Source organism: Suillus fuscotomentosus (genome assembly GCF_016647785.1).
Source record: "Suillus fuscotomentosus strain FC203 chromosome Unknown F5891scaffold_1, whole genome shotgun sequence".
NCBI classification, from domain to species: domain Eukaryota; kingdom Fungi; phylum Basidiomycota; class Agaricomycetes; order Boletales; family Suillaceae; genus Suillus; species Suillus fuscotomentosus.
The window spans coordinates 872,233-1,914,111 of record NW_024539513.1 but is presented as its reverse complement, the minus strand read 5'-3'; the positions used below and the strand labels follow the sequence as shown (position 1 = coordinate 1,914,111).

Sequence of the window (1,041,879 nt, the reverse complement as noted above, 5' to 3'; positions counted from 1 at the left end):
GGTTTTGAACCCACACACATGGGTTTGAAACAGATTTGAATTCTGTTGCAGCAACTGTTTGACTAACACCAGTTAGATGCATCTTTAAAGAGACCATTAAGAAGTGAATCTGCAAGGCAAGTCTACCATTACCTGTTACTTGTAATGTTTTCCCTCAGCTAAATAGATGAATTGAACACAAAATGTGATACAGCACTTTCAGAAAGTGAGAGGAGAGCAATAAGATGATGAAAGGTCTCAAATACAGCTTGAATATTTGCCTTGATAGATGTGTATTCTTTCTCATTCTGCAGGTCATTAGAATCAAACTTGACATGTAATCTGGTCTATTTCTTCAACCAAGTCGAGACCTTTGGAGAGAATTAAATTGTTTTTGTATTTATCATTGCGAGTTTGCATCAAGGATACTTGCATTTGCCTCTAGTAATTCTTTAGCAAAAAATATTCCTAATTTGTGCATGAAACCAACAGCAATATCAATCAAGCTTGAGATCATCACCGGTAGATGAGATAAAAAGAAGTAGAGATGTATATTTTACATAAATAAATATTTGGGCCTGATTGGATGAGATAGAATTTGATGTCTGAGCCTGAGGAGGTCCAACCCTTGCATTTATACATCATTGCCTTCATCCCAGCCATGATATTTCACCTCATCACACTGGATGCAGACATCAATTTCTAACATCCCTCTTGGGCCCAATCATATGTGATCCTTTCACTGTTACTTGTCACTTGTGGCTCAGACATTAATACTAAAACATCACAAACATTATGGGCCCACCGTGGTGGTCTGCCATCTGCACTTTTTCAGAGCAATTGCTAGATAAACAGGTCTTGAGGTCAAGAGTCCCAGAAGAAGTCTGATGTCTTTTGCAATAAAAGCAGGATAAAAGAATCAACAGTGACCATGTGATTTAAGAACTGACAAAATGCAGATAAATGTGCCTTGAGGGTTCACTTCTGAATGAGTTCAGTGGAAGTGAATCACACTGGTCTTAGTCAAGCAGTCGATAGAACAGAATCTAAATCTGTCTGCGTGGGTTCAAAACCTGCTAAAGATGAAATTTTCAAGTGATCACCAGAGTCAAAATCTGTTTCTCTTGGACAGCGCAGGTTTGAAACCTGCTGATGATAACATTTTATTTGATGAAAATGCACCTTGACATATACATTGAGGATTCACTTCTGACTGGATTCATTAGGAGTGCATCTGACTGGTCTTAGCCAAGCAGTTGATACGACAGAATCCAAATCTGTCTGCGTGGGTTCAAAACCTGCTAAAGATGAAATTGTCAAGTGATCATCAGAGTCAAAATCTGTTTCTCTTGGACTGCGCAGGTTTGAAACCTGCCAGTGATGGCATTTTTATTTTATGAAATCACACCTTGACATTTTGTCATGAATGATATGTGCCTTGTAGGAGCACGTTTAGTGAGGCATATGGGCCTGTGTTTCTGGTTTTTGTAACTTAGCTTTCTACAGTGCACTACCACTGTATGGTTTGTCATTATGAGCCATAGATAGTAGCTATTGGAATATAATAATCAAGAAGTTGACAGAAGAACCAAGAAGAAAAGTCAGACTGGACATCTGTATAGTTTTGGAAACTACAACCACTTGGCTGAACACAACTCTGACGAGCTTGTAAGCAAGCCGACCATGAGCATATGTAAAGGTGTGGTTTCATAAAAAATGAAATTTATCATTGGCAGGTTTCAAACCCGCATGGTCCAAGAGAAACAGATTTTGACTCTGATGATCACTTGACAATTTTATCTTTAGCAGGTTTTGAACCCACGCAGACAGATTTGGATTCTGTCACATCAACTGCTTGGCTAAGAACAGTTAGAAGCATCTTTAAAGAAGACATTCAGAAGTTAATTCGCAAGGCAAGTCCACTGTTCTCTGTCACTCACAATGTTTTCCCTCAGCTGAACAGATGAATTAAATATAGACTGCAATACAGCACTTTCAAAAGCAAGAGGAGAGCAACATGATGATGAAAGGGTCTCAAACACAGTGCATCTCAACCTTATACATGAGCAAATAGTGGTCAGATGGCTCTTTTGAATCTTTGCCTTTACAGATGTGTATTTCTTCCTCATTACCCAGGTCATTGGGATCAAACTTGAAAGTTTAATGTGTAATCTGCTCTTCTTCTTCAACCAAGTCAAGACTTTTGGAGAGAATTAAATTGCTCTTGTGCTTATCATTCCGAGTTTGCATCAAGACTTTGGTCATATATTGAACTTTGCATCAAGGATAACAGAATGAACAGCGACCATGCTATTGAAAGAACTGACAAAATGCAGATGAATGTGCCTTGAGGATTCACTTCTGAATGAGTTCATTAGAAGTGCATCTCACTGGTCTTAGTCAAGCAGTTGATGCGACGGAATCTAAATCTGTCTGTGTGGGTTCAAAACCTACCAAGAATTAAATTGCCAAGTGATTACCAGAGTCAAAATCTGTTTCTCTTGGGATGTGCGAGTTTAAAACCTGCCAATGATAACATTGATATATATATATATATTTTTCCTGTTAGAACACACCTTGACATCGACTCATGTGTACTTTCCTGAGAGCTTCACATCACTGGTCTTAGCCAAGTAGATGTTGCAACAGAGTCAAAATCTGTTTCTTTCAAACCATGCAGGTTCAAAACCTGCTTGCAAAATATTTTGCAGTGTATAGATTCTCAGAGACCCAAGTGCAAGAAAATAGGGACAGTTAGACATTTTGAAGTATTCATCAAAGTGATATCATTCGTGTCTGTTTTATCTTTTTCAATGCAGCCCAGGTGTTACTGCTTTGCACTAGTTTTGCAGCAGAATGTAGCGAGAATGCTTCTCTTGCATCTATACATTGTGGTCTGTAGCTGGGTGTACCCTTCAGCATGACATAAAAATAAAATGATGAAAATATACTAGCAGTATTGGATTGGACAATAGATGGACATGTAATGTAGGGCGCGCACAAAAATGCAGTGCTTGATATGGGACAGGGTGTGATTTCATAAAATAAAAATGTCATCATTGGCAGGTTTCAAACCTACCAAGTCAAGAGAAACAGATTTTGACTCTGATGATCACTTGCAATTTCATCTTTGACAGGTTTTGAACCTGCACAGACAGATTTGGATTCTGTCGTATTAACTGCTTGGCTAAGACTAGTTAGATGCGCTCACAATAAATCCATTCAGAAGTGAATCCCCAAGGTACATTTATCCTGCATTTTGTCAGTTTTAACATTAATTTCTAACATCCCCCTTGAGTCCAACCATGTGCAATCCTTCCATTGTCAGTTGTCACTCAACCCACCGATGATGATATTTTTATTCTATGAAATTAAACCCTGATATTTCCTCATGGATAGTTTTCTTCAAAACCCATCATAAATGCTCTTTTCCGAATCGTTACCACAATAGATTCAAAATATGTTTCAATCAAAGCCTACAGGTTTGCAATCAGTCCTAGTTCAGGAGTTATAAAAGTCAAAATCTGATTTTCCTGGACTGAGCAGGTCAAAAACATGTATCACTCAGCATATTTCAAGCATGCATGGTCTAAGAGAAACAGATTTTGACTCTGGCGATCACTTGGCTATTTAAGATTTGGTAGGTTTTGAATTCACACAGACAGATTTAGATTCTGTTGTAATGACTGCTTGGCTAAGACCAGTGAGATGCACTTCCAATGGACTCAATCAGAAGTGAACCCTCAAGGCACATTTATCTGCATTTGACCACCATACAAAATGGTGGGATGCAATGACTCATGAGCTTGCATTCAAGGCAAGTTTTAATGGCAAAAGAAAAACCATGTTATTATACAGGTTTTAAGCCTGCTTGGTTTAACAGAAATAGATATAGAAAATGTCCATGGGCAAATGATCACTCAGAGGGATTTAGGATTGACAAAGACAGACCTTCAGAGTGTGTAGAGTTCAAAAAGCATGCAGACCAGAGTCATGGCAATGACATGGCTAAGATCATTTAAGATGAGTTTCTCAGAAAACCAGGTGTGTTTTTATAGAAAATAAAATTTATCATTGACAGATTTTGACTCTGATGATCACTTGACAAATTCATCTTTAGCAGGTTTTGAACCCACGCAGACAGATTTATATTCTGTCATATCAACTGCTTGGCTAATACCAGTTGAATGCACTTGCAATGAACCCAATCAAAAGTAAAAGCAAAGCAGTTCTTTCAATAGTATGGTTGCCATGATTGACTTTTTATTTATTTCACTCTTATTGCAAAAGACATCAGACTTCTTCTGGGGCTCTTGACTTCAAGACCTGTTTATCTAGCAATTGCTCTGAAAAAGTGCTGATGACAGACCACCATAGTGGGCCGATGATGTTTGTGATGTCTTGGGATATTAACAGCTGGGTCATGAGTGAAAACCGACAATGGAAGGATCACATATGATTGGACTCAAGGAGGATATTGGAAACTAATACTAGAACTGACAAAATGCAGTCAAACATACCTTGAGGATTCACTTCTGAATGGGCTCATTGGTAGTGCATCTAACTGGTCTTAGCCAAGCAGTTGATACGACAGAATTCAAATCTGTCTGCGTGGGTTCAAAACCTGCTAAAGATGAAATTGCAAGTGATTATCAGAGTCAAAATCTGTTTCTCTTGGACTGTGCAGGTTTGAAACCCCCCAATGATAACATTTTTATTTTATAAAATCACACAACCAGTGAGATGGTGCTCTCAGGAAAGTACACATTTGTCCATTTTGAGGTGTGTTCTAACAGGAAAAACAACATATAGATCAGTGTCTGAGATGCTGTCTATGAGGAAATAAATATTCAAGACACGTTCTAATAGAAAAAAATGCAACATTCAACAGGTTTCAAACCTGTTGCATTCCAATGGAAGCAGATTTTGATTCTGTGATGACAACCACTTGGCTAAACATAACTCTGATGAGCTTTTGAGTAAACCAACCATGAGCATATATCAAGGTGCATTTTTATAGAAAATGAGAATTATCCTTGGCAGGTTTCAAACCTGTACGGTCCAAGAGAAACAGATTTTGACTCTGGCGATCACTTGGCTATTCAACATTTGGTAGGTTTTGAACACACACAGACAGATTTAGATTCTGTTGTATCGACTGCTTGGCTAAGACCAGTGAGATGCACTTCCAACGAACTCATTCAAAAGTGAAACCTCAAGGCACAAAAGTTCAATGTATGACCAAAGTCTTGATGCAAACTCGGAATGATGAGTACAAGAACAATTTAATTCTCTTTAAAGGTCTCGACTTGGTTGAAGAAAAAGAGCAGATTACACATCAAATTTTCCAGTTTTGATTTTAATGACCTGAAGAAGTTCTGAGATAAAGCAGAAGTATTTAGACAATAGTGCAACATTCTGCGCTTAGATGCTTTCAAGCGCTCAGTATCAAATAGCAGTTATAGCGTATTTTAGACTTTGAGTCCCACAATATGCAAGATGGTGGTGAAAAGTTGTTCAGAGTCAAAAGATACATGGTGCTATATAAGTAACTCTAAGTGTGTTCTAAGTGTGCAGAAGCAAGTCAGAAGCGCAGAAAATAGGCAAAAGTATGTAAGTCGCTTCTGAATGAGTTCATTGGAAGCACATTCAACTGGTATTAGCCAAGCAGTTGATACGACAGAATATAAATCTGTCTGCGTGGGTTCAAAACCTGCTAAAGATGAATTTGCCAAGTGATCATCAGAGTCAAAATCTGTTTCTCTGGGACTGCTCAGGTTTGAAACCTGCCAGTGATAAATTTTATTTTCTATGAAAACGCACCTTGAAAAATTTGCTCGTGGTCGGTTTGCTTGCAAGCTGATCACAGTTGTGTTTAGCTAAGTGACTGTCATAACAGAATCAAAATCTGTTTCCATCAGAGTGCAACAAGTTTGAAACTTGAACTTGTCGAATGTCGCATTTTTTCTCTAAGAACGTGTCTTGAATATTTGCTCATAGACAGCATCTCAGAAATTGATCTTCATTGGTCTTGGTCAAGTTGTCACCAGATTTAAAATCTGTTTCTCTTCGACTGTGCAGGTTTAAAAACAACAACATTTCTATTCTATGAAATCCAAAATGGTGGAATGTGATGAATCACAAGTTAATGCAAAAGACACATCATTATATATATTACAAACCTGCTTAGTTCAAGAGAAATATATTTTGATTCTGGCAATCACTTGAATGAGCACAATAAAGAATCTCAGCCTTAATAGATTTGTGTTTTTCCTAATTCCCCAGGTTATTAGGATCAAATTTGAAAGTTTGATGTGTAATCTGCTCTTTTTCTTCTTCGACCAAGTCAAGACCTTTAGAAAGAATTATATTGTTATTGTACTTATATCCTTCTGAGTTTGCATCAAGACTTTGGTCATATATTGAACTCTGTGTCAAAAATACACTGTGTGATCCTTTCATTGTCAATTTTCACTCATGAACACACCATGGTGGTCTTCCATCAGCACTTTTTTAGGGAAATTGTTAGACAAACAGGTCTTGAAGTCAAGACCCCCAGCAGGAAGTCTGTGTCTTTTGCAATAAGAGTAGGATAAAAAATCAACACTGACCATGCTATTGAAAAAGCTGATAAAATGCAGATAAATGTATCTTGAGTACTCACTTTTGAATGAATTCATCGGAAGTGAATCTAACTGGTCTTAGCCAATCAGTTGATACGACAGAATCTAAATCTGTCTGCGTGGGTTCAAAACCCGCTAAAGATGAAACTGTCAAGTGATCATCAGAGTCAAAATCTGTTTCTCTTGGACAGCGCAGGTTTGAAACCTGCTGATGATAACATTTTTATTTGATGAAAATGCACCTTGACAGTCTGAAACCCATTGAATGCTGCATTTTTTTTTATTAGAACATGCCTTGAATATTAAATCATAGACAGTCTCTGATATCATTGATAGAGAGTGACTCGGACAATGTTCAACAGTTGGCATGGATCATAAAACAAGTTGCTGCAAGGCTAGCAGTGGAACATGGTTTCATACACCAGCTTTGAGTTTTTTTGGTTTCTCTTCCAAGAAAGTCATAATGCCACCAGAAATTTGAGGCCTTCCAATTCATTTTAAGATTCATGTGTAAAATGCGAAGGTGTGATTTCAGAGAATAAAAATAAAAATGTTATCATTGATAGGTTTTAAACCCGCACAGTTCAAGAGAAACAGATTTTGACTCTGGTGACAATTTGACTAAGACCAATGAAGATCAACATTTGAAATGCTGTACATGAGCAGATATACAAGACATGTTCTAATACAAAAAATGTGTCACTCGACAGGCTTCAAACCTGTAGACTTCAATGGAAACAGATTTTGAATCTATTGCAGCAATGACATGGCTAACATCAGTCGAGATGAGTTGTTGAGAAAATCATTCATGAGACAATGTCAAGATGTGTTTTCATAGAAAATAAATTTCATCATTCGCAGGTTTTGAACCTGCACATTCCAAGAGAAACAGATTTTGACTCTGGTGATCACTTGATAATTTCATCTTTAGCAGGTTTTGAACCCACACAGACAGATTTAGATTCTGTCGTATCAACTGCTTGGCTAAGACCAGTGAGAGGCACTTCCAATGGACCCATTCACAAGTGAATCCTAAAGGCAGTTCTTTCAATAGCATGAAGGATCACATATGATTGGACTCAAGGGGGATGTTAGAAATTAATGTTAGAGCTGACAAAATGCAGATAAATATACACTTAGGATCCACTTCTGAATGGATTCATTAGGAGTGCATCTAACTGGCCTTAGCCAAGCAGTTGATGCAACAGAATCCAAATCTGTCTGCGTGGGTTCAAAACCTGCTAAAGATGAAATTGTCAAATAATCGTCAGAGTCAAAATCTGTTTCTCTTGGACTGCTCAGGTTCAAAACCTGCGAGCGATAACATTTTTATTTTATGAAATCACACCTTGACATTGACTCATGTGTACTTTCACATTGTAGCTTGCACTCCCAAACACCTGCTTCATATGAAGAAGAAGAGCAGATTGCACATCAAACTTTCAAGTTTGATCCTAATAACCTGGGGAATGGGGATGTTTTTGATGACACCAAGTGTAGCATCACAAGAAGTACTGACCAACTCCATATTGAGCTTATGGTCTGAGCAGAGGTTAATACCTAACGACTACCAAATTGTGTGCAACATGACCACAACTTTGGTGCCTTGGTCAAGGATGCAGGTAAGTACCTGGGCCTCATATGTTATTGCATGAATGCAATGTAGTGGCATGAAGTGATCAATGACTACTTTGCTATCATTGTTTTGCATACAAACACTGTTGTATGCACCCAGCCATTCTTCCGTTGCTGGGTGTTCAGATAGCTCATTGACTGAAACAGCACCAACAGTTACCCATTTGGTAGCTGTCATCTTGTGGAACTGCTTCCTGATCTCAGGTGATATGGCACATAACTCTCATACAGGAATGTTGAGACTGGTGTCGAGTAAGCGCTTAATGATGCACTTATCCACCTCCTTGTCTTCTAATGCATGCAAATACCTATATTGACCAGTAGGTGTGGTGGTGGCAGTGGGCAGATTGGTGGTGGATTTGGATGTTTCTGATGATACGGTGGGTAGTGGTCGTCTCAGTGGTTCCTTGCAGTGTAGAGACCAATATCTCTGTGGGCTTGCAGGGATCTAAATTCCCAGTGTCTCAATCACCTCCTAATATAGCACGTCTCATATCTCACCCAGCACACTCAAGTGCTTCATCAGCCGCTTGTGTGCACAAGCACTTTGGTCGCGCATTCTTGGTTCTGTTGCTCATCCTCTGTCCATCCATTCCATGTCTATTCGGTTCGTCGGTGTTTATTCCTATGATATTTCCATTTATTCTGACATATCTCTGACGCTTATGGACATATTCCATATATTTTGTCATGGACCCTTATATTACATATTATCTCATATCCACCTCACTTCTCAGTTCACTTTAGCATTTGACAGCACTTAACACTACTTAGTATATATACATATGTACTTGCGCTTAAAACTGTATACTGAGTACCTTTCTGCCCGCACATCATTGGACTCTAAGTCTAAGTTCTCCCTCATATCTATCAACCAAAACTTAAGTATCTAAGTACAATACGAGCACCCACCACCATATATTACCAGAGACTCTGTCAATTAGTTTGAAAACTAATTAACAGTCACTCCGCTCCACCACCCGCACATGCACATCGCTTCTGCTCAGCATGCGCTTCCATTATAAGTCGCTCATTGCTCACTATCACTCATTAGTGCTTCGCTCATCGTCATGTGCCTTACCAGGCTTGACCAAGTGTCTGGTCCAGTGTTTCCCTCCACATATAAACTTAGAGGAACCTTCTCAGTAGCAATCCCCTTTGGTCAACATACATCTCGCTCATTGAGGACTACTTGACTACATCTCATACTACCCATATAATCCCACTACCAATTCCTCTTCTACAGTGGGGAACCAGACCAAAAGTCCAGTTCAAACTGTAGCATTAAGTGTGTTTGGGCAGACGTTAGACGGAGCTAGAAGAGAATGTATTATCTCAGTCTCGGTAAAAGGACTCTGTGTACATTGGTAGCTACCTAGAAGAGAATGTATTCTAATAGTAATGTTAGCTTGTGTACAAAAGAATGAAAATATAAGGCTCATATCTCAGTCTCGGTAAAAGGACTGAGATGTTTCTCCGGCGCAAACACTCTTTTAACATACAGTAAAACTCGGAGAGAAAACATATCATTCTGAAACATACGTGGATGCAAGGCTCAGCTGATGTCATTGTGTGCTCATACCTGTTCCTTCATGTCCCAATGCATTCAGACGTTCAGCTTCCAACACAAACCATGGTTCAGGACTGGACCACAGCAGCACTAGCACCACTGTGCTAACAAAATTGCACTGAACAGCTGTCCAAGGTGAATGATTAATCATAACACTCATGAGAGAACGTGGGGTCTACAATCCCAGAGGACTCAATCTGATTCTGAATGCTGCATGTTCTTGCTCTGCCTTAACTCTGTCTCCCCATCTCCTTGCCTGCCCCAGAGCATCAGGGAAAAGCTCCCCAAAGAAATTTCACTAAATTATGATAATTTTTGATTATTTCCTCAAATTATGGGCTTTAGGAAAATTAGAAGAATTATGCAGGCTAGACAGACTTTTTTACCTCCTTCTCCGTCAATTATAATTATCAAAAATTTGATGATATTTCATGCGAAAATGTTGTGAATTGCAGAAAGTATTTGTTGAATTCTGGTTCACAAATCACACACATCGGACAATTTTACAAGAAAAAACAACTGATATTTGATTACATAGAAGATACACATAAAAGTAATTACTGTATAGCTACAATTGACCGCAAATACCTAAGTGGATGAGCATAAGCTAATAAAGCTACATTAGTGAAATGTGCAAGTGGATTTATAGAAAGAATGTATGGTGATCCCTGGAAGGAGGATCGACACACTGTGAATGGTGAACGACAATGTCAATCAGCATGGCTCGAGCTCGAAGGAGGATCAACACACTCACCCGCTGCAAATGGCAGACAATGACCTGGATCAGCATGGCTCGAGCTCAGAGGAGGTTCAACACACTCACTTCCTGTGAATGGTGGACAACAACTTGTATCAGTGTGGCAGTTGCTCGACCGACGATCAACACACTCACTTCCTGCGAACAGCAGACAATGACTTGGATCAGCATGGCAGTTGCTTGAACGACGATCAATGCACTCACTTCCTGTGAGTGGCGGATAATGACTTGTGGCAGTTGCTCAAACAACGATTGATGCACTCACTTCCTATGAATGGCAGACAACAACTTGGATCAGCGTGGCGGTTGCTCAAATGACGATTGACGCACTGGCCTGCTGCGAACGGTGAACAATGACTTGGATCAGCGTGGCTCTTGCTGGAACGAGGATCGACACACTCACTTCCTGCAAACAGTGGGCAACGACTTGGATCAGTGTGGCTCTTGCTCAAACAAGGACTGACACACTCACAATCCAATGATGAGCGCAGAAGGACAACTATGAACTACCTAGTTTGTAGTTACAAATGTTAAATAGAACTTTCAAAAAAATCTAAGACATACCTATCGGCTTGATGGTTGAGGCTGACAATGTTGAACATTGAGGAATGAGGGATCGACATCGGAAGTTCAGAAAGTTTTCAAACCAAAGTCATGCGAGCCAAACAAATACACACAAATGGTTCAATATCAACCAAGCAGTCACATGAGCAAAACAAATATGTGCAAATGATGAACTTCAACAAAATTTTACTCAGTTGTTCATTGCTTGTCCGCTTGTTCTAGGTGCGCATGTTTTTTTTTCTCATTTACTACTATCTTTAACCTTGCAGCATGCTACTACTACGACCACCACTCATGCCCTACACTACATCTGCAAACCAGAATGATCTGTACAGAGCTGTACAGCGCACAAGCTCTACAGCTTGGTCCCTACTAGCCAGTTTGTCACAGTAGCTCCTTACTTTGTGGATATCTGTACAGATACTCACAGACCACCCAGTAAATAACAACTACCTGTGAAATTGCACATTTTTCACTGTCTATGTATGTACAGACACTCACAGAGCACTCGGAGAGCAATCATTGTGCACACATTCATTTATGTACAGTCCACCCAAGGTGTTTAGGAATGATGGCAATATATTCAATCATGTGGTATGGAAACATCAGTATACTAGTAGTAGCAAAATACGAAACAAAAAATGGCTCCCAAACTATGGTAGTACTGTAACTCGGACACAGGAATGCAAAGACTTAGTCGAGGATGATTTGTAGATGGGTGTGTTTGGTCTCCTCAGCGCCATTGAGTTTTAGACATGCGGCCTGGGTGAAAATAATCAGCATCCTAAATTTCAATAAAAAAAGGTTGTTCTTGCCATCCTGTTTCAGCCCATTCCTGAAGTTGTGCTACTAACCTGGGACCGTGATATGGATGTTGAAGAATTTGATCGATCATTCTGGCCATCTGGCGGTATATCGGGCCGTATTCCTTGGCAGAGAACTTGGGATAAGATTTGCCGTGACCATTTTTGATGAGACCGTCGAGGACACAGTTGTACTATAAAAATGTCAATACATGATGTCAAGGCATAAAGTAAGAAAGTACCACAGCGGAAACCAAAGCCAAACATGAGATGGGCAATTGCTTGCAAAAGATATCTGGCCTCTTCCAGGCAATTTGGTATGGCCCTGTGTAAAAGAATCCAATAACTGCGTCACGAAGGCCAGGATGAGCGAAATTCCTTGTTTTGCCCTAGTGATTTTAATGTATGTCGTCAGAGTCAGTGCACAATCACTCACCAATGCATCCAATCCAAACCGTTGTAGAGACTCATGCCTCTCATGGTGTGATATGGCAGTTTCCACTAAGGGAGTATACAGCACCAACTCGCAGCACCACTCTGTGTACTGTCCACAGCAATTCCTATATGAGGCGCAGCTTTCCCGCACTTGCGCGCCCTATAGCGCCAGCCATCCATCCACTGTCCACCAAGCTCCCTAGTGCGTATATTTCCATTTCCTTTATTAGCATAGTGTTCCACCTTTATTTTTATCATGGACTCTCACCCATATATATCCTTACATACCTACTCGGTAGCGCTTCGGCTCCGCATGACCGCGCTTAGGCGCGCTATATAGTGTACGGTCAATTTGGAACTGTCCGAAATTCACAGGGTAAATTTACAGTGCGTCCAGAGGCCTTCAAATTCACCACTGTGAATTACCGTAAATTAACATGTCTGTAAATTAACGCTATTTTACAGGTGAATCAGGTCAAATGTACTGTGAATTACAGTGAATTAGGTGAGTTATTCAACTTTCCACTCGTCCCAAGCAGAAGGGTCAGGGACGGACGGAGACAAGGTTTTTGCGGCCTTCTTTGTTGGTGCAGAACCCGACTGGTGCACACAAATCAATACCGCTGGATGCCGCAAGCACGAACAAATCTTTCTCCACTGTCCTAAACTCTGAAAGAGCAGCTGGACCATCCAACCAATCTGTGCCATTGTCAAACTCTGCTGAGTCCGAGTCCGAGTCTGAGTCCACTGTCCCTGCTTCAGGTGGAGGAGGCATTCGACCAGCAGGAGGCAAATCTTCAGCGGACCGCTTGCCAAGGATAGTGGATTCCATATCATGCCACTTGACGAGAGGTTTGTATGGTGTTTTTAGTTTCTGTGTAGTCAGTATGAGACTGAGAACTTAACACGCGAAAAAATGTTACTCACATTAGAATCAAAGGAATGGTTTCGGGGAGATTTTGAAGATAAAGAGATAGTAACTGTAGCTTATTTCTCATTTCACAATTCATGGTTGTGAATGTTATGCCCTAGCCCTAGTGCAGATACTTTGCAAGATTCACAGATTCACCACCACGGAGACGCCCATCGGATTGGCAAACTCCAAATTCACCCAAATTTACACCCCCAAAATGCCCTTCGAGATTCACATGCTGATTAATGCTAATTTACAGGTGTAAATTTACGCCTGTAAATTTACACCCCTCTATTTGACCGTACACTAGCGCTATATAAGCGCCAGCAGTACATACTATTACTGACTTACTTTTTCACCCATCTTTACTTACCTACTTAATATCTAGAAAGTCGCAGTAGAAACCTATTGATTAGCACATCACATCTCACATCTCTTATCTTGTTTTATATCATCACTTAAGCATAGTCTCTCATTTCTGCATACGCGCACGCGCTTTCCCACGCTTCGCGCTAATATGCGCGCGCGTTCCCGTGCCTTGCGCGCACCTGCGCTTTCTCGCGCCTCACTTCAGCGTGTACCTCTAGATCTTCTTCGCTGCACTCGCTTCCCTTGAGGGTCGAACGCACTTGTCTCCTCAAGTAACGCAGACTAGGCAACACTCGACCTACAACATTTTTATAGATACAGCTAGGAGCCTCTTTTGTTCCTCTCTGTATCGTTGTTTCTACACCGTAAAAACTCGGATTCCAAAAGTAATTGTGAAGCAGCATTCTGGACCCACATTGCACGTTCTTGAGCGGGGACTGACATGGGGGGAACAAGTGAGTATGCAAGAGGTGCTAAGCCTATGGCAGTTTTCTGGAGTTCTGATTGCCAGGTCGAAAGATCATCATATAACTTCAATAAAGACCTATTGTATCAGCGAGACTGTAAATTAAGAGAGCGAAACACATACCAATCGAGCCATGTTACACTTTTGCTCTGGCCAAACCCCTGGATTGCAACATGAAACAAATTAGCGCAAGAAGAAGCAAACACGCACCAGCTTCAAATTGTTTTCCTTCCTTGTCCCAAATGACTAAAGTTGCGATGAGAACTTCAGTTACTGACCCTGGAAGATCATCAACAAAACTCAGGAACAGATCGTCAAGTGCGTGTTCCACACGACATTCTCCCTTGGTGTGCTCAAGGAAGCTTTTCCAGTGCGGCCCATACCAAGCTAATAGAGTAGGTTTGGGCCCATCTTCTGACTGTTTTGTCTTTCTGTTTCTCCGGGGAGCCTGTTGGTCATCAGTGTGCTCGGCTACTTGATGAGGCAGCTCGAGAGTTTCAGGGTTGGGAAGGTGGGGCTGGCCATTTTTCTTGTGGTGGGACTCCAACACATCGCTAGGCTTCGAGGTATGCAAACGATCACTGTGAGCCTTGTTCAGAATAAAAACCATTTGCTCACCTCAGAATGTTGTGTCTGTTGTTGCTGTTGCACTCCTACCTGAAGGATCCAGAGAGCCCTTAAGAGCAAAAAGAATAAGTGCAATGCCAGTAAATCCATGTCAGCATACCTGGGAGTCACTGTTCTGGTGGACGGTCGAGGATTGAGATCTTGCTACAGTGTTTTTATTGAGGCTCGTCTGAGCAGCCATGTCATCCTCATCGTGGGAGTACTGAAAATCGAATTCAGGTGAGAGATGACGAACGACTCGAGGCTGCGAAGGTAGCGATTCGTTTGAAAAGCCTGTAAGATTGAAAGAGGGAACAACATCAGGTGGATCTCAGTACGATAAAGGAAATTACCTGGATGGCCATTGTGACATTGGTACCCATTCTCATTGGTGTGCTCATCCTCGTCTGACTCATCCTCATCCTCTTCCCTCTCCCCATCCTCGTCCTCATCCCCATCCTCGTCCTTGTCCTTGTCTTCATCATCGCTGTCGTTGGTGCTGCTGACTTTGGGTCCGCTGTTCAATAGCTGGGATTCTCGCAGTATAGATTGACGCCTGACATTGTTGTCCTCCTCGAAAAGGGCCGGATCCAAGTTTTGTTCCATGAAGGTGGTGAGTGGCAGTATGATATTGCGTGGGTTTGGATCACGAGCTACTTTCGTAGCATGCTTCTTGACAGCCTTCGAGCCAACAGCGACATGTGGATTGTTAGCCTCGTGAAGACTATGGCCAGCACTGGGAGGAGCAACAAAACCAAACCTTCTGCCAGGTTGATGCATTGAAAGACCAGGACCTGTGTTATCAATGCTCGCAGGACCATTGGTAACCGTGAGTGAACTATAAGGTGGAGGAACCACCTGAATGCAAACATCAGCATTAGTAAAAATGAATACTTACATGCCTGACCTTTGAACGACCCTTCCGTCCTTTACGAGCTGGTTCTGGAGCCTGAGGGTTCACTGGGATATTAGGACTGAGGGACGTGGAGCCCTTGGGAGGACGACTTCGAGACTGAGACTCAAGGACTGCACCAATCTTTTCTAGCTGGCTGTTCCTACCTCCGGTCCCTGCATTGGGGCGGCCAGAATGTCGTGGAGCACCATCTTCAGCTTCAGCAAGGCCAAGGGAAACAAGTGGTACACTGAGTGTTTCGGTGAGGTCCATAGCCTGACGAGATTTTTTGGATACACCTGCCCTGCCAGTTGAAGCATCTGAGCCTTTGTGCTTCGGCCTCTTCTTCTCGGGGCTGTTAATAGCACGAGGAGGCATGATTGCAACTACACGGAGGATAGAGAAAGAGGTGAAGCCTGAGTCTAGTGATTCATCAAGTCGCAAACTCACCAGTCTTTTATATAATAATATCATGTCTCGGCGCCAGGTGGACCAACAGAACGGCCTTGATGTGAGTAATGGACAGTATTACATTTCAAAAATGCGTGCAACATCACACTGAAGCACGTACCATGTAATAATCAATGCTGCATGTTTCGAGTGACTCATCTTGATGAGAATAAATGTGTGAAGTCAAGTTGCCAAGAAACATAATTTATAAGTCATACAAGTCACAACAACCAAAAATGCAGTACATTGGGTCAACGTGAGAATGAGAGTACAGCAAAGTAGCAATGAAAAACGATGTTTACGTTGAATAATCAGCCTGTATGTATGCTAATCATCTGACTTGTTGTCAGTCTCCGAAATACCATCAGCCTTCCAACGCTTGGGTAATTCCATGGGGAAAGATTACGAAGCAGCATGCTTCTCGACACGGTCTGTGAGAATAGCAGCAGATTTTCTGAGCGTCTTGACAGTGGAAATGAGCTCCTCGTCATCCGGAAGGCGGTCAAGATGAGTGTTCAATAATGTAAGGATGGTGTTGAAGGAAACAGGGTTCTCCATGTTGTCCTTCAAAGCCGTACACCACTCCTTGGTGAGAGGGATTAAGTCTTTGAAGTAAGGATGGATCTCATCTACAAGACAGCATTCCTCCTTCTTGGTTGCGAAAAAATTGCCCTTGAAGGCCACGCAGGATTCGAGGTCCATGTTGTTCCAGCGATCAGGTATTGAGTTTCCTATCATATCCTGGTGTACCTGGCCATGGGAGCCACAGAATTTGATGCAAATCCAGATGAAGATGAAGAAAAGTGATTCGAGGTCGTCTGAAAAGCATTGAATGACATGCGATACAGGCAACGCCAAAGTGTTTGAAGACATTTTCAGGATATATTTCGGTTTCTTTCCACCCAGCACTGCCTGTTGTGCATCTGAGAGTTGGGCGAGAAGCCCGCAAGACATGAACGGGATTGTTCCCTGTAGATTGGATGAACAGATCAGTACTAGACGTACTGTAATTAACTGAACGCACTTACTGTACCACCGATGGCATACTTCAGATCTGGGTTGATGCGCACTGCAAACTCCCAGTCGATTAGAAACCCTTTACTACCACCTCCTAACAGATCTACAATCATTGCGTTATTTAAGCTGCAGTCGCGGTATAGAACCTTGCGTTCCTCCACCGCCGTGCATTGAACTGAAATTAGATTTGTCAGTTCAAAGATTGCCAATCAAAAAAAAACACTTTACTGATGACGATGTCCCTCAGCGCTTTCACGAACTCTTTAAGAGTTCGGAACATATGCAGGGGGCGAGCGCAGGGCATCAAGACAAGTCAAATGTGTGAGCGACTGGTCCCTGCAATACTTAGGTGCTGCAGTTGTTTTCGATATTTGCTGGTCACATCGGGTTCTCCATTCGACCTTTCAACCACCCACCAATCCACCAACTCAGGAATGCCAGGGACGCCAGACATGCGCTTCAACATTTCGATCTCATTCAAGATCACCTGATCCTCCTTACCCTGAACCCAATGGTCTTTGATGATGAATTCCTTATCATCCAAAGAGACCAAGTAGCAGACAGTTCCGCGACTAACAAGGCCACGACTCGCAAACAGGATCCTTGTGATCATGTAGATTGTGTCCCTGACACGAATTTTGCCACACAGTTCAGGTGACTGAGCTGAATACAGGAATTGTGAAGGATGGGGTGTAGCAGAATAGATACTGTCAGGCTCCTCAGGCGCTTGGGATGCGAGGTTGAGAAGGGGGGCGCTGGAGATAGCAGTGGCTTGTACCAGGTGAGGATCCTCCAGATTCTTCATAGAAATGTGCGTACCATCATCAGCATGCGACTCTGACTCTGACTCAGACTCGGACTCTGGCTCTGGCTCTGGCTCTGGCTCTGGCTCTGGCTCTGGCTCTGGCTCTGGCTCTGGCTCTGGCTCTGGCTCTGGCTCTGACTCGGGCTCTGGCTCTGGCTCTGGCTCTGGCTCTGACTCGGGCTCTGAGTCAGGATATATTGTCTCGATGACAGCACTTGGTGCACCCTCAACATCATTGGGTGGTGGATAAGGGAGCTCAGACATGGCTGCAGCCATGACGTGATCTGCAGGTTGCCGTTTGGCAGGAAGGTTCTTGATCGGACGATAGTTATTGGCGTGGCGTTGGGGAGGAGAAATGTGTCTTGTAAAGGAGACTGTCAAGTCATAGCCTATGCACTCGAGGCTGCTGAAACGAAGGGCAGCAATAATGTGAGCAACAATGCTTGGTTTTCGGTAGATATTGAAGGCAGGGGACACGACACCACTGGCATGATCGTAGAAAAGGACTCTGAGCTCCCGGTACTTGTTGGTGAGTGATAGTACAAGCGCAAAGCACCTCCAGGGCTGCTCGCTCAGCATGAGATATGCATGACTATCAGCAGCTTTCACGAGTTGCAATGCAGGTTGATATGAACTGTGCATCAGCTCAGCCGATACCCTGATATTCCCCCAATTTGCTGTGATCTCATCTGATAAGAGGAGATCGGGTTTCCACTTCACCTCACTACCAGGTAATGCTTTATGTGTGTGGGCCGCAGTCCACGTGCGCGTCGCAGTGGGGTTGGCTAGTAGTTTGGGCTCTGCCTTCACTAAGCAGATAGCCAAAGTGTTGAAGAATGATGAGAAAATTTCTTCATGAGTTGCTTTTGCGGTTTCGCCAGTCCCTGCATTGCCCTCCGAATCTAAGCTTTCAGGTGGTTGAGAGTGAGTTGTTGATTCAGATTCGTTTGTGGGAGAAAGAGTTGGAAGGTCCCAGTTCCATAGCTGTGCATCAGTATCGTACAATGGCACCAGGTCGTCTGGTGAATTTTTGCTGAATTTTGCTTTGGTACGTTCGTTGTGATAAAGGATGTTTTTGAGTGGGGTCTGGAGCGTAGATAGATCCAGTAGAGGTATGCTGAAAGGCTGAAAGATATGAGAGAGCATGTGTCCCAGCGATTGCGAATCAGAGGGTTCATCTTCCTGCGTAACTAGACGATTTAGTTCCTCGGCCATGTACCATTGTAAGGGCATCACCTGAAACAGTGGCAGGGAGCGAGACCAATGACGACAACTTTATTCCGTAGCCGCCCGTCCTGAAAAATAACTGAGATGGCATTTGTTCGGTATATTCTAAGCTATAATATGACAACAGTGGGAGCAACAAGATGCCCTTATCACATGGCGTCACTACATCCATCAATGCTCGTTGAACTAAGAATATATCAGAAAGAAGCTCGTTGACAACCAATAGCACGAAAGTTAAAAATACAGGCAGGAAGCTACATAGAGAGCGGAAAGAATGTGTTCTTGTCCCAAAATTTATTTACCCAAAACTCTGACGCGTGCTCCATGCTGTTCTGTGAGGTAAAACGGCTGTCTGCACTGGCTCCAAAGTGAGGAATGAGATTAACAGGAGCCTTGATCTGTGTCAGTGGTATAATATCGCCCACTAATGTACCGTTGGAATGTTTCGCCCTTCTGATCGAGTGCAACTGTGTGGCAGGATCACGAGCGCTCATTGTACCATCAAACCGGTACATATGGACAAGGAAACGGTCCTCCCATGACCAATCCGTGTTGATTCTTCCAACTGGACGCATGATAAGTCTAATTTGACCAATTGTGTGACCTGAAAGATAATAGTGAGAATGTATTCAGCATGATAGAAGGTTGTAACATACCACAAAGACCATGAGCAGGCCAAAGGCACCCTAACTCATTGTTCACAATAGCTGAGTCGTACCTACCAGAGTTCCAGACATCAGAAGGCGGCACACAATTCAGGGTCTGCGCGGGCCGTATGATGCTACTGTCGTGAAACTCTGTGTCCTGTAGGCGAAGTTTGAACCAGATTTGAATTTTATCAAATGGCAGGGAAGCAGTAGGTCCAGCCCTCCTGGCTCCCCCAATTGTGTGGACATAATTCTGTCCGTGGGTAGCTTCGCGACGAAGAAAATCAGCAATGGCCAGCCGTAAGTCAGGAAGGCCGAATTTGATAGCAGCATCATTGATGGAGATGGATCTGATGGATGGGGAATACGTGAGATGATAGGCCGTGTGTCCGATGACGAATGTACACAATGGCAGAAGGACAGTCCCAACCTCCTTATGCTGGAGGATCTTCGCAATTGCAAAGTAATTGGTGATTGGGCACAAATGTCCAGGACATTTTATAGTGGCCGTAAATTCCATGGGGAGGTCATCATCATCATCCGCATCAAAGTCAACATCATCACCAATATTGTCATCCTGTAGCCTCGAGCTTGCCATACCATCCACAAGACTCATTGCAAGGTCAAAGCGATGGCACTTATCAACCCGGTTGAGATGTCAACAAATTTGAGGATCATAGTTGTTGTTGTTGCTTGATCACGCAGGGTCTTTAATCTCTGTAATGTGCGCATGCTCTGTTGTGTCTGCAGTCCATTGCATGGCGACACCAGTGTTGCGGATGCTGGGAACTATACTCTGCATGAGCTCCAATTTGGGAATGTACCAGTTATCGATAACTTTGTTCTTGTTGCCTCGACGGAATCCTCCAGCTGTGATAGCATGTTTATTGGCGTGAAATTCATCGAGGGCTCCAGAAATGTGCTTGATGTCGTCTTCATCAATACGTGGTGACTGGATGAGATACCGAAATTCCATCAATGCTCAGACAGCAGTGATCACAGCACTAGGTGCTGCGTCCGCTGTAGAGACTCATGCCTCTCATGGTGTGATATGGCAGTTTCCACTAAGGGAGTATACAGCACCAACTCGCAGCACCACTCTGTGTACTGTCCACAGCAATTCCTATATGAGGCGCAGCTTTCCCGTGCAACGCGCGCACCATTCCCGCGCTTCGCGATGTATATGCGCGCGCGCGTTCCCGCGCTTGCGCGCCCTATAGCGCCAGCCATCCAGATGCATCCATCCACTGTCCACCAAGCTCCCTAGTGCGTATATTTCCATTTCCTTTATTAGCATAGTGTTCCACCTTTATTTTTATCATGGACTCTCACCCATATATATCCTTACATACCTACTCGGTAGCGCTTCGGCTCCGCATGACCGCGCTTAGGCGCACTATATAAGCGCCAGCAGTACATACTATTACTCACTTACTTTTCACCTTACCTTACTTTACCTCCCATTTACCTATTACTACTTACTACTTAGCAGAACATAGTAGATCTCTATTCCTTTACATCTCGCACTCACATCTCTTATCTTGCATTATATCATCACTTAAGCTTAGTCTCTATCATTTCCGCATACGCGCGCGTGTTCCCGCGCCTTGCGCGCACCTGCGCTTCAGCGCATACCTCTAGATCTTTGCTGCACTCACTTCCCCTTTAGGGTCGAACGCACTTGTCTCCTCAAGTAACGCAGACTAGGCAACACTCAACCTACGACATTTTTAGATACAGTTAGGAGCATCTTTTGTTCCTCTCTGTATTGTTGTTTCTACACCGCACTGACTGCAACAATCGAACACTGAATGTCACGTTGAGTTCAACCTGTAACCTGTTTTAGCTTGGAGATACCACCGTAAAAATGACGAAAGCCAGTGACGGGCTGCAACACAGAAAACCGGAAATCAATTTCCATATCCCCAACTGCACAAATCATCCACTTGACATCATGATCGTAGAATTCTCGGTGAATGAGATGCAGAAATTCTGGAGTGAGGAAATGAGACGGTTCACCAAGGGTCCAGTCCTGCCAGAAAGGTTTAGAGACACCATTCAGGCGAAATTTCTGCGCTTCGCGAAAGAAGGCTTCAATGTCATTGGGATCTGCCCTTGTTTGAACGACAGCCAGCTGTGCAAGTGTGGTTGATTTTGTGTGAGGTTCGTGACAGAAAGGGTCTCCGAACTGCTTGAACATGGCCATGGTGACCGGAGATGTTTTCCCACCGACAGTAGCTAGCATCATAGCCTCTGGAGTGTTGACAATATAGCTCGCCAGGGGGGTAAAACAATAGCGGCTATGTCCAACAGGGTCTGATAACATGACTCCTTCACATGCAGCCTATTTGAGCGGATGCAGGACGATATCTAAACATTCATGAATTAAGCGATCCTTGAGTACACCTCGCATGCGTTTATTCTTATGTATAAATTTAGGTACAGGGAGCAAGGCGGTGAGTACAAAGGAGTTGGACAATGTCTTGAGTCGTGTGGACATGTTGATATTCGCAAAGCTGACGAGAAGTGGGTGCGCAACTCTGTCACCCGTCATCGTGGATATATTTGTTTTGTCGGATGATAGAATGGTTCCAAGGAGTGTTGCGCCTTCGGGTAGGGCAGACTGTTGAGAAACCAATAAGTTCAGCGACTGGTGCAAAACATGAATATATACCTGCATATTCCATGCGTCATCGCCTGTCATCCATTCTGAATATACACGACACAAATGTTGTGCAGTAGTATAGACCCTGCGAGGTGTGAAGTCTAACCGATCGTGAAAAAAGGGATGATTCAGAATGGCTGAAATACAGTCCAAGGGATCACGCCAGTACAAAACAATGGGTGATTTGGTGGGATGACTCGTAGAGAGCACTTGGGACATCCAGCGTGGACCACTGGGCAACATTTCTGCTCTGCCTCACAGTTCCTTGGCCGAGGAAAAAGATATTGGAAGACCCTTGATCTTGACAAAAGACTTATCATCGGAATTGTAATGAAAATGAAACAATTTGCTTACTATGTCGAGTGATAAAAAACTGTCTATCTTCCCCATGCTCAATCCTGAGCGCAGTAACCACGATGCAATCTCCCAATCCTTCTGGCCACTGAATGGGTAATAGGGATTCTTGGCACGGTACACGCTATTCTCATCAGAATTGAATAAGTCGAGGAAGGTGTACCCCATGCCATACGTCCGAGAAGATTTGGGATACCGGTCAATGAAATCTGAGGCACCATTTGGAAGTAATCCCTCCTCAGAGGCCTGGCCACCACTCTCACTGCTACCTTCAAATGACTCATCTCTATCTCTGAATATGAACTCAACCTCAGCCTGAGGCCCACCACCGGGAATATTCGGTTCGTCCAAGTCATCTGTATTCATAGAATCGTCAGATAGGTCCTGCAGATGTATTAAATCCTGTAGCCAGGTGCTACATCCTGAGCGAGGCTGGCTCATGTGACGAGCAACAGCAACCTGATCTCTGAAACCGGCTTTACCGCATGAAGGACACTGGAAATTGGACATGATGTCCTCGCAAAGTCCGACACTCATGAGTCGTGAGAAGCCCAATTCATAATCAATAACTTACTCTTTGTTTCTCTAAAATGTCAGCCCCACCAATCAGTCTTAATCTCAGCAATGATATCCCATCATCATCTTCGCGCCTGATGCCTTGTACGCGCACACACCCTGTTCAGCAATGTCCAAGTTGTCACTCGTGTCGTCACGATTCCAGCGGTATTTCTGACCTGTACGATATAGCCAATGGTATCGGGTCAATGGTAAGTCAATCATATTGTATCGCTTTCGCTCTAAGTAACATGGTACTTACAGTCAATCAATGACACCAATGAACTTGAAGCCAACCTCGTCATGGACCTAGCAAGGGTGAGGCGGGACATATTTAGGGCGGAGAAGGTGCTAGCGGATTGTGTAGTGCGAGAACGCGAAATCATGGCGAATCTTTCTAAGCACCAGTCCGATGTTTCGAAGAAAAAGCTCGACAAAGCAGATATAGGATTAGGGTATATGCGAATTACTTTTCAAAAATATGGTCTTTCTCACCGTTCACTTGCGCCATGCAGTTTGCAAGGTAAGTCATATCTGTTCACATTCGCCATTGCAAACTTCATGTCTTATCACAGAACAATCCAACCGTCACGTATCAGTAATTTTAGACTGATGACTCGAGCTATTCTTATTCTTTTGTGTTCAAGTTCGGCGCACGCATTAGTAGTACTAGTATGTACAGTACTACTACTATATATTGGTATTTCATTGAATATAATGTTTGTATCGTAATTGGGGACAATGTGCAAATTCAAGCTAGCAATTCAAAGGAAGTTCCGAGCCTGCTACTACTAAGTACTAAGTACTAGTACTACTAGTAGACTTCAACACTTTAAAAAGATTGAGGCCGTTGAGCTGGAAACCATTGAATTTATTTTGAACAGTCTGACCTGGTTGTGAGCTCTGTGACCACTTTGGTGTCTGGGGCTGTAAAGGCCATATAGCTAGAATGATACATCCAAACTGGACTATAGCCCTAAAACTGTGATACATCATTCAGTCTAATTATCCATGATCCAAATAGATGTATCCCTTGGTGGATCCCAAATGCTAGCATACACAGCCGCATTTTTCGCACTTTTGAAACTCAGCTCCAGGATATATTCCATGTGTGGTAATTCATAAAACATACCCATTTTGGTGGCCTGCAGCCTCCTACATTATTCTCGCACTCCGCATTTTTTGTATTTTTAGCTATACTGTGCCTACATCAGTTAAAAATAGATTGCTTCTCATATTAGGGCCTCCCCACATTATCCCCACACCGCATTTTTAGCCACCTACTGTGGGAATTTCCCACTACTCCAAAAACATCACTCATTTTGGGAATCTCCACAATATCAATTATTCCCACACCCTCCCCACCTCACTGCAGCTTCACCACCACACCACAATAGGTCCCTGTGCATATATAAGTAGTAGTTTAGTATATATATGTATAATATAATATAATAGACTGCTTTTTTGTTTGTTTATGTGACTGCTCCTCCTCTAGGGGCAATTCAACATAGGGTAGGGTATAGAACACTTTCGCATTTTTGCCCCTTTGGTGGGGAAGTGTTCTATGACATTCAGAACATGTTTATGAGCATATATGAGTAGATTCCCATCTTTATTTCACCCCCTGAAGTGTCCTACATCAATAGATATAGCACATATGCAAGAAAACACAGAATATGTTCCCATTCAATTATTTCTAGGTGAACAGACTTGTAAAAATGATTCCCAGCATCTTTTCAACAATAGGAACAATGTATCAGGAGCACAGGACCATAGGACAATATCCTGCTGCATGGTGTAGCCTCCCTCTCCTGGTGGTTTACCCCCTGTGAAACTTTTTCCTGTAGGACCGGACCTCAATTGAGGTAGGGGGTCTATTCCTATGTATATTTGGAGTAGATTTATCATATAGCTGGCCCAGGACACACATAGGATCTTGCTATAGAAACAAAAACATGAAAAATCACACTTTTGACATTTTTGACATTTTTCAGTATCTTACTCTTGCATAGATGATCTAGCCTGTTCATGTATCATTAGAATAGCATATATACTTGCTTTTTATGACAAGGATCAGCCCTACATAGGGCACAAATTTGAGATCTAATGTAAAGAGGGTATTTTTACTGATAAGGAGCCCATATTGTCAAAACATCGAAATTTAATAATCAGATACCTGGAGTAGATTCAGAATACATTCACTATCATATACCTAAATTTACAAAACAATCCAACAATAATGGAGTGTTGAGGAAGTGAAATAGATAAGAAATTGAGTGTGGGAAAGTTCAAAGACCCAAAACATCGAAAATGGTCAGTTGGGCAGTGGTAGGACTTTAATGCTGGGTCAACTCAGATATACACCACATCCCTTCCACCACCCTCCAACCCCAGGGCAGTATGTAGTATAGGTTCCTTTATTAGTCTACCATGTATTCCACATATTTTCAATGAAATATTTGACCTGTATCATATATAAATGGGCCTTGTGTACAAAGATATCAATTGTCACTTTTTACACATATGTCATTTTACTTGTCATTCAGTCAGTCCTTCATGGATCTTTCTAAAACTTCAGATTCATCATTAGGGACATATATGAGAGGTATTCCAGATATCTGATTACTTATCACAGGCTTGATTGCTATGTAGGTTTCTTATCAGTAGAAATACCCTCTTTACATTAGATCTCAAATTTGTGCCCTATGTAGGGCTGATCCTTGCCTCTTTACATTAGATCTCAAATTTGTGCCCTATGTAGGGCTGATCCTTGTCATAAAAAGCAAGTATATATGCTATTCTAATGATACATGAACAGGCTAGATCATCTATGCAAGAGTAAGATACTGAAAAATGTCAAAAATGTCAAAAGTGTGATTTTTCATGTTTTTGTTTCTATAGCAAGATCCTATGTGTGTCCTGGGCCAGCTATATGATAAATCTACTCCAAATATACATAGGAATAGACCCCCTACCTCAATTGAGGTCCGGTCCTACAGGAAAAAGTTTCACAGGGGGTAAACCACCAGGAGAGGGAGGCTACACCATGCAGCAGGATATTGTCCTATGGTCCTGTGCTCCTGATACATTGTTCCTATTGTTGAAAAGATGCTGGGAATCATTTTTACAAGTCTGTTCACCTAGAAATAATTGAATGGGAACATATTCTGTGTTTTCTTGCATATGTGCTATATCTATTGATGTAGGACACTTCAGGGGGTGAAATAAAGATGGGAATCTACTCATATATGCTCATAAACATGTTCTGAATGTCATAGAACACTTCCCCACCAAAGGGGCAAAAATGCGAAAGTGTTCTATACCCTACCCTATGTTGAATTGCCCCTAGAGGAGGAGCAGTCACATAAACAAACAAAAAAGCAGTCTATTATATTATATTATACATATATATACTAAACTACTACTTATATATGCACAGGGACCTATTGTGGTGTGGTGGTGAAGCTGCAGTGAGGTGGGGAGGGTGTGGGAATAATTGATATTGTGGAGATTCCCAAAATGAGTGATGTTTTTGGAGTAGTGGGAAATTCCCACAGTAGGTGGCTAAAAATGCGGTGTGGGGATAATGTGGGGAGGCCCTAATATGAGAAGCAATCTATTTTTAACTGATGTAGGCACAGTATAGCTAAAAATACAAAAAATGCGGAGTGCGAGAATAATGTAGGAGGCTGCAGGCCACCAAAATGGGTATGTTTTATGAATTACCACACATGGAATATATCCTGGAGCTGAGTTTCAAAAGTGCGAAAAATGCGGCTGTGTATGCTAGCATTTGGGATCCACCAAGGGATACATCTATTTGGATCATGGATAATTAGACTGAATGATGTATCACAGTTTTAGGGCTATAGTCCAAAGTGATATATCCATCCACCAAGATGAGGTGGGCTGTATGTTCTGTGAGCTCTGTCGCCACTTTGGGTGGCTGTGGGAAACTGTCGAAAATTACCATATCTGTGAAGAAATTTCTAGTTTGCAGATGTACATCCTACCCTCCATCTCGTGCTTCCTGTCTTGGCCCTCCTTCCACTCTTCTGGTGCTCTCCAGTGTCCTCTGCACATGTTCAAGCCACGTCAGCATTCACTGATGTGCACCAGGCGTGTGCACTAAACACTGGTGGCTGCTGGGATCAGGTGGGGCGTCCCACAGTTCTGGATGATTGTAACGATTTTTGGTTGAATTTGTATTTAGATAGATACACTTTTTGTATATTCAAGTAATTCTTGACATTTTGTGATATTTGCATCCCACATTATCGTCTTCTAGCAAATTTATTCCTAATTCTTGTAATTAGATAGAATTATCTGAATTAGAACTTTTAGCGAAAATTATAACATTTTTTCCCCAGGAGGGTTTTCCTGATGAGAGAAAGTGTTAGTGGGTTACTGAGGAGGGCAGTATATTGGTGGCAGCTATGATGCCGACAGTGTGTGGTGGAGAGACATGGTAGAGAGCTCACTGGCCACATGTTACTGCTGGTAACAAAAATGCTCCAACATAAATGGAAATAAGTCCTTGGCACTGTTGCAAACAGTGAGCAAGTGCGAGAAACAGTGATGCCATACAACAACCTTCATACTACTTCACTTGAAGGTCTCGATGGGCCTGTCATGCCCCAGACTTTGGCTTAGACTTTGTCCTACTAGGTCAGCCATTTCAGAGATGAGTCTAGTGACCTTTTCGTATTTCCAATACGCTCCGCCAGTGTTGGGATCAAATGTTTTGCTAGATTGTGCCTCTATACAAACCGGTATCCGAATCTCTTATCTTTCTAGCAGTTCTAGAGTGACATCAGATGACGGCGGTCAGCCTTGAGGGCGGTTGTCGGAAGTGTTAGCCAACTCAAATCAGTGATTGCGGCCACCCACGCCATGAGTCTCCTGCACTCGAAAGAATGCTCAGCGGGTTGAACCACATCGTCATGTTCACGCTATTGTTACATGCATACGAGTACAAGGACAATTTATGCAATACAGACCTAGAAATTTATCGCAATGCCTCCGACAGCCGCGCACTGGAAACCTCCTATACGGCGATTGAACAGAAGATGTTAGTCAATGATGCTTCATCCATGCGAGGCTTGAAGATCAGGCCGAAAGGCTTCTGGTGTGATACTATGCCAGGGGTAAAGGCGGTGTCGTCGATGGGATCGCTAGGGTCCTCTGCTAGTGTGAAGGACCAGAGGATAAGAGCGACAGCAATGTACACTGATCTGAAAGTGGCGGGTGTATTGAGACAAAGTACTTATCAAGCCTCATTGTCGACTCACCGGTTAGCAACATGCAACCCTGGGCATGCACTAAAATAGGTTCAGCGGAAACTCAGTGAAATAAAGAACTGATCTTACCGTCTCCCAAAACCAAAAGTGAACAGCTTCATATTCTCTTTGATTTCTCCGTCTGCACCGATCCATCGTTGTGGATCGAATACCTCGGGATCGTGGTAGACAGAGGGGTCACGTGCGATGCTCCTGAACCGAAATAAGACTTTGTAAGATGAATCAGACGTGCACCAACCAATGATTTCCGAAGACAGTAGCACCAGCAGGAATGCACATGCCGTTCTGTAGTGATGATGAACTCATATCTAATCTGTGATTGTGTGGAGCATACCCAGATGATATCTTTCGTTGCGCGGTGGGGTAAGCCTGGAATGCCGATCAACCAAATGGCCTTGGATGTACATGGTTGGCTCACCTATCGGATTGACGGGCCTCCATCGAAGAGCTTCCAGAATGAAGGCTTGAACCTGAACAAGCTGCGACCAGTCTTCGAACGTAGGAACTACGGCACAAGGTCAGTCGGTTTTAAACTAGGGTGGTTTAACTTTCATACTAGTCTCTCGGTCAATGATGGCTTCTAGCTCCTCATGTACACGAGCTTGTGCGTGTGGGAAACGCGCAGCAGCCATTAAAACCGTTGAAATCGCGACAGCAGTCTAAGATTCCGCAAGTTAGTTTCACCTGATCTGAGTCTATCGGTTTCTTGGCTTACCGTATCCGAACCCGCTCCGATGAGGGACCCAGAGAGGTATGCTATCTCCGTCTCAGACAGCTGGTTCTCCTCCACGTGTAGAAGGAGATCCTTTGCAACTGAATGAGGGGCGATGTAGCTGCCCTGTTGTTCATGATGAGGTCGATGCAACAACTACACCATGGAAGAAGAGTCTGTACCATTTGACTTTTAACCTCGTTTAGCTGGCTGAATAACATATTGTATTCTTGCCGGCTCCACTCTTTCAGATTTCGCCCATAACCAGGGACATATTTGAGGATGGGGTACTTGTCAACAAGGTATGCGCCTGGAACCATCGCGCTCTGGATTCTTGGGATCATCTTTTGCAGCTGTAGCAAATACGGGTCATTCAACAAAGTAGGGGTTGTTTTCCCATATACGACACGCAAAATTACAGATGCTGCAAAACTATGCGCGAACGTCACTAGCTGAAGTGAGTATGATACTATGGGGACGGACGTACCGCTTGATGTGCTGCTGGTGCAATTTCGGTTCGTGCAGTATGTCCAGAATAATCTCGCGCGCATGCGCGACCTGTACCGGCTCGTAAGACTGAGCGGACCTCACTTGGAGGTGCACATGCGAAGATCTGCGTGGTCGGGCCGGTGAACCGTGAGACAGTCTTTTTCAGAATTAGTTTTAATGTGTTGCTTACTTGCGAAATTTGCGGAGCCTCTCGCCAGAGCCAATTTGGACGAATCGCATTCCTCTTCCAAGGATGTCAGCGCCAGCGACCGAACGAGGCCGGTCTGCGAGGAATGCGCCTTGCTTCTCCATGAGGTCAACTGCTTCCTGTCATTTGTGAATACCCAAATGGTGATATCCCACAGAACGTGGTCATACCTGGTGACGTCCGATGATGACTAGTACATTTTTTCCATCGTTGAGAGATATGATGGGTCCATATTCTTCTATCCACTGAGCAATCTTCCTGGGAGAACTATTGTCGTGAGTTAATATACATCGTTCATCGCATGACCACGACATACTAGTGCCCAGGAGACTCTGACGGACCAGGGGGTAAGGGTAACGCACGGGAGCGAAATGTGCGGGAGTAGACAATGACACCTGATAGACCGAGGATGACTACCCCAATCTGCCAGTTCGACACGGAGAGCATATCAAGCATGGAGGAGATGGGCAAAAATGCTGAGACCTAAAGTGTTATTTTCTCCACCTGGCTTTTGTAGGGTAAGATTGCATTCAACCTAGCCAAGAAAGTTTAGGATTAGTATGAGTTTATCAGGTATATTACGTACTAGATGTACATGAACCCAGTTTCAACAACGCATCGGGGAATTTCATCACCCTATCTCTCACCCGGCCGTGCCCACATGGCCGTCGTGAACCAAGTCATGCACTCCACATTCGGTAACTTGATGGTCAGCACTCGCGGAACGTGGCAGTACGATCAGTTCTAGTAAGTAGTGTCACTGTGTTACAGTACGAGTTTTGCAAATTAGGGCCCGTCCGTTTCGTTTTTTTCGGCAACATGTTCGTGGACCTGTCACGCTGCTGCATAATGCGGCGTAAATCACCGGTTACCGAACGGGCCCTAAGGTTTGTGTGCTGTTCCGAGTAAGACACGAGCAGCTGATCAACTTGCCGAGGGACTGCCACGCAGGAACACCCAGTATGGCGCATTTAAAAATAAGTAAGTGCTGATGGCCATCGCCTGTCAATCAGCGTCAGTCATACGCCATTATTAGATCAGGTACCTCTGGGGTCACGGTCTGTCTGAGTGCCTCTGCTGTCCATCTTCGTTCTAGTAGCCCCTCTGCTCGATATCGGTATGTTTCGCCTGCAATGATTGTACTTCGGCTGCTCTGCCCCATCTGCGCTGTCTGCTCCTGTGTTCATCCCTCAAGCCAGCAGACCACAGAACGCGATATTGTCAGGGATATCATGCGGCTTCTTAGGATGAGCGTCGTGTTGGCTGATACGGCGAGATAAATCGACACTTCAGGATCTCCATAAGCTCTGGTAGGCGTCGTCAAGGGCTCAGACCTTCGTGGTGCCCCTTGAGCACTAAGCTGATTAAAGGAAAGTGTCTTACTTTATATGGCCCGGGCCACGCTTTGCATCTCTGCAATCCAAGAAATCCCCGTAGTGGCAAGCCCACAAACGCTTACTCGAGTAACTCGGGCCGCTCAAGAGGCACCGAACTATAATGCATGTTTGAACTAGAGTATCACCGGTCAGTAGAGTCTTTCCGGACTAGAGGCATATCGGCGACCCCTAGCCATCTGTGATTATGATGAGGGAATACGACTGGCGGACTTGATAGTAGTCAGCAGCCAAATACAAATGCTTAGTGGTTCCGTATTGCAGTATCTTTGACGCACCCCTGGTTGCATCGACCCCATCATTTGATACATTAAGTGCCGCCGTGTTAGGGAGACCTGTGGAATATTTGATCCGCTCTTCGAGACTTCGAGGACAAGCACCCACAAGCACAAAAAGACAAGGCGTGCTTCCTGATGTTGTTCGTATCATAGACACGTGGTTTTTCCTTGACAATCAGTGCTAGTGAATCACCACAAGACACCTCTTTTCAAAATGATGTGCTGAGCGCTGAGCATCGCCTGCCAATCAGCGTGAATCCAGATGCAGTCATGCGCCGTTGATAGATCAGGAACTCCTGGAGCCACGGTGTGTCTGGTCCGAATGACATGGTGCAAGTACAAAGCACATCATGATTGTTTAACATATGTAATCAATTTTTCGCAGTAACCATAAATGGAATAGATATGATAAGTCACACATCGGGGTGAACGATATTTAAAAGAGGTTTATATGTTGTACAAAATGTGAAGACAATATTTAATATTTAAACTGACATAAAGATGGGTGCACGACTTCAAATTTTGGTGGTGTTTTGTGTGTCATCCAAAATATCAAATATTCACAACCATATTCCCACAGACAATATGTCAACAAATATAATAAATATAATCAGATTTTCCATGTCTGCTTCAATTTAAAGTTTGATTCTTACATAAAACTTTGGAGAAAACTTGAAGTTTTGCCAAAGCTTGACATTTAAATCGAGTTTTAATGTCATGTCATCTGTAAAACTTCAAGTTTTCTCCAAAGTTTTACATGGAAATTGAACTTTAAGTTGAAGCAGACATGAAAAATCTGACTATATTTCTTATGTTTGTTGACATATTGTCTGTGGGAATATGGTTGTGAATATTTGATATTTTGGATTACACACAAAACACCACCAAAATTTGAAGTCATGCACCCATCTTTATGTTAGTTTAAATATTAAATATTGTCTTCACATTTTGTACAACATATAAACCTCTTTTAAATATTGTTCACCCCGATGTGTCATGGTCATGACTCATAGGCCTTCAGGCATTCAAGCAACACCCAAGTAGACTCGTGACCAGTCCAAGATTCTATGAGGCAAGCCATCGATAGATGGACTGGTAAATCTGGGTTTGAATTTGGATGTCGAGCAGATTCTCACAGTAACGTGATGTCTGGCCAATGAGAAAACGAGTGCTTTTCGATGAATGTAAACCAAATGATATAATTATCTTGTTATTAACGCGACGCGACGCGAACTATAGTACCTGCAAATTCAATGGACCAATCTTCCATCATCCAAGCCATTCACAATGCTTCTCTTGATGCACTGGATCGTTTTGCACGTGATTTAATCAAAGAACAACTCCCCATCGATTATATTCAGACCCTCAATAATGACGACAAAACGGATGCGCTACGAGCATGCCTCATTGTCTATGTTCTGACGTCAACGGCCATAGTACCACAGTCAATTCCAGCTCGAAGCTGAGTTACATGGGCGATGAAACGTCCATCGAACGATGCCACCCAGCAGCTAATGTTCCATTGTCGAAGTCGACCGCAGACAAGGACTTAACGACTCTTTGTAAGGGCTTAGCAAAAAGCTCACGTGGTTTTGTTATGCCCGAAAAGGCTTATACGTCACGTTACTGTGAGAATTCGCTCGATATCCAAATTCAAACCCAGATTTACCAGTCCGTCTATCGACGGCTGCTCATAGACGGGCTGGTCACCAGTCTAACACCCAAGCACCACCGCTAAGTACTAGACGATGTGGAGTAGCCTACTCCATGCGTTATGCTTCGTTCGTGTTAGATTTGGTGTATTTACATAGTTCAGGCCGCTTCAGGTAGTACTAGCGTAACCACGGCGAACAGACGATCCGAATGATGCGATCTATGCATAATGTTGGTGATCACTAGCAAAATGCAATCCACTTAATGCCACGATGAAACGTAAGACCAACAGCCTGAGGCAAGCTCACTCGACCGCTATCTGCTTGTATGCCTTTTCAATTGAATCGGTTACTTTTGCTCACACAACAGTACTTACTAACCTGCTGTGATATCGGTGTGCCACAGTGTTCTTACGATATCTGTAAATTATAGATATAGCTTGAACAGCGATCACATCCTCACACTCAAACTCCACGATTTTCAAAATTCAGCTTGTCTGCAACAACGCAATCTGGTCGAGGAATCCATCAGGCAGCTAATTTAAGCCGCGATGGAGCCAGATTATCCCCACTCGATCAACTCTCATGATACCCCTTGTTATGAGGCAGACCGAATTCCAAACGTGTACGAAGGCAGTACTACTAAGTAGTCGTTAGGATCAACGCTCGGCGCTCAGCGCTCGGCCTCCGCAATTTAAAAAAATTGGAGTGTTACTTGCGCCCGCGGTCTCAGTTGGCAAGTTCCAAACATCGACCTTCCCAGGGCTCGAGTCGTGTTCCGTAACCTTCGGAACGTCATAAAACACTCTGAAATTTGCGTTATTTGTTCTGAAGAATGAGATTCATATGTACCGAAATTCAGAGGAGAGGTAGATGTGCATCACGTTTCTTATCAATGGTGTATTACTCTAAGACAATTACGACCGATAGTGTGGGCTAAACTTTAGTGAGGAAAGTAAACCTGAAGTTATTGAGAAAAATATACACACTTAAAAGCCCAGATCGCGGTGACCAAGAAGGTGCACAGGACTACACATATAAGTTGACCATCGTGATTCGCACTGTGAAATCAAGATCAATAGACAAGCTGGCCATGCTTTTAGCAAGGTCATTGTAGCATACGTTGTTGCACCAGCTGCCTTCCTCATTGCACGCCACCGCAGTATCACCCTACGCATAGATATGTTGGTGTGGGGGTGAGTCATGCACATAATGGCATGTGGATGATAGGTAGGCAAAGACATTGAGGTATAGAAACTGACGAACCCGAGTCTGAGCAAATGGTGCCCAGTACGTTGGCCAACCTTGGCTATCAGTGGAGTCGAACGCCTTTAAGGGTCCATTGACAGCTAGGAACACGTCGATCATATTGAAGATGGCTTTTCGGTTGTGAGGCAGTATTTCAAACCACTTCTGAAACGTCTGAAGCTGCTATTACATCTGAAAGAGACATAAGAGCGTTTTGCAAGCCTGAACTATCAGGATCTGATTCGAAAATGAAACTGGGCGTGAGTGGTAAAGGATCCTGCGAAGCTAGTATCATTATCGCATACAGAGCATGCGAGAGTTGCACAGACCTGACTTGTCTCAGTGTATGGGAGATTATGCACACTGAAACTTGCAGCTGCAGATTCTCAGGCTTTGTAGAGACGCCGTACTTGAGCTTGGCGTAAGGAGGAGAGAGCACGATATGCTGTGAGGAAAGAGTTGTTGTGATACAGGTGTACGCAGGTGGACACTGTTAAGGTCGGCATATCGTGAACGAACGAACAGGACTATCAACCAAGCTTTACGATATTTCGTTGACCGCCGCCAGTCTGGACGGGTAAATGCATTACCGCGCGTCAGATACAACCTCATGCCGATCATCGGTGCATCTATCGGATACTCACTTTCATTTGCATCTCGAACGAACACCACGATTTGCGGCATTTGCCACACCAGCGCCAGCGGCTGTGCAAGCCACGCGAGAAGACAGATACTGCCAATATCCTCGAAGTTCATCATTTCTCTAAAAATGGACATCGCTAACGCAGTGCATCGCAACCAAGCGCACGAGGAACCAACTCTGTATCGGTACCTGAGCACAAAGAAGATGGACTCAAGATGCCAGTTTTGTCACTCACAAAAGTCGACGCTTCGCCGCCGCAAATGTTCGTTCAAGCAGTGACATTAATATGTCTACTGCGGTTCTAATATTGTGCCCGGTTCAACGTGGGCCGTTATCCAGATATGATGACCATATGACCGACCACCGCCAGGGCATCCAGGACCGAGTTCTCATCGCCGAGGAGGCTATTGCCACAGTGATGTTGTTGTATCACTCAAGTTGAGTTGACTCATCCATCGACGCAGGCATTACAGGACTCTCCCGGCGGTTACGACGTTGAACGCGAGTCATTTACGGGTCCGTTTTCAAAAGTTCCGTTCATGGTTGAATCAATGAGTGTTCTCAATCTCTTTTTTCTTTTTCTTTCTATTTCATTTATTTAATTTAATTTGGACCCCAGTGACACCTATAATTAAATTGCCCAGTCACAGTAACCCCATAAGGTTACGTGCCAAAGCGCTAATCCTCTTTCGAGTCAGCCCTAATAGCAGGATACTATCGGGCAGAAAAACCCGAAGGACGATGCCACTAATATTTATTGTATCAGTGGCTCAGCGCTCAGATTTGTAATTTTGCATTGGCACTAGCTCTGATGAGCTCGTCCGACTCGGAATTTACACGAGGTCAGGCCACCGCGGAAATTGAGTGGAAAACAACGCCCTGCGGTTTCCTATTTAAGGGTCATACTATAGCTACGTATTTAAATAAGTATCTAGAAGATATGAGATATAAGATAGGCTAAGTACGTCTTCCGAATCATTCGACAGCACAGCTTTCGCAAGTATTGTACAGTAGATACAACAGCATCCTGAGATATATCACCAAGACCCGGATATGCATATATATGAGATACAAGGATGTAGTTGGGAACCTGAGGGCCGGGATCCCATTGGGGCGTTCATGGTGTGCGGACTTGGTGGAGAAATTAATGGTGGAGACGTACTTTTGAGAGATCCACGAAGTCAAGGAGACAACAATCGGAACGTCCCTTAAAATCATCATCTGACAAGCATGCTGGTGCGAGCACTGTAGAACAGGGTGTCCGTTGTCGTGGTGCTATCCTCGCTCGGGGACTCCTTGTGGCTTCTTCGGGTGAAATCGTGATCAACATCACCCCCCCAGGAAACATCAGTGTCGCAGCTCTGGCGCATCCACGAAGCTTCCGAGTGAAGCGAAGAGACAGGTCTTGTGGTTTCAGTTTGGGGTTCGTACATGCTGCTGAGTCCAAACCACCCGCAAACATCCCAACCAGAACCTCGCTTCCCACACCCTCCATCAAGATCAAGGCCACCACCGTGAGGACCGAGGCTCGCAGGAGAATCTGACCGAGCAAAAGGCGTAAAGAGTGAAGGTAGAGATGCTGCTGGAAGGTTATCCCCAGGCTCAGGTGTAGTACTCGGCGTAGGAAGCTGTGCAGTAGCAGCACATGGTTTTTCTGTGCCGTCCTTAGCCTCCAAACACTGGTTCACCACACATTCCAAAACCTTTGTGACTTTCTGGCGATCTGCACCGAGGGATAGGGTCCAGTCATCCCATTGTGCTACTTGTAGAGCTTTATCGGCTTCATGAAGGGCAGCGTCCTCTGAAGGAGGCGTTGGCACACATATGCCACTCCCTGGTACATCGATGCAGAAAGGCAGCGATAATGTCCAGTCTGCACATGCAGGAGGGATAAGTGTAGCCTTCGGTATGGCTCCACTTCGCAGTAAGGGAGCAGATCTTCTCCGCTCCCGCGGAACTGTTAAAAACGGTATTGTAGAGACAGCACTCGACTTCCTCCTTGGTTTCTTTGATGGGCTTGCAGGTTCGGAGTTTGCCTCAGCATGAATCTGCACGCGTTTTTGAGGTGAATTGGAACAACTGAGTGTCCCTTTTGAACGCCGAGTGCTTGGTACCAGTATGCTCTTCATGAGTCGTACTTGAGCTTCCATGTCATCGGCAGCCTCTATTATTCCAACACTCGCACGCTTGTCCAGGATAGGGGAAGTGGCATTGGACATGCTATTATTGGTGGGGGAACACGGAGAAAGTTCTCTCTTTCCCCCTACTTTCGAAGGGGAGGAAGGCGGACTTGGTAGACTCGAGGGAAGAGGAATCACGATGCGTCCTGTAGCACCCCAGCTTAAACGAGAAGGAAGTCGCAGGCTTCCAGGAGAAGGAGGAATCACAACTGTGCCCGAAGGCGAGTCAGTACGCACAGGAGTACGTGCACGTTTTGAGGAAGTCGGGTTGGTCGTTGGAAGAGGAACTGGGGCGTTGGGGGGCGTGATAATATCCGAATTTCGTGCCGTTAAAGCGGGTAGTGGAGGAAGGGGGCTACTGGGTGGAGGTCCCGGCAATGGCGGTGTCAGCATGGAACGGGAGCCAGCCCGTGCACGAGACCAAGGAAAAGACGAAGTCGTTGAGGTAGACGATCTGGATGCGCTAGATGAGGCCGAAGGAACGTAGGATGCAGGCTGGCATGATATAGGTATGGATGAAGTAGGAGATGGGAGGGAGCACGTAGAGATGGAACCTTCAGTATCAGAGGGTACATGAGGTGATACTCCGACCGCTGGTTGAAGGCAGAGGGATGCAATCTCTTGAGGAGGAAGAACCAGTGTCAATGCTGAGGGCCGTCGTCTTGTTTTAGCCTGGACAGTACTATCACTACTTCTATGCGATAAAATGGTGAATCCAGTCGCTCGAGGTGTGACATTATCATCAATAGATTCGACGACATTGCATTCGGTTACTGGGGTACCCGACCCCATTTCCGTGGCATCCGAACTTGTCGTTGCTCCTTTGCATGTATTACTCGATGATGATTTATTACCAAATAGGAGCTGCAGGGGTGAACGCGGTGTGGGTGGAAAGTGAGTCGTTTGTATCGGAGAAAGCCGAGAATGTGTTGGTGAGGGGGATCTCCTTGTACTGAGGGCTACATTTCCCGTCTCCATGCATTCTGCGAGGCGCTTGGAGAAACGCTCAGACGTAGGTATCACTGAACCAAGACTAGATGTCGAAGACATGCTAGTCAGTGCTCTCGAAGGTGATAAAACGGCAGAAGTGACACTGCATCCAGATGACGAGCGAGAACGATTTAATGGGACACTTGAGATGTCTTCCACCTGCGTAACATGAATATGAGTGTTAGAGTACAGAGTCATATACGCACTGTATGTTCCTCAGCTCTGTGAGACCTATGGGGCGATAAACGCGATAAACGCCAGGTAAATGCCATCTTGCGGGGGCTCGGTGTGACAGGCTCGTCTACGTGTTTTAGTATGGGCGAACGTGGAACGAGAGGTAGATGTGACGATGAGCGGGAGAACAAGCGGTGAAACGTTGAGGTTTTTTGTTTTTCCGGGGCCGAAGGGAGTGGATCGTGAAGGATAGTGTCGGAAACGTTGACGTTTTCAAGTCTTTCGATGTCAAGAGACTCGCTGAGAATATGATTTAACTCATTTATGGATAGAGTTGGCGGCCTGCGGGTACAGAACATTCTAATCGAAGGAGTGACTGAGTGAGTGTTTGAAAGAGTTGGACAGACAATTAAAATAATAAAGATCGGCGAGGCGGACAGAGTCAAGGCATTCCTCGCAGAACGTGAAGTCAGGGTTGTAGGAGCCTTACCCGTTCTAGAACTAATGTAATATACAATACGTACTGCTACTAGTAGTAACTTCGTAATTCGAGATGAACCTTCTCGTCGGAAATATCGCTTAACTTGATGGGCGTCTACTATGATACTTAGGCGGGGAACTACAGCAGTAGCTGCACTGGAGTACTTTGAATAGATGGTCGAATACAGGGTGAGCGACGCGTAATACAAAGAAGCAAGCCATGAAAATAGTCGACGGGCTGGTTGAGTTGATCGGGGCGAATAGTCGTCAACCTAAAACACGAGGCAGATTACCTTCCAATGTACTAATCGGCTTAAGGTACGTGCATTACCTCAGAGGTCGAGACCTCCAGCACCGCTCGGTAAGGTCATTAAGCACAACCTTAGTATCACCTATGTACAACCTCCAACCTGCGCCCTACGCGCTAGGCCCAACCTCAGCGCTGTCTTCACGCCGCACCACACCTCCCGCCCCGTCGGGCCATCAGGAAAACACGGGAGTGTTTATTTAGCTTTATTCTACTTATCTGACCCGTAAGCCGGCTCAAATTTGGTCACTCTCCAACTAAGAAGATGTTTTTTTTACGAAAGCTCGTACAACTTTAATGACGTGGACAAGAGGTCCAAGTTTGCTGTTCGAGATGGTGTTTGATGGTAATGGTACCGGCACAGGCTCATATTTTGGAATATATGGCGGCGTTGTCGGTGGGGTAATGTAGAACGAGTTTGTCGGAGGGAAGCGGGCATTGGTGGAGAACGACGGTGGACATCGGCACTAGAAGCGCGCCTTCACTCACCGGATAAGGATGTGATGGAACGAGTGGAGTTGCGGTGCGAGGGCGCATATGCATGGACTGATAAGACAGTATGTTATGTTCTGAAGAATAGAAAGATATGTAATGAACAACCGGATTCGTAAGTTAAAGTTTAGGTGGCGACTATCATGTAGACGACATGTCATTACCGTTCACGATGTTGGCGTTAACGAGCGCCACGGTCAACCTGCCCTGTTGGTGGTCAGGAGGTTAGTCGCGTTGTCGCCGCTGTTCCTACTACTCGGGCGAAAACTTCAGCTGACGAGGTTTTCGAGGTCTTGTCATAAAGTTCACATTGAGTTCTTACTTACTTTGTTTTTGTCACGGTCAACATTAATATTTAGGAGCCGAAGCACTCCAGAAGAACACTTATTTACCATTTGATTGGTCCCAGCACCTCAGCCTATTGGCCAGCCTCACACTCGGAGCCACCTTCTGGACCCCCGGGCGGTACCGGGTATCTATGATCATTATAGACGACTCCCAGTTTTCCAGTCTCTGAATCTGATATCTCAGCATAATTTCACTTTACCAGTCTTAGCACAGCTGCCAGAAACTGATTACATGGATTCTCGCACTAAGCGCTAAGCAAGGAAGGCACTCTGGAAATTTTCACGGTACAACGTGCGTACCAAACTTTTCTCGTCATCGACGCTCATGACTCGGAGCTTACGTCGAACTTGTGTTATAGTCGCGGAAATTGAATGACTGAATGATCTTCAAACTTAAGGAATTTTCTTTCAGAGATCATTTGCGATCTAGTAGGACCCGAATTGCCATTTCAAAAGACTTTAACGTTAACTCGAGTTATAGACACATCTTCCAATTTTCCGTTCTGACGAGTTAATTTCACTTGTATTTTGACAGATCGTATTAGGGCATTTGTTTGTCGACTCTCTTGGCCTTGATTCCATTCGAGGACAATGCAGTGTCTTGAGTGTTACGATTGTTTGAAAGTCGTACAATGCGGCTTATTTGGGTCACAGCTTTTTCAAGGCTGATGGTGTCTTGCTAGCCTCTCAATTTAATGCCGCGTGTCAGGAGCGTTTGGACACTTCTAGACTACCATACGCCCGGGCTTGAACATAGCTAGTCTTCACTGAGTGTACAGATGGTCAAAGCCTTGATCACACTACTGATAGATCTTTTCTTCCTATAGACGCCCGTGACGCACCCTCGCGGCAGGTGTGTTATTTTAACGGTAATTTTTACACCGAGCTTCGTGATGCAGAACTATTATTAGCCTTGGAGCCTTCGTAACACTGTGTCCGAACTTCGGGGGCCCTAGCCATAACGAACAAAGCTACAAGCATTTTTGGAAGACCGTCCCGATCACATACTTGTCGAACCAGTTTTACATCATTGTTATTGCCAAGTGGCAAGCACCTTAATCCTTGTACATGTCTCGAATACTTATATTTGTCTTCCAACGATCCAAGATTCAACTTTAACCCGACTCTGCACTAAATATGCAGTCGATGGTGAATCGAATGAATGATTGTTTCTCCCTGTGCCAACTGAGCGCGCCACCTGTGGTACCTTATGACTGGGACCAAAATATCAGGTTACTCGAAGTCGTCGGTGCAGTCTGCTCAAGCGAGTTGCCCAGCCCAACACGAATAATAATTAATGTGGACGCAATACCCTGATGGCGCGTGTATATTTAGCTGAACCACGAACCAGGATGTACGAGGACTCACATATACCTGTGTCGCAGCATAACTTAATATCGCCTCGGCAGGATTTTGAATGGCCACGAGAACGACATAAATGAGTTGCGTGACCATATACAGAGCACCGCTTTCGATGATGAGCATCATCGGGCGTCCGCCAGTCGTGATCTTTATAATCACCGGCTTTCCATGCTCGTCGATGGTGGGAATGCGAGATATGTTCCAGAGGCGACCGGCGATGAGCCCAGTGACCATGATATTTGTGCAAAGAGGCAAAACATATCCGGCAATAGTCAAGGGTACGATATCAGTCGGAGGAACTGGTGATGTCGGGTCAATTGACAATACAAGGGATGGGATGGGCAAAATGCACCCTGGCACGTGGAAGGTGCAGGTAAGCGGTTTCGTCCAAAGAGAAGACTGATGAAGATTTACCAAATCCCCCAAGAGCAGTGAGCAGAGGGAGAATAATTACATAGAAATTCTTTCCCCAGACAAACCAGCATCGATAGAGTAGGAGTAAATCTCCAACTAAATTAGCAACAGAACTCAGGAAATTGGCTGCCATTAATGCAGGAGTTTCGTTTCCAAAATCTGAGAACGGAGCATGGTCCTATGCCAATGTAAGCTTCATTATATCATGAACTATTATTCCTCACGAGTGCAATGTAGAAATGGGTGAACACCAATGCAAAATGAGCCGTCGATGTCATAAAGAGGAGGCAGTTCGCAACCCATATTACTCGATTGGATACTCGATATCGTGTGATGAGAATTACGATAGAGATCATAAATAACGCGCAGTAGACTCCTGCATGGTGATGTAAGTGATCATTGATCCGAGAATTGACAGCAGGGAATCGCGCACCGTACAAAAACGCCTCGCATACGGTACCTACAGCTGCAGAGACATTTACTGAGACGCCCATAACAAGTTCGGGGGGAGAAGAGGGTTGGGGCACAAGACATCCTGCTGCAATTGAAATAGAACCACATCTAGCAAAAACCTTTGAAGCACTGACGTGATTTAGCTAATGGGCATAATAGGGCTCCGTGAGTCGGTCAAATGGTAACTTTTGAAGTCATTATTGACGCAGGTTATTAGCCTTCGGTCGGGTCTTGGTCCTGGATAGTGTTGTTGGCAGAACTCGGGAGTGTTGCCAACCGGTCTGGCAAAACTGGTTGTGCCTCAGTGCCTGGTCCATGGGAGAACTCATGCGAAGGGAGGGTGGCAGAACCTGGCAGAACTCCAGGGTAGCTGATCATGAGACTCACGGAGATGTAATTTAGGTCTGATGACACACTTTGAATTCGACAAAATATAAAAACCGACGTCCCTAAAGTAAAAAGGAGGACGCCTCTCCGCATCACCGTTCCAATCAATTTCAAAGTTTTATCCACTCGTCTTTGCCCTGACGATCGTAGGGCATGCAGGAGCACGATCTCGGCATAACACAAACCGTGCGACAATGTAATACACATTTGAAACATAGCGAGATTCGTGCGAACCTCAGGCCTTCGACAACACCGTAAAAGCCGCAGAGGCTGGAAAGTCCGCCGTCGACATGCGCACATGCGCATTCATGAAGAAGTTGGTATTGCCAATTTGCTGTCGAGAATCAAGATGCATTACACAGCATCTTTCGCATGGACATCTCCGCTCTTGACCGAACCTCGTGATGCATATGACCTTCTTGCTGGTTCAAACAGTATCTCGCCTGACCTGATGCTGCTGCTAAAGTCGCAGCTCTCAAAAAGTTGAAGGGGACCAAAGAACGAACGAAGTTGAAGGGCTCGAGGGAAATGCTTTTGATTTTGGTGAGTTGGATTGGTTGAAAGAAGGAGTACTTCCACAGGCTATTCTAAACGAGGTCGAGGTGGTTGATTACAATGGTGAGGATGTCGATGACAGATGGGATGATGTTATTTCATAGCCTAGAGGTTCTGCCATTGTGCTAACCGGCCTACGCGACACTAGTCTTGAGGGTGCGTATTAGTGCTATGCCTAAGCGACTTGATTACGTACATAGCCAAGGCTTCGAAGCTTCCATCGCTTTCAAGTTTATACATGTTCTAGCTAGATAGGCCAGATTCCATTTTACCCGCTCACCAACGGTGTTTAGCTTTAGAGCGAAACAAACAAATGGCTTCCTGTCTTCCCTTCTTGTTATTTCACATCGATAGACTAGAATCTCAAAAAATCACTTAGCCGCGTTTTTATTGTTGCAGTAACACCAAACAGTTAGAGGTGCTCATGCTACTAGCAACTTTTGTTAGTCACCATCGTAACTTGGCGAGTACTGGTACAACTATGACGGCCCAGAGGAGACAATAATAAATTGAATCATTTTTGTATAAAATATCTACATGGTAACCCGAAAGTCGTGTGATGTTCGAAAATCTCTGGATGATAACCAAAAGTCATCCACGTGGTCCTCAAAACTCTAATTCATTCTCAAAAGTCTTCCACGTGGTTTCTCAGAACTCTCTTCTTGACACAAAAGTCGTCCACATGGTACCTTCAGTAGAGTCCTACTGTTGTCCTCATTGTCGTTGACGATGAGCCACGCAGCGCCGCGCGTCGGGTCACGCGTCACATAGGCGGGTGCGTACTTTCCTTGAATAGTAATTATTTATTTACAATTATGGTTTGACTGCTTTTAAGTTTTGACTGATGACCTTGCTGCTGCACCCTATGCGATGACACGAGCACACTGTCTACCACCCGTACCTGCATTCTGCTCACTTGCGTCATTTGTAACATTATCTTACTCCCTCGACATCAACCACAATGCTACGGGCAGCCTCAAAGACACGACCGCGAACCTGAAGAACGGCCAAGGATTCACCGTGAACATCATCAGCGAGGCATTCGTCGAGAATGCAAATGCAACTGCCGTAGACGCTCCTCCCAACTTCGACGAGTGGGCTCTCAGCGGTCTGACAAAGGAGAAATGCGTATGTGTGTCACTATTTCTGATGAGTCGTCACGTCAGTTTTACGTTTCTAGCCAGATCGCACCTTTTGCCAGCCAGCTTGTAGCACAGGTGCTCAGCTGCCCAGCCTCAGAGGAGCCAACTCATATCCGGTTCCTTCTGAATGACAGTGTGGTGCCAGTAACAAGGTCAGCGTCCTCGAATCTTGAATTTATACATCTATAGACCTGACCATATAGGAACCGCGGTACGACTCCAACAAGCTTGAAGCCGTGAGTACCACATTGCTTATACCGCTTGTGTCTTAATTCTTTTCACGGTTAGCTTTGGAATTTTCCGCCTCACCGACCCCCCAGGCTTGCAAACAATTTTGGAGATGTCTCTTTACATAATGGTTCAATAACCTCTTGCGATAGGTCATGAACTACCCGCCTGTCATCTCATTCGCGATCAACCACAATCCTGCGGCGGGCTGCCTTGAAGACACGGTCACGAACGTGAAGAACGGCCAAGGATTCACCGTGAACATCAACGCTGACGATACGGCGCACCCATCATTGCACCTGATTCGTAGTAGCATGGGAAATGCTGTGGGAGGAGGTGCTTCTCAACGCGCAAAAGGTACGATGACATCTATGATTTCGTGGCCCATGTTGACTTTGGCAATGCATAACATAGGCTACTGAACTCAATCCTTCGTCGCAACGTTACGACAAAGCCATCGAGACCTTCAAAATCATGTTGTGTTAGACAAATGTAGTTACTCTGTCGAAGACATTAACTGAATGCACATCGCCAAAGCTTGCTCCCAAAAATGCCTCCTGCTGTGAATGGTCCCGTCATCCGTAAACTGTGCCAAGTGAGCATGTAGGTGAGTGATTTGTTCAGGAGACAATGGACAGTTGGGCTCGTCCACTTCAATAAGATTGAGGGTCTCTGGAACGTAGGCCACAAAGGGGTTGTTGCCAAGAGGGTCTGGTTGGTTGACCATGTCATGATGTGAGCGAATACCATGGTTGTCTACACCATCCCAATCGATCCCATACTCAGCAACAGCTTCGTCACTTTGAAGGGTGTCCTCTGGAGGATGAAATGTAGGTGCCACCTCAAATCCACGCGCACCATGCTGCAGCATACTGAGGAAACACATTTTGTGGGGGCTTGACATGCCATGGTCATAGGTACTCATCCTATGATGGTTCCATGCCTCAGCCCAGCCATGAATCTCGCGTCCCAGGACATCAAGGAATAAATGATGAAGCAGCCATATATGGTGCGCATTGTCGACATTGAGCCCACTGCTGACTTCCAGATCTTGAAGAAAAAGTTTCCACTTGGAGCTGATTCCGTTGGTCAAATCCACCCATAGGCGCTCGATACGTATATTATGGACACTTCTAAGGGGTGCATTAGGAGCGCTCAGACAAGTGTTCTAAAAAGAGCAAGCATACCGCCCCCATATATATGATCCTCGTCCAGGCCCTCGTGAAGCCTCCATAAATCTAGCAACTTCTACATTTTCGACTCCATGGTCTCCACGAACACGACTAGGAAGGCCGTGGGTCTGAACAATCTCTTGAAAAAGTTCCAAGACAGTTTGCGCACGATTATTGTTGTGTGCACGAAGTCCAGTGATGTATCGTGAGTAGCCGTCAATGAATCCATGGATTACAATCTTCCACCGAATAAGGCCTGTCAATTGTGTAAAATGTATCAAGAACAAGAGGTGAATAAAGTAGTACTTGCCATGCTGGCCATCATGATGAGTCAGGGAATTATAACCCTTGACATTGTATACTTGCCGAGTGATACGGCGCACACCAAATGCAGCCACAGGAGGGCCATGGACCCGGGAATATGATGCTTGAATACGAGAGCGAGGTACACTGACTCCCATGTAACGAAGTTGGCCATCAATCATGCGGCGGCCTAGACGTGGGTAATGGGTGAGAATTTGCAACATGGCGCTATCCAGCTCATCATCAGAGAGTACTGATTGAGCTCTGGTGGAGGATGTATAGTATCTACACATGACACCACCTTCGTCAGTGAATTCAATATATACTGGGTGTCCTGGTTCTACAAGCTCATTCTCTAGCGCCCGGCATCGAACAGTGCGTGAGGATACACCAAAAACACCTGCAAGACGTGTGGGTCCAGCAAATTGCAAGGCTGTCTCTAGAACGTCAGGGTTGATTTCAATGCGAGGGCGTCCACGAGATCGGTTTTGGATGGTAGTAACAGCTTCTATAGGTGGGGCATCAGGGTAATCCGCTGATCGGCCCTTTGCTTCGTCAAGATCAGCTACCATTAAATCCAGACTGGACTCCATAGTAGCCAATGTGACTTCTGGTACAATCGCACAATGCTGACATCATTATAAGATAGGCAGGAAGCTGATATTGGGGTGACTTACCTGTGTTATATCAGCTCTCAACTGTTGGCACGCTTGAACATGTAGCTGAAGGCGAGCAGCATCACCCAGCTGAGTAAGAAGGGCAACACGGACATCATCTTTCAATTGGTTGAAAGAACAGATAATGTTCTGTAATGGAAGAGGGAGGTGAGTGAGGTCAACACTGTCGTCACTCATGAGAATAGCACAGTCAGAGATAGAGACCACCTTTCAGACGTTAGGGTTGGAACGTGGTGGGTGCTAAGATAGGCTGCACGACCAGTATAGCAATTGTCCAACTTGATATTCAATAGCGTGAAGCTCGCGGGACTTCTCTATATGGGAGACATAGTTATAAAATTTATGCTGCAAAATTTACAATTGTCTGCGCCAGTCTGACGGTCTCTGAGGATAACAAATACAAGCAAGATCTGCATAACCGAATCAATGTCCAAGCTCCACCATGCCGTTCCCAAGACCACGAACACCAATGCGCAAACGCCCAGCACACGCCAGCAACTGCTGACGTGCCTCAGACGAATACGGACGATGGACGATATCAGGAGAAGGGAAGACAAGGAGAAGAACGAGAATGAGAGTTAGTTGTATTGTATGACGTACCACGATGACCTTCCACGCGAGATCGAATGCGCTACACGTTTAGTCGAGAGCCGCAGTGAAATGGTCGGCGGCTTCTTCATGACATGCACCACCCAAGGCTTTGATTCCGAGTTGAACGTGTAGATATCCCTGATGTGTGAGTTGTAAAGATGAGTGTTGACGACCAAGCATAGATGATACTTACTTGCACGACACGACGTGGGCAGTTCTTCGTCAGTAGATAAGTCTCCATCTATGTATGCATCGCGGGCCATTGTAATAGCGATAGTCTGCAAGAAGCATGCTCAATTTGTGGTATATGAGTCAGGGATGGAAACATGCCTTTGGATGAGTACCCTGAGGTACTGCCCACTCTGAGATCATCATATCGCCACCTCCGCTGAGGATGTGGTCTGAAACTTGAGGGCGAACCTGGGTCCAGGGTGACGATTTGAGTATGCATTCATGGGGACACTGACTGGAGCGTACTCTCTAGTGATTTCTGCGTTGTCTGAATCCACGACATCCTAGAAGTCGATATGTCAAAACACATAAAAAACAAATTTCAAGAGATGGGAAAGGACTTTAATTATGATCACTAACGTTGATTGAAATAGACTCGGGTTAGATGCTGGGTCGAGGATGATCGAGCTTGATTGGAACAACTGGCATAAGCTTGCGATGTCTCGGCTCAGGGCAAAGTTGCTCCGGAATAGCACCTATGTAAATGACATCAGGCAACCATGAGAAACATACAGCAGGCAGCAAACCAAGTTAGAGATCGCAGTATTGAATAGCGCGAGCAATATATCTTCTTGAGCAGAACGCTCAATACTATGAACACCTATCAAAGAAAGATATCAATGTGAAACGTCCAATGATGGTTTAATTCGACATACCTTCAAAATCCAAAGCAACAATAAGAGCATCTTTAGTCGGAGTTACTGACATCCAAACCTCTTCTGTCGTACGCATCGCCGATCCCGCGAATGACGTATCCACAAGGTGGTTCAAGGAAAAGCTCTTCCCCACCAATTGTTCGCCCATAGATGACACAACTTTGACCGGCTTGAAGAAGATGGCACCGGATAAAGTCAGTATCGCTCGACCCGAGGCGTTCATGTATCATACTTTTTTCGCCATGTATGACTGGAACAAAGACTCATACCAACCAAAAGACAGGTGATTGACAATGCGGTTAACATCTGCACCGAGGAGGGACTTCTCAAGTTCGGTTGAATATACACCATCCTTGAGTGGAATGAAACGATTCTCTCTCGTCACTGCGATGTGAATTGGAATGAGGCAGAGGATGTCCACCAACCATTCCCCGGCTCTGAACTTCGACATGCTCCAGTCAGCAGCTCTAAGGAGGCTATTGGAAAAATCGGAAAATGTAGTGGCAGAGATGGTCATTGATTTTAGGATGGTTCCCGTTGGCTTCTTTGACGTCCTTTCAAAGTTGTAAATAAGGTCGTGGAAGTGCGGTGAGAACATATGATGATCCCGATTTGTAATGAACACCAATGTTCGCGGACATCTGTTACTGGACGACGTGATCGTCTCCCGCTGAACGGCAGGGATAACAGGGAAACGAGTCCACACGTCGGCGTGACAATCAATGAGACAGTTATGTGCAGTGGCGTTCTCGGACTGAAAAACTCCTCCTCATCCGCCCTTCTCTTTAGAGGTAAACTCCGTAGCCCTGCGAGTGGTGTCGAGAGCGAATGATCGACAAGAATTTGAGTCGATGTCAAGCGTAACCAGATGAACAATGCTCCTTGGCCAGAGATTAATATATGGGCTGTTATCAATAATTTCGTCAGAGTTCGTAAATACGAGAGTGACTGGACTTACATGAGTAATATTTTCGTGTCTCCTCGAGACGGATTTGATGACGAAGGTGTACCTATGGACTTGAGATGAAGGCGAAGTAAAATAAGTGCGGAACCACTAATGCATGAGACCCTGTTTGCGAAAGATCATTGATTTCGGTCAGGCAAGACAATTGAACTGCCAGTGACTTTACTCCAAAAAGTGTATACCATTCCTCTGGGCTTTCATGCGAAATTTTTCCTTTGCTGATCGATTTCAAGGTTTCCTTAACGTGTGTCATGTCCTCGTGGATATTGATATTGATGAGAGGAACACGCCTTGAAGGGCGATGAACTGTGGGCACACCAGATCTCACACAGATCTGGCAGCCAAGCACGGAGATCTCACACAGATCCCGATTCGCACCACAGCTCAAGCGCTCGTCCTCAAGGACTTGAAGCGATGAAAACGGGTTGTAGGTTGCAGACCGTTGTAGTAATGCCGAGGTCACAAGTGTGACGGGCATCGTGAAAATGCTGCACCACTGCTTTCCAAATAAGTGGGATTCGTCCACCATATGATTCCGATCTCTCACCTTCTGTAATTAGCTTCTTTTCTTGGTTCCAGACTTTGAGTATGTCAGACAGTGCTTGTAGCTCTACCCTCCTCACTTAGTAACTGCCTTTGGTGTAGCCGGGTGGCGAACGGTGTAAATAGGTGGAGCTCACACGCCTCCATCACTGAATGATGTCTTCTTGCTTGTGAATTTGTCGTTCTGAACATCTGCACACATGTCATTTTCTACCTATCTGCTTTCATTCAATCTGGTATGTGTCTTTCACTTTGGCTGTCCTTTCCACTTTGACCATTCTTCAGAGCTTCGCTCCTTTGATTCTGCCCTGGGATACAAGGGCATTGCATATGTTTCGGTAAGTGTCCTCCAGTCCTTGTATTCCTTGCATTCTGACCTTTTTTTGGAGACTGTCTCTGTGGCTGTCACAACCGGCCGTTGAAATGTAACCTCATGACTTAGTACCAGCTACATATGTCCATGTATGAATGTACAACTTGTTCAGCTCCAAACTGGAGGCGATACATACAGTGCGGCTTGGAAGCTAGCACGGACGCCAATGGTTCGGGTGTAGCAAGTTGTATACTAGTACTGTGAGATGTACAAGCTCCTGGGAGCCGCGCGCGTCATGATACGTCGCCTCATCTTTACCAGCAAGTACAATTCAGTTACCCTTCTCGCCAAAGTCAAAGGCCCTGGATAGTAACCTTCCCAATATTTTTATGGAAGTGCTGCGCAGTCAACACGCGCCTTACTCTGCCTCGGTGCTTCGAGCTGTTTGAACCATGTCAAGGACGAAGACGTTACAAATGTCGCTACCTTTGGAGTGCGCGGAATTCATCGTCCATTACTCGGAGATGAAGAGTTTCGGTGAGTTCATACCACTGCGTCATTGCCTGGCACTTAGTGTGATCTCATTTCTCTTTGTTCAGGGAAATGACTTGGCAAGCACATCTTCAGGGACACGGATGCCGAGATTCGCAGTCACAGTGATGTTCTTGACAACCTCATGCAGCAATTCCGAGACCAAGTGATTGGCGATGCCGTGATCATCCTGGCAGGTTTAGGTAAGGATCAGCCTCACACTCACCGTCAAACCTCTGACATTCCATGATCCGTGACCTAGCCGAGGATCGGGACCTCAGGGACATGGAGTATGCAGCTGGTGCTGGACTGAATACCTTCAAGTGTTGTCTGCCAGATACTCGGAACGAGCTTTTGACGGAGATCAAGTCTTGGATCAGCAGTACTGAGAAGGACGTGCCACATGTCTTATGGTTGTCTGGCACAGCAGGGGGAGGAAAATCAGCCATTGCCCATACAATAGCCAACTAGTCTAACGAGTTTGGGGGTCTGGGAGCATGCTTCTGCTTCGACCGTACACGGGGAGCAGATCGACTCCACCAGAAGATATTCACCACAATTGCACGTGACTTGGCTGCGCAGTCATGACTTCTTCGTCGATGTGTCTTCGGCACAGAGCAACCTTGCCTTTACCTCGCTTCTGGTCATGAAGCGCGGACTTCGCTTCATCATCTGCTCCTTGAAGAATTCGTACTTGCCTAACTCTTCTGTCCCTGATTTGGAGAAACGAGTCAAAGAATCCATTCTGGCTGAGCTATCATACTCATGTTGATTCTGGGGAACTCATGTCAGCACTACGTCCTTCGAATCGTCGCTCGCTAAGGAAGTTGAAGCTTTCTTCGATGGAGAGCACCTCCTTTGGTGGTTGGAAGCACTGGCCCTGACGAAAACCCTCGGCGGCTCTGTAGTGACCCTCTCATCCATCGAAAAATGGTTTTCAGTGCGTAACTCAAGCTTATTATTTTCCCAATGAAATCTTACGAGTAGCGGGGTGGTCGTAGGGTCACGCTGAGTTCATGCATGTTAGTCACGCTACCAGGGATACCATGTGTTTCGTCCGACAGACTTTGATGGTTCTCGAACTAATCTTTGCAACTCGTGCATCAGGCATATCTACGTGTTCAACTTGGAATCAAGGCCTTGGATGGTGCACATCACGAAGAAGCTGCTGACCATTTTGCCACCGCCCTCAACTCCTGCGCCCTCTCATTGAGTTCACCCATTCATTTTATGTACGGGGACTTCGTGGTGGTGCGTGAATAACCGTGAATAACTTGCAGACTGCAGATACAGTTATCATGTGCGTTGTCTCTCGCGGTCGCGTCGTTCTCTATGCTGACTTGATAGGTGTACAGAAACTCTAACCCTGGTATGGGCGTCCGTGTATATTTCATGGTCTACCAACTCTGTTGCGAGGAGCACAAGTATCTTGCTGGACTGAGGCACGAGAAGAAATCTTTCGAGAAGTTGATCAAGGAACATGGAGTACGTCGCTTTGTTTCACTATCTTATGCATGGTGCGAGTTGTTCATTACTATGTCTAGTCTATGCTCCTGCCGATCTTCGAGGACAAACACACTAGGAAAAGCGATGCAGTCATCAAAACAATCAGCACCCGTCTCGCAGGCGGAAGGAAGGGAATGACGAGGTTAACTCGGTTGCATTGTCGCCAGACGGAAAACAGATTGCATGTGGTTTAGATGATGGAACGATCCAGGTGTGGGATATCGAGACTGGCGAGGCATTGTGACCCCCTCTTCTTGTATGGAATCTGAATGGTAAGCCTCTTGTCTAGAGTAGCTTTCGTTGCTGATGTCATTTAGATCCTGCCATCACTCCTGAGCATTTTGCGCAGACGGCGACTGGAAACCTCCATTTTCACCGAGGGAGATGGCAATGATGGACGGCTATAAGGAAGAAAGACGTCAGGCATCTAGAGACGCTGTTAGACAAACACGATGTTGTATGATCAGCGACAAAGAAGTGCGTCGTTTTATATTGCTGTCATTTATCTACTGACTACTGCTATCCTTGCTCTGACTTCCTGCACTCACTTGACGGGTTCCTAGATCCATACTTTGTGTGCCAAAGTCATCATACCCATTGCCCACCATTCGCATTTCGTGAGTGTCAGAATGGGATCAGCAGCACTGAGGAGGGCGCTCCACACGTTCTATGGTTGTCTGGCACAGCAGGCAAGGGTAAATCGGCTGTTGCCCATACAATAGCCAACTGGTATATCGAAAATGGTGGTCTTCGCTCGTGCTTCTGCTTCGATCGTAGGCAAGCACTTGTATGGTAATATATATCACATTATTATGCCTCGCTTTAATCTGTATCATACCCAGCGCCATCAAAAACTGGTTTTTGTATGTTAGCAAAGTCTTTCAGAACAACTAGGTGCGCAAGATGCCTGTGAGACCTTGCGAAGTTAGTGAGCCAAACGGGCAGATGTTTCATCATGGCATCTATGACGAAGACCAGGATCCTCATGATGGGTTATGGTTGATGAGTAGACTCGTATTTGGAATTTGGTTCGCCTCCAAGAGGCATTGCCATCTCGTACACTTTTGTACCATATGGTTCACTTGCTTCTCATCTTCTCTGCTTGCTTCCACCACATGTTAATCCTCCGGCATGTCTCCCGATCAGGTACCAACCCTTCTGATCACTCACTGGCACTAGAAACTGGCAGGCACCAGCTTTCTTTCATTCAATAATCTTCTGCTAATTTCTCCCAATTCTCTGTCTTCTGGTGCGTGTTTATCTGTAATTTTCACTGTTACACATCTAATCCACTGTCTCTCATCAGAACTGAAACCATAATCAAGATTGTAATTCCAGTCTACTAATTGCTGCTTTCCGGTGCGCATAGATTTATAATTTTCACCGCAGCATTGTATTCAATCTTCCCTCTTGTTTGTCAGTAAAACCATGTCAGCCCATCACCAGTGTAATCAGTGTCTTTCCCCTGGCTGTTTGTCATTCTTCCCCCAGCCTGCAGATCCATCTAGAGTATGTTTTTTTTCGGTATAACATTCCAAGTCAAGCCTCACTACAATCAGTGCTATTGCGGTCATTCTTCAACATCTCATGACCAAAGTCCACCCCCAGCAGAACCTATGCGCCGTCCTTCATTCCCACCCAGAGGAGGGATAGGTCCATGCTCTGAATTTCGAAGTGTTGGTAACATCCAGGTATGCATCACAGTGCAAGCTTTTCATCATCTACTTATGTGTTTAATCTTTAGATTGAAGACTATTTTCAACTATGTACATGTGGTCAGCATTACAGCGAGCATGCGCAAATAGGATCTGTGGCACCCCCCCAATCCAGCACACTGGTTCGGCCACCACCCAGTTCACTTGCTATCCAAAATCAGCCATATCGTGTTCCTTCCACCATTTTGCCACCCAACAGTTCCACTCTACCGTCTACAAACCATAATTTCTTTTCTGATCTCCCAGCACACTCGATTCCACTGTACCAGTCTCCTGCGATTTCTGGACCTTCGTTGGTCACTGGATACACACCTGCCCATCAAGCTTCCCAGCTGCAGGTCACCCATGGTCATACCACCTTTGGAGTGCCCATGTCAGGTGTTTCTATGACTACTAATGGTTTACGAGGACGCACTCGTGGCCGTGGCCGTGGAATTGTCATTAGTGCTCCCATGCGTACCCTATGTATCCAGTTAATTCTCATACCTCAAGACGTAAGTGATATGTGCAACTGATTTTATACTCACTCTAATCTTATGTGCAGCGCATGCTGGATTACACATCTCAATATGATGAACACAGTCAGGTTCGACGTTTGCGGAGTGGGGAAGAACTGGCCTCTGATCTGCAGTTTCTCACCGAGCGAGGACTCACACGGGCTGTCACTCTTACTGGACAACGTGACGCTGATTCTGTCATGAATCAGATTCTCCATGCGGTGACGCAGATGGCTCATGATGGCGGGCTAAAATTTCCAACATGGGAGCCTGAACCTCTTTTATTAGCCACTGATGCCCCCAATCGCGAAGTGCGACTGCAGTTCCATGGACTGCCCTTCAGATTCTTGCAGCCAGGCAATTCCAATGCGACTCAGGGACGGAGACATCTCAAGGTAGATTCCAGTTTCTGTTGGCAAACATTAGAAGCTGGCAAGTTCTTCAAGAGGTGTGAGCGCATTAAGAGCCCCGAAGATTCCAGTCTATCGCTTGTATACCTTTGTACGTTGGCATGACTTGGCTCAGCATCATTTACTAACCCAATTGCTTACAGGCCCGAAAGGTGGGGATGTCATCGGTCCATTGATCAAAGGGTCTCCATACCAGCACCACTGCTTTGCCAACCGCATTATTGCCCATCTTATTCAAGGTTATGAAGACCCTCCTGACATCCCTAATCGCTTCACAACTGTGCCGTGCAATTCTGCCTGTCCACCAGAAGATTCAGTTGACCCACTTGAACTAGAGGCTCGCACTCCAGCACCATCACCTGCCATCTGTACTCGGTCCATCCCATCGACACCTGCCACAAGTGCATCGGCTATCAGTACACCATCTTCTGCCTCATCCGCCAGCAACAACGTGTCAGCGTCGAACCCAGTGCCACGCTATCACAATCGTGATCGGTCAGCATCCCCTGGACATGCATCTGCTGGTAACACCAGTATTCTGTTTCATCGTGAATCACAATCTCGCCCAGCAGTTCAGGAAAGACTTATTGACCTGTGTCCTTTGGTCCAAATTCCTCGTCCACGCAACGGACGTCCACGGTCACCTTTACGTGCCTACCCTCAGCCTTCATCATCACATGGTTCTATCACCCTACCACCTAATCAGTCGCAACCTGCTGCAGCTTCTCTGGTGGACACTGTTCCGGATGGCCTACCATCTTCTGATAATACTGGCAGCACGGTCAGTATTGTTCGCCGCAGCCTTAGACAGGAAACCCGTAGGCATGCACAGGCACATCACGACCCTGGTTCACCAACTGTCCCATCAGGCACTATCTCGTTCACATCAATTGATGATCTTTGTAACAGCATCAATGCATCAGCCAATATGGACCATTCCAACATCGTACTGCAGATTGAAGCAGAGTCCCTTATCCATGCTGCCACTGGACTGGTGGGGTGGCTTAAGCACCAACGCCTGCACGCTGATGACCCGCATCCATATAAGGCACCCAGTAATGCATCAACATTTCTCATCCATCCTGATGCGCCTGAAGATCGGCTCAACACATTTTCAATGATCTGGCAAGTGCGGGCGTACGTTAACTCTGACACTTCATAAATACACTGGCTGACCAACACTTGTTCCTCCACTAGCGGACATGGGGATGCTACAGATAGCATTGGCGATGGGGTCTTGCGCCAGGTCCTTGAGATTGCCCTTGCGCATTGTATATCATGGAAGCCTGCCGGTGACCATAGTGGTGATTGGATCCTGGCAGATGCTGATGGTGATACTTGCGAGACGCTGGATGATGGATATGTGTCCCTCAAGATTTCACACTTTCCCTCTGAGGACAAGCTCGATGTAGTGTTCGCCCTTGGACAGCTGGCTGCCATCTATATGCTGAAAGTTGGCAATGGACCTGATCCAATCTCACCTGCACTGCTCGAGTGCGTTATAAATGGTGTTGATTCCATTGTGGACCTTCCCTGGATTCGGCATTTCTATCAATCCCTTAGCCCAACTCTCTCTCTACTGCATCACCAAAAGTCCCAAACCTAGATAAGGTATGCTCAGGTCTTATCATCCGGTATCAGCTTCACCATAGCCACCATGGCCCATCAGCCCAGCCCAGCCCCAGGTCATCCGAGATGGTAAGATCATGAAACTGAATTTTTGCTCATTTAACCATCAGCTGATGGGTCATGCATCATGACTGACATATGATGGCTGCTGAGCAGGCCTGAACAATTTCCAGCACCTTATAGTGGCTTATTGCAGTGGTATGGTAGTACATACTATATGACATCGGCTACGTCGCTCAGCAATTCTTTAGCTGTATCAACATCCATTTGAAATCTCCGTTTCGCGAACCACGAGAGCAAAGCGATGGCAAGATAGAGCTATGTGACACTTCGGTCTGGATGATCAGTGGGGTGCAAGTTGAGGGCCCCTTGAAAAAGAGAGATGGGGATGTCGAGGTCGAAGTATCTTCCGTCCGCTTGGCAACTAACAGACTTTGCCACGGCTAGATTGAACAGCGCTGCAGGGCGGTAGGGATGATCCATGGGACAGAGATCCGAGGCCCGTTCAAAGTGCTTTATGGATTGTTCGAGATCCCCGCTGTTCTGCATCCTGCGGTATCGTGCGAGAAGACGATGTCCGGCGTCCGTCATCAGTGCTAACACTTTCATATCGCTGCATGTAACCTGCACGTTGCAGCTGTCACGTGAACCTCGCAATAAACCCTGACGTGAATCGCCCTAAGCAATTGGATCCATTTAATATCACTAACTAGAGACTCTGTCAGCAGACGCCGCAGATGACTCGTGTATTGCTGGAACTCACAGAGTAAAACGAAAAATGAACACTGATACCGTGCTGGATAGAGTCTAGTTGAAAGAAGAATAACGGGTAGTAGAACCCGATCTGGAAAAGAAAGCCTCTGCAGAATGGTTATTTGGAGAAAGTCAGGAATGTACGTTGCAGGTCTCACCCTATTATTAGGAGCACAAACGGTACATCGTGAATACATCTTCTAGCCGCCACGATATAGTTCACCGGTATTGCCGGCAGATCAAGGTGAGTTCACATGCACAAACACGCAGTTAAGAGAAATAAGCTGATCAACCCTGCGCTTATACGGATGCCGTTGGAAAAACCAAGAGGACTGTTGAGGAGGTTATTGAGCATGATCGGATGGATGATAGCACCTAGCGATGAGCCTGTAACGACGAACGTCATGACCAGTATGGCTTGGGGTGAATCATCGATATCAGCCGAGCGGAGATAGATATCACATACCAGTGATGACGACTTGTTGCACTCCACCGAGTTGCATCTCTCCCGGGTGCTGGGTGGGTTTTCAATAGCCTGGCTCCTCACTAAACAATACGCACATTATCAGGCATGTGGATGATTGGTGTTTCATATACTGGGTAGCAGTATCACGAGGTAGACAATTGATAGCAAGTGGTGCACCAGCGAAGACTTGATAATGAATTAGAGATCATATAATACAAGACCAAATGATTTCTCACCATGCTGTGTCACATAAGCCGTGTCGGGTGACATCACTGAGGCTGCAGTGAGGCGTTGGAATAGAGGCAATGCGCATATACTCACCTTTAGGTATTAAATGCAGATACACTGTGTGGAGAGATAGTAAGTACACTGTACGAGAAGGGGTGGACAGTGTTACCTTGAACAGAAATTCAGGTCATAAACTATGACCAATAGCCGCAAGAGTGGTGGTGGTGGTGGTGGTGGGAAGAGCAGTGGGTACTAGTACCGGTTGAAGAGCGAGCCCAACCCCAACAGCGCAAAAGTGGCCAAGTGGCAAAGGGTACCAAATAAAGGACTTAAGAAAATCGAGCGTGCACAGAAGAGCAGTGATACGGATTCACACATTTGGCACCGATATGGTTTCAACTGACCTGTTTTGTTGTATTGCGCATACAACACTTATTGTGAGACCCAATCGACGGGGAGGCGTGCTTGGAAGTTGGCTGAGTCCACATCGTGAGGTAGTCTGGAGTTTGCTTGGGTACGTCTGGCATGGACATCGAAGCCGTAGCGGTAAAAGAACAGGAGTCCATGATGGACTCGACCGTGACAACTTGAAGCCTCTTCTGTTAACCGGGCATTCAAAGTGGAGTCTGGACTGTATGCATCGCTGATTCGCAGAGAATATCAGGGAGGATCAAACTTACAGAAGTATATCAGGATGTTATCATAATGACAAAAGCATATCATTTGTGTAGCATACACGGGAACAACGGTAAGCTACGAACTACTCGACGTCATAATGATCAAGCGCTGGCGTCATCGTCTCAGCAGCCATCACCCATGATCCAGTAAACCTCGTGACCGTCAGCCTAATAAGGCAATACCGGTTTTCTGGACTTTTGGTGATGTGCCCGTGGAGTATGGATCAATGTCTCACCAACCCGAGGATCGTGTCAAACTGATGCGTATCTTTCATGCACGTATGGATTCATCAGTAAGTAGTCCTAATATCATAGCTGCCATTTTCACACTGAACACCTTCAGTACAACGAGATTATGCAAGCCTCTGAAGACCAATGGCCCCAGATCAGGCGTGATTTCTTCTGTGGTGCACTGCTCGGACATCCAGCTGAAAAGTTAACCAACTCTCGTGAATTCCATGCATTCAAGAACGGCTTTGATAAGTTTCTGACGTTGTCATTGCCATCTCTATGTCATGTGAGAATCACTATTATCCCCGGCACAGGCGCTTGACATTGATCCGACCTTTAGGCATTGGCTCCAATGTCTAAGACATTGTTTCAAGCCATATTCAACCGACGTGTCACAGCTGAATCACTGATCCCACTCTTGCGATTTGAACTTGATGGCGATGGAAACTTTCGGGCACAAATGTCTCCGCTGTTGCGTTCATTCGAGGATGCCTTCCATCGCTATCTCCGGGGTAGTGGTCGTCCAACGGACCCATCATTGGCTGCATTCATCATTCACGATGATGCAGCTGCTGATCCCAACTATCGTGCTCGACGTTTTGTCAAGGTCTTGAGTGGAATCAATCTTCTGCCACCAACCACACTTCGTATTTTCAAGGTGATACACACGGCACCCATCCCTGCAGACTGTACTTAATGATTGATGTCTAGATTAATCTAGTGCAATCCATCCCTGATAGTGCCACCTTTGGCGGTCAATATAATGTAACGTATTTCTTTCGACAGCTGCTGATCTAACCTGTGGCTCCGGTCCTACAGATCCACCAGGACATCATTCCACCACTCCCGCACACTTGTCTTTACAAGTTGGATGTCTTCATCAACCAGCCACTCATTCAGTATCTGCAACACCCATCTGATGATCCCAATGCATCAACTGTGTTGGATCGCTGCCTCCATTATGTTTTTTTGGAGGCTGGCACAGATGACTTTAACGCTCGAATGCCCATTTCAGTATAATGATTTTCAAACGCTAACTAGTCTCAACCTGCATACATTTTCACTCCAAGTATCCGAGTACCACATCACTGACTCTCACCTGCATATGTTTCAAGTTTTCATGTACTTCTCGCAGCACTCCTTTCGTTTTCCTTTCATTTTGCTAGTCGTGTTAGTGTGACCCGATGTCACCCATATATGTTGCTGCCCCCAAGTTTCTTGTACCATCAGTCCTTCTCAATATGGACTGCACGCATTTTCTCTACTAACCTGTTCATTCAAGTTGCACGACTGCTGCTTTCATTTTCTCGTACTGCAACATTTCCACTGCTGCTCTTCTACTACTCTTCCCTCCGTGTCTTTCTCCACGCATCAGCGGCGCCCATATTTTACCTTCATCGCAGCGCTGATTAATTTTGCTCCTCCTGCACTGTTCTCATACTGCACTTCCCTGTCTTTGTCCACGTCATCAGCCCATCATGATATGGTACCTTCATCATAGCGCTGATTAATTTTGTTCATATGTCCTGCACGCACTGTACTTGCCGTTTCTCGATACAATTCCTTACTTTAGCTGTTGTTCTCAGATAACACCCCTCGTATATTGCTGCATCCTGCTACATGACTGCATATAATTCAAGTTGTTTGTATCATACTTTGAATTTCTGGACCCTTTGTGCTGAACTACCTCTCGCTCTCGAAGTTCCACTCATAGTTCAAGCACACCCAGTTTCCCAAGCCATCGCAGTAGTCTCTCATCTGCGAGTCGTGGTCCAAGATCGAGAATAGAAATCTGTGTACAGTCAGAAAGGTTGCTGGCCGTTTCATGTGTGATGGCAGTCACTGGTGTCCGAGTGTGCAAGCTGAGAGAGGCATATTTCCCAGTGTGTGCTTGAGAGCATGCTGGTACAACTTCGTGACGAGTTTCAGCGGCCAGACATTGTGGCCTGGTTTGCAGCCTGAAATACATCAGTTGCACGAAAGACACCATGATCAGCATGAGACCGACTGACAGAAATCTCTTGCTTCGAGTATCATGATCCTGAGCGGGTGTTTGAGGGAAAGTGAGGTGTTATTCAAGAGTTCGATAAGGTGGTACGCGTCTTTGCATCTATGTGGGCAGACCAGATCAGCGCGTCCGAAGATCCCAAAGCTCCAGTTGGATATGATGTCGACGATGATGCCCCTGTTGTAGATGTACCCGAATCTGAAACCCGGAGCACAGCAGTCGAAGAGCATGCAGCCGTCGATTCTCCACAGGTCGTCCCAGCATCCCTGCAAGCCAAACCAAGCGCACAGATATCATTCCCCATCTCCGAGGACCTACCCCAAACGTTCCCGACGACGGTATCCATGTCCGACTCACCTTCTACTCACAGCCACCCAGAACGTTCAGCCATACCTGCGCATGTGCATGCGAATGTTACATTTGACGCGAAAGCGACCACGCCTCCGCGGGCGAGTTCGCCTGAACCTAAGAGAGCCCTCTCGACACACAATATCCAGAGACTTGCGAGGAAGATAAGTCTTAGCGGTAAAGCTCCAAAACTGCCTGGGGTTTTACGCAGATGGGAGTTGAGCAGGAGGAGTTGGATGTTCCAATGGCGGCGTCTCCACTGGCTTCGTATGTGGGACTTGAGGACAGGTGCATTGTTGAAGATGATGGCAGGGCATAAGAGTGAGGTGTGTGCATTAGCGGTGTCACGAGACGGGCAATTGATAGCAAGTGGTGATGAGAAGGGAGAGGTCATTGCCTGGCACGGAGCAACTGGTGTATTTATCACCCAAGCCATCAAAGCCAAGTCCGGGATCATATCACTGGACTTTTCGGAAAGTTCTGCTTCTATCAGTGTGAAGTACATGCAACAAGCTGTCAGACTCGTCGCTGTCGGTGCAGAGCATGTGCACTGACCATCCGGTGTTGTCTAGGTGGCATTGCTGATGGGCACGACGTGACATATCTGGTCAATTAATTACTATACAAAGCAAGTGCTGGTACGAGCGTCACGCACCCGCCATACTGTGACCAGTGACCAGTGACCCGATGCGCAAAGGGCGGGGCTCGCCTTGAGCTCGCCATTGATAATGGTGAGCATGGGATGACTTGAGCCAGCAGGTGGACGACATTTGTGCCATGAATAGAGTTTTGAGAAGCCACATGGATGAATTTCGTGCATAACATCCTGATTTGGTAGCCACGTGGACGACTTTCGTGAAATGATTTAGAGTTTTGAGAAGCCACGTGGATGACTTTTGTGAAATCAATTCGAGTTTTAGTTATAACGTCGATTTATTTACTTTATCGTTTTGATTTTATTTTGTCCAATACGGTCCCTCATATACAACGATCGCCGAGACCGACCGTTATCAACATGCACGGAAACCATCGACATATACCAGATGCTGCGAAACAGCAGTGGGTTGTCGTGTCCGCACGCAACCATGACGTCGAAGGCCACACAAGCACGACTTACTTTTTGTCTTGCACGAGAGCTTCGTTGCTTGGCAATGATTCTGAAGGCCACCTACAGTTGGTAATAGTAGTGTAGTATAGTACTACCATCAACATGTGCAGCTGGTCGCAGATCAGTTCCCGCGCAGTGGGATTCTAAGGTCTCGTCACTACATTAGTACCGCCCGAGTCCGCCCCGCACAAGCCCCACAAGTCAGGTTGACGTACAAGTTAAGAAAGCAACTAACACTATGGAGCGGGTGTCGCTCCGATAGTAAACAAAAGCGGCTAAGTGAATTTTTTGAGATTCTGGTCTATCGATATGAAAATAGTGATCAAGGATTCAAAGGCGGACCCGATGACCACTGTTCCACGCCCAATTGTGTAGCTAATGGAGAACTAAAGGAGTGATCATTTCTCCACGTGTCAACTGAGCGCAACCCCGTATCTTGTCGTTGGGAACGAAACTCTACTTGAGTTATCGTCGACATAGTAGTCTGCTCAGACGAAATGCCAAGCCCAACACGAATTATAATCAAGGTGGACGCGATACCCTCATACGCATGTGTCGATTGAGCTTGACCACAAACTAGAAAGCACAATGACTTACATATATCTGTGTCCCAGCCAGACTTAATATCGCCTCGGCAGGATTTCGAGTGGCCACGAGAACGACAAAGATGAATTGTGTGACCATATACAGAGCACCGCTTTCGATGATTAGCATCATCGAGCGCCCGCCAGCTGCGATTTTCAGGGTCACTGGCTTTCCATGCTCATCGACGATGGGAATGCGAGATATGTACCAAAGGCGACCAGCGATGAGCCCAGTGACCATGACATTTGTGCAAAGAGGTAAAGTATACCCAGCAATAGCGAAGGGTACGATCTTAGTTGGAGGAACTGGTGATGTCGGGTCGGTTGACAATAGAAGAGATGGTATGGGTAAGATACACCCTGGCACAATGAGGGTGAAGGTGAGCGTTTTCGACCGATGAGAAGACTGATGATGATTTACCAAATCCGCCAAGAGCGGTGAGCAGAGGGAGAACGATCATATAGAAATTCTTCCCCCAGACAAGCCAGCATCGATAGAGTAGAAGCAAGTCTCCAATGACATCGACCACAGAAATCATCAAATTTGCTCCCATTAATGCATAAGTTTCGTTTCCGAAATCTGAGAACGGAGCAGTTTCCTGTAGCAATATGAGTCTCCATTTCATCATGAATCTCTTGCGTATTCCTCACGAGTGCGATATACAAGTGGTTGAACATCAACGCAAAATGAGCCGTCGATGTTGTAAATAGGAGGCAGTTTGCAATCCAAATCACTCGGTTAGACACTCGACGGTGTCTGATGAGGATCACGACAGAGATGATGAATAGCACGCAGTAGACTCCTGCGCAATGATGTCAGCGATGGACCTGAATCACTCGGAAAAAACATCACGCACCATACAAAAGAGCCTCGCATACGAGACCTACAACTTGAGCTACGTTTATTGAAACAGTCATCAGACAGCTGCAGCAAATGGGGAAGATACAAGAAATTTTCTTCTTTCATTTGAAGACTTACAAAAGCACGCGATTCAATTGTCGAATCTGGTGGAAGCGGCCCGTGCTTTGATGGATCATGAATCATGATCCCATCAACTCGGTAGTCACCGTGACAATTTGAAGGAGCTACCGATGGTCCATGCGTGGCCTGGATAATTGGTTCCTCCCGATTCTTGCCACAGGACTTTGGTCCTTTCTAGAGCTTTTCCGTGGAGTAGTCTAAAAGGGTTCGCGGAGTAACACGAGCACATCGCAGCAAGCTTAAGTATGTATGATAGTGCTTACCGACAACTTAGTTTGAATAACCAACACCTGCCACGTCGTTTCAGACTTATGATTGTTTATGGATAACTTTGGGGCTCATAAAATATCAGCAAGCGATGAAAGACCTGTGGGTGTTGGTGCCACTATCGTATTATGCGAGTATGTACCAGCTGCGATGTGCACACCGGTACCTTCACCTTTAAATTTAAAGGCCGAGTTGAAGGTGAAAACTGCTGGAAGGTGGATAGAACTTAGGTGAGGGTACTACCTGTAAGTTTGAGCCATTGTCGACACCATACGTTGGTAATTTCAAGAATCCTGACATCGTAATAGTTGGTTGATATTTGATGGATTCAATGTGGCTGAAACCTTGGGACCCAGATTCTCAGCCAACTTTAAGCCATCGGAATTCTTGGAAAACGCGCAGTGCAGCAGTGTCAGATCCTGTGTTTGCCAGCTCGAATTGGGTCTTCCAATATATCGATGATGCCACAGAAGAGTATGTTGTTGAATGCAGTATATCGGATCGGTTACGATTAAGGATACAAATAAACAAATAGACCTAAACATCAAGAACGTAGATGTGTGAAGACGAGATTACTGGGCTCGTGAAGTTGACATGGGTATCACTGGGGTATCAAGCGAAGATTCAATAAGAAATTATAATCGATGTACGGTTTGAAGGTTGAGAAACAGTTGCATGCCCTGTCCCGTAGGAGCGTAGCTCAATCCCATCCATCTACGAACATCTCCTAAACAGTCTATACGCCGCGGTCCTTGTCGATACTCCCAGCCATGTAACGTCGGACTCGCAGAAGCTCTCTCTTGTAAAGCCCGCGAAATTGCTTCGCCACCGTCTGGGTTTACACATTCGATGTGCTCCATCTCAGCTCGAGTAAGAGGTATCTGCAACCAGTTGTAAATGGCATCGAGAACATCTTGGACCTTGATAGCACTCGTCCTTTGCACCCTGATGACATCCCACATGTACGCCGTGGGACAAGCTGGGACGGCAATGTCGATAATGCCAACCGGGATATCCGTGACTTGAGAGCTCAGAGTGTGTGCCAGATCCATGGAAATATGTGCGCCTGTTGTCAGCCTAGCTGTAATTGGGTTCTGGCGGATATCCCACTGAAGTAGAGGCATATCTGGTTGGAAAGGATTTGTAGCGAGGCAGGGTACAATCTCCGGGCGTTCATCGACTATCTGGGGCCATGGTACAGCAAACAGTGTGGCAGGAGTCCACGGAACTGTCCCGGGTAAATAGCTCAGTCCACTCATGTGTGGAGACCAGGTTAGATTGCCAGCTGGGTAAGACCACACATTGTGATCAGGTTGTCTGGCTGGCAGCGCAGGCATGATAGCTCTGCTTGCGTCGGCCCAGGCAGGCACCCGCCACGGATACCGTGGTAGAAAGCCATTTCGCCATGGAGGGACTGATGCTAGATCATACAAATGCATCCCGTTACAATGATGTACAGAAATCAGAGAACAACTTACCAGGGGTGGTGCGAATGTCATAACTCACACTTCGACTTCTTTGCCTTGTACGGCAGAAAGAAGAATTGCGTAACCAACCACACAAGCCGCTACTGCGACTGGAGCAATCAAGGTTGTAGAACGCATTATCACAATGCATGATGGAAGAATTCAAGTTGTCGAAGACTGAAATGTCTACAGGAGAAGCTTTTGTACTGTTGAGCACATTAAGGGCGGGCACAGGTGTCAGCCCCATACTGCACCAAGGGAGGTCCCATATGACTCAAGAATCGATGCGATGCCTCAGTGGGTGCCTATCTCGACACAAAAGCATCGCATACGAATTCCTGCAGAAATACAAGGCTACTTCAGCAGACACAAATACGTCGCTAAGCGAAAGATCACTAGCAGAACAAGACGAGGTTCACAAATCCGGGCAATCGCGAACCCGTAACCTGCTGGCAGCCTGGCACAATAGCTTGATTGCACACAAATGTACACATGCGCCTACAAGGGCAGTGCGCGAAGCAAGGCTGTGGTACGACATCTCACCACATATGCACGCAAAAGCGCATTTCAGGAGCAATCAAGGAAACGGAGACCGCCAAAATTACCATAAATCTATTTCAATATTCCAAATCGGAATACGCCGACAGCTTGAGAGGTCATATACCGAAACGAACACGTCTGAGCAGGTGCCAGTGAGTGTACACAAACAGGTATCGAAACTCACCGTCGCAGAGTCAGCACTGAGCAGGTGCTACATGTCATCCTTTCACTGACACGCTGAGCGAGGCTCGACATCAGAGAACGACTCGAAGCGTTCAACCTTACTAGTTTCAGAACTTCAAGATAAACGTTAATAAATATCAGAGCAGTATATGCAGGAGAGCGTGCCTAAAAATGCCACATTGCTACCAGTACTTCACATGTGAGCGCTTGAGCGTCCGCGTCATGATCGGAACTCGACAGTACTGAGCTAGCAGATCGTTGGCGAGTGGAACCCACGCCCGGCGCCTATAAACATCACATGAGCTCTAGAACTCCAAGTCAAGCAAGAATAGAAAACAACTGCCAGTCGTCAAGCTTTCAAGTCACCGATTGAGATCATCTTCTCTCATAGTTCACTGGTGTTGACAGATCTAGGCGCTTGGTCGGTTCCGAGTACGCTGAGATCTGAAACCTGGTGACCTTCACAACATCCAATCAAAGCGCAACAACCACCCTCCACGCGCGCGTCGTGACGTTTGATGTGGCGTAAAAAAGCTCAATAATGGTTTGAAGAGATACGTGAACTAGAACATATCGAAACGTAAAACGAATTACTCCTCAGGCTTGAGCAAAAGCATGGATAATGGAAAGGGGGCGTATGATAGTGTCTATGACCATCCAAGCCGAACTACATACACAGACCGAAACGAGAGCCAAGGATAGCGAGGGGGCGTGTCCGAAATCACTCTGAATTGCCGCGGTCACGGACACCCTCAGCCGTCACCGTATCGGTGTGCGCTACAGCACGCGAGCCGGCCAAGTTTGACACGACAGGTTTCAACACGACGCCGTAAATCGTTTGTGCGCCCTAAAAGAAGACCATCAATCGCCTGCATCTTGAAACGCATTCTATCTCGCAACTTACACGGAAGGTTGGGAGCTGCAGCCAGAGGATGAACACTGTCTTGAACGCAAAGTACCACGGGAAGTAGTAGAGAACCATTCTGAGTGCAATGCTCTCGAGGAAGTTGAAGAAACCAAAGACAACCCAATACGTGAGCCACTGAACGTCATCCTGATGCCCGGGGCTCTCCAGCGCCTTGAAGGAGAGGTAGGACGGAAGGCCCCATCCAACGAGGTTAGAGACAGGCGCGGCGAGAGGGTTGACAAAGTGGAAAAGGGTGAGGAGAAGGACAGTGCAGCTGACAAAATATGTCTTTGGAATCTGAGTTCGCTGCTCAAATGTGTTCAACACTGGATACTTCGTGAGCTGTTGAGGGGCTTATGTTAGTTGAACGAATTTAGCCAAGAATCTGTTACTAACTTCCTTGTCGAGCTGTTGGATGTAAAAATTTGCCTTATTCTGCGCCTGGATGAAAGCAGGGTGCTGCTGAACCTTTTGTGTCGCGGACATCTGCAGAGTAAGGACAATAAACAGTTTTCTTGTCAAAAGCCAGAAATAAGGATATCTAAATTAACACGACTGACCTCAAGGGGGCGTGGAATATGTACTGAGGAAACTGATTAGGTAGCAGTCAAGACGGTGGTAAGAAAGAAAGAAAGTTGGGGCGGATACGTCGTTGATATGGGTTTGATGACATGTGTTTGGCGGCCACAATACGTCAGCTTGCCTCAAGTTTCCGTGGCCCAGAATCATATTTGGTGCACCACCAGCAATCTCCGCAGCAGCGCTTGCTCTCCGTTTCAGATTCTTTCACAACTCGTGCTTACCGTCTGCTGCAGTCATGGACAATTACGAGGCAATTCAGGTATGTCCTTGATATCCACCGTATAGTCTGAATCAGATTCGGACACGTCTCAACCACGCTGAGCAGGCCCTACATAATTCACTGCCTCCATTCTCACCTTATGTGCCCGCGTCACTTCTGCCGTCTATAGCTCTAATCCTCTTGGCATCAACGTTCGTTCTTGCATTCTACTTTTCAACGTAAGTCGCCGCTCTAAACTTCTGTAATACGTGTTCCTATACCCATGTCCACAGCCTTCCAAAAGACACGTTCCCACTACGCGAGACCGCGGTGGCATCATTAGCAAGTGTCCTCGGTGGTTTCGGAGTTGTTGCCCTGTTCTGTAGTGCTGGAGTGAACGTGTAGGCATGTTCGTGTCCTAGTAGTTCCAATCGACCGTTGGATACCCCCGCCTAAAACATTTACACTAATTGTTGACACGCCAGCCGTGTTTGCAAGAGACACACTGAACAACAATGAATGAGACGGGGACAATGAATGAGGGGGGTGACGCACTGTGTATAAAATTGTTGAACCTTCATCGGCACTGCGCATCTGCAATCGTGGTCAGCTCAGTTTTAAGCACAGACGATATTAACAGTCTTCCTTGCCTGTTTCTCTTCGTAAAAAGCTTCCAGATGTCCGCAAGCCGGGCATTTTTCTGACACCTGTTGGTGGTGTGAGGAAACCTTGATATCTCCAATACATTGATGCTGGTCACCTTTGGTAAAACTTTACCCTGATGAACCTTCGTTTGAGTTTTGCGCTTCTGTCTCAGCGCTGAAGGGAATGCTTCAGGATGTGACCGAGTGGTGATCTCAATATTCTCATAAGCTGCGGTGGATCAAGATGATGATCTGTGTGGCTCAGAGAGTACACACATGATGCTGGCTCCTCATAGCTGCATTGTTCGCAAATGACTGTTTTCTCGTCATCTCTCGGAGGACTGAGGAGAGTGCCACAATGAGGGCAAAAGATGAGGGAGCCTAGAAGTTGGTCACTTTTTCTGTCTCGGATCTGAGTTCAGTCCATCATCTCACCGATTTTATGTGCGAGAGTCGGCATAAGATCGCGATTTATAGTTTGAACTTTTACTAAAAAGCTGCAAATGATATGGAAGCTAACTTAGTATCGGTTTGGGCACATCGCGTCGCGTCGGGTGCAATAACGACCTTCACCAGTTTTAGAACAAGACCTTTTTGTTAGCGCCCACACCGACGACGGTCCCAACATTCATCCATTTCTACGCCCACACTGTATCGATGCAAGTTGCCGGACCTTAACGATTGCTTTGTTTTCACTGTCGACGTTCGACGTAACTATCACTGAAGAAAGGCCGGTTAGTTAATGATCATCGATGATCTGACGGCACGTTCCAATGGCTTGCTTTGACCCGTCTCGATATCACCGAAGATGACAATAAAGGGACATCAAACGAGTGGCACTTCTTTGTTCTTCCCCGCCGAGTCCAAGCTAATCTGACGTATGAGCCCCTGGACTCAGACACCGCATATATATGAACGCCTTTTTTCATCCATGAAATCTCGGACCCTCTTCGTAATCCTTACTTTCCCTGTTTCTCATCCTGCACGCAGGCGTGCTACTGGACTGCTTTACAATTTTTGTACCTTCTTTTCACGTTCACCGATACGTCAAACGCCCATCATTTTCACTTCTACCATCACGCGCCATTCATTGTGTTCTGATCTTCTATTGAAATAACGCCATCTTATATGATGTCTTCCCATACCGCTCTCTCTGACGCAGCTCTCTCCGACCTCGCTTGCAGGCTCCGGTACGCCAACGCGCGTTACGGCCAGATCGCTTGTCAACTGCGTTGTCGCATAACAATCACGCGTACGCATCACGCACAGCGACGTGCCTTCTGGTCTGGCTTGCGCATTGATATAGCAAAGGCTAAAGGTTGTCCTTCGACTGCGATTTCAGTCAGGCCCTTGCCTGTCCTTGATACGACTCCCAGTCCGTCGCCACTTATGCTTTCACCATTTGCACTTCTTGCCAATGTCCGCAACGAACTTGGCTTGGAGATTCCAGACATCGTCGTATCTCCCCCTGATGCCTATGACCAACCCCGCAAGCGTCTTGTTATTCGGATTCCACCACTTGCTGGCCTTCATGACAATATGTACCGCTATGAACACTGTGAAATATCTGCTCCGGGCGCGCCACTCATCAGGACCAAGGAATTACCAGAGTGCGAGATGGATGAAATGTTCTCTTCACGTTCATGTAGGCTCTCAAAAGATACTTGCATTTTATATGACTAAATGACCATCTTCAGCTTCTTCCGCTTCTTCCACCCCTCTCTTAACACCCGTGAGTCCTCTAAACTATATGTTCCTTTAGCACACTAACTTCCTGCACTAGATTGACATTGTCCACTCTGGTCTTCGTATCAAAATTCCAGCCAGGAAGCGCAAACTCGGAGAGACTGACGATGAAGATTCCTGTCCAGATAGTTCATACATTCAGTCTCCCAAGGTTTGCTCCTCCATGATTTGATGATGCAAACGCTGAGGCCTTGTTTCTAGAAGCACATGAGGAAACGCTGGGCCTGTTCACAGACAACTAACGACCGACTATATTGGTCTCCTCCTCGGTCACAAATTACCTCGCTTTGAGCTTGCAAGGACGATATTCACCTCACGGTTTTATGCAGTTTCTGCGAATACATACAATACCCAGCTTGTCAGGTCCATTTGATGTTTTTCTTTGTTGTGGACGTTGTCACAGGAGACTTCCATGTAATTTTTAGTCGCCTTGTGAAGGACTCTATAGTAAATGTTTGCCTAATGGTGTATCCCAACTGTTTGTGTCATCTTATCACAACAAACCTTCTTTAGCTTCGCGTATCCCAAACCTGTGACTGCGACATGTGAAGGAAAGTTAGTCGCAATAGTACTAGCACATCGGCGCCACGGACTTCGATCGAAACAGAAAACTTGAACACTTATCGAAGTTGACGGTAAAGTGGTACTACGATGCGCTGTTTGCCTGCCTAATGCAGCCCGGACTGCCTTCTAGCCTTTGTTCTCGTCTTACGTTAATCCATTCGGTTAACGCTACGTGAGCTTCGAGGCAACGGTCATTAAAGAAATTCTCGCAAGGGTGCTTGGATAGGAAGCTGTCTCCACCTCTCTCGCTTACTACTACCACAACGCGGCTGCGGCAACAATTCTGATGAGTTCCGAAACTACTGATCCAACCTCTCAATCGAACTATCGCCAGATCAGCACAAAACACTTTTCTCTCGACTGGTCGATTGATTTCCATGAGAAAGTGATCAAAGGCTCTATCACACACGAGCTTACCGTGCACACAAGCGATTTAAAGGAGGTCATGTGTGTTCCAAATTACCTATCCATGTTGTGCGGGGAGTACTTATGTATATAGTTTCGATACATCGGATGTGGTGATCAAGCGCGTGTATGTCGAGGGCGAGGCTGGCCATGCTCAGGTGCGCAGATATACTTCTTCGATGTGCGGGTTCAAAGTGCTATGGCGAGCTTGCAGTATTCCCTGGGAGAGAAACATGAAGTCATGGGCTCTGCGCTGTATATTCCACTTCCTGCAGGTCTGCAGCCAGGATCTTCGGTGAAAGTGACGATCGAGTACAATACAACGGAGCCAGGATGCAAGGCATTGCAGTGGCTTGACAAAGCGTCAGTAGCCATTGAACTTCTTGTTCCGTATTCCCGCTAAAACTGCTGGGATATTTGAAAAGACAAACTCATGGCAAGACCCATCCTTACTTGTTCAGTCAGTGCCAACCGATTTATGCAAGAGGTCTTTTTCCATGTCAAGGCAAGTTTCAGATTTTGATGCATAATATGCCATAGCAGCTTAACAGTGTACGACACACTCAGATACTCCATCGGTGAAAGCCGTCAGTCATTGTTGGCCTGGTGCAGTTGTGATTTGCAACTGAGATCTTCAATAGACATATGAAGCGAGGATCACGTCTGTCCTTCCTGCACTCATGTCTGCTATTCGAGTGTCTCCGCCTGCGGAAGGGCCGGTGCACGATGGGAAGATTGTTGGGCAGGATGAAGTCACCTACGTTTACAACCAGGTGTGTGGCGCTCAACAGGATCATTCAGCTGTACCTTGACTTCCTTGATACCCAGCCGGTGCCCATACCATCTTACTTGATTGCGATTGCGTCAGGAAATCTCTGCTACCGCGCATTCGAGAAGCTCGAAGGAAAGGATTGGACGAGCGGAGTATGGGCCGAGCCGGACATCATCAATGACGCTTGGTGGGAATTCAAGGAAAGATACGACAAGGTTCTTTCTAGAGCATCAGAATTGATGAGATATTTGACAACTCTTTGCATAGGTTTTTGGCTGCAGAGGAGGAACTCGTTGGTATGTCGTATAAATTTGGCGTGTATGACCTCCTGGTGTTGCCTCCGGCATTCCCTTATGGTGGCATGGTGCGTTCTTTTATATCCCTTGGGTCAGATTCTGATAGACATCCAGGAAAATGCATGTTTGACGTTTGTCACGCCAAGTTAGTGCATACGACTTATCATGTTGCGTTTTTGACCAGAGGTTAGCTTTGTTGACCGGCGACAGGACATTAGTGGACGTCGTCGTACACGAGATCACGCACTCCTACTTCGGGAATGGTATAACGTCAGAACATCTTCCTTCCTCTCCTACTTCTTTTTGACTGGCATTCTCGCGCAGACACGCAGACGCTTCACACTTTTGGCTCAACGAAGGTTGGACGACGTACATCGAGCGCCTCCTCCAGCAGATACTGCACTCCCCTGCTCACCGCGGATTCTCTTTCCTAACCGGTTCGAAGCAGCTTTATGATGACCTCAAACTCTATGAGCAGCGCAATAAGAAATATCAGAAATTGCAAATTGAATTCGAGAAAGGCGAGAACCCTGACGACGCCTATAGCTCGGTGCCATACGACAAAGGCGCTAATTTCCTCCTCCACATTGGTCGGTGCCCATCTAGTCCAAATGACCTGCAGGATGTTGACAGTGTTTCGGGGCTTTCAGAACGGACGTTGGGTGGTTTGGATGTGTTCCTGCCATACGCGAAAGATTATGTCAAGACGTTCATGGGTAAAAGCATTACCACAGAGATGTGGAAGGAGCATCTTTTTGACTATTACACGCGGTTTGGTGGAGATGACGAGCTCGAAGCGCTCAAAAGCATTGATTGGGATGCAAGTATTTGAGTTACTCTCCTTCGGATCACTTGACTGACGATTGTCAACGTAGGCTTGGCTTTTTGGAACGGGCGTGACCCTTCCTGTGCCCATGGAATATGACATGACACTCGCGCAACAATCCTACAAGCTCGCTGAGAGGTGGAGCAAAACCAAAGATACATCTGAGTTCAGCGTCACCGATATCAGCGGGATGGACGCCAACCAGATCGGTGAGAACGGGTATTGCTCACGGTTATGGCTGCTGACTGTATCTTATAAGGCGCTTTCCTTGAACGACTACAATCCTTCGACCCCTTGCCAGTAGCGCATATTGATGACCTTGGTGACCTCTACGGGCTGGTTAGTTCACCCAATGCAGAACTTCGTTTGAGGTTCTATCAAGTAGCTTTGCTTGATCCCCAATCTACCAAGTCGGAGCAATATGCTACAGCAGCTTTGGGCTGGATTGTTGGCGAAGAAGATGGGATGGTGAAGGGTCGGATGAAGTTCTGTCGGCCAATATTTAGGGCGGCGTTTTCTGTTAACAAGGCGATGGCACAACACAAGTACGAAGAACACAAGAGTTCATTCCACCCCATCGCACGTGATCTTATTGAGCTGGTGAGAGACAGATAGGTTCTTCACCGACGAAACTAATGCCGCCGCAGGATATCGAGTTAACCAAAGGATCACGGGACTAATGTATAACAAACATTTATTTATCAAACTGTATCAATGGAAAATCAATGTTACTTGAAGTCACCCCATAGATCCCCGAATACATCGTCCTTCTTGGGCGCCGGGTGCGCCTGAGAAGTGCCGAGAAGGTTGTTGGAATTGCTGGGTGCGGAGACAGACGATCCCCAAATATCATTTGTATTGAATGAGTTCACTTGAGACTGGGGCTGTTGTGCCGTAGGAGTTACAGAACTCCCCCATAGTGTGTTTTGGGAGGGCGCAACGGGAGTAGCGTTCCAGCCAGAAGAAGCGCCCCACAAACCAGTGCCACTGGTCCCCATCATGCTTGTAGGCTGAGGTTGTGTCTGAGGAGCGCTTCCATCCCATGCTGATTGTGACTGAGAGGGTGGCGCAAAAGTGCCAAAAGTACTGGAAGCAGCACCTGTCGACAGGTTGGAATGACTGGGGACGGCAGCAGGAGCAGAGGAAAAGAGGGACATGATGTCTGATTTCATGTCTTTAGACGACGGCGGTGGGGCTGCCTTTTGAGTGGGTACATGGAAGTCTAGTGAGAATAGGTCATCTTGAGATGGAGGGGTGGACTGCGCGAACGTAGGCTGAGGTGCAACAGATGTCGGAGAAGTGATAATAGTGACTTCAGAGTTGATTGCTCTGCCAGCGATTGCGGAGGAGAGTAATTGACGGGATTGAGGCTGACGTGTTGTGATGTGGGTTTGGAGTGTTGGAGATGCTGATCTTGCACCAGAGATACTGGTATTTGGTATATGAGTTGGGCGTGAGGATTGCGTAGCCGTGGGAGGTGGCTGCTCAGCAGCTTGTGAGGTATGTACATTCGAGGTTTCAGTCTCAAGAACCGACGGATCGGATGGCGGGGGTCCATCAAGTGCCCATCTTCGAGATTCGTATTTTGAACGAATGAATGACTCCATTTTACTATGGTAAATCGTGAGCTTATGTTTTGACTGAAGGGCCAAAATCACGTACTGCTCTGGGGGGACATGACCAGACTTTAGATGGGATTCCCAGTACAGGTTGGCACGACGATTCCCCCATTTCTGAATCGACTGCAAAGTAAACGACGTTGAGCAAGTCGTAAGACTGATATATGAGTGATATAGCATTACCTCCATCTGTTCCGGCGTCCAGATATCGAGATCGACGGACTTGACGCGGCTAATATGCGTTCCCATGCCACGATGGATGCCTGAACAGCGAATACACAGAAAGACACCTCTGGAAAGCATGGTCAGGTTAGAGCAGGAGCGGTAATGCGAAACGCACAAATTCCATGATGCCCAACGAGGATCTGGTTCGAGAGTAATTTAAGAAGCTTGGAGATGGACTATGGGGACAAGACTAACCGTTCCGCTTGCAGTCCTGCACAGACCTTATTGTCTGACTGCTTGACTAAATCTTTGAGGATTTTAGCATTTCGCTCAGTCGTAGCTTTATCTTGCCTGGACATGATGGTCGACGAGAAGTGGTTAGAAACAAGATGAATAGACTTTCGGAGGAGAATCAGCCTCATTCCTAAAACGTGTCAGGGCCCGCTTCCTATTATTACACACTACCAACGTTTTTGCCTACCACATCCATCGTCAAAAGGCAGACAGCATATTGTCTGCATTCAATAAGGCTAAACTAACGACCGTCACGATGTCAGCTACAGCTCGCGCAGAGGCTCGTCGCAAAGCTATTCTCGGCAGAGGAACTGACCGTCTGTCGAAATTGACGACGACTGCTCGCGGAGAAGATGCTCCCGCATATTTGAATGCTGGTGGGTGTTTTGATTTGGCGTACCACGGGCAATATCAATATTTTGTATCGTAGGTATTCCTCCCAGAGCTACAGCTGCTAGTTTTGTGGGTGAAGCGCCGAGCATGCCATCTCCGCCATATATGCCACCCCCGCGCTCTTTTGGAGATGCAGGCGTTAGTGGAGCAGGACCTGACCCATCCGTTTGGTCAGAAGAGCATCAAAGGCAATTTCTTCAAGCTCTCATGAGTGGCGCAGCCAATTCTCCGCAATTTCCTCAGCCTCAGATCTCAGCTGCGGCTTCCAATGGAACAACTACACCTCCTTCAGGTGACCCTTTCGTTAACATCATGAATTCGTTGCAACAAATGGACCCCTCTCGTGGTGGTGCTACCGGAAAAATACCTGCTCCTCCCGCACCTGCAAAGCCTCTCTCGACCATGCAGAAGTTCACGCCATTGCTGCACATCCTGTGCACATGGCTTATTCTTGCCTTTTTTGTTCTTGTCAAAGAACCTCAAATATTAGTCGAGCGCAGCGGTGGTTTTTCGGAAAGTGTATGGAAACGTTGGGCGGAGCTTGCCTGGAGAAGCTCTAGCATCGAGGGCTGGGGAGTGCAGTTTGTGGTCAGTGTTTCGCGCTTGACTTGACATCTCGTCGCTGATCGACGTATAGCCGTTCATGTGGGCTTTTATGACTGTGCAAGTTGTGCTTCACTCAATACGTATATCCACGGGCAATGTAAGTGTCTTCAGGTCGCGAATAAATGTTGTGCTGATTATATTTGTATAGAATCAAGTGCAGCCCCCGGTTTTGTTGGCGCTAGCTCTGCCTCACTTGCCCCCTCCATTCCCATCTATCATCACAAATGGCTTGCGCTATATCCGGATGGGAGGCGCCATCCTTGATGATCTGTCGGCGGATTGTATTTGGAATCGGGATGGTTGTGTTGATCGCTGGATGGTTCGCTGGATGATTGATTCATGTAAATTCCGTCAGTACGATGAGTTTAGGATTATTTTGGGGTAATACATGCATGCATCTAATAACTGAATTGAGAAAGTACCATGAAGCTAGGGTAATATGGCAGCAGCTCCGGTCTTTGGACGCTCAGGTGATGACAACATATTTTCCACCATGGCTTCCAGATTCTCTGGGTTACGCGTGCTCAATTTCGGTGTCCGTTTCTTGGCAGCAGCTAAGCGTTCCTTCTCCTCGCCTGGAAGAATAGGCAGACCAGCAGCTTGAGCAGCAGCCTTGTGCTCTTTCCATACATTACCACCAGCAAGATCCATTAGTTCCTTGGTAATGGATGTGGACCATTTATTTGAAATGTCGATGGTGGTCTTGGCTCCGTCCTCTGTACATTTGATAGAGACAGTGGTAAAGAGGGAACAAAGAAGTGTGTCAGAACGTGAAACAAGTTCAACAGAAGAAATCGAGTTACCGAACTCGACGACCATCTCAGGTGTCCAATTGTCTTGTAGAGATTTTGGAACTTTGTTGACCTCCACGTTGAGTTGTGGATTGGCATAGCGTATGCGTCCGAGCTCTTCCTTCACAAAATGCCTAGGTCTGTCTTAGATACGCGTGTATCAGAGTTGTCTATGAAGTATCTTACCGTGCTCCGAAATGATCGTTTTTTGCAGCCAACTTCAAGCTTATCCCCCGCAGACCAGGTCAAGGATAACCTTGGTTCCTCATTCAACTCCTTCAGTATGACAGACAGGCGAGAAGGCCCTGGAATAAACTTGGGTTTCCGAGGCATTCTGAATGAAGTTGAGAGTGAATTTTAGTAATTTGTAGCCGGCTATAGGTTGTTTGCTCCTGTTGAATTCTAATGCTTCAGCTTTCCTTTCTTGGTGGACCCATTTCCCTTGGTCGTTCATTACTCTAATCGCGGTGCTACATCATCCAATATGGCTGGAGAGGAGACTTTGGTATCGCGTCGGTCGAAGAGAAGTACTGCGGGGAACAGGTTTGTACGATAACTTTGTTGTTGCCCTGACTGAACATGATTAGGATGGAGGCAGCCCTCGCTGAGCTTGTTATCGAGGAAGTCAACGAAGCTGAAGAAGACATTGACTTCGTCAATGACAAAGGTGAAGACGATGCGCTTAATACTGATGAAATGTGTCTTATACTGCATTTAGATGAGGAGGATGTATTTGAATCGGATTTCGCAAGCACGGATGACGAGGCAGCTGCTGAAGATATTGATACCGGAGAAAAAACTGTCGAGGATGAGGAAAGGAGAGCGAGGAGGGTGTGTATTTATTACAGTTTGTCTACAAATATTCTCATTTATTTAGAGTGTGCGCGCAAGGGTGGAGAAAGCTACCGCCGCTGCTCATGCTCGCCACAGGGTCACCTTCAATCCCCAAGCGGAGATTTCAGAGAAGAGACCTAACAAGGAGGCTCAGAAGCTCAAAAGACGTGTATCTCTTGGTGTCGCGGTTAACGCAGAGACAGGAGAAGTTATTGAGGGTGGTACGAGGCAACGGCAGAGTCAAAGATCGCATACAATCATGAATACGTCGGCAACCGTCAACAGAATGAAGGATGCAGAAGAGAAGCGGGTAAGTCCTTATATAACTTCATACTCAATACGCTTCACTGTCCCTCCTGCAGGCCACTATTCCGAAGAAAGCAAGAGTAGTCACGAAAGCACCAACACAGGATGAACTTATCGCGCGGGCCCTCGACACGGAGGAGGGGAATATTATTGAGCACCGGGATTATCTAAAACTGGAGGAAGAGAAACGCGCTCGTGCTCGTGTAGTTCGAACCGCCCTTGAAGGTCCGGTGTTGCGATGGATCAGCCGGAAAGAACAAGTGAAAGTTGAAGTCACACCTTCGGTACCTGCCCCATATCCATCGCCGTACGGTTTTGTCTACAATCCACATCAAGGGACCTCCTTCTCCGGGACACAAAATCACCAGTCTCCCTTCCGTGCATACGTTCCAACGCCGCCAAGCCAGGCGCCGGAAGGTTCGCCTACTGCATCACAAAGCTTAGCTGCCACATCGCAACCGCAGTCATCAACACCATCTGTGAACACACCATCTCAACCTTCATATTATTATTACCCCGTGCAACCCCCACTAGCACAAGAAAGAGTTGTCGACGTTTGCAAGAACTACATCGTGCATGAGCTATCGCAAGATCCATCTGTAGCCAAACCACCATGGAAAGATACCATGTCAGCTATGTTTGGCGACGAGGTCAAATGGGACGAAGTCCGTGTGTTTACAGGGAAACAACGCCCATTAAGTGAGTTTTTTCTCGTTTGGTGTCCCGCATTACCCAATTCCCATCGTAGGTCGACCTGTTCGAGCTTGTCCGATCACTGGGACACCTGCGAAGTATTTAGACCCACGAACAAATGTGCCCTTTGCGAACGTTGCTGCATTCAAGACTCTGACTAGAATTTTGTCTCACGACTATGTCTGGAGCGAGGCATTAGGGTGCTATGTTACCCGCCATGAACAGCCTAACTATGATGTTGATGAGGGCACCACGACAAAACGCAGAAGAGTGGACGATCAAAATGGGCAAACTAATGAGGGTTAACTGTCCATATCGCTGCACTCGACACGACTCAAGCCCTTCGATGAGAACTCATCGTTGGCGACTCGTCTACGATCTCAACGGTCGCGTACCAGGGATTTATCTGCGGCACGCTCAGTTAGCTGCAGCAATATGGGATTCCGTACTTCCTTGATGAGGATTCGCAGGAATTGCTGGGAAAGTCGCTTGCTTTTAAGTATGGTTCCTGCCGTTCCGAGGCAGTGTTCTGGCACAAGTGGGTACTGCACATACATACATGTCACTGTAACCCTGTTATCCCTCATAAGAAATACATCGCCAGGACCATTTTGAAGCCTTAGTGGCTGTGGACGTGCGCATGATAAAGCTACCGTCTGACCTGCACAAAAATGAGTCTGAGTGTACCTCCCAAGCTCGCCTACGCACAAATAACAGGACCCTCGAGGTCTAGCATGTACGTATATTATGTTGTGCTTTTTTCAGGCAGATGAAAATAAGGTAGGTCATACATATGCTGTCGCTATTTTATTTCCAATACTTGTTTCTGTTTATACTTAGAGTATCTCTCGACCGAAACACAGATCAACATTCGCCCAATGAGGGGAGGATGGCGCATGCCGACAGTTTACACATTTCCAGGTGGCTGAAATACATCCCCGAGTACTCTTGCCAGCTCTGTGAGCTGTGCCGCTGGCACAAGCATCAACCGTCCAGCCGTGTCTAATCCAAATGACTCTGCATTACGTGGCTGGGCGTTTGAATACGGAAAAATCAGATGATGAGAGGCAATCTAGGACACCAGGTGAGACCAATCTCAAAGCACGTCAATAAAGGGGGTTCACCTTTCGAATTTCCTCATCCTCTGGATGGAATGGGTATACTCCATCCGGGCTTCTGTCGTTCGTTTCCTCATTCGAGTTTTGAGATTTCTGTCTTTTTGACGCTTTCCCTGGTTGTTGTCGGGCGATAGTCATTGCTTCCTCCTCTTCCGGAGTAAGTTTGTATACACGTGATACGAAAATCAGGTGTGTGAAATTGAAGGGTTCGTTCTGAGAGGAATGACGACAAGGCCTATAGTTCATATAAAAACTTCATAAGAATCAACGACTCACCTCTTCGACTGCATCCCTGAGCTCATCTACGAGCATACGGTACATGGGAGGTATCACCGGAACAGGCATATTGATCAACCTTTCGCATAGAACGAGACCTACTTGACACTGTGGATCACGCAGTACCGTCGATAGTGATTCGTGGAAGGCATTATCTCCCTTCGATTTTGCCAGAATGTACTCTACGAGCGACTTTATAGACACGTTGTCCTGACAGCAATCCTTGCTTGAAAAAATACCAGACAAAAAACAAACGATACTCACGTTGTGCACACCGATATTTAAAATGCTCAAGAATGCATATGGGCTGCTTTCCTCTCCATCAGTCTTGATCGTGGTCCCTATGTCAGGCTGTGAAAGCACCAGGTCCGCAAGAGCGTGCGTGCTGAGACCCTCAGCGTCTACACCAAAGAGCTGATCGAGAAGACGCTTGATGGCATGGTAGTCGATCGTTACATTGAAGCCAAAAAAATCGAAATCTACATCGATGAACGTCGGAGTCTACTGAGAGCTGGTCACTATAAATTATTACAGGAAGCCTCATGGAATCATACGTCTTCCGAGTCGCTGTCGGAATCTTCGTGGTTAACTTGATTTTTGCGTTTTGACATTTGAATATGGTGTGGACCAATAATTCACGAAACAAAGTTTATTGTGTTACGTAAGTTCCTTTGAGTTATCGTTCAAATCATATATGAGCAATTGAGTGTCCCACCATAGTGGAAAAATATATATATATACAAAACCACGGTGTCAACAGTACCAGAAGCCGTCGTCATAAGTACACACTAACTAAAAACGACAACAACAGCAAGTTAAGAACACTGTAAGCATACTCGCGAGTCGCGAATGATCCAACCAAAGTCAACGTTCAGCCTGGCATTAAGATAAGTGAGTGCCGCGTCTGTCGATATGTACAAACGAACCACAATCAGTGATTAGTGAACACACAGCCGCTACCGCGTGATGCCCATCTTTAAGAACGCCCCCACTACCTCGACCTCATCCCATTGTCCTGGGTTCTCCGCCGTTTTCTTTGCGTGGATGTATGTAAGGGTATTGCGGAAGTGTCGAGTAATCACGTCGGGCGTCGCAACGCCTTCTATTCTTTGCGAGGGGTGGAGATATGAGGAGGATGACGATGGAGATGTGATCGTATCGATGGAGGAGGCGATGAGTTCAACAAGTGAGACTATAAATTTAGGTGCGATCTAATTCAAGCGTGAATATGTTATTGTTGCTGTTGAAACGGCGAGCACTCACTGCAGGCGCACCCCGGTCGAAATAATATAAATATTGATCGAGCGTATCGCAGTAAAGCTGGACGGTGACTATCTCCTCCGTGGCAGAATTCGCTATGCGTAGTGATTTCTGAAGGCATTCCAGTACACGCTTACTGTCCTTATGCGGGTACTAGACACTGTCTATCAGCCATCGCATCTCAGTAAGGATCGAAGGCTACGAACCGCTTTAACACCTTCACCATCCTCTCTAGGGGGAAAAGCAACCTTCTCAGACTCCTTCACAACAGGCCCATCAGCCTCGCTCTCTTCTAATACAGGCTCTTGCCACCACAGATGGCTAGCGGCATGTACCGCCGTCGCCTGATGCTGTTTTTTCAACAACCTTGCACCGTGCAAAGCAGCCTTCGTTATCAATGTGTCGTACCCATCGATATTAAACACTCTCGCGCCTTGAAGAGTGCCAATGATAAGGGTGATAGCAGCAAGCTGCGCTCTGCTTTCCGAAATGCTGTCTTCGTATACCGAGAAAGCTTGCACGTAGAAATCGTAGGCAAGGTCTTCGAATCCAGAGCCGCATTCCGATGCGATCTGTGCTGCGAGGAGGAATAATCTGAGTGCGAATGCTGGGGCATCGACCTGGGTGGCAAGAATGGAGGTACATTGTCGAACGAATTTGAGTATCGTGTTGACCTTGTCTTGCCAACCCTCCTCCTGCGAATGGTAAGGAGCAGAACACAATAACAACAAGACGACATACCAGATGTTCACAGTTCTTATACCGCCTACATAACTTGATGCTGGAAGTGATGAGTGCGGGAAAGGTATAGCGCATCCGTTCGCCACCAGCTTCAAGATGTTTTCGAGCCATTTGTAACAGCTGCACAGCACGTCAGTTCAGGAGATACCCCCGCAAAGAATATTCGCACATCGAATTGGATATCCAACGAATCTGCGCGGAACAAATGCACCATCCGTGCAACCCAACCCTGTTCCTCTGCTAGATCCTCCCTCTCCGTGTGATAAGGTCCCTGTCTTCTGACCTCCTTGGCACCAGCGATGTTCTGCGGTGTAGCAGAGTCGGTCTGGTCCTTGATAAGAACATGACAAAGTTCCAAGACCCCATCAACATCTTCCGGCGCCTCGATGATCGTTTCGTTCTTGAGCACGCTCGAAATTACAGAGTGAGCGATTGACCGTCTTGTCGAGAAAAGTTGCTGGGAGAGTAGGGGGACGTATTGGGGAATTGCGAGGAGTGTGAGGACAGATTGATAGGAATTTATAGGTGCTACAAGGAGGGCAGCGAGGTTTGCAGCTGTTTGCGGTGCGTGGAGGTCAGGGCTGGAGAGCTTGATTAGTGTGAGTTGTCATAGAGACGCGCGTAACATGCCTTTCTGAGAACTCCTTGATTTTGTCACGCGCAAAGCCAAGGATCTGGTCCACGTATTCTAGCCTGTCCGGATAACAGCTTAGCGATAGGTTTGTGAGGGACACAAGTAGCGCGGTGATATCCTGTATCGACAAGTCTGGCCGTGCCTTACGGACCGAGTGAGAATCGCGTGTAGTTGTATAGATTGAAACTCACTTTGATAAGCTCTACTACTTGCTTCCAAAACACCTCGAACAACCGGACGTTCTCGGGAACACCCCTGAATTTCCGGACGGGCGATCCATCATGCCCCTGCTTCTCCTCCACCGAAACGCCATTCGTAGCCGTAGCCGCCCCTGCACCAACCTCCAACTCAGCCATGCTTTTCTCCGTATCAGCAACAGCACTGTCCCAAGCATCCTCCGCCGAGGGCGGTGCACCAGCCGCAGCACCATTCTCCCTTACCCGAGCCTTCTGAACTTTCACCTTATCCGCAAGTCTCCGGGCAGCAGCTTCTTCCTGGCGTTTCGTCTCCTCGGGGTCTTCGCTCTCAGCCTCGCGAGCAGCATACGCAGCCAGCCGGTCGATAAGCGCAATAACAATCAGCTTGATGTTCACCTTTGGATGAAGTTGGGCTGTTGCTGATAGGAATGGGCCAAGGGTATGTAAATGGAATTCGTCCGTGAATACCTATTGATGGGAAGTCAGTAAGGTCTTCCTCAATGCCCCGCAATCAACCCCATCACTCGTACCTGAATCACAACCTCCATCAGATACTCCTGCGCAATCACATCTTTACAATTAACGACTTGTTCCAAGATAGCGGGGAGGATGCTGTGCTGGTACATTTCGAGGTCTACGCCGTCGAGTTGTGAGAGTCGGACGAGGTTGGTACCGACCAGGATACGGAGGTCGCGGCGCTCCATCTCACGTTTTTCGCGGTCGCGGGAGTGGCCTTGGTGTTGGAGACGTACCCAGAGTTTGTTCATCTCGATGAAGTTGGTTAGGACGAAGGAGATGGAGTCTTGGAGGTTTCCTGTAGGTCTGAGGGACGTTAGTGTTTGTTTTGGTGTTGGGGCGGTATGAGGACGTACCCTGGATCGACGCCGATAGGGAGGTGGTCCCGAGTCTGTCCGCTTAGGTAGTGCCTTAAGAAGAGGCCTCGTATGGGGTGTAACACGCCACGAGACATTTCCATCATGTCCTTCATGATCTCCTTTACAGGTGCGTCCGAGATAGACATATACACAGCGCCGACTGTGATCATGAGATATAACCTCGGTACGATGTTCCCAGCATATTGAACAAGTTCGTAGAGGTCTGCGAGGTGGTGTCGTGATTGAGTGTGTGCATCGTAGAGATAGTTGGAGAGGTGTCTTAGGGCGTCAAATACTGCCATGTCTGCGCGAAAATTCATGATTAGGGAAGGGAGAAGAGGAGGAAAGGCGTACAGAGTTCGTAATATTGCTTTGGGGATAAGGATGACGTCCGGAGTTCTGCTAGCATCAAGCTAGCGCTTTTCAGCGCGTCCATTATATCGTCGTTATCCTGAACCAATGTAATGTTAGTGAATTATGACGTGCAAGCATTGAAGTGAAATTATGTATATGCTGCGCAGAAACTCACCAAATGTCGCTTCATCTGACCGACTTGTATTTTGACGGTGCTGAGGGACTCGCTGAGGAGCTTGCCTTCCTCTATTACTGGGATTACTGTGGTCGTCGTCGTCGCCATTGCTCCGTTTGACGAGATATGTTAGACTGACTGCCAGCGACAACGGTTCCGACCTGTGTACCCGACGAGTGGATGTCCACTTCTGAAGATGACATAAGCCATGACGAGTCCTTGATCGCGCGAGCAATATTAATATACTTATATTCCTCCTCGTGGCTCATTCATACAGAACGTGGTGAATCAATCTTATATAAAACAGCCTCGATCAACGCATCCAGATCCGTATCACCTGCCCCATTCTCCTCCTTCCAAATTCTCTCTGCAATCGCAGCTTCACCCATCCACGCCGGCATCTCCTCCCCTTTATACTTTTTCCAATACGCCATGAAAAGCTTCATTTCAGGCCTCCACTTTCTCCCCTTCCTGTGCGCGCTCAAACTGACCAACATCGCGGCGTACGAAAGACGATACAACACTTTAAGCTCCTCATCACTCGCACCAAGACGCGCGAGTTGGTTATTCAGTGCGTGGTCCTGATGTTCCATGTGTAAGCTAAGCCAGTCTTCGATGAGACTATGGCTTGAATCGGCCAGCAGGAGCGCAAGTTCTGTCGCTGCATCTACAAATACAGACCCTAGGCCTCCATAGGCTGCGTTCATCTCCTCTCGGTAGTACGTGCGCAGGACTTTGCTCGGACGTGGCCATTGGACGCATTTTTCTTCAAATTTGCCAGGGTTGAGATCGAGGATGAAGCTGTACGGCTCGAGGCCTTTGTTGCGCCCTAGGATACCGTGCGCGAGGCAGACGGGTTGGCCGTCATGCCCTGAGGATGTGAGGGGGGAAGATCGGAGGAGGCGTTGGGGGACTGCAAGGATGCCGCGGCTGACACGGGGAGAGAACCCAATGTGGGTGCCCCAAAGGAGGGAAGCAGATTTATTGGAGTGGATGGGGGCATAGAGACCTGTCTTGTCGTCTGGAACAAGGGGTATCCCTGATTTGTCGTCTGGCTGCTTTTCGGATTGTCCTGTTACGGTATCCATGAGACGCTTCCTGGCCTTGAGGATGTCTGTGGGGTCATCGGCGATGAGATTTGATCGGAAAATTGGAAGACGGATGTCGACGGGGTGTCATTTCATTACTGGGACCTCTTTACTAAGGATTGGCCATGGATCGTTGCCTTTAATGAAGGGGACTAGAGTCACGTCAATTCCTGTGCGGCTCGGGCCAGTCCATGCTGCCCATCGATTAGAGCAATAGTGTCGATTACGCCATGCAGGCCATGCATAGCGGAATACGGCGAGAGATGATGCGCTGGCTAGCAATATGATTCCGAGTGAATCGTTGTTATTGCCTACAGGAACATTGAATATATGAGATGACAGTTATGACAGGCGCTTACCGGCAAGGAAAGATAAGACCATACAGCCAAAGGAAGCGACGAGAGCGATGGCTATGGCTGACCACCAGAGATGTTCCCTTCTGCCCAAACTGAATCTGATTGTCCATAAACCTTCTGTCTCGCAAATTTCGACGAGAGTTGTAATAGCGCCTTGAAGTAGAGATACAGCTACAGCAATGACCGTTGCAGCCCAGAAGATCTGCGTGCGTTGTGCATCCGTGAGTTTGCTCATAAGGAACGCACCACTGGTGTTAGTGGAAGAGGAGGTAGTGGGGGTGGGGATGAAAGAGGAGGTTGGTGATTCGGAAGCCAGGATTTGACCATGTGGATATGGTACAGCAGCTGCGTACGTAATTAATATTGCAACATTGATAAGAGCAAGGCTGGTTATCATTGTGGGGGCCGGGTGAGTTGAAGGATGACTTGTATGTCTGCAGCAAGAGTTTTATAGTTGTCTGGTGTAGTCTGAGTCAGGGATACAAAAGCTCTGTGCAGGCCAGAATGTTGAATTGAATATGAAGGCTTGGGATGGTGTAAATAACGAGAGCGCCGCCTCCTTTGCCATACATGCCCAGGTCATCACGTTGCCGCCGTTATCGTTGTATAATCTCAAGTATTAGACAGACAGACGAAACGTTGAACACTACCAGTTTGGATGATTAGAGGACTTGCTGGGCATCAACGTGATGGCGTGAGGGAAAGATGCCTGATAATAATGCAATAAGGGATGAATCACTACGGACAGTAGATTTTAGCTCCACCGTAATAGACGTAAGACGTATTCTGGACTCACTTGGCCCAGAATGCATCAGCGCCGCCTCCTTTGCCACACGCGCACAGGTCATCCCGTTACGTTGTCACTGTTGTCTTTGGATGAATCACTACGGAAGCCAGATTTTGGGTCCAGCATAATCTGGTGCAGACGTAAGATGTATTCCTTCGTGGACAAAATTCGAGCGTCAGGGAGCGGATGCCAAAGGTTAAAAAGTAAATTGTTCCACCGAATGCAACTGATTTACGTCTTCATTAACGGTATCACCAGGTCGCGCATGTCTCAGTGGCCTTGATGGGCTCTTTTGACCTTGCTGACTAACGTAGCTGTGTGGGTCAAGGGAAAGGTGCTGTGAAACTTGCGGCTGCGTAGTAGTACGTACCTACTCTTTTTATCGAAACTGCGGCTGCGAGTTGAAATGATGGCAGGTGTCAAGTATACTTTGCATAATATACGTCGACAAGGTTACATGGGCAGAACTGATCACTCACGCTGGCAGATACGAGCAAGCGCTGCCAGTGGGTGGGAGCGGGGTAGCAACAGAGAACCAATTTTGAATTTCTGTACGAAATTGACCTATTAGTGTCGGTCAACGTGTGAGGAGCATAAACATATAGGCAGGGTCTATAAGGAGATGACGAAGGCGGCGATGGGTAGCACGTGGGTAAACTGAAATTACACCGGTAGACCTACTCCCTCAGTGAATTGTTTTGTTTTATTTGGTTTTTGTCCAGTTGTTGGTCGTCGCGGTATTCGTTGTCCGTCGTGTCGAACTCATCCTTAAGGAAGGGGGGGGAGTACTGTTTTTTTTTCTTCCTTAATCTTTGTGAGTTTGGTTTTTTATCTTAATCTTTTACAACTTAACCATCATCATCAAAAGAAATCTGTCCTTGCAGTTTGCCCATGGCCGTTCTCGCACCACAAGATTGGCACCCACCTCGCGATCATACAACAATGGATTCACGTCCTCAACCAAACGAGCAACAGTCTAACATACCCATCCAACCTTATCCATACCCAGTTCAACAGCCTCATGGCAATTGGACTCCAAGTCCAAATGCTCAACCCTTTTACCCTTCTTACTACCAACAACAACAACAGCAACAACAACAACAACAGCAACAGCAACAGCAACAACAACCTCATCAAAATCCTTATTTCGATCCTCAGGCAAATGCTCAACTTGCTCAGTGGGCATATCAGCAGATGATGTATTCTCAACAACAACAACATCCTCGTCCTGATTACTTTAACCCAACCCAATTATTCTCCCCTTTTCCAAGTGGAACCCCCCCTCCTCATGCTCATCATCCAAGTTACCCCCCTCCTCAAGTACAACGTTCAGTATCATCAGATGCTGCTCAATATAATGGCTTTCATCCATATCGCCGTCCAAATAATACCCGTCCTCAAGAACATCAGGAATGGCGTGCCCAACCTCCTTATGCACGCGGTGAAGCTTCCGCTTCTACAACTTCTGTTAATTCCTCTTCCTCTCATGGCGGAGCATCACGCCAACGGACAACAAGCCAGGGTCAAGTTCCATCTCGTCCAAGGATCCCAACAACAACAGCAACAGAAAATCCACGTCAACGCACAGGAAGCAATTCCTCATCCACTAATAACCGTCCACACAACCGCACCCCATCTACCTCCTCTACAAACTCATCATCAACTCCACGCCCTTCCCTATCTAATCCTCCATCTAGGTCTTCCACCTCAACAGCTACAACTCCCCAATCCGCTTCTTCTTCCCATGCTCGTCCAGTCCGGCCCTCCCCGCTAAGTCAAGGCACATACACTGCTGCGGAAAAGCGTATGTCACGTGATGACTCCGATCTCGCAGCTATCCTCGAAGGTACTTCCATCGGTGCAAAAACAGGTGGCATCAAAGGCAGACTCCGTCGTGCACTCAGTCTCAATGCCGCTCAAGCCTTGCAAGAAGAGGAGGAACAACCCTCTGCCGGTGCAAGCACAACAAAAACCACTCCAACAACTCTCCCTGACCCTGACGCCGCCAGCACCGCCACAGTTCAGACCAAGAAAAAAGGTCGTGCAGCATCCTTGTTCAACTCCCGCCTCAACGCGAGCACAGACAACATCTCTCTTTCATCTACGATGTCCTCTGCTTCCGTCGTTATCCGCAAGATCGGCTCAATCGGAAAGCTCGCGAGGCGGAACAGCCTCGCAGGAATAACTTCCCTCTTCAAAGACAAGAACAAGTCCTCAGAAGGCACTGACGATAACGGCAAGAAGAAAAAGAAAAAAGAAAAGGACGCAAAAGGCGATCTCGTAGCTCCTGCTCTTTCCCACGCTGTTGCTGAGCTCGATCGTGGCGATTGGAGCAGTCCAGAGATGAGTGGATTGAGTCCTGCTGCTAAACTTGCCCGCCAGCACACACTCAAGAGTAATGCCGAAGCTGCTGCAGCAGCAAAGGTACGCGTCGAGCCCGTTCAGCCTCAGCCGAATGGGATCCATGTTCCTGCTGCGTGGGAGAAGAATACTGCTACAAGGACCGGCGAATCGAGTGCCAGGGTCAATGAGGATGGGACGAGGGTCTTGGTCGAGGAGGATGATGAGAGTGATGATGGACATGCCTATCCTGCTGCACGGAACTTTATATCGGAAGGCTGGGATGACGATGAAGTCTGGGACGAGGATGGAGAGGAGGACCTTACCATTCGTGTAGCGGGTGAAGACGAGGAGGTCGTTGCTTGGGCGACCAATATTAGGCGTAGCATCGAGCGTCAAAGAACGCCTGCAAAGGGCATCCTCAAAGGTGCGTATCGGGCAGATTGGACATTATTTACCCTGATCTTGTTCTAGGTGCTGATAATTACTCGCAAGAGGTGTATAATGGCGAGACCGTGGTGAACCCTGCTATTCGCGTACGCTCGAATTCATATAATTCGCATCCGGCGCAATCATCCGAGCTGGGTCCACTCGCTCGCATACCCTCTCCCGATCCAGACCATATCGATGGCCTGCATCGACACGCCTCGCATTCAAGCAACGCACCCGCAGGAGGTACGCCTCTCCCCACTAAATCATACCTATTTAACAATCCAGTAGAGAAAGAAAGGAGCATGTTCACCCTCTCCAACTCATCCGCCCCAGCCCTATCAACGATCCCTACGACCCCACCAACGCTGACCCACCGCTCAGCGACGACGCCTGCCAAAAGGCTCGTGTTTGCAAATAATCTGTCAGTTTATGATACGTTTTCGTCGGCCGTTTATGATCGTCGCAGCGAGCCTGCGACGTGGAGTCGATTGACGCCTGCGTTGGCGCAGCGCATTAAAGAGGAGCTCAATTCGTACAAGATGGAGGAGATGGAAGTGCATGCTTGTAGTCGGATGCAGTACGTTCTTCATCGTTTTGAGTGATTGTGTACTAATCAATCACTGCAGTACCCAATTTTTTATCTGAGCGGTTTGTTGCTGGTACCGGTGCTTGCTCGGTTCGATTTTTGGCTCGCTTTTATCTTTTATCTTCTCTTTTTCTTACTTTCCGATGCCTCGCCTACGTTTCTTTTCCTTGCACAACCACTTCTATCCCCCTGATCTAAAAACTCGGCATGAAGAGCATTCGCATTTTTACAAGCGGCTGCGCTGCACAGTACAGTACCTCATTAAAGCTGTCGGATCACACCGTGACATCCCTCATCACCCCCACGTGTTACAACCCATTTCTCCACGTCCCCATTTCACTTCAATTCACTTGTCTCTCTCTCATATACCCTCACGTGTAATACTATACGCGCGCGCGGGCGTTGCCAACCATCACACCACCACAACCAAACCCACTCTTTTGCAAATAGCTCTAGCTCTGCTACGTACGTACATTTGATATTTCTCTTTTTTGGACGCTTTTCTGCGTTGAGTTGGGAGTTGATTTGAGAGCGATGTGACTTTCTTTCATTTCTTTTTTTTTCATATATATACATGTCGCCATGCCATCGCTCCAATTGCAAGATAAGTAAAGAAGGTTTAAGTACATATGCTGACTTTCATGTTTAACATACATAGATACATACATACCGCATTGCAGGATCATTCGATTTCCAATGAATATGTTTATCATGCTTCACTTTTGAGAGGGACGCGATAATAGGCATATCTAGCTTTGTATAGTAAAATGTGCTTAATCTACATGGAGTGCTTGACAGAAAAGAAACGTGCTAGATAATAACGCCATCGCATGGGACGGACACCAGACATGGAACAATGGTCTTACTCCCAGGACGGTGACGTGCTGTACGAGTGACTGCGGCCGTTCTGTGCCGGACTTGAAGGTGACCATTGGGGTGACGTCGGGCTATAGGCGGGAGAAGCAGGGGCTAAAGAGAGGTTAGCGACGGTTAGGTTAGCAGCCAGATGAAGAATCTTACAATATGCAGGTGCTGCGTGATAGAATTTGGGATTAGAAGATGCAGAAATACGGTAGGGTGAGAGTACTCACAAGCTGGCGAGTATGTAGGGGATGTGGGAGCTAGAAAGTGTGGGTTAGCTGTCTTCCGCATGAATTGGGCGACTTACAGTATTTTGGAGACGAGGGGGATACTGGTGAAGTGGGAGAATACTTTGGTGAGGAAGGGGACATTTGGGCAGGTGCTGGAGTAGGATTTAGTATGTAGTCAGTCAATGAAAAAATGAACACCTACAAGCTGTGAGTGTGAATAGAGCGGTACAATTGATCATGAGTACATTTCATACATGAATAACATCCGTACTTACTTGGTGAGTCTGAGAAAACAAGACATCAGTCAAAAGTTGAGATACAAGGAAAATCAACTTACAACGCGGAGAAGCAGGGCTGAAGGAGGGGCTGGTGGGAGAGTAACGCGGTGACGTGGGGGAGAATGATGGAGATTGTGGACTATAACGCGGCGATGTGGGAGAGAATGACGGAGAAGTAGGAGAATAGCGTGGGCTCGTCGGTGAATATCCTGGAGACGTGAGATTGAGTGCGGGAGATGTCGGTGAATACGTCGGTGATGTTGGTCCTCTGCCGCGGTCGTAGAAGGGAGAAGTAGCATACGGAGATGTGCCAAAAGGTGATGTAGCGCCGCCAAACGGTGATTGTGGGACATACGGTGATGTCGGCGAGTATGTATTGGGGGAACTGGGGCTGTACCCAGGCCCTGCAGGTGACATGCCTCCGGCGCCAAGAGGACTTTGCCCATATCCCAGGAAAGAGAAGTTTGCGGGATCCTCGCCGCCGTTGACAGCAAGAGGAGAGAATGCGGCTGATTCTCCTTTGAAATTGCCTTCTGACCATGCAGGGGAGTTTGTATCATATGGCGTCATTGCCACTTGTCCTGGTGTCATACCACCATCTGCCTGTGCCGCTAGCATATTTTGGACTGGCAGACGATGATCAACGATAGCGTCCTTCAGCATGTCAATGTCGAGAGCTACATCAAAGGCACCAGTACCCATTGGCGCTAGCTGGCCGAACATGACATTCTCGGCGATGCCATGACAGTCGTCCTTCTCGCCGACCGCAGCTGCTTCCATGAGAATCTCCACCGTCTCCTCGAATGAACATCGCATGAGTGCTCCGGTGTCAGCACGATTGATACCGTGACGGGTGATTGCCATCAAAGAACCTCGGTGCGTCATGAGATCGCAAAGGAGAGCAAGATGGCGGTAGTTTACGTAGGAGCCGTCAAATTCGATGACCCCACGCAACTCCTTCATAATAGCAGCGCGGGCTGCTTCGATGCCCAGCACGTTGAAAACCTCAACGCAGCTGTTCGAATACGTACGTGTAAAGTCGACGCTATCGATGCACATGACTGTCTTGAGATTGATACCGTCCGTCTCCAGCACCCACTCCTTCTTTGTCTTGATGGCGCCTGTCTTGTCGGTAAATACTTTGTCATGCTGCTGCAAAAAGACTTTTTGGATGCCAGGAACCCCGCGCAAGCTCACAGAATTCAACATAGTGTTTTCAAGCTGGCGCAAGAAGATGTCTTCTTCTACAGTTCCTAGACCGTCGTCATCTTTGTCACCACCGCCGAGCACACGGCAACGGATAATGAGCTTCTCCGAGTTATCTTCGCTCCAGATGACGAAGAGATCAGTTTTGAAACTCTCCGCGATCCGACCGGCAACATAAGCCATGGTGAGCTTGCGATCAATCATTTTGGCACGATCGAGCTCGAGACGAAGGAGCCACGGCGACTGCAGATGCAGCTTGGACTCAATCTCATCGTCGGGGATGGCAAAGAATGACTCTACGAAGACGGAGTCCTCCTCGATGATAGTGGAGCTTGGGTCTGGATCATACCAGATCTCCACGGCTGCCGTCACGGTACGCAATGAGGTATATGCGAGCTCTTGCTCGACGTTCTTGGCAAGCAGACTCTCTTCAGCAACGTCAGGTTCGAGGTAGACAGTGAGGGAAGGTGTTTTGATTTTGGTAGCAACGTTGATAATCTCCTTCAGACGCGGAACACCGAGTGTCACATTCTTACTGGAGACACCGGCATAATGGAACGTATTGAGCGTCATCTGCGTAGCCGGTTCACCGATCGACTGAGCAGCAAGTGTGCCGCACATCTCTCCCGGGTTCACTAACGACTGGTTGAACTTGGCTTCCACTTCACCAATGACCCAGTCAAATGCCTCCCTGGTAAGATGGAACTGTTCGAGTACGCGGCGAGTAGCCATGGTGGCACGGACGTGCATGCGGAATGTGAGCGATGAGTTGGCTTGGACTTCTCTCGTCAGCGGATCGTCACCAACCACGACAGCCAAGCGATTGTTCAACTGCTGAACAGCCTCAACGATGTAGGCAGGCTCCAGATCACTCGGCTTCCGCTTGTCGATGTGGAAGATTTGAGTGGCGTTCTGAATAATGCGATGAAGGTTGACAGGCAGATAATGAGGATTAAGGCCGTCAGCCTGAGGAAATATGAATTCTCGTAGAAGACGGCGGTCGTTTAGAAGCTCGTTGTATTCTTCATCCAACTTCATCTGTAGTTCCAGAGAGCTGTCATCCACACCGATCTGCAAGGTATTTGGCAGGAATCCACTCTTGCCATCCGTGACATCAACACGATAGTTGTGCTCAAATGCTTCATTGTCAAGACCAAAAGTCTCGATCTTTTGACGTTCGATGAATGCGCCGTCCATACCATCTTCGCCATATACGAACTGAATGAGATCTCCAAGCGAGTTGCGAACTGTGCCATCATAGTGAACCATGACGTCCTCCAATGCCTTGACGAGACGACGCTGGATGTACCCGGTCTCTGCCGTCTTGACAGCCGTATCAATAAGACCTTCTCTTCCAGCCATGGCATGGAAGAAAAACTCCTGCGGCGTCAACCCGCGCAGATAAGAATTCTCGACGAAGCCACGTGCCTCCGGGCTGAAGTCGTCCTTGGTGAAATGAGGAAGAGTACGATGACGGAACCCGAATGGAATACGACGACCTTCAACACTCTGCTGCCCGACACAAACAGACATTTGCGAGATGTTGATGTATGAACCCTTGGAACCAGCTGTGACCATCTGCTTCACGTTGTTGTCGTCCTTCAGGTTCTTCTGCGCGTACTGACCGGAGTCATCACGAGCGCGATTGAGTTCGCGCTCTACCTTGCTCTCGAACGACTCTCGGATAGTCATGCCGGGTAGCGCCTTCAGCCGGTCGTGATATGCGTCATCGATGATCTCCGCAACCAACTGCTTCTTCTCGCTAATACGCTGCGTGATGAAACCCATGACCTTGGGACCAGCAACAGTGTCACCGATGCCGATACTGAATCCATTGTGGAATAGCCAGAAATTCACGACCATCTGAATGCCCGTGAAGAGATCACGAGTAGCCTCCGGGCCCTTTTCGCGGAAGACGACGTGCACCAGACCACCTTGAGAAGCGCCCACTGTCTTCTTCTCGACAACACCAAAAATGATTTCACCATTCTCAATTAACATACCGTCGTCGAAGATGGGGTTCGAAGACTTGGGATCTGGAGCCCGATGAATATTGATACCACGGGGGATCACCATGCTAAGAATCTGCTTCCCGGACCACATGGGTTTAGGCTTGATGATAGCGGGTATTGGCACATTGCCATCCCAGCCAGGGACCCACAACAAGATGTTCTGAACCTGGTTCCAGTCCAGGAACGTATCTCGCAACGTAAACTTGCGGATCCCACAAAGGGTGTCTTGCACAATGCCCATGACTGGTTTATTGGCTTGTGGCGAGATGATCTATGTACCAGTTAAATATAACAGCCATGAACGAGGGAAGATGTCATTACCTGACGGGGAACCCACGCTATTTGTGACAGTTCGGCACGTGTTTCTTCGCTCTGTGGAATGCTGGGAAACGTGAACATTGTATCGTATAGGAGACAAAAATGACTCACTGCATGTTCATTTCATCACCGTCGAAATCGGCGTTATATGGAGGCGTCACGGATAGATTCAGTCGGAAGGCTGTACCCATTAATTTCTTGCAAAAGCACCAAAAGAATGCTGTACTCACTAGAGTATGGCATCAGCCTCACTCGATGGCTCATCATACTCATCTTGTGCAAACTTGGTTGCCGGTTGAACAACACGAAGCTGAAACGTGTATCAGTATAGAAATCAGCGCAAATCCTTTGCTCCTTAAACTCACTCTCCATCTTTTAGATGCCGCTCGACGATCCACCCATATTGCAGAAATGCGTCTGCGCGTTTGTTATAGCGCAGATCGATACGTTCGCCAGTATCTCTCACGACATAGCGTGCACCGGGGTATGTAGTCGGGCCGTTGCGCACCAGTTCTTGAAGGTATGCGATATTATATGGTGTCACTATAAGGACATTGTAAGTCGAAACATCCTAAGCTGTGACGAACGCACCTCGCTCGGGATAGGTCAAATTCATGGCGATGCTCCGAGGAACACCCACCTCGTCCAGCTCCAGGTTAGGGTCGCCTGTAATGACCGTACGCGCAGAGAAGTCTACACGCTTGCCCATCAGGTTACCACGCAAACGTCCCTCTTTGCCCTTTAGCCGTGCACGGATAGCCTTCACCGGACGTCCAGATTTCTGCAAGGCTTGAGGAATACCGGCAATATCGTTGTCCATATAGGTGGCAACGTGGAACTACAATCAGACAGTCAATACCCGCACTTAGATTTGTCTCCGCAAAACTTGCCTGGAGTAGATGTTCATGCTCGCTAATGACGTGCGCGGGCGCGCCTTCCTGCTCACACCGCCGTACATGTGCGGACGCCTTGATGATCTCACCAAGCTTGTAGGTCAAGTCATCTTCGCTCCGCATAGCCCCGCCGTCAACTGCTATACTTGGACGGACAGGAGGAGGCGGGACAGGCATAACCGTGAGAATCATCCACTCAGGACGAGCGTACTCATCCGAAAGACCTATGAGATGAAGGTCGGAGTCTGACATCTTCTTGAATGTCGTGTAAACCTCAGATGGAGTGATCAGCCGCTTGTCAGGCTGCATCGATTTCACATCCTGAAAACCAGTCAGTAACAGCATTCAGTGATGCTGCCATATACCGACCTCATCCTCATCTTTGGGTCGTTTGTATTGGACGAAAAGCTTCAAGCCTTCTTTCCTAATGGCCGGTTGTATATGACCACATCCACCATGACCTTTCTTGGGCTCATCCACATCTCCCTCAGCACCATCTTCCTTTGGCTCGTCAGTCTCACAGGTCATCTTGGTCTTGCAGTGCGCCCATACAACAGCCATGCGTGCCTTGGGATCGCGAATGTGGCGGATCTTGTCGGCGAAATTGGGATCGGACTAAAGCACGACAATGGCATTGAACGAACAAATTAGGAAGCACATGAAATGTAAACGTCAGCATCAACTTCGACGGAAATAGAAACATTATCTAAGGGATTGCAATGCATCACAAGGAGGCAGCCGACATGATTTGGCATATATGTCGGCCATTGGTTAACCCTCTTCCCGCGTCACAGGGAGGGTCACCAAAGCCGAGTCCAGTAAGGTGCCTTGAGCACTGGCTGGACTACGATTTTCGCACTCCTCGTTCAGCGCCCCATTTCACCGCGCACCTCGTGTCCAACCATCACTGGGCGTTTGCAATGGTCCACGCGGCGATCAAGCGATCGAAAACGCGCGCAGACCACGCCGCAGTGGGTCAAACGCCTCGTTTGTTCGAGGTACTGCCGCGGTGCGGGTTTGGGGTTCTCCAATGGATTATGGAGAGAGCCCCCAGAAAATTGGGTGGTGGGGTGCGAAACGAGTAGAGGAACGAAATTCAACTCACGATGTCGGCTTTTAGCTTTCCACAGTTTACGCAGATACATTCCAGGATCTTCTTTACTTTAATGATGAAACCTGAAAACCGGATGAATGCCGCCCGCTAAGACAAAGAGAGTTTCGTCAACACACCTGGGTGAAAGACCGGCCTCGCCAACTCGATATGGCCGAAATGACCAGGACATTCTGACATTCCCTCTCCACATGTCTGGCACTTGAAATTGCGGTCGATGGTTCCCATGCGAGGATCCATTAGACCGCCCATCTTAGGTTTGTGCGTTGTCTCGTCCATAACCTCCGGATGCTCCACTTTCGCCACCGAGTATGCTTTCTGCATGATGAACATGGACTAATTAGCACAGTGAAGTAGGGAATGGGTTAAGACGCACAATTTCCTCTGGTGACAAGATACCAAACTGGACCTCCTTCACTTTGCGAATGGGAGCGGCCGAATACGCGAACTGATGGCCCAACATGGTTGCGACAAAAGGAGTGAGGATAAAAACGCGTGAAAATCAGCAGTGCAAAAACGAGGTCGGAAAATGGTGCCGAAAGGAGTCCGAGACGTGAATTAACGCGAATGCGATGTCGTAAATGCGATTGTGGGGATAGTGGTGTAGTTTTGACCACTTTTTGCGGGTTCAAAGGAACCACGAGTGCCTGGTGAAAAGGAACAAAAAAAAAGATGGAAATCGTTCACAAAAACGGGTCAAGCGAAACTCAGCAAACCGCGCAACTGGCGGAAGCGTTAATGAATTCGCCTGAATCTGCAAGATAGCAGAAAAGAGTCGACAACAGGTCCTTCGAAGACGGCAAGATGGCTGTTGAGAACAACCTGTGGATGGGTCTCACGTTACAACTCCGCTCCAATTCACCTGCGTCCGGCCCCGAGTCACGCAGTCACTCTTTTAGTCACGCACCATATAAACTACACCAGTGTGCTACCCAAAATATTTTGTAGAGGTCATGAAAAATTGAGCAGAACTTTATTGATTCTCTCTAGTAATACTTCTGTAATTTTTCTGCGGCACATTACCTTTCACAGCGTCACTGAGAAATAATATGACCTGAATATTTGCTGATCGGAGTGCGAAAATCACGGTTGATTTGTCATCGTGTCACTCAAGGCTTGCGCAGTTGACGCGGGCTCACTACACCACTTAATAATCATATTCACTTACGCGGTGCTCATTCTACATGGCATCGATCAGCAGCTGGTTATGGGGAACTTCACAGCTTGACGACGCTGTCGGTGAGCATGCTCCGCAATATCAATGTACTTTCACTCATTATTATCTTTTAGACAAGGCTACCTCGGAGCTCATCCCGAATGGCTCAGAGGATGTTGCTCTCAATCTCGAGATATGTGACCAGATACGCTCCAAGTCAGCGCCCGCAAAAGACGCCATGCGTGCGCTCAAGCGCCGCCTCAATCACAAGAATCCCAATGTCCAACTCCTCGCACTCGGTGTAAGCCATATCATTCCAGTCTCCGCGATATCCTTTGAAGCCGGTCCGACAGTTGACAGACATCTGTGTTAAGAATGGTGGTGATCATTTCTTGACCGAGGTGGCCTCAAGGGAGTTCATGGATAATCTGGTCTCCATCCTCAAAATGCCTGGTCTAAATCATCTTGTCAGAGACGACATCTTGAAGTATATACAGAACTGGTCCTTGGCTTTTGAAGGCAAGCCCAGTCTTAGTTATGTCAATCAGGTCTATAAGACCCTCAAGAGTGAAGGTATTCGCTCAGCCGATCTGTCATCACCATGTTTCACACTTGCTGTACAGGACATCATTTCCCTCCAAAGGACTTTGCTCTGGCGAATTCTGCCATGGTTGATACGTCAACCGCTCCAGAATGGATAGATTCGGAGTTGTGTCTGCGATGTCGCACTCCGTTTACATTTACCAATCGGAAGCATCACTGCCGGAATTGTGGACAAGTTTTCGACCAGCAATGTTCATCTAAATCCATACCTTTACCTCACTTCGGCATCACTCAAGCTGTTAGGGTCTGTGATGCGTGTTACAATAAACTGCAGAAAAAGGCTGAGAAAAGGTATATATGTCCTTGTATGCATAAACCCTTCTGATATGCTGTCTCCTGACAGTGACAAAGGACACCGCCATTCTGCAAGTATGTATAGCCCGCGTCACAGCAGTGCGCGCGACCTCGCAGACGCCGAGCTTCAACGCGCCATTGAGCTCTCCCTTGAGGAGGTCGGTGCTGTTCATGGACGCAGACCGGGTTATGTCCCCGCTCAACCCTCCGCGCACAATTGGCACATTTCCGAACCTCCTCTCGTGGACAGAATGACGCACCCTGATCGTAAAGTTGCTAATGCGGATGAGGACGATCCTGATCTCCGTGCAGCCATCGAAGCAAGTCTTCGCGAGGCTAACGCCCCAAAGCCAAGTGCCCCTGTGGAGCTGACAAGCACAGATCCGTACAGTAACGTGTACGTCACGTCTCAATCGTATCCGCCCACCGTCACGCCCTGCCCCACAAGTGCCGAAGCTTGCGGGTTATGATCTTGAGCCCTTGGAAACCGACGCCATTCTTACATTCAGCCAGACAGTGGAGCAACTGCAAGCCCAAGGAGGACGCGACATGTCGCGGTATCCTGCTGTCAACGAACTATACGACAAGGCAAACGGACTCCGGCCCAAGCTAGCAATGAACCTGGATGATACCGACCGCAAAGAACGTGCGTCAGTTTACTTGGAAATATTTCACTCTACTGATACTTGCACGCAGAACTGCTATCGGAGATGCACGAAAAGCTTTCGCAAGCTGTCAAACTCTACGATAAGCTACTAACGGATCAGGTCTCACATCCCACGTGGCGGCGTTCTCCCCAACAGGCGACTGTACCAGTGCGGCAATCCACACAAACTCACAGTCAATGGGCGCCAGCGCACCTTCATGCACCCTCCGTATCTTCCCCGGTTTTTGCGCCACCACGGACCGACTCTGCCCAATATGCCCCACAGCTTCTTATTTCCCGACCCCCATTATCTACTGTCCCCGAGTCAGAGCCTCAGTATGCTCATTATGCGGCAGGACCATCACAGCCATATACTTCAGAAGTTCCCGGGTCATCGCAGCACCTCACGGCCCCACTCGCCTCGCCACCTGCACCTCCTCAACAGCACCTGCCTCAATTCACTAGTCCGCCGTTATCTGTATCCTACCTCCCCCAGCAATCCCCCGCTTCTCCCACCATTCCAGTCAACCCACCCGTGTCAATACCCCAGTTCGCCAACACTCTCGCACCGTCTCAACCACCACCAGCACCCGCACTTCAACCCATGACTCCACCCTTCGCTCCACAAACGCCAGCCCTCGCACGGCACCACAGCGTCTCAGCACGCACCACAATGTCCCCACCGCCTGCCCCTCTCGCTCGCTCCAGTACTGTATCGCGGGCGTCTCGTCTTCAGTACCAGCAGCCCTTACAACCACAGCTCCCGCAGTTCCCCTCCGCACCAACGGCAGCGCCGCAGTCGTTTGACTTGTACGCACCGTCTGCGCCTACGACTATTCCGGAGCGACGAGAAGAGCTCTTGATTGATCTGTAGTGATTTTTATTGTTGCGGTGTACGAGTGGGTTACAGTAGGATCGCGCACTAACGGACTGATAGATTAATGTGAATGCACGTAGTAGATGGGTGATCCTTGAATATGTTTGCATGTAATAATCATGTTGCGGTGATCATCTTCACACTGAAACTTCGAATAACTTAATATTTGTCCTCTGATCAGAGGTTCCACTCGCACGGCGTGCGTACGTCGGGATCCTAACCGAACGTAATTTCTGACGAAAGCACCATTGAGTATAGAGTATACCCCCGGGTACCACCTGGGCGTGGTGATACATTCATGTAATAAATGGGGAAAATATGTACATCAAGATCTATTGGTCTCAGAACCAAACTTTTGGGTACCTGTGCGATTTCTTGAAAACCTATCTCGTCTACCGGGTAAGTGTGCCCCAGTACGCCCAGAAGGAACAATGTACAATAAAAATGATCAGTTTGCATTCAAGTAAACTACACAATACTGTGATACTTAGATACAGCCAAGAAAACTACGCAACATACATGCACATGATTATAGTACCCACTATAGAGGAGACTCTTAACATATGTAGGTATTAAGGACTGAAAACACGCTTCTTGCCACTCAGTACAACATCAGGCTTGAAAGTCCGCTTGGCCATCTTGACTCTGTCTTCCGTGACACTGAACAACTCGGGGAGCCAAGTCTTGACCTCAGTGAGATCCTCCCCTAGAAGCATCAGCGCAACAGCCTTGGAACTTAGCCACGCATGCACCATGCCCTCACCGGAGTAGCCAGCCGCAATCCACTCACCAGGAGCAGCAGTGAGAACTGACTTCAGCTTCCTCGTGCTTGCATTCAGAGCAGAGGGTGCAGACGAAGCAGGAGGTGCCTTCCTGCCAGCCACATTAACGGGCACATTTCCAACCCACGGCATCCCATCGGCCGACTCGCTCAAGAGACCGCTCCAGATTGCCTTTACTCTTCCCTGTGCCCACAAACCTACACCTACATCCTCTTCATCTGTGGGAGTGGTTGGTAAGGCCTCAGCACCCCAACTCTCCGCTCCGAAATAGATTGGCATTGCACCACCTACATGCGCTGCGCTATGCACGCCATACATTGCATTGGCTCCGCCGTCCATTCTTGACTCGAAGCCTGCGCCGAACATGAGTTCGTGCTCGCCTTCTGGGAGTTGCGTCAAGTAGTCGAAGCCCTTACGTGGACTATCAAAGAACACGAAGCTCCGCCCGCCATGCAGCGTGCTTGCATGGAGGTTACGGCCAGGCCGCTGTGCGGTCATGGTTTCTCGAATGGGACGGATAACTCCCTTGAGAGCAGGTAGGAGCGCAGGTGCGTACGCATTTGTGAGATGTACGACGTGTGGGGTCGTAATCACCCCGCGCGCTGTAGTGAGTCTATAGAATGGGCAACTTGATGTGGGCTCATCGATCGATGTACAAGGTGCGTGAGTGTGGATCTCAAATCTAAGTCGAATTTGAGACCGTCATGAATGATTGCGGGCCACAATAATGTTAAAGACCTACTCTTTGGGGTAGTCTGTAAGAAGGCGGCTTAAAATCGACGTCACAAAGCGATATGGATGTATAGCACCAGCTCGCGTGGCAATACATCCTACCGCAAGCGGCGAAAGGTGAAATCTCTAATATGCTATCAGTCAGAGGTCACAATGCTATTCCCCAACGCACCTCTTGAGCGTCTAAACCCTCATAGCAGGTATACGAACCTGCATATTCGCCCATATCACATTGATACACTTGCAGCTTCCGCTGCGCCTCTTTAAACGTAGGCTTATCGAAGTACACATCGACACCCTCGACGGCACGACATTGTGTATACTCTGTGATACTCTCCTCTGCGGTAATGGCCAAAATCTCATCCAAGTGCGCTTTCCGGAAGCGCACCATCTTCTTTGCCATATCCTCGCCCACTCTTGTCTTCAGGTCTTCGTAGTCATGGTATGTAGCGGGAAAGATATGCCCACCATTTCTAAGCAAGACAATAATATCGCATCAACGATCTAAGCGAAATGGGCGCTCATTGCTCACCTGCCGGTGGCCCCTGAGCACACATCTTGGGCTTCAAGCATGACGACGTGAAGACAGTCTCCGCACTCAAGCAGAGCTCGCGCAAAAGAGGCGCCAGATATACCAGATCCAATAATAACTATGTCAATTATTCACCTGACGACCTCCAGATAGGTACATAGGGTGCTCACCCACGTCTGCATGGGATGGCAAATTCTTCTGTGACGAAGGTTTGCTTATTGGGGCTGCAGGAATTGTCCAAAAAGAAGTTGTTGGCTCCGCTATAGGTAGACCATCTGAAATGTGATTCCCCATATTCTTCTCAGCAGACGAACTGCTAGAGAAGACTGGAAAAGGCTGTTTAGAACGAGAGACACAGTTACCCATGAAATACTGTTGTGCCACTAGGTAATGGAGAGAATTGAAAGCGAGAAACTACGGAAGAGCGAAGAAAGGCGCACATGCTCACGATAACGCGGGGCTAACTAAATGAGAAAGTGCCACAGCCCATGTACACGACCGTTGGTCCGGACACGTTACGAACGTGAGGAAATCAGGGCCCTTATCTTATCAGCCATGCGCACAAGCACCTCAACCAGAGGCAGTTTTGTCACATCGTGTGCGGCACAACTGCCATCGCAAGTTTGCAAGCCTGTCTTGAGAATATCCAAGGGGAAAAGCCAGATACGCCCTGTTTCAAGATATGGGAATAGCACAAGTGAGGGAGTTCTCAGCTCTGTTTCGTTCAACCCATTACTCCCACACTTCCTAGTCAGTAAAGATCGTAGCCTGAGAAAGCAACCGAGTAAAAGGACATTATGGCTGTGGCGTCCCCCGAACCCATAGGGCCAAGGTTCGGGAGAGTTCAAAGAGTTTATCTTTGTCATGGAGGCACGCAGCCCTTTTCCCCTGCAGGACAGCGTGATCCATGAAAAACAGTGTCCTGGTAAACTCATGGGTACGGTACCGGTTTAAGTTGCGACGACACGCATTTTTCGCTTGCCCAACCCATTGCTCGGCTGTCTATTCTAGTCCAGTTGAACATTGTTTACGTACATCGGGATAAAACTACTTTGGGCTGAATTTTGACCGAATGCCGGCATAATTAGCACTGCTAGCGAATATTGTCGAAACTTGGCTAAACTCCCAGGCACGCTATGGGTACCTGGAGTACACAAATACAAACAAGCAATGGTATAAATTCCTCGAACAATTTGTTGGTCAACCTTCATCGCAGCTTTTTAGACAGTGCCCGTTCTGCCATTATTCAGGAGGAACGACGGCGATTCCGTAATGCGAAGAGTACTTCGGATAGGATCATGAACGCACGCATCTTATCTGTATGGTGTAGTGGGTGTCAGACCTCTCCAACATGTCATCGTTTAGTATTTGCATGTATGCGAATTCCGCACACATACCATGCGTGCCATCTTAGATTTAGAGAAGAGACTCATGTGCATGAGTCATAGATCTGTCGATCAGAACTTCGTCTCCTTCTCTTACTTGCCTGCTGGTGGGTGAATTCGCGTCCTCCTCAATGTGACAATGTTTCATAATGGTACTACTGATTTACATCGACGAGATGTGAAATTTTGAAAGTTGGTATTCACCATGAAGTCGACAATTTCAGATTTATGATCATTTGATCAATCGATCGCACATTACACGCGAGTGTTAACTTCAAATCTATTATTTTAGAAGCTCGTAAGAACATGACTGGTCTAACACAGCGAGAGCATCTGCAGGAAAGTGGACCTTTGAATAGTGTCTGGGGGCGTTCTCGTCGAGTGTCTTCGTTTCGTCTCTTCAAGCTTCAACAGGTAAGGGCTTGTTGGTGTTTCATTTGTATTGTCAAGTCAATGATCTCGATTGTTAAAGAGTGTCTTTTAGAGTCTTCATGAAATCCCTCTGCAGTCGTGCCAGATATGCGACCAGTTCCTCCTCAGGAAGCGAAGAGTGATCTAACGCCTGGTTCAACTGCGTATGAAGCTGAGGAAATATGAAACATTCAGGACCAGCAATGTTCAGGAAGCTGATTGGTGATACCTTCAAAAGTGCACGCCTGCGAATGGTCAAGACGTTTATGTGACTTTCCTCTTCGCACCGTTGGTTTTTTTCAGTAATGATTTCAGACACTCGTTTCGCTTCAGTGAGCACGTCGTCGGGGAGGTCAGCTAATTTGGCTAGTTCTAGTCCTGATCGGGGCTGGTCCAGATGCCTTCTCTATCTGGCTGTTGTCTGCGACTCACCATAGTGACCTGTGTTTTCCGGAACTCCATCAAGGATCCTATAATTGTGTCATCAGCTGGGCACCGTGCATTATAATAATATGGAGTTGACTTGTATTGAAATATCAGGCCGATATGAGAGGCCGATGGACGTGAACGCTGGACGGCAATCTGTAAAGAAGGTATAATCGAGAGGAATTTGAAAGCACCTGAACAGATAGATGCAAACTGTACAAGGTCGTCATGCGTCACCGGTCAAAACAGGAACACCACTCACTTCACCACAGCAGGCTGACGAGAAAGAGTGGTTGATAGCTCGTGAAAATGGCTGGCTATCGTGTTAACGCGCAAGTCAACCTAGTAGTCGCGTGCTCACGTAGCGAAGAGAACAAAACACTGAGGTTCTCGTAAGAGTAAAAATAAAACACGAGCGATGTGCTTACTTTTAATCTGATGAGTTCCTCTGCAATAGCATGTGCTATACCAAGACCCTCGATAGGAGATGTCCCTCGACCCAATTCGTCAACGAGTACCAGTGTTCTTGGGGTCGCAATGCCTAGAAGGAGTTCAGTATGAATGACAGACTCATCTACACACCAAAACCTAGGATCATAGCAGAAGATGTCATTTCATTTGCAAACGTGCTGAGGCTCTTCTCTATATCGTCGTCATTGGAGAGCCGAGTAAGTAAGGCGTCATGCAGGCTAGAGAGAATGAGTGCATCACGATTAAATTCAACACGCATGACTCACCGAAAGCTTGCATACTCAGCAGGTACAAAACAACCGACCATTGCCATCACAGTAAGAAGGCCTGTTTGACGCAGATATGTGCTTTTGCCTTGAGAGGACGCTGAGAATGATCAGTGGGGCGGGTGCAGACGCACATCGTACCTGACATGCTGTTGAAGAGTATGGACGTCTGTACATTCAGATAATGAATCATTTATGAAACTCACTTTGGCCCATGAACAATGTGAAAGTGGGCAGCGTCGCTGCAATATATATCGTTTGAAACAACCATTCCAGCAGATTGAACGGTCTCAAGGACGGGATGACGACCATTCTTGATCGCCAGTGTATCAGTAAACTCGGGACGTACTAAGAAAAAAGTCTGTTGGCATTCTTTGAGAGGAGCTTGCACCCTGTACCATAGCTTCGCACTAATAAAGGTTTCGTTAGAGTGAGGTAAACGCAATGATTGAGATGACTGACTGATGGAGACATGAGCAAAAGACCACAGCAAATCGATGGTTGCAACCTGAACTGGCATTGAGAAACGTAAGCTTCAAATGGAAATGTCATTACCGCTTCTGAAGCAGAATAGAGGACTCCTGAAAACGCTATAATCTGCCCTACGACATCCCGGACAATCCTTTGCATATTATTAATCTCAAATGACGATAGAGTCACAATGAAAACGTACTTGTCGCTTAAGACCAGCGTCTCCTCTAATGAATCTTTCATCCGAGCGTTCATCTTTTTCTATCATCTGATGTTAGACTATATGTTGCACTTTCTGTTGAACCTCACCAGATCAATGCTTGAGAACAGCCAACGACCCCGTTGCGCAGACACATTAATGAATCCCTTTGGCAGCTCATCCTCAAGTTCATCCTTTTTGAGAGCAAACACAAAACCACTTTCTTGGTAAATGAGAGTAAGGGGTAGGGAGTGCCGTTCGCTTAGGGCGTGGTTGAGCTGGTATATGTCTGCAACATTTTCTTTGAAAGTTTCGCGAGCAACATCCAAGAGACGGTTGCGGTTCGCCTGCGACAATGAACCAACTGGTAGAAAGCGAGTATTTGTTAATGTACCTTAACTGCGTATACTCTTGCGTTAATTGCGCCGATCCCTCCCTAGCAAAAGGTTATTTAGACAGCATTGGCAACAGCATACTTCAATTACCTTGACTGCCCCTGCGTCATCATTGAGGTTTTCGGCGATGAGCTCCTCGATCTTGGTCAACCGTTCGTCAGAAAGGATCTATATTCATGTTGCAGTATGAGAAGTTGCAGATTCGAAACCGCAGTGCGGGGCTCACGTCATATATTATCAGTAGTAGCTGGGACTTGCATCCATTCAAAGCCCTCTGCAAAAATGGAAGGCTTCGAATAGCAATGCGCAAGCTGAGTATTTGTGACACGCGAGAAAAAGCTCCTTTTGCTGTTGTTGTTGGCCGTACTTCCGAAAACCCAAGCTATAGGCTTGGAGTTATGTTCAAGTCCAAACCATTATGTAAGGCTCACCGATGAGATGAGCTTGTCGAAGTCCATCTTGTTCAAGACTTTCAAGGCATCTTTGATCTCATTAAATTTATCCTCGCTGTGAATCAGCTCTATTGTAATGTAGAGGTTAGTACTTGCAGCAAAGATTTGCCAATATCGGACCTTCCACAGCGTCTAGGCGGGCATCCAAGGCACTTTGGGCTACAGACGGGGTATGTGGAATCAACTCACTGGGGTTCTATAGCGCAAGCACTTACCTGTTAGAGGTGCCAATATATTCGCTCGCAAGAGTCGTGTGGCCATTGCAGTGCAGGTATGGTTAAGCACCCTGAAGCATGTCAAATCACGACCGATCGGAGAAATGATGCCAGATACCCAAAGAGAGAATGCGTGGATTTCTTGCGGGTCTGGTTGTTGATCAGCTCCAAATTTCTAACGGTTTCGGGGTCTATCATCATCGTTCCCTCGACAGGGATATAACGTATACGAAGAGAACATGCAGAAAAGCGGGTGTTGAGGCGAGTTTCTACAAATTTGAAAAGAGCACATGCAGCTGAGAGTGTATAGTACCTGCACGCTAGCAATTAGAAGAGTAAACGCGGAAATACGTGCATATTCTGACTTGTCTGTCACGGAGACCAGTGTGGCCGCACGCTCATCGTCTTCAACACAGAATTGAGTGATAAACCGATAGCCTAGATGATAGCTAAGCGCATATATGCGGGTGAAAATGTGTTGTCGGCTGACCAGCGCTATCATTCCAGTATTTTCTTGCTACCGGTTCGATGGGGACTTGAGGAAACTCCTCCCTGATGAACTGTACCGACAATGATGAAGCTCCCCGCGTGGCAGACGCAGAAGGAGTGAGGTTCATGTTTGCAGAGGATAGGAACGTATCGGGAACTAGGATCATGCATGGCATGTGCACATGCATCTGGTGTAGAGTCTTAACATACGTAGAGCAGTCCGAGAGCTAATTGGCATGTATTAGTTGCCGCGAAATAGTAGGAAATGAGCCCTTACTTGAATGAGCATAACTCTACCTGTATCTTTGTCGAGAGCGGCCATACCTACTTCGTGCGCAATGCCTCGACTTTCGATGAGGGCGATAACAAAGCTGGCATCGTGCATAGTGGAAGCGGCGGTCTGGGGGCGCGCCGTCCCAGGGCGTGACTGGGCAGTCCAGGGTCGCCGGGATGCGCTTGTCTGTCGTGTATGAGGACGCGACTGCCCATATTGAGGGCGCGTTGATGGTAGTTTATTGACTGACCAAGGACTTACATTGCTCATGAGTGTAGATATGGTCGCTTGCCTGCTTGTAGAAGTATATACTATTCGTGCACCACGCTGTACTAAGTCTGGTCTAGAACAAGGTTTGTGCTGACAAAGACTCGGAAGTCGGCGCTTCCCGAGTACTTATGAATGTGAGCTACTAGGCTACGAAAAGTGTCCATATGTAAACATGACACAAATCCATGTTCAATGACTCTATCAGTGAACGTTCCGGGGCGCGCGATAATTTTGCTCCGGATGTCTGGCATACCGTGACCCCGTTCATATGATTAGCGTTCCTCGGGTTCCTGCAATGTCCGTACGTGTGTGTATGTTAATCGGACGGAGCTAGCCTCAGCTTTATTTCCGGATCAACCTCAAGCACGTCTCTTATTCGTCTACAACCATGAACTTGATCACTCGTAGTGGTGCATTGCGTCTCTTTGTTCGCGCTCGAACTTTCTCCACTGCTCCACCTCCACGTCTCAGACGACTGGGACGCGTGCTAGTGCTTTCCAGCGCATTGACTACCTCCGTGCTGGGCTACGTATTCTACAACGATGTTTCAAATATCGAACCGGCGCCTTTTGACACACGCACACTGTCGGATCTGTTGCGTGCATATATCGTGTACGGGACATGCAGCATCGCTCCCCTCGTTGATGCGGCACCGACAATATTGGACACCTTGTTCAGTATTCCTGGAGTGAGTAAGATAGTCGAGAGTTTCGTGCGAGCTACTTTCTTCCATCAGGTACATATAATCTATTTCTTGTTATCTAATTCGAAGCCATAACCAAGTCGGCAGTTTGTCGGTGCAGACACAGCCAATGGTGCACTACCACTCCTTACGTCCCTCCGTGCAGAGAACAAAGGTGCTCTCTTTGCTTATGCCGTTGAAGTCGACCAGAAGGAGGTGACGGGTCAGACGAATATGGAAGGGCAGCCCGTACACAAGCGTATCATAGAGGAGATTATAAGGAGTATCAACGCCTCTGCCGATTTCGAGGATGGAAGGGACGCATTTCAGGATGGACACATAGGGAGGCGGACTTGGGTTTCTGTGAAGCTTGTGAGTTGTCAGTATTGTACATTAGGAGGAGCGCGATACTCACGGTTGCCCAGACTGCCATGCTTCCAAATGCCCAATCCTTAATCAACCTGTCAACACACCTCACAAATACTCGAGCACAGCTTGAACCGCCGGTACTTTTTCCAGGGACTCCTTCACCATCTGATCTTTCTATCTTGCATTCCTCTGCATTAACAGGAACACTAACGGAATCTGACATCCATGACCTGAAAGAGCTATACAGCGACCTTGTGCAGATTTGTACACGTGCTGAAGAACGTGGAGTAAGAGTGTTCATTGATGCAGAGTATAGGTGTGTCTGAAGTTTATCGGCTGCTTGTTAGATCTTACACATTTACTCATCTCTTCATATTATAGTTGGTATCAACCTGCCATCGATGCATTTGGACACGCATTGATGGAACGATTCAACAAGCTCCCCTCCAATGGCTTCCTGCGGACATGGTGGGACATCTCCTCTTGGACATCTTCATCCGCGAGAAAATCTGTGGATGACAGAGTGCGGCCTCTCGTGTATGTGACATATCAAACATATTTACGACGGTCAGCACTCAGATCTACGCAAATGCTTAAGTGTGCTCATGCTTAAATTACAGCATGCCTGCGCACCTCACGCACTCCCTAGCGCTGGCCCATGCCAGAGGATATGCACTTGGGGTGAAACTTGTCCGGGGAGCTTATCACCCATATGAGGTTGTTGCCCATCATCTGGCTCGTTCAGCTGATTCTGCAGTCGGATCCCCACGCTCGCTCTCCATTTCCCCCGACCCTGAGCCCCCTGTTCAACCCTCGAAAAATGCGACGGACCAGTGCTATCATGACTGCGCAACCGTGTTGATCAATGTAATTTCCCAGGACGTCCACCGGTCTGGCCGATTCGGTGCACCAAGCATTGGTGTATTTTTTGCTACGCATAACTGGACCTCTTGCGAGTCCATCCTCGAGGAAATTGTCAAGAAGGGCCTGGGAGTGGTCGAGCGTGTTGGCGTCAATGAAGTGCAAGAGGACGTAGTGAGGATACCGCTTGAAGTTGGGGAGAGGATTGCATTTGGGCAGCTGTATGGCACGTTTAGCTTTCTTTGCGTCTAATGTAGCAAGAACTCATTGTACGATATGCAGGGATGTCAGATGCGCTGACGAATTACCTCATCGGGCGGACGCGGTGTGAAAGGCCGTGTGTGATCAAGTATGTCCCGTTCGGCGCACTGGTGCAGGTGAGTCTCACTTTATTCCCTCCGAGATTGGCCTTTCTGCATCGATACATGAAGTCTTTTGAACCTTGGTTGTAGTTTTAAGGATTATTCTGACCACGTTGTCATGTCTAGGTCATGCCCTACCTTTCACGTCGGGCGATTGAAAACAAGAGCGTTCTCGGAGCAGGGGGTGCCACAAGAGAGAGAAAGGGGGCTGCGGCTCTCATTTGGAAGAAGATGAAAGGATTGGTTGTGTCATAGATATCTGTGCCCGTCGCATTTTTATTGGGTGATTTTGATGCAACAAAGGCCGCTCTAGACGCAGGATTGTAAGTACTGGTATGTAGAAGTAACTAACCACATCACGGACTTGGAGACGTAACAGATATCCTAATCACAAGAACGGTTTGCGCTTTGCCTACGAGAGCATTGGAAAACAGATATAGCCTACACTGCCTGCATAGTGAAATCCTTCAGTGTCCAAGTAACTCCCTGAATTCCAGGCCCCATTGCTCATTCTTTCGTGATTCCTCCACAAAGGCATCGAACTTGGGCGCGCTACCCGCACTATCGATTTTGCTGAGGGCAGCGACAGCGCGCATCGTGCTTCTCCGTAGCTCCGCCGCGCGTTCGATGTCCTGTTTCACCGTGTCTTTAGTGACAGCTGTGCCGCGCATCGTCGATTCAAGACAGGGCGTAAGTTCGTCGAGGCGCTGCGCAAGTGCAATGGACGTTGTCGGAGATGCTGACAGCCGCGCGAGGAGCATGTGCCCAATCACTTTGATCTCGTCCGACGGATCGCTGATGGCTGCAAGCAAGTGCGAGAGGAAGATCGATAGGTCAAGTTTGGCGAGGCAGGTATCGAGCTAGGAGTGTATGAGTGAGGGGAGGGCACGTGTATGGCAAAAGCTTACAAGGGTGTACAGTGTCTCCCATGCGGTCTTGCGCGCGTCGAGTCCGTCATCGACTTTGTGTGTCCAGGGCCCCATTTGGACCGTACGAATGAGATCGGGATTCACTTTCATCTCCGCATAGAGGCTCGGCAGTAGAGTTGGAAGGTGATCACGTATGAGGTGGGGCTTCGTTCTTGCCGCAGAGTTGAGAGCGGACAACGCAAGACGACGGACATTCTGAGGAATTTGTATCAGGAAATTCAAATTTATTAAAACAACCAGCACACCAAATCTTTATCGTGTATTAAATCCAAGAAGTCCATGATGAGCGATGCCAAAAGCTCGTCATATGATGGCGACGACTCCGCAAGCGTATGACGGATAGCAGATACGACAGTGGCGCGCGCTGCAGGGTTCTCGTCATGGATGCGAGAGTGAAGTTGTGGGAGATATCGTGTGGGATGTGTTGTAGTAAGTTTGCCCAGACAGGCAGCGGCAACATTGCGTGTACTGTCCTCCGCATCCTCCGAGTATTGAAAAAGGGGTGCCCAGAGCTGCTCTGCAACACCTTCGAGCTGTCCATGCGAGCAATGCGTGACGACCTAGACTGACTCTCAGAAAACAAATTGTCACAAAGACTAAATTTCAGACCTCCTTCAATGCATGCAGCGACAACAGCTTCTTATGCGGATCACTCTCTGCAATCCTGAGGATTGCAGGCAAGAATTGATGAAGATTTCCGATAGCAATATTTCCTAGGTACGTCAATTCATATACTCAGTCAATGTGTATAATTCACTTACCAGCAGCGAATGCGGCAGCAGCACGAATCTCCTCTTCTTCTGCTGCGAAATGTTCGATGGTACTACTAAACGTATCTTGTTGCTTCGACATATCACTGCGACGGGGTTATCGATAGAACGCACATAGTGAGAATATGACACACATGAAACGGCCAAGCTCTCCAACAATTAGCAGACTTAACACCACAACCGAAGTGGCGGATTTTGACTTTGAAGATTTCTAGAAGCAGCGCAATGTTAGAAATGCGCTAATATACTGTATATGGGCTGACCTTCATATACTTGGAATAGACCGCGATTGTTCCTGCTGCCACTCCCTGAGCGCTCTGGACAACTTGGCCAATGCATTTAGCGACATTGGCTAAATTGGCGTCTGACTTGTTGGCCTTTTCCGCTGATGTCGCCAAGCTAGGAACAACGTGGGTTGCAATTTGGCTATCAGCCTGCACCAACAAAGAGAAGAACATCAGAAGTGAATCGAGAGCAGCTCCTGAGACAAGAGGCGAATGTGCAATCTGATAGATATCACCAAGGAGCTCACGCTCAACTTCAGGGAAAGTCGCAATCGGAGATAACTCGAGTAACACTGTAATGATAGTCAATGCATGAGACAGTAAGGAAATGTCTGTTGTCGATATGTATGGTTTGATCTGGGGGACCAAAGTAGGTGGCAGATCGGTGGGAACGCCAGATGAATATCTGGACAAAATGAGGTTGCTTCCAGATCTCCAGGAGATGAACTGACCTTTTTAAAAGAGTATCGAGGGCGATAAATATCTCTGGTTTTCCTCCCCTCTCACTTTTCTTTAGTAGACCCATGATCCATTCAACGCAACAGTTCACCCAGTCATCACTCATTTCCACGTCCCTCGCAACTTTCGTGACCACTCTAACAGCTCCTCCTGTATTACCCGTGGTCCGACATATGGCTTGCCATTCCTTGCCGCCTTTCGGTTTGATGACATCAGGAGCGCAAATCCATAGGTCTGCAATACAGTCCTCAGCGCATCCGCGAACCTCGGCGTCCGTGTCGTGAATGCTGAGACGCTGAAAAGCTTGGTCATACAAACGCTCTGCCCATTCGCCATTCTTTACGGGCCTCGTGGCATTGAGTAAAGCAGAAAAGACACGGAAGGCTTCTGAAGCAACTCGAGGGTGTTTCTCTCCAGCTGACTTCAAAAGAACAGGTGTCAGAGTAGGAAGTGACATAGAAAATGTCCCGGGAGCATGCGTCGCGAAATACAATGCGATGAAGGAGAGACATGTAAGGTGGAGGGCCGAAGTTGAGGTCGCTGGCGACTGAATCAATACAGATTGAGAGATCGCGGCAATGGGTATAATTTGGTTGGAAAGACAACCAGGAAGAACGCCAAGCAAAGCGTACAGAAGCTGGAAGCCTGCTTGAAGCGTCGGTGGTGGAGTCTTCGGGGACTTGAGTTGCTGGAGCAAGGCCTTGGATAATGAAGAAACCTGTGAGCGCAGAAGGGTATGTGGCGTTTCCTCGACATCCATTCTCTCTTCGCTGTCTCTTTTCCTCTTCCTAATGGCGGAATCATTCTCTTGAGATTGTGGCAGGCCGCCGTACATGCTAGTCTGGTTCAGTAGAACACCATAAGTTGCCCACACTTCGAGCCGAACAGTTTTCTCCCTGTCACCAAACCTCGATATTAGCACAGGCGACACCTCTTTGTACAGTGAGGTCAGAAGCTCGGGGCGAGTAGTGATCACACCAGCTAGAAGTTTGGTAGAAGCACGCCGGATCTTGTACGATGTGTCTTCATCGTCAGAGTACCTATATGTGCATTGTGAGCAAAATAAGAAAATAAAACAAATCATGTCTCACTCATCAATATCGGCATCGTCGTCGTCATCATCTGCATCTGCCATCTCTTCGTCCTCACCGTCATCCGGTCCAGCATAGTTCTGTGGACAGATGGGATCTAACCATACAAAGTTATGAATTCATAACTCACTGGGTCATATTTGATGAACTGGCTTCCTATCTGTACTATCGAGCTTAGGAACGGTGCCGCTTCTGTCGGAGACCTCAAGAGTAACGTCTCAAGAGCCTGATCGAACATGAGTGATTGGCATGACAGTGTTGATGTGGAAGAAATATTGGCGAACCTGAAGACAACCTTCACGAAGTTCATCATCGTCCCTCTGGACGGCTTTGATGACTCCAGGTATGATGTCATTGTACACTGATGTCAGCTGCTGCGGTGCCTGCCGTATGATAGCAGCAACCAGATGCACAGTCGTGCGCTGTTTTTCGAGGTTAGCGTCAGGTGCAAGGAATGGGAGAATGTGGTTCTGCAATAGATCGTTGACGAGTGCAGTAGGAGCTACAGGGACATATTGTGAGAGCGTCAGAATAGCACGTTTGCGTACAGCAGGACGAGAGTGTGAAAGAAGCGGAGCTATGGCAGGCAGAGGGTGCGGCGTCAGGGCTGGATCAGATACGTGAGCAGGGAAACGAGTGATGAGTATAGATAGCGTTGATAATGTCTCGATCAAAGTCTCCGGTGGGGTTTCCGTCTACAAGTGGCCATGTCAAGAGCAGGACCGATATTGAAAGAAACAACTCACATTCGAAACTTGCTGTAGAAGCTTTGGTGCGAGCTTTGCGCATGCTCTGGGAGTAATTTTGCCTTCCAGTGGCAACTCGGAAGTAATCGTTTTCAATGCTGTATATTTGTTATTAGGATATGAGATGTGTTAACGATCTCGATGACCTACCCAAGCCAGAGATATCACGCAGTTCATCGTCCTTTCCTACTGAGAAGTTGATTAAGCTATCAACCACGAGTTCCATCTGCGTTTCGCGGATGATCTTGATCAATTGACCTAGACTAAATGCACAGGAAAACATAGAAGTTATAAGTCCCAAGAATGAGACAGGTTAGATGTGGGCCGTACCACTTGACAGCCTGATTCTTGACTTCCGAAATCCTGTCTTCTACTAAGGAAAGAACCTGTTTGAGGACCTTTGTCTCGGTAGGCTCGTCTCCGATGAAGCTGGCTGGATCTTGTTTGATCTCGCTCATCAGATCGTTCAGACCCATAAATCTATCGAGTACTTCAAAAAACACGAAGATGTATGTTTGGGAAAGCTCACGCACCGAAAGTCCTGGTCCGGAGATTGCATCTATAGTACACGAGATTGCAAAGAACTCAGTTGATTCCAGTGAGTAAACTTTAAGGTACTAACTTTCTCAATCAGGCTGTTCATAAGATACGTCTTCGTCATGGTGGCCGTGTGTTGAAGTCGTGGATCAAGATCTTAATGTGGTGGAAGCTGGCAGACAGGAGCCACACAACGCGCTTTGAGTAGAATACTTACAGATTTCAGTCACGCACGTCACAACTCCAACTGGTTACTGAATACAGAGCCGAGAACGACTCTTTGAAGGAAGAACAACAAAATACTACAGTGTCGATAAATAGATTACAATGCAATGCCGGTCATCATATATGTACATAGAACATAAATACTACTGATACGGTGTAGAATCATCGAGTCCTTGAGTAGGTGCTAGCCCCTTACTACAAAATGCCCGCCTCCTCCAACATCTTCCTTATAGGCGGAGTATCAGGCTTCAATTCGCCATTGAGAGGTGCTGCATATCTGCGCTTATTACGATTATAGGTGACAGGCCAAAAAAGTCCATCACCCTGCCAGTCACAAAACAAATCAATGGGGCAGTCCGACAATTGTATCAAGAGATTCACCATCTTCGTCTGGGCAGCCTTAGGCAGGCCAGAAATTTTCCCTTGATACCAGTCATAACCTGTGGAGTGAATCCACACGCTGTCGCCACTCTGGTAATCAGGTCATTAAAGGAACAAAGGAGTTGTTTCAGAAATACAATGGTACCTGGAATCTATATGGCCATGGCTCCTCGAGGGTATCCGGTTGGGATTCTTGGAATGATATATCACCGTATGCACCATCGTCCCACTCCTTGAGATTTACATAGCGTAGTGGGTTTGGCCTCCGGTCGGTCCCCATGATACTGCGAGGATCCTTCTTGGGGGTTGTGTACATATCTGAGGTGAGTCAGGGAAATTAGAAATTGGAGGACTGCCTTGAAGTTATCGTGAATGCCTGTATACCAAGTTGTCTCTGCAAAACCAACTCAGACTCTTCATATATACCCAGCCGGTGTGGATTGTGTGGTAACTTCGCATTTCCATGCCAGAGAAATGGTCCACTGCTAAGTCCTTTTAGCTTTGACGAAATACAATGGGTTGGCGATGGCGTAGCTTACAATTGAACCATTGTTCTAAAAGGACTGATCACTACCGAGCACCACCAATGGCGAGTCACTTTCTCCATTGGTCGCGATAGCACCTATTGTCACCCCTTTGGTGGCTGCCTGAAAGAAGTCCACAGTTAGTCATTGACCTGCATGCATGATACTGTTAACCGTTGTCAAAGTAAACGCTGGTCGAGCACATTTCCCGAATTTCTTTTCTTGCAACTTGCCGCCGGGTAATTCCCGAAAAGGAGCGGAGAGTTCTTGCTGTCTACGTTCCACTTATTGGATCTAACACTGTCATGTACAAAAAGCCCAAAGAATTACATGCATATTACAACAACAATAATGCACAGGCGAGTGTTAAGACATCCATTTTATGACAAAGTCCTGCGATTGGATAAGGGAGCTGATCAAAGGACAAAATTGAGCGGAACATCGATATCAATAAAATGCGGCGTGATTGTGAGGCTGGAAAAAGAATCATAAAAAAGACTGAAGACCCGAGGACGGTACCAAACGAAGGGTGGATAACTCATGGTGCACTATTCCCACTGTCTGGGCAAAGAACGGAGTCTCTGGTGTCACTGGGCCTTCCGAGTCGTTGGTTGTGGCCGAGAGTGTGTCTGTAGCCGCAGAAGGTGGCAGGGACTCCAGACCAAGTGTCCAGGTTTGCCCATAGAGCCCACGCATTACTACAGTCGCGTCATGGGCACTACTTGAGTCTGTCGGCGAGGATGTCTTGCGTTTAGATAAAGTCTTTCTAGAGATTTTGCGACGTATGACTGGCGCCAGCTTTTGACATGCGCGGATAGCGGATCGATAAACCGATTTCGAGCGAGAAGAAAGGGGTTCCATAGGGGGACTGAAACCGATGCCGTAGCCAATCTGTTTGACGCCAAGGGGAAGTTTCTTGAGCAAAGGATCAAGGTGAGGAGACCCAAGTGTAGGGGTGCTTGCAGAACGCATCCTCTTGCGAAGCTTATTTTGGGCATGCAATTTGGTGGAAGGGACAGTGCTTGCGATAGATAGGGTGGACCGAGCACGATCTTGAAAGGTTACCGACCGACTTTTTCGCAGTGTACCAAAGTTCTCTGGTGGCTCCTCACGACTGGTTGTGCTCCGGTTAGAGTAGTGCGAGGAAACGGAGTTGATCTCCAAATCAAGAGCATCCCACAATGATAATGGACCTGCTGGAGTGTGTCCTAGGTCCATGACTGCAGAGCGCTGCCTGAAACGTCGTACATAATCTTGCGCGCTCGACTCCACTTGACCTACGTCCAGGGATTCCTCTTCGTCAGAAGCTTCAGGTACAATTTCTAGGCGAGTGCTTTGTGAAGAGATACGTCTTTGTGTTTTGAGAATAACATCTTTTTGCGCGTTGAGAGATCCAGTTTTGGGTTTTGCTATTCGTTGTGGCACGGGGGTGAATGAATCCACGATTCTTTCTTCGGCCAAGGTCAGAGGTTCATCTTCTGTAAGGACCGCCACTTTCTTTGCATCTGAAACAGTCATATTATCTTCAGAATGTCGTATGTTGACATCAGGATTCTCATCATCGTATCCGAGGGGTGCTACAGTGAATGTCAGTTTAGCAGGCAAGCACTCGCAAATTTGTATCCAAACCCTTGCCAACCCTGTTGGTCACGTTGTTCCAATGCCTACGTCAAGTTTCGACAATGCGGTAGCGCCCAGAGTTGTAAAACTCACACAGTGCAGAAGTATGTATGCGCCCTAATCTGTTTGATGTCCAAGCGAAGGGCTGCATTGCGCTCCAAACACTAACACAGATACTGTGCATCAGCCAGCGCGCGCGTTAACATAATCGGAAAACTCACTTTGACCAAAAGATCTTGCGCTGCCCATGATACTGACACTGTCTGGGGAATTATCAGCGGGCAGTGAAGGACCTTGGTTTGCAGAATGGCAGCATTGTCATTGTCGTTGTCGGCAACGTATGGGTGCTAAAACGCGTAAATAAATGGAGAAATTGATGCGGTAAACTCACAGATCCGAAAAGCATCATGTATATCAGCAGGCCAAAGCTCCAACAGTCAACACTAAAATCATGCGCCCACCCTAGGATGAGTTCAGGAGCACAATACAAACCAGTATCAGGCAACGGGAAAGAGGCTGCTGAATCAGGTCTGCATGCTTGACCAAACCCCGTAATAACCACATGTTCTGACGTGTCGAACATGATATTACATGGTGCCAGATCGCGATGAATTATGCCAGCAGTATGAAGCGTGTCCAGCGCCTCTACCTATTGCAGGTAAGCATATTTAATTGCGTCACTTGGATTGGCTTACTATTTCGCAAGCTATGCGCAGGGCGTGGCTTTCGCTGAGGCTCGTGTCGCGGTCGAGCAAATCCTGGAGACTACCATTAGGGTAAAACTCCTGGTTCAAACTGTTGGCACCTGGAGCGCAAGAGTAAAAGTAAAGTATACCGCGATGGAATGAATTTCAAGGCCATCCTCGTGGATCCAGATGAATGGCGAGAGGAAAGAAGACCGCAGTTCGCGAATTTCCTGGCAAATTTCCATTTGAAGTTGGATGTGATCATGAGGACTACGAATTTGAAGGCGCTCCTTGTTCAAAATTCGTATAGCATAGAATTTGAGGTCGTCACGTTTTCGGCATAGATGCGTCGATGAGATGGAATCTTTGAACAGTGTGTAGAGTAGTCGGAACTGCATGGCTATGTCTGAGCGTAGACTTAAATCAATGTTCACAAAACCCACATCACCGGCCTTCACGCCTTGCCTGGAGGAATGGATGAGTCTTGGTTTCGGTGAAATGACCATCACCTCCTACAAAGAACATCGATCATCAGTACCTCGGACGCTCATCGGCATAAGAGACACTGCACCTCAATTTCTCCATCCCTAAAACGAGGAGCGAGATCAACAATATCCTTAAACTAGAGTTTAGGTGTCAGAGCGATTCTGATACCCAAAGGAGATGATGAACCTCGACGTCATAACTCAGGTCCGAGACCATGCCCGCTTGTTTCTGAGTTTCCGGAGGGTCCGGAAACAACAGGGATGTTGCAATATCGTCGTCAAGAAGACCAGTGAATGACTCCTACGTCAAAGGTAGTTAGCGTGCAACTCAGACTGCGGAAAGCAATCATTTTAGTACTGAAAAGGGTGAGAGGTCGAAAGATTCGACAGCGAGCCTTGGGGCTAGTTGAGAGTATTGAGAAGTGATGGACTTCGATGTACTGCGAGCGGGAGAAGAAATTGGAGCTGGCTGTGTGTCGATAGCAGGCATGGTGATGTGCAAGTGCCAAGTACCGAACTTCCAATGAGCATTAAGTGTGTGAATTGGAATTGGAAATGCCGGTTTCTTATGAATACATGTCAACATGCAGGACGCCTCGTAGCTAGTTTCCCGAAGGTATACAAAATGAAAGCAAGATTCTTGGTCGTTTCCTCAAGATGGATGTCTCGAGGAAATTAGTGGTTACATAGACAACTGACTGCCTTGCTCCTTAAGCCTAAGCCTGAAGCTTTGAAGTCTCAAAATTTCATGACCTATCGTATGTAACAGATATGCCTAGACTCCAAAGACAAGTAAGCTCTAGCGGGTGAGCGTAGTGAAGCAATATCAAGTTGTCGAGAAACAATGAGAGAATACAGAAAGATCAATTGGACAATCGCACCCTTTCCATGAAGTTGTGATAAGCTCCTGAATAAAATCGGGTATCTCGTACGAAATCCTAAGATGATGCATACTGTTAAATCGGGGTGTAAGCTGGTGGAGGTTCATCATTCGCGACTTCCGTCTGCACGGTCAACGTACGCATCTCCACATTCTCAGGAGGTGATGAGTGCCTGACGGGAGGAGTGTGTGCTGAAGTGACCCTAATGGACGGTGCTTGGACAGTAGATGTATCAGCAGAGACTCGTGAATGTGTCGAAGGGGGAGAAGGAGAGAGGGGAAACCCAGGGGGTGGTAAACGGGCTGAATTTGGGGAAGAGGGAGGTGAAATGTGTGCGGTCTGGTTTGAATAATTTGAGTAGTGGGTTGGAGAAGGCATGGTTGGAGATCGCATGCGTGCAGAATGTGCCGTTGGAGATGGCTTGGATAGTTGTGGAAATGAGGGTGCTACGGGCATTCCATTTCGGTTCAACGAATTCATTTGACCGGGGATAGGTCTTGATGACTGTAGCCCAGGAGGACATTGTGATTGAGTGGGGTATGGATGATATACATTTGATTGTGGCCTGCCATAGCTGTTACTGGGTGTTCCATATAGGAAGGTTGCCTGTGCAACACGTTGGAGTCTTCGCCGGCGAAGAATCCTGCCAAAAATAACAATGGCCAAGAGAATAACTGCTGCAGTTGAGTTAATACCAAATATTCTAAAAAATCATACTTACTTCCGCCAATAGCAAGACCGACGATAGTCGACGTGGGGAATGGAGTACAGTCATTCGAATCCGCCCTAGATTTTATCTGAGACAAGAAATAAAAAGAATTTTTGGGGGAGTAACTCACGAGTACGTGCAGGATGCATAGACGTGAGAAGCACAGAGGAGAGTGACAAAGAGTGACATGATATTTACGATACTAGCTCCGTCATGTTGAACTTGAGGCGTCATTTCTATTCAGTTGTATCAGGTCGCTGTGTAGCAGCTAGGTGTGCTCCAAAAACGACTCTGCGTTGGTCAACCGAATAACAACAATTTCTTGATAGAGCGTCGTGGAGGCGAGAAAGATGAGGTTTGTGTGTAAAGAAGAAAGGATTATCAGGCCCATCCAAGTTGACAGTGGATACCCGCACAGATGTACTCGTGACTTTGTGCCTATAGAAGCTGTAGTGACATGAGACAGCTGATACCCGTACGGCGAATGCCAGTGCAAGCGTACGTGGGTCTGGAATCTTCCGATCGAAATTTGGAGCGTGCCGTGCGATAACTTTGAAATGAGTACTGGTAGAAATCAGCTAGGGTCTCCTGAGTGTGTGCTGACTCGGAGCAACTAACTAATGGGCATATAGACAAGTCGCTTAGCAGCTCCTAATGGCAAGATGTACGTATAATAGCTGGTTGAAATTGGTCGCAAACTTGCAAGGTTGGTGAAATGAATCACGACATAATAGGTTGACTCGCAGAGCCGGAGCGCCTGTAGCTGCTAGCATATGCTACTTTACTACTTCAACCTTGCACACCCTCGCCCAATTTGATGACAGAATCAACTAGCACATCCGCACGATCGCAGAACACAAGCTATATTGTTAACAAGAATGGTGCAGATCGTGCGTTCTACATCTTTCTGTCAACAACTTTGACTACTGAGGCAAACAACGTGTTTCAGAACTTGTGGACATCCTTCAACGTCGCCCGGACGGACAGGTGTATGTCCACTATGATGGGTTTGACAAACGCCTAGACGAATGGATTCCAGGTGCTAGCCTCAAACCTGCTAACGAATCCGCGCGCAAAAGGAGGAGGGACACCCCTTCACCTACGCCTACAGAGCCAGAAACGCGGCCCGATCCCCTCATGACCGAGGAAGAGTTCGACATCAAACACCATAAACAGATCACTGCGCAAAGAAATTTTGACAAGGTCAATTTTGGACAGTGGCGGATCAAGACCTGGTGCGTAGCACGTATCATAATAAACTTCTTCTCACTCACATCATGTTGTAGGTATTTCTCACCTTATCCACTCACAGACTCAGAGCTCGAGGATAGCACTGGACTACCTGGAGGTTCAGCTTCGACGTCCAAGATCCCTGGTGTCAACAGAGCGACTGTTCGATCACACGGGCGCACCTCTGACCTCTTGGCCGGCGGGCTTACTCGCTCACACCTATCTGCTGAAAAGAGCATATTATGGGTCTGTGATCGCTGTTTCAAGTACATGGCTGAGGGTGCAGCATGGGAAATGCATGTAGTACGTCCTGATCTTGTTGTGTTTATGGCTAACTTATAGGTATATCTTGCTTAAGAAACAATGCGACAGAAGGCATCCACCAGGACGAAAGGTTTATCAGCGAGGTGCGCACATAATTTGGGAGGTCGACGGCGCCAAGGACAAGGTCTCTACATATTGCTGCCCTCGCTCGAATACTTACCAAGACCTTCAGCTCTACTGCCAAAATCTCTCGCTCTTTGGAAAATTGTTCATCGACGTCAAAACTTTGTTCTTTGATTGTGACAACTGTGCGTTTAAGCCGAGAACAACTTAATGGCTCCCACTAACACATGAACCAGTCTTGTTCTATATCCTTACAGACGCAGATTCACAACGAGATCATGTTCTTGGATTCTTTTCGAAGGTATCTCGTTTGCCACGAGTATACATCGAGTCCCGAATGCTTATTCCGCCTGCAGGAAAAAATATCTTACGATGACTATAATCTTGCGTGTATCATCGTTCTCCCTCCATATCAGCGCAAGGGCTATGGAATGCTCATGATCGAATTCAGTACGTGCGAGCAAGCCTCATAAACCGTCAAAATTCTGCGGCTCACATTATGCAGGTTATGAAGTATCCCGCCGCGCTGGTAAAATCGGTACACCTGAACGACCCCTTTCAGATTTGGGCTTGAGAAGCTACCTCACATACTGGGTGGCTACGCTCATTCGCTTCTTCAGGTACTTGTCAACTCTTCGCTTATGCACTATCCTCATCATTTTTGTGTAGACGACTTTTGTCAGTTCTCCCACCAGATCGACCCACGATTACGTCTTCAGGGCGACTACCCGACCTAACTGGTGTGCTGCCTCCTCCCTCTGAGGATGCTAATTCACGAAAAAAGCGGGCGAAAGGATGGGATGGAGAAACACCTGATTCAAATTCTACATTCTCATCGCCAAACGGGCTGGATGGTGGGTGTCTACTTGTGTCTATATGTGATTCCGTCCAGTACTCAACATATCTGTATGTGAATCTAGACACAATTGCAGCAATGCGCACGGTGCTGACAATCTCTAATCCTGATGGCAGCGCAACCTCGCACGTCGTTGTGCGGTCCACCCTTGCAGAGATCGCATCAGCCACGAATCTACGCATCGAGGATGCTGCATTTGCATTGAATGAATGTGGGCTTTTAGGGAGCACATTGGACGGTGTGGTGGGGATCACAAGGGAGATGGTGGAGGCCGTGGCCAACGAGAGGAATGTAAAGAGGATGTGTTTGGATCCTGCCCATGTCATGTTGACATGATTCACTTCTGTCCACCATAAAGGCGGGTTGTGCGCTCAAACATTTTATTTTCAATGCCAACTTGTCAATCAGGTGCAATATCTGACCTCAGGGAACATTGCACGTATTCATCATGTTTATGATGGGGAAAATGAGGAGAAATAGAATGCATGGTGAAGTATGTGAGCGATCGTAGAGGCATGTGAACATAGCATAAGTGCTATAGGGTGCAGCGTCAAGCAAGTCGGAATGAAATCGTAAATATACATGAACCATTTTACTCCTGAACAGCTGCCTCGTGCTCCACCGCAAGAATTGCTTGCCGCTTCTCCGCCAGTCTTTTGGCACGACGGTCGCGAGTGGCCTAAAAATGTTGGTGCCAAATGCAATTTTGAGGACGTGGAAACTAACCTTGTTCTTCCCACGGCGAGCCTCCATCTGGTCGCTGAGGACCTTGGTACGGTTCTTCTCAGCTTTAGCTTTGTGAATGTACTCCATGAGAACGCGCTTGTTCTTGAAGACGTTACCCTTCGATTTTTGGTACAAGGAGTGATATCTTGTAACGCCGTCCACGTGAGAACACGAGATCAGGATATGGAGGGAACACAACACACTCACAGGTGCTTGTCGATCTTGCCTGCTTCTCTGTACTTCCTCAACAACCGTCTCAAAACCCGCTGTCTCCGCATCCACTGCACCTTGGTGGGAAGACGAGCCTCAGCAGTACCCTTTCTTTTACCCGGACCAGTGTGACGACCCTTGCGCTTGGCGGCAAGAAGGTCACGGGTGCGGGCACGGGAGTGAATAACAGTGGGCTTTATGATGACACGGCCATCTTTGATGAGTTTCTTAACGTGCGAGCGGGAGTTGGCATTCCCGATCTCAGCTTGCTCAGCGGGGTCGAGCCAGATTTTGCGCTTGCCAACACCGGCGACGGCTGCGGCGAGTCGCTTTTGAGAACGAAGGTTGACCATAGCGGCGTCTGGGTGCAAAGAGAAATAAATTTGAGCAGAACTTGGACCGGCAGCGTTTCTCACCTTGATCTTGAGGATTGTCGATGAGGACAGCTGTAACTTAGATTCACAAGCCCAGCCGTGATGTTACGTAATAAAGCCACTGAACCTTATTAAGTTCAACTATACATATCTATCGGACGTTCCCGTGGCTACTATCAGTCCTGGCCTGTCCACGTGGCTGCTTCCAACCCGGGGACTTGGCCAGGCTCCTTCCCCGGTGGGAAGGAGCCTGGGACTTGGCTAGGAGACCTTTCCCAGTTCACCGTCCTCCGACATACAACAAGTACTTTCTTCATGTCAGAATCGTTATCGGCCAAGTGTAATCTAGTACTATAGCTTATAGAAACAATTATTACAGATCCGTCAAAATAGCATCAGAATTAGCCCAGGTGGCAGAATATCTTTCAACTTTGCATCAAAAGACAAAAATTGTTGACGAGTATGACTCGCATTGCCATTATAACCAACTTCCATGCCACAGATCAAGCTGCAAGCTTGCAAGCTTCTCGAGCGCGCAATGACATCACCCTGCAATCAGCGGTAGCTTCATGGATTTGTCATGAAAAAACCCGAAGTTCCAAGTTAAGGACTCCAACCTCGAGGCTTGTTCCTGAACTGCCCTCCCGGAAGATATTGGACGCAATCAAGGCCCGTCCACGACAACTAGTAGAGAAATAGACATGATGAAAGGTAATTAACTGCTAGCAGTATGCATCATTAGCGAGGCTGGGGCAATATTATAAAAGGGGCAGGTTTCCCCATCGTCCAACTATGTCTACAGGTGAGTCCCGCCCTAAAACTGTCCACTCCTAAAATTAGATCTGGGCAGACCCTTAGGGCATTAGGCATTAGGGATCATCAGGGTCCTCACAAAGCCCGCCATAACTGTTCCTTGAGTAGCTGCTAAGTAGTGTAACAAATGAATAACATGGTCTTGATCGATGTAAAGTCACAATATGATGAATGGATTTTATGTAGTAGTGGAAGCCGGTTGGAACCCGGAATCTGGTAGATGCATACTGCATTAATATAACGTTTAATAACATATGGAAGCTACGTTCACGCACGGTGATAAGTATAGAATCCAGTGCACCTCAAGTCAAAATGATACGTACACCACGTTCCAACAGGTTCGGTTCTGACCAGCTCTGATGGTACTTGCTAGTGATTAGCTTCGAATCGGATCTCAACCATACACTCCAAGACAGACCAGGATCCGGAATATGATAGTTGTAGCTGGCCGGGTTCAGATCACTCCCGGTCCAGATATCATGAACCAAGAGTAACAATGTTGGCAAAACCCGTGCAAACCAAAATATATTGACGAATAGCATTAACAGCTAGACTAGCGCCAGGTTCGTGGAAATGCATGGGAATAAGAATGACAAGCTGACTTTTACGTTGACAATTGAGTTGAAGCGCTGACGTTCTGACCTCAATTGGCTTGTTGAGCGTGGGTGGTCGTCGCTGTTGCTTACTCAGCCATCGTCAAACGCGTTCAAGACGGATCTTCCAAGCGTATCACCCTTTTTCATCACATTTTTACCCCTCCAATATCTGGTCATCGCTAATATTGTCAACGTTGACGGAACTATAACTTGATTTGATCTTTGGCAGCTAAAAGCCCTGGTCCAGGGCTTACAAACATCTTTTACGAGAGGGTTTAATTGCCATTTCTCGCCTTGCCATAGGCAGGTCACCGTCAACGGCTGGGTTCTTCCCGTTCATCCCACGACAGATTTCGATTATAATTGATCATCACCATCACCATCACCATCAAACTTTTTTCAACTGTTTCAAGTTAGCATGCTGTCTCTGTAGGGCACGACCTTACCACACCTCTCCTTCCTTTCATCTGCGATTGGTCCTCTAACGAATACGATTCGCTATTAGGTCAGCAACGGAGACTAGTAGCCTCTGGTAACCCCCACGTTTATCTCGCCGTTTCTACCCCACTTGTCTTCTTTCACATCAATGCTGGTTCTTGACTCAGCAGATACCGCTCAGAGCGAGGGCGAAGGCCCTGATGGCTCAGACAAGCCCCCGCTTGATGGCACTACTCTACACACTTACCCCCATCCCAATTCTTTCGTCAACGGTACCACGTACCACTCGACTTCGCATATGCAACCGCCCAAGGTAGTCAAGGGTGGAACCCCACGCTCGGCAACGCCCTCCGTAACAGATTCGCCCTCACCATCGGAGAGCGAGAATTGGAGTGCTCCTTCAACCCGTCCTCCAAGTCAGGCTGTAAGCCGGGCTCCTAGTATGTCGGGCGGTGTCTCAGGCAACAGACTAACCGTACCGAATACGTCAAAGACTCCTCAGAAGGGCAAACCTCTGCCGTCAGAGAAACCACCTACCAGCCGCTCGAGGGCACCATCCAACGCTCACTCGGACAGTGGACAGAAATTCACTCTCAAAGATCTCATCACTGCGTCTGCACCTAAACTCTCACGCAAGTCTTCTGCCCGCTCAACTAGCAGCAAGAAGTCAGATTCCGACGTGGATCGAAAATCGGTTGGTGGTGAGAGTACAGCCAGTTTAACGCAGAAGTACGGTGTTTGCCAAAAGGTTGCTATTGGCAAGGGGGCCACTTCTGTCGTCCGCCTAGCCCACAAATGGGATAGAAGTGAAGAGAAGCTGTACGCTGTCAAGGTAAGCAGACATGCCGTCTTTACCCATCGCAGCCTTTGGTGGCTGGTGCTCATCACGTCTTTTATATCAAGGAGTTCCGCAAAAGACGAAAGAATGAATCAGAAAAGGAGTACGTCAAGAAACTCACTGCAGAGTTTTGTATTTCCTCCACGCTGCACCATATCAACATAGTTGAGACAGTGGATCTCGTTCAGGACGAGAACCAACATTGGTGCGAGGTTATGGAATTTTGCCCTGGTGGAGATCTCTACGCTGCAATCAAGAAGGGTGGTATGTCGCCCAGTGAAGTCGAATGCTGCTTCAAGCAGATGCTTTCGGGTGTTTCGTATCTCCACAGTCAAGGCGTCGCACATCGTGATATCAAACCGGAGAATCTCTTTTTCGACACCAAGGGCCATCTGAAGGTGGGTGAACCATGCATCGTGTGTTATTGTCTTCTTATGCTTTTATAGATCGGCGACTATGGCGCATCGACTGTATACCGCCTGCCATGGGAAGCGACAATTCACATGTCGACGGGGCTTTGCGGTAGCGAGCCGTACATTGCCCCAGAGCAATTTTTAGGCAAACGTAAGCCACATACAACCCTCTTTAATCCAGTTGCCTAACTGCGTAGACAATAATTTCTTTAATTTGACTTAAAATAGCATACGACGCCCGTTTAGTTGACATATGGGCGTGCGGTATTGTGTATTATTGCCTTCACTTCCAAGAGATGCCCTGGCGTGCTGCTCAAATGTCCGACACGCTCTATGCGGCGTATGTCGCAGCCTGTGCAGTTCCCCACAAAGACAAGGATAAAGACAAGGATGTCGTTTTCCCACCGACTATCAACAACCTGAGCCCACGGGCGTGCCGCAGTTTAATCCGGAGGATGCTTGAGCCAGACCCGAAACTACGTTCTCCGATAGAGGACATCGTGGCGCATTCATGGGTGCAGGGTATAGAAGTTTGTCATGCTGTAGCAAAACCCACGCACGTGCATGTGCATGCGATGCAGCAAGCGCAGATCATATCATCATGAGGCGTTCTTGCGGGGGCATGTCGCGTGTGCCAACACCTTGTATGTTGTAACCTAATATCAGCCCTCTTGGAACACAGCGCCGCCTGTATTCTTGAAGCATAATACACAGAACAATACGCCTTCTGTCGTAGTATCCAATTCTCTTTTTTCTGCTATTACATCTGTCACTGTCTGCGCACCTGCTTACCATAGCTTCTTGTAGTACTTACTTGGCCATGGAATCGATGTCTTATGTCACCTACTATTGTCGAACGGCACAAGGACTCCTTTGCAATATAGAATATGTCATAGAACAGTACGGTATTGTGGTATGCAGTAATGAGGTAGGGTAAGATCAAGAATTATGCCCCGTCGTTGCCTAGAAAGCCAAAAGTCAATAAAGAATTGGATTGGATCTAATTTGTCGTCAACATACCGCTCTCCTTCGTCCAATCATCATGTCGTTTGATATCCACCTCGGTGACCGTTGGTCGTACGTTGTCTAAGCTCTTAATGAAATCTGCTAGTCTCAGTGGTGGTTCTACAAGCTCATCGGAATCAATATCCGACCAAGTCTTTTCGACGGCGTTTGAATCCCCGGGCGAGCATGGTGTCCACTTAGCCTTCCCTGACGACGAAGAAGGTGGTATAGGTTTGAAATGTGTCGCCGATATGACTTTGCGAACTGGTTGCATAAGAGCATCGCGAACTACGATGGATATATCCGAGCCAGAATACCTAGGTAGTAGTTGGGTGGATTACTTCACTAAGATTAGGCTAGAAGATCATACCCTTCTGTTCGATCGGCCAAAAGACGATAGTCCTTTGGCTCTAGCTCGCATGGCGTACTGCCAACGTGGATTTCAAACATTCTTTTCCGTGCGTCCGGGCCAGGAAGTGGAATATATATTCGTTTCTCGAAACGACGTTTGATTGCAGGATCAAGTTGCCAAGGGATGTTAGTTGCTCCGAGAACGAGAACGCCAGTGTCATCATGGCCAACGCCATTCATTTGCACCAAGAACTCAGTCTTGATCCGCCGCGAGCCTTCAGACTCAGATTCGTTTCGTGTTCCGGCTAGAGAGTCGACTTCGTCGATGAAGATAATTGCAGGTTTTTGTTCGCGAGCCATTTCAAACAAGTTCTTTACCAGCCTAAAGGGAATTTGTGAGGCGAGCTGAACATAACCTAGCGCCAAGCACCAACCGTTCTGAATCGCCCTGCCATTTGCTGACCAAGTCACTTGAGCTGACGCTGAAGAATGTACTTTTGGCTTCTGTAGCAACAGCTTTCGCAAGGTAGGACTTGCCCGTTCCCGGCGGGCCATATAGTAGGATGCCTCGCCATGGTGTCCGTTTTCCAGTGAAGAGATGGGGAAATTTGATAGGAAGAATAACAGCTTCTTTGAGGGATGCTTTCGCTCCTTCCAAACCAGCAACATCATCCCACTTCACATTCGGTTTCTCTGCTAGAATGGCGTTTGAAAGACCTGCGCGTAGCTTCTTGAGCTCAGGGTCTTTGTCGTCATCGGGACTGTCAGTGGAGCCCTTGCCCCCAGTGCCATTAGCAGAACCATCAACGCTGACGGCTTTACGCGACTTCTTCTCATCTCTCTGTAAATGCTTCTTCAAGGTCTCTGCACGTGCAAGATACTCCTCGATCTTTGCCCTGACGAGTAGCTTGGCTTTTTCATTCTTCTCGTCTACATTTGGATGTATACTGAGTGCAGACTGCAGATTTTGCGGAAGTGGACATACACTTCTGAGCCAGCATGAAGTAGTCGAGTGAATTCATGTACTGCTTGTACGCTTCAAGATAGTTCTGCTTTTCATCATCCTCGATAGCACCCTTGACAAGCTCTATGGCTTTCTTGAAATCTGTTAGAAATATGCAGATCCAGAAGATCTGGGACGCCACTCACATCTAGATTGCTTTGCGATGACATGGAGTGACGAAATGACTGAAAGGCAAGCTTTGCCGCAGTACCATTGATGGATGACATAAGCAATTTGGGTTAATTAATAGGCGTCGTTCAGACTCTGTCCTTCGAATGTTGGAACATGGCAAGTACACCGGAATGGACTTCATTACCAACTATACTTTTCGACGGATTGTTACCCAAGCTCGCTATGGTGCTTGAGCTCACCCAAAAAGCAGAAGGGACTGCAACTCCTGTAGCCAAACAAGCACTGCTGCATGCGGTATGTCCTTTCCTACGGCCATATCATGGAGTAGTTTGATCAGCGTCCTAGTAGACGAATGATTTCAGACATGCACTTACTCAGGCGAAAGATTATGCAAGCACACTTGCAGGAGGTGACCTCTTAGTGGAGGAGCAGGACAGTGTAGTTGCAATGCTCGAGATGCTGAAGCAGCACAAGCAGTGAGTTCCAAATCCTGTCTTGACTACGGAGAGCTAATTCACCGCCAGGCAGCAATTAATACAATTTGCATTGGAGGTTGGATCTTTGTCTACTATCGCAATCTCCAATACCAGTTCAAAGATGGAGATTGATTCTACTGCTTCAACCCCATTTGCTTCTGGTGGTCAATTATAATACGGGACTCGGGATGCGCCGACTTTGTCGGTACAAACTTTGCTTGTCTTTGGCGGGTGCGATTTTAGAGTCTGTTCGGACAGCGAATTTTCGCAAAATTCAAAATTCAAAATTGCTTTATCATATTACAAGCATCTGTCACATCATGCTGATAACAGGTATCGATAAAGTCGTTGTACACCATCCAGCAGAATGCACTGCAACCCTGATCAAGACCCAATGGACATGGATGATGCAGAATCTGATTCAGGTGACACATTGAAGTTAATAGATGTCAATATGGAGGAAGATGATGATGAGTTGGATGTGCTGGAGGGGTTGTTCTATCCTGCAGCTTGAGCAGTCTCCATGATCGTTGTTGACGCAGCTAATCAGGCCTTTGAAACATATTCAAAGGCCCACCTTGAGAAGATACTGTATCACACCTCAGCTCTGTTGGGAATTGTATGGGTCAATGAACTTCTTGCTGGGCACCAGACTGCATTCAATGTGAACTTGGTGTATGCCGGCATATTTTCTATGTTCTGTTAAATCTACTTCATACTGTGGGATGTCGAAACTCAAAGCATGTCACCCTTGAGGAGCAATTGGCCATCTTTCTCTATGGATGCGTCACAGGTCTTTCTGTTCGCCACCTTGGTGAGCACTTTCAGCGCTCTAATGACACAATATCAAAGTATGTCATTCATTCCTATCATACTACATGTGCTTGTTGCTGAAAGTCTGCAAAGGTACTTCAAACACATTCTCACTGCGTTCTCATGCCCCCCTATCTATACCACATACGTTCAGTTACCTGATGCCACAAACCCGATACCCCCTGAAGTCTCTCAAAACCCCAAGTTCTATCTGTACTTCACTGACACCATCGGCACTATTGACGGCACACATATAACGTGTCACCCATCGGCTGAGCAGTGTCATGGAGCTCGCAATTGTAAAGGCACTTTGATGCAGAATTGTCTTGCCGCGTGCTCGTTCAATATGTTTTTTTTCTACATGCTAAGTGGTTGGGAGGGATCAGCAGCAGATGCGCGTGTTTATCATGCTGCTCGCATGACAGATCTCAGGATCCCTCCGGGAAAATACTACCTTGCCGATGCTGGATTTGCATCCTGCAATGAGCTTCTGGTCCCATATCATGGAATATGCTACTATTTGGCTGAATGGGGCCGGGCGAATTTAGTGTATGTCATGCTAAAGGTTATCTACTGTGTACTTACTTTGTTTTAAAGGCCCTGTAACCACAAAGAGCTCTTCAACTTACGACACGCTATGCTTCGCAACGTCATCAAGTGCATATTCGGCGTCCTCAAAAGCCACTTCAAGATCCTCCTCCTTCCACCCAACTATGCGATGGAAGTGCAGGCACATATCCCTCCAGCATTGTGCTTTGTGCACAATGTCATCCGTGTTCATGATCCAAATGACTTACAAGACTATTGCAATGTAGAGAATCATGCCTCTCATGGTGTGATATGGTAGTTTTCACTAAGAAGTACATAGCACGAACTCATAGCATCACTCTGTGTACTATCCACAGTGATTCCTATATGATGCGCAGCTTTCCCACGCAACGCGCGCCATGCGCGCACCATTCCCGCGCTTCGCGATGTATACGCGCGCGCGCTTTCCCGTGCTTGCGCGCCCTTTAGCGCCAGCCATCCAGATGCATCCATCCACTGTCCACCATGTTCTCTAGTGCGTATATTTCTATTTCTCTCATTGCATATTATTCCATCTTTATTTTTATCATGGACTCTCACATATATATATTTTTACATACCTACTCGGTAGCGCTTCAGCTCCGCATGACTGCGCTTAGGCGCGCTATATAAGCGCCAGCAGTACATACTATTACTCACTTACTTTTTACTACACTTTTTCACCCATCTTTACTTACCTACTTAATACCTAGAAAGTCATAGTAGATCTCTATTCATTTGCATCACTCTTCTCTTATCTTGTATCATATCATCACTTAAGTTTAGTCTTTCTTATTTCGCGCCTCGCGCGCGTGCCTTTCCCGCGCTTCGCGCTAATACGCGCGCGCATTCTCACGCCTTCGTACCTTGTGCGCACCTGCGCTTTCTCGTGCTTCGCATTTCTGCGCGTACCTCTAGATCTTTGCTGTACTCACTTCCCCTTTAGGGTCGAACGCACTTGTCTCCTCAAGTAACGCAGACTAGGCAACGCGTGACCTTTCAACATTTATAGATACTGTCAGGAGCATCATTTGTTCCTAGCAGTATTGTTGTTTCTACAGCGACCTCGATCTCGATTCAGGAGCACATGACACTGGTTTGCTTGCTGAAGGTCCTCCTGACAAAGAAGCACGTTGTAGAGAATCATGCCTCTCATGGCGTGATATGGCAGTTTCCACCAAGGAGTACATAGCATGAACTTGTAGTGTCACTCTGTGCGCTACCCGCAGCTATCCCTATACAAGGCACAACTTTCCCGCGCCATGCGCGCACCATTCCTGCGCTTCACGATGTATACGCGCACACGCGTTCCCATGCTTGAGCGCCCTATAGCGCCAGCCATCCAGATGCATCCATCCACTGTCCACCATGTTCTCTAGTGCGTATATTTCTATTTCTCTCATCTGCATATTGTTCCATCTTTATTTTTATCATGGACTCTCACCCATATATATCTTACATACCTACTCGGTAGCGCTTCGGCTCCGCATGACCGCGCTTAGGCGCGCTATATAAGCGCCAGCAGTACATACTATTACTTACTTTTCAACTAACTTTACATTTTTACAACTTACTTTTCCTACCAGTCACTTACTAGTTAGCAGAACATAGTAGAGATCTATTTGTCTACACTTTGCACCTCTCTTCACTTAGCTTGTATTATATTATCACTTAAGCTTAGTCTCTCTACCATTTCTGCACGCGCGCATGCGCTTTCCCGCGCTTCGCGCTAATACGCGCGCGTGTTCCCGTGCCTTGCGCACACCTGCGCTTTCTCACGCTTCGCTTCAGCGCATACCACTAGATCTTCGCTCCACTTGCTTCCCCTTTAGGGTCGAACGCACTTGTCTTGTCAAGTAACGCAGACTAGGCAAAGCGCGACCTTACAAACATTTATAGATACAGTCTGGAGCCTCATTTGTTCCTCTCTGTATTGTAGTTTCTACAACGTGTTCAAGTGCAGACATGGCATGATACAATTGCGTATCAGATATGGGATGATTATAACAGAGAATGACAGTGCAGAGGTTTTCCAATTATCCAAGAAGTTTTGTAGTCCGGTACTAGTACTTATTCAGTTTTTGTTCCGGTAGCTACACAGTATAGAAGCACATGCAGTCCCATTCAGTGACTCAAAGCTACATCATTTTCATGCAAAGTCTATTCTGCAAACAAGCGGTCTTCACACTGATACATTGACAAGTAATAAAGTTTGAAAGAGACGTGTAAACATAAACTAATTGAAGTACTGTGATAAGAACAACTTCCAGAGCTCATCCTTCTGAATGGAAAGGTACGTATCAGCGATCACAACATCACTTTGAATGTGTGTCATAGCCACTACCATCTCCGAATCAGTCAGACCCTCCTCCTGCTGCACACACATGATTGCCCTTTGCTTGCATACCGGGATAGGATCCACTGAGTGAGCAACAACATGCGTCATGTGTTCTTGCATGTGCGGGGTGCATTCTTGCATTGCACTTGTCGCACTGTTGAAGGCTGACCTAAGACCGTGAATTTTAGTGCTCATGTGGTCAAACACCTCTGGAAAAGAGATGCCACTGTGGCGCTGCAATTTCATCAATTTTGATGAAACTGATGTGCTGCTCACACCAGTTTTCATGCAGTCAGGAGGGCGGCCGATGATCCTTGGGCTATCATCACCGTTAGCAGCTCTATGTTTGCCCAGTGCCCTTGAGGTGGTGGGCGTAGAGGACATGCTAGTGGTGGAGGACTCCAGAATATTTGTACCAGCGAACAAGGGTGGTTGGCGTGCAGGATCAAATATGATTGGAGAGATTGGTGTGTCTGGCACCAGTGGGATGTTTGGGTTGGCATGCTCGGTAGTGTTGAGTGCTCTCTCCGAGTTCTGCCAGACTCCAAGTCAGCGATTCCAAATTCACTAGAACTGGTACTTATGTAGTTTGGCAGGGTAGCTATACTAGTCATGGGGGTGGTACTGCCGCCTTGGTGACTGACTGCCGCTGCAGGCCACATGGTAGCATGGTGCACAATATCCCCTCTTTCCTTTGATGGCAAAATGTCCTTTAAGGTATCATAATGTGGCCAGCCTTTGTTCTTGTACTGCTTTGCTTGAGGGATACTCTAAACTCAAAAATATATCAGTGCATAAGTTGCCATAACAATGATGAAATACCTTCACTAGGTCTGTCCAGACAGACTCAGATGCCTCCGTGATGTTAGCACTATGCTCCAGACTGAAATCGATCCTGGAATAATTTGCTAGCCTGTCGACAACATTGAAAGTCCTGTGAATCTGAAGGCTCATCAGTAAGTACAATTGCACATGATCTAAGATCTTACTTGAGACCATTTTGATTGGCATGCCTCTGAGGTCTTGACACAGCCTTGCATTGACTGATCGGCAGCCATCGCAGCAGAAGTGGCAGCCCAGAATGTCTTGTCGAAGTTGAGGCCTTCTCCACCTTTGGTGCGGTGTGTGGAGATGTGCTGGATGAGCCATGACTCATCATTTAAAGACCAAATAGTGTGCTCCTTGGTCTCAGGTATGATTTCCCTGGCTCTCTTTCCACGAGTTCTACAGCAGAGAGGTGTGGTACAGGAGGAGGTGCGTGTCCCTCGAGTAACTGGCATTATAGGTTATCGATAGAGTCCGTCATGCAGGTCACATTGGATAGCTTGGGAACATGACAAAGCAAATTTGAATTTTGAATTTTGCGAAAATTCGCTGTCCGAACAGATTCTTATGCTCTTGAAGGTCTCTTTGATGTTGACAACATATTCCTGGGCCTTACAGGGCCAGGTTTAGTTGATTTGTTCCTCTGTCACACCACTGCTGCTGGCTTGTCTTACTATTTTTGCACACCACATTATATATACAGTACACTAATGGTATTCAAAGTAAGATTATGAAAGCTCTGAAAAGCTCTGAGTTCTTCTGAAACCATTCTGAATTGCTCTGAAAGATGTTTTTAAAATCGCTTGAAAAGCTTATTTTAAACTCCGCTCAAAACACTTAGCGCTTCAAATCTTACAAAGTCCTGATATAGAGTTAAGGTTAGACGTGCACACATACAAAAAGGTATGTATTTCATAGCTAGCAAACAACGATAAAAAGTAATCTACTGGTAGGGTGATTGAGCTGAAGCAGGAGATCCTGTGTCTTCTCTGAAGTGTCACCAGAAAGGATAGTGGCTAGAATGGCAGCACTGTAAGCAATAGCCTTGTCAGGGTTGATGCTCTTGTTGGGCTCCTTGCCATTGAAGAAGTCAGACATGAGCTTAACAATACGGGGAATACATGTGGAACCGCCGACAAGGACAATTTCATGGATGTTCACCTTGTCGATCTTAGAGTCCCGGAGGACCTTCTTGACGGGCTCGAGCATGCTGCGGAACAGGTCTGCGCACAGCTCCTTGAAATGGGCATGAGTAAGGGAAGTATAGAAATCTATACCCTCAAAGAGGGAGTCAATTTCGATGGAAGTCTGGGTGGCCGATGACAGAGTCCACTTGGCAGGAATCGATACCCTCAAAGATGGAGTCAATTTTGATGGAAGTCTGGATGGCCGATGACAGAGTCCACTTGGCATGCTCGCAAGCCGTACATAGACGATGGAGTGCACGAGGGTTGAAAGGGGATGAGGACAGGAATAGAGGTCTGGGTAGCTGGAGACAGGGTGCGCAAATGGGCACAAGTAAGGGTAATTTCGATGGAAGTCTGGGTAGCTGACAGGGTGCGCAAATGGGCATGAGTAAGGGTAATTTCAATGGAAGTCTGGGTGGCCAACAGGGTGTGCAAATGGGCATGATGTAGAGACTGATATCTCTGTGGCCTTGCAGAGGTTATATATGCGACCGTCTCAAAGTACAGTTTGATGCACACTTGTGTCAATACCTCTCCAATCATTCCCTATGCAAAGTGGAACTCTCCTGTGCCAAGTGCATGCTACCTTCCCGCACATCAGCTGCCCCAAGCACTGCATTCTCGTGCTTTCCCGTGCTTGAAGCGCCCTATGTCGCACATCCATCCATTGTCCAAACTAACCTCACTGGTACATGTTCATATCATTTTCTCCATATCAGACCATATTATATTTTAATGATTTCTCAATTCTCATATCATAAACCCTTATTACATACTCTACCTACTTGCTTTGGCTCCGCTTCAGGAGCACATTTTTAGACATATATAAGCGCCTATAGTTCATATTTTACATCATTGAATCATATAGAAGCTCCTTGCACCTCACTATCAGTGTAAAGCTCACCCATCACATGCCATAGTTGGTAGCTATTGGCAATAAGAATATCCTTAATGTCTATTATGAATTTCTTCTTGTAAACCCACCTTGCACTTTCCCCACACTACCTTCCCACGCATCGGCTGCCCTAAGCGCTTTGTTCTCGTGCTTTCCCGTGCTTCATGTTGGCTGATGAGCAGCACCCTCCACACCAATCTCTAGATCTCTGCTGTACTTGCTTCTCCTTTAGGGTTGAACACACTTGTCACTACAAGCATAGCAGCTTAGGCAAGCAAGACCCAACACATAGTTCAGTATATCCCCATCTGAATAGTTGTTTCTACAGTGAGTAAGGGTAAATTTCGATGAAAGTCTGGATGGCCACTGATGACTGAGTCCACTTGGCACACTTGCAAGCACATAGATGGTGAAGTGCACGAGGGTTGGAAGGGGATGAGAATAGTCATTGTTCCCTTTGCTGTACTGTGAGGTTGCTGCTTGGTACAGCATAGACCAAAATGGTAATAATTTAAACTCTGCTTAAAATTCACTTAGATTGATCTAATCAGCAGAAGATAGCAATCTACCTACAACCCCAATGCCTCGCCAATCTCACTGTCAACAACTGCTCAATGAAATAGATACTGCTACTCTAGATGTAGCCAGAGCCTGGGCTGAACATATCCAGGCAGATGGTGAAGTCTCTGAGTCTGATTCTTCATCCTCTGAGGACTCTGTCATCAGGACACCATCACCACCCTCCCCTATGTCCCCTATGTCCCCTATGTCCCTCTACATGTCTGACTCTTCTGATGACTCCAACATGTCAGAGTCCATCAAAATTCATCAGCATTTCCTCCATATAATGGGCTCCCTTGCTGCTCTTCAGGAAGAGGTGGAGGAAACACATTGTAGAAGAGGAATGGGAAGTGGGGTTATATGATGGTATGAGATGTACTCAAGTAGTCCTTGATGAGCGAGATATATGTTGGCCCAAGGGGATTGCTACTGAGAAGGTTCCTCTAAGTGTATATTATGGAGGGAAACACTGGACTGGGCGCTTGGTCAAGCCTGGTAAGGTGCACGACGATGAGCAAAGCGCTAGCGAGCAAAAGTGACGTGAAGTGCTGATGAGCGACAATGGCCGACAACTCGCGACTTATAATGGAAACACGCACTTGAACAGAAGCGGTGCGCACATGCAGATGGTGGAGCACAGCAACTCTTAATGAGTCAGAAAACTAATTGGCAGAGTTTCTAGTAGTGTACAGTGGTGGCGCTCGTATTATACTTAGATACTTAAGAGATAAGAGGGAGAACTTTTAGACTTAAAGTCCAATGATGTGTGGGCAGAAAGATGGATATTATACAGTTTAGGCGTGTGTATATATACTAAGTAATGATAAGCGCTGTCAAGCGCTAAAGCGAACTGAGAAGTGAAACAGATACAAAATAATATGTAATAAGGGTCCATAACGGAAAACATACGAGATATGGTCATAAGCGCCAGAGATATGTCAGAATTAATGAGAATAGAATCGGAATATGCACCAATGAACCAATGTAGGACTTAGAGTCCTTGTGGCCTTGTAAAGGCTATTTTTGCATTGTCCCATAGGTCCTTGTGTTGCGCACGCCAATGCTAACGCGGCGCATATCTTTCCCACTATTGGCCGATGGCTGCGGCTCGTGTGCGTATATCGGACCGTAACGGCTTTTACTCGGCCCTGTCACACGTCCTTATCCTGTCCTATTCATGTCCTCCGCTGGTCTATCGGTGCATATTTCACTTGTTTTGGAATAGACTGACCATAATTCCAACACTAATTCGTTTATATAGCTATTACTTTCGTCATGGACCCTTATGACCTACAGCCGCTACCTACTCGGCTCCGAATAGCGCTTCAGCGCGTCCTCATATATACTTGTACGTACAAATTTCATGTATCTCTTACCTCCCATATAGAATCCATCACTCGCACGCATTACCGTCTGAACCAAAAGTCTAAACTTCGTGTCAACCGCCACGCGTAACTATCGGCCTTTCGCGTTATTCCTAATACTTCACGGCACCCGCATATCTTCCCGCACGGCCACACTTTATCACGCGTTAACGTATCTTCGGCCACTCAACCTCGTTCTGCGCCGCATTAACGGCGGCTCGCTCATGCTCGCATCGCATTGCGTTCCATCCATTCTCAACCACCCTTATTAGTTTCAGTGATTTCCCTCCACTTTTATATAGAGGAATTGTTCTCAGTAGCAATCCCCTTGGGCCGAATCATATACTCACGTCCAGAGGTCTATTTGAGTTTCACCCCACTTCACCCTTTCTTCCCCTTTCACCCCTTCTCATCTAGCTATCATTCCTCACACACACCGAATGGACATGGAATGGATGGATGGAGGATGGGTGATGGAACCGAAGATGCGCACACCAATGGGCTGTAGAGACTCATGCCTCTCATGGTATGATATGGCACTTTTCACTAGGGAGTTCATTGCACGAACTTGCAGCACCACTCTGTGTGCTATCCGCAGTTATTCCTATATGAGGCGCAGCTTTCCCGCACACTCTTCCCATGCTTCATGATGTATATGCGCGCATGTGTGCGCTTTCCCGCACTTGAGCACCCTATAGCACCAGCCATCCGAACGCATCCATCCACTGTCCACCAAATTCTCTAGTATGTATATTTTCATCTCTCTCATTTGCATATCATTCCACCTTTATTTTTATCATGGACCCTTACTTATAGATATCTTTACATACCTTACTTGGAAGCGCTTCGGCTCCGCATGACAGTGCTTAGGCACCATACTTAAGCGCCAGCAGTACATACCACCTTACTTGACTTCCCAACTTTTGGACTGATAACTACCCCCTATTTACCTAGCAGAACATAGTAGAAATCTATTTGTTTACATCTTGCATCTTGCATCTCTCATCTCTTATCTTGCATCTAATCATCACTTAAGCAAACTCACTCTCATTTCCACATACACGCACACACTTTCCTGCACTTTGCACAGCACGTGCGCATGTTCCCACGCCTTTGTGCCTTGCATGCACCTGCGTGCTTTCTCGTGCTTGGCATTGGCCAACCAGTAGTGCCTTCAGCACATACCTTTAGATCTTCGCTGCACTTGCTTCCCCTTTAGGGTCGAATGCACTTGTCTTCTCAAGTATAGCAGACTAGGCAACACGCGACCTACAACATTTACAGATACAGTCAGGAGCCTCGTTCGCACCTCGCTGTATTGTTGTTTCTACAGCGTGACTGAAGCACTTGTGTGCGCGAGCGGCCGATGGAGTGCTCAAATGCGCTGGGTAAGATATGAGTTGCACTATATTAGGAAGTGATTGGAACAATTGGAATTTAGATCCCTGCAAGCCCACAGAGATATTAGTCTCTACAACATTGTAACACTCGGGTTGGTGCTGGGCACGTATCTGGTCAAAATCATATCTTACATCCTTTGACACACTTCCGATAGTCCAAATGTTCCGTGCACTCGTACGAGTTGTCTGAAGGTTGTCCGCTCATTCCCAAGGCCTTTCTAGCTTTTCCAATCCTCTGTACCATGTCCTATTCTTGTCCATTTGACTTCGCTGGTGCGTTTTTCACTTGGTTATCTGTTGTTGATTATGTCTAGGGGCACATACATCGAAAATATTTGCTAATACATATTGATATGCACCTTGTGCATTATTACATGTATATCTTCATAGCGGCTCACCTTGAGTCTTATTACATTTTGGATGTCTTATCTCACTACAGTTTTTGCCTACACAGATTCCAGACTTTCACATTGTAGGATATATTCTGGCTTGCTAGATACTCGCAACTCACTTCACTTCCCTTGCTTTGAGTCATAGTTAGTAGTAGTCACTTTCGGAAATTAGTACTTTGCAATTGACCTTTGTTCATTTGGAATGATTGTTTGGCCTCACTGCTGCCATTTTGCTATTGAAATCCTTAAGTCTTTCGACGAACTTCACTAGTCATACTACACAGGGTTCTATACTTTGACAAACACCATATTCTCTACTGGAAACCTTGCTGTTGCACCGGAAGCTTGCCGGAAGCTTTGCGCAACCTCAGACCTTCATTTCTTGATGTTGGACCTTTACCGGATGCTTCGGACAACGCATCGGACACTATGGACAATTCTTTGGAACTCTGAATGTACTTGAGGTATCCTTCCCTTCTCTCACCTTCAATCTTAACAAGATATCCCTTGCATTTTATCAAGAGATAATCCTACAGGCAGTCTCTTTGGGACGAACATCTCACTCGCACTTTTGAGTCTTAAGGTAACACCTTTTGTATAGCCCACCAGGAATCAACTCTTTACAACATGTTCTTAACCGTCCAGATGAGCCCCCTATGCAAGCACCATAGATCCAACTCCTTTACCATTTTGCCATTCATTGCCCTGATTTGTTCCAAAAGAAGCTATGCATCCCTCCTGAGACTTTCGATGATATTCTCAATCAGATCAGTAATCACCATGTTTTCCACAATCAATCCAACAATCCCCAACTTCCAGTTGTAGTGCAGCTCACTATCTTCCTTAATCGAGTTGGCCACTATGGCAATGCAAGTTCTCCTGAGGATATCTCCCAGTGGGCAGGGGTGTCTGTTGGGTCAGTCATTAACTGTACCAATTGTGTTATGGCTGCCTTGCTGGCAGAGCATGATAACTTCATCTCCTTCCCCACTCTTAACTCTGTTGATGCTGCTCGTGCCCGAGCTTATGCTCTCAAAACCTTGGGCTGCCCAGAGTAGCAGAATGGTATCTTAGCTGTTGATGGATCATTGTTCAATCTTTATCAAAGGCCAGGTCTCTTTGGGGATGCCTTTTACAGTAGGAAGTCTCAAATTTCCCTCAACTACCAGGCATGTTTTATTTTTTATTTTTTTTGTTTGAGGCTGATTTTTCTAATTTTTAGGTGGTTATCATGCCCCATAATCTTACTATAGTTGATTATTCTCTTTGTCACACTGGTAGTGCCCATGATGCATATGCATTCTACTCTACCCACATCTATCAGAATCATCAAACACTTCTAGGTAATAACCATTGGATTTGGGCTGATAGTGCTTATCCAATAGAGCCATGGTGTATTCCCCCATTAAAGAAGCCTATTGGTGGGGCCTTGACCCCTGAGCAGAAGAAATTTAATACTTTCCTTTCCAAGGTATGTGTCTTATTTTATTGTATTTTTCTTGATTTTTCCTAGTATATATTCACATTTCTTTTAGATTCGTATACAGGTAGAGCATACATTTGCTGCTCTTAAGGGCTGTTTCCAGTCTCTTCGAGAGCTCCGGCACCCACTGCAGAATAAAGAGCATCTGAAGTATCATTCCTATTGGATCATGTGCTGCCTCATCCTGCACAGCATGATCATTTGGTTTGAGGAACATCGTGGCATCTCTGGGGGTCCAGATGGTACTGAGAACTGGGCCCTTAGAAGGTAGGGGTCAGATCTTATACTACCTCCACAGCCAGAAGACCTTGACATTAGTGAGGTAGGAGATACCTCATCTGAAGGTACTACTGGCCACCAAGCTCATGCACAGTTGATGGAGTACTTAGTGGGGTAGAGACTTACAAGACTTACAGGAAACAGGAAAGGGTCAACAAGACTAGTGTATCGATGATAGGCATGTACTACATATAACAAAGCATGTGAACATATGACATACCCTAAGTGTCCAAAATCATGAATACAAACATGCAGAAAAGGACTGCTACAACATCAGTGAAACAACAGCAGTAAAATGATATAAGCAGTTAGAAGGAGATATGATGACAACAACAAAAGTACAAGCCTAGTTAGATACCAAGCTCCCCTTCAATTTGAGAAGCTCGATTTCGAGCTGGAGCGCGTTGATGAATGACAGTGACCTTGTTGTGTTTGAGGCCAGCTTGCTCGCATTGGAAGTCAATGTTGAGTTTATAGGTGTAGGAGTTGACCTTCGTGATTTTGTACTCAGACTTTGTGGCCTTCACAGTGTAGACATACTGAATCCTGTTGACAAGAGAATTGACTTGCTCATGCACGTCCCTGACGTCAGATTGGACCTGGTTCGAAAGGTTGGACTTCTTGTATGACCCACTCTGTCTCTGCATGGGTGGCATTGACCGATTTGAGGATAGGCCTGCATGTGTGGATGACAATCCTGTCAATGATGATGCGATGGATGGTGGGGGTGAATGAGCGTAGGAGTGACTCATTGTGCGATCCATGTGGGACTTGAAGGTCCCATAAGAGGTGGGCGGGGGTGTAGGTGGTGGTGAGGGCGATGTGAAGGGGTGTTTGCCAAAAGCATGGGGCTCCTGGCCACCCAGCCCAGTGTCCCATTCATCATCATCCATCATGTCATGATTGTCATCCATTATGTGGCCAGCAGAAGTGGTGAGGTTGGGGGTGGGGGTGGGATAAACAGCAGGGGTGGGATTAGGGTCATCAGTCATCTCCATCATCTCATCTTCAGCTTCAGGAGGGGGGACATGTTTACCTTTGCCCTTCGATGTGAGTGCAAGCACATTGCTTGTGTGATCTGCCCCCAGTGTAGAAACAACAATACAACGAGGAACAAAAGAGGCTCCTAGCTGTATCTATAAATGTTGTGAGGTCGCGCGTTGCCTAGTCTGCTATTCTTGAGACGACAAGTGTGTTCGACCCTAGGGGAAGCGAGTGCAGCAAGGATCTAGAAGTGTGCGCTGAAGCGAAGCGTGAGAAAGTGCAGGTGCGCGCAAGGCGCGGGAACATGCGCGCATATTAGCGCAAAGCGCGGGAAAGCGCGCGCGCATATGCAGAAATAATAGAGAAGTTAGACTCAAGTGCTAATATGATGCAATATAAGAGAAGAGAGATGCGAAGTGTAGACAAATAGACTTCTACTATGTTCTGCTAAGTAAAATGGTGGGTTGTAACTAGTAAGTTAAAGGGAAAGTAAGTGAAAAGTAGTTTTTGAAAGTAAGTTGTACTATGTACTGCTGGCACTTATATAGCGCGCCTAAGCGCGGTCATGCGGAGCCGAGGCGCTACCGAGTAGGTATGTAAAGATATATATAAGTAAGGGTCCATTATAAAAATAGAGGTGGAATGATATGCTAATAAAACAAATGGAAATATACGCACTAGAGGGCTTGGTGGACAGTGGATGGATGCTTCTGGATGGCTGGCGCTATAGGGCACTCAAGCGCGGGAATGTGCGCGCGCATATACATCGTGAAGCGCGGGAATGGTGCGCGCATTGCGCGGGAAAGCTGCGCCTCATATAGAGATAGCTGCAGGTAGTGCACGGAGTGACACTACAAGTTCGTGCTATGTACTCCTTGGTGGAAACTGCCATATCACGCCATGAGAGGCATGATTCTCTACACCGGAGCAGACCAGAATGTCTTGGGGGCATATGCGGGGTTGTTCTTCCAGAGGTCATTGAGCACCTCATACCACGGAAACTCTGAGACTACTTGCTCTAGATGTATTTTAGATAAATTCATCAAATAAAAATTAAATAACATACAGAGAAGATTATTGCTAGTGTTAGGTTGAGACGGGTCAACACCCGCACTGGTCTTGGAGAAGTGACCACAAAGCTTCTTGTATTTGTTCCTAAGGCTAAAAAATGCAATGAATAAATACATGTGAAGAAGGGAAAGGACACACTAAGTCAAACAATTTAACATGACTTGCGTGAACTTAGCTAGCCCCTCAGAATACAATGTCTCATATTCCCCATCCTTCTCAAATACACAGCGCGTGATCACCACATATATCTTTGTTTTATCACTTCCAGATGGACAGCCTTCATTGTCGGATTTCTTTCCTCCTTCGTTGAACAGGATGCAGCAGTTGGCAGGATGGGTAGACAGGAATTGCACAAGAGTGTTAGTTAAGTCGATGTTCCACCAAATCTTAATGCTGGAGGATGTATCAATCACACTGTCCCTCAGGATGGTGTCAGATGGACCAGCGGTGGATATGTTACTGGTGGCGGCCTGGCCGCATCCCCTCATACTGCAAATTGAAGTGGCCTTCCCCCTAGCATGGGTAACTCTTTGGGTTTGGGTGGCCATAGGTGGCCTATGGTGGGTCTGGGAGCATACTTTGAGTCACTCTGAATGTTGTACTGGAGGGCATACAGGAGGGATGGTGTACGCATGGACCAAAGTTCAATTTCAGACTTTGACGGTAGTCTGCTGATGTTCTGTAGAGTTCTGAAAGAATCTGTTACCAGTTCCAGAACCTTAATAATTTGACTTTGAATACCATTATTGTATTAAAAATATTTTCTGTTCTGACAATGTCCTTTGACTGAACATAGCATAAAACATGTTTAATGATAACATTAATAACATTTTTTTTTTGTTCTAATGTATGTTTTTATATAGGACATACTGCAAATGTTAGGATAGAATGTCTGTAAAATGGTAGGAGTGCAAACATATTAAATTTCCACAGTCACAATATTATTTATGTTAGAATTATGAATACACATCATGTGTCCACACCGCACATTGGATGCACGAATAGAGCGGATAAATCAATTGGTGCAGATGGAATAACTAATATAATTCACAATGTTCTCTTCAATAGATTAATTGTTCTAATGGAGAGGTAGTTTGATTGGATAGAATGGATCTGATCGCACCAAACAGAACAGTTGGATTTGCTATAATATTTGGACATGTGCGGGAATACATACCACAGTAGCTACCTGAAGCTGCAGGAAGTAAAATCTGGTAGCTACTTGTTTGGTTGTCTTCCTTCTATTTTCTTTGTTTCAGGTACTTAGTAGCTACTTGTACCACATACTTTCTTTGTTTCAGGTACTTAGTAGCTACTAGTATCACATACTTATGCCTAATCCTTTGTTTATAAGTTACGAGTACCTCCCAAACCATGCGAGACGATAGACTCATACCATGCTTTTGCTGCATATATGTCAAGCAACTCTGCACCCACGTGATCGCACTCTCCCTCGCTGCGCTTCTTCATCTGGACTGGAAACAAACACATAGGTACTACTACATGCCCCATAGCAGATCATGGCATATCTGCTCACTGGTTGAGCCCTGGGTGGGGCGAGCTGGTCAATGTTTCTGAGGGACGCTCTATCGCCAATCTCTGACGACTTCCATGCTCTCAGGCAATATTAGCTGGAGTCCAGGTCACACTATGACCATCTCCCCAGTCCAGCCATCGAAATTGTTGTGCCACCTCACCATCTTGATTCCAAGTGTTGTCCTTTACATTCACACCATCTCTTCCAGTTCTCTTTGTGCTCACACTCAAGTAACACGTTCTCACTGTGTCTCCTCTAGTAAAATCAATTACCTGGACCCTTGGTGAGTTTCAAGCTCTATTATACATCATTGGCAGCAACTCATTTTATCATCTAGGATAACAGCTGCATGGTGCAGTGCCCACAATGTTCCGATCGAAAAGATCTTCTCAAAGATACCTCTCGCCAAATGTGAGCTTGCATGGATGGTATTTCATAGCAACTTATACTGATGCTGATTTCAGTTCCCTGGGCCATGGAAGTCGACAATGCCTGGAAATTCTAGTCCATACGCCCTCTCTGGAAGAGTCCATTGTGCATATGGCCGACAGAACTGCAGGGGTTTATCCCACAGAGCTACAACAAGAGCCAGCGCCCAAGCTGGAGCCATCACTTCTGGGGCCTGTTAGTTATACAGAAAGTATGCATCTTGACTTCTGTCTAGTGCTTTCAGTGTACTCTGGGGCTCATACTTCATGCACTTTAACTACATGATCTGTCCTGTGCATGATCTTGAAGTCTCTGCCTTGAGTAATGTTCAGTGTATGCCCAATCCAGTATTTGTCTGGAAGGTGTGGCAAATTTGGTCACCTCTCAGGGTATTTCTTTCATGGCTTGTGAGTGCAAATTAAAGTTATTTTGTGTAACTGCTCAGAGTCACCATTAGCTTGGAAAATCAGTGACTGTGATTCCCTATGCACCATACCAACTGGTCATGGAGGGATGACCGATCACATGGACTACCAGTTAGTTCTGAATCCCAAATGCATTTTGTCAAGACACTCATCATTTCTAGATTCCTCAGGGGCGTGTTCACCTATGTCTATTATAGCAGTCTTATTTGAGAACACCACATCAGCATGGGTTCTATCTTGCAGATGATTGTTAGTGGGCTTACTGTTAATGAGCAGTTGGAGTTGGTGAAGGACCTGAAGAAGTACATGGAAGGACAAGGCATCATGATAGTATGAGCTGGCATGAGCCCTGGGCAGGGTGAGCTGGTTAATGTTTTTGAGGGACACTCTATCGCCATCTTCAGTGGGCCTTCTTCTTCCCCTTGCCACGGAACATATTTGTAGATGAATTCAATGAAATCATGTTAGATGTGTTGCCAGGAGATTATGGTGAGCATGAGATAGGGCTATGCATGAACATATTCATGAACATGCGTGACAGAGTTTTACTTCACTTCAGACAGTCTGAAAGAAGCAGACAAAGCACCTGCAGATGCACCTGAGCAAACACTTGACTACCTCGCCATGTTGACTCATCCAAAAACGCCACCCCATCGACTGGATCTCAAAGTTGACACTATATGCGCAATACAACGAAACATGTCCATCGAGAATGGAGTGGTGCGAAATGCGCGAGTGCACATCACTGTGGCTCTGCATCACAGATTCATGGAGGTTGAGATGCCTCACACAGAAGAGAGACATTACCTGCCTCACATTACGTTCTCTTTCAATACTGCCAGGTCGAGCTGGACCATCAATCAAAAGCAATTTCCTCTGTGGCCTGCTTATGCCACCACATTCAACAGATGTCAAGGACTCATGCTCGAGAAAGCGGATACTGGACCTTCATACAGATTCATTCACACACGGTCAGATTTACACTGCACTATCAAGCATGCAAGAGACATTTGGGTGCTATTTCCTACAGATGCTGAGGAGAAGACTACGGTGAACATAGTATACAGACACCTGTTATTGTAATCAGACACGTGATGTCCGAAGGTGATCAGTACTCTTGTATGTGTGAGGCTCCCCCTCCAATGACTTTAGATAAGGTGTTGTATAGTAGTGCCACCTGAGATACAGTCAAAATGAACCCCTGCAGTACAACCCTGTGCAATAAGCTAAGTAAAGAGTCATCAGAAAGCCCAGTAGATATAATAAATTCCAGGACTATTGAATCTTGTCAGCGACATCGCATAGAAAGTACATCATATGTTCACCTTTTTGTGTGGTTCATGTAGTGGTGAGGCAGCACCCTGTCCTGCAGATAGACTTTTGCAAGCATCTCTTGAGACTTTGTCATCACTGGAAGCTTTGTGCTTACCAATTTCGACTGTGTGCCAAAGCTGTATGGAAGACTTTCCACTACCTAACTGTGACACTCCAGCAGCGATCATAAATAGATTCTTGCCAGTGGTACCAGCATGGACATGTGCCTATCATGTAGATAGGAGAGCTCAGCAATTGTTTAAGCTCATATTGGAAGATGACATACATCAATTGCTAAGATTCTGTCACAGTCTGCATGAAGCTTCAGACACAATTTAGAAATACTTGATATGAATGAATACCATCATGCGTCAATGTCTGCAAGATCTTGTGAGTGGAAAAATCCCAGATATTTAGCTGTCCTGAAGTACTGCCGCCCATGACAGCAAATCCGCCATGAATGTACTTGACCGGGACCCACAGACCAGCACTGATAGCTTGCTGCAAGCACCCCCATGGTTCCCCAGTTTCTAGTTGATATAGATAAAATCCAGTACAGAGGTTGGATACAGCAAGATATTTGTGATCTGGGGATAGACTGGTGTGGCCACTATTGAAAGGTACTTGAGAACTCCAAACTATATACTCAGAATAGGAACATACAATAGGGTTTTAATGGACATAAAGTGCTTTCGCTCCAACATCACTACATCCCAGAATCTAGAGCAAAGGAGTGCAGTGAGTGGACATGTTATAAGTCAAAATCACCCACATTGAGCCATGGTGCATATATGAAACAAGAAGGGTATGATCCGCATACTTTGTCTCTGCAAATCAAAGAGACATGACAATTTCCTCTGAACCCTCATTGATGCCTACAGTGGGAGGTTGCTGGAGTTCGCTAATGATATTCCATTGCTCTATCAAACACATCAGCTGGTCAAAGCCAAAAGGCCAGAACACACATTACCGCCGACAATATTCCACAATTGAACTTCATTTTGGGCACCTGTAGCAACAGTACCTCAGACAATAGCAGAGAGAGCAAGGTAACAAGTGTGCTTTATATCCCATTGAAGGTACAACAATTCAGATGGTGAGTCTGAACAATGTTGGGTCTTGCAGAACCTAGCTGCTATTCAACCCTAAAGGGTTTCTGGACCAGGCTCAAGGCTCAGAGAAGAGGAAATATGATGAAAACTTGCTGATCTCTCAGACTCATACTGGTAACTGGTGAAAAGATCACTTGATTATGTAAGCTACAAAAGTGCCAACATAAGGTAAGGTAAAAACAGTCTCTACCAGCCCAGCCAGAAATGAATCCCTACACCATTACTGAGAGATCCTGGTCGCATCACAAATCATCAAAGTCAACAGAGAAAGGATGCTAGAACAAATAATGCATGGTGTCGAAAGTGACTGAGATAACAGTTCCACCTTCCAAGCCGCAAATGATATGATTTTCTCCAGGTGGTACCCACTCTAAGGACAAAAGGCTAGCAGGGCTATGGCGATGCCCCTCTACAACATGTAGGAGGTTTGTAGTTTCAGTTGACCAAATTGTAAGTCTGCCATCTAGGCCCCCGGCAGCTAGAAAATTCCCCTTTGCACTGAAAGAAAGGGTAGTAATAAAATCGGTGTGTTCACCTTGCAACTGTCCAGTGGATACATAGTGGAGAGGCATAGCTGCCACATAAGTAGAGACAAAGAAAGAGTGACCTTTGCTTTAGTGTCACACTGTTGTGACCTTTCATCAGAGTTTCAGGACTGTAGGCGGCAGCTGATTTGTTCAGAAAGAATAGTGGGAGTGAGCCAGTATATGTGATTCTGAAAGAGGATAAACCTTGTTGTAGAAGAAAGAATATGTGCTCCTTAACGACTAAGGGTACAGAATGGAATGAAAGGTCAAAAGTCAGAGACAAGTCAAGGAAATTGAATCAAAACAACTACAATAAATGAGTGTCCCTATCTTCAGATTGGTTTGCAGTACTAGAGTCGCTGAAACTTCACAGGCAGTTCATTGGTGAGCCTTCTTCGTAAACAATGTCTTAATTGCAGGCTTAATGAACTTGTTTACAACATCATCTTTCTGCGCGTCCACACTGAGCTCAACAACAGTGCCCCAAGCTTCATGGGTAAGGTAATACTCACCCATCCTGGATGTTCAATGACACTGTCGTCAGCGGCCTATGAAAAACACTACAAGTACAACACTTAAAGTGCCCCAGTCTATCAACAGCTTGATAACATGAGAAAATAGTGCAAGAATATACGACTGTCAGATCTCGTGTTTGTCCCCAGAGGCTGAATCGCATTCGGACCTGCACGTCTCCCAGTTGTCGATTGAGCTTGTTCTGCTTTGAATTTTGTCCTAGTCACCTGCAGGTATTGTATTAATGATGTGTGTTGTGATCCATGAGGAAATGTTGTGGAGATTTGACCGCTATATCTGCTGCCTGGACCAAACAGGAATAAAGTGGGTTACATCATCAAACAGACCACATGCAAAGGCATCGATGATCAGTGTTGTTCAGGCCTGAAAGGACATCATAAGATTCAATAGAAAGAGCTATGCAAGCTGCTTACCCATGAATCAGAACGTCGACAAGATCGACATCAGATATAGAAGATGTGCCTTGATGGGTTACTTTGACATCGCCCCTTCAAGGTTCCAAACCTTGACAGGTCAAATTATGAAATAAATTTGCTGATGAGAGGGTAAATGCTTTTGAGGTATATGGAGACAGCATATGTTACCTGGATAAGAAGCTGAATGAAGGAATGGTCGCAGAAGTACAATTCCATCTTGTCACATAGTGGCTTTCAAATGTTCGCCCCAAACACGCACAGACTGAGAATTTTGTTATTGAATGGCATCAGAATGTTGTGTTTTTTGTTAATCTTTTACACTCTGTTATAGTATAATTAGTGAATAGCAGATGATGAAGAGCACACATACAGTTTTTTCACCTTGTCAAAGTTCATGCTATTGCTGGATAGTTGGCACATCGACAACATATTCAAAGTTTGTCGAATATCTGACTGAGAGCCAGTAATAGCCTTATGATGTTGGCGGGGATCTTTATCCTCTCCCTAGGTCGACAACATCAAATTGGTGTCAACATGATTGAAGGACAACTTACTTGACGCAATCATCGCGCAATCATCATTATGCATGATCAACAGCTTGAACCCTGGGCCTGTGCTGCAGTGAGCTCCTATTATATCTGAAGTTGAGTTCAACATACCATCTAAATGGCATGCCAACAGTATTTGCAACAAGTGGTGGGCATGTCTATCATTACCGATGGGATCTATACAATGAGGTAAGATGTTTGCTCAAGTGGACGGATCAAAACACAACATATGTAGTTCTGTCTTTTTTCAAGGCATTGAGAGTGTGAATGTCACCCCTGTCGCCAGCGGACACACTGTTCACTGCATCCAAGATGAGACATGTCCACAGCTGGTTTGAGACCTGGGCTTGGAGCTGTGGTAAGAATTAGCTGACGTGTTGAGTGAAAAAGGAGGGCATAGTGACCTACCAGTTCCAAAGCCGTCAGGGTCTCAACTTTCATCTGATGTAAGGATATCCACATCACCCTCTGTCAATAAAGCATTGAACATTCAATCAAAACTCAAAGCACCGTGTAACTAACTTGTGTTAACGTGTCCACAGGCCATCAAACGGGCCATCTTTGAGATCAAGCACCTAAAATTGCTTAGCACTGGACTGTCCACAAAAGATCAAGTGAACTTATGATCCAGGTAGATCAAAGTATCACATATTGTGGTTGTTCAGCTGCATCAATATACTGTGCCCTTCCACAAATAAGGGGGAAACTGGATCAAAGAAGAAAAAAGAAAGACAAACACTTCAAAAGTTTTCCCAGGGCACCTTGATGTCAGGGACCTTAGTGGCACAAGCTAACTGTTAGCCCTGTTCACTAGTCCCTAAGTGACTGCTGAAAGTGTCCGTCATAATGTGGAGCTGTGCAGAATGCATGTATTGGCCAATGGAATGAACCTAGTGACCCAGTGATACTTCTAATCAATCATGACGCATCTGTGGGAATATATGAAACTCAGCTCCAGATAATTGATACAGGCTAGCTACAGGACCAAATCAGCTGCTGGTAGCTGCCAGTGCTAGTGAGTACTTAATACATTGACACTCAGTTCTTTGTCGACAATGAAAGGAATTCTACTCAACCCTACTTAACCAATGCATTGTTGATTACACTCGCCGAAACGGTCTATAACCATGTTCTCTTCAACTGGCAACATACCCTTCATTTTCCATCAGCTCATGCACTCAATGGAAGAAAAACCCCACTAATCCCAAGTGGTCTCCACTGGAAAGACAGCCGGTCAAACTGACGGATGCAATGGTTCGCACAACCTGGATCTGGATATATCCAGTGGTCTGTCGAAAATGCTCTAAAGACGGAGTCACCCCTGAATGTTTTTTCATTATTGTTAGCATGTTGCCACCAGAGCGCATTGCACATTCATTTCTGATATTCTCTAGTTACACTTTCTGTTTAAGTCATGTCTTCAACACAGTGGACTGACCCTTGAAGCTTGATGCTTCATTCCACTTCTGTTTCATGCTTTTGCATATTGTAGAAATCCATTTAATTCATAATATCGTGCAAATATAAAAGGTCAATTTTCTAACTTGAAAAGTGTGCCTTCCTCAGCTGTTCAGCTGTTGCATGAAATGTGATATTTATTAGAACAGGATGCATGGGTACCCAGATTTTAGCACTAGATTGTCCCCTTTGTTTGCGAAAACATATTTGAGCCACAGGCCTCCATAGAACTTTCACTATCATCAAGTACGAGTCATTAAGTACGAGTAATTGTGCAGCATCAGGTATGACATTGTACTTCTGACTTTGGTTCAATATGACCCTGGTAGAAAGTTTGCAGACACCTTCATTGTCAAACAGTGCAGATAACAGCAGCATGGATACAAGTGATGAAGAGTATTTTTCTCCCCTAGAAGGGTCAGACTTGGACATGTTGGAGGTCCGGTATTATGTTGCTACTCCAAACCAAACACTCACTGATTATAGGTCTAAGGATCATAAAATGAACTCGGAAGGCAAGGGAGACACAACAGTAACACTCTCAGTGGCTCCATTTTCTTACCATCAATCCAAGTATAGCTCTGGTCCACTACAGAAGGTAGTAACAGGCCCAACCCATGCTTCATTGTTGAATGACCTGTTCTGCTACAGGAAGTTGCCAAATTCAAAGAATCATGAGTGGGATTTACATTTTCCCATCCCATGAACCCACAATTCTATCTCACTGGCCCAAGCAAGAGCCAGATGCAGGTGTGTCATTGTCATGAGTTCCAAATACAAACCATTATTCATTCCTAAATTCTAAGTCCTTTAAGCGCCCAGTCACAGCGCCTGTATCTAAGAAAATGTTTACTGTTGAAGAAGTTCCTATTATTGCGTCCATTGTAGAATTACCAGAGTCACATGACTTATCGGACAATGCTGAAGATATTGACGTCATGCCTCACGACACTCTTGGAATGTTCCAGAGTCTTACTATGGCTGCGGCACATGTTATGACATCATAGTTATATATAGAATTGTACGATACCTTTAATTATTCTGATTGATTAGTTAGTTCATACTCAGTTTCGATCTCAGTTTCAATATGTGTATATAGGTAGCTCGACGTAGTTAGTAGTTCTTTAGTTCAAACCTCTTGTATCTCCAAATGAGCAATCCAAGATGTACCTGCTGCCTTATCCTCTTTGTGATTATCTTGTTGTTTGAGTCCTAGTCTCTGCCCTGCGTTAATTCATTTAAGGGGTTGTGACAGTCATCTTGTCAATGTCGTTTACTGAGACATTCATCCCTGTTCACACTTGAGGTCATCCCAAGCACTGAACTAAGCCCTTGCACCAATGAGAATGATACTAGTACTACGATAAAAAATGGCCCACCACGTCCACTGTATCAATCAGAGTTTGGACAATCCACTGAAATGCCACAGGAGAGTCACCATTCTGCACAATTGCCTCATGCAGTAAGCCCATGGTGTACCTGTCAAGGAAAATGTTATGTTATTGACAGGAGTTCAGACCTCTCATTTTGATCTAACACTTGTCACAAGGAGGGACCTTCTGATCCTCCAGGATGAAATAAAGAACTATGTGGCGAGTAAGATCATGGACCAGGTATTTGAAAAGGTGAATGATGCCTGGCAATTGCACAGTCATCCTATAGGGGCACATGAGGCAGATATTACATATACAGGTGGGCCAATGAAAGAGATATCAAATAGACAGGTGGGCCGAGGGTGCGATAAAATATTTATTACATAGACAGGTGGGCCAAGGTGGGGTATAATTATATAGACGGGTAGGCTGATGTAGGATGTATTATATAGATGGGTGGGCCAACATAGGATGTATTACATAGATGGGTGGGCTGATGTGGGGGAATTGTACATAGATGGGTACATATATGGGTGAGCCTAGATATGTTTCATCAAAACATACAGCTGATGTAGCCACCAGTGAATCAAACATGTAGGATACATGTACACTATGAGTGTATATACCTACCATCGACCACCGAATCTAAACCCCTAAGCATGAAAACATGAATCGACCATGTGTGGCATTGACCAATAATCAAGGACTGAAGTGGAAAAACCCCAAACTGAGATTTACCAAGCCCTGAACCCTGAAATTGTGGACTGCCGGGTCTCAGGGGTCAGGGATGGGCACTCGGGACTTGGGAAATTTGGGGAGATCAATAAAATTTGATTTACAACTGAGTTGATTGACAAACACATTGACTTACCCATTTTTGAGATATATTTCTGTTGTCTCACATACCAAGTTCTGAGTTCCAGGACCCCTGAACCCCAAAACCTGGCAGTCCACAATTTCGGGGTTTGGGGGTTGGTAAAATGTGTATGGATATATGAAGGATTGATTTAAACATTTTTAAAAGATGTCTCATATCAAATGTCAAGTCCTGAATTTTGATTTCTGGGTTTTGGGAGTGCCAAGTCCCAAAGCCCAGAGTTCCAAAACCCGGAAATCAAAACTCAGGACTTGAAATTTGATATGAGACATCTTTTAAAAATGTTTAAATCAACCCTTCATATATCCATACACATTTGACCAACCCCCAAACCCCGAAATTGTGGACTGCCGGGTTTCAGGGTTCGGGGGTCCCAGAACTCAGAACTCAGTATGTAAGACAACAAAGATATCTTTTGGGGTTCAGGGGTTAGTGAAATGTTTATAGATATATGTAGGTTAATTCAAACATGTCTGAAAAATTTCATTCATCTCAAATGTCAAATCCTGAGTTCCGGGTTTCGGGACTCAGCACCCAGCACCCAGCACCCAGCACCTGGCACCTGGCACTCAGGGTTTGGCACTGAAAATTTGACATTCAGGTGTTCAGGTTTCGGGTGATATCGAAATCAACAGCTTCAAGTTCTGCCAAAGTGTGAAACTTGAAACCCAGTGTGCAACATGTTGATTTTTCATTTATATCACACAAATCATCGAGTTCCAAGTGCCGAGTGCCGAGACCCGAAAATATGTACATAACATGTCCATTTTTCACTCACTGCACAAATCACTGAGTTTTGAGTGCCAAAGTGTGAAACTTGAAACCCAGTGTGTAACATGTTGATTTTTCATTTATATCACACAAATAACCAAGTGCCGAAACCCGAAGCCTGAGACCTGAAAATATGTATATAACATTTCCATTTTTCACTTGTTGCACAAATCACTGAGTTTCAAGTGCCAAAACCTGAAACTCAAAACCTGGTATGCAACATGTTCATTGTTCATTTACATTACACAGATCATCAAGTTCCGAGTGCTGAGGGCCGAAACCCAAGACCCGAAAATATGTACACAACATGGCCATTTTTCACTTACTGCACAAATCACTAAGTTTCAAGTGCCAAAGCGTGAAACTTGAAACCCAGTGTGCAACATGTCCATTTTTTATGTACATTACACAATTCATTGAGTTCCGAGTGCTGAGTGCCAAGGGCTGAGACCTGAAAATATGTATGCAACATTTCCATTTTTCACTTGTTGCACAAATCACTGAGTTTCAAGTGCCAAAACCCGAAACTCAAAACCCGGTGTGCGACATGTTCATTGTTCATTTACATTACATAGATCATTGAGTGCCAAGGGCCGAATCCTGAAACCCGAAGCCTGAAAACATGTATGCCACATGCCCATCTACTCATTGCACAAATCACCAAGTGTCGAGTGCCAAAACCCGAAACCTGGTACTTCAAATGGACATGAATTCTGTATTTGTATGTATTAGGCACATTTGGACAACAAATTTCACATTCGAAATTCGAACTTGCAGTCATGTGATCTTACCAGGAGAATCCCAGATGCCACTCGATGGCAGAGCTTGATGCAGATGCATATGTACCATTATCATGACAGGATCTAACTCATTGAGTACATGATCAGGCCACTCCCTTCAATATAAAGGCCAGGTCAATGCTCCCTCTACCACCACACATCGTAAACCTGCTGCTCACTGGACTTTTGAAGAGGAAACCACCTTGATCCAATACCTTCAACAACATACTAGCACCACGGGTGATGCCACTGGCGCAAACTTCAAAAAATCAGTCTTTCAGGGTGCTGTTACGTACCTTAAGGGTAATTTTCCCCAGCAGCAAGGTGGAGAAAAGTTATGGTCGACTTGTCAGACCAAATGGGTGAACGTGAGTTTAATCTTATCATTGATCAATTGGATATTGATGATTACTATAGCTGAAGACTTTATATTATGCGGTTCTTGAAATCAAGAACGCATCTGGGTTCTCATGGAGTGATACAGATGGGGCGGGGATTACCTTGGAGTACGAATCAACATGGGGAAGTTTTGTCAAGGTATGTAACAGCTATCTCAAAATTATACTTGCAGCTCACCCTGTAGTATCTTAAAAGAGCCATAAAGCCGCAAAGCCATTCAAAAACAAGGGCTTTCCGCACTTCGAAATCATTCACCAGATGATGCTGCGCAAGTCCCAAGGCAATTGGGTCCACCAACACAGACCTCCCAACACATCATCCAAGGACTCGGAGTCCATTTCCCTCCCTCCTGTCATGTCCCACTCTGCCCCCCTACTACTATTGCAGCTAGTAGTAGCACTGATCTGCCACCAGCACAATCACTCACTGCCTTAAACTTGAGTCAGCTCACTGTGGTGTGGGTGCAGCGGTGTCTTGCTAACATTTGTGCTCATAGTACTTAGAGACCGACTTGCACCCATGTATATCATGTTAACAAGCTCTTCATTTGTTGATAACAGGTCTGACACCTTCCATGTCTGAATAATCACTATCTTCCTCCCAGGGCTCAAACTCAATCTTCACTGCAGCCCTGGTCTGAGGAACAGTGGGATGAGCGGTGTTACCTGTTCAGTTGGACCATCTGAATGAAGTGGGGATTTGCAGATGTCTGCATACTCACTCTAGTGAATGTCTGTTGTGCCCTCCTTCACCTTCCAGTGTGGCAAACAAATAGATTGTATTTAGTACATAGTGCTTATTGTAAACCTGGGAATAGAAGCCCATGCCGAACACACTCTGTGCAATAATCCTCCCACATTGCCTGCGCAATAGCGTCACAATGCTGATCTGCATGTCGTTGCTCAGCAGCATCAGCAGGTCCCTCTCCCAGCTCCCCATGAGCCACTCCATCCTCTCCATCATCTATGATGCAGTCGCTATTGTCGTAGTTGTCTTGATCCAGCGCCTCGGAGTCAGGGTCATGCCTATGAATGAAGTTGTGCAAGGCACACAATGCCGCTGGGACTCACGCTTGAATGCTCATGCTGTACTCTAGCGGTAGCTGTAAAACACGCCACTGGCGCTTCATCACCCCGAAGATCCGTTCAACTACATTGCGCAGTCTTGAGTGCCGGAGGTTGAACAGTTCTCTTGGATTCTGAGGCCTTACACATCATTAGTAAAGAGAAGCTGTGAAAATGAAAACACCGGAACATACCTGAGATTAGCCTGCCGCCATTCCTTAAGATGGTAGCACACACCGTGATATGGGACAAGCAGTACGTCAGATGATCCAAAGCCAGCATCTGCGAGGAAGTATTTGCTGGGGGGATGCGCAGGTCATTTGTGTGCGCATCATTCCAGAGAGCTGCATCGGCAACAGAACCATCCCACCCGCAAAGTGAATATATATAAAAAAAGTCGACATCGCATATGAAAAGACAATTCTGAGACAGGTAACCTTTGCGGTTCTGCATGAACGGTTGGTCTTCAATGGTCATGAACGCACGGATATGAGAGCCGTCAACAGCGCCAAGGCACTGATCAAAAAATCGGATGTGAGGGTCATGTAGTATTGTGGGCGAGATGGGAGTATGGTGTTTTGGGAACCAGACCTGTGAGGAGTAGAATGGAGATGTAGAAAGGAATACTAGTATGCGCTTGAAGTATCTAGTACTAGTAGGATTACAAACAGATGAATTATGATATAATTGATGATCCACTTACCGTGAGACTGTATCGGATGATCGTTGGAACCTCTCTCCAATATGGTGAGTCGAGAGTCCAGTGACACACATATACAGGAAGATTGCAAGCTGTTCCTCCACAGAAACTCCATTGCGGGACCTCACAAACCCATTTGCTTGTAGGACCTCCAACAGGTCATTGAAGACACTGATATTGACAGCTGAGGTTATGTTTGATGCGGTCAGGGTGACCAAGCATGAGTTCCAAAACCCATGCTTCGTTTGTTAATGTGGATGTATGATAAGGGACATGTGAACAGTGGGTTAGAAACCACGCCTGATAATCTATAAGGGCTTGGGCAATGACACTGGCTAAGATAAACATTAATTGTGTTATATGTTCTCACTGTACCATCCCAAGTGGTCTGGTATAGTTGAGGGCAGCTGGCATGGTGGTGGTTGTAGTCAGTAGATCATTGATCGTTATCAAAGACAAGTGGCATCCAGGATTCTCCTGGTAAGATCACATGACTTCAAGTTTGAATTTCGAAAGTGAAATTTGTTGTCCAAATGGCGCCTTATCCATTGGTGTAGGGTTGAAATAACTTGGGAATTGTATTTGTCAGTGCTCAGTACTCAGTAGTTGGTAGTTGGTGGTTGGTGGTTGGTAGTCAATATAGGCAATGATAATGAAAAATGAAAGTTGTTATTACACTTAACTTCCTTACTGAAGGTTGTAGTCTGAGTCTAGGGGAGTGTATTGGTAGTCTTTTCTTGTCCATCAGTTATCATTTGACCGAGATATAAGCTAAAGAAATCTGAAACATCAGTGATAATGAAAAATGAAAGTTATTATTATGTATGTTTAAGTTCCTGAACAAAAGTTGTAGTCCAAGCCAAGGTGAGTGTATTGGTAGTTTTCTCTTGCCAATTGGTTATCTTGTTACTCGGTACTTGGTACTTGGTACAAGGGAATCAGTACTCGGTATTTGGTTCTGATACTCAATACCTGAGAATCAGTAGTCAGGTACTTGGTACTCAGTTCTGATATTAATCCCTACATCTCATGGGGACTTTGAATCATGACTGTCCCCAGTCATCTACCTATGCAAACCAAAGCTAAGCTAAACTTAAGAAAACTAACCTGGGGGTCCTCAAACACCTTTTGTTTCCTTGACGCATATGCCAGGTAAACTGTGCCAGTGAGTGAGGGTCAGGCAATGCAATAAAATGATAATCTCCAGACTTTGCTTTGAGTACTGGAGGAGCAGCGATGATAGAGTGATAAAAATGCGATGATGGTTGCATGGATGATGATGGGGAGTAGACGGATAGAAAGAGGGGAATGAGGGCTTCTAAATGAGTATAGGGCTGACTAGGTTTGGTGGAGAACTGAGTGAGAAACAAGGAAAATGGTGGAAAAGGGCGGAAATTGCGAGAAGTGCGGGGGAACATGCAGACATATTGGGAAGCGGAGCGGACAGATGGAAAGCGCGGAAAAATTCGGTCAGAACGCGCCTAAGGTGATGGGTGCGCGATCACGGGGCGATGAGATATAAAGAAAATGCAAAAAATGGGGGAGGAACGCGAAAATGCGGATAGCGAGTGAACAGCTGAGCGCGCGAAGGCGCAGATATGCGTGAATGAAAGCCATGAACGAGGGCTTCAAAACGGGTATAGGGTCGATGGGGTTCCAATGTGAAATGGGCTGGTGAAAGTGCGAAAATGTGCGGAGGTGCAGGAGGGAGGAGGAGGAAGGGGTATGGTGCAGGGCAACAAGGACTGGTCCTATCAAAAAGTGGATTGGGGCAACGGACAGAGCCACTGAGGGATAGTAAATGGCCAAAAGAGCTAAATGAGACAGGCCTTTGAGCACCCAGAAAACCCTTATCTCCCCTCAACTTCTCAACAACACCAAAAACTCGATATCTCCACAACTACTGCTCCAAATTGAATGAACCAGGGCTAAAAATGACCGGACGGACGTGGGGAATACGACTCTAAGTTTGCGAGAGATCCGCTCGAAAAACACGTGGGAAAAACACCTATCAGTGCGCTGGAGAGGAGGACAAGATGCTGAAAACTTGGGAATGTGAGAGAAGCTGGTAATGAATGACTGTGGTGAGATGATAGGCGAATTTGGGGGATGATTGGAGAGCTGGAAGAGCCTAGAAACACAAGAAACCCTTGCGGTGGGCTCCAGTTGAAGGTACAACAATTCAGATGGTGAGTCTGAACAATGTTGGGTCTTGCAGAACCTAGCTGCTATTCGACCCTAAAGGGTTTCTGGACCAGGCTCAAGGCTCAGAGGAGAGAAAATATCATGAAAACTTGCTGATCTCTCAGACTCATACTGGTAACTGGTGAAAAGATAACTTGCTTATGTAAGCTACAACAATGCTAACATAAGGTAAGGTAAAAACAGTCTCTACCAGCTCAGCCAGAAATGAATCCCTACATTGGTACCTGGGAATCAATAGTTGGGTACTCCAGCCAATAGTCCTGAGTCCCGAGTACATCAATCCTTCATGAATCTTTCTAAGCTTTTAAGCTATTATAATGGATGTATATGGGTGTTATTCCAGGTCTCTGATCACATCACAGGCTTGTTATGTTGGATATCTCAACATAATGTGCAAGTCTTGCTATTAATATTCATTCTTTTATCTTTACACTCACTTACTGCACACATGTATTTCATTTGTCATTATTGATACAGATTTCTTTAGCTTATATCTTGGTCACATGGTCACCAATGGACAAGAAAAGACTACAAATAATCTCACCTAGACTCGGACTACAACCTTCATTAAGCTGACCACTGATTCCCGGGTACCAAGTATCAAAACCAAATACTGAGTACCAATTACCATGTACCGAGTACTGCATAATGAGTAACAAGATAAGCAATTGACAAGAAAGACTACCACTACACTCACCTGGACTTGGACTACAACCTTCGGTAAGGAAGTTAAGCATAATAACAACTTTCATTTTTTCATTATTGCTGATGTTTTGCTGAATGACAAGGAAAGACTACCAAGACACTCACCTTGACATGGACTACAACTGTCATTTTTCATTATCATTTGCCTATATTGACTACTGAGTCTCGAGTACCGACCACTGACCACCGATCACCGAGTACTGACAAATACAATTCCCAAATTATTTGAACCCTACACCAATGGATAATACATACAAATACAATTCATGTCCATGTGAAGTACCAGGTTTCAGGTTTCAGCACTCGACACTTGGTGATTTGTGCAACAAGTGAAAAATGGACATGTTGTGTCCATGATTTTGGGTTTCAGGCGTTGGGTCTCGGCCCTTGGCACTCAGAACTCAATGATCTGTGTAATGTAAATGAAAAATGGACATGTTGCACACTGGGGATTGAGTTTTGGGTTTTGACACTCGAAACTTGGTGATTTGTGCAATGAGTGAAAAATGGACATGTTGTGCACATATTTTCGGGGTTTGGGGTTTGGGTTTTGGCCCTCGGAACTTGGAACTCAATGACTTGTGTAATATAATTGAACAATGGACATGTTGCACACCCGGTTTTGAGTTTCAGGTTTTGGCACTTGAAACTTGGTGATTTGTGCAACAAGTGAAAAATGGAAATGTTGCATACATATTTTTGGGTCTCAGCCCTTGGCACTCGGAACTCGATGATTTGTGTAATGTAAATGAACAATGAACATGTTGCAGACCAGGTTTTGGGTTTTGGGTTTTGGCACTTGAAACTCAGTGATTTGTGCAACAAGTGAGAAATGGAAATGTTGTGTACATATTTTTGGGTCTCAGGCTTCAGCACTCAGCACTCGGAACTCGATGATCTGTGTAATGTAAATGAACAATGAACATTTTGTACACCTGGTTTTGAGTTTCAGGTTTTGGCACTTGAAACTCAGTGATTTGTGCAACAAGTGAAAAATGGAAATGTTGCATACATATTTTTGGGTCGCAGGCTTTGGGTTTCGGCACTTGGCACTTGGTTATTTGTGTGATATAAATGAAAAATCAACATGTTGCACACTGGGTTTCAAGTTTCATGCTTTGGCACTCAAAACTTGGTGATTTGTGCAGTGAGTGAAAAATGGACATGTTGTGCACATATTTTTGGGGTTCAGATTTCGGCCCTCAGCCCTCGGAACTCAATGACTTGTGTAATATAATTGAACAATGGACATGATGCACACTGGGCTTCAAGTTTGGGTTTTGGCACTCGAAACTTGGTGATATGTGCAATGAGTAAGAAATGGACATGTTCCATACATATTTTCAGGTTTTGGGCTTCGTCTTTCGGCACTCAGCACTTGGAACTTGATGATCTGTGTAATGTAAATGAACAATCAACGTGTTGCACACCGGGTTTCGAGTTTTGGGTTTTGGCACTTGAAATTTGGTGATTTGTGCAGTGAGTGAAAAATGGACATGTTGAACAATGGGTTTCAGGGTCTCGGATTTGAAAAATAGCATAATAACAACTTTCATGTTTTCATTATCATTTGCCTATATTGACTACCAAGTCTGATAAGGGACCCCTTAGATGATCCATTGCTCAATGAAATACTACCTGATTGGAAGTGTGCTGGTTATCAGATATTCATTGGTCGACTCCTGGATCCTGGAACTCAGAAGTCAGTACAGTTGACCCAAATTTGGGTGGTCGGAACTTGGCATCTTGTAGGGCAACACAAGCTTTGCACCCCAGTGTAGAGACTCATGCCTCTCATGGTGTGATATGGCACCTTTCACTAGGGAGTTCATTGCACGAACTTGCAGCACCACTCTGTGTGCTGTCCGCAGCTATCCCTATATGAGGTGCAGCTTTCCCATGCAATGTGCGCCATGCATGCACACTTCCCGCGCTTCACAATGTATATGCATGCGCGCATTCCCGTGCTTGAGCGCCATATAGCGCCAGCCATCCAGAAGCATCCATCCACTGTCCACCAAGCTCTCTAGTGCATATATTTCCATTTCCCTTATTTGCATATTGTTCCACCTTTATTTTTATCATGGACTCTCACTCATATATATCTTTACATACCTTACTTGGTAGCGCTTCAGCTCCACATGACAGCGCTTAGGCACCATATATAAGTGCCAGCAGTACATACCTTACGGAACTGAACTTTTCACCTGAACTTACTAGTTTCTGGCTACCCACTTACTACCTAGAAAGCTACAGTAGAAATCTATTCCTTTACATCTCGCATCTCTCTTCTCTTGTCTTACATCATATCATCACTTAAGCTTAGTCTCTCTCAATTCCGCATACCTGCGTGCACTTTCCCGTGCTTTGCGCAGCACGCGCGCGCGTTCCTGCACCTTCGTGCCTTGCATGCACCTGCACTTTCTCGCGCTTTGCATTGGCCCACCAGTAGCACCTTCAGCGCATTCCTCTAGATCCTTGCTGCACTCACTTCCCCTTTAGGGTCGAACGCACTTGTCTTCTCAAGTATAGCAGACTAGGCAACACACTGTAGAGACTCATGCCTCTCATGGTGTGATATGGCACTTTTCACTAGGGAGTACATAGCACGAACTTGCAGCATCACTCTGTGTGCTATCCGCAGTTATTCCTATATGAGGCGCAGCTTTCTTGCGCAACGTGTGCCATGCACGCACCATTCCTGCGCTTGAGCGCCCTATAGCGCCAGCCATCCAGAAGCATCCATCCACTGTCCACCAAGCCCTCTAGTGCGTATATTTCTATTTCTCTCATTTGCATATTGTTCCGTCTTTATTTTTATCATGGACTCTCACTCATATATATCTTTACATACCTACTCAGTAGTGCTTTGGCTCTGCATGACTGCGCTTAGGTGCGCTATATAAGCACCAGCAGTGCATAGTACTACTTACTTTCCATTTTTACCACCTGACTTTTGACCTCACTTTCCAACTTACTTTTCCTACCTTTCACTTACCTTTTCACCCAACTTTACTTACATACTGAATACCTAGAAAGTTGCAGTAGAAATCTATTCATTAGCACATCGCATCTCACATCTCTTATCTTGCTTTATATCATCACTTAAGCTTGGTCTCTCATTTTCGCATACATGTGCGCACTTTCCCGCACTTCGCGCAATACGCGCGCGCGTTCCCACGCCTTCGTGCCTTGCGTGCACCTGCACTTTCTCGTGCTGTACTTCAGCGTGTACCTCTAGATCTTCGCTCCACTCGCTTCCCTTTTAGGGTCGAACACACTTGTCTCCTCAAGTAACGCAGACTAGGCAACGCGCGACCTTACAACTATTTACAGATACATACAGTCAGGAGCATCATTTGTTCCTCTCAGTATAGTTGTTTCTACAACATGACCTTTCAACATTTATAGATACAGTCAGGAGCCTTGTTTGCGCCTCGCTGTATTGTTGTTTCTACACCAGATTCCAAATTCTGCAAGACAACCTGTGCACCATCAAAGGCCATGTCAGAAGATCACCTGCTGCTCCAGGAACTTGGTAACTTTGATTTATTACCTCCTCTGATTTGGTTGATGTACAACCTACCTCAGCTCCATCATGTCTACAATTATGATACACATGGGCCCACCCATCTATATTTTACACCACCCTCGGCCTACCCGTCTAATACAACATCCCATACAACACCCTCAGCCCACCCGTCTAATACAATATTTTATAATACCCTCAGCCCATCCATCTAATTTAATATGTGTCTGGGCCCACCCGTGAATGTGATAACAAGTACCTACCCATCTATCTCATACACATCTACCCTAATACACCCATCTGCATAATATCCAACTACCTTGGCCCAACCATCTACCAAATATTCATGTACATCGGCCCACTCATCTACTCTATACATTCCCTGCATGGGCCCACCTGCCTCCATCGGGAATAATTTGCCTCCCAGCCCATCCATCATAGTCGAGGATAATTTTATCATGGGCCCATGGTCCACTGGCCCATATCATATGGGATATTATGCACGTCCATTCCCTCATATTATACGGAGATAGGTCACTGTAATATGTGTGCAATTTGCATTTGCCTGGCCATATTCAGTGGGGCTTCTTTGTGTTTTCACCACTTGCAATTCATAGGTGACAGTAGGAATATATTTGCTGCTATAGCATGGGCCCACCTGTAAATACAATGTGCTTCAATCCAGACATCTGTGAGTCCACTCCAATGCTTCGAAGATGTGACCATGGGGCCTACCCCTATTCATTGGGTATACAGCACCCACAGGCCCACACGAAGGCATCAACATACAATTATAAAGTGGGCCCATGGTGGGTTGGCCCATGTCATTTGGAAGAAATGTCAAGGTGGGCTGGACAGTAAGTAAGGAGATGTGTCACTGTATTATGTGGCAAAGTGGCATTTCATGCCTGCAACTTGGGGAGGGCTACCAAGGGCACCAGGAGGCGCATAATGAGTGCCAGTGGAGGGCGTAATGGCAACATGTGGTAAGGGACCTATAGTGGGAGGAGGCATCGTAGAGACTAATATCTCTGTGGCCTTGTAGAGATCTAATTCCCCAACATCCCAATCATCTTCCTAATATAGTGCGACTCATATCTCATCTCAGCGCACTTGGCACTCCATCAGCTGCTTGCACACACAAGCACTTCGGTTGTGCATCCTCAGTTTCATCGCTCATCCTCCATCTATCCATTCCATGTCTGTTCGGTGTAGAGACTCACATGTCTCAATGCTGAATATACAGCCCTTTACCCACATAATCCCCTATATGTTCCAGCTCTTATCCATAGGATCAGTCTTGCACACACTCACACATGCATCTTACTTGCACTCATGCCTCATGTGCAAAGTGTGCATGTTCATGTGCCTCACCCTAGGTCTTTGCACTTCTGTCTGTCCATCTATCCTACGTCCTTGCTGATTTACTAGTGCATTATTCTTATCAATCTCATTGAATTGACATATCCTTGGTTCGATTTCTGCACTTACATACAGAACACCTATCTTAGGCTTTAGAATATATTTAGTGTTGATATAGTTACTCAGTTCAGTACCACACTCGGATGCGCCACATAGTGTAATTCTTGGGTGCAATTCCCCTTCTTAAAAGGAGGGAGGGTTCTTTAGGACTAGTTTTTTTTACCTTTTCCCCTTATCTCAGTATACTGCAAAGTGTATAGTCCACCTAAGTGTTAGAAATCTGATTATACTTCTCTATTGACTATCACCCACACTTCCACTATTTCTTGAAGACTCTTTCCCTTATCGCTCAAAGCATGCCTCCACTTATGTGTGCACACCCCTCACACCTCTTACTCACGCATGCATCTTACATGCCATCGTGTGCGTTATCTTCTCATGCCTACTAGTGCCAGTTTAGTTGACAGAGTTTCCCTCCATTTTATTAGCGAGGAACTTCTCTCAGTAGCTGTCCTTTGGGTCAGTTGTATTCTTGTATCCAGGTCTTGGTGTAGAGTCCCCATGTTTTCACCTATAGTCAAGATTCCAAAGCACTGTATTCTCAGATGAAGACAAAATGGACCTGATAGACTATCTTGGCATCAATAAGAGGGAGGTTGTAAAATACCTGAACATGGATGAAAAGCTCAGATTGGTGTGGGTGCAGAGATATCTTCTTAACATTTGCTGTGCTAGTAGTATGTAAATATATTCAATGTCTTTGATGTCTCAATCTATGTTACACTGTATGAGCTGAACCAATCTTCACCAAGTGATCAGAGATAAAGAGAATCAGGATGATCAACAGTTGGTCCGCAGGCCCTTCAAACCAATCTTCACCAAGCAATCAGAGATATAGAGAATCAGAATGATCAACAGTCGGTCCGCAGGCACTTCTCTTCGCTGGCAAGCAATCAGAGATATAGGGAATCAGGATGATCAACAGTCAGTCCGCAGGCCCTTTGATCTCAAAGTTGTGGAAGAGCTAATTGGCACAAAAAAGGTCAAGGGTCTCATATGTATTGGCTACATGCGCAACAGTCAGAATGATGGCAGGGCGACTGTAGATTAAGCTCATAAACCTGGTAACGGCTGTCCGCACTGAATGCACTCAGCACAGTAGTCCTCCCACATCGCCTGTGTGATAGCATCATGACGCTGATCTGCACGCCATCTCTTAACAGCATCAGCAGGTCCATCTCCAAGCTCCCCATGAGCCACTCCATCCTCTTCATCGTCCATAATGTGGTTGTTCTCATTGTATTCATCTTGATTGAGTATGTCGCAGTCAGGGTCATGCCTCTGAATAAAATTGTGCAGGGCACACAAAGCTGCTGGGACTTGTGCTTGAACATTCATGTTATACTCTAGCGGCAGTTTCAAAATTCACCATTGGTGCTTCATCACCCCAAAAATTTGTTCCACTACGTTGCACAGTCTTGCATGCCAGAGGTTGAATAACTCTTTGGGATTCTGAGGCCTTACAAAAAAACACACTGGTCAAGCAAAGCTACAAGAATGAAAACATTAGAACATACCTGAGGTTAGCCTGCTGCCATTCCTTGAGATGATAGCGCACACTGCAATATGGAACAAGTAGTTCATCACACGACCCAAAGCCAGCATCTGCAAGAAAATATTTTCCAGGGGGGATGCGCAATTCATTGGTGTGTACATCATTCCAGAGAGCCACATCAGCGACAGAGCCATCCCACCCACAAAGTGAGTAAATGAAGAAGAAGTCAATGTCGCACATGAACAGACAGTTTTGAGATAAATACCCTTTGCGGTTCCGCATGAAAGGCTGGTCTTCGATTGTTGTGAACGCGCGGATGTGAGAGCCGTCAACAGCGCCAAGGCACTGATCAAAGAATCGAATGTGGGCATTGTTTAAGATCGTGGGAGAGATGGGAGTGTTGTGCTTAGGGAACTGGACCTGCGAGGAGTAAAATGGAGATGTCGACAAGAACATTAACATGCACTTGAAGTATCTAGGGACATAAGCTTGATCTCAGATGAATAATGATACAATACTAATCATCTACTTACCATGAGACCATATCAGACGAACATTGGAATCTTTCTCTGATGTGGTGAGTCGAGAGTCCTGTGATGCATGTATACAAAAATATGGCAAGCTGTTCCTCGACCAAGACTCCATTGCGCGACCTTATAAGCCCGTTGGCTTGTAACACCTGCAACAGATCATTGAAAACATTGAGGTTTACACTGAGATAATGCTTGATGCATTCAGGGTGACCAAGCATAAGCTCTAACACCCATGCTTCACCAGTTAAAGCTGATGTGTGATAGGGTATGCGCTCTAAGTCTAATTTCTGTCATATCTGCTGACTGACATTAAATACTTAAGTATACACAAGCACCTGCCATTGTACATTACTAGAAACTCTGTCTGTTTATCTTCCGGCTCATTAAGAGTCACTTTGCTCCACCATCCGCATGCGCACCATCACACTTTGTCACTCAGTAGTGCTTCACATCGCTTGCACTTCGCTCATCATTGTGCACCTTACCAGGCTTGACTAAGTGCCCAGTTCAGTGTTTCCTTCCTTTTATATACTTAGAGGAACCTTCTCAGTAGCAATCCCCTTGGGCTGACATTAGCTCGCACACAGAGGACTGCTTGAGTACATTCCATACCACCCATTTACCTACACTACACATCCCTTATCTACAGTGTGTCATTAGCGCTAGTGAACAGTGTAGTGCTGAAATGTGTGGGAGAGGGTGAAGCACCAAAGGATGTGGAGAGACTCTGAGGATCTGATATATGCACTTGGGTCTTCCTACTGCTGTGAAAAATAGGATCTGATGTATGCACTTGGGTCTTCCCATCACTGTGAAGGATATAACTTATCATAGTTGTCAATGATACCAAGTGAAGGGTGGAGGAGTGACTTGCTGATAAAGATAAGGCATTGTTGGTCAGGTGGGATGTGTGTGGGACCTGGGTTAAAATAGATTTCCTGTAAGATAAGGGTGAATGTAAGCTACAACTTGACACACCGAAACACTTCTTAGCCACCTACCAAGTGGCACCCCGACAAGGACCCCAGAACAAAAACAGTCAACATCACACCCAATGGCACCAGCACCAGCACTGACCCCTCCCCTCCTCATAACTCCTTCCCTCTTATATAAATGTAAACTAGCTTTACTTTTAAGAACTCATACAAAAACAACACAAAAAGAGAAAACAAAAACAAAAACAAGATGCCAGCGAATGAAATAGATGATCCTGCCCCTCTGTGGATCAGCCCAAGGAACAAAGAAAACATGCTACTTAGACTGACCAATAGATCAATTCCAGAACTAATAAACAACCCAGTGACCCCATCAAAAGTAACAGATGCCAAAACAGCAAGAGCCGAACTAGTCAGCAAAGGGATGCTCATTTCAGCAGCAGGAGCCACCATAGAAGACCTAATAAACACACTATTCAAATTCACAATCAACACCCTAGGAGTAACACAGCTTCAAAGAGACATACTAAGAGCAATCACAATACTTCTAGGACAGGCTGACCATGAACAGAAAGTGAAGAAGATAGCGGAAACTACCTCCTTCCACATGGTCAGAGCCATCAAACAACTCAAAAGGCTGCTGACTCTCACAATGGAAAAATAAAGGCTCTTGACAGTTTTGTAAATGAGGCATGTGACTCACTCAATGGTGCTATGGCGAGACTGAAGAAAGCGATTGAAAACACATGCACAAATGTGGACAAGAATGTGACTGCTGAATGAGCAGCACAAAGTGGAGAGCAAGGGAGATCATATGTGAAAGTCACACAGGCAAGACTACCCAAACCTGACTCTAGTACCCTAGCACAAAGCGAAGCCTAGGCAAAACAAATCCTGGTAGACTGTAAATCAATGAGCGAAACTTCAGGTCTAAAGGACCTACCTATCTGAAGCAGAACTCATCAGAAGGGCAAACAAAGCCTTACAAGAGATGAAAGCGGAGAGGAGCAGATGTCCCACAAGAGGCTTTCTTCATGAGCATAAGGAAACTCTGTCACAGGGAAGTCATCTTTGAAGTTGACAGTATTGATACCAAAGCCTGGATCTCATACCAGAGCAATAGCAAATCTTTCAGCAAAAACTTCAGGAACGAAACGATCATCAAAGACAGGACCTTCCAACTAATAGCAGAGTATGTCTTGACGATATTCAACCTGGACTCATCCACATCACTTGCAGAAACAGAGAAAAGCAACACACTCTGCCCTGGATTACTCACCAAAGCAAAATAGATCAAACCCCTTACGCACTGCAACCTGAACCAACAAACTGCCTTCTGCACCCTATCATGCAAGGACCATGAGAGCGCCAACCTCGCCATACGACTTGGACTCACAATTGAAGGTTGCAAGACCACAGTCCACAAGATATTGTCTGAAATGTCAACAACTTACTAGCGACCACATGGCCAGGACCTGTTGTCAGACAACTAACACCTGTGGAACCTACAGACTGGATCACCAAACATCAGAATGTGACTTTGGAGTGGCAGATCCCCAACACTGCTACTGCATCAATTACAGCATGCAAGGACATGCAGCTTGGAGCAGGGATTGCCTCACCTTCAAAAAGCAAAGCAACAAGATGCATGGGAAGTCAGAGAAAGCTTGGTACAAGTACTTCCCAACAGAGAGTGACCCAGACTTTTGGGAATCCTCGGCGGAGGCAACCCCAACTCAACTTAACCCCCAGCATTCAACTGTTGGCACCAGAACACTACTTACGAGGCAGAATATGGCAGAGCAAGAACCCAATCCCATAACCAGGAGTGGACAAGAGTTGAGCATAATAGGGGTAAGTTGAGACCTTAGCCGCAGATACACACATGCGACCAAGGATGGCCAAACCAAAGAGAACCCACTCAACCTTCTTAACAAGAATGAGCAAGACAAGTAAGGATCACAGACCTCTTCCAGATGCAAATCAATACTGCCAATGCCGGCCTTTCGAGGACACAAAACAGCAGCCCCCCACCTGGCCAACCCAAAGGAACCAAGACCCCACCAACATGACCTATGCCACCCCCTCCAACACCAACTTGACAGAATAACACATCAATCCCAGGAAGCTTCTCACCTAAATCCACCTCATGAATAGTCATACCAATGATAATGAACCCGCTCACACTAACCTTAGAATATGGCAACAAAACCTCTACATGGTGCAGGCTGCCCATGAACATATGTTATGCAACCTCTGACTGGAACAGTGCAACATAGCAATAATCCAAGAACCATACCTGAACCCAGTGAACCTCACACTGAGCTCCTCCCATTGGGACATAATCTACCCAACCATGCATGGGGACATGAGAGTGGAACACACTAACTCCATCATACTAGTCAACAAAAAGATATCAAAAAACACACGGAAAATTATATCCTTCAAAAGCAGCAATGTAGCCACCATAGAACTCAAAGGTAACTTTGGTAGGATCTCAATCTTCAATGTATATAATTCATGGAGGCATATGAGAATGCTCAAAGTGCTTGAGAAGCACATAGACAATGTAAACAAGACAAACAACCTCCTTGACAGTGTGATATGGATGGGGGACTTCAATTGTCACAATCCAATGTGGGATGATACTACTAACAACCATTTATTCACAGGACCCAACCTACAGCGCTCAGCCACCCTCATAAACCTCCTCGCAAAGTACAGCATGTGCATGGCCCTAGCAGGAGGCATAGCGACTCTAGAAGCCTTGAACACCAAAAACCGAACACGCCCAGATAATGTATTTTTCAGCATGGACCTACTGAACACCTTCATCAATTGCAATGTAGAGGAAGAACTTCGACCAGTGTCAGCAGACCACTTCCCATTCATCAGTATCCTTGACTTTACCCCAGAACAATCTGCCCCAAAGCCCCACTGTAATTACAGAGCCACCGATTGGGAAGAATTTCAAGAAGAACTCAAATAGCAACTCAATATCATCCCTCCACCAAATGAGATCCTAACGGTAGAGTAGTTTCACACTAGACTCCATCTCCTCCAAACTGCGATACTAACAGCCATAGAAAAGAAAGTCCTCCATGAGCAAGCCATCTCCACATGTCAAACCCTGGTGGTCCCCAGATCTTAATAGCACCAATTGTGCCCTGAAGAAGTTAGTGAGAAAAGCCAAAAAGAAACATCAGACACCTGATCACCTGATATATGAAGAACATTGCAGAGCCAGGAATGACTTCTCTGAGATGCAGAAGAAAATGAATGAGGAGCATTGGAAGGAATACCTGGAAAGTGTAGACAAAGGTAACATATGGGATGTACATGACTTTCTAACTGACTCGCCAATGGACCACATGAGATCACATATCCTGTTAAGAACGTGCTCAAGGGTTGAATCCGAAGGGCTTGGCTTCAGCTTGTGTCCTGTGCCCCTTACCTGAGTACATGCCCCTAACTTCTGAAGGCTAGTGGATGATATCCAATGTGTGGGAATTCTGGCGGATGTTTGAGAACAAGTGATAAGACTAATGTGGATGATGTCTGAACTAGAAAGGAAACAGTGGAGGACTACCAGAGGTAGAGGCAGAGGTGACAAGTCTATAGGAGTTGATCCTAAGACTATTGGAGGATGACGAGAGGAGAAACTCAAGTCAGACGGAGGAGGGAATAAGCAGAGTCTAAGATAATATTCAAACTGAGGAAGTACAAAGAATCTACAGGGTTTATAGGACATAATGGAGAATCAGTCAGCGCAGTGCAAGGCTATATGAGGCTATGGACGGAGCATGTGGAAAGCCTAACACTAGTGTATTGGAACTTAATTAAATGAAGATGGAAATGAAGGAGGTATGGAAATTAAGTACAGCCGGTTTTAGGTATAACTGGATAACTATAAACAGGGGCTAACTGAGAAGGGACGTACAGAAGGGAAAAGATATGGAAGATAGAAGTGGGTCAGATCTGGAAGTCTGGAAATATTTGTGTGATAGGTCCAGGTCCAGGATGCAGGATATGACACATCCCGACCCTACAAGAGCGACCAAATGCACAGCCAGCAGAAGACAACACAGAGAAGAGCAAGCTCCTGTATAAGACTTTCTTCTGAGAACCCCCCACTAACAACTTTGTAGATCCAGGCTTCAAATACCCAGAACCCATATACGAATTCAACAATATCACTAACACACAAATCAACAGAGCAATCAAGAAACTCTTAGCATTCAAGGCACCAGGACCAAACAGCATCAGCAACTCTATATTCGTCAAGGTGAAAGAACTCTTGACACCACAGCTAGGTCCCATTTTCAGAGCGACCTTCACACTAAAAGTATACCCAGAGCATTGGAAGCAATGCGCAACAATAGTCCTATGCAAACCAGGCCGCTCTAACTATGCCCTCCCCAAATCATACAGACCGATCACACTCCTAGACACTATGGCCAAGATCCTGTCATTGTGTGTTACAGAGGACCTAGTATGGATAGCAGAAGAATACAACCTCCTCCTGACAACTCATTTTGGAGGAAGACCAGGGCATTCAATGGTTGACTCGCTACACCTCTTAACTAAGTTCATGATAAATGCATGGGCTCACTCTACTGACTGATATGTCTCTATGCTATTCCTAGACATCAAAGCTGCATTCTCCAGTGTAGTAGTGGAACACGCACTACACAATATGCGAAAATGGCGAATCCCACTTGAATACATTGAATGGTACCAAAGACGTCTGAAAAACCGCACCACAACTCTCAACTTTGATGACTACAAATCAGAAAAGTTCAATGTAGAGAATGGCATGGACCAAGGATGCCCTCTATCAGTCATTATTTTCATATTCTACAACACTGACCTACTTGACATAGTAGATGCAAATGAAGAAACCCTATCACTAGGGTTCATTGATGATATTTTGAGCTAATCCTAGTAATTAAAAGCAAGTATATACACTATGTTAAAGATATATGAACATGTTGTATTATTAATGCAAGGGCAGAGCCATAGGAAACATCAAAAACATCAAAAATGTGTTTTTATTCTTGTAGAAGAATCCTATAGATTTCCTGTAATACCTATATAATAGATATACTCTAAATATGCATAGGAATAGACCCCACACTCTCATTAAGGTCCAGTCCTCCAGGAAATTTTTTTCCAGGGGGTAAACCACTAGGAGAAGGTGGGCACACTACATCACAGGAACTTGTCCTATCTTCCTGAGCTCCTGATACATTGTTGCTACTGTTGAATAGATGCTGGGGACAATTTATTCAAGTCAATATAGCTAGAAACCAAAAAATGTGAACCTATTTTATGTTTTCCTATATAAATGCTGTATCTATTGATGTAGGGCACTTCAAGGGGTCAAATACATGGTGGAATATCTTCATATACACTGCTAAACATGTTCTGAATACCCTAGAGCACTCCACCATCAAAGGGACAAAAATGCAAAAACAGTTTGTATGTTATTCTATTTTAAAATAGCCCTGTAGGAGGAACTGAGATATCAATAGATCAAAAAAGCAGTCTATTATGTTTTATTATATATATACTACCTAAACTACTACTTATCTACAAAGGGGGAATTATTGTGCTGTAGTGGTGAAGCAGGAATGTGCTGGGGAGGGTGTGGGAATATTTGGTATTGTGAAGGTGACCAAATTGAGCAATGTTTTGGGTGTTGTGGGAAAGTTCCCACACTCTAAAAATGCGAACCAAATTAAGTGCTATGAGGAAATTCCCACAGTAGGTAGCTGAAAATGTGAAAATCAATTCAGGTATTGTAAAGTTCCCACAGTAAGGGGCTGAAACTGCGAAATAGGCAAATGAGCCAACCAAGGAACCTGTCAAATGATTTGTGGCATGTACCATGAAATTAGGCCAAACCTTACAACCAGGGGTGCCCAAAGATGTTGTATGCAGTAGATGTATGGGGAGCAGGGCTAGTCAAGAAGGGGAAGAGGAAAAAGAACAAGGGCAGGAGAGTAAGAGGATTCACCTCGAAAATAGTGAGGGTATAGAGAATGGCCATGATCCTGATAACAGGAGGGATGCAAACGACAGTGACAGACATACTAGATATACATGCCAACCTCCTCCCATTCCAGCAGCTTCTATGGAAAGTCTGCTGCCACACAATGCTATGCATGGCCACACTTCCATCCACTCTACACAGGACTGTGGAAGGCCATCCACCAATGCAAATGACACAGAACACCAGTGCACAAGCTACTCCATGAATTTGGCATAGACCCTAGAGCAATAGAAAAGGTGGATGCAGTCCGCCATAACCCACAATGGGAGCCAGACACAGTAATCGAGATTGCACTATCAAAGGAAGAGGCATCCCTAGCAGATGAAGCAGCAATGGTTCTAACAAGAGAGGGAAGAGACCTAAAGATCCTACACTTCCATCTAGGAACATCAACCAAGCACACAGTCTACAAAGCAGAGATAGTAGGAATGATCCTAGGGGCAGAGCTACTATGAAGAGAACTGGGCAACCATTCAGTGGTGATAAGAGTTGACAACCAAGCAGCAATCTTAGTGATGCAATCCTTCTTAACTAATTCCAGCCACTATCTCATGGACATGATCCACAAGACCCTAGAATGCATGCTAATCAAATGCAACGAGAACAACCTAACAATCAGATAGACACTGGGACACAGAGATAGAAGGGAACGAACTCGCAGACACAGAAGCGAAGAAAGCCGCAGGAGGACACTCTAGCGCACCTCCCCTACTCCTAAACTGCCTTCACAAGCACAGCTGTAACAAACCTACCACTGTGATGTCACTCCCACACAGCAAATTGGTGCTGAAACAACAGTACTACAACCAGCTGAAGAATGAAGGCAGAACCATAATGTTAGACTCACCACGCTACCTGCTACTCAAGAAGATTGATGATGGAACACCTTCAAACCGCTTTTAGAAACTTATCGCAGGTCTACCGCAAAACCAAGCCAGCCTCCTGATGCAGTTGAGAACCATGCCCCACTCAATAAACACCTTCACTACATCAGGAGCACAGATTCACCACTATTCCCAGCATGTGAAAGGAGAGAGGAAATGGTACACCACTTCTTGAGGGCCTGCCTCACATACCACTGACCTATACCAAACTGGTTTGGTGCATGGACTACTAGTACTCTCCCATGAGTCTTATACCCAGAATACCACTATGAAACCCTTTTCCTTTTATCTGAAGTTGGACTGAGGCTAAGGGAATATTTTTCACCTTTCTTTTTATTTTTTAAGTTTATATGCAAGCAGCCTGAATATTTTAGTACATTTAGTTCTGCAATGAGTTTTGCTTAGTCAGCCATGGTGATGACTCAGACAAAATCCCATGCATGTTAGGTGACCGTGAAAAATATTTTCCACATATGTTGTCCTAGAAAGACATTAGTAAAACCTTAAATACTAGGCTCACATCATTTTCACCCATCAAACAAAGCAAAGAAAAGACAGACACACAAAGGATCCACATCATGTGACATTTTTACTCTCTTTCTGGACTTGTCATCAGGAGTTGGATAGCTCACATGACTAGCAACAAGCCAGGATGACTTAGCAAAATACCTAATAACTCATTATGACTCACTATGACTAGAAATAACTTTGAACTGACTCATTATGACTCTTGATGACTCTTGAATATACTAGTAGCACAGCCACATTTATTGTGTATATAATGACCCCAGTTTTGAAATAATATGTAGCAGATAGTAAGTCGGTGTTTTTCATCTCATCTAACACTAAGTTGTGAGTAAGGTATGATAAGTGTCAGTACCAGTGTCAAGAACTGTTTCAAGACAGAGGAACATTCTCAAGAGACAGTAAATACTGCAAGCTCATCATACCAAATGATCAGCTGTGAGCTCACTGTGTGCAACAACTAGCAAGCAAGGTACAGCCACAGTTATATTCAAATTTCAAATTTCTTTTTCTTTTGTTTTACTTTTACTAACCTTTGGTGTTCTTCTTCCAAAAATATATTCCAGAATATTCATGTTGTCTCTACGTCCACCTAAGACTCAGAGTAGCTTAGTGGGGAGACTTTAGGAATTGATAGTGAAGTTTGACCTTACTCATCTGAGTAGTGATACTGAGCCAAGGTTTTCTTTGCCTGCTAGGCTTTAGCTGTTAAAGAGGGGACTTAGTAGTAAATTCAAGGATGTCCATTCCTGAGTCTGTTTGAATACTCAAAGTGAGTTCCTTGACAGCAGGTTCAATATTGAGCTAAGAGTTCTACAACAAAGCATTTAACCTTTGATTCTACCTGTTTTGTGCTGAGAGGGTTAATCATTGTAATTCTGCACCATTCTTTTTGGAGTATAGTTATACGAGGCACTGTTGTTAAAGGGGAACTTGAGAAAGAGTCCTATATATTCTTTTGGTCATTGCCATACTGTCAGGCTGACCATTGTATTTACTAATCTTACAGAAGTACCTTTAACTGAACATACCTTGGGTAGTATACAACAAGCCACCTACAAATGACCACATTATCAGTCATTAGTATTTGTCTGAATCACTGACCATGGGAGTATCTGGTTTTATAGGTGTTTATCTATAGATCATCTATCTAAGAAGACACCGCATACAGCGGGATACCCTGCGAAGAGCAATCCCCAATCGAGCCTTTCACATCCAATGCCTGTTAAGCAAAGACAAATACATCTCAGACCTATTCAAGTACATTGCAGCAACCAGACAACTAGAACACATGTTTGGCAATATCACCAATGACAACTAAAAGGAACTAAGCCAACTCGTTCCCAGCGTACAGTCAGACCTGCATCATTTGTGCACACCTCTGAGATCCCAAACAGATACATACATACCCCCACCCCTGTTAGCCTTAGGTTGGCTTCTGATGCTCCAACACCTTAAACCCCAGTATGTGGTGCGAGCCAATGGTCTATAATTATACCAATGTTAGTATGCAAACCAGAATATAGTAGCACATAGTATGTACTGTTGACATCGGGCATTGCCCTCAGCAGACAATAAAATGGATCTTTTTTAAAAAGCTACAACTTGCAATAAGCACAAAAGTCACTTACTTTGGGTGGATGGCACCTGGAAACTTGAATTATGTCCTGCTCAGTGCTGCAGGTGAGCATCAAGGATGTAAAGTCAATGACAGCACAAACATGCTCAGTGTAAGACAGAACTTCAGAATTTTCCAAAATTTCAAACTCTGATGCAAAGTGTGTCACATGTGCATAAAATAGATAGGAGTTTTGATCCCCTTGACTCCTGCCCTACTGAAACTATGCCTTGTCCATCTGCATGCCAAGAACTTCTTGATATCATTGATCAGGCTACACTTTCATTGGCCAAGCTACAGTACCAGGATATCCTGGACAATTGGTCCAACCTTGAGAGCAATTCTGACTCTGACTATGAGGACTCACTTTCTAGCACTTTGGATGATGATGATACCATTAGTCTATCCTTTAGTTCCTCATCCCCCCCTCCCCCCTCTCTCCTATGATAGGGACATCCAATTTTTCCAGTGATGATTCTGTACTGCCTTACGACAGGCTCCAAGACATCATTGCTGCACTTTGTGATAAGGTTAAGAGGGCTTGTATACTTTATAAGTGTTAAGAATGTGCTCAAGGGTCAAATATAAAGGGCTTGGCTTCAGCTCATGCACTGCGCCCCTTACCCGAGTATGTGCTCCTAACTTCCAAAGGCTGGTGGACAATGTCTGGAGTCTGATGTCCGATGCATGGGAATTCCGGTGGACGTTTGGAAACAAGTGATAAGACTAATCTGGACGATGTCTGAACTAGAAAGGAAACAGCGGAGGACTACCAGAGGTAGAGGCAGAGGTAACAAGTCTATAGGAGTCGATCCTAAGACTATTGGAGGATGATGAGAGGAGAAACTTAAGTTGGACAGAGGAGGGAATGAGCAGAGTCTAAGATAATATTCAAACTGAGGAAGTACAAAGAATCTACAGGGTTTATATACTACTGAAGACATAACAAAGAATCAGTTAGCACAGTGCAAGGCTATGTGAGGCTATGGATGGAGCATATGGAACACCTTAAACTAGTCTATTGGAACTCAATTAAATGAAGACAGAAATGAAGAAGGGACAGAAATTAAGTATAGTCGGTTATAGGTATAACCAAATATCCAGAATAGGGGCTAACTGAGAAAGGACATAAAAAAGGGAAAAAAAATATGGAAGATAGAAGTGGGTCAGATCTGGAAGTCTGGAGATGAATACATGAAACTCATCATCACAAGGAAGATGGAACATATGACAGCTCTCTCAAGTGGGCTCATGAAGAGGGAGAAGATTTTTTTGTTTAGGAGCTTAAGGATCCAGATGGTGATGAGGTCATTGGTGATAGGACATATGATGGAACTCTAAGTCAGGCTGCTTGTGCAAAGCTGATGGATAACCTCTTTAATAGTCCTCACTCAAATGCACAACATAGGGCTGAATAATTCCTCTCAGATTCAATTTGACATGTACTACCACAAATAAATATATACTATACATGTGTGTAGCTATGTAACATCAATCACAAGAAGTACTTACAATGACAAGCAAAACATGGCAACAACAAATGAAAGACAACAATGACAACAAATGAACAAAACACAATGCCAGACTTACAAAGCTCAATCCAACCCTGGGGCTTTATTGTCCTGTATCATCTGGTGGTATTGGATCTTGAGCCGCAGGGTTTCGGCCTCATTAAGTGTAAGCAAATATGCTCCGTGCACCTATATATCCATTTTATAAAGGCAATTTTTGGTGTCTTTGTCCTCCTGCTGGTACTTATGGATGAGAGCGGCTTAACTAACCTCATGTTCATGGATGTTGCAAAGCCACTCATACTTTTTCGTATTGCAGTAGTGTTCATTCTTTGCACCCAGCTTTGCAAGATAGCACTGATGCTTGCTCTTATGGTGCGACAGGGTACTGGATTGCAGGCTCCCGATCTTGTCCTGGACTAGGTCTATCTGCTCCTGGATATCTGACCTTGCCTTCTTTTTTGAGCTGCTCCTATTGTTCAGCAGCGAGGTCTCTGGGGTTGGAGAGATAAGGTAGTCCAATGACGGCATAGTATTGCATATTGTTAAAGAGGATGTAGACATGCTGCGGGCCATGTCTGACAGCCCTTTACATTGCGCCCCACAGCTTGATAGCTTGTGAGCACTGAATGCTGAATAACTGTTATATAAAGACATTGTGGGTTTGGTAGGAATTTTGGATGGTTGGAGGGTGGAGGGGTTAGGAGGAGGTGAGGGTGATGCATCGAAGTAGCATTTTGTCCCTGTGACCTGGGGAGGGCTACTGAGGGCACCAGTATTGTTAAGCATGATTTTGTCATCATTGAGATAGTCTGGTGCATTTTCAAGGAGGCATCAAGCAGGCCACTTCCAGTGTCAGGAGTGAAATCATCTAGGATAGTAATATTGGAGAAATTGTGCAGTCCAGGAAGGTGTATTTGAGGGAGTGTGAAGGGGGAAGCAGGAGTCTAAACTTAAAGGAGTTGTGGGTCAATAGGGTGATCACTATAAAACTGAGGATCTGATATATGTGCTTGAGTCTGAGGAGGCACATCATACGTGCCAGCGGAGGGTAGACCTACAGTGAGAGGCACATCATGGGCACTGGTGGATGGTGTAGCACTGAAATGTGTGGGAGAGGATGAAGCACCAAAGGATATAGAGGGACCAGTCCTGCCACATGATTGAACCAGTAAGTAAAAAGCACCTATGTGATCAATGCCAGGCTTAGATGAATAAGTCCTTGCAGCCAACAACAGATTAGAGTGCCAGATTCCATTGAGGTCTGTGTACCATGGGAACCCTGAAAGAACTAAGTCTACAAACATAATAAACCGATTAAAATAAGCCAAGAACCAAATAAAACAAAGGATGCATCCAGCAGATTTTTTGTAGTCATCCCATCAAGTGGCATCACGCTGGCACCTGTATCACTAAATCTAGCCTTCATCTTCTTGTACTTTGTTCTGAGACTTGAGGGATTTCATTAGCACATGTATGAATAAGAAAATAAGAAGAAAACTCACTTGTTAATATGATTGTTGATTGCATCACAGAATTTCTTCTGATTTTCCTGATATGTGTGACTATATTTGGGGTGATTGGTAAAGATGAGTTTAGTGATAACACTATTGATCTGGCCTTTGTCCGAGCCTGAGGGGCTGTCATTGACAGGGGACATCACCTTCTTCCCATTAGAATAGAAGACACCCTACAATCAGCAGGGTAAGACATTAGATAATTTACTAAGACATCTGTTAGGACAGTTTTGCTGTACCATTAGATAGTCAATCTTGGTCCAGATTTGGAGGAGACCTTGGATTAGTGGTATTCAAAGTTAGGTTAGAAGTTCGTACAATAGAGCCAAATGCCAGCATGGCATACATTTCAAACTCCGCCCTGCCTCTAACTGCCGTCCTGCCTATCAGCCAGCCATCAACGCTGTTGTTGCTGTCGACCTTGCTGGTGTTATCTGATTCCCAATCACCCTTTATTTGTCACTTTTTCTGCTCTTAGGGAACCATTTAGAAGATGGCACATGCTGCTAGAGGTTGAGCCAAAGGAAATTGTAGTCAAACACAATCCAGACAAGCAAAGGGGAAAGCTCCTACAAGTACAGTTGCACCAGCAGATGAAGATGATGGCCCACAACCTGAGATCAGTCCTGCTCCCAACACCACGAAGAAGCTGGCTATCTATTGGGAGGGGGCTTATAGTGCTTGCACCTCGTGGCTCATCGCCTGGTGAAAAACTAATAATGATGCACGCATAAAACTCTTCTCTAATTCTGTGAAGGATGCCAAAGACCAGGGGAGAAAGAAGAAGCAGAGCGGTGTAGAGACTGATATCTCTGTGGGCTTGCAGGGATCTAAAATCCCGTTGTCTCTATCACTTCCCAATATAGCGCGACTCATATCTCACCCAGCGCGCTCAAGTGCTTAGTCGGCCGCTTGCGCGCGCCAGTGCTCCGGTCGCTCATTAGTTGCGCTGTCATGCATGGTATGTGATTCATACCATGTCAGATATCTGATATATAGAGAGTGATAAGGAAGATATGAGAGACTGTCTAGCCCTCTGTCACTGAGTTACTTCTCCATTTTTCCTTTGATTCATTGTCTTGTATTTTATTTCTCACTTTTCAGACTTATTTTTAACTTGTATTTGTATCAAGCATGTGACCTTCTGTTTATTTCTAATACAATCCTCCCACTTGACTCTTGTCTCAAACCATGTGAGATCACTAAGACTTAAAGTGTGGGCCAATATAAGTGCCTTGAGGTAACATCTAAGATATCATTATCTACTCTAAGTTGTATACTACCTTACAGGGGTTGACTATATAACTTTCGTTATTGTTATTCTACTCTAGGTTATATACTACCTTACAGGGGTTGACTATATAACCATTGAACAGCTCTCATTCTAAGCTTTACGTGTATTCATAAGACTCTTTCTTTCAACGGAAAGTGAGACACATATCTAAGGACAACAAAGTTGAAACAGACTTTCATAGGTTGAAACACGACCTACTAGGCTGAAACAAACCTAATGAATTATCCAGAACACAGAACATTCCACAACACTTCATATAAGACTACACAAGAAGAGGACAACAAACTAAATTCTCCCAAGAACTCACCACGTTACCTCCCATGAAGTAGAAAAGTCGGAGACCATGGACTTAAGGACTGGCAAGAAGTCTTCACCGTGTATAATTGTGTTGTCATTATACACAACTTTCATATAAGACCCTTAAGTAACAAGACAGCGCGTCAGCGCACGCATCCTCAGTTCCATCGCACATCCTCTGTCCATCCATTCCATGTCCGTTCAGTTCATCGGTGCATATTCCGACTCTATTTTCATTGATTCTGACATATCTCTGGCACTTATGGCCATATTTCGTATTTTTTCCGTTATGGACCCTTATGACATATTATCTTGTGTCCGCTTTGCTTCTCAGTTCGCTTTAGCACTTGACAGCGCTTAACATTACTTAGTATATATAGACGCGCATAAACTGTATAATGACTATCTTTTTCTGCTCACACATCGTTGGACTATAAGTCTAAGTTGCCCTCTAAATCTAAAGTATCTAAGTACAATACGAGCGCCGCCGCCGTACATTACTAGAAACTCTGCCCATTAGTATTCTGACTCATTAAGAGTTGCTGCGCTCCACCACCCGCATGCGCATCGCTTCCGTTATAAGTCACACGCCATTATCTATCGTCGGCCGCTATCACTCATTGGCACTTCATGTCGCTTTCGCTCGCTCATCGTCGCGTGCCTTACCAGGCTTGACCAAGTGCCTGGTTCAGTGTTTCCCTCCGTTTTATACACTTAGAGGAACCTTCTCAGTAGCAATCCCCTTGGGCCGACGAATATCTCGCTCACTGAGGACTACTTGAGTTATCTCATACCACCTATATTCACCCACTTCCCATTCCTCTTCTACAGCGGTACTCTAAAGGAAACATACTACTCGCAGCTTGCAAATGCTATATTTTCAAATGATGAGGATCCTGAAGTACGGCGCCTCTTCCAGACAAAGCCTGGTGCTTTGATTAAGCCTGTCCAGACTCGGTTTGGAACGTGAGTATCTCCGAAATCTTCTTGTGTCTGTTGCGAATTACGAATCTATACTGTTTCGTTACTGATCAGATGCTTCAGGCTCAAAAGAAAATACAATGAATTCAACAAGTCTCTCAAGCAGACAGGCGCCGGATTGACATACGATGAACTACAGAAGAACCCACAGACCAAGACACTCATCGGTAGGTTGTTCTCGTGCGCATCTCTCAATTGTACTTTTATTTATTTATCTCCTGCAGATTTGCAACTGAACAAATTCCCATGGTGGCTGGATCTTCACGGTTGGTGGAGGACAAATCCTGCCTACAACACTGTATTCTCAACCGCTGACCTTGGGCAAAACCATGAATCCGCTGCATTACAACACTTCCGTATGCCTGACTGTGAGGACACACAACTCCCTGCCAATGAAAATGAACCAAAAGAGGATGCTGATATCGAAGACGGGGAAATTATCGACATGGGTGACATTGACACAAATGTCGACGCCTGTCAAGAAGATATTAACCCCATTGACACCACTGATGCAAATGCTGCAGGACAAGTAGATGATGATATTGAGATGGAACAGTCAGATTGGTTCATCCATGTGCAACAAGCACCAACTTTCCCCGGCTCTTCATCATCAACCCTCGGTTTTTTTCATGGTTCTACCTCTACAGGCTCATACACTTCCTTGCCGCATCTTCGCCCATCCATCGCTCCGATCTCAACATGTTATTTTGACCAAGATGCAATATCACTCAATTCACCAGAGCCTCCACCTGATGACCAATCTGACAGCCAATATTCTTTTTTTTCAAGCTTCAAGGAACCAACTTCCAACCACAACACCACACCACATGACTCTGACTCTGATATTAGCGCCAGCAATGCAATGAATCGTTTGTGGGTTGATTCACGTAAAGTGAGTCCTTGTCGAGGACATCCGGGATCACAAATCATGAAGCTATCTGGAGGAACTACTCGTAGCACATCACCTCAATCACCTCAAGCTACCTTGTCCCGTCCTCCATCACGTAAACGCGCCAACAACAATCAAGCTTTGACTACTGCTGCTGCCGAGTGGCTCTCTGAAACAGCGCAGGTGCTGATCCAGCAAGTTGGCGAAAAGCGTGATGGTCGTGTCAAGCATGATTGTTATAAGCGGATGAAACTTGAGAGTGACATGTGGGCTAAGGAACTCAAAGTGCGCAACGCTCATGATGAACGAGAACACACTTTGCGTCTTGCTGAGCAAGACCACTTACACAAACGTGAGCTCATGGGTCACCAACTGGAGGATGCAAGGCTTGAGCTTGAGCTCGCCTGTGCACGTCGAGAAGAGGAGGCAAGGATTTGGCATATTGCAATGGAGCGGGGCTTGCCAGACCAAGTTTGAGTATCGTGTTGTCATCTTCGTGCGTTGCTTGTTGCATGTCCTCTTGGTTTGTTACTTCACACATTATCTTTGTTGCGTTTCTGTTGATAATTAGATGTTGTTCGAGTACTGCCAGTGTTTTAATACACAAATTTCGCCGCTATGTCTACTGGAGCATGAGAAGTAAATGTGCCATTAAAGCATTATGAAAGTCTTGTCCCGCTGTCCCAATATAAGTCTCATCACCCTGCCCCACCTCATCCTCGTCCTCATCCACATTCAGATCCATCCTCTGCCCAGTCAACTCCTCGTAAAAATCGTTACCGGTACTTGCGATGCCGAGAGTCTCCTCAATCTCAATAATCAAGTTGTGTAAAATCAGACAACAGCGGATCCACATGTTGGAGTAATCCAGTTCTTTCTTGCCTTGGATCGGAAACCGAAGCTCTCATAAACTCTAGAATCTGCCCTTGATTGAACCGAAAAAGTGTTCAGACCGAACACGGACCTACAAATATGTAAGTGATGTTTTAAACTTGAGCAGAATGACATCCCAAAGCCATTCATCTGCAAGAGAATGATATTCCAAAGCCATTCATCCACAGGAGAACAATATTCCAAAGCCGTTCATCCGCAAGAGAACAATATTCCAAAGCCATTCATCTGCAAGAGGGGGTACTTACCTTAGAAAGGTGATAGTTAAACATTTTTTGATCCCTCGTCAACGCCCCCCCAGGGGGTCGTTTGAATGGTGTGACACACCATACTTGTGAAGCATACACAGAATCAGCCCACAGCCACTGGTTCGCACTGAAAAAATCATCTGGGTTTTGTGCGACCCTCGTTCGTCCAAAAATGTTCGAGTCATGAAGGCTACCAGGTACGCCAATCACATAGTCAACAATACAGAGATTGTGTGGGAGAATAACGACCTTTAGAAGGTGTAAGCTCATCTGATGAAATGAAAAAAATCAACATACCTGAGCGGTAAGAGAGTAGTTCAAATTTTTGTCAAAAAACCCTTCCCCATGTCACCCAGGCTTCTGAAATAGGTTGAAAGGAGTGCCATCAATGCAGAGGAAGCCACCGCGCCATTCCTGGCATGTCCTCCCCTCAACCCACTGTTGTGCCCTTTTCCGTTCCTCCTGATCTTCTCGGTCGAGCGGATCAAAATGGATCGCATTGCCGTGGTGCTTCAAAATTGCAATCATCACTCATTTGAAACAGTTGTACACGGTTCTGATGGACACTCCTGCCCATTCAGCCAAATCCTGCATTGTGGCAGCATTTCCATAATGGCCTATGCCATTGAGAAAAATTGCGAGTTGAATAGGAATAGGAAGCTGTGGGTTGTTTGAATTGTTGTAGAAGATTGCGTGTGGCTGGATATGTTCAATGAGTTTGTCGAAAACAGCAGGGGACACACGAAGCTTTCGCAAAAATTTATCGGGGGCATGCATACCCCATTCTGGCAGCAGGTGCAGTTGTGGGGCGCGGCTAAGTTTGGGTCTCGCCTTAAGAACACGGCTGGTCTCTACTTTGTCAGCCAAAGCATGAACAGCATCTATAAACTCCGTAAAGGCTCGACCGGCCATTTGTGGCCCATCTGATGAAAGCTGGGAGGAGTAGGCACTTGTGATTGTGATACCCGACATCAGGGAGTCCAAAGATGCATCCGACGACATCGAACAAACTGACATGCTGATGGATCCACCACTATCATTCGAGGAGGTGCTGTAACTGTCATCTTCAGAATCTGATTCTTCCAAAAGCTCATCAAGTGCATATTGCACAAGCTCGATGTAGCAAGCTAATATAAGGTCATCGTGTGTAGTTTTGAGGGCTCGTAGTTGTTGTTTTCAAAGCGATGTGCGAGGCATAGCGGTGGGCTGATCTTATCAGTGTAGTATGATGATGCGTAAGCAAAACAGAGTTAAAATTCGGAGTTTCAATAGTGTTTTGCAACTTTCCAAACACTTGTCTTTTCTTTATTATTCTAACTTTGAATACCACTATTGTCTCTCAGAGGAAGGTGTAGAGAGTGCTGGAGGATCTATTGAGTGCACTCAAGCATCAGCTCGAAGTCTTGCAGAATGACATGCACATTGATGAGTAGGAGGCATGGTGTTTCAAAGTCTGCCCTGTGGAACTTACCTGACTTTGAATTGATGTGCATGAAGCCAAGTTTATTGAAGGCTTTAGCCAGGAGTTTAAATTGTTTAAGTGGGTTTTGAAAAGTTCCAAAAGTTGAATTGAGTACCATTATTGTAATGGACCATTTGCATTGCAATAAAATTGATTTCTTGGAATACTGACCTTCTCTTACAAGCCCTTTCTATTATCTTAGCTACACTGCTATCTTACCTTTTATTTGGTTTCTATTACCCTATGCTTATTAGTTGGTTGTATTGTATTGTATTTGTACTAATATTACTAATTGTTTATTGATATTCTTATGTTTCAGTCCTGTTATGTTATGTTTGTTAGTTCACTATTATATTGTATTAGTCTGTACTTGGTGGAATTCAAACACTTGTCTATATAGTTGTTAGTTGGTTGGTTATTTTAAGCTTATGGTATACTTAGGACTCACTGTGGCAAAACTGTTAGACTAAAGGGTCTTTGTATATATGGAACCCTAATTCTATATGACACATGATCTTGGCTACCTATATGGAGTATTAATAAGTCAAGTCTAAGTCTAATCAAATGTTATAACACTTAGACTTCATGTATATGAGTTCAAACTGAGGTGACATGAAATTTAAGAGTAACATTATGAAATGAAATCTACTAATAGTATCCTAACAAGCATGAGTACTATGTTGAACACTTTGAGCTGCAGGCTTCTTTGTCCTATTAGTCTTTTCTCTACCTTGAACTGGTTTCTGTCTCACATCTGCATCCTGCCCTATAACTGTGGTAGTAGCCACTGGACCTACCATAACATCCTGAATAGAAACTTTGAAAGTGGCACTGAGAGTGGAGGTAGTACTAAGAGAGGAAACAGTGCTGAGAGCGGGTGTGAGGTAAACTAGAAGCTGTGCCTCGATGATGTCAGACTGAAAGACAGTAGCACCCTGCACCATTGAAGATGAGGTAGATATATCTGACTCGCTCATATTGAGTGTATTCATGGTACAAATGACTTCACTGGAGAGATCTTCTTGGCTAGCTGCAGAAGCAGAAGATTTTACAGAGCTGAAAATTTCTTGGTCAATGTTTTGCACAATGGTCTGGATGTGGCAGCTATCCTACTTCATGAGCAAGAGCTTCTTATAGTAAAAGAACAGGTCCTTGTAGTTGATATCAGAGGACTTTCCTAAGTCAGACTTCTGAAATTCTGTATTGGGTGATAGCAGAAAGATTGCCTGTGATAGTATTGACTAAGTGGGACCATTCAACATAATAGCATAGATGATGATGACTCATAATGACAGCTGCCCACATAATAGATCCTGGTGTGGTATGCTCAAAGTTCCACTTCTGGGGATTTGTCTTTGGTCCACCAGTTGTCCCTTGGTAAAGTGAAGTAACATCACATAGTGCAGCCTTCTGAATTTGTTTACAGATACATCAATATCACAATAGCACACTCATTGACTGAAAAAAATGTACCTTAGCCAAAAGTCCCCATTTCCAAAATACAGTGTTCAAGAATGCATCTTCTTGTATTCCAAGAAATAGAACCAGTGGAAAAGTTTTGTACTTCAGATTCATTGCTAACACGTCAAGCATGTTCTGTATTTCTGCAATGTTGGCTCTGTGGTAGTGGATATTGTTGAAGTATATTCCTAGAAGACCAAAGATATCACCTACAACACTATGTAGTTTATTGATCTCCAATGAGCAAGCCTTGGAGATGGGCTTCATTACCTGGTCATGAATATCAGTTCAAAAATTAGTATCAAAACACAGCTGTTGAATGGAGTTGGATTCGGAGGACATTACTTGCTGAGAAGTTTGGCATTGGGAAACATCTCAATAGTTATGTCATATTTATGAGTGTAATGTGTTATTGTTTGCTTGTGAGCCAGGAGTTCATTAGGTGCTCCTGCACAACATTTGAATTTCAGCTTCTCAGCAACAAGAACTTTGTTCTCCTTGTGAAGAGTGCAATTTTCCTTAACAATTTTCTGAACCTGGACCTGCAGTGTTTTAAGTGCATAGAGTAAGAGAAGAGTCAGATGGGTAATTTGAATTCAGTAGTCTAACATATGAAACTTACCTCCATGAGGTGTTAAGGTCGTAGGATCGTAGGATTGGATCCGAAGGACTTCAGCCTCAGCTCATATGCTATGCCCCTTTTCCAAGTACTGTCCCTTATTTCAAAGTACTAACAATAATGTGTCTGAAGGTCCGGACAGTATAGAAACTACAATACTGCGAGGCACGAACGAGGCTCCTGGCTGTATCTGTAAATGTTGTAGGGTCACGTGTTGCCTAGTCTGCTATACTTGTGACAACAAGTGCATTTGACCCTAAAGGAGAAGCAAGTACAGCAAGGATCTAGAAGTAGGCGCTGAAGCGAAGCACGAGAAAGAGCAGGTGCGTGCAAGGCACAAAGGCACGGGAATGCACGTGCGTGATGCGCGAAGCGCAGGAAAGTGCACGCAGGTATGCGGAAATGAGAGAGACTAAGCTTAAGTGATGATATAATGTAAGACAAGAGATGAGAGTGCAAAGTGTCAAGGAATAGATTTCTACTGCAACTTTCTAGGTAGTAAGTAGTAGGTAAAGTGAGAGGTGAAGTAAGGTAAGGTGAGGAGTGGTAAGGTGAGGTGTAGTAAGGTCATAGTATGTACTGCTGGCACTTATATGGTGCCTAAGCGCTGTCATGCGGAGCCGAAGTGCTACCGAAGTGCTACCGAGTAAGGTCTAGTATGTAAATATATATATAAGTAAGGGTCCATGATAAAAATAAAGGTGGAATGATATGCAAATAAGGGAAATGGAAATACACGCACTAGAGAGCTTGGTGGACAGTGGATGGATGCTCCCAGATGGCTGGCGCTATAGGGCGATCAAGCGCGGGAAAGCGTGCGCACATATACATCGTGAAGCGTGGGAAGTGTGTGTGGGAAAGCTGCGCCTCATATAGAGATAGCTGCACGTAGTGCACAGAGTGACACTACAAGTTTGTACTATGTACTCCCTAGTGAAAACTGCCATATCAGGCCATAAGAGGCATGAGTCTCTACAACGGGTCTCGTAGGTATATCTGGATGACTTCTGGATATCAGAAATGCATATAAGACTAATGCGGATGGATCCAGACTAGAAATGAACAGAGTATAGACTATCCAAAGATAGAGTCAGAAACATAGACTATCGGAATCGATCTGAAGTCTCGGAGGTTGACAAGAGTTGAAGACTCAAGTCCAGAGGATGGAAAGAGGACAAACTAAGATGATATTCGAACTGAGGTACTACAGGACATATATACAGGCTTATATACTAAGAGGATAACGAAACAATAAGTAAGCAAAGGTCCGAGGCTATGTATGAAGCATGTGCAAAGGTTATCAAATGTGAGTTGGAAATGAAGCATAGGTTAATGGATCAGTAATCATACCGGTAATAAGTATAACCGAAACACTGGGAAGAGGAAATACTGAATAGGCTGTGTTTAATATTAAATGAACAGGAAATGAAATAGGAAGCTTATCGGATATCAGATCAGAAGCAGATCTATGCATCGGACCGGACCGGATCTCAGGGTCTAAAGTCCAGAAGAGAAGTGTGAATATATGGGATATGACATGAGGTCTCCTTTCAAGGCATTTGGCCCTGGAATTGTGACAGATTTAATGATGAGCTCTGCATCCTATTCATCATCTGAGTTAGATGTGTTTTGAGAGAAATGAAACATAATGCTAAATGGATGTCAGGAGACAAGAAAATAATCAGCATGATAGTGCAGTATAGAAGGTAAAATACTTTGTGCATGCTGCAGCTGAAGTTGTAGCAATGTATCAGTGTGAAGAAAATGTGCAACTATTATGTATTACTAAGGGCAATGATATCCTGAACCTGACCTTACAATGTATGAAATCAGCACTATGAAGTAATAATAATCAGCATGTAATGTTTAAATTATATGCTGGTATCTTATGTTTCATAGGCCCCTAGTTCAACACTTAGATCCCAGTTGATGGGTATCTAGTATGAGAATAGGATAGCCTGCTATAATGCTCAGAATAGGGTAGGTAAAACCATTGTTTGGGTGGGCTCACCTAAAGCAGTAGATCTGCAGATGCTACAGCCATGCAATAGCATGCAAGATTGCCTTGAGCCTTGAGCCAGCTAGATTGGAACAAATGCAGAGTTAGCTTCTTAAGAAGGCTGGTATAGAAGGTGTTTAAGAGCAAGAGGTGAGAAAAATGAGGCATGGCTCAAGGCCTCCAGCAGTTTGTGGAAGGCATGTGTCCAGAGGTAATGATGATATTGCACTTGCTTGGCATTATCTAGAGCAAAGCCAGAATACTCAATGCAAGGAAGATCATTTTTATTAGATCTTGGCAAGTCTGTGCACATTCCATCAATATTATAATAAAAACTGGAGAACTACTTACTGTTTATGGTCTGAGATTAGATTTGTCCATTTTTGCTGCTGGAGGTGAGTCTTTGTTGCTAACTTCATGTTCTTGTCCTTGGAGAACAATATGACTCTAAGCTGAATGGCAAACACATTACTGCTTGCATCCTTGCAATGCTTGCTATTAAATAATATGGACAATGCAGATAAAAGAGTGGAACTCAATGTCAATGAATGAGTATATGAGAAAGTCAAGGACATAGGGTTAAAAGTACAATACTATCCTCCACACCCACTATCATTCTATCTCTGCCCTGCTCATAGTGAATGATAATATGTGCGTCTGTATTCACTTGGAGAGGTGTAGGTCCTAGGACTATATCTGAGACTATATCTATAGCACAGCATGGACAGTGAATGAGAGTCATTGATTGTGAAGGCTGGTGTACATAGGGTGTTAAAGTAGGAGAGCTGCACTATCATTAGTGTCTGACATATTGATAATAGTCAATAACATGTATTATAAATTAAGAGATCTCTAGTGGGAGTGAAAGAATTAGTCAGATGAGGTTCAAACAAAGAGCCTGAGGTGTCCATCATGCAGGCCAATAAGACATATGATTATTATTAAGGCAAATAGTTGTATTACATGTATTCAGTATAGAAACAACTATTCAGATGATGGTATACTGAACTATGTGTTGGGTCTGCTTGCCTAAGCTGCTATGCTTGTAGTGACAAGTGCATTCAACCCTAAAGGGGAAGCAAGTGCAGCAGAGATCTAGAGATTGGTGTGAAGGGTGCTGCATGTTGGCCGACATAAAGCGCGAGCACAAGAACGAAGCACTTAGGGTGGCCGATGTGCAAGAAGGTAGAATGCACAGGAAGGTAGTACACACTTGGCACTTGGCACAAGAGAGTTTTGCTTCACATAGGAAATGATTGGAAAGGTATTAGCATAAGTTGTGCATCAAACTGTACTTTGAGACAGGTCGCATATATAGCTTCTGCAAGGCCACAGAGATATCAGTCTCTACATCGGGCATCTTAGACTTACTAATACAGCCAGTGGATCAAACACACACAAGGTGCCCTGCCTCCAGATGTATCATCTTCATGCAAAGAAACATGTCAGTATCTGCAGTATCAACTACAAGATAATCAAGAGGTTCATCTAATACCAGCAGGGCCTCATGTATGAACAATCTAACAAAAAAAACTGTGCCTGCACTTGTGGTCTTGCCTGAACTCTGAAAAGATTAAGATTCTTGTCCTCTCAAGTGCACAAACCAGTGGGAACATGAAAGAGGTGAATAAGAGCTAGAGAAAACTTGCAATTCCCACCCAGATATTTGAAACAGAAGATCAGCCAGCCAAGAATGACTTTGTTTTCTGTCAGCCCAATAAAGATGTAGTCAAAGTGTAGGGAACCAAAGAAAAGAGGGCTGCAATGAAGATAGTCTGTATGCTGATGCCAATTGACTATGGATTCATAGTTAATGTGAATAAAGCAATACTCTGTGATCTCTGTGTATGTCAGCATAGCAAAAAATGAACTAAGATTAACATACCTCATTAGTTCCTCAGAGATGAATATTATTTGCCTTCAGGCAGTGATATGCTCAATGAGGGTAAAAGAACAATCAGAAAATCATTGAGCTTGACACAAAAATTACTGAAGGCCTAGTTGTCCTGATGAGCCATCTCAATCACATCAAAGGTCAGTAAGTATTGCTTTGATCCAAGTTTCACATGAAAAAGTGGCTTGTTGAGATTGGGCAATTAATGACACTGGTAAGGGAGTCTTCTTCCTCTAATTGGTGTTAATGATCATTGAATTCAAATAAGCAGTAATGTATATGATCTGCAACTACCTGCTATATATTAATACAGAGGATCTGTCAAAGCTGAATCATGCTATTAGTTATAGTAGATAGTTTTCTTAAAATCAAAATGCACCTGTTCTGTTATGTTATGAAAGTTCATGCACAGCAAATATGAGTCCTTTAATGAGCTATGTATCTTCTTATTTGGCTTAGTGTTGTAATTTTGTATTGCTCCTTTTGCCTTAATATTGTCAAAGATATGTAAGTCTATGTATAACTTCAGAAAATTCCAGTTCTTGTTGCTCTCAACTGTTTTGTTAATATATCGCTAATAGTGATTAGTCATTTATTGGTAACATTAAATAGCATATGAGACATACCTGCAGAAGAGCTGAAAATGCACAGTTGGCTACTGCTAATAGTTTCTGTAGTGTGAATTTTGAGTAAGGTGTACATATCAAAGTCATACGCAATGAAGGAGCAAGTAACTAAGAGCATAGTCTGTCTCTGTCAATATATTGTGGATCACATATATTATCATCTAGTAGTAATTTGTTAGACTTGAGGTAGCACAAAAAATTTAAACAACAAACCTTTTGAAATATCTTTATGCATAGAGTTGTCTGTAAACAAAATATTCATGACTTGGTTCAGATGTTTCTGGTCTCACCAGCAGAGAAATGCTTGATAGCTGTGTTAATCCATGTCAATCCAAGTCAAAATAAGTCATTAGAGAAAAAGACCTTACTCCTTGTCTACTTGAGATACCTTCTCTCATCTGAGACCACCAATATACTTCTGAAGCTCAATCCATAAGTGATTGAACCATAGACTACCAGAGTGAAAGTGTAATTTGTCCTAAGACAATGTATGATGTATGTCTGTAGAGGACACTGTCCAAAATAAATTCTAAGACAATATTAAGACAACATAGCAGGAGAGTGAAGATAAGCTCACTGAGACATCATGAAGTTTATATTCTTTTAGTACCTCCTCCCTCTCTTCTGTGGTCTCCATTTCTTGTACAGCTGCTAGGATATCCTATAAGTCATGAGATGTGCAATATGGATAACAGTGCAAAATATCAGAAAGTTAATCATGGGGAGTGAGACAGATTGGACATGGCCACAGGACTCTAACACCATGAGTCAGTGTCATTGTTGACCTTGAAACAGAGTGAGTTAGTAAGACATCAATCCAAAAGTTTGAAGCTCACTATTCCTTGAAATCTGAAAATAAAATGAGTATTAAGGGAAAACACCAGCACTAGATGTTATCTAAACACTCCAACTATTGACTAGTTTTCGATTTGACAGCTGGCAAAGACAGTATCCTTTCAAAGGACTTGTGCCATATTGTATGTAGCCTTGAAGTTAGCTTATGCTAGTGTAGATGAGGAATGTAAAGGGTAGGTAAATGTGTGGTATGAGATCAACTCAAGTAGTCCTCTGTGTACGAGCTAATGTTGGCCCAAGGGGATTGCTATTGAGAAGGTTCCTCTAAGTATATAAATGGAGGAAAAACACTGAACCGGGTGCCTAGTCAAGCCTGGTAAGGTGTATGATGATGAGTGAAGTGCAAAAGAGTGAGAGCACTGTGAAGCGCTATTGAACGATGCAGGCCAATGGCACATGCTGAGCAAATGTGACACGCACATGCGGGTGGTGAAGTGAAGCGACTCTTTTACAAGTTGAAGGATAGACAAACAGAGGTTCTAGTAGAATATAATAGTGAGTGCTCATGTATAATTGAGACACTTAGCATTGCTGTCTTGTCACTTAAGGGTCTTATATAAAAGTTGTGTATAATGACAACACAATTATACACGGTGAAGACTTCTTGCCAGTCCTTAAGTCCATGATCTCTGACTTTTCTACTTCGTGGGAGGTAATGTGGTGAGTTCTTGGGAGAATTTAGTTTGTTGTCCTCTTCTTTTGTAGTCTTATATGAAGTGTTGTGGAATGTTCTGTGTTCTGGATAATTCATTAGGTTTGTTTCAGCCTAGTAGGTCGTGTTTCAACCTATGAAAGTCTGTTTCAACTTTGTTGTCCTTAGATATGTGTCTCACTTTCCGTTGAAAGAAAGAGTCTTATGAATACATGTAAAGCTTAGAGTGAGAGCTGTTCAATGGTTATATAGTCAACTCCTGTAAGGCAGTATATAACCTAGAGTAAGAAAACAATAATGAAAGTTATATAGTCAACCCCTGTAAGGTAGTATATAATTTTAGAGTAGATGATGATATCTTAGATGTTACCTCAAGGCACTTATATTGGCCCACACTTTAAGTCTTAGTGATCTCACATGGTTTGAGACAAGAGTCAAGTGGGAGGATTGTATTTCATGGGTGAAAATAAGGTCCTTTTATACCTTTTGGGAACCCCCTTACTAAGCATGATTAATCAGATGGATTGGTAAGAATGTGGCTTACAAACCAGGTGATGAATCAGCTTATTACTAAGTACATTACAAATACAGTGTAATCTTACAAAGAAATTACAAACCATAACAAAGCATGACCAATCATGACTAAACATGTTGAGTCAGCTTAAATAATGTTACAAACCAGAATATTTCCCAGTTACATGATGTGATGACAAATAAAATCTGGTGGCTGAAAGAAGCCAAATAAAAATAAACAGTCAGAAATAAATAGATACAAAACTTGGTGGCTGAAAGAAGCCAAATAAAAATAAATAATGAAAAATAAGCAGAAGGTCACATGCTTGATACAAATACAAGGTAAAATAAGCCTGAAAAGTGAGAAATAAAATACAAGACAATGAAATAAAGGAAAAATAGAGAGGTAACTCAGTGACAGAGGGCCAGACAGTCTCTCGTATCTTCCTTATCTCTCTCTATATATATCTGACATGGTATAAATCATATACCATGCATGACATTGGTCAGTAGATATGACAGAGACTTAGACTTAGAGTTTGACAGTGTGTGGGAAGAAAGATGGTCATTATACAGTGAGGCAGGAGTATATATATTCCATCTATTTAGCATTAAGTGCTATCAAATGCTAAAGTGAACTGGGAAGTGAAGCGAGTACATGATAACATGTAATATAAGGGTCCATGACAAAACATATGGAATATGTGCACAAGCACCGGAGATATGTCAGAATACACAGAATTATGATAGGCCGATGAACCAAACAGACATGGAATGGATGGACAGAGGACGAGTGACAGAACCGAGGATGCGTGTCTGAAGCGCTTGTGCATGCTAGCAGCCGACAGAGCGCCAAGTGCGCTGGGATAAGATATGAGTTGCACTATACTAGGAAGGTGATTGGAACATTGGGGATTTAGATCTCTATGAGACAACAGAGATATCAGTCTCCACACCCACTTGCCAGCATCTTGTTTGTCTTCCTTGACCTATATGAATAAAATAAGTATGAAGCAATGCACATGACATACAATATATCATACCACAGGAAGCCACCCAATGATGTGTAACCACCATCCATTCCTTGATTATCACGAATGTAGGTGGGTAAGTTTGCTAATCATACAACAACAGGATAACCTTTTGCAGTACAAAAACTGGATAGTTTTGTCTTGTTAGCATACAATACAGTGGCTCAAAAAAGTGTCTCAATGTTTGTAACTTTTCATGTAATTGCTTTATTATGAGCCAGGGTGTGGGAATATGACTAAACTGTAGGGAGGTGTCATAAAGCTATACTTCTTAGCCTTATTGAAGTTCCCTATAGCGTGGGAAGATGATGTCATCATGTGCATATATGGCTATTTTAATTTGGTGACTCATTGAGACACTTTTTTGACTTTCAGTTTGATCAACACAATCTCTATAATTATGATACTTCATGTGACCTCCTGTTGCTCTAATCACTTCTGCCACTCTTCTAGACATGCTATCTATTAATTTTGAGTATTTCTTCTTAGCACTCCTTTCTCACTCTGCTGCAACTCTGTTCTACAGCTGAAATAGCCCCTATGATGAATTTTGATAGGCTGCAAGCAATTTCTTGAATATTTTTCAGAGATATTCAATAGGGCTGATGTATAGGGACTATGCTAGACATGATAGAACATTTATATCATGGTCTTTGAGCTGCTAGTGACTAACTTATACATATACTTAGGATCATTTTTTATTGCAACATAGTATCTTCCTCATTAATCTATGATTTCTGTATGCTTCTTAACAGACTCTCATCTAAAATAGAGATGTACCACTTGGTATTAGTCCTTTACTTCACTTCACACAGAGAATATACACTCTATTACATCTCATGCAATCCTATACCTCTACGTTTGTTACTCTACACTTAAGAGTTTATACGATTCTTTTTCTTTTAGTAGTTCACCTGTCTTTTTACAGATGTATTCCCGGCCATCTAACCTCATCATATTTATCTTGGTCTGATCTTATAATATAGTCCTCTTCCAGTCCTCTTTCAGTCTAGTACTGGTGCTTTAAAGCTAAAGTTTACTTCCTCTTCTATAGGCTAGGGATAGGAGAGTCCTCTTCTTGATTGTAGCTTTAATATTTGTTGCCTTGCAAGTATTATTGATGGTTTGAGTGGAGACAGAGCTGGATATATGGAATTGATGAATTAGGTGACCTGAGTAGCATTAGCAGCCTGCCCAGTCAGAATATGGTAAATGTGAGATCTTCATTCATGTGAGGTAAGCTTTCAATTTAGTCACTAGCAGCTCAAAGACCATGATATAAATGTTCTATCATGTCTAGAATAGTCCCTATACATCAGCCCTATTGAATATCTCTGAAAAATATTCAAGAAATTGCTTGCAGCCTATCAAAATTCATCATAGGGGCTATTTCAGCTGTAGAACAGAGTTGCAGCAGAGTGAGAAAGGAGTGCTAAGAAGAAATACTCAAAATTAATAGATAGCATGTCTAGAAGAGTGGCAGAAGTGATTAGAGCAACAGGAGGTCACATGAAGTATCATAATTATAGAGATTGTGTTGATCAAACTGAAAGTCAAAAAAGTGTCTCAATGAGTCACCAAATTAAAATAGCCATATATGCACATGATGACATCATCTTCCCACGCTATAGGGAACTTCAATAAGGCTAAGAAGTATAGCTTTATGACACCTCCCTACAGTTTAGTCATATTCCCACACCCTGGCTCATAATAAAGCAATTACATGAAAAGTTACAAACATTGAGACACTTTTTTGAGCCACTGTATAAAGGCAAGGGGCTTAGCACCATGTGGCAGCTGTGACTATGTATTACATTGAAATGCGATCAAAATTACTATACAACATATGAATGGTACATACTTGAGCATTGTCATATCCCGTGTTCCAGGACCCAGACCTATCACACACATCATTTCCGGATCCAGGTGACTTCTGTCTGTTGTCCGGATCTGACCTGTGTCTATCTTCCATGCCTTATCCCTTTGTACGTTCCTTCTCATGTTAGACCATACTCATTTTCTGTACCTCATTTCATTTCCACCTTTATTTCCCTATGTTCTCATTTCTGTCTTCATTTACTATTTTCCAATAGACTAGTGTTAGACTTTTCTATATGCTCTGTCCACAGCCTCGCATAGCTTTGGACTGCACTGAGTGATTCTCTGTTAAGTCCTCAGTAGTATATCAACCCTGTAGAATCTTTGTACTTCCTCAGTTTGAATATTATCTTAGACTCTACTCATTCCCTCCTCCGTCCGACTTGAGTTCTCCTCTCGTTGTCCTCCGCTAGTCTTAGGATTGATTCCTATGGACTTGTCACCTCCGCCTCTACCTCTGGTAGTCCTCTGCTGTTTCCTTTCTAGTTCGGACATCATCCAGATTAGTCTTATCACTTGTTCCTGAACATCTGCCAGAATTCCACGCATCAGACATTGTTCAACAGCCTTTGGAAGTTAGGGGCGCAGCACATGAGCTGAAGCCAAACCCTTCAGATTTGACCCTTGAGCACGTTCTTAACAGTATATTCGAACTCACATCTTACTGAGTATACTTACATCTGATTTCATGGCACCAACATGGGCGCAGACTGTTCTCAATGGGGCAGGTTTAGTAACCACCCGACATGATCCTACTCCCATAGTTGATGCATTCCTCAGTTTCTTGCAGTGCCATGCCAGTGCGCAAGGCCCTGCCTCCAGCATCTCACAACTCATGAATCACCCACATCCATCTACCCCCACACCTATGCCCACCAGAAATCTTCCAAACAACGATTCTAACAATAAAAATCCTCTAGGCGGAAACCCACCTGGAGATGGTGGTGGAGATCTGGATGATGAGCCTCCAGAAGAGCCGACCAATGATGAACACGAAGGTCTAGGTCCGCAGGACTTGGTCTTCCTCCATCTATCCAAAGCTGCTCTCGATAACCTGGTGCATAACAACCACCAATCATCCTCCTCCGGCAACTCTAAAGGCAAAGTCCGAGAACCAGATACCTTCAATAGCACTGAGCCCTGGAAGCTCCGGATGTTCTTTGTCCAATGTGAGCTTAACTTTCAAGCTAAGCCAAAATCTTTCTGTACTGGCTGGACCAAGGTCAATTTCGTGCAATCATACCTCAAGGGCATGGCCCTTGAATGGTTTGAGCCGGACCTCCTTTTGGATGATCTAGCAGATCATGAACTTCAAACTAACTTCAGACCTCATGACCCAGTCGGCAATGCAGAAATGCAGCTGGAACAGCTTTATGTACGCGACGGACAGCGCATCAACAAGTATGTTGTAGAGCTCCAATGGCTAGCTTCCCAAGTCCGAGGTTGGGGCGACAAAGCTTTGTGTCATCAGTTCTACAACGAACTTCTGGCTTGCCTTAAGGACGAAATCAGTTGTCAAGAGAAACCCACTACACTTCCCGAATACAAAACTCTCACCCAGACTATCGACACTCGATACTGGGAATGCAAGGGAGAAGTCTCCTGTGAAACCAAACCCTCCACATCCACCCCTCCTGTTAAGCAATCAGTTTCCACCTCCAACCGGAAAGAATACTCTGGCAGAAAATCAGGAACTGCTTTGGCTTCCTCCTCCGCCAAACTTCCAGACTTGATGTTCAAGCTCGGAAAAGACGGTAAACTCACCTCTGAGGAGCGCCAGAAGCACATGGAGAAGAAGCTTTGCCTCTTCTGTGGCAGACCCAGTCATACTGCCCAGGACTGCCTAAAGTCCACTTCCCGTGCAGCCAAAGGTTGTGCCAGCATGGTAACTCCAGAAGCCAAACTGGAGGTCTCGGAAGAGACAAAAAATTAGTCTGCAACCCTCTTGACTCCATGTGGGATGAGGGTTGCATTAACTCAACCCATGCAATGGAGCTACACCTCAACACTATTTCCTTCTCCGATCCAAAATCTTTAGTACCATCTGTTTCTATTTCTACTTTTCCGTGGTTCCTCCCATTGTTTTATAGAAAGTGAACTAATCCGAGAAAATAACATTCTGACCTATGCAATCCCTCCGCTTCCACTTCACTTGTTTCATGGTACTTCTGATGCCACAATTACTGAGGCAGTAGATTTACCAATCCATTTTCCAACCAGCATGGCTACCTCCAAAACATTTTATGTTACTCCATTGGACTCATCCTGTTCTATCGTTCTAGGATATAGCTAGCTCACCCAACACAATCCATTGATTGACTGGATAAAGGGCAGCATCAATCTCCGTCCAATTCCTCATGGAGTGCCTTCATCCCCTCCAACCTCACTTCTGCCAGCTTCAGTGGAAACCCCTTCCACAACTCCGTCAAGTCCCTCCACTGATAGTGTCATCCCCAATATTTCCCTAATCCATGCAGTTGCCTTTTGCCAGGCCTGTAAATTAGAGGAATCAGTCCAGTTCAGTATTTTCATTCATCCCTCCGGTGTCAATCTCTGCTCCACTACACTCTCCTCTGAACCTCTGAACCTATCCAGAATTCCTTTGGAATATCATGAGTACTTGGACGTCTTTGATAAGGGCAAAGCCGGACAGCTCCTTCCCCATCATCCCTATGATCTTAAGATCGGTTTGGAAGAAGGAGCAACTCTGCCCCTTGGCACCATCTATTCCCTTTCTCTGGTTGAGCTTGCAGCTCTTCGCAAATTCCTTGATGAGAATATTGCAACCAGACTTCTCTGTTCCTCATCCTCTTCGCACAGAGCCCCTGTCTTTTTCATCAAAAAGAAAGATGGCTCTCTACATCTCTGCATAGATTTCTGAGGCCTCAATAAAATCAAAACTATCTGCTTCCCCTCATTTCCGACCTTCTCGATTCTCTGAGCCACGGTAAAGTTTATACTAAAATTGACCTCCCGTCTGCTTACCACCTAGTCCAGATAGTGGAAGGAGACAAGTGGAAAACAGCTTTCCAAATGCACTACGGCTCCTATGAATGGTTGGTTATGCCTGAGGGTCTCACCAATGCTCCGGCAGCTTTCCAACACTTTGTCAATACCATCTTCGCTGATATGCTTGACATATGCATTATTGTGTACCTTGATGACATCCTCATCTATTTCCAAGACCTTGCATCCCATAAGCAACATGTCCTTGAAGTTCTCCAACACCTCCAGAAGCATTGGCTATATGCTAAACTGGAAAAGTGCGAATTCCATTCCAACTCGGTTGAATACCTTAATTACCTCCTATCTCCGGCTGGCCTTACCATGTCCTCCAACAAAGTCCAGACTATCTGTGACTGGTAAGAACTCCAGAACATTAAGGATATTTAATCATTCCTTGGATTCACCAATTTCTATCATCAGTTCATCTTTAACTACTCAAATATTGTAGTTCTGCTTACAGGGCTCACTCACAACAATGCTCCTTGGAATTTCTCCAAGAATTGCCAAAAATCCTTTTGACACTTAAGAAAGCCTTTACTACTGCTTCGGTGCTTATGCACTGGATGCCGAATGTTCCTATTGTCGTTGAGACAGACACTTCTGACTATGCTATTGCCAGAATACTTTCTATAGTATGTCCGGACCAGGAGCTCCACCCAGTTGCCTTTTACTCCCAAACCCTTTTAGCTCTGGAACTCAACTATGACACCCATGATAAGGAACTTTTAGCTATCAATGAAGCTCTCCGGCCCTGGCAACACTACCTTGAAAGCTCTGCCAAGCCGATAGACATTGTCACGGACTACAAGAACCTTGAGTACTTTGCTATGACAAAACTCCTCACCCGCCAACAGGCACGCTGGTCGGAATACCTACATCAGTTCAACCTCGTTATCTGTTTCCGACCCAGAAAACTCAGAGCTAAGTCTGACTCCTTAACTAGACGTTGAGACATCTACCCCAAAGAGGGGGATAAGGACTATGCTTGAGTCAATCCACATAACCTCTGGCCAATATTTACCACAGAACAGCTTACTTCGTCCCTCCAGGCATCACAACTAGCAATTCTGGTGCTCCACACAGCTGTACTGATGGACGTCGAGCAACTTCATAAGGACATTCTTCCGCCCTCCCCAATGACCCTATTGCTTCCAGTCATCTTTCAGATCTGTCGGACCTGAGATGGACAGTAGATGAGAGTGGTTTCCTCCATTGCGACAACCATATATACCTCCGTCTCCGAGTGCTCCGGAATATGCATGACCACCTGCTATCCGGACATTTCAGTCAGAACTGGACCCTGGAAGTCATCCATTGGGAATATACCTGGCCCGGAATCTGCACATATGTCAAGTCCTGCACAACCTGCACCTGAGCCAAAGTTCCACGACACAAACCATATGGATTGTTAAAACAACTCCCCATTCCCGAGAAGCCATGGAATTCTATATCCATGGACTTTATTGAATAACTCCCCAATTCTTTCGGCTTTACCGCCATTCTGGTAGTCATAGACAAGCAAGCCATATTCATCCTGACCTACAACACCATCACCTCTCCAGACCTCGCCCAATTGTTCCATCCCATGTCACTTCCAATCGCGGTACAGAATTCATCTCCCACATTTTCCGGTTGCTCAGAAAAGCACTGGACATGATTCTACATTTTACCTCCGGATATCATCCGGAAGGTGATGGACAAACCGAGTGAGCTAACCAAACCCTAGAACAATACCTCCAGATATACTGCAACTATCAGCAGGATAATTGGTCGGAACTGTTACCCTTGGCCGAGTTTGCATACAACAATGCTCCAAGTGCTATCACCAGAGTTTCCTTTGCCAATAAGGGTTATCACCCGAACATTTCCATACATCCAGAGCGTGATCTTTCCTCCACCCGTGCTCAGGATTATGCTATAGATTTAGATGAGCTCCACCAATTCCTCCAAGAGGAAATGTCCCATGCCCAAGCACAATATCAAGGACCCACAGACACTAGACGGAAACCCACTCTGGACTTCAAAGTTGGAGAACAGGTCTTCATTAAAGCAAAATATTTCCAGTCAACCCAATCATAAAAAAAACTCTTGGAAAAGAATCTTGGTCCATTCAACATCATCGCTTGTTCCAGTACCCATTCCTTCACCATCCATCTTCCGGACACTATGTAATCCGTACACCCCGTATTCCATGTCTCCCAGTTAGAACCCGCAACTCCAAACACCATTCACTGCAGGCATTTCCTCATTTTCCTCCACCAAACATCCAAAAAACATTGAATTAGAAGATAGAAATTTCCTTGCATTGTGTGTATGAAAACATTGAGAAAAAATAATGAATGTATTGAAGATTTTCTGTATGCAAGACATAATCTAAAAATGAGCCATTTTCCCTCAAGAAACAGTCTATATTTTTCATTCATCATTCCTCAAATAACAATTTATAATCATGTTAATTTTTTTGCCTCTGTTTTTCCAATGTTCTGTGTATCAAAAATCTCAATTACTTCATCCTGTTCACCATATGTTTGATTTAAGAACATTGAAAAATCATATGACAAATAATACAATATATTTTGACAATGTTTTGTTAAGGAAAAGCAAAGAAACTTTCAAACATTCATTTGTATATTTGATAAGAGGAAATTTATGAAACATGCCCCATGTTTTGTAAGAATAAATACATAATGTTTGCAGTATATTCCTCCTGTACAACACTTGAAAAACATTTATTATGTTCAGAGAAAAAAAATGAAACATGATTGCAGGATACACTGCCTCAGAACATGCACAAATTATACATTGTTTGCTGCACACAACAGGTGGAAAATAGAGCATTATCCTTGAAGGAACATGATGAATTTTTGCATCATGTCCCATACACAGAAAATCATTGAAACATGATTTTTTTTTCAATGTTTTGACAGATAAAATGAAGGTACACTGGTCCAAGTAGTGCTGCTAAGAACCAAGAACCATTTGGCAGGGAAATGAGAACAAAATGGTGTGACAATATAGAAGGGTTTTTTGAGAAGATTTTTAGTAATGGTGGAGTGATGAGTATAGTGTACAAGCCTAGCATGAGCTCGAGTGCTACAATGGTTCATTCATGATTCAGATTTGTGAAGCAACTTTTCAACCTCAGTGTGCTCTTCAGGGCCTTGAAACACACTATCCTTATTGATTGATGCCCTGATTAGTGTCTTAGTATCTGAGTTGTTCTCTTCCATGTCCCCAAATTTGTGCATTATAGACTTGTCACTTTGGCTGAAACCCACTTCAAAAGCTACCAAATGAAACTTTTGTTATTGCTGAGCTGATCAATAGAGTGTATGACACCCATGATATCTGGGACTTGCTGCAATGATTCTTCATTAGGGAGCTGATTGTTGGTGAAAATTTGTGTGTGAATGTACCAGTCATTGTGACCAATCTGCAAAGAGTAGGTAATAAAGCATTTGTGAAGCCATGTGATTATGGTTTCATGAATGGGGAAGGGGTTCATGATCTCAACTTCTTGAGTGTCTGGAAAGTATTTGGATCTAGTATATTCCATGTGGCTTACCCAAGGAAATTGACTTATGGGTCAATGCATTCACCAATTAGGGTGTTGGTTTGATCTTTGGGGGTAGATGGAACATGTGGACAGTCATTGACTGCTGGAAAGGCAGCAGACATGACATTGGCTGGCTCGAAGCAGTAGCTGTCAAGCTAGCTATTCTCACACTGTTTAATGCAGGTTTGCCATGATCCCTTTATGTCAAGTGCTCCCTTTTCTCACGGATAGTTCAGGGTAGCAAGACTGCGCAGTCATGATTCATTCCACCAACCAAGGTGTTATCAGGTCATTCAAACAAGGACGAAGCAGGAACTTCCAGGTCAACCTCTACATACAGAGATCTGAGGTCATCACAATGAGTTCTAATGTCATTCACATTCTTTCATATACAGAGTCAGCAGCTAACAAAGCAGACCCAATTTCATACAGCGAAGTCAGTTCACCTAGCACGTGTCTCCCACACCTCCAACTCCCTGCAGAGTTGACAGCTTTCATCTCTCCTTATGTTTAGCACAACTCCTTTATCGTCAGGTGCTTCTGATGCAGTGACCGAACTGTTCCAATTTTGAAACACCTTGGTACAGTGTCCAGATTTTGGAGTGTTGCACAGTTTGACTCACAAGATTTCTAAATCACAAAAACCCAAATCTGGCTGTAATGTTTCTCCATCAGTATTTTGCCTGCATGTTCTTTCTCGCGATCACATTCGACTTTGGTCTGCTCCACATTCAAACTTGAGAAAATTATGGATCTGGCTTGCTATGCTTTCATCAATTTTGCAACTCACTTTCAATCACTGAAGAAAGGCATATGCCAGCATCAGAAGTCCTCCTCACCGCTCTTTCATCGCACATTGGGCTGGGAAAGTAGCTGCAACTACAGCAGATAATTGGTTGGCAGGACTACACTTCTGGCATCAATTCAACAACACACTATGGCACAGCAGCCATCTCCTTCACAGATCAAAGTCTGGTCTCTCCAAACTCATTCCAGATTCTTCCAAATGTCCATGCTGTCCATCTATAACTATAGAACACATGCACACTCTTTTTGCAATCTTGATCTGTTGAATTCTTTTGATTCTGTCATTTATTATATGGCTTTCATAACTTTTTGGTGCTGCTGCAGGTACATGCAACTCTTTCGCACATTTCTTCATTTAACATCTTTGTAGACTTGGCGAGCTCATTGTTCCTTCAGTTAACATGTTCAATCCCTCTCGTCACATCGTGCGCTCTTCCAATGTTAGTCGCAACACGGCAGCTAATGGTGTAATGTTTTCGGTTTTTCACATCCCATGGATGAAGACAATGCACGGAGAAGGTGCGGATATATGGCCACAAAAGTGGACAACCCAACCAACCCATACAACGTGCTAGTTCACCACCTTTCCATAAACTCTTCAGTCCCTTCTCATGTGCCATTTTTCACATTTGAAATGCCCAATGGTTGGTCACCTATGACTTGAACGTGGTTCATCACGCACTGTAGCAATATTTGGGCATCCACAGGCCTCCCTTTGCTGACAGGTCACTGTTTTCGGATCGGAGGCACAATAGAACTTTTGTCATGTGGTACACCACCTGATATTGTAGCAGTGCAAGGTCATTGGAAGTCCAGAGTATTTTTAGAGTATTAGCATCGCATTAAGTCAATTCTTCCTCTTTTTATCACCAATTCATTCAATAGTTCACATATTTCTCTTGTACACTCCTCCATGGACTCATTCCGTTGTAATTACAGTTAATTCAACATAATATTTTTTGATATCTCGGAAGATCTCTAGTTGGGGGACACAGTTTTTGACATGACCATTTTAGACTTAAACTCTCTGCTACAGTTTTAAATCATCACTCAGCCCATTACAGTAAAGTCTTATAGTTTTGGTCATTGAATTTACCACAATCATACCTTGATCTTAATCTACACTTGCATCAAACGCACAAGCATCTCCTCACTATTCTTGTGTGTCACCTTGACTCTTTCAGCTCAACAAGCATTTAGTAAGTGTACTAATCTCACATTGCATATCATTACCACTATCATATCATCCTTGCTTCAATGCTAATGTTTTTTGTATCGCACTTGATACTGCCTATCACCTGTGGCATGGGCCCAGTGCTACTAATAGTCTGCACAGTACTATATTTAGCAATGGTGAGATACTTCGGGTAGCGACAAATGAATTCTTGAGTCAGATCAGCAGTGCTGTGTGGTACTATGGCTCCACTGCACAGGGGAGACTTCACTGTGATGCTGTAGTCACTGTATAGTATTGTGTGATACTGCACATCACCTCAAATTGTACAAGGGTTTTGCTGATGCATTTAGATAGAGCAAGAAAGACTTGTATTGTATGCTACATAAGTAAATTGACATTGTAGATACCTAAATAACAATCAAATCCTAAGGCCTTTCTGGTACATCAGCTCCCCCATTGAGTTGCAAGTGTAAAGTCAGGGATCCCTCCATAAGTCACCAGATATTGGATGTCCTCTAAATAGGCAAGGACTGTCCTCAAGAAACAGGAGACTGAATCTGCAGCATACCTTTCAGGTGAGACTCTGCAAAAATTCAGTATCTGGTCTTGTGCAGAAATAGTACAATTGAGTAATTTTTAAACTTCGGCAATTGGTGTTTTGATTATGGAGATGTCAGCCTTGGTTAAAGAGTTCTCTGGCATATTCTTGATGTAGGCACATAAGATGCCATAGATAAAAGTGGAGGGGTTACTAATCTTTGCCAACATTTTATTCTTGATCTCTTTAATGGTGTATAAGCATTCTGGAAGGTTATATCTGTTGGAATTTGGATCTGGTTAATATTTGATTTCATTTAAAACTATTTATAAATGAACTTATGGTTTGTCGCTTTCATCATCTGAGTCCTGGAAATTGTCACTGCCAGCCTGTGAGTCAGACTCATTTTCCTCACTATGACACAAAACTTTTGCAACAGCCTTCAAGAAGTCTCTTACAGATTTTCTAGCTGCTTGTGATTTCTTATTGTTGGAGGTCCAAAGCTCTCTCTGGTTGCTCAAAATCATTTCTCTATGTCTTCACCATAATCAGTCAGGAACTGACCATTAGTAACAATTAATTAATGTAGGACATACCAAGCATAATAGTGACTACACTTTTCATGTGCAGCTGCTAATTTTACCTCAGGAGTTATATGAACAAGTAGACAAACTATATTAAGAGACTTTCAGTATAGTAGTAGTGGTTGAAAAAAAGAAGCAACCAACTATCACAAAGGTACTGGGATTCACTATGGTAGCACCAAAACCCATATATCATAGTATAGTATTTAGTATATAACTAGGCATAACCTACTTATTAGGACTGTGCACAAAGGGTAGGACTGATTCAAAGGGGCTTGGCTCCAGCTCATGCACTGCACCCCTTACCCGAGTATGTACCCTTAATTTCAGAATGATGTCTGGAGAAAGTCCAAGGAAGTCCGGAGGACTTCCGGATGAGCGTGGAAAGTTCAGAAGGACTTTCCAGATGAGTGCAAGCAACTTCCGGATGAGTACAGGAAAGTTCCAGAGGAACTTCCAGAAATTACCATGGGGTTTCGTCCTGATACAGAGATGTGTAATGGCTACACAGGACAAGTCCTAAGTAGAAGCAAACAGAGGAAAGGCTGCAAGGACAAAGTCCAAAGCAGAATAGATCCAGAGGACAGCAGGAAAGTTCTGGAGGAACTTCTGGAAACTCAGAGGAATGGAGGATCAGAGGAGTGGAGGATCAGAGGAGTGGAGGAGTGAAAGATTAGAGTCTAAAGCTATGTGAGGCTGTGGACGGAGCATGTAGAAAATAGTAAATGAAGACAGAGATGAGAACATAGGAAAATAAAGCCGGAAATGAAATGAGGTACAGAAAATAAGTATAATCTAACTTGAGAAGAAACGTACAAAGGGAAAAGGCATGGAAGATAAATGCAGGTCAGATCTGGATGTTCGAAAGTCCGGAGACAGGTGATTACCATAAGGGAATGAGTGCTGATTTAAGGTTTGGGTTTGGATATGAAGCATAGGTCAGATCTGGAGATCTGGAGATGTAGATATCAGATCTGGCATCCAGATATCAGATACAGGAGTACAGGAATCCAGACAGATAGAGGATTGGGTCTAGAGATATGGACAGGAGGTCTGGAGGTCGGGATGAGGTGTGGGAACATCGTCGGATGTTGGTTCGGAATGCGGGATATGATATTAGGGCGATAGGACAAAGGATGAATGATGCAGGCTAGCTGTGGAGGTATGGAGGTCTGATGTACGGAGGTAAAGGGATCTGGATGTGGATGTGCAGATGTGGATGTGCGAAGGTGCAGGGATCCAGATGGGTAGAGAACTGGAGACATGAATAGGGCGTCTGAAGGTCCGGATGAGGCATGGGAATATTGTCGGATGTGGGTCCGGAATACAAAATATGATACTACTGGTCAGTCATAGGAATCTAGTGAAGATTTATTAATCCCTCTTTTGACTCAAAATTATCGACAGATAGAGGTCAAATATGACACTCAGACTCATTGTATTAACACTACACTGGAAGCATGGATGACTTTTTCATGGTGAAAAATGTTGAAAAGATACTAAAAAAGGTTAAAATAAATTTCACAGTTTTGTGACACCCAAAATGTTAGATAAAATTTAGGCTTTTTTTCCACTTCTTCATAATGAAAAATATTGATCTCGGTTAAATATTGTGTTAGCTTTCATTCACAATATTGCAATAATAAATACTTGAACAATTCAAACAATTTTTCTGCAGCCAAAACCTAGATAGAATTTTGACTTTGTACCCTGACATAAACAAACTTTTTCATGACTTTTATCATCATTTGTGCTGACACAAAAGTTGGTATTTTTATTATCCTTTTCCCAGCATTTTTGTTACCATAATATCTTGGTCAAATTTTGACTTTCACATGAGACAATATTTAACATAGTGATCAAACTTAGATTATCCTTTGTTCCCTCACTGAATCTACCTTTGTTCAAGATTTGAATAGACTGTTTATGGCACTAATATTTTAAATTTTACAGCAATAAATCTATTAAATTTGTAGTTTCACCTGCTTTAAGTTCAGAGTGTATCAAAAGTGTGTTAGTATTTACAATGCAGTCAGCACCAGAATTTTGTATCAGTACATCAATTGAATGTTGTTTGTATTTAAACTTCACTCATCAGAAAAATTGTAATCATATTTAAAATAATGTGGATGGCAATCTATAGCAAGTAGATCACAGTGGGCATGTGAACAGTGAGCTAGATAGAATATTATTCTAAATGGTCTTGTTAGCTCATAGCATGAACAAATGTGTAGGTACTCACATCTCAGTCTCAAAAAGGACTCGGATGTTTCAACATTGGTAGTACAGACTTTAATGTACTGGTAGAGTAGGAAGAAAATAAGACATTACTTTGAAACATTCCAGACAAGGCTCAGCTGATGTCACTCTGCACTTGTACCAGCTCCTTTGTGTCCCGATGCCTTTGGGCATTCAGACTTTGACACAATCTACATGGTGCTGAAGGGCAATCCAGGTGATGTTGGATGGCAATCCAGGTGATGCTGGATGGCAATCCAAACTCAGGGCAGACTGCCTACAATTACTTGCTATTTATCAGCTCACCAGTCATTGGATAATGCTGGACAACAATGGCTTGTGTACTGATTTGATGATTTATTTCTTAAACATTCAACAAGGTGCAAGTATCCATATTATATACAATACGGAGATAGGAATGAGCAGAATGCAGATGTATACCACAACATCAAGACACCTGCATCTATTGTCATCCAATGAGACATGATGTTAGGGCATCACATCAGTGCAATCTTTCCTCAAAATGCTCGAGAGTTGCAGCGGTCCAAATGTTAGTTGGATCCAGATCAATTAATGTCCCCATTGATCCCATCTGTCAGTGTGAATAAGAGAGTACAGTTGGTCTGATCAAGAAAACATCAGTATCCATATGTCTAGTTCTCTGAAACCATGACAGGTTAGTGTAGAAACAGTGCAGACTAAGAGGGAACCAATAACACAAAGGCAGATGACCAGCCTCTCGGCCAAGTGTCAATCTGAATGCACAATCAAAAGCGGGCCACAAGGTCACCACGAAGCTGGCAGACTGCGTACCCGAGCTTCTTCCACCTAAGTTAGGTCCAGGTACATAATCCAAATACCACGATCAGCATACTTGGCATTGATGGGGCTGCTCCTCGACCTATTCACGTGCGTCAGAACCTCAAATTACTAGGCCACATTGCCTTGCATACCTGCATCATGAACACGGTCAACACAAGTTCATCATCCACATCTGCAGAAACCTCTACTACTGAGTATGCATGCAAAGGGTCCATCCAGTTCTTCAACGACTCGGAACGATTGTATAGAAGTGGGCAAGGTAGAGTATCGTAATGGCAGGATCACAGTGGCATCGAGCCAAATAGGCGAAGATGAGAATATCTAAGCACCGTCAACACCAAGCAGACCCGGTATTACCCTTTCAGTAGAATCAAAGTCCTTTGCTAGGCCCCAAGCATCCGCAGTCTGGAGGAAGAGGGTTAGGATTTTGAACTGGGGATAAGAGAGAGATGGCATACTGTTAGTTGGTAGGTGCATTCTGTAATCACCCTTTCAACAAGATCTAAGTCCTCTGTCCGGTCTAGAGCATCCGCAGTCTGGAGGAAGAGAGTAAATACTTGCAACCCAGGACAACAGGATAACATACCATCTGTTGATCTGCACGATCCTCTTCCTCGAGATTCGCCACAATTACCCTTTCAATGGAATCTAAGTCCCCCACCTGGTCTAGAGCATCTGTAGTCTGGAGGAAGATGATAAGAAAGTGAGGACTTTAGACTTGGGATGACAGAGATAGGTTATCCTCTTGATGACCCCTGTCATCTGGGGCCAGATTCTCCCTGCCTACCATGCCTTCAGCGCCAGCACGCTGAGTGTCAGCAACCAATGCAGGCAAATGAGCCAACTACATTGTATCAGTATGAGTGTCGGAGGAAAATACAGTGAAAATCTCTCGAACCATTTCATCGTGTTCTACTACCACTTGTACTGCTTGATCAGCAGCCAGAATGTGATCCTTTAATGTCGAGAGCTCCTCCACTCTCCCAAGTGAGTTAGTTTGATACCTGAAGAGCTTGCTCTGCCGGTGTAGTGGACTCTCTGCTTGGTGTTGGGAGAGGCAGCCCCTCTGAGCACTACGTGAATGGATCAGAGTGGTTGTTATCATGATACAGAGTGATGTGCCTGGACCGGCGTCATAGGTTGTTGTGGGTGTCAAGATGGGAATTGTACATGTCTGAGGCATCGGTGTCAGTCTCCAAGTCGTTGGTGGCCATCAATTGGTCTACCAGGCCAGCATTAGCCTTGGGCTCTCCACCATTGACTCCTGGACACATTTAGATAAAGCAGCCAACCAATTCAATGCCAACAATACTTACTGATAGTGTCACCACGTCTACAGCAGGACTGAGGCAAGAATCATCGGGGACATCAGAACTCTGACGGCCACGGAAGACATGCCTGAGGGCATAAACACCAAATTCCATGCTCTAGCTGGATCCCGCCATTCAAGATGCTGTTTTTCCCCTGATCTATGTATACTGGTCGATCAACTGGCATGTTGAAGTTAATGAAAATAGGTTACCCAGTTCGACATCACCCTTATATTAACTATGAGCATGCCACTCAGGGACACAGGATCGGCACAAGCCAATGAACCATCAAGGTAACACAGAATAAATTGCCCACATGCACAAAAGATACCACTAATATGTAAAATGAGGACATATTGGAAATTGAGAGAAAGCAAATTAAGCAGAGGCAGGAACTGGCAAGAGTCAACTTCAAGAATTGATGAATTCACAATGGCCCTGCAGGCATCTTCTCCTTTTTTTCTTAGTCTTTCTCAATCATTCAAATAGTAAGATGACACACCTTTTTACCAACGCCATGAAGACATGTGTGTGTGTGTGTGTGTGTGTGTGTGTGTGAGAGAGAGACAAACAAACACAAGACAGTGGTGGATCAGTGTTATAACGGTCAAGATCACCTCCGAATTACACTGAAAATACGATATTGTCTGTACATCAGCTGCAAGTACCGATCAAAGCGAGCCACGAGGTCACCACAAGCTGGCGGGCTGTGTACTCAAGCTTCTTCCTCAATCAAAAGTGAGCCATGAGGTCTCCACCTCGCTGGTGGGCTTTGTACTCAAGCTTCTTCCACCTAAGTTAGGTCCGGGCACAAATACCATGATCGTACTCAAATGGGTAAGCCAATACCGTAACCAACTAACCTGAGGATCATCATCCCCATCTCCAGGGCTATGAATCGAGCTCTTTTTATGTTGTCATCCAGCACAACAATACTCGAATGCACTTGAGGAGATGTCAGTAGCCAAGCATCCAGTGAACAAAAGAGCAAATTCTAGCAAGTGCAGCTGAGATGGCTGGGGTAGAAACGGCATGATGAGACCAAGTCAAGCATATTGGCGAGCTCACCTATAATTTCGCAAATGCCCGGGTCATAGTCAGTCTGTACAGTGGGAACCACTTTCATGATGCACGTGATGCTTAATGTCTTCGCGCTGACCAACCCTCCTCCCATCTCCACATCATCATCAGTGGTGGCTGGATTGGTGCTCGTATTACAGATGGACGTAAGCACCTCCTTGCTATCTTTCTACGAGTCGCTCGTTGAATTTGGCCTACACAGGATCTGCAGCAGGAGGTTGTAAAAATATTGCCATAATTTGGCTGAGCATGAATCGTGCGATCTTGTAGTTCTGGTCAATATGCATCACCAGTAAACCATGAGACGAGAGGATGACTTTTGAGTGATCATAAAAGTTCAACTACAGAAAATCCAGTGTCAATTGTCAAGCACATTGAGAAGGGGTGAAATGAATGACCTGAAGGACGTCATGACTCATCTTGAACACATTGACGTGTTTCATGCACAAATACTTCTGTATGAAATCCATCCCCTGGTGCGGTCATGGTCCTCGAAAGTTTACTCGTAGTCTCCGTACAGGCGGTCCATGATGTAGCGCTCAAAATGCTTGAGGTCCTCAGGAAACTTGGTCATATAACTAGATGGTTCGGTGGCGTCGAGAGGAGGTGTAGTCAAAGTGACTAGGACATGTGTCAAATCATGTATAAATCAAAGGTAGATCAGAGAGACATCGTGGGGATCCCAGAACAGCTAGCATTGTCAAATCCATTAAGCTTTGCTTGTGGAGATTCCAAGTGCAATCCTTACAGGTAAGATTCTCCTCGTCCTCATCAAGGCGGTGTGCACGCAAAGACCAACCTTTTTCTCCTTAGTCCCTCGAGGTGCATCGTTCTCTTCTTCTATATCTTGCAAGCCACGTGCAGTGCGCACATTTCATAAAGGTGAATTTGTGTCCTTCACTGCTTGCAGATTTCTGAACAGGGGGGACTCCTTGACTCTGTTTGTTGACATAACCAACGGCTGCCTGGCAGAAGTAAGCAGCGCAGAGATAGGACAGTCAGATTGAACAGCCTTCTGGAACTGCTGAGCGATGGTAGGCATAATTGGATGCTTCGCCTTGCCTTCTGGAGTTGACAGAACCGCTATAGTATGGAAAGCGGGAGTGATCAGCTTCGTAACAGCTTCGCTAAGCGTGTTTGTTTGGCTTTTACCTGTCAGACCCCCAACCACTGCTTGAGAGAGACTTAATAGTATTACTCACGATAGGTTTTGAACACTTCAGAAAACTCGCTAAAGCTTGAAAACAAGCACAGCCGCATGCGGCAAATTTGGAAGTCAGGCTCGGCACCATGGCTGAGTTCGAAATATGCCTGCTGTTCGCCAACAACGCCTCCGTCGTTCTGCACGACTTGGAGGCAACCCTCCAGTGTGCTCTAGAGCGATGGATCCTGAGCCGTCGACATCTCAAATACAACCACCTCCCCCCGATCCAAAACCCAAGCTGACGATTCAGTGGCAGAGTGATGACACTCTCACTGACGTCTTGGTCACCTGGCTCACCGAACACCCTCCCGACTGTCGTATCTTATTCTACTCTGATGGCAAGAAACCACCTCCCTCTCTGGATTCAAGTTCTTCTGCTCGTCCCTCGGGAAAGGACAAGTCTCAGATCTACTCTGTTATTGCTCAGGTCATCTTCGAACATCACGCAAAATATGGGCTGGAATATGCAAACAGTCAGAAGAAATTTCGTGACTCTGTCAACAACCGTATCACAAGGTATGTCATGTTTATATTTTTTGTACTATGCGCTGATAAGATCCTTAGTCTCAAAAACAAATATAAGCCCCTTAAGGCTAAATTCAGCGCAACCGGTGCTGGTGTAGTCCCTCTTGATGACGCCTCCGCTAAAAATCTACAAGGTGAGCATTCTTATTTATTTGTTTAGCGGTTTGACCGATTCAAATTTGTAGAAGAAGTCTGTCGCGAATTTCCATGGTACAAGGAACTCGACGCCATCTGGCACTCAAATCCCTCCTTTGCAGCAAAAACTACATCGTCCAAGCCTGGCGTTGACCATGCTGGTGACATGTATGCGCTAGTACGTCCGCGTGGCAGGGCTGGCCCCTCCGCACATACCAGGGGTGCTACCAGGGCTCAGCCCCCCTCTCATGTTCTGCCTCCTCATAGCCGCCCATTTACTGATTCACAAATTGATCCTCGTCTGCTAGCACCTGCTGCTCCCGCTGCTCTCGTTCCTTCGCCTGCTCCCGCTGCTCCCATTCCTTCGCCTGCTCCCGCTGCTCCCATTCCTTCGCCTGCTCCCGCTGCTCCCATTCCTTCACCTGCTCCCTTTCCTTCTGCTCCTCCCACTGCTCCCACTCCTGCTTTTCCTCATTTCCCTGCTCTTCCTATTCCTCCTGCTCCTCCTGCTCCTCCGGCACCTCCAAATGCCGACTTCGATACCACTATGGGCAATGTTCCTGATCTTGACGACGACGACGACGACGACGACGACGACGACGATGACGACTTATATTCCGCTGCTTTCCGTGTTGACAGGGTGAGGCGAACATTGGACGCCATTTTGCAAATTTTTTGATGGGGACACCGCAGATAGTACTAATGCAGGACTTGAAAGATGTTGGATGTCAGATGAACTTGCCGCTGTTGCATGAGGTGTATCCTGGTTGATGTATGCTGTCAGTCATGTAAGGTACCAATAGTCCATGTCGAAAACGAACATCGCGAGACTTGGACTCAGCTACTTCCTCACCATTTCGCCTTTGCTCAGCGGCAAGGAACTTTGTATGTGGAATAATGAGGTGAAGTTCGATCCCCTTGCCAGCGTTGAACTGCTGCTTCGTGTTCCTGGTCTTGAGGAAGTGGGATGCTATGGCATTGATGTCTTCTCCAGATGGACGGGGAAGAATCTCCTCGAAACTACTAACAAGACGCAAACGTGCCTCTTCAAATGTAAAAGTAAGACCCATGGACCACTTGATGAACATGGGAAGTAGGGTGAGGTACACCGAAATTTTAAGGTCATTGGCACCAATATGGTAAGGGATGTTGCTGATCGACTCGACTATATCCTATAGAAGATTCAGCGAAGTCGGTGAAGTTGAATTTGGAATTGTAGAGAGCAACACTTACAGATATTAGAGTTGGTTTTTTAGCCCGTGGAATCATCACTGCAAGGTATGCCTTGACGCATACCACTTCGGGAACACTCGAAGCATAGGCCTGTCGAGCAAGCCGGTCTCGCATCTCTTCATAAATTTTATGCGCATCTTGATAACCAGGCTTGAGTGGCAGAGTTCGAAGAAGGTCTGAGTACACAATAAACTGAGGGTCCCGACCATAAATAGATATGTTGGGCCCTAATGGATTTGCACGGCGGATGTCTGAGGGGCCAGGAGCTGCAGGCCAGTTGGGTAAAGGAACAAATTGATGATTTGCTGAGGCGCGCCTCGGGTGAACAGGACCTGGGATGAATGCAGGTGGAGGCATCCCACATGATACACTAAGCCCCACTGCACAAACAGGAAGTTGGGATTCTACAAAAATAAATGAAGGTTTGTATTCAATATAAAATGCAACTGTACTGGGCGACTCACTTCCACGCTGCGCCTCTGCAGTCTGCTTGTGAACTGCAGCACCATCATATTCAGACTGGCCGAAACCATGCTTCGAGGTATTTGGAATTACTAAAGAAAATTATTGTCAGACTGTAATGTGACAAAGTCTGCACACCAAGCAATTATTTTACCTGCATCACTTATTTTCTTGGTAGTGAACTTGGAGCGCTGGTATCGGCTGCATTTTTCACAAAGCCATTTACCGGGCTTGCTTGGATCTTTGTGCTCAATATAGGTGATAGCAGGTACAGTGCCAGGATGACCGCTAAAACAGTTGGCATACTCACAATAGTGCTGGTCAGCATTTGTGGTGAACTCTGCAGCATACATGATGATGGTGGATTTTTGGGGGGTTTGGATTTAAATTTCTGAACCGTCAGATTCAAATATTAGTGCTACTAGAGGCTCGTCGAAGCAAGCAAGGGCCTTTGATATCACCATTTGATGCAAGTCTATGTGCGAGTGATGATTTCTCATGTCAAATTTGCAAGGCAAGAGATCTTAGGCACCACGTCAATACAATGTCTTAACCTCATTCTGTACGCACAGCCACATTTATGAGTGTAGTCGGTAAATCCTTCATCGCGTTCAGTGGGTGATTGGGGGTCTGGCAGGAGAAGAGCCAAACAAATGCCTTTTTAGTCCAGCTGATCACTCTCGCCGAAGCTGATCACTCCCGCTTTCCATACTATAGTTGAAATATGGTCATCGTCCAACCCCAGGGGGCGCATCAAGTGCAGAGACGGGAATAAATGGTGGGACAATGCTGAGGCCAATGAAGGGTGACTTGAGGATTGCAAAGAGAGTAGGACATTTTGAGGGGTCTAAAATAGACTGATAGTCCTTAGTATCTGATGCAATGTGGCGTTCAGGCGAGAACTCGTAGAGGTTGTCAGGATCCGTCTGCACGAATGGTTAATTAGAAATCAGGATGCAGGAACGGTATGCCTTATGTATAAATCTCCTTAACCTCTGATAACAACAATAACAAGACACTGATAGACCAAGTGCCAGCCTCAAAGCTGTGCCCATTCACATTCGACAGGACCTCTGAGCTCTTTCTTCCCATCAACATGATCTTCCTGCAATGTGTCTATATCCAGGAAACCCACTCATTCCTGCAATCTAGCGCTTGGTCCTTCTGGGAGATCACCTGCACCCTCCTCGCCAAGGATAGGATCTTGGTGGAATTAATGAATTCCTCAAGACCATATATCTTGCTAACTGCCCATGCTGCATAATCTAGTTGTTTGTAAAATTTGATTATTTTGGACCCTCATGAAAGATGGAAACTGGGACCTGTCACTGATAATTTGTCTTCCGTCTAGAGGCCTGAGGGTATCATGACCCATTCTGTCTCAGACAAATTGATTGAACACGGTGCAAGTCACCAGACATGCTCCCCAATGTACTGCTGTGATCACAGTGTATTTCCCGACAGAGAATGATGCCTGAGGAGATGTAAGACATTGAAGTGGACGTCCTGGAATTCGAATGGTTGTGGACGTGCAACTTGAACAGTCACGTGGACCGCCATCTGACCTTTGCTTATGTGAGCGTTCATTCATTACATCATCAGCGGTGGGATCAACGAAGAACAATAGTTTAACTCTCGACACATCATTCAATTCCAGCTTTGCAAGACTCTGGTAACCAGGTAATCTGTTCAAACTTTTCTTCTATCCCTTCTTCAGATCAGAGCTTTGCGCAAGTCACTGCAAATCCTGGTGAGAAGTTACTTATTACTATAGTGCATTTTCCAACTTGTTGTTTCTGGATGTGTTTAACGCAATCGCATTTGATAGAACACTTTGATGTATGTTGTAAGCCCACGCGAGAGGATGTGGAAGTCTGGTGAGTGTGCTACAATGTGCGCTGCCTGATATAGCTCACGAGGAATCTGAAGACAAGCATGAGGTGATTCAATTCATGTGAAATGGGGGCATGTCAAGCACTGATCTACTACATTTCGTGGTGCACTCCACACCTCTGTTTCCGAGGCTGCAGAGCCAACATGCGAGATTCTCCGAGGATTTCGAAAGTGAGTGCTTGTATGCAGTCTTGGCTGACGCATGCATACTTAGCTGGACTTTCAGCCCTGACAACAAACACCCCACGGGTTCTGGGCGACACCAGTGTTCAAAACTTACAGGACCTCACACACATCGTCAATCTATCATATGCTTCAAGCTTGAACTCTTCAAGACACCTTCGGTTGCATGCCATGAGATAAGTCGTGTTATTGCAAGATGTGGAGGTTCCGTGTCTTTACATATATCTCCCCCCATGATCCCACTCCAGGCACTGCGCAGGTATCATCAAGGTCTCCACAGATATGTCAATATCTCTTGACCCAACACTCCATTCTTATATTGTATAAAGCCATTTTATTTCTCCAATTTACAAGCTGCCACTCACACAGTCCAAGAAAAAACTGTCTAAAAATAAAACATTGTCAGAGATTCAATTTACCCACCATGGCTGTGTTTGGCATTGTTAAGTATAACTCAACAAAGCGACCATAGTGGGCTCTGCTGTGAGTGGCCTTAATAAATATTCGAGGTCGTTGCTTGAAAATTGAATTCAATCTGTATACAACTCACTATGGGACAAGGAGGCCGTAGCAAAGACAGTCAAGAAAAGCGGTACAAGAGATGGGGAGATAAGAAGGATAAGAAGAAAGCTGAGGCAGCTATTCAAAAGGGTCTGCATAAGGTGGTTTATATTAAACTCTGGAACATTCATTTACGGGATCCATTGTTTTTTATTTTTAGACATCCACAAAATCAAGGAAATCCCCTCCGATTTCCTCTCTATCAAGTGGTGCGGTCGGACCGTGCAGAAGATTGTGCAATCCAAGTACCGTGCTACCAGTACACCTGAGCAACTTGAGATGCTTCCATTGAACGGAAAAATTCTCCTTCCCTTAGATCATCTTCCTTCTGCCTCCATTCCTGCTGATATACCCCCATATCTTCTGATGCACTTTGAGCACTTTCTCACATCCGACCAGCAAAAGGGTCTCCAGGTTCGTTGGGATCACTTAGTGGCTAGTGGTGCCGAACATCTCCTCAAGAAGGACAAAAATCGCTCATCCACAGACACATTTCATTTTGGGACCTGGGAGGTCACTGGATCTGTTCCTTGTGTCACCCGGGAGACTGAGGCACAGTCTCCCAAGGCTATCCTGGCAATTGATGACCTTTTGCATTTTATCAAAACGTACATTGCTCCAAAAATTGCCTCTGTGTTCAAGGATCACGCTCCAATCCAATGGGAAGCAATCTTATGGTGCATCTTCGTTCTTATAACGGTTGTGCCTGACTGATCCATCCAACTACTCAAGAGCCAATGCTTGTGTGCAGGAGGAACTCAGAGATAAATACCATTCACGTCCCAGTCTCAATATGGGAGGGCCTTTTTTCACCATTGCTGTGAAAGAGTCAGGGTCAGGCATTGTCCACGTTGATTGGAATGATGATAAAGCACTTTATGCTTTTGTTTTCGCAGTAGGTGACTGGGAGAGGGCGAATTCTGTGTGCCACAACTGGGCATCAAAATACCAGTATGTCCTGGTCAGGTCATAGCAGTCCTTGCTCAGGTCCTTGCTCATTTTAGTGCCCCTGTTACAGGTCACAGAATTGTTTTCATGTGTTTCACAGACCACTTGCTTTTCCAACATGGTATTACAAGTAGCCCAGTTATTGTCCTGGGATAGCTACAATGTATTGCTAAGATTGAATTAAACCTTTACCCAAGTTTAACCAAGTCGAGTGGACGTTACGAGAGTCACAGTTGTTTAAATGTTAGTTGGGTCTGAATCTATCAATGCATCTGTTGATCTATCAGTACACCAGGGATACTCGGTGCAGAGGGTTTGTGGGGTGCGAGCCAAAAAGCTTCTAGGCTCATTTATGGATCAGATAGTACTGGGTCAATTGAAAAACGGGAACAGTCCACCGCCGCTTCGCACAGAGGAGAACATGTGCAACCTGAAAGGCCATTTGAATTCCAGATTAGCCACAGACGTCACATTAATGCAACTTTAAGTCACCAAGCAGCTCCAGTGGCCTTCTTGAATATCCATGACGCATGCTTTGGAGCTAGCCAGCCTTCCATGATCTCAATCCATCTTGATGGTAGGCTCATCAGTGGTTGGCATGAGACGAGCCACTCAGTACAAATATTGCCTTGATGTCAAGTCACAATGTGCGAGGGGTTTCAAAATTCAAATATAAGAATCAGAGTCACATAAACATTCAGGACATGGAGCCACAGAAGTCAAGGTATTCATTTGCCAATTGGCTTTGCTTTTTTTAACATATGACTGTCGCATCTCCACAAAGAACTCATGTGTGACATCAGCAACAAGCGCATAACCTCAAGGATTACGACCACACTCCTCTTCAATGCAAGAAAGTGGTTGGACCTCTATCAACGCTGGAGATCTCTGAGCCAGGAGCACCGAGCTGGAAAGTCTTCGGATCCAATAGGGAAATACGTGGGAATACATCGTATGTTTATGCCTTATTAGATTTTCACAAGTTGCGTGACACCTTCCAGGAGATTGAGCGGTCATTCAGCTGCCAAAGCCCAGACTGGCTCCAGAGTCTACACAGAGTAGCCTCCCAGACATTCTCCTCATGGGAGACAGTCATCCTCATGCCACCCCATGCACTGCCCATCCGAGTCGAAAAGTTATTGGATTGGTGCATATAGCCATCCTGTGACAACACCGAGCATGGTATGTATCTAATGTTACATAGCTGTATTTATTTCTCATCCATGGACCCTCACTCGGTGTAGGCAAGTCTCATCTGCACCCCAATTTCCTTGTATCTCAATCACAATCAAACCAAAATCAAAACCCAACTGAAGAACATTTCGCCAACAGGATAGGTTTGGATAGGTGAGTCATGGAATGGGCTATATTCCACATGTGCAAGCTTGATGAAAGACCCAGTAGGGTTCTGCTTTTGAGATGCCTCAATGACCTCTTGAGGAGGCTGATCATCCTTGTTCTGATCAACTGATGGGTAATGCTGAAGATTGTTGACCTGCTCAAGGAGACCCTAAACATCTATTGCACAATGACGCGCCCATTGTGGATGTTATTACACCATTGCTCAAGATATGCTCGCCTGTCACAACGCTTAAGGAAGAAATCACGCCAATCACATCATCACCATCACTGCAATCGCCGCTCACATCATCAGAGGTCAGGGATGACCCTAAACATCTATTGCGTCTTAGCAGGAGCCTTCTACCACATCAGAGGCTCAAGTCACACCTTGCATCAACCAGAGTTTGCCTCTGGTAATTCCACATGTCACTATTGATCATGCGCACATCGCGCTTTTTACATCTAGTGACTATCGCTTGCCAGTAAAGCATCCATGCATCACGGCACCTGACCACCAAGCAGAGCATGTCTCAGGCGACCCTGGGGTGACTCAGGCGCACCATATTGCGCCTGAGGACATGCAATGCGCGCGCCTAGAGGCATTGTATATTTACCCTCGTCTCATTTCGCGTTTTTTGTCTCTTTCATGTTTAAAGCTCTTAAGGAGCTACATATATGAGGTGCAGCTTTCCCGCGCAATGCGCGCACACTTCTCATGCTTCACGATGTATATGTGCGCGCGCTTTCCCGCGCTTGATCGCCCTATAGTGCCAGCCATCCAGAAGCATCCATCCACTGTCCACCAAGCTCTCTAGTGCGTGTATTTCCGTTTCCCTTATTTGCATATCATTCCACCTTATTTTTATCATGGACCCTTACTTATATATATCTTTACATACTAGACCTTACTCGGTAGCGCTTCGGTAGCGCTTCGGCTCCACATGACAGTGCTTAGGTACCGTATTCAAGCGCCAGCAGTAGATACCAACTTTTCACCTTACTTGACCTCTCACTTTACCTACTACTTACTACCTAGAAAGTTGCAGTAGAAATCTATTCCTTTACATCTTGCACTCTCATATCCCTTATCTTGCATCATATTATCACTTAAGCTTATTCTCTCTCATTTCCGCATACCTGCATGCACTTTCCTGCACTTCGCACAGCACACATGCGCATTCCCGCACCTTCATGGCTTGCGTGCACCTGCGCTTTCTCGCGCTTCACTTCAGCACCTACTTCTAGATCCTTGCTGCACTCGCTTCCCCTTTAGGGTCGAACGCACTTGTCGTCTCAAGTATAGCAGACTAGGCAACGCGTGACCTACAACACTTATAGATACAGTCTGGAGCCTCGTTCGCACCTCGCTGTATTGTTATTTCTACAATGAGACATTAGTGAAAGTACCAAGATATCAAAATATAGTAGCTAATGCTTCACCATCATCTTGACTGGAATCCAACAAACCAAACAGCTTTCCTCCTGGACCATTTTTGCCAAAGGTGAAGCCAAAAGGTACCAAGACACCTTGAGCTTCTGGCTCTTTCTTTTCCTTTACCTTCTTTGCTTGTCAATGCTATAAGCCTTGAAGATGAGGAAGTGATGACCATCAACCCAGCACTCTCCTGGGTTTCTTGTATACTCCCCAATGAAGCATATTCTGTCCATGGACCTCACTGAATCTGTAATCATTTTCACAAGGGCATTCTTTTTGGAGACACTCTCACTGCCTTCCATTTAACTTCAACACCAGATCTTAAGTCCCTGTCACCCATCAATATTCTCACCAAATATGCACTCATTAATTCTGATCACACAGTCTCCCAGTTCATCCAGCATTCTTCCCTCTCCAGTGGCAAGAACACTTGCCGGGACCACAGACATAAACACTTTTACATGTGGAACAAATGTCAATTGCAACTTCACTCTACCTTCCAATCTAAGTGATTATGCCAAGCAGAGTGATCCAATTATACCCTCCCAGTGACCTATTTCCCCTTGGAAACTGTGATATTGTCCTTGTCAATGTTACAAGTGATGACGGCCAAATCAGTATGCATATTTTTTGCTGTCATATTCTAACACTAATGAGGTGATATTCAGCAAGTCGTGTCGTCCAAGTTTGACTTATTTTTTAGCCCAAGGTTCCATATGCTTCCAATCTGATTCTTCCAACATATCTTTCCAGTCCGCTCCTCTACATATAATATTTTGACTTTGTCACCAATCCCAATGACCATCCCAAACTCATGATGTGGACAGTAGAGCGGTCATATGTGGTGGACCAGCATGGCAAACACTATAGGTGTGGTAGTGTAGTATTATTGACAAATGTTACACATGCTGTCAAACTGATACCAGAATATGGTGAGAAGGTCAAGAAGGACATTTCTGTGATGACATGTTTGGAGTCCTATGACTGGTTTTTTCTGAATAACTTTGCAGATAAAGAAAGTTATCATATGTTTAGTACAGAGTTCACATAGTATTGATTGTTAATAGTATTTAGTAGCACAGATTTGAATGCATGCCAATTGATTGCTGTGATTCTGAACTTTTTGAATGGCCCAATGATTATTACAAATGACCCTACTCAGTGTTTGGAAATGCAATTCCCGAATCCTAGACTAGTATTTCAACTCAATCTCAATATGATATCATATAATGCAATACATACACCCATTTAAATATTATACCACTATCAATAGTGGTACTCAAAATAGGTTTTGGAAGGTTTTGAAACTCAGTTAAATGCCAACTAAACACTTCAAACTCATGGCTAGAAACCTCGGTTGATTCAAGGTCAGGCCAGCATCATACATCAGACTTCAAAACAACTATGCCTCCTGCCCATTGTGAATGTATTTAATGTTCTGCATGCTTCAAATCTAACACTCCATTGCACTTGAGGGCAATAAACAATGCATCAACCTCTTGAGGACAGCCCAAAGAATCATCTGGACCATTACTAGCTATTCAGTGACAAAGCAACTGCACTCTTACTGATACATTGGTAAATTATCTGACCACTCAAGCTGCTGATTGTAAGGTCCTATTTTACTCTGATAGGAAAAAAACAATGGCTGCTGTCAACAACCATCCATCGGATATTGCCAAGCTCTTATTTGCAGGCCACCCTAAGAACTTATTAGGTGAGTCCCTGGTCCCAATTTTTCTAGTTCTCAATTGATTGCACCTCATGCTGGGAGATCCAGAGTATGCACTCTGATGTCATGTCCCACCATGACAATAAGCACAAGTGCTTCCGCATGAAGCTCAACATGAAGGAGCACAATTGTGACGTCAAGAAGTACAAGTGACTTCACACTAATCACAAGCATGAGGCCTCTTAAGCCACTGTAAGCCATCAGCGGCTGCAGGAGACCAAAGACACTGAAATTCACCTTCACAAGAGATATCCAAGTCCATGAAGCACATTCATTGGTGCTTGAGAAAGAGGCAGAGACTCTTTGACTCAAAATCTAATACCACCAAATGATGCAGGCCAGAAAGGCCTCAGCATCGGATGGAGGAGCTGAATGAGTCTTTTTTTCATTGTGTTGTTGTGTCTCTGTGTTATCATCTTTGTCATGTTGCCATCTCCATCTAATCATCATGGTCTCTGTTGTTGTTTTCTTGTCGTCATTGTCTCATTATTGTCTCGTCATTGTTGTCTTGTTGTTATTGTTGTTATTGTTGTCATCACTGTCATTGTCATTGTTATCTCATTATCTTCATCATCATCTCGTCGTCAGCATCAGCATTGTTATCACATTATCACATTATCATCTCATTGTTACTCATCTATCTGTTCTCACTATGTCATTTGTTGCTATATGTTTGTTGACATTTTTATGTTTTGTTTCCATTGTATGCACATGCTTTTTATTTTGTAATTGTTGGTACTTTCTTGATTGATGTTTACATAGTTACATATATTTGTTGTACAGGTGTTTAAGTGGTAGTACATGTCCAATCAAACATTGTGGTAAATCATCCTTCCCTATGGTGTGCATCTGAGTAAGGACTATTAAAGAGTGCATTAATCAGCCTTGCACGAGCAGCTTGACCTGGAGTGCCCTCATAAGTCCTGTCTTCAACAACTTCTTCACCATCTGGACCCTCAACTTCTTGATTAATGAAATCTTTCCCCTCTGCATGAGCCCACTTTAGAGAACTCTCATATGTTCCATCCCTCTTGTAATACTCAATTTCAAAGTGAATGATCATGTTGTGTAGGATAATGCAGTACTTGATCCACTGCAGTGAACTCAAGGTCTTTCTCAGCCTGGATCCTGAACCAGAGTTCTCCCTAGTATCTACCAACCAACATTAAGTATCTAAGTATAATATGAGCGCCCGCTGCTGTACATTACTAGAAACTCTGTCAATTTGTTTTCCGGCTCATTAAGAGTCGCTCAGCTCCACCACCTGCACATGTGCATTGCCTCTGCTCAGTGCGCACTACCATTATAGTCACTCATTGTCGCTTGTCATTGCTCATTTGCACTTTGTGTCGCTTTCGCTTGCTTGCGCTTTGCTCATTGTCGCACACCTTACCGGGCTTGGTCAAGCCTGGTAAGGTGTGCGACAATGAGCAAAGCGCAAGCAAGCGAAAGCGACACAAAGTGCAAATGAGCAATGACAAGCGACAATGAGTGACTATAATGGTAGTGCGCACTGAGCAGAGGCAATGCACATGTGCAGGTGGTGGAGCTGAGCGACTCTTAATGAGCCGGAAAACAAATTGACAGAGTTTCTAGTAATGTACAGCAGCGGGCGCTCATATTATACTTAGATACTTAATGTTGGTTGGTAGATACTAGGGAGAACTTAGACTTAGAGTCCAACGATGTGTGGGCAGAAGATAATCATTATACAGTTTAGGCGTGAGTATATACAGTGGCTCAAAAAGTGTCTCAATATTTGTTGGTTTTCATGTAATTGCTTTCTTATGAGTCAGGGTGTGGGAATCTGACTATGCTATAGGGAGGTGTCAGAAAGGTCCACCTCCCAGCTATATTCATGTTCCCTATAGCGTGGGAGGCTGACACTACCGTGTGAAGATATAGACATTTTGGTTTGATGACTCATTGAGACAATATACTCCCTAGTGAAAACTGCCATATCAGGCCATGAGAGGCATGAGTCTCTACACCGGCATGGTAATATTTAGCAGATAAGCCATAGTTGTTTTGCAGTTGCTCAGCAAGTTCATCACACTCCGACTTCAAGAAGCTATACACAATGCTAGTATGGGTAGCATACTGTGACTTGATGAAACCAGTGATAGCTTGAACCACCTTTTTCATGGACAGTTTAGGCTGTACTGCGGCATAGTACAGGTTGGGGCAGTTGAAAGACTGCATCAGGCATAAGGAATTGGAGCATAGGGTTGATCCCTCAAGAAGGGAAGTGTAGAAGGTGTAGGGGGTAGTGAGGAACCAGTGGCTTGGTGGTAAAAATGAGCTGCTGTCGGTCATGTGTGGGACCGGCACTAGAATAGATTTCCTATAAGATAAGGGTGAATATGTTAGCTGGAACTTACAGGAGGCACAAAAAGTACTTATCTTGGGTTGATAACACCTGAAAATTTGATGTCCTGCTCAGTGCTGTGTATGAGCATTGAGGCTGAAGGGTGAGGTCGATGATGACATCATCATGCTCACTGTGAGACAAAACTTCAGAACTTTCCGAAATTTCAAACTCTGCCACAAACTATGTCACATATACACAAATGGATAGGAGTTTTGATTCCCTCGACTCCTGCCCCAATTGTGACCAACCATCCATCCATAAAGAACTCCTGGCCATTGTAGATCAAACTGAAATTTCCCTGGTCAAGCTACAGTACCAGGATGTCCTGGATGATTGGTCTGACTTTGAGAGCGATTCTGACTCTAAGGATTCCCTTTCCACTACTTCAGATGATGATAATTCAATCAATCAATCTTTTAGTTCACCTTCCCCCCCCCTCCCCCCTCTCCTCTATGACAGGGACTTCAGATTCTTCCAGTGATGGTTCTATATCCTCTGATGACATTGCTGTACCTTACAACTGCCTCCATGACACCATTAATGCTCTTTGTGATGAGGTTAAGAGAGCTTGTGTACTCTATAAGCCCGATGAGCCTCCTCTACAAGCACCTCAGCTTGACATGTTGGTTCATCACGAAGAACACCGCCCTCACTTGTTTCAGCAAAAACACTGTGTTGACCCCAAGATCTTCAATGACATCCTTGATTTTATCTCTGATCATCCCATCTTCCAAAATCAGTCCAACAATCCTCTCCAACAATCCTCAGCTCCCTGTCTCCATTCAACTTGCCATTTTTGAATCAAGCAGGCCACTATGGAAATGCTATTACTCTTGAAGATGTCGCTCAATGGGTAGGCATGAGTGTTGGGTCTGTAGTTAATTGCACTAATTGTATGATGATTGCGGTGCTTGATGCTTATGATCAGTTTATCTGCTTTCCAGCAGATAATTCTGAGGATGCTGATCTGGCTCACAAATTTGCCAAGTTGTATACCTGCCTAGAGTGGAAGAGTGGCTTTCTAGCAATTAATGGCTCAACTATGAATCTTTTTTTACCAAACTTGGTTACTTTGGTGAGACATTTTATGATAGGAAATCCAAATATTCCCTTGGCTGCCAGGTATTTTTGTTTCAACTATTTGTATGTGAAAATAAATTTAATTCTAGGCAGTCATTTTACCACATAATCTTCTCGTAGTTAATTATTCTCTGGATCATCCTAGGAGTGTCCACAATGCATTTGCTTTTTGATCCACTTGTTTTTATCAAGAGCATGCTAACCTTCTACCTGATGGTCATTGGGTTTAGGCAGACAGTGCATACCCATTAGAGCCATGGTATATTGCTCCTTTTAAGAAGCCTTGCAATGGGAGGTTGACAAAGAACCAGAAGTCCTTTAATTATCATCTCTCTAAGGTATTTTTTTTCAAGGTTTATTGAATTTTTTCAGATCCATGTTCATGTTAAATATACATTCACTGTTTTGAAGGGATGGTTCCAGTCCCTTTGAGAACTTAGACTTAGAGTCCAACGATGTGTGGGCAGAAGATAATCATTATACAGTTTAGGCGTGAGTATATATATATACTAAGTAATGTTAAGCGCTGTCAAGCGCTAAAGTGAACTGAGAAGTGAAGCGGATATGAGATAATATGTAATATAAGGGTCCATGACAAAAACATATGGAATATGGCCATAAGCCCTGGAGATATGTCAGAATAAATGGAAATAGGATGGAAATACACACTGACAAACTGAACAGACATGGAATGGATGGATGGAGGACAAGTGACAGAACTGAGAATGTGCAACCGGAGCACTCGTGCATGCAAGCAACCAACAAAGCACTAAGTGCACTGAGGTGAGATATGAGTCACGCTATATTAGGAAGTGATTGAGACATTGGGAATTTAGATCCCTGCAAGCCCACAGAGATATTAGTCTCTACAGTGCAGCACTACTCAAGATCCATTATCCATTTCAACTTGAGGCTCAAGGGGCAGCAACATCCTGGAAAGTAGCTTGAAGGTAGCCATACTCTCAACAACTACAACATTGTCTTTCACTTTACCTTACATCTGCAGATCTTTTTCATGTGTCCTCCTCCCCTCAGCACTTATTTAGTCCCTCTAGCATTCACTACCTTCCTTCCAGTACTCTGCATTCACAATATGGCCAATACATACTCTCCAGGCCCTCATATACCTTATTATGCAAATGCCCTTGAAACACCACACACTGGGAGTTTGAAATTCACTCCTGCTCCTGCTCCCTCTTTTTATGAATGTTAACATTTGAAATATGATGTAACAGTATATCTACTATAAGTTGCTTTTTTTTACTCTATGTATGACTTTCCCCCATGAACATACACTTTGAAAAATCATAAGTGTTTGAATCTCCAACTTTGTGCTAACATGTGCCAAGCATGTTTTGTCAAGTTTTAAATATTTTAAACAAATTGAATCCACAGTCACACTCAGCTCAGGCTGAGTTCTGGTACTTTGCACATGCACATCACCTCTGATGTATGCTCACTCTCTTGAGTCTCCTATAGAAGCTGCATATAGCTCAGACAATCTGAGTCTCGATTGTTCATCTTCGCTATCTCTCAGCATTTGAGCATGTCTGCCTGTGCACTCCCTGCACCAGTTTGTTTTAGCTATTTATTGAAATCTCACTTTAACTCAATTTCCATCATTCCTCCATGTCAACCAGTCAAGATGCCTCTTCCAGTACTGCATGAACTTCACTTAGGGGACCCACCATGTCAGGGTCTTCAACTCAAACCAATGCTGGAGGACCCTCTCTACCCCAATTGGACTTGGTGGAGAGATGTATCAACTTCATTAAAGATTTTAAACACAGCATCATCTCAAAACATGAGGCCTATGTCTCTATCATAAAGGCTGTCACAACAGGAACCTGTGAGGCATCCGATCAAACCGAGTCTTTCATTATGGCTCTGTACTTCAACATGCCTGAGGAATGGACCAGAGGATTTGAAAGAGCCAGAGATGAGTATGAACCAGATACCGTGCTGTAGAGACTCATGCCTCTCATTGTGTGATATGGCAGTTTCCACTAGGGAGTACATGGCATGAACTTGTAGCATTACCCTGTGTGCTATCTGCAGCTATTCCTAATGATGTGTGCACTTTCCCGTGCAATGCGCAACATGCACGTACCCTTCCCATGCTTCATGATATATATGCATGTGCACTTTCCCGCACTTGAGTGCCCTATAGTGCCAGCCATCTGGACACATCCATCCACTGTACCAAGCTCTCTAGTGCGTATATTTCCATTTCTCTTATTTGTTCCACCTTTATTTTTATCATGGACCCTTACTTACATATATCTTTAAATACCTTACTTGGAAGGACTTCGGCTCCGCATGACAGCGCTTAGGTGCCATATATAAGCGCCAGCAGTACAAACTTTAACTTTGGGAACAATTACTAACTAACTGAACCCCCAAGTACTCACTACCCAGTTCCCTAGAAAGTCGCAGTAGCAATTTATTCTCTGACATTCACCTTGCACTCTCACCTCTTGTCTAGTGTCTAATCATCACTTAAGAAAACTCACTCTTACTCTCCCTTGTTTCCACATACACGCACACACATTCCCACACTTTGCATTGGCCAACCAGTGATGCCTTCAATGCCTACTTCTAGATCTTTGCTGCACTCACTTCCCCTTTAGGGTTGAATGCACTTGTCGTCTCAAGTATGACAGACTAGGCAAAATGCAATCTTACAACATTTATAGATACAGTCAGAAGCCTTGTTTGTGCCTTGCGATATTGTTGAACCTTCAGTGCACCGCACAGAAGATAGAGAAAGTGTTGCTCCTAGAGAGATTGAACATCAGCAAGAATCAAGTTTTGAGTGTGATGAACCCACTTGGAAATGTGCCAAGCTCAACCTTGACTGTCTTTATTGAGCCAAATGGTCAAGTACAGCAGGTTAGCTCTCCACAAATCTCATGCGAACTAATGATGGTCTCCTCAACTGGTCGCAAGACCCCAAAGAAGTCAAATGATATCTCATGTATAACTGATGCAGCCTGGTGTAGAAACTACAATACAGCGAGGCGCAAACGAGGCTCCTGACTGTATCTGTAAATGTTGTAAGGTCGCGCATTGCCTAGTCTGCTATAAGTACTTGAGACGACAAGTGTGTTCGACCCTAAAGGGGAAGTGAGTGCAGCAAAAATCTAGAGGTATGTGCTGAAGCAAAGCACGAGAAAGTGCAGGTGCGCACAAGGCACAAAGGCGCAGGAATGTGCGGGAAAGTGCACGTGTGTATGCAGAAATGAGAGAGAGTAAGAGTGAGTTTGCTTAAGTGATGATATAATGTAAGACAAGAGATGTGAGATGTGATGTGCCAAAGAATAGATTTCTACTGCAACTTTCTAGGTAGTAAGTGGTAAGTAAAGTTGGGTTCCAGTAAGGTAAGGTAAGGTAAGGTGCCTAATGGTATGTACTGCTGGCACTTAAGTATGGTGCCGAAGTGCTTCCGAGTAAGGTATGTAAAGATATCTATAAGTAAGGGTCCATGATAAAAATAAAGGTGGAACAATATGCAAATGAGAGAGATGGAAATATACGCACTAGAGAACTTGGTGGACAGTGGATGGATGCATTCTGGATGGCTGGCACTATAGGCACTCAAGCACGGGAAAGCGCGCATGCGCACATATACATCACAAAGCGCAGGAAGAGTGCACGCATGGTATGCGTTGCGTGGGTAAGCTGCACCTCATATAGGGATAGCTGTGGATAGTACACAGAGTGGTGCTGCAAGTTCGTGCCATGTACTCCCTAGTGAAAAGTCCCATATCACACCATGAGAGGCATGAGTCTCTACACCGGAATTCCACAAAGCTGTATGGGCTGAGATTGTCACAGGAAAGTGTGTCAACCTTGATGCCATTCATTCAATCATCTCTTCCTTGTGCACCATTGATAAATGTACAGAAACCATCGGAAACATTGAAATCAAGTATTCAGGGGCCTTGGAAGCAGCAACAAAGAAGATCACAACTGTGACACAGTGGTCAGCAGCCTGGAATAGATCCATCAAGTCCATGTTCTTTCATTGAGAGGATGAGCTCACTGCTTACATATGCTGAATACATTAACAACAGATTTGACCTGCACCACAAGAGATCCCATGAGAGGGTTATCAGATATGACAAGACCATCAGAAATAGAGCAGCAAACTCACACAGGATCAAACTCAGTGACTTTGCAGCATTCATGGACATTTATGAGTCCCATTTCCAGACAGGTGGAAGACACTATGAGGATGACAAAAAGGTGTCTAAGCATGGTGCTCCTGCATGGGACAAGACCTCTTTCAACTGACATGAACCTTGTCGCAAATGGAACAGCAGAGAGTGTTCTTGCAGTTCAAACACCTGTTGCTATGTGCATGTCTGCTCACATGAGCAAGACGGTAGGTTGTGTGTATGACAACACACAGAACCAAAGCACTTCAAGGAGTCAAAGTCCAAGTCCAGTTAAATGGCCTCTCAAGTGCCAATGTCATAGATGAGGACTTATTTGGTCACTGGCAGATGCTTCTTTTAGTCCAACTGCTCGTTCTTCAGAATATGCTGAGCCCATTCCTTCTCCATTAAATAAAACCTCTGACAGTGATGCTGCTCATACCATCGCTCAGAGACCAGACTTGTTTTATATCATTACTCTGATCAATATTGATCATTTTGAAAAGCTTCTCGAAGATCATCCTATCAACCCTTCATCAAATCTGTTTGTTGAGCTTTGTGTCAGGGTTTCTGGCCATGGGCCAATACTTCTGACCATTCATATCCTTTTATCAATGACAATTCCTCACACACTTGCTCCAAGATGGATGAGCAGCTTAAATTCATAGAGGATCAGTTAGGTGAAGAGATATGTTTAGGTCGCATCTCTGAAAGCTTCAGCATGGATCTCTACCTGGGGATGTACAGTGTCCCCATGCACACTGTGCCTAAACCAAATTCAGATAAGCTACACTTGGTCATTGATCATACTGCAGGTGACTATTCTCTTAACTCCATGATTGACAAAGATGACATCAAGGGGATAAAACTTGATGGTTCGCACTCGCTTGGAGCTTCTCTTCTTTGCTTCCAGGAATAGCATCCTAATGTTGAGTTGGTAATGTTCAAGTCTGATGTGTTCCAGGCTTTCCATTGGTTGCCTATACATCTCTTATGGCAGGTCAAGCAGATCTTGACAGTCCATGGCCAACGGCATGTGGATCGTAACAACAATTTCAGCAGCAGAGGTTCACCAAAAATCTGGATCTCATTCATGTCTCTTGTAGTGTGGATTGCAATTCATTGTACTCTCATCAATGCCCTTAAAACATACATGGACAACTCTTTCTCTTTCAAGATCACAAGGCGAGTCCTATATTACCCCCCATATGACTGCTATTTTCCCATGAAGCAGACTCGCCTTCTACTGCTCTGGGATGAGCTACATCTTCTGCACAAGTGTTTGAAACAAGTCTTCAGATCGCTGTTAACTGTCATCAGTTTCAAAGTAGATCTGAACTCCATGCAAGTTTCACTGCCTTTGGAGAAGAAAGTAGCACTGGTGGTGGTCTTGTAGCTGATGTATTTGCTTCCTCCAAGTGCTACAACAACATCTTGTTTGTTGCTATGCTTGTCACTGGATACAAGACTCTCCAGCACCTCGGTGAATTGGTGTGACCTGATGCACTAAAGCATCAATCTTATCACAAAGTGGCCTTGCACCACATGCTTCAAATTGATGTCAACTCCACGTCCTATATGTTACCTTATCAAAAGAACAGCAACCTGGGAGCGGGTTGCCAGATCTTGCTGTTGGCTGAGCACAACATATGACTTGACCCTTTGGCACTTTGAATTGGTATGTGTGTTAGAAAAAGTTATTTTTGCTTGGCATGCCTGATAAGGCATTGCAAGCCCTCAATTGACTGAGCCCATTTGAAGTGCCTTGGAAGTGGACCTGAAAATCTTGCAAGTGGGACTCAATTGACACTTGCAAGCTGATTGCAACCTCATTTAGGGACAGATTAGGACAGATTTTTTGCAAAAGTTTCATTTACGGCCCCTTGTAAGCCACTTGCGATGCAATTGGAAGTCCTTTCCAATAAATTTCGGGTGTTCTTGCATTGATCTTGCAACCCCTCAATTGGCCTCAAGAGGGGTCCCTTGCAAGGCACCTTTAGAAATTTCCGACATGTCTGCTTGTGATCACAAGTTTCAATATCATCCACAAATCTGGGTTACCTCACGTGATACCACACCAACGTGAGCCTGGTTCATGTAGTACTTACACCATTTCTTTGGAACTGCTATTTCGGGACACTTGATGCGCGCTGAAGGCACTACCGCTCTGGCTGCAACTGGCATCACACCTGCACTGATACAGGCAGTGAAATGTTGGTCTTCAGATGAGTTCCAGAAATACATTCACAAGCACCCTTTCCTGCTTCAGCTTCTCATACACAGGTCTAGGACATGATAACTCAACAGCTCCCTTGTTTAAAAAATAAAATAAAATAGCCCTATAGGATTTTGTCGAGACAAGTCTCTCCCTTTTCTTGATCTGGTTGCTCAACTCGTTGTTTCATGGTGTTCTCAGCAACTGGTACTGTACAATATTTCTCGAGTCTTGTCCTTTCATGTACGAGCTGTCAGTTTCGCGCTGTTACAATTTATGCAGGTCCTCTGAGCATTCAGCTGGAGGCCCAGCTTGCCTTAAACCCTCGTTATGAGTGTCACCAAGTGCAAGTTGATTCAAGCGAGTTGAAACCAACTTTAACTGAGAATTCAAAGCATGTTACAGCTAACATCATATTGATAGGCCAGAATCCATTTTTGTTCATTCACCACTTTTGTTTAGTTGTGGAGCTGGCCAAACAAAAGGGTCCTGCCTATTACAACTTCGTTGGGGTGAGATACCCTCAGAGTAGGAGTTGAAGAGCGAGCAGCTCACATTCACGATCATCAATGGCAACCATAGTGGTAGCAATATCGGAAGGATTTTATTTGAAACTATCAATAACTACGACTTTCACACCAAGGTTGGATGGTTCATGGCCGACAACGCCACCAATAATGACACAGCAATTCAGACCATTGCACTCACTATTGACCCTTCTGGTGAGGAATGGGTTGCAGGAGAGCACTGTGTACAGTAAGGGTTATATTTATATCACTTTCTATTATATGCTAACGTCTTTTCAGTTGTATGGAGCATGCCCTACATCTGGCCGCAAAACATTTCATTGAAGAGGTTGTGCCTACCCCTGCAAGTGTTCTCATCAGGAACGAGACCAATGAAGATGACGATGATGAAGTGACTGACTTCGATGTCGCTGATACTGTGGGCAAAGCCCTTGCGTTTGTTGGGCAGGTAAGTTTGTGCCTCGTCTGATTAGCCTTGCTTTGACTCTGTTTATTTAGGTACAGAAATCTCCCCAAGCCCGTACTTTCTTCCACAAGTGTTGCACAGAGGTCAATGAACCCAACCTTGAGCTTTTGAAATGGATTCGCACTCGATGGGCCTCACTGTTTGGCATGTTGGAGCGCACCCTCAAGTTGTGTAAGGTTAGTTTACCGCTACTGTCCCTACAAACAATTACTAACTCTATTGACAGGGTGTGAATAGATTTATACAGCTTGCAGATGATAGCGACGAAGTCCACAACCTGCAGGGCAAGTCCTATGGCACATTCAAGCTCTCAGCCGAGGAATGGAAGAACTTAGAGTTGATGCATGATGTGCTTCAGGTGCGTGCTTCTTCATTGATGAGTTTAATTTTTATTAACTTATTGCATTACCAGGAGCCTGCAAATGCACAGCAATCATTCTCTGCGACTCATGAACCCACTGTATGGCATGTGATCCCGGTACTTGAATTCCTCCAACAAACCTGGCAAAATATGGCCGGGTCTTCGAAGTCTGCTGACTTTGCAACCGCCATTGACTCTGGCATTGACAATCTTCGCAAGTGGTACCACAAGATCGATGAAACTGATGTCTATTTTATTTGTCTCAGTACATGTTTTGATTAATGTAAAGCCCTATCTAATGTATTGTATCTAGTGCTGGACCCCAACTATAAGACTGCGTATGTGAAGAGCAAATGGGAGCCCTGCAACTTTGACAAGGGCATGAGATGCCTGCAGATTGTTTTCGACAGATACTATCATCACAATTCCTTGCCGGATGCAGAGCCTGCTGTTGTGGCTCCTTCCTTTCTTGCATGCCAAGGCTCATATGGCCACAGCTGGATGTGTGACACTGTCAAATCCCATGGTGTGAGTGACACTGCAAGCCGAAGGCCTTGTCAAGAGCTCGAGGACTACCTGGCTTTCCCGCTAGAGGATATCAAGAACGTAGTAGCTTGGTGGGGCATGAGTGTTTTTTTTCGAATCCCTATGCCTTACAAGTTGACATAAATATTCCTTAGCATCATTCAATTCAATATCCTACTATCTGTTACGCACTCAAATAGATCTGTTATGTGGAGCCCTAAGAGGGGCGTCGTCCGCTAACGTTTGTGACGTAACCGGAAGGGTCCGGTGTAGCGACTGAGACCGGTGACGACGAGTCAGCAGATATCAGAGACGCACGTGTCACGTGACTTCTAAGACGGATGTCTTCAAAGTCACTGATGTTCTCAAAGTAAGGACAGTCTTGTCCGAACGATGAGTAGTCGATCGAGGTAGACTTAGGCGCGATGAGCACCTAAGAAAAGATACTAGAGACTGAAGCTGAGGGGGCTTCAGAGGGAAGTATGTTCGAGGGAAGATTGAGTAGATTCAAGTTAGGGAATCTAGTACAGAGTGACCGACTACTTATACTAAGTGGAAAGGGTTAAGGGCAAGGCTACCGTACTGTAGGTAAGGGCAAAGGGGAAACGGAAAGGGTATAGGTACACTGGTAGCAGAGCCTGATTAGTGATGTGAGGTCGAATGCGGAATGAGACCGAGAAACGTTGGAACGAGCCAACGGTAGATGATACAATGCACAGCACGCATGAGTCAGAGGAAAGATAAGACAAGATAAGGAAAGCCACATTGGTGGCACGAGTCAGAACGAGTCATAGCCCAAAGGCACGTGCGCACGTTGGTGCGATAGGAGGGGGATGAGGGACGGGAACGGTCCCGAGGATCCGGTCAACAGATAGTTGGTAGAGAAGTACGAGCCGGAGGCATACGAGGGCGAGGACGAAGGGGAAAAATGATAGGGGGGCCATGTAGCCGATGTTACTTGTAACACTGAGAGCTCACAGATATAATTTGATGGACCAGCAGGCTGGAATCTAATAAGTGTTGAGCATCGACATTTGATGCTGCCAGTGGGTGGTATAAGTCAGAATTAGAAGAGGGAAAAAATAGTCGTCATGCTAATGTCATCATTGGTAAGCATTGCAATCACATGATCAAGTCATTTATATTACATTTTAATAGAGATATTGATACACACAGCCCTAGCGCACCAATCTTTGGGTGAGGGTGAGGGCAGGAGTGATTCAGAAGGCACATATGTCACCAACAAATTGTTTACTACTGAAAAAACTCGACTGATACATAAGATGGCTAGATTTGTAGTAGGAAGACTCAACAACGATCATTTCACAGTACTAACATTGCGGGAAGAACAGCGAATATCAGCATCGTCGACAGGAACCTTAGTCCTCTTGCCCCTTGCTGCCTTCTTCTGTGCCAACATATTACAGTGACCTATCTCCGTATAATACGAGGGAATGGACGTGCATAATATCCCGTATGATATGGGCCAGCGGACCATGGGCCCATGATAAAAATATCCTTGACTATGACGGATGAGCAGGGAGGCAAATTATTCCCGATGGAGGCAGGTGGGCCCATGCAGGGAATATATAGAGTAGATGAGTGGGCCGATGTACATGAATATTAGGTAGACGGGTGGGCCGAGGTAGTTGGATATTATGCAGATGGGTGTATTAAGGTAGATGTGTATGAGAGAGATGGGTAGGTACTTGTTATCACATTCACGGGTGGGCCCAGACACATATTAAATTAGACGGGTGGGCCGAGGGTGGTATAAAATATAGATAGATGGGTGGGCCCATGTGTATCATAATTGTAGACATGATGGAGCTGAGGTAGTTGTACATCAACCAAATCAGAGGAGGTAATAAATCAAAGTTACCAAGTTCCCGGAGCATCAGGTGATCTCCTGACATGGCAGTGCAAAGCTTGTGTTGCCCTATGAGACCCAGTGAGAACCGGACCTCACCGTATCGACAGAAAACGGCCGAAATATTGATGAGCCACAGACATAAGATTTCCGTAGATGAGCGTAGAGAATGGGACTTATAGTCGATTTTCTAGCAATGCTGTTCGACGGAGATCTCACGATTTCACACTGATTCTCGCATATGATATTTCTGTTGACTATCGTAGATTCTTAAATGTAGTCGTATTGCACAATGAAACTACAGAAATCGCATGAAAACGACGCTAATATACATTGCGAGAACAAATGAATGACACCGCAAAAATGAAATATACATAACTATACTACCTGCTGCAGTCTGTCCACCTGGTCCTCGCCAGCAACCCACCTGATGTCAACCGCTGCACCCATGGTGGATGCCAACTAGTATAGGCTGCCAGAAGAGATCTTGTTGATGATGTCGACTGTATTGCCGTTCCATATATTGTCCTTGACCTGAGAAAAAAAATGTAAACAGCTGTATCAGGATGAGTGCGCATTTAGTTGAGTTCATTACCAGCTTCAGCGCATCGGGATCATAAGCCTGCAAGACATAAATCAATCATGTGAAACATGTAGCATAGGAGTACGTACCAGCTGCTTCTCTTTCATCAGGTCAGACCAGTAAATCCTGAAATTGGCTGATGAGCCATTTGCGACAATCTGCTTCAACCATCGGTGTGCGCAGAGTGACCTAAGCCCAAAATTCCAGGTCAAAGGTTGATACAGTGTTCTAGATCGACACATGACATACCTTCCGTTCTTCGATGTACTGGGTCACTGCAGGATTTGGGACAGTAGATTCACATTTTCGCTCAGCAAGCTTCGCACTGTATGTACCCAAGTCAGTGCCAGTTTGAACAAGGTCTTTGAAGACTTACAGAGGGTTCTTGATTATGGGGAAGGAGGTCTACAATACCATCAGTATCTGTGAACATAATACAAGCACGAGTTGGCGACTTACCATGGTCACACATGTTACTTATACAGGTGTTTCTGTGTCCTCAGTGCTCATGTCGACAGTGTCATTGCCATGATCGAGACGGTCTTGAGGAGTGGTATCTGCTGTGTTTGCACAGTGGATGAAGCTTCCAGAGAGTTGCTCGCGTCATGAGTAATCGATAATCAGCAAAACACAAGGCACAGGAAGAGACATGGGCCCAGGACCAGATCAACCTGGGATGAAGCCATCATACTAGTATGTAGTTGAAAGTAAGGATGCGCGTCGCATACACTTATCAAGTTAAAAACAACACAAACAAGTGACAAGTGATTTGAATTTTGCTGTGTTCGATTGATTGATTGACCTATGTCTGCAAAAATGTGCAAGACAATATTGACAAAATTGTGTGTTTGCTTCTTTTGATCGAGACGACACACATCAACTTTCTCAATAATATGCTGAATTCACGATTTGCGTAGCTTTGACAATATTTGTAAATATATCTATTGTTTTCCATTGATACGGTGAGGTCCGGTTCTCACTGGGTATGAGACACCAAGTTCTGACCACCAGAATTTGAGTCAACTGTACCGAGTTCCGGGACCCAGAACTCAACACATAATTTAGTTAATACTTTTTGATGGTGCACAGGTTGTCTTGCAGAATGTGGAATCCAGGGTGCGAAGCTTGTGTTGCCCTATGAGAAGCCAAGTTCCAAGTTCCGAGTTCTGGGACCCGGAACTCAACACATAATTTAGTTAATACTTTCCATGTTAAATGGCCAACCAAAATTGAGATGATTCTGAAGAGAGCAGCAGGTGCTCTCTTGACATGGCCTCTGATGGTGCTTAGGTTGTCTTGCAGAATGTGGAATCCAGGGTGCGAAGCTTGTGTTGCCCTACAAGAAGCCAAGTTCCGACCACCAAAATGTGAGTCAACTGTACTCAGAGGAGGTAATAAATCAAAGTTACTGAGTTCCTGGAGCAGCAGGTGATCTCCTGACATGGCTGTGCGAAGCTTGTGTTGCCCTATGAGACGCCAAATTCCGACCACCCAAATATGGGTCAACCGTACCGACTTCCGAGTTCCGGGACCCGGGAGTCGACAAATGAATATCTGATGACCAGCACACTTCCAATCAGGTAGTATTTCATTGAGCAATGGATAATAATACATCTTTGACAGCCAAAATTATCCAAGGCTCCCTTATCTGATCCTCTCTATCTCCACCCCCTATAACACCAAAGTCCGGACATCCAGCATGAACGGTTCTTCCCCTTCCCCTCCTGATAGCATAAACATCTGGCGCACTTGGGCCCTGACTGTGACTTATGAAGCAGGGGAATATACTGAACAGAAATTCAAGGCAGAGAAGACTGGAGGAGGCCCAGTCATACCTTCCCCCAACCTAGACACTGATCTGGTGATGGCGTGTGATCGCTTGGCTGATGTACTCATAAAGGCATCTAAAAATCCCAGTGGGTCTTCCTGCAGATTCGGAAAATTCGTTTTATCATTCAAATTCCTGCATGACAGTTCAGATGCAGATGGATATTGCAAGATATAGCAAATTGATCTCCCCGAAGGACACCGGGCATAATGAACATAGAGAGGCGAGGTTGCTTGAGAGGTGTCCTCCTGGCCATGAAGGCAAAAGGTTGGTCGACGAACCTGCCACAATTCTCGATGCATCTGGTGCCATCATTGGATGGTACCTCCCAGACGCCCTGACCGACACCACCCAGGTGTGTGATATACATTGTTACTCAATGGATATTGAATATTAATGGAACCTACAGAAGGAAATCAGGGAGGCCACTGATTTGCTCGCTCCAAGCCTCGAAAAAAGTGTAAGGGCTGATGGCAATTGGCGAACTAATCAAACATTGTTCAACCAGGGCTCGGAAGATGTTGGACCAACTCCCAGATGCATCAATCTATCTCTGGCATGGTTTCAACAGGGACACGAGGTAGGATCTGATGAGATGGTGATTCCGGCAGTCATACTCACCAATCCCAAAGAATGTGTCAGATCCGGAGGTATCTGCATCATTGAAGGGACCTTCCTGCAAGAATATCCTCAAAGCCATTGCAAGGCCAGCAGCCATCGCGTCCGCGGCACTCAGAGTCATGCATCCTGAGCAGTACTGGGCAGGGTTGAGAACCTTGTCAAACCTTGGAAATATAGCAGTAAGCAAGGATCTGCCATGGTCCCGAGTTCCGAATTTCGGAGGTCGGGGTTCAGCGACCCGGAGCTCGGCAACTGCTGGGTGTGGGTTTCGGGACTCGGGACTCGGAGCTCATGACATGGGACTCAACACTGTTCTGAATAGCGAGTCCCTGACACCCAATTCCTTAACCAAGAAACATGAACCATGAAATGCAAAATACTGACAAATGCTATCTCCAATGCTCCGAGTACCCTGACACCCAACACAGTTGCCGAGCTCCGGGTCACCGAACCCCAACCTCCAAAACTCGGAACTCGGGACCTGGGCTTCCGGGACTCGGGAGGAGGAGCTCGTGACATGGGACTCAACACTGTTCTCAATACCAAGTCCCTGACGCCCGATTCCATAATCATGAAACATAAACCATGAAACTCAAAATACTGACAAATGCTATCTCCAATGCTCCGAGTACCCTGACACCCAACACAGTTGCCGAGCTCCGGGTCGCTGAACCCTGACCTCTGAACTTCAGGACTCGGGACTCAGGACTCGGAGCTCGTGACCTGGGACTTGACACTGTTCTGAATACCGAGTCCCTGGTCCCCGATTCCATATTCACCCAACATGAACCATGAAACGCAAAATACTGACACATGCTATCTCCAATGGTCTGGATACCCTGACACCCAACACAGTTGCTGAGCTCCGGGTCTCCAAACCCCGACCTCCGAAATTTGGGACTCGGGACCTGGGTGCCCGGGACTTGGATGTGAGATTTTTGAATGCATAGAATATGTTACATCTTGTATACAATGAAGACTGAATGGGACTACACTCCTTTGCCTTTCCTCAATTTCTCTAACATGTCAGTGTACATCTTCACCTCTCCCATCTTGGCTTTGATGCCCTGATCTTGCTCCTCCATCAATGCTTCCATGCGTTCTTTGATGAACCTCAGTCCCATGAGTGGTGGAGTCGAAGTGTTTTTCAACTTCTCTGGAAGAACCAAAGCATCATCCTCAACATTAAGCTGAAACAGATAAGTCATCAATCAAGGTAATTCAGCTAACATCTTACCGCCCAATACTGGTAGTGAGAGATGCAGGAAGCCATTATTTCATCCCACTGCCATGGTTGATCAGGGATTGTGGTGTTTCCCATCCACCATGGACATGTATATGCAAACACAATCCAGGACGGATGTCCTGCAATTGGCTCATCATGAAATGAAAGGAGGTGGAATGAAAAGATGTCGTCCGGAACCATGTTCCAGGTTAGCATGGGATACAACTTAAGGATATAAGCGACAGGGACCGGAACCACCGACACAATATTCTGTGAAGCGGAGTACTGCAGGAGTGATGTGACAAAAGTCTGCTCACATTCTTAGCATTGACCAACAAAGTCATCAGGGCAGTGGTGACATACATTCATCTCCCATTGCAGCCCAGCTTTAAAATACTTGATCCGGTCAGAAGATAGACCATTGTTGGCAGCTTCCGTCCGATATTGAGAGATGCATGCACAGACGCGAGATCCAGCCATTGCCAATGTGCAGGAAATAGTTGCAAGGCTCAGCTTCAGCGGTCGGTAATGGCTTCCGGCATTCAGAGTGCCAGAAGTGGATGCATGAGATGCAGACATGGCTAATACAGGACTATGGTGCTGGCAATACAAGTGAAAGATGGTGAAGATGTGAAGATAAGAATCACTGATGGATGGATATGAAATTCAAACTCCGACATGGGCTGACTTGGACAATTCCCAGGCCTCAATTATGTATGTGGAAAAAGGGACTTCATGAGAAAACAATGTTCATTCATCTCCAGCCTCTATCAACACATTTTGTAGGTCTTGAAAAGCTGCCTGCGCATCCTGTGCCAGCAATGAATACATTTGGGATTGCCTTCCGGCGTAGCATCCATGACCTGGAAGGTGTTTCTCCAATGATTCCTGCATGTGCTCGCCCCATTGGGTTGTTTTCCACAAAAAGAACTTACATGTCCAATCCATCTCCAATTTGACCAATAGCATTTCCTCCCTCCATCGATCCCATAGTGCCTTTGCCCTCAGCCAATGGACTCGGTAAACTTGGCATGGGTCCAGTCAGGTAACCGCGGGATATGACATGCAAGCAGGAACTCACATTCCTCATTCCACGATTGATCAGGACCCCTGAGGTCGACTTCAACAGACCAAAACCAAGCCAAAGATTCATTTCATTGACCTCAGGCATTTGGGTCTCCTACTGCAGTGCTGATTTTGAGTTGCTCGCGAAGCAGGGGTTTGTATTTCTGAAGCTAGTCTTGCCCCGGCTCAAGTTTCATCATTTGCTTCCTTGTCTTTGTATATATGCTGGCATGGAGGGAGACTGCCTGCTGCACCGACGTCACCTGGGACCAAGCTCGAGTTTTCAGGGCCTGGGATTTGGCCTGCCTAACGGTTGTTCAGAACAGGATGGCCTTGTTGCAAAGGTAAATGCGGAGATTGTGAAGGGCATCATTGGCCTGCCCTTCACGAAACAACATCTCCAGGGGAATCAGATCCTCTGCCATGCATCGTCTGCATCTATCAACCCCCAGGTTTGATGGCAATGGGATTACAGTGAGCTCGGGAGAGTTTGTCCATGTATGAGATGTCTCTGTGAAATCCGTTGGGTCATCATCGAGATCATCTAGAATATCTACGTCCAAGTCCTCAGGTTCATCATCTGCATCAAATCCCTCCCCGAGATGTGTTAGAGCAGACCAAGCAAATCCATCTATCTGGCCTTGGAGCCGATCTCGTTGACAGGCATGTCTAATCTCTGTGTCTCGGTGGATCTTCTTCCGATCCTTCGGACCTCGATGAGCAATGCAATCTGAGCCTCTTCAATTGCTAACCCTGTTGATATCCATGTCGCCACAGATCTGCAAGAGGGTGCTGCATTGCGGGCGTTACCCTCCTCTAACAATCTAAGCTTGATCTCCTTTTTGCTAGGTGCTGAGTGCAATATTAATTCAGACCTCAATGGAGACAATGGAACTCAACATACCCTTTTTGATATTAATCTCATATTCATCCATGGCTGAAGGATCATTCAATCTGCTTGACTGAGCTATCCTCTCCCTGGCTAACCATTCTGTCTTCAAATGTGAGGGTGCTGCTTCATCGAGTCTGTTGAATGCCTTTCCACTTTCTAAGATACCATTCCTAGCCAGTTTGTATTTCCAGCATAGAGTCCTTTTCATGCAAATCATCTTGCAGAAATTGGAGTCATTCATCTGATAATCAAGGCATTCCTTTCGGTGGGGAGATGACATTCCCCGAGCAGCAGGGGAGATCAGATTGAGCCGTGTCTTCCTACCTTTGCTGCCCCTTGCTTCCACCCTGTGAGATTTTTGCACTGGGGTGCATCTACCTATCTTCATCTTGTTTATTAATGTTGCAAGCAAGGCATCAGCTCAGGTGTAATGAATTGTTATTGCAATATGATGCGGTGCAGTCCTGTTGGCTCATTACAAATTCATTTCCATTAATGGCTCAGGGTCCAATATGGGCCGATTAACCTATCATTAGGCTTTGCTTAAAGTTCAACTTCGCACAATTCATTAATACTTCCACCTTGCAAATCCTTAGCCATTTCTGCATTCTGATTCACTATGGCAAGAACAGGTCATTCTACCAACACGACTTCCGGAAGACACAGGATGCGTCAACCACAGTCTCAGAAGCTCACGGACAAGGAGATTTTGGAGTTGAAGAACTACCTTCCTGAGTGGACTGCTGCCAAAAGGAGTGAGAAGCAAGCGATTTTCACTGCCATAGCAAGGGCGGCCAGGTTGTTTGCTCCTAAGTTGGACCAAAAACAATGGAAAAAGAGGAAGCAGGTGAGGCTTCTTTGTTGTGTTGAAAAACTAAATTTTTAATGTCACATTCTTTCATCAACTCTTAGGTGTACAAGACTTGGTTGTTCAACAACAAGAAAAAGAAGGAAAGGAAGGACATGATCAAGTATGGGAGGAAATGGACTCCCAGGATGGTGGTCTACCAGCAGAAACGCGAAGAGGTGCTGAAGAGGATTGAGGACGAGTCTGGGGTAAAGCCAGGAGATCCTGGTATGTTCAAACATTATCAGGCGGCGGTGAAGAGAGTCATGGCTGAATTGGATGACGACGAGTTGGAGAAGGCTAAAGAAACAGCCGAAGAGTGGTCCAACAACTGTCCGCCTCCGGAGATACAAGCACAAGTCTGGCATATATGGAGCACTTTTCGAACGAGATGTGGAGGCAATGTGGGATGAGAGTGTTTGTGATGTCGGCTTGGAAGAATGAAAAGGGCGAGGTGCTGTTCGGGATGTGAGTACATTATCCATCGACGGAGATTTTTCGTCTCAAAATATTCATGCAGGCATGATGATAATGAGGCCTTAGGAGATGGGGACAGCTTCATGAAGACGAAGGACTGGGAGGACATTGAGCCAGTGTGGCAGGAGTACGCGCAGGAACAGTTCGGTGAGTGTGTGAACCATGTATACCAGATTGAACATGTTGAGCATCACAATGATAGGCGCCGGGGCACGGGATGGAGGACTTCAGGTCAAGGGAGGTCGAAAACGAATTCGAAAACCAGCCTTCGAACTCGAAATGGACGGGGAGGGTATGCCACTCCTTCCAGACATCACCGACACCAAACTTGAGGAGAAGAAGGCCATAGTGAGGAGGGCCTTTCTTACATCGCACTATCATGAGTTTGTCGTCGCATCACCTGACAAATTGTTCAATGCACGGACAAAGGGATATGCTCCGGGAAGGACAAGGTGGTTGTGCCATGGAGTGCCATTGTACAAAGTCAGGATGACTTCGTGGCACGGACATATCTTCCGGCAGATGTTGACTTGAAGGAACCTTTGAAGCTGCAAATTTGGGACACCACTACCTTGCTCCAGTTCTGGCTCGCTCGGCAGGAAACAGGCGAAGGGCCCACATTTCTGTTCAAAGCATGGAAGAACAAAGATGGGGACATGGTACCATCTGTCATATCTGGCAACTCGCCCTCTCCTCAGACTCGTATAGTGAGAAGGCAACAGAGGGTTACCATCTGAAGGCCTTGGGAGTCATCGACAGAAGCCGAGAGTGATAAGGAGAGTGCCACTCATCATATGGAGCATAATGTGGATGATGACCTGGCTGACGGGAGACCTCTGCTGAAGAAGCCCAGGACAGGAGGTCCTACACCCAGAGGGCCGGCAGTCCTACGTCCAATTCCAAAGCCTCGCCCGGCCAAGCCGGCCACAAAAGGTGCATTACTGACATCACGAATGGGAGACCTCCTTGCTGGGTTAACTGACGACGCGACGGGCGAGGTTAGGGATGATGTTAAAATGGAAGAGAGTATCACGCCACCGGCACAGAAAAGGAGGCAGGGCACTCGAGTCACTGTTGAACCATCCACGAGGACGACCCGGAGTAAGTTGCAAATGCCAGTAGACAGTACACCTAGAGTAACCAGAGCATGGGGACGCACTTAATGTACATATATCTTCCTGCCCTCATGTGTAATGTCATATGTGCTATTATGTATATGTCAAAGTACTAACAACCAAATTGTAAATGCCAAATGCCAAATCTCGAGTACCAAGGCACGAGTACCGAACCCCGAGTACCGAAGCCCAAACACCGGGCACCGAGTACCAAGGCCCGAGTACTGAACACTGAGTACCGAACACCGAGTACCGAACACCGAGTACCGAACACCGAGTACCGAACACCGAGTACTGAACACTGAGTACCAAACACCGAGTACCGAGCCCCGAGTACCAAGGCCCGAGTACTGAACACCGAGTACCAAACACCGAGTACCAAACACCTGAGTACCGAGCCCTGAGTACCAAGCACCAACTACCGAGCCCCGACTGCTGAGCCCCAACTACCGAGCCCCAAGTACCGAGCACAGAAAACCTGGCAGCGAGTACTGGGTAGGTAGAGTATACAAGTACCAAGGACTACCTACCGAGTAGTACTGCAATGTGTCTACTATCAGACATTGATCAATATTTACATGTTACTTGAGTCCTCAAAGGCCTCAATGAGGGTATCTAATACCTTCAGCATTTCAGAGGTTGACTCCCTTACCCTTTGCATCCTCCGGAGGTCAGCATCTGCTTTCCGCAGCTTGTTGCATGTTTCAGCCCATGCCATCCTGAATGGTCTGTCAGCCTCAAGAATTTGGGCTACTGTAGGGGCAGGAAGATTTCCATGACGCTGTTGATAATCTCCCAGGCGATCTACAATTGATTGAACTTGCAGGATATTAGCAGAGATAAATAATCAACTGTTGCATACTTACTTTCAGCTTGATCATAAGATCCGGTTGGCATGAACTCCTGAACCATGGCACACAGCGCTTCATTGTTGAGTTCCAGCTCGGGCGATTGATGTTCAGGAGTTTCTGACATAGCTTAGGAGATAGCATCAGTAAAACACATGAAATGATATGAATATACGTACAAGGTATGGGTGCCCCTGGTACACCCGGAGTGGCCGGATGAGGCTCTGGAGTTGATTCATTCACTGGGGAAATGCCATGAAAGGTGACCATGGGATGAAAAGAGTAATCTCACCAGCCATAGGAAAATCGGGTACAACTGGAGCATCATCAGATGAAATCAAGGTATCCTCCGGACCAAGATACAAGTCCGGGTCATCGTACAGGGCCAGTCCATCCGCCAGAGCCGGAGATGATGGATCTGGAAGTATGTGATGAATTTGCACATGTAAAATATGTACATTTGAATTGGAAAACATACCGGGAATCACATTCAACACATCCAAACCACCAGACCACCCAGAATCAGAGTCTAACTCATCATCCGGCCCAAGGTATATATCATCTAATGGATCTGAACCATGTCAGATCAATTGACTGAAATCAGAAAAAACAAAACATACCAAGGGACATCCGGGACTGGGAGGACTCATCCACATCCATTGAAGTAAATTCAGTGACCGGAGGGTCATGAAATCTGACCCCAGGTTGAGAGCTCATGATATCTGATGAGCTGATGCACTGATGAACTGATTGATAACTGATAACGTCGAAGTTCAACACATGGCTGGCGATTGCTGAAAGTTGAACGATGACCAAACAAACACAAACAATCAACGAATTTTCAACATCATCCTTCAATTGTATTGTTTCTTTGAAACTTCATTCTATTGATAACAGATTTCACCCTGCTTTCAACATTCACACATCTGTCAACTCCATCCAAATGTCTACTCAAGTTCAATCTTCATTGGCCAACCTCAAGGCATCCACTGCTCAACTTGTGGGCATCATTGCCAGCGCCCGGCACATCCCGGCCGGCTCAGTGGACATCCACCTTGTTCTAACAAAGCAGGTCACCACTCTTTTGGTATGTTGAACTTATTAAATTAGTGTAACATTAATGTTTGTAATGTCCAGGTAGGCTGACATCATCCGGGCCCATGAGAAAGGGGAATACATCCCTGGAATTGTGGCGTCCTGCTCTAAGGAGCTGATGAGGGTGCATTCCATGACTCCCTGGGCATTGCCCAACTGGCACAGCATTGGCCATGATGACCCCCAGGGTGGCTAGACATGCCTGGCGCAAGCAAGTCCGTGCCTGGGAGGCGTTGGGTGACAATTCCTGTGATCTCCCTGTTGTCCCTAACATTTCCACTGGCCCACTCACTGTCAACCTTCCATCTCCACCTGTCCCTTCACCTGCACCTGTCCCTTCCCCCACCTCCGTCATTCCCTCACCTCCGGTCATTGCCGGACCTTCCGGCAATACGACCCCTGAGGTCCGGGACAAAGGAAAAGGTAAGGCCACCTCCGTCGACCTGTCGCCGGAAGTTGGGGGGAGCAACAAGAGGAAGTCTCCAATGATTTCTGGACACTCCTCCCAACCTCCAAAGTCGGCGCTGAGGGCTCGCAAGCGTGTCAAGTCAACTCAACTCCCCAAGTCGAAGCCGTTTGTGGAGTCGGAAGATGATGAAGACCCAATTGTTCAGGTATGTGTTCTGGCTGATTTGTGACATGCTCTCAATTTGTTGCAGCCGATTTTGTGTGGAGTGCCGGAGGTCGTCCTTCCCCAGCGCACCATTGTGGTAAGGAAGCCCCAGTCACCTCGGTCACCCGGTTCCCCCAAGAAGCAATCATTTGGGCCTGCTTTGGTAAGTTTGCATTTTTCATTTGGACCTTAAATATATGCTCATGTGTCCACAGCTGACTGCTGGCAGTCGTCCGGAGGTTACAGTGAGTCGTTTGGACTTGTCTGGACCTCCCATGTATAGTTCCCACTCATTCCCATTACATTAGAAATCTCCCATCAGTCGTCTGGAGGCTCCAGTCAGTCGTCTGGAGGCTCGGGTAAGTCTTAGAAGTTGTTCAGAAACTCATATGTGTATTAACAATCGATCAGGCAACCTCCGGCAGTCGTCCAGAAGTTGAGGAGGAGTCCCCTGATGATACTTCCAGTGCTTTGGATGGTGACCCGCCAGCCAATACCACATTTGATATCACCAGGCCCAGTGAGTACTCAAATAAATTCCCCTTTGTCTATCTACTAACGGATACCACAGAACAACCCCTGCCATTATTGTGTCAAGGAAAATTGGCCCTGTGCGACTCGATTGGACAAGAGGTCCAGCCTCCCCTGCTTGTCTTGCATCCGCTGCTCCACCAAGAAGGTCAAATGCAACCCTGCATCTCTGGGATCCCTGCCCAAACGGACCCGAGGGAAGTCTACCACCGGCCGGATGCGTTCCAAGACACCTGCCCCTGCTCCATCCAATGCTCCGTCTCCCTCCCAGTCAAGGGCCCGAACTCGTAGTCAATCTCGTGGCCCTTCCCGAACTCCAGCCATCCCTGCTGCAACTACACCCCAGGTGCAGTCACGTGGTCGCAGCAAGACCATCACTACCAAGAAGACACCTGCACCTGCACCTGTCCCTGCACCTGCGCCAGCTGGTAAGTCACCCATACTTTTGATGACTGGCTGACCTAATTTTTTACTTAGCAGTCAGGTCTTCCAGCATTGCAGTGCCTCGTGCAGCACTTAATGTTCCCATGCCGGATCTCCATTTCATGGCAATCACGATTCGGGATGGTGCAGCTCGCATCGCTATTCTTGAGGCTCGGGTGCAGGAGCAGGACGCTAAGATTGATACCCTGCAATGCCTCCATGAGAGCCTCTGGCGCACAGTGGTCGACCGGCACCCTTCATTTTCACTTCCGGACACACCGGCTGATGGATTAATGTTGCTTGATCAAGGAGGTCCCCCCCATCCATGTCACCCCTCCCCTCCGCACTTTCCAACCTCATTGATTTGGACTTTTCCGTCATAGAACCTACACCCTTGACGCCTGAGCATGGATCTGCTATGGTAGGTCCCATGGTTGAGCCCACCCAAGTTCAGCCTGAGGGTCCACAATCCTCCGGCGAAATTGTTCTCCCTGATGAACCAGGCAACCTCCTGCCAGAATTCCCCGGCGATATTGTGGTCCCTAATGAACCAGGTAACCTCCTGCCAGAATATGATTCTTCTGATGATGAGATGGATGTTGAGGGAAAGGTTGATCTTCCTGGTGAGGAGGTTGACATGGCTACATAATTGCTCAGTGATAGATGTACATAAATGTTTTTCCATGCATGTTACCTATGCCACAATTGAATCATTCAATGATCACTCCCGATAACCAACCCCCGAACCCTGAAACCCGAGACTGCTGGGTCTTGGGTATCGGGTGTCCAGAACTCGGCACTCAGGGAAATTTGGGGAGATCAATACAATTTAATTTACAATCGAGTTGACAACACATTGACTTACCCATGTTTGCAATATATTTTTGTTTAGACATACCGAGTTCCGAATTCCGGACACCCGAACCCCGAAACCCAAGACTGCCGGGTCTCGGGTATCGGGGGTCCGGAACTGGGAACTCGGTATGTCTAAACAAAAATATATTGCAAACATAGGTAAGTCAATGTGTTTGTCAATCAACTTGATTGTAAATCAAATTGTATTGATCTCCCCAGATTTTCTCAAGTTCCGAGTTCCAGACACCCGATACCTGAGACCTGGCAGTCTCGGGTTTCGGGGTTTGGGTGTCTGGAATTCGGAACTTGGTATGTCTAAACAAAAATATATTGCAAACATGGGTAAGTCAATGTGTTGTCAATCAACTTGATTGTAAATTAAATGGTATTGATCTCCCCAAATTTTCCCAAGTTCCGAGTTCCGGACACCCAATACCCGAGGCCTGGCAGTCTCGGGGTTCGGGGTTCGGGTGTCCGGAACTCAGAACTTGGGAAAATTTGGGGAGATCAGGACCATTTAATTTACAATCAAGTTGATTGACAACACATTGACTTACCCATGTTTGCAATATATTTTTGTTTAGACATACCAAGTTCCGAATTCCAGACACCCAAACCCCGAAACCCGAGACTGCCGGGTCTCAGGTATCGGGTGTCTGGAACTCGGAACTTGAGAAAATTTGGGGAGATCAATACAATTTGATTTACAATCAAGTTGATTGACAAACACATTGACTTACCTATGTTTGCAATATATTTTTGTTTAGACATACTGAGTTCCAAGTTCCGGACCCCCGATACCCGAGACCCAGCAGTCTCGGGTTTCGGGGTTCGGGTGTCCGGAATTCGGAACTCGGTATGTCTAAACAAAAATATATTGCAAACATGGGTAAGTCAATGTGGGTTTTGGGGTTCGGGGGTTGGTGCATCTTGGTTTGGGGTTTGGCACTGAAAATTTGACATATATATTTTTGTGAGTGTTGTGCTTCTGGTGTCCATGCTTAGAAATAGGATTTGTTGCACACCAGGGTTCAGGTGTGGGGTTTTTCCACTTCAGTCCTGGATTATTGGTCAATGCCACACATGGTCGATTCATGTTTTTGTGCTTAGGGGTTTAGATTTGGTGGTCAATGGTAGGTATATGCACTCATAGTGTACATGTATCCTACGTATTTGATTCGCTGGTGGCTACATCAGCTGTATATCTTGATGGAACATATCTAGGCTCACCCATATATGTAATACACCCCCATCGGCCCACCCATCTATGTATTATCCCCCACGTCGGCCCACCCGTCTATGTAATACATCCCATGTTGGCCCACCCATCTATATAATTATACCCCACCTCGGCCCACCTGTCTATGTAATAAATATTTTATCGCACCCTCAGCCCACCGGTCTATTTGATATCCCTTTCGTTGGCCCACCCGTATATGTAATACAGTGGCTCAAAAAAGTGTCCCAATGTTTGTAGGTTTTCATGTAATTGTGTTATTGCGAGCCAGGGTGTGAGAATCTGACTAAGTCAAAGGGAGGTCCCAAAAAGCTCCGCTTCTCGGCTACAATTATGTCCCCTATAGCGTGAGAATCCATTGATGCCGTGCGAAGATATGGCTATTTTAATTAGGTGACTCATTGGGACACTTTTTTGAGTTTGAATCAATTATACATAATCTCTATAATTCTAGTACTTAGTGTTTCCTCCCTTAGCTTTAATGACTGCTGCTACCCTCCTAGGCATACTTTCTATTAATTTCTGACACTCCTCCTTAGCAATCTTTCCCCACTCTACTACAACTCTCTCCCATAACTGAAATAGTCCATTAGGTGGGTCTTGATAGGCAGCAAGCATTCTCTTGAGTAATTCCCAAAGATGTTCAATGGGATTGAGGTCTGGAGACTGTGCTGGCCATGATAGGACAGTAATATCATGGTCCTCAAACCATTTGGTGGCCAACTTTGAGGTATGCTTGGGGTCATTATCTTGTTGGAAGATAATGTCTACTTCATCAATACCTGATTCTTGCATGCTTTTGAGCAGACACTCCTCCAGAATGGAGACATACTGCTCTGCATTCATCCTCCCCTCCACCTCACATAGAATTCCCACCCCATGTCACCCCATGCAGCCCCACACCATCATATTTCCTCCTCCAAACTTAAGAGTACCTTTCACTTCTTTTTCTTCAAGTGGATCTCCTGCCTTTTTCCAAACATACTCTTGACCATCTGACCCCATCCTATTGATTTTAGTTTCATCTGACCAAATAACTCTCTTCCAGTCCTCTATAGTCCAGTGCTGGTGCTTTAAAGCAAATGCTAGTCTCCTTTTCCTATGGGCTGGTGACAGTAGGGGTTTCTTCTTCTTGACTACAGCTTTAAGATTGGCTTCCTTGAGGGTGTTCCTGACTGTTTGAGTGGAGACAGTGGTAGTGATGATGGAATTGATGTATTTTGTGGCTTGAACAGCAGTAGAGGCCTTTCCAGATATAATATGATGAACAAGAGCTCTTTTGTCATGCAGAGTAAGTTTAGAAGGACGACCCATTTTGACATTTTCTTTGTTGGGAATATTCTGGTTGATAACCCTGGCAATAGTTGACTTCCCCAGACCAGTTTTGGAGGCAATCTGCCTGATAGATAGACCAGAGGTGGAGAGAAAAAGGATATTATCTCTTTGAGAAGAGGAAATAGACTTCATGCTGATTATGAGGGACATGATGTTATTGGAAGGGTTTATATATGTACAGGATATTAAAATGAGACCATATTGTCAATATGGGACCATTTATATATATATTTGTAAATGGTGTCATGTCTAAATGATCTGATTTTCATATTTTAATAGAAACTCAAAAAAGTGTCCCAATGAGTCACCTAATTAAAATAGCCATATCTTCGCACGGCGTCAATGGATTCTCACGCTATAGGGGACATAATTGTAGCCGAGAAGCGGAGCTTTTTGGGACCTCCCTTTGACTTAGTCAGATTCTCACACCCTGGCTCGCAATAACACAATTACATGAAAACCTACAAACATTGGGACACTTTTTTGAGCCACTGTACATTCCATGTCGGCCCACCTCTATATGTAATACACCCTACGTCAGCCCACCCGTCTATGTAATATTCCCCTACCTCGGCCCACCCATATATGTAATACACCCACGTCGGCCCACCTGTCTATATAACAATATTTGCCTTACATCTCTCTTCAGCCCAGCTGTCTATAATATCCTACTCTACATATCACCCAGATGGGCCCACCCATCTCCATGAATGATCATATTCCCCCGGCCCATCCGTCAACATTAAGGATATATATATCATTGGCATACATGGGCCCACCCGTCTCAATCGGAAATAATATGTGTCCTGGCCCATCTGTCATCATCGAGAATATACACAACATGGGCCCATGATCAGCTGGCCCGTCTCATACGGGATATTATGGAGGTCGGGTGGCCCGTATAATACGGAATTTGTCACTGAAGGGGCTCCTGTGCCTTGGTATTACTAGTACCAGTATCAACTAGGAGATCCTTGGGAATCTCTTGAACACTTTGGATCTCAACTGACGCAACTGCATGTGACATCGCGGCAGTGGGGAGACTCCGAGTTGAGATAGACGACGTAGAAGGCATTGTGGGATCATTGTGAATGGTCGGGGCTGTGAAACTATTGAAAGTCTGGGGTACTGGAGGTTCAGAGGGAAGTGAAATGGTAAGAACTGCAGGAGATTTGTGGCGTGTTTCGATTTGAACATGTGGTTGAGTGTACAATGAAGCACCATCTGAGTCACTGTCGTCGTCAAGTGCGGCCATAACATGATCGAGTGAATCAGTAACATCCTCTACCGTAGTGCCTGGAGTATTGTCCAACTGTGTCTTGACAATGCCATCAAAGACATAAGCATTGATTTGCTATATGATATCTTTGATGCGATCATGTGTCCATTTGACAATGAAGAATTTCTTAACAGTTCGGAAGACTGAGTGATATGAGATCGACAATATGGCTCCAACACCATCTCCCGAGAATTCTTGATCGGGAGACAGGATGAAGATGGTCTACCAAACATAATAAGTGCCTGCTCGGAGTGTATTTGAAGTATGAAACCTTACCGATGTGACACCAAATGCAATTAGGCCAGGAGTGCAGTTTACGAGCTGCCAAATCTTGGCATAGGGAGGCGGGCCACCACGTGCTTTTGGATATAACAACATTTTGCCGCAGACCGCAACCTTGATAATCTTCCAAACAAAATCTGAACAATTGCGGATACTTTTTGATTGGCCCTTACCTTTGCAATCACCAACCAGTTTTTGAATGCTCTCTTCGCATTGACGATGTTATCAGGGTAGAGTATTGGTGCCTTGAAAATGTCATACACTTTCCCCTTGCCTGCTTCCCATCCGATCAAGTCTGTGACCTGCGGGACAGAAGTACGGTCGTATTTCGACATGAAATACTCATTCGGCATGTTGAAGATGCTACCTGCCACAGTACGTAGCCCGTTGATAAATGATGACTGAGCTTGCTGCATTCCAGTTCCAAACTGTGTGAGGTTTTGTAAGTCGGATTGATTTTAACAATGCAAAGGTATTACGAACCTGATTATATGTAAAAGACGTTTGTTCGCATCCGAGGGTGCAACACAAAATCAATGGATGCGTAAAGCTCGGTTACAAGTGCGTCCTTCTCGGCTGATTTTTTCGCATAACGATTTGGATTCGAGATATCAGTTGGAGGGTCAGGACATTCAGTTTGAAAAACGGCTTTGTCGGGAAGGAACATTTCAGTGGTTATTGCGTACTTCTTCGCTGAGCCGAGAATGAGCTTCTCAATGTCATTGAGCTTAGATGAATCAGACGCAGTAGATTCAGAAGGTGCAGCAGATAGACCTGCGGAAGATGGTTGGGATGCCGATGATATCGTATTGGAGGATGTCACTTTAAGAGGGCGCTTGCAAGAACGTTTAAGCTGTTGCGCATTGAGGACATTGTTGCTCTCATTCAGTGTTGCGTTGCGCCGCTCAAGCTTGCCCTGCTGAAGTTGCAGGTATTTGATATACTAGGTGGAACATATTAGAATGCAGAACAGCGGATGAACAGAAGCCTACCTTTTGGTAGTGTTCCTTGGAAGCGTCTTCATTTGGTGGAGCTACAGGATGGTCATAGTTGTCCTCATCTGAGCTTGAATGAATACCCGAGGATCTCGATGAGTCCGAATCAGATTTGTCAGACATCAGGTCAACAATAGGAGGACAGAGTATGTGAAGTGGACGAGACCTGAGAGTATGACTTGCAGGACAAGTAAAAACTATCTCAGCTGCTGATATTTTATACGTTTATGAAGTCGAGTGCTGTAATGAAACAGCCTGCTTAGTCGCATCCGAACATTGATGTGGTATGAGTAAGTGAGACAGAAGTGAGAGACTGAACAGAAACACAGTAAAGACGCACATTAATTACTGCAGCACAATGCATACGTATTACATGTTACTGAGTATAATAACACACGTTGTGAGTCTTGGTCGGATCAACTCTCATGGATAAAGGAAGATTACTTACATCTGTACTGAAACAGAGAACAATTGAAAGGAGAATATCGGATGAGGACCCTTCAAGTTGCTTTATATGGTGAAGCATGTAAACGATTGACGTAATGATGGGAACATTTGGTTGACCACATTCCAGGACCTGTTTCATGGAACCTGTAGGTTGAGAATCAGATCATTGCTGCCACATGCCTTCTGACGTCCTGGACTTACTACTGGTGGCAGGATTCACGTAATAGATAGACGGTGTCGTGAGGACACGCCCATTGACTGCAATTGGGTCAAGGATAGCTGTGATCCCAGCGTCTTGCAAGAAAGACAAATTCTGATAATCGAGGATTCTTGGACGAAGATTTGACCATAAACATGACATTGTTAGATAGACGGTGTCGCGAGGACACACCCGTTGACTGCAATTGGGTCAGGGATAGCTGTGATCCCAGTATCTTGCAAGAAAGGCGAATTCTGATGATCGAGTACCTGCACAGATGGTCAATTCAACTGACGAAAAGATGGACAAGGGACTTACCGAACAGTTCCGAGTAGTTCTGGCTGTTGAGGTAAGGCTCTGTGGGCTCAGAAGGGTACAACTGGAGGCCCTTGACAAACCTCCAATGTCAGTTTGCTTGGACCATAGCAAGTCACTCTGCAGGATAAGAACGTGACCCATCGAAAGCATTCCAAGGCCACCAAGCTCCTTCAGCGTGTAGAAGACAACAGGAGGGAAATGGGACGGCATCTTACTGTTCAAGCCTATCTTAACACGAGTTTGGATCTTGTTCTCTGCCTTGACAAGAGAGCCCCCAAGGAATCATTTGTGTGGATGACGGCCTCACGGTAGTAGGTTATCAAACCAATCAATGCAGTGTTCCACTTGTTGATGATCTTCAAGAAAGTGTAGCTTGCTGCAAGCCAAGAATGAGGAGATCAACGACGAGTATTGGAAGACAAAGGCAGAAAACTGAAGACTGTAAAATGAATATCATTATGCTTGAAGAGACTTGACACAAAAGAACATGTCCTGCATCTATAGTGTGTATAACCAAGTGATCTCCATCCGTTTCCGGATCTCTGGCAAGCGCAGCGCCTCGAATAATAGACCGGACAGAAATAATCTCAGACGATGAGCGAGGTTTGGCTCGTACACGCCACAATCCCAAATCAACATCCTGCCTTCGGCGAACACCAATACCGACATCATAAGGATGGATGAGGGCCAGAGCAAGATCAGTATCACCAATCGAGCAGCCTGAACAAGTACATGAGGCAAGCGAAGAATGGTTTGTCTGTAGTTTTCACTGATGACGCAATTGAACCTCGGTGATCCATAGAATTTTGGGCTGCACCGAAGTAAGTCTCGGTGCAGGCACCAATCAACCATAGACTCATAGTTCACCTGCAGGAATCGGAACTCTATAATCTGCCAGAAATATCAGTGAGGATGATCAACTGCAACGAAGGTAGTATACATCGTCATCGGCTTGGAGATGAAGGGCCCTTCCTGGACCATCTGGCAAGGGAATGCCATTCTGCAGTAGGAACACGTTCAGGAAGACATGTAATTTTGTCCGAAAGTCGGTAAACGCTCTGTCGGTTCCGTGTGCATCCATGATGTCTGAAAAAGAATGTCTGCCTTGCTTTGAACCTAAGTGCACATGGACGATAGGATCCACTAGTAGTTCATCCAGAGTTTCATTTGTCTCTGGGTCGTCAGTAGCGTTTTGACTGTAGTTGTCAAGCTCATCAAGCTCGGTCCGCATAGAGGTCGACGTCAGAAGCCAATGGTCATATCGCAGGATCTGTAGCTTGTCAGTAAAACATTAGACTTATGGACTGCAAAGAACCTGAGGAGCCACATCCTTGAAGTTTGTTCGTCGAAGGTAAATTTTCCGTAAACCACCATGCATCTTCTCATTTGGTTTAGTGTTGTAGTTATGTGTCACACCTTTAGCCAAGATATCATCGAATATGTGCATGATCATGTGTTTCTTCGGGAAGTTCCAATTTTTGCTCGTTTCAGGCTGTGACTCAGGGATGTATTCCTAAAGAAAGTCCATCAGACGAGTCAGACACTCGAAGATTAACTGGCATCCGAATGACTCACCTCCATCAAATCCGAGAACTTATTCAGGGCTGCCCTTCCAGCCACAATAGTCTCCTCGGTGTGAACTTCGAATGAAGCGTAAATATCAAACTCGATATAGTAGCAGATGCAATGTAGAAGCAGGTATCCTAGCTTAGATTGTGATTGACGAAGGATGTCCTGTGCTGTAAATAGAACTAGCTTGAATTTAAAGTTTGCATCAGTACCAAAAGATCACGTTTGAGGCTGGTGCATGGCATACCTTTGATATGTCCTCATGAAGCGAGCCATCATTGAAATCAACTGACATGACAGTCTTAAAGTGCGTCAAGTTCAGCCATCGTGGAAGAGCATCAAAGCTAAGGTAGTAAGTCAGCACCACGACGAACTCGCATTTATGCAAGATTACATACTTTGCATCGAGTTTAGTAGCAGCATCCCGTCCAAGATCAGAAATCCAGAATAAATAAAAGGTCCTTCCACAAATGGTCCCCCCATAGTCCTTCGTGATTCATATGCAGGCAATCGATAGAAAGCGCCCGATGAACATCTGCAAGAAAAAATTTCCAAAATATGTTCTATTAATTTAATGAAGTCAGCGCTGAGTCTGTCAGCAGGGCACAGTAACGCATACCTCTACATTTCGAACTGAATAAGCCTTTAGAGCTTCCTCCTTTTCCTTTTCTGTATGCTTTCCACTCACGGTGCAAAGGACCTGTTGGGAATTGCAACTTGTGCGCAATACAAAGACACGATTGACCGACTGCTCATCTTGAGGGACTAGACAGACCGAACATGGAAATTTGCCTTTCACACCACAAATTAATGCCATGACACATCTCCGGTGGGTAAACATTAGACTGGCAGTAGAGTAGTAAACTAATGGTAGCACTTACTGTTCTTCGTAATCTCCGCTTAAGATCAGTATTAAGGGCCAGAGACGGTGTCGGATCTGATCCCCACATTCAAACCAGTAGCCAGTTTTCGAATGCAGCTCAATTGACTGGAGAAGCTGGTAGAAGGAATTGTGCCACACTGCATTTTTGAAGTCGACGAAGCTCTTCTTTTTTGTATGTTTTTGATCCTCAGGAACCTGACAACATAGTCAGTAATATCACTAGCAGTGACACACATTATAAGATTCTAACAATTGGCAACCAACCAATGACACGACCTCCTCCTAAGGCTGTATTACCATTGCGAATGTGAACGGGCGGGTTTGCAATGCGGGCAATGATCGGATAACCTTTTTCAGTTCCAAAAGAAGATAATTTACTTTTGTCAGCATACAGAATGAATGCCAGCGGCTTTGCGTCCGACGGAAGTTGAGACTACGACAGTAATATTAGGTAGATGAATGAGAAGCTGCAAGACATACTTGTGCATTCCAGAAGGCGTTAGCCGTCCACAGTTCATCAATGAAGCGAACAAACCATTCTCCGTTGAATTTGGAAAGATGTTGAGCATCAAATACAAAGTGAGGTGCAAGACGACGGTCTCGCAATAAATCAAGTGCCCAGTCCCAGAGAGGGCGGTAGTGCATGTCAAACTCATGTGTCTCATCCTGATGCTTAACAGATACTACATCCTTTCAAAACTAGTGTACACTACATCATGAGCTTCAATAAATGCACAAAAAGGAAATTAATTACCGGCGTATACCGTTCTGAAGCCATTTCCCACAGCAAGCGAACCTCATCGTGACTTTGCAACGTAAATATGTCCTTGCCACTGGCGGATCGATGTATGAGATCAAGCAGTCGATTTGTCTGCTCCTCAGTCATTGCAGCTTCAAGCGCGATCTCTGCAACTTCAAAGTCCAGTCGCGTCCGGAAGGGTTCCCATGGTGAGTTGTTACGAGGCACCTGGTCCTCTGAAGAGCAGCTGCAGGAAAAGTCGGAAAAGTGATGTACAGTGGGAGGAAGTTCGCTGTGCGGATGGTACTTGACTTTAATGTCATCAAGTTCATAAGTGAGCTTGTTGCGATCATTAAGATCGGGAGCATCAAAGTCAGGCAATACGGCAGCATCAGAGTCGACCAGTTGATGTCTATGCGGCGACGACCCTTGCATGTCTGATGTAGATAAAAGTTAGTCAGTCTTACGAGTTCGGACAGTGAGGTAACAATACCAATATCGTTCTCTATGCCCTCGTTCCCTGCTGCGCCACCATTGTCTTGTGTGGCCCAGATCGTGAGGGGGTTCACTATGTAGTCATAATGGTCAGAACATGAAAAAAATGAGTAGGTGTGCGCTCACCAGCAGATCCAAACTGCGCGCGTTCAAGACCTTTCTGTTGTTTATGAAGCCTTCGAAGTTCTTTTCGATGCTCTGTACCATTCAAATTGATAAGTGTTAGCACGTCAGAACATTTGATAGCTTACCCTTTTGCTTGGCAGTCCAAACTATCTCAGCAAGTTCTTCATCCTCACGTTGTTCCCATTCACGTTTTTACATTTCCTTGAATGGGATGCCAACCCACGAGCCAGAAGTGTCGTACCACAAAGATTGCACTGCGTGGTCTCTGATGATCTCTGCCGCTTTGCGGGTAGAGTCTTGGGCATTGGCGTGTATTGTGGGTGATGGATTTAGATAAAGGTGAGCGCTGCATGGCATAATATGAGGGCATATGCTTATTGTGACGACATTGAAACTCAGCTTAGGCATAACAATCTCAATGTAACCCAATCGAAATGGTAGTTAAAATTATATCAAGGGACATTGAAATGCGGGAGCATTATAATGCCCGAAAAAGATCTCCGACAGCAGCCATGAAGCAACAATGGATCACTATGTCTGTCCAAATGTCATCGAAGGTGATAGTACAATTCACTAATACAAGCCGCCGAACTATCAACTGAGTTCTCCAGCTCTCTCTTCTCACAGGCTCTGTTGTCAGAATACAGCTACAAATCGTTACTTGATATCTACTGTACAGCTAGTGTTAGACATTGGTATTGATGCTCCTTCAAATTTTGATGCTCTGCTCCCTTCTTTGCCTTTCCTCACCCGCCGAATCAGTCGATATCGTGCAGTCCAGTACCATTCTGGGGTATCTCAGCTGACAAAAGTATCATAATAGGCGGGACCCTTTTGTTTGGCCAGCTCCACCACCTGTGATTCCCACGTAAATGCTCTTATTATAGGTGATAGTAGATGGGTCTCGCACCTTTAAGGTCAGGCAAATTCAGCGGATCACCGCCTCCTTCAATATCTCCTGGATAAAGAGGGACTTTACATACCAACAGGACTATATGACTGGGTGCTGCTGCCGGCATATCGGCAAATGACGTGACGTGTTCCCAGCATCGGCTAATAATATATGAAACGTCGAGCTCGCATATCTCACGTTCAAATAATGGGATCGACACCGCGTTTCGACGACACATGTACCAGTAATGATTGTAGTATGTAGGGAATATATGTATAATGTGCAAATGACTCCACTACTCTTCTTCAGCATCGCTATGAATCCCAAGGCATGAAAAGTCATCAGCAATGAGCAGGACATCTTGTAAACTCCTCGATGCCTGCTCTACTACCTCTGCCTCCTCCTCCTCGTCATCCAGATCATCCTGGGTATCTAGGTCTAAGGCAGATGCAGCGTGATCAACAGGCGAGGGTTCAACAAGCATGCGAGCAGGAATCTGTGCATTAGGTATGCTCGCGCTCTCCCCAGGACATGTGTAAGTGCTTATACCAGGAGCTAGTGTCCCACTGAATCCCAGAAGCTTCGATATGTCGTGAAGCCGGTTGAGATGTTGTGACTTGAAGCGTCCTCGAGTGTTTCGGTGAATAGCGATTTGATGTGCGAGGGCTGGGTTGGTATCCTTCAACTGGTCCTCACATTCCTGTAGATACTTCTCTTCATTGCATATATAGGTCACCAGGCGTTGGACCTCAATATTGAGGCGTTCAATCTCCTCACGTGCCCGACATATTTTGAAGTGGAGATCCATTGCGCTACGAGCGGCAGGAGATGACCAAGGGCGCTCGGAGATGTCTACACGCGTGTCGCGAAGGAGGTCGAAGTTGGCAAGAAAGGCATAGTCGACAACTTCTTCCCATTTCAGTGTTAAGCGGGGAGGGGACAGTGTCCTAGCAATAGTGTTGTACATGTTGAGGGCTGACCTGATAGCAACGGAGCGAGCCTGTAATGCCTTGGCGATGTGTTTTCATAGTTTATAGCCTGAATACAATCAGTAGTCGCAACTCCATGTATAGTATAGAGACTTACCTGTCCCTGCTCTGTTCATTTTCGACAGTTCGAATATCTGAGCAACGATGAGACCCTCAAGACGGTCTAGTGCCCATTGGTACTTCCTGTTAGCCACTAGCCTCCCTGCATTCTGCCACTCTACATCTCTGGGAACCCACCGCTCCGTGATTTCTAGCTTGCCCTCCAGCGCTTGCACTATCTTGAGATTCCTCTCATAGTCTTCCAGTGCGTGACACCGTGCACCCTCAGTGTTGCGAGTGCGTTTGACCTGTGTCTCATATGAATCTTCAGAAGGTAATTCAACTGCTGCCATCGCAGCACCAAGCGCATCACTGCGCAAAATGTGTCAATCAGTGATCATGAGATACGTATCACAACTCACCTGCTCGCTGCAAGATTAACGAGCCTCTGCCAGTACTCCATCTGGAGTGTTTCTTCTTCAGGCTCGCGCGTTAGACCAACAAGATAGGCCTTTTCATCTTCCAACCAGCGCTTGAAAACACTCACATCAACTACCTTGAGATCTTGCATGAGTTTCAGTAGCGCTGCATTACCATCATCGAGGATATCTAGAGCTTGCTTGTAGTTGTTGTACAAAAAATCGGCTAATTGAATGAGTGATTATTAGCAAATAAATATCACGTGTCAAAATGTAGCTCACATAGATTAGCGTAGACTTCGAAGTCATTGTTGTGTTCGAAAAAAGAATTGATGGCTTGTTGGCGATGGAAAATACTCCTCGCGTAACGTAGTGCGGAGGCCAAGGAATTCGATTTCGAGAAAGTCCGTTCACACGTCTCCAGATCTTCCAGTCCCAGACCTTTGGTATACGTTGTGAGTGAGAAAAGTTGGCACAAACGCCTGTGGGCATGTCCATGGAAGGCCCCAACAAGGCAGGTGTGATGCTTTGAACGTGTGAGGGGTCCGAGGGAGCTTCTGTCGAGAGTAGTCTTGAACTGACAGCCGATGTCATACCCGCCTCCTAGATTAGTTCCAAATACATTCAGCAACTTCGAGACCACGGCCAAAGGATATTTTGCACTGCCGAGCAACAATCAGTTGATGAACGAGCTAAAAACTAAATAAAACTCACAGTTCCCCACTCTGTACCATGTCTGCAATTAGCAGAGAGAACCCATGGCGGCACATGGCCAAAAAGATGCCTGTTTCATCATAAATCCCCCATGCTTTCTTTGTTTTCGCGTCATCCATATTCTTCCAGCACCCTTCGCACGAATTCTCCCCGTCGCCTGCAGTACTAGAGTCCGATGCAAACTGGTCAACGAAGGTACGAGATAGATAGCGGTCAGTCCTGAGCTGCTGTCCCGTCGGGAGTTCACACGATGAGCCGAGAGAGTCGTCCGTATCAAACGTTCTTCGAAGGACTCTTTTCAGGGAGTCATTCCCATCCATGGCATATAGCAAGCTGAACTTTAATTTTGCTTCGTCCGTTAGCACATATGTACACACGGGACAGGCGTGTTTGAGTCACCAGTCGGGTGAGTCCCGCTGAAGCGACTCGGCTACCATGGCTGCAACCGCGCATTGAACATCGAGGTATAAGTCGAATGCGATGGAAAATTGACGAGAAAGGTATCTGTGAAATCCCACCTATGTGTGATCAGAGATCAGCCTAGAACAAATAAAAGAAGCACACACCCCACGCAAGTCGCTCATTGATTTGACGAAGGCCTGAATGGACAAGTGGGGACTCCTAAGGTGCATTACACGATAAAGATCCAGGGCTTCTGTAGTAATGCCCACAGTAGGCGATATAGGCGAGCAAGGCATCACACCTTGACGGACGAGGGCAGAGGCAACGGTGCGGTCAGAAGATAGTATCTTAACAGTAACTTTGTCAGCGTCTATAGAGAAGTACATCAATGCCGTCACACGAGTATATATATACATACACAATGGTAAGCAATTGAAATCGAAGCAAACACTCACAGAATACGTCAATGACATTGATTGTCCATTGTCCAGTAGGCTTACTCTCTGGCAGGTGAGTGTCTTTACTTTGCAGCCGGTCAAAAAAGCCGCTGAAGGTACAACAATTCAGATGGTGAGTCTGAACAATGTGTTGGGTCTTGCAGAACCTAGCTGCTATTTGACCCTAAAGGGTTTCTGGACTAGGCTCAAGGCTCAGAGTAGAGGAAATATCATGAAAACTTGCTCAGCACCCAGACTCATACTGGTAACTGGTGAAAAGATTGATTGATTATGTAAGCTACAAAAGTGCCAACATAAGGTAAGGTAAAAACAGTCTCTACAAGCCCAGCCAGAAATGAATCCCTACACCGCTAAAGTCTGCCTTGGATTTTTCCAAGCTCCAGGTAAGGTACGCATCGGTCATGGCAAGCAACTGTGAAGCAAAAGCCTGGTTCCTACGTAGAATGCGGTCACGGCGTGTACGATTATCAATATGGCATCGGCCACGAGCTCGATCCTTCCTGCCATTTAAACAGGTGCGTCAATGCTTTGCTCTCTGGTAAGTACTAGCATTACTTACATATCCCAGAAGTCTCCCAAAAGACTTGTCGCAAGATCAGCAAACTCGCCACCAGTGTGGCTGATGGGCAATAGTTCAGAGCCGTTCAAGACATCACCGAAGTCCATTTGTTCTGATTCATCCTGCCACACATCCTCTGCATTTTGGTCGTCTTTCAACGCTTCCAGAGCTCGACGTTCATCAGCGCTCATTTCTATATACAAGGTTAGTTTCAATTTTGTTTGAAATTGAAATTAGCTTTGAGCCTTGCCTTCCAGACGTATTTTCCAGCGTTCATTCGTACTTGCGGCCTGCTTGACCAACTCCCGATGCTTGAGTATCTTCGAGACTGAGTTAACAGGCAGGCCATGTTTGTCCCTCGAGGACTTGATGTACCGGATGGATTGCAAGGAAATATTTGTTCGAACACATTGCCGCTGTCCATGAGTCCCCATTGTCTCCAGCCCTCGTCCGAGTCTTGTGTTGGTAAGATTTTGTCTTTTCAATTCATGTGACTGATTATTGCGTAGTGTCTGTTCGCCCCACATCTCATTACACTCATCATGTTGCGCTGTTCGAGCCCTCCATTTACTCGCTCTCCCTCCCAAGACAATCACATCCAAGACTTGCACGATTTGCTCAACAGTATGACTCTATCAGGTATGTATTTCGTTTTAATTCTAACATCGAAATACTAAAGCTTCCTGGTAGATTCCCCATTTAACACTATCACCTGGACTCGCAACACTACCGAGTCCATCACCTTATCAGGATCTTTACACGCGCGATCTGCACACACCAGTGCTCCCAGCGGAACAAACCTTGGATCCCTGTCTCCTCCCACCACAACAACTTCTCAAACACCCCTGCAACCTCGCACCCTTAGACCATCTAACAATATCTCAGCAACTCCATATGCCCCGTCCCAAACCATTTATTCACCAACAATCACACGAACAGCCTCCAAAGTCCCGCTTGTTCCAAAGCCAGAGGAGATCTGTCCACCGCGAGCTGGTCTCAAACCTGATGGTTTCTGGGTCATCACAGTCGGACAAGAAGTGGGCATTTTCTACCACTGGTATGTGTTGTGTCATCCCTTTGGCTTGTGGTATCTAATTCGATATTTACTTCAGGGCTGATGTCGCGGAACGCACGAATTTCATCAGCGGGAATGTTCAGAAACGTTACCCATCATTCCAGGAAGCTCTCAAGGTCTACACTGTTAAATTTAATGAAGGCGGTGTGCACGCAGTCCCCATTCCAGGAGGCCCATTCTGGCCATCCTCTCCTTCACCCTCACTGTCAGCGGAGTCAGATGAAATGTGGTCACAGGTTGATGATCTGTCCGAGACCATGAGCCAGTTTGGATTTTGAATATTCTTAGTTTGACTCGCTTGTAGTAGAATAAATCAATGCATTTTTCAATACGCCTACTGCTGTCCTGCAGGTTGGTGAATACAATGTGTGATGTATGGCAATTGTGTGATGTATGGCATATCTACGAGCTAATGTACTAAGGGTTTCGTGTGTGATGCTTGCAATGACAATCAAATGACAAGCAAACCGCCATGGTCATAAATGCTCTACATCACTTACAACACTTTCTTGCAGCTTCGGTTCAAGGCTGCATGTCCGGTTCTGACCATAAAAGTGCTTCCCTTATTCAAAATATTGTAATAGGCTGTTATTGATGATCCCAGGCATCCGTACGCAGATGTTCGCTATACAGTGGCTCAAAAAAGTGTCCCAATGTTTGTAGCTTTTCATGTAATTGCTATATCATGTGTCAAGACGTGGGAATATGACTAGGATTCACTGTAGGGGCTATTCCAACTATGAGACAGTGTTACAGCAGAGTATGATGGAATCACCAAAGAGAAATACCCAAAATTGATAGAGAATATGTTTAGAAGAGTGGCAGAAGTGATTGGAGCAGAAGGAGTTCACACACAGTACTAGAATTATAGAGATTACATTAGTAAAACTCAAAGTCAAAAAAGTGTCCCAATGAGTCATCAAATTAAAATACTCATATCTTCACATAATGTCATTAGTTTCCCACGGTATAGGGAACCGAAATAAAGCTGGGATGCAGACCTTTCCGACATCTCCCTAAAGCTTAGTCATATTCCCACGTCTTGACACATGATATAGCAATTACATGAAAAGCTACAAACATTGGGACACTTTTTTGAGCCACTGTATGTTCGATATGTGTTCATTCTACCTTCACACTTCATCTGTTCTGATGCTTGAAGGGGCTCTACATTGATAAAATAATACTAGTTACATCCTGTATCTAGTTTTACCTCAAAAAATTTGACTTGTGACACGACACAAACGAGCAAATCGTATAGTAAGATACCATCATACTTAAGCCCCTCCCTGCAGTATGGGCAATGTGTGCGCACGACGTCATGGATGCTCTCGAGTAGCTCCTTCCCATCTATAATACATTGTGCGCACTCGTCAAGGAATGTGGTGGTGGCATGTTCCCCCTCTATGCGAGCACGCCCAAGTTCATCGTCGAACGCCTCATTCCACGCACTCTCTGATTCCCACTCTTTCCGCCATTGTCTGACAGCGTTCTCTATTGTTTGCAGTGTGGGAACGTCACAAGAACAAGGAAGGTCGTTGTCCATGGTGAGCACAGAGTCATCGCCCTCGTAAGAGAAATCGTCGAATGAGGTTTCAGCGTCATAAGAGAAATCGTTGAGTGGGGGAGAAGCGATGGCAGGGACGGGTTGTTGTTCACCCTCATAAGAGAAATTATTGAGTGGGGGGGAAGCGATGGCAGCGGCAGGGTTGTTGTTCAGCATCGTAAGGGAAATCGTTGAGTGGGGGGGAAGTGATGGCAGCGGCGGATTGTTGTTCAGCGTCGTAAGGGAAATCATAAGACTGATCATCTTCACAATCTGACCGGGAATCATGTGAAATGCTATCGCAATCGAGTGGGGGGGATCCAGTGCCAGGAATGCGCAGATTTGGCTCTGCGGGAGGTTGCATTTGCAATTTTTTTGCCCTGTTACGAGCCACTCGAAGACGTGCCTTCGCATTTTGGCTGTCTTGAATTCTGCAAGGTAAGGTGAGCAACATTCTCTGTGGCTAAAACTGGCTTACCCTGGTTTGGCGAGCCAATGCTCTGTAGCTAAGCGTTGCCTCAAAGCAGGACTGCAGGACTTGTCCCGACGACCCTTTGAATTCCAATGTCAGATAAATCACAGGTGCAAGCGTTTGAGCTTACCATGTTGCAAAATTGAAAGAGAAAGAGACGGTCTCTGGCCATGGTGAGATACTGATGAGCGATAATATATGTCTTGACGACATGATTGATCTGCGAAAAAAATTGAAGGTGAGATGGTCAGTTGTCTTGTGACAATCAAAAATATATATGTTTTGACAGGATCTGTCATTCGAAGGTATGAGTAAGACAGCGGCTGTTTTGCACCTCGACTCAACTACTATATTTAGACATGTTGTAGGTCCCAGGTTGTCCAAGATTTGTGCTCTTGACTGGTGTCTGTTTGTCGACCCGTATACTACGACTTGCTGGTGTGGGGCTCCAAGTCCGACAAACCAGACCAACAATAACCTCGCCATGCTATGGCGTCTCTTTGAATTCCCTAGGCTCAACTCAAAGACGCTATGGTGTCTGTTTGACGCCCCATATATTAGTACGACCCGCTGGTGTGGGGCTCCGAGTCCGACAAACCAGAGCAACAATAACCTCAACAAATCTACAGCAATTTTTTCGGATCAGCTCGGAATATACCTCGACGAATATATCACCTCTGCAAGGCAAGTGACTATGTCATTGTGAGCGGATTGCTGATGTGGGGCTCAGTGCTGACAAGCTTTGAATTCCTAGTTGTGTCTGTAGTTGGCATTGCGACTCGAAGAATAGCAGACAGGGACCTGAGGCGTGCAACAAATGTATGTCTTGTCAATTTCATGTTCTGCACTGCCTCATGTACCTGATGTGTCGCGGCTTGTTTATTTGCATCATCACGTAAAATATTGTAGGCACATCTACATCTCAACACTGCACGTCTGCACCCCAACACTTCCTCACCACTGCACCTATGATGGACCAAATTTTTTCAGTGGAAAACTTTGATTCCAATGGTGATTTTACTGCTCCCTCGTTCAATGAGATTAACTGGGAGGACCCAGCACTCTACACTATGCCGCTTACAAGCGAGGAACTAGCTACACTTACCAAGGACACGCCCACCAACTTGCCACTCCTTCCAGGGTTCATCGCCCATTCCTCACTCCCTGACCCTCCCACTCGCACACCATCACCCCACCCGTCTGAAGCCTTGACCCCTAATCAAAGTGCCAACTGTGCAGGGCCACTGCGTGAGGGGAATTCATCCACCTGGGCAGCGCACAATCCCACGCGACCTGTTATTCGACCTCGGACGCCACCACCTCGGCTGACAGATGCACAAAAGCATCCCGGAAGATCAAGAGGGACCAGAAGAGGGAGGCGACAAAAAGCTTACATGATGGTATCTCTGAGTACCTCGACGAGCAGAGGGTGAAAATAGAGGTGCTCGCCCGAACTCACAATGTCACCCCAAAGCACATCAATGACATCATCAGCGTCCACACGAATTACCACAACTCCCACAAGCCCCGGTTGATCAACGCGCTTATTCATGCGAAGGCAAAGGAACTAAATGCCAGTAAGTCTTTTGATGTTCTCAATACGATATCACTGCTTACCTTATGACAATCAGATAAACCTGCAGGGTCCCGTTACACGCTGGCTGAGCTCCGTGAAATGGTCACAAATGACCCTCAAATGAACAAATTGACAGAAGAAGAAAAGGCCTCTTACATAGAGGCCCTCAATGAGCATCGCGACAAGAAGGCACTTGGTGTTCGTGCGAATAATTCCGCAGCTGTGCGAGATGTGGTAGCCACAACAGAAAGACTCGTGAAAGAGGTACATTTTTTTGAATATTTACGTCTACAACCAACTAAAATAAACTTATACTAGCTGGATGACCTACGTGTTCGGACTGGCATCTATGCGACATTATTTGTCGTTCGTGGTCACATCAACGACATGATCCAAAGCACCATGCATGGCACCGACAATACGGAAGACCTTTGGGAGGACGTTTACGAGCATCCGATGGCAGATTTTCTGCGTCAATATGAACAATGGGCATGCACACAGGATCAGAGTAAGTCCTATACGTTATATATACTTGCCTGGCCATCATTGAATGTCATGCAGATCTCAACGAGCGTGAGTCTTTGGAGGCAATGCGAAAGCAAGTGCGTAAAATGATCTTCCGTGGGTTATGTGAGTGATTGTGTTGTTTTGCATGTGCTGGCCCCATCTGACACTGTTTTCAGTTGCAGTGACTGGTAAAAAGGATATTGCTATGAACTACCATAACTACGAAACCGCAATCGTCGAGACTTATGGAGTGCGCCTTGTAGGATGGCCCCACGGGGTCAACTTCATTAGTCCTTCGAACATTGGAACAGTTGGCGACATTCGGAAGCTTCGAGATGCACTCAAGAGTCGTATCTGCTACTGGACAGTTCTCTCACCAGCAGAACTTAAATCCCACGCAGCTGAACTCAACACGCGCCGTTTAGCTGGCGAAATTGTTCGCAAGCCACGCAAGAAGCGTTCGGACTCTGGAGTGCCTCGAAAGCGCAAGGCACTGGCTACCGCAGGACAGGCTGGCCAGGAAAATCAGAGGGTGTCGAAGAAGGCGAAAAGAACCGCTCCACAGCTTCGCCAAGCCCCCAAGAGCTCTGAAGTTGTTGAGTCATCTGATGGACTTGAAGATGAGTAATAGTACTGTTCCAATGCTGTAGTCTAGTTTATGGACATAAATGTATTCCCTACGTACTAAAATCATCACTGGTGCATGTGTCGTCGAAATGCGGTGTCGATCCCATTACTTGAACGTGAGACATGCGAGCTCGACGTTTCATATATTATTAGCCGACGCTGGGAACACGTCACGTCATTTGCCGATATGCCGGCGGCAGCACCCAGTCATATAGTCCTGTTGGTATGTAAAGTCCCTCTTTATCCAGGAGATATTGAAGGAGGCGGTGATCCGCTGAATTTGCCTGACCTTAAAGGTGCGAGACCCATCTACTATCACCTATAATAAGAGCATTTACGTGGGAATCACAGGTGAGCTCCACAACTAAACAAAAGCGGTGAATGAACAAAAAATGGATTCTGGCCTATCGATATGATGTTAGCTGTAAGCGAGTTAAGCGAGTTTTCAAGTGTACTACGGAAAAGTTTGTTCCACCAATCGCATTGCTCCATCACCAGCGCCGTAAGCTCACCGTAAGCATCAAACTTCTTTTTGACAAGCGAAATTTCAAGGTCTTTTGCTGATGTACTCCACACTCACTTGCGCAGAAACTTCAAAGACACTAAGCGGTCGCCTAAAATCAAATGCCTTTTAGAGATGGGCTGGCCTGACTGGCTGACGAAAAGTGCTTCTCTGTTTCATACACAGTTATTGACCCTGGATCTGACAGCCTGTAGACCTGAACCCACCACCCATGTGAAGTTATGGCATTTCGTTTGTATAACCAGCTATTTGCAGCAACAATTGCACTGCAAGCACTCGACGCGAAACGACGAGGCGCTACTAAGTACTGACCACGTGGCCCATATGACCAACAGAAAGCAGAACAATTCTTCGACCACCTTCACATCTCTTCAGCGACGATTTTCAAGACTTGGTTCCGGTAAGTAAATGTTAGCCTCTCGCTGCCTCATCACTCAATCCTGATTCCCTTCCATCCAGAATGGACCGTGAATTGTTTTGGCACACAACCTAATCGCCGATGATCCGATTTTTGTCGTGGTCAGTGGACGTCCGCAACGCCCTATTTTCTGGGATGTTGTGGTGATCGCGTGCACTTTCTTGCTGGTCCATGTTGGCATCATTTGCCCACTCAATAACGTGCCCTATTTATTTGTTGGTTGTCATCTTGTGCACGAAATAAAATGGCCAAATAAAATCGTTATAGAGTAGGGCTAAAAGCTTTCGTGCCCAACGTACCAAAGGAACAACCGTGCAATGCCAATACAACATGATCCTGCCGATGTCGGTGCAGATGCTCGATTTTCGGATACGAGCGTGCCACGTAGAGGCCTGTATGACTATATCATAGCTGGAGGTACGTTTCGCTACCCTTTAATCACAACACCAAAGTCAATGTGATGAGGTTTTCAGGAGGAACCGCAGGATGCGTCCTTGCAAGTAGGCTAACCGAGGACCCTACAATATCTGTATTACTTCTTGAGCGTGGCAGCGTTCACAACACGTTCACCATGCGGTGTCCTCTTTTGTCTTCATCATATGCCCAGGGGAAACATCCCTCTGTGCGATGGAATAGCACACCTTTAACCGCTGCTAATGGTCGTGTCCTTGAAATTCTCACTGGCACTGTATTAGGTGGAGCATCAAGGTTTAATTCGATGCTTTACACTAGAGGTAGTCCTGCGCAGTATGACGAATGGAGGCGGCAGGGACGCGTTGGTTGGAGCTATGCCGACCTCGAACCATACTTTATCAAGTCCGAGAATGCGGTCAGCACTTCAGGGTATTATCATGGCACCGAAGGTGAATTCGGTCAGATCATGAGGAACTTGCACTCACTCTGACATGTAGGACCATGGAGCAATCGACATTTCGACAAGTTCCTTTTCAGTTCGTTCTCTCAGTAATTCCCTCGTTCATTTCTCATAATCAGAGCCTAATGTTGCTACCAGTGCTGTGAAAGCTGCCAAGGACCTCGGTATATCGTACACTGATGATGTCAACGCCCCAGAAGGACCTTGCGTGTCCTGCGCAAAAATTCCCGTCACATTGGCTTCAGATGGGAAGCGTCTGTCTACCTTCGATGCTTTTCTTCCTCCCTTGATCACCACGCAGAGGCGAAGGGTCGCGATTTGCACCGACACGCTTGTCACAAAGATCGATTTCGATGTTGGCGGCGTGCAACCGGTTGCATCGGGAGTGTTCTTCAAACCATACGAGTCCACTCCAAAACAGCGACCGTTCTACGCGAGGGATCAAAGTCATCAAGGATTTGCCAGGCGTTGGCCGCAATTTGGTGTGTACAGAAGTTCTGTCAATTGCTCTGTTCACTAACATGCACCATAGCAAGATCATGTTGGCACCACGATCACGTACAGGGTCTCTGACACATTACACGCGCTTGAGAGCAGTTTAACGCGAGCATTGACTGAATTTTTGAATTACCTGATACGCGGTCGGGGACTATTCACGAATCCATCCGTGCAGGTGTCGATATTTGCCAAATCGGATAATTTGGGAGATGATGCAGAGCCTGGCGTCGAGGAAACCAATCGTGAAACATTTCCCGATATTGAAATCATGCCCATTCCCCATGAATGCACCTATGTCACATCCCAGAAGTCTCAGGGCTTCTTCTCTTTCATTTGCGTTCCTCTGCAACCCAAATCATCGGGCACGGTGGAGCTTTTCTCTCATGACCCCTATGCAAACCCAAAAGTAGACCTCGGGTTCTTCACGCGCGAGGGAGATATCGAGGTTGTCAGGAAGCTGTGCGCCTTGCAATGGCATTAGGAGAAAGGATGCGTACGAACGGGTATCAGATGGAGAACCATCTGATTCCTGCCGGCGACAGTGACGAGCAATTGGACGCCTTCATCGGACAGAACGTCCGCACAACATACCACTATGCATCCAGTTGTCGCATGGCTCAGGAACATGACACGGTCCCAGGTGTTGTTGACGATGAGCTCCGCGTGCATGGGGTTTCTCGCCTGAGGATCGCAGATGCAAGCATTTTCCCAGATATAGTTGCGACTCATCTCCAGGCTCCGGTTGTGATGGTAGCTGAAAAATGTGCCGACATGCTGAAGAAAACATGGAGCGCAACGAATTGATGGCGTACCTTGTGTAAACGTTAATGATGTGCCAGTTATTTACAGTGCTGTGTAGTGTATGAACATTACACGCTATGTAGTATATGAATGTACATACATCATTAGCAAGTTAGGGTTCAACGTTCAACGTTCAACGTTGAACTAGGGGGTTAACGTTATGATGGTTGGATCCATTCGACTATGATATACATAAAATACTAGAGATGATAAGGACACTTTGCGATGTTGATGCGATATAATAATTGTATGTAAGTAAAGACTCTTGCTGGTCGTCGTGTCGGGTACGTCATGTGTGTTGTATTTCTCTAGCGTCAATTCTTATCTAGGCTCGCCATCGGGTCAGTCTTAGTTTATTTTCAGCTACCTATTTCGGTTCTCCCTCGATCGCAGCTTCCTAGCATTCACCACCGAGTTCTGTATCTTTTCTATACGACCTTTCAAAATTTTCATGTGTTCTCTGATGGAAGGCTCAACTGCCGTCAGGCTCAGCGCCAGCTGTTATGTTGAATTAGTGGTTATGGGAACCACAGGTGCAGGGTTCTCTGATGGGCTCCCAGGTTCCTGCTTCTGAACCCCTTGTCGCATAGGAATATTCATTCTTGGCTCACGCGTTCCACGAGTCAACGACTTTTTTTCGGAGGTGCAAGCCATGATCGGCTCAGGGAGAGCCAGGAACAAAGTTAAACCAATGAAGGTGATCTAGGGTGAAATAATACTATTGTGAATGACCGTGACTGACATAGACTGTTGGGTGTTTGTTCGACTAGCCGTTACAGTCGGACCCCTAACGTTTGAGAATCACAACTCACCTTCTCTTACTCAAGATTGGATTCTCTTCCTCGGGCCTCCAGGTCTGATTACGTCTTGATATCCCTCGATCTGTCTCTTTGAGTTTACACTAGGTCTCAGATGTCATCACTTCTACGTCAACCCGATATCTGTTGTTTCTGCAATGATTGGGGGATAGGGAACAAAACCCTCGTGATGGGCACGAGATATTAGCGAAAGTATCAAGATATCAAAATATAGTAGCCAATGCTTCACCATCATCTTGACTCGAATCCAACGAACCAAACAGCTTTCCTCCCGGACCATTTTTACCAAAGGTGAAGCCGACCCAGACACCTCGGGCTTCTGGCTCTTCCTTTTCCTTTACCTTCTCTACGTTTCGCTGCTTGTCTTTCACTTCGGCGTACTTCGCCATGTCTTCCGCAGAAGTGAAATCATCATAGTACCCAGTGTCAATCTCTGAGTCAAGAGCAGGCACAAACGGTGCGCGTGTTGAACGGAGGTCTTCCCACTGCATCCCGTCAAAGAAAGGGTGGCTTGTGACCTGTGTAAGAGTAGAGTATCGAACGCTCGAGTGCGAGATGAGTCTGAACAGGAAACAAGAGGCATTCAGCGTCGTCAGACAACACACGGTAGCAACCCATGTACCTGGTCACGGCATCCCATGCAATATCCGTCAAGTTGAAGATTAAGTCTTCAGGCTTATCGTACTCTGGCCTTCTCAGTACCTTCGTCCAATTCTTCAGGTTTGTCCAGGTCTCCTCTGGCGTACCGCCACTGAAGGGCGGAAAACCAGCGAGAAATTCGAAGAATATGCAACCTAGCGACCAATAGTCGACTGAATAAGTGTATGGCTTGCCTCTGAGGACCTCCGGCGCCATGTAGTCGGGTGAGCCAACTATGGAGTCTGCATACCGTGGGTCTTCAGCGCGGATGGATTTGTACATGGAGCGGCGTTCTAGGGTAGAGCGGTAGACGACTTGGACGTCTTTCGCTTTATCGAGCTGAGAAATATTAGGGCGCACAGGATGAAGTCAGGGTCGCAGACGGACCTTCAACTTCATCGATTCAATGCGCTTGGGATTGAGGGCACCTGTGGCAAGGCCGAAGTCAGTCAGCTTGACGTGTCCGGTGCCGTCCACAAGGAAATTCTGGAGGCATTGTCAGTACTACAGAGCTTGCGCATGCGAGACAGTTTCACCTCCGGCTTCAAGTCACGATGAATGTAACCAAGCTTGTGAAGCTCGTTGACAGCGACGAACATTTCTGAAATATAAAACCTTGCATGCTCTTCCTTGAGAACGCCAGAATTGTTGAGAAGAGTACGAAAATCGCCTCCGGGAACATACTCCATTGCTAAATATACGTGTTGTGCGTCCTGGAATGCATAAAGAAGTCTGACGAGCCAAGTTGTTTTGGTTGCGGTAAGGATATCGCGCTCCACTAAGACGTGCCGCACCTTGAAATGCATCAGTCTTCACGCAGATCTGTGAGTGGGATAACAAACCTCATCCATCTTGAACAATATACGTTTCTTCATCTTCTTGAGAGCGCATATCTCTCCTGTGTCCTGTTTCCGTGCCAAGAACACCTCACCGTAACCACCCTGCCCGACTTGTGCGATGATATGAAATTGGTCAACCCTCAGCTTTGCTCTGCGTTTTCTCAGAATTACTCTCTCTCGCCCACAATACGACTTGAACTCCTTTGCGTACTCGGCGGCTGTTAGCTGCCTTTTGGTAGTATCTGCGTCAAAGCGTGCCCTCCTTTCTTTCCTGGATGCGATATATCCAAGGTTCATAAAGTAATAGTCGAGAAAAACTGGTAGGAGCATAGATGATGAGATTGGGGAAGGTCTCAAAATGAGATGCTCACATAGTTGGGCCACGGTGGCCTTGCGCTTGACCTCGGCGCTCTGGAGCAATTCCCTCTCCCAGAGCTGAAATCCACCTGCTTTCACGGTTGTCGCATTTCGTGCAGTGTCCATTGAGATGTCATCAGACCACGCGCCGCCATTAGGCTTTGCGGTACTCATGTGGATGTCCCGAAGTCCCAATGTGATTCCCTTTGCCGTGTCCATATGTATATCTCGATATTGGGGTGAATCTGATCTAGATGGAAGGGGAGCCATAGAACATATCTCAGTTGATACCCTGAATGTTCCTGGTCTATTGATCTTTGTATGATGAAGATGAGTCTCAAGTACTGTGGTTTGATTCTTATGGATAAGTGATACAGTCACATGACGGACGCGTTCTGCAAAGGAGTCCGAAACTTTGCTGATAATATTGCCGATTGACCATGCCTCAAGTTCGTCCTACCCATATTGATCTTGCCTCAATTCTCGCAGAGCCTAACCCTTCTGTCGACCTGCGCTTGCACGCATATGAAGCTTCCACATCTAATTTTCTCAGAGCGGTCACCAACTATGCAAATCGCGCAGTAGCAGAGATCACCAAACATAGGAATGCTCAGGAGGCAGACAAGAAACGTTTGGTTGAGAAGACTGTTGCAGTAAAGGCTGAAACTAATCAGTGTAAGGTGAAGGAGATTGAGCTGCTGGCTGGTACGTGGTCATGCTTGTTGTGGTGTAATTGTGCAGCAGTGACGTCTCTCAGTAATGGAAAGGGAAAAGGAGGAGGTCCGAGAAGCTGAGACGTCAATTACCGCTCTGAAACGCCAGCTCGCATCGATCCGTGAAACCTGCCAGTCCGTTGATGCAGAGATAGAGCAGTATCGTGCCCTAACTGCCAATTTGAAGAGAGGTAGGTACCGTCGTTGTAATTTCCTTGCTTACGCTGCTCAGGCTACTCTCTGCAGAAAAAGATCGAGAGCGGCAGACATTGGAGATGCATGCAGCACAAACAGGACCTGAATTAAATGCCTGCGAAACCCGTCTACGTTGTCATATCGAGGGAATAGAGAAGGACCGGCTCCTCATCCGATTTACGCACATTGACAAGCTTGACATTGACCGTGAATTCAGCTTCGTGCTCGACGTTGCATCCAGCTCAAATCAAGGTATGCAAGTCAATGCAATGTGTCTCAAAGGTGGTGCTTACATCCGCCAACCAGTGATAACGACCACACCCCCACTGCCAAATCTCCCCATCCTACTTAATGAACTAAACGAAACAAGAGATATATTCCATTTTATCAGGTCAATGCGCTCGGCGTTTGCCCAATTAGTAGAGAAACATTAGGAGATTGTCAATTCTTGTATCGCCTATGAATCAATACAACACATGCCACAACTTTTGCGATAATTCCAAGAAAGTTATAAACTTATATGTACATACTACCCTGTCTTCCATGTTACTCATCGTCTCCTTCCCCCCAACCCGTCCGGTCTCTATGACCCCCAGAACCTCCCAGCTTTCCCTTGGTCCGGCTCTTGCGGCCACCCAGCTCCTTGTACATTTCTCTCATCTCCAACTTACCTGGCCGGCTTTGCATAAGTTCCTCTTGTCGCCATTGCTCTTCTTTAAGTTCTTTTGGCGTTTGATGGCCTGACTGTGACGGTGAAGTGCGACCTGAACCTCTCGAAGGCAACGGCGATGATGGAGGCGAGCGATTCGACACAGATTTAATGTAGGTCATCCGCTGAGAACAAGTCATCAAATCATACAGCCAGACACAGGAAGATAAAGTACTCACCCAATTCTGTTTCGATTCCCTTCTAGTCCACTTCCCGGGAGGAAGAGTTTCGTCATGGAAGTTTTCCTTCCTATAATGCTGAAACCAAACTTGTAACACAACGTAGACCATTAGCATACAGCACACTAATATATATGTATAAGACTTGCTGTAGTTCAGTGTCTGACTCTTATTCCACTTTCTCGATACCCTAGCGCAGGTCGCGAGCTCAGATATCCCAAGCCACCGGAAAATGTTTTGCGATACTTGAGTTGGAAATGCCTTTAGGGGGTCATTCGAGAGGCCCTTCAATGGCAGTGCACTCGCAGAGCGAGTGAAACCTCTTCGTGTGGGTGATACAGGGCGCGATGAGGGGCGTGAAGGTCCTCTCGACCTCGCTGGCGTCCCTGGTAATGAGAACTTGAAAATATGTTGAGTAATTGATATTAGAGTAGACGGTATGGGGGCATACCACGCCGACAAGCTCATCGTCTGAGTCATTCTCAGCCTGGGATTGCCTGGAAGATGGATAGAGTCCATTCAATTCATGGGTCTGTGATTGCGATTTGAGCACGCCTTGTAGCAGACTCATTATGCAGCAGTTGTGTAGGTGGTTTGGAATCTAGATGAGAGATAAAGCTTATGAAAACCAAAGGCTGACAAAGATGGGATATATATGATGTCATCCAACCACAGTCCACAACTGATAACAATGAGATATTGAAAAACTCTAATTGTTCGAACTGACCATCTAAAAAATGGGACCGAGTATCATAAATTATGATCAAGGCTAGTGCCACGTTTATAGTACTTTCAAACCGACTTGAATAACTGCCACACGCCCTTTGCATATCCCACAACCTCGTCCGCACCGAGCTTGCTTTCTCCAAATATCCGATCCACAAAAGTGATCGGAACCTCGCCAACAGTGTATCCCAGGGCCCGTGCCCTTACCATCATCTCCATCTGGAACACGTACCCCCTGGACTGTGTCAGTGTGATGATATGCCGAAGAACGGGTAACCGGTACAGTCTACACCAGCATTAAGTTTCAGTCCGCTTTCCCGAACTGATAGTCTACGTACCTGAAACTGCCCGTTAGGTCGCTCACGCCGGGGTTCAGCACAGTAGCAGCCAGGAAATTTGCTCCTCGTGAGACTAATTTGCGCTTCAGATCCCAGCCGTGCACGCCACCAGGTTGAGTTTCAGAGAGGTATGGAGTGGATGTCGAGCGATATCGCGTTCCTGTCACAATGTCGAGGTTGTGTGCTTGTTGCAATCTACACGTTGTTAACAGGGAAAAGTTAGGAAAAGACGACACACCTGATAAATTGCGGAATGAACTTGGGCTGACGGGATGGATGCACATTAGAACTTGTGTGTCAACGGATGGTGAAGCACGTACGTGATGCGAAAAGTCGGCATCCATTATTATCACAAAGTCACCAGTGCAGAAGTCGAGTCCATGGATATATGCAGTCCTACGCACAATTTGGCGACGCATTCGTTTTCCATATTTACTCCTAGTACTTACCCGAGTCCAAGTTTTCCTGCCCGTGGTTTGAGAAGCTTGACCGACAATCAGTCGGACCTCAACGCGTGATCCATCTGCACTCACTATTCTGTCCTCGCCATAAGCCCTTGCCAACTCAATGGCAACTTCTTGTGTCCCATCCGGACTCGCATCATCTACGATGATGATCTCCCATGCAAGCTGACTGGTGTACTCAGTCTGGCTTTCGGCATGTTAAGCAGACAGAACGCACTGTTCCACAAAAACCTTCGCTAGCAACCAGATAATAATTGGGAGGTTCTTGCGCTCATTGTAGGTAGGTAGAATAACAGAATACTTGTGAGTGTTTGGCGTGTTGTATTGGCCTTGCATGTTCAGCGACACTGGGCTGGCGAAAGGGTTCATTAACTTTATAGTCTTGCGACTGGATGGTAGTTAGCGTGCGAGTTTACAGGCGTCGGCTCTTTCATATTACTTTATGACCTCCTTTGAATCCTCATTGCTTTCGTCATCGATGTCGCCCTCAAGCACTGACCAAAACACGTCTCCGTCTATCACAGCGCTCAAGTCTCTACTCACTACAACCCTTCGCATCACGACGACCGATAATCGAGTGTTCATTGGCACGTTTATGGGCACTGACCAACTTTTGAATATCATCCTCGTCAACACTGAGGAGTACATTCTGGGAAACGAGACTAGTCGCTTTGTCGGCCAAGTCATGCTCCCCTGGCGCCTTGTCCTTCATGTCGAAGCATTCAACCAACAGAGTACTCCAAATGGCAAAGCAAAGGATGACAAGAGCTTGTACATCTAAATCGCAGTCCGAAGATACATCAAATGATTTGTCCAAAATGGTACATCCATTGTCCTGTCCACCTCTGCTATATTCATGGTTATATGTGACAGAAATTCATGATCTCTCGAGGAGCCCTTTTATCCGCCGTCTGTTGTGAGGATTCAGCCGAATACGGGCCTTTTGCAGGCATCGCTGATGATGCGCAGGGCTGCCGTTCCACGGTGCAGGATTCTTCATCATTGGCCAGCGCGCTAGCCTTTGTATTTGTCCTTGTAGATCCACGCCATCCCTACGTCGCTGGCACCTTGTGCGACCTACAGACACACCTTAACATATAATTTGCAAGAATCACGCTGGTTATACTCACAGCAGCGCGATACCACTTAGCGGCTTTTTTCTTATCCTTTTTGCACCCTTTGCCATTGGCTAGGCAAAAAGCGAGATCTTCTTGTGCATCCCCGTCGCCGAGGTTGGCAGCAACTCGATAGTAACTCTGGAGATTAGTGAGCACAAGGCTAGAGACAATCAGTGACGACGTACGACTGCCATCTTGTAGTCCTTAGCTACGCCCCAGCCATGAAAGAAGCATTGCCCAACCTCATAAATCGCTAGCACAAGCTCCGACTGAGGAAAATTCATTAGCGTTTCCATATACAACCCCGCAGATCGAACTGACTCTAACAGCCTTCACGTCCATGCCTTCTCTCGCCTTGCCCAGATCATCCACAGCGCTTTCCGCGGCCTTTGTGAGCCACTTGAAACCACTTTTCTCGTTCTTCTCGCATCCCCACCCATGCCTCAGCGTCAATCCCCACAAGAGCATCCCTGTCCCACAGCCACCTTGTTCTTTTGCACTTTTCTCGAAGTAAAATGCGCTATCTTGTAGTTTGTTGGCCTCGTGGTATTGTATTCCTAGCTGGAGATATTCTTGTGGAGTTGAAGGCTCGGTAGAAGGTGAACGGTTGCCCGGCGAGGAAGATGATTGGGTAGGAAAATTTGAATTGCCAGTTGGGGATGGAGAGCCATCACTCAAACGGTAAAATGAATATGAGGTGGAGTATAAGCTTTCTGGTGAGCTTGGACGTACAGACGGGGGGTGAGAGGGGTGGTGTACATGAGAGGAGGATGAGAGGGTCGGGGAAGAAACAGCATAGTTTGGTTGAAGATAGGACCCTGGCGAGCATGCATCAGATTGCGGCGTAGGCGACAAAAATTGGTTTTCAGGAAAGCTTACGCCCGTCTGGGGCGTAATTGGAACAAACGAAAGGGGGGTATGAGCGGTCAATGGAGAACGGGTTCTTCGTGAATTTCGTTCAAGAACCTGGCGTTTCTGTTCTTCAGAAGAGATTATTGGTGGTCTTCCTGGCCTGGAAAAGTTTATGCGGGGAGTAGGGTCAACTATGGGTGACTTTCCGCCAAGTTTTGGCTCATTAGTGGCGACCTGCTTGTCGACATCCTGGGGCTTGGAAACCACGACGGTTGGAACGGGAGTGCTTGAGTTTGACAGATGCATGTCATGAATCGAGGATTGTATGTTCAACACATCTGTGGAACCACTGGTAGGTTCTAGGGTGGTATGCCAAGCACGGTGGCTGTCTGTAGAAGCGCCGGGGGTGTGACTTTGCCGCAGTGAATACATGCTATTCTCTTCGTAATATGATTCAAGCTCGTCATAATATCCATTTGGTTCGTCCGTCAACGACAGAAACGACTTTCTGTTAAGATAGTCAGCATTGCTAGCTGTCGAATTACGGAATTGCGAGTGCAACAGAGGAGATTCGGGCACTCTCGGACTAGTTCCATAGTATGGCCTCGGCGGAGAAATTGCATGCAAATCTTGGACTTGTGACGACGCCGGAAAACGAGTTGACCGAGAGGAAGATGGCACTGGCAAAGAGGGATTAATGGCAGTAGCCTGCTTCCGAGCCTCACGTTCTTTCCGTTGGACAACCTGTCGTTTAGACGAAGTTCGCCGAACCAAGGTGTCTAGTGGTGATGAATGGACCAGGCGCACCTGGTTCTCATGTGATACCGCCATGATACTTGCAGCTGGTCAGCCTTGGCAAGGCAGGTCAGGATCTTAGGTTACTAGGGAGAACATGATAGCTCCATTGTCCATTAGTGTGTCCGACTTAGCGGACGTGTCGCAGATCACCACGCCGTGCCTTTCAATGAATATAGAACAGTTTTGTTCTTGTCCTCATCTCACTTATTGTTATGGTACGTAGGCTTGTCAGTACATGTTGTATTATACGACGATGGAAAACAATGATTTTGTTCTCGGCAAATGTACACAATTATAACGATATATTTATGTAACTCTAAATGCGACATTAAACTACTGCGGAGGGATCAATCCATACTTATCCCAACCTCAGCGCTCAGCTGCAACAGCCGGAATGACATCATGTCAGGCACAGCTGATGCAGATGCGGCTGCTTCCCTTGATCGCGAGGACACAAAATTTTAGCCATTTCAGTTGGTCATTTGCATGATCATCAAAGCCCCTTCAGAAAATAAAACATGGCAAAGTGAACCAAACCAATATTATGTAAACTAAACTTAGCTCTCTAAACCGACAGACCTGGTAATGTCTTGTTGTCAAGTTCAGTACGTCATATAAAATCGTAGCGGCGGCGAGCACCAGTCCCCGACTCCGATACTCCGATAATACCTTGATCATTTTTTGTACTCTCACAATTTCCATGCGAATTCTCATGGGCTCGTCTAAGTCCTCCCATTCATGGATATAACAGTCAGTCAGGCCTAAGCTAACATCACAATGTACGAGTCCCACCACAGGGCACCGGAGGTAAAAAAGACGATAGGCAATATTGGGTCGAGAGTACGGAGTCTCTGAGTCTCAAGGCTGAAGGCGGTGAAAATAAATGAACAAAGACAGTGAATCGTAGTGTCTCAGTTATGTACGTAATCAATTCCCACGACACGTCCATTGACAGAAAAATGAGCATGTTTGCGTCTGACAAAACCCTTCTCCCACTTCGTGGGAGTCGGGGACAGAGGTCTGTGTAACCTAAAATCAGACAATCACAGTCATCCAGTCTCACATTCCCATCTCCATGTTTGGTTTGTCAGAAGCAGAAGTTTCTGAATCATGCATGGTGGACCTCAGAGCTCAAGCGCTCAAGGCCTCACCTGTGTCGTAGACCACAATGGTATGGGCTTTGCACATCCCGAGTTCATTCCTGACCTTGGCAGTGGGTTTGAACTTTCTATCGTACAGACTGATTGCTTTGAGGACAAGCATCGTCGGTTCATGTGTAGTCACTCACAAGTGCAATCTCTGTGTTACAGTGGCTCAAAAAAGTGTCCCAATGTTTGTAGCTTTTCATGTAATTGCTATATCATGTGTCAAGACGTGGGAATATGACTAAGCTATAGGGAGATGTCGGAAAGGTCTGCATCTCAGCTTTATTTCGGTTCCCTATACCGTGGGAAACTAATGACATTATGTGAAGATATGAGTATTTTAATTTGATGACTCATTGGGACACTTTTTTGACTTTGAGTTTTACTAATGTAATCTCTATAATTCTAGTACTGTGTGTGACCTCCTTCTGCTCCAATCACTTCTGCCACTCTTCTAAACATATTCTCTATCAATTTTGGGTATTTCTCTTTGGTGATTCCATCATACTCTGCTGTAACACTGTCTCATAGTTGGAATAGCCCCTACAGTGAATCTTGATATGCTACAAGTAATTTCTTGAGTGATTCTCAGGGGTATTCAATATGGTTGATGTCTTGGGTCTATGTTGAACATGATAGAATAGTAATATTATGGTCTTTAAGTTATTTGGTAGCCAATCTAGAAGGTTGCTCTATAAGACTTAAGATCTCTTAATCACTATATTCTAATTGGAAAGACTGCTGATGCTAATAAAGTGATTAAATTGATTATTTCCATCATTCCTATGACTATCTCTACTCAAATAGTCAGACAGACTCTCAAGACAGCCCATCTTAAAGCTATAATCAAGAAAAACAGATTTCTCTGTCTCCAACCTATAAATAAAAGACAAGATGCTACTTTCAAGTACAAATATTGGACTGCTAATAGCTGAAAGAGGTTTATCTAGTTAGATAAGGTTAAAATCAATAGGATGAAATCATATGGCAAGGAATTTATATTAAAATAGATAGGACAATCATTAAGATAAAGAAAAATTAAATAAACACCTTAAGTTTCAAGACAAAACTTGATGGTATAGGACTATATGAGATAAAATGGAGTGGGAATCTTCTATGAAGCAAAGGGGAGGATGAATACAGAGTAGTAAATACTCATTTGACAGGAGTGTCTGCTAAGAAGCATGCAGAAGTTATGAGTTAATGAAGAAGATACTGTTTTGTGATAAGACAATGACCCTAAGTATACCTCTAAATAAGCCACCAATAGCTTGCAAACCATGATATTACTATTCTATCATGTTCAACATAGACCCAAGACATCAACCATATTGAATACCCCTGAGAATCACTCAAGAAATTACTTGTAGCATATCAAGATTCACTGTAGGGGCTATTCCAACTATGAGACAGTGTTACAGCAGAGTATGATGGAATCACCAAAGAGAAATACCCAAAATTGATAGAGAATATGTTTAGAAGAGTGGCAGAAGTGATTGGAGCAGAAGGAGGTCACACACAGTACTAGAATTATAGAGATTACATTAGTAAAACTCAAAGTCAAAAAAGTGTCCCAATGAGTCATCAAATTAAAATACTCATATCTTCACATAATGTCATTAGTTTCCCACGGTATAGGGAACCGAAATAAAGCTGAGATGCAGACCTTTCCGACATCTCCCTATAGCTTAGTCATATTCCCACGTCTTGACACATGATATAGCAATTACATGAAAAGCTACAAACATTGGGACACTTTTTTGAGCCACTGTACATATAACCCAGATGTGTATCTGAACATCAGGAATCTGCGCTGTTGCTGGATGAGCGAATGATCCTGATTCTGAGCTTCAAAATAACTTTAAGTGAACTTCATGCATTATGTAATGTCAAGTTTTCCGAATATCACAAGGAAAATCGGAACGTGGAAAGTCAACATGCTCGCTGACATATGTCTCCTCTTTCAGTCCTGTTTGAGTATCCACATTATAATTAATCGTAGTGGTGGGCACCTGTCCCCGACTCTCCTTTTTTGACACCATATTGGAACTAGGAAATGTCGCTTAGTTAACGACACTAAGATCTAAAGTCGTGAACGACAAAGATAAAATTATGAACATAAGGGACTGTGCATCGAGCAACCAATAGATTGTCCGTCCGTCGGCATTCGCCGGTCGAGGAGTCTCCCCAAGCTCCAACTACTAGATGTACCTGAGTGTTCGTGCTCACCTAGTGTTCGTGCTTTTGCTCCAGCACATACAAATCATCACAAATCATTTTGGTATATAGAAATGGAATGATCCTGCATTGTCAATGAGTATTTCTATGTCTTTAATTTTTCGAATAAATGTGTTGTGCAAGTGTTATGATGCAATATACACCGTTTGGAGACAATTTGGCACACTGATCAGTGTCGGGAAGGCAAACTCACACCAATCTTAACCTTGGAAGTGCTTAGAACATTGATCCTGACAGATATCTAGCTAAAATGACAACTTCTGAGGTTGATTTGGCAGACTATTGATGTGCAAGCAGTGTTCTGCTGGTCAGTGAACCAAGTTCACGGTCATTGACCGGATTGCGTGGGAAAGCTGGCAAACTTTGTCGATGTTCATCTGAACACGACTTTCAGGAGTTTCCTGGTCCTACTGTAACGAACTATACTATATCTGGTCAATGCTAGAATATTTGATTATCCTCGTGCCGCTTCACATATCATTACTCACATAAACGCATGGTTTTCGTGTGTTCGGTTCAAGGGTATGTTTTGAGGCTTAGAACTCGAAGATGGACTCCCGACTTTTGACACACCATGAAGATCGGCAAGAGATCAAACCAAGGATGGTGGTGGGATCACTTCGTGGAGCACCCAGGTTATGCTGTCAAAGACCCAGCTTCAATGGTCAGTGGAAAGGCAAAGGTAGTGTGTGCAAGGCTCTATGAGCAACGTGTTGTGCATGAGCAGGCAATGGATGAGCAGCAGGTACACTTGGGCCAGCAAGATGCACCAAGGGACGAAGTGGCAATAGCAGGCACTCGTACGCAAGTTTGTTTTATAGCTTTCTGTTACTAACTTAATGTACTAGTTTGGGCTAGTGGCCTGAATGATCCCCAATGCACCTGGTTAATCAGTCGGCCGACAACACTATTATGTCACTTGTGTGATTGTGCATTGCACTCTGAGGATGTCCATTCGCAAGCACGGCTGGAATACAAAATGGCGCAATTGGCTCTCAACTGAGACACTCACCCTTCTGGCAGAACTCAAGATGTATGTTCACGAAGAGCATGTATGCAATGATGTGGTCAAGAAGTGGCTTCAACGCCGGTACTGTGACACCGAGGCCACTGACAAAGCAGAGCCTACTCAAGTAGTTCATACAGTTGGCAACAATCTATCAGGAGAAAGCAGTGAACGGGAGCCACACAGCCTCGCTTTTGAGAGGCGAGGGATAAGTGATGTTGCAGCAGACCTTATCCGAGCTGTTCAGGAGGAGGAGGAGATTTCCACCACAGAATCAATGCACTCAGTCCCCATTGGTGCTGCCAGTGCTGGTGGTTCATTCTCCCGCATTGCTATCAGTGACTTATTCGACTATTCTCGTGCGGAGGAATGGTTGGGATCTTTTTATAAAGTCACTATTTGAGGTTTGGATGCTGAGCTTGAGTTATATGAGCTTCTTGACTTAGATGCTGAGGGAATTGATGATCCAGACTTTCCTCAAGTTGATGATGTTCTTGACGAGTAGATAAATGAGCAGTGCTACCAGATGTTATAGTAGGAGTAGTTGAGTACTATCCATTCTGTGATTGTTGACACACCATGTACTGCAGCACTTTGAACCTGCTTCATCGTCCAATCAGATATGATTATCTAATATTCAAGCAGAACATCTGGCACTGCACGAGTTCAGTTCACTTGCATTCATGGGAAAGTTTGCGGCTGAACGTACGTTAACTTTGATAAACGTACACTGACCGGCAGAACACTGTGCAAGTGAAGGATATGTTATCTGGCGTGACAATCTACTACAAGACATTACATCATTTTGAAATCCCACCATGCTGCAAAAGTTGTATTCTATTTGAGTCTGAGGTACGAGGACAAAAATAGAATTAGGCCTATGTGGCGACACACTTCTTTTGTTTTCTCACCTTTCTTGCTTCTTACTAACTTGTTAGTATTCGCAATTCCTCTACTCCGAGACTGTGCTCTCCATTCGTCACATTCTTTCGTATATCTGCTTTTCGAATTAGATCCATACAAAACATGCCAAGGATTAGAAATGACCTGAATCTCAATGTTTGTCCGGACTACACATCGGATGTATTTGCCAACATCCGCGCTCAGCTAGTCAATGAAAACACGACGGAGGCTCAAGCAATGCAATTGCTTCGGAATATCTGGGAGGCGAACAATGACGCCGTCAAGGTACTCTGGCAACAACAAGTAGACGAGGACAGGGAACGCCAAGAGCAACGCCAAAGGCTAGATGAAGATGAGCAGGAGAGACTTGACCAAGTAAGGGTTGAAGAGGAAGAAGCAGCACGCAAGGAGGAGAGGAAGAAGAATAAGCATAAATTCATTCCGATACTTCAGACTGGGATTCCAGATGAACCGGCAATCACGCCCTGCTCCTACGCCCTAAAGAAGCTGGACAAAGGCGAGTATGTTGAACTATGGTACTTCACTAACGACGGTCTGGACGAAGCCAGTGTAAAAAGACCATTGACGACGATGCCATGATCCTTTCAACCCTGGCAGATGGCTCTACGGCCTGGGTCTCATTGGCATCCATGCGCAGTGCTCGCTCGGTGGTCAATGATGAAAACTTACTGTTTGAAGAATTTTGTCAAGCTTGTCCCCGTTTTCTGACCGCGATCAAAGAGGCCGAATGGCCTGAGGACAGAGTCTGGATGATGGCTCGCTTCTGGATGAACATCCAAGTTCACAAGTTTCGTTCGCTCAGAGACCCCATTGTGCAAAAGACGCTCTTAGTATACCAAGCAGAGCAGTGAAGACAATGGCACATCGCAGCGAAGTCCTTCATCGGACCCTATGATCTTTCCGAGGTCAATGAGAAGGTTCTCAAAGACACAAGGGACAGGGTATATTGGGACGAGCACAGTAAGAGAGACAATGAGTGTGATTACAAGGTCAGAATCTAATTTTAATAACAAGCAACAATTAAAACTAACCAATGTTCTTTTCTTTTAAATAAACATCAAATTTAAAAATGCTACACACGCTACACGCTACACGCTACATGCTGCATGCTTCACACTACACATTGTTTGCCACACGCTACACGCTACACCCCACCCATGGCATGCCACATCCCACTCGCTACAATATGACATCGCGTCACAGTCAAAGCACCACACCAGCTCCTCCTTGAAGCATTGTGACTGGAAGGAGTTGCGCAAGCATTCTCCCTCTCCAGATCACTTGAGCAGGTCAAAGAAGCCATGCCAGGATATTCGTGCAGGCGCAAGCGGAGGAGTCCTCTCCGCTTGCGCCATATGCCTTGGATGAAATCCACACAGGATTATCGAGTGCAAGGCAACCAGAACCTGGGATGATGCGCACGAGACTCTCTCCATGCGGATCAGAAAAATCCTTACCATGCGTGACGGGAAACCCATATGCAGCGACTGGCAAAGAGTCAATGGCTGTTCGGAGATCACTCATGACCGACATCATTTCTGTTCTGGATGTGGTGCCTCCACTCACGGTACTCAAATGTGCCCTCGAGCACAGAGGGCACAAAGCACTTACCCCATACAATCCTGAAACATGGGAGTCCAGGCTCGCAGCAGCAGGACTTACAGATAGATACTCTCATATTCCTGAAGGATTGTGCAAAGGTTTTCATCTCGATATTCCTAGCATTAGCGTCAAGCAGGTACTGCCAAACAAACAATCAATTAGTACATATCAACGAGAATTTCAGGCAATCGTGTGAACTGAACTTGAGAAAGGAAGGTACATTGGGCCGTTACGAGCCAAAGACATCGAAGAACTCATTGGTCCCTTTCAATCTTCCCCTTTCTCCATCATTCCTAAACCGGGACGCCCCGGGTGTTATCGTATCATCCAGAATTATTCATTCCCGCACATTACGTCTGCGAAGTTTCCCAACCCTTCTATCAACTCTCATATTAATCTGGACGACTTTCCCAGCACCTGGGGCACCTTTCACGTCACAGCGCTCACACTCAGCCATTTCCCGCCAGGTTCACAAATCGCCATTAGAGATGTATCAGAGGCTTATCGCACGGTCCCAATTCACCCTTCACAATGGCCTGGATCTGTCGCGCGCGTGTCAGAGGATCTTTTCTGCATCGACACGTGCATGTGTTTCAGCTTATGGCCATCAGCAGGAGCATATGGTTCTCTTGCCAATGCAGGCCTGGACCTTTTTTGCTCACGGGGAATTGGGCCCGCATCTAGATGGGTCGATGACCACTTATTCATACGGATACTCAAAGAACACATCGCAGCCTACAACGAGAAAAGACGAGAATGGCACAGGGACATTGAGGAGAGAGGGAAGCATCAGGATGGAGGTAGGACTTGGTTCGGAGGCTTCGTGTTCAAAGACGGGACCTTGGAGGAATTTGACGAAGATTGTCGATTCATGATCGTGGATCTTTCCGGCACATTGGCGAGATTGATTGAAGATGCAAGATTCTCGTTCAACCTTTCAGACGTCGATGACCTGTCAGGAGAACTCGACATACCATGGGAACATCTCAAGGACAAGGCATTTGCCTATGCTAACCAGTATATCAGTTTCATCTGGGATATTGAGAAGGATAAGGTTTATTTGGATGAAGAGAAGAAAGGAAAGTACTTGGAAGCGATCAGAGTATGGCAGAGTCGCGACATGCACGTGCTCAACGACACGCTGTAGAAACAACAATACTGAGAGGAACAAATGAATGCTCCAAACTGTATCTAAAAAATGTTGTAGGGTCGCGCTTTGCCTAGTCTGCGTTACTTGACAAGACAAGTGTGTTCGACCCTTAAGGGGAAGCAAGTGCAGCGAAGATCTAGAGGTACGCGCTGAAGCGAAGCGCTGTAGAGACTCATGCCTCTCATGGCGTGATATGGCAGTTTCCACTAAGGGAGTATACAGCACCAACTCGCAGCACCACTCTGTGTACTGTCCACAGCAATTCCTATATGAGGCGCAGCTTTCCCGCGCAATGCGCGCCATGCGCGCACCATTCCTGCGCTTGCGCGCCCTATAGTGCCAGCCATCCAGAAGCATCCATCCACTGTCCACCAAGCCCTCTAGTGCGTATATTTCCATTTCTTTTATTAGCATATCATTCCACCTTTATTTTTATCATGAATTCTCACTTATATATATCTTTACATACCTACTCAGTAGCGCTTCGGCTCCGCATGACCGTGCTTAGGCGCGCTATATAAGCGCCAGCAGTACATACTATTACTTACTTACCTTTCACACCTTACTTTTCACCCAACTTTACCTAGTACTTACTACTTAGAAAGTCGCAGTAGAAATCTATTCATTAGCACAACACATCTCACATCCTTTATCTTGCTTATATCTTCACATAAGTTTAGTCTCTCTTATTTCCGCTTACACGCGCGCGCTTTCCCGCGCTTCGCGCTAATACGCGCGCGCGTTCCCGCGCCTTCGTACCTTGCGCGCACCTGCGCTTTCTCGCGCTTCGCTGAAGTGCGTACCTCTAGATCTCCGCTGCACCTGCTTCCCCTTTAGGGTCGAATGCACTTGCCATCTCAAGTATCGCAGACTAGGCAACGCACGACCTACAACTTTTTAGATACAGTCAGGAGCATTTCTTTGTTCCTCTCAGTATTGTTGTTTCTACAACTGGAGCCCACCGCGAGGGGAGCAGTCAGCAAGATCTAGTTCCGCGCATTTCACACATACAGGTCAATCTCTTTGCAATTCAAAAGCTAATCAATTTCTAGTTACGCATTCTCACGCCTTGCGCGCGCGCCATATTCCCACGCCTGTGCGCCTCGCGCGCGCACCTTTACCGCACTTCAAATGCCTTATAGAATGCCCATCCGCGGCACAGCAAACGCGCCCAAGTTCGACGGCACTACAGACAACCTCGCTGAATTCATTGACACATATGAGCAGCTCGCTGATGAAGCAGGACTCCAAGGACTTGACCGCATCAAAGGTATTATCCGCTACCTTGCACGCGATGATCGAGAACTATGGGGAGGCATGCCAGAAGCGGCAGTAGATGATTACAGCACCTTTTTAGATGAGGTGAAGGTAATGTATCCTGGATGGGATGGTAAAAGACGCTACGCGCTCGCGGACTTGCGCGCCATCGCGCGCGAATACGCTAACAAACCAATGCCTTCTTGCACAGAACTCAGCAATTACCTGCGCGCATTCAGGAAGGTTATGCAGCCACTCATGGACGAAGACTGTATTGGAAAGGCCGAACACGACCGCTTATTCATGGAAGGAATCCCTAGTGATGCTCAGGCACAAATCCGCTTGCGCCTTATGATCAAGTTCCCTGACCACCACCCATACGACCCATATCCATTTATGGACGTCTTTGCAGCTGCGCAGTTCCTATTATCTGGGCGCGCTTTTCCCGCGCCAAGCGCACCAGTAAGCGCACCAATTAGCGCGCCCACTATAGCGCCAAACACGCCAGTTAGCGCACCAGTGGCTAAGTGCCAAGATCGCTATCACGCGAGCCACGCAACCCAGGATACGACCACCAGTACTAATGCGACAGCAGGACTCTTCTATTGCGCACCCTCAGAAGTTGCACTTGACAAAAGGCCACCAGTTCCTATTCTTGCGCCTCGCGCGCGCGCCTTTCCCGCGCCTTCGCGCAATTCACACACACCTCCACCATCAACTATGCCAGCATGCAAAGCTATACCAGACTGTATCACTCTAGATCACGAACTTGAGCGCGCGCTCGCGAAGCGCAACCAGACGCGCACTGCAGGCGCCTCTTCACCATCATCCTCAGCAGCACCATCTCCTTCACAATCCGCATCATCACCATCACCATCAATCGCATCAGAAGTCAGGGATGACTCTAAACATCTATTGCACACTAACGCGCCAGTTGAAACACGCGCACCTATCGCTAACGCATCGCGCGCGCCTACCGCTATCGAATCGCCAGTAGTCAGGGATGACTCTAAACATCTATTGCACACTAACGCGCCAGTTGAAACACGCGCACCTATCGCTACCACCTCGCCAGAAGTCAGGGATGACTCTAAATATCCATTGCACACTAACGCACTGCTAGAAACATGCTCGCCCCTCGCTATCGCATCGCTTACGGAAGAAACCTCGCCAATCGCACCATCGCCATCACCGCTATCACCACTCGCATCATCAGAGGTCAGGGATGACCCTAAAGATCTATTGCGCCTTAGCGTGCCTATAGAGGAGCCTCCTACTGCACCAGAAGCTCAAGTCACACCTCGCATCAACCAGAGTTTGTCTCTGGAAATTCCAGATGTCACTCACAATCACGCGCACATCGCGCTTTTTGCTCCTAGTGACTACCGCGCGCCAGTAAAGCATCCATGCATCACGCCATCTAACCACCAAGCAGAGTATGTCTCAGGCGACCCTGGCGCGACTCAGGCGCACCATATTGCGCCTGAGGACGCGCAACGCGCGCGCCTAGAGGTATTGTATATTTTTCCTCATCTTGTTTCGCGCTTTTTGTCCCTTTCATGTTTAAAGCTCTTAAGGAGCTATATGACGCTTCCAAACACTTTAGGTTCATCTTCGCACCACCCCTTGTTCACGCGCCATGATTACGCGCATCGCGCAATATGTGCGCGCATTCCCGCGCCTCGCGCATTCATAAATTTAGCAGAGTTTTCACATTATCGTGTTTCAATCACTTCCCCCCTTTTAAATCGCATTTCTTTCATTCAACACAAAACATATTCCAATCAGTCATCCAGGCGCGACTTAGGCGCGCGCCTGACACATACATACGCGCCTAACCCCCCTATTATCACCTTTAACTTCGCACTTCGCACATTGATTCGCATTCTTCGCGCTTTTGCTTACCATGTCAATTTTGTTCCTGCGTGCGCTGATGCGCACTATTCTCTTTCGCCCATGCGCCTTCTGCGCCTTGATATACCACCCTTACAGCCCATTTGCGCAACATTTGTGCCTAATTCCACACTATATACATTTCTCGCTAACACATTTGCAGAGAAATGGCCGTTCCTCGCATGTTCGGCCAATATAATCAAATTCGCGCGAAATCGCACCAAGGCGCGCACATCGCGCGCATCCTATCAGCTTGTAGGGCGCCCCTACACCCCTTGCAGCGCCCCCCATTGGCGCGCCTTCAACCTGCAGCGCGTTGTGCAGGAATTCATTCTGCCAGTTACAAGCCCCCCCCCCAAGCGCGCCAGCCTCGCTCATTCCAACCCTACCTTGAGTAAAGTGTCAGCTCGCAAGAGACGCGAAGCGCGCTAGTCACGCGCTCAAGGAGGAGGATCGTGCGCTTCAGTGGCGCACCAAAGAGAAAGATATACCATCGCTGTTCATAGGATATCATTCGTTTTACCCTGGGTTTCGTCCAGCGCTCTTTCATTCTCATTTTTTCTCATTATAACACCGTCCAAAAGACTAATAACACACTGATATATATGCATATAGGAAGCACCTAGAAGAACATAGAAGAAAAACAACAAAACAACCTTAGATTGTGCCCGCCTAGCTCAATAGTATATTTTCTCTTTGCACGCATGACGCGGCACCATGCCCTTTTTACCTTAGAACGCGCGCATAGGCGCGCAATATTCCCGCGCCCATGCGCCTCATGTGCGCGCATGCGTGCTTCCCGCGCCTCGCTCATAGGAAGGTGTAGATGTCGACAGCCGCACAAAGAAGACAAGTCGGATAGGACATCCGCAAAGTTTACCATTTTTTCCTTCGCATTTTCACATATAGTTTTACTCACACTGTTCAAACCTTACCACCTAATATTTAGCGCGCCTAGCAGGACTTGGTCTGGATATGGATTGGATTGCTCTTGGACCACGCCACTTCGTATCATACGCACAATACAAAACACGCGACACTCATGCGCTTTCTCGTGCCTTGTGCGCGCGCGCTTTCCCGCGCTTCACACTGTACATGTGCGTCTCGCTCACGCTTCGCACACCACATCCATATCACCCTTGCATCATCACCTCACACCCATGGAACACTATTCACACCAGAAGTCACCCTCACAATCCACCATGCTACGCTTCATTCCTGCGCCTTCAGTGCATATGCACGCGCACATTCTCGCGCCTCGCGCGCGCCATGCGCGCAACTTCCCACGCCTTCGCACCTTACGCGCACCTGCGCCTTCCCGCGCTTTGCACCTCGCACAATAATTCCTGCACTCGCGCATTCATCGCCCAACAACCCAAGCATTGTACATGCATCGCACGCGCATACTATCACTCGACATCCTCACCACACGCGTGCTGAGTGGGGACACTCAGAATTTAAAGTCCCTGGGAGATGTAGAGACTCATGCCTCTCATGGCATGATATGGCAGTTTTCACTAAGGGAGTATACAGCACCAACTCGCAGCACCACTCTGTGTACTGTCCACAGCAATTCCTATATGAGGCGCAGCTTTCCCGCGCAATGCGCGCCATGCGCGCACCATTCCTGCGCTTGCGCGCCCTATAGTGCCAGCCATCCAGAAGCATCCATCCACTGTCCACCAAGCCCTCTAGTGCGTATATTTCCATTTCTTTTATTAGCATATCATTCCACCTTTATTTTTATCATGAATTCTCACTTATATATATCTTTACATACCTACTCAGTAGCGCTTCGGCTCCGCATGACCGTGCTTAGGCGCGCTATATAAGCGCCAGCAGTACATACTATTACTTACTTACCTTTCACACCTTACTTTTCACCCAACTTTACCTAGTACTTACTACTTAGAAAGTCGCAGTAGAAATCTATTCATTAGCACAACACATCTCACATCCTTTATCTTGCTTATATCTTCACATAAGTTTAGTCTCTCTTATTTCCGCTTACACGCGCGCGCTTTCCCGCGCTTCGCGCTAATACGCGCGCGCGTTCCCGCGCCTTCGTACCTTGCGCGCACCTGCGCTTTCTCGCGCTTCGCTGAAGTGCGTACCTCTAGATCTCCGCTGCACCTGCTTCCCCTTTAGGGTCGAATGCACTTGCCATCTCAAGTATCGCAGACTAGGCAACGCACGACCTACAACTTTTTAGATACAGTCAGGAGCATTTCTTTGTTCCTCTCAGTATTGTTGTTTCTACAGCGCGAGAAAGCGCAGGTGCGCACAAGGCACGAAGGCGTGGGAAAGCGCGTGCACGTGTGGAAACAATAGAGAGGTTAGACTTAAGTGATAATATGATGCAAGATAAGGGAAAAGAGATGTGAAGTATAGACAAAATGGATTTCTACTATGTTCTTCTAGGCAGATAGTGGGTGGAAAGTAAAGTAAGGTAAGGTAAGGAAGAAAAAGTGGTCAGTAATAGTATGTACTGCTGGCGCTTATATAGTGCGCCTAAGTGCGGTCATGTGGAGCCGAAGTGCTACTGAGTAGGTATGTAAAGATATATATGAGTGAGAGTCCATGATAAAAATAAAGACGGAACAATATGCTAATAAAGGAAATGGAAATATACGCACTAGGGAGCTTGGTGGACAGTGGATGGATGCATCTGGATGGCTGGCGCTATAGGGCACTCAAGCGCGGGAACGCTGTAGAAACAACAATACAACGAGGAACAAAAGAGGCTCCTAGCTGTATCTATAAATGTTGTGAGGTCGCGCGTTGCCTAGTCTGCTATTCTTGAGATGACAAGTGTGTTCGACCCTAGGGGAAGCGAGTGCAGCAAGGATCTAGAAGTGTGCACTGAAGCGAAGCGCGAGAAAGCACAGGTGCGCAAGGCGCGGGAACGCATGCGCGTATTAGCGCGAAGCATGGGAAAGCACGCGCACGTATGCAGAAATAATAGAGAAGTTAGACTCAAGTGCTAATATGATCCAATATAAGAGAAGAGAGATGCGAAGTGTAGACAAATAGACTTCTACTATGTTCTGCTAAGTAAAATGGTGGTTGGTAACTAGTAAGTTTAAAGGGAAAGTAAGTGAAAAAGTAAGTGGAAAACTCCCCTCTCGTAGTATGTACTGCTGGCGCTTATATAGCGCGCCTAAGCGCGGTCATGCGGAGCCGAAGCGCTACCAAGTAGGTATGTAAAGATATATATAAGTAAGGGTCCATTATAAAAATAGAGGTGGAATGATATGCTAATAAAAGAAATGGAAATATACGCACTAGAGGGCTTGGTGGACAGTGGATGGATGCTTCTGGATGGCTGGCACTATAGGGCGCTCAAGCGCGGGAACGTGCGCGCACGCATACATCGTGAAGCGTGGGAATGGCACGCGTTGCACAGGAAAGTTGCGCCTCATATAGGGATAGCTGCAGGTAGCGCACGGAGTGACACTACAAGTTCGTGCTATGTACTCCTTAGTGAAAACTTGTCATATCACACCATGAGACACACGAGTCTCTACAACGCAGCAGCTCTATGGTAAGTTGCTGCATACCACGCTTGTCATGCTGAAAGGGCGTTGTAGACTGATATCTCTGTGGGCTTGCAGGGATCTAAAATCCCATTGTCTCTATCACTTCCCAATATGTCGCAAATTTCCTAAAGTGGTTGCAATGAGGTATTCTTGGAATGAATTTGCAAGGAATCTTGCTATATTTCAATATATTGCAATAATATGGCAACCAAATTGCAATGTGCCGTACCATTGCAAGGCCCATTGCAATCTGTTGCAATGCCATTTTAACCACATTTCTATGGCAATTTTAAGTACGACTCTATTATTTAAACCCATTTCAAAGGCCATTTTGCCTTTGAACCTTGAAATGCCTTACAAGGCATTGAAATCTAAATTAGGAATTTCTGACATATAGTGCGACTCATATCTCACCCAGCACGCTCAAGTGCTTCGTCAGCCGCTTGCGCGCGCCAGTGCTCTGGTCGCTCATTAGTCGCGTGTTGGCGCACGCATCCTCAGTTCCGTCGCACATCCTTTGTCCATCCATTCCATGTCTGTTTGGTTCGTTGGTGCGTATTCCGACTCTATTTTCATTGATTCTGACATATCTCCAGCGCTTATGGCCATATTTCGTATGTTTTCCGTTATGGACCCTTATTACATATTATCTTGCGTCCGCTTTGCTTCTCAGTTTGCTTTAGCGCTTGACAGTGCTTAACATTACTTAGTATATATAGACGCGCATAAACTGTATAATGACTATCTTTTTCTGCCCACACATCATTGGACTATAAGTCTAAGTTGCCCTCTAAATCTAAAGTATCTAAGTACAATATGAGTGCCGCCGCCATACATTACTAGAAACTCTGCCCATTAGTATTCTGACTCATTAATAGTCACTGCGCTCCACCACCCGCACGCGCACCGCTTCCGCTTAGTGCGCGCTTCCATTATAAGTCGCATGCCATTATCTATCGTCGGCCGCTATCGCTCATCAGCACTTCATGTCGCTTTTGCTCGCTCGCGCTTCGCTCATCATCGTGTGCCTTACCAGGCTTGACCAAGCGCCCGGTTCAGTGTTTCCCTCCATTTTATACACTTAGAGGAACCTTCTCAGTAGCAATCCCCTTGGGCCGACGAATATCTCGCTCACCAAGGACTACTTGAGTTATCTCATACCACCTATATTCACCCACTTCCCATTCCTCTTCTACAGTGTGCTTATCTTATGTCACTCGAAGCGATGCTATGCCTCGCGTTCATCAGACCTTTTATCCCATGGAGACCCATCAAAAAGCTTGAAGCTGACCTCGCCTGGTGGAAGCTTTTGTTGCAGAGCTCTTTCATTGGACACTCGATACCAAGACCACTCACACTACACAATCTGGAAGCTTACTCTGATGCAAGCTCTGGATTCGGGATCGCCATCACCATTGGCCTCAAGTGGAGAGCATGGCATTTGCGCAAAGGGTGGCAGACCCTTAACGGAAAAAGGGACATCAGGTGGGCAGAAGCAGTCGGGTTTGAGTTACTCGTTCTCTACCTTGTCAGCATGGGAGGGACGCAACATAACTTTAAGGTCTTCAGAGACAACCAAGGAGTCATCGAAGGTTGGAGAAATGGGCGCAGCAGGAACGCGGCAGTCAACGAAGTCTTTCGCAGGATCTTCACTTTTATCGACGATTCCACAGCACCGTATTCATTCCACCCTACCTATGTCGCCAGCAAAGCCAATCCAGCGGATGATCCATCCAGAGGCATCTACGGTAGCACAGAACACTTGCTACCAGACATCCCCATCCCCAGCGCACTCAATCCTTTCATCATTAACCCATTCGTCGTCTCCACAGACCCGGGAGAATACAATACGGACGGAATTTCACCAGATACCCTCGAGGAACCTTCTCTCGACGGTGCCGTAGGCACCATCAAGAAAGTCTCAGGAATCGTCGATGACGCACTCTACCATATCCACCAGAGTCAACATCGTGCCGACCAATATCTCTCGCTTTAGTGCAGTTCTTCCTCTTGATCCAATAGTGAAACCATTACCATACAGAACGGGACTAACGCCGATACCCTCACAACTCCATCCCCACTGTTTAGCATGCGACAGATTGAAGCTCTGGTTTCCGTTCAAAACCAGGACAGCTACAGGAGCAGACAGTCAGTTTCTAACCATATCGGACGAAGACTTAGAGAGAGTATTAACGGTGATGAACCTATTGTGGGCGCCTGGGACGAGAGAGTGTTATGGGGCAGGTCTCTTGGTTTTCCACGTATTCTGCGACGAACGGAACATACCAGAGAGCCAAAGATGCCCGGTAGACACCCGCACCATGCTGAACTTTATAGCAAGCTGTGCTGGGACGTATTCTGGAAAGACTCTAACAAACTATGTTTACGCAGTGAAAGCTTGGCACACTCTTCACGGTCAACTCTGGGAAGTTCAACAGGACGAATTGAAGGTGTCGCTAGATGGAGCCTCGGAGCTAGCGCCAGAATCCTCTAAATGCACCAAGCGCAATCCTTTCACAATCAAATTAATTCTGGACATTCAATCTCACCTTAATCCATCAACACCTCTTGATGCGGCAGTATTCGCGTGTCTAATGAGCGCATTCTACGCATTGTGTCGTATTGGAGAACTCACAGTCAGAATGATGAAGACTTTCAATCCAACAAAGCACGTCAAGTGTTCAGACTTACAGATGGATGTAGAGGACAGACATGGGCTCAGGGTCACCAAGATTTTCTTACCGCGCACCAAAGCAGCCTTGACAGGCGAAGGCATATACTGGGCGCAACAACAGGATGCCTCAGACCCCAAAGCAGCCATACTCAATCATTTTTTGGTCAATGACCTGTCGCGGGGCAGCCACTTGTTTGCTTGGAGACACAAGAAGGGTGTGAGACCATTGACTAGATCAGAGTTCTGGAAACGGATCAGCAGGATAATCAAGAGGGCTGAACTAGGGAATCTGAAAGGACATGGATTGCGCATCGGAGGGACCTTGGAGTACCTGCTTAGAGGAGTCCCCTTCGATGTAGTTAAATCAATGGGGAGATGGTCGAGCGAAGCGTTCACCATCTATCTTCACAAGCATGCGTTAATTTTGGCGCCTTACCTGCAGGAATCACAGGTGCTGGAACCATTCACTCGCTACACAATGCCGATAATGTGTTAACAAGGTGAGTTTGCAACACTTAGCCCTTCTCCTTAGAATGGGGAGTCCACACTGCGCCATGACACGTCGCAGGGCTCCTTATATTTGGGAATCACGGCTCATCAGGACTTCCTTCACAGGTTTCGAAACAGTGTTTCAGGTTGTAAAACCCTGCGGGTTTTAAGCCCAAATAGCTTCTCAAACATAGTCATAACTATTTGTTTCGATCAGATATCATTACTGGTTAATATATCTGATATTCTTTTGTTCAAAACAAAACTGGTAGCTACACATAGACAAAGCATGAACTCGAACTTGCGTGTGTGTAGCGGACTTCTAATTGGCAATGTCGGCAACCTGTGACACAGTGTGACGAATGCACGAACACTAGGTGCGATAGACTACATCACCAAAAGTCCTAAACTTAGGTAAGACATGCTCAGGTCTTATCATCCGGTATCAGCCTCACCACAGTCACCATGGCCCATAAGCTCAGACCAGCCTCAGGTCATTCTAGACGGTCAGATCATGAAACTGAATTTTGCTCATTTGACCATCAGCTGATGGGTCATGCATCATAATGGACATGTGGTGACTGCTTAGCAGGCCTGAGCAATTTCAGACACCTTACAATAGCTTATTGCAGTGGAATGGTATTATAAGCACGTATCATTGTTGTAGTACATGACATTGATTATACACACTGAGCTACTGTAAATGCGAGTGAACTAGGAACTTGTTGTACAAGCATGGGAGAAATGAACTGTGAAGTGACCAGAGCGAATATGCGAATGCGAAAGTGAATGTCCGAACCATGGAGAATCGTACAGTGAGAGCAACCAGTGAGTGACGGGAGACATCAGTATGTAAAAAATGTGTCGAATGAGCTGAACTGCATTGTGGTATCAGAAAAATATCTAGAAAGAGAGTGAGTACGTACCAGAGAACACCAACTACTTTCTTCCTTTGCGTTTCTTAGTAGCGGTGGCGGTAGTCTTCTTTCGGCCCTTCCTGCCACGCTTTGAAACAACTGGGCTGTCAGGCACGGACTCGGCTTCGCTGAGTGAGCTTTCACTGTCGCCGTCAACCTCCAACCCCTCTGACTTTCGTTTCTTGCTCTTGTCGGATGTAGGAGCAGGGGTATCAGGCTTCGGAGGGGGGACAGATGGTGCGGAAGAGGAGCTCGTGCCAGCTGGTCGGATGGGACGTGGTTTGGGGATGGATTTCCGCTGCGGGGAAAGAGTGGCTATCTTGGGAGGTGGAGAAATAGTTGGCGGGGAGGTAGTTGGCATAGAGGTAACGGGCGTGGAGGTAGCAGGCGGGGAGGTAGCAGGCGTGGAGGTAGCAGGCGTGGAGGTAGCAGGCGGGGAGGTAGTGGGCGTGGAAGTAGCGGGCGTGGAAGTCATGGTAGTGGGCGTGGAAGGATGCACTGTCGAAATGTCGGGATCGCCAGTAGGCTCGGCTTCGACTGGGGGAATGACAGAGGCGGCAGACTGAAAATAAAGATGTATTAGTTAGAAATGTCATACTAGGATAGACAATGAAAAAACCTTGACTTGTGCCACTGCACGCTTTGCAGATTGCTTCCTCATGAGAACGAGGTCGTCGTCATCCTCGTCGTCATCAATGACGTCGAACAACGGGACACCCCGTTTATTGCCAAAGACCGTCCTTGGTAGAATTAGTATCGTAAACACGAAAAAAATTGTACTGACTTGTTCCACCATTCCAACAGTTCCTCGGCCCACGCTTCATCGAACGGCTCTCGGATTGCTTTGATGGTGCGGTAGTATGCGTCGCAGTAGCTGTAGTTCCCATCCATCTCTTGCCATTTGTCACGTGACGAGATCCCAAAGCGACTCTAGAATACAAATGAGACATTAATGCATTTAATACCAAAGTACGTACCTGAACAAGTGCATAGGCAATGTGTTTGGCCTCGACTTTATACATGCCGTGTAGTTTCGCATTGCCAGAGCGCGTGACAGACAGCTCTCCATCTTCAATGAGGGCGGATGACAGACTAGTATAGATGTGCCGAAATACCTACATATCATCATATATCATCAAACAAAATAGCAAAAAGAAAAGAAATAAAAACATACGCACTTCAGAAGGTGACCTCTGAGGAGACCTTCCTGAATGTCTTCGACGTCGAAATCAATACCTGGAGGATCACCAGGGTATGCTAGTGCAGGCCAGGCACCTGCGTTCATCCTGATTTCACCGTTTTGAAGCTGTTCCTGTACCCTGAGAGACGTGAGTAAGATATCACCATGTCAGTCAACTAAACACTTACTTCTTCGGATCAGCGTGGTATGCGTTCACGTACTTGACCGGACACAACATGCCCGCCAGCTGTGGGTGATTCACACCCATTCTAGCACAGGACTTCTTGTTCTCCGAAAAAATCGGAGGTTCCAGTCCCTTGACCTCAGGTTGGGCGACCACATAGTTACCAATGAATGGTTTGAGGTGACTGGCATCCTCAGAGCGGATTTGGCCGATGATTTCCTGTATCTTATCATAGCGTAAGTATAAGATAGTCAATATTTGTTAGAAGACGTACCTCAGATAAAATACTGTTCAACTCCGTTTCCAGCTTGTTCCTGTTGTGGCGACCTCGAATGAGAGTGCGGAGGTAAGGGGCGGCGAAGATGATCCTCTGGTAGGTCCGCAAGTGACGCTCTTGAGCATCTTTAGTCCTGTACAATAGTTAGCATTCATAATGACAACAATAGAAAGAACTTACACGACACTGAGAGCATCTTTTCGCTCTCTCTTGAGGTCTTCATCCTCAGATTCGGTTGAGGTCTTGGCAGCTTCTTCAGCTTCCATATACCTGGCAATACGAAAGGTATCCTTGAGGATGACGAACATGTCGATACCACGAGGGATCCAGCGTGCGACATGCATACACTCATCCCTCCCACTCCGAGTAGGTCCTGATCCTTTCCTATTGATTGAAAATAGTCAGTGTCTTGATCACGAGTAAGGCATCAACTTACTTGTCATTGGTAACCTTACTGGTAGATTTTCTAAGAATATATGCGCTATAAGTAGCACAACACGGCCAGATACTGATAATGACTTACTTCATAGACTTTTTCTCAAGCTTTTTAGGCTTAGCCGACCCCTTTCGAGACCCTGAGATATGTGAGACGCGTCACAATCAGCAATCATTTCCAGAAACACTGATCCTTACCCAAAGAAGACAACTCATCTACAGATGAGACGGATGATTCTTCGGAGGACGACAACCCATCACAGCTGCTGTCCGACTCGGATCGCAACATTGAGACAAGACTGGAGGATGATTTCCTGTGGTGTCGGGCCATGAGAGAAGATGAAAAGCGATAAGAATTTAGAAAGACTAGGATGCGTCGTGATTGCGTGTTATTTGATGTTATTGATATCGGAGACTCAAATACTCACAGAAACTGATAACCAAAGAGGGAATTTGTGATAAAACAAATGTGCCGGGTGAGGGAAAATTATGTGCAGTATGTGGACAAATGTGCGCACGCACGCGCAATACAATTGAGCAAGATTTACGCGACACGATACAGTTGAGCAAGATCTAAGAACAATACGGTAATGTACAATACGAGGGAATCCTTTCAATCTTCCAGCGCTTCATCGGCTCTTCTAGTTACGTAGTAACTCCAGGGCACAGTCGGGTTTGCAGGATCTGGATTGGGGTTACCCATGCGCCTGGTGAGAAGGTTGCACGGGGAAGCAATGACAGGCCTGTCAAGATTAGTTGAAATTCGAAAACAAAAAGATCAGCGACTTACTGAGATGAAGTCTGATTGGTCGCGGACTCAGCAGGCTCCACAGCCTCCTCAACCCGTTCTCGAATGCGAAATACGATTTTCTGCGAAATTTAAATAAGCTTTAAGACGAATTTGAACATGAGAATATTACCTTGATGCCGGGGGTGTCAATATTCAAGTTGAAACAGTATGTACCATCCAAAGATATGACATTTTGGATGTCTATGAATGCAACATCACCAAGCACAGTCACAACAGAATTCCATGGTGAAGTATCGACAGAAACGACACTTTCGTTGTCCAAGCCGTCAGATGTGAGAGTGCTAAATGTGTGAGACATATTTAGAATTACAAAATGAAAGTTAATAGCTTAACGGGAGCAGTCAACGGGACATTATTTCCTTGACTTGGACATTATTATTATGTCAAGTCTCCGCCGGAGTTTTAATAAATGGTGGAGTGTGAAGTCAGCAGTCAGCATGCGCCAATCGACAGCATGGGTGTCGGAGTTCGAACTTGCTCAGTGTGTTACACGCTGAGCACTGAGCAGTGAGCACATCGACTTCACCAACTACGACCACCATATTCCTCATTCGTTGAAGGTCTTATCTTAGTTCAGGTACGCAACAGGGAATTACTATATGTCCCAGGTGAGTTTCAATTCGTTCAATCTCGAATGAAACCCTTCCATTATGGACAAACTCATTACCTTTTCCTTCAACACAGCTTACTGTCAATGGCATGTCCACTTGGGCATCTGCAACTCATGCTTGCGACGGAATCCAACAACCAGTTCTGTCGCTCCCTCACCAGTTGAATAGCACATTGAGATTCGCATAGGCATGTTGGTAGGAGCTATACTCGAATGTCTATCGCTGCAGTACTTACCTTTTCCAGATCTTATCTACTATGGCGAGGAGCACGGAGTAAGTGGTCCTCGCTGTTTCTCGCCGGAGCCCTTCCGTTATGCACAAACTCACTACCTTTTCCCGCAAGAACATCACAGCCCTTGATATCGGTGCCATCCGTGTTGACAAGTCCACACAGCTCATCGGAGTAAGTGGTCCTTGATATATCTCGCTGGTCCCGGTGTAGAAACAACAATACTGAGAGGAACAAAGAAATGCTCCTAACTGTATCTAAAAAGTTGTAGGTCGTGCGTTGCCTAGTCTGCGATACTTGAGATGGCAAGTGCATTCGACCCTAAAGGGGAAGCAGGTGCAGCGGAGATCTAGGGGTACGCGCTTCAGCGAAGCGCGAGAAAGCGCAGGTGCGCGCAAGGTACGAAGGCGCGGGAACGCGCGCGCGTATTAGCGCGAAGCGCGGGAAAGCGCGCGCGTGTAAGCGGAAATAAGAGAGACTAAACTTATGTGAAGATATAAGCAAGATAAAGGATGTGAGATGTGTTGTGCTAATGAATAGATTTCTACTGCGACTTTCTAAGTAGTAAGTACTAGGTAAAGTTGGGTGAAAAGTAAGGTAAATAATAGTATGTACTGCTGGTGCTTATATAGCGCGCCTAAGCGCGCTCATGCGGAGCCGAAGCGCTACCGAGTAGGTATGTAAAAATATATATGAGTGAGAAACTATGATAAAAATAAAGGTGGAACTATGCTAATAAAGGAAATGGAAATATACGCACTAGGGAGCTTGGTGGACAGTGGATGGATGCATCTGGATGGCTGGCGCTATAGGGCGCGCAAGCGCGGGAACGCGCGCGCGCGTATACATCGTGAAGCGTGGGAATGGTGCGCGCATGGTGCGCGTTGCGCGGGAAAGCTGCGCCTCATATAGGAATCACTGTGGACAGTACACAGAGTGATGCTGCGAGTTGGTGCTGTATACTCCCTAGTGTAAAGCGCCATATCACACTATGAGATGCACGAGTCTCTACACCGGTATGTTTTCTCTCTCACCTAAACCTCTGAACGACGACTCACTTGCGCAGATGGTCTTATAGAATTTTATGTACTGTATTCAGCTTGCGCAATTGGATCTAATTTGCAGCCATACATGTCCGATTGAACTAAGTGTCAGCCTTTAAATGCAGCCCACCCTCTCTAGCACTATCACTACCTCGTCCAATGGACTTACCTGTTTGCATTGGGTGCGGCAAGACCTTCCCAGTCCAAAAATCTCTCTCTGCACATGCTGCTCGCTGCGCAAAAAACAAATCACTGAAACTAGCTGATTCAGTGCACCGCAGCAAAAAGAAATGCGAGTTGGAAAAGACTCACGGCAAGAAGTCCAAGCGAGCACGCAGTGAGCGTGCAGAGGTAATTCAGGTAGGGATAGATGTCGAAGAACAATTGGACTACAGAGGAATGGATGTCAACCAAGACATTTCCGAGCAGGTGAATTATAATAACGATGTAGAAACAACAATACTGAGAGGAACAAAAGATGCTCCTAACTGTATCTAAAAATGTTGAAGGTCGTGTGTTGCCTAGTCTGCTATGCTTGAGATGACAAGCGCGTTCGACCCTAAAGGGGAAGCAAGTGGAGCGAAGATCTAGTGGTATGCGCTGAAGCGAAGCACGAGAAAGCGCAGGTGCGCGCAAGGTACGAAGGCGTGGGAAAGCGCGCGCGCTGTAGGGATTCATTTCTGGCTGGGCTTGTAGAGACTGTTTTTACCTTACCTTATGTTGGCACTTTTGTAGCTTACATAAGCAATCAACCTTCTCACCAGTTTTACTATGAGTCTGAGAGATCAGCAAGTTTTTATGATATTTCCTCTACTCTGAGCCTTGAGCCTGGTCCAGAAACCCTTTAGGGTCGAATAGCAGCTAGGTTCTGCAAGACCCAACACATTGTTCAGACTCACCATCTGAATTGTTGTACCTTCAGCGCGCGTGCGGAAATGGTAGAGAGACTAAGCTTAAGTGATAATATAATGCAATATAAGAGAAGAGAGATGCAAAGTGTAGACAAATAGATTTCTACTATACTCTGCTAAGTAGTAAGTGACTGGTAGGAAAAGTAAGTTAAGGTGAAAAGTAAGTTAAGGTGAAAAGTAAGTACTGCTGGCACTTATATAGCACGCCTAAGCGCGGTCATGCGGAGCTGAAGCGCTACCGAGTAGGTATGTAAGGATATATATGGGTGAGAGTCCATGATAAAAATAAAGGTGGAACACTATGCTAATAAAGGAAATGGAAATATACGCACTAGGGAGCTTGGTGGACAGTGGATGGATGCATCTGGATGGCTGGCGCTATAGGGCGCGCAAGCGCGGGAAAGCTGCGCCTCATATAGGAATTGCTGTGGACAGTACACAGAGTGGTGCTGCGAGTTGGTGCTGTATACTCCCTTAGTGGAAACTGCCATATCACGCCATGAGAGGCATGAGTCTCTACAACGAATCTATTAAAATATGCTAATTCTATAAGGTCGAGGATGTCGCAGGACCATCAAACATCCCCCGTTCACCCTCACCTCCCCCAGTCACTTCAAAGCGCTCCGGACGTACAGTACGCATGCCTCGGCGCTTCATCGACTACCTCCCTGGATCAGCCACGCACCTCGCACATATGCCTCCCACTAACCGGCAGCAACGAGGGCGTGTTCTGCATGAAGCAGATGAATCTCAACATGTTCGAGCACCATCTCCATCCCCAGCCCCTTCTTCTGAGCCAGACGATCCGCGTCCTGCGCTTGTTCCTTTCCAGACCGAACCCGACACCATGGGTCTTTATCGCGTATATCCGACGTGTCCGACTCTAGCCCCCAAAGCCAACTTGACCTTGCAGGGTGTCACCGATGCTCCCACATTAGATGGGGAGCGCGTTAACGAAGGCGTTCATCCAGGACTCCCTTCACCTGGAATTACCTCCGATCAGCTTTTTGAAGCTTTTACAAACCCTTCTGCAGGTATTTTGATGGCATGGCAGTACACTGGAACAAACGAGAAATCTGGTGCTGAGTGGGATCGTCTCGTGCATTTCCTTAAGGACCCTCTTTTCAGACTGGAAGACCTGGGCAGCTTGAATCACACACGCGAACTCAAACGATTGGACGAATACCTCAAGAATAAAGCTAACCCTTTTCGAGAAGAGTATGGATGGCGCCAATCTACTGTCAAGATCCGCCTGCCAAAAGAAAAAGAGAAGCTTAAATCAGAAAACGACGTGCCAGAGCTCGAGATTACGGGCGTTCATCACCGTTGCCTTACTGATCTGATCACGCAGGTGTTCGAAAACGAGGTCTCGAAGACCTTCAATATGACGCCATTCCAGCAATACTGGAAGACCCCTGATAACCGTGATATCAAAGTGTTTTCTGAGTCTTATTCCTCCCCTGCCATGCTTGAAGCTTACGCAGAAATCAACGCGCTCCCGCATGAGCCTGGAGATGAGCTTGAGCGTGTCGTTGCCTCGGTCATGGTTTGGTCGGACGCAACCCACCTGGCTAACTTCGGAGATGCGTCTCTCTGGCCATTTTACATGTATTTTTGTAACCAGTCCAAGTACACACGAGGAAAGCCGACGGCTCGGGCGTGCCATCATTTGGCATACATTCCTACGGTATGTATCTTTATATATCTTTAACATTTTGCTTACTCGCTCTCTCAGCTTCCTAAGAATATACAGGAGATCTATATAGATATATTTGGCGAGCCAACAACAGCCAGCGTGCATACTCACCTCAAACGAGAGTTGATGCACGCCATATGGAATTTAATCTTAGATGGAAAATTTATGGAGGCATACGAGCATGGACTAGTGATCCAGTGTTCTGATGGGATCACGCGGCGAGTATTTCCGCGTTTTTTCTCTTATTCTGCTGATTATCCTGAAAAGTAAGTACTAACTAACGTTAAGTATGAATCACGAGGCATTGATATATTATCTAGGATTCTATTAGCGACTATCAAATTCCTAGGGCAGTGCCCATGCCCCCGCTGTCTTGTGAAAAAGACAGATGTTTGCAAGCTGGGGATGAAGCTTGATATGAGGCGGCGGGCCACACGTGAGCGCGTCGACAATGCAACACGTCGACGACATGTTGAAGAAGCCCGGGCATAAATTTTCCAGCTCAGAGTGCCAGTAGATGGTGCTCGTGTCAAAGCAATCCTCGACGAAGAATCATATGTTCCGATACGGGTAAGTAGTCCTATGTACTTCATTGCACAAATAACTGACGTCTAGGTTTAGAATGCTTTCTCAGAGCAATTTGGGAAGCACGCCGGGTTCAACATGTTCAAGCTGTGGGTGGTCGACCAGCTTCACGAGTTTGAGATAGGGTCTTGGAAGGCCTTATTTACCCACCTCATGCGAATACTTCATGCTGCTGGGGGGACCGCAATTCAGAAACTCAACGAGCGGTAAGCTTTTTGATTTTCGTTTTATACCTGGCCTTAAGTATTTCATTTTAGATACCGAGCAATGCCCACATTCGGGAGAGGGACCATCCGTCGTTTTCACACCAACGCATCCGCCATGAAGAAACTTGCTGCCCGCAACTTCGGGGATCTATTACAGGTAAGTAGTTTGTTCAGCCTTACAATTTGCCTCACAGTTTTGACCCGATTTTTTTCTCTAGTGCACGATTCCTGTATTCGAGGGCCTGCTGCCAAAAGAACACAATATTATTGTGCTTGACATGCTGTTTGACCTGGCCGCGTGGCATGGGTATGCGAAACTACTTATGCATACGGACGACACACTGGATTTTTTCAACACAGCTACCATTGTGCTCGGTCAGTCTGTCCGAAAATTTGCAAAGACAACATGCAACTACTACCATACCACTGAACTTCCCCATGAACACGCAGCACGAGGACGACATGAGGCAGCACTGGCTGCTAAACAGCCGCAGGTACCGACAAAGGGAAAGGAGAGGGCTGGTCCGAAATTCAAGCCTCTCAATCTTTCGACTTATAAGTTTCACGCCCTCGGAGATTATGCTGATACGATCCGACGCACCGGTACCACGGACAACTACAGCACACAGCCAGTAAGTATATTTCTACTCGAACAGTTCTAATATCATGTTCATGTTTGTATTATTAGGGCGAGCTGGAACATAAACGAGCCAAGTGTTGGTACCCAAGAACACCCAAAAAATCAGACTATGGTTGCTACTATGACGCGCCTTGAAGCTCGAGAGCGCATCATTGCCAAGATCAATAAACGACGAGAGGAAATAGCACATCCCCCGATGCAACAGGCACCACGCGAGTGCACATCTCCTGCCTTGCACTACCACATTTCAAAATATGCAAGAATCTCTTATGACATTACTGCATGGCTTAGCGAACTCACAGGAGATCCGGCAGTGAAGGTAAGTCTAGATTATCATTGTCTGAATAATTCTATTAACCTGGTGCTCAGGACTTCATACCGCGCCTCAAAGACCATCTGTTGGGCCGAATTCACGGCATTGATTATGCAGGGGACGAGCAGGAATTCTCCGACGACGACAGGAGTCAGGTCGTTCTCGCCAATAACCAGCTTTGTGAACACAGTGTCTTATGGATCAACTACACCACTTACGACCTTCGGAGAGAACAAGACTCAATTAATCCGCGCACTCATGCTGACATTATAGTATTGTCACACGAGGATGACGACGATTGACATCCATACTGGTATGCTCGGGTGGTCAAGATTTTCCATGTCAATGTTTGGTATTACGGTCCGGGCAGTAGCAATGCACGAACACCGACACGCATGGACGTAATTTTCGTGCACTGGTTCGGTCGTGATACCACGTTCAAAGCCGGTTGGTCAGCGAAATATCTCCATCGCATTGGTTTTTTCAAACGCGACGACCCGGATAGCTTCAGCTTTGTTGATCCAGACCAAGTGATCCATTCTGTTCATTTGATTCCGGGATTCGAACACGGCCGCACTGACACCAGACTCGGCCCCTCATTTGTACGTCCAGCAGAGGATGCTGATGAAGATTTTTTGTATTTCTATGTTAATCAGTACGTGTTTTCTATTTAATTGGTATTACTATACACTGATATAATGAATAGCTTTGTTGATCGTGATATATTTATGCGCTTCCGTGGAGGCGGTGTCGGTCACCAGGTCACACGAGAGTGGGATGAATTCTTGCGACATGACGGTGCTGTGGTCTCTGTTGACGATGATGAAGACCTGGAGTTTGAGGTTGGCGACAACGACAACGACAAGGATGGCGAGGATGACGCGGATGATGACGAGGATGACGAAGATGATGGCGACAATGACAACGACAGCGAGGATGGTCGTGAAGAGGGAATCGACGATGAAGATCAAATTAGGGCTGACGAGGGAAAAGAGCTTGATGACGATATACTCGCACAGGAGGGATATGGAGCTTTGTAAAATTACATTCGAGATACACACTTATCACATTTAATCAGACTTAGAGCACATACTAAGGGATTATCAGATACAGACGAGACTTATAGCGGAATATCATTTGAATCCAAGTATAATGTTTACATGAATCCATGATGGACTCGACGAGCTCCTTCCATTGACCGTGCGTTCGAAGTGGACTGTGTGTATTGCGCAGAATATCAGGGAGGGATCAAACTTAGAGCAGTATATCATTGGCATATCAGGATGACAGAAGCGTCTCATTTGCATAGCACTTACAGGAACAGCGGTAAGCTTCGAACTACTCGACGTCATAATGATCGAGCGCTGGCGTCATCTTTTCAACACTCATAACCCTTGACCCAGAAAATCTCGTGACCATCAGCCTAATAAGGTAATACCTGTTTTCTGGACTTTTGGTGATGTAGTGGTGCTCGGTCATGCTGTAGTAACACAACAGATCAACTTTTCTGTATATAAAAATTTGGGCCATGTTATTGAGATGGTATTCTATCTACTAATAACTATCCGATATTTGTTTTGTGTTGTGGATCGAGAGCAATGTGTGAGACCGTCAAAAAGCACGAACACTCGGGTACATCTAGTAATCTCAGATTTTTACAAACACGGCGAAGCCTTCCGACCGTCGCTGACAAATTCGATCATTACCGTTAAAGCCCTCAGGGATGCTCAATTCTTAAATGTTGTTGTCGTTTGCAAGCCAAACACATGCTAAGCGTCGCCAAACCTGTCCTAAACGGGACTTGTACCTAACCCTTATGGCGCGCAGCGCCAACGCTTTCAGTCTTAAAGCACATCCTAAACCTCAGCAGTGCTCCTAATCTTTGTGGTTCGTGTTCCTAACCCTTAGAAGACTTAATCCTTAACATTCCTAAACCTTTCCTGACCCTTTCCATAGAGTATATCCAGTGCTACGTAGTGTTCGTGAATATAATGCACCTCTCATTTGAAAAATAAAATTGATTTATTATATATTGCTAGCATGTCTACATAAAAAGGTTTAGATGCGGGTTAGGCCTATGGAGGGATACGAACCATGAAGATTAGGAGCACTGCTGAGGTTTAGGATGTGCTTTAAGACTGAAAGCATTGGCGCTGCGCGCCGTAAGGTGCTGTCTGGACAGCGAACCCTGGTTCAAAAATCTGAGCTCAAACCAGCACGTGATGATGGCACGTGATATATTTTATCGATAAGAGATATCGATAGCGATCTGACACGTACAATAGGAATATATAACATATGTATGTTTGAACTGCACATAATCATTGCACCCACATGGACCTCGAAGCCCAAACAGCAATACATCAATGACGCCAAATTACGATGGTCATCATCACCATCGCAGTCGCTCAAATTTCCTACCTTTATAACCTCTTATTTTTATCACGCACAGAAAAGGTCCCATATCACACCTCAATTCTCACAGGAAAAGCCTGGGTGTACGAACTCATCAGCGGTCACCCAGACCGAATCAAGCTAAATCTCGGCATCGACTTTCAAACCTTTGAGGAGCTCTTACAAGTTCTGTGGCAACATGGATATGCTCAGTCGCACAACGGCGTCACTATCGAAGAGCAGCTAGGTATTTTCCTGTATACGTGTGTTACAGGACTGTTGTCTCGCCATGTTGGTGAGCGATTTCAGCGTTCTCCAGACACGATTACCAGGTAAGTATGTCAATAACTCAAGATGAACCGTGCGCTGATGATTTTCACAGATATTTCAAATGCATGCTCACTTTCTTCTCGTCCCCTCCCTTCTACACTACAAATGTCCGGCTCCCAACTGAAAACACTCCCATTTCTGCGGCAATCCGCGATGACCCACGCTTCAGATTCTTCGATCAATGCATTGGTGCCATCGACGGCACCCACATTCGGGTCTTTGCACCGCTCGAACATCACACTGTCCTGCGCAACCGAAAGGGATTTTTATCCCAAAATTGTCTATTCATATGCGACTTCGACTTCTACTTCACGTACTCGCTCACAGGCTGGGATGGCTCGGCTGCCAATGCTAGTCTATGGAACGACGCACGGTCTCATGATTTGCGCATGCCTGCGCACAAATATCTTCTCGCTGACGCAGGTTTTGGTACATGTGATGCGCTTCTCGTACCTTATCGAGGTGTACGCTATCATTTGAAGGAATGGCGTCAAGCAAACCTTATGTGAGTTCATTCATTTTAGTATTTTTATTTCTATTGAATTATTTTCTACCAGGCCACAAGATCCCAAAGAATTGTTCAATCTTCGACACGCAGCACTTCGCAATATCGTCGAATGGATCTTCGGTGTGTTGAAGCGCCAGTGGCGCATTTTGATGATCCCACCGGAATATAGCATGCACGTTCAGGCCCGCATCCCCACAGCGCTGTGCGCTATTCACAACTTCGTACGCAGGTACAACCCTGACCTGTTTGATGTCGCCCTCGAACATGAGCATGATCTTGCGGAGGACGACGCTGTAGGACATGGGGCGCTCTCTGAAGGACCAGCAGATCCTGCTGAGAGGAGACGAGCGGATGCTCGTCGGGAGGCAATTGCAGCGGCAATGTGGGCCGACTATATTGAGGAACGTGAGCGAAGGGGGCTCCCATTGCCTTAGTAGTACTATACTAGTAGGGATCATACAATCTATGTACAATATATGCACAATATATGCAAGACGTCCGAGACAAACCGAGCGCAAGACGTAGAATAGATTGAAAGACAAACCAAGCAGAAGACGTCTGAGACAAACCGAGCGCAGGATGTAGAACATATTGGGACAAAACGAGCGCAAGATGACACTTGATATTTGAGACAATTGTTGAAACAAAATGAGATATAGTATAGTACGCTATCAGACTATCATATGCTCCTGCGAGTCAGCTGATGCCTGGCGTGGTGCGCCACCACAAAGCACTCACTTCTCCTCCAACCACTCAAGCCTTGTTGCCTCATCCAACGAGTAGAAAATGATGGCCTGGTTCTCGTGTTCGGCTAGGAAGTTGGCAATGGAGAGGCGCTCTTTGCTGGTAAGGTTTGTGTACTTGTTGAGCAGGGCGATGGCGCTCCCAACGTGCGTTCCAGGCTGCACTAGCTGTGGCATTGGGAGCGGTGGAGGAGCTAGTGTGAAATTCTTCTGCATCTCGCGCACTACTTCTACAAGATTCTTCATCGTCTCAGTACCCTCCTGTTGTGCCATTAACGTGGCAGATGGTGGCCGACTTCGTTTCTGGGAGCTTGTGGCTGAGCCAGGAGCAAGTGCGCTATACTTATGTTTGCTACGGCTGATGCTCGTCCATGCTGAGTCTGTGGTGGAACCCTCAGTAGAGGGTGCGAGATAGGTGGATGGAACAGGTGGCGCGATGGAATCTGGATTAATTGATGATGGTGGCCCTGCTGGTGGAGGCGCTGCACTTGGTGCTGCGCTCTCTGTTGCTGGGGGAACTGAAGTTGAGACAGCAGTTGTGGTGGGCCGGAAAACATGTGTGCCCTTCGACTGGTTTGGCATTAACTGTTCCATGATCTCAAAATGATCAAAGCCCTTTGACATAAAGGGCTTTGCATGAGGATGTGACTGAAGATAATGTCATTAGAGAGCATGCGATCTATTGCAGTACTTACCTTGGTAAAACGCGCCCAGACATCATCCTTTCGATCAGCAATACCTGCTCCATGCTCATCACTCCAGGTGAAGCCTGAAGTGCACTTGATCTCAATCACACTGTGATATGCTTTCTTGAACTACAAAGATATATATATGATGTCATTGGCGGTGGCAGAAAAGTTCACTAGACATACCGCTGTCCATTTATTCTTACAAACTACACCGGTCTTTTCGGCACCTCTCTGCTGCGTGAATTTTTCCTTGAGGTGGGTAGCTGCCTGATTGAAAGTGGTCGTCTTGAAGCCCCCGTCGCCTGAGGAAGGAAGGGCCTTCAAGAGGAACTCAAGAAAAGCGGTCTCCTCTGCCTTTGACCACACTGCAGGCGCCTTACGGGATGTTCCAGATGCTGCTGCTGCTTCAATGGTACCTCGAGAGCGTAGGGAGTGTGAAGATCCGCTGCTGGATCTATCAGACATTTCGATGATGATAATACAATGACCAAGGTATGTATCTACGTTAGTCAGCTGTTGACAGGCGGCTGGCAACACGTGCCATCATCACGTGCTGGTTTGAGCTCAGATTTTCGAACCAGGGTTCGCTGTCCAGACAGCACCTAAGGGTTAGGTACAAGTCCCGTTTAGGACAGGTTTGGCGACGCTTAGCGTGTGTTTGGCTTGCAAACGACAACGACATTTAAGAATTGAGCATCCCTCTCCTCTGGAGAGTCTGGGAATCCATTCGAAGACTCACACACATATATATACAACCTCCATATTCCTGTGGTAAGTCGCCATGCTCATATTTCTTCACGGGCTCATCATTGAGCGAACGTACAGCCATAGCAATGCATTACATACCTTTTCTAAACAACACGTTTCATTCCTCTTGTCAAGTTCATCGGGAGTCTTGGTCTGCGTGAAATGTCTGTTTCTTGGTCAACTTGAATCTGCCCAGAACAATTGCAAGCGGCGTTTAACCTGGTGCGAAGCAAGCGAAATCCTGATACAGCGACTGTATCGGCAAGCTTGCAATGAAATCACTTCAGTCTAAACATCCCATACGTCGAGCCACCAACAAGCACTGTACACCGACCCTCGGTATCAAGGCAATGTTGGTCATTCGTTTTACTTGTGAGCTCGGTTGAAAGAACGGTAACGAAGGGCGTGCCTACATATACTTACTTAGTTTCGAAAGCTTTGAAAGAAGTGCAGAAGGATATTGTCAGCGAAAAGTGAGGGCAGGTTCGAGAGATTCGCAGATGTGAATTCATATCCTTTGCCCTTGGACCTACTGTGACACATTTCCGATTCGCGACTTGAAGCAACCGCCGCCATGCCAAGCATCAAGCTGCCAACAGACGACATGACGTGGAGTAAACACACGTTACCATCAAAGCCCGCTAGCCACTGCTAGCAATCTGCATCCACACTTAAGCTCCGAGCTTCACCTGAGTACAGATATTGTTCTTTCAAAACTTGGGCAGAGTGGAGGTATGAACAACCTGTATACGGGGCCGCAGGCTGGAGGATCATCAATCAGTCATAACGTGTAATCAAAAATCGATTTTATACAGTATGCTCCCCGACATAGTGTGCACCACCTTGGCGCTTTTCGTAACAGAAGTAAATGTAAGTAAGAGCTGCTCTGATCCAACCGTGACCCCATCTACTCAGCCTTGTAGTCGGGGCGCAGCGATCGCACAGTTCTGCCTGCACGCCAGATCTCCTGGTCATCGATCTCCTTCAGCTCTTTTGCCAGATCTTGGCGGTAAGTCGAGCGGCCGTTGAACTCAAGAGACTTGCGAGTCTCCGTCCCGTTGCGCACGCTTTCGTACAACTGCTCAAAGATAGGCGTGTTGGTCTTCTCGAAGATGGGTGCCCAGTCAAGCGCGCCGCGGCGAGCGGTCGTGGAGCAGGCGTTGTACATGTAGTCCATCCTACGAACGATGAGAGAAAGGTGCGCAAAAGAATATATACACATACCCTTTTTGTCCAATCAAGGGGTATAGAGATTGAGTGGCCTCCTCCACGGTTTCATTGAAGGCTTCCGAAGGAGAGTGGCCGTTGGCACGGAGCACCTTGTATTGTGCGCAGAACAGACCCTCTGATACACCATCAGTTGAGAACGTATGCATCTTGCGTTGAGAATGGACTTACGGATGGCACCCATGAGCACACCACGTTCACCATAGAGATCGGAGTAAACCTCCTTCTCAAAGGTCGTCTCGTACATGTACCCTGAGCCGACGGCGACACCGAGAGCAACAGCCTTTTCCATGGCCTTGCCAGTGACGTCCTGGAAGACGGCTACACTAGAGTTGATGCCACGACCCTCTTTGAATAGAGTACGGACAGTACGACCAGAACCTTTGGGCGCAACCAAGATGACATCGACGTCCTTGGGAGGTATAACCTTAGTGTCTTCCTTGTATACAACAGAGAAGCCGTGCGAAAAGTAGAGGGTCTTGCCCTTGGTGATTAGAGGTGCAATGGTGGACCACGTTTGTGATTGTGCTGCATCAGAGAGAAGGTTCATGATAATCGTGCCCTGGTTGATGGCTTCTTCGATGGGGAAGAGAGTCTCTCCAGGAACCTAATCACATACCAGTTTACATTAGATGCCTAAAAGCCAAAGCAGAGGTGGACATACCCAACCGTCCTCCATGGCCTGCCGCCAGCTCTCGCCGTCTTTACGGACACCAACGATGACATTGAGACCATTGTCGCGAGCATTCAAACCTTGACCGTGGCCCTGAGAACCATAACCAATGAGAGCAAGGGTATCGTTCTTGAAGTAATCCTGGAGCTTCGCGAGCGGCCAGTCACTTCGCTCGTAAACAACCTCCTCGGTGCCAGCAAAGTTAAGTGTCTTTACGCCCCGAGTAGCGGACTACATGCATGTAATCGTCAGCGCTTATCAGTCACGCCAATACTTTTTTTTCACCTGGAGGGCAACTTTGCACGAGGTGCCTGCCAAAGCCTGACGAGCAAGCAAAGAGTAGGACGCGCTCTGCGCAGGCTTGGCTGCAATTTTTGCACCGGCACGAGGTGCACGGCGAGAAGCAGCACGTAGGGCTGAAGCTGAACGAGACGCGAAGGATGCCATGTTGAGTGGAAAAAAAGTCGGAAGGGGAGCTTAAGAAGCACTGCATAAATTTTATTGCTTAATACCGAGTCACTCGGCCGGCCTTGTCCGATATGCCAGCGAGGGTCACGTGTGCGAAACTATATGGTGCATAGGAAGAAGTGACACTATTGATAAAATGAAACATGCAAGCAACCCATGAATGAATACATCCATCATATCCCGACTCGTCTTCTAGGTGTCTGACCAACCCGATTGCCTGCAAGGCCAGAATGTCTCGGCGTTCCAGGCACAATGATCTTTGAGCTGCTTCCACTCGAAACCTTGACTGCGAGAGCTTTCTCTGCCTCTTGCCGTGCGTGACTGCAACAATCGTGAATTAAAAAAACCCATTTCGTCAGATCATCGGTCACGTACTCTTCCCTTTGCTTCGCAATTTGCGATTCCAATTCAGCTTTTCTGGAGAATTCTCGATCGGCTTGTCGCCGCATTCCACGATCGTCGAAGTCCTTGAATTTGACCGAGTAGAACACCGCACCAAATTCAGCTACGATCATCATTAATGTTTCTCGAGATGAACGTGTAAGACAGTGCCATACCTAGCCACATGGCATCAATCGCAGTGACCTGGGTCATGTACTCCTTCGAAGTCAAGATCAACTCGTGGTAAACAACGTATGTGGGGGTATCTTCATCGTCGTCAGCGAGACCCAGAAACAGAATAATCAATCACATACATCCAAGGCCATAAAGCGCACTTGTAGGATGCAGATGCGTCGGGAGACCAGTGCGAATATTTACATACTCGCCGATACCCTTCACACGTGCACATTGGTGGAAATAGCCAGCAGTGATAGCTTTCCTACGAAAAGGTCAATGAGACATAATTGATGCAGTTGTTGTACAGTACCTGACGATATCAAAGTCTGTGCCAGCAGAAATAATCTCCATCTTCTGGAACTTCATTATATCCTCTAACTGAGCCCTAACCTCACGAGCTTTGCGAAGCAGTTTCGGATGCAGAAAATGACGCGTAGCCCATTCATCACGGAATCTGCGAGTTAGAATGAGCACCCTGCAGCATTAATAAGATGAACGAACTGACCCATGACTCTTCCACTGGTTGAAAACATTCAACAGAGTCAGGTGGTCACTCTCTGGTACGTTGAACTTTTCACGTGCGGCATCGGCCTCTTCCATCCTCTCTTTTGGTCTGTAGAAGATGCTTGGTACTGAAAGCATGGACACTATAGTCAACATCTCTGCTGAACATCTCATATCCACGGACGCAATAAGCATCTTGGCCATGGAGGGCTCCATGGGAAACTCGGACATTTTCCTACCCACAGGCGTCAAATCCCCAAGATTATCCAGCGCACCCAAAACCCAAAGTTGGTACATTGAATTTATGATGTTGGCTTGGGGAGGAGGGTCCATAAAGTCGAATTCAAGCAGGTTCTTGACGCCAAGAGACTTGAGGAGCAGAACAGTATTGGCGAGATTAGTGCGCTGAATTTCTGGGATGGTATTCGGGAACATCTCGTTGCGAAACGCCATTTCTGTATACAGGCGGTAACAGAACCTGCAGAAAATTGAGGGAATTAATGCGATACAACTAAAATGAATACACACCCGCTGCCTGTACGGCCGGCACGCCCAGTCCGCTGGTTGGCGTTGGCTTGGCTGACCGGTGTGATTTGCAGAGCATCCATTCCGACCTTTGGATTATACACCTTAAGCTTGGAGTAGCCCGCGTCGACCACATATATAATTCCATCGACCGTCAAGGAAGTCTCGGCAATGTTGGTAGCTACGATGACCTTCCTTCGTCCATCAGGAGTGGCTTCGAAAATCTTAGCCTGCAGGTCGGCAGGCATCTGTGAATAGATTGGGAGCACTGCCAGAGGGGCTGGCTGATCAAGCTGTGCCAGTCGCTCTAAACAAAAGATTTAGAGCATGGCGTCGTTAACATTTAAGACTTGCATACCGTTAATGACCTGACATGTGATTTCGATGTCTTCTTGTCCAGTCATAAATACGAGGATATCGCCAGGGGGAAGCGAAAGATGGATTTGGAGAACCTGTTTCACAGCACTGTCTACGTAGTCCTCGCAAGGTGATTTTGAATGAAACATCTCCACCGGAAATGTACGCCCAGGAATGGTATAACAAGGGGCATTTCCATAGAACGCAGAAAACTGGAATCACGTCAGTCTCTCATTGCCAGAACAGTTATAGAGAATCTTTGCCTTGTCAGCATTCATGGTTGCCGATGTGACGATGAGTCTTAGATCTCTTCTCCGAGACAGAACTGGAACAAATGATGAGCCCAAGGTTGTTTAGCCGGGTAATGATAAGGCGTACTCTTACGAAGCAAACCCATGAGAACATCAGTGCTTAGTGAACGTTCATGTGCCTCATCCAGGATGATCACACTGTAACGGTCCAAATCACCTTCATTCAAAGATTCTCGCTGGAGAACACCGTCTGTCATGTCTAGAAAACAAGATAAGTCAAGCTAAAGATGAAGGGAATGACACTGTACATTTGATCTTGGTTTCTGCTGATGTACAATCCTCGAAACGAATCGCATAACCAACGGTAGAACCAAGCTTGCACTGAATAAAGGGTTAGCACAAGAATCAAGAAGATTCAATTGATACTTGCCTCCATCTCCTCAGCAACACGCTTTGCTACAGACATAGCGGCCACACGACGCGGCTGAGTACAACCAATGAGACCGTATGCGCAGTACCCATCCTCATAAAGGAACTGCGCTAGCTGAGTAGTTTTCCCAGAACCAGTCTCTCCCACGACGATGACAACTGTAGAACATGAATGTTAGAAGTGTAACACAGCTGCATAGCATAAATCTAACCCTGGTTTTCTCGGATCACCTTGAGAAGCTCATCTCGACATGCAAATGCAGGTAAATACTCTCTCTGCTCCTTCAGTGTCCTGTTCTTTGCAAAGGAACTGACCCCAGTGGAAGCCTTCAAGTGGCTAGCGAACTTAGAATCCCCCTTATAATCCTCTTTCTCACCAGATTTCGCCTTTGCTTCTGCCAGAGCTGTACGAAACATTCCAAATGGACTACGTGAATGTCCAACTCGAGCTGCGCCACAAGGGCAGAGAATAACCACGCACCTTCAGCTTCGGCTTCCTCATCCTTCACGCCCATGATGTTACCGAGTTGTGTGCCACCAAGAGATGCAAGTTTGGCGGCTGCCTTTGCCCTCTCCGCCTGTTCTCGCTTCTCTTTCACCAAAGCGCTCCCCTTCTTTGAAAAGATCGCCATGTCACTCGTAGGGTCGCGGATTGGATTGATGGGCTCGAGCTGCTTCGTGAAGATCGTCTTGCCATCCAAGAAAGGTGGCTTGATATCATGCACCATGACATGCACCGTCGACTCAGACTCGTCTTCGAAGTCAAGATCAACTTCCTTACGGGTCGCAACACCGGAAGTCAGCATCCGATTAGCTTCCCAGAGGTCATTGTCTGCATTCTACAGAGAAAGTCAAAACGAAAAGAAAAGATAGAATGTATATCAAGTCCCACATATTGCGCTTGCCTGGTCGATATTCTCCTCTACAAAAAACTTCAGCAACATTGAGCAACTTGCAGATGCGAACCAAATACCACTTGTTTTTTCGAAATCTCTGCGTCCTTCAATGCGGCGAGATCCTCGTATTGTGCCAAAGGGTTGTGCTCTTCGTCTCCAGCAACACCACCTTCTTCTGCTCCAGTATACCAGTCACGGTCCAGCCGCAGCTGCTCCTCCTCCCATTCCCTTACATCGACACCAAGGAGTCCATCATCTTCCGGGCTTCCGCCTCTCGGAATGCGCGGTGTTGGCGCATCCCAAGCACGATTCCTTGCCCCTCCCCAGCCCGATCCTTCGCCCTCTTGTCGTCTGGGCGTTGAATCCCACCCAACATTGGGCACACGGACACTAGGCGCATCGCGGTTGCTACTACCACGCTCTGACTGGGGTGTAGAATCCCAGCCGCGTCCATTTTGCCGATCCCTATCGTGGCCTCGTCGAACCCATCCCCTATCATTATCCCGATTTGATCGTCGTTGGAAATCTCCGAGTCCTTGAGAAGTGTGAGACCGTTGCTCCTGCACGGCAGTGATTCCTTCTAAAGGTCACTTTGTAGTCAGAAACGACACGCCACAGCGGGATATATTAGTCGTACCTTTCTGCTTTTCGCGGTTTCGTCGGTACTCCTCCAAGCGGGCCCTTGCGGGATCCGACAGACCGCCTGGATGAGATGGTGTCTCTTCTCCTCGCTGCCTTAGACTATTTCCTCGTCCGGTTGGCAAACTGGGGACTAGATGCAAGGTAAGATAATATTACGGAACTGCAACCTTGTCGCACCTTTGAAAAAAGTGTCATCATTCAGCCTCGGCTTTTTTCGAGGGCCATTCTCGGATAGGGCCTGTTCTCTCTTTTCTTTCGCTAGTCGATCAAGGCCGAGCAGAGAGCCGCGAGGAGTTGGTGGTTCAATTGGTTTTGCAGGCTGACGGAAAGTGTGTCTCTGTAGATTATGAGCAATTGTATAGAACAATGAGCGGTGATAAACGTACGGTATCGTCCCTCACGAGGCCGCCTTGCCGTATTGGATCAGGCTCGAGCACCTCGCTGTCATGGACAGTTATACCTTCGACAGGACGAGGAGCAAGCCCAGAAGCCTCCTGCTTGACATGTGACAAGATTTCGTCATGCAGCTCGGTCAAAAAGGAATCTTGAAACTTGCCAAACGCCCGAGCCGCTGCAACAAAGCGTTAGTGAGCGTGCCTGGACTCCAGTGCAGAGAAACTCACCTTTGGCAAAGCCTTCAGCGGAATTGCTTTTAGCTATGTCAATAACACGCTCTGCGAGCAAGTCGTTTGGGTTTACGAGGTTCAATGCTCGTGAAAGTTGAATGGCAACCTGGTGCTTGAACCCATCGTCTGTATTCGAAGACATAAACCGCCTAATTCAGTCCAAGTTGCCTAGTCGTTGAATTGTTTAAAGAGGTTGCCGATGCACGTAGGCTTTAGCACATGAAACACTCAAGGCCTTGCGCACTGGTGTTGGAGGAGATATAGTCTTACGTCAGCGACTCTTGCATAATTCGACACAGCTAGTCACATGCTGCTGGACCACAGGTCATCGTGACAGACTACTACTACTAGGTAGAGGCTACTGGATACCTAAGTCCTAGCTAGGGAAGGACAGTTATTCCTTCCAATCAAGACAACTACTCGTGATTTTAGCGAACGACAGACCGCCTTCTTTCTACGATCGTTCGGGCATAATTAAGTATGAAAGGGTATGCTCTCTTGATGTCTCTGATTATGACTCTTCCAAGGAGACTTCGGTCTGAATGCATCATGGCACTCAGCAATTGCCCCGGCTTATTACAGTAATGAACCTTCCATGCTATCTATACGTCTCTATACTCATGCAACCTCCACACCATTAATGAAGCTTGTGATAGATCGAGTCACGATTCAACAATTCTTCCAGTTGGGCCAAGATGAGAGGTGCACAGGCATCGGAATGTTGTCGGAATAGTACACACACCGTCAAGAGTTCTCAGTGAGGGCCCCGCCAATAGATGGTCTCTGTGGTGCGTTTTATTTTGAGTCCTCTGCTACTCTAGGATGTAAATGGTGTCACGAGTTAATTGTACAATTTTAACCTAGTTCTCGCGACTCAAGCAGTCAAATTTCCTATTTCACAAAAAGCGGGTCCATATGACAAGCCATGCAGGTGATCGATATGGTGCCCACAATAGGTACTGTCTTTCAAGACACTAGTAACTGGTCGGCAATCGGACGCTGCACTTTTTTATTCAAAGCTTTCTCGTGACCGACGGTCTCTTTTGCGCAACTCTGTGTCTGGATGTTTCTCCGCCTCTACCACATGCTTCCTTCTCATGGGTCAAGGGGGCTCCTTCGCTATCATGCTGGCACTTGTGCCAAATCCAATAGGTTGGAATAATTTTCGTTCTTTCCAAAGGGTTGTCTCCTAACCTGGGGCTGCCATAACTCCCGCTCTGCCGCATGGTATGCTTCACATGAACTTATCACGATCTCAGAGCTCCCTTCCCCACCCGTCAGGAGTCACGGATAGGCTTAAATACAGAGACCGGGCAGGAGATCATACTCTCGTCCTACAGGCTATCGTTCACCATGAAGCTCAACATTGTTAATGTCAGTGTCGCTCTTGCTTCGCTTGCCGGATCGGCCTTGGCAGGTGCAGTCTATACTCTCAGCGACAACATCGTTGGCGAAGGCTTCTACAGCTCTTTCAATTTCGAGGCTATCCCCGACCCAACTGATGGGCGTGTGTATGTCTACCCCGCACGCAATTTGTTCCGTTTCTTAGTTGATGATAGGACATATGTGAACCAGTCAACGGCGCAGATGCTTAACTTGACTTATTCCACGAGCAACACCTTCATCATGCGCGCCGATGACACTACAGTGTTGACCCCCAGCGGGCCGGGCCGGAATTCCGTCAGGATCCGGTCCAACAGCCAGTACACGCAGCACGTTGTTGTGTAGGTGATCCCTCACGAATATCTCACCGACTGATGAATTTCGATGGCAGCTTTGATATGCAACATATGCCTGAAGGATGCGGGTGAGCCTCTTTTGTTCATCTGAGGAGTTTTGTTGCGCATTTCTCTTAACACAGAACATGGCCTGTAAGTAGTTGACACCGACGGAATAGGCTTATAGTAACGGATCATAGGCTGTCTGGGAAACCAACGAATCCAATTGGCCTGCTGGTGTTTGTTTTTCTCCTTGCGTGTGATGGCTCTAATCCTGACATAGTTTTCTTTCACTAGGGTGAAGTCGATATCGTCGAAGGCGTGAACAATGTGGAGCCCAACCAGTCAACACTCCACACTAGCCCTAGTTGGTTCAGTATAATTTTATGGATGTACTATTTTCAACTCTTATCATTGCGCAGACTGCACCATGCCAGATTCCACTACCCAGTTAGGGTATGTTCCAAATTGGCATCGCACATAACCGTCCGACTAAGGTTCTGATCGTTTAGCACCACAGTTTCAACCAACTGTGACACTGCGGGTGAGGCCACCATTGCTCACTTCAGTCTCTAACTAAAATGCAATAGTCGATGGAAATTCGGGTTGTGGTGTGCAGTTAACAGAAGACTACAATAGTTTTGGTCCAGGATTCAACAGTATCAATGGAGGATGGTGCGTTACTGCAAATTATGATTAATACTCTTGCACCTTACAGGCTCTTCGGCAGGTATGCTATGGAGCGCACAAATAGTTATATCCAGGTTTGGTTCTGGGAGAGGGACGATGTCTCTGCTCCCTTTGATGCTACCACCGGTGCATCGAGCATCGACACCAACCTCTGGGTAATAGTCCTTACATCTGTTGGATTAACTGTTCACGTACGATCCGACTGTTAGGGAACTCCTGCCGCTTACTTCCCAAACACCGACTGTGACCTTGCGTCTCACTTTGATGCCAATAACATTATCATTAACTTGACGTTCTGCGAGTCTTGCCTTGCTTGTCGTGTTATGCCAGGCTAATGCAACGTACAGGTGGCGACTGGGCAGGCAACTCAGCCGTCTATGCTGCTTCTGGATGCCCGTCAGACTGCGTGACCTACGTCGACAGTAAGTGCTCACCCAACGTCTAGTGCGATTGCAAACCCCTCAGTATAATTCGCAGATAACCCTACCGCGTTCACAAACGCCTATTTCCAATTCTCGTCCATTAACGTCTACACGTAGATTATCGCAGGAATGCTGTAAAATAGTTTTTTCAAGAATCCATCTTGTTGTACATGTGTAACGAAATGTGGTACATAAACCAGATGCCATCGAACTCGATGTACCTCGTGTAAGTAATCACGTCTTATTAGGCAAGTGATCATAGCGCTGTCACCCAGATACAAGGCATGTCGTTAGCTGAACCAGCGCCCATCTTATGTAATTGTCAACATGTTTGTCGTGTGTAAGTAATGCCTGAACACATGATGCTGAAGTATCGGTCTTTGTATAAAACAGATATGAATTTATCGCGTGGGAGGAGGAATCAACGGGGATCACTTGGATCAATGAGTTTCAGAGTTATGAGGTACTGCTTCCCTGGCAATCACCGGAGGACACGCTGTCGAGTGGTTACACATACCGCTTCTTCCCTCTAAAATCCCCATATCGGTCTGCTTTGGGCATCCTCCCGAACTTCGGCTCCGCAGTTTCTGGAACAAGAGTGAGCTCAATTCGTGAAGGAGACTTTGCGAAACTTACTGAGTATCTCCTTGTAAACCGCGGGAACTCCTTCACTCCAAACCTCTCGCCACATATGGACACCTCCTCCTACATTCTTATCTAGACCATGTTTCTCCATAAATGTTCTTACGTCAAAACCTGTACGCTTGTCCTTCGCAACCATATGAATAGATAGACGGGAGTGTTGGGGGAGGAGTAGAATGGTATAACGGTGGTAGTTAGTTCCACGTTGCGGGTGAGGAGGTATATAGGCAGTGTGGGTGTTCAGGTTTGGCACTGAGGAGGGAGAAACGCTCGAAAGAGGAATATTCGGTCTGAATAGAGGTCAGTAGACAAATTGAAGGAAAAGCCTATTGCTCACTGAAGCCAATGTAGATACGTCTGGAATGTTTTATTGGTCTCATCAGGAAAATCTGTTGCTGGTTCAGTGCCGGTCACTTGTAGTTCAACACCGACTAACCCGGATCGATCATTAAAAGAGTATATAGTCGCTCCTCTGGATGAAAAACAGTTGTATATATCTTAGGAGGCTCCACGGTCTTGAGGCACTGTCAGCGGAATGGATGCGTAAATGACCTGCTCTACATACCTGCTCTGGAAGAAGAAATACTCCTGGTTCAACGCGCTCGTACACGGTCTTTGAAACCGTAGCCTGAAGCCCTGCATCCGACTTGACTTTTGGGAAGTTGACCCGGAGGTCCAGCGAGGGATGGATATCAGGCAGAACGTCCGGCACGACCTTCATCTGGTGGATACGTTCCATCTACAAGATATGATATTGAGAAACATTGCCGAACTGCTTGATGCACACTTACCAACAAATCTAATGCACCTTCTTTCCTCCACCGCTGCTCCAAAAGGTGCCTGTCTACGGCTTTGGACATGTCCGCTGAAGGACTGTGAACATACGCAACGTCCAGTCAGGGACTTGCTTACCCATTCCATTAGCACATTTCCACCTCACTTGAGGAAAATTGATCTCGCTCTGCACTTCTAGAATTCTGAGCCTGTCCTCCATCACCCGCAGTGCGTGCTGGTCAGGCTGAGGTGTCTCCTTTTCACGCGCAATGGCTCCCTCCAAAGCCGTTACTTCGTCCTTGAGCGCCATTGAATCTTCTTTGATGACCTTCAGTGCTTCATCGAACGCAGGAAGAACACCAAATGCGAGAGGCCTATTCCATTCACGCGGATGTTGCAGCGAAATTCTAGGCCGACGTGTTCTAATTGCCCGAGACTGATGCTTTTGTGGTGCCACGGGTTCGCCGGATGACTGAGAATGCGAGCCGTCAGTGTCTACAGCTGTCGATGCGAGGGCTACTTGTTTTGTTGCACTTCGCTGCGCAAAACCAACAGCCCAGGGTTGGACGCGGCGTAGGGCAAGCATTACGACGGGAAGAGTCAGCCGGCCTGCTCCTTCGAAGAGAAGGTAATAAAGGCTCAATTTTAATTTAAAACTAGTGAGTGAAATTTCTCTTGACTCCGGAAAAGGAAATTTCTGGGAAGCACTGGTCTGCACGGACTCGATAATCAGACCTAGGGACATACATGGTGTGATGAATAGCAAGAGCGTATACAAATTGTATATATCTATAGTGTATCAATCAAGCAATGGTATCGTAGATGCAGTCAGATATAGAAGCGCGATATGATAAATAATTGTAAGGACAACAAGTAGATTAGTAAGGAAAAATGGAACATAAAATTACGTATAAACAGAAGTCAAGAGCAAATTATGCACGACGAAGGAATACAACAGCTCGCACAATATATACACCGATAACACCAAAACAGACAACCTAGAAAGTGGAGAAACACAGAGCAGTGCGGGGAAGACTAGCCACGACCCGGTCCTGCCGGAATCGATATTGAAACTCTGCAATTTGACTCAGGATGGAGTGGCACAGATAACAGACTGACACATACCTCCATCTCGCACAACAGGATTTTGACAGCGACGGCGTTCTTCTTGTTCTTCTCGTTCCATTTCGATTTCGTATGGCGCTTTGTAACCAGGTATCCGGATCCCGATCTTGGGAGGTGAATGTTTGGGTTCCCAGCGACCACCACCTGTTGCTTTACAAATGATACTGGACCTCCGTAGTGGATATGCGTCCAGTTCGCCGTACGATGGTTGAGGGACCTCGAATTCAGTAGGAGATAAGACAGAAGTGGGTAATGGAATATGTCCGGTGCTGAAATGAGATGAGCTCCGGGCAACGCGAACGGGTCGAGAGGGGGGTACTGGGCTGTCCACAGGAGATGCACAAACGGACGAATTGGGAGAAGGAGCTCTAGAATCTACCGGAGATTTGACAAGCATAGGAGTGGATGGTCTGCCATCTGGAGTGCGAGGCGAATTACAACCGTAGATCTGGTCCCAACAGTCATCGCAGACCTTCTTCACGAGAACTGGTGACGTTGGACTATCGTAATTTGAGATAGGCACATTCCGCGGAGGATGAAGGAAATCGAGATTAGAAACGTCAAGTAAATGGGTTGAACGGGTAGTGCACTGGTGGCAAAAAACGCCACCGCACTTTCTGCAATGCTGTTATGTACAATTAACGTTCTAGACTAACTCATAAGATGTAAAATTCGAGCTCACATGACGCCGTTCAAGGACCGAGAACTTGATGTGGCAATAAAAATTATCACATGTAGCAGCGAGAGAATCGGGCTAAGTGCGGTGAGGTCAGTATAGTGAACAACGAAGTGTGTCAGCATTGGACTGCACCTTCCAGAGGCTCCTTGGCAATAGAACTGCCAGATGTTCGTTGGTACGTGGGGGTAAGGCAAGATAGAGGCGAGAGTCAGATGTTGGGGAAGAGCCTTTACAAAATTCGTCAGAAAAAAGATCCAGCATGTCTCTCAACAATCATACCTTCTGCCAGAGAGGACGCGTCAGAGGAGCATTCTGAGTCATTAGAAGTTAATGAGCTAGCGTGGGCCATCGTAGAATGTGCCTTGGCAGCAAGGTTGGCCAGTACAGTAGCAACTTGAAGAACAGACATGGCGGAAGAAAGTGTGAAGAATTAAATGTGCAGGCCGCAACACTGAGTTGATCTCTTCCGTTGCTACAAGTTATATCGAATTCCATCATTGTCGTGGGAATCTCTGGGAGACCGTCACTACATCGGCGCTATTTCGAACCTTGAAAAATTGGACTTTCTAGTATATTGTAATTAGCCGAGCCAGGCCGACCCTTGCAACAACCTTGGCTGGAGCCGCCCGAGGCCGCTCAACGGGCTTCTTGCCATTGGAGGATTCAGTGGAAACGAACAAAAGCCAAATCGATTTTATAACGTATATCAATGCCGCGGAGTTTCACGGAGTGTCGGGAAAATCCCTGGGAACAAACCTTGCCGGATTGTGCGGTCGGTTAAGTTTTGTTTCGACATCTTCCGGCCGCTCTTCCCAGCACAGTCATGTGTGACAAGGTCAATACACATGCCACCAAAGCTTGGCTACTCCAAGGGCCGAAGATTGCATTGTCAAATTTCAACGTTGTTTATATGCGATTTATTGTCTTAATCACTGCACCTTGGGAGATGCGCAAAAGCCTCATATAAGCAACGACAATCGTTCATACAGTAACATAAAGGAATGTATGTTTCCAATAATCACAGTGGGTGTGGCAAGTAGGATAAAACTCAAAAGCAACTAGAGTTAAAAGCAGTACATACAATCTCACGAAAGCACAAGCGAATGATTAACCATGGCGTCCTCCTCTCGCGCTGTCAAAATGCTCGTCCAGAAACCGTCCGCCGCCTGGCCCGCGTCGCGAATTCTTCGCAGCCAGTGGAGATTCTGCGAGACGCCCGACAGGGGCGAAATTACGACCAATTGGTGTGATGTCAGGGCCAGAGGAGAGATGGGTAATTGGAAGTTGCGAATCATCTGCACCTCCCAACAAATGGTGTCCAAACCGACGGTTTGACATGCCCTCGCTAGGCCTAGTGGGCGTGTGGAACAACTCAGGACCGCGTCCCTGCCAAAAATTATTTTTTGGTGTTGCAAAGGGAGCGCCAAACCTGATGCCGCGTGAAGGTGTCGATGTTGGATCAAATGGAGATTCGTCAGCCATAAATGGCTCAGCACAACCAGGTGTCGTTGTGTACACACGAACACTTTGAGAGGAGAGTTGTGGTGTCTGTGGACCAGGCTGGGAAGATGCTTCATCCCAGGAAGAACCAGAGGAAAAATAAGGGCCCGCCCTTCGGCCAGGTGGGGTCATGGGTGGGCGTGGAGAGCTGTTCCATGGGACTGCTGGCGAGGGGTTAAGGCCCGCGTGAAAGAAGGGTGGGTCGTAGCTTTTGTCATGCCTTAGCTTCTCTTCAGTTGGCACGAACGTTGGCTCGAATGTCGGCAAGATATCTGGAGGAGGTGTTTTGGCACAACTACCACAAAACCAGGGATCTTCCTCCCTACCCAAGTCTGCGACACTTCGAATGCCAATGCATTGTAGATGGTACCAAGTATGACATTCGTCACATTGAACCAACTCTCGGCCATCATCGCTGCCTCGACAAATACAAACAATTTCATCATCAATGTCATCGTCGGTGGGTTTACGCTGCGCTCGTCGGAACGAGAACTGTCTAATTGATCGCTTCGATAGCAATGCAGTTCTGGCATCAGCTGGATCGCTCGGAACAACGGATACCGTTGTTGGACCACGATCTCGATTCTGCGAACGAGCGAGAAGAGGGTACGTTTTGCCTCTACCGCTACCGAACCCGGAACGCACTGTTTGATTCTGAAACAAACTCTCTTCATCGTCTTCATCATCCGAATCCCGGCTAAGAAAATTTTCAATGTACCGCAAGCGTTGTTCCTCCTCCATTTTGGAAAAATCGTCGCACTGCTCCGAACGCAAGCGCCACGGAAATTGGGCGTCCGGCCAGTTTGGAACATCAGCATTTGCTTCCAATTGCAAATGGAAGGTCCTTTGGTCTCTCGATTCATCCATGGAAGGCGTCTTCTTCTTTTTCCGGTAACGCTTCTTCTTCGATGGACTAAGTTTATTTGGACTGGGTGGATCAGAGGGTCCAATATCCATCAATACTCTGCCATATCCTTCTACCTCAACTGGAGCTAGTTTTGACCGTGAGGAGGAAACATGGGAAGAACTCCGGAATGCGGACAATCTGTTCTGTTGGCGGAGCTCCTGCTCGCTGACCAAAGGAAATGCTTCAGGTTCTCCAGAAGGATCCAGAGCCCCAGGATCCGCAGGTCGCTGTAGGTCCGTGCGCTGAACAGTGAAGTAGTGAGAGGGTTAGCATGCCCGCCGAGGTCAAATGGAATCGGTACATACATAGCGATCATACCCTCCTGCCATCAAACTTTCTTCAAAGCTTTCGTCAGAAGTTTGCTGGAATAACATCAACCGCCGGCCTTTGATAGGACTCTCCGTTACTCCGATCGTTGCGGCTGCACGCTGTCCTTCTATACCGTCTACATCAAGAGGGGGTGGTGACTCTATACGCTTTGCACGCTTGAGGTAATCAGGCCTCCGTGCCTCCGCTTCTCGTGTGAGGCTAATCTGATTCTCTAACAGCTGTGCACGGATCCGAGCCATCTCCCCTCCGACCTCTTCGCTAAGTTCCTGTGATGCGGAAGGTGGTAAAGAAGTGCTGTTAGACGGAGGCAGGAAGTCGGTAGATGAAGCCTGAGATGCCGGACGCTTTCTATTCGAAGTGGCATTCTTGACCTCCATTGATTGTTGCGTGGTCACACTGTATGTATTATCTTGCGCGACATAGATGTGAGGACGGGGAGAATGTTCTGCTGTGCCCCCGACAGGTCCGTTTGGTGAACTGTGAAAGTGTTGAGTATACAACATAGTCAGCATTTGTGAATGAACCAACTTTGTGGGCGGCGTTCTTCTGATAATCCGAGGGGGCGAATGACTAATGGGATTCAGCAACATTCATGGAAATGGACCTATAAGGCATATATACCTTCTCTCGTCGTTCTTTCCGTGAGGTCCGTTTGCACGAGAACGAACCACGAGTGGGCTGAAACTAAACTTGATGACTCTACACGTAAGACCAAATCAAGCCATACCTGGAATCTGGTGTGATCATTTTATGGGGCCTAAATGTTGGAGATAAAGCAGCAGGATATCTACATCGGACATCTAGTTCACATCGATTCAAACCAGTCAGTCACACTCACGAGATGGATCTAAAGTCTGTTGGCACGACGTCCTCCAGCAAGCTGTACGACATAATTACTCCTGCTTTGTTTCCTTTAGAAAGCTAAATGACATACTCACATTTGACCTCTGGGAGTAATGTTCGATTGTCCATATGCACCAAGATTACTAGGGCTGTAAGAAAAGTACAATTAGCGTCTTGCGTGGACACACGTATTGAATTTCCTTGAGTGAGTGAAAGTTAAAGATTTGCAGATTCGCAAATGCCACTTGCAACAGTGAACAGATAGGGTAAATATCAAAGCGGACATGCTCACCTCAGCGGCGTAGGAAGATGTACATGTTGAGTGGAAAAGGGAGGTAGCAAGCCATTTACGGGCCTTGTTGGACTATCAGGTGTGTCAGATTACGTATCCGTACTGTATGTACCATTTACTCACCTAGCACCATCTGATGATGCACGCCCCCTCTCGGTGTACTCATTCGTTGAACCAGGGGTTTGGTGGTATGTGAGGTGCGAGAGCCGCATTGTCTCTGACATATCTGGTGTCCTCAGCACGCTAAGCTGCGGCATACTGTTTCCTGTCACAGTAGGTGCGACCTCGTTGCTCGTTTTTGCGGATTTGTCAGACACGGCCATGGGACTCTGGCTGCCGCCTCAGGGATACGCCAAGGATCGGAAACAGGACCAAGAGCTACGAAAGATCGACCAGACTATGAAGATTCGATAGGCTGTTCCTTTTGTCTTGACCAGCCCTTCACAGCTGGATTGAAGAGGGATTAAAGGTGAACTTGCAGACAAATGAGTCTATCTTCTAATTAGTTTACAACCTCGAAGATTACATAACCAACCACAGTTTGATCCGAAAATGATGTAGTTGCAAATCCTACTGAACTTAGCACCGAATCACTGCCGAACGTTCTGAACCCTCAATTTTACTGTAATTAGCTCTAAACTTCGTCATGCCTGTGCGCGCCATTGAATTCTATAGTGGCATAGGTGCTTCATAGATATCGATGTGACCGAGCTTTTCTTAAAATCACTTCTTAGGTGGCCTGCATCTCGCACTTCGCCAAAGTTGTGTGGCATGTTCCCCTGTGAAAGCGTTCGACTGGGATCAAACTGCATGTCAGGTATATGCAGCTAACTATGGCGTCAAAATAATTACCAGGGTAGGTCGACCTTTGATACATGATTCTCTGGCACTGACCTGTGCGAGGTCGTGTGTCCTTTTCGTAGATAGACATATCAACCCTTTCGGCGGCAGATCTTTTACACTTGGATGCCGACGTTTGGCTCCTATCCCCACCATGCCAACCTTATACCATTTTGAACCCTGATGCTAGAGGAGAGGCCGACCCTAGAGCAAAGTCGTTTCTTCATTTGATCGATCATGTTTTGCCGGACCTCACTGCCCAGGACTCCCAACCTCGCTACATACTCATCGAGAATGTAGCAAGCTTCAAGGTCAGTCTACGTCATCCCACGGCGTACATTGTCCAATCTTGATGTAACATCGACAAGGACTCGATAACAAGGAGACATTTAGTCGATGCCCTTCAACGGTTCGGCTACGTTGTCGCTGAATTTCTTCTCACTCCTGTACAGTTTGGTATACCAAATTCGCGACTAAGATACTACCTTCTTGCGAAATTATCCCCCCTCCGGTTCTCTGGCCTTCATGAATCTCAATTCGACGGAGTTCGCGAGACGATACCAGGAGCTGCATTAGACGTTCCTATACACTCGCTAAAGGAATATCTGGACCCTACCAACGAAGATGGAATTCCTCTACGTCACAGCATCCACGATCGAGTACTTTCAAAGTGGGGTCGTTTGTTCGACATCGTACTGCCATCCGATCGGCGGACCTGTTGTTTCACGAGGGGTTTGTTTACTCTAACGCTGACTATTTCATTTACCAATTTTACCCTAGGTTATACACAACTTGTTGAGCGTGCAGGTTCCATACTTCAGGTGAATGAGGATCTTGATGTAAGTTTACAGCCGTAATGTTGAAACTTGAATTTTGAACTGAAGTAAGGCAGACCACCGAGGTCTTTGACAGGTTTCTTGAAGCTCAATCGCGGGGAGCTGAAGACGCCGTCCGTATCCTAGATCAGCTACACCTTCGCTATTTTACTCCCAGCGAACTCTTGAAGATCTTTCGATTCGAGGAGCCAGAGTCCAACCAAGAATTTTTGTGGCCGCCCACCATATCTCTAAAATCACAGTACCGGCTCATTGGCAATAGCGTCAATGTGGAAGTGAGTGAATTTTCTTTGATACCAGAAAATTTTGGCGATTCCCTATACAGGTCGTGCGGCGCCTGATCGATTATCTTCTTGATGGTGATGAATTTACAACGTGATTCTTATTCCTTCCTCTTTTGTTTCACTTCCTTGATAGCAGCATTGGTTTCATGAAGCTATGTTAGCCCTACCCTTTACCTCTATCGGCCAGATCCCAGAGCCGCAACAATGCGTTCAGGTTCTGCACCTACAATCAGGCTGGTCTATGGTTCAGCTTTAAAATCTAGTTCACCGGCCTAGTGCACTATATCGAGGTGTCTCGTTTTACTTAGACTGTCTCAGATACGTGCCCACATTTAATTATTTAATTATTTAAATAATAATCGTATTCAAGAAACTATTTTGGAAGTGTGTCAGATCTAAGAAATTATTGTAATTTTAACGTAACCCTTATCTCAATCACCAGTCACCTTGCTTGCAAGGTCATACTAGATGTCCACTAGAGTTCGCGCATTTTTGGGAAAACATCTATAACTCTACAACACATCCACATAAAAATATAAATTTTTGACGGATGGATAGCCTGACATTGAAAGTACAAGGCCTGCTAGTTTTTTCTTTTAAAATCGACGTGTTGAGTCCAGCGGAGACTTACCGCGCAAAAAAGTGCAGGTTTCCCTAGAGTTCGCGCATTTCGTCACACCATGTCACACGTCTGCCGCGGTGCCGTTTCACATTCCGCACCGTTCGAAAGTCGACTGCAGCGTATTTCGGCACAGCGGAGTTTAGATGTGTGTAGTCTCATTGTAACGCTTTGGATAGATTGTCACGTCTGGGCTGTATTTCATTCACAGCAGATGATTCTGACAAGCATGTAGCCCCGGAGAAATTTATTTTAGCATTCTATAATCATGTATAATCATCATATTGCATCCCAGATTTTTCCGTGGTGATCTGACCTTCAGAGGGAGTCATCTATGTACAAAATGAGCCTCGAACACCTATAACTCGACCATGGCACGAGATCCACTTCATTTCTTGCCAAAAAAATTACATGGTCATGTGTACTATGTTGGGAGGAACCTATATACAACATACATAAGGATTCCGTGCAGAATTGCGTGTGCTAGAGCCAATGCGCGAACTCTAGGGACGCGCGAACTCGTGGGACTATTACCTTGCGAAGCAAGGTCAGGTTCACATGGATCATTTTATGTGATTTCCAAATAATAGTAAATACAGTGACGCCATACAACGTGATACGATGATGCGAACTTATCACCTACCTCCGATTTCCCTTCCAATACTTGTCGTTTTCTGAATAACAAAGTAATAACTTAGACCGTGTGTCACGAGTTCCAAATACAAACCATTATTCGTTCCTTAATTCTAAGTCCTTTAAGCGCCCAGTCACAGCGCCTGTTCCTAAGAATATGTTTACTGTTGAAGAAGTTCCTATTATTGCGTCTATTGTAGAATTACCAGAGTCACGTGATCGATCGGACAATGCCGAAGATGTTGACGTCATGCCTCGCGACACTCTTGGAATGTTCCAGAGTCTTACTGCGGCTGCGGCACATGTTATGACATCATAGTTATATATAGAATCGTACGATACCTTTAATTATTCTGATTGGTTAGTTAGTTCATACTCAGTTTCGATCTCAGTTTCAATATGTGTATATAGGTAGCTCGTCGTAGTCAGTAGTTCTTTAGTTCAAACCTCTTGTATCTCCAAGTGAGCAATACCAAGACGTACCTGCTGCCTACTTCCTCTGCGTGATTATTCTTTGTTTGAGTCCTAGTCTCTGCCCAGCGTTAATTCGTTATTGGGTTGTGACATTAGGTTTGAACTATAGGAGACTCCGACTCTTGCGTTACACTCTCGCATCTCTTTCTCTTTCGCCTGGTCGTGTTGATAGCCATCACACCGTCAGCCGAAACAGAACCGTTATACTTTTGCCCAGCTTAACCGCTGCGATCCTTTGATTTCATCCCTTTGCTCATTTGAGCGCATTTTCATACCTATCATCTTTCTTAGTTAGTAGTCCTATACCAGGCCCTGTCTTACCGCAGCCGCCAGTATACGGAGGTGTTCACGACATTAGGCGTGTCACTGCAACTTTGAGTGCTGGCCCAAAACCCTGCCTGCTCAACGTTACTATAGTTTCATTTTACCTATCCTTTTCTTCATACGCACGTAGGCATTCGTTTCGAGTCAATAGCGGAACTGTCTAGACGACAAACCGTGCTTTCGACCTACGAGGATTTAGCGACATACCCTAGTGAGACTCGCACTTGTAAGCTTCGGCTGGAAGAGTGATAACTTGTCCTAGGCTTGTACCCTCAGAACGGAGATTGCATTGTCCCTAGTTTTTCCCACTCGATCGAGTATAGTTACGTATCCTTTTTAGTTAGTATTAGGGAAGCATCGGTTGGGTTGATTAAAGAACCCTTCGATCCTGAAGTACGTGGTAGATCCGATCAGATATCGGGGACCGCTTCAGTTTTCCATCACATAAACTTTCTTCTTTTCACCATCATTCCCTTTCGGAAGAGCCCTTACGAGCAGCTCTTCAACAGACATCAGTGAATCGGGTTCCAGAACACAACTGGCACTATGTCTGAATTACCAAACTCTCCTACACAGTCTGCACCGACAGTGGTGTTACCATCCACTCCACAGGAGGTTGTTGAGTACATTCACATGTCACTTGCAAACCAAGCGGAAAGCTTCAGGGTCAGAATAGCGGAACTAGAAGCCAAGAATTTAGCTCTAGAAGAAGCAAACAGACTCCTGGGCGTACGCCTAGAAATGCAAGAAGACGAGACTGTGAAAATACAGTCTCAACAACCATCATTCGGCTCTGCAGGAGCTAGCTTACTTTCGTCAAACTCTTCCCCTTCCATCAAATACTCCAAACCCCAAGACTTCACTGGAGAAAAAGACTCCATAGAACTCATGGTCTGGATATCCCAAGTAGCGCTATACACTGCGCAATGGCCCAACATCCAAGAAGGCCAAAGAATTGGAGTAATGCTCTCCTTCATGAAAGGTACTGCAGCCAAATGGGCGCAACCTTACATTAGCAAACTTGGAAAGACCGGAGATGAGAAGTTGACCGTGGAGAAATTCCTGGAAGACTTAGAAGCCATGTGGGGGCAAGAAGATCGCGAAGGAAAAGCGATCAGAGAACTGGAATCCCTTAGACAAGGATCTTCCTCAGTTCCAGAGTACGCGGCCGCTTTCAGACAAAAGGCCGCACACACTTCATTTTCCGACTACGACCAGCGTCAGAAGTTCAGAATGGGACTTCAAGACCGCGTTAAAATACAACTCGCTCATGTCCATTACGAGGACAAAAACACCATGAAGAAACTGGTGGAACATGCGATCCAAATCGGACGCAACTTCGAAGAGCTAGACGCGGACAAGAAGAAGACGATCTGGTGGACCCCTAAACAAGGCCCCAGGACCCCTGAATACAAACCTGGTCCAAGCAGGGAAAGCGACGCTATGGACGTCGACGCCAACAAGCAGCGAGGTGCTCCAAAACCTCAAGGAAGGACTGGATCCTTCAAATGCTACCGCTGTGGAGGCGAAGGCCATATGGCTAGAAACTGCAAAGACGCAGTCGCACCAAAAGTGCAGGTGAAGGCTACTACAGTGCCAAAAGAAGAAGACCCTATCCCGAGTTGGTTCAAAGCCTGGGTCAGCTCTAAGGAAGGCAAGGGTTTTTAGAAGGGTCGAAGTCAAAGTCTGCGAACTTAGACCCGAACAATCATTTCTCTATCCTATCTACGTTCTCGGATGTATCAGAAGTATATATTAAATCCAAATCTGAGCATTTTTACATTCCGATCACGTTGAAGGGAAAGAACCGACAAGCAGATGTGAAAGCACTGGTAGATTGCGGTGCATCAACATTATTTATTAGCGAGAAGTTTGTGAAGAAGAATGAAGTCCGGTGCCATAAATTATTAAGGCCCATTCCGGTTAAAAACATTGATGGCTCGTTAAATGCCGCTGGATCGATGACTCATTACGCTGAATTAGGTCTAAAGATCGGTGACCATGTTGAAGACCAAGCAGCCTTCATGGTTACGGACTTAGGAAGCGATGACGTTATTATTGGCATAGATTGGCTAAGATATCACAACCCGGAAATAGATTGGAACGCTGGACGTTTTGCACTTTCTCGTTGCCCGGTTAAATGTATTACTAAAAAAGAACAAAGACAAAAAAATAAAGAAAAAAGAAAAAAGAAAAGAACAAAAAAAGATAGAAGAAGTGCCAGATCTGATTCCCACAGAAGAGGATGACGAAGAAGACATGGCGATGAAAAGGGCGACAGTTGAGGAAATAGAAGACGAAGAGTATCCTGGAGAATGGATCAAGTATAAAGCCTCGGTTGCCACGGAGCAGAAGGTTGCAGAAGAAGCAACGAAGGTGAAGAAATCGGTCGAAGAGATGGTTCCCGATTGGCTTCACGAGTACCTGGGAGTTTTCTCAGAAGAAGAATCTAAGCGCTTCCCTGAAAGAAAGAAATGGGATCATGCGATAGATCTTAAAGACGATGGCGATCTTCCGCCGAATGCGAAACCCTACCCCTTATCACCCAAGGAGATGGACACTTTGAAAGATTGGTTAAAAGCCGAGACTGCACTGGGACGTATAAGAAATTCACAATCTCCAGTCGCAGCACCTTTCTTCTTTGTGGCCAAAAAGGATGGCAAGTTAAGACCGGTGATGGACTATAGAAAGCTCAATGAGAAGACGGTTAAAAATGCATATCCGCTACCGAGATCTCAAGATTTGATTGATGCTTTAACCGGTGCCACGATGTACTCCAAGATGGATGTAAGATGGGGGTACAATAATATTCGCATGAAAGAAGGAGATGAGTGGAAGGTGGCCTTCAAAACGCCGTTTGGTCACCATGAACCAACCGTGATGTACTTCGGTTTAACAAACTCCCCTGCCATGTTTCAAACCATGATGAACGAGATATTCAGAGATTTAATTGATGGAAAGACTGTAGTTGTCTATATCGATGATATCCTCGTGTTCACAAATGGCAATAGGGAGCAACACCGAAAAGTTGTACGAGAGGTACTAAAACGACTAAAAGAGAACAATCTGTATCTGAAGCCTGAAAAGTGTAGCTTCGAACAGACAGAAGTCGAGTTCCTCGGGTTGATAGTGGAGAAGGGTGGTGTTCGAATGGACCCTGTGAAAGTAGAAGGAGTAATGAAATGGCCTGTACCCAAATGCGTTAAAGATATACAAGCATTTATGGGCTTCGCCAACTTCTACAGAAGATTTATCTTCGGGTTCTCAGACATTGCTAGACCAATGAATGATTTATTACGGAAAGATGTCAAATGGGATTGGACAGAGAAACAGCAAGATGCTTTTCATGAACTGAAGTCAAGGTTTACATCAGCTCCGATCCTAGTAATGCCTGACGTTGAGAAGAAAATGAAAATAGAAACCGATGCTTCTGATTATGCAACTGGAGCGGTTCTATCTCAACTGATGGAAGATGACCTATGGCACCCCGTGGCATATTACTCTAAGTCAATGAACGATGCAGAAAGAAATTATGACATCCATGACAAAGAGTTACTTGCAATCATTCGAGCGTTGGAGGAGTGGAGGCACTATGTGCAGGGAAAACCTCACCATGTGGAGATCTGGACGGATCATAAAAATCTCGAGTACTTTATGACGAGCCAAAAGTTGACAAGAAGGCAAGCCAGATGGAGTTTGTTCCTGGCGGAGTATGAATTTACGCTCCAACATAAGCCTGGTGTAGTCAACGATAAGGCCGATAAGCTTTCTCGGAGAGAAGACCACAGAGGGGGGGTAGAAAACGACAATTCTGATCGCATTTTGTTAAAACCGGAGTTTTTTACTGTAAAAGCTGCTAAAAGAGGTCAAGTTCTAGTGCAAGGAGAAAAACAATTGCTGAGAAAGATAAGGCAATGCACAGAACAAGAGCCCAAAGTCGCTAAAGCGCTACAAATGCTAAAAGCAGCACCGGTACAATTGCGTAGAGGAGTCGAAGAGTGGAATGTGGAGGATGGATTGGTGTTATTCCGAGGACTGGTTTACGTTCCAAATGATAAAGAGATCCGCCGAGAGATATTGGAGTTGTTTCATGACTCTCCACCGGCTGGACACCCTGGACGTGCCAAAACCTTAGAGTTAATTTCCAGAAATTATTGGTGGCCTTCAATGACGAAGTATGTCCACGATTACGTAGATGGCTGTGATAGATGCAGAGCAACGAAGATTCACCCAACGCAACCACATGGTCCGCTTAAACCAAATGAAATACCAGCGGGACCTTGGCAATCAATCACTTGTGATTTGATAGTAGATTTGCCTAAAAGCGAAGGGTTCGATTCTATTTTTGTTGTCGTTGATCGATACACGAAACAAACACACATCATGCCTACGAAAAAGGAAGTTGACGCTCGAGGAATCGCGAAACTTTTCTTAGATAACGTATGGAAACACCATGGAACTCCGAAACAGGTGATATCGGACAGAGGAACACAATTCGTCTCCAAGTTTATGGGACAAGTGTCGAAACGCCTAGGCATAAAATGGAACATGTCAACGGCTTATCATCCTCAGACAGACAGACAAACAGAGAGAATCAACCAAGAAGTAGAGCAATATCTGAGAATGTTCACGTCTTACCGCCAAAATGATTGGGTAGACTGGCTTCCGATAGCAGAATTCGCTCACAATAACTCTGTCACTGTAACGGGTCATAGTCCATTCAAAGTACTCTACGGATACGATCCAGAGTTCACTTTTTCACCAATTTCCAATTCTAAAGTACCTGCAGCTGATGAACGAGTGGATGTAATGAAAGAGGCGAAGGAAGACGCAGAAAGTATGCTGCGAATGGCGAATGAGCGGATGAAGAGATTCTACGATAGAGGAGTAAAAGACGTACCACAATTCAAGAAAGGAGATCTGGTCTGGCTCAATGCCAAAAATATCCGTCAGAAAAGACCAAATAAGAAACTCTCCGATCGACGACTTGGTCCGTTTGAAGTGCTAGAGAAGACGGGTGACGTAAATTACCGCCTGAACCTTCCAGCAAAATATCAGATTCATCCGGTATTCCATGTAGAATTACTCACTCCGCATTCCCCCTCGACCTTAGTCCAAAGACTTCCACATCATCGTCCGCCGCCAGAGATCTTATCAGAAGGCGATTCCGAATGGATAGTACGAAAAGTCCTAGACTCGAGACTGCACAGATCAAAACTCCAATACCTAGTAGAGTGGGAAGGATATCCGATAGAAGAAGCGACATGGGAACCTGAGGAAAACCTTGAGAATGCACGGTTGAAAGTTCAAGAATTTCACCGGCAAAATCCGAAAGCATTAAATCCCCGCAAAATTAACAAATCGGTATTCGAAACCCAAGAGTTTTTGGAATGGCGCAAGAAGTTTATTCGTCCTAGTTTCATTCGCGATGACGCTCATCCTAGAAAGGGGGTAATGTCACGAGTTCCAAATACAAACCATTATTCATTCCTTAATTCTAAGTCCTTTAAGCGCCCAGTCACAGCGCCTGTTCCTAAGAATATGTTTACTGTTGAAGAAGTTCCTATTATTGCGTCTATTGTAGAATTACCAGAGTCACGTGATCGATCGGACAATGCCGAAGATGTTGACGTCATGCCTCGCGACACTCTTGGAATGTTCCAGAGTCTTACTGCGGCTGCGGCACATGTTATGACATCATAGTTATATATAGAATCGTACGATACCTTTAATTATTCTGATTGGTTAGTTAGTTCATACTCAGTTTCGATCTCAGTTTCAATATGTGTATATAGGTAGCTCGTCGTAGTCAGTAGTTCTTTAGTTCAAACCTCTTGTATCTCCAAGTGAGCAATACCAAGACGTACCTGCTGCCTACTTCCTCTGCGTGATTATTCTTTGTTTGAGTCCTAGTCTCTGCCCAGCGTTAATTCGTTATTGGGTTGTGACACCGTGCAACTCCCTCGCGCCCAGAGCTCCGCCCACAGGGCGAAGCTAGTGCGCTTCCCTTCCAATATTCGTCGTTTTCGGACAACTCCCTTTTTTGTTAATATGTTGGTAATAATGTGATGAATAAATAAAAATTAATCCTATAATTTTACGCCGCGACCCTAAACATCATATTTACTATCTATCTATCGAAACACCATGCAACCTAGCGTATTTGAACTGCTAAGTACCTCAGACAATCAATGTGCTTTCATTTTCAGTGAGTATAGACTGAGAATTACTGATATCGTTCTGGATCCCAGAGAGCCAAAGATTGGGAGCAACACTGTGGAAGCAAAGAGAGCATTCTTGCGTTATCCCCCTGCATTTGTTATCATTCACCTCGACTTCTGCGATTTACCGCCATTGCACGGACTTCTGCCTCAGCACATACCAGTGTTACCTTGCGAAATTAAATTTTCCATGGGCACAGGTCCTTCTACAAGAATCACGCGGCGTCAACTCCCTGTAACACCAGCTTACGCATTTACCGACTTTAAAGCACAAGGACAGACGATTGATCACGTTTTAGTGGACATTGGAAGAACGACATGTTTTCGCCTATCTCCCTTCAATGCATATGTCGCACTATCCAGAAGTCATGGCCGAGAATGCATACGTCTTCTCAGAGACTTCGACAATGATCTATTCCTTCAACATCCAAACGAAGACCTTCGGATAGAAGATAACAGGATTGAGCGACTCGCGGAGGAAACGAAAAAGTGTTTCTCGAGGACAGACAGTCTGACAGAAAACAAGGTACCATAGTGCAGTACACTGAAAGAAACAATGTAGTAGTAGCTATATAGTGATGTCAGAAGAAATCCTGGGGCGAAGCCAGACTAAACGAGCACGATAGAGCTAGAAAAAGACAGAATGTGAGCAAGGTCCACGTTGGCAACGCCGACCCCTAGTCTAGTATGCCATCTGACAAAATCTGACGGACTAACTGCCAATAATAAACAATAATAAATATCAATAAATGTTGAATGTGGCTGTATGTCATGACATTACCGATGCAGTTTACAGTTTTTGAACCATGTCGCAACAGCTCAAATCTGCCCTGGATAAATTAACAATGAAAGATATCATAGCTGCAGTAGGTGACGACAACTTGAGAAAAATCCGAGACCATGCAGGCAAGCAAGGTCAGATTCGGCAACGCCGAACCCTAGTCATTGCAAATGACTCAAGGTGGGAAATTTCCGACAATTATGCTGCGGATGGGCGGCTGGATGCGGTCGGATGGTGGATATCAGATGCGCTCGATCACCCAGCTGCTACAGTTACATAATACAGATTGATACCGCCACAGAAATCAAATGCAATAGGTACAAGTTTCAAATGCTTTGTCGAACTGAGTTCCGAGGACCGGTTACGGCTTTTAAGTTACCGGACAGTCCTATATATATTTGGTTCCGTGATGAGTAGTGAGTACTAGTACTAGTGCAGTGATACGACTCGCATCCTTTGTTTGCACCTGACGTATCGTGACGCGACGTTTTAACATGCCTCAAAACAAGTTCCAGAGGACTTTTATCGTCGGCTGTGGATGCACGGCATTCATAAAGGTCAATAATTCAATCTTGCCAGTCTCTAGTATTCAATTCATTCGATACGCAGCCTAGAGGGCAGAGGACAACGGAGGATGTAAGCAGAATGAGTACAAGAAACGAATGATTACAGATTCCATTTATGTATAGATGGGACTTGAAGCAGGGACAAAGGCGCTGCTCGATGCTGGTGAGTCATGCATGAAGAGACAATTTGTTCAAAACCACAATTCGAACTTCCTAGGTATCACATACGATGCAGTGCAAACTGCATTTGTGGGTTACTGCTATGGTGATTCTACGAGCGGTCAAGTATGACACTCTTTAATTCAGTTTTACGATGCTAATCGGTATAGCGAGCTCTTTATGGCCTTGGAATGACTGGGATACCCATCACCAACGTGAATAATAATTGTTCGACCGGAAGTACTGCACTGTTCCATGCGAACAATGCTGTCAAGTCAGGTCTGGTCGACTGTGCCCTCGCATTGGGCTTTGAGCGTATGGCGGCGGGTAGTCTTGGGACCAACTTTCCCGACAGGCCACCACCGACTCTCTTGTTCCATAAGCGGACCGTAGACCTCGAAAAGACCCTAACTTCCGGAACAAACTTTGGTCCAGGTGCTCCGCGAATGTTTGGCAACGCAGGGCAAGAGTATATGGATAAATTCGGTGCCGAAGTCAAACACTTGGCCATGATAGGTATTATCCAGCGCTCGTATTAAAAATATGTGTTCAAAACGTATTCTAGCCGCAAAGAATCACGCACACTCCGTCAAGAACCCATATTCACAATTCCGTAACGGATGGACGGTTGAACAAGTCCTACAAGCACCTAAAATTAATGCTCAACTCACGAAGTTCATGTGCAGTCCTACATCGGTAACGGTCCTCCCGTTCTCAAGTACTCAACACTCACCATGCATCAGGATGGTGCAGCCTGCTGTATCGTTGCATCAGAAGACTTTGTACATGCCCATGGATTGGAGAATCAAGCCATTGAAATAGTTGCGCAAGGCCTTGAGACGGACGACCCTGCTGCGTATGATGCTGAGAGCGCTATGGATGTTGCCGGTTACGGGATGTCGAAGCGATGTGCTGACAATGTATTTAAAGACGCTGGCTTTGCCGATGGTGAAGGGCGTGACTTGGTTGGCGTGGTTGAGCTGCATGACTGTTTTTCCGCAAACGAAGTAAGTACGCCTTTCCTTACATGGTCTGGCGCATGACCCTCCCTTAGCTCATTACATATCCTGCACTTGGACTTTGTGCCCCTGACGAGGCCCATAAGATGGTCGAAAGGGGTGACAATACGGTCAGAGTTTTCTCTTTCAATTGGGAAGTAACTGAACCTTCTGTAGTATGGCGGCAAGTATGTTGTAAACCCGAGCGGCGGTCTTGAAGCCAAAGGACATCCACTCGGGGCTACTGGTCTGGGTATGCATTTTTATATAACAAGTGAGTAGCATTCTATTAAGTTGGCGATATTATTCTCATCGCTTTGGCAGTGCAATTGCGTAATTGTTCGTGTGGCGATCAATCTGTTTGCTCTCCGTCGTTTTCCTAACGCAATTGATGTATAGTGGCAGGACCTATGCAAGCACCTGGCTTATTCGACATTCCGGACAAACGGGGAAAATTCGGTCTTGTTCACAATATTGGTATTGGGGGTGCAGTGGTCGTTAGTCTACTCCGCAGACCTGAGTTTTACAAAGCGGGGGGTATTGACAGCCAGGCTAGGTAAGCATACCCTTATTTGAATATAGTTCACTAACCTGCGTGATATACCAGGCTAGGATACAATCACGCTTATGAATGCCGGCCTGTTACGCTTGCAGATGTCGACAAAGTCAAGTCGAAGAAATCATCGAAGTTTGTCCTTCAGCATGCAAAACTTTGAAAAGCCTATGAAATATCTTATATTTGTATCTTCTTGTGTTATCGATCCGTAATCTAGTATGCCAATGAAGCGGAAGATATTTTGGTAGATGAGTCTGGATCATAAAGAAAACCAAAGGAAAACACTTTATTGGGCTACTCCTTATAGCTAGGGATCTGTACTTACATAAGACGTATACTTCAAACCTCACGAGTGCTGTCAGTGAGCATCTGTAGACCTGCCTTCTTTCTGTCCGAAGTTCCTATTACACGGCATATTCTCCTCAGATGCAGGCAGCACCGGTCAGCGCCCTCGGCACCCTTGCTGACCCTCCTGCTAGAATGGTCGATGGTGCAGCCATGGACTACTTATTGATCGAAGCTGTGAATGCCCTTCGTGTCTCATCAGCAGTCGCTTCTGCTCGAGCAAAAAAAATAGAGCGCGACATGGTCGAAGCTGGTTTGGTTCCACCACCACCGACAACCGCCAAACAACAGAATCCGAGAGACAGTACTAGTAGCACGTCAGGTAAGATATCAGGGCCTGCGGATGAGGACGAGGGAGTGAGATCTAGGCTGGAAGCTATCGGTATGCACATTGGGGGTAACTTTGTGGAGAGGTACGGTGTCTCAAAGGCAATTTCTCATCCTAATTGCCTTCAAGGCTTTGCCGTGATCGCCCATTATTCAGTGACTCTCTGGACGTTATCAAGTTTGTTTGCAAGGATCTTTGGGTTTCTTGCTGGGATAAACAAGTCGATAACTTGCGTACGAATCACAGGGTAAGCAATTGATTCACGACTTCGGACATTTGGCGTTTGAAATATTCGTAGGGGGTCTATGTTCTTCAAGATAACGCTTTCAAGCCAATTACTCGAATTTCTTCATGGGAGGGTCGACAAGAAGCTCTTAAGCGAGCCAAGCTGGTATGTCAATAGTTTAAATTGATCACACTTTTATATGCTTTGACGTATCTCAAAGTATGTTGCACTTCCTGCTGGGATTATTCGAGGTGCATTGTCTCGAATCGGTTTTCAAGGGACGGTAGTTCCTGAAATCACCACTTTACCTCAGTGTACGCAAACTTTCGAATATCATGGTGTATCATACTGTACTGACGATCGTTAATTAGGTACCTTCCAGATCAAACTACCAAAAAACACATAAATCCGTAACACTATATTAGCCTCAAATAACACGTCAATCCGTGGTAGCCCGAGTTGTGAAGTTGCTGCTGAATGCGAATCCCGTTGCTGAAAGCTCAGTCAAACGGTTGAAGGTGTTGGGATCACCAAGTGGTAAGATGGACAGCACGTAGGCAATGTGACTCGAAGGAAGGATCGGGTCTTGAGTCAGTTCTCGCGTTTCCGGCTACAAACTTCACTACACACTACTCTCTTTCTACCAGATGAATTTGTTTCACGAACGAGAACATCTGAAGTCGGTGATCCTCAGCCAAGTTTCTCCTTGCAATCGCAAATGTATCAGGATCAGTAAGATCCTCGTTGCGATTGCAGGTTTATCGGAACGGTGCACAAAGTAATGACATGGCCATCTTTCAAGTCAGAAAACGCCTCCGGTGATTTTCTTCTTGCTTGTGACTTTGAACATAACTTCATGATGCAGGATGGCGTAAGTAACATCACGTACGACGGCATACGTGGGGCTCGTTCCACATTTATGTGATTTGTGAAGATTTATCGAACTCGTTGAGGCAGAAGAAAAGGGCCGCATTTTGCCCAAGTGGAAGTAGATGCAGATAGAGATTTTGGGGATTTGGAGCAGCAGTGGATGTCAGCTTTAAAGCTTTGAAAATTGTTTGAGTGTGTATCTTACGTCGGCGCAGGCTCCGCAACTACTAGTAGCACATTCTATATTTGGCCATCTAGCCAGTAGTAGTACATCTCTTTCTGTCAGGACCCAGCATCTTTTTATCTTATACTGGCGAAGAAAGATGGCCTCTGTAGAGATTGCAGAAGAAATACGCTCCATCTTCCCTGGTACGGAAGAACTCATCGTGCAGTATCTTTCAGGTTATCTAGTTGATGACGCTGGTGAAGAGGAGGATGTTCTTCAGGTTGCCAATGACATTCTGGATTCATTGGGTATGAGTCATCCAGACGACGTCAAGAGGTTGATGGCGCGCCTCCGGGATCTCCTTGCTGAGCAGCTGAGTGCACGAGCGAGAAATAGCGGTCGACCAAAGCTGATGAAGCTTGACAAAGTTATGGACATGAGCAAGGTCGGTGCTATGTCGAATACCATTGGGCTTGGAGAAGGTGTAGACCTTGAGAGCATCAATAAGGGAAAGTGAGCCTATACCTTTTCATCGTTATACTTGCCTCGAACTCAGTGATGCTCCTCCACAGAGCATCCAGGGTAGATGTAAAAAAGCTTGAGAAACAGGAAGCCAAACTCAAGGTAAGCACAAACGGCTATCTGCGTCGTACGGCCATGATGTAACGGCGGCTTTTCAGGCCAAGATCGAGAAACGCGCTCGTCGTGACCTGTACGAAGGATCCAAACTTCTTGATCAGCACCGCAAGCAGGTCAGTTGACATATTTATATCTCTAAATCATTTTGATCATGGGTTTGGCAGCAAAATTATGAAGAGATGTTCATGAAGGTGATTCACTTGTGTTTGCTTCTTTCAATTTGATCATTCAACGACTTATTTCAGATCAACCCCTTGGAAGCGGCAAATGCTGCCAAAAACAAGAGCAAAGATATACATCTACCCTCAATTGACGTCAATTTTGGTTCCAATCGTATACTGTGCGTTTCACTTTTGATTGCTGTTACTTGTTCTTAGGTATCTCCTTAGTTCAGGAGCAAGCCTTACATTGGCGTATGGTCGTCGGTATGGGCTCATAGGTCGCAATGGTACGCTTTATACTTGATCACCTATCGGCATGACTGTACGATTTCATCAGGTGTCGGAAAGTCCACCCTTTTGAAGCATATCGCTATGCGGGAAGTACCTATTCCCGCGCATATTACTATATTGTTCGTGGAGCAGGAGGTAAGTCACCGTGTTCTAATATGAGCCTGTGCACGAACTCGGTATAGATTGTTGGGGATGATACAACCGCTCTCGATTCCGTTCTTAAAGCAGACGTCTGGAGAGATCACCTGTTGAAGGAGGAAGGTTCTTTGAATGCTCGCCTGGCTACTCTGGAAAAGGAAGGTGACGACAAACGGTTCGAGGATGCTAGGGAGGAGGCTTCATCAAGACTGGCGGAAGTGCACGCTCGTTTAAGTGATATGGATGCAGAGAGTGGTCCTTCGAGGGCAGCCACTCTTCTCGCAGGTATGTTGATGTTTTTATGTCAAATAATAGGTTATGATACGAAGTCTTCAGGGCTGGGTTTCAGCGAGGCAGACCAATCTAAGCCTACAAGAACATTTAGTGGAGGTTGGAGGTAAGTCAAATCAATTGGTCATGGCAATGTCTGATATCTCGGGCTCAGAATGCGACTCGCACTAGCACGTGCACTGTTTGTGAAGGTGCGTTGTTCAAGTCCTGATTGTTTAATACCGAGGTCTGAAGCACCTACAATTGGATGTAGCCTGCTCTTCTTTTGCTCGATGAGCCTTCAAATCACATCGATCTAAATGCACTAGCTTGGTTAGAAGATTACCTTCAAACATGGCCCGGGACGTTGCTTGTTGTGTCAGTTGAGCGGGTGTACGAGTTGATATTATTTTTCTCACGCTTTCGACAGATCTCACGATCGTGCGTTCTTGTGAGTGTGCAGCAATCTTCGTTGGTTACGCCTAAAATACGATTGTCTGCAGAGATGCTGTTGCGACTGATATCGTGCACCAGCATTCTGGTAGACTAGACTATTATAAGGGGTTCGTCTCATTCATTCGTAGACGGGCGTAATTTCTAACAACAGTCAATTCGCAGGAATTTCACCCAGTTCTACTCAACGAAATCTGAACGGGACCGCAATATGCGAAAAGAATACGAAACACAAATGGATTACCGGAAGCACCTACAGGCTTTCATTGACAAGTGGAGATATAATGCAGCCAGAGGTAGGAATATGAACTCGGCAGTTGCTATGATTTTCCAACACGTTTTTGTATAGCTTCGCAGGCACAGATGAGAATTAAAATGTTGGAAAAGGTGGGCGTGTTGCACGACTTCGTTGTAATCCTTGACCGACCGTTTTGTAGCTCCCTGACTTAGAGCCTCCAGAGGAAGAAGAGGGTGAAACTTTCAAGTGCGGCAAATCGTTCTTGTTCCAAGTGCAGCAGAATGACATTCTGGCAATTAGATTCCCCGAAGCAGAGAAGATATCGCCACCATTGCTCCAATTGTCTGAGGTCACCTTTGGGTATACACCTGAAAACCTTCTCCTCCAAGGAATCAACATCGATGTAGGGTTGGATTCGCGAATAGCTATTGTTGGCGCGAACGGAGCTGGAAAATCAACCCTGTAAGTGGTCCTATGTCCCTCGAAAAGCTCCAATACAACTAAAAATTGGTCGGGATACGTAGTATCAAACTTCTAACTGCGGAGCTTAGACCCTTGAGTGGCGACTTGAATCGGAATGGTCGTTTGCGGATGTGAGTTGTCACTGCGTTTGATTCATCACCTGCTTACTTGTTTTGTAGAGGATATTTTTCACAACATCATGTTGATACACTCGATCCTGCGATGTCTCCTGTACAGTTTTTAGCCTCTAGGTTCCCAGGAAAGACAGAACAAGAATATCGAGGCCACCTAGGCAATTTCCAGATCAGTGGAATGACGGGGTGCGCAAACTTCTTATGATCTACTTGCAGTTTGTTTCAAGGACGACAGGCTCCAGCTGATTGGCACACTTTCTGGAGGTCAGAAGTCTCGTGTCGCGTTCGCTGCCTTATCATTGCAAAATCCTCATATATTATTGTTGGATGAGGCGAGTACAAAAGGTTACGGTTTATTGTTGCCGCTGATACCTACCAGCCTACTAACCACTTAGATATCGAGGTACAGCGCATATACATATTTCTCCACTTCTACTGACAGTTCAATGAAGGGTCTGGATGCGCTGATGGCGGCGTTGAGCACTTGGAATGGCGGAGTGATTGTTATCTCTCACGACGAGCGATTCATCACTACAGTTGCAAAGGAGGTAAGCACATGCAAATTGATGTATCTTGGCCGCTGTCTAAGTTTGTCTAGCTATGGGTGTGCGCTGATCATGTAGTCACCAAGTTCAAGGGTGATGTACAAGCATATAAGGTTTGCACAGCATTATATAGGCCAAGATCATACATTGATATTCCGGTCACAGAGCATCATTGTGAGCAACATCAAAGCTCGGCCATGATGGTAGATTGTGTATGTAGTATGGTGATCCTGATCAGTCATCACTTCACGTCGCTCAATCTATTCCAAATATTCGAGAAATGAGACGAATCGAAGTCATTGAATGTCAGTTCAGAGTCGTTGCCATTTCACTCGGCTTTTATACGAATCAGACAACTATTCCTTATGTAAAGTTTCAAAATTTGTGGGGTTATTTTATCTTCACTTCCCCCAACCCAAGAGTCTTTGCTTGTGTCAAAAAATGAGCTTGTGGTTCCGTGGTGGTCACGTGCTGACGCGTTTGGCGGAAACCGTGACGCGACCGCGTTTTGTTCCTATTATTGTTAGCTTTATCCAACATCAACGATTGCGACCGGGCGACTCATTTTCTACAATGAGCTCTTCAGAAGGGGAGAGTTTTGACCTCGGCAACGTCTCAGATACAGAGAGCGAAGACTACGCTCCTCCCATCAAGAAGACAGTGAGTTGTACTTGATGAATTGTAAAGGGTGCAACTCAGTGCCACTTTGCAGACGAAAGCACCAGCAAAGAAGGCCATCGCGACGAAACCCACATCAAAACCTCCTGCAAAACCCAAGGCTGCACCTAAGAAGAAGGTACTGGTGGATAAGGACGACAATGCTGACCGCAGCGCAATAGAGGTCGATGAAGTCGTTGATTCAGGCAATGAGAGTGCAGAGTCATTCAAACCCAAGGCACCAGCCCCGCCAAAGAAGAGCAAGACAGCATCAGAAACTTACACCAAAGTACGCATGTTGGAACGTTAGCGATCCATTGCTAACAACAAGAAACCTGGCAGTTATCTCAGCTAGAGCATATTCTAAAACGCCCTGATTCCTATATTGGAAGTGTCGAGACAATTACAGTGCCAATGTGGACGTATGACTCGGAGAACAAGCGCATGGTTCATAGAGAGGTCAAATATGTCCCGGGCTTCTTCAAAATTGTGGACGAAATTCTTGTCAATGCTGCAGATAACAAGGTGTGGTTTGCAACTCCAGTGTCTTACTTGCGTTGCTAACTAACTGCCATAGATCAACGACCTTAGCATGGATACCATTAAAGTGAACATTGATGTTGAACTGGGTGTCATCTCTGTCTATAACAATGGCAAGGGCATTCCCATCGAGATGCACTCGCGAGAGAAAATGTACATCCCTGAGTTGATCTTCGGTCACTTACTCTCCTCTTCCAACTATGACGATGACGAAAAGAAGCTCACCGGTGGCCGTAATGGTTATGGTGCCAAGCTTGCCAACATCTATTCTCATGAATTCACCGTCGACACTGCAGACAAAAACACTAGCCAGAAGTACAAGCAGACATGGACGAACAATATGGGCAAGGTCGGCGCTGCAAAGATCACCAAGAACGGAAAGGGCGAGGAGTACACGAAGGTCACCTTTAGGCCGGACTTAAAGCGTTTTGGCATGCAGACCATCGATGAAGATACCTTGTCTTTACTCAAGCGGCGAGTGTACGATCTCGCCGGCACAGTCAAGGACGTGAAGGTTTTCCTGAACGACGAGCGCTTGAAGATCAAGAACTTCAAGCAGTACGTTGAGTTGTACCTTAACTCTGCTGCGGCAGAGGCTGCAGAGACGTCAGGAGGGGCGGCGCAAGGAAAGCCAGCCGTGATATATGAGCAGATTGGCCCGCGGTGGGAGGTAGCGTTCGCCGTATCAGATGGTACATTCCAGCAGGTCTCTTTCGCCAACTCCATTGCAACTACGAAGGGCGGTACGCATGTCAACCACATGGCAGACCAGATTGCAAAGAACCTCATCGCTGCCATCGGGAAGAAAAACAAAGGTGCGACAGTGAAGCCTGCACAGGTTAAGAACCACATGTGGATCTTTGTCAACGCTCTCATTGAGAATCCGACATTCGACAGTCAGACGAAGGAGACGTTGACATTAACTGCCTCTAAGTTCGGCACGAAGCCTGCATTGTCCGAAGAGTTCATGAAGAAAGGTATGTTGCTCGTGGAGTCGCATGTTTTGGACTCACATTCTCGTTCAGTTCAGAAATCAACGATTATTGATCACGTTCTTAACTGGGCAAAGTTCAAGGCTGACCAACAGATCAAGAAAACTGATGGAAGTAAGCGCAACAGGTGAGAGAGGTTTTGTGCAATAAATATTGATCTAACGATGTCATGCAGATTGACTGGAATGACAAAACTCGCCGACGCCAACAATGCGGGCACGAAGCAAGCTGAAAAATGTACATTAATTTTAACCGAGGGTGACTCTGCGAAAGCTTTGGCTGTGGCCGGACTGGGTGTTGTTGGTCGTGATAATTTCGGTGTCTTCCCGCTCCGCGGAAAGTTGCTCAACGTCCGGGAAGCCAAGCATGACCAGATCATGAAGAACGAAGAAATCCAGAACATCAAGAAGATTATGGGTCTCCAGCACAACAAGGAGTACAGCAATGTCAGCAGTTTGCGTTATGGACGCTTGATGATCATGACGGATCAGGTCGGCCCTCTTATTGAACCAGTCTTTAATGAGCAGGATAACACTTTGCGCGCAGGATCATGATGGATCTCACATCAAAGGTCTACTGATCAATTTCTTGGATCATTTCTACCCGTCGTTATTGAAGTTGCCGAACTTCTTGGTTGAGTTTGTGACACCTATCGTGAGGGTAGGCAGCCTTCCTTGGGATATGTCTTCATCTGCTCATGTGCGCGAAGGTAACGAAAGGGAATCAACGGATGGATTTCTTCACTATCCCAGAGTACGAGCAGTGGCTGGAGGATACCCCCGATGCTCACAAGTGGGACTCGAAGTACTACAAGGTCTCTTCTACTTCCATGGCAATTTCTGCCCTTCTTACACACGATGCAGGGTCTTGGAACAAGCAAGGACTCCGACGCTCGCTACTACTTCAGTAACATGGCTAAGCACATGATTCCTTTTGCGACAACGCAAGACGGCGACAGGGCACTGATTGACCTTGCTTTCAGCAAGAAGAAAGCTGACGATCGAAAGGAATGGCTCCGCCAGTTCAAGGTGAATAAGTATCGAAGAGTATTCTATCACATACTCATCCGTGCCGTATAGCCTGGAACATACCTCGACCACGATATGGACGAGATACCCTACTCGGATTTCATCAACCGAGAGTTGATCCTGTTCTCTATGGCAGATAACGTTCGTTCTATACCATCAGTAGCGGATGGCCTCAAGCCTGGCCAGCGCAAAGTCATTTGGGGTTGCTTCAAGCGTAAACTGAAGAAGGAAGTCAAGGTATGCACACCGTTCCACACACTCAATAAACTCTGATTGTCTCTGTAGGTTGCGCAACTCGTAGGTTACATCTCCGAGGTCGCCGCATACCATCACGGTGAAGTGAGTTTGACTATGACCATCGTGAACTTGGCCCAGGACTACGTTGGTAGCAATAACTTGAACTTGCTCCTGCCCAATGGTCAGTACGGTACGCGTGACCAGGGCGGTAAAGACCATGCTTCGGCTCGTTATATCTTTACCGAGCTGTCGGCCTTGAGCCGCGCTGTCTTCAACCCCGCAGATGCTCCCTTGTTGACATACCTGAAGGAAGATAACGACTGGATTGAACCTGAGTACTACATGCCTGTCATCCCACTTATCCTGGTGAACGGCGCTGAGGGTATTGGAACTGGTGAGCAAAACAATCAAATATTTTCTGCGACCTGACTGTTCTATCAGGTTGGAGCACGACAATTCCCTGCTACAACCCTGCTGATATCGTGGATAATCTGCGTCGCTTGATGGCGGGCGAAGAGATGGTCCCGATGATGCCTTGGTGGCGTGGCTTCAAAGGTACAATCAAGAAAGTCGGTGACCATAAGTATGACGTCACTGGTATCGTCCGTAAAATCAATGACACCACCGTCGAGGTTACGGAGCTCCCGATTCACAAGTGGACTCAAAGCTACAAGGCTGAACTCGAGGCCATGATTGGTGAGAAAGGTGATGGCGTTATCAAGGTGACCACACATCTAGGCGCCGTCTTGTGCTTTCATTAAAGTATGAGCAACAGGACTACAAGGAACACCACGATAACGTGAACATCCACTTCGTGATCAGCATGGCTGCAAAGGACCTCGAGAAGGCTGAGGAACAAGGTCTCACGGAGTTCTTCAAGCTTACGTCTAAGATCAATACAAGCAACATGATGGCATTCAATTTCGAGGGGAAGATTCAGAAGTACGCGTCCCCTGAGGAGATCATTGAGGAGTTTTACCCGCAAAGGCTTGCATACTACCAGAAGCGAAAGGCAAGCGATTCTCAAGAATTCAGGGGTTGAAATGCTTATGTTCTTTTGTTACGCAGGATTACCTTGCGAATGAACTGCAAACACAATTTGAACGCCTCTCGAACCAGGCACGGTTCGTGAAGATGATTGTGGACAAGGAGCTTGTCGTGTCAAATCGGAAAAAGAACGATCTTATGGCTGAACTGCGCAGACTGAAGTTCCGACCATTCCCAAAAGTGACGAAGGCGAAGGCTGCTGGCGAGACAGAGGATGTTGTCCGGCCCGAAGATGAAGAGGATGAGGTGGAAGAGACTGTCAAAGATGTTGGTACTACTGACTACGACTACTTGCTTGGCATGGCCATCTGGAGCTTGACGAAGGAGAAGGTGCGTATATCAGTGTCTTCATTGTGTTTTCATTCTGAGTATCATCTAGATCGACAGACTCATGCAACAAGCGGCAGACAAGGATACTGAACTTCTTGCTCTTCTCGAGCGCAGTCCCAATGATCTCTGGAATGAGGACCTGGATACTTTCCTGAAGGAGTGGGAAGTAAGTTCACCTTGCTGTTGCCCGGACCACGAGATTGAGTGTCCCATGTCAGAAATCATGTCAAGAGTTTGAGAATAAGTCTTTACTCGACGCCAACGGTAAGAAGATCAAGAAGAAGCAAGCAACGCTCGAACACCGCAAGTCATTATCTGGACGGAAGAAAGTGAAAGCAGACTCTGATTCAGAGTTTGAGATGGTCCCAGCTACACAGGCGAAGGGCAAGGGCAAAGCCAAAGCCAAAGCTAAGGAGGAACCTCTCAAACGGAAAAGGTAGCTTTTTTTTTCGGCAAAAGGAATCAACCAGTAATCATTTGTTAAGTCCCAAGGTAGAGGAGGACAGTGATGAAGACTACATCAAGCCTGCGGCGAAGAAAATGAAGACCACTCAAGCCCCGGTGACCGACTTCTTCGACAAGAAACCACCTGGCCCCTCAGAGCCCAAAAAGCCTGTCGCCCGAAAACCTTCGAACAAGCCGGCTCCTGCAAAGAAAGCTGCAGCCAAGAAGGAGAGCGATGACGAGATCATCATCGCGAGCGACTCGGATGCTCCACCTGCACCGCCGAAGCGACCTGCACGACCAAAGACCAAGAAGTATATTGAGATAGAGTCAGATTCTGCTTCAGAGACGGAAGATGTGTCTATGTTTGAGGAAGACTGAGTTTATGATCGAGATACCTATTGTTTTCTTTGCATTTTTCTTCACTTTATGCATAACTTGTCGTCGGGTCTTCTACATATAACCTTGCAACTCTAAGATAAATTCGGGGCAAAGCCACGTGGTTGTATAACGGATGTAATTCACTTGATGTTTCGTTTTGATTGTTCTTGTCGTTCACGCGTTCACGTCTGACTGTCAGACTTCCAGCGTAGCCTAAGGGCAGCAGTGTGCGCGTCTCCTGCGTATGTTTTGGTTTCAAGATACCCAGAGGAAGATTCTTAGAGCGTGCAAAGCTCAGTCTACTGTTGTTACTCAAGTACTAACACTCAGCGCCAATTTGTTCAGCGTCTCTGCAGAAACATAATTTCTGCGTAATGGATTCGCATCCGCATCAACCGCCGCCTAGGCTTAGCATACCTCCAATGCTTACCATGCAGCAGCCTTTTGACGGCAGGCAACCTATGTTTTCACCTGTTCTTCCTACCGCTCTCCAGCATAGTTTTCATCCTCCACCCTACTTTATGAATGGTCCTCCACTTCAAACACCTATGCAATCCTTTTTTTCTCATCAACCACCTCCTGCTCCCGCTCGTCCCACCTACGCGAATCATCAAGGGCATGCAAGCATATCTCATTTTCCCGGTTATCCACCTCCGAGTGCCATTCCCATGACTCCCTTGGGTTCTGCTTTTCCGCCGCAGATGGGCCCGCCATTTGGACAACCATTTATTCCTCGGAATAGAAGAACTCCAAGTGTTAGCATAGGTGGGCCGCCAAAAGCACTCCTCGGAGGACCAGGGCGTAAGCACAGCCCTTTGCCTCCTCCACATGCTGCACCCACTCCAGCCCCAAAGGGGAAGAAGGTTGTCGTAAATATACCGGTGGAGACAATCCCCGGAGATGTCGCGGAATTGTCAACGCGTCCGCCATGGGCACGAACGCCGGTAGTTGCAACGAACGCGGAAGAGCCAGAGGTTATTGCACCTGAGATAACCTCAATTGAGCTCTATCCACCAGATTCATGGCGGCAAGACATCCCTGACACGGTGGACGTGTTTCTTCCTGGCAAGGTGCGTAAGCCTCTCAGCTTCTCCAACACAGCGTTTGACACTTCCACAGGCTGCGTGGGACGCTATAAAGCTGAATGTTATCGAACAGAAGCTTGAGAGATTGGGTGTAGAGAGAGGTTCGGGGGGTACCCTTCCTATCCATGCTCCTCATGCGCGCGCATCATCAGTATGTATCTTTTTTATCTCACATATCAATTTCCTTACGGCGTGTCTTGACGTGTCTAAGATTTCATCTCCTGCCGACCCATCCCTGTTGCACTTCAAGTTGAATAAATTGCAGCAGTCACAGACTGCATCTTCACTGAATTCTCTGTCACATTCGCCTCAGCCACAATTCAATTTATCTCCCTCTCCACATCAACTCCCTCCTCGATTCCAAAATAGGCATGGCCATAGTCTGTCTCTTGCACACCCTCCGCTCCACGAAAATTTCTACATTCCAAGCGCATCATTCAATCCTTTTGGGCCGAACGCCATCCTCGGTTCCGACAGCATTGAAACAAACTTATCTACCGAGCCATTCCCGGTTCCTATCGAAGGTATTCATGCTCCACAAGGCCGCGTTCCAGTTTCTGTCCCATCTCTTATTCCTCCCGGTATCTCTCGCGGGAGCAGTCGTCCTGATTTCATACGCGGGTTTGGTCTCGACATCCCGGAAGAGGAAGAGCCTCCAGAGGAAGAAGTGCCCGCTGACACTGACGACAATGCTGTAATTGATATCGAAGGACTTGATGGTCAAGATCCAGGGAGAGATGCGACGACAGTTGCGCTGAGCAGGTTGCATTCGAGACACGTGTCACGACTATCGGCCGCGCTATCGTTACGGTCGGTCGGTGGTGTCACGGAAGGTGCTATGTCTGAGGTTAAGTTGGCGCCCATCCAGAGTCCGGTTGGCAACCCAGGTATTGATGACCTTGACAAAGAGGCAGTCGGAGAGTGGACGGGATCGGAGGACATGCATGCAGACAAGGAACAATCAGACGACGAGGTATGTGTTACGATTTCTGCGTTATTTACCCACAAGTTTGACAAATTTGAAGGAGAGCATTGGCGAGTGGTCTAATCCCTCAGACGAAGAGCGGGCTCGTCAAAATCGGGTGCAACGCCGTATTTTGCGCCAAAGGAAACATGAAGCTGAGAAACCCAGACGTCTCCCCAACTTTCCTGTTCCCCCGGGTGGCGGACTGGGCATGTCTTTACGTGGTGACTACGATATTGTCTCGAATCCAAGCGAGGAGGATCACCGAGTAGACCTGCACACGGCATTCCTCGGCGTGGATCCGGCAGATTTCCCAGTTAGACCGTTATCGGCATCCACAACTGGAAGGCGACCTCTCCCCCCTGTCCCCCATTCCCGTGGACAATCAGGACAATACTCAGTGCATGACCCCGCCCTCGCTCACTCGCGCAATATCTCTGAGCAACTTGACGTCCACGACGAAGGACCGGCCCCCATCCCACAGCCATCTTCGTCTGGGGCGCTCAATCCACACGCGAAGCCTTTCGTGTTTGGTTCAGCCAGGCAGTCTGGTTCATGGTCCCTCGAGGTGGCACCGGTGCAGATTCCTACTCTTAGCCATACACGCATTCCGTCCCTTGGAAAGCCACTCAATGCGGCTGCACAAGAGTTCAAGCCCACAGGGTTCACATTCCGTCCGCCACCTGGGGTGCCTCGTATGGCTTTCCCCTCACCTGAGCCTTCGCGGCCTCTGCCGGTCCCGCCGGTACGTGCTCAACAAGGACGAGAGAAACGGCAGCGTCGTGGATCCCGCTCATCATCTGATGAGGATGGGGATGGCAGTGGCAAGGAGAATATGGCCTCATTTAGATTCCCTGCACTTGGCGAGACTCCGCGCAGTCGTCGTTCTGCTCCTACATCGCCATGGACGTTGGGATCCAGAGATTTCAACACAAGTGCTGGGCCACTGCAACCTCTCACGTTTTCTGGATTCTCTACTCTTGCCTTGCCTGACGAGGATGGAGTGCAGGAGATCGAGATACCTGGACACGCACAGACAACCGGCAACTTCGGATCACCCCAGAACGATGACTTTCTTGGCATTCCAAGCACGTTCCCATCGATTGCGCCTACCAGGCTGAAACGCGCGCCTATTCCTTTAGATTTCAAGAATCCTACTCCCAGTAATACATTGCCTGCTGGTGTCTTCAAAGCTCTGGTGGGTGATGAGAAGACTCGCCGTACTGTGCGCTCTCGGCTGAGTTCTCGCGAGATATTCGAGCACTCGCAACGGCCATCTCTCGACGATCTTGCAACACCCGCCATCTCGATGTTACAGCAGCGTTCGCAATCGGGGCTTGTCACTGACCCTGGCCTTCAACGACAACCCTTCGAGTCTCCTGACATATTTACGCCTGCTATCAAGCGTCGCTCCTCGTTGCCTGCATTGCATAGTGCTCACAACTCTCACACCTCGGAGCTTTCAAATGTTTCTATTCCGGCCCTCAACCTCACGAAGCGTCTCGAGGCGCAAGCTTTAGAGGATAAGATTGAAGCATCATTGACCCAGAAATTCCAAGCGCTCAGCGCTGAGCTTGCCCAGGCCAAAATATCGACAAGTGGACCGTCCATCAGCCCTGCCATAGAGGATATGATCACGGAGGTTGTCGGCTTGTTCCGTACCCAGTTGCAGGAGTCTGCTGCTCGTGGCCTCGACGACAGTCAGATGGACGCTCGTGGCGAACTCGACCTTGCGGTCATCCGCGATGTGGTACAACGAGGTCAAGCAGAGGGCCTGCTGTTAATACAGACAGAGTTGCGTGAGCTCGTGAAACACCTCGAGCAAGCTGGAGCTACGGGATCATCAACAGACGTTGTTGCCGCTCTGGAACTGTCGAAGAAGAACACGCATGTCATTCTTGACAACATTGGGCAGCTGTCGTCACAAATCGATAAACACTCTGGTCCTTTCGCAGACAAGCCTGAACGGCTATCCTTGATTAGTGATCTCATGGCTGCTCTGGCACCCACCTTCAAGGCCTTGCAACCTGAAGCTGTTGACTATAATGCCCTCACCACTCAGCTCAGTCAAGCCGTCAAGCCAAACATCGAACAGTTGATTGACCTCGCAGCTGACAAGCGGGAGACCGCCGGGTTGATCGTGGACAGCATCATACCCCTGCTGCCTAAGGTGACGCTGGATACGAATGAGGTGATCGCCAAAATCACTGCTGAAGTTCGCCGTATCATTGCCCCCATCGACGCGCATGAAATCAAGGAACAAGTGGCTGATCTAGTGGTGGAGCGTCTGGACTCTCGTCTTGCTGTTCGCGACAAGGCCTTCAACGTCGAAGTCGTTTCAGGCAAAGTCACAGAGGGAATCTCTGGCCTGCTGCACTCCATCAATAATGTGGTTCCCAAACTAGATGCGCTGAGTGAGACTCAGCAAGTCATAGTCCAAAAGAGCGACGAAATTGCCTCAAAACACACCGATCTCCACGCCGTTGTCGTCGGCTTCCCTGCTCAACTTGATGATATCAAGTGCGCTGTACAGTTAAGTAGTCAAGAGCTGCAAGCTCAAGCATCGTCGCAGAGCAATGAAGAAGTCATATCGGCTATTCACCGGTTGGAGGTTGCCATCAACTCCCTAGCTAGCACTCATCTGCCCTCTTCGACACAAAACGACAAGCTCCTCTCGATGCACAAGTCCCTCCGCGAGGATCTCTCTGAACGCATGAATGCGCTACCTGAGGCGTTACATGTAGCTGTCAGCGTCCTTCAAACCGCTCATGCTGAGTTCGCAGTCTCTAGAGACGCTTCAAAAAGAGACCAGGAAGAGATTCGTAAACTCAAGGCAGCAAATGCTGACCATCAGGTACAGCTTGCGAAGGCCCGTGGAGCCCATGGCCAGGTTCGTGTGGAGAGAGACAACCTCACCGAACGCCTCAAGGATGTTGAGTCTGAGAGAGATAGACTCCGTACTCAGGTTGAAGAACTCCAGAGTACTATCAAAACCCAGAGTACAGATATTGCTGCCATCGGGTCTCGGAATTCTGAACTAGAGGGTGCGCTTTCCCAGAGCCTTGCACGGCTCAAAACTTCAGATGTTGCAACACATGCCAATCAGGAGCGCATCAGCGAGTTGGAGAAGGCGAACAAGGAGGCATTGGCTGAGCAAGCCAGCCTCAATTCCAAGGTACATCGCTCTTTTTGTTAGCATCTTTCGCTGTCTGATGGCACGGCAGGTCGGGGAATTGGATGCATTAGTGAAATTTGTAACACAAGAGAAGGCCTTGGCTGTGCATACTCTTCAACTCCTCCAGAAGGAGCACGAGCATCTACTTTCACAACAGAGCCATTGGGACGAGCTCCATCGCGCAAGTGAGCAAATTGGCACGCTCACTACCCTTATGAGCCAGTCTGGCAATGAGGAACTTACGGAACTCCGACGCACGAGTCGTATTCTCGAAAGCGAGCACGCAGCGCTTCAAAAGCGCTTCAGGGACCAAGAACACAAAATTTCCAACGCTGAACGCACGGCAATCGCCGCCAGACAGAACCTGACGCAAGCCCAACAGCGGTCCTCTGAGTGGGAGAATCGCGCGAAAGAGTATGAAAATAACTTGGAGATGACACGTACTAGGCTTGACGAGGTGGAGCAAGCTCATGCTCAACTTGATGCGGATTATTCCTTTGCAAAGCTTCAACTGGAAGAAAAGGAAGCAGAGGACCGCTTGGTTAAGGTGGGAATTACAGTAATCCTGCGCGCTACATCCTGATTGATGTCTGATCTACAGGACCGAGAGCAAAAGTTACGCGATCAGGTTGCAAATTTTGAAGCTCAAGTCGCTCGACTTGAGACTGACCTTTCGAAGGCCAAGGCGACTCCAACCCCATCCATAGTGTCCTCGTATATCAAAATTGAGCACACAGATTTACCCTCTCGTCCTGATTCGCGTTCAAGTACCGTCTTTTCTGGGGACAGATCAAGTACACCAGTCGCGCAGATGAATGGCTCTTACCGACCTCGTAGTGATACTCCTCCCCAATCATCTCCGTCCGTTCGGGATTCAATGCATGCGCCCCGTAGATTTCCCCAACTTGGTTCTGCAGCAGTACCTGCCACTCCCAAGCCCATGCGGCCCATCGGATCATATCGACCTCAATCTGTGGTCTCGTTCACTTCTCAATGCTCTTCGCGGTCAGTCGCATCCCCGACACCAAGTACAGTTTCAATCGTACCGGATGACGATGGCTGGTACTCGTAACTCGTTCGATACAATCCGCACTTGTTCAACCTCACAATATCCTGATCTAACCGATAGCCTTGCTTTTTAGCCTAGTTTTGCCGCATTTCCTTTTCTATATACTCATTCATTTTCACATCTGGTACTCATTGGATCCATCAGCGTATATATATACCCTTCAATTTTGCTACAGGTATTATCGTTCGGCCAGAGTTGCAAAATCTGAGGACCTCATTTTCATATCTCAATAACTACCACATTAAGACAAAATAATTACATGGAATTATAGCTACATGTGTCATAGGAAAGCTCTAGTTGACAGCAGAACGAAAGGTATTCAAAAGATGCTGCCAAAGGAATGCCGACGCAAGATGTTAAGAAACAATTAGAGTTGTAAAATTTCCCATGGGGTAGATGTCACACTGTCACAGCATCGATTTTGTAAATTTGAACCCCGACCCGGCAACGCACGAGACGAGTGATTGGCATTACTATCCCTTCCACTGCAATCGGCACCCCACAGAAGTCGGCACTTTCACAAAACTCGTATTTCTAGCTACTTAAACACAAAATTCTTAACATCTGTATCATTCTCTCTCTAATACAACTCATTACGAGGTTGAACGGCCACGATTAAAGCAGAATTGAGTGAGATAGTCGAAAGTGCCGAAGTCACGCAGAAATGTCACCTGCCGATACATGCCATGACGGAGTTTCAAATTGCACCCCCACTTTGGAAGTGCCGACTGGTGCAGCGCTGCGCGTCCGCATTCGCAAGTTTAAGCTAGCAGCGGTAGACGAGGAAAGCTGCGAGCTTCGTCAGACCCGACATATGAGCCACGCATTCAGGTTTCAATTCAGAGAATTGCAAATGGGTTATACTGCAGCAAAAGAACAGAATGTGAGTCGTGTTTCGTCATGTTACAATGCACATGGTCTCCCTATATATCCACCTCGATTTTACAACTACGGCACTAATAACGGTCGCCCTCGTACTTAGGTATATCTACTATTCAATACTATACTTGCTCATTCGAACGAATACTAATTGACCTTGTCCACTTGCTTGACTGCCGAACTGACTTTAAAATTGGCCTACGTGACATATCATGACTCACAGTGACATTTGCGTGACTGCCGACTTCTGTGGGGTGCCGATTGCAGTGGAAGGGATTCCCACTCTATTACGTAGCGAGGTACGAGCGAAGAGTTAGAGTTCTGTCTTTGGGCGAGCGGAAAACGCCGGAGTCTCTTGTTTCCGCTCCTCCTCTAGTAGAATCCTCGACGCAGCCCTCGTCGAGCTATGTCTTTTCCCCACCCTCCACTCCCTTCCATCATCGCAATTCACCGGAACCGCGACGATAGGCCTCGCATTATGAGAACGTTCCTGTGGACCCAATCATCATAATCTTGCTTGGATCCCTGCGAGGCTGGCCGCCCACCCTCGCAGCTCACACCACCCTGGCAGATCTTCGATTGGGGCCGGTTAGCGCTTCGCGCTATCGCCCATTGTCTTAGCGCTTCACTACTTCGTCAAACTGTATTGTAGCTACACACCCAATACATTTTGAACAGTCCCGAAGTTCTCTCAAGACGTTAGAGCATCCACCAAAGATAGTAGCATGAGAGAGTCCGCAATCCGAATTGATTCTCCGCTCCAACCTGTCACGCGTCACGCTTGAAGCTTGAGCATTCTTTGATACCAGTGATTGCATTGTCAATAACAACCACAACTTTGCTTATTCTCACTGGAAAAATGCTCAGAAGGTAAGGGTAGGTATAAAGTGTATGTGAAAAAAACTGAAATTTTTGTGTCAGAAACTGTCTTCTGACTATTCTATGTGAAGCAGGTGACTTTGAGTGATGGATTTGAAGCTGTACATGTTCAAGCTTATACTTATTTTTTTATAAAAAAATACAATGCTATGAATTTGTGTTGTTGCGTGAGCTATGAATCGTTCTGCAACTCTCTACAATTTTGCAACTCTGGCCCAACGATAGTACAATCCAACGGATGAGCATTATGTTACAACTGCGTGGGATAAGATGTCAATGTGATGTGAGACACAAACAAAGCAAAAGCAGATAGACGTCAAAATGAAAAGGTATATGACTAATCAACGCGATTCTGCCTTGGGAGGCCATATCCAAGTTTGCACTGCATCTATAGCTTCAGAAGAATCATCTCGAGGGATCCTATGAGAGGCATCAGCAGAGGTCATGCAGAAGCGTGCAAGATGGCATTACTTGAGTTTAGGCTCCCACCGTCCGTCGTGTCTCTCGAAGTAGCGAGGAACAAATTTCTCGCCGCTCTCCTCTCGTTTGCGGCGCAATTCTCGTTGGGCATCTTCCACTGCGCTCTTGGCTTCTGTGGCACGTTCCATATTCCTCTCCTCGATAGCCTGCGTAAGGTCTTTCCATAGGCTGTAGATCCGAGTACCATCATCAGCACATATCCAATCAGTCAATTAAGGAACGTTCACCGTCGTGATTCGTATGGTTCTTGTTGTTCTATTTCCGGTACATATTTCGGTGCTATGTTTTGTCCATCTTTCGCAGCATCAAATAGTACGCGTTTGCTCCCACTCTGAAATTAAATCAGGAAGCTGCTACTTAGAAGACAGTTCTTTGGCAGACCTTGATACTCTTAAATTCCATGACATGACTCCACCTCCCTGACACCTCGCCTGTGTCTGAGTTTCCTCGACGTACACGTCCGGCTATTGCGTTATATGTCCCAGAGAAGAAGCCCTGAGATAGTGTTAGACAACAATCATCAGAAAGCCGCGCAGTGACCTTTGTTTTGAACTCTAAATCACAGAAGAGTCTATTCTTCTGGTTCTTCACTATACACGTGTCGCCTAGCTCCAGTACCATCTTGCCGAATAGAATCCCCCTTGCATACATATTAGGCATCGTTACTACGTACTCTGCCATGCACAGTCAGTAACGGCATGTCTGCGCATAATAGTTTGGAACTACACACCGCCATCATCTGGAACGCCCATAAGTGTGATTCTGTTCTCACCCTCCATGGTGGTGGAGACGCTATTACCAAGGAATTTAGATTTGGGTCTGAGCTCTCCGACGATGCAGACGCGATTTGCAGGGGAAATGTAGAAGAATGCGGAGATAGGTGGGTGGTGTGACACTGAAGAATGGACTGGTGAGCACCAGCATGCATTCGTCGGCTGCACGAGCGACGTACCTTGCTCAGCGACAAAGAAACCTTGTGTACCATTCGGGTAGTCATATCTACAACGAAAGAACTCTCCAAGAACGGGATTGTATCTGCGCTCGCTAACCAAGGGCTGCTGATGCAAAATGGACGGAGACTTACGGTTTCTTTACGCCCTTGGGCTTGATATGCCAACCAGCGAGGTAATACTGAAGGATGCGAGTAAATCGCTCTTCTGGATCGTCGCAATTCTCAGCACTGGGCAGGGGGTTATGCCTGAGATCGGGAAAGGTAACAGTGTACTCACCCGAATATGAGATCCGGGTGCGACATGAAGTCCGTGATGCGCTCGAGCATACTTCGGGGCTCAAGCACAAACGTAGGAAAGGTCACTTTAGACAGGTCCATCCCAACTCTTGTCTAGGTGTCAGAACCGAAGTCTTGACACGTACTAGCGCACAGCACGCACCTGAGCTGGGATATCAGCGAAAGAATGACGGATCCCTCATTCTCGTCTCTACAAGTAGAATCAGTATCGGAGACGATCATGGGTATATGTAAGAATGAGTGAGTAAAAGAAGAATGACGGACAGGATTGAAGTATCGTCAGGTTCTGTGTCTTCTGGCGCCCTATCATCCACGGAGAGACCGCGTGCCCTCTTGATATGGGATCCAGCCTGGCTGAAAAGGCCCATCATGGTCGATTGGCACGAAAGATTAGACGCTGACTGAGAACGATTTTACTATGGGCCTTGCTGTGTCCCTGATTTGCTGCGTTTGGCTCGGAGATGATGGCCTGGCCGCAAAAACGATGATGATGAAACACGCGTCACAATTCAGAATTTGTTGCCGAAGTGACTAGTGGAGTTGCCGCTCGCTGCTTATCAGATTTGTCAAAGCTCGGAAATCGACATGCACAGTTGCCTTGCATTATGTAAAAAACTAGATGGACATTCCCATGAAAAGCACCCAGTTGCCCTTCCCAGCACTACTAAAACACTATCTTCGTAGGCGCAGCAGTTATATCATCTCGGAAGAAAGCCCCATATGCCGCATGCCCCTTCTTCTTGATTGTCATCGGGAACTGTTTCAGATTGTCTGCCTGCGCATCAAACCCGCCTTCACGAAGTACGCGTGCAAGCTCGCCGGCCAATGCTCGCTCGTGATTTTCTCCGGTGAAAAAGGTAATAGATTTACCAGAGCGTCCACCACGACCTGAGTGGGTTGGGCTCGTTAGACTCTGCAGAATCGATTGAATCGATACGTACCCGTACGTCCGATTCGGTGGATGTAATCTTCAAGTGTCAACGGAAAGGTGTAATTTATCACGGCTCCAACGTTGGGAATATCTAGCCCCCGCGCAGCAACATCCGTGGCCACCAGTAAACCCGTTTCCCCGGTCTTGAATTTTTCGAGAGCGTCCATGCGTGCAGTTTGTGACATGTCTCCATGTAATGCACCGACGTCGTAACCTGCGCGCCTCAGCGATTGTTCAATGCGTGTTGCCTCTTTCTTGTAGAGCGCAAAAATCAGGATGCGCGCCTCATCAGAGCCTTTGCGTGATGTTTTTTTATGTGACAAATCTGCGAGGCGTTTAAGAAGCCGATTGCTGCCGAATAATGAGAAAAGATTAACAGAAAGACTGAGAGAGACAGACTCTTTTTCACGGGGGTCATTAAATACTTCAACAACTTGCTCAACGCGACTGTTCGCTGTGAGATCATCGCTTCCAACGGTGACTCGAACAGGATTGTGCTGGAAAGAACTTGCCAACCGACGAACTGCTTCAGGCCACGTTGCACTGACTGGAATTGGAATCAATAATAAGTGGAAGCACGAAATAGAATGGAGGAAGTGCTTACACATCATGGTCTGGCGCCCCTCCCCTTGAATAGTGTATGAAATAATTTTCGTGATATCATTCTCGAATCCCTTATCCAACATTCGATCAGCCTCATCTAGCACGAGATAATTCACTCTGCACAATTCCCGAGCAATAATTGAGATGTCGATGTCCCGTTGATGAATAACAAGCTCACCTGCTGAGGTCGCAGACACCATCGTTAACTAAGTCGATTATGCGTCCGGGCGTTCCTACAACAATTCTGGTGATCTTCCCATCCGTATTTCCATTTGCCAGTGCTTTGACCTGTGGGTCCTTCGGGACACCACCGAACACTGCGACACTAGCAATACCAAATGGTGCGCCCAGCGCAGAGAGTGCGTCATGAGTCTGGATCGCAAGCTCGCGTGTCGGGGCGACGACAAGTACGGAGATCGTGCTTTCTTTCTTCTTAGGCTTTTTGGGCGAAGCTATGAGCTGTGCGAGGGCAGGTATTCCAAATGCCAGAGTCTTCCCGCTGTATCCAGACATAAGCATTAATGTGCAATGATATGCAAAACTGCAAATTCTACCTCCCCGTCTCCGCAATACCTACTACGTCCTTCCCTTTGAGCGCAGGCGGCCATGTACACGCCTGTATTGGAGTAGGCTCATTGAAGCCAGTAAATGCGCCACGTAGGCCATCCGGTATATTGAGCTGGTCGAACGATATTACAGGTACGACGGCATCACTGTTTGTCTGAGTACTGATGGTGATATTGTGCTTTTCAAGAAAGGCTTCCCCTTCGGCAGGAGAACATAGTTTTGTTGAGGGCTGTGAGGAAGGGGTAGCTAACGATGGTTGTTGGGAAGTCATTGTAGCGTCGGCAGATGGGGTTTCGGCTTCGCGATCGTACTTTTTCTTTTTGTGCTTCTTGGAGGGGCTAGGTTTGTCCGCTGAATCTATTTCTTGCGCGCCATCACGCTTGCGCTTTTTGAGCTTTTTCGAAGTTCTTTCACCATCTAGTGTTAGGTATGTAAGGACGGAGGAACGCCTGAGTGTACATTGATCCTGATTGATCTCACCAGGAATTGAATCTGCATCACCTGAGGCTTCAGTGATTTTGTGTTTCTTTTTCTTATCCTTGGGCTCTGGGTGACATTACTTCATAAATTCGAGAAGATGAAAAAGTATACTAACCAGATGGCACATCAACAGCAATCTCAATCGCAGACTCCTCGACGTTAGAAACAGACTTCTTCTTGTGTTCTTTGTCCTTCTTTTCAGCTGGCTTGTCGTGACCAGTCAGGAGGGGTACAGGTTGTAATGAACTATGCAGACCTCTGGGCTCGTCGCTGGCAGGATCCGCAGACTTTTTAGCCTTTTTCTGCTTCTTGGACCTTTTGAGCTCTTCCTGGGGTATCATATCCTTGGACATAGTCCTGTCTAGATCTATGGAAGTAAATGAAGAGAGCTGGTTATTTTGTGTCCCACGCTTGACTATCGAGAACTTCAACTCAAGGCTAGCAGTGTACTACTGACACCCATCACTTACTCTCCATTTCTTGCGCTTTTACCGCGGTGTTCACGAGAATTAGGTTTGTGCTCACTGCAGGCCTTTCCAGCTGGGAAGTTTCCATAGCTCTCATTCCATCCTGGCAAACCCAGCATGGCATAATTATTACTTGCCAAAGTCACGAAGTTGCGGCGGCTTTCCGACAGATGGCCGTTTCATAATGGGCATTTAGTGCACTGAGAAGGGTAATGTTCATGTCGTATTTCCCCTACACAAGACAGGAAGAAGGCGTTCCTTCGTTCGCATCTCAAGCCACGACGAGCAAATTCCCTGATGATCCTTCGCCGAAGTCAATAACACGTGATAGAACGCGTCGCGTGACATGTGGAATTCGACAGGCGGGCGTATAAGTCTCACTCGAGCTCAATGTTCCATATGTCAACCATATGTATACTCTTGGCCAGATATATTCACTCTGGGCGAGCATATCCGTCATGTATTTCAGTAAGTTTCGCTTGTACTTTATGTGCTACGTATAATTCCGCTAGTCATAGGCTATGTACACAGTACACTGGTTGCCAGTTTGATACATACCACGAATATCAACGCTTTTCAGCCTCAAATACTTGCTCTCTCGCCGCTGACCCGACACTTATCATTTTCACACAAAATTACGATTTGTCACTCTGCTATTGATTTCGAACTCAAGTAGCCCGCAAGACATAGCCGTGGCCTGTGCTAGACCGTGATAACATGGTTGCACTTGAATCACTCCCCTCATTGTACACCGAAAATCCCCTCGCGCTTTGTTACATGATGTCCTAGTGGAAAGAGTTCGTCACCTGCAGAATCTTCGCAAAAATCGGCCAGATAGAGGAAGGAAGACGAGCACAAAGTTCGCTATGCAGCCCACACCGTTTATAACAATATTTCTGACTGCATGGCAGCTCGCCCATCGGGGGGCCACTCGTCAATTGTTTCCTAGACTCTTTGAATCGACGTATGGGAATAGCTGCCAGTGGAACTAGCGAAGCCCTTCCACTAGCTAGAAGATGTAGAGGGGATAGGAAAGAGTTGGAAACTACTCACAATGAGTATTCACGCTTATCATGGGTAGGAATATGCACATTTTCCCGCCGCGACTCAGTCTGGGTATGTTTACTACCAGGCCGACTCATGGATGAAGGCACAACATTTTGCCTCATCATTCACACCGAGCGTGGTCATCGCCTACTTCACGGAGAGTCTGTACCAAAGAAGGATGCTCCCAATTTGGCTGTAAGAAGGTCAATGTCGAGGGTCGGAATCCTTGAATCCTTCCCCTCCAAGAAGATCAAGATCACACGATGCCAACGCCTGAAACCACGTCAATATCCCCGTGCCACCCCACTGCCGAGATACGAATGTCAGAAATTTCTCAATCCAGGTGTTGTGCCGAGTGATAGCAACTTACTGCCATCAATAGATGTGCCTGACTCCATTCTTAAGCGCCATCTGCCTTGCAACTCGAGTCTTGACTCTCTCGGTATGTTCTCAAACGGTCGCCAGGCTCAAAAGAGCATCCGCGTGCTAATCTGCCAGAGACAGGAACAGGAACGTACCGCTCAGTGTCGCTACCTGTCATTGTGAAGAGAATATGCAGACTCAAAGGGACGCAAACATCACAGCTCACCGAATCTGGATCCGCGATGGTAGCTGATGACGAGCCTGAATGAACACCAGTGACCCCGGTGTCACTATGCCTTTGGGGCTGCTACACAGTGCGACCGTCAGAACCTGTCAGTCCAGGCCACGCCTTTGTTGCGATCCCCACGCTTGACATACAAAATTCTATGCCTTCTTTGGCGGGCGAGGATGAAATGTTTGCGGTTACTCAACTGAATGGCGACCTTGGAAGCAACGTTTTTCCCTGATCGCTCTATTGGTGAACAGCATACTTCCATAATTTTTAACACGGGACGCAAGTTCCTACTTGGTATCTCGACTCAGCCTCCTATTCTCCATGCGATTTCTGATCCATGGATGGGCAACATCTCTGCCAATGAACGAGACCCATCTAAACCTCCAATCGCACCTGATATTTCGATCTTTGACGATGTGGAAGTCAAAACCATTTATATTTGCATTCTGACTTGCGAATTATTTTCGGCACGACCCTATTCAATCCCTAATCCCGAGCGACGAACATCGTGGCATATTTTCATCGGACTCTGTGCAACTGCGCACCCGGCGGAGTCGAACTCGATGTGCAGCCGTCACTGCGGACGGGCCTTGGCGGAAACAGGCGATGCCACAATGATAAGGCATTTGTGTTCACCCGAGACGATATCTCCTAGCCGAAAATTCCTTCATCTAAGATGGTCTCTTCCAAGTCAGTCGGATCTCCCGAGAATTTCGATTTTTGTCCATTGAGAGTATTATGTACTCTAGTACCTGCTAGCCTAGGGGCCCTTGTTCCCCATCGTATCTCTGAAGTCGCGAATGCTCTGGTGTGAGGCGTACTCCCACTCCTGAGTATTTTCCAACCACAAAACTATGTTCAAGTCCGCGAGCGAAGGCTATTGCAGTGTCTTTAGCTCCGAGTAACAATCGAACCCACCTGGCACAGGTAAATTGTGATATCACTGCGGGTTGACCTTCACCAAATCGAGGAATGCAATGATGGGGGAGGGGGTTTCCACGACGCTAGTTCCTGCGCAAAGGTTCCTTCGTCTGTACCACTCTGTAGTGAATTACGTTTTCCTGATCTGATGGATTATTTGGAATGCGATCTCTCTATTCTGCCCGACAGCGCTTCCCACCTCATCACAGCCTCGAATGATCAAAACGCCACCCCAACTCCCAAAAAACGGTCACCAGTGGAATAGCTGACCCAATAATAATACTGTTGATGCAGATCACAAAAGGGAGATAGTAGCATTGCAGGTGGATGATACGCCCGCTGCTACACATTCATCTTGCACTTCACACTCGCTCATGTAGGTCAATCGCACCACATGGTGCACAGCGGCGCCTCACAGGAGGTGAGTTCTTGGATTGTGACGGCATATACATATAAACCTACGGCTGACTTCTGACTTCTTGTTTACAGTCTATACTTACCACCAGTTCGCGACGCGCTACTATCTGGGAAGAAGGCTGCAGCTCATGGAGCGTCTCAAAAGTCCTCCTCGTATCAGTGCTAAATGCCTGTTGGAATCTCACAAACCCACTCCTGCGTTTGCTAGGGTTCCTGGTCGTGGCAGGGGCGTTTCTTTGCCCACCGCCCGTTGGAACCTTGTAGATCTGTGACCACTGTACTGCTGTTCTCCACTTCTAGTAATACCGATGCTCACCACGCATGGGAGTGTGGTGCATTACCGACCCTTTTTCACAAATACCTTTCTGGAACTTGCTTAGATTGTGTGATTCTTGGAATTCTTCAGATTGATGCTCTCACCCCAAAGTTGTACAGCAAAGTTGGATTTATAGACCCCACATGCAATTTGTGCCAGAAGTGAAACCGCCTAGTGGCTTAATCTACAAAAAGCAACTCAGGTGTTCAGTCCACCTTGGCCCGTTTCCCGTAGTAATATGTAGCACGACCGACTCCTGCGAACCAGGCAAGTCTTACGAATGCGTTTGTGAGAAAAGCCTGGTGGTGCATTTTCTCTTGACGTACCTTGCGCTCAACAGGAATATCACAAACGTGATATTGCCATGGGTCATGGGATTCCACTTGCCATAGGAGTATTTGAGCTCATCGGGGAGGCCAATAAATGAAGCAGCAATACTGAAACGTGTTATGTGAGGAAAACGCTTGCAGAAACTAAGACTTACTGTGTTACCTACGATGCAGCTCGTTAGACGAGTGGATAAGTATGAGAAACGGAGAGAACCCACGTCTGCCAGCGCAAGCGCAGTAAAACTTGCTCCAAGTATACGCTCCTGAGCCTCCGGATTATTTGGAAGAGCATCTCGGATAGCTCTGAAGACCAGGGACGAGATTAAACCCAGCAGAAGGTAGCCTGAAGATCCGTCAGTTGGGTCAAATGGACAAAGTAGACGTGGAAGACGCACAGTTTCCCAACTGCCAAATAGCCATCGTAGTCCTAGCATCTAGCGGTCCTGAAGCAGCAGTTGCAGTTGGTATCAGCTCATGGTGGAACCAGGAGGCACCCGGAAAGAACCACGCCAAGATGGCAGGTGATACGGTGGACACTGAGCACGACCATGATTCTGTCGTTTGAGTGTGAGCTAGGTAAGTGGAAGGGATACTTACCTGGTTCGATGTACAAGAAAAGAGCCCGGTAAAAACCTGGCAAGGCTGCGAAGTTACGAGCCATATCGTTTACCGCGAAATAATGTCAACGTGATATAAGTTCAATATAGAGCAGAGGGCGTGGGTGCTCCAGTACTGCGCCGGGTTCCACGGCAGCGCCGTTGTGAAGTTCGAGGACATTTTAAGTTCTTCCTACTATGATCGTCCAGACTCCAGCCTGAGAGCCCAAGTTCGTATTGACTGACACTGGCCAGCACTTGCCAGTGAATACTATAACGATAGTTCTAGTGAAATAGTTACGTACTATTCGTGACAGTGTTGAACGAAGGTAACGAGTATAATTAATGTCACATCAGCGCCTACGTACGTACATATAACCTAAGAGCGTAAACTTTTACTCAGGTCGGGTTCCTTGAATCTGATCTTCGTTATTGTATACCTCGGGCATACCGTTTCCTCGTTGTATCGTTCTCAACCTGAATTCCGAGCTGAACATTTAGTACTGTTGAATGGACAGCTCGAATTCATCTGTGTTCGACCTTCCATTGCAGCCAGATAGCGCAAGGACAACATGGAACAGACACGATCCAACACTAGTAGCTGATGACCATGACCATTTCCAGAATGAGCCTCGTGTGTCTGACGCCGCGGCAAGTTCTCGCTCAAAACCGTCTTTCCTGGTGATATCCGGTGGTTCGGGCGGGAACTCCATATGCGCTGCATTCGAAAATGCATGTTATGTTCTTCCTGTCTCTGACGACGGTGGATCGTCCAGTGAGATAATCAGGGTACTCGGTGGACCATCTATCGGTGAATGGCACTTCGCGCTCATCTTGAGAAGTGCTCATGCAGGTATCAAGGTGACATTCGCTCAAGACTTGTCAGATTGATCCCTCCGGCTCCTCTCGGTTCGCCTCTCGATGCCGTGCGCACCCTTTTGTCTCACAGATTACCCTCGAACGTGTCCGAGAATGAAGCACGCGATGAATGGCGGGCCATCATCGAAGGTCAAAGTCCTCTGTGGTCGGGCATCCCGAACGACCGGAAGGAAGTCATCCGAGGTAATGCTGATAATGGATGCCAACTCCGGCATGTTCACGGCTTCAATTAGGTTTCCTGGTATACTTTGAGAACGAAGTCCTCAAGCGAGCACACAAACACTTCTCCTTCCTAAATGGAAGGTTGGTTGCATTTGTTCCTGGCCAGATTGTTGGTACTGACTCAGACTTGCACTCCGCAGCATAGGTAACTACTTCCTGGCAGGTGCGCAGGGCTTCTTCCGGTCCTTGCCGTCCGCAATATTTTTGTTCTCCACAATAACGAATAGCCAGGTGTGTTTGTCATAAAACATATGAATGAATGAGAAGCGAATCCCTGAACACGATTCTAAGGCGAACATTTTGCCAGTCATCGTGACGAATCATATCACTACCATTGCAGTGGAACTGGTTCGTGCCAATACCCAGATCGGGGTTTGTCTAATTTGACATGACTTGTAGGAGGATGGCACGCAGCTGCTGGGTCAATGTGAAATATCGCATCCAGTGGCTCCTGCAAACTCCTCTGACTCAGAGCTGCTGTCATTGGATCCACTATCTCCCATAGATGGATTAGGCGAGATCATACCGCAGAAACGGTTTAACATTATGTACAGTCAACAAGCCAAAGAAGGCGGATATGAGCCTCTCCATTCTCGGATATGCAGTGAGTAACCTTGTTCAGGGTCTGATTCGCGGCACCCATCCTGGATCAGGACTCTACTATATTAATGGGTATGGCCACGAAGTATACCCGAAACCAAACCCTCAATTTATCAAGAACCTATCAACTTCGGAGGTGTTAGTGTACTCATGTGGATCTTTGTGGACGAGGCGAGTGCGCGATCCAGGGACTCCAAACACCTTCCTAACGAAGAATGCTCAGCATCATTCCCTGCCTGGCTCTCCGCGGCGTAGCATCTGCGATCGCGGGATCTCGGCTCCTACGTGTCAAAGCGCTTCTTTGTAGGTCCTGCGGCACTGTCCGGTGACCTAGACTGAGTGCAGTCATCTCCAACAGTGAACGGCAGTAATGATAGAGAAACAGATGGATACACCGCCGTCGACTATATCAGGTGATTCCTTATTTTGCCCTGGATCTTGATCTCAAACAGCGCAGAGCTATCACCTCGGTGTTGAATTCGCAATACCCGCCAAACGGGCTAGGAAACGTTCCATTGTATCCGATCTCAGCGTTCATCACGCATCTTGTATATCTCGAGGGGACAAATGTAGCAGTAGATGTCGAAGCCATGACCGTGAGCCGCTGCCTCATGTTTCTACCCCTGGCCACCATCAGTCTTATCGTTTCCTGTTCCTACAGACACTTGGTATCAAGTGTATTTTGGTCGGAAAAAGATCCGAACGCACGCCCAATTCTGGAATACCTCAATACGATGCTGCCATGGTTCAGCAAGCTGTCGAGGAAATCTTATCAGGACAATAGCTACATTACATAGGATGTCTTCTCACTAAATTATATAGATAGATCGTTACTGCCAGTATACATGAATAACTTTCTCGGTTGTTTCCTGGGACCTGTCTTGTGCCTATGTCAAAATCTAAAAACCGCAACCTCCGACACGTGTGGTCATTGGTTGTCATAAACAAATTGTACGTGGCACGTGAGCGGAAATATGCTATCTATCTATTACCTTGCTATTACCTCACCAATCGACTGCGACCAAGTGCATTGGTTTCGTGCTTTCCCCACACAGATACCCTCTCAAAAATTTTGCATGTCTCCCGCGAGTATCGCAGCTAGCAGTACGCTCAAAGCGGATATTACAGCCTTGCAAAATGGTGATAGGACCCAGGGTGATACTCAGGGGAACCTGGCAAGGGGCCGCAAAAGCCAAATGAAAGGTATGTGGATATGAAACTTCTGTCCTCGTCAGACCTCACCCATTATCTTCTCATTTTGGGTAATCATTACGAATTGATTTCTCAGATGAATCAGTTGTCATGCCTAATCAGCTGCACAGGCAGGATAAAAGTAGGGGCCCATGGGAAGCATGCGGCCGCCACAGCATCACTAGCACATTTGATTCCGAGGACGAGGAATGTTACGAGGACACGATTGATTTCATACGTCGTTCTAAACAAAGATGTCCATCTGTCGATGGACCTCGACCCTATGTAAGCCTGCACGTTGTCACATGGAATCTGGGGTGCTCAGTTAGTCTCAATGCATTGAACGTAGTTAACAGTATTCGGAGATGACCCTCATGGCTCTAATGATCGATCCAGCCCACGGGTCCACTTTCGTTCTCGTGTACGCATAACTGCTGGCATGCGTCGCAGACGGCTTTCTGATGGACTGCCGTCGGGTGCTTCGTCGATATCAGGCTCACCTTGCTCATCTATTTCTGCACCATTGCGCTCTGCGAACGCTGCAAGCTCAAAAGGATGGGGTCCACTAGGTCAGCGAGTAAGCATCCTTGCGTCTCAAAACTATGTTTCAGAGCCATCATCGCCTACTGGTTGGCGGAGAACACGACACAGCAGTAATCCATCAGAACCATATCACAGTCCTGTGAACGAACACACGCCACTCTTACGACCCCCTTGCAGGTACTCGTACGCAAGGGGATATGACGAAGATCGTATGGTGGACGAGGACGTGGAGAGGGAGCGAGGACGTGTGATAGATGACACTTTCGGCAAGTGGCCCGGGAGACTGCTAAACCGCCACGTGAGGAGCCAAGTCACTTGCACAGTATGGATCGCTCACGTTCTTTCAGTGGTGGTGGTGGCAATTTGAATCACTTGTTTGCTGCCTCTGCATAGACTGCTCTGATGACGAATAACATCAAAACACCGCGCGAAATCTCTTGATCTCAAACGCATGTAGGAGATACCACTCAGGCGTGGTGACGTCGTTGGTGACCCTTTGCTTTCGCGCCATCTTGTTCAGACTACATTTGTATATTAGCATCAAGTCATACCCAACATATTCTTGCTGAAAGATATCGGTCTATATACTCTATCGAGATCTTCGTTCTATTATCAATGCGATGGCATCACCATGGTGGGTGGGAGCGTTGTGATAGGAGGAAGCAGCCCAGCGGCGGTCTTGCGTGAGTTTTGAATGAGCAGCTGGTCCATGACGACAATGGCTGCCATGGTCTCAACGATGGGAACAGCACGAGGGACAACACAAGGGTCGTGACGTCCGCGAGCAGCGAGTGTTCCTGGTGTACCATTGTACTGTGCGGTGTGTTGTGCCTGTGAGATGGTTGCAGGTGACTTGAATCCGATCCTGCAGTAGCAAAAAGTTAGTGAAGTACGACCTGAGAGGTGGAAGTCTGTACCTGAAGTAGATGTCTTCGCCATTGGTGATACCTCCTTGGATACCACCACTCCAGTTAGTGGAAGTGCCGAGTTTACCATCTTTTACTATAAACGCGTCATTGTGCTTGCTTCCGGGAACCTCTGTTCCTCTGAAGCCCGAGCCCACCTCGAAAGCTTTCGTGGCAGGAATTGACATCATAGCTTGCGCGAGTTTCGCTTCGAACTTGTCGAAAACTGGCTCTCCGAGACCTGACGGGACATTACGAATGACGCACGTCACTGTCCCACCAATAGAGTCCATAGACTCTTTAGCACGGATGATGCGCTATTGATATTGAGCAATTGGTCACTAATCACGACAGGTATCATGGGGAAGATGATGCTCACCTTCGTCATCCGTTCCGCTGTTGCTAGATGAGGGCAGCGTGTGGGATGCTTGTCGACCTCCTCCCGAGTAATCGTGGCTAGTAACTGTCTAAATTCAGGTGTTAGCGCATCCGCCACGTCATCGTTGTCCTCGTCCCCGTCCACTTCCGCGAGGGACGGAGGGGCTATGTTGGACGGCAGGTGGATCTTGCCGACTGAACTGACAAACGCGACGATTTCAATTCCAAACACCTGTTTCAGGTATTTTTCGGCAATTGCACCCGCTGCAACACGACCTATTGGAAAGAAACTTCATATTAGACTCCGAGGGATGCCACAAATTAGACAATTTTACCGATAGTTTCCCGTGCACTGCTACGTCCGCCACCACTGCTAGCCTTCACACCAAACTTTTCAAGGTAGGTGTAATCTGCGTGACTTGGGCGAGGGTACAAATCCGTCTCAGAATAATCCTTTGGACGTTGATCCTCATTCTTTACGAGGAGGCCTATAGGAGTTCCAAGGGTTACACCTTGCTCGATGCCAGATTGCACGTGCACGAGGTCCTTCTCATCTCGCTATCGCAGACTTCGGGGTGAGAACATGATACACAAATAGAAAAGAACCTTACCGGTGTGGTGAGATTGCTCTGACCTGGTCTTCTGCGACTCAGCTGCACCTGAATGTCTTGTGGAGATAGCTCGAGTCCCTGCAGCATATCGTGAACTTTGATTTATATTACGAGCGGAAATGACTCATACAGGAGGACATCCATCGATGATCGCACCTACAGAGGCGCAATGGCTCTCACCGTAGGTAGTTACGCGGAAAAGGGATCCAAAGGTAGACATAGTTGGTTGAAGACAAGAGGCAAAATGAGAAGCTCAAGGATCGTATGAGATTTCTATTTTCTATTTATCTACGACAGCATATGGCACTAGTGAACCGAACTTGTCGCGATTAACAACGCTTTAGGCTAGTAAGTGTTTCTAAACCGTGCAACAGCCTATCCGGCTGGACTAGTCCTGCAGAGCCTTGGTCTAGAGGTTGTTAATGAAACAGCTCCAGGACTAACCGAAAAGATAAAATGATAAGCGCCGTGGGAACATCAATGAGACTATGAAACTGTTAGCCCAAGTCTGCAGTCACATCGTTTCAAACCAATTTCAAAATATGTCTGCGGTAGCGACATTATCAGCCAACGCCGGTTCAACGTCAGGCTCACGATCACGCCCTCAGGCTCGCAAGAAACCAAATGATGATGCAGCCTACTTTGGAGTTGCAGGGACTAAGAGACAGGCGGCCGACAGGGCAGAGGGAGAGCCACGCGTCAAAAGAAAGAGAGTAGAACACGGCACAACAGTCAGCAGAAGGGCAGATAAGTCTGCGGATAATGACTTAAAGAGCGCAGTGAGAGCATTCTGCGACACCTGCTACCATGACATTGACGTATTCTATGTTAGATTGACTTCAGAAACATGCCAACTGCAGGGCTTTATCGTTACCTCTCTCATTTCAATCTCATTCCACCCGTATACCCATCACCCTTGACCGCAGCAGATCCACCATCTCCCGATTCTCTCCTTGACCCTGTACGACAGAATCTGCGAGGCCTTAGTCCATTCACGATCTCTACTTCTGGCAACAGGCCAAGGAGAGATACAAAAGATCCAAGCCGCCGACGAAGTTCTCGCTTGCTTGAGGAGAATGAGAGCCGCACGCCCATCTTGGCGGACATCGCTGAGATCCAAGCAGTCTTTGCTGCCATTGCAGAGAGACATTTCCAGGACCATGCGGTCAGTGAAATAGACACGCTCGCATCATTCATGGTAAAAACGTCTACTAAGTATGAGTAGAACGTGTCTACTGTGTAATGATTATTTTTACTGTGTTTGATGTTAATATACCCCTCAGCACAAATGCCTCGTACCAGGGAACGGTGTTTTTTTTTTTTGCGAAACTGCCCACCAGATTCAGGTACCGATGACTCTTAGGTGGCTGTCAATTTTTATGTATGTATGATACGTGTCTTGTCTCGTCGACATCGGACAGTCTTCTGCAAATGTCCCCCCTCCTCCCATCCGGACAACCCACCACGTTCATCTTACAGACAAAGCCCATTCTTCGTGGGTGTTGAAGTCCCTAGGCATTTCAAATTCTGGTCTCCTTTGAGGTTTGCGGTATTCGTGGACTCCCTCATCATGATCGAAGGTCCTTCGATCTTATCAGTCACTAGCCGCTCTTGACATGTTGCTGACAAAGCAGTTGCTAAACAACAACACCTGTTGCGATGTCGACATCCCCGATTTGGCAGTGAGTCCGCTACATACTAGTGTATGTTTCACGACGATCCTTTTCAAAGGTTTTCTTCAGAACACTTTCTTCAAAACTTGCTGGAATTTGACATTGCCGAATGGCTGTCGCGATGCTGTCGTGGTCTTTGTATTTGTCGCTCGATACCGCTCGCTGCAGTTCCCGTGGTGACCTTCGAAGTTAGGAGCACACCGTCTGCAGCCTAGAGTTTCATACAGTATAAATGTCAGACCGTTCCCTTCATTATCTTTTTTCTTTTCTTTACCTTCTCTTTAGCAGCCGTGCTGCTTCATTGTGAGTGTCACCTTTGTGCTTTCCTTCGTTTAGGGAGATGATTAACGTCAGAGCAGATTTATAGGACCCTTCCCCTGATCATTCTTTCTCGGCTTCTGCGAGGCCTGTTGTAGTTTTTATTCGAAATGAAGCACTCTTTCCGACTTCTTGTTGTCCTGCCTGCTTTTGCCTCGCTGGTCGTTGGCTTCGCCGTTCCTGAGCCTGGTCTAGTTGTTCGCCAGCAAGGCGGCGGAAATGGTAACGGAAATGGAGGTGGAGGTGGGGGCGGGGGTGGAGGAGGAGGGGGTAGTGGTGGCGATCCCCAGAGCTCCCAGAGTATGCTTTTTTATTGTATTTTTTTTTTGGCGCTATGTCTTCATTTGTGTTTCTTCAGCTCTTGACCCCGCGGTCATCGCGACGGGCTTCGAAAACGACGGTCAAGGTCAACCTACGGCTGGCCAGGTCGCATCACTCACCTCATCGAATAACTTCATCAACTTCTGCTTGACGACCCCCAATGCGCCGATCACCAATGGCCAGCAGATCGCTGGTGGGTCATGCAATCCCGCACCTATGGGTTCCATCCCTTCCACGGCGAACATGCCCTCCGCTAAATTCACCAATCCGAAGAACCTCGACGTCATCCCGCCGAACCAGGCGTTCACCGTCTCTCTTGCCATCCAAGGCATGCAGACGGGGAGTTTCACCAATGCCCAACAAAGCTACTTTTCCGCACCCCAGCAGTTAAACGCACAAGGGCAGATCCAGGGGCACTCCCACATTGTCATCGAGCAGCTGGACTCACTTACGCAGACGACGCCAACAGACCCTACGAAGTTCTCGTTCTTCAAGGGACTGAACGAGCCAGCTAATAACGGCATCCTCACTGCGGACGTGACCAATGGTCTTCCTGAAGGGACATACAAGATCTCGACGATCAACAGTGCGGCAAACCACCAGCCAGTCTTGGTGCCTATTGCACAGCATGGATCTCTTGATGATGCAGTCTACGTGCGTTCATTCCCGCGACACATGTTTGCCATGCACTCATCATCCATGTAGTTTACTGTCAGTAATAATGCTAACGCTAACGGTGCCGCGGCCGGTACTGGAAGTAGTTCTGCAGCGCCTTCGGCAGTTGCGAGTGTAACTGCAACAAGCTCTGCTGCTTCATCCACTGACACCTCCGGCCAAGGTAATGGAAGTGGGGGCAATGGAGGAGGAGACGGAGGTAACGGAGGCAATGGAGGTAATGGAGGAGGCAATGGAGGTAACGGAGGAGGCAATGGAGGTGGAGGTGGAGGGCAAGGAAGCAATGGAGGTAGGGGGCAGGGAGGTAATGGTGGAGGCAGGGGAGGAGGAGGCAATCGCCGCCACTTCCTTTCTCGCAACAACATGCATTAGTGGCGAAGATCATAATCACTTAATAGGTCCGTGCAGGTGCCCTGCGTTCTTTTTGTTTCTTTTAAAAGTTCCTTGGCAAGTTATTTGTTTCGCTGATTGTGCCGGTGCTCTCCCGTGTCCCTCCCTGTATCCACGAGTGCGGTGTTCCTTGTACTGAAGTAGTTGGTCTCGCTGGAACTAGAATCAACTACGTCGAACAATTTGATGAGATGACGGTTGTTGAGATGATTTGTATTTGGAATCAAGAGAGCTATATTGGGCTATCTATTGGGTATGAGTACTCTCCGTAACGTTGGCTCTTCCATTTGGTTATTGGGAAGGAGATTACCTGAGATCACTGCCCCCTCATTCAATTAATATGTAGCGGTTGACACCAGGTTACTCCATATGTCCTGCCATATACCAAGGGTCCTGCCACCGAGCGGCGTCATAGTTTCATCTATCTCATCCTCTATCTCGTCACATTCTAAACCATCCCTAGAATACGCCATCACCGTGAGGCCAACCAGAGCAGTCCGTTGCTCGCTCCCTTGATCAATCGTTCTTGCGTCTGATCCGGCGGGATGATCACTGGCAGTGTGACTGGTCGTGCAGGGGTGTGCCAAGAGGCGCTAAAAAGCCACACAGACCAAGCTTTTTATACGAAATACATATATCATTGTTCTGATGCACCGATGGTTATCTATGAGGAAACAGTCGGCGGAATGAGGGCATCCGCGTAGCTAAATATGCTTTGCATGACACAGATCTAGGCCAGACCCTGGACCTGTCCCTTGGTAGCATCCCGCCATATTCCTGTGGCCCGATGTCATCCGCAAGTATTCGCATCAGCGGATCGTGTGGGACCAAGGGGATCTCGCGCGAAATGGCTGTGTTAAAATATCGGTGAAATGCTGATAAGGCATGGAATCTGAGATCGCGGGCGTGCCTTGAGGTTATGCTGCGGCGCACGCACGGCGAGCATGGAACCTTTTCTCAAAAGGCGAGGCCTGGAATGGCAAAGGCTATTTAGTATTCCCTTATTCGATCATGATACTCATCGGGTACACTCGCTCAACCATCCTGTGATCTATCCGCGTTAATCTTCACGTTGGGTAACCTACGTATCCTATACTGGCATGCAGGTTCGTGCTATTTGCGTGGGTAAGAAGGGTAAGAAGACCATCCAGGTCCCGACACGTATCCCACACGTCGAGGATCCGCACAACCTGCAAGAGAGTTATATGTAGCTCATACGCACGATTCGGCATGCACACTTCACTCGAAGCTCAAAGGGACACTTCCGGCAATTGAGATTAATGGACGAGTGTACATCCTCCGATCGAGATGACTGCGCACTGGAACATGTTCACAGGGGTTTTCTCGAGGCCACGAGAACGCGCGGCGGGAAACATCAAGCCTCGAGGAATGGATCAACATCCATAATCTCCTTCACGACTGTTAGTATCTGCGCATCCAATTTGGAGAGCACCATCGCTTCAATTCATGTCATTTAGATCTCTCAAGACCGACCATGACAAAGTCATTACTGTTGTTAGTTTATGCAAATTCCTAATGAAGGGTATTACGCCCTCGACATAACATGTTGGCCAGATAGATCGATTAATTGGAGGGGCCGACCTGGGAATTTACCCTTGACGATCACCATTTTGGAAACGGGGATCTGCGGTCGGTTTTTCACAATAGAGGTGGGCGTCTTCAATACCACATAGTTCAGGGAGGTGGCCTATCTAGAAACTTACAGCATTGGTTGCATCAGTCCATTTCACGTGTGAGCAAAGCCATGCCAGCCTACCCCATCACCAGCGAAGATTACACGGGCGTAGACAAGACTACAAAAAAGGTGAAAGGGGCTTCCATTGTGAACTTCATATCGCGCCCATCTGGGAGTAGAAGGGCTTTAGGTTCGTGTACCATCCAAATTGGAATCGCCTTCGGAACTTGGTCTCTTCTCCAGAATGCCATCAACAATCCCGAAGTTAAGAGCTTCTTGTGCTAAAAATGTTCTGTGAGAGATATGTCGTCATTATATATGAAACTTACCCGTCATAAAATAATCGCGCTCCAGGGCCCTCTCTGAATGAAAAGTCAATATCGCCACCTAGCAAACGAAGAGGGGCTTACCGAACCGCTCCAACCCCGATGCCTCACTCTCCTCTACTTTGGCGCAATGCCGCTGATAGATACTTGTCAGTAAATGTCTCACGCGCAAAATCTCCTTAGCGTGGATTGCAATGTCAGAAGCTTGCCCAGAGGCGCCTCCAGAAGGCTCTGCAAGCGAGTAATATGAGTTATGTGATGATCGCCGCCGCCACTATCATCACTCACGGTGGATCATTATGCTGGCATTGGGAAGACAATGACGCTTTCCCTTTTCACCTAGACCACAATGACACCTCTTTGAAATGAAAAACTCCAAGGGAACATACCCGCTGCTAATAATAGAGATCCCATGGAGCATGCCTGTCCCACACAATATGTGTGTATGGGCGAAGAGACGTACTGAAAGCAGGCAGGCAGGCGTCAGACGCAAATAATACCATCCCGCGGAGTCTCAAACCTGCATCTTTGAAATGTTGGTTTTGGCTAGCACAGAGACAAAACAGCTCTCGTACTGTATCATATATGGCTAGTCCTGCAGTCACGCTTCCTCCAGGAGAGTTTATGTACAAGTGTATTGGTTTCGAGGAGTCTTCAGCTTCAAGAAACAAGAGTTGCGCAACGGTCAGGGCTGAATCTGTGTCCCGTATCTGGAAGCCAACATCATGAATTAATTCAGCCCGAGGCTTGGTGAGAACGGCAGACGTACAGGTCCATACAACATTATTACACGTTCACGCAATAGGCGAGAGAAAATGTCATACGATCGCTCGCCTCTTCCCTGCACGCATGAGGTGGGGTGCTGAGCTGGAGACAACCGAAGAATGCATGTTAGCTTACTGTCTGTTCGATGACTATGGGCACGAGGTTTGCTGACGGGGATCCCCATGTGCTGGAAATATGGTGTAATGTGCGTGAAGACGGTAGTAGGCCTGCTCTTGTTTGTCTTCTAGTCGTTGCCAGTGCTGCCCTTAACGGAACAGCTCTCATTGACAACATCGAGCTTAATGAACTCGGGGACCGCTGTGGAAATAACTGTCTATCACGTGACGAAAACTTTTAATGAATGTGATTGGCAAGTTTGTAATTGTGTGACACACGCGTCGTTGTCACGCTCGTGTTGCAACTTGCACTCAACCCGTCAGCGCTTCAGCTGCACCGTGGTCTTTCGCACCTTACCTGTTTGACCACGTTTTGTGGCATTCGGTTTACAAGGCGCTCTGAACTACATAGCAGCGGTTTACTTCTGCTAACGCATACATTATGAGCACTCACACGCATACACAGAGATCGACGGAGGCCCCAATGGACTTCCAGTTTACGTCTCGACCCAGCACTAATACGAAGCCAGTCTGGGCTAATAATGGCTCGAATGCACCCCGAAAACGTGCGTTTTCATTATGCTTGAATTCGAATCTTACTAACAAGTTCCAGGTCCATTTGATGACCTTCAACCCACGAGTCCGGCAATTCCTCAGCCACCTCAAACTCCCATATTTGGAGAGAACCGCAACGTGCCATTCATTTTTCAGACTCCAGTACTGCAGACTCCTCCAGTCCACCCGTGGGTGCCTCCCGTGAATTTCTCACCTCAGAAAGCGTTTCCTGTGCAAGAGCTGCGCGATGTGGACATGTCCGAGCTTAGTCCTCCTAAATCCGAGGCTTCTGAGAAAGAAAACGGGAGAGTGGTTGCCACAGGGGCGCTCAGAAGGGTCTTCAACTCGAGGCAGAAGGCTCGTACAAAAAGCCAACACGTTGTATCATTACGTGACGACCTGGGGTACGGCAGCGAGGAAGAAATTGATGGCGATGTAGATCATGTACCCGTGACACAGAACACGTCAAACCACTACACACTCAACATGCCGGCTAACCCAGCGCCACGAACAGATACGCCACAGGTTCTGCTAGGGTGAGGCCATTTGTATTTACTCTCCCCGAGTGTGCTGATCATGCTTCGCAAGATATTTACAGTTCTTCTTTAACCTGTCTTTGGTCATGGTGTTTCTTTATCTCCTAGTGCAGTTCATTCTCACAGTACAACGTGATGTTGCACACCGCATCTCAGAATATTCGATGGGTATGATCTTCATCCCGGTGAATGCGTCTACTAAAATGAATTGTTGGTCAGATATCGTGCAAGAGATCGGCATGTGTGCGACACAATACAGGAACAACCTATGTGAGAGCAACCCTGTGCCTGCCATGATCCAACAATGTGCATCTTGGAAAACATGCATGGATCGCGACCCAAACATGGTTGGCCGTGCTCGAGTAGGTGCAGAACTCATTGCGGATGTCATCAATGGCTTTGTGGAGCCTATTAGCTGGAAAACATTGGCAAGTACACGCGAGTCCCTGCCGATCGGTGCGCTGTACTGATTACATATTTGTGCACAGGCTTTTACGTTGACGTCACTAACTTTCTTGACGGTCTTCGTGAATTCGTTGTTTTCCCTGTATCGCTCACGTCACGAAGCTGGTCATTCTCGGCCAAGTTATCCAGTCGCCCCTCAGTTTCCTCATCATTACCTTCCTTCTGCGCCGGCACCTCGGGGTTCTGGGCATGACGATATCTTCGGAGATGCACCTCGCAGAAGGCGTGGAGAAGACGGGCAGGCGATTAAAGTAAAATGACTGGTTTATTTTCTCTATCATTAAATCTACGGGGGACGGATCATTGCATAGTATAGACCCACATCAAGCATTTTTATTCTTTGTGATGAACGTTCCTCCGATCACGTCTGGACCAAGAGTGGAAATAAGACGCTAAGACTGATTTAGGCAGACGAGCTAGTAGGTTAAATGTACTAGTGAGTTACTCTTCTAGCCGCTTAAACGGATGTGAGTCATGAGTCTAGTAGTCTCCGAACCAGACACAGCAAAAACACCGGTGCGAGCGCTTACTCGTTGGTCCGGTTCTATCCGGAGATCCGGGTATTACAGGAAGCCCAGTAAGTTGGCGTCGTGCAAGCGAGTTCAATGGGCTGTGGGCTGTCAGTGAAGGATCCCAAGGGATAGTTGTCCGAAAGAGATGGTCGCCTCGAATGACGGATGATCGGAACAAGCATGAAGTCCGGGTGCTTCTGTCGTGGCCCATCACCCACGGTGAGCACGCAGGGTGATGATATCACAGCATCCGTCAAGTGTGGACCTGCCATGGGAACAAGGTTTGGCCAATATTCAACCATGATGACTGCGTGTATGAAATAGGCATAATGGATCCGTATATGGTCTGTTTCTGTTTCGTGATTTGATCGCTGATAGCTCGCATGTTTAGCAAGGTTTCAGGGAGATCCAGCTGGAGGATTTCAGGGCTGGTTGAGCATAGAAGCTTTTTATCTAATCCCGGGCACCCGGAGCCCGTTCTCCTGGTAAATATAGAGTTCATTTCGATGTGGGGCACCCTGGTCGATTTTAAGTTGTCTCACTCAGACTGGCATTGGCACTGGCACTCACTGGCACTGGCTGGCTGGCAGTGGAACGTACGGCGCCCCTTGTCAACAATGTCATGAGAATAGAGCATTATGTATATAAAAATCTAATATATTTGATACCTCCGCAATCGATATCTCAAGATCTGAATCTCCTGAGCCCCATTACATTGATTTGGGGCCCGGCCGCTTCTTAGTAGGGAGAATCCGTAAACCAAACCAGGTGATCAAAGGCCACGATCTGACTAATCGCCCCAATGATCTGCGTGCGATTATCTCATACGTCTTGAGAAGGTCCCGCAGAAACAGTCCCCAGCCTGTGGATACTTCCAGTGTTGCGAGGGAGTCTTTCACATCGTTTATGATACAGCTTACGAATACATGCAGTGGATATTTGATATAGCTGGGTCCAAAAATTAATGCAGCCCATCGCGTATGTGTCGCGCAGAAAGACGATACAGTGCCATATCAAAAAGCTATGGAAGTAAGGCAAGGTATTGAGGATGATAGACGCTCCCACCAAGTCCTGACTGATAACGATCAAAGACCACGGTCAGGGATCCGAGTCAGAAGACCTGACCATAGGTTCGTGTTATTTAATAGTTTTTGCTGCGCTTGCTGCGGCTTCTGTGGCCTTCTCTTCGTCTCGTTTCTGCGATCAGGTAGAATGAGCCGAACAATACGAGGGTGGATGTTACAACTGAAGGGTCATGCCTTCTGCTTCGCTCTTAGAATCTCTGCATCACTGCAAGAGAGGTGTAAGCTCATCGTCACTTTCGACGATATGAAAAAGTGACACATACGCTTCTTTGCGCTTTGCCAGCGATGTATTACTTTCCTTTGCTTTGGATTTGTTCAAAGCAGCTTGCTTCTTGGCGGCCTTTGCCCGATCCGTGTCTCGTTGATTTCCTCCTACAATGACAATGCGCATGAGATTATCAATGAGATCAGCAGCACGACATTGCAAAAAAAAATCAGTGACTCACTAGTCATCGCAGTAATTGAATAGCAACTGATCAATATTAATGTACTTGTATCAAGTCTTTGGTGTGGCTTGTAAACAGGAACAAACAAAGCGTGGAAGAATTGTCTATATTTGACTCTTGTTCAGTTCCGAGACACCGCAGGCCACCACGTTCATGATGATCATATCGCAAGCTGTCGCATCTCTCGAGATCTCTGGTTGAGTCAGCGAAAGAGGCAATATCTCATGATGGGCTTTTCATATCTGCCAAATGACCACGGATCTTCCCTAGGCTTCACGCTTGTCTATCTTTGGTGTCTCAGTTACTCACTTCTCCGCCCGAGCTGCCCTATTGACTCGGATTCATCCCGTTTACCGCCACAGCGTTTAGGGCTCGAAGTACGTGTTCGATTAGGAAGGGTGGCCACGTTGCGCAATCAGGATACAAAGAGACATTCTCGTAATTACTACGATAGTCTAGCGTTCTGCATGTACTCTTGTCCTGGCGTGCTGATTACGAATTATCGGCTATCTTTGGATTAAACGCAAACCTGAGATTTAGATTACAACGTCAGCATGTCAAGTGTTACCCCATGTTCTCACCTTAGTCACCAGTAGTACAATATATGTATTTTCAAATCGTCGTCGATATCGCGCGGATACGTACGCGTGGTCGCAACTAGGCTGGCCATGTCACCTCTTCGCGACAAAGAGTGTCTTAACCAGCTGGCCCCATTCCTTCGATCGATGGCGTGTTACAAGTTGAGAACCGAGCTAATGTGAGCGTTCCCAGAAAGGACATTTATAACCTTATTAATGAAATCAGGCGTTTGAAAAGCTGTGAAACCCCAGATATATATCAGCATCAAAAAAGAAAGCTACATACAATGAATGATTGCATGATCAAGGGCACGGACTTTTAGCAAAGCGTGATGTATGATAGGACCGTTGGTCAGTCACATGATCTCGATGAGCCGTTCTATCGTCCAAGCTTACCTATTTTGTCACGATGGAAGATCAACTTGGCCGCAGAAGCGCTATCACTGAGAAGACCGTGGGCATACGTAGTCATACGTTCGTGGATATCTTTTTCATCTCCCGCGGACTGTCATAACGAATCTTGGTCGGGTGCATTCTGAATGTGGTAGTAAGCGGTGTATCCGTCCCTGCAATCAAGAGCTTGAACGACGTTAACATGTTTGCCGGGACCCTGTGCGGCGCCGCTAAAATTGATCTAATTCCCATCGGTGCATGTACCAACCCGTCGCATCGCATTTTTGTGCGTTGATCTGTCCAGACGCCCCCACACCGCAGCACACCGCCCCCAAGCTCCCCAGCTGGCACGCAAAGCTTCTCATTTTCCAATTAGTTTCTCTTCCGAACTTGGCCGATGGCAAGTCTTAGTCTTATTCACCGGTCCGATAAGCCTGACGATCCTTCGCACGCGCTGAGTCGAGCGGAGCCTCGGTTTGTCCAACGGAAGTTCCATGCTGTTTCAGGTAGGGCAAAGCTTTTTAACGTAATGGCAGCTGGAGGTTTGATGTGATGTGATGCATTTTTTTTAGATAGGGTCAGTGCCATTATGAACTTCTAGCGTTGTAGATATGAATAATGACTGCGCAAATTATTGTTACCACGGCAAAGAACGATTACTTACAGGGGGATCAGTTACTGATGCAATCCGAAGCGCACCGACTAGGACGGAGGAAGATCTATCCAGTCGGAGGATCGCGTTCATTCATGGTTGTGAGGCGATCAACTACCAGCGCTGTGCTTGAAACGAAGTCAGCGGGACGCTGATGGAAATATGTAATTACCTTGTTCGTCCAACGCTGCACGTGGTTCAATTGTCTTCTCGGAGAAAAAAAAATGGAAGCTTGGTTGGGAGCCTCAGTGTTGGCATAATCGCGTCACTAAATTGAATAATAGTATGTGTATGGCCTTAGGGTTGACGGAGATTGCTACGAACCGAAAAAGAGGTCGAGGCTACCTACAGGTGGTTCCGCCGGTTATACACGTACTTTCCGTGACATCGCATCATATCAACGAATACGTTTCGTCATAATATAAAAAGTCTAAGGAGTAGTAGTATAGTTGAAAGTTGATTGAACACGTGGAGATTACGATGAGATCATGACGGATGGAAGTGAAACTGTTTTAGCGAAGCGAGAGATGCGGCGGCGGCCAAGTTAGTAAGAGACCAGAAGCAATGTGAACCTGCCATATTTCATTTTCCTAAAGTGACAACAAGATCGAGATTGTCATACGCCACTAAGCTCTGACAGGAGGGTACCTGGCTATTGTGAAGGGTAAATTAGAATGACCTCTTCCAGAAGTGGTATGAATAGACCCTGGATACAACGAAAAGCTAGGCTGACAACAGCATTCATAGTAAGTCGGATCCAATATAACGGTACTTTTGTATCGCCTCCGAGATCTAGCACGTCAAAAGGGGTTGCCGTAAAAATACCGAAGTTGGCACGGCATTACGCGGATTGGCATTTCAATCAACTTTTTGAAAGACAGCGATTAATTTTATTACTGCATTTGGATTCGACCGTTAAGCTCTTTAACTCACGCTATAGTCCAAGATTGGAAGTGCTTCCATGAAAACTCCACATGCGAAAAGAGCCGAGATCACTCTGTTACTAGTACGTGAAAGTAGCCGACGGCCAAGGCCCTGATCTCCCCTCTCCCGCAGTTTCATATATAATACATCATCCTCCAAGGTTTGACAACTTTCCCCTCTTCGCTTCTGTCTCCAATCCACTTGGCGTCAATCGCCTCCCCTACTATCATGTCCCATAGACACTTACAACGTCAGTCTGACAGGGACGTGCGCATGCACGAGCCACCTGCCCATTCCCATCCTCATGCTATCCTCACACATCCTCCACCACCTCAACCTCATATCAATGGCAATGCAGCGGCCTTGCCTACTACACCAGCACTTTCAAATGGCTCTACTCATGCACACACAGCATCAAATCAGATCGTTTCACCTGTGGTAATCCCAAACGCTCCCGCCTCAAACGGCGTTGCGCCACCTCAATCAAGCGTCATTCACAAGTTGGCAGTGGCCAACGAACAAACGTGGCTTTTGATCGGTAAGTGTTTTCATCCAAAGAAAAATCGGGTAATGAGTTTAATGCTCTTATTCTTCCCAGGGCGTGTCGCGGAGCAGATGGGCGACCTGGAACATGCGATCACAGCATATGAAAACGCACTACGGCATAACCCGATGTCCCTGTCAGGACTTACACAAGTTGCGGGAATCGCGCGGATCAAGGAAAATTATCCAAAGGTAGGAAAAATCCTTGATGCTATTTCGTGCCAATCCCGCGTCGAAGCCGATGTCCTCCGAGGATATCCCTTTGGTAGCCTATCTATCACTTTTTCGTTTGCGCCCATCCTTATCTCAGATCTAATTTCCAATCTAAGATCCCCTCACGTGGCAGATGCTGATGTCATCATCTTTCTCTTTTAGGCTGTTGAGTATTTCCAACGTGTTCTACAACTACAAGAAGACAACGGCGAAGTATGGAGCGCACTCGGTTAGTTCATCTTACCTTACATATCCGTATGTGCTCATCCCCTTTGTTCTATTACAGGCCATTGTTATCTTATGCAGGATGATCTGCAGAAGGCCTACTCCGCTTATCAGCAGGCTTTGTACCTCCTCCCTAACCCGAAGGTATGTCAACTATCCCCATCTCTTCTTCCATCCTCATGTCAACAAACTACTAAGGAGGATCCCAAGTTGTGGTACGGTATCGGCATACTCTATGACCGGTATGGCTCCTTGGACCACGCCGAAGAGGCGTTCGCTTCTGTCCTTAAGATGGACAAAGGTTGGCCTTCTTCGACTTCCCGAAGCATCTTCGTTGATATTCATTCCGCAGAACTAGACTTTGACAAGGCAAATGAAATTCTCTTCCGTCTCGGCATAATCTACAAGCAGCAGGGCAAATATGAAGAATCACTCAGCTGCTTTGATCGCATACTGCGCAATCCTCCAAGTCCTCTCGCACATGCGGACATCTGGTTCCAGATCGGGCATGTCTACGAGCAACAGAAAGACGTAAGCACCATACCTATCCCGTACCACAGTTTCTGCATACTCATCATCTCTTGAAGCATGTCCGCGCTAAGGACGCATATGAACGTGTCGTTGCTGACAACCCTGGGCACGCAAAGGTTCTACAGCAATTGGGGTGGTTGTATCACCAAGATGGATCTTCTTTTCAGAACCAAGAACTTGCCATCCAGTACCTGACCAAGAGCCTGGAAGCTGGTGGGTTATTGTAATTTACCTATCTTTGCCTCCGTACCGATGCCGTCATACAGACCCTTCAGACGCTCAAAGCTGGTACCTCCTCGGCCGTGCTTACATGGCCGGCCAGAAGTACAACAAGGCGTACGAGGCCTATCAGCAAGCGGTCTACCGCGATGGCCGCAACCCCACTTTTTGGTGTTCTATTGGTGTTCTTTATTTCCAGATCAACCAATTTCGTGACGCTCTTGATGCATACTCGCGTGCTATCCGCATCAATCCTTATATCTCTGAGGTCTGGTTTGATTTGGGCAGCCTCTACGAGAGCTGCAACAACCAAATCTCAGACGCCATCGATGCTTATGCTCGTGCCAGCGAACTTGACCCTGGAAACCATGTCATTTCGCAACGTCTCCAGCTTCTCAAGAATGCTCAAGCGACTGGTGGTCAGCTGCCTGCTGCACCAGGTCCTCAGGATGTGCACCCAACCGCTTATGCCAGCGCCGTCGTTCCTCCCCCAGGACTCACCGGTCCTCCTCTCCTGCTGCAATCGACGTCAACTCGTCCTCCAATCTTCCGCCCTCAGTCGAATGGCCCACCCAGCGGTGACAATCTTCACTTGCCGCCTCCTGCACCTGCACCCGCTTCTAGATCATCACCTGGTCCGTTCCGAGGTGGTCCTCCACCACCTGTAGTGCTGGACGAGAGTCGCCACATGCCTTCACATACACCTCTGGCACCTATGGACGTTGATCGTCCACCTCATCCTCGCGACTACCCTAGTTCATCACGTGAGGGTCCAAGTCGTGGGCCAACTGGCCACCAAACTCTACTCCTCCATCATCCTGTTCCTCAGCAGCAAGTGCAAACGGAAGAGCTTCGTAATTCCGCCGTTCATGGTCCTGGTCAATATAATGACCACTTCCCTGGCCGTCCACTCAGGGTCCCTTCGACATCCGCGTCGCCACCGCCACCACACAATCCACGTGTCCGGTCTCCAGGTCCTGGGTACCCCAATTATCCTCCATCAAACAGGCAACCTGTGGGACCTGCCCAACCCAGCCTGTCACAACGTTCGCCGCCTAATTACCCTCGTGAGGCACCTCGTGCAGAGCATGACATGGCATGGGATCGTCGCGGGCCACCTCCTGAACATCATCGTGAATGGGAACGTGAACGAGAACGTCGAGGACGTCCCGAGTATCCCTCACATCCTTCGCAGCAACCCTATTATCCATCACGTTCTCCCGTCCCTCGTGGACACAGTCCAATGGAGACATCGCCTCGCTCTGCACACCCGCCCGCACACCCATCTCGTGCATACTGGGACTCCAAACCTCCTGGCGGTCCTCCTCACCCTCGTTCACCTGCACCACCAGGTCCTCCTGAGGGTGGCCACTGGCGATACGACCCTGCACGCGAACAGGAAAGAGGGGAGTATGAGCGGGAACGTCAGCTGCACGAGCAACGTAGGCAGTCAGCGAGTTTCGCATCGCCGGAAGGCATTCCTCATGCACTTCCTCATCATATGGGGGCTAGCTCTCGCCCCTCCGAAAGCCCGCGACCCACCCCTATGCCTGATGCGCGCGACCGCAAACGGAAGCAAATGAAGGATAGCAAAGATTCGGACACGCAGAGCATCGCTGGTACTGGTGTGATTGGCGAGGCGCCTAAGAAGGAGAAGAAGCGAAGGCAGCGACGTGCCAAGGATGACTCTGGTCGGTCAGATTCTAATGGTGTTCCTTCGAACATGCCTGCTACATTCAAAATCGGCTCTTTCTCTGCAAAAGAGGGACCAGAGACATCTTCATCAGGAAGTAGGTCACTGCAGCCTTCGCCAACAAGTGCGACACCTCGTCCACCATCACGTATCGTAGATGATGACTATGACGAAGGCATAGAAACGTTGCTTCATCTCTCGCAATACCGACAGGAGATACAGTCTTCATCGACAGACCGTGGCTCAGTCTCTTCTTCGCGCAGCCGTCCTTCACCCCCCGAAGTTTCAGGCTCCCTGAAGCGCCCTCTGAGCCCGGTCCCGGATGAGATGGACTCGAAGCGATCTCGGGTAGATGGTGGCAAGCGCAGTGGGTCATCTCCATCAGGTTCACGACACACTCCCATACCTTCTTCGCGACCATCGCCTATACCCTTCCGTACCCAGCCCTCGCATTCTCCAGAGTCGCGTCACACAGAATCTCACTACCAAACTAGTCCACCGCAGCTGGCCGTAGTGCTTCCGCCTCATCCCCGCCCCATTGGACCTGGCCATGCATCACATGTCAGCCCATCTGTTCCTATTGCACTTCCTCCTATTGCGACGCTGTCGCCTACATCAAGTATCCCTTCGCCATCTGATGACCGCATGATTCTCGACTCGCACCGTTCTTCTACTCCTCCATCGCGAGGAAAGCTTTCTGAGGTCATGAACCCAGCAGCAGGCTCTCCACCAATGAAGCCCACCACATCTCCTGCTCGCTCGCAAGAAAGGACTGCACCTACACCTCCTTAATATCGCTATGATTTTGTATGCGCTTGCTATTTAGGCTTGAGGCTTGAACCAACCCTATTATGATTGCATTGACGAGGCAGAGTATCGCACAATACAGATAATTATCCACACACTCGCATGTAAAGATACATTGAACACACTTGTCTGACAGCTCGATGAGCTACGAATACCATCTTTTGTGCATTGCATCATGACTCTCTGCCTTGGATTAGTTTCAAAGGTTCATGACTAAGGTACAAGCTGCAATAATTCGTTCTGACAGCTTGGATTCCCGAAACCTGGGGGGTGAAGGGACGCCAGCCCATCTGAACTGTTTGGATGGTCAGTTACGTACTATCATCATCGGGCACCGGAAGAAGAGTCGGAGCCTCTGACTTGTGCTCAGCTGGAATCGTTCTGTTCCTTCCAACTTGGTTGTTTGACAATCTTGATGCATAGCGACGCATTGATGGACTGGAGCACCTTCAAACCGCCCTCTTTGAACGCGGACCCAGGCATCATTCTCAACCAATTCCACGATGACAGCCAGTCTACTCGTTTGGCAGCCGCGCGCCGTGCTACGTAGAAGGAACGAATCAGTTTCTTCTTATTTGCCTACCTATGGGGGACTGGTGCAGAGAACACGGTGTATGACTGAACCTTGTTTGACAGAGCTAGTAGATCATCGAGAATCCTGTTCTTCTGATTTGACCTCGACAAGGGTTAGGTTTAGTTCAGACTGCGCGAGCGCACTGCGCCTCCCTTCAAGCACCAGTGATCGCAGCATATCTATTGACTGCGTTCACATAGGTTATCGTCACGCGACATTTGTATTCGCTTGAGATTCCATCTCATCCTTTTTCCCTGAACGGGCTATTCAAGTCGGTGGACCTGATCTGCCTGTCACCTGTCACCTTCGCTCGCGAGTCGCACATATGCATCATCTTTAGATGGAAGAGGTACGCCCATTGTGAAACCTTCTGAGGAGGCATTGCAGCTATCATCCCGCTCAGCGGCGGATAGCATCTACATTCTGTAGAAAGCTGCAACTTCCACAGTTGATTAGGGGTAAATTGTTTGCCACAAGTTGACTCCTCGTCGACGGCGAATGCGATGCCTTCTTGGTTTGGAGGCCACAAGCTGATTGAGTTTGGGCGCTCCTGATAATTTAAGTTGGCGCTTTCAGTTGCAGTAGCTCCGAAACCCAGCTATCTTTGGAATTTCACAGATAGAAGGTTCTGCGAAACTTTGTGATCAGTTTCTGATCATGTCGAGAGCTGTGCCTGCGATCTTTGCGGAGGCCACTGCAGGGTCCTGTCGTACTTGCAAGGATCCAGTTGTATGGGTTTGCTATAGATAACGTTAGCCTAGCTAATTAGGGTGACTGCCATTATTTGCTGGATCATGGGACTATGTCCGAGTGCTGAGCGCTGAAAACCAATGAGATGCATCAATATTAATGAATGGTTGGACAATCGAGCAGCAGCCAATAAAATATGCGGCGAGTGATGTAGAATTGTTGAGATGATAAACTGCAACCAAATCTGTTTCCGCTTCGAAGCACCACGCATCCTCAACTCAAGTTCGTCCAATTATTGGAACCAAAAACTTCATTCTATATCTTACATCTACACGGAGCATCACTCTCTCAAAGTGCCCGTTATTGCTCAGTCTTTTATATTGACTCACGCCTGCAAGTAGCCAGCCTCAGCGTTCCTCAACCTTGCATATTCAATGCGACATTGACAAGTCATGACATCTCTTGAAATTCCCATGAACGATGAATCGACATCCCATACACATTCCCAACAGATTCTTTCATCCACAGAGTCAACGACTCACAACCCGCAGTCGTCTTCTTCCTCCAGCCTCGTTGCTCCAGCGCAGTTACACGTCTCTCAAGCAACCTCGTGGACGCGCATGGACTTGGCCAACGAGGAAACTTCAGGGGCAGAGCAGGTCGAACTGGAAAATTTGGATAGCTTTGAAGTGAAGCATAGGGAAATCTCAACCGAGCAGCTGCCACTCAGCCCACCACTCACTCGCGTACCTACCACTGACAGCACAAGCGCACGCATCCTAACACCGCCACTGGAAAACGAGGAACAAGACCTGGAGGAAGTAGACATTGTTAACCATGAATGGCATCCTCTTGCACGCGCAGAGTCAGCAGCCAGGGTTGATGGCTTGTCTTTACACGACCGCGATAGCCTCGGTATCGGTTCAGACACAGATAAGAAACCTCGGAGGCGAACGAACCGCAAACCAACACATCTAAACCTTGAATTTAGGGAGCCTTCACCTCAGCCTTGGGATATCATCGATCCGCCACTTGACAACAATGACCCTGCAGAAAATGAAAGTTACTCGCCTTTAATGTACCCGTCTCAGCATACTGGGTATGTCTCTAATTTTATCTGAGTGATTGTTGATCTTGACTTTTCAACATAGGCATCGGCGACCCTTGATCCCCCACTCATCATACTACTATGGACCACCTCCATCAGACTCAGCCTATGGAACGCCCCCAGTTGGACAAATTGGTGTTCATCATCCTCGAGAAATCGTACGCATTGAAAGAGATTATGGTGGGGGGGAACTGACCCAGTTCTCTACAATATATCCTATTGAACTTGACGGCCGAGTACTGCTCCTATCCGCCCCTTGCTCTAGCTTTCTAACCCCAACTTGCCAGATAACACCGACTCAATTCATGGAGACTATCAATGACATCAACGAGCTTCTTATATCAGCGCATAGCGCCCGCCACTCTTTTATATACAATTTTCTTGCGGTTGCTACCCTGCACCTCTCGACACTTGTCTTCACGTCACACTACGATAAGGTTTGTCTTTGTACCCCCGTGTGGCGTACCTGCTGAACAAAGTTTGCACAGGAGATGCGGCGGTTAAAGGAGAAGATCGAGGGAATAAACACCCAAATATATAACCCCGTTGGCCTCAACATTATGTGGCCCCGGAACGTGGCTTTTCTTTTCGTGCGTATATTCATCACTCAAGGGTCCTTGTGCTCATCATTACTTCATAATGATCCGTCGCTTGACAACAACAGCTAGAAATTGAATACTATGTGCGTAGTTTATGCGCCGTCGGTGCATTCTCATATCCGCTAAAGCTAACCTTCCTTGTGCTTTAGTGACCTTTTCGAGCGATATTGATACCAGACACATTCCAACGACACACTTACTTATTGTACATCATTCTGCCTATGTCACATCGGGTACATGGATAATTTAATATGCTGAAATAAGGAGCATCGGTTTGATAATTGTGCTAACCACAAGCTGAAAAGTGCTGCCGAAGTCAATGAGTGTGTTAATCCACATGAAGACAGGCACAGGATTCACTAGGAATGTTCGAAAAGTTGATCTGATAAAATGGATAATTTAGAGTACGCTTGTGACTTGACAATCGGGTCGGCGTCCGAGTAGCTTGTGCACGGTGCACCTGTGGGTGCCTCGGTCATCTCTTTGATGGCAATCAGGTCCGAGGGGCTGGAAATCACGCAGTGGCAGTGGAATACAAGTGATCATTGTTCCACGCTGTCCCCGGGCCGCGAGTCAAAAGTGTTTCCTGCAAGAATGAGACAAACATAGTACATAGTACTGCGCCCCCATACTTGTCTCGACACAAATAGATGTACAAGTGAATAAAATGTTGTTCGTGTGTCGGTATTGTCTGAATCTGTACACAATGCCTTGACAAGAATCACTGAAGCTAGTCAGTTATTGGCACAATGGGAACACACGTGAGCGAGTGATCAGCGCTCAGCCAATGAGAACGTCTTTCAACCACATGTCTCTAATGCATGTGACAAGGGATTGTTCGGGCAGGCTCTAGTACGATCATGATCGGTTGATACGCTTCAAGTTGGTGGTCGCTACAGTCATTGGTGGGGGCTAGAAGGGACTCGGATCTTCGGTCATTTCAACCAGAGCTGGGGTTCCGATCAGAAACAGTAGTTTAGGCGTTTGAAATGAGGTACTACGAGTATGTACATATGGAGCATGCGCGTCCCTTCTCACCTTGATGCGGCGACCACGGCGGCCCAAGCCCAATAATGGCGGGCGATTGACGTCTGACGACTGTCTCTAATCCAGCATTCCTGCGAGTTCCGATGTTAAATGCGCTGTGTGAACCAGAATTTCCATGGCTTTTGTTCACCGACGAGTGACAATTTATACACCGACTTGACACAGGTCAAGCTGTCGAACAAACCGTGAGAGGAATGATCAAACCATTTCGACAAGGGACTGCGGAAAGCGGTAATAAAACGGCATTGGCTGCGGAAGAAGTTGTAGCAGATAACACCTGGTGACACTTACAGGTTTCACTTGTCCCAAAACCGCAAGCTAAAATCGGTCAACTCGGACGAGCGCAATGGTGGCAATAAACTAGCGAGACAAAGGGTCGGCAAGAAGCGGTCACTATCAGGTAAGAGACAGTCAGTGTGCATGTGGAATTGTGCTGGGGAACGAGCTTGGGAAGAGCAGCTCAGGTTATCGTATAAGTGAATTTGCAGAGTGCTATTCTGGGGCCGCAACCAACCCTCTATGATCGTTACCCGTAAAGGGAAGCTCTGAGCCAGGTACTCAGTGAAATGCGATGATCCTCGGGGAAACCCTAGGGAAGGAGCACCGACTCCTTACCTAAATCAAGAGTTATGGTTGGTGCATACACCATCAGGCTTAGGCCAGGACCTTGTGGCGAAAAGAAGCACAGCGAAAGTTGTTCAGCTGTGAATAAGATTGAATTCGACCCATGGGATCAACCCCAACTTTTTGAATCCTTTCATGGTTACTACGGCGAGAGGGTGAAACTAGAAGCTTGCATAATGCCGCATTGACCCAATGATTGGTTCGAAGACCCGGATGAGACGGATAGAAGTGTGACGAAACACAGGAGACTGTCTTGGCTGGTTGGTTGACATTCATGGAGCTCAGAGGTCCATTGGAGAGCGAGAATAAATACTTGAAAGCACCAACGCAGAAAGAGACTAGTTGTCAATGTTTAAACTCTGATAGCATTAAACATTGATCCGACATGGGGGTGCGCTGGGACATATCAGAACAGATTTGATATGCGAGGCGGAAGGAACTTCTTACAGCTTATTGGAAAATCACCGAAGAGTAAATCTGTGGTCCAGCGGCCGACACATGTCATGTCATGAACGGGCCTCATTCATCGAAAGCGTAACGGTTAGGCCGGTGTACTGTGTAGTAGCCTTGGAAACTCGGTCACTGATACTACCCGACAAGCGAGCTTGAGTCAAAGAGTGTGGAGTACCGCGGACCCGCACGTGCAAGGGCAAGTTGGCTATGTGCATGATTACCGTCATATTTTACCATCAAACTCAGATTGTAACGATCAACGCGGAATTGAAGTCAGCAACCAGACGACCCCCCCAATGCATTGCGTCACTACCGCACTGACGAGTACATTCGGCCGTCGGCAGAGTTGTATATAACACTGAAATATAACGTTATTATTTATGTAAAGATAAATTAAATAAACTAGGGGGGTGTAAATGTGATTTGTCATAGCAAGACTGAGGATCACCGAACGCATACGGTGTACCGTATCTTATTCTCCTGACTCGACTGCTTTAGCTTCATTCTCACTATCAACATTTCTCTTTCATCTTTACCATCGTTTCCAGCAGCGGGTTCACGACTTTTGGTACCGCCTAGCTTATCCACCCTATTCCAGCTCGTCCAAGATTCCAGAATCTTATGGAGTTCCCTACCATGAACAACTTCTGGGATCTATCGCAAACTCCATCTCAGTTCTCTCAGCTTGGCGATGACGACTTTCTAGCTCTCCTTCAAAAACAATACCCTAATACCGTCCCTGACGTCAATGCCACTGACGTTGGCGCCGTAAACCCCCAAAGCATACAGAAAGCTCCTTTGCCAAGTCAAACACCGCCCTCTGATGATAGCAGTCCAAGTCCACCAAGCATCAACAGTATCAATCATCCACGATCAAGGCACCAGTCTACTTACTCCCGTGGCAATGACAATGAGGAGTCCGCGCTAAAGCGCAAAGCGAGCGATGACGACATGGAGGAGGGTCCAAGTTCAAAGAATCAACACACTGGTCCGTGACCTATCGTTCTTCGTGTTTATCCATGACGGCTAAGCCTCTATTTTTATAAGCAGCTGATGACCCGAACAGCACAAAAAAAGGGTCAATATCCAGACGAAAGTCGGGAGGGTCTCAGGTTCGTGGTCCCTCGGCTTCCAAAGCTACAGTCAATCTAATTCACATCATTTTCAAGGATGACACACGGCTCCTGAAGCGAAAGGAACAAAATCGTGCTGCTCAACGCGCTTTCCGAGAACGAAAGGAAAAGCATGTCAAGGATGTGAGTCAACTGATTCATTTCGTTGCTCTTGCTCACGGCCCGGTTTTTAGTTGGAGGATAAAGTGGCTGCTCTCGAGGCAAAGAATAAAGACGCGCTAAATGAAAATTCTAATTTACGAGATCTTCTCGCACGCCTTCAGGAGGAGAACCTTGCTCTTAAGCAAGCCCAATTCACATTTTCAATGCCGAAACCAATCGATCATTCACAGGCTTCTTCATCAGCATCACCTCCGACCATCCAAGCACCATTTAGCTTCTTTGGCTCCCCTCCAGCAGTTCCACACCCCACTCCACCCACATTACGCACCACCTCCCCTAAGCCATTTAGCGACATTGATTGGAGTTCATTGACAACGTTCGATCCCACATTACTCACTGCAATGGATGATATTCCTTCAGGTCCAATGCAAGTTGATTCTTCAAATTCACCATATGGCCAATATGCCCTGCCAGCTCCCAACCAGTACAAGACTCTCGCCACTAATACATTCTTCATGTCATTCGCCGACACCGATTCCAGTTCATTCAATAATGGTCCTATCAGCAACGAGACCGTTAATAACACCTCTAACGGTTTGAATCAATTCCCGTTCAATTTCCCTTCACCTTCGAATTCCTGGAACAGCACAAGAAATGGCCAATCCCAAACAGAATTCTCACAATCTTCAGCTCATTCCGACTACATGCAAAACCACAGCCTAGACGAGCTTTTCGGCGGGACGTTCATGAACGGCCAAGGATCTGTTGACTTCGGCACGCTGATGAAGAGTCCGCCCGCACCCACCGTAAGTCCCGTGACACACGCAAACGGGAACGGGAACGGGAGCGCGCAATCACCATCCGGTAGTATATCCTCACAAAACTCCGTGGCTTCCCCCCTTTCTGCACATCCCATACCATCACCATCGTCGGCTAGCACGTCAAACGGTCAAAGTCCATTCAGCTGGACGATGTCCCGACAAGACGCCGAAAGTCCACCTTCGGCTTCCGAGTCGTCATCTAATGTAAACCCCCGGGGGCCCATCGTATCGAGAGAGGATGTCGCCAAGCATATAGCTGCATCCGGTGACTCACCGTTTACGAGTCCACCATTCTCACAGCCTGCGGTGCGCAAGACAAGCGATTTCTCTCAAGGTGGGAGTATGATCGCTTGCGAGGGCTCACAATTCCCGAAGACGAAAGAGAATCCGGCGAATATCGATGTTCTGAAAGCGTGGCGGACGATCACGTCGCATCCTCAGTTCAAGGTCGGCATCTAATCGTTTGGTGGAATGGCTTTTGTTGATTCAAATTCTTTAGGACGCCGACATCAATCACCTATGTACGGAGTTCACAAAGAAGGCACGATGTGATGGGACAAAGGTTGTTTTAGAGCCAGAGGGTGTGCATCATATCTTGGAGACATTCAAAGCAAAGTCGTTGGCTCAGCAGCAGCAAACGTCTCCCAGTTAATCGAGCTAGCACACGGATTCCCATTTGTATTATGCATCGCTAGATCATCATTTATCTTGCTTTCTCACACTTCGTTCTTCTGTTTTGCTATATTTTTCTATGTAGTATTTCCTGACTATTGGGATGAGGAGTGGTACATAATCGTCCGGCTTATTGTACAATGTGCAGTCTCGGGTTGTTAAATGAAAGCCTTCGCTTGTAGACGTCAAATACAAGTTTCTCAATGATTCGCTGTGTGTGCCTTCTTCGCGCTCAGCGAAATGCTCAAACTCACGAAATGTTTGCATCTTTGGTCCCAACTCATTATAATTAAAGAAAAGGTTTTGCTTGTAAATTCCAGATACAAGTGTGATTTCTCACATTTTGTTTGCGCTAAGTAATATTTTCTGACTATTGCATTGCCGCGGTGTATGCGCGAGGAGATAATCCGGCTTATTGTACAATGAATGGTCTCGGTTTGTTAAATAAAAGCCTTCGCTTGTAGATCCTAAATACAAGTCTCTCAGTAATTCGCCGTGCGTGCCTTCTTCCTGGACACACGTTAGCGAAAGTATCAGCGCTGAGAGAAAGACTCAAACTCACAAAATGTTTGTATCTCTGGTCCCGGCTCATTAGAGGAAATCCATCGCTTGTAGATTCCAGATACGAGCATACTCTCCCCCTTTCCTCATTAGTTCATCGTGTGTGCCTTGTTCCTGGGGGGATTCGTCCATGTACCTGCAAGCCATGTCAGTATGATGATGAGTATAGAAAGAAAGACCAAAACTCACAAGATGAGATCTGCATGCCAGGTAAGTTTGCCGAACCGGTGAGTGGAGAATATCATGGTCTTGCTGCCCCTCCACTTTTTCAGGCGCTCGAAGAGAGCTGACTTCGGCAGCTCAATAGTCAAACTTGGCTTAGAAACAGAGCAGGGTACTATGTTCGGCTGTAGGGTCTAGGGAGGCACTCAGCTCATCAAATAACAGCATACCAGTGGAAGGCTCTGTCTCGGTGGGCAATGAACGCATCAATGTGCGTGAGCTAGTCAAGCAATCGGCACTTTGCATATAAGAGGTTAAGATATGGTCACGTACACTGCGAGCCGCTGCATCTGCCCGCCACTGAAACCTATATAGGGGGTGGCACAAATGTTCCCAACGCGACGCACAAGGGAGAAGTCGACGGAGGACTCATTGCGCCGCCGAATGCCTTCAAAAGTCTTGTAGTGGGCGATCGATGTAGGTGTCAAACCCGTCAGGGAGATCATCGATGAATTCTTCTGCGCCGCCGAGACGGGCGGCTTCGCGGATCTTCTCGTCACCGTTTGCGAATGCGGGGTTGCCAAGTCCGATGTTCTCGTGTATCTATGTGTGAATTAGGTGTATTGCTTATAGGGTACTTGTACGGGAACAACGCTTACTGTGACTGGAAAGTGGGAGTAGCCTTGGAAGAGGATGGACATGGCAGCCCGGAGATCAGCCAGTTTAAGGGTTTTGATGTCCTGGTCGTCGATGAGGATGGTGCCATCTGTTGGGTCATAGACACGGGAGATCAATTTCAAGATCGTGCTCTTTCCAGAGCCATTCACTCCGACGATGACCTACGATCACGGTTAGAGAATAGCACCGCGAAAGGAGTAGGACTTACTGGAAAGCATACTTCTCGCTACCAGGGTACTGAAATGTCACATTCCTGGCACGCTTCAGAAACGGCTACATGAAGTCATCAATAATTATAGCATCTGAACTCGATAGAAATGCCACTCCTGAGACTGCTTGTCCTCGGGGAACGGTTGTGTGCCATCCACCACCTTATTCTGCATGTTACCTAACTCATACTTGGTGATATGAGTGAATGTCTCTGCGAGAGAGGAACACTGCCTGAAAAGTGACTGGGAGAAGGGTGAGGAGCTGAACGAGTTAGAAACTTGATACATCAATACAAGCGATGCCAAATAGAGGGGCGCAGTCATTGGTTCCTGTGCGACGCGCAGAGTGAGGAGGATCTGGTTGACATGGTCAACTTCGTCGACTCCTAGGTTAATTCCGAGTGCAGGCAGCATATGCATTGTTTCTCTTAGGATGGATACTACGCTCAGACGATCCTGAATATAACAGATTCGTTCCACTTCTGGAAAATCAACTGCATCGTCGCTGACGCGCCGGGAGAATTCGCAAAATTCTGGTCTCAGGACAGTTAGAATAAGGTTATCCGATAAGGTGTGGCAACATACATGCAGTGAATATTCGCTCATGCTGCCTGTAACAAGCTCCTCGAGGTACTGAGGGTTAAGAACGAGCTGCCTCAGGGCCCTCGTGCGAAGAAAATATTTATTGATGGTTGTTGCAACCCAGACTCATACAGCTCAGACAAATGCGGAGTACATCAACTGTTGACTTGAGGATCTGGCCCCTGCTTTTCGTGTGCCATCCCAGTTAAATATAGGCTGGGAAAGGCTGAGAATTGCGAGGAGTGGACCATCCTGTTGCTCTCGCAGGACCGTTATCAGAACCAATAGCTAAGACAGTAGACGAACAACCGTCATTGCAATGTTCGTTGAAATTTCGACGATTTCACATTGAATACCCAAACGGCTCGAAGAAATTATTTGCGTTAAAGCATTATAGGTGGGCATGTCAAGGTAAAGAAGGGAGTGAAATTCGCGCTCAGCGTCAACTCGTCTGATGGAAGTGTCCATAGGAAAAATTATGCAGCGTCGGGCATATTTGAGAAGGCGCATCGTTATTGTGCATGCAAGATGTGCTACTGCGGCGTCAGCAAGCACCGACGTGTCTATAGTACGCCTCTCCATTGCGGTCTCTACCTGGGTGCGAGATAAGCGGGCAGTGCAGATGGAAGAAAAGAGAGCCCTACAAGGCGGAGCAGTTGTCCAGTGTACCTGCGCAAAGACTTATGAACATACAAGAGTTGCCAACATATGAAACATACCAAAGAGAGATGGCGGGTATAAGGGCGCCGAAGAGTTCCACTATTAGGTATGCGAATAGAAGAATGAAACATTTAGTACATATCCTTTGACATGCGCACAACATAGGGCATGTTCTGGAGCATTTAGATATGTCTCCGATATCGATGAGCCTAGTATGCGGAGCGAATGTGGTTGACGTTCCTTATAGAGGTTCCATATACCGATGCGAGTATGCTTGATGCGGCGAGCATCCTAGAGCTCCGATTCTGAGCGTGTTGACATTCTCTCGATGATGGAAGAAAGTTCAAGGCACGTTCCATTCGTAGTACTTGAGTCAAGAGGTGGGCGTCAGGCGAACCCCGAGATACACTGCAAGTCAGGAAGAGGCAATGTACATGGGAATGCAGCACGAGTGGCAGTGTGGCACATCATCGAGTGAGCTTTTTTTCGGCTCGGAACGATCAGCTTGGAATCACCGTACACCAGTATATTTATGTGACAGGTTCGCATTGGTATGCCATCAATTGATACCTTGGGCCACTAATCGAGGTGCCTGCGCCTGGTTCGAGATGGGGAATCAAGAATGAATCGAAGAACTGAAAGCATTGACCTCAAGTACGGCGAACACTGATGTCTCCTACAAGCGACTAGAGACTAGAGTAGCATTGCAGTATCCACATCCTATAATGTAAGAATGAAAAACGAAGAATTAAGACTTACTTGGCCGCCGATATACCGTGTGCCGAGTTGTGCAGGTGCGTCGACAGTATTTCGAGCCCGGCCTGCATCTTCCTCGGAGCACTTTCGAATTGCTTGGTTCCTTTACATAGCTCTATAGGCAGCATAGACTGAGGTGTGGAACCCATGAACAACTTGAGTATGAGTCCAGAGATACTCAGGCTGATTATTGTGTCCCTGGTTCAAGGCAGGTATCGAAAATCGATTGGGCAAGTTGCGATTGATCGGAGCCAAAGACACTAGACTCTGCAGAATCACGAAGAGTGGATGAAGGTGGTATCAAGTGAGTGGCAACCAAAGTGTATACATCATATTCAAAGGAGACCGTGACATCCAAGCTTAGCTTCAAGAGCCGATCGATTTTGGTCACAACATTTGCTGAGCGGAGCAACAAACACTCGTCGACCGAATTCAATTTGAACAATTATCTATTGGTATGAATACGCACTGCATCTTCTGGTAAAGTGGTGTTACGTGTCGACGCCCATCGCAAAGGCACGATGTGACGGGATAAAGGTCGTTTTAGAGCCAGAGGTGTGCATCATATCTTGGACTCCAGACATTCGGGCCGCCTCAAAGCAAAGTCGTTGGCTCAGCAGCACCAAACGACTACCAAACGCCTCCCAGTTAATCGAGCTAGCACACGAATTCCCATTTGTATTATGCATCGCTAGATCATCATTTATCCTGCTTGCTCACATTTCGTTCTTGCGTTTTGCTATATTTTTCTATGTAGTATTTCCTGACTATTGGCATGGGGAGTGGTACATAATCGTTCGACTTATTGTACAATGTGCAGTCTCGGGTTGTTAAGTGAAAGCCTTCGCTTGTAGATGTCAAATACAATGATTCGCCGTGCGTGCCTTCTTCCTGGACACACGTCAGTGCGAGTGTCACCGGTGAGAGAAAGACTCAAACTCACGAAATCATGTTTGCATCTCTGGTCCCGACTCATTAAAGGAAAGGTTTCGCTTGTATATTCCAGATACGAGCATACTCTCCCCCTTTCCCCATCAGTTCATCGTGTGTGCCTTGTTCCTGGACGGATTCGTCCATGTATCTGCGAACCATGTCAGCACGGGTTTTGGCATTCAACTTTCAAGAAAGACCAAAACTCACAAAATGAGATCCGCATGTCGTGTGAGGTTCCCGAACCGGTGAGTGGAGAATATCATGGTTTTGGTACCCTTCAACTTTCGCAGATTCTCGAAGAGATCTAATTCCAGCAGGTATGACACTTTCAAACTTGGCTCAGAAACAGGGAAACCCACCGTTTTCAGCTGTAGGGTCCAAGGAGGCGCTCGGTTCGTCGAATAAGAGCATACCGGCGGAAGAGTCTGTATCGGTAACCAAGGAACGCATGAATGTGCGTGACCTAGTCAAACAATTGGTAAACAGCCAGCACCTGCACCCGAGATATCAAAGCACGATCACGTACACTGCAAGCCGCTGTTTTTGCCCACCGCTGAGGTCTGAAACAGTGGAAGTACGGAGACCCCCCATATTACGCACATTAGAGTAGTCAACGGCGGTGCTTTCGTTGTAGTCCGCGTAGTAGTCATCTACAGGGCGATCAATGTAGGTATTGAATCCGTCTGGGAGCTCCTCAATGAAGTCTCGTGCGCCGCCCATCTTGGCGGCTTCGCGTATCTTGTCATCATCTTGTGCGAGGCCAGGGTTGCCAAGTCCAATGTTCTCACGTATCTGAGCATGCTTAGGTATATTGCGCTTCTGAAGTGCGTGAAGACTAGGCTCACCGAGAGGGGAAAGTGCGTGTAGTCCTGGAAGAGGATGGACATGGCAGCACGGAGGTCAGTGAGTCTGAGGGTTTTGATGTCGCGGTTGTCGATAAGAATTGTACCCTCTGTCGGGTCATAGATGCGGGAGATGAGTTTCAAAATCGTACTTTTTCCAGAGCCATTCCCTCCGACAATGACCTACGGTCACGGTTATAAAGTGGGTAGCGAAAGTGGAGGGACTCACGCAAAGCTGACTAGCCTCGATCCTGAATGAAACATCCCGGAGTGCATACCTCTCTTCATCAGAGTACTGGAACGATACATTCCTGAAACACCATATGCCTCAGAAACGCTCACATGGAGTAACAACTAGCAGAAGCACCTGAACTCAACAGAAATGCCACTACTGAGGGATTGCTGGTTCCCGGGGAACCGTTCTGTGCCATCCACCACTTTGTTCTGCACGTTCTTAAACTGATATAAATGGCGTACGTTGGCAAATATTGTAGCAAGATCGGACACCGTGTACGACAAGAGGGGTGTAGAAATGAATGAATTAGATGTCTGTTCAATTAGCACGAATGACACAAAAGAGAGAAGGACCGTCGTTGGCCTTCGCGCGACGCTCAGGATGAAGGCGATCTGGTTCATTTGGTCAGCTTCATCAACTACCCTGTAAATCTTGCCTACCTGAGGCAGTTCATGCATCGTTTCACGGAGGATGGAGGTGATGCTCGGGAATTTCCCCATAGAATGAGCTTCATACACTTCTCTAAACCTGCCCGCATCATCGCCAAGGCGCGAGGCTGATTCGCAAAATTCTAGCTCGTGGCAAGTACGTCAAATGAGGTCGTCCTGGAACCTATCTCGACATACGTGAAGTAATATATTCGCTGAGGTTGCCTGCGACGAGCTCTTTACGGTGTGAAGGGGAAAAACCGAGGATCCTCAGGCCTTGCGTGCGAATGTAATCATTATTGGTCGTGGTCGCGGCCCAAACTACATGCATTCATGGCTCAGACAAGTCTACGGAGCGTCGATTGTTGACTTACCACCCATATCAAAGTTATGCCTCCATGATTGTTTCCTATACCAGCGAAACATAGATTGCGAGAAGCCAAGGATCACAAGAAGTGGTCCATTTTGTTGCTTCCGCAAGATTGTGAACAGAACAAAAAGCTCAGAGAGCATACCAGTGGTCATCGTTGTGAGGCTCGCCAACCTGTGAACAGCTTGCCATGCAAGGCTGGTGTGCATGGTCCTACTATTTGTCACAGAATCGAACTGCAGCTGGACAGCAGAGTCTGTAAAGGTGGGTAGGTCAAGACGGGCTGTCGAGTGGAATAGGTGTCTAGCATAAAATTGTCTGATGGATATGTTTATGGGGATTTCCATGCGTCTTTGGATATGTTTGAGAAGGTGCGAAGCGACTGCGCATGTAACACGTCCTACTGCCACATGAATCACTACTGTGGTGTCAATAGTGGGTGTCTCCATCACAGTCTCCACCTGTGTTCGAGATAGTAAGTGTGAAGTAAAAGTAGAAACAAAGATAGCACTACGAGTTGGAGCAATTGTCCATCGTACCTACACAAATACGTCATATGTGTATAGGGAATCACCTAGATCTTTGTGACATACCATAGGGAAACGGCAGGTATAAGGGAGTCTAAGACTTTCACTGCCAAGAATGCGGAGAGAAGCATCGGGACTCGTCTGATATTGAGTATTTCCTTGAACATGCGGACCACGTAGGGCATATTATCGCGTATTTGGACAATTGTCTTCAATATTGATGAATCTGGGCTGCGTGGTAACTCTTTTCCACGTTCCTCATAGAGGTCCCATATACCGATGCGAGTGTGCGTGACAGGGCGGAGGTCTGACTGTCTTGAACTTGTTGCCATTCGTATCTTTCCGATGTCTGATTCTGGCGGCAGAACAGAAGTAAGTTGAAGAATTATATATAGTGGCACTAGGCAAATCCCGAATACTTACAAGGGTTGTACCCCGGGCAGGCCTTAATGCAAATGTATCACCAGATCATCATTTACCCCACTTTCTCACACTTCGTTCTTGCGGTGTCTTGCTATATTTTTCTACGTAGTATTTCCTGACTATTGGCATGAGGAAGGGTACATAATAGTCCGGCTTATTGTACAATGTGCAGTCTCGGGTTGTTAAATAAAAGTCTCAGCTTGTAGATCCCTCTTAATAATTCGCCGTGCGTGCCTTCTTCTTCGGCACACATCAGCGCTGGGAGAAAGACTCAAACTCACGAATTCGCATCTCTGGTCCCGGCTCATTAAAGAAAAGGTTTCGCTTGTATATTCCAGATACGAGCATACTCTCCCCCTTTCTTCAACAGTTCATCGTGCGTGCCTTGTTCTTGGACAGATTCGTCCATGTACCTGCAAACCATGTCAGCACGAGCATTGGCATTCAACTTTCAAGAAAGACTAAAACTCACAAAATGAGATCCGCATGTCGTGTGAGGTTCCCGAACCGGTGAGTGGAGAATATTATGGTCTTGCTGCCCTTCAACTTTCGCAGATTCTCGAAGAGATCTAATTCCAGCAGGTATGAGACTCTTAAACTTGGCTCAGAAACAAGGAAGCACACCATTTTCAGCTGTAGGGTCCAAGGAGGCGCTCGGCTCGTCGAAGACCAGCATACCAGCGGAAGAGTCTTTATCGGTGACCAAGGAACGCATGAATGTGCGTGACCTAGTCAAACAATTGGTAAACAGTCGGCACCTGCACCCGAGAGATCAAAGCATGGCCACATACAATGCAAGCCGCTGGTTTTGCCCACCGCTGAGGCCCGAAACAGTAGAAGTACGGAGACCCCCCATATTACGCACACCAGAGTACCAATCATCGGCTACTGTGACCCCTGCAGGGAGGTTCGCGTACTGGTCCTTCACGGGGCGATCAATGTAAGTGCTGAATCCGTCTGGGAGCTCCTCAATGAAGTCTCGTGCGCCGCCCATCTTGGCGGCTTCGTGTATCTTGTCATCATCTTGTGCGAGGCCAGGGTTGCCAAGTCCAATGTTCTCGCCTATCTGAGTATGCTTAGGTATATTGCACTTCTGAGGCGTGTAAATATTATACTCACTGAGAGGGGAAAATGCGTGTAGTCCTGGAAGAGGATGGACATGGCAGCACGGAGGTCAGCGAGTCTGAAGGTTTTGATGTCGCGGTTGTCGATAAGAATTGTACCCTCTGTCGGGTCATAGATGCGGGAGATGAGTTTCAAAATCGTACTTTTTCCAGAGCCATTCCCTCCGACAATGACCTACGGTCACGGTTATAAAGTGGGTAGCGAAAGTGGAGGGACTCACGCAAAGCTGACTAGCCTCGATCCTGAATGAAACATCCCGGAGTGCATACCTCTCTTCATCAGAGTACTGGAACGATACATTCCTGAAACACCGTATGCCTCAGAAACGCCTACATGAAGCAACGAATAGCAGAAGCACCTGAACTCAACAGAAATGCCACTAATGAGGGACTGCTGGTTCCCGGGGAACCGTTCCGTACCATCCATCACTTTGTTCTGCACGTTCTTGAGTTCATATAAATTGCGTAGCCCAGCAAATTTTGCAGTAAGATTAAATACTCTGTATGGCGAGAGGTATGTCGAAATCAATGAATCAGATACATGTTCAATTAGCTGGAGTGACGCAAAAGAGAGGGGCACCGTCGTTGGCCTTCGCACGGCGTTCAGCATGAAGGCGATCTGGTTCATTTGGTCAGCTTCATCAACTGCCCTGTCCATTCTGCCTACCTGAGGCAGCTCGGGCATTGTTTCACGGAGAATGGTGGTGATGCTCGGGAATTTCCTCATAGAATGAGCTTCGTACACTTCGTTAAAGTCGCCCGCATCATCGCCGAGGCGCAGAGCGGATTCGCAAAATTCTGGCTCATGATAAGTACATCAAATGAGGTTGTCCTGGAAGGTATAGTGACATACGTGAAGTAATATATTCACTGAGGTTGCCTGCGACAAGCTCCTTACGATGTGAAGGAGAAAAAGTGAGAACCTGAAGACCTTGCATGCGAATATAATCATTATTGGTCGTGGTCGCGGCCCAAACTACATGTATTCGTGACTCAGATGAGCCTACGGAGCGTTGTTTGTTGACCTACCCCCCATACCAGAGAAGCTGTCCACCGATGATTGTGTCCTGTACCAGCGAAGTATAGATTGCGAGAAGCCAAGAATCATAAGAAGTGGTCCATCCTGCTGCTTCTGCAGGACTGTAAACAGAACAAAAAACTGAGAGATCATAGTAGTCGTCGTCGTTGCGAGGCTCGCCAAGTCCTGAACAACTTCCCATGCAAGGCTGGTTTCCACATGCATATTCCTGGGACGCGTCACAAAACCGAGCTGCTGCCGGACAGCCGAATCTGTAAATGTGGGTAGGTCGAGGCGGGCCATCGAATGGAATACATGTCTAGTGTAAAATTGTCTGATGGACATGTTTATGGGGATTTCCATGCGTCTTTGGATATGCCTGAGAAGGTGCGACGCGACTGCGCATGTAACACGTCCTACTGCCACATGAATCACTACTGTTGTGTCAACAGTAGATGTCTCCATCATAGTCTCCACCTATATTCAAGATAAGTGTGAAATAAAAGTGGAAACAAAGATAGCACTACGAGTCGGAGCAATTGTCCATCGCACCTGCACAAACACATTATGAATGTACAGGAAATCACCTAAATCTTTGCGACATACCACAGGGAAACGGCAGGAATAAGGGAGTCTAAGACTTGCACTACCAAGAATGAGGGAAGAAGCATCCGGACTCGTCTGATATTGAGTATTTCCTTGAACATGCGGACCACGTAGGGCATATTATCGCGTATCTGGACAATTGTCTTCAATATTGATGAATCCGGTCTGCGCGGTAACCCTTTTCCGCGTTCCTCATAGAGGTCCCATATACCAATGCGAGTGTGTGTGACTCCAGAATGGAGGTCTACTAACTGTCTTGGACTTGTTGCCATTCGTATCTTTTGCAATGTCTGACTCGGGCAGTGAGAGAACAGAAGTGAGTTGAAGAATGATATGTAGTGATTTAAGAGGAGAGCACTAGACGAATCCTGCTGCAAAGAAAGTTCATGGCCCCCTGGGCCTGTGATCAGTCAGACCTTACTCGGTTCTTTCGAGTTACTGAATTGACCACACCTGACCTTCCCATTGAGTAAGCCTTACTATACTGTGGCGCTAGAGTCTGGGGTCTTTTTGTTATGAAATGTCATGTGGTTGTGACGTCCACCGAACCTGCCAGGGGAGGAAGACACTTGTTTCCGATACGGAAAAATCGTAGGTAGCTATGTAGAATCCATCCTGCACCTCAAAAAGACGTTTGGCGTGTCTCCGTGTGCTGATTCACGTTAATGCCGACAACAAAGATGCTTGAGTGCTTTATGTAAAAACCGGAAACTCCAGAGACTCAGAGAGTCTGGCAGGTCACTACACAGTGTACACACTCGTTTGAACTTTGTTTGTGCAGGGTCAATTCAGGGTTGACAACGTTGATTGAAGGTCCGACTGATAACAGCTGGGCACCAAAAATCGCAATCCTTATCACAAGCCAACTCAAACTGAAGATTTATGTAATCACATTTCCGGTCTTCCCGTATCATAGACGATGAGAAAAGAATAGCCTTATAGCTGTGCGTATCTGGAGCAGGATAAGACACCGAGTGCCGCACCTGTAACCCGAGATACCCACAGCCCATCATCCGTGTTCAACACCATCGAGCTCTGCCACAATGGAAGAAGAAACAGCACAATCTATCACTATAATTGACGCACCTAATCGAATATATGAAAATACCGATACCGTACTTGCGGTCGCAGTCTTTCCTGATCAACGACATATGGTGACAGGCTCGGCAGACAAGATGCTTCGTCTGTGGAACTTGGAGAATGGCATTAATGTATTGAAGAAGATGGAGGGGCATCGCGGCTTGGTGCGGGCAGTGGCAGTATCACAAGACAGAAAGTTGATAGCAAGCGCCGACCATGGAGATATCATCATCTGGGATAGAGATACTGGCGAATCTCTCACCCCTAATAGTACACCCATCAAAGCCCACCCCACTGACTCATACATCCGCTCGTTAGACTTTTCGCCAGATGGCAAAATGTTGGTGTCTGGTTCATCAGACCATATGACGAAGTTGTGGAACACAGAGACGTGGCAGCAACAAGGGAATCCAATCAACTGTAATGCGGCAGTTTATAGCGTTCGCTATTCACCATCAGGCGAACTACTTGCCATTGCGACAACCTCTGATATCCAAATTTGGAATTCGGGGACGAGGGAATGCAAAGCAACCTTCAAGGATCACATGCACAACGTCTACGTAGGAACCAGTTTGCCACTCACCTGGAAGCCCGATGGCACAGGGCTCCTCTCAGGTGGCTGTAGACCGGATCCAACCATACGGGAATGGGATCTATCTACCCCTGGGCAGCAGGTCGGTGATCCTTGGAAAGGCCATCGTCACGACATCAACGCCATTGCCATGAACTCCGATGGTACGCTGGTCGCCTCCGCGTCTACAGACCATGAGGTTCGCCTCTGGCGGCTCTGGGATCGAAAAACCATCGCTATATTCCGACACTCCAGCCAGGTGCACTGTGTTACATTCACTGCAGATGGCAAACGCATCCTCAGTGGAGGTGACGACAAGAAGGTCTCAGAGTGGTCAATACCCGAGCACGCTCTGTGTGATGTTAAGGCATGTGATTATCCTTGATCTATGACTTAATGTGACCTTCTCCATGCAGATCCTCGCTATAAACCCATGCATGAAAAGGGAATTGTCTGCAGCTGAAGAACAGCTAACAAGAGAGATCGATGCTGATGCCAACAACTACAACTCGTACGCCAATCGCTCATTTGTCATGGCGCGAAAGCATGACTGGGCCCGTGCGCTTGATGATGCTTCCAAGGTTAGACTGACTGACCTATATTTGCTCGCATAACGAAAGTTTATTTGGGTCATGACACAGTCCCTCAGTATTCAACCCTCGCTGACAGGCTATATCTCCAAGGGCATTGCCCTCGGTGGGAAAAAGCGGGTTTGGGACGCGATCAGAGCATTTGATCTCGCGTCTATGTTCACAAATGGAGATTTGAATGCCAATCATCTCCTTCTCTTGATCAAGGTAGGGTTAATGATTCTTACATACTCCATGCTCCATTGTTGTTTTCAGGCTGTCGCACTGTTCAATGCAGATCAACATAATGAGGCACTTCTGCGCGTTCAAGAACTGGCTAAAGCTTGTCCCAGTGCCGACACTCGTGCGTGTTTGATTGTGGAAGTGAGTAAAATGCTCCATCAAGCCCAGGCCTGCGCATTGGCACTGATTTTTTGGAACTTTGCACACCAGGCATATCTGTATCTTCGGCTCGGAATCCATGCATCAGATAATGCGCGTCACGATAAAGCTGCTGACCACTTCACTGCTGCTATCAACGCTAGCGGTTCCTCAACTAAATTCGCCATCTATTCCAAATATGATGACTTTGTCATGGTGCGTTGATATGACACAACGGAAAACATTTTTCATGATCAATTGCATACTTTGTACAGCTCTTCGGGTGGGACCTCCAGACCTTGTGGCAGACTGCAAACCAAAAACGGTGTTTCTCACTCCTTCAGGCAAATAAACTCGAACAAGCCCTCGAGGCACACCAATACATGATCGACAACGGTGATGAGAGCACAAAGGCCAATTGCCTTTATTGGTCCACTGGCAAGTTTTCTGTAACGTCAATCAGGCTACAATCCTCACCCCCATTCCGCACAGCTTTCAAGCGCCAGTGTGGCGACCGCTATGCTTATAGCGGAGACACCGCATTCACAGCGAGAAATTATGACGATGCTATTTGCCTATATTCGGCGGCAATCGATCTGGGCGCCGTAAGCGATCCCATCTTGGCAAAGCGGAGTGAGGCTTTGTTGGAAAAAATGCGATGGGAAGATGCGCTTCTCGATGCACAAACAGTGCGGAGGCATTTGTTGTATTGCGATCAAACACTCATTTTTGTGATACATAGGTTATCGAACTCAACCCTTCGTCGTATATTGGATACAAGTTGAAGTATGCAGCGCTTCGCGGCTTAAAACGTTTTAGTGAAGCCTATCGATGCCTTCGAAACCATGGGCACCACTTCTGGACCGGAAATACGAAGTAAGTCCCAAATGACCTAGCTATCAACAAGTCTGACTCTTTCTCCAGAGTTGCACCAAAATTATCTTGGTCAATCGGAAGCAAAAAAAGCCATTCGAATGGTTATTAACGATCAATTAGAAAACGCGCCGCTTCGTCTAATCAACACCACCACTGGGGTCTTATGTGATCGAGGTGTGCAGATAGACATCTTCAGCGCGAGTCCGGAGTACATGGAACTCTTGTTATCCACAATGGAACGTGCAGAACATCGAATGGAGCACATCAAAGAAGTGGTAGAGCATTACTTCCGTTGTGTCACGCTATCGCATAGGTGGGAAGGGAAAGAGCAGACACTGCGCGAAATCCTGGACAAGACCGTATACAGTCTTGATCCAGTTGGAACTGTTATGAAGTTGTGGAAGTTCTGCGAAGTCGTTCGTGATGCGGGGTATCACTGGGCGTGGATGGACACGTGCTGCATCGACAAGCAGAACAATGTGGAACTTGAAGAATCACTCAATTCCATGTTTATCTGGTATCACCACTCAGCACTTACGATCGTGTACCTGTCGGATGTCCACGAGTCTGGCGCATTGGAAAAGAGTGATTGGAACAGGCGGGGATGGACGGTTCAAGAATTACTGGCTCCCAGAGTCATTCTTTTTTATCAGAAGGATTGGACACCATATCTTGGCGACCACTCTCTCAACCATAAAAAGTCCGCCGCTATCATGCAGGAGTTAGAGGCTGCGACAGGCATAGATCAAGCCTCCCTCACCAACTTCCATCCAAGCATGACAAACGCCCGAGAGAAACTCAAATGGGCGTCGACGCGTACCACTACGCGGAAGGAAGACATTGCATACTCACTGTTTGGTATCTTCGGCGCCCGCCTATCTGTCCATTATGGCGAGAAAGAGCAATACGCGCTCGGGAGACTCTTACAGGAGATCGTGGCTGAGTCGGGTGACATTACTGCCCTTGACTGGGTCGGAAAATCATCGAAGTTCAATAGTTGTCTGCCAGCTGACATCACCTCATACGAATACTCGCCATACAAGCCACCACATCTTTCTGAAGATGAAATTCAGACATCGGTTTCGTCACTGCGAGATGTCGTGTCTGCAGATGCCGCTTCGGAGCTTTATACCCTGCTTAGCAAACAGCCCCCTCCTCGTTTCGCGTACCGCCGACTGCATCTACCCTGCATGGTATTCCGTGTCACAGACATCAGACAGAGCCACGCTCGTGATGAACAGTCATATTTCACATATGAAGTCAAGGCAAATGGGCTACGTGATCTCTCAATAAAAACGAAGGAGAAGCTCAAGGAGTTTTGGCCGGAACGACACATTCGGACGGAGGTATTCCTTGTCCGCCCGTGGAACCGTGATCTCCTCAGGCTACCTGCGTTGGCAGAAGAAACGCAGAGCGTTGAGGACGCATCCGATCCCCAGTCTGCATTGCCAGATCTGTCCGGCGGGTTTCCTGGAGAAAAAGGAACGATTGATCTGGATTCTTACACACAAGCGTTGCGATTGATCGTTCGCCTTCAGCAGCAATTCAATGCCTTGTTGCTATACGAGCAGCAGATTGGAGAATATAAGAGGACTGCATCGGATCGCGATATCATTGCGCACGTTACAGAAATGCAGAACATGATGGACGTGAGAACACTAGAGATATTGTAGATTCTGAAGGACAGATCACCTTCAAGTTGACAGTGCATGTACACTGACGTATTTCTCGTATCGTATTCTAGCTCACGACATGTCTATATCATATGTGCATCATTGACAGCAATGAATGCACCTATCAGGATTATCTTCATTTAGTGCGCCAACGTTAACTTATGTAAAGTATGGTCGTTGGCATTCAAATACATTTTCATCCCATAGCGGCGCTAGGTCGCGCCAGAACCCCGACTCCGCATAAAGACATCAAGATATGATTCACGGATAAAACGTAGTATAACATGCGACATGGTCTCGAGTCAATGCCAATAAAACATCAAGAAAAACAATTACTCGAAGCTACTCGATCATAGTATACTCGAGCTCATCCTCTTCGACTGCAGCGGCGGTAAAGGAATCCTTTTTAGTGGGCGATTGGCCAGCTGCCTCGTCCGCAGCCTTTCTTTTCCCCTTTCCAGCCTTGAGCGTCTCCACGAACACGGGCTGTGTGTACTTAGCGCAAGGTAGAAGCTGCATGTGTTGCAACATGAGCTGGTATATACGAGACCCGTTGACATCGCGAGGGTTATCCCTACGCGGTTTGATGGTCCATCTATAAAATGTCAGGACGTCAAACACGAAAAATAACAAAGGACACACAATTTTAAGATGTCGCAAAATGGATAGATGAGAAACGCACTCAATCAGGACATTATCCAACAGGGTGAATAGCGTTTGCTCTTGATATTCTTCGCTGTAGTAGAACCATCTCGGACAGACATCTAGTCTCGAAGGCATGCACTTCTCAACAGAGAGAGCTTCGCGAGAGGAAAGCTTGCGCAAGACAACGCAATGACAGTATCCTGCATCAGCAAATTCACTCGGCAACATGGACAACGATACTTGCTGCTGACATACGGTGATACAAACACCATCGTAAGAAACACAACCACGAAAGTTCAACGAGCGGCACTTTGAGCAACACGAAGGATGACTTTTAAGCGAAGTGTTCAACCAAGTGCAAAAATTTTCGGATGTTTCAAAAACGCAAGATGATATTGTGGATAATAGAGGGCATCATAATAACGAGGATAGTGCTTGACATCATGGGGCTCATTGAAAGGAGGACAGTGTCCTTCATCGAGAACGTGAGCCAGACGGCAGGGCGACTTTGTAAGAAAAACCCTAAACATCCTTGAGCGATACGAAACAGCGAGTCAAGATGAAAATAAACTTACATTATGACGCCTGTTCGCGCTCAGTCAATGACTACCGTAGGAATGGAACGAAAGAATGTCCGCTAGTGCTAACAAATTTTTTCCCACTGACTAAGCTAACTCGAATACTCCCACGGGTGCGTTTGCAGAGGATTGATTATTTGCGTCTGACAGAACCCACTTCCACTAAAGTGGAGTCGGGGAATGATTCGCCGTGCGTGCCTTCTTCCTGGACACACGTCAGCGCAATACTGTATTAGCGCTGAGCGAAATGCTCAAACTCACAAAATGTTTGCATCTTTGGTGCCAACTCATTAAAGAAAAGGTTTTGCTTGTAAATTCCAGATACTTGGAGTGTGATTTTTGTTTTCGTGATTTGCTATATTTTTCTAAATAGTATTTCCTGACTATTGCATTGCCGCGGTGTATGCGCGAGGAGTGGTATACATGGCAATCCGGCTTATTGTACAATGAATGGTCTCGTTAAATAAAAGCATTCGCTTGTGGATCCTAAATACGAGTCTCTCAATAATTCTGTGCCTTCTTCCTGGACACACGTTAGCGAAAGTATCAGTGCTGAGAGAAATACTCAAGCTCACAAAATGTTTGTATCTCTGGTCCCGACTCATTAGAGGAAATCCTTCGCTTGTAGATTCCAGATACGAGCATACTCTCCCCCTTTCTTCATTAGTTCATCGTGCGTGCCTTGTTCCTGGAGGGATCCGTCCATGTACCTGCAAGCCATGTCAGCACGAGCATTGGCATTCAATATTCAAGAAAGAAAGACCAAAACTCACAAAATGAGATCTGCATGTCGGGTAAGTTTCGCGAACCGGTGAGTGGAGAATATCAAGGTCTTGCTGCCCCTCAACTTTTGCAGGCGCTCGAAGAGAGCTGATTCAGGTAGTAACCAGATCAATAGTCAAACTTGGCTTAGAGACAGAGTAGCGTACTATGTTCGGCTGTAGGGTCTAGGGAGGCACTCGGCTCGTCGAATAACAGCATGCCAGTGGAAGGCTCTGTCTCAGTAGGTAATGAGCGCATCAATGTGCGGGAGCTAGTCAAGCAATTAGCACTGGCATCCGAGAGGTCAAGAGGTGTTCGCGTACACTGCGAGCCGCTGCATCTGCCCGCCACTGAGAGATATATAGGAGTTGTTACGAAAATTCCCAACGCGATGCACAAGGGACAAGTCATCGAGGCACTCCGAGTCGAGCGGCATAAAGGGTCCAATGTTATTATAGTAGTTGTCACGGTATTGTACGTGATCATCGATCCAGGTGTCAAATCCATCAGGCAGGTCGTCGATGAATTCTTCTGCGCCGCCGAGACGGGCAGCTTCATGGATCTTCTCGTCATCATTTGCGAACGCGGGGTTGCCAAATCCGATGTTCTCACGTATCTACGTGTGCATGACTGAGTACATTGCTTATAGGGTACTTCTGCAGGAACGACGCTTACGGAGACTGGGAAGTGGCTGTAGTCCTGGAAGAGGATAGACATGGCGTCCCACAGGTCAGCTAATTTGAGGGTTTTGATGTCCTGGTCGTTGATGAGGATGGTACCGTCTGTCGGGTCATAGAGACGGGAGATCAGTTTCAAGATCGTACTTTTTCCAGAGCCGTTCACTCCCATAATGACCTGTGATCACGGTCAGAGAGGAGCGCCGCGAAAGGAGTAGGACTCACGCAGAGTTGACCAGCTTCGACCTTGAACGAAACATTCCGAAAAGCACACTTCTCGCTATCAGGGTACTGAAATGTCACATTCCTGGTATACATGTTTCAGAAACGGCTACATGAAGTCACCAATAATCATGGTACCTGAACTCGATAGAAATGCCACTCCTGAGAGACTGCTTGTCCTCGGGGAATGGTTTTGTGCCATCGACTACCGTCGCTCCGCACCTTATCTACTATGTCATACATGGCGCGTATAGAAGGAATTTTCCCTGCAAGAGAGGAATGCTGCCTGAAGGGCGACTCGGGGAAGGGTGAGGGTGTGAAAGAAGCTTGATACATCAGTATGAGCGACACAAAATAGAGGGGTGCGCTCATTGGTTCTTGCATGACGCGCAGAGCGAAGAGGATCTGGTTGACTTGGTCAGCTTCCTCCACTCCTGGGTCGATTCCGAGTACCTGAGGTAACATGTGTATCATTTCTCTCAAGATGGATGCCACGTTCAGACAAGAATGTATTTGTTCCACTTCTGAAAAATCAACTGCATCATCGCCAATGCGCCGGGAGGATTCGCAGAATTCTGGTCTCAAGATTGTCAAACTAAGGTTGCCCTGTAAGGTGCATCGACGTACGTGCAGCGATACATTCGCCGAGGTTTCCTCCAACAAGCTCCTTGCGGCATCTATGGTCGACAACGAGCCGCTCTAGGGCCCTCATACGAGAGAAATCTTTGTTGGTAGTTTTTGCAGCTCGTACTTTTGCAGCTCAGACAGATGCGGACACCATCAACTGTTAACTCACCTAAGGGTCTGACTGTTACGGTCTGTGTGCCATCCCAGTTAAGTATAGATTGGGAAAAGCTGAGAATTACAACAATTATAACATCCTGTTGCTCCCGCAGGACTGTCACTAGAACCAATAGCTGAGACAGTAGACGGACAATCGCCATTGTAATGTTTGTTGACATCTCGACAATTTCGCATTGTAAGGTAAGATGGGAATCGCCGAGCCTGCTATTTATTAGATCCAGGGTATGTGTTCTACCATGGGTGGGCACGTCAAGGCAAGCAAGGGAGTGAAATACGCGCTCAGTGTTAACTCGTCTGATGGAAGTGTCCGCGGGGCGAATTATACGACTTCGGGCATATTTGAGAAGGCGCATCGTGATTGTGCATGCAAGATATACTGCTGCAACGTCAACGAGCACCGACATGTCCACAGTACGCGTCTCCATTGCTGTCTCTACCTGGGTGAGAGATAAGCGGGCAGTGAGACTGGAAGCAAAGAAAGCCCTACAAGGCGGAGTAGTTGTCCAGTGTGCCTGCACAAAAGACTTATGAACGTACAGGAGTTGCTAACAGATATGCGACATACCATAGGGAAAAAGCGGGTATAAGGGCGCCCAGGAGTTCCACTACTAGGTATGCGGATATAAGAATGAAACATCGTGGAATGCTGTACATATCCTTCAACATGCGCACAACATAGGGCATATCCTGGAGCATCTGGGCATATGTCTCCAATATCGATAAGCTTGGTATGCGGATCTGGAGCCTCGAATGCCATGGTCTGCGTGCCTCGTAGATGTCCCATATACCGATGCGCGTGTGCTTGACGCGGCGAGCATCCTCAGGCTGGAGGTTCGATTGTGAGCGTGTTGACATTCGTCTCTCTTTCTCTGATGGTGGAAGAAAGTCCGAGACATGTTCTATTCGCATCACTTGAGTCAAGCGTTAGGCAAACCCCGAAATACACCAAACGTTTTCAGAGCGGCCCAATTTTTACTTTGAACGCATGTCACACTCGTATCTCCACCAATCAGAGCTCAAGTCATAATCAGCAGGTCGTAAGAGGTCGTAATAGCTTCGAACCAGAATACTACCAAGCGTTCATTTCACAATTTTGCTGATAGGCCACATCAGCCTGTTTCGAGCGAGACTCCGGGCCACGTCGAGGATCCATCACGAAGATATCGGAGGTTGTGCGCTTGTAAGATGATCGTGATGCAGTGTTGTGTATGGTATATATGAAACCCAAGGGCTGCGCTGGACAAAATGGTGTTGATTATCACAGAAACCTGCGTGTAACAAAGATTCGAGTTCCAGGAACACCAAGAAAGGCAAAAAGTAAACGGTCCGTAGACCACTGTTTTTCTTCTGGAACTTGATGATCGGGCGAGATTTATCCTTGGCGAACGCCGAATCACAGTACTAGATCACCGTGACGGTTTCGATCGCGAATTTTCGCAGTGCAAGGCAGATCAATGATGTGCAGTCGTCGCGCGTGGGCCAGTGGCCAGGCTCTCAAGCCTCGAATTTTCTGGCCTGGCTGGTCGGATGGTTGGTTGGACGCAGTCGTTAGACTCGTGACCAGTCTGACGTACGTCACATGAGAGTGGAAGGCTGGTCCCGAGCCTACGCAGTCGTGCGCAGGGAAATCCTGCGCAGGCCAACTCAAACACATATTGCGAGTTAAAGGATAAAACAATGACTTGCACTGCATTGTCACATCAAGTCACAGTCTTCTCGCACAAATGAAATCACCCTAGTACTTAAGCCAGACTCAAGATGTAAGGCAGTGTATGTATACGGGAATGCCACAGCATCATGATGAGTAGCAGTGACGTGGCACATCATGATCGTTGCGTGAGCCTTTTCTTCGAAGCATCTACATTTCACCGTAAGTATTCCCATTGTGGGTGACAAAGTAGCTAATTTGTGTATATTGAGATATGGTCATCGGGAATATAGTTGACAATGCTTGTAAACCTGCACCATTTTGTTCTTCGAAATGTTACGATACACTGGTCGCTACAATATCTCTAGTGACCTAACGTCCATCGTGTTATGAATAGAAGTCATGTCTTTGACCTGTGCAATGATGTCCTGATCCGATGCGATTCTCTTGTATCCTCCACCACGTTGCTGCATTAGCAAAAATGCACTGAACTGCTGCCCAAGGCGAACAATCAATCGCAAATCTCGTGAATAAGAGTCCACATCAACCGGCCCCTTTTCGTTCTGTGATGCGGACTGGGGAACGAGCCCATCTTTAACGCTCTGCATATCATCTAGGAGAAGATGATTCCACGGACGGACCAGAAAGACTTTCTTCTGGATGGATCGTGCCGGTGAAAAGGGAATGAGTTTCTCCCTCGTTTTGATCAAGAGATCATCCAGCCCATCTGCTTTGATTTCATACGACTGTTGGTCTCGAGCCTCGCTCCGTTTAACTTCTGTAACAGGGAATACTATGCAAGGCAGGTCTAGCCGATGATACGCGAAACGAGGAGTGCTCAGATTGCTAAGCAGGGTATAGAGTTTCGAAGCCGAATCCGCAGTCACGTCATTTCGCAGCATGGAGATTGATGTCTGAATTTCATCTTCGGACGGAGATGATAGCTTGCATGCCGCAGCTTCATACGACGTGACGCTGGCCGGCAGACAACTATTGAACTGCGATGATTCTCCGACCCAGTCCAGGGCAGTGATGTCACCTGACTGAGCCACGATCTCCTGCAAAAGTCGCCCGAGTGCCTTTTGTTTCGTCTCGCCATAGATCACAGGTAGGTGGATGTCGAAAATGCCGAACAATGAATACGCAACATCTTCTGGTAAAGTGGTGTTACGTGTTGACGCCCATCGCAATTTCTCTCGGGCGCCTGTCATCCCTGGACGGAAGGCAGTGAGGGTCTGTGCATCTATTCCCGTCGCATCCTCCAACTCCTGCATGATCGCAGTGGACTCCTTGTGGTTGGGAGAGTGATCGTTGAGATATGGAGTCCAGTTGTTCTGATAAAAGAGAATGACTTTGGGAGCCAGGAATTCTTGAACCGTCCACCCTCGCCTGTTCCAAGCACTCTTTGCCAATGCACCAGCCTTGGACGAAGGCGGAACATCCGACAAGTAGACAATCGTAAGCGCTGAGTGGCGATACCAGACAAACATGCAGTTGAGCGATTTTTGGAGCTCAGTATTGTTGTTCTTGTCGATGCAGCACGTATCCATCCATGCCCAGCGATAATGCGCCTCGCGAGCAATTCTGCAAAATGACTGCAATTTCACAATGCCTCCAACTGCCTCCAACTCGTACACAACTTTGTCCTGTAAGTCTTCCAGCTGTGGCTCCTTCTCTTCCCACCGGTGTGAGAGCATGACGCAACGGAAGTATGTCGCCACCACTTCTGCGACGCGCTCCATTCGGAGGTCTGCATGCCTTATTGTCGATGAAACGAGCTCTTTATATTCTGTGCTCGTTTTGAAGACGCTTATCTGCGCCTCTCGATCACACAAGAGCCCAGAGGTAGTGTCAAGTAGACGGAGTGGGGTGTCGGCGAGTTGAGTGTGAATGACCTCTCGGATATCACGTTCTACTTCGACTGGACTGTGATACTGCTGGCGCATTTCTGTGCGAAGAAGTCAAGTATCTCAAAACATGTGTTTATCTGGGACTCACGTCGTGTTTGCATCTCTGGGGCATTTTCTAACTGAAGAAGCATGGTTTGGAAGGCCTCGATGGATGCATCATAGCGTTGTGCACCATGAAGTGCTGCATGCTTCAACTCGTATCCTATATGAGACGAAGGGTTGAGTTCGATGACCTATGTGTCACGAAAATGAGCATTGTCCACGAAACAATAATGATTCTCGCACTTTTTGCGCATCGAGAAGCGCATCCTCCCATAACTTCATCTCCAACTTTGCCTTACAGCGTTTTATAAAGATGGTGTCGCTTGTGGCGTCCAGGTCAATAGCCGCCGAGTATAGGGTAATGGCTTTGTCGTAATCACTAGCACTGAACGCGGCATCTCCGTCAGCATGATAGAGCGCACTGCATTGTTGTTTGAAATCTGTAATGCGGGTGAGGGTTGTAACGTGATTGGCATTACAGAAGACTTGCCAGTGGACCAACCAAGGCAGTTGGCTTTTGTACTTTCGTCACACTTGTCCATCATGTGTCGGTGTGCTTCGGAGGCTTCTCCAAGATTTCTTACCCGAAGGAGTGCAAAGCACCGTTTCTTATTTGCTGTTTCCCATAAGGATTTGAGGTCCCAGCCGAAGAGCTGCAAAAGAGTATGAAGTTGGTCGTGATGAGCATTTTTGGCTATCTATATCAACGCACCACGACAAAATCCTCATATTTGGAATGAATGGCTAATTTAGAGAAGGAACTGCTGGTGTCGACAGCGGCAGTGAAGTGATTAGCAGCTTCTTTGTGACGCGCATCATCCGAGGCATGGTTTCCGAGTTGAACATGTAGATATGCCTGGTGTGCAAAGTTTAGTCGATGCACGGGCCCGGGCTTGAGTAAGTAGATGATACTTACCTTCACAATCGAACACGCACGAGTATCAGCACTCGGACAAGCTTTGGCCAGCTCTTGGACGCGCATCATTGCCTCCTCGTGTTGATCTGCATTGAAAAGTGCGGCAGCCTGAATACAATAAACAATAATGAAGTGGTGTATGTAAGAATCATTTAACTTGCCTTGACCAAGAGAAGGAAATGATTGGCCTTGATATCTCCGTCCGTGAACATGGATGCAAGGTCAAATGCTTTGATCGCATCTCGGACCTGCTTTCTCCCGCAGAGAGCAATGCCCTTGGAGATATAGCCCACGAACGAGGGTTGAATGTCGACTGACTATGTACGATCAAAATTAGCTTTCGGTAAGGGACCTCATAGGTCCGTCTATCTGACCTTGTAAGCATCATGAAGCGCCTGGTCCCAGCTATGCTTTCGTGCCATAACAAATGAGCGATTGGCATAGGAGTTGTAGTTATTGACAACAGCGTCGATCTCTCGTGTTAGCAATTCTTCGGCTTTAGACAAGTCCCCAGTTATGCATGCATTGCGTGCCATTGTGTTTATAGTGAGCAGCTGCATGAAGAAGGTCATAAAAGTCATATAAGTCAAGAATAGACACATACCTTGACACCACCTGCAACGTGCTTGGGTACTGTCCACTCCGAGATCTTGTCGTCACTTCCGCTAAGGATACGCTTGCCATCCATAGAGAAGGCGATGCAGCGCACCAAGCTTGAGTGCCGGAATATGGCGATGGTTTTTCGATCCCAGAGCTGCCAGAGGCGAATATAATGGTCTGTAGACGCGGAGGCGACCAGAGTACCATCCGAGTTCACGGCAATGGCGTTGATGTCGTGGTTGTGGCCCCTCCACGGATCACCGACCTGCTGCCTCGTGATTACATCCCATTGCCTTATGGTTGGATCCAATCTACACCCGCCTGAGAGAAGCCGTGTGCCATCGGGTATCCAGGCGAGTGGCAAGGTGGTCCCTACATAGAGTTTGTTCATGTGGTCCTTGAAGTGTGCTATGCGATTTCTTGTCCCCAGTAGATTCCAAATTTGAATATCAGAGTTTGTCGCGATAGCAAGTAGCTCGCCTGATGGCGAATATCGAACGCTGTAGACTTCTGCATCACAATTGATTGAATTTCCTTGTTGCAGCCACGTCTCCGTGTTCCACAACTTCACCGTATGGTCCATCGAACCAGTAGCCAACATCATGCCGTCTGGTGAGAAGTCCAGCGAGCGGATGTATGTGGAGTGGGCTTTGATGGCAGGGGTGAGAGCTTCGTCCTTGTCTCTGTCCCAAAAAATGACCTCTCCGTTGTCAGCGCTGGCTATCAATTGTCTGTCTTGTGATGCTGTCACTGCCACTGCCCGCACCCGGCCGCGATGCCCCACTATCTTCTTCAACACAGTGCGATCCTTCAAGTCCCACAGACGAAGCATCCTGTCCGCCGAGCCCGTCACCATATGTTGTCCATCGGGAAAGACTGAGAGTGCGAGTATGGTACCGGTGTTTTCATGATCTTCAAACGTTTGAACAGGCTCAGTCTTTGGGATGACAGGCTGCTCTGCTTCTTCTGCCATTGTGGTGAGCTCAATGGTGTTGAGCGCGGACGATAAGCAGTGTGGGTATCTTGAGCTTCGCAGCGCTAAAAGGCTGTTTCGTTATACGCACAGCCATGAGGTTATCATTTTCCTTTCAAGCCTCTCATCACGTATCGGGACCAGAACTGTATCTATGGCGTATTCTTAGTCTTCCAGCGCTCGGTCGGCTGTGGTGATCAAATGATTGGGTAAATGTGCAGTCGCCATTTCTCGCGGATATTAAGTAAAGGTGGTCGAAATAACCTTGATATAGGGACTGTAGGTGCTGTGCTCTGAGCAGTGGGTAGAGGTGTATGCATTGCGTGACCGCTTAATGCAATGCTCGACGCTGAGTGCATTCCCACGATCGCCTTCAGATGAAATGTAATTCGAGGTGCTACTCTACGTCATGCAGCCTGCAACTGGAATTCCTGGTGGCAAAAATGACATGCATCACTGGACTATCACCTCCATCATTTTGGTCTGCAGGTGTATGGTATCAGATGCAGAGTCTCGTTTTTCCCATTGATCGGGAGTGGAATTGTGAAATGTGACCACAGCTGCGCGAGACACTCGGAAAAACGGCACAACCAGGTATGCACTAAAAGGAATGCATGAACAGTTTCAGGAATATCGTGTGAAATATCTTTGTGCTTGCGTGAAAGACTGTGTGGCGCACTAGGATAGGATTCACTGACACTGCCATGGGTTGGAGTCTAGACAATTCCATGTATGGGCGCACGCACGAGTGGTTCTATGATTAATCATCGTGATATTGGATAGCGTGCAGTACGTCTCTGATTCGTTAAACGAAAGCTTTCGCTTGTAAATTCCAAATACGAGCATACTCTCCCCCTCTCTTCAATAAATCGTCATGCGTGCCTTCTTCCTGGACAACAGATTCGTCCATGTACCTGCAAGGCCTATATTAGCGCCATCATTGAGATGGAAGCAGACTAAAATTCACAAGATGAGATCTGCGTGTCGGGTGAGGTTCCCGAACCGGTGCGATGAGAATATCATGGTCTTGTTGCCCCTCAACTTCCTCAGGCGCTCGAAAAGATCTATTTCGAGAGAAGTTTTAGTCATCCCATATTGGGCATGTACTGCAGCGCACCGTGTTCAGCCATAGGGTCCAAAGAGGCGCTCGGCTCGTCGAATAACAGCATGCCCGCGGAAGACTCTGTCTCGGAGGCCAAAGAGCGCATGAACGTGCGGGATCTGTTCAAACAGTCAACACTGGCACCCCAATTCTATTTAAAACGAAAAATACACTGCAAGTCGTTGCATCTGCCCGCCACTGAGACTTGAAGCCTCAGAAACACGGAGACCCCCAACACCTCGCACACGAGAGTAGTCGACCGATCTACCAAAGAGCATCGTGGTGCCTTCAGGGAGGCCTGCGTAGTAGTCCTTAACTGGACGGTCGAGGTAGGTGTCGAATCCGTCAGGAAGCTCATCTATAAAGTGTTCTGCGCCGCCCAGACGGGCGGCTTCACGGACCTTGTCGTAGTCGTGCGCAAGGGCAGGGTTACCAAGTCCAATATTCTCGCTTATCTGTATGTCCGTCAGGTACTTTGCTTCTGGGATATGCGAGGACGAGGCTCACCGAGAGGGGAAAGTGCGTGTAGTCTTGGAAGAGAATGGACATAGCGGCGCGGAGGTCTGCTAGTCTGAGGGTCTTGATATCACGGTTATCAACAAAGATAGTGCCCTCCGTCGGGTCGTAGATGCGGCAGATGAGTTTCAAGATTGTGCTTTTGCCAGAGCCGTTCACTCCGACAATGACCTATAAGCACGGTGAGGAAGAGCATCACAAAAGGTACGGTACTTACGCAAAGCTGACCAGCTCCAATTGTAAACGAAACATTCTGGAGAGCATACTTCTCTGCACCAGGGTATCGGAACGAAACATTCCTGGCATACATGCATCAGAAACGATTGAAGAACATAAGGGATAGTGATCAACCTAAACTCAACAGAAATACCACTCTTGAGAGCCTGCTGGTTCTCGGGAAACGATTCCGCACCATCCACTACCTTATTCTGCACATTCTCGATCTCATACAACTTGCGTACATTGGCAAACTGCTCTCCGAGAGAGAATGACTCTCCGAACAGTGAGAAAAGCGTGGTGCTAAACGAGTTAGATGTTTGATTGATTAGTGTAAGTGACGCCAGCGAGAGAGGAATGGTCATTGGTTTTTGTACTGCGCGTAGGGTAAAGACAATCTGGTTGGTTTAGTCAGCTTCCTCGACGTCCGAGTCGGTATTAAATACCTGAGGTAGTTCGCGCATTGGTTCGCGGAGGATCGATGCGATACTCAGACGATCCTTGATAGTATGGGCTCGACGCAACTCTGGGAACTCGCCCGCATCATCACCGACGCGCTTGGCGGATTCACGAAATTCTGGTCTCGGGACGCGTTAAATGAGGTCGTTCGACAAGATACATCGACATACGTGCAGTGACATATTCGCCGAGGTTACCTGCGACAACTTCCTTTCGGTGTGAAGGGTTATCGACTAGGTGCTTAAGGCCTTGCATACGAACATAATCTTCGTTAGTCGTGGTAGCCGCCCAAACTATATGTCCGGCTTAGTGACATGCTCACAGTATGGGCTGTTGACCTACCCAAGGAGCCAAACACTCCCTTGCTTGTGCTGTACCACTGAAATATAGATTGCGAGAAGCTGAGAATCGCAAGCAAAGGACCATCTTGCTGCTCGCGCAAAACTGTAAATAGAACTGAAATCTGAGAGACCAAACGAATAACCGTCATTACGACGTTTGTTGAACTCTGGACGGTTTCCCAAGCTACGCTAGTGCCCCAAGGGGACGCCCACGCGGACTCGAGCTGCCTTTGAACGGCGGAGTCTTCAAATGTAGGAACGTCAAGGCGTGCCATGGAGTGGAATATGTGCCCAGCATAGAATTGTTTAATGGACATGTTTATAGGGATGACGATGCGGCTTCGGGCGTATTGGAGAAGACGCGTCGCGACTGTGCACGCAACGCGTCCTATTGCAACATGAATGAGGACTGTTGTGTCCACAGTACGTGTCTCTATTGCCGTCTCTACCTGAATGAGAGATTAGTGGGCAGTGCAGATGGAGACAAAGAGTGTATTACAAGGCGCAGCAGTTGTCCGGAATACCTGCACAAAAGCGTTTTGAATGTTAAAAGGCCACATAAAACTTCGTGGCATACCATAGGGATATGGCGGGTGTGAGGGAAGCTAAAACTTCCACTACCAAGAATACAGGGAGTAGTAGGTAGCACTGTCTGATGCTGAGTATATCCTTTAACATGCGCAGTACGTGGGGCATGCTTTGAACTATCTGTGAATACGTCTCCAATCTTGATGAGCCTGGTATGCGTGGCATATCAGTTTGGCGATCCTCGTAGAGGTCCCATACGCCGATACGGGTGTGCTTGACACGACGAGCATCCTCTGGGTTGAATGTGCCTGGACGTGTAGTTATCGTTCGTCTCCTTCTCGCCATGCACCTCAGAAGAATAGTAATCAAGTCAGAGACGCGTTATGAGTATTTGTGGACTGATTAAGTTATGTCGAATCAGCGTTGAACCGACGCGTTCAACTGCACAACTACTACAACTCAATTTGACGTGTGTGGTCCCGTGACATGTTTTCATACTTTTGTTCCCGAACATCATTTCCGACGACTTAGCAGGCGTTGACCGTACTTCCATCTTTCATACGTTGGAAAATTGGAGACCTAAGGAAACCTGAAGCTCAATCAAGAATTATCTTGATCTAGTACGCCACCGAGCTAGACAATACGAACGATGGCTTCCGACCTTTCTTCATTGCTGAACTCATCAAGAGCTCTGAATTCGCATCTTTCACGGCCTGATCTTCCTTCTATCAACCTTTCACTCGATCAGATAGAGGCACAGTCGCGTCGGCTCGTATCACGACAACCTGGAGCATCAAGTGATGCTGACCGAGCGTGAGCAAATAGACATCGAGCAATATTGTTCTAACGTCTATGACAGAAACTACCTTCTAGCACAGGCTCATGTTGATGCCCCTGCCCTTGCCAACTCTATCGCACACTTGAATACCTCGTCGACTTTCTCTCCCCTCCAGCCCCTCCAAGACACGGATGTCTCAGGCTATCTTCGTCATGCTCACGAACAGAATCTTATTTCAACGATAGAAGAAGGTCGGAGGGAAACCCAGGAGCATTTCTATCGCCTGCTTGAGGAGCGCAGCCACAAAGACTGGGAGGCCAAAAAGAGACGCGTGTTTGAAGAGCTGGGAGGTCGTGCTACTAGTGATAGCAAAGCTCTTGCTGAAATGAAAAAGAGTTTCCATGGAAAGGCAGCCCTGGCGGTCAGCTAAACTCCGAATACATGGTGTTCACCTATTGACAATGTGAAACAGGCAAGCACAGGACCTAGTTTGACTCTCCAGATGCAGAGCAAGATGATGGCATATGACCGTGCAATCAGCGAACTGAACGCTGCAAGGTTGCGCGGAACATCTTGTCCTATCATCCATCTCCTTATGCAAGCCGCTGCCAGCTTGAACTCAGAGGCACGTATCTCTCACTGTGTCGAACGCAAATTGTCTCACTTTTGTGCATACAGCCTTCCTCACAACAAATACTTCAAAACTTCCACGTGCTTGCAAAGATTACTAGTGAACCTCCCGCTCTACCCCCTGTGGAGCACGCAGGCGCTCACATCTTGAACGCCCCGCTTTTCGAACGCAAATATGCGCGGGTGTATCTGGGGGATACCGACTCCAGGGAGGCTGCAGCTCTGCGGATACAGATTGCCAAAGGCTCACGAGAAGCGCTTGAGGACCAATTCTGGGATATCATTGAGCGCACGATCCAGTCGAGACCTATGGAAGCCCGTCTTGGAGGAGACCCTAGTGTAGCAAATAAAATACGCGCCTTCCTGCTAATGAGATATTACAAAAACGGGCAGTGGGAAGATCGGATAGAGGTCGGTACAATTTATACTGAGCTTTCATCCTATCTGACAGTCACGCAGCTTGTCGCTGGTCAGCCTTTGTGGGCTAAGTTGTACTACCTTGTACGCACCGGTCACGCACAAGAGGCCCTTGATGAAGCCTTGAAGTCACAGCAAGCTATCGAACATCGTGAAGACAGCTTCATGAATCACTTCCGCTCATGGATCGAGTCGCCAGAAAGACGGTAATTTTTTTTCCATGAGAAACAAGGTTTTTTATATGTCAAGCATATCTCCAGGTTACCCAAACCACATCGTGACCACTTGCAAACAGTATACAATGCACACATGCTGCATTCTGCATCTGCAGATCCGTTTAAGCTTGCACTCTATAAACTCATGGGCAAGCTCGAGCCTTCGCGGCGAACAGTATCACAAGTGACGATGACGACTGAGGATTGGTTGTGGTTCCAGCTTGCAATGGTGCGCATTTTTTGTGGTTCTTAAAGGATGTAAGCTAACACGCAAAAGGTTGATGAAGAGGAAGAGGGTGGGCTCCGTGGGCTCACAGAAGTTCTCCTAAGTTATGGAGAACGCCACTTCGACGGTACAAAGAAGGGTGTGTGGCCTGGTGTTCTGCTCATGTGCGGCCAGTTTGAACGTGTGAGCTTAACATCATGCATATCCAAGTTTTATTCTGATCATATCCTAGTCTGTGGCTGCACTATGGGAGCACCCAGAAACAGAAATCGAAGCTGTTCACCTTGCTATTGCGCTTGCATACCATGGGCTTCTACGTGTCCCATCTCGTGCTGAAACATCTGACATCAGTCCTTGTACGTATGCACTCAAAATTTGCACCTACATGTAACCCACCTAGATTTTCAGTGACCTTATCCCCACTCTCACCTCCCGCACTCAGCTTGCCGATGCTTATTTGGCGATACGTCCGCCAGTTCGTCAAAATGGACGCGAAAGAAGCGCTGCAGTATGTCTACTGTGTCTGTCTCTCGGCGGATCAAGGCGACGGCGTCGGCAGAGAAAATGTAGAGACTGCTTGGGAACTCGTGAGGCGCATCATCGTTCTCGCTCACTCAGGTCCCGCCTGGGAAGAGCTTGTCGGTGGATTCAGACCCGATGGCACGCGTTTCGTATGTTCCATCTCCTAACTCACTTGCCGCTAAACATGGCTCATCTCTCCTACAGAGCGGCATCATCGAACAGGGCGCTACTCTCCTCCATCTACAAAACACCGCCCAGTACAACGAACAGATCCTCATTCGCGCCGCCCGCGACTCCGAGGAGAACGACCGCATCCCGGAGGCGATCAAGCTCTACAACCTCGCCGGGGACTACGGCACTGTCATTTCATGTCTCGCCCAGGCGCTCGGAAACACCCTGGCGCAGCCAGCAGGTGAATCAGATAAGGGCAAAATCATCGAACGCACTGCTGTTGAGATTTTGAGACATTACGAGCGCACGAACCGGGCAGTGGGCAAGGATCGAGATGCTGCTGTAAGACTGTTGCGCATCAGGGAAGCGCTCAATGCGAAGAGCTCTGGACGGTTTGATGTTGTGCTTGAGGTACAATCTCGTCCTAGTCTTGAGATCCCACCAAATGCTGATGATTATTGTAGATTATGGAGTCTACGGATCTCATTCCTCTCGATGGGGATGTTGCAAAGATTACAAGGAAGGCCGAGGAGTTCAAAGACTTGCATGATGCCTTGCAACGCAATCTACAAGTCTATTTGCCGCTCACGATGGAGGCATTAGCGGCAGTACACCAATCCATCAAAAATTCTGCTACAGCAGAAACTACGAGGCAAATGGTTTGTGCTCAATAGCTACATCATCCCTTCGTGTGCTCACTGCATTTTCGTTGCAGACGTTGACAACGCTTAGGAAAAAATCGAGGTCATTGATGGTGTTTGGTGGTATCCTCAAGTATAGGATGTCGCCTGATGTGTACTCGTATCTGGCGAGATTGGATGTCGAGATTGCTCTGTAGAATATGGGTAAATCAGGTCAGAATAGTTCTGTATGTCGTCAAGATTTTGTTTATAATATTGTGATGAGACCTGGAAGAACGGACCACGCGCGAACCAGACTGCTGGAGCGTTCATGCCTGCCACACATCTCATCGATCTCATCACACGCTCAACATCAGTCTGTGGTCGATGGCATGAGGCATCAATGTTCAAATCTAATGATGATGCCATCACATCGAGGCCTTTCAGCTCCATTTTCTTTTATTTTTAAAGCACTGCACTTTTTTGATCTTATCACTTTCATACATGCTATGCTCATTCACTCGTTCCGATGATGTCGTTGAATTGCTCATTAATATGCCACAGCCTCAGGTAGCACACAGATGAGTAGTGAATGATCCGTAACTTTGGGTCCTCACCTTCAGTTCCTTAGCATACCAGTTCTGCACCTTTCCAGTAACTGCTTGGCAATTACCGCTGAGTAGGTACCAAATCTTCAGTATCATCCTCAAGAGCTTCTTCATCATCTTCGTATTCCTGATGATCTTGCTCCTCGACAGCCTCCTGAGAGGGCTGCTGATTTTGGCACTGCAAGCAGGTTGATGCGTAAGTAGTACCCCGCAACAAGCTCGCAAAAAGGACTTACATGGTATACTGCAGTCCAGTATCCGCCCCAATACATCGCACTTAGCGCACGGCTGAAAGCTTCATCGCGGCTTACCATAGTAGTTGAAGGTGCAGGTATGAAAAACGAGGACTCAGGTGCCGCGGGAGCCTCAGATGGTACTGGCAGCGAAGGATCATACGATGGGACGAACGTGTTGAAATCAAGCGGAGCAGAGTCCTCCTCTTCAGCTGTGGCAGCCTGACTGATGGCCTCTATAGACGCGGCTTTCATTAAATTAGGTGTTTTGGCCTTCTCCTTCGAACTATTATAGGGGATGTTGTACCATCTGAACACGATTAGATTATATTTTTCATGAGTGAGGTTACGCACAGCGAGGATTTCTTGACAGCGGTCGATTTCCAGTCTTGCGTTTCCCCGTGGAATGCCTTGTAAGGGTGTCAAGAGCGGCAGATGTAAGAGTACTTGCTAGACGTACCTCATATTCTGCTGTGGCAGAGTTCCAGGCGTCGATGAGCGCAGAGTCGTCCCATATTTCTTGGTGTGTGAGCTCCCGACTCTCGCCCTCTTCAACTTCACCATCCTCACCATGGGCACTGGCGTCGTCGTAGTTCATTTGGTTGTCTCCTGGTTCATCCCAGTGGGCAGTTTTTCTCGGACGTTTGGCTTTTTGATTTGACCTTTTGCGTTTTTTGGATGGAGGTGATTGACGTGAACGAGATTCAGAAGCTACTGCTGAGCTGCTGGCGCCATTGGTTTGTTGAGATTGTTCTAGGTCGCCATACTGGACGAGTTGACGGTGCGAGTTCATGGCGAAGTGGGATGGGCGTAACCTGGTCAGACCGCCGCCCGTGTATAACCGTTACACCAAAAGGTGAAATACTGAAAGCTTAGCTTTCAGCATCAGCGACGGTATATGTACTGATTATGGGAACTCAGGTAAGCCAGCATGCTTACAACCAGTAATACAAGTATTCTATGCGGCAACAATCTACATATCTTCGATTTCTGGTCAGCTTGCTGTGCATCGAGCACCAACCCGTGGTGTACATCGACTGTGTACCACCACCATATATTCAGCGAGCTTTGAAACATAGTACTGCGACCATTGAAACATCAATTCCGATAGCTCAGGCGCATCAAGACAGACTGCGTCAATTTCACCTAGCCCAGATAGCTGAGGCGAAGATGAAGATGAAGATTCTAACATAGAAGCTCGATGGAGTAGCGTAAATCAGTAGGTATATCAACGGCTACTCGCCAAGATATTCCTCCACCAGGGCTAATAACACGTCCTCCATTTCCTCTCCAGTCGGAAGTGTCAGTAGCATCAGGTCTTCTGGCGACCAAAAGCCCAGGTAAGCAGCGGGTGTGTTCGCGTATGCGCGCATCGAGTCTGCGCCTCCATGAGGGGATGGCATCTACCTTCGCTGTTCCGTCTGATTCGGCTTTGCGGAGTCGTTTTGCTGCCTCTGAATTCGCCATATCCATTTTGACATCTTCCTCCTAAGCTTTGCGTTTAGTATTTAATGAACGTTGAGGTGGAGAGAACCTGTCTGATGGGAGTGGTGATGAGCTTAGCGATGATTTAAGGTGTTGGGTCGTCAAGAGGGAAGTCGAGGATCTCGCGGACGTTCGAATATTCATCTCTCCATTCTGCAGGATGCATGTAAGAAAATGAAACTATCTAGAATCGTAGACACGGCATACCTTTTTCCTCTTCTTGACGCGCGTGCTCCAACAATTTTCCATCTGCTTCGTCTAGGTCACTGAAGCATGCGGGGCCCTGATTCATAAACTTCGTCTAGAATGAAAGCGCTTGGTTTTCCTCCTCTTGCTCTTGCTTTCTGCGCTAAAAGAGTTAGTGTATACCTGTGAAATCTTTCGCACGGCCAACATTTTATCAGCAACAACTTCATATATTGGGCTAAAAACTTAAAAGGACGTACTTGTGTCCCATTGTCCCAGGTACTTCCTTCCCATCGTCATCCAGTATTACTACATTCCGGCGATAGTTGGCATTTCCAGTGCAATGATATGGTTCTCCTAATGTCTCTTCTCCCGCATTAATTTGTTGATCTCGTCGTTTACATCTCGAACTTCGTAGTCGGTCAAACTACCTATTGGCAAGATTCATGTCAGCCCATCCGAATTCTGAGTCTCCTGTGGAATGACGTACCGTCCTGGATCTTGGGTACTTTCGAACTTAGCTCCCTCCTCTCCACCGTTCGCACTCCCTTAGACTTTTGCAGGCGCTCACCATTTTCGGGCGACGATCTGCGCGCGTCCCGAGGTCAAGTTCAGCTGCTTGAGCTTCTCGAAAACAGTATAACATTGACTATGCATTAAGCAGGCCTTGTGCTAGTGACAAGTATACAGTGTTACGATGTGTGCGAGTAGCAGCCGTAGTACAGGCGCTGTTTACAATTTTTCGATTGCTAAATATGAAGTCAATAGGTGAAACGAGTAAGCAGTCTGCAAAAATAGCTTACTTTGATGAAAAAACGAAACAGAACAACAAGAACGATGACCAGTGATGTAGCTGCGTTGGTAAAACGCGTTGATCACGGTAGATAGAACAATGTATAAGGCACTGTACGTAAGTGCCAGGGTACGAAGCTTTAGCTTTGCATATATTTACATTTCCGACTTGTTCAGTGTGTTCCGTCATCGCTTGCTTGAAGGTCATATGAAAGTCACAATCAAATACAGCACATAAGGCCCTTTATAATCCTCATTCACATTTATGATACAGACATGCATCATCCTATATAATAAGTGAAGCCTGAATTCGCTTGATGGGAAACATCTTTGATGAGGTTGTAATTCAGACTGGAATGATGCATCTGAGACATCCGTTCTATTCATCGATGGTACGACATTCAAGTTCCTACTACCTTCCCTGCTCCTATACTCTATCCTCGTCAAATCTCGTAGCTGGTTACTATGATCGGTCAATTTGACACCTACCATTCTTCAGTCTGTATCTCTTCCTCGAACCATGGCATCGATCCTCAGGGAGTATCGGAACCTTTGTTGCGATATGCCGCAAACCACTGGGTGAGATATGCCCCACAGAACTTTCGAGAACTTCTCACTTATCATCGTTAGGCGGAACTAAAAGCTAAATTCCTTTTAGTTTACGCAGAAGAGATGTCATGGACTCCATCTCAAACCTGCTATCCTCCAATTCCAAGATCAAAACGTCCCTTGAGGCCACGCTCACAAAATACGCATTTTTGGACACTCGAGGACAGGATGAAACGTATCCAGTCCCGCGCCACCCTCCGGCGTAGATCTGCTTCGCCAAACCTTTCTCAGCGATCGACAATACCAGACCTCAAAGTTCTTCATGCGCACTATGCTCGCCAGCGTATGCATGGAGAAGCATATGACGAATACGAGTGCGGAAATTCCAGTCCAAAGCGCAAGCGAGCTGTTATCGGTATTCGCGACGTGGATGAAACTTCTCTGGAAATGTTGCCCTTCGTGAGGCCTCGACGCTCATACCAATGCAGCTATGGTGAGCGACAACCACAATGGTCACTAGGTGTCCAGAGTTTGGTAGATCCCCATATCGACGCTATAGTGAATTACGAGATGGTAAACGTCAAGGATGAATCTGAGTTGCAGTCTAATGCAACATCAAGATTTTCGATCGGTGCAGATAGCACGTCCGTGAAGCGCGTCGTCCATGGCGATTTTGGTGTGCCTCGCATGTTTGAGAGGGGGCTGGCGTCGAAGAAAACGACTGATCCCCGTCTGCGACCTCGTCCTACCGTAACTATGGTCGACATTGACATGATTGCAACTCGAGAACCTCCATCTACCGGTCATCACCGAAACAAATCTTCAGAGTTCGTCCAAGCTTCTGATCCAATGCAAACCACTGCAGACTTGATGCGGGAGATTTTTGGTGATGGAGAAGTGGACGACGCGGACAGCATCTTGTCTATGATTAGATCCATGAATATCATGTGAACGAGCAATGAACGAGCAATTTTTACCTTCCAGATGTTTCTATGAAATGGAAACGTTGAAATCCGTTCATGAGAATCGAGCTCTTAAGCAATTACACGGCTATAAAGTAGGCTTCAACATATTTGAACAAGACGTAAAATGGATACCATCACCATGATGTTGCTGCGCCAAATACTATTTTCAACTTCCCTCCTCCGCAAAAGCCCCTTTGGTCTCAGAGCGATGGGAAATGCAAACTAATGCGACGTTCGCGGGGGCTTTAAGGGAACAGACCCCCGACTCAGTCCCTGAACATGCGGCAAGGAACTTACCAGAGTAAAAATGCAATGACAAGCGTATCGCCGATGGCAAGTCGAACAATCTAGCTGGTGGCAAGCCCGGCGGTACCCTAGCTCATGGCCTGGGATGCGGGAAATGTGTGGGTAGTGCGTCGAATTGTTGTAAACATGACTCCTCGCAAATGAGCACCTCCGAGTCGGACTCGAAACAGGCAGAAATGCCAGCAGATTCAACGGAACAGCGAACGTTCTAGCTGTTGTGAATGCTAAAGAGGAAACAAGCCCACGACGATGCGAGACCACCGTGACTGCATGATACGTAAAGCGCCTACCGTACGGGAGGCCCACCCTACTTGTGCACTCGAGTATTTGTGGAATGGCAAGTGGATGGCCCAATCAACGCTCGGTTCTCACGGGCCATTCCGTATCGCCACACTTCGGACAAGTTTGATCAAAGTTTTCACAGTTTCAACAGAGATCATCATCATCAACGTTACTTTTGGATCCTCCTGATCGCTTATGTGCATTTCAGTATACAATAGTGTAATAGCTTGGTGATCTTTTAGCCAAGTTTACGTTCCTGACATGCACTGCAGTTTATGCGCTGGCAACACTGCGTGACGGGTTCAGATCATGATGATCTTTGACACAGCACTAACACGTTCTAGGATCTGGACCCAACAACCGACGGGAAATTAACTCGAGACCTTGTGGGTTTGCATACACGGCACCCGGTCAACGAATGATGGCATCTGTGAAAGAATGTTGGCCCAGGTTTGGTATATAATACTACGCCTGGCATGCTCAACACTCCTCTGCTGCTGCATATTACCTCATCGTGATGGATGTCGTTCAAGCACACCAAATGTAAGTCGTGCACACGTAGATTGGCACCATGTATTTTGATAAGCTGATAGTGACTTACTGATAATCCCAGGTTGATGACCCGCTACGCTGTTCTGGTGCCATACAGTACTAGGATTTTTATCTTTGCCGTCAGGATGTTAACACGGTGACCCACTAGTTATCCTGATATACGACCATATGGCGACCCTCACAGAAGAGATTGTTTTTATTTGGTGTCGTCCGAAGGCGTTATCTTCAGCGTTGTTTCTGCTCAATCGCTATGTCGCTCTGCTGGGAAATATCTATGCATTCATTGACTATTTACTGCCTGCCTCAGTTGTGAGTTTATATTTCATCATCCATATACTTACATAGCATCATGCTTACGACTTTTTCCTGCAGAGGTCCGATCCTGGTCCTTGATTATCTGTTCTTTTGCTTAACAGAGACTTAGCTGTTCGACATATCGACTATCAAGGCAAGTACTCGCTTTCTTACAAGTGTTTATCGTTTCTTGTGAGTAGATGTTTATTTAGAAAATTCATTTACTGAAATTTTCAGTCATATTGGCTCTTCGCACTTATGCTCTCTACGGCCGAAGCAAATGCTTGCTTGCTTTTTTGGTAATCATCATCCTTACCTTTGTGGGAGGAGCTTTTGTGCGTGTTTGCATAGAAATTTTGACTCTGGAATCTACTGATTGTTTCTAGACGGGGACATTTGGTCGTCATTCAAATACTGTGACCAACTTGCCAGGAGGAGGCTGCTATCGAATATATACAGCAAAGATGTACGCCATCCTAATCTACGCGCCTGCAAAAACTTGAACGTTATTGCAGAATCATTCGTCGGTGAACTCTAGATGTATTTGCACGTAGCTTGATGTCAATTGCAGGTCTTGCATGGATGATCCCACCTGTTTATGACTTGCTCATCTTTGTTCTCACGGTGACTAGAGCTTTAAAAATCGGAGGATCACTGCAGTTATCTCTGACAAAGTCCAGAAGAAATATCATTGCTGTCATGTTTCAGGACGGTAAATGTTTCGCCACATCAATATAGTGGACACTGAAACCAACCGAATGCAGGTGTTATGTTCTTCGGGTGAGATTGCTAGCGAAATCGTGATTCAAGTGAGTCTGACCCTCATTCAAGGGTGATGACACTGTTCGAAATACCGAACATCCTGACGTACTACGTGAGTCAACGGATGAATCGTTGGTTGAGTTGCACACTAACAGCTTGTTTCAGCATGGTTCGGTGAGCACAATAACCTGTATCATATATTTTTATAATGCCTGTTTACGAGTGATCTGCAAGGATATGGTCAGGGGCTCTCTGCGCACATTTACTAACTGGTGAGTAACTGGTGCGATAAACACGAATGAAGTCTAAATATGCCTTCGGAGCAGCATGTCGGTTACTCTAATCTCACGGCTGATGCTTAACCTGCATAAGTCGGTCGACGCTGGCATCCTCTCCGCTCCCACCTGGGACGATGATGACGGCCTCCTTGTCCTCACCACTGGACTCGACGTACAGTCCACGAATTCCTCTCACTATTGGTAGACTTAGCTGGATATCAAAATGGGTATATTCTTGTTGGAAATGCAAAGCTGGTTTTGATACTTTTACGTCCTTTTTTGATGATCTTGGTGCAGTGCCCTATGTAAGAATTACGTCTGTGTTCCTGGTGGTAGGTATGAGGATGAAGAACATGTTCAAAACGCAGGTCCTGGGGAGATGCTTATGAAAACCCTTTTGCTGGTACATGGAGTCAATTCTCGTGTCGACCTGGACGAGATATATGCTATACAAGCAAAGAGTTTTCCGCAGAGCAACTTAAGCTCAGCCAAATTCTTGAACAGGACATCTAAGTGTTGCTTCTCGAATCACCACCAGTTTTTTAATCTTTGATCTCTCTCGTACAACAAACCAAACCCACCACTCCAGCGAGATCACATTGAGCGGTGAATAAAATACTGCAAAGAAGTAGCAGAAGATAAAAACTTTTTCTACGGCAGACCGCAGCTGTGATATGTGATACAGAGATATATGTGTCTGTATCCGGCGAATAGGTCTAGGCGCTGCCAAATTGTTCACTGATCTCTGATTCGCGAGATCGGCCTAGTCTTTGGTAAAAAGGAAGACAGTCGCTCTTTCTGTGTCATGACGAGTACACGATCGTCCCAGTACTACCTTTAGTACGGCTAGCCTTTCAACTTGAAGCCATCCAGCAGTTCAAGAGCTTGCCGCATTCGGGTCAGACATTGTATTTTAATTACCTGACGTAGAGACCATCCATGCTATGATGACATTTGTATTTTGCCAAATTTGCAAACTTCGAAGCGCAGGATCGGAGTCGATCGGCTTTTGACGTTCTGAATTACACATGTCATAACTGGGTCTGTGCATCCACGTGGCTCCTCACCTCCTCTTCTGGTCTACTTTAACGAAAGGCAATGAGTGATGTTTGCCAAAGGACTTGCGATCCTACCTCCATCCGAAGAGCAGAAACCTTGCACAGGTAATTAATACTTTATATGTAGAATCTATTATTCTTTTACGTTGCTCTAGTGTTGCCAGCTCTCGTGTATTCGCTGTATTTTTTCTGCTTCTAGATCCTGCGCCTCCATGTCAATAGACGAGAGAATGACAGTGTCGCTTCACCATTCCCTCCGACGCGAGTAATATGGTAAATGTCTATTAGATTGTCAGCGCCGCGAGGCACGCGCACTCCTCGCGCGTTGGTTCTCAAACTGTTGTTTGATGACCGCATAACCTTCCCGGTCAACTCGATGTAGATAATATGAGCCACCTCCGCTGCCCCATGAAACGCTGCCCGAGCGGTAGGGCTTCTCAAATACATCAAAGATCGCGCTTATATCATCCACCTACGGGGTTCATATGAGATAAATGTGTGAAGCGGATATACATCGTCACTCACGTTGCGTTCAGTAACGCGTGCATTAAGAGAAGAGACAAACGGCTTTAAGGAGACAACAATGGCGCCTTCTTTTAAATCTAGAAACCGTGGACGTAATGCTTCGTTTACTGTAACGTGATCAATATGTTTTCTCACAAACAAAAGAAATGCACTGACACGACTGCTGGAACACCTTATTATTGACCAATACAACATCCGCCTGAGGTAACAACTCAGTCACTCTCTGACTGGTCAGCATGTCTCCTTCCTCTAGTTCCACCTCTCCCATCGAAAGTCCCCACATCCTACAACGCTTCTTCATCTGCCTCAGCTGCCCCCTCCCCACCTCCGCAGGCGTAGGCATCACCTCAATTCCGTAGCTTCTGCAGCACGTCTCTAGGCTTGCCTGCACCAATACATTTCCAACCCCGCACCCTAAATCCATAAACAAGGAATCTTTGTGGAGACGCGTGGCAGCAATGATATCTGACGTAAATGAGGGCATCAATTCGCCATATACCTCGCTCGAAAATGCCTCGTAGCGGTTTAACTTCAGAGCATGTGGGCCTACGGAGCGTTGATACGTCTCGTCGATTATGCGCATGAGCACCCGATTGGGGATTTCGTTTGATGGCCAACCTTTAATGGCCTCTATAAGTATATTAGGAGGTGCAGGTGCAAACGGGTCCGATGGGAGTGATGGGTATTTCAGCGCACGGAGGAGTTGGTTAATGTTTTGCATAGTAGAAAGGAACAGTGGTCCGTCACGCCGTCGGATGGAACGTTGGAGGAGACGCAAGTAATTCATTCCACGGGGGTCGTACGAAGGGAGTTTTACAGGACTTGACTGTTCTGAATCACCCGAAAGTTGTGTGAGTGGTGAGGACGGTGGCGTATTATCGACATCCTGTAGAAAATCTGTGGGTAATGTTCCAAATAGCGCTTGCTGCGTGGGAGTAAGGTAGCCTGGTATTGCGTCAGAATCTGTGCTCGCGACTGGTGACGGTAGTAACGCACATTCGAAGATAGTATATAATGATTGTTCTAGGCACATGATGGGGTTGTAGTGATCTGGGTCCTTAGGAGCCAATATGTAATAGCTACACGCAAGGTGGATCAGCAAGAAGCAGTACAAGTCACCGCATAACACGTACGTCTCACAGGCATTAGCATTAGGATACTCCAGTTCAGTGGCAGGGTAAGATTCAGCTTCAAATGACGTGTCACTAGAATCGTCCAAATTCTTGAAATCTGCAATGAGTATAAATTCGAATGAGATCTGCAAGTGATACATGGATTCTCACAAGTTTTGTATGATCGCGATAATACCGTTACTACAGACGCTGCACTGACAAAGTTCTCACCTGGCGAACCATCCTCAGTGATCCACAACTGTCGACGAGGGAGATCAGCTGGAGGAAAGGTCGACGTCGATCGAGAACGACTGCTTCGATATATAGACTCGATATCGAGAGTTTCGGAACGTTGTCGACTTTGAGTACGCGACGAAGACGCGCTCATAGTCGCGCGTTTCTTCGACTTCGGGGGGCGTAATGTTGGCTCGGGTGCGACTGACAATATTCTAGGTCGCTTCGAAGGACCTGCTATCTGCGCAAAGTGAGTTGGCTCATCGGCTTCTGGTGACGTCTCGGCAGAAACTGGGGTAGGCGGTAATAGGTGTGCCTGTGAACCTGCAGTCTCCTGTTCACGTATCATTTGTGACTTCCAGGCGCGGCGTGTAGTAACACATATATCTGGGACCATTTGCTGTATTTTTTTCGAGGAGTTTTCAAATGGAAAGTAATGAAAGTCTGAATACGGGGAGGAAGGAAGGGCAGATGAGAGCATTAGAGCAAGTCAATGAAATCCTTAAAACCTACAAATGGAACTAGTAATCTTGTCGGTGGCGATGCCGCAACACCGCTTTCGGTAATTACCAATCTCTTTCTCCGGACTGTAAACTTTGCACAGTGGGACGACTTTGTTACTTGTCTGTCAGCTCTGGCCCCATTCTTACAACTGATACTGCACAAGCCCAACAAATGAGATACAAGGATTACTGAGCACTAGGCCATTATTCATTGCTTTTCTTGCATTTCCTTTGCTCCCTAAGCCCGCAGCGCTCTAATATTGTCTTTGTATGCAGATGCAATATACAAAGAGTTGGTCACCAGAGCTACGGAACGCAGCATCGTGATGAAATGCATGCTTCTTCTATGAGCACCGAATGCACCGTCTACGCCCCCAATTCGTCTCTGCCAAAGTCTCCGCGAATGCGATTGCCCAGTTGAAAGTTGCTCCTCCGTCACGCATCACTTGAAGTGGTCTATCCGGTATGCCCGCCCTGTCCCCAAGGAGCATAGCATTAAGACATGTTCTGGCGCATCTGATTGGTATGCTTGTGTCACGTACGGATATCTATGGGCAGCCCAAAGGTCAGACATTTGATTCGTGACGTCATATACCATCATGATCACAGTGCCGTTGATCCTGTGTGTACCAGGTGTGTTTGTGACAACTTCAAAATGTTCAAGTTGTTGCCCTGCCGTGATTCATATGACAATGTAGTATCGCCCCGACGAAGTCGAACTTTACTCGCAGTCGCAATCGGTATGTACTTTCCATCGACCTCTATGTCTCGTGCCTTGAAGTAATCTATTTGGAACGCCCAAAGTTGGGCGCGCACACACTAAGCAGTACTTGACCACGCGTACTATACTGTCTATACAGTCCTAGCGGTGTTTCAAAAAGGAACATTCCGGGCTGCGCGGTTCACTCGAACTCCGAAGCGTTTCGATCATCGTCAGACAACTTCAAGTTGACACAAGAGTCCTTGAAAACACAAATGTTCGAGGAAGCAAGTCGACTGTGGTATGTATTTTCTAGAGTTTTTCTTATCACTTGTCAGCACAACATTCTATTTTCTGTCAACGGCTTTAGCGCGAATGGTCTGAACGATTGTCACCATCTCCACATACTTCCATCCGTCAAATTTGTCACCTCACTTGCTCAGGTTGTCCTGCCAGTACATGTGCGCTGGAGATCTGTGCTACTCCGATGCCCGGCTTGCCTCGTGCCTATGCTTGTTTGTGTATGTTTTATTCGGACTCTTTCGCTCGTCCATGTGCATTTCGGCTTATTATTCAAACTTGCCTGCGCTTGTCCCTGCTTATTTCCATCGGTTGGCACTCACTTATCCTTGCTCATTTGCATCTCCGCCATCTATCCGTACTCAATTGCACCTGTTGCTGCACATTTTTCATTCATATTTGCTACTACTTGTTGCAGATCGTCTGTACGCGCCCCGCACACTTTCACTTCTTTCTGTCTGCTGCCATTTGTCTTTTATTGCCTGCCTTTTGTAGTACTATGTACCTGCCGCTATACACCATTGCTCATTTGCACATGTCACTACTCGTTAAAGATTGTCTGCACCATCGAGAATAGGCGACTTGTCCATAGATGGAGTTGTGCAGTCATTAATGCCGAACAGCAAGATACTATGTCTAAGTAGCATCCTTTGGCGTTGTGTGCAAGTGTGTGTAAAAAAGCTTGCATGATACACAAAATACAATTTGATATATGTGGGAACGATGACCATACTGGCGCAGATGGCGTTCGGAACTTCGGATGAAGTGTGAATCTACGTTTGCAGTCGTGCCAGTGAGCGCATGTACCGTCGTATCCTCATTAACCATTTTTGTCTCTACTCCAAGTGGAAGTTAAGCTTAGTTTGGTGAATACTGCCGTATATCTGGATGACAAGACCAATGTGATAGCACAGATGCAAATACGTCCAACAAGGATTCCGCGCGAGTTGCGCGCGAGTGTAGATCCGTTCCGATAGGGCAACGATAGGGTATGACCAAAGCGCGTATTATCTTGGCACCACTAGGAACACCATAGATAAGACAAGGAGATGCTGCATTGGGATTTCAGACAGTGGGCAAGTAAGATCACTGTAGCATGCGACTGACACGGCCGTGATTATGCATAATGTGCTGTCTCGGAGATGTTAAAGGAGTCTGATTAGAGAGTACGTGCGAGTCAAGTTAGAAATGTCAACTCAACTTTGTTAGGCTGTAATACGATTAAACGAAAGATTGGCAGATAATAAGATCGTTCTCCAACTCGGAACATTGTCGCTTAGACCGAAAAAAGGTCCCGGAGAACCTTTGTCAATCCACAGAGATACGTATAATGGCCCGCAGGAGTCCAGGGCTAAATGAGGTTTTGCAGATTACTGACGTGGTCGGGGTCCAGCACCATACGGTATTGCATATAGTGTGCGTTCCGAAAATGACAGTACTAATAGGTACCTGGGGAGCACTCTGCTCCGGAATTTAGATCCTCTAAACCTCAGCTGCTGATCTCCCGGTATCCCGGTAGATGATCCCGTTTCACGTTTCCTCATACATAATGAGACTCTGGATTTATCCTAGTATCCATGAGAACCTTGAGCCTAACTCTAGGGATCGTGTCACCTATCGTGGGCTGGATACAACAACGGGTTGGAATTACACATTGGCAGCATCTCCTAGTGTTCTGCTCCCAATAAAATGCTGAGGACGGATGAAGCCAAATCTGAAATCTGCTGGCAATGTGGTGGCATTGATCCAGATTCCAAACGTCGTCTGTTTAAAAGATGTATTTCAGCCTTCAGGTGGACAGGTTTTGTATAAAACACTTCGAATAGCAGGACATGAAAGCAAGCAGTCTTCATACAGTCCCCTTCTAAATTCTTTTGAGATCCCATATCACATCTCAAAATGATGCGTCTCTCCTTCGTTCTCGTCGTCGTTGCTGCTTTCAAGTTGTCAGTGTCAGTGTCTCCTCCCAGTATCGACACTCCATGTGCCATCTTCTGCACCACCACTTCTGATTGCTGCGCTGGCGAGACATGCCAGCCAGTAGTATATGACCGCCAAGTGAGTACTATGAGTAGTTTTCATCTTGATAACCCCGTGACTGACTGACTGGCTTGGTAGGGCGATATCTATTATATGTGTGACACGTGACAGTGGGTCGTGAGTCGTGACGGTGTTTCTGCTTTCACATTGATGTAGTGTGGTTGACACCACGACGCGTCAAGTACTAGTTCTCGAGTACTTCGCTGCTGAGCGCTGAGCGAGCGGTCGTCACGGTGAAAAAACAAGTTCACCCTGCTCGAACATCGAAGATTGTAAATTAGAGGGACATCTCGAACACCAATAACTGCATGAAACATGACTGAGGTACTTACGACGCGTTGTTTTTCGTCCTATTATAAGCTTGCAAAATATATGTGTATGATTTATCAAGGCCGTCACATAGATGATAGAATAACAGTCGGGACAGATTGCTTCCGTACGCGGAATCGAACCGCCTCATATACTGGTAAGTGTAAGCACGCATTCTGATCACCAGATTGGTCCACAGACAATAGGTTCATCACTCAATTCGGGCAGTCATAAGTATGTTCATCCTAATTAGAACTTCGGCACTTGAGCACTGCGCCACGAGTCAAAGCAACACTTGCTCCAAATACTAGTGAAGATAATTCAGTCAACAGCACCGTGTCATGTGGTAGAACAGTATTACATGGAAGGGGAATACGGAGGTAACATGAAATAGTTTGAAAAAAGATGAACAAAAGAAGCTCGGATTGTACTAGCGTCCAACATAGGTGCTTATGAGCAGCAACCGATCGACGCTGAAGTCGCAGGCTGGTTGACTTTCACTGACCCATCTGCGTTGGAAGCACCTCCCACTGAGGCAGCCGAGTCTGCTTGCGAGTCGATGAGCCGAGTCTTGCAGTCTCTGTACAGTCGGGAATTGGAGTTAACTCCGCAAATGCAGCACAACGCGACAAACCTTGCAAGGGTGAAGAAGGCCTCTTCTACACCTTCATTCGCCTTGGCAGACGTCTCCATAAACTTCATGCCAAGTTCATCAGCAAGTGCACGTCCCTGGATTTCTGGTACGGCTCGCTTGTCTGTCCAATCCGACTTATTACCGATCAGTATCTTGTTGACACCCTCTGAAGCATGTTGTTCAATGTTAGCATGCCAAGTGCGAATACCTAGAGACGATATGTATCAGCGTAGGACAATAGTGGTGGAGATGATGCTAATGGCACATACTGTTGTATGATCGCTCATCTGTAACGTCGTACACGAGAAGAATGCCCATTGCTCCACGATAGTACGCAGTAGTTATGGTTCTGAACCGTTCCTGGCCAGCAGTGTCCCACTGTACGACACGGGTCAGCTTTGTAACAAACAGTTCATGACTGTATTGGAATGACAGCACGTACAATTTGAAGTTTAATGCGCTTTCCATCTAGCTCGATTGTGCGGATCTTGAAGTCAATCCCGATTGTGGTTATGAACGATGGCGTCCACGCATCGTCACAGAAGCGGAGCAAAAGACAGGATTTCCCAACACCTAAGCGACAACTTAAAATTGGAACACACCAGAACCGCGGAACAAACGCACCTGAGTCGCCAATCAAGAGAAGCTGCAAAGCAAGTTATGTGCGCGAGGCCTGGAGTGTGTATGCAGCGTGCTTACCTTGATGAGGAAATCATAGTGTGGGGGAGGCATTCTAGAATATCTTTCCTAGGTAATGAGATCCACTTGTCCGTCTATAAGGTTAAGAAACAAACCAGGTGAAGTCTTGAGTAGATGACCGGTGAGCAAGGATTCTTGACGATATTTGCTAGTGCGTCACTGCGACTGCCTGTTGCTGAAGTTCCCTTGGAAAGTGCATTCAGTGCCACAGCATCTGCGGGAGTAGCCGCAGCACCTTAATTATGTAATATAAGCGATTTTCATTAAATAATATAGTTGGAAAATTTGTTGGACTTTGTCTTCACCTACGCGAGCGAGACTAGTACATGAACTTTTGCTAGTAATACGCTTGGTGAGTCACAATCTACGAAGATCCGGTTCAGACGCATTTTCTACACGTATAAGCTGACCTGCGAGTCGATCTATTTCGGAATGCTAACAGGTCAACCAGTCACACATCACTAGGCTATACTATTCCGCACATACGTAAGGGTTGAGTTCTTGTCACAATCTGATCATTTGAGGGTCCAAGTTTGCCGCTCATGTACAGCTTCAGGTTGCCCGCAGGAGTCAATTTTAGGCGTACTATTTGCGCCCCAACCTGTTTGGAAATTCAGACGAGCGCTGGCTCAACAATATAAGGAGAGCCTCGTTGCAGACTTGTTGCTTCGAGACCTTTGTACCTTTGTATCTCATTGACGCAGCGCAAGTCTAGTAACTTGTTCCCCAGCCTTTCATACAAACACAAGCTCCTCTTGTTCAACAGACCATGTTGGACTTACTCTCCACAGATCGGATAGTCGACGAGGCAGGCCTCAGAGCCGCCTTGTATCATCTAGGCACAATCTCAAGTTCAGGAGCAACCGCATTACAAGCCACAGTCGAACATATGTTGTCATCACCCCATGTTTTTGCATATATCATCTCTGGTATCTCACAGACTTTCTTCGAGCGTCATCAGCTCTGACTCTGACTCTGTAACAGTTTGGGATCGCCGTGAGGCAATGATCTCCCAGATCATGACAGACTTTCCAACGAAAATTCAAGAATATCCAGCATCCATCGCGAGAAAGATGCTAGACAGTTTGTCTATGTACTTTTTGGCCTTGCCTGCTGAATCTTTAGCGGCGGATGTCTCGAGAAACATCAGCCGCCACAGAGGCTTCATCGAGGGCGCTTTACCCGTACTTTGCACGTTGGGCACTATGAAATTTACTGGTACAGGGTCATCTGAAGACGAGATCGATCTCTTCGATATAGAATCTGATTATGGATTCATCAAGAGGAAAGTCCCTCAGAAAATGCGCAAGCGTAATCGCCTGAAAGTTCATACGGCCATCGACACATCGCTCTTCGTGAGGCTCGGTGTGGTTGTACCTCTCACGAGCGAAGCTGCCGCATCGTTGTCTACCCACATTCTTGCGGAGCTGAAAGATGTTCTCTCAGTAAGTGAATTCGTTACTCTGTGTGACGTTTCCCCTGACAGCTCTCCGTAAGTTCTATTTCTCGCTTCTGCGGAGGACGGAATTGGCAGGCGACATCAAAGCCTTACTCCTCCCGAACGTGGGAGAGTCTGCCAAAGATGTTGCGCCTGAAGTTTCGTCAACCGAGGATGTCGAGAGCCCAACAAAGCGACCCAATGCGTACCCAATGGTGCAGCCTATGAAGGCTGCGCTTTACTTCGACAACGCGGACGGGTTCGGAGAGTGGCGAATCCTCATATCTACGGAGGCCTCCAAAAATTTGCGTGAATTCCGTGGAGCAGATGAGAAGATATTCAGGATCATTGTCAAGAAGATCAAGTCTGTCTTTTGATAAACTTCGCTGTGATGATCTCATCGTTGTTACAGACAACTATCAAATGGTCATTTTTCAGAAGATAATCACAAGCGACTTAACGGGCCGGATGCAGGTATACCTATCCACGAGGCCAAGATGACAAGGGACCTACGATTAGTAGTAGGTGTAATTTCACATACGTGGCTTGGAGTAGGAGATGAATGACCTTTTTTACAGTACCAGATCGATTGTGTCCTTGACCAGGATGGAGAGGTAGGCCGTTCTTACATTAACATCGAGCATGATACTGAGACTGGAGTCTTGACAGTCCGAAAGACAAGGTGAGCTATCAAGAGCAATTACATGTGCCTGCCATTGGCGCTCATGTGAACTCAAGTAATCAAGGTATACGGCATCTATACGCATGCTCAGCTTGGCAGAATATGGGATGCCTTAGGTAGACATCTCGCACGCAAGGGCAGAGAATATCGTAGAAGGTGACAACATTTTCCAGCTCTGATGCAATTCAATGAATCGTTGCTTGCGCAGGTGTATCTTCCGGAACAGACCAGTCATTTCTAATGACAGCGTGATTCTGCCTGCGTCATTCCCACCAGCTGAACTTGAACCAGAATTCTCAGGAAGCCCACTTGATCTTAGTGATAAGGATATGGACCGCGTTGAGTGTTTTCAGTTGTCATTTGTGCCATCATTAATCCATGACATAGCTTCACTCTTTGCTTGTGTATGAATTTTCGCCATCCCTTATACAAATTGGTTTCCATCTAACAATTTTCTAGTTTGGAGAAATATGTTACATTCTCGCAAGTAAGCTTATTGATATGCACGCGAATATTGACTTGACAACCTCTTGTTTTAGGCGTTCCTGCAAGGCGAGTGATCGTGTAGTTGTGCTTGCCACCTCTTCTCATCTTTGCAAAAGGTCTCATCGCAAACCAAGACGTACAGCACGTCTTCATACTCACGTGAGTTCTGCCTCAATGCGACGAATTTACTGATCAATGTTGGTTCAGACCTCAAGAACAAAAGATTGTCGAGTGTACCACATCATGTTACGTCTTGGGTCGCAGCGGCACGGGGTAATGGTCCTGCCCTTGATATGAATAGCCTATTTATCACACTCAACTAGGAAAACCACGACGATGCTGTTTAAGATTCTCGGCATTCAGCGAGCTTGGGAGATGAGTGCCGTTGACATGCCGAAGCCACGCCAAATCTTCGTGACCAAATCCAGAGTGCTCGCTACGAAAGTGGAAGAGTATTTCACGAAGCTTCTCGAATCTCTGGCGTTAGCAGGCTATACCCTAGAGGAACTTGCAAAAATGAAGGCACAAAGTGTTCAGGAGGGCCTTGTTGATCTCGACGACTTGCCCGATTCACAGATGAATATACCCATGAAATACAGCGAACTTGACGATAAGCACTTTCCTCTTTTTGTGACTTTCGATCGAGTATGTCCCAATTCGTCATTCGGACAGTTCTTGAGCTAATCATTTATGTAGCTGTCGAAGATGATCGCGGCAGATATGTTGAGCAAGGATGTTCCCGAAACGAGAGATAGCGCAGGACTTTTCTTCAATGTCGACGATGCTGAGGCGCATGACTCTTTCGTCACCTATGACGTATTCGCAAATCAATACTGGCCTCATTTTCCGCAGAATCTCACTAAGAATCTTAGTAATGTTCTTTTATCTTGTGAGGACAATCAACTACTGACATACCCCATCAGACCCGTGGTTGGTTTTCAGCGAATTCATGGGCGAGTACCAATTTGTATTATCCTGACACTGACAATTTCTGAATATACCTATAGGGATCGTCAAAGGCTCCGAACATGCACTGACCTGTCCTGAAGGAGTTCTCGATCGCCCGAATTACCTCCGTCTTCCTCACCGTTCTAACCCAAACTTTGCGAATCAGAGGGGAATTCTGTATGACATCTTTGAGTATTATACGAAAATCAAGAAGCAGCGACGTCATCATGATGTTGCAGATCGGTATGACCTGTTCCCTCTTCTCATCCATGTAATGTCATGATATATGCCCAAACAGCACGCATGCGGTACTTAAGGTCTTGCGGAGCCAGAGGTTCCCTGGCCAACAGATCGATTATCTGTATGTGTTATCCCAACGATGTATCTCACCTCTGACCACCTGCACTAGGTATGTCGACGAAGCACAAGACAATCTTCTGATCGACGCACTCTGTAAGTAGCCACTCCATCCTTTGTTGATAAAAATCTTTCTAGAACTTTCTATTGTAGTTTTGAGGCAATTATGCAGGAATCCAGACGGTTTGTTCTGGGCTGGGGATACCGCACAGACAATTTCTGCAGGGAGTTCCTTTAGGTTCGATGATCTGAAAGCCTTTCTCTACCGTGTGGAGGTCAGCAAATAGTAACTTAGCTTGGGCCTGAATTGATATCTCAGAGCAGCAGCAAAATACCTCGGTCAATTCCGCTGGAGCATGTCTTCATCAACCTACGATGTTTCAATTGGCGATCAACTACAGATCGCACGGTGGCATCGTCAACTGTGCACATTCTGTGATCGAACTCATCACAAAATTCTGGCCCAACACAATCGATAACCTTCGGCCAGAAAGGGGGGTGGTTGACGGGCTGAAGCCTGTATTTTTCACCGGTTGGGATAAAGACACCGTCCGTTATGAACAGTTCTTGTTCGGGGCAAGGTAAGTAGGCCTGGACGATATCCCTCTTTCCTACTGAGGATTTTTCAGTGGTAGTCACATTGAGTTCGGAGCGCAGCAATGTAAAGTAATTAATTGAAGGCTTCATTCATACACTGACAAGGTATCTAGGCATCCTCGTGCGTGACGATGCGGCACGTCAAAAATTGCGAGAACAAGTTGGTGAAATTGGACTGATTATGTGAGTCGTATCAAGACTACCTTTTCCCCGTGTTTTCATGTTCACATATGTATGCAGGACTCTTTACGAGAGCAAAGGCCTGGAATTCAATGATGTGAGAAAGCTAAGTTGACTTTCTGGTGGATGTCTGACCTCGGTCAGGTGCTTTTGTACAACTTTTTCGAGGATTCTGTGATAGATCTGTCACGATGGCGCATAGTTCTCAATGGAGTGGAGGGTCAAGAACATGCGCCGAACTTCGATCGTGATGAGACACGATACGCTGGGGTTTGTAGCGAGGTAGGCACACCGATCCTCAGAATAAACTTTGGCTGACTTTTATTAGCTCAAACTTCTTTACGTGGGAATCACTCGAGCAAGGAAGAACATGTGGATCGTTGACAAGTCTGATAAATCAGACCCAATGCGTGTACGTTTAGAGCGATGTATTGGCTTAAATCGATCTGATAACTCCTTCCCTTCAGATATTCTGGACGTCTCGCAATCAAGTCCAGAATTGCACACCCGGCACCGATGTCCCTCATCTAGCCGTCTCCTCGACTCCAGAAGAATGGGCATCCTTCGGGCGCTCGCTATTCTCGCACAAGCGCTACTCGCAAGCTATCCACTGCTTCGAACGTGCTAACCTTCGTCGTGAGGTGAACGTCTGTAAAGCATATCAACTGCGAGAAGTCGCACGTTCTAGTGTCGGGGTGGCCATACTCAGTGACCAAAAAAGAGCTTTTAACTTGGCTGCCGATGCCTTTACTGATTGTGGTGCGATCGCAACAGGAAACCAGAAGCTCCAATATTATCGTAACTCGGCGGATTGCTACATTCGAGCAGGGGATGATATCAAAGCTGCTGAGGCCTATATCAATGCTGAAGAGTTCGAGCAAGCAGCGAAAAGATATCGCAAGGCTGGACGGTTTGACAAGACCCTTCATGTTCTTGGTGGCCATAGCATGAATATACCTGAAGAGACCAAGGCGGAGTTATGGACTGTGTGCAGACTGTTTTACTGCAGCAGAAACAACACTAAGTAAGTCTCAATATTAGACTCTCCACAACGTTTTTAATCAATAGCAATTACGCAGGGCTCCCTTGCCTCTCTTCTCGACATTTGATGAGGAACTTGAATTTCTGGAGGACTATGATCTTGATTTCGCTCGAGCCTCGCTGCTTGAATCCCACTCAAGGTACTATGAGGCCGCAGAACTCCATTTGTCAGAGAATAGGCCCTTGGAAGCTGTCCGAGCGTTCATTAAGGACAGCGACAACGGCAATTCTACTATTCGTGCGGCCGAAACTATATTGGAATACTTCTGGCGCAAATGCTCCTTTAGAATTACTGCAAAAACTGTTGCTGATGAGCCAATTCGACATTTCATCGCTCTCGCTGATCAACTAGAGACGAACAAACTGACGCTGGCGACCCGTGATCTAGTACGTATTAACAGTCTCAAAGTGACTAGCTGGACTGATTGACATTCAGATATCGATGTTTCGGACCATCCTGTGCGGAAATCATGAGCCGTTGAGAAATCTTGCGCTTAGCCTCCATGGAAATAATAACCAGCCAGCAGCTCTCCTTTGCCTGGACCATGTATTCTCTCGAACCACAGACATTCGAACGTTCGCGGTCGAAGAAATGCAACGGTTCCTTCAGCAATTTCATGCCTATGCGCGACTGCTGTATCTGATTTTGACGATCCCTGACCCCATGGACTCGGAGCATAGGGGTATACAGAGACTGTTCTCCATCGTGCAGTTGTCCGGTGACGAGTTCCTCATACCAGATGGAACGTTCCTCCACAACTGTGTGATGGAAACCCGCCAAGGCATCACTTGGGTAACGGAACATCCGTCTGGGTACACAGCCTCTCGTAGAAACGTCACCCAGCTGCTGCAAGGATCCATTCGAACGATCTTGAAAGACAAAGTATCGGAGATCGACGCTATGTGTTGCAAATCTCCTGTTTTCTCGCAATGCCTGCCATTCTTGATGTCTGGAGTATGTCGAAGAGATAACTGTCCCCAAGAGCATGTCACAGTATCGAAATTGGATCGCCAATATTACAACAACCGTGTTGCGATCCACATCTGGCAAATTCTTATCTTGCAATTCATGTATTCTGCTCATCCATACATTGAACGACGCAATAGGTACGTCTGGAGGTAGCTTATGACCGAGTGCTCAAACTAATCACTTCATCAGCATGAGGGACTGGCTCAAGCATCTTTACGAGGCTATCAATCCACCCTTCTTCATTCAAGGTTCCCCCGCGGACCTTGATATAAGCCTGATGCCTCTTCGTCTAGATGGCATGAAAGTGGTGAAGCTCTGGATCCGTGAATCCTTCTACTCGCTCGACCCATTCTATACCCAGGCTGAATTTTTGACGGCGTTAATGGGGATAACCAGTCTAAGTTTCGCTTTTGACAGGAACGACGCACCTGTCTACATCTCTCGAGCAAAGTGTACGGTCTCCGGACCGTTAGAACTCTTCCGCAAGGGCGACAATCGCTATATGGTTCATGACCTGCTCAGTTCTTACCAAGGAGCCACCCGCAGCAGCATCTCATCAGGAATTCTGTATCTTCTGTATGTGTTCTTCTTGTCTCTACATGCCATGAACTAAGTGCAATCCAGGCATGTTCTCGATAATCGTTTATATGCCAACCTCTCTGTGTTGTGCGACTGTATCGAGGACATCTGCAGCGCATTTGTAATCAAGTACCGAATGGACCCAGACTTTAATAAGTTTCCCCTCCATGACGTCGTCCTTCCATGCAGCTGGCTGTTGCTTCCCCACAAATTCACTGCTGAGAAAGACACTAAGCTGTTTTTGATGGGCAAGCTTCTGGATGAGATAGCGAGGCTGGTCGAAGCATTGCGGGTAGAAGTCGGCATGGGTGAGTCTCTTAACTTTTCAGAGATCCGAGACTACAATTAGGCAGAATTCCTCTGGCTGAACCATACCAGATTTACGCCCATTCTCCGCAATGTTTTTATTTCCCGGATGTGAGTCCAATTTAGTGTCTGTTCGTCGGCGATGCGCATACTGATCACCTGTATTGTAGCTGCAGGGTTCTCTGCCTTAGTACGTGTACTGTCTCTTTCTCTTTTCAAAATGGATTGGATACTGAATTGGATTCATTAGTTGCTCATAACATCAGGAATCGCTTCATGAGAGAGAAAGTAGACAAGATCATTCTTTCTCTGCACAAGAATAACCCTCCTTGGCGTCCAGCTAACTATCGGAAACTCGTGGATGACGTGGCCAAGTACATGACACCAGGACGGATGCCACCCTCAGATGTTTACCTGCGAGCTCTCCTGGCTTTAGACAACAACAAAGGAGTGAGCAACCTGGTGCATCTTGTCCACAAAACGATGAGCCAGCATGGTCGAGGTGTAGTCCCACGGCTCGTATACGAGAAGATCATCGAGATTCCCCATCTCCTTTCATCGTACGCAGTGATCGCTCAGTCTACTCTGAGAGTAGAGGCCCCGGCCTTCGTACCTCGCATAGGACATTCCAAGGATCAAGCAGAGGTTATACAGCATGATGAGAAAGAGACAACCGAACACCAACCGCAGGAATTCGACGGAGAAGAAGCAAAGGAAGAGGAAGATATCGCGACGAATGTTGATGCTGAGACCCGTGATACGTCGGAGAGTGTAGATGAGGCGGTGACGTCGCTTGCACCTGATTTCGACGAGTCGCTACGCTCTAACGGACCATCGGTGGAAGAACAAAAGGCGGCTTGCAATATTCAGAACGCATACCGCCGTTATGTTGGACGTCGCTCGAGTCGTGCAGTGAATGCAGAAATCGATGCGATATTCACGACATGCCTCAAGCAGACGCGGTCTTCTGAATGTCGTCCAGGCTATTACCAACTTCTTTTCCTTGGACCACTGCCTCACCTCCTGGTATGCCTAGAACGAGGCATTTCTCTGACTCACGCTGCCAAAGCGAAGATGAAAGGCCTTCTCAACAAGGAATCCCATGAAAAACTTGAGGAGTTGGGCAAGCAGAGAAATGAGATAGCGTCCGTCCTCATTTACTCAGCATCATACAATAACTGACACTGTCCTATTACAGAACGCTCTTTAAGAAAGGATTAGAATTACGTAAGCAACTGGAGCCTTCCTCACTGGCTCATCGTGCCCGTGACATTGACGCACTTAAATGTGGAGTTCAAAAGGTCAAGGAATTCATGCAGAGGGTTCCTGGCAGCATGCAAGATATGCAATCTGACTTTCAAATAGCCTATAAGGGCATCGTTGCAGAGAAGAAGGTTCACGCACGAAAGGAGAAAGAGAAACCTATTCTCAATGTCGAGGATATCGACGACTATTGATTTGATCGATTGAAGTCAAGACCGCCATTTCGTCAGTGTATCATATCATATATCACATTGTACAGTACTGTTTCCGCAAATCAATGCCTGTGTGTGCAAGAGAACAAGTGTCAACAATGAATGAGTACTCCATGATCATCATCTTAGGTTACCACGCCAATAATCCAGTCCGCGGTCGTGTACCGGGACTTCAAGCTACCACATTGTGGCCCCTGATGCTGGCCCATATCAAGGTCAGCTCATTGCAGGCCGCTCGCTGATTAGCAGCCAACGGTGACCGTGTCCGAAGTAGTGTTGCAAAACATGCCAAAGTTGCATACCGATGGGGCAGGCTCGCACTCGATATGCCCCGTCTGCTCTCTTGTTAGGAATTACCAACAATCTTCACAAGTAAAAACCGTTTGTGGATCTTGTTAGCCTTCCTTATCGTCTTATTCAACTATCCGATCAACTCGCCATGTTACGCTGGCTTCCAAGTTGGCCAACCGATTCCTGCCCTTTAGATCCAGGTGTCAATGGTCAACTTCGGCTAGGAATGATGATCCTCCGGTCATGACAGTCGCTTGTAGGTACTAGGGTTGGTGCATGAGTATGATCACGCCAAGAAATTTCCCTATCCCGGCCAGTGGGCGATGCACTGACCAAGTATTACATAAGTGACAAGTCCGCGGCTATTGTTTCAAAGTCCAATAAGTTTGAAATGTCGGCAGTATTAGTGTATCATCGCCGCTTGCTCTGTACTTGCACTTCGGGAGTCGCATCCAAGTACTTCGTATCGATGAATATCGAACATGTCACTAGGTTCGGACGGACCTCTTCTTTCCAAGAAAACTAGAAGTATTCTCAAAATCCAGATTTTGTTGGTTCAAGTTTGTTTTGCGAAGGTCTGGGCCGTATATGACGTCAACGCCTTAAACAAGTTCAAGCTAAGCTTTAAATTACGCTTGAGGAGCTTGCTTTTGCACCCAACCTTTCAAGTTGGTGACCAACCATTCAAGTGCTCAAGCGCTCAAGTTCAAGTTCAAGCTTCAAATTCTGTGTTTTACTATGACAAATTTTTCCTCCACACTGCCCATGTCGGAACTGTTTTCAACCAATCGATTGGCTCACGAAACAGGCCTCAGAGCCGCCCTGTGTTACTTAGACGCTCTAGGAGGTCACAGCGGATTACAACCTGCAATTGAGCATCTACTCTCTCACCCTCGTGTTTTTGCATACATCGTCTCTGGTATCTCGCAGACTTCTTTTCCATGCCATCAACTAACTTCCTGAATAGTTTGGGATCGCTCTGCAGAAATGGTGTCACAAATAGTGGATGACTTTCCCACAGACGCCCAAGAGTACCGATCGTCCCTTGCATGCAACATGCTGGACAATATGTCCGTTTACGCTCTCGCCCTGCCAATCGAGTCTTTGGCAAGGGAAGTCGCGAAGGATATCGGTCGCTACCGGGCCTTCGTTGAGGGCGCACACCCCGTGTTTTGTGCATTGAGCGCTATGAAATTTGCTGATGTACAGTCGCTTACGAGCGCCGAATCTGACGATAGAGTTGTCAACATGCAAGCGTCTCAAGTCATGCGCAAGCGTAATTGCCAGAATGCTCGTGTAACTATCGATGCATCACTCTTCATCAAACTTGGCATGGCTGTGCCTTCCACGAGTGAGGCGGCCACATCATTGTCCTTCGGCATACTTGCAGAACTGAAGAAAATCCTCTCGGTGTGTATTCCCATGATGTACTTCTCGACGTTCCTGATAGCTCCCTCAAGTTTTACCTCTCGCTTCTGCGGAGGACGGAATTAGTGGGCGACATCAAAGCCTTGCTCTTCCCAAATGTGGAAGAGTCTGCCAAAGATGTTGCGCCTGAAGTTTCGTTCCCCGAAGACGCCGAGAGCCCAACAGAAGAAAGTGCGTATCCAATGGTACAGCCCATGAAGGCTGCTCTCTTCTTCGACAATGCGGACGGGTTCGGCGAGTGGCAAATCCTCATATCCACTGAGGCATATAAACATCTACGCGAACATCGCCGAGCGGACCAAAAAATATTCAAGATTATCTACAAGAAGATCAAGTCTGTCTTTTGATGACCTTTATATTGCCGATCTTATAATCACCACAGACATCTCTCGCATGGTCAATTCTCAACTGACAATTACAAGAGACTCAATGGGCCGGATGCAGGCATTCCTGTCTTCGAGGCCAAGATGACCAAAGACTTGCGACTGGTGGTAGACATCATTTCTTAGAACCTCTGGGCAGGAGATAACCTATTTTTGTAATAGTACCAGATCGATTGCGTCCCTGACCAGGGTGGGGAGGTACGTGCTTCTTCCGTCCAAGACCAGTGCATGCTGAGACCGGTCCCTGATAGTCTGAGAGACAAGGTGCGCCATCATGCATCATGAATGGACATTAATCTTCATCATCGCTTACATGAATACCAGTCATCAAAGTATATGGGATATACAGACACTCTGAGCTCGGCAGAATCTGGAATGCCTTGGGGAACCATCTCGCACGCAGGGGTGCGGAATATCGCAGACGGTTGAGCATACCTGTCATCTATTATGCAACCTACTGAGTAATTGCTTTATCAGATGCATATTTCGTACCAAATCTACTAATGATGTTATTCTGCCGGCCTCATTCCCGCCGACGGAACCCCAGCCAGAAGTTCTGGCAAGCCCACTGGATCTTGGTGCTAAGGATATGGAGCACGTTGAGTGTTTGCATCTTTTGGTAGAATAGCGATTGATCTATCATGCAGCTTCACTCTTTGCTTGTGTATGAATGAATATTTTGCACTTTGATGAATGATGATTGACAATTTTCTAGCCTGGAGAAATATGTCACATTCTCGCAAGTGCGTTTATCTGTATGGTTTTTTGATGTAGAATGACTTGATACTGTGTCCTCAGGCATTTTTGCATAGTGAGTAACCTTGTCGCAAATTCCTAATTTGGGTTTAAGTGCCTTGTCACGCATTTCAATATTCAAAGACCGAGCGTAGATTGAAAGTCCTTTCAATAATAGAGTCACGATTGCAATCACACTGTAACGACGGTTGCAATTACGATGGCAATTGCCGTTGCAACACGTGGCAATCAATCTTAGTCATTGTAATGAGTGATTTGGCTGGAAAGCCGCATGGCGTTGAAATCGATTGCAATGTCAAGTAGCAGCTTGTAATGCGAAATGAAGACCTGAAATCTTGGTTTTGATATTTTAATAGAGATCTTGAATTGTCATATTCTACCATAATTACAAGACAAGTATGAGCGGATACTCAATGGAAACCCTCTGAAGCCAAATCCCCCACTCCCTAATATACCCTGCATCTTTCCCTTGAATGAATGGGGCGCTTGTCCATCATTTCTGGATCCTTCTGTTGCTGCCGATACCTCTCACTAACCTTCTCCCTTCATCTAATAGGTCGCCATACATCATCCGGTCCAACCCTGCCCTTGTGCGGGAGATATTTGGTGACGAACAAGAGACCACCAAGCAAAGTGTGCTAGCCGCTGCCAAATGGCGATCGATGATGGGGCCTGACATGGGTAAAGGGCGCTTGGGTGGAACCGAGAGGTGGCATGCTGGTTGGGCGCTATGGGTATCCCGCAGGCATTTGGCAGTGGTCTAGGGAGTGGCGCCTTGCGTGTGGGTGGGGTGTGGCATGGGAAGGGTAACGGTTTGGTGGTCGCTGTGCGATGTGAGAAGACCTTGACAGTAATAAGCTTCAGCACACCAAATTAGATATTCTACATACCAGTAGTAGCGCGGACACCATTGGGAATTGGGCCACGACGGTGCAGTCTGGGTTGGCATTAAAACATTAGCGAAAAGTATCAAGTATCAATATAATAAAAAGACTGACCTGTAACTGCGATTATTCGTTGGACACACTGTCAATGGATGGTTCAGAATGTCTGTACCATTGACCAACGAAAGGCATAAGGTCACTAGACAATGAGAACTTTTCAATAATTGTCGCCCCAAAAAAAGACTGCACACCGTTTGCCATGTGCTCGACGTCAAATCACTGGTAACATTGACTTGTGTGGAGGTTATTAATGGAGGGGAAGAGGGATTCAGTCAAGAGAGGAATCGACGGAAAGTCCGAGCAGAGCGACGACAAGTCTAAGTCTAAGCGACGTTACAGTCACACTGACAATGTGGTTGTTGTAAGAGATGTAAACCGGTGTGAAAACTTTACAATGAATAATAAATGATTGTTATGTAAGCATCACTTACCCGCGATTCAGATCAAGCAGCTGTAGGATAATCTGTGACTCGGATTCCTCAATTTTATCCCCAAGAATGTCGGCGGACGACTCCCAGAAATCAAAATATGTATCTGGTTTAGTTGGTACGTTCAAACTTTACTCAGCTCCCCTCTCCTGGCTATATTACAATCTCTGATGATTCAGACACAACCATCTCCCATGCCCACCCCCCTGACGTTTGGTTCGAGCAATCAGCCCCCGCATTGCAACGTTATGCCCATGAAAGGGTTTGTTCACGAGGTTCTTCGTTGTTCTCGCACGTCAGGCAGCGTTCTACAGACAGCGCTCTGTTATCTGGATGCAATCTGCGCCAAGGTCCCAGAGTTGGTCTCACAGGAGAAGGGTCGCCTGGGTCCACTTGCGAAAAGGAATCAGCTGAACGTATTGTCCAGGGTGAGGTATCCACATCAATCCTATTGCACTTAAGGCTGACTCTATTTGTATCCATGCAGCAACCGCGAAATGGTTCATGGAGACTAGCCTTATTGTTTCACCAATATCTTGCACTGTCATGGCTCGCCTCTGGTGGCAAGGCCTCGTGTGTGTGTCAGGCGGCACGCCACACTACCCGCACAAACCTTCTATTGCGAAGACTCTTGTTTGGCGACAATTTTGTTTGCCATTGAGACTAGGAATGGTTAGCAGTCCGAACAGCTCCAAGATCAGTCCACCCGCTCTTTTGAGCTGCAGAATGACAAGATGTGTATTGACGCTGAGTGATTTGACAGAGAACAGCAAGGGTATTAGCTAGCTATCATGTATTATATCACTTAGACTTTACGAGAACGTCCACGACGAGTAGGACCCTGCGTCGCTACAACCTTCCTCCCCCTAGTATTCTTGGCCTTTGCTTGTCCTCCACCCGATTCCGTCCTATCATCATCAGCTTCATCTGCATTGTTAGCTACTGCATTGACACTTGTATTCGAATCATTAGCGCGAATGACAGCCCTAGATACTGATTCGTCTGGATGTGTGACTGGCTGAGTGACGAGATTTGAACCTTCAGGTCCAGGCGCCAATGAAGGAGCTGGTAAGGCTGATATTGCCGAGGGTAATACTGAGAGTGCCGACAAGACCGGTGGAGTCACTGGAGTGTCTTCTTCGCTATCAGTGTCCATGTCAAGTGCTAGCATGGCGCGGTTGATCTCCTCTGAAAAATCTTCGGCACCAGCAGGATCCATCGATGTAGACAACTTTGCAGCACCGAAAACGTAGCGATTGATGTTAGTCACGATGGTTTTGATACGTTTTGTCTCCCACTTCGTAATTAGCAACTTCTTGTATTGAAAGAAGAGGTCCTTGTAGTTGATAGTTGACGACTTGCCAACTCCCGAACCTGGAAACTCTGTGTCTGGCGAGAGCAGAAAAATGACCTGTGTTGCAGTAGTGTATGAGTAGTAGAACGATTCAATGTCATCAAAATGACTTACAATAACCGCAGCCCATGCAATGGACCCTGGTGTGACTTGTTGCAAACTCCACTTCCGAGCGTTAGTCTTCGATCCACCACAAGGCTCTTGATGAAGCGAGGTGATGCCATAGAGTGAGGCCCTCAGGATCTAGATATGCCAGTATCAGTAGAGTACTAGTGAGCAGCAGGACAATTATGAGAGAATGATAGCGCACCTTTGCAAAAAGTGTCCAGTTGCCGAAAACGGTCTTGAGGGTTGTGTCTTCTTGGAGACTTGGGAACAAGAGAGGCGGAAAAATCTTGTAAGTCTGAGTCTTGCCGGAAACTCCAAACATCTTCTGAATGTCGACAATCGCAGCTCTGTCATAACTGGCATTGGCAAAGTATTTTCCCGGAAGCTCGAATATGTCTCCAGCAACGCCACGCAATTTCTTGATTTCGTTAGAACGAGCATCGGCGATGCACTTATTTACCTGTAACAACCAAATACATTAGGTAGTGGCTAGAATGAAAAGCAAAATTGACATACGAGGTCTTTGAAGTACTCGCTACCCATTACCGTTTCATGGATGCGTTCAGGGAAATGTGCATAGAGTTCATCTAAGAAAGCAGACTCTTGAGTTGCCGACGTCTTGTAACGATCAGCACTATTAAAAGGTGTAGGTGAATCGGGGCGCTTCTTGATGAGAAGCTCGCTGTCTGGGAACATCTCCACTGTCATGCCATATTTGCGGGCATACAACGAGATAGTTTGCTCATGGGCGACGAGGGCATCCGGTGCTTCTACACGCCGTTTCCGTTTAGGCTTCTCGGAAACCAGAACCTTATTTTTCTCCTTAAGGGCACGATTGTCTGCACGCAGCTGCTGAACCTCAAGCTGCAGCGCTTTGAGTGCCTGTATTGAGGAGAGTGTACGTTAGACAGCGTTATGCGATGAAGACGGTGGCTACATACTTCCATTAACTCTCCCTTGGAGGCATTAGGCCCTGGGATGTTATTCGAGACCTGGTCCGTATTGCCTTCGTCCCAGTCGCTATCTGAATCATCATCTGACACCCGCGCTGAGAGATGAGACATGTTCTAGATGCTCGATGGTAAGGTGACGGAGAAAACAGTGTGAATGTCACCCTAATATATAGGATGAGATGTACTGCTTACCTCGTGTATACTAGACGTAACATTACTGCGAGTGACGACATTGATTCAGTCTTGCGCGTAATAATACCAGTGAACTAATGAGAGGCACGTAAACAAAAACACGACTGAAGGCCACATGTTGATGGAAGAGCGACCTACCCTAGTCATTCTCTCTCACACATCGGCACGTCAATGCCAAGGAACCTATTGGAGTTAAAGCAATTGCAGCATTCATGGCGGCGTTAGAGGTCTATGACAAGCAAGGTCAGATCAAGACGTAAAAAACATTATAACAGAGGTCACAAACAACGCGACATCTGAAACACGCTGTTCCAATGCTGCTGTCATAGATTGCACGAAGTCTGTATGAGGTGAGTTGGTAGATCAGATAGACTGGGATCGAATTGCCCGGTTTCATTTGTGGGGTATTCATAGGCATGGAGGGGAAGTTGGGTGGTATGATAGGAGGGTTGGACTGAGGGTCATGAAAAGACGGGGCAGAGGGAGGGACACGCTGGGTGGAGGTAAGACCGAATTGCTGCTGAATCTGTTGTGGTTGCCAACGCCCGGGGGATTCGAAGCCGGAGGTACTGAAGGTGTCCCGTTCGGAGCAGGAGACTGCATGATACTTGAGTTGATGGTATTGGGAGTCGGGTGGCCTGGAGCAGCAGGAGCGTTGTGAGGTGACCCTTCTGGTATACCTGAAGGGTTATTGATCATGATGGGTTTGACATCCTTCTGATCTTTCATGGGACCACCCATAGCTGGTGACGCAGGTGGCGCCATGCCGCCCATAGGTTTGGCTTGAGCCAAGTTCTGGCCGATTCGATTGTTCTGGGGACCAGCAAACTGTTGTTGACCTTGCACAGGATGGAAACCTTGCTCAGAAGCACCGGGAGCGGCTGCCGCTAATAGGTTCTTTGTCGTTGCGGTCATACTCTGTCGGTACTGCAAGGCCTTCAGAACAGTTGAGGGGCAGCCAAGGGCTGCAACAAAATCGACGACTTACTGCATGAAGATAGCCTAGTATAATTAGACCATTAGTGAGACAACGAGCGAAGAAAATGAGAGGCTTACCAGGCATAGAGAGAGGAAGCCGACTTGAAGGGATACAATCAAATGCGTATTGGATGCCCTGCTGCAAGATGTAGCTCCTTTACACGAATGAACATGTCAGAGTCGACAGTGTCGACGACAAGGTAATCGGTACTGCCATCCGGCACAAGGAGAGCTCCGCGAATGATTGACCTCACTGAGAAAAACTCGGCTTGCGCTCGGGGTCTTGCTCGAACACGATAGATATTGAGGTGTTTGTCCTTTCGGAGCCGTACACCAGTGGGAGCGTCAAAAGGATGGATTAGAGCTAGAGAGAGCGTGATATCCCCAACTATACATTCAAACAGAAAGAGAAGGCGACCAAATATCACTTTGGCTTCTGTCTGAATGAAAACACAATCAAAACGCGCAGCATTGAAAAACTTGGGACTGCATCTAAGGTAGTCGGTGTGTAGTCGCCAATCCACCAAGGACTCGTAGTTAACCTTCAAAAAACGGCACTCAGTGATCTGTTTAACGATATTAGTGTAGCGAAACATAGAGCCGAACTGAACATGACCAACCTTATCACTTGCTTTGAATTGTACCCGCTTTCCACCTGGTAAAGGGAGCCGAATAACTTGAAGAAAGTCAGTCAAGAAATTATTGAGCTTGACCCGAAAATTAGTGAACGCGGCATCCTCCTTATGAGCATCCTCGATCAACTCAAAGGTCTGCGCAGCTTGCCTCGACCCAAGTCTTACATGAGGCGCATTTGCATCCGGCGAGACCAGATCATCCACATCTCCTAAATCCTCCAGGTCACCCGAATCTTCGCTGCCTCCGGACTCATACTCGTCTAGGTCTGATATGTGGCGGCGAATGCTCTCCGCAACCACTTGCCAATGGTTTATGCGGAGTATCTGCAATGAAATTGGTATCAAAATGATAGTTAGAGTGAAAAGAACGTCACCTGAGGCGCCACATCCCTGAAATTAGTGCGCAATAAGTACGAGTCTTTCAGCGACCCATGCATCCTTTCATTCGGCTTTGTATTGTAGTTACGTGTCGCACCTTTTGCTTCGATATTGTCAAAAATGTGCACACTCATGTGCAGTTTGGGGAAGTTCCAGTTTTTGTCGCTCTCATCAGCGCTTTTCTCTATATATTGCTATCATAGGCTTAATCAGTGGATAATTGTCTGAGTGAACTGAGGTAGACACACCTGAAGATAAGTCGAGAATGCCTGCACTGCATGTCGGCCGGCACTGATAGTCTCAGTGGTGTGAACTTCAAGCGCCGCATATGCGTCAACTTCGAGAAAGTGCCGAATGCAACGGAGTAGGAGATAGCCGAGTGGACTGTCGTCCTCCGTCAAAATCGCGTGCGCAGCATATACCACCATCTGAAAGAGTGTCAATGGCAATGAAGTAATAGTTTAAATCAAAAACACACCTTTGATATGTCCTCGTAGACACTGCCATCAGCGAAAGAGATGCTCATAACGTGAGCTAAGTGCTTCAAGTTTCGCCAGCGCGGGAATGCTTCGTAGCTAGTAGTTAAATGGGTCAATTCAAAACAATGTTACAGCGCTTGAGTCACAAACTGACTTTTTGTCCATTTGTGCTACTTTCACTCGTCCCAAACCGACAACGATTTTCTGAAGTTCGGCCCAGAGGTGGTCACGATACAGACCACCATTGAAGTGGAGTCGGTCCCATGACAACGCATCATGTACATCAGTATGCATCATGGCCGCAAAGGCATTCTGTAGCTTTGATTAGTTAGAACGAACTTACAACAGAGAAAACATTACCATGATGTCACGAAGGCCATACTCTTTCAGTTTCTCCTCTTTCTCCTCAGCAGTCGCCTCAGCTCGTGCAGCCTTCACCACTTCCTGCGACTGGGTAGCCGTTCGAGGAGGATAACACTTTAATGTATTCAAAAGCTCGTCGTGGGGAACGAGACACACTGGACATGGCCAAAGGCATTTTATCCCTCGGATTAGCGACATAATACATCTTAAATAGTTAATGATATTCATTAGCGATTCAGATTAACATCGAAGTGTGATATTACTCACTGTTCCTCGTAGTCTGCAGATAAAATTAGGATAATAGGAAAGAACCACCGCGGAACGTTGTCAGGGCAATCAAACCACTGTCCAGTATGAGACTTTGATGCGAGCGAAGATAGGATCTTTGAGAATGATTCATGCCAAACGGCATTCTTGAAGTTGACCCAGCTGGGCTTGCCAGCTTGGTCTCTGTCCTCCTTCACCTGCGTCAGAGTATAAGTCCCAACCGCAGATATATCAATATTACTGTGTCATACAATCGGAAGCCATCCAACTACATAGCCGCTACCCACACCCTGTCCGTTACGAATGTTCGCGGGGAGATTTGCTAGACGTGCAACAACAGGATACCCTCTTGCGGTACCAAATGACGACAACCTTGTCTTGTCCGCATACAAAATGAAAGCTAAGGGCTTGCCGCCCGGTGGTAGCTGTGACTACAAAGCAAAGTAAGGCGATCAAAATTGACAGTGAGATTAAGTACCTACTTGAACATTCCAAAAGGTTTCGGCAGTGAAAGGTTCGTCTATGAAACGTACGAAGGTCTTGCCATCAAATTTCGAGAAGCGCTGCGCATCAAAAACCATGTGTGGGAACAAGCGAGGATCACGGAGAAGATCTGCCGCCCACTCCCAGAGATCCCGGTAGTATAGCTCGAATTGTCGAATTGAATCATCGTATGGTACAGATATTACATCATGAGTAAACTAAACTTAGTTGTTAGACAATGAATATCAGAATGAACGAAGGAAAAAAACCCCAGTAGTGCGATGGGAGACGGCTTCCCACCTTTCGCGGATGTCTTTGTGGTTCTTGAACGTAAATTTTTCCGATTGAGAAGCGCACCTGTTACACAACGTAATGAGACGATCAGTTTGATCATTGTTGAGACAGGCCTCCAGAGCAAGTTCGGCTATCTCGAACTCCAAGCGTGACTTAAATGGAGCCCAGGGACGTTTATGAGGTGGGGCAGAAGACGTTGGTGGACGGCGTTTGAAATCGTTGAAGCCGTGTACTTCTGGTGTGATCCCGCTGCTAGGATGGTGCTCGAGCTTGATGTCATCGACCTGGAACATGGGTTCCACGCGTTCAGGGACATCGGCATCGAGAAACGAGGGAAGATCTAGTAAAGTTTCGATAATGAATGTAAAAGCACATAATTTGAGCTCACCTTGGTATTCCGCACCATCCAGATCATTCCAAGTACCTGCAGGTGAGGTATTGCATTGCCCTGTTTCAACTTGAATGTATCAATTTAAAATCAGACTAACAGGCACTTACCTCCCTGTCTCGACACTGTATCAATGTGATCTCCCATCGTCCGTTGCAGATTCGAAGGACCCGCTAGCAAAATTAGACGTTGTAAACAACGAGAAATTGTGCGTACCTGTGTCTCTTCGAATAGAATCAACGAAATGTTGATTCTGCCGTTGTTTTTCGGCTTTCTTCTCGCAAGCCTTGCGGTGGGTGGTGTAGCCACGAGGTTTGATGTCCTGTTGACACAAGTCGCAATATCTTGTCCTCTCAGGGCCCATTTTGTGGATGGTTTGTGTGCTGGGAGAGATTTGGATGGAAAGAATAGGAGAGAACACTCAAAATGCTGCGAGGGGGGGAATTCGAGAATCGAGACAAATATCAATCATCTTGCATGCGTATTGCAACCGCTTGAAACCCCGCCATCAATCTTACAACATGGTTTGTAATCGTCATTGTAACACGATGTAAACGGTACCTGATTACAACCGACTTAGGAAATTTGCGACACTTGTACTTGGTCATCCACATCGTCTCATTTTTGCAAAAGGTCTCATTGCAAACCGTGATGTACACCACGTCTTCATGCTGTCGTATGTCCCAATGCGTTGAAATGAGTTTAGTGATCGACATTGCTTCAGTCTTCAAGAACAAAAGGTTGTTGAATGCACTACGTCATGCTATGTGTTAGGTCGCAGTGGCACAGGGTAAGTACCCTGTGTTCGACATCGCTCACTTATCTATTTCATGGGCCACCAGAAAAACGACGACAATGCTGTTCAAGATTCTTTGGATTCAGCGAGTCTGGGAACTGGGTGGCAATGTCATGCCCAAGCCACGTCAAATCTTTGTCACCAAATCTAGAATGCTGGCGACAAAAGTAGAAGAATACTTCAAACGCCTTCTCGAGTCCCTGTCAATGTCAGACTATACGCTGCCCGAAATTGCGAAACTCAAGGCACGAAGCATGGAGGACGATCTTATTGATCCTGACGATGCTCCCGAGTCGCAGATGAATATACCAGCGAGATACAGCGAACTTGAGGACAAACACTTTCCTTTGTTCGTGACTTTTGATCGAGTATGTCATCATGTATTTCACAGGCCGTCTTGATCCTCATTTTGTGTAGCTAGCAAGGATGATTGCAGCTGATATATTCAACATGGACGATCCAGAGACGAGGCGTAGCGCTGAGCTGTTCTTCGACACTAATGATGCAGAAGCGCATGACTCGTTTGTCACCTATGATGTATTTGAAAAGCAATATTGGCCGCATTTTCCGCAGGGTCTGACCAAGAACCTTAGTAATACTGCTTCTTTTCTGTTAGATGATGCACTCACGTATCCCACCCAGATTCATGGTTGGTTTTCGGCGAGTTTATGGGCAAGTCCAAACCCGTATCTAACCCAGTAGTTCCTGAACTTCCTCACAGGTATCATTAAAGGTTCCGAGCAGGCGTTGAGCTTTCCAGATGGATTTCTCGACCGTCCAAGTTACCTTTGTCTTCCCTGTCGATCCAATCCAGTCTTTGCCAACCAGAGACACTCACTCTATGATATATTCGAGATCTACATGAAATTCAAGAAGCAGAAACGCCACTTTGATGTAGCGGATCGGTACGGGCCGTTTTGCTCAGACTCGTTGGACCTCACAATTGATTCCACACAGTACGCATGCGATACTCAAGGCCTTGCGAAATCAAAAATTTCCTGGTCAACAGGTTGATCATATGTATGTTTTCTCTCGTCCGGCTAATTCTAGATCCTGATCGACTATACCTACCAGATATGTCGATGAGGCGCAAGACAATCTTCTAATCGATGCGCTGGGTGAGTCATTTTCCCTTCTTCAAATACGAGAGCATGAATGACTTTTCTTGTTCTAGTTTTGAGGCGATTGTGTAGGCATTCAAATGGTCTTTTCTGGGCTGGGGATACTGCGCAAACGATTTCTGCTGGAAGTTCCTTCAGGTTCAACGATCTGAAAGCATTTGTCTATCGTATGGAGGTTAGCAACCAGTGATTGTATCCCAGAGTGTGACTTGATATCTTCCTACAGCGCAACAGTAGCTCGGTAACTCCCGCTGGAGCTCCTGTGCATCAACCAACGATGTTCCAGCTGGGTATCAACTACAGATCACACAATGGCATCGTAAACTGTGCTCACTCTGTCATTGAGCTCATCACGAAGTTTTGGCCAAACGCAATTGATCACCTTCAACCTGAAAAGGGGGCAGTTGATGGAGTGAAGCCAGTATTTTTCACGCACTTGGATAATGACGCTCACTTCAAACAGGTTTTTGGTCGGGGAGAGGTAAGTACATTGCCATAATCTTCATCATTCCCCTGCTGATTCTCGCAGTGCTAGTAACTTAGAGCTTGGAGCCCGCCAGTGTAAACGGTCTCTGCTAAAGGTTCCGCTATGTTCTGAAAAGTTATTTTATAGGCATACTTGTGCGGAACGAAGCGGCGGTCAAGGCCGTACAAGACAAAGTAGGAGATATTGGAATGATAATGTGAGTCGTCTCACAATTATCGATGCTCCATGGTTTTTAAGTTCGCGTCTGCTCGGGACACTCTACGACAGTAAAGGCCTTGAGTTCGACGATGTGAGAAAGCTGACGTTGACTATTTGACGGATGACTTACTGCCGCCAGGTTCTGTTGTACAACTTTTTCGGAGATTCCGCCGTAGATGCCTCACGCTGGCGGGTAGTTCCTCAACGGGGTGCAGGGTCAAGGATATGCGCCTGATTTTTATCGTGACGAGACTCGGTACGCTGCAATATGTAGTGAGGCAAGTACATCGCCCATCAATCGAGGGAAACATATCACTTACTTTTATTAGTTGAAACTCCTCTACGTGGGAATTACCCGTGCAAGGAGGAACGTATGGATCCTTGATACATCGGACAAGTCTGATGCTATGCGCGTGCGTTACCACCTCATATCTTGTGCGCTACTTGGTTGATGATCCTCTATTCTCAGATTTTCTGGGAGTCTCAAAATCTGATCCGCACTTGTGCCCGAAGCACAGATGTTCCTCCTCTAGCTACCTCTTCTACTCCGGAAGAGTGGGCATCCTCCGGGCGCTCGCTGTTCTTCCACCAGCGCTACTCACAGGCTATACATTGCTTCGAGCGTGCTAACCTGCATCGCGAAGTGAAGGTTTGCAAAGCTTATCTACTACGGAAGGCAGCGCGTTCCACTGTAGGAGTGGCCTTGCCTAGCGTTCAACAAAGGGCTTTTACTGCGGCAGCAGATGCCTTTGTTGAATGTGCTGCAGCTGCTACGGGCAACGAGAGACGTCAATATTACCGCACCTCGGCGTATTGCTACATCCGAGGAGGACAAGACCTCAAAGCTGCTGATAGCTATCTCAAAGCTGAAGAGTTTGAGTTAGCTGCAAAGAGCTATCGCAAGGCTGGATCATTTGACAGGACGCTGTATGTCCTCACTGACCACCGCGCTGTGATTCCTGAGAAGACCGCAACAGAGTTGTGGATGGTATGTCGGCTTCATTACTGCAGCAGAAACAACGATCAGTAAGTGACCACAAACTTACTATGATTTGGTTTAACGGTAATTGTGTAGAGCCCCTGTGCCACTATTCTCTTCGTTTGATGAGGAACTCAAGTTTTTAGAGGAATACGACTTGGATCGTGCCCGTGTTTCCCTTCTGGAGTCTCACTCGATGTACTATGAGGTTGCGGAGATACACTTATCAGAGAATCGCCCCATGGAAGCAGTTCAAGCGTTCCTCAAGGACAATGGAAAACTTGATTCAGCTGCTCGTGCGGCCCGCACTCTTCTGGAATTCATGTGGCGCAAATGCTCATTCAGGATCACCCCTGAAGCCGCCGCTGTCAACGAATCAGTGCGGCAAGCTATGGTCCTCGCTGATCAGCTGCAAATGAAGAAACTGGAGCCCATGACTTGTAATTTGGTACATATAACACATTACTGAAACGTATCAACGGAACTAATCCACATGCAGATTTTGATGTTTCAGGGTATCTTACGAGAAGATCATGGATCGTTGAAGAAACTCGCCCTTACCTTCCGAGAACATGGTCATCACGCTGCCGCTCTCCTTTGCCTGGATCACTTCTTCACACAATTGACAGACATTCGTCCTTTCCAGCTCCACGAAATGGCAAGTTTTCTTGAAACGTTCCATACCTATGCACAACTACTCTACCAAACCTCGATCATGCCTGACCCCTTGGGGCGCCGGGAGTGCGATGTACAAAGACTATTATCAATCGTGTCACTGCCGGGCGACGAGTTCCTCATACCGAGTGGAACATTCCTTTGTGACAACGTGACGGAAACTTCTCGGAATTACCGTCTGGTCTCGATGCCTCAATCCGGATATAAGGCCTCTCGTAGAGACGCAACAGAATTGATCCATTTGTCCATTCGAACTGTGTTGAAGGACAAGGTTTTGGAACTCGATAAAATGTGTTGCAGCGCTCCAGTATTTTTGCAACGCTTGCCATCTGTCTCCTGGACGTGTCAAAGAGAGCCATGCCCTCAGAAACAGGTCGCGATATCGAGTACGGACCACGTGCAGTACAACACCCATGTTGCGATCCATATGCAACTAATTCTCATCTTACAACTCTTATACTCCGCGCATCCTAGATGGGCAAGGTGCGCCCAATGTATTGTTTGTGGCTGAAGTATACGCTGATACTGTCGTTAGCATGAGGGACTGGCTCGAACACCTTTACGAGGCGCTGGCTCCGCCCCTGTTCATTCAAGGTTCCTTTGCGGACCTCGATTTGACCCTCACTCCTTACGGTTTAGCTGGCCTGAGTGTGGTGAAGAACTGGATTCGCGAAACTTTCTATAGTTTGAACCCATCCAAGAGCCCTCAATTCCTGACGACCTTGATGAGAATCACCAGTTTGAGTTTCGCTTTCGACCGGAATGCTGCTCCCGCCTACATTGCTGAGGCAATGTGTGTCACCAAACATAGATTTACCAAGCTCATCCGACAGCCAGATAATCGCTACCTAGTGATGGACATGTTTAATTCCTATCGAGGAGCTACTCCCAGCAGTATATCATCGGGAATTCTGTTTCTACTGTGAGTTTACGCCTTGTGTTTATATGTACATGCTAAAAATTCTGCAGGTATGTCTTCAACAACGGTCTACACGTCAATCTATCTGTTCTATGCGATTGCATTGAGGATATTTTTGCCTCTTTTGTTATAAATCACAGAATGGATCCCACTCTGGACGAACTTCCATTGAACGGTGCCGTTCTTCCATCCAACTGGTTGATCTTTCCCCACAAGTTTCTTGTGAAAAAAGATGTCAAACCGGAGTCAATAAGCTCGCTCTTGGATGTGATAGGAAATCTAATATGGAGATTGCGCATGGGTAGTGCCATGGGTAGGACTTTTGCACACTCCGCAGACCGTGTTTAATGCTCACGAATCAGCAGGTTCTTTGTGGCTTGCACATATGACAAATATCACACCGTTGCTTCGCGATGCTTTCATCTTCCGGCTGTGAGTCCAGTTGACTCCCTATATACAATGAGCCACTCATCCCTACACATCCACAGTTGCAGAACTCTTTGCCTTGGTGCGTTTGCTCTAGCTCGTCGTCATCCAACAACTTTTAATTCCTTGACAGTCGCTCACAATACACAGTACCCCATGGTCAAGCGCAAAGTGAATTCGATCGTGCTTCATCTGCACAGACTTGACACCAATAGACCTCGGTGCCCTGCATACTATCAAAAACTCGTGGACGACGTCGTCGATCATATGGCGCTTTTGCCCCATAGAGGAATGCCTCGCTTGGATGGCTATCTGCGAGCTATTCTCGATTGCGATACCAACAATGCTGCGAGCGATCTTGTCAAACTTATTCACAAGACGAGGCAATCTATTCAAATCTCGTCGGTGCGGCAACTGCTGTATGAAAAGGCTAGTGACATTCCCTATCTTCTTTCTTCGCATATGGTTGCTGCACAGTCTATGCTGAGGGCGGAGGCCGCTGCCTTCATCCCTCGCATGCAGCGTCCCAAAGATGGCGTAGAGATTCATCCGGCCGAGAAGAAGAAATTTGAGCCCCAGGAGGCGGGTAGAGAGGAAGTAAAGGAGAAAGAAGTTCTAATGGTTGTTGATTCTGAGGCCACTGATGACATGGAAGATATGGACGAGGCAGTCACATCCCTTGACCTTATGCCAGACGAGTCCCTTTGCCCCAACGGGCCATCGGAAGAGCAGGAATCGGCTGCTCGCACGATTCAGTATGCATATCGCTATCACGTTTGGCATCGTTCAGGCTCTGCTGTAGATGCAGAACTCCATGCGATATTCACGACATGCCTCAAGGAGACGCGGTTCTCTAAATGGCGTCCAAGTTACTACCGTCTTCTTTTCCTCGGACCATTTCCCCACCTTCTGGCGTGCCTGGAACAGGGCATTGCTCTAACTCACGCTGCCAAAGTAAAGACGAAAGACCTGTTCAACACCGAGTCTCATGAAAAGCTTGAGGAGTTGGGCAGGCAGAGAAGCGAGATCACGTCAGTCAAAAATTACCTCAGCGTCATGCAATGATTGACGTGCAGTCTTGTTTACAGATTGCTCCTCAAAAAAGGCATGCAATTGCGTGGTAAGCTAGAGCCTTCCTCACCAGATCATCGTACCCGGGACATCGACGCTCTCAAACGCGCGGTTTTAGAGGTCGGGAGAGTTCATTCAGAAAGTTCCTGGCAGCACGACGGATATGCAAGCTAAGTTCCAGATGGCTTATAAGGGAATCGTTGCAGAGAAGAAACTATTTCACGTGCGAAACGAGAGACCTGCTCTCAATGTCGAGGACCTAGATCCTATTGTTTGAAGACCGTAAACTGTGTACCAATTCCGTGACATGCTTAGTCTTAGTCTCCCGTAGTAGTCGTTCTTTCTTTATTATCTCCAACTTACGAGTAGGATCGATGGCACCACTGCATCTCGATCATTTACCGGTATGATACCTGGCCACCATACTGGTATGGATGAAGAACTCAGGCTTGAATTATTGATTTACTCAATTCCGGGATGAGATTGCGCACTCGCCGATTACTTTCGGGCATGCCTGTGTGTAGCTACTTAATCTCGCCCACGTCGACAAAATCGAGATAGAAAGTTTCGTAAACTTCTTCAAGTTTTCATGTCATTAAATTTCGCGCCAACGTTCAATATTTGACACATAGGCAATGTGAAAGAAAAATATCGACACGAGATAAACAATATCATGATACATTGTACAAGGGGAACTATGAAGGGCCGTATGAAGGGCCGCGCTGGTACGTGCGCAGCACTTGGCACGTGGTGCATTGACTTACTGACGTACCACAGGCTTGTAGGTTTCATCTTTCAGTATGTAATACGAAGGTTTGTTTCTCGTTTGGAAACCTCTGCAGCATCTCCTGATCAGCTGATGTAGTAGTCTGCAGGCGCAATTTTGCATGGTGGACGAAATACAATTGTAAGTGGATCAATGGCAGTATTCGCGCCGTATTTCACGAGAGCTACGCAGATGTCTTGTCGGCAGCCCTGGATGCTGGGCTAGCTGTTTCTATAATCTTCATATTTCTCGTGTAAGTCCGCTCAATCACAGTCTTAGCTGTCATTCATCGAGGTGCACAGATTGCAATATCCGGCAAATGGGTCGGTAAGTAAAAGGTTGTCACACTTACTGACAAGCGTTCATGTAATTCCACTAGATTGGGGAGGGCTTGCAACACTGGTGGGGCAACACGGTAGGCTCTCCATTGAACTACCAGCTCAAACGACTAATGCGTTTACCATCAAGGTATATTATAAAACTGCCGATGGTATGGGCACTCCAGTTCGCCAGCTACAGGGCTCAGAGACATTCGGGTACGTTGACTTACAAGCTGATCACTTCGGTTTTGTTGACGAGCCAACTCAGTCCTAGTATAGGATCTTGGTAGCCACTGTATATTCTGTGCTTTAAATGTAGATTTATATTGTTGTAATGATTTGTATAGTATGGACTTGTCCAGCGTTCCCGCATAATGATACACATCGTTGAATTTCGGTGGCGAATGGTTTATGCGAGGGTATCATGAACGTTCATCATTAATTTGTCATGAGATGCGTCAATGTAGATCGTCTGCGGCAAGTGACCGGAGTTCGGGCACATCTAGTCGGTCTTCACTTTGCAAACCGTCGCAGAGTCATTGGGCGTGCCACCGAGGCGGTTTCCAACCTTGACTTTCTGCCCAGCTTTGAGGGTGAACTCGAACGTCTTTGGGGCTTCGAAAACCAACACGATGGTGCTTCCCAAGCAGAATCCGCCCATCTCTTCACCGGCGGTCAACGGTTGACCGTTGAGGATAGGAGACGCCGCTGAGTAGACGGCCTCGTTATAAGTCCCGGGAGGAGGGGGTCTGCCTCGTACGTTGGTGCGAAGAGCCTCCAAAGACGACATCAGCATGAACTACACTTCTATACCAATGGAATGATACATACGGTATCAAAGTTGATATTGATGCTGCCTACGTTAGTGGCGCCAACGGGGATCATACCGAAGAACCCAAATTTCCATCGACCGAGAAGGGCGACTCTTTCATTCAGGACGAAGAGGTTTTGCAATCGATTTGCCATCCACGGGGAAACGGAGAAGAGTTGGCCTTAAAGCCACATACCGTCAGCAGCACGCGAAGCATGTGCATGAGGACTTACCAACGAAATGGCGCCGTTTCTCCACTACCCAAGCGGTGGGGCTGTGGAATCGGTGATAATCGCCCGGAGCGAGGTAGATAACGGTGAAATAAAGTGCGTTGCCTTCTTTAACGCTTGTGCCCGAGGTACTTCTCTTCCGCTCAAGCGACGGTCTGACGCCCATTTCACGAGCGACGGATGCGTCATGCGAAATTGTTTCTCGGAGGGATCCCGAACGCTCCACAGACGCTTGGTCTGGGAATTCGATGACCGTCGACGCTGGGCTTTCTGGATCTGAACGATCCACACCGAGGAGAGCATCTAATGAGTAGGTGATCCCCTTGACTTGCTCCACTCGAAGATTCTCGATAGTTCCGAGATGTAAAACGGTGCCATCGGCGGGGCTGACCTGTAATATAGTTAAGATAAAAAAAAATTCAATGAAAAAAAATTCTTACGAGGATAGCGTTGTCTATGGGCCTAGCACCAGGTTTGAGCTTCCGGCAGAAAAATTGACCCAGACTGGTATATTGCGTTAGATCGTCAGCGTCGATTTCCTCAAGGTTGCAGCCAAAAACGTATGCATAGAGCCGGAAGCCATAGGGCCGTATCCAAACAGGCAGTTCGAGTGAGTTCATGTAGCCCCAGACGCGCGACATGTTTCGGAGAGGAAGGGCGCATATTACATGGACCTGCACGAGATTAATTTAATAAACGTAGTACGATAACTAATCAGTGATACGCACATGCCACGGACCTTTGACCTTAATGACTTCCCGACCTTCATCATCTACGCCAACCTCATGCTCCACACGTGCGACTTTCTTGCGGTATTGGATGACGACGAGGAGAATGGCCCCGACGGCCAAGGGAAGCGGATACCATTTTGTGGGAGTCTTCGTCCATGCCAGCATAAGACGTCCTAAAGTAGGTGAGGTCAGATATACACATACACGAAAAGACATACTGTAGAGCGGAACGCCATGTGAGCTTGACAACGGTGGTGGCGGTGGTGTAGTCTCCGGAGGAATACCGCTTCTAGTTGAACCCGAACGCAATAGACTGATTCTACGCTTGACAAAGACGCGTGAGAAAAGAGCAGAAGAGCTGTTCGTGATAGCATGAGACGCCGCCTGAAGGGGCCTCTTCCCCTTCACGATGGCTTTGTAGAACATTAATATTGAGACTCGGCTTGACTCTACAACCAAGTGATGGAACTGCTACTGCTCCCCGGAACTCTACCTCTCTGCCTGCGCTCCAAACACCGTCAAACACCTCTGCCACCTAACCTCCTCCCTAGAGGTCCCCCACTCCAGCATCAACTCGAGCTAACTTGTCAGTGCGGAATATCAGACTGCTGTCGGGACTTCAACGGTGTTAATGGCTGCTGCACGTTTCCCACACGCGCAAGCCCGCGAGCTGGAAGCTGAGGTTGGCAAAGAGACTCGTATGCAGATGAAACTCATCGTAGTTTTAAACCCGACTGACCTTGTGCCACAGCTCCCACTTTCGAGGACTGGCCGCGGCTTATTCAGATTCAAGCCTTCATTCTGGAAGCTCTTCGATGAAGGCCTATCAACCCATCAGGTAAGGCAAGGAGGCATATTTATGATCATTTGGTTTATCAGAGTTCTGTATGGTCGAGGAGAATGCGAACCACTAGGAGGTTGTGCGGGAGGAACTTGGTGTTGGAAGTAGTCTTGGGCAAGTGGATTTGATGCGGGGTAGGTTTGGTAGGGATGCGGTGGCTTGTCCGTTGCCATGTAAGGTTCTTGAGGTACACCAGAATTTGGAATTGTGTTCAGATAGAATTGTTCTATGCGGGGGTAAGAACAGCATGTGAATGCGTCTTAGCATCATGTTGATCGTATCCTGGTCCGCCTATAGCGGTATCCAGAAGCAATTCAATTCTGCGACGTACAAAGGACCGCGGGCATCAGCCCTGGATGGGAAGTTTTTCGGAGGTTGGCAAGCCTCGCAACGACGACGACTAGTATGCTCTCTCAGCTCTTTATTCTGTTTACAGTCTTGCGGAAGCAGCAGGATGGACCACTTCTTGTGATTCTTGGCTTCTCGCAATCCATGCTTGGCTGGTATATGACACAACCATCGAGAGACACCTTCTCTGGTATGGGGGGTAGGTGAGCAATCGACGCTCTGTAGACTCGTCTGAGCCATGAATGCATGTAGTTTGGGCCGCGACCACCACCAATAATGATTATGTCACTCGCATGCGAGGTTTGAGGGTACTCGGTCTTGACTATTCACACCGCAAGGAGCTTATCGCAGGCAACCTCGGCGAATATATTGCTTCACGTATGTCGGCATACTGTCCAGCACAACCCTATTTGACGTACTTATCACGAGCCAGAATTTCGCGAATCCGCCGAGCGCGTCGGCGACGATGCGGTTGACTTTGACGAAGCGTATGAAGCTCATTCTATGAAAGCATTCCCGAGCATCAGCTCTTTCCTCTATGAAACAATGCACGAGCTGCCTCAGGTAGGCAAGATTGACAGGGCAGTTGATGAAACTGACTAAATGAACCAGATTGCTTTCATGCTGAGCGCCGTGCGAAAACCAACGACGGTCCCCCTCTCTTTTATATCACTCACGCTAATTGGACATACATCTAATTCATTCATTTCGACACGTCTCGCAGTCTGGATTGTTTCATCTTGCTGCAATATTTGCCGGCGTACACAATATATATGAGCTCAAGAACGTGCGGAACAAAGTGGTGGATGGCACAGAACAGTTCCCCGAGAACTAGCAGTCCCTCAGTAGTGGTGTTTCTGTTGAGTTCAGGTACCTCCACTATTTGCTACTTCATGTAGGCGTTTCTCGACGGACTGGTCTAAAAATATGAATTCCCGCGCGCCAGCCTCCTCCGGCTCAACTCCATCTCCTCAGCATCTATGTATAGCCACGAACCCTCCTGGTCATACATCCGTGCGTTGTTGAACATGAGCTTCCAGTCCTCTTTGTAGTGCGTGATGCTTTTGTAATATCCAGTGCTACCCCACTTTCGAAGTGTGGACAAGGCAATCGGATGTGCGATCAACTGATAATGATCGGGATAATCCTGATCGTATCATTAGTATATCGGTGCACCTGACCAATTTATCATGGGTGGAATTGACCTTGCCCTCGGCGCTCTCGAACATTAACAGATCTTGCGCAACTGCATAAACTCATTGCCCAAACCCTTCACACCTCCAGATTTGCTAGAAAACAAAAAACCAGCACTATGTCCCGCCCACTCCGCCGAAAGCAAAAACAATGTACCCCTTCGCATTCTTTCCATTGGCGATCATCTCGTGCCTCTTCATCTGCCTACACAGCTGACTCAGCAGGGCGCTCGTGCGGACTTCAATAATTTCCATCTTATTCGGAAGTTTGCTCTCCACGTCTTTCTTCAGCCTTCTCAACAATAACGGCCGTAACACCTTATGCAACTGCCGGATGGTGAGCAGTACCTCTTCTTCGTTCAACTCGATCTTGTTCCCTGTACCCGAGTTCGCGAATGATGTGTTGAACCATTTATCGAATGATTTTAGAGTTGAAAATTCCAGGAAGGACAAAGTTAAGAACGGGCTAAAGTTCGGGAATGTTGTTCTGAAGGGGTACCGGTGAGGATGAGACAGTAGTAGGAATGGTAGTATCGTGTGAGCGTCTGCGCAAACTTTGACTGGGTGTTCTTCATGTGATGGCGAGTCAGTCATGTCCCTCTTCTAAAAGAACCGACGAAATGCTCAAAACCCACTCAGCGATGATCATGTGAACGCTTTTGAGCTTGCTGAGAATAGGCCGGTTTTTGATGATGTACTCGTGTGTAGTGAGCAGAACCTGGCACTGGCCCATCCGCAGGTCACCTTGAAGGTTGCGACGTTGCGCAGGGTTGCCCTTGTACGAAATCGTTTTCATCGTCGGCGCCCACTTTGCGAATACAGCAGACCAGTTCGTCATTGTCGTCAGAGGCACGATGACAAGATAAGGGCCCCGTTGTCTCTTCACCTCGATGAGGAAGGTAACTAGCGAGATGGTCTGGATGGTTTTATCGAGACCCTACGATCGTGTGAGATGTGAAATAAAGAATCAAAATGTCGTTGCTCACCATCTCTTCTGCAAGGATACCATTGAGCTTGACCATCCATTGCAGGCCCTTGAGCTGACTTCCGCCAATGCCAGGCTGTTTCATGGCCTTCTCTGAAATGCGATGTGCAACAGCTGGTGATGCACTTGCGTCAATTCGGTGGAAGAAACTTTCGGTGGACGCTTCGCGAGTATCAACAACTCGCGGGGTGGTGTGAATGGAGTTTTAATGTCTTTCCGTTACTCAAGCCTGGACTCTCAGCTATCTACGAGAAGATACGAGGGAAGGACCAACCACACGCACGTCTACATGTCAACAACGCCATCATCTTCGAATTGAACTGGATGGCGGATCATTTGGAGAGGCTGCCCGGGCTACTATTCTACAAAGCCTTGGACTTTAACCCACTGTCTGAGGACGTGGTAGTAGTCTACACAGACGCATCAGGATTAGGAATGGGTCTATGGTTTCCTCACGAGAACTTCGCCGGTCAGTCGCCGTTGCCCGTTGAAGCTCCAAAAGACACCATCTTCTTCTTCGAGGCCCTCGCAGTGTGTTCGGCTATTCATGCCATACCAAACATGACGGAAAGCCCACCTAGGATGCTCATTTACACCGACAATTCCAACACAGTAGCGATGTTTAACTCGCTTCGTGCTCATCCCCCTTATAACTCCATCATACTAGCAGCAGTGGACGTCCTGCTGGAGTATCAAGTAGACCTACGTGTCGAATTCATCCCTGGTTCGGAGAACAGGGTAGCCGATGCACTTTCGCGATTCCAGAACGAACGTGTATTGGAGATAGCTCCCGCTGCGAGCTTCTTCGATTTCGAACCCCCTCGAGACGCGCTGGGGGCAGCGAAAAAATGATGAATGTATCCTCATCGTCCAGGCAACCTGTGAGGGAAGCCTGGACACCTGAGCGCCTCTTGTATGAGCGCTCAGTAGCACTTGGTTTCGCTATTGACGCAACAACAGCATCGGTGTACAACTCGCATCTCAACTCTTACATCACCTTCTGTCGACTGCATCATCTGCCAATCGATCCAACAATTGATACATTATCTTTTTACGTGGTTTGGTTATCGCATCACATCGAACCACGCTCCGTCGACTCTTACCTTTCAGGAATCTCGAGTCGACTCGAAGACACATATCCTGACGTCCGTGCGGCTCGTCGTTCATCGCTCGTCGTACGGACACTTCGTGGTTGCAAACGCCATTTGTCAAAACCGGTACAAAGGAAGTTACCTTTGAGTATCGACGACTTACAGCAGGTCCAAATGAAGCTCGGTTCGGAGTTAGAGCACGACGATAGTCTGTTCTTAGCTCTACTTTTCACTGGCTTTCTGACTCTGCAGCGACTGGGAGAGCTCACTTGGCCTGATGCAGTGAAGCATCAATCTTACAGAAAGGTCCCTCTTCGACACACTCTGTCGATCACGGCAAGAAGCATCTCCTACACGCTACCTTATCAGAAGAACGATGGCTTGGGGACTGGAAGCACCATCCTCTTGTTATCGGATTCGGTACTCGACAACGACCCACTGCCGGTGTTGCGTCGATACTTGACATTCAGAGACCGTTCATTTCCCTCTCGGCCAGCGCTGTGGTTGACAAGCGCTGGTTCGATTCCCACACGCTCTTGGTTTCTTCGGCGTTTGCGCCAACATTGTGGCTCGGCCATGTCAGGTCACTCGATGAGAGCAGCAGGAGCCACGGCACTGGCTATAGCAGGTATGACTCCCGATCTCATTCAAGCTGCTGGGCGGTGGTCATCGGACTGAATTCAAAAAATATATACGGCAACATGCATTCTTGCTCAACGCGCTGTTACACGGGTCCGCACGGATCACCCAAGTGACGTAGCGACAACTCAGACATCTTCTCAAACAAGACAATGATCTGCTTCAAATAAGAAAACGGCACCAAGACCAGAAAACAGAATACAACACCGCATATCAAAATAAAAATAAAAAAATAGGCCCTTTAGCATGTCCTTCGCGCCTCCGTCGCTCACATCTTCTCTTTTGCACTTCTCCTTCGCACCTCCGGCTCTCACTTTCGTCTTTTCTCCTACCGGAGCTTTTCTATTGCTCAGTTGAGCATGTTTTTTCCTCGAGACTCGCATCTTTTACACTCTATGCAATCATGTATAGTACTTCGTCTCTCGGTTTCGCAATAAAATTCAACGAGTCCCCCGAGCATGGAGCTGGGGGACTCCGCTTGCCTAATCACCGCGAGACCTTAGCGTAAAAGTTGATTCAACTAAATACTACAGCGAAAACGTTAATGTACCGACGTCTCTTTACAATTTGGGACACCATATAATCTTAATCAGCACCATCGCAAAAGTGGGAATCAATAAAGTAAATTGCCCTGCTCCTTGCAGAGCACCAGACAACCGTTACATTGCTTCACCGAGCATCACACACTATGTTTTGTTTTCGGATTCCTTGTCCTGCGGGGTAACCGTTGAAACGTTGAACGTTGAAGCCCTAGTATAGCAGACGCTACCTAGCGATCGAGTGATTCTCGTATCGCATATTTTCACTCTATAATATGCATGTGATCAATGCTTCACAATGGTCCAGGCTAAATGCGAGAGTGATAGCACCATCGTAAAGCATTTGAATGATTTGTTACAAGGTGTCCGTTCTACCCTCACTCATACACTACTGCCAGTCATATGTACATGCTCTTGAAAAGCAATTGAGGTCATGCTGGTTGCTGTGTCGGAGTCGGTCACGAGTTTAGCGTGAAATTCTCGAATGCCAAGAATCAGGCGGGGTCCCAGCATACACAACTGCACAACGTCCAAAATCTGAAAAAACCCAACATAAAACTGAATGCCCAGGAAATATTCCTATAGAAATGATAAACTGTGGTAGTGTGTAGAGGCAAGTGAAAGATTGACATACTGCCGTTGAGAATGTCGGAGAGAAAGCAATCAGCCGGAAGCAAGAAACAGCAACGACACGGTCATATCCAATCCTTCAATGGAAGAAAGGAACAACAATCATAATATGAGCTCACCTTGCAAAGTAAACCACGTGCACTTTCATCAGCACCGTAAAACGGTCCTCGATAATCCCTCCTGCCGAATATCGTCGCAGTTCACGGGAGTGTTTTACGGTAGTCCAGACTGCAAGACATAGTGCGAGGACATCCGACACAGTGATGAGTATCCAAGTAGCAGAAGCCATAAGTGAGACATCTTCCGTATAGTCAATCGAGCACTGATAGATGCCGGAGAGAATGAGTTCCTCTGGTATTCATCATTGAGCTACATGCACATTTTTTCATCCACAAACAAACGTACCTCCTGAAACATGTAGGGTCATCATTACGCCGACCACTCCGTCAAAAATGTTGTCAGCCAGGAAGGTGACAATGAGAAAAATCAAGATCTTTCTAGATCGTTGATGCATGGCATATAACCAAATGATGATAATAACTTGTAGCATGTTTCAGTCCAATCAATATCACCGAGGTCTTGCAAGTGCTAAGCTCACCTAACAGCATCGCAAATACCAAAAAATCCGTCCAACTCTGTATGACGTACATAATAAAGCCTGACAAATCCGGTCAGTGATCGGCCTCGCACTGCACACTCCAGACTCACATCTGTGGCAGTATAGTGCGGCAGTCATTAGTGAACTAAGAAGTCAGTAAAGAACCATTACCCACCCTTACAGGGCACCACGGTTAATTGGAGGGGAATAGTAGGCATCTGTGCAGAAGACTCACTGTATCTGTCAGCGAGATAGTCGGAACACTGCCTGTATGTACTTGGTCAGAAGAAGCAACGACAGTGAATATACTAAGGAGGCATACTCAGCATGATCAGGCTGATTTTGAGAGATAGACGATCAGCACAACACTGGATGTTTAACCTTCCGAACTTACGTAGCCAATAAGATTCCAAGGTAGCGCACCTAGGATACTTTTAAGTTAGTATAACATAGCAACCACAACAAACAAGATACATACACCGAGATACAGAACTGTCATTAGGGACCAGCGTTGCATCTGTAATCGAACGTATTTCATTGTGTTCGTCTGACACGAGACATCTCTACTCACCCAGACCAATTTAACCTACAAAAGTATTTTTAGCGAGATGGCTGCTCCGGTCATAGCATTGACATACCTCTTGTCCGAATGTAAGTACTAGAAATACTTGTAAGATGTCAGTAGTCCTTTAATATTATCATGCTCACCCCAATCATACGTCACTCCAACAAAGGCAGCAATTGCGAAACCGCAGCCAAGGTTAGATCGAGTCAGCTTGAACATCCGACTGTTCTCTACAAACCCGAAAAATAGCTTGAAAGACGGTATGCATTGATGATCGGCCACCAAGAGATATCATTTGATACTAGGGTCATATCGGTAGATAATAGGTGTGGGTGGGAGGCAAACTTGGTGGGCGTATGACGATAGCATTTGTGCTAGTTATCCCGTCGCCATCCAGTGCTTGGATCGCTGAAATAAGATCAAGGGACGATGGCTATTCCCGTTATATGTAATTGGCTGAAGTAGATATTTTTGCATGAAGAAAGGTCAATCAATCCAGGGGCTCAAGCTCAAGTAGTAGATGCACAGTACCACTTCATTTACGCACTGATCATGGGACGACCATCAAAAAATTTGTCATCTTGTCCAGCACAGCCCTGGGGAGCAGCTCATCCAAGGTCACTCAACAAATGCACATTGCGTCAGCCTGACGCCAGACCAGAAAATTCAGCCCTCAGAAATAGGTGAGATCTACATGAAGCAAACAAACTCACGTCCTAGCCTGGCTACTGGCGATACCTCCCTACGAGCACATCTCATTAATCTCTCATCACCATCTGTCACTTCATGTGTATCCTGTCGGCTTTGCCTCGGAAATTGGGGTTCTAGAAATAGTTAGCGCAAAATATTTGATGTGCATCATGGAGTTGGTGCGGGGACGAGAGGCCCATCATATTTCACCAGAGATGTCCTGGTTGAGATTTCATCATTGATGTGACGAAGATGCAACATCAACCCTAGAGATGCATCAGTGAACCGACAGAAAAAGTAGAAGGATAGATCTAACATTACATATTTCAAGTGACCCGGATTGCGGCTGCGCAGCTCGTCTTGTCAGAGGGAGTTTCTGTGCAGATCCAATTCCTTCAACATAGATACATCAATATGCGTGATTATCGTCCATCTTATCACGCGAAAACAGCATCTGCGTGAATGGTATGTTGTAAATGTGAATGAGCTATATTGCAACAAATGCTAGTTCAAGTGACTGCTGGGGCGCTGGCTGCATGGAGCGGAAATCGGAACTCGCTCACAGGTGCAGTGGACGTGAAATTTTGAAAACTCGAACTATATTGAAGAAAGCTAAGCGCTGAGCAGTACCGTAGGCCCAGTTGTGCCAGTGCGTGTGAGGTGTTGCCTATTCGTGAAAGCGATCAGTTATGTAATCAGTTCGTTGTGCTAACGAAAGCCACGATTTCGGCAGGGGTTGCTGCACGGAAAGGAGTTTAACTTTGTCATCATATCATTGAGCGAGTGATCATTCTGTCAGTCTGCTGACTCTGCTCAACTACCGCATCACGCATGTGTCGAAGATAGATCGAGAGTTCGGAGGAGTCAGCAAACTAGCTAGGTAGGGGAGAAGGGGAGAAGGGGCGGGCGGCGCCCCACTCAACCTTCGCAACAATTCAACATGACAATTTCTGAAAATACACAAGCGACGTGAAAGAGAACTATTAACGCGAAATAACAAGACAGCATGACATCCAGTACATAAAATCAACAATTTCAGACCCGGGACTGAGATGACCCTGTAGCTTCAATGAGACGTTCCTTTGTGCGCAGGTCAGGTGCTGAATACACAAAAATCATTAACACACCTGTGCAAGTTTCTCTCCTTCGGATAACACATGGAGGCAGGACTGCAAGCCCTTCAAGCACCACTGCCTTTCAAGCCAGGAGAGGAGGTGGCGATCCCAGAAGACTTTGAATGCACAGTTGAGCGTGTCGTCCGTTATACTAAGAGCTCGCGAGAGATGGAAGACCCAGTTTTGACATGCATACTTCAGGGCGTCAGAAGATGATCGACTTCGATCACGTGCTTTGTTTGCAAAAATTGTGAACGCAGTCATAGCGTGGATAACGTCGATGTCTGGACAATCTTGTAGGGATGCGGAAGTGGAGTGATCCTGGGGCCTTAATGCCAGGAACGCCGGAAACATCAAGAAATCTGGTAAGCTCTGGAACTCCTGGATTGCTTGAAAAGCTGGTGATAAAGGTAATCGTGGGGTGATTGTGCACTCGCGGATTGCTTCCAACGTGCTCGAGAAGTCTTCCATTGTCACCCAGACAGACGCCGCAGGGGTCCACTGCCATGCTTGACCACGGGGGGTCTGTAGCCACTTTCGTCCTCTCTCTGTCTGCAGCCACTCTCGTCCGCCCATGGCCTGCAGCCACTCTCGTCCGCTCAGGGTCAGCAGCCACTCTTGTCCATTCTTCGTCTGTAGCCATTCTCGGCCATGTTCAGTCTGCAGCCCACCTGGGGTGCGCAGCCACTCTTGTCCACCCGGAGTATTGTGCAGCCATTCTCGCCCTCCTGGGCGCAGGAGCCACTCTTGCGCCCTCTGGATCAGTAACCACTCTCTCCCACTCTGGGTCAGGAGCCACTCTCGCCCGTGGAAGGTGTGTAGCCATGAATATCCGATTGTATCTTGCAGGTTAGTTGGGGTCTGCAGGCGGTTGCGCTCACTCTGGGTCTCAAGCCACTCAATCCCGCTTGGTGTTTTCAGCCACTCCATCCCGCTCGGTGTCTTCAGCGACTCTATCCCGCTCGGTGTCTTCAGCCACTCCCGTGCGCTCGGTGTTATCAGCCACTCCCTCGCGCCTGGTGCTTTCAACCACAACCTTGCGCTCTGTGTCTCCAGCCACTCCCTCCCGTTCAGTGTCTCCAGCCACTCCGTCCCGTTCGGTGTCTCCAGCCACTCCCTCCCGTTCGGTGTCTCCAGCCACTCCGTCCCGCTCGGTGTCTCCAGCCACTCCCTTACGCTCGGTGTCTTCAGCCACTCCCTCCCGTTCGGTGTCTCCAGCCACTCCCTCCCGTTCGGTGTCTCCAGCCACACCCTCCCGTACAGTGTCTTCAGCCACTCCTTCCCGTTCGGTGTCTCCAACTCCCGTTCGTTCGGTGTCTCCGGCCACTCCGTCCCGCTCGGTGTCTTCAGCCACTCCGTCCCGTTCGGTGTCTCCAGCCACTCCTTCCCGTTCGGTGTCTCCAGCCACTCCTTCCCGTTCGGTGTCTCCAGCCACTCCTTCCCGTTCGGTGTCTCCAACCACTCCCTCCCGCTCGGTGTGTCCAGCTGCTTCGTCTGCGCCATCTTGCTCTGTGATTTCAGCCACTCCCTCCTGCTCCGTGCCTCCAGCCACTCGCTCGGCAACACGCTTCCGCTCGATGTATGTAGCCACTCCACCTCGCACGGTGCTTCTAGCCACTCCTCCTCGCTCGATGTGTCCAGCCACTTCCCCCCGCTCGATGTCTCTATCGACTCCATCCCGGTCGGTGTCTGTGACCACTCTTGCCCGTACTTGGTGTCCAGGCATTGTAGCCCGCTCTCGGTGTCGAGCCACTCTCGCCCCTGAGTTTCCAGCCATTCTCGGCCACTCGGGGTTTGTTGCAGCCAGACTTGGCCGGTCAGGGTCTGAAGCCACTCTCCCCCATCCCGGGTCTGCAGCGAGCGTTGCTCGCTGAAGGTCTCCAAAGAGGCTTTCCCGGTCCATGTCTCCAATGGCATATCCCCGCCAGAGTCTCCAGCGACTTGTCCGCGTCTTTGAGTCCACAGCCACTCTCGCCCTCTCTCTGTCTGCAACCAAGTGCGTCCCGTGTGGGTCTGCAACCAATCCCTCCCGGCCCAGGTATGAAGCCAGTCTTCCCCCTTCTGTGTCCGCAAATAGTCTTCCCCACATTGGGTCCGCAGCCACGCACGTCCATCCAAGGTCCCTAGCCAGGACCGCAAACCCGACCCGCGAGCTCCCCGAAGCCATAACAGTCCCATCAGAACCTGCAGCGGCTCCGGTGGCTCAACGATGAAGGCTAACGACTGTTGCAAGTTCCGGGGGTCATGGGGTTCCATAGCCTGATTCTGCGACTTCAATTCTAGGAGTGCATCCATGAGAGTAGTGCGTGATGGAATGTCATGAATCATCAAGCGGAAAGACGAAGAGGCAAGCAGGGAATGTGGTAGGATGGGTTGTAATCCAGGGAGGCTGCAGTTCGAGGAGTCTGATGCATAGTCTCGAATGGACGAGTGGTAGATATTCACGGGACGGCTGCTGTCAGTAGGGATATCCATGAAAGAACGTAGCTGTTTCAGCGTGGTCTCGACATCGTTGCCTTGACCGTGACCAAGGAGCTTCGAGATCTGTGAGATCGGCAAAGGGTCTGCGAGGGCAGCAACAATGGACAAGTGCTGGTATGCCCGATTGGGGTTCGAACAGGTGGAGAGGATGCGGTTGTACAGCTCGTACACTTCTGTCCCAGGTAGCAGTTTGGTAGTTAGATCGAGCATGAGCTCAAGGCGATCCCGGGGGTCATTGTATCCGTCATCAACAAACTTCATCATTGTAGATGCCACGATGAAACGTCTGCCAGCTCGGTTCGCCAGCCGCATAATGATATCCGCAGTGGGCTGAGGGAAATCAGAATGGCGATTTCGCAATTCCGTGAAGGAATGCTGGAAGAATGTCCAGATGTCATTGTCCACATCTTCGCCGTCTAATGAAATGATGCCACCAACGCCCTCCCCAGAAGTGTTCACCGATATCTCATGCACCAGCGTGCGCATCTCATCTTTTTGAATGGCTTTACGTATGTGCTCTTCAAAACGACTGGTGAGCAGAATGTGGAACACGGGAAGTTCAGGATCGCGAAGAGCTTCCCCGAGGAGGGAGATCAGATCGGCGACCGTTTCAGGTTGGCATTCATCAAGGGCGTCAACAACAAACACCGGAGGCGGACACTTGCGCAGCCTGTATTGCTGGTGCCAGAGAGGTCGACGAAATAACGCCATCATCTGGTCGCGAAGAGACTTGCTGGAGTCTAGAACCGCAGGATTCTCATAGATAGCTTTGTTCACGTCGTTCTTGACGCTCGGGAAATTGTTCGCAAGCTGGTAAGCAAGGGTCGCAAAGAAATGACCGGTCGTGGTGCGTTCCGTGTGCTTGCGCGAGAAAAAGAATGTTCCCGCGAGCCTTGTTTCAATTTTCGTCTCCTCTGTCATCTTCAAACCTTTCATCCTCTCGGCCACAGCGAACGCCACGGCAGACTTTCCGACGCCCGCGGTGCCATGCAACCAAATGAGCTGACGCTTCTCTCGCTTGTCCAACAATCCGTAGATCGATTCGAGAAGCTTCGCTCGGGTCTCTTTCAGACATTTCGGGTGGGGGTGGCGTTCAGGGGAGTCATATTCAGCACCCAGGACAGCGACCTGGGACAGCTTCTCCCAAGTTCCTTCGTCCATTGCTAGAAGCTCGCCAGGAACTGTCAGTCGGGTCAGAGAGCGAGAGAGGCGATAAGGGAAGGAGATATTTACATCGATCTTAGGCGCTTATCGACAGAGGTTGATGTTAGAATGCGACACAAAATGGGAGTTAGAATAGGTCAAGTCGGGGAAGCACTAATTTAGTTCAACGGTGTAATTAGAAATCACGATGGGGATGGATGTCTCAGAGGGGACGACATACGGTGCTAATTGAGGAGTCGATGTCTGAGCTGTAACTTCGTTTGAAATCAAAAGGGTTTTAGTGGTGATGGTGAAATAATCAAGCAACAGAGGTATCAAAGGATGCTCGAGATAGAATGGACGGTTGATTATATTCAAAGTCGATAGATGGCTCGTGGTTGAACGTTGAACGTTGAGTAGCCGAGCCCAAGAGGGGTGCAAATGGCAAATCCCGGATATGTGGCTCACTTTTACCTAAGCTTTTTACCTTAATATCACCTGAGACACGGCCCAATAAGAGATCCTATTCAAATTGAGCAACAAATTTTTAACATGTAAAAGGATATAAATTGCCTCAAGAGTCTTGATCAAAGTCCGATAATGTCCTTACTGGCCCCAGACTGGCCGTTTCCTGGATGTCCTCGGTTTGTCGAGCTTTAGTCGTGAGATTATCTTGAATAGCCGCATCTATTATATGGATTTCGATGTTGGAGTGCCGTTTTTCGGGGTCGTTTCCGAACTTAATTGTTCTTTCACACTAGGGGTCGGCGCTGCCGACACAGACCTTGCGGAGCTTCCTTTTTTTTTAACCAGGGTCATGTGTAGCTACCAAAGTGCTATTACCAATTTTTGCGCAGAACACAGTATAGACAATCGTAGAGATACATCGAGGTAAGTGATATTATGACGTGGGATAGACTGGATGGCTCAGCAGTTATTGTGATGTAGTCTCATTATCCCGTCTTTCTGGTTTCTGAGGCCTTGTATTGGTAAAATACTGTGATGTAGTCTCCCCATCTCGTTTATCTGGTTACTATAGTCTGCCTCTGTATCGATATGTCAGGGAAGCGATGTATCTCTACGGTTGAGGGAAATGACGTTGTTGTTTGGTCTCGCTTGCCATTACACATTTCGCTCAACTCCGATAGACCTTGCTCCGCAAGGTAATCTCAATTTCCAGATGAGGTGAGCAGATTTGGTAACAACAGTGTAAAAGTTCCAGTCTGTTCTTTCCTCTCATGGTTTTTCCTTTTTGATTCTTAAAACAGGCTAGGGCCCGGCACTGCCAAGGATGGTTCCATATTTTATCTCCGGCCAGTTTTGTTCGCGTTTCCGCCATGGGTCTTCGGCTAGTTTCCAGATAACTTTGATAGCTAGCGAGTCTTCAAAGCTTCACATTTGAGTAGAATGTGTTCCATGGATTCAATTTCCCCACATAGGCCGCATTTTCCTCTCTGTTCATAATTCGGGATTAGGTTCCAGAGTCTCCGATTTTGTATCCGCCATGTAGGTTCTTCCATAGGAAGCCTCTTATTATGCGAGGTAAGTCTTTGCTTCTTATGGCCTTCCAGACTTTCTGGGGTGATGGTGTTGATCCGCTTATGTCTCTTGTTGCGTGTTGTGTCATTGCTAGATTCGCTATGGTTTGTCGCCCAGTGGCTGGTCTACAACGCTGAGCGCTGAGGTACAGTTCATATTTCTCTACTGGCCGGCTCTTACTTATGACTAGACTCGTGTCATAGTTTCTCTATCAACAATGTCATGTCACCCTCGTTGTTTTGAATGAAATTTTGACTGGATGCGCGGCTGTAGTGCGGCTTCATGTATCCAACTAGGCTCGTGACCAGCCTGGCTTATAACCACAGACAAGTCGAGTGGTTTCTCAGACGTAGTAAAGACTGGTTACGAGTCTAGTATCCAACTTGCATATGTACTTCACAGGCTCGCCCAGCCTTGTGTAGTTCTCTAACAGAGGCTCAACCTCGCCTTAGCCTTGCAGCTCGCCTTTAAATTCTAGGGATCGCTGAGCACTCGCGAGTCGCCATATCATTTCCCTTGCACTGGCAGGCCTTCGGTGTATAAGTACTGCAGCTTCAGCTCCCTAAGTGTGTATGAAAATTGTTTAAAACACCTGTTTATAAATGGTCTGAGGCGGTCTGTTTATAAACAGCTGTTGAAAAGTCGAGGCGATTTTTCAACCGTACCCTAGTGTTGACTGCGATCTCCCTCCATTTTGCGCTCATACAAGACCTTTTACAGTGAGATTAGCAGTGGTTATCTTGCATTCACTAACCGAGGCGAGCTGCATTACTCTTCCGTCCTCCCGGTCATTTAGATATCTCGCAAAAGCCTTCGAAACACATTCCAGCCGCGGGACATCATGTCTGGTCTTGACGAGGCTATCGAGCGCTATCGCTCTGCATTATCCCTCCATCCCCCCGGTCATTCACAACGACCCATGTATCTGAACAATCTTGCAATCAGCCTCCGAAACAGATACCTGCAGCGGCGCGTGATGTCTGACCTTGAAGAGGCCATCATGCACCATCGCGAGGCTACATCACTCATTCCGCCCGATGATTCACATCGATTCACGTGTCTGAACAATCTTGCAATCAGCCTTGGAGAGAGATTCCGGCAACGGGGCAAAATGTTGGACCTTGACGAGGCTATCTATTTCCGTCGCGTTGCATTACCCCTCCCTCCCCCCAGCGATTTACATCTATGCATGTCTCTGAACAATCTTGCAAACAGCCTTCGAGACAGATTCCAGCTACAGGGAATAATTTCTGACCTTGACGAGGCTATCATACACCATCGCACAGCATTACTCCTCACCGATGATTCAAATCGACCCATGTGTCTGAACAATCTTGCAATCAGTCTTCGAGACAGATCCCGGCAACAGGGCATTATGTCTGAGCATGATGATGCTATCAAACTCCATCGCGAGGCATTATCCCTCTGTCCCATCGGTCATTCACATCAATCCACGTCTATGAACAATCTTGCAAACAGCCTTCGAGAAAGATACCAGCAAGAGGGCATGGTGTCTGACCTCAATGATGCTATCGAGCTCCATCGCAAAGCATTACACCTCCGTCTCGTCGATGATCCAGAACGATTGTCGTCTCTGAACGATCTTGCACTTAGCCTTCGAGACAGATTCCTGCAACAGGGCCAAATGTCGGACCTTGAGGAGGCTATTGATCGCCAAAACGCTGCATTACTCCTCATTCCCCCTGGTCATTCACATCGATTATCGTCTCTGAACAATCTTGCACTCAGCCTTCAAGACAGATTCCGAAGACAAAACGACCGGTCTGACCTCGAAAGAGCATTCATGTTGTACTCACAACTCTCCGACCCGCCACATGCAGTATCTCGCACACATCTTAGTACTGCTAAGACATGGGCGGCCTCCGCCGACATATTCAATCACTCATCTGCATTGCGTGCTTATAAGGTTGCCCTGAAATTCTTAGACCAGCAAGTTGCTCTCCTGTCGTCTTCTTCGCATCACTTCGACGTCATCAGGGAGGTTGTTTCTTCTCTCTCCACAGATGCTTTTTCGTGCAGTGTTCGTCGTGGTGCGTTGATAACTGCGGTGGAGTTGATGGAGCAAGGTCGTGCAGTGCTCTGGACCCAGTTGGCACGGTTCAACATACCACTCGATGAACTTTTCATTTCAGGTGACGCCCGCACGGCCAATCTGGCAGAAGATTTCAAACGGTTGAGTATTCGCCTTCGTAACGCGTTCGATCAGTCTGAAGACCAGTCTCCGCAAATACGACAACTGACGATGCAATGGGATGAAGTTGTCTCGCGCATTCGCCTGCTCCCCAACTTTTCACGTTTTCTCCTACCTCCACTGTTTTCCGACCTCCAGAAGGCGGCTGAAGATGGCCCAGTGATAATCGTCAATGCTAGTCAGCACAGCTGCGATGCCTTGATCATCCATAGTGCGAGAGATCCTGTCCATGTTCCGCTTGACATTACACAAGCCAAAGTGTTCGAACTCTCTTCACAGTTGGATCCTTCCGATGAACTCGAGCTTGTCGGCATCCTTCGCAAGCTTTGGAATGATGTCGTTAACCCCATAGTTCAAGCTCTTAGGGAGTCTGAAGTTCGCCCTGGTTCGCGTATCTGGTGGTGTCCCACTGCTGGGTTCACGCCGCTTCCCCTCCATGCAGCAGGTCCATACGAGGAGAGGAAAGACAATTTGTCAGACATTTATATATCCTCTTACACCCCCACTTTGGGAACTCTTGTTCGTGCAAGACAGCAGGTTTCTGGAGATGTGTCCTCGCAACATTTCGTTGCCATCGGCCAAGGCAACCCGTATCAAGGGGAGAAGCTCGAATGTGTCGCTCGTGAGCTAGTCGCCGTCGCTGACCACGTTGATGCCGCCATCTCCTTCACATCCCTCGAGGACGACAATGCAACAGTCGAGGGTGCGCTCGATGCATTCAGCCGTAATCAATGGCTCCATCTTGCCTGCCATGGAACACCGAATCGGACACAGCCGTTCGAGTCTTCCTTCGCCATGCGCGACGGGCCTTTAATGATCAAGGATATCATCCAATCCAACTGCAAGAACCCACAGTTTGCATTCCTATCGGCCTGCCACACTACCGTTGGCGATAAAACGAGCCCCGATGAGTCGATCCATCTTGCTGCGGCTATGCAATTCTGCGGATTTCGCAGTGTGATCGGTTCCATGTGGTCTGTTAACGACGAGGTTGCATCCAAAGTCGTGTCTACTTTTTACCGCAAGTTAATTGGTGATTCAGAAAGATTGGCCTGCACAGGCGCTGCGGTAGCGCTACACGAGGCTGTGAGATCGTTGCGCGAGGAGATTCCGTTAGAACAGCAGATTGTATTTATCCACATAGGTGTGTAGTTAGAGACTCGATTCGCTATATTATTCCACTTTCTTTATTTCTAGTTGTTTTCATCCCCTCGCTCTCCTGGTGTTTACTTATTTCTGCATGATACTTTGTTGTTCTGTACTGTACTAGTGCCACGCACTGCGTCCCGCCGTCAGCATATTCTAACCTCGCTATACCCGTTCCAGTTACTTACATAAGCTACGTACATTTTTCACTCGCGCTCGACGTAGAACTTCCTCAGGCTTCATGCATCATCAACTAGATCCTAGATGTCAAGAGCAGGCTTCGTCTTTCCCACTTAGTGGTGGTGGTACCATTCTGTAGATCTCATACATACGTGATATTGTGTACCAATACAAATACTCCACAAAAGGATGCTGTCATAAAAATGGAGGCAAGAACAAAACGAAAAAAAAGACAAAGGATGGTGTATCTAATCATCATCGCTCGGCGTCAGGTATTCATCATCGCTGATCACCTGTTTCCGACCAGCACTCCGAGCCCTGCCCCGCTGCGGCCGCTCATCCTCATCCATGGGCGTAAGCGCAGAGTCGTATGCTGCGGAACTTGACGGTCCACCTAGAGCTGGTGAGGCGCCAGGTAGCCCCGTCCCTGCAGTGACTCTCTCCAAAGTGCTGTAGAACACCTTTTCCATCTCCTCAGCGTCTATGTATACCCACGAACCCTCCTGGTTATACGTCCGTGCGTTGTTGAACATGAGCTTCCAATCCTCTTTGTAGTGCGTGATGCTTTTGTAGTATCCAGTGTTACCCCGCTTTCGAAGTGTGGACAAGGCAATCGGATGTGTGATTAACTGATAATAATCGGGATAATCCTGATTGTATCGTCAGTTGTCGCTGCAGCATGAAACCGGACACCTTCTACTCACTCTCTTGTCGGGAAGCTCCCGGAAAAGATCGCAACGTTTCCGGCCATCTTTGTCTTCACAAGCCTGAACCGCTTTGAGAACCTCGTTGAAAGCCTTCTTCATTTTATCCCTTATTGCAGGCGATAGGTCGCCCGCCTTCGTTTTGCGTCGTTTCTATATGCCCGCGCCATCATGAGATTTTCTTTTGGAAAAACACTCAGGATCAGCTCACCATATCACGCTCTTCCTCCTCATCATCGATTACCGAAGGCGTCACGGACATGGACTTCATCCCACGTTTCCGCTTGCCAGACGCACCAGGTGTATCGTAGTCGTTGGCAGTCATCTTCCCCTTGCCCTTCTTCCCCTTGCGCCCGACACCCACGTCTGACGCTGGAGTATTACGACCAGGTGTATCGGTATCCTTGAGAAGTTTGTTGGCAGCTCGTCGTTCTTTCTTGCCACGGGCGCGGTCAACGAGTTCTTGCAAATCCTCGCCGTCCTCCACGGCCTAAATTCCCAGTCAGCATGCGTACCTCGCAACATCCTAAAAGACGTACCATCGCCCACTGCTCATCACTCAAACCATCGTTATAATTGACGACATTACGACGGCGCTGACCACGGCCCTCGATGGCATCATCAATTTCCTTCGGCTCGAACGGTTCATCCGTCTGATAGCACTCTGGTAGCTCTTCAAGCTGCATGAGCGGCAATGGCGGTTTCCCCCTGTTTCCGACCGCACGCCACGCGTCTAACGCATCCCGCTCTCGCTGGAGATCCATCTTGCGGAAAATCTCAACCTCCTCGTCGTTTCTCGCTAACATCTCGTTAAGTTCATCGTCGTTCATGTCACCAGCTTCTTCGTTCTCCTCCTCTTGGTCTGCTTCGAGGATGGACCGCTGCATACCACCTATTTAGTCATCCGTTACAACGTGTAAGAGAACTGGAACACCCACCAAGAATTCTTCCTGCTCTTCCTGCGTCGACTTGTTGTCGAAACGACCGGCTTGAATAACCTTGTCGTCGATATCGAGTTTGTACCGCGCGCGAGCATACATGGCTTCTTCGACACTCTTCTCCGTGATGAAACGGAGGATTCGGACAGCCTTGGTCTGGCCGATACGGTGAGCACGATCTTGAGCCTGAAGATCAGCATGAGGATTCCTAGAGCATTATCATCAGTACTCCTGTCCAAACAATAGCCAGAAGCTCATTCACCAGTCACTATCGAAGCTGCAAACCTACGCGTCAGCATAGAGAACGATGCAACCACAAGGAATCACGCACATGATGACCGTATCTGCAGTCTGCAAATTGAGACCCAAACCACCAGCTCGTGTTGACAAGATGAAGACTTTGATCTCCGAATCCTTTGCATTGAACTGCTGTACATGCAAGGCACGCTCGTCCGTCTTCGTGCCACCGTCAAGACGAAGATACTTCCAGCCCATCATCTTCAAGAAATCTTCCATGATATCCATGACCTTTGTCATTTGGAAGAAAATAAGGACCTGATAGACATAGTGATCAGTACAGCGCGGGGGATTATAGAGTGCGACGCACCCTGTGACCCGTTGAAAAGAACTTGGGAAGGATACGCGACAAGAGCTCGAGTTTGCCGGCCGACCTTATCAATTTATCATCGATAAGTCCGGTGGGATTGACCTTGTCCTCGACGCTCTCGAACAAAAACGGATGTTGACAAATCTTGCGCAACTGCATAAGCTCATTGCTCAAACCCTTCACACCTCCAGATTTGCTAGAAAACAAAGAAATCAGCACTACGGCCCGCCGTTCCGCCTAAAGCAAAAACAACGTACCCCTTCGCGTCCTTTCCATTGGCGATCATCTTGTGCTTCTTCATCTGCCTATACAGCTGACTCTGCAGGGCACTCATGCGGACTTTGATCACCTTCTCCACTTTATCTGGAAGTTCGCTCTCCACGTCTTTCTTCAACCTTCTCAACAAGAACGGCCGCAACACTTTATGCAACCGCCGGATGATGAGCAGTGCTTCTTCTTCGTTCAACTCGATCTTGTCCCCTGTACCCGAGTTCGCGAACGGCGTGTTGAACCATTCATCAAATGATTTGACAGAGTTGAAGATCTTGGGAAGGACAAAATTAAGGAGGGCCCAAAGTTCGGGAAGGTTGTTCTGCAGGGGGGTACCAGTGAGAATGAGGCGGTAGCGGGAATGATAGTATTGCGTGAGCGTCTGCGCAAGCTTCGACTGGGTGTTCTTCATGCGATGTCCCTCGTCTGACACCAAGGTGAGCAGCCAAGAACCGACAAAATGCCCAAACCCACTCACCGATGATCATGTGAACCCATTTGAGCTTGCTGAGAATAGGCCGGTCCTTGATAATGTACTCGTATGTAGTGAGCAAAACCTGGAACTGGCCCATCCGCAGGTCGCCTTGAAGGTTGCGACGTTGCGCAGGGTTGCCCTTGTACGAGATCATTTTCACCGCTGGCGCCCACTTTGCAAATTCGCCAGACCAGTTCGTCATCGTTGACAGAGGCACGATGACAAGATAAGGGCCGCGTTGTCTCTTCACCTCAATGAGGAAGGTAACTAGCGAGATGGTTTGGATGGTTTTACCGAGACCCTAAGATCCTGTGAGATATAATATAAAGAACCTGGATGACATTGCTCACCATCTCGTCTGCAAGGATGCCATTGAGCTTGTTGTTATAAAGACTGACCATCCATTGCAGGCCCTTGAGCTGGTAGTCCTTGAGCTGACCGCCGACAAGAATGTTAGGCTGCTTCATGACCTTCTCTGAAATGCGATGTGCGACAGCATAGTAGTCCACCTTGCCCTTGTCGTCCTGGGCATCAGCACTGACCTGGGCACCGAACGTGGCCTCGTTTGCGGGGCCTTCCTCTTGGTCAAAGTTCGTATCCAAGGGACCAGACTCATTCTGCTGCGCCACGACAGCCTGTGCGAGCGAATCAAGATAGGTGTCCGTCTGCCGCAGCAAGTGGGTGATGCGCGTATCCTTCGCCGTGTCGATAAGCTTCATATATGCCTCTTCATCATCCGCCTTAAGCGCCTTCAAACGCTCCTTCGATATCCTCTCGATACGCTTCTGCTCCTCTTTCTCAGTGAACGCATGGAATGACAACACAGCGCGCCCAAGCTTCACGACACGGTCCTGCGCAGAACGGTTCACACCGATGAGATCCCTTCCATGTTGACAGATGACGCCGAGCTGCTCGACATGCTTGTGTTTTGCACGCCTCTCACGATCGATACGTTGCTTGCGTTCCGCCTGCTCGGTCATGCGTGCATCTCTAAGTGTGGGCTTGCGAGCCCGTCTGAAGTCCACACGGTTGAGTGGGAGCAGGGTACCTTGGATCAGGCGCTCTGCAACGACTGCACGCATGGCGCGTTGCTTCTCAAGCACCTTGAGGGACTTGAGCTCGATCATTGCGCGTAGCTTGCCGTGTGGGGACAACGTTGAGAGCTGCTGGTTGTCATTAGCGGGCTCCTGCTTGTGCGAGCCTAGGATGACGTCCGCCAGAGAATCAAAGTTGCCATCGCCGATGGTGGCTGGGATCTCCTCGAGCTCTTTAATGCGCTGTTGTACGCGTGCTTCGATGAAGCGATCGCGCTCGTTGATGATCTGATGTACGTCAAGGCCTGCGGGCATTATGGAGGGGATGAGGAGCCGCTGGAGGCGCGTTGCGACCATAGTGGGGTCGACGTTGGGTGGGCGCTCGAGGTGGGAGAAGGGAAGTTTGAATGCGTTGTACGGGTACACGCCCGAGTTGACAGCTTCTTCAAGAAAAGGGCCTTTGGGCAGATCAGCAGGGTCGATAGGAGGACCATGCTCTTCTTCTTTTATGACTTCAACTGGGACAGGTGTTTCGGTGGGTGGAGGCGGAGCAATGTGGCCTTTTTGTATTTTAGCAGCACTGTCGACTATACGGGAGGGCGCGTCTGGGCCCTGGAGAAGCTTCTCGAGATCTGGGATAGCAGTGTTGGGAACGCGAATTGCATGCTGTAGGTGATCTGGAATGGGGGAACCACGGGTAACGAGCCTAAAGGCCATTATCTGAGCACGTAGAGCAGATATTTGATCTGGAGTAAATGAAACGGGGGTAATGGAGGGCGCTGGAACGGATTGTGGGGCAGAATGACCATTGACAACAGCACCATTAATGAGACCATCAGTGGATGGTTGTTGTGGGGGTTGGTGGCCATTTGATTGTGACTGGTCTGGGTGTGATTGTTTAGCTAAAGATCATAAGTTTTCAGCCTCATTTAAACATTTCAAAAGACTGACTCATTTGTTGTTGACTTCCTGGTGCATAGACATTGACTTGCTTGACAAGCTGTGCAAGTTCAGGGGAGGTCTCCACTGTGGCGCCTGATTGCCTGAGTTCTTTAATGCGCTAAAAGCCGGTAAAGACATGTCAATCTTTGTAGTAGATAAAGACTCACCTGAATAAACGTATTATAACGCATATATGCCTGACGCTGCTGAGCGGGCGATAACTGCTGCTGCTGCTGTTGGTTCATTGCAGACTGTATCTGTTGATTATTAGCGAATGAATTTTGTTGATGAACTACCGGCTGTATTGGGAGTTGGCCTTGCATGGCCATGGGGTGGCTTGTCCGGCCTACTAGTACGGTGCCTCTCGGCTCCTCCTCAAGAGTCAAAACAAAAGAAGGAATACCGTGGGAAGTATTTTTGCGCAGCCCGTTGTCAGCAAGTCACGACGGTCACGTGATTTATCCCTAATTGACGCGTTTCTCAATGCCGACGTGCTTGCTTTTTACCACCACCATGCCAGCTGAACGTGCAGGAGTATGCTTCTTTTTTTCATTGTAATTTATTTTTAAAATGTCTTGCAGTACACCGTTACAATGTTCCTCATCGACGTCTCTCCGTCGATGGGTGCAACAAGATCCGTAGAATTACCCCCTACGCCCAACGGGGAGCAACGCACCACAGAGATGACCAATCTTGAATGGTCATTGCAATTCGTAAAGCTCAAGATCCAAGAAATGGTACGTTGAATAAACAGAGACTTACTCTCATCAACTCACGTCGGTACAGATTTTCAATGGCCGTAAAACGGACCAATGCGGCGTCATCCTATTTGGCTCCGAAGGTGCGCCACCATTTCTTGTACGCGTCACGAGTGTGCTGACTATATTTAAGAGACGGAAAACATCATTCACGAAAAAAACGGCGGATACCAACACGTATCAGAATACATCCCCATCGCTCAGCCCAACTCAGCCACCCTTGCCAAGCTTGACGCCCTCCAGCCTTCAGAATACTCAGGAGATCGTGTGTACTCACTAATTCCTTGGAGTTATGATATCTCATTTTCTGTAGCTATCGATGCTCTCATCGTCGGTATCGAAACACAAGATATTTACCTCAACAAGAAGCGCACATGGACGCGTAAAATCGTCATCGTGACAGATGGCCAGAGTCCCATGGAAATCGAGGACTGGGAGGCGACTGTCAAGAAAATGAACTCTCTTGAAATCTCTCTCACTATCATGTAAGTAACTCGTTCAATTTCTGTTTGTGTCCTGATTTGTACTTCATCAGCGGTATCGACTTTGATGATGACGAATTCCCTTTCTACGAGGAGGACAAGTCTACCATAAAGGTACATTTCCTCACTTTCATACTCTCAGATTTAATCTTCTTTCTTGTCAGGTTGAAAACGAAGCATTTTACCACAAGCTCACCTCAGCCCTTGACAATGGCCTTGTTGGAACATGTATCTTTGCTCTCCAAGAAATCTCCAGACCAGACATGAAGGAAACCAAATCTGCACTTATGGGCACCGTTCTCCGCCTCGGCGATGTCGACGTGCGACCCGAGGAGGCCATCGAAATTCTCGTCAAAGCCAGTAAATGTACAGCCCTCGCACGCCCCAAGAGCTGGAAGAAATTCTGCCGACGCGAAAAAACTGATGATGAAATGCAAGTCGATGAGGAAGAAATGACGGTGTTTGCGCAGCTGAAGATGCGCAGCGAGTACTACATCGATCGGTCAACTCAGGAGGGAGAAGAACAGGATAAGATGGATACAGGCAGTGATGACGAGGAAGATAAGGACAAGAACCTTGAAAAGGTGGAGAAGGAACAGCTTATCAGGGGCTTCAAATACGGCTCCACGTACGCCCCGTGCCCTGATGGACAGTTCCGGCGCTTGAATACAAGAAAGGGCATCGATATTTGCGGATTTTTCCATGCAAAGAACGTATGTGCACTCTTTACTTTCATGTGCGTAGCTCACAGACACAGTTCCGCCGGGAGCTGGCGATGGGTGAAGTTCAATATATATGGGCAGACCCCGGTGCACCACAACAGCAGGTCGCGCTCTCGTCCATCGTACAAGCCATGTTTGAGAAAGGTGTCCTCGCTATTGCGCGCTGGGTCTCTAAGGATGGCATGGACCCTAAGATGGGTGTTTTAGAGGCACATGTTGATACAAACATCGATTATCTGCTGTGGGTGCAAGTGCGTCTCCCTCCGTTTTTCCCTACTCTCGACCTTAAACTTCTTGTTGGATGTGATAGATGCCCTTCGCAGACGACGCCCGGAAATACACCTTCGCCTCCCTCGAAAACCTTGTATCAAAAAACGGCGAATCAGTCACAAAGCACCCTTACCTACCCACAGAAGATCAACTCGAAGTCATGGGCAAGTTTATCGACTCCATGGATATCATGGATTCAGGGGAGAAAGACGATAAAGGGTCCGCTTTTCATCCACCAGAAACTCGCTTCATTGTTCTGAGCCAGTTCTTAAACAGGAAACCAGTTCCATGGTATGACACCCGAAAGTCCTATAACCCCGCTATCCATCGCACGAAACAGGCGCTCTTTCACAGTGCAGTTGTGAATGATATCACCAGTAACCCCCTTCCACCACCCCATCCAGAACTCCTCAAATACATCAACCCTCTTCGGCAGGCCCTCGAAGCTAGCAAAGATGTAATCGCAGAATGCAAGGCAGTGTTCAAAGTCAAGGAAGGTACGCGCTCAATTATTTCCCATTTCATGATTCACTACTCGTACTTATCACATTCACCCAGTACCTAAGAAAGCCACAAAAGTCCGCAAAGATGGCCACGTCCGCGCCGTGGACGAAGACGAAGACATGCTTCTCCTCGACAAAAAACCTGCCGCATTGCGCAAAGGAAAAGAACCTGCCGCGTCTCAAGTACCCGTCTCCCCAAAACCCGCTCGCCCAGCCAAGAAATCCGCCGCTTCAGACTCTGAGACGGAAGAAGAATCAGATCAGGAACCACTCCTGCTCACAAAGCGGCCCTTCAACGCGCTGCCCACCCCGGAACGCTCTATGTCGCCTGATGTGGACCCCGGTCGTGCGCCGGGCCGTATCATCGGCTCGACGTATCCTCTGCGCGATTTCAAAACAAACCTTGCACAAGGGGACGTGGTGACGAAGGCTGTGGAAGATATCGGCGTCATCATCAAAGAGGTGGTGTTGAGGCCGTTTGCGTCGAGGCGGCATAAGGAGATGATTGAGTGTATGATCGCTATGCGGGATACATCTTTGAAGGAGGATGAGATTGATGCGTGGAATGCGTAAGTATTTGAATCGCCTCGGCACTCAAATGCTCATTGTTACCAGTTTCCTGAAGGACCTGAAGGAATCGTGTCTCAGGGAGGCTGGAAACTCCGAGCTCTGGCAGGAGGTGCAAAAGCTTGGCCGCAGCCTCAGTCTCATCAGTGAGCCCGAGGCAAGGAAACTAGGGGGTCATTCTCAGTTTTCCGAATCTGCATCTGAAGCAGTAAGTTGACTCTAAAGTACTGTTGATGAACATCACCTGATTAAGCTCTTTGCGTCTTAGTTCATCGCTCAATGATCGTGGAGCTTCTTTTTTGAGGTAGTTGCCCAACTATATGCTATCCATTTGCTTTGTGTATGTTTTACTGTACTTGACTATTCGCCTAAATGTCGATAAAAATTTACCTTGTCGTACCTCACTTCCGTCCCCACCACCCCTCGAGCAAACTACTAAGTCCACCCTTCGCAGGCGCCTGTGGTTCTGGTGTTTTTGGTCTAGCCACTTCCTCCAAACGTGATTTCGCAGGCACGGCTTGCACGGGAACAAGTGGAGGTGCAGATGCCTTTCCAGCCCTCTCCAGTAATCTATCCATATCCAGCTGCACATAGTTCAACGCGATGTCGAAAAACAATGGTTTCTTGTACGTCTTGTTGTCCGCATCGATAGAACCGCCGTTGTACGCGAACCATTCATTTTTGATCGTCAGTCCGTCTTGAGTGATGACGGATTCTAGAGCGTCTAGATCAGAAGACGTGAGTGGATAGTAGGCAGGTGATGCGGATGAGATAGGGTCTTCTGAGAATATGGACAACGTAGAACGCGTTTCACGGAGATAGATGGTTGCGTGTTGGATCAACGAGAGCGCTTCGGCGTATTTTTTCACGGCTACATAGCAATGTGCGAGATAAGAACATCTTGAAATATCATCAGCGAGTGGAAATAATACAGAAGTTGTTGATCTTTACCTGCGGGCTTTGGTAAATGTAAGACGGGCTTCGACAGCAGCAGCCAAGTCAGGGCTCTCATCCACGATGCTCAAGTTGCGCATCTGAGCAAGACCTTGGATGACAGTATCCAGGAGCTTGACTACTGCAGGATAAAGACGGGCGTCGACATGCTCTTTCTTTGGTTTTGCAGAGGCCTGTGGTCGATGCGAGGTGAGCAGAGCAGATACTAGGAGGAGATCACGCTGGATCCGGCGAGAGAGCAATTGATAGACGATGTAAGCGTGAACAAAATGGATATCACGCGTACCGGCCGCAGAGGTGGATGAACTTCCAGAATTCTGTCGAGCTGATTAGTGATAAATACGAATCAACGAAGGTGACCGCACACCTGTTGTGCTTCAACCAATTTCCTGCCCACCTCTTCCGCATCGCTAAGAGCAAGGAGAATAGCATCATATGCGGCAACACCCTTCTTGGACCCATGACCACCCGACTTGCCTTTCCTCCCCTTATCGCTGGCACCCTCTGCCCGAGCAGGCTCACGCGACTGCGTAATCTTCGCCTCGGCCTCCTGCACCCGCAGCAATACATCCACCAACTCTGGATTGCGCACCGGCACTGGCTGTCCTTCCCACATCAAAGTCGCCAACTTTTTCTTCCCCACACCTTTCCCAGCCACTTCTCCCTCCTGCCTAAATTTCTGAATAAGAGCATCACATCCCTCAACAATCTCCCCTCGATGCTTTTCCGACAACTCAGCAGCGATCGCATCCACATCGTACGCCCTCTCCCTTCCAAGCTCATGTGCGCAATACCTGATTTCAGGGCCAATTTCATCTGTAAACACCGTTGCGAGAGCCTGGTCTCTGCTTGTCGCAGCACATTCAACGAGTTCGTCGAGAAGGCGCCTTGCAACGCTAAGCTGGATCAACGCATCCTCAAAGCTGTCTCGGTATCGCAGGAAGCGACCGTTGAGGATGAGAGTGTAGATGGTGATCTGCATGAGCCCTTCTGCGGAGAGGTGTGAGGACGCATATAGAGATTGACAGTGCGATAGAAGTTGCGTCGACCAGTGTACTGCACGGCGAAAGCGTCCTGTGGCGCTATGCCGCAGGGTTCCAGCCTGGTCTTCATTAGCCGGCTGAAGGGATTGAGTGATGAGATCCTGAGAGTAAGCCCAGGCACGTTCTGACTCGAAGAGTAAAAGCTCCAAGCTATCCGAGATTCAGTAATTCTTGATATGTGAGATGTGATATAGCACGCACTTTCCATCCTTGATGTTATCTGTGCTTAACGGAGGCAGTTTCTTGAATTCTCGGCCCTTGCCATGGGTCATTTTGAGGGTGGACCGGAGACGATGCGTTCTATTGGCACAATGCTTCCTGTATCGCGTGAAATCATTGTACCGGAGACCATAGGCAGTCCGTTGTTCGTTGGCTAGTTGTAAAGCTGTTGGGGGATGTGAGTCCGTCTCCCACCGACGAGTCCTGTGTAACTAACCTCTGAATGATAATTTGTTTTCTGACATAGTGCCCAGAGTGAAAGCTGGACGACGTAATCTGCAATTTTATTCTACTGATGTGTAGAATGTCACAGTAGGATATAGAAGCTGAAAGAGGCTACTCGTCCAAACGCGGCTTGATCAGTACTTGAAGAAGTGCAATATAGCTTTATCTTCTTTACGACTTTCGAGTATCTCAAATGGCAGAAGAAACCTTACCGCCAACTCTGCAAAATGTTCTGGATCAAAAGTCCTTGAAATGGATATTCTGTGGTGTGTGCTTCATTATTCAACTGCTCACGCAGTTCATTGACATTCTGGGGTCAACTCGGATGCGATGCAGGTGGTAAGGGTGGTGTCGGTACGTGGCCCCTTGAATCTGAACTATCAGAAACCTGATCCATACGCACAGGGAAAACAACTACCTCGTGTTCGCTAGCCATCCAACTTGCTCAGTGCCGAGAATCGGTACTGCTCATCGTACGTGGTCACATCTACGGTCTCAGAGGCCGATGTCCACCCTCAGCTATAGTCCACCGACCCAGCACATAATCTGTCGGATGCTTTTGGACAGAAGTTCTCCAAAGACGCGACAAAGGTCAATGGATTCGATAACCTGTCCGCTATGGAAATCGATCCTACAAGTGCAATCCAGGAGATGGTCGAGCAATGTACGTGTTGACATCTCCCAAACCCACTCTTGTCCTGCTGACGCTTCACAACCCCAGCTGATTCAAACGGCATGATGGGCTCGATGATGCAGGATCTTGCATTCGCTATTCCTGGTGTTGACGAGGCAATGAGTTTCGCTGAGATCATGAAGTTCGTTATCTAACTCTCGACTCCCATGGATTGACGAGACAATGTCTTCACAGACACGTCAAGTCGATGGAATATTCGGTCATCGTGTTTGACACCGCACCGACAGGTCATACCTTGCGTTTCCTTTCCTTTCCTACTGTACTGGAGAAGGCCCTGGGCAAACTCAGCACGCTCAGTGGTCAATTTGGGCCCATGATTAGACAAATGTCGAGTATGATGGGCGGTCAGCAGGACTCTCAAGAGGACATGTTTGCAAAGTTAGAATCTATGCGTGCTGTAATCAACGAAGTCAACACGCAATTCAAGGACCCTGTACGTCTCGTCATTGAACACACCAGAACTATAACTATCTCATATTATTTGCAGGAAAAGACCACTTTCGTTTGCGTTTGCATCTCCGAGTTCTTGTCCCTGTACGAGACGGAGCGCCTCGTTCAGGAACTGACGGCTTATGAGATCGACACGCATAACATCGTCGTCAACCAGCTGCTCTTCCCAAAGACATGCAAGTACTTCCTACTGCTCCACGTAATGCAATTCTAATCTTAATTTAGCATCCAACTGCGAGCATTGTCAAGTACGAAGAAAGATGCAGCAAAAGTATCTTTCCGAGGCCCACGAGCTCTACGACGAATTCTTCCACATCGTTCAGCTACCATTACTAACGGAAGAAGTCCGCGGTCCAGAGAAGTTGAAGGAATTTAGCAAGATGCTGGTAGAACCATACGTTCCTAACGTTGACTGATGAGCTGAGGGAGATTGACCGGTAATTCACGGAGCGCGTATAATACACCTTACTTCTCGGGCACTGAGCTGCTTTATACCTGTGATCCAATGGCAAGCATCTCCTGACATTACTGGTGCACGTCAATGGTGTGCCGGAGTTTCCTTTCGTGAAGGATCAGTAAGCCTGTGTAGATTTCCTCCAAGGTGAGCCAGCCTGCGGGCATCTGATCCACCTATCCATCCATCCAGCACATGTTACCAAGCTATCTTTCTCACCAATGCCGGAGATAAGCGGGTGAATCAAAATCGTGCGGGACTTGTGGAAATGAAGCATGCAATCATGGAGTCTACAAATGTCATCTGTGAGGTCTAAGCTCCGTCATAGCAAAATTCCTATGAATAGCCTGAGACCTAAAGAACTGGAATATGACTCCTCGCATTGCCTCGATGATCTCCTTGGTAGTACAACATCTGCCTTTAGGCCCAAGATACATTCAATAACTATCAATACTCCTACACCCTGGTTATGATTAGAAATATTAGCAATTGAACATGAATGATTGAGAACGAAAACATACGTATCATCTAATCGTGTGATGAAGCAGTCACGCAGGATAGACGCCATAAGCTGACGGACATATGTAGTGCATCGGTCACTTACCGTCGTAGTGGAAACGAGTCTGCACATTGAAAAAGTTCAGAGATTCCTGGATAACGTCTAACAGAGCGCTAAGACGTACCTTCTTTGGATTATCGGGTGCGTACCGAACGTACCTGTCATTGTCTACAGGCCTTCAGAGTTCACGTTATAAATGGAAGATGCCGTTAGATGGAAATGTGAGCTCACCGTTCCTTTGACTGTAACATGTTCCGTGTTACTAAAACGACTGTATCGTGGATACTAAGGAAAAACTCACCTTGCATGATGCAAGCATACTTTGCAGGGTTACACACACAGCAGAAACACTCAGAACTGGTGACCATTCAGTTCCAAGGATAGAGGCGCAAATCTACGGCACATCAGACATATTACCGTGACAGCACGCTAAATTCGGCATGTAGCGAACTCACATGTCCATTTGAGTATACATGCTAATCAACGGTCAGTTATCACCGTAAACTCCAACTATAGGTATAACACACCGGATGCACAGGTGCTGTTGATTCCTGGTTGACGACGAACTGGACTGCAGGCGCCGAGATAGGGTAGCTTGAGTCAAAGCGAAACATGAGCTTGAATACCTCCCCCTAACCGTATTTTTGTAAGGACCCATGAATGATGAAAGTGAGCTCCCATCAGACCTGGTATAAACTTTCGCCCAGAATTTCTATGGAGAAGTACCACGTCTCAAAGTTATCAGCGCTGAGCAGTGTGATGCCTGTAATCGACAACAGGTCAGTCAGCTGCACGTATAACAGGTGAGAGGACGTACCTGTGGGACATCCTTCTGTCTGTATTTCAGTGAGCTCTTTGCGTAAACGGCGAGACGAGATTGAGGTCATGCCAGTTGGAGTCCAAGCCTTAGGATGTGTCCTTAACCGGTTAACTGAGAGGTTAGCAGTGGTCCAAATTAGGGAATATGTAAACAGGCGCAAATAAAGGCTTCCCATAAGAACGCTCTCCGATTTTTTTTCGTTCTTCAATGTCTTTGACTCCTTCCTGCTTTAGAGTCACCTGCTGCTCGAAATTGTCCAGGGACTTGCAGGCGCTCGCGGGAAGGTAGATAATTCTTCTTGCTCTTCAGGATTGCTGGTTCATCGTCTTCATGATCTTGCGTACTTGAACTGCAAGAGACAACGCGTATTCGACAAGTACATAAGATATGATTTTGTATATGAAATGTAAATCAACTTGCAATACCAGCAATTGCAAATTTTTGTTCATTCTGCTGTCTCTGCTTCACTGGCCCTCTTCCGTCTATCTCGAGTGATGTCGTCCAATATCACCTTCGCACCGTTCGCCATCAATTTTGTTGCAAGATTTTTACCCAGCTCCTCTGCGCCCTGTATGCTTTCGACTTCCTGCGAAAGAGTATCTTGGACATGTACGGAACCATCAAGTGATGTGACGCAACCCGTTATCTCGAGGGTTGCACGCGTCAGTTTCCCAGCGCTTTTATCAATCTGCGATAGCGATGTAGAAACACCAACAGGAACACTACATCCACCTTCCAGTTCTCTCAATAATGCCCTCTCTGCGAGGCACTTCCACTGTGTTTCCTGGTGGGTTAGGGCTTTGCACAATTCCCGTGCTTCCTGATCGTATGCGCGGATCTCAATTGCCAAAGCACCTTGAGAGACAGCGTGGAAGAGTATTGGCGCGGCGAGATCTGCTGTGATGCGATCCCCCATGCCTAGTCGTACAAGACCGGCCTTGGCTAGTATAAGCGCCGTATAAGGACCATCGGGGGCGTCGAGTTTTGCAAGACGGGTGTTTCTGGAATTGATATTAAGTTTAGCTTGAAAATAAACACACGGCCTTACAAATTTCCTCGCTGTAAATATGTTAGAGTGTACGATATACTCGTGGGCTGCGAAAACTTACGACGTCCAGAAATACCAAGCCAGGGAAAGACCTCCGCAACTGCGCTACTCTCCGAACGCTGCTCGTACCCACGACACTGCCATCTGGTAAATCTTCCAGTGTCCTGTAAGGCAAGCCCTGCTTCACCACCAGGCTATCGACAGGATTCTCTCTCTCCAATATCGCTCCGATTTCGCAGCCGTGCGGTAGGGTCGTGGGGACATCCTTCAAACTATGTATCAGCATATCAACCACATCCTCCTTCAATGCAACCTCGAGTTCTTTTGTCCATAGCGCCTTTCCTCCGAGTAGATATAACGCTTGAGATTGGTTCTTATCGCCCTCGGTCGTCATAAATGACGTGCTGAATGAAAGGGTCGGAAATGTAGTCTCGAGGCCATCTCTGACGATATTCGTTTGGATCTGTGCGAGTTTGGATGCCCGGGAAGCTAGTACGAATGATGTTCTTGAACTCGAAGCCATGGTGCGTGTATAGATTATCACAAATGAAATTCTGTGTGATACCGTTACATGGGTTCCTTATCGGGCAATCAGGATTTTTCGGGGTCCAAGCCAAGCCAAACTATCTTTTGAGAGCGGCGACAAGTTTACCAGTCTTTGCATCCCATATTTTGACTGTGGACTCGGAATCAGTAATCGAGAAGGTGCCTTCAGCAGTCGCGAACACGTTTTCGTGCCTAGTCTCTCCCTTCTCCACGTCCCACTCCCTTGCAATCCCGTCGTAGGATCCGCTCATCACTCGCTGACCGTCTCGACTCCAGCACACAGACCGCACCGCCTTTGCATGTTTCGTCCATTTTGCAATGACTTTGTTTCTGTCAATGTCCCACAACCTCACTCCCGCTAGCCACCTTCTTCCCGTTAGGAGACAGTGCTAGCGTCCGTACTTCGCTATCTCTGTCCCGCCAGTCTTCTCCTATCTGTTTCATACTCCTTAAGTTCCACACCTGCAGGGAGCCGTCAAATGAACAAGCTGTCATCCGCTGTCCGTCTGACAGATGCATGGCGCCATTGACCAAGCTGGTGTGTTCTTCAAATTTCTGGCAGTGTTTTATCGTTGATGTCTCCTGCCTTCCAACAATAGGCGAAGCCATAATCAACTATATAGCGTAGCTCAGTCCAACAAAGTCTCAACCATCACTCACGACCATGTTTTTAGCAGCTCTCGACACCAAGTCACAATGGGCGTCAAGAGTATACTGGAAGCCTGAGCTGGTACGTTTAGCATGTGACATCCTCGTGAGTACTCCACAGCTTGTATCATAGGCTGCGCAGCTGAAGCGCCCAAGCCTCATTTGTGGGCACGAGTTCTCATTCCATCATTCACTGTTTTCATCCCCGTTTTTACTGCCCGGCTAATCGTAATTATAACGCATCAGATCATACATCCATATTTTCCCAGCCAATTTATCCTCGAACGCGCTCGTCATCTCCGATTCGTCAATGCTCGACCACATCTCATGCGCAAGGCATACATTTTACCGTGTCTCAATACACGGGAAATTATCCAGAATCTTTACAGTCACTGATACCAACCACCGCAATTTCCACGCCTCTTCTGTTGGTGATTCATCCAACACCGACCCATACACTGTGATCCATCGTAGTGATGCACATCACTATGCCCCTACTATAGGGTAGTATCTACATTACCAGACTGGTTGGAGGCGGAAATATATATGATTCTGACACTATCCTCGCGAGGCTCGAAATCGCCTGACACGACTTCACTCCGCTGTCCTCGTTAATATGGAACCAACGCAGTATAAACCTGTCTCTTCCCACTCAACTGCTTCTCGAAGGTGGTCGTCATCTCGCCGGTGATCGTACGCATCAGGTGCGTAAGACATGCATTATTGTGTCTCTCGGTTGACGAAAAATCACCATGAACTCCCAATACTTCTTCCAGTCATGCGTTTTTATCTCACTAGGGGCTGATGTCCAGAGTCCTAGAGACAACCCCCTCAGTTGAAGGATGTGATATCTTAGAGCTGCTGAAGTTGGTCCTTTAGTTGAATCACAACAAAGGTGAGTCCTCAATGGGATGGACAATCCAACGATGAACTCATTCTTGTAACATGCACAGTGGTCGAGTCGTCACCGATCACTTGTCGTTGCGATATCTGCGCAACTGAAATACATCGTCGCTCGCGGGAAACGATATACTGTGAAGCATATACCCTTCCAGTCCCATCCGATCCTCGTCTCGTCGTTATCCATTCTTTCGATGTCAACAAGTGCTGAAGTCGATGACTTCAAAGGCGGCGTCACAGGCAATTCTATTACCATCGTGTCCTACGTCCAGGGCACGAAGTCGAGAACCGCCCGAGAAATGAAACTATGCAGGCCTACCGTTCTGTTTCTTCCAACTCAGGATCGACAACCGATGGGATGCACCTCTTGTGAGCAATGATGTCAAGGCTCGTCATTGTGAATGATTGCGCCAGATCAGCAGATATGTGCGCCCAATGTTTCAGCTTAAAGCCATTCTTCATGTATAGGGCACGACGCTTGTATGATGTATGTTACAATTGTATCTGTCGAATGCGAGCTCAAGTCTGTACACTTTGTCCCGGAGTCTTGCAGCACCGGTCATCCTTGTCAAGGTGGTTGCTCACAATCACATCCCATTGGTCCTTGTGGGACATTTTCAGCCTACCGAATCTTACTGTAAGGACTTCTTGTGTATGATGACACACTCCTTTCGAGCTTGTATAAAAATTTGGTGCAGTGGAGGTTTAAGATATTCCTAACAGCCTACAAGCCGTTCAAGTACTAAGGCAACCAAAAGGCAAAGGAGGCCGTAAAATGGTTCACGGACAGACGAAAATACTTATACTGTTGGCGCGAAGGTGCTCGGAAATATCTAACCTCCAGCCTGAGCTGAATGGGATTCCAAGTAGAAATTGTGTTATTGAGTGTGGATGATACTTTGAAGGTATTCTCATCATGTAAACGGCTATTCAATAGACATGCCTATCAGCGACTCGACGCTGACGAGCTGTAGTATTGATACGACTAACACGGAACATTGTGAGTCATTACTACTCTAACGTTAATATTGCAAGCGAGGAGTCACTAGCCTTACTACTAGTGGTAGTGAGTCACTACGAAGAGTCATGCACTCGGATCCACTGGCAGCGGGATGACATAAGCATGGCTGAAATCATCCGGCAAACAGTGATTGAGTTGCCTTCGTGTTTCCAAATTCGTGTTTAGAAGACATGCATGTATCGGATGGACTTCAAGCTTCAAGCAAGACAGTCCGATAGAATGCTCCGATGCGTTCAGAAAGAAGACTTGATACAGTAAAATCCAGCTTTAGCCACGTCGTTCCGACATGCGTGTACGATGTGATAGATACATACTGTGACTCGTGTACTAGGAAGAAGGAGCAACTAAGTGCTAACTTGGCTGCAGTTACGTGAGGTAAGTACATGTTCCCCATCAATTAATTCTTCCACAGGCTCCTCACTTCTCACGCAAGGCACCATGGCAGTCTTAATAGTATGCCGAATTTGACTCGTTGACGCCGCACCGATGCATCGGAACCGCTTCAGTGACCTACATAAACTCATGGATTCCTTGCAGATGGGTCAACTCAAACTCAAAGCACGCTCAAAAGCATGGGCACAGAACCCACTTTACTTGTGTCCCATACGTCGGAGGGCCTTCCAGCCACTGCTGACGAAAAGAAACTTGCCGTTTCAAAGGAGCTCACACCCCCAGAGCACGTTACTCTGGACATGAAAAAGGATTCAAAGGGCATCCGAGGTTTTCTCCCTTGGGCCAAGAAAGCATCTAAGGAGATGGAGAGCGAGGCCGATAACGCAATGGCAGCGGACAGATCCGTTTCTGCGCCATTCCTATCGTTATTCCGGTGAGATCATCCCACTTTTTTGACCGAACACCATAATTTACCGACGCAGGTATTCAACTCGCTTTGAAATAATGTTGGACTTTCTTGGCATGATCTTTGCTGTTGCTGCTGGCGCTTCGCAGGTGAGTTTTTCAGATTTGCGAGTGACATCTTCTTATTTCCTATCTTAGCCTCTGATGACTTTAGTATTCGGCGACATGACCCAAGATTTCGTCACGTTTAATTCAGCAGAGAACGAGTACTATCAATCGCTGCAGTCTAATGATACGAACGTAATTGAGCAGGCGCAGGCCGCACTAGATGCTGCTGCATCCACGTTCGTTCATAGCGCTAGCCTGGATGCTTCTTATCTCGTTTATCTCGGTAAGTTCTTGATTAGATAAGAATCAGATTTAGTACTGACCTGAATTCGTACCAGGTATCGCGATGTTTGTTTCCACGTATATATACATGTACACCTGGGTTTATACCTCAGAGGCTAATGGGAAAAGAATACGCGAGAGATATCTTCAGGCCATCCTTAGACAGGAAATCGCCTACTTTGATGATGTGGGGGCTGGAGAGGTTGCGACACGCATCCAAACCGACACTCGTAAGTCATTCTGTACTTTTCAAAGGCGGATGGTCGAAGTTACCGTGCTCTGAAATAGATCTGGTACAACTGGGGATATCCGAAAAAGTCACTGTTGCAGTCACTTGCATCAGCTCATTCGTCGTTGGCTTTATCATTGCGTTTGTCCGGTCATGGCGTCTCGCTCTTGCATTGTCGTCCATGATTGTGTGCATCATAATCATAGGCGGTGTCATGAAAAAGTGTCTCTCCAAATACACACAGTGAGTGTACTTGCTCTTGAGTTCGTCCTGAAGCTTTATGATCTCCGTTCAACACCAGATTGTCCTTGAAGCATGTTGCTGAGGCAGGTAGTCTTGCTGAAGAAGTCATATCCACGATTCGCACCGCACAGGCTTTCGGGACACAAAAAGTATTGTCTGGAATATACGATAAGAACATCGACGTTACTCGCGTCGTTAATGCCAAAGCGAGCATTTCGCAAGGTGTGGGATTAGGCTGCCTCTTCTTCGTGAACTACGCTGGATATGCGCTCGCGTTCGAGTTCGGAACTACCCTCATAAATGAGGGTCAAGGTCTGTTCCTGTTTCTGTATCGTGAAACTGCATTTGACATTGGTTGGCAGCTAACGCCGGACAGGTTGTAAATGTCTTCTTTGCCATCTTAACCGGATCATTATCTCTTGCTATACTCGCGCCTGAATTACAAGGTAATCGCAGTCCTACTTTTTGGTTCGGAATTCTCACCATGCTTTACTAAAGCCATTACACGTGCCTGTGGTGCTGCCGTCAAACTATTCGCTACGATCGAGCGTGTCCCTGATATCGACTCTGCAAACCCAGGAGGACTAAAGCCTTCAAAAGTCACTGGGGAGATTACGTTCAAGGAAGTCAAATTCAGCTATCCGTCTCGCGCAGATGTTCCAATTCTTAAAGGCATCGACATCACCTTCCCGGCTGGCAAGACCACTGCTTTGGTTGGCGCATCTGGATCTGGTAAATCTACGATCGTATCTCTCACGGAACGCTTCTACGATCCGCTGAGTGGTTCCGTTACGCTTGACGGAATTGACTTGCGAGAGTTGAATACCAAATGGTTACGCTCTCAGATCGGTCTGGTCTCACAAGAGCCTGTGCTTTTCGCGACGACTATCAGGGGGAACATCGCACACGGTCTCATTGGCACGCAATACGAGGATGCATCTGATGAGGAGAAGTTTCAACTCATCAAAGCAGCCTGCATCAAGTCTAATGCAGATAGCTTTATTAGCCACCTGCCACAAGGATATGGCACTATGGTTGGTGAGCGAGGCTTTCTTTTGTCGGGAGGGCAAAAACAGCGCATCGCAATTGCGCGAGCTATTGTGTCGGACCCGCGGATCTTGCTCCTTGATGAAGCCACAAGTGCCCTCGATACTCGCTCAGAAGTAATCGTACAAGATGCTTTGGACAAGGCAGCTGCCGGTCGAACTACCATCACCATTGCTCATCGCTTGTCCACGGTTAAAGATGCCGACTGCATACTTGTCATGGGCGAGGGACTCGTACTGGAGCGAGGGACTCATGCGGAACTTCTGGCAGATGAGAATGGCGCATACTCTCGTCTTGTCGCAGCTCAATCTCTCCGCGAGAGTGACAAAGATGATCTGGATGCAGGGGTATCAGGCGACGAGTCAGATTTGGAAAGGTCAGAAGAAGTCCTCGAACGGAAGAGCACTATTCGCTCTGTCAGAAGCGACGTCGCCAGTCAATTAAAGGAGAATGTAGAGGACCAGGCTCCAGAGGAAGCCTACGGTCTGTTTTATTTGATGAGACGAATTGCTAGTCTTCACCCTGAAGGGCTTCGCCGATACTTCATTGGATCTTTCTTTGCCATATGTAAGTCCGCAAAGCATGTATCATCAATTACGCTCATGCGTTTCCGCAGGCAATGGTGCCGCTTATCCTGTCTCTGGCATAATCTATGGTAAGTCCTGTCGTCAATCCAAATGGATGCCATTTATCCTGATATCCATTGGCAGGGCACGCAGTTTCCGGCTTTAGCGCAACCACAAATTCTGAGCGAAGCTACCAAGGCGACCGGAATGCTCTCTGGTTGAGTTCATATTTTCCGGAGATCACGCTGGTGCTTATCCCGAGCCAGGTTTTTCATCCTTGCCATTCTATGCGCATTGTGTATGGGTTTCCAGAACTACTTCTTTGCTTCTGCTGCCGCTGTCTTGACTGCCAAGCTCCGTTCAATGAGCTTCAAAGCTATCCTCCGACAAGACAGTGAGTGCTCAATCGCTACATTATTTTTCTTGCTCATGGAGGCAGTCGAGTACTTTGACAACGACAAGAACAGTGTGAGTCCTATAACTCCTCCAGTTCGTACAGGCTCCTCATTAGACTCCACATAAGACTGGCACTCTGACGTCAAACTTGAGCGAAAACCCCCAGAGGATCAATGGTCTTGCTGGTATAACTCTGGGAACGTGAGTATCACCATTCATTCCAAAGTGGCGTGATGACTGACTTTGGTTAGAATCATCCAATCTATCGCAACTCTAGTTGTCGGCTTGGTGATTGGCTTTGCATACGCTTGGAAGGCAGCTATTGTTGGCATGGGTGTGTCCCGTTTTTCCATTTTACGCATTTCTCTTACAAAATTTGTTGTTACTTAGCATGTATTCCTGTCCTGGTGTGCGGTGGCTATATACGTTTGGTACGTGACCTGCTTAATAAGCTCCCAACGTGCTAAACGTCTTCTAGCAAGTAGTTGTTCTGAAGGATCAGAGGAACAAGAAAGCGCAAGAAAGCTCTGCTCAGATTGCCTGCGAAGCTGCTGCAGCCATTCGCACCGTTGCATCATTGACCCGGGAGGAGCACTGCCTTGATATGTACAGACGGAGCTTGGAAGGACCCATCAGAAAATCCACTAGGACAGCGCTCTGGAGTCACTTGCTGTATGCACTCGCTCAGGCCATGGGTTTCTGGGTGATTTCTCTAGTCGTCTGGTATGGCGCGACACTCGTTTCGCAGCTGGAGATATCCACACAATCATTCTTCATTACTTTAGTGGTAAGGTTATTTTGTCGACCTCCGGACATTATTGAAGTGAACAATGCATTGGCAGAGCACGGTGTTTTCCTCAATGCAGGCTGGTAATATCTTTGCCTTTGTGCCTGACATTTCATCGGCCAAAGGGGCTGCCGACGCAACTATCAGGCTCCTCGATTCGACTCCTGCGATTGATGCAGAGTCAACTGAAGGCAAAAGTATTCCGAGCAAGACTATCAAGGGTCACATACAGCTGGAGAACGTTCATTTCAGTTATCCTACCCGTCCCAGAACCCGAGTTCTTCGTGGCCTCACGCTTACCGTCGAACCCGGAACCTATGTTGCCTTAGTCGGCTCTAGCGGTTGCGGTAAAAGCACGGTGTAAGTCCCGCCATCGTACTGTATTCAGACAGACTGCTAAGAGTCCATTTAGCATCCAATTACTAGAGCGTTTTTACGATCCGCTTTCCGGACAGATCTCGCTCGATGGAGAGCTTATTGATGAATATAACATCCAAGCATATCGGCAGCAGATTTCACTTGTGTCACAAGAACCTGTAAATACGGTCGTGGTATTGATCTCTTGGTAGAGAGAGCTGACTGCTTGCCTTGCAGACTTTGTACGCAGGAACTATTCGCTTCAATATCTTGCTCGGTGCCACCAGACCAGAATCTGAGGTCACACAAGAAGAGATCGAGGCTGCCTGCCGTGATGCCAATATACTGGAGTTTGTTCAATCACTTCCAGAGTAAGACATTAATACCACGAAAATCTGAGGCTTACTGACATGATAATGTTAGCGGGTTCAATACCGAAGTCGGTGGCAAGGGATCCCAGCTGTCTGGAGGTCAGAAACGTGTGTATCATTCATGGCAAAACATCTTTCTTTGTGCGCTGAAAGCATGATGCAGAACGTATAGCAATCGCTCGCGCACTGCTTCGGAACCCGAAAGTTCTTCTGCTCGATGAAGCTACATCAGCCCTTGATTCGAACTCGGAGAAGGTAGTGCAAGAAGCTCTTGACAAAGCTGCCAAAGGTCGCACCACAATTGCTATCGCCCACCGCCTTTCGACTATCCAAAACGCTGATTGCATGTGAGTCAATCGAGACCATCGTCACTCCGGAACATTTTCTCACTACTTCACAGACATTTTGTCAAGGAAGGCAGAGTCAGCGAATCCGGATCCCATGACGAACTTCTTGCGCGGAGAGGAGATTATTACGAGTTCGTCCAGCTTCAAGCACTTAGCAAGAAGTAGTGAAAATTTAGAATAATACTCGATATCTAACTCATCATATTATCACAATCTCGTCTATCTCCCGACTATACTATTCTACTTGTACCAGACTTAGACTATTGGGCTTAGAAGTTGCATGCTCACGCATGATTTCTCGATAATGTGATCCCTTATGTATCTTGGTTCTGTGGATTGCTTTTCTATAGATAACTTCCCACGTCATGTCAACATCATTCCTCCACGATTGCGCTGCTGCTCAGGCGAACCAGACGAAGAACAAAAATTACAGACCTTCCGTGGCGATCCCTCTTCAACAGGATCCTCTCTACATGCACGCTGAGAGTATCAGCTGCAGTCTGTGGTTCTGTGAGGGCTGATTAATGATTGATATCGGGACAACATTATGCACTGCAGAGTGAATCGTTTTGTTGGTCAAGCGCTATGTCCGCCGTTAATCTTCCCGCGAAGGGCTATATCTACATCTACATATTGGAAGAACGGAGCGACTTCCAATTGGTGTTAGCTTGACTAGACCCTAACCCTGATAGTTTCAGTTTAGACCGCCAATGCCGACCGCTACGACAACGATGGCAACGGCGACTGTCTCGACGTCGGACAAACTACTTCATAAACCGACCAGCAAAAGTTCGTCGACGACGGAGGCAACGCTACAATCACTGTACAACCGTGCGGCGAGAGCATTCCTTCACCGAGACGTCGCAATCACGTTCACACTATCAAGCGCTGCATTCGCGCTCCTCCCACCTCCCCTCGTGCCCTCGCCTGATCCCCTAGATGTCCACCGGAGAAAGTGGGACATCCTTCGCATCACCCTTGAGACCACCGTCTTCTCTTCTACTCCAGACCTCGTTGATTTACCACAGCCACTCCGAGAATCCCTACTCTTGTCTCCCCAATCATTTATTTCCAATTTGTATGCTCGATCTCTCGCTTTGTTTACTCCTTCATCACTGTATCGAAAGCCTAGCTCCGCATTCCTTCCGCACTAAGTCGTCATCACACTCATAGCATCCAGCATCAAGATAGATTGTCCAAATATTGGCCGCGAGATCACAGTGGACTGGCTGTAGAAACGCGGGTAATACGATTTCGTACCTTCCACAGGTGAATCGTATCACAAAGTTCTGGAACTCTACTGCTTGCATGTCTTGCCTCGTTTGGGCGAGTGGGAATATGTCAAAGAATTTCTGTCATACGAGAATGAGCTCTCGTCTGACAAAAGACGCGTGAGTTTAAGTTCATGATTCTTGTGTTATACTGAACACGATATTTTCAGGAACTTCATTTGGCTCTTGAGGCTCAACATACTCAAGCGCTAGAGAGTACAAAGCGGGAGACGCCAAAACACGAGCCTCCTCCCTCCCCTATACCAATACCTCCACTCCGTTCTCTATCCTCAGCATCTTCCTCCTCCTCTCTATCCACCACATCCACCCGCACCGCAGTTCCAGCATCCCATCGTCCAAAACTTACCCGCCAACAATCCGCATCTTCCACCTCTGCAGTTTCAGACGTCACGGTAACTAGATCCCCTCGCCACCACCACAACCAAAGCATGCCACAAGGGAGTTCAAGTGCCAGTGCTGTTCACATCTCCCACCTCCCTCCAGTCGACCACAATCTCGCGACTGCACAGCCCCCAACCTCCCTAGTATTCATTCGGTCTTATTTCAACCACTATTTCACCGCAAACAGAATAGCCACTCTATCGGTTTTGTTCTTCCTAGTTCCCCTACTGTCTTTGGTCCTTCGGAGACGGCGGCGCTTAGAGACACCTGCGGACTGGTACGGAGGAGATTATTCGAAACACGTGGCGATTCGATTGTGAGACAGTTATGGAATGAGCTGGTGAGGGCCGTTTTGGATACTGTTAGGATGGGTGGCGGGGGACTTGTATACTGATAATTTGAAATTTTGAAAAAGACATTTCCTACCATCAGAACCCTTTCCCACCAGTGGAAGGCGGGCATTGGAAGATAGACAGAAGAAAATGCCGGTGGGTTGCAAGCACCTCAGTGTCGAGCAGCGTCTGCATCTCTGATACCAATGCGATGTAACTCACTGGCTTAGCACGACTCTTACACACTTCAAGGCTGTATCACTTTTTCGACAGGAGGCATCAAAAGGTTCAGATAAGCATGATTAGAACCATTAGTTCTGGGACGCTTCAAGATGTTCCTCTACTTGCAGTAGTCTCTGGTGACAATCTCGAAGGTCCCGAGATCCGAATCGATGCCACTTGATGAGATTCAATGATGCTAAGTTCGCTCGACTGAAAGATATTTGCAGGACAGTATGAGTGCGGAAACCTCGCGGGTTATAACAGCGGCAATGCATTTTTGTTTCACTGTTCCGAAGACCGCACTGTGGAGATCATTCAAAATTGCCACTGTGCAAATTGCTGTATAGTCGAGAATGGAGGTATTGATGGTGGGTTGATTAGCTGCAAATAAGAGGAAAGGGTGAGCCCGCCTCTTGCTCGCCGTGTCCATGGTACGATCATCGTTACAGGTCTAAAACTTATCTGATCACGTGATGATTTCCTAGACTGTATAACTAACGCCTAGCCTTTGATATTGTACTACGCACCCAAATATTAATCTGATCATGACATTCAATGTGATATCGCATCAAATGAGTCTATACATATGATGCTTACTCGCGCGCCTCACGAACAAGCTGCTGAGAACAAAGCTCATGCCCTAGGAGTTTTCGCTTATATAAGCGTCACGCGTTTTTTTACAGGCTTCGCCCACTTCCTCGATTTGAAAATGCCTGCCCAATCGACAGCAACTGTCCTATCTTCCTCAGACGCCGTCGCCCATCTAGCATCTTACCAATGCTTAGACGGTCTCTCCGTCAAGGATCTCATGGATTCCCGCATCCATGGCGGTCTCACTTATAACGACTTTCTTATGCTTCCCGGGAAGATCGATTTCCCTGCTTCTGATGTGATCACTGATACCAAAATCACTCGTAATGTCGTTCTCAGAACCCCATTCATGAGTAGTCCTATGGATACCGTTACAGAGACTGACATGGCCATCAGTCTCGCGCTGCTGGGTGGCATCGGTGTCATTCATCACAATCAGTCTCCCGAATCTCAAGCGGCTATGGTTCGAGCCGTCAAAAGGCATGAGAATGGTTTCATCGCGGATCCTGTCGTCTTCTCTCCAAATCACACGGTTGCAGATGTCCTTGATATCAAGGCACGTCTTGGTTTCTGTGGTATTCCTATTACAGGTGCGTTATGTGTTTCACCTGCGTCTCCTTGATGAATACATCTACCAATAACCTTCGTTCTTCCGAGTAACGGGTTTTACCTGTGATCTGCGGATATCATTTTCTTTGGCCATCTGACCTTTTATTTTGTTTATCGTGCTCGTGTGATCAAAAACTAATGCGAATTCTTTAGAAACTGGACACCTGGGAGCTATACTTGTTGGTATCGTGACCTCACGCGACGTACAATTTGAGTCGCCTCAGACACTCCTCAGTGAGGTCATGACCAAGTCTCTTGTCACTGCTCCCCAGGGTGTCACGCTCGCAGAGGCCAACCAGATCCTCCGTTCTTCCAAAAAGGGCAAACTCCCCATTGTCGATGACCAAGGCCGTCTTACCTCTCTCCTTGCCCGCTCTGACCTACTTAAAAACCAAAACTACCCACTTGCTAAGTAAGAATCCTAACAGCAAGCAGCTGTATGCTGCAGCTGCAGTCGGCACACGACCCAGCGACAAAGGGCGCCTCAAGCTTCTCGTTGAGGCTGGTCTTGATATCGTCGTACTTGACTCATCGCAGGGCAACTCCATCTTTCAGATTGACATGATTCAATGGATCAAGCAGACGTTCCCGAAGCTCGAGGTCATCGCAGGCAACGTCGTCACTCGTGAGCAAGCTGCCAGCCTCATCGCTGCTGGGGCAGACGCTCTCCGCGTCGGTATGGGTAGCGGCTCCATTTGTATCACACAGGAGGTCATGGCTGTTGGTCGTCCACAGGCCACAGCTGTGTTTGCTGTTGCCGAGTTTGCATCCAAGTTCGGTATCCCGGTGATTGCAGATGGTGGTATCAGCAATATCGGGCACATTGTCAAGGCACTCTCGCTTGGTGCGAGCGCTGTGATGATGGGAGGGCTTCTTGCAGGCACCACAGAAGCTCCGGGAGAGTACTTCTACCACGATGGGAAGCGTGTGAAGTCCTACCGAGGCATGGGTAGTCTTGAGGCTATGGAGCAGGGTAGACCTGGCGCGTCTGGTCAGGTCAATAGCAAGCCTGGTTCCACGAAACACACTCCACACCTTTCGAGCAAGCCACACGAGAATGCCGCCACGTCACGCTATTTCTCCGAGTCCTCCGCTGTCAAAGTCGCTCAGGGTGTGTCAGGTGACGTCCAAGACAAGGGCAGCGTCGAGGCATTTGTTCCATACCTACACGTCGGTGTTCAGCACAGTCTCCAGGATATCGGCGTTCGCAGTGTTTCAGAGTTGCAGGCAGGTGTGAAAGAGGGTCGTGTTAGATTCGAAGTAAGGACGCCTAGTGCTCAGGTGGAGGGGGGTGTTCATGGTTTGCATTCGTGAGTAATGATGACATCCCATTGCAATGTGTCGCTGATTTTTTCTGCAGGTACACGAAGAGATTGTATGCCTGATACGACGGTTCGCGTATTACCCAACGTGACCAGTATCATACACGTAGGCTCCTGCGTTGTTGCAAAATAAGGGAAAATTGTATATTCATCATTGTTGATTGGAGGAAGCTGTGATCATAGCTGGGCTGTGCATGATCAAGTTCAATGATTCACTCATGGACTACTCCCGCCATCTCCGAGTCGCCAATGCTCGCTACTCATTTGGTGCGCAAGACGTATATTTTACCGTCTCTTACCACCAGAACTTTCGCAATCAATGATAATAGTCACCTCGATGTTCCATCTTTCTTTACAAACTTTGGTATAACATCACCGCGCGTGAATATTGCTACATGGCTTTAGCGGTGGTTCGCAATGAAGGCAGTGTGGCTTCCAAACAGTCCGGGTCGCGGGGGTGTCTTGAAGATGGCCAGGCCTGACATCCGTTGAGATAATGAATGTGGCATTTTTGGATTACAGCTAGTCGGCGCCCACGCACGTAGACGTTATCGATGTTGAACATCACGCATAACGATTATTGAAGTGTCGGATTGAACTTTGTAAGTGGTGCTTTAGCTAACATTACATTAACCCGTTCACGAGCCTGAGGCCCAAAAGCGAACTGTCATGTCGACAGGTAATTAAATGTGAATTGAGGTCAAATAAAATATCGGACAAGTTTTGAACTGCATGACATGTGTAAGTATCTCATTCATCGACATAAGTACTTGTATGTGCCTAGATGTATGGCTGGTAAAAGTGCGCACTGTATCAGCGCTAGCTCAATCGAGAACCACGGTTACGTCTATTGTATTCATATTTACGGGTGGTGAGTGAGCCCGCAAACAGATGTGTCATGAGGATGGTATTATTAAATCCATTAACCGCTTCGTTACTGGACACGACTCTCATTCACTGGCGCCTCGGTGCTGACATCTGAGGCTTACTCAAGGGGTACTCATCTTGATACGAACCTGCAGACTTGTAATCTTCGTTGAGGGGAAGCACGATGCCTGCAACAGAATAGATGATCACAATGGCATACTCCATGAGCATGTCCATTACGAGGTAGATTTGCCATTCGCCCGTCAAAATATTGAATTTTGCCAGGTCGCTAGTGTTGGGCTCGCTAGTTTCGGTTATCGAGAACGAACTCGAAGAGAACGTGGACAGGACGCTGTAGAGCGTCCGAATGGCCAGGAATGGCAGTGCGATGGAGACAGCCTTCAAGAGCTAAAGATAAGGCGTCAGAAAATAAGTCGAATAGATGACGATGCTGCGGAAAACTCACCTGCTTGCGATATCTCAAAACAAAGTGGATTCGTGTCCATAGAAAGATGCAAATGCCGACAAGGATAATGTATAAGACACAAAAGAGGATGGCACCAGCCCTGCGCATGGTGTTTGCACTCGAGCTTGAGCTGGAACTTGACGCTTCGGAGATACCGACGATGACAAGGATGAGAGCGACCGTGCCAAGGAGTTGAAGAAGGCGGAATTGTCTGTTATATCTCGAAAAGCCATCAGGAGTTTGGAACCTATGATAGTGTTCAGCGCATTCCATCTATGATGACAACTGGATCAACTTACATCGAGTGCAACAGACCCAGCGTGCAAAGCAACAGTGGGGATAGGCCAGATGACTCTAAGGCATAGCCGCCGATGTAAAGCGAAGTGTTTGCGGGCGTGATATCCTCAGCTGCGACAAGCAAAGAACCACCCAATACCCGGACTGAAGGTGTAACAAGGTTAAAACTATGACTGCAATAAATTAAACAACTTACTGATGCTGAACACCAACAACAAGACCCAACCATCACCTCGCGACATTCCGTACTTCATCACCAACCTGAGAGAAACGAACAGGAAGGGAATATACATTGCGATGGTCACCGCTGCAAGGATTCCCTGAGAGTTGAGAGCCATGTTTGCTGGAGTCAAAGAAGGAGGAGGGATAAAAGTATGGGAAAAGATGGGATGTTTGCCTGCCTTTTGTAGGAGATCATGGCGGAAAAGAGGCAGTGAGTGATGACCTCTGTGGTGCCCGAGGCGTTGCGTTTAGAAAGGCGCACCTTCTGAATTTGACAGAATGCTGGTATTTCCCTTCCGGCGCAATCGGCACTCCACAAATGAAGTTGCTGATGCTCCAATTCATGAACCGTCTGGACCGGGTTCGGACACTAAACTAACTACTGGGCCCGGTTCATATTTCGTTTGGTTCAACCTATGTTCTCTGTAGTTAGGTTCAATGTTCATAGTTCTCTGACTTTCGTATGAACCGTTTGAACTTGTTTGGACTGTGTTCGAATTGTAAGCCTTGACCTCCGAGAATGAGAGCTGGCTGAGATGTTCCGAATGTAAGATATAATTTTAAAAACTGTACAGTTGTTCAGCCGGACATAATCGCCAGATCAGTATGATTATCACACCTAAATTTGCCATCATGGATGTTCATGAAACATCGCTGAAGATCAATGTGCGCTCAATGCGGATCGCTCGCTCAAGGCGAAATTGATTGCGGTTGAAGGAGGTTATTATCACCCCCTCCACAGTTGAAATGTCGGTTTCGCCTGCTAAATAGGTGTTTAAGCACCTTCGAGAAATACAGTGCCTGCAGGAAGTATGGTAGCGTTACAATAACAGAAGACGATGATTCTGATTCGCCGTAGTGTTGCTCTCAGCCGCAACACTAACACCTGAGGCAGGACGGAATCTGTCTGAAGCACAGATTGGTATCATATCCGCAGAAATATTTTGCATTGGTGATAGGATCTGTACTGCAGTAGTATTGGATATCAAATTTTACATATGTTCGTGATATGACATATAGCCAAATTGGGGAGACAATATCCTAAATCTGATGACATCACATATCTAAACTTTGAAATAAAATCTGTTTTGCTCTAAGATACGTGTCATATATAGAATTTAAGTATGAATATGGTGGCTGATCAATTTTAATTACAAATTTTAAATATGAACCCTATACATATTTGGTATAACAATTTCTTATTGGTCAGTCATCGAACAAATTCAGAATAATACAAACCAGATCTGCACATACAAAATATTATTGTCATAATTTCAATATGAGCATGGATCTGGTGCACAAACAAAGCCTTCCTTTCAAATTCTCAATATTGTGGTCTATATATTCTTCATTTGGAGATAAATCTGGTAGGGAATCAATTTCAACCACAATTTTTACATTTGTGCTCTATTTGTTTAGGTTCAACATCGAACAATAGATGTAAAATATTAGCTTCCAGCCAATCCGGCAATGTCTCTGGTGTAAAGCCTAAGAGCTAGTTCGGTAACCCAAGGTAAAGTAAATTTGCCAACTTCAAGGATGATGTAAGGTCGGCACAGTAGCTTCCGGTTTGGAGACCGACATCGGAGCTTGAACTTCCTTTGATCCCATGTCTAGCTATCACACACCCCAGCATACGACTCAAGATCTATGCAATCGGAACAACATCTGGGCTAGTGTCATATCGATAGTGTTATCAGCTCAAGTCCACATCCTCTCCATGGCTCAGGAGTCATCTCATACTACTACAGAGAGGGCTGTTTGGACCGACACAGAGGTTGATCAGTTTCTCCTCTACCTATCCAACAATCGGGACAAGATCGGTGATGCTGGCAACTTCAAAGATGTGACGTACAATGGCGCTGCAGAGGCTATTGCTGAGTACCTGGAGCATGGTCCAGCGAAGAGTGGGGCAATGTGTAAGACAAAATGGGCGTCAGTAAGTCCTATCAATATATAATTTATTTATAGACTTGATAATAGATTGTGTAGTTAAAGCAGACTTTCAATGCTATTCAGAAGTATCGCCAGCAGTCTGGTGTCCACTGGGACAATATTAGAGGGGCAAATGTCGAGGGTGAGGCTTCAACCTCAGTATGGAATGAATATGTTTCCAAGAAGGTACGTCAAGTTCACTAATGCTATTTCATGCGTCTCACTGTTTGATAATAGGGAAATTCAGTCATGCGCCCTTTTCGTGCATCGGGATGGAGACACTACGAGCAAATGGACGGCATAATACCACGAGGCAGTGGCGCCCGAGGGCGCACAGGGTACCAACCCAATATAGCTCTCCCCCCTCCCTTAAGCTCAAGCTCCAGTCCTAGCGTACCCGCAGGTGAACACAATACCATGATTGGTCCCATTATTGCCACATCTAGTGCTGGTGTTGCTGGTCCTAGCACCGCCCCTGCAGCAGCTGCCCTCACTTCTACACCTGCTTCTCCATCCTTCATGCCTCCTCCTACTTCTCCGTCCTTCATGCCTCCTCCTGCTTCTCCGTCCTTCATGCCTCCTCCTGGCAAACGTTCTCACACCGACATGGAGCTGACCGCCTCATCTGCATCTACCTCAGTTTCTCAAATGCAAATGCCGCCTCCCTCCGAGTCGAGCTCTATCAAAAGAGCGAAGACAGTATCAGGCCGCGCATCAGGCCGTGGATCAGGAGGCCATGCACAGACTCAGGGCGGTTCCACCAAGAACACTAACACGTTGGACACCAAGATATCGAAGGCCACCACAGCTGTAGCCGTGATGGGATTCCAGAGCTCTGTCAATCGCTTGACAGATGTAATTGCTGAGCGCATGGTCTATCCTGAGGATCGGGTAATGGACCAGCGCTCGAGGGCCATGCAGATGTTGCAGGTTGAGGATGCAGAGTTGCCGTTCGCAGAGCGGCTTATAATACAACAGGTTTTTTCTATGGACCCTGCAGCTACTGACATATACACACAGACTGCTGACAAGGAGATGCGCCGTGCTTTTATTCTTTCCACAGCCCAGCGGTTGGGACTTCAACTTCCTGCGCCTGGTAGTTAGTATACTCATGTAAAATGCGCTATTGACACAACATATGATGATAATGCAGTAGTTGAAGCATGGTAATGCAAACATCTTGTGCTTTGATGGCGGCGGATACATGAGAGTCGTGCTACAGTGCTACATATCATTGTCAGAATCTTCAAAGGAGTCATCTAGCAGGCCCCGCTGCTGCAAAACAGTCTGATAATCTTCCCACATGCAGCGCGCAATACGATTGCGCACTTCCTTCATGCCTCCCGCTCCGTCAAACTCCTCCTCATCATCGGGGATCCCTTGGTGCTCCGGGTTGTCGTAATCGAAGTGTTCATTGTCGTCGTCCGGGAGCACGTTGTCGTCAGGGTTGTGAGTCGATATGAAATTGTGAATCGCGCATAGCGCAGCAGGTATACGTGCCTGGATGGTCATAGGATATTCAGGTGAGAGCAACAGAATACGAAAACGGCGTTTTAACACGCCAAAGATCCGCTCAATCACATTTCGAGCGGATGAGTGTCGCAGATTGAAGAGCTCTTCTTTGGTTGTTGGTCTGCAAACATAGAATAGTTATTAAAAAACCTAAAATATAAAATAAATAAAACATACCTAAGATTAGCACGTCCCCATTCAGCCAAATGATAACGGACACTGCGGTAGGGGACTAAGAGCTCGTCACACAAAGGGAATCCCGCATCCGCTAAGAAATATTTGCCGGGAGGGATATACAAACTGCCTGAACGAGCCTCGTCATAGAGGCGTGCGTCTGTGGCGGATCCCTCCCAGCCAGTGAGAGCGTAGGAGAATTTGAGGTTGAAGGTGCAGGCGAATAGACAGTTTTGAGAAATAAAACCTTTGCGATTACGATACGAGGGGCGATCAGATGATGAGGGGCGAGCATGGATGTGGCTGCCGTCGATCGCACCGATAGCGTCCTTGAAGTAAGGCCAGAATTTTGGATTGTTACGGATGTTGCTGGAGATGTCATCGGTGTCGTTGGGAGAACATACGTATGTTGTGTAGAACGGGGGGGACGCAAAGATAAACAAGATCTTCCGGAAATACCTGGAATTATTTGTGAGCTCATCATAAATAACATTAAAAACAAACTTACTTTGAGATGGTGTCGTTTGACCGTTGAAAACGCTCCCCGACATGACGGATCGTTAGCCCTGTAACGCACGTATATAGAAAGATGGCAAGTTGCTCTTCGAGCGAAACGTGGCGTGAGCTAGCATAACCCAAAACACGAAGTTCGGCTATGAGCGCGTGAAAGACATCTGCATGCATGCCAAGTTCGCATCGCATACGATCCGGGTGACCAGTGATGAGTTCCATGACCCATTCTTCACCTGAGAGGGCCGATGTGTGGTATGCCTCAGGTACAGAGTCCTGAAGCAATGAGTGCGTAGCAGTCAGAAGGACACTGACGAGTAGTGCAATGTGACGTAGGATTCGCATATGATTCTGCCGACGGCCTGCAGCTGGCGGCTGAACAGCCTGGGCTTGAGCGAGTTGTTGGAGCAAGGGGTCAATGGTATCCATAATCTATCCCTAAAGCAATGAGCGCGATGGATAACAAGTCCTACTAATATTGATATCATAAGGTTGAAACTCAGCTATCGGCACCTACTGTGCCGGCCTTACATCATCCTTGAAGTTGGCAAATTTACTTTACCTTGGGTTACCGAACTAGCTCTAACAGTGCATTACGTCAATGCAACATGTTTGCATATGTTTGTGCTCACAAAAATGTTTTTTCCATCTTGGCTCGTGCGCATAATCAGACTGGTCACGAGTCTAACAACCAGCAGCATAAGTTTGAGAGTGGCCTTGCCAGTCTTTACATCCCAGATTTTGTCCGGGTGCACCCTGGTATCAGCAATCGTGAAGGTGCTTCCAGCAGTCGCGAACATGGTCATGTCCGGTGAGTAGACAACTGCCTCTACCTCGTGCCCAGTCTCGATTGGACACCGTTTTCCGGCCGCATCTCGACCCCAACATCACTGCTTTTGTATGCCCCGCCTGTCTCGCGATGACTTTGCATGTCCCAACCTCATTTTACTATCATCACTTCCGCTAAGCACTTGCTTCCCGTCCGGATATAACGCTATGGTCTGTACTTCACTATTCCCGTCCCGCAAGTCGTCTCCTATCTTTTCCCCACTCTTCATGTTTCATACCCGAAGTGAGCCATCTCTTGAACGGGTCATCATTCGTTATCCACGTGGCAAATTTATAGCGTCCTGGACCCATTCAGTGTGTCCTTCAAATTTCTGGCGGGGCTTTATCATAATTGTTTCCTGCCTTCCTTCGATGGGTGAAGACACAATCAACTATTGGGCGCAGCTCCGTCTCAGCTTTCATCTCATAACAAAGTTCAACTCATCACTTACGACTGATGTTTCTGAGGAGATCTCAGTGTTGGTGTACCAAGACACAATGAGCGTTTGCCAAAGGTGGAGTCAGAGTTAAGTACACTGGAGGTTCGAGCTACGTTTTGCATGTGACATCCTCATGATCGTGTTTACTGCCTGGCCAATCATATCATATTCCAAAATTGGGCCTCAGATCATCCATATCTGCCTCTCACCAGCCAACTGCTCCACGAGCTCGTCATCTCCGAGTCGCGAATGCTCGTGCGTAAGATGTACATTCTACTGTATGAGGAGATGTGCTGAACCCTATTTAGCTACATGCTACTTCACGGATTTAGCCCATGTTGGTATCTCCTGTAACGGATCATGGCACAACGATCAAACCGATAATGCGTTCGCACTCCGCATCAAGCCTTCAACGTTGTCAACTCGAAATAACCTGCAGAATTCCGAACTAGCCGCAACCAGAATGGGCCAGAATCTCGCTCATGCGCATCTGACCTCCTTCTATTGGGCACACCCAACAACACCCAATGGGAAGCTGGCTCCGTGCAATGTCTATCAAACCTCATAATCCTTGATCACCACGACCAACTGTCAGTTCAATTGACATCGTTACGCTCAAACGCCCTATCATTGATGCATCCATACATAGACTCGGATACAGACCCATACACAGAGATCCGCAATACCCACACATAAGCTATGTTTACTTGCGGGAACATCAGAGGAACTTCTCACTAATTGACATCGACATGTAAAATGCAAGATACGCTTGTGGTTGTTTGATAGGCTGGGTTCCCACGCACTTAACTGACATGGGCGTTGGCTGATATGACTGGCTGTCGCGGGTGCAGGCGAGGACGACGCTCAAAGCTCGTTGAGTCAATGAACTGATGAGTTCTCGCTATCAATCATGCTAATTACGGTGCTTTCACATGGTCATATGTTGTTTTCATTCGTTACCTATCTTCGGCTGATGAATCGATGATGGAGCAGTGACCGGGTCAGTCTCTAAGCTGTCTTCGGTCGGTCGAACTTGAGTGGGATCAAGGTTTTCGTTAGAAAGTCATATAAAGCCATGTATAACGTCGAAAAACCACCGCAATCAACGTAAAGCACCCTGAGGAGACTCACGAGTTCTCTGACGGAAGCTTTGAAGGGGAGCAGTATATCCAACGAGTTAGTACATGATCGAGCAGGCGTAGTGACCTGGCTCGTGTCCGAGTCTCCGACCACATCGCCCATAGCCTAGTAGCTTGTCGAGCCACTGCTGCTGAATGACGTGTGTGGCGTCATCTCGTCCCTGCCGAAAAACATGTGCCCTACAGGGTACCGTATACAGTTCGTCTGCATCTCCAAAAGCCTAGTAAAGTCCGCAGTGACTCGGAAGCTGAACGAGATGCGAGGAAGTAGGCTCGGAAACTGTGCCGAACATTGTTTGGATTACCTAGCGTCATAGGAGCCTAAAAACCGACGACTTGTCTGTGCCAGTTGTTTGCACTGCCAACTTGGAGGCTGTTCAGCCACTGTACAGTTATTTTGGTTGTGTGTCGGTGCATTTACGATCAGATATAAGGAACTATGTTGCAATCCAATCCAGCTAACATCATATCGATAGCCAGAATCCATTTTTGTTCATTCACCGCTTTTGTTTAGTTGTGGAGCTGGCCAAAAAAAAGGGTCCTGCCTTAGGCTGCCTATTACGATACTTCGTCGGAGCAAGGGAGCAGAGTGTCGAAATTTGAAGGAGCATCAATGAGTATTAATACCAATGTCTAACACTAGCTGTACAGTAGATGTCAAGTAACAATTATTGTAGCTGTATTCTGACTGTGAGACGAGAGAGCCGAAGAACTCCGTTGATAGTTTGGCGGTTTGTATTGTACTTGGATTACATTTGCGCAGAAATAGTGACCCATTATTGCTTCATGGCTGCTGGAATGTGACGGCGGTTTCCAACGCACGGTGAGAATGGTGTCCAAAGACAGTGTCGAATGAGAGCGCAGTCCAGTATTCTGGCCTAAGGCAGGACCCTTAAAGTTGTTTGGCCAGCTCCACAACTAAACAAAAGACAAAAATGGATTCTGGCCTATCGATATGATGCTAGCTGTCATATTGTGCGCGCCGCAACTCATGGATCATGGACCGTACAATGTAGTGCTATTCCTGTGCAATCGGCACTTTAACAAAACTCGTTTTTCTACCTACTTGCACAAAAGTTTTTGACAGAGGTTATAACGTTAAACGTTAAACAATCACAATTGAAGGAGGTGCCAAAGTCACGCAGAAATGTGACTTGGTGCCGTGACGGAGTTTCAATACTTGGGAAGTGTTGCGCACGGCCTGGCAGCACTCGCTATCAGTTCTGCACTACTAATAGGCCTCCATCACAATCTATTTTGATCATCGAACTTACATGCGTGCGGACAACATACATACAATGTACGTGCTCCGGGTCTCAGCATCCGAGTCACCTACAGCACCAATGGTCACCCTCGTACTTGTAGACATGTCTACTAGTGAACACCGTACGTACTGAATGTTGAATCCGTTCTTGCGTCGTCGGTCGAGCTCAGTGACCTTATATCATGTGACATGCTGTACAGTGACATTGTCGACCTCAGAAGGGATAGTACCCGGTTGTCCTGCCAGCCACATCACGGTTAACCTAATGATCGGCTGTGATTAAGGACCGACAATACTGGATACGGTGCGCAGTATTACTCCAACTTTCCGTGCAGTACGAAGTTCGGAATCTGCATCCGCTTCAACTTTGCTTCCGATATCACAGCCTCTCGCAGCCGCTAGCCTTCTGTCAAATCCAAGGAAGTTTACCTTTTTGGAGATGAATACAACGAGGCAGCATAGGGAGCGCCCACTGCCCGCTGTCCAACTGATTCCGCTATGATTTCATACAAAAGGCAGACAAGTCTGACAACTACTATCCCATCATTTTCCATATTCAATTTCTTCTTCCTCCTTCCTCAATTTCAGTTTCTCAGGAGAAATGGCTCTCGACACTCAGGGCATCCTTGCAGCGGTGACCATCGCAATGTATATTCCCTTCCTATTCGTTTCCATCAGGTTGGTGATGAAATACGGAATGTCGCGAGGTGATGGTTGGGTCTTGTTGTTGGTATTTAGCATCAGTAAGTTGTTTAATTTATCGCAGTTATAGTTTTAACCCTGTTATACCTTCAGTCCGAGTATTGGGAGGTGCTTTGCTTGTTGCAGCTGAGGATATCACACCCGCAAACATTGGACTTTACATCGGCGGCTATGCCCTAGAGTCATCTGGCCTATCTCCACTGTTGCTCTGCACGCTGGGTCTGTTGCACTCGATGTAAGTTCATCCAGTTGTCATCGTAGATGGAATGCGTCGAACACTATTATAGGTACCAAACCCCCGATGGCTTTTCGAGATATAACAGACAATTTCGCCTTCTTCAGATCCTCGGCATGATCGCTCTCATCCTTACCATCACCGGCATCTCCAATGAGACAAGTTCCAGTTCAAGCTCGACTTGGAATACCATGCGCAGGGTTGGTGTCATCCTCTTTTGCGCCCTATACATCATCCTTGTCGGCATTTGCGTCCACGTATGGACCCAAGTTGGCTTTGTCATGAGATACCGCAAGCAGGTGAGCTTTCCGGAGCGCCATCATCTGTTCGACTTATTTTCTTACGCCTTATCTTTAGCTCTTGAAGGCCATCTCTATCGCACTTCCATTCCTGGCCATTCGGACGCTCTACAGCGTCTTGTCCACGTTCTCTTCGGATTCGTTCTCGATAACCGGAACCACCGAGTCCAACACCAGCGATCTGGCAAAATTCAATGTTTTGACGGGCGAATGGCAAATTTACCTCGTAATGGACATGCTCATGGAGTACGCCGTTGTGATCATCTATGCTGTTGCAGGCATCATGCTTCCCCTCAACGAAGATTACAAGCCTGCAGATTCGTATCAAGATGAGTACCTTTTGAGTAGGCCTCAGATGTGAGCACCGAGACGCCAGTGAATGAGAGTCATGTCCGGTTACGAAGCGGAATGTCAGTTTAATGGACCTAATGATACCATTTCCATAATTCGTCTGTCTACAAGGTTACCTACCGCTCGTAGATATATTTATAAGTCTTTTATTTAACGGTGTAGTGGTGTAGTGTTGATTCATATCATGATCTGGATCTATGATGATGTCATTGCCTCTGAGGGAGTAGGGACACTGAAAACAAAGAGCGAAGATCCTCAAGACATCAATGCATCATTACCAAGTTGACTGACATTGGCCTGGCAAATAACTCACTGACAGAAATGGATGTCCGAGTCCGATCGAAATCTGACGGTGCGCATCATGTCCTTATAAAACACGTTACACAGTAAATAACCATGTCGATAATGAAGCTGGAGCCCAGACATCTACCATCTTCCATATGTAAGAACTAAACGTTCCATGAAAGCAATTCGTGTGATTATTATGTGCGGGTTCCACATGAGGTCGCCATACTTGCATCAAGAGATAACACATAGGAAGTCAGAAAATTGTGCTAAAAATTAATGACCACTCGTCAGTATACTTAGGAGAGGCACGACAGGTAAAAAGCCAGAAGCAAATCTAGCGTGCAGGGTATTTTATCGTAACACATATGAGGAGTAGCGCTCGAAGTTGTATCACCGACGACGGGAGGCGCCATAGAGACAGCAGCATGCGATTGCGAAGACGACTGCGTTTGAGCTGTGCCTTTAGATTGCTGGGTGGCAGTGTTATTGGAAGGGCGTGAACTACCTGCAGTAGCGTTTGTCCGGAAATTGGCTTCCATCTCTCTCTTGTTGAAATATTCCTCTGTGAGGTGAGATATAGTTCAAAGGAGACGATGATACAAGGATGAATGGAACATTCGATGTCAATGCCTCTGAGCCCTGAGGGAGTAGGAGGGAGACTGAAAACAAATGCCGAAGGCCTTCAGGACATCAATCCTAGGTTGAGTGGGGGGACGGAGTAGCTCAATGACAGAAATATACATCTGAGTCCGACCGAAATTCGACGTCGCACATCATGTCCTTGTAAACATGTAACAAGTAAGCATGCCGATAATGAAGTTTAGAAACCAGATCTACCATGTGTAAGGACGAAACGTTCCGTGGAAGCAAATCGCGTGACTCCACCACCTACTATTTATATGAACGGACGAAACGTTTCGTAGAAGCAATCCTATGTGCGAGGCTCCACGTGAGATCCCGATAATTACATCAAACATGCGATAAATAACGGTATACCTCTATTGTATATGTTCGAGGAATAAGATAACATATGGGACGTGAGAGATCGTGGTAAAAGATTAATGATGGCCGTGGGTATACTCAGGGCAGGTGCAACAGATAGAGTGCCAGAACCGAGTCCAACACCCTATGCTTTTTATCTTTGCATGAGGATTAATGTTCGAAGTTGTACTAGCAACGACGGGAGGTGCGGTAGAGGTAGAGACGGCAAGATGGGGTTGCGAAGATGACTGGATTTGAGCTGCGCTGCTGGATTTCTGCGTGGAACCTTGAGGTACTCCAGTGGAGACTCCGTCAATTGTTTGACAGACAGGAGTCACAGGACGTTGTGTAGCTTCAGCCTAGAATATATGAGCTTGCTTTTTTTAGGTGCAATGAGAACAATTTCGTACAGAGAGCACCGACTCGTCGTGTTGGTCCAAAGGAAGGTCGTTGAGACCAGCATCTCTTACTATTGCAGAAATATCCCATGTATATGCGTTATGGTTATCGCAGCCAGTGGCTAGTAGCTTTCCATCTGCTGAAAAGGACACGCGGTTCACGAAATTCGCATGGTGGAAGGGTGAACTGATGGACTGGCCGTTGTTGAGATTCCACAATCGTGCTGTGTTATCGTATGACGCGCTTGCGAGGATGCGGCCATTTGGAGATATTGCAATGCCATAGACAGCGTTGCTGTGCCCATCGAGCACAGCGAGCTGCGTCCAGGTTGTTGTATTCCATGTCCTAATCGAGGAATCGACTGACCCGGAAATAAGCGTTTTTCCATCCGGGGTCCAAGCCAGGCAAAACACCCAATCTGTATGTCCGTTGAGAGTTGCGACAAGCGAGCTTGTCTTCGCATCCCAGATTTTCACTGGGTGTTCGGTATCAGAAACCGAGAAGGTGCCTCCTCCAGTCGCGAACATGCTCATGTCTGGTGAGTAGACAACTGCCTCTACGTGTTCGTGCCCAGTTTCAATTGGACCGAGGATCGTCTCTCCGTTCTCCACGTCCCACTGCCTTGCAGTCCCATCATAGGATCCGCTCACCATTCGCTGACCATCTCGACTCCAGCACACAGACCACACCGCCTTTGTATGTCCCATCCATTTCGCGATGACTTTACCTGTGTCGATATCCCACAACTTCACTGCGCCATCTACACTCCCGCCGCTAACCACTCTCATCCCATCCGGAGACAACGCTATCGTTCGCACTTCACTATCTCCATCCCGCCAGTCGTCTCCTATCTGTTTCCCACTCTTCAGGTTCCATACCCGCAGCGAGCCGTCGCTTGAACAAGTCAGCATCCGCTGTCCGTCTGGTAGATGTATGGCCCCAGTCACCCAACCCGTGTGTCCTTCGAATTTCTGGCTGGGCGTCATATTCGATGCCTCCTGTATTCCAATGATGGATGAAGACATGATCTTCAGGATCGACTACCGAGTGCATCGCTATTTCAGCTTTCATCCTACAAAGTCCAAAATCACCACTTACTATGATATGTTTGGACACCCAGACACGATGGGAGTTTGGGTCAGGTCAGCTGGTACATTCACATGTGACATCCCTGTGATTATTTCACAGCTAGTATTATAGGCTGTGCAGCTGAAGCGCCCAAACTCCATTTATGACCCTGACTCTTATTTAGGTTTTTCACTCAAACTCGGTTTCACCTTCACTAAGCGGTCCTGCGTGACGTCTTTCACTAATCTGCTTTGCACCTTTGCGACATCTGACCCCTCGTACGACGCTAGACGATTTCGCGGTCTCTGTTTACCGAGCTGATTGTAGTGTTCATATTTCACAACTGCTGTATCTGTGTCCTCGATGAGTGGGTTTACGTAACTTTCACAAAGCCTTCGTCACTAGTAAACCCTCGGTATTCTACATCACCGCCATCCTCCGTAATCGCTAGATGGACACGAGTTTCGAGTCACTCTTTGATCATTGCCACCGTCTCAGAGTCCATGTCAAGAATCCGAGTATGTCCTGAGGGCTGGCAGCTCTTCCGACCGGAAAAGTGGCAAGCTGACAGAAAAATGCTCCACAAATATTGACAAGATCTCTGGCTCGAGGATTGCCCATGGGTTTTCGCTATCCTTCGACACAATAACGAAATCTGGTCTATAAAAATAGCTTTGACACCCTCAATGCCCATAAGATGGATGGCAAGTAGAGATTTCACTCGGACGCACTGTAAGAGTCGGAGAGCACCTTCGCCAATCACATGAGGTGGCGATTCACGACGATCTTTAACTCTGCGGGATCGAACGGCGAGTGATGGGTATGGAACAACAAACAGGATTTGGAGACCGCTCCGTTGGTGATCTCTTGCAGGCTCGCGGTTATATAGACCAACATGGGCAGCTCGTAATCAGATTCATTCAGTATGGATGATGCAATGTAGGAAGAGTATATCCATTTCGGTTGCCTTCGCCTTTGAAGGGCTTCCGTTCGAACTGTTCTAACAAGTAAAGATATAAGTTAGCCATTCGAGTCAGCAGTATATGACACGGATAAGTAGAATGAAAATTTGTGTGAAAGAGCAGTTGGTGGCTTGGTGCGTGAGCGCCGTCATCAGGGAAAACCTCCTTCACGAAATCAAGGTAATTTCAGAGAATTCCTCTGAATTCCGCTGAAATAAAAGTAAACGAGATTATTCAACTCCAGTCGAAATTCCTTTGAATTCCTTTGAAATCCTTTGAATTTGCTGATTGATTATCTTGAATTATCTTGAATTCAAACAATGTGAAGACACACGAACATCAAATATATTAGAATTAAACGAGAATATCACAACCGAAAGACGGCAAAAAGATCAGCAGACTCGAAAAAGCACCAGTATGTACAAATGACTCGGAAGGTTGATTAATCTTCACCCATTGCATCAAGATCAAGGTAATCACAAGCGGCGTCCAATGAACCAGCGGGCTCTGAGCTTTCTACTGCACTAATGTTGAATTAGTTAGAGTACACGACGATAACAAATAGCGCGTGAGCAAGACATACCTGACTGCCTTGTAGAGACGCGCCATCAGTACATGGTACTTCTTTCGACTACCGTTAAAGATGCGTGTGAGAGTCGCTTGGTGAGCATTGTAAACACTGATGTGGAAGGAGGAATTGAATGATTTGACTTGTGCGCCTGAGGGTGGGTTCCCGCTGCTCCAATCCTTCAATATCGAGTAAATCTGCAGAGAACATTATGTAGTGAGCAAACAGAGTAAACATTATCAAGAGCGGCACCTACAAGCGTTGCAATCAAACACACCATAGCAACAGGTAGCTCGGGCTCGTTGTTTCCATCCAAGACCGAGACAAAATCGTCACAGGACTGGACACCAATTGAGTTCTCACCATCGAAAAAAGATAAACGGATGGAGTCAACCATAGACTCGTCACAAAACGGTTGGTCCCCAAGGACCTTACCCTGGGTGGTGGATAAGAATAAGATAAATGAAGAGATAGATAACGAAAAAATGAACAGACCTTGGCGTCGGTTGGGAAAATATACTTGTGACCCTTGATGAGGTCGTCTACCTCGTCACCGCAGCCTTTCTTGAGTCCAAAACGAGAGACCACAATTTGATGCGCGAGTTTCTTGAGATTAGTACGGAAGGAACTAAGCCGTCCCTCCGGCTTGTGAGGATGTCAGTGATGTCCAGTAACATACAAGAAGTGTACATACCACTCCAGCGAGAGCCACCGCATAATCAAAGTCATGCTTGATCCTCTTTGCTATCGCATATTCCTTATGCTTCCCGGCAGCATTATAAACTGCATCGAGAGCCATCTTGCGCTTCTGAGTGATGTTGGGAAATGCGTTGTCGAAGATAGAGGCTTTCTTGAGTTCAAAGACGGCAGTCTTCAACACCTGCTGAATCCGAGTATTCTGAGCCTTGAGGTTGATCGAGCTATCGGCTGAGTAGACTAGATCTGTGAATATAGGCCATGTAAAGGAGTGTTCAGACAACTCCTTATCGGCGGAGGCTGGCAGTGCCTCGTCTGTTAGCTGCCGCGACTCTGCGAATTTGGGCCTCTAGAAAACAGTATATTCATTAGTAAGACAGAGTGATGGGAGCGTAGTAGAGTAGAACACATCACCTCAATTTCTTGACGTGCTTCTGCTACTTTGCTCCTTTTCTTCTTCTTCTTCTTGCTTGGCTGTGGTTTCGAGTTGGTGAGTGATGAAGGCTCGCGGTAATCATAACTTGCCTTGGAACGTTGACTGTCACTGCGGTCACTGGCAGACTCCGTGTCTTTGTCAGCAAACTGCAACTCTGACTCAGACTCGTCAGAAACCCCGCTAGATGTCATCCGAACACTATTCGACAATGTTTTGCTGGTTTGCGATAGTGCGCTGGCAGATCTAGCTGCACGAGGAGGCATCATGTAGGGAATCTTAAATAAAAGGTGCGTCATTTTTTTCATCATTCTCAACTTTGGGTAGCTAAGTGACGACTCACCTCTTTAATCAGTTCCTTCTGGGAGGGTACTAAGTCCTCATCATCGTCTTCTGGAACCTCCGCATTATCGTCCGATTTGTCGGTGTCATGATCACTCTCTCCGTATTCACTGACAGAGTCGTTATCTTCGATTGACACTGCGACTGACTTTGGCAGCTTGCTGTTTTTCTTATCGCGGCCTTGACTTTGACCATGACCGTTGACTTGATCCGCTGTTGAGTATCTCTCATACTGATCTGTTAAGCAACTACTAACCATTGTCTAACTTTTCTGCAGGTGTCTTTCGCGCTAACTTGGCGGCTGGTACTGATTGTAGCGCAGTTACTGTGGGTGCGCGCTTACGAGTATTGGTCGTTGTCTCATTCTTTCGCGCTAACTTGGCGGCTGGTACTGATTGTAGCGCAGTTACTGTGGGTGCGCGCTTACGAGTATTGGTCGTTGTCTCATTCCAGACTGAAACAAGGTGTGTCAATGACTGCTTTCTCCAATTGCCTGTACTAACTTTTTCGCTCTAAGGCCTTTACTTTGGATGACCGCTGCAGTGGTTCTTGGTGATGACTGTGAGTCCATCGCATTTTTCTTGGCCTATGGATGTACTCACTCTCTTCTGTATTGCCGGTTTTTTTGCCAGTGGAATCTTGACTTGCCACCTGGGCCTTTCTTTGGGCGTTCCGCTTGTGGGCGGCTATATCTGACGGCGTTGAAGACAGATGGGGACTCGGAGGCATACTACTAGTAGTGTTTGCTTCAGCTGAAGTTGGGAAGGGAAAGGTTGAGACGGTTATGAAAACTTATTGGTGGCCACTCTCATTTTCAGGTCTGTTTTTTTACTGTGCTGTGCCAGCGCTAGGGTCGTTGGTTTTTTTTTCATCTAACGTGTGGTTACAGAAATGGCTAAAACAAGCAGAGCGTCTACTAGCAGAATTTCAAGCTGCAACCGTCAACTTGAATGGTGCTCCCTCTCCTCCCCTCTCAGGTTCAGCTCGCCGCATCATCAAAGAAGCTGAGGCACGTGTAGCCCATGCTGATGGACAGAGAGTCCAGGCAGAAGCATGTACTGCCAGGCAACAAATCCAACTCGGTTCACAGTGTGCCACCATCATTTTAGTACGTTTGTTTGTTGCCGTGCTGTCACCGTAATCTAACCTGTTCTGAAATATCAAGTAAATTCGTGTTGTGTGGCCGCGTCTTCGTACCCTTCCATGCTAAGGAAGGGAGCCTGTACCTTTTTGAAACAACCGCGTCTTCGTACCCTTCCATGCTAAGGAAGGGAGCCTATACCTTTTTGAAACAACCGCGTCTTTGGCCGCGTCTTCGTACCCTTCCATGCTAAGGAAGGGAGCCTGTACCTTTTTGAAACCTGTACTGCCAGGCAACAAATCAAACTCGGTTCACAGTGTGTGAATCTTCACACTGGATAGCACGCTGTAAGGTTTGCACCGTCTCTCTACTACCCATCACTACCTACCTACCTACCACCACTACCTACCGCCTGTTTTGTTGCCAACAAAATGATCACTTGCCCAGGTTGCACCAAAAACTTCGAGCACGCTGGATACTCCCATCACCTAGCCAAGACCACGAATCCATCATGCGCAGCCCTATTACAACATTCTGGTCTTTTTCCTCAGTCAGAGCCTGAGGTTGAGAATTCTGACGGTCTTGATGATGGAGATGACAATGTTGATCCTCGTCATCTAACGGAATTTACAGGAGACTATTTTGGCCACTACAACGAACAAGATCTGGAATGGCCAGATGATAATGACGAAGTTGCAGCGGCGGAGCCTCCTTTGGATTCTGATGGCGAGGAAGAGGATCACAATGCAGAGGTTGAGGTTGAGAATGGGTGGGAACGCCCTGCAGATCCTGTACCGCAGGATATCGACGTTGATGTTTTTGAGGAGTCAGATATGTTGCCACAATCACATGCAGCCGAACGACAAGAAGCGGAGAAAGCCCTTGGTCGCCAGCCCACTATTGAGAAATTTCCGCGGCGCCATGCAGGTGCTCCAATACTTAACTCTGGCACTACCGCTTTCGAGTCTTATAACAATGCTCTGCAAGGCGCAGACAATGTTTGGGCTCCCTTCGCATCTCGCATAGACTACGAGGTTGCAAAGTGGGCAAAACTTCGTGGATCGGGCTCAACTGCTTTTTCAGAGCTGCTTGCAGTCGAAGGGGTGAGTCTTCATTTTCTTGGGTCATGAATGGGCCAACTTTTTAACTACGTTTCTATAGCTTCATGATGCCTTAGGTCTTTCGTATCGAAACACCCGTGAACTCAATCAAATCATTGACCGACACTTACCATGCCGACGACCTCGTTTCAAACGTGAAGAAATCATTGTTGCAGACGAAGCATTTGACGTGTACTCGCGTGACGTCATGGAGTGCGTCAAAGCCCTTTATTCAGATCCGGATTTCTCGCAACACCTCAACTACACTCCCGAACGCCATTATGTCGATGCTGACAAAACAATCCGAATGTATCATGATATGCATACAGGAAAGTGGTGGTGGTCCACGCAGGCGAGTCTTTTGAAAAACGTTCTGATTCATATTGAACTTACCACAATATCATTTAGAAAGAACTCGAAGCAGAGAAACCTGGCGCAACAGTCATACCCATCATCCTTTCCTCCGACAAGACGCAGGTCACCATGTTTAGGAACAAATCTGCCTATCCTGTCTATATGACAATAGGCAACATTCCGAAGGAGATCCGTCGAAAGCCATCTCGACGGGCGTGGATTCTCCTGGCCTATCTACCAACCTCAAAACTCGAACATATCACAAACAAGGCTGCGAGGCGCCGAACGGCCACAAATTTATTTCATGCTTGTGTGCGTCACATTCTGGAGCCTCTGAGAGTCCCCGGCAAGGATGGTGTTGCTATGGCTAGTGGGGATGGAGTTGTGCGTCGAGGACATCCGATTGTCGCATGTTATTCCGCCGATTACCCGGAACAGTTGTTGACAACTGGGATAAAATCTGGAGAATGCCCAAAATGCGATGTCCCGCATGAGGAGTTGGGAAGTCCTGATGTTCCTGTCAAGCTGCGAGACCTCGAGGCAATTGTCGCTGCATTGTCGCTCGTTGATGAGGACTATGACTTGTGGAGACAAGCATGCCAGGAGCGCGGCATTAAGCCCATCTACAAACCATTCTGGCTGGATCTCCCGCATGCTAATATATTCCAATCCATCACGCCGGACGTGTTACATCAACTCTACCAGGGTATTGTAAAGCACCTCATCGAGTGGATCAAGGAGGCATATAGCGAAGCCGAAATTGATGCTCGTTGTCGTAGACTTCCCCCAAACCATAATATCCGATTGTTTCTCAAGGGTATCAGTAATCTCTCGCGTGTTAGTGGAACGGAGCACAATCAAATCTGTCGCTTCCTGCTCGGCATTGTCATTGGCATACGGTTGCCTGGAAATCTCAACAATGCTCGCCTTACTCGTGCTGTTCGTGCCATCCTTGATTTCCTGTACCTTGCGCAATACCCTTGTCATACGGACGAAACACTGGCACTTCTCGATGATGCCTTAACACGCTTTCACGACAATAAGGACATCTTCCTTGATCTTGGAATCCGCTCGAATTTCAACCTTCCGAAGCTTCACGGCTTCCGTCACTATGTACATATGATAAAAACGTATGGTACAACTGACAACTACAACACCGAGTACACAGAACGTTTACACATCGACCTCACGAAGGATGCCTATAGGGCTACCAACCATAAAGACGAGTACACTCAAATGACACTCTGGCTCGAAAGACGGGAGAAGATTCTATGGCACGACAACTTTGTCCAATGGCGTCTCGTTGGTGATATTGCCCCGCAAGAAATCATACCTCCAGACATGGATTATCGTCGCGCAATCAAGATGACTAAACACCCGACCATCAAGCGTGTCCAGTTGGACCGCATTGTGCGGGAGTATGGCGCCACATTTTTCACTGAAGCTTTGGCTCGTTACGTCGTCGGGAGAAATCAACCTGGTTTGTCTGCAGCACAACTCGAACGCGAGGCCGCTCACATCATTATTCCCTTTGATACTGTGGCTACGTTCCACAGGATCAAATTCAACTCAATCAATGCTCGGGGGATCCAGGACTCGAGTGTCACCGTGGATTCTGTCCATTGTCAACCATCACAAGAGGACAAGCGAGGGCATATGATCCCCGCGCGTTTTGACACAGTTTTGGTCAACGAAGGGGACGGCGGGACAACAGGCGTGGATGGTGCGTTTTGTATGGTGCATTGAACATGTTAGTCACTAATCTCACTCGATCACTGAAGGTTACCGTGTTGCGCAAGTCCGTGTCGTCTTTACGCTAACAAATCAAGCTTCAAATGTGTTATTCCGCGCTGGACCTGCACAACCACCCACCCACCTTGCCTATGTGGAATGGTTCACTCCATTCCAGCAACCGGAATCACACCATGGGTTGTACAAAGTTGCCCGCTTGATTCGTCATGGAGAACGTCTGGCAAGCATCATTGAGATATCAGATATCTGTAGGAGCATTCATCTTATACCTAATTTCGGCGTAGCGGCACCTCGTGAGTGGACGAGTAGCACTGTTCTGGAGTGCTGTTCCACCTTCTTTGTAAACCCCTTCAGTGACCGACATGCTTATTTAACACTTGTCTGAGCATTACAATGAAATTTGTTGAAATACCTTTGAATACAAATAATTTACCGAATTCTCAGTATTTTCATGCGAGTTTGTGAAATTACCTTGATTTTGTGAAGGAGGTTTTCCCTGATGCGTTACGATTGTCGAGAAAAGACAAATCTACAACATCAACCTAAGTAGAACTAGGTTGATGACATACAAGGCCTAGTCTTGAATGAGTGCAAGACATCACTTACCTTTCACGTATCATGTAAAACTGCTGTTTGACATTGCAATGTAATAGGCCAGGAAGCTTATTGCTTCATTCTTATCGTTCCTGATACAATTGTCCAACGGGAAGGTCGAGTTTATGAACTGTTCGCAGAGAACGCACGGCGTTGTTGTAAGTTTCAGACTGATTGTTGAATATGGCCAGTGACATCATACGACAGTCCATCTCGCGCGGGACATCACAGGCCACAACTAAGTACATCGTAGAGTCACAGTCATTGAAAGCCCCCCTCCAACCATGGCCAAGCTTGGCCGAAAGTTCCGAAGAGTCTGGAATTTAGATAGGAAGCAAAGCGCAAAGAAATTATTCTGTAAACAAAAGCTGTAGTCGGTGACCGACGGCGCTGTAACACCCCTTACGGACCACCTTTATCGTACAGCTGAAAAGTGATAAGTCATGTATCAGAAAAAGGTAGAAAGAAACAACAGTACCTTTCTTCTACCTTCTCTATTCAACGTCCTCACACCGCTCATCAGTCAAAGTAATTAGGTTCGTCAGGGTCGTCAGGATCGTCAGGACCTTTGAACTTAGGAGGGTTACTAATGTCGTCAGGCGTCCTAGCGTTCAAATAGTGAGTGAGGTCAAAGTCAAGCCCCTCGCGTCTAGCCAAAGCTGCCAAGCATATCAGTATCACTCTCACTAATTAGATTGACGCATGAATCTCACAAGTACGTTTCGTCCCTAAGTTTGGTGTGGGATATGCCGCAACAATAGCGACAAAGGACACAAGTGTCGTGAAAATGAATGAGAGCTGCATGATCGTAATCGAAGGGGGTGACCACTTGTCGATGTGTCAAATTCGCGAGGGTTTTTATACTTGCGCGGCCCTCGAATCGTCCGATGAAATAATGGGGCCACCGCAGTTTAATAATACCGACATACCGTAAGAACTTTAGTAAGTCAGGATATCTGAGGCCATAATCATCATCTAAAAAACCGACTCGGTGGAAATATAGTTTGAAACTCTTGTAAGACTCTCGCGAGAGTTGCCGTTTTGGTTAGCACGAAATCTACTAGATTTCGTTCGTAAATACCTGGTTTTGGTTATGTTTGAACCCTGAGCCAAGTTTCACACATTTAGATGTGGGATTTGAAGATTATCAATGCGATGTGAGATTATCAGTACAATAAATGCGTTATCCAGTATTACTAGTACAATCGAAAACTACTATCTGATAGAATCTACGAGGGTGCCTGCGATGGTCAATCACTAACACGTACCGCAAAAAGTTGTGAAACTGTACTCGCTCGTCCCCGGAAAGGTTGTTCATCGCACTGAGGATATATAGGAACTTGCGATTGGATCCCATTCCTCCAAAACTATCCACTTTCACCTGGACTTCGAACTGTTCGTTGAGGCTGCAGAACGTCGCTGCGCCGGCGAGTGCCCACATGAACTTCAGATTTTCGATTTGCTGTTCCTCAGTCTCGCCGAGGAACTCTTGGTGCAACCCCTGCCAAACAAAACGGATAACGTTGCACATGATGAACACATTCTGGAATTTAGCTTTGATTTCGACCTGTCCGTTCTGAAAAGATTGAGCTGCCCCCGACAACACACACGAACGAAAACTTACTTGATCGAAGCTATAAACGTGCATGAAAGCGAGACCATCTCCATCTTGTGTGATCTTTTCGATCAAGCGTTTGCGATAGGTGATAGCGGGTACGGCAATGTGCAGTGGAGGGAAAAGCCGATACGCATGGAACACGCCCTTGCGCGCGTATTCAGCAAATTTGCCGCGAGTTGACGACAACGCATTCGCAACATCCTTACGATGTTTATTTGAGATAAAATCCTCAAATGTTGCTAATAAAACAAGTCAGTATGATGTTAATGGACATATGATACTCACCATTGGGCGCAAAGCAGCGTGGTACCGAGTCCCAGATGACCTTGTTCAGCATGATTTTCTTGGTGGCTTTGTCAATCGCCATCGCCTGTTCTCCAAATAACTCGCGCGTGACCAAATGCGTTGCCGTTTTCATGGACTGGCCAATGATATCATCCGATAGTTTGATGCGCGTGGGTTGAGGTGTTGACGACGTTACAGATTGCGAAGTTGAATCTTCGACTGCCGATGGTAGAGATTGGGTGTTGCCCTGCGGGCGTATGGCAGGGTACGGAACCATCCGTGGCGTAGGTGGCATTGCACGTCGGGCTCGCCTCGTTGTTTCCCTTGGCGGGCCCATCGTCTAAGTGAGTGGTAAGCAGGAAACGAATTGAAGAAGAAAAAGAACTTACGTGCATCACATCGGTTGGCGGAATCTCACCTCGCTGGATCAGCGTCATCTCCGACGCGCTCATGCTGGTACCGGTACCTTGAAGGGGGGTACTTGAAGGGAAGTCGTGGTTGGAGCCTTGAGGTAAGGGTCCGTAAGAAGAGCCCTGGGAGGGGCCCTCCGAGGACGAAGCGCCGTAGTATTGGCCGTGAGGGAAGCGGCCGTCGAAGTCAGTGTTCTGCATACTCCAGCCATATGATGCTGCGAAATCGTCAGAGTCATCAGTGAACGAAAGTGTGATTGACTCACATGTGCTCCCACTTGATATGGGGGTAGGAACTCCTCCACTGGCCGCATGCGCATCGAAGTTGAACTGAGACATACGCGGCTGCTCAGTAGGAATGTGAAGTTGGCCACTTGCTGGTTCGCCGGATGGATTGAGGCCAGAACCGCGTGGCGGTTTGGGGACTTTAGCTTTAGTTTTTCGCTGAGGGCCACGCTCACTAGGCATTCAAGTTGGAGGGGATGTAAGAGCGCATGCGTACATTTAAGTTGCGAAACAATGTAACGGTACATAGGGGGAAAAGAAACACAAACTTTACACGATCTTTACAAACCGGGAACGCGTGACGAGCTGATAAGATGATTTGACAACAAAAAGCAAGGCCATTTACTAATGAAGCGTAAAAAGAAGGGGGGGGCGTGGTCCGATAAGACGACTTATGAACGGGAGAAAAAGATATATGAACGGCCGGAGCAGGCGAAGCGCTTTATTGAACGGTCGAAGCGTGTATATGAACGGTCGAAGCATGTTACGGACGGGCGAAGTAAGGCGATAACAATCTATGAACAGTGACATGAGTGTCACTGATATTGATCAGTGAGTGGCGTGAACAACTTGGCAGTCACATAACATTGATAGTCACATACCATCGATAGTCACAACTGCGCACGCTGCTGGCCCGGCCACCCGCTGCGACGATCCTCCTCTTCGCCGAAATCGATATCGGAGTCGGTATCGGTATCGGTACCGGCATCCGTGAAACCACCACGCAGCGCACATGTGATGTTGTCCCTGTTTTGTGAGGCGCCAACGAAACGAGGGAGGTAGGGAACTTCGCCGGTAGACGCTAATAATTCACGTTTGGCACGTGATCCCAGGCGTTTTGAGATTATCTCTGCTTGGGTGGTGATGGCGCGAAGCATCTCGCATTCATCGTTGTAGACAGCTTGAATGTAATTCGTGTCATCATCGATTTCTGTGCGTTCACGCTCAGAAAAAATGTTCCTAATCTTCTTCAGCTGTTCGTCCCTCAAATTGAGGCGGTTTTTGTTCTCCTCGTGGAGCGCCTGATTAAACACTGTCATGCGCTCCGAGTATTCGACCTGCCATAACGATGTCGCCACCTCATGGCGAGCAGCCTCGCGACTAGCGAGTACTGCCTTGAACGCTTTGTACAAGGTGTCAAAGCTCATCCGTGAGAGACCGCTGGATATTGCGTCCTCATGCTTTTGGACATAGATCATGTGAGAATTTGCGAATTTCTGGAACAAAGAAAAGAAAAACAAATACCTCTTGCAGTTGTTCAGATGTGAAGTCTGGTTCCCGTACTCGCCCTGTCACGCGGTTGGCAAACCGAAGTTCTAGTGGAGATGGCCTGGGGGGGTATGGAATATGCCTCTTGGTCGACCTCTCACGCAGGTAAGCTACTCGAGAAGGTGACTTTGGGGACTGTAAAATGTCAGGCTTATACAACAGACTCTCCTTTACATCAGGAAGGTACGGAATTTCTTCCACCGGGGAGAAGTGAATTATTGGAGAACCTGAGGGGTAGGGGGACAGCTTGGGAGAAAGTGAACAGTCAGAGCCAGATAAGAGCTCAGTAGCCATGGTATTGATATGGGGTGACTCAGGGTGGTCAACCTTCTTAAAGAACTCTGAGGAAGTTAGTTCTACGTGAGTTGCACTACTTGATGTAGTGCTGGTGAAAGCAGGGCTACTTGGACGAGCAGGAGATGAGACTGGTGATGAGGACACAGGCTCCATTACTTAGCCTGGCGTGATGACTGTGCGCTGTGAAACGTGAGGTCTTCGGACTTTGAAAGACTTGTTACTTCCTGTAAACACTCACCGGCTTAAGTCTAAGCCAAGTCTACGGTACAATGTAAGTACTTCCATTGTTCACTTTACGATACCATACATACCATTGACAGGCTATGTCCCAACTGCAAATTGGGGGAATATACATCCATCGAGGCGCTTATCTCACATCTCAATTCTCCATCTACTTGCTGGCCATCCGACGCATGACCACGAACATTACCCGTCCCTTCAGTATTCAATCAAAGTGGTCAGATACCCGTCACTGGTACTTGTCACCCGCAATCTGGATACGTCTATGGTGTCGGTAGAAATATGCTGGATAAACTGGAAGACGATCAATATGCGCATCGACGGAAGATAAATCATTATTACCCTTTCCATGATGAAGGCGAATGGGAATTAGGGAAGTTTTTGGTGGAAAACCTCACTCAAACTCAAATAACCAAGTTCTTAAAGTTGAAATGGGTAAATGACGGATATCGATCTAAGCTGTATTCCTCAATCTGATCCTACCTTCACAGTTTGACGCTCCGAATTGCGCAAGACCCTCTTTCACCACGAAAGACCACCTCCTGGATTGGATGGATTCACTACCTTCTTTTGCCCTGTGGAAAGTCTCCAAACTAGCATTTAAGGGCTATAAGACTGTCCGTCCTGTGGAGCTCGTTTGGCGTGATGCGCTAGAGGTCGTGAAGCAACTATTCAGTGACCCAACGTTTGCGAACCACATGACCTTCAACCCCTACGTCGCTAATGTCAAAAATCAACGTGAATACGGAGACTATATGAGTGCTGACATGGCATGGAAAATTCAGGTTTGTTCGCCCTCCCATTCATATACTCCTCGCTGAGTAACAGATTGATTTTTACTTCTAGGACCATCTCCCGTTGGGTGTGACTCAAGTCCCAATAATCTTGGGATCTGATAAAACACCCGTGACGCGACTTGCTGGAGGAATTGAGATGCATCCGGTCTTCGTCACAATCGGTAACATTGATTCTGAGGTTCGCTCCAAGGCAACATTGCAAGCTTGGCGCTGCGTAGCCTACATTCCCGTAATCAAGTTCCACGTTCACACAGATTACCAGTCTATTCTCCAGGCCAGACTGTGGCACAAATGTTTGGACCTTGTTTTCGCCAACCTCAAGGTCGCAGCAAAGGATGGCTGCTTCATGCCCGATCCTTCCCGCTATATTCGCCATGTGTTTACGCCACTCGTCGCTCATGTGTGCGACCTACCGGAGGCTACTATGATCGCCGCAGTCAGTAAAAACTCATCCCCACTAACTATGGCAACACAAGCGGATTTTGGGGATGGAATTCTCCACCCGCCCCGTACCGGGAAGTATACATTGCAGCTCATTGTGGAGATATCTCGACAGGTTGATCCCTGGGACCTCGACAAATTCCAGAAAGCGGCCAAAGCCGTTAATCTATCTGGAGTTCACATGCCATACTGGCGTGATTGGATGTTTGCGTGTCCATCCGTTTTCCTCGCTGGTGAGGTGCTGCACACCTGCCATAAGTTTTTCGCGGACCATCCGCTGAAATGGATCAAAGAAGCTCTAGGAGATTATGAGCTCGATACCCGCTTCATGGTCCAGCACAAGCGAGTTGGAACGCGCCACTTCGCAAAAGGCATCACACACATTAATCAAATGACAGGTCGCGAGCATAGAGACATTCAACGCACTATCGTTGCATCGATCGCAGGGGCCGTTCCACCCAGATTCGTTCGTACAATCTGTGCCCTTGTAGACTTCTTTTACCTCGCACAAAATCCGGTTCACTCCCCTGAATCACTTCAGTTGATGGTTCAAGCACTTTCGGATTTCCACGCTTGCAAGGACGCTATCATCCAGGCCGAGGCAAGGAAGGGGAAGAAGGGCGTCAAAGAAGATTTTTTCATTCCAAAACTCAAGCTTCTGCAGAGCTTCAATGGTACGATTCAGAAATTAGGCACTTTGATGCAGTTCTCCGCTGATGTGACGGAGCGGTTACTCATCACACACTGTAAGGACCTTTTCCCGCGGACGTCCCGGCAAATCAAAGACTTCACGGAGCAGTGCGTACAGATTCTTAACCGCCAAGAGTCTATGGAAATGTTTGGCCTGTACACGCTGTTAACTTCTCGCGGGGCATCACTAGTTAATGCAATATACGCCGAAGATGAAGATGTCACAATTGCCAATCCCGCACTCTCCTGGGTCTCCCGAGTTCTCCCTGACGAAGTTAAGTCAATACATGGTCCCCGACCAGTCCGCAATCACTTTCTCAAGGGTATTCTCTCTGGAGATGCCCTCACTGCTTTTCAACTCAATATCACGCCTGATTACAAATCGCTATCACCGTCTGACATACGCACGAAATATGCACTCTTGGGCTTTGAGCGTGCGCTCGCCGAATTCATATGTTGTTCCCCCCTTTCTAGTGGTGAAAATTCTTGCTGGGACCCCAAGTATGGGCGCTTCCAGGTATGGCACAAATTCCGATTGCAACTTCACTCGGCCTTCCAGCCGCGAGTCATCATGCCGAGTCGCGTGGTACAAGCGTACCCACCAAGCGATGATTTTCCCTTTGGAAATTGTGATACTGTTCTCGTGGAGACCACAGGCATTGATGGCAAAACCAGTATGTCTTTCATGTGCTTATGTTGTAGCCTACTGATATCATATACAGTGAGTTGCATCGCGCAGGTTCAACTCATCTTTCAACCGACAGTTCAACGAGGTTCCAACCTGGAACTACCATCGTGTCTCTCAGACCCACTTCTCTACGTCCAATTTTTCCACTTCATTTCCAGCCCTGATGATCGTCCTGAACTCGCGATGTGGACCGTGGAGCGCACATACACGCAGGAGGAAAACGGTAATCGCTGTAGGAAGGGGGCTGTCATACGAGTGACAGACGTGACACATGCGGTTGAGTTGATACCAGTTTATGGTGAGGCAGTGGCCAACAGTGTGTCCTCTGCGACTTCTTTGGAACGCTATGAGCGTTTTTTCCTGAATAATTTCGCAGACAAGGAAAGTTATCACACATTCAGTACCGAGTTTGTGTAGACAGTAGCTTAATCAGTACGCAGTGATTGTATCTATTACTATCAGCATCTATCATATCACAAATCACATCTTATCAACGGAAAACAACTGGCTTAAGTTTTATCAGCCAGATTTGGTGTGTTATATTGGTGTTCAGGCATCTCCACCAATCGCCTGAGTTCGCTACTGAAGTCGTAAGTGTTCGTAAGTGTTCGTAACGCGCGTAAGTTAAGCGTTCATTTCAGTCATTTTGCAGATGATGGCTCCTAGGCTAGCGGGTACAGCATGTCCCTTTCATGTCACAATAGGCCCATCTGACAGCTGGTACGAAGTTGAAGTTCCTTCTCATGCTGTAACGACTGCTTCCACTCACTAGATCCTCATGCGACAACTCGACCTAATCGGATCTCCCCAAAGATGTCTAGCAAGTAGACTGTAGCGGCATCCGCTACGAGTAACTGTCATGCCCCAACACAGCTCGGTTGTAAGGCATCTTGTATTCTGTTAGAATCTCGGGTCCATTACAACGGAGTGATGTGCTAACGGAACGCATGGCTGCCAATCTAAAACTTGAAACCACTCGACGTCGAGCGGACCCGAATCGCTTGACGTCGTACGCGAGCAGTCAAGATTTTCGCTACGAAATCAAGGTTTGTCTAGCAGCAAATAGTTATATTGGAGAGATTCGGAGCAGGCTAGCCTCAGTTGAAGTGAAGCCGAGTCGGTGCCGTAATTTGCGCAATTTCACGTGTTTGGTGGGTGTGTTGACTAGTTTTCTATATGCCACGAGAGTGATTTAACTTTGCAGAAAGCATGCCGGCGCCCACCATTCTCTAAGCCAATTCAAAGTCAAGCAGACACATTACTTACTTCCCACCATGGCAGATGGACCATGCGCATGGACGTGCGAACGTGGTCATCCGACTTCATAATCCCACAGATGGATATCTTTACCACTAATTCATGCCTGTCAAATTCATATCAATAGTCCGTACGAACGTGCATCGACGAGTCTCTTGCCCATATAGAGCGGATTAGCGCCTCAGGGACAACATATTTTCACGATGTCTACCCTGTTGTCGCTCTCAAAGGAGGGTAGCTCGGGCGACCATGAGGGTCTGACTTTAAAAGAGACCCGTATCACACCCATCAGGCGAAGTGGTTCGTGGACTTGCGTTGTGGTCGTGCTTGCTTTGGCTCTTGGTTTAGGGCTCGGATTGGGACTGAAGAAGACGTCGAATACGAACTACGTCACGACAAACTCCTCGTTTCTCCTGGATCAGAATTTTGTTGTCACGAATATAACGACAACCAGATACTACGAGTTCGTCATATCTGAAGCAACAGGTTCACCCGATGGTTTCGAGAGAACTATGTTAGTGGTGAACAGTACGCTGCGTTACTCCATACATGATGATGATCCCACTGACTTCGGAATTTCAGACCAATTCCCTGGCCCTCTTATTGAGGTGAACAGCGGCGATGAGCTTGTGGTTAACGTTTTCAATCAATTACCCAACGGCACCACTATTCATTGGCATGGTCAACTTCAAAACGGGACCAACTACATGGATGGCACCAATGGTATTACTCAGTGCCCTATTCCTCCGGGAATGAATTTCAGTAGGTTTGCTTCTTGTGACCACGTTCCACGAGTCTAATTTATTTAGCCTATCGTTTCACCATTGATCCGAGCCAGTACGGCACGTTCTGGTATCATGCTCATGCGTCTACACAGTAAGCATCTGCAGCACATGGTGATTTCTTTTTTGAGACTAACGCAAATAAAACAAGGTACACAGACGGCATTTACGGACCGCTTGTAATTCACTCTCCCAGTGAGCCTATTTTTGGCCAATATGACCGTGACGTGCTCGTCATACTTTCGGGTTCGTATCATTATTTTGTTTGTGTCTGTATTCTCAGGGAAGCCCTCTTGTAGATTGGTATGATGTGATGTCTTCCGGATTGCTTACTCAGTACTTGGGCTCCGCTGGGATTGATGGCTCTAACTATGGTGGAGTCAATCCTGGAGCAGAACCTCCTCCGGACAGCGGTCTCATCAACGGCAAGATGAACGGTTCCTCATTTGATCTTGAACCAAATTTGAGCTATCGGCTCCGTCTCATCAATATGGGCACACTGACAGAGTTCATGTTTAGCGTAGACTCGCACGTGCTGAGCGTTGTTGAAGCAGATGGGATATCTCTTGAACCTGTGAACGTGCACCGCGTCCCTATACACGTCGCACAGCGCTACTCTGTTATCCTGACGACAAATCAGACGGCAGGATCGTACAATGTACGTGGAGAGATGCAGAGTTCTTGCTACAAACTCAGCAATCCCAACCTCAACACGATGGTGCTGGCGACGATGACATACGGTGCCTCGCCAACGACACCGAACACCCAGGATTGGTCGGACGCAATCCCCGCCCTTTGTCTCGACCTCAACAGCACAATGATCGTACCCCAAATTGCCATGGACCCACCCAACAGCACAGATGTTGTTCAGATCTTCATGTCTTTTCAGCAAACAACTCAATCTGGCGGAACGCAGACACTGGCATTCATGAACAGCACGAGTTGGCTGGCTGATACTACAAATCCTACCCTGCTGCAGATGTCAAAGGCCGGAATTCAGACTACGTTCGACTCAAACCAACTCGTCGTCGTCAACGATGATATCACTGTCTTTGACTTAATCCTGAATAACTACGATGATGCTAGCCACCCGTATGTGCCATTGGTTATACACCAGTCCCAGTCTCTTTGACTGACACCCTGTGTAGATTCCATCTTCATGGGCACGTATTTTGGATTCTTGGTGAAGGTGATGGCAGCTACATATCTGGGGTGTCACAACTCAACACAACCAACCCGCCGAGACGCGACACATTGACTCTTCCCGGCTTCGGCTGGATCGTCATCCGCTTCATCACTGACAACCCAGGGCTCTGGGCGTTCCACTGTCACATTGGCTGGCACATGGCTGCAGGGCTGCTGATGCAGTTTGCGGATTTACCAAGCCAAATTCAGCAGTTACAGATACCATCTTATTTGAGTGACCAATGCGCACAGCAGAGTGGAGGTGTGGTAGCCAACTAGCGTACAGTCTTTAGGCATACTCGTATCTTCTCGCAAGTCATGCGCGCTGGATAATTATTATGTAGAGAATGGATGTACGCCGAACGGTTGAACGTAGAGACGACTGAACGTAGAGACGGCTGAGCGCAATCTAGACTAGAGAGAACTCGCGATACAACGACTTAAAATGCAGATGAACTAACAACTGCTGTGAGGCCTACAATTCCAACACCTCCTTGACAGTCTTCCATTGGTGCCCAGGCCAGGCTGCATTACCGCTATTAGCGTTCTCCGGGACGTCCTTGTCGGCGTAGTTGTCCCAACCGGAGCTGCCCCGGCCCTGCTCAAATAAGCCTTGCAAAAGAGTCTGCTTGACGTATCCTTCGGGAAGGGAGGTGACATGCTCTACTGTAATGTTTTGGATGCAGTATACAGGGCGCCAACTTTATTGAAGGATGTGCGTTCTCCCTCGACGCGGAACGAAGCATCATGGAGTTTGGCCGGCGGGAGTGTTGTAAGAACGTGAGCGGTAAAACCTAGATTGCCTCGTAAGTTACTATGATCACTAAAAGGATTATCACAATACCTGCAACGTCATCCAAGGCAGTGGTAGAAAATGATGCATCACCCTTGCCCAGAACCAAGAACTTCCCGAGATCAACTCCAGTGAACTGTGGAATGAACTCCATGAACATCCCGGTCTATGTCAAAAGGTGTTACTAGCTCTCCCGGATATATTAGATAACGAGCATTTACGTATATACGCAATGAAGGAATGCCCGATGACTTCAAATAGTCTAGAATATTGTGAGCGTTCAACAACTTACAAACCAGGCACCAAAAAGTCTCACCAGCAAATTGTGATTTGGTGACCGTGTGAGCAGCCTTCCCTCCCTCTGTAGGCATACCAAACTCAGATGGAACAAAAAGTTTGACACCGGCTTCCTTGGCAGCATCTGCGAGAGTAGACTGCGAAGACAACGCGCCATATGCCAATGCAGAAATGACGACCTGCGTTTTATTCTCGCGGAGAATGGAGGCGACTGCTTTGACGTCAGCATAGTCAGCCGTGGCAATCTTAGCGCCCTCGAGAAGTGGGCTCGATATCGATGCACTCGACGGTCGAAGAAGAGCAACTACTGAAGCGCCTTGCTCAACCAAAGCCTGTCAAACAGTCAGATAAATCTGAGGAAGTATCAATCGATATGGTTGAATCTTGCCTTCACGATACGGCCACCGATTGTGGGGCCTGCGCCTGCAACTGCGAAGGAGGTGTAGGGAGACATGGATGGTGTAGAGAGGAACCAGTGGGAAATAAGCTAGCATGGACATCATTGAGCTGCGGTGCCATGTTCCTGAGAGGATGAGAAAGCTGTAAGTTTATTTTTACTTCAAACGGTACTAGAGTGCTGTCATGGTCCAGTTGCGTCTTTGAAAAAGCGATGAATGAACTGACGTAATATCATCATTCTAAACTCAGCAATATACACTCAGCAAGATACTGGCCAACAGCGTATAGTACTAGCTTTGAATTCTGCTCGTAAGTTGCATCTAATCTTTGTTCACTAAATATTTATGTACAAGTCTCACATAGAGATATAGCTCCTGGTCATGGCCCACTTATCTCAATCCAGTGTTGGCAATGAAGATGGTATTGTGTTCGACAAGCCCCTCAATTCAAGAGATGTACAATCCATTGTAAAGGCAGATATCGTCCACCCATTCTCCACTCTTCATAGCACCGAGCTACCTGAATCGACACGGGTTTGTGTAGCTTCGCATGAAAGCACAAGGTAAAACCAAAGAAGCTGAATCTCCTATTCGACTGGATCAGGCGATAAGCCTATTCGGTCCTTCAAGCTCCAAGCCACCACCGTTAAGCTCGCAGATAAACAACATTGGCGTGGAAAAGGCATCAACGGTTCCTCAGAAAACTTCCCCATGCGTAGACAAGGACGATGCGAAGAGCTATGGCAAGCTTAAGGAAAAGAGGAAGCCCCCTGGAACGACCGGCAACGATACTGATCAAGGACGTCCACTCAAGCGGGCTAGATCTGAATGTGCTAGTGCCAAAGAACACGAAGATTTTTACATCTTGGATGCCAATACTGTCATCGAGGTTGATGGGGTGCTGTTCAAGCTTCATCGTTCGAGGCTAGTCACCAAGTCATCATTCTTCGCGCAGCTTCTTCAACATGACCTCAAAGATGATTTTCTCGACAATGGCGTGCGGGTAGAAAATGATGGCAAAGCGACGGTGTACCACCTCGGTAATATTACTACGGTGGACGACCTCGTGGCTCTCTTGAAATTTGATGATAACCCAACGTAACACCCATTATTATCTTTTGCATGAATCAGTCTGATTATCTTTAGCGAGTATCACTTTCAACCTCCCCCATTCTCAGTTGTCGCCCCTGTTCTCCGTGCTGCGACTGCCTTGCGCTTTGAGACATATCGTGTCTGGGCAGCTCGAGTTCTTGGGCAAACATGTCCATCCTCCCTGGCGGATTTGACCCCCGAGCCGATACAAAATGCTGTGGAAATTGTTGCCCTTCCACGCTCATGTGAAGTAAATAGCGTTGTGAAGTGTGCTTTGTACGAACTTGCCAGGACTCGTCGGATTGGTCTGCCGGGGCTCGAACAGATTGGCCATGCAGACCAGAAATGTGTGGAGCTCATGAGAGAACTGTTGGTTACCACCTGGTCAGAGATCGCTGTGCGAATTGGCATGTCGTCTTGCCAGCACGATTGTGCGCCAAAGGCCGACGTGTTTTCCCCCAAGAAAAAGAAGAAGTCTTTTGCACCGCAAGGTACTGCTGTATTGCTTCCTATCCAGTTAAAACTTCTGACTCGTATTCTTTTCTTGATCTGTGTCAGAAACACATTCATGTTCCTTTAAATCCGGCAAGCAACAGGCTACTTGGGATAAATGTGTCCATGACTCTGGGCTGTACACAAAATTTCTGTTCGATTCAGTGTGCGGTGCCCAGGCATTGATCGACATTCCATGGGGGGAGGTGGGCTGGTGCTCGGATTGCATCCAGTCAAAACGAGCTACGTGGAGAAAGATACAACAAAAAGTTTGGAGTGACATGGACAATTGGATCCCTAGTAATGTTTGATTCTGGAGTAAGATGGCTTTACACCATTCCCGAAAAGACAAGACTGTCTGAGATGCGGTGTACGTGAACACTTCCCAGCATACCACCTGCTAACTTTGGCTCTTCGCCATTATAGACTCTTGTTTGATGTTCCGAACCTAGTCACATCTATTCTGACTCATCAGTAAAGGGTTTCACGAACAATTTTAGGCCTCCTCTGCAACGATCATTTGCACGATTTTACAGCAATATGCTTCATTGTTCCAGTTTAGCCTTGGTTGCTCGCTTCCACGTACACAAATGTCACGATGTAGTATGGGTCATGAGAAAATAGTTAACTAACAGAAAAATCAAGGCATAAGCTCGAGCTGTAAGTGGGGTCAGAAGTTCACCTGCTCCGCAGCGCCGGGGTGAATGTGGTTTCAAAACTGTGCATGTATAGTAGGCCCCTTTTATTACACCGTGATCTCGTCTTCGCTTGGGAACTGCTGATGATTGAGAGCCGGCTGACTGTAGAAACAAAAGGCGTTCCCGAATGTAAGCACCAACCTGGCATTACCAGTCTGAGCATGAGAATGGACGACAGGATGACATTGGCCGCAGCCACTTGTGCTGGCAAACGTTTGATAACATGTCAATAGAAGAACCACGCGGGCGGCGGACCAAGGCACCAAGACTAGGAGTTGGCTACAGAATTTCGCTATCCATACATGGAAGAGAGACATAGGGCAGCCGAGCGAGCAGATGGAGCGCCGCTTCAACATCACAAACGTCAGCAAGATGCGCACACAATATTGACAACAGGCTACGCACACCGTGACAGTCTGGGGGCACACGAACATCAGCCAACTGTTTCAAAACAGCATCAACGGGCAAAGCGCCAAATCGCCCACGTTAAGGTCTTTCGTGCGACGAACACTACTGCCAGAGAGAAAGCCAGAAGGGGAGCCCTCAAACTGCTCGAATGATTTGCGATTATGGTAGGGCTGTGCCGGAAACGAGCAGGAAAGTGATCCATGAATGCAATCACATATGGCCGGCTGTTAGGCTTAGACCCACCACTACTCACGTACCCAGCCCAGCGGATAACCACGTGAAGCGATGCATTGTCTTTGTGATCATCGATCATCCATTAGCGCTTAGCCCTAAGGTTGGTGTCAATGATGAATATATGTACGGTGCTCACGCACCAAGTGGTTCAAGTCCCCGGCTCCGCTGAGTGACGAATACGCTTTATGATTGGTAGATAAGTATCTCAGTACCGGACCCCGGTTCCAGGCCTGCGGAAGGAACCGGCACCTAGTTCGCACAGCCACAGCCATTTTCTTCTCTCGTTCCACACTCGTGTCTCTCACTCTGTAGGCACAGCCCAACCTCTTCAGTCGCACCAGAGATGAAGCTAGACATAAAGATAAGAATCATTTCTTGCCAACCTTGTCGTTGCAAAGAAATGGTTCTTATCTTGATGTATCATATGGAATGATATAGTAGCCCAATGTCATTTACAAATTCGTTGTTGAGAACCGTACTTGATTCTGATATTACGCGGCTGAATCCATCCTCTATGGGAGCAAGTGGAGCGAATTCATAGAAGTTTGGCAGATACAGTGCGCCTGCTGTCTGGTGCAAAAGTTCATCTGGTATGGCACCAGCGTTGTACAGGCTCATTACTGTCCCAGAGTGGCCATGTGGGTTTTTCAGCTTCCAGTCATGCACCCCTGCCGCCGATTTCAGTTTAGCCCAGTGTCTGTGCAGAGTCCTTACCTTTCAACTCAGGCCCGGTAGATGAGGCGCTCCTACCCTTCGTCGGTGAGAAGTGTTCCTAGTTTGGAGTGTTCAGAGGCAGGTATAGGATGCAATGATCGCGGTGATAAACTTATCATCTATCGCACTATTTTCTATATCGTCCAAGTCCAGCCTATTCTGTCTGTGCCAGAGGCGCCTCCAAAGTGATTTGAGGAAAATCGGAATCACGCTTCTTAAGGCCTGGTCTGCGGTTGCTGTATCATGAGCATAATGTCAGTGTTCATTGCAAGATTCTCGCCCCCGCGTCTTATCTATTTGTTCAAACAGACGCTAGTTCAGGAGAAGGCGAGAGTCATTTTCCGCCTTCCATTCGTCCGGTCGAGATGACTGATAATGCAATAGTTCTGAAGAAACGTTTTCCAACAAGGCCATGTTATCACCAGCCATCTGGCCTCGCACAACCACTCTCGTTTCTCCATATATTTCCCTGGACGGATGATTGCAAAGTATTTCGCAGGCTCGCAGACATTTGGTCTATCAGCTGTCTAGGTTTAGACTCACGTACTTGGGTTAGCAGATAATCATACGAAGTGATACATGGTCTTTGTGATCATCCATAATCTGCTGGACCTGAGGTCGGTGTTAATAATGTATGTATGTATGTATGTATGTATGTATCTCGTTCGGTGCTTTACTCGTACTTAGCAGTATGGGCTCCGACAGATCTTGCAAAAACGCAAATTCGACGCACGATTTGCAGTCGCATGCGCGCCACGTTGCGCTGGTGCAACTAAGTGTGGCCGATGCTTCATTGATAGTTTGACAGATGTACTCAAAGGCTTTCATCTTCATCTTCTTGCCATCTTGCTACTTGGTGCAAGTCTGGATTACCGACTTCCAGTAGCGATACAACAGGAAAAGGGTTTGTCTACATAAACCTCATCTAAAATATACTTTGAGACACCATAACTGAAATAAATACGACGGATCCTCGACCAAATATCTCCTCCATGCGCAACACTCGACAACTATTTCCTACACAGTACTGCTAGTCGGTACATGCACACGCTCCTGGAAGACGATCGAATTCATGCTAGTTTCTGCGTCGGATTCGGCCACGAGTTTAGCGTGATATTGTCGAACGCTAAGGATGAGGCGTGGTCCCAGCACAAACATCTGCACGGACAGTAAAATTTGCAAAGCACCATTGAGTATCTCAGCTGCTGCAGAATTCGAATTCTACAGAAATGATGAGCAGTGGCCACATGTAGATGTCAGTGACATGTTGGCGCACCGCGACTTCTGGAGAGATGTTAACAAGCTGGAGGCAAGAGACACCGGCAAAGCTAGCACATGCGGAATTTGAGCAGAAAACGATAAGCACATTCGCATTACAAGCTCACCTTGCAAAATAAAGCACGTGAGATTCCATCAACACTCTGAAACAGTCCCCGATGGTCGATCCCGCCAATGGGCCGAGTCGTCGCAGGTCACGGAAGTGCTTAGCAGCGATCCAGACTGAAAGACACAGTGCGAAGACCTCCCAAACAGTGTTGAGCATCCAAACCATTGATATCAGAAGCTGGGTATCCCCCTCAGATACATCAGCGCACATATGAATGCCAGAGAGTATTAATTCCTCTGGTATTTGTCCAATGAGCTGTGTTCTTCAATTCAACAAGTAAAGCTTACCCGAAACGGAATAATACTTGAGTCCTATGATCGTGATTACTCCGCAGGCAATGTTTACAGCTAGGAAGATAATAACAAGGAAGATAAGCATCCTCCTAGATCTCTGATACATGGCATGCAACCGAGCAATCATGATGACTTGAATCATATTTCAGTCGAGTCAATATCACTGAGGTATCGCAGCTGCGCAACTCACCTCCCAACATGGCAGTTACGACCACATTTGTCCCATTTAACGCATAGATTATGGCATTGCCTGAAACACCCGATTAGCGGCCACCCTCGCACTAGGATCAGACGGTCCGACTCACACCTATTGAGTGATTATGTGGAGCCGAGTCCAATGGCCAAATCGCACTCACCCCTACAAATGAATGTATTCATTGGATAGGAATGAAATGATTGCGGAATATTCACTGCATCTGTCAACGAGACCAACGTAATGTATTCTGTGTGCCGCCGGTTAGAAGAATCGAACACGGTACATATGAGACATACCCATAATGGTAGTACTGATAATGAGAGACGGGCCATCAGTACAGCAACAACTTTTTAGCCTCGATTAACATACACAGAATATGGTATTCCAACATAGCGTATCTAGAACATTTTTGAGTCAGCCCAGCCACCAACCATGGTATGATATAAAACGAGGTACGGACGACTAGGTACAGCACAGTCATGAGAGACCAGCGTTGGGTCTGTCACAAATTCATTGTTTTTGCTCTGCTATGGGACTCTGTGACTCACCCAAATGAGGTCAATCTATGATACCATTGTGAGCAAGTTGGGTGCTCCAGAGGCAATAGGATCAACTTACCTCATCAGTAAATTCTCACATTTCTTGAACTGCCTTTTTTGTAACTTGCCGCCGGTTAACTTCCAAAAAAGGTGCGGATAAGCCACGCGCAAGAACTGTGACACCCACTTGCCACAAGCAATTTTAAGTTGAAAAAGCAGATGCCTCCTCTTGACTGGACCTTTTTCCACTCTTATTTTGGCCTTTTTTCGATAATTTTGCCTTTGTAAGTAGTGCAAGTGCTAGCAAAAGTAGCAGCAAGTAATAACACTTATCTCACTTATTTTCTACTTGTTTGCGACTTAATCACACTTTTTGAGAGAAAAATGACGGCAAAACATAGCATTTCAAGCGACAAGTAGATTAAGTATAGAAAAAGTTGGACAAAAGACACTAAAAAGGAGTTTCAGAAGCAGCAATTAGCGAAGCAGTAGCATACTATGAAGCAGTGAAGCAGTGAAGGAGATGCATGCAGTGGGCAACAAGAAAGACAACAACTAGAACCCTATGAGTGCGCGCTCATCCTCCGAGTCTTCGTCTGGAGCGGAGGGTGCACCGCGCCTCTTAAAGGCAATCTCCTTCGCCTGTTCCCAGATATCCTGGATGACTGAGTCTTGCAGGCGGTTGATGGATGTCATGTAGCGCCTGGTCATTACACCAAAATTAGTGTCCGAGAACGCCTTTCGAGAGCCGCTGATCTTGCCCGAGGACTTGTTGAGAGAGTGAGGGACCTTGACGGCCTTGCCTTTACTGTTCGCCTCCAATTCGCTGACAAGCGTCTCGGAAGCGATAAGGCGGATGGCACGTTCCACCTAAAACACAGGAAATAATTAGCCGTGCTGTGAAGAGAGGGCAGGAAGATACATGCCACTGCAGTGCAAAGGCTGAGTGCACCTTTTGCATGCGCTGTTGTGTGATGGTCGCCAATAGCACCCAAAGTAGCGCATGCGTGCTGTGTGAGTACCTGAATGATAAGCTCAGACTCGAAAGGGTTCTCCAATTTCCCTTCCTCCGGGATGTTCCCATACAGGAATGCTAACTTGACAAGTAAGCTCTCGGAAAATGCTTTGCGATCTTCATCAGTCTTGACATCATCTTGCAATGACAGGAAGTTTGTGTATACCGTGACAGCCGTGGTGCCAATGCAATTGCGCCACTCTGATAGCCGTTGCAGAGCCTAGGAAAAAATAAAGGTCAGACATGAATAGTGTCAAAGATAACTCACTATAGCTATAACGGGTCCATCATTCGTGACGATATGGGGGATATCTTCATAGACAGCATCCCAGGTGTCCTGTATAGTAGCGTGGAACGTTGCTTCCGACTCGATACGACCCCAGACTTCTTCCTGGTCTCCAATAGCAGAAATGAGAGTGGGAATGAAGGTTGTGCTCCACCTAGCCACTGCCCGAGGTCCTCCAGGAAGATGCTTGATCCTATATGAAGAACGGGGGAGGATCTCCACTGTCACCTCTAACGGATTCGTGGGACCAGCCTGAGGTTTCACAGTACTTGGAATGCTGGACATGCTGCGAGAAGACTTCAGCCGCTTTGCTGCAGGGGGGGCATTGCGTTTGACGCCGACACCGGTCTATAAATTTTGTAGTCAGTAGAATTCAAATAATTGAACCCAAAGCACACTACCGTAGAAGTCAACCGCAAGGACACTGGTTTGTACTCAGTCTTGACCACAGTCTTGACCACAGGCTCGACGTGAGCCACAAACTCGATTTCGGAGGAGGGTGAGTCTTCGTCGACCAGGCCATCCTCGATCATGAGGTCGTCTTCGATCATGAGGTCGTCTTCGATCATGAGGTCGTCTTCGATCATGATGTCGTCCTTGATCACATCCGTTAACATGAGGTCGTCCTCGATCGCAAAGTCATCTGTGATCATGAGGTTGTCCTCGATTAGAGTGTCCTCAATCAAGTCATCGTCAGTAATGTCATCCTCAGCATCTACGAGTTTGCGCTTGACGCTGGTAGGGCGGGATAAGTAGGATGGAGCGAGACGTGGAGGCCGGTCGGCATCATAGTATCCTTTTGGAACCTGTGCAGAAGGAGGGGGTTCAAGATCAGATTCCCTCTCGGTATTGGAATCATAGTCAACGAGGGAAGTTACTGGAGGAGCAGTCTCCGCATTCACTTCAAGATCATCGCCCACGAGATTGAAGGCACCATCATCCGCGGTGACATCAGGCTCAATCGGGTCGAGCTGCTTGGGTGCCAGATTGGCATTGCGATGGGGTAACTTCATTTGAAGTCGAGAATTCTCTGAGACCTTTTGAGAAATTTTGACACCCTGGAAATGCAGTTAGCACATAGAAATAAACTAGATGGTTGGACTCACCTGAGAAGCCTTTGATTTTGACATACGAGCGAGTGCTTGAGAGCGCTCGACTGAGTCGGTTAATTCGTCGTCTGCAAACAGAGTTGTAAAAAGATCCGACACGTCGTTGGCCCCAGCATCGGGAGTATCGATAGGCGTGAGTAAGGCACCACCACTACTCAAAGTGCTCCCCCTGGTGAGCTTAGAGGAGGGAGTGGCACTAGAGATAGTAGTAGAAGGCGCTCCAGAAGCTCTCCCACGGTGCTTCAAGTTGGACTCGGAGGATGGCTTTCCAATGTGAATGTGCGTCCTCCAATTCGGGATACGACCGATATGACTGAATTTTTTAGAACCAGGTGGAGAGCTAGCATCGTCATCATAGACCATAAGATTGAAGAAAAAAAGTGATGTTTCAGTCAGATGGAGCTTCATGGTTAAAACGATTAAATGCCTTACACATCCGAGTCAGACGACTTATCATCATCACGTGCCTGTGTTGATTTGTTGGCGATAAGGGCACCCGCCACATCAATCGCATCTCTCACAGGTGTTTTCACTGGGATCATCATCCTCTTTCCCTTCTTCTTGCGTGCTCCTGGCATCTGCACCTCCAACTCCTCGTCTTCTTCACTCCCAGGATGCTCAATATTGGCACTGGCTGCTGATTTATCAGCCCTGCCACCATTGCCTATAGCGCCAACAGCCTTACCGGCAGCCGTAGTCAAGTCGGTGGTCTCTGGAGCTTTCACAGCCTTTTTCACAGGACGAGGACGAGGACGACTAGGCTTAGGTGCATCAGCACGCGCAGCAGCTTGGTCTGTCTCCATCTTTTTATGAAATGCCGCAACGCGCTTATTAGTTTCCAGTACAGCTGCTTTACTTGCCTTCTTCTCCTCTTCTTCACGTTGGTCGTTGGCGGCCTTTTGAGCTTTGGTACGTCTTTTTGTACGGTTTTCGCCCCCAGTCAGAATATGTCCTGGATGCTGAGTTGCATTCTTAGGTCGAGTCGCCATGCGTTTTGGAGCTGCGCTGGTGGGCATGGTGTCAATGGAGCGTTTGGGAGGGTAAAGAAATTTGAGGGCGATGGTAGCTCACAACAAGGTATGTTTCGTCACCATTCTTCAAAAATTGTAGTCTAAGCTGACTCTGAATAAATATCTACATTGACCCTTACCAAGCTGACGTACCCACTAGATTACCGCGATCCTTTCGCGCCTGCCGCTCCCAAATGTTTGTCTACCAGTATTTTTCACCAGCCCCAGTAGTCTGAATATTAATTTTTACCCATAGTTTTGCTGCAAGGCGTCAATGTTCATCAAGCGCTTCTTGGCAAGCAGTTTGAACATCAACATTTACTAAAACCTGTCCAGCAAGGAGGCAGTTCAGTAACACTTTCGGCATATTTCGGGTGCTGTGAACCCAGAGTTCACTGTATTGGACACCTTCAAGTTTCTGGTGTTGCTCGAACGTCAATGAGCCTATGTAATTTGGGCGCTTTCAAGAACCCCCGAATCTAGCCTTCATTTGTGCATTTAGCCTGGTTTGGTCACATTGGTGCCGGTCCGAATTTCTCGTTCACCTTCAGATATACTTTTCGACTGCCAACATCAACTTGGCCTACAACACATATATGCCTCCCCGCCGTGCTCACCACCTACTTCAGCTTCCATGCCCGGCTCCAGGCTGCGCACGCTGGTTTCGAAACCAATCAGGTCTCACTCAACACAGGCGTTCACTCCACCCAAATATACCTGCTCCAGGACCTCCTCAACCATCCCGGTCACCATCCCACCCTCGAGATTTCTCACCACCACCTCCGGATTTCTCACCGCCTCCTCGGGATTTCTCACAACCTCCCCAGCCATCACCTCCTATGCCCTCTGAACCAACTCATGAGGATTCGGACAACGCTGACGCAGAATTTACCGATTCAAGTGAGCGTTGTTATCGTACATACCATTCGATGTTAAACGGTACGTTCATTTACATCTGTACTCTTGTTGTTTTTGTTTTTGACTTAGATCTATGCTTAGGACGACCATGCACGGCTGATGGAGAATTTCTGCCACATGGCGCCCCTCCAACTCCCATGCCACAAAAGGCTCCTGACGACTGGAGCCCATATCGCAATAGAATAGAATTTGAGGCGGCTGAGTTCGCGTTCAAAAAATGCCATATGTCTGCCAAAAACCTGGATTTCTTATGTGATTTAATGGCCGCAACTCTCGTGAAACACCGCGATGTCCCTCCATTCGCCGATCATAAAGATCTCCACAATGTCATAGATGCGACACAGCTTGGTGATGTCCCCTGGCAATCTTTCTCGGTTCAGTACACAGGAGAACGCCCTGAGGTTGTCCCGCCATGGATGGATGATAAATTCGATGTCTGGTATAGGGACCCTCGCGCGATGGCGCACAACATACTAGCCAACCCCACCTTCAAAGATGAAATCAACTATACGCCATTTCGTGAATACGATGCATCGGACAAGACGCGCCGTTGGAAAGACTTCATGTCTGGAGACTGGGCATGGAAACAATCAGTATGTTTTCCATCTATTACTGCTCGGGACAGAGCTAACGCTTCATCAAGGACATCATATCAAAAGATCCAGAGACGCATGGATCTGTGTTAGTCCCAATCATTCTCGGTAGTGATAAGACTACCGTTTCTGTGGGCACTGGTAACAACGAGTACTATCCCCTCTATGCCTCGATCGGCAATGTACGCAACAGTGTACGGCGTGCTCACCGCGATGCTCTTGTCATAATCGGTTTCCTCGCCATACCCAAAAGTACGTGTGTTGATATTTTAGATTTTATTGCGCCTCATCTGACTTACTGCACTACAGCTGACAAGAAGCATTCAAAAGATGATGCGTTTCGGATATTTCGTCGCCAGCTATTCCACAGCTCGCTATCTGCCATTCTCTCTAGCTTGAAATCCGCAATGACCGAATACGAAGTTGTGCGCTGTGGAGATGGACATTTTCGGCGCATTATATACAGTCTAGGACCCTACATCGCGGATTACGAGGAACAACTAGTGCTATCCTGTATTGTTAAGCATTGGTGCCCGAAGTGAGTATTGGAAGTTGTAATCATTATCCATCTGTACTAACAATACACATAGATGTATTGCAGTTCGAACGAACCTCGACAATGGTGGCATGGATCGCTGTCATGAGCACACTGAGTTCCTTATTGGTGAGCTACATGGGGATGTATTATGGGATGAATTCGGTATCATTGGTGATCTCGTCGTGAGTGGAGCCGGCCGCTCTGCAATTCGAAACTAATATGTATTGTGTAGCCCTTTACGAACGACTTCCCCCGAGCAGATATCCACGAGTTACTGTCATTCGACCTCCTCCATCAGCTCATCAAAGGTGCTTTCAAAGACCATCTCGTCGACTGGGTAGCAAAGTACCTCAAGGCTGTGCACGGGACCAGGCAGGCGGAGGAGATTATGAGCGACATAGATCGCAGGTATGCCCTTCATTCATTATATTGATATTCTCTTCTAATTTAAGTCAGAGTCGCTGCTGCACCATCATTTTCTGGTCTACGACGATTTCCTCAAGGCCGCGACTTCAAACAGTGGACGGGTGATGATTCGAAAGCGCTCATGAAGGTCTTTCTTCCAGCTATTGAAGGCCATGTGCCTGGAGATATGGTTCGCGCATTTCGCGCATTGTTAGAATTTTGTTATCTTGCGTGGCGCGATGTTGTCACCGAAGATACCCTGAACCAGATGCAAGACGCACTTCACCGGTTCCATCGCTATCGCCAGATATTTGATCTCGTTGTTCCTACCTTCTCACTCCCTCGCCAGCACTCAATGATTCATTATACGGACATGATTCGACTTTTCGGTGCCCCGAACGGACTATGCTCGTCAATCACAGAATCAAAACATATCAAGGCTGTAAAGGAGCCTTGGCGTTGGTCAAGCAGGCATAATGCTCTTGGTCAGATGCTTGTAACCAATCAACGCCTTGACAAGCTTGCAGCATCCCGCGTGGACTTTGATGCACGAGGGATGCTCACTGGCACTATTTTATCAAGTGCTTTAGCCGCTCTCAGTAAGATTTCTTTCTCTGGTCGTCTTCTCGCATACTCAAACAGCAACATACAGCACCGGATGAAGATGAACAGGCTGTCCCTCCTATTGCACCACAGCCAGATGCCCATGCCATTGAACCGCAACCAGACATCGATATCGATGACGGTGAGGTAGTTGATGGTCCAACAGTACTTGGTTATGTAGTGCTTGCCAAAACTCCTCGTAAGTGATACCATGCAGCGTCAAATCTCGATGCTAACTATTGTATCATACAGAACGAAAACGGGCGCGAACAGTAGCGGCGTTAGCACACGAAGTTGCTGTTCCAGATCTGCGACGCCTCATTCGACACTTTTTGTTCACTCAGCTCAACCAAGATGATCCCCGCGATCCTGCAGATGTCCCAACTGGTAGCTTGCCTCGGCATGAAGGCAAGCTCCAGGTCTTCAATTCTGCTGCCGCAACCTTCTTTGCTCCCAGCGATCTGAGTGGTACTGGTGGCATGCGACGGGAACATATCCGTGCATGTCCACTCTGGAGAAACGAGTACCCGCGCAATGACTGTGTGTTCATTGACACTGATTCGGACGCTCAAGGCATGCGAGGACTCGAAGTTGTGAGAATTGTATGCTTCTTTTCTTTCAAGCACAACTGGGAAGTATATCCATGCGCTCTCATTCATTGGTTTGAGAAGATTGATGATTGTGCTGACGAAGACACTGGCATGTGGATGGTCCGTCCCAGTTTCCACGAGGGTGGTTCCCGGAACCTTGCTGTTATTCATATCGAGACGGTGTTCCGTGCAGCACACCTGATACCTATGTACGGTTCGGAGTACATCCCTCACGACCTTAAGTTCTACCATTCCATTGATTGTTTCCGCTCATTTTATGTCAACAAGTTCGCTGATCATCATGCGTTCGAGATAGCCTCCTGACTGCCATGTATGGCATAGGTACGTCTTCAATTCAAATTTTGATCTGTTTTTAACGGTCAGATCCCATTAGAATATTTAATTCCTCGAGATCGTGCCTCTATCGACAATGATGGACTGGTCTGGCGAATTCGCAAAGTGGGCGCCGACGCTGAAAATGATCTCGTACAAGGGCAACCCTGCACAACGTCGAAACCTCCAAGGCGACCTGCAGATGGGCCAGTTCCAGGTTCTGCTCACTACGTACGAGTACATCATCAAGGACCGACCTATTCTCAGCAAACTCAAATGGGTGCATATGATCATTGGTAAGTGGGTTTGATTTTTTTTTTTGGTTATGTTGTTCATGCTTGCTATCAGAGGGACATCGCATGAAGAACACCCAGTCGAAACTTGCACAGACGCTGACGCAGTACTACCATTCCCGCTACTGCCTCATCCTCACCGGTACCCTTGCACAGACGCTGACGCAGTACTACCATTTCCACTACCGCCTCATCCTCACCGGTACCCCCCTTCAGAACAACGTTCCCAAACTATTGGCCCTCCTCAACTTCGTCCTGCCCAAGATCTTCAACTCTGCGAAGTCACTCGATGAGGGGTTCAACACGTCATTCGCGAACTCGGGTGTGGAGAGCGATCACGGAGAAGAGTGTCGAAGAGGCTATGAGAAATGGCGAGGAGGACGGCAAAAAGGTTCGTGTTCGTTCTACCTAGTGTACAATGCTACAACGCTGACGGCTTATATTTACAGGCCACGAGACACTGAGACGACACTATCATAACGAATGGTGAGTGCTCGTCGATTATCGGACATCTCAGTACTCACTGTAGTTTGGAATCACCCCACGCGCCTCACGCAACACGTTTCGTCTCGTCTCGATCCCTGCTCCACATCCACCTCTTCATCCTTTTCCAAAAGCCCAACGAGGCCCCCTCCGTGTTCGCCTCCTCCGCCTCCGCCTCTGCTTCAGCCCGAATGGCAGCATCCGCCCTGATCACTACATCGCCCCACTGGCGCCTGCTCCCCCGCCCGCAAACGAACGTTTTTGAGGCTGCCATGGACTGTAATCAACACCATCTCGTCAATCTATCATAGCTAAAATGAGTCTTAGTAGTACTTACTTCACTTCTGTTACTTGCAATTGACGAAGGCACTTTTGATGGCTTATCGCTGTATTATCACGCTTGTTTGTCACGTGCTACCTTTTGATCAATTATTGCACTTGTTTGTCGCGCGTCTCCTTTCGTTTGCATGCGCTCAAGTAAATAATGGTAAATAAGTTGTAATTAAGTTTTAATTTTGCAAATAAGGGCGGCCAAGAAAAGTGTGAATTTACTGATGCTCTTGTGGGAGTGTTAATACTGGAAGTATCATGAGGATATCAGCAATTTTAGAACACTTTGCTGCTCACCCCAATCGTATACCACCACGAGGCCTGCGGCAACTGCAAACCACCGTAACCAGTGGATGTTAGATAGATCGAGACATCACCAAACAATATGACGAACCAATCCAATAGGCTTGACAAACATCTGCATTGATGATCGGCCACCAACTGGGATCATTTGAGACTACGGTCATATTCGAGGATGGGAGGTGTTAGGAGTGTATAACGGTCTAGTATTCATATACCAGCCGCAGGTACAACCCGCGGGTCGACCCGTACCTGTACCACTTGACCCGGGACGGGTACGGGCAATGGGCATGACTCTATTTCTCATTTTACCTGCGGGTAGCACCCGGGTATGACCCGGGTCGACCCATGTCAGGCCCTATACCAGCGGAAGTTCAGCGCTTGTATCACCAAAATGGGCATGATGGCAGTGATTTGGACATTTGTTCATGCTCGAGGCCCTTGCAAATTGATTGAAGTACATAGTCCTCGATTGAATGAAAATAGATTTTCAAACCGTACAGTGTATGTCACTAAGGGACAGCAACTCTCCCCAGGCCGCAATTTTGATCCATATGTGCTTAGATTGAAATTTTGATAGGAAACTTAGACAAAAGGAGCGTAAATCTAAATTTCCGAAATTTCGCCTGATTACGTAATTGTTCACTTTTGCTGTCGAATGCCTCCTCCTACCAAAAGACAGAAGCAAGCGAAGCAGCAGTATGCTTCATCATCGAGGTGCTTTGACAATGGGCTGATAGAAGATGTTTTTGAAGTCTTTACTTCGTCGTGAGGCACTGGCAGCAGCGCAGGGTGGAGACGAGCCTGACGAGTTGCATGCGCACATAGCGCGTGAATCTCTGGGTGTCAACTGTTGCATGCGGAAAATGCTCGCAAATCAGCAAGATTTTAAAGCCGAAAAACCATACATACAGCTCATCATCGAAGCAGCTGGACACAAGTGTTGGTTTCTTCCAAAGTTTCACTGTGAGCTGAATCCCATTGAAATGTACTGGGGATGGGTTAAAACTCGTGTGTGGCCGCATTGTCAGCGCTGACTCATTGTGATGTGACGAAATTCTCGCAGGTTTCCGCAGTGCGGCTGATGGAACATTCCTCACCGCGAAGCGCATTGTACCAGAGCTTCTTGATGCATGCCCCATCAAGACAATACGTGCCTTTTATCGAAAATCTTGGAGATATATGGATGCTTACAGGTGTGTAACTCAACCAGCTTCATAGTTCCTTCTCACAGTATCCCAGGAAAGGTCTTAATGCGCGTCAAGCTGAATTTGCCGTGAAGAAATACAAGTCGCATCGTCGGTGCGGTCCTACATTGATGATGAACTTGGGTGTTCTCGTCGACTAATCGCGGAGTCAGCCGTCAGATGCCGCATACCCAAATAGGAAACTCCGACACGCTCCGCTCGAAATTCACTTTTGGCTAGCGAAAATTTTGAAACTTAAGTTTTTTGAAAAAGTATTCTGATAGACTTACTATACTACTCTAACATAGCACATTTGTTAGGTTTTTGAGACGAACGAGGTATTTCTGAAGGTGTAGATAGAATTACAAGTTTTGATGTCGGTAGTTGCCGCTTTTGAGTGACATACACTGTAGTCACCGGTGAATCTGAAATTGAAAACATTTGATGAGTAAAAATTCGGCCCATATTCTTACACGTGACCATACTCAGTGGATACCGGACCCCGGTGCACTATTTTCGGGGTGATCTTGCTATAAGCTTGCAGACATTGAGTTCTCATGACTGGGTGACTATCCGTAGGGTAAATAATAAGGAATAGATTAAAACGGACTTTAAAACATATTTGCAAAAGATAATCTGAATAGAATACTAAACCGTAGCCTATATGGAATAAACTAATCTGTATTTTCTTGGTCAGAACTCCGATGGAAGACGTACTGCTACAGTACGCTCTGGTGAACGACGCTGAAGAGATGGCACTTCTCGATGACGAAGAAGACGCCACAATGTTAGCAGCCATGCTCGTTGCCGGCGCTGAGCTTGCTCGACTCGATCGCATCAATACATGGAACCCTAGAAGACTTTACCTTTGTCGTGCTCAGCTATTTCCTGATCCACATTGCAATACTCCATGGCAACTACTGTATGAAAGCCAGAATGATCATGCCTTTATTACCACCATGGGCATTGATGCCCCGACTTTTGCATTCATTCTGACTTCTGGCTTTGCCAGCCAATGGTACGAGAGGCCCGTCACACGTCCTGACATCAATTTGCACGGCATCGCTCGCCTGAATCGGCGTTCACTTAATGCTGGTGGGGTACTGGGCCTCATACTTCACTATCTCAACTCCACCATGCAGGAGACTAGCCTCCAACAGATATTTGCTTTGGTTCCCGCCACTGTTTCCCGCTATCTCACATCTGGACTGCCCATACTCTTACAAACTCTCCGTTCTATGACTGATGCCCAAATTCAATGGCCACGGGGACCCGATTTTGAATGGTGTAGTGCGCTCGTGATCGCACGTCACCCATGACTGCAAGGCGCCTTCGGAAGCATCGACGGGCTCAAATTGCCTGTGCAAACTTCCGAGGATGATGAGATCGAAAATGCTACATACAATGGGTGGCTTTCTGAGCACTTCATAAGTTCCGTCATAACATTTTCAGCTGAAGGTATGTTTTCTCGTCTTCTGCTATAGTTTGTACTTAATTTTATATTCACAAAGGCATCGTGATTGCGGCCAGGACCAATGCGCCTGGTAGCTGGCATGATTCTCGCCTCGCATCCCGCATCTATACTCAACTTCAACTCCACACGCCTCCCAACTATTACATTGTCGCAGATACCGCCTTCCCTCGTGGAACATCCTCCATTAATGGGCGCATTCGTGCACCTCTGAAACATGGCCAGGTTTTACGTGGCTCAGTTGCTGAGATAGCGGAACAAATGGCATTTAACCGCGAACTACTTTCTTACCGTCAAACAGCAGAATGGGGTATGCGTGCCATTCAAGGCGCCTTTGGAAGGTTACGTCTACCACTCAATATTGCTAACGAAGAAGCTTGCAGCAATCTCATCGAAATATGTCTTCGGCTGCACAATCTCCGTGCCATCCGTGTTGGAATCAATCAGATACGGACCGTGTACACGAAGCTTTGGCAGGCTACAGAGGATGATATGGATGTGTGGCGAGACTTTGAGAACATGCTATTTTCGGACCAGAGGAAGAAAGATTGAGTTTCGCGCTTCCATGTCACCTTGGAATACCAGTAGATAGGATTGTCTAGTACTGCTGCATGTTGCCCGTCTCGTACATAGGATAGAACAGTGATCTAGTACTGCTGCATGTTCCCCGTCTCGTTTTGAGTATCAAAAATTGATCTAGTACTGCTGCATGTTCCCCGTCTTGTATTAAGGATTGAAAATTGATCTAGTACTGCTGCATGTTCCCTGTCTCGTATCGAGGATCGAAAATTGATTTAGTGTTGCTGCGTGTTGCCTGTCTCATATGAGAGGGACAAGAGGACAGACAAGAGGACAGTCAATTTTTCAAATGGTACATTGGTACCCTAAACACACTGGGAAACTACATAAATTGTATTGTACAATCAAATCTCTTTCAACCCTTCCTTCAAATCTCTTGTGACCCTTCCTTTTGAATGGGCTTGGGCGGTTCATCAGCCAAGTCCTCAAAGTATGGGCGATCAGAATACTTGCGACGTCCAGATGGCCCAACTCTTCGAAGGCGGGGAGCCTTGGGAGCCTTGGGGACCTCGGATGTGGTACTTTCACCCTCGTCTGTGATCCACCTGATGGATCCCCCACCCTCAGGGTACCATTCCTGCTGTAAGTTCTTGCGTTTGGGCATCCGGATATGCCGACGGTGTGTGGATCCAGTCATCTCAATCATCTCGATGTGAAGCTGAGCACGATCACGTTCGCGTTCGGCGTCATACAAATGATTGCGCAAACCAAAGAGCTGTCCCTGTAAGTTTTTGACATTGGCATTTGAGTCTCGGAGCTGCTGGCTTTGGGTCAGCAGCTGCAAAGTAGCGAAGCTGCGATTAGCGCGATCTTCATCACGGTCGCGCTGGGCAGCTGGGTCCAAAGCACCAGAGAGGCGAGTGAGGAGACCTGTAGCAGCAGCTCCTCGAGCGTTGCAACACGGAATGGGGGCTTCGGTGCGAGCAGTGGAGCGTGCAAGAGCAGTGTGCTGAATTGGGGGGGGAGTATGGTCTAACTCGTCCTGAAACTGATCAGAGACGACAGAGTGATTGCCGTCGTCATCTTCGATGTCATCCAGGTCACGCGTGCCCGCACGCTCATTGATAAGTTGATCAATGCGATGTGCACGCGTGACCTCTGGAGGGCAGACACCGTCTCCTGTTGGCTTTGTGGTCTTCACCAGCTGTAGTTCAATGAGTGAGCCGTCTCGCAGTCATAGTATGACACTTCAAATCTTACCTGCTTGAACTTCGTCTCGAGCGAAGTAACTTTGCGTTCAGGCCGGCCATTTGCCTTTGCCCATTGGCCAAACTTGACGTGAACGGCCTGCCATCCACGTTGACCAAGGGGAAGCTCCTGACGGACCATGTCCAGAAGAACTTTGACGTCTGAGCTGGTGTAGTTGTTAGAACCTTGAGGGCGTCCTCGCCGAGCATGCACTTCATCGTCGTCTTCAGCGTCCTCTCGGGAACACTTTTTGAGTTAGCAGATGCAATGTTTTGGTTGGCCTTACCTTTGCCCCTTGGGCCTTTGACCTGGCGACGAGAGCCCGCCGTTTTGGCCGCCAGAGTGTGGCCACGGGCCTCTGCGATAGTGACAGCATCACTCAAGTCAAGATCGGGAGAGTCAGGTAGCGGGAGGAGCGCAGGATCAATCATTTGGTTAGTCGGCACCTGGCAGAGAGGTACACGGGAACCGGATGGTTGTAAGGGTGGCGCAGTGTCCGAATTGGACTGGAAGTTGGCCGGTGTGAGTGCATAGGTGCCAGGAGGCTGTATATGACACAGTTAGTCAAGCGAAAATACATAGTATGGTGCCATTGACGTACCTTATAACTAAAACCCAGTTGGGGCTCCCCATATTCAAGGCCAAAGGCATGTGAAGTGATAGACTATAGTAGTAATGAGCGTCTGAAAGCATAGATGAGAAAAATGAAACTTACCTTGCATATTCCTGGGTGAGGAACCCAAGCGCCGTCTTCGTTGCGTGCATAGGCATTTCCGGCGTCGTTGTAGCGTAATTCTGGGTAGGATGGGCTACTACGAGGGGGAATCATAGATTGTGGAGGGGGAATGTCAGACATTGTAATTGTAGTAACGTTTGAATTGAGATAAAGCTTACCTTGTTGTCCCCAAGCTTTTATAAGTCCCCAAAGTCCCAAAAATTTTGGTCGTCAGACGCACAGGCGTGTCTTGAAGTTGATAGATAGCGAAGTTCACCCTGTAGTGGTTGCAGTAATACGTTAGCGCATACACACATGGATCAAAGCATTTAATAGAAAAAAACACACACCTAACCTCAAAGGATGGACAGTCCTTGTTACTGGACAGATAGAGGTTGATTGGGGTCGGCATTGCTCAAGTTGTCCCTTGGCTGGTCGCAGAGATACGTGATTGCGCAGTTCGGCTGTTATAAATCTTAAAACTTCAGTACAATTTTCTCCAGGCAGCGTAGGTATTGGACCGCAGTTAAAATCCGTATATTCGAAGACGTTGTGATGAAGCAACGATTGTCACTAAGCTCAAGACAAGTGAGGCGCCGACCTCCGTTGTAGATTAGTCAGCGGATCGCAGGGGCGTTAGTGGCCCAAAACGGATATAATCCGTCTGAATATTCTGTAAGGGGGGGGGCCCCCCCCTTACAGATTTAGAGTTTGTAAGAGCCTCAAAAAAATATGTTTTGAACATCCGACGTAAATGAACTGCGGCATCGCGGCACGACTTCCTTAAATGGCATTTTTTATTCTATTATATTCTATTCCGCATTATTTTGGCCTACGGATAGTCACCCACTATTGATCTAACACAGGATTTATTCTCTGATTACCGTAGTGCTCTTATGGATTAGTGCCCTAGCGGGTATATCGCATTACCCGGACTAGAATCCCCATAATCTACATAGATACTGTCTGCGATACTGAAACATAAGCTTTCAGTATCACTGCCTTTTGGTGTAATGGATAAGTGGACGACAGTCTTGGCTAGTGTCGCACTATCTCTGCACCGACCCGGCCTTGCAATATCTGCGGCCTGTATCTAATTCAAATCCACATGTAAGTTAGATCTGTTCCATTAGCTGTCATAGCTCCGTCTCAATTTCCGATCTGATACTGATCTCCGTCTCTGCACAATCGACTTAGTGGGTCACTAACATGCGGTGTTGGGCAGGGCTGAATATACAATCTTCAAGTCTCCAATTGAGAGTTTTCTGCCGCTGTTTGCAGAGGTACCTAATACCGCCCCCTAGAGTCAGCCATTTCCCGGACGTATCAGATCTCAGACCGCCCAATGTCTTGCAATTACGGCAGGGCTGTGCGGGAAACAAGCAGTGAAACGACCCATGAATGTAATAACAGATATCACCATATCAGAGCATATGATCAGGAGCCGACCAATGCGGCGCAGCGCAGCGAGTATAGTTCATCAGGGAAAACCTCCCACGAAGATTTTGCAAAATTTTGTAAAATTTTCTGACTTTCTGAAAATACATTAAAATATTCCAAGTCCCTCTACGGATGGGTGAAAATTTATGAAAATCCACACGAATACAACAAAATGATTATAATGTGATTAAATACTAGAATATCGCAAATCACAAGATATGAAAATGAGGAAATGAGACAAAACGTGTAACGCAAAGTCCCTGTGCTATCAGGAATGCCCTACTCATCCCATCGAAATCAATTCGCGCAAATGCTGCTTTCAACTCAGCGGATGCAAAGTCAACCAACTTCAGATCAAGTAGGGAAGAAAAAATCTGGTAGAACACAGTGAGATAGTGCTTGAACAGTTAGAAAAAGATGCACCACAGTAACCACAGCTGAGACCATGGAATTCGGGATCCGATGTTCATAGTAGCAATAATGGCATCGACTGCTGATAAATTTTTAGAAGTATAGTTATGATCAGAGTATTGCGGTGTATCGTAGCACACGTGTCGGAAGATCGGACAGTGGACATGAGTCAAGAGCTCATCCCGGTTGGCTCGAGGACTATGAATAACGCAGTCGAGGTTGGCTTCCAACTTCCTGGAAGCATGTCAATAATATTCGTAGTCTCCAATCCGAGCACCATACCGGAAGGCTGCAGTAGGATTGCCACCGAACATAGGGCTAGCAGTGAGGCCCAAGACCATGGGATGTTCGTCCTGCTCAGTCGTCACACTAGAGCCGTGGACCACGGGGAGGCGGGTAGGGAGGAACCAGGAATCAACCACATGACTCACCTGTGCGCCTCAGAATGCAGTGGCCCGGCTCTGGCCTGAGCTGTGGCTCGAGTAGGGAATTTGCGATTCTGACAGTGAGCATGAGCGGGTCGCTGTGAAACCAGGATTCAACTACATGACTCACCCTCAGAATGCAGTTTTGAGCTATGTGTATGCTTCAAATTGAGCCTGTAGCTGGGAGAGATCAGGAAGGCCGGTTGGACCGCCAAAAAGAAGAGAAAAAAAGGAATCCTACATAGACACCTGGTTTGAATGACCACGCACAGATGAATGCGACAACAGAATTCAGACGCCCGCTCGGAGCGAGACTTAGCTCTGTGGTGGTGATGCCTCTCACCTAGAGTCCCCAACAGTAACCGTAAGGGAGAATGAAAACATAAAGAAAACGACGTGACAGGGTGTGCAAGTGGTTGCCGCGGCTCGTGTAAGTTGCAGAGTGAAACATGAATATTCGAATGAGTTCATTGAAATCAACCGTGGGAGCCCTGTGATTAGTAATTAAATCGTTGGTGGTTCGATTTTCAATTTCTCAATTTACTTGTTGTCGCTGAGGCTAAGGCCCTTCGAGCGAGCTCTATGTAGCCAGCAGCAGACACCTCCGAATTCTCCCTCCCACCTGTTTAAATATGTCCCCGTTCTGCATTGCGTGAACTCTACATTTTTGATATACTAGTAATTAGTTACATATCTCATGGCAGGTTCAACTAGAGCCCTGTAGATATCTTTTTCAGTGCATTCACTGACTGCGTTATGGATGTGACTATTTATCAACTATTTACAAGCTTTTACAAAAATTTGATGAAAGTTTGCCATAATTCTCGAGAATTGTTGTCACATTTTCAAAATTCCCGTGGGAGGTTTTCCCTGATGTTGGATGCCCGAAAGACAAGAGACCATGACACAAACGCCTTGCTGTGAGTCACCACAATCGACCCGCCATCAGACCACACACAACCTGCGAACAGCTCAGTGCACGAACAGCAACGGCCACGGTGCTCAACGAAAAATCACAAAAGCCATGAACATAAGTCCTCAAGGGGTAATCTGAGGTAGTATGGGCAACCGCATGCAGTGGACAACAACGCTCGCCAAGCACGCGTGTGATGCGGCACGGGACTTTGCAGGCGGCCATCGCACACTGCAGGAGAGGATAAGCCAATGCAGAGTCCAGACAGAAGAACAGAACAGAGGGCTTACGAGTAAACAGTGTAAAATACAACAGCGACAATAAAGAGAAAGGCCCCGCAGTTTGATGATCATTGGCAACATCAAGCATCGAGGACTCGGAACGAATAACGGGAGGTTCAAAGGCGGACTGTACATAGTTGTTGAAGGGAATTGGCGTCAGTCACTGAGGTGCACGAGTGGAACCTTTTCACACAGTAGGAGATCTCTGAGTTAGCCCTAGTCAGGATTTGGGTTGGTCGCAAACGAGTGTTGAAGTCGAAAAATGACAGGAAAATGCTGATCGATGATTCAGGTATTTTAGCTATTAGCTAGAGGCATACAGGATCGTGGTTGATACAGATTCGGTGACACGACGGGAATTATTGATTCCGATGATGCAGAGTGTAGTTTAGAGCTTAGCGCTTATGCATGAGTCATGACATGGGTATTTCATATACATAATGATAAGCAAGTGACTGCCAGTGAAGTATCGTAAGCCATAAGCACATGTGTATTATAGAGTACAAAATAGCAAGCAAATGTTTCAAACAGGCACAACATCTTCACCGTGTTCTCAATAAACTGGGTTCCTCACGTAGATACATCTCACGAAGCGCTAAAAACCGCACTACCTTGCTACGTACAGAAAGGGGCACGTCCCACAATCTGAGACACTCCCTTACGTGCTGAGGGGTTGGATCTTGTTCCCTGTGCGGCAATGATTAATTGTTAGGAATAACTTCTACCAACCAACTCACCCAGCCAATCTTCGTGCCATATTCATGAAGTCTTGGATGTCCGATCCTATTAACGTCATCAGCACCGCCTCACGTCATCCAGACATGACATTACCATCGAGTTCGTACCAAGAGATTTTCTCAATTTCCCGAAGGAAGGCACACAGCCTCCGTGTCCCTCACAGTAGGGGCAGATGCACGTTTGGTGCTAAAGATAGTTGCCACCAGGTCGTCTCGGCCAAAGAGTTGTAGCCAACGTTTGCGACGGGCTGCTATATCGAGATCGGGGAATTCGATGGCTGCAACGGGCAAAAGTCAGTGATACAGTTGGGTCAGTTGGCTAAGGCACGTACCAGCAGAGAACGGCCTGAGCAGTGCCTGCTGCTCGTCCGTCAACACCGAGGGCCACAGACAGATACATCCGGGCGACTCAAATGCTCGAATCATCAAGTTGATGCGTTCCTGACGGAAGAGTTAGCTATACTAGTACAGCAATGACGAGACAACAATCAAGGACATACTCGATTATTTGCACATTCAGACCTCATGATATTCTGTGCGAGGTGTGTTCAGAAGGAATATAATGGACGCTGTGAGAGACGATACTTACATCCCCGCGGTCTATGACTACCAAGGCATTCCACTTGATCGCAAGCTAAGTCACATCACGTCAGAGATGCATCAGCGGCCTGCGGATGGTACATACCGATGCTAAGTTTAGGCGGCCCACGGTTTCACATCAGCAAGGTATGGGATGTCATTCGCCCGAATGTCAAGCATCGGGCGCTTAAGCATATTGCAGACTGCATGAGCAACTGTCTTTTTGCCCGTCCCTAAGGCCCCTCTCAGGAGGATATTCTGCAAATGGTAAAGGTAAACGAGAGTGATGGAGGAGTGTCGCTTTCAAAACATACCATGCCTTCCAGAACTGTCTCTGACTGTGGAATATCAGGTGAACATCCAATCGTATCTAATATGGATTGCATGCGTTCCTGCAACAAATGCATTAGCTTGCGGGACAAGGATCTCAGAGTTACTCCCGCCCATACCATGGTCTGTTGGTCCTTGACCAGCTTTCTCCACGCACGTTTATCGTAAGAAGATTCATCGCAATTCAGACCCTGGAATGTGACCCATTCCTGGACACCAAGGTTAGTTTGAAGATCAGTAAAAACGTGCAACGTGCTTACGTGTTTTTCGATGTCATATCCTGCAATCCAGGTCAGGCGATTGACTGCGTGTGCCTCCATGTTTTCCAAAGGTAGCTTTGGAAGGTCAGCTGTGAAGGGGGGCAGGAAGAACATTTTTGATTGAAGTAGATGGGGAAGGTTTGATTTAAGCAGATGGAAAAGGTCTGATGTCGGTATCAGGGAATCCATGAGGGTTATATATGCGAAACGGAAGTGTGGAGGTGTCGAAATGTGGAATGTGGAACTGTGGAACAAGGTCCGTGCAATAATGAGCAAAGCAAAAGTGGCTCGAGTATGAGCCAAGGAACAGACAGCGGACAACATATTGTGGGACGTCAGAAATTACCGATGGACAATGAAGATGGGATGTGGAAGCATACGATTGTTCCATGGCCCAAGGAGTCGCATGCGAAGTGGCAAAATGCCGAATGTGGTGTCAGTGTGCTTGTTCGTAGCATCTAAATCATATTCAGCAGGCTTCGTATGACGGTGGGAATTCCGATGCATATGGCTTGAGCTTTGCATTCGCTTTTATGTTTTCACTGTGACTAGGTCTCTTATGTTTGAGTCATAATCATGCGGTATGGGCTAGACTGACAAACAACTTGTCTGTGGTAGTATACGTCAACCTGACCACGAACCCACACGTCATCTGTGATCTCATTTGAGTACATTTTAATGTGATGTAAATTAAAAGCACAGACGTTCGATGGTCTCAATATAGGAGATTCGGCTCGTAATGGTGACCGTGCGATTGTAGGGCACAAATATACTCTAGCACAAATACCTTGATCAGAACGCCTGGTTTGCAGATTAGTACCCGGTTCTGAAACGGATGCAAGCACTGACAGATACATCCGAAAGTACCCGTGGACATTACAGAGTCACTATTTCATTCCACCCTAATGATACATTCGTAAGATGACAGACTCTAGTAGCTGATCTCCAGCGTTTCCTCGAGTCGAGACTGATGTATAGGTAACTGCCGGCGGGCATGCGCCAGGAGGGGGGTATTGGTAGGTATTTTTTGCGCTGATGACTGTTGATCTGAGTCGAGCGTGAGGATTATGAAACGGATACGAGGATAATATGCAGTAACTCACAACTCAAGTCACCAAACATGCTGGTGAGGTGAAAAAACCGAGGAGGATCGAGGATATGCCTAATGGTTGGTAGAGTGAGTGGTAAGAGAAGACGGGGGAATGAGAAAAGGTTGATGATCCAGGCCTTGTTGCACATGTATTCCCATGACATTTGTTTGTTTGAAACAATAAACGCTTGTGCGATTACATAAAGCGCTGAGAAATATAGCCGATACAGAGTGTTAGCGGCAGTACCTGTGCATGCTAAAGAAATAAGTAATGTCAAGGTCAGAGACATCAGCGAGAGTGGCACGTCAAGGGTAAAGGGGACATGCGCATCCTGTGATACTTGCTACTCATGAACTTTATCACCGAGTCGTACCACTCGCTTAGCACACAGTACGGAAAAATGCAGAATCCAGTGTATTTCATAGTAGAATCAATATAAATTGCTGAAAGGATGCGCTAAAAAGTGGAAACGCCAGGGAAGGTTTGCGAGAGCATTATAGATGGGATGGCTGAGCGCAGCGGATCATACAATGAGTGAAAAAGAGCGTTTTTGTAACCTAGAACAATAGTGAGTATGAGTAAAGACTCGAGCTTCAAGTTGCTACACACCTACTGTACATGCTGCTGCTGCAGAGGTTGTTAACAATGCAGTTTTGTTACGCCAAACCAACAGAGACAGGCTCAAAACCCCTCGCACGAAATTCAGACCTCAAAAAAGAAGACATACTAGAAGTGCCCTTAGCCACGGAATTCCACGAGGTGCAGCGTCCAGGAGCATGAAGTGGCGTGAGTGTCTGGTTGAGTCGTAACTCGTTGACAGTGACAGTTGCGTCACATGAGCAACGCGGTCACGTGTCGGTTAGTCAAGGTTATTGGGCGATTAAGCTTTAATAAACTTTAAGCGCCCCGCCTAGGCTTGCAATACTGAATCGCATCATTAAGAACGTTTTTGAGCAATCACAGAAGCTTACTACCGCAGGATCAATATTTTGCATTGTGATGGTTGATACTATAACCCTCCTACCTGATGCCACAGAACTTGAAGGTCTTTCGGACTTATTAGGACGAGGTACGACTGCTTCTTGGCTATTTACTATGATGTCACAAATGTGATTAAGATAAAATCACGTTTTTTATTTTGGAATTCCGCGCAAAACAAGCTTGGTTCAAGGCTAAGCTGGCACGCGTCTTCCGACCAACACACAAAAATGGCCACAGATGAATCGCTGTCGCTATCTGGCCACATTGGCCATGCTTTGTCCGCATTGGCAGTACTAGCTCATGTGCAGTCGTCATCTTATCAAAGCAAAGGCGTCCACAACAGCGCTAAATTTCGAGAGCCACAGACATCCGACCTTCTAATGGGTCCCGAAGACGATGGCGATGATGATGAAGACGACGAAGACGACCTGGATTATGAACCTGAAGATGCAGACGACGACAAAACTTATACTGAAACAGACTACTCCGTACGCGAAGGCGACTTTGACCTAGGTGAAGATGAAGACGGGGCCGAAGAAGGTGAAGATGAAGACGAGGCCGAAGAAGGTGAAGATGAAGATGAAGGTGAAGATGAAGATGAGGCTGAAAACAAAGCCGTCAAACTTGAAGGCAGCGACGAAAAGCTCGAAAACAATCGTGAAGACGACGTCGAAGCAGCAAACACTAATTCTGCAAGGTCGTTACCAGTGTCTCCTAGACCTGGCTACAGCAGCAATGCGCCTCAAGCTAAGTCAAAAGGAAGGTTACCAACTAGCTCCACTAAGGGTACTCCATCTTCCTTACCACCCCCCTGCGCGCCTTCTCGGTCACAACCTTTCCCCCTACCATCGTATAACCCTATGACTCCTTTAGACCCGAGCATTGATCTTTCCCTGAAGGGCGATTTAACACCAAAGGCAGAACTGGATTCCTCTCCCGAGCCCGACTTTCCTTCCGTGTCACAAATGCTTGCAAAGACGCGTCCTTCAGCATCGCAGCCTACAAAATCCACTTTTGAAAGTGGTGGTGTGGAAGGTTCTGCTCATGTTTCTGCTATCCGTTCTCAGGACGTTATCTCTTCAAACATATCAAAGTCGCCCATGGCGATTGATAGTGTCGCACCTTCTTCCTCACAGCCAGCACCAAAGCCCCAGCGTCCACGTCCTGTGGCTTGCAAGGCGAAGCCCCGGGCTCTCCCGATTGAGCCTCAGCGCTCTTCGACTCTATCCCATCCCGCTACTCCTGATGATGAAGATAGGGAAAAGAACAAGAATAACGGCAAGGGGAAGAGAAGGGCTTCGATCGAATCTTCTCAGAACTGTAAAGAGGATATCTCAAGGAATCACCTCCGCCCCACAAAGCGCTCAAAGTTGGAACTAGTCCGCACCTGTAGCGCATAAACACGAACAATTCTGGATCCTTGATGGGAACACGGTCCTCGAGGTTCGAGGGCGTGCTCTTCAAACTGCCACCGTTCTAGGCTCGTTGATCAGTCAACCTTTTTTGCTGGTCTCTTGGATGAACAAGATGTGTTTATGGACGACAGTGTCGTAGTCGAAAGCGACGAGCATGGCTTGGTATACCACCTGTCGAACATCACACCGACAGATCTCGAGGCATTACTACAGCTCGATAGGAACCCAATGTAAGGAAGTCCGTCTCTCCATTTTTGCTTGATACTTACTACTTTTCACAGGGCTTATTATTTCAACCCCCCTACACTCCAGGTCTTGGCTGCTATCCTTCGCGCAGCAACTAGATTAGGTTTCGACACGTATCGAGCTTTCGCCGTGAAACTCTTAGAGAATGCTTGGTCCTCATCTCTCACGGATATCACCTACGGAAACTAAAACCAATGCAGTGGAAGTCGTGATTCTTGCACGGACCTGTGGCATCGAAAGTGTCTTAAAGAGGGCTTTCTATGAAATGGTTCGGGTAACAGGTTATGGTCTTGGCGACGGCGAGTTGGACGGTGACAACGGGGAAGAGTCTCAGGAAATCAGCCGCGCAGACGAAAGACGTTTGGAACGCATGAGAGAGCATCTCATTTCGGCCTGGTCACAGGTTGCAGGTGCGCGTGGATCGTTCCTTCAAATGCCCCAACCAGTCAAAGGAAACGACAACCGCCGGGAGAGTTGGGTCGACGTCTATCTCACCGCGTCTCCCCGGATGTCCATCTCTGTCTTTGAAGCAAGACGCTTGGGAAAGGCGCGTCCACGACTCTGGGCTCTACGACGAGTATCAGTTTGACCCTTTGTGCGGACTTCAAGCCCTCATCGACATCAAATGGGACGAGGAAGAAGGCTGGTGCTCAGACTGTGTGCGGGCAAGACGGGAAGCCTGGACAAGAATGCGTCAGAAAACTTGGGAGCGCATCGGAGTGTGGATGGGTCTTGACAACTGAACGAAGGTTGGCATTCGGCCTCTGATGGTAACTGGCACATATCTTGTACAACGTCACCTCAATTCTTGTTCGCACATTGTCCGACGCAATAAAAATAATGTGGGATAAAATTTACTGCGATACTACATACTAGTAGCTACATCAACTAGAACAGCATTGCTGCGACTGCAGCAACAGCGATTGCAGTAATCATGCTGCCTGCATTGCTCGTCAGACCAGCAGCAGAGCTGGTTGTGGTAGCAGTTATATTCATTGGTGCGGGAGCATCGCTCGTGTTCAGGTTCAGGTTGACGTTAGAAGCAACGAAGGTCGGTCCACTACCACCACCAGTACCGTTTGTGGGTGCTAGATAGGGGACGTAGTAGTCGGGGTTCAACGGTCCTGGGATGGTCCCGGTGATGTTAAGCTGGGGAAGGATAGAGGAAGCTGTGAGGTTGTTGTTCTTGTATGATGTGTGCGAAGCAACAATGTCGAAAACATCTGGATGACACAATCAGAATGCAATGCAAAAATGCGCAAAGCGTACGCACTAGACACTGTCTTGTTAGTGTCCTGACGACCAAGGTTACCGAGGTCCCAGTTGTTCTGGACAGTTGTAAGTCTGTTCGTAGATTTGTTAGTCTGACACCTACAATAAATTTCAATACTTACGTCGAGTAATGTGTGTAGAACGTTGCATCAGTGGTATTCTTTTGGGCCTCGGGGATGATTCCACCCAAGAGGAGGCTGAATACATTGTTACCAATCGTATAGGTCTCGTTTCTTTGCAAACAAGGACTTAGAATTCAACGAGCATGATGCAATGGGAAGAAACGCACTCGTCAAAGGTAAGTAAGATGAGCGTACTCGCGGTGTTGAAGTTCGTATCGTTGAGCAAGGGCAAGAGCCAATAGGTAAGCCAGGAAGCAGCATATCCAACACTGGTATCGTGACCATCACTGCATGACCTTATTAAGATAATCCAAAGGTAGTGATTTGAAAATGGACGTACTCGCGTAGGTTTGGGGTAATAAAAATCCACTGAGAAAGCGAATTGTTGCCAACCTATTCCAGGTGAATATATCAGCTTTGAGACCACAACTTAAATGAGCGCATACATCGACAGCAAAGTCGTTGAAGTTCCTAATGCGTGCCGATCTGGTACTGATGTTCGCTACGGATTCGTAGATGACCAATGGGTTGTGCTTGCGCACGTAGTAGGTATAATTGTCAGAATTTGTATAGTTGTATCCTTCATAGCCGTCCGTGGGCATATTTTCCTGATAAGTAGCCCAGCTGATGTTCTTCTGGTCGAGCAAGTCCGCAATAGTGGATATGTTGGTGGGAATGTACTCCAAGGCGTCAGCAGCCAGACCGAAGAAGTCACCACCAACCGCGGCGAGGTAGTTTGGTTCACTTGGGTGGGTTACACCGTAGTACCCGGTCAAGGTAATACCCTGCTCAGCGAGGGCCTGGAAGACTGGCTGAGAGGCTGCAGAGGCGAAATCCGTGTTCTCCAACCAGATCTGAATGAAGCGGTCAAACACCAGTCCGGGAACGATGGGCGAGTTGGTGATGGTGGTGTTTGCAGCACCGACATAGAATGATGATTCAGAAGTCGGTCTACATGACTGAAGTCAGAAGTGTCTCATGAACAAGGTTTACAACTCTTACGCAGGAGCTGGGGTAGTGAAGGTCGATGCGATTGCTGCTGAGGCAGTCCTGGCAAGGACAGCAAGAGCGAAGATGGATGGCACAATCATGCTTGGAACTTGTCACGTAGAGTCGGAAGTACGGGAGAGCAAGTTCAACATTGCGGTCGCACCGGGATACTTATAGGCTGTCAAAATCCATGAAGTGATCATGATGTGCCTGTGAACGCTTTGATATTTGTTGCGTGGGAGCTTGGCTTGTCCGACTTTGAATCGAAAGCGCTCGAAGACTATACGAAAGGACCGAGGTCATAAGGAAGAATGAAGGCCAGAAACGAACGTGGTAATATCGATTATAGGCCACCATCACTGGCACCAATTATAAAATGGTCACGGCATTACTTGTGCACCGCCCCAGTCATTCCAGTCATGTGGTCCCTTTGCACGTTCCTCCGTCTCTTACAGTCTGACTAGCACTATAACACTGATCTTAGGCTCATGCCTGGTACTGTGTTATTTCATGCGCGCGCCTAATTCGAACTTACCTTGGCACGTGAAAGGGCGGTGTCAATGCGACAAAGCGGTATAATCGACGAAAGGCCGCCTCGAACGTGCGTCTTAGTTCCTGTACAGCAGTAGTGACACTATCATACTCTTGTCCTCACGCCAATGCAGGTGTGAAACTCGAATAGGCGTTGATTTCCCTTACTGTTTCCAATTAGATCACCATTTAGGTCACAATGTCGCGCTGGATCTTCCACGCGGGGATGCGCCATATGCTTTGCGGAATCACGGATGCCTTATCTCACGCTTGGCTTTAGTCAATGACAGGTCCTCAATGCTGAAGACGATATGTAAGTGTACGTCTTACAAATTTTTATTGAAGCCATCTATTTCTTGAGAGAGAAAATTCTCCGGGCCGAACCATGTCCCTAATGTTTTGTTGACCCGCGATTTAGTTCATCGCCAGACTGTTGCGGGCACTAATATTTAAGGTCTTTGAAGTTCGTAACTTCGAGATGGAGTCCAGGAAGTGCATGGGAGCAAGTTGTTATTCCATGTGCTTTCACTCAAAGGTCCTACCTTTGACAGGAGCTATGATCAACGAACGTTTTGGCCCGTTTCATTGCGAGGCACTGCATCCGGAGCTGTCTTGCAGATCAATATCCCGCAGTGCTCATGATACATTGTACAGCCATATGTCTTGTTTTAACTTCATAATCTGAGGTAAAAAAAATACACATACTTCGTAACCAAAGGCTCTCTTTTACAGTCGGAATCCACGAGGGCAGGCTGTAGTTATGGTCATTCAAATGAATGAAAGAATACCGAATTAGCGTCAGAATTCCTTGCGGTGCTCTAGGACATTTAACCGCAGTCTGAGCAGAGCAGACTGTCAAGAATGGAAGGGTACACCGAACTTGCATCCTACAGCTCCTCACGGTTGTTGTTGCATACCAAGAACGTATAGCAGATATACAGGGTGAATCAAAGGTCTCGTCGCCCACCACTCTCCTGCGTCATTATGACATTTGAACATGTCTGATTATCCCTGTCACTGACGATAGATATACAATCGAGAGCGCCTAGTGGAAGAAGCAGGTACTTTTGGTGGCCGATGGCATTATCAGGCTCGACTGTGACGTTGGCTGTTTAGCGTGTCTCGAAGACAGCGGCACGCGAGAACTTCGAGCGCGCCCAGAAAACACACTGCGGTAGCGCTACAGCGGCTATGTCGATCAATAGGGGGGACGCAGGAACATCGAACGAAGGGGAAGGAATGGGTGGTAAGGTGCTGGGACATATGTTGCAAGGATGATATCGAGTAACTGTAGAAAGAATAAGTTGATGAGTGTAGTCAGGAGTTGGACGAAGGAACGGATAAGCCAAAGGTTTATTGGATAGGAACACTTCCTGCCGCTGATCTTATGAAGACGAAGGCTTCACGATGTTCTAAGGCATAGCATCTGTCTTACCCAGGACAGGAAATTTCATTTTCCAGGCAAATCTGCTGTGTTGACGTGTGAGACACCTCCCGACTCTCTTCCAGGCGATACCATAAGAAACCCTCAAGTCTTTTCTGGAGAGAAACATGAGAATGGCACGGGTAAGCATGCATTTGTGTACGTGCTTCAAGCACTGTCTCTGGTGCGCGTTGAATGTCCGACCTGAACAATAAACGATTTTCATCAAATTATGTAATGACTGGGAGCGGTTATCGTTTGTCCGAGTCTTTACATAAGCTTTTTAGTGAAAATCTTCCTGTCTCGCAATTTGACGAACGACCTCGAAACGGATCGATACCTAGGTCTTCTCCACTTCTATCTATGCATGCACATGTCTACCTCTAACTCGTCGATTCTTACTGGGAGCTCAAGTCAAGCTTTAACTGGCAATTTTACACCCCCTGCTTTCTGATCCTGATAAATCATTGGATTCTCTCAGACTACAGGAAAAACAAACGCAATGGTGTTTTCTACACAGCCTAGCGATCATCCATGTGTAGTAACGACTCGGAGGGCACGTTCTGTCCGAATAAATACAAAGGTAAGGAGACAAGGGTACCCCCTTTGGCGACTGGAACGTTCTTCGTGCCTCAACTTCTCATAAAACTAAGGTTTGCAACTAGTGTACGATATCTCGGGACAAAGATGATGGGCGTCTAGGTGATGCCCAACGATGTCGGAAATCTGCACATACTAGGATGCAGGCGCAGTAGTTTCTTGGCAGTGACTCGGATGGAGCATCACTAGCGCCGGGTCCAACTGGATCTTTCCGCGGGGCCAAGTAGAATACGTGAGTTCTTCCTTTTCATCAGAATACCAGTATCACATAACGGATTCTTAGTACGTTCCTCCATGATAGTTGAACAAATATTCAGTTCCATCAATTAATACCGGGTGATTCCGGGTGATTAACAATGAAATCTGGATCAGAGCGAACATTATCAGTAGATGAAAGGACGCCGTCAGGTGTGCCACGATGGGGAGTAGGTGCGGCGGCACCATCTCTTTACATTTAGACAAACGTTCAAGACCGCGTGCTTACCTTCGCACCCTCGTCGCCAAAAAGCAATTTCACACCCGCAACCGATGAGATTGTTCTGTAGGTGCATTCACTCTGATTACGACTTGGCAGAGTGTAAATCGAACAACGTTCAAGACTTTTGTGGTGCTGAGGCAACAGTCACCTGCACGATGCAAGTCCAAATCCGCAGTGACTCAGTGTTGCTACTTACCCTAATTACAGAACCGAGTTTTCGATTCGCTATCCTATTCGATCTACACACAGCAAAACTGAAAGTTTAGGACTACCATCATACAGCATTGAGCTGAGTAAACCTTGTTGCGCTATTGTAACAGAATTATTCTGTAGTAATCAATAGATCAAATTAAGCCGCCTTTTGGTGCTACTACTATTAGTCAACAGCATCAGTGAAGCGCTTCCAACTTTTTCGCATCGGTTCTCTAAGCGCGCGCTTGATTCCCATTCTCTCCGGATCAGCTTCCAGTGTGCCGATAGCCCCATCTAGGCCACACTCTGACTATTGAAAAAACTTTGTGCTTGATCGGCCTCCTGAAAATGGGTACGGCCACCCAGCCTCTCGAAGGAATGCAAACCAACTTGTTGATGGTTTCCTAGGTACAAGGCCAAATGAAGCCCCGTCATCGCAGGTTTGATCACAAGTCGCCGTTCCCAGTACATGTCAAAGTGGTCGTCGATTACTGCTCGATCCATCTCTGCCACTCTTCGTGTGGTTGGCATATCTGCAGTTCTCAGCTCAACCACGCATCTTACGAAATGATCCTTGCGATGGGTTGACGGCCATGGGTATCGACGCATCTCACCCCAGCACAACCCGCGGTTTGCCGTGCACTGTGTTGCACTCATCTTACGTTACCCCAACCTCGGATACCGTAGAGGCGTCTTATTTTACCAATGCAAATGGATTGTGCTCGTTTGCCACTATGTGCATCTTATGATCGCAACAGCAGCTGCGCGCTTGCATTTCAGGCCGTATTCTTCGATGATCGTTGCAATTGCATCAAGTACACCGCAGCGATTTCATTCCGTTCTTTGCGAATCAGAGTCGACTACAATCTTACCTTATGTCATGTTACCAGACTTCCTCCGGTAAGGACGTGCATACAAACTCTCACATTGTGCGCAGTTATTGTCGTACATGCAGACTTTTTTCGGGCTGCTCATACAAGGCTTCGTGCATTCCACTCTATTTTTTGTGCACCTCGAAATGATATGGGCAAATATATCTGACACACTTTCATAGTATGAAATACTTTTGTTGCAGCCGGATATTGTGACTGACGCGAATATAGTGAACATAGAACACCCAGGATGTCGAACGGTGTATAGGTCTGATAAATATTCTAAATGATATAACTAAAAGCTACAAGGTATGTGAATCCGAAAAAGTAATAAGTTATAGATGCTACATGTATTTAAATATTCAGGGATTCCGACGTGTAATCTAATTTACTCCTACCCTTTCTCAGTAGTATGAAGCTTGATTTATGTTAGAATGAAGAAATGGCAGGTCGTTCTGCTGCGCAAAGAATTCGGAGGTATGTTGAAATTGAGGTAAATTCCAGTCCAAGTCGTCCCCACCACCGTGACCGACAACATAGTGGATCTCTGTCTGAGGTTGGCCCTGATACTCTAGCATCGAGCTCGTCACCGAGGTATCTGACATTGGACTATTGTTCCTTGTCCTTGGTGCAATAGTGTTTGTCCATGTCTCGTTGTTGTGGATTAAAGGGGGTTCTAGGAATGTCTATGAGAACCCGTCGCCGACGATCCGAAAGTGCGTACCATAAGACGTGTGAGACCCCTGGTTAACTTCATAGGTCGATGCTTCCGAGAGTGGGAATGGCTCATGCCTAGAATTTTCCTCAAGTTCTCTCGATAACTGCCGCAACAGTTCTGCAGCTGTGAAGGGGTGATAAATGATCATGCAAGCACGTATTTCAGAACAAGCATACCCTTCTTCAAGGTATCGCGCCTGGTCTGGGGTAGTTTTCCTGTCACTGAGCGAATCACTGCTCGGAGTTCCTGAAACCCATCCCCCTCATTGACTCGATACTGCCTCTGCGATGCAATTTTGCTTTGCCTCGGGGGATGCTGGTGGCTTTGCGTACCGCGGTAGAGCTGCATATTTGCAATCGTGCAGTAGTGAGTCTACCTGAGGTGGAGTTAGATGCCTGCTTTTATAACATCCTCTGCCCCGCCAGTGGCGCGTATTTCGTAAACTTTGTTTTTTTTGGACTGCCTACTTAACGTTTAACGCCCCAACTCGGAACATTATCATTACAGCGCTATTTTCTGTATTCAGGCAGACTACCGATATCAATTTTACTGCCACTAACCTTATGTAATAAATACGGAAGTTGATCAGATGTGATGATGATTTGGTTAATACCATCAAATTTGAACTCCGATTGTTGTTCCACATGCAAAAGGTTTGGCTATGCGCATTCATTTTCAAGATACGCAAAAGTTTTGCTTGCTCACTGCTCCGAGCCATTCGGATTATCGCAAATCTGTGATGCTATGCTCATGTCTTTCAACACGTAAATCTTTGATAATTGATCCCCAGCACATAGTCGAAAACAGAACAAAGCTCGAAAACATTGCCCCATTTTTTACTGAAATACTAGTAGGCAGCATGTATGGACGTTGACCGACGGCGCTACTGCCGAGTTAATGATGAGCGAAGCTGGTCCCACCAACCGAAGACATGGTGGTATTTAGTTATTGCAAAAGTTCCGAATAGTTTCCCGTGTAGTGAGAGACATGGTAAAACATACGCCTTGCGCACGCCATATGTCGAGCATTGACGACTTGGAGGACGAGCGCGTTCGAGGAGTTGGCTGGGGAAATATGGATGTATGATCTGAGGCGTTATGATTATGACTGTCCAAGAGGTAGGACCGGGGATCAAGATTGTGAATGATGGAATGCGAATCATGACCACAAATGAGGCTTGCAAGTCTGCGCACAAAAAAACAAAAAAACAACATAACCGCACGAAACACACAGTCATTAGCAGTTTCTCATATCTACCCAACAAGCGAGATGCGCGTCTAAAACGGCCTGCGGGAACGGCGGACTGATGGGGGTGCGCCTCACACCAGGGCATTCGCAATTTCTGGAAACAAAGGACACATGGTGGTCCAGTAGATTGAAAACTATTGTCTCACATAGGATAGCCTCCTCAATGGACAAAAATTGAAAAAAGAGGCTGGGCGCTTCCGCCATACACAGCATATACTGTAAGCTGTGAAGTGAACACGAGGATAATGCTTGGAAAACGTACCAGCTCAGACTTCCAATGCACTCTTTAACTGTATGCCCATTGTGTCCTGGTGTCGAGACATCGAGACCTGCTAAGAACCATGTGTTATTTTTCATTTATGGTTTAGTGCTAATGGGGTTGTCGGATGACCCGGTTTTTTTCATTTAAAGCCCTAAACACCTCACCGATACCTCACCACTTTTTTCTTGTTCGGAGACAACGCGATGGTCCACACTCCGCTGTCTCCATCCCTCCAGTCCTCTCCTATCTGTTTCCCACTCTTCAAGCTCAGTCTTCAAGTTCCATAGCTGTAGCGAGCCCATCAATCGAACAAGTCATCATCCGCTGTCCGGCTGGTAGATGTATGGCCCCAGTGACCCAATCGGCATGTCCTTCAAATTTCTTGGCAGGACGTTATCATCGCTGTCTCCTGCCTTCCAACGACGGGCGAAGACATCGCCAAGGTATTCTCGACTCTGAGGTGTGTTCAGGAGAAACACCCAACGTGATATATATACTCAGTGGAGTGGATTGAGCAAATGACCGTGATTTTCCTTTTCATAGAGCCTAACTATATCGTGGTCCACGATAGGTGTGACCAAGGCCTGATAGGGCTGGAGGATAGCGTGGTTATTGCCCACTTTCATGTCCCTGGAGTACTGATGTCACGAGTGCCAAAGTAAGTTTACTTATGTCAAGTTTGGGAGAGTTGGGGGCTAGGCACGAAATCAAAGAGGACTTGATCGATTTCAGGCTGTGCGGGAGCCTGGTAGTAGTCACTGGCCAGGATGGGTCGGACAGATTAGTAGTGGAACATGATGATGTGAAATTTTGAACGCCGCACATATGCCATGGATCGGACAGTTCTGCCGCAGCATGACGCAGCCATCATGAGCTGTCAGAAACTCGACAGTGGCGCCAGACGATACGTACCGAATGTATACATTTGCTTTGAATGAAGTGAACCTTGAGTGAACCACTATGCATCATGCAAAAACAGCTCAAGCCAATTAGCGCGCAGGGCCCGTTCAACCGACCCGGTATTCCCAGGACTGAGGGACACCAAACATTACGTAACTGTTTGACCATTATGGTCCTCTAATTTTATCGTACTACATATATCCTCACACCGTCCTTGGCATTCACTGAGTTACGGCGTCCACTCTCAGCTGTATGGAAGGGTGGTCATAGCCGCAAATATTGGTATTGGTTGCGATGGTGAATATCCTATCATGATTTTCGAAAGCCTTTTGACCGACTCATAGCGCCTCTGTAGGTCCACATCAATGACAAGAAGTTTGCCTGGTACCCATATTCCTCTGGTCTGTACTTTCGTTCGTGTTGACTTTGACATCACAGCGAGTCCTGCATCAAGGGACATCGATCCTCTTCTTGTCATCACTCTGAACGACCGTTATTTGAAGTAAAGAAGAAAGGCCGACCGGTATCGCAGTGTAAAACATGCCGCGAACTGCGGAACTCAAAGCGAGTCCACTCAAAGTGCACCTGTCACCCCAGGGAGGTAGTCGACAAAATCCCTATACCAGCAGCTCGTCCTGACAGGAAACGTATGTCACAATATTAATATACTACTACCACCATCATTTCTAAATCAGTGTCTCGCAGCGAAACGCTTCATGCCCACGGTACCTACACTACCGAATGGAATATCAGATGCCTTGTCAGCCTCGTCTTCCTCGCAGCCTGCGAATACAAGACAGACAGGTAATGATAAACATCCACAAACTTGCTTGCACACGATGACTTACAAGGCTCTAGTTGATTCATTGCTCAACCCTTGCCATTGTGAAAATGTTCGACAGTGCCTGGGACGCTGCCTATCTATACCTCTTAGAGGTTTTCCAGCATCTGCAACTTGAGTCATCTCCAAACGGTCTAGCCATGCTCGCCAACGCGGCTGCACTAATCCGTGGGAATATCGTATCGTGTCCAATGACCCAACGCTCCGAGAAATCTTCTGTATCTTCGAAGCCGTGCTGTACTAAAGACGCCCAAACAGCAGTCGTTCCCTCAGTCCGTTCTGACCTCCCCCCCGTCCATATTCACACACTCACGTCGTCGCCGCCTTCGTCTTCGATGATAGTACCTGAGTTCCCCACAATCCCTCCATTCAGCGCTTTTAACTCAATCGCTGGGTCTGGGTGCACATGCGGACTTCGGTGCGCTTGTCCAGGTTGCGTGGAGCATCGTGGGCCTATCCATGCTTTGAAGGAGCACAAAGATTGTGCTGAAGGGTGTACCCACTGCGTCGACCACTCAGCAGGCGTTGAGCTTCCAACTTTAGGGCAAGGTGCTAGTGGAAACAGCATGATCGACCAATTTTTCGCGCGGGCCGCGTCCTTACCCATTCCTCCTGTGAATCGTAAAGTTGGGGTTGAGATCGATCCAACGGACATTACAGTCTATCCTGCCGACCTTTTTTCAAAGTCAATCAAAGAATACGAGGACCGAAGTGCAGTATTCGGACTAGTGACCGTGCCGAAGCTTGCGTGTTGTGGAGGGCGGTGTGGTTGTCCATCCGACGGCTGTGGATGTGGACAATCTTGTGAAGGTTGTCTTGATGTCGAACAAGTTCACAACCGGTCAGAGTCTGTTAGCTAACAGGAATTTTTATGCATTGAATTTTGGGCGTATGGTAGTCAGGCTCACACTTTAAGTTTTGATCTCTTTCTTAGTGCTTAATTCTTCATACCAGGATCCCGGATAACACTCATGGGAGCTTTTACAATGTCATCAAATGATTCCAAGCTACGACGTATGACAGGATGCTATTGGTATTCGGGAGGCATTTGTTTGGCCCATGATTTTTGTTTCGTTCAGTATCGGGCTATTGATCCGGAAGGGAACAAACGGTGTGACAAAATTATACCACACTCGAAGCCGTTCTCGATGTGCCCGACATGTGTTTCGAAACAGACGTGAGTATTCATATTGTTCTTGGTGATTGACTGTCTCAAGTTGTTAATATCTTCCTCCTTCTGGTACCTCTCCCCTTCCGATACCCTCCCCGTCTGCCATCATTATTGACACTGAACATCGTTGTAATGCAAAATAAACTCACAACGACATCCAGTTGGTGAACCTCGATTCCCTCGTAGCGGAACCAAGTCCATTCAATAAAGTTTTCAGTTATCGAGATTCCAACTACAGTAACCTATTGCCATTCAACGGTCTTTTGAACCTAGACCAAATGCTTTCCCCCTCCCTTGCGGGAAAACGAAACAAATTCGCAGTGTATTTTTGCGGTCTGTGGGATGCACTATTCTCAGCAGTAATATCAATACCGTCTGCAGGATAAGCTGGCAGCCGTGGAAAAAAAGTACCGTGATTTCCACTAGACTATTTTTTGCGACCTGCATTAGTCGCAGCCGGATAAATTGCAAACGATTTTCTGAAATTTAAATCGGCGAACCTACGCTTAGTACATCGCGACGGCGTCCGCTAACACCTTCTCGCCTCCGAATTGTATACGAATAACTTACTACATACTTAGCATCCCTCTCTCGTGTACCCGGTCAGGAGTGCGCGCCAGGAGGTCGGGTTTCTTCGAATTCCCAGTAAATTTATAATCCCCCTCGTTTGATGGGCCTAAGTTTTTCGAATTCGGTTAAATTCCCTCGAAATTCTTGCTTGTTTATGTCTACTACATAACGCACCCCCGTTTCTTTGGCGGCTAGGATCCTTCAAATATGAATTTGTAGGTCCTGTGCGGACGCTGCGGTTGTGCTTATAATCAAAGTTGACGCGCTCTTGTCACGCCATTAGTACTCCTGTCTATTTACTGCCGCAATTAAAGTTCTTAGGGAGGGGGATCGCGGTATAATTCCCTTCTTAGATCAGAGCTCGTTGATGGTCGCTACAGCTTACAGATATGATACCAGTGCCCAATACCCACGACGGTCTAAATTCAGGTGTAGAATTTCGTTTTCGAAAAACACCTGCAATGCTATTAAGCAGTAAGCTCCACCCTGCTCCACGGTTGAACATACAAGGCAGGTGTCATGAATGAAGAAGAGTGGAGCTCGCCTGCGTCACGTCAGTACTTAAACAAAAAAGCAAAGTTTTAATGGGGATTCTCAGCACCTGCAACACACAAACTATGTGGTACGTCTAAACACAACAGTTCGCTGACTATGAGGATTACATGGAAGACTGGTGGGGCATGGATACAAGAGGTGGATATTTAGATGGATATTAGCGGTGCATGATGGTGAGTGATGTACATCTATGTGATAGAGATGGGGTCGTATTAATTTATGACTACAAAAGAAAAAAAGAAACAGAGACAGGATGTCTGCCCGAGGGATCACATGGTGGGTAGCGTTGCTGTGAATGATGTTTTTTCCTTCCTTCGTATTTCCGCATCATAGAGATTTGGTCCAAGTTCAAGCTAGCCTGCTAGCCAGATGCAGATGACTGTCGGAGAAGATAGGCACCGTAAACATGGGATGTGTGGAGCACGATGGTTAGTGGGTAGCGGGAGTGGGAGCAGATAGGAAGAGTCATGGCCGCATCAAAATCAGAAAACTGAGGTCATTCATGAACAAATCACGGGTAAAGCGGTATGCGAACTTACTTCTAGTAGCTCTTGGCAATCGTAGTTGCTCGATCGTTACCTCGCGGTGGCAGATGGTCCACTCCACGCTGGTGTCATAGGTCCCATACCTGCGCTCCCTTTCGACACTCCACCAGTTCCACCTGGCAAAACTTGTGGAGCGCCAGCAGCTAACTCGAAAACGGTAAGGACTTTTTCATCGCTAAATGTCCTGGGTTTGATACTGGGGCGCTTCGCAAAGGATATAGTACCGGATTTGTCTTCCCTAAGTAGTTCGGTGGGGCTGGGGCCACGTTTCCACTTCGACGGCGACGAGGACGTGTGGTGCATCTGGCTGCCACTAGCCGAGCTCGGAATGTCTACCACAGGGAACGAGCACGTCCGGGAACCTTGAGTGCGTCTTATGCTAAGGATCTCCATGTTATCGGGGTTCCTGGGCGGCGTCTTGCAGATATCGTTATCATCCAATCTACTCTTCCCCTCGCTGATAATCGACACACTCACCAATTCTGGACTGCTCTCGCTTCCAGTACATTCCCCCCACAACTCTCTCTCCTCGTCCATGATCATAAGGGCACCCTCGATAACCGCTGCGTGCACGAACACATACTGTCGCAAGCTCTGGCAAAGACTCATCCTCTGCTCACGCATATCTTGAACGACCGTCCAGATAGGGTTGGTATGGGACATTAATGGTGCGGGCGACAAATCCTGATGCAGCTGTCGTGGAAGCTTATAGTCGATCACGGCGCAACCCGCCGTACGTTGGTCCAGCTCAGATGATGCCTCCTCGGCGTCAGGGATCTTATCCTCGACGAACTGAGGTACAGGTGGCATTGACGACTGCGCAACAGCAACTGGCGCTGCAGTGGCCTTGTTGATGGACTTATGTTGCATAGGCGTACTGGTAGGCTTGATCATTGTTTCCTGGTCTGGTGCAGCACTATTCGCAGAGGTCGTTTCGACCGCCTTTAACCTGCTCTTCGTCTTCCTTGACGACACCACATCCTCCGACTCATCCGACGACAAAAGGCTGCTCTTACCACTGGCAGCTTCCAAATCTGCGTTCCCCCCGCTTTCAAAACTGCTCGGAAGGCTCAACAGTTCGTCTGAGCGAGGGTTCGAGCTCGTGCGCGAAACAGGGTCCTCACCCTCGAGAAGAGGACCACTACCAATCCCACTCGCCATAGGGAGACAAACCGATGATCTGTCGTACCCGGGTACGTAAATTGGAATTGTCAGCCTGGGGGACGTTGGACTCGTTCGAAACAACACCACCACTGTTGGCTGGTTGCAGCGGTGTACATGGAGAACGCGGGGGCCTATCAACGTCCATGGCATCTTCCTCTTCGGTGCCAATACGCACTGCCGACGGCTGGGCTAGCGATCTTGAAAGTTTTTCGCTCGAAAAATCGGAACTCAAATTCGAAAGCGAGGTCACTGAGCTGTCTCTCAGACGAGCGCGCATGAGGCCCACTAACCCTGAATCTGCGCCAGTGCTACCCCAAAAGCCAGAGTTGGATGTGTTCGCCCCAGAGCCTGAGTTGGAGGCGGAGATCGAGTCAGGAACTGAATTGGATTGAGAACTGGAGTGAGAGATGGAGACACAGGAGGAGGGTGGGAAGGGCCCACCGCTACCACTTCCCGAGATGCTGCTACTACCACTGCTTCCAGAGCCGGAGCCGGACCGCCCGCTCCCTGCCTTGACGTCCACACCAATGCCGCTGCCACTATTACTCCCCACAGAATCGTCAGCAGAGTTCAGCGCAGACGGTTCACTACTATTCGACGCGCTCCCGGGCGAGCCTTGGCGACTAGGGGTAGGCAAGCTCAAAGACATCGAGAGGGGCAAAGGTGGAGGCAGCTCTGTCTCCTGTTCTTCTTCGCCAGGGTGCGTTTGGTCCAGCACTTTCTCAGCCCATTCCCTCGTCGACGAGCTCGTGTTCTGCCATCTCGTATCTAGATCCGCCGTATTCCCTGTAAAAGGCACGTGCACGACAAGCGACTCTGAAGAGCTTGTCTCGCCTTCTTTGGCTATGGCTTTGTGTGGGTAATGACGACGAGATTTCTTGCGGTCGCCCATGACGAGAGGGACAGTCCCAATAATCTTCTCCTTCGACATCTCTTTCTCTTTCACCTGATTCGCGACCACATCTATCCCACCGCTCTCCGTCCCACTTCCGCTCTCCGCAACCACACTTTCGCCCCCCTGCCTATCAGCGCCAACAGCAACGCACGCACGAGCCTGAGCTCGAGCCTTGAGTTCCCTCCTCTGATTCAACTCCCTCTTAATCGCATCTAACACAGCATCCACAGCAATGAACCCGCCTGTCCTGCCCACACCCGCCGAGCAATGCAACAGCACAGGCGGAGTGGACCCAAGCGCAAACGCAGCAATGCCAGTCTTCGAGTCAAGATCAGGATGCCGCCACCCCTTGCGTCCATGCTTCTTCCTAGAGTATGCATCTCCAAGCGGCGGGGACGAGAAAAAGTCCCCTCCTCGCGACATAAAGTCAAAGCTCCGCCCTGGGGAGCCAGAGGATGGTGAGAGGGAGGAGCCGGAGTTTGATTGATAACCAGAAGGGGATGGACCTGGAGTGCTCTCTTGGACAGCTCGCTCGACGCGCTTCATGAGCTCTAGCACGCCGCGAGGATCGTCAGGTACATTCATGTCGGGCCAATCCAGATATTGCAGATGCGTCACTTTTCTAGGTGGAACGCCTGGATAACCGCGATGGCTGAGCGCAAAGGTCCTCACGATCATAGTTGGCTGCGTCGAGCCCTTATCACGCTCGCGCGGGGACATGAAGAAGCCAATGTCAGCGGAGCTGTTGGAGGAAATAGAAGGTGAGATGGGCGGGGAGGTGTCGAGGAGCTGTAACTGAAGAGGTCCATAGGATGACTCTACCCAGTACGTCCCACATTTGACCATGGCATTCTCAATCTCGCGCGTGAGCATGACGATTACATGAACGTTCTGTTCCCAGACGAGACTAATGTTTCATTAGCATTCACGAAGACAGATGAGGTTGATAGTAAATAGGACTCACGTCCAAAAATCAACGAATGTCGCAGGTAACGGGCCTTGCGTAGCGATGTAACGTTTACGCGTGCCCAAGGGCTGCACATATGACGCGTTGACGTAATCATCTACAGGTGAGGGGTCGCGTGGTGTATCTTTCGGAGAGACCACCGTCATGTTGAATTGAGGCAAAATCGTGCTCGTGGCCGAAGTCGGTCCTTGACTGATAGGTCCACAGGGCAGCGTCAAGTTGAACGTCTCCCGTTGATACCCAAGGGGTGTGTAAGAGGGTATGACCAATGGTGAGACGGTTTTTGGCCCTGCACTCTGAGGCGATCTTGGCAGGGTATTCAAACTAGACGGTGACAGAAAACCTCCCGATCGTTGTTGCGCGCGCGCGTCCAGCCGAGGCGGGGATAGCAGTGCGTCTTCTGGAATCGGAGAGATCTGCGAAGTTTCTGAAGAAGGGAAGGCTGGGAAGTAGGCGTCACGTCCGCCACCACTGCTGCGTGGAAATGAATGGAAGGATGTCATAGGTATACCCATACCCCCGCGCGTCAGAGTAGACGAGGGGGGGCCAAAAGGTGTCACGGGCATGGAGAGCGGTGTGTGGAAAGCGGATTGCGAATAGAACGGCGTCATCGGCACAAAAGACGGAGGTGGCATACCTGACGATGACGACGTACATGTGGGGTTTATATCGATGCTCATAAGCATATTCCGGTCATCTTCCGGTACGTTTGGCGATGGAGCTGCTGAAAGTAAGGCGAATTGAGATTCATGGCGAAGATGGAAACGTGGTACTCGATTCGGAGCCGGTCGTCCCAATAGCTGCCCGGACGGAAGCAACTTTTTTCTTGTCGTCCTTGTCTCGCTTGGGGCTATACCCTGGATGTGATCCTCGATGACGGACATCATGAAGACGAACACGAGCATGCTCGAAGGGCCATATATGGTTGTATCTGAAGAAACGGAATGAGTTTGGGTTGGGGTTTTGATAGGACGTGCGGAGGAAAGATGTCGTGTTAATGTAAGTAAATTTTTTGAATACAAAAAAATGCACGATGACTACGATGACTATGATGACAGGCGCAAAATCACCATTACCATCAAGAAACCCCATCCAAGATCGTCGGATCATAAAATAGCAGAGGCTTGGCGGAGCGGCTTCGACACACGAAAGAGTTAAACGAAACGTTTAAGACATCAAGTGACGACGTGTGGAGCCCCACATTGGTCAGGTGTGCCATGTCACACCGGTGACGCAATGAGGGGTCAAACTTATCGGGGGGTATACAACCATGAAGCCAAACGACATCGAAACAAACACGACAATAAGGATAAAAAGGCTCACCTATTCTTGGCTCCTTTCTCGACGCCTGCCGTAATACTAAATGGAAATGCACCTTGCAAGGGGGTGGAAGGAAGGGTCTTTGCGCCTGCTGCAGTAGCAGAACGTGCACCGGCACCAATGATACCCTGGCCGGCCTCACCCACTGTATAGGCTTGACCGGTAGCAGCATACACGCTGACCTCGCTTTCCCGCGCATGGTGTTCCATGACGCTTCTCAGACGCCTTTGCTCTGCTAATTCTATGCGGTAAAACTGCATGGCAAGAGTTTCAGCGCCTTCCTCAACGTCAGGGTCATTCGAGTCTGGATCAGATTCATGTGGATCATCAGAGCTCTCGCTGCCGCTCTCTACACTGGTTTCCCCTGGAAATGGAGAAGAGTGAGAGGGACGGATGGCAGAACGACCAGCAATATCTTGAAGCCAACGAAATGGGAGGTCTTTGATGCGTCTCCGTACACGCCTGGGAAGACGGAGGGGGATACGTTCCGTTATTCCCTGACTGAGTTCCAAGTTCTGGCGGATGGTATCGAAGAAAGGGTTAGCAGCATTTGCGATTGCCGGTGTACCCGAAGCTGCGTTTGCAGCTGTTGTCGTTGAAAGTGAAAAGGCGGCTTTGGGGAGATGTTTTGTGCGCAATGCTCCAGAGGAGGGAGTGCCTTCTGGGTCATCCTCGTCCGGACTAGGGTGATCGGTTGTGGCGCAGTGACGTGCATCTCGCCACACAGCCTGAAAACCGCCTTTCACCCAGGCGAGTTCGCCTGTGAAACCCTCTGCGCGAAATTTTCTGAACAGACCAGCAATATTACTGGTGTCGGGGACGAGGACAGAATCAGCGTCATATACCAATATATGGTTTGCGGTGGGCCACGCTGCGAATCTTGCACGCGCCGATGAGGAAGGGAGCATTTGAATGAGTTTGGAGAGACCAAAGAGAGGGCGCTTGATGAGAGTACTTGGTATGCTAAGGGAGAGGGCTCGGTGAATACGGGCGGCGGTATGAGCGGCATGTGGGCGGATATCGAGGATGAGAATGGAGGGGTCTGCGAGGTAAGCTGCGAGGTCGGAGGGGTTAACTGGTATGAAGGTGGATGATGATGACGACGACGACGATACAGGTTTCGAGGGGGGTGGAAGAATTGGTTTAGGTGGTAAAATGAAATTTTGTGGAAGTGATTGTTGTTCGTCGGGGAGAATACGTGCGGTGAGAAGATCAGCGGATCCGAAGCGTGCTGCGATAGCATGAGCAAATGAAGCGACATTCTCTTGATCTGTTGAATGTCCTCTTCCCTGTTGACCAGAGAACGGTACGCTGGTGAAGAAATCTTTGTTGCTCATCGCAGACAACAGTAACAAAGGGCGCCTGGCCTCAGTGACCGTGAGGTTGTAATTACGTTCTTACCTTGAATTTTTGGTTCTCGGACTCGATACAGAATCAAGCTTATCCTTGGTCACGGGATCTGATGTCATAAGGGCCAGACCGCGCTCTAGACCATGACGCCATTCTCCTTACTAATACTTATCAAATTTTAACTCTGAAATACGCATTTCGACTGCTGAGGAGCAAGAGTTAAAGTCGATTAAATGACCTTTTAAATAGAAGAGTCGTCCATAGAAATGTGGGGTATATGGCAATTATTGCTGATATATTTATTGAAAAATAGTAAGAATACATACCTCCACTTTTAGAAATTTCCGACAGTCTCACTCCACATCGTGTTGGAACATTGATGACACCGCTTCTTGGCTTTATACCTCCCGTGCACTGAAACGGCCGTGTAAATGTGTACGCGTGCGTAATCGATTCTACCGTCTCGCAACTGAATACTGATCGCACTTGCGGTCCGATGGCATCGATCCAAATCTCTGTTCGAAGTTTATACAGTACAAGCGCTAACAACACGAATTTTCGGGCCTATCACTGTCTGGCAAGTGAACGAAAGAAATCTGTCAGGGAAAAGCTGATAGATTGTTCGAGTAACGACATCATATGCATATGTGTAGTACGTCACGGTATGAGACCTAGCCTTTGTGATGAGCCAACCTTCTGGGCCTAGCACGCCAGATAGGCTGCATATCCCTGAGTCGAACGGCTCTGCACTGTGGTGATGATCAGTGACGATGGGTGACGCGGTGACAACTCTCTTGGTACGGGCTACGTGGCTTAGAACCGTGTCGATGTGTATTGGTAATTGAATTCGAGACCCGCAGACTATTGTCCTTGAAATTCCATGCATGAGTCTGTTTACCTTTCGTTGAAGTTGCCATTGGCAATCTTTGCTAGTCGTTTGCGACGATGTTGAACCGATGCATCGATGTCTGTTGATCCCAACTTAGATAAAGTCGGGAGTCCGCGTCCGCGGCGGCCCGTCCGCTAGTAAGATACGTCATTTCTCACCAAAGCCGCATTGTGTTGAACGTCGAACGAATTTACTCACAACTCGACTCTAGTCATAACTTGGTAGTAACTGACATATTACTAGCCAACCAAGTTTTGTTCGAAACCAAAGGCCACAATGAGGCTGGCCATCGCTCTATTTTCCTCAACCCTCTTGCTCACAGCTAATGCAGCATCTGCAAGCGGAGCAGATTACATTCGTGCTTATGGTGCTCAAGGAGTCAACCTCTGGAGGCTCGCCAACCAGGGAAGAAAAAATGATAGCCATGTCAGCCAAAGACCAATTCTAGTCGTCCAAGATAGCAGCAACATCGAAGAACCCAATGAGTTCCCGGACCAATGGTTCACGCAACCCATAGATCATTTTGCAAACTCGTCAGACACGTTCAAGCAGCGGTACTGGATCAATACCCGACATTATACTCCCGGTTCGGGTGGCCCAGTGATCGTTTTGGATGGCGGTGAGACCAGTGGCGAGGACCGTATTCCCTTCTTGGATACTGGTATCGTCGAGATATTGGCCAGGGCGACAGGAGGAATCGGAATCGTACTCGAGCACCGTTATTATGGTGAGCTCCCGAGGATCCTCAGACAACTTTACTTGCATTTGACGTATTCATGATTGTGCAGGAAAGTCTATACCTGTCTCAGACTTCTCCACTGACAACCTAAGGTGAACTACCCACATCCACGTATCACGCGCATTTGAGAATTGACAGCGTATAGATGGTTGAACAATGACCAAGCTGCCGCTGACTCGGCTAGTTTCATGGCGAAAGTGACGTTTCCTGGCATTGATGAGGATCTGACAGCTCCGAATACTCCGTGGATATACTATGGCGTAGGGCATCATAATTATTGAATAAGACAACGTTTCTTATCAGAAATAACAGGGTTCCTATGCCGGCGCTCGAGCAGCTCATATGAAAGTTTTATATCCCGATCTCGTCTACGGCGCAATTGCTTCCAGCGGTAAGCTATAGGAACGACACACAAGTCCATCTGTGAATTGACTCGCCAACAGGCGTGACGCACGCCACACTATCAAACTGGGAATATTACGAGATCATTCGAAACGCTGCAGACCCCACATGCGCTAGGAAACTCGAGCACACCACCCTAGCAATCGATGCCCTCCTGGGCGTGCCTTTTGCAAAGCGCTTTATCAAGTCATTGTTCGGTCTCGAGGATCTCGCGCACGATGATGATTTCATTTCCGTTTTGGAGGTACGCCTCCAACCCGTTGTGAATCGTCCGCGTGTGTTGACGGTGCAAAAACCAGTCTCCTCTTGGTTATTGGCAAGCTAAAGTCTGGGACCCTGCTGTAGGGAGCACCAAATTTGACCAATTCTGTACTTTCTTGGATAAGCCTATCCTTGGAAATGGTAGTGCTTCGTCGTTACCCGTCGGCCATGAAGACCGCCTCGTTCATCTTCCTGGTGACATCAAGCTCGACTTCTCAATCCTAAACTACGCCCAATACATCAAAGAGGTGAGGACCACTGAATCTGGCTAGTAGGGCGCGATTTCTGAGCGCCAGTAGAACTATGTCTCACAATGCAAAACGTCTGTCGAGGATGTAAGCCCCATCGTCGCATGTCGAATATCTTCTGACGAAAGAAAACAAACAGTGTTTCGGTACCTACAACGATAGCAGTTTTCTTGCCACTGGTTTGGACCAAGAATGGCGGTTGTGGTTATTCCAGGTTTGCACAGAATGGGGTTTCTTCTCGGTGAGTTGTCAAACACGCGTTTTCCTCGAGCAGTTCATGAATGCATGCATTGTAGACTGCCCCTCCCGACCCAGCCCACCCACGAATCGTCTCCAAGTTATTGACATTAGAATACTCGTCGAAGATCTGCAGACAGGTGCGTTGGAGTTGGTTCGCGCAAGCAGCGGGACTCACGTGGACATCGACTAGGCTTATCCAGCTGGGAAGTACTTTACTGTACCGCCCATGCCCAATATCACTGCTGTAAACGCACTGGGTGATTTCACGATTTCTGCCGACAGGCTAGCCATCATTGATGGCGAGGGTGAGCTCTCTTTATCGTGTTATTCACTTAGGCGCGACATGCTAATCCTCGTGTCAAGTCGACCCTTGGAGGCCTTGTACGCCCCACAGCGATTATGCAGCTGACCGCGAAGATACGATCCTCCAACCTTTTAAACTCATTCCAAGTACGTATTGACAGTCTGACTGCTACCTGTGTATGCATCTGACGGCGGTTGATTCAGACGCTGTTCATCATTATGATGAGTACGGATTGAAGAATATCAGCGATGAGCCTGTGGAAATTAGAAAGATTCACGGGGAGATGATTGTTTTCGTCATGGAGTGGTTGAAGGCTTTCAAAGCACAGGGTTCGCAATGATTTCTCATTATTAGAGCGTACGCTCGAAGATATATGAGCAATCAATCTCATATCTTCCTTGTTCGATGGTTGTGGGTTCATTGAACAAGTGGGGACAGGTAGCTTCCGATTGTCTGACTTTGTGACCGAAAAATGTAATGCGATGTGCGAAGGTAATTAGGTCCCTGCAAGTCAGAACGCACGTTTGACAGGGTCGCGACTGCGTGGGTTTGTTGAGTTTAGGGGAAAGTATGTTATTATATTCCCATCCCACCAAAGACGGCCGACGTACGTCCATGCGAGATAGGAATCGACTTATTTTTCTCACTGCTTGTATCACAGCTACGGTCATTGGAGTTACCTATTGGGCTACGATGCACTTCTCTGGTTTGAAATTTCGACATGGGGTTGAAGTGCCTTCAGCTTCAACGGACCCGCGACCATTTCTGACTGAATCTAAAACGTGAACCACATTCGTATGAGAAGATCATGTTCGTAGATCTGGGATGCTTGTCATGACTCATCAATTGTTCGAGTTGGTTGCCACCCTAGTCCGGGCCGAACACGAGGATATGGAACTTCCGGAATAGTATATCGAACATGCGTCGAAGCTAGCTGTGGTGTCAGTGGTGGCCCCCTCTTTGTGGTTTTGTCATCAGGATCATTTGGCAGATGTAGAAAGACAAATCAAAGGCTCGTCGCCCATCATTCTCTTGGCCTCCTCATACACACGCTCCCGTCCTATACATCATCGCCAGTTGACATACCTACATTCAATAGTAGAATTCATCCCACCTTCATCGGAGTCATCCAAATGCTGAGCATTAAGCTCTCTGACACTAGGGATAAGGTGCGGTCCCAGCACAAGCAGTTGCACGAGCCCCAAAAATGCGAGAATGCGAGAATAGACCTGATTTCCCACAGTGGACAATTCCTACGGGAAATAATAAACAGGTGCCATACACAGCGACAGACAGCTTACCTTTTTGGAGAGAAATTACCCAGGTGGAAGCAGGAACCAGCGACAAAGCTAACGCACACAGAATGTCAGCCCAAAACTTATGATGACCAAAGTCAAACCATAAGTTCACCTTGCGAAATAAAGGATGTGAGTTTCCATCAACACCGCGAAACAGTCCCCCACGCACGTATTTGATCCTGTCGACGGTTGTCAACAGAAATGTTTTACAGCAACCCAGACTGTAAGACACAGTGTGATGGCCTCCCATACGATACCGAGTTTTGAGGCTCAGAAGTTGGTCATCTCCCTGAAAGTCAAAATTGCACTGCTAGTTGCCAGAGAAAACGAGTTCCTCTGGAATCCGCCTGATGATTTTCATGTCCTTGAATCTTTCGACCATAGTTGAAGCTTACCTCCTGAAGTATTTTTATCTGATATTACGACCATTACTGCGCAGGCGATCAAGACGGTTGAGAAGATGACAGCGGGGAAGATCAGCACCCTCTTAGATTACTGGTACATGGCATGTGCCCGAGTGATCATGATGACTCCCATGATGTCTCAGTTGAGTCGATATCACCGAGGTATCGAACTCACTGCCCAGCATGGTATACTATTTAGAAAACATGAAAAAGCACACACGATAATACATACAGTATGTTGATGCTAATTGCGAGATGGTTTACCAGCACAGCGCTGACTTGTAGGCTTGCACAAATACACAACGTATAGTATCACAATATAGCCCACCTAATAGAATATTTCGAACTTAGCACAACTTGCAAATCGTATCGATAACACGAGCTACTCACACTGAGATATAGGAAACTCATTTGACCAACGTTGGTTCTGCCTCGAATCAATTGTATCATGATGTCGTTCTTCTGATGTGGGACCCTGCTCACCCCGATCAAATTAACCTGTGAAACGATTCTGAGTGAAGTTCTTGTAATGATGTCAACTTGCCTCCTGTTCGAATGACAAGACTGGAAATACTATGTGATGACGGAAATAGTTCTTCGATGTTATCTTGCTCACCCCAATCGTATATCATAGCGACAGAGGAGACAACTGCGAAATGGGGCCGTATGAGAAATCACCACCATCATTCGAGTGAGTCCACGCACCCATTAAATAGCTGGAAAAAACGATATGCATTGAGGTACGGCCACAGACTGGGGTCATATTCGAGGATGTGTGCCAGCCAGTGAGAGGTGACTGTACTGTAACGCTGGCATTATTCAAACGGATATACCGACATTTAGCGCTTCTCGTCAAAATAGGCGGCTTGAATAGCTGTTTAATGAAAAGAAGTAGAACATGGAAACCTCGGGACACAGGGACTTCGTCAGCACAAACATGGCCTGCCATAGCAGCAAGAAGGAACGACTTCCTTCTTGTATACGGTTGAGACTATCTTGGCAGCCCCCCGAAGGATGCAGCAATTCAGAAAATCTGTCTCTACCGTTTCACGGGGACGACCTTGGCGCAGCTCGCATGGTGGTATGTATTTTCGTTGCTCAGTTGTACATCTTAGAAATGAAGATGATAGTTGTTCTTTCCAGTAAGAGCAAAGCAGTGTCACGCGCAGATAACTTGGAGATGACATTCGCGTTGGTTTCAGGAGCACCATTGATATGATGTATAGTCATCCATCTAACGCAGACCTCGTGCTGTGTCTCAATATGGAGAAGATATGCGCTGTCAGCTCCACTTGTCTAGGGAGCGTAAGCTATAAGTAGCCACATCAACTATCAACAAAAGTGGCACGCAGAAAACTCACCTTTCCTACCAACGTCCTCACACTCCATCATGACGATTAAAGTCGCATCAATTTGCACAGCCAGGCGACTGGCCTGGTGAATACACGATGCCATCCTGGCTCAAATGGAAATTCAGGATGCTAGTATCACAACGGGATACCTGAGTTTGATGGTTTCCGTTGGCGACATCCTTGTACAGGAAGAACATCTTTGGTACGTTGTCCATGCCTTGCGGCTGTTTACGGACCGCACTCGTGACTCTAACGCCCATTCCCAGGCCCATCGACTGATTTTGTATTCCAGCCAATCAAAATCATCCAAAGGTTTGTTTTTCCTTAAAGCCTTTGAGTTTGTTCTGGGCGGCCCTCGTTACGCTTATTCCTTCTGCAAGATTACGAACAGTACTTCTGGTCACCTCTTCGCTTGATTGGCTATGGCATCATTTATCCGCCAATTCACCTCTTCCGCGGTACTGCCTGTAGCATCTTCCACCTCCAGCTCATTCGTTGATATTCCCATCCCGTCATTCATTATTTCTAATTCAAAGTCTGCAACCTGGTTGTATACAACCGTTGCCATCGTCGGTGCTCTCCTCTTGCTTGAACAGTCGGTTTACAGATCCAAGAAGAAGCACTTACCTGGCGACTCATGGACAATCCCAATTATTGGAAAGTTTGCAGACTCCATGAAACCAACCATGGAGGGCTACATGAAACAGTGGAACTCTGGCGCCTTGAGTGCTATAAGCGTGTTTAACATGTTCGTTCGACTTTAGTCATGATTGACTCCTCTTCTGAACGTGCTCTCAGTTTCATTGTCATGGCTTCATCTAATGAGTATTCGCGGAAAATCCTGAATTCTCCAGCTCACGCTGAGCCTTGCCTGGTGCACTCAGCAAAGCAAATTCTCATGCCTGACAATTGGGTATTCCTCAATGGGAAATCTCATGTCGAGTACCGCAAAGTCTTGAACACTCTGTTTACCCGTAAAGCTCTTAGGTTAGTACTTTTAATAATTCCCGCCACATTGTTTTTCCTAATTTCCCACTCTAGTATCTACATTGGTATTCAGGATGCGATTGCTCGCAAACACTTCGTTCAATGGCTTGCTGATGCGCAGAAAGATCCCTCACCACAGTCTATTATGATGACCGCGCGTCACCTCAACATGATCACTTCCCTTCGTGTTTTCTGCGGCAATCACATTCCCGAGCATGGCGCTATTGAGATAAGCGAGAAGTACTGGGACATCACGCAAGCCCTCGAACTCGTCAACTTCCCTCTGGCCGTCCCTGGTACAAAAGTATACAGAGCCATACAAGCCCGCAAGGTCGCCATCAAGTGGTTGGAACTTGCTGCATCCAAGGCCAAAACCTCCGTCGCCAATGGCTGCGAGCCTGAATGCATGTTGGACGAATGGGTCAAGGAGTTGGAGGCCCCAGGATACAAGGGCCGTAAGGATTTCAGCGACCGCGAGATGGCTATGGTTGTGTTCTCATTCTTGTTTGCGTCGCAGGATGCTATGAGTAGTGGGTTGATTTACGGGTTCCAGCACTTGGCAGACAATCCCGACATTTTGGCCAAAATCAGGGAAGAACAGTACCGTGTTCGTGCTGGAGATGTCGATAAACCAATCACCCTTGAAATGCTCGACCAAATGCCATACCTGAAGGCGTTTGTCAAGGAGAGTATGCGTGTCAAGCCTCCCGTAACCATGGTTTGTGCTTCGTGTGAACTTGACGATGTCTTCCTGAAACACCTTCACTTAGGTTCCTTACAGGACGACAAAGGCTTTCCCTATCTCTAATGATTATACTGTTCCTGCAAATAGCATGGTGATACCCTCATTCTACAACTCCCTGCATGATCCCTCTGTTTTCCCCGAGCACGATAAGCTCATCCCTGACCGTTGGCTCGATCCCAACAGCTCCGCTAACACGAACCCGAGGAACTACTTGGTCTTTGGTAGCGGACCCCACAAATGCGTTGGTATAGAGTACGCGACGATGAACATCGGACTAGTTCTTGCCACCGCGAGCGTGTTGATGGACTGGGAGCACCATATCACACCCGAAAGCGAACAGGTCCAGTGAGTATCATGACGCGCCCGCGTTAATTGCACGCTAACAAGTTTTGCAGAATCATTGCAACTTTGTTCCCTAAAGACGGATGTCTCATGAAGTTTACCCCCCGTCCACGACCTTGATTGTTTTAGCATATGGCTTTTGTTTATACCCCCCCATTAGGACTTGCATTTAATTTTCTTAGATACATTCATCATCATTCTTGGGCTGGAATCATAGGTTCTACATTTTTGGTCAGACGCGGATCGTGGTAGCCAGCATATCGGGAGTGATTGCGACCCTATATTACGCATCGCGACGTGGCTTTCGCTATGGGGCTTTTGCTACGGCAGAGAGTACACTCCCCGGATTAAGCAAGAGGTTTTGCGCAAAACCTCCTTGGTCATTTTCAAAGTTACGGGACATACGTTCACAGTAAATACTAGTTTATCTACAGCACACATTCACAAGCTTCAACAGCTGTTGCGAATCAATTCATCGTAATACTCGGTGGGGTAAGTCAACATCTTTAGATACCGTGACGTTGGGAACAGCGAAGCCCCTACCCGGCGGCCGAGGCCTCGAGGCTTGGCACGTTCCCTGTATCCGCGGACCACCCCACACCATCGTTAAACGTTAATCCGTTGAGGCCTCTCGGTATCTCTAAGATAAGCTTCGTTTGGCATGCAAGTGTGCGACGAGGTAGGACCAAATTTGCTTGCTTGTAAAGAAGGTGAAGTGAGTCCGACTTGGAAGAGAAGCGAGGGTATCACAACATTGATTTCCTGCATTGTCAGACAGCATGGATCCTGTAACTCAGTTCCCTGACTATACAACAAGCCGGGGCCTCCCGAAAAACAACGAATGTGAAATTTTTCATTCAAACAACTATCACCGCCGACCATTATCGAAGAAACACTATCCTCTCTTCCGCTCCAGAAGCAATCCAGGCTGCTTCATGAATGACGCCCAATCCAACACGTTCCATCAAATTCCCATCCTGACTAACCGCCATCACATGTACCAGGCATTCTTGGTAATACTCAATCCTCTCTTCGTCGTACGCGCCGAGTATACCGGTACGGGAAAGGACGATGAATTCGAGGGAACTCGGTAGGGCAACGTCCAATGGGAGGACGGCAGTGCCTACCCAAGTGGGAGGGGAGGAGGCGGAGAGAATGTCGAAAAGACCATGATGAATAGATGGATGGGATTCTTCACCACGTCGTCGTGCAATGGCAAAGTGGCTAGAAGTCGTGCGGAAAATGAGGGTGCCTGGGTCGAGCGCTCGATGAATGTCTGGGGTTATCTCCGTCGGGTCTATAATCCCTCCCGGAGGAGAATACGTGGATCCCTCTCCCTCTGTCTCGCGGATCAAAACGACCCGTCGAGAACCCCTGCGTACATCAAGCTGCAGTATAATGCCACTGTGGTCCACGATATACCATGGATCGACGAACATTTCCACCACCGAAGGCTTAGCGAAGTAGTCCACGAGCCATGCATCCTCAGGATAGGTCACCAAATACCGATGCTCCGACATGTAGTCAACAGCACCACACCACGTAGCCCATGCCCAAGAAGGCCAGGGTAAACTGCATCCATCAGGAAGCGAACGACGAGTACGAGGTGTGTGTGGATTGTGTTGCCAGAGAAGCGCGTGATGTAAGTCCGTCAACATCATTCCATAGCGAAAAGCTCTGTCTGGGTCACCGAGCCCAAAAGCTTTTGCTAAAGCATTTGTCACTCCCGTGAGAGCATCAACAATGTCCGATTCCACGGTTAGATTGCGCCGTGCACACTGTTTCACGGCCATCATGTAACTCGTGAAGGGGTCCAATGACTGAGGGAAGTATTCTGCCCGTGAATACTTGAGAAAATTGGTAGAGTCACATTTGCTTTCAGCAATGACATCTTCACACAAGACATCGAACTGGCACTCGAAGTAGACTTGGTGCTCAGTGAAGTATATCCTTCGGCGGGAGAGTGCGCATTCTTGATAGGTCCAACAGCGTGTATTCCATGCAGACAAAGCAAGAGCCTCTTTAAGTCTTGGAGGTGCCGCATAGAGATGAAGTCCTTGGACGACTTCAATATGCTGTTGCGTTCTAGTTTGTGGGCGGCATCCTGGGAGAGGGTCTCGAGCCGTAGTGCCACCGGCAGCGATTACTGTGAGATAAGAAAGGCCGTAAACCAGATCCATATCGTGTATCTGAGCGAACTTGTCCTGCGAGTCGTCTTGAATAATGCATAAAGCATCGATCCATATGTAACGTTCACCAAGTTGTCGAACGAATAGAATCGAATCAGTGATGGTATCAGGGAGCTTTGCCGTGCTCAACCCGCCAGGCGTGCCGCGCTCTGCTATATTGTGCTTCGTCGTCCAATACTCTGCGCCGATGCCTCCCCATATGTAACTGAGGGCGACGTAACGGCAACCAGAAGGCGCGGGAACCACGGCCATCAATACTACGTCCACCACTCTCACAAACCCCGGCAGTTTCCTCTTGTCGTGTCCTATTCTTGAAAGACTTTTACATGTATCTCCATGGCTCGCATGGCACAGTTTGATCCACTTCTTCACCATGTTGATATCCACGGTGTTTTTCACCCTGCGACAATGAAGGTCGGTGGGTCTTCCAAACTTGAAAGCGTCTTCTTGCATAAGGTGAATGTTGAGCGCACCTGCTATCCTGAAAGCTGGATATCTCTTCCAAATGTCCTCTAGACCTTCCATCGTGACGTAGAGGCGGTAGCAACGGAATTTGGATGGGGGATAAGAGGCCAACTGAAGACAACCACAATGTTTCGTGAACATCCTACATTCTATCCCTGAGATATCGACGTGCGGAAACTTGTCTAGCATCCATGTTCGGCGGACATGAAAGGATACAAGGCGGCAGAAATTGCATTGATAGGATTTTCGCAAGATGGACGAGAGATGATCGAGCGGGATGTCCTCCGTCTCTGGGATGCCATTAAGGAAGATCTGATAGAAATCCAGATTTGCACAGATGGAACAGAGTAATGCCTCGTCGTTTGACGTGGTGGCATGATCCCTCTGTTCGCCCTCTTCGATCAGTCCTGTGACGCTGGGTAAGCATGAATGGCAACAAATTCCTCACCTGGAGGTCAGTTCGTAGGAGAGGGGAAGATTCGTCGAATGTGGCGTTTGACTTGAGTTTGTGCGTGCGGACCAACCAAAGAACCCAAACTCCAAGAGCAACCCCTCCAATGATTCCAGCAAGGGCCAAACTATATGCGGAGACCGAACTGAGATTAAGACTTCTGGTTATACTGCCATGGTAACCTGGGCCAAGAGTCAGTTAAGTGGTAAAAAACATAGATGGTGAAGGACACCCACGTAGTTGAGTTGCACTAAAGCTGGGATGAACCATACAAGTACTCTGAGAGTGCGAACAACTTCCGAAATTCACCACGAGAACTCTGGTTTAACTTGGCTCCTTGGAAGTGCAGGTAGGCAGTGTGAGGCCATGCATTTGTGACCAGATAACGTTAACTTACCATGAGCGGCCGCGGCGGTGCCAGATCACAAACATGCCACAAGCCACCACCGCCAGTTTTCCTTGACTCCCCTTGGTACACTCCTCATCTTGCCAAGTCCAAGGCTGTGACTCCTGTGTATAAGTAACAGTTGGAGTAACCAAAAACACGTACTTGACGATTAGCAAAGCACATTCTTGTCAAGTCAAACCGTTCAATGTTGAGACAGTCTGCGAGGACCAGGATGATGAAAGAATGTTGATGTGATAGCAACACAATGCGCATCTCGCAGAGTCCATTGAGTATGAATCAATCAAATATATTGAAATACTGAAGTATCTTGAACAATTTCGGTGTAGTAAATGATTATTCGAAATCAAGCATTTCGATACTCTGTGAAGTATCATACATACTATTTCCCTGCGCTATTATAAGTGCCATGTCCACAATCAGTATCCAATGACGACTCACGACTTTGAGGGATAACAACGTTATCCTGTTTGCTTCCATGGTCATATCATTCGCAAGGAACTTTTCCTGAGAAATCGTCTCGATGTACGGGAGACCAGGTCCTAGTGGATCCAAGAAAAGGGTCGAATTTGGCGATTCCCCTTCGACAAGTCGTTGATGAGATGTAGATAGGTTCCCAGCCTTGAAGTCCGTCACTCTATGAGGGTTGAAGTCGCGGATGCGCAATGGTCGAGGCTGTAGCACCCCATCACGAGAGACAAGGTCGCCAATCAACTCCGCACTACGGAATCCGAAAATGCGGTGTGTGCAGGAGCTGTCGGAATTCTCGAAGAATCGGGTGTACTTTGGGCCCCAGGCGGACCAAGGCAGACTAGGAGAATCCTGGCTTGCTTCTCCATAACGGCTGATGTAGGTGGATTCGAGCTCCAAGAGGGTGTTCCGCTCGATGTAGAAGGTGAAATACGGAGATTTGTTGGTCGTGGGTGCCGACATGCACATATTGATAGCGATGAGTTGATTATGAGCGCTGGCGTGAAATGGAATAGGATTGAAGGTGATGAAGTGAAAGATGAAGGGGTCCCTCAATGCAGGGAAGGAGAATCTGGCAACGAGCCGGATTGCATTGACCGAATCGATAGTGTCGAGGGAGAACAACTTGAGTTCCCTCGCGCTGGCGACGAGGAATCTATCGTTCGTTAGAAAACTGAAATTCGTCGTTCCGCAATCCGTGTCAAACATTTGGAGGCACTGAAAATCTAAGTTGGTCGTAAGTCATAGCAAAACAGGGGACTTTGACTCACCTGAGACGCTTCCTTGGACTTCCAGTTCCAAATTTGCAAAAAATCGACCAGCTCATCGTCTGCTGTGTGAGCATATTTGCAGAACAAGCCATAATAGTCTCCGAAGATCATAGATTGCGTGTAGGGGGAGTCGAAGAGCTGTGGATGGATTTGATTGTCCAGTGCTTTCACGAGGGGGGATCCGGCATCAGGATGGGGTTTGTCCTCAGACAATGATCTGAAAGTGACATCATATGCGTGGCTCTCTCTGTTGCCGTCAATATAGCCCATGGTCATATGCAAGAAGACACTCACCCACGCATTGTTCTGGAAAGAATAGCCACAAGATCCTGTGCGGGCGAAAAACTATAACCCTCGAATACTGTGTTGTCGATTTTGCAGATGCGTTGTTGCAGGTCGATGGTGTGGGTGTCGCCATCTGACAGTGAGGGCTGGACGAACTTGAGTTGTTGGAGAGATTTCGCTGGGATTCCAAGAATGCCGCACGACCAACGGTAGTTGTCGGGAGAGTAAGGCATCGGAATGGAATTTCTTTGAGAGTATTCGGCTCTCTGCCACGCAGTTTCGCTTTTTTGAAGCAATTGGCGACGGGTTGCAACGGCGATGTCGCCGCCAGGCAACGAGGCTGGCATCGCATTGAAATATCGAACATCGATCAAGTATTGAAGTTCCGAGGAAGAGTCGATGAGTTGTCGGATATCACTGCATACCTGGAGATTCTGCATTAGTAGCGATTTGGGCAAAAAAGACTCTGCGTACTCTGCGTGCTCGGACTAGATCGTATACGTCTAGGTGACCAAGAATATACAACAGCAATTCGGCAGGGACATCCATAAATTTTATGGTGATGTTGTTTTCTTGATTCATTGTTGACTTGGGAGGTGATATTTGTAGAAGATATGGTTGCAAGTTAGTCGAGGTGCGATGAAGATGTCGAGTGAGCAGTAATAACCAGCTTGCCAAGTTTCGTTTTATACGATGATGCCAATATAATTGCGGATGTGTGGAACGGAATGACTATAACGTCATTGTTACTCCGACCCGTTCTAGTATAACGGAGGTCTCGGAGGTCATATCATCCGGAGCCCCTGTGGCGTTAGGGTCCTATTCCAATTATATCTAACTTGTGTTTACATAATCAACAACTTGGACTACGACAGCCAAATAAACTATCGTAGTGGGTGTGCTTCGGGTGTGTGCCCTAGTCTATATATAATGGTCAGTCGTCGAGGATTCATTCATTCTTGCAAATCACTCATGGGTCTGTTGAATCAACTTGGACAGCATAAATTAATACAACAGCATCAGCCAAGTAAGCTGTTAAGCGTCCTTGCTCGAACCAGCTGTCTGCTGCTAGTGGAGGCGCCCAGGCAACCTGGTACACCAACCTCTAATCATAAGGGCTACGTGGGTGTCACAGTTGGAATGTGGAGTTGTTGCATCAAGGGTCTCAAGTAAGAACAAATGACCATCGTCATCGTACCGATTTTGATGATACAGCCTTTGACTTGAAGCGCTGAACGGTGGTATATCTAGCACGAACACTAGATTGTTATAACACAACATCCTCCACTCGTTCACGCTCAACTCTCAGATTATGGTTGTAGTCTCAAATGATCCTAGTTGGTGGCCGTTCATCGATTCGTATCTTTTTCTCAGCTATTGGATCGGTTCGTCATATCGTTTGGTAATGTCTCTATCTAACATCAACTTGTGGCTTTGCAGTTGCCGCAGGCCTCGTGGTGGTATACGATTGGGGTGAGCAATGACACTGTTCGAAAACTGCCGATATTCTCATGACATTTACAGTACTAACACTCGAAGAAGAGGTAGGTCGGTGATATAGCCTAGGCAGCCAACTCGCTAACAATGGTGTCATAGATTGAACTGATCTGGGTGAGTCACAGAGTTCGATATCAGAAGAAAAACGACGAATTCGTGACAGACGCAACGATGGTCTCTTATGACTGTGCTGTACCTGGTTGTTCGTACCTCATGTTATACTATAGCATGATTGGCAATCGTGCTGACTCCAAAATGATCTAGATACGTTATGTTGGAATACCATATTCTGTGTATGTCAACGAGGGCAACAAGCTGGTGCTGTACTAATAGCTTGTCTCTCATGATCAGTGTCAATGCTCTGGGTATGTCTCATACGCACCGTGTTCCATTCTTCTGATCGGCGGCGCACAGGAAATATGACAATTGTCTCGCTGACAGATGCAGTGAGTATTCCGCACCCATTTCATTTCCATCCAATGAATGCATTCATTTGTAGGGGTGAGTAAGATTCGCAACTTTGAACTTAGTTCAACATAATAACTCAATAAGGTGTAAGTCGGAGCGTTTAATCCTAGTACGAGGGTGATCATCAATTGGGTGTTTCAGGCAATATCATGTACATCACAATAAATGTGATAAATTTGGTCGTAACCGCCATGTTGGGCGGTGAGTTACCCAGCTGCAATACCTTAGTGATGTTGACTCGACTGAAATACGATCCAAGCCATCATGGTCGCTCGGTTGCATGCCATGTACCAGAGATCTAGGAAGATGCTTATCCTCCTTGTCATTGTCTGCCTGGCTCTAAACATCGCCTGCGGAGTAATCGCGATAATAGGACTCAAGTATCATAGTGGATCAGGTAAGCTTTACTTGTTGAATCGAATAACACAGCTTATTGGACAAACACCAGAGAAGCTCATACTCCCTGGCATTCAGATGTGCGGTGGCAGATATGATGGGGATATTCGTCTTCTGATGTCAATGGTCTGGATGATCAACACTGTTTGGGAGGTCTTCGCACTATGTCTTTCAGTCTGGATCGCTGCTAAGCACTTCCGTGACCTGCGACAACTCGGCCCATTGACGGGATCGACCATCGGGGACTGTTTCAGAGTGCTGATAGAATCTCACGTGCTTTATTTTGCAAGGTGAGCTTGTAATGCGAATGTGCTTGTCGTTTTCTGCTCAAGTTCCGCACGTGCTAGCTTTGCTAGTGTCTCTTGCCTCCAGCTTGTTATTCTCTCTCCAGAGTTCGAGGTGCGCTGACCTGTCGCTGACATCTACATGTAACCACTGCTCATTATTTCTGTAGAATTCGGATTCTGTAGCAGCTGAGACACTCGGTGGTGCTATGCTTATTTTATTGTCCGTGCAGATGTTTGTGCTGGGACCACGCCTCATCCTTAGCGTTCGACAATATCACGCTAAACTCGTGGCCGGATCCGACGCAGAAACTAGCATGAATTCGATCGTCTTCCAGGAGCGTGTACATGTACAAACTAGCAGTACTGTCTAGGAAATGATTACCGAATGTTCTGCATGAAGGAGATATTTAGTCGAGGATCCGTCGTAGTATTTATTTTAGTTATAGTGAATCAAAGTATATTTAAGACGGGATTTATGTAGACATCTCTTGTTGTATCACTACTGGAAGTCAGTGAACCGCCCGCCCACACTTGCACCAAGTGGCGAGCTTGAAAGTATGGCAATCAACATTGCCATCGTGGTCATAATACAGCAACCGTCGACTGCTGAACAGGCCTTGAGAACGGTGATTCTGGATTTTATGGTCAGATAGGGCAATCGTGGTTCTGAATGCAGAAGTGAATCAGAAGGTGGAGAACAGGGTGATGGGGATGTATTCGAAGATATCTTGTAGGAATATTAGAGGGTAGATAATGTCTCCCACGTAGGCCGTTGGAACGATCATAAAGAAGACAACTTGTGAGTGACCAGTGATATGCCAAACGAATCAACGCACGATGATCATGATCATGAGGTCGATGATTTTATGTATCGGTGGGAACACGAGGTATGTCGATGGCGGATAGTCTTCTTTTAGGGAGGAAAGGCTTGGATATGACGCCTGGGTGTTCGATTATGGCTAGATGGCAGTCAAAGTCAAACTCTGTGCCGAGCCCTTTCTGCTGAATGACCGAGGGTCATGGATGAGGATGGAACGGACTGCCCCCACATCAATGGTCGAATATGCAGGCCTATTCTCGTTTCGGGTGCTACTGGCACAATATCGCTGATCGACTCATCTGTTTAAGCATGATCACAATATCGAGCATGCCAGTTTAAAATAGATTTACGAGGTGAGTATATGCCTGTGACATGAATGAATGCGCGAGGCGAGGGGATGAGGAAGGGGGAGTAGAGAATAGAACCGGGGCTTCGAGTCGGAAGGCATCAAGCGCACTTGGGAAAAGTATCAGTGAGGGGCTGACCACAATGTTCTGATATACGTACTTTGATCATATCGCACTGGCTTTTTCATGTCACTATCTGAGTAAAGCAAAAGAAGAAACGATAGCGAGTCATGAAACCTTAGATGGCTGATACTGTGTTAGATCAGCGAGTACGCCTGGCCACCTTCATCATCCATCTGGGCCGCAGAGAAGGGGTGCCAAATCGTGCATGAATGGTAGAAGCAGGGTGTCGATGTCCTGGGGACCACTAGTCAACTGATTGGGAGTCGATCATCTGACCCATCGCTGACCACTGTCAGATAGGTCATGTCTTCGACAGAAACTGTCTGGCGTCAAGCAAAATATGGAGTATGATGGTTTTAGAAGGCTCACGACTCGAGTATATAGCTCTATCACGGATGCGCATGGTAGGGAGATGCGATTAGCTGAGCGGGGAGTCAAGCATATCTGAGTCCCTGACCAATGCACCACTTGTCTGAGAACGAAAAACGTGTGCAATCATTCAAAGAAGATGGTTAATCTTACCAGTGCGTCGATGCAACGTTGATGATCTAGATCCAGTCTCGAGACACGTGTGAATGATGAATGCAAAGTGGGGCAGTGGCAGAACAAAAGACGACACTACATATATGGGACCATCATTGTCCCAAGTAAACTCATTTTACGCAAGGATTAATTACAGCAGAGTTCGAATGGGCTCGGATTTGATTGTGCAGATGCACGAGTAGAAAATTTCAAGGCGAGTTGCGGCGTTGCTATCGACAAAAATAAATCGGATCTTATGATTCGGACTAGTATCAGATCGGAAATTGAGTTGAGGCTAGGATGCCAGGTATGAATCAGAATTTGATGGAGGCTGGGTCGATGCAAAGAGGGGATTGCATTGGTTGCCAGGATGAGTGGTATTGTAATCTTGATATTAAGACCTGGTACCGATTAGAGAACGTTCTGGATGAGGGCAAATTAATTAGTTTGTACATGTGGAGTAGGTGAACTGGTATCATGTTGTCCCATAAGAGTAATCGGAGGAAGAGTCCATAGGAAATTTATCACCATCACCAATGGCCCTTGTTCCATAAGAGTAATCAGAGGAAGAGCGCACATCGTTGGAGTCACGTGAGAAGCTGATCTCCAATTCTGGTGGTGCAAATTAAATTCTATGTTCAACCAATTGCAAATGCCTCACTCAGTGAGCATGCATAGTCTAACAAATGTCCGAATCACTATCTTTGGCGATACAAGCGCTGAATATTGAATATTGAGTGCTGGTATATATAGCATGTGCATGAACGCTAGACCGTTATACACTCCTAATATCCTCGAATATGACCGTAATCTCAAATGATCCCAGTTGGTGGCCCTACGTCAATTCCGTTATTTTGTACAGCTATTGGACGGGTTCGCCATATCAAATGGTCATGTCTTGATTTGATATTGACTTGTAGTTTTGCAGTTGCCGCAGGTCTCGTGGTGGTATACGATTGGGGTGAGCAGCAAAGTGTTCTGATATTGCTGATATCCTCATGATATTTCCAGTATTAACACTCCCACAAGAGGTAGGCTGATTCTATTGCCTCCGGAGCACCCAACTTGCTCACAATAGTGTCATAGATTGACCTCATTTGGGTGAGTCATACAGTACTGTCTCATATCAGAAGAAACACAATGAATTTGTGACAGACCCAACGCTGGTCTCTTATGACCGTGTTGTACCTAGTCGTTCGTACCTCGTCTTATACCATAGCATGGTTGATGGTTGTGCTGACTCCAAAATGTTCTAGATACGCTATGTTGGAATACCATATTCTGTGTATGTTAATCGAGGCCAAAAAGTAGTTGCTGTACTGATAGCCAATCTCTCATTATCAGTGCTAGCATTCTGGGTATGTCTCATATGCACCGTGTTTGATTCTTCTAACCGGCGGCACACAGAAAACATTACGTCGGTCTCGTTGACAGATGCAGTGAGTATTCCGCAATCATTTCATTCTTATCCAATGAATACATTCATTTGTAGGGGTGAGTGCGATTTGACCATTGGACTTGGCTCCACATAATGACTCAATAGGTGTGAGTCGGAGCGTTTGATCCTAGTACGAGGGTGTCTGCTAATCGAGTGTTTCAGGCAATATCATATTCTATACAGTAAATGGGACAAATGCGATCATAACTGCCATGTTGGGAGGTGAGTTGCCCAGCTGCAATACCTCAGTGGTATTGACTCGACTGAAATATGATCCAAGTCATCATGATTGCTCGGTTATATGCCATGTATCATGGATCTAAGAAGATGCTTATCTTCCTTGTTATTATCTTCCTGGCCGTAAACATCGCCTGCGGAGTAATCATGATCATAGCACTCAAGTATGATTTTGTATCGGGTAAGCTTTACTTGCTGAATTGAAGAACACGGCTCATTGGACAAATACCAGAGGAAGCGATACTCTCTGGTATTCATACGTGCTCTGATGAATCCAAGGGGGATATCCAGCTTCTGATATCAATGATTTGGACGCTCAACACTGTTTGGGAGGTCCTCGCACTGTGTCTTTCAGTCTGGGTCGCCGTGAAGCACTTCCGTGAGCTGCGACGACTCGGTCCATTGACGGGATCGACCATCGGGGACTGTTTCAGAGTGCTCATGGAATCTCACGTGCTTTATTTTGCAAGGTGAGCTTGTAATGCGAATATACTTATCGTTTTCTGCTCAAGTTCCGCATGTGCTAGCTTTGCCGGTGTCTCTTGCCTCCAGCTTGTTAATCTCTCTCCAGAAGTCGAGGTACGCCAATATGTCACTGACATCTACATGTAACCACTGCTCATCATTTCTGTAGAATTACATTGGAGTTGAGATACTCAATGGTGCTATTTCTATTTTATTGTCCGTGCAGATGTTTGTGCTGGGACCACGCCTCATCCTTAGCGTTCGACAATATCACGCTAAACTCGTGGCCGGATCCGACGCAGAAACTAGCATGAATTCGATCATCTTCCAGGAGCACGTAAATGTACCAACTAGCAGTACTGTGTAGGAAATGGTTGCCGAGTGCTCCGCATGGAGGAGATATTTGGTCGAGGATCCATCGTATTTATTTCAGTTATGGTATATTTTAGATGACGTTTATGTAGACAAACCCATTTCTTGTTATATCGCTGCTTGAAATCTGTGATCCAGACATGCACCCAGTAGCAATCCGAAAAGCATGGTAAGAAGATGAAAAGCCAGAAGTACATCTGTCAAACTATTAGTGAGGCATCGACTACACTCAGTCGCACCATCGTAACGTGGCGCGCATGCGACTGAAAATCGTGCGTCGAATGTGTATTTTTGCAAGATCTGTTGGAGCCCATTCTGCTCAGCACGAGTAAAGCACCAAACGAGAAACATACATACAAATATTCATCATCGACACCGACCTTAGAGCCAGGAAATGATGGGTGATCAAAAAGACAGTGCATCACTTCATGTGATTATCTGCTAGCTCAAGTACGTGAGTCTAGACGTCTAAGCCCAGACAGTTGCCAATAGACCAGAATGTCTATGAGCCTGCGAAATACTTTGGAATCATCTGTCCAAGGAAACTTATGGAGAAATGAGAGTGGTTGTATGAGGCCAGATGACTGGTGATGCCATGGCCTTCTTGAAGAACATTTCTTCAGAACCATGGCATTATCAGTCACTCTCGCCTTCTCCTGAACTAGCGTCCAATTGAACACATAGATGAAGGAGGATAAGACACGTGGACTTGCAATGAACGTTGTCATTGTGCTCATGATACAGCAACCGCTGACCAGGCCTTAAGAAGCGTGATTCTGATTTCGGTGGTCTCAGAGGGCAATCATTGTTCTGGATGCAGAAGTGGAGGACGGGGAGATGGGCATATATTCGAAGATGTCTTGTAGGAACATTAGAGGCTACCGTAAATTAATGTCTCTCACGTGGATTGTTGCAACAACCAATTAAAGAAAATAACTTGTGGATGACCATTGTCCGGTGATATGCAAGACGAATCAACACATGATGATCGTAAGGAGGGAGAGTGACTATAATCGATGATTCTATGGATGGATGGGGACACAAGGTATATCGATAGCGGGAAGGCTCGGATACGACGCTTGAATGTTCGATTATGGCCGGATGGCGGGCAAAGTCCAACTCCATCCTAAATGGATGCATGATGAATCAGAACAGTGGGATGACCAAATAGGCTAGATAAGGCTTCGATCAGACAAACAAACTTGAAGGGAGAGCAGGCAGGCATACCTGTCGAGAGTATCTGTCTAATGTACCAGGAATCAGACTCCCGATTTGCTACCACTTCGAGTTTCTGCGGCTGGCTCTGTTTTGTTTATTCGAGTTTATCTAAATACAGCGAATTCTCAGTGACACGATACGGCAGTGTCTTGCTCGGGACTTACATGGTTGACTCAGGACGTGCATTGGAAGCTATTAGATAGTGTCCAAATGGACTCGTCGCTGATGGCCCTTCTTCACGCTGTCCATCTTCGATGGTGTCCGTGAGTCAATCGAGCCCTTTATGCTGAATGACAGACGGTCGTAGATGAGAGTGGAACAAGTCAGACGCATGCCCACTCCGATATCATCCATCTGGGCAGTAGGGAAGTAGTAATGAGAATGAATCGTGTCACTCGTGCGTGAAGGGTGAAGGTCGCTGTCGATGTCCTCGGCAACTATTGGTAGGGATTGTTGCAATTGGGCGTCACACTGCATCATCGGATATCCAGGTCCATTCCATTTTGGGTGCTACTGGCACGATATCGCTGATTGACGTCTATTCAAGCATGATATGACGATACCGAGCATGACAAGTTAGAACAGACTTACGAGGTGAGTATATGCCTCTGTCAAGAATGAATGCGCATGGCAAGGAAATGAAATGTGCTGAGAGGGAAGTAGAGATGGGAAGCGGGCTTCAAGTCGGGACGCGGAACGTATCAAATGCTCCTGGAAAAGTATCAGTAAGGCGCTGACTACGATATTTTGACATACATACTTTGATCAGATCACGTCGGCTCTAACATGTCACTACCTGAGCAAAGCAAAAGAAGTGGCAGCGAGTCGTGAAACCTTAGACGGATGATACTGCGTCGGATCAGCGCGCAGACTATTTGCGCTGAGCGAGGAGCAAAGCGCACCCGACAAAATATCACTAATGCATCAGTTATCTGAAGACAAAAAATGTGTGCAATCATTGAAGGAAGATGGTTACCTTGTGTTGATGGAGGGTGTAGATTCAGTCTCGAGGCATGTGTAAATGATGAACGCAAAGTGAGGCAGGGATACTGGCTGTCACAGAAGACAACACCATCGTCCCAAGTAAACTCAGTTTACGCAAGGATTGATGACGGCAGAGAGTGGGCCCAGGTTTGATTGGGTGGATGTAAGTAAATATTTACAAGATGATGAAGGCGCGGGAGGCGTTGTTATCGACGTTGTAAAAAAGACGCTCTAGAAGGCTCTGAATCGGGTCTTGACTCTTGTGATGAACTATCAAATCGGAAATTGAGTTGGAGCTATGGAACATATGATACAGATAAGGCCGGGTCGGTGCAAACTTGCAAAGGAGGATTGATTTTGGATGTTGTATTCTTGATATTAAGACCGGGTGGTTAGAGAACGTTCTGGATATAAGATGGAACGTTGACCGTGATGTAGAGGAGGTAGGTGAACATGCCCGTTCCATAACAGAATGCAAAATTGCAGATGAACACTGGACTCGTAACCAGTCTGACTATGCGTCAATTTGAGATGGTGAGAATTTATTGACGTAGTCACTTGTGCAACCGTGGTACTTAGTATACGCCAGGCTGGTCACGAGCCTAAATGAACACCGCGTGAGAAGATTTTCAATTCAGGCAGAGCGCAAATCAAATTCCACTTTCAAATAGGCCGATCACTATCATGCTGTTACGCTGACCGCTGGTATATATATCTAGCATGAACGCTAGACCGCTATACACTCCTAACATCTTCCATCCTCGAATATGACCCTAGTTTCCAATGATCCCAGTTGGTGGCCGATCATCAATTCAAATCTTTTTCAAGCCTATTGGCTTGGTTTGTCATATCAAAGTTTGGTGATCTGAGTCTCGATCTATCTAACATCCACCATTTCGCAGTTGCCGCAGGCCTCGTGGTGGTATATGATTGGGGTGAGAAGCACAGTGTTCTCAAATTGCTGATATTCTCATGATATTTCCAGTATTAACACTCCCACAAGAGGTAGGTTCATGCTATCTCCGGAGCAGTCAACTTGCTAACAATGGTGTCATAGATTGACCTGATTTGGGTGAGTCACAGAGTCCCATCATGATATCAGAAGAGAAACGATGAATTTGTGACAGACCCAACGCTGGTCTCTCATGACCGTGCTTTACCTAGTCGTTCGTACCTCGTGTTATACCATACCATGGTTGGGGTTGTGCTGACTCTAAAATGTTCTAGATACGCTATGGTGGAATACCATATTCTGTGTATGTTAATCGAGGCCAAAATGTAGTTGCTGTACTGATGGCCCATCTCTCATTATCAGTGCTAGCATTCTGCGTATGTCTCATATGCACTGTGTTGGATTCTTCTGACCAGCGGCACACAGAAAACATAACACCAGTCTCGTTGACAGATGCAGTGAGTATTCCGCAATCATTTCATTCCTATCCAACGAATACATTCATTTGTAGGGGTGAGTGCGATTTGACCATTGGACTTGGCTCGACATGATAATTCAATAGGTGTGAGTCGGAGCGTTTGATCCTAGTACGAGGGTGACCGCTAATCGGGTGTTTCAGGCAATATGGTAATATATGCGTTAAATGGGACAAATGTGGTCGTAGCTGTGATGTTGGGCGGTGAGTTGCCTAGCTGCGATATCTCAGTGATATTGACTCGACTGAAATATGATCCAAGTCATCATTATTGCTCGATTGCATGCCATGTATCAGAGATCTAGGAGGATGCTTATCTTCCTTGTTATCATCTTCCTAGCTGTCAACATCGCCTGCGCGGTAATCACGATCATAGGACTCAAGTATTATTTCGTACCGGGTGAGCTTTACTTGTTGAATTGAAGAACACAGCTCATTGGACAAATACCAGAGGAATTTATACTCTCTGGTATTCATATGTGCTATGAAAAATTCGAGGGGGATTCCCAGCTTCTGATATCAATGGTCTGGACGCTCAACACTGTTTGGGAGGTCCTCGCACTGTGTCTTTCAGTCTGGATCGCTGCGAAGCACTTCCGTGACCTGCGACGACTCGGCCCATTGACGGGATCGACTATCGAAGACTGTTTCAGAGTGCTGATGGAATCTCACGTGCTTTATTTTGCAAGGTGAGCTTGTAATGCGAATGTGCTTATCGTTTTCTGCTCAAGTTCTGCATGTGCTAGCTTTGCCGGTGTCTCTTGCCTCCAGCTTGTTAATATCTCTCCGGAAGTCGAGGTGCGCCAACATGTCACTAACATCTACATGTGGCCACTGCTCATCATTTCTGTAGAATTCGAATTCTGCAGCAGCTGACATACTCAATGGTACTATGCAAATTTTTATGTCCGTGCAGATGTTTGTGCTGGGACCACGCCTCATCCTTAGCGTTCGACAATATCACGCTAATCTCGTGGCCGGATCCGACGCAGAAACTAGCATGAATTCGATCGTCTTCCAGGAGCGTGTGCATGTACCGACTAGCAGTACTGTGTAGGAAATGGTTGTCGAGTGTTCTGCATGGAGATATTTAATCGAAATTCCGTCGTATTTATTTTATTTATGGTGTCTCGAAGTATATTTTAGACGAGGTTGATGTAGACAAACCTATTTCTTGTTGTATCGCTATTGGAAGTCGGTAATCCAGACTTGCACCAAGTAGCAAGCTGAAAAGCATGGTAAGAAGATGAAAGCATCGAGTAGATCTGTCAAACTATTAATGAGGCATCGACCACACTTAGTCGCACCATTGTAGCGTGGCGCGCATGCAACTGCAAATCGTGCGTCAAATTTGCGTTTTTGCAAGATCTGTTGGAGCCCATTCTGCTAAGCACGAGTAAAGCACCGAACGAGAAACATACATACAAATACAAATATTCATCATCGACACCAACCTTAGGGCCAGGAGATGATGGATGATCAAAAAGACGGTGCGTCACTTCATGGGATTATCTGCTAGCTCAAGTACGTGAGTCTAAGCCCAGACAGCCCATAGACCAGAATGTCTACGAACCTGAAAAAAAATACTTTGGAATCATCTGTCCAAGGGAACATATGGAGAAATAAGAGTGGTTGTGCGAGGTGAGATGACTGGGGATACCATGGCCTTATTGAAAAATGTTCATTCAAAACCATGGCATTCTCAGTCACCTGAACCGAATGAATGGAAAGCAGGGGGAATGGCACGTAGAAGTAGCATCTCTGAGCTCGGACAGCTGATAGCACAATGGCCCCGCAGCGTGATGACTCTCACCTTCTCCTGAAGTAGTGTCTGTTTAAACACATAGATGAAGGAGGAATAAGAGACGTGGAGGCGAGAATCTTGCAATGAACACTAACGTTGTGCTCATGATACAGCAACCGCTGACCAGGCCTTAAAAGGGGTGGTTCCGAATTTGGTGGTCAAAGAGGGCAATCGTGGTTCTGTATGCAGAAGTGAATGTGAAAGTGGAGCACAGGAGAGATGGGCAACCGATTATTGTGAGATAAGAGAGGCCGTAGACCAGATCCATATCGTGTATAGTCGTCGCATAAAGCATCGATCCATATGTAACGTTCACCAAGTTGTCGAATCAGTGATGGTATCAGGGAGCTTTGCTGTGCTCAACCCGCCAGGCGTGCCGCGCTCTGCTATATTATCCTTCGTCGTCCAATAATCTGAGCCGATGCCTCCCCATACGTAACTGGGAGCGATGTAACGACAAGCAGAAGGCGCAGGAACCACAGCCATCAATACTACGTCCACCACTCTCACAAACCCCGGCAGTTTCCTCTTGTCGTGTTCGCCTATTATTGAGACTTTTACATGTATCTCCATGGCTCGCATGGCACAGTTTGACCCACTTCTTCACCGTGTTGATATCCAGTGTTTCTCACCCCGCGACAATAAAGGTCGGTCGGTCTTCCAAACTTGAAAGCGTCTTCTTGCATAAAGTGAATGTTAAGCGCACCTGCTATCCTGAAAGCTGGATATCTCTTCCAGATGTCCTCTAGGCCTTCCATCGTGATGTAGAGGCGATATCAACGGAATTTGGATGAGGGATAAGAGGACAACCACAACGTTTCGCTCCATAGAATGACTCCCCTCCTCCACCTGTCCCTGTTTTGTCGCCGGTTTGGACTAAGAAACCCGGTACGATTCTGCAAGGAAATTCATGGACCCATTCCGAGTGCGCTGACTCGGAGCAAGGTACTAACCTGTGAAAGATGAGCGCAGACAACTACGAAGATATCACCCTTGTGGTGCTGAACCAGGAACACGAGGATCTGCGCCTCAGCCCGAAACCCCACATCCCACGCCCTCGTGCCTCTGGCAGGAATGCACCCAAACCTCCAAATGAGCTGGGCGCCTCGTTTTCAGAACAAATTCAACTCCTAACCTTCTAGTGCGATGAAGTTCTGACATGTTCTTGGTGTTTCCTGGGTGTACACTCAGCAAACCAAGTCAAATATTCCACGAATGCAGTGCACACATTTGACCATAGTTCAATTTCAATTTCTCCTGCAGTTATGTCGATTATCACTCGCCCATTTGTTGGGAGTGCCATTGCTGTTTGCGAGTGAGGTCAAGTGAAGTTCTGGTCGGCGTGCTAAGTGGACAACCCTAAAAAGGGAATTCAACTGGTAAGACTATTAGTGGGAGGTCCGCTGAGGTCCGTATGCCACGGAGGCGGTGGTGCACAACCACTGCCGCACCCAATTTCAGAATTGCCCTTGCGGCCCGCTATATTTGTATTTGTACTACGTAGCATCCATCTTCAGACATGCCACCAATCCCCACGCTAGATCCTGAAGCTGTTTCTCTAATCGATTCCATTGAACGGCACCACAACGACCTTTCTACCTTACAGATTCCTCGTCTGAGGGCTTGTACGGGTCCTTTGATCGCGCAACAAGCATGTGCTGCGGAAGTAAGGGAGGACATCGAAGGTCTGGCGAGGCAAATTGAGGTATTTCAGTTCACACTTCAAAGTTCAACCAATACTCACCACTTGTAGGAGCTGGATGTCCTGGTCGACGACCACAGGACTGAACCGGCGAGGAGAACTGAGGAGAAGAGTTCAAAGTTTTCGTGATTTATTCACCAAGCATGCGACCGTTTTCAGTATTTTTTGCCACCCTCTGACAATTTTTTTTCTCTTGATACCAGTTTACGCAAAAACTCTCGAGCAGCAGTACTAGCGTCCAAACACGCAATCGACTCCAAAAGTCGGTCACAGCGAGAGGAGTTGTTGAGGTCCCCGCAGAAAAGTACAAGTTCTTCAAGCGGAAAAATCACGTTCGTGCGCTAAATGTATTCATACCCTCCTATACAGCTAACTCGTGACCTACAGCGAAGACGTCATGAAAGCCAACCATGATGTCACCGAAGCGCTTCAACGAACCATTGGACTGATGCAGAAAGAGCTTGAGCGCAGTGTTATGTCTTGTCAACTACTAGGTAAGTTTGTATCATTTTTCTCTAATATCTCCCATCCGCTTCACAGAGTCATCCACCGCAACTATCCAATCCGTATCCATAACGCACGACAGGCTCGATTATATCCTGGGCACTTCCAAACAACTCATCACCGCGCTCGAAAAGACAGACTGGGTCGACCGCGTCCTCATTATTTCCGGCCTCGTGTTTTTTGGCCTCGTGGTCCTCTTTATCGCCAAGCAGCGCATCATTGACCGGGGGCTACGTATCGCTTTGTTCTGGATGAGATTATTGCCAGGCCTTGGCTCGAGTACGCGCGGGGTGGTGCAGAAGACTGGGGAGGCTGTGACGACTGTGTCGGCCGCCACTACTGGTTTGAATGCAAACCACGTAGTGGAGGATGTCTCATCTGGTATTTGAATAAATGCATGCGATGTTACCTTCATCATTGTACGAGCGGCGGTATTATGTGCGGTAAGACACCTCTTTACCCTTGTTTTCTCTATACCAAACCATATCATGTGCAACTAAGACCTGGACTGGGTCTGTCCCAGACGAGCATCGTTCTCTCCGCGATATGGAATCTGGATATATCTTCTGGGTTGGTATTCCCCGACGTAGCCGAAACATTTGTCCAAGAATCTTAAATTACGATCCAGTAGTTGAAGGTCAAGCTTCCGTCAAGGCATGATTTGCGTTCGTGAGTTTCTTTTTTCTTATCGATTTCCGTTTGACTGTTGTTCTGTTAATGGGGCCGTGGGGGTGGCTGAGTGCATATTTTCAGGCTTTCGAGATGTACTACTAGTGATGATCAAATGCATATGCCTGACACTGACTTAGGGATAACTACATCAACTTGTCGCACTTCTAGAAGACGAAGGGTGGTACATCGGGAATTGACGAAACTTAGAGCTTAAGTTGAATCCGAGCACCAATCATAGGACTCAAGTATGATTTCGTATCGGGTAAGTTTTGCTTGTTGAATTGAAGAACACAGCTCATTGGACAAATACCAGAGGAACTGATACTCTCTGGTATTCATATGTGCTCTAGTGGATTCGATGGGGGTACCCAGCTTCTGATGTCAATGGCCTGGATGCTCAACTGTTTGGGAGGTCCTCGCACTGTGTCTTTCGGTCTGGATCGCTGCGAAGCACTTCCGTGACCTGCGACGAATCGGCCCATTGACGGGATCGACTATCGGAGACTGTTTCAGAGTGCTGATGGAATCTCACGTGCTTTACTTTGCAAGGTGAGCTTGTAATGCGAGTGTGCTTATCGTTTTCTGCTCAAGTTCCCCATGTGTTAGCTTTGCCTGTGTCTCTTGCCTCATACTTGTTGAGGCCACTCCAGAAACCGGGGTGCGCCAATATGTCACTGACATCTACATGTAACCGCTGCTCATCATTTCTGTAGGATTCGAATTCCATAGCAGTCAGCATACTCTGTGGTGCTACGCAAATTTTACAGCCCGTGCAGATGTTTGTGGTGGGACCACGCCTCATCTTTAGCGTTCGACAATATCACGCTAAACTCGTGGCCAAATCCGACGCAGAAACTAGCATGAATTCGATCGTCTTCCAGAAGCGCGTACATGTACCGACTAGCAGTACTGTGTAGGAGATGGTTGCCGAGTGTTCCGCATAGAGGAGATATTTGGTCGAGGATCCGTCGTATTTATTTTAGTTATGGCGTCTCACAGTATATTTTGAGCGAGGTTTATGTAGACAAACCCATTTCTTGTTGTATCGCTACTGAAAGTCGGTGATCTGCCGCCCACACTCGTACTAGTACCGAGTGGCAAGCTGCAATTACCCGGTACATCTAGCAATGAACACGGCCCTTGATGCCCAGACAGTTTATTCTACGTGTTTGCGGGATCCCTTTGTCTGAAATGACTGTAACAACTCATCGATGCTCAGATGCGCTTTCATCCATCCGGGCCACGGAAGGAACATCAATAAATCGCGCGGACTCGTGGTTCCTCTATCGCGAATGAACATAGCAAGAAGATGAGGTGTGCTGAGCGGGGACTCGGAGTAGAGAATTAAAGATTCAGAGCTGACTGTTAATGCCATGAACCACAACATTTCCATATTGCATCCATACATACGCTGATGGGAGGCATTGGGAGCCGCGCCATCGCCCATGTGAGTGCAAATTGCGCAACGATTTTGCGTCCTGACTCCATGCGATGATCTGTTTGAGCCCATCATGCGACGCACGGATAGCAGTGTAAAGTACCGGTCGAGATACATACATGCATATATCCACCATCTGGACTGAGCGAACGGAAAGCGAGGAAACTGTAAAGTGTTTGAGCTCAGACTGTAGACAACTGACAAGCCAAGGGATCCGCAGCATCATTAGACTCTCGCCTTCGATCGCAGACTGTCCAGGCGGAGTGCCCTTTCAAGGGTAATATGAAATTGGCTGTAAGCTTTCAAGTAGATCTCTTGAATGGTTCGGAAGTCGACCGGCCCAACCAATGTGTTCTCTTGTCGCTTTGAACAGCCACATGATCACGTGACGGTCGCGTTATTTGATACCTGTCACACTGCACTAAGAAACACGAATGGTCTTGTGGCGTGTATCAAGGGCTATGTCACTAAAACACACATAGCACGAGTATAAGCCAGGCTGGTCTCGAGCTTGATACGATAGTCGACAGTGTGCGTAAATGAATCCTTCAGTCATCGTGCTCGACCTAAAATTGACATTGCGAAGTGGAATGTGTCTGGTACACAACGTCGTTCCCATGTACACGTTCACCTACTTATTCCTGCTGGATTTTGCAAGAATGATAGTGCAATAAGCAGATTCATTGGCAATGACAAACAACGGAATCGCATCTACAGCGTACAGTTTTTCCGATTTTAGGGGCTACTCCATCGGTCACGCACTGGGTTCAACATCCTCAAGAGGGGGTGGGCCGCCATCGGAATCAGAATCAGAGTCAGCGGTCTCATCTGATGGGCCGGCACCACCAGCCCCGCCCATGGAAGCCATCATCTGGTTATTGTTGCGATCAGTACGATGTAGATGTTTCCAGAAGTGACCTACCTTGCTGAAATCCATGCCGCCCATGCCTCCCATGCCGCCCATACCCCCCATGCCCATGTCTCCCATACCTCCCATGCCCCCCATACCGCCCATGCCTCCCATACCGCCCATACCGCCCATACCACCCATGCCTCCCATACCACCCATACCACCCATGTCTCCCATGCCGCCGAGATCGTCTTCTAAAGGGGCACCGTCTTGCTCGTCTTCATCAACCCATTTGCTGAAATCGGTCTTGACAAACGGCAGCTTCGTCTTTTCCTTCGTTAGTCGTGGCCAATACTCAGCCTTGAGGGCCTTCTTTCGTAGCACCGCCGTGAAAGAGCGCGAGCTCAATTTGCTCAGAGATGCCTAAGAGATGATGAGTGGCGCATACTTGGACAGTGTGATAAAGAAACATACTTCTGTGTCTACTTCATCGAATAATGGGAGCGAGAATGCATATGCTTTCTTGTCGCTGATGTCGGTAGATGATGTTGAAACCACAAATTCAAAGGGTTGATAGAGCGCTGACTTACGTTTTTGACGCTGCTTTGAAAGAAACTCCAGTAGACGTCAATTCATATTGGAGACTCGATTCATCAATGTCTGGCACGTTCACAGTCAACCAAATGATGTTCTGGCGCGCAATCGCGGAGTGGATCATCAGCACAGGAATGATCAAAGATGGAATTTGAAAGTCAAGACACACCTTGTCAGCAACAGAATCACTGCTACGTTGAGCCCATAGAACTTCAGGATGTGTTGTCATCGCGTCTGGGATGATTGTAAATTTGAGAAAGAGATTGTAAACGTTTTCTTCGAATCACGCAGAAAGACGAAGAAACGTCTAGTTTTTCTGAAGCTAGATCGGCAAACGTAGCCACACAAGATCACGTGAAGTCACCCTCCCTAGTTCACAACATGAACAATATTAATGTTGAAAACGCGATGGACATTTGAGGCCTGGGCAGGTTAACGAATGTCTTCATTAGATGGCGAAGAGAAGGCAGCGGGGGAAGTCACGATAACGATGAATGAAAGAAAAGCAAAGTTGGAGCAGCTGAGAGCCAAGATGGTGGGTGGTCCTACCTACCTCGTACTTATCGTTCACTCTACCACAGCGTTCATCTACGAAAGCCAATCGTGCTTCCTCATTGAGGAGTCTGTTAGAGCAAAGATAACGGTGAGGGATGCTGCATGACTAGAACGTCAGCGGAAACTTGCGGAGGTGTTCCGCACGCCAGCTGAGGCTGAGGATCGGGGGAGGACGTGGAACGCCAGAAGAATTGGGAATGGACAATAGAAGAGAACGACAATTGGGAAAAGAAGAAGGCGAGAAAAGTAGGAAGAACAGACTACGAGTTTCATGGTGCGGCCTTCCTTGCATGATGCCACTCTTGCTTAAGTCTTGTGTAGACGATGCACACGCACTCGACGGCGCTACAAGAAGGATCTTGACCTAATTAAACCAGACCTCACTGCATACAGCCGACAGAAGAAGTCGTACTGGGGTTGGCGCCTGGTTCGCTTGCCAATTCTGGGAGCAGTTCATCTGCTCTCATAGCCTTTGATCCGTCAGGTGGACAAGTCAATTCTGCCTACCCTTTCGTTCTATCGTATCACTGAACTTGTGTATTTTTAGATTGTCCCGTCTGCTGAACAACGGAGGGCCGCAGAAAGCTTCTACCGAGATGCCAATACTTACTCTACTTCATGCTAACAACAAGCCTACTAAAGATGCCATTGATAAAGTGGTTGCTAAGATGAATAGAGAGTGAGTTTCTACATTTCCTGGTCCTTGCGGTACTGACAATATCATCGCACCGTAGCATCGACAAGAAAGGCAAATTCTCCCGAAAGGGATTCAATGAGGATGAAGGGGACATTACTTAGATCAATGAGCGGAATCGGGTGTTCAACAAAAAGGTGTGTCATTGCATTTGTTTATGTTTTTGAAAATATGAGTTGACGAGTAACAGATTGCACGATACTACGATAAATATACCTCAGAGATTCGGGCCAGTTTCGAGCGGGGAACAGCATTATGATCCCTCACACCTCGAGCCAAGTAATGCCTGACTTCCTTCTTTCAAGGTCTGACTACGGGAGAGTACTTGCACTTAGAGTACCCACATTTACTCACTGTAATCTTAATTTATGACTTTATATTCACGTCGACATCGTGACCTGTACATTATTTTGAGATCTGGATTGAGACCTGTTGTGATAAGTTGTGACATCCTAAGATCCCGTCACCAGTCACACATTTGCATATTGCGGCGTTTGTACTTACATAAAGGACAAGTCAGAAATCATCATTCATGTGGTGAGTTACTGAAGCAAAGGCAAAACGACTTATTAATTGTGATTTCTGTATCAACCAGGTGCACAAGGTGGTTCCTACCGCTGTTACTTTTGCCTCTCCCAACTGCTCAGCCATACTTTTTGGTGCTCTTCCTGTTTTCATTAGCTTTGCACGCGAAACCATGGTGAGGTGCTGTGCTATGGGTGCGTTGAGGTGATACTGATATGTTCATAGCTTCTACTGCATTGTACTTCTCGGAGCTCTCTTTCTGTCATCATGTTATTGGCAGTCATTCCCATTGGAGACGCGTCTCTCGATTCCATGGTCCTCCACTATCACCACCTTTTATGACGCATTAAATGTAACCTTGCCACCCAATTTCGACCTGCGCGAACACACTCCACCCATAATTCGCGTCAATGACAGATGCTGGTGCGATTTTACTTCGGGGGTTTTCGAATCATATGATATGCAGAAATGGGAGAGGGAAAGTGTGGAGAGACTGGCTGCAGATATGGTGCAGCAGATGAAGGATCGTGCAGAGAAGCTCACCGCAGAGGAGGAGCTACCAAACGCCGAGGAAGAAACATCATCACCTGAGGAGACGCATTTATCGGCAATTCATCATACCGTACACGTCATATCTACCCAGAAGTCCACATTATCAGCGCTCCGTTCGATGTTCGGCCAAACAGAGGCCCAAGCCTCACCATCCATCGCAGATATGGAACCATCCACGACAACGATACCGACACCGACAACAACGTCAGTTTCCAGCTCCAAGCCATCCCTGATGTCGTCGCCGCTACCCCCTCGTCGACCACTTGAATATGACCTCAATCCGTACGGTTTTGATCTCATTCTTGACTTTCATTGGTCTTGAGGTCGACAGGAAAATTAGTGTAGGACGCATACTGCTTGTATCAATATTTTAATTATAGATTACAAGCACTACTTTTGTAACCTGTATACTTTTAAGTTCATGTGCCTTCTGTGAATGCTGTCGAGCGTGTGAATTCCAGCCATGGTGTTCCGGCAGAGACATTCAGAACCAGAAAACTTGCGTTTACTCTCCTTCGCATAAGTATATCTTCATCAGCCCACTCAGTTCCCCCTTCTTTCGTGTTCGTGCGGAATGCGATTAGATGTCCTCAAAGTTTAAGGGAAAGTCAGCCAACCGGCCAGACATTACCCGTGCAGCGTTGGACCCGGAACAGTCCACAGTCCACAGTAAGATGGAATTGGTGTCCAAAACCCTATTTGCGCCCTTCAATAACAAGAAGAAAGACTCCTCACGCATTCTTACAGACCGTGAGCAACACGCGGTACTATTCATTACAGTCATCTAATATATTCTTTCCAGTTGCTCCGGTAATAATGACTCCTCGTATGATTAACGCAGCGGCGACCGTGTCTTCACGTTCGCAAAGTTCTCTTGGTGCCTCAGCTCCCGGAGGATCCCGGCTGGACTTTGCAACTCTCGGACGCGCCCCAATGCGTCTAACCCTCGGTACGCGCCGCATCACGTCGCGAGATCTTCAGATCATCGAGGCAACGGATGAGCTCTTGGACGCTGAGATTCCAGAAGCGGGGGGTATTGCGTCTGACGTGAGCCTACTCCGCGGTTTTAATGCCACTGTTCCGAGTTCAGAGAAAAACCGGACACGTCGCAAACAGATGCGGAATGTCGAGACTCCGAGGATTGGACTAAAAAAGCTAGGGATGAGTGCGAGAGGGATGATGATTGAAGATGAAGAGGAGAGAAGCATCGCAAGTGAAGAAGATATGGTGGTGGTTTCACGTCTTGATGAACGAGGGAAACGAAAGGGGAAGAGACGAGGCAGGGAGAGCCTTAGTTCAGCAAAGGCACTTGGCAAGGATGAACTTCGACGACAGACCCAGGAGATAATACTTGACAAGGAGAATCTTCATGTTCGACGGGTATGTTTCTCTGTCTCACATCCCGACTTCTCTAACGTGGTGCAGAGTCTAATTAACAGTGAGATTGCGGAAATCAACAATAAAATCAAAGCGCTGGACTCAATAAGAGGGAGTCTGGAACAAGACCTCTTGAAATTGCACGAGGATGAGCTAGAATTGGATGATGAGCGTAAGGGTCAATTGAATTGTGCATACGAAACTTCGCTGATCCGTGGACAGTTGAGGGTGTGCAAGAACGAATAGAATTCGAGGAAGCTGCCTTTCGCCAGAGTGACAACACCAAAACCGCACCGGCACCTCATGTTGCCCCTTCACGGCGGCGGAGAGGTACGCCTGTTACGAATTTGTTTATTGCATATATTTATTATGTCTTGAAGGTCCCGTATTCTTACCGTCAGAACATGACGAGCTCCCACCAGGGGTCGCATTCATGGTGAGTTTAGCATCCGAACTCATCCTTTCAAATCCCATTCAATTGGTTGCAGACCCTAGAAAGTCACCTAACACCAATTGCTGCCCTCGACTTCTCCGAACCTTACGGAACGCTTGTGAGCACATCACAAGCAGACTCCCAACCACGGCTTTGGGATTTGATGACAGGCTCTGAAATCGGGCGTTTACGTGGGCATCGTGGTGCCGTCAAGTGCATACAAGTTGAGGATAACCTTTGCTTGACTGGTGCAGAGGATGGCAGCGTGCGCCTTTGGGACCTTCGACTAGTAGACGAAGAAGAATGGGAGAGAAGTGGTCTTGCCGATGTTGCGGAAGAGGACGAGGGTGCCGCTTATGATGGGGAACTGGTCGAAAAACCAAATGGAATTCGGTCAAATGAACCTAGTGAAGCAGGCACGGCTGACCAAGCTGGACCGTGCATCAGGTTGTTTGAAGGGCACAGTAAGGCTGTCACCGCACTTTACTTTGAAGATGAGTGTTTGGTAAATCTTTCATTTGTTCTCCAGCTCCATGTCGTCTCACCTCGCATGCAGGTCACTGGTGCTTCGGACAAGACACTTCGTCAATGGGACCTTGCGACTGGACAGTGTGTCATGACAATGGATATCCTATGGGCTATCTCCCATCCACAGTCCACTATAACAGGCGCCGGCATACCAAATCACACCTTCCCAAGTGCCGCTGCCTCTGCGGGGCACTTCGCCGTTCCTACACCTCCTTCCGCAGACGGTAGTTGGGACATGTACGAAGATTTCGTGGGTGGGGTCCAATTCTGGGGTTATGGACTCGTGAGCGGTAGCGGGGACGGGGCAGTACGAATGTGGGACAGTAAGTTGTTCTGGTCATTTCTGCCGCATTTGAGATGAAAATTCTATCTCTAGTGCGGACGGGACAGGCCCACCGAACGTTAATGGGACATACCGGCCCAGTGACCTGTCTTCAGTTTGATGAGATGCATATTGCCAGCGGCAGTCTCGACAAGTCAATACGGGTATGCACGTTGATTTCTTTGGCTAGTGACATTCTGAAGTGTGTCCTTAGATATGGGACGTTAGGACAGGCGGCACATTTGAAACCCTCAAGTATGATCATGCTGTAACCGCGCTGCAGTTCGACACCCGCAAAGTTATTGCTGCTACTGGTGAAAATAACGTGAAGGTGGACTTTTTGGCTGTTTGAGTATTACTGGATACTAATTCCCTATGTCCACAGATCTATAATCGCACGAGTATGCAACACTCGTCTCTTTCCACGAACGGCCACACACAACCCGTCGAGCGCCTACGATACATGGACCGGTACCTCGTGTCGGGCGGACGCGACGCTGCGGTAAAGATATGGACTCTATGATTCTCGATTGGAGAGGTCCTAAGGACCTTTACCGTCGAGAATGTTGGCGCCAATTAGAATCTATATATACCTCCACTTAGTGCAGACGAGTCCGGTTGGTTATAATTTAGCACCAACACACCGGATAGATGTAATAGCACACACGAAGATGCATACATCTACAAGTTTTATTCACGGCTTGAATTCAGGCTTATCACATACAAGAAATTCATCAGATTCTTGCTAGTTTTCAGTGTGTGCGTCCCCGGACAAAAAGGCCGAAGGATCTACTTACGTGCCAGGTATCAGATTTGCGAGGACCGCACGATACTTTAATTGATCCGGGGACCTTGCACGGTGCACACGAAGTGCATGAGCGTTATGTCATTGTGCAAGATCTATGGGTGACGTTAGTGCTAGCCTACGCGATTTCAGGTGGGGTATTCGTTGTATGTACGCGACACTCCAGTAATTCTCGTTCAGGAATGATCTTTGTGTGGAAGAGCAACTTGCAGCTTAAGAAAAGGAGGGCACGTGCAAATAGCACAGCTTGAGATGGACCGCTGAGCATCAGGGAAAACCTCCTTCACAAAATCAAGGTAATTTCACAAACTCGCATGAAAATACTGAGAATTCGGTAAATTATTTGTATTCAAAGGTATTTCAACAAATTTCATTGTAATGCTCAGACAAGTGTTAAATAAGCATGTCGGTCACTGAAGGGGTTTACAAAGAAGGTGGAACAGCACTCCAGAACAGTGCTACTCGTCCACTCACGAGGTGCCGCTACGCCGAAATTAGGTATAAGATGAATGCTCCTACAGATATCTGATATCTCAATGATGCTTGCCAGACGTTCTCCATGACGAATCAAGCGGGCAACTTTGTACAACCCATGGTGTGATTCCGGTTGCTGGAATGGAGTGAACCATTCCACATAGGCAAGGTGGGTGGGTGGTTGTGCAGGTCCAGCGCGGAATAACACATTCGAAGCTTGATTTGTTAGCGTAAAGACGACACGGACTTGCGCAACACGGTAACCTTCAGTGATCGAGTGAGATTAGTGACTAACATGTTCAATGCACCATACAAAACGCACCATCCACGCCTGTTGTCCCGCCGTCCCCTTCGTTGACCAAAACTGTGTCAAAACGCGCGGGGATCATATGCCCTCGCTTGTCCTCTTGTGATGGTTGACAATGGACAGAATCCACGGTGACACTCGAGTCCTGGATCCCCCGAGCATTGATTGAGTTGAATTTGATCCTGTGGAACGTAGCCACAGTATCAAAGGGAATAATGATGTGAGCGGCCTCGCGTTCGAGTTGTGCTGCAGACAAACCAGGTTGATTTCTCCCGACGACGTAACGAGCCAAAGCTTCAGTGAAAAATGTGGCGCCATACTCCCGCACAATGCGGTCCAACTGGACACGCTTGATGGTCGGGTGTTTAGTCATCTTGATTGCGCGACGATAATCCATGTCTGGAGGTATGATTTCTTGCGGGGCAATATCACCAACGAGACGCCATTGGACAAAGTTGTCGTGCCATAGAATCTTCTCCCGTCTTTCGAGCCAGAGTGTCATTTGAGTGTACTCGTCTTTATGGTTGGTAGCCCTATAGGCATCCTTCGTGAGGTCGATGTGTAAACGTTCTGTGTACTCGGTGTTGTAGTTGTCAGTTGTACCATACGTTTTTATCATATGTACATAGTGACGGAAGCCGTGAAGCTTCGGAAGGTTGAAATTCGAGCGGATTCCAAGATCAAGGAAGATGTCCTTATTGTCGTGAAAGCGTGTTAAGGCATCATCGAGAAGTGCCAGTGTTTCGTCCGTATGACAAGGGTATTGCGCAAGGTACAGGAAATCAAGGATGGCACGAACAGCACGAGTAAGGCGAGCATTGTTGAGATTTCCAGGCAACCGTATGCCAATGACAATGCCGAGCAGGAAGCGACAGATTTGATTGTGCTCCGTTCCACTAACACGCGAGAGATTACTGATACCCTTGAGAAACAATCGGATATTATGGTTTGGGGGAAGTCTACGACAACGAGCATCAATTTCGGCTTCGCTATATGCCTCCTTGATCCACTCGATGAGGTGCTTTACAATACCCTGGTAGAGTTGATGTAACACGTCCGGCGTGATGGATTGGAATATATTAGCATGCGGGAGATCCAGCCAGAATGGTTTGTAGATGGGCTTAATGCCGCGCTCCTGGCATGCTTGTCTCCACAAGTCATAGTCCTCATCAACGAGCGACAATGCAGCGACAATTGCCTCGAGGTCTCGCAGCTTGACAGGAACATCAGGACTTCCCAACTCCTCATGCGGGACATCGCATTTTGGGCATTCTCCAGATTTTATCCCAGTTGTCAACAACTGTTCCGGGTAATCGGCGGAATAACATGCGACAATCGGATGTCCTCGACGCACAACTCCATCCCCACTAGCCATAGCAACACCATCCTTGCCGGGGACTCTCAGAGGCTCCAGAATGTGACGCACACAAGCATGAAATAAATTTGTGGCCGTTCGGCGCCTCGCAGCCTTGTTTGTGATATGTTCGAGTTTTGAGGTTGGTAGATAGGCCAGGAGAATCCACGCCCGTCGAGATGGCTTTCGACGGATCTCCTTCGGAATGTTGCCTATTGTCATATAGACAGGATAGGCAGATTTGTTCCTAAACATGGTGACCTGCGTCTTGTCGGAGGAAAGGATGATGGGTATGACTGTTGCGCCAGGTTTCTCTGCTTCGAGTTCTTTCTAAATGATATTGTGGTAAGTTCAATATGAATCAGAACGTTTTTCAAAAGACTCGCCTGCGTGGACCACCACCACTTTCCTGTATGCATATCATGATACATTCGGATTGTTTTGTCAGCATCGACATAATGGCGTTCGGGAGTGTAGTTGAGGTGTTGCGAGAAATCCGGATCTGAATAAAGGGCTTTGACGCACTCCATGACGTCACGCGAGTACACGTCAAATGCTTCGTCTGCAACAATGATTTCTTCACGTTTGAAACGAGGTCGTCGGCATGGTAAGTGTCGGTCAATGATTTGATTGAGTTCACGGGTGTTTCGATACGAAAGACCTAAGGCATCATGAAGCTATAGAAACGTAGTTAAAAAGTTGGCCCATTCATGACCCAAGAAAATGAAGACTCACCCCTTCGACTGCAAGCAGCTCTGAAAAAGCAGTTGAGCCCGATCCACGAAGTTTTGCCCACTTTGCAACCTCGTAGTCTATGCGAGATGCGAAGGGAGCCCAAACATTGTCTGCGCCTTGCAGAGCATTGTTATAAGACTCGAAAGCGGTAGTGCCAGAGTTAAGTATTGGAGCACCTGCATGGCGCCGCGGAAATTTCTCAATAGTGGGCTGGCGACCAAGGGCTTTCTCCGCTTCTTGTCGTTCGGCTGCATGTGATTGTGGCAACATATCTGACTCCTCAAAAACATCAACGTCGATATCCTGCGGTACAGGATCTGCAGGGCGTTCCCACCCATTCTCAACCTCAACCTCTGCATTGTGATCCTCTTCCTCGCCATCAGAATCCAAAGGAGGCTCCGCCGCTGCAACTTCGTCATTATCATCTGGCCATTCCAGATCTTGTTCGTTGTAGTGGCCAAAATAGTCTCCTGTAAATTCCGTTAGATGACGAGGATCAACATTGTCATCTCCATCATCAAGACCGTCAGAATTCTCAACCTCAGGCTCTGACTGAGGAAAAAGACCAGAATGTTGTAATAGGGCTGCGCATGATGGATTCGTGGTCTTGGCTAGGTGATGGGAGTATCCAGCGTGCTCGAAGTTTTTGGTGCAACCTGGGCAAGTGATCATTTTGTTGGCAACAAAACAGGCGGTAGGTAGTGGTGGTAGGTAGGTAGGTAGTGATGGGTAGTAGAGAGACGGTGCAAACCTTACAGCGTGCTATCCAGTGTGAAGATTCACACACTGTGAACCGAGTTTGATTTGTTGCCTGGCAGTACAGGTTTCAAAAAGGTACAGGCTCCCTTCCTTAGCATGGAAGGGTACGAAGACGCGGCCAAAGACGCGGTTGTTTCAAAAAGGTATAGGCTCCCTTCCTTAGCATGGAAGGGTACGAAGACGCGGTTGTTTCAAAAAGGTACAGGCTCCCTTCCTTAGCATGGAAGGGTACGAAGACGCGGCCACACAACACGAATTTACTTGATATTTCAGAACAGGTTAGATTACGGTGACAGCACGGCAACAAACAAACGTACTAAAATGATGGTGGCACACTGTGAACCGAGTTGGATTTGTTGCCTGGCAGTACATGCTTCTGCCTGGACTCTCTGTCCATCAGCATGGGCTACACGTGCCTCAGCTTCTTTGATGATGCGGCGAGCTGAACCTGAGAGGGGAGGAGAGGGAGCACCATTCAAGTTGACGGTTGCAGCTTGAAATTCTGCTAGTAGACGCTCTGCTTGTTTTAGCCATTTCTGTAACCACACGTTAGATGAAAAAAAAACCAACGACCCTAGCGCTGGCACAGCACAGTAAAAAAACAGACCTGAAAATGAGAGTGGCCACCAATAAGTTTTCATAACCGTCTCAACCTTTCCCTTCCCAACTTCAGCTGAAGCAAACACTACTAGTAGTATGCCTCCGAGTCCCCATCTGTCTTCAACGCCGTCAGATATAGCCGCCCACAAGCGGAACGCCCAAAGAAAGGCCCAGGTGGCAAGTCAAGATTCCACTGGCAAAAAAACCGGCAATACAGAAGAGAGTGAGTACATCCATAGGCCAAGAAAAATGCGATGGACTCACAGTCATCACCAAGAACCACTGCAGCGGTCATCCAAAGTAAAGGCCTTAGAGCGAAAAAGTTAGTACAGGCAATTGGAGAAAGCAGTCATTGACACACCTTGTTTCAGTCTGGAATGAGACAACGACCAATACTCGTAAGCGCGCACCCACAGTAACTGCGCTACAATCAGTACCAGCCGCCAAGTTAGCGCGAAAGAATGAGACAACGACCAATACTCGTAAGCGCGCACCCACAGTAACTGCGCTACAATCAGTACCAGCCGCCAAGTTAGCGCGAAAGACACCTGCAGAAAAGTTAGACAATGGTTAGTAGTTGCTTAACAGATCAGTATGAGAGATACTCAACAGCGGATCAAGTCAACGGTCATGGTCAAAGTCAAGGCCGCGATAAGAAAAACAGCAAGCTGCCAAAGTCAGTCGCAGTGTCAATCGAAGATAACGACTCTGTCAGTGAATACGGAGAGAGTGATCATGACACCGACAAATCGGACGATAATGCGGAGGTTCCAGAAGACGATGATGAGGACTTAGTACCCTCCCAGAAGGAACTGATTAAAGAGGTGAGTCGTCACTTAGCTACCCAAAGTTGAGAATGATGAAAAAAATGACGCACCTTTTATTTAAGATTCCCTACATGATGCCTCCTCGTGCAGCTAGATCTGCCAGCGCACTATCGCAAACCAGCAAAACATTGTCGAATAGTGTTCGGATGACATCTAGCGGGGTTTCTGACGAGTCTGAGTCAGAGTTGCAGTTTGCTGACAAAGACACGGAGTCTGCCAGTGACCGCAGTGACAGTCAACGTTCCAAGGCAAGTTATGATTACCGCGAGCCTTCATCACTCACCAACTCGAAACCACAGCCAAGCAAGAAGAAGAAGAAGAAAAGGAGCAAAGTAGCAGAAGCACGTCAAGAAATTGAGGTGATGTGTTCTACTCTACTACGCTCCCATCACTCTGTCTTACTAATGAATATACTGTTTTCTAGAGGCCCAAATTCGCAGAGTCGCGGCAGCTAACAGACGAGGCACTGCCAGCCTCCGCCGATAAGGAGTTGTCTGAACACTCCTTTACATGGCCTATATTCACAGATCTAGTCTACTCAGCCGATAGCTCGATCAACCTCAAGGCTCAGAATACTCGGATTCAGCAGGTGTTGAAGACTGCCGTCTTTGAACTCAAGAAAGCCTCTATCTTCGACAACGCATTTCCCAACATCACTCAGAAGCGCAAGATGGCTCTCGATGCAGTTTATAATGCTGCCGGGAAGCATAAGGAATATGCGATAGCAAAGAGGATCAAGCATGACTTTGATTATGCGGTGGCTCTCGCTGGAGTGGTATGTACACTTCTTGTATGTTACTGGACATCACTGACATCCTCACAAGCCGGAGGGACGGCTTAGTTCCTTCCGTACTAATCTCAAGAAACTCGCGCATCAAATTGTGGTCTCTCGTTTTGGACTCAAGAAAGGCTGCGGTGACGAGGTAGACGACCTCATCAAGGGTCACAAGTATATTTTCCCAACCGACGCCAAGGTCTGTTCATTTTTTCGTTATCTATCTCTTCATTTATCTTATTCTTATCCACCACCCAGGGTAAGGTCCTTGGGGACCAACCGTTTTGTGACGAGTCTATGGTTGACTCCATCCGTTTATCTTTTTTCGATGGTGAGAACTCAATTGGTGTCCAGTCCTGTGACGATTTTGTCTCGGTCTTGGATGGAAACAACGAGCCCGAGCTACCTGTTGCTATGGTGTGTTTGATTGCAACGCTTGTAGGTGCCGCTCTTGATAATGTTTACTCTGTTTGCTCACTACATAATGTTCTCTGCAGATTTACTCGATATTGAAGGATTGGAGCAGCGGGAACCCACCCTCAGGCGCACAAGTCAAATCATTCAATTCCTCCTTCCACATCAGTGTTTACAACGCTCACCAAGCGACTCTCACACGCATCTTTAACGGTAGTCGAAAGAAGTACCATGTACTGATGGCGCGTCTCTACAAGGCAGTCAGGTATGTCTTGCTCACGCGCTATTTGTTATCGTCGTGTACTCTAACTAATTCAACATTAGTGCAGTAGAAAGCTCAGAGCCCGCTGGTTCATTGGACGCCGCTTGTGATTACCTTGATCTTGATGCAATGGGTGAAGATTAATCAACCTTCCGAGTCATTTGTACATACTGGTGCTTTTTCGAGTCTGCTGATCTTTTTGCCGTCTTTCGGTTGTGATATTCTCGTTTAATTCTAATATATTTGATGTTCGTGTGTCTTCACATTGTTTGAATTCAAGATAATTCAAGATAATCAATCAGCAAATTCAAAGGATTTCAAAGGAATTCAAAGGAATTTCGACTGGAGTTGAATAATCTCGTTTACTTTTATTTCAGCGGAATTCAGAGGAATTCTCTGAAATTACCTTGATTTCGTGAAGGAGGTTTTCCCTGATGAGTGCGCCCGTCCAGGACTCCATCCCATCAAGTGAAGCCTTTATAAATTACTGATATTCTGCAATCTTACAATGAAACGTAAAACAACGCGTCGTGAGTACGTTAGTCATATCTCATGCAGTTAACGGTGTTCGAGATCTTCCTTTAATTTACAACCGAGCACTCAGCGCTCAGCAACGAAGTACTCGAGAACTACTTATGCGTCATGGCGTCAACCACACTACACTGATGCGAAAGCAGAAACACGAACCGCTATCACGATTACTCTGGCTGACACTCATATACGACATCGCCCTACCAGGCCGGTGAGTCACATGGTTATGAAGATGAAAACTACTCATACTCACTTCGTTGTCAACAACTATTGGCACACAATCATAGCCATCGCAGCAACCGGGATTATGGGCGTCGACGTTGCAGGTGGAGGGACAACTGTCAGCACTGACAAGAGACACTGTCAACGCAATAACGGCGAGGACGAAGGAGAGATGCATTATTTGTGAGATGTAATATGGAATCTCAAAAATAATTCAGAAGGAGACGGCAAGAAAGACACTTGTCTTTATGTCCTGAATAGCGTCAAAACCTGCCCACCTGAAATATTCTTTTATAAACAGATGTTTGCATTGCCACTACATTGCCAGCAGACCTCAGATTCGACTTCTTCTATCTCCGACATTCTCCTGCCAGTAGAACACTAGGAAATGTTGGCAATGTGTAATCCAAACTGGTTATTACATCCGGCCCACGATAGATGACACTGCTCAGAAGTCTCATGGATACTAGGAGAAATTCAGAGCTTCATCATGGGGAAATGCAAAATCGGATACCGGGATACCGGGAGATAAGTACTTAAGTACTGATCCTTTCGCTCATGGTCAACTATATATACCACATTCATCGCGGAAACAAGAATTTGACCAGACCCTAATCAGAGGAAAACAACATGCATAACACGACAGTAAATAGATCTGCCCTGCAACCAGACGCCAATCCGATGTGTAACAAGTCATAACACCACCCTCAAGGGTAAGTACAATAAGCAGAGTCTTTTCCAACTTATTAACTATACCATCGCACATCCTCTGGAAAACATTGCAATCTGACTACAGATTGACCCTGGAAAATATCCTCTTGACCGTTTGATTAGGGTCGAGTTTGTGACTTCGGCTAAATTTGCTGAAATTCTACTTAAACCTTTGAAGTCTCAGCATCCCTCCTTGACTTGCACCCACAACTATCTCCATGCGCTGTCCCCACTCAGCTGATGTGAAATTGACAGGATGCCTTTGGTAGGTTTATCGTGGCATGTTCACCGTTATCTACTTGGTAACTGATGTTGTATGGGCTACAGGGCACGTTCATGCGGTACAAATATCAGTATGTTGATTTTCACAATGAGCACATGGTGCTGCTCATGACCCGTCAGATTTAGGGAAGATGATATAGTGCTGTGAAATCGCTGACAGTCTAGGACTAGGAGTGAGTTTTTGGCTTTCTCGATTTACTGGGCAGACAGCACCACTAGACTGGCAGGGAACATGACTGTTGGCTGGCAGGGGTCAAACACTCGCTCATCATTTTGGACGGACGAGCGTGATTCAGTAAGGAAAGCATTTTAGAAGTAGCTCTCATCGATGTCTACCTAGAGTATAACCAGACTTGCTTTTGTTTGAATCTTGACGGAAAACAGATGTGAGGATTCAAGAATTCCGACTTGATTCCGCATCAGATTAGGCACCGAGGGAACAAATCAGGCCCTTCGAAACTCATAATTCGTGTTATGCTGTGGAATGAGTGTCTCTTGCGAATCGTCGATCTAATGCTGAGAATATATACTTGCTTTGTGAGTTCACTTTATTCTACCCCGGTTCAGCTACTGTCTCTCCACACTACTTGATTGTCCCGTATGCTGATTTCAGGAGCAAATGAGAAAGGCGAGGCAAATGGTGTTCAAATATCTGCTTTTGTAGTGGAATTGACATGAGTGTGTCAATAAAAAGTAACGACTGAAGGTCACCATGTTGAACAAGGTGACATCTTGGACCTTAGCGCTCGTCGACGGAAGTAGAGGTAGGGGCGTGCCTCTGGTCCTCCTCCCACTGCAGCGAGCAATGACCAATAGCAGAGTAACGATGAGCCCATCACTATTAGAATCCAAGCCAATATGAGTTTGTATCTGCTAATATGCAAACAAAGCAGGCGTAGTGACGAATGGAAAGAGACAAACAAGAAAGAAAGCTACATGTAAGCATATAAAAGATATACAAAACAAGAAATGATATAGATAACTTTTAACGACAAGAAAAAAGACATGTCAGGCTCTCCTATAGGCAATTTCCGGGTCACGGCGAGAGGGATAGTCTCTGACACGCTTGTCGTCCCTCGGAGGACCAGACCTGTCGCCAGAGTATCCATTGCCGCCAGGGTAGGCATCGTAATGCGCAGAGCGGGGCGGAGGACTCAATGAGCGGCGACTTCCAGTTGCATGAGGAATCATGAAAACATGATGCAACAAAGGACTCACCGATAGCGAGGCGGCTCAGGAGAACGAGGGTAGTCCGGTTGGCGTAAGGGCGGTGTAAGTGGCCTAGGAATGTAATCCCTTGGAGATAATGAGACTTCAACCACAATACAAGAAGTCGCGCCATACCGGAGTGGTCTATCGTAGTCATCGCGGCGAGGAGGGGGACCAGGAGGTGTCCTTGGCCTGGAATTCGTGGGAGGGTACCTATCATCTGGTGGGGGACGCCTTTCATACCGATCAAAGTCCCTTGGTGGAGGATAGCCTCTCGGTGGCAAATCTCTGTCATATGGGCGATCATACCGGGCAGGAGGTGGCGGCGGAGGTCCCCTCAATCTATAATCATCATAATCGCGCGGACGTGGAGACGGCCCCGTAAGAAAATCTCTTTGATCCCTTATAGGCGAGACGGGACGTCGGAAATCTCTGCTAGGAGGTGGCGGCGGATAATCATAATACCTCGCATCCTGTGGAGGTGGATACCGTGCCGGGGGACCAAAATCTCTAGGAGGTAAGTAATCCCTAGGTGGTAATCGTTCAATCAACCCCACTTCGTGAGAAGAACCCCTAGGAGGACGCCTGGCAAAGAGTGAGTAGTCTTGACAGCAGTGTTAAGATAACTTACGATTGCAAACGAGGGCATTCCCTATTTTCAAAGCGGTCAGCAACAAATGACCGTGATCGTCAACTACGCACCTGGCCCAATGGCCAGTTTCACCGCATCTGAAGCAAGCGCCGGGATCATCAGAGCGCCTAGTAGCGCGCCCGCGACCGTGGGAAAGTTCCACTCGTATTTTGTTGCCCATAAAGTACCCTTCGTTGTACTTGGCAACACTTTCTTCGGCAGCTTCGCGGCTGTCGAATTCCTAAAACGAACCTCCATGAGGTCACTCATGCGAATAGAGGCAGTGATAACTTACGACAAAACCATATCCGATTCTACATGGCAGATGTTGAATAAAAACCAATTCCCTAAGTAAAATTGAAGAACGTACTTCAACTCGATGTGTGTGATCCTTCCGATCTTTCCAAAACAACTTTGGAGGTCCTCTTGGCGTGTATGGTCTGGTAAACCGCCAATGTATACTTTGTTCGGCTGTGCAGCACAATGTGTTCAACATGAGGCCAGACAATGAAGCGAATCAGAACAGCGAGAAGACAAGGGCAAGACCAGTGAACAGAGGAATTTGCACGCAAAACTTCGACGTGAGGGTTTAGCGACCAGGGACAGGTGTAGCAAATCGCTTAGTCGCAGAACCAACTAATCGCCCAGTATCATAGTCAGGATACAAGATCTTTGCGCAGGCGGTAGAGATCCAAGCTAGCGGAGGATTCAACAAGAATAAGAGGAGACCTAAGCACCTTGGATAACTTTTCGCGACCGGAGTCGGTTTTGCTGCCAGAAACGCCGTTGTCACCGCTGGAGGTACGTTTATGACCAGAGCCGCTGGCCATTTGCCCGGAAGTCGTTTCGTCTGCTGCCAGAGGCGCGTCGTCGACGAGGGGGTCGGCGCTGGACATAGGTCCCATGTTATCTGGGTCTTCACCGAAACCCCATTTGTCATTGGTGTCTTGTGCTGCTAGCGGTGATGCAGCCATCTTGGAGGTATTGGTGCAAAAATATTCTGAAAAAGATTTCAGGGGATCAACAGAGCATGTCATAAACAAACTTGCCACAACTTAGAAACAAAACATGTTCAAACAGACTTGGGACAATAAGTCTACAAATATTAAAGATAGTATTGTGGCAGTAACAGTAAACCAGTGGATATACAATACTCTGAAAAAAAATCCATTTATAAAAAAGTTCATCGCGTCAAATAATTTCGAGAAAGGTCCTTAAGCTATGCTATGGTCCAGAGTCCACTCGCGATACCAGCTGCAACAAGAACTCCCATGCCCATCAGGGTCCTAGCATCAGCGAAAACAATTGATGCGGCATTATGTGAACTACCACTTCCGCCACCCGAGCTTGATGATGACCCAGAGGGACTCGGGGCTCCCGCAGGGAGAGTGGGGACGGACGTGCCCGAAGCACTCGCGAGACAGGACGATGCCGCGTTATTTGCAGCGGTGGCACTGGATGGTGCCTTGCTATTGACGGTCCCGTTCCCACCGAAGCTACATGATTGAGCGTTGGCCCCGGTTGCTATATAGTAGTCGCTCATCACGTAGGACAACATTATAGCTATGAGAAATGATTAGGGCTTGCACTGTGCAACATTCTTACATCATGAACTTACTAGGGTCGCACTCAGACACCGCGCCGTATTGTCCTGTTGTCCCGTTGGAAGAAATCGCGCTGCAAGATCCACCAGACTGTCCAATAAGGCTGCACGCGTAATCTAGTAACGATCCAACGATTGCCGTGTAGTTACTGGTCGAAGGCGTGAATTGGCAGCTGAGATTGTTTTCGAGACACTGGCAAGCAGCTAAATTAGGTGTGGGAGGAAGAGTGTTGGAAGCAAGCCAAGTTGAGTTCTGTTGAGGGCACGATGGATAGCTGGCAGCACCAGCAGCGCTCTGCGAAGGCGAATTAGGCGGCGATGCAGCGGCGTACTGGCTCTGTAGGTTGGTAAAATCGCTGCTTGTAGTGACAGTACTTCCATCAGGTGAGATCGTAACCATACCGAACTGTCCCTGAGCGCTCGCAGCTGGGAAGTAAGAGAATGCGACACCACCAGACCAGACAGGAGACATCTCCGAACTCAAAAGCGCCCCAACTTCTGTCCACAGACGAGGAGGAGAAGTAATGCACCCGAATTCGCTGAAGTAGGCTGCAACATTATAACCCGCAAATTGTCCCTCTACACCAGCATAAGAAGCCTCAAAGGTTGAATTTCCGCACCATTCACTGCAACACGATGTCAATGATCAAAAAATGAAAATATCAACAATTCAAACTGACTAGTTATTCAACCCGAATAGATCGATAGCAGCTGCACCGGAGTTTGATCCAGAGGGATCACAGGACAAGTAGTTAGCCAAAGGGTCAAGCCATGTAGCATCTGCGTCGATGGACGCATAGCCAACGAGCGCGCCAGAATTGATAGAATTACTGGAAGAAAGACATTTAGCCTCATAGGAGCCGATCTAGAAATTCAAATCGAGCCTATAGGTATGCTTTCACATCACGAGCAGCTGCCTTGACAAAGGTAGCAGCAGCGGTGCCATTAGCTGCGATGACGACTTCATTTCCAACGTTGTAAGCCAAAACGTTATTGTATTTTGAGAAGACGTTGATGGTCTCGATGTACAAATCAAGTAGATTGGTGGTCCAGGATGGCGCGTCGCGGTCCATCGAACCATTTCCAGGCAAGGAAAGATCGATACTAGACAATATCAATGGACTGGTAGGCTGGGAATGCTTCACGAATACTCACATAGTATAAATACCAGCATTACTGAACGTTTGCATGCAAGAGTCGTGGTTCAACGATGAGTTAACGCTATATGCACGGATGGCATTGACACCAAGCTGCTGCAGGTAGGGAAGATCACGGGTGCAGGCAGTGCCATTGGCCAAGGGATCAATGAAAGTGGATGGCTCGAGAAAGGTATTGCTTGCGCTCGCGACCACCGCACCTGCATCTCATTGTGAGCAATGACGTGACATTTGACGGTAGCAAACATCAAGTCGACTTGATGTTTACCGATGTGTCCTTACCTTGTTCCTGGTAAGCTACACCTTTGATATAAAACCTGTTCCCGTCCGCGGTATAGAGGTATCTTCCATTGCGAGTTACCGTCTGAATAGCAGCGTCAACGCCAGTCAGAAAAGCGCCTGCTAGAGCAAGGCCAGCTACGAAGCGTGAGCTCGCTCGCATGATATCTCGCTCGAAGATTCTGGGAACGGGATGGAGAAGTGATGTGGACGGCTGTGACCTTTTTAAGTAGGGAACGTGTGGTTGGTGGTATGTACTGCAGTGCAAGATAATTTTGACTGGCGGGGTTAAACCTTTTGACCTGGCCTATGGGAAGAGTCTAGCTTAGTCATCTCCGTATATAACAGAGCCTCGGTGTCATGGCCGGCCTCACTGAAGCGAAACTCCTCTTGGAGCTGTTCGTCATGCATACGTCAGGACCTCGACATCGTATCAAGTCAACCGGGAAGACTGCATGATCATCAGCTTGGCACCTGTTCGACAATCTTTGCTTGCAGGGTATGCGTATCTGATCTTACATGCATCAGTAAATTCACACATTCCTTATTTGGCTTTTCCGCCACTTGCCGTTACTTAATTTCCCACAAGAAGCGGATACAGTGCTTTGCATGAAAAAGTTCACTTCTTGATTTGGACGCAACGTGTTTGTATGTATTTGGTGGATGTAAAATTCGAACCATTCCTCTACCAAAACCTCTAACCCTAACCACAACAGCTACTGTCCGATTGTCACACTGCTGATCAGACACCAAGTGCACCAAGCCTCGTCGGGCAACAATTGTACATATTTTATTTGTTCTCCTTTGATTGAGAATATGAGGCTTGCCATGACAACGAGCAAATGGATATCTTGTATGTCCGAAATCTTGGTGAAGTGTCAAATATCACCCAGCGAGTTCAACAAGTTATTTTGGCAACTGTCTTCTGTTGGCAGACAATAACCCAGAATTCTGTGAGGTGTGGAGACATACTAGAGTGTGACAGGTCACACGGCAAGCAAGAGGTTTTTGGTGGGTACAAATATATGTAAATGTGTTGCATCCAAATCAAGGAGTGAACTTTTTAATGCAAAGCACTGTAAGTCGCTCGCAAGGATGGTAGAAACCACTTGCTGCAAGTTCAACAAGTAGATCCCTCCTCTTGTTTTACACTTTTTCGAACTTTTCTTGCACTTATTTTACACTTATTCATAAAATAAAGCAATTTATAAGGGCTGGCAAGTAGATAAGCACAACAACTTTATTTACTTATTTCCACTTAATTCATGAAAAAATGGCGGCAAATAGTACTGCTTTTCAAATTTCAAGTGTGGCAAGTGGACAAGTTAATATAAAGGAAGGGCAAGTAACAATCAAGTGCGAGTAAGTAGCAGAAGGATATATTAGTACTACAATGTGGGCTGCCTGAATACTAGTAATAGCGATGTTTAAGAATACCATGTGATGACAGCATGTGTAAGGATACTATGTCCTCTGCACTCCGACCGAACTTATAACTAATGCAAATGCAGTCCGCGTGTCTCAATGATGTGAAGACCTCTACTCTTCGTATCCGAGACACGCGGATACATTCCTTCATATTTTTATGATTCCTCTTGTACTTAGAAACACCTTATCTTATGTTACGTGATGCCATCACCTCGTGTAGAACATGATCCTTCTCGTCGCGCTCACCCTTCTTCCAAAGTCCCTTTCATCGAATTTCTCTTTGTTTCTCAGCATATTGTACCATATTTTGAGCCACTTGGCTATCCCTTTCACACTTGTATGTATATATACTCTTCAAATATCCATGTATTTGGTGTGCAATCCAGAGCCTTCACCACAAAATGTCGCAAGTCCCAGAAACGTTGTAGAGACTCGTGTGTCTCATGGTGTGATATGGCAGGTTTCACTAGGAAGTATATAGCACAAACTCGCAGCGTCATTCTGTGCGCTACCCACAGCTATCTCTATATGACGCGCAGCTTTCCCACGCAACGCGCGCCATGCGCGCACCATTCCCGCGCTTCGCGATGTATACGCGCGCGCGCGTTCCTGCGCTTGCGCGCCCTATAGCGCCAGCCATTCAGATGCATCCATCCACTGTCCACCAAGCTTCCTAGTACGTATATTTCCATTTCCTTTATTAGCATAGTTCCACCTTTATTTTTATCATAGTTTCTCACTCATATATATCCTTACATACCTACTCGGTAGCGCTTCGGCTCCGCATGACCGCGCTTAGGCGCGCTATATAAGCGCCAGCAGTACATACTACACTTTACCTTACTTTTCCCTTGAACTTACTAGTTATCACCCACTATTTACTTAGCAGTACATAGTAGAAGTCTATTGGTCTACACTTTGCATCTATCTTTTCTTATATTGCTTTATATCATCACTTAAGCTTAGTCTCTTTTATTTCCGCTTACGCGCGCGCGCTTTCCCGCGCTTCGCGCTAATACGCGCGCGCATTCCCGCGCCTTCGTACCTTGCGCGCACTTGCGCTTTCTCACGCTTCGCTGAAGCGCGTACCTCTAGATCTTCGCAGCACTCGCTTCCCCTAGGGTCGAACGCACTTGTCTCCTCAAGAATAGCAGACTAGGTAACGCGCGACCTCACAACATTTTATAGATACAGTTAGGAGCATCCTTGTTCCTCATTGTATTGTTGTTTCTACAACGTCTCCGCTAAATACATTCCATCGCACTATCTTCTCGACGTGTCAAAACTCAAATCCTCTTATATCAAAACTCCATTGTTCGTGGAACCCCTTCGCACTAGCTATTATAAAGCCTTACACATGAAACTACTAGTATGGTGATGAGAAATGAACGACTCAGAGCAATGGGAAAATGAGTGAATAAGAGCAGCAGAAAATACTAAGCACTTGAAGCAGCCTGAGCAGAGATAGTGATACTATGCAAAGAGATGAGGGAGTAGCCCTACTAGTAATATCATGACAGCCTGAGGAACGACAACAACAGCATGAGTCAGTTGCAAGACAAATAACACAATTGAAAGAACAGCACTGACTAGTAGATAAGTGTGTGCTCATCCTCCGATTCCTCATCTAGGTCCTTCCACACACCATGCCTCTTAGTAGAGAGGTTCTGAGTTCTCTCCCAGATTTTGTGAATGACTGAGTCTCCCATGCAGGTGATGGATTTGATGTACAACCTAGTGGGTGCACCCCAGTTGGCATTGGAAAATGCTAAAAGAGCGCTACTCTCATTGCCAGTGGATTTATTGTGCTTCTGGGGGACCTTGTAAGCCTTTCCTCAACTGTTGATTTCAATATGACTTAAAAGGAAGCCCTCCTTGGCAAAAAGTGTGATTGCACATTCCATCTTAAACATGAGTAATGAGTCAACTATATGAAGAGATAGTGAAAATACCTGCTGCTGAAGTGGCAAGGCCCAGTGCCCCCTTCATGTGTCCCAATGTTGTAATCCCCGGCACAAAGGCAAGAGCACCAGAGATAGTACAGTGGTGTTGCGTGAGCACCTGCACAATGAGGTCAGACTGGAATGGCTCTGTGTGCTTACTACTGTCATCCTTGATCATCCCAAACAAGAATGCACTCTTGATAAGTAGGCATGCAGAAAATTGCTCACGGTCTTCATCAGTCTTGAGATCAGGCTGTGAGCGCAAGAAGTTTGCGAACACAACAAGGGCAGTGGTGCCAAGGCTGTTGCGCCCATTCTGACAACCATTGAAGAGCCTGATAGAAATTAAGATGATCAGATGTGAATGGGATCAAAAGACACTCACCACGGCAATGACGGGCCCATCAGTAGTGACCGTATATGAAACACCTTTGTAGACGGCATCCCATATTAGTTGCAGACTAGCGCTGAGGGGACCGTCTTTGATGGCCCAGACTTCGTCCTGGTTACCAATGCAGTAAATGAGAGTCGGGATGAACATGCTGCTCCACTTGCCCAACATCTGACAAACTCCAGGAAGATGCTTCATCCTGTACTGAGACTGAGAGAGCATGATCCTTGGCATCTCTGTTGCCTGGGAGGGCATAATGCTCATGCAAGCCTGAGAGGCTGTACCTGCAGCGGAAGACTTCAACCTCTTTGCCATAGGAGCTTTATGCTTGATAGCAATCCTGGTCTACATGCTTCCTAATTAGTAGAGTATTCAAATCAGCAGACAAATACATACCACAGAAGTCTGCCAGAGTATTACTGGTTCAGGTTCCTTCTTCACTAGTACGGCTGACAATTTGTCAGGCCCATCGAGAATTTCGATCTCAGATGATGGGAAGACTAAGTCCTCTTCAGTGAGCTTGCACTTTAGATTTTTTGGCAAGATATAATATGCTGGAGAGACATAGTGAGTTGAGGGAGGCTGAGCGAGAGATGGAAACACCCAATCAGAATTCTGATCTGTGGGTGAAGCCTGTGCAAAAAGAGGGGTCTCAAAATCAGTGTCAGAATCGGATGCATAGTTCACCAAGGGGGTGGGATATGTGGAAGGATGGGCCTGGATGTCCTCTTCCATGTCTGAAAGCATGGTAAAGTTACCAGTGTCATCATCTTCAGTGGCATCAAGCTGCTCAGGCACCAGAATTGTAGCATGTTGTACCATATTTTGTAGTACCTCCTTGTCATTGAGAGCAATGGGAGTAATCTTGATATTAGTGCCCTGAGACATTAATTGATGCATTGAAGAAATTTACGAATGATTGAACTCACTGCAGAAGCCTTGATTTGCACCTCGCTAGCAAAGCCATGCTCATTTGATTCATAATCACCATCCTCATCCTCATATAGGTGTGAGTGTCAAATCACAGCACCATCGTCAGGATCAGGAGCAGTACTTTGAGGGGTGAGTGGGGGTGCACTATTGTAGCTAATAGTACTCTCCTTCATGAGCCTAGAGGAAGAAGCAGAACCAGGAGCAGTGAATTTCTGGATTTCAGAAGACATTGAAGGCACGGCCATAGAAGGTGGCTTTAAGCATGAAGTAGTATTACTGGTAGCAGTAATGGGCATCCAGCCTGAGATACGCCCAGAGACTCTCCACTTTTTGACAGTAGCATGAGGTGTTTGGCTATCATTTATCACAAGATTTAAGAAAAAAAGGGCCATTTTGGTCAGATGGTGTTTTATTGAGGTGGATAAACAAAAGACTTACGCATTGGTGACAAACTTGGATGTTTGATCATCATGTGCCATTGTTGATGGATTGATAAGGCTCTCAGTGCCTACTACTACCGCTGTTTGAATTGCATCCCTTACTGGCATCTTCAATACTTTCTTACTTCTGCCCTTCACAGGCAATGGTACCTCCAACTCCTCATCTCTTGCGGGGTTTTCAATGTTAGCACCGGCTGCTAACATACCTCCGGACCCGCCACGCTTGTCTTTGGTGCCAACAACCTTATCAGTAGCGACACCTAGTGCACCTGCCTGCTCACTAGCCATACTTGCTGAGAGCTTCACAGCCTTTGTTATAGGGCGAGCATGGGGATGTTTAGGCTTCGGTGCATCCATACGTGCAGCAGCTTGGTCTGTTGTTATCTGTTCCTGGAAGGTTGCTATATGCTGATGCCCTTGTTGTATAGCTTGTTCACTTGCCTTGCTTGCCTCAAGTTTGCGCTGCCAGTCAGCAATCATTTGAGCTTTGGTACATCTCTTTATGCGACCTTTGGCCTTGAGCACAATGCGTCCTGGATACTGAGTTGCATTTTTAGGATGAGTTTCCATATGCTGCAAAGCTGGCTGAGACATGGAGGATTTGAGAGTGAAGCAAATGGAGGACAAGAGGATGATGAGTCGAACGTGAGTGTCACTTTCGAAAATTTCTAGCCTAAGCTGACTCTGAATGTGACATTGACCCTACTTTATGCACCCTAACATATTCCTAGGTAGTACCCTGATTATATTGGCAATTGCCATCAGATTTCAAACTATGAATTTCAGACTACAGCCTGAGACTTCAGGAGCCTTCAAATATCGAGGGTGCTTTTGAAGAACATCAATTTTCAGCAAACCTTTGCTGACAGTGCAACACCAGCAATTTTCTGGAACATGCGCAATATTAATGTTCACCAAAACCTTACTGATGAATTGGCCATCTTTTTGACCTTGACAACGGCAATAGTTCAGGTGTACTTGTTTAGGTTTAATGCTGGCGCCAAACCTTAGTTAGTAGCACTGAATGGCTGTGAAATGGTCTTTTGTGCTCATATTACATTGTTCTAACAGCTCAGCCCATGCTATGGCTAATACATACTATGCCTGGTGGTCGTCCTGTTCACAATCCCTTTCAATTTGAGTGTCCAGCTCCAAATTGCACACACTGGTTCAAGAATCACTCAGGTCTCACTCAACATACAAACACATACCACCCCATCCATAATGTCGCGCCAGCTCCAGGACCGTTGACCTGCACCAAACTGGTTCAGTGCATGGATGACCAATACTCTCCCATGAGTCTTATACCCTGAAATACCACTATGAAACTCTTTTCCTTTTTGTCTGAAGTTGGACTGAGGCTAAGGGAATATTTTTCGCCTTTCCTTTTATTTTTCAAGTCTGTATACCAGCAGCCTGAATATTTTAGCACATTTAATTCTGTGATGAGTTTTGCTTAGTCAGCCATGAGGATGACTCAGAAAGATTCTCACACATGTCAGGTGACTGTGAAAAATATTTCCCACATATGTTGTCCTGGAAAAACATTAGTAAACCCCTAAATACTAGGCTTGTATCATTCTTACCCTTCACACAAAGAAAATAAAAGACAAACACACAAAGAATTCATATCATGTGACATTTATTACTCTTTTTCTGGATTTGTCATCAGGGGTTGGACAGGTCACATGACTAGCAACAAGCCAGGATGACTTAGCAAAATACCCAATGACTCACTATGACTCCCTCTGAATATATGGCTCACTATGACTCACCTTGCATATATGACTCATTATGACTCTTGATGACTCTTGAATACACTAGTAGCACAGCCATATTTATTGTGTATATAATGACCCCAGTTTTTGAAATAATAAGCAGCAAACAGTAGCAGCAGATAGTAGGGTGTTTTTCAGCCCATCTAACACTAAGTTGTGAGTAAGGTGTGATAAGTGTCAGTACCAGTGTCAAGAACTGTTTCAAGACTGAGAGGAACATTCTCAAGAGACAGTAATACTGCAAGCTCATCATATTAAACAACCAGCTGTGAGCTCACTATGTGCAACAACCAGCAAGCAAGGTACAGCCACAGTTATATTCTGATTTCTATTATTTTTTTTCTTTTCTTTTACTTTCACCAACCTTTGGTGTTCTTTGTCCAAAAATATATTTCCAAAATATTCGTGTTGTCTCTATGTCCACCTAAGACTCAGAAGTAGCATAGTGGGGAGACTTTAGGAATTGATAGTGAAGCTTGACCTCACTCATCTGAGTAGTGATACTGAGCCAAGATATTCTGTGCCTGCTAGGCTTTAGCTGTTGAAGAGGGGACTTGGTAGTAAATCCAAGGACATCCATTTCTGAGTCTGTTTGAATACTCAAAGAAGAGTTCCTTGACAGCAGGTTCAATATTAAGCTAAGAGTTCTACAATAAAGCATTTGACTAGTCTTGACCTTTGATTCTACCTGTTTTGTGCTGAGGGAGTTGATCATTATAGTTCTGCACCAATTATTTTGGAGTATAGTTGGTACGAGACACTGTTGTTGAAGGAGAACTTGAGGAAGAATCATGTATATTCTTTTGGTCATTGCCATACTGTCGGGCTGACCATTATTTGTTTGTTTTCCTGCCAAGTCCACAGATTGGATTGTTTATCATATTTACTGATCTTGCAGAAGTATCCTTTAGCTGAACATACCTTGGGTAGTATACAACTAGCCACCCACGAATGACCACGTTATCAGTCATTGATATTTGTCTGAATTGCTGACCGTGGAGATATGTATTTGTTTTTATAGGTGTTTATCTATAGATCATCTATCTAAGAAGACACCGTGCCTTCCAGATCTTCCTCCACCACCCCAGCCATCACCTCATCGAGAATTCTTGCTGCCCCCTCCATATTTCAACCCCCCACCCCAGTCATTACCTTCCAGGTAGCCCAGACCAGCAGTTGATGAGGAGGCCAAAGAGGCTGAATTTACGGATGTGAGTGGGTGTTACTATTGTACGTACCACTCATTGCTCAATGGTAAGTTACTTTTGATTTGATCTCTTCATGTTGACTTATCACACACCCTTAGGGTGACCTTGTATGGCTGATGGAGTGTTTCTGCTGCCTAGTGTGCCCCCAACTCTTCCACCACTCAAGTCTCCAGATGATTGGAGCCTGTTGTGACACTCAGACCTGCGCTGGACAGGAAACAGGGTATTTTCATATATGTGTCAAGGAGTATAGGACACTATCAGTTTCAGTATCATTGTCCACCTTGGTCCTGCAAGTAACCCTTATCCTAAACTGAACCCACTTTCCTACGCTTTGCGCATCTGCTTATCCGCACTTTCCCACACATTGGCCGCATTGGATGCACATTTCCATGCTTCAGATCCCTCGGAAACGCATTAGGAAAGTCTCTCATCCATCCATAGTCCGTCCAAACCCCATTGGTATGTGAATTTCCTTACCTCGAGGCTTGTAAATGTGTTGCAGCCTTATTACATGTCCTTACCTATTTACTATATTTCCTATCCCTTCCTACTCCAAGTGGGATTTTGGACACTATAAGTTGCCTATTACTTAGGATTACTTACTACACTTCTCTCGGACTGTACACTTCCCTCGTACTGTATACCTCACCCTATAGGTTTACCTTCGAAGTAGTCCCTTGTAGTGCGCGCTTTTTAGCCCCTATTAGGTCCCTTATACCTCTCTATACCTAGGATCCCTTACCCCACAATATACCTTTGCCCTTGTTCCCTTGAAACCTCATTCCTTAACCTCCCTATACCTGGTCCACACTTTCCCATGCTTTCTGCACCTTTGGCCACATGTTCCCATGCCTCAGATAACCTCGGATACATTCCTATACCTCGCACATACCTGTCCGCTATTTTCCTGCGCTTAGCACGCTCTCGGGTTCACGCATATCCATCATCCTTCTAGTAGCAAATCCCTTTAGGGTCAAATGTGTCTGTATAGACATAGCAGCTAGGCATTAGCTAGACCCAACTTTGTCCTTGCTACTCAGCAGGACTGTTGTCACCACACCATATCATAATGACATTGAGTTTGCAACAGCAGAGTTTGCATACAAACAACGCCACATGTCCAATGCGGCTGTGGATATGCTATTCAACTTGATGGCTGCACTTCTAGTGAAACACAATGACTCTCCTCCATTCGCTAACCATAAGGACTTACACAAGGTCATCGACACCACACAACTTGGCAATGTTCCCTAGCAGGGTTTCTTGGTCCAATACTTAGGAGAATGCCCTGAGGACGCTCTGTCATGGATGGATGATGAATATGACATCTGGTATAGGGACCCACGGTTGATGGCACATAACATGCTAGCGAACCCTACCTACAAGAATGAAATTGATTATACACTGTTTCGTGAATATGATGCTGCTAATGACACACTCCAATGGAAAGACTTTATTTCCAGAGACTGGGCATGGCAACAAGCTGTATGTCATTCATATATCCTTATCATTCACTACCTAACATTTCTTCAGGACGAAATATCAAAGGATCCAAACACGCATGGGTCAGCATTTGTTCCAATCATTCTTGGTAGCGACAAAACTACCATTTCTGTGGGCACAGGTAACAATGAATATTATCCCCTGAATGCCTAAATCGGTAATGTACACAACAATGTGCGGCGTGCTCACCACAACGCTCTCATTGTCATTGGTTTCCTCACTATACCCAAAAGTATGTGTTAATGTTCATAATATTGTTATTACTCATCTAATATGTGCCGTAGCAAATAGGAAAGACACTGTAGCACTCGAGCTAGCACTGAGCTTGTATTCAGCTATTTTCCGATGCATGTCATACACAAATCACTTCCGATGTTATCCGACACTCATCCGCTCAATCTGACATTCATCCACTAAATCTGACGCTGATCCAACGATTCCCGCACATCGGCCACTTCGGATCCGATATTTTCCTGTGCATTTGTCCTCCCTATGTCCAGTCCTGTTGTATCTATCCCCACTAGGTGCGCAGTTATCAGTTTTCACATCACTAACATTGTAGAATGTGTTATTACATGTCTGCAGTACCACATGTCTTATTACATAGGACATCGGACCTGAAAATTAGCACTACTACTTTCGCCTACAGCACTCCGAAATTCTACATAGACACTATATATTTTGCATACCTCCTTCTTACTTAAAATACCTTTCTACCTCTGAGTAGGAGGAGGTCATTAAATATCTGTAGTTCTTCATTGAATTCTGCAAATATCATCCATTCTTTATCCGAAACACTCTGAAACACTGTCAGTAACCCACCATTCGCTATCCCCGACATTCCTTTCTTAACCTGACAATATCTGACGACACCTGCCAAAACCCGCTAAACCCGAAAAACATCAGACCCAATGTTTTTTTTACCTTTGGATTCATAATTATACCTTCGGACTTTGTTTCCCATACTTCGGACTATCTTCCTTTTCATATAACTAATTATTCTACTACCAACAGTTAACCCCTCGGGTCAAATGCACTTGTTCTGCAAGTATAGCAGACTAGGCTGTGCTAGACCACAACTATTATATTTTGCTAGACACTCACTTTGTGTAGTGTCCAGCAAAAGTTGTTTGCCTACACTGCCCTGAATAGACTATGTTCCTCAATCACTGAATCGAAGCACATCAAAGCAGTGGTCCAGCAAGAATAATGCTCTTGGCCAGATGCTTTTGTGCAATCAACGCCTTGACAAGCTGGAAGCCTCTCGAGTGGACTTCACTATGTGAGGGATGCTTGACAGTTCTGTGTTATCAAGAGCTGTAGCCATACAGGCAAGCTTTATGTTTTTGATTCTGCTACTGCGACTTTCTATGCTCCAAGTGATCCGAGTGGTGTTGGTGGCATGTGATGTGAGCAGATCCATGCTTGTCCACTCTGGCGAAATGTCTATCTGCGCAATGACTGTGTTTTCATCAGCACTGATACAGACCTCAAAGGAATGCGAGGGCTCAAAATTGCCAGGGTCAAGTGTTTTTTTTCTTTCAAATATGAGGGGAAAAAATATCCCTGTGTTCATCCAGTGGTTTGACAAGATTGGTGACTGCCCTGACAAAGACACTGGCATGTGGATGGTCCAGCCAGGTGTCCTTGAGGATGGCTCCCTGAACCTCAATGTCATTCATATTGACAGTCTTTCGTGCTATGCACCTTATGCCTGTCTATGGTCCCGACTTCATCCCCCATACCCTCAAGTTCTACCACTCTTATGATGCTTTTTGCTCATTCTACATCAATAAATACACTGATCACCATGCCTTCGAGATAGCATTGTGATCGCCCTCCCTATGGCTGAACAAATGATATGACAAAGTCCTTGGCAGGTCTGCAATGGCAGCTTCTGCTAAACAAGACATCCTGATGAGCAATTCTTGTCAGCAGCAGCAACCTCAGCCATCTACTCCTGATCCGTCCCAGTCCTGCAAGCTCCTTCTCATTTGTTCCTATATTTCAAGACATACTAACACAACAACCACAGCCATCTACTCCTGATCCGTCCCAGTCCCGCAAGTTCCTTCTCATCCATTCTTGTATTTAAGGATATCCTACTAATACAACAACCACAGCCATCTACTCCTGATCTGTCCCAGTCCCACAAGTTCCTTCTGATTCACTCTTGTATTTAAGGACATCCTAACATCAATGTACTAGGTGAGTTAACTGTTCATCGACCAAAAATATGTTAACTTACTTTTACTTTACTATCAGTCCACAGGCATCCAATGTTACACCTCATGGATGCTCTTGAGTGTCTCTTCATCCAAGCAACCGAATATTGCCCTCAATCCCTTTCAAAACCCAATCCACCTTCTAGTCATTCCTCCCCCTTCATCTTGTGGCCGATTCACACTGTTGCACCTCCCTCGTGTGTAGTAGAGATCAGTATCTACTATCTGTCATGGATGCTCTCCAGACCAAACCAAATACTATCAACCACATCAGCATCCGTTTTCATCTGCATACAAGACGCAGAGTCCATACCATGTTTGTGAGGCTCATATTTGAATGATCAAAATAGTAAGTTGTGTAGTAGATATTGCGCTGAACATACCACTAACCTGACTTTTGGAGCCGCCAAAACTTTCTCACACTCACAGTCGTCAACAACAATGAGCAGATAATTCGCAATGTACGGCCTGGACTCAACATGGACAACAAGGCAAGAAAAAGGACTTCCTCCAGGTTAGTTCTGCAGTCCTTTCATTGAATGATCATCTGACAGAACATGAGCGCATAGTACTTGCATAGTGCCGTAATTCCCCTTACAACAACACTGAATCCACAGACACAGTCTCAGCAACAAACACGGTGTAGAGACTCATGCCTCTCATGGCGTGACATGGCAGTTTCCACCAAGGAGTGCATAGCACGAACTTGTAGCGTCACTCTGTGCGCTACCCACAGCTATCCCTATACAAGGCGCAGCTTTCCCGCACAACGCGCACCATGCGCGCACCATTCCTGTGCTTCATGATGTATACGCGCGCGCACGTTCCCGCGCTTGAGCGCCCTATAGCACCAGCCATCCAGAAGCATCCATCCACTGTCCACCAAGCCCTCTAGTGCGTATATTTCTATTTCTCTCATTGCATATTGTTCCACCTTTATTTTTATCATGAATTCTCACTCATATATATCTTTACATACCTACTCGGTAGTGCTTCAGCTCTGCATTACAGTGCTTAGGCATGCTATATAAGTGCCAGCAGTACATAGTGAAATTTTACTTTCCAACCTACTTTTTACCTTACTGAACTTTCCACCTTACTATACTTTCCACCCACTATCTACCTAGAAGAACATAGTTGAAATCTATTTGTCTGCACTTTGCACCTCTCTTCACTTGTCTTACATCATATCCTCACTTAAGCTTACTCTTTCTCATTTCCGCACACGCGTGCGCGCTTTCCCACGCTTCGCACTAATACGCGCGCGTGTTCCCACGCCTTCGTACCTTGCACGCACCTGCGCTTTCTCACGCCTCGCTTCAGCGCGTACCTCTAGATCTTCGCTGCACTCGCTTCCCTTTAGGGTCGAACACGCTTGTCTCCTCAAGTAACGCAGACTAGGCAACACACGACCTACAACATTTTTTAGATACAGTCAGGAGCTTCATTTGTTCCTCATTGTATTGTTGTTTCTACAACAGGAGTATGTCCAACCCCATGTACTCTCTGGACATGACCTTTGACATTATTTAAGTTGTCTTGCAGAATTTAAAAACCTTTGTGCAAAGCTTGTGTTGCCCTACAAGATGTAGAAAGGTAAGGTGAAGTGAGGTTGTGGTTTGGTGAATTGGTGGAAGAACTCCGGAGGATGGAATAATGTTTGAGGAAATCATCACGGAGGCGACGGCCCTCATCAACAAGGGCATCCAGGATGTACGGAGTTGAGCCTTTGCATTTCAATACCTCTTGACCCTTGATGTTCTGTTCAAGAGCAGCCATATAGTAGGGCTTGCATTTACCACAAGACTTGCAATCTGCCTCAAAGACATGGGGTTTAAGCTGCAGCCTCATCTTGCTTGCATTGAGGCAGGTGGTAAACCTGCACTGCACAACATAAGGCGAGTACCATAGCAATAGACTGGAAATTCTCACATGTATGCCAACCGAATGGCAGCAGCACTTGCATAGCCATGCTCATACACAGCAAGATCATGGAACTTCGAAGCAGATGATCTCAGCATATCTAGTAGTACTAGTACTTATCAACTTTTTTGTTTTTGCTTCGACTTATTTACTTGTGGGAATTGTGCCCTTGTGTGCCACTCGTTGTACTTGCGAAATCCAGGGCCTAAGTTAATAAAACAAAATAAGTGCAATTAAGGTGGAAATAAGTTTTAATTTATGAAGCAAGTGAGATTAAGGAATGTGTGAATTTACTGATGTGGCATCTTATGGTGGTTCAGTTGCAAGAATGACTTCAAGCTGCTCATCCTGGCATGCTGCTTCTCTCAAGTTGGAGTGGATGATAAAAGCAACATCACCATTTTGTTTGTTTGTTAATCTGTAATTGCTGAATACTTGCACTGGAACCAGAGTATTAAATACCTATATGTATGAATGTTATAAAGACCTCAGAAACAAAGACATCTGGTATAGGTGATGGCAAGAGACCATGATCAAATCAACAGCTTTAGGCTTGTGAATGAGATGATCATTAGTGATGTTCCGGCCCGGCTTGGCTCGAAAGCCGCGGCTTCAGATGGCTTGGGCTTTCGAAAATTCCAGGCCGGGCCAAAGCCGCCAGTGACGGCTGGCTTTGGCTCGGCTTTGGCCTGAGCCATGGCCCAAGTACTGAAAATGAAGAAACACGTTCAAAAGATAATTTACATCATGGAGTCAGCATCTGATTCTACAAAATCCTCGTCTCCCTGCAGAAGAGCATCCCAGCCCTCCTCATCCCCATCTTCAACATCACTCAGCTTCTCGTTAGCATCCATTTCAATATCAGAGTCCTTGAGAGCTTCCTCAGTTGATGACGAGGGTCCAGGCTTGCGGAAGAGTAGATCATGGCGAAGGGCACATTTGACACACTGTAGGGCCTCAACAATGTCACCTTTGAGGCGATTGCGGCACTTGCTAATGGTAATGCCACCCTGTGAGAACGCGCGCTCACTCGAAACTGACGATGCCATAATTGAGAGGTAGTCGTGAGCTAGCAAGGTCCATACTGGGCCATATCTGTGTCCATTAATCTACAACAAAGACTGGTCAGTATCGAGACAAGATAGACTTGGATGTGTACTTACACCCCACCATTGAATTATGCTCATTCCCGGCGGAGGTTTCATCTCTACAGCATCGACATAGTTTTTAAAACTGGCATACCATGGTCTAGATGGATCTGTATGAGTGACGACAGTCTCGTCATTGTCGTCTTCATTGGAGCTCTGCACCTCGCGAATTAACTTCTTGAGTCCGCTAGCTTTGCCTTTCTTGACGAGTGAAGGTTGTGACATGGATGCTGCCTGGCCCAATTCAAGATAGCGAGCCTCAAACTACATGACTTGTAAGTGATTGTAAGCTGGTGAATAACTTTGTCCAACATACCACTCGTTCCGCACAAGCAAGAACTTTGTCTTGCAAATCCTCGGGCCAGTTCTTCTTGAAGTACAACATTTTACCCATTGGATCAAGCCCTGCATGGAACATGAGCATCACGGATACATGGTAAATGAAACAAGGAGAACATACACATAGTCAGGACATAGGCCGGGGAGTCAGTGGTCTTCTCATAATACTCATCAAGCTTTTGTGCAGTGGCATGCAATGCTGGTGCAAAATGTAAATATTTGGACCGTTCTGCACGTGAAGTCCAAGCTCGATGGAGAGTCTCGAGCGCAGGGATAGCAAGATGTAGTGTAGTAGTTGATTCTGACGAAAAGGCCTGCTGGGCAACATCTGCATACTGAAATATTAAATCAGCGGCAGCACAATATCAAATGACGAAGGTAACATACCGATAATAGATCAGCAAATTTACCAACACGGGTCCATTCAGTTGACGCCAATGTAAGGAAATCAATCTTGGCCCGTTTGGTCAAGTCTCGCTCTTGTAGACCCATCTCGTACACAAATACATTGACATGCTGTTGTCGGAAATCAGACATTGCATTATTGGACACTGCAGGCTACACTCACCTCTTTATTGCTCTCCGCACGGTTGACCATCACATAGGTTGAGGACCAACGAACCTTCATATCCAGAAGGAGTTGTGTAGGGTGTGAGACGCCAGCCTTGACTTGCACTGTTTTGTAAAGTTCCTTACATTTCGCAGATGATCACTCCTTTGAACAATTCAGTAAAATGTAATGCGCGAAGAGACATCAATCACCTTTACGCATATCGAATGTATGAGTCCGATCTCGTCACGATTATGATGCTTGGTGGTATCCAGCTCATGAGCATGGGGGTTGTGAGGCTCATAGTGCGGAGCTTTGCTGTATGTACTGATCAGTACTTGGGTGGCGAGATTAATCACATGAGCGAGACAGCTGAACACTACATGAGCACATATCAACTGCAAAACAAATGTCTTACTTGATCCTTCGTTCATAGCAAGGGAACTCCTTTTTGTGTCGCGCTTCATAGAGTCGAGCAAACTCCTCGAGCATTGTGCCATTGTTAGAGACATTATCACAAGTGACATGGCCCAACTATATATCATGATTAGACTGAGCCAAGCAGAATGCAAAAATGACATGCCTTATGTGTGATACCGACATGATCTAAAACTTTGAACAGTGCACCACCGAGACGCTTCCCATTGTGTGCATTGTTGAGCTGGATAAAGCCAAGAAGTGCGCTTTCGCACTCCCATTGCATCATCGACTTCTCTTCGATCCAGTGGCCAGTGACAGCGAAATATCCATCAGTGTTGGTGGCTTGCCATGCATCGCAAGTGATATTGATTGCTCCGCTAACAGCAGTGCTCTGTGTTGGCAGATGAGATGTGGTAAAACACACGCTGGATTGTGACATACATTTAACGTCGTCCAAAATCTCATCAAATGATTCTTGAATATTCATATGATCTCGGCGCGGGTGGCCTTGCGACCAGGGATTTTGACACCATTTGTCGCCCGTGAAGCGACATCGATCATCTCCTGGAACTTTGGATGTTCGAGGGCTTGGATGGGCTAGATGAAGGCGCGTCAATGGTCATACTATTAGATCAAGCAAAGCATACATACTTGGTCCGTTGCAACCAACCATTCAATTGCAGCTCGTTTGAATAACTTATCCAAGTACGGTATGACTCGTTCAGAGAGTTTGCGTTCAGTCAGATGCGAGTTAATGGTCCGCTGCGCCTGCTTGGCCTTCTCCTTGCGGGCCTTGACATCACCCGGTAACATTGACTCGAAAGAGTGCTCCTTTGCCCATTGTCGATACTTTCCCTACAGTATAATCATATATATATGCACAATAAATATATGAAAGAAATTTACACACCGCAAAATTAGCTTCGGCATGACGACAAAGTGTCATAGATTCATTCACAAGTATACACTGTTTCCTATAAATTTGGTGTGAGTGAGCAAGCGCAATCATGACCTTATAGACTTACAAGCATATCTTGCACTTTCAGTGCTTTTTGACCTTGCTGTTGGTTCCCGTATGATCGAACGTTGCACCAAAAAATGCATCAAGATCGGCAGTCTTCCCTTCGCACGTTGGAGCTGTGTCGGTGATAGGTTGGACATGAACATCAGTAGGAATGCCATCATCGTCAATCAAATCTACATTGATTGGCACTGATTTGCGCCGCAATATTTTGGCTACCAGGTATCAGTTTTAATATTTGCAGATGGAAAAAGAAACTTACATCGTGGATTGGTGCGTGCATCTTCACGTTCCTCGGTGCATGCATCTTCGTATTCCTCTCCATCAGATTCATCAACAACTGCTTCAACACGTGTCCGTTTACCCATTTTGAGTGTTGCCAAGGTTGCCAGGGTTGAACCTGATGGTGCGGTGTCACCTGTTGAGCTGGGGGTGGTTTGATCCATGTTGGAAGCGTGTTGAATTTCAGGCAAACACCTTGTAGCCGCCTCAGCTGCACGAAAGGCATTTATAGCCTTGGTTTGGGATGGAAGAGCCGCCTTCTCTGAATGTTGGAGAAGGGTGGCGCTGGGCTTTGTTCGGCGGACTGGCCATGCATGACATTTGTTGTCACTGTCTGTGTGGATGGTTCCAACCATTAGAGACAAGTAGTAGGAAACAGATATGAAAAAAATACCATCACAGATGCAGGCCTTTTGTCCGAAAACAAATGCGCTAGCTGCCAAGCTTGCAAGTCGCAAGAGACTCGTAAAAGAGGGCAAATTACTGTAATTGATCTATCCACCAGCAACAAAGTGAGTTATGTCAAGCTTGGAAAGAACGAAGCTCTGCAACTCACTGTCATGAGCTCATACAACGGAAAGTGAAAGTCTATAATGAGATAGAAGTGGGGTTCTGGGGTCGTCAAGTGAGTGGTGTTTGCGACGCTGCAGGCACAGTTCTGTGTGACATAAGCCGCGGCTTGAGCCGCCGGCTTTGGCTTTTCAAAATCTCAGGCCAGGCCAAAGCCGTCACCAAGCCGTGACTTTGGCCTGGCTTGGCTTGGCCTATTCAGGCCCGGCTTGGCCTGGCCCATGGCCTGAAGCCGGGCCATGCACATCACTAATGACCATGGAGTTTGGAGGAGATTTTCCTGTAGCAGCATCAGGTTTAAGTCATGAAAATTGATGAAATACACATACCTTTGCAAGTCTCTGCCCTTCGGACAAAACAATGAGGTAAGATGGTAGATCCATCAAGCACCACTGCCTTTTGAGCCAGGACAGGAGGTGACAATTCCAGAAAGACTTGAACAGATAGTTGAGCATGTTGTCCCATGGATGAGGTGCTCGTGAGAGATGGAAAGCCCAGTTTTGACATGCATACTTGAGAGCATCAGAAGCTAACCGACTTCATCTCCGTGCTTCATCTGTGAAACTGGCAAATGCCATCATAGCATGGATGATCTCCACGTCTAGTTTAAAATGAGCTGCAGATGTGGTGCAGTTTTGTTGTCTCAGCGCGAGAAATGCTGGAAACATCAAAAAATCTGGCAAGTTCTTGAAATGCTGGCAGCAAAGGCATCTCCAGGTCAATAATGTAATTGCTTATTGCTTTGAACATGCTCGAGAACTCTTCTATCACCACCCAGACAGATGCTGCAGGAGTTGACCGCTATGCTTGACCATCGAGTGTCTGCAGCCAGTCTTGCTCACTACTAGTCTAAAGCCAGTCTCTCCCAGCTTGAATGTGCAGCCAGTTTTTCCCAGCCTCTGTTGGGAGCCAATATCGCTCTTTCCTGCTCTGTAGCCAGCATCTTCCACTACTTGCCTACAGCCAGTCATATACATTCCTTATCTGCAACCAGTCCTGGCCTCCCCTTATCTGCAGCCAGTCCCCTCCCCCTTCAGTCTGCAGCCAATCTTGTCTACCACATGACTGTAGCCAGCTTGTGCCATGTGAAGTTTGCAGCCAGTGTCGTCCATTTTGAGTTTGCAGCCAATCTTGTCCACTCCTGGTCTACAGCCAGTCTTGACTGCTACTGGTCTGGAGCCAATTCTGGCCACTCTGAGTCTGCAACCAGGCCCACCCACCCCTTGTCTGCAACCAGCCCCTTTCACTCCTTGTTTGCAATCAATTTTGTCCACTCCCTGTCAACCAGTCCTGCCCGTCCCTTGTCTTCAGCCAGCTTCACACATGAGGGGTCTGCAGCCAGTCTTGCCCACCCTGAGTCTGCAACCAGCATCACCCACTCCTAGTCTTGATCCAATCTTGTCCACTCCTGGTCTGCAGCCAGTCTCACCCACTTCAAGTCTGCAGCCATTCTCAACCAGCATTGGCATTTAGCCAGTCTCGCCCACCTGGGCTTCATAACCATCTTGTCCACTTGCAGTCTGCAGCCACTCCCGCCCATTCAGGGTGTGCAGCCAGTCTCTTCCTCCTTGTGTTTGCAGCCAGGCATGTCCATCCAGGGTCTCAAGCTAGGGCTAAAGGTCAGAACTGCAATATCCCCGAAGCCATAGCATACCACTGAGAATGTGCAGTGGCTCTGGCAGTTGGACGATGAAGGCTAGCAAGTCTTTTAAGCTGAGTAGGTCATCAGATGATATCGCTCAGCTGTGCCTCTTCAACCCTGAGAGTGCATCAAGCAGGGCATTGCTTTTTAGAATATCTTGCATCATCAGGCGGAAAGAGGAATGAGCAAGCAGGGTATGGGGTGGATTGATAGGTTGCATTTGAGGAAGGCCACAGTTTGAGGGATCTGAAACATAGTCACGGACGGATGAGTGGTGGATATTTATGGGGAGGTTGCTGCCAGTCGGAATATCCATAATAGATCATAGCTGTGCTAATGTTGTTTCAACATCCCTCCCCTGAGTAGGGCCAAGTTTCAAGATCTGTGAAATTGGCAGAGGATCTACAAAGGTAGCAACAATAGATAAATGTATGTATGCCCACTTGGGGTCAGCACATGTGGAGAGGATCTGGTCATATAACTTGTATACCTTCATTCCTGGTAGCAGGTCACTTGTCAGCTCAAGCATAAGCTGTAGTTGGTCATGGGGATCATAATCTTCATCATTGTAGAGGCCACAATGAAATGTCTACCTGCTCGGCTTGCCAACCATGCAAGTTGATGCCTTGGCAGCTGCGGGAAATCAGGATGACAACCTTACAGCTGCCTGAAGGAATGTTCCAGGTAGATATGAATGTCATTGTCAACATTTGCATTGTCCACCGAGATGGTGGCAGCCACACCAGTTCCAGAAGTGTTCACTGGTATCTCACAGACCAGTACATGCATGTCTTCATTCTGGATGGCTTTATGGATGTGCTCTTCCAAGCGACTCGTGAACAGAATGTGGATGACAGGCAGACCAGGTTCACGAAGAGCTTGGCTGAGCAGGGAGATAAGGTCAGCAACCTCGGTCACAATGCATTCATCAAGGACATCAACAACAAACACTGAAGGCAAACACTGGCACAATCTGTAACAAAGCCTCCGGAGAGGTTGAAGAAAAAGCTCCTCCATCTGGCCACGAAAAGACTTGTCAGGGTCAAGAAGTGTAGGATTGTCACAGATAGCTTTGTGCACATCCTCCCAAATGTTAAGAAAATTGATTGCAAGCTGATAGGCAAGTGTCACAAAAAAGTAACTCATTGTGCAGTGTTTCCCATGCTTGCAGGAGAAAAAGAATGATCCTAGGAGCCACTTTTCACTGGTCACTTGCTCTTGCACTCTCAGCACTCTCATCCTTTCAGCTATACTGAATGCGATAGCAGACTTTCCAATGCCTACCATGCCATGCAACCAAATGAGCTGATTCTGCTCTCGGCTGTCTAGTAATCTGTGGATTTGATCAAGAAGGGTAACTCGAGTCCCTTGCAAACACTTCGGATGGGGCTGGCATTCACGAGAGTCATACTCTGCACCCTTGACAGTGACCTGCGACAGCTTCTCCCAAGTTCCTTCATATGATTGGGGGCCATCAAGGGCTGTTGATGAGGTCAGAGTGCGATAGGGAATACTGGATGGACATACTGACAATTCTGACTCATTGAAGGTCAAAAATAAAATGGCAACAAAAATTGCGCTAGTTTGGTTTGACTGCATAATTAGAAATCACAAGAATAATGATTAGGAACAGATGACATATGATGGTGTTTAACTGAAGAATTAAATCCTAAAATGTAACTGGATCATTGTGAGATAAGTTGTGGGAAGCTGATTGCCAGAAGTCATGCAACAATCATTTGGCGCCAGGCTCACATCATGCATCATGAAATGCATTTGGACTGTATTGAATACCATGAGCCTGTGGCCAGTAGGTACAGTGGCTCAAAAAAGTGTCTCAATGTTTCTGACTTTTCATGTAATTGCTGTATTATGAGCCAGGGTGTGGGAATATGACTATGCTGTAGGGAAGTGTCATAATGCTATACTTCTCAGCCTCATTATGCTCCCTGTAGCGTGGGAATCTGATGTCATCATGTGCAGATATGGCTATTTGAATTTGGTGACTCATTGAGACACTTTTTTGACTTTCAGTTTGATCAACACAATCTTTATAATTATGATACTTTATGTGACCTCCTGTTGCTCTAATCACTTCTGCCACTCCTCTAGACATGCTATCTATCAATTTTGAATATTTCTTCTTAGTACTCCTTTCTCACTCTGCTGCAACTCTGTCCTACAGCTGAAATAGCCCCTATGATGAATTTTGATAGGCTGCAAGCAATTTCTTAGATATTTTTCAGTAATATTCAATAGGGCTAATGTATGGGGACTGTGCTAGACATGATAGAACATTGATATTATGGTCTTTGAGCTGCTAGTGACTGACTTGAAATCTTACTTGACATGATGAAGATCTCACATTTACCATATTCTAACTGGGCAGGCTGCTAATGCTACTCAGGCCACCTAATTCATCAATTCATCATCTCCAGCACTATTTCCACTCAAACCATCAACAATACTTGCAAGGCAACAAATATTAAAGTTACAATCATCAGAAGAGGATTCTCCTATCCCTAGCCTATAGAAATAGGAAGTAAACTTCAGCTTTAAAGACCAGTACTGGACTGAAAGAGGACTGGAAGAGAATTATATTATGAGATAAGATCAAGATAAATATAATGAAGTCAGATGGCTGGGAATACATCCATAAAATGACAGTGAACCACTAAAAGAAAAAAAAATTGTGTAAACTCTCAAGTGGTGGAGTAACAAACATAGAGGTATAGAGCTATATGAGATGTAATAAAGTGTATATTCTCTGTGTGAAGTGAAGTGAAGAACTAATACAGAGTGGTACATCTCTATTTTAGATGAGAGTCTGCTAAGAAGCATACAGAAATCATATATTAATGAGGAAGATACCATGTTGCAATAAAATAATGATCCTAAGTATATGTCCAAGTTAGTCACTAGCAGCTCAAAGACCATAATATCAATGTTCTATCATGTCTAGCACAGTCCCCATACATTAGCCCTATTGAATATTACTGAAAAATATCTAAGAAATTGCTTGCAGCCTATCAAAATTCATCATAGGGGCTATTTCAGCTGTAGGACAGAGTTGCAGCAGAGTGAGAAAGGAGTACTAAGAAGAAATATTCAAAATTGATAGATAGCATGTCTAGAGGAGTGGCAGAAGTGATTAGAGCAACAGGAGGTCACATAAAGTATCATAATTATAAAGATTGTGTTGATCAAACTGAAAGTCAAAAAAGTGTCTCAATGAGTCACCAAATTCAAATAGCCATATCTGCACATGATGACATCAGATTCCCACGCTACAGGGAGCATAATGAGGCTGAGAAGTATAGCATTATGACACTTCCCTACAGCATAGTCATATACCCACACCCTGGCTCATAATACAGCAATTACATGAAAAGTCAGAAACATTGAGACACTTTTTTGAGCCACTGTAAGTGATTAAGCTGTAGAGTGTGTAGAGCTGATGGAATCAGCATTGATGAGCACAGATTTCATGTGACTCTGTTGTAAGGATTGTATATCCTCTGCGCCCCGACCATAGCTTCAATAGGAAATCTGAGAACCGTCTGTCACAAATGCCAAACAAAGCCACACAACTTACTGATGCAAAGAGCGTCACTCTTCATATCCAAGTCATGCGGACACATCCCTTTTTATTTTCATTATGTACCTTACCTTGTGCTCACATTTCTGTTCCTTCATCTCATATTTTCACCTTGCCACCAAGTATTTTCACTTTGTTATCAACTATTTTCACCTTGCTATCGAGCATTTTCATGCTGCATCTGGCTTAATCAAAGTATTCCAAATGTACTTATACAACAAATGTATGCTAATGTAGACCAGCGAATTCCTACCTTGAGATCCCCGCTCCAAGCAAACGTTCGAAAATAACCTCAAAAGACTTCCCTTCTAACCTTGTTCACATTGCTTCGTGTCTCTGTTAAACGCATCTTAAAAACTCTGTCCCATTTGCTCAAATTTTCCCTTCAAACTCACTAGCCGCCTTACACTGTATCTGTATGCTGATAGTAGTGCAGTATACAATGTGATTGTTCATAAATGTAAGATATATGTAGACTCAGTGTCGGGCAAGCCAGCTGCTGGAACAAATGGTGGAGAAAAGCAAAGACAAAGAAAGGAGCTGGCTCCTTCCGAGCACTGATGCTATGTTGTGGATTCTGGCACACACATTGACATGCATGCTCGTTTGTGTGGTGATGTGATCACTGAGTTTTTGCAGAGCATCCAAGGGAGGCCATCTTTTGAATCAAAGTCACACTATTTTGGAGTCTTGGACATGGGCATTTGAGTTTTGCTACTAGTAAGTGCACAAAACGAATGTTTGATAAGCATGTTTTGAATTTTTGCCTTTGACACTCACTTGCAGTATCAAAATAAATGGTGCCGATTGTCCTCTCCTTAATCTCCTTCATGGTAGAGTAGCGGTATGCCCATGGCCTATCTCCCCTTTGCCAGCACTCATTATAAAATTGCTCATTCAATGCTAGAGTTTGTGGTGAACAACAGTGTTTGCTCACATTGAGGACTAGCTTACTGCTGAAAGGAATATCTCAATCTTCCCAATCTTCCTCTTCCAACAGCTCTTCGTCATCTGACAGTTCCATCTGTCTTGAGATGCTGCTTTCAACAGAATTCGCCATTCACAAAATGCTGTCCGCCCACGGATTCTCTGTCTTGAATGCTTTTGAGCACTGTTCTGCACTACATGGGGCAAACACTTCTTGTGGCAGATTTGTTGAGTTTATCTTCCTGTAAAATTTAGTTGGTTACTCACTTCATTCTTAGGAGAAATTAACACACCTCGATCTTTTGGATTCCTCGACATTTCTCTCTGTGTTTGGTCCAAAGTCCAGGATAATATCTGGAGCACTTGTCCAAACTGATCTCCTTCTCACATTCACAGCACCTGATGGACGTAGGGCATACACTGTAGGTGTACTTGTCGTCTTCGAGCTCCTGTTTCCGCTGACCCTTGCTTTCCTCTGCCACTTGTGACAGCCCGCAATGAATCAATTATTGTGCTTGCTGTCATTTCAATCCATTTTCCCAACAAAGTTACAGTGGCTCAAAAAAGTGTCCCAATGTTTGTAGCTTTTCACGTAATTGCTATATCATGAGTCAAGACATGGAAATATGACTAAGCTATAGGAAGATGTCGGAAAGGTCTGCTTCTCAGCTTCATTTCGGTTCCCTATACCGTGGGAAAATAATGACATTATGTGAAGATATGAGTATTTTAATTTGATGACTCATTGGCACATTGGGGTGAACAATATTTAAAAGAGGTTTATATGTTGTACAAAATGTGAAGACAATATTTAATATTTAAACTAACATAAAGATGGGTGCACGACTTCAAATTTTGGTGGTGTTTTGTGTGTAATCCAAAATATCAAATATTCACAACCATATTCCCACAGACAATATGTCAACAAACATAAGAAATATAGTCAGATTTTTCATGTCTGCTTCAACTTAAAGTTCAATTTCCATGTAAAACTTTGGAGAAAACTTGAAGTTTTACAGATGACATGACATTAAAACTCGATTTAAATGTCAAGCTTTGGCAAAACTTCAAGTTTTCTCCAAAGTTTTATGGAAGAATCAAACTTTAAATTGAAGCAGACATGGAAAATCTGATTATATTTATTATATTTGTTGACATATTGTCTGTGGGAATATGGTTGTGAATATTTGATATTTTGGATGACACACAAAACACCACCAAAATTTGAAGTCGTGCACCCATCTTTATGTTAGTTTAAATATCAAATATTGTTTTCACATTTTGTACAACATATAAACCTCTTTTAAATATTGTTCACCCCGATGTGTGGGACACTTTTTTGACTTTGAGTTTAACTAATGTAATCTCTATAATTCTAGTACTGTGTGTGACCTCCTTCTGCCCCAATCACTTCTGCCACTCTTCTAGACATATTGTCTATCAATTTTGGGTATTCCTCTTTGGTGATTCCATCATACTCTGCTGTAACACTGTCTCATAGTTGGAATAATTCAACATAGACCCAAGACATCAACCCTATTGAATACCTCTGAGAATCACTCAAGAAATTACTTATACACCATAGGGGTTATTCCAACTATGAGACAGTGTTACAGCAGAGTATGATGGAATCACCAAAGAGGAATACCCAAAATTGATAGACAATATGTCTAGAAGAGTGGCAGAAGTGATTGGGGCAGAAGGAGGTCACACACAGTACTAGAATTATAGAGATTACATTAGTTAAACTCAAAGTCAAAAAAGTGTCCCAATGAGTCATCAAATTAAAATACTCATATCTTCACATAATGTCATTATTTTCCCACGGTATAGGGAACCGAAATGAAGCTGAGAAGCAGACCTTTCCGACATCTTCCTATAGCTTAGTCATATTTCCACGTCTTGACTCATGATATAGCAATTACGTGAAAAGCTACAAACATTGGGACAATTTTTTGAGCCACTGTATGACTCGGTGTGTTCTGTGTATCATATGTTTCAGAAGGGGGGTGAGACAGGGCAGGCCCATGGAAGTTGAGTTTGGCTGGACAGGTGCCTAAGTGCTCATTGACAAGGAGGCTGACCGTGGGCCAGTCAGTCTGAGTGTCATACTCGATAACAGTCTGACACCTGCCACACTGTATCATGTAGGCGTGGTTCACAACCGTTAGAGTATTGTCCTCAGATTGAGTGGTGGTGCAGTTCATGTCTGCCTGATGCATGGGGATGAGACACTGGGACTTGATTTTTCGCTTTTTTGTACTTGGAGACAACACCCTTTCAGATATGGATGTTACCATTTTATTTTCAGTGGCGCAAAGTTTGGGCCTGCCTCAGAGTTGCATTGTTCACCTGAATACACATGGTTTTTTTATTCCAATATCTGTCTATTGGGTGTGTGTATGTTGGACAACTTGTACTAACCAGTTAAAGGTGCTCCTGCTACACCTCTGCACTTGCAAATGCCATAGCCTTAGGGTATCCCCAGCTGGTCGGTTCATATGCAATCCATCAAAGATGGATCACAGTTCTGCAGTAATGGGAGTGTAAGTGTCTATGTTATAAGGTACACATGGTATTCCAAGGCAGACAATCAATGTATTAGATGACTTGATGGTTTCAATGCAGCTTTCCAAGTTGTAGGGTGCATCTACAAAATTTTCTCCTTGTGAAAGTGAACCTTGTCTGACATGGTCATTCCAGAAAAATAAATCACCATAGTCAAGAAAGTCCATGTGTATCCGCTGTAGAGACTGATATCTCTGTGGCCTTGCAGAGGCTATATATGCGACCTGTCTCAGAGTACAGTTTGATGCACAACTTGTGCCAATACCTTTCCAATCATTCCCTATGTGAAGCGAAACTCTCCCGTGCCAAGCGCCAAGTGAGCGCTACCTTCCCGCGCATCGGCCGCCCCAAGCGCTGCATTCCCGTGCTCGAAGCGCCCTACGTCGCATGTCCATCCATTGTCCAAACTGACCTCACTGGTACATGTTCATATCATTTTCTCCATATCAGACCATATTCTATTTTAATGATTGCTCAATTCTCATGTCATGGACCCTTATTACATACCTTACCTACTCGCTTCAGCTCCGCTTCAGGGGCGCATTTTTAGACATATATAAGTGCCTGTAGTTCATATTTACATCATCGAATCATATAGAAGCTCCCTGCACCTCACTATCAGTGTAAAAGCTCATCTGTCACATGCCATAGTCAGTATCTATTGGCAATAAGAACATCCTTAACGTCTATTATGAACCTCTGCTTGTAAACCCATCTTGCGCTTTTCCCACGCTTTGCGCCACTCAAGCGCTACCTTCCCGCGCATCGGCCGCCCTAAGTGCTTCGTTCTCACGCTCATGCCTCTGGCGCTTTCCCGCACTCTATGTCGGCCGACAAACGGCACCCCTTTGCACCAACCCCTAGATCTCTGCTGCACTTGCTTCCCCTTTAGGGTCGAATGCACTTGTCACTACAAGCATAGCAGCTTAGGCAAGCAGACCCAACACATAGTTCAGAATACCACCATCTGAATAGATGTTTCTACACCGCTCTGGCTCCCTCCTCAATTTTCCCACCTGTCAGGATCTTCTTCAGGCCTACAATAGGGATGGTGAGGACACTTAGTCATGATGGTGCCTTTCTTGCAGGGTATATTTCTGCTGTTGTCTTCTTCTCCAGTGTTATTTTATGCACAATGCAAGATTCTGCACACGGAGTTCCCCCAACTGGCGGGCAGGGCTTGAATTCAGGCATACAATATGCAATTGGTATGTATTGAATTACCCTTTGCAGGGCGCGCATTGTTCTTGGAGATCTCACAGCTCATTCTGATCAAGAAGAACCACCACCATTTTTTGAAGGAACACAAACAGATTTTTCACTCCTGTCTTTGTGCTCTGGTTAAGCTTCACCCCCAGTGAGAAATGGTCCTAGCCATATCTCCGGAAAATGACAGAAATATTGCGACAATATATGTGACGATTTCCAGAGAAAGATGAGACTTATAGTCAATTTTTAGCGACTCGCATTGAGCGAGATATTGTATCATCGATTGTGTTTGTGTACCATAGATTCTGGTATATTCCCATAGCTCCCAAGTGACTTGTGCATATTTGCTCATCAACGCAAATTGACCAAAAACAATTGTATTATGAAAAATTACAAATACAATACTCTATATACCATAGCACCCCCACCCACACATCAGGAAGTCCACTAGCTTCTGGCACATGGGAGTCCTTGACTGAAACAAATCATTGTCAGAATATACTTGCCAGGCAAGCAGACAGTACTTACAATGATGGCAGCTGCCTTGTTCTACAGCAATAGATATCAGTTAAAGTACATTAGGTAGCTTTTAATGGAACTCGCCAATTGACTGTCTTGTAACGGTGTATCTGTTGAAGCCGCTGGATGTGTCGATCATCGGGACAATGGTATTGAGCTAGTGATGATGTAAAACAGTCAGTGAATGAACCTGACAATGCCAAATAACTCACAATGTTCAAAATATGTGCATATATGCACTGTGAATAGCACTTACTTGTCACAAGAACAGCTGACAGTCGAGTGGGTGGGATCAGCAAATGGATTGAGCCATGAAAAAGCCTAATACTTATCTTGTTAGTGGCCATGAGAAAGTTATGTGTCAGATGATGCCAGGATGGTTGAGGTCAATGGCAAGGTTTTGCTGAGAGGAAGACGAGATGATGGAGGGGAAGAAGAAAGCTGAGGTGAAGCGAGTAGGGATGGAATGTCCCAATATTGGTCCACTGCATATTGACGTCATTGCGTGAAGTGATGGTGCATGCACAGCTGATGTGCAAGAATGTTCAAACATTGAAATATTGAGCAAAGTCAAGTCAAAGTTGAAAGAATTTCAACATGTTCAACATTTACTGAGCGCATTGTCAAATGTGTATTTGAAACCCATTTGATAATTGACCGAGCATTGTTGACATATTGTTTACATTTATCGATTTGCTTAGTTATTACAATATTCCTGGCATATATTTCATATCATCATTGTTTGCCGTAGATATCGCTAGGACCGATTTTCACTGGGCTTCACCCTTCAAGCCCAGTGAAAATCGACAAGAATCGGGTAGATATACGTATATAGATATCTAAAAAATAAAGGCCCATGAAATCTATCGATGTATTTCGATGTATTTAGACAAATGAGACTTTTCGAGACGGAAAAAGAATGACATCGAGAAACAATTTAGACGTTTAGATACGATTCTCGATCTGTTTAGACCTACCGATACACATTTACATGCGAAATATCACTCGATTTGATCCAAAAACAAATCTAATGAGAGCAAATGACATTATCTATAGGTATCGCTATCATTAGGTGAGTAGGGTATCGCTGCTCGCTGCGCGCCTTGTCCGCCATCCCGCCATATGCCCTCTAGTCATCATGGTTGTCATCCACTTGAACCAGTCCCGAGGAAGCCACCTATAGGACACTTGGTCAGTACATGTGATAGAATGCAGGCAACAGAACTCACCTGAACAGATACTTTGCGCTTGTATAACTAGAACAATTGTAGACAGAATTAAATAGATGTTAACATAAGAAAAAAAATGACACACCTCTTTGTCGGCAGTAGACAACCCATTCCAGTAAGTCGCAAAGACACTCGCTGGTTCCTTTTGATTGCCGTTCGATTGCCACTCGAGGGCGCAAAGATTCCTAGAATGATAGAGTTGATCTTGCTATGAAAATAATATATAGAACTCACCGCGCCGTGATCTTGGGGCTCACACGCATCGGCTTGGTACTCGGCTGTTGCTTCTTGATGGCATCAGGCTTCGAGTCGAGCTAGAAACACAAGGGAGTGATTGTGTTGAGCGGGGGTCGCGGCGGGGATGAATGACATGGTGGGCAGAGGAGAAGATGCATGTGGTTCAACTGCACCGACTCGGTCACTCGGATATGATAAAGTTAACATATGTGCAAATGCAAGAAGTTGTGCACCTACAATATGCATGTACATGTGCAATATTGCATGCATATGCAAAGTTTGTCGAAAGTTCGTTACAAAGTGTGCAAACAAAGTTTGACATGCTTGCTTTTTTACCTTTGCAAAGGTTCTTTGCATTTTGCACAAAATTAGAGTTTTACCGTCTCGAATTTCTTAGATTTCTATCTATCTCATTCTGTACTTAGACGTCTATTGCTACCTATCTACCTCATTCTTGTCGATTTTCACTGGGCTTCAAGCTTCAAGTGGCATCGTCCGAGATGGGTTCAAAGAACAAAAGCCAGGTGCCACGTCTGCCACGTCTGCCAATTCTACCAACGGTTCCTATTTCACGCCACCTTTCGTTGTTTGGTGAGCAAAAGAAGGTATCCAACTCAATGGTTCTTCAGGTCATACCGGTTTTGCTGATGATTCCAACAGAGGAAAATTCAGTCAGCACTGGTTCTTAACTCTCCTTGTCTTTGAGACATCCAGGTAGCAAGCTGGTCCCACTCAACTGACAATTGGAAGGGCCCACCATCGTCTACTCTTCCGAACTTCATTTTCCCCCTGCATGTCAATTTACGCGCCACATTTTCACTCATGATGGTTCCAGTCTTACCATGTGGACTTTCCTCGCAACTATACATAGACTCCAGTAGACCAACTCCTTCACACTCCTTTGCAGCCTCCACAGATCACACGTCTCGAATCGTTCTGGAGAACGTCGTCGGACGCTGGAACTGGGTCAATGCCCATATAGCTAGCTCACCTCTGGACTCAGACTCGTATGCGCAACATGCGCACACTGCAAAACTTTTGTCGTCATTTTCAGATAATCGTAGCGAGCCTTCCTTCAATATGAACTTTATGAACAACTTTCACCCAGAACGCGAGGACCAGCGACACCATACTCGGAGGCTGTCCTACTCTCATGCCTACAATACTCTCTCCTCGCATGCTCAGGATTTGTTTTCACAAGGGTTTCTGCACGCTCAACCAACATACCCTCGATGTTTTTCTGACCCGTGGGCACATGCGGAGGAAACACTTGCGATACCTCTCGTCAAACCTATTCCCATATATCCCGCTGCGTATACGCATTCAGAAGATCGCGCACCGGATCTATGACCAGTCCCCACTTTATAACGCATATGCCATTTGCGACGACCTCTGACGATGCTGCACTATGTAATATAAGTCCATGCGACACGCCATGCATCTGTTCGCCAATATGATGCCCAGTGAATCAGCCTAACCCATGCACGCATCCCGATGTTACCTTTGGACTTTACCTGCAATCAACCCACCGGAACAGACTGCAACTGTATTGGCGACCAAAATTGCGCACGCATGGTATTCGTTTCGTAGGACAAATCTGGCCAGGCAACTTACAGGCGTACTGTTGATCTAGCGATCGGAAAAGTTTAGCGTGTATTTGATCTACCTACACATCTCCATCCATGCTCATAGTTGTTGGTATGCCTTTCGTCTGCTCGATGAGCTGATGAGGTATGTAGCACCTTGAGCTGCATGGGTAGCGTGCTCAGCCAATGAAAATTGTTTATCTCTTATTAGTGAAATGCAAAGTGAGTTGTTCTCAGTCGAGAAAGACGGAGATGGACTTGTACCAGCTGGACTTTCTTTAGTGAGCAGCATAGGATAAAAAAAAGAAATACTTCCCGATTCCAACAGGGACTTTTGGCTCCTTCGATGATGGCGTGATTGGCATCCAGAATGGCAGTATATAACATGATGATCATATTGACAGGAAGGTCCCCATTCCCGATGGTGACCTTCATGTCACTGTTTGCATACTCATACTAGTCTATCTATATACATACGTGTTCACTGCCGACAAGAACGTGATTACGAGAGAACATGAATAAAAGGAGAACGAATATCAAACATAACAAAGAGGGGATTGATCGTAGAAATGATGCGCACGGGTAAAATGTCAGAATAAAATAATAATAAAATTGACCGTTCACAACCAATACATTATATATCAAAAAGTCTTGCGAAGCTTATGATCGCCCTTGTTTATTTTCAGTTAGAAAGGTGCGTCCAATAAGATCGTGCAAGTCCTGCTCACCTATCCAAAGTCTCCAGTAGGATCAAATAGGCGTCCCGTGCCAACGTGAATAATATTTTGCTCGACAGCGCTACTCGCAATCATTCAGTTCATCGAGCACAACGGCAAGCAGCACCACGTTCCCACGGGCAAGTTGTCATCGACCATCGGAGCCGAGCATGTGTTCACGATAAGGTCGCGCAGAATCTCGCTCGACTGTGCAACTCGACGAGTAAGGTCTGCCTGAATGCCTAGATATTCCTGAGTGGTTGTGACACATGCATGGCCTGCGGGATGCATGCTATTGAATGTCTCCCTGTGAGCATCCCACCAGCTCTCCGTGTGAGTCTCAGACTCAAATCCTGTGACGACGACGACGACGATTGGGACTTTCTCCTTCCGGCAGGTCCCAGAGTAAACGGTGTTGTAGGCATCAAGGATGGTGGGAAGGGATATTGTGTTGCGCCGCCGCACGCAGTACACTAGAAGGTCGATACCATCCGACTCTGGTGACTTGTGCCTCATGCGCTCTTTCAACAATCTCTTCAGCTGTTTCTTCGCCTGCTTGTCCGGCACGTTGCCTTCACTACCCTCGTTCAGACCTGCGGTATCAAACAGGGCGAATTTATGGCCGGAAATGTCTACTGTGTAGCGTTTAGGTTTCAAGGTACATCCCACTGCATCATTTGATGTTTTTGCGACCTGCTTTTGGGCGATGGTATTGATGATTGAGCTTTTCCCTGAGCCGGCTTCGCCAAATACGACGATATTTTTCTGGAAAGTTGACTAAATTAGCGGTGATCACAAGGCCTTGAATCAATTTTGTACCTCGTTAGTACCACCCGCTTTCAATTTGAGGGATACGCGCCTATCACCCACATCCGAATGTAATGCTTCGGAATCGCCATCAGCAGACAATGACATTGCTAAAAGTGAGAACTCACTAGGCGATCCGCCTTCTGCCAGCAATTGTTTGAAGGTCGTGTCAAACGCACATACTACCTCGGATTGATCGAGCGTTTGTTTAGACTCATATGAAGCACGAATTTCGAGGCGGACTGCTTCAGATTTGAAGATGGACATGAGCCGCTTGAAAAGCGTCTGAGGGCGTTCATGTATGGTGAGGGTTTCGTTCCAAGAAACACTGCAGTCTTCCATTGCCGGCGCATCGAAGGTCCTATACTGGTCATAGGGAGTAGAGATATAGACATAATAGCCTGTGAGCATGCGATCAGGCCGCGGCATGGGAAGGCCTGTGCTAGCGATAAATGTAAGCCGCATGATGATTGATCCAATATCAATATATTTGTGGGTTAGAGAGTGCCGAGTGCCAACCTGAGTTGGTGAAATGAAGAAAAAAGAAAGAAAGTGGGGTATTGAAGTATGGTCACTTGTAGGGATTAGAATGGAGGTTTATAAAGCCAGGGTTGCGTCCATTCAAGTTCGGGTGTTTGTACGCGGCAGTGCGCGAAGCTGGCCGCTGAAGAACGGTAACGCTCGGTCGCCATGACCCGCGACGCCGGTATGTCGATACAACCGTGGTTTGAGTTCTGAGCAGTGCTTGAAAGAGCGGCGCTAGCACTGCCCAAGTGAATTTGAATACCGCGACTCTGGACTTGCTCTGGACTTTTAATTTGCTACATTAGTACTAGAGTCATGATCAATTCAGTTATTTGCCGATGGATCACCACCAACTTTCATCATCTCATTTAGCGTCACTTTCTCTCTTGCAAGCTGCAGGAAACGATCGATGGTCAAATGCTTGTGAATACTGGCTGGGAAATACTTCAGGATCGAATATGGGATAACGTCCGTGACCCTGACTTCATTTTTCCTGTGCTACCCCATTTCGTCATTTGTGTACATATCGTTGACAATCATTAATCGCCTCTCCCCATATAGTCTTTGCGGCGGTACCGTTGATGTCACACACTTGTATGTATCACAGATAAGAATGTTTTTTTTTCTATGTGGAAGGAGTGATCTTCGGCCGGAACATCAGCGAATAGCAATTCATACGAGCAAGGACGAATCGTAACAATTTACAGTTCAAACTTTAGGCAGTCCAAAAGAAATATGCTGTAGCCGTAATTTTATCGGCACCGAGCTACATGAGACTGGGTACGGTGTCGAACGAGCCTCAGCTGAGACCACCGTGCGGCGACCTGCACAAAAACCATAGCCCACCGCGAGGGTCGAACTCGCAGCCTTCAGATCACAATCGCCTAGCAGTAAGAGTCTGACGCTCTATCCGATTGAGCTAGGCGGGCGGTATAGCGATTCCCATTTTGAACGTTTCCTGTGACCAACGTGTCGTGGAAAGCGATCTGGACGATGGTGGAGTCTAAGAAGGAATGTGCATGTGAGACACTTGGCTCCAAGTGACAGAACGCTGTGATACGATACTAGCAATCATGGCGGCATGGACGCCTGTCTCCTCCATAGTTGCAGCCTGAGGATGCGGTCGCATGACACCGTTTGCACGAGGATAGTGTGGGCATCAGGATCACATTCTGACCATGATGACTACACTGACCTAGTGCTAGTGCTACTGGTATGCCTGTTACGATAGCCTTTCCTGCACCGAGTCTACACAATCAACATCGGCGCACCGTGCGAACACAAGGAAATCGTAGGCTACGTCATAGGGTAGGCACAAAGAAAACGCAAAAACAGTAGCCCACCGCGAGGGTCGAACTCGCAGCCTTCAGATCACCGTAGCCTAGCAGTAAGAGTCTGACGCTCTATCCGATTGAGCTAGGCGGGCGATATCAAGGCGTCTATTCAATCCATTAAAAGCGCCAGCTTAGCTAATACGCGAGTAGGAAACCGAACCTTATCTCAGCCACTGTACAGTTCTTCCAAACACGGCAACTCTGCTATGAGTGGGTGATTCCTGATCAGCAAAGCCCTCAACGCAAGCAACAGCCCGGCAAGGTAAGCCAAAGCCTACGCCTCCTCGCTACGCAGTCCAACCTTCGTTTTAGCCTCAAGCAAAAAGTTCAAAATGACCCACGACGCCGTTTGGTTCTCTCGTCCTAGAAAGTACGGAAAGGGTGCCCGCCAGTGGTGAGTTGCGCAGCCATCGTTTGCCATTATGGGTCGTTAAAGTGATGGTCTGGGGGTATCTAGCCGCCTCTGTGCCCACCAGGCTGGTCTCATCCGTAAATATGGCCTTGACTTGTGCCGTCAATGCTTCCGTGAAAAGTCAGCTGCCATCGGTTTCGTGAAGGTGGGTGTCATAGCATTCCCAGCGTGTTGCAGGAACTCATGTTCAACGAATAGAACCGGTGAAATGTACCCCGTCGCGCACCTGCATCTTATATCATCATTCTCTCGTCACACTTCTTTTTCTTGCCAGATCATTTGGTCGTCTTGTATGCCACTATGATAATATGTCAACAAGACTAGCATGAAATGCACATACTATCCAATGCAAAAACATCGCCTCATACCACTGAGGTACAAATTCAATGCTTGCTGTACCACACAAGTGGGTCATCCTACTGGTTTGAACAAGCAACGCTGCATTGAGCGGATTCAATGCTTGACGAGAGGTATCATAAGAATTATAATGCCTGAATACACTAGATTCAGACCATCAGCTTGAGCATAAGACCCGAGAAGCGACGTCATAGATTGGACAATAAGTACAGAAGGTAGTGCTGCGACGGTTTAACCATTAAACAGACATTGCTTTAGATGACGGGAAGATTAGGGCTATACAAATGGGGTGTGGCAGATAAGAAAGATGTATCAGAAAGCAACTAATAGCAATGGGGGGTTTGGAATATGCCGGTGCGGAAGTACAAATGCGCAGTGGTATGATAAAAGTCGGCCCTTGCTCATGATTGAAAAATCTCCTGGGAGATAGCGAGATCGAGCCGACGTGCTTGTGAGGTATCGAGCGTCGAACGCAAGAACATAGAATATACATTGAAAACCATTAAAAGAGTGACTGCGCAGGTGCGCAAAGAACGAAAGAGTAGAAACGTCCAAAGCAGCATGTAATGTGCCCGTCCGCTCTACATGCCATAGCCATAGCTCTGGTAAGGATCATTCAATGACCCAGCAACACCGACCGTGCCAAAAGGGCTCACGTTAGCATATCCAGCAACACCCGTGTAGCCAGAGGCGTGGGTATGAGGGGGTGTCAGACTCGCGCTATGAGGAGAGGTGCCTTGTAGGACATATCCATCGATCGAACGCGCCTGGAGGCCATGCATTTGAGGGCCGAGATGAGAGTGGGCGTAGGAGCCTTGGCCTTGCATACCATACAAGCCTCCCTGGGCATAGACATCAGCCACGCTAGTAGGGTGCATTCCTTGAGGGATGTGCCGGCCTGCAGAGTGGTGACCGTGACCGTGATGACCGGGGTTACCACCATGATGGCCTTGGTTACCCATGGGCATCATGCCTTGAGGAGCATGGTAGCCAAAGTTTTCAGCGTTGGCCTGTTCCCGCTGCAACTTGTTTTGGATCCGCTTGCCGTAAGGAGTGTTGCGAATTAAAGGAAGAACTGGGCGAATGCCTTCAACGAGGAGCATACGCTGTGCAGGCTCGGCATAGTCTAGTGCAGTCTGCAAGAATGTCCAGTCCAAACCCCAAATGCTCGAAAGAAAAAATAGTACCTGCACGCAATAGTTGCCATACGAGTCACGAAGAAGTTTCTCCAAGCGGGAGCGGTTGAGTAGCTCTTCGATTAAAATTTTCCTGGTACTATGTTCGGCCACACGGATGCACTAGTCCCAGTCGGCATGAGAATGATCATCAAGACGACAAAATACTCACTTTCTCGATGACATTTGAGCTAAACTTCTGGACAGAAAGTGCACAAACGTTCCCTGTGAATTGCCGAATGACAGCATCGCTAAAACGATTGTCGTTAAGATCCAAGATATATTGCACAACCTGGTAACGTAACTGTCAGATATTAAAATGAATGAGCAACGGGGTACCAACGTAGTTGCCGTAAGGGTCTTGAACGAGCGTCAACGCGTTGTAAGTGATTTCATTCACAAGTTGGACCCGCTGGTGATCCGAAGCATGATCGATACAACGCTGCAGCACGCAGCACCCGTGGCGGTGGGTAGCGACCTCTACGCAGTTGGCAGCGACTGCGTTGTATATGAACTGTCACAAAGTTAGTTTACCAACACCACGGTGTAACACCGCCACACTCCTCACCTGGTTGTCTTCCGGTGCAAGCTTGTTGAGACATTTTTGAATAACGTGGTTTCCGTTGAGATCCTTGATGAGCACAACAACATGAAGGCTGAGCGCAAGAATAATAGAATGAATCTGAGTGTTGTATCTATGATCAGTCTGCGCTCTACTGTAAGTCTGGAAGATAAAAATCCGCTAAAAGCGACTTGCCTGGCGTCTGGTGGACAAGAAATCAATCATTTTCTGTACGGCGCGCGTACCATGCATGTTCAACGAGATGTTAACGAGATCCTGAGCGACAGACTCGCAAATGACGTTTCGCTGATCATCTGTAGAGAACTCGAGAAGCTTTTGGCACAGGTAGTTGCCGAAGGGGTCGGTCATGAGGTCCGCAAAATGACCAAATGTTTCGCGGAATATCATGTCCCGATGTTCAGGAACACCTTCTTCTAGCTTCTTCTGCAGATAGCGGCAGCCGTGCTGGTCTTTGCAAAGTGTGGGTATTTCGCCCTGAAGGTCTTCAAGGCGTGTGCCAGCAAAACGGTTCACTACATAAAAGGTAAGTGAAAAAGAACTAGCTTGAGAAGACAAATGGGCTCACAATCCATGTCACCCCTCTTGTGCTTTGGACCGTGTAAACCGTTCATCTTGCCATCAGCGCCATTGCCACGGCCAATATGCAGCCCGTATCGCGTGCCATTGTGGTGGTAAAGGGCGGTCGAACCGCTCGCGCCATTGACACTGTTACCAGACCGGGTGCTCGAGTCGAGATCATACGAACTAAACGGACCGCTGTCCATCTGGCCGTTCAACCCATAAACATCTTCGACGCCGTATTGTTCGAAACCCATTGAAACATTGTCGTACTGGCCGGATGACATGCGAGAGAGAGATGGTTGGATGTCACTCTTGCCAGAGTCCTCGATTATCGGGTAACTACCTTGCGAAGAAAGTCGTCCGCTTAAAGCCTGAGAGTCAGGAGTATGAGGAGTGCCAGGAGTCTGCAGAAGATGCGAGTTGCCACCGTTCGCCATAGACAAAGGCGTAGCTGGCACTGAACGCGTCGTGCTCATGGCAGGGGAGCCCCGCCTAGATCCAGGTACTTGCCCAGCTGAACCCAGAGACGCTTGGGCATGTTGCCCTGCATGTGGGGTCGCAACGCCACCACCAAGGGTAGTAGTAGCAGACAAATCAATAGGCGAAGACGTCAGCGTCAAAGTTGGGTTGGTGACAGTGCGGCGATCGTTACGGGAGCTCAAGCCATCAGGTACACGTGGGTTGTTGGAAAATTGAGGCCACTCAGAGTGCTTGTCACCTCTTGCAGAGAATGAATTCCGTGGGGATGTCTGGGAGCGATGAGCGAGATCCAGGGCAGCAGACGAGGTAGTAATCTTGCGTTTGGATGTCAGTTTAGAACAGCACAAAACGCAGATCAAGTACCCTGTTGGCATAGGATGCAAATTTGTCCTCGTCGGAGGTTGGAAGATGTCTCATCGCGTCTAGAAAAGATGAGAAAAGCAAACCAGGCATAGACATCACTTACTGTGCATTTCCTGATCCAATTGCTCGTCGAGCATCATTCCCACATTATACTGCTGGCTGCGAGGGCGCTCCTCATCATTGTATCTCCCGCGAGTCAAAAGCGAATGAGCCACGGCGCCAGGACTAGGTGTCGCTCGAGATGGACGCTCTCCAACTAAGGAGAGACCTTGCAAATGACTAGCAAGTTCATCATCATGACTACTAGCCGAAGTGCGACGGCTGGCTGGCATGCTTTTGGCTCCAGCAGGTCGTCCATAGTGACCATTCATTCCATGACTAGACCCAAGCTCTGGGGACCGATGAACGGAAGGGGCATAAGTGACTGACTTCCTTTTGTCCGCAACCGCAGAACCAACAGCCTTAGAAAGCGTCTCCGCGTCCACAGAAGAGTGAGAGAGAGCCGCCCTAACGAGATTGTCACCATTCAAAACCGCGTTCACTCTTGGGGGGGTAGTGGGCGCCGAGACTGCGAGATGGGCTGAGGCAGTGGGATCATAAGGAATGCTAAGCAACTCCTGCGCCTGCTGTTGTTCGAGTGCGCGCATTTGATCCTCGAACATTTTCCGTTGCAATAACCTTTGACGCTCGTGCTCCAGGCGCTTCAGCTCGATGCGCTTCGGAACGGAAGGTCAATTAAGAAGAAAAACTAAGAGTGGCGATTATGAATGAGACTCACAGCCGACATATCAGGCATGTTAGTACCCAGTCTCGCAGCCTAGAGAACACGATGACGTATTGTGAAAAGTGAGACAGCAGAAGGAAGAAAAATGGACTTACCGAGTCTGCGAGATCGAGGAAAGCAGGAGGACTCTGCTTTCTCCCGTCTGAGGAACGATTATCGGTGGAAGCATTAGTGTTTTCAACGGTAATCATTGCGAATAACAAAAAAGGTCGACAGCTTTTCTTCCAAAGGTGTGAACGACAGAAAACAGATCGAGGAAAGCGACGAAGGATTAAAAAATAAGCCTAATTGCACACAAAGATCCTGCGTGGAGAAAATGTAAGTCAGACAAACCTAGTCAAAGCAAAGCGCGTCGTAAACACCGACCTGCAAGCCAATTTTGAGCCTGTCTATTAGGATTGATGGTACAAAGCTGCTTAGTGGGCTGAATGATTCAAAAGTCAGAGAGCGAGTGGAACGTGATGCAGGATGAAGACACACACCTTTTTTTCAATTCTCCAGTTTTTTAACGACTGAAACTCGAAAGGGAGAACGTTTGAATTTGAGTAGTTATGAGCAGCGTATTTAAGGCACTTCGCTAGCCGGCGTGGGTGAATTGGCAGAGCAAAAATCCCGGAAGGACCCCGTTTTTTTAAAAGTCCGCTGGAACCGCGAGTTCAGGGAGACTTACGGTACTGGCACCCAATCTTGCGTAATCGCCGATCCTCCAAAAGTTATTCGAGAGTCCTTTCAAGCATGTCTTCTTCAAGTCTTCTTCTATTCATGTATGAATTCATAGTAGTACAATCCACACGTAGTATACCACAGCATCCTTGCTTTTTCATTTTTTGTTTGACTTCTACTAGAAGCACGACTTCCATTTTATGCTAGCTTAGACCCTTCACAACGATCGAAATTATCATACACTTTTGCTTACACCAAACGTAACTTTTATCCCGGCTTGCAGCGTATGCCGTTGCAGAAGCTCATAACCTTGCTTGCCGCCCGCGGTCGTTTTGCGGAACTCGGACCAGCATCTGCTGTCAAACTTTTGAAAACAGCGCGCTTAGCAAAACGAAATCAGCCCATTAAAGTCCCGCAAATGCTCGCCTTCATTAAGATGTGTCGCAATTTATATAACACGTCGCAACATATCCGTAAGGTCCAATCATGAAGCGCGCGAAACAACAGTGCAAGGCGCATTGACAACAGCAGAAGCGCCTTCCACAGTTTTCTCCATCGGCTCCTTTGCCCCTTCACTAACGTTCACTTCCCCTGGCTTACCCTCTTCGCAATCTACCACAACACCCCCAATAGTCCGCCGATCCTCATCCTCCCCAATCCTCAAATTCGGAGCCGGCAACCCTGATGTAGCACACTGTGCCCCATCTTGCGCCTCCCAGCCGGTCTCAGGGTCCAATTTCACCGACACCCGACCAACAGAAGCGTTTCGCGAACGTAAAAATCCCGGCAGGGGCGGGAAGCCAATTGACAGTTTCGAATACCGAGAGAACGTATTACCCTCAGTCAATGGTGTAGTTGCCGTAGGCGTAGTCGAGCCGCTCTCGGTTGGTGTAGTGCTCTCGGCCTCTACATCTGCAGGCAACTCGCTCGAACAATGATTAGCTTTTGGACTGTCTGGCGTAAGCACCAGGGTAGGAGGTAGCGAGTGTGCCCGTAGGGGTGTTACAAGGCCTGAAGACGCTGGTGAATCGAAAACTCGAGAGTTGCTTTGATGCACAGATTAGGTAGTGTGAACAGGTTGCAAAGCCTTGACTCACTGAACGCTAGCGCATTCACCATCAGTAAGTGTCAGGAGCAAGTTTTTCAAATTAGGTAGCGTGTGTCGCATATCCAGCGCTCGTAAATCGCGATCTGTCATGAGCTGCCACCGTCGGCAGGGTCAGATGTTGACGGACATGGCCCACAACTGAGCTTACCATTTCGATATCCTTGTTAAGTAGGAACACACCATACTCGAATCGATATGTGTCAACGCCCTTTGAGAACAAAGGAAACCTAATTCATCTGGTCAGCTGATAAAAATGTAATGCACGAGGCATGAAGTTTACATTCTTGGACCAATCATGGCCGAGATATCATCTCTAATCAGACTCCGACTCCCTATGCAGGTGATAGGATACGTCAGGCCTTTGCCCATATATATGGCAAGGAGCTGTACTAGCTGTGCAGCAAAACCTAGCGCGGTGGCCACTGCATCTTCAGTCACTTCCTTGTGGGAGGCAAGTGACAATGGTGGGGCAGGCTCTGTAGTGTTGAACGGAATAGGCAACGGAACGGTAAGGATTGTGAAGAGTAGCTCTGAGGAAGAAAATAGTTCAATAGGATATAACCATGACAGCGTTGAGATCAAGGACGTTCGTATAACCGCAAGACGCGCCCGAAGGGCATCAAGACACCGCCTATACATTTGCCAATCAGCTTCTGCTAACGTTAGCACGAAGGAGGACAAACTTCTGCTGAGCAACTTCCACGGCAGTCTGCCGGAGGTTGGCCTGGTCTTCAGCATACATTGACCCAGCAGTTGCAAGTATGTCTCTCCGATGTTTTAGCCTCTTTCGGCGAGAAGCAATATCTCCGCGTACTATAAAGTAATAAGCACGGGATACATATCGGCAAGCATAAGGGTCTCACACAGACATGCCCGTTCCAAGATCTCTTTCGCTTCAGATTGTCGATCTTCGATACGCGCTTCACGTTCCGAAGCCTCCCGGTTCTATTGAATCTCATTTAGAACCGTTCGCGGGAAACAATTCGATCAAAATGCACGTACCAATATCGCGACAACATCATTGTCCAATGTTGTATCTATTTGCCGGATTACATCCGCAAGCGACTCCTCGTGGTCGATGATACATGACTGGAGCGTAACGAGCCTAAACGGCGATGTTAAAAGAAGCATGATATTTTTCATCATAAGCTACACTGACTGAAGTAAATCTTGCGAACTTGCGGTTCTGGCATTTGTCCTGCGCGATCTGCGCGATCTGTTGGGCTGTTCAGAAGGCGTCTGGGTGAGATGAAAATGTGCTGGTGTAGTCGGGTCGGCGGAGTGTCCGAACTTCCGAATTCCTGTCTCTGGTTCAGAGTTGTACGCAGTCGGAGAAGGAGAGCGTGAGTGCGAATGGACTCCTGAAACTGAACGAGTTGGCAAATAGAATGTTTCTGCACGAGTGGAGAATGATATGAAAAGGGTATTGGACGGGAGGCGTGACGGATGTGCCTCGAGCTAATGTAACATTTAGAATCTATGAGTGGACAGGTTCAATTATGCATACCTCAGGTTTCAATGGAACAAGGTCTGCAAGCGTGACATTCCATTGCTCTAGGACGGTCCACTCGGGTCCTTCTCTAGTAGGATCAGTCACCAACATCTCCTTTTGTTTTCCTTTGCTCTCGAGTGAAGCTCCAGCTCCACTAGTAAGATGCCGACAAGTCTTCGCCCATAACTCAATCTTCACCGTATCGGCACTTAAATCTGTCCAAGGTGCAAACTCGAATTTTGACCGTGCATCAATCACGAAAGAAGGGTTCGTCGAGGGCTGGTGGATAGGTGATATGTAGTTCGGCACGGTGTGAAGCAGGGGTGGTTCTGGAGATGCTGGGGAAGCTGGAGGTGATGGTAGCTGGCTCGCTGTGCAGTTGCATGGGACAGAAGTCGAGGACTTGTGTGCTTTAGGGACCACTCGTGTCGCAAGGGACGCTCCTGCTGTTCTGACTGGCGGTGTACCTTTTCTGAGGGCTGTGGAAGAGCGGATTGAGGGTGAAGGTTCCGGTCGGGATAAGGGTGCAGCCTTGGAGGACTCCGCGCTGTTCGGACGTGATGCTTTCGAAGCTTTGCGCACACTTGCCACCGAATTGGGAACGACAAAGTCATTGGAGGTGGAAGAGCGTGCGCGTGGAGCACTTTCAGCGCGAGTTCGCTGTGTGGCGGGCAATTGAGACGGGAGCGGAAAAACATCCGGAGTGTCTGGAACAGTGATTGAAATGAAAGTCTCCACAAGGCGGGATTGAATAACTTTCTCCAAGGTTCTCTGCGAATAATCGAATAACAACGATGAAGATAAAACGGTAGACAAGGTCGAAGGTGCCTGCGTATTCGAGGTCGAGGAGTGCACATTGATATTAAGCGTAGATACACTCATGGACGAGACCATAGAATTGGTGCGCGCCCGATTACTTGGTTTTATCGTAGGTGTGGTAGTACTGGTTGAAATGGTGCGGGAGATGGCGTTGCTCCTTTGCGTGGGCTCTGCGCTCCCTCCTCCTGAGAAACCTACTTTAGAGTGGGTTCTCCGACGACCCCTTCCATCACCATTGTCCAATATTGGAGAATGATCATCTACGCGAGCACTTTGAAGGGTATTGACAGAGTTTGTGGAGATCCGACGTGAGCGTTTTCGTAAAAGCGTTATATCAAGGTCGTCAGAGAGGTTTCCCAGAGGCGTGAATTGCGAGTGCTCAGCTGGACGAGCGAGAGCAGAAGCAAATGCATCTCGGACAGGAAAAGGTGTTAGATTGCGAACTTGGATGGAACTTATATGACGCAAACGTCTTTGGAAACATTCCTGGTTGTGCGGCGTTTAGGGAACAAGAGCAGGGAATATCTATAAACGTACCTCGTGCTCGAGGTTGACGCTGTCTAAGCTCGTCGTTGGGGTTATATCATGGACGCTGTGTGACATATCCTGTCGGTATACAAGGTCAATGAGAGCGCTGTGATGAGTCGGTGTCGGAGTACTTGCTACTAGGCAGACTTTCTAAATTGGGTGTGACATATCTTTGACCCGTTTCACTGTCCTCAGAATCAGAAATAGCACAGGGCGCTTCTCATGCCGCCGAAACCAAAACCACGTAAAGTCGTAAAGGCGCCAAAGAGCGTGTCTTCCCAGATCAAGTCCGCAGAGTCAAAAGACGCTCTATCACCAGACTCTATCATGCCTCCTCCACCCGTACCACCCAAAGCCATGGCTATCCTGGAGCCTGAAATGAGTGCGCTCATGGATTGTTTCAAGGTAAGTTATAATCCTGACCATCGAACACTATCTTGAGTCCTTTTGATAGAACGCGGTAGTAAAAACCGGTCAAATATATTCCTTTCATGCTGATTCCCGAAGACTGTCCGTGGCTTTATAGTAGTTCGCTATCACAGCATACTAACTATCGGCAGTGGTATTAACAAATATGCTCCATATCCACCTCGTTTTTTGACAGATTCCCTCGGACGAGAGGTCGAAAAATTCGATCAACTTTATGATGCGATGGAATCGCGTTTGGTGAGCTATCACCTTCTTCAAATCGTGGTGCGTCTTCCAATAATGCCCAAAGCTTCGAGCTATCGCTGTGCTAGAACGAGACCTAGCTCGCGAGCAGCGTCGTGCTCGCGAAGCCGAGAATGCCGCGATCGCTACCCGCACTCGTTCCAAATCCACATCGGAGTCTCCAACCACACGCAAAGTTCCTTTACCTCCACTGGAGGTCAACACAGATGTCGTCATGGGTCCACCAGCTCTTCCGTCTCAAGCATCTCCTCCCCAAGGTCTTGCGAATCCCACTCGCCGCGGATCAACCATTTCCCTATCATCCTTGCACCGCCCCCCATTTCCTCTCAAATTAGACCTCTCATCATCCTCCCTCCGAATGTCCGCAGAAGAAGCCGCTTTATTTTCCCAAAGTTTGCCTTCTCCGGTATCCCTTGCGCCCAAATCAGCTCGTCCCTCAGCTCAAACGGAGTTAGACCTTATGGCTGCATTTGCGTCTTCACAACACGTTGACATTGACTTAACTGTCGAAGATGATTCCCCCTTGCCTCCCATCGATGCGTCCTTAGGAAATTCGGCAGACAAGCCAATTGAGCTCGATCTTGACTCCATCGACATGGAAATGTCAACCATGACAGACCTTTTTGGAGATGGAACCGAAACGGGTTCGGGAGAGAACAGTGGGGTAGAAGGCATATTTTCCCCCATTGTTCCTGATTCTGGGGCTTCAAACCCCGCAAAAGAGTCTCAAGAAGGCGGTCTTGACATGGAAATGCTTGGCGCATTATCAGCAGTGGATAACAGCAACCACGGCAATGACATGTTTGGACCACCAGAATCTGATGGACTGCAATCTGGACAGCATTCTACGCTTGGCGTCCAGAGTGCTCATCCTGGAAATGTGGCACCTTCCCCCGGTGCGATTCTCGCAAGTTTCGCTACTTCTCAATCAGATGGGACCAGTCACCAGCCTCCAAGTGGGGACAGCAATTTCGATTTGTCTACTCTTGATCTTGCCAACTTCGACCATACCTTCTTCCACCGGCCCTCAGATATGAACCTCATGGATATGGAGGCGTTGCTGGACTCCATGGGTCAGGGCGGGGGCAACTCTGATGGGTCAAAACCACCATCATGAACTCACTTGCAGTTAACAGCTTACCCAAACCTTCCAAGTTAATGATGTGACATAAGACGGCAAGCTATCGAAATGGTCGAAGACGGGCTTCAATTTTTTTTCATATTGCTGGCCACCGCTTATCAATATCCTAATGAGTGACCTTATCAGTTAGCCGTACCTGTGACCTGCCATCAGTCTTGGACATGTGGTGAACACAGTCCTCCCAAAAGCAACTTAACGGCGACTCGCATGCTGACTTCTGAGCTTCGTGATTGCAGCCATGAATCTATACGTTGACGCTGAGTGCTGAGTACTGAGCGCTCCGATTGGTGGAAATTAGCATGCACCCAGGCCAACTTTATTCCAAAAGAAGAAGTTATGCATCTAATACACACCCGCGTCGATTCACGCATCAGTGTGTCGCCGCGCTGTAGAACTCGTAAGTATAAAATACTCGATGTTACAGCAGGAGCAGAAGCAAAGCAAGTTTCTGCGCGCGTATGGTTATGGTGGTCCTTCGTCCATTCATTTACACTTCTCTACTGTGTGTTGCAAATCTCGCGGAGGCAGAATGGTTTCATGGCCTTCTTGGGTCCTCTCATCGACGCGTAGTTCGTCATCCAGGAAACCCAAGGCAATCCAGTCAGCCTCCAGAGGTAGTGAGGTCAGCCTAGTGCCGCGTCTTCTTTTAGTGGTGTTTAACGGTGGAAGCGAAGATATGCACCTGAATCTTCTGCTTCTCAAGCATCCAGTGGCAGCGGAACGTCGACGTCAGGATCTCAAACGGTTGAGACACCTTCGGCTTCTCTCGTCTCTACCTCAGGTGTTCAACTTTACGACTTCTTTCATGCCCACCACGAGTGCACATGCTAGCAATCCAACCCAAGCACTAAATTCAAGCGCCTTACAAGATATCACCATCATCCACTCTCGAAGATTGGACACGATCATAGACAGCATCACAGGTGACCCAAGTAATATATCAACTTGGTTCGTTGCTCTCGCTAAGCTACACGACTACGTTGAAGGCAACCCCGTTTCAGGCTCAGAGATCTTCAGGGAGATGGTAAATGGCCCGACTCTGATGTCGACTATACAGCTGGCTGTGATGGTCGAAAAGCAAGCTGGCCAGCTGCAGATCATTGGGTTCGCATAAGTTAGTTGCCCAACGCTTAACTCCATGTGATTCACACTCAGTGTACGCGCTTCTCCACAGGCACGATGGCTGCTGCTTGGCATGGGGGACTCCAAGGCTACGATCAATACGTTAACAGTTCGACGATATTCACTGCCATAGGCAATGCCATGAACTACTGGTTCAATAACGACTTTACGAACGTCGGCTGTCTCGTTGAAGGAGGCACCGACAGCTGTCCTTGCGGCACACCTGGTTTCTGGAACACGAACTGGTATGCCAACGTGCGTCTAAATGTTGATGCCAGTTTCCCGAAGCCTGATAACATTGCCACAGGTCATCTTCATCCCCAGTCTCGTTGCAGAGTCATGTCTGCTCCTCAACGACACCCTGACACATACACAATTAAGCAACTGCAGTAATATCTCCCTACGTGCGTATGGCGTGTTCGATCATGGATACAGCTTTGAGGCTGGAGCAAACATCCTGGACATAGCCAAAACCGGTCTAGATCAAAGTCTTCTTGTGTCCAATGTCTCTTTGCTCTCGGACGCGTACAGGAGAGTCCATGACACTATCGTCATACAGGAAAATATTAGCATAGCAGCTGATGGGGTAGGTATCCCTGAAGTCCTGGTATACTCAATTTCTCAACGAGTCTCTTGGATAGATCCAGTTGGACGGCTCCTTCGGTCAGCACCTCGGGTTGCTTTATAATGGAAACTACGGGAAGGACTTGTACGCACGCATTTTTTTTCGTGTGCATGTTCTGAATTTGCTTGATAGCTCTAATGGTGTCCTCGTTTTCGAGACCGCAGCAGCCGGAACTTCATTCGCAGCTGACATTAAGGCAAGAGCTGCTCTCGAGACATTGGTCGACGGAAACCGATGGATGATAAATCTTAACGTCGAAACACAGGTTCGTGTGTGAATTTTCTGCCCCAGCAAAAGCTCAATGGATCTTAAGGTGTTGCACTGGGATCTTGTAAGTTTCAGCTGCAATTACTGACCATCTCTCATGAATACATGTAGAGCCCAGTGGGTCGCTTCATAAGCTCACCGGTGGCCGCTGGCCAGTAGGTACTCACCTTTTGATGCAGTCCAACTGCAATGACCTACTTTGACATAGAGCAAGTTCTGGTATCCTGACAAACCTCTCGAAGGTGGAAGAACTTGGTGAGAATTGGAATTCGGACGTTCTCGTTGACTTCGCAAGAAGTCTTTCGTCCAATATAACCCATGCAAACGTGGGAGGAATACTTGGAAACCGTATGTTCTATAAGAATGATTATATGGTAGGCCGACCAGTACCTACGCACCCCAAATTCAAATTCAAAAACTCCCAGGTCACTCGGGGTCCTGGCTATGTTACGTCTCTCAAGATGTACTCAACAAGAACCCGGAATACAGAGTGTACGAACTCGCAAAACGTGGGTCCTTTTCCCCCTCCCCCATTAAAATCATCACACTTATCCCATACAGCTTCTTGGTTTCCATCTCGCGGACGGTGTTGTTTACACATACCTCCAAGGCAATGAGTATGAAGATATAGCCGCTGTTTGGGATTGGAACCTCATCCCTGGTATCACCGTCGACTACAATGCCACGGTCCTCGACTGTGAACACACCAAATATATCGGAAAGGAAGCATTTGTCGGTGGCGTCAGCGACGGACATGTCGGCGTCGCAGCGATGCATTATGCCAACCCTGTGACCGGGACCTTGTCATGGCAAAAGACATGGTTCTTCCTCGAGCACGACGTTCAGTATGTGATGATCGCCAACATCTCCTCGAAGACCGATGCCCCTGTATTTTCTGTTCTTGACCAAAGACGTTTCAGCGGGCCTGACGTATTTGTCAATGATATGAGAACTTCCGGAGGGAACTTCACAGACCCCGACTCGTTATGGCACGGTGACGTCGGGTACGAGTTTCGGGGAGTCAATGGAACTTATGAACTGTCCCTCGAATGGAGCAACAAGACAGGTGACTGGTCCAGCACAGGTATATTTTCAGGTCAAGAAACAGTAGAATTATTCGCTGCTTGGTTGCACCACAAGGACCGCAGTGCCCCCATCTCCTATACTGTATACCCTGCAGTTGACTACGGCACATTCGTTCTCAAACGCGCATATACTCACTTGACGGAGATACAGAACGACGCCTCTGTGAGCGCTCTTTTGGATGAAGACCACTACACTGTCTTCGGTGTCTTCTGGGACGCAGCGGGCGGTTCGTTCACATTCACCGACGAGGTTTACGGTTCTATGAAAATTGAATCAAGTGCTCATGCTGTTTTCATCTATTGCATAGACACGGGCAGCATCACTGTGGCTGATCCGTCACAAAGTTTGTCGAATTTGACGCTCACAATTTCCGTGGAAGACGGATTGGAAGGACCTTGTGAATGGGGAGGAGAGAACAGTGTTACTGCGCATTTTGACATGACTAGCAGCGTTTTGGCAGGCAGTAGCGTCAGCCAGAACCTGAATTACTGATAAGAACTCTATATACATATCTGTATCATCAACACATGCTTACCCTCACGCACATTTATAGATATTTCTGGTCGAACAATCATTAGCGCACCTGGATACTCATCATGACATACTCCAATCATACCATGTTGTGTTTCGAGTCCACTTGTTCGAGATCAAGCTACAATGGATAATAAATCTATACAGTCCCCGTTGATAAATACTTATCCAGCCTCTTCCGTAGAGGATGTCCGTCGCGTACGCCAGTAACGCGCATTGCGTTTGCAAGTTCTGTCACTAGTCTCTTCCTCTCTTCCACATCCACATCTTGCTTTTCTAGTAACTCCCTGACAGCTCTCGCAAGGCGCCCTTTTGGTAAATTGGGAGCGTTCCCATTATGAGTCCCTGCCTTTCTCCTTTTATTCCCTTTCAATTTGGGAACAGCCAGCAAAGGTTCCAAAAGTTCCGTTCTAAACCGTCGAAGCGCCAGCGCAGACAGTGGTACGACACGGTCAACCGGACTTGCCGCCTCCGCGCACGACTCAGCGTGCGCAAGCTGCTCGCTCGTCCCCCCTTCATCCCACCCCCACTTCTTCAATTCCTCCGTCCGCCTCTCCTTCAACTTATTCGTAATTTTATCTTTTGTGTCCCCGTCCTGTATAGCCTTCGCAACAGCATCAAAGATATCGCTCAGAGTGAGCCAGCCTCTGTCCTCGTCGACAGCGCGTTTCACATAGTGTCGGTTCACATAATTGAGGAGACGGTTCACGGAGTGTGCGCCAGCGGCGTAGCGGTTGAAACACGGGACGATGTAATGGATCAAAGATGAATCATCCTCTGGAGCACCGAGTAACAGTTCCCGAGCGACATCCGCATAGTACTTGTCGATATGCTCATACAAATCCGTTCCGCTTGGTGTAAGTCTTTCGCGCTCCTTGTTAGTGCTGACAGTCTCAACTTGCATAGTGAAATAGTTATAGGTTGCTGTGTGTATCCCCATGTGATATGAAATGTCGATAACGGGCGCCTTTTCGGTTGAGTTTGTGGGCGAGCGGACGATATGGTTTAGTGCTGGGAGTAAATATCCCCAGAGGGAGGATAGAGATGCAGAGGGGTTGGCGCTGCCTGCAGACGGGTTAGGCATTGGCGGCAGGAGCACCATAGGCTCAACTTGCTTGCCTTTGCCTTTGGTCATGGTCGGAGTGATCTAAAAACTTAAGAGTTGACATTCAGCTGTCAGCCGGGAGCCGCCCTCGCCTCTGATGTCTGAAATCACGTGATATTTACTGAACCATCACGGTAAATGAGTATCATCCTCCTTTTAGGGGAGATCGATGAATTCATGTCTAATTGAAGCCATCAAGTATAGTAGTTCCCGACAGAAGAAAACTGAGGCTACATATATTTCCCGACTCAATCTTACTCAATCCATCTTTACCATGAGCAGGTACCGCAAGCGGATCTGGGATGGGTCATAGACGATGTACTAGCGAAATGTGAGCTGACGCAGGAACGTTTTATCGCGAGCACGAACCTCGTTGTACATGAGAAAGGCACCAGGGGGGTTGACCTGCAATGCCTCTCCCTTGGGCATGTGAACACCCTCAAGTTCTTTGTGGCCAAGCGCCATACCAGCATCTTGCCAATTGGTAGGTTGTACCATTCCTACCCCTTTCGTTGCCCTGGCGGTACGAGCAGTATGAGAAGCCTGCATGCGGAACAAGTAGAGATTGCACTCACAAAGTCTTGCTTTTCTTGCAATCTTCATCGGCATTGTAATTTGCATTGTTCATCTCGAGGAACGGTTTTACAGCCACCTCACAGAGGAGTAACACGCCTATTTTGTTACTCAAGCTATCCATCAAGGTTAGTGAGGCGCCCTTCGGGGATGTTGCATTACTCACCTAGCGTAGCAGTAGCCTGCAGACTGGAATGAGACAGATATCAACCATCGATGCTCGCAAATGCCCTTCCGAACTTACTTTTGACATCATCTAAGGAACAGGTTAGTTTATAGTATGGGACAAGAATATAAAACTCACATCTGCAAAGTAGACACCTTTGCCAAACATGTAGCCTGAATTGTACATCAGTACGCTGTACGTGTATAAACAATCTTCAGTGACATACCCGTAACAGGCGCCTCCGGAGGGGCGATCCGAAGACCCTGTTTGAGGATACCTGGAGTAAAGCTGTGAGTCTATGACCTGTGGTATATTTCGCACATCTCTTACCAGCGAAGTTGGTCGTCCTAGAACCGTGCCACAAGAGCATCCGATCGCCAGCAGGAAGCTTATCGTAACCCTTCGCGAGCCATGCAGAAGTCTCTGCCCCTCTCTCCACCCTAAATGCATGTAGAACTGCCGACCTGAAGTGATGCGTCTGTCCATGCGTGTCGGAGATGTAACGTGTGAGAGTATCGAATTCCGAGCTGTCTCGAGCGACAGGATCCATCGAATTGAGACCCAGCGAGCGGAAGTGCGCGTCCAGCGGGTTAAGTGGCTTCCCGTCGTCATCAACATTGATGGTAGTATTTATGAGCTTATGGGCGATTTCCTGAGGTGACACATGGTGAGCAGATGAATATGCACGAATACGACTCCCATACCATGTCACCTAGAGCGTCGACGAGATTCAGTTCCTGTGGAGATGTAAGCATGAGAATTGTGACGAAGCGCAGTGTATTACCCTTTTCAAAAGATCTTGGTCTCTGATTACAGTGGGCCTCATGCGCCCGAATACATGAGGAATGATGCTGCCAAAAGCTCACATCAGAGCAATAAACAATAAAATTTCCACTTGACACACGAATAGTATTCCGAAGTAAGCGTTTCACAGGCAGTTTGGAAGCCGCCTAGAGACTTCGCCATGTCACCATCCGGATGCTCGACCACTTCCGCGAGTTTCTGAAATCGTTAAATCGATATTTCAGACAAATATTTCGTGATGATGAGCGAACCTTCAATGCCGCAAACCCATTGAGAATCGTTGACTTCGCGAGTTTGCCTGCAAGACTGTGAATAATCGAACAACTCCCATCAAAGGATGTGATATACCAAGTGGAAGCTTATTGGCGTCATAATTCATCGACGACAAGTGAGCATCAATAAGTCTACATTGATCAGTTGACGCTATGAGAGTTCAGACTACAACACTTACTTGGATGAGAAGATAAGGTTGCAGAATGCCTGCCGCGACCATTGATTGAATTAGCGCAGGTGAGGAAGTTGTTTTCTCTAATTACCTGCAACTCGGGTAGCAACTTGGATTCCGGAACAGGTTCATCTTCTTTGGAGTTGCTGCCACTGCTTTCCGCCTTGTTATCTTCATCCTCGAATACACGCTCTGGAGAAGATATCAGGTTACTCTTTCGCGTTTGAACCTAAGAATGTGTTTACCTAACCATGTATATTTTCCTGATTATCGGGTGTTCATGTGAGGGTTGGACTTTCAGAAAATATCCACTTACCCTTCGCAGCCACCATGCCAAAGCGTTGGGGCCATGCAACGCCAGATTTCGACCTGAACTGCTTCTTAAACTCGCCAATGGCAGAAGCAGATGGCCATGGTCCCTAACATAATAAGTTTCTAGTGTAAAATTCAAATGGTGGGACCAACCTTGATTTGGCTTGCGCCATTTTCGCCGACGCGGCCCCAACGCGTATAGAGGGAGCATTGGGCGTCATTGCCAATAGGATGCAGCAGTTGTATAACATAAAATCTATGTGCCTGGATGAGAATGCAGAATTCTCCATGCGCGCGTGCTCACTTGTTCTTGTTAGAGCCAACCTCAGTTTGGTTGAGCATTGCATCCCAAACACTTTCAGCATTCGAGTAGACTTGATGTGTAACTAGACATGCCGGTCATTTCCACGCTCTTAACGCATGATTACAACACTTACAAATGAGACCGGATGTTGGGTCTACCGGAGCGGCACCTCGTTTCACAACAGTAACCTGGAAGTTGAGAGGTAAGCATCTGGCTGTATGACTTCGGGGCATCCAGTACTCACCATCTTCTTCACTTCCGAGTCGTTGTCTGCCTTGTTGTCACTAGTGTCATCGTCCTTGTTCAGCTTGGCAATTTTAGAAGGGACGACATCTGCTTCAGTCGTCGTCGCGGACGCGCTTCTTGGATGATTTTGATTTTGAGACGGGTTTTGCAGGTTGGGACACGGGTTTTGCAGTAGAAGCAGGTGCGGCGTTTACCTGCCTCGTGGCAGCCCTGGTGGAGCGCGATGACACTGGTATCGGAACGCCAGCGGCGTCGGTGGAGGAGACGGCTTTCTTGCGAGGCATGGAAAAGTTGAGAAGAGATGAGAGTAGAATGGAGGGGATTAAATAGTGTGCCCCTGTCACTGACTCGGTGATGGGTGTGGAAAACGGTGTCCATGGCCACCACGCGCTCTACACCGCCCTGAGGACTTATATGGAGATATCCCGACACCCGCCCTATCACGTGAGATAGGGGGAATTCTTATTCTAGAAGCACGGTTCGGTTAAATTATTTCGGTAGCGAGGCCGAACGGGTTGTATGTACGTGACTCCTTATCTTTTGTCCAACAAATCACACAAGTACTTCCCCCAGAGAAACGGCATTCTCCGGACCACACGGTTCAAACGTGCTACAATGGCTTTGCTCGAGAGTAAAGAGATCTGATCAACTTCACCGGCCCCATTCCCGAACTTCTTCAATGTGGAGCGGAAGTTTTCACCAAATGTGTGATGACCCTTACACTCGATACGCAACGTGCCCCCGGCATCCAGCGGACACTGCCTTTACTCGATATCACATATTCCATATACAGACACTAATTGTGATCACAGCGAGGGATGACAGTTTAAATGGAGACTCGGATATCACGATGTGACTTTGTGAAAGTGTAAGCATTAATTTTACCTCCCAAGTTCCGCCACCTCCATATTATAGTCCTGATTATAAAGGGCAGATATCGATAGTATGCTTTCCGAACTTCTTACCACCCCACTTGCATTCCACCATCTGAGATGGCAGTTCCTGACGCCCATATCAATATTCAGTTCAATTTGAACTCTATCTCATCTTATGGTGCGTACAATAAACCCTCTCGTCGTTTTTCTCTCTCTCCAACTGACATTTCAGCATATGCATCAGATCTCATCAGTGATCAACCCTATGATTTCTTATCGCCTCCCCAATTCGAGGCTCCTCTAGTCCCCCCTGATTTTCAATGGCACCAAGTTGAGTCGGTATCAACGTGCATACCTTCCCCTCAAGAATCAGTGTCTTCTTCATACGCTTCCACTTCCTCTACATCAAGTATAAATTCCCCAAAATCGAGTTCCGAACTTCTCTTTCCATCGTCCTTTCCATCCTCCGCAGCTCTTGCGAGCATGCCTATACCATGCTCTCGTGGCTACTCGCGTAGCAAAGACCCAGATCACGTCCCACGTCCGCGAAATGCTTTCATGCTCTTCCGCTCAGCATTTGCCGCCGCACAGAAAATCGGAACGAATATTGAGCGTGACAACAGACACATCACCCGCATAATCGCGCACTGCTGGAATCGCCTCTCTGAGTCAGAGAAACAGGTTTGGCGTACCAAGGCTGCAACAGAGAAGGCCGTTCATGCCATCAAATACCCAAATTACAGGTTTCATCCTGTCCTACGCGCCAAAAAGCCTACCAAACGAAAAGTTCAGAGGAACGGTACGGAAGACAAGAAACGCTGCGAGCAAGTCGCCGAACTGCTTCTTGCAGGCAAGCATGGCGAAGAACTCGAGGTCGCAGTCAAGGAAATCGATGACACTATGAAAGTAACGACTTTCATATCATCCCCTGGTTCAAGAAGTGGGTCAGCGTCCAAGGGCATAGAACCTTGTGAAGGTGACTTTGACGGATGCGAGATACAACCATTCCGCAGTCCTCTTTTGCCACCTACTACCAAGTCTACTGGTCCTTCGATCTACGACATTGCAGGTGCCACTCAGTTTTCTCCACCGGTGCGCACATTATCTCTCGACATTTGACATCCTCTCATCGTTTCTATCTAGCTTGCTACGATTAAGACTATACCAAAATCCTACGATTGTAGCGAGCAGCTTTACCAAGCGCCGGCGTATGACACCAATCAACCAACATCGAGTAATTCGCCGGCGCATCCATTGCTCCTTACCCAGCCTGATTTTCATCATCTGCACCAAAGCTCTAGGCTCTCGCCACTGCCTGTGCCACTTTATAGCGAACCCTCAACCTTGTTCATAAACTATGACGACGATAATATCTCCGCATTCACACCGTCCCCTCCAGACTTCTCAGACTTCTCATGGGACACATTTTCAACGTCGTGCTATACTACTCATTCGTCTCACTCGTACGCAACTTTTCCATCCTACTGAACGTTTGTTAGGATGCAATACTATTACTTCGCTTAACCCCGGGCCAGCAAACGCCTGAGACCCCTAATCACGTTCACATTTACATTCACCTGTAGCCTTTTAGCTTTACTCTGCGATCAGTGTATACATACTTATCAAACCACTGTTGAAGGACATAAGGACGTCGGAATGTAACCTTTGCCAGCAGCAAACCCATTCACAAAGTTCCAGACAAGATCTCAAAGGTTCTGACGCCCTCTTTTTCCAACAACGTTGCACAACGTACGATCTTCTCACCGGCACGATTTATCCGTCGAACAGCTTCTGGGGATGTCACGCCCCCAGCGCCAATGATGACATCGCCGTATCATCTGACACCACAAGAAGTCGTGAAAAGGTGTACACATTCCATAAGGAGAGAGCATGAATGGCCTCGCCTGCGATGCCACCCACCTGGAGGCACGGCAAACGGGGACATGTCCGTCTTTGCATCTGGGGTGGGGGTCTGATCAGCAAAGACGAGGCTATTCCCGAGGGTGTTTGTGCACGTGATGTAGGCGATTAGGTTTGTGGAGTTACCAGAATTGGTGCGGGTGTATGATGTACGGCGGGGAGCTTGAGCCCGATCGTAAGCGTAGTGTCTTCCAATTCAGGGATGAAATGGAATCCTTCGTGGACGCTACCTGAGCGATCAACCTCGTCGGACATGTAGAAGATTTGATATCCTCTTACTAAGGCCTGAAGGTAGATGTCGAGGGTTCTGCCACCATTCAGAGGCAGCAAACAGTATGCAGTCATATTCAGTAGTGTAAAGTAAGGTAACAGGCTCTCATACGGACATATACGGCGCCATCCTGTGCGAGTAAACTCGTTAATCCACCACTGATGCCATAAGCAACTCACTTGGAATCTTTATTCTTTCCATTCTTCGCCAGCCGTTCCTCGAGTTTGGCAAACTCATCCAATGCAATAACCTCCTCTTCATCCAAGATCTGGTTCGTCGTCAACTAGAGGCAAACACTGCAGGGAGGTTTGAACATACCTGCTCTACACCCTTCACCTCCGGGATATAATGCATCAACATCCTCTCAATTCCGGACTTCAATGTTACAGCGCTAGATGAGCACCCTCTGCAGCTTCCCTTCAATTTAACTTTTACAAAGCCTTCATCATTAAACCCTCGGTATTCTATATCGCCACCATCCTCCATAATCGCTGGACGGACACGAGTTTCGAGCAGCTCTTTGATCATTGCTACCGTCTCAGAATCTGTGTCAAGAATCCGCGTGTCCTGAGGGCCAGCAGCTTCTTTATCCTCTTCCGACCGGAAAAGTGGCAAACCGGCAGAAAAATGCTCCATAAGTATCGAGTATATCTCTGGTTTGAGGATTGCCCATGGATTTTCGCTGTCCTTCGACACAGTAACGAAATCTGGTCCATAAAAAATAGCTTTGACGCCCTCAATGCCCATAAGACGGATAGCAAGTGGAGATTTTAACGCTGATCGCGTGTCAAGAAACTCGGCTGTTCCTTCGCCCATGACACTTACACCAGGTATGAATTTAAGGGAATCGTCGTTTGGTGTGACCTCTGTCTGTATGAACATGGATCGACCTGGACGCACAACAACAGTTCACAGGAACATGTCAGAGACAAAAAAAATGAGACATACATTGTGGGGATGCTACGCCAAATGATGGTGCAGCTTTTGAGGCGTGAATGCCTGAGGCAGTTACAAGAGTGGGGCCGTGGTATACTGCTGCACGTACGGGCGTGGATGAAATTGATCTTGTCCAGGACCGGACTGCAGACTCGATAGTGCGATTCGAGGCAGAGCGTGCGCTTGACAGGGCTCTGATAGATCTGGAGGCAAGCCTAGACATGACGGTCGTAAGTACTAAGCACTAGTATAAGTATGCGCCGGTGTGCTCGCCGCTTATTCACCTGCATGCTGTTCCAAAATATGTACAAACATAAATGCGGCCGGCGACCGGCAATCAGAGCGGCACGCGGCTGATCGATCATCATGTGTGGTGGTGGTGGCTATGTTGTCCATACCCCTTCTGCCAACTCTGAGTACTGAATTTCCGATGCGATGATAGCAAATGAGAGTCACGGTTTTCACGACTTCTTTATATTCGCAACATTATCTTTTTTTGCGGTCCTGCTGTTTATTGTTGTGAATGTCTCCCAGAAGGTGCAACAAACCCCGAAATTGCGCTCAGTCGCCATTCTCGTACTAGGCGATGTGGGACGCAGCCCGCGAATGATGTATCATGCAGAGAGTTTTGCGAAGCTGGGATTTGACACCTATCTCATTGGATACAAAGGTAATAACTGCCCGTATCGCGTTTGTTCAGACTGACGTTCGACACGTCAGGCTCCAAGCCGATACTTTCGCTAACCTCCCTCTCCAATATCAGGTTATCATACTTGTCAGAATCACCGCCACTCGTTACGCGGATTCCTTTTGTTCTAGCCGCTCCGATCAAAATTATGTACCAGATAGCCACCATTCTATACACGCTAGTCTATGACATACCCCGGCCGCCCGAGTTTATCATGGTGCAGGTATGGATGTCAATGTGGCTACAACCTTCAGCGCTCAAATATATTTTGCAGAATCCTCCCAGTATTCCCACTCTCGCTTTAGTGTGCCTTGTCGGAGGGATGACGGGAAGTAAAGTAATCATCGACTGGCATAACCTCGGGTATAGCATTCTCGCATTGAAATTGGGAAAAACACATCTGCTCGTCAATATTGCAAAACGGTATGTTCATCATCCTTTGTGCCAGGCGTTCTTTACCATCCTCCTTTAGCTTTGAGATCAGGTTTGGCCGTTCTGCGTATGCTCACCTGTTCGTTACAAATGCTATGCGAAACCATCTGGAGCAGGAATGGGGCCTGATGTTTGTCTACTTGCCTACAGTATCGACTTACGATTAATTACTGGTTCCAGAGGACACAAGGCGGTCTTACATGATCGTCCACCCAGCCACTTTCACAAGTGTCCACCTCTAGAAGTCCATGAGGTACAAAAGTGACTTTTGTATCCAATAATATCTGACACCTTTGATGTAGTTATTCATACGGCTGGGACGCTCGATACCGCCATCACTTGCAGATTTTCTCCCCGGTGCTTCGCTGCCTTACACGACCCAACTTACTGAAATACTTGGACTTCCACCGTATTCCGCTTCTCCCACATATGCTTTTAGCTCCCTCAGTACGCCCGCTCTTCGAAAAGATCGTCCAGCGCTGCTGGTGAGTAGCACATCATGGACACCAGACGAAGACTTTGGCATTCTCTTGGAGGCATTGAAACTCTACGAGTCTCGTGCTCGTGAAGCAAACCTTACAGATTGTAACTCGCAATCAAAGCACAATTCAAAAGAACGACCAGTCTTGCCTCGCATATGGATGGTCATCACAGGCAAAGGGCCGCTTAAAGACCGATACATGGCAGAAGTGGAGCTCTTGCAAAAAAACTGGCAGTATGTCAAGTGCACAAGTTTATGGCTTGAAGCAGAAGACTATCCCCTTTTGCTGGGTAAGTCGTTCGTGCATGGTCACAGGTTCATTCACTGATTTTATGTAGGCTCTGCTGACTTGGGCGTCTCATTGCACTCAAGTTCCTCCGCGCTCGATTTACCAATGAAAATCGTTGATATGTTCGGATGCGGACTCCCCGTTTGTGCCCTCGATTTTGCATGGTGAGGACTTGTGTGCTTGGACCTCTGCCATATTGATGCCTGCGTTCATAGTCTTCCAGAGCTTCTCAAAGACGGTATTAATGGCTTGGTTTTCAAGAATGCGTCTCAGCTTGCAGAGCATCTGGAGGTGGGATTCGTCCTCCATATGATATTGATGGAGACTGACCATACATCATAGACCCTCCTCACTTCTTTTCCTTCATCATCTGCACTTGATTCTTTACGGACAAATTTGCAGCGGGCATTACAGGTACCGCTCAGTGTCGAGCGTTATAATCACCAACACCAAGAAGGTGCTGACTGGGAGTGGGGTCCTTGGTCAGAGAACTGGGACCGTGTTGTTAAACCTCTAGTGTTGAGAGATTCAGAGCGATTTGGTTGAATCGTGGGTCCACTTTTAGGGCGTTGCATGGAGTTTTGATTATAACTGCTATTTATCTGGACCTAATACAACTATTTGCAATACCACTATCGTATACAAGGCGCGATTAACGTAGGGACTTAAAAAGCCAATGTCGGTATGTACAGCCATTGAATATACACTGGCTGTAACGTGGAGGCTGTTCTGGTTAACGTTCATAACTCTGTCGAAAGTTGCATCTCCTACTAGTCAAGAATTGTGAGTCATTTCTAGCTGTATTTTTGCACATTATGTAATTTAGATTGATCAGGTATCATATCTGTATCATTTTCTGACGGAACAAAATATGAAGACACATCTTGCACAACCTACAATCCTCGCAACGGCACGATTAATATTCATCCAAACAGCCTTGGGGATGTCACGCCCCCAGCGCCAATGATGACAATTTTCCAAATCGCCGGGTCATCTGACTCCTCAAACCATCTTTGAAGGACATACGGACGTCGGAATGTAACCTTTGCCAACCACAAACCCATTCACAAGTTTCCAGACAAGATCTCAAAGGCTCTGACGCCCTCTTTACCCAACAACGTCGCACAACCTACGATCCTTGCACCGGCACGATTCATCCGTCGAACAGCCTCTGGGGATGTCACGCCCCCAGCGCCAATGATGACAATTTCCCGCATCGCCGGGTCATCTGACTCCGCGAGAAGTCGCGAAAAGGTGTACACATTCCCTAAGGAGAGAGCATGAATAGCCTCGCCTGCGAGGCCACCCAAACCTGGAGGCACGGCAAACGGGGACGTGTCTGTCTTTGCATCTGGGGTGGGGGTCTGATCAGCAAAGACGAGGCTGTTCCCGAGGGTGTTTGTGCACGTGAAGTAGGCGATGGGGTTTGTGGGGTTACCAGAATCGGTGCGGGTGTAAGACGATATGCATTCGATGAGATCATGAAATTGGGTTGTTATGATGTACGGCGGGAGCTTGAGCCCGATTGTAAGCGTTGAGTCATCTTGGAAAGCCTTTGCGAAGACGTCGAGATATGGCTTGAGAGAAGGAAGGTGGTATGAGGGCGGAGGATGACCTTTGATATTTGGGCAGCTAGAGTTAAACTCGACAGCGATGCGAGAGCGCCATGTGGAATTTGACGCGCGGAACTGTTGTATCGTGACTAACATTTCGGAAAGCCTCTCGGCGCTAGACTCTGTGATGCTGATTATGAATGGTTTGGGAGACAATCCTTTTTCTAATAACTCCTGAATCCATGCGAGATATGCATACAATGGATGTGGAGAATATCCGTACGAATTAAGGGACGAAAGGGAGTCCTTCATGAACGCTACCTGAGGGATCAACCTCGTCAGACATAGAAGATTTTTGGGAACTTGTCTTACATACTGTATGGCTTTCATCTTCTTCAAAACCGTCCAAAGTAGCTGTTCTCGTGATCACAGCGCCTGTATGAGGGCAGTGGTACAGTCCACTGAGCTGTTGATAGTCTGATGCCCATGCACATGAGCAGTTTACCATGGAAGGTGACACATCAATGGTGCGAATCAAAACCATCGAGGATTTTATCAGGATCAGGAAACGTCTTATGGATCAAGTAGAATGAGCCGCCGAGCGTATTGATACGGGCCTTTCTTCCGCGTTATCAGTTGAGAAGACCGCGAGAGTGCCTATGATTATTACGGACGTGCCTCAAGCGGTCAACTTGGCTTGAGATAGCTCGATAAGACTTAACCAATCGAACAGAGACATACCGCATGCGTGCAAGTACATAGCTATGAAAAGAAACAATCATTGATGAGCTGATCAGCCAGGAACACAGTCCATTTGGCTCCCCAAAAACACTGGTAGCCTCTTCTCCTCTCGGTGTGCCCGTTCACAACCGCCTCTTGCCCAGTCGTCTCTCGAGCATCTTCTTTGATTACCTCTCTCACCTTCTCCCACAACGGCTTGATAACTGTCCTAAAGCATTAAAGGGAGCCACCAGCTAACGACATATATTGCTCCATTGTCTATGAGCCAATTTCGCGGATACAAGACCATAATTGGGTCCAAGATTACCCCGAGCCAAGTCTGAAACGAAGCTGTCTACACCTGTACCTGACGCTCTACCTGTAATCAAACTCAATATGGTGCGTTTGGTGGACACGGATCATCGGAGCGATCCTGGAACGATGGTTCTGTTGATGATATGGTTCCTGTCGCCTCCAGCGGACATGAATGTGGTGCTGACCGAAAGGGAGTGAAATGCAGCCTCAAGACCATCCCTGAAGAGGCAGCAACTTATTCTGCATACAGTCCGCGGGAATTGATGAGCTATCATTGCAGGTCTCTCAGTGTGGGGTATTGCTAGTGATCGGTTACACACCAATATGTACCGTGCTTCGTGGGGAGAGGATGGAACATGGGAAGACTGTAGTACATGTTTACTTGAGGATTTCTTCCCTTTCTAGTACAGACTTGTCAAGTTTGATGAGTATGGTCGTACGCGATGGAAACTGTTGAGTAGGGGTATGATGAGCTGTCACTCGTGCAGGCTTTGCGCACATATCAGTACAGAATTCGTCTGAGAACGATATACTGACCAATCCTAGTCCATCCAGGACAGCTTCTACGATCCCAGCAGTGAAAGAAGAACAGCTGAGTTGGTTCATATCTTTTGGGACAGATATATGACGTTCGATTGGAGGATCATTGTCGATGATCATATCTTCAGATGGAAATCACTCAGCGGTCAAATAACATGAATGGAGTGATCATACATTCATCTTCATTCTCAACACTCTTCTCTATTGCATCTGCAGGGCGTCCAAAGACTGCTCTCCACACCTGGGTGTGGATGGACATGAGAGCAGGTAGAAAACGAATTTCTCGTTTTGGAGCTTTGGACGACGACTCTGCCCGCCAAACCATGAGTTCGAGGACTCGTGTTCCGGCGCGATAACCGAGGGTGTTCAATCTGAGTGACGCCACGTTAAGCGAGCATAATAGAAGTGCAGGGTAGACGCACCGCCGTTCGAGATCATTGATTCCGCTCACGCGTTTCTGGGTATATTGAACGACCTCAGAAAAAAGGAAGGCGAAAGCGGAAGCGGACACTTCTGATGTCCGTGTTTTATTAAGATTCCTGTCATAGATATTAGGTCTAAGGCCTGGTTTTGGCGTGCCGAGAGCAGTGTTTATAGATGTCGCAGAAGGTAAAGAGAAACGTGTCGAGCTTGCAGTTGGGGAAAGATGTTCTGTAGAAGAGAGCGAAGAACCGGATAGAACAGAAAAACGAGGATGAGGCTGTTGCATGGTGGAATGCGGTCAACTTACAGTTTTCGGCTGCAATTTAGTAATTTGTGGATCTGTCAAAGTGAGCTAAGCAGCCTGCCAGTGCACGACTTGTGTCCTGATATACTTAATCATCATGACACTCCTAACCACTTCAGCAGCAGAGGCTGGTTTTCCGTCTTCAGCTCGTGTATTGCACGTTTCTCCTTCTCTCCCAGACCTTTATTCATCCACCTATAATACCTATAGACTGAGACGCAGCAGCCCGCCTATGAACACTGCCGCAGCGCTCTCCTCTGTCGATTTACAGCAACACATCTATAACTCTTTGCTAGAGTCTCGCACTGCAGATGTCTCTTTGCATGTCTATGGCACATGGGAGGCAATCTACAAGCTGCACAGAGTAATCCTAATACAGTCGGTTCGTAAAGCTCTCGTTTCTCGGCTCTCTACCAAGTTACTTACTAGACTACTTGCAGGGGTTCTTCAGCTCGCTATTCACAGCGGGCTTCCTCGAGTCCTCACCCAAACTACGTAGCCATCTACAAGGACCTGAGGAAATTGACGTTATTTTCGATGACCGCAACATCACTCGTGCAGGTATGTTCTAGCCCCGATGTCGATAGCTCCACGCTGATGACTTTTCAGCTTTTGAGTAGGTTATTCAGGACTAACCTTGTGACCTTGGATTGACATTTTCCAGGATATGCATCGCACGACTATATGGTGGCGGCCCACCCCTATATGTCCCACCATCCATTATCCCAACCACATCCCAACCACTTACTCCTTCCTTTTCTAGCCCCTCTTTATCTTTCGACACACCCAAGGGGCATCACACCGCTACTCCTCAGTTGTTGCTCTCACTTCTAGCCACAGCAGTCTACCTCTCCATACCCTCCATGGCATCGCAGGCTATCAACTGCATCATGAACACAGTCGGACCGTACACCGTTATTCCTTACCTCAATTTTGCTATCGGTAAAGCTATCGAAGCTGATCCTGATCGCAAAGCTGAAGCAGCATTGGGCTTGGAGAACATTGCACAGTTAGTTACCGAGAATTGCGCACCTAGTACATCGCGTTCTCCTTTGCGCACATCAAGCACCAAGCTGGATCCTGCCGATGATTTGTCCGATAAATTATTGGATCTAGATGTACAGAAAGAGGATCCTGCTGAATCGAATGAGGTAGAATCTGAGCCAGACGATGGGCCAATCCGCGAACCTTATTTCCATTATGGACTGTTATCAGACAAGATTGGCGAGGCCGCGGCTTGCTGGATCGCCCGATGGGGTGCGGATATGCTTATCCACGAAGAGAAAGCATCTCGTGGTCCAGAACTCCCTGTCACCCCAGATCCTGTCCTTGCGCAAAACGTGTCGTCGCGCAAGAGAGCCGATACGATGCCTGCCAAACCTTCAACTTCTAGTGAGCCTGTCATACCAGAACCACATGTGACTCCTGTCATCTGGGCAAGGGGTGGCTTAAACTCGAAGTGGGTGCGACAGATCTTAGGCTCCAATTTGTTATTTGTGAGAGGGGAGAAAGAACGATACGATATGGCTTGCACCATCGTTGAGCTTAGAAGACGGCATGGTATTGATGAAGAAGAGGAGAAAGACTGGGAAATATTGTTCCGTGAAGGCATCTACTATGCCAATTTGGTAAGTAAAGATGTCTCCTCTAAGAGCTTTTTGTTGATAACAACTTAAAGCTTGTGGATGATATCATGGCGATATCGCAGCATATCTCTCCTACCACTGGTCGACCATTTGTTCCCCTTTCTGTATTACAGGAAGCTCATTGGGATCAGTCGTTACTGCGATGTCAAATTACAAGCAAACCCAACCCGACCCCTTCTCCTTCATCCCCGTCCTTGAGCCCTCCACCTTCGCGAGAGAAGGAACTTGGGTTGTCCATCACGACTGCTGAGATTCTTGCTCGATTGCCGACTTCGAACTCTTCATCAAGCACAGTAGACGACAGAGATAAGCCATATTATCCCGTCGGACACGATTCATCCGTACGCATTGGTGATAGCGGGGGCATCGAAGGTGCTTCTATGGACCAACTCTTCGAGTCACCTCCATCATTGTCCAGTCCAACCACGGACAGCAAGGCGCCTGTTCGTGCAACAACTACTGAGGCTGATTTCTTTGGTCTGAAGCCAGAACGACAAACTGCATCAGGTTGTATAGCATCTGACGCAACGGGTAAAGCGCGATGGTCACCCCACCCTCCGTTCAGATTTGCAGTGGAGTTCTGGGATATCGACGCACTGAAGGAGAAATCCCGCCTGCACTCACAGACGATCTGGTACGCAGGAAGCTTGTTCAACGTATACGTGCAAGTTATCAGGAAGAAGGGCATTCAGCTTGGAGTCTATCTTCACCGACAATCGAACATTGATCCTATCCCTGCCCCTTCGGCGCCATTGTCACTCAATCGCACGGGACACGCACCCGCCAACAGAGTGCCGTCATTACCACAACTTTCTACGTCGCAGTCCTCACCCTCTGTAGCTACGCACTATTCCCCTTCCGTTCGCCCTCTATCACGAAGCACGACGCCCAATTCATCCCCACCGACATCATCCGGCCATGCTACGTCCTTTACCTCTTTACCGAGCACCATTCCAGCCACATCGCCTGCCGTTGCTCCATCGCAGCCATATCGCGATCCCCGGCCTGCTATCGCAGCTTACTTTACTATCTCTTGCGCCAGCTCTACTGGTTCATCTATTACGCGATTCACGAGCGTTCCGGATGTGTTCTCAGTCAGTCAAAGTTGGGGTTGGAAGTCGAGTTCCTTGCGAACTGAGCACCTAGAGGTTGGCCCTGACGGGCAACCTGCCGAACCTACAATTCCAGCCCCAAGATTGAGCAGCCTTCGCGCTACCATTGTTCTGGGCATAGTCTAGGTTCAAGTCGTCCCTGGGTTTATGAACTGTTTTATGTACATCGCTATATTTGCTATCAATTCGTATATTCCCTTCTGATATATCACACCATCTATGTATTAAGTTAGAAGCACGTTCCATCATCGTCCCAGATAGAATCGTGCATAGCAGTACATCCACTTAGTCAATATTCATGCTAATCATCTCCATAACATCCGTTTCTGGTCACGGTAGTCCCCGCGCCCCCGCTAGCATCAAGGTAATGTCAAACAGCACAAAACACGCACGTGATTTCATACCACAGCGTCCGAACTCAGTTAGCAATGGATTCTTTCAATGATAAATAGATATCCGACAATGATTTATTTATCTGTCATCCTTTGGAGGACCTTTCAACCGGAGGACGGAAAACCGCACGAATCAGACATAAGTCACTAAGAGAGCACAAAGTTGCACTACGGTCAATGATAAACAATATGGAACATTCGTTTGCAACATTTCCCCGGTAGATGCATGAGGGAAAGGACTATTTGATACACTAGTTTCGTACCTCTTCATTGACACCGCGAGTCAAATATCGAGCTCCAGCATAATGGCGCGACCGACGGGCAATAAGCGTTACAAAGACTACATGCCCAAGTACAGTAAGTTCTGGTAGCGCACTGAGCATCATGATGCAGGAGCGCAAACGGCCGATGCACTTACTGGTCTGGTCCACATGTTCATGTATGAGTGGCAGTTAGCCATGGACGACGGACGCCAGTGGCGGGGGAATGCCTGTGAGGTGCAGCAATCATGTGAAAATTCCAAACGTATCGATCATTGAAGGGCCATCTGGTACCATTGAAACGTTTTGGCTTGGTGTGATTATTTTGAAGCCTAGAGGTGATATCGTATGAGTAACTGGATTGAGGCATAGTGGAATCAATCAGGAGAGCTCACACACTTGAAAATGGCTCACCTCAAGTAGAAGTTTTTCGACATGTCAACTTGCTTGAACATATTCACAAGGCGCTGCTCCTCGGCAGGACGGTCAATCTTATGATCTCCGTGTTCTCGCAATGGTATAAATAGTGGCCACCAAGAAGTTCCACAACAGAACGCTTTTATATGACAATCGTGTACCACCCAGCGGTGAACCTCACGAATCCTTGGTCTGGTCAGCGACTTACGATAAATGTACCTGCAATACCAAAGATTACGCGTGCCTTACAAAACCTGCCAGATCCCTTGTTACCATCCTCCAGCATCTTGAGCATGTTGCTCATTTGCTTGTCGCTATAGTCGGTGTCGTCCTCGACAATGGCTATGTCGGTTTGTGAGGTGCGGTCAATCTTGACAATCCGGTGCCGCAAGTCAGAGGCATTAGAGGTGACGATATAGAAGCGCAGTTTGTTCTGAGTTCTCATATAAAATGAACATGTTGAACCCAGAGAACGTGTGTACCAAATTACAATTGGCAGGGGGTTGTATTGACCTGTCTGACGACTCCGCAGCTTACCCAGCGGCGGGTAATGTCGATGAGCTCGGTGGATTTGACTGTGACACTAGTCGTTGAGTGCATAAGTCGAGTCGGGTAGAAAGGTATCAACCAGTGCATGATACCTCAGATGAAGTATCCTGAGGCAATAACCATTCGAAAACAACTGGCTTCGCAAGCAACGCCGACCCTAGTCCTTGCCATAAAGTGAGTCTTCGACATCAGCATTATTTGTCCCTATTTACGCGTCCATCCATCATGTCAACTGTACTTGCGACTCAGGTTCGCAAACACACATCAAAGCCAACGCGAGCGGCAGGCAGATATTGGAAGGGTAAAGCGCCGAAAGGAACTGAATATCCATCCGTTTCAGATGAAGACGACGAGGAGCAACTCGAAGTTCAGGAAGGAGATGTGCTTATTGGTGGGGAGCAAGACATCGTCGAGGAAGATGACGAGGAAACGACGATTCCAGTGAAGACGATGAATCTCGCTTTGAAGGATGTTAATATCTCGAAGGATGGCAAGGTTATTGTTGCGGGACGAGAAGAGTCTGGACGGACAAAACTGGAGGAGGGTGCTATAGATATCGTGTCGGAAGAGGAGTCGGAGGAAGCACAGGATGAAGAAGAGGATGAGAGCGAGGTATGTTTTTTAATCAACGCATGTACTATGTTTTTTAATCATCTCTAGTCTACCGAATCCGAGGAAGAAGCCTCAAAGATGTTATACCGACCTGTTTTTATTCCGAAGTACGTTCTAAACACACTTTTGCTGAGTCATTTACATACCGTTCCTACAGACGAGGTCGCGAGACGATTGCTGAACGTGACGCAATAACTCTAGAAGCCGAGGAAGCCGAGAAACGGAAACAAGAAATCGCTGAAGAACGGAAGAAGCAGAGTCATCACCTCGTCGCAGAAAGTATACGACGGGAACTATTAGAAAGTGCGTTCTCATGCATCCGTCGTCATTGTCATACTCACGTACTTGAAGAGGAGAAGGAGGAGGTAATACCTGATGTAGATGATACAGACGGCGCAGATCCAGCTGGAGAATTTGAGGCTTGGCGGTTGCGAGAGCTGGGACGAATCAAAACGGAAAAGGAAGAAGAACTTAGACGCGACGAGGAAAGAGAAGAGATCGAGCGGAGACGTGCCCTTCCAGAAGAGCAACGTTTAAAGGAGGATCTCGAACGGGCCAACAAATTACGGGAGGAGAAACCCAAAGGTCAGCAGAAGTTCCTTCAAAAGTATTGGCATAAGGGTGCTTTCCACCAGGTTAGTCACACTTATTTCATCTGTGTCTCTCTTTATTTTACACGGTATTCAGGACGAGGAAATCCTCAAACGACACGATTTCACGGAGGCTACCGAGTCTACGGTAGATATCTCGATGTTACCCGAAGTCATGCGCGTCAAGAACTTCGGTAAACGCAGTAGAACGAAGTATACCCACCTTATGGATCAGGACACGACGCACGGGACCGGAGGTTTTGGAGGCGCCGGTTCAGTAAAAACAGGGGGTCGATCCACAGAAGGGGGTGGCTGTTTCTTATGTGGCGGTCCGCATCTCAAGAAGGGTGAGGACATGCGTCTTAAGGGGCCCTCCTATCAAACTCAATGTTTTCTAGACTGTCCTCAAAATAGTCAACTGCCTCCAGGAGCCCGCAGTTCCTTAGCGTCTGGCGCTAACGCGGCCACTGGCACATCACGCGCATGGGGTGAGCGATCATCATGGCGAGACCGGCCCGACCATGATAACAGACGGAGAGCGCCGGATAGAGATGATGATGGTTTTAGGGAGAAGAAGCGACGTCTGGACTAAGCGCACCTTTTCTACCTGATAGCTTCGCACATGACCAAGCTTGCATTGCCCTGATTATACGTTATATATTGAGTGATTGGTAGGAAAGGGTCTGACAAGGTTCTACAGCATTTCACGTGTTTGTGATTTATTAATATCCTTGATCAGCGGCATGACTGGACTCATAGTACTTATATACTAGTACGGATGGCCAGCTGATACCAATCATCTTATCCCAATCATATCCTCTGATACCAATCGCACAAGGTGAGTACTGGCCAGTGAGCGATCCTAGTAAATCTCACTCCGTATTAACTTGGACCATGCTAGATGGAGATTTTTTTGAGAAATATCGCCTTTGCAGTTACCCAAGAAGATTTGACGCTCGAATTCGCCAAGATACTTCACAAGCCCCCGTTTTCAACCAGTCCCCCTCTTAATTTTGAATTCCAACTCTTCTACAAGTCACACCCGAATGGCAAGCGAGGCATTCTTGCTCTCCCCACAGAGGATTCCGGTATCACTCTCTTGCGTGCTTATGGTGATGTAGGGATTGCCGTCAAAGGCCGCCAAATCCTCCTCAGCAAGAGCACGCAATCGATCAACAATGCCCGTATCATGAGATTGAATACTGTTCCATGGGTCGACCCAGTGAAGCTGCGAGAGGAGAAGGAAAGGCTTCTCCAGCAATCGAGGCCTTTCCCGCTCCTTTGTTACTCATTTGGGCGCTTCAATCGGGATAGTTCGTTTTCTTCAGAATTTGCCCTTCCTGGGCTTGCCAATGTCTCCTGTGATCTGGAGCGTCGGCAGGTACGCTTCACTGTGACGCCCCATGATGACAGTGACGACCTCTTTTGGACCTCGACGTCTATTGCGTCTTATGCGCAACTAAAAATTGCAGCGTTAGTGGGTAACCAAGATGATGATACCCACATTCTTTTCATTCGTGCCGATGCGCCCCCAGTGTTCTCCGTGGAGAATGACATCGGTGGACTTGGACTTACAAATACAAGCCCTCAACGTTTGGCGGGCTTGACACGTTATCATCCCATGCCTCCAGGCAGCTATAGCCTGATGCTGGCGTTCAGCAACCAGCCAGATGCGGAAACATTCATGTACGCATGTCGCAATCGCCTTCATCTGCGGTACTCCCCAGTGCCCCATGTTCGGATCCACGACCACACTTCTAATAGCAACCCTGTCGAGGAACTACACGAGTTTCTCTCCGAGATACCATACGAGCTTGCGTTCCAGGTGGAAAAGACCGTTACGACATTTGTTTTCACTCCGATGGAAATATTTTCGCTGAAAGAGGCAATTATCTCGTTGTACACTGAACATGGCCCTGATGCATCAGAAATTTTTCAATCCTTTGCATCCGAGCACGAAGGACACAACGCGAAGCGTAAACCACGCCGCAAACGCCGGGCGCAGTGGCATGCTAGCCAAGAAGATTTAACTTCTCTTCTTGGCCAAGTAATCCACGAGTTTACAAGAGAGCATCAAAAGCCCCTCCGTCTTCTAGCTCCGCCACCACAGAGTGGTGTATACCAGTCTTACCATATGATCCTGACGCCGACACGGCACATCTTAGAGGGTCCTCTTCCAGATCAATCCAATAGTGTCTTGCGCAAATACAATAATCACGAATGCTTCCTACGCGTTACTTTTCAGGATGAGAATCGATCAAAGCTTCGTCGGGACTTCGAATCTTCCATTACCGACCTTCTGAAGGAGCGGTATCGCCCAATTCTGCTCAGAGGCTATCGCGTTGCTGGACGCCAATTCCAGTTCTTGGGATATTCGATGAGCGGCCTGCGAGATCATTCAGTGTGGTTTATGACACCCTTCACAGATGACAGCGGGACACTGCTGGATGCAGAATCAATCCGGGGCAACCTGGTGAGTCGCTAATGATCCTGATTGATTTTGACCGAACGCAATTGCTAGGGCGATTTCTCTCAACTTGTGCACCAACCCGCTCGCTTGGCTGCAAGGTGGTCTCAAGCCTTTTCTGGCACCGATCCGTCGATAACACTCCTTCCCGAAGAAATCGATTATGACTATCCTGACAGAAAATCGCCCTCTGGAAACGTTATGACAGATGGATGTAGCCCCATATCAGGTCGGGCTTGCAAAGGACATATGGAGGTCTTTGCAGAAAGGCAAGAAGCGACCTGCCAAACTACGCAATATTCCATCCGCTTTCCAATTTCGTCTCGGTGGTGCTAAAGGCATGGTCGTCCAGGATCCGACAATCGAAGGCAAACTTGTTCGCCTTCGCCCATCGCAGATTAAATTTGATGGACAGGAGAACCTCACTTTTGATGTCCAATCGACATCAGCGAAACCAAAAGCGATGTTCCTCAATCGTCCGCTCATTGTACTTATGGAGTTCTTGGGAGTGGACACCAGTCGAATCGTTGACTTGCAGGACGATGCAATCACTAAAGCTCAATCCGTCCGATCATCATCCCTCGATGCCTCGAAAGTTATCCAGCAACACGGACTGGGAGCATCGTTCCATCTACCATCTCTCCTCAGAAACCTGTCGTCCATTTTGCAGCTGGATGTTGGAAATACGGAGGAAGAAACGTCTCAGTCACGATGGACAAGCGAGCTCATAGAAAGCACCCTGCATTGCGTCGAAACGCACATCTTGCGGGAGTTGAAGTATCGCGCGCACATAGAAGTGCCGGGTTCGTATACCTTGCTTGGTGTGTCCGATGAATGGGGCTGCCTCAGGGAAGGAGAAGTTTACGCAGCCGTGTACGATGAAAGGACAGGATTGAACAAACAAATCCTGGGCGAGGCCGCCATAACGCGCAGCCCGCAGATTCATCCAGGCGATCTGCAGGTCGTGACGGCTGTTGACCGCCCAGAGTTGGCGCACCTGAAGAATGTCGTTGTGTTCTCTTGCGAGTGAGTCCTGTTTGATGGCTTACGACAAATGCATGTTCATATTGTCGACAGGGGTCAGCGAGCGCTTGCGTCGTGTCTGGGTGGGGGTGATCTCGATGGCGACGACTTCAACCTAATCCTTGACGTAAGCTCGAATTTCTTAATACATTCTGCATGTTCTGAACATTCTGCAGCCGAAGCTGCTGCCAACGCATTACGGCGAACCCGGAGAGTATCAGGCATTACCCATTAAAAGAACAGAAGCCCCATGTGACATCTCTGATGTCGTAGAATTCGTATTTGACTATGTGAGTCTCATTCAGACTTTTATTGCATGCGTAATTAATTATGAAATGTAGATCGAGGCGGACCTTGTCGGTCTCATCGCCATACACCATCTCAGGTTTTCTGACCTGGAGGATCCAGGTTGCGCGGAGTGCATGGAACTCGCGAAATTGGCCTCTCACGCAGTCGATTTCCCGAAGAGTGGCACTCCTGTTAACTTTACCCAACTCCCGAGGTTCAGGTCGAGGAATCAGCCAAAGCCTGATTTTCTTGCCAAAGAAGGCGCCGATCTTAACAGTGACCAGTACTACAACAGTAAAAAGCTGCTCGGACAACTCTACCGTCGGGTACCAGTGAAGAGGTGGATTCCTCAAGAATGGAACGAGGACCGCTCTCCATCTGATGGAGCCTCTGTGGAAGACGCGCTCTCTCGCGTGAGCCTCCGTAACCTTGGTCTTTCGGGATTAACTCCTCCAACTCAAGAGTTAATCGAGGAGATGACATATCTACTCGAAGCATACTGTGAACAGCTGTTGGTGATCGGGCAATCGCACACCATTTTGAAAAACAAGGACAGCCACGTTTCTGAAGCAGAATTGCTGAGCGGGACTATCATGGCAAACTGGTCCGACCATCATCGTCGGCGAGACGCAGTCACTGCAATGAACTTGCAGGTAAGTTTAGTGCTCAAACATGACATGTGACACAAGTTCCTAAACGATAATTTCAGACACGTGAACTCGTCCGTGCGGTCAGGGCAGAGCTCCTGGTTAAAGATTTGGCGGTGTCGGAAGCAGAGATGTATTCTGATGAAGAGGATGATTATGATGATTGGACCTTCCGCGAAGAATTTGATGATACGGAACAACGAAGTATGGCAGAAACGTTCAAACGCTCTTGGGCAGCGTGGTGCGTCGCGGAAGATACGCTTAAGGAAGAACCGAGGATGTATGGAGCTCAGAGCTTTGGTTTAATCGCTCTGGGCAGGATGCTCGAGATTGTGAAGGAGTCTCTTATGATGTAAAGGATCGAGCGCCTGAAGTTGGCCTTCATACCAGTGTACTGTAACGAAATTGTATACCATAGGAACACAGAGGAACTCGTGAAATGATAAAAGTTGTGTAAAATTGAAAGCGTCAGAGTGGGGGATTGTAACGAAATTCTGAGCGCGATCATGCGTGTTTGAATTCATGATATACCAAAGAACACAATTAGAGGGACTTCAATTTTCAAGGACACATTACAACTTGAGATATGCATGACCTGATTTCGAAATATGTAACCTACAATAGCAAGAAAAATTACTCGGCGAAGCGAAAAAATGAGCGGCAAGATGTGATCACGCGTCCAAGAGCTCCCTCGGCATGTCCACGAGAGCAGCAGCCCCATTTCCAATCAGTGCAAGCTGCGTGAGAGACGCTGCAGTATGGCGGTATATCCTCTCCAAGGCCGGATGAGCAGGACGCCCTTGCGACACTACGGGAAAAGTGAGAATATAATGGAGTCAACTTGAGAACAAACTCACGCAAAATAGCCTGGTTCACTTCCGTTGCAAGACTGACTCTTGCTCCCTGCCCAGCCACGTCCGCTGCATCCCCGCCGGCCTCAAGCGGATCCTCGAAAGCCACGATCACGCTTGTACGCTTAAAGATGGCGCGCATCTCCGGGCGGTCTTTGTACTCTGACTGCAACTCCTGTCCGTACGCAACCGCACGTTCGAGAGCGGTCCCATACTTGGCAGCAATCACACCTGACAAACCTGAATGCGAATAAGAGGCGAACGATGCCTTACGCTTGCCTTTGATGGGGATTGCGCTACTGCCGCCGCCGAAACCGTTCGTCACTCCAGTACTGGAGATATCCGCCTCATCGTCGACGTCCATCCCCATCCCTTCCGAAATCCCTTTGTCTTCTCCATCAGCCTCTACGTTCATCTCTGCATCCTCCGCGCACATCCGCTTCTTCAGTTCTGCCGCTTCCAGTACAAGCTCCACAAATTTACGGCATCGTAGTTTAAAGAGCACGAGTCCTGCATCCGCATCAAGCGCTCGAGGGAAGTGTGTCCGTGTGTCCGACAGCGCAGTATCAACATCACCAGTGAGCACGGCATGCACGATACGGGTACGGATCTCGATATCATCCATAGGTGCAGGTGCGATCGTAGATGTTTGGGGCACGTCGTCCATATCCATGATCTGATCATGGTCAGATACGCGACTCGTGGAAGATGAAGGGAACGTCTTCGACAATCTTAATGTTGACATTCCTCCTCGAGCGGAACACTGCGCCTCAAAAGCTCGTGCTGTACGTGCGTATCCGTGATGTGACAGGTACGAAAGAACGAGATCATTGATCTGGGACTTCGCGCGGGTTTCTGCGGTGGATGTCGATGCTGGAGTAAGATCTTTATCACCGTCAGCTACTGGCCACGTCCAAGGCGCAGTCTGAATGCGCGACCATGTGGTGTTTCGTTGTTGAAGTACGTGGTCCTCGATGTCAAACTTGAATGGGTCCTGACCGAAGTTAGCCCGCACAGATTCTCCAAGATGGCAAAGCCCGACTGCTGGATAAATATCACAATCCTTGCCGATATTATCGAAAACAGAGCCTGTGAGAATTCAGAATAAAAGAAGTCCTCGGAGGGAAGAGTGCGCACCAAGTAAAGCACCGTTCTTTGTGTAGAACGCGCGGTTCTGGCTAAAATCGATACCACAGCCGATAACATCTCCAGCTAATTGATCCAAAGTGAGTTAGGTATTCAAGTGTATCGTAGAATAGACGGACCTCCGAACTGGGGACCATACGGTGTGCCCGACTTCTCCGCCGCAAACGACGACCCGTCATCACCGTGATATCCCCACGAGTTCTTCTCCCACCCCGGTAGGCGAATCAATTTAAAATCGCGGCTCACAAGACTACAAAGGGATGTGAGCAAAATTAATTTTAGATTATCGAATTTTAATCGGACCCAACACTAATATGTCTGAATTTGCGTTTAAGTACATAGATATCAGAGATTCCGTACACAAGGCACTCACCCCTTGTTGTTGTTTGTCTTGCTGGTCACCTCGACCTCGTAGTAGTATATGCCGCAGGCAGGAGGAATAGGGAAGATCGTACGCGCAGCTGCGGCATCTTTATCAGAGTTGCTTGGAGAACCTGTTTCAGTCAATGTATGTTTGGTAATTCTACTACTTCAGTATGGCTGACCTTGATAGGTGAGGTCCCTTCCATCTGCAGAAACGCTTAACATAGGACTTCGATATTCCTCACTCCACCTCGTTGGGAGGCGCAAGAGGGCGGATGACATTGAGGGGTTGTTTTCTTGATGCCGGGAGGATATTTCGCCAGGAGGAATACTGTCTTCTTCATCGCTATCATAGCTGGGAGATCTCTGCACCCTCCTCCTTCCGCTAGTATACTCAGTGCGGACGACCGCAAGATCAGGCTTCGGTGACGAGGAAAGTTGAGAAGGAGTGTCCGTCTGCAGAAGGTGCCGCAGTGCAGAATGGTCAAGATACGCCGGGCGAGGAAAGGGTGCTGAGTCGGCAGGGGACGGACCTGCACTCGTGTGTGCCATAGCTGGTCTCTGAGCGCTGGGCGCCCTAACACCGGTTGCACTGGGCCGACGAGGAGGAGAAGGTAAAGAGGTTGGACAAGTGGTGTCGACTCTAATTACGCGCGGTTCATAGTATATGTGCGCTGGTGTAGCTCCTGTGCCTGAAAGGAGTGCAGGGCTTGGCTGTGGGAATGATCGAGCCGTCGAACGCATTGGAGCGCTGGACGCCACAGCCATAGAGCTGGATCCACGGATACTACTGATACCTGTAGTAGGACTACGTTGCGGCCATCCCGGGTTCACAAGGCGAGGTCGGGACTGTGGGGAAGGTGCAAAGGGGATTGAGATGACTGACTCGATATTTCGAACGGGTGAAATGCCTCCCCGTGGTGGAACGGGGATGCTAGATGACCTTGATGGTCTACTGCTCATCTTGGAGTGTAGATAACGTTCCTAGCACAAATGCAGGAACTAAGTACGTGACCGGGCCTGGGCTATGCTAGAGTTTTGTATTTGATGACTGTATCAGCAACGCAGTAACAAGTGAATTGAAGAAACACACATATGGCGAGCGTTGAAAGCGTAATGATTCGTTCACAAGCTGGCCTACTTATAGGCACTCAAGACCATCGTCACCGACTCGTGCTACAGCGTCAAAGGTCACGTTGTGGGGAGCGTCACGAGGGCGTGACATGCGGTCACTCTTGTGACCACCTCCATGTCACATGTCTACGCGTCCTTGTACTGGTACGCACTTGCTTTCAGACCACTACTATGGTACGCATTCATATCGTTCGGTTGGCGGATCAAACTAATCTAGTTGTATAGGAACCTTCATACCGCATCGTTCCACCTTCACAAATCAAAACTGCGTCCATAAGTGATACTGCAGGCAGCCTAGGCCTCCATGACACCCTCCATTATGGAATCCGTAGCCTTGCAACTGAGATGAGAGGAGGCCAGTTCGAGAACCGTATCGCAAAGGTGTGCTCGCAGTCCATTTTAAAATGCGTCTCTTTCTGACAACATCCATAGTGGGAAGAGACGCAGGACAACGCGAGGCTACACATGTTAGCCAATCTTTACGGCCCTAGTGCACCTATGAGGTTGCTTATGGAACGCCAAATTGTATCCGCCGTGAGTATGGACGCGTGTGCTAAATTTATGCAAATTGAATTCCTTTCAGAGCCCTCATATGCCCGGCATGCCACAATCAAACATACATCTCGACATCCTGATGGGTCGGGATGAGACTCTAGACCCGACCGACTTCTTCCTCGGTACGTGATCTTCCAGGTAGTCAAGTGATGCGATCTGACTGACTGTTTCATAGGCTTGGAGAGCGGTCCACCGTTGAGCATTCACAACGAGATGGAAAAGAAACTCCGACTGTGATCTTAAACTGTTGTAATACCTGCTATCCCGTAATGTCATAACCTCAATAACTTGCAAGGACAGCGTGCGGGTGATGTCATTCTGAAAGGTGAGTGAGGAGCTTAGACGAATGCTGTCATCTATGCATTGAATATATGTGAGGTACGTATGATAGGGATACACTGAATGTTGGTGTGTAAATAATAGTAATACTGATGAATGTAAAGCATGAAAGAGTACATTTGGTAGTGATAGATGTGCTCCGTATGCAGTACTATGCAACAGTGAATGACTCTCCACATCCACATGCGTCCTTGATATTAGGATTGTTGAAAACGAATTTGGAACTACAGGAATTGATCATGTAAGTTCCGCGGTGAAGCGTCGCCTAAAACAGCGAATGACACACCTTAGCGCACTCTCCTTCCAGTCCATCTCACTGCCTATTATTGAAAAAAGTGCCTTGCTGTCTATGAGGACCTTGACCCCATCTTGTTGTACTACCTCGTCGAACTTTTCCGGCTTCTCCACATAGTCAAGGTGGTAAGACAGGCCAGCACAACCCTTGTTTCGCACACTTATGCGAATTAATTGTGGTGTCGGACTATTAAGCAAGCCACGCAGCCGCTGTATCGCAGTCGGTGTCTGGAACGAGGGATGAGTCTTATTGATACAGATAGAATCCATCATATCAACACGTACCATACTTAATACCGCTTTCGTGGACCGAATAGTTGGCCGCGGTCGCTCTGCCTTTGGTATAGGTGGTGGGCGAGCAGCTACCTGCGGAGAAGCTGGTTCGGATGATAACGACTTTGCAGTGGGCACGACAACAGGCGGTGAATCTTTCAGAGGCTGCTTTGCACTAGAGCTGGAATGCGCTTCCGGTGGTCTCTGAGGTTGAGAGCTCAAGGCGGACATCATCGCACGACGATGAGTGGAGTAGATGGCGGATACACGTATTGAGTGGACGACATTGCGTGCTGAACACGAACGACCTAGTGAGGACAGCATCATGGACGGGTAGGAAGAAGGGCAGTCACCAAGATCTTCCACGAAACAGATGTGCTTGGTCATCTTACATATGTCCAATCACCACAACCCGATTGTACTTTTGTCACGTGTCACTGGCACTTCGAGTTGCAAGTTATCCGACTGGTGGATCAAATTCAACGTTAACGCCGAATTCTCTGCCTCGTTCCCCCATCTTCCGTACCCTCACAGTCAACGCTTCTCGTCGCTATATGAAAAGCTATCACACGTTTACTATGACTTGTGGTTAAATAATGTCTCATGGTTATCATCAAAGTACGGTCTGGGGTGCTGCAGCTTTTTTTCAAGATTGGCAGGTGCCACAGACGAGAAGCAGGACCGAGTCGGCGCGGATGCAAGACTGACGCCTCAATATGAGGTGTGGTAGCATATTCCAACAAACAGGCAGACATTCAACGCCGGCTTGCGTCGCGCTTTAACTGCTGTGAGTCACTTAACTTCCCCAGCAGTCCCCTCCGCGGAGAATAGAACTTTGTATGCGGACAACCAGTGTATTCGGGAGCAAAGCCTACTAGGGAGACAGCTCTGTTGATGAACTTGATGCATTACGGACAGGCTAACAAACACTGTTAACATGACGCAGTCGTGTCGTATATAACAGACTAAATGCATTGGGTCTTGTGGCGACCCTGGTTGTGCTCATTACCATGCCTGCTCAAAACACACTGTTTGCAATGGCTTACGCTGCTCAACATAGCAACACCGAGCTTATGGTTTATTCTCGTGACGCCGGCCGATGTGTCACGATTGCATAGTACGTGTTTTGTCTCTGTTTTTCTGCATGGATGCCCACTCGTAGTCGTCTAGTCCAGTCTCCAGAGGCTTCCGCATCGTACCAAATGGAATCGCAACATACTTAATGCGGCGACGCTGTTTTTGGGAGTGTTTTTGTGGTCCCGCACACGAACATCCCACTCCAGTACGATTTGTCACTTCAGCGATTGGCCACACACAGGTTGTTTGTCATTTTCAAGACCACCGCTGCAAATTTTCCAGTATGTTTATTACTTTTGTTTATTACTATTTGCTTCATCGTTTTTAGTCAACCTTGACAAGACACGACATACGGCGCTGTTCGAATCATCGTATGGCGACTTCCCAACACGAGGTAATTCTTTTATTCGACTCGGAAGGCATAGATATCATCCTTCCCTAGTTCAAGGAGACGTGCCTACTCTTACTGCATTTCGAGCTATCATTGCCAGTCTACCATCTGGCCATGCTGAGATCGCGCCATACTTCGTCAATTATCTTGGCTCACACTCGTCGATGCACCCGTGACCGTCTGTCATAAATCGAAGTCTATCACCTTCCTTCATCTGTGAAGTGGCAGGAAACCACCGTCGTTCTGGTACGAAAGCTCTACGTGTTTTGAGTTTCACGCTCAAAGTAAAATATACAGTATTTATTCCAAGACCAAAAGATACCCTACTTGACCATGCCAGACACGACACCGATGCGCTGCCGGACATATATTTTTCCGTCTCGAAAATCGAGAAAGGACGTATGCATGCGCTCGCAGCTGGCATGGGTATTAGTCGTTACGATGCGATGGGACTTATTGAAGAATGTGATAGTTGTGGTAGGTGGTTTGGGGCGAGCGCTTTGAGAGGCACATTGTGTGGGGGTGTGGTGAGAGGTATACCACAAAGTTTGGAACTGAGGGTTATGTTTATGGCGGTCCTTCGTGAAGTACGGGATGGTTCGAGGTTTGTATTGGTGTCTGAACCTCGGCTTTTCCAGCAGCTAAAGGAACCGAGCCAGCTCAGAGTCACAAAGGGTGCTTGACACTCTCGCCTGATGTTGCGTGCGGGGCTGGTATCAGTATGTATCATATCATTGGAATTTGGCTTTATCCATATTCATACCTTCAAAGAACACCGTTATAAATATACTATGTCGCTGTATTTGTCCAATGAACCCGATAAGCCTGACTCTAGTCTTGCGTACTTCCCTTACATACGTGTATGATGCCAACACACCCAATGGACATGGCGAACCAAGCAATATAAGCAATAATTTTGGATACAAATGCCGGATGATTGTGCTCATACCTGTCCTCATGATGATGCCTAGAACAGTAAAGACTTCATCGGTTGTTTTGAAATTAGAATCACCAATAAGTTCTGCTAAGGACAAATTCACCCATGGATGTGAGATAATAACACAATATTGACAACGACAACTTATTCCGGTCGGCATAACTGAGCATCGGGAGGATACACCGATGCGTTAATTAATAATTCAATTGTCAGCGGTTGCGGCAAATGTAAGTGTCTCAACGCGCCCCTTTCCCTTGCACTCCTTCTGCAACAGTTCGTTGATCGTGCGGATTTGCGAGGGTTCGATAAGCATAACCTGAACGATCTCGTCAAAGTCTTTCGGCGAGACAATGAAAAATGCATACAGTTTCCCAAGATTCCCCCTTGTCTTCCTTCTCGATCGTCTCGGCCAACGCACGAAGTTGTTCCTGCAGGCGCTCTCCTTCGGCAGCCGGGAGAATGACACGTACCCGCATCCTCGCACGTTGAATTGGTAGTGTTGAATGACCCTGGATGAGTCGCAGTGTTTCCGCTACCTGTCACCCCTTGATGAGAACCTGGCGTGCGATGTCAACGAACGATCACCCACTTGACTCTTAGCATTCTTCCCCGCTTTCACACTCACACCCGCTTCCGCCATAGCCTTTTCAACCATCCCGACAGGATATGGACGTTGAGTGGCAGGATCGACACATTTCTCAGCGACTATTGTAGCAATCTCCTTGCGGAGGGAAGCGAGATCATGATCACGTTCTTTCTCTGCTACTTGAACTTCTCCTTTTTTCAAGATCTACAGCACAGATAAGTAAGGGACCGAGGATGCTGGAAAGGACAGACCTCCTTCACAACATCATCTACCGTCGAAGTACCAAATGCTTTTTGGAGATCGTTAGACTTTGCAACCTCGCCTTTGGATACATTCATGAAGACATTCGAAATTTGGAGGACGTCATCTAAACTCGTCTCACTGTGCAAGGATCTTGCGTTAGCCACGGGGCTAACATACGGATGTGATCACATACACTCCATTTCTCCATTCCTGCACCTTATTCTTGTAGCAGGCAATCTAAATCTAGGTTGTTATATGATGTTATTATAAGGGACTCATCCACACTATACCTCAAACCGTTTGCCACCCTTCTTCAAGCGTACGATGGATACATTTGTGAGCCTATGCTTCACCTTGCGTCAGCGCAAAACCTCAAGACATTGTCAGCTCAACACTGACTTGATTTGATTAGATGGTTGCTGGATAGGCATCTTGATTTAAGTAAACACAGTTGATGGATCGATGATGTGTTTAAGTTGTTTAAGTGCTAGGAGTGAATGACACATTGTACTCGTTTGTTTGTTCGCGAGCCAGCTTAGGGTGTTGTGAGTCACGTTACAAGTGTCAGCTGCGGTGAGACAAGTTGTTGGGTGGTGCACCACAACACAACCAACCGCGTGGTACTTCAAACCGCTCTCGAAGATTCTTCGTTTATCCGAAAACTCGAACTTCTTAACCGCATCAGGACAATTCACGAGCCTGATCATAGTGATATCATTACCGCAAGATGAAAGGGTTCACCAAAGCAATCAAGCGGTGAGCTCGTCTTTTTTCAGTTTGATGCTAACAATTAGTGGCGTTTGTCACATCTTTCTGCCTGAGCATTAACGTGGAGGAGATGACTCACGATCGTCTACAGAACACCTCACCTTGTCACATCTAAAGTTGGCTTTGCGAAGAGTGAGATCTAATCTCTGCGATCAACCACTCACTCAAACTATTTGCTATTTGTCAGAGTCCTCTGACCCCGAATTCGACGACTACAATCGCCATTTCATCAGCCTCGAGCAAGCCACAGAAAAGTTGCTTAAAGATACCAGGATATTTTCCGAAGCTGTTTTAAGTGTGTCGATAACGTCCGTCTTATCTATTCTCGCATCCTTACACATACTCTCAGCCCTCTTCACTTCTTCCGTTGGTTTCGCCAACCATTTCAATTTTATATTCTCTCCGATGGGTGGCGAGTATAACTTGCAAGGCAAGCATCCCTCCTGCGAGGCAACCGTCGCAAACACTCCTCCGTACTCAACTTCTCTCGACGAACTTCGTTCTGCGATCTCCCCTGAACTCGAGCTCATCGAATCACGAATTGTTGCACCCGTAAAAGAGTTTCAGGGAGTCCTCGAAACTGATCAGGAAGAGCATCACCAAACGCGATCATAAGCTGGTCGATTATGATCGATTCAATAATTCACTTACTAAATTGAGGGACAAGAAAGAGAAGAGTTTGAGTGATGAGAAGAATTTGTTCAAGGTAGGTGCCGGAGTGTCTTCCTGTCAGCGATACGCTTAACATTTTTATGATCAGCTTGAGCAAGACTTCGAGATTGCCACAAATGAGTATGATTACATTAACAATGCACTCAAGACAGATCTCCCGCACTTCATGCAACTTTCAACTCATTTCATCGAGCCTCTTTTCCATTCATTCTATTACATGCAGTATGTCCTTGGTTGTTGGAACCACCATTCTTTGCAATCGTTTTACAATTCAACAGGCTCAACATTTATTATCTTTTCCTTGAGAAAATGAATTCATTCGCGGAGGGTCGATACGATGTTACCAACGCCCCTGGTGCTCAAATCCAGGCTGACTATGAAGAGAAGCGAACGGATGCATGGAGTCAAATAGAGGATCTTCAACGTTACCAAGCGCTTCATATCGACTTGTACGCTCAACTCTCACCTGTCACCTTCCTCGCTTATAATTTTTCACTACCAGCGAAATTCGTGCAAGCTAATCGCGCCCCTAGGCGGCAATTCGTTGACTGTCGGTCCTTCCATCGGTCGCTCACCCAGCGTTACAAGTGCTGGTAGTGGGAGCAGCCGCTCAATGCCACCATCCCGAGCAGCGCCCTACATCTTCCTTCATCAAGAAGCCACCTCCAGCGCCGCCTGGCCAGACACCTGCTCCTCCTCCCCCGTACTCTGCCGCTTCAAATGATTCGGGAGCTGGAACTACAGCTGCAATAAAGAGGCCGCCGCCACCCCCACCGGTGAAACCCAAACCAAAGCCAGAGCCAGCCGTAGAGTATGTCACAGCCTTATATGATTTCGATGCTCAGGTATGTATCCATCTGATCTCTTGAATGAATGGTTACACGCCTCTTCATTTTAGGCTGAAGGAGATCTTTCTTTTAAAACCGGTGACCGCATCGAAATTGTAACTAAGACAGAGAGTCAGGAAGATTGGTGGACAGGTCGTCTTAACGGCGACCAGGGTGTATTCCCAGGCAACTATGTACAGTGATGTGATGACGGACAGTTGAGTATTAATTGAGTAGTAGCTTACATTTTTGGGACATTATATTTCCTGCTAGGGATAGCGCTAGCCGCATCAGGCATCTTGCATATCGTCGCACAGTCATCGGGAGCGTCACAGATTGCATCAGAACTTGATCAGACCTACTGTCTCCTTCACACCAAGTGGATAACAGTCTTCCCCGTTACCCCAGGTGGCCCTTCCTAGAACTTGTATGCACTTCTAGCAGTCTTCTCCTTTGGGCAACCACGCTCCAGCTAACTGTTACTCAGATATTTATGGCTGCTAGATGCGCTGCATTGCTAAGAATGCTTGGAAAAATCTATCGTTCCGTGTCCTGCGGATCCGACATGTCATTGCGGACGGAACTGGAACGTTACCACTGCATTGGGGAGATTCAGAGACTGCACATGCCAACGCTTGAGCGGGCTGTGAACTGTTGTGAGTGGTTAATGAGGCCCATCACTGTCGCCGTGGCCGAGAATTGCCGGTACTTGCGACAAACGGAGGACGACGGTAGCCATTCTACGTGTCGGTTACTGGTGATGAATGAGAGTGAGGCAACGACGCAGTAATCCAGTTGGTGTCACAAGCTTGGAGACTTGGATACAGGATTTAGAGCAACGATATTATTAATCTGACCTGTCCATCCGTCACGCGTCATGGGCCGCTCACCATGTGGACAGTGGCGCTGGTTATATTTTAGCCATAGTGTCGTTGCATGATGTTGGGTGACCATATGCATACGCATAAGTACTGTCGGCGTGGAGCAACACGAGTTTGGACTCGGAGCTGACAGGTGCGATGACGTCAATGCCCACCCGACGTCATAACCTCGTTGGTGTGGTGTATAACAAAGCAAATACTGCACGGACGCTTCGTTCACCAGATCATCATGTTTCGCAACGCTATCACCTCCAACGCGCGCATTTGTACTGTATCATATACCCGTTCTATTCATGCCACGCCCGCTGCTAGCACGGTCACCGGGAAAGTGTCCGAGATGGCTGACAAGGTATACATCACCGCACGCCTCAGATTGGTTGCCCTTACAAGCTCGTTTGTTTAAGGTGAATAAGAAAGTTGGCCAAGGTCTGGCGTCGGCCATTGAGACAGGCGAGAAAGCGGCGGGGAAAACCAAGGAGACACTCGGTAAGCAAATGTTCAAGTTGGTTCAACGGCGCAGAATCATGATGGTCCTATACTAGGTTCAACAACGGCTTCGGCAAAGCAGAAAACAGAAGACGCAAAGCAAACTACCCAGGAAACCACGGAGCAGGTCAAGCAAAAGGTTAATCAGGTGAATCATCCCTGCCGTGCAAACAGGTTGGGTTGTCAGTTGCTGATCTCTGGTCAGGCTGCTGCTGGCGCGCGAGAAACTAAAGACGACGTGAAGGGTAGGATGTCGAAGTAACCATCTCGCCGCTGCCCGTCGTTCTTCTGCATGCATGGTCAGCACGTAGTGGCCAAGTTAGGTTAAACGTTTTTCACACCTCGATCATATTCATCCACACCGAAGAGCACACACGTCCACCAGAGTTGTCGTCCACCCCCACCTAGCATTAGTATAATTGAATATAATGAATTATGGATTAACGACTCGGGTCTGAAAACACAATAGAAGGGTCTCAAGCTTCAACGGCAGAAGAAACGTTAGTTCACATGCATCGTGAAAGCATTTGGGTACCTGCTGTTCTAGAATTCTAGTGTGACTAGTAGTCCTTCGCATCTGGCATCCATCAAATTGCAGCGGTCTTCTGAACAGACCCGAAGTTCGCCGCGGCTAGTCGGTCAATGTCAGCGATAGCCTCGGGAAGTGACAAGTTTCAAATTCAAAAGCTTTGAGTGTGATGTGTCGCATAACTTGAGCAGAAGCGACTAGTTCAAGTTCACAGTATCATGCGAAAGCAACCGCGAGGCGCACTGCAATGGAGCCTGGAGGTGTAAGGAGTCGGTGACTAGGCCAGCCCGAGGGTGAAGAGATTGGAGTGAGCTTCGACTAAGGGATAAGCGTGACGGCTCGCCGACCCACGTTCTGACAAACGGTGTTTTAATGGTGTTCGCGCCTCTGACATGTCACCGCGACTCGGACGCGCAAGGATTCGAACTCCGAATTGCGCACCTTGTATGCTACTTGGCATAGACGTCGCCTAGTATTTTTTGTTGACCGGTCAACCGTGACGTTGCGGTCAACATCAAGTTCATTTTCCATGTGTTGATCAAGTCCATATTCGTCATAAACATTTTCAGCGGATCGACCTCTTCCAATCACAACCACAATGGGATTTACTGCATATTCCTCGCAAACTTGCCCTAAAACACCAGCAGCCCATCCGGTTGGAAGTAAGTGCTTATTATTCATTGTTGCTTTCAAGGTTGGTTCTAAGAAAACTGCCAGAACCCGAAGTTCGGCCGACAGAATTATGTTCGTTGTGTCGGTAAAACAGGAACAAGTGAATACCAGTCGCAGATGAGTACTACATAGTTCCCTCGGATTCAATCATTCCAAAGAAAAAGTCCTATGACTCTCAGGTACTTCAAGTTAATAGTATAATTAGCTCAAAGGCCGGTCGCACCCCAACTAAAAACCTTCAAATCTTGAACTTGACTTTAACCAAACACAGCTCATCCTACTCATGGAAAATTAGACTAGCAAGGAGTTCCGCGAGCCGCGAGTGCAACCACTGAGGGTCAGAGAGATCTCATTCATAGCAAGAATCCCGTTCAATGCAGCAAGAATACAACCTGAATTCACGAAGAAAGGACTGTCTTCTTTCTGTGGTCTCTGCGGCAATCTAGGATCCCTAAGTCCATCGGTTATTAGAATCAAGAGAACTATTTAGATCGGTTCGCAAGAGCCAGACCCTCATTCCGTTAGGAACAGTGCATGCCACACAATATGCTCACGGCCGCTTGCCCCCGCTGAGCTACATTGCTTTAGGACTCAGGCTGATACCGATATGATCTTGCCCAGTCTCCTGTAGTGGCGCCTTGATCCACCTGTGCTTTAATAACGAATCGTGAAATACCGGACATATATGTTCTCAACGGTGTTATTGCCCTGAAGATAGTACTGACTTCCTTTCAGCCTGTTTTGTCTGGTAAACAGAATCGCCTGTCGCATCATCAGTCGAGGGTGCTCTATAGTCTGACCTAATACAGAGACATAGTCAATATGCTTCAGGGGCAGCTAGCGGGGCAGTCTTAGGTGCCAGATCTTAGTTGTCCAGGCAACTTCGAGAGATGAAAAAGGCCCAGGGCCTGCAAGGGCCCCGTCCGTAGGTGGCAAATCTATCCAGGTCCTCTGACGATACTGCCTTTTAGTGTCCAGAGCTCTGATACGACACGCAAAAATAAACAAAGAGTCCGGGGAAGTGATATCTATCTTATTACGGTAAGCTATACTCAAGCCAACGGGGACAGATGATGTATGGATTTATCTCTCGGTGCCGATAGTGAGCTTGCTGGTAACTGAATGCATAGTTTTGCGCACTTCAGTGAGCCGGAAGTATGGGTTGCGGGGAAGCTTGAGAAAAGTATATCAAAAGCCGCCCTCCCTGGTAACCTTGGTAGATTCGGCTCGGCTCCTCCCTTGGTGATGGCTTGCGGTGGCTTGGCGGGAGCACTAAAGCGGTGGTTCGCAGACCAAGCAACTTTGATAATTCTTGGTCGTCGTGATGCCAAGGCTAGGCAGACAAAGAAGCACTTGTAAGATTATTTGAACTCACTCTCGGGGATCTAGGGAGTCTGGACAACAAGTACACAGCATCTGTCTACAAAGAGGGTTACCGATGGACCGTTGTTCCTCCAGATCTGCACGACGCAGAGACATCAAAAACATGGCACCCCTCAGCACAGTACACGCCGAAATACAATCCAATACACTGAACACCATCAACAGCTCCCATGATGAGCCGAGTCGCGGGCCAATTAAACTTTGCTATCGTCTGAACGACCCACTGAATTGCTTAATTTCCTACCCCACTATGATCTGCTGGGCAACGCCCCCTCGCTCTCCACGGTTTGGTATTGTCCTGTCGGTCCCGAACTCTGATCAAATGGGTAGGCTTGACGGCGGTGAAGACACTCGTGTCACACGCACAAATATATATATTCACAGAGACGACTGGGAGGTTCATCGGCAAAACCACGGCAATAATGTAGTGTGGGGAAATAGGGTTTGATATACCAATATTATGTAATGTAAATTCATTTTGAAGTTTTACTGCGGCGGGATACCGATATTGACTATGTAATAGCACCAGGATGAAATCATTTGACTCTCGGGTCAGCGCACCGATTGCGGTAGCAATATCATATCCACTCGCAGTCCACTGGAGTCGTGGTGCGGGTCCTGCGCCGGTTAGTACGTATGAGTACTTCGGTGTAATAAAGGCAATTATAGTCGGGACCAGAAACGTAAACTAGACGAAGTCAAAAACCGTGGCGAATAAGTGACCTAAAAGTATTTATGAGAGAGTATGGGAGGCGAAATTTTAATTGACCCCATATTGGCGCTTGGCTGAACAAGTTGTCTGAGCCGCCTGACCATCGGAAACCCGGATGTATATCATTAGACAGTGAATCATTCGAGTGCCTTGCAAATTGCCGTCACTGGGTCAGAGGACCCTGATAATCCCTATTAAGGATTCCCTGCCCTTGCCTCACGGTGAAATTCGTTCCTGTGGTGTTCATTAGGAGGCCTCCCCCCTGACATACAGCAATCACGGCCGAGTGTAGTCTAGTAACAATAATTATCGTCAAATACATCAGAATTAGCCCTGAATATGTATCTTGGATAAATTCAACTTTATATCAAAATTTGTTGTTGCCAAGTACAACTCGTTACCATTAGGTACCTCGGTTCACCATAGATCAAACTTCTCGAGCGCTCAATGATTGACATCACCCCTAGTAGTTAACCATGCATCCAGCAGCTTCTTGGGTTAATCGTGAGAAACCTTTTCAAGCAACCCACTACGTGTTTCTGACGAATGGATCAGCTTGTTCTTGAACCGCCATCGGAGGATATTGGACGTAGTCAAAGCCGTGAATGCTCGCCCACGACAAAATAGAGCAATGGGGATGATGGAAGCCGACGAAGACGGGTAGTTAAAGTACAATCAGTTGCTAGTGTGCATCATCAGCTTCGCGAAGTGCGTGTAAGAGGGCGATTGAAATTTTCCATTTTTTTTCGAGGCCTCCCTCTTCAGAAGGGGGGGGGTCACGGATGCCGCTATGTCTCCACATGTACCCACACGGTGACGTCCGGACCACCCCAAACCTGTGCATCTAGATCTTCCTACGCAGACTTTAGTAGTAGGAACCATCAGGGGTCCTCTGGTCAGGTGATTGACGTCGACGAGAACAAAAAAAGTACATAACATTCTGATTGGGCAGGTGTTTGGCACCAGATATCAAAAAATAGTGTATGATGTCTTAGATATGGAGTACTGCTAATATTAATGCATATGACAAGAGGTGTAAGCGGTGAGAAAGTGTTGGGAGCTAAACTTGAACACGAACGTGACTTGTTATTATACTGCGAATGGTAATTATATGCAAGTAGGACTAGCCAGCCTCCTCGGAATGTGTGATTCTGGACACGGTCTGTCCAATGTCCATCTAGGCCATGGAGATACGGTTATTCCCCGCGCTATGGGGATGGGATGGGCTTGACTACGATCGCCGCGCTCCGGGCCAATGCGGAACATGAACCAAATGTTACTAACCACTGCCAGATCTTTGCGAGGGTCTTAGATCCGAACGAAGCATGACATGATGGGACTTAATGCGGAAGTGACTCCGTTCATTAACGTGGTGCCAGCTGCCAGCTTTCAGTATAAAAGCATGCTGCCAAATCCTTGTCAGTCTAACAAGCCTCATCCGCTAAACATACCAAACACACCAAACACTCCAAACACTTCTCTGTTCTACATTTCCCTTGAAACATGTCGCCTTTCGAATCCTTGAAGAGATTGTCCATCAGCAGCAAGGTATGTAATTTAGCATATCAGCAAAGTGCGGTCCGCCAATGACACTCCGCCCATTTGCCAGCTCTCTCGTCGTAGCTCCCACAGTTCCAAGTCCACTCGCGACTCAATTCAGGGACATCCATCACCCATGGACATCACATACGCTGTCGTACGTGTTGTAGTCGCTCTTCACTTATCATTTCTGACGAGCGCATCAGGCGTTTTCTCCTTCGATGCCGCCTTCTTACCCAACTGCTGACAGAATCGCTGCTGTGGGCGGTTATGTAAGATCTATATCTAGCTCCTTCGAGAAAGTAACTCATCGATTTTGTCATTAGGCCGAAATGCTCGATGACGATAACATGTCATGGGGCACACGCTCGTCAGGGCGCCGGTCTCTTTTTTAAAGGGACGCAGCATTTTGTTTGATGCATACCCAACCGAACCTAACTTAACAGTATCTTATGTACACTAATGACAGAAAAAATGTTGTACGATCAAACATGCAGTGGAAAACAAGAATTTTTTATATTGTTACACAATAGACAACTGTTGTGAGATACTTGATGGAGAATGACGTTCCGTGCGGCAAGAACAGGGATACCAACATTCCTGCTGACATGCGCGTCTGAGGGAAATCATGGGTCACACCTACAAAGATTAGGCTAGTCGAATTGCCGATGTTATCCAGGAGGAACATGCTTGTGACCTCACACTCTATTCAACATTACCCGGTCTACGAAAATATGTCAAGGGCTATGACACTTACTGCATTCAAGTTGGAGCTCAGGACGTTGACCGGTCATGTTCAAAATAGAGGACCCAAGTCGAGAATGTTCAATTCTGAAAAAAAAACTCCAGGTCTATGATAATGACTTCGGAAACATCAATTTCGTTTGCAATTTCAGTTCCCAGATGATTCAAACGAGTGGGATCCTTTCCTAAAGAGTTTTACTCGATGAGACCGAAACTTGGTAAGCACACAAGACAGTCTAGTGGAGAATTGCACAATAGTCCAGAAATACATACCATTTCGCGAGAATCCTCCGAAGCGGGCAAGCATATGTGATTCTACTTCGCATCTGCATGGTGTCCAAGAGATTATTGTCAGCGTGGCTCGCGACTCTGAGACATGTGCACGAACTCGCATAACTGAGCTTGTGAGGGAAAGAGACCACCTTGCAAACTCGCTGCATGTCACATATCCAGATTGCCACGAGGCACCGAGGAAAAAGACAGTGGGCCCATCAGCAGAACGCGATGGGAAAAAAGCGGGGACAATGCTGTAGCCCTGAGACGGCGCAGTTACTTGCTGAATACTCACTCGTCTATTATGAGCCACAGACGCCTAAGGATTCCGGCATTCAGGTTTTTGATAGGATATAAGATGGCAACCCTTTGAGCCTAGATTGATCAAAACTCTCTTCACGAACCGAGTTGAGAGTGCAACTTACTTGCACTCACACTCCACGCCGTCAGCTTACGTCTAACTTACGCATCTGTTTGATTCACTGTCAAGTTTTCCACTGCACCAACTCTCATGCAACGTAAAGATGTGCGCACCGGCCTGAGCTTGCCGATAGTGGTGTGGCAGCTAATCATCAACAGAATAACGATTTCCATGCCAGCCTTGCCGAACATGAAGTGAAAACGAAAAAGCCCCGCCTCTTCAAAAAAATTACACAAGCCTTCAAGTCTTGTTTTGGACAGGGCTTCGATAGTGCCGGTGCTGTTTGTCCAGACCATATTATACAGCTAGTGAGTTTACTGACATAGACCATGCTCCCAGCCTTCCAGAAGAGACTACGTCAGAAGTAAAGATGCTGCAACTGGATTTGAAGGCAATGAAGTTTATGGCGTGCGCTACATTTTATGATTGTATGACTTACCTCGACTGACTGTCCATTAGGTCGAAGCAGAATATCTTGATGAGGATGACATGGGCTGGGGAGGCACCAGCCGCAAAAAAACGCCCAAACGACAGAAGATAGGCTAGGCTAGATAATTCTATGCGGACAATACAAAAAAACTCGTTCCTTTCATGTTTTGTTATGCAGCGATTTGAGGTGGGGCCTGGTCCGCCTGGACATTTAATGGACACGACAATTAGCATTAATGATTGAATATTATACTCATGACCACCATATTTTAGTACCAATACGTTACCGATCATGGACGTTTGAACATCATGGCACCGAAGGGCTAGGTAGTACACGACTCCACGTAAACAGTAGTGTTGGGTACCCGTTGGTAGGGTGGAAAATTTGAGACAACTTCTTCGTGATTGGGTAAGACGCTTATGGCTCGAGTACTCGAGTATTTACCCATGTTTTGATCTGTCACGTGTGTGTCAACCCTTTGAATCTAATACTAATGGAAGTTAACGTTGAGGCCTGAGGTTCAATTGAATTCAATGCCCTTACCACCCGTCTTTTATCACTACTTCCGTACACCGCTACCATACACACGGACTCTCCTCCTCCAAGAAAAGATACATCAGCTTCAGCTTGCTGCTCGCCGTTCATCATCTCATCATGACATTCTGCTTCTACTCGAGCACCGCCCAGTGTACACATCAGGACGCCGGCAAACCGAACAAGAACTGCACGCAGAACGTGCACGTCTGACATCGATTGGAGCAGAATTTTCCATAGCAGCGCGCGGTGGACAATTGACATATCATGGACCCGGCCAGCTCGTTGGTTACCCACTTCTAGACCTTGCTCGCACATCTCCGCCGATTGGCATCCGTGATTACATTTGCATAATGCAAAAGATGATTCAATCTTATTTGCTGCGGACGCACGAGATTACCCATATACCCTCAGACAATACTGGCGTATTTTTGGACCCTGTGACAAAGATAGCAAGCATTGGCGTCCAAGTACGCCACCGACTCACGACGCACGGGTTTGCTATGAACGTCACAAAGGAGCCTTTGGGGTGGTTTGCACAAGTTGTGGCGTGTGGGTTAGTTGACGTCAAGGCTGGGTGCATAACGGAAGCGAAAGGAAAGAATGTACGGGTGGAGGATGTTGTGCCAGGTATTGTTGATGCGTTTGGTACCTCATACGGGAGAGATATGGTGAAATTATGCCCCCAGAACGCTGGTGAGCTTGGAGAGGCTATTCTTGCACTAGAGGAAGATGCACTAGCTGCTGGGGAGTGGCTGAATGCACCTTCCCCGACCTAATAGAAGCAGCAATGTTCATGCAGACGACCGGGAGCTCTGTTGATCGTTTCCATTCACCGTGCACTATGACATCTGTAGGTGTGCTAAAGTCTACGTATACTGCCAAGCAGCCTACAAGCTGAAAGTACATTGTGAGTATTGAACGCTAGAGCTCGCATACGTCAGAATACTTGGCACTTGTGGCGCACGTTTGTACGTACCAGCTGCTTGCGCGAGTATCGACTCAGCCCTGAGATCTCATATCTCGAGTCTCAGCAGTACTGTGCTTCACCCAATGACGGTGGATGAATTGGCTTCGAAATTCATCCAGCAAGCATCAATTAACTATATGACGGTATCATGAGGTGCATCTAATAAGCAGTATCAAATAGGTGCCGCGTGCGGCCTCAGGAACCGTTGTTGAGATAGAAGTCGAATATTTATTTGCGAATTCCTGTATCCAATGCCAGGTAACAGCGCCTAGTCCCGACTCCATTTTCGCACAACGCTCGAACCCAACAATCTACATCGCTCACCGTAACTTAAATGACTTGTAACGATGTGACATGTAACAATAATAATGACTGCCCTTTGGTGATTCTGCACTTATCATGTATTTGATCTGCCAGGACAATCATCTCATCTTGCCAAGGAATCAATAGTTGATTCAAGATGCTCACGATGTGATTAGAAAAATGGCTTGAAGTAGCTTTTCCGTTCAATCCCTATCTGGATCTTGTCGCAAGCGTTGGAGCTAAATAGCCACTGTAAAATATGCAGGACCTAGGTGCGTTTTTGTTGGGTCCATCATACGCGTACATACTTATATTTGATCTTCAACTTGAAGCCCGTCTATGTCACACCGTCAGTGTGAGGCTGCACTGTGGACTGATCACCACGTCCCTTGATAGCAATCTTCGTGCGTCGTATCTTAGTCTAACACTCCCTATATTTCACAATTTCGCGCTAATTCCAATATGCGGATGTGTGTTGATCAACTGTACAAATCACTAGTAACTCGCGCATCAATGTCAACGGCCATAGTACACCAATGTGAAAGCAAAAATACGACTCACTAGGCAAAAAAACAAAATGGTCTGCCATGTAGGTGAGTCGTGTTATCGAATTCAGAAAAATGTTGATACTCACGCATTGATAATAAATGCAGTCTTTACTGTGACATTGTGAGTCAGAAATGCAAGCCTTGACACATTGGTTGGCGCCAGCTGCATAACCTTCAGTGGGCATGGCAGAGATCGATGATGCTAAAGCAACAATGACGGTGAGGGGAATTGCAGAGGAGAAACGCATTGTTTGTGACTCGTGCGTATGGGATCAGGTAATTCTGAAGCATGAAGGCGTATAGTAGGAAGACAGCTGGCTTTTATATCGTTCTTTGGAATTCTTGTAGCGTGGATGTGTCTTCAAATGGATGCATATCTACAATTGATGCCAGCACCGCGTGAAACTGCATACATGTTGCCAGCACTTGAAGCTTGAAGCTTTGCAGCACAAGCCAAATAGACAGACATATCACAGCCGGCTCCATTTGATCTATAAGGGGCGCTCCGAGCCCAAAAGTGCGTCGCAACGATAGGTCGAGAGGTGGTCATGGCACTATTGTTTGCTCAGTCTTGTTGCGAACATAATACTATGCACTGGTAGCAGCTAGCTCAGTAATATAGGATCCTGCGCTGAAGAAAACGGGTAGAGTCGGCAGAGATTTTAGGAGATGAAACGCGTTTGAGTTCGACAAGCCCTCCCCCACTAACGTGGGAGTCGGGGATGGGTTAATTCTCGTCTTGAAAAGGAAAGCAGATGTCGATGATGAGATGGAGTTGCGGTGACGATACTCCCACTCCGCAGTGGTCTTCTCTAGGCAGACCTACGAAGATAGTACCCCCAACCCACTTTCACAACTATCCCCACCACAGTGAACCTTCCTGCAGAAAGGTACGTTAATCGGAGAACTGTGATGCTTGATAGCGCTCAGTTTACCCAAAATCAGATCATTGAAGTAGCCTATCATGCGCGTCTTAATTCTGGGAGCAACAGGTGCTGCAGGTGTGCTTCTTATCCAGGAAGCACTTGCAGGATCGCACACTGTGGTTGTATATGCGCGCTCGCCAGATAAACTCGCTGAGGAAATCAGACATGATCCCCGCGTCACAGTCCACAAGGGGGAGCTCGATGACAGAGAGGCGCTTTCCTCCGCCATAATGGGCGTTGACGCCGTGCTTTCTGCTCTGGGGCCATCGGTCTCGCGCGGACCTATGCACCCGAAGGGCACACCTCTTGCACGGGCATATTCTCTGATCATTGAACTTATGATAGGCCACCGTGTGCGTCGGCTACTGGCCCTTGGGACACCAAGCATAACAGACCCGAGCGACAAATTCAGTCTGCGGATGTCTATAATAGTTAATGGCGTAGCCACCCTGGCACGTACAGCATACGAAGATGTTGTAGCCATTGGTGAAACTATTCGGACCCAAGGAAATGATCTGGATTGGACGATTGTCCGTGTACCCCTGCTAAGCGGAGCAAATGACAAGAATCTTGTTGTAGGTTATGTGGGAGACGGGAAAACAGGGATATGGGTAACGAGGGCAGGCTTCGCATCATTCGTTGTGCAAGAGTTGGAGCAAAATGAGTGGGTGAAGAAGGCACCGTTGATCACATTGCCTTGACCCTATGAATCTTCAATCTTTGCATAATCAACGTAGAACTATGCCAATGATCGCGTAACTTTGTAAATCCACTGTCCAGATGTAACATCACACCATCATGATCCGAATCTCCGCGCGACAATGTTAGTAAAGACGAACATTTCTAGGAGGTAAGACGGGCATGTTCAAGCAGATCTGCCCAATTAAACTCCTCGGGCCGTTCGTGGAACTGCCTGAGTAGCTTTTCAGCCTTCTGATCCCCCTTCTGACTACTATCTTCACTCTCATTGCCCCACAAATAAAACTTTTGCACGCCCATTGCGAGCAGCTGAGCATCAATTTGACTCAGTAAAAAACGGGCGGCTGGCGTGCCTGGACTTGGAGTAGCGGCCGCCGTAGCTGCTGATGGCGTGATCTCGCCGCGAAGTAGCACTATTCCGTGCGTCTGAGCAAAGTCGGGGTAGAATGTTAGAATGAGATACGGGGTCGCGAACGACTGCCGAAGCTTGTACTCCTGGAGCGGTGTAAACAAGACCGTCGCTGTCTGAGGCAGGGCAGTTGCGTTACTAGGAGGGACGCGAGAGAATAGGTCGGGACCGGTGGCAGATGGAGGCAGTGGGGGAGCGTGAAAATCCCATTGTAGAAAATAGAATTCGTGGGCGACCGCACTTTCTTGGCCTTCAGGTGATACAGCTGAGGAGCCCTCCCGAGGGACAGGTATGACAAACATGGGATATTGCTTTCCTATAGCAAGCATCCTGTTATAGAGTTTGATCGGTACTGATGCACAGATAAATCCCCTTCCCGTGCCTGCTGTGCGAGAGGCATGATAAGTCGTCCATAAGGCCGAAATTTGCTCCGCGGTATGAGGAGTTGACATCAGCCTTTGAACATTTATGATCGATTCTAGTGCCTGAAAGCAGCGATAAATCAGTCCCGCACAAGAAATTATGGCACAGGTGACACTCACTTTCACCGGAGAGCTATCTTTGCGGACGCCTGAAGTTCCTGATACCTTGCTTCGAACCATTTCTGAAGGTGACTTATTCAACCTTTGCGGATGCGCCTGCGACAGTCGCGCTGACTTGACATTGGCCACCTCCTTACGACGAGCTGCTTCTTTTGCTCGCGTTCTCAGTTCAGTCAATTCTAATCCCTGCCTGGTGATGCCAACGAGTGGTGACAATGACGATATTCCCAGAGTCAGAAGGTCATGTCCAGGTGGGCGCGAGGGAAGAACAAGAAGGAAAAGTCAGGAAAGTTGTCAGTACATTGTCACGAAATTGGGCACAAAGGAGGACACATCTCACTCTTGTGCTTTTTGCTGAAGCCTCTCTGCATATTTAGATTCGTATAATGGAGTCGACGGTCCCGCATGAATCCATCTAGCCACAGCAAAATACCTGCCAGCTGATCGACGACAAACAATGGCGTGAAGGTGCAAGGTGGCTGGAGAACTCTGGAGCCATAGCATGGTGTATTGTAATTGGACAGTAAAGTTTTATGGTGGAAAGACGCCCACTAAAGCCGGTGTAATTGCCAGATGGGGATCAGGCACAATAGGAATGCAACCACTACCTGCAACCACATATGGGACAAATAATTGCGATAGGCGTGCGCATTGTCTGGCAACTGGGCGTCACAACCAACTCCACATCTTTTGTTCTTACTATCATCATCTAACGATACCGGCCCATCCATAAGATACCCCATTCATTCAATCTACGCTAACAGACCAGCACCATGAACACCTCTCCCGCACATGTCTGCAAAGGCAGCTTCCTCACTCAACTTTTTGCACCGTGCCGCAGGAATCAAAACACGCATGTCGAGCCCTATATTGTTCATGCCGATGATGCACCACCACCGCCACTTCCTCCCAAAGATTACAAGTGGGCATCAGCGTCTACGCGGCGCACTTTCCTAGGAGAAGAATACAATGGCAAGAAGTCCCTCCTGTTCGATGTCGATCTTGACGTCCTAGCGCGACCACCGCAGCCTGCTTCACAGCCAACCCCTATCATACAGCAAACGCCGCCACGAGTCCCTGTCAAGGTGAATTCACCTCCTACCATGCCATTAACGCCCGAAGAGAAAGAGCGCCGTAGATGGGCTGCGCAACGCCAATCCCAACTGGAAAAGGCAGCCATGCTGAGGGAAGAACATGAACGCCAAGAGACGAAACGGCGTGAGAAAGTGGAGCAAGAACGCCTACAGCTTGAGGAAGAAGAGGAAAGGAAAGCAATACTGCAAGAGGAGTTGCGGGCTGCAGCGCTCAGAAAAGCCAGACTAGAGAGAGAGAGAAGAGAGGAAGAAGAACAACAATTGCAAGAGCTACGAGAGAGGAGACGGCTAGAGAAAGAGCGGAGGCTGCAACACACGAAGGAAATAGAGCGGTGGCGAGCAGAGCAGATGCAGCGCGCCGAGTCCCAGTACAGTGAGAAGGAAGAAGAGCGTAGAAGGTCAGAAGAAGGGAGACGCATGAGAATTGCTCGCATGAACGAGGAATTATTCTCCACCAGCAGGACAGACAAGATGACAGGTTGGGTCACGGTACAACCGCCCAACACGCTGGCGTGGAAGAGGCGATATTACACATTTGAACTGGGTCATGCAGAATCCAAGATGTTGCTATACGGAAATCCAAGGGTGAGCTTAATTCATTTCCATTTCATTCGAGTTTCATAAATGTTTAGGAGGTCGTCAAACCCCTCGACATCCTCCCTCTGTACGGACGGATCGATTCACTTGCAGAATGGTACGAGGGCTTCGAGGAACTAGAAGCGATCCCCCACTCGTTTGCTCTACGCTTCATCGACGGCGTCGAATGGCGGATGTTCGCAGATTCAGCAGAAGAGAAGGTACTAATCCATCCTATTCGAGCTCGATCTTGGCTTACGCGATTGTTAGGATCGACTGCTGGTGCTTCTGAGCGAGGCGGCGGGCATAATCTTGTGAATTATCTGTGAAGTTTTTATTTGTTAACTTACAAGACACGGGAAGGGATGATATAAAGTGTATTCCTAGTAGCAGAGTCCACATGTAGTTTTTCTAGTCCTTCAGCTGGATATGGAGGTCAAACCTTACATTCAATATGAGCGCGAGCGAGCACTGACAATGACATACCGGTTGCCGCTAGTAATTGTACAAGTAATACTTACGGCGAGTTTGCAAGTGTATGCGGGGTCTAGATCTTAACCGCAGAGCCTCGTCAATGGTATAGTGCTGGTGTTCTTCGAGGCATTCCAGGCTCAGCAACAGATACAAGAGCTCTGGCGTTTAATCGTCAAAACATGACTTTGCTCAAAGGAACATACATACTGAAAAGAGCTCTAATGAAAGTGACGCTTCACAGTCGACGCCAAGCCTCCGACGTGTAAAAATCATTCAGTCAAATCACTTTCATGCTCTTGAAGCTGGACATGGTGGACACAGTTCAATATTAATGATGGTCTGCATTAATGTACTGAAACAAATAACGAGCGTCTACCAAACATAGCCAAACAGTGACATCCATTTCTTTCTACAGAAGTTGTTCTACAATACTAGCCAGCGGAAAAGTACTTCACGTCCTCGCTAGTGGAATGTTTTCAGTGATCGTGCGCAGCGCAGCTCAACGACGCGCCCTTCCAGCACTTCGTCACTTTTCAACACCACCTCCATCACCTCCTCAAAACCCGCCCTCTTCACCTCCGACGTCACTCCCAAGCCTTGACTTCCAACCCGTGGAACCAGAACCAGAAAAGACTCAGCGCACCGGTGCAAAATCATCGAAGGACTCGCTCTCGAGTATAGAGCGAAAAAGACGATTTTTAGGACGTCTGTCTCTTGGTGTACTCGCAGTTGCTCTTGGTGTGCAGGTCGTGTATCTCGGCAGAGATTGGGAGACGGATGAGTTGAAGGAACGGAAACAGGTGCGTCTATAGTTGGAACTCTCGCTCTACGCTTATTTATTTTCGAACAGACTGTGGAGGAGGCTCCGTCAGGAAGGTGGGAACGAACGAAGTCGAGGTTTTGGGAGCTGTTTGATGTACGTGACACCATTAATACCATGACACATAAGCTCATAAATTTATTGACCACGTCGACAGTACCTCAACAAACCCCAATGGCCAGAACTACTCCCGCCACCTCTCCCAGCTCCCCATCAAAAACCGTACACCCTCCTGCTGTCCATGGATGATCTTATTATTACCTCAACTTGGGATGTAGGTTGGTTCGTCCAAGTTAAAAACGTCGCTGATGATATCTCTATCCTCAGCGACAGCAAGGATGGCGGACAGCCAAACGCCCTGGCGTTGATTATTTCCTTGCCTACTTGTCCCAGTTCTACGAAATTGTGATATTTACAACCCAGCACCATTATGTACGTATTATCCCCATTATCCCCAAAGTTGACGCTCAAAACCAACAGACCGCTATGCCCATAATTGAGAAACTTGACCCATATAATTTCTTTATCACCTATAAGCTTTTCCGCGAAGCCACACGATCAGTGGACGGTAAAATTGTCAAGGTAACTCTCGTCATCTGTTAATCTTCCACTTTACTTTCTTCGTTGACTATGCGTTAAAACCTTGTTTTCTCCTAGGATCTTTCTTATCTCAATCGTGACCTGTCGAAAGTTATCCTCCTTGATACGCACCCAGAGCATGTGAGCTCACATCCCGAAAACGCCGTCATCATCCCCAAATGGACCGGTGCGCCCGGAGACAAGGGCTTGATTGCCATGATCCCCTTCTTGGAGTGTATGTTCACACCTTTGATCCTTCTCAGCTAACCTTAATCGAAATTTCTTGTATAGCCATTGCGATTTACAAGTCCCCTGATGTGCGGCCCATCCTCCAAGCGTATGCTGGAAAAGATGTTGCTATCGAATACGCGGAGAAGGAGGCAGAGGCAAAGCAAAAGCATATTGAGGAGTGGAAAAGTAAGGCGCGTGGGTTATCCAAAGGCGGGTTTACGCTGAGCGGCATGTTCGGCGGCCCAACTGAAGTCAGTTTTTTCTTACCCTTTTCGCGTGCGACGACTGACTTGCACCATTCTGCAGTCTTCGCGCTCACCTATCCCTTTGACATACCTTGAGCAGAAACGCCTTGAGGCGCAGCGGCAGTATAAAGAGGAGCAGTTGTACATCGCGACGCACAAGGACGAGTTTGAACGATTGTTGGAGGAAGATAGGAAGGCGATGGCGCGAGAGATGAGTGGGAGTTTGTGGAGCGTGTTGGATACGATGGCAGGAAAGAAGGCGGATGCAGCGAAGGTTGACGAGGATACAGCAGTGAAGGCAGATGCGGAGGGAACGAAAGTGCAGGTACAATAGACAGATTGTGATGCACGCGACTAGACTGGAGTTATTTACATCTAGGCATACATATTGTCATTATTGCTCTCCACTCTTGCATTGCCCTGGTCACCAGAGCGCCATCTTCTACGGCCAGTAAATCTGATTGGTTTTTGTCCTTGTTTTCTTTCACACAACTTACAAACAACTCAGCGCACGATTAACAATGTCCACGTTGCTCAAGGAAAGATCACAAAAGCCAAGAATGTCGTAGTACATGAGATAATCTGTGGTGGTATGGGCAACCGCATGCAGTGCACAACGCTCGTCGAGTATGCATGCGATGCGATGCGGCACCAGACTTTGCAGACGATCATCGCACACTGCGGGAAAGGATAAGCCAATGCACAGAGAAAAACAGAGCAGAGAGCCTAAGAGTAAGCTGTGTAAAATACAACAGCGACAACACTCAACAGCGTGTAGAAAAGAGAAAGACCCTGCAGCTTGATGATCGTTGGCAGCATCAAGCATTAAGGAACAGACGACGGGAGGTTCAAAAGGCTGATCGTACATGAATGAGGACAACTGGCGTCACGAACAACCTGAGAGAGAAGAAGTGGGACCTTTTCACAGAACAGGAAATTGAATTCAGCGGACCATCACAGGAAGGGGAGAAATACGCTAAATATGCAAGTCCTCGCTTTTTCCCCTGTAGAATATATCAATGAAAGTTACCCGATATCAATGGGGTACATACCTATTCTCCCTAGCCTGTTTGTGTGCCAGCTCCTTGTCACTAACAGCTTTGCTGTCTCCGTTAACAATAGCAGTAATCTCTCGGGCTAAACGTCCCTCTACCGTCTTGCCACTATTGTTTTTGCTGACGGTCAATACAGTATGGATACTAGCCCTTATGCGCTGCTTTTGTGTAAGCGCGGCGGGTTTCACGGCATTCTTTCCTGAGCCCATCTTTTGTATGCACTTGACAGCGGGGGAAGCGGTGATGAGAGCAAGGCAGAGGATAGGTAGCGGCGGTGTGCGGATAAGAATGTGAATATGAAGGGAAACAGGAGATGATGCGCTCGACCCTTACAAGTTTTCCATGCGAGGAAATGAAGAAGTCGGATGGTGGCGGAATGAGAATTTGTGGAGCATCTGGAGTTAGATTCTTGGTTGAAGGCGTGGGGGAGACAATATGTCTGATAGTGATGAAGTCTTCATGTCGAGGCTTGATGAAGACCCCATTAGAGTCAAGTAACGCTACACTCTGGTTGACTGTTTGTTCATCGGTAGAACTATTGGCACGGGAAGCAAGTACTGAAAGCGCGCGTGTTAGCCCGACAAGTATGCATTGGACATGATAGATACAAGTACCTTGACGCGTTAAACGTTGCTAGGCACATTCAACATTGTCACGAACGGAGAAAGCCACGAACAAGTCAACGGTCCTGACAAGCTTACTCCCAAAAACGGAGAGGGCGCCGTCTGGCAGGCAAGATGATCGAAGAGTCCAGTGCGGGGTAGGACGCAGACGGAAAATTCCTGGGAGGTTGGAGACTCGGAGTAGATAGAGCAGCTGATGATATGGCTTTGTTGCTGCCGAAGCTTTCTTGGCGATGCGAGAATGCTGCAGAGCTCAGAGGACTTCTCGCTGCCGTGCGGAATGCTATTGAGTGTTGCCGGGCCCTTAAGACGTCGGTTGTAGATGTATTTGTTGTTTGAACAAGCGAAGAAAAATAAACTGTCAGAGTTATTGAGTGGCAGATTATTTCATGTGAAGTTGTTGGCAGGATGTCAGAAAAATGTGTGCCTCAGGCTCCTCTGTTTATGATTGTACCTATGTGACCACTGCGAGATCTGGGCTGTTTAAGGCCCCCACTGCAGCCAATGCCAGTGAAACTAGTAGCAATGAGCTGATTCCGAGAGTCTTTCGCCTCGACGAGGAGCGCAAGTGCGAGAGTTTCCAAGAGGTTTGTGTGATATTGTCGATGTACCGAGTCTGTCGACAAGTCTGTCGGCTGCCCGTGTTTCACTCTACGTGAGAGGAACACTTATTACTTGACAGTTAACTTTATTTCGTCCTCCAAAACTTCGGTAGGGTTAACGTTCTCCCATCACAGCAACTCGTCCTCGTCGTAGTATACTTCATCCTCCAAAATATCGCTGAATTTGTGATTCGTCCATGTATGTAGTACAGTACTAAGTACCCTGTATCGTGTTTCAAATGATGATTTCTCTTCCTATTTCAGACTTAGCCGGAACTCCGCCAATATCACCTCCTACTACTACGGAAAGTTGACTACTAGTTGGTTTTTACTATTAGACTGTCTTCTCCCGAGCTGCCACAGTTCAGATGTCGATCTCTGTTGCCGTGATGCCAACGAATGGTAACAATGGCAACACTCCCAATTCATCTATGTCCATTGGCAGGTGGACTCACCAAACGACTGGTCGGTACATTCTACATTGTCGCGAAATCAGACACTAATATCACTTTTCACTTTTCCTGAAGTTTCTCTAAATGCTTAAGCATTCATACGCCTTCTGCGTAGCTCCGTCCGACTACAGCAAGAATGTACCAGGTGATAATAGCATCAAGGTATGAGCTGGCTGGAGAAGTCTGACAGCCCGGACACCACAATCATTTAACATGATTATGATGGATAGATCTCACTTTTATGTATGCTGCCACATGCATGCCACGACACCGTTTCGTGTACTGCTACAGATTGCAATCACGTCGTGACACGTACCTTGATTGTCTCCGGCAGTGGCATGCCAGTGTGGTGTGACCAGACGTGATCATAACTCATCAGCTGCGACCTGCCACGTCGGATGTCAGTAACCCATCCCCGCATTCTCTTGACTGGAGATCGTGACCACAGCTGTTCACACGCTGCGTCATCCATCATTTTGCTCGGCAATGAAATTCAGACCAGATATATACACGCAAGATCACGCTCTGAATATAAATTGATTCTGGTTGTGGAAGAATAGGTGACCCATTCGTGGCTCTCCAGACAGTCGACTAAGCGTCTCCCATCATTCGGCGTGATGGTACTAACGAGCATAATCGATGCGTCAAATGCTATCTTGAAAAAGAGTGCGTCCACAATGGCAAAGACTTAGCAAAGACACTGATACAGAACTCGACATCTCGCGCTACCTACAGGACAGGGTGACACACCGTGAGGCAATAGCGATTCTGCCAACAGGTCTTCGACCCAATATTTCTCTTATATCTTACAGGTTCAACGGTGGAGACGTCTCTTTCATTATTGTGGCATCTGCCATGGTATTTTTCATGATACCTGGTCTCTGTTCGTATTTTTTCTCTCTCTTATATCCGCTTACTTATGCTCACCTCATTTCCAGCTTTTCTGTATTCTGGATTATCCAGAAGAAAGTCCGCATTGTCGCTTATCTGGGTGGTTTCTGCTAGCAATGCAGTCTGTATCTTTCAGTGGTACTTCTGGGGTTATTCCTTGGCATTTTCGCCAACCGCAAACAACGGATTCATAGGAAACTTGGCGAACTTTGGCCTGATAAACGTCCTCAACGAACCTTCCCCAGGTTCCCCTCTAATTCCTGCGCTATTGTACGCATTATACCAAATGGAATTCGCATGCGTCACAGTAGGAATACTGGTGGGCGGGATCGCCGAGCGAGGTCGGGTACTCCCAGCGATGGTCATCACATTCTTTTGGTTGACCTTAGTTTATTGCCCCATTGCTTGCTGGGCGTGGAACATAAACGGCTGGGGTTTTAAATTCGGTGTTCTTGACTTTGCAGGTTAATTGATCCTGCTTCATTGCTGTCCAGATTTTCTGATATTCTTTGATTTACAAAGGCGGAGGTCCCGTGGAAATCGGAAGCGGGGTAGGAGGTCTTGCCTATGCCTGGGTGCTTGGCCGCAGACAGGACAAGGAGCTCCAGAACTTCAGACCACACAATGTATCTATGGTCAACCTGGGCACCTTTATCCTCTGGTTTGGTTGGCTAGGTTTCAACGGTGGGAGTGCTTTTGGTGCAAACCTGCGTGCCGTCATGGCCATGTGGAACTCTATGATCGCTGCTACATTTGGCGGTATCGTTTGGTGTCTCATCGACTACCGCCTAGAACGGAAGTATAGTATGGTCGGATTCTGTTCGGGCACCATCGCTGGTCTCGTTGCGGCCACGCCTGCTGCAGGATTCGTCAAGCCCTGGGCGGCAGTCATTATGGGCATTTTTACCGGCGCTATATGTAACTACGCAACTAAATGTGAGGTTTCTGAATCAGTCTGGAGTGCGGATGTTGACGCAACCCTTAGTGAAGTTCCTTCTCGCAATAGATGATTCACTTGATCTTTTTGCCGAGCACGCTATCGGCGGGATCTTGGGTCTCATGACGAACGCATTTTTTGCTACTGAAGCCGTTATTGGCCTAGATGGCGTCAACACGAATGTCATTGGCGGCTGGGTCGACCACAATTGGAAGCAGCTTTACATTCAGTTCGCCTATATCATCGCGACATGTTTATATACATTCGTCGTCACTGCTCTGATTGTCCATTATGTCGACACAATCCCTGGTCTCAGCATACGCGTACCAGCTGGGAGCGAATCACTCGGTCTTGACGAGGTCGAGGTAGGCGTGGATATACTCTTAAATGTTCCCCCAGCCTAACAAGATAATCCAGATCGGTGAATACGCGAATGACTACATCGAAGTATGGCGTGACGTTATGGAGCCGACCCTCACGACCACCTTAGATCCACGTGAATCAACGCTCGACACGATCACCTGTGCTGTCGGACGCAGCCAAGCAGTTTCGCAAGAAATTTCAGCGTGCAATTTCCAAGTTCACGATGGTTTGCACGTTCGTGAATCGGATGTGGGTGAGAAGCCCGTTGAGCTGGAAGTACTGCAAGGGCGGCGCGGGGCCAGAATATCCGTGATTGCATGATGGTGTGGGCTTGTTCACTGAGTGACCATATCCCTGATTTCCCTTGGCATCTCCTTTTTATCACAAGCATTGTATGCACTCGCTTTGTCTCCTTTGCCGTAGCCGGGGTCGGTGACCCTATGACGAATGAAACTCATACCTCACGTCACCCTAAAATAATTTGTACACATCGTACACACCAGCAAAAACTTCAAATAGTATCTTTATCTTTATCATGAGCCATCTGCGAGGTCCAATGTCCCGTTTTCTCAAGGTTCTTTGAAACCTCAAGGCTTAAAGTCACGCAGGCGGCAGCCAAAGGGACGGCTTGTCAGGGCTAATAACCTGGCTCAATAAGATAGCCATCATCCCAAGCCTGATCCAATTGCATCCGTCACGCGGTGGTGGGAATTTAGTTAAGATATTGCTAACTTCCCCTTCTGTACTCACTTGGCTATGGCACACCGTACCCACAAGGAGAGGGAGAGTAGTGTACAATTCCCTATAAATCTATTATGAAACAAGTTCTGTACATCGGCTAGCAGTTCACACAACACTGGTGGATAAATATGTGACTATATCTCATCTTGGTAATATATTCATCAACGCTCGGACAATCTAACAATCCCAGCCGAGCACAAAGTCAACTGGCGTTGTGGTTTGGGTTGCGTTCTCTGTTCCCGAGAGCAGAGCGCCACAGATACCACTCCCGAATTCTTCATGCAAGAGTAGATCGACAACGTTACGCGAGGCTATGGTCTCTGTTTCCATAGTCGAGATGAACCTAGGCCGAGGTTGACGTCAGTATGAAAGCAAAAAGAAACAGCGTCATGTAACGTACGGCTCAAAAGCATTCACATAATAAAAGCCTTGATCGAGCTTGACAGGAGGAAACTCTTTTGTAGGGAGCAACACAGGGTATGCCTGCCACTGATCACGTCATTAGTATCCCAGCTTGTTCATATGAACGGTAATGATTTACCAATTTTCTATATACCCAACTGACATTGCCAAATACTGTCTCGAGCCACTCATCGGGGACACGCTCTTTAGAGAAAATTTTCACGGCCGACTCGGGGTCTGTTACTGCGTCTTCTGCCGCTCCGTCCACCTTACGAACCTTCCCGTGGTAAGAAATTGAGTTAAACTCGGGCTCAACCCCGCCCGCTCGAGCACCCTCGTAAGTGGTCAAAATTGTTGCTGGTACCTGAGTGTTGGAGGCGAGGCCAAAGTACTCGGGTCTGGAGTGTTCGGAACGTGTCGTTAATAACGTGACGTGCAAATCCACATATGGCTGCGGAGGGATGAGTTCGGCCAGATCAGACGGCAGGGTAATATCAGTCTGGTGGAAAGGCGCGGCAAGGATAACTCCTTGGTATGTCTGGGAACCAGCCGATGTGGAGACCGTCCACAAGGAAGTGCCAGGTTTCCGTTGAATCTCCTTGACCTGGAATATTGTCAATGGTCAAACACAATCTAAGAAAAAAAGACTCTAACATTCGTGTTCAAAAAGACGTTTGCTGTCGAGTTCTGGAGAAAATGCTCGAATATTAAGAAATTTCCTGCTACAACACCAGATGCACCAGTTGCTGCCATTGAAGCGGCACCTCCGAGGGCGTGGATCTCATCCACGTTCTGATGCAGTATCAGTTGGCTGATATTGCAGTAAACTGTTTGAGAAGGATGACACACCTGCCCGTAGTTGACGCGCGTCGCTGCCTCAACAAGCTCTCGTGCAAAGAGCGGAGAAATTTTATTGCTTTCCAAAAAATCCGAGGCAGTTTGATTAGTCAGGGAAACCCACTGGAACCTCTCTGTGAACACTGATAGATCGTCCCAGCGAGGAGAGTCGGGGGTGTAGAAGCCGAGGAAACGGTCTATCACTGACTGAACACTGTAGTTCTTAATGAGTCCTGCGGCGAATATTGAACGAGTGAAAGAAACTTGCATAGTTTTTGTTCTAGTAGGTGCAGTGTAGCCATACCTCCATAACACCTTCAAGGTTGCCCACCAACTTTTCAGATAGCTACCGCTTTCTATCTTCGGTGACGTATAAATTTGTGTGGGCAAATTTGTATCAAAAGCAGCTCACCACAAGCACGAAATCCTGGCCATCCCAAATACCAGTGTCTGAATCAACATCTTCGAAGGCTGTCAGAGTCAAGTTGAATTCCTTGGAAGCTCTCATTAGATTCTTGTTTGCGTCGACAAATATAGAAGCCCCTAGTTCCAATGGAGCAAACGTAGGATCATCGTAAGGGTATACTACGGTGCTGCCTACGGGTCGAATTGGTCAATAAGGATAAGCACTGCTCGACAGACAGAAAGCTAGAAACTTACGACCTCCGATATAATCTGAGCGCTCATAAACGTCGATTTCAACGTCAATTCCGAACCTTTCCTTCGCTTTAGATATCCAGAATGCAGCTGAGGAGCCCCCCGCGCCTGCACCGATGATGGCTATTCTTGGAGAAACGTGAGCCTGTTCTATGTGGGCAGAGTCTTTTGATTTGAAAATAGGGATACTGAAGGGGAATTGGAAAGCAAGGCTGGTGCAGACGAAAAGCGAGTATATGAGGAGACGGTGCATGACTAGTAACTTGCGATCTGAGTAGAAGGTACAAACCAAGGAGGTATATACGAGAGGTCCTCGCAAATATGTACAAACACAGCTTCGTGTTGTCATACTATAAGAAGTTTCATCCGCGCGTATTTTCACTTAATTTACGATCGAGTAACTCTAGTACGTCTATCGTTCGACCAGGTACAAGGTGTCTACTAATACGTATACGACACGAAGGAGACAACAAAGAGTGTATGGACCCAATTATTACTGCATACCTATTCGCGGAGTCGGAAGTTCTCCTGGTACCTACTAGTATGTATTATCATTGCAGTGTAACAGAGGAAGGGTACGAGGCTATGTGACTTATCCGCAAGCTGGGCTTAGTACGGCCGAAACTACGCAATAAGTAAGCGTATATATAGACAAGTACACGTTCCCACTGGTACTACTAGTACTATATCACCCTTCACCATCGTATCAGTAACCAATTTGTGTCGACAATGGCAGCGACATCGACAACCCTAAGTCGCGTTTTCCAGATACCACCAGAGTTAACCGAACACACTCTCACCCTTTGCCACCCTCGCGATGTTGAGTCGTTCTCGCAGACCTGCCGGAAAGCACGCCGCCTGGTTTATGGGAGCCCAGATCAATATCTTTGGCGCCAATTATTCCTTCTGTTCCCCTTCGACGATCCTCGGTTGATCTCATCCCCATTTCAGGAAGACGGTCAATTCAACTGGAGGAAGGAGCTACATCGGCGAATGGAGGCGCAATTAATCGCTTGTCGCACAAGTTCAACCCTTGAAGACCTCTTGAAGGCCATCGAAACTTTTATTTCTGTGGTGCAAAGCGCAGCCCCCGTTACATGGGGACACGAACGTGTTCCATCCCCCAATTTATTGTGGGTCGTTGAAGTGTTGCAATCCACAAATATGCTTCGCTACTTGCCATTACTCTTCTCAGAAGAGGGCAACCAATCGTTGGCTCGCCTGCGAGCACACCTTGCACTGACATTGGATGAGTACGATGATGACGACGTCGAAGGGAAGGAAAGGTTGAAATCAATACGGACGAGGAGTCGCTGTCAGGTTTATGACCTACGAAATTACCATCAAGACAACGACTGGGGCCCATTCAACATCATAGCAAGAGATGTGGATTGGACTCACATAGAATCGATTATCAACGTTGTATCTATGAACCTTTCTGACCGTCTAAATGATTGGCCGGATACAAGGCCGCGATATGGGCTCGAAGCTACTCGAGCATATTCAGCACCTGGCACCACATCACTAGCAACAGGTGATTGGGCAGGTATTGAAGGTCACTGGAGGAGATATGTCTGTTTCATGGATTATCGGTATGACTTTTGTTTACCATCTATTCGCCCAACACTCAATTGTCTCGCTGTACCATCAGAGATTTGTTTGGTGAGTATATTTGTAATCCGAGTTCTTACATTCATTGATATGTTCATCAGCATTCAATGTAATGATTTTCTTTGAGGCTTACCCTGATATTCAAACATTCCGCAGTATGGCAACAGAGGCCACGGACAACGAGATGGCACCTATTTTGACACTCCACATTTTGAAGAGGCTATGCGCCTTATTGAGCTCAAGCTGACGCTCATAGACGCTCAGACAATACCTGAAGTATACACACTCGGCCACTTCCCTGATTCCCCGTATACGCACTACCCCACCCTGTATTTCACCGGATCATCCTGGGGCATAAAGGGTAATGAGGCGACTGTCGTTGGCTCTGTAACCATGTCGGAAGGGGGCGTAGTACGATGGCGATTTGTGAGCCCTGTTATTATTACTGATTCCACAAGATACGAAACCGAAATAGCATGAGTTACTCCAGGCATCTATTGCCAATTCGCATATTCAATGGAGGTAAGTTGTACGGTGTTACAACGTCAAAAATGCTTATAATGCACAATATTCAGCTCCGAAGGGGTGCAAATTGGCGGCATTGCTAGTGCGTTTGGAGTAATAGGAACATGGACAGGGGTTCATCATGACCATGGTAAGTACCTATTAGTTAGCTTTTGATCTGGTGCTGCACAAGTTCTACTTTTGCAGGCGATCCTGTCGGTATGCAAGCATCTATCCATCATGTACTCTTATACTCATAAGCTCTTTGGCATCATAGGTCCTTTTTGGCTTTACAAAGTAGAGGATGATCATCCCATCTATATGCGAACTCTCGTGAACAATTGAGTCGATGCTGGAACCACTTCATGATTGTGACGTCAATCACATAGATACTATTTTCTTGCAGTGTTTTGAATATTGCTTTCGTTGTATGGGTAATCAGTCGGACTTCGTACATATCCCGTACCTAAGCATCATCCAATCACGATCGCTTATGTCATCAATACACGAGACATTAGCGAACGCGTTTTTTTTCTCTTCTTTTTCATACTTAACAACCTTCAGCTAGCTTTGCCCTGGCAAAGTAACTCTTAGCCAGCCCGCCTCGGCTCTGGGTATTCGGCTGGATGGGAGAAGAAAAGGCATACCAGGAGTTCAATTAAGCCGGAGCGCCTCCCAGACTCTGCCACTGCCTTTCGAGGCAGCATGGGAAGTGCTTGACTATGCAACTCTGACATCTTCGAGTGTAGCCACTAGAGAAATTTAGTAGTGAGTCTAGTGACAGCATTACTTCGTTCAATCATTTCCAAGGATTGTACTTTTGGACGACTCAGATCGCTGGTCAAGGTATATCATGATGTTGCGTCAGAGGATCCAACAACCCGATCCGTTCGAGTTTCCTGTCGTTACCAGTTGTCGTCTGTCAGTCAGCAGCAAACATTTGATGCTGATTTCTCTTGATCGTTACAGCCTTGTACACAATCGATTAGGAACAACTTCGAACGACGAGTCTGCATCGCAAGGCCTATCAATCCTTAGTGCCTCAAGATTCTGAAGATTTCCTACGACCATCAACGTGGCGTTGCGAGCAAGGCAACTCTTGCGTACATGATGAGATCTAGACATTAATGTATCACCTTTGAACACCTCGTCGTCCAGAAGTATAAGCCAATTTAGCTAGAGATGTGTTCGAGGGAGAAACTATAAAGGTATATCCAACCTGGAACTTTGGAGATCAGAACGAATAGATTCTACATAAGTACGAGAGAATGTATGGTATATCATGTACTGACGAGAATGAAAGGTGAAGGAAGAGAAAGTAACAATGGAATGTACTTTGAAAAGTATGAGACAAAGGCTGAAATAATGACTGATAAGACGTGGTCTGCATGGGGCGAGATTATGTGAAAAAGTGAAGCATGGCGTCGTAAAGTCCATAAATGAGTCCAAGTCGCTTCAGATGTGGAGTGATGGTTGCATTGACGAGACACGAGGGCGACCCGCGCCTTGTTCTAATATGTTGGTCATACTGATCCATAATCGTGAACGATATGTTTCTTTGTGATTTTGTACAATAAATAAACTCCTGATACACCTTGATTGCACCAAACAAATAGATGTTTCATCAGGATGGTATCATCATATTCATGAAACCAACTTACTGTTTCGCAATTGGACACGACCCTAATACGCCGGCGCTTCGATGTTCACCATTAAGGCCCATTCAAGGGAAACTCATCTTCAATAAAGTCTGGGGCTTTGAAATCTTGATCGAGAGGCAGTACGAAGGCCGAAATAGTGTAGAAGATCACAATCGCATACTCCGTGATCATGTCCATTACGAGGAAGATTTCCCAGTTGCCCGTGACCAAGTCGAATTCTGCCAGGCTGCTAGTATTGGATGAGGTTGTCGAACCGGTAAATGTATCCGTAGTGATCGTGGATAGGACGCCGTACATCGTCCGAACGGCCAGGAATGGAAGTGCGAAGGATATCATCTTCAGGAGCTGAAAATGAAGTGTAACAACATTAGTCAGATATATAATTGTGCTCTTGCAAGCTCACCCGCTTGCGGTATTTCATGATAAGGTGCACTTTGGTCCACAGAAAGATGCAAATGCCGACAAGGGCAATGTAGTGGATAGAGAAAAGGATGAAACCTGACTTGCGCAAGGTGCTCGAGCCCGAGCTGGAACGTGATACAGTGAAGAAACCGATGACGGTTAGGAGTACACCTGCTGCGTTGAAGGTTCGAAGAGAGTGGAAGATAGATTCATCTGTTGGTTCGCCATCAGGCCCATCAAATCTATGATGATATCAGCTCATCCTATCCAGAAAATAATAGCAACGTGATGGCCCACATCAAGCGCAACAGACTAAGCGTGGAAAGCAATAGTGGAGCTAGGCCAACTACTTCTAGCATGTAACCCGCGGTGTATAGTCCATTGTTCGCAGGCGTAATCTTTTCAGCTGCGACAAGGAAAGCTCCACCCAATACTCGTACTAGAGAAATGACAGAGTTGAAGCTATGACTAGAATATCAAACGACTTACTGATGCAGAATACCAGTAACGAGGTCCACCGGCCTCGCCATATGCCGCATTTGGACGCCACCTTAAACGAAGTAAACAGAAAGGGGATATACATCACAATTGTTACCACCGCAAGAATTCCTTGGGTATTCATGTTTTCTCAAGAACTGGAGGGGGAAAGGAGTATCAAACTGAGGGAGGTCATACGGGGATTGCATCAATTTATATGGACCACAGTGGGGAAGAGGCAGTGAGAGCTGCTTCGCCATATCTATCACCTCCTTCTGATCCGCTTTGACAACCGCAAGGTGTTGTGAGATGCTGTGATACTGTGAATGTAGAATTGATGGTACCGCACGGTTACACGAATCGCGGGTTTGTAGACGTGTTTCAGGTTGTATGACCAATGTGGGTCCTGATAGCATTACTGCACGGACCGCCGAACCTCCTTGAAACACGTCGGTAAAACCAACCATAGGACCCTGAGGCACACCCTACACAACTTACATGCGTTCCATATAGCACGGTCCTCGACTATCGCCGACTACTATATATGCTATAGCCAAGTCAATACCACGTGCATTATGCGAACAACAGGGTAGGACGCGTGTTGGTACTTTCACACCTGCTCGGGGATGCTTGAAATGTGAATAATCTCCGCAGTCGAGCTTGAGCTGAAACCCGACGCAACGGATAGAGTAGCCATGCGGCCCATGCCGAGGAGTTGGAGAAAATGGAATATTGATGGAATAGGTTGTTGTATATCACGATTGACCATCGGGCATCTGGGATCTGTAACAGTATTCAGCTCATCCCATGGCAACTTGATGGACGCTCACGGAGTGCAACAAACCCAGCGTGCAAATCAGCAGTGGGATATAGGCCAGATGCTTGTAGGGCGAAATCACTGATATATAATCCGGTGCTGCGACAAGGAAAGCGCCATCCAATACTCGGGCTGGAAGGTTCAAGCTATGACTGGTAGAATATAAAACTTACTAATGCAAAACACCAGCAACATCCACCCATCGCAGCTCGTGATACGCCGTACTTGGAGATTCATTTACATATTTTTACATAAGAAATTTGATCTTCGCCAGTCCGCCAAATTCGCACCGCCACTTAGCCTCTTTCGGGCCAAGACAAATCGTCCACAAGTTTTTACTTTTCGGGTCGGCACTACAAATGAAACTGCCACGACGTGTGCCATGGGCAAATATTAATGAGCTTGATCAGCTCTGTTCGTGGGTCTTCATGGACGAGAGCGATCTCGAGGCGAAACGGTTCGCAATCAACAGAGTGAGCTTCACCTGAATCAAATATTCTCGACGGTCGTCTGACAGAGTCTAGTTGTCGGCATGGAGAGCTGTGACTGCATTGCCTCATGCGCTGGAGTCCACTCTATCAATCCTAACGGCCCGCTTGATTGATACTTCTGAAACGCAACAGAGCCCCTCCTGGTTGAGTCTGAGGCAGAACTATGCTGCTGCGATCATCCGAATGGTAAATGGTCTCGTGGATCCTTTACAGGCGGGAGCATATGCGAGATCTATAGCATCTATCGCCGCCCAACTAGGTTTACCTTCTTGGTTAGTGGAATTGAGGCATTCAGCTACGCATGAAGACCTTCCCAGCCTTGAAGTGCTCAGGGAAGCGGCACGGGAGGTGAGCTTCTCTGAGAAATGGACGAAATTCTTATTCTTATCGTGCTTCATATTTGGTGGGTGTGGTCAGTCACTGACATGGTTATTGCACAATTACTTTCTTCCCACTATAAATCCTTCAGCTCCTAGACCGAGTACGGCGCCACCTTTACGACCGGTCACTCCACTTTTAAAGCAATACAAGACGCTGGTGAAGATCGTCGCGCGTGATACTTCTCTCCGCAAACAAAATCAACCCGATATCGATGCGATCATGCGAGATATAGAGCGATGGCTCGCGGAAGCCAAGCTAGCTGCAGATTTTGCGGCTGATGCGTGCGGGTGGGAAACCATTGATGGCAATGACGTCGAACAAGAGGACTCCAGAGAAAAGTGGGCTCTAGAAAGACTTTGTGATGCCTTGATTGAGAAAGGTGCTCTCGTATCTCTCTCACAAAAGTACGTGTTTTCGCAGATTCAGAGCTTCCCGTTGACTAGAATACTTAGGAGGAGAAACCTTCCGTCTGACGAATTTGTACCTCCTCACTCGTCGCTTGTGTTATGGACTCCGTTGTTGGCACACACACACACGTATCATCCTACCTTCCCATCTGTTCTAACCACTCGGATTGTGGAAAATCTTCTTTATGAGCAGCCAGACTTAGGATTTGACATGGATATCGGTTTCGTTAGAGGCAGACGAATCTCAAAATGATCCATCGTATCATCTGGCTCTCGCGAAATGGGCTGTGTGGGTTATCAAGGCATATGATAATGGTCAAGAAAACGGGGAGTTAAGCCTCAGAAAGAATGTAATTGTTCAACTAGCTTCTACCTCTTGCTCCGGGTAAAACAGAAGGGGCAAAGAAGATTGATGTGTGAGTAGAAATTTGATATTCGGCTATTTCATTGATGCGAAGAGTATGCAACAGGTTGGCTGCTCTCCTCGGGGCGGTGAGCTCGGGTTTCACGGAACTGCAGACAGCATCCGATATGCTTCTCTCTGCCACGCATCCGTTACAACCCCAGGTGAGTAAATTGAAGGCCTATTTCATCCCCTTTCTTGATGGACTACAGCATTGGGATGCGGGTGATCTGACGGTGATGAATGAGCGGCTTCATTCTCTAATGTCTCTTGATGGTGAATGTCAAAAAAGCACAAATGATCCAGACTCAGCGCCCACTACATTATTACCGGTGCAAGGTGCAAATATAGGCGGGTGGAGATTGCTGGACCATCACAGCGGCTGGAAGTCGTGTCCTATAGGCATTTACTATTCAAATCATGCAATGTCAATAGTGTAGACAATTAAATGTTCCTTGCATAACTATCGTCACACGACCCGTCCGAGTCACAGTCACGCCACACTGCGTATTATTACTCAGTTTCCCCGTTTCCCAGCATTGCATGATTGAAGTTGCACTGGAGCATAGGCGCTCCAAGTCCTTACCTCTCTCCTCTGTTTTAGTAGTGAACTATGAAGTTCAATACACCGCTACCACAGACGCTACCTAAAGAATGCACCAAGGCAGCAAAGATTTGTGGGCATCTGCCGGCTTCTTCGTGGGTCACGGTGGCGCTGATACTTTGCACAGTTTCTTCATTCGTGGATAACAAGAACAATGGCCTTGACGGTGTGAGTATAGCTGTTAGCAGCACAGGGGTGAAATCTCAATTGATATACCAGGTCATTCCTCGGAGTGTGTTAGAGAACGCCAAGGGATTCGCCATCTTCACTGTTTTCAAAGCAGGCTTCCTCTTCTCGGCAAGAGCGGGAACGGGGATTGTCATAGCGAAGCTTGATGACGGATGTGGGCACTTCGCATATTACGTATGCACCAGTACCGCTCACAGGACTTATTAATGCTTAGCATGGTCTGCTCCAAGTGCTATAGGCTCAGGTGGCATAGGCGTTGGTGGACAGCTTGGTGCGGAAATGACGGATTTCTTAATTATCCTTAATTCAACTTCGGTCGGTCTGCGTGTTTCCTGAATCGCTGCGTTTCTTCGCTGACATGTCATTATAGGCTGTTGTATGTCAATATTTATTTCATTTCAGTACTAATTAAGCGCTAATTCTTGTTCTTATGGCTTAGAGATCCTTTATGTCTGCTGGTAACCTCACTTTGGGAGGCAACATGAGTGTCGCGGTGGGCCCTCTCGGGCGGAATGGTGAAGCGATCGGATCCGTGAATTCAAGCGGCAAGGTTGCTGCCATGTACGCCCACCTCCTGTCATCCACTATACCAATCAATAACTCAGACTTGAATTATACAGGTACAGCTATTCGAAAACACGAGGCTTATTTGGTGGAGTTTCCATAGAGGGCTCTGTCATCGTTGAACGTCAGGATGCAAATACGTTGGCCTACAAACAAGATGTTTCTGCGAAAATGCTTCTCAGCGGGGCAGTCCCTTGTCCGGAGTGGGCTTCGCCTCTTGTGAAGACACTCGAATCATGCACCGGATTGCCAGGAACTCGGAAGTGGGTTGACGAAGGAGCACGGGATCAGTCTGGTTACGCATTCGCGAGCCCAAAGAGTGAGGGCAGTACTCCTTCCTTCTTGAGCAGGAAGAAGAAAGGAGTCGATTTTCCCCCGGAGCACTGGGGAAAGAGAAGTGAATCTGGATCGTATTTTACTAGCGGGAGAGCGGACGTTGATGCTGGCTCTACTCCGTGGGATGACCGCGCCCCACAGTCAGGGTCTGATTTCCATACAAAGTTCGAATCTAACCCTGCGCCTCCTTCGCAAAGTCGCCACCGGTCTTTTAACAGTGTCTCTGCATTACCAGGTGTACAGGACCAATATGACCCCGCATCACCGTTCAACTCTCTGCCACCATTTAGCACTGCACACTCGGGCTTGAGCGACAACAATGGTGCTCATTCGCGCTCAATGAGCATACCATCTGCCAAACAATCCTCTAATCAGCATTCCTTTGCGGCTTATGCAGACCCTTTTGCGTCCAGTTCACCGCCGGGCGATAATTTCTTCGAATCGGACAATCGGTCGAGCTATCGCGCGCCGCCATACATAAAAACTAAAGCAGAATTGGTGTCGTCTGTTGCTCTTGGTGAAGGTGTCAGTCGTGCGATAGCACTCTACGATTTCAACGCGGTTGAAGTATGATTCTTTCTCTCTCATCATAATGAGCAACTGCTTACTGGATCACATGTAGGCTGGCGACCTTTCTTTCTCTAAAGGGGATGTAATTCTTGTAACAAAGAAGAGTGATAGTACTGATGATTGGTGGGTTTCTCTCCTTCCACGTCGATATGAGATGATTTCATGACTTGAATCAGGTGGACCGGAAAGATCGGTGGCAAAGAGGGAATATTTCCCGCTAATTTTGTGGAAACTGTATAAGTACGATGGGAGCGCATCCTCATTGATCAAGCTATGTATTGAGTATCTCAAGAGCATCTCGTTGTACCCTTAGACCATAGTCAGCTGTATTTGTTGTATTAACGATATGTACATGTATTTGGGTCGACAAACATGGACAACCTTCTCCTATCCACAAGTTCAAACTAAGGATCGTTGAGACAATGGAAGATCCAATGCCAAAGGCAGCGAAAAAGTATTACGCCGTGAGAGTTGGTCGCGAAGGACCACGAATATACGACTCCTGGGCTGAGGTGAGTTTGTTTTCTTTTGGGTTCAATCGAAACGCGTCCCCTTTCTTAATGTCTATTTCAGTGCAATGCAAACGTGAGCATAAAGTAGACCATGACTGATAGATGCAAACCCATAGTACGACAACAGGTTTCGCGTTGGCCTGGTGCCGTTCACAAGAGCTTCCGGTCTCACACTGCGGCTGAGGAGTGGCTTGCGTTAACTGGACCAAGTGAGTAATTCAACGACTAATGGTGATGCTACTAAGTCTTGGAAGTCATATTACCAGCTTCTAGTATGGAATCGATATCATCTAGTGGACCCAGCGTGTCATGGACCTTTAAGCCGAGAGTGGCAAGATCCAATCAAGAAAAAGCAGAAAGACAACCACCAACCCTTGAAGGACGCGATCAGACTCCCATCGAGACACATACACCTGGACCTTCATCGGAGAGTATCATTCTTTCAGAGGAGCAAAAAAATGTGCTTCGGAGGGTCGAGCGCGGCGAGAATGTATTTTTTACCGGGTCTGCGGGTGCGTAATTCAAGCTGACCCCTGCATCATTGATGACTCTGTCCAGGCACCGGTAAATCTGTTCTTTTACGGGAAATAATTCGAGCGCGTGGTGGGCGAGGCCACTCAGGTCTCGCTATAACGGCCTCAACGGGAATAGCATCAGTTAACATCGGCGGAACTACCGTGCATTCATGGGCGGGTATCGGGCTTGGTCTAGAAGACGCAAAGAAGCTTGGGGGTAAATTTCTTGGTCAGCCTAAGTTTGAACGGGTCAAGCAACGGTGGCAAAGCGTTCAAACTCTCATAATAGATGAAGGTTTGCGGCATACGGTTTATTATTATTGTCTTATGAGGAGGCTGATTGTGTTACTACACAGTATCCATGATCGACGGAAAGCTCTTTGATAAACTGGTATGGTGCTACCGAAGCATTGTAATCTTATGCTGTTGACACTGCCTCTGAACAATAGGATGCCATTGCTCGCATTGTAAGGCGATCAGACAAACCTTTTGGTGGAATACAAGTACGATCCAAACCATTTCTTCTTAACTTATGGTTTCTGATGTGTTTGCAACCGGTAGTTGATACTTTCGGGAGACTTCTGCCAACTTCCTCCAGTGCCGGATCGTGGTAAGGACGGAATTCAAATACCATCTACGTTCGCATTTGAGGCGGAAAGTTGGAGTCGTTGCATCAAACAGCCTATAGTGCTAACACGAGTTTTTCGGCAAAAAGAGCAAAGTGAGCGATATTTCGTGATTCCGCCTTCACTCGCCTACATAAATTTAGAATTTGTCGACATGCTCAATGCGATGCGTTTTGGAAAGTTGGATAAAGCTTCTGTTCAAGCTTTTTTCAGTCTTTCGCGCCCAGTCGTATATGAGGATGGCATCGGGCCAACACAGCTGTACGGGATTTTCGTATGTTTGCGTTATTTTAGCCTCAAAACTTTCTATAGGTACCCTGTTCGCTCAGAGGTTGATTCAGCAAACCAAAGAAAGCTTGCTTCACTGCCTGGCGATGGAATCAAATACCCGGCAACTGACTCACCTGGACGCGATTCGAATGACAATCTTGTTTCACTCGAACAGATGGGACGCTTGTTGGAAAGGCTTGTGGCACAACGAGTGATCCATCTAAAAGTGAGTCGTGCTCCTTTTGTTTGCATGTCCTGATCTCACACACCGCAGGTCGGTGCACAAGTCATGCTGATCAAGGTAATGTCAGCTGCTTCCAATACGAGCTCTTGAGTCAACACACAACTCCATAGAACATGGTACAGGGGCAGCTGGTAAACGGGTCTGTGGGGCAAGTGATCAGATTTAGTACTTCTGAGGAGGCTATGCAGACCGCTACTCCAATTGCTACGGAAGAGGGTCTCAAGGGTGGCCCCTCCACGAAGTCTGAGCTCCCTGCCAACTACGACAACTCGCAATGGCCCGTTGTCCGATTCACGTGTGGCAAAGAAATACTGTGTGTGCCAACCGACTTTACCGTCGATAATGCAGATGGTGGTGTAGAGGCGAGAAGACGACAGGTGAGCCGCCTGACTTGCACTTAAATTTGGTGAATGAACAGGATTAGGTTCCCTTGATATTGGCTTGGGCACTGAGTGTCCATAAGTCTCAGGGGCAAACTCTTGAAAGGGTGAAAGTGGACCTTGGGCGAACTTTTGAGAAAGGCCAAGGTAAATCCTTCCTGAAGACTCATGACGCGTGTTCATGACGCGTCCTCAGCATATGTTGCACTTTCTCGTGCTACTAGCATGAGCACCTTGGAAGTATTGAATTTTCATCCAAATAGGTAAGCTTCTTGTTCAAAATCTGCTTTGCCATGTTTGAACTAACCACGCCTTGTTGTGGCTGCAAGAGTAATGGTGCACCCTCGCGTATTGGAGTGGCATAACAATATGGAATGTGAAATGCTGAGTGACCAGATGTACGTGGATGACGAGTCCGAGGCCATGGACAGAGACGAATCTCGGGAAGCCTATTGGACTTGATGTCTACGTCATTGATAATAGGATTGGTGTTTTTTCTCATAAGTGATCAATATCATGCTGAACATGCACTTCAGAATGACAAGTAGTAAATGGATCGTCGTATTGTTTTTGTGGAAGGAATCACATTTTCCCACAGCGCTGGCATCCTCTGCTTTGGACGTTGGCCTTGGTACACTGGCACTCTCGGTGTGCGCGTTTGCAAATATATCTTTCCCCGGCCTGCTCTCGAACATCTTCTTTGGATAGCTGAATTACATTCTCCCACTATGACGGCTTGATATGGTACCAGGAAAAGGCATTTAAGGGAGCCGGCAGCCAATGTCCGATCTTGCTCCATTGTCTCTTGCCGTCTATGCATTTGGGGAGCCAATTTCGAGGTATCAACAACATAACTGGGTCCAAGAATACTCCGACCCAAAGGAGGGGAAAGGCATCATACAGTAGCAGGCGCTCCGCTGTCTGCTATTCGACATGGTATTCACGAATTTCGCTGTCGATACGAACCAGGTCTCTACATGATATATCATACAAGACGTATCCAGTGCGATTGTGTATCTGTGCGTGAGAGGGTTTGATGCTAGCTGGTTCTAGATAGTTTATAATGGATGGGTCATAGAGAAGACTGAGGACAACTCGGTGGCATTAGGTAAGGTGACAGTTTTTGAGTTAAGTATTTCAAATTTCAGTCACGGTCAAGCGGTTTCTCCGTACACGTGACGATGATGCTGTTCGAGGAACGAGTGCCAAAGAAGGGCGACTCGTGCACGTGGCCAGGAGGATGAACCAATGGCAGTGGGCGATCTCCTTGCTTGGAGCCGTCATGGTGTTTAAAGCAGATCTGGGGCTTTGGATCCTGAAGGAAGGTGACCCTCGGGAAAGCACCTCTTTGGGAAATTGATCCGCTGATGCTTATACCACGTGACATAGAGTTGCGCGTAGCGCGTTCCGAACACGACTCGGACGCGACATTGTAACCCAGCAGCCTACTTGAGTTTGATTTACGTATCCAATAACTTGTAACCTGCTTGGTTCAAATAGTGCTCGCAGCTAAAATATTCTCCGAAATTCTCGAACAGTCTGTTGGTGACCATGCCAGCGCGATACTACGCCGTGCGCATTGGCCGCGAAGGCCCAAAAATTTATTCAGATTTCAACGATGTAAGTCCCTTGAAGCTGTCGACGTGTAACTTAGGATGAGTATTGACGTGTCGCAATAGTTCCAGGCTGCAGTAAGTGTGCCCTTGCGGACTCAGCATAATCCCCGTTGTTTGATTATTGTTTGAGACCTTTGGTCTTAGCGGTACTAGCGGCAAGGGGTTCGACACATTGGAGGAAGCGAAATCTTGGCTTTTGGCAGGCCTGCCCACATCTTTCAGTGTATTTGTGACGCAAACAACTACCAGTAAGTGTATATTCTTAGTTCTGGTCCTTTCGATGTGGTAACATGCTGTACTGTTCGACAGCTACACTTACGTGGGATGTAAGGTCTGAAGACCATCAATCAGCCCCGATATCCATGGGCACGGTTTCATATGAGTCCGCGAGACAGTATTCAGAACCTCAACCGGGCCGTCGTTGGATAGAGTACGAATTGCCCTCGGATAGGCTACAGACGATACCAAATAGTGACAGACTTACGCCTCCTCCACCCTACATTCCTTTGCAAGAAGCCGAACTTCCTCCTCTTCCCCCTCCACCAGTAATTGAGCTATCTGAAGAGCAGCGACGGGTCCTTCGACTCGTTGAAAGTGGCAAAAACATATTTTTCACTGGTCCAGCAGGTAAGCTTGCATGTCCGCTTTTTAAGATAAGAAATGAATGTATAACTTTCCAGGAACCGGAAAATCAGTTCTATTGAGAGCAATCATAAAATTGTTGCGACGTGAGGCTGGCGGGGTTGCCATCACCGCACCCACAGGCATAGCAGGCATGAACATCGGTGGTTCAACCATTCATTCCTGGGCAGGTATAGGTTTGGGCAAAGAATCTGTCGAGAAGTTGGTGGATGTTCTAGGTCCAAGGGCGATCAAACGATGGACACACACCCGTGCCCTTATAATCGATGAAAGTACGTCTGACCTACAGTGTTAGACAACTGTGCTAACATCCGACAGTTTCGATGCTGGACGGCCGTTTATTTGACAAGCTCGTATGATTTCATGCCTGTACCACATTTCATCTGCCTAACTTATTGGATAGGAAAAGATTGGTCAGACTGTTCGGGGAAGCCGTCTTCCATTTGGGGGTATACAGGTCAATAGTTGCTATTCTGGCCCTTATATTACCCTCTGGTTTCTAACAGGTTAAATAGCTTATCCTGTCAGGTGATTTCTTCCAGCTTCCACCTGTTCCCGAGCAAGATTCCACAACAATGATACCACCTACTTTTACTTTCGATGCGCTATCTTGGTCTCGATGCGTTGACGAGCCAGTTCTGCTCACAAAAGTTTTCCGCCAGAAGGATAGCAGTAGGTACTTCGGATTCCATACACCTCTCCGGACATCTTACAGAACTGTAGAGTTCATTGATATGCTCTCTGCGACGAGGTCAGGGCAATTGGAAGATTGGCACGTTCAAGAGTTCTTCAAGTTGAGCCGTGTGGTCGAATACTCCGATGGCATAAGTCCAACTCAATTGTACGTTTCTAGCATTCCTCGCTCCGTGTGGTGCATCATTAGTCACTGTCGTCCACAGGTTTCCACTAAAGAGCCAGGTGGAGTTGTGCAATAAATCACATCTCGACGTATTACCGGGGGAAATATTGACTTACACCGCCATGGAGTCTAGGGGTTTTAACATGTATGGAAAGCGAATATCAGCTGATGATGCAGAGCGGCTATTAGAAAGACTAGTTGCTCCGCGGGAGATATCTCTAAAGGTTTGTTGCGACTTGCTGTATGTCTAAATATGTTACCTAATTCACTACACATTCAGGTTGACGCACAGGTAATGCTACTTAGAGTGAGTGTCCCGAAATGACTGTATTGGCTGAGCCTGAACATACCTTCAAAGAACCTTTTGGAAGGCAGGCTGGTCAATGGCTCACTCGGCAAAGTGGTTGACTTTATCACCACGCATGAGGCGATTAAACGCCACATCGACATTGCCAAACTTGAGGCAGAACCTCTGCGTTCCAAAAATGGCGACTTTCTTCCTACCATTGATGCGGAGGCTGATGGCGAAAATACAGAAGTCCAGTACCAAGGCCTATTAACTCTCAATAAACACGCGTTTGAGAAGCACGACAAATTTCCGCTCGTCAAATTCACAAACGGGACACACCTTCTCTGTGCGCCCTTACCATTCGACGTCCAGGGCCTGAAAGGCAACTGCGAAGCACAACGGGTACAAGTGCCTCTCGTGCTTTCCTGGGCAATGTCCATTCACAAGGCTCAGGGCCAAACTATGAGTCGAGTAAAGGTTGATCTGAGGAGGATCTTTGAGAAGGGGCAAGGTGAACGATTGAACCTATGTCTTGTTGTCTGTGGAAGCTGATTTGCCTTCGGGAAGCATATGTCGCGCTCTCGAGAGCCACAAGCTTGGAAGGACTGGAGATCGTCGGTTTTGACCCTTCAAGGTTTGGGATTAATTTGGATTTTTTGGGGGCGTATCGACTGACATGATGATGTCCTTTCAGAGTATTGGCTCACCCACGCGTCATAGAGTGGCAGTCCTCCTGGCAAGCCCAGCGAGCTCGAGAGGAGGAAATGGATATGGACTGGGTAATTGAGCAATATCACTCATCAACAGATATATCCTTGTAATATTTAGCTGCACGATGTTTATCGTGGTTTATCGTGGATATATGGATTACAAGTAACAACATTTATGATTCAATTTCAACACTTCGTCCTAATATAATGTAGACGTCAATTATCCAGAGAAACACACAATTACCCTGAGCGAAAGTGTTTGTTAAAAGTTCCATCTTAAAACTCGATGCACAACAAAGAGATAACTTTATTGTATTGGTTCGCTTGCCACTTCACCTGCAGGAGAGATGGGGGGCGATGAGAACGGCGATATGTCTATCTCCGATTCCGTGCGCTTTGACGTAGACCCAGTAGGCGACGGCGATGACTCATCGTTTCTGCCCTGAGCAGTTCGTGATGACACCGAAGGAATTTCCATGTTGATACGTGTCGGCGAAGCGGGGTTTGCACGGAGCGAAGGATGTATGCTGCCTGTCGGTCGGATGGGGAGACGGGGAGTGAAGTCCTCTGGGCTTCTGGGAGATTGAGGCCTCGGATGAACACTGCCAATCTTCGTGTGCGATGAACCATACGTGTACACAGGTATAGGTTCACCGAGTGGTGCAGCAGGCAGAGGAGGGGAGTTACCGGCAGGCGGAAGGTCTTCGAAAATATCTCGGGCATTGTTGATCATGTCCTCCATCAGCGTGTCCTGAATTCCGAAAGATTAGCTTTGGCAATTCAAGCAATATAGAAGACTAACCTTCCATGACTGAACACTCAAAAGGTCACCGCCCTTCGGAATTTCATCTTCACCAAAGATGACGGCACCGAATACAATTGCAAGGTTTTTTGCATCCATCTTGTTCTTATCTGTATTGGATGCTACCCGGGTTAGATGCTCAACCAGAGCACGCAAAGTCGCACGGTGGATGGCAGGTAGCCGCCGTATCTTCGAACGTAGTAGGGCAAAGTGATTCGACTGGTGTTCGGCTTAACATAAGGTCAGATAATTTCGGGATAGTTTACACTCCCGAGTGCTTGCCTCGGTCTCCCGTATGCTCTATACGATCCTGGAGTGGAAATCTGAACAACGGTTCCGGAAGCTCGCGCAAATACAGCTGGAAATGAAACATCAATGTCGTAACAGCACATAGTCGCCGGAAGAATACAATACCTTCAATAGTGAGGATACGGCATAAACATCATCAGTAAGCGCGTTAAATTTGAAACTGGCTTCGTTTCGCTCTATCTTATGTTGTAGCTGCAGAATACTGATGAAAAGCATGTGATCTGTAAAAGTTGGTAGACTTACATCCTGTACAATAGCATGCCTGCCAGATACCTTGTTATGACTATCAACACCTGAAGCCAGAAAATCGCACCAGAGCTTACCCTGTAAATGCCCTCGGCGTCTAATCCTCTTTGATCTACTTCTTCTACACAGATACGGACAATTTTTGGAATATCGTATTCCCCAAGGCCCTGAGCAGTGGCATAATCCACCAAGCTAAAGCCGAAGATGAGGTCGTTGCATTCGCCAACATTGTAGTTATAGTAAAGTATTGGTTTGGCTATTGCCGATGCCAGTGAACGAGGAATGAAGGTCGTTACAAGCGATACATCTTTTTCTGGGGAGATTTTGTCGACCACGGAACGTCCATGTGATGATAGCTGTGTCTGTGTTGTAGTAGTTGCACTAGTGAAAAACTCAGAACTGCGAATGCAAGTGATGCAATCAAAATATACACACGTCATGTTATCGAGATATTTCTCCAACACATTCTTGACTGTATTCGAATATTCATACACAAAGGTTTCCAGACTCTGAACGGTGCTTACTGGTCAGCTGCCAGTGAATGATGCAGGCTGGTTAAAAAATTACCTTGTAACCACTTGCAAGAATCTTAGTGCGCCTGAGTCTAAGGGTCTCTAGCCAATGAACGCCTTTTCGGTATTCCCTATCTGTGCTGAAATTAGCTTCGCACAGCTTCCGCACACCAACGCATGACTTACCAGCATCATCAGCTTCTCGTTTCGCACGGACAGCACGGAGCGCGCTATTTTCTGAGCGTACGCCCAAACTCTCTTTCACGGTACCGCTCTTATCTAAGAATGTGATGAGTTGGTTAAGTTGTTTCTTTCCTAATTGGTTGAGTCAAGTCGGAATCAGTAAGTGCCATATTTATATCATACCATGCTGAGCAAAATCAGAAAATGTGCCCGAAGTAGACGGTGAGCGATTACGTGGTCCAGGCGCGCTTCCAGAGGGCCGTCTATCAAGAGGACGTAAAGGCTGAGGGGCAGTAACAACAGGCCGGGACGGCAAACTGGGATTGGATCGCGAAGTACTCAAAGTAGTTCCGCTTTGTTCTGAATACGGCGTAGTACTAGTAGATATTGGATGCGGCGGCGCTGCGGCGGCGGCAGCTTTGTGATCCTTGAAAACACATAGTAGGTGACTGCAAAAAATCACTGCCTCAGTACTGACCTCGACCTCTTGGCATTTTTTCAGGTATGTGCGCTTCAGCTTTGGTAATGTATTCTCAGCATAGTCAGTGTAGGCACTGCCAGATTCTTTCAAATCTTCTTTGATACGTTTGCGCGTACGCTCCTGCGTCTCCTAACATTTAGCGATTAGAGATTCGACAAGATGCTGAAGGAGGAGGCAGACGCACCTTGAGTGATGTTAAGGCATTAACAACATCTACCGTAAGCGTTGCGAGAAACGCTTGTCTGGTTTGTGCTTCTGTATCGCCTATAAGGGATCACAGGTCTGGGATTGAAGTAGAACCAACCTCTCTCAACGTTATCCCGAACTTCATTCCATGCTCTCCTGGAAGTGCTAATTTCTGTCCGATCGTCTAGATAGTTGTCGATGGATTTCACTTTGCGGTGAAGTTTGAGCAAGGATTCGATGCTAAACGAGTGTCAAAGCGTGTCATAAAATACTATATATAAATGCTACTCACTATACTTCTTCGATACGTTTTCTGCGGGAATCATGCCACTGTTAGATAGTGTATTGGGATGACTGAGTAGACGAACCTTTCTTGGAAGAAGCTTAAATATGAGTCTGTCAAGACCTTGAGGTGATGTTCAAACAGGGGAATTGGTCCATATTGCAAAAATGGTTCTGAATAGGATGGCCTAGGTGCGAAGGGCTCCGCGATTGGAGCAGCCATGATAGTACTAGTCGAGCAAGTTGTTTATTAAACATGCTCCTGATTTCCCCACAACATCCAAACAAGGATATACAAGGACCCTCGATACCGCCAATACCTGGAAATTGAAATACAACAGCCCTCCGGGTATCACAGGAAAAAATCTGATGAAGGAAGCTCCGTTGTGTCGATGTGTGTCTTGCGCAAGACCAACCGAGCTGCAAGTCATTGCGTTGTTGATCATGACAAGTGGTATTGTTCATTTGGACTGCCATTTTATTTATGGGCATGTTCATCAGAGAACCGGTGAACAGATGAGAAAGTTATTTACATAAAGTAATATATAAAGTTCTGGAGTCTGCCAGTTGGCAGGGTGGACTCACCGGACTTGCACTGGACTGAACTTAGGTCACACATATATACTGACAGTTTCATGCACACGTAAATACTAGTGACGAGGGTGCAGTGCATACGTTAATGAGGTAACGATAGGGCTTTTAGGGTAGTAGCGGCCTCAGTCATAGTGTATTATGTAGGAGACATAGAATATGTTTCGACAGCTGATAGCCATCGTGTTAGAGAGAAGGAGGGTCTGCCCAGTATTGAATCTTGTACTTCATGGCAACTCGTCGAGTTCACCAATGAATTCTTCAGGAATAGGCCAGTCCCGAGTTTCACCATCTATTCAAGTTTGCGGTGCACCTTCCACACTCGCTGTCACGGACATAGTAGATACAAAAAATGTCAACTTGTTCGCAGAAAAAAACCGCCGAGCAAGGTCTATGTCGGCAATACCGACCTCTAGTGGGGACTGCCGAAGCAGGACGCCCCGGCCTCTGCTTCAAGGAGAAGTCAGGGCATTATTAGTTGCAGTCATGGCGAGAATACTCGCAGAAGATTTGCGCTATCGCTGGTGGAGTGTGGGAAAAAAGGGAGAACGACGGGCACCTTGCTGGCAGGGTACGAGGAGACGAGGGATCGCGCGGTGACATAGTTCATCACCAATGCAGTGTGGATTGGAGAATGGCGCAGGACCAATGGCTCATCTGTCTTTTCCTCGAACTTGAAGATTTTGGAGATTGCATGCTGTCGTATTCTGTTTTGCGCATCATGTCCTGGATATAGAATAGCAATTCAGGATCATCAATCGTAGCTAGAAGGCAATGTATGCTCTGGCAAGCAATCACCGCGCAGCAAGTGCAAAGGAAACTTCCGTAGATCCACATGCTTGAGTTCGCTGGCGCACACTATAGGCACAATGCTCGAGCGCTCGAGGCTCTGCGCTAAACATCCGGACTCATGTTGTGTTGTCATTCCTTGATAATTTCCAGCTCTTCAGACGTTCGAATGGTCACGAACTCTGGGTCTTCACGAACAACAGCATCAGGAGAGCGTTGATGATAATTCACAAAAAGCTGTTTAGCATCGAGAGTCCGCCTTTACAAACGTTCAATGTCATCAGTACGAGAATGCTCGGCCCGCTGAGTGCGATATCAATTGCAAAAGGGACAGGTAAGATAAGACGAGACAAATCACACCTGGCAACCCTCAAATGCTTGAAAACGATGAGATTAGGTGCATAATCATGATTACAGACATGCACAGTGCACACACGACAAATCCATCCTTGCGACCCACCAACACGACACAGACAAAAATGAGCACGCACAATTTCGACGTATTATTCCTGAGTGAAGGTCGAAGAATGGTCAATGATGTAGCTAAGACTAAGAGTGACTGGCAAAAGATAGCCCAACGGAACTGGTTCACAAATTGCAAACGAACCCAAAATACTGGCGTAAGACGCACGTTGACACTTCCATCATCAGGAAGTTTAGATCCGAAACCACCAGAGCGATAGGACGAGACAAAGTATCGCCAACAGAATGAGACGATGAAGAACTAGTAGCCATAACGCAAGGGACCAAAACTGCAAACCAGTGATGACTAGAAAAAAGCAGAGTCAGAACTGATTGTTACAAAGCCACTTTAGCAAGCAGATATCAACAAACAACTAGTAGATATTTTTAAAAAGGTCCGGGATGATAATCGGTGTTACAGAGACTCAATTCACACACCCATATGGACTCATGCGATATCTAATTACGTGCAATTACGTACCCTATTACTCTTATAAAGCTGTTGATTTCAGAACCGCGCACTCTTTTACTGCGCAACTTGATCAGACCAACCTGTCTCTCAGGAAATGTCGCTCTGGAGTCGGTATACCGATCCTATACCATGGCAGGTAGTCTTGAGGTCTGACGCTTTTCAGTCTCTCGAGCGAGAACTCATAAGCCATGGCAACTTGAACGCGTGAGTATTGTGCTCCAAGCTCATGCCTGAAGTTTCTAACAGTCCCTCAATTCTCAGAGTGTGGTACAGCACACTCATGATTCCAGCTTATTTTGCCGCTGCATCCGCCTTTCTTCTCTTGCTACATCTAATAATGCTATCTAACCCGGTCAAAAAGCTTTGGTCGTATTTCCTGCCTCATAAGACCGAGGAAGAGCCCACCGTTTTTTTCGATGAACCTATTACAGCCGATGGATTTTTCTCAGAGGCTCGAGTATTTATCTCTCAACATGGTGGTTGGGTCATCTTTGCATACAAGTTTGCAAGATTTATCGGTTGTCTCACGTTTCTGGGACTGTCATTGGCTACTTTCATATTGGATGGACGTGGAGAGCACGTAACCGGGGCCAACAAACTGTCCAAAGGAAAGCATCGCAGGCCCCGTCCCTCTGATGGCTACATTCCATTCTCCCCCGCTGAGTGGTTGCAATTCGCCATGTGCATGACTGCTGTTGGTGATTCGTGCTTATCCACCTCGATATTCACTTATTCTTTCCAGGCTTATGCATCTATTCTCGGGCTCGTTTCGGTTACAACGAAACCCCGATGGAGCAGGCTGGTGTCCAATCACCTGGCTACTCTTCTCTTTGCAGTCTTTGCGGTATTTACGTACCGGGATCTGTGGCCCCTTGTTACATTCCATAAACAACCCAAGGATATTGGAGAAGGGGGTTTATTGTGGGCGAAAGTTACTATTCTTTTTTTGTCAAGCATAGTATTCCCTCTCGTGAGCCCGAGACAATATGTTCCAGTCGACCCTGCGGTACGTCATAGTATCAATAGATTTCTCATCACCAATGCTCACATTTTAAAGAACCCTGCTGACAGTCCTCACCCCGAGCAAACTTCTTCTTGGTTGTCTATGGCTTTATATATCTGGCTGGACCCCATCGTCTTCAAGGCGTATCGAGTTCCCCACCTGTCGCACGAAGAACTCCCCCCGCTGGCCGACCATGACTATTCCAGGAACCTCAAAAAGAAAAGTTTTCCCGTAAGTATATGACATTACTGTCATAGGGGGCGAACTGATAATTTTTGCAGCATCTTGACCCCTTCTTTGGGAGCCGGAGGCGACATATCTTCTTCGGCCTCATGAAGACTTTTTGTGTCGAGTATATAGTTTTGTCCATTATGATCGTTCTCCAGGTATGCAATTTCTCTTACCCGCATTCATGTCTGACAGTTCCCTATGATAGGTGCTGGCAAGACTCGCCGCTCCTGTTGGAATCAATCAACTTTTGCTGTAAGTACTTTGATTATCACATCTCCTGACATCCCTCATGCCATTTCCTTAGTTATGTGGAAACAAAAGGCGAGCATGCTATAGTCCGTCCATGGGTCTGGATATCCTGGCTGTTCTTAGGACCACTTGCGGGTGCCTTGGCATGGCAATGGTATATTTTCATCGCGGTGGGTGCGATCGTTCGATAACTAGTAAATACACTCATGAGCTTTCTAGACACGCGTACTCGTGCAGACGGAGGGTATTATCACACAACTGGTCTTCGAGCATGCGCTCCGAATCCGAATGAAAGCTGAGCTCCCCGACGGCAAGAAGTCTGGGGAATCCACGCCATCATCTACGCCAGATAGTGCATCTGTAGCTGGATCTAGCACTGCTGCCGCAGACGAAAGTACAGATTGCAGTGGCGACGAGACACTGCAGGCCAGTACCGAGACCGCATCAACATCTTCCACGAAAAAAGACAAACGAAAGTCCCAGGATATCAAAGAAGAAATGGACAATTCGTCGAAACAGCATTCGAGTGCTGACAACCTTGTTGGGAAGATTAATAATCTTGTCACAACTGACTTGAGCAATCTTACCGATGGACGAGATTTCATTATGGTCGGCAAGTCACACCTTAGCTCTGATGGACGCGTGCTTTCTGATGTGTGTTTCGTTCAGCGTTGTACATGCCACTTCAAGTAGGCATGTGTATCTGGTTCTTGTACGAAATTCTTGGCTGGAGGTGGGCATTGTCAAACTGCTGTCTAACTTGACTGATGGCCGTTTACCAAGTGCCTTTGCCGGCTTGGTTGTTATGTTCATCTTGTTCCCTCTCCCTGGGTACGTTGCCCAGAGGATTCAAAAGGTACAAGCAGAGAAAATGCACAAGGTTGGACCTTTTGTTCATTGGTCAGTCGATGCTTATCGAAATTCCAGACGGATGCCCGGGTGCAAACCGTGACCGAAAGTAAGTCGAGCATAATAAGCGTAGAACTGGTGCTTATGGGTAGCTAGCCATGAATGTTCTGCGTATGATCAAGCTCTTCGGATGGGAAGAGAAATTGGACTCGAGGATCAGCGATAAAAGAGAAGTAGAACTTGTCTGGACATGGAAGACGAAGATCTTAGAACTGGTAAACAACAACTTGAAGTACATCTTTTGTGTCACCTCCGATAACGAAAACTGACCCATGCATAGCTACGTGATACCTCTGTTTACCATGATGGCTTCTTACATGACATTCGTACGTTGCATTCGATTACATGCAAAACAAGTTTGTTAACTTCTCTCTTAGACTCTGATTATGGGACAAACCCTAACTGGTCAGTGTATAGGCTGCGTTGTGATTTGTTGACCTGACAGGTATTCCAGCTTCCAAGGTTTTTTCATCGATGACAAGTAAGCTTCACAATATTATTCACTTGTTTGGAATAACTGATGTTGCTCCTCTGACAGTTTTTGACATCCTGAGAGACCAGTTGAACATGGTATTCTTCTCCATTCCAAGATTTACTCAAGGTAATTATTTTGTTCGCTCCGAAATCACTAACAAATGACGCTTTCCAGCCAAAGTATCACTGGATCGTGTCAACAGTTTCCTGAGCGATACAGAACTATTGGATGCCCATGCACAACAGGACGATGACAGAGTCCAGCTCTTTGTCCAGCCAGAAGGAGAATCTGACCTCATCGGCTTTAGAGACGCTGTCTTTGCGTGGTCTACTGACTCCCGTGGGTCGTTGACACCGTCGAAGCGCAAGTTCAGGCTTCGCATCGATGGTGAGATGTACTTCCAACACGGTTGTATCAATCTTGTTGTCGGACCGACAGGTTCTGGGAAGACATCAATGCTTATGGCTTTGCTCGGTGCGTAATTGTCGAACCTTCTATTTAGATGTTTCTTAGCTATTGGTCAGGCGAAATGCACTTTACGCCCTCTGGTCCAACATCTTGGTTCAACCTTCCTCGCAAAGGTGGTGTAGCCTATGCTGCGCAAGAGTCATGGGTCCAAAATGAAACCATTCGGGTACATAATATTGCAAAAGCAATCATTCATATGCTAAAGTAGCCCTCAGGCCAACATTCTTTTTGGCGCACCCTATGACGAGATTCGATACAAGAAAGGTGAATATTCAGCTGCCCTTGTGAACATTTATTGAAATGTTTGAGTGCAGTCTTGTATCAGTGTGCTTTGGAGCGTGACCTGACTTTGTTCGAAGCGGGTGACCAAACGGAAGTTGGAGAAAAGGGTCTTACGCTAAGGTGAGCTCAATGGAATCGAGCTTTCGTTTGAAATAAGTCTGACTTCGTATTCAAAGTGGCGGTCAGAAGGTAATAACATTCTTCGTGAGTGGGCACGCGGCCGCTGAAACATGATAGGCACGAATTACCCTTGCAAGAGCTATCTATTCTTCGGCGAACACACTGTTACTTGATGATGTTGGTCATTCTATCTCTATTCTGAACTATTAGTGAGTAGACACAAACAGGTTTTGGCCGCTCTGGATGTCCATACGTCCAAGTGGATTGTAGATAAATGTTTCGCGGGAGATCTCGTCCAAGATCGAACAATTATCCTTGTGGTACGTGCAGTAGGTTAAATTTGACTACCCCTTTTCTAAGGTGGTGCAGACACATAATGTCGCTATGGCGAGTTCTATAGCGCATTTCGTCGTGTCTACGGGTTCCAACGGACGAATTGTCAGCCATGGATCGATATCGGAGGCCATTGCAAAGGACGGCAAGCTTGCAGCGGAAATGGCTAAAGAGCAGGAAGTCCTCGCTAAAGATACCCAGGTTGTAGACACTCCAGAAGAACCGAAGGCCAAGTCCGATGGCAAGTTGGTGATGTCTGAGGAAATTGCAGTGGGCCATGTCTCCTGGCCAGCTTGTTGGTTCCTCCCTCCATACATCCTTGGTACCTTGCTGATATCGCGTTACAGTCAAGCTCTACTTGACCGGCTTGGGGGGGAACTATCCTATAACGTTCTGGGTCGTGTTCTTGGCTCTGATGGGGTTGACGGACTTCGTCAACACTGTGCAAACCTGGTTCCTTGGGTACTGGGCATCTCAATATGAACGTCATCCACCCTCAGAGGTCGATGTCAAATTGTAAGAATACTTGTTGTTCGTGAATTAGTTACTCACCTTTATTGTAAGCTATCTCTCTGGATATGCCTTGCTTATGGTCTCTGGCTGTCTCATGTATTCGGTTGGGTATTACCTGTACTATCGGGGTTCAATGCGGGCGTCACGAACCATTCACAAGAAACTCGTCCAATCTGTACTTGGAACAACGCTAAGGTTTGTTCCCTGAATTTTGCAGTCACGCATACATTCATTATTGGACAGATGGCTAGACACGACACCTACATCTCGAGTCATCACCCGGTGCACACAGGACATAAGAGCCAGTGAGTCGCTTGCTTCTAGATAGTCGACATTACTGATGAATTATCTAGTTGATGGTCCGTTTGCGCAGGGAATTGGTTGGGTCGTCGAACTTTCTTTGACTATGGTCGTGAAACTTGGAGCCGTTGTGGTCATGACTCCTGTCTTCTTGCTGCCTGGTCTCTTTATCGGCTTGCTAGGTGGATGGGTCGGCCGTATCTACATGAAAGCTCAGCTATCAGTCAAGCGAGAGATGAGCAACGCGAAAGCACCGGTCCTTGGTCACTTCGGGGCTGCTATTGCAGGACTTAGTAAGCGATTGCCGGACTTCTATGATATGCGAGCTCATTCATTAAACAGCCTCGATCCGCGCGTATGGTGCAGAGGAGGCATTCAAAAATGAATCTCTTGATCGCATTGACCGCTACACTAAATCAGCGCGCATGTTCTATAACTTAAATCGGTTCGTTTATGTTAGTTGCGGAGCGACTGATCGCTAACGGATGTTCTCAGTTGGGTTTGTATCCGTATTGATGTTATCGGCGGTGGATTCTCGGCTGCTCTTGCCGCTTATCTAGTGTACGGTCGCGGAGTCCATGAAGCCTCAAACATCGGATTCTCTCTAAACATGGCAGGTAAATTTTATCTACAAGGTGTGCCCATTGCGGATTTTCGCTCACACCTTACAGTCGGTTTCAGTTCTATGATTCTTTGGTGGATTCGTATCCTCAACGAAGTGGAAGTTAACGGTGAGCTACTTTCTCGCATGACTCCTTCTGTGTCTAACTGATTTTTGTAGGCAACAGGTGAGTACGGACACACAATGTCTCCGACTGCGACTTACGTGAAGTAGTCTGGAACGGATTGATAGTTACATCAAGATTGAACAGGAGCCTAAGCCTACCGAAGGCGGCCAGCCACCTGCGTACTGGCCTGCAAGCGGCGATCTCCGCGTAGAAAATCTGTCGGCCCGCTACTCATCGGTGAGTGTCAGATCATGTCTTCGCGTTCTACCTAACCATCGCTTGCAGGACGGACCTAAAGTTTTGCAGGACCTGTCTTTCCACATCAAATCAGGTGAACGCGTTGGTATAGGTACGTCACGAGCTTGCTTGCCTCCACTTCCAATTCAATAGTTAATCCGAATTTAGTGGGGCGAACCGGAAGCGGAAAGGTGATGTTTGTTTGCGTTATCTACGTTGACTGATATTGACTGTCCCGAAGAGTTCCTTGACCCTTTCGCTCCTTCGCTGCATTTTCACAGAAGGCGATGTTTATTATGACGGAATTCCGACAAGTGGGATCAATTTGAATGCCCTGCGGTCGAACGTGACCATCATACCTCAAATAGTACGTTCCTTGTGCCGTCGCTCGTTCACATCACTGACATGTTTCATCCCGTACAGCCCGAGCTCCTGAGTGGAACGCTCCGCCAGAATTTGGATCTCTTCGATCAGCACGATGATGCGGTGCTTTACGATGCTTTACGCGCTGCCGGACTCTTTTCCGTCCAAGACGAGTTCGAGGAGGGGAGGTTAACATTAGACAGTGTGATCGCAAGCGGAGGAACGAATCTATCAGTTGGTCAACGCCAAATCCTAGCTCTAGCTAGAGCCATGGTCCGCGGAAGCAAATTGCTTATACTAGATGAGGCAACCTCCGCTATTGGTGTGTACCTCACGCGTTGTGAATTTTTACCACGCTATAATCCTTTGCAGATTATAAGACTGATTCTGCCATCCAATCTTCTCTTCGCAATGAGCTGAATAACGTGACTCAGATTATCGTTGCACATCGGCTGCAGACGATCATTGATGCTGACAAAATTGTGCGTGTTCGATATTGGGTTATTGTGTGCTGATGACTCATGATTTGTTTAATAGATGGTACTCGATGCCGGTAAACTTGTGAGTATCTGATCTTGTATTGTGTTTCCGTACCAACCAAGTTGTACAGGTCGAATTTGGCAGCCCATGGGAGCTATTGCGAAATGAACACGGTATGTTGCGTGCTCTCGTGGACGAGTCTGGGGACAAAGAAGCATTATACGCGGCGGCTCACGGCAAGCCATTGGAAGAAGTAGAGAGACCGTAGTCGGTCGATCGTTTATACTTGCTAAAGTGGAAATCACCAAAACCCCCGACACCACTATTAGTAGCAGAAGGTTCTGAATCAATTGTGTACAAAATAAATATCATGCCGTCTGTCATTTGATGCATGGAAAACGCTTTCCGGTAGTCGATGATATACTATGAGTCAGACTTTCTCGACTCTACCAGTAATCCGTCTAATCACACTCATACATGACCTTGCCATGGAAGGCTGCAGGCTTGAGCTCAAATTCCAAGGTTATCTACATAGCATTATATTGCAATGGATGTCTTGTTTAATTGCCGTTATGCACAAACTCCTGCAGAAGCTGTCCTGTTCCCGAGACGTAACTTGAAGGGGCACATAGCACCTTCCTCACCTCTGTCGCCAGATACTGGTATCCGCAAATGCTCCCGTCGCTGTTGTGTCGGAGAACGACTCGTTGCCAAACGTTCCAGGAGCCGATCAAGTACATATTTCACATTCAAATTCTGTACAAATATGTCGGGGACTGCGCAGTGCGGCTAAACGACGTTATGTTATACTGTGTCAATTTAAATATGTGTAGTATAAGTATTATGCCTCATATGCATGTCCAGGGGTCCGCATACTGCGAACAGGTCTACTATTAATTAATGGATGTTCAACGTTCAACGTTGCAACGGCTCACATAAGCACAGGTACCTAGTTACCTTGATGGCTATTATTTTGAATTTTATATTTGGCCATCTACGCTCACATACGCTCCGAGAGGTAACTAGGTTCCTCAATGGCTCAGCGCTCAGCGCTCAACTACCAATGAAACAAAAACGTCCCGAATCCAATCAAACATCCGAAATCAAAGCAAAGCTCGCAAACTCGCTGGTAAGAGGTACGCATAAGTGTCCAAAGACTTATATGCGACTATATCAGAAGGAACGGCATTCAGAGACCTTATACGTCGTTTGTACTCTCCCCAAATACTGTGACGTCCTGCAAGCCGAATACTATGCACGTGCCATGCCTACGCCAATCGTGGTAAGACATCCGCATTACCAGACGCAAAGTTGCCCATATCGATGGGGGTAACACACCCACCTCTGTCTCAGTCATGCTGCCCACAAGTGGGGGTAGCACACCCATGTAAAAACGCGCCCGATATTGTGGCCAAAGCCCCGCGTCGTCAGAAAACAGGCGTTGAGCTGCTCGTTTCAAGATCTCTTGTGCACGATCGGCAGCCTTGCCCTCAAGCAGCGAGGAGGTCTTATCACACAGCTACATGCCGGGCCAGGCAGCGAGCAAAAATATGGTGAACGCTCTCAAAGGCATCACAACCGAAATGACACCGGCGGCGTATCACGAAAACGCTGATGCCGCACCTTTGCGGTATCAAGTTGTGATGACCGGGCATACAGTTGTACGACGGCAGAGAAATGCAGTATCACCTCCACGTCACGTGACATGTCGGGCTCCAACTTAGTACTACCGTATATTGACCGTATAAGCTTCTAATCCATAATCCAGTGCATGGCACTATTCCGCATCACCCGTGGTATGTTCAAGTTGTGTCATAGGTCAACCATTGTTCATCATGATGCTACGCCAAGCCTCATTCATACCATGTGACACCAGGGTCCATTGGCAGGGCCCAGCTCATGCCGCATCAACTTGGCCCTCAGGCTGCGCATCAGAGCACTGCAGGTGAACAACACTTACGTTTTTTTCTGTCTGATCATTCCAAGCTAACAGGATACATGTGACAGTGATGTGTATCTAGATGTCAGCTCCATGATGAGATTGGCGATGCTCGACAGAAAAACTTGGCATTGTCCACAATCTAGCAAACACTTCATCGCACAGGTTATTCGAGGAAGAAAGTCAGTGTCTCACTACCAACAATCTCAATGTGATGTTTAATTGATGTGCGATAGACCGCTCGAGAAGCGAAAGAACGGAGCATCCACGTGAAAAACGTGAATCAACATGGAGGTTGTGAGGGTACAAATCTGTTGTCCACCATCATGCTAGTGCACTACCAACAGTGGGCACATCTATAAAGTTTGATTGTGGCGGCGATCCGTCAGACTCTTTGATGCGCTGGTCTTTAATCAAGAAGGTACACATGGTTGTCTTCCACGTTCTCTCTATCTGGTCATGGGAAACTAAGTTTCTCCACCCTCAGCCACTCATGAGATTCCGATTAAGGCAAACCAATGCCAACTGCTATGATGATTATTATAACTGTCGCTTCACGGACCCAGGCGATATTTCAAAGGTCTGATTTGATCACGTGCAACGGACCAGTGTTCAGCATCTTCCAGAGGTGTATCTGGTGTGTTTCACGTTGTATTAATCGGTCATAACGACAGCGAATATCATCCCTTTATGCTCGTTTTGGCTTAGTCTTCCTTCACTGCCACAGCCCTTTATGGACGAAGGAAGATAGTCCCTGTTGGTTTGGGCCGTACAATCGGATGGTAGTACATAAACGCCATCGTCGAGCGTCTACCAAGTTCGCAAGTTCACTCATATCCATTCTCAAAAATACTATGACCCTAGTCTCATATGATCCCAGTTGGTGGCCGTCCATTTATTCGTATCGTATTTCCAGCTATTTTGTAGGTTCGTGGATGACCACTCGGGTGATTTCCTGATCCAACATAAACTATGGTTTCGCAGTTGCCGGTTCCGCTGGGGTGACGTATGATTGGGGTGAGCAAGCTAGTAAAAAAAAATGCTCATGTACTTATGGTGTTTCTAGTCCTAACGTTCGGACAAGAGGTACGTTCATGTCATGACCGGAGCAAGAATAAAAAACTAACCTACTGGCTCCATAGGTTGAACTGGTCTGGGTGAGCAAATTCCCGCACTAGTAGAAAAACAGCTCGAAATAGAATTGGTTCGTGCCAGAGGCAACCCTGGTCCCTTTGCACCGTCTTGTATCTCAGTGTATGTAGCCTGTGTCATAAGTTCGGTCGGCAAGTTGTATTGACGTGGAAAATATTCTAGGTGCGCTATCTTGGAATATCATATGCCGTGTATGTCTGAAATGCTGAGTTATTGGCACCGTGCTAATCATGCCTCACAATCAGCATAAATATACTGAGTACTTGTGTTTCCTCATATACACTGCGTTTTTTTTTTGACTGGCGATATGCAGTTTGGGTCCCAACGATTTCAATGACAGATGCAGTGAGTATTCCACACCAATGTTTATGGCCGTCTAATGAACTGCACTCCCATGTAGGGGTGAGTGGGATTCTCGGCCATATTGTTGGTCTAATTAATGACTGCCACAGCTGTGAGCTGGTTTTGAGTATGCGAGCCTCTGAGGCTGACCACTAACATTACTGGATTTCTCAGGCTTTATTCTGAACTTCGCAGAAAATTGGATAGGTGTCGTTGTATATGCAGTATTGGGTGGTGAGCTACGCAGCTGCGCAATATCTCCATGATATCGAGTTGACTAAAACATCATGCAAGTCATCCTGATTGCTCGGTTACACGCTATGTATCAACGATCTAGAAAGGTGCTGATATTTCTCATCATCATCCTCTTTGCTGTCAACATTTTCGACGGAGTGGTTGTTGCGATATCAGTGAGGAAGAATTCATGGGGTACGCTCAATCATGATTCGAATATTCAAGCGTGTCAGGCTCATGAAGGAATACCAGAGGAGTTGATTCTTTCCGGCACCTCTCAATGCACAGTTGGCTTTGATGATTTATTCCTGCATTCCATGACTTGGATATTCACCGCTGTATGGGAGGTGCTCGCATTGATTTTTGCAGTGTGGGTCGCTGTAAAACACTTCTATGAACTGCGACAACATTCGGCGAGAGGACTTATCAAGGACACCTTCACCGTGTTGATGAAAACTCACATGGTTTACTTCACAAGGTGAGCTCATAAGTCATTGTGGGTCGCTTAGTCCGCTGATGAGGTTCCGCATACGCTAGCGTTGTTATCGTTTCGTGCTTCGATCTCGCTTATTTTTTTTCGACGATGCCAGTGGTATGCTGATTTGCCACGCATGCGACCACCATTCATCATTTCTACAGGATACGACTGCCCTGGGAACTCAAATCTACTTTGGTTTGCTTGACATCTTCCAACTTGTGCGGATGTTTGTACTAGGACCACGTTTGATTCTTGGCGTTCGAGAATATAAGGCTAAGCTCGTGGCCGGCTCCCATGCGGTAACCGGCATGACTTCAATTGCTTTCGAGGAGCGCGTGCATGTGTCGACTAGCAGTAGTGTGTAATGTGATTAACACTTATATAGAAAGAGCGAGAGAATTTGCTTTTTGTTAGAGGTTTCGTCATAGTATTCAGTCGGTGTTTTGAAGGAGATTCAAAAGTGGGACAACTTATCATGGGTGACGTCCAGAACTCGCACAGCACCATTGAGATCAAGCAAATGTTTCCATGTCGACAGTGATACTAGGATCAAATAACAGGTCCTCCGCATCGTCAAGCTCGCGCGAGGAGTCTTGGGACCACCCAAGACTACGGAATGGATGGGGAATGCCAGAAGGAGGGGCATCCCCGCAAGACGCATGTCTGCAGAGAAATGTCAAAAAAGGCTAAATCCCAAAACAACCTATAGAGGCAGGCACACAAAAAGGAGGTGAAAGGAAAACAATGGAAGAGTTGAGTTGTATCGGGCAAGAGAAAACTGACTTCCCGCGCGCGTATGAGAACAAAAGCAATAGGGTGACAAGCTCTTCCGCTGGTGAGCGTGATCCCGGAACGACAGACAAATTGGATCGGGGACTGGAGATAACGCACGGCAACAGAAAATGCCATAGCCCACGCGCCTGTAAGACGGGGATGGACAAGAAGAACAGGTTTCTAAAGGTGGATAAACGTTAGGGTTCAATACCATACAAAGCTGAGCCGAGGAGGTATAGAGATGAGTGCAAATATGACACAAGGAGGGCAGCAAGCCTGGCTGCACTTAGTAGACTGGCACGGATAAAGAACGCGATGGATATTCCCAGCTGCTGCTTATAACTCGAAGTTCAAGGTAGGGGTCCAAAAGGCTACAACATCAATCATTCGAGCGCGGCGACGCAATATCAACAAGACCAAACAAAGAAGGTCGAGCCCCATACTAGTGGCTTTGATCTTGCTTCATATACTCTCTGAGACGAGCTCATAGCTCAAATATCAATTTTGCAGCCATACTCAAGCTAATTCGATATCTGTCAATTACCGGTTCCCTGTGAGGTTGTGCACCCGAGGCTAGTGAGTACCTGGATTAGTTATGAAGTATCAGCAGAAGAAGAGCCTGTAAGCTGTAAGTGCCTTTGCAACTTGAAGCGGTGGCAGCTTAATTTCTTTTACCAGAGTCGACTCTGTGAAAGCCAACCGCTTGTTCGTTACGATGAGGCAGCTTCTGACATTGGTGAGTACCCTCCTGTTTTGAATTTTATCATGCCTTAGAGCCTAAGGAATCCTGAAACTACCACTGCGTGGGAGTTGTGGATTTCTGACTATAACATTGTTAATCTGAATCAGGTCCTCTACGGGTATCGATCGTAAGCCGAATCTTGCTGTTCTCCCAATTCACGCGCACTCTACGAATAGTTTTTTTTGAGTGTGGTGAATGCTTCTGAGTGCATCGCGACTCACCTAGTCAGATCATCAATGATATACGTGGGGCGCTTGATTTCCTCCGAACAGTTCTCAAAGTCCTCACGTTTGTGGGAGGTACAAACTGCGAGCGTCTTTGCACCGGCACTATTTCCTGCTTGCACCCCGGACGGTGCATCCTCAATAACAAGACCTGGGCAAATAAGGCGCCACAAAGAAACAGGTATCGTCTGACTCACACTTAGTCACATCAATCCCAAGCTTCTTTGCTCCTTCAAGATACGGTGCGGGCTTTGGCTTTCCTTCGCTAACATCATCTGCCGTCACAAACCCTGACGCAGGCACCGGAATTTCGCACTTTGGTATGCACTGAGTTGCATAGTACCTCGAAGCTATGGTTCAGGGAGCTCCGGTGCACCATTAACAAGACAAGATCGCCACGCTACCTGATGTGACAATTGTCCACCTAGTGCGCATGTCATGGTGTGAGTTCAGCTTCGAGCGATGTAATAGTCAGCCGATTATGCAATATGTATGTGACTTCGAAAGTTTTACCTGAGCCAAGAACTCGATAGCTCCTTCAAGAGCCACTGGGCTACCCTGAATCACCAAGTCCTCGAAGCGCAAAATTTCGCTCTGCAGAATTAGCGGGGTCACTACAAGCATCGAACGAGGTCGCGCCCACATCCAAAAGTTTTGTGTCCTGGATATTGCATATAGTCTCGTCTCTCAGGGTATCAGCAAGTCTCCGTCCATGAGTTTTCTGTACGATAGGAAGATGCGATCCAAGTTTGTATTCCTCTGCGAATGTCTTCCAGGCTGAAATGACGCCAGGAGTGGAATCTATGAGGGTCCTGGCGTACAGCGATCAGACATGGCAGATTAAGAAGACTAATAGTGACAACTACCCATCCAGATCGAAAAGGATCTAAGTACGAGGGTTTAAATCCGCAGTAGTCATTGTCATTGCCCAACTCTTCCGTTGATGAAATAGACACGTACAGCATCGACAGTAACGATCTGCTCAGGCAATGTCATGGTAGAGCTGGGACGAGTATGGTAGATACTAGACACGAACTTAAGATAAGATAATTAGATAACCAGCAAAAAGTTTTTATAAATCATTTATGTAAATAAACATGGTCGTCGTAGCCAATCAACTTCGTTGTATCACCTACATACTACTGCCGATCCGTCATCACTGCAAGCAAAGAATCAGATCCAAGAGCCAACCGCCGTCTCTAGCCTGCAACGATGGCTGATAAAATCACCCGTATCGCCATCGTAGACGCAAATCGCTGCAAGCCAAAGCGATGTGCCCAGGAATGCAAGAAGGTGATGCACCACTCCCTCTCGAGCAGTCACGTCAGATCAGTCACTCATCAGTTTACGAGCAGTCATGTCCTGTGGTCAAAATGGGTGCGCCTCCACCCGAAGCACTGGCGGAGTGCTCATGCTAATTGACCTTCCAGGCAAACTTTGCATAGAAGTGAAATCGACCGATAAGATAGCGTTCATCTCAGAGTTTTTATGTATCGGTTGTGGTATCTGCGTAAAGAAGTGAGTGGATCATTTTGCGAAGGTCGACCAAATGATTGAGGAAATTCTTAGATGCCCATTTGAAGCTATCGCCATCATTAACTTACCTACTAACTTGGAATCTCAAGTGACGCATCGTTATACTGCCAACGCCTTCAAGCTCCATCGACTACCCACCCCAAGACCTGGCCAGGTTCTCGGACTCGTCGGAACCAATGGAATTGGTAAAAGCACAGCACTAAAGATTCTTGCTGGAAAACAGAAGCCGAATCTTGGCCGCTATGATGTGAGTGGTATGTCAGTGGGACTGTTCAAGGACAGCATTGATTTTTACCTGGCAGGATCCTCCCGACTGGCAAGAAATATTGCGTTACTTCCGTGGGTCCGAGCTGCAAAACTATTTCACCAAGGTCCTGGAGGACAATTTGAAAGCACTTATCAAGCCACAATATGTTGACCACATTCCTCGGGCGATTAAAGGCAACCTGACCGTCTCACAAATGTTGGACTCGAAACTCGAACTTGACAACAAGCAAACAATGTGCGATGAGCTAGAGCTGAACAACGTTCTTGATCGTGAAGTTTCGGCACTCTCTGGTGGAGAACTGCAGAGATTCGCGATCGCCATGTCATGTATCCAGAAGGCTGATGTGTGCGTATGTTCCAATTCAGTCATAAACCATGCTTTAAACTCGGTCTTGTGTAGATATATGTTCGACGAGCCTTCGAGTTATCTCGATATAAAACAACGGTTGAAGGCTGCTGAGGTCATCCGGTCCCTACTCACCCCAGACTGCTATGTCATCGCTGTCGAGCACGATCTGTCAGTACTGGATTATCTTTCAGATTTTATCTGTTGTCTTTACGGAAAGCCATCGATGTATGGTGTTGTGACTATGCCTTATTCTGTCCGTGAAGGTGAAAGCTTACCCACTAAATCGCTGTGAAATGGCTCACTCTTTCACAAGGTATCAACATCTTCCTGGATGGGTTCATTCCCACCGAGAATTTGCGTTTCCGCGAGGAGTCACTGAGCTTCAAGATGATGGAGACTGCTGAGGAGCTCATCATTGACAAGACCCGTCATTATTCTTATCCCTCTATGACGAAGACGATGGGCAACTTCAAGCTCACTGTTGAGTCCGGTAGCTTCACTGATTCGGAAATTATTGTCATGCTTGGCGAAAACGGGACAGGCAAGACAACCTTCGTCCGTCTGCTTGCTGGCGTGACGACGCCGGACGACGAGGCAGACAAAATGGAGTTAGCAGTGTCCTTGAAGCCGCAGACGATATCACCAAAGTTCCCAGGAACTGTCCGCATGCTTCTGCTGAAGCAAATTAAAGCAGCCTTCATGCACCCACAATTCCAAACGGACGTGGTCAAACCAATGACGTTGGATAATATTATGGATCAGGATGTGAAGACGCTCTCTGGAGGTGAGCTGCAACGTGTGGCTATTGTCCTTGCACTGGGTGAGTACTTTCTTTGATTTCGTTTCGTATTGGCTGACATCTGAGTGAAGGCAAACCCAATGTCTCCGTGTATTTACTTGACGAACCAAGCAGGTGCGCCAATCTCGTTCTCCCTATATGAATATGCTAATACAGAATTAAAGTTTCCTCGACTCCGAGCAACGTATCATCGCAAGCAAGGTCATCAAGCGGTAAGCAACCGATCTAGTCGTCTACATTTCGATTTAATCGATATTTTCATCAGCTTTATCCTTCATGCCAAGAAGACTGCTTTTGTCATCGAACACGACTTCATCATGGCAACCTATCTGGCTGACCGCGTCATCGTCTTTGAGGGGGAGCCCTCCCTTCGAGCAACTTCTACGCCGTAAGAGATTTAGGTTACACTATGCTCACACACATTAGTTAATTCACTTTGCAGACCACAGTCCCTCCTCACTGGAATGAACCACTTCTTGGCATCGCTTGAGGTTACATTCAGACGTGATCCCACGAACTTCAGACCAAGAGTCAACAAGCTTAACAGTGTAAAGGACAAGGAGCAGAAGGGTATGTATTTGGTCTTTTGAGTCATTCAAAGTCTTTAATATCGTTTTGGCAGTCGCGGGTAACTACTTCTTCCTTGAGGATTGATATCCTTGTTCTGCCAAATGAGGGTCATTCTCAGAGCTGATTCAGATATTACGAACAGAATCATAGTACATTTTGTTTCGCGATCTGTATTAGCTTTCATCATCCTCTGCGCTAGCCGGCGATACTTGGGAAGATTAACCAGCCGGGAGTTTGCAAAACCGATCAAAATGCCTCGCGTGACGCGTGGCCAGCTGGTTGAAAGATGTTACAGAAGTCCAAGTTTGGTAGTCATTAGCGGTGAACAATAAGAACTCTTCTTGTGAACAACAACCAAGTACGTCGAACAACAACGAGTGTCCCAGCAAAACACAACACATGCTCGCGTTGGCAATGAACGAGGTGCTTCTTTATTGTGCAGGAGAGGTATGATCCCATTATGTCTTGTTCCATTGTTCCTGATACTAATACTTTGCGTCAAGTATAAAGACCATGCCACGGCATACATTTCGTACTCGCCCTGTTCACCATACCCTCGTCAGTGACGAAGTAGACTGTGTCTACTGCCTTCTTTCGCTTCACATTCTTTGCTTCTAACTTACGACCCGGCATTGACTGCCATCTTCCACAAGCTGGTCTTAGACAAACCTTTGAAACACTTCTTCGCCGCTGAAGTCGACAACATACCATCATATCTACGCCATGAAGCTTTCCTTTTTTGTAACTTTCGTGCTCTCTTCCTTCGCCACTGCTCTTCCGAGCCTCAAGCGTCGTGGGGGAAGCTTTGTGCTGCAGAATGGTATCGACGCGATCAATTTGAAGTACGGAGCGTCGGCTCCATGCAGTCCTTTAACAATCTAACTCTTGCTTTCAGCAACCAATTCCAGTCACTGACTGCATCCTCACCTTGTACATCTGGCAACGCTTGTGTCAACGGAGAGTTTGCCCAGTGCGTCAACGGGCAATACGTCCTCACTTCATGTGGATCAGGTTTAACGTAAGTTTGTTTTGCCTGACTATGTTCCAATGTCAGTACTTAGTCGACCTTCATCTTAGATGTGCTGCACTTCCTCTTGTCAACTCTGCTGGAACTAGCATCACTTGCACCACTCAAGCAGACCTGAACTCTCGTATTGCTGCCACCGGTGCTACTGCCAACGGAACAAGTACGACAGGCAGCTCCTCCAATGCGACTACTACATCCAGCTCAGCTGTTGCAGCCACTTCCGCAACAGGCTCTGGGTCAAATTCCAGCTCGAATGCCCAGACCTCCCTGACTCTACTGTCAAGCCTTGTCGCTCCTAATTTTGCTCAGAACGGTCAGAACACAAACACCTCCGAGGCTGGCGAAGTTCCTTCTTTAACATCCACCAACAACTTTATCAACTACTGTGCCACGTTGTCCAATCTCCCTATAACGAACGGCCAACAAATCCAAGGTGGTTCCTGCAACCCCGCTCCCATGGGTGCCATCCCTTCCACCTCGAACATGCCCAGTGCCAAGTTCGTCAGTCCTAACAACTTGGCTGTTCTTCCAGCGAACACCACTTTCCAGGTGACGCTGGCGATTAGAGGAATCGAGACTGGGTTCTTTGTTAATCCAGATACCAACTACTTTTCTGCTCCCCAGCAAATTGATCCTGCATCTGGGCAAATCCAGGGTCACGCCCACATCGTTATCGAGGCGCTTCAGTCCCTTACGCAGACTACCCCAACCGACCCCAGCAAGTTCGCATTCTTCGTTGGTTTGAACAGCAAGGCAGATGCGAGTGGTCAACTTCATGCCAGCATCACTAATGGTTTGCCTGAGGGGACGTACAAGATGTCTACCATTGTCACTGCAATGAATCACCAACCAGTTCTTGTCGCTGTGGCGCAGCACGGATCATTAGATGATCAAATCTACGTGAGTTGCAAGTTGCAGCAATATTTATCTTGTCGCTGATAACTCTATCAGTTCACTGTCGTTGCCCCTGGCCAGAACGGCACAACCACGACAACCACCTCCATTGGTGACTCGCCGCTTCCCTCAGCTACCTGAGTGTCTCTTCCGTACCTACGGATTCCGGCATTTGACCCTCACAAGTGCGCTCGCAACCATGAGCGCTATACCCACCACAGACTGCACATAACAATACCCGTGTTGTGATGGCGCATACAGTAGACTATCTCATAATGCGTAACTCTCGTAATACATAACCTTCAGGATGGTCCCACTGAGAAATTGTGCTATAATGCATCATGAGACGGTACTTTTGGCTGGTTGGGACAGCCTCTCATCCAGAGTCGTGTGCGATTCAATAAAGATTTTGTGTCCCTACATTTGTACTTTGGATATCGGATTTCCCTAAAGGCTAAAGTAGGCGCTTGTTTGGCAAAAGCCTTAGGTCCGAACAGGGTGATCCTCTGATGGCCGGAGTATTGTTGGTTCTCCTATCAGTGAGCCAGCAAACTCGAAGGACTAATGATGCCCGCTTGAATGACAGAATATTGAAGTCGTAGTGCAGATATATACATTTGACGCGACGCGTCGCGTCATCAAACAATAATTTTAGCATTCACGTTAAAATTGTCAGTTTTCTCATTGGCTAAAGATCGCGTCATTGCTCCAAAGCGCGCACTATCCAAATTTACCAGGCCGTCTCGCCTCATAGACAGACTGGTCACCGTCAGTCTGATTGTTGGACATGACCAACTCGTTTACCATACGAGTTCCAGCAACCTCGGCCAATATTGGTCCTGGCTTCGATGTCGTTGGCTTGTCACTTTCACTCTATCTTACTCTCACTGTCACCACCGGAGAGACCCCTACCTTACCAGTGATCACATATTCGGGTGAAGGAGCTGATGAAGTCCCGCTGGACCCGTACTGCAACCTCATGACTCGCGTAGCACTCTACGTGCTACGTTGCAATGGCCATAGGACATTCCCTCCCGCCCTTAGTATTCACTGTCACAACCAAATACCTTTTGGACGCGGACTCGGCTCGTCCGGCGCAGCGGTCATTGCAGGCGTTCTTCTCGGAGACAGTCTCGGGAAACTCAACCTCTCCCGAGAGCGAATGTTAGACTTCGCGCTCATGGTCGAGCGCCACCCCGACAACGTGACAGCCGCGCTTGTTGGAGGATTTGTTGGATCATACCTTAGAGAGCTAGACCCACAAGCTACTGAGGCAGCACAAGTACCCCTCTCTGAAGTCCTCCCGGAATACCCCCCTGATGCTGGAGAAAACTGGGGTCTTTCCCCACCTGTTCCGCCGTTGGGTATCGGTCACTACGTCCGATTTAAATGGAACAGTAGCATCAAAGCTGTTGCCATCATACCCCGATTTGAACTCAGTACTGCAAAAGCGCGAGCTGTTCTGCCAGAGAGTTACTCAAGGAAGGATCTGGTATGTGCTCTCGTATACATATAAGGTATAATGTCTTGAATAAAACCCCCATAGGTTTTTAATATGCAACGATTAGCCGTCCTCACCACAGCTCTCGGTCAGACGCCACCAGACCCAGAATTGATTTTCGAGGCTATGAAAGATCGTGTGCACCAGCCGTATCGAAAAACTCTTGTAAGTAATTTTAATTCTGCGTAGGTTGCACTTCTTGACCACCATTTCAGATCCCTGGCCTGCCAGCGGTCACTTCTTTGATCACTCCTGCTTCACATCCTGGCCTGCTTGGCATTTGCCTCTCTGGTGCAGGGCCAACCATCCTTGCGCTTGCAACTCATAATTTTGATAGCATCGCTGGGAAAATACAGGAAATATTTCAGCAGGAGCAGATCGAAGTAGATTGGAAGATACTGGAAGTGACGGGGGGGAGTACTGTAGACTCTTAAAATGTGTCTCAGCTCACCTTCAATGGTATGTGATCTGCCCTTCTACCGATTGGACGCCGGTTCTCACTGCGACGCAAAGAATGTTGTTTCCTCCAATGATTTTTGGCGGTATCGAATGGGCGTAGAGGAGTGAAAAACAATCTTGTGTGTGTGAATGGTCTTGCTGTGAAGGCGCTTGCTTTCATCACAAGGGATTTAATCGATGAAGTGGAATATTCAAACTCCTTTGTTCGCTTTCGTCGGCGTGGATGTAAAGGGCAGATGGCATCAGTCTGCAGGGCGGACCATGCGTGAATTGTCCAATGCTTGCTCCTTAATATTATTGCGTAGACTCATATTTTGATTGTATAGAATGTTGCACAAACTATCAGGACTTTGGTATGCATCGGCTGGATCGGTCTCGCCCATCTGTGATGCTCCAGTCCGAATTGTAATTCTCGTTAAACACCTTCTCTACCACTTGTATCGACCTTTTGGATATGCTATATCCCTCAGGCTGTCATGGATTGAGTACTTGGATGCTTTCTTGCGATCGCCAAGAACGAAAACTCTCAAAGTGCCACTATCTCGCTCATTTTTGATGGTTCCGCGGCTACATTCGCAATGTCTCGGAAGTTCCCAAATATCACGACGTCATATGCCGTCAGGGTTAGTTCATCTGAACTGAAATCAATTTGTTTATAATCCGATAAATAAATGTCTGTCATTCATCCACTTTTCAATATTCATTCTTTCAACACAGCAACTATGTCCTCAACGCCATTCGCCACTTTCGCCTTCGCTCTCATCGCCTGCGGCAAGCTTCTGGAAAGCAATGCCCTCGCCATCATTAGGGACGACCATTCGATTGGATTTTATTTTAATGCTCATTACAAACCGACAAACGACGCTACGAACACAACTTTTGGGTCACTCGTTTCAGTCACTAGTGAATCGGATCTGGAGGTGAGTATACGCATTGCGAACTCGGTCGCAAACGTGTGTTTAATCTTCGTCTAGTACCTCGGGCAGGTCAATGTAGGAGGACATGGTAAGTAGTGCATCTTATTAGGGGCTACATCCACTGACCTTTCCGACCCAGATTTTAACCTAGTGCTCGATACGGGGTCCAGCGATCTGGTGAGCAGTGCTCTGTTTGCAGTTCATGCTAGAAACTAATTGTATCGACGCAAGTGGGTCACTGGTCAACAAATCAAGATCAACAGCGAGACATCCGACAATCTTAACCTCACATATGGAATTGGCTCCGCCTCGGGAAACATCGCTTACACCACCGTTCAACTTGGGACTTATCAAGTGCAAAATCAAGGTGATCCTTATCAAAGCTTCTTTCGACCTTTCCTTATGATTTTCAGCGTTTTTAAATGTTGACAAAACGTACCAGCAAGGGGCCGATGGAATTCTCGGTCTTGGCTTTATATCGCTATCCATGATCGAGAAAAAAATCAAGACAAAGGCCGCTCGCCCTATCATGGCAAACCTTTTTGAACAAAATCCGACAACACCGAATTTTATGGCTTTAGCGCTCGAGCGCACGACTGATAATGAAAATACGTCTGGAGGCGCCATCACGATTGGGGAATACGTCCCACAATTCAAGGATGTCTCCGGGACACCTAAATACCCCCTTGCGCCTTCGACGTCATCGCGCTGGACTATAGCGCTATCGGGCATGCAGGTCAATGGCCACGACGTGACACTCAAGTCGGTAGTCAAGGGAGCAAAGAAGGGGACCGCTATTTCTCTCATCGACAGCGGAACCAGTTTGGCGTACATTCCCTCCAACGCTGTGGATGCGATATACGGTGCTATCAGCGGATCGATTCATATACAAAGCAATGGGCAAAATTTCTGGATCGTACCGTGTTTAGGCCAGGCAAATTTGTCCTTCTCGTTTGGGTTCGTGATTGCAGTGCTTCTAATCTTGATTATCTACTGACCAAACCATCAGCCACGATTACTTGCCCATTAACCCTCTCGAATTGACGAGGCTGGCAACTTTTACTGACGGCAACACTCAATACACTGTTTGCACTTCTGCATTCCGTCCGCAACTGTCGAGTACAGGCTCGGATATGGATTTTTTGCTTGGCGATATATTCATGCGCAACGTCTACTCTGTGTAAGTTTTTTTTCTTTTGGCATATATCCACCCTGGCACTGACGACGAATTTAGCTTCAACTTTGGTAATTCCACATCTAATAACGATGACGACAAGGGTGCCTCGATTCAATTCCTCTCGAGGTCAAACAAGGATCAGGTTTACCAAGATTTCCAACAACAACGCACTCAGAACTTGAAGAACCTTCCGCCGTTGTACGATTTGTCTAAAATTCATTCCGATGGGACTTCATCGGATGGTGGACGTGTCAACTCTTAGTTGGCGTACGTATATACGAGGAGGATCTTGCTGACGAGTAAAAGTAAAAATATTATGTAGAGTTGCAATATAATGACAGCAAACATATCTTACACGCGTTCAAGTTGTGCACGAAATGCCCAGCAAAAGAAATTCAAATTTATGTTTGCGTCGGACTATACCCTATCCTACGTGTTGGCACACATAAGCCCACCGTGGCGAGCGGTATCTCTCGAGTTACAATCGATTTATGTCTCAACGTGTTGTCAGTCCGGGCCATACCGATTCACCTGCAGTAGACATCTCTCAATGTCAAGTTTCCGAGTCTAGGGTCGGGGAATTAGGGTTCCCGCTCTAATTGACCGACCCTCTATGAAGAACAGTTGCACTTAATTGACTCAAATTGACCCATCTGATTTGCGCTAATTTGCAGGTAGATAGTCGTGAAACTTTAGACAGCTGATACTGCGTCAGGTCAGCACGCAGACTATCTGTGCCGAGTGAGGAGTAAAGCGGCGCGCCCGACGTATCACTGATGCATCAGTTATCTCAAGAAAAAAAATCATTGACGGAAGATGGTTACTTTGTGCACTTGATGAATGCAAAATGGGGCAGTGAGAGAAGACGATACTATGGGACCATTTTCACAATTGAACTCGTTTTGTACAAGGATTGATTACGGCGGAGGATTATTGGGCCCAAGTTTGATTAAATTTGATTGAGCTGCTGCGGTTCTTGGAGGAAGAGTGCACAAATCATGCTTAAACCTGTGTTAGATTGATGAGTCTATACTATGCATGGGAAGATTGCAACAGGAATACTCTGAAAATCATGATCGACGTACGTCACGTGAGAGTGGGAATCGAGTTTTCAATTTCCAATTCACCAGTTACGGTTTGGAAATCTATTTTCATTCAATCAACTTCAATCAATCAAGGGGCTCGGCTCGAGCATGAACAAATCACCATCATGCCGATTTTGGTGGTACAAGCGCTGGACGCTGGTATATGTATGAACACTAAATCATTATACACTCCCAACATTCACCATCCTCGAATATGACCCTGGTCTCAAATGATCCCAGTTGGCGGCCCTTCATTAATTCAAATATTTTTGGCAACTATTCTGGTTCGTCAGATCGTTTGGTGATGTAACATCCACTTGTCACGGTGGTTTCGTAGTTGCCGCAGCCTTCGTGGTGGTATACGATTGGGGTGAGCAGCACAGTGTCCTGAAATTGCTGATATTCTCATGATATTTCTAGTATTAACACTCCCACAAGAGGTAGGTTGGTGCTATCGCCGGAGCGCCCAACTTGCTAACAATGTTGTCATAGATCGACCTCATTTGGGTGAGTTACAAGTCCCATATCAGAACAAAAATAAAGACTTTGTGATAGTCCCAATGCTGTTCTCTCATCACCGTGCTGTACCTGGTCGTCCGTACTCCATTTTATACTATAGCATGGTTGGTGATTGGGCTGACTACAAAATGTTCTAGATACGCTATGTTGGAATACTATATTCTGTGTATGTTAATCAAGGCCGAAACGTAGTTGCTGTACTGATAGTCCATCTCTCATTATCAGTGTCAATGTTCTGGGTATGTCTCATATGCACCGTGTTCGATTCTTCTGACAGGCGACACACAGGAGCCACTACGTTGATCTCGTTGACAGATTCAGTGAGTATTCCGCAATCATTTCGTTCCTATCCAATGAATGAATTCGTTTGTAGGGGTGGGTGAGACTTGACCATTGGACTTGGCTCTACATAATGATTCAATAGGTGTGAGTCGGAGCGTTTGATCCTAGTATGAGAGTGAGCATTAATCGGGCGTTTCAGGCAATATCATATTCTATGCAACAAATGGGGCATATGTGGTTGTAACTGCCATGTTGGGCGGTGAGTTCCCCAGCTGTAATACCTCAGTGATATTGACTCGACTGAAATATGATCCAAGTCATCATGATTGCTCGGCTGCATGCAATGTATCAGGGATCTAGGAGGATGCTTATCTTTCTTGTTATCATCTTCCTGGCTGTAAACATTGCCTGCGGAGTAATCACAATCATAGAATTCAAGTATGATTTCGTACCGGGTAAGCTTTTCTTGTTGAATTGAAGAACACGACTCATTGGACAAATACCAGAGGAACTCATACTCTATGGTATTCATATGTGCGTTGCCGCATATGAGGGGGATATCCAGCTTCTGATATCAATGGTCTGGATGCTCAATATTGTTTGGGAGGTCCTCGCGCTGTGTCTTTCAGTCTGGATCGCTGCGGAGCACTTCCGTGACCTGCGACGACTCGGCCAATTGACGGGATCGACCATGGGGGACTGTTTCAGAGTGCTCATGGAATCTCACGTGCTTTATTTTGCAAGGTGAGCTTGTAATGCGAATGTGCTCATCGTTGTCTGCTCAAGTTCCGCATGTGCTAGCTTTGCCGGTGTCTCTTGCATCCAGCTTACTTATTTCTCTCCAGAAGCCGAGGTGCGCCAACATGTCACTAACATCTACATGTAACCACTGTTCATCATTTCTGTAGAATTCGAATTCTGTAGCAATCGAGATACTTGGTGGTAATTTTGAACTTTTGTTGTCCGTGCAGTTGTTTGTGCTGGGACCACGCCTCATCCCCAGTCAGAACTGCACAGGCTGAGAACGGGTGATATAAGAGAATTCTAGAATTGATAAGGTCAGATATGGTGTAGACCGCGAAATGGAAATTTGTGTGATGTTCTGCGATTGCACGTTGTTCGTGTGTGCGTTGTTTGCATGTGTTCGTTTGCAAGTGATTGCATTTCTGCGTCTTTGTATATCGAGCTCTCCATATCTCTGTCGTAGCATCACTCGTTTTTGCCTTCGTCGCAAGAGATTGTAAGTGCGATTACATCACATGGTATTTATGGCGCTGGATCTGTTCAACTATTCTTCACACACAAAACTCATACACACGCACAGACGCGACACACACACAAACGAGACGCACACACATAATCACTCCTTCGCATACATACTCTTGTATCGTAGAAAAATTAGTACTGCACTACTAGATCTGACATGATTCGATAATCAAATTATATTGCAGACAAGGTCCCCAATGAAGAACTGTAGAGTCCAAGGGGCAAACAAAATGCACCGAAGCTGCCAGCATTGGCAGCAAAGCCTCGAATCTTTTCAAGGCCTGCCGGTGGACGAGACGGAGCAATGAGAAGTGAGTAGGTCTCAGAGCGATGATGAAGGTTTCTATAAGCGCAAAGCAAGTAGAGTCCAAGGGCAAACAAAATGCACCGAAGTCGCCAGCATTGAGAGCAAAGCCTCGAAACTTTTTAAGGACCAGCTGGTGGACAGTGCGCAAAGATGCAGGTGACGTGGCGGGCGCTTGTTGTGGTGCCGCAGTTGATGGTCTCAATACCGAGCGACATCGAGAAGTAGGAGGGCATGAGAGATGGGGCGCGGCATGAGAGAACAAGTGGGAGAGAGTTAGCACGAGAGAACAGGTATGAGAGAGCAAGCATGAACGGGTGCAAGAGAGCGAGCACAAACAAAAGAGTTAGAGCGAGCATGAGAACGGGCGCGAGGGACCAGAAGTATAGGTCCGTAGACATTGATTGGTTCACAAGAGAACGGGTAGGCGCAAGAGATAGTAACTGCAGGAGTGCAAGATGCTTCGCAGTAAGAATATAGAAAAATGATAAAAAGTCAAAACGTACCTTGAGTCTCAATGTCACCAGCATTGGTCCCTTTCAACTCCCTGGCGAAAACAAAGGACTTGGAGAAAATTGAGCGTACGTAGATCTTGTTGAGAAAGTTCCATCTTGGTTCCGTCACCACTGGCGCTCTAGATGGTACTGTATGCACAAAAATAGCAGGGACAGCAGTAGGAGACCCGCTTTCAGCATTTCATCCCTGGGCGTTGGTGTTAGCCTCTTGACTACTACACATTGACATCCCGAGGTACTGAAGAACTGCAGTGACTTATAGAAAAAAATAGCAAAGCCTTGTCAGGACTCAGGCGGCACAACGCTTATGTAATACATAAGATTGATGCGTAGTTCAGCCAATAATGAGCACTGCCGCATTATTGCCTGCGAGGAGCCGCCCGAGCACTCATGAGACTGCACTGACGATACTGCATGTTCCATCGACTGGTATGCGAAGGAATGATTATGTGTGTGCGTCTCGTTTGTGTGTGTGTCGCGTCTGTGCGTGTGTGTGAGTTTTGTGTGTGAAGAATAGTTGAACAGATCCAGCGCCATAGGTATTCCTACCTGCTTACAGTTACTGCTACTACTAGTACTATGAATAAAAACCCTGCTCAGGCCGAGGCTGGGCCTTCTTCCTCTCTGCCTGTCAGTATACGTCGCAGACAAGCTCAGCAGGCTATCGTGAGGCGAGCTGCTCAAGAAGCCAGAGAAGAAACTCGTCGAAAGAGAGAGGCTCGCCATCTTGATCGAGAAAAGTCAGCAGATGATACAAGTTCTTCGATGGTAAGTGCCTCTTGTTTTACATTGAATCTACTTGCCGCAGATACTTATTCTCAAATTCACTGCTTTCTTCCAGTCCAATCACAACTTTTCACAAGCAGGTCCTTCTGAATGTCAGCATGACAACATCGACGATGACGGTCTGCCAGATCCGAGCCTTCCACGGCACTCTCCCACTCCTCCACCTGACGGAGACTTTTTCCTGCAGCGGTCACCATCTCCAGGTCCTCCTCCACCTGACGAGGACTTTGTACTGCGGCGGTCACCATCTCCGGGTCCTCCACCTGCCCAAGCTCTTCCAGAGCACCAACGTGTTGCAATTGATGTCGACAAGCTTGCAACTCTCGCAATACTCCCCAAGATGAAGGATACAATTGAATTTATTCGTGCTTTACAAAATGCTTCCCTTGATGACCCTTGTTCGAAACTTAATGCTGCTGCTTTGCACCGTCTTCGCGAACCTCACCAAGCATCCGGAAGTCGGTAATCCAGACTTGCACCCAGTCGCAAGCTGAACAGCATGATAAGAAGATGAAAGCCTCAAGTACATCTGTCAAACTATTAATGAGGCATCGACCACACTTAATTGCACCATCGTAGCGTGGCGCGCATGCGAATGCAAATCGTGCGTCGAATTTGCGTTTTTGCAAGATCTATTGAAGCCCATCGATCCTGCCGCGGCTAAGCACAAGTATGACCGACACCGATTTTAAGGCCATTGAATTATCAGTCATTTGGACCGAACGAATGGAAAGCAAGTGGAATAGAAAGTAGAGGTAGTGTGTCTGAGCTCACTGCTCAGACAGCTGATAGAATAATGGCTCCGCAACGTAATGACTAGTCGACTGTTTGAACACATAGATGAAGGAGGAATAAGAGACGTGGAGGCGAGAGCACGCGTGAATGAAGAATGCAATGAAGACGACACTATTGGCATGGGACCATTTTCCCAAGTGAACTGCAAGGATTGATTACGGCGGAGTTGATTGTGCAGATTAGTAAGCAGATGTAAGCAGGGCGGCGTTGCTATCGACGTGCTCTGAAAGGGTCGTACCCGCGAGGGTAAATTCAGTGGATGGACTGGTATCATGCTGCGGTTCTTGTTCCGAAGCGGAGGAAGAGTGCACAAATCACGCTTAGATTGATGAGCTTGGCATCAGGTTTGAACTCGATGCCGTCACGTACGTCATGTGAGTGGGAATACAAATAGAATCGTTTTCAATTTCCAATTCACCAGTTATGGTTTGAAAATCTATTTTTATTCAATCAAGGACTATGTACTTCAAGGGCCTCGAGAGTGTCAAATGCACCATCATGCCCATTTTGGCGATAAAACTTGAAGCGCTGGACCCGGCTCTACCCTGCGCTCACGAGAGGACGAGGAACCTCTGGCTGCTATGGCTGAACGGAATGGAATGAATGCGTCTAACACGTGTCGTGCTACATGTCTATGTGTGATTGGGACCCTTGGAACCTTCGAGAGCGCTGAACGCTGGTATATGAACACTAGATCATCATTATACACTCCCCATCCTCGAATATGACCATAATCTCAAACGATCCCAGTTGGTGGCCCTTCATCAATTCAAATATTTTTAACAGCTATTGGTTTGGTTCGTCATATTGTTTGCTAATGTCTCGATCTATCTAACATCAACTTGTCACGGTAGTTGCCACAAGCTTTGTGGTGGTATACGATTGGGGTGAGCAGCAGTGTTCTGAAATCGCTGATATTCTCATGATATTTCCAGTATTAACACTCCCACAAGAGGTAGGTCGATGCTATTGCCGCCAGAGCACCCAACTTGCTAACAAAGCTATCATAGATTGACCTCATTTGGGTGAGTCCCAGAGTCCTATATCAGAACAAGAACATTGAATTTGTGACAGACCCAACGCTGGTCTCTCATGACTGTGCTGTACCTAGTCGTCCGTACCTCATTTTATACCATAGCATGGTTGGCGGTTGTGCTGACTCCAAAATGTTCTAGATACGCTATGTTGGAATACCATATTCTGTGTATGTTAATCGAGGCCAAAATGTTGTTGCTGTACTGATGGCCCGTCTCTCATCATCAGTGCTACCATTCTGGGTATGTCTCATATGCACCGTGTTCGATTCTTCTGACCCGCGGCACACAGGAAACACTACGTTGGCCTCGTTGACAGATGCAGTGAGTATTCCGCAATCATTTCATTCCTATCCAATGAATACATTCATTTGTAGGGGTGAGTGCGATTTGACCATTGGACTTGGCTCGACATAATGAGTCAATAGGTGTAAGTCAAAGCGTTTGATCCTAGTACGAGAGTGACCGATAATCGGGTGTTTCAGGCAATATCATAGTCTATGCAACAAACGGGACAAATGTGGTCGTAACTGCCATGTTGGGAAGTGAGTTGCCCAGATGCGCACTGATATTGCCTCGACTGAAATATGAGCCAAGTCATCATGATTGCTCGGCTGCATGCAATGTATCAGGGATCTAGGAGGATGCTTATCTTTCTTGTTATCATCTTCCTGGCTGTAAACATTGCCTGCGGAGTAATCACGATCATAGGACTCAAGTATGGTTTCGTATCGGGTAAGCTTCAATTATTGAATTGAAGAACACAGCTCATTGGACTGATACCAGGGGAAGTGATAATCTCTGGTATTCATACGTGCCATTCCGGATTCGAGGGGGATAGCCAGCTTCTGATATCAATGATCTGGATCCTCAACTCTGTTTGGGAGGTCATCGCACTGTGTCTCTCAGTCTGGATCGCTGTGAAGCACTTACGTGACCTGCGACGACTCGGCCCATTGACGGGATCGCCCATCGGGGACTGTTTCAGAGTGCTGATAGAATCTCACGTGCTTTATTTTGCGGAGTGAGCTTGTAATGCGAATGTACTTATCGTTTTCTGCTCAAGTTCCGCATGTGCTAGCTTTGCCGGTGTCTCTTGCATCCAGCTTGTCAATCTCTCTCCAAAGTTCGAGGTGCGCCAACATGTCACTGACATCTACATGTGACCACTGCTCATCATTTCTGTAGAATTCCAATTCTGCAGCAGTTGCGATACTCAATGATGCTTTTCAAATTTTATTGTCCGTGCAGATGTTTGTACTGGGACCACGCCTCATCCTCAGCGTTCGACAATATCACGCTAAACTCGTAGTTGAATTGGACCCGGAAACTGGCATGAATTCAATCGCCCTCCAGGAGCGTGTGCATGTACCAACTAGTAGTACTGTGTAGGAAATGGTTGTCGAGTGTTCCCCATGGAGGAGATATTTGGTTGAGGATCCGTCATATTTATTCTAATTATGGTCTCCAAAGTATATTCTGGACGAGGTTTACGTAGAGGAACCCATTTCTTGTTGTATCGCTAAGTACTGGAAGTCGGTAATCCAGACTTGCACCAAGTAGCAAGAGGAAAAGCATGGCAAGATGAAAAGCCACAAGTACATCTGGTGCACGAAATGCCCAGTCAACAACAAAAGAAATTCAAATTATGTTCGCGTCGGACTATACCACATCCTACATGTTGGCGCACATAAGCCCACCATGACGAGCGGTATCTCTTGATTTAGAATCGATTTCCACAGGGAGAGGGAGGTGCAACGTACATCAACAAGCACATTGCTTTACAAAAGAAGAGTCATTAGACGCAAAGACTAATCTATTGTCTGCATACTGCACTATTGGCGACAATGGGCCCTGTGTGAAGATGCACAATAGAGAAAAGGCACGGGTCGAGCCCACAGTGGGACTAAATGGTTGGTGGTTATCGAGGAATAGCGGCGACCGTGACAAGCTTCCTTTCGTCTAACGTCCATGCCAAGCCTATCGGGGTAAGCCGTGACCAGGTCTACTATAGCTCTCTGATGTCGCCATTGAACTTGAGAGCACGAGCTGTCAAGTTCAACGCCGACTCCGAGTCTAGGGCTCGGGGAATTAGGGTTCCCGCGCTAATTGACCGGTGAGTTAGCATGACCCTCTACGAAGGCCAAGTGTAAATTACACCTAATTGACCCATGGCTTTTTGGCGCTGGTTTGCGCTAATTTGCAGGTAAATTGACTGTAATTTACACCACCTATGACCATTCCTCATTGAGGATGAAGTTGTACCTTGATCGGCCGCCACTTTTGCTGTCGACAGACCTGTCACCTCCGCGAGTAGCCATGGGTTGTATGGGGTAGTCTGACAGAATATTGAGGAGGTACGTGGATGATATGACAATATGTTCACCCGCTTCAAACTCATTTGTTTTTGCGCCAACTAAATCCACATGGTCCGTGATATCACCATCATCAAACCAATTCGCATCTTCATCATCCGAGTCTGGACATATACCTTGATATTCATCGTTCGAGCTCGAAATAAGGTCTGCGGTCGTGGTAGGTGGCCGAGTAGGCAGCGGGACAACAGTTGGTGGCTCATGTGATTGGGCGTCACACCAGATTATTGGATATCCAGGTTCATTCCGTTTTGGGTGCTACTAGCACAATATCGCTGATCGACGTCTATTCAAGCATGATTCGACGATATCGAGCATGATAATTTAGAACAGACTTACGAGGTGAGCATATGCCTCTGTCAAGAATGAATGCGGAGTAGATATAGGAAGCGGGCTTCAAGTCAGGACCCGGATGGTATCAAACGCTCCTGGGAAAGTATCAGTAAGGCGCTGACTACAATATTTTGATATACATACTTTGATCAGGTCACGTCGGCTCTATCATGCCACCACCCGAGCGAAGCATAAGAAGAAGCGGCAGCGAGCCGCGAAACCCCAGACGGCTGATACTGGCAGTGTGTCAGTTATCTGAGGACAAAAAATGTGTGCAATCAAAAAAGACACTCTAGAAGCCTTTGAATCAGGTCTTGAGTGGGAGCTATGTCATCTTACGTTGAAAACGTATGATACTTAGATGTAGATAAGGCCGGGTCGGTGCAAACTTTTGCACAGGAAGATTGATTCGGATGCAGTGGTATTCCTGATATTAGTAAGATTCTGGATATTGAAATGAACACCGCGTGAGAAGATTTTCAATTCAGGCATAGTGCAAATCAAATTCCACTCTCAAATAGGCCGATCACCATCATGACGATTTTGGCAAAACAAGCTGACCGCTGGTATATCTAGCATGAACGCTAGACCGTTATACACTCTTAACATCTTCCATCCTCGGATATGACCCTAGTTGACAATGATCCCAGTGTGTGGCCCTTCATCAATATGGATATTTGGAACAGCTATTGGACGGGTTCGCCATATCAGTTGGTCATGTCTTGATCTGGTATTCACTTGTGGCTTCGCAGTTGCCGCAGGCGTCGTGGTGGTATACGATTTGGGTGAGCAGCACAGCGTTCTTAAATTGCTGATTTTCTCATTATATGTCCAGTATTAACACTCGCACAAGAGGTAGGTTGGTGCTATCGCCGGAGCACCCAACTTGCTAACAATATTGTCATAGATTGACCTCATTTGGGTGAGTTACAAGTCTCATATCAGAACAAAAACAATGAATTTGTGACAGACCCAACACTGGTCTTTCATGACCTGTGCTGTACCTAGTCGTTCGTACCTCATATTATACCATAGCATGAACGGTTGGTGGTTGTGCTGACTACAAAATTGTCTAGATACGCTATGTTGGAATACCATATTCTGTGTATGTCAATCGAGGCCACAAAGTAGTTGCTGTACTGATAGCCATATTTCATTATCAGTACTCAAATTCTGCGTATGTCTCATGCACCGTGTTCGATTCTTCTGACCGGCGGAACACAGGAATCATTACGTTTGTCTCGTTGACAGATGCAGTGAGCATTTCACAATCATTGCATTCCTATCCAATGAATACATTCATTTGTAGGGGTGAGTGCGATTTGACCATTGGACTTGGCTCTACATAATCACTCAATAGGTGTGAGTCGGAGCATTTTATCCTAGTATGAGAGTGACCGCTAATTGGGTGTTTCAGGCAATATCGTATTCTATACAACAAATGGGACAATCGTGGTCGTAACTGCCATGTTGGGCGGTGAGTTACTCGGCTGTGGTACCTCACTAATATTGACTCGACTGAAATATGATCCAAGTCATCACGATTGCCCGGTTGCATGCCATGTACCAGAGATCTAGGCGGATGCTTATCTTCCTTGTTATTATCTTCCTGGTCAGTAAACATCGCCTGCGGAGTAATCGCGATGATAGGAACTCAAGTATCATAGTGTATCAGGTAAGCTTTACTGGTTGAACTGAATAACACAGCTCATTGGACGAACTACCAGAGGAACTAATACTCTCTGGCATTCATTAGTGCGGTGGCGAATTTGAGGATGATTACCAGCTTCTGTTGTCAATGGTCTGGATGATCAACACTGTATGGGAGGTCCTCGCACTGTGTCTTTCAGTCTGGATCGCTGCGAAGCGTTTCCGTGACCTACGACGACTCGGTCCATGGACGGGATCGACCATCGGGGACTGTTTCAGAGTGCTGATAGGAATCTCACGTGCTTTATTTCGCAAGGTGAGCTTGTAATGCGAATGTGCATATCGTTTTCTGCTCAAGTTCCGTATGTGTTAGCTTCGCCGGTGTCTCTTGCCTACAGCTACAGCTTGATAATAGCTCCTCAAAGCTCGAGGTGCTCCAACGTGTCACTAACATCTACATGTAACTACTGCTAATTATTTCCGTAGAATTCGACTTCTGTAGCAGCTGGGATACTCAGTGATGCTGTGCAAATTCTAATGTCCGTGCAGATGTTTGTGCTGGGACCACGCCTCATCCTTAGTGTTCGACAATATCACGCTAATGGCCAAATCTGACGCAGAAACTAGCATGATTTCGATCGTCTTCCAGGGGCGTGTGCATGTACCAACTAGCAGTACTGTGTAGGAAATGGTTGTCGAGTGTTTCGCATGGAGGAGATATTTGGTTGAGGATCCGTCGTAGTATTCATTTTGGTTATGGTATATTTAAGACGGAGTTTATGTAAACATTTGTTGTTGTATCACTATTGGAAGTCGGTGATCCGCTCGCCGAATCGTACCGAATGACAAGCGTTGCAAACCTGGTCGAGAAGTTTGCGTCCGATTAAGGTTTCCCGGAAGAACAAACGATAAAGAGGATCAGGATTGTCATTGGATTGCTTTGGCAGAGTATTCAGTGTCTGAAATAGAACGGTGAGCAACATGCGGACAATAAATCCATCAAGAGACTCACAGTTACGTAAGCCACTCACGGCATCGCTCGTGAAGGTCTGGCTTTTCGAGGGATTAGCGGCACTCCCGAGCTCGTCATCATCTACTAGAGTCCGCATCTTGCGCAATTTGTTAAGCAGCTCATTAACTTTAAAATGAAGCAATCAGAGAGGTAGTGGTGTAGGTATATATTGTATACCTTGCGCTACAGCAATAACACGCTCTGCGGTCGGAGGAAGGCTTAGCCATGCAGGTGGTTCGCGATCAGGTAGACATTGAACCCAGGACAAGAAATGCTCTAGTTTGGTACCATCAGGAGCTTCAAGCGCATGGTTTCCACCGATGATTGGAACGAGGTCGAAGTCGATGTTGTATGATTTGTCTGAAATTCATTCCAACGAAACATCTCCGGATGGTGGACGTGTCAATTCTTAGTTGGCGTACGTACACACGAGGAGGAGGATCTTGTTAACGAGTAAAAGTAAAAATATTATGTAGAGCTGCGATATAATGACAGCAAACATATCTTACACGCGCTTAAGTTGTGTGCACGAAATGCCCAGTCAACAAAAGAAAAGGGATGAGTCGAGCCCAGTGGGACTGGATGGTTGGTGGTCATTAGGTTTTGCTGCTCTAAATACTATCATGACCGGTAATTGACCGGGGCTTTGTAGAATAAAACGAAGAACTGGTTCAACAAGATATGACCTGCAGTGGACATTTCTCAAGTGACCCGGGAGAATGCCATAGCAGCGACAGCCTGAGGCTTCCAAGTGGTGGCAGCTTGCCATGAGGCCATCAAGGAATGGCGGCGACCATGACAACTTGGTTCCTTTCATCTAACGTCCATGCCAAGCCCATTGGGGTAAGCCGTGTCCGTACCAGGTCTACTCTAACTCTCCGATGTCGCCGTTGAACTTGAGAGCATGAGCTGTCAAGTTCAACACCGACTCTGAGTCAAGGGTTCGGGGAATTAGGGTTCCTGCTCTAATTAACCGGCAAATTAGCATGACCTTCTACGAAGGCCTAATTGACTCGACCCATGGCTTTTTGACGCTGATTTGCAGGTAAATTTGCTCTATTTGACTCCACCTATGACCATTCCTCATTGAGGATGAAGTTGTACCTTGATCAGCCGCCATCTTTGCTGTCGACGGACCTCTCGTCCGCGAGTAGCCATGGGTTGTATGGGGTGGTCTGACAGGATATTGAGGAGGTAAGTGGATGATATCACAACATGTTTACCCACATCAAATCCATTTCTTTTTGTGCCAACTAAATCCACATGGTCCGTGATATCACCGTCATCAAGCCAATTCGCATCTTATCATCCGAGTCTGGACATATACCTTGATATTCATCATTCGAGCTCGAAATAAGGTCTGTGGTCGTGGTAGGTGGCCGAGCAGGTAGCGGGGCAACAGTTGGTGACTCATGTGATTGGGCGTCACACCAGATCATCGGTCCATTCCGTTTTGGGTGCTACTGACGCAATATCGCTGATTGACGTCTATTCAAGCATGATTCAACGATATCGAGCATGACAATTTAGAACAGACTTATGAGGTGAGTATATGCCTCTGTCAAGAATGAATGCGCATGGCAAGGAGATGAAAAGTGCTGAGAGATGGGAAACAGGTTTCAAGTCAGGTATCAAACGCTCCTGGAAAAGTATCAGTAAGGCGCTGACTACGATATTTTGATATACACACTTTGATCAGACCACATCGGCTCTATCATGTCACTACCTGAGCAAAGCAAAAGAAGAAGTGGCAGCAAGTCGTGAAACTTCAGACGGCTGATACTGTGTCGGATTAGCACGCAGACTATTTGTGCTGAGCGAGGAGTAAAGCGCACTCGACAAAGTATCACTAATGCATCAGTTATCTGAGGACAAAAAATGTGTACAATCATTGACAGAAGATGGTTACCTTGTTGTTGATGGTCTAGATTCAACCTCGAGGCATGTGTGGATGATGAACGCAAAGTGAGGCAAGGATAGCTGTCACAGAAGACGACACCATCGTCCCAAGTAACTCGGTTTACGCAAGGATTAATGACGGCGGAGAGTGGGCCCAGGCCGTTTGATTGCGCGGATGTAAGTAAATTTTTACAAAATGATGAAGGCGCTGACGGCGTTGCTGTCGACATGGTAAAAAAGACGCTCTAAAGGTCTCTAATCGGGTCTTACAATGGACTATCAGATCGGAAATTGAGTTGGAGCTATGCCAACTCACGGAGCGTAAGATACCTACACGTAGATAAGGCCGGGTCGGTGCAAACTTGCAAAGGAGAATTGATTTGGATGAGTGGTATTCTTGATATTATGTAAGACCGGGTGGTTATAGAGAACGTTCTGGATATTGAAAGATGGAACGTTGACCGTAGTGTACCCGCGTGGAGGAGCGAACTGGATACATGCATTCCGGATAAGAGAAAAGTCGGGATATTCCGAGGAGAAATTTGCAAATGAACACCGCGTGAGAAGACTTTGAAATTGAATCCAGGCAGAGTGCAAATCAAATTCCACTTACATGGCAGACCGCTGGTATATCATCTAGCATGAACGCTGGATCGTCATACACACCCATCCTCCAATATGACCCTAGTATCAAATGATCCCACTTGGTGGCCCTTCGTCAATTCAAATAATTTTGGCAACTATTCGATTGGTTCGTCATATCGATTGGTGATGTCTCGATCTAACATCCACTTGTCACGGTGGTTTTGTAGTTGCCGCAGCCTGTGTGGTGGTATACGATTGGGGTGAGCAGCACAGTGTCCTGAAATTGCTGATATTCTCATGATATTTCTAGTATTGACACTCGCACAAGAGGTAGGTTGGTGCTATCAACGGAGCACTCAACTTGCTAACAATGTTGTCGTAGATTGACCTCATTTGGGTGAGTCACAGAGGCCCATATCAGAAGAAAAACAATAAATTTGTGACAGACCCAACGCTGGTCTTTCATGACCGTGCTGTACCTAGTCGTTCGTATCTCATTTTATACCATAGCATGGTTGGCGGTTGTGCTGACTCCAAAATTTTCTAGATACGCTATGTTGGAATACCATATTCTGTGTATGTTGATCGAGGCCAAAAAGTAGTTGCTGTACTGATAGCCCATCTCTCGTTATCAGTATCAATGTTCTGGGTATGTCTCGTATGCACCGTGTTCGATTCTTCTGACAGGCGGCACACAGGAGCCACCACATTGGTCTCGTTGACAGATGCAGTGAGTGTTTCGCAATCATTTCATTCCTATTCAATGAATGAATTCATTTGTAGGGGTGAGTGAGATCTGACCATTGGACTTGGCTTCACATAATGACTCAATAGGTGTGAGTCGGAGCGTTTGATCCTAGTACGAGGGTGACCGCTAATCGGGTGTTTCAGGCAATATCATATACTATGCAGTAAATGGGACAAATATGGTCGTAACTGCCATGTTGGGCGGTGAGCTACCCAGCTGCGATACCTCAGTGATATTGACTCGACTGAAATATGATTCAAGTCATCATGATTGCTCGCTTGCATGCCATGTATCGGGGATCTAAGAGGATGCTTATCTTCCTTGTTATTATCTTCCTGGCCGTAAACATTGCCTGCGGAGTAATCGCGATAATAATACTCAAGTATGATTTCGTATCGGGTAGGCTTTACTTGTTGAATTGAAGAACACAACTCACTGGACAAATACCAGAGGAACTCATAGTCGCTGGTATTAATACGTGCTCTGGCGGATTCGAGGGGGGTACCCAGCTTCTGATGTCAATGATCTGGATGCTCAACACTGTTTGGGAGGTCCTCGCATTGTGTCTTTCAGTCTGGATCGCTGTGAAGCACTTCCGTGACCTGCGACGACTCGGTCCATGGACGGGATCGACCATCGGGGACTGTTTCAGAGTGCTCATGGAATCTCACGTGCTTTATTTTGCAAGGTAAGCTTGTAATGCGAATGTGCATATCGTTTTCTGCTCAAGTTCCGCATGTGTCAGCTTTGCCGGTGTTTCTTGCCTCCAGCTTGCTTATTTCTCTCCAGAAGTCGAGGTGCGCCAACATGTCACTGACATCTACATGTAACCACTGCTCATCATTTCTGTAGAATTCGAATTATGTAGCCGTTGAGATACTCGGTGGTGCTTTTGAAATTTTATTGTCCGTGCAGTTGTTTGTGCTGGGACCACGCCTCATCCTTAGCATTCGACAATATCACGCTAAACTCGTTGCCGAATCCGACGCAGAAACTAGCATGAATTTGATTGTCTTCCAGGAACGTGTGCATATACCAACTAGCAGTACTATCTAGGAAATGGTTGCCCAGTGTTCCGCATGGAGGAGATATCTGGTCGAGGATTCGTCATATTTATGGTCTCGAAAGTATATTTTAGACGAGATTTATGTAGACAAACCCATTTCTTGTCGTATTGCTACTTAAAATCTGCGATCCAGACTTGCACCAAGTAACAAGCTGAAAACATGGTAAGAAGATGAAAGCCTCAAGTACATCTGTCAAACTATTAGTGAGGCATCGACCACACTTAGTAGTCGCAGCATCTTAGCGTGGCGCGCAATGCGACTGCAAATCGTGCGTCGCATTTGCGATTTTGCAAGATCTGTTGGAGCCCATAAGCACAAGTATTACCGACACCGATTTTAGGGCCAGCAGATGATGGATCATCAAAAACACAATGGATCGATGTGATCATCTACTAGCCCAAGTACGTGAGTCTAAGCCCAGACAGCTGATAGACCAGAATGTCTGCGAGCCTGCGAAATACATTGGAATCATCTATCTCAGGAAATATATGCGGAAACGAGAGCGGTTGTGCGAGGCCAGATGACTGGTGATGCCATGGCCTTGTTGAAAACCGTTTATTCAGAACCATGAAATTATCAGTCATCTGGACCGAACGACTGGAAAGCAAGTGTAATACTAGTAGAAATAGTGTGTCTGAGCTCAGACAGCTAATAGCATAATGGCTCCGCAACGTGATGACTGTTTAAACACATAGATGAAGGAGGAATAAGAGACGTGGAGGGGAGAATCTTGCAATGAACACTGTCCAGTCTCAAGGTACGCGTGAATGAAAAACGCAATGAAGACGACACTATTGGCACGGGACCATCATGATCGTCCCAAGTAAACTCGTTTTGCGCAAGGATTGATTGTGGCAGAGAATGGGCCCGGGTTTGATTGTGCAGAAACTAAGTAAATATTTACAAGGTGAAGACGCAGGCAGTGTTGCTGTCCACATTGTGAAAAGACGCTCTAAAGGTCTCTAAATCGGGTCTTGTGATGGACTATCAGATCGGAAATTGAGTTGGAGCTATATCAGCTAACGTTCAGAACGTATGATACTTACATGTAGATAAGGCCGGGTCATTGCAAAGAGAAGATTATATTGATTTGGATGAGTGGTATTCTTCGGGTACCGGTTAGAGAACGTTCTGGATATCGGAAGACGTGAACGTTGACATGTACCCGCGTGTTCGAATGGCCCTTGTTCCATAAGAGTAATCGGAGGAAGAGTGCACGCTGAAAGCTGAGTTGAGTCGCGTGAGAAGCCGATTTCCAATTCTGGTAGTGCAAAATTCAAATCAAATTCTATTCATTCAATTGGACTATGTACTCCAAGCAATATTTGCGAGGGCCTCCCTTGAGCATGCATGAACAAATGTCCGAATCACTATCATGCCGATTTTGGCGATACAAGCGCTGAATATTTAATGCTGGTATATATAACATGAACGCTAGACCGTTATACATCTCCCATCCTCAAATATGACCGTTGTCTCGAATGATCCCAGTTGGTGGCCCTTCATCAATTTCAATATTTTATACAGCTATTGGGCAGGTTCGCCATATCAGTTGGTTATGTCTTGATTTTATATTGACTTCTGGCTTCGCAGTTGCCGCAGGCTTCGTGGTGGTATACGATTGGGGTGAGCAACACAGTGTTCTGAATTTGCTGATATTCTCATGATATTTCCAGTATTAACACTTGCACAAGATGTAGGTTGATGCTATCGCCGGAGCACCCAACTTGCTAACAATGATGTCATAGATTGACCTCATTTGGGTGAGTCACACAGTCCATATCAGAACAAAAACAATGAATCCGTGACAGACCCAACGCTGGTCTTTCATGACCGTGCTGTACCTAGTCGTCCGTACCTCATTTTATACCATAGCATGGTTGGCGGTTGTGCTGACTCCAAAATTTCCTAGATACGCTATGTTGGAATACCGTTTTCTATGTATGTTAATCAAGGCCAAAAAGTAGTTGCCGTACTGATAACCCACCTCTCATTATCAGTGCTAACATTCTGGGTATGTCTCATGCACCGTGTTCGATTCTTCTGACCGGCGGTACACAGAAAACATTACGTTCTTCTCATCGACAGATGCAGTGAGTATCCCGCAATCATTTCATTCCTATCCAATGAATACATTCATTTGTAGGGGTGAGTGCAATTTGACCATTGGACTTGGCTTGGCTCGACACAACGACTCAATAGGTGTGAGTCGGAGCGTTTGATCCTGGTACGAGGGTGACCGCTTACCGGGTGTTTCAGGCAACATCATGAACTACGCAACAAATGTGACAAATGTGGTCGTAACTGCCATGTTGGGCGGTGGGTTGCCCAGCTGCGATATCTCAGTGATATTGACTCGACTGAAATATGATCTAAGTCATCATGATTGCTCGATTGCATGCCATGTATCAGGGATCTAGGAGGATGCTTATCTTCCTTGTTATCATCTTCTTAGCTGTAAACACCGCCTGCGGAGTAATCACTATCATAGTAGGGCTCAAGTATGATTTCGTATCGGGTAAGCTTTACTTGTTGAATTGAAGACCACAGCTCATTGGACAAATACCAGAGGAAATTATACTCTCTGGTATTCATATGTGCTCTGACGGATCCGAGGAGGATATACAGTTTCTCGTATCAATTATTTGGATGCTCAACACTGTTTGGGAGGTCCTCGCATTATGTCTTTCAGTCTGGATCGCTGCGAAGCACTTCCGTGACCTGCGACGACTCGGCCAATTGACGGGATCGACCATGGGGGACTGTTTCAGAGTGCTCATGGAATCCCACGTGCTTTATTTTGCAAGGTGAGCTTGTAATGCGAATGTGCATATCGTTTTCTGCTCAAGTTCCGCATGTGCTAGCTTTGCCGGTGTCTCTTGCATCCAGCTTATTTATCTCTCTCCAGAAGTCGAGGTGCGCCAACATGTCACTGACATCTACATGTAACCACTGCTCATCATTTCTGTAGAATTCGAATTCTGTAGCAGTTGGCATACTCTTTGGTGCTATGCAAATTTTATTGTCCATGCAGATGTTTGTGCTGGGACCACGCCTCATCCTTAGCGTCCGACAATATTACGCTAAACTCGTGGCTGAATCCGACGCAGAAACTAGCATGAATTCGATCGTCTTCCAGGAGCGTGTGCATGTACCAACTAGCAGTACTGTGTAGGAAATGGTTGTCGAGTGTTCCGCATAAGGAAGATAGAGGATCCGTCGTAGTATTTATTTTGGTTATAGTATATTTAAAACGGGGTTTATGTAGACATTTGTTGTTGTATCACTACTGGAAGTCGGTGATCCGCCCGCCCACACTCGTAACAAGTGACAAGCTGGAATTATCTGGCGTATCTAGCAACGAACCAGCCCTTGATACCCAGATAGCTGATTCTACTCAGACTAGTCACGAGTCTAACCCGGTCTACCATAGCTCTTGGATGTCGCCGTTGAACGTGCTGTCAATTTCAACGCCGACTCCGAGTCATCGACGTTTCCATCAAAGTTTCACTTGGCTCGTGCTGAGCAAGGCAGATCAATAGAAATTTTTCATGTAAAAGCCCTGCTCATACAAATTGCAAGATTCTCCAAATCTTTTGTCAGTTTTAGGGGAGCATGTGGTGATATCCAGACTAGACGCAGCATACATCGCAAAAGATCATCATATGTTAGTCCATGATTGTTATAAAATACAGAAATGCAAACGAAGGAAATGGTATCGTGATATAGGTATAGTATGTCAATAGTTAGAGATATACTAGGTCACTGCTCGAACGCTCAACCCCTTGCGGTGAGACACACAGCTCTCATTGCTACCAGCGACGATGAATGTTTATCGAATGGCAGATCCACCGTAAACATCACATCACTGCGGTCGTTGTTGAGGTAAACTGGCAGCGTGACTAGATCGGCAGGCTGTTCCTCGCTGGAGTCGTCTTGGACCCAGCGAATTTGAGAAGCATTGAGTCGGACAGCCTGCCCGTCATTGAGGACCAACTTTTCATTCTCGGCGTCCCAAGCAGCGCCCTCCAGAATAAGACCTACAGACGTTGTTTGAATTTGGCGAAAAGGGAGGGGAAAGAAACAACGTACCATCAACAATGAATGCACCAGGGTCGTTCATCTGATCGATGTCGAGGCGCAGGTGAAGCGTCTCAAGACTCCATCGTTTGCGATGCGCCACAGCTTGACGAGTCGCTGTGATATATGCTTCGGGGAAGAACAGTCCGCCAAGCCACACCTCCACGTTGGAAAGATTTTGTTGCACGCTCGTTATGCCATCGAGCTGAGACAATCGACGAGCCAGATCTGGAATCCACTCTGACACAGACATGGCCTTTGGCACCTTGTATCTCCTCCAGTGGGAAGGAATAGTCCCTAAGATACATTAGTATTCGATGCGGAAGAGAAGGGCAGCGACAAAGAACCTTTTGTCAGGGAGCTCATCAAAGTTCGCAGGTGATTTGTCTGCTTCAGTTCCCCATCACACACCTTCACCACGTCTGCTAGATCCTTGCAAACCTGATCGAGAAGTTTGCGTCCGATCAAGGCTTCCCGGAAGAACAAACGATAAAGAGGATCAGGATTGTCATTGGATTGCTTTGGCAGAGTATTGAGTGTCTGAAATAGAACGGTGAGCAACATGCGGACAATAAATCAATCAAGAGACTCACCGAAGGCAGTTGCGTAAGCCACTCACGGCATCGCTCGTGAAGGTTGCGCATCCATACAGGTTGCTGCGAGGTCTGGCTTTTCGAGGGACTAGCGGCACTCCCGAGCTCGTCATCATCTGCTAGAGTCCGCATCTTACGCAATTTACTGAGCAGCTCATTACCTTCAAAACGAAGCAATCAGAGAGGTAATGGTGTAGGTATATATTGCCTACCTTGCGCTACAGCAATAACACGCTCTGCGGTCGGAGGAAGGCTTAGCCATGCAGGTGGTTCGCGATCAGGTAAGCGTTGAACCCAGGACAGGAAATGCTCTAGTTTGGTACCATCAGGAGCTTCAAGCGCATGATTTCCACCGATGGTTGGAACGAGGTCGAAGTCGACGTTGTATGCAGCAGGCGTAAAGAGCTTGTCGACAAAGGCGTCCAAAATACGCTGATCAAAATCACTGTCAACTCTTCCTCCGTAGACGGATTGCTTGATCAGCGTTCTAAGAGCATCCCAAGGAATGTTCGCTGGGTCCACGTTTGCACGTCCTTTAGCAACTGCATTGAGCCAGGTGTCAATAGTTCCAAAAGCCGAGGCCATATCAGAGTCGTTAAAGTCATAAGCCTTGCTCCAGCCTAATGGGACATAGCGGAGACGCTCTTGGACAACAGCGTGGAACCATGCTAATAGGAAGTACAAACGTATCTTCTCCGATGGACCTTGCGCCAGTCGCTGTGGCGTTATGGATCCAAGTGAGTCCAAGAGGTTCGCTTTGATTCCCGGCAGAGGCTCATTCATGATGATGCGTGACTGGCGTAAGATGTTTACAGGAATGGAAGGATTCGCTTCTAAGGTCAGGAAAAGGCGGAAGTTTCGGTGAGGATTCAACGTCTGGAGCTTCTTCTCCAACTGTCCTAGCCACGTAGGAGCGAGATGCACGTTCTTCAACAGCACCCATGTCCCTTGACGGGATGCTGCTGCGATTGCTTGGTCTGCCAACGTGAAACCTTCTTGAGAGCCCATAGCTACTGAGGAGGATCGTGCACCGGTAGATTGTATGAGGTTCTCTACACGGTAACTGGCGTCATAACCCGTAACCGATACAAGGGCCAAAGGAGTCGCCGCCGGCACTTCATTCGCGACCATGACGCCCAGGTCTAAATCGGATGAGAGGTCGCTCTGGAACACATTTCGAACGAATAGGGCCGTAGACTGCAATAATCTGTCGGGCCGAAGGCACTTGACAATCAGCATTGAACGTAGTGCTTCGACGGCAGCTGCAATCTGATCAGTGGTTGCCCACAATGAAAGTATGTGGTCACTCACGCGTATTGGGTTTCCAGGGTGTTGGAACGATAGATTCAGGACTACTCGATTGCAGGAAAGGAATCCAATCATCTGGGTGCTCTAATATGTTGTTGAGAACTGGCTTGAATAGGGACTGTTTAGCATAGCTCTCCAAGTGCATCATCTGATCTGGCGTCAATATCGAAGGGGTAGGATGCTCTGTTGAGGGAGATGTAGAAACTGCAACGCCTTGCCCGCTCTCCAGTAAGAACTCCAGTCCATCGCTAATCTCTTCCATTCCGCGGAGCTTGACTTGAGCCAGAAGAACGGCAAGCATCACATGATCACGATGAAGAAGAGCTCTAGAAGTCCGCTTGTAGACGATTAGGAACAGGTCATTGAGGAGGATCTCGCGCCGGCGATGATGGTCGGATACGTTCTTAAGATTAGGATTGTGATGTAAAACGTAGTCGAATATGTCCAAGAAGAACCGCAGCGAGAATTGATAGAAGTGGTTGACCAGGTTAAGTTGCTCGAGAATGAAAAAGACGGAACTGCATGCCTGTGCCAGTGGCAGGTACTCCGCAGTCACTTGCTCAACCTCCTTCATAACGATGTCCGTTTCTTCAACCTTGTGAGTAATGTCCGCAGCCTCTCGTTTGAGAGTCTCTAAGGTGCTGATGACTTTGTCGTCGTCAAGAATGTTACCCGTTGATTCATTGAGAGCTTGTAGTAGTAACTTTTCCAGTGTGCGAAGGCGAAGACGGAACTCTCCTTGAGCCTTCATCAGATCAGTTCTCTTGCGTTCAGTGTCCGGACGTTCGACTTTGAGAACTTGGTCTAGCGACTGACTCTGGAGACTACTCCTCGTCATGGTGAAGTTGACAAATGTTACCCTGCTGCAAATATCTGGAGAGAACTCGACGGAAGGGTCGCGAGTGGACAAAAACATGGTAAACGAAGGAGAAAAGTCGATGTCCTGGCTGCCGAGGCGGATGAGAACACGACCACCTGTTCTCCGTATTTCTCTGTTCAGCACAGCGTTCAGAATAGGATCGAGATGTTCGACATCTTGAATAAGTAAAGGATTGCCGAAACGAAGAGCGCTCTCAAGGACTTTGAGGAACGCCTCATCCAAGAAGCTGGTGACAGTGATCTTGCGGTCCTTGTATTCGTTGAGAAGGAATGTAGTGGCTTGTCCTGTGGGATCGATGATGAGAGGGTAACGATTGAATCGTTTCAGCATGATTGCGTTCTCCGTGGTCAGATTGTCTGATGGGAGTGACTTCGATTGCCAGCTCAGGCGATCATCAGCAGTCGATAGATACTCTGTGAGCGAAAGCTCTGGCTTGAACTTGATGTTTGCTTCGTGAAGATGGCTCGACCATTCTTGCCACATGACCTCGCGATAATGTTGATCGAAGAAGCCGCCATAAGCTAAAAAGGCAGCTGAAAGCAGGACATCACCAACGATGGTGCTCATCTCCGCGTCGAATGTGCGACTCCCCGACTCCCAACGGCCTTTCTCTGATGACAAACTTTCAAGAAGTTTCATACTCCTGTCCACTTTGCTTTGCACACGCTCCATCTCCGATTTGATAGCCTGAGTCTCGCTGATAAGCAATGCATACTCCTCTTTATAGGTCGCGATTTTGGACTCCAACTCGGCGACAATAGTGATGATCTGGGAGGCCTGTTTCTTTGTCATATCTGCCTGCGACTCCAGTGATTGGACCTCATTGCGCAAAGGTTCCACCTTGTCGAGAATCTCGGAGAAACGTACTTGTGCGAGAACCCATTTCACCAGGGGACCGCAAGCTTTACTTGCACGCTGCACTGTTTCGAAGTTGAACGAAGGTCGGCTCAAGAAGTCCCTTTTCATCAGCTCGCGAAGGGGCTTCGTCATTTGACTATTGGTGTCAAAATTGACGATCCTCTGAATGAAGTCATCCCGACGAATGATACCTTGAACAGTACGCCAGTTGTCAATTTTGTGTCCCAGCAGGGTACACACGGACTCCATGGCAAGCTTGACTGCTTCAGGAGGGTTCGCCATAGTTCTGACCTCTTGGAGATGCTGCCTCTTGATACTGCTAACGGCAGACTGGGCATCCAGGACAGCTGGTTCTGCGTCAGCCAAGTCCGCCATGACAACGGAGCGACGTTGCGCAATGTTTTTATCTTGTTCGACAAGGGCAGCTTGGATCTCTATTGAAGCAGTTTTCTTCTGTTCGGCTTCCTGTTGATCTGCAACCATGCGCCTGAGCTTCTCGTTGGCTTCAGCATCTTTCGCTTGCAGTTGAGATCGCTTGATGGCCAAACTCTTGCGCAGCTCCTCGACTTGAGTGACAGTATCCTTTAGCTTGTCGAGACCAACATGCAGATGGCGCTGTTGTTCCTCCAATTCATCACGTTTCTCATTGAAGAGACGAACATATTGATTGATGCTGCACAAAATGTTCAATACCATCCCAAAATGAGGATGATGAAACTCACAAGTCTAAATAGTGACGCGGTGTGACATAATTATAGCGACCCTGCCGGCGGCTCAGACGTTGGTTGATCTGGTGCAATGACGAGTGAATGTAAACCAGTGCGTTCACCACTGCTGTGCGATGAACTGGTGGCATGGACAACTCGCGGTATGCGATGGGGAAGAGCGCGGGAGGGGTGTAGGAAGGTAGATCAAGGTCAATCGTATGCGTGAACTCCATTCCAACTTGATAGAATGCCTGGTCAGACCAGTCACCGAACCAGTCAAGAACACAACGATTAAACAACGCAGGAGAAGTGGCAGCACGAGAAGCAAGGCCGTTCTCAGGCGGATTCATAGTGAACACGACATGAAGATTTTTAGCGACCTGCTGAGTGAACCATCGATAAAGCTCCTCGTGCGAGTCAAGCATCACGCCATCTCTTTGAGAACCTTCTTTGCAAGCTGTCATGAGCGCAGCATGTTCGTCTCCTTCAAAGAGACCAGGAACTTCAGCATTGGCGAGGAGCGTGTTCATCCGTTCCAAGAAACCAGAATCAAGGACATTGGACTCATCCATAATGAAGCAAATCTTCTCGCCCTTACAACCAGATCGGCGCAATACTGTCCGTAAATCGTCGTCAAAGTCATCACCGGTGTACTTATTGGAGACCTTGATCTGGAAGATGCTGAGCCCATTAAGCCATGCGACAAAACGTGAGAGTGTGGTCTGTTTAGAAGTCAGATGTAGGTTGGCTCATGAGAACGTAGTACTTACCTTGCCGCTACCACTGACACCAATAAGAAGTAGATGTCCTTGCACTTGGCGGAATACCCGGTCAATCCGAAGGACATGGTCGAGAACATCGTTGAAGAGAACAAGTGGTACGTCCAGTTCTTCCTCATAGAAGACTCGGAGGCGAGCTTTCGTGTACTCACGAAGCTCCTCACGTTCAACAGGAATATAGTACTTGGAGGTCCAGTTGGAAAAGAGGATCGGTCTGTGGAGGGCCTCATCCTGGTTGATCGTCGGGAAGTGCTCCATAGCTGCATTATCAATGTGTTCGTCTGTCCAACTTTTCTCATCCTCCGTGACAAGACGGTCTTGGAACAGGCGCAGGGCCTCATGCGCCCAGACACGTACAAGACCTTCGACAGACAACGTTTCCAAAGGCCGGATAGCCTCGTAGATACCACGAACCCATCTTGTCAGCTCACGAGGACTATAGACGTAGTGTGCTTGGATATCGGTCGTGAAGCGTTTCTGAGATGAGAGGTAGAAAGCGACCATAGCATCCGTCAGTGGCTCTGCATATGCCCGAAGGGTCGGGACCACTTTCAACAGTGCTCTGTTGTACGTGCCATAGATCTGTTTCAAGGAAACCTCCCCAGGATAATCCACCATGACGAGGGGTGCGTGACGAAGGAAACGATGGCTAAGAGGCACACGTCCGGGATCAGTGGGAGGATTGCAAGCACCCACAAACTGGATGCGCTCCAACTTGACCCAGGCCATGTCCTTCGCACGCCAGTAACCTCCGCATTCGACAAGCTGACGCAAGAAAGAGATGACTCGCTGGGTGCCGTATTTATCTTGAGCGGGTAGATTGATCTCGTCGCAAAAGACAACCAACCACCGACCGATCTGCACTGGGGCCAGAATGACGCCGTTAGGAGTCTTGCGATACTCGCAATATTGCTCAAAGGTCTTCAAGATGAGCTCTGGCGTGGTGGCGCTGGAGAAGTTCAGACCAACGACTTCCATATCGGGAAGCTTGCGCAATGCGCTGAATAGGGTCATGGTCTTTCCAGAACCCGGAGGACCACAAAGCATCAAAGGCTTGTGCTCTGATAGCCATGAGTACAAAACTTCTTCGTGGCGCACAGTGTCCATTGTAGGCACAACGGTGTCTGAAGATGTGACTTTATGGGCGTCGATCTCAATGGAGGGCACCTTGGACTGCCAAGCAATCCAGTCACCAGTGGCGATTTGGACGTCGAAGTCGATAAGGGAACTGTCGGAACCCATCGTTGGGAGGTCGATGCCGGTTTGCTTGCGCAAGAAGTAGCCCATCTCAGCCCGAAGGTCGAGTTTAGCATCACCGGAAAATGCCCAAATGATGCTCACAAGCAATCGTTTGGTGACATACTGCTCTACCTTTTCAGGTGCAAGAGGGAAATCGGAGTGTTGCAGGTTGTACTCGATGACGTTTCGCGCCGTCTTGTTCAGCAGCGAGAAAAGTGTGTGTAACGCACGTGTCGAGGTGAAGTCCATGATATGATCTATAGACTCGGCGAATGTCAGGGCAGAGTCAACAAGATCTCCGTCGCTGAAATAGCGCTCCAGAATGGACGCGATCTGTACTTGCGTGGCAAGATTGGCAGACTTAGACGCGTCTGTGGTCAGTGCATCAGTACGACGGCCAGGCATATCGACAGCATCTTCATCATCCGCATCCAAAGGCACGGTCGACAGAGTGTTGAGGTAGTGACGGTAGACCATCGATGGCTCGATGACGTCTTCACTGAACCAGATCATACCGCAACGACTAACGGTGGCCAAGGTGGCATAGCGAAGATGCTCGACCTCGAACATGATGCGAACATTAGGCGGGAGGTTCAGACGTTCACCATTGGGCAGCGTGAGCAGTTTGTTGTCATCCAGCACACTGCAATCACGTTAGACAGTTGCGAAGCTATCCAGTCCTGATACGCACCTATTCAAGTTCTCGACCCACTCAGGATCGACATCACCATCAAAGATGATCCAGTGTCTCTTACTGCTTTCACCACGAACATCGTCAACAATCTTGCGCAAGATGTGAGTGAACAGCCCGTCGTTCCATTCGCGTGTGGTAGGATCGAGTGTGCCGTACAGTGCGTCCTTGTGCATTGCCTTAGGGTCAATGACATAGGGAATTCCTTCAATGCCATCGAGCCTCTCAAGCGCCGCAAGCAGAACCTGCCAAGCATTGGTCTTCCCAGTACCCGAAGGTCCCACCATCATGAGACCATGTTGAATCTTCTGAATCTGATAAAGCTGAAGAATCTTGGCAACCCATCGATCACCGTCGACAAGGCGGCGTTCCGCGCAAACCTTAAGAATTTGCTCGCGCAAAGCATCGAGGTCAACCGGAACGTAGTCGGTACCGGGGAAAACATCGGCAAGCAAGCTGTCCAGGGTAAGCCATTTGTCTTTACAGAACAAACAAAACTTACCTTGTAAGCAGAGGAACATCATCAGCAACCAACTTCGGCACAATTGTCTCCGTGACACTCTGGATGAGAATGATCTGCTCCGAAATGTTATCGGAAAGGCCCACTACACCATCCGCATCTTCGGATCTCGCACTCTGCAGACGCTCACGCTTCAAGATACCAGCACTTGCTAGGACAGCCTTCAAAGCACGAAGACCGAAATCGTAATGTGGCTGGGGGGAGAGTTGTTCGTCACAAAGATTGAAGAACGGTACAATCTTTGAAGCGAGTGATTCCGCTGTACGGAAACCCTGTGAGAAGAGCATGACCTGGGCAATCAGCTCGCGATCGGGTCTCGTCATGGCCATCCTGAATGAGCAACAATGGATTCAGAATGGGACGCATAACTGTCAGGATAGAACATACGGCCTGAACAATTTCGTCAAGTTGGGCGGGAGCTGAGATCGACCAGCGTAGTTGGGGTTAGTCGTGATGAAAATTCCTTTTACATATATTAGCCAATATCACCGCGTATCGTATTATAAGATTGTTACCGATATTCTTGCTGATCTTGAGGCTTTTGCCAACAAGCTCAATTTCGATGTTAGGGTTCTTCGCCAATGCAACAAGACCTTGCTGAATGCTTTGTACTTGCTGAGACACAGCACTGAGAATACGCTCCTCAAGTCGATTGAACTCGTCAAAACATCCCCATGCACCAACTTGACAAAGCCCGACGAAGATGCGACCCATGGCTTGGAAATCAAAAGTCTCGTCGCAACAGAAGACCAAAACAAAACGCCCCAGTTGAACACCAAGAGCTTTGACAGACTCCGTTTTGCCTGAATTTACGTTAGTTTGACATCGGAAGATAAAGACGACATTCTTACCTGTACCAGCAGGTCCGAAAGGTGAGCCTCCCAACTGGTTGTCGAGCGCTTGAGTCAATGTTAAGTACACTCGGTCTGTCAATGGTGTCTGGACAAGACGATCTGGGACACCAAGATACTCCCATCCGTAAGGGAACGATGCATCAGCGACGCAGATGGCAAGCCTGTCTAGTGAGTTGTCCACAGAGCGATCCAGATAGAAACGCATTTGTGCTAGCCACGTAAATGCCTTGGTGTCTGTGACACGCTGCTGGATGAGGGTACGCGTAACGTCTCTTTGGTGGACCAGTTCGGTAATGAGGTGCTCGCACTTGCGGCGGGTGACGGGGCTCAGTTCCTGTAACACAATGTCCGCAAGAAGGTCGAGTGCCTGACTGACTGTTTCAAGTGGTACTTCTGGAAGCTTCCCAGACTCAAGAGTGGCATCAACTGCGGTAGTCCATGCAACTTGAACAGCTAGAGTGACCAATTGTGCAGGATATTTCTCCATCCATGTCATGAGCTGGTCCATTTCCAAGGGAGAATCAGTGCCATAGAAGGACTGTAGCTCGGTGACAGCATCGCATAAAAGATCCGCAAGGGACAATCGCATCGTGGATTCGAGCTTGGCGAGCCAGTCGTTGATCTTGGGGAAGTCCTTGAGTAAAATAGGCTCAGTGAATTTAACCTCCTCCCCCTCGCGTGAGGCCATGCCCTGGATCTGAGTGAGGTCCTCATCAAGCTTGATGGTTGAAATACCAGCAAACATCTTTTTGAGGTGCTTCATAATGCGTACGATATCCTTGCTGTTGCCGATGATCTCCAGCAGGTCTTCATCACCAACAAAGTAGAACCGAGGGAACGAAGACCGCTCGCGCTCGAGGTATTCACCCAGCGCCTTTTGGATCTTGTTCAAGAGGTCTGCCAAACGTTCCAAGCTCTTCTGGATGCCCTGAATGTTCATGACATCTATGACAAATGGCGACTTGTACACTTTTTTCATCACGGTAAGGAACTCTGCATTAATGTTTTGGAAGCGGGAGCTTTCCACCGGAAGGAGGTGCTTGATGTCCGCACTGCCTGAGAAGATGCCCTCTAGATATACCCATTGACGCTGTACGTCAACCCAGATATCTAGACCAACATTCAGTGGATTTCACAGAGGAGAATAACCAACAATCATACCAAAGAGTACATGAATCCTGTTGAGTTTATCTTCCCATGACCCTGCTTCTTCTTCGAAGACTGGAAAGCAAGTTAAAACGGTGTCGAAGTAAAATCATATCGCATACCCTTGTAATAAGGCGACAATTTCATTGCAGTCAAGGAGTTCAAGTTCTCACTGCACTTGTTAAAGAGGTCATCCCATCCTCTGGAAGTAGTATGGTGAGCATTCTACATGGCCTTGCTGAAGTTAGCTTACTTGATCAGACGACACTTGTTCTGATAGTTGATAAGATCGAGCGTGTAGTTCGTCCATATTTCCTTCACTTGCTTAATATATTCTTCGAGGGCCATCTTCAAGAGAGCGTTAAGCATAATGAAAAAAAGATCACGATGCCACCTACCTCCCCCTGCGCTTGGATGATAACCTCGCGTATGGGAGCATCATTCTTCTTCAGGTCCAAATCGTAAACATGGCCAAGAGTCATACTGTACTACAATCAGCACGTATAACCGATGAGTAAGGGTATAGAACCAGCTCACAGGGTTAAACTGATCTGGGATGGCAGTCTCAAAACCTTGAAGAGCTGCTTCCAGTGTCTATCCTTTAGCGCCTCCGACCTCAAGTCCGAAATGAGTGAGTTCGACTTCAAAAGTCCACGCAGTACATCCTGAACGTATTCGAACGCTGCATACTGCCTCATACGCGTGGGCATGTCCCTTGTCGACGTCAAGAGGCCATCGAGCTGCTGTCTCAACTTCCTCGGTTGGACCACGGACCACGACATCTCCCTCAGGTCGCTGATCTGGCTCCATATACCAGAAAGCGCCGTCCACACTGCTTTGAGGTCACGTAGCTCCTCGAAGACTGGTTCAAGGCGTGTATGACGCGTTAGCTCGAGGTCTAGAGCCTCCTTCGCCCTGCAAACGAGGTCGTACTCCTCCTGCACGCGAGTAAGCTTCCCCTCGAACACGTTAATAGTGTTCATAGCCGTATCTGCACGAAGGCTGCCTTGTACGGGACGTGTCTGTTCCCATTCCGACAGGATATCGTTGATCTTGTTCTCTACGATCTTGTCTTCTGCAACTATTTTGAGTTGAAGGCCCGCTACACGAACAGATCATGAGTCACAGGTGATAACGCAAGTTCAAGAGAATAACCCCGTACCCAACTGCTCTTGAATGGAATCATTCTTTCTCTTGAGAATCTCGTTATATGCGCTCCACTCTCCTCTAAGTTGATCGCTGTATAGCCAGTCATCTGGGAATTGGTACCGAAAACGCTCTAGTGTCTTCTCGCCGTTGGCACATAGGTCTATCATAGGACCCCATGTCTTGGTCTTGCGCTTGAGGTCCTGTACGAATGTAATGAAGGTCACCGCTGCCGCGGTTGATGAGTTGGAGGGACTGAATGCCTAGAGAACTGTCAGGGCCACGATAACCTCAACGCTTAGCTTCTTGTGCTCACCTCCATGATTACTTCTGAAAGAAGCTTTGACGCGTCTGCGAAACTTCAATGTCAAAACACTCGTGGGAAAATATACCGTAAGCAGACCCCTGCAATTGTTTTGCCAACGACACGGCAAGCAAGCTAGCAATACACCTCGTCACATCATCGCCCGTGAAAATATCCGCTTATCATGTCTGGACGCCAACAAAGAGTGTTGGTGCAACCCATTGTATGTTCCCTCATCCAAAGTCATTTTCTATTCACCGATGATCTTTATTTGCACAGAATGTGATCTTCAAAAACCTGCAGCAGGTCTGTTCTAGTATGAATACTCTCCCTTGACACTGACATATGCGTATAGCGAACAAAAGTCGTCATATGGTTGTATGACAACATCGAGATGCGGATCGAAGGGCGTATCATTGTACGTGCACTTTCTCAGTTTCAAACATTTTTGGGCGTTGAAGCGCGTCTCTGGCAAGGCCATGGCACTCTGTGTTTGCGTGATGCGCGGCGATCTTTCTTATTTTTCTCCCTTTGCTTGAATTATCTTGAGGTCCGTTGAACTGACGCAATGCATCTGTTCTTCAGGGATTTGACGAATTCATGAATGTCGTGGTCGACGAGGCTGCAGAAGTGTACGTCAAAGACGCCAAACCACGACGAGAGCTTGGTGAGATCCCTTATCTGATGGATTCCATGCATGGATCGCTGATATAGCTCCAGGTCGTATACTACTAAAAGGCGATAACATTACCCTCATCCAACAGGTGGTATGATATATTGGCTCTGTTCATGTAAAACCTTGTCTTTCTGCACACACCGGTATATGATGTGCTCTTACAATGTATCATAATAATTTTGTGCTGCTACTGATGTACCTCAGCAAACGTTCGTGCTACGCATGAGGACAACCTGATAGTACAACAGAACAGAACAAAATACGACATCAAACTATAGATTGTAAATCGGCAATAACCTCGTAAGACTAAGTGCCTGTCTACACAAAGGACACTCTGCCTTCTCCCGCCCCCATCCTACAATGCACCCCCAACAAAATAAGTGCCCACACTCGGTTGCACAGCTATCAGTTCGTTCTTCTAGACAGAGTGTGCACGTCCTCCCTGCCCGCTGACGCGAAGGTATCGATGTGATATCTAAGATTGTGTTCTCGTCCTCTTCCGCTGGTTTCACATCAGACTCGGAGGCAGAGACGCCGAGTAAGGTTGAAACAGGCCGATCGTCAATGAACATCTCATTCATCGAGTCCAGCGAACGCTTCCCTGAGGACTTTTCCGAAGCAGCTTGAGATCTACTGCGTAAAAATGTAACAAGTCGATGGAGAAGGCGTATCGCAATGAGTATTCCAAGCAATGAATATGACGGCGGGCGAGCATGAGGGTTCTCTGGGATGGAAGACACCTGTCACCAAATATCTAGATCGGTTTCTTGTGCATCGAAAGGAAGAGACATGACCTACATGTCGAATTCTCAACACCCTCTTCACTAGATCATAGTACGTGCCCCGCAGATAAAACAACGCTAGGTTGATTTCCGTCCCTACTTCCAAACACACCTGTAGCGCCTTGAGCAACCCGCCCATTCTCGGGCTCAGGGCACCAATGTGGGAACCCCAACGCGCCAGAGCATACGAAGGAAGCGTAGGGAGGAGGATAAGCGCTGCTCGGAGAGAACGCGAGGGTGTTCTTCCATCAAAGGAGTATTCCCAGATATCTGTGTATTCCTCCCCGAGAGTCTGGACAGCTAACATGTGGTTAGCAAAGGGTTAACCCTCGCAGAAGATATCTACCTCGACCAACAGATAGTCCGTAGTACATGAGTTTCACACCTAGCTCGACCTCCTTGTCCCATCGCGTGAGCCACCGTGTACCTTTCCATTCACCATCAGCACCAGCGGTAAGGAAAGGATATGAGAACGCACCAAGCCACGATCGAAGTACTGACTCTGCTTGTTCCCTCAACGATGCAACATGGAACAAATCTCTCTGGTTCGCCCTTACTGCATAATTATCAGCATTCCTTGATGCAAGAAAAAATGAGACAACGCACTAATTTGAGCCTGTTGAGCGTCGGGAAACGTAGGCAGGCGCGATGAAGATGCAGACATGTTTTCGGTAACCCCGGCCTCAATTGCGGCTGCTCTTTTCTGCTACACACGAGTACTTAGTACTTACTCACTTGGTACTCATTGCATATTTCACTTTCACTCATCACCGCGAGTTTACTACAATGCCGCCCATGCCCGCAGCAAACAGAGCACAAGAACCTTCCACATGGCAAAAACGTACGTCCAACCATACATGTCACATCCAAGAATAATTTCTTATGACCGATCGACAGTGAAGTAGGTCCTAGCTATAGCTACCCCATAGCATAACCCTTTTCAAATATACCCTTTATCTCAGAATGGGTGCGATGATGGGCGGAGGCGTCGGTCTGACGATCGGTTTCATTTTTGGATCATACAGCATCCTTCGGTAAGAAGCCAACCCATCTTCGTTTTCACTCACCAAATATATTGTACAGAAATGGTTCCGGTCCTCGAGGGTTACTAGCTACGCTTTCGCAGTACATGCTTAGCAGCGCCGCGACTTTCTCTTTCTTCCTTGCTATCGGTTCCGTATGTATTTTTTCTCTCCGTGGAGTATGAGCTGTCCTCAAAGTGGGCTTCTGACATCATCATGTACGCAGGTCATCCGTAATGACGCGCTCCTACCACCACACATCGAAGCCGCCCGTCTCCAACTCCTTCCTCCACTCGTGCGCTCTAAGGCTGAAGGCGCCATGCTAGTGCGTGCACGCTGGGACGCAGAAAGGGCGCGAAGAACAACTGCGTAGTGCATGTATTAAGACCTATATGCGTTGATACATGGTTCAGAAGAGAATACGAATGATCTAGCTAAGAGCATTGCGTGTGTCGGGTGGGCAGTGGGTGTGAGGGTATAACAAAACATAACATGTTGCAAAGACATCCAAGCGCGCTCTGCGGCTCTTGTCCAGTATACGTATGGGTGGACATAGCTAATACCTTAAGCATCAAATTCATATCTTTTCTAATCATCCTCTCTAGAACCACAAGTCCGAGGCAGAAGTCCACTCCCGTATGAGGTGAGAAGCGATGGCGTCATGTAAGGGAAGAACCTGGAGGTACGCAGTCTGCAATCACCGCCATAACTCGATGGAAATTGACTTACGCGGTGTAGGCGGAGTTAGACGCTATTGAACCACGCTCGTTACACGTACCCAGAACCGCTTCAGTCTCCCGCATTGAGTTGGTTTGGAACGTTGGCTATACACATCAACCAGTGATGCGGTATGGGCTAGGCTATATGGGCCAGATATAGTTGGTCTTGGAGGTGCAGTGGGTTTCCACCACCGTGCGAACCATCGACTTGGTTTGCTTTTGCTCTGACCTGACGGAGTTGCCAAGGGGGAATGAGGAGGTGAAGGAATTGGTGAATAGGTATGATGGCTATGATACACCGTTGGTACTTCAACAAACTTCACCGACGGAGCAGACCGCTTTTTCCTGCGAGATGTCTTTGTTGTCGTCGCAAGGGATATTCCTGAGTCATGTCGAGTGAGGATAGATTTTACAGGAGCGGGAGCTGATTTTGTGTACACTGTCGAAGAAGAGGCGATGGATGAGACGCTTTGGCGTGCACGATGCATTGGAGGCCGGATGTACTCCGAGCGGTATCGCGAATAAGAGGGCATTCCTGGGTTTGCAGGCATGGAAGACTCAAATAGTATGCTTCTGCGTCTGCCTGAGGATTCATCGCACTCTAAAGGTGGGGTCTATATAAGAAGGGTGGGTTATGGGTTACAGTATCTTTCATGGAGATAAGACGCACCAGAACTCTTCGAAGGCTGTGGGGCATTGGAGAGTAATTACCCTCGAATTCCTCTTCTTCTTCAAGTGTTATGTCCTGACTTTGTGTTAGGGATGCCACGTGTCGCGTTGATTTGACAACTCACCGCTAGATCACTCAAAGTGTTAACTGGAGAAAGATCAGTGATAGACTGCATGGACGGTCCATGAGAGACTGGTAGCACTACGGCAAGATGGATGAGCTCACATTGACTATAGTATCAGTATCTAGCCAATCTCTCAGAATCTCGTCGTCGGGTGCGGAAAAGTAGGTGGGCTGCTCGAACTCTTCTGAATGCTTTCAGAGTCGCTATATGGTCAGTCTAAAATGACATAAGAGATCCGCAAGGGCGCTTACGCTGAACCTGTGAGTTTGAGTGACGGGCATGGTAGTTGCAGAGAGTGAGAGAGCCAGCGTGCATTCTGAAAGGGCGATTCGAATATGTTCCGAGTGCACGTTGCAGGGCCGGGGCTATGAAAGTTAGGAAATGGATCAAGAACGCATGAAGATAAGGCTCGGAATACCGGATGTGAGTCATCTTGCAAGGTGGCAAAGGCGTGTTCGGGTAATGATTTCGGGTACCTAAGGCACATTCCAGCACGCATGCAATATAGATCATGATTAAGCCCATCGTGTGCAGCACACGAATATTGCTTCCGCATAAAGGCCATCATGGGAAGCAAGTCATGGAAAGTGACAACGGGGATCTCTGTCGCTTACAGTTATTCTCCATGTACATGCCATCTTACATGTCATTCCAACGTAGGTTATTACCTTGGAGATGACAAGCGATTATGTGTGTTGATCCACCCACCGATGTCATTGATGCCCATACAATAGCGAATGTACCCGATGATCCTCCAACATGCACAACCAGTGCTCCTGTCAGTCCGAGGCAGAGGCAATAAAAACGTGCACAAAGACGTTAAGCACCATCTCCCCTTCGTAGTCGATTGAACTTTGGTAGCATCTCACGAAGATACTCTGCATGTTTCAATCTCAAATCAGCCTCTTGAATCCGTCCCCTTCCACTCCAAATCCTTCTTTCTGCAGCGGGTCCGAAGATGGACGTGTAGTCGTCGAGGGTCTCGTCGTCTGTGGGAACTACGAGGCATGCAGCACCAATGACGCAGTAATTTGATATTCGAACAGTATGGTGGACGCGTGCACGCGTAGATATAGTGTTGAAGTTACCAACGGATGGACATTCGACGCCTGTGGAAGAAGTTCGTGACTGAAGGTACGGATGGGGGAAAGGACATACGACAGCCAATCTCGAACAAATTGTTGTCACCAACTCTCATCACTTCTTTGCGGCGATTGACTATTATAGCGGCCTCTTCGATGATACAGCCTGAACCAATTACGATGGGACCAGCTATTGCGAAAATGGTGGCTTTGGGGTGTACGACTGTGCCTGGCCCGATGGTGATGTCTCCCTTTAACTCTACATCTTGGCAGACCACCGCTCTTGAATGGATTGTGAACTTATCGCGGCTGCAAATCACAGCGTCACCACTGGACGCAGGTAATTATGAATACAGCTAACTTACATAGGTGGCATGAGTTCAAGAGCAGCAACCCTAACCCTATTAGGACGTGTATTTATGGACTGGCACTTTAGGGCCCTAGGGGTTGCCTCGACTATCATCGCCTGCGTGTCTCATCTGTTCGTCATCTCGTCCGCTTGCCATTGGAAAAATTGAACTGTCAAAAAATAAAACTAAAGATACATGAAATAATTCTATAGCGTTTTGTCCTCCCTCTATCTGTTCTGGTTGCCTCACATGTTGCATCCTCGGTGGCTGGTAGTTGACGATGTGTTCTGTGAGTTTCTCCGAGGCCGTGTCAAAATATACGCGGGCCTGAGCTGGGGGTTTCGGCTTGCCCCAAACGCTGCCCGTCGCTAGTGCAAGTTGATTCAACAATTTTAGTCCGTCATGCAAGAAGTGCCACTCCACCGACGATGGAATCTCCTTTGTGCCGTTTTGATGAGCCACTCGCTCAGATATAAAGCGTGTGCTCACTTTCCGTACCATTAAGTGAATTAATTCCACTTACTCATCTCTCGTGATCCATCATTCTACATCGAACTTATTGCTTACACCCCTGTGCTTGTCAACGTTCACTCATTGATGCAGCATATCGTGAAGTTTGGTGTCCCTTTCCTTGCGATCAACGAAGCGGAGATTGATGCCAAATTGATGCAGTTACGGAACCATGCGGCAGCTCATGCCACATAGCGGGGAATGGTGAAATGAACCAAAATCCGCGGACTCACCGAAAAGATGTCTCATCTGGCCGAGCATCAGAACTTCAGTCTAGCTGAAACCAGGCAATTGACGAAATCCGGATTTATCGCAAGAGCTGCAGAATTCCATTAGACGCGGAGTGAGAAAAGGTACGATATGGATATGATAACTAACTATAACCCCGTCTATATTTTGAACGGGGTGTCGACATGCAACCCACTCCAAATGCCTCTTGCAGCCTCTGTCGTACTCTCCACAATACGGCCTCTTTTCAGCTGCTTTATCTTCGCGCCCGAGGAGTCGAGGAGTAATTGAACTTTTTTCTCCACACCATTAACTTCGAACTCCTGCAGTGGAATGACCTTGTCACGACCGTTAACTACGATCAGGTCAGATGAGTGTTCGGTATCACAAAAAGAAGCCACACAACCATAAAATCCCCTTGCTATTGGTTCATGACCGTTGCGCTGCTTGACCACGAATTCAACGTGTGGGTTCTGCCATGCAACACGCTGGAGGTCATTTGAGATGAAAGTACGGGCATTGGTGGATGAAGGAAGATTCTGGCAATATTCTAATACTATTTTCCTGACCTGTGGGAGGTATGCAGAGTGACCATTTGCAGGATACGAGCGTAGCTGAGCTCTAAGGATTTGTTTTGTGGCCATGGACTGGAGAAGGAGGGGTATCGGAGTATGAACTTGTTTGCGGGTGAGACTGATCGGAGTATGAAAAGAACGAGGAGAGAAGACTTGGTTTACATCGACTAAGTTGTCTGCGTGAGGATTAATATTCTAATTCGACCATCGACGCGTTGAGCCCTGAACGCGTTCATCCCCTAATCTTTCCTCGCCACATTCAAAATCTATAAGAACCACGAAATCGGGCAATTCTATCATGGCTAGAGCCACTCGTTCAGCCACACAGCAGAATGAAAAAGATAAACAGCCAGACCCAGGAGTTTCACAGCGCGCAAAGCAATCCACAAAGAAACGCAAGCGCGTTTCACTCCCAGACGATGACCAGCCTGCACAAAAGCAGCATCGTGCAGAGAATGGCGTAAAGGAGGAATCAACAGACGACAAGTTGTCCAAGGGAAAGATGCCCGAGCTCGACCATGTAGCCGATGTCCCTCTAGACACTCCAATCGCGCAAAAGGTCCTTGAAATCCTTGAAATGTGAGTCGAATACTGTTATTAATTCATCTTCATCTTCTAATCACCCCTACAGGGTCGACTCTCAAGGTCTTCTCGACCGTGTCTTTCCTCTACCTGCCATACATCCATCCCAACCCTCCACTTCAAAATCGCAAACGGGAACGTGTTCTCTACGTACCCTCCTCAGTGATTCATCACAGCACCCACTCAGGGTGCTGCATGTAAGTTTCCTGCATTCTCTGACATTGTATTGACTCATGAATGGCTTCTAGTCCGCAGTCCAGAATCTATTTCCAGAGGTGCATCACGCGAGGTCTCGTCCATCCTCTGCTGCTGCACTGCAACTGCGCTTTTGTAATCTTGCTATCTCCCTCCTCAACCAAGCATCCTTCCACTCCGTTCCGCTGCCGCTTGACATCGAATCCATAATACCAGTCAATCCAGAGCCGTGTGTTGCAGATGCACCACCTCTCAACCTGAGCCTCCCTGACAAAATATCTCATACCGGACAGGGTAAGAAATATGCCCTTATGCAACGCCTCCCATCCGGCACCTGGTGGTCATCCCTCGGCTCAGACCTCTTAACTGACTCAAAAGAGTTCAAAGACCTCCAAACTGCCAACGCAGAACTTGTTGCCATCCTCCCCTCACCTTCGTCTCTTGCACACTCTGATGACACCTCCAAGTCGACTATCACTCTTACAGACACGCAGGCTCCAATGACGCTGGGTGCCTATGTACCGAAGAAGCCTCCAGGGCATCGGTCGAAGCTCCTCGGCCCTCGGCACGTGAGCTGCGGGTCATTTTTGGACTATGGTCCCTATGCAAGCTTCGCTCCGACCTTTGATCAGGAAGGAGTGGAGATTGGAAGAGAGGCGCTTGGGGAGGTCTTGTGGAGATGGGAGGATAGGAAGAAGCGTTGGGCTACTGAGAAAGCGCGTGCTGCTGAGGAGGCTGCACAGTGTTCGCCCATGGCGGGGTTGGAGGAAGACAAGGAAGAGCATAATAACGTCATCGACCCGTCACTTGAGGAGAGTCTTGATGATGATGAAGAGGCTTTGGAGGGCTTGCTTTCAAAAGAGCAGATTGCCTCCCTGAAATCTGTCCTCAAGAGCTTAGAGTTAGAGAATGCCATTCAGGAGCTGTTAGATCGGAATACGAAAGCTCTTAGGCGGTTGGAAGAGCTTCAGAGACAACGGCTGATGAAAGATGGGGGATTTCATCCAGTCGAAGAAGGATCAGAAGAGTGGGATACTGGTAAGGGCATCCTGGAGAAATTCTGCTGCCAGACTTAGGTTTTTCTACAGCTCAAAGCATTCTCGAGTCACTCACCTTGCTGGCATCACTACGACCTCGACAGTCGGGAAGTGCTGATGTACCACTCATTCCCTCCACAGCCACACTTCACAAACTACATCGCACGCTCCCTGTTGCACCCTCACAAGGCTGGCATGGTACCCTACCTACAGGTCGTACAACAGCTCTTCGCGACAACTCAACACTGTACATCAAGTCCACCGCTACCGCAGTGCCCTCTCTACCATCAGCCACGCCTACGCCAGTCCCTGCAACAGCCGCTACTGCTACACCAGCTGCCGCAACAGCCGCAGTTGCACAGAACTACCAGTACTCGTATAACTATGCAGCTGCAGGCTACCGCGGGAGTTATCAGTACAAGCCAGGACAGACACCCTCCTACTACCCCGCTTCATATGGCACACAGGGACAGACCCAAGCTGCCACGCAATATTATGCTAATCAGCAATACGCAACATCAGGGCAACAGCAATACGCCTACTCTTCCTGGTATCAGTATCAACCTCCAACCCAAGCTGCTGCCGCCAGCACTAGTACGACAACTGCTCCGGGAACACCTCAGACGGGTGCAGTTGCAGCAGCAACTACACCTGCAACCCCATCTGCAACGATTCCAACGAGTTATGCAGGGTTTTTCAGTAATACTGCACAGGCTGGACAGCGCGCAGTAGCGAACACTGTCACCGCAAAACCACTCCAGGCTGCTGCAGGCACAATTTGGGGCACAGGAACAGCTGGCGCGAGTGGCTACGTTCCTCCAACGCTCCCTCCGCATATGCGAACCGCTGCTGCAGGCGGTACCGCACAGCAAGGGGGGTATACTTACCAGCCTAATTATTATGGGGCGTATCAGGCTCAACCTCAGGTTTCGACTGCTGCGTCTCCTGCCCAGTAACAGCAATGATGGGTGTTTTGATCTTTTGTTTTATGTCTTAGTTTCAAAATTATATTTTTCTTTCGTTTGCTGTGTGCCCCGCTTGGTGTGGTTTAAACTGGGTGGGGGTACAATATGAGCTATGCCGTGGTAGTAGATTGTTGTGATAATTAATAATGATTAATTGGAGCTTGGAGGTTTGCAACAAGTTACTGGAAACTTGACCAGAACATCATAACATGCTCAGATTTCAAGCTTCAAGCTCAAGCTTCAAGCTTTCAAGACTCTGTTCAATTGGAAAACAGTCCCAAGGTGTGGTGCTCAGGCACCCTAGCACCAAAATTTTGACTGCCACGACGACACGTGACCTCGCTAGCGTGATGAGGAACTCTCGAGTCTACGCCTTGGTTCGCGGGACGCGCGTCTGCAGCTCCCGTTCCGTTGTCTCCACACTGCAGGATGCGCCATACACTATCACGTGTCCGATATATGACTATCATGATCTGATATCATAGTACGTTCAAAATTCGCTGAGCAGGAGCCTTCAATACTGCGGCTACTAGTTTTTGGGCGATGTTACAGGATGCTACAGTCGATTGGAAGTGTGCGCTGTGCTACTTGCTTGGCTGTGGGTTTTAATCCTGATGCGGCCCGCTACATTGATCAACTCCTGACACATACAAAAAGGTCCTGATACAACGCCGGTTATTTGTGTGGTTATATCCAGGATGCAAGCTACTTACGCATTTTGGTGTTTCACAGGCGGTGCAGTCATCATCATGTTTGCAAGTGAAAGGACAGCCCTCAGCTTCAGCGTCACTGGCATATACTGATGCTGTTAAAGCAGCGACAAGAGCGAGGACAAGGGATAAACGCATCGTATGAGATGTGATATAGTATCAGAAAAATCTGAAGAGCTTCGACTTGGATGTGCAGTAGGACTTGAAGATACCTTGCTTTTATACGCTGAATATTGTTCTTTATGACGGTGGTAAGAAGAACCGCTCTGCGATGCCAGCAGACCTCAATTCTAAAGGGGACGTTAGACTCAATGGCTTGCGGTCGGTTGACACCTTACCGTCGCCCCCGGGCCTGCATGAGTTGCCTAATATACGGACCTTGACTTTTGCCTACTTGTGTCCGCAGTGCCGTTGGCTTGAACCTTTGGAGGGGACGTACTATTGAACCTCGCGAACTCGTCGCATCATCCTAGAGCAAGTATTATTTAATATCAAATATCCATTTGGCCCACCACTGGCACAGCAGTTGGAGCAACCATTGTTTCGGTGTATCGGCACAGTACGGGTACCATAACTAGAAGGAGGTGTGTGAAAGATCAGCTTCTTAACATTATGCGCTACTCCTTGGTCTTCTATGTTCAATGTGTTTGTTAGCTATTCAGGATATCCTTTGGAAGGTATCGAAATCCGAAGTAGATAACGACAGCACAAACATAATGGGGCATGTTGGTCGTGTACAACCTTTGTCAAGCAACATCTTGGAATGGCCGCTCTCACATCACATCCATCTCTGACTCCAGCAGGAAGGCCCTGGGTGATGCGGTTTCTCTATTATCCGTTTATTTATATAAAAAATGATGGAAAAACTACATCCTACTGAAATTGAATCAAGTCCAATTGCTGCATGATAATGATAGGATGGACAAAAATCGCACTCGTCGTCACGGTAACTTAGCCATTCGAGCATTAATATGTTAGCAAGTTTGGCGAGTCTCTGTTTCTACTTGACCACCATGACTGATGCGGATGTTCTTGAGCGTTGTGGTCTGAGCATGGAAAGCACTGACCCAAACTCGCGTCTCATGGCCATATGTGCCTACTTTGATCAATTCCTGTAGCAAACTAGGCGGTTTGGCCCTAGACGTACCAATCATCGCACAACAAATTCCATAGAAACCTTCAACCTAGAAACCCTTACTGCAAACACTATTCATCTCCATCCGCTTGTCGATACCTTGATGCCAGATGGGTGTGTAAATATACTCAACGCTGCCAACACCCAGCGTCTGGCAGCTGGCTGTACTGGCCCACACAAACAACCCTCGCTTTTGGGACTCCAGATTCTGAAGCGAACAATCGATACACCTCACGAGGGATGTGAAGACAAGCGCGAGGTGATTCAATTCATGTGAAATAGCGGCAGCTCCCACTGCATTTCGTGGTGCATAGCAAACCCCTTCCCGAAGCAGCGGAGCCAAAACGGGGAGTAAAGCTTCAGTGCCCTGTCAAATTATTATTATAGGTATAGGATCAGTTCATTTATGTGGTGTGGATCCTGGTGGTGCCATCTCTATTATGTTCGCATTTGAAAGGACAGCAGCGTCACCTGATGCTGTCAAAGCAGCAAGGACGGTGAGGACAAGGGATAAGCGCATCATCTGTGAGGATGTGATATGGTAACTTGAGGATGTCTTGCTTTATACGTTCTTTACGACGATAGTCGGAAGGACCGCTCTGCAACGCCAACAAACCTGAATTTCAAAGAGGGTGTTAGATTCGGTGGCTTATTGTCGCCTAAAGTTACCGTTGCCCTTGCGTGCGTTACCTACGACGGACCTTGACTTTTGCCTATTAGTAGTGCCGTTGGCTTAAACCTTTGCAGAGGACGTACCATTAAACTCGCGAGCTCGTTACAAACTATTATTTGTTATCAAACGTTCATTTGGTCCACCATAGCAGTGGAACAACCATTATTTCGGTGTTTTCGGCACATGTAGTGCGGGCATGATTATCCTGATAATTCAGAAGGACTCAGACATGCGGAAGATCAGCTTCTTAACATTATGCGCTACTCCTCACTCTTCTGTGTTCAATGTGTTTGCTAGCCATTCAGGGATCCTTTTGAAGGTATCGATGGATAACGAACACCCGGAAATATAATATGGCACGTTGGCACAACGTGGAATGTCCTGCGGCACACCATGTGAGGCATCATTCCATTTTCAGGAGTCAGCCAGGTTGTTCACAAAAAAAATTCGGAAGGGGCTGGGGTTAATTATTTCAATCGCTGTTGGTACTATGATGTCCTGGAGAAAAATCAGCTGAAACGAAAGATGCCTCGTGAAAAGATTAGCTTGCCGGAATCACCCGGCACCAAGCTTCATAACTGTACCGTCAGCCAGAATATCTTTTCCATCACCGTCTCGCAGCGTTTGTTTCGGACTATGGGGATGATATCCGTAACGACAGACCAAAATATGTATGTATGTTGTCATAAAAAGAGAGCATCGAGATGTGAATAAAACGAAGGGTAGAGTGGTAAAAATTTGTCACCGTCCGGCAAGACTCGCATGTTTAGACACTGTTATAAACTGCGGAACCTGTACGGGAACAATTGGATGACGAAGCATATCTGAGAGGGGCGCCGGTAAAGGATCAACATGTTGTGAGTAAGTACGTGAAAAGAAATTATGAGAAAGAAGATCTTCTTTGGATTGCTGGTGGGAGTTGAGACGCACACGTATAGCCTCTCCCGGATTATCGTCCAGGGAATGCATGATGGAGGCAGATGTGTATGGGAGGGAGTAGTCTTCCTCGGATCTAGGTGATGTAGATGAAATAGTAGCATCTGGTAGCGCATACATCAAACGCATCTGCGAGCGATGATTGCGTTCCACTCCATCATCATCATCATCCGAAATGACCTCATCCCCATCCGCATCAAGAAGAGGCGCTGGAATTGGGTTTCAGAAAAGTACACCTAATAATTAGACCCACGTACCCCATCCCCTGCGACGTCTGACAGGGCCTGAAGACACCGAAGCTTCACCTGCAGCGTTTGCAGTTACTTCTCTAGGCCACGACCTAGCATTCATAAAATGAGGTAGTGATCTCTCCGGGACGGTAGGAGGGGCTTGGCTCCGCTCATCTCTAAGTAGTGTTTGGTCGGCGTGGTCACTAGTCCACCGCCTACTCGTACCACTCGATGGTTGAGAAGGACGCATTGATGAGTCGGGCACAGCCGCAACATCAAGCACCAAAGTCAAGAGTGGATCATCGTTTGATTGTGGTATGGTGGGTTCCCAGTCCATCTCAGTCCCCGAAGGAGCCGGAACTACTCCTCGTCCCTGCAAACTGGATCTACCGTTCAGGCTTGGTTGCTCAGATCCAGACTCCGCTTGCCGAGCAGCTTCCATGCGACGCATGACCAGCCGCGTAGTCAAGCTCGCTAGATCCCGCACAATGACAGAAGTCTGATCTTGCCGTTGTCCGAGAGGGGGGGCAGCGTTGCGCTGGCGGTTTAAGGCAGTACGTGCTGCAACTTGTCGCCCGATCATAGTGTTAGGATCCTCGGGATTTATGATCCCAAGTTCGCTGCGGAGGGCAGAACGCTCTTCCAGATTGCCTGAAAGAGTTCTGTTGTTTGAAGGAAGAATCAGATCTGGTAGCGGAGGGGAACGGGGGCGAGGCGGGTATATCCGAGAGGGTATATCAGCAGGTGTATCCCACCACTGGGACCTATGGCGAGACACTTCTGATGGACGCTCTGAAGTGGAGCCTCTCGTTTGTCTTGACATACTTTCAAAATCTTCAAGACGCTGCCTTGTCGAGGGATTGATAATGGTTCTCAACCGCTGAACGCGGGTATTGAAGTCCATATCAGACTCTGGAGCGTCGGACCCGGTCAGGACCAAGGCAGCGTGCTGGGGTGCGATACTGGACTCTGGAGTCCTGTCGCGTGTGGATGAGGGTCCTTCTGCGATTTCCGGTGGCATCCGGTTGAGCAAATTGTTGATGTTCTGTCTGAGTTGTGTGACACGCGCGTATGCAGCATCTAGCGCTACAGAGGCTTGTCTCAGACTGTTCTGAGTCTCCTGTCGGCGACTGATGCTGACGGAGTTGTCTACTGGAACAGATTGTGCATTGAGTTGGTCAGAACCCGGCATGAGGTTTGATTGGTTCGGGACGGGAGACGGAGGATGTGAGATATTATCTCGGAGAGGGTTCATCAGGTATCAACTTTTCAAAGCCTCTGCTAACGCCTAGACGCCAGTATAAAGATATAGATACTGTATAAAGGAGTGAATGATGACTGTGGGCCTTGGGAAGTCAAAGGATCAGACAAAGCATTTCTAAGTTGATAGTGTGGCAAGCAGGTACAAATTGATTGCAACCACTGGTCTGAAACGAAGCAGGCCTGATAAGTCACAATTGCAGTGTAAATATTTCGTTATGATTAGAATATGCAGTGCTCCCTATTGTCCACTGGCCTATGCTACTGTATGGTGCTACTACACATGAACGTTTGAACTTCCAGGTGAATAGGGATATCTATAATGTAAAAAAATGTCCACGTGATGCAAAGTCAGGCAGATTCAGCTGTGCTGACAATATGAGTCCGGCTGGTGTTACCAGTGCTATTGGATTCTTCGTCTGAGTGCTTTCGTATCGAATCAATTGGGTAATAATGACGCAGGACTTTGGCAAGTAAAGGATCATCACCAGTGTAGCAGAACGCGAGGGTGACGCAGACGAGAATAAGCGCCGAGGTGATGCAACAAAGCGCAGTCCACCCATGTCTCGCGTGATCGTATATCTAGAAATCAACATCCAATCAAAAACGTAGTTTTGCATTTGTTAGCGTGTATGCTAACCTGTCCTCCGATCACAGGCCCCACTGGGAAAAGTCAGAGGTGAAGGGAAAAGAAAATTATGGTTTCTCACCTGCTGTACCAATCCCGAACGCAAGATTAAATGCGCCATAGATATGAGCATCTGTGTGATATTAGGAGATGAAACATTGCATTCCGTTTAAAATACTCACATCCGACACCTGGCATTTTTCGAGAGACAGACGCAAGTTCGGTCGTCACTGGCGCGACGACACCAGAGACAAAGAAACCTAAGCAAGGAAGGTCAACTAGACACATGTAACCATGGTGTAAACATACATTGAGCGGCAAGAGCAAAAATGAATAACGGTAAAGAGTGCCGTAGGGTCAAGATAATCCACCACGGTAGTGCAAGGAGCAGACATATAAATGTTATATAGTTGGGGCCCACTCGATCGACGTAAAAACCTGCTAACGGTGATGCTGCAACTCTCGTTAAGACGAGATGACGTTTTGTCAGACTATGAGACTTACAGATCAAGGCTGGGACGACTGCTGCCAGGTAGGCAAGACCCACCCGGTCCGAATTAAATTCCCAGATAGATTGGAGATGAAGCGGAAGAGAAGGCTCCTGCATGCTCTGTACAAGTCTGCAGCAATGGTGAACACTCGCCTCGGCAACATTGAATGATACTTACCCATATACAAACGACATGCTTAGAGCGACCATCGCGCGAGGTGACTGCGATAACTTGATAATCACTGAGAGTAATGATATTGGCTTCCGAACGAGTGCCGGGTCCATGATTGGTTTACGGGCTATGGACAATTTTCGTGCGTTGGGTAGTCTAGACTTGTCTGGAACCATCGGATCTTCTACTTCATTAACTTCTGTAGTGCTTCCATGCACCTGAGCTGTTGGGAGAGAGGAGAGTTGTATATCAGATGTAGAAGAAGCGTCCAGCGCCCCCTTCATTATTACGGCCGTGGGTTCCGAGGGGTCATGGCCCCATTTCAATGCAACGTCCCTTTCAATGATAAGAAGACGGAGGCCTAGATCGACAAATGCACAAATCTCTCCAAAGATGAATGGGGCGCGGAAGCCGAAGCGAGTATACAAGGCACCGCCTGCGGGTGAGCCAACCAGAAGACTTATGGGAGTGAGACAATGCAGACGTGGTGTCGAAGCACTCACCCGATGGATAGGCCGGTCATCGCAATACCCAACTGTTCTGAAAAAAGTTCATCGATGAGTGTCATATTAACGTTTTTAGAGTAACTCACTGCCGACATTTTTCTCCGGCGTGGTATCACACCTATAACAGGTATTAGTTTGCATGTGATAGTACCCACAGATATATTCTCACAAAAGTGCCAGGCCTACGATCCACACCATAGAGGAACTGATTCCTTGCAAGACGCGAGCGACGGCCATGACTGCATAATTAGGGGCCTCCATGAACATGACCTGAGAGGCAATGAGCGCAATGAGACCGAGGATCAATGGCATTCGTCTCATTGAATATCGCTCCGAGTGCATGGCAATAGGGATCGTGGCTGTGGGAATTATAAACGCACTTGAAGTGATGTGGAAGGAGCCAACTTACAAAAGACCAGCCCGGCGGACTAGAGGATATGAGTGAGGTAGTTTACGGAATGATGATTCAGCTCACGTATGCACATAGCAGCCACCCTGTGAGTGACGAAACCTTACGGTATGACAAACGCTCCAGCTGGAATGGCAAGACAGGGATGACGATGGAGTAAACCAACAGGTCGGTAGTGATGCCTGAAATACGCATGAATACGAATAGCATGTGACATGTAGGCTTACTGACCGAATCCAACAACTGGCGGGCGTGAAATGATTTGAGTTGATGAATTAAGTGATTGGAAGGAAAACGTACCTGTAGTGATGAACCAAACTGATGACCGCCAGCGAAGCCCCCATGGCTTTCGATTTGAGGAGAAGGGCACCCAAAGACCCATATTGCAGCTTGTGCAAAGGGATTAACACTGACGGAAGAAGTTGAGTTGTCTGCGTGCGGAGGGAGAGGAGTTCTTTTATTATATATATATACTTGAATTTGGCAATCAAAAGTTGCTCAATGGGCGACTATTTAATATATATATTATCCGCTGTAATACTGCGGATTCCGGGATGACCAAAAAAGATTGGTTACGGAAGTAGAAGCCGCCATGCCGTTGTTGATTTGAATTTGGATTTGTAAATCAATGTTGCCTTGACCCCTCCACAAGGACCAATGCCAAAGCTATCCGCTGACTAACCTCCAACTCACTTGGCTCTCCCAATACGTTAGTCTGCTCTAGTCAGACCAAGTAGAAGGAAGACAGCCGTCCTTAATATGCACAGGAACAAGTGCCCTAGCCAAGCTACCAGCTGGTGAAATTAGACCAACTATTAGTTACGAACTGCAACCGGTCAGGGTACGAGTTACACAGTGCCAACCCCAATTTCTCTCTACATGATCTGCCAGGGTTCCGGGTCTCGATACGATCGAGTCAGGCTTGCTCGACTCCAGCAACTAGCGTGGCTGCTAACATTTTCGTGTCTTCTTCGTCATCATGCCTTCTCCGTGGTTCACCAGAGTATACTGTAGGTAGTAGACAAAACCCACAATATTTTGGTTGCTTATCTTTGGCAAATATTTTTCAAGGTCCATAATAATCTATTGTGCATTTTTTTCCGCTAATATTCAATATCTATTAATATACCGGTTGTGCCCAGTGCTTAAGACGCTTAACCTGTGGCCCGTTGCATCAGGGAATTAGCTGGTTTATTCTAAGTGTACGTGGAGATTTGGACAGTGCGACCCTGTGCGTCCCCATACACGAAGCACAGCATCCGCATGGTAGTAGTAGGATTGTATGAGCGTCCCGGCGCATCCCTGCGGTTGATCCGTAGTATTACCAGACGAAGACTCGGAACCAAAGTGTCGTACGAGAGCAAATTTTAATTGCCGAACGAGTGAATGGGAAAATGAACAAAAGGACTTACTCAAGTTACCCACTCGTCATATCGTTGCCGCCTCTCAAGATCTCAAGGTCTTTGCAAATGAGCTGTCACGCAGTCATGCCTGTAGGTCCTTGTCAAGCTCGTGGCCTGGAGTAAGTATTAATAGCCCAAGTTATGCCCTGGTCCACTCACCACGTTACCGCAATAGCATGCAACAAGCCTCCTCTGGTCAAAGGAAACATAACTATTTGGGTTGAAACCTCCGAGGACAACCACGAAGGCGATTGTCTCACGAGGACTTTGAGTGTCTTTCACGTGTTAATAATAGTTTTGGTGAGACGACTGAGGGTATACGTCTATTTCTTCCACTGTACTTAGTACATAGGGAAATCACTGGTCGCGTTGTGAAAGATATTGGCACGCTTCTGAGCTACCGTGCTCTGAGCTCTCTTATAATAGCTACCGTCGGGACTCATGGGAAGGAAGATATTTCTGCATCGAGCTTGAAGCTGGAGGCCTCGATGCCCGAATGACTGGGATCCTAGATGTCATCTTCCGTGCATGCTTCGATCAGGCTTATCATTTTTTTCAGGGTGAGAAGCCGGTCTACCCTCCGTGAGAGTCCTGACATATGGGTGTTCTTTTTCTTTGACAAGCACTTTTGCCAATGACTAATCCAGTTCTGCCAAATCCATATCGGTCTGCTACTTGCCCAGCTTCGACAGTCCATCTACATCTTGCACACCAGACACTGCAACTGCATTGGCTTTTTCCGGCGCACGTCGCATGGGGCGCCGGCGCATCTGTCCTACCATCCAACCCAGAGAAGAACCGCCCATATCTGAACTAGGCCTCGATTCAATTTTATCCACGTCTCCGCTGTGGGAATTCCAGGCCCTCGTCCTGAAAAGATCGTGTCCAATTAAGGCTTTACTATTAGACCAATCCTTCAATGCAGGCCCATCGGGAAACTACATTGGCTAGTGAGGGATCTTACTGTCTTAATGTTTCAGCCAATGGAATCTGTCATCATTATATCAAGCAAGGGTTCATCCTATACAATCATGATGGCGAGGCACTCCGCAACAAGCTCAGGTCCAAACTTCGGCTGATGTTTATCGAATAGCTATGCAAATCGACAAATACCCCATTGGATATTCAAATATCGCCCCACCTCCGTCAGTTGATTTACTGATCACCAAGGCCTCAAAAAGGGGAAAGGTAAGAAAGCGAAGCAATCTATGATGCTGGTATCTTTGTTTCCTTGGCTCTGCTTGCACGATCAGGCTTTTTGAGCCTTTGGAGGAGTCTGCAACTGTCAAGTGGATCACTATTGGCGGCCACCTCTGCTTTTGTAGCCGAAGTCTAATGCGTTTATAAGCAAAGAGCAGCGATGACCGAGGTACATTTCAGTTCTCCAACTTCGTACTATGTTCACTATCTTGAAATTTCGCAGACCACCAGCATCGCAAGCAAATTTTCGATACTCAATTGCATTTTCTACGGTATTGAAACCGCCCGGGTTCAGGTACTATTGCGCCCATCGGTCATGCTTCTGTTTCCAAGTCCTATTTACGGTCTTTTCCTCACTACTATGGCGATGTTGTTGAGCCTTCAAATCGAGGCAGTCATCAGACTGACAAAAACATTTTTTGGCGTTACGATGGATTCATCGGATATTTGTGTAAATCTATTTATTGGACAACTATTAATGGTCCTATCGATATCATCGACCTTCTCTTCGCCTTCGTATTTTTGCTCATGCATCTATCTATATATAACACCTTTTCGATGACGCTCACGTCTTTCCAACATAGCAGGTACCGGTAATGTCTCGCCCAGTACCTGACTTCGCGTATCACCTTGGCCCGCCACTACTAATCACATCATCGTCCAGGGCACCATGCATAGCCGCATCACTGTGAAAGACATCGCTTTTATGTTCCATCCAAACCATTCGTCGTGGATGGTGACTCGAGGGCGGTTTCCTCTGCGACCCGCGCGTATGTAACTACATTTAATGGTGGTCAAAGATTGTTGCTAGCATGGACAGTGCTCGACTTTCCAACGGATCTCTTTACTTACGGCCAATTGCACACAGCGTTGTCAAGGGTAGGAACACCAGGAGATGCAATGTATCTATTTGCAGAGACGAAACCAAGGATGAGTTTATACTAATATCGTCACTACTTTAAACATAATATATTGTCCAAGAGCCGACCGAAGGGGTGTCCACAGGTTAAATGATTTAAAATCCAAGACCACTAAAAGAAAGAGCGGAGAGCTTGGCGAGAAGCGCCCTCGCCTTAAAGGCACTGAACCTTCAGCTACAGTTAAGTTAACCCCGTACCCTTATGTGTTCATAAGCTCAATTGTCATCCTCTATTGTTTTGGATTACACAACACTCTTTCTCTCTCGCTGTGTGAAATGAACTGCTGCGTCGGGTCTTATGGCACCATACAAAAGTCTGTTGTGCCAGTAGAAAGCACGTGTGCGGCAGGACACTCCCTGGCGATCCACTAAAATTTTGAAATGGTGACACTAACCACCTTTCGTCGCTGATTAATATTACGGACAAACGTCGATGGCCCCATCTACCCTCACGCAGCTGAGGTACCTATGATAATTTGAATGAGTGTCGGTCCGACTCCACGGAACACGTCATAGACATTCAGATGATCTACGCTGCTGGCAAGAAAATGTTATTGGTCTAGTGACTCCAGCGTGAACCCGGTTGGCCGCAGGAACTGATGGATATACGTGTCACGACTCGCAACTCAAAACTGTCGCATCAATCGACATGACTGATGTCATCAACAAGTGGCGTAACAGAGTTAGGGATATCGACGCTCTTTTGCTCCTGCTCCTGAAATGTCAACGCTTCACTCGAACGCTCAAGTTTTGTTGAAACATATAATCAATCTGCAGTAGTTGCAACCTGAACCACATACTGAGAACTTACACCGAACTTGGATTTCATCAGGAGACAGAAAGCATGATGATGAATTCGGCGACCCACTAAAATAACATTACATATGCTCAAACAAGCGAGGAGTGTTTGGGAGGAAGACTACGAGAAAACAACAAATTCGAAAAGAGGTGTAGAAGAATTAAGATGTCACTAGATGAGAGACGAGAACATAAGTTCGAGGTCAAAGACACACAACAGCTAGACACTTACTGTAAGTAGCGGGATCAATGTGATCGGGAAGCTCAGGTACAGCGACCTCAAATCGTTGTTGGATTGCAGACATGACTTGTTGGTCTGCTTCACTCGATTGGAACGTGATCGCTAGACCCTTCGTTCCGAAACGACCTGCACGACCGACGCGGTGAAGGTAACTGTCCGCATCTGGTGGACAGTCGTAATTGATCACGATATTGACCCGTTCAACATCAATGCCGCGACCGAAAATGTCGGTTGCGACAAGGATGCGCTTTTCAAAGGCCTTGAACGCAGTGTACCGATTTATACTATTGGGCACTTAGCAAGAGTATTCCAGAGATCCGCTGATGGTTGTTACTCACCGCTCTTCTTGAGCCAAGCCTGAATGGATGCTGATACTAGGGAAATTACAAGAGACTAAAAGCTTGTCCAGCTCGACAGCTCTTGCGACCGATTTGACGAATATCACGACCTGATAAATCATAAATAAATGTCTTTCGAACAAGGTGATGCGGTACCTGGTTGAATTCTAGGGTGTCTAGTAGCTCGTTCAACTTCCTGTTCTTCGCGTTCTCGTCCAGTTTCACGTAGTGTTGCTGTAAACCGTGTAGTGTCAACTTCGCTTCGTCATCAACAAAGATCTCCAAAGGCTGCAGCAACCATATCAGCAGGATATCCATGAACAAAAGTGCATCACATACATTTGCCATGAATTTCTTGCACGTGGCCCTAATTTCTTTCGCTAGCGTGGCGCTGAACATCATCACCTGCTTGTGGTGAGGTGTTGCACGGAAGATTTCTTGGACGTCTCGGCGCATGTCTGCGAATCAAACAAAAGAACAACGAGGAGATGCGGTTAGACTATTGTCGACATTTCGAGAGGGGAATGGACTCAAAAACCGTCAGAAGACGATATGACAAGTGTGGGGGATGTGAGGAAGAGATACGATGATATATCTTATGTATATAATCTCATCAACCCAACAAAGTTCCCGAGACCCTGCATCTACAGCGCGTTTCAGGGCGCACAAGGCGCCTGCGCCCTCGGCGGAGGGAGGGGACGTTGACGAGACAAGTGCCTCTTGCGGCGGCGGCAACCGGTACCAAGATACCGCACAATCGTAGCCGAAATCGAATCGCAGGATGAGACTAACCGAGCTGTTCTAGCATTTTATCGCACTCATCCAAAATAAAGTGCTTGACGTTCTTTGCGTCCAAAACTTTGTCTCTTGTCAGGGCATTGAGTCGTCCGGGAGTAGCCACGACGATGTGGGGACAGCGCGTCTTGTCACGAAGAGTCTCCGCATCCTTTTGAACGGGGGTGCCGCCATAGAACGTGCCAACCCGCACGTCTGGCATATACTTAGCAAAACGTGTGTACTCATTCTTTATCTGGAAAGCGAGCTCGCGGGTGTGACAGAGGACGATGACGGAAACTTCTCCATTGACTGGCTCCAGTTGCTGCAAAGTCGCGAGCACGAAGACTGCCGTCTTACCATGCCCAGACTTTGCTTGGCAAAGGACATCCATTCCCAAAACAGCTTGAGGAATGCATTCTTGTTGAACTGTTGAACGAGTGCCGTGAGTTGAGAATAATATTCTAACCATAACTGAGACATACCTTCTGAGGGGTGCTCAAAACCTAAGTCGCTGATGGCTCTCAGAAGCTCAGGTTTCAACAAGAAGTCTCTGTAAAAATAAAAATAAAAGAGGAGACAAATTGTCAAATGGTCGTTGTTTGTAACAATATAGAGGTAAAACCAACCTGAAGCCCGTCGAATGTATTCCAGAGAAGTTCTTCTTGTCTTTGTCGACCTCACCATCCACTGCTGACGCCGCAGTCCCATTGGCAGGAGCTGCGGAAGCTGTGCCATTGGGGATAACGTCGTGTTCATCCTCGTAGTCGATAAGTTCTTCGTTGTCGTGGGAGCTCATTGTGCTGCAGAAAGAGAGTAGGTTGTCGAAGAGGTTGTCGACAGAAAAGGAGAAAAAATAAGCAAGAAGAGGAGAAGGTTGAGATTGAAGAGCAACACGAAAATGCGTGCGCTGTTCAAAACGCGGCGCGCTTACTAAGTTGGAATCACGTGCGCACGGACCTCGTCCATTAGTGCCTATCCTAGTACTGGTCGGCGAGCAACTTGAAGTACAAGAAGTCATCGGACATGCACAATATTTGTGTCACTGCCGCATATTTTTAATCATTAAGGAATTAGCAGGTCAGGCTGCCATCGTTGCAATATTGCAATAATAGTAACCCAATAGTATGACATGCAAACCTGCAGTGAGGTATTTCTCTACAAATACTACCTGGAGGGAAGCATCAGTGCCTACAATTTAAATCTGTGTGACAGAAGATCCCATCGATATCGCATGGTATCCCTCATGAGTAGATATTTCGTTTAGCCCTCCGAGTCAACTTTCAGAGAGCGTGACTGAACTGCCCCTTGCTCGGTCTTATCAATTGTCGAGGAGAGACAGGTGTTCCAGTCTAATATATGGTTGGGCTTATGCAGACGATACGTGTAACAGATCGAGCGGCCTCCCGTATCCCGCATCCCGACACTTCTGATCCTTCTTTATTTGTCTGTGTATTTGATTGATAAATTTGTAGCCTATACAACCCTAAATTTTCAGCATACCACGATATCACACGGCGCACATATGTCTCGGTTTTAATCGGTACAGCACTGACACAGGCGGGTACGCGTTTATAAGGGGAGGCGGGTGTCATGCATCTGAAGGAACGAAATAAGATGCCCAACTATCCGTTTTGGTGAGTCTCATGGCAGTTGAGTAAATCCCCCCCACAATGTACTAAAGTACTCTGATTTCAAAGGCTCGGAGGTAAGATAAGTTATTACTCGTGTTATCACGCACTGCTCATCATCATCACCAGGCGTCGCGGCATCCAGTAAGCAACTGTGTACATCTTTAATACTGAAATTAAATTGACGTCTTGCAGTGGCCGCATGCTTTACACATCCCCTTGACCTGGCCAAAGTGTAAGCGTGGTTTATGGAACCCTCGTGATGGGCTTGCTCATACTCACTCAACAGGCGCATGCAGAGTCTTGGTCCTACTGTACCAAGTCCATCTATGCTCAAAATTCTCCGCCACTCGATATCCAACTATGGACTTCGTAGTGTTTATACCGGTCTCTCCGCCTCGCTTATGCGTCAAATGACCTACTCGCTCGTGCGCCTAGGCAGCTACGAGGAGATGAAAAGAATCATATCTGAGAATGGTCATCCCCCGTCTACTGGGAAGCTTCTTCTGGCCGCTGGCGTGGCTGGTGGTTTAGGAGGAATAGCAGGAAATCCAGCAGGTCCGTCCATGTCATGCTGTGATATCACTGTTATGCATAATAAATAAATTGTTTGCAGATGTTCTACTGGTTCGGATGACCAGTGACTCCATTCGTCCGCCAGAGAAGCGCTATAATTACCGTAACGCTATCACCGGACTCGTCTCTTTGGTAAAAGAGGATGGCCAGAAGGGTCTTGCACGCGGCCTCGGGACAAATACAGTTTGTGCATTTGACATCACACCTAGCTTTCACTGACTATGAGCACCACAAAGACCCGAGCAGTCTTGATGAATGTAAATTAATTTGCTATTTCCATCAGTGTAATGCTCACGCGACATACTATACAGACATCACAGGTTGGATCGTGAGTATGGTGTTGTTATCTCTTTGCCGTTTCAGTTTATCAGGTCTCGGCAGCTATGACTTTTTCAAAACCACTCTCTTGCAATACCCTATACCCTTGGTCAACTATCAATTCCATGATGGCTTCTTCTTGCATGTAGTTGCAAGTCTTGCAGCCGGAACATGCGGCACGAGTTAGTTCCTTCCTATGAAGTTACCAGAATGCCACTGACTGTTGCACGATTCAAGCTGTGTGCTCTCCTGCTGATGTCATAAGGACAAGGATCATGGGCTCTGTACGTACTTCTTCAGATATCGAATATCCGTGATGGAGTTTGACAGTCGCTTCCAGTCTGGAAATGCTAGTCCAATAGAGGTCCTGGTCCGTTCTCTGCGCGAGGAAGGTCCCGCATTCATGTTCAAAGGCTGGACGCCCGCTTGGATGCGTCTTGGCCCTAACACCGTCCTGATGTTCGTCTTTTTCGAGGTAAGTTCAGAAAACTTAGCCCATGGCTGCACATCGACATATTCGTTCCCAACAGCAACTGAAACGTGGCTGGTCCTCCTTGGTCCCCTCATAATCTATATTCAATTTTGCTGCACATCGTCGGGCACACAATACCTCATGTCTTCAAGTTGTTGGATCGACGCTTGGACATTCACATGAATGTCATTAAGACACTATATGATATATCCTAGACATATAACCTTGGATTCATATCATTTTCACACTCTATTCACTGATAAGTATATCATCTAGTGAGGTGGATGCTTACTCGAACTCACAATAGCTAGCCTGGCGGAAAGGTAGAATAGCTACATACTTGGGACAAACTTAGGATTTGCGAATTTTCTCAACCAACAGCTACTTATCATAGTACTTGGTGCCGTCGCGCACGCAACTCAGAGATCTATGTATTAATTCTTTGCAGCGCCGTTATTTCGCGGTTAGCGTCTGGATTGCTCAAAGTTCATAAGTTTCAATCGAATCGGGAAGTGTGGTCTACTGTTGCCCACGTGACTACTAACCATCTCGTCTGGTCGTACTCCTTCCACTAATTCAGCAGGTCCCCATTGACCGTTCGCGAGCTGCGTGCTACAGACATTATGGAAGCATTTCAGCTTCTTTCTCGGGGAGGTGCACGATTTAACAAACAAAGATTCAAGTCTGACGTCCAAATATTCAATGTAAGAAAATGTATCCGTCAGCTGTTTTGGTGGCTCATGTCTTTTCAGAAGGCTGCACCACCAAAAGATGTCAAAGGAAAGGGAGTCCTGACGCAGTTACCTCCAGAGCTAGACTTTTTTAAATATGCCAAAGCTCCTTCCGGGAAGCGGAAAGCTGAGGACAAAGAGAGCGATGTTCATGCTGAAGGCAAGCAAGAAAAGGTGGAACGCAAGCGTCGGAAGATAGAGGAGGAATCAGCGGACTCCGACGATAATCACATTGGCATAGAGGAAGAGGCACCGACCATGCAGAAACACCGCGTGACTGCCAAAGGATCAGATGTGCCTAAACCCATTGCGTCCTTCGAGGACCTGCGCGAACGATATAACGTCCCTCCACGTCTACTATCAAATCTTTCTGAAAACAGTTACAAACATCCTACTGGAATCCAGGCTCACGGGATTCCAATTCTGCTCGAGGTGAGCCCGCCAAACGTTCTTTTTTATGGTTCTGAGGATGCTGATGACTCTTACTGCAGCACCGTGACCTCGCTGCCATCTCGCCGACTGGTACAGGTAAAACTCTAGCATATCTGACGCCCATCATATCTGCCCTGGGTTCCCCGATATCTAGTATGAAGAACGACGGAGGTCGTGGAGTTAGAGCTGTGATTCTTGCACCGACTCGGGAATTAGCACACCAGATACACAATGAGTGCCTGAAACTCGCCGCTGGGCGTAAATGGCGCACGGTCCTGTTTAGCAAAGCTACGGCTAGTACCCTGAGCGACAAGAACGTGAGAGACAAAGTAGGTACGCTACATCCACACGTCACACTCTCTATCCAGACTAATACTACATAGACATCATCATCAGCACGCCCCTTCGGCTAGTGGTCTCCATTCAGGAAGGAAACCTGGAATTGAATAAGTACGTCATGACCCGCTTGTCTTAGTGTGCACGTGGCTGACTCTTATCATTAGCGTGCAGCATCTTGTATTAGATGAAGCCGACCGAATGCTTGACCCTGAATTCTTGTCTCAAGTTCAAGAAGTTGTCGCAGCATGTACTCATCCGAACATACAAAAAGCGGTCTTTTCCGCTACTTTACCTGCTGGCTCAGAGAAACTTGCGATGGGTATCCTCAGGAACCCTATACGAATTATTGTTGGTCTTAAGTACTGACCGATCACCCAATATTTGTGTACATCCGCTGACCTTCTTCTTTAGAGACACACCGCTCCCTTTGATCGCACAAACTCTTACATATGTGGCCGATGATGCCTCTAAGCTCCCAAGTCTGTTAACGTATCTTTCTCAACCATACAATCCACCTCTCCTCGTCTTCACATCTACTCAACCAAGAACAACGTCGCTTGCAGAAGAGTTGATAATGAACGGCATTCCGAATGTGGATTGTCTTCACGCCGGGATGACAAAAAAACAGCGTGATGACGCGGTGAGCAGGATGCGCCGTGGCGAAAGCTGGGTCATGGTTACCACAGAAGTCATGGCTCGTGGCATGGACTTCAAAGGCATCCGGGAGGTGATCAATTACGATTTCCCAACCAGTGTCCAGAGTTACGTCCATCGAATAGGTACGCCCCCCTTTTGGGATCAACTTGTCTCGGAACTTAATAGTCGCAGGCCGTACAGGTCGCGCCGGGCGGGAAGGGAAAGCCGTGACTTATTTCACAGATGAAGATGGACCCTTCTTGAAAGCGTACGTGACACTCGGCCATCTTGACCGACATCTAACTGATGTCCCCTTACCTAGCATTGCCAACGTGCTGTTACAATCCGGCTCTTCGGTCCCAGAATGGATTCTTAAACTTCCGAAACCGTCAAAAATGAAGCGAAGACAGATGGGCAAGGTGAAGCGAGCAAATACCGTGAATGCGGCCCGCAAAATAGGTCGCAATGATGCAATTAAGAAGAGGTTGGTTCATTCAAAGCTTCGGGCACTACTTCTAGCTCATGTCGATGTAAAGGGACATGATTGCGGGCTCGAAGAGGCGGAAGGAGAAAGAGCTTCGTGAGACCGATAAAAACAACGGCGTCGGGGAAGGGGATAGATCAGCTAAATGATTCTTCTTTCGAAAATTTAAAAAGCACGTCGTTTTACTGTCAGTGTCAGAAGGATTGATGAAAATGTCATGACGGCATTAGCAGCACTGGTGTTCTGAGATTCTTTGAGCTCTTGGAAGCTTGAAAATGCTATGTATTTCCTTGCAAGGAACTATCCTGGTCAAGATAACGACTTATTCGATCGGAACGTACATAATGATAATCGATGGTGAGCTGACGAAGTCTGATGATGAGCAAATCCTTTAATGTGATAATGTGAAAGGTGAAGGGAGGGCGAGGGTGATGATGATGTGAAGATGTGACAAAGATGCGATCTATCATGGATTTCGGAGCCCTGAAGGTTTGCTTCCGAAGCGCATTGTGTCAAGCTAAAACGCCGTGCCGCTGGGATGAAGTCTCTCCACGAGGCTATTCCTGGGAATCTTTGTATAGGTGAGTCCTACTCAAATCAGGCTACAAAGTGAGTTCAAGCCTCAAGGACGCCGTTTTCGGCTGACTTTGGGGCAGGAATTCCAGTGCCGCACGTTTTGCGGCACGTTTCACTGGTAGGTCGTAGACTTCGATACTGCCCTGCATTGAAGCCTATTGATTCTTGAAGCTTATTCGTATCTTGATTCCGCTCCTTTCACAGAACAACGGTCGCAAGGCGGAAATCTAGTAGACTCGACGGATATGGAAGGGCTCAAGGGCCTTGTGACCTCAAGGCAGCCTCGAGGTGACGGGGCAGAGTGGTCGTACTAGCTCTCCCCCATACAAGGCTTTTGGCCTTAACACTCTTAAGCGCTCCATTATGTGGGCGAACCGGGATCCTTAATTGACTGTGATCTTCCTCTACGCCTCTGCGCCTCTCCCTCAGCTTCATCTCTGATACTACACATATCTTCAAAAAGCCTTGTTATCATGCCCAACGTTCGCAACGTCGTTCGTCGATCTCGTCGATTATCACATCAGTCACCGATTGCAGGTACGACGATCATTTCCTTGTTTGACCTTATGGGTCCACACGTTTTCGAATGATCGCTAATTTTTTCCGCAGCTGAAGATTATGTTTATGAAGAGTCATACTTCGCTCGTTCGGGCTATTCAAGCATTAGGACCGTTGGGATCCCTTCCACTCATACCACTCCCCCATCTCCTGTTGGAACTACGATCTCTTCTCCCCATATCTCTTCGTCGCTATCCCCTGTCCTATCCCACTTGTTATCGTTCCCCAATCGTTCATCGCACTCCCGTAAAAAAGAAGAAGGTCACATACCCCGCCCTCCCAACGCCTTCATCGTCTTCCGCTCTTGCCTCTGGAGTAATGAGGATTTCAGAAGCCTAGAATCTGATCATCGCAACGTTTCACGCATAGCCGGCGAGAGATGGCGTAACTTGTCTGACGACGAGAAGGAACCTTTTGTGCAGATGGCGAAAGAAGCCAAGGCACTGCACGCGAAGATGTATCCCAACTACAAATACTCTCCCTCTCATCGCACCAATGCGGGACCGAAGCGAAAAGGGAGACGCAACAGCGATGAGGAGAGAAACAAGTGCGACATGATCGCTACCCTCCTGCAGAAAGGAGTTGAGGGCTCTGCATTGGCGCACGCGATGGCACACGTCAAATCTGAAGATGAGAACGAGATCGTACCGACACCTATCATCCCTCCAAAGGCACCCATAGTCGCCTCCAGAGCTCTGCCTCCTGTCCAATTGCGCGAACATCGCAGAAAGAAGGTCGCTGCTCGTCCTCGAGCCTCGCGCTCAACCATCACTCAACGTCACACCGCAGGCCCTGACCTTGCCGCCACGAGTGCTTGTTCGTTCCCACTTAGTTCTGCTTCCCGGGAGGCCGCACTTACTCCGGAGCAATTCAGCGGTACCCCTGAACTGCTGTATCCAAGCGATATGTTGAATGAATTCGTTCCTACTGATGAAATACCGCCTCTAAGTCTCGATGCTCTATATGATATGAAGGTATGCTATTTCCCACATACTGTCGATTTAACGTCACTCATCATTGGTCGGGAAGGTTGCAGAACAGGAAACATCTGACATCTTCTACTCAGGCACCAAGCCAGCTGCAGGGCTTCCCTACTTCGGTGCTGAGCTCGATGTCACGCCTTTCAATGACTACTTCCTTGACGCCGGCCTGCAGCTGCCCCCGACTCCTCCCCTTGTCGAAAACAACGACTCTCCCCTGTCGAGTGACTACGCGTCTCCTCGTTTGACACCTCATCGGTCTCCAATTGTCTTCACCAACCCTTGGACTGCTTTCCTCACGCCTTGTTCGCCGGATAACGAGCTCGATGAGTTCTTCGTCCCGTCGATGGACTCCATGCCATCTTTTTTTCCGTCCCCACACAGCCCTTCCAAGGACGACGACATAGCCAGCTTTACGCCTGAAAAATTTGACCCCATCACCAAAGACATGCAACCCGAAGTCAACCTCGATGACTGGATCCACTTCAACTAAAAACAGCAGATATACTCGCTCTATGCTCATACACTTGCATCATTCAAGGAATATACCACTCACGCTCACGTCATTGACGATCTCTTTTCCACTTGACCCCCATCTCACATTTCTGCATACCCAGCAAGCACGGATTTCCAACACAACCCTTGTCGTGTACCATGTAAATTCCTCTGTATTCTTAGAAAACCCTGTTGTTACAACTAGCACACGCATGCCATTAGATGTCCATATATACCATCCGATTAGTACATATTTGAATCGTTCATCGTTTGACTTTCTTTGAAGACGCCACTTTGCCTGGATTCACCCTCTTGTTGCCCATGGTTGCAGCCTTTAGCTCTTCCAGGTCAATGCGTCCTGCACTTTTGTCTTCCTTCAACCAGGCAAGGCAGTCATCTTGAGTACCTTCGGGATGTCCGAGCTGCCATTCAAGCACCCTGTTGACCATTGCTTTCATCCACGGACCAGGCTTTTCATCCATGGCGTGGGCAATTGCTTGGCCCTGTGATAATTCAACCCCAAGCCAGGCGTAGTAAAATCAAAAATTCTCACATCTAGTATCGGCTTAGCATCCACTGCTTTGTCCAACCCAAGCTCTTCGACCCGGCGCGTCAATGCGTTGTAACGCTGGACGCATTCTGCTGCTTCTTCACGGCCAGACGCTGAGACAAGCTCGCACACGAGAGAGAACACAAGGGAGCTAGCCCACTGAGAACCTGTGTTTATATTATGGACACTTTCTTGCCGTAGCAAAAGGCCTGGACGAGAGACAGACACCCATCATCAATCAAATAGTTTGCACGATTATCAAGCATACCTATAGCAACTCTTTCCGAAGGCAATTTTAGCCTATCCTGTCCCAGTGAAACACCATTCAAGAGGTCGGAAGCGGAATACAGGGCAGGTATGCCATCCAGATAGTGATTTTGTCTACCCAGTTTTAGCCCATCTTGGATTGCGCACTTGACGAGAGTTTGTTCCTTGCCTTTTGAATCCAGGTACGTGATTCCATGATACGAATAGAGACTGGCTGCAAGAAACAGGCGTGCCTTGCACCCGGGCTCTTGCAGAACGTAGGACCGGAGAGTGGGATGCAAAGACATCGAATCCTCGCTGGTGGATGAAAGGAGGCCATTCAAAATAGTAGCGGCACGCAAAGAAAGCTCGTGTGGTTTCGGAGTAGACGAGGCAATGTTGGTGATTTGTGGTGGGACGTGGTATATACTTTTGTAGAGTTTGAGATCGTTAATAATACGTATCGAGCGCAGAGGATCCTGCCCTGAACGTTACGAGAAATCTGTCAGAGATTCTTTCTCGTGGGATGGTTCACACTGACCTTTCATCATTTTATCGATTTCCTCTCCGACTCGTTCTCGACTGATTTTTTGCGCAAGGCTATCTTGAATTATCTCAAGCTGGGCAGCTTGCTGCAGATCAGACTCTATTTCAAAACCGAAACGGCTTGCGAAGCGAACGCATCGTATCACGCGCAGGGGATCGTCCAGGAAAGTTTCACGTGGCGGCAATGGGGTCCGAATGATACCATTTTGTAGATCATCGAGACCCTATCCATATTGTGTCAGTACCATCAATGGCAGTGATATCTGTTTCATGAATTCACCTTTTCAGTGAAATCCTCAACTGAACGAGTATGGACGTTATAGAACAGTGCGTTAATAGTGAGGTCCCTCCGTAGAGCATCCTCCAGTGGTGTACCAAATTTCTGTATACGATCTGGTCAAGTACTGCATGTCTTCGAAGAGACCTTGGACACACAACTTCAGTCGGTATGCGACTGTCTTCTGCATACTCCTCGCTTCTCAGATTTACGAAATCGAGGTCTATGCCAAGGAGTGTAGTCCGCGCAGTCTCCAAGTGTTTGGATTGATCAGGATTGCTCTCAATTTTCGAGATTTTGTGCACATGAAGATCTTTCTGCTCAGACAGAAATGCTACGAAACCCTCAGCAAAAGTCACACCCATCATATCGGCGAGACAGATGTCCATATCATTGCTCTGCATGCCCAGTAACTGTAACACATGAATGAAACAACATGAGAGCTTGCCCCAAATGATGACAGAGGCCAGATTGACCTTGTCCCTAACCCACCCCCCGTTGATCCTGCACGCCGTTATGATATTCTTGTCCTCCTGGAGATGGCGCGTAAATTCGTCAAGTAAAGTACACAGATGATCCTCGGCGTCGGTCAGTTGGATCACTTTCCTGACAGCAGGCGCGATACGAGTTGTCATGTTTCTGCAGTGGATATGGCCCAATAGACGTCGCGAATGGTGATGTCTGGTGAAAGAAGCAAGTTCTAGGATATTACAAGTGACTCGACGAAGAAGCATGCAGCTGAGTCTTGCCATCGATTGCCCGTTTCAACCGGAACAAGCGACACAGTTGAAGCGGAGATGAAACACTTTCCGTATGGGGCGGCGCTGGCATCCGGTGCCGGCGCCCCACCGACCATCGTCCATTTCGAGCCCTGTGCAGCACGACAACCTCCTCCTCATTCCTCGCATATAACTTTCTTGCTAATTTTCATAAATGGGTCGTGTATTGCTCAAGGTCCGTTTTCTATACTACTTGTGCAAATCTGTCTTATTACAGTATAGCTGACTCGTCTGGTTAGGTTATTATCTTAGGCGACAGTGGGTACGTGCTGCAAAGTGTTTGGCCTTGACCCATGGAATTGAAACTTATCACTCTGTCTTCGTTTGTGTAGTGTTGGCAAGACGTCACTCATGAACCAATATGTGAACAAGCGGTTCAGCAACCAGTACAAGGCCACCATTGGTGCCGACTTGTAAGTGCCCTTTCACATTCGTGGCTCCGTTCGAGGCTGAGACTCACCCATTCTCAGCCTTACAAAGGAAGTTATGGTGGATGACCGTCTTGTCACAATGCAGGTACGTATTATAGTAGGGTAAGTGCGTTATCCCCACTGATTAGGATACTCAGCTCTGGGATACCGCCGGACAGGAGCGCTTCCAATCTCTAGGTGTGGCCTACTACCGCGGTGCAGACTGCTGTGTGCTTGTGTATGACGTGAACAGCGCTAAGTCGTTCGAGACGCTCGACAGCTGGCGTGATGAGTTCCTTATCCAGGCGAGCCCGCACGACCCGGAGAATTTCCCCTTCGTCGTGTTGGGGAATAAGATCGATGTGGAGGAGAACAAGCGACAGGTCCGTCGAAGGCAGCGTCATAACATATGTTTCCTTCGCTCACGTGCTTTGTAGGTAACGCAGAAGCGTGCTATGACGTGGTGTCAATCAAAGGGCAATATCCCTTACTTCGAGACTTCTGCTAAGGAGGCTATCAATGTGGAGCAGGCATTCCAGACCGTCTCGAAGAATGCGCTACAACAAGAAGCAGAAGAACAACTGTACGTTTGTTCCATCATGCTTGGCCATTTTGCTCACAACAAGTGATAGGTATGTTGATTACCCGGATCCAATTCAGATTGATCGGGAGAGCACACAAAACTATGGGTGCAACTGTTAATGGATAATCTATGGACTGGGATTTTCTTCTGTTGGTCATGCTGTCTACGGCATATTGCCGTTTGTTACCCCTTGCAATTACGTCGAGTAATATTTGTTCTCTATCGCGTACATCATGAACGCTGTTGATCTCATCTATTCACGACGCAGGATATGGCGGATGTAATGGGCACAAGTAAGATAAAACAAAAGTGAAGATGCGGCACTGAAGGCTGGTACAAGTACAAGACACACTCCTTCCGCAATTCCTTCCTTCCAAAAACTTATAGCTTGAACTCCGACCTCTGATACTTGACCTTGGCTGAGGCAGCATTGTCAACATACCAGTACACCTGGCCTGGGTGCGATGGTCTGACGCGGGAAGCAGGCAGGCCTGCTTCTGGGTTATCAATTATAGTGCTGAGAACATCAGCTTTTCCCTCGCCCGCTGCAACGAACACGACGCGTAGAGCATGGTTAAGAACCGGGAATGTCAAGGTGATGCGTTTTGGTGGAGGCTTCGGTGAGTCCTCAATGTACGCGACCCACCTGTCCTCTTCCGTCAACAGAGGATGTTCCGGGAAGAGGGAGCAGGTGTGTCCGTCTGGACCGATGCCGAGAAGGATGAGGTCGAAGACGGGAAAACGAGCAGAGTCTTTTTGAGCGAACTCGTTAATAAGCGCTTTCTCGTACGCGTCTGCGAGCTCTTCGAGATCGTCCAAGAGAGCGACATCCAGGTGGTGAATGTTTTTGGGTGGTATGGGTACTTTGCTGAATAGCTCTTTCCGGCAAAGATTGTAGTTGGAGTCTTCGTGATCCAGCGGAACGCAGCGCTCATCGGCGAAGAAGACCTGCCTGTAATATTTTTGAGAGGGATGTTTATTGCGATCTTTGAATCGATCCTCACCATTTGTCCCATTTCACAGCTGGGTTATCAATGAGCTTATTCAGCTGCTTTGGCAGGGAGCCGCCTGAGAGAGCAACAGTGAACCTGCCCTTCTTATCGATAGCTTCTTTCTGTGCTTTAGCGATGAAGGCTGCGAGCTTCTCGCTCAACTCATTCGGGGACTCAAACGAATAGAGAACGGAAGGGCTTGGAGGTTGGTGAATGGAAGACATGATTAGGGGGACAAACGCTGGGAATACGCTAATTTCTTGCTTGACCATATATACCGTACCGTGTGACGTCAATAAATATAGACAAATACGCGATGTGGTTCCGAATCGGAAACTCAGGAAAATCGCACAGAAATTGTGACATCGCTATAGAGTCATCGCCGACGTTGAAGTTCGACTTAGCCTTGGCGCCCAGTCCTGAATTCCGTCGTCATCTAACCTTTCTGCTACATCCACGTCGGCATTCCCAGCACTCCCTTCAACTCCCATCTCTGGGAAAATGGACAATAATAACGCGTCCAGGAGAAAGACTGCAAGGTGTGCATTACACCCAGCGTCGCCAAGGGGCCTGATCATTTCCTCAACAGTGCGTTCTGGCGATGATCCAAGAAGGACAGGAGCCAGAAATGCTGGCACCTGTTCGCGCAGTCGCCGAACCAACTGCTGGTGAATAATAATTTGTTCTTCTGGAGTGGGATCGATCGGAGGCGGGCCTGGGTATCCATTTGGGAATAATGTATGCTTGGACAGTCGTAGTACAAATAATATAGAAGACGCGCACAGAATCCGGGTATACAGTAAGTGGGTTAAGAGTCTCGAGGAACAAGAATTAGAAAGCGCGTCGTTAGAGATAGTGACTGCCTTACCGGTCCATGAGCGGAGTCGTGGCCGCACAGATCATACACAACATATGCATTACTGCGCTTGTAGCAAAGCGCTCGTACATTGTAAACAGCTCGGATATCATCGTGAGAGGCTCTCGAGCATAATGGCTGGATGAACGTTGAGGGTTGGGTTGAGGAATATCTGCATGCAGGGAAAGAGTAGACGATGCTGCTGAAGCATATGATGACAAAGGTGGTGAGATTGATCTTGCATTTCTCATAGGCGATATAGGAGCTGGACGAGCTTTCCTCCATGGCTCACTTGCTCGTCGTTGATTAACTGTTGGGCGCGTGGAGTGATTAACGAGTTTGATGGTACTGAGCGTCTGCTTATATGTTTGAACAAGGGCTAGGCCCATCCCAGAGATGGACTGCACAGCAGAGAGGAAGAACACAAGGAGGGAATGAAAAGAAAAATGAGCGTGATGAGTATGTGACAGGTGGCGATACGTTTGGAGGCTATAATGACATTTGTTCAGAGTTTGATACAACAACATATGAAGTGGCAAACCTTGTCAGACTCTGTGTCAAGTGATGGACCGAGTAAGTCCAAAATTGTTCTCTGAATAAACCAAGGCTGGGAGACTCGCGGAATAACATCCTTGACTAGTACCTTGAGGATGATTTCACGCACAATGTATCGCTCAGCCTCTGGAGTATAATTTTGAGGAGGTAGACATGATCTAAGTACATGGTCGAATGCCTGGCGAAAGTATTCTTCGTCAATTTTACCCTCGGGAGAAATTGCCACGTGAGGCTGCAGTTGGTGAAAGAGGTGTGGAAGTGGTATAGCACCACCCATTGCATACGAGGTAGACGCCTTGGACGCGGCATGTCGGTAGTCACGATAGTGTTGCGTTATTAGAGCGGGGGCGACTGAAAACATGAATAATGAAAAGTCAGTGGATAGCAGGCGTGTTTCGAGTGTCCGAAGGACGGTCGTGAGGACAATCGTAATTTCTGGAAGTAATTCCTTGTCATAGCGAGTAATCTTGGTCCACCAAGTATTGACGAAGGCGCGCAAAGCAAGCGCAAGAAAATCATAGGCCTCCGCGTTAAGTTCGGGTGAGCATGTTGGTGAAGCAAACAACGGCGGCAAGTCTGAGCCTGGTGACAAGTGCGGAAAGAGCAGGCGCTTAGCAAGTGTTGCTGGCTGCTGCTGCTTTGCGGTGTTGGACGTGATACTATTAGAATGCGTTGAACGAGGGCCGAGGTTGCCCGCCATAAGTTACACAGTGCGCAGCCGAAATTCTTAGTAAATCCATCATATTACGTAAATGTCACCGCACCAATGAATTTCCCGTCACCCATGGACTCTGGGATGCACGTTCACAAGTATCTCCTTCACCATTACCAACATCAAACAGGTAGACGGTTCAGTCCACTCGTGCTGTCCGTTTGACCTAGCATCCATCCGTGCGTTATAGATTCATATCCTTCTACAGTTCCTGTGAAGCTGACATACATATATGACAGCAGTGCCATCTACTAGTACCCACCCTGTCATTCGTTTATAATCCGACGCTCTTTACTGCCTTTCAACATGGAACAGAAACATGACTATAATTCAGCACGTAGCACCTTCGCCATGAAGATATTTAGCGGCACCGATGTCAACCACACAACTACCGTCATTATCGTGGTTCTTTGTGTCGTCGCGGGCATGTTGATCTTGTTCGGTCTTTTTCGGTTCCTACGCCATCGATTGGCTCGACGTTCCACTCCCCTACCACCCGTGCAACCTATTGCTCACCATCGTAAGCAGCGGCTGACAGAGTTTGCTGAACGGCCCACCATGTCGTCAACATACTCCCTGTCCTCACGCCTTTCCCCGTCAATTGAATTATCGCCCGCCGCGAGCGATCCTTCCTTTCTCACTTCAAAGTATGATCAGACTTTTCACTCGCAATCAAGTCTGTATCTCGCGGATAAAAGCGACGGCCAAGCCGCGCCGCCATCTCTAGCGAATGACGAAGAAGTTCTACCCATGCCAAATCCCGCATTTAATCATGCCAGGCGTTTCAGTAGCAGCTCTTCGGGTTCTGTTTCTTCCACTCCTCCCTCAGCTTCTGTTTCATCACATTCGCCATCGCAGGCTACGCTTATTCATTCGTATTCTCGTCATACTGGTCCTGCGTTAGCAGCGTCCAGCACCTCCATCCGAAGCAGGAGTTCTGGAAGGAGCACTATCGTAGGCGCTCCGCATGGACCCCTTAGCCAGGTCAGACTCGTACTACCTGCCCCTCTCGCTCCTTCTCTACATCCATATCTTTCTGGTTCAGACGCAAGTAGATTAGGCGTCAATGCTGAGACGTCAATGCGCTCAACCATGGTCGATATGTGGGCACCCCCGCTTCACAGGTCGGTGAGCTCTGAACATATCCGTAAGTTGTCACTATGCTTGTTTTCCGCGAATTTTCGAGCTTATTGTGTGGTCAGGATCAAATTCGCCCGCAATCCCTGCTACGTACCGGCACGGATCTTCACTCTCTAGACCTCGACAGAGGACCTCCTCCTGCCATACACCGTCTCTGTCATCTTATTCCTCTGCGGTTGGATCCCCTCCTGTTCCCCCAATCCCTTCCCAGTATAGGCAACTGAATGGCGCATCTGACGCCATTCAACATCAGCAAGACCTTCCTACGAGAAGCCCCATACTTGCACAATCCTCCTCCGAAGGGTCATATACCACACAGCACGAGGACCAAGAAGAGAATCGTCACGAGTCCTCGACCACATCCCGACCGAGTAATAGATGACAGGTTGCTGTGGTATTTTGACTCTGTGATGACCCTTGATGAGTTGATCGATATCATTATTTTTTTTTATGTGTACGTGTTTCCGCACGCCAAGTCATCGCACTGCCAGATTTCTTTGACATGTACTTTTAAGTCACACGAGGAACTTGTCAGCACTTCAGGAACTTTTTTACCCATTGTCAAATTGAGGGCCGAAATGCAGGCTTGATGGTTGGCCAGACTTGAAGGCACTGGCCTCGTTTCTTCTCCCGCATTTTGATCAGAATCGACATGCATGAGTTATGATGGACCACAGTGCTTCAAGATATTGAGCGCAGCGACTCTAATCATTGCACGAGATTGTGCATAGTTTGACGCCTTCTGTAATTCATCTGTGACAGTGTCCCATGAGTTTCTTGCGTTTTGGGCAGTCGATATTGATATATTAGACTAGGTGGTGGGCTCTGCAGTGGCACTGCAGCTAAGCGTGAGGGGACGATCTAGCAGTGCGGCGTTTAACCGTTTGACATATTTCCTCCGTTCCCACTTCGAGGCTCATATCTGCACGTTCGTCTCACGATGCGGCGGTTTGTTGCACTTTTCTGGGAGTGCGTCGAAGATGACATTTACGAACGAAAACTCTAATTACTTTCTTATTGACGAGGAATCTTGCCAGGGCCTAAGTCAGGGTCATCCACTATTCGCATTCAGGGTCGATTCACGTCATGTTCCTGGGCAGACACAGGAGTTCATCGCAGGTAGCCATGATGAGCTGGGCCTTAACTCAGAGGCTCGTCACTTTGCAAATGTATATAATACCCCTAGATGCCTTGACAGTGCCCATTCCTTTTTACAGCAATCTGGTGAGAGGTTTTCTATACAATATTGGCGCTACTAATGGGTGTAGTCCTGGTTTCTAGTACGCCAAAGACATTCATACGCTTTACATCTACCTTGCGTAGCTGATAAAGAATGCGTTTTCATGTATTAAAGTCTCAGGAATGTAAGTGCAATGAGTTGCCGATGGTTCTCTGGTTTCTCACCCTTCCTTCTGCCTGCTAGTATTTCTCCTACTATTGGTGCATTCTGTCAAAAAAGTCGCTGGACTCGACTGGACGCAGTGTTTGACCAACATCAAGGCAAATGCAAATGCCACCCAGAATTTAGCTGGTCTCCTCAGTAGTAATGGAGATCCTGTGTCGAATGTCGCTGATGCGACAACGATAAGCTATTCTCTGTGTACCTCCTCCTGCGAGACCTTGAAGGGATGGGACTCCGGAAATTTTGATGTGTCTATATTTGCACAAGATTTCAGCTCATGGCTACTGCCATACCTTGCGCTGATCTCGCAGCTCCCCTTTGGGGCACAGTATAGACTTGATAATCTCATGGCTGCTGTATTAACCGTCGGGTCACCGGCACTAGCTGGTTACTCTCTGTTCATCACCCTCCTCAATTCTCGATGGATCAACCGCCAATTTAGTCGATCCGTGGACTATTCAAATTCACGATCAGCAGTCTCTATTATCAGTAGCCTCCAGCAATCACCACTAAGGCTGCATTCCGATCGCGTATGCTTCGCATCTCTCGTTGTGCTTCCGGAAAACGACTTGTGGTGGCAATATTTCTCTGAATTGGTGGACTACACTCATACGTGGTCCATTGCATCCGCGACCTCCATCGCCTGGGTTGTCGTTGCCTATATTCTGTCTATCGTCAACTCACCATCAGATTCTTATGTAAACGCTCAGGCCGGCGCCGAATCCACCAGTTCAATGTGGTTGTGGTTGATTCCAATAGTCATGGGATGGTTGCAACTCTCCCCAAAATGCGATTTCAACCGCTTACAAGCAGCTTATGATCGTGCCGACCGACACGCGCGCGCAGCAATGACAGATAGACCTATTGCAACACCACCTGCATTCGCCCAAAGAGCTTTAACAATAACTGCTCAGGAAGAGGATGTCATGTCTCCAGACGAACTCCTCACCCCTCCGGTGTTCAATTACTCGCGTTCGCTGGAATGGGCTCATACAGCAGAAAATATTTTCCTGATGTACAAAGCGGCATCAGAGAAGGCCCGAGACCGTATTCCTGTCATCGTCAAGAGTGGGTGGGTCGAGTCCGACGATCTTAAATCTATCCACCCCCGCAATCGATGCGGGTCCCCTCAGGAAATTGCCGCGTACTGCGTGCAACCCGGCCATGCCCGGCGAAGCCACTGGGCACCTGGCATGTTTACAAGAATGGTTATCGCGTCATGTGCTTCGCTTGCATTACAATGTGGAACAATCGGAGGAGCCCTTATGACCGAGTGGTTTATTCCAACAATAGTAGGTTTCTCCTGATATATATGATATCATGTCGGCTAACTTCAGACAGGGCTTGGGGTGTCGATCCCTGAGTTACCTCATTTACGGAGCCCTATCGACTGTCATTTGGATGATGCTCCTGACATCCAGTATTCTCGCTCACTATTCCGCAGCCTATTCTTATCGAGCATCGCTGTCTGCGCGTGTTGCTCTGACGTTCTCACACTTGCTGCGAAGGATGGGAAAACTGTTGGCCATTGCAAATTCCCTCTGGGTGGTCTTGACGTGTATTTTCGCGTATTCCAACTTCTACGATACATGCTTCTGCAATTCCAATATCATCAGGGGAAATATCGATGCATACGTTACTATCATCGAAACTACAGCACAGGCTACACTGGCCAAGGCGGCCCGGATCGGCGGCCTCGTCCTAGCGTGTACTTCGGCGTCGACTTTCGTCGCCCTAGTAAGTCTTTTATTGGATACTCTTTCGACATAACCATGGTTGCGAGCAAACATATTGTGCAGTTATTTTGACTACTACTTCAAAAGATATCCAGCTCACTTGATTGATATTCAAATTGCATCCGAGTCACGCACAACTTATTTACAACTTATTACAATTGTTAATTTTATACTTAAATGACTTAGCTGGTTGCTTAGAAGCGCGTGACAAATTCAGGTGCCGGGGTCAACTGGGCAAAGCCCAGAAAAGTGATATTGATCCTGGCACTTCCTTCTGATCTGTATTTTCCCCCACACCCTACCTTGAGTCGGGGCATGCTTTCCAAGTCGTTGTTTTGCCTCACAACATTCCGTCACATATGACGACTTTGTGGTACAGAAACTTGAACGTACAATTGCGTGCTTTTAATTCGACTTACATAACACACAACTGCTACTTCCCCATGAAAGGGGTCAAGGTGCTGTGAAATAGATGGTCCTTGTTTGCAAGAGTGTACAACCGTTCAAGCGCAGCTTTCGGCTCAGGATTAGCGACCATCTGCCAATGAGCCTAGCAATCAACAATATCAGTACGTCCAAAATTGCGATAATCTCCACACATACCTCAACGCTCTGCCAACCACCAACGACAATAATCACATTCTCATTTTCAAGCGTAGGACCAAACACGAGCATGTTCTCAGTCGAGTCCGAGATCTTGGTAAGGATGTCAAACACCTCTGTGCGATGATCGGGATTCTCGATGGCGAGGAGGAGAACTTCCGTGACAGGCTGCTGGAATGCGATGGTATGGGCATTGAAAATCACATGGTACATCTTCGACCAGCCTCCATATGCGGGATTCAAAACTTCAAGCAGAGTCGCGTACGAGGGGGACTCTAGCATCGCCTGATGGTGCGCTAAGCTATCCCAGTCTGAAGCCAGGGAGTTATTACCTGCCTCTTTGGAGACTAGCGAAATATGTGTCACATACTCATGAAGACATAACCTCGAGCAGGATTCTCGATCTGCGTTCCAACGTAGGCAGGCCTGTTGCAATAATGATATGATTAGGGAGCCCTGTATCGCCGGTAATATATACTAGCAGGGGAACGATACGCACATCTGGATACCATCAGACTTTGAAACTATCTCGAATGCAGGACTCAAAATTGAGCAGTCATTACGAACCTCCTCTGTAGTGTCGAAAATGACGAGTTCAGTCGTTGGAATAGACATAAGCGTGGGTGAAGCTTTGGGAATGGATGCTCTTTACAACAGCACCTACGTATAATATCATGGTCGACGAATTCCACCACCCGGTACTTTCGTTCCGGCCGGAGATCCGCTCGGCTGAAATGTGAATCACACAAACCTGGCACCAGTCTGAAAAGCCGAAACATTTGTTGGTTCAATAGCATTATGCAAAGCTTCAAAACTTCATTGACTAGATGGATTCCTGTGTGCGATCACCGGCATCCGTGACAAACGAACTTGAAGGGTTGACCCACAAGAGCGCTGTTAGTAAATATATCAATAAGGATGTCCGCAGGTGACGAACTAAGACCCGTAAGGGTAGCCGACAACCTTGGGGTCAGGCTCTGAGAATCGAATGTTGAGATTGTGGATCATCTCGCCGACCTGCGTGGCGACAAAAGCTTCGGCAGTTATGACAGCTTTGGCCAAGCCTTATTGATGCTTGCATCCACATCTCTTGTTGTTGCACTGGCATACAGTTCTTTTCATGATAGCAGCACGCCACTCTCGAAGAAGGACAATATTGGGGTATCATAGTCATGGTCTATAGAGTCAGACGTGTAAGACCCTATAAATGATGAATGATCAATAAAACAAGATCCGATATCAACAACGTCAAGACTAGTGTACCTTTTGCCTGAAAGATGATTGAGTACATTCCTTGAAAGGAGTGAAGTGTCACAATTAATATCCGGTGGAACAGTCTTCCCAAGACCTATGCGAGACATGTCTGTGCACTATTGGACAGTTACGCTGCTGGCATATAAGGCGCACACACGAGTATTTGTCATTGACGTCCTTACTCTTCTGCGGTGTGGTGTAAACAGCGCCAGGGGAAGCACCCATTGAAAATTTGTCTCCTTGAGTCTGCTGCATCTGCAGTGGCGCACAAACGCACGAATGGGAGAGATTCCACGAGTCTGCGTTTAACTGGTCGAGGCCATAAGGGTCCGCAATTAGTTGTGCGCTAATGCAAAGTCAGCGGAGAATCGGGGATGGTAGAGTAACATACCATGCTCTGATGAGGAAGCCGTGGTACTTTGATGCATCAAGAAGGGTAGTGGTTGGATGTTATGGCCATGACACAGATATGAGCATTTCCGGGTGTACAGTGCTGAATATAGATCCTTGATGTGTTGATTGTACTCATGGATGACGCCAATCTCGACGCCTCCCTGTGGAACCCGCTTCAATCTACCACTCGCAAACGCCAACTTATGCATTCATCTGAACCAACATCCAAAGCTTCGACCTTACTACGTAAACCAGCGAGCTCGTCTACATCTGTGTGGTCATCATCATGTAACATGCAAGCCACTGATAGCTCTACCAGGACAAACACTAGCAGGAGGGTTGCGTAAACATTGGAGTTCGCATTGTATGGGTGCTTACTACTGGCGGAGAAATTTTCCTTTGGTGGGCGGGAGAAAGTCATCTACAGCTGTTCAGACTTCTGAATGGATGCCTGTGACGAAGAGTTCTGTAGCGCGGTAAAGACGATCTTCTGTCTGTAGCAGCGAGGAATGCTGATGCAGAAGTCTTAATCGACGGAGATCAGAAAGAAAAGATACTATTACTAACCGAGAAATTACGTCTACTAATTGCAGCTATTCTTACCCAGTTGTTCTTTCGTTGTGGCTGGAGCCCTTTGCCAGTCGGCGTCTTTGAATGCTTCCGGCTGCAATCCTTTAGGTGTTCCTTCATTCGCAAGTTATGGACAGGAAGAGTCTGATTTGTGTATTTGAAGAGGGGAATAGAGTCGGGTTCCTGTGACGTTGTGGTTTCTTGGTCGAATCAGATGTGCGACTAGATCTTATGGTAGTTCTGTATGCAACTACAGAAGATGAGTCGGGAGCGGGAATTGGGATGGCAGTGAGAACTGCATCTGAATCATGCAAGAGTGATCAGACTGGTGGGAAGCGTAATTCAAGCAGTGATAAGTAAAATTAATAGATGAGGAAAGAAAAAAAACTGGAAATTTCTGATCCTATCAACGCCGTCGTCGTCGAGACAATGACCGGTGCGCTTCAAAGTTTCAATTTTGTAACGGAGTGCGGAAGTAAGTTAGATCCGTGTAAGGCTGGTAAACCACGTGCCACGCTAGGCTGCCCTGCGGGTCTTGGTCTAACAAGCGTTAACGTCACTGTATAAAAATTGACCTCGTTAGATATATCTCAGCATACCCTTAATCCGCAGCATTATTCATACCCACGAGCTCAGCAATGTCGTCTGTGCGGCTATCATTCCACTTTACTAGGCTTACGCAGTCTGCACCACGCTCATCATGGCGAGCTGCTGCCATTGGGAGCCGGTACATGTCCCAAAATATCTCTACGACGGAGGAAGCTGCTGTTTCGCTTGATATCGAGGTATAGACAATGTTTCTGTTTTTTTTTCTCGTTTTAACAATCTATGAAGCCCTCCCGGCTCACTGTCACCAAAACAATGAGCCCCAAGGAACTCCCTGCTTCTAAGAGCCTTATGTTCGGGCGGACATTCGTGAGTCAATTTCTCAGGTTCTTCATGTGTCGTATCTCATTGTCATTCCAGTCAGATCACATGCTCAAGATCCGCTGGACTGAAGCTACCGGCTGGGAAGCTCCCAGTATTGAACCTTGTAAGGCTTACCGTTTTCGTCATAGCTTTTATCGTTATCTTTGCTCTTATGTTCTAGTTGGCCCCATCGGTCTATCCCCTAGTGCTACCGTGCTTCATTATGCCCAATCACTATTCGAGGGTATGAAAGCCTACAGACACGAAGATGGCACTGTGACGATGTTCCGACCTGACATGAATATGAAACGTATGAACAGCAGCGCAAAGCGGCTGGCGCTTCCCGTACGCTCTATTATCCTATTCTGAGCAGATGTTCATGCCTATCTCCAACAGGCATTCGATGGAAATGCACTTCTCGAATGCATAAAGGAGTTGATTTCTCTTGACCGTCAATGGATACCTAAGGAGCCCGGACACAGTCTTTACATCCGACCTACATTTAGTGGGTAGTGCAACCCTCGGTTTCCACACTGATACTAAGAGACACTGCAGTTGGCACTAATGGCACGTTAGGTGTTGCACCCCCCACCGAAGCACTACTCTTCGTGATTACCAGCCCTGTGGGACCATACTACCCTCATGGGTTCAAGCCTGTACCTTTACATGGTACAACAGAGTACATTCGCGCCGCGCCTGGAGGTACGTCAAGTTCCTAGCTCACCTTCCGGATATTGTAATCACTACACCTAAAGGTACCGGTGCATATAAGCTTGCCGCGAACTATGCTCCAGGTGTTGTGGCACAAAAAAGTGCAGCAAAACAGGGTTACGCGCAGAACTTGTGGTTACATGGCCCCGAGCACTGGCTCACAGAGGTAGGCACCATGAACTTGTTCGCCGTTATTAAGGACAAAGACGGTAGTAAGCATTCATCTCAGTGGTGCCTCAAACGCATGTTGAATTCGTTGCTTCGTAGTTACTGAACTCATTACTCCCCCTCTCGACGGAATGATTCTTCCAGGTGTCACACGCGACTCTGTGTTAACCCTTGCCCGTAACCATGCCTCGGGGATCAAGCGTCTCGGAGGTCTTCCTGATGTTATCAAGGTTTCCGAACGCCCAATCAACATGGGCGAGATCATCCAATCCTCAAAGGAGGGTCGACTTATCGAGTTATTTGGTACCGGCACGGCTGCTGTTGTCACACCTGTGGACAGAATTGGGTACAACGGTGGTGATGTCACGATTCCTACTGGTAAGGACGGTATGGGTCCCATCTCGGAACCTCTTTGGGCGGAGCTGGTGGGTATCCAGACGGGGGCTATCAAGAGCAACTGGAACTACGTGGTGGCGCAGTAGTGCAGCTGCCATTGCATCTACAACAGGAGATCTATTTGTGCATTTCAATAGAATCTAAAATTCTCTGGTGACGATCGTAAGATGACAATTTCAGTTAGTTGTAACGCCGAAGGTTTTATGACATCCTTACGTGCTAGCTAGCCCTCTGATTTTTCTTGTCCAGGTAGCTGGTTATTTTTTCTGTTATTAGTAAGCGCTGGTAACGGAAGCCCACCGACACTGTATCGGGACCATGGTTCTCAGTTCTTCAGCCTTCATGCTCTACCAGTTTCGATGACCTGGTTGACGGCGCATCACGCACATATAATTATGCTCGCTCGCGATGCCACGTTGACCGACCTGATCAGACAACGCGGTGAGTGCGCTGCTTACGTTCTTGATGGGCATCTCGAATATAGATACAACTGGGGCTAGCAGCGGTAATCAGGCGGGTATAGCTTGTGAAGCAGTGTTACTCCTAGTCATGCATGCCGTAACAATTGGGGAGACTAAATTTTTGACACTCGGCGCTGGATTTGTTGTTGACGACAATGGCAGAACAGGAAGTTATTGCGACTGCACATGCTCTACCGGAGACCTCTGCGCCTCAGTCGCAGGATTTGGCCAAACATGCCTGCAGCTCGTATCATCTGTGCTGAGCGGATCTCCTTCGGCTGTTGACGGATAACCTGAACTAGTATGGCAGGTGGCCTCCAGAAAGGGGAGCTCCTGCAGAGATGATACATGAGGTACACTAATTACACAGATTGTCAAGGCGAAAGTCCACTTATGTTCACTTCCAGCCGGCCTTTGACTGCATGCGTGATTTGGGTTTGAAGACATCATCATGGGTATATCTCGCAGGACTGTGTGACAATACTGTCTTTTTGACGTCAGTGCATATCCGTTCATTCCAGCCTATGGACACGAATGATATTCGGATGCTCAGGCCGAGAAGCAATCGTTGGCACACCATGTACTGATTCGACGTGACTTGTTTGAGCGTCTTGATGAAAATAGTACGAAGTGTAGCTATCGAGTTGCAGCTATCGGCGACCAGCAACGAATCCGATCCATTAAGATCAAGCACATCATTTGACTCGTTATACTTGCCGTCATCCGCTAGTAGAGGGGCTGACTAAGAAGACATGCCCTTATAGCTTAGTCATCAAGGGCAAACTAATCATCATCCCTTTGGCAGTTGCCTCAAGCAGAGCATCCACCTGAGCATTTACTTGCATCGGTCTGGCAGTCCATTATACTTCTTAACATCTGTATTTTTTCTCCGTCCTCGATAACTCAAGATACACAGGCTAGTTGTATAACTCCTCTTTTCTCTCTTTTTCTCTGGTGAAAATGCTTTACGACCCGACCACTGTAACTCACCTGAAGCCCTGGTTGGTCCGAACTCTGGAGCCAATGTGCGTATCACCGGATGCTCTATCTTCATCGACTCTAACAAGAATATTCAGATGTGACGCGGAGCCTGGGGCACTTGCAGAATACGTTCTCGCTTTGCTGAAGCACAATGTCCCAGAAAATGAGATGAGAAAGGAGCTCAGCTCCCAGCTGGAAGAGTTTTTAGAGAAAGGTGCGCATGATCCTGGTGCAATATTTGCGTCTCGTTCTCAATTCGGTACCCAGAGGGACCCTCATTTATAGATACATTATTCACTGTTCTCAGAACTAAGACGTATCTCCCGTACACGGCCAGCGACCCAACAAGTTCTTTCCCGTTGGCCTCACATTCTGCAGATACTGGGATTCCTATACCTCTGGATGGTCTCCTATCTAATCACTCGCCGACGGAAAGAGGGCAGAAACGATCGCTGGAACACGATGAACGTGACGGGCGCCCACCCACGAAAGGTGCTCGGTTAAGTGCAGAAGGCCAATTTTCACGGTATCCCAACGGTCGTGATTCTCGTTCTACCGGTGCATGGAGTGGTAGCCAAAATAGGCCTGGTGGCCAAGGGATGATAATGAATAGTCCAGTGGGTAGCGGCATGAATGGGAGCAATCAAAGTGTGGGCACCCGACGACCACAAAATTATCAGCCGCCAGACCAAAGAAAAGGAATATGTCGTGATTATCATAGTGCGCTTGCTCTTTCGTAATAATTTAAAGAAGCTGCTCACGTGTATCCCTACAGATAATGGATATTGTGCTCGTGGTGCATTATGCAAGTATAGTCATGGCGAAGATGCTTTCGTCCCATCGCAAATGTTTTCTATGAATGGTGCTGTACCATTTTTACCAATGTTTGGTGGAATGCCTTTCGGTATGGCCCAAGGTGCCCCCTATGATCCTCACGAGGCACGCATGGATATGCGTCCGAATGGGGCCGGCATCGGCTTGGGTCGTGGAACGCAACGTGCTCCTCTACTTTCCAGGGCTCAGCAAGAGGACAGTAGTCAAGTCTCTCACATAGTGGACAGGTCTGGCGAACTTCCGGTCATACAGGACCTAACTCCCCAGCCGCTTCAAGAATCTGCACCGCCGGCATCACCAGCAGGGGATTCCATCCAGCAGAGTTCCACACCCATGCAGCAGCAACCAGTTCAACATATAGACGTGGAGATGGGTGTTCCGAGTGTACCGGGGCCATCGACGTACAACACACGTGGTGGGTTCGGAGCCGGGGTGAGGGGTGCACCTCGTGGACGAGGCATATTTGGTGGTGACGCGCAGACCTTCCGTCCAGAACGACGGCAAGATAAAACACTCGTTGTGGAAAAGATTCCAGAGGACAAGCTCAGCCTTGACGCTGTCAATGGTTGGTTCAAGCGCTTCGGGACAGTCACCAACGTTGCGATCGATGCTCGCAGTGCCAAGGCCCTCGTGAGTTTCGCTGAACACACCGAGGCTCATGCTGCATGGAAGTCGGAAGATGCCGTGTTTGGGAATCGGTTTGTGAAGGTCTTTTGGCATCGGCCAATGGAAGGACATGGGCAAACAGGATCGCGAATGTTAGCGGCCTCTGCACCACTACTGGCCAACCTGGCTGCGCGTGAGACCCCCATGCCTTCTGCACCAACCCAGCCTCCTGTACCGCCCGTCACGACTCCCGCCCGTAAACCGCCCCTTCATTCTCCCGTCGTATCAGAGCTTGCAGCGAAGCAGAAGCTGCTGGAGCAACAGATAGCGGAGCAGAAGTCTTTAATGACTTCATTAGAGACCTCTTCTCCCGAGGAGAAGAAAGGGATTCTAGCAAGATTACGGAAATTGGGAGAGGAGATGACGATTTCATCAGTACCGTCACCATCGTCGGCTATCCCCGCCAAGGTCCATTCCCCTGCCTTGACTACTCAGAATGATCACGAGAAAAAGGAGAGAGAACGGTTGGATAAGGAGCTTGAGTTGCATGCCGTTGGGGAGTCTACAGAGGAACTGAAGGCTAAACTCGCAAAATTAAGGGAGGAGGCAGCAAGTCTTGGAATATCGGAGACCACTCCTGAAGTCTCGTATGGTGCACCGTATCGTGGATACAGAGGTCGCGGTCGTGGGGCACGTGGAGCCTTCTACCGCGGAGCACCGCGAGGTGGCCCTCCTAGGGCGAGTATGAAGCTCGACAACCGCCCAAGGAAGTTGTTGGTGAAGGGCGTTCGTGAAGATAGCCTGCAAGCATTGCGGGACTGGTATGAAGTACGTCGAGATTCTTCATTTTTGGACGCGTGGCTCATTGATAATTATAGACCACCGGCCAGCTTGACTCAACGGAGAGCATCGGCGGTGATGAAGTTCTCGTCAATTTCAAGACGAGAGCAGCTGCTGAGCAGGTTGGTCAAGAGATGATTTATTGTATCGGATTTGTGCTCATAATTTGGTCAGGGTTTTGCCAAAGGATCAACCATCGCTGCAGTAGGTCCAGTGAAGATTTCATGGTACAGTGCCCAGCCATCGCAAGCAAAACCGCAAGGCATCGCCGCGCCCATACCGCAACCTGCTCCCACAAAAGACATCCATCCAAACGATACGCGGAATACTTCACCGTCTCCCGGACGCCGTCCCTCCCCCCGTCCACAAGACGAAGAAGTCATTGCCAGTGGGTGGGGCGATGGTGATGAGGATGGTATGGGCATGTTTTGATCGTACAGATTTTGCGATCGTTGGAATTGTCTTGATATTGTACTCGGTGGCGGTATATCTTAGTCCTGCTGGCGGCTCGAAAATTTTGCCTGCAGTCTCAACGTCTAAATCACTAAGTTACACCCCGCTCGTCACTCGATTTTGTCTGTCAACCAGTCAATTCTTAATTCGTGGTCTACGTCTATCGTATAGCGTAGAAGTGCGTTTGTGAAGTTCGTTAAGACTTGTGATTCGTAACGTTTAAATTTTACATCTGTGCGCACTATGAGTTCGTATAGATTCATGTATCATATCTTCGTCGACTATGTCCACCCGCGATGGGAGCTATAAATTATAATGATTTAGGGAGTCGAGGTATGACCACTCCGTTGGCATTGGAGGCATCCACAGCCCTGCGTCGGCGAAACGTTAAGTTCACGGCATCTCCCATATCGACTTCACCACTCTGAACCTTTTTGACTGCGCCAAGATCAGCAGTCCTACAAAAGGGTGGCGATCTGATTTGGTTCATCGGAGGCTCGTTGATTCTTGGGGAAGATAAAGAAAGATAGGGTACTTCGCCCGGAAGGATCCCATCACTGGCATCCTCTCCCAATGCCGCTGGAGAATCGCACAGCGCGAGCTTCGTCCACGTTTGAGCGATATTGTTAATATCCTTCTCAATGTCAAATGACGTCCGTAGCTGAGATCGGGATGTATCTGTGGTTTCCGGTGGGTCGTAACGCTCTAAAGACCTCAGGTAGTCCGGAACTCCTGAAAAAGGCTCCGAGTTGGTGTTCGTGTGTGCACCTTTATGCTTTCGATGATCTTTGTGATAAAGCACAATTTCCTCCTTGATTTCGTCGACAGCCCCGCCGATGATAGCTTTGAATTTCCTGAATCTGGCTTTCAGCTGTGACTCGTGGGCCATTTGCAGTTGCTTCTCCATAGGCGGGAGCCAAGCCTCGTTGATAGGGGAGAGCGAATGAGGCGATTGTGGAGACGTGTTGCATGTTGAATGAGAATCAATGAAGAGAAGAGCAATAGGCTGGCTATCTTGTCGGATACAACGACGCTTGTAACTGGCGTCATCCCCTGAGGATGATCTCCGTGCACGAGCACGACTCCTATTGGTAGGGCATTGACGATGAACAGCATCTAGACTCGTGGGAGGCGATCTATTCCCCTCCCCTAAAACCGGGGTCCCATATTTCGTGGAGAATATTCCGGGAGGTGCAGCTGGTGAGAATTCTGAGCGACCCCAAGGGCGTGAAAGGGAGCTGGCGATCAGGCTAGGAGGCGGTGGTGATGTACATGGGCAAGGAGGGGATCTTGTTGGGGGAAGGACTTGACCTTCCTTGTCACACCCATGTTGCATGGATAATGATCGCGACGGAGGCACCGACGCCGAATTCGCTTCTCCGCAAGGGGAGCCTCTACCGTGCGATAGAGATATATGTCGTAATGAAAAGGATGTGGGTGGCAAAACACTCGACGCGAGCGTACGTTCTCGTGGGGAATGTACCGAAGTATTACGAGAACATGTTATGGTTGGCGAGACAGTCGGGCGAGTGATAAATGTGAGAGCACAGTGACTGTACACCTTCTGTGGGAGATTCTGTGTAGAATAGCGGTGCTGGATCTCGTCGATCACCATCCGGTCTGATGACCATCGGATCTGACAGGCAGAAGGAACATCAACCGACATACGGGATGAAGCCCTATGCTGGACGCTTTGATCAACATTCGGAGAAAATGAATCAACCGATATCTGAGACGAAGCCTTGCGACAGGTGCCTGTCAATGAGGAAGGTTCAATAGACATTTTGGAACTCCTTTTCCGAACCAGGGTAGAGTATAGAGGGGCATCGTCAAGGGACATGGGCTTTATATCGGACCCAGGGGAAGATCCCGAGATGGACACAGTCGCTAAGATGCCATATACATGGTTGTTCCGCTCCTGAGTGACCGTATCTGGTGAAAAAGTCGTCGATTGGCGAGTAGCAGGTACACGATCGATGAAGGAAGGGTCCGGCACATGCTATACCGAAGATTCAATGAAATTGATTTTTTCTTACAATCAAAGTTCCACTACCTGCTTGGCTTGAGGATGACGACCAGCGTGACCTGTTGTTGACACCGACGCTTGTTTCCCCTCGTGATTGTTTCCCAGAGGTCTGAGACGAGTCTCTTCTCTTTGTTTGAAATAGTGTGAATGAGGACGGTCATCGATACGAGCCCCTATTCGAGAGAGGAGAGAAGGTTTTCGCAGGGGCTGCGAGTTTGGCATTGACGCGTGTATCGGGAATTAGCTGTGAGGGATGCAATACTATCAGTCTGCTCCCAACTCCAAGTCTTATACCTTGCCCAATCCTTGTTCTCGACACGGTCACCACACTGGCACGTGTTCGTGAAAATACAAAAACACGCGTCTTTTTGATACAGTGTGGGTCCAGAGAGGCGCTCATGGATAATCCTCTCAACCTAAAAGGTACTAGGTACAACCCACACCTTTTTGAAGTCGAAGCGCGATCATGAAGGGTCCTGCCAGGCGAGAGTGAGTACAATAACTGAATATCCGGCCCCGAGGAATCCTCACTGGGCAAGTTATCGACCCTGTTTGTTAGTATCATACAATAGCCACCAGAGGACAAAAGTAGGTCGGTTTCCATGGGTATTGGAGTCGTTGAAACGATCAATGTTCCCAGTACCACGTCGTCAACTTGGAATATCAGGTCAGTTCATCCAGGTGGACCTAGTACCAAGCCGTGACGGTGCCGAGTCTATTGAGCACAAATTCAATCTCCGCAACTTCTTGTCAGCGTTCAAGTTGTCCTTGCATGTATGATAAAGCTTTTTTTAATGATCTGTCTCAAGATATTCAATTACGAGGTGTTCACATGGCAGATCTGAACTCAAGACTGCAATGTGCAGCATAGGTCCGAAAGATCTGGGTAGCTTCAAGTTGATGAGCGAGCGTGCTGGCCTTGGGACGCTACCTGAATACATGACGGGCGAGTCCTGACTCAGAGATTCCATGTGTTGGAAGTTGGAGCTGTCTGATTTTATTCGTAAGTATCTGTTCTTCAGTTTTGTCTCACCCGGTAATATGATTGTCTTCCGAGTCAAGTCACGTCTTCAAGAGTACATCCAGGTGAGCTTTAGCTGCCAGTATTGTACTGGGAACTGGGTGCTTATATATATATTTGCAATTTCCCTCGATAACTACAACCCCGTGTTCCGGAGTGAGACAGTTCTCTTGAGTGTTTGGACAAAGCCTGAGTCCATGTACAAGGTCATCATGACGTTCTTTGTGTATCAGTTGACGGGACCGGCTTTGCGGAGTCATCGAGCTCTAACAGGATTCCCACATGCCTGTGGTGGTCTAGTTTCATGTTCAATGACATTCTGCTTTATCCGTCTCCGAGGAACAAGATTTGGGCCTGGAGTACAATGAACCCTCATCCTCATTTTCAGCCTAAACGTCCTGGCTCGGAGCTGCATGAATTCAGTTCAGACCATTGGCGTTGGGGACTATGGGCAAGTAACTTTTTGAGAGCTCTTTGACCTGTGCCTCTGTAAAGTTATAGGCAGCTCGTATGTTGGTAACTCACTCCCGGCTCGACGATCAATCCAGATCTACCAATATGTCATACTCGCAGCAGAATAGTGGTCATGAACGTTTTCCCTACGCCATGTATAACAACACGTTGGGTATACACCAAGTTGTGCATCCCCACCAAATAAGCGACCATCCGTCGTTTATTAATATGCCCATCTCTTCAGCATCGGTGAGTTTTATCTGCATAGTTGATTTTGTCACTATGATTAACGGGGACTAGAATCCCTCCATCCAGTATTCTGGCAGTACCTCTCACAGCGTAGAGAAGTTTGTCCCGATGGACATTCCGCAGTATAACAAAGACGGCTCTTCGACTGTTATGTTTCAGGTGAATACAGAAAGGAATAGTCTGAGTATTCCTTTGGAGAAGTGTCTTCAGCCCAGCGGTGGAGCGCACTTGAAGAACGCCCAAGAAATTATGTTCCCGACAGTCGACCGTACTCAGGTCCAGACTTTCAATCTCGTCATCGCTGTAAGTGTTCGCACCCTCGATCGATTGCGAGACCTAAGTTCAGTGTTAGTGGCCCGGATACGACACAGTGGAGTTCCCTATCGACATCGGGACGAATGAAAAGCCCATCACAAGGGCTGATCTCGCGCGTCAAATTGCGTATCACTTCTTTGGATTTTTCATTGTATGTGTGCACGTTCTTCTCTCGTAATTTGTTGTTAATACACTGTCAACTAGCAATGCGATAGCGGTCATTTAACTCAGAGGTCGCTTTTTCAGTGGAAAGTCGGAGGGCGAGACGGTTATAAGTTTCATCAGATCCGCCTCTCAACATTCTGGAATATCGAAGGGACCTCTTGGGCTGCCTCTGTCAGAGTCCTGGAAAATGCATAGCGCCTGCTGTACATCTTAACTCCTCCCCGCAAATTCTCTATACCCTCGTTGCATCTAAATACCATGACAGGATGACCACTATTTAGTGTATATATTGTACTCCGAGCACTAAATGAGAGCCGAACTGAAACACTTTTACATGTCACTGCTGGCTCTCCTCTCTGAAGGTCATGGTCGCCATTAATGTGAGAGCTCATAGCGAGTAGGAATAGTCCAGACTCCAGACCTTGGTCACGGAAAACGAGACTGGTGCGTGGATGAGCTCACATGTATGCGGTAAAAAAAAACACCATCACGGTAGAATATCTTTGAACTATATTTCATAACACTTTCATCAGCATGGCATTATGGTTATCGCAGCGTCTGATGAACATGATTGTGGATTTAGACTTGGTACCAATACTTGTTCTTGCCAATGAACCAGAAAACCTGCTGTTCCTCTCCATCATCTAATGTTGCCGGCCAGACAGTGCCAGGTGGACATGCTGTACCAACTTGTGCGTAAATGGCTTCTTCACGATACAAGAAGCATAGGATGTCTATGAATTCCTGTCGGTCACATACTGCCCTAAGCCTCCACCGCAGCTCGGTCTATCGGATTGAGATTAAGCACACGAACAAATTTGTCAAAACACTCACCTGAGAAATTCCTGGATGGAAAAAGACGATGCCCACCACAGCGTGTAAGATAGCGTTCCAGGTCTCTCGTATCGTACCACCACGGATATCTAGCCAGCGTCGAGGTAAGGCAAGAGTTTTTGGTTCCTTTATAATCTCCACTGTCCAAGGACGGGCATGAAGGCAGGAAATGATGACTGGCACAGAGTATCCAGCCCACAGAATTAGGGGTGGGGATGTTTGGGACATTCGTTGTAACAGGTCCATGACCACATCACCAGCACCAAAAGCCTCAAAGTATAAAATGATCAGCAAGTTGGCAAATGATGCCCGAATAGAAAACATACTATGTAGTGCGACTTTGATGAACCTGATTCTGGTGACGCATTAGCTCGATCAAAAATGTTTCGAGCCAGTATTCGTTGTTCGCCATCCAGACCAGCGACAAACTTGGAAAATGTCGACTCGGTGCATAGCACGCAATCTACGATTCTTGATCGTGTATTCTCAGCACAAGCAGCGTCAGCTCCGGTGACCGTTTTTCCGTGTTGCTTGATCTCGTCGAGTGATGTGTTCGTAGGGCCCAAGCTTGACTCATATGAAGGCAATATCGCGTTTCCACTGCCTTCGTTATCGTCTCCATCGAGTGGATTCAAGCGGACTTGGATGCCAGTCTCGATATCATTATCATCTATTCTCTGTGAGAGGGAAGGAACTGTAACTAAGGCACCGCACATACCTGCTTTTTTGCTGTTCCAGTCAAGCTTTGTTCGAGCGTTTCGTGACTGTGCTGTATCTATGATGAAATTGACCTGTGTGTTCTTGTCCATGCGACACTTTTGCTATACAGCCTAGTCATCGACGTACCTGTTCCTCTGACACTAGCTGGAGTAGTGCTGCGATGTCACCATCAGAAGCTAACAAGGGCCATTCCAGGCTGTCAACTTGCTCTGCAAATACCTCATCCAGAGCGACAGCGTCTTGAAATAAGTCTCCATGTATCGAGCCTCCGATGGCGTTTAGGTTGCTACAATCGTGTTAATCAGCAGAATTGTTAATCAATAACTTTGCTCACACTTCTGATATTTTCAATGTACGTCCCGGCTTCATCTTTTTGGGATCACGAACCACCTTTGACAGGACTCCACGGCGCAAAAGGTTGGAGGTTGCGAGGGATACAGACTGATCACCTACACTGTGGAGCATTTCCGCTGCCAAATCAGCGTCATAATGTTCGCTAGACATGCCAAAAACCATCTGTAGAACGGTGCAAAGGTAAGAAGCGAGTGGACAGGCCAAACAAACATCAGCCACCTTTAGCGCAGCTTCCGCGACTTGGACTACATCATCACTCGTGTTAGTGACATATGGAACATCGTCTGGTGCATGAGTGAAAGACTGTCGGAGAAACTGTTTTTCTCGACCTTCTTCGACGGCAGCTTGCCACATAAATTCCCAAGCAGGAGAAATAGTTGCGTTGCAAAGCACATCGAAATGTTGTATGATGTCATCCACTGATGCTGGTAGCTTCGTTCGAGTTGTATGTTCAACATAACCAACTCTCCTAATTGCGGTCAGCATCCATATGAATTAGACAGTCGAAAGTAAACTTACAGGGCATTCTTATCAACGTGTTTACGAAGAAACTCTATGTGATTTACTATGTCAAAGTTCGACGGGCTTTGAGGATCTTCGTCGGGAAGGTGCTCGGTACCCCTATGCTGAACCCAAAGGTCATGCCATCGGTCCTCGAGGCGCGCCATATACACTTCTTCACCAGTATTCTCTCGGAGATGTGAGAGGCGGAGGCGGACAGAATTACGCGGCACAGCAGGAAACACTTGGTCGAGAGCTGAAAGATCGATCTTGACCCCACTGCGACATCGAGCACGAATTACAGCTGATGCATCACGGGCGAGTTCATCGTATTCTCGAGTCCAGTGGAATCTAGAGCGCCTCTGGTGTGGTGTCCTATTCTCTGATTGGTCTACAAAAGGCGGTTACATCTGAATGCACAGAAAGGTAGATAAATAGAACTAGCCTTCCTTGGTCTTGGACTTTCCTCTCGACTTGTCTATTTGTTGCGCGAGAATAGGTGGTCCTTGCTGAGCTATGAGAAAATGCACCGATTTCTCAGGAGGATTGGCTGCAACAGGAGGTAAAGCTGTGAGGCGCGTGGCCGCAAGCGCCTTCGGCCTTGCAATAACCTTGTTTGAAGCCAGTCGAGCCTCCCGGATGGCGTTTTCAATTTCACTTTGCCATCGATCTTTATCTCTGATCGAGCTAGATTGTATGAAGCGACTGTGAACAGCTCGAATCCGGATACCAATGGTCCCCTTAAGAGGCCCAGGATGCACGCGCTGAAGCAGAGCTTCCCAGTCGCTTTCCCTTTGAAGCTTTGCTTCTTCGGCCTTCTTCTGAAGCATGGTTTTGGCTTCGGCGTTTTGCATCGCACCATGCTCTTCCCCGTCTCGTTTCTGCCTCGCTCGTGCTTTCTTCATTTCACGTAAAACCTTTTCAGTAGCTTCTTTGAGGTAGGCGACAACAGGCGCACGTGGAGCACTAAGAACATGGCAAATCTGCTGCAGCTGTGAGTCAATATCCTCGTCGTCAAGTGGACTGCGAGCCGTGGTGCGGTCTACAGATTGGTCTAGATAACGCTTCTGGTGCCAGGTAAGGCGGTATTCCAAGTCCCAGGATGTTCTCCGGCGAAGGAATCGCAGAAGAGATGTGTTTGTTGGAGGTCCCGAAGTACCGTGCGTTGGACAAACAGCGCTTCGTACGTAAGCGACATCTCGACAAACTTTATGCAGCTCATCCCAGAAAGCTACGCCATTACAACGAGATTTCACAGAGACGCGCCTCCAGTAGGACGGAGAAGAATCCGAAAGAGCCCAGAGATGTAACGGTGCTGTTTCATTGAAGCGCCAATATTGGGGCGCGGCAGATGGTGAGGATACCCGCCACCCGTCAAAAGCGGCTGCCTTGAGTGGAACTGTCCTGCCATTAGAGAGTGTGCATGTGAAATCCGCGTTGTCATCCGTGGATGGTTCGTAAGGAGTCACAAGTCCAAGAAGTCGAAGGGCATCTAAGAGTTCTAGAATGCGAGATTTGGAATGCAATTTTCCCACCTGCAGCTTTGCTGATATATGGTTCGGTAGGTCTCCAATTAGTGTTTCTTTACCCTCCACGGAGGCCATGAGCTTTGATAGCTCTTCGTCGTAACTGAGCACGGCAATGAACGAGCAATAAGTAGCAATGGGAACGTCGAACTGGTACAAGGAGATGTCGATCATGGAATGCTCGCGAGATGCAATACGGGGCGAAGAATGTTGTTCGAGCAACCCAAGGGTAAAGACGTGAAAGTCCCGCAACCGAGCCGCTTTTCCAACTCTGAAGCCATATAACTGCGCTACCGTAGTTCTCTCCGTAAGTAGTACGTCACGGATCGTTTCAGAGTCGTATGAGAAAAGTTCCTCCGCCTTGGTAGTGTCAAGGACCTGATGTCCAGCATCATCTTGCCCGGATTTCTCCATCTGCAGTAAATGAAGCGGTAGAGTGGTGTTGTGCGAAACGCTGCTCGAAGCTCCAAAATCCACAGGCTCCTCAAATGTCTTGACAGGCCGAACACTGGGAACCGGGGTAGTGTGGCTCAGATGATGTAAAAATGCGTTGATTTTCTCTTGAGGCGTGTCTGGGAGATAAACAAGGGAGGCAGGCCGAGTACTTCCGGTGACAGAGAATACAGTGGTTTTGAGGACTTTGACGCGGCCACGGCTTTCCATGTTCTTTATGGTAGCGTCTGCGGTTCTCTTGTCAATACGAGTTCCTGAGGGTGCACTCGCAGGTTCTCCGCGGTGAGCTATGTCATTGAGCAGAGCGATATGAGCATCAAAAAAATGTTTTGTGTGCAGATTTGCAATGCCGCCAAAGTCTTGGATTACCCGAAAAAATTCGTTCTCGCGGCGTAAATGGGATATGTTCGTATTTGTTTTGAGCTTGTCACTAGGCTTAATTCGCGAACGCTTTGGTTGGGACGGCGTTACTGAAAGTGGGGATCCCTTTCGTTTCTCTCCTATTGCAGTGGATATTACGTCCGCCTCCATCAGCCATCACATTAGTCGAGTGATGTGAAATAAACATGAAGTTCACTTACAGAGGACGTCCTCAGCAGTGCGGGATCGAGAATTATAGGTTCGGAAGGGCGCTTATCCATGACGAATAATCTATCGGTCCTTGAGCCATCCACTACTTGCGATGGGATACGAACGACCTCCGATTCATCAATTCGATTATCAGAACTTCCACCAGGTAGTCCTTCTACCACACTCGGGCTAGAGGAAGCACCCTTCTCGCGAATTGTGGGTTTCGGTTGTCTACAAGATTCCTGGGGTTTTGGTCCCTCTGCCACAAGCCCGTCGTGATATTCCATCAGGTCACCAGTGTCGGTTGTAAGCGCAACGCCATCAGACAGACGCGATACCGTGGCTTGCACATTGGCGCCTACCACAGCTTGACGATTACGATGTTGCTCGTCACCGGGACCCTCATGTACCGCCGATAAGGACAAGTCAAATGATCCCTGAAACGAACGATTTCCTTCCTTCGGGCTTGATGTCGAAGGAGTAACATGAGATGTGGCTGAAGTCATTCCTTGCAGAGGACTAGCTACGCCGGTCATACTCGCCCCCTCCAGAGTCTCTGATGGAGGCGCTGACGGGACTTGTGCGGCAAAAACAATGTCATTAACACCCTCCATCGATTCACTCCTTGAAACTTCGGTATGGCAAACGACCGGTTCAGCATCGGGCTTCTGTCGGGGTGGACGGCCTCGTCTTTTGGGAACCTTGGGTACCGTCGAAGTCCCATCCCCCTCCTCAGCAATTGGATTTTTGCGAGGTTGAACACGCTTTTTCGGAGGGATAGAGATGCCATCCTCCTCACTACGTGGCTTTTTCCGTGGGCGGCCCCTTTTGGGTTTTGGGACAGGTTCTGGCGTACCCTCAACCGCTTCGTCATCTCCTGGATCTTCGGTTTCTGGCCTTTTACGCTTCTTAGCTCCTGTCTTCACTCTGCCCTCCTTGCCCTTGAACATGTCTTCATAGTGGTGGAGAGTTTCATCGTTATCATAAAACATCGCCTCATGGAACATGGCAAAATCACCGGCTTTTGAGAGATCAATGTTAGCATATGACGTTGTCGTATCATCAAGCTTTTCGCTGGCCATGATAGTTGTATATGCCGCAACAGTGTAATATCGATGTCGTCTTTCCCGCCCAAACGACTCCATGAAGTCCGCTGTCCCGAGATCGCTGAGGTGAGCGGGAGGGCGACTCTTGACTGCTCTGGTTAGCAGAAGTTCGATAGTGCGTCTATCGAAATTTCCAAGAGCGCTGCAAATTTCCTGTGGACAGAGTCAAATTGTTACCCTAGTGCGCCGTGTGGAGACTTACACGGAGAGTTCTGCCGGAAGGTCCTGCTTCTTCAAGTACATCTGACACTTGTTTCTGGATTGTGCGGTTTGCCCTAACCTCAGTGTAACCAGCTGTGGGGCTAATTAGATTAGTCTACACATGAATGATGTGTCACACCAGATGTATCCTCAAGCACGATTTCCTTGTCATCCTCCTCGCCTTCCTGAGGGGCAAGAATAACACCGCCCTCTGAGAGCTGACTGTCTGGAGTAACAAGCCGTATGCACTTGACATGCCTGTCTTTGACTTTGAAGCTCGGAACCAACACACGTTCTATCACTCCTTGCGCAATCAGCTCTCGCAGACGAGTTTCAAAAAAGCGACGGTCTGTTTTGGTTGGATCCATAAAGCCCTGCAGTGATTCAATAAAACCTCCGCACCATAACTGAACATGACCTACGATGGTGATAATTAAGTTATTTGACGCATGAATATTATTCGGCGACGCCTTCAGCAACTTGACGATTCTGTTTTTGATTAGTGGAAGACTAGACAGATGTCTGGCATCCACAGGCTCAAAGTCGAGTTCTGATGCAGCAAAGGGAGTCCCATCTTCAACAGGAGTTGCGTCCTGCGGATGACACTCTCCAATAACAATAGGTTCGTCATCTTTGGCTTCCTCTTGCTGAATCTGTTGCCAGAACGCGCTACGCTCCACAAAATATCTGTGAATGCAGGAGTGATTACCAACACCTCCTCGCCGTGCTTTGATACTATCCCTGCATCATTATGTGCTTTGTAGAGAGAAAGAACAAAACATACATTAAGCCAAGCTCCAGCAGTTGTTTGATGACATAAAAGCACGTTTTCTGGTCGTACTTTGTCTTACGTCCGAGCTCGACAGTTGATACACCTTCTTCGCGACCTCTTGTGATGAATTGCAAAGCACTGTAAACCATTGGACTGAGTTTCGAAGACTGCAAAAATGATGAGCTCAGATTGAGTTAGATAACGATTGCTACATACTCTAATATGAGATCCTGTGATTGCAGCAAAAGATGTCTCTGGATCAACAGCAATCCTGAGATCCTCGCCATATTCTGCCCTTAGGTCCTCCAATGACCTATCTCGTGCATTCTCAACGAGAGTAAGTGACGGTGGGGCTTCTTCGACAAGCACTTCGCCCTTAGCTGCCGCCTTACGCTTTGCACTCGTCTGAGGAGCGACGTACACTTCAGATGATACGCCCGGAGGAACTGTACCAACGCGAACGGTGGGTTGCTGGACGACTATGGACCAGACAAACGCGCAAAAAGCATCGTCGACGACTTGTGGGTGGGTGGCGTCATGACTATGGAATCCTACAATGAAATCTCGCAAGCGGGAAACATTACAACCTGTAGGAACGATGGGAAATAAGAAAAATCAGATGCTGTTCGAGAAAATCGAGAAAATAGATATTGAAGAGTTGTTATGATGGGGATTCGAACGATGCTCTTCGCGATTAGAGTCCAAAAGAAGCCGACAGGATAAGAATACATAGTGCTGACGTACCAAGATCGCCGTCGAACGAAAGCTCTCGGAGACAATGATGCACGAGTTCATCCATGATCAGGAGGATTAAGAGTCCTAACAGGTCCTAACCAGTGAAAACAGTAACACTCCCTTTCAATTGGAGTCTGGACGCCACCTGACTCCAGACGGTGTGGGATTACTCGATATCGGTGGCTATCACTATATTTAGTGGGCTAGCGTCGATGAGGAAAGGCGTTAGTGTGCGTGACAATGTAATGTGACGGTGACAGTTGAACTGTCGCCTGAAAACTTTTATTCTGAGTTGGCCGTTATGATTTGCACAAAAGACTGAACGTTCTACTGGTAACTGTAGCTGTCCGGTGACCCCCAGTATCTATGTATGCCATCACTCAGTTGCAGTTCCGAAACTTCCGAATCTAAGATCAGATTAACTCGGGGTAACCGGCCGACTCCTAGTCGGCTATTCCATAATAACATCCCCTAACATACTCCATAGCTAGGGTACCGCGTTTGCTCTACTCCGTTTGCTTTCTCTTTCTGAATAAACAACAGCGCTAGCTGACTGTCCAAAAGTTCTAGGATTCGAAACGTACGTTACTAATACTGATAGCCACTGCATTGTCTCTATATATTAAGCACGGATTACCGATGTAATGTATCAGACTCGAAGAATAAGAAATATTATAATTCGCTGGTTCTCCATCGATATGCTCCAAGTCAGTGCACGAAATACTAGAAGCTCGTCATACAAGACCATACCTGGTCTCGACTGCAGAACTGACATAGGTTACCCCTTCAATTAGATGATGTCCTCATCATCATCTACGACAAAGCTGCCGATGGCATACTCGTCTGGCAAATCATCCTCGCGTACGGGAGAACTTGATACACCGGCGCGGCGCTTTGCGCTCTCACCTCGGGCGTATGCTTCCCTCCTCACCAGTTTGGTGGCAAACGCAGGACCTCCCAGCGGGACTTGTGTGAATAAACCCCGTCGATAAGCGAGTGATTGATCATAAGAAGGGGAGACCTGAGTGTTTGCGATGTCCTTGATGAATTGGCGATCGGAATCACTTTCAACATCATCTTCCGAGTGCGACGATCCCTCACTTGCTTCGTCACCAGAGTGGACCGCTTCTCCATCTAGCCATGGGTTATGTCGCATAGATATTAAAGGCTTTCGCTTGCTACGCTTTGGGGGCGGACTTGATCCCCAAGAAATAATATCTGTATCCTTTCGTTTCAAACGCCGTTGGGAAAGAGGTGGCATATCCAATACCGGCGAGTCAAGCTCTGCGGCTGCTGCACGCGGCTTGAAAAAACGTCCAGCGGGTCGCACAGCGAATGAGGCATTGGGAATGTCGTGATCAGAAGAGTATGCGGGTGACTGGACAATACCTCGGCATGGTAGGGGAGGTGGTTGCATTAGAAGTGCCCCAGGCGAAAGATTTCTGGCGTCTGCAACGCTTTCATCCTCAAACAGGCGATCCGCGCGAGGACTGCGTTCCTGCGGTGGTGTCATGGGCGGAGAAGACAGAATTTGAATGTCAGGCTCATCATCTGATCCTAGTAGCCACGCCATGCTTTGTGTATTACCCGCCACACCGTCCGAAGATGAGAGCAGTGATGGCAAGCGATTCGGGGATCCTTCTCGACTTCTCCCATTATCGGTCGGAGAATTTCTTGGACCACACGACATTGATGAAGATTCTGCGGCTTGCTCAGGGTCAGTCTGGGGTGGCGGCGGGGAAGATGATAATTCTATCACGTCGTCCGCATCACAAATCATCGGCGACAAAGATAACATGCTTGGCGCTGAAGGATTCTCCGCCTCTGAGGAGCTTAAAAGTAGCACATCGTCTCCGGTAGGACGACAGGAAAGACTTTGGGCTGCAGATGGTTTGACAGGACTATTCGAACGATCTCGAGCCAAAACCGGAACCTCGTCAGGTGAAGACGAGTGATACCTGGTCAAAGCTGGCCGTTTTTTCTTGGGGGAAGGAGTTTTACGAGCGATAGCCTCGCGAGCAGCTAGTGAGATGCCCTGCTCGATTTCAACATCATCGTCATCGTCAACACCTTTCCGGGAGAATTGGCTTGTGGTCAATGGCTCTTTCTCCTTCACCTTCCTGCGTGACGTTGCCGGCTGTCGTTTCTTGGATGGATCCATTGTACGTGCATTACGCAACTTGCCCTTCTTTGTACTGACACCAGCAGGCGTCGAAGCGGTACGGCGTATATCCATGAGATTAGCCTCCAATTCCATATCTGTCGAGTCATCTTCTGCAGCTGTGGGATCAAAGCCTTTCGTCTTTGCCTTCTTTCTCTTCTTCATGACTGCGCCCTTGATAAGCAGGTCTTTGACACTAACAAAGCCCGTGCTTGCGCCTTGAGGTATATTCCTAGCAAAATCATCATTCCGCTTGCGTTTCTTGCCCTTCGGAGACAAATTCTCGTCATTAACAACTGCGCTCTTCTTTCGCGAGGCATGTTCTTGGCGTACGTACTCCTCAATCTCCATTTTCTTCTCGAGTACTTGGGGCTTCGCGTGTTCAGGGAGAAGTCGTGAGACGTCGCCATAAAGTTCTAGCTGATCGCCGCGGACGATACATCTCTGCAACTCGCCGTATGTGTCCTTCGCTTTATCCCAATTTAACTCCTCGCGGATCTCGGAGAGGAGGACGTGGACATAGCCGTCCCGTTTACGACCTGTGCGTCCAACACGCTGAAGCTGCACATTACGACGGAAGAGCGGTTATAAACATGTAAAAGGGATGACTTAAACGGTACACACCATGCGAATTGGTGTCTTCTGTGCGTCATAACACACAATCATGTCAACTTCTCCAATATCGAGACCCTCTTCGCCAATAGAAGTAGAGACAAGCACATTGAATTCACCAGCTTTGAACTTTTTGATGATCTATTTCGACAATTCTATAAGCGCATATCCAGGAACGGAGCTCTAGACCCACCTCAAGCTGCTCCTTCTGCGCAAACCCCTTCCGGCCTTGTTTATCTGTGCCCTGCCCGATGAACCTCGTCACCTTCAGGAGGGGTTTCTCCTCATTGAGGATATGTACAATCTCATCCACACACTCCCGGTATGTCACAAACACCATAGCTCTCGTCTCCTCCCCCTCACCCATCCGTGCCCCGAAGTGCTGCAACAGCAGCATCTTAAGCGTCTCCATCTTCGGATGCATGCCGTACCCGCCCGGACGGACTTTCTGCACTTCGAGCTCACTAAGAAGAGCCATAAAATTCTTGTCCTTGCGCAAGCCACTCGTTGCTGAACCTTTCTTTTTCCCTGAATCGTCCTCTTTTTCAGCTGAAATCTCCAGCAGGCAGTTGTGACACATGCCGGTACTAGCTTCCATCTAGCCGTGCACACGACTTGTTAGGTAAGATCAGACTTACGTCGTAGGGAATACTCACCAGGTACCCCATAGCACGCGCTAATGCGCCAAGCTTAGACAGCGAGGGAAATGCCCATTTGTGAGGACTGTTCCGCTGGGCTCCAATTTGTTGCATGGTAGCCTGGGCACGATAAGGGTGCATCTTGACTGGATCCACCACTTCTATAACTCCTCTGTTAGAGAGTGGTTTAAGGATGGTCTATCAATAGGCCCTCGTCAAATAAGAGTGACTAAAAGGAAGGATCACTGACCACCATCACCTCCTTCAGGAGTTCCTGAACTTTGAGAACATCGTCAGTCATCCGGATGATGTGTTGTTTAATTTCCTAGATACAAGTCGATGTCCTCGCGTCAGACGTGTAACTCGAAGCTCGCGTTTGACCTGACCTTTTTGTGCATATACTCACGGAGATCAATACTATTTTCATCACGAATCTCAATGCGACTAATGTGCAGTGAATCAACAATGCTCTGAATAGCTTCAGGTGTACTTCCGGGCGTTGCTGTTAATGCCAGTACGCGATGATGGGGATTCTTAGCCATCAAGAAACGAATGACCTGTGCATAGGCATAGTCTCCTGTTCCCTTATGCGCCTCGTCTGCACATTTCCCTTAGCAAGCCAACATAATTAACTGCAGATAACGGACCAATGACAATGAGGACGATATCCCGCGCATCGCAGTTTTCGGTACTCAGATCATTGATGAGGGTCTGTGGTGTCATGTAAAATATCCGTTTCTCCTCCCACTACAGAAATCCGAGTCAGCTTAAACATCGACCGAGTAGAACTAATACAAACCATCCTACACCTATAAGCTCGAGGGTTGTTTCCGGTAAGCTCGACTGCGTCGCTACCAGGAATGCCGCACGTGCGGTGGCACGCGTCAATTTGTTGCGCGACGAGAGGTTTTGTTGGGGCAACAAACACAACTTTTCCTTTCGGAAACCAACGATAGTCTGAGAGACGTTAGATTTTGATTGACAAGATCCGCAAGAAATTCACAGTTAAGCATCACGACGCCTGCAATGAATGTTTTTCCCAATCCGGTAGGTAATGCGACGAGGGTGTTGTCAAATAAGCAGTGCCTAACGATGTTGAACTGATAGTCACGCTTTGGTTGGTTTAGGGGATATATCCAATGTTTAGCTTCAAGCATGTCAACCTTGAGTTTCATAAGAGGCGGCTGTAGGAACGTCAGTAAATAGGGTACATGCCGTGGCAAAATACACACAGGTCTGAGGAAATAACGAAGCATTTGCGCGATGTAAGAATTGTATGACAATGTTCAAGGAACATGCTTACCCAACTAATGACGCGTAGAGTCAGTGCCGTTCCATAAGTTGTAACAAACCAAAAGACCCCAGACATACCTGACACGAATGGAGCAGGGAACTGCTCAAACTCGACGTGCTCCTCCTCATCGTCTCCGTCATCTTTTCCCTTGCCTTTCACAGTCTTTGGCTTTTTCCAGCCCGACTTTGCAAACACAGTATGGTCCCACTGTTTCGTCCGAGGCGCCTGTTGGCCAAAAGGTTTGCGGGGACTCGACTTTGTCCGCTGAAGCGAGGAGCGTTTAGTGGGACTTTGCCTACTGGAAGACACAGTCGGTTGCGCAATATCTCCGAACAGGGTTCGTTGCACAGTATTCTTGGAAGGAGGTCGTGCATGATTGCTTGGGCCTGCCACTGGTTGTGCATTTCCCTTATACACCGCATCAATGAACGTATCTATGCGCTGAAGCTCCGCATCATCTATTTCGAGAGAAAGATCGAGAAACGAATCCTCTTCGTCCAGAGGTTTGGGTGCCTTGGCTGCGGGCGGGGGTGGCTTAGGAGGGTTTCGGAGTGGAGGACGATGAGCTGCCTCGATGACGTCCAGTTCGTTCAGAATGGCTGAGTCAAGTTCATCGTCAAATCCATAATCGGACGAGCTCATTGCAAGAATGGGAGGAAGAGGAAGAAACGAACGACCACCAAAGCTCAAGGAAGGTCGAACGCGTGACAGTTTATTCCAAGAACCTACGCGACGGTCACATGACCCAGCGAATCATGATAAATACATGCAAGTAGAAACCTTTGTAACAAGCACCTTTGTGATGGTATCACAACATTGTAGTGAGAAAACAAGTACATTGCATTCTATGTTCAAATCGAAAAATTCGGCTCTGAGGACAATCTGTGGTGATGAATTGACCAGTATTCATTACTCGTTTTTGACGCGTCCTCGTCACCCACCAGCGAGTACTAGTGAGCGATGAACACATTATATACGATGGCAATCACCTTAGCGATGTCATGAGTGAAATAACGGTACTACATTCTGAATTCAGCGACCTAGACAAGAAAGCACGTGCCACCTAGTAGCATTCCATCGACTAATATATAAAGCTTGATTGAAAGGTATATGATCCGCAGCGCATAGTAGCCAGCTTGATTATGATTGACTCATTACTGTTTTGTAGATTAGCCTGGGTATATAAATTTTCGGAGATCATGCAGGTCGAGCGTTCAGATACTCACAACCTCCAGATCCCATTCTTTTTTGTGTATATTTCATCTTCCTTCTAACTTCAAGTTTTTCTTTTCGAGTGATCTTCAAAATCATGTATATATACTTCGATGTCGGCTAAACGCGTTAGTTTGATTTTACTTTCATTCGAAATGTACGTAAGTCGAATCACACGAGGCCTGAGTCTTTTATCGACAATACAATAATTTATTCAAGAGCCTGATCGAGGCAGCAGGAAAGTTTGTACAGGAGTAAGCATATTGATCAACTCCGCAACGAACTGCATGTCGTACGATCAACCACTGTACCAACGCGAAAGAAACACGACTCACGGTCGCCATGCTTAGTCCATTGGAAGAGGGTTAATGGCAGTACGTGATCGTGCCATAATCCTATTGGTACAAGGCGCAAAGGTGAGTCGCGGGGTAGATGCAAAGCAAACGACTCATACTCACACCCGTCGAACAAGTAAGGCCTGGACAGCATGTGTCGCCGGACACGCCGCTCGAGCCACAAAGCCCGTTCAAATCTTCACATGCGCTGACAGACATAGATGATGTCAAAGCCGCAACGACTGCGAGGAGAAATGAGAAACGCATAGCTCGTGCTAGGTTAGGTATATGGGATGTGTCAATAGGAACAGTAGCTCTGGTTCTGCCAGTGACAATCAGTATCAGGAGGACCTGCTTTTATAACTTAGTAGAAAGTGTTTTTGGAAAGTACTCGGCACTTGTATCAAAATGATTCAAGCGCTTGCCAGCAGACTTCATGAGGATTTCAGGTTGAAAGTATAGGCAGATTTGAAGGTTGGCGGATAAGACAATCCAGACTCCAGAGCATGTGAACTGGAATTGGAGTATGAACTTAACACAAACGCCACGGTACTGGGCTACGTAGCGGGTTGGAGACGCACCTTATAGTAGGCAAAGTCCAAAATAGTGTCAAACTTGGTCACGGTCAACGTGTAAATTACAATTGAATGCATGTAGGCACACAAGCCACAGATGGAATCCGAGTCCTGCTAGCGCTTTAGTGGCATCTGGTCCAGGAAAGTCTTGCATACCGATACAGAGGTCACCGTACGGCCAAACAACGTGGGCCCTCCATGAAACAAGTAAGCATTCGCTACTACTGACACAGATAACGTAGATGCCAAGAACCTCACGTGTGGACCAGACCTGTCACTGGAATCACACGATCATCATTATACGCAGCTGTGGAGTGATATCAATATTTGCCCCAACCACGATAGGCTGAACTTTGAGTGCTGAATCCGACCGTACGCATCGTGGTGGAGACTAAAGAGTGGCACCTACTACTTGATGGATGTCCCACTGCGCTGGTAGTCACATCTTGAATTAGAGAGTAAAGAGAATAGAGGTCAGAAACGCACTTTCCGAAAGACGGGCTGATCCAAAGGGAGGTACTCATTCTGGCGAGCCTGTGAGCTTACAGTTGCAAATTTGTCAAGGCAGTTGTAGCGTGGTGGGCCCTGTGGACTACTAGCGTGGTGTTGCAGATTAAGTATCATTGTCCTCCCAATAGTCGATCGGATCGGGGTTTCAAATTACGATTTTAAGATGCAAGTACTACTAATTGGTTGCCTTTGCATGAGGATACCTTGAGGTCTTCTATTGATCAATTGACCGCACGCACTATTACCTACTATTACTGTGCGGTGTTAGATCAGTCTAGGTTGTAAGGGACCAGATGAAAATGCCGCGGTCGCGAAGTGGTATCACAAATCTCATCCTCTACTGTTCATAAACAAATAATAATCACTGCAGGTTTAATCTCTATGGACCTAGCTTGTGCTATACTACCTGACCGAGCTACCGTGACTGCGTCTCGCGTGAATATTCGTGCACCCGGACCAAACCCGGGACCCCAGCTGAAGTTCACCCTCTACCTCCCATGATCTCGGGGACAATATCAGATCTCATAGAGTTACAACCCCTGGCGAGCTTAGGTTTAGGCAAGTGATTTCAGGGACTTGTGCGTGCTCGCTACGATATCAGCGCTTTCTTTTATTTTTGTCGTTTTATGTCCTTCCATTGTGCTTTCGTTATGTTTCGTTGCAAAGGGTTTGATCTGCAACAGATCATAGATAGATTGTTCAATGCATGTTTACAACTAGACATGGAATTTGAATGCATACCTGTCTCAAACTTAATACTGTCGTGTACATGAGGCTCATAAAGCCACCTTTCCCGCAGTCGTAAGATGAGGAGATCACAAGATTCGTGAACTCACTTCGATGTATATGAAGCAATATCATCAAGATGACCGCGACAATAAATGGCGCAGCAGACACAAAGATAGACTACAATACACAATACTTCATTAGCATTACAAACACGTGAGACGCGATCACAAGTACCCCTTTGCCGTGGCTGCTGATGTGCTACCACCGACCGGTGTTGTGGAAATCTTGATAAGAAAGCGCTTCACCTGTACCACGGTGAGGTGATGGGAAGACCTCATATAACATTCCATACATCTAAAGAAGAAGAATCAGTGCATGATACTCAACTCAATAAATCACCGCACCGCATTAACCTGTATGTATTTGGTCAGCATGTGCGTTTTGTGAGTTCAGAATCAAGTATGCATTGTGTAAGACTGGAAGCATGTTCAGGAATATACGAGCACCGCAAATGCCGTTCTTTTCGTTTTGAACAAGAAGAGAAAGAGTCTAGTCATCATGGTCGACACAGCCAACGCAAGTTTCCGCCTCCCTATGCGCTACCGACCAGTGCCACGGTGTAACTGACAACCGCACGGACCCGGAGATTCCAAGGACGGATCCGATCGTGAAATTGCGATATGTCTTGCTCGCGCTTGACTAACCGGATGCTGCACCTGTGCTGAAAGATAAAGGGCTGCGAGGAGTGGGTGTGCAATGCCAATTAAACTGAACATCCACAAGTCAACAAGCGCATCCTCTTGGGTGTAGAGAAGGGTCGCGTTAATTGCCAGGCGCATGCTGGAGAAGAGCGGACAGCCTATGCATACCACAAGGGAACAAAATTTGATGCACCTTCTGCTGCCAGTCCAAAAAGGCCATTGAGGAAAGTTTAGCCACCTATCAAAACACTTCCGTGCAGCTTTCAGTATAGATTGAAAGACAATCTTCTTCCGTGGCCATAATCATCCATATCGTGGCAACCGGGCGGGTGCTGCGATATAGGATGGCGTACTCGCCTCGGGCCGGACTAAACTCCTGGGCAATAAAAATTGACAAACCGTACATCCAGAAATCAAGCCACCGATCAGATGAAATCATACGAAAATGCTTATCTCACCATCTACAAGCCAGGCCGGTAATCACAAAGAGCTGCCATCGATAGCGACCAAAGCGAAATGCTGCTCAGCGAGATAAACTTGAGATATATACCACAGGATCACAATCGTGCTCCATGCAGTCTTCTTGAAAATAACTATTTAACTGATTAAATGAGCAAAAGTCGCCAACTAGCCCATGAGAAAATGCTCCTTGCTTACTGAAATAACACTTGAGCTTGTAGTCCCTCCTGACGGCATCAGCACGACTGGCTTGAGACAAGATATCTGCATCATTGCTGAGAACGACTTGCTTCTTTTCTGTTGCATCGTCAGATTCCTCGTGAGCGGCGTATCAAAGGTGAAGAGACTCGGACTAGAGAAACTAAGGGCGAGAACAGAACTCAGTCTTGGTTCAAAAAGACTAAAGGGTAACTATGGACCATACCTAAGGGCGAGAACAGAACTAGTAGAGTAGTAGTTAGTAAGAGTAGAGTAGGGATGTCAATAAGATAGCTCACCTCAGTCTTGGTTCAAAAAGACTGAGGGAGATTGTTCGACGAGAGGAGGAATTAATACGTTTGATTGGGACGGAGAGTCAATAGGAAACGTGTATGACGCATGGTAGGAGGAGTGTTCGTGTATGTAAAATGAAAAGGCTAAGTACGTGTAAGGGTCATATCTTGATACTCCCACTCGAACGCAAAACGCTAGAGACGCGGGCGTGCTCATTCAACTGGGTCTTCGTTTGACGATGAACGAAGAGCAAGCGAGTGTCGATGGTTGCGGAAAAGTTTTCGTGGTAGGGATTTCGTGAAGATGTCGGCAATCATATCATGTGTGGGTACATAGGGAATGATGATGGTGCCGTCGCTGACCAGATCTCGAACGAAGTGATAGCGGACGCGAATGTGCTTGGCCCGGTCGTGGAATTGAGGGTTTTTCGTTAGTGCGCGACTTCCATTGTTATCACCATATAACGTGGTGGGGGTGATCAGCGAGAGGTCAAGACCAAAATCGCATAGCAGCTGGCTGAGATGGATCTGTTCGCGGGCCGCGTTAGAGAGTGAGATGTATTCAGCTTCAGTAGACGAAGTCGCAACGACGGATTGCTTTTGGGAACGCCAACTGATGGGGGAACCGAAAAGAAAGTAGACATAGCCCCCAATTGAGCGACTGTCGTCTTTATCAGACGCGAAGTCAGAATCCGAATAACCGATGAGTCCTTGGTTGGACAAACCAAACGTTAGGGAATGATGTGTGGATCCACGAAGGTAACGAAGGAGATGGTGAAGCTGGCGGTAGTGGTCTATGCCAGGGTTACTCAGATATTTTGACAGCGCCGATACTGCATATGCAATATCGGGACGACTAACGCGCATGGCGAAGTTGAGTTCCCCAACGACACGCGCGTATGGCATGTGCGCAAATTGTTGGATTTCGGCTTGAGTGAGGGGTGCAGATGACTTCGTCAAGGAGATCCCTGGAACCATGGGGGTAGATACTGGTCGACAATCTGACATCCGAGTTTCACTGAGAATCTGTTCGAGAAAGGAGGATTGGTTGACGGTAAGGTGCTTCTTAGAGCGATCTCGTGTAATGTGCATTCCTAAGAAATGACGCGCTTCACCAAGGTCCTTCATTTCAAAACGTTTGCTCATCTCCGATTTGAAACCATTAAGGAAATCCCGACAGTTCGATGCGAGCAACATGTCATCGACGTAAACAAGGAGCCAGATGGTCTTGTCATCTTTTCGTAAAACATACAGACTATAGTCTGCTTCGCTACGAACAAAATTAAAACCTTCTTTTCGCAGGAAATCATCGAGTGTCTTGTTCCATTGACGACCGGCTTGCTTGAGTCCGTAGATGGCCTTGAGGAGTTTCCAGACCCAATCTGGATGCTCAGGGTCTTCGAAGCCTGGAGGTTGACGCATGTAGATTTCTTCGTCAAGCTCGCCATTGAGAAAGGCGGTCTTCACGTCCATTTGATCAAGTTCAAGATCAAACTTAGCGACCATGGAGAGTAGTGCACGTACGGTGTCGTATTTTGCAACAGGAGCAAAGGTGTCGGTGTAATCTAGTCCTTCGATCTGTGTGAAACCCTGCGCAACAAGGCGGGCCTTGTGGCGGGCAATCTGGCCATTTTCGTCATACTTGTGCGAGTACACCCACCGTGAGCCGACTGCTTTTCTCCCTGATGGGAGTGGTGTTAAGACACCCACTCCTTTTTCTCCCAACGAAGCTAACTCTTCATTCATTGCGCTTTCCCAATGACCCGAATCCATTGACAAGCGAGCGGCAGCTATCGTTTTGGGGGGAAGCTTCCGTCCATCAATCTTGTTGCTGTCCGCCAAGGATACATGCTTCGCGGAGTGCTCAATGGTGACATCGGGGGTAGCACTAATACTAAGATTTTCTTCTTCAACAACCTCCTCCTCAACAGTGACCGGTACATAAGTCCAACGCCGCTGTACTGGGACATGTTTTGTTGGGATGGCAACAGTTTTTGGGACTGCTGGTCGCGCGTCAATGCGTTGACGTGTCGAACGTCGTGGCTCAGGAGATGGTACCGTTTCTACCGGAACTTCAGCAGGGACAGGGAGAACATTGTCGTTCGACTGCGGGAATGGCTGTGGAGGTTCGGGGATGAGAGGAGCAGAAGTCGGAAGTACTCCCACTGAAACGGTACTGGGTCCTGGTAGTGTAATACCGGAATCATCTTCTCCAGGTCGTGTGGTTCTGAAGCCGTCTTCTGATATCGGCAAATCATGTGGCAATGCGAGGGTGGGCTGCTGCATTGCAATGCGCTGGTTGTGTAATTCAACGAGGGGCGAGAGAACTGAGTTGGGTGTGCCGTAGAAGAATTTTTCATCAAAAAGGACATTTCGAGAGCGCACCGTCTGTCGTGTCGCTGGATCCCATAGAAGATATCCCGCATCTTTGACGTGCCCCAGTAGGAAGCACCGTCTCGAAACAAAGTCGTACTTGTGGCGATTGTCGTCTGGGATGTGAGCATATGCGAGGCAGCCAAACGGACGTAGGTGCGAGACATTTGGTAGTTCACCATAGAAGAGTTCAAACGGCGTTCTGTTGTCAGTAGCTGACGACGGGAGGAAGTTCTTGATGTATACTGAGTTGAGGATGGCGTGGCCCCAGAACGAACGAGGAAAACCACTCTGGTGATGGGCACTTAATGCTCGGGTGGCAATGGTCTGGTGTCCACGTTCGGCAACACCATTCTGTTCGGCTGTATGAGGCATCGTAAGTTCGTGCTCAATTCCTTTACTACGCAGGAATTCAATAGTAGCGTGAGAGACGTATTCGCCACCGTTGTCACTGCGGAGGCGTTTAACTCGTTGCCCTGACTGGTTTTCAATCCAGGCGATATATCGCAGAAGGTGCGAGTGTACCTCACTCTTGTGCTTAATGAGGTAGATAGTGGAATAACGCGAAAAATCATCAGTGAAGGCAACAAAGTATGTTTCGCCGGACGGGGTTGCAGTGTTGACGGGTCCCCAAACGTCAGTGTGAACAAGTTCAGCGACGTGCGTTGCACGGTGTCGAGCATGAGACGGGAACGGCAATCGTTTTTGTTTGCCCATTAGGCACGACGGACAGTCAATGTGGTCACCAGGTCCTGTAGACTCGTCTAACAGGTTAAGTGACAGTCCTAATACAACCTTCTCAGCTTTGCGCAAGGTGGAGTTTGCGGCATGGCCCATGCGTGCATGCCATACAGCTAGTGGTAATGGCGTAGCCGAGGTGGACCTGGTGGCAAAGGCCGTATGGGTGTGCTTGGCTCGAAGGTAGTATAGACCGGCAGAGCATTCCACACGTGCGATCACAGTCTTATCAGCACGACGCATTTGTCCTCCTTCAGCATCCGTTTCGAAGAAAATTCCCTCCGACGCTAGAGCAGACACTGATATCAGTGTGCACCGTAGGTCTGGTACGTGGAGGAAAGGGAGTTCGATAGACTCATGTCTTCCGTCGAGCACTAGCGTGATGAATCCCCAACCTGGGGCAAGAACAGTATCGTCATTCGCAAGTTTCACGATTAATGGAGGGTTGTAAGTTCTGTAGCGAGTGAAGAGGGAGTGATTGGATTCCATATGTGCGGTGGCGGCAGAGTCTACGTGGAATTGAAAAGAAATAGTGCTCGTATTAGAGAAACTAGCAGAGTGTGTAGGAAGACGAAGAAACGATGGAATGCCGTCAGGTTGTCCTGGTAGGGGAACTGATATGTCAGTACCTTGTGAAGGTGAGGGGGGAATGCACGCTGACGTGTTTGATGAGTCGGATTTTGCTAGATGAGCACGGCAGTTGTTCCAGATATGGCCTGTGCGCTTGCAAGATCCGCACGTCGAGCGCCACGACAACTCCCATTTATCTCCCTTGGAGGCGTCAAAATCCTTCGGTTTGGCACGCTCAGTAGGTTTACCTGCTTTCGCCACCCTAGCAGCCATGGCTGTGTGGTGCGCATGTGGGTTTGCAGAGCCGAAACTTGCATAATATTGTTCCGAGTTCCTGATCTGGCTGATGACTCCTTCCAGCGTTAGCTTCCCGGTATTGGCGTCAGCACTATGGAGTATGAGCTGGGAAAGCGGCGCATAGAAGTCGGGAAGGGCACGCAGTAGCGCTTGGACAAGGGTATATTCGTTGCACTTCCATTCGATGGATTCAATGACCTTGAATTGGGCCTTGATGTCCGTGATCTCCTTAATGGTCTTGGTAAGAGAGTCGCTATCAGATGCTTTGGGAAGGTCAAAGATACGGCCCATGAGGCTCGTAAAGCGGATGCCAACAGACGCCTGATACTTGTCTTCTAGCGCTTTCCAGATGACGGCTGGATCAGTGACACCCATGAAGTGGATGAGGTCACTTGAGTGTACCGTCATACCAAGGAGTCCTTTGGTTATGCTTTGGCGTTCTCGGAAAGAAATGACGTCCGCGCTCGCATCATGTGCCGCGAGGCGTTTGTTGAAGTCAGCCTCAGTCTCAGTGGTGCTTCTGGTTGGGCGCGGAGGACCCTTCTCATCTCCTGAAAGGAGGCGCCAAAGGTTGAAGAGCGAGAGCCAAAGGTCCATGGTCGTTACCCACGAGGTGTAGTTGGAGCCATTGGCGTCCAGAGGAGGGTGAGGAAAAGATGTTGGAATCCGGATGTTGGACGACGATATGGTGGACATGACAGGTGTCGAACGATGTGTCGGCGATGGCGACAATAGAATGGGAAGATTCAATGGGTGTGGTAACGAGCGAGTTGGTACGACAGGCGTTAATGGCGGCGATGGCGGCAAGGGAATGGATAAGATCCGCAGGTCAAGCGGGGATAGAGGGCGACCTTGTTCCAGTTCGGAAAAGGTCGGAGAGGCTCAGATAAGGCGAGTGGAAGCGAGAAACGAATGTATGCCTAGTCTGAGCCAGGGCTCATAACCTATCAAAGGTGAAGAGACTCGGACTAGAGAAACTAAGGGCGAGAACAGAACTCAGTCTTGGTTCAAAAAGACTAAAGGGTAACTATGGACCATACCTAAGGGCGAGAACAGAACTAGTAGAGTAGTAGTTAGTAAGAGTAGAGTAGGGATGTCAATAAGATAGCTCACCTCAGTCTTGGTTCAAAAAGACTGAGGGAGATTGTTCGACGAGAGGAGGAATTAATACGTTTGATTGGGACGGAGAGTCAATAGGAAACGTGTATGACGCATGGTAGGAGGAGTGTTCGTGTATGTAAAATGAAAAGGCTAAGTACGTGTAAGGGTCATATCTTGATACGGCGGATATGATTCAAAGGATGGTGGTTAGCAACAATGTTAGACGTAATTCAAACGCGAATTTAAATGCGAGGAAAAGAAGCGAGGCCGCTCTATGTCGGACCAGAAACATCGTCGATTTCTCAACGTGCAGATAAGAGTTCAGTTGATTAGTTACTCAGCGCTCGACAGCAACGTGATTCTACCAAAAAAACTGTTTGATATCCTCGGCATTTCAGAATGTATGAACGTGTCATCTTTTGCGATCAGTGAGTACCTCGAGCAGGAAATCAAAGATCGCATGTAGTTACCGACTACCTCAAGTCAACGATGAACTTCCAGTTCTGGTGGTAAAGTTGTGTTAACAGCAGCTAGAATGAAGATTAACAAGGCGAGGTTAGATACGCGGAAGATGTTACGGACCAGCACTGAGCACTGAGAGATCGTCTAGCTCCAATAAATGTATGTTTAATTTGATCGCAAAAATGCCCGACTGCAAACAACGTGCAACTATGCGGAATACTTGTTGTCGTACAGTGAGATGAAAAACTTTGTGGCATATACTCTTCGCGGAAGCTCAAACGGAGGAGTTTCAGCGCGAGTTCGCAGCAGCGGAAAGATGTGCTGATCAAGTTGTTTCGTGAAAGTGTGGCGCGTTATATGTCGTGACAAAAAGATCGTCAAGATCTTTTTATTTCCGCATACGACGGGCCCGACTGTCCATCCAGAAGTCCGGAGCGATCAAATTCATGGCGTCGTTCTTCACAGGGTGCAAAAGACAAGTTTCAGCGCGAGTCCGTCCGTGGCTGAAAATAAAAAGAGGCTGAAAAGATAGTTCAAAAAGTGTGGCGCGTTATATCCATGAAGCGACAAAAAGATCGCGTGGGTCTTTTTTCAGAACCATACGACATCGATAGACCCGTGCACTGCCCATATATGATGTAGACAAAATATTAAAATAGTGGGCGACTTACTTGAGCCCTTGGACCGGCCATCATCAATCATTCCGCATAAAAATTTCATGATGATGATCATGAGTCATTGCCATTACCTTTGACCGACTTTAAGGTATCTGACCCTTGTAATTGCAAGTTGATCAAAGCCGAGTGGGATAGCCTGGAGAGGCAGCCAGTGAGTCAGACTTTCATGTGATAAAATTTAGAAAGAAGGAAGACAAGTTCGTTTTCAAATTCAAAAGGCAGCACAAAGGTTAAATGCTGACTAATATTAGTAGGCGGGTCTGGCAGGATTTGTCTGCTACTTACTATGTAAGTATGCTACAGGATTGCAATTTGCAGACTCAGTGTCATGGCAAGGCGAGAAACGGATTGATACGAATGCACGTGACTCAGACATCACTACACCCTTCGTGGAAAGTTCCCTAGGTTCCCTTGAACGTCCTCTTTGATGCTATCAGGTCCTTGGGAAAGTATCGCAAGTGATGATCATGAGAGGTGTATTGCCGATAAAGAGTGCATTATGATGCAAGAGGAGGAGTGGGAAGTGCTAAAGGTGCGTTCTGAGTCAGAGTTGAAGTACGGAATCAAGAATTGATTGGTAAAGAGCAGTCAATTTTTCCAGACGTATGTATATCTAACGATGCTGGGCCGTTTGGACGTGCGATCAAGCTAGAGATCCCGGTAGAACTGTCACCCGCACGGAGTGTAACCATCGTTCCTTCTACTCCACCCCAAAGTCACTTTCCCACTACGGGCCCGCTTACTGCGCTCCCGCCTTTCTTGCTCGCGTTGATTCTTCCTCCGGAATATCCGTTACGTGCATCACCCCGTATTACGTCGCTGACGTGCACACATGGTTGGTATCCGAGCAGTGACCTGCAGACTCAGCTCGCTGGAATGTGGACGCATGATTCGCAAGGGGTTCTCTATACTTGGGTAGCATTCATCAGTGGAGGAGAGTTCCTGGAATCCGGTGACATCACGATAGCCAACTCCTCCCCTTTGGCGCTCCTTCCGCTGCTTGAATCGTACGATACACATGCCCAAGATACTGCATTTGCTGAAACATCGTTTCCCTGCGCGATCTGTCTGTCTTCACACAAAGGAAGGCATTGCGTGCGACTTGCGTGCGGTCATGTATTCTGCCGTTCGTGTCTAACAGATTTCTGGAGTTCGTGTATAAGGGAGGGCGATATTGGACGGGTCGGGTGTCCCGATGCTGCATGTGTGAAGGCGGGACAAGAAGCTGGTGAGGAAGATATAGTAAGAGTCGTTGAAGAAGAAGAGGTGAAGAGGTGGAAGTGGCTTAGAGAAAAGAGGGTGTTAGAGCGGGATCCTGGAATGGTGCACTGTCCTGCGTGCCAGACGGCTGTACCGAGTCCAGAAGAGTCAAACGAAGAGAGTGGATGGGCACGGTTACGTACGTGTGCGAGGTGCGAGTTTGTGTTTTGTGCGTTCTGTAGACGAACGTGGCATGGGCCGATCAGCGAGTGTCCGTTGGCGGTGACGGAGTCGTTTGTGATGGAGTATATGAGGTTAGAAGAGGGCGATGCTAGACGCTGTGAGATTGAGAGGAGGTGGGGTAAAAGGAATGTTTTGAGACTTGTCTTAAAGTATGAGGAGGAGAGGATGAACCGTGAGTGGATATCGAGATGTTGTACGAGTTGTCCTGGATGCGGGGTTCGAGTGGAGAAGAGTGCGGGGTTTAATCATGTGAGTGGATTCGAAAGTTCCTGTGAATCCCCCTTACCCCGCAATATGCAGATGACTTGCATCAAGTGTAAACAACATTTTTGTTATTTATGCGGTGAAAAGTTACCAGGTTCTGAGCCATACAAGCATTTTAATACCATAGGAAAGAATTGTTTTGAACAGTTATTTGATGTAGTGGTGTAGACTAGTCTACCCTAGCTAGTCCTAGTCATCCGTTGGTCTGTGCAGTCCAAGTGACTCTTTGTAATTTTATGAAATTGAAACCCAGCGTGCATTTTTGTCCTCAACGTCGTCAACGTCGTGCAAGCACTCGTCGTCGTCTTCCTCGTCTTCGTTAACGTCCTGTTTAGTTTCTTTTTCATTTTTCTTCTTTATTTCAGTTCATACCAGTTTAAATCAATATAACAAACAAGTCAACTTGGTAATTCTTTACCCCTCCTATTAAATTTCAGAAACATACATACCCCTCTTACTCCTCTTCCTCTCCTACACAATGGACATCTACTCAACTTCCTTCACTCATCCACGTCGCACACGCCATATTCACCCAGAGTTTCAAAATTCACTCCCACCAGACCCTGCACCTCCCGAAGATGTAGACAAACTCGCTATACACGCAATGTCAATCCACAACCTACACATTTCTTACCTACCAGCAGACCACGCTCACCGAGCTTCAAATTTTTACATCTCAGGACCCTACCAACAGGTCATGGCTGCTCGTGGTATGCTACTTAAAGACTGTCCAGTTCAAGTCAGTCCTCCTTTTATTATTATTTCTCTCTCATCCTCATCTTATCTTCCCAATAGCATCGCACAGCTATCAAAGTCGCTCGCGCTGACATCCTAGACGCTCCTTCCTCAAAACCAACCCTCAAACCAGACGTCCGTCGTAAACTGGACGACATCGCAGGCGCTACTCTAGCTCACATCGCAGTAGTAAACTCCCCTCTCACCCTAAGCAGTCGAACTCCCCCAGACGGCGTTAATAGTGCAGGTTGGAGCGGTCTAGAAACAGAACGCGTCTGCGAACTCGTCATCACTGGTCAGGGCGATGCTACGGAATTAGCAAGGGTCCGCTTATTGGTCATGCTAGACGAACTCGTCCGTTAATCCCATTTCTTCAAATTGTTCACCTTTACCTGACCCATTAATGCACTTAGAGCGGTCTTCATTCCGAAATGTGCGAGATCGACCAGAAGCTCCACGCGATCGTCGCAGGTCGGAAGAGGCACGTTCTCCAGAGCATCCAGGAGGAGACCGCCACAAACATTTACTTCCCCTCGCCCTTGCAGGCATTGGTCGGTCCTGATATCATTCCAAATGCGACATCTACACCTGCAGCCCGTCATCCTCAGAACATCATATGGATCACAGGCGAGTTCTTTGGAGTACAAAGGGCGAGGGATATGTTGTATCAGTTGTCAGTCAACAAGGTCCGTCTCTCATCCAATCCTTGTACCTCTCTGACTTGTCTACAGAGGAAATCTGTCATCTCCCGTGACACCGTTATTGTCCCTCGCAAACTCGACTGGATGGTCCTCGACCGAGCCGAAGACCTCAAGTCTATCATGAGTGACAATGCCACATTTGTCCAATTCCCGCCTATTGGCAGTTCAGCCAGCCTCATCACCGTCTTCGGAGACCACCGTGTGAACGTACAGCGTACAATTCGGTCTATCATGCAACTCGTGCGTCCTCTTCTCTTCTTATTTCATATTATTGAGTACCTCTAGGCCTGCCAATACTACGTCGCCTCCTTCTGGCTCCTACCAATCCAATTCAATGTCCTCCTCCCACCTACGACCCTCAATTCCTCCCAAGTGACCACGCTCCTGAAACAAATCTCACTTACAACTGGTGCGGAAGTTGTGTTCAAGAGCATGTGCTTCGAGATGCATGGCCTGGAGTATGAGGTACGCGCTGCGGTGAACATGATTCTAGAATTGGACATCGTCAAGGTACGCTTGATTTCCCTATTTTGTGCATGTACTCACACAGTGCAGGCATTCCATCACGAGATTCGTTTCCAAGTCGAGCTAGCCAATGAGCACCGAGAATTCATCTCAGGGAAGAAGAATGGCAAGATCAACAAAATCATGCAGACAACGAATGTCAAGATTAAATTTGAGACATTCAACGATCATAACTTCCTCATTGATGTTTCTGGTAACGATGCTTCCGTACTCACTGGTCTCACTCTCTTGCAAGAAGAGCTTCCGGCGGAGATATCCTTCCATGTACCCGAGGCGTATCACAAGCGCATCATCGGCATTGGCGGGCGGAACATCCAGCGGATAATGAAAAAGTATGGGGTGTATGTCAAGTTTAGCAACGCAGAAGAGTTTGCTGCTCTGGGAGGATACAATGACAATGAGGATAATGTCGTGGCAAGGACACCCTCGAAGAACGCTATCAACTTGGAGAACTTGAAGCAGTCGGTGATGGAGATCGTGAATCCAAAGGTGCGTCCGGCTTTATCCATAACCCGTTTGTCCCCTCTTTTCCTTTATCTATTTTCCATCACTTCTATATGGCATCTGGGAGGTGGGTGCTGACGAGGCGCAGGACAAGGACTATGTGAACGAGACGCTATCGATTCCCCGGCGATACCACCGCGCGCTACTTGGCGAGAAAGCGATATTCATACACGACATTGAAACCAAAACCAACTCGCGTGTACGATTCCCTGATAAGGAGACGGCTTCAGATGTAGTGACGATTTTTGGTCCCGAGAGTCAGGTTCAGATTGCTGCTGCGATGTTGCTCGTACGTGTTCTTTGCTATGCTGAGTTTGGTGCTGACGTCAAAGCAGGAACACGTCCCCTTCGAAGCAGACATGGCAGTCCCGCCCAGCGCTGATCTTCCCAAAGTCTGCGCATCCGCCGACTTCATAACATTTGTGGAGCGCATCAAGCGCGAGTTCCAAGTGGTCATCACCCCGAACGTCAAAGCACCTACGCCGAGCCCCACCAATGGCGCCTCCGCGTCGTCCTCCAGCGCAGTCGTGGTCGGGGACGTGGGCGAGTACTCGTTCAAGTTCCATTGTCAGAGGAGCAATTCGGATTTCTTGCTTGCAGCAAGGGAGCTGTTGGAGCAGTTCTTACTGAACCACAATGTCCATGTGTACCCGTCGCCTACGGCACATACGCATAAACGGGGTGATTCGTTTGCGGAGGCGTTCCCGCACTTTGATAGCAAGGTGTTGTCGACTGCGAGGAGGCATGGTGAGCGTCTTTCGCTGTTGTTTTTATTATTATTTAGATGCTGACAATTATCTTTAGAATCCGTTGAACTTACCCGTTCGGAGATACTAGGTGATCGGAGGTTGAGGATGGCAAATTCATCGCCGGACGTAAAAGCATTGTTCAATGCTCCTGCATACATATACGATCTAGAGGAGCATGAAGACTCTCAATCAGCATATGGTCCGCCAGGAACGGGCCTTGACTACTGGACACCGCTACCCCCGATCGTAGGTCCCCTATCTCCGATCCCCACACCCTTAATGACACAGACCCAGGGCACGGGGATTGGTACACGACGAAATACCGAAGATGCGCTCAAGCGCGGGTCAGACTCGCTGCTCGAGTCAAAAATTAAGGAACAGATCAGCAAGCCCCGATCGTTGCAGAACCGGGCACAGTCGCTCGACCTCACATATTCGCTCTCGCGCATCACAGAGGCGAGTAATAGGCTGCCGCAGCCTGAGTCGCCTACGACGTCGACGGGTGGAGGCACGGGTGGGGATTCTAGTCCGACGAGTGCTACGGCGCCGTCGTTCCCGAGCGTATATGGTCCGCGGTCGTCGGCTGTCATTGGCTCGTCGTCGCAGCGTGCTGCGATGAGGAGTGATGCTGATGTTGTTGATGAGGTTTCGAGGGTGATGTCGAATCTCGGGTTGTAACTGCTGCATCTGTATCGTTTTTTTTCTATTTTGTTTTCTTCTGCTCTCGCTCGCACGCGATCGCAAAATCAGCGTCGGTCTCTCAGGGACTATCCAGGATCTATTCAAAATGTACCAGGAGATCTTCTCTACGTTCCCTTCCCACATCTCGCACTCATCATGACTGATATCACACAATCGAACCCACATTCAACGATGTTGTTTTTTTTCCTTGTCCTTTCTTACCTACAATCATCGATCTACTTGTTTATCGGTTCCGCTGCTCTGTGTCCTATACGTGGTTGCTGCTCGCTCGCTCGCGGGTTCTTTGTACATTATATCGAATGATATTTCTACAGTAGTGGGCTGGTCATATTGTTATCCTTCCACTAATAGAACTATTTAACTTGGTCCTCGGGGGGAACATTGATTATTAGAGCACGATCCATGGTACCTCGTACAAGACGAAATCAAAGAATTCCTGTTCCATCAAGGACTGGTACTCTCCTGCGAACTCGTCGGCTGTGCCGTGTTTCTGGGCACGGCCCGAGGAACGGGGACTGAGGTAGCTGAGGTGGTTCGTGAGTACTGAAAGGGTCTTCTTGGTGTACTTTGGCTCGGGCTGTGATTTATTGTAAATGGAAGTGAAGCGAGTCCAAGGTACACAACGCACTCTGATAGCGAAGCCAACGTAATTCGCGGGTAGACCGTACCGAAGCACGCTCTCGACAAATAACCGAAGGATCTTTAGATGCAAGAAGATCTGGAAAGACTCAGAGAAATACGTCCGAGATAATCTTAAAAGTTCGGTCTGTAGAGACGGTGAGAACAAGGGGGTTGCTGATGGTGATGGTGGGCTCTTACCCAGAGCTCTTTCTCTGTTGCGTCCGCTACCTCTAGGTCTTCTCCTTCTTTGGCTATTTGTTCTTCTGAGTAAACAAATTCGCGGACGATGAACCTGGTGGGGTGTTATTGCGGGTATGAGTGCGGTGAGTGGACGTACTTGTTTTCACGACATTTCTGGACGAACTGGTCGTGTACGCGTTTGAAGACGACTACGCCGAAGAGGGTGTATTCGCTGTCTGATGCTATGAGTCTTTGAGAAGGTATGTGAGTCTTTGCGCAGAGGTATTGATGGTACATACGATGACGAACGGGGAACGATCATGTTAGTCAGTCGCTCGTACTTTAAGTTCCATTCCTTTACGAGGATTCTGGGGCGAATATTTTATTGCTCAAGTCAACAAGTGTTCATGTAGGAGTACCCACTTTGGTACGGCAACCAGGCATGTTTCCAGGTATTCGGAGTCCTGGATGATGTCCTCTTTGGATACTAGGCCGACGAGGGATCGTATAGAGAGGTTCCCGCTGTGTTGAGGAGTGGTTAGCGCTGCTTGGAGGGCTATGTGTTAGAGTTCATGCTCACGTTTTCTTACGCTGCATCTGAACTAGGGAGCCCTTCACGAGATTGTAGTTGTTTAGTTTGGCCTTCATCACATTGTCTATGGACGCCATTTCCTTGGGCGTAAATGAGTACCTCCCCTGCAGGAACGATGCACGGCAAGTACCTTATTCAGGATATCAACCATTTCCCGCAGACTTCGTTGTACCCCGTATCGACTTTCGTTCCATTTCCAACCCCCAAGTAGGTAGTAGTCGACGGTGCGCTCATTTACAAGGACATGTTGGGCAAGCTTGGCCGGGTCGTTGTTCAGCAAGTTGCGGAGTGTATCCACAATCTTTGCGACTGTCGCCGTAAAAAACGCGTCTTGTTTTGGCAGCTCCTCTGACAAGGCGATCAGGGAGTCTAATGTCCCTGTCTACACGACGATTCATGAGATGCCTGGTCCTTGCCCCGATGAGTACGAAATGAAGACCTTGAATGAGGGAATGCCAAGTTCTGCTACTCCCGTAGACTGAGGGAGCTTGTTTGTGATTTCTGGTAGGAGACCCTCGGAATCGCCGTCCTGCGGTACTGCGATCAACCAAGTGCTTTGGTCGGATGGCATGTCGTACTTTTGGTGAACCGACGGACAACAGTCAGCACCTAATGAGTACCGCCCAATATGGACTTACATGGTGAAATCAAGTGTGGAAATTCAAAAAATTATTCTTTAAATTTCAACTGCCATGTTGCTGGCCTTGCTGACACGGAATGGCGTGAATGCAGCTGGGAAACGCTTTCCGATTACTTCCTTGACGGTGAAGAGGGCCTTTTCAAGATCAATGTCGACGCCATTGTTGTTATCACCATCGCAGCTGCAGCAACTGCTTCTTTCTGAATCTCCTACTGATAGTGCCACCAAACAGGTATCGATCTTGGACTCTAGCTGGTTCATGCCCAATTCGCCGCGGAAGGCCAACGAAGAATTTCAAGAGAAGCGCATCCCTGGTGCACAGTTTTTAGACCTGGATGAGGTGTCCTCTCCCCATGAACTCGGCCTTAAACATATGATTCCGAGTGAACGTCGCTTTACCGATGCCTGCGGTATGACCAACTGCCTTGGAGACTGGAATGATATTGCCTAATCCTCTTTTTTTTCCACAACAGAGGAATTCGGAATCGACCCCACTTCTCATGTAATTTTGTGCGCTTTCACACTTCTCCCATCAAAGCATACTTTTGAACTATATTATTGCGCAGATATGATACGCATGGAGTATTTTCATCACCACGTGCACTCTTCATGTTTAGAGCGTTTGGCCACGAGAAATCTAGTGTCCTCGACGGAGGTCTGCCACGTTGGGAGGCAGAGGGTTTTCCAATTGAGGCTAAGCCGCCGGTTCGTGCAAGGAAATCCGTTTATCCCACTCCTGTCTTCGATAAGGGAATGATACGGTGTGAGTTGACTTCATGTTCGCTATCCTCCAATGTCGTCCAAGCTTGCGGCCTCCAACAGCCTACGATCAAATGGTGTCAAACTCATTTACGGATCTTCACTCGGACTCAGCCGTCGAGCTTGTTGTTGACGCTCGTTCCCGTGGTCGGTGAGCAGACTAATAGCGAACTTCACGGACGAAGCTTACGGCTCCTTACGCTCGTAGGTTCCTAGGCACAGAGTCAGAACCGCGGGCTGGCTTATCATCCGGTCACATTCCTCATTCGTTTTCCCTGCCATTCACTGCATTCCTGCAAACTCGTACTATTCCTAATTCTTCCGTGCAGTACTCCACCTTCCTATCCCTTCCCGAATTACGGAATGCATTAGTGAGCCACGTAGGCGATCACGCGGAAGCCGTCATCCAAGGAAAACGACCAATCACCACATCTTGTGGAAGTGGTATGACTGCGGGGGTCCTCTGGTTGGGACTGAAGTTATTGGGTGTCCAAAATGTGGCATTGTATGATGAGGTGAGCCATGATCTACCCGAGATTTTTTGCAGGTTATTAATATTTGCCAGTCTTGGACCGGATATGCGAGCCGGGCATCTAGCAAGATCGAGAAGGCGGCAAACTGAATTTTTCCATTTTTGATCCATGCCACAAATATCGAAGACCTTGAAATGTGTTCGTATCGAAATCAAGTATATGCCATTGTGCTGGTACGTCATATACATGAACTACTAATGTGGTGCTACATAACTATCTTCTATCCCCATGTTTCCCTGCTATTAGTATTGACCTAAGGTATACAGTGATTTGCCGAATCCTCTCGGCTAAGAATACATTATTCAATGATGACCCATGCTGTCCGTGGATTAACAACAAAATTTTCTCAAAATTCCGGATGACGATCTATAACAGTCATTAATCCCTTGATACCTTTGGCTGCTTCAATTTCAACAGGTCTCTGTGCATCAGGCCAGCATGATCGAGCCACCGTGGCTGAATAATGAATCTATAGGAAGGATCGATCTTGTTACTAATTGACACGGAACGGAACACTCACTGTGACCTTGAATTGGTCGCGGCGCTGGTATCTAGGATGCCGAATCTCGCAGTCCCATCTAATGGCGTAGGTTAGCAGCGAATGGAACAAAGATAGAGGATGTGCTGACTTTTCTTCCAGGAGAACATTACCGCCCATCTCCTTTGCTGTCGAATACAAACCCTTACGAGCTAGATTGACGAGTCTTCCAGCATCAACACCCCCTTTGCAGGTGAACTCGTCCTTGTGTTCTACTCTGGGACCAACGATTGCTGGTTTCAAATCTGCTAAACATGGGTGTGTGCGCGCCGGCCCGGACGAGCTCTCGACGCGTTCTGTCTCCAGTGCATGACTTTGGGGGTCGTGATGTATCTGTATACCAAGATGATTATGACAGAAGTCGGATAAGACGCGGTTGCAGACTCGGACCATGAGAGTTGGTGGAGAAAAGATGTTCTTGATAGTCATAAAGACTGAGAGAAGTAGGAGAGCAGTTATTTGAGTGTTGATAGTTACGGCGCCATTCTGTGACGCGGTTGGATTATATACGTGCCAGAGGCCGAACTGAATTATGGCTGGTTTGGGCCTTTCCGCTTTCCGAGGTGTCCCACTGATGGCAAGAACCCTACCACGAGGGGCCACCAAAATTAAGAGTTTACATTTGCAAATTGCTTGAGGTAATACACGATGAATCGTTGATACCCCTTAGTCCTCTGGGATCGTCACATCTTGCGAAGACCTTCATTTCTGGATATGGTGCGTCATGTTCCTTACGACCAGCAGGCGTGTAGAGCAAGGATGTACGAATTAGGATGTCAAAGATGTGGTAGGACAGCATGAGGCAGAAAAAAATACACGATGGGATAAATATATGATGGCCTGGACTCTCGGCGGCAGATACAGTTGTGGACAATAAATTACGAAAAAAGATGCTGCGACTCCAAGACGGCCATGAACGGTGGAGGGCGGAACGGTGGCGCTTTGCCTGACATGTATGCTGGTCGTCCTGCATATTGTACCTCTATACGATGCGACTTTCCCTTGCGATAAAGAGTTAGCGTCCAGCTGTCATTGAAGGTGTAATCAGGCGACTTCTAAATGCCGTATACACTCGAATCACTCACCCTTCCAACAATAACATGTTGTAACCGTTCTTCACAATCTCTTGAAACAACTGTTGCCTGGCGAAAAGCACCGCTCTACAGTAATCAGAACCTTGGGGTGAACGCTTCCCGAGGTCAAAGATGTATGTGCCACACGTGTTCGTATCTGTGACACGCAAGATATCGAGCTCTGGGATGGGGAGTAGCTTGATGGGAAATGATTCACAGGCCCAGAACCAAACCAACGCACCATCGCCATCATCGATCATTGGCACAGGATCGATACACTCGCAACCGACAACCTCCCAAGATTGCTCGTTCTTTCGACAGAACCACTTCATGGCTGCGGCGAAGAAGGTCAACGTAACCCCGATGCCTTTGACAGACGCGCTAACATGAGGAAAACGCTGTTCGGATTGATATAAGACCTTGCTCGGCACTGCCACTCGGTCGGTAAGGGCGCTGACTGCGCGACAGACGGCTAAGCATGAATAAGTCTAGCTGATTTCGTCACGGCTCAGATAAGATCAAATGAGGCCGAGACAAGGCGCTCGAAGCATGATGGGGCTGTCATCACGAGATAGGAACCTTCACTGCATCTAACGGCCCGTTTCTTGGGAGTAATTCTTCGAACATGTCATGCTGATGAGTGATACTGATATCGGATCCCCGTGCACGAACGTTTGAAGCGTCATTCGAATTTGAATGCGTAGCCGAGGACGGGTGCCCAGTGAATATCCGACCATGCCGCAGGGTTGCGCAAGATCTTCTCGGGCAGTGCTCGGGCATGTGATTCTCATACGAATGAAGCCAGAATTACCAGGGATTACTTTCGACGAGATTGCTTCGATATGAAAATTTCGCATACTGCCGGGAATGAGAGGCACGATAAGGTGATCATGATTATACACCCTGGACTGACACTGGTTTACAGAGAAGAGCACTGGATCCACTCGTCCAAATAGTAGAATCAAACCGCGGAGCTTGGATAAAGGGCTTTTAAGTTTTATATAAAGCCTGAGAGTCTGAGAAAGCAATGACTCGCTCGCCGACGTTGTTTATATCTGTTAGGTTCGGAGGATGCAGTCACGGTGGGAGCTTCAAAATGACCGAGACTTTAAGTACCGCGGTGCTACAGGGTATTACGGTACTTACTTACTATCCACCAACAGGGCCTCGTGCATTAAAAATTGCTTCAGAACAGACTCATCTACCTTATCTATTCTCCGATTCCTAGTACCGACTCATACATGAGGCACACCGACAGAGGAAGGCGATCAGGGCACAGCGGCAATTTCGTGCTGTTTGACGTTTTCTTCGATAAAACTTATCAGAACCGACATGCTGCACCAGAACGCGGCGACAGGCAAGACATCCTCGTTCTACATTATGCATTTTTGCTGAGGTATTCTCACACGTTGGAAGGTGCTCTACGTACCTCGGCCTCATTTTTTGCGCGGTAAAATCGAGGGAATGATACAGTCATTCGGTATCATGGACCGAAAGTTCCTGGACCTATAATCTCGGTGGTCAGTGCTTATATGTGTGATATTCCGATGGTACTAATCAACGGCAACTTCAATATCTATCGCTTGTCGGGACAATGCAGGATATGCATGCTTATGATCTACAGTGACTTTACGCTAGTGAGCTCTTTGCCGCGGCTCCCGGAACGGGAAATGGCTCCACCATTTGTTTTTGTTCATGGCTCTGCAGCGGTTCAACGATTTACTCTCTTTCGCGTAAGGCCAAATACGGCGGTATGCCATCCTGATTAAACGTGGCATATCGGTAATCCTCCATGCTCCACTTCGCCAATCATGCACGCCATCGTGTTGGCACAATCTGCAATACCCGAGGCACACAAAGTAGCCTTATCTTTGCCGAGGCCCACCTGGACAATTTTTTTCCGGTCAGTCGATAAGCCCACAGATACACCACTTGCAACAGCCTTCCTGCAAATTTATGCTCCAATCCGTGTCTACTCGCAGCGGTTGGTGCGGTGCTGACCTCTGCCTGACCAACTTGATCGTTATGAATTCCCCGACATCAAGTGTATTCACTCGCATTTGGTTATATTCACCGTGACATTTGAAATATCGTTTTAAGCTCCAGCTTTACATCATCGCCTTCAGCGTCGCATCCGCGCTGCAACTATGATCACTGTCACCGCATGCCAAGGCAGACCCCTTATCGCTCGCCTTGGTGTCAAGTAAAGTCGGCGGGATGACATGTGGATGATCGTTTACGTCCTTGAGCTCGTACTATGATGTGTTCCACAACGTGGTCCGTTCATTGGAGTTCTGACTATTGGAGGAGAATACAGAACCATGAATATGTTCGCAAATCTAATCTTGCAGTTCAGAATGAATACTCCTCCTAATTAAGCACCCTGTTCTCGAGTGCCTCTGCCCAGCAATTTTCACGCGGTTGTTGTCTCCAGATCGCGCACTGAATCGCTGAACCCCCTCTGAATCGCGCTGATTTGTCTCTGAATCGTGCACTCCAACTACCACTAATAGATGCGCAGTAAGTAAGTAATAGTGAAATGAACCGGATATTACGATTTAACGCAAATATGTGTACGAGAATCAAGCGAACTGCACGCTCCTCACGACAAACTAACTGCCTTCTGAAATGCCGTCCCTCATCGTATCATCATCCCGATCCCAATTCCCAAACACAAACTGCCCATCATTGCTATCCTGACCTGGCTATCTGCCAACTTATCGACAAAGGTAGAAACGCTCCTGCTGAGCAATCTCGTCGCAGGATCAAGGAGGCACAAAGAGAACGAAATTAGTGATGATAAGTGCAGTGGATCAAAGCACTGCTGCTCTGGAACCCTCACGGGGTCTTCGCGCTCGCAAGAAATAGCGACATCTTGGGACAATCGAGATTCCCATTCTGCTTCCCATTTCGCCTTGTTCCATAAAGGTGCGTTGGAGGACAGGGAAACGGTTTCTCGATGCGATGCGTTTATTCCCTCTACGGCGCACTCGACTTCACGCCAGCGAAGGAAGCGCTCTGCTGCCTCAAATCGTAGTGAAGAAAGCGTCTCTGGTGAGCGAAAAAGGCCGTTTCGAAGAGCAGTTGTTGAACGTGGCCTGAATGAAGACATGTGGGGGCGCGAAGGGAAATGTGTATGATCTGGACCACGACGCATGAGTATGACAGGGATATGTGGAGTAAGTAAGTCGATGGGGCCGTCCTCAGAAGTAGACGGGCCTGTATAATGCAAAAGTCAGAAGTAGCAGCCAGTGCATGGAACTGATATTCACCTGAGCTGGATAGGATAATGAGCGCGGTATGCAATGGCGACCACGGTGATGCAATTAAGTTAGCCAGAGCAGCAGATGCCTGACATCGGGGATCAATTAATTCAGATACTGAGTGAAATGGCGACTGGATAACAGGTAATATGGAAGATTTCGTTAACTGGGGGGGAGGTTAACTTGAATCGAGTCACCATGCGTATTATGACGTACATTATCATCGAACTCGTGTCGTGCGATGGATATTATCTCGACATTCTTTGCAGGTTCGAACTTCTCAAGTCCGTGGGCATCTCGATGCTCGATCCAATCTGTGGATGCTCTTAAAATCGAACCGTATTCGAAATCCTCCCATCCACTAATATCCACAACATCTTCGTTGTCGTCCAAGAGTATATTGGATACCAGCTCACGGTCATCGGCACCATTCCCTACGACTAGCAACCTCAGGTCTCCAAGGGTTTTTCCAAAAGGAGTGGGACAACGCAATGGAGCTGGTAGGGTCAGAGACGGTATGATAAGCCCCTGTGTACTAGAGTCCCGTGCATAGTGATTAGACTGAGGCTGGAAGCGCGGTGGACTGGCAGCCGCGGAAGAAAAGAAGAATGAAGAGCCGACAGAAGGTAATGAGGATACCGACTCAGAAGGGCTGTTTGGGGAAGTCGCCAGGGCGCTTGACCGTGGTGATGACGGCTGGGAATGTCCTGGGATATTCTCCAGTACTTCTTGAGGAACGTGCAAAGTTCGTATTGTCGATATGCTAATTGATGGGTTGGATTCCATGGCTAGTAACTAGAGCCAGAGAGCGCTCAGGCTGTAGAAGTACTAGTAATGTTCTCAAGCACTGCTGCTGACGCCACTCTAGAGTACACGTGTTTGGTCTATCTATTACTAGATCACTCATTTTTATTGTCTGAGACAAAAATGGAATTATACAAGATGGAACCAGTGGAACAGCAAAACAACTAGAGTGAAAACAACATATCCTCAATCAAACGTGATAAAGTTTCACCAACAACTCCTCGTCAATTGAGAATGCCTTCGGGTCCTGGAACTGCGACACCTTCCAAACTCCATGTCCTGCACTCTCTCTTAAGACAACATGCTTGCCTTTGTGGTTTCCGCGCAAAACGAGAGCATGATCTTCTACCTCCTCTGGCTGGACAGGCTGAAGGTAGACTGTCGGTACGTGAACCGGAGGGCCCCCTGGCGAATCCAGAGGGTGGAACAGTGCTGTGATCTCAGACAATGACGCAAAGGCTGAGGAGACATAACCCCTCTTGAGCTCCAAATCTCCGTCGAGCCATCCTGCATCTTCCGAGCCTCGGATCTCCACCACCACTTTTTTGTTCGCGATCAAGGGGTCACGTAGCACCAAACCTATTCCTTGTGTAAATAGAAGGCATTCAATTGTTTTGATCATGCGTACCGAAGTCCGAGTCATGGTCATCTTCATTACCCGAAACACCTGGAGTAGGTGCAGACATTGAACCAGGGTCATTCATAATACCTGCTGGTGTAGGTGCACCTGTGTAGGCAGCAGGGGTCGGTGCAGATAAGAACCCAGGGGTTGCCGCAGCAGCTGGCGTTGGTGCGTTCTGATTGCTAATAAGTCCGAAATCAGATTGAAGCTTAAGAGGAACTCACCCAAGACGACCAGCTCGAGTCTGCTGGACGTGCAGGCGATGCACTACCACCCCAGCCGCCTGATCCCCACGATGGCTCACTATAGGGATTCGGTGTCCGCGAGGACGCATTCCATGCCGGAGTTTTACCGCCATCACCACCACCAGCGTATGGATTCGGCGTCCGTGACGAGGCATTCCATGCGGGGGTTTTGCCGCCATCAGTAACATATGGATTTGGCGTTCGTGACGAGGCGTTCCATGCAGGTGTCTTGCCATCCCCACTGGCAAATGGGTTTGGAGTCCGACCCCCCCAACCAGGGGTACGGCTAGCAGTATATGGATTCGGGGTCCGACTGGGCACTCCGGCTGGGGGACCCATATTTCGTTGTTGGCCTTGTTGATGGTAGGGTGCACTAAGTGGCTGAAGTTTGCCATCCGGACTGTAATTAGAGGTAAGCAGGAGAAACACCGACAGACAGCAAATGTCTCACAGTCTCCGATACAGCTTTTGTTTTTCGATGGTAATAACTTTATTACCAGTATTTAGCTCTACGCGCGCCAGGGTACCGTTAATGTCTTTGATGATACCATTGTAACCCTTGTGATTGCCTTTGACGACTGTTATGACTGCGCCAATGTCACGGTCTCGTGGCCCGCGCCCCATTGCACCAGAGCCAACCATGCCACCTTGAGCACCACCAGCAGCGGTGGGATTCATCTTGCCTAAGTCCATCCCTGGCTTGACGAGGTTACCCTTTGGAGCGAGCGATGATAGGGAGCGACACCGGGTTACGAATACGCCGCCATTTTCAATGATGTCCCTGTTGTGTAGGAAGGCGAAGAATGACTGGTGAATGTGCAACACTCGGCCTTTACGAGCCTGTAAAAACGTTAAAACCGCGGGATTGTTAGATGCTACGAGAAGAGACTGACCTCCCCTTCAATCTCCTTGACATTGTCTTGTACACGAAGTTCGTGACCTTCAGAGTCCGTGGCAATGGCACGGTCAGAGTTCCGCCGCATCGAGATTTGGTGAGGTTGCACCAATCGTACTTGACCATTCTGGTCAAGAACACGGAAGGAGTCTCGCTCGGTTTTGAAAATGACACCAACAGTTTGCAAGCTGTATACCAATAATCAGATAAGTACATGCAGGGATGCCGAATGATCGGCTTACTCAAGCTGGACCAAGTCGTGCAATTCGTAGTTGCCAACAACGTTAGTTCCAGAACCGACTTCGGCGGCCTCACGCAGATCTTTGGAAAATACGGAAACCTGCGAGGATATCAATATCAATCAAATAAGAGTTAACGAAACCTCAATTACTTCTTGCATTGACATATCTGATAGGAAAGTCACCACGTTGTCTGTTACCGAGATGACAAGCCCCGTCTCGTCTGCGTTCTGACCAGTCATTACCTTGACATGGTCACCTGGTTTGAAGCGTTTCCGCACGCTGCGCGCAGGAACATCCACCTTCTGACCATCGATATCAACGCCAATAGCTGTGACGGTCACGACATCTTGATTGATCGAATCGACGACACCGTAGACACCAGATTGCTCGCCCTCGAACACCTCGACATGATCACCGGGCTGCAGCACGGCAATGGCAGCTTTCCGTGACGCCTCCGCAATGATCGACAGATCCACCGGATTTTCGTTATCGGCACCATCCTGCCCTCGGCTGAACTTCGTAATCTCGTCCAGTGTCGGGTTGACGTTATCTAGCTGCAGAGCATTAAGCTTGAAGTCCTTCTCGATGAACCCGTCTTTGTATGTATCATTCTGGAAGACGTAAACCTGGTTCCGCTTTGAGACCTGTTTGCGCCCGTAAACTTTGACGACCTCCTCATAGTTGAAGAACCGCTGTGGCGGTCGCATCGTCGTCAATCCAGTACTAGCCTTCTTGCGCTTCCGACCATCAACGTTGGCTTCGTCCCGTGGGTTCAGGTCGATACGCGGAATGAATTTGAGTCCAACGTCCTCGCCGTTCTCTGTGATGTCCATGACCTGTGCAAGATCACCTTGGTACTTGCCACGCTTAATGCGCACCCAGCTTCCGGGAGTCACGGTAAGGTCTTGCTTCTTGATTTGCAGTAAGCTAGCCATTTCCTCGATGGGGACAAGCACAATGCCGCGACTCGGATACACGCCGACAAGACCCTTGCAAGCCTGGTTGACCTGCTGGGCACTCCGAGCTTCGACGTATACCATACCGGGAAGCGAGTCACGTTGGAATGCAGATAGGATCGAGAGAGGCTGAGCGGTGTACTCGAGATCAATTGCTTTCCTCATGAGACTAAAGACGATGTCGCGTTCGCGACCAGGCTGCCACGTAATTCAAGCCTCAGTAATCAGGAAGAATCCCCGAGAAACTCACCTTGACTCGAACTTGCCATAAGCTTGCATCATGCACGGATGGCATCAGCAGGCGCTGCGGTACTTCATTCATGTCTCCCGTGTACCGCACTGCTGCTCGACCATAGCGCTCGTGAAGATTCTGGGCAATTTTAGCCAGATCTTGATCATTCAGCTCCCTTTCTCGCCTGTCCAGCCGCGCATTGACCGCTGCGCGTCTATTCACGTCATCTTCATCGCCCTCCGGCCCAATATCTGCAATAAACTCATCTAGGATAATGAGTTGTTTATGAGAGCATGAACGAGTTAGCAAAATGGCTCATACCTCCACCTGCCTCATCTTCCTCCTCCTCTTCCTCCTCCTCGGTATCGACTTCGGCCTCGACATCAAGGAAACGATTCACAGCACTACGTCTATGCCGGTGCTGCGATAGATTAATACACACAGCGGCGCAGGTCAACAAGGGCACGGACCTTTGCGCGCTTTCGCCCACGGTCCCTTCCAGGTTCCTCATCTTCCTCATCCTCATCATCCTCGTCTTCCTCTTCTTCGTCCTCGTCATCTAATGCGTCATAAATGGATCCTCGAGACTTCTCATTTGCCCTCGGTTGTGACGGCTGCTCATTATCCTCCTCTTCATTTTCCTGTTGAATTGGATCCTGTATGTCGTAGTCATCATCTAGACCGGACATGATGTTGTGGTGAGAAACAAGAGGGAAATTGCTGGTCTAGGTTTGCTGAAGTTGAGCTCAAAACATATCTTTCAATGGACATGGATTAGTCATCCAATATAAATTACATAAGCAAAAGCCGCCAAGATGTTGAGTTGAGTTTATGTAAACTTCAATTCAATTGAAATTACGTGGGCCATTGAGATCTGGCCAAGTGCGTCAGACGGTATCCATACATAAAAGCAGTGCTGAAGCACCCTGCTCGAGAAGATGCCGTTTACTACCCTTTCACAGAGCAGAAAGTAGCATCATCGCCATGCTAAGCACTCCTGCAACGATGATTCCTGTTCCAACTTCTACCCCTTTACCAGCACTGCTCTTAGTAGAAGTCGTAGAAGATGATACGTTCGTGCAACCGGATGAGGCGTTAGCCGGCGGAACCGTCAAGTTAGCAGATAAAGTCAAGTCTGCACACTGTCACAATGTTCGTTTCAATAATCATGTTCATAAAAAAATAAGTGGAAAAAGACTGCCTACCTGGTAGAGATTACCGTCACCGCCATTAAAGAGAACCTGGATGGTAACATTCGCGCCATCTTGAATTCCGGACACATTCACTGCTGCAGCAGCGATATCGATAGGGAAACAGTACAATCCCTCCCCGCTTTGCTGGAAGAATGGAACTACAACCTGATAACCAGAGCTAGAATTAAAATAGCTAAAGTTATTTGGGTCTTGATATGTCGAGATGAGGACCTCCGCTGTATTTGTAAATGATCAACTTCTGCAAAGAAAAAGCGGCTTCCCTTTACCTACCTGTCCACAACGGATGTTCGCTGTTCATGTTGATGATCCCGTTACTAAAGGGGAATACGGTACGGTTATTTACAGCATCGTTGTAACCGTCTACATAAAATCAGATGAAGCAATGTACACAGACCTAGACTATGTTGCGCTCACCACAGAACGTTGGTTCTGAGTCTTCGACGAAAGGACCTCGTGGAATAGGATATTGCATCTGGAAGTGGGCTTGTACAGCTGTGGCAAGGACGGCGGCGGCAGTAATGAAGGGGATAATCATTTTTACGATGATTGAAGAGACTAGACTTGCAAGAAAGAATTCAAAGCCTGCTTCCAGTTTATTCAGTCTGCTCCTTCTCGTATTTAAGGTTGAGGTACGAAAAAGTTTTTCACACTTATTTGCTCTTGTTTTTGAACCGGTTCCTAGGCTTTTCGACCAGATCGGTAACCCATGCATGGGAGCCCAACATTATGATAGCTGGTTCAGATTTAAATTTGCCGGGCATCTCAGGACTTTTCTGGTCTAAGAAATGCTCCATTAGTGAGCTCGATGTTCACTCGCATTTCAGGGTTTCCAGCGACTTACTAATGCAGGCACTTCTACACAGGCTGCCAGCATCAATGTAAGCAGGGTTCCTTTCGTCTCCATTTTCCTCGCGGTCTTCTCCGAGACAGCACATCACGTTCATGTCATTGTATGCCACCGTGGTCATGCACACTGTCTTTAAACAGGTTGAAATCCCAACGCAGGGTCTATCGCCGTGTTCCTGGTCCAGGACAATAATATGCGCCCAGTCATCAGAGCGGCTCTGCACAGGACCGATAATCCATACTAAGTACTGTCCTCAATTCATCTCAGGAGAGGGCTGCTCCCAGGCCACTTATAAATTGGGGGTCTTGGGAGCTTCTCCCAGGTCCACCCCTCCGGCGTAGAATTTTTTCGTCACATGTTGGAAATATTGTCGGCCGAACGGAAATCTAGCAGAACATTTATTGTAGACTCGTTAAACCACATTCAAATTAGTTCATAATAACATTGGCTTTCAATCTTTGACTTTGTCTCGATCGAAAGACAGGAAGTGACTATTATCATTGAATTTGTTGCCATCACCCGGATTTAATCACTCAGTACTCAGTACTCAATACTCAGTGGAATCTGATCATGAAGACTTCGAAAAGCTAGTTTTTAATTCTACCGAAAAAAATGAACCTCCGGAGGGGGTCCCAACAATACCTCTCCAACAGCCATCCCCAAACCACCCCCAAACTGTCCACCCCTGGGCCTGACCTAGGCAGTCCTTAATAAGGGTTATCGGTGGTCCTCTCTGTACTCACGCAAAATCCGCTATCACTGTGAAGATTTGTTGCGTCGTCCAGATATATATATGCATCAAATTCTCCTTCTCTCTTGTCCACTTGGGGGTAGAGACAAACGCGGGTACGTGCAATCACTGTGGTGATGTAGCTCACGACTGGTAACGAAGATCCCGCATCTCGACGCTGATAAGCGCACCCATGAAACCAAAATACTTGTGAAAGACGCATGATGACACTGTAGAAGTCCTGTTGTCAGGCAGCTATTGATCCGATAATACTATAAACCAGGCGGGAGGAACGCATGATAAGGGACCTAAGAAAGAGGTCTGTTTGTAGAACCCAAGTAGTGTCACAATGAGACCGGGTCTGTATGATCGAGCAGACAAAAAATAAAATTTTGCTAAACCATTTTGAGATGCCATCCCACTGGAAGTCCGACTGCCTGTGGGCGACGAACGCATGATCACATAGGATCATGAGTTGATGGATCGGGTTCCCACTGTAACAGATTGCATAGTTGACTGTCCGATTACAAGACAGATATTGAGAGGTGTCCAAAATTAACATGAAACTAGCAACCATAAAGCTACCCTCACACGAAAGCGACTGACAGCAAAGACCCAGTAAGAAAATCATCAAAACAGTGTTCGCTTTAAACTCGACCTCCATTCAAGCGACCAAATCGCCCGAACAGAACTTCACCTATGGCAAGACCCACAACGATGGATATAATATATGAAGCATTGAACGTCCTGATATTGGCTAAGTTCAACTCTTTGGATGGCATACGTTGCGGGACTTACATGACGGCTAACATCAGGGTATACGAAAAGAGTGATTGAACAGCCTGGAATATCCCCCGCGCGATATCGTGCATGGGAATGAAGGGAGGCACAAGCCTCTGGCGACTGCGGACTCTCGCTGAGGTGATTGGAAGAGAGGAAGGTTCTTCCTCGATCGCATCAGAGGGGTCTTTGGCTTTATCGTCGACATATTGAACATTAGTTGAAGTACGCTGCGTTTGCAAGATAAGCGCAAGGGCCCTGCAAAGCGAATTAGCATTGATCATGCCATGTATGTAAGAATGGCTAACATTGACCCCCACTGGATTTCCATTTGACGCCGGAATGCTGAAATCCAGCGTTCAAGAATACAGAATGCGACTAGCGCAATGCAAGCACCGGCGATTGCACCTTTCGACTCAGGCATCCAAGTCTCAAAAATCAAGTAGTCTCCGCCACTGAAATGTAACCAGGGCGTCATCATCATAGTCATCGTCATCGTCGTAGTAGTAGTAGTAGAGTTCATATCCATGATGAATTCGAGAGTTTAAGGTGACTATACGCAGGAAGTGGGAAGCAAAGTAGATGGTAAGAAGACCCACTCCTCGGGGAATACCGAGATTAGGTTCTCAGGCTCAGGGCCCGCTAAATTTGGAGAGCAGCTCAACACCAGATTCCATTTTTTCGATGCCTGTCATGAATCTCGGAAGCTGAGCAGTTGGACGGACAATATATGAGATAAACGCAATGACAGTGCCACGTCAACAGGTAGGTGGATTCGGAGAACAACGCTCACACGTCACGGCCATGGCATTCATGTTACCCCGTGGAACGTACTCGGAGAAATGGGTGAGCTGGCACGAACTGGTCTGCGTATGGTTCGTCCGATCGGTACGACGTCGGCCGTACAACCGTGCTCGGCATGTGCGGGGGAAATGATAATTAACCCGACTGGCGTTGTCCGTGACTACAAAGTGCTAACAACAATGAGCACTGAACGCTGGGAATGGAAACATATTCTCACAGTATCGGTACATGTACCATGCCACAAGAGTGAGCCAGACCCAGGACCTCGAGAGGAATATTGAAAGAGATGACAACAGGCATATAGATCCTTTTCGCAGGTAACCTGAACCATAGAGACGCGGGGACGAGGACAACTGAGACATGATCCCCACAAAAAACATTGAACCCGCAAGATGACAGATAGAACGAGTTGTAAGGCAATGGCACGTCACAGTACAAGCTTGTTGAGGATGACACTCCCACTTGTGCTGCGACGTGTCAAGGAAAGAAACCACAACGTTGGTGGTTCCTTTGAGGTAGCTCGCTCCTAAGACCACACAGGCTCCAAAACTGCTAAAATATGAATATTTATAGCATGGAGGTGGAATTCAGAAGCCCACGGCGCACAGACGGGCATGAGCGATGAAGGCAAGGTGGAGGATGAGGGAATGAAGGAGTGAAGGATAATGTGCTGGCAAAGATTGAAATGAAGGATACGGGAAGACTGCGGCATTTCTGCGACAACCAATAGCAAAAAGAGCGGATTGATCACGTGAATATTTTCTTATTCATAATAGCGCTTACGTAGGTTGGTACTTTATGAGCTTAGCGCCTGGTATTACTCACACCATATAGGAATCAAGGATGCTGCGAACTGCACTTTTCAACACCACCCGTCATGCAGCACGCCCTACGCTACTCGCGCGTCAGGTCGCGAGACCAACCTATCAGATCTTCGCGCGCTACGAGTCGAGCAAAGCTAATGACGCTCTGAAAGCTGCTCGCAAGGCCAAGGACAAGCTCCAGAAGGATTGGCAGGGGCCCGTGCTCACATACGAGCAAGTTAAACCTAGGACCCTCAGTCCCAGTGCAGTACGTCGCACTCTCATATTGTGCCTGTGCCTACCCACTTTCTCACTATCTTTCATAGGACGCCTACCTGATTGACGTGCGTGAGCCCGATGAAGTTATGCAGGGCTCTATTCCGTCCTCTGTGAATCTACCACTCTCGGTACTTGCCAACTCGTTCCACCTTTCGCCTCAGACTTTTAAGGCGCAGCATGGTTTCGAGAAGCCAGGAAAGCAACAAGAAGTCGTGTTCTATTGTCGTAGTGGAATGAGGAGTGCTAGTGCATGTGATATTGCGAAGAGGAATGGATATGAGAAGTGAGTGATCGCAGACCGGCCATCTTGACTGTGCTTTGATACAACGTGCACTCATGTTTCTTTAGCATTTTCAATTATGAAGGTTCGTGGCTAGACTGGACGTCACGAGAAGGAGGAGGCAGGGGGTCTACTACTTCAAGTTAATGTACTTCCCCACATTTTAATAATGCAACATGCATAATACAGCCCTCGAGAATATTTTTTCTTCCATAGCGGATGAAATGAGTTTAAATTGATCTTCCAATTCTCAACCCTGGATGAATTTTGAGAGCGTGGTCGACGTTTCAAGAAGTTCGAACACTTCATTTTTTATTGCTCGTGGTTGTCTAGTGATCCGACCTTCTTGATCGAAGTCGTTCTCACGGTTAGTCCGACCCGTGCTGCTTCATGTTTCTCTGCAACCTGCTTCGACGCATTCCAAAAAGCACGAGCTTGCATTGGCAGAATGCAGCTGCGAATAGGATATCATTGCTAATAAGACATGTCCCATTGACAACGCGGGTTCCGGTGGCGACGCACTTTTACGTGTGCAGACGGACATTGAGCACGCCTGCCCCCATGGTCAATGTCAGGTCCGCTCCCTCCTCCTGCCTCCGTTTCTCCATCCTGCTCAAGATGGTCAATCATTTTCCTATACTGTATGCAGTGACCTATCCATAGAGCGGTATCATGCACTTTCTGACGCGACCATGACAACGTTACTCGAGCGGCTCGAGGATTTGCTTGACACAGTAGGAAACGACGCCTATGAAGTAGATTATCATGTAAGTACGCTCCAAGATACCAGAATTCTGGCCCTGTGGTGGTGCCCTTGACTCACTATCTTTCTTCTGCTGCAGAGCGGCGTCCTGACGCTCAACTTAGGTACCTATGGGACATACGTGATCAATAAGCAACCACCAAACAAGCAAATATGGCTGTCTTCCCCACGCAGGTGGGTCGAATCGTCTGATTGATGATGTTTCACACTGACGCACTTCTTGCTTCGTATGCCTGATTTCGCCGATGAACGTCCACTCCTGAAACGCGAATTTGATAGTGGTCCCAAGCGCTATGATTACGTACCGGAATCAGACGGCTGGCGATATGCGCGAGATGGAATAGGGCTTGGCGAGCTGCTGGATGAGGAGATAACGGATATGCTCCGAACTAAAGTCTCCCTGCATCTAGAGGGTGTGTCTACTCAGATACGGGAGTAGACTTGTTATGGATACAGATTGTCATTACGATCTCTTAGTTGCCTACTCATAACGGATAGGACTTCCTCCACTCATGCAGATACAAAGCAAGATCTATCGCTTACGGATGCCTTCCATGGATTGACAATGTGATTCCATTGATACTTCATTGCCTACACATAACGGGTAGGAATTGCTCCATCTTTTAAAAGCTGCGGTTTAATTGCAATCTCGGATATCCTGTATTTGCGATGCATGATAGTACAGTATGTGATAGTGGTGTAAAAACAATGCGCCGAAGAATGCTCATGTGGATGAAAGTATGTGAACATGCCAAATAAAGTAGAATGCTAGGACCAGAGTGATGAAGACATCTATGATGACAGACTAAACGATGATGGGATCAAAGGTGCCGGTCACGACGGACGGGTGTATGATATGTCTTGGTCCACAGCACCTGATCTGAAGGCTCGATCTTATAGTAAGTTCCGGTGTTGGTTACTGTGGCCTCGCTCCGTGACAGGAGTACTGTAATTAGGGCCTTCTTGAAGTTCCCGTCTCCGCGAGAGGAATACTGATCCCAGTAATCTGTTCGGTATAGTTAGCAACGCCACATGAAAAGAAGAGAAGACACGATTCGTACTTATTGGTATCCTCGTAGCGTTCTCTCACAGACCTGACTTCGTGAAATCCAATGGGGTGTGCGCAGCCGATTCAGTATGAGCTTGGGCCGCATGTGGAAGATGGGAATAGAACTCAGGCAAAGGGCATTCCGGCAGCGTTGGTATAAATACTTTGCCGTTGGAGGAAATAGAAGGAGGATGGCGAAGTCCATGAGTAGATTGCCAAAGATTATGTGGATAGGTGGCCATAGGCGGTGGAGGGGCTGAGAAGCCTGCGTGCGGAGGCAAATATAGATGTGACGGTGGTTGCGAGTTCGGTTGGATAAACATAAGCCTGTGCTGGTGGAGAGCATGCATCTCGTGTAGCATAGTATTGGCCTGCTTGTAGTCTGTATAGTCCGGTGATTCCGCGAAGTGACCAGGTTCCGCGTCATCTTCCCCATCTATCCAATCTTCTTCGCCATCGCTATCATCTGCGTGAGGCACTGACAAAGGTGGTTTACCCCAGCCTCTCTGTGCACCGTCTAGTACTGGAGGGAGTATTCTGCGTCTTTTAGCACGCGATTCATGTGAAAATATGTCTGGAGGAATTTCACGGTGTGGTATGGGTCTGATAGGTCGATCGGGAAACGATGGAATCTCGTCCAGCGATGGCGGAGGCGTTGAAGGACGTTGCCGTTTGAGCATACTAAGTTATTTTGGCTGCAGGTCAGAATATAGTTGGTTGGTTGAAGGACAAGTGTAGCGTTCTTGAAGCCTCAAGACAACAGTTAGGCGGGGTTTCCATTTCAGGCTGTTTGTGGGAGTAAGTAATTTAGGTGTGGTTGCGAATCTTTGCTAACTCCACTTCCACAGATCAACACCGACAGCCAGCTCTGACACAATGGCCGACATGGACATATTTTCTGCGATGGGCATTGTTGGATTCGGCAAGGCTGCCAAAAAGCGAGAGCTTGATCCCAACAGGTTCGACAAAACGAAGCGTGAGGAGCTAGTGGTCAGAGTCTCATCGTTTTTCGGTTGCCATTGTCCTCTAATACATTTTATCCGCTTAGCAGCCCAAAGTGGAGGCGAAATCCTTGATCCCTGTTTCAGGGCCTTCCACAGTATCTATCCGGGCACAATATCAATCTGACGAAGACTCGGACGACCCCGGGCCTTCCCTTCCGCAACCAGGCCTTTTCAAACAGGATACTGATGGCGTAGGTGATGAAGACAACGAAGATGATGATGCTGTCTCTACTGACGACGAGCCTGAATACGACCCCAGCGCTCCCTCGCTATCGGCCCCCGATTTTCCGATCACCCACGAGGCAACGCTCAAAGAGCACACCAAGGTGATTTCCGCGCTTACAGTGGATCCGAGCGGTGCACGTGTTTTGAGTGGCTCGCATGACTATGATTGTAAGTTGTGGGATTTTGGTGGAATGACGACGCAAACGAGGTCCTTCAAGACGTGGGAGCCTGCGGGCAGTTACTATGTACGTGCGTTGGTTTTGCGACGGGAAGGATGTTTTTGACACTCGAAGAAAGGTTAATGATCTCAAGTACTCTAACGATGGCCAGCAGTTCCTCGTAATTTCAGGGACAATTCAGGCTAAGCTGTTTGATCGGGAGGGCGAGGAGAAGTAAGTTTAATCTATCTTGTTGCAGAACAGAATAGCTTGAATGACCTCAGAGCAACGTTCGTCAAGGGTGATATGTATATCAGAGACATGAAGCACACTGCGTACGCCCCGTCCCATATCACTCGTTAGCATGCCTACTTACGCTACATATTTTGTAGTGGACACGTCGGGGAACTTTCAAGCTGCATGTGGCATCCGAAGGACAAGCAGTATTTTATCACTAGTTCGGCAGACTCGACCATTAGGCAAGCTCTCACGCCGCTATCAACGAACAACTTCTGACATTACGGAATAGAATATGGGATGTCGAGAACAAACGAAAGCAGAAATCTGTTATTGTTGTCAAATCAAAAGAACGTGGTGCACGGACCAAAGTGACGACGTGCGCTTACTCTACCGACGGAACGCTGATTGGAGGCGGTATGTCCGTTTTGATCGCGAAGTGAAGTAATCATTGATGGTTCTCAGCCTGTCTGGATGGCGCACTGCATATGTGGCAGGCATCATCAAATTTTGTGAGACCAAACATGACGATCGAGGGCGCACACACGAAAGGCACAGATGTTGGATCTCTGGTTTTTTCCGTTGATGGGAGAACAGTGCTGACGAGAGGAGGGGACGACACCGTTAAGCGTACGTACGAATGCAGGCTTGTTGACATGCTTGGCTGACGTGGGCACAGTGTGGGATTTACGAGCCTTTAAACGACCGCTCGCGTCACATTCGGGGGCTACTACATTGTATCCTGGCACTAATGCTACGTTCAGCCCTGATGAAAAGCATATCCTAACAGGCACCGGAGCCCCCTCAAAGGGAGGACGAGGTAAATTGACGTTACTCAGCCGAGAGAATCTCAGTGTCGTAAAGGAGATCGACATGGACACGACACCTGTCAAAGTGGTCTGGCACTCCAAGATAAATCAAATTATTACAGGTCTTGCGAACGGTACCATTTCAGTGCTGTATTCGCCGAAGACATCGTTGAATGGTGCAAAACTGTTGCTATCAAAGGGAGCCCCAAAAAGACCGACGATCGAGGACTTGTCGGACGCACTCGCTGCACCAACGATCTTGACGCCACATGCCTTGCCAATGTTCAAAGATGGGGAGGGATTAGTGAAGGGAATGAAGAGGAAGCGGGAAAAGGACCGGATGGACCCGAGGAAGAGCAGGAGGCCGGAGTTACCGGTTACAGGACCGGGTCGGGGAGGACGAGTCGGTGCGAGCGCGACGCAGCACGTTGTGCAGAACTTGGTGCGGGATACAACACGCGACGAAGATGTGAGTGCTCTTACTTTTCTTTATGTCGCTTCATAGCATGAAGTTCTCGCGGATTATTGTGCACTGCTGCGGTGTCATAATCACGTGCTTCCTATCTTCTTTTGTTTGATGGTTTCCAAGGTGGCTGACCATACGTTTCTTTCTTTCATACTTCTTTTTTAACGACTGTAGCCACGGGAGGCATTACTCAAGTATGCGAAGATGGCAGACGAAGACCCCCAATGGACTTCAGGTAAGCAGCATGTTTCAATAGCCTGGGCTGCGGGGTTGCGGCAAGTGGGAGGGGCCGTAGCGGAGTGTGAAAAGAATTGTTTTGGGTTATTTGTTTTGATCGGTCGGCTGACGTGGCGTTACTTTGGATTTAACCAGCATGGCGACAAAACCAGCCCAAACCCGTGTTTGCGAACGTCTCAGAGGACGAGGAGGAAGAGGAGGAAGGATGAGCACCAGACTTGTGAAGTTGTGGATATTAGAGCAGGAATTAGTTTCAATTTTATGCTCTATGTGAGATTTGAGGTGTGAGTAATTTTTAGTGGCCCCTGCGCAGGTCAAACCTTAATTCCGTTCGCCTATAAAGACCCAATGGCTGCCTTCCGATTCCCCCAAATCCAAAATCTCCTCTCCTCTGAAAACGTCACGCTGTGTGACGCATTAGTCACGCGCCACCCATGAACGCGACAGAGCACAGCGCGACCAACACCGAACAACGATCGATTCTTTCTATCGCCGTCAACGGTGACAATGTTGTCAATGGTGCACGCGATCCCTAACTTAATTACTTATCTCCAGCTAACTTGAAAATGTATAACAAATTCTGTAGACCTGAAACTTGACCAAATGACTTCAGACTCTAATAATCCTTCTCTAAAGTCTGAAATCATCGACACGCTCTCAACTTGTGTAGAAATTTCGACTCCACTTGATCCAGGTTAGTTCTTTTCCCTATTGTCTGTTTTCTTTGTTCTTATCGGAACAGCTTCCATCCCCATTCACCCTCCGAGCGGAACACCAAGACCAATGGAGGGCCAGTTGTTGGATGATGTAAAGATGGCAGAGGAGACAATAGTTGATGATTCGGATGAAGTCCCTACAACTAATGGCGTACACACCGCTGACGCCGATGGAGATGTCCACATGGACCAGTCTCCCCCTACTACCAACGGTCACTCCAATGGTACACCATCCCATTTCTCACCAGCTCCTGTGGACTCTGCTGGCCCACCGACATCGCGTGCTACTTCCAATTTCGATTCTCCTCAGCAGCGCTCGGACGCCGTCGATGATGATGAAGTCAAACCACCTCCAGCTAAGCGCGCGCGTAAATATTCAGACGCCGATCAGGCATCCATTGCAAATGTAAGCATTCTTTTGTTGTGCGCCGCACAGGCGTGCTAATCCCTTTCTTTTTCCCGACCCTGAAGACTGGTTCTCCCCCTCCTATTACAGCATCCTCTGTACAAACAAATGGTGACACCGTTGTATCAAGTCCAATCCCAGCGTCTACACCAACGGGAAACGGCATATCGACCCTCAGCCCCGTGCAACACAGATTTTGTCTGTCCACGATACGTTCGCTTAAGAAACTCAAAGATGCTTCTGCATTTGTGCATCCCGTGGACCCCGTCGCCCTTAATATTCCCCATTACCCGACCATAATTAAGACCCCAATGGACCTGAGCACCATCGAGCGCAAGCTCATGTCATCTAATCCCGCTAAGCCAGAGACCAATCCCAACATTCCACGCTATTACAGTGCGGAGGAGTTCGTTTCTGACGTGCGGCTGGTGTTCAGCAATTGCATCACGTTCAATGGCCCGGACCATGTGATTGCTCAGGCAGGCAAACACGTCGAGGCTGTCTTTGATAAGCAGATCAAGCAGCTTCCACCTCCGGCCGAGGTATGTCATTTGTTGATGTATGCTGCGTGCGCGACTTATTGTTGCAGCCGAAGCCTCCTATTGTCAAGAAAGTTGCCACGCCTCCACCCCCACCTCCACCAGCTCCCCCCAAGAAAGCCGCGGCAGCACCTGTTCGTCGTCCTTCAACCTCCGTTCCTGTCATTCGGCGCAACGAGGCCGAACAGGCATCTGCACGGCCGAAACGTGAAATCCACCCTCCTCCTCCCAAAGACCTACCATATGCCGATGTGCCAAAAAAGATGCGCAAGGTCAAGGTGCCTAAGGACGATGGCACAGGGGAACAGCTCAAATATTGTGGAAGGATCTTGAGTGACCTCCAGCGAAAGCAGCATCAAACGATTGCCGCTCCGTTCTATGAGCCTGTTGGTATGTCCAAAGTCAGTTTCATACCTTACGATGAGATCACTCATGAAATTGTACAGATGCTGTAAAGCTTGATATTCCGACATATTACAGAGTCATCAAGAAACCCATGGACATGTCAACCATGCGGAAGAAGCTAGAGGCCGGGGAGTATCCCAATGCCTCGAAGTTCTTTGATGACTTCAAACTCATGATCCGAAACTGTTTCTTGTTCAACCCCGCCGGAACACCTGTCAATCAAGCAGGGATCGAGTTGCAGCGGCTGTTTGACGAGAAGTGGAAGAATCTACCGCTCCTTCGGGATGCAAGTGATGACGAAGAGGAGGAGGAGGAAGATGAGGAGTCGGAGGAAGAACGTAATCGTGGGTGGACTTCACATGCAGCATGTTCATCCTCTAATGTACTCTATACACAGGCAGGATCGCTAACATTGAGGCTCAAATTGAGTCGATGCGCGGTAATCTCATGGCTCTGAAGGCCAAGCCAGCTAAGGAGAAGAAGAAAAAGGAGAAGAAAGAGAAGGCTCCTGTCGCTTCTACCTCAAAGGCCGCTGCTTCGCGTGCGCCCAAGACAACACCTGCGACCAACGGGAACAAGCGTAAGACCACGACAAAGAAACCTATGGCCGAGGACGATGCGCTGTCGTTTGAGCAGAAGAAGGACTTAAGTGAGGCTATCACCAGTCTCGATGGAGTCAAGCTTGAGAAGGTCATCCAAATCATTCATGAGGGCGTTCCCGAAATTCGTGATGTGAGTCAATCGGGAGATATGTACTATCATATTGATAAACCATTCAAGCAGAGTACCGAGGAGATCGAACTTGAGATCGATATACTACCACCACACGTTCTCACAAAGTTATACAACTTTGTGCTTCGACCTCTGAGGCAACCAACGCAGAAACGGAATCGAACTGGCAAGGGCACGGGTACTGGAGGCCTTAAACGGAAGAGCATGGACGAGACTGCTGAAGCTGAAAAGATTCGCAAGCTGGAGGAGCGGATGCGACTCTTCGACGATAACAACTTTGCCACACCCAACGCTACACCTGCACTAGCTCATCAGAACGATAGCGATCATTCATCGGACTCTTCTTCAGACGACAGCTCGGGCAGCGAGTCGGAGTAACTCGTCTTCCCCACCTTGCGACGTCGCTCATCGCATGCGGTTGATATTTTTTGCGCGGCTTTGACGGGTTGTTGGTAGAGTTTTCTTCTTCACCCCCCGCTTATTGTTCTCCTTTAATTGCGACTGTCGTCTTGATCTTTATAACATTCAGAATTTGTGCTACTCTCCATCTCTTCGCTCTTTCGCAAGCAAACGTACATACATACACCACCAAAATTAAAGAACAGCAATGTAGTTAGTTAATTCTAGTCGTGGCTGATGGTCGTCACAATTACAGACCGTGCCTGCTCGATACCTTGACTTGGTTTGATTCCACGTACTCAAGATGACCCCAATGCCATTGGAGTACACATGCAGTCTTCTCATGGCGTAAAATAGATCTCGTTCAGTTCCGCACTCTGCGCTTCGCTGGCTAGGCTCGAAGTCCTCTTTGCTGGTGACCGAGGCTCATCACCGCAGCGAATAGCCGCCAATGTTGATTCCTCTTACCCACGCAGCCGCTCGGGCCCGCAGCTGCTGATAACAAACTAACTTGGCAATACTAAGTGGTCGCATGTCTCTTGCAGACCACTGAATTGAAGGTCTATCCTGGTGATTTCATTCCCGTCAAAGTTTCAAATTAATCTCTTCCCGTTGTCTCATTCGAGAACCATGTCAGTGCTTGCAGTCGCACCGGCGCTTTCAGTACTTCAAACGTGACGCTCGCGAGCTCCATCTCATCCGCGTGTTGGAAATGCCAGTGCAACCTGCGATGAAACGGAGCGAGAATGATGTATCGATGTACGAGCAACAGGGACGCAACCATCTGGCCCATATGCCGCGGCCATCGCAGCAGGAGTCAGCATCCGACGTTCAAGGCTCAATTGTCATCGAACAGTGTCTTAAACCAGCTACCAAGACCCTACCTAGCTCATAGACTAGCCTGGCTAGACTCCCAAGGAGTTCATCGTGGATCCAGAGTGGACATCTTCTAAATGTTCTTTAACTTAAGTACTCAAAGCTCATGCTAAAGAGCGCTAACTTACGGCATCAGAACTTCAGCCATATATCGTTTTTCCGCCGCCATGTGGGCACCTGTTCTTGATCGCCGGATATCTTTTCCAGAGTATCTTTAACTCTATAAGTACCTTGAGTTGACAACTTTAGACCTCCCTACCAGCGCGCACTGCCATGTTTCTGGGAACGCTTATCCCAGTTAGAATTGCATTATTAGCTGGCGTATGCATTACTCACACTGTGTCTGTTAATCTCGACACTGCAGAAGCAGGGTTCATCGACACTTGGTCCAAGGCTAATCCATCTGTGATTCGCTATGTTAAAAACTCGGAAATCTGCGAAACAACTCCAAATGTTACACAGATTTCAGGGTACGTTGACGTTGGGACGAACATGTCCATGGTATGTTTCTGTGCACCATGCTCTAGATGTAGACTGACTCAAAAAGCAGTGGTTCTGGTTCTTTGAGTCTAGAAACTCACTCGAAACAGCCCCATTTACTCTATGGTAGGTTGTCTGGAAGCTGGACTAAAAGTACCTGAGTTTAGGCGCACCATTAACCTGCATTCGCAGGTTGAATGGTGGTCCTGGATGTTCTTCTATGATCGGATTGTTTAAAGGTCGATTGCTTTGATTTCTTTTTAATCTGCTTCCCATCTTCCACAGAGAACGGGCCATGCTTAGTAAATGCTGACCGCAATTCGACCACTCTTAACCCCTACAGGTATGTAGGGATCATAGACCTTTTCATATACTAGACTAACATGATATCCTACAGTTGGAATAATCTCAGCAACAGTATGTAATATGTAGTAGCTCTTTAATTATGTCACAAGAACTGACTTCCTCACCCAGTGATCTATATCAACCAACCAATTGGGACTGGATTCTCCTATGGTAATACTGATATGGTGAATAGCACTGAAACTGCTGCATCCTATGTATGGACTGCATTCCAGGTTTTATTTGAGAGTCAGCTATTTTGGAAGTATGCCAGTCGAGAGTCAGTTGTTTAACTCATTGATTCGGTTGCATGGACGATTGCTTATGTCGTGCTCAGATTCATCTTTGCCACAGAAAGCTATGGCGGTCACTATGGACCCAGTTTTGTGACCTACTTTTGAAGAGCAAAATAGGTTAATCGCTAGTGGGGGGATCGATGACATTCCAATTGTGGTTAAAGCTCTGATGATTAACAAGTATGTTGCTCTCATGGTTGTTTGGGTGTTGAATGAACACTTGCAGTGGCTGGTTTGATCCGCTCATTCAGAACATTGCATGGCTGAACTTTGCGACCCATGCTCCAGGTTATGGGCAGCTCCAGCCAGATGAAGTACTCAAGGACATGTCAAATGCTCTTTATGGCTCTAATGGTTGCATAGTACAAGAGAAAGCCTGTTACGCTGCTGGACATTCCACCAGTTCAAACAGGATTTGTCAGGATGCTGATGATTACTGTGTGAGTGACATTTGAGTAGTATCTCTAGGGGCATCGCCTAACTCATTCAGATTGATAATATTTACTATCCTGCTGTGGAGGGTTACGACCAGCATGATTTGCGTCAAAATTTATCCATTTTATCCCCCCCTGAGTATTATATGGATTATTTACGTGAGAAGCATGTCATGGAGAAGATTGGTGCTGAGGTTAAATATGAGGAATGCGCAAATGCACCTATGGAGCAGTTTGCAAAGACAGGCGATGCAAGTTTTTGTCCAACTTTCCCCCCTCGAGTGTTGAATTTACGATCCTGTTAAAGGACGCTAGGACTTGGCTGCCCCAGCTGTCGGCTCTGGCCAACTCTGAGATGAAGATTTTGATTTGGGTGCGTACATCAGTGTCTACTCCATTGTTTGCTACCTAATTTACCTGGGAACCATAGGCTGGAGATGCTGATATTAAGTGTGCTTTCCTGATGTCATGATACCTCGCGAGATCTTGACGCTTCTCAATGGCTTTAGCTGCAACTGGCTTGGGGTAGGTTGACACATATTTTGTCTCTCACATTGCTGAGAAATTCTGTCGTTTAAAAGAGTCATGCGTCAGTCCTAGCAATGGATTGGTATGGCAACAAGACGCTCCATAACACCCCATTCACCAATATGACAATCAACGGCATACCTGTTGCAGCTGTGCAGAATGTTGACAACTTCTCCTTTGTGTGAGTGTTTTTCTTTCAACTTGCTTTCAAGATATATGCATATCATTATTTTATCTGTTAGGTGGGTGTACGCTGCGGGACACCTAGTGGTTAGTCGACTCACCCCCAAGATGACAATACTTACTGATGCCACTTATGTTATTATCAGCCTGCTTTCCAGCCCCAAGTAGCATTGGAGATCTTCTTGCAGGTTATTCAGAAGGAACAACTTCACTCAGTCTAAAGAGTGAACTCAAGTAACAGACACTGGCATCGTGCTGATGTATCCTTGGCGTGTTGTAGGAGGGGAATGCTTTTCCTCAAGCCCTCAAACTGCCCGCCCGATCTACGTCAAGGATGTGGCATGCCCATCACGAGCAGCTGCTTCAGATGCGCCGAAGTTGCAGAGACCATATAAAATGATTAGTATGACTATTTTGACGTCTAGATAAAGTTATTTACTTTGTATCGTGTAATCACGATTCTAGCACTTTGCAGTCCCCAACTTCCCATGAAATTTGTGCATGTATTTTCTGTTTCTCCCTGTATATAAATGGCGGTTTATATACTGTAGAGTAAGGAACAATAAAGAACGTGAGAGAAACAATGGAGACATGTTGCCTGGTAAGGATGAAGGCTTTTTAGGAACACTACATACGCCCTCCAGGTCCTCTTAAGAGGACCTTCTAGTCATCTGTGGTAGGGGACTGTTAAGCCTGAGATACATGTGCAGACTGGATGTTCATGGTACCCATCGCTGCTAGGAGGACGAGGAGGGTGATGTTAATGATAGCCAACAATCCCAAGAGGACGGATCTACCAAATAGCTCTTGGGGATGAAGCCATGATGACGAGCCTCAGCTTCTAGGTCCATTTTCTCATGCCATGTAAGTGAAAACATGCTCTCCTACCAGCCTGGCGTCTCCTTGTGACAATATGGTGGACCTTGTGAACCCATATACTAAGATAGGCAATCACTGCGAAAATGAGAAAATAGTCGAGCCAGATTAGACAAGGAATAGAACCTATAACAGGACAGTAACACAATGTAAGAAAATAGATGTTTCGCCAAGAGTTAGAATCAGCAAAGGTACATTTGCGGCACACAAACTGGACACTGGAAACAAAGGATTTACGGGCTCTCCATAGATGCGCAATAGTCTAATCCGACATCGGAATTTAGGGATTTGCACGTCGAGTTTACTTCTGAATAGAATAGGAAACAAGTCTGATTATTATCTGATTATACATATGTTGTACATGTGCTACCCGTGCTTCCTAGGATCCTCCATGCAGCTCCGGATTTTTTCTTGCTTCCTCCCCACAGCTCAATGCTGCCCACTAGTAACGCTATGTATCCTGGACATGGACAGCAACAGCCTAGTAGGGCTCCCAATGACCTGCAAAACCAGTTTAATCCAGCGATACACCATGGAACTGAGCCGGAGCCTTACAGTAACCAGTTCAATCCTGGAGATTCCGAACCATGGCTTGCCCCGGTGTGATGAATTTTTTAGTGCTGGGATGGGGGGACAACAGGATGGACCTGTTACACAAACCGTAATTAGTCCAATAGTAACACAACTCGATAAAAACTCACTTGTAATCATGTAGCCTGCGCCTGGATCCTTTCAGTGGCACCTGCAGGATGCTCCACTGTATCCCTACCGAGCTGCAGTGACTCCGCATGCTGTATGTCTTCTGGCTATGAGAAATATTGGTATCAGCTCTAATTTGTCGTTTAAGGGAGGAACATCGCACCTAGGTCAGACTCCAACACCATTCACTGGAAGCCAGCCGTCATCTCGAGGACAGTCCGTGGGTCCAGTGACGCACTGGAGGACCTGCCTCAACAGCGCCCAACCAATTGCTTAATGCTCCTGGCACCTCGGTGTGTATGCCGCTAATGTCGGGACCCTTGACAGTACCTGCTTGTGGGCTTAGCATCTGGAGAGGCTTTTGGATAGATATTTCAATGGTCTGCAAAGAAAATTAGTTGGCATCAGTTTATTTGCGCAAGGTACTTACTATGGGTCCTGGTGTTCTGCACTCGAAAGTGAATTTAAATGTTTTCACATCCACGGGCAGCTCGAGCTTAATTGCATCGCAGGCTGCCATAGCGCAAGTAGTAAGTACAAGCTGTAACACGGGACTTGAAGAAATTTTTGAAAAACCTACTTTGCTTTAAGTACAACTTAAACAGACGTCGAAAGGTTAGATTTCCGGGGCTGGTTTGTGGTGGAATAGCATGTATTTGAAGAGAATAAACGGAGGTCAGAAAAGATGTGTTAACGAAGTTGGAAAAGTGTTTGTTTACTCATGTTGCTTCAGACCGAGCGAACAAAATTTGTGACATGTCGGATTTTTGTCTGATTATAAGCTAGGTACGTTTAGAGTCGTATTATACGCGCTGTCTCCCTCTGATTAGGGTCCGACTATTTTCTCGTTTCTGCAGTGAATGCGGGGATGTCGATGAAGCTTACATAAGACGCATGCTGATTTCCTTTTTGGTCACACCGTGAAAGAAATTGCCAATGACATTAATTTCTCAAACGACTGTAATGCATGGCTCGGTAGCATCTGCGGTGAGAGCTCGTACAGGTTAGCGAATATGTTGCACCTGTACTTGTGGTACGGGATTCCAATGATGGTGGATTGGCAGATAAGAGGAGTTGGACCGGCAGTGAGGGAATCTCCAAGTAGAGATGAACCACGAGCCTAGAGCACTGGAGGTAAGGCGCTCCTCTTGTGACAAATTTGATGACGAGTTTGAGACGTAGTAAGAAGAGATAACTTCGGCTGCATCCGCCGGTGCCTGCAGCACTTGGCCCGAGATGAAGCGGGAACAGCCTCGGGCGTCTACTACTTTGCAGTTCAGAGCAAGAGACCTACGATCCCTCCAAGCTCACTTCGACCACGTTCAACACCATCAACCTCCAGTAAAATGTCGAAGCCCATTCCAATTACTACACCCGTGCGAGAGTTTAAAGGTCATGAACATTGTATAATGGCAGCCGCAGTGTTCCCCGATAAACGATTGGTTACGGGCTCACACGATAAGACGGTTCGTCTATGGGACTTGGAGACCGGCGTTGCATTGAAGAAGATGGAACTGCATCGCGAGGGGGTATCGAGATTGGCGGTCTCACAAGATGAGCAATTGATAGCAAGCGGTGATCTGAATGGGGAGGTCATGATCTGGCACGGAGAAACTGGAGAATTGCTCTCCCAGCCCATCAAAGCTCACACCGAGTGGGTCAGCTCGCTGGATTTTTCTCCTGATGGGACAGTGCTGGCCACTTGTTCAAACGACGGAATGACAAAATTATGGAGCACCAAAACCTGGGCGGAGCTGCAAGGAAGACCAATTAAATGTGGTGGTGGTACTGGTTGTGTTCGGTATTCGCCATCTGGAGAATTTCTTGCCATCGCAACATCGAGCATCGACATTTATAATTCAGGCACGAGGGAACTTGTCGCATCCTTCAAGGGTCACAAATCGCACAACTTCTCACTCGTATGGACAGCCGACGGCACACGCCTTCTTACAGGCGGCGATGGGGTCGATCCTACCATACGCGAATGGGATACAACAACCTGGCAGCAGGTTGGCGATCCTTGGACGGGCCACTCCAATTATATCAATGTCATGGTCATTAATCCTGCTGGCACACTCATCGCATCGGTATCTCCATATGAGGGTCATGTTCGTCTTTGGCGGGTCTCAGATCGACGAACCGTTGCCATCTTCAAGCACTCATCCGGGCCAGAATGGGTTGCTTTCTCCGTAGATGGCAAGCACATCCTCAGTGGAGGAAACGATAGGATGATCTCAGAGTGGGCAATACCCAACAACATCAATTCAAAGGCACGTTTCCTGCCTTGCCTCATAAATCAAAATTTGAGCATGTTTCGTGCAGATCCTAGGCATCATGACAGCTCGCATTGCATGCATAGATGGAGACTTGTCACTCGCCGAAGAACTACTCACACGAGATATCAGCACCGATGAGAACAACCATACTTCCTACGCTCATCGCTCATTTGTTATGGCGCGAAAACACGACTGGGACCACGCCGTTCAGGATGCAATCACGGTGAGATATACTCACTTGATCATGGTTCTCTTATGAAAGACTAACTCGATGGTGACATAGTCCATTAGCATTCAGCCATCGTTGATAGGCTTTATCTCCAAGGGTATTGCCCTCTGCGGAAAAGGCCACATCCGCGATGCGAGGGTAGCATTTGATGTTGCATCCATGTACACAGATCAAGATTCAGAAATCGCTCATTTTCTGCTCTTGATCAAGGTATGTTACAGTTGCCTTGCATACTCTGTCTCATTCCATATTTCAGGCCATAACACTGTTCAATGCAGGTCAACATGACGAAGCAAGCCTGCTCCTCAAAGAACTCGCTGCGGGTTGTCCGAATGCCGATACTCGCGCATGTCGTATCGTGGAAGTAAGTAGCATGCAGCTACACCTGGTCATCAATCCCAACCTTTGCACATTAGGCATATCTGCGTGTTCAACTCGAAAAAGCCTTGGATGGCGCACGTCATGCCGAAGCCGCTGACCATTTCACTTCCGCTGTCAACTCCAGCAATTCATCACCAAAATTAAACGTTCATGAGATATATGAGGACCTGGTGGTGGTGCGTTAAGACGATGTGTACATAGTGCTTCTCATAACTATATATTTTGTCCAGCTCTTCGGCTGGGATCTGAAATGTTTGTGGCTGACTACACACCAGAAACGGTGTAATGCACTCCTTCAGGCAGGTGAATTTCAAGATGCCGTGAAATTATACCGGTATATGGTGGATTCAAGTAACAAAAACACCATGGTCGACTACCTCGACTGGTCCAATGGCAAGTCTAGTTTGTAATGTCATGCAGGCCACAATCCTCACCTGCATTTCACCCAGCTTTCAGGGAAGAGTGCAACACGCTTTGTATTGCCAACGGAGATGTTGCCCTCGCTGCAAGCGAGTATGACAGGGCTATCGACCTGTACTCGGCGGCGATCGCCCTGGATCCTGCATCCGATGTCGTCTTTGCAAATCGCAGCAAGGCGATGTTGGGGAAAATGCTATGGGAGGATGCAGTTCTCGACGCGCAAAAGGTGCGCTGGCATGTATGTTTTTGTAGCCCATATTGACTTCGGCAATGCATAGGTCACCGAACTTAATCCTTCATCTCACGTTGGATACCAGTTAACACATATAGCGCTGCGTGGCGCGGAACGTTACGACGAAGCCATCGAGGCATTCACAATCATGTTGTCCAAGTTGGACGATGCTCCCGAAGCGCAGATACGCAGTAAGCCATGGAACACTCCTGCATAATCTCGAAATGCCTATATCATTCTACAGGTTTGCGTCGGCAGTATGTCTGTCCATCCCAAGCAGAAGACGCTATTCGAAGAGCAGTTTGGATCGAACTCGAAAATGCCCCCCTTCGTCTGCTCAACACCTCTACGGGTCTTTTGTGCGACCGAGCAGCACAGCTAAATTCCTTCAAAATGAGTCCAGAGTACAATGAGCTTATCACGTTTCCAACGAAAGATTCAAACCTCCGAACGGAGCGCATCAAAGATGTAGTGGCGACGTACTTCCGTTGCGTCCTGCTATCACACAGGTGGGAAGAGACGGAGGTGTTACTGCACGACATTCAGGACAAAGTCGTGTACGAGTTGAATGGACTTAGTGGCATTGCGAAACTGCAGTCGTTCTGCAAAATCGTTCGTGATGCTGGGTATAACTGGGCATGGATGGACACATGCTGTATCGACAAGAAGAGCAATATTACGGAGCTTCAAGAATCGATCAACTCCATGTTCGTCTGGTATCGCAACTCAGCGCTTACGATCGTCTACCTATCTGATGTCCCTCCTTCATCCCAGTCCGGTGCACTGGCGGGGAGTGTTTGGAACGAGCGAGGATGGACCTTCCAAGAATTAGTTGCTCCGCAAGTTGTTATCTTTTATCAGAAAGATTGGTCGTTATATCTCGGCGACCGCTCTCGCAACCACAAAGAGTCCCCTGCAATCATGAAGGAGTTAGAGGAGGCGACGGGCATAGATGCACGGGCCTTGGTGAACTTCAGTCCAGGTATGAGGGGTGCCCGAGAGAAACTGCAATGGGCATCGAAGCGCGTGACCACTCTGCAGGAGGACGTTGCGTACTCGTTATTTGGCATCTTCGGTATCACTCTACCTGTCATCTATGGCGAGAAGAAGCAGAACGCGCTCGGACGGCTCCTACAGGAAATCGTGGCTCGGTCGGGGGACATCACTGTCCTCGACTGGATTGGACAACCTTCCGAGTTCAATAGCTGTCTTCCAGCCCATATTACCTCTTACACCACTCCTCCATGTGCCCTTTCATCTTTGTCTGAAGATGATATTCACACACAGCTCTCTTCGCTGCGAAAAAATCTCGATATTGTGGATCTGGCTTTGGAACTTTACGACCAGCTTGATTACACAAGCGCTGCTCGTTTCGCGAACTGCAGGCTGCATCTGCCTTGCATAGCATTCCGTGTCACAGAAGTCAGTCTAAGCTACGGTCCATCCCAAGAGACTGGATATAAAGTCAAGGCAGACGGGCTTCGTGACCTGCTGATCACTACCAAAGAGCTGAATGTTCACTCGCGGACAAGACCCATCAAGCAAACTCTCCTGCTTGTCCGTCCCTGGGATCGCTCTCTCCTCGAGCTACCAGACTTTGCAAATCTGCTAGACGATACGGAGAGCGAGGGGGATTATCGGACACCGCCTTTTTCTCCGTCAGATGACTCACCTAGCCATTCTCTTGTAAAACAAGATGGGGTTGATCTAGAATCGCGAGCATTGCGGTTGCTCGTTCGCCTTGGACAGCCTTTTGGCGCCTTTTTGCTAGCGCGGCAGCGCGGCGGAGAATACAAGAGGGTCGCGTCGGATCGTGATATCATTGCGCAGGTCAAAGATGTGTCTTCTGTTCAAGACTTGATGGACATTAAGACGGTAGAAATATTGTAGATGCATATTTTTCCCGGAGATGAGGGATCTGAGCGGTGTTCATTGGTACTTCGTATATGTGATACCACATGTATGTGTATTGAACTATAGATTCTCTTCGAAGAAGACCATGGAAACCTATCTGCGGTAAGCTGGCATCCGCCAGAAATGCGAGCGAGCGAAAACAGTGAAGATCCATAGGGAGACGCACTCGCAGTGGTAAGAGGATGAAAGGTGGATAACGCAAGGGAGACCAAACAAACACATTTGCAGCGTAAGAAGGTGAATCGGTCGATGGTCGGTCAAGTGGCAATTACGGTGCTTGACAGTATACAAGAATACCAACGCGCCACAGGAAGCTCGCGTGACACGGGAACATAATTCGAAATAACAGGCAAGAATGGTCAGAATGTAGACTAGTATTGTGTATAGTACTAAAGGTCTCTTAGAGTAGTAAGCAGCGATGGCGACACAGCTCACCAAATATATATGCTGTGAATGGGGACTGAGATTATAGTAGCACCGGGTGGATATATACACGTCAATATCGTATATTGGGTATTATCCCGTAGCAAATAGTCGTTCCTTCTTCTTCGGCGCCAGTGCCTCAGATTCATTTTACCCATGAGCTAGATTGCTCAGATTCCTCCGTGTAATCCACCATCACCGAGCGCTCGACGCGTACGCGTATACCGAGTTCCATGTCGTTGGAATTGCGAGGCGATTTTGCCCTGAGCTCTGTATCGACGGGGTTTTTGGAGCCGTTAGAGCCCTTGGAGTGGCTCTTGGACTCGAACTGGGAGCGGAGACCGGACATCACTTTTTTCGTTGCAGTGAGTGTGGGACGCGCGACGATCACGTTTTCCAAGTGTTGAACATGTGGCTCTAACATTCCTTTGCGTAGTTGGGTGATCGGAGCGGAAGAAATGGAATGAATGAACGTCGCGAGCCTTAGCAGAATAACAGTCAAGCTCTAGAGTGGTGCGTACCTCGTATATTGATGAGAATCCGTTGGCTCATGATCCACGTTAAAGCATAACCTACTGACGCCCTAATGATGCATTTTAAGGGGTCTGATCCCCTTGACGCCAGATGATACAAAACTTACCCTGCCGACTAATGATAGGAGCGAGTCGATGTGAGTCTCCATGGTGTATCCAAAGTTGAGCCTACATACCTGAGTATCGATATTAGTTGTATGATAAAGGATGAGATTCAACACATTCGCCGCTGAGGGAATGTTAGGAGAGTGCTCATCGCAAGCAGAATATACTTGCCGGACAACACGATGAGATATCCGATGCCGTCATAGATCAGGCTAAGCATAATGAGTGATGCACATCGACTCTGCCAGTGGTAAGGGACTTACACCCGTATTAGCTGTTCAACTCTGACAGAAATGGTTTAGCAATACGAAAGATGAGAAAGAAAAGACTCGCCTGCTACTGAGCGGATTATAACGCAGAAGATGCATGGTAGAAATTGTCACTATGACAATGTCATACACCAACACAGCGAGGTAATAGAACCAGGTTGACAATACTTTGCCAGCATCTCCCGAGGTGCAGCTATGGTTCACGAAGATCTGAACAGCCCACACTGGTGGTAAACGACCACTTACTTTCCCTAAGAAAGAGATACTGTTTGCATGAAATCTCGTTGTAAGGAAAACTGACGTACATCAACAACAACAGCTGTGTATCGTAAAGGTCAATGAAAACCCAAGATTAAAATATAAGTCAGAGCTTACGAGTCCGGTGAAACATATCGGAGAACCACTCCGCCTAAAAGAAATCAGAGAAAGGATATCATACTTGTGTTGTAAGAACCCACTGAAACAGACAGGAGGTATAGCAGCAATAGTACAATTCCTATCCGCCTATCTCTTCTTGCAATATTGAATGCTCTGAACAATTTTTTCAGTCTGTGCAGCTGCAACCCATAATATATTCGACAGGACATACCTGACACCTAAGATTGCCTGTGATATCATTGTTTGCATGGCTACGGCATGGTCAATAGAGTCATGGTAGGTAAAGACCAATAGGACAGACCTTTGAATGCAGGCGCCACAAGATAGTACTGTTGACACGTTTGTAGGGTATAGGTGGTGGAGAAGAATCCGTAATTGCTAATTACTATAGCCATGATACTAATATAGCTGCATTGAATGTGAGCAAAAAAAATCCACAAGACAGACGGAGGACAAACGTACCGTATAAGAATGAATAAGGTGCAGGCAAGACTGATGAAAAGTGAGCTTGTCAACAGTGATACGTGAAAATATTCCAGGGTATACATACCTTATATGAAAAATTGACGATTGGCTTCGGTAAAAGCGCCATTCTGCGGGGAGTGTAAGAACATAACTGAACGTAACCTGTCAGAATATTGTGACGACTATGGGGCCGCAACAAAGATTTAAAACGCTACTTACTCGTAAAATGCAACTGAGATGGATGCTACTCGCAAATATTTTTCAGAGGTTAGGCTGTCTATGACGACACGCCGCTCCAGAGCCTCCATTTAATAAACGAAAAACTCGTCCTCTGTGATAGACTGAGGGGAGAATGAGGGTGAAAAAGGAATGTAGGAAGGGCCACGCGACTCGGAATAGGCTGATGCTGAAGGCTTTTACGAAGAAAGAAATAAACACTGAGGGGGAATGCCAGCAAGGCAAAACTTTTCTACCAAAACCACACTTTGAAATTGATTAGATGTACTCGGGTACTAAACGATATAAAAGGGGCAATCTTGTCTGAAGTAAATCTGTCATGCAAGCCAAGATTGAGCCAGCAAGTTAGCCAGCGAGACATCGGCTGGTATTGGTGAGGCACATCAGGGCACTGATTAGTAGTAGTAGGCGGTCCTGATGTCCACTTTATTGATTAGTAAGCAAACATGGGGTTTATGAAATTTATGAAATGAAATTCATTTATGAGTCCGAGTCGTGCCAAGTCAGTCACGGATTCTGCGAGGAACGACTTTCACAGTTCTGTCACCCCAAATCAGAAGGGCCACAGTATTTTCCAATTACTCAGCGTTCACCAAGTACTGATAGGCTTGGGCTCAGGCTGAAGTCGAATGAGTACAAAGACAAAGTTCTGGGAGGACGCGAGTCCGTCGTTGTGCGTCTCATTGCTTCGTATCTACTCAGTCCACATGATAGTAGGCCTTCTTCGAATTCTCAGTCTAGACTCATACTCTTCAGATTCCCAGATTTGTATACGGCTTCAATTTAATACCAAAGCCTCTCCCTCTCTCACCATATCTCGAGTTTCCATCTAGACGAACAGTAGCGTGTGTGCACTCAGGGCTCTGGTAAACACCGTGACCTGTCGATTTTCATTGGGACCCGAGCATACGTGCTGTTTTCTGCACTCCAAAAAGCGTGTTTGCCAGCAATAGGGCCTAGCGCTTTCTCCGCATCATGCTTCGGAACCTGGAAGACTTTCTATCAAGAATTGCTTCTACGTGCACATCTAGAACCTTAAGGGATCCATTGCTTGTTTAGAAAATATTGACGACTTACCAGATTCTCTCATCCGCAGGCATGGTCGGCAAGTTTTTAGTCATCCTCTGATAGAGACGACGACGACGTTGTCCATAAGCTACCTTAATACACTGCCGTGTGTCCCATGTGTTCCCTTGGCACATGATCGACCTGATGTAACAATAAAGACGGCCGTGTTACCATCAGTCACCAGCGAGTGCATAGTTGTTGCGCTTCATATGAGCGGCAAGAGGGAGTTCCATCCCACTCGCTAAGTTTGTCTTCCTTCCGCAGCAGGAGATAACTACATACTGTATGCAATGTTTGCAGCTTGAAGCTTGAGCTTGAGTAACCAGCTGTACAGATTAAGCACCCACCAGTGACTCGCATCCCATACACTCATACACATCTATCCGCAGTGTCTCATCGATATCGCTCTGTTGTGAGGTCATGAATGAGTATTTGTGTTCGCGTTTGTATTCAGCCGTAGCCCCAAGACTTTTCTTAGGTCAGATCTGTACATGTATAGCTGGGTTTTGCGGTCCATACTGCCTTATGATGCTGCTGACCCACAGCATGCTAGCTTCCTTGCAGTTCATCAAGTCGTTCTTCCTCCCCCACACGTGCTTCACCACCAGTATATTTCTCGCTACGTCATCTGCGTTGATGTACGATAGCCTCCAAATCAACGCGTTGGGTATCGCATAAACTGTGGTATGTTCCCGAAAGAACGTATACCCGAGTCGTGGCTCCCCCTACGACATAACCGCAATCAGGTTGTACGCTGTGTGGGACCGACCTGTCACGGCAATGCGGAGGTCTGACCCAAGCTTATCCATCCGATTTTGGCTATGATACGAAGGCAGGTGACTTGACCCTCGTTATCTAACAATGATACCATAGTAAAACCAGGACGACGGGGTCTCGGTCTTGGCCAAAGTTGAGAAAAACTTATTTGCATCGGTGGCAGTAGCAATTTGTGCCATGGCGTGCGCAGGGGTCAATGGGAACTCTAGGGGAGCGTGAGTGTCATCGCACGAAGTATCTTAGAGACGGCGCTCAGAGAGACTGAAGTACCGAATTGCAACGGATGCTCACAATTTGTGCGCCTTTAAGCTTTAAGCTCAATGCCATCTTACCATCAATATTGACGCGGAATTAACCGAGAGCTGTGTACGTTTAAAGTTAAGGTTGCAAGAGACTGTCGGTAGTGCACTAGTGAGAAATGAGCCGACGAAGACCCTCAGCCAAAAATGCAGGAATCTGCAGACCGTGACGCAGTGGTGGAGCAACACCAACTCGAAGCGCAAACGCCATGTCTCGAACATACTATGGTGTCCGTGGCTAGTAAATGCGAGGCGACGCAACCTACGACTAATCAGCAGAGAAGGACGTACACGCATTCGATATCTTATTCCTCTCCAGGATCGACGTCCGACTCATTGATATTACTACGGGAAGGTTTTGCTGATGAGTTGTGCTCGATTCAGAGTCTCGCTGCTCACTGGACAGTAATCAGGCCGAGGCCCGCATCATTCACGCAGCGTGGTCTACAGAGTAAACAAGTGGTACACGCTACTGCAACGATCATCAGACGTGTCAATTAGCCATACGGTAAACCTGGGTCTGCTAAGCGCACCAGTACTAATGTAAGTCCCACATCTTACGCAAATGGCACTTGCGAGTGCAGGACATAACAAAAAGAAATGACATTGCGAACTTGACTTCAAGTGATAAAAATTGTTGTTGGAATTTCGCTCGTCTAATTCATAGCCGAGCCTACATGATGATACATCAACTATACAAAAATTAAGGAACCTACGTGTGCTCCCGGATTGAAGACATTAGGTGACGAAATTGGGGTCCCGAGTTGTGTTGAATGCTATGAGGGATTTCGATATACTTCGATGAACTTTTCAGCTGCGGGGAGTAGGAAGTGGCTGAAAAGAGCACCCAGAGAGATTCACCTCCGACATCGAGCGGAGTTATCAGTCTCGTTGGTGGCTCATTTTCAATCCGCAATCCAACCGCGACAGTAGCAAGAATGCCAGCTCGCACAGCAGAAAAAATTGCAGCACTCAGCGAGATGGGTTCATCGATTGTTCTCCCTCTGGGACCAGGGACTAGGCGATATCCACAGATGTGGGGATAGCGGAGTATCATCGAGGCTACTTCACGGAATAGTTTCGAGACTAATCCGAAGGGGATGAGGTCAGAAAAATCGAGATAAAGTGCGATCTCTTTCCAAAGCTCGAGAGGCAGCAGTGAACGTGTGATGCTGGGTGGCACATCATTGCTGCCATCAACTCCCTGAGCGAGCGACTTCTCTGTTTTATTCCGTACATGATAGCAAATATCTACAACACGCTCAAAGAGTGCGGGGTCGATGCGAAAGCCAAGACGAGCGAGAGCATTGATGCCTGGTGTAGAAGGTGAATATGCATAGAATGATGGTAAAAACTGGAGGGCGCTCGTGTGGCTGAATTTCATCGTGTGCGCATCTTTGACAACTTTGACGACTGCACAATGGTAGACGGAAAACGCGACTCCAAAGTATTCACCAGGATTATCCTTCTGCTCCATGATCGCGTTGATCAGGCGTGACACAGAAGCTTGTAGGCGTCGCTCTTCATCTAAATGCGTTGCGATGTAAACAACAATGTCTTCGCGAACCCATGTAAGCTCTTTTCTTTCCAGCCTGGGATGGGATGCATTCTTGATTTCGTTGAATATCTGAGGAACAAACGTGGTGCTGGCCATGAAGCATGCAATTGACCACTGGTCGTCCGTGAATTGATTGTGATCAGATACAAGCTCGATATTGTAGATGCCCTTGCCAATGGTTTGGTTGACCATGCACTACCCAATCATGACCTCTAGCAATAAGACTCGAATGCGCTCGTCTGGAGATAAAAAATCATTAGTGGCGAGCAGATCGCTCAAAGCCACGTGAGATCCAGTGCACACGGAAGATTGGTACGTTGCGAGGTCAGAATTACTGACGGTCGGTGGTGCTGGCCTCTTGTACCTGTGCTCAGGGGGGCATCGCAACGCACAAGCTAGGTTGCCGTAATGATCTTTGGAGATATATTGGATAAAATCACCCTCGTCTGGAAGGCATTCCAAGGAGAAAAAAGGCGTTCCATTTATGTGGAAGATATTGCGATCAACATCTATCTCGTAGATCCATTCGATAAAGATGTCGTTTTCTGGCCGCTGCCAGGATGGGGGGGAGAAATCATCACCGCGTTCTATCAATATTTCAGATAGACTTCTCAGCCCATCTAGTATCTCTCCCAACATCTGTAGATAGGTCGTGATGGCATTGGGAAATTGCATAGATTGAAGCACCTTTACGCCAAGCCCATCTGGATAACTGTCATAGTTGTGGTATTGAGCGAAATAAATGTTCCGATAGCGGAGCACGTAATACCCGCGAGTTCCCATGCCTGTACGTAGATCAAAGAGACCTGGATGAGTCTCCTGATCGATTTATAAGTGCACGTAGAACCTAAAAGACGATTCTCAGCGTTGGTGAAAGAATCGCTATGAACATTGACAGTACCTAAGAGACGGGTCTGGAGAAAATACAACTTGTAAGAGCCAGCATGCAAACTGAAGAAAAAATATGCCTCAGTCTTGGTGAAAGGACCCCTGAGGTACAAATAGTGTGATACAACCAAAGGTCAGTATGATAAAGTTTAGGGCTGGCAAGTTGTAATACTAGAGACCCTGATGACAAATGAAGAAAAGGAATACAGGTTGAACGTTGAACATTTAACACAGTCGGTGTACGGGAATGACTGTATCTGGCAAGAAGACTGAGTCGATGATCAGCAAGATCAGGTTGGCAACGAAGTTCAAGTGATGGTCGAGCGTCACGTCGCGATCGCTAAACGAGTACCAGTACCTTCGCAGAACCAAAAGTTGAGCAACAGAACACATAATCAGCATTATAAACGACACAGATGTGCATGTATCTACTCTATCTCCGTTTCGACCCGGAGCCTTGCTTCCACTGCTGCCAGCCTGATCTTGCTTGAGGAGCAGCAGGCGGTGGAACCGCGGCCTTGAGACTGGTTGATGTAGGCGGGGCAGCTATTGCTGGAGGCGCAGGTTGGGAGAACGTCGGCACAGGAGGAAAACTCTGGTCCCGTCTCTTAGAATCTGAGACGAGCGCAGCAGGTGCCCTGCTGCCTATCGTGGGAGGGAGGGGGGGTGGCCCACTGGTTGGAGGCATGCAGGAAGGGAGTGGTACGCTAGGTGGACGCATATTTGCTGGCGGGAATGGAGGCCGACCGCCTGGAGGAGGTGCATTTATAGGAGTGACTGGAGGAGGCGGAGCTACATTGGGTGGCGGAGGTGGTGGCGCTGCAGTGTTGTCGGGAGGAGGTGGGTTGACCGGTTGAGAGCTGCCGGTGTCAAGAGATGTCCAGCCACCAGTGCGAAACATTGGTGTACCTGCGATGTAAGAAGCTGGAGGCAGGCTAACCACTGGCGGTGGCGGTGGCGGAAGTGGTGCGGAAGGCGCAGAGGAGGACGCATTGGAATCCAAAGATGCCCAACCCGACCGCTTGAAACCAGTCGCAGGCTCAACTGGTGCTGAAACGGTTGCCCAGCCAGCTTTCTTGAAGTTGCTTGATTGAGCTTCAGAGGGAAGCGACGCCTCTGCAGCAGCAGGTGCATGTGCAGGAGGTACAATAGCTGATGTAACTGTAGGTTTGGCCATCTTTATCCCAGCAGCCTTTGCAATTTTGCGAAGCTCCTTTTCTTCTCGCTTGCGCTCTTTCTCCTTACGCTTATCGACATCTTCTTGGGTGGTCATGCGTGTGTTGGCTTGCATATCCCGGAGGCGTGCCTTGTGGTGATGCGCGTACGAGTTTGTATGTTCATCATACTGTGCAACATTCTGGAATTGCTTCTCACAAAGCGAACAGTAGAACGGTTTGAGGGTATCTGAAATTTCCGACTTGAGTGCAGCCCGACGAGCGGCATCGTCCTGAAACAAGATCAGTATGCTCTGTGATATCGTTAGTACGGTTGGGCTCGCCTCTCGTGCTTTTCGTTGATATTCTGTTTCTTTTCGTTGTCGCTCAGAGTCCAACTTGCGCCTTTCGGCAACTGTTGTCTCGATCATTCGAAAATCTTGATTCGTTTTTCCTAGACCAGTCAAATCATTTTTCACATGAAATGGTATAGGATCGACGCGCGCTGCAGTAGAAGGATTAGTGATAGTTCACGATAGGAATGATCAAACGTACCGTCTGCCGATAGTCCCAATGGCTGACCCTCTGACCAACCAAGTTTTGCGAGCATTGCAAAGCCCTTGTTGGTGCTTTTGATCTTGGTCTCGACGGTGATGACCTCCCTTTCTGGACCGCGGACATATTCGTCATATTTTTCAATGTCCATTGCATCGGGTGTAGGTGACGGTGACCTTGAGACTAGCGAGACGCCGTCGTCATCGTCATCATCAACATCTTGGTGAGAACGCTGGGATGGATGCACGGAAGGGCAGTAGGGGTGTTTTATTCGTGCCAGAAAATATGGCAGAGTACCTTCATAGAATTAGTTTGGTTTTGTACAGATTGTGCTTGTTCTTCAGTATCTGTATCAGGTCGAGACATGGGAATTGCATTCCAGCGAGCTATACTCTGAGCAGACATGGTGAGAGAAGTGGCAGACAACAATGAACTCGGACCAAAAATAAAATGCGCCATCAACCGTGTTTCAACAAAATTTTGACCCCTCTATGGGGGGTACATGGAGTCCAAACTACAAGTGCGACACCTTGACACGCTTTCTATGTAAAATTCATGTTCGCGATCTAATTATCAATCTCTATTAAATCTAAGTACTACTACTTGCAAGACGTGCATCGAGCAATGAGTTGAACACTGAAAAGTCATATGAATGATGGTGTCACGTGAGAGCTATAACTTTTCATCATACCGGATGGCAGAGTTCATGGCCTTTCAATGACATTGGCAACACCCTTGTCCGCCCAGTCTTTCGTTAGGCTCCTCAAAGCCCCCACAGATCCACCTAATCCAGAGAGTCCACCAAAAATCCAAATCGCTTGGGCAGCATGGGATGATACTACTATTCACATTCCAAATAAGCACGAGCTCATCGCCGAGTTCATACTCACCCGACTACTCAAAGACAAGTCAAAAACTAGGTGCGTCAGATTATGCAGAGTGCAGCCATTGCTCATGACAACTGATGAATCAGCGACAATCCGGTGATCGATGCGCGGTACTGGTCCCTTCTTCGCAAGGTTTTGGTCATAGATGGACAGCGTAGGGGCAGGTGTACGTGGCCTCAAGGTCTGGCTTGGTTCTCTTCTCAATCGCACACCGCTCGCACCAATAATCATTTCGATCCTTACTCTCCTAAGGGATCTGCCAGTTACAAAAGCGAAAGAGCTCCTTGTGCTCGTACGCCCGTGCTTCTCTGTCTTGTGGCCGTTAAGTGTCCACAAAATTGGCGTGGAGACACTATTAGAGTGCCTTGGCGCCGTACTGAATGTCTCTACTGAGCTGTTTGACGATGTCATTTTGGATGGTATCTGTGAGACAATCGTATCTTCATATAGAGAAGCACTAGGAAATGCGGGGAACAAGAAGAAGGTGCGCAGTGCTATTGATTTTACGTGGCAAGAGAAACCTAAGACGTTTGTAGCTACCTGTGACCTTCCTTCAATCCCATCTCTCATCCTGGATTCATGCAATCTCATCATCATCCCATTTGTCTCCACAGTTGAATAAAGCAGTATACGCCGCAGGAACAGAGACCTTGTTCTCTCTCGATACGCTTCGTGCATCCCCGTCATCTGAGAGCTTATTCACCGCCCTATCTTCTTTGCCGACCTCACCAACCACAATAAATCTCACGATCCCACTCCTACCCCGCCTCTTCAGTACCCATACGAACTTCCTACGGCGATACCGCACCAGTTTGTTTCCCGCTTCTCAGAATAACATACAAAACCGTGAAAACGACATGAGAATGACGTCCATGGCATTCTTCGCATCGTGCCTCAAGTTATTGGCCGGGAACGATCTGAGTTGGGACGCAAGAGTGGATTTGGTCAGCATTATTGAGAGCGAGCGCATTTACGCGAGTCAGCTGTGTGGGAGAGATGGAGGTGGAGGCAGTCAGAGAGGATGCGGTCCGGGTATTGGAGGAAGAAAAAGCGGAGCAAAAGGTGGTAGGTTTGGCTTTGGACGTGCTGGCTGCGCTCGCGACGGTCGACTATGATGTGATTGAACCTGTGGTAGGAAGAATACTTCCTCAGCTGATCTTGGTAAGCTTTACCTCTTCGTTCGTCTTTTTCTGTGAAATCAATGCGTCCGCCGTTCCTGGTGTCTTTTCTTCCAGACTCGCCCATCTCCCTCCATACAAAAATCAGCCAACGTACTTCTTAACATCCTCCTCGACTTTCACTCCAAGACGCGCACGTTACACGCATACACTCATGCACTCTTTGATGCCTGCACCTCCCTTCCTTCCATCAGATCCCTTGCGTCACCACAAGAATTCTACGACCGCGGACGCACCTCTATTATCCTCGCGCACACCCATCTTTCCTCGCTCGCACAAGCGTTCCGCACATTCCTCACACCCACCCAAGTAAAAGAGGCAGCTCAGATTACCCTGACTCTCAAAAATACTTTAATACCTACCAAAACCTTTCCTTGCGGATAAAAACTAGCGAGGTGGAAGACAGACCGCGTAAAAAGCGACGGAAAAGTGAGCCTGCCCCGCCATCTGCGAGTCCAGCGCCCATACAGGCCATGCAGGAAGTAGACGCTTATGCACTTTCACTTTCCCTCACTCTCAAGTTCGCGGCTCTATTCCTGTCGAACCTCCCATTTTCCTTCGTCACCCCCGGGGTCCGCGAGGCTGTACTTGAGGCAAGCGTATGGGCCATCGAGGCCGCTCGCTCGCTTCTTTGTAACAAGACTTCGAAAATATGCTGCGCAGACCAAGTGACAGGTGCTGCACTTCTTCGTTTTGCGTATCATCTACTGGCTTGGAAGTGCGGTGGAGAACTAGGAGATATGGGAGGACTATTGGAGGTTGCCAAGACAGAAGATGGTGCGGAGGGGGAGCTAGTGCTTGAAATTGTGTGTCTTCCTCCTCTCTTTGTTGGAAGGACCTGACTGATTTTTTTAGCTGCGATTTTCTTTGCGTGGTCTTCTAGATCGGACACCGATGTAGTAGTGGAAACTGTATTGGACTTTGCCCTGGCGTATATCGAGGCACACGCGGAGAACACGGACGGATTTATGGTACTCTACCTAATCGTCGAGCGGTGGTTAGATCTTGTAGAGTATGTTATCTCTTTGATCCCTCCTTGTGGTTCTATTGATCGATGTACACCTCAACCGTGCAGTGCCCGAGGATCTAAATCTTCCCTCGATCGCCTGATCAAACTTATATTCTCTATTTCGCCCACGTTTACTCGTCGCGTAGACCTGCAGGGCTTGCAGCCAAAAGATATTCTCTGGGGTGTTTTGCACAATGCGCAGTTCTGGGAGATGGGGAATATACGAAGTAAGATTATTCGTTTCTCTGATTCCTTCATTTTGTCATACTGACATTTACCACTCAATGACGACAGTCTCCGTTCTTGCATACCTCACGTCCCCGCTAAACTCTATGAAAGTTCCTGCGTTGGATCAGCTCAGCAACACTTACTACCTCCTCTTATATGTTCCCCCCGAGTACCTCACTAAACAGGCTCGCGCGGAGCTTGTGCACCGGGCAATGGAGGGGGATGTCACTCTTTCGTCGTTGCTGCATGTGACCACCGGAGAGAAGACAGCGAAGGGCAAACGTAAGCGTGACGAAGGAAGGGACCTAGAAGATGTGAGGCAAACGCTCATGCACATACGTGTATTCCTCCAACGGATGGGGAGACTCGGGTATCTGAACACATCTGATCGCGAAGTATGTTTACATGGGCTTTCTTTAGTTCTGGCTGATGTGCGCTTGTAGAGCGCCAGGGACTACGTGAAGCACCTCATGAGCATGGAGGTTTCAGATAATACGGCGTTGAGAGAGGCCACGATAAATATTGCGGAACTTTATGTTGTGTATGTCTTCCCTCTGTTCTTCTGCAGGGTTACTGACCCCCGAGCAGTGCGCTCCTGCGAGCATCAGATCAAGACCCTTCTGCCTCAGCCGCGTGTGCTTCTATTTTCTGCTCTCTCGCGCAGTCTGGTTCTCTTGATGAAGAGAGCGTTGCCCAGTTGTGTGTCCTCCAGCTTGTTGAGCGTCTCAGACAGGATTTTTCTGTTTTCAGGTGCGTCCATTCTTCATTCCACATAAGCGTAAATTTGCTCTTCTAATGTTGTTGATAGTCTTCCTGGCTTGATAGTTGCATCAATAAAAGAGGTGCATGCTGCACTAACTCCAGTATTACACCCCAACGTCATTGACACGCTCCCCGGGAGCGGGACTATTAAAGCATGGGCGCGCCACCTTTCATTTAGCCATTGGTTAGGCGTTACCGGTGAGCATCCAAGCGTCCTTCATTTCGGTAGTGCTCACTCGTTCTTTTTCAGCTACTTCAACTTCTGAGTACGGCCAACACATCGCAGCCGCCCTTTTGCGAAACAGAGAAAAATGCAAGTTCTCTGCAGAAACCTTGGGACTTCTCTTTGAGGAACTGCGCTGCTTGCCCAACGTCAACCGCAAGACGCATCTTGGTCTAGCAGTAGGGGTGTTTATATTTTCTACGGAAGCTGGTATGTTGTTTGTGTCCATTGGTCGAACTAAGTTGAGGTGAACTTAGGAGACATCAAATCCTTGGATGAAGTCGTCTCAAGCGGATCCAAGCATATTTCAGTCGATGACTTTTCACATCTACTAAACACAGTATATGAAGCACTCGAAAGCATGCGATTTCCTCCGGTTCAATGCGTGCGTCTAGTGCATGCGGCCACTGTTCTGTTGCGTGATGCACCTCAAGGTAGATGAGATAGCTTCAAATACTTCTGAACACCATCCTTATTCTGTCGTAGGGACTTTGAAGGTCGTTCAGTGTTTGTTCAGTCAGTGTCTGAATCTCTTTATCGGACACACACAGTTCTTTGCGGGTCCTGTGGACTTGAAGTTAGCTTGCCTCGAGTTTGTGGCTCGGCAATGTTCAGATAGGGTATGTCGTAAGTATATTCTATCATTAATACTAACTTGACGCTTCATCCCAGCCTGCAGCTCTTCGCCCTGTCGACCCGGGTCCCATCCATGTCCTGCTGTCTAAGATCCTTTCCGGGTCTCCAACACATGACAGTACCACCACACCCGCGGTCTTCCACGCCTCTACCACAATCCTAAACGCACTCGTTCGGCTGCGGCGCGATCTTGTCGTCCACGTTTTGCCACATTTGGGGATGGTTCTCCGCCAACTGGTCTCATGCACTCGTAGCCTACGGCCCCAGCTAGCCGCGAAGCAGAGCCGCATCGTCACCGACACCCTCCCATCGTGGATGGCACCATCTGAGCCACTAGGTGTGTCAGAAGCTCGTGCACTTGCACGGCTCTTCACCTCCTTGACGACAAAGAGTGTCCCCCGCGTGCACATGCAGCCCAGTGCAGAGCAGAAAGCGGAGAGCCTGTCCAAACCGTTCGCCAAGCATGCTGCTTATGTGCTTACTGCGCACATTGACGCTGTGAACGACCCGTTGTGTGTCACACGGGCAGATGTGAGGCGTGAGCTTGAGCCGGGTCTGTTCTCACTGTGCGAGATGATGGGTACGCACAGTCGTGATGCTATTATGGTCAGTGCATTGGATGCAGGTGGGAAGAGCGTGTTGAAGGCACTCTGGAAGGAGTATGAAAAACAGCGGTATATTGGGAAGGGGTAGAGCTCCACATGCATATATACATATTGTCGATCTATCTACTTGCATCGATTCTCTTCACATCTACGTCGGTCTAACGGCCTTGACGTACACATCTCTGAACAAGGTTTTCTTCTTGGGCGGTGCATTCTCGGGTCTCCATCCCGCAGCAGCCTTCTCTTCTTTGAGCGCGCGCAGGAGCTCTAGGAAGTCTTCTATCGCTTGAGGCGATGTCTGAACGTGCATCAGAAGGCGAGACCCATTCAGCTTAATGGGATCAGGAAGTTGTGCAGCCCGCTCGACTACTTCCCAGTATTCAACCCCGATAGGCGAAGGGTCATAGAACAACTGATAGAAGGTCACTATCGTTTTCATGTAGCATCTAACTTTGTCAGGGTACCACCCACCATGCAAGTTTCAGCGGGACTCAAGATACCTACGCCAAGCTCTTCTAAGCCCTGCTGCATCCGCTTTGCAAGGGCGTGCACGTGAGGGAGCATAGGGAAATTGTAAGTGAGTGCGTAGGCAGCGCAGCCAGCCATGTACCCGGTCTGGCGCATACCGCCACCAAAGAGCTTTCGGAACCATCGTGCCTTGGTTATGAATGGCTTTGAGCCAACTAGGATAGTTCCGATGGGAGCACCTACACGATTGGTGAGCATCGTCAATGATAAATTATTGCCGAGCATGTCTTACCAAGTCCTTTGCTGAGACATAAGCTCACAGACTCAAATGGGTCACAGAGTTCTTTCATGGATAATCCGGTTTCTGCTGCAACATGCCAGATGCGGGCACCATCGAGGTGCATGATGATACCCCGACTACGTGCGTTCTTCGAAATTTCAATCACGTCGTCCTGTGGAATGATGGTCCCGTTCAAAGTATTCTCGAGCGCTATGATACGTGTTGGGGCACTTCAGGGGCGATGTCACTGGAGCAGTCAAGCGATATTTGCTTTGGTACTTACACATGGACATCTGTACCAGAGACGATACGAGGTTCAATGTCCTCCCAGGTAAGATGATGTTCTGGTGATGAGCATAAAATAATTCAAAATGTAGGTTCGAATTGGAAAGAGCATACCATTGGCGGGAATGATTGGGATACTGTTGGCACCTGAGTGAAATGCGGCGCCGCCAGCTTCCATGCTAACAGGCGTTGGAGATATATTCCTCGAGTGACGAGCAAACTTACCGGTATATGTGGGCCCGTGCATCTGTAATGACTGAATATGGAGGCTGCTGTAAGTGAGTCCTGATGGCAACTTGATTCGACATCGTGCCCGTGGGTAGAAAGAGGCCTGCTTCTTTTCCGGTGATTTTTGCGACGTGAGTTTCAAGAAAGGCGGTGGATGGCTCGAAATATACATCGTCCCCAAGGGACGCACCGAGAGCATAGGCATTCATCTCCTTGGTCGGCACTAATGACGATAATTTGCCATTAGCGTGAATCCGTGCTACATATCGAGATAGAATACCTGTGATAGTGTCCGCTGTAGATGCTCTGTGAGACTGATCTCACATGCAATGGTGCAAACCACTCACACACAAATGTTCTCGAAATTTCTTGGATCTTGAGGATGTTGTCATCATCTTGAGTCTCGGAATGCACATCGCAAGCGATTTCCTGCGCGAGTTCAGCGAAACGGATGTCTGTCAGGGAAGACATGGGTCGATGAGATATTGGATGATTCAAGTGCTGGCATATTTCTGGTACTTATCCACATATTGTAAGACGGAGCGTTCGGTCCCGCGAAACCAATTCGTTGGAGTGGAGTAAGCACGTGGTGTCAACGCGAATTGGTTCCGCGGGATCAACGCTCCGTCCTTACGATATGTAGAAATATATATAGATGAGCTCGGAGTAAAGATGAAACCTGGCTCATCGAGTCAGCAAATGAGGGACCCGCATCAGGAACACGTCGAGCTACTTAAATTGTGCTTAAAGTGCCTTATTTGCCTTATTTACGAAAATATGAAACTAATTTGGGTCCTCAACTTGAAAATAAGGGACTTTAATCCAGTTTCGTCTATCACATAGGAACATTGAGATCAGACAAGCAATGGTTGGGGACCAAGCGTTAGCTCGGATCGAGCACAGGCTTACATCACATATACTGCAATTGTACCTAGGCATTTAAATTGCTAGTATGCTGGTGATTGTCGAGGACAGTAGGTATCACAATAAATGCATTGAATCATCTAGTGGGTGTGGAGGACCTCGCGGCCCTGATGTACACGTTCCTCATCCCGTTTGAGTTCACTGCTAAAGGAACAATACCCGCCTGGGCCTTCTCCTCCTTCAGGGTTTTGATCAATGACAAGAAGTCTTCCACTGCCTCAGGCGATGTTTGGATATGTATTACGAGACGAGAGCCGGTAAGACCAATGGGGTTCGGCAATGCAGCCGCACGATCTATGATTTCCCAGTACTCGATACCGATTGTGGAGGGATCATAAAAAAGCTATTTCGCGTCGTAAGTTCGTTGGCAGTTTTGAGATCGAGAAACAACCTATGGGACTTACCATGCAAGTCTCTGCGGGACTCAATATACCGACCTGAAGCTCTTCTAAACCAGCTTGCAGGCGTTTTGCTAGAGCGTGAACCCTAGGAAGGAGAGAGAAATTATGGGTGAGTGCGTAAGCGACCGACCCAGCAAGAACACCAGTCTGCCGCATCCCTCCGCCAAAAATCTTCCGGAACCAGCGCGCTTTCTGTATAAATTCCTTGGGACCGACGAGACAAGTCCCCACAGGGGCCCCTGCAGCGAGTCAGTTTCTACTCGTAGGTACTGATGGCGATACTGACCGAGACCCTTGCTGAAGCACAAACTGACTGAGTCAAATGGTGCGCAGAGTTCATCGATCGGTGTCCGAGTTTCAGCGGCGACGTGCCACAGACGTGCACCATCAAGATGCATCAGTATGCCATTCTTGAGGGCAAAATCAGCTATCTCAATTATGTCGCTCTGCGGCATGATCGTGCCATCCAGCGTGTTTTCCAGGCAAATGATTCGCGTCGGTGCGCTGATAAACATTAGAAGAATCCTTGACATGTAAAACCTCCATACCTGTGTATGTCGGTGCCGAACACTACATGAGGTTCGATATCTTTCAGAGTCAAATGGTGTCCTATGTAGATGTTAATAATAGAATATGTAACCCCATAATCATGTGCATGCCATTTTTAGGTGTCAAAGCATTCTGGAGAGCACCTGAGTGTATTGCTGCGCCACCAGCCTCGTACCTAGGGCAAGTCAGCCGCCAGGTTACGATGAATGGAGCAACAGCCTAAACTTATTGATGTGCGCCCGAATATCACAAATGATGGAATTGGGAGGCTGCTGGAGATGCGTGCGGATAGCAAGCTGGTTGCCCATGGTCCCGCTGCTTACAAAGAGAGCAGCCTCCTTCCCTGTGAGCTTAGCAATGTGTGCCTCGAGTGCAATAGTAGATGGCTCGTTGTAGACGTCGTCGCCGAGTGAAGTCTGTATTGCGTATGCAAACATCTCCTTCGTGGGCACTGGACGATGTCCCGTTCATCGGAAGCGATTTGCAATAAAAGCGGAGAACACACCTGTGATAGTATCGGCTACCATTTCTTCAGCCAAATAAAATCCTCACTGTCTATTCGAGCTCACATATGAAACTCCTGGAAACTTCTTCCAGCTGTCTCGCATTGTCGCGCTGTTGAGTAGGAGTGATGATGTCTACTTTCACCTGCTCAATGATCGACGCCAGTTTAGGATCCATGTTGAAGAGAGAGATTGTGGTGTGCGAAAAGAAAGTGACGGTTATGATTGTAAGAATGCCGCAAGCTGGACGGTATTGTGATGCCAAGTTTGAGCAAGAATGACTCGAGTCTGGTTGCAATAACTCCGCTTGGTCCAAAATTTGTTATTATCTGCATATATATATGTCTGTCGGGACTCCGCTTACCAACACTGGTACGAATTAGCCATGAGTTGATGACTATGGTGATTCTAAATAAGGTACACGATAAACGAGATAACGAAATAAGACGGCTTACGTAAAACACGTGTTTGTCCTGTGCAACGTTATCGAGCTCCACTCGCAAAGTTATACCAGTTCTGTTTCGCTTTTCTTTCCTAACTTTTTGTACTAGCTCTCGGTCTCCGTTTTTTCCAGTATTTTAGCTTAATCATGGGGAACGTGGGTTATCTTCAGTTCGCAGGAATGAGTGATCTCGGTTCACTAACAAGCCTCCAGGGCGCTAAAGCTGCACAAAAGCGTGAACGCAATGCTGGAAAAAATGCAGACAAAGGGCCTACAAGTAAGACCAAGGTTAATGAAGCGGCGAAGAATATTGTTTGCCAGACTTGCAGACAGACCTTCGTGAGTCGTTAGTCATAGATTCTGCCTATATCACTCTAATCGATTCTATCATCTCAGCTGCTCACCACCCGTGCACCAGCGTAAGTGTCCTTTTTCATCAAATGAGAATATCGGGAAAAGCGCTTTGTACTGATGGTGTACATGCATGCATTTCAGACTAGAGGAGCACGCCCAGAACAAGCACTCAAAAACACTGGCAGAATGTTTCCCGAACTTTACCAAGTAGGATGCGTCCGATACATGTTTGTCTAATGTGTGGGTGAATGGATGTGCACCAATGCATTACGTTGTAGAACAAGTCGAAACTCTGAAAAAAAGTAAGCGAGGTGAGAAAGAAGGAATCAAGTCACTGACGCACATCATAACTATCCATAAATGACCTTGCACGGTACTTCTCATAGCGAGAAGCTCGTTGACCCCGTGGCCTGTGCACTCGCTCCCGCGCTCTGCATTTTTTCTCCGACCTTCTTGTTAACTTCGAAAAACTTTGCCACACATCTATCAATGCAGACACTCTCGCCCTTATTGAGGTCTCCTTCGGCATAGCGAGGACTGATGCACTTGGTATGACATGAACTACACCACAAGTGAAATAAGTCAAGGCCACCGGAATTGTAAAAAAAAACTGTCACGCACGAAACAATACGGTTAAATACGTCTGAAACCATGTCAATTCTATGGCCTGAGAGTTAGCTGCAACGGATTTGGGTGAAATGGGAGCCAACGCACTCGTTTATGGCCATTTCAATGCGCTCGTGGTTGACACCACCGGCTGGCGAGGGACCACCGCGTCCGAGGAAAGACATATTAGCAAAGAACGAGAAAGCCAAGTGAAATCGAATGTAAGAAGTTTGGAGGACTCAGAAGTTCAAGTAAGTCGCGAAGATGTATAAGGAGCAAAATATGAAGCGTGGCCACGTGGTTGAAAGGATGCCATCCAAGAAAGGCAATGAAGAAAAATGTACGAGTCGTATATCCACTGGAGCCAGACTTTGAAGGAAGACAGAGGCTTGCGCCATGTCAAAACCTCTCGCTGTCCACCGTTGTAGGTTTGTTGACTATGCACCATCACCGATCACGGCTCTTGCATTTCCTCCGCTACCGTTACCATCTCTCAAAGGTAAGAAACGGGAAAGGGATTTAAAAGATAATAAGTTCGGCACACTTGGTGTCGGCCATGCCAATGGCAACATCGACCTTCTCGAATGGACTGCAGAGGAGGGAGAAATACAGGCACCCCAAGCTTGGCAAGTGCGCAAGGTGAGCACTCTGCGTTGTTATTTAATACAGCAATTGAAGTCGTATTTAGACTCTTCCAGGTCCATGCCCATCAAAAGTAGATTCGCTAGCCTTTACTCTACGCTATCCAGACATATTTCCATCAGAAAACATACCTTCGTGCTCTGATCTTCGTCTCTTCAGCTCAGGTGGTGGGTCTGAATTGCTGGAATGGAACATATCTCACAGCTGTGTTCGCGTACGATGCTCTTACTCTGTATAGTCAGCATCAAACTCACATTGGACTATAGAGAACTATTAGCTCCCAAGGAGGTGCCATCTGGAGCATTGCAGCCAATCCTGCCTCGACACTACTTGCCCTGGGTTGCGAAGATGGGTCTGTTCGCCTGCTATCCCTAGCTGCGGATACTTTGCAGCATCATAGGCGATTCGATCGCATAAAAAGTCGTATACTGAGCATCGCTTGGGGCCCGCCAGCACCTCGACCGCCAAAACAGCGGACGGCAAAGAAGACTGACAGTGGCATGGATAGTGATGAGGACAGCGATGACGATGAAGACGAATGGACAGACACATGGCTCGTCACGGGTGGCTCAGATAGCAGCTTGCGGAAGTGGGATGTCGCTACTGGTAGATCGACTGACCGTATGGGGACAGACAAGATGAAAGGTGAACGGACACTTGTCTGGACAGTTGGCGTGCTTGCGTGAGTGCACGCGCAAGATATTTCAGTTTTTCAACCTAACAAATTTGACATAGCGATGGGACCATTGTTTCTGGGGATTCTTTAGGTACAGTGAAGTTCTGGGACTCTATGACTTGCACGCAAACCTGCAGCTATCTGGCGCACGGAGCTGATGTGCTTTGTCTTGCAATTGGTCCCGTAAGTGTCCAATGTGATACTCTTCTGTGGCTAAACTTACCGTATTCCAGGAGGGCACATCCGTATTCAGCTCGGGTGTCGACCAAAAAATCGTGTTGTTCTCATATGTTCCCACTGCTCCAGAAAATTCTTCTTCTGTGTTGTCCTCCTCCCCAGCGCGATGGATTCAGTCTGGCTCACGTCGTGTGCACTCACACGACGTCCGGTGTCTTGCGGTCTGGCCACCTCACTCCCCCATACCCCCAACTTACAAGCGAAAGCCCTCCACAAATGCAATATACATCGCACCGGTCCTAGCTTCTGGAGGACTGGACATGTCTATTGCCCTCACTCCTGCGCTGCCAGCCAGCATGACTTCATCTTCCATTGCCCCTCGCGTTGTCAACCCTCTCACCACAAGAGCCACCACGACTTTCGAGGATTCATACTATCGTCGCATCGCATACACCGCAGCGATGTGTGTTTCTCGCAGAGCACGCCTTGTGGTAAGCATCCATGAGACAGGCGTCAATATATGGCGAGTTCTATGCATTCCAGACTCGGATGTAATCGTGAATGGCGTCGATCCTTCGACTGATCCTGAAACGCGGACCTCTTGGGAAAAAGTGCTCGAGATGGATCTCAACGTACGCACGAATCTTATCGCCAGTGCGTTGTCCGATGATGGGCGTTGGCTTGTCGTGTCCGACCTGTACGAGGCCAAGCTTTTCCAGCTCAGCTTCAATGTGAGTAGTACAGACATCAAATCTGTAGATGTTTTGCCTAATTTATCTTACTTCAGCCTGCTGGTGTCCTCAAATCGAGCCGGGTGCGGACATTTGCATCAATATTGGAGAATCGAATCACTGCCCAGAGCTCTCAGAATCCTGTCTCAACTGGTGGATCATCATTTACATTCACCCCAGACTCTTCAAAATTGATCATGGCCTCTGCAATAACGTCGCTCATTCTCGTTATCGATCTCAGCTTGGAAGCGCCCACCATACTTCGGACATTCAACCAACATTGCAACGCTGGGTCGATCACAAGCGGTAGAATGGTGCGAGGAATTAATAGAGGGACCTCAGACGAGGACGTACAGTCGGTTGGTGGTATAGATTCCGTCACTATCATGAAGATGGCAGTGAGTCCCGACGGCCAATGGTTGGCCACATCCGACGACCTTTGCCGAATATTCATCTTCAATCTCGATTCCATACAAGTGAGTGTGATCCATCACCAAGATGTAGTGCGGAGCTGATTTGTGCTAGTACCATACTACTTTGCCGTCACTTCCTCTCCCACCCAACGTCCTAGTTTTCCTCCCCGACAACCCGCAAATTCTCCTTGCCTGTTCTTCCCAACAATACAATCCACATCTTTCACGTAGAACACGGTGAAGTACCAACATGGGGACGGGAGTTCAACTCTCGTCTTCCCAAGCAGTTCCTCAGCGCCCCAGATCCAGTCATTGGGGTCGCATTTGAACCCCTTCCTTTGTCAGATGGGGAGATGACGGGTATCGCACCTTCCTCAACCAAGCCCAAAGAGGCTATCTTTTGGGGGTCTTCATGGCTTTGCAAGCTAGAATTAGATTGGGAAGGCAAGTACACTGGCCAGTCACGGAAACGCCGCAGGCAGACCGGCTCGGTAGCAGTAGGAGAGATGGCTAGTGAAAGGAAGTTGCGGATGGTGACAAATTATCGCCCCATCTTGGCACTCGATTTCCTTGGGCCTGGGGAACTGGTGTTGGTGGAACGGCCGCTGGCAGATGTGCTGTCAAAATTGCCCCCTGCATTCTTCAAGCCAAAATATGGGCAGACTTAAAATCCAGTACATCTGGCGATGCTTGTACCCTAAAATTTCCCCTAAGCGGGATATGCTGCAATATGCAATGGATAGTATGGGAACGTGTGCGACTACATGTAAAAGCATCTCTGAAATATAACAAGGAGCAGGTAAAGACAACATTGGGTTAGATATGAAGATGGTAATGAGATCTATGAGCTACAACGTGTATGTGATATTACCTGGGCTTTACCGATAACCAGTTTGAAGAAAGAAAAAGTCGTCTAACAGACTGTTGCTTGCAGTGCTGCCTCTCTATCTTGCCTTTCGTCCTCCCTGTGAAGTTGAAGTTACCAATCGAACCATCGGACGTGCATAGATGGTGGCTACTCACTTGGCATTCAACATGGACAAGTACAATGTCCAGAAAACACCACAGGTGGACTGGAAAGGTATTCTATATGGCAGTGGCATGTATCGGAAATTAATCATCTATGAAAAACTAAGTTCAACATCAATGAACAGTTACTAGTGTTCTTGAACTTACTTGTGCTATAGGCCAAACCTTCCAGTTGGTTAGAAGAGCGGGAGCAAAAATGTCAGTGTATTTTTGGTGTATTTGCCTGGGACTTCGACATTCCATTACACCCATAGAGCCTATAAACATCACGAGCTAGAACACGTATGAGCCCACGTTCAAGGTAGTGATCAAGAATCTGATTCTTACCCCAATCGGTGCCCTAGCGACCGAGGCATCAGTCTATGACAGTATTAAATAATGAAAGTCTCACATTATTAGTTGGTCGGCAGCTACACGTTTGGAAAGAGCTCTGAAACTGATGGGCTGAATTCTCCATGCTCGGAGAGGAAATCGTCTCTCTAGGAACAAATTCCACCTCCCGAGTAGAGGGCCTCGCAAGCAGATGATTCAAGGTTTACTCCGAAAATCAAGTTGCCCATGACTTACTCATGCCGCTTCCAAGACAAAAGAAACGCAGTGTACGTGCGGGATCCCAGCCGGGTCTGGGTTCATGATCTTTAACGAGCTAGGGGTTTATGAGTTGCCGGAAAATGAGGTAGAAAAATGAGTATACCCACAATATTTTGCGAAATCTGAGCAACGATGTCACCGAGAGCATTCAAGGTTCCACCAGTGACAGCGAGAGTGTAATTCGGGTAAGTATGGTACGCATACTGATAGGCACGGGCGATAGTGAGAGTGGCCATACAAGAAAACAGAAGGGAGCGCGGCTGAGAAGAACAAGAATTTGGATGGTAGTGGTTATGAGACAAGCTCTAAGTAAGGTCGACGATGGTGCTCTCTCCACTCATTTTCGTTCCACAACGGTGACGCAAATCAAATTGTGTTCCAGAAGTTTCCCTTTTCTTGACAGATGGAGCGGGTGGCTGTGACACTTTTTAGCAGAAAATCAAATCACGTGACATAGTCGCGTCTGTTATGCACTTGTTTGTTTGGGTCAACCGCCCGCGCAGACGCATAAATACCCGCCGTATACATTCCATCTCGCCTATCCCCTCTCTATCGCCAACCTCCACCACCTTTTCCCGTTCATCGTCTTACATTCTACCCGCTTCCCCTAACTATCATGCATTTCTACAGTACCATTATCGCTCTCACCGCTCTCGCTGCCAGCGTCAGAGCCCTACCACCTCGCAGAGTCACGTCGCGCAATGCAATCGGTAACGTCATGACAGGTACAGGCGGGCTAGCACCTGGCGGGTCGATCAACGGTGCAAGCGAAAACTGCACAGACCCCTCAGTAGGCTTGTCGTCGGGGTTGGGGTTGGGGTGCTTACTAGGTGGTGGCAGTGTCGTAAACATCGGATCAAGTAAGGGAGGCGCTCACCCTAGTATCCCGCCACCTGACCCACTATCTAGACAACGCCGGAGCAGGAGGGGTAGGAAGTTCAGGTTCAGCAGCCATTCAAAGGGTTGGGTCAAAAAAGTTTAGAACATCAAAGTTCAAGGGCATGAAGGGCGTCCCCGCAGGGAACGTGTCCACTGGAAATGGTGGACTAGCATCAGGTGGATCAGTTAACGGTGTCCCCGACGGTCTCATCAACATTGGCTCAAGTAAGGTCCACTGCATCTTGGTCGGCGGCACTGAGATCTGACACGTTTTGTGCCTCTATAGATAATGCAGGAAATGGCGGGACGGGAACGAGCGGTGACGTACTGTGAGCGGTGAACAGTGGGAGGAAATCTCCACAACCTAGACTTACGAAGCATAGACAGCATGCACACGGACTACTCATTTGTACTATATCGCACTATACTATCCTCACATTGAAACGGACACCTGGTTGACTGGGCGATACAGGCGTACAATTTGGATGGGCGTCTTGTACAGCGTGTAAATAAGAAGCCCGTCGGAACTACAAGAGCTTCAGGTGGCCTGTCACCTGATTGATGAGATCTATGGGCGCTGCAAAGAATCTCAGTGTGATTACCATGACGAGCAACTTATCCTACCAGGACCAATACCAAGAACAGTGCGGGAACCTGCCGCGATCTGTGTACGACCACTGTATTAAGAAGAAGGGTCAGCGACCACGCATGATGATGTATATCTGAAAGCAATACTTACGCGTCCAGTATTGATCGAGCGCAGAGATTGAGACTCTTGGAAACCGCTTCGAGTTCAAGGAGCTCGTCCTCCGACGAACACTTGAGAGCAATTTTAGCTTGACTGGGTTACAGTGTTCAACAAGTGAAAGGCAAGTGAGTTTTTCCAACACATACCCAGTCTTCTCCCAATGTTGTACGAGCTATAGACAACTCAATGACCAGGTTGAAAGAATAAACATTTGAAGCATACCGCAGTATTTGTCCTCGATAATGCCTTGTAGCATGCTAGTGTTGCGTGTCTGAAAGTCGTCGCGCCATCCAGTATAGTCTGTCCCCCGTCAGATCACAAGCACTCACCCACACCTAAACAGTCTTTCTTAATTGACCCGAGGATAAACGTATGGTACTTACTGTGCAGCTATCTTTCCAGTGGTCATTTTGAGATCCGTTCGCACGACTAGGACCTTCAGAGGTTGAAGTCAGCAAGTGAAGTATCAATTGGACGCCAGCTCATACCAATTTGCAAGGTTGCATAAAGCCTGCTTTGACCGCACTAAGATCTCCGTCTGCGAGCGCATCATCCTCTTCTTCACTATCTACCTCCGGTTCAGCCTTGGGTGGTTCCTTATCCTTTAGCTCCGACGGCGGTATAGGTTGAGCGGCAGGTGCGGAGTCTTGGGTGCCTATTCGTGACCCAAGATAGTAGCCCAACCCTAGGGCAGCTCCTGCGACCACCACATGTGATAGTGCTATAATGATGCGGTTACAGTATAAGTTTCTAATGTCTTATGTCCAATTACTTACCTGACGGAGACATTGATATCACAGAGAGGTCGGAGTTTGCCGAGAATAGCTTTTTTGAAATCTTTGATCGACTACACATATCGCTTAGGTTCTAGGTCTCTTCCCGTTTTTATATCCAACAAAACTATCACACTCAAACTTTCGAACGTCTACTCACTGGCATCAGTGAATTACAGATATGGTAGGGGACTCTACCGCACCATCTGCGGATCCTCAGCAAGATGTCTCTAGCCGCGAACCGTTCTCATCACTTGAGCTCTCAGAGCCAACAAACAAAGCCCTCGCAGATATGGGCTTTACCACAATGACTCCCGTACAAGCCAAAGCTATACCCCCACTCCTCGCAGGAAAAGATGTTTTAGGTGCTGCTCGTACAGGATCAGGAAAGACACTCGCATTTCTCATACCTGCGGTTGAGCTCCTGCATCGGATGAAGTTCAAACCTAGAAATGGTGCGCCCTGCTTTCACTTTATCCTATCAGGAAGCTGAATAATTATTTATGATAGGTACTGGAATTATCATCGTTTCTCCCACACGAGAACTGGCGCTGCAAATTTTCGGGGTTGCAAAAGATCTCATGGCACATCATTCGCAGACCTTTGGTATTGTTATCGGTGGTGCAAATAGGAGGGCCGAGGCGGAGAAGTTGGAGAAAGGTGTTAATTTGATTGTTGCAACCCCTGGTCGGCTGTTGGATCACCTCGAGGTGCGTCTTCAAAACCTTGCAGACACTACTGATGTATTGACTTTGTTTCTGTAGAATACAAAAGGGTTCGTTTTCCGAAATCTTAAAGCCTTGGTGATAGACGAGGCGGATCGAATATTGGAGATCGGTTTCGAAGAGGAAATGAAGAAGATAATAAAAATTCTTCCAAATGGTTTGGTCATTTAACACCCTACCCCTTTGGCAAGGAACTGAATTGCAGTATAGACAGGCCGACAGTCCATGCTCTTCTCGGCCACTCAGACCACAAAAGTCCAAGACCTTGCACGAATATCTCTTCGTCCTGGGCCTCTGCACGTCGATGTCGACAAAGAAGAGGCAACAAGCACTGTCTCAACACTTTCACAAGGATATGTTGTTTGTCCCTCTGACCGCCGCTTCCTCCTTCTCTTTACTTTCCTCAAAAAGAACCTGAAGAAGAAAGTCATTGTGTTCTTCTCGAGTTGCAATTCCGTCAAATATCACGGCGAGCTGCTAAATTACATTGATGTGCCTGTGCTCGATTTACATGTATACTTCAAACCATCTATATTTTCCCGTCATAAGCTGACGCAGTACATCACAGGGCAAGCAAAAACAACAAAAACGGACAAACACATTCTTCGAGTTCATAAATGCTGAGTCTGGAATTTTACTATGCACGGACGTCGCAGCCCGCGGCCTCGATATTCCACGGGTAGACTGGATCGTCCAGTTTGATCCCCCAGACGACCCACGGGACTACATTCACCGTGTGGGCCGAACTGCGCGTGCTGGCAAGGTTGGGAAGAGCTTGATGTTCCTGCTAGAGAGTGAACTTGGTTTCCTGCGGTACCTCAAGGAAGCAAAGGTTCCGCTGAATGAATTTACATTCCCCGCGGACCGGGTTGCGAATGTACAGAGTCAGGTGGGCGCTCATAGGCATTGCGATATGAATGAATTATTCATGTTTGTATATAGCTGGAGAAACTTTTGCAAAACAACTACTTTTTGCACCAATCGGCAAGGGACGGTTTCCGGTCGTATCTGCAAGCATATGCATCGTATTCACTGAAGAAGATATTTGACATTAATGCACTGGACCTTGCAAAAGTGGGGAAAGCGTTCGGGTTCGCTGTTCCCCCACGCGTAAATGTCAATATTGGTGGGGGGAAACCTACTGCTACTGGTAAAAAGCGGCAGAGAAATGAGGTGGATGCGGATGACGAGGAGTGGGAGGACATGCCATTGGGTGGTGGTGCAGAAAGCGCAGATGAGGTCATGGAAGAGGCGGAATCCCAGCGGAACAAGGCGCGGAGAAAGGGAAAAGAATGGCGGGTGGAGACTTTAGGCAAGAAAGCAGTCGAAAAGGAGATGTATCGGAAAGGAAAGGAACGGAAGAGAGCAAAAGCGTCTGGACAACAGTGGAGCGGGTGATTTTTGAGAGGGTTCATGACGACGCTACTATATGTCTACTACTCTGTCTATTTGTTTTTTGCATCGGCATGATATTCTAGCCATCGGGATGCTAACTTGAAGTACTGGATCGGAAACCGGAAGCACCTTAAGCGCCTGCATTGCGTAAAGGAGCATGTTTGCGCCTGCCCTAAATTGACCACCAGGCGTAAGCCTGACATCTCCAACCACACTCATCTGCTGCCAGCTCAAAATTTCTTCTTCAACCACTCCTTTCACTCACTCAGTGATCTACCTCAAGTATAATGGCAACTACGCAGGTCAGTTTTTTCATTTGACGAAAAACTGTTCTGACGACGTCGGCTTGTCGCACTCCGCTTCCGTCGTTTAACTCACATACAAACTCAATAGCACTATCTCTGGGCGGGTGGACACTTCTTGCTCCTTCTCTCAGGGTTTCGTTATCTTTTAGCATGGATCATGTTCAAGAGCGTCTCGTCCTGGTGGTACAAGGGTGCGCAGCTCATTCCTCAACTCTCAAAGGTTTATTCTTACCAACCCCTCTGTGATTCTTACAGCTAGCTTCCTTGGCGCCCTAATGTCCTATTTCATTGTTTGCCAGTGAGTGCTTTCCGCGTGCCAACCAACGTGATGATCGCGTGTTGATGTGGATGCTGCGTGTCCAGGAAGGCGCTTGGTGTGAGTTTATGACGTAACACATGTAAAGCGTGTTTTTCTGAGACATGTTTGTAGACTCCCCAGCCGAGCATGGCGTATGTCAGACGGGCCCTCGCGGATGAGGTAGGTTATCTGATTTCTCCTTTTGACCTCCTGAGGATAACCGATGGACACAGAACGTGCAATACTTTTTGTTGGCTATCTTCTGGTGGACTTCCAGGCCGATCACCTGTAGGTTTTATCGTTGGAGTCAGCACAGGTACTGATGTAACGCAGTCGCATTGTTACCTTACTTTGTGTTTTCCCTTTTCCATGCGCTGACGTTCACTCGTACGACCTTGATGCCTCAATTCTTGCCTCCTGGTCCACCGCTCGCTGCTGGAGGCCCACCTCAACCTCATCCCCTGGCGAAGAAGCTCCACCTTTGGGTCAAGGGTAAGATTCCAAGTTTATTCAGTCAACTTCGCGAGTGACACGTCATCCAGCCAACTATGACACTGCCATGCGCGTCGTGGCCATTACCGAACTCGTCATCTTTGCGCGTGTTGTTTTTGGCGCGCTTTTGTTCCGCAACTCGCTCATGATGCCACTGGTCTTTGCCAACTTCCTCCATCAGCGTTACTTCCACTCGCAATTCACGCGTGATGCAGTTACGCTTGCGGACAAACGTATCACGGATCTCTCGAATCACCCTTCGCTTCCACCAGTGGTGGGTCAAGTGTGGATGCGCGCGAGAGAGCTGGTTGCCAGGTGGGGCGGCAGTGCCGTCATTGAGCCTGCTGCTGCCAGGAGGGATTAGTGATGAGGACGTGAACGTGGATGAGAAATGTTGGGTTTTTGGGAAAGGACATGTGGAAGCTCGTCGAGGCATTTCCCATTTACTACACATATGCAATGGCTCTCTATCGTCTTTTTTGCACTAACGTATAATGATAGATTATTATTAGCAAGGCTTCTGATCAGGCTCTTGGCAATGACGCTGATGACCACTACTCCACTGAATAAAAAGGGGTCCAGGGCGAGAATCAGTCTAATTCCAACTTGTCCATCACGCGCTACTTATGGCGACGATTATTACTGCGTTGACGAACTTTGGGCAGTCTTTGGCTGCTATTGGGCTGTCCTTGTTGTATTCTGTGCTAGCTGTGTTCCAAGCTGCCTTCGCGCTTGTTCAAAGCATGATCGAGAGTATACTGAAGCTGGGACAGAGCATCACTACTCTGGTGCTGGAGTTGTTCCAGGGAATGTTCGGGTTCGTTCTCGGTAGGTCATGCTCCTGGACCTTTGCAGTGATGTTCTCAACATGTAACTGATACGCTTTTACTAGCAAACTTCACCGCAATTTTCCTCATTGGTGCAGTGTACTACTTATACAAGCTCAGACAGCAGGGAAAGGGACCCGAGGTGTTGCAGAAGAGGTTCTGACTTGTCATAACTCCATCGGTACTAATCAAAGAGAATACCGGGTTCTCAGGCTGTACGACCACATGCATATGTTGCCCCAACCTTAACTCATTTTAACATGACCACGAGCCATGGCGACGATGACTGTTATGAAACTTGTGGCAATCCTGAGCAAATCCTGAGCGGCACATCTTTACCCTTACGTTCGAAAGTGTATTGAAGCTGGGCAATACCCTGGTACTGGAGCTATGTCAGAGACCTCGTTTGACTTTGCAAAACAGCCGCATGTTGAAACGTTGATGCATAGGGACTAGTGTTGCCAGTGGTAGACGAGAAAATGGAGTCACTATCCAGTGGTCTCACCAATATTCATCATGATATGTAGTACACTTGGAATGCCGCCATCAAAGGGGCGAGCCTATGATATAACTGCACTGCCACTGTAACCAAACATGAGCAAAGTCCGAATATTGCCTTCTGGCCAGAAGATTGAGAAGGATCAAACACAGGCAGCGCGAGCGACGTCGACGACAACGGCAAGAGATTAAATCTGCAGTGACGGCGACTGTTGTCAACGGCGTTCAATTGGTTCTCAATACAATTCATGTCTCGCATTCCTGTCCCGTCATCTCACTCACCGTCCGCTAACAGAGCTCCCCGTCACGATTCTCCTTCTCCAGTCCCACCAGCACCCAAATACCCTTCATCAGCATCAATGTCTAATTTATCTGGTGTCTCACCGTCTGTCGCTGACTACGCGAAGAAAGCAGTCCAAACGCGACGAGGTGAGCATTCTTTCCGCTTTTCGGCTTCCGGACGCGTGGTTTTGTTTACGGTACCCGTCGGTACACTTCTTCGTACACGTGTACACACTCCTTCGATGAGCTCCTTATCACCTCTTTACCAAGGGCGCGCCCACTCTGTTTCAAACACTATATCCCACCGCCGCACGCCCGTTCCGTACTGTTTCAGTCGCTAACCCTCCTTCACAGGCCATCCGGAAGAAAATAGAATCAGAGCTTGCCCGAAAACGTACTATCTCTACAACGCATCATGCAGGTGGCCGCGGAAAACGTGCTACAAAACCTGCTATTGCGAAAGGCACGGTTGCTGCACTGAAGCCCAGCCCTGCACTCACCGTTCCCGATAATATTACTGTTGCAGAGGCCAGTCAACTATGCGCAGCGAAACGGACAGATTGCGTCCTTGTTGTAGACGATGAAGAGGGACTCAGTGGTATTTTTACCGCTAAGGATCTGGCATACAGAGCATGTCGTTCACCGTTCTCCACTTGACAGTCAGCCCTGACAATTACAGGTTACTGCTGATGGTCTCGACCCTCATACCACGCCGGTCAGTCAGATCATGACCCGGAACCCAATGGTCACCCGGGATACCACCAGCGCGACCGAGGCCCTCCAGCTTATGGTTCAACGTCATTTCCGTCACCTGGTATGATTTTACTTGATTCTTCGAACATGAGTGGTATTAATGTAAATGCTAGCCTGTTTGCAATGAAGAAGGCAATGTCGTTGGATTGCTTGATATTACCAAGGTCTTCCATGAAGCACTGAACAAGGTCGAGCGTTCCTCCTCTGCATCCGAGAAACTCTACACTGCTCTTGCGGGCGTACAATCCGAACTTGGCCCAGGAATGGCTTCAAACCCACAGGCTGCTGCCATGCTTGCTTATGTCGACGCCCTCCGCGAGAAAACCGCATTGCCAGATCTCACGACTGTCATGGATTCGCGGACGCAACCTGCAACTGTCACTCCAAAAACAACTGTCCGTGAGGTGGCCAAGCTGATGAAGGAGCGTCGTGTCACTGCTGTCTGTGTCATGGAAAATACGCCAGGTGTCGGTGATTCCTATTCCAAGATCGCCGGTATCTTCACAAGCAAGGACATTGTCCTGCGGGTCATCGCTGCGGGTCTGGATGCAGGCATATGTAGTGTTATCCGTGTAATGACCCCTCATCCTGACACCGCTCCTCCTACCACGAGCGTACACGACGCACTTAAGAAGATGCATAGTGAGTGTTCTGGTGTTTAGTGTTACCTGTGCTGAACGTGCCGCCAGACGGTCACTATTTGAACTTGCCTGTTGTCGAGAGCGACGGACGGTTAGTCGCCATTGTTGATGTTCTGAAGCTCACATACGCCACCCTGGAGCAGGTAGGTAAAATCTATTCGTAGGTTCATCTGTGCTAATTCAATCTCAGATGAATGCCATGAGCACGGAAAATTCTGGTGAATCTGTGGAAGCCGAAGGCGGACCAATGTGGGGCCGTTTCTTCGACTCTATTGGTGGTCACGACGACACTGAGTCCGTCATCTCTGGTTCGCATGTCCCCACCGACGGCCCTTCTCTCTCTACGCATAACATCGCTCGCCTCCAGCAGTCCCCACACTCCGAAGTGCACCCGAACGACTCCGCCTCCGTGGTCGACGAGGAGCACGAGTCTGTTCTCGAGGGCTATTCGCGAAAGCGCAAGGGTGCGATTCCAGCTATCACAGGCGCGACTTCCAACGTGCCAATAGACGATGGAACGTACGTCTTCAAATTCCGCACGCCAAGTGGGCGCACCCACCGGTTCCAGGCGCGACATGACAGTGTCGAGATGCTGCGCGAGATCGTGCAAGGCAAGCTTGCGACGGACCCGTTCTTCACCGAATTCGCAGGCTCACCTACTGAGCGGCCCGACCCTGAAGATTTCACGTTATCGTACACAGATGCGGACGAGGACACAGTGCTCATCACGAGCGACACGGATATTGCGGATGCAGTGAAGATCGCGCGGTCGGCGGGCTCGGATCGGGTTGTGCTATTCATCCAGGGCGGGAAGCACTGGATCGGAGCTGGCGCAGAGAAGAGCGAGGCAAAGGCCGCGGAGGTGAATGCAGCTGCGAAGGAGGAAGAGAGGGAAGTCGAGAAGGCAGAGGCTGTGGCAATCCCCGAACCTGTTGTAACTCCCCCTGCAAAGGCATACACACCACCGCAGGAGGAGCTGGTGATGGGCATCCCGAAGGATTTGTTACTCCCTGCTAGTATTGGTGCACTTGCTGTCGTCATCATTGCGGTGTTCACCATCTCAAGATTGGCACATGATTGAAGAGTTAAGTACGGAGAAGGTCTCCCGTGTTCATCGATGCCTTTTCAACCGTAAGAAACTCGTTAGACTGTTCGTGAATTATGTATACAGGGACAGAACTTGTTGTTAAACCTGTCATTCACTCTTTTGCGTATACGACTTGTTTATGAATTTATCACGAATTTTGCGAATGAAGTCACTTGCATGTCAATATGCCTGCTTGTCCATCTGTTTGCTGGAATAACTCATTTCATCTCGCTACAGACTATATATACATGGTCATACAACGAGTTGAAAGTACAGTTGCAGTTGTTCAAATGTCTCACAAGGAAATTGCAATGAACCAGGATATGAACGTGAGCTATCTAACTGGTCTTAATTTTATTTTTAGATCGTGCCACTGTATCCACCAGTCGAAAGGGAAGGAGGCAGAGCGTCAGATCCTTCTCCACAAGTGGTATTGATATCGCTTGTGAGCTCAAGCTCGACGGTGGAGCCTTTGACGAAGACATCCCAGTCTAGGTAACAATTTGAATGCCATGACTGGCCATCGACAGTCACGCTCTGCAGCAGTTCGTTTTCATTAAGAGAAAGTTAAAAATACGGGATTGAACTGTAACTGACCTTGACGAAGACAGTTCCGCCAATGCCATCCTGAGGATTGCCCGTGAAATTATTGGCAATGATCGTTGTCGTGGTATTGAAAAGCGGGTTATGAAATGTGACCTTTGGGAAATAGGGTGAAGCGAGAAGAAATTGGCGTGTTGCGGGAAGCGGGTACATGCCCAAGAGGTAGAAAACGGCAAAGCTGGCCATGGCACCTGAGCAAGCATTAGACAACGTCTACTGAAGCTTTTTCAAGACTTGCCAGAATCATCGTTACCCGGAAGACCGCTGACCGAGGTGTTGTAAGACTCAGCAATTATCATCCGGGAACGTTGGGTACTGAGGCCAGGCCGATTGGCGTAGTGGTACATGAAAGGAATTTGCTGAGATGGTTCATCTGTAACATCGAAGTAGTTCTGGATCTAATTCAATTTCCAAGCGTCATTTGCAGTTGAGGTATTCACCTGGTCGAAGATCAAGTTAAGTCGGTTTATGAACGACTCGTTGCCTCCCTGCAACAAGATCAGCTTGGCTGTGTCTTGAGGAATGTACTAGGGATAGTTTGTCAATGAACTTGGTAAGATATATTCGTGATACACACTTGAGAATACTGAGAGCAAAAAACTGTTAGATGAAATTAACCACGGAATCTAGTAAAGATACATACCACCATTGGAGATGACTCATAGAAGCCATCGTGGTTTGTAACATCGAGGTAACAGGTTGAGTCGAGAAGATCATTTACGCTGCAATGCCGAGGGTCAGTGTAATTCCACTGCCCATCTGCGAAGCGAGGCTAGAAATCAGTGAGTTTGATACTGCGTTGACAATGTTACGGGCGAGAGTGATTTGCCTGCATCATGCCCTTGATCGAAGAATTCCCGGGAAGTGTAACCTTCTCATTCCAGACATTGATGAAGTTTCCCGCTCGAGCTTGGTACTACAATCGCAAAACTAACGTTCTGGTTTCACGCACATGAAGAATGGCAAACCTTGGCTACATCATCCGTATTGTTGAGAATCTTTGCAACTTGCGAGATGGAAAAGTCACCGAATGAATACTAACCAAAGTAAGCAAGAATGAAATCGCAGATTGGACACGCTCCTACCTCTAATGTGCGTGAGACTTGCTTGGTGGCGGTACCTCCCGAGTCATAAACGTCGGAAGGGATGAAGTCTGGAATGATGATCGTGATAAGGTACATGATGGATATTGATTGCTAACTGTATTGTTTCCAGACAGTCGTTTGTCTTCCTTGGAGATTCCAGTTGGGCGGTTGTTCTTCCGCGTCAGCAAGAAGGGCAGTGTACAGATCATTAGCTGAGACATTCAGAGCACTAGCATGTTCATGAAATCTACGACAGCAGTCAGTGACCATACAACACTGGGTTTTACGCTCGCTGACTTGACAAAGAATTCCCCGAGAATAGGGTCACCGTCTGTGGCCATGTTTTAGAGACGAACCATGCAAACTGGTTTGAGAACTTACTGCTTCCACCTTGGATCCACTGCTGAAGAGTAGCGCCGCGGCACTCAGGCAACCAACCTATTATGAATGAGTTGTATACATTACTTCACAGTACAGTTGTCTACCTTCATGCTGTTGAATGTTGATCATTCCACGAACGATGCGGGCGAATACCTCGGGGTCATGAAGCGACATTAGGGGATACAGGGTACGGTAAGTATCCCACTGCACTCGAGGCGTTAATAATATGCTAACAATGCCACCAAAAGATACCAACATTGCAGTAAAAGGAATCATAGTAAGGCTCGGTGGAACTCCAGTTGGGGTTTTCGCCTGTGTCTACCAATCAAAGTCAACGATCCTGTGCTCGCAAAATGGAACATAGCTTACAATCAGCAGGAGAAATATGCGTCCTGTAAAGCTAAAGGCCCATGCAACTCGGGCATATTGTGACATTCCTAGTACTCACTGATGAGTAGAATAGTTCAGTAATTTCTTTGTCCACGCCCCGAGTATCGACTTGGATTCGGGATAGGAGTTCATTCCATGTTTCTCGTGCTGTTGTGACGGTTTCATCGAAGTCGAAGTTCGGGATCTCTGACTCGGCATTGGCGCAGGCTTGATCTGAGGAAATGAATGAAACACCAACGCGTGCAAGGATGGTCGTATGGACAGGATTCGGAGAGGGCGGAAAAGTCAGTAGAGCACCAATTTCGGACAAGAAGCCTGCAACCCATGCGTTTTGAGATACCGAGAAGAAGGGTCAAGTAAATACCAGAGTATAATTGAATGACCTGTGTGCTATTCTGCACAGGAGTATTGCCCAACCAAACCCCGTATTCAGTGGGAGCCTCGAAGTCATAACCGTCACCTTTGAAATCTACACAAGTGTAGACGTTGTATCTTCCAGGACCGAACGATGAAGCAAACCTGGCTCCTCCTAGAAATGAAAGTGAGGTGGGATATCAGGGAACATCAAGAGACTTTACCTGTCACGCGTCCAGTAGTAGTGTTGATATTAACAACGGGTTCTGTGGCGCTGTTCATGCCGTCGTTGGTGATGTCCACAACAATACGGGGTTCGCGTGACGACGGCGGGAATGTATAACGGTGAAGTGCAGTACGACGTGAAGCAGTCAACTCCACCTGCACTCCAGTAGACTGCGAAGGCTAAGTCGGCGGCATAGTGTAGTAATTTCGCACATACAAGATTCGTTGCGAAGTAACCAGGTGAACCAGCATCGTCGGGAGAACCTTTAATAAGTAGGATGTCATATATTTAGCATACAACCACGACGTGGGTGTAGTTGGTTACCATCAGGAAGGACTTTTCGTAACGTCTTTCTGAAAAATAAGGATGTGTTGCAGGACGCGAATGAGTCGCATTCAGGCAGAGGCCAGAGCTTAAAGTTGGATAGTGATATGTCCTTCAGGAAATATTAGCCTGTAAGTATGTATAATATTTTGCAGCACCCAAGATGCGCACACCACCAGTCCCTGAATCGTGCAGCTGCGAAAAGCCGATAGCGTTGAAAATTGGATTGGCATCATAACCCGCTTGCTGTATGATGCACGAAACTTGAGGCCTCATGAAGAATGATAAAAATCGGATAACCTTACATTTCCTGGGGAATCAGTGTCGAGTCCAACTTTCACCATTCCATGCGGAAGAGTGGCACCTACGCAAAAATCAACAGATGTCAAAGATGCGCTGTAGGAGCAAACCGGGGAAAACATGTCCTCCATTGGTTGTGCCGATGAAAACATTGACGAGGCTTGCAGGGTCCGAGTCTGTGATAGTTGTGTTTCCTGGCGAAGATGACGCTTTGTCTGTCTGGGAGCGAACAGTTAATTTCGGACGCGAATGGGTGGCTAATCGCGTGTGTGGATGGGCACTTGAACCAGAGAGCAAAAAAAGCACAGAGAGCAGCACTAGTAGCCAACGGGCCATATTGATGAAGATTCGGCACAAGCGAGAGCACTCTTATTGAAATCAACCGGCATTATAACGAGAGATATTCCCACATCTAGTATCATATTTCGCTGGTAACGAAGAAACCTTGTAATCCCAAGTTGGGTGATTTATGAGAACGATGATGTACGTACTCCATGTATAACAATTAAGCTGCAAATAAAACCCGAGTTCTAGCAAGGATAACGCATCCATTAAGCATACTGCGAGGACTGTCTCTTGCGCATCTGAGCAGACACTTAAAAGTCCGGCGTGAACGAAAGCATGGAGTCAATCGCAAATGAAAAAAAAACTTACGAGCTGCGCGCGAAATTGTCGCTCGCACAGTGGAGATGCGAAGGAAAAGAAATAATCCATCGGCAAATGCATTGGAAGATCACAGGGCGAAAAGGTTGCCCCGAACTTAGAGAGTTGAAGTATTAATCCGACAAAGTCAGTTTGATTGAACAATGAAGAGGGTGTAAGTTGGACTGTTGCCATTTAAGGCCAGCGAATAATGGCACGGAGATAACGGGGTTTCCACAACATCGAAGTCTGCTAAGTACTTAACGGTGAACAACCCTGCTTATTACAGTACGTCTCGAAGGCGTAGTAGTCTCTGACACGTATCAGTCATGTCAAAGACAGAACGCGAAGATGCTATATCAGCTATTGTAAGTTGTCCGACGACTTGAAAGTAGTCCGTTAGCGCTAACCGGGAACTCACTGTGCACCAGACATCCAAGATCTTCTCGGCCATGCTGGATGACCTGGCAATGGATGCGGCACTGCAGGCGCACCACCAGCTTTTGCGCAGTAGAGCGGTTTGTCGCATATGTCACACACGGTACGTCATCAGTGCACTACCAGTGTGAAAACCCACTGACCTGTTGGCAGGTGTGGCTTGGGTATGTTGGCACTTTCGTCCGTCATTTACTATTCCTGACATATCATCTTTCCTCCATAAATCTAGTTCATCCAAATGGGGCCCAGACTATAACACCGCAATCGCAGTCTATCCTTCACGGTGATGTCGGAGGAAAGACGGCTTCAAGTACTGGAACCAACACTCCGAACGGAAGTAAATCCGACGGCAACATTTTTTTTGAATGCATGGTCTGCAAACGTCAAGTAAGCACAGGGCTCAATGAAATTTATATGTTAAACTAAGTCGCCGCTCTAGATCGCTTCTAATAGATTTGCCCCACACCTCAGCGCTTGTATGGGGACAGGGACCGGAAGCAGGCGTGCGGCTCCTCGCGGAACAAATCTTAAAGCAAAGTGAGCTACACGCCAATGTCACTGATCAAACATACTCAAAATGTTTTCAGAATTCCCATCGAACCTGGCCGGTCAGCGTCTCCATACCCAGGTTCAGAAAATGGTAATGTTTCAGATGATAACTCGAATGGTAAGGGCAAGGCAAAGAACAAAGGAAAGCGAGCAGGTAACATACTTCTACTTTTTTGCCGATCAGGGAGTGTTTTGATAAACTTGTTGTAGATGATACAGACTTCCATCTGAAGCGAAAACGAGTAGGGATGACGCAACTCGTGTTTGGCTTCGATCTGAATTGCTGTTATTCTAGCCCATATCGCCTCAGACATCACCAACGAAGAAACCCACGAAGAAACTTAAAACGGCAGGTAAAACTGGCTTGTTCTTTGCATCGTCTTCTCGTGATCTAAACTCTGACAGGGTCACCGGTGTCTCGCCTTAAAGCAGACCCTGACAGCAGTGGCACGATTCCAAGCAACGTGCGAGTCCTTTTTATCATTTTATCCCTTCTAACCCGACTTTACCCAGACTCTTCAAGTGCCTTCATCGTCTTCCCAATCCAAAGTCCCGTCGAAACTTCGTTCCTCGTCTACTGCTTCTTTCCTTGAACGTGAACGTGATCGCTCTTCTACCCCAGGTTCTCAATCATCTGTTGGCACGCCCATTGCGTCAACGTCGTCCGCAATATCAGCGAGGAGCGTTGCAGGTACAGGTCCCCCGAAACGTGGGCGTCCCAAGGGTAGTAAGACAGGGACAGGCAGGGGTGCGTTGGCTGCCCAACAGAAGCGCCCAAGTCCCCCAAGACCATTACTTCCCCCGCCCCCGCCACCGCCACCAGCGCCTGCTGTAAGAATTGAACAAGACTATCTTGTCGGTAGGTTTCAATGTTACATACATCATTGTCTCTACTTACTCGTCAACCAATGGTGCCAGACGTCGAAGGAGACGAGACTGGGTCGTCGACCGACACAGACGGCTGATCACCATTTTTTTCGGTCTTGCCATTTGCTGCGTGTGCGAACACTTCCTATCTATTGCTGCTCACACATGGACCAGTCCAGTCATGCTGTGTGCCATGTTTATGAAAGCAAGGTCATGATACCCTACTAATCTGTAATACTCTCCGCTGACAATGTTGTTGTTACATATGTTATGTGTTATATGTTATACAAGATGTGAAATTGATTGTTGAATTTATTGGACGCCTACACTTGTTGATATTGTTCATGCGCGGTACTTTCCATCAAAGGGTAAGTAGCCTGGGGAGCTCGAGAGTGAGTCTCTTCATTGAGCGGATGTTGGTTGGGGTACAAGGGGCAGTTGACGAGGAAGAGGACTTGGAGGAGCGTTAGTCAATAATCACTAGTTTCGTCAACGCTGTTTCTTGTCTCTGAGGTAGTACAGGGTCAGAGTCGGGGTATGCCATGGACCAAGTTGATATCGTTGGAGTGGGGGACCCCTAGGCGAGGGGCGGAGAAGCAGCCGGGTAGCACCATAGCTTAGTCAGCCACTCAGTGTCCTTCGGGCTTTGTCGTAGCGTAGTGCTCTTCACCACTTTGCCTTGCTCGCGACACGCAGGCTCACAGTCACGGATACACCGCTCCATCGTCATGATTGTCGGATGAAGACTAAAACTTTTAAAGAGCGTTGTGATAGTGAAACCTAGTCAAGACTGTCGTGCGCCTGTGTTTCAGTATTTCAGACAGTAATTGTGTAGATTATGGCCAGGAGCTTTGGTAGCTCAGTGCACTTGCAGATGGTTGTGACCACAACAAGTATACATATAAGGGTGCAGTGCGAGAGAAAAATGACACGAGATATCGACCGAATATATCGGAATTATCGGCGAGAATGATCATCAACTTCTCAACTTCGTCGCTGCGCAGGGTCACTGCAGGTTCAAATGATGAAGCGATGAGGGAGAGACCGGGATGAGAGACCGGCCATTCGAGTGAGCATTTTGCAGAAGTCGATGCCTGCGGCTGGCCAGTCGGGTCATGATACAATGGCCGTAATCAATTGAATACGTTCCTGTAAGTTCTGCCCATATTTTTGCCATCCGACAGCAATAACGATTCTGCCAAATCGATCAGAATTATGCTCATTAGTATATGCAAGATACATAAAAGCTGGCCGTCGTCCTATAGTGTTGCCCCATCCTTGAAGATATTATTTGAGATCCCCCTCAGAAGAGTCCATATCACCTTGCACAGAACATGCGTTTCTCCTTCCTCGCCGTTGTTGTTGCTTTGATAGCATCGATGTCTGTCGGTGCATGTAGCATACTTTGCAGAGAGAAGACAGATTGTTGCGCAGGATATGTTTGTGATATGGAAGGGAGTATGAGCTTGTCACCGTGCAACCAGAATTCAACCACATTACTCACCTGCACGCCTTAGAGTTTTATCTGCGTGGAGGAGCCGCCAGTCCGAGCGTTACGTTACGACAGATCTGAGGCATAATATACCGTCTACCATAAGTGAGAGGTCAGGATGAGAGACCTGGAAAAAATGGAGGGCAAGGGTTGCTCGACATCGACACAATATAGCTCAAAGGTTGTTTCGTCGCTGATAAGAAAATATACGTAATGTTGTGGAGAAATACATTTGCACCGCCAAAACTGTGAAGGTCACCAGTTGCAGTTGATCCTTGGTGATTAGCGATGTCGAGTTCGTCTCAAGTGGATATAACACCTTGCAGGACGCTGCCTTCTGTGCTTGTCTCTGATCGCACTAATGGTAGTTCAGTGAATGTTAGCTATGTAGATGCTATGACACGCATACCACCATTATTTCCGCGTCAAGTCTTGCCCATGTTGTGTCCGCCGTCAGTCCACCCATATCGTTCCCCATCAAGCTTCACCGTACCGGTGTCATGTAAACCTTACCAAGGCCACATCAGACGCGACCTTTGGTCGCCTTAAGTCTCAATCAGAAGCTAGTCAGAAGTGCAAACATCAATTTTCAGTGAAGCTAGGAGTGCAACATTCATGTCACGCCCGCGGCAGGCAAAAATGAGGCAGCGGACACAAGATCACAGAACGAAACAGCTCTTTCAGAACTAGCAGCACGCAAATAGCACAAGTGGAGCAATTTGTATTTCCGAATTGTGAAGAGTGGAGCACTGCGAAGAGATAGATTCAGAGACCGTTTAAATCAGTAATTATATAATGAACCATACCCCTAACACAATACAGCCCGAGAGAATTCGGCACGCGGAAACCCAGCAAACATTTTCCATGCTACACACTGATGCCGGTCGACACATGCACGCGCTCTTCAAAGGCAATTGAAGTCATGCCAGGACCTCTTTCGGAGTCAGCCACAAGCTTCGCGTGATATTCTCGAACGCCAAGGATCAGGCGTGGTCCCAGCACGCACATCATTGTGACTATGAAAGTTTGAGCCAAACCCGAATAAATCTGATGTTCCGCGACAACTGTCTCCTGTAGTAATGATCAACGACGTTCGCATGCAAAAGTCAGAGTCACATTCACATACCGCTATGGCCATTAGAAGCGCATAAGGGAGGATAAAGCCAGAAACAGCAACAAAACTGAAGGTGCAGAACTTCAGCGGAGAAAGGAGGATCATACTCGCATCATAAGCTCACCTCACAAAGTAAATTACGTGAGTTTTTGTTAACACCGCGAAACAGTCTCTGACATCAAGTCATCCTGTCAACAGTCGCTGCAGCTCACGGAGGCGTTTGAAAGCAATCCGGATTGCGAGATATAGTGCAAGGACCTCCCATACAGCGGGGAGAATCCAAGTCATCAAAGCCAGAAGTAGATTATCCGAGCCTTCTTGGAAGTCAGAAGCGCACTGAGCGATGCCAAAGAGAATGAACACTTCTGTGTTTTCAAATGAGCTTCACATATTCTAGTCCGTCATTCACCAAAATGAAAGCTTACCCGACGAAACACGACTCGTAACTATTATGGTGATAACTCCATCAGCGATGTTGACAGGCAGGAAAATGATGCTGAGAGATATCAGTACTTTTCTGGATTGCTGATGCAAGGCATATAACCGAGCGATCATGATGACTTGCGCGATACGTCAGTTCAGTCAAAATAATGCAGCTGCGTAGCTCACCACCCAACATTGCAGTCACGGCAACATTCAGCCAACATAGTGCGTCGAACATCGTCCGGCCTAGAAAATCAAGTTAACAGCCTCAGATGGTCACAGACTTTAGACAAACTCACATCTATGACAGTATTGTGTTGAGCCAAGAAGCTCGGTAACTCACTCACCCCTGCAGGGAAGTACAATTAATTGGATATGAATGGCAAGCAGCGGTGCAGAATACTCACTGAATCTGTCACTGAAGTTCTTGGAAGAGATACTGCATGCCGTCGATCAGAAGAAATATATGCAGTGTATGTGCGTAGACATACACTGGATGTTAATGCTGAGTATGAGAGTCAGCTTATTAACACAACATCGATTGTTTAGCCATGCAAACATACATAGCATGTGATATACCAGCACAACGGACCTAGAATATTGTCGAGTCGGTACAACGTCTTGACCACACTTGCAACACGAAATACGTACACCGAGATACAGAACAGTCATGAATGACCAACGTTGCCTCTGCCGCGCGTAAATTGTATTTCCATGTGTTTTCTGATGCGAGACTCCGCTCACCCAGACCAGTTCGACCTATAAATATGTGACCAGCGAAATGGTTGCTTCGGTAATGATACCGACCTACCTCTCGTCCGAACGTCAATGCTAAAACACACCATAAGTATACCAGTATACCAGTGATACTTGAATACTATCTTGCTCACCCCAATCATACATCAACCCAAAAGAGAAGGCAGTTGCAAAACCGCAGGGTTAGATTATCACATGGTCATGCTTCATTCAATCGGTTCTCTACGAACCAACAACATAACTGGTCATTTGGGTCGAAAGCATGAACGGCCACCAGGCGGAATCATTTGATACTAGGGTCATGTTGTTAGAGGATAAATGTGCGCCCAGTGATGGGCGCCCTTAGTCTGTGCTAAATATGAATCTCACCAGGCAGCGCTTCACTGCCAAAACAAGAAGTTAACTATAGGAATGGAGTATATCCCTGCTTTGGATGCCTACTGATCAGCGCTCAGCTTCATCCTACTTTGCTCACCCGGGTCGGGGAGCATAACAGCTTGTCCAAGGTCACTCGACACGGTCACATTCTGTTGGCATGAAAGTAGAAAGTCGCAAACGAAAAGTAGGGGAGATTCAAATGGAGCGAACGGATAAGTCACCTGTCGACCCCCCAGATTATACCTCTCCATACCCACTAATTCTTGTGCTCCTCAGCACCTTCCGAGTCAAGTTGTTGCTCTTTGCCGCAGCCATCGGACTATACTGTCGCAAGTATAGTCAGCCCGGTGTGGCTCTGATGAAAACCAATGTAAAATACAGCATCAAATCAATCATGCACATGGTGAGTATAGATGCGCAGCCAGATACATTCCGAGGGATGTCAGCACTAGAACCACACGGTGTCCTTCAATACGCGGCGTTACGATAAACCATATATAGTTTAAACTCCGCACGGGTCGGCCCCCCAGCCCCACCTGGATCACTCTACTCGACCATCTCACTTATTCTCGGCGAACTGCCAAAAATATCTTCGGACTTGGCAAGAAAGATGCAAAATGTTAATTCTACCTTACTGGCACGGCAGGGAATTACTAGGGCAGCCACAGGCTGTTGTTGTGCTGCTGGAACTGGATAAACCACAAAGTTATTTTGGAGTTGTTCATCGATAGTTAACTCGTGCTTGACCCTTCTTGCGCTCTTTTGTATAAATCTTCAACTTCGTACAGGTTTGTTCCAACTCGAACTTCACCGCCCGTTCATCCTCATTTGTTATCGGACTTTTCGCAGATCTAGGGACAGGTAGTAGGCCTGTGAACCAGTTATCCCTTCAGCTTGCCCCCCAATTTCCACAGGTTGTTCTGTCCATCATGTTTGATAACCCATCATTCGTGCTCAAGGGCATCCTGGATACTGAGATCCAACAAAAGCCGGTTCCAGAGAGTTAGTCTACTATCTTTGGCCAGTTCACGCTCGTTTACTTAATCGTTCCAATCGAGTGTGTTTCTGTTGATCTGATTGCTACTGTCCCATTTTGAACATGCACCAGGGTTCTAGTCCAAATACTGTCGGGTACGTCAGTAGCGGCTTTTGGAAAGGTATGGCCGCTGGCTGGTAGAATTTTATGGGGATATTATTGCACAGGGTCGGTCGCAGGGCATCGTCATGGCCTTGTCTAATTTTTGATGTGCTCGGCAGCTTGACATTTACCCAACGCAAACGTATTATTCATGCATGCACGTCCGTCACTCCATTTATGACTCTGAAAAGTTACTGATTGCTAACCTTCAGAGGTCCGTCGATGAGGGCCTGCTCCTCAGACTGACATCCTGACTTGATAACAATATCCAGGCGTTTCCTTCCTCATGACCATCCTTATTTGGTTTGTTGACTCGACAATCGAGAACGCCCTTTCATCCGCCGTGGTGGGTTTGATGTATGGGCCTATATTTCCCGGGACACTGGGCCTTTGTAACGATATCCTTCCGAGAGACGTGCACATGGTTTCAATGGCTATTCTGTGAGTGGCCTCGTCACAGCATTCCAGACATAACTGACCGTGACTTCTGTATCAGCACTGCTGTTGCTAGCGCAGGAAGTGGTACGTTATCCGACTTGTGTTATACACTTTCAGGCTCATTGAAGTGTTTAAGCCGTGCTCCCCTTCATCACCGGTATAATCTCAAACAAGGACGGCATGAGAGTGTTCTGCTATGTAACAGTCTCTCAAAATGTGGCCATGTTCGTCCTTTGGCTCTTCTTCCCCTCGTCTCCACCTGTGCGCGTTTCATATTCTGTGTGAACCTAGAGAAGCCATCAAAGAATGTTATAGACACTTAGATTCGGACATCAAATTTTTGGCCATAGAGTAGTGTATATTTACACAGAGTGTTTGTTCCCGTGGAAGCCATTCGTGTCAACGTCATGTACCGACCCCCCTTGGATCCACTGTCAATGCGATCACAAGAACAGAACAACATCAAAAAATCCGCCTCGGTGTAGCGTCTATGATAGACGCTGTGATTTTCAAACCTCATTGATGTCGACGTCAGGACCGGTATCATGGGCGCAACGTCATGACGTGTGCACGTCAAATTGATCATGTGCAATCAAACGTGATGAATATCAATATCATAAATGTTGCCTGTTGGGAAACAACGCAATAACTTGACAAAGTCGTACAATAAGTACGAGCTCACGCCCGTTGTGCCTTCGGCACAAATCAAAGGAGCGCTACGCGCTCCTTCAGGGGAGAAAAATGAGTGTTGTTCCTTCGTCACAGGAAGCCAAGGAGGGCTACGCCCTCCTTTGGCTTCCTGGCCTCAGGCTGCATCCTAATAAATTGTGCATTTTGAATGATTTTGAAATATATTTATGAGCAGCTTTTCAAAGAACTCAAAAGTACAATAGTACATAAGATCAGTCAGTGCTATGTTCTTTGAGCAGGATTTTGACCAATGTAAAAAATACAAAATATGTAACAGTATCATTGAATGTATTTGTTTTCCCATTTTTCCCTGCCTCCCATCTAGGGATCAGCAGGGGTATGGGAAACTTGAGGGTAGGGGTAGGGGTTTGGATCTAAAGACCCCTGTACCCCTGGGAATATATCCCCAAATTGATTACCATAGGAGTGATGGATAAGTATAAAATTTTGAAGTTGTACATTTGCCTTCAAATGGTAATATATGTGATTGGAAAAAGTGTTACCATGGGGTATACCCATGCTAATCCCTACTCCCTACTCCCTACTTCCTACTTCCTACTCCTGTCTCCCGTCTCCCGTCTCCCGTCTCCTGTCTCCCGTCTCCTGTCTCCCGTCTCCCGTCTCCTGTCTCCTGTCTCCTGTCTCCTGTCTCCCGTCTCCCGTCTCCCGTCTCCCGTCTCCCGTCTCCCGTCTCCCGTCTCCCGTCTCCCATCTCCCGTCTCCCGTCTCCCGTCTCTCAGTCTCCCGTCTCCCGTCTCCTGTTCTCCCATTTCCCCATTTTCCTGTCATCACATTCTCTGGTTTTTGAGTCTACATTGTCTTTGTCTCCTTTTTTATTTGAATCTTATCTCCTGTCACCACATTTGTTATCTCCCTGTCTGTAATTGTATCATATGTTGTTCCATTTATGTACATATACAGTCACTACTAATAATTGCAGTAGGCAAAACACTCAAATCCTGTTGTCCCCCTGCTCAAACACATTATTTAATGCCATGTACACATACAGTTACCAATGTTGTTGCGCAACATTCCCAATGGGTGACGTTGTTTGAGTCGCCGCTCGAAATATACATGAAAACCACGCGAGTTTCCAAATCGAGGTTAAGCGAGGTAAGCGAAAACCACATGGCCTTTGGCGAAATACTCGAAATACGCGCAAACCACGCGAGTGCGCAAAAGTTCCCGAAACCGTTGTACTTTACTTCTTAGACTAGTCCACACCCGTTCTGCCTTCGGCACAGGTCGCAAAAAAAGAGCGCTTCACGCTCTTTTTAAGCTCCCTGGCCTCAGCTTCATCCCAATAATTCAGAAGGCTCCTGATGAGCATTGTTCCTTCGTCACAGGAAGCCAAGGAGGGTTGCACCCTCTTTTGACTTCAGGCTGCATCCTAATAAATTGTACATTTTGGACACTTTTGAAATACATTTATGAGTAGCTTTTTTGAAAAAACTCAAAGTACAATCTATCACACCACATAAAAGTACATTTACAATATGTAAGGATGAAACATTTGATCCTGTGGAACCAATTTGCATGACTTTCCTGCCTGTGCTGGGCCTTCATACAGATTTGTTCACACACAGTCAGCTTTACACTGCACTATTGAGTGTGCAATGTCAAAGAGACATTCAGGCACTATTTCCTACAGAGGCCGAGGAGAAGACTATGGCAAACATAGTATACAGACACACAATGTTTGAAGGTGATTGGTACTCTTGTAGTACATAAGATCAGTCTGTTCCCTATGTTCTTTGAGCAGGATTTTGACAAATGTAAAAATACAAAATATGTAACAGTATCATTGAATGTATTTATTTTCCCATTTTTCCCTGCCTCCCATCTCCCACTGTGCCCCATGTCCTCCCGTTTCCTGTCTCCCGTCCCCTGTCTCCTGTCTCCTGTCTCCCGTCTCCTGTCTCCCGTCTCCCTACTCCCTACTCCCTACTTCCTACTCCTGTCTCCTGTCTCCTGTCTCCTGTCTCCTGTCTCCTGTCTCCTGTCTCCTGTCTCCTGTCTCCCGTCTCCTGTCTCCTGTCTCCCGTCTCCTGTCTCCCGTCTCCCGTCTCCCGTCTCCCGTCTCCCGTCTCCCGTCTCCCGTCTCCCGTCTCCCGTCTCCCGTCTCCCGTCTCCCGTCTCCCGTCTCCCGTCTCCCGTCTCCCGTCTCCCGTCTCCCGTCTCCCGTCTCCCGTCTCCCGTCTCCCGTCTCCCGTCTCCCGTCTCCCGTCTCCCGTCTCCCGTCTCCCGTCTCTGTTCTCTCAGTCTCCCATCTCCTGTCTCCTGTTCTCCCATTTCCCCATTTTCCTGTCATCACATTCTCTGGTTTTTGAGTCTACATTGTCTTTGTCTCCTTTTTTTATTTGAATCTTATCTCCTGTCACCACATTTGTTATCTCCCTGTCTGTAATTGTATCATATGTTGTTCCATTTATGTACATATACAGTCACTACTAATAATTGCAGTAGGCAAAACACTCAAATCCTGTTGTCCCCCTGCTCAAACACATTATTTAATGCCATGTACACATACAGTTACCAATGTTGTTGCGCAACATTCCCAATGGGTGACGTTGTTTGAGTCGCCGCTCGAAATATACATGAAAACCACGCGAGTTTCCAAATAGAAGTTCAAGCGAGGTAAGCGAAAACCATGTGGCCTTAGGCGAATCTAAGCGAATCTAAGCGTATCTAAGCGTATCTAAACGAAAACCACATGGCGCTACGCGAAAACCACGCGAGCGCGCGAACATTTCCGAAACCTTTCTCCCTTTCTTCTTAAGACGAGCTCACGCCCGTTGTGCCTTCGGCACAAATCGAAGGAGCGCTACGCGCTCCTTCAGGGGAGAAAAATGAGTGTTGTTCCTTCGTCACAGGAAGCCAAGGAGGGCTACGCCCTCCTTTGGCTTCCTGGCCTCAGGCTGCATCCTAATCAATTGTGCATTTTGAATGATTTTGAAATATATTTATGAGCAGCTTTTCAAAAAAACTCAAAGTACAATCTATCACACCACATAAAAGTACATAGTACTACATACAATCAGTCAGTGCTATGTTCTTTGAGCAGGATTTTGACCAATATAAAAATACAAAATATGTAACAGTATCATTGAATGTATTTATTTTCCCATTTTTCCCTGCTTCCCATCTAGGGATCAGCAGGGGTATGGGAAACCCTTGAGGGTAGGGGTAGGGGTTTGGATCTGAAGACCCCTGTACCCCTGGGAATATACCTCCAAATTGATTACCATAGGAGTGATGGATCAGTATAAAATTTTGAAGTTGTACATGTGCCTTCAAATGGTAATATATGTGATTGGAAAAAATGTTACCATGGGGTATACCCATGCTAATCCCTACTCCCTACTCCCTACTCCCTGCTTCCTACTCCTGTCTCCTATCTCCCGTCTCCCGTCTCCCGTCTCCCGTCTCCCGTCTCCCGTCTCCCGTCTCCCGTCTCCCGTCTCCCGTCTCCCGTCTCCCGTCTCCCGTCTCCCGTCTCCCGTCTCCCGTCTCCCGTCTCCCGTCTCCCGTCTCCCGTCTCCCGTCTCCCGTCTCCCGTCTCCCGTCTCCCGTCTCCCATCTCCCGTCTCCCGTCTCCCGTCTCCCGTCTCTGTTCTCTCAGTCTCCCATCTCCTGTCTCCTGTTCTCCCATTTCCCCATTTTCCTGTCATCACATTCTCTGGTTTTTGAGTCTACATTGTCTTTGTCTCCTTTTTTTATTTGAATCTTATCTCCTGTCACCACATTTGTTATCTCCCTGTCTGTAATTGTATCATATGTTGTTCCATTTATGTACATATACAGTCACTACTAATAATTGCAGTAGGCAAAACACTCAAATCCTGTTGTCCCCCTGCTCAAACACATTATTTAATGCCATGTACACATACAGTTACCAATGTTGTTGCGCAACATTCCCAATGGGTGAGGTTGTTGGAGTCGCCGCTCGAAATATACATGAAAACCACGCGAGTTTCCAAATCGAGGTTAAGCGAGGTAAGCGAAAACCACATGGCCTTTGGCGAAATACGCGAAATACGCGAAATACGCGAAAGCCACGCGAGCGCGCGAACATTTCCGAAAACCGTTGTACTTTACTTCTTAGATGAGTCAAAAGTGCATTTGTTTAGGAAGCGAAGTCGAGTCCGAAATCGAACGGTTCCGTGAATTCGAATAGCCGACGTTCAAAATCTATTTTAACTCTAAACGGCTTAGCACTATAGTTATAGCGTATCACAAGTCGTTACAATTTGATTCCGTAATAGTCGACTGTTACAGTACCGCATTCTGCTACAGTGCTTCCGCTGGCTACAAAGGACTTCATAACGCAAAATATCTTCGGACCTGGCAAGAAAGATGCGAAATATTCAGTCTACCTCGCTGGCACGGCAGGGAATTACTAGAGCAGCCACAGGCTGTCACGGTTGTGCTGCTGGAACTGGATAAATCACAAAGTTAGTTTCATCAATAGTTAACTCCTTCTGTACTAAGGATTGAATATCCTCCACGCACGGACTATGACTAGGCGCTCGAAGCTGTCTACGTGACTCACCGCATCACTCTTCGTATCCGAGCCATGCCGCTTTACATCTTCTTTCACCAAACTTACCTTGTGCTCTCATTCTATGATACCCGTTTTGCGACCGATATCTTCGACCGCACCACCGTGTCATGCTTTCTCTCTCGTTCTGGCCTAGTCTTCTGCTCGAAAACGTATATAAACCGTTCATGTACTTTGGTACCAGTAGCGAATTCTATTCTCTGTTTACTTTGCCCTTCAAACCACAACCAGCCTTACACTTCTTGCGCTCTTCGAACTTCACCCCCCATTCATCCTCATTTGCTATCATCGTGATATCCGGACTGTTCGCAGATCTAGGCACAGGTAGTAGGCCTACGAACCAGATATCTTATTCAGCCTCTGCCCCCCAATCTTCACAGGCTGTTCTGTCCATTATGTCTGACAACCCATCATTCGTGCTCAAGGGCATCCTGGATGCTGAGATCCAACAAAAACCAGTTCCAGAGAGTTAGTCTACTATCTTTGGCCAGCTCACGCTCACTTACTTAATTGTTCTTGAAGTAGACGCCAATGAGATCCTCGTGGAAGTGAAGAAGACCGGTGCGTTCACAAAGCCTCTTTGTCCCTCGTAATTCTCCCAAAGCTCATTCGTGGCCATGAAGGAATTTGCGGCACCGACGTATGCCCCTATCTATTTTTTCTGTACCAGGACAATAAATCATCGCCTCCAGGTGCACCTTCTTGTCTATGGAGGTCTTGGCGGTTTTGTCGTAGGGAAGCCTATGGTCAGTTACTTTTTGTCGAAATTCATGACCAAGCCCCATCGTTAGCTATCAGGTGCTGGGTCACGAATCAGCAGGCGTGGTCTCGAAAGGTAGGTATATAGTTTATTTAGAATGATCATTTGTCGCAACCCTCGTTCTTTAGTTGGTCCCGGCGTGACCAATGTCAAGGTGGGTGACCGAGTGGCTATTGAACCTGCCGAAACATGCCGCAAATGTGAAGCTTGCAAAGAAGGTCGCTACCAGGCGAGCATGGGTCGTCCACCCCAATTTTAGTTTTTGACCCCCGAGCAGATTTGCCCAGATATTACTCCCGTCACAAACGGCACTCTCACTCGTTATTACCGCCTCCCATCTGATCTCGCTTACCCACTTCCACCAAGTCTCAGTCTTGAGGATGGAGCACTGGTGAGCGATTGACTACAATGTATTTTATTTACTGTTGTCCCTGTTTTAGATGGAACCTCTTTCTGTGGCAGTCCATGCTGTCTCGAAACTCGGTGCTTTGCGGTCAAACCAGTCCGTTGCCGTCTTTGGTTGTGGACCAGTTGGACTTCTATGTATGGCCGTCGCGAAAGCTCTGGGTGCTTCCCGTGTTATTGCTGTGGATATCAGTCCTGACCGCCTCGAATTTGCCAAAACATACGCTGCAACTGATACCTTCCTACCTCCTTCTATCGATAAGGGCGAGTCGGGGGTCGCGTTCTCGACACGCAATGCCCAGGCAATGAAGGAGAAGCTCGGCATTGCTGAGCGTGGACCTCAGGCGATTGACTTGGTTTTGGATGCTTCTGGTGCAGAGGTCGCTATCCAGACAGGTATCCGGATCGCCAAGAGTGGTGGTACCTTCGTCCAAGTGATTTGAAATTTACAGCAGTGAAAGAACTACCTGATTGGTTATCATTAGGTCGGCGCAGGTAACCGCGATGTCACCATTGACATGTTTGCTGTCCTTTGCAAGGAGCTCGTTCTCAAGGGTTCCTTACGTTATGGAGTAAGCACTCGCTATTTCATCCGTGGGATTACTTGATCTCTCTCTAACGAAGCCCGGCGACTACTCTCTCGCCATTGCCCTTGTTGCATCAGGCAAGGTCGACGTCAAATCCCTGGTATCGCACCGGTATGCCCATTGTTGTAACTGCTATCCAATGTCGTGTTAACAGTCACAATAGTTTCCCATTCACGCAAGCATATGAGGCACTTGAAATTACTCGCAACGGCAAGAGTCCCGATGGCAAAGGGGTTATCAAAGTCATCATCTCCGGTCCTGACGTCGACATCAATGAGGTTTGAAAATCACAGCGTCTATCATAGACGCTACACCGAGGCGGATTTTTTGATGTTGTTCTGTTCTTGTGATCGCATTGACAGTGGATCCAAGGGGGGTTGGTACATGACGTTGACACGAATGGCTTCCACTGGAACAAACACTCTGTGTAAATATACACTACTCTATGGCCAAAAATTTGATGTCCGAATCTAAGTGTCTATAACATTCTTTGATGGCTTCTCTAGGTTCACACAGAACTTGAAACGCGCACAGGTGGAGACGATGGGAAGAAGAGCCAAAGGACGAACATGGCCACATTTTGAGAGACTGTTACATAGCAGAACACTCTCATGCCGTCCTTGTTTGAGATTATACCGGTGATGAAGGGGAGCACGGCTTAAACACTTCAATTAGCCTGAAAGTGTACAACACAAGTCGGATAACGTACCACTTCCTGCGCTAGCAACAGCAGTGCTGATACAGAAGTCCCGGTCAGTTATGTCTGGAATGCTGTGACGAGGCCACTCACAGAATAGCCATTGAAACCATGTGCACGTCTCTCGGAAGGATATCGTTACAAAGGCCCAGTGTCCCGGGAAATATAGGCCCATACATCAAACCCACCACGGCGGATGAAAGGGCGTTCTCGATTGTCGAGTCAACAAACCAAATAAGGATGGTCATGAGGAAGGAAACGCCTGGGTATTGTTATCGAGTCAGGATGTCAGTCTGAGGAGCAGGCCCTCATCGACGAACCTCTGAAGGTTAGCAATCAGTAACTTTTCAGAGTCATAAATGGAGTGACGGACGTGCATGCATGAATAATACGTTTGCGTTGGGTAAATGTCAAGCTGCCGAGCACATCAAAAATTAGACAAGGCCATGACGATGCCCTGCGACCGACCCTGTGCAATAGTATCCCCATAAAATTCTGCCAGCGGCCATACCTCCCCAAAAGCCACTACTGACGTATCCGACAGTATTTGGACTAGAACCCTGGTGTATGTTCAAAATGGGACAGTGACAACTAGATCAACAGAAACACACTCGATTGGTAAGGAGATAGGTAACGATCTGCGAGAATTCATTCAAGATTCTGTTCAGTGCTCAAGTCCGAATGGACAACTCACAAATCCTTGAAAAGTGGTTTCGCTACCGCTGTAAATAAACGCGAACAACGAAAAGGCCCATTGGTATGGCATCGACAAAGCCAGGAAGAGAGCTAGGAGAATATTAGTATTGCAGATCATGTTCAGCAACAGCGTCCGCACTATTGGGTGGGGACTGAATATCAACACGGCGGGTAGAGGAATCTCGGACTTTCTCTGCATGCGATGGTTGTATCGTCGTGTCAGTCCCAGGGCTGTTGGCACTCGGCGTAAATTTCATAGCGTCGAGTGCGACCTTGCAGTCTGCCAGAAACTCGTTGCGCGTCGGACGAAAAGAAAAGATGATCAAGCTCAAAGCGACTGCAGAAATAACTAAGGAGCCAAGATAAAAATGCTTCCAGGGAATTCCCTTTGCCATGAGTGTTTGGCACACAAGCGGCGCTGAAAATGACCCAATACCTGAAAGACATGAGCAGCATCATCATACAGACACACATCACTGCTTACACCAACATCCCAGTAAAACCCCAAGGGGTTTCTTGGGTGTAGACACAACATAAAAATTCCTGCAACTTTTTAGCATCAGGAAGATACCATAGCGCAACGCTCACGATGATGCTAAAACAACCCGTATAAGTGAAACATTCAGATCAAAACAAGTGCTCACCGGTCCAGAAAGAGCGTGCAAACGCGGCAATAGCATATGCCAGAAATAACGCGGGATAATTACGAGCGGTACCCATGACGACAAAGAATAGAGGATGAAGGAGACCTCCAAGGACGAGCGAGGAAAATCGTGCTTTTGCGGGTGAATATCCGACACCGCAAGGGAGAGCTGCTGACACATTCTTGGTGAACAGGCGATCAAAAAACGGAACGGCGGGAAAATAGGTGTGTTGATCCAAAGACGGGTAAAATTGACCAAGGAAGTTGACGATTCGTTCAAGCAGGATGGTGCCGATCACAGACCTAAGAGATAATTGTCGGTATTTTATAGATATTTTGGCGAGAGAAGCTTACCCGACCGTACTGCCTGTAAACAATAAGGAGCACGTCGTATAGCTCAAACCAAAGTCTTTCTCGAATGCTGGTAGAACAACGCTGAATAAGATATCAGGAGCAAACCGAAAACAAACATACAGGGAAGAACAGTAGCGGTGACTGAGAAGTTTGATAAGCGTAGTTTACAAACTTAAACTGTGGACTGACCTCCATCACCCCATCCGCAGACAAAATATATGAAATAGGTAGTGAATAATCTTTGAGTCACATGCTCGAACTCAAGGCTAGGTGTTGACACCTCTGCCTCCTTTTCGAATGAATTTTTGCGACTCCACGCATCAGTGGGGAAAACGTCCACATACGTAGCTGTCGAGGGGGTTCTTTCCAAGGACTCACGAGAGAAAACGTTTTCGTGATCGTCCAGACCAGGATGGGACAATTGCGTAATAGTTTTCTTGAAAGTTGCGCCGGTTTTCGAAGAAGACTCTGTCAACAATCGAGTCTCGACAACAATATTCGCGCCAAGTGAATGACCATGATGAGCATCATGTGATAAGAATGATGGGGCAACAGGCAGTTTATTGGACGGATACCAACAGCGATCAGGAAGTGTGATAAATTCTGGGTGGGAGTCAGTGACTTGCGACTGCGGAGAATCCATGAAGATGTTCGGTGAAAGACGTCCACTCACAGAGAGCAATTTTATAGTAGCTTTGAGGTAGACATAGGGACATTCAAGCCCCGCCAAGTGGTGCTGAGATTCTACGTGTGAGAGAGAGATATGAGCGTATGAACCCTCTGGAATGTATGTGGAGCCGCAATCGGGCCGTGAAGCTCGATTCGAGCAGACAGTTTTCCCTGAAATTCCCTGCTTGCATGCCTCTATCTATCCATATGATGTAGATTCATGTGTGGACAACTAGTACGTACCCGTGATATGTGCAGCTGAGACTCTGACATGTCGCCGGCCGAAAAAGAGGCGCGCAAGTTAACCATAACTGGCAGAGGATATTCCTATTAAGAACGTATCAAGAAACTGTTTGGGGCCTGTGGTTCCGAGCAGGAGTACTGGTTTACGGTACAATTTGGAGGTCAGACCACCGTACAAGGTCGTACGTATCGTCATCTAGAAGCAGTGGTCACCTTCAGTAAGCAATTATGCTACCACGTAGAGCGATTTTAGTATTTTAGATACAAGAACTTACCAGTTGGAGTTCTCGGATATTGAGTCTTCAGCGTTGTGAGCGCTGAAGTCAAAGAAGGGAATCCTAAAAAGGCAAACTACTTGGTCCTTCACTCGGCGGTTCTCATACTGAGTTACTTCAAGTTGGCTGCATATTATGTATGAATCTCACTTACCATATAGATAGTTCTAACCGACCGCTTCCCAGCATCCTCGATAAAAAAAAGTCTGCCTCGCACTAGCGAGTCATGACATATTTGGTCGCCTTGCCCATATTCAATTTGCTAGTTTTTGGCTTAGGTTAGCTCACTTGAAGCTGAGGTCGGCGGATCTACAATGAGCACGCGGGACACCGACTGATCCACTTAATTGACCGCTACTGAAGAATGGAAACTCGTGAGTCAGCGTCCACTGGCACACTTTATATAACTTCTTTATCAGAAATAACTTGAGCTGGTTAGTTCGTTGAAAACCTATACTTTGCACAAATATGTATGCATAGGCGTTCGTGAATTACATTCGTTCGGCGCTCCCACTGGCCCGTCCAAAAGAGTATGTAACTTTTGCATGTTATCAGGATCTTTCCCGGACGAGTTTCTTGGGGTGAACCACTGGCAGGTTACCACACTATTTTGCCGACACGGAGCATGATAGGCGACCCCTTTCAAGGTTCGAGGAATACTGTTACTCAAACGTATCTGTCAATCCAGGAGCGCGTCACATTTGCTTTATTTAAGGAGGGCTCCACCTCTGCACATGTTCGAGACACGCGAGTCTTGCCAATGGCGGTGTTTCAAACAAGTATGGGTGAACATCTGTTTGTGGAATCCCTACCCTCAATACAACGAACGATCATCTAGGTCTATCATATCTTTGTAGTCCGGAGAAGTTAATTAATATTGCTGCGAGTTTCATGATTCCGGCATGCCATGCCATGGTATCCCATTGTTACTCCGATCAGATACTTTACTGATTGTTCGAGCTTATTATCATCGCGTCCGCTGTGGTCACACTTTTAATTATAGACCTCAGTCGGGCGCTTGAGGCAAATTATTCTCACGGTTAGAACAGTGCGGCAAACACAAAAGCTGTGGTGACCGTTGGTGGTGGCTATCTTACAATTAGTTGTGACAAGTACTGCCATCGCACCCAAGCTGTGATCTCACACTCTTTTCTACCATTACACTCGCAGGACGATCCGAAACATTCACATTTTTCTTAGACTAACTCTCTTTTCATCTCCCACCAATGTCACGCCCGTTCACAACCTACGGGGATCACTCAACAGACTATCTATCCACACAACATCCCGATTCATCCTCTTCAGACTACTTCAAGTCCTCGTATAACGACGACGTCAGCGATCTCATTGACCAATATGCGGAGCCGTATTCAAGAACTTCACGGCATCAGACTTTTGCTGTATCGACTGACCCGTTGGACGATTCTGATTCACCAGACCGCTCTTTCTCTATGGACCAGAAAGTATCATATCCGGTTGATAAAGTTGTAGAAGATGATGCTGAACTAGACCCTTCGAATCATGACTACCCTCCAACACCGAAGCAGGAGAAGCCGATCGACACCAGGAGTTGTTGGGCAAAAGTCAGCACTACTGTCTCACAGATACCAGTTGTTTTTACTGAAATTTATCTAGATTCTTCCCGACTCCTGGGCATGTCGACTATTTGTCCTAACTGTGGTGGTCGAGACCGCAGTGGATCTGGCCATCGAGAGTGACTTGTTTGTTCGATTGCAGGATAGTTCGGGAGAACTGGCAGTGTATCTCAGCGTATTTGCACTTGCCCAGTACGTGTTCGAACATCTTTCGACGTCTTAATTTGACGATATTTTACATTTTAGTGTCTTCCAACTTGTCATGGCGGTCGATGCAGTGTATGCGCGCAATACCCTGCAATTTTTGTCTCTCATGTAAGCACATACCTAACTTTTCCCCTACCATAGCATATTCCTGACACTTGGTTTACAGCATATTCAACCTTCTTTTCCTGTTATACGCCGTTATTGAAATCAGCGAAATCAAGAACTCGTCAACCAATTCCACCGGCTTTGTACATGTACCAGTGACTGTTCTCACTGATATCATACCTGCCGTCATATCCACTGCGGAGATAGCATACATCGGTCTTGGCTGGAAAATTTATAACGAGTTCGGCTGGAAGGTTTACAAGTTTTTGGGTGCCGACCGCCGCATCAAGAAAATGTATGCCACATATCAGATCTTCGAATGTCTTGTCAAGTTCGACATTTTCTTTTGGGTCGGCTTCTCCGTACAGTTCATATGGTTGGTCCTCCAGAAGAACGACTGGGAGTACTACGTCACCTGGGCTGCTCTCCCATTATCGATTCTCCTCCTCATCGAAGGCCACCTTGCTGTGCGTCACGAGAATAAGTGGATGATGGGAACTTTTATGTTTGGAAGCATAGGCGCTCTGGTCTATTTCACATACAAAGTGAGTTCTCTTGACAAACTTGCTGCGCAGAGCTCGTTTGCTCATGACGTTTCAGCTTTTCCGGGTCCTTCAGTACAGGACCACACAATATGCCTCGTGCTGGAAATCACTCTCCACGTTCTGTAAGTCCTTTGATATATAAATTTTACTGGCAGCTCACGACAATGGTAGCTGCAATCGCAATCGTCCTTCTCGTCATCACGATCATCTTTTCCGTCTTAGTGATGCGTAATTTCGGTCGAGGACTGAAGGCATCAAGTCAGTGATTTCTTTTCCTTTCATGGTTTCTTTGACTGATGCGCTGTGTGACAGTTGCAAGAAGTAAAACGCACACACAAGGACGTAGCTCTCAACACTTGAACCGAGGACCAATGAGCGCGAACCCAAACCGGATGAGTATCGAATAAAAGCGCACGGACGTAACAGCCACGGACTTGCTTGTATTCTATAGCGCTATTTGCCACTCATTCGGTTTGACATACCACCCTAACCTTGCCCCAACCAAGACCACATTTGCATTGACGTGTCATCTTCGCATTGCCATGTTTCGCGTTCTTTAGTTTCTTGATTTATAGGTATAAATATTACGAATATATCTGCACGCATGCCAGTAGCATGCATCGCTCTCCGATCTGGATCTGGAGGCCTTGTGTTTCTTCTGGTATCCGTTTTTTTACCCTCCTTTGGAGTTACCTATGCTTTGTGGATATTTTCATGTATCGATGGTATTACAAGATTTACTAGTACATAGTATCACAAGCTAAACGAACTTGGGTAGAACGTGTGACGTGGAAGATGGTGTACTTCACTTTTGTCAATTGGACCCGTATACACATCGCCGTCTTCAGCCTCGGCTGTGTTGAGTCGAAGGGCTTTTAGTAATATTGTTATTCTCTTTCGAATTCACCCGTTGGTCGGGAAGCGTGGAGCTGGTCTTATACACACCACTATATGTCCCAAAGGTGAGGCATTCCCAGGACTTCCTTTGCACTGTTCATTGATTAATGCTTCAGATACAGAGCAACAAGTGCAGCGCTACGAGACCGTTCAGTTCTCCTGGGTGTGACACCTCCAGCTTCGGGACGCTCCTCACCGTATAGCAGCCCAAACCCAGGGCCTTCTGGCCACCGCTACGTGGATGACTTGGAAGGTCAGAATGACGAGGCGTTGGAAGGCCTGGCAGCCAAGGTGAAGCTGCTCAAGGATGTAAGTGGTGCTTCCCGTCTCGCCCGCCCATCAAACTCATCGTTTTCATACGAAGATCACCGTTGGCATTGGAAACGAGGTCCGAGAATCGACTGTACAACTCAGTCAGATGGTACGTGCATGCTGTTGTTCTACTCATCAGCGGCTCCCAACTTATCGTGGACGCTGCAGAATGACGCATTTGCGGAGACCTCGGGCATCCTAGCTGGCACATTCCGTCGTATGAACAACATGGCACAGCGGCAGGGTTGTCGATGGTTATGGTACATTCTATTTCTCGTGCTTGTATTCTGGTTCTTCATCGTTGTATGGTGGTTTCGGCGGTGACAATCACCCACTACGGACATTTATCAATATATCTGGATCAACAGCTTGCTCGGTGTGCCTCTCTTGTCATCCAAATCACCCCATTTCCGTATCCGCAGTGAATGCTAATACAGAGTATCATAAAATCATATAAAGAGAGTAATGCGTAGAAGCCCATTGTCATGGGCCATCCAGGAACTTGGCATGGCCAATTTCCCAAATCATCCGCCGCCGCAAGTAGGTCATGTCCCGCTGCGAGAAACGGAATCCTTCCTCCCCTCTGGACAAGGATTCCAAGAACTGGCATGTGAACACGCCACAGTCATAACCATTCTCCTGTTGTGGTGTGTCCTCAGGATTGTGATTCTGCCACCTAGTGAAGTCAAAAGGTTTCTTTCGCTTGTTTCTGTGTTCCGAGTCCAGATAACTTCGCAAGGCCTTGAGGGACAGTATAAGGGCCTTCCTGGGCACGCCAAGGCAAGTTAACGTACCTTGAAGACTTGATGTCGGTCAAGATTCATGCTGTCATATGACTCTATCCGCTTCTGACGGAAGTTTATGGCAGCCCCGGTCCAGTGAGAATTGTTGTGGTTGATAGGAATAAGGATGATGTCTTTTGAAAAGATATCAATCTGTATGTGGAATGAGAAATCATCTTCAATTTCACTGGGCAGTAACGGACCTTCTTTGTCCATTTCGCTAGCCGACCCTGCTCATACCCCTCATTTTTCAGCTTTGGCCAAAAGAAGGTGCTAAAATAGTGGACATCCAGCACCTTTCTCTTTGCGGTAGGGTCGCGGTTGGACTCCGAGCGCGTCAAGATCATCGCACCATAAAAGTTCATAATTTCGTCGTTCAACCACTGACTGGGCAGTAACCGAGACATATCTCGATCATTAACAGATTCTCGAGCAACCTTGGAAATTACTCCTTTCTTGCACAGGAGCGCGTTGACTTGGGTGTCAGCGTCAGGAGGGAGAGCCTTGGGTAGCCTTGGCCGCAGACGTTTCTCAATAGCCTCATCTCTGTGACGTGCCGATAAACGGAGGCGATCATGCGAGGGAGAAAATGGTTTGGGTGGCGGACTATAGAAAATCGATTCAGCGAGGAAGATATGCAAGATATACCCTCATACAGCTCAAATGACTTTTTGGCCTTTCTAAGTGCACGTTCCAAGAAGTCGGGATCAACATCCTGGCACAATTTAGCACAGCAGCAAACAAAGTATGCACACGCTCACATCTGAGAACGAGTGCCTACGGGAGTGCCCAGGTAATGACTGCTTTGCGCGCAGATCTGTCAGTGATGGTGAAGCTACGCACGACGTCGTAAGTGTGCTAAACTGGAGTAATAAGAATCACGCACGCGAAAGTGCATGTCGTTCAAGAATTTCAAGTCGAGCTTGGTAATTAATCAAAGCTGAAATTCATGAAAATTAGATGTAGACATGAACAAGACAGAATGGACGCACATTTAAAAGAGTCAAAATCTGAGGTATATCCTAATCAGAGTGAGAGATAGAGCATCAAGAAAAGTACTAGCGTGCTGACCGGTAGAACGTTTGTAATGGAAGAGTTCTTGCACCAGCTCTTCGCGGTCCTTTTTCCTATCTTCTTGTACTTTGGCTCTGTGCTACGGTGTCGGTGGATAGTGAGATATAGGAACCGGTTAGCATTGCTCAAACACTCACAACACGAGCGTATATATGATCTCGACTCTGCCGAGGGCGAATCCAGCCCACCACACCTCGTCTGTGCGCGGAATTTCCTATGAAGTCATACGACTGGCTATGTTGAATGTGTTCCTTCGATGTCGAGGGAACCGGGGTGACGGAGGTGTGTCCGGTGAGGGTTGATGGAGGTGAGTTCCCGTTTCCATTGAGTGCATTCGAGGATTCTGAACACGATAGTAAAGAAGATGAAAGCCGCGAGAGACCTGCTACTGGTTGTGAATCTTTGGGTTTGTGGAACTCTTTTGGTATAGACAGACGAGGTGGCAAACCCAGGTGGGTAGCTTGCGAGGGTAAAAAGCCAGTTTGATTAGGTTTTTCCGACTGTTGTGACGTGATTTGAGATCTACCTGGGTTTTGAGAGGCTTTGAGCACGTTGTTAGTGAACGATCTGTCTGGCAATAGAACTAATCTCACAGTTCATGAGGGACAGGTATCCGAGGCGGACCGTTTCGTAGCCAAGTGTGAATGCGTCAGTTCCGAGTTGACGCCAACGATTCCAAATGCCCTGGTTCTCTTCTGTGCGTTGGTATTTAGCAGAACGCACTGGGAGTAGAGAATCTGTGGCCTGTCTCTTCCGACTGGTCATCCGAGCAAACGCTAAGAATGGAAGGGAGATATTTTGAAAGACTTGTGGCACGGAGCCAGCTCGAGGCTGAGCTCAATGAATAGCCGCGAGGACAGACTCGTCAAAGCAACGTGTTCTTGACGGTGGTTATGTGCAATCACGATCAAGACTAAGTTGTAAAGTCTTGTCAAGCTTTAACAGCGTCAAAGCACAGCACAACAACTTTCTCAAGAGCACTCGATTATATAATCAAATTCTAATTTTAGTCGTGAGCTCGCTTGGCTCAGTTGGTTAGAGCGCAGGTCTCATACATGTCGTATGACGAGCGTAGACTCGGTAATCCTGAGGTCGCAAGTTCGAACCTTGCAGCGAGCACTGTCTTTTTAATATTACATCCGGAAATTAGGCTCTAATTTAGACTTAAACACATAAGGTTATTTCTCCACGAGTCACTATTCTTCCATCTTTTTTTCTAGCAATAGTGATACTCAAAATAGGTTTTGAAAGGTTTTGAAAACTCACTTAACATGCTTTGAACTCTTGGTTGAAGTTGGTTTCAACTCGCTCAAAACATGCTTGGCGCACATCAGCACAAAGTCGGAGATTCAAACACTTGTGATTTTTCAAAGTGTATGTTCATAGGGGGAAGTCATACATCAAGTAAAAAAAAAGCAACCCATAGTAGATATACATCGTATTTCGAATGTTAACATTCATAAAAAAGGGAGTCTGCATGAGAATGAAATCAGCTGTAGGTAGTGAATGCTGGAGGGACTAAATAAGTGCTGAGGGGAGGAGGACACATGAAAAAGACCTGCATGAATCTGCAGAGACGTAAGGTAAAGTGAAAGACGACATTATAGTTGTGGAGAGTACAGCTACCTTTGAGCTGCTTTCCAGGATGCTGCCGCACCTTGTGCCTCGAGCCTCAAGTTGAGTGGATAACAAATCTTGAGTGGTGCTGTGCTCTTGTGGGCCCATACTGGTGCAGTAATGTTTGGCAGATAAGCCATAGTCATTTCGCAGTTGCTCAGCAAGTTCCTCACACTCCGACTTTGAGAAGCCGTGCACAATGCCAGTATGGGTAGCATGCTATGACTTGATGAAACCAGCAATGGCTTGAACCACCTTCTTTTCATGGACGGTTTAGGCTATACTGCGGCATAGTACAGGTTGGGGTGGTTGAAAGACTGCATCAGGCATAAGGGGTCACGTAAACCTAAGCATGCCTTGAGCCAGCTGGATTGGAATGAGCACAGAGTTGATCCCTCAAGAAGGGGAGTGTAGAAGGTGTAGGGGGTAGTGAGGAACCAGCAGCTTGGTGGTAAAAATGAGCCGCTGTTGGTCATGTGTGGGACCGGCACTAGAATAGATTTCCTGTAAGATAAGGGTGAATATGTTAGCTGGAACTTACAGGAGGCAAAAAAAATACTTACCTTGGGTTGATGACACCTGAAAATTTGATGTCATCAGTGTGCTCACTGTGAGACGAAACTTTGGAACTTTCCAAAATTTCAAACTCCACCACAAACTACGTCACATATACACAAATGGATAGGAGTTTTGATTCCCTTGACTCCCCAATTGTGACCATGCCTCAACTGTCCACCCGTAAAGAACTCCTGGCTATTGTAGATCAGGCTGAACTTTCCCTGGACAAGCTACAGTACCAGGATATCCTGGATGATTGGTCTGACTTTGAGAGTGATTCTGACTCCAAGGACTCACTTTCCACTACTTCGGATGATAATTCAATCAATCTATCTTTTAGTTCACCTTCCCCCCCTCCCCCCTCTCTCCTATGACAGGGACTTCAGATTCTTCCAGTGATGGTTCTATCTCTTCTGATGACATCGCTTTGCCTTACAACCACCTCCATGACACCATTAATGCTCTTCATGATGAGGTTAAGAGGGCTCATGTACTCCATAAGCCCAATGAGCCTCCCCCATGAGCACCTCAGCTTCACATGTTGGTTCATCACGAAGAACACTGCCCTCACTTGTCTCAGCAGAAACTCCGCATTCCCTGAGATCTTCAATGACATCCTCGATTTTATCTCTGATCATCCCATCTTCCAAAATCAGTCCAACAATCCTTAGCTCCCTGTCTCCATTCAACTTGCCATTTTTTTGAATCGAGCTGGCCACTATGGAAATGCTATTACTCTTGAAGATGTTGCTCAATGGGCAGGCATGAGTGTTGGATATGTGGTTAATTGCACTAATCGTGTGATGATTGTGGTGCTTGATGCTCACGATCAGTTTATCTGCTTCCCAGTGGATAATTCCGAGGATGCTGACCTGGCTCGCAAATTTGCTGAGTCATGTACCTGCCCAGAGTGGAAGGGTGGCTTTCTAGCAATTGATGGCTCAACTATGAATCTTTTCACCAAACCTGGTTACTTCGGTGAGACATCTTATGATAGGAAATCCAAATATTCCCTTGGCTGTCAGGTATTTTTTTTTTTAAATCTTCATGTGCAAAAATTGATTTAATTCTAGGCAGTCATTTTGCCCCATGACCTTCTCATTGTGGATTATTCTCTGGGTCATCCTGGGAGTGTCCATGATGCATTTGCTTTTCGATCTACCCGTCTCTATGAAGAGCATGCTGACCTTCTACCTGATGGTCATTGGGTGTGGGCTGACAGTGCATATCCATTGGAGCCATGGTGCATTGCCCCTTTCAAGAAGCCTTGCAATGGGCGGTTGACTAAGGACCAGAAGACATTTAATTATCACCTCTCTAAGGTATTTTTTTTTGAGCTTTATATTTCAGTAAATTGAATTTTTTTAGATCCATGTTTGTGTTGAACACACATTCGCTGTTTTGAAGGGATGGTTCCAGTCCCTTCGAAAGCTCTGGTTCAGAATTCAGGCTGAGAAAGACCTTGAGTTCACTGTGCAGTGGATTAAGTGCTGCATTATCCTACACAACATGATCATTCACTTTGAAATCGAGCATTGCAAGAGGGATGGGACATATGAGAGCTCTCTAAAGTGGGCTTGTGAAGAGGGGGAAGATTGCATTGACAAAGAGGTTGAGTATCCAGATGGTGAAGAAGTTGTTGGGGACAGGACTTATGAGGGCACTCCAGGACAAGCTGCTAGAGCAAGGCTGATGGATGCACTCTTTGACAGTCCTCACTCAAATGCACACCATAGGGAAGGATGACAACAATAGTGCTTGATTAGATATGTACTACTACCAATGCACCTGTACAGCAAAAGAAACAAACATAACAATGACAGTAACAACAAAGGGCATAGTAATAACAACACAAATGTAAGTATAGTGGCAACATCAACAAGTAAGAGACAACGAGCAACAACAAACAGAGACAATGAGCAACAAGTAGAGACAATGAGACAACTCACCCAACTCCTCCATCTAATGCTGCCTTGCTGGCCTGCATCATTTGGTGGAATTGAATCTTGAGTCACAGAGTCTCTGCTTCCTTGTCAAGTACTTCTGAATGTGCTTGGTGGACGCGAATGTCTGTCTCACAAAGGCAAATCTCAGTGGCTTTCATCTCTTGCATGCACTGATGGGTGACAGTGACTTGGGAGGCTTCGTGCTTACGGCTGGAACGAAGCCACTCATACTTTTTAGTGTTGTGACTATGCTTGCTTTTAACCTTGAACTTTGTGAGGAAGCGAAGGTGTTTGCTGTCATGGCACGACATCGTGTCCGAGTGCATGCTCTCAATCTCATCTCTCACCTGTGCCACCTGCTGTGACATGTCCGACTTTGCCTTCTTTTTCTTTGAGCTGCCAGCGCTATTTGGAAGGGAGGTCTCAGGTGTAGGTGTTGGGGACATGTGGAAGTCCAATGACGAGGTAGTGTTGCGCATTGTCGATGATGGTGTCGACGTGCTGCATGACATCTCCAATGGCAGTCTGCATCGGCTCCCATGGCTTGAGGGCTTCTGCGCCCTAAATGCCAAATGGCTGTTGTATGCCGATGCCGGAGTTTTTGCTAGTACCTCAAATGGTTCTGGAACATTGGGAGGAGGAGATGGCATTGAGGGGAGCTGACATTTCTTCCCCACAACTGGGGAAGCATTATTGAGTATCATGTTGTCATCCTCACCAGGATCCCCCAGGTGCCTATCAAATGAAAAATTATTTTTGGTGTCATCGTCATCTGATGAGAGGCTTGGAAGATGGACTTCGGGAGGGGGATAGGATGGAGCAGGAGGGGGTTGTTGCAGCACTGCTGGTGGATACTGGCCGCCAGCAAGTATATTCACATTAGGAGGTACAGGGGGGGCATAGTGCAGGGGCGCAGGATATGATAAGTTTGGGGGATGCAATGGCTGAACATTGGGGGGATGCAATAGCTGAACATTGGGGGGATACGATGGCTGAACATTGGAGGGATGGGAGGACTGCTGAGTGGCACCAAAGTATGTAGAGGAACCGGCCCCGCTGTTCGACTGAACGAGGGAATACAGGGTGCTGGTGTGATCAACACCCAGTTTTGACAAGTGTGTGGTCGCAGCCATTGAAGGATTGGAGTGCCAGATGGTATCAAGATCCTTGTACCATGGCAGCTCCAAAAGTGCTGCATCTACAGAATCGATCAGCCGATAACCAAGTAATCAAGACTGAGGACTCACCCAACAGGTTCTTTGCCTGACTCCCTTCAGTTGGCATCACCCCAGTGCCCGTGCTGCCAAATGACACTTTGAACTTCTTGTATTTGTTCCTGAGACTGCATAAAATTTAGTATTTTTATTAGTAGAACAAAAAAAATGAAAGGACTTGCGTGGTGATGTGACTGCCAACAGTGTCATGAAATTTTTTGGGATTAGATGAATATGCGGCACTGTACTTGGGGTGATCTGTAAAGATGATCTTGGTGAGACCACCGTAAATTTACCCCTTGTCTGAGCCCAAGGGGCTATCAGCACCAGTAGCAGCCATGGATTTTTTTCCATCTGAATAAAACAAAATCCTGCAATCGGCAGGGTGAGTACTCAGATAATTAATTAGCATGTCAGTAAGTCCATGATCATTGTGCCACAGAACAGTGAACCAGGGTCCAGTTGATTCCCTAGGTGTTTTTGAGTGAGGCGGTCCATCAGATGTTATGTCGTTGTCATCCATTATGGGCGAATGAATGAGAAAGTTCGCTCTGAGTCATTCAGAATGACAAGCAGGAGGCATGAAGATTTCAAGCTCTGCTTACCATGCCAGGCTGACCTTCAACAGCCGAACTCTCTGAAATGCTTTTAGCCAAGATTTCAAAGCGTGTTAAGCGAGTTTTCAAAACCTATTTTGAGTATCACTAATGATTTCTTCACAAAGCTGTGCACAGTACAAGACAAATTATCAGTGTGTAGTGCAGCTGTCACATTCCTTGGGCACTTTGTTCTAGTACATTGAACAAGGCAGCCCATCTTGGTAGCCATATGCTGGTAACTGCATCAGTAAACCACAAATTTCGTCACAGACATCAACATTTTCGACAGTTCCCACAGTAACCCACAGCGCTCACAGCACTCCCAGCAAACTTCTCCCAGGCATCAACATTTCAACAACATTGGAAATATTCCAAGTCCAACCTTTGTATATGTTTATTCAGGTGACGGTGCGCTCATCGGCACGAAAGTTCAACTCGTCGACAATGTTCTCCGCCTCCATGAAGCGTGTTTTAATTTCAGGCACACATGATTTTTTATTCTAATCTTGTTCTTTATATTCAACAAACTACTCTAGGATGATCTCTTGCTTGCTTATTGAGGTGCGCAATGATTTTTTTTTTGTTCTAATCTTGTTCTTTAGATTCGTTCTCTCACCTGCTGCTCTCACTCACTGCTCTCCCTCGCTCATTGCCCTCACTTGCTCTCACTCTTGCTTGCTCATGATGCGATGACGATGATGATGACAACACGACAATGACGGCGACGCAACAACAACAGCAACAACAACACGATGCCGATGACAACAACACGACAACAACGATGACAACAACACGATGACAATGACAACGACAGCGACACAATGATGACAACAACAACAACAACACAACAACAACAACAACAACAACAACAACAACAATGACAACGACAACGACAACGATGCGACAATGACAATGATGACGTGACAATGACGACAATGACGACACAATGATGACAACGACGATGCGACGACGACAACGATGACCACGATGCAACGACACAACAACAATGACACAACAACAATGATAATGACACAATGACGACAACGACACAATGACGACGACAACACAACAACAACGACACAATTGATGTCCCGTAGTTTGTACTTGATGTCTAGAATAGTAGTTTTTTTGCAATGCATTTGTTTTCATTTACTTTTACATGTGTCTTGAGTCGCAAAAAAAGTGATTTCTAATGTATTCTGTGTAACTAGAGGACTACTGTGGAGCTCTGTACAGAGCTGTACAGAGATTTACAGAGATGGGCCTGTCTGTACAGAAGGGATCAAGCTGTGGCACTGTGACACTGTACAGCTCTGTACAGCTCTGCACAGAACATGGTGATTTACTGATGTGAGAAGCCCTCTTGCTACTAGTGGCGGACAGTAAAAACTGTGCAGTGGGATCTGGTGCAACATTGTGTTCCAGTCAAACAATTGGCAATTGCTGTGGTCAGACCTTTCTGGTTGAACCTTTTGAACAGTTGTGTTCAGATGCCAGGATGTGTGGTGGGATGAGAACAAGCAGACAAAGATGAGTGTTCTCACTGAAGAATCATTTGCATTGAAGGTTTGGCAAAGATATGACTATTCAAACATACCCTCCAAAACCTTTTGAATTAAAGACTGGAACCCGGTGGAGGCACTTTGAGATGTCATGAGAACATACAGCCCTCTTCCCTCTTGGATCTGAATTCTGAGCTTTATCCAATTTTGGCAGCCTATCACATAGTGTTTCCCATGGCATATTCTATGAACAAAGCTGTGAAATATGCTCTGTTCTACACATTGCTGGGCACAGTGGTATGCAGTACAGGATGTGTCAGAAATGACATGTGACTTCAATTGTAAAGTGGGTACTCAGTTCAGTCCTGACTGTGTCTCCAAATACTGGGATGGAACATCCAAAGGGCCTACAGTTGTGTCAGGAGCTATCTTTAAGTTGGAGGCTTTGGTTCTTCTAGCTGTTCTCATCGCTACTGTCTTTGAAATGTTTTGACTACTTTCTCCACACATGAGTAGTCAAGAATTGTTAGACTTCTCTCACAGACTATTGTTTTTGGTTTCATCTTTCATTTACAGCTATTTGCAAAAAGGTTGACAGTACAATAATTTGAATGAATAATGAAATTAAAAAAAGAAAAGTCCCAGACACGCATTTTCCTGTCAGCGCCATGCTACTATGCCATTCCGCAAAATCAGTCATAACGTGAAACTCGCTGCTATCAACCTTTATGAGCACAATATGCTGTCTCTTGAAGAGATTCTTGATTGTGTCAGCTTCTCTGAAAGTACATTTTGGTGTGTTCGCAAACTTTGGCAAGAAATAGGAGATGTTGTCCAACACAACTATGGAGCTGCTGGCCGTCCATGAGCCCTTCACTTTGACAACATAAACTACCTCATTCGGCTCATCAACCACTGTCCTGACTGGTTCCTCAATGAACTACTGGACTTACTCAACCATAACAGGTTTATCTCCGTCCACTATACAACCATCTACCGAGAACTTGCTCATGCTGGGATGTCCTTGAAGAAGCTCAAGAAAATTGCTAGAGAAAGGAACGAGGACCGCCATGCTGATTTCATCAGGAGGATGGCTCAGTATAAGCCTGAAGAGCTGGGCTTCATGGATGAAACTTCGAAGGATGAAAGGACAACTACTCGACACTATGGCAGGTCAAAGACAGGGCAATGTGCTGCAAAGAAGAAGGTGTTTGTTTGTGGTCATTGTGTCTCTGGGCTGTGCCTTCTTACAGTTGATGGGATGATTGCTATAGTAGTTGTTGAAGGTTCGTTTACGATGCAGAAGTACAGAACTTTTCTTGAAGAGGAGGTCATAAGTCATGTCTTGATCTATACAATTTTATTGATGTATTTCTGCTTATACAGTTGCCATTGTGTACCCTGTATCCGGGTAGGCTCAGTGTCCTTGTTATGGATAATGCATCAATTCATCACGGAGAAGGAATTGCAGACCTGATTCAAGGAGCAGGTATGCATATTTTTGTACTGTACCAATGTTTCTGAGTCTGTGCTTACATGGTAGCTATGTAGGTGTATGTCTCAAGTACCTCCCTCCCTACTCACCCGATTATAACCCCATTGAAGAAGCCTTTTCGAAGATCAAATCTTTCATCCGGCGTCACCAAGACTGTTTCTCTGCTGATGTTGATGGACTCATTTTTGATATGTATGTTGCCATGGATGTGATCACCCCTTCTGATGCGAAGGGTTATATTATGCATGCTGGGTACTTTTAGACATCTGGAAGTGGTACTGTAAATTATGAAATGAGTGAGAATGATACAAGCATAATGTACAAATATGAGTATGGCAACATGCAGGGAATGTCCAGTGTGAAAAAAATTCCAATGGTGCGAAGAGTCAAAAGAAAAATTGTCATGGTGACTGTCATATCCCGTATTCCAGACCTACATCCGATAATATTCCCATGCCTCATCCGGACCTTCAGATGTCCTATCCATGTCTCCAGTTCCTCTATCCATCCAGATCCCTGCACCTCTGCACATCCACATCCGTACATCAGACCTCCATACCTCTGCAGCTAGCCTGCATCATTTATCCTTGTCCCATCACCCTAATGCCACATCCCATATATCCATGCATCTCGTCTGGACCATATACGATCTGATCTGATCCGACATATAGATCCATTTCCTATCTGATATATGATAAGCTTCCTAATTCATTTCCTGTGCACATAACGTTAACACAGCCTATCCGGTATTCCTTGTTTCCGGTACCTCGGTTATACTTACTACCGGTATACTTACTGATCCATTAACCTATGCTTCATTTCTGACTTGCGTTTGTAAACTTTGCTTATGCTTCATACATAGCCTCGGACCTTTGCTTACTGATCTTTCCGGTAGTCACTTAGTATATAAACTCTTGTATATGTCCTGTAGTTCCTCAGTCTGAATATCATATTAGTCCTCACACTAGTCTTCACTCTAAGTCCTCATATCAGTTCTAGTCTTCCAATTTAATTGTTATCCATCTCAGGCCTAGGGAGTTTCTCCCTAGGCCGGAGCTCTACTCATCTGATACTCTGCTCATCCACTCATCCGATCCTCTGTAGTTTCCGGAAGTTCATCCGGATCTTTCCCACGGTCCTCCGGACCTATTCTGCTTCAGACTTTGTCCTTGCAGCCTTTCCTCTGTTTACTTCTACTCAGGACTTGTCCTGAGTAGCCATTATACATATCCATATCAGGATGAAACCTCATCGTAATTTCTGGAAGTTCCTCCGGAACTTTCCCGCACTCATCCGGAAGTAACTTGCAAAGTCCTTCTGAAGTTTCCTGCGCCTTCAGACGTCCTTTGGACATCTTCAGACTTTCTTTGGACACCAATCTGAAATTAAGGGCACATACTCAGGTAAGGGGCGCAGCGCATGAGCTGAAGCCAAGCCCCTCAGAATCAGTCCTACCCTTTGTGCATGGTCTTAACAGTGACTGGCACCACCATCTCATGGCTGCTTTCAGCACTGCAATCTCACCATATTTGAAGCCCATCTCCTTGAGTTCTGGTACGACGATGAAGGTCAGCATGTCAGCACTAGTATAACCATTCTCATGCAGCTTCGTCCTGATCTCCTCGCTAAGCCCATACAGCATGCAGAAAGAATCGAGAGTAAGGTTGGGGCCATGTTGCCAACCAGATTGCACAAGAGATTGCGGATCATGTACAGCAGGTGGTATTCCATGTTCAATGACAGGCTGGGCAGGAGCAGGGCGAAAAACAGCAAATAGTTCTGGAGGTATGTATGTTGAAGTTGATGACAGGACCAGCATTGTTGGTTGGTTGGTTGGTTGCAGTCAGCAAGTCGATGCTGTAGGAGAGGTGAAATATCGGCAGTTTTATGACCTGGAGCTGTGTTGAATTTGTGGTGGTTCGGGGGAGTCTCTAAGTCTGCAAGCTTCTTGTCTTTATCTTATCAATGCAGGCACGAAATATGTGAGCAATTCAATGAGAAAATGAAACCTGAGAAAGAGGTATCCAAGCAGCAGCCCAGACGGAGAAATGTTCATGACCAAGGGAAAAATGTTTGGAGTGCTCTGGGTGAATAAAACAATGTTCGGAGGAACAACCAGCTTTTGAACACATCCAGCAGTTCTGAAGGAGCCGAAATTTTTGCATTGATCTTCAGATTCAGTGGGGTCTCAATGATGGACTTGGACTTCTTCTGCAGATGGGTTTGTGTCATTACGACGAACTAGTAAACAAAGGACAAAACTTACCCCTGACTTCACCTTCTTCTTTGGCTGGTCATCATCCTCACTTTCACTGTTTTCGCTACCACCATCCTGGCTTGCATCCTTGTGGTCATTCTCTGTATCCTCGTTTGCCTTCTTTGATTTCTTGCTAGCCTTCTAGAGCAATGTTTTGCAGCGCATATAGTCGATGCTATTCCACATACCTTATGTTTCATCGAGTGAGTCTCAATGATGAGATTTACTGACGGAGTCTTTTTTTTGACAGCAAGCTCAAGAAGAAATTGGTAATCAGCAGCGGAAGAGAGGGGAATTGAGGACACTTGTGTTTGGGGTATAGTCCACGCAATGGTGTAATTTTCGAAGGCAATGACTTTTGGTTTCAAGTTCTCGGAGATCTTCACTAGGATCTGGACTTTCAAGGTATCATACTCGATGTCAGAGGACTGGACCATGAATGTGTTGACTGATTTTCGTTGTTTTTGAGGCTTTCACATCTGAGCATCAGAGAACATTGTGAGGTAGTAAGTTATTCCAGGTGATTTCTTCAGTTCGGAGTGTGTCTCAACAGCTGTTTCTGTGGCTTTATTGACAAGAATATATGCCTTGCAGTACATCAAATATCCTCATGCTCACCAATACTTTTTGCAGATTGCTTTGGTGGACGGCCTCATTTCTTCATAACAGCTACAAGCGATGGTGTTGATTCTTGGTCATTTGGGCCAAGGCTTGTCTCATTCCAAATTGTGGATGGTGTAGTTGTGTCGGGTGTTGCTTCTACAGTGGTGTCTTCAGAGAGCTCATTGAATATGGATGAAAGTTGCCTTTGCATCCTGGACAGTGGGTAGAGTAAAGAATGATGATTAGATACTATGAATTGATCACTATGTACAGTTGAAGTATGGCCCGCCGGGTGCAGTGGACTTTATTTAATTTAATTTCCTTAATCATTCAGATTGCACACACTGTCAACCTTTTTGCAAACTGCTGTAATGTTGTTGGGTTCTCTGTGTGTGGTGGTAGTATCTGATGATGAAGCACTAGTAGATATAATGGCCTTCTTTGTTCTCTGTATGGTGTAGAGACTAATATCTCTGTGGCCTCATAGAGGTCTATTTTCCAATGCATGTAGACATGCTAATCATTACCCAAATCATTCCTATTGTATCTGACTCAATATGTACCAAACTCGAAAACATCAGACATCGGACATTGCATTATTGGACATTGCATTGGGTTTTGCATTGGACTATCGGATATCACATGCACTTGTCCTACCTATGTCCAGTCTCATTCTGCTAGCCCCACTAGGTGTGTAGTTACTTGTTTTCACATCCCTAACATTTCAGACCGCATTATTACATGTATTCTCATGGTCCGCAGTACATCATGTCTTATTACATGGGACATCGGATCCAAAATATTGTGCTATTACTTTCGCCTATAGGGTTCTGGATTTCTATGTATCTACATAAATATTGGACTCCCCATAGCATCATCATCATCCAAGTAGTAGGGAGCTGTTTCCCAACACTTTGTGGTCAAACCCAATATTTCGTAGTTCTTATTTGGTATTGCAAAATATTACTGCTCTTTCTATCTGAAATACCCGTCATTATTGATAATCTGCATACTGCTTGCTATACCCGATGTTCCCTTCCTGGCCCAACACTAACCCGCTAAACCTGAAAACATTGGCTGATGCTTTGGCATTAGACTTGTAATTATATCTTTGGCCATTGTTTCCCATGCTTGGACTATTGACCCACATCACTCACTGACCTCCAAAACTATTCCCAGACTGCTGTAGGACTGGAAGTCCTTGTAGCCTCATAGAGGCTATTTTTGCAGTATCCCTCAGCATCCTATTGCTTTACTATGTGAAGTGTAGCTTTCCCATGACCCGCTGACCTGCACCAAACTGGTTCAGTGCATGGATGACTAATACTCTTCTATGAGTCCTATACCCCAGAATTTACTATGAAACCATTTTTCCCTTTAAACTGAAGTCATACTGAGGCTAGGGAATATTTTTCATCTTTTTCTTTATTTTTCAAGTTTGTATGTGAGTGGACTGAATATTTTTGAACATTTAATTCTGCGATGAGTTTTGCTTAGTTAGCCATGAGGATGACTCAGAAAGATTATCACACATATTAGGTGACTATGAAAAATATGTTTGCATAAGGTTACCCTGTGGGAAAGCTTACAAATCCTTAAATACGCATCTTATGTCATTATGCTACCAATCAATTCATCAGCCACAAATTGCACAAACATATGTACACAATATGTAATCACTTTCTCACTCTTTGTCTAGCTGAGTCATCAAGGGTCACCTGACCCATGGGCTACACACAGCTCTTGCTGACTCATCATTATACCAACGAGAGTTATGAATATTTACTTTTTGACTCAAAGATATCATGTGACTTGGTACTATCACAGTAAAGTTACAACTTTAAGTACAAGAAACTAGTAGTATAGCCACCAATTTGTCTATATAAGGAGCTGTTTCTTGCCCAATAAAAAAATGCCCAAGTGCCACTTTTACCCTCTCAGAATAAGATTGTGAGTAAAGTGTGAATCGACATTTAGCAAGTGCAGATCAACGTTGGAGCTCACTGTGCTCAACAACCAGCACAACATATCTGAGCCCACTGTGTTGAACATCTAGCACATACCTTGAGCTCACTGTGTCTGACAACTAGCAAGACTAGTTTTCTTTTATTTTTCTGTTTCTTCTGACTGTTTCTCTCTTATTCTCTGTTTCATTTTATCTCTCTGTGTCTGTGTCTGTGTCTCTCTCTGAGATTGTCTCTGAGATTGTTTTTCTCTCTCTGTCTCTCTGGAAACGTGTCTGAGATTTGTGACTGTGAAACTAACATATCTGTTTCTCTGTTTTACTCTCTCTGTCTCTCAAGTTTGAGTGTGGTGTGTTGGTGACTGTGTGTGCTGACCATCTCTTTTGATCACTGTCTCTGTGTGTCGTGATCGTCGTTGCTAACAGCCTCTGTGAACATGACTGTGTTGGTGTTTCTGTTGTAGTGGTCCAATTGTGTTATTGTTTCTTACTATCAACTTTCTCTCAAGTATCAAAGTTTCAGTCTCATTCTTACCCAGAAGTTTGGTGTTGTCTCTTTTGTCCACTGAAGACTTAGGATAGTCTTGTGGGGAGACTTTAGGTGTTAACAGTGAATCACTGACCTCAGACATCTGCATGTTATACTGGGCCAAAGTGGTCATTTGCGAGTTAGGCTTTAGCTATTGAAAAGGGGACTTGGTATTGAGGTCCAAGGCCGCCCATTCCTGAGTCTGTTTGAATACTCATTGTGAGTTCCTTGGCAGCAGGTTCAGTATTAGGCTAAGAGTGCTACGGTAGCTCTGACTAGGTCTGACAGTAGTCTCACCTGTTTTGTTATTGAGGGGGATTATTATTGTAACTCCACACAACTTGCTGCACTAAGTTTGTGTATGAATCATTGTTGCTGTGTGAAGTGTTAGAAGGAGTATCTTTTTTTTGTGTCATCTCTATATTGTTAGAGTGACTGTGTCTCTTGATAGTTTGCTGATTGTGTTGTTGTTGTTATTGATTATCAATCACTGACCGATCGGATTCTGTTTCTGTTATCACTGTGCTTCATATCCATACTGTTAGATTGCCTGTTGACTGTTGATTGTTGACTGCTGACTTTTGTGCAGAGCTATACACTGCTGACTGTACCTTAGGAGCAAAGACAAGTCACCCACGAATGACCACATTATCAGTCATTGGTATTTGTCTGAATCGCTGACTGTGGAGATATTTGGTTGTATAGATGTTTATCTATAGATCATCTATCTAAGAAGACACCATACACATTGGCCGCTACTTTCCTGCGACGGCTGCAGCATTCCCACGTGCACACACAGCCATGCTTTCTTGTGCTTCATCAGCTGATGTTTTACACCATCTGTCCATGTCCAACCAATCCAATGGTACATTATTCTATGATTATATT

At 47.1% G+C, this 1,041,879-nt stretch overlaps 322 protein-coding genes and 3 non-coding genes across 325 annotated transcripts; 148 read left to right on the top strand and 177 right to left on the bottom strand.

The window, feature by feature from the left end:
* Positions 1-12,706: 12,706 nt before the first annotated feature.
* Positions 12,707-13,345, bottom strand: F5891DRAFT_24823 (uncharacterized protein). Its single transcript, XM_041371063.1, has one exon. It carries the CDS (start codon positions 13,201-13,203, stop codon positions 12,877-12,879), a length of 327 nt encoding a protein of 108 aa, XP_041234294.1. The 5' UTR covers positions 13,204-13,345; the 3' UTR covers positions 12,707-12,876.
* A 3,119-nt stretch (positions 13,346-16,464) lies between these two features.
* On the bottom strand, positions 16,465-17,359 carry F5891DRAFT_1180257 (uncharacterized protein; the record flags this gene model as incomplete). The annotated part of the gene is made up of 3 exons (XM_041365897.1): positions 16,465-17,031; positions 17,091-17,254; positions 17,308-17,359. 3 exons carry the CDS (start codon positions 17,357-17,359, stop codon positions 16,465-16,467), a joined length of 783 nt encoding a protein of 260 aa, XP_041234293.1.
* A 2,006-nt stretch (positions 17,360-19,365) lies between these two features.
* F5891DRAFT_1124384 (uncharacterized protein) lies at positions 19,366-23,143 on the bottom strand (the record flags this gene model as incomplete). The annotated part of the gene is made up of 12 exons (XM_041363884.1): positions 19,366-19,715; positions 19,768-19,797; positions 19,834-20,369; positions 20,460-20,710; positions 20,747-20,778; positions 21,547-21,565; positions 21,596-21,892; positions 22,070-22,102; positions 22,124-22,381; positions 22,433-22,655; positions 22,683-22,723; positions 22,778-23,143. 12 exons carry the CDS (start codon positions 23,141-23,143, stop codon positions 19,366-19,368), a joined length of 2,436 nt encoding a protein of 811 aa, XP_041234292.1.
* A 224-nt stretch (positions 23,144-23,367) lies between these two features.
* Positions 23,368-23,945, top strand: F5891DRAFT_1180254 (uncharacterized protein; the record flags this gene model as incomplete). Its single annotated transcript, XM_041365896.1, has 4 exons — positions 23,368-23,544; positions 23,597-23,787; positions 23,848-23,855; positions 23,908-23,945. 4 exons carry the CDS (start codon positions 23,368-23,370, stop codon positions 23,943-23,945), a joined length of 414 nt encoding a protein of 137 aa, XP_041234291.1.
* Positions 23,946-28,379: 4,434 nt separating this feature from the next.
* F5891DRAFT_1180253 (cytochrome P450) lies at positions 28,380-30,497 on the bottom strand (the record flags this gene model as incomplete). The annotated part of the gene is made up of 13 exons (XM_041365895.1): positions 28,380-28,566; positions 28,624-28,653; positions 28,702-28,824; positions 28,871-28,917; positions 28,967-29,001; positions 29,051-29,137; positions 29,189-29,291; positions 29,348-29,470; positions 29,527-29,776; positions 29,832-29,957; positions 30,024-30,160; positions 30,212-30,308; positions 30,358-30,497. 13 exons carry the CDS (start codon positions 30,495-30,497, stop codon positions 28,380-28,382), a joined length of 1,485 nt encoding a protein of 494 aa, XP_041234290.1.
* A 2,906-nt stretch (positions 30,498-33,403) lies between these two features.
* F5891DRAFT_1168761 (uncharacterized protein) lies at positions 33,404-35,875 on the bottom strand. The gene is made up of 10 exons (XM_041365467.1): positions 35,492-35,875; positions 35,307-35,445; positions 34,978-35,058; positions 34,632-34,793; positions 34,450-34,535; positions 34,355-34,426; positions 34,081-34,193; positions 33,747-33,785; positions 33,675-33,697; positions 33,404-33,586 (listed from the first exon to the last, which is right to left on the bottom strand). Exons 1-10 carry the CDS (start codon positions 35,536-35,538, stop codon positions 33,536-33,538), a joined length of 813 nt encoding a protein of 270 aa, XP_041234289.1. The 5' UTR covers positions 35,539-35,875; the 3' UTR covers positions 33,404-33,535.
* Positions 35,876-36,083: 208 nt separating this feature from the next.
* F5891DRAFT_1168760 (uncharacterized protein) lies at positions 36,084-39,354 on the bottom strand. The gene is made up of 2 exons (XM_041365466.1): positions 38,633-39,354; positions 36,084-38,585 (listed from the first exon to the last, which is right to left on the bottom strand). Exons 1-2 carry the CDS (start codon positions 38,957-38,959, stop codon positions 36,474-36,476), a joined length of 2,439 nt encoding a protein of 812 aa, XP_041234288.1. The 5' UTR covers positions 38,960-39,354; the 3' UTR covers positions 36,084-36,473.
* A 2,080-nt stretch (positions 39,355-41,434) lies between these two features.
* On the bottom strand, positions 41,435-42,796 carry F5891DRAFT_1134853 (uncharacterized protein; the record flags this gene model as incomplete). The annotated part of the gene is made up of 6 exons (XM_041364780.1): positions 42,590-42,796; positions 42,436-42,540; positions 42,227-42,378; positions 42,003-42,180; positions 41,595-41,941; positions 41,435-41,539 (listed from the first exon to the last, which is right to left on the bottom strand). Exons 2-6 carry the CDS (start codon positions 42,494-42,496, stop codon positions 41,435-41,437), a joined length of 843 nt encoding a protein of 280 aa, XP_041234287.1. The 5' UTR covers positions 42,497-42,540; positions 42,590-42,796.
* Positions 42,797-44,267: 1,471 nt separating this feature from the next.
* On the top strand, positions 44,268-44,811 carry F5891DRAFT_1180250 (uncharacterized protein; the record flags this gene model as incomplete). The annotated part of the gene is made up of 4 exons (XM_041365894.1): positions 44,268-44,525; positions 44,582-44,614; positions 44,674-44,691; positions 44,743-44,811. 4 exons carry the CDS (start codon positions 44,268-44,270, stop codon positions 44,809-44,811), a joined length of 378 nt encoding a protein of 125 aa, XP_041234286.1.
* Positions 44,812-45,263: 452 nt separating this feature from the next.
* F5891DRAFT_937345 (uncharacterized protein) lies at positions 45,264-46,001 on the bottom strand (the record flags this gene model as incomplete). Its single annotated transcript, XM_041374094.1, has 2 exons — positions 45,264-45,900; positions 45,955-46,001. 2 exons carry the CDS (start codon positions 45,999-46,001, stop codon positions 45,264-45,266), a joined length of 684 nt encoding a protein of 227 aa, XP_041234285.1.
* Positions 46,002-47,980: 1,979 nt separating this feature from the next.
* On the bottom strand, positions 47,981-48,971 carry F5891DRAFT_908135 (uncharacterized protein; the record flags this gene model as incomplete). Its single annotated transcript, XM_041373583.1, has 5 exons — positions 47,981-48,025; positions 48,083-48,217; positions 48,269-48,342; positions 48,398-48,566; positions 48,630-48,971. Coding segments are annotated over 5 exons (765 nt in total), but the record flags the coding sequence as incomplete, so codon positions are not given.
* A 4,711-nt stretch (positions 48,972-53,682) lies between these two features.
* Positions 53,683-56,482, top strand: F5891DRAFT_1180246 (uncharacterized protein; the record flags this gene model as incomplete). Its single annotated transcript, XM_041365893.1, has 6 exons — positions 53,683-53,763; positions 53,814-53,945; positions 53,999-54,463; positions 54,514-54,967; positions 55,020-56,013; positions 56,074-56,482. The coding sequence occupies 6 exons, from the start codon at positions 53,683-53,685 to the stop codon at positions 56,480-56,482; spliced, it is 2,535 nt and encodes an 844-aa protein (XP_041234283.1).
* Positions 56,483-56,823: 341 nt separating this feature from the next.
* F5891DRAFT_938078 (uncharacterized protein) lies at positions 56,824-57,096 on the bottom strand (the record flags this gene model as incomplete). Its single annotated transcript, XM_041374149.1, has 1 exon — positions 56,824-57,096. The coding sequence occupies one exon, from the start codon at positions 57,094-57,096 to the stop codon at positions 56,824-56,826; it is 273 nt and encodes a 90-aa protein (XP_041234282.1).
* Positions 57,097-58,856: 1,760 nt separating this feature from the next.
* F5891DRAFT_1180245 (uncharacterized protein) lies at positions 58,857-59,880 on the top strand (the record flags this gene model as incomplete). Its single annotated transcript, XM_041365892.1, has 5 exons — positions 58,857-58,922; positions 58,973-59,146; positions 59,201-59,518; positions 59,572-59,625; positions 59,680-59,880. The coding sequence occupies 5 exons, from the start codon at positions 58,857-58,859 to the stop codon at positions 59,878-59,880; spliced, it is 813 nt and encodes a 270-aa protein (XP_041234281.1).
* A 930-nt stretch (positions 59,881-60,810) lies between these two features.
* On the top strand, positions 60,811-61,823 carry F5891DRAFT_24571 (uncharacterized protein). Its single transcript, XM_041371059.1, has one exon. It carries the CDS (start codon positions 60,973-60,975, stop codon positions 61,768-61,770), a length of 798 nt encoding a protein of 265 aa, XP_041234280.1. The 5' UTR covers positions 60,811-60,972; the 3' UTR covers positions 61,771-61,823.
* Positions 61,824-62,527: 704 nt separating this feature from the next.
* Positions 62,528-63,872, bottom strand: F5891DRAFT_24363 (uncharacterized protein). Its single transcript, XM_041371047.1, has 5 exons — positions 63,766-63,872; positions 63,560-63,711; positions 63,330-63,507; positions 62,922-63,268; positions 62,528-62,865 (listed from the first exon to the last, which is right to left on the bottom strand). The coding sequence occupies exons 1-5, from the start codon at positions 63,824-63,826 to the stop codon at positions 62,647-62,649; spliced, it is 957 nt and encodes a 318-aa protein (XP_041234279.1). The 5' UTR covers positions 63,827-63,872; the 3' UTR covers positions 62,528-62,646.
* A 920-nt stretch (positions 63,873-64,792) lies between these two features.
* Positions 64,793-65,596, bottom strand: F5891DRAFT_937728 (uncharacterized protein; the record flags this gene model as incomplete). The annotated part of the gene is made up of 1 exon (XM_041374121.1): positions 64,793-65,596. One exon carries the CDS (start codon positions 65,594-65,596, stop codon positions 64,793-64,795), a length of 804 nt encoding a protein of 267 aa, XP_041234278.1.
* Positions 65,597-66,719: 1,123 nt separating this feature from the next.
* Positions 66,720-67,870, bottom strand: F5891DRAFT_24461 (TB2/DP1, HVA22 family-domain-containing protein). Its single transcript, XM_041371054.1, has 3 exons — positions 67,650-67,870; positions 67,251-67,595; positions 66,720-67,193 (listed from the first exon to the last, which is right to left on the bottom strand). Exons 1-3 carry the CDS (start codon positions 67,737-67,739, stop codon positions 67,068-67,070), a joined length of 561 nt encoding a protein of 186 aa, XP_041234277.1. The 5' UTR covers positions 67,740-67,870; the 3' UTR covers positions 66,720-67,067.
* Positions 67,871-67,873: 3 nt separating this feature from the next.
* On the top strand, positions 67,874-68,540 carry F5891DRAFT_24420 (uncharacterized protein). Its single transcript, XM_041371050.1, has 4 exons — positions 67,874-68,094; positions 68,161-68,273; positions 68,328-68,443; positions 68,520-68,540. Exons 1-3 carry the CDS (start codon positions 68,071-68,073, stop codon positions 68,437-68,439), a joined length of 249 nt encoding a protein of 82 aa, XP_041234276.1. The 5' UTR covers positions 67,874-68,070; the 3' UTR covers positions 68,440-68,443; positions 68,520-68,540.
* On the bottom strand, positions 68,140-69,154 carry F5891DRAFT_24520 (uncharacterized protein). Its single transcript, XM_041371057.1, has 6 exons — positions 69,114-69,154; positions 68,955-69,059; positions 68,795-68,907; positions 68,685-68,741; positions 68,590-68,628; positions 68,140-68,539 (listed from the first exon to the last, which is right to left on the bottom strand). Exons 1-6 carry the CDS (start codon positions 69,136-69,138, stop codon positions 68,501-68,503), a joined length of 378 nt encoding a protein of 125 aa, XP_041234275.1. The 5' UTR covers positions 69,139-69,154; the 3' UTR covers positions 68,140-68,500.
* Positions 69,155-69,815: 661 nt separating this feature from the next.
* F5891DRAFT_932893 (uncharacterized protein) lies at positions 69,816-70,022 on the top strand (the record flags this gene model as incomplete). Its single annotated transcript, XM_041373993.1, has 1 exon — positions 69,816-70,022. A coding segment is annotated over one exon (207 nt), but the record flags the coding sequence as incomplete, so codon positions are not given.
* Positions 70,023-71,274: 1,252 nt separating this feature from the next.
* On the top strand, positions 71,275-73,902 carry F5891DRAFT_1124380 (peptidase family M1-domain-containing protein; the record flags this gene model as incomplete). The annotated part of the gene is made up of 13 exons (XM_041363883.1): positions 71,275-71,435; positions 71,488-71,551; positions 71,608-71,756; positions 71,819-71,898; positions 71,961-71,980; positions 72,035-72,166; positions 72,222-72,380; positions 72,449-72,552; positions 72,648-72,731; positions 72,786-73,051; positions 73,112-73,281; positions 73,337-73,496; positions 73,547-73,902. The coding sequence occupies 13 exons, from the start codon at positions 71,275-71,277 to the stop codon at positions 73,900-73,902; spliced, it is 1,905 nt and encodes a 634-aa protein (XP_041234273.1).
* Positions 73,903-75,506: 1,604 nt separating this feature from the next.
* Positions 75,507-76,771, top strand: F5891DRAFT_24154 (uncharacterized protein). Its single transcript, XM_041371040.1, has 4 exons — positions 75,507-75,742; positions 75,796-76,346; positions 76,396-76,461; positions 76,513-76,771. Exons 1-4 carry the CDS (start codon positions 75,622-75,624, stop codon positions 76,747-76,749), a joined length of 975 nt encoding a protein of 324 aa, XP_041234272.1. The 5' UTR covers positions 75,507-75,621; the 3' UTR covers positions 76,750-76,771.
* A 22-nt stretch (positions 76,772-76,793) lies between these two features.
* Positions 76,794-77,488, bottom strand: F5891DRAFT_1124377 (uncharacterized protein; the record flags this gene model as incomplete). The annotated part of the gene is made up of 3 exons (XM_041363882.1): positions 76,794-77,080; positions 77,168-77,289; positions 77,397-77,488. 3 exons carry the CDS (start codon positions 77,486-77,488, stop codon positions 76,794-76,796), a joined length of 501 nt encoding a protein of 166 aa, XP_041234271.1.
* A 93-nt stretch (positions 77,489-77,581) lies between these two features.
* F5891DRAFT_1134829 (YL1 nuclear protein-domain-containing protein) lies at positions 77,582-79,294 on the top strand (the record flags this gene model as incomplete). Its single annotated transcript, XM_041364779.1, has 6 exons — positions 77,582-77,698; positions 77,743-77,822; positions 77,874-77,986; positions 78,033-78,299; positions 78,352-78,994; positions 79,044-79,294. The coding sequence occupies exons 1-6, from the start codon at positions 77,640-77,642 to the stop codon at positions 79,292-79,294; spliced, it is 1,413 nt and encodes a 470-aa protein (XP_041234270.1). The 5' UTR covers positions 77,582-77,639.
* Positions 79,295-79,648: 354 nt separating this feature from the next.
* Positions 79,649-81,030, bottom strand: F5891DRAFT_24106 (p21-C-terminal region-binding protein-domain-containing protein). Its single transcript, XM_041371039.1, has 5 exons — positions 80,937-81,030; positions 80,647-80,883; positions 80,383-80,592; positions 80,113-80,319; positions 79,649-80,060 (listed from the first exon to the last, which is right to left on the bottom strand). Exons 1-5 carry the CDS (start codon positions 80,991-80,993, stop codon positions 79,896-79,898), a joined length of 876 nt encoding a protein of 291 aa, XP_041234269.1. The 5' UTR covers positions 80,994-81,030; the 3' UTR covers positions 79,649-79,895.
* F5891DRAFT_994488 (vacuolar protein sorting-associated protein 35) lies at positions 81,018-84,881 on the bottom strand. Its single transcript, XM_041378303.1, has 12 exons — positions 84,619-84,881; positions 84,444-84,540; positions 84,087-84,393; positions 83,745-84,036; positions 83,209-83,682; positions 83,014-83,159; positions 82,553-82,964; positions 82,384-82,503; positions 81,849-82,337; positions 81,646-81,795; positions 81,309-81,593; positions 81,018-81,258 (listed from the first exon to the last, which is right to left on the bottom strand). Exons 1-11 carry the CDS (start codon positions 84,724-84,726, stop codon positions 81,339-81,341), a joined length of 2,850 nt encoding a protein of 949 aa, XP_041234268.1. The 5' UTR covers positions 84,727-84,881; the 3' UTR covers positions 81,018-81,258; positions 81,309-81,338.
* A 6-nt stretch (positions 84,882-84,887) lies between these two features.
* Positions 84,888-86,297, bottom strand: F5891DRAFT_937968 (uncharacterized protein; the record flags this gene model as incomplete). Its single annotated transcript, XM_041374141.1, has 3 exons — positions 84,888-85,732; positions 85,820-86,017; positions 86,066-86,297. The coding sequence occupies 3 exons, from the start codon at positions 86,295-86,297 to the stop codon at positions 84,888-84,890; spliced, it is 1,275 nt and encodes a 424-aa protein (XP_041234267.1).
* A 1,209-nt stretch (positions 86,298-87,506) lies between these two features.
* On the top strand, positions 87,507-90,467 carry F5891DRAFT_23881 (uncharacterized protein). Its single transcript, XM_041371033.1, has 5 exons — positions 87,507-87,663; positions 87,718-89,616; positions 89,664-89,864; positions 89,910-90,198; positions 90,248-90,467. Exons 2-5 carry the CDS (start codon positions 87,741-87,743, stop codon positions 90,264-90,266), a joined length of 2,385 nt encoding a protein of 794 aa, XP_041234266.1. The 5' UTR covers positions 87,507-87,663; positions 87,718-87,740; the 3' UTR covers positions 90,267-90,467.
* A 686-nt stretch (positions 90,468-91,153) lies between these two features.
* F5891DRAFT_994468 (DNA-directed RNA polymerase II subunit RPB1) lies at positions 91,154-97,941 on the bottom strand. The gene is made up of 12 exons (XM_041378302.1): positions 97,493-97,941; positions 97,236-97,434; positions 97,111-97,181; positions 96,375-96,620; positions 96,003-96,326; positions 95,704-95,950; positions 95,478-95,655; positions 95,343-95,422; positions 95,224-95,293; positions 95,116-95,176; positions 91,636-95,065; positions 91,154-91,450 (listed from the first exon to the last, which is right to left on the bottom strand). Exons 1-12 carry the CDS (start codon positions 97,577-97,579, stop codon positions 91,329-91,331), a joined length of 5,115 nt encoding a protein of 1,704 aa, XP_041234265.1. The 5' UTR covers positions 97,580-97,941; the 3' UTR covers positions 91,154-91,328.
* Positions 97,942-98,168: 227 nt separating this feature from the next.
* Positions 98,169-100,832, top strand: F5891DRAFT_994465 (uncharacterized protein). The gene is made up of 7 exons (XM_041378301.1): positions 98,169-98,355; positions 98,407-98,573; positions 98,626-98,845; positions 98,896-99,166; positions 99,219-99,597; positions 99,626-99,815; positions 99,866-100,832. Exons 1-7 carry the CDS (start codon positions 98,301-98,303, stop codon positions 100,687-100,689), a joined length of 2,106 nt encoding a protein of 701 aa, XP_041234264.1. The 5' UTR covers positions 98,169-98,300; the 3' UTR covers positions 100,690-100,832.
* A 432-nt stretch (positions 100,833-101,264) lies between these two features.
* On the bottom strand, positions 101,265-103,104 carry F5891DRAFT_938219 (FAD dependent oxidoreductase-domain-containing protein; the record flags this gene model as incomplete). Its single annotated transcript, XM_041374155.1, has 5 exons — positions 101,265-102,156; positions 102,217-102,332; positions 102,379-102,679; positions 102,739-102,856; positions 102,909-103,104. The coding sequence occupies 5 exons, from the start codon at positions 103,102-103,104 to the stop codon at positions 101,265-101,267; spliced, it is 1,623 nt and encodes a 540-aa protein (XP_041234263.1).
* A 1,282-nt stretch (positions 103,105-104,386) lies between these two features.
* F5891DRAFT_1160636 (muts domain V-domain-containing protein) lies at positions 104,387-108,502 on the bottom strand. The gene is made up of 27 exons (XM_041365235.1): positions 108,454-108,502; positions 108,196-108,399; positions 107,920-108,145; positions 107,795-107,867; positions 107,548-107,742; positions 107,430-107,500; positions 107,335-107,373; positions 107,194-107,282; positions 106,989-107,144; positions 106,853-106,930; positions 106,762-106,803; positions 106,478-106,714; positions 106,371-106,429; positions 106,253-106,319; positions 106,160-106,205; positions 106,096-106,107; positions 105,904-106,045; positions 105,839-105,846; positions 105,698-105,785; positions 105,549-105,649; positions 105,389-105,501; positions 105,322-105,341; positions 105,223-105,273; positions 105,155-105,173; positions 105,058-105,104; positions 104,967-105,004; positions 104,387-104,912 (listed from the first exon to the last, which is right to left on the bottom strand). The coding sequence occupies exons 1-27, from the start codon at positions 108,460-108,462 to the stop codon at positions 104,590-104,592; spliced, it is 2,553 nt and encodes an 850-aa protein (XP_041234262.1). The 5' UTR covers positions 108,463-108,502; the 3' UTR covers positions 104,387-104,589.
* Positions 108,503-108,850: 348 nt separating this feature from the next.
* Positions 108,851-110,991, top strand: F5891DRAFT_1160635 (FAD-linked oxidoreductase-like protein; the record flags this gene model as incomplete). Its single annotated transcript, XM_041365234.1, has 7 exons — positions 108,851-109,198; positions 109,253-109,516; positions 109,570-109,829; positions 109,895-110,080; positions 110,134-110,600; positions 110,657-110,751; positions 110,863-110,991. The coding sequence occupies 7 exons, from the start codon at positions 108,851-108,853 to the stop codon at positions 110,989-110,991; spliced, it is 1,749 nt and encodes a 582-aa protein (XP_041234261.1).
* Positions 110,992-111,022: 31 nt separating this feature from the next.
* Positions 111,023-115,823, bottom strand: F5891DRAFT_994426 (armadillo-type protein). Its single transcript, XM_041378300.1, has 17 exons — positions 115,638-115,823; positions 115,549-115,574; positions 115,346-115,495; positions 115,166-115,278; positions 115,016-115,113; positions 114,554-114,964; positions 114,400-114,495; positions 114,270-114,349; positions 113,172-114,218; positions 112,699-113,125; positions 112,570-112,646; positions 112,427-112,521; positions 112,275-112,378; positions 111,911-112,225; positions 111,645-111,860; positions 111,101-111,596; positions 111,023-111,045 (listed from the first exon to the last, which is right to left on the bottom strand). Exons 1-16 carry the CDS (start codon positions 115,674-115,676, stop codon positions 111,204-111,206), a joined length of 3,687 nt encoding a protein of 1,228 aa, XP_041234260.1. The 5' UTR covers positions 115,677-115,823; the 3' UTR covers positions 111,023-111,045; positions 111,101-111,203.
* F5891DRAFT_994423 (uncharacterized protein) lies at positions 115,812-116,899 on the bottom strand. The gene is made up of 5 exons (XM_041378299.1): positions 116,698-116,899; positions 116,585-116,643; positions 116,304-116,534; positions 116,159-116,248; positions 115,812-116,101 (listed from the first exon to the last, which is right to left on the bottom strand). The coding sequence occupies exons 3-5, from the start codon at positions 116,472-116,474 to the stop codon at positions 115,973-115,975; spliced, it is 390 nt and encodes a 129-aa protein (XP_041234259.1). The 5' UTR covers positions 116,475-116,534; positions 116,585-116,643; positions 116,698-116,899; the 3' UTR covers positions 115,812-115,972.
* A 77-nt stretch (positions 116,900-116,976) lies between these two features.
* F5891DRAFT_23388 (uncharacterized protein) lies at positions 116,977-118,346 on the bottom strand. The gene has a single exon (XM_041371027.1). The coding sequence runs from the start codon at positions 118,198-118,200 to the stop codon at positions 117,169-117,171; it is 1,032 nt and encodes a 343-aa protein (XP_041234258.1). The 5' UTR covers positions 118,201-118,346; the 3' UTR covers positions 116,977-117,168.
* Positions 118,347-118,391: 45 nt separating this feature from the next.
* Positions 118,392-119,386, bottom strand: F5891DRAFT_937752 (kinase-like domain-containing protein; the record flags this gene model as incomplete). Its single annotated transcript, XM_041374124.1, has 5 exons — positions 118,392-118,466; positions 118,524-118,649; positions 118,694-118,951; positions 118,998-119,087; positions 119,138-119,386. The coding sequence occupies 5 exons, from the start codon at positions 119,384-119,386 to the stop codon at positions 118,392-118,394; spliced, it is 798 nt and encodes a 265-aa protein (XP_041234257.1).
* Positions 119,387-120,429: 1,043 nt separating this feature from the next.
* On the bottom strand, positions 120,430-121,252 carry F5891DRAFT_1180221 (uncharacterized protein; the record flags this gene model as incomplete). The annotated part of the gene is made up of 3 exons (XM_041365891.1): positions 120,430-121,028; positions 121,076-121,140; positions 121,194-121,252. The coding sequence occupies 3 exons, from the start codon at positions 121,250-121,252 to the stop codon at positions 120,430-120,432; spliced, it is 723 nt and encodes a 240-aa protein (XP_041234256.1).
* Positions 121,253-121,880: 628 nt separating this feature from the next.
* Positions 121,881-123,872, top strand: F5891DRAFT_1180220 (acyl-CoA N-acyltransferase; the record flags this gene model as incomplete). The annotated part of the gene is made up of 9 exons (XM_041365890.1): positions 121,881-121,953; positions 122,013-122,298; positions 122,350-122,596; positions 122,652-122,865; positions 122,917-122,981; positions 123,037-123,130; positions 123,186-123,300; positions 123,350-123,534; positions 123,601-123,872. 9 exons carry the CDS (start codon positions 121,881-121,883, stop codon positions 123,870-123,872), a joined length of 1,551 nt encoding a protein of 516 aa, XP_041234255.1.
* A 27-nt stretch (positions 123,873-123,899) lies between these two features.
* F5891DRAFT_994395 (60S ribosomal protein L19) lies at positions 123,900-124,936 on the bottom strand. The gene is made up of 4 exons (XM_041378298.1): positions 124,889-124,936; positions 124,470-124,833; positions 124,263-124,407; positions 123,900-124,215 (listed from the first exon to the last, which is right to left on the bottom strand). Exons 2-4 carry the CDS (start codon positions 124,823-124,825, stop codon positions 124,129-124,131), a joined length of 588 nt encoding a protein of 195 aa, XP_041234254.1. The 5' UTR covers positions 124,826-124,833; positions 124,889-124,936; the 3' UTR covers positions 123,900-124,128.
* A 443-nt stretch (positions 124,937-125,379) lies between these two features.
* On the bottom strand, positions 125,380-126,268 carry F5891DRAFT_994393 (uncharacterized protein). Its single transcript, XM_041378297.1, has 2 exons — positions 126,078-126,268; positions 125,380-126,015 (listed from the first exon to the last, which is right to left on the bottom strand). Exons 1-2 carry the CDS (start codon positions 126,199-126,201, stop codon positions 125,927-125,929), a joined length of 213 nt encoding a protein of 70 aa, XP_041234253.1. The 5' UTR covers positions 126,202-126,268; the 3' UTR covers positions 125,380-125,926.
* Positions 126,269-126,841: 573 nt separating this feature from the next.
* Positions 126,842-128,549, top strand: F5891DRAFT_974022 (Pkinase-domain-containing protein; the record flags this gene model as incomplete). The annotated part of the gene is made up of 4 exons (XM_041376407.1): positions 126,842-127,525; positions 127,558-127,929; positions 127,978-128,095; positions 128,173-128,549. 4 exons carry the CDS (start codon positions 126,842-126,844, stop codon positions 128,547-128,549), a joined length of 1,551 nt encoding a protein of 516 aa, XP_041234252.1.
* A 242-nt stretch (positions 128,550-128,791) lies between these two features.
* F5891DRAFT_994387 (P-loop containing nucleoside triphosphate hydrolase protein) lies at positions 128,792-130,591 on the bottom strand. Its single transcript, XM_041378296.1, has 6 exons — positions 130,450-130,591; positions 130,286-130,397; positions 129,735-130,230; positions 129,320-129,682; positions 128,965-129,266; positions 128,792-128,907 (listed from the first exon to the last, which is right to left on the bottom strand). The coding sequence occupies exons 1-6, from the start codon at positions 130,528-130,530 to the stop codon at positions 128,891-128,893; spliced, it is 1,371 nt and encodes a 456-aa protein (XP_041234251.1). The 5' UTR covers positions 130,531-130,591; the 3' UTR covers positions 128,792-128,890.
* F5891DRAFT_994384 (uncharacterized protein) lies at positions 130,581-131,448 on the top strand. Its single transcript, XM_041378295.1, has 3 exons — positions 130,581-130,729; positions 130,784-130,911; positions 130,960-131,448. The coding sequence occupies exons 1-3, from the start codon at positions 130,589-130,591 to the stop codon at positions 131,084-131,086; spliced, it is 396 nt and encodes a 131-aa protein (XP_041234250.1). The 5' UTR covers positions 130,581-130,588; the 3' UTR covers positions 131,087-131,448.
* A 3,079-nt stretch (positions 131,449-134,527) lies between these two features.
* F5891DRAFT_1180214 (uncharacterized protein) lies at positions 134,528-135,909 on the bottom strand (the record flags this gene model as incomplete). Its single annotated transcript, XM_041365889.1, has 6 exons — positions 134,528-134,665; positions 134,699-134,863; positions 134,906-135,163; positions 135,274-135,399; positions 135,452-135,571; positions 135,619-135,909. 6 exons carry the CDS (start codon positions 135,907-135,909, stop codon positions 134,528-134,530), a joined length of 1,098 nt encoding a protein of 365 aa, XP_041234249.1.
* A 362-nt stretch (positions 135,910-136,271) lies between these two features.
* On the bottom strand, positions 136,272-137,464 carry F5891DRAFT_1206052 (heat shock protein 70; the record flags this gene model as incomplete). The annotated part of the gene is made up of 4 exons (XM_041369031.1): positions 136,272-136,297; positions 136,402-136,805; positions 136,861-136,943; positions 137,453-137,464. The coding sequence occupies 4 exons, from the start codon at positions 137,462-137,464 to the stop codon at positions 136,272-136,274; spliced, it is 525 nt and encodes a 174-aa protein (XP_041234248.1).
* Positions 137,465-138,116: 652 nt separating this feature from the next.
* Positions 138,117-138,461, top strand: F5891DRAFT_1180212 (uncharacterized protein; the record flags this gene model as incomplete). Its single annotated transcript, XM_041365888.1, has 1 exon — positions 138,117-138,461. The coding sequence occupies one exon, from the start codon at positions 138,117-138,119 to the stop codon at positions 138,459-138,461; it is 345 nt and encodes a 114-aa protein (XP_041234247.1).
* A 10,313-nt stretch (positions 138,462-148,774) lies between these two features.
* Positions 148,775-149,775, bottom strand: F5891DRAFT_974016 (uncharacterized protein; the record flags this gene model as incomplete). The annotated part of the gene is made up of 6 exons (XM_041376406.1): positions 148,775-148,827; positions 148,891-149,002; positions 149,062-149,087; positions 149,138-149,385; positions 149,439-149,495; positions 149,741-149,775. 6 exons carry the CDS (start codon positions 149,773-149,775, stop codon positions 148,775-148,777), a joined length of 531 nt encoding a protein of 176 aa, XP_041234246.1.
* A 21,446-nt stretch (positions 149,776-171,221) lies between these two features.
* F5891DRAFT_938159 (uncharacterized protein) lies at positions 171,222-171,509 on the top strand (the record flags this gene model as incomplete). Its single annotated transcript, XM_041374152.1, has 1 exon — positions 171,222-171,509. A coding segment is annotated over one exon (288 nt), but the record flags the coding sequence as incomplete, so codon positions are not given.
* A 980-nt stretch (positions 171,510-172,489) lies between these two features.
* Positions 172,490-172,732, top strand: F5891DRAFT_902665 (uncharacterized protein; the record flags this gene model as incomplete). The annotated part of the gene is made up of 1 exon (XM_041373489.1): positions 172,490-172,732. A coding segment is annotated over one exon (243 nt), but the record flags the coding sequence as incomplete, so codon positions are not given.
* A 4,867-nt stretch (positions 172,733-177,599) lies between these two features.
* F5891DRAFT_974013 (uncharacterized protein) lies at positions 177,600-179,697 on the bottom strand (the record flags this gene model as incomplete). Its single annotated transcript, XM_041376405.1, has 11 exons — positions 177,600-177,637; positions 177,848-177,905; positions 178,130-178,141; positions 178,215-178,227; positions 178,713-178,736; positions 178,786-178,796; positions 178,851-178,903; positions 178,946-178,963; positions 179,091-179,167; positions 179,313-179,328; positions 179,667-179,697. 11 exons carry the CDS (start codon positions 179,695-179,697, stop codon positions 177,600-177,602), a joined length of 351 nt encoding a protein of 116 aa, XP_041234243.1.
* A 4,781-nt stretch (positions 179,698-184,478) lies between these two features.
* Positions 184,479-186,265, top strand: F5891DRAFT_1180202 (uncharacterized protein; the record flags this gene model as incomplete). Its single annotated transcript, XM_041365887.1, has 4 exons — positions 184,479-184,597; positions 184,651-184,884; positions 184,963-185,066; positions 185,124-186,265. 4 exons carry the CDS (start codon positions 184,479-184,481, stop codon positions 186,263-186,265), a joined length of 1,599 nt encoding a protein of 532 aa, XP_041234242.1.
* A 1,193-nt stretch (positions 186,266-187,458) lies between these two features.
* Positions 187,459-191,300, bottom strand: F5891DRAFT_1180201 (uncharacterized protein; the record flags this gene model as incomplete). Its single annotated transcript, XM_041365886.1, has 6 exons — positions 187,459-188,054; positions 189,120-189,445; positions 189,503-189,630; positions 189,683-189,799; positions 189,863-190,067; positions 191,212-191,300. The coding sequence occupies 6 exons, from the start codon at positions 191,298-191,300 to the stop codon at positions 187,459-187,461; spliced, it is 1,461 nt and encodes a 486-aa protein (XP_041234241.1).
* Positions 191,301-195,071: 3,771 nt separating this feature from the next.
* On the bottom strand, positions 195,072-196,762 carry F5891DRAFT_1168738 (uncharacterized protein; the record flags this gene model as incomplete). The annotated part of the gene is made up of 8 exons (XM_041365465.1): positions 196,436-196,762; positions 196,264-196,322; positions 195,825-195,837; positions 195,566-195,649; positions 195,405-195,501; positions 195,279-195,299; positions 195,202-195,231; positions 195,072-195,115 (listed from the first exon to the last, which is right to left on the bottom strand). Exons 1-8 carry the CDS (start codon positions 196,592-196,594, stop codon positions 195,072-195,074), a joined length of 507 nt encoding a protein of 168 aa, XP_041234240.1. The 5' UTR covers positions 196,595-196,762.
* A 15,828-nt stretch (positions 196,763-212,590) lies between these two features.
* Positions 212,591-214,069, bottom strand: F5891DRAFT_1180197 (uncharacterized protein; the record flags this gene model as incomplete). The annotated part of the gene is made up of 11 exons (XM_041365885.1): positions 212,591-212,644; positions 212,698-212,724; positions 212,777-212,875; positions 212,931-212,966; positions 213,003-213,077; positions 213,134-213,181; positions 213,232-213,327; positions 213,433-213,489; positions 213,544-213,819; positions 213,872-213,909; positions 213,958-214,069. The coding sequence occupies 11 exons, from the start codon at positions 214,067-214,069 to the stop codon at positions 212,591-212,593; spliced, it is 918 nt and encodes a 305-aa protein (XP_041234239.1).
* Positions 214,070-215,909: 1,840 nt separating this feature from the next.
* F5891DRAFT_937136 (uncharacterized protein) lies at positions 215,910-216,113 on the bottom strand (the record flags this gene model as incomplete). The annotated part of the gene is made up of 1 exon (XM_041374077.1): positions 215,910-216,113. A coding segment is annotated over one exon (204 nt), but the record flags the coding sequence as incomplete, so codon positions are not given.
* A 1,514-nt stretch (positions 216,114-217,627) lies between these two features.
* Positions 217,628-218,947, bottom strand: F5891DRAFT_974010 (uncharacterized protein; the record flags this gene model as incomplete). Its single annotated transcript, XM_041376404.1, has 4 exons — positions 217,628-218,071; positions 218,133-218,536; positions 218,597-218,686; positions 218,749-218,947. 4 exons carry the CDS (start codon positions 218,945-218,947, stop codon positions 217,628-217,630), a joined length of 1,137 nt encoding a protein of 378 aa, XP_041234237.1.
* Positions 218,948-219,322: 375 nt separating this feature from the next.
* On the bottom strand, positions 219,323-219,692 carry F5891DRAFT_1180194 (uncharacterized protein; the record flags this gene model as incomplete). Its single annotated transcript, XM_041365884.1, has 2 exons — positions 219,323-219,520; positions 219,588-219,692. 2 exons carry the CDS (start codon positions 219,690-219,692, stop codon positions 219,323-219,325), a joined length of 303 nt encoding a protein of 100 aa, XP_041234236.1.
* A 1,529-nt stretch (positions 219,693-221,221) lies between these two features.
* On the top strand, positions 221,222-221,945 carry F5891DRAFT_974009 (uncharacterized protein; the record flags this gene model as incomplete). Its single annotated transcript, XM_041376403.1, has 2 exons — positions 221,222-221,321; positions 221,392-221,945. 2 exons carry the CDS (start codon positions 221,222-221,224, stop codon positions 221,943-221,945), a joined length of 654 nt encoding a protein of 217 aa, XP_041234235.1.
* Positions 221,946-223,467: 1,522 nt separating this feature from the next.
* On the bottom strand, positions 223,468-224,100 carry F5891DRAFT_974008 (uncharacterized protein; the record flags this gene model as incomplete). The annotated part of the gene is made up of 4 exons (XM_041376402.1): positions 223,468-223,689; positions 223,736-223,808; positions 223,908-224,027; positions 224,081-224,100. 4 exons carry the CDS (start codon positions 224,098-224,100, stop codon positions 223,468-223,470), a joined length of 435 nt encoding a protein of 144 aa, XP_041234234.1.
* A 1,654-nt stretch (positions 224,101-225,754) lies between these two features.
* Positions 225,755-226,006, top strand: F5891DRAFT_937178 (uncharacterized protein; the record flags this gene model as incomplete). Its single annotated transcript, XM_041374082.1, has 1 exon — positions 225,755-226,006. A coding segment is annotated over one exon (252 nt), but the record flags the coding sequence as incomplete, so codon positions are not given.
* A 14,718-nt stretch (positions 226,007-240,724) lies between these two features.
* Positions 240,725-241,355, bottom strand: F5891DRAFT_1180190 (uncharacterized protein; the record flags this gene model as incomplete). Its single annotated transcript, XM_041365883.1, has 6 exons — positions 240,725-240,796; positions 240,858-240,884; positions 240,935-241,003; positions 241,095-241,170; positions 241,222-241,250; positions 241,329-241,355. The coding sequence occupies 6 exons, from the start codon at positions 241,353-241,355 to the stop codon at positions 240,725-240,727; spliced, it is 300 nt and encodes a 99-aa protein (XP_041234232.1).
* A 1,475-nt stretch (positions 241,356-242,830) lies between these two features.
* F5891DRAFT_937737 (uncharacterized protein) lies at positions 242,831-243,662 on the top strand (the record flags this gene model as incomplete). The annotated part of the gene is made up of 3 exons (XM_041374123.1): positions 242,831-243,028; positions 243,083-243,253; positions 243,306-243,662. 3 exons carry the CDS (start codon positions 242,831-242,833, stop codon positions 243,660-243,662), a joined length of 726 nt encoding a protein of 241 aa, XP_041234231.1.
* A 621-nt stretch (positions 243,663-244,283) lies between these two features.
* On the bottom strand, positions 244,284-245,098 carry F5891DRAFT_1180188 (uncharacterized protein; the record flags this gene model as incomplete). The annotated part of the gene is made up of 3 exons (XM_041365882.1): positions 244,284-244,484; positions 244,532-244,828; positions 244,883-245,098. The coding sequence occupies 3 exons, from the start codon at positions 245,096-245,098 to the stop codon at positions 244,284-244,286; spliced, it is 714 nt and encodes a 237-aa protein (XP_041234230.1).
* Positions 245,099-245,269: 171 nt separating this feature from the next.
* On the bottom strand, positions 245,270-245,548 carry F5891DRAFT_937647 (uncharacterized protein; the record flags this gene model as incomplete). Its single annotated transcript, XM_041374116.1, has 1 exon — positions 245,270-245,548. A coding segment is annotated over one exon (279 nt), but the record flags the coding sequence as incomplete, so codon positions are not given.
* Positions 245,549-246,215: 667 nt separating this feature from the next.
* On the bottom strand, positions 246,216-246,717 carry F5891DRAFT_937070 (uncharacterized protein; the record flags this gene model as incomplete). Its single annotated transcript, XM_041374075.1, has 2 exons — positions 246,216-246,436; positions 246,489-246,717. 2 exons carry the CDS (start codon positions 246,715-246,717, stop codon positions 246,216-246,218), a joined length of 450 nt encoding a protein of 149 aa, XP_041234228.1.
* Positions 246,718-259,218: 12,501 nt separating this feature from the next.
* Positions 259,219-263,265, bottom strand: F5891DRAFT_1124360 (uncharacterized protein; the record flags this gene model as incomplete). The annotated part of the gene is made up of 14 exons (XM_041363881.1): positions 259,219-259,323; positions 259,860-260,092; positions 260,143-260,263; positions 260,313-260,642; positions 260,688-260,885; positions 260,948-261,127; positions 261,189-261,285; positions 261,410-261,504; positions 261,561-261,765; positions 261,823-262,019; positions 262,075-262,257; positions 262,305-262,514; positions 262,579-262,902; positions 263,185-263,265. 14 exons carry the CDS (start codon positions 263,263-263,265, stop codon positions 259,219-259,221), a joined length of 2,559 nt encoding a protein of 852 aa, XP_041234227.1.
* Positions 263,266-264,360: 1,095 nt separating this feature from the next.
* F5891DRAFT_1206044 (uncharacterized protein) lies at positions 264,361-267,847 on the bottom strand (the record flags this gene model as incomplete). Its single annotated transcript, XM_041369030.1, has 10 exons — positions 264,361-265,051; positions 265,163-265,476; positions 265,527-265,749; positions 265,806-266,185; positions 266,238-266,570; positions 266,637-266,755; positions 266,804-267,009; positions 267,095-267,142; positions 267,446-267,597; positions 267,657-267,847. 10 exons carry the CDS (start codon positions 267,845-267,847, stop codon positions 264,372-264,374), a joined length of 2,646 nt encoding a protein of 881 aa, XP_041234226.1. The 3' UTR covers positions 264,361-264,371.
* Positions 267,848-268,645: 798 nt separating this feature from the next.
* On the top strand, positions 268,646-269,009 carry F5891DRAFT_937845 (uncharacterized protein; the record flags this gene model as incomplete). Its single annotated transcript, XM_041374130.1, has 2 exons — positions 268,646-268,719; positions 268,769-269,009. Coding segments are annotated over 2 exons (315 nt in total), but the record flags the coding sequence as incomplete, so codon positions are not given.
* Positions 269,010-269,917: 908 nt separating this feature from the next.
* Positions 269,918-270,277, bottom strand: F5891DRAFT_937417 (uncharacterized protein; the record flags this gene model as incomplete). Its single annotated transcript, XM_041374096.1, has 1 exon — positions 269,918-270,277. One exon carries the CDS (start codon positions 270,275-270,277, stop codon positions 269,918-269,920), a length of 360 nt encoding a protein of 119 aa, XP_041234224.1.
* A 1,443-nt stretch (positions 270,278-271,720) lies between these two features.
* F5891DRAFT_1273208 (uncharacterized protein) lies at positions 271,721-273,657 on the top strand (the record flags this gene model as incomplete). The annotated part of the gene is made up of 6 exons (XM_041370126.1): positions 271,721-272,044; positions 272,104-272,326; positions 272,381-272,589; positions 272,644-272,833; positions 272,887-272,955; positions 273,009-273,657. The coding sequence occupies 6 exons, from the start codon at positions 271,721-271,723 to the stop codon at positions 273,458-273,460; spliced, it is 1,467 nt and encodes a 488-aa protein (XP_041234223.1). The 3' UTR covers positions 273,461-273,657.
* Positions 273,658-273,881: 224 nt separating this feature from the next.
* Positions 273,882-274,601, top strand: F5891DRAFT_23082 (uncharacterized protein). Its single transcript, XM_041371018.1, has 3 exons — positions 273,882-273,972; positions 274,048-274,382; positions 274,442-274,601. Exons 2-3 carry the CDS (start codon positions 274,097-274,099, stop codon positions 274,483-274,485), a joined length of 330 nt encoding a protein of 109 aa, XP_041234222.1. The 5' UTR covers positions 273,882-273,972; positions 274,048-274,096; the 3' UTR covers positions 274,486-274,601.
* A 116-nt stretch (positions 274,602-274,717) lies between these two features.
* On the top strand, positions 274,718-276,576 carry F5891DRAFT_1180175 (alcohol oxidase; the record flags this gene model as incomplete). Its single annotated transcript, XM_041365881.1, has 6 exons — positions 274,718-274,817; positions 274,874-275,263; positions 275,312-275,350; positions 275,394-275,756; positions 275,811-276,231; positions 276,315-276,576. 6 exons carry the CDS (start codon positions 274,718-274,720, stop codon positions 276,574-276,576), a joined length of 1,575 nt encoding a protein of 524 aa, XP_041234221.1.
* Positions 276,577-277,269: 693 nt separating this feature from the next.
* Positions 277,270-279,613, bottom strand: F5891DRAFT_994369 (AGC/NDR protein kinase). Its single transcript, XM_041378294.1, has 7 exons — positions 279,241-279,613; positions 278,873-279,186; positions 278,567-278,824; positions 278,418-278,516; positions 278,014-278,369; positions 277,386-277,952; positions 277,270-277,320 (listed from the first exon to the last, which is right to left on the bottom strand). The coding sequence occupies exons 1-6, from the start codon at positions 279,494-279,496 to the stop codon at positions 277,595-277,597; spliced, it is 1,641 nt and encodes a 546-aa protein (XP_041234220.1). The 5' UTR covers positions 279,497-279,613; the 3' UTR covers positions 277,270-277,320; positions 277,386-277,594.
* A 41-nt stretch (positions 279,614-279,654) lies between these two features.
* F5891DRAFT_994366 (chromosome segregation protein Spc25-domain-containing protein) lies at positions 279,655-280,613 on the top strand. The gene is made up of 4 exons (XM_041378293.1): positions 279,655-279,931; positions 279,984-280,130; positions 280,186-280,386; positions 280,441-280,613. The coding sequence occupies exons 1-4, from the start codon at positions 279,667-279,669 to the stop codon at positions 280,566-280,568; spliced, it is 741 nt and encodes a 246-aa protein (XP_041234219.1). The 5' UTR covers positions 279,655-279,666; the 3' UTR covers positions 280,569-280,613.
* Positions 280,614-280,680: 67 nt separating this feature from the next.
* Positions 280,681-281,593, bottom strand: F5891DRAFT_938057 (uncharacterized protein; the record flags this gene model as incomplete). The annotated part of the gene is made up of 3 exons (XM_041374147.1): positions 280,681-280,968; positions 281,023-281,421; positions 281,474-281,593. 3 exons carry the CDS (start codon positions 281,591-281,593, stop codon positions 280,681-280,683), a joined length of 807 nt encoding a protein of 268 aa, XP_041234218.1.
* Positions 281,594-281,650: 57 nt separating this feature from the next.
* F5891DRAFT_22999 (glycosyltransferase family 2 protein) lies at positions 281,651-282,961 on the bottom strand. The gene is made up of 7 exons (XM_041371014.1): positions 282,768-282,961; positions 282,620-282,719; positions 282,536-282,570; positions 282,407-282,482; positions 282,325-282,350; positions 282,087-282,281; positions 281,651-282,034 (listed from the first exon to the last, which is right to left on the bottom strand). The coding sequence occupies exons 1-7, from the start codon at positions 282,917-282,919 to the stop codon at positions 281,815-281,817; spliced, it is 804 nt and encodes a 267-aa protein (XP_041234217.1). The 5' UTR covers positions 282,920-282,961; the 3' UTR covers positions 281,651-281,814.
* A 67-nt stretch (positions 282,962-283,028) lies between these two features.
* F5891DRAFT_937208 (uncharacterized protein) lies at positions 283,029-283,331 on the top strand (the record flags this gene model as incomplete). The annotated part of the gene is made up of 1 exon (XM_041374085.1): positions 283,029-283,331. The coding sequence occupies one exon, from the start codon at positions 283,029-283,031 to the stop codon at positions 283,329-283,331; it is 303 nt and encodes a 100-aa protein (XP_041234216.1).
* Positions 283,332-283,564: 233 nt separating this feature from the next.
* F5891DRAFT_973996 (uncharacterized protein) lies at positions 283,565-285,351 on the bottom strand (the record flags this gene model as incomplete). Its single annotated transcript, XM_041376401.1, has 7 exons — positions 283,565-283,627; positions 283,681-283,806; positions 283,854-283,937; positions 283,990-284,341; positions 284,401-284,486; positions 284,548-285,264; positions 285,328-285,351. 7 exons carry the CDS (start codon positions 285,349-285,351, stop codon positions 283,565-283,567), a joined length of 1,452 nt encoding a protein of 483 aa, XP_041234215.1.
* Positions 285,352-288,994: 3,643 nt separating this feature from the next.
* On the top strand, positions 288,995-289,988 carry F5891DRAFT_994346 (uncharacterized protein). Its single transcript, XM_041378292.1, has 3 exons — positions 288,995-289,132; positions 289,190-289,498; positions 289,547-289,988. The coding sequence occupies exons 2-3, from the start codon at positions 289,276-289,278 to the stop codon at positions 289,702-289,704; spliced, it is 381 nt and encodes a 126-aa protein (XP_041234214.1). The 5' UTR covers positions 288,995-289,132; positions 289,190-289,275; the 3' UTR covers positions 289,705-289,988.
* A 745-nt stretch (positions 289,989-290,733) lies between these two features.
* F5891DRAFT_1180169 (uncharacterized protein) lies at positions 290,734-291,482 on the top strand (the record flags this gene model as incomplete). Its single annotated transcript, XM_041365880.1, has 2 exons — positions 290,734-291,131; positions 291,176-291,482. 2 exons carry the CDS (start codon positions 290,734-290,736, stop codon positions 291,480-291,482), a joined length of 705 nt encoding a protein of 234 aa, XP_041234213.1.
* Positions 291,483-304,174: 12,692 nt separating this feature from the next.
* Positions 304,175-306,559, bottom strand: F5891DRAFT_1180165 (uncharacterized protein; the record flags this gene model as incomplete). The annotated part of the gene is made up of 11 exons (XM_041365879.1): positions 304,175-304,714; positions 304,772-304,892; positions 304,937-305,082; positions 305,130-305,267; positions 305,327-305,471; positions 305,521-305,735; positions 305,791-305,926; positions 305,974-306,177; positions 306,230-306,259; positions 306,317-306,368; positions 306,427-306,559. The coding sequence occupies 11 exons, from the start codon at positions 306,557-306,559 to the stop codon at positions 304,175-304,177; spliced, it is 1,860 nt and encodes a 619-aa protein (XP_041234212.1).
* Positions 306,560-306,841: 282 nt separating this feature from the next.
* On the bottom strand, positions 306,842-307,337 carry F5891DRAFT_1180164 (uncharacterized protein; the record flags this gene model as incomplete). Its single annotated transcript, XM_041365878.1, has 3 exons — positions 306,842-306,971; positions 307,019-307,098; positions 307,149-307,337. 3 exons carry the CDS (start codon positions 307,335-307,337, stop codon positions 306,842-306,844), a joined length of 399 nt encoding a protein of 132 aa, XP_041234211.1.
* A 12,131-nt stretch (positions 307,338-319,468) lies between these two features.
* Positions 319,469-321,071, bottom strand: F5891DRAFT_1160622 (uncharacterized protein). Its single transcript, XM_041365233.1, has 5 exons — positions 320,870-321,071; positions 320,576-320,815; positions 320,083-320,518; positions 319,909-320,029; positions 319,469-319,862 (listed from the first exon to the last, which is right to left on the bottom strand). The coding sequence occupies exons 1-5, from the start codon at positions 321,029-321,031 to the stop codon at positions 319,592-319,594; spliced, it is 1,230 nt and encodes a 409-aa protein (XP_041234210.1). The 5' UTR covers positions 321,032-321,071; the 3' UTR covers positions 319,469-319,591.
* F5891DRAFT_994331 (pre-mRNA splicing factor) lies at positions 321,069-326,103 on the bottom strand. Its single transcript, XM_041378291.1, has 20 exons — positions 325,838-326,103; positions 325,601-325,785; positions 325,392-325,551; positions 325,210-325,344; positions 324,650-325,152; positions 324,569-324,598; positions 324,158-324,515; positions 323,889-324,080; positions 323,678-323,835; positions 323,556-323,628; positions 323,375-323,506; positions 323,260-323,321; positions 322,998-323,208; positions 322,643-322,946; positions 322,116-322,592; positions 321,921-322,064; positions 321,748-321,872; positions 321,610-321,699; positions 321,428-321,557; positions 321,069-321,373 (listed from the first exon to the last, which is right to left on the bottom strand). The coding sequence occupies exons 1-20, from the start codon at positions 325,980-325,982 to the stop codon at positions 321,226-321,228; spliced, it is 3,762 nt and encodes a 1,253-aa protein (XP_041234209.1). The 5' UTR covers positions 325,983-326,103; the 3' UTR covers positions 321,069-321,225.
* Positions 326,104-326,808: 705 nt separating this feature from the next.
* Positions 326,809-328,796, top strand: F5891DRAFT_994289 (glycoside hydrolase family 16 protein). Its single transcript, XM_041378290.1, has 14 exons — positions 326,809-326,992; positions 327,100-327,351; positions 327,400-327,564; positions 327,615-327,647; positions 327,702-327,711; positions 327,759-327,797; positions 327,856-327,925; positions 327,981-328,014; positions 328,071-328,102; positions 328,149-328,233; positions 328,289-328,403; positions 328,458-328,545; positions 328,596-328,670; positions 328,726-328,796. Exons 1-14 carry the CDS (start codon positions 326,904-326,906, stop codon positions 328,785-328,787), a joined length of 1,149 nt encoding a protein of 382 aa, XP_041234208.1. The 5' UTR covers positions 326,809-326,903; the 3' UTR covers positions 328,788-328,796.
* On the bottom strand, positions 328,797-330,781 carry F5891DRAFT_994285 (phosphatidylethanolamine-binding protein). Its single transcript, XM_041378289.1, is given in 8 exon segments — positions 328,797-329,257; positions 329,307-329,602; positions 329,650-329,701; positions 329,749-329,827; positions 329,878-330,051; positions 330,104-330,177; positions 330,225-330,744; positions 330,759-330,781. 7 exon segments carry the CDS (start codon positions 330,670-330,672, stop codon positions 329,178-329,180), a joined length of 1,203 nt encoding a protein of 400 aa, XP_041234207.1. The 5' UTR covers positions 330,673-330,744; positions 330,759-330,781; the 3' UTR covers positions 328,797-329,177.
* F5891DRAFT_994282 (FYVE zinc finger-domain-containing protein) lies at positions 330,781-332,550 on the bottom strand. Its single transcript, XM_041378288.1, has 5 exons — positions 332,170-332,550; positions 332,023-332,117; positions 331,894-331,965; positions 331,212-331,836; positions 330,781-331,161 (listed from the first exon to the last, which is right to left on the bottom strand). Exons 1-5 carry the CDS (start codon positions 332,297-332,299, stop codon positions 331,085-331,087), a joined length of 999 nt encoding a protein of 332 aa, XP_041234206.1. The 5' UTR covers positions 332,300-332,550; the 3' UTR covers positions 330,781-331,084.
* Positions 332,551-332,806: 256 nt separating this feature from the next.
* On the bottom strand, positions 332,807-336,258 carry F5891DRAFT_994276 (uncharacterized protein). Its single transcript, XM_041378287.1, has 9 exons — positions 335,886-336,258; positions 335,763-335,834; positions 335,566-335,619; positions 335,466-335,507; positions 335,355-335,414; positions 335,249-335,305; positions 335,156-335,197; positions 334,603-335,104; positions 332,807-334,539 (listed from the first exon to the last, which is right to left on the bottom strand). The coding sequence occupies exons 1-9, from the start codon at positions 336,083-336,085 to the stop codon at positions 332,998-333,000; spliced, it is 2,571 nt and encodes an 856-aa protein (XP_041234205.1). The 5' UTR covers positions 336,086-336,258; the 3' UTR covers positions 332,807-332,997.
* A 150-nt stretch (positions 336,259-336,408) lies between these two features.
* On the top strand, positions 336,409-337,817 carry F5891DRAFT_1124344 (S-adenosyl-L-methionine-dependent methyltransferase; the record flags this gene model as incomplete). The annotated part of the gene is made up of 7 exons (XM_041363880.1): positions 336,409-336,445; positions 336,497-336,622; positions 336,690-336,913; positions 336,971-337,334; positions 337,383-337,441; positions 337,495-337,713; positions 337,764-337,817. The coding sequence occupies 7 exons, from the start codon at positions 336,409-336,411 to the stop codon at positions 337,815-337,817; spliced, it is 1,083 nt and encodes a 360-aa protein (XP_041234204.1).
* An 8,050-nt stretch (positions 337,818-345,867) lies between these two features.
* Positions 345,868-346,675, top strand: F5891DRAFT_994260 (uncharacterized protein). Its single transcript, XM_041378286.1, has 2 exons — positions 345,868-345,965; positions 346,024-346,675. The coding sequence occupies exon 2, from the start codon at positions 346,184-346,186 to the stop codon at positions 346,526-346,528; it is 345 nt and encodes a 114-aa protein (XP_041234203.1). The 5' UTR covers positions 345,868-345,965; positions 346,024-346,183; the 3' UTR covers positions 346,529-346,675.
* Positions 346,676-347,207: 532 nt separating this feature from the next.
* Positions 347,208-349,351, top strand: F5891DRAFT_994252 (thiolase-like protein). The gene is made up of 12 exons (XM_041378285.1): positions 347,208-347,331; positions 347,384-347,410; positions 347,464-347,503; positions 347,558-347,625; positions 347,670-348,015; positions 348,065-348,195; positions 348,243-348,506; positions 348,554-348,628; positions 348,675-348,771; positions 348,822-348,836; positions 348,897-349,053; positions 349,105-349,351. Exons 1-12 carry the CDS (start codon positions 347,269-347,271, stop codon positions 349,211-349,213), a joined length of 1,392 nt encoding a protein of 463 aa, XP_041234202.1. The 5' UTR covers positions 347,208-347,268; the 3' UTR covers positions 349,214-349,351.
* A 37-nt stretch (positions 349,352-349,388) lies between these two features.
* On the top strand, positions 349,389-350,556 carry F5891DRAFT_22258 (NO signaling/Golgi transport ligand-binding domain-containing protein). Its single transcript, XM_041370977.1, has 5 exons — positions 349,389-349,811; positions 349,856-349,973; positions 350,025-350,117; positions 350,173-350,266; positions 350,324-350,556. The coding sequence occupies exons 1-5, from the start codon at positions 349,480-349,482 to the stop codon at positions 350,356-350,358; spliced, it is 672 nt and encodes a 223-aa protein (XP_041234201.1). The 5' UTR covers positions 349,389-349,479; the 3' UTR covers positions 350,359-350,556.
* A 448-nt stretch (positions 350,557-351,004) lies between these two features.
* On the top strand, positions 351,005-354,704 carry F5891DRAFT_994236 (P-loop containing nucleoside triphosphate hydrolase protein). Its single transcript, XM_041378284.1, has 24 exons — positions 351,005-351,501; positions 351,561-351,612; positions 351,669-351,740; positions 351,792-351,818; positions 351,873-351,967; positions 352,017-352,075; positions 352,126-352,214; positions 352,262-352,502; positions 352,554-352,614; positions 352,663-352,699; positions 352,762-352,865; positions 352,918-352,938; positions 352,991-353,050; positions 353,106-353,236; positions 353,290-353,327; positions 353,378-353,424; positions 353,479-353,640; positions 353,703-353,771; positions 353,820-353,960; positions 354,010-354,106; positions 354,154-354,177; positions 354,227-354,322; positions 354,373-354,432; positions 354,485-354,704. Exons 1-24 carry the CDS (start codon positions 351,146-351,148, stop codon positions 354,518-354,520), a joined length of 2,175 nt encoding a protein of 724 aa, XP_041234200.1. The 5' UTR covers positions 351,005-351,145; the 3' UTR covers positions 354,521-354,704.
* A 43-nt stretch (positions 354,705-354,747) lies between these two features.
* Positions 354,748-360,123, top strand: F5891DRAFT_994232 (DNA topoisomerase). Its single transcript, XM_041378283.1, has 17 exons — positions 354,748-354,979; positions 355,032-355,265; positions 355,319-355,501; positions 355,554-356,493; positions 356,542-356,635; positions 356,684-356,999; positions 357,055-357,168; positions 357,218-357,322; positions 357,372-357,536; positions 357,588-357,773; positions 357,822-358,167; positions 358,215-358,495; positions 358,549-358,785; positions 358,842-359,150; positions 359,200-359,316; positions 359,369-359,586; positions 359,636-360,123. Exons 1-17 carry the CDS (start codon positions 354,761-354,763, stop codon positions 359,973-359,975), a joined length of 4,404 nt encoding a protein of 1,467 aa, XP_041234199.1. The 5' UTR covers positions 354,748-354,760; the 3' UTR covers positions 359,976-360,123.
* Positions 360,124-360,496: 373 nt separating this feature from the next.
* Positions 360,497-366,271, top strand: F5891DRAFT_937677 (uncharacterized protein; the record flags this gene model as incomplete). Its single annotated transcript, XM_041374118.1, has 6 exons — positions 360,497-361,045; positions 361,095-361,211; positions 361,272-362,033; positions 362,086-365,199; positions 365,249-365,746; positions 365,801-366,271. 6 exons carry the CDS (start codon positions 360,497-360,499, stop codon positions 366,269-366,271), a joined length of 5,511 nt encoding a protein of 1,836 aa, XP_041234198.1.
* Positions 366,272-367,990: 1,719 nt separating this feature from the next.
* F5891DRAFT_994211 (uncharacterized protein) lies at positions 367,991-370,324 on the bottom strand. Its single transcript, XM_041378282.1, has 12 exons — positions 370,020-370,324; positions 369,898-369,945; positions 369,736-369,843; positions 369,591-369,686; positions 369,459-369,541; positions 369,237-369,401; positions 369,047-369,180; positions 368,888-369,001; positions 368,734-368,837; positions 368,498-368,674; positions 368,069-368,446; positions 367,991-368,017 (listed from the first exon to the last, which is right to left on the bottom strand). The coding sequence occupies exons 1-11, from the start codon at positions 370,124-370,126 to the stop codon at positions 368,368-368,370; spliced, it is 1,215 nt and encodes a 404-aa protein (XP_041234197.1). The 5' UTR covers positions 370,127-370,324; the 3' UTR covers positions 367,991-368,017; positions 368,069-368,367.
* On the bottom strand, positions 370,325-372,728 carry F5891DRAFT_994206 (DEAD-domain-containing protein). The gene is made up of 9 exons (XM_041378281.1): positions 372,593-372,728; positions 372,452-372,538; positions 372,337-372,402; positions 371,844-372,273; positions 371,468-371,788; positions 371,291-371,406; positions 371,086-371,233; positions 370,697-371,037; positions 370,325-370,643 (listed from the first exon to the last, which is right to left on the bottom strand). The coding sequence occupies exons 1-9, from the start codon at positions 372,687-372,689 to the stop codon at positions 370,420-370,422; spliced, it is 1,830 nt and encodes a 609-aa protein (XP_041234196.1). The 5' UTR covers positions 372,690-372,728; the 3' UTR covers positions 370,325-370,419.
* Positions 372,729-372,756: 28 nt separating this feature from the next.
* On the top strand, positions 372,757-373,839 carry F5891DRAFT_994205 (uncharacterized protein). The gene is made up of 2 exons (XM_041378280.1): positions 372,757-373,662; positions 373,715-373,839. The coding sequence occupies exon 1, from the start codon at positions 373,194-373,196 to the stop codon at positions 373,461-373,463; it is 270 nt and encodes an 89-aa protein (XP_041234195.1). The 5' UTR covers positions 372,757-373,193; the 3' UTR covers positions 373,464-373,662; positions 373,715-373,839.
* Positions 373,840-376,308: 2,469 nt separating this feature from the next.
* F5891DRAFT_973984 (uncharacterized protein) lies at positions 376,309-377,092 on the bottom strand (the record flags this gene model as incomplete). Its single annotated transcript, XM_041376400.1, has 6 exons — positions 376,309-376,375; positions 376,429-376,539; positions 376,587-376,594; positions 376,650-376,774; positions 376,827-376,967; positions 377,029-377,092. 6 exons carry the CDS (start codon positions 377,090-377,092, stop codon positions 376,309-376,311), a joined length of 516 nt encoding a protein of 171 aa, XP_041234194.1.
* A 445-nt stretch (positions 377,093-377,537) lies between these two features.
* On the top strand, positions 377,538-379,586 carry F5891DRAFT_1160606 (UPF0052-domain-containing protein; the record flags this gene model as incomplete). Its single annotated transcript, XM_041365232.1, has 11 exons — positions 377,538-377,838; positions 377,889-378,089; positions 378,140-378,209; positions 378,269-378,359; positions 378,420-378,476; positions 378,528-378,732; positions 378,782-378,899; positions 378,952-379,031; positions 379,087-379,141; positions 379,186-379,324; positions 379,390-379,586. The coding sequence occupies 11 exons, from the start codon at positions 377,538-377,540 to the stop codon at positions 379,510-379,512; spliced, it is 1,440 nt and encodes a 479-aa protein (XP_041234193.1). The 3' UTR covers positions 379,513-379,586.
* Positions 379,587-379,604: 18 nt separating this feature from the next.
* F5891DRAFT_994188 (uncharacterized protein) lies at positions 379,605-380,974 on the top strand. The gene is made up of 3 exons (XM_041378279.1): positions 379,605-380,204; positions 380,269-380,760; positions 380,810-380,974. Exons 1-3 carry the CDS (start codon positions 380,031-380,033, stop codon positions 380,873-380,875), a joined length of 732 nt encoding a protein of 243 aa, XP_041234192.1. The 5' UTR covers positions 379,605-380,030; the 3' UTR covers positions 380,876-380,974.
* Positions 380,975-380,976: 2 nt separating this feature from the next.
* Positions 380,977-382,803, bottom strand: F5891DRAFT_1168722 (chorismate synthase). Its single transcript, XM_041365464.1, has 6 exons — positions 382,487-382,803; positions 382,357-382,434; positions 382,081-382,303; positions 381,747-382,021; positions 381,380-381,684; positions 380,977-381,327 (listed from the first exon to the last, which is right to left on the bottom strand). The coding sequence occupies exons 1-6, from the start codon at positions 382,574-382,576 to the stop codon at positions 381,075-381,077; spliced, it is 1,224 nt and encodes a 407-aa protein (XP_041234191.1). The 5' UTR covers positions 382,577-382,803; the 3' UTR covers positions 380,977-381,074.
* A 95-nt stretch (positions 382,804-382,898) lies between these two features.
* Positions 382,899-383,581, top strand: F5891DRAFT_937436 (uncharacterized protein; the record flags this gene model as incomplete). The annotated part of the gene is made up of 2 exons (XM_041374098.1): positions 382,899-383,135; positions 383,189-383,581. 2 exons carry the CDS (start codon positions 382,899-382,901, stop codon positions 383,579-383,581), a joined length of 630 nt encoding a protein of 209 aa, XP_041234190.1.
* Positions 383,582-384,562: 981 nt separating this feature from the next.
* On the top strand, positions 384,563-385,561 carry F5891DRAFT_994182 (uncharacterized protein). Its single transcript, XM_041378278.1, has one exon. It carries the CDS (start codon positions 384,567-384,569, stop codon positions 385,371-385,373), a length of 807 nt encoding a protein of 268 aa, XP_041234189.1. The 5' UTR covers positions 384,563-384,566; the 3' UTR covers positions 385,374-385,561.
* A 2,054-nt stretch (positions 385,562-387,615) lies between these two features.
* Positions 387,616-388,814, bottom strand: F5891DRAFT_938324 (Clp protease-domain-containing protein; the record flags this gene model as incomplete). Its single annotated transcript, XM_041374158.1, has 9 exons — positions 387,616-387,710; positions 387,759-387,791; positions 387,840-387,986; positions 388,044-388,094; positions 388,145-388,217; positions 388,276-388,281; positions 388,331-388,465; positions 388,525-388,596; positions 388,656-388,814. 9 exons carry the CDS (start codon positions 388,812-388,814, stop codon positions 387,616-387,618), a joined length of 771 nt encoding a protein of 256 aa, XP_041234188.1.
* A 264-nt stretch (positions 388,815-389,078) lies between these two features.
* On the top strand, positions 389,079-390,452 carry F5891DRAFT_1124330 (Di-sulfide bridge nucleocytoplasmic transport domain-containing protein; the record flags this gene model as incomplete). The annotated part of the gene is made up of 6 exons (XM_041363879.1): positions 389,079-389,202; positions 389,250-389,626; positions 389,651-389,727; positions 389,780-389,895; positions 389,947-390,155; positions 390,216-390,452. The coding sequence occupies 6 exons, from the start codon at positions 389,079-389,081 to the stop codon at positions 390,450-390,452; spliced, it is 1,140 nt and encodes a 379-aa protein (XP_041234187.1).
* A 997-nt stretch (positions 390,453-391,449) lies between these two features.
* On the bottom strand, positions 391,450-392,297 carry F5891DRAFT_994162 (uncharacterized protein). Its single transcript, XM_041378277.1, has 4 exons — positions 392,236-392,297; positions 392,053-392,161; positions 391,964-391,994; positions 391,450-391,901 (listed from the first exon to the last, which is right to left on the bottom strand). Exons 1-4 carry the CDS (start codon positions 392,240-392,242, stop codon positions 391,842-391,844), a joined length of 207 nt encoding a protein of 68 aa, XP_041234186.1. The 5' UTR covers positions 392,243-392,297; the 3' UTR covers positions 391,450-391,841.
* F5891DRAFT_994161 (uncharacterized protein) lies at positions 392,298-392,814 on the top strand. Its single transcript, XM_041378276.1, has one exon. The coding sequence runs from the start codon at positions 392,460-392,462 to the stop codon at positions 392,754-392,756; it is 297 nt and encodes a 98-aa protein (XP_041234185.1). The 5' UTR covers positions 392,298-392,459; the 3' UTR covers positions 392,757-392,814.
* A 2,012-nt stretch (positions 392,815-394,826) lies between these two features.
* Positions 394,827-399,192, top strand: F5891DRAFT_994158 (TPR-like protein). Its single transcript, XM_041378275.1, has 8 exons — positions 394,827-395,320; positions 395,381-395,517; positions 395,701-395,767; positions 395,825-395,907; positions 395,962-396,064; positions 396,116-396,294; positions 396,351-396,507; positions 396,561-399,192. Exons 1-8 carry the CDS (start codon positions 395,011-395,013, stop codon positions 398,996-398,998), a joined length of 3,474 nt encoding a protein of 1,157 aa, XP_041234184.1. The 5' UTR covers positions 394,827-395,010; the 3' UTR covers positions 398,999-399,192.
* Positions 399,193-400,729: 1,537 nt separating this feature from the next.
* F5891DRAFT_1180133 (Golgin subfamily A member 7/ERF4 family-domain-containing protein) lies at positions 400,730-402,053 on the top strand (the record flags this gene model as incomplete). The annotated part of the gene is made up of 4 exons (XM_041365877.1): positions 400,730-401,376; positions 401,429-401,621; positions 401,673-401,822; positions 401,874-402,053. The coding sequence occupies 4 exons, from the start codon at positions 400,730-400,732 to the stop codon at positions 402,051-402,053; spliced, it is 1,170 nt and encodes a 389-aa protein (XP_041234183.1).
* A 2,473-nt stretch (positions 402,054-404,526) lies between these two features.
* On the top strand, positions 404,527-407,042 carry F5891DRAFT_994144 (uncharacterized protein). Its single transcript, XM_041378274.1, has 5 exons — positions 404,527-405,096; positions 405,159-405,220; positions 405,278-405,364; positions 405,415-406,611; positions 406,664-407,042. Exons 1-5 carry the CDS (start codon positions 404,730-404,732, stop codon positions 406,814-406,816), a joined length of 1,866 nt encoding a protein of 621 aa, XP_041234182.1. The 5' UTR covers positions 404,527-404,729; the 3' UTR covers positions 406,817-407,042.
* Positions 407,043-407,427: 385 nt separating this feature from the next.
* Positions 407,428-408,866, bottom strand: F5891DRAFT_973974 (P-loop containing nucleoside triphosphate hydrolase protein; the record flags this gene model as incomplete). The annotated part of the gene is made up of 8 exons (XM_041376399.1): positions 407,428-407,533; positions 407,587-407,709; positions 407,790-407,839; positions 407,893-407,926; positions 407,967-408,017; positions 408,050-408,162; positions 408,219-408,398; positions 408,546-408,866. 8 exons carry the CDS (start codon positions 408,864-408,866, stop codon positions 407,428-407,430), a joined length of 978 nt encoding a protein of 325 aa, XP_041234181.1.
* Positions 408,867-411,296: 2,430 nt separating this feature from the next.
* F5891DRAFT_1273172 (P-loop containing nucleoside triphosphate hydrolase protein) lies at positions 411,297-414,264 on the bottom strand. The gene is made up of 14 exons (XM_041370125.1): positions 414,206-414,264; positions 413,846-414,151; positions 413,767-413,791; positions 413,257-413,713; positions 413,081-413,203; positions 412,895-413,025; positions 412,587-412,846; positions 412,449-412,530; positions 412,223-412,402; positions 411,904-412,169; positions 411,737-411,840; positions 411,585-411,681; positions 411,388-411,525; positions 411,297-411,335 (listed from the first exon to the last, which is right to left on the bottom strand). The coding sequence occupies exons 2-13, from the start codon at positions 414,109-414,111 to the stop codon at positions 411,420-411,422; spliced, it is 2,097 nt and encodes a 698-aa protein (XP_041234180.1). The 5' UTR covers positions 414,112-414,151; positions 414,206-414,264; the 3' UTR covers positions 411,297-411,335; positions 411,388-411,419.
* F5891DRAFT_21323 (P-loop containing nucleoside triphosphate hydrolase protein) lies at positions 414,259-417,731 on the bottom strand. The gene is made up of 13 exons (XM_041370925.1): positions 417,404-417,731; positions 416,951-417,350; positions 416,872-416,896; positions 416,356-416,821; positions 416,180-416,302; positions 415,994-416,124; positions 415,686-415,945; positions 415,548-415,629; positions 415,322-415,501; positions 414,994-415,268; positions 414,827-414,930; positions 414,675-414,771; positions 414,259-414,615 (listed from the first exon to the last, which is right to left on the bottom strand). The coding sequence occupies exons 1-13, from the start codon at positions 417,414-417,416 to the stop codon at positions 414,510-414,512; spliced, it is 2,262 nt and encodes a 753-aa protein (XP_041234179.1). The 5' UTR covers positions 417,417-417,731; the 3' UTR covers positions 414,259-414,509.
* Positions 417,732-421,603: 3,872 nt separating this feature from the next.
* Positions 421,604-422,298, top strand: F5891DRAFT_994089 (uncharacterized protein). The gene has a single exon (XM_041378273.1). The coding sequence runs from the start codon at positions 421,618-421,620 to the stop codon at positions 422,098-422,100; it is 483 nt and encodes a 160-aa protein (XP_041234178.1). The 5' UTR covers positions 421,604-421,617; the 3' UTR covers positions 422,101-422,298.
* Positions 422,299-423,927: 1,629 nt separating this feature from the next.
* Positions 423,928-427,034, bottom strand: F5891DRAFT_1205899 (P-loop containing nucleoside triphosphate hydrolase protein; the record flags this gene model as incomplete). The annotated part of the gene is made up of 11 exons (XM_041369029.1): positions 426,354-427,034; positions 426,276-426,300; positions 425,781-426,225; positions 425,612-425,734; positions 425,123-425,559; positions 424,988-425,053; positions 424,761-424,940; positions 424,409-424,701; positions 424,253-424,356; positions 424,097-424,193; positions 423,928-424,033 (listed from the first exon to the last, which is right to left on the bottom strand). Exons 1-11 carry the CDS (start codon positions 426,695-426,697, stop codon positions 423,928-423,930), a joined length of 2,220 nt encoding a protein of 739 aa, XP_041234177.1. The 5' UTR covers positions 426,698-427,034.
* Positions 427,035-432,533: 5,499 nt separating this feature from the next.
* On the bottom strand, positions 432,534-435,511 carry F5891DRAFT_21118 (P-loop containing nucleoside triphosphate hydrolase protein). The gene is made up of 13 exons (XM_041370916.1): positions 435,089-435,511; positions 435,011-435,035; positions 434,513-434,960; positions 434,341-434,463; positions 434,158-434,288; positions 433,847-434,109; positions 433,713-433,794; positions 433,487-433,666; positions 433,151-433,434; positions 432,995-433,098; positions 432,845-432,941; positions 432,624-432,791; positions 432,534-432,576 (listed from the first exon to the last, which is right to left on the bottom strand). The coding sequence occupies exons 1-12, from the start codon at positions 435,382-435,384 to the stop codon at positions 432,683-432,685; spliced, it is 2,142 nt and encodes a 713-aa protein (XP_041234176.1). The 5' UTR covers positions 435,385-435,511; the 3' UTR covers positions 432,534-432,576; positions 432,624-432,682.
* F5891DRAFT_994065 (Nup93/Nic96-domain-containing protein) lies at positions 435,479-438,915 on the top strand. The gene is made up of 12 exons (XM_041378272.1): positions 435,479-435,852; positions 435,899-436,238; positions 436,290-436,442; positions 436,496-436,858; positions 436,907-437,070; positions 437,125-437,308; positions 437,357-437,488; positions 437,538-437,661; positions 437,714-437,976; positions 438,032-438,409; positions 438,463-438,657; positions 438,714-438,915. Exons 1-12 carry the CDS (start codon positions 435,689-435,691, stop codon positions 438,834-438,836), a joined length of 2,583 nt encoding a protein of 860 aa, XP_041234175.1. The 5' UTR covers positions 435,479-435,688; the 3' UTR covers positions 438,837-438,915.
* Positions 438,916-438,951: 36 nt separating this feature from the next.
* On the bottom strand, positions 438,952-440,305 carry F5891DRAFT_994061 (uncharacterized protein). The gene is made up of 5 exons (XM_041378271.1): positions 439,920-440,305; positions 439,814-439,869; positions 439,463-439,769; positions 439,236-439,404; positions 438,952-439,183 (listed from the first exon to the last, which is right to left on the bottom strand). Exons 1-4 carry the CDS (start codon positions 440,250-440,252, stop codon positions 439,288-439,290), a joined length of 813 nt encoding a protein of 270 aa, XP_041234174.1. The 5' UTR covers positions 440,253-440,305; the 3' UTR covers positions 438,952-439,183; positions 439,236-439,287.
* Positions 440,306-440,694: 389 nt separating this feature from the next.
* F5891DRAFT_1124324 (Isy1-like splicing factor) lies at positions 440,695-441,776 on the bottom strand (the record flags this gene model as incomplete). The annotated part of the gene is made up of 7 exons (XM_041363878.1): positions 440,695-440,862; positions 441,075-441,097; positions 441,152-441,245; positions 441,387-441,494; positions 441,533-441,561; positions 441,621-441,646; positions 441,667-441,776. 7 exons carry the CDS (start codon positions 441,774-441,776, stop codon positions 440,695-440,697), a joined length of 558 nt encoding a protein of 185 aa, XP_041234173.1.
* A 558-nt stretch (positions 441,777-442,334) lies between these two features.
* Positions 442,335-444,006, top strand: F5891DRAFT_994046 (uncharacterized protein). Its single transcript, XM_041378270.1, has 2 exons — positions 442,335-443,393; positions 443,449-444,006. Exons 1-2 carry the CDS (start codon positions 442,595-442,597, stop codon positions 443,577-443,579), a joined length of 930 nt encoding a protein of 309 aa, XP_041234172.1. The 5' UTR covers positions 442,335-442,594; the 3' UTR covers positions 443,580-444,006.
* Positions 444,007-444,541: 535 nt separating this feature from the next.
* Positions 444,542-446,115, top strand: F5891DRAFT_973965 (uncharacterized protein; the record flags this gene model as incomplete). The annotated part of the gene is made up of 12 exons (XM_041376398.1): positions 444,542-444,567; positions 444,638-444,672; positions 444,725-444,885; positions 444,993-445,062; positions 445,108-445,205; positions 445,257-445,336; positions 445,503-445,582; positions 445,635-445,650; positions 445,702-445,744; positions 445,798-445,806; positions 445,867-445,904; positions 445,959-446,115. 12 exons carry the CDS (start codon positions 444,542-444,544, stop codon positions 446,113-446,115), a joined length of 813 nt encoding a protein of 270 aa, XP_041234171.1.
* Positions 446,116-447,260: 1,145 nt separating this feature from the next.
* On the bottom strand, positions 447,261-448,993 carry F5891DRAFT_937411 (S-adenosyl-L-methionine-dependent methyltransferase; the record flags this gene model as incomplete). Its single annotated transcript, XM_041374095.1, has 6 exons — positions 447,261-447,440; positions 447,494-447,600; positions 447,650-448,438; positions 448,490-448,572; positions 448,627-448,723; positions 448,777-448,993. The coding sequence occupies 6 exons, from the start codon at positions 448,991-448,993 to the stop codon at positions 447,261-447,263; spliced, it is 1,473 nt and encodes a 490-aa protein (XP_041234170.1).
* A 3,840-nt stretch (positions 448,994-452,833) lies between these two features.
* Positions 452,834-454,349, bottom strand: F5891DRAFT_994019 (rab-type small GTP-binding protein). Its single transcript, XM_041378269.1, has 8 exons — positions 454,260-454,349; positions 454,120-454,209; positions 454,025-454,067; positions 453,950-453,971; positions 453,768-453,898; positions 453,595-453,703; positions 453,326-453,533; positions 452,834-453,271 (listed from the first exon to the last, which is right to left on the bottom strand). Exons 3-8 carry the CDS (start codon positions 454,055-454,057, stop codon positions 453,142-453,144), a joined length of 633 nt encoding a protein of 210 aa, XP_041234169.1. The 5' UTR covers positions 454,058-454,067; positions 454,120-454,209; positions 454,260-454,349; the 3' UTR covers positions 452,834-453,141.
* Positions 454,338-463,065, top strand: F5891DRAFT_1134687 (uncharacterized protein; the record flags this gene model as incomplete). The annotated part of the gene is given in 35 exon segments (XM_041364778.1): positions 454,338-454,510; positions 454,581-454,953; positions 455,009-455,469; positions 455,522-455,826; positions 455,875-455,983; positions 456,041-456,076; positions 456,132-456,144; positions 456,201-456,300; positions 456,353-456,482; positions 456,532-456,548; positions 456,604-456,631; positions 456,684-456,696; positions 456,747-456,789; positions 456,838-456,903; positions 456,954-457,275; positions 457,327-457,501; positions 457,554-457,583; positions 457,638-457,821; positions 457,877-457,939; positions 457,988-458,031; positions 458,089-458,210; positions 458,257-458,516; positions 458,565-458,596; positions 458,646-458,715; positions 458,773-458,809; positions 458,857-458,994; positions 459,041-459,124; positions 459,180-459,736; positions 459,792-460,140; positions 460,190-460,872; positions 460,889-461,299; positions 461,348-461,610; positions 461,656-461,719; positions 461,779-462,753; positions 462,807-463,065. The coding sequence occupies 34 exon segments, from the start codon at positions 454,794-454,796 to the stop codon at positions 463,063-463,065; spliced, it is 6,603 nt and encodes a 2,200-aa protein (XP_041234168.1). The 5' UTR covers positions 454,338-454,510; positions 454,581-454,793.
* Positions 463,066-463,955: 890 nt separating this feature from the next.
* F5891DRAFT_20602 (uncharacterized protein) lies at positions 463,956-466,012 on the top strand. The gene is made up of 10 exons (XM_041370891.1): positions 463,956-464,293; positions 464,342-464,784; positions 464,835-465,136; positions 465,185-465,293; positions 465,348-465,383; positions 465,437-465,449; positions 465,510-465,609; positions 465,663-465,783; positions 465,833-465,928; positions 465,984-466,012. Exons 1-9 carry the CDS (start codon positions 464,113-464,115, stop codon positions 465,857-465,859), a joined length of 1,332 nt encoding a protein of 443 aa, XP_041234167.1. The 5' UTR covers positions 463,956-464,112; the 3' UTR covers positions 465,860-465,928; positions 465,984-466,012.
* Positions 466,013-466,280: 268 nt separating this feature from the next.
* F5891DRAFT_993970 (uncharacterized protein) lies at positions 466,281-467,303 on the bottom strand. Its single transcript, XM_041378268.1, has 3 exons — positions 467,077-467,303; positions 466,832-467,024; positions 466,281-466,784 (listed from the first exon to the last, which is right to left on the bottom strand). The coding sequence occupies exons 2-3, from the start codon at positions 466,850-466,852 to the stop codon at positions 466,509-466,511; spliced, it is 297 nt and encodes a 98-aa protein (XP_041234166.1). The 5' UTR covers positions 466,853-467,024; positions 467,077-467,303; the 3' UTR covers positions 466,281-466,508.
* Positions 467,304-468,118: 815 nt separating this feature from the next.
* F5891DRAFT_973960 (uncharacterized protein) lies at positions 468,119-469,839 on the bottom strand (the record flags this gene model as incomplete). Its single annotated transcript, XM_041376397.1, has 5 exons — positions 468,119-468,724; positions 468,782-468,910; positions 468,978-469,235; positions 469,292-469,657; positions 469,717-469,839. 5 exons carry the CDS (start codon positions 469,837-469,839, stop codon positions 468,119-468,121), a joined length of 1,482 nt encoding a protein of 493 aa, XP_041234165.1.
* A 1,175-nt stretch (positions 469,840-471,014) lies between these two features.
* On the bottom strand, positions 471,015-474,090 carry F5891DRAFT_1205831 (uncharacterized protein; the record flags this gene model as incomplete). The annotated part of the gene is made up of 11 exons (XM_041369028.1): positions 471,015-471,464; positions 471,519-471,857; positions 471,908-472,105; positions 472,160-472,339; positions 472,390-472,486; positions 472,545-472,702; positions 472,751-472,958; positions 473,021-473,217; positions 473,272-473,451; positions 473,503-473,721; positions 473,773-474,090. 11 exons carry the CDS (start codon positions 474,088-474,090, stop codon positions 471,015-471,017), a joined length of 2,544 nt encoding a protein of 847 aa, XP_041234164.1.
* A 169-nt stretch (positions 474,091-474,259) lies between these two features.
* Positions 474,260-474,769, top strand: F5891DRAFT_20488 (uncharacterized protein). The gene has a single exon (XM_041370890.1). The coding sequence runs from the start codon at positions 474,430-474,432 to the stop codon at positions 474,715-474,717; it is 288 nt and encodes a 95-aa protein (XP_041234163.1). The 5' UTR covers positions 474,260-474,429; the 3' UTR covers positions 474,718-474,769.
* A 271-nt stretch (positions 474,770-475,040) lies between these two features.
* Positions 475,041-481,031, top strand: F5891DRAFT_1180111 (uncharacterized protein; the record flags this gene model as incomplete). Its single annotated transcript, XM_041365876.1, has 21 exons — positions 475,041-475,349; positions 475,399-475,630; positions 475,703-475,886; positions 475,939-476,001; positions 476,056-476,099; positions 476,156-476,277; positions 476,329-476,583; positions 476,646-476,663; positions 476,716-476,762; positions 476,827-476,855; positions 476,927-477,069; positions 477,117-477,200; positions 477,257-477,813; positions 477,863-478,214; positions 478,266-478,924; positions 478,977-479,363; positions 479,411-479,673; positions 479,726-479,792; positions 479,849-479,868; positions 479,920-480,817; positions 480,875-481,031. 21 exons carry the CDS (start codon positions 475,041-475,043, stop codon positions 481,029-481,031), a joined length of 4,890 nt encoding a protein of 1,629 aa, XP_041234162.1.
* A 523-nt stretch (positions 481,032-481,554) lies between these two features.
* On the top strand, positions 481,555-482,233 carry F5891DRAFT_1180110 (uncharacterized protein; the record flags this gene model as incomplete). Its single annotated transcript, XM_041365875.1, has 7 exons — positions 481,555-481,582; positions 481,643-481,670; positions 481,733-481,876; positions 481,926-481,950; positions 482,003-482,038; positions 482,092-482,159; positions 482,212-482,233. The coding sequence occupies 7 exons, from the start codon at positions 481,555-481,557 to the stop codon at positions 482,231-482,233; spliced, it is 351 nt and encodes a 116-aa protein (XP_041234161.1).
* Positions 482,234-482,445: 212 nt separating this feature from the next.
* Positions 482,446-484,141, bottom strand: F5891DRAFT_937589 (phosphatidylserine decarboxylase-domain-containing protein; the record flags this gene model as incomplete). The annotated part of the gene is made up of 6 exons (XM_041374110.1): positions 482,446-482,718; positions 482,775-482,935; positions 482,988-483,375; positions 483,425-483,658; positions 483,713-483,888; positions 483,934-484,141. 6 exons carry the CDS (start codon positions 484,139-484,141, stop codon positions 482,446-482,448), a joined length of 1,440 nt encoding a protein of 479 aa, XP_041234160.1.
* A 683-nt stretch (positions 484,142-484,824) lies between these two features.
* F5891DRAFT_1180107 (uncharacterized protein) lies at positions 484,825-485,739 on the top strand (the record flags this gene model as incomplete). The annotated part of the gene is made up of 6 exons (XM_041365874.1): positions 484,825-484,930; positions 484,993-485,103; positions 485,157-485,282; positions 485,338-485,468; positions 485,517-485,555; positions 485,629-485,739. 6 exons carry the CDS (start codon positions 484,825-484,827, stop codon positions 485,737-485,739), a joined length of 624 nt encoding a protein of 207 aa, XP_041234159.1.
* An 84-nt stretch (positions 485,740-485,823) lies between these two features.
* On the bottom strand, positions 485,824-486,048 carry F5891DRAFT_938003 (Bromodomain-containing protein; the record flags this gene model as incomplete). The annotated part of the gene is made up of 1 exon (XM_041374144.1): positions 485,824-486,048. A coding segment is annotated over one exon (225 nt), but the record flags the coding sequence as incomplete, so codon positions are not given.
* Positions 485,908-487,167, bottom strand: F5891DRAFT_1273155 (SNF2 family N-terminal domain-containing protein; the record flags this gene model as incomplete). Its single annotated transcript, XM_041370124.1, has 4 exons — positions 485,908-486,051; positions 486,110-486,700; positions 486,753-487,034; positions 487,084-487,167. The coding sequence occupies 3 exons, from the start codon at positions 487,165-487,167 to the stop codon at positions 486,215-486,217; spliced, it is 852 nt and encodes a 283-aa protein (XP_041234157.1). The 3' UTR covers positions 485,908-486,051; positions 486,110-486,214.
* Positions 487,168-493,207: 6,040 nt separating this feature from the next.
* Positions 493,208-494,241, top strand: F5891DRAFT_993935 (uncharacterized protein). Its single transcript, XM_041378267.1, has one exon. The coding sequence runs from the start codon at positions 493,456-493,458 to the stop codon at positions 493,801-493,803; it is 348 nt and encodes a 115-aa protein (XP_041234156.1). The 5' UTR covers positions 493,208-493,455; the 3' UTR covers positions 493,804-494,241.
* Positions 494,242-495,057: 816 nt separating this feature from the next.
* On the bottom strand, positions 495,058-496,988 carry F5891DRAFT_1168697 (uncharacterized protein; the record flags this gene model as incomplete). Its single annotated transcript, XM_041365463.1, has 3 exons — positions 496,815-496,988; positions 496,664-496,747; positions 495,058-496,611 (listed from the first exon to the last, which is right to left on the bottom strand). A coding segment is annotated over exon 3 (1,533 nt), but the record flags the coding sequence as incomplete, so codon positions are not given.
* Positions 496,989-497,823: 835 nt separating this feature from the next.
* On the bottom strand, positions 497,824-498,426 carry F5891DRAFT_993925 (uncharacterized protein). The gene has a single exon (XM_041378266.1). It carries the CDS (start codon positions 498,198-498,200, stop codon positions 498,045-498,047), a length of 156 nt encoding a protein of 51 aa, XP_041234154.1. The 5' UTR covers positions 498,201-498,426; the 3' UTR covers positions 497,824-498,044.
* A 291-nt stretch (positions 498,427-498,717) lies between these two features.
* On the top strand, positions 498,718-501,687 carry F5891DRAFT_1205793 (CHAT domain-containing protein). Its single transcript, XM_041369027.1, has one exon. It carries the CDS (start codon positions 498,954-498,956, stop codon positions 501,474-501,476), a length of 2,523 nt encoding a protein of 840 aa, XP_041234153.1. The 5' UTR covers positions 498,718-498,953; the 3' UTR covers positions 501,477-501,687.
* An 86-nt stretch (positions 501,688-501,773) lies between these two features.
* On the bottom strand, positions 501,774-507,004 carry F5891DRAFT_1098143 (SNF2 family N-terminal domain-containing protein). The gene is made up of 13 exons (XM_041363541.1): positions 506,788-507,004; positions 506,630-506,738; positions 504,995-506,580; positions 504,648-504,945; positions 504,157-504,595; positions 503,900-504,095; positions 503,624-503,847; positions 503,555-503,569; positions 503,293-503,500; positions 502,894-503,235; positions 502,566-502,844; positions 502,355-502,507; positions 501,774-502,300 (listed from the first exon to the last, which is right to left on the bottom strand). The coding sequence occupies exons 1-13, from the start codon at positions 506,947-506,949 to the stop codon at positions 501,899-501,901; spliced, it is 4,413 nt and encodes a 1,470-aa protein (XP_041234152.1). The 5' UTR covers positions 506,950-507,004; the 3' UTR covers positions 501,774-501,898.
* A 236-nt stretch (positions 507,005-507,240) lies between these two features.
* Positions 507,241-510,139, top strand: F5891DRAFT_937169 (SPOC like C-terminal domain-containing protein; the record flags this gene model as incomplete). Its single annotated transcript, XM_041374081.1, has 11 exons — positions 507,241-507,357; positions 507,407-507,461; positions 507,512-507,643; positions 507,692-507,863; positions 507,914-507,974; positions 508,025-508,573; positions 508,618-508,833; positions 508,893-509,071; positions 509,129-509,349; positions 509,411-509,924; positions 509,971-510,139. The coding sequence occupies 11 exons, from the start codon at positions 507,241-507,243 to the stop codon at positions 510,137-510,139; spliced, it is 2,385 nt and encodes a 794-aa protein (XP_041234151.1).
* A 51-nt stretch (positions 510,140-510,190) lies between these two features.
* F5891DRAFT_19672 (uncharacterized protein) lies at positions 510,191-512,486 on the bottom strand. Its single transcript, XM_041370872.1, has 5 exons — positions 512,356-512,486; positions 512,121-512,304; positions 511,244-512,069; positions 510,874-511,193; positions 510,191-510,822 (listed from the first exon to the last, which is right to left on the bottom strand). Exons 1-5 carry the CDS (start codon positions 512,381-512,383, stop codon positions 510,324-510,326), a joined length of 1,857 nt encoding a protein of 618 aa, XP_041234150.1. The 5' UTR covers positions 512,384-512,486; the 3' UTR covers positions 510,191-510,323.
* Positions 512,084-514,103, top strand: F5891DRAFT_19802 (anion-transporting ATPase). Its single transcript, XM_041370874.1, has 9 exons — positions 512,084-512,316; positions 512,386-512,629; positions 512,700-512,717; positions 512,769-512,836; positions 512,889-513,027; positions 513,085-513,178; positions 513,232-513,490; positions 513,545-513,683; positions 513,733-514,103. The coding sequence occupies exons 2-9, from the start codon at positions 512,557-512,559 to the stop codon at positions 513,921-513,923; spliced, it is 981 nt and encodes a 326-aa protein (XP_041234149.1). The 5' UTR covers positions 512,084-512,316; positions 512,386-512,556; the 3' UTR covers positions 513,924-514,103.
* Positions 514,104-514,557: 454 nt separating this feature from the next.
* Positions 514,558-515,407, bottom strand: F5891DRAFT_937166 (ubiquitin-conjugating enzyme/RWD-like protein; the record flags this gene model as incomplete). Its single annotated transcript, XM_041374080.1, has 8 exons — positions 514,558-514,584; positions 514,645-514,696; positions 514,752-514,762; positions 514,822-514,914; positions 514,976-514,996; positions 515,048-515,152; positions 515,207-515,283; positions 515,338-515,407. The coding sequence occupies 8 exons, from the start codon at positions 515,405-515,407 to the stop codon at positions 514,558-514,560; spliced, it is 456 nt and encodes a 151-aa protein (XP_041234148.1).
* A 150-nt stretch (positions 515,408-515,557) lies between these two features.
* On the bottom strand, positions 515,558-516,945 carry F5891DRAFT_1098133 (porphobilinogen deaminase, dipyromethane cofactor binding domain-containing protein). Its single transcript, XM_041363540.1, has 3 exons — positions 516,450-516,945; positions 516,389-516,399; positions 515,558-516,341 (listed from the first exon to the last, which is right to left on the bottom strand). The coding sequence occupies exons 1-3, from the start codon at positions 516,909-516,911 to the stop codon at positions 515,786-515,788; spliced, it is 1,029 nt and encodes a 342-aa protein (XP_041234147.1). The 5' UTR covers positions 516,912-516,945; the 3' UTR covers positions 515,558-515,785.
* A 2,708-nt stretch (positions 516,946-519,653) lies between these two features.
* Positions 519,654-525,423, top strand: F5891DRAFT_1134658 (P-loop containing nucleoside triphosphate hydrolase protein). The gene is made up of 23 exons (XM_041364777.1): positions 519,654-519,878; positions 519,937-520,329; positions 520,379-520,451; positions 520,500-520,692; positions 520,748-520,921; positions 520,980-521,163; positions 521,222-521,475; positions 521,526-521,609; positions 521,662-522,777; positions 522,827-522,865; positions 522,921-522,993; positions 523,043-523,170; positions 523,216-523,244; positions 523,300-523,373; positions 523,424-523,506; positions 523,563-523,603; positions 523,651-523,959; positions 524,015-524,319; positions 524,372-524,495; positions 524,554-524,687; positions 524,740-524,795; positions 524,851-525,034; positions 525,088-525,423. The coding sequence occupies exons 2-23, from the start codon at positions 520,076-520,078 to the stop codon at positions 525,197-525,199; spliced, it is 4,023 nt and encodes a 1,340-aa protein (XP_041234146.1). The 5' UTR covers positions 519,654-519,878; positions 519,937-520,075; the 3' UTR covers positions 525,200-525,423.
* Positions 525,424-525,765: 342 nt separating this feature from the next.
* F5891DRAFT_1273146 (uncharacterized protein) lies at positions 525,766-527,027 on the top strand (the record flags this gene model as incomplete). The annotated part of the gene is made up of 4 exons (XM_041370123.1): positions 525,766-526,151; positions 526,208-526,254; positions 526,304-526,425; positions 526,476-527,027. The coding sequence occupies 4 exons, from the start codon at positions 525,766-525,768 to the stop codon at positions 527,025-527,027; spliced, it is 1,107 nt and encodes a 368-aa protein (XP_041234145.1).
* Positions 527,028-527,967: 940 nt separating this feature from the next.
* On the top strand, positions 527,968-530,189 carry F5891DRAFT_993865 (IMP dehydrogenase/GMP reductase; the record flags this gene model as incomplete). The annotated part of the gene is made up of 4 exons (XM_041378265.1): positions 527,968-528,442; positions 528,615-528,796; positions 528,879-529,771; positions 529,822-530,189. The coding sequence occupies 4 exons, from the start codon at positions 527,971-527,973 to the stop codon at positions 529,844-529,846; spliced, it is 1,572 nt and encodes a 523-aa protein (XP_041234144.1). The 3' UTR covers positions 529,847-530,189.
* Positions 530,190-530,358: 169 nt separating this feature from the next.
* On the bottom strand, positions 530,359-531,751 carry F5891DRAFT_1134657 (uncharacterized protein; the record flags this gene model as incomplete). The annotated part of the gene is made up of 4 exons (XM_041364776.1): positions 530,359-531,058; positions 531,117-531,363; positions 531,416-531,557; positions 531,610-531,751. The coding sequence occupies 4 exons, from the start codon at positions 531,749-531,751 to the stop codon at positions 530,738-530,740; spliced, it is 852 nt and encodes a 283-aa protein (XP_041234143.1). The 3' UTR covers positions 530,359-530,737.
* Positions 531,752-540,038: 8,287 nt separating this feature from the next.
* F5891DRAFT_1098125 (uncharacterized protein) lies at positions 540,039-541,243 on the top strand (the record flags this gene model as incomplete). The annotated part of the gene is made up of 4 exons (XM_041363539.1): positions 540,039-540,180; positions 540,233-540,374; positions 540,427-540,673; positions 540,732-541,243. The coding sequence occupies 4 exons, from the start codon at positions 540,039-540,041 to the stop codon at positions 541,032-541,034; spliced, it is 834 nt and encodes a 277-aa protein (XP_041234142.1). The 3' UTR covers positions 541,035-541,243.
* A 365-nt stretch (positions 541,244-541,608) lies between these two features.
* F5891DRAFT_1180088 (WD40-repeat-containing domain protein) lies at positions 541,609-543,717 on the bottom strand (the record flags this gene model as incomplete). Its single annotated transcript, XM_041365873.1, has 3 exons — positions 541,609-541,874; positions 542,484-542,652; positions 542,704-543,717. The coding sequence occupies 3 exons, from the start codon at positions 543,715-543,717 to the stop codon at positions 541,609-541,611; spliced, it is 1,449 nt and encodes a 482-aa protein (XP_041234141.1).
* A 1,328-nt stretch (positions 543,718-545,045) lies between these two features.
* Positions 545,046-547,490, bottom strand: F5891DRAFT_1168688 (uncharacterized protein; the record flags this gene model as incomplete). Its single annotated transcript, XM_041365462.1, has 9 exons — positions 545,046-545,246; positions 545,306-545,487; positions 545,547-545,726; positions 545,786-545,935; positions 545,985-546,335; positions 546,401-546,697; positions 546,763-546,974; positions 547,018-547,215; positions 547,364-547,490. The coding sequence occupies 9 exons, from the start codon at positions 547,488-547,490 to the stop codon at positions 545,165-545,167; spliced, it is 1,779 nt and encodes a 592-aa protein (XP_041234140.1). The 3' UTR covers positions 545,046-545,164.
* A 771-nt stretch (positions 547,491-548,261) lies between these two features.
* Positions 548,262-551,442, top strand: F5891DRAFT_1098120 (uncharacterized protein). Its single transcript, XM_041363538.1, has 4 exons — positions 548,262-548,945; positions 549,004-549,312; positions 549,498-551,028; positions 551,078-551,442. Exons 1-4 carry the CDS (start codon positions 548,274-548,276, stop codon positions 551,431-551,433), a joined length of 2,868 nt encoding a protein of 955 aa, XP_041234139.1. The 5' UTR covers positions 548,262-548,273; the 3' UTR covers positions 551,434-551,442.
* Positions 551,443-552,161: 719 nt separating this feature from the next.
* On the bottom strand, positions 552,162-554,423 carry F5891DRAFT_1180085 (uncharacterized protein; the record flags this gene model as incomplete). Its single annotated transcript, XM_041365872.1, has 7 exons — positions 552,162-552,301; positions 552,356-552,470; positions 552,934-553,218; positions 553,267-553,499; positions 553,546-553,885; positions 553,935-554,173; positions 554,222-554,423. 7 exons carry the CDS (start codon positions 554,421-554,423, stop codon positions 552,162-552,164), a joined length of 1,554 nt encoding a protein of 517 aa, XP_041234138.1.
* A 428-nt stretch (positions 554,424-554,851) lies between these two features.
* F5891DRAFT_1180084 (uncharacterized protein) lies at positions 554,852-555,959 on the bottom strand (the record flags this gene model as incomplete). Its single annotated transcript, XM_041365871.1, has 2 exons — positions 554,852-555,421; positions 555,486-555,959. 2 exons carry the CDS (start codon positions 555,957-555,959, stop codon positions 554,852-554,854), a joined length of 1,044 nt encoding a protein of 347 aa, XP_041234137.1.
* A 369-nt stretch (positions 555,960-556,328) lies between these two features.
* F5891DRAFT_1124306 (uncharacterized protein) lies at positions 556,329-559,079 on the top strand (the record flags this gene model as incomplete). The annotated part of the gene is made up of 5 exons (XM_041363877.1): positions 556,329-556,481; positions 556,538-556,831; positions 556,893-557,243; positions 557,400-558,648; positions 558,697-559,079. 5 exons carry the CDS (start codon positions 556,329-556,331, stop codon positions 559,077-559,079), a joined length of 2,430 nt encoding a protein of 809 aa, XP_041234136.1.
* Positions 559,080-559,855: 776 nt separating this feature from the next.
* Positions 559,856-562,254, top strand: F5891DRAFT_19185 (multi-copper oxidase). The gene is made up of 6 exons (XM_041370859.1): positions 559,856-560,447; positions 560,502-560,681; positions 560,729-560,795; positions 560,853-560,947; positions 561,001-561,793; positions 561,850-562,254. Exons 1-6 carry the CDS (start codon positions 560,123-560,125, stop codon positions 562,163-562,165), a joined length of 1,776 nt encoding a protein of 591 aa, XP_041234135.1. The 5' UTR covers positions 559,856-560,122; the 3' UTR covers positions 562,166-562,254.
* Positions 562,255-562,361: 107 nt separating this feature from the next.
* On the bottom strand, positions 562,362-563,430 carry F5891DRAFT_1124304 (NAD(P)-binding protein; the record flags this gene model as incomplete). The annotated part of the gene is made up of 6 exons (XM_041363876.1): positions 562,362-562,547; positions 562,589-562,680; positions 562,731-562,845; positions 562,901-562,941; positions 562,996-563,308; positions 563,365-563,430. 6 exons carry the CDS (start codon positions 563,428-563,430, stop codon positions 562,362-562,364), a joined length of 813 nt encoding a protein of 270 aa, XP_041234134.1.
* Positions 563,431-563,648: 218 nt separating this feature from the next.
* On the top strand, positions 563,649-565,514 carry F5891DRAFT_19189 (uncharacterized protein). The gene is made up of 5 exons (XM_041370860.1): positions 563,649-563,684; positions 563,729-564,472; positions 564,521-564,957; positions 565,025-565,328; positions 565,385-565,514. The coding sequence occupies exons 2-4, from the start codon at positions 563,925-563,927 to the stop codon at positions 565,267-565,269; spliced, it is 1,230 nt and encodes a 409-aa protein (XP_041234133.1). The 5' UTR covers positions 563,649-563,684; positions 563,729-563,924; the 3' UTR covers positions 565,270-565,328; positions 565,385-565,514.
* Positions 565,515-569,982: 4,468 nt separating this feature from the next.
* Positions 569,983-571,013, bottom strand: F5891DRAFT_937294 (uncharacterized protein; the record flags this gene model as incomplete). The annotated part of the gene is made up of 3 exons (XM_041374088.1): positions 569,983-570,297; positions 570,357-570,662; positions 570,711-571,013. 3 exons carry the CDS (start codon positions 571,011-571,013, stop codon positions 569,983-569,985), a joined length of 924 nt encoding a protein of 307 aa, XP_041234132.1.
* A 2,430-nt stretch (positions 571,014-573,443) lies between these two features.
* On the top strand, positions 573,444-576,818 carry F5891DRAFT_1180077 (uncharacterized protein; the record flags this gene model as incomplete). The annotated part of the gene is made up of 9 exons (XM_041365870.1): positions 573,444-573,786; positions 573,847-574,358; positions 574,409-574,610; positions 574,668-574,896; positions 574,949-575,078; positions 575,129-575,304; positions 575,353-575,900; positions 575,954-576,103; positions 576,157-576,818. The coding sequence occupies 9 exons, from the start codon at positions 573,444-573,446 to the stop codon at positions 576,816-576,818; spliced, it is 2,952 nt and encodes a 983-aa protein (XP_041234131.1).
* Positions 576,819-577,020: 202 nt separating this feature from the next.
* Positions 577,021-577,372, top strand: F5891DRAFT_911880 (uncharacterized protein; the record flags this gene model as incomplete). Its single annotated transcript, XM_041373639.1, has 2 exons — positions 577,021-577,131; positions 577,178-577,372. Coding segments are annotated over 2 exons (306 nt in total), but the record flags the coding sequence as incomplete, so codon positions are not given.
* Positions 577,373-586,459: 9,087 nt separating this feature from the next.
* On the bottom strand, positions 586,460-587,228 carry F5891DRAFT_993776 (uncharacterized protein). Its single transcript, XM_041378264.1, has 3 exons — positions 587,037-587,228; positions 586,853-586,970; positions 586,460-586,793 (listed from the first exon to the last, which is right to left on the bottom strand). Exons 2-3 carry the CDS (start codon positions 586,922-586,924, stop codon positions 586,575-586,577), a joined length of 291 nt encoding a protein of 96 aa, XP_041234129.1. The 5' UTR covers positions 586,925-586,970; positions 587,037-587,228; the 3' UTR covers positions 586,460-586,574.
* Positions 587,229-587,700: 472 nt separating this feature from the next.
* F5891DRAFT_1180072 (uncharacterized protein) lies at positions 587,701-588,938 on the bottom strand (the record flags this gene model as incomplete). Its single annotated transcript, XM_041365869.1, has 8 exons — positions 587,701-587,858; positions 587,913-588,021; positions 588,081-588,113; positions 588,170-588,214; positions 588,298-588,417; positions 588,474-588,551; positions 588,609-588,698; positions 588,750-588,938. 8 exons carry the CDS (start codon positions 588,936-588,938, stop codon positions 587,701-587,703), a joined length of 822 nt encoding a protein of 273 aa, XP_041234128.1.
* A 649-nt stretch (positions 588,939-589,587) lies between these two features.
* F5891DRAFT_18867 (uncharacterized protein) lies at positions 589,588-590,226 on the bottom strand. Its single transcript, XM_041370840.1, has 2 exons — positions 589,853-590,226; positions 589,588-589,796 (listed from the first exon to the last, which is right to left on the bottom strand). The coding sequence occupies exons 1-2, from the start codon at positions 590,127-590,129 to the stop codon at positions 589,681-589,683; spliced, it is 393 nt and encodes a 130-aa protein (XP_041234127.1). The 5' UTR covers positions 590,130-590,226; the 3' UTR covers positions 589,588-589,680.
* A 9-nt stretch (positions 590,227-590,235) lies between these two features.
* On the top strand, positions 590,236-590,643 carry F5891DRAFT_993764 (uncharacterized protein). Its single transcript, XM_041378263.1, has 2 exons — positions 590,236-590,397; positions 590,450-590,643. Exons 1-2 carry the CDS (start codon positions 590,341-590,343, stop codon positions 590,618-590,620), a joined length of 228 nt encoding a protein of 75 aa, XP_041234126.1. The 5' UTR covers positions 590,236-590,340; the 3' UTR covers positions 590,621-590,643.
* A 405-nt stretch (positions 590,644-591,048) lies between these two features.
* F5891DRAFT_1180071 (uncharacterized protein) lies at positions 591,049-592,671 on the top strand (the record flags this gene model as incomplete). The annotated part of the gene is made up of 3 exons (XM_041365868.1): positions 591,049-592,190; positions 592,302-592,466; positions 592,518-592,671. 3 exons carry the CDS (start codon positions 591,049-591,051, stop codon positions 592,669-592,671), a joined length of 1,461 nt encoding a protein of 486 aa, XP_041234125.1.
* Positions 592,672-592,747: 76 nt separating this feature from the next.
* F5891DRAFT_1205695 (uncharacterized protein) lies at positions 592,748-593,540 on the top strand (the record flags this gene model as incomplete). The annotated part of the gene is made up of 2 exons (XM_041369026.1): positions 592,748-592,960; positions 593,013-593,540. 2 exons carry the CDS (start codon positions 592,748-592,750, stop codon positions 593,223-593,225), a joined length of 426 nt encoding a protein of 141 aa, XP_041234124.1. The 3' UTR covers positions 593,226-593,540.
* On the bottom strand, positions 593,221-595,238 carry F5891DRAFT_18817 (phosphoesterase family-domain-containing protein). The gene is made up of 7 exons (XM_041370838.1): positions 594,879-595,238; positions 594,323-594,827; positions 594,217-594,269; positions 594,044-594,163; positions 593,877-593,987; positions 593,756-593,826; positions 593,221-593,705 (listed from the first exon to the last, which is right to left on the bottom strand). The coding sequence occupies exons 1-7, from the start codon at positions 594,965-594,967 to the stop codon at positions 593,371-593,373; spliced, it is 1,284 nt and encodes a 427-aa protein (XP_041234123.1). The 5' UTR covers positions 594,968-595,238; the 3' UTR covers positions 593,221-593,370.
* Positions 595,239-599,154: 3,916 nt separating this feature from the next.
* On the bottom strand, positions 599,155-600,284 carry F5891DRAFT_993747 (uncharacterized protein). Its single transcript, XM_041378262.1, has 4 exons — positions 600,241-600,284; positions 599,857-600,189; positions 599,687-599,803; positions 599,155-599,638 (listed from the first exon to the last, which is right to left on the bottom strand). The coding sequence occupies exons 2-4, from the start codon at positions 600,026-600,028 to the stop codon at positions 599,367-599,369; spliced, it is 561 nt and encodes a 186-aa protein (XP_041234122.1). The 5' UTR covers positions 600,029-600,189; positions 600,241-600,284; the 3' UTR covers positions 599,155-599,366.
* A 2,100-nt stretch (positions 600,285-602,384) lies between these two features.
* On the top strand, positions 602,385-603,791 carry F5891DRAFT_1124301 (copper fist DNA binding domain-containing protein; the record flags this gene model as incomplete). Its single annotated transcript, XM_041363875.1, has 5 exons — positions 602,385-602,387; positions 602,446-602,474; positions 602,529-602,691; positions 602,786-602,947; positions 603,051-603,791. The coding sequence occupies 5 exons, from the start codon at positions 602,385-602,387 to the stop codon at positions 603,789-603,791; spliced, it is 1,098 nt and encodes a 365-aa protein (XP_041234121.1).
* Positions 603,792-605,802: 2,011 nt separating this feature from the next.
* On the bottom strand, positions 605,803-611,455 carry F5891DRAFT_937646 (uncharacterized protein; the record flags this gene model as incomplete). The annotated part of the gene is made up of 10 exons (XM_041374115.1): positions 605,803-606,094; positions 606,242-606,519; positions 607,019-607,439; positions 607,584-607,912; positions 607,979-608,211; positions 608,323-608,738; positions 608,796-608,922; positions 609,677-609,729; positions 610,122-610,173; positions 610,279-611,455. The coding sequence occupies 10 exons, from the start codon at positions 611,453-611,455 to the stop codon at positions 605,803-605,805; spliced, it is 3,378 nt and encodes a 1,125-aa protein (XP_041234120.1).
* A 1,039-nt stretch (positions 611,456-612,494) lies between these two features.
* F5891DRAFT_18584 (peptidase S28) lies at positions 612,495-614,896 on the top strand. Its single transcript, XM_041370828.1, has 12 exons — positions 612,495-613,084; positions 613,146-613,188; positions 613,242-613,356; positions 613,409-613,487; positions 613,540-613,742; positions 613,798-614,007; positions 614,059-614,094; positions 614,147-614,248; positions 614,304-614,384; positions 614,438-614,552; positions 614,611-614,697; positions 614,755-614,896. Exons 1-12 carry the CDS (start codon positions 612,634-612,636, stop codon positions 614,889-614,891), a joined length of 1,659 nt encoding a protein of 552 aa, XP_041234119.1. The 5' UTR covers positions 612,495-612,633; the 3' UTR covers positions 614,892-614,896.
* A 3,131-nt stretch (positions 614,897-618,027) lies between these two features.
* Positions 618,028-620,112, top strand: F5891DRAFT_1205671 (cytochrome P450; the record flags this gene model as incomplete). The annotated part of the gene is made up of 5 exons (XM_041369025.1): positions 618,028-618,353; positions 618,404-618,592; positions 618,647-619,310; positions 619,363-619,682; positions 619,733-620,112. 5 exons carry the CDS (start codon positions 618,028-618,030, stop codon positions 619,797-619,799), a joined length of 1,566 nt encoding a protein of 521 aa, XP_041234118.1. The 3' UTR covers positions 619,800-620,112.
* A 1-nt stretch (position 620,113) lies between these two features.
* On the bottom strand, positions 620,114-623,189 carry F5891DRAFT_18568 (heterokaryon incompatibility protein-domain-containing protein). Its single transcript, XM_041370827.1, has 3 exons — positions 623,021-623,189; positions 622,782-622,966; positions 620,114-622,717 (listed from the first exon to the last, which is right to left on the bottom strand). The coding sequence occupies exons 1-3, from the start codon at positions 623,052-623,054 to the stop codon at positions 620,561-620,563; spliced, it is 2,376 nt and encodes a 791-aa protein (XP_041234117.1). The 5' UTR covers positions 623,055-623,189; the 3' UTR covers positions 620,114-620,560.
* A 274-nt stretch (positions 623,190-623,463) lies between these two features.
* Positions 623,464-625,458, bottom strand: F5891DRAFT_18506 (uncharacterized protein). The gene is made up of 5 exons (XM_041370826.1): positions 625,191-625,458; positions 624,726-625,141; positions 624,432-624,678; positions 623,632-624,378; positions 623,464-623,580 (listed from the first exon to the last, which is right to left on the bottom strand). The coding sequence occupies exons 1-5, from the start codon at positions 625,296-625,298 to the stop codon at positions 623,527-623,529; spliced, it is 1,572 nt and encodes a 523-aa protein (XP_041234116.1). The 5' UTR covers positions 625,299-625,458; the 3' UTR covers positions 623,464-623,526.
* An 8,208-nt stretch (positions 625,459-633,666) lies between these two features.
* On the bottom strand, positions 633,667-634,345 carry F5891DRAFT_993646 (uncharacterized protein; the record flags this gene model as incomplete). The annotated part of the gene is made up of 4 exons (XM_041378260.1): positions 633,667-633,755; positions 633,809-633,955; positions 634,005-634,121; positions 634,319-634,345. The coding sequence occupies 4 exons, from the start codon at positions 634,343-634,345 to the stop codon at positions 633,699-633,701; spliced, it is 348 nt and encodes a 115-aa protein (XP_041234115.1). The 3' UTR covers positions 633,667-633,698.
* Positions 634,346-637,732: 3,387 nt separating this feature from the next.
* F5891DRAFT_993602 (uncharacterized protein) lies at positions 637,733-638,534 on the bottom strand. The gene is made up of 5 exons (XM_041378259.1): positions 638,350-638,534; positions 638,257-638,296; positions 638,075-638,186; positions 637,828-638,017; positions 637,733-637,778 (listed from the first exon to the last, which is right to left on the bottom strand). The coding sequence occupies exons 1-3, from the start codon at positions 638,422-638,424 to the stop codon at positions 638,098-638,100; spliced, it is 204 nt and encodes a 67-aa protein (XP_041234114.1). The 5' UTR covers positions 638,425-638,534; the 3' UTR covers positions 637,733-637,778; positions 637,828-638,017; positions 638,075-638,097.
* Positions 638,535-638,536: 2 nt separating this feature from the next.
* Positions 638,537-639,997, top strand: F5891DRAFT_993593 (Sec20-domain-containing protein). The gene is made up of 5 exons (XM_041378258.1): positions 638,537-638,848; positions 638,904-638,964; positions 639,027-639,155; positions 639,211-639,317; positions 639,364-639,997. Exons 1-5 carry the CDS (start codon positions 638,641-638,643, stop codon positions 639,714-639,716), a joined length of 858 nt encoding a protein of 285 aa, XP_041234113.1. The 5' UTR covers positions 638,537-638,640; the 3' UTR covers positions 639,717-639,997.
* Positions 639,998-642,028: 2,031 nt separating this feature from the next.
* On the bottom strand, positions 642,029-643,226 carry F5891DRAFT_17941 (HSP20-like chaperone). The gene is made up of 5 exons (XM_041370810.1): positions 643,051-643,226; positions 642,878-642,978; positions 642,762-642,816; positions 642,360-642,710; positions 642,029-642,308 (listed from the first exon to the last, which is right to left on the bottom strand). The coding sequence occupies exons 1-5, from the start codon at positions 643,108-643,110 to the stop codon at positions 642,192-642,194; spliced, it is 684 nt and encodes a 227-aa protein (XP_041234112.1). The 5' UTR covers positions 643,111-643,226; the 3' UTR covers positions 642,029-642,191.
* Positions 643,227-643,313: 87 nt separating this feature from the next.
* F5891DRAFT_993567 (uncharacterized protein) lies at positions 643,314-644,114 on the bottom strand (the record flags this gene model as incomplete). Its single annotated transcript, XM_041378257.1, has 5 exons — positions 643,984-644,114; positions 643,758-643,928; positions 643,562-643,710; positions 643,474-643,534; positions 643,314-643,401 (listed from the first exon to the last, which is right to left on the bottom strand). Exons 3-5 carry the CDS (start codon positions 643,707-643,709, stop codon positions 643,314-643,316), a joined length of 297 nt encoding a protein of 98 aa, XP_041234111.1. The 5' UTR covers position 643,710; positions 643,758-643,928; positions 643,984-644,114.
* A 505-nt stretch (positions 644,115-644,619) lies between these two features.
* F5891DRAFT_993555 (uncharacterized protein) lies at positions 644,620-645,629 on the top strand. The gene is made up of 3 exons (XM_041378256.1): positions 644,620-644,667; positions 644,726-644,830; positions 644,881-645,629. The coding sequence occupies exons 1-3, from the start codon at positions 644,663-644,665 to the stop codon at positions 645,527-645,529; spliced, it is 759 nt and encodes a 252-aa protein (XP_041234110.1). The 5' UTR covers positions 644,620-644,662; the 3' UTR covers positions 645,530-645,629.
* A 53-nt stretch (positions 645,630-645,682) lies between these two features.
* F5891DRAFT_17898 (WD40-repeat-containing domain protein) lies at positions 645,683-648,474 on the top strand. Its single transcript, XM_041370808.1, has 10 exons — positions 645,683-645,957; positions 646,010-646,587; positions 646,633-646,756; positions 646,807-646,914; positions 646,965-647,020; positions 647,073-647,522; positions 647,574-647,868; positions 647,922-648,031; positions 648,082-648,198; positions 648,253-648,474. Exons 1-10 carry the CDS (start codon positions 645,792-645,794, stop codon positions 648,388-648,390), a joined length of 2,142 nt encoding a protein of 713 aa, XP_041234109.1. The 5' UTR covers positions 645,683-645,791; the 3' UTR covers positions 648,391-648,474.
* Positions 648,475-649,047: 573 nt separating this feature from the next.
* F5891DRAFT_1098090 (uncharacterized protein) lies at positions 649,048-652,226 on the bottom strand. Its single transcript, XM_041363537.1, has 4 exons — positions 651,543-652,226; positions 651,176-651,484; positions 649,460-650,990; positions 649,048-649,410 (listed from the first exon to the last, which is right to left on the bottom strand). The coding sequence occupies exons 1-4, from the start codon at positions 652,212-652,214 to the stop codon at positions 649,055-649,057; spliced, it is 2,868 nt and encodes a 955-aa protein (XP_041234108.1). The 5' UTR covers positions 652,215-652,226; the 3' UTR covers positions 649,048-649,054.
* A 771-nt stretch (positions 652,227-652,997) lies between these two features.
* On the top strand, positions 652,998-655,442 carry F5891DRAFT_1168672 (uncharacterized protein; the record flags this gene model as incomplete). Its single annotated transcript, XM_041365460.1, has 9 exons — positions 652,998-653,124; positions 653,273-653,470; positions 653,514-653,725; positions 653,791-654,087; positions 654,153-654,503; positions 654,553-654,702; positions 654,762-654,941; positions 655,001-655,182; positions 655,242-655,442. 9 exons carry the CDS (start codon positions 652,998-653,000, stop codon positions 655,321-655,323), a joined length of 1,779 nt encoding a protein of 592 aa, XP_041234107.1. The 3' UTR covers positions 655,324-655,442.
* A 2,318-nt stretch (positions 655,443-657,760) lies between these two features.
* On the bottom strand, positions 657,761-659,779 carry F5891DRAFT_993527 (uncharacterized protein). The gene is made up of 6 exons (XM_041378255.1): positions 659,503-659,779; positions 659,136-659,236; positions 659,061-659,079; positions 658,837-659,006; positions 658,766-658,786; positions 657,761-658,719 (listed from the first exon to the last, which is right to left on the bottom strand). Exons 1-6 carry the CDS (start codon positions 659,737-659,739, stop codon positions 658,140-658,142), a joined length of 1,128 nt encoding a protein of 375 aa, XP_041234106.1. The 5' UTR covers positions 659,740-659,779; the 3' UTR covers positions 657,761-658,139.
* Positions 659,780-659,817: 38 nt separating this feature from the next.
* F5891DRAFT_993524 (carbohydrate-binding module family 43 protein/Glycoside hydrolase family 72 protein) lies at positions 659,818-662,098 on the bottom strand. The gene is made up of 6 exons (XM_041378254.1): positions 661,808-662,098; positions 661,524-661,725; positions 661,257-661,472; positions 661,049-661,198; positions 660,384-660,994; positions 659,818-660,328 (listed from the first exon to the last, which is right to left on the bottom strand). Exons 1-6 carry the CDS (start codon positions 661,965-661,967, stop codon positions 659,985-659,987), a joined length of 1,683 nt encoding a protein of 560 aa, XP_041234105.1. The 5' UTR covers positions 661,968-662,098; the 3' UTR covers positions 659,818-659,984.
* A 2,723-nt stretch (positions 662,099-664,821) lies between these two features.
* F5891DRAFT_937064 (uncharacterized protein) lies at positions 664,822-665,067 on the bottom strand (the record flags this gene model as incomplete). Its single annotated transcript, XM_041374074.1, has 1 exon — positions 664,822-665,067. A coding segment is annotated over one exon (246 nt), but the record flags the coding sequence as incomplete, so codon positions are not given.
* Positions 665,068-665,155: 88 nt separating this feature from the next.
* F5891DRAFT_1180049 (uncharacterized protein) lies at positions 665,156-667,533 on the bottom strand (the record flags this gene model as incomplete). The annotated part of the gene is made up of 7 exons (XM_041365867.1): positions 665,156-665,491; positions 665,561-665,677; positions 665,747-665,911; positions 665,963-666,445; positions 666,496-666,564; positions 666,592-666,853; positions 666,938-667,533. 7 exons carry the CDS (start codon positions 667,531-667,533, stop codon positions 665,156-665,158), a joined length of 2,028 nt encoding a protein of 675 aa, XP_041234103.1.
* Positions 667,534-671,236: 3,703 nt separating this feature from the next.
* On the top strand, positions 671,237-671,584 carry F5891DRAFT_1180048 (uncharacterized protein; the record flags this gene model as incomplete). Its single annotated transcript, XM_041365866.1, has 2 exons — positions 671,237-671,413; positions 671,462-671,584. 2 exons carry the CDS (start codon positions 671,237-671,239, stop codon positions 671,582-671,584), a joined length of 300 nt encoding a protein of 99 aa, XP_041234102.1.
* A 3,620-nt stretch (positions 671,585-675,204) lies between these two features.
* On the bottom strand, positions 675,205-675,677 carry F5891DRAFT_1205610 (uncharacterized protein; the record flags this gene model as incomplete). Its single annotated transcript, XM_041369024.1, has 2 exons — positions 675,205-675,535; positions 675,589-675,677. The coding sequence occupies 2 exons, from the start codon at positions 675,675-675,677 to the stop codon at positions 675,205-675,207; spliced, it is 420 nt and encodes a 139-aa protein (XP_041234101.1).
* A 2,842-nt stretch (positions 675,678-678,519) lies between these two features.
* F5891DRAFT_937641 (uncharacterized protein) lies at positions 678,520-678,891 on the bottom strand (the record flags this gene model as incomplete). Its single annotated transcript, XM_041374114.1, has 2 exons — positions 678,520-678,633; positions 678,688-678,891. Coding segments are annotated over 2 exons (318 nt in total), but the record flags the coding sequence as incomplete, so codon positions are not given.
* A 3,317-nt stretch (positions 678,892-682,208) lies between these two features.
* On the bottom strand, positions 682,209-683,095 carry F5891DRAFT_1180044 (uncharacterized protein; the record flags this gene model as incomplete). The annotated part of the gene is made up of 2 exons (XM_041365865.1): positions 682,209-683,032; positions 683,083-683,095. 2 exons carry the CDS (start codon positions 683,093-683,095, stop codon positions 682,209-682,211), a joined length of 837 nt encoding a protein of 278 aa, XP_041234099.1.
* An 8,406-nt stretch (positions 683,096-691,501) lies between these two features.
* Positions 691,502-691,973, bottom strand: F5891DRAFT_1180043 (uncharacterized protein; the record flags this gene model as incomplete). The annotated part of the gene is made up of 5 exons (XM_041365864.1): positions 691,502-691,549; positions 691,602-691,628; positions 691,687-691,786; positions 691,836-691,888; positions 691,926-691,973. 5 exons carry the CDS (start codon positions 691,971-691,973, stop codon positions 691,502-691,504), a joined length of 276 nt encoding a protein of 91 aa, XP_041234098.1.
* Positions 691,974-694,236: 2,263 nt separating this feature from the next.
* Positions 694,237-694,905, bottom strand: F5891DRAFT_938471 (P-loop containing nucleoside triphosphate hydrolase protein; the record flags this gene model as incomplete). The annotated part of the gene is made up of 1 exon (XM_041374165.1): positions 694,237-694,905. A coding segment is annotated over one exon (669 nt), but the record flags the coding sequence as incomplete, so codon positions are not given.
* A 1,406-nt stretch (positions 694,906-696,311) lies between these two features.
* F5891DRAFT_t3 lies at positions 696,312-696,401 on the bottom strand. The gene has a single exon. It is a non-coding gene; the product is annotated as a tRNA-Lys (tRNA).
* A 407-nt stretch (positions 696,402-696,808) lies between these two features.
* On the bottom strand, positions 696,809-696,898 carry F5891DRAFT_t2. Its single transcript has one exon. It is a non-coding gene; the product is annotated as a tRNA-Lys (tRNA).
* Positions 696,899-697,050: 152 nt separating this feature from the next.
* On the top strand, positions 697,051-697,445 carry F5891DRAFT_17595 (ribosomal protein S14). Its single transcript, XM_041370797.1, has 4 exons — positions 697,051-697,068; positions 697,126-697,200; positions 697,264-697,363; positions 697,417-697,445. The coding sequence occupies exons 2-4, from the start codon at positions 697,139-697,141 to the stop codon at positions 697,423-697,425; spliced, it is 171 nt and encodes a 56-aa protein (XP_041234096.1). The 5' UTR covers positions 697,051-697,068; positions 697,126-697,138; the 3' UTR covers positions 697,426-697,445.
* A 711-nt stretch (positions 697,446-698,156) lies between these two features.
* F5891DRAFT_937656 (ARM repeat-containing protein) lies at positions 698,157-701,712 on the bottom strand (the record flags this gene model as incomplete). Its single annotated transcript, XM_041374117.1, has 11 exons — positions 698,157-698,711; positions 698,763-698,873; positions 698,923-699,042; positions 699,094-699,264; positions 699,319-699,461; positions 699,504-699,845; positions 699,899-700,688; positions 700,738-700,796; positions 700,841-701,453; positions 701,516-701,554; positions 701,617-701,712. 11 exons carry the CDS (start codon positions 701,710-701,712, stop codon positions 698,157-698,159), a joined length of 3,039 nt encoding a protein of 1,012 aa, XP_041234095.1.
* A 483-nt stretch (positions 701,713-702,195) lies between these two features.
* F5891DRAFT_993487 (uncharacterized protein) lies at positions 702,196-706,276 on the bottom strand. Its single transcript, XM_041378253.1, has 10 exons — positions 706,141-706,276; positions 704,800-706,089; positions 704,452-704,750; positions 704,295-704,397; positions 704,156-704,237; positions 703,976-704,105; positions 703,573-703,923; positions 703,441-703,519; positions 703,282-703,385; positions 702,196-703,230 (listed from the first exon to the last, which is right to left on the bottom strand). The coding sequence occupies exons 1-10, from the start codon at positions 706,204-706,206 to the stop codon at positions 702,669-702,671; spliced, it is 3,066 nt and encodes a 1,021-aa protein (XP_041234094.1). The 5' UTR covers positions 706,207-706,276; the 3' UTR covers positions 702,196-702,668.
* A 182-nt stretch (positions 706,277-706,458) lies between these two features.
* Positions 706,459-707,920, top strand: F5891DRAFT_937497 (uncharacterized protein; the record flags this gene model as incomplete). The annotated part of the gene is made up of 4 exons (XM_041374101.1): positions 706,459-706,536; positions 706,586-706,641; positions 706,692-706,797; positions 706,850-707,920. The coding sequence occupies 4 exons, from the start codon at positions 706,459-706,461 to the stop codon at positions 707,918-707,920; spliced, it is 1,311 nt and encodes a 436-aa protein (XP_041234093.1).
* An 829-nt stretch (positions 707,921-708,749) lies between these two features.
* Positions 708,750-711,536, top strand: F5891DRAFT_937959 (polysaccharide lyase family 8 protein; the record flags this gene model as incomplete). The annotated part of the gene is made up of 11 exons (XM_041374140.1): positions 708,750-708,892; positions 708,946-709,058; positions 709,119-709,321; positions 709,374-709,652; positions 709,708-709,775; positions 709,824-709,956; positions 710,005-710,022; positions 710,070-710,113; positions 710,167-710,332; positions 710,384-710,467; positions 710,520-711,536. The coding sequence occupies 11 exons, from the start codon at positions 708,750-708,752 to the stop codon at positions 711,534-711,536; spliced, it is 2,268 nt and encodes a 755-aa protein (XP_041234092.1).
* A 120-nt stretch (positions 711,537-711,656) lies between these two features.
* F5891DRAFT_993464 (uncharacterized protein) lies at positions 711,657-712,797 on the bottom strand. The gene has a single exon (XM_041378251.1). The coding sequence runs from the start codon at positions 712,708-712,710 to the stop codon at positions 711,715-711,717; it is 996 nt and encodes a 331-aa protein (XP_041234091.1). The 5' UTR covers positions 712,711-712,797; the 3' UTR covers positions 711,657-711,714.
* On the bottom strand, positions 712,776-716,008 carry F5891DRAFT_993459 (poly polymerase catalytic domain-containing protein). Its single transcript, XM_041378250.1, has 18 exons — positions 715,641-716,008; positions 715,529-715,591; positions 715,418-715,472; positions 715,285-715,366; positions 715,134-715,236; positions 714,985-715,087; positions 714,714-714,860; positions 714,572-714,646; positions 714,475-714,521; positions 714,324-714,421; positions 714,204-714,270; positions 713,750-714,071; positions 713,646-713,696; positions 713,558-713,592; positions 713,420-713,442; positions 713,256-713,369; positions 713,050-713,197; positions 712,776-713,001 (listed from the first exon to the last, which is right to left on the bottom strand). Exons 1-18 carry the CDS (start codon positions 715,812-715,814, stop codon positions 712,939-712,941), a joined length of 1,770 nt encoding a protein of 589 aa, XP_041234090.1. The 5' UTR covers positions 715,815-716,008; the 3' UTR covers positions 712,776-712,938.
* A 414-nt stretch (positions 716,009-716,422) lies between these two features.
* F5891DRAFT_17319 (uncharacterized protein) lies at positions 716,423-717,873 on the top strand. Its single transcript, XM_041370780.1, has 2 exons — positions 716,423-716,583; positions 716,638-717,873. Exons 1-2 carry the CDS (start codon positions 716,523-716,525, stop codon positions 717,522-717,524), a joined length of 948 nt encoding a protein of 315 aa, XP_041234089.1. The 5' UTR covers positions 716,423-716,522; the 3' UTR covers positions 717,525-717,873.
* A 477-nt stretch (positions 717,874-718,350) lies between these two features.
* Positions 718,351-719,796, bottom strand: F5891DRAFT_993454 (scaffold protein Nfu/NifU N terminal-domain-containing protein). The gene is made up of 5 exons (XM_041378249.1): positions 719,545-719,796; positions 718,915-719,486; positions 718,776-718,864; positions 718,605-718,726; positions 718,351-718,551 (listed from the first exon to the last, which is right to left on the bottom strand). Exons 1-4 carry the CDS (start codon positions 719,753-719,755, stop codon positions 718,702-718,704), a joined length of 897 nt encoding a protein of 298 aa, XP_041234088.1. The 5' UTR covers positions 719,756-719,796; the 3' UTR covers positions 718,351-718,551; positions 718,605-718,701.
* A 136-nt stretch (positions 719,797-719,932) lies between these two features.
* Positions 719,933-722,144, top strand: F5891DRAFT_993451 (glycosyltransferase family 33 protein). The gene is made up of 9 exons (XM_041378248.1): positions 719,933-720,202; positions 720,253-720,443; positions 720,495-720,643; positions 720,693-720,782; positions 720,833-720,905; positions 720,955-721,423; positions 721,472-721,586; positions 721,638-721,713; positions 721,765-722,144. The coding sequence occupies exons 1-9, from the start codon at positions 719,968-719,970 to the stop codon at positions 721,966-721,968; spliced, it is 1,602 nt and encodes a 533-aa protein (XP_041234087.1). The 5' UTR covers positions 719,933-719,967; the 3' UTR covers positions 721,969-722,144.
* Positions 722,145-722,176: 32 nt separating this feature from the next.
* On the bottom strand, positions 722,177-723,927 carry F5891DRAFT_17193 (uncharacterized protein). Its single transcript, XM_041370770.1, has 2 exons — positions 723,352-723,927; positions 722,177-723,296 (listed from the first exon to the last, which is right to left on the bottom strand). Exons 1-2 carry the CDS (start codon positions 723,517-723,519, stop codon positions 722,487-722,489), a joined length of 978 nt encoding a protein of 325 aa, XP_041234086.1. The 5' UTR covers positions 723,520-723,927; the 3' UTR covers positions 722,177-722,486.
* Positions 723,928-724,351: 424 nt separating this feature from the next.
* F5891DRAFT_17216 (NO signaling/Golgi transport ligand-binding domain-containing protein) lies at positions 724,352-725,332 on the bottom strand. Its single transcript, XM_041370772.1, has 4 exons — positions 724,973-725,332; positions 724,725-724,921; positions 724,548-724,672; positions 724,352-724,499 (listed from the first exon to the last, which is right to left on the bottom strand). Exons 1-4 carry the CDS (start codon positions 725,257-725,259, stop codon positions 724,389-724,391), a joined length of 720 nt encoding a protein of 239 aa, XP_041234085.1. The 5' UTR covers positions 725,260-725,332; the 3' UTR covers positions 724,352-724,388.
* Positions 725,333-725,347: 15 nt separating this feature from the next.
* F5891DRAFT_1168661 (uncharacterized protein) lies at positions 725,348-728,350 on the top strand. The gene is made up of 5 exons (XM_041365459.1): positions 725,348-725,659; positions 725,718-725,838; positions 725,887-725,893; positions 725,942-726,905; positions 726,956-728,350. Exons 1-5 carry the CDS (start codon positions 725,375-725,377, stop codon positions 728,159-728,161), a joined length of 2,583 nt encoding a protein of 860 aa, XP_041234084.1. The 5' UTR covers positions 725,348-725,374; the 3' UTR covers positions 728,162-728,350.
* A 387-nt stretch (positions 728,351-728,737) lies between these two features.
* On the bottom strand, positions 728,738-729,559 carry F5891DRAFT_17122 (uncharacterized protein). Its single transcript, XM_041370765.1, has 5 exons — positions 729,349-729,559; positions 729,102-729,290; positions 728,982-729,043; positions 728,846-728,917; positions 728,738-728,791 (listed from the first exon to the last, which is right to left on the bottom strand). Exons 1-4 carry the CDS (start codon positions 729,378-729,380, stop codon positions 728,880-728,882), a joined length of 321 nt encoding a protein of 106 aa, XP_041234083.1. The 5' UTR covers positions 729,381-729,559; the 3' UTR covers positions 728,738-728,791; positions 728,846-728,879.
* A 319-nt stretch (positions 729,560-729,878) lies between these two features.
* Positions 729,879-731,447, top strand: F5891DRAFT_937318 (microfibrillar-associated protein MFAP1, Zn finger, CCHC type protein; the record flags this gene model as incomplete). The annotated part of the gene is made up of 6 exons (XM_041374091.1): positions 729,879-730,265; positions 730,314-730,372; positions 730,423-730,568; positions 730,617-730,900; positions 730,953-731,202; positions 731,254-731,447. The coding sequence occupies 6 exons, from the start codon at positions 729,879-729,881 to the stop codon at positions 731,445-731,447; spliced, it is 1,320 nt and encodes a 439-aa protein (XP_041234082.1).
* Positions 731,448-731,756: 309 nt separating this feature from the next.
* F5891DRAFT_1124275 (RdRP-domain-containing protein) lies at positions 731,757-735,636 on the top strand (the record flags this gene model as incomplete). Its single annotated transcript, XM_041363874.1, has 7 exons — positions 731,757-733,328; positions 733,377-733,520; positions 733,552-734,348; positions 734,400-734,472; positions 734,522-734,635; positions 734,687-735,286; positions 735,343-735,636. 7 exons carry the CDS (start codon positions 731,757-731,759, stop codon positions 735,634-735,636), a joined length of 3,594 nt encoding a protein of 1,197 aa, XP_041234081.1.
* Positions 735,637-735,653: 17 nt separating this feature from the next.
* Positions 735,654-738,830, bottom strand: F5891DRAFT_993432 (uncharacterized protein). Its single transcript, XM_041378247.1, has 8 exons — positions 738,734-738,830; positions 737,823-738,670; positions 737,651-737,771; positions 737,581-737,595; positions 737,397-737,527; positions 737,269-737,343; positions 736,138-737,220; positions 735,654-736,088 (listed from the first exon to the last, which is right to left on the bottom strand). The coding sequence occupies exons 2-8, from the start codon at positions 738,601-738,603 to the stop codon at positions 735,952-735,954; spliced, it is 2,343 nt and encodes a 780-aa protein (XP_041234080.1). The 5' UTR covers positions 738,604-738,670; positions 738,734-738,830; the 3' UTR covers positions 735,654-735,951.
* Positions 738,831-738,945: 115 nt separating this feature from the next.
* F5891DRAFT_1124272 (proteasome maturation factor UMP1-domain-containing protein) lies at positions 738,946-739,566 on the top strand (the record flags this gene model as incomplete). The annotated part of the gene is made up of 5 exons (XM_041363873.1): positions 738,946-738,948; positions 739,000-739,155; positions 739,207-739,308; positions 739,358-739,451; positions 739,505-739,566. The coding sequence occupies 5 exons, from the start codon at positions 738,946-738,948 to the stop codon at positions 739,564-739,566; spliced, it is 417 nt and encodes a 138-aa protein (XP_041234079.1).
* Positions 739,567-739,819: 253 nt separating this feature from the next.
* On the bottom strand, positions 739,820-740,559 carry F5891DRAFT_937523 (uncharacterized protein; the record flags this gene model as incomplete). Its single annotated transcript, XM_041374105.1, has 3 exons — positions 739,820-739,892; positions 739,955-740,190; positions 740,248-740,559. The coding sequence occupies 3 exons, from the start codon at positions 740,557-740,559 to the stop codon at positions 739,820-739,822; spliced, it is 621 nt and encodes a 206-aa protein (XP_041234078.1).
* A 2,114-nt stretch (positions 740,560-742,673) lies between these two features.
* F5891DRAFT_993420 (Shwachman-Bodian-diamond syndrome protein) lies at positions 742,674-744,043 on the bottom strand. The gene is made up of 7 exons (XM_041378246.1): positions 743,869-744,043; positions 743,760-743,811; positions 743,663-743,706; positions 743,478-743,607; positions 743,230-743,430; positions 743,006-743,176; positions 742,674-742,956 (listed from the first exon to the last, which is right to left on the bottom strand). The coding sequence occupies exons 1-7, from the start codon at positions 743,898-743,900 to the stop codon at positions 742,843-742,845; spliced, it is 744 nt and encodes a 247-aa protein (XP_041234077.1). The 5' UTR covers positions 743,901-744,043; the 3' UTR covers positions 742,674-742,842.
* A 153-nt stretch (positions 744,044-744,196) lies between these two features.
* F5891DRAFT_1124269 (uncharacterized protein) lies at positions 744,197-745,939 on the top strand (the record flags this gene model as incomplete). Its single annotated transcript, XM_041363872.1, is given in 9 exon segments — positions 744,197-744,225; positions 744,329-744,369; positions 744,425-744,532; positions 744,587-744,789; positions 744,809-744,943; positions 744,998-745,131; positions 745,188-745,333; positions 745,489-745,754; positions 745,808-745,939. 9 exon segments carry the CDS (start codon positions 744,197-744,199, stop codon positions 745,937-745,939), a joined length of 1,194 nt encoding a protein of 397 aa, XP_041234076.1.
* A 747-nt stretch (positions 745,940-746,686) lies between these two features.
* F5891DRAFT_16821 (uncharacterized protein) lies at positions 746,687-747,643 on the top strand. Its single transcript, XM_041370757.1, has 4 exons — positions 746,687-746,966; positions 747,022-747,103; positions 747,160-747,251; positions 747,309-747,643. The coding sequence occupies exons 1-4, from the start codon at positions 746,847-746,849 to the stop codon at positions 747,363-747,365; spliced, it is 351 nt and encodes a 116-aa protein (XP_041234075.1). The 5' UTR covers positions 746,687-746,846; the 3' UTR covers positions 747,366-747,643.
* A 1,551-nt stretch (positions 747,644-749,194) lies between these two features.
* On the top strand, positions 749,195-750,135 carry F5891DRAFT_973895 (uncharacterized protein; the record flags this gene model as incomplete). The annotated part of the gene is made up of 4 exons (XM_041376396.1): positions 749,195-749,229; positions 749,283-749,345; positions 749,435-749,659; positions 749,763-750,135. 4 exons carry the CDS (start codon positions 749,195-749,197, stop codon positions 750,133-750,135), a joined length of 696 nt encoding a protein of 231 aa, XP_041234074.1.
* A 4,166-nt stretch (positions 750,136-754,301) lies between these two features.
* On the top strand, positions 754,302-755,562 carry F5891DRAFT_16740 (lipoyltransferase). The gene has a single exon (XM_041370755.1). The coding sequence runs from the start codon at positions 754,340-754,342 to the stop codon at positions 755,117-755,119; it is 780 nt and encodes a 259-aa protein (XP_041234073.1). The 5' UTR covers positions 754,302-754,339; the 3' UTR covers positions 755,120-755,562.
* Positions 755,563-756,916: 1,354 nt separating this feature from the next.
* On the top strand, positions 756,917-757,788 carry F5891DRAFT_1180017 (NAD-P-binding protein; the record flags this gene model as incomplete). Its single annotated transcript, XM_041365863.1, has 2 exons — positions 756,917-757,051; positions 757,120-757,788. 2 exons carry the CDS (start codon positions 756,917-756,919, stop codon positions 757,786-757,788), a joined length of 804 nt encoding a protein of 267 aa, XP_041234072.1.
* A 71-nt stretch (positions 757,789-757,859) lies between these two features.
* On the bottom strand, positions 757,860-759,332 carry F5891DRAFT_16734 (ATP11-domain-containing protein). Its single transcript, XM_041370754.1, has 3 exons — positions 759,078-759,332; positions 758,738-758,927; positions 757,860-758,680 (listed from the first exon to the last, which is right to left on the bottom strand). Exons 1-3 carry the CDS (start codon positions 759,239-759,241, stop codon positions 757,931-757,933), a joined length of 1,104 nt encoding a protein of 367 aa, XP_041234071.1. The 5' UTR covers positions 759,242-759,332; the 3' UTR covers positions 757,860-757,930.
* Positions 759,333-759,363: 31 nt separating this feature from the next.
* On the top strand, positions 759,364-760,890 carry F5891DRAFT_993397 (uncharacterized protein). The gene is made up of 3 exons (XM_041378245.1): positions 759,364-760,416; positions 760,464-760,628; positions 760,678-760,890. The coding sequence occupies exons 1-3, from the start codon at positions 759,511-759,513 to the stop codon at positions 760,723-760,725; spliced, it is 1,119 nt and encodes a 372-aa protein (XP_041234070.1). The 5' UTR covers positions 759,364-759,510; the 3' UTR covers positions 760,726-760,890.
* Positions 760,891-761,283: 393 nt separating this feature from the next.
* Positions 761,284-763,290, top strand: F5891DRAFT_993394 (HAD-like domain-containing protein). The gene is made up of 8 exons (XM_041378244.1): positions 761,284-761,681; positions 761,732-761,797; positions 761,859-761,975; positions 762,029-762,133; positions 762,182-762,283; positions 762,359-762,515; positions 762,572-762,762; positions 762,818-763,290. The coding sequence occupies exons 1-8, from the start codon at positions 761,352-761,354 to the stop codon at positions 763,088-763,090; spliced, it is 1,341 nt and encodes a 446-aa protein (XP_041234069.1). The 5' UTR covers positions 761,284-761,351; the 3' UTR covers positions 763,091-763,290.
* Positions 763,291-763,732: 442 nt separating this feature from the next.
* On the bottom strand, positions 763,733-764,020 carry F5891DRAFT_1180013 (uncharacterized protein; the record flags this gene model as incomplete). Its single annotated transcript, XM_041365862.1, has 2 exons — positions 763,733-763,760; positions 763,809-764,020. 2 exons carry the CDS (start codon positions 764,018-764,020, stop codon positions 763,733-763,735), a joined length of 240 nt encoding a protein of 79 aa, XP_041234068.1.
* Positions 764,021-766,119: 2,099 nt separating this feature from the next.
* On the top strand, positions 766,120-768,159 carry F5891DRAFT_16686 (ammonium transporter). Its single transcript, XM_041370753.1, has 6 exons — positions 766,120-766,154; positions 766,224-766,371; positions 766,427-766,843; positions 766,902-767,315; positions 767,365-767,681; positions 767,734-768,159. Exons 2-6 carry the CDS (start codon positions 766,344-766,346, stop codon positions 767,998-768,000), a joined length of 1,443 nt encoding a protein of 480 aa, XP_041234067.1. The 5' UTR covers positions 766,120-766,154; positions 766,224-766,343; the 3' UTR covers positions 768,001-768,159.
* A 302-nt stretch (positions 768,160-768,461) lies between these two features.
* F5891DRAFT_993386 (FAD/NAD(P)-binding domain-containing protein) lies at positions 768,462-770,632 on the bottom strand. The gene is made up of 8 exons (XM_041378243.1): positions 770,320-770,632; positions 770,072-770,256; positions 769,928-770,019; positions 769,672-769,873; positions 769,477-769,614; positions 768,962-769,426; positions 768,821-768,909; positions 768,462-768,763 (listed from the first exon to the last, which is right to left on the bottom strand). Exons 1-8 carry the CDS (start codon positions 770,567-770,569, stop codon positions 768,598-768,600), a joined length of 1,587 nt encoding a protein of 528 aa, XP_041234066.1. The 5' UTR covers positions 770,570-770,632; the 3' UTR covers positions 768,462-768,597.
* Positions 770,633-771,045: 413 nt separating this feature from the next.
* On the top strand, positions 771,046-772,976 carry F5891DRAFT_1205507 (uncharacterized protein; the record flags this gene model as incomplete). Its single annotated transcript, XM_041369023.1, has 6 exons — positions 771,046-771,978; positions 772,084-772,353; positions 772,403-772,449; positions 772,503-772,582; positions 772,639-772,650; positions 772,709-772,976. 6 exons carry the CDS (start codon positions 771,046-771,048, stop codon positions 772,774-772,776), a joined length of 1,410 nt encoding a protein of 469 aa, XP_041234065.1. The 3' UTR covers positions 772,777-772,976.
* Positions 772,977-773,977: 1,001 nt separating this feature from the next.
* F5891DRAFT_16571 (uncharacterized protein) lies at positions 773,978-775,300 on the bottom strand. Its single transcript, XM_041370750.1, has 5 exons — positions 774,984-775,300; positions 774,792-774,933; positions 774,496-774,736; positions 774,093-774,437; positions 773,978-774,035 (listed from the first exon to the last, which is right to left on the bottom strand). Exons 1-4 carry the CDS (start codon positions 775,114-775,116, stop codon positions 774,144-774,146), a joined length of 810 nt encoding a protein of 269 aa, XP_041234064.1. The 5' UTR covers positions 775,117-775,300; the 3' UTR covers positions 773,978-774,035; positions 774,093-774,143.
* A 778-nt stretch (positions 775,301-776,078) lies between these two features.
* Positions 776,079-777,933, top strand: F5891DRAFT_993361 (Las1-like-domain-containing protein). Its single transcript, XM_041378242.1, has 7 exons — positions 776,079-776,261; positions 776,313-776,627; positions 776,697-777,064; positions 777,113-777,236; positions 777,301-777,452; positions 777,538-777,634; positions 777,683-777,933. The coding sequence occupies exons 1-7, from the start codon at positions 776,148-776,150 to the stop codon at positions 777,908-777,910; spliced, it is 1,398 nt and encodes a 465-aa protein (XP_041234063.1). The 5' UTR covers positions 776,079-776,147; the 3' UTR covers positions 777,911-777,933.
* A 43-nt stretch (positions 777,934-777,976) lies between these two features.
* On the top strand, positions 777,977-780,123 carry F5891DRAFT_993353 (uncharacterized protein). Its single transcript, XM_041378241.1, has 9 exons — positions 777,977-778,147; positions 778,202-778,242; positions 778,294-778,417; positions 778,478-778,578; positions 778,634-778,639; positions 778,703-778,824; positions 778,884-779,730; positions 779,786-779,856; positions 779,910-780,123. The coding sequence occupies exons 1-9, from the start codon at positions 778,084-778,086 to the stop codon at positions 779,971-779,973; spliced, it is 1,440 nt and encodes a 479-aa protein (XP_041234062.1). The 5' UTR covers positions 777,977-778,083; the 3' UTR covers positions 779,974-780,123.
* F5891DRAFT_16295 (uncharacterized protein) lies at positions 779,973-780,921 on the top strand. Its single transcript, XM_041370738.1, has 4 exons — positions 779,973-780,245; positions 780,307-780,318; positions 780,373-780,454; positions 780,512-780,921. Exons 1-4 carry the CDS (start codon positions 780,156-780,158, stop codon positions 780,763-780,765), a joined length of 438 nt encoding a protein of 145 aa, XP_041234061.1. The 5' UTR covers positions 779,973-780,155; the 3' UTR covers positions 780,766-780,921.
* A 5,451-nt stretch (positions 780,922-786,372) lies between these two features.
* F5891DRAFT_16175 (uncharacterized protein) lies at positions 786,373-789,660 on the bottom strand. The gene is made up of 15 exons (XM_041370727.1): positions 789,484-789,660; positions 789,408-789,428; positions 789,234-789,355; positions 789,114-789,184; positions 788,927-789,058; positions 788,632-788,875; positions 788,452-788,580; positions 788,321-788,400; positions 788,189-788,262; positions 787,831-788,134; positions 787,751-787,780; positions 787,613-787,699; positions 787,481-787,556; positions 787,199-787,428; positions 786,373-787,147 (listed from the first exon to the last, which is right to left on the bottom strand). The coding sequence occupies exons 1-15, from the start codon at positions 789,618-789,620 to the stop codon at positions 786,704-786,706; spliced, it is 2,181 nt and encodes a 726-aa protein (XP_041234060.1). The 5' UTR covers positions 789,621-789,660; the 3' UTR covers positions 786,373-786,703.
* Positions 789,661-791,663: 2,003 nt separating this feature from the next.
* On the top strand, positions 791,664-798,805 carry F5891DRAFT_993333 (uncharacterized protein). The gene is made up of 40 exons (XM_041378240.1): positions 791,664-791,915; positions 791,973-792,405; positions 792,454-792,717; positions 792,769-792,945; positions 792,996-793,100; positions 793,151-793,197; positions 793,250-793,364; positions 793,414-793,807; positions 793,864-793,927; positions 793,978-794,074; positions 794,122-794,152; positions 794,200-794,335; positions 794,384-794,429; positions 794,481-794,508; positions 794,558-794,584; positions 794,642-794,704; positions 794,753-795,052; positions 795,103-795,212; positions 795,262-795,310; positions 795,361-795,448; positions 795,505-795,517; positions 795,566-795,625; positions 795,676-795,768; positions 795,818-796,076; positions 796,129-796,297; positions 796,346-796,489; positions 796,538-796,599; positions 796,648-796,887; positions 796,937-797,039; positions 797,090-797,211; positions 797,266-797,325; positions 797,376-797,382; positions 797,430-797,559; positions 797,608-797,671; positions 797,728-797,750; positions 797,801-797,926; positions 797,983-798,244; positions 798,295-798,404; positions 798,460-798,483; positions 798,533-798,805. Exons 1-40 carry the CDS (start codon positions 791,806-791,808, stop codon positions 798,668-798,670), a joined length of 4,893 nt encoding a protein of 1,630 aa, XP_041234059.1. The 5' UTR covers positions 791,664-791,805; the 3' UTR covers positions 798,671-798,805.
* A 5,022-nt stretch (positions 798,806-803,827) lies between these two features.
* On the bottom strand, positions 803,828-805,333 carry F5891DRAFT_993312 (HAD-like domain-containing protein). The gene is made up of 9 exons (XM_041378239.1): positions 805,248-805,333; positions 805,154-805,173; positions 804,931-805,099; positions 804,801-804,881; positions 804,692-804,740; positions 804,485-804,637; positions 804,285-804,438; positions 804,000-804,229; positions 803,828-803,949 (listed from the first exon to the last, which is right to left on the bottom strand). Exons 1-8 carry the CDS (start codon positions 805,281-805,283, stop codon positions 804,157-804,159), a joined length of 735 nt encoding a protein of 244 aa, XP_041234058.1. The 5' UTR covers positions 805,284-805,333; the 3' UTR covers positions 803,828-803,949; positions 804,000-804,156.
* A 322-nt stretch (positions 805,334-805,655) lies between these two features.
* On the bottom strand, positions 805,656-805,808 carry F5891DRAFT_938238 (uncharacterized protein; the record flags this gene model as incomplete). The annotated part of the gene is made up of 1 exon (XM_041374156.1): positions 805,656-805,808. A coding segment is annotated over one exon (153 nt), but the record flags the coding sequence as incomplete, so codon positions are not given.
* A 154-nt stretch (positions 805,809-805,962) lies between these two features.
* On the top strand, positions 805,963-807,892 carry F5891DRAFT_930568 (P-loop containing nucleoside triphosphate hydrolase protein; the record flags this gene model as incomplete). The annotated part of the gene is made up of 9 exons (XM_041373945.1): positions 805,963-806,070; positions 806,126-806,436; positions 806,491-806,702; positions 806,753-807,259; positions 807,310-807,352; positions 807,403-807,450; positions 807,504-807,626; positions 807,681-807,808; positions 807,861-807,892. Coding segments are annotated over 9 exons (1,512 nt in total), but the record flags the coding sequence as incomplete, so codon positions are not given.
* A 258-nt stretch (positions 807,893-808,150) lies between these two features.
* On the top strand, positions 808,151-810,336 carry F5891DRAFT_993299 (uncharacterized protein). The gene is made up of 5 exons (XM_041378238.1): positions 808,151-808,255; positions 808,312-808,650; positions 808,704-808,826; positions 808,886-809,735; positions 809,787-810,336. Exons 2-5 carry the CDS (start codon positions 808,532-808,534, stop codon positions 809,868-809,870), a joined length of 1,176 nt encoding a protein of 391 aa, XP_041234055.1. The 5' UTR covers positions 808,151-808,255; positions 808,312-808,531; the 3' UTR covers positions 809,871-810,336.
* Positions 810,337-810,400: 64 nt separating this feature from the next.
* Positions 810,401-811,867, top strand: F5891DRAFT_15706 (ribosomal protein S5 domain 2-type protein). Its single transcript, XM_041370703.1, has 4 exons — positions 810,401-811,221; positions 811,276-811,395; positions 811,446-811,689; positions 811,744-811,867. Exons 1-3 carry the CDS (start codon positions 810,517-810,519, stop codon positions 811,662-811,664), a joined length of 1,044 nt encoding a protein of 347 aa, XP_041234054.1. The 5' UTR covers positions 810,401-810,516; the 3' UTR covers positions 811,665-811,689; positions 811,744-811,867.
* Positions 811,868-812,411: 544 nt separating this feature from the next.
* F5891DRAFT_1205485 (aspartic peptidase domain-containing protein) lies at positions 812,412-814,045 on the top strand (the record flags this gene model as incomplete). The annotated part of the gene is made up of 7 exons (XM_041369022.1): positions 812,412-812,609; positions 812,664-812,694; positions 812,746-812,783; positions 812,838-812,973; positions 813,020-813,563; positions 813,616-813,786; positions 813,841-814,045. 7 exons carry the CDS (start codon positions 812,412-812,414, stop codon positions 814,043-814,045), a joined length of 1,323 nt encoding a protein of 440 aa, XP_041234053.1.
* Positions 814,046-818,273: 4,228 nt separating this feature from the next.
* F5891DRAFT_1273081 (uncharacterized protein) lies at positions 818,274-819,006 on the top strand (the record flags this gene model as incomplete). Its single annotated transcript, XM_041370122.1, has 2 exons — positions 818,274-818,522; positions 818,563-819,006. The coding sequence occupies exons 1-2, from the start codon at positions 818,334-818,336 to the stop codon at positions 819,004-819,006; spliced, it is 633 nt and encodes a 210-aa protein (XP_041234052.1). The 5' UTR covers positions 818,274-818,333.
* A 6,648-nt stretch (positions 819,007-825,654) lies between these two features.
* F5891DRAFT_1179993 (uncharacterized protein) lies at positions 825,655-826,241 on the bottom strand (the record flags this gene model as incomplete). The annotated part of the gene is made up of 4 exons (XM_041365861.1): positions 825,655-825,686; positions 825,740-825,865; positions 825,917-826,099; positions 826,166-826,241. The coding sequence occupies 4 exons, from the start codon at positions 826,239-826,241 to the stop codon at positions 825,655-825,657; spliced, it is 417 nt and encodes a 138-aa protein (XP_041234051.1).
* Positions 826,242-827,321: 1,080 nt separating this feature from the next.
* On the bottom strand, positions 827,322-828,037 carry F5891DRAFT_993243 (uncharacterized protein). Its single transcript, XM_041378237.1, has 3 exons — positions 827,973-828,037; positions 827,430-827,903; positions 827,322-827,380 (listed from the first exon to the last, which is right to left on the bottom strand). The coding sequence occupies exons 2-3, from the start codon at positions 827,866-827,868 to the stop codon at positions 827,364-827,366; spliced, it is 456 nt and encodes a 151-aa protein (XP_041234050.1). The 5' UTR covers positions 827,869-827,903; positions 827,973-828,037; the 3' UTR covers positions 827,322-827,363.
* Positions 828,038-833,603: 5,566 nt separating this feature from the next.
* F5891DRAFT_1273079 (dynein heavy chain and region D6 of dynein motor-domain-containing protein) lies at positions 833,604-845,161 on the bottom strand (the record flags this gene model as incomplete). Its single annotated transcript, XM_041370121.1, has 20 exons — positions 833,604-834,078; positions 834,131-834,415; positions 834,466-834,658; positions 834,712-834,872; positions 834,924-835,973; positions 836,023-838,430; positions 838,480-839,186; positions 839,235-841,125; positions 841,174-841,629; positions 841,676-842,023; positions 842,081-842,156; positions 842,209-842,496; positions 842,545-843,657; positions 843,709-843,768; positions 843,816-843,895; positions 843,947-844,041; positions 844,092-844,176; positions 844,231-844,795; positions 844,856-845,102; positions 845,156-845,161. 20 exons carry the CDS (start codon positions 845,159-845,161, stop codon positions 833,816-833,818), a joined length of 10,377 nt encoding a protein of 3,458 aa, XP_041234049.1. The 3' UTR covers positions 833,604-833,815.
* A 166-nt stretch (positions 845,162-845,327) lies between these two features.
* F5891DRAFT_1179989 (Sm-like ribonucleoprotein) lies at positions 845,328-845,916 on the top strand (the record flags this gene model as incomplete). The annotated part of the gene is made up of 5 exons (XM_041365860.1): positions 845,328-845,366; positions 845,423-845,449; positions 845,499-845,693; positions 845,729-845,810; positions 845,864-845,916. 5 exons carry the CDS (start codon positions 845,328-845,330, stop codon positions 845,914-845,916), a joined length of 396 nt encoding a protein of 131 aa, XP_041234048.1.
* F5891DRAFT_15184 (Pex12 amino terminal region-domain-containing protein) lies at positions 845,866-847,442 on the bottom strand. Its single transcript, XM_041370691.1, has 5 exons — positions 847,208-847,442; positions 847,080-847,157; positions 846,948-847,028; positions 846,618-846,901; positions 845,866-846,559 (listed from the first exon to the last, which is right to left on the bottom strand). The coding sequence occupies exons 1-5, from the start codon at positions 847,263-847,265 to the stop codon at positions 846,092-846,094; spliced, it is 969 nt and encodes a 322-aa protein (XP_041234047.1). The 5' UTR covers positions 847,266-847,442; the 3' UTR covers positions 845,866-846,091.
* Positions 847,305-847,996, top strand: F5891DRAFT_1168633 (reactive mitochondrial oxygen species modulator 1-domain-containing protein; the record flags this gene model as incomplete). Its single annotated transcript, XM_041365458.1, has 5 exons — positions 847,305-847,442; positions 847,499-847,502; positions 847,564-847,635; positions 847,685-847,778; positions 847,850-847,996. Exons 1-5 carry the CDS (start codon positions 847,388-847,390, stop codon positions 847,994-847,996), a joined length of 372 nt encoding a protein of 123 aa, XP_041234046.1. The 5' UTR covers positions 847,305-847,387.
* Positions 847,997-848,158: 162 nt separating this feature from the next.
* Positions 848,159-849,633, bottom strand: F5891DRAFT_15143 (uncharacterized protein). The gene is made up of 6 exons (XM_041370688.1): positions 849,388-849,633; positions 849,238-849,327; positions 849,137-849,181; positions 849,013-849,087; positions 848,353-848,956; positions 848,159-848,299 (listed from the first exon to the last, which is right to left on the bottom strand). Exons 1-5 carry the CDS (start codon positions 849,415-849,417, stop codon positions 848,375-848,377), a joined length of 822 nt encoding a protein of 273 aa, XP_041234045.1. The 5' UTR covers positions 849,418-849,633; the 3' UTR covers positions 848,159-848,299; positions 848,353-848,374.
* A 322-nt stretch (positions 849,634-849,955) lies between these two features.
* Positions 849,956-850,594, bottom strand: F5891DRAFT_1179985 (trimeric LpxA-like protein; the record flags this gene model as incomplete). Its single annotated transcript, XM_041365859.1, has 3 exons — positions 849,956-850,245; positions 850,295-850,527; positions 850,584-850,594. The coding sequence occupies 3 exons, from the start codon at positions 850,592-850,594 to the stop codon at positions 849,956-849,958; spliced, it is 534 nt and encodes a 177-aa protein (XP_041234044.1).
* A 753-nt stretch (positions 850,595-851,347) lies between these two features.
* On the bottom strand, positions 851,348-852,009 carry F5891DRAFT_15095 (thioredoxin-like protein). Its single transcript, XM_041370687.1, has 2 exons — positions 851,713-852,009; positions 851,348-851,661 (listed from the first exon to the last, which is right to left on the bottom strand). The coding sequence occupies exons 1-2, from the start codon at positions 851,948-851,950 to the stop codon at positions 851,468-851,470; spliced, it is 432 nt and encodes a 143-aa protein (XP_041234043.1). The 5' UTR covers positions 851,951-852,009; the 3' UTR covers positions 851,348-851,467.
* Positions 852,010-852,038: 29 nt separating this feature from the next.
* F5891DRAFT_1134511 (uncharacterized protein) lies at positions 852,039-854,832 on the top strand. The gene is made up of 4 exons (XM_041364775.1): positions 852,039-852,460; positions 852,513-852,660; positions 852,712-853,696; positions 853,747-854,832. Exons 1-4 carry the CDS (start codon positions 852,180-852,182, stop codon positions 854,649-854,651), a joined length of 2,319 nt encoding a protein of 772 aa, XP_041234042.1. The 5' UTR covers positions 852,039-852,179; the 3' UTR covers positions 854,652-854,832.
* Positions 854,833-855,248: 416 nt separating this feature from the next.
* Positions 855,249-855,986, bottom strand: F5891DRAFT_993169 (uncharacterized protein). Its single transcript, XM_041378236.1, has one exon. The coding sequence runs from the start codon at positions 855,506-855,508 to the stop codon at positions 855,266-855,268; it is 243 nt and encodes an 80-aa protein (XP_041234041.1). The 5' UTR covers positions 855,509-855,986; the 3' UTR covers positions 855,249-855,265.
* A 1,933-nt stretch (positions 855,987-857,919) lies between these two features.
* Positions 857,920-859,599, bottom strand: F5891DRAFT_1179982 (uncharacterized protein; the record flags this gene model as incomplete). Its single annotated transcript, XM_041365858.1, has 2 exons — positions 857,920-858,323; positions 858,372-859,599. 2 exons carry the CDS (start codon positions 859,597-859,599, stop codon positions 857,920-857,922), a joined length of 1,632 nt encoding a protein of 543 aa, XP_041234040.1.
* Positions 859,600-859,955: 356 nt separating this feature from the next.
* Positions 859,956-862,191, bottom strand: F5891DRAFT_1179981 (MFS general substrate transporter; the record flags this gene model as incomplete). The annotated part of the gene is made up of 14 exons (XM_041365857.1): positions 859,956-860,186; positions 860,245-860,267; positions 860,315-860,365; positions 860,415-860,492; positions 860,542-860,685; positions 860,737-860,852; positions 860,901-861,353; positions 861,398-861,434; positions 861,487-861,518; positions 861,570-861,759; positions 861,810-861,828; positions 861,876-861,991; positions 862,041-862,052; positions 862,110-862,191. The coding sequence occupies 14 exons, from the start codon at positions 862,189-862,191 to the stop codon at positions 859,956-859,958; spliced, it is 1,584 nt and encodes a 527-aa protein (XP_041234039.1).
* A 1,744-nt stretch (positions 862,192-863,935) lies between these two features.
* Positions 863,936-864,163, top strand: F5891DRAFT_937285 (uncharacterized protein; the record flags this gene model as incomplete). The annotated part of the gene is made up of 1 exon (XM_041374087.1): positions 863,936-864,163. A coding segment is annotated over one exon (228 nt), but the record flags the coding sequence as incomplete, so codon positions are not given.
* A 233-nt stretch (positions 864,164-864,396) lies between these two features.
* F5891DRAFT_14832 (uncharacterized protein) lies at positions 864,397-865,099 on the top strand. Its single transcript, XM_041370677.1, has 2 exons — positions 864,397-864,581; positions 864,636-865,099. Exons 1-2 carry the CDS (start codon positions 864,573-864,575, stop codon positions 864,972-864,974), a joined length of 348 nt encoding a protein of 115 aa, XP_041234037.1. The 5' UTR covers positions 864,397-864,572; the 3' UTR covers positions 864,975-865,099.
* Positions 865,100-865,868: 769 nt separating this feature from the next.
* On the bottom strand, positions 865,869-868,396 carry F5891DRAFT_993142 (P-loop containing nucleoside triphosphate hydrolase protein). Its single transcript, XM_041378235.1, has 8 exons — positions 868,112-868,396; positions 867,968-868,035; positions 867,501-867,911; positions 867,048-867,166; positions 866,865-866,996; positions 866,709-866,818; positions 866,362-866,654; positions 865,869-866,301 (listed from the first exon to the last, which is right to left on the bottom strand). Exons 1-8 carry the CDS (start codon positions 868,279-868,281, stop codon positions 866,291-866,293), a joined length of 1,314 nt encoding a protein of 437 aa, XP_041234036.1. The 5' UTR covers positions 868,282-868,396; the 3' UTR covers positions 865,869-866,290.
* Positions 868,397-868,903: 507 nt separating this feature from the next.
* Positions 868,904-870,946, top strand: F5891DRAFT_993138 (mitochondrial carrier). Its single transcript, XM_041378234.1, has 12 exons — positions 868,904-869,119; positions 869,183-869,190; positions 869,243-869,257; positions 869,309-869,348; positions 869,403-869,671; positions 869,730-869,872; positions 869,926-869,946; positions 870,001-870,017; positions 870,071-870,189; positions 870,245-870,291; positions 870,348-870,482; positions 870,538-870,946. The coding sequence occupies exons 1-12, from the start codon at positions 869,076-869,078 to the stop codon at positions 870,574-870,576; spliced, it is 897 nt and encodes a 298-aa protein (XP_041234035.1). The 5' UTR covers positions 868,904-869,075; the 3' UTR covers positions 870,577-870,946.
* A 156-nt stretch (positions 870,947-871,102) lies between these two features.
* Positions 871,103-873,250, top strand: F5891DRAFT_1179978 (P-loop containing nucleoside triphosphate hydrolase protein; the record flags this gene model as incomplete). The annotated part of the gene is made up of 9 exons (XM_041365856.1): positions 871,103-871,183; positions 871,232-871,642; positions 871,702-871,975; positions 872,026-872,092; positions 872,146-872,340; positions 872,393-872,760; positions 872,810-872,885; positions 872,940-873,101; positions 873,154-873,250. The coding sequence occupies 9 exons, from the start codon at positions 871,103-871,105 to the stop codon at positions 873,248-873,250; spliced, it is 1,731 nt and encodes a 576-aa protein (XP_041234034.1).
* Positions 873,251-873,757: 507 nt separating this feature from the next.
* On the top strand, positions 873,758-875,841 carry F5891DRAFT_14711 (uncharacterized protein). The gene is made up of 3 exons (XM_041370672.1): positions 873,758-874,214; positions 874,287-875,209; positions 875,265-875,841. The coding sequence occupies exons 1-3, from the start codon at positions 874,151-874,153 to the stop codon at positions 875,706-875,708; spliced, it is 1,431 nt and encodes a 476-aa protein (XP_041234033.1). The 5' UTR covers positions 873,758-874,150; the 3' UTR covers positions 875,709-875,841.
* A 132-nt stretch (positions 875,842-875,973) lies between these two features.
* Positions 875,974-877,964, bottom strand: F5891DRAFT_1124240 (uncharacterized protein; the record flags this gene model as incomplete). The annotated part of the gene is made up of 7 exons (XM_041363871.1): positions 875,974-876,213; positions 876,264-876,469; positions 876,529-876,990; positions 877,048-877,276; positions 877,333-877,434; positions 877,488-877,742; positions 877,806-877,964. 7 exons carry the CDS (start codon positions 877,962-877,964, stop codon positions 875,974-875,976), a joined length of 1,653 nt encoding a protein of 550 aa, XP_041234032.1.
* Positions 877,965-878,176: 212 nt separating this feature from the next.
* On the top strand, positions 878,177-879,357 carry F5891DRAFT_993105 (small GTPase superfamily). The gene is made up of 7 exons (XM_041378233.1): positions 878,177-878,283; positions 878,348-878,370; positions 878,441-878,521; positions 878,579-878,624; positions 878,677-878,901; positions 878,956-879,101; positions 879,151-879,357. Exons 1-7 carry the CDS (start codon positions 878,263-878,265, stop codon positions 879,218-879,220), a joined length of 612 nt encoding a protein of 203 aa, XP_041234031.1. The 5' UTR covers positions 878,177-878,262; the 3' UTR covers positions 879,221-879,357.
* On the bottom strand, positions 879,337-880,326 carry F5891DRAFT_1273065 (uncharacterized protein). Its single transcript, XM_041370120.1, has 2 exons — positions 880,106-880,326; positions 879,337-880,053 (listed from the first exon to the last, which is right to left on the bottom strand). The coding sequence occupies exons 1-2, from the start codon at positions 880,315-880,317 to the stop codon at positions 879,483-879,485; spliced, it is 783 nt and encodes a 260-aa protein (XP_041234030.1). The 5' UTR covers positions 880,318-880,326; the 3' UTR covers positions 879,337-879,482.
* Positions 880,327-882,204, bottom strand: F5891DRAFT_1134486 (PXA domain-containing protein; the record flags this gene model as incomplete). The annotated part of the gene is made up of 3 exons (XM_041364774.1): positions 880,327-880,909; positions 880,962-881,438; positions 881,501-882,204. The coding sequence occupies 3 exons, from the start codon at positions 882,202-882,204 to the stop codon at positions 880,462-880,464; spliced, it is 1,629 nt and encodes a 542-aa protein (XP_041234029.1). The 3' UTR covers positions 880,327-880,461.
* A 43-nt stretch (positions 882,205-882,247) lies between these two features.
* Positions 882,248-883,766, top strand: F5891DRAFT_14511 (uncharacterized protein). Its single transcript, XM_041370662.1, has 3 exons — positions 882,248-882,395; positions 882,459-883,363; positions 883,419-883,766. The coding sequence occupies exons 2-3, from the start codon at positions 882,523-882,525 to the stop codon at positions 883,736-883,738; spliced, it is 1,161 nt and encodes a 386-aa protein (XP_041234028.1). The 5' UTR covers positions 882,248-882,395; positions 882,459-882,522; the 3' UTR covers positions 883,739-883,766.
* Positions 883,767-884,805: 1,039 nt separating this feature from the next.
* F5891DRAFT_1205439 (uncharacterized protein) lies at positions 884,806-886,541 on the top strand (the record flags this gene model as incomplete). Its single annotated transcript, XM_041369021.1, has 2 exons — positions 884,806-886,050; positions 886,100-886,541. Coding segments are annotated over 2 exons (1,674 nt in total), but the record flags the coding sequence as incomplete, so codon positions are not given.
* Positions 886,542-886,927: 386 nt separating this feature from the next.
* On the bottom strand, positions 886,928-887,712 carry F5891DRAFT_1179970 (uncharacterized protein; the record flags this gene model as incomplete). The annotated part of the gene is made up of 4 exons (XM_041365855.1): positions 886,928-887,044; positions 887,098-887,408; positions 887,468-887,523; positions 887,597-887,712. The coding sequence occupies 4 exons, from the start codon at positions 887,710-887,712 to the stop codon at positions 886,928-886,930; spliced, it is 600 nt and encodes a 199-aa protein (XP_041234026.1).
* A 2,105-nt stretch (positions 887,713-889,817) lies between these two features.
* Positions 889,818-891,689, top strand: F5891DRAFT_1134478 (aminotransferase). Its single transcript, XM_041364773.1, has 8 exons — positions 889,818-890,099; positions 890,149-890,229; positions 890,281-890,347; positions 890,405-890,568; positions 890,620-890,728; positions 890,779-890,925; positions 890,979-891,146; positions 891,202-891,689. The coding sequence occupies exons 1-8, from the start codon at positions 889,953-889,955 to the stop codon at positions 891,582-891,584; spliced, it is 1,266 nt and encodes a 421-aa protein (XP_041234025.1). The 5' UTR covers positions 889,818-889,952; the 3' UTR covers positions 891,585-891,689.
* A 1,065-nt stretch (positions 891,690-892,754) lies between these two features.
* Positions 892,755-895,818, top strand: F5891DRAFT_14390 (uncharacterized protein). The gene is made up of 6 exons (XM_041370650.1): positions 892,755-892,984; positions 893,036-893,154; positions 893,208-893,660; positions 893,716-895,208; positions 895,259-895,342; positions 895,395-895,818. The coding sequence occupies exons 1-6, from the start codon at positions 892,920-892,922 to the stop codon at positions 895,650-895,652; spliced, it is 2,472 nt and encodes an 823-aa protein (XP_041234024.1). The 5' UTR covers positions 892,755-892,919; the 3' UTR covers positions 895,653-895,818.
* F5891DRAFT_14394 (uncharacterized protein) lies at positions 895,818-898,354 on the bottom strand. Its single transcript, XM_041370651.1, has 4 exons — positions 898,231-898,354; positions 897,727-898,175; positions 897,478-897,672; positions 895,818-897,414 (listed from the first exon to the last, which is right to left on the bottom strand). Exons 2-4 carry the CDS (start codon positions 897,919-897,921, stop codon positions 895,984-895,986), a joined length of 1,821 nt encoding a protein of 606 aa, XP_041234023.1. The 5' UTR covers positions 897,922-898,175; positions 898,231-898,354; the 3' UTR covers positions 895,818-895,983.
* A 924-nt stretch (positions 898,355-899,278) lies between these two features.
* F5891DRAFT_1179966 (uncharacterized protein) lies at positions 899,279-900,097 on the top strand (the record flags this gene model as incomplete). The annotated part of the gene is made up of 4 exons (XM_041365854.1): positions 899,279-899,422; positions 899,474-899,725; positions 899,775-899,888; positions 899,942-900,097. 4 exons carry the CDS (start codon positions 899,279-899,281, stop codon positions 900,095-900,097), a joined length of 666 nt encoding a protein of 221 aa, XP_041234022.1.
* A 303-nt stretch (positions 900,098-900,400) lies between these two features.
* On the bottom strand, positions 900,401-908,024 carry F5891DRAFT_993073 (uncharacterized protein). Its single transcript, XM_041378232.1, has 16 exons — positions 907,684-908,024; positions 907,156-907,526; positions 906,952-907,106; positions 906,590-906,902; positions 906,307-906,541; positions 906,169-906,260; positions 904,872-906,119; positions 902,757-904,815; positions 902,330-902,702; positions 902,030-902,279; positions 901,791-901,972; positions 901,583-901,742; positions 901,455-901,527; positions 901,063-901,406; positions 900,737-901,006; positions 900,401-900,688 (listed from the first exon to the last, which is right to left on the bottom strand). Exons 1-16 carry the CDS (start codon positions 907,736-907,738, stop codon positions 900,482-900,484), a joined length of 6,387 nt encoding a protein of 2,128 aa, XP_041234021.1. The 5' UTR covers positions 907,739-908,024; the 3' UTR covers positions 900,401-900,481.
* Positions 908,025-908,134: 110 nt separating this feature from the next.
* F5891DRAFT_993070 (uncharacterized protein) lies at positions 908,135-913,163 on the bottom strand. Its single transcript, XM_041378231.1, is given in 12 exon segments — positions 908,135-910,396; positions 910,460-910,588; positions 910,641-911,045; positions 911,104-911,283; positions 911,336-911,410; positions 911,472-911,683; positions 911,733-911,832; positions 911,885-912,042; positions 912,089-912,269; positions 912,318-912,322; positions 912,438-912,440; positions 912,457-913,163. The coding sequence occupies 12 exon segments, from the start codon at positions 913,019-913,021 to the stop codon at positions 908,465-908,467; spliced, it is 3,945 nt and encodes a 1,314-aa protein (XP_041234020.1). The 5' UTR covers positions 913,022-913,163; the 3' UTR covers positions 908,135-908,464.
* A 2,082-nt stretch (positions 913,164-915,245) lies between these two features.
* F5891DRAFT_1168616 (uncharacterized protein) lies at positions 915,246-916,435 on the bottom strand. Its single transcript, XM_041365457.1, has 6 exons — positions 916,145-916,435; positions 916,046-916,094; positions 915,848-915,917; positions 915,753-915,799; positions 915,382-915,685; positions 915,246-915,329 (listed from the first exon to the last, which is right to left on the bottom strand). Exons 1-5 carry the CDS (start codon positions 916,147-916,149, stop codon positions 915,566-915,568), a joined length of 291 nt encoding a protein of 96 aa, XP_041234019.1. The 5' UTR covers positions 916,150-916,435; the 3' UTR covers positions 915,246-915,329; positions 915,382-915,565.
* A 7,427-nt stretch (positions 916,436-923,862) lies between these two features.
* F5891DRAFT_993052 (uncharacterized protein) lies at positions 923,863-925,568 on the top strand. Its single transcript, XM_041378230.1, has 3 exons — positions 923,863-924,141; positions 924,198-925,301; positions 925,353-925,568. Exons 1-3 carry the CDS (start codon positions 924,037-924,039, stop codon positions 925,482-925,484), a joined length of 1,341 nt encoding a protein of 446 aa, XP_041234018.1. The 5' UTR covers positions 923,863-924,036; the 3' UTR covers positions 925,485-925,568.
* A 226-nt stretch (positions 925,569-925,794) lies between these two features.
* F5891DRAFT_938119 (cytoplasmic protein) lies at positions 925,795-929,208 on the top strand (the record flags this gene model as incomplete). Its single annotated transcript, XM_041374151.1, has 10 exons — positions 925,795-926,055; positions 926,112-926,405; positions 926,465-926,737; positions 926,783-926,992; positions 927,038-927,262; positions 927,308-927,766; positions 927,870-928,070; positions 928,117-928,528; positions 928,586-928,776; positions 928,825-929,208. 10 exons carry the CDS (start codon positions 925,795-925,797, stop codon positions 929,206-929,208), a joined length of 2,910 nt encoding a protein of 969 aa, XP_041234017.1.
* Positions 929,209-929,620: 412 nt separating this feature from the next.
* Positions 929,621-931,196, bottom strand: F5891DRAFT_937321 (ATPase V1 complex subunit C; the record flags this gene model as incomplete). Its single annotated transcript, XM_041374092.1, has 9 exons — positions 929,621-929,809; positions 929,861-929,998; positions 930,052-930,145; positions 930,191-930,283; positions 930,333-930,401; positions 930,457-930,555; positions 930,614-930,705; positions 930,756-931,007; positions 931,065-931,196. 9 exons carry the CDS (start codon positions 931,194-931,196, stop codon positions 929,621-929,623), a joined length of 1,158 nt encoding a protein of 385 aa, XP_041234016.1.
* Positions 931,197-931,413: 217 nt separating this feature from the next.
* F5891DRAFT_1124226 (Rhodanese-like domain-containing protein) lies at positions 931,414-932,646 on the top strand (the record flags this gene model as incomplete). Its single annotated transcript, XM_041363870.1, has 6 exons — positions 931,414-931,675; positions 931,739-931,775; positions 931,832-932,028; positions 932,088-932,175; positions 932,233-932,539; positions 932,590-932,646. The coding sequence occupies 6 exons, from the start codon at positions 931,414-931,416 to the stop codon at positions 932,644-932,646; spliced, it is 948 nt and encodes a 315-aa protein (XP_041234015.1).
* Positions 932,647-932,918: 272 nt separating this feature from the next.
* On the bottom strand, positions 932,919-933,386 carry F5891DRAFT_917474 (uncharacterized protein; the record flags this gene model as incomplete). The annotated part of the gene is made up of 3 exons (XM_041373732.1): positions 932,919-933,026; positions 933,078-933,135; positions 933,187-933,386. Coding segments are annotated over 3 exons (366 nt in total), but the record flags the coding sequence as incomplete, so codon positions are not given.
* A 548-nt stretch (positions 933,387-933,934) lies between these two features.
* On the bottom strand, positions 933,935-934,629 carry F5891DRAFT_13877 (uncharacterized protein). The gene is made up of 3 exons (XM_041370628.1): positions 934,410-934,629; positions 934,181-934,349; positions 933,935-934,121 (listed from the first exon to the last, which is right to left on the bottom strand). Exons 1-3 carry the CDS (start codon positions 934,498-934,500, stop codon positions 933,974-933,976), a joined length of 408 nt encoding a protein of 135 aa, XP_041234013.1. The 5' UTR covers positions 934,501-934,629; the 3' UTR covers positions 933,935-933,973.
* A 1,944-nt stretch (positions 934,630-936,573) lies between these two features.
* Positions 936,574-938,295, bottom strand: F5891DRAFT_993027 (uncharacterized protein). Its single transcript, XM_041378229.1, has 3 exons — positions 937,648-938,295; positions 937,441-937,597; positions 936,574-937,387 (listed from the first exon to the last, which is right to left on the bottom strand). The coding sequence occupies exons 1-3, from the start codon at positions 938,215-938,217 to the stop codon at positions 936,807-936,809; spliced, it is 1,308 nt and encodes a 435-aa protein (XP_041234012.1). The 5' UTR covers positions 938,218-938,295; the 3' UTR covers positions 936,574-936,806.
* A 1-nt stretch (position 938,296) lies between these two features.
* On the bottom strand, positions 938,297-942,161 carry F5891DRAFT_1273049 (uncharacterized protein). Its single transcript, XM_041370119.1, has 10 exons — positions 941,898-942,161; positions 941,749-941,848; positions 941,446-941,693; positions 940,389-941,393; positions 940,240-940,337; positions 939,996-940,185; positions 939,554-939,942; positions 939,082-939,502; positions 938,864-939,032; positions 938,297-938,814 (listed from the first exon to the last, which is right to left on the bottom strand). The coding sequence occupies exons 1-10, from the start codon at positions 942,114-942,116 to the stop codon at positions 938,426-938,428; spliced, it is 3,228 nt and encodes a 1,075-aa protein (XP_041234011.1). The 5' UTR covers positions 942,117-942,161; the 3' UTR covers positions 938,297-938,425.
* A 20-nt stretch (positions 942,162-942,181) lies between these two features.
* Positions 942,182-943,264, bottom strand: F5891DRAFT_993023 (uncharacterized protein). The gene is made up of 5 exons (XM_041378228.1): positions 943,056-943,264; positions 942,912-943,001; positions 942,633-942,856; positions 942,353-942,569; positions 942,182-942,301 (listed from the first exon to the last, which is right to left on the bottom strand). Exons 1-4 carry the CDS (start codon positions 943,174-943,176, stop codon positions 942,384-942,386), a joined length of 621 nt encoding a protein of 206 aa, XP_041234010.1. The 5' UTR covers positions 943,177-943,264; the 3' UTR covers positions 942,182-942,301; positions 942,353-942,383.
* Positions 943,265-944,865: 1,601 nt separating this feature from the next.
* Positions 944,866-945,476, bottom strand: F5891DRAFT_937816 (Ctr copper transporter; the record flags this gene model as incomplete). Its single annotated transcript, XM_041374128.1, has 3 exons — positions 944,866-944,965; positions 945,017-945,256; positions 945,313-945,476. The coding sequence occupies 3 exons, from the start codon at positions 945,474-945,476 to the stop codon at positions 944,866-944,868; spliced, it is 504 nt and encodes a 167-aa protein (XP_041234009.1).
* Positions 945,477-946,611: 1,135 nt separating this feature from the next.
* Positions 946,612-947,440, top strand: F5891DRAFT_993017 (Rhodanese-like domain-containing protein). Its single transcript, XM_041378227.1, has 3 exons — positions 946,612-946,873; positions 946,932-947,167; positions 947,233-947,440. Exons 1-3 carry the CDS (start codon positions 946,646-946,648, stop codon positions 947,309-947,311), a joined length of 543 nt encoding a protein of 180 aa, XP_041234008.1. The 5' UTR covers positions 946,612-946,645; the 3' UTR covers positions 947,312-947,440.
* A 114-nt stretch (positions 947,441-947,554) lies between these two features.
* On the top strand, positions 947,555-948,366 carry F5891DRAFT_937309 (Frataxin; the record flags this gene model as incomplete). Its single annotated transcript, XM_041374090.1, has 4 exons — positions 947,555-947,739; positions 947,814-947,931; positions 948,007-948,101; positions 948,207-948,366. 4 exons carry the CDS (start codon positions 947,555-947,557, stop codon positions 948,364-948,366), a joined length of 558 nt encoding a protein of 185 aa, XP_041234007.1.
* Positions 948,367-948,817: 451 nt separating this feature from the next.
* Positions 948,818-949,785, bottom strand: F5891DRAFT_13714 (uncharacterized protein). The gene is made up of 2 exons (XM_041370621.1): positions 948,989-949,785; positions 948,818-948,933 (listed from the first exon to the last, which is right to left on the bottom strand). The coding sequence occupies exon 1, from the start codon at positions 949,653-949,655 to the stop codon at positions 949,014-949,016; it is 642 nt and encodes a 213-aa protein (XP_041234006.1). The 5' UTR covers positions 949,656-949,785; the 3' UTR covers positions 948,818-948,933; positions 948,989-949,013.
* A 75-nt stretch (positions 949,786-949,860) lies between these two features.
* Positions 949,861-952,320, top strand: F5891DRAFT_1124221 (transcription factor; the record flags this gene model as incomplete). Its single annotated transcript, XM_041363869.1, has 10 exons — positions 949,861-949,965; positions 950,024-950,449; positions 950,502-950,596; positions 950,647-950,697; positions 950,755-950,841; positions 950,892-951,016; positions 951,065-951,229; positions 951,279-951,877; positions 952,049-952,109; positions 952,247-952,320. The coding sequence occupies 10 exons, from the start codon at positions 949,861-949,863 to the stop codon at positions 952,318-952,320; spliced, it is 1,788 nt and encodes a 595-aa protein (XP_041234005.1).
* Positions 952,321-952,693: 373 nt separating this feature from the next.
* F5891DRAFT_1205396 (Bromodomain-containing protein) lies at positions 952,694-955,662 on the top strand. The gene is made up of 7 exons (XM_041369020.1): positions 952,694-952,805; positions 952,854-953,233; positions 953,299-953,775; positions 953,823-954,162; positions 954,219-954,525; positions 954,579-954,909; positions 954,961-955,662. Exons 1-7 carry the CDS (start codon positions 952,715-952,717, stop codon positions 955,285-955,287), a joined length of 2,253 nt encoding a protein of 750 aa, XP_041234004.1. The 5' UTR covers positions 952,694-952,714; the 3' UTR covers positions 955,288-955,662.
* A 795-nt stretch (positions 955,663-956,457) lies between these two features.
* Positions 956,458-958,668, top strand: F5891DRAFT_1160506 (alpha/beta-hydrolase; the record flags this gene model as incomplete). The annotated part of the gene is given in 17 exon segments (XM_041365231.1): positions 956,458-956,505; positions 956,578-956,685; positions 956,735-956,790; positions 956,857-956,903; positions 956,950-957,007; positions 957,062-957,081; positions 957,139-957,286; positions 957,344-957,392; positions 957,412-957,482; positions 957,529-957,742; positions 957,793-958,017; positions 958,044-958,109; positions 958,167-958,186; positions 958,246-958,261; positions 958,318-958,445; positions 958,507-958,534; positions 958,594-958,668. The coding sequence occupies 17 exon segments, from the start codon at positions 956,458-956,460 to the stop codon at positions 958,666-958,668; spliced, it is 1,377 nt and encodes a 458-aa protein (XP_041234003.1).
* A 1,362-nt stretch (positions 958,669-960,030) lies between these two features.
* Positions 960,031-960,542, bottom strand: F5891DRAFT_1179948 (uncharacterized protein; the record flags this gene model as incomplete). Its single annotated transcript, XM_041365853.1, has 3 exons — positions 960,031-960,129; positions 960,261-960,404; positions 960,453-960,542. 3 exons carry the CDS (start codon positions 960,540-960,542, stop codon positions 960,031-960,033), a joined length of 333 nt encoding a protein of 110 aa, XP_041234002.1.
* Positions 960,543-964,496: 3,954 nt separating this feature from the next.
* Positions 964,497-965,465, top strand: F5891DRAFT_992954 (uncharacterized protein). The gene has a single exon (XM_041378225.1). It carries the CDS (start codon positions 964,545-964,547, stop codon positions 965,448-965,450), a length of 906 nt encoding a protein of 301 aa, XP_041234001.1. The 5' UTR covers positions 964,497-964,544; the 3' UTR covers positions 965,451-965,465.
* Positions 965,466-965,948: 483 nt separating this feature from the next.
* Positions 965,949-968,265, bottom strand: F5891DRAFT_992949 (uncharacterized protein). The gene is made up of 14 exons (XM_041378224.1): positions 968,011-968,265; positions 967,867-967,955; positions 967,733-967,798; positions 967,645-967,674; positions 967,484-967,590; positions 967,394-967,433; positions 967,263-967,335; positions 967,180-967,213; positions 966,869-967,028; positions 966,799-966,819; positions 966,707-966,747; positions 966,603-966,659; positions 966,419-966,472; positions 965,949-966,323 (listed from the first exon to the last, which is right to left on the bottom strand). The coding sequence occupies exons 2-14, from the start codon at positions 967,953-967,955 to the stop codon at positions 966,043-966,045; spliced, it is 1,053 nt and encodes a 350-aa protein (XP_041234000.1). The 5' UTR covers positions 968,011-968,265; the 3' UTR covers positions 965,949-966,042.
* A 2,382-nt stretch (positions 968,266-970,647) lies between these two features.
* F5891DRAFT_992947 (uncharacterized protein) lies at positions 970,648-971,744 on the bottom strand. Its single transcript, XM_041378223.1, has one exon. The coding sequence runs from the start codon at positions 971,680-971,682 to the stop codon at positions 970,741-970,743; it is 942 nt and encodes a 313-aa protein (XP_041233999.1). The 5' UTR covers positions 971,683-971,744; the 3' UTR covers positions 970,648-970,740.
* A 37-nt stretch (positions 971,745-971,781) lies between these two features.
* F5891DRAFT_1179944 (uncharacterized protein) lies at positions 971,782-972,369 on the bottom strand (the record flags this gene model as incomplete). The annotated part of the gene is made up of 1 exon (XM_041365852.1): positions 971,782-972,369. One exon carries the CDS (start codon positions 972,367-972,369, stop codon positions 971,782-971,784), a length of 588 nt encoding a protein of 195 aa, XP_041233998.1.
* A 469-nt stretch (positions 972,370-972,838) lies between these two features.
* F5891DRAFT_992944 (uncharacterized protein) lies at positions 972,839-974,610 on the bottom strand. The gene is made up of 4 exons (XM_041378222.1): positions 974,481-974,610; positions 974,184-974,415; positions 973,973-974,133; positions 972,839-973,921 (listed from the first exon to the last, which is right to left on the bottom strand). Exons 1-4 carry the CDS (start codon positions 974,586-974,588, stop codon positions 972,908-972,910), a joined length of 1,515 nt encoding a protein of 504 aa, XP_041233997.1. The 5' UTR covers positions 974,589-974,610; the 3' UTR covers positions 972,839-972,907.
* Positions 974,611-974,900: 290 nt separating this feature from the next.
* F5891DRAFT_1179942 (Urb2/Npa2 family-domain-containing protein) lies at positions 974,901-979,799 on the top strand (the record flags this gene model as incomplete). The annotated part of the gene is made up of 16 exons (XM_041365851.1): positions 974,901-975,103; positions 975,157-975,202; positions 975,252-975,554; positions 975,607-976,014; positions 976,073-976,557; positions 976,640-977,025; positions 977,104-977,260; positions 977,324-977,484; positions 977,552-977,880; positions 977,929-978,026; positions 978,074-978,235; positions 978,294-978,445; positions 978,498-978,680; positions 978,728-978,904; positions 978,957-979,090; positions 979,143-979,799. 16 exons carry the CDS (start codon positions 974,901-974,903, stop codon positions 979,797-979,799), a joined length of 4,041 nt encoding a protein of 1,346 aa, XP_041233996.1.
* Positions 979,800-979,859: 60 nt separating this feature from the next.
* On the bottom strand, positions 979,860-981,670 carry F5891DRAFT_1160504 (pyridoxal phosphate-dependent transferase; the record flags this gene model as incomplete). Its single annotated transcript, XM_041365230.1, has 8 exons — positions 981,320-981,670; positions 981,253-981,267; positions 980,970-981,195; positions 980,859-980,923; positions 980,743-980,803; positions 980,472-980,689; positions 980,183-980,418; positions 979,860-980,123 (listed from the first exon to the last, which is right to left on the bottom strand). The coding sequence occupies exons 1-8, from the start codon at positions 981,441-981,443 to the stop codon at positions 979,860-979,862; spliced, it is 1,209 nt and encodes a 402-aa protein (XP_041233995.1). The 5' UTR covers positions 981,444-981,670.
* Positions 981,671-981,755: 85 nt separating this feature from the next.
* On the bottom strand, positions 981,756-983,739 carry F5891DRAFT_1273034 (pyridoxal phosphate-dependent transferase). The gene is made up of 9 exons (XM_041370118.1): positions 983,714-983,739; positions 983,416-983,655; positions 983,352-983,366; positions 983,072-983,297; positions 982,957-983,021; positions 982,846-982,906; positions 982,584-982,801; positions 982,301-982,536; positions 981,756-982,239 (listed from the first exon to the last, which is right to left on the bottom strand). Exons 2-9 carry the CDS (start codon positions 983,525-983,527, stop codon positions 981,973-981,975), a joined length of 1,200 nt encoding a protein of 399 aa, XP_041233994.1. The 5' UTR covers positions 983,528-983,655; positions 983,714-983,739; the 3' UTR covers positions 981,756-981,972.
* Positions 983,740-983,804: 65 nt separating this feature from the next.
* Positions 983,805-984,465, top strand: F5891DRAFT_13013 (At2g23090 like protein). The gene is made up of 4 exons (XM_041370592.1): positions 983,805-983,947; positions 984,005-984,130; positions 984,188-984,210; positions 984,287-984,465. The coding sequence occupies exons 1-4, from the start codon at positions 983,939-983,941 to the stop codon at positions 984,354-984,356; spliced, it is 228 nt and encodes a 75-aa protein (XP_041233993.1). The 5' UTR covers positions 983,805-983,938; the 3' UTR covers positions 984,357-984,465.
* A 93-nt stretch (positions 984,466-984,558) lies between these two features.
* On the bottom strand, positions 984,559-984,936 carry F5891DRAFT_895325 (Tim10/DDP family zinc finger-domain-containing protein; the record flags this gene model as incomplete). The annotated part of the gene is made up of 3 exons (XM_041373361.1): positions 984,559-984,706; positions 984,767-984,805; positions 984,860-984,936. Coding segments are annotated over 3 exons (264 nt in total), but the record flags the coding sequence as incomplete, so codon positions are not given.
* Positions 984,937-985,147: 211 nt separating this feature from the next.
* On the top strand, positions 985,148-988,058 carry F5891DRAFT_1179937 (WD40 repeat-like protein; the record flags this gene model as incomplete). The annotated part of the gene is made up of 8 exons (XM_041365850.1): positions 985,148-985,390; positions 985,440-985,607; positions 985,660-986,075; positions 986,129-986,252; positions 986,303-986,977; positions 987,034-987,453; positions 987,503-987,584; positions 987,634-988,058. The coding sequence occupies 8 exons, from the start codon at positions 985,148-985,150 to the stop codon at positions 988,056-988,058; spliced, it is 2,553 nt and encodes an 850-aa protein (XP_041233991.1).
* Positions 988,059-988,303: 245 nt separating this feature from the next.
* On the bottom strand, positions 988,304-989,246 carry F5891DRAFT_1179936 (uncharacterized protein; the record flags this gene model as incomplete). Its single annotated transcript, XM_041365849.1, has 7 exons — positions 988,304-988,355; positions 988,414-988,511; positions 988,567-988,692; positions 988,747-988,759; positions 988,811-988,931; positions 988,987-989,065; positions 989,118-989,246. 7 exons carry the CDS (start codon positions 989,244-989,246, stop codon positions 988,304-988,306), a joined length of 618 nt encoding a protein of 205 aa, XP_041233990.1.
* Positions 989,247-989,495: 249 nt separating this feature from the next.
* Positions 989,496-990,269, top strand: F5891DRAFT_992906 (uncharacterized protein). The gene is made up of 3 exons (XM_041378221.1): positions 989,496-989,870; positions 989,920-990,114; positions 990,176-990,269. Exons 1-3 carry the CDS (start codon positions 989,627-989,629, stop codon positions 990,220-990,222), a joined length of 486 nt encoding a protein of 161 aa, XP_041233989.1. The 5' UTR covers positions 989,496-989,626; the 3' UTR covers positions 990,223-990,269.
* On the bottom strand, positions 990,270-991,441 carry F5891DRAFT_992902 (peptidyl-tRNA hydrolase PTH2-domain-containing protein). Its single transcript, XM_041378220.1, has 9 exons — positions 991,414-991,441; positions 991,126-991,358; positions 991,019-991,073; positions 990,970-990,972; positions 990,860-990,909; positions 990,784-990,809; positions 990,629-990,730; positions 990,514-990,566; positions 990,270-990,466 (listed from the first exon to the last, which is right to left on the bottom strand). Exons 1-9 carry the CDS (start codon positions 991,424-991,426, stop codon positions 990,417-990,419), a joined length of 585 nt encoding a protein of 194 aa, XP_041233988.1. The 5' UTR covers positions 991,427-991,441; the 3' UTR covers positions 990,270-990,416.
* Positions 991,442-991,591: 150 nt separating this feature from the next.
* F5891DRAFT_937421 (P-loop containing nucleoside triphosphate hydrolase protein) lies at positions 991,592-993,533 on the top strand (the record flags this gene model as incomplete). Its single annotated transcript, XM_041374097.1, has 6 exons — positions 991,592-991,865; positions 991,921-992,120; positions 992,175-992,292; positions 992,350-992,648; positions 992,704-993,024; positions 993,078-993,533. 6 exons carry the CDS (start codon positions 991,592-991,594, stop codon positions 993,531-993,533), a joined length of 1,668 nt encoding a protein of 555 aa, XP_041233987.1.
* A 153-nt stretch (positions 993,534-993,686) lies between these two features.
* F5891DRAFT_12854 (uncharacterized protein) lies at positions 993,687-995,120 on the top strand. The gene is made up of 8 exons (XM_041370581.1): positions 993,687-993,832; positions 993,924-994,026; positions 994,091-994,133; positions 994,199-994,211; positions 994,266-994,313; positions 994,367-994,421; positions 994,467-994,625; positions 994,676-995,120. The coding sequence occupies exons 1-8, from the start codon at positions 993,818-993,820 to the stop codon at positions 994,987-994,989; spliced, it is 750 nt and encodes a 249-aa protein (XP_041233986.1). The 5' UTR covers positions 993,687-993,817; the 3' UTR covers positions 994,990-995,120.
* Positions 994,762-996,036, top strand: F5891DRAFT_12866 (uncharacterized protein). The gene is made up of 2 exons (XM_041370584.1): positions 994,762-995,453; positions 995,518-996,036. Exons 1-2 carry the CDS (start codon positions 995,017-995,019, stop codon positions 995,699-995,701), a joined length of 621 nt encoding a protein of 206 aa, XP_041233985.1. The 5' UTR covers positions 994,762-995,016; the 3' UTR covers positions 995,702-996,036.
* A 21-nt stretch (positions 996,037-996,057) lies between these two features.
* On the top strand, positions 996,058-998,916 carry F5891DRAFT_992893 (CBS-domain-containing protein). The gene is made up of 7 exons (XM_041378219.1): positions 996,058-996,335; positions 996,358-996,379; positions 996,587-996,862; positions 996,912-997,046; positions 997,099-997,627; positions 997,675-997,769; positions 997,817-998,916. The coding sequence occupies exons 1-7, from the start codon at positions 996,199-996,201 to the stop codon at positions 998,705-998,707; spliced, it is 2,085 nt and encodes a 694-aa protein (XP_041233984.1). The 5' UTR covers positions 996,058-996,198; the 3' UTR covers positions 998,708-998,916.
* On the bottom strand, positions 998,917-1,003,170 carry F5891DRAFT_1273027 (glycoside hydrolase family 92 protein). Its single transcript, XM_041370117.1, has 24 exons — positions 1,003,031-1,003,170; positions 1,002,487-1,002,971; positions 1,002,382-1,002,440; positions 1,002,248-1,002,322; positions 1,002,077-1,002,188; positions 1,001,969-1,002,015; positions 1,001,751-1,001,922; positions 1,001,537-1,001,701; positions 1,001,231-1,001,487; positions 1,001,152-1,001,182; positions 1,001,039-1,001,100; positions 1,000,887-1,000,986; positions 1,000,783-1,000,839; positions 1,000,699-1,000,732; positions 1,000,518-1,000,648; positions 1,000,402-1,000,469; positions 1,000,285-1,000,353; positions 1,000,146-1,000,232; positions 999,960-1,000,088; positions 999,894-999,902; positions 999,757-999,843; positions 999,555-999,708; positions 999,311-999,507; positions 998,917-999,250 (listed from the first exon to the last, which is right to left on the bottom strand). The coding sequence occupies exons 2-24, from the start codon at positions 1,002,710-1,002,712 to the stop codon at positions 999,074-999,076; spliced, it is 2,505 nt and encodes an 834-aa protein (XP_041233983.1). The 5' UTR covers positions 1,002,713-1,002,971; positions 1,003,031-1,003,170; the 3' UTR covers positions 998,917-999,073.
* Positions 1,003,171-1,003,255: 85 nt separating this feature from the next.
* Positions 1,003,256-1,005,191, top strand: F5891DRAFT_992886 (uncharacterized protein). The gene is made up of 11 exons (XM_041378218.1): positions 1,003,256-1,003,386; positions 1,003,450-1,003,559; positions 1,003,610-1,003,620; positions 1,003,686-1,003,843; positions 1,003,896-1,003,993; positions 1,004,044-1,004,159; positions 1,004,216-1,004,247; positions 1,004,301-1,004,358; positions 1,004,411-1,004,469; positions 1,004,519-1,004,864; positions 1,004,924-1,005,191. The coding sequence occupies exons 1-11, from the start codon at positions 1,003,348-1,003,350 to the stop codon at positions 1,004,968-1,004,970; spliced, it is 1,074 nt and encodes a 357-aa protein (XP_041233982.1). The 5' UTR covers positions 1,003,256-1,003,347; the 3' UTR covers positions 1,004,971-1,005,191.
* Positions 1,005,192-1,009,964: 4,773 nt separating this feature from the next.
* Positions 1,009,965-1,010,896, top strand: F5891DRAFT_973825 (uncharacterized protein; the record flags this gene model as incomplete). The annotated part of the gene is made up of 7 exons (XM_041376395.1): positions 1,009,965-1,010,037; positions 1,010,061-1,010,092; positions 1,010,144-1,010,166; positions 1,010,386-1,010,387; positions 1,010,446-1,010,614; positions 1,010,670-1,010,695; positions 1,010,817-1,010,896. 7 exons carry the CDS (start codon positions 1,009,965-1,009,967, stop codon positions 1,010,894-1,010,896), a joined length of 405 nt encoding a protein of 134 aa, XP_041233981.1.
* A 5,317-nt stretch (positions 1,010,897-1,016,213) lies between these two features.
* F5891DRAFT_1160497 (chaperonin 10-like protein) lies at positions 1,016,214-1,017,898 on the top strand (the record flags this gene model as incomplete). The annotated part of the gene is made up of 11 exons (XM_041365229.1): positions 1,016,214-1,016,330; positions 1,016,385-1,016,423; positions 1,016,486-1,016,502; positions 1,016,555-1,016,608; positions 1,016,661-1,016,697; positions 1,016,751-1,016,851; positions 1,016,900-1,017,013; positions 1,017,063-1,017,461; positions 1,017,513-1,017,599; positions 1,017,652-1,017,725; positions 1,017,778-1,017,898. Exons 1-11 carry the CDS (start codon positions 1,016,258-1,016,260, stop codon positions 1,017,896-1,017,898), a joined length of 1,116 nt encoding a protein of 371 aa, XP_041233980.1. The 5' UTR covers positions 1,016,214-1,016,257.
* Positions 1,017,899-1,018,122: 224 nt separating this feature from the next.
* Positions 1,018,123-1,020,647, bottom strand: F5891DRAFT_937951 (major facilitator superfamily domain-containing protein; the record flags this gene model as incomplete). The annotated part of the gene is made up of 12 exons (XM_041374139.1): positions 1,018,123-1,018,271; positions 1,018,324-1,018,349; positions 1,018,405-1,018,573; positions 1,018,656-1,018,726; positions 1,018,780-1,018,871; positions 1,018,923-1,018,949; positions 1,019,006-1,019,097; positions 1,019,147-1,019,443; positions 1,019,492-1,019,550; positions 1,019,642-1,019,953; positions 1,020,005-1,020,085; positions 1,020,190-1,020,647. 12 exons carry the CDS (start codon positions 1,020,645-1,020,647, stop codon positions 1,018,123-1,018,125), a joined length of 1,833 nt encoding a protein of 610 aa, XP_041233979.1.
* Positions 1,020,648-1,022,207: 1,560 nt separating this feature from the next.
* On the top strand, positions 1,022,208-1,024,459 carry F5891DRAFT_992851 (uncharacterized protein). Its single transcript, XM_041378217.1, has 7 exons — positions 1,022,208-1,022,774; positions 1,022,827-1,022,978; positions 1,023,033-1,023,101; positions 1,023,160-1,023,643; positions 1,023,699-1,023,765; positions 1,023,815-1,023,901; positions 1,023,956-1,024,459. The coding sequence occupies exons 1-7, from the start codon at positions 1,022,418-1,022,420 to the stop codon at positions 1,024,048-1,024,050; spliced, it is 1,311 nt and encodes a 436-aa protein (XP_041233978.1). The 5' UTR covers positions 1,022,208-1,022,417; the 3' UTR covers positions 1,024,051-1,024,459.
* On the top strand, positions 1,024,460-1,025,668 carry F5891DRAFT_992850 (uncharacterized protein). Its single transcript, XM_041378216.1, has 4 exons — positions 1,024,460-1,024,605; positions 1,024,657-1,024,849; positions 1,024,905-1,024,961; positions 1,025,021-1,025,668. The coding sequence occupies exons 1-4, from the start codon at positions 1,024,595-1,024,597 to the stop codon at positions 1,025,174-1,025,176; spliced, it is 417 nt and encodes a 138-aa protein (XP_041233977.1). The 5' UTR covers positions 1,024,460-1,024,594; the 3' UTR covers positions 1,025,177-1,025,668.
* On the bottom strand, positions 1,025,336-1,027,473 carry F5891DRAFT_1179922 (cysteine proteinase; the record flags this gene model as incomplete). Its single annotated transcript, XM_041365848.1, has 10 exons — positions 1,025,336-1,025,593; positions 1,025,647-1,025,787; positions 1,025,838-1,026,240; positions 1,026,291-1,026,349; positions 1,026,396-1,026,469; positions 1,026,521-1,026,574; positions 1,026,627-1,026,656; positions 1,026,706-1,026,787; positions 1,026,846-1,027,249; positions 1,027,302-1,027,473. 10 exons carry the CDS (start codon positions 1,027,471-1,027,473, stop codon positions 1,025,336-1,025,338), a joined length of 1,677 nt encoding a protein of 558 aa, XP_041233976.1.
* Positions 1,027,474-1,027,724: 251 nt separating this feature from the next.
* On the top strand, positions 1,027,725-1,027,827 carry F5891DRAFT_t4. Its single transcript has one exon. It is a non-coding gene; the product is annotated as a tRNA-Met (tRNA).
* Positions 1,027,828-1,030,894: 3,067 nt separating this feature from the next.
* F5891DRAFT_1179919 (uncharacterized protein) lies at positions 1,030,895-1,032,383 on the bottom strand (the record flags this gene model as incomplete). Its single annotated transcript, XM_041365847.1, has 3 exons — positions 1,030,895-1,032,027; positions 1,032,077-1,032,171; positions 1,032,340-1,032,383. 3 exons carry the CDS (start codon positions 1,032,381-1,032,383, stop codon positions 1,030,895-1,030,897), a joined length of 1,272 nt encoding a protein of 423 aa, XP_041233975.1.
* A 4,655-nt stretch (positions 1,032,384-1,037,038) lies between these two features.
* On the bottom strand, positions 1,037,039-1,037,458 carry F5891DRAFT_1179917 (uncharacterized protein; the record flags this gene model as incomplete). Its single annotated transcript, XM_041365846.1, has 1 exon — positions 1,037,039-1,037,458. The coding sequence occupies one exon, from the start codon at positions 1,037,456-1,037,458 to the stop codon at positions 1,037,039-1,037,041; it is 420 nt and encodes a 139-aa protein (XP_041233974.1).
* Positions 1,037,459-1,037,691: 233 nt separating this feature from the next.
* On the bottom strand, positions 1,037,692-1,038,333 carry F5891DRAFT_1179916 (uncharacterized protein; the record flags this gene model as incomplete). Its single annotated transcript, XM_041365845.1, has 3 exons — positions 1,037,692-1,037,850; positions 1,037,906-1,038,037; positions 1,038,085-1,038,333. The coding sequence occupies 3 exons, from the start codon at positions 1,038,331-1,038,333 to the stop codon at positions 1,037,692-1,037,694; spliced, it is 540 nt and encodes a 179-aa protein (XP_041233973.1).
* Between the last annotated feature and the right edge of the window lie 3,546 nt (positions 1,038,334-1,041,879).

Bases quoted from the DNA above. Each gene is read 5' to 3' on its own strand.
- F5891DRAFT_994387 (XM_041378296.1), bottom strand. From the start codon at position 130,530: ATGTCATCCATCAATGGTACTGCGGCAAAGCTTGCCTTTCAGTCATTT. The intron at 130,398-130,449 runs GTGAGTGGCGTC...ACAGATTTCAAG, and splicing joins CATCGCAAAGCAATCTAGAT to AAAGCCATAGAGCTTGTCAA. The intron at 130,231-130,285 runs GTATGTCCACTT...ATCCAAATGTAG, and splicing joins CTTCATGCTGGCTCAGAAGT to ACGAGAAGAATGAAAAAGCC.
- F5891DRAFT_1160622 (XM_041365233.1), bottom strand. From the start codon at position 321,031: ATGGCATCCTTCGCGTCTCGTTCAGCTTCAGCCCTACGTGCTGCTTCT. The intron at 320,030-320,082 runs GTAAGTCCATTC...ATGGTGTATCAG, and splicing joins TGTGCTCATGGGTGCCATCC to AGGGTCTGTTCTGCGCACAA. The intron at 319,863-319,908 runs GTATGTGTATAT...CATCGTTCGTAG, and splicing joins CCCTTGATTGGACAAAAAGG to GATGGACTACATGTACAACG.
- F5891DRAFT_993353 (XM_041378241.1), top strand. From the start codon at position 778,084: ATGAAGTTCAATACACCGCTACCACAGACGCTACCTAAAGAATGCACC. The intron at 778,148-778,201 runs GTGGGCATCTGC...TACTTTGCACAG, and splicing joins CACCAAGGCAGCAAAGATTT to TTTCTTCATTCGTGGATAAC. The intron at 778,825-778,883 runs GTACGCCCACCT...TGAATTATACAG, and splicing joins AGCGGCAAGGTTGCTGCCAT to GTACAGCTATTCGAAAACAC.
- F5891DRAFT_994061 (XM_041378271.1), bottom strand. From the start codon at position 440,252: ATGAACTCGCACCGTCAACTCGTCCAGTATGGCGACCTAGAACAATCT. The intron at 439,870-439,919 runs GTACGTCTAGCA...CACCCTTACAAG, and splicing joins CTGCCACAGCAGAATATGAG to GCATTCCACGGGGAAACGCA. The intron at 439,770-439,813 runs GTGCGTAACCTC...AATCGTGTTCAG, and splicing joins GCTGTCAAGAAATCCTCGCT to ATGGTACAACATCCCCTATA.
- F5891DRAFT_18867 (XM_041370840.1), bottom strand. From the start codon at position 590,129: ATGTCTCTGACCTTGACATTACTTATTTCTTTAGCATGCACAGGTACT. The intron at 589,797-589,852 runs GTGAGTTACTGC...CGCTCGACTCAG, and splicing joins CATGTTTGGTGACTTGAGTT to ATCAACAGTCATCAGCGCAA.
- F5891DRAFT_12866 (XM_041370584.1), top strand. From the start codon at position 995,017: ATGTTGGGTTTTTGGGAAAGGACATGTGGAAGCTCGTCGAGGCATTTC. The intron at 995,454-995,517 runs GTAGGTCATGCT...CGCTTTTACTAG, and splicing joins AATGTTCGGGTTCGTTCTCG to CAAACTTCACCGCAATTTTC.
- F5891DRAFT_993593 (XM_041378258.1), top strand. From the start codon at position 638,641: ATGCCACCAATCCCCACGCTAGATCCTGAAGCTGTTTCTCTAATCGAT. The intron at 638,849-638,903 runs GTTCAACCAATA...CGACGACCACAG, and splicing joins ATTTCAGTTCACACTTCAAA to GACTGAACCGGCGAGGAGAA. The intron at 639,318-639,363 runs GTAAGTTTGTAT...TCCGCTTCACAG, and splicing joins TATGTCTTGTCAACTACTAG to AGTCATCCACCGCAACTATC.
- F5891DRAFT_992906 (XM_041378221.1), top strand. From the start codon at position 989,627: ATGCATTTCTACAGTACCATTATCGCTCTCACCGCTCTCGCTGCCAGC. The intron at 989,871-989,919 runs GTAAGGGAGGCG...CCCACTATCTAG, and splicing joins TGTCGTAAACATCGGATCAA to ACAACGCCGGAGCAGGAGGG. The intron at 990,115-990,175 runs GTAAGGTCCACT...GTGCCTCTATAG, and splicing joins TCTCATCAACATTGGCTCAA to ATAATGCAGGAAATGGCGGG.
- F5891DRAFT_1168761 (XM_041365467.1), bottom strand. From the start codon at position 35,538: ATGTCACTGCTTGAACGAACATTTGCGGCGGCGAAGCGTCGACTTTT. The intron at 35,446-35,491 runs GTGAGTGACAAA...CTTTGTGCTCAG, and splicing joins GCGGCGAAGCGTCGACTTTT to GTACCGATACAGAGTTGGTT. The intron at 33,698-33,746 runs GTTAGTAAGTAC...TCAATTGAAAAG, and splicing joins GCACACCGATATCACAGCAG to GCATACAAGCAGATAGCGGT.
- F5891DRAFT_994423 (XM_041378299.1), bottom strand. From the start codon at position 116,474: ATGTACACAACCCCCAAGAAGGATCCTCGCAGTATCATGGGGACCGAC. The intron at 116,249-116,303 runs GTACCATTGTAT...CCTGATTACCAG, and splicing joins CATGGCCATATAGATTCCAG to AGTGGCGACAGCGTGTGGAT. The intron at 116,102-116,158 runs GTGAATCTCTTG...TGTGACTGGCAG, and splicing joins AGGCTGCCCAGACGAAGATG to GGTGATGGACTTTTTTGGCC.
- F5891DRAFT_22999 (XM_041371014.1), bottom strand. From the start codon at position 282,919: ATGAACCCTTTCGCCAGCCCAGTGTCGCTGAACATGCAAGGCCAATAC. The intron at 282,483-282,535 runs GTAAGTACTAGG...AATTGTGCGTAG, and splicing joins GCAGGAAAACTTGGACTCGG to GACTGCATATATCCATGGAC. The intron at 282,351-282,406 runs GTACGTGCTTCA...CCATCCCGTCAG, and splicing joins ATGCCGACTTTTCGCATCAC to CCCAAGTTCATTCCGCAATT.
- F5891DRAFT_15706 (XM_041370703.1), top strand. From the start codon at position 810,517: ATGACCAACTCGTTTACCATACGAGTTCCAGCAACCTCGGCCAATATT. The intron at 811,222-811,275 runs GTATGTGCTCTC...AAACCCCCATAG, and splicing joins GTTACTCAAGGAAGGATCTG to GTTTTTAATATGCAACGATT. The intron at 811,396-811,445 runs GTAAGTAATTTT...CCACCATTTCAG, and splicing joins AGCCGTATCGAAAAACTCTT to ATCCCTGGCCTGCCAGCGGT.
- F5891DRAFT_994468 (XM_041378302.1), bottom strand. From the start codon at position 97,579: ATGTTGGGCCATCAGTTCGCGTATTCGGCCGCTCCCATTCGCAAAGTG. The intron at 95,951-96,002 runs GCAAGTTTTGCG...GTCTGATTGTAG, and splicing joins AGCATGAACATCTACTCCAG to TTCCACGTTGCCACCTATAT. The intron at 95,423-95,477 runs GTGAGTTTAAGG...TACACGTTTCAG, and splicing joins CGGCATCTAAAAGATGGAGA to CTTCGTGTTGTTCAACCGGC.
- F5891DRAFT_994395 (XM_041378298.1), bottom strand. From the start codon at position 124,825: ATGGTCAACCTTCGTTCTCAAAAGCGACTCGCCGCAGCCGTCGCCGGT. The intron at 124,408-124,469 runs GTGAGTGTGTTG...CGGCGTTACAAG, and splicing joins GGCAAGATCGACAAGCACCT to ATATCACTCCTTGTACCAAA. The intron at 124,216-124,262 runs GTTAGTTTCCAC...CAACATTTTTAG, and splicing joins CTCGCCGTGGGAAGAACAAG to GCCACTCGCGACCGTCGTGC.
- F5891DRAFT_12854 (XM_041370581.1), top strand. The intron at 994,422-994,466 runs GTAGGTTTTATC...GATGTAACGCAG, and splicing joins GACTTCCAGGCCGATCACCT to TCGCATTGTTACCTTACTTT. The intron at 994,626-994,675 runs GTAAGATTCCAA...CACGTCATCCAG, and splicing joins GCTCCACCTTTGGGTCAAGG to CCAACTATGACACTGCCATG.
- F5891DRAFT_994182 (XM_041378278.1), top strand. From the start codon at position 384,567: ATGGTAACGGAAATGGAGGTGGAGGTGGGGGCGGGGGTGGAGGAGGAG.
- F5891DRAFT_994331 (XM_041378291.1), bottom strand. From the start codon at position 325,982: ATGTCTTCGAATACAGACGATGGGTTCAAGCACCAGGTTGCCATTCAA. The intron at 321,700-321,747 runs GTATGTGATTGA...ACGACGATGAAG, and splicing joins TGCGCTTTATGGCCTTGGAT to ATACCCCCACATACGTTGTT. The intron at 321,374-321,427 runs GTACGTGACCGA...CGATTGTTGCAG, and splicing joins ATTGCGAAGCAAAGGGAAGA to TCACGCACGGCAAGAGGCAG.
- F5891DRAFT_1168760 (XM_041365466.1), bottom strand. From the start codon at position 38,959: ATGTTCTGTACCCGCAGGCCGCCAACTCTATCCATAAATGAGTTAAAT. The intron at 38,586-38,632 runs GTGCGTATATGA...CATGTTACGCAG, and splicing joins ACAGAGCTGAGGAACATACA to GTGGAAGACATCTCAAGTGT.
- F5891DRAFT_993386 (XM_041378243.1), bottom strand. From the start codon at position 770,569: ATGCACCGTCTCCTCATATACTCGCTTTTCGTCTGCACCAGCCTTGCT. The intron at 770,020-770,071 runs GTGAGCTGCTTT...ACGTCACCGAAG, and splicing joins GCCAGGATTTCGTGCTTGTG to ATAGAAAGCGGTAGCTATCT. The intron at 768,910-768,961 runs GTAAATCATTAC...TGACGTGATCAG, and splicing joins GTTGGGTATATAGAAAATTG to TGGCAGGCATACCCTGTGTT.
- F5891DRAFT_993138 (XM_041378234.1), top strand. From the start codon at position 869,076: ATGCATCTGAAGGAACGAAATAAGATGCCCAACTATCCGTTTTG. The intron at 869,672-869,729 runs GTCCGTCCATGT...AATTGTTTGCAG, and splicing joins AATAGCAGGAAATCCAGCAG to ATGTTCTACTGGTTCGGATG. The intron at 870,292-870,347 runs GTACGTACTTCT...AGTCGCTTCCAG, and splicing joins GGACAAGGATCATGGGCTCT to TCTGGAAATGCTAGTCCAAT.
- F5891DRAFT_993243 (XM_041378237.1), bottom strand. From the start codon at position 827,868: ATGTCGACAGCAACGCCGTCAGCGCCTTCATCATTTTGTAAAAATTTA.
- F5891DRAFT_24420 (XM_041371050.1), top strand. From the start codon at position 68,071: ATGGACAATTACGAGGCAATTCAG. The intron at 68,095-68,160 runs GTATGTCCTTGA...CACGCTGAGCAG, and splicing joins ACAATTACGAGGCAATTCAG to GCCCTACATAATTCACTGCC. The intron at 68,274-68,327 runs GTAAGTCGCCGC...CCATGTCCACAG, and splicing joins CTTGCATTCTACTTTTCAAC to CCTTCCAAAAGACACGTTCC.
- F5891DRAFT_24823 (XM_041371063.1), bottom strand. From the start codon at position 13,203: ATGATATGGAATCCACTATCCTTGGCAAGCGGTCCGCTGAAGATTTGC.
- F5891DRAFT_24154 (XM_041371040.1), top strand. From the start codon at position 75,622: ATGTCAGCTACAGCTCGCGCAGAGGCTCGTCGCAAAGCTATTCTCGGC. The intron at 75,743-75,795 runs GTGGGTGTTTTG...TTTGTATCGTAG, and splicing joins TCCCGCATATTTGAATGCTG to GTATTCCTCCCAGAGCTACA. The intron at 76,347-76,395 runs GTCAGTGTTTCG...ATCGACGTATAG, and splicing joins GCTGGGGAGTGCAGTTTGTG to CCGTTCATGTGGGCTTTTAT.
- F5891DRAFT_994465 (XM_041378301.1), top strand. From the start codon at position 98,301: ATGGCATCGATCAGCAGCTGGTTATGGGGAACTTCACAGCTTGACGAC. The intron at 98,846-98,895 runs GTATTCGCTCAG...CTTGCTGTACAG, and splicing joins TAAGACCCTCAAGAGTGAAG to GACATCATTTCCCTCCAAAG. The intron at 99,598-99,625 runs GTCACGCCCTGC...CAAGTGCCGAAG, and splicing joins CTCAATCGTATCCGCCCACC to CTTGCGGGTTATGATCTTGA.
- F5891DRAFT_993169 (XM_041378236.1), bottom strand. From the start codon at position 855,508: ATGCGTTTATCCCTTGTCCTCGCTCTTGTCGCTGCTTTAACAGCATCA.
- F5891DRAFT_1134511 (XM_041364775.1), top strand. From the start codon at position 852,180: ATGGCTAGAGCCACTCGTTCAGCCACACAGCAGAATGAAAAAGATAAA. The intron at 852,461-852,512 runs GTGAGTCGAATA...TCACCCCTACAG, and splicing joins GTCCTTGAAATCCTTGAAAT to GGTCGACTCTCAAGGTCTTC. The intron at 853,697-853,746 runs GTAAGGGCATCC...GTTTTTCTACAG, and splicing joins ATCAGAAGAGTGGGATACTG to CTCAAAGCATTCTCGAGTCA.
- F5891DRAFT_14394 (XM_041370651.1), bottom strand. From the start codon at position 897,921: ATGCCAAACTCGCAGCCCCTGCGAAAACCTTCTCTCCTCTCTCGAATA. The intron at 897,673-897,726 runs GTAGTGGAACTT...TCTTCGGTATAG, and splicing joins GTCATCCTCAAGCCAAGCAG to CATGTGCCGGACCCTTCCTT. The intron at 897,415-897,477 runs GTTCGGAAAAGG...ACCTGTCGCAAG, and splicing joins CCCCTCTATACTCTACCCTG to GCTTCGTCTCAGATATCGGT.
- F5891DRAFT_992850 (XM_041378216.1), top strand. The intron at 1,024,850-1,024,904 runs GTAAGTGGTGCT...TTTCATACGAAG, and splicing joins AGGTGAAGCTGCTCAAGGAT to ATCACCGTTGGCATTGGAAA. The intron at 1,024,962-1,025,020 runs GTACGTGCATGC...TGGACGCTGCAG, and splicing joins CTGTACAACTCAGTCAGATG to AATGACGCATTTGCGGAGAC.
- F5891DRAFT_992902 (XM_041378220.1), bottom strand. The intron at 991,074-991,125 runs GTATGAGCTGGC...CAACCTCTGAAG, and splicing joins TTATGCAACCTTGCAAATTG to GTCCTAGTCGTGCGAACGGA. The intron at 990,567-990,628 runs GTAAGTATTGCT...TTCTTAATACAG, and splicing joins GCTCGATCAATACTGGACGC to TGGTCGTACACAGATCGCGG.
- F5891DRAFT_22258 (XM_041370977.1), top strand. From the start codon at position 349,480: ATGCAGGCAGCACCGGTCAGCGCCCTCGGCACCCTTGCTGACCCTCCT. The intron at 349,812-349,855 runs GTACGGTGTCTC...ATTGCCTTCAAG, and splicing joins GGGGGTAACTTTGTGGAGAG to GCTTTGCCGTGATCGCCCAT. The intron at 350,118-350,172 runs GTATGTCAATAG...CGTATCTCAAAG, and splicing joins CTCTTAAGCGAGCCAAGCTG to TATGTTGCACTTCCTGCTGG.
- F5891DRAFT_1273034 (XM_041370118.1), bottom strand. From the start codon at position 983,527: ATGGATCCTAAACTGGCGTCGATCATTGAGCAGGTGAAAGTAGACATC. The intron at 983,022-983,071 runs GTTTAGGCTGTT...GACTTGCCCTAG, and splicing joins ATTCGGGCGCACATCAATAA to GTACGAGGCTGGTGGCGCAG. The intron at 982,240-982,300 runs GTAAGTCCCATA...GACGCGAAATAG, and splicing joins GTCCCGCAGAGACTTGCATG to CTTTTTTATGATCCCTCCAC.
- F5891DRAFT_17216 (XM_041370772.1), bottom strand. From the start codon at position 725,259: ATGCAACAGCCTCATCCTCGTTTTTCTGTTCTATCCGGTTCTTCGCTC. The intron at 724,922-724,972 runs GTGCGTCTACCC...GGCGTCACTCAG, and splicing joins ATCAATGATCTCGAACGGCG to ATTGAACACCCTCGGTTATC. The intron at 724,500-724,547 runs GTCAGTATATCG...ATGTGCGCAAAG, and splicing joins TCCTGGATGGACTAGGATTG to CCTGCACGAGTGACAGCTCA.
- F5891DRAFT_993397 (XM_041378245.1), top strand. From the start codon at position 759,511: ATGAACACCTCTCCCGCACATGTCTGCAAAGGCAGCTTCCTCACTCAA. The intron at 760,417-760,463 runs GTGAGCTTAATT...ATAAATGTTTAG, and splicing joins TGCTATACGGAAATCCAAGG to GAGGTCGTCAAACCCCTCGA. The intron at 760,629-760,677 runs GTACTAATCCAT...CGCGATTGTTAG, and splicing joins CAGATTCAGCAGAAGAGAAG to GATCGACTGCTGGTGCTTCT.
- F5891DRAFT_20602 (XM_041370891.1), top strand. From the start codon at position 464,113: ATGACAAATTTTTCCTCCACACTGCCCATGTCGGAACTGTTTTCAACC. The intron at 465,137-465,184 runs GTCTGTCTTTTG...TAATCACCACAG, and splicing joins ATTATCTACAAGAAGATCAA to ACATCTCTCGCATGGTCAAT. The intron at 465,610-465,662 runs GTTGAGCATACC...TTGCTTTATCAG, and splicing joins GGTGCGGAATATCGCAGACG to ATGCATATTTCGTACCAAAT.
- F5891DRAFT_1273065 (XM_041370120.1), bottom strand. From the start codon at position 880,317: ATGTCTTCCATTCACCAACCTCCAAGCCCTTCCGTTCTCTATTCGTTT. The intron at 880,054-880,105 runs GTGAGGATCGAT...AAAATATTACAG, and splicing joins GCTGTGAAATGGGACAAATG to GCAGGTCTTCTTCGCCGATG.
- F5891DRAFT_994161 (XM_041378276.1), top strand. From the start codon at position 392,460: ATGATGGGCTTTTCATATCTGCCAAATGACCACGGATCTTCCCTAGGC.
- F5891DRAFT_23388 (XM_041371027.1), bottom strand. From the start codon at position 118,200: ATGACTGTTTCAGATGCAAAGAAAGTGGCGGTCCTTACAGAAGATGAA.
- F5891DRAFT_24106 (XM_041371039.1), bottom strand. From the start codon at position 80,993: ATGTCAAAACGCAAAAATCAAGTTAACCACGAAGATTCCGACAGCGAC. The intron at 80,593-80,646 runs GTGAGTATCGTT...GATTGCTGTCAG, and splicing joins TAAATATCGGTGTGCACAAC to GACAACGTGTCTATAAAGTC. The intron at 80,061-80,112 runs GTGAACCCCCTT...CTGGTGTCCTAG, and splicing joins AGGATGAGGAAATTCGAAAG to ATTGCCTCTCATCATCTGAT.
- F5891DRAFT_992947 (XM_041378223.1), bottom strand. From the start codon at position 971,682: ATGGCCAGCACCACGTTTGTTCCTCAGATATTCAACGAAATCAAGAAT.
- F5891DRAFT_993776 (XM_041378264.1), bottom strand. From the start codon at position 586,924: ATGTTGCCAATGATCATCAAACTGCGGGGCCTTTCTCTTTATTGTCGC. The intron at 586,794-586,852 runs GTAAGCCCTCTG...CCTCTCCTGCAG, and splicing joins GTATTTTACACTGTTTACTC to TGTGCGATGGCCGCCTGCAA.
- F5891DRAFT_20488 (XM_041370890.1), top strand. From the start codon at position 474,430: ATGTTGATTCTGCCGTTGTTTTTCGGCTTTCTTCTCGCAAGCCTTGCG.
- F5891DRAFT_13013 (XM_041370592.1), top strand. The intron at 984,131-984,187 runs GTGAGTCGTTAG...CTATCATCTCAG, and splicing joins AGACTTGCAGACAGACCTTC to CTGCTCACCACCCGTGCACC. The intron at 984,211-984,286 runs GTAAGTGTCCTT...CATGCATTTCAG, and splicing joins CTCACCACCCGTGCACCAGC to ACTAGAGGAGCACGCCCAGA.
- F5891DRAFT_19185 (XM_041370859.1), top strand. From the start codon at position 560,123: ATGTCTACCCTGTTGTCGCTCTCAAAGGAGGGTAGCTCGGGCGACCAT. The intron at 560,682-560,728 runs GTAGGTTTGCTT...TAATTTATTTAG, and splicing joins TCCTCCGGGAATGAATTTCA to CCTATCGTTTCACCATTGAT. The intron at 561,794-561,849 runs GTATGTGCCATT...CACCCTGTGTAG, and splicing joins TACGATGATGCTAGCCACCC to ATTCCATCTTCATGGGCACG.
- F5891DRAFT_1134478 (XM_041364773.1), top strand. From the start codon at position 889,953: ATGTCGTCTGTGCGGCTATCATTCCACTTTACTAGGCTTACGCAGTCT. The intron at 890,100-890,148 runs GTATAGACAATG...CAATCTATGAAG, and splicing joins CTGTTTCGCTTGATATCGAG to CCCTCCCGGCTCACTGTCAC. The intron at 890,230-890,280 runs GTGAGTCAATTT...TTGTCATTCCAG, and splicing joins TTATGTTCGGGCGGACATTC to TCAGATCACATGCTCAAGAT.
- F5891DRAFT_992886 (XM_041378218.1), top strand. From the start codon at position 1,003,348: ATGTCAAAGACAGAACGCGAAGATGCTATATCAGCTATT. The intron at 1,003,844-1,003,895 runs GTAAGCACAGGG...TCGCCGCTCTAG, and splicing joins GCATGGTCTGCAAACGTCAA to ATCGCTTCTAATAGATTTGC. The intron at 1,004,865-1,004,923 runs GTAGGTTTCAAT...CAATGGTGCCAG, and splicing joins TGAACAAGACTATCTTGTCG to ACGTCGAAGGAGACGAGACT.
- F5891DRAFT_16734 (XM_041370754.1), bottom strand. From the start codon at position 759,241: ATGCTATGGCTCCAGAGTTCTCCAGCCACCTTGCACCTTCACGCCATT. The intron at 758,928-759,077 runs GTGAGATGTGTC...TGGCATCACCAG, and splicing joins CTTCAGCAAAAAGCACAAGA to GCAGGGATTAGAATTGACTG. The intron at 758,681-758,737 runs GTGAGTGTCACC...CGCTGCTTTCAG, and splicing joins AAGATAGCTCTCCGGTGAAA to GCACTAGAATCGATCATAAA.
- F5891DRAFT_17941 (XM_041370810.1), bottom strand. From the start codon at position 643,110: ATGACAACACATCCTGAAGTTCTATGGGCTCAACGTAGCAGTGATTCT. The intron at 642,817-642,877 runs GTAAGTCAGCGC...TACCGACATCAG, and splicing joins TTCAAAGCAGCGTCAAAAAC to CGACAAGAAAGCATATGCAT. The intron at 642,309-642,359 runs GTAGGTCACTTC...AACAATAACCAG, and splicing joins GCGGCATGGATTTCAGCAAG to ATGATGGCTTCCATGGGCGG.
- F5891DRAFT_992954 (XM_041378225.1), top strand. From the start codon at position 964,545: ATGAGGGGTGCCCGAGAGAAACTGCAATGGGCATCGAAGCGCGTGACC.
- F5891DRAFT_994206 (XM_041378281.1), bottom strand. From the start codon at position 372,689: ATGTCCAAGGATATGATACCCCAGGAAGAGCTCAAAAGGTCCAAGAAG. The intron at 372,403-372,451 runs GTTAGTATACTT...AATGTCACCCAG, and splicing joins TGCTGTTGATGTGCCATCTG to AGCCCAAGGATAAGAAAAAG. The intron at 370,644-370,696 runs GTACGTATCGAT...CAACCCACTCAG, and splicing joins CCACCGAATCGGACGTACGG to GTCGTGGTGGACGCTCTGGT.
- F5891DRAFT_1160636 (XM_041365235.1), bottom strand. The intron at 105,650-105,697 runs GTGAGTCATGCG...CATTCTCTCTAG, and splicing joins GCTGAGTATGCAAGCTTTCG to CCTGCATGACGCCTTACTTA. The intron at 105,342-105,388 runs GTAAGCACATCG...CGAGAACCTCAG, and splicing joins AGGAACTCATCAGATTAAAA to TGTTTTGTTCTCTTCGCTAC.
- F5891DRAFT_24461 (XM_041371054.1), bottom strand. From the start codon at position 67,739: ATGTCCGCGACACAAAAGGTTCAGCAGCACCCTGCTTTCATCCAGGCG. The intron at 67,596-67,649 runs GTTAGTAACAGA...GCCCCTCAACAG, and splicing joins TCCAACAGCTCGACAAGGAA to CTCACGAAGTATCCAGTGTT. The intron at 67,194-67,250 runs GTAAGTTGCGAG...GTCTTCTTTTAG, and splicing joins TGCAGCTCCCAACCTTCCGT to GGCGCACAAACGATTTACGG.
- F5891DRAFT_993073 (XM_041378232.1), bottom strand. From the start codon at position 907,738: ATGGATGAACTCGTGCATCATTGTCTCCGAGAGCTTTCGTTCGACGGC. The intron at 906,261-906,306 runs GTGTGACACATC...TTAGCCCCACAG, and splicing joins CGTGCTTGAGGATACATCTG to CTGGTTACACTGAGGTTAGG. The intron at 901,528-901,582 runs GTACGTCGATGA...AAGAACACACAG, and splicing joins AGCTAGTGTCAGAGGAACAG to GTCAATTTCATCATAGATAC.
- F5891DRAFT_17595 (XM_041370797.1), top strand. From the start codon at position 697,139: ATGACCCACGACGCCGTTTGGTTCTCTCGTCCTAGAAAGTACGGAAAG. The intron at 697,201-697,263 runs GTGAGTTGCGCA...GGGGGTATCTAG, and splicing joins GGAAAGGGTGCCCGCCAGTG to CCGCCTCTGTGCCCACCAGG.
- F5891DRAFT_13877 (XM_041370628.1), bottom strand. From the start codon at position 934,500: ATGAAGTGGTTCTGTCGAAAGAACGAGCAATCTTGGGAGGTTGTCGGT. The intron at 934,350-934,409 runs GTGCGTTGGTTT...TCCCCATCCCAG, and splicing joins AATGATCGATGATGGCGATG to AGCTCGATATCTTGCGTGTC. The intron at 934,122-934,180 runs GTGAGTGATTCG...CTTCAATGACAG, and splicing joins AACATGTTATTGTTGGAAGG to CTGGACGCTAACTCTTTATC.
- F5891DRAFT_992949 (XM_041378224.1), bottom strand. From the start codon at position 967,955: ATGGAGGCTCTGGAGCGGCGTGTCGTCATAGACAGCCTAACCTCTGAA. The intron at 966,748-966,798 runs GTAAGTCCCTTA...CATTATGCTTAG, and splicing joins GTTGAACAGCTAATACGGGT to CCTGATCTATGACGGCATCG. The intron at 966,473-966,602 runs GTAGGCTCAACT...TTAGGGCGTCAG, and splicing joins TAATATCGATACTCAGGTAT to TAGGTTATGCTTTAACGTGG.
- F5891DRAFT_992944 (XM_041378222.1), bottom strand. From the start codon at position 974,588: ATGTCTGCTCAGAGTATAGCTCGCTGGAATGCAATTCCCATGTCTCGA. The intron at 974,134-974,183 runs GTACGTTTGATC...CTTCTACTGCAG, and splicing joins ATTGGGACTATCGGCAGACG to CGCGCGTCGATCCTATACCA. The intron at 973,922-973,972 runs GCGAGCCCAACC...ATCTTGTTTCAG, and splicing joins ATCAACGAAAAGCACGAGAG to GACGATGCCGCTCGTCGGGC.
- F5891DRAFT_17319 (XM_041370780.1), top strand. From the start codon at position 716,523: ATGGCAGTTCCTGACGCCCATATCAATATTCAGTTCAATTTGAACTCT. The intron at 716,584-716,637 runs GTGCGTACAATA...CTGACATTTCAG, and splicing joins GAACTCTATCTCATCTTATG to CATATGCATCAGATCTCATC.
- F5891DRAFT_1098133 (XM_041363540.1), bottom strand. From the start codon at position 516,911: ATGGCTTCGAGTTCAAGAACATCATTCGTACTAGCTTCCCGGGCATCC.
- F5891DRAFT_14511 (XM_041370662.1), top strand. From the start codon at position 882,523: ATGGAACAGAAACATGACTATAATTCAGCACGTAGCACCTTCGCCATG. The intron at 883,364-883,418 runs GTAAGTTGTCAC...TTGTGTGGTCAG, and splicing joins GGTGAGCTCTGAACATATCC to GATCAAATTCGCCCGCAATC.
- F5891DRAFT_994046 (XM_041378270.1), top strand. From the start codon at position 442,595: ATGTCATGGACTCCATCTCAAACCTGCTATCCTCCAATTCCAAGATCA. The intron at 443,394-443,448 runs CTATGATTAGAT...AGCAATTTTTAC, and splicing joins CGACGCGGACAGCATCTTGT to CTTCCAGATGTTTCTATGAA.
- F5891DRAFT_993361 (XM_041378242.1), top strand. From the start codon at position 776,148: ATGAAACTGCCACGACGTGTGCCATGGGCAAATATTAATGAGCTTGAT. The intron at 776,262-776,312 runs GTGAGCTTCACC...GACAGAGTCTAG, and splicing joins AACGGTTCGCAATCAACAGA to TTGTCGGCATGGAGAGCTGT. The intron at 777,065-777,112 runs GTACGTGTTTTC...TAGAATACTTAG, and splicing joins CTCGTATCTCTCTCACAAAA to GAGGAGAAACCTTCCGTCTG.
- F5891DRAFT_23881 (XM_041371033.1), top strand. From the start codon at position 87,741: ATGGCCGTTCTCGCACCACAAGATTGGCACCCACCTCGCGATCATACA. The intron at 89,617-89,663 runs GTGCGTATCGGG...ATCTTGTTCTAG, and splicing joins TGCAAAGGGCATCCTCAAAG to GTGCTGATAATTACTCGCAA. The intron at 89,865-89,909 runs GTACGCCTCTCC...ACAATCCAGTAG, and splicing joins AAGCAACGCACCCGCAGGAG to AGAAAGAAAGGAGCATGTTC.
- F5891DRAFT_994144 (XM_041378274.1), top strand. From the start codon at position 404,730: ATGGAGTTCCCTACCATGAACAACTTCTGGGATCTATCGCAAACTCCA. The intron at 405,365-405,414 runs GTGAGTCAACTG...CCCGGTTTTTAG, and splicing joins AGGAAAAGCATGTCAAGGAT to TTGGAGGATAAAGTGGCTGC. The intron at 406,612-406,663 runs GTCGGCATCTAA...CAAATTCTTTAG, and splicing joins CGTCGCATCCTCAGTTCAAG to GACGCCGACATCAATCACCT.
- F5891DRAFT_993023 (XM_041378228.1), bottom strand. From the start codon at position 943,176: ATGATTATCCCCTTCATTACTGCCGCCGCCGTCCTTGCCACAGCTGTA. The intron at 942,857-942,911 runs GTAGGTAAAGGG...TTACAAATACAG, and splicing joins CGAACATCCGTTGTGGACAG to CGGAGGTCCTCATCTCGACA. The intron at 942,570-942,632 runs GTAGGCAGTCTT...ACATTGTGACAG, and splicing joins GTGACGGTAATCTCTACCAG to TGTGCAGACTTGACTTTATC.
- F5891DRAFT_1273049 (XM_041370119.1), bottom strand. From the start codon at position 942,116: ATGTCCGGTCTAGATGATGACTACGACATACAGGATCCAATTCAACAG. The intron at 940,186-940,239 runs GTAAGCCGATCA...ATTGGTATACAG, and splicing joins CACGACTTGGTCCAGCTTGA to CTTGCAAACTGTTGGTGTCA. The intron at 939,503-939,553 runs GTGAGACATTTG...CTCTAATTACAG, and splicing joins CAAAAGCTGTATCGGAGACT to TCCGGATGGCAAACTTCAGC.
- F5891DRAFT_1134658 (XM_041364777.1), top strand. From the start codon at position 520,076: ATGGGCACAGAACCCACTTTACTTGTGTCCCATACGTCGGAGGGCCTT. The intron at 520,922-520,979 runs GTAAGTCATTCT...GCTCTGAAATAG, and splicing joins ACGCATCCAAACCGACACTC to ATCTGGTACAACTGGGGATA. The intron at 522,994-523,042 runs GTTGAGTTCATA...ATCCCGAGCCAG, and splicing joins GGCGACCGGAATGCTCTCTG to GTTTTTCATCCTTGCCATTC.
- F5891DRAFT_23082 (XM_041371018.1), top strand. From the start codon at position 274,097: ATGGGCTGGCCTGACTGGCTGACGAAAAGTGCTTCTCTGTTTCATACA. The intron at 274,383-274,441 runs GTAAGTAAATGT...CCTTCCATCCAG, and splicing joins ATTTTCAAGACTTGGTTCCG to AATGGACCGTGAATTGTTTT.
- F5891DRAFT_994488 (XM_041378303.1), bottom strand. From the start codon at position 84,726: ATGGCGACGACGACGACCACAGTAATCCCAGTAATAGAGGAAGGCAAG. The intron at 84,037-84,086 runs GTACGTCCTCAT...AACGTCCCTCAG, and splicing joins CCTATCGGCGTCGATCCAGG to ACCTACAGGAAACCTCCAAG. The intron at 82,504-82,552 runs GTGCGAATATTC...CGTGCTGTGCAG, and splicing joins CGTTGGATATCCAATTCGAT to CTGTTACAAATGGCTCGAAA.
- F5891DRAFT_15095 (XM_041370687.1), bottom strand. From the start codon at position 851,950: ATGGCCACAAAACAAATCCTTAGAGCTCAGCTACGCTCGTATCCTGCA. The intron at 851,662-851,712 runs GTTGTGTGGCTT...ACCTGATCGTAG, and splicing joins AATAGCAAGGGGATTTTATG to TTAACGGTCGTGACAAGGTC.
- F5891DRAFT_993464 (XM_041378251.1), bottom strand. From the start codon at position 712,710: ATGACCAAAGGCAAAGGCAAGCAAGTTGAGCCTATGGTGCTCCTGCCG.
- F5891DRAFT_993527 (XM_041378255.1), bottom strand. From the start codon at position 659,739: ATGGCTGCATCACCGCTAGCAGCACAAGACACCAATGACAAATGGGGT. The intron at 659,237-659,502 runs GTGCTTAGGTCT...TGTGCTGCACAG, and splicing joins GTCGCGAAAAGTTATCCAAG to CCGAACAAAGTATACATTGG. The intron at 658,720-658,765 runs GTAAGTTATCTT...ACTCTTTGCCAG, and splicing joins GAATGCCCTCGTTTGCAATC to GCGTCCTCCTAGGGGTTCTT.
- F5891DRAFT_994065 (XM_041378272.1), top strand. From the start codon at position 435,689: ATGGCTTCCGACCTTTCTTCATTGCTGAACTCATCAAGAGCTCTGAAT. The intron at 436,239-436,289 runs GTCAGCTAAACT...AATGTGAAACAG, and splicing joins ATGGAAAGGCAGCCCTGGCG to GCAAGCACAGGACCTAGTTT. The intron at 437,977-438,031 runs GTATGTTCCATC...TCTCTCCTACAG, and splicing joins GACCCGATGGCACGCGTTTC to AGCGGCATCATCGAACAGGG.
- F5891DRAFT_21118 (XM_041370916.1), bottom strand. From the start codon at position 435,384: ATGGCGAGAAGGAGACGAACGATAACTACACGTCCAGGCACATTCAAC. The intron at 434,289-434,340 runs GTATGTCGATGT...TCCCGAGACCAG, and splicing joins CGGCGAATATGTCACTGCAC to AATTTCGTGAATCCGCCAAG. The intron at 434,110-434,157 runs GTATTTAATACC...TAAACCAACCAG, and splicing joins CAATGCGCGAACTACCTCAG to ATTGTCTTTACCCTACGCGC.
- F5891DRAFT_15143 (XM_041370688.1), bottom strand. From the start codon at position 849,417: ATGCCCGTCACTCAAACTCACAGGTTCAGC. The intron at 849,328-849,387 runs GTAAGCGCCCTT...CGACTCTGAAAG, and splicing joins CTCAAACTCACAGGTTCAGC to CATTCAGAAGAGTTCGAGCA. The intron at 849,088-849,136 runs GTGAGTTGTCAA...ACACAAAGTCAG, and splicing joins ACACTTTGAGTGATCTAGCG to GACATAACACTTGAAGAAGA.
- F5891DRAFT_994276 (XM_041378287.1), bottom strand. From the start codon at position 336,085: ATGGCCGTGTCTGACAAATCCGCAAAAACGAGCAACGAGGTCGCACCT. The intron at 335,198-335,248 runs GTATATATGCCT...GAATCCCATTAG, and splicing joins GGAAAGAACGACGAGAGAAG to TCATTCGCCCCCTCGGATTA. The intron at 335,105-335,155 runs GTTGGTTCATTC...ACACTTTCACAG, and splicing joins AGAAGAACGCCGCCCACAAA to TTCACCAAACGGACCTGTCG.
- F5891DRAFT_993454 (XM_041378249.1), bottom strand. From the start codon at position 719,755: ATGTCTAGGCTTGCCTCCAGATCTATCAGAGCCCTGTCAAGCGCACGC. The intron at 718,865-718,914 runs GTATGTTCAAAC...ACGACGAACCAG, and splicing joins AGGTGAAGGGTGTAGAGCAG to ATCTTGGATGAAGAGGAGGT. The intron at 718,727-718,775 runs GTGAGTTGCTTA...TTACTCGCACAG, and splicing joins GGAAAGAATAAAGATTCCAA to GATGGCGCCGTATATGTCCG.
- F5891DRAFT_994426 (XM_041378300.1), bottom strand. From the start codon at position 115,676: ATGACGAAGACGTATCTTATGAACAGCCTGATTGAGAAA. The intron at 115,114-115,165 runs GTAGGTCATCGA...ACAAATATACAG, and splicing joins GCGTGATATCTCTGGCTTGG to CATTGAAAACGATTACTTCC. The intron at 113,126-113,171 runs GTCAGTTCATCT...CATTTTGTCCAG, and splicing joins CTCGATACTCTTTTAAAAAG to ATATTCATCTGGCGTTCCCA.
- F5891DRAFT_18817 (XM_041370838.1), bottom strand. From the start codon at position 594,967: ATGATTGTGCCATCCATCTTCGCTCTTGCTGTCCTTGCCAGGACTGCC. The intron at 594,270-594,322 runs GTATGCGCTCAT...CACCTGGAATAG, and splicing joins TCAACGACTTTGCTGTCGAT to GTTGGCAACAATTCGCTTTC. The intron at 594,164-594,216 runs GTACGTCCATTT...AAGGTCATGCAG, and splicing joins ATTACCCCAAACCTACGCGA to TGATGGTCACGATACCAGTG.
- F5891DRAFT_993394 (XM_041378244.1), top strand. From the start codon at position 761,352: ATGTTTTCAGTGATCGTGCGCAGCGCAGCTCAACGACGCGCCCTTCCA. The intron at 761,976-762,028 runs GTAGGTTGGTTC...CTCTATCCTCAG, and splicing joins TTATTACCTCAACTTGGGAT to CGACAGCAAGGATGGCGGAC. The intron at 762,284-762,358 runs GTAACTCTCGTC...GTTTTCTCCTAG, and splicing joins TGGACGGTAAAATTGTCAAG to GATCTTTCTTATCTCAATCG.
- F5891DRAFT_994252 (XM_041378285.1), top strand. From the start codon at position 347,269: ATGCCTCAAAACAAGTTCCAGAGGACTTTTATCGTCGGCTGTGGATGC. The intron at 347,332-347,383 runs GTCAATAATTCA...TTCGATACGCAG, and splicing joins GATGCACGGCATTCATAAAG to CCTAGAGGGCAGAGGACAAC. The intron at 348,629-348,674 runs GTCAGAGTTTTC...AACCTTCTGTAG, and splicing joins TCGAAAGGGGTGACAATACG to TATGGCGGCAAGTATGTTGT.
- F5891DRAFT_1168616 (XM_041365457.1), bottom strand. The intron at 915,918-916,045 runs GTGAAGCGCTTT...TGTGTATTGTAG, and splicing joins ATCACCTCACCGTGGTACAG to TCTATCTTTGTGTCTGCTGC. The intron at 915,800-915,847 runs GTGAGTTCACGA...ACTGCGGGAAAG, and splicing joins ATTGCTTCATATACATCGAA to GTGGCTTTATGAGCCTCATG.
- F5891DRAFT_993299 (XM_041378238.1), top strand. From the start codon at position 808,532: ATGAAGCTTTCCTTTTTTGTAACTTTCGTGCTCTCTTCCTTCGCCACT. The intron at 808,651-808,703 runs GTACGGAGCGTC...TCTTGCTTTCAG, and splicing joins ATCGACGCGATCAATTTGAA to CAACCAATTCCAGTCACTGA. The intron at 809,736-809,786 runs GTGAGTTGCAAG...TAACTCTATCAG, and splicing joins CATTAGATGATCAAATCTAC to TTCACTGTCGTTGCCCCTGG.
- F5891DRAFT_994366 (XM_041378293.1), top strand. From the start codon at position 279,667: ATGCCTCAAGTTCGTCCTACCCATATTGATCTTGCCTCAATTCTCGCA. The intron at 279,932-279,983 runs GTACGTGGTCAT...GACGTCTCTCAG, and splicing joins GGAGATTGAGCTGCTGGCTG to TAATGGAAAGGGAAAAGGAG. The intron at 280,131-280,185 runs GTAGGTACCGTC...TACTCTCTGCAG, and splicing joins AACTGCCAATTTGAAGAGAG to AAAAAGATCGAGAGCGGCAG.
- F5891DRAFT_992893 (XM_041378219.1), top strand. From the start codon at position 996,199: ATGTCTCGCATTCCTGTCCCGTCATCTCACTCACCGTCCGCTAACAGA. The intron at 997,628-997,674 runs GTGAGTGTTCTG...ACGTGCCGCCAG, and splicing joins CGCACTTAAGAAGATGCATA to ACGGTCACTATTTGAACTTG. The intron at 997,770-997,816 runs GTAGGTAAAATC...ATTCAATCTCAG, and splicing joins CATACGCCACCCTGGAGCAG to ATGAATGCCATGAGCACGGA.
- F5891DRAFT_21323 (XM_041370925.1), bottom strand. The intron at 414,772-414,826 runs GTGTGCTTCCTT...TGCTGGAATTAG, and splicing joins GGACCCTACAGCTGAAAATG to ATCTCTTCGAGAATCTGCGA. The intron at 414,616-414,674 runs GTGAGTTTTAGT...CATGGTTTGCAG, and splicing joins CGACATGCGGATCTCATTTT to GTACATGGACGAATCTGTCC.
- F5891DRAFT_14711 (XM_041370672.1), top strand. From the start codon at position 874,151: ATGCCCAACGTTCGCAACGTCGTTCGTCGATCTCGTCGATTATCACAT. The intron at 874,215-874,286 runs GTACGACGATCA...TTTTTTCCGCAG, and splicing joins ACATCAGTCACCGATTGCAG to CTGAAGATTATGTTTATGAA. The intron at 875,210-875,264 runs GTATGCTATTTC...TTGGTCGGGAAG, and splicing joins ATGCTCTATATGATATGAAG to GTTGCAGAACAGGAAACATC.
- F5891DRAFT_19672 (XM_041370872.1), bottom strand. From the start codon at position 512,383: ATGTCAGAAAACAAATTATCATTCAGAG. The intron at 512,070-512,120 runs GTGCGTGCTATA...AATCTCGGATAG, and splicing joins GATAACATCAAGGATGGAAA to CTTGGAGCTTTTACTCTTCG. The intron at 510,823-510,873 runs GTAAAGATCAAC...TGATATTTCAAG, and splicing joins ACATTTACCAAAGCCCGCAG to ATGTTCTTATCTCGCACATT.
- F5891DRAFT_994158 (XM_041378275.1), top strand. From the start codon at position 395,011: ATGTCCCATAGACACTTACAACGTCAGTCTGACAGGGACGTGCGCATG. The intron at 395,768-395,824 runs GTTAGTTCATCT...GTTCTATTACAG, and splicing joins CGAAGTATGGAGCGCACTCG to GCCATTGTTATCTTATGCAG. The intron at 396,508-396,560 runs GTGGGTTATTGT...GCCGTCATACAG, and splicing joins GACCAAGAGCCTGGAAGCTG to ACCCTTCAGACGCTCAAAGC.
- F5891DRAFT_993070 (XM_041378231.1), bottom strand. From the start codon at position 913,021: ATGAGCTCGTCCGATTATGGATTTGACGATGAACTTGACTCAGCCATT. The intron at 912,043-912,088 runs GTGAATTTCTTG...AACGTCTCTCAG, and splicing joins AGGCGTCGTGATGCTTAACT to ACTATCGTTGGTTTCCGAAA. The intron at 911,046-911,103 runs GTGAGTATTCCC...GTGCACGGCTAG, and splicing joins CGCGTGCTATGGGGTACCTG to ATGGAAGCTAGTACCGGCAT.
- F5891DRAFT_994188 (XM_041378279.1), top strand. From the start codon at position 380,031: ATGCCTAATCAGCTGCACAGGCAGGATAAAAGTAGGGGCCCATGGGAA. The intron at 380,205-380,268 runs GTAAGCCTGCAC...CATTGAACGTAG, and splicing joins TCGATGGACCTCGACCCTAT to TTAACAGTATTCGGAGATGA. The intron at 380,761-380,809 runs GTGAGGAGCCAA...ACGTTCTTTCAG, and splicing joins GGAGACTGCTAAACCGCCAC to TGGTGGTGGTGGCAATTTGA.
- F5891DRAFT_17122 (XM_041370765.1), bottom strand. From the start codon at position 729,380: ATGGTAACAAGGGATCTGGCAGGTTTTGTAAG. The intron at 729,291-729,348 runs GCACGCGTAATC...GACCAGACCAAG, and splicing joins GATCTGGCAGGTTTTGTAAG to GATTCGTGAGGTTCACCGCT. The intron at 729,044-729,101 runs GTGAGCCATTTT...GCCTCAATCCAG, and splicing joins TCGAAAAACTTCTACTTGAG to TTACTCATACGATATCACCT.
- F5891DRAFT_993459 (XM_041378250.1), bottom strand. From the start codon at position 715,814: ATGCCTCGCAAGAAAGCCGTCTCCTCCACCGACGCCGCTGGCGTTCCG. The intron at 713,697-713,749 runs GTAAGAGATGTG...GCTTTACTCCAG, and splicing joins TAGGACGACCAACTTCGCTG to GTATCCTCAAACAGGGTCTT. The intron at 713,443-713,557 runs GTGAGTTTTATA...GTCTCATTCCAG, and splicing joins AAGGTGTCTACTTTGCAGAT to TCTGCAGGCTACTGCTACGC.
- F5891DRAFT_1098143 (XM_041363541.1), bottom strand. From the start codon at position 506,949: ATGGCCATGCAAGGCCAACTCCCAATACAGCCGGTAGTTCATCAACAA. The intron at 502,508-502,565 runs GTGAGCTGATCC...GCGGGCATATAG, and splicing joins AGGAGGAAGAGCGTGATATG to AAACGACGCAAAACGAAGGC. The intron at 502,301-502,354 runs GTGAGTAGAAGG...CGATACAATCAG, and splicing joins GGGAGCTTCCCGACAAGAGA to GATTATCCCGATTATTATCA.
- F5891DRAFT_993524 (XM_041378254.1), bottom strand. From the start codon at position 661,967: ATGCGAGCGAGCTCACGCTTCGTAGCTGGCCTTGCTCTAGCAGGCGCT. The intron at 661,473-661,523 runs GTGAGTATTCGT...GATATTGTCTAG, and splicing joins AATGCTGGTATTTATACTAT to TATCGATCTTTCCTTGCCTG. The intron at 660,329-660,383 runs GTAAGTTCATGA...CATTTCTCATAG, and splicing joins GGTGTCTGAGTGCGACCCTA to CTATAATGTTGTCCTACGTG.
- F5891DRAFT_994211 (XM_041378282.1), bottom strand. From the start codon at position 370,126: ATGATGGGCCTTTTCAGCCAGGCTGGATCCCATATCAAGAGGGCACGC. The intron at 369,542-369,590 runs GTAAGTCTCCGT...TAGCGAGCGCAG, and splicing joins CCCAAGGGCGTAAAGAAACC to ATACAATCCCGTTCTTGGAG. The intron at 368,838-368,887 runs GTCTGCCAAAGA...ATTTAATTTCAG, and splicing joins TGGAATTTAAGAGTATCAAG to AGTGGGAGCAAACGCGTACT.
- F5891DRAFT_993747 (XM_041378262.1), bottom strand. From the start codon at position 600,028: ATGCAGCTCTACCGCGGTACGCAAAGCCACCAGCATCCCCCGAGGCAA. The intron at 599,804-599,856 runs GTATGCTTGTTC...ACCCCTTCACAG, and splicing joins GCGCGATACCTTGAAGAAGG to CTGCAGAACTGTTGCGGCAG. The intron at 599,639-599,686 runs GTACGCACTTTC...AGACATTCCTAG, and splicing joins GGGGTCTCACACGTCTTATG to AACCCCCTTTAATCCACAAC.
- F5891DRAFT_993142 (XM_041378235.1), bottom strand. From the start codon at position 868,281: ATGAGCTCCCACGACAACGAAGAACTTATCGACTACGAGGATGAACAC. The intron at 867,167-867,500 runs GTTAGTCTCATC...TTTGATTCGCAG, and splicing joins TAAAATGCTAGAACAGCTCG to ACATGCGCCGAGACGTCCAA. The intron at 866,997-867,047 runs GTATGTGATGCA...TGGTTGCTGCAG, and splicing joins GCAAGAAATTCATGGCAAAT to CCTTTGGAGATCTTTGTTGA.
- F5891DRAFT_18506 (XM_041370826.1), bottom strand. From the start codon at position 625,298: ATGAATCAAGAAAACAACATCACCATAAAATTTATGGATGTCCCTGCC. The intron at 625,142-625,190 runs GTACGCAGAGTC...CAGAATCTCCAG, and splicing joins ATCTAGTCCGAGCACGCAGA to GTATGCAGTGATATCCGACA. The intron at 623,581-623,631 runs GTGAGTCGTCAT...ATAATAGCGCAG, and splicing joins CGTTGTTATCCCTCAAAGTC to GGAAATAGTATGTATGATAC.
- F5891DRAFT_1168722 (XM_041365464.1), bottom strand. From the start codon at position 382,576: ATGTCTACCTTTGGATCCCTTTTCCGCGTAACTACCTACGGTGAGAGC. The intron at 381,685-381,746 runs GTGAGCATCATC...CAATATCAATAG, and splicing joins CAGCGGAACGGATGACGAAG to CGCATCATCCGTGCTAAAGA. The intron at 381,328-381,379 runs GTACAGACTTCC...TTGCTACTGCAG, and splicing joins GGCGAAGACATCTACTTCAG to GATCGGATTCAAGTCACCTG.
- F5891DRAFT_1273027 (XM_041370117.1), bottom strand. From the start codon at position 1,002,712: ATGGCCCGTTGGCTACTAGTGCTGCTCTCTGTGCTTTTTTTGCTCTCT. The intron at 1,000,354-1,000,401 runs GTAGGAGCGTGT...TACTTTGGTTAG, and splicing joins AAGTCTCACGCACATTAGAG to TATTCATTCGGTGACTTTTC. The intron at 1,000,233-1,000,284 runs GTTTGCCATTCT...TTGCGATTGTAG, and splicing joins ATACGGATGATGTAGCCAAG to TACCAAGCTCGAGCGGGAAA.
- F5891DRAFT_993555 (XM_041378256.1), top strand. The intron at 644,831-644,880 runs GTGAGGTGCTGT...ATATGTTCATAG, and splicing joins GCTTTGCACGCGAAACCATG to CTTCTACTGCATTGTACTTC.
- F5891DRAFT_994285 (XM_041378289.1), bottom strand. From the start codon at position 330,672: ATGCTTGCCCTACGCCGCGTCCAACCCTGGGCTGTTGGTTTTGCGCAG. The intron at 330,052-330,103 runs GTAAGTGTGCAT...CATATCTTGTAG, and splicing joins AAGGTGCATTAGATTTGTTG to ATGGAACGTATCCACCAGAT. The intron at 329,258-329,306 runs GTAAGTTTCGCA...CTCTTGTTCCAG, and splicing joins GGTTTACAAGGAGATACTCA to AAACTGCGGAGCCGAAGTTC.
- F5891DRAFT_16295 (XM_041370738.1), top strand. From the start codon at position 780,156: ATGGAAGATCCAATGCCAAAGGCAGCGAAAAAGTATTACGCCGTGAGA. The intron at 780,455-780,511 runs GTGAGTAATTCA...TCATATTACCAG, and splicing joins GCTTGCGTTAACTGGACCAA to CTTCTAGTATGGAATCGATA.
- F5891DRAFT_16686 (XM_041370753.1), top strand. From the start codon at position 766,344: ATGGTATTTTTCATGATACCTGGTCTCT. The intron at 766,372-766,426 runs GTTCGTATTTTT...CCTCATTTCCAG, and splicing joins TTTCATGATACCTGGTCTCT to CTTTTCTGTATTCTGGATTA. The intron at 766,844-766,901 runs GTTAATTGATCC...TGATTTACAAAG, and splicing joins CGGTGTTCTTGACTTTGCAG to GCGGAGGTCCCGTGGAAATC.
- F5891DRAFT_13714 (XM_041370621.1), bottom strand. From the start codon at position 949,655: ATGCTCAAACGGCAACGTCCTTCAACGCCTCCGCCATCGCTGGACGAG.
- F5891DRAFT_14390 (XM_041370650.1), top strand. From the start codon at position 892,920: ATGCTTTACGACCCGACCACTGTAACTCACCTGAAGCCCTGGTTGGTC. The intron at 893,155-893,207 runs GTGCGCATGATC...TTCGGTACCCAG, and splicing joins GGAAGAGTTTTTAGAGAAAG to AGGGACCCTCATTTATAGAT. The intron at 895,343-895,394 runs GTTGGTCAAGAG...TAATTTGGTCAG, and splicing joins CGAGAGCAGCTGCTGAGCAG to GGTTTTGCCAAAGGATCAAC.
- F5891DRAFT_993333 (XM_041378240.1), top strand. From the start codon at position 791,806: ATGTCGCTCTGGAGTCGGTATACCGATCCTATACCATGGCAGGTAGTC. The intron at 792,718-792,768 runs GTACGTCATAGT...CACATTTTAAAG, and splicing joins ATGTTCCAGTCGACCCTGCG to AACCCTGCTGACAGTCCTCA. The intron at 793,928-793,977 runs GTGGGCATTGTC...CCGTTTACCAAG, and splicing joins TACGAAATTCTTGGCTGGAG to TGCCTTTGCCGGCTTGGTTG.
- F5891DRAFT_993420 (XM_041378246.1), bottom strand. From the start codon at position 743,900: ATGCCTATCCAGCAACCATCTAATCAAATCAA. The intron at 743,431-743,477 runs GTCTGTCCTTTC...TCTGTGCTGTAG, and splicing joins TAGATGATGTTGTGAAGGAG to ATCTTGAAAAAAGGAGAAGT. The intron at 742,957-743,005 runs GTATGCATTTTT...GAGATCGTTCAG, and splicing joins AGGGGGAATCTTGGGAAACT to GTTATGCTTATCGAACCCTC.
- F5891DRAFT_993432 (XM_041378247.1), bottom strand. From the start codon at position 738,603: ATGAGCAGTAGACCATCAAGGTCATCTAGCATCCCCGTTCCACCACGG. The intron at 737,772-737,822 runs GTCAGCCATACT...TGACTGAAACAG, and splicing joins AAGGGACCTCACCTATCAAG to GTTCTCCAAGCAACTCTGAT. The intron at 737,221-737,268 runs GTGCGCACTCTT...GAATTCTCACAG, and splicing joins AAAGAACGGTGCTTTACTTG to GCTCTGTTTTCGATAATATC.
- F5891DRAFT_1168661 (XM_041365459.1), top strand. From the start codon at position 725,375: ATGACACTCCTAACCACTTCAGCAGCAGAGGCTGGTTTTCCGTCTTCA. The intron at 725,660-725,717 runs GTTCGTAAAGCT...GACTACTTGCAG, and splicing joins GAGTAATCCTAATACAGTCG to GGGTTCTTCAGCTCGCTATT. The intron at 726,906-726,955 runs GTAAGTAAAGAT...AACAACTTAAAG, and splicing joins GCATCTACTATGCCAATTTG to CTTGTGGATGATATCATGGC.
- F5891DRAFT_16571 (XM_041370750.1), bottom strand. From the start codon at position 775,116: ATGAATACCCAAGGAATTCTTGCGGTGGTAACAATTGTGATGTATATC. The intron at 774,934-774,983 runs GTAAGTCGTTTG...TCATTTCTCTAG, and splicing joins GTTACTGGTATTCTGCATCA to TACGAGTATTGGGTGGAGCT. The intron at 774,438-774,495 runs GTGAGCTTGCAA...CTTCATTTTCAG, and splicing joins TCATGAAATACCGCAAGCGG to CTCCTGAAGATGATATCCTT.
- F5891DRAFT_1098120 (XM_041363538.1), top strand. From the start codon at position 548,274: ATGATCACTTGCCCAGGTTGCACCAAAAACTTCGAGCACGCTGGATAC. The intron at 549,313-549,497 runs GTTCTGATTCAT...ATCCGTCGAAAG, and splicing joins AGGCGAGTCTTTTGAAAAAC to CCATCTCGACGGGCGTGGAT. The intron at 551,029-551,077 runs GTATGGTGCATT...CGATCACTGAAG, and splicing joins AGGCGTGGATGGTGCGTTTT to GTTACCGTGTTGCGCAAGTC.
- F5891DRAFT_993027 (XM_041378229.1), bottom strand. From the start codon at position 938,217: ATGGAATCCAACCCATCAATTAGCATATCGACAATACGAACTTTGCAC. The intron at 937,598-937,647 runs GTACGTCATAAT...CCTCCCCCCCAG, and splicing joins GACACGAGTTCGATGATAAT to TTAACGAAATCTTCCATATT. The intron at 937,388-937,440 runs GTGAATATCAGT...TGCATTATACAG, and splicing joins CATTATCCTATCCAGCTCAG to GCCCGTCTACTTCTGAGGAC.
- F5891DRAFT_994019 (XM_041378269.1), bottom strand. From the start codon at position 454,057: ATGCCTCCCCCACACTATGATTTCCTCATCAAG. The intron at 453,534-453,594 runs GTATGTGCCATT...TATCGTCTCTAG, and splicing joins AGATGAGCGATCATACAACA to GTATTCGCACTTGGCATGCT. The intron at 453,272-453,325 runs GTTTGTCGCGTT...CCGACTGTACAG, and splicing joins GCCTTCTTCACCCTTGCAAG to AGACTGCAAGACTCGGCTCA.
- F5891DRAFT_994205 (XM_041378280.1), top strand. From the start codon at position 373,194: ATGTTCCATATGTCAACCATATGTATACTCTTGGCCAGATATATTCAC.
- F5891DRAFT_993602 (XM_041378259.1), bottom strand. From the start codon at position 638,424: ATGGCACTCCCAACAAATGGGCGAGTGATAATCGACATAACTGCAGGA. The intron at 638,297-638,349 runs GTGTGCACTGCA...GTGTACACCCAG, and splicing joins AAATTGAACTATGGTCAAAT to GAAACACCAAGAACATGTCA. The intron at 638,187-638,256 runs GTTAGGAGTTGA...CATTCCTGCCAG, and splicing joins GAACTTCATCGCACTAGAAG to AGGCACGAGGGCGTGGGATG.
- F5891DRAFT_19189 (XM_041370860.1), top strand. From the start codon at position 563,925: ATGAAAGCACAAGGTAAAACCAAAGAAGCTGAATCTCCTATTCGACTG. The intron at 564,473-564,520 runs GTAACACCCATT...GATTATCTTTAG, and splicing joins AAATTTGATGATAACCCAAC to CGAGTATCACTTTCAACCTC. The intron at 564,958-565,024 runs GTACTGCTGTAT...GATCTGTGTCAG, and splicing joins GAAGTCTTTTGCACCGCAAG to AAACACATTCATGTTCCTTT.
- F5891DRAFT_993017 (XM_041378227.1), top strand. From the start codon at position 946,646: ATGCTGCGAACTGCACTTTTCAACACCACCCGTCATGCAGCACGCCCT. The intron at 946,874-946,931 runs GTACGTCGCACT...TATCTTTCATAG, and splicing joins GGACCCTCAGTCCCAGTGCA to GACGCCTACCTGATTGACGT. The intron at 947,168-947,232 runs GTGAGTGATCGC...ATGTTTCTTTAG, and splicing joins AAGAGGAATGGATATGAGAA to CATTTTCAATTATGAAGGTT.
- F5891DRAFT_24571 (XM_041371059.1), top strand. From the start codon at position 60,973: ATGTGGGCAGACCAGATCAGCGCGTCCGAAGATCCCAAAGCTCCAGTT.
- F5891DRAFT_24520 (XM_041371057.1), bottom strand. From the start codon at position 69,138: ATGCCGACTCTCGCACATAAAATCG. The intron at 68,742-68,794 runs GTGACCAGCATC...CACCACCAACAG, and splicing joins AGGGTAAAGTTTTACCAAAG to GTGTCAGAAAAATGCCCGGC. The intron at 68,540-68,589 runs GTGCGTCACCCC...ATTGTTGTTCAG, and splicing joins GTTCAACAATTTTATACACA to TGTGTCTCTTGCAAACACGG.
- F5891DRAFT_17193 (XM_041370770.1), bottom strand. From the start codon at position 723,519: ATGGTTTTGATTCGCACCATTGATGTGTCACCTTCCATGGTAAACTGC. The intron at 723,297-723,351 runs GTATGTAAGACA...TTGATCCCTCAG, and splicing joins AAGAAGATGAAAGCCATACA to GTAGCGTTCATGAAGGACTC.
- F5891DRAFT_1273172 (XM_041370125.1), bottom strand. From the start codon at position 414,111: ATGGCAACAAGTTCAAGACAGTCAGACCTCCGCCCTGTCACGCACACT. The intron at 413,204-413,256 runs GTAAGTCAACAA...GAATGCATGTAG, and splicing joins GCATAACTTTGATATGGGTG to TTTGGGCCGCGACCACGACC. The intron at 411,526-411,584 runs GTGAGTTTTGGT...CATGGTTCGCAG, and splicing joins CGACATGCGGATCTCATTTT to ATACATGGACGAATCCGTCC.
- F5891DRAFT_994260 (XM_041378286.1), top strand. From the start codon at position 346,184: ATGGGCACAGGTCCTTCTACAAGAATCACGCGGCGTCAACTCCCTGTA.
- F5891DRAFT_993935 (XM_041378267.1), top strand. From the start codon at position 493,456: ATGCTTGACCACGGGGGGTCTGTAGCCACTTTCGTCCTCTCTCTGTCT.
- F5891DRAFT_18584 (XM_041370828.1), top strand. From the start codon at position 612,634: ATGAGGCTGGCCATCGCTCTATTTTCCTCAACCCTCTTGCTCACAGCT. The intron at 613,189-613,241 runs GTGAACTACCCA...GACAGCGTATAG, and splicing joins TTCTCCACTGACAACCTAAG to ATGGTTGAACAATGACCAAG. The intron at 614,095-614,146 runs GTAAGCCCCATC...GAAAACAAACAG, and splicing joins GCAAAACGTCTGTCGAGGAT to TGTTTCGGTACCTACAACGA.
- F5891DRAFT_994346 (XM_041378292.1), top strand. From the start codon at position 289,276: ATGAAGATCGGCAAGAGATCAAACCAAGGATGGTGGTGGGATCACTTC. The intron at 289,499-289,546 runs CTCGTACGCAAG...AACTTAATGTAC, and splicing joins CGAAGTGGCAATAGCAGGCA to TAGTTTGGGCTAGTGGCCTG.
- F5891DRAFT_994232 (XM_041378283.1), top strand. From the start codon at position 354,761: ATGAGCTTGTGGTTCCGTGGTGGTCACGTGCTGACGCGTTTGGCGGAA. The intron at 357,323-357,371 runs GTCTCTTCTACT...CACACGATGCAG, and splicing joins GGGACTCGAAGTACTACAAG to GGTCTTGGAACAAGCAAGGA. The intron at 358,786-358,841 runs GCAAGCGATTCT...TTTGTTACGCAG, and splicing joins CATACTACCAGAAGCGAAAG to GATTACCTTGCGAATGAACT.
- F5891DRAFT_993764 (XM_041378263.1), top strand. From the start codon at position 590,341: ATGGGATGGCTGAGCGCAGCGGATCATACAATGAGTGAAAAAGAGCGT. The intron at 590,398-590,449 runs CTAGAACAATAG...GTTGCTACACAC, and splicing joins AAAAAGAGCGTTTTTGTAAC to CTACTGTACATGCTGCTGCT.
- F5891DRAFT_24363 (XM_041371047.1), bottom strand. From the start codon at position 63,826: ATGACTGTTTCAATAAACGTAGCTCAAGTTGTAGGTCTCGTATGCGAG. The intron at 63,712-63,765 runs GTGCGTGATGTT...ATCATTGCGCAG, and splicing joins ATGCGAGGCTCTTTTGTATG to GAGTCTACTGCGTGCTATTC. The intron at 63,269-63,329 runs GTAAATCATCAT...TCATTGTGCCAG, and splicing joins CACCGCTCTTGGCGGATTTG to GGTGTATCTTACCCATACCA.
- F5891DRAFT_993312 (XM_041378239.1), bottom strand. From the start codon at position 805,283: ATGACATTGCCTGAGCAGATCGTTACTGTCGATGCT. The intron at 805,174-805,247 runs GTACGTGTCTAT...CCTCGTACTTAG, and splicing joins AGATCGTTACTGTCGATGCT to ATCCTTTTCGATCTGGATGG. The intron at 804,439-804,484 runs GTGAGTCAGACG...TTATTTGCCCAG, and splicing joins TGGGATTGATGTGACTAAGT to GTCTTGTTATTGAGGATGCA.
- F5891DRAFT_16740 (XM_041370755.1), top strand. From the start codon at position 754,340: ATGCCCTTACCACCCGTCTTTTATCACTACTTCCGTACACCGCTACCA.
- F5891DRAFT_993970 (XM_041378268.1), bottom strand. From the start codon at position 466,852: ATGGTGTCCGCGCTACTACTG. The intron at 466,785-466,831 runs GTATGTAGAATA...ATTACTGTCAAG, and splicing joins TGGTGTCCGCGCTACTACTG to GTCTTCTCACATCGCACAGC.
- F5891DRAFT_18568 (XM_041370827.1), bottom strand. From the start codon at position 623,054: ATGGTTCATCCCAGCTTTAGTGCAACTCAACTAC. The intron at 622,967-623,020 runs GTGGGTGTCCTT...CTCTTGGCCCAG, and splicing joins CTTTAGTGCAACTCAACTAC to GTTACCATGGCAGTATAACC. The intron at 622,718-622,781 runs GTGAGGAATTTG...GAGGGCGAACAG, and splicing joins TCCTACGAACTGACCTCCAG to AGGGATCATGCCACCACGTC.
- F5891DRAFT_16175 (XM_041370727.1), bottom strand. From the start codon at position 789,620: ATGGCTGCTCCAATCGCGGAGCCCTTCGCACCTAGGCCATCCTATTCA. The intron at 787,700-787,750 runs GTAAGTCTACCA...AGTATTCTGCAG, and splicing joins GGCATGCTATTGTACAGGAT to CTACAACATAAGATAGAGCG. The intron at 787,429-787,480 runs GCAAGCACTCGG...CCTTATGTTAAG, and splicing joins AGAGCATACGGGAGACCGAG to CCGAACACCAGTCGAATCAC.
- F5891DRAFT_994089 (XM_041378273.1), top strand. From the start codon at position 421,618: ATGGTATTCCGTGTCACAGACATCAGACAGAGCCACGCTCGTGATGAA.
- F5891DRAFT_993925 (XM_041378266.1), bottom strand. From the start codon at position 498,200: ATGACACAACACGCAACAAGAGACATAAGCGGATCAACACCATCACCC.
- F5891DRAFT_17898 (XM_041370808.1), top strand. From the start codon at position 645,792: ATGTCCTCAAAGTTTAAGGGAAAGTCAGCCAACCGGCCAGACATTACC. The intron at 648,032-648,081 runs GTATGCACGTTG...GTGTGTCCTTAG, and splicing joins GTCTCGACAAGTCAATACGG to ATATGGGACGTTAGGACAGG. The intron at 648,199-648,252 runs GTGGACTTTTTG...CTATGTCCACAG, and splicing joins CTGGTGAAAATAACGTGAAG to ATCTATAATCGCACGAGTAT.
- F5891DRAFT_1205396 (XM_041369020.1), top strand. From the start codon at position 952,715: ATGACTTCAGACTCTAATAATCCTTCTCTAAAGTCTGAAATCATCGAC. The intron at 952,806-952,853 runs GTTAGTTCTTTT...TTATCGGAACAG, and splicing joins TTCGACTCCACTTGATCCAG to CTTCCATCCCCATTCACCCT. The intron at 954,910-954,960 runs GTGAGTCAATCG...CCATTCAAGCAG, and splicing joins GCGTTCCCGAAATTCGTGAT to AGTACCGAGGAGATCGAACT.
- F5891DRAFT_994282 (XM_041378288.1), bottom strand. From the start codon at position 332,299: ATGTCTGTTCTTCAAGTTGCTACTGTACTGGCCAACCTTGCTGCCAAG. The intron at 332,118-332,169 runs GTATGATTGTTG...AATTTTGTAAAG, and splicing joins CGCGTCCTCTCTGGCAGAAG to GCTCTTCCCCAACATCTGAC. The intron at 331,837-331,893 runs GTGAGCTCGAAT...TGTACATAACAG, and splicing joins CGGTCCTTGAACGGCGTCAT to CATTGCAGAAAGTGCGGTGG.
- F5891DRAFT_19802 (XM_041370874.1), top strand. From the start codon at position 512,557: ATGGCAGAAGAAACCTTACCGCCAACTCTGCAAAATGTTCTGGATCAA. The intron at 512,837-512,888 runs GTACGTGGTCAC...CCTCAGCTATAG, and splicing joins GAGAATCGGTACTGCTCATC to TCCACCGACCCAGCACATAA. The intron at 513,491-513,544 runs GTACGTCTCGTC...TATTATTTGCAG, and splicing joins ACACGCAATTCAAGGACCCT to GAAAAGACCACTTTCGTTTG.
- F5891DRAFT_993105 (XM_041378233.1), top strand. From the start codon at position 878,263: ATGGGTCGTGTATTGCTCAAG. The intron at 878,625-878,676 runs GTACGTATTATA...TAGGATACTCAG, and splicing joins ACCGTCTTGTCACAATGCAG to CTCTGGGATACCGCCGGACA. The intron at 878,902-878,955 runs GTCCGTCGAAGG...CGTGCTTTGTAG, and splicing joins TGGAGGAGAACAAGCGACAG to GTAACGCAGAAGCGTGCTAT.
- F5891DRAFT_994384 (XM_041378295.1), top strand. From the start codon at position 130,589: ATGGCAAGTACACCGGAATGGACTTCATTACCAACTATACTTTTCGAC. The intron at 130,730-130,783 runs GTATGTCCTTTC...GCGTCCTAGTAG, and splicing joins AACAAGCACTGCTGCATGCG to ACGAATGATTTCAGACATGC. The intron at 130,912-130,959 runs GTGAGTTCCAAA...ATTCACCGCCAG, and splicing joins ATGCTGAAGCAGCACAAGCA to GCAGCAATTAATACAATTTG.
- F5891DRAFT_1205793 (XM_041369027.1), top strand. From the start codon at position 498,954: ATGTCTGGTCTTGACGAGGCTATCGAGCGCTATCGCTCTGCATTATCC.
- F5891DRAFT_994369 (XM_041378294.1), bottom strand. From the start codon at position 279,496: ATGGCTCCCCTTCCATCTAGATCAGATTCACCCCAATATCGAGATATA. The intron at 278,825-278,872 runs GTTTGTTATCCC...ATGCATTTCAAG, and splicing joins TATTGTTCAAGATGGATGAG to GTGCGGCACGTCTTAGTGGA. The intron at 278,370-278,417 runs GTCCGTCTGCGA...AATATTTCTCAG, and splicing joins TTGAATCGATGAAGTTGAAG to CTCGATAAAGCGAAAGACGT.
- F5891DRAFT_994289 (XM_041378290.1), top strand. From the start codon at position 326,904: ATGTTTCTCCGCCTCTACCACATGCTTCCTTCTCATGGGTCAAGGGGG. The intron at 328,546-328,595 runs GCGAGTCTTGCC...TGCAACGTACAG, and splicing joins TATCATTAACTTGACGTTCT to GTGGCGACTGGGCAGGCAAC. The intron at 328,671-328,725 runs GTAAGTGCTCAC...TATAATTCGCAG, and splicing joins CTGCGTGACCTACGTCGACA to ATAACCCTACCGCGTTCACA.
- F5891DRAFT_994236 (XM_041378284.1), top strand. From the start codon at position 351,146: ATGGCCTCTGTAGAGATTGCAGAAGAAATACGCTCCATCTTCCCTGGT. The intron at 351,613-351,668 runs GTAAGCACAAAC...GCGGCTTTTCAG, and splicing joins AACAGGAAGCCAAACTCAAG to GCCAAGATCGAGAAACGCGC. The intron at 352,615-352,662 runs GTAAGTCAAATC...TCTCGGGCTCAG, and splicing joins ACATTTAGTGGAGGTTGGAG to AATGCGACTCGCACTAGCAC.
- F5891DRAFT_992851 (XM_041378217.1), top strand. From the start codon at position 1,022,418: ATGTCACGCCCGTTCACAACCTACGGGGATCACTCAACAGACTATCTA. The intron at 1,023,102-1,023,159 runs GTAAGCACATAC...CTTGGTTTACAG, and splicing joins CTGCAATTTTTGTCTCTCAT to CATATTCAACCTTCTTTTCC. The intron at 1,023,766-1,023,814 runs GTAAGTCCTTTG...CGACAATGGTAG, and splicing joins GAAATCACTCTCCACGTTCT to CTGCAATCGCAATCGTCCTT.
- F5891DRAFT_993052 (XM_041378230.1), top strand. From the start codon at position 924,037: ATGCTATCAGGTCCTTGGGAAAGTATCGCAAGTGATGATCATGAGAGG. The intron at 924,142-924,197 runs GTGCGTTCTGAG...GGTAAAGAGCAG, and splicing joins AGGAGTGGGAAGTGCTAAAG to TCAATTTTTCCAGACGTATG. The intron at 925,302-925,352 runs GTGAGTGGATTC...CGCAATATGCAG, and splicing joins AGAGTGCGGGGTTTAATCAT to ATGACTTGCATCAAGTGTAA.
- F5891DRAFT_994393 (XM_041378297.1), bottom strand. From the start codon at position 126,201: ATGCTATTCGTCAATATATTTTGGTTTGCACGGGTTTTGCCAACATTG. The intron at 126,016-126,077 runs GTCTGTCTTGGA...AAGTACCATCAG, and splicing joins CTATCATATTCCGGATCCTG to AGCTGGTCAGAACCGAACCT.
- F5891DRAFT_994162 (XM_041378277.1), bottom strand. The intron at 391,995-392,052 runs GTATGTGTCACT...CCTCTCTTGCAG, and splicing joins CTGGCAAAGCGCAAAGAAGC to TGATGCAGAGATTCTAAGAG. The intron at 391,902-391,963 runs GCATGACCCTTC...ACCTGATCGCAG, and splicing joins TTCTAAGAGCGAAGCAGAAG to AAACGAGACGAAGAGAAGGC.
- F5891DRAFT_16821 (XM_041370757.1), top strand. From the start codon at position 746,847: ATGTTTCGCAACGCTATCACCTCCAACGCGCGCATTTGTACTGTATCA. The intron at 747,104-747,159 runs GTAAGCAAATGT...GTCCTATACTAG, and splicing joins GAAAACCAAGGAGACACTCG to GTTCAACAACGGCTTCGGCA. The intron at 747,252-747,308 runs GTGAATCATCCC...ATCTCTGGTCAG, and splicing joins TCAAGCAAAAGGTTAATCAG to GCTGCTGCTGGCGCGCGAGA.
- F5891DRAFT_1098090 (XM_041363537.1), bottom strand. From the start codon at position 652,214: ATGATCACTTGCCCAGGTTGCACCAAAAACTTCGAGCACGCTGGATAC. The intron at 651,485-651,542 runs GTGAGTCTTCAT...ACGTTTCTATAG, and splicing joins AGCTGCTTGCAGTCGAAGGG to CTTCATGATGCCTTAGGTCT. The intron at 649,411-649,459 runs GTATGGTGCATT...CGATCACTGAAG, and splicing joins AGGCGTGGATGGTGCGTTTT to GTTACCGTGTTGCGCAAGTC.
- F5891DRAFT_15184 (XM_041370691.1), bottom strand. From the start codon at position 847,265: ATGTCTGCATCTTCATCGCGCCTGCCTACGTTTCCCGACGCTCAACAG. The intron at 847,158-847,207 runs GTGCGTTGTCTC...ATAATTATGCAG, and splicing joins CGCTCAACAGGCTCAAATTA to TAAGGGCGAACCAGAGAGAT. The intron at 847,029-847,079 runs GTGCGTTCTCAT...GTGAATGGAAAG, and splicing joins AGTACTTCGATCGTGGCTTG to GTACACGGTGGCTCACGCGA.
- F5891DRAFT_993487 (XM_041378253.1), bottom strand. From the start codon at position 706,206: ATGTCACACAGCGTCCATGATATAACCCCAACGACGAGCTTAGACAGC. The intron at 703,520-703,572 runs GTAAACTTCATG...CAGATGAATTAG, and splicing joins GCCATGATTGGTCCAAGAAT to GTTTCCTTTGTTCTCAAAGG. The intron at 703,231-703,281 runs GTGAGTCAAGGC...TGTGCATCAAAG, and splicing joins GGTGAATGCGCTAGCGTTCA to CAACTCTCGAGTTTTCGATT.
- F5891DRAFT_993451 (XM_041378248.1), top strand. From the start codon at position 719,968: ATGATAGCAAATGAGAGTCACGGTTTTCACGACTTCTTTATATTCGCA. The intron at 721,587-721,637 runs GTGAGGACTTGT...CTGCGTTCATAG, and splicing joins TGTGCCCTCGATTTTGCATG to TCTTCCAGAGCTTCTCAAAG. The intron at 721,714-721,764 runs GTGGGATTCGTC...CATACATCATAG, and splicing joins AGCTTGCAGAGCATCTGGAG to ACCCTCCTCACTTCTTTTCC.